General features: G+C 42.1%; 5 protein-coding genes and 1 long non-coding RNA gene across 26 annotated transcripts in view; 4 read left to right on the top strand and 2 right to left on the bottom strand.

The window, feature by feature from the left end:
- The first annotated feature begins 209,388 nt into the window (after positions 1-209,388).
- Positions 209,389-361,840, top strand: LOC125883186 (uncharacterized). The gene is made up of 6 exons (XM_049567406.1): positions 209,389-209,424; positions 245,715-245,828; positions 292,350-292,506; positions 333,940-334,026; positions 361,492-361,617; positions 361,691-361,840. Exons 2-6 carry the CDS (start codon positions 245,725-245,727, stop codon positions 361,838-361,840), a joined length of 624 nt encoding a protein of 207 aa, XP_049423363.1. The 5' UTR covers positions 209,389-209,424; positions 245,715-245,724.
- A 291,246-nt stretch (positions 361,841-653,086) lies between these two features.
- celf2 (cugbp, Elav-like family member 2) lies at positions 653,087-981,246 on the top strand. 20 transcript variants are annotated; one of them, XM_049567268.1, is made up of 14 exons: positions 653,087-653,374; positions 722,379-722,414; positions 851,323-851,519; positions 875,576-875,658; positions 904,180-904,228; positions 915,864-915,998; positions 926,049-926,128; positions 939,854-940,102; positions 945,137-945,200; positions 953,744-953,878; positions 960,040-960,156; positions 966,050-966,247; positions 968,395-968,538; positions 972,788-981,246. In XM_049567268.1, the coding sequence occupies exons 1-14, from the start codon at positions 653,322-653,324 to the stop codon at positions 972,913-972,915; spliced, it is 1,668 nt and encodes a 555-aa protein (XP_049423225.1). In that variant the 5' UTR covers positions 653,087-653,321; the 3' UTR covers positions 972,916-981,246. The 20 variants fall into 20 exon arrangements, with proteins under 20 accessions (XP_049423225.1, XP_049423224.1, XP_049423226.1 ...); XM_049567248.1 differs by lacking the exons at positions 653,087-653,374; positions 722,379-722,414 and adding an exon at positions 765,817-766,316 and having other exon boundaries at positions 972,788-972,960; positions 974,984-981,246; XM_049567267.1 differs by lacking the exons at positions 653,087-653,374; positions 722,379-722,414 and adding an exon at positions 742,850-743,030.
- LOC125883094 (USP6 N-terminal-like protein) lies at positions 776,661-1,130,781 on the top strand. The gene is made up of 11 exons (XM_049567236.1): positions 776,661-776,666; positions 1,098,769-1,098,849; positions 1,106,812-1,106,919; positions 1,108,891-1,109,000; positions 1,109,812-1,109,860; positions 1,110,101-1,110,221; positions 1,120,364-1,120,458; positions 1,120,929-1,120,994; positions 1,122,574-1,122,673; positions 1,122,779-1,122,931; positions 1,128,843-1,130,781. The coding sequence occupies exons 2-11, from the start codon at positions 1,098,811-1,098,813 to the stop codon at positions 1,130,450-1,130,452; spliced, it is 2,451 nt and encodes an 816-aa protein (XP_049423193.1). The 5' UTR covers positions 776,661-776,666; positions 1,098,769-1,098,810; the 3' UTR covers positions 1,130,453-1,130,781.
- LOC125883116 (USP6 N-terminal-like protein) lies at positions 1,003,894-1,094,416 on the top strand. Of its 2 annotated transcripts, none has more exons than XM_049567299.1 (5): positions 1,003,894-1,004,098; positions 1,018,551-1,018,657; positions 1,052,423-1,052,678; positions 1,085,811-1,085,884; positions 1,094,101-1,094,416. In XM_049567299.1, the coding sequence occupies exons 3-5, from the start codon at positions 1,052,609-1,052,611 to the stop codon at positions 1,094,182-1,094,184; spliced, it is 228 nt and encodes a 75-aa protein (XP_049423256.1). In that variant the 5' UTR covers positions 1,003,894-1,004,098; positions 1,018,551-1,018,657; positions 1,052,423-1,052,608; the 3' UTR covers positions 1,094,185-1,094,416. The 2 variants fall into 2 exon arrangements, with proteins under 2 accessions (XP_049423256.1, XP_049423257.1); XM_049567300.1 differs by lacking the exon at positions 1,003,894-1,004,098 and adding an exon at positions 1,008,768-1,008,921.
- LOC125883121 (uncharacterized) lies at positions 1,122,825-1,139,380 on the bottom strand. The gene is made up of 4 exons (XR_007448461.1): positions 1,139,284-1,139,380; positions 1,136,553-1,136,648; positions 1,127,891-1,127,929; positions 1,122,825-1,122,934 (listed from the first exon to the last, which is right to left on the bottom strand). It is a non-coding gene; the product is annotated as an uncharacterized LOC125883121 (long non-coding RNA).
- A 12,697-nt stretch (positions 1,139,381-1,152,077) lies between these two features.
- The window catches only part of echdc3 (enoyl CoA hydratase domain containing 3), a 16,614-nt gene continuing 15,258 nt past the window's right edge, over positions 1,152,078-1,153,433 (bottom strand). The window contains exon 7 of the mRNA XM_049567292.1: positions 1,152,078-1,152,634. Within this exon, the coding sequence (XP_049423249.1) occupies positions 1,152,481-1,152,634 (154 nt within the window). The 3' untranslated portion in view covers positions 1,152,078-1,152,480. The remainder of the gene's footprint in view (positions 1,152,635-1,153,433) is intronic.

Genomic DNA, 1,153,433 nt, shown 5'->3' with positions numbered 1-1,153,433 from the left:
TCAGCCATGTCAGATAGTGTAAACACACTGCAACAACTGCGATACAACTCAGGGGTTATCAGATCTGTAATTGTCTGTGTCTCTTTTGAGAAAGCGCACCGCTGATTCTTCGGGTAATATCTACAAACATAATCCGCTAGTCGACTTGATGTGCTTAAACTGGCTCCTCTGTCTCAGAGTGGGAGCGCCTGCATGAGTGTGTATCCCCGAATAAAAAAAAAAGCACAAAAGAATACACTCCATAGAAACTGTTTATTTCCGGATGTGTGTGCGCGACTGTGTACGACTGAAAGCGATGTGTGTTCCGCATGCATCACGCCGTCCTGATAAGATTTGAGCTGTTTTTCTAATTAGAAGTTGCTGGAATTGTGATCATTATTTTCCCCTCAATTAAATGATACAGCCTCCTGCAAAAGGAGCTTCTAATCAGTTTGTAATTAATGCCATGGAATTTCTCTCACTGCCTGCTGTTTGCACTTCCCACTGAAACAAAAAAAAAAAAATAAAGGCACTGCTTTTATATGCTCTTTATTGAGGTTATTAATGTGTCATTGTACGTTCAATCTGAAACTAACTTCACATTTTACTTGTTTGTCAATGCAGAATATATCTAACCATTTCCACTACACAAGCAAAACATCTATAATGGTGACTGGTGTGAGGCCCGGCATTGTTATTAGCTATTTAATTGGTATTTGAGTACAGTAATACACCTAATACAATAATAAAGCTAATGCAGTGTTGCCAAATAAAGGTGACCACAGTAAATGAGGGCTCTCTGAAGCGCTTTATATAAAATTAGACACCACTCAGAGCTCTCATACCTCCATGATCTCAGTTATTTGTTATTTTAATGCTGGACAGCAACATTTTCAATCTGTTCAATTTTAATACAGACCTGCACCAAAATACATACAGGTCATATGTTGATACACGTCTTAACTTTGTCTCCAGTCAGGTAAGTTCTTGAGACTAAGGGTGCTTTCACACCTGCCCTTTTTGGTTTGGTTCAGTCGAACTCAAATCCGTTTGCCCGCTCAGTGCGGTTCGTTTGGGCAGGTGTGAACACAGCAATCACATTCAGGTGTGCACCAAAATAACCACACCAAGACCTTCTTGAAGAGGTGGTCTCGGTGTGGTTACAAACGAACTCTGGCGCGGTTGGTTTGTGGTGAGAAGGCGTTCCGACCTGGATGTGAAGCAACTGCAGTCACATGACACATTGTTTGGGTTAAACATGAGCATGTTACAGTCCTGGAGGATTATTAATGTGCACCTCCTCCTGTACTGCCTTAATATGCACATTCAGCACATCCAATGCATCAAAACATTGTTTTCTAGTTGGAGCCGCGCCTCGTTTTCAAACTGTATGCTTTGACTAAAATGAACAATGACAGCAATATAGTCCACGATGAGCAGCGCTAAAATCAACCTGCGTAGTTGTCCCTCCATTGTGACATTAGAAAGTGTCACATTTATCTTGCAAGTGTACTCTTCTTCAACGTTTGCTTTACTTCCTGGATTGTTCCCACATGGAAATTCTGACCAATCAAGAGCAGCTTTCTTGCACAAGGCATTTGATCTGGTCCACTTGTAAATGCTTTGTGACAACATTAGTCCCTGATTCAGACCAATGCAAGACAACTCTAGGTCTGAGAGCAGCCTTAATTTCTTGCATTCTCACCAAAACTACTGACCTAGCATTCCACCAAGTTTCATACGAAATACTGTATATTTACACTTTTTGACTTTGCTCCAGACTAAAATATCTCAATAACTGTCAGATGGACTGCCATTTCATTTTGTGCAGGCATTCATGGTCCCCAGAGGATAGTCTCATTCAGTCATTCATTCAGTGAATGTAGAGTCTGTAGGCAAACCCTGGCGCCCTGGTTTCCGGTTGCAGGCTGTTTGTAGTCCGCGTGATATTGACCAATCACGTTTGAACCGGCTGCAGTTGTTGCCAGGTTAAACGCTCCGTACGGTGAACTAATGAGGCGGAACATAACTGGCGTCACTGCAAACTCTAAATCCATCGCAATGGTTCAGCATATTTACTTATATATAAACGGAAGTCGGAAATGGAAACTCGCCTCCTCCGCCCAAATCAAACCGGAATGCCAAAAAATCGGGGGTCTGCCCCCAGAGGCTGTATCGCCGTCTGCCTAAAGTCAGATGCCGAATACAGCCAGTGGGTTCCGAGAATGCCCAGAGGATAAATCCCACTGATGTCAATGATCCTCTGACTGCTTCTCCTTGCCATGACATAAAGTTTCTTGATCAAACTGTTCTGGGGACTCCCTGAAACAAATTTCCCATTGTGAAGCTCCCCCGAAAACTACGTACCTTGCATTCACACCACCAATAGGTACACTGAAGTGAAGTGAGCCAGCTCGCTGTTGGTACTTCACTCTCACTTTGACAAGTCAAAATCACATTGTATTTTCCCCATCACGTATATGCTAAGCCTGGACATTTGTTCATTTGTCCGTGTTTTCATTCTTTTTTCGAGCCGTTGTTTGTATTTTGGGTTGTCTGTTGTTTACAAGGCTAACAAGTCTTTAAAAATGGCAGATGCCGGTGATGCAGTGGCTCATGTGTTTAACCAGTCAACTTACATTTACGTTACTCACCGTTCTTCTTGTGCTGGGACTGCCCTGCTCTGACATAGGAGCTAAACAGGTTCCTCAAAACACTGTTCTGAGAACTTCCATCATTTGTAGCTCTTGCGGTGCAAACAAAATGCACTGGGAGGTCAGAATGTACCCGATCCCAGTTGGAAATTTTAACTGGAAAGCTATCCGAAAGCCACTTTCAGAGTAACCTCACCAGCCCTGACCTTAAAATCCAAGATGGCTGCTCTGCAGATCACCTGAAGTAAAAGCTGAACTAATATATCCTTTATAAGTCTTTTTTGTGTCTCATTAAAACAGTCATACACAGAGTACTGTTCAGCTTCTATCTGTGGACATATTATGGGGTTTTTACCCACAAAATACAGCGTAATGCATTGTTGTCAAATGGTATTGCTAACATTGGCTAATCTGGCTAGAACTGGTATTGCAAACAACACCTTGATTTTTCAACATGTTGTGCTGCAACACGGTCAACTCCCATCTCTGACCTCTGATTTCTTCGGTACATGGAACTCAGCCTTAGAACAACGAAAAAGTTGCTCCGTTCTGAAAACGCTTATTTGGTACAGTCATGTCCCCTTGTGGATGACTTGTTATGACTCTGACGATCTTTATGTTTTCGTCTAGTGCCATCATCACCTCAGAATTTTAAGTCGAATACTTACTACTCCAACTGATCTATGACCAAATACATGTACTTGCAGTAATGGCATTCCCATCACCCTTAAAGCATAACTTTGGTATTTTTCAGCCTGGGCCCTATTTCCCCATGTTTATGTGTGCGTATGATTCATAGGTACAACTCGTTCTAAAATTGGTTCAGTATTGAGGGAGGCAGATGCAGCCGGGAGCTGGGAAACGAGCTAAAACGGTAACGGGGGCAAATGCGTCCTGTATAAGTTTGCGCATTAAAAGTGCTTTTTTTCGCCACTGACCGGTTCAGATCACCAGTGCTATCTCTGTAAATAGCATACTTAGCATTTCCCTTACTTCTGGGCTGTGTGACGTCATCTTGCGAGAGCTTTGCTCCACTGTGTCTGTAGCTCTCTCTACTCGTGGGACAGCCATTTTCTTGAGGAAGAGGTGTTTCGGGATTGGATGTCTTCTCTTCTTCGGCTGGCAGTAGTCATCTTGGGAGAAGTGAGCACTGCAGACCCGATGGTCTGCAAGGCACAGTGTCCGGACAGGAGTGTTAGCATCCGTTTGTTGCACAACTAGCCACAACTTCAGCATCTCGCCGTCCGACAAAGGCAGCCTATGAAAGCTGTACGGGGTGTTACGTGACATCCTGTTCTTGCAATTCGAATAAGCACAAACACGAACCATTGTTTTCAATCAATGCAGTAAAACTCTCAGCTGTACTCTGGGACAACAACAAGCAAAGCTCTCGCAAGATGGCGTCACAGCCCAGACGTAAGGGAAACGCTTAGTATGCTACCTACAGAGATAGCACTGGCGATCTGAACCGGTCAGTGGCGAAAAAAAGCACTTTTAATGCGCAAACTGACACGAAACGCATTTGCCCCCGTTACCGTTTTAGCTCGTTTCCGCCTTCCTCAATACTGAACCAATTTCAAAACGAGTTGTACCTATGAATCATACGCACACATACACATGGGGAAATAGGGCCCAGGTTATCCTTTAACTGTAGTTTGTAAATGCTAGCATCAGCTAAGTACAGCCTCACACAGTCCCTTTAGGCTGTACACTCTTAGGCTTATGTATATCCTGACAAACGGACTAGATGGGACCACAAACATTCAGGTAACCTTCTTTGCAGAGGTCCCCAAAACAAAAATGGGAATATCATGCCTTGAAATTAAAACTGCCTCATGTCGGTTTGAAGACTGGCTGCCCTGAAACCAAGATATGAAAAACATATATATGTTAGTAACCAGAAATCCTGCAGAAGTTTACATACTCAGAATCAATGGGATCTTTGATTTTTTTTTCTTTCTTTTTTATGCCAGTAAGGCAACACGGAATTTCCAAGTGCTGCTTCAATCATTCATCCCATTAGTTAAAAAGTAAGGTATGAGTAGTTAGTGATCACCTGAGGGCACCACTGTGCAAGCTCAGTAAAATTCAACATTCATCTTTAATAACGAGTTGTATGTGAGTTCAAAGTACAGGCCCACAATACCTCTCCGAAAATAAATGAACATCTGAGCTATACAAGCTTACACATGCTCCCTCTGTCACCCTGCCTACCATTCAGTCAGTCATTTAGTCAGTCAGTCAGTCTGTGGATAAGGATCTGGATGAGCTCAGGTGATTACACTCTTTAGGCCAATGCTAATTGCAAGGTCTCTGCTCTAAGTACTGTAAAAGTATTAATTAAAGCGAACCATTAATCAAGGCCTTTGGCAGCCGAACTGAGAGGAAGACAGCGTGGAGGAGGACTGAGGAAAAAGAAGAAAGGAAGATTTTGTCAGAGTGAGTAAAAAGACTGCTGCTACCGTGTTCTTTCACTTCCTCTGTGTATACGTGGTGGAGGTGGAGGTGTGATCAGAAACTGTTCCAGTGTTTGCTGAGGAAACAGATGACAGGTAAAGGGTCACAAAGGTCATTCTGGATCCTGTCAGTTGGACTCACTCACCTGTATTTGCAAAAGATGACTCTCTTTACATCATATCAGTGATCCTCACACATAAAAACAGTCAGAGGAACAACAAAGATCTGGATATGGAAACCATTCATAACACAAGTCCTGAGTGATCGCAAGACAGTTTTAAAATAAACTGAAAACTATCACATTTACTTTCTGATCAAAGTGATCAGACAATACCTGAGTTTCAGTAGAAACAAAAGTGATATTTGTAAAAGTGTGTTATTTATTTTAACAAGATGCCAAAAGTCCTAAACTTTAAACACAAGCAGCCGACAGGAACGAAATGAAAAACTGAAAATGTGTGTTTGAAACTGGTTAGAATGAGAAATATCTGATGAAAAACGATCCTGTAATTCTTCCCTGTAACACATATTTGATCGTCATTTTTGTGATGCATATCTAGCTCCATTTTTATACGTGAATGCAGGTTTTTTAAACACAGGTAAAATAAAATAGGCTAAAGACTCATTTTCCATTGCCAGTAGACTAGAGCTGTGTACATGACTTGGCAGCAAGCGCGTATGCCTTCCTGTGTGGGTCGTGCTTGATGTCACGGACAGGAAAGCAGGTTAGTAAACAGTACAAAGCTGCGCAGAGGCCTGAGAAAACTTACTGGTGGCTACTTTTTTTTTTTTTTTTTTTTACATATCTCTTACCTATTCAGTCTCTCTTTGAAACACACTAATGTAGATTAGTTTAGTTCGATGTTTGAGCACTGCTTGGGCAGAGATGGACAGTATTTTGTTTGGAGTTGTACCGATATCGATACCAGTATCGGAAATGCCTCCGATACTGCCCAAAATGCCGTATCGGGTATCAGCGAGTACAGCCTATGTGCCAATCCAATACCACGTAATACCTCATGTCATTACGCATACGCATGCTTCAGGCAAACGAAACAGAAACAGAGCGGAGTTTAAAAAGCATTCTACTGCAGCCTTTAAAATGTCTTTTTTACCAAACTGTGTGGCTGCACTTTAACCTGTGTCAACACTGGATAATAATAATAAAAAAAGTTTTATGACATTCATTCTACTACTATTGCAGTATTTATGTCTTAATATTTTACATAGAGTTTTAGGAGTTGAGACATACAACAATTCATATCCCATCCATTTTTATTTTACACGCTGTATCGGATCGGTACTCGGTATCGGTGGATACTTAAGGTTCAGGGATCGGAATCAGTATCGGGAAGGAAAAAGTGGTATCGGTACATCTCCAATTTTGCTGTAGCACGTCATTGCATCTCATTGGTTAACGGTATAAAATTAGTGCGTTTACGCAGGAGTTGTGTTTTCATCACTGCTGATCAGAGCTGGAGCCAATAAATAATCATGACTACTGCAGAGCTATTTGACCCAGGTGTGAATGTCAATTGTGACCTTTCCAATTACATTAAATGGCCAGAACGTAGCGGGTGTTAGCTAGCTAAGATTTCATATGTGGATACTTCTGTCGGCTCCACATGGATGAATTTCAATTATTCAGTATTTGAAATGTTCATATAAAAAAGTCACTCTTTGGCTGGGCATGCACGGTCCGATTTGATCCCATTTCTAGCCTAATTTCTGGGTCACAAAACTCTAGAGCTGACCTGAATGCTTCAAAGCTTTAATCATTTCAAAAGTAATGGACGTCCAAATCAGTAGTCACGTGCTTGATTTTATTATTATTTTTTCACCAGTAAATTGGTGGAGGAAATTTAAAAGGGGTGGAAAGTGTCAGACACAAATGACCCGCTGTGTTCTGTGTTATTAACAACTTACTGACAGCGCTAAATCCCTACTGAAGCAGGGTCGAGTTTGGGTGGTTGATTAGCCTATTTGGATATAATCCTCCAGGACAGCCCTTCACGACTTGTTTTAGGGTCAGACCAAATTTCAGCTTCAGAGGGCAGCGTTTGTTGTGCAGTGGAAACTGGGTAGAGAGGACCAAACACGACCTGATCAACTGCTGCCAACCAGCCATCAGACACTGGGATCAATGTCTGACTTGGCAAAAATTTTGGTCGACTGTAATCAGGCTCTCACACGGAAGCAGAGCTACAAGTCAGTTCCCAAAGGTCAGTGCCTTTTTTTCATGCTACACAAGTTGCAAAGAGAGTGTCTTAAAGTGCCATGGGGACACAAAGCGTCATGTGGATGGAATATATAGAGGCCCGTTTGGTCGAGCTACGGCAACAGCATATGTGCCTCTATGATGTTTTCTCTCTTATCACAACCAGAACAAACAACGGACACATTGGAAATAATGCATTGTTGTGAATTGTACTGCTATAAGGTTGCAGACATCTGCAGGCGAACAAACTTCCGCCTGCTTTGGAGCTTTCAGGTGACCAGAACGATCTGAAGAGGCTAGCGGGCCGTTTAATTGTCTGTTTTACACGAACAATGTGAGCGCTCAGGTCGTAGCTTGATCATCGGACAGCATAGTGAGAGCACGTAAGTTGTAAATCTTGGGTTTGGCACAGTATAAAACATTAATATTTCTAAAACAGGCTGAAATCGTACCATGTATGCACAGATTTAGGGATGTTTTTGCTTAATTTCTTTTACGTACAACATTTATGTTTCTGAATCAACTTCATCTTTGTATCCAGCTATGAGGAAACTATACAGTTCTTCCATTTATTCCAGACACACCTGGAAATCGGCTGGCCTTATAGAACTAAATATTGAGGGATTATAAAGAAGAGGCTAAACTGTATTACAAAGAAACTGACAGCTTTTATTTTAACACTCATAATTAAACTCGCAGAGCTTTAAGTTCAAATTAATGGTCATTGTTGATTAATTTTCCTCTTATTTTCTTAAGTTTACCTCCAGTGCAAAGCGTCCGCACTAACCCCGACTCATGAATAACTCATGTTTGTTCTTTAGGAATAAGTTCAGCGCCACAACCTTTATGAAAGTGCTATAATTTGGCCAAACAGAGTCGTGTTTGGACATGGAAAATATTCATCTTCCCGGCGGTACTCACAAGTCCCCCTAGACTTAAAAGTTAAAATTATACACCGCTTCTTATTAAAAGCTCCGATTATTGCCCTGAGCCTTAATTTATACATATGCATGTATTTAAGCTCTAAATATGCAGACGGACGGTGCAGGGAAGAGCAGGAGTGAAATCCTATTATATCCTACCTGTTAGATGTAGAGTGGTAAGCCCTCTGACTCCCAGCAGAATGGGACTGGAGAGACAAAAGGCATCAGTGCTAAACGACTGAGGTGATTTTAATCACATGCTCTTAGAGAAAGAAAGAGTGAAGAAAAAATAACATCTGAAAACCAATTCAGCGAACAAAGGCCTGAGTGTTCCCTTGTGGCGGGATCGAAGAGGAAAAGAGGACGAGTGAAAGAATGAAAGCGGAGAAATAGGGTTTTATCGTGGTTTTGAGTCAGCGAACTAAAGGTTGGGGTTCAGAGAGGAGATGAGGAGGGAGGGGGGGAGAATTAGAAACCCCCTTCTACTCAGCCAGGATATTTAATTTCTATCTCTTTCTCCCCATCTCTTCCATAAACCCCATGAACATCATTTTCATGTCTGTTCCCACTCTCTCTTCTTTCCCGGACCCGTCATTTACAAAATGGCTGCTGAGGGTTGGAGGATGATGCTCAATTTGTAGAGCGTCTAAAATGTAAAAGAGGCTGTGAGAGACGGGGGGTCGGGGTCGGCGCTCGGGTTTCCCTAATGGCTGCGCAGGGATCGGCCCCTGTTCTGATTGGCCTGTTAAATGATTTTCTGGGCTCGGGGCCCAGCCAGGTCCCCGTCAGGTCTTTGTCCCGTGACAGATGGACAAAACGGGTAAAGAAGAGGAAGCGCTGTCCAGATAGGGCAGCTAATGAAAGGGGAAATGGACACGTTGGAGGCTGACGTGCTTTAGTGATCAGACAGTGAGAGGGTTGTGCTGTCCTCGCTGAACGTGGAGAGGAATATTCACAGTTAGCAAAAAGGTTAAGATTGATGCTTTGGTTCAGGAATAAAATTACTTCAGTTTAGAAATGGGAAAGCAAAAAAGAAAGATGGAAGCTGAGTCTGTAGCTCTAGATTGGTGCTGAAACAAGTAGTCGATTACAACAATTTTAAGAATTGGTCATTTATTTATTTATTTTTTTTAAATATATTCTTTTTTTGCCTTTATTTGATAGGACAGATATAGCGTGAAAGGGAGAGGAAGAGTGGGTATGACATGCAGCAAAAGGCCCTGGGCCAAAATTGAACCCATGGCCGACGAGGCAAGGACACAGCCCCTGCACATGGGGCGCCCACTCCTCTAAGTAAGCTAGTGGGCACCCCATAATTTGTCATTTCTGTATCAGAACTGGCAAACATATGAGTTATAGTTTCACATTTTCAGCTAATCATTACAACATCAATCATGTTAATACCAGCGTTTGGTTGTTAAAGGGACAGTTTGGATTTTTCTTAGCGGAGCTGTATGAGATGCTTGCCCACAGAAAATGGCGGTCAGTACACCCCAAGTTCAGCGAAAAATGCAGGAACGAAAGTTAAGAGATGTACTGATGTGAAAATGTACACCAGCAAAACCTATTTTTGCAGCCATTCCCAACAGGAAACTGGATTTGTTTAACCATCTAAGCTCTCTTCAAAGCCACCAGACTCCATTGACAAGAACAGTAATTTTACCTTGCAGAACACCAGAGGTGTTGGTCTACTGCTGCATCCATCGGTTAGAATCCTTGTGTTTTTGCGTGACTTTGATGTTTTAAAGGGTTTTTGAATTTACCAAAGTCAATCATAATACAAACTCACCACGTACCCCCATACAACGATTCATTTTTTATCCAACAACACACAACAGTTTGTTTGATATCCTACAAATTTGAGCCCCATGAACGACGATATGTACTTAACATGAAGTTACGGAGGGTAGGCTTATTCAAGTAAAGTTACTTTGATTAGGTTTAGGAAAAGATGATGAACCTTAAAATGACTCAAAGTTTACTCAAAGTCCACACAGTTCTGAACTCTGGACTCCTGGGGAAAGTCCTGTGTTTTGTGACCAATCCACTACCCCGGCCGGCCTCCTTACGAGACCCCTTCCCTCTTTTTTCTTTACTCCCATTAGCACATTTGTCATGTGATTGCAACCTTCCAAAATGTGTGGGTTACACACAAATTACTGGCTCATGATTATGTGGGATTTTGTATGAATTTTGGTGCATAACTTTTCGTGTTTTATATAGCATACACTTCAACTAATATTGATATTTTTAGCTGGGACTAAAATATATACATTGCTAAGCTTCTGTGGTGGTACTCCTGCCTGCTTCTACAAAACAAGAGCATGTCGACCGCAATCTACTGTTGCCAATGCACTGACGTGTAGTACCTCAAACAACCCCACTTTAAAAAGGCAACTGTGCCAATGCCTCAGACTTGTAGTGGCCCTGAATCCTCCTCATTTATTGTGTAACAGTTGTTTTGTGGTAATTTGATTACCTGTAAATACGCAGTTTGGAAGCAGAGTATCAACTGAAATGATAAGGGCCTTAAAAAGCAGCTTAGCTTGAACACATACCACTGTTCATATTTTAAAAATGCATCCAAATCCAAAGCTCTAAGTCGGAATTTACATATCACTACAGACAGGGGGTCAATGGGGCCCCATGTCTACTTTATTTGCCCTAGGGCCCCCTTGTGGATTAACCAGGCCATGGTGACGAAAGTAGTCCTGATTTTATGACATATTTCAACCCAAAAAAAATGAAACAAAAATCAAGTTGCAGCCCTGACATATTCAACAGAAAGAGTTGAGCTTGTGAGGCAGCCTGCTGTCTGCCGAGAGTGTAACAAGAAGCTAATGGCTCACTGCAAAATGAAAGCAACTGCATAAAAAGCAAGCAAGTCCATCACAAACTGACAAACGAGACATCACGGACGAGCAGCGCTGAGGTCTGCCTCGTCCTTTATTCTGCAAAATAGAGCATTGAGTAAAATCAGGTTGAATGAGAGATGATTCTTTTGATAATGGCTCTGAGACCACAACATACACTCACCTCCCACACATTGTCCTCACGTCTCAACACAGGTAAGACACTACGTTCTAACTTCTCTGCAGTTATTGATGTAGGCATACGGAGGGAATTCACCGCTGAACAATCATTCATGGTCAGAACTTTTAAAATGAAGACAGTTATTTCCAGTAGCCCGGCAACAGTCGTGCTAAAACTCAGCCCCCTGAAACCAAAATCTCATTAATCTCGTTTAATGTACAATTTAGCTCAAATGTAGGTTGGCTGCGGGTCCATGAAAGGCGTCTATACTGTGTGATTGTACTGCAGCTGAGAGGAGGAGCGGATGGTCCGTTAGTGAGACAGTTCAGCGCAGGCAGATGAAGGTGCATTAACTCGTCTTTTTTTCATTACTGTTTAACTTATCCACGCTCCTTCACAATCCCCTTTTTACAAGGTCAATGTAAAATTAACTTGAAATGTATACCTCCTCCAGCAATCACTCCTCTCAATTCCGGAAATGTCTTTTATGCGGGAAATTGTGGGAGTGGAGAGGAAGAGGCGGAAAAGACCCTCGCAGACCTACTTTTTTTTTTTCTTCCTCCTTTCTACAAAATCGTACAATTCACGATGTTGATAATGTGGAGAGTTCTCACTTAATTAAACTTGTACATGCAGTGCAAAGTTTAAAAAGAGGGAAAAAAAATGCACTTATGTCATGGCGTGAAAGTGGGCAAATTATCAAATACAAATTAATTAGTGTTTTGAATCCGTGTTCAGAGCAATGAATTGCATTTAGAAAATTAAAAAGATAGGGCCGGCTCCTCACTCCGGCTGTGTGAGTAATTTATTACTAGAAAAGTTCAAAAAAATACTGCATAAACAGTGCTGCTCTAATTTTATATATTAATATATTGGAATGATTTTCGTAATAGTTATCCCCTGGGACAATACTTTAATTAATATAAATATGGAAATGGGGACAAGTGAAAGAGATACACATCATGCTTGGCGTCCGAGGGGGAATGTCGCCAAAGGTTATGCACGGTTTTGTCTCATTGCATAAATCATATTTTAGCGAAGATGCAGGTTCAGTTTTCTTTGTCCGAGCCACAAAAAAGGTCAAATCATTAGGTGACTGAATGTCAGGCTGCCCTGCTCGACCACAGCCGGGGCCTTTTAAGTCGACACAAAGCAACATGGGTAATCATCAGTCAGAATTACACAGTGACAGGAGTCCTAGTGGGTATTTCCACTTTTAAAACCCGGCTGTGAAAAGGGGTTTTTAGTGCAGGCTGCTCCAACAGGAAAGCTAAAAGTGATATGTCTATCATCTTTGACATTTCACTCAGGAATTTGAATATGAATGCGATAAAGGGAAAGCAAACGCTCCCCGAGTCAGTGTTAGGGCTTCCCTCATGAAAGGTGAGGATATGTGCAGGGTTTTACCGCTCCGTCGTCTCCACCTAAAGAGGCAGATGCGCCACACTCTGCCCACTCTTAACGACTTTAGAGCCTTATCTGGCCTCTCCATTGAATTCTCCTTCAGACATCTTGTTCATTAAATCCTTTCATATGCTTCTTTGCCATTCCACCGTCCCTCTCTACATTCTGTTGCTCTCAGAAGTTTAAGGTTTTGTGTGTGTGTGAGTGTGTGTGAGCTCGGCAGCTCGCCTCACACCTACAGTACTATTATGCGGCCCTGAATGCCAGCGTGGTTGGGTGAGTGAGCAGTGGGAGGCTCGGATGGAGAAGGCGAAGCATTGAGTTAATTAACGGCATGTCGGGAAAGCGGACATAATAGTACACCTCAGAAAAAGACTTGACATTGAGATGGACGGATAAGTCATTAATTGGTTTTCTTATTGGTACAATGGCGGCGGCAGAAAGGAGGAAGGTCAAGGCGACTTTGACAGGGACCACAACTATATTATGCGCGGCAGTGCCGGAGTATGAAAGGGGACAGATGCAAAGTCGATGGGAGATAAAGGAAGCTGTGAAACAAAGTAATTACACCTGAGATGTGGGTCCGGGCCGCTGTATGGTGATGCAGGTCAGGCCGGCCAGGCTTTACAATCTCCAACCTGCGACACGCTAGATTTGTCTTTACCCAACCTGGGCCCTGCTTGTTCTCCCTCCCTCCCTCCTCCTCCGAACCTATCCTCCTCCTCTACTTCCTCCTCTCCTCTGGGGGGAGCGCGGTGGCACCCATCTGAAACGCATATAATTCCAGAGCCAAGATGAATGCCGGCGATAGGGCGGGAAGGGGGAATACGGCGAGATAATTACGGGTGATACTCGTGATTGTGAACGCGGCAGTGTGAAAAGGTGGGCCGAAAGATAAAACACTCATCAGAGAGGCAGCGAGAGAGTGCTGGATAAACAAACGCGGGGAGAGATGGAACAAGAGAGGGGAAGGAGGGAGAGATAGAGGAGGAGAATGGCAAGGTTAAAGGCAGTGAGATTAAGGTTATGCCTTGCATAGGGAAGGGATTCAGATAGTATTAAAAGCAGCCGGGGTGAGAAGAATGTGTCGTGTTGCGAAATCAAGCGGGGTCAGTGTGTTGTATCGCACGCACAATCTGCAAGCCGTGACACTCTCCAGTGCAGCGCAATCTGGATTTTTAATTCACACTCTCCACTGATGGAATCGTCTTTACTCCTCATATTCAAAGTGATGATGCAGTGGAAGTCCTGCTGCACAAAATCTGATGTGAAATTTACATATTCCGATAGTTTAGTCAAAGTTATTGGCTGGAAGAGAGTTCATCCGACAAGATAACACAACAGGCCATCAGTGAACACGAGACGGGAGAGGAAAGAAAAAAAAAAAACTTCACATTCTCTGCAACAGTTTCCTCTGTACTTTTGGTGGTAGCGCTGCACATTTGTTCGAAAAAGGGCTGCAGGAGATAAGAGCATGTCAGGCCCGTGGCCTTGTTTGATACGTGGGCGTTAAGGTGGCGAGACACTGCGTCCGTGTCCACTCACACAGGTGTACATGCATGTGGCCACAGCAGCAGAGGCAGAGGCGATTACTATCACCCCGCTACTTTCTGTCCTTCATTCTCTCCCTCTCTGTCACACTCTCTTTTCCTCTTTCGTGCAGAGACAGGCGATAAGAGACACAGATAGCGCTTTATGGCATGAATGATAAGGAGTCAACACTCATGCGTCCCACCGGGGGGGGGGGGGGGGGGGGACGAAAAAAATAGAAACAGTGAAACCCAAATGAAGACGGCCTTATCACGGACATCTGACACTTAATGCAACTCCATTTTGAAGTAATACGTGCTTCGTCGCAGCCCTAATGGATTTGAGATTTCAGAGCTTTTGAGTTTATTGATTCATCTCGTACACTTTGTCCTCTGAAGGATATTGCTGGCCGGCCTGAATTGCGTGCAGATGCAGTTGATACTGATATTATGGATGCTTGTTTTTGAATGTTTCGAAAATTCCGCATCAAGATTAGCTTCTTCTAGACAGTGTTTGCACGCATGTGCGTGTGTGACCCCTGGCCAATTATCTGATCTGTCGGTCTGGTTGCGCAATTTTCTTTTATCAAGGGTTTTTTTTTTTTTCCTTTTGTGGAGAACTTAAATGACACGGAAAATCCCCGTGAACAAAAAGCAACTCGGGGTCACTGAACATCTCTGAATCTGTATTTTCTGAGAAAACAAAAAAAGGTGTTACACAGAAGCAATAAACTAGCTAATGTGTTTTGAGAGTCGCAGCCTCTCCTGCCGCCCATCAAACATTTCCAGAAAAATGAAAACAGAGTGAATGAAATCAACGTCGTCTCCTCGGCTGCAGCGGTTCCATTTTACAGTCATGATCATTACTCGTCTGTGAATGTATTTCTCCAGATAAAAAAAAGGAAAAATTTAATTCATCAAACTGTCTTTAAATAAATGCAGTTGTCACTGGCTTGTGGGCACCGCGGCGGAAGCATGATGCAGAATTTATTAAAACTCAGCCCCCTCTCTCATCCTTCCTCTGCAAATGCATTCATCTTTGTGACGAGGGAATATGAGTGAGATCCCAATCATGGCTCAAGGTGCTTTATTGAGCTGTTTTAGGTGTTTTTAGGTGAGTGTGTCTGACTACAATCAGGTGGGCTTTCAGAAATAAGTAATGGCATCACCGGGAGATACTCCGCAGCCATTTCATATCTGAAATATACAGGTTATAAATCATTTTTTGCTGCTTTTAAATGTTTGATTTTCTTTTTCACACGCTGACCTTAACGGGGTGATGGGAGGTTTGAGATTGTGGTGTTATTAAAGAAATGTGACACGGGAGTGATGACAGCGCATTACAAATGGATCCAAAGACTTTTTGTGACCTGAAGAAACAGAGTCTCAGAACAAAAAAAACAAAAAAGTACTGAAGGTTGTGTGTGACTTTGTGATGTTTGAGGTTGAGGCTTTTCCTCCGTGATCCAAAAGCGCCATTACGGACCACCAATGTCTTCCTTAAGTGCTTGGCGATGCATGCGCTGTTGGCCTACCTGTGTATTTATGTTTGTGCGCTCCTCTTGCTTTGTGTGTTTGTATATATCGTACACCAGCTCAGTTTAAACCACTCCATCGGCTTTTTTTTTTGTGAGTGGAAAACTCAGATACAGATGTGCGCGGCTACATGGAAAGGAGACCCAAACCCATCCAGACATTATCTCCCTCTGATCCGAGCCCTGAATGGTTGGATAAACAAGTCCCTTTTCCGAATTGTGTTTGGAGAGGGAATTGTGCCCGCCGTGCTGCCGCTGGGTCCATGGCTGGAGCTAAGAGAGTCCACTTTGTGCAACACACCAGGCGGATATGAAGAGCAGATGTCCTGTCTGCTGCCATCCAGCTCCAGACTTAAAGCTGCACACACGTCACTGAAGATGACTAGCTGGAAAGTGGAGCCCCAAAAGCTCCTAGAGTTCTTTTTTTTTCCTCTGTATGTCTATTTTTGGGAGGTGGTTGGCGGTTTGAAGGGGTTTGAAGGGAGAGCTTATTTGTTGCAGGCCCCGTTTGCTGCAGCCAGGAGTGATTCACAGGCATGAGAGTGCTCACAGAGCCCCTAGTGGTCACTTAGCAAAGCGTGCTTTATGGCTTCTCAGTGTCAAGACATTAAGATAACATCCTAAGGTCAGCCAAGTTTGCTGGAGATCGGTTTCGATTACAGCGGCGACATTTTCTAAGAAATAAAACCACTCTCTTTTTTTCTCCCCACTGTGAAAGTTTGTGCTTTAGTTTCACCGTTTGGACTCAACTTTTTAAAAATGGCAGAATTGAAACAAAATTACCCTCAACCCAGTTAAGAATCTCTTACACTTTTATAATTACAAGAGGCACCATCTTTTCTCTGTGCTTAATTAGAAAGGTTTTCTGTCCATTTGTTTCCTTTTGTTTCACAGGACTGTCACCAATCCCCTCAGAGACACTAAAGCTCCAACTCCTTCCATCCCTCCATCCCTCCGTCCCTCCCTCCCGCTACTCATTTAAACTTTTTTTTTTCTTTTTTTAGAATAATGCTGATTTTATCTCAGTCATAATTGCAGTATAATTATGGGAGGTAATTCTCCCATGGTGCGTGGCCAGGTCCGCTGCCATAGCGTGAGCAGAATCTGCTTGGAGGTTAAACTCCTGATTTGAAATTGAGAGGCAGAACGATGGGGAGGATAGGACAATACCACAGCATGAGCAGTTAGTTAATGGGGTGCACAAGTGTGTCTGACCTTGAATATTTCCCACAAAGTGTTTGTCTCTTTATTTCTGTGTGTAAAAACAGCAAAAGGGGCAGACATTGCACCCAACCTGCTACTAAAAGGCATTTACACCCTCCAGTCAGGGCCGGTCCTAGCATGTTTAGGGCCCTGGGCAGGCCTTGACACCCCCTCAAGAATTTGCACTAGCAGAACAGACAAAAGGAAGACTTACACTGAATGACTGTAAAGTAGCTCAACTCAATTTGAAAATACATATGATAATGTGGTTAAGTAAAGAAAACATGAAGCAGCACCTTGAAGCTGTAGTTAGGCAGCTAAATGAGCTAAATGCTAACATCAGAATGCTAACATGCTCACAACGACAATGTCTACCATGTTAATCACTATCGTAGTTTATTGTGTTAGCATGCCAGCTTTAGCTAATTAGCGCTAACCCGTAGAGGTAGAGTAATAACTAGATAGCAGTTCCCAAAATGGCGCCAATTCAGTAAGTCTCTAGCTTCTGGGTTTACTTCTACACTATGCTCATGCTATCATGCTGGCTCCGCCCATGACCTTCTGCTTTATTCGTAGACTTTACATTGTGATGATATTAATGAATTTTAAAAGCACTTTTCTTGGCTCAGGGAAAGTTTAACAAATATAAAACCACCATGGATAAAAAGTAGTTTCAGCTCAAGTTGTCCTGTCAACGGTTCTACAGACGTGTCGTTTGCAATGGCTGTCTATGGGGAACATGCTTTTTTGGCCACCAGCTGCAATACCGCAAGTACCAGCTGTGAAAAATTAGAAGCAAATCTGAGGTGCGTTCCGAAATCAAAGTACAGCTAAGGCTGACGGGAACGTCATTAGCATTGCAGGTATTTTGTCTCGCAGTCTACTGATTATTGGCCTGGCAGATTATTGGCCGCAATATTTAAAATTTTTCGATTATGGGGAATAGCTGATAGAATATATTAATTGAAAAAATGTGCTACTTTGGCTCGATGCAGCTGCATCAATGTCCCGCCAACAGCACTATCCCATTAGTTACCTGTCATGCCTATCAACAACGAAGGCGGCAGTGCCCCAGACGGGCAAAGACGAACTTATTCGCAGATGGATTTCCTTTAGTAAGCAAGTGGGGCAGTGTGTGGAACTTAAGGCAGAAGATATTACTGACAAACTTAACAATCTTCTACGCTGAAGTTACAAAAACACACCGTTTCCACTGGTAACCTTCATGCTGTTGGTAAAAGTAGTTACTGGATGTAACTTTAATGGTATGAGTAAAAGAACAGCAAGTAAAGGAAAAGGGAGCGAGATGGCGTTGAGAGATCTGACTCTCACACTTCAGTGATTAACCACAGAATTGTGCGGTAACACTCGGCTTCTTGATCAAGCGAAGGTATTGCATCAAAAATCCCTTTGTCTGCAAAGAAATTGTATAAAAGCGCAGAATGACACTCAATGAACACATGGGAAGGAAGAATGCAATACTTTCAGTGTTAAATGCTCTATTTTGTAGTATTTAATTCAACATTATGCTAAAATGCATTAAAACAAAGCTTTTGGAGTTTGTGTTTTCTAAATTTTGTCACTAAGATTTTTTTACTGCAAAGGTATACCAGCTACAAATATTGGTAATTGGCCTCCTTGATTACTAATAATCAGTACCAGCCCTGAAAAACATAGAACATATAGAGCTTATTGTCACAATAACCAGTAAACTTCTTGCTATGACAGGCCTTTTGCACAGGACATGCTTCCCTGCAGAGTTTTAACACCTTAACACCACGTGCTCTGATAATTAGCATGCTAGCAAAGAAGTCTAAACTAGAAAAGCAAATACCAACATCAAATATTTCTTTGTGAGCTGAATTTTGGTAAAAAAAAAACTGTTTTACTTTTGCTCAGCACCCCTCATTCTCCATCAAGGACCCCTGAAACCCTCTAAAGGGCCCTTTGGTGCTTCAGCCTACAGAGACTGTACGCTTTAGAAACACTTGCATAAACATGTGGTTGTTGCTTCGGTTGTACACGTGTGTGTGTGTGTGTGTGTGTGTGTGTGTGTGTGTGTGTGTGTGTGTGTGAGGCAGCCGTTGTGAAGCCTGTTATTGTCAGGGTGGCCAGGTGTTCTGGGTGGATGAAGGGATGACCACGGAGCCAGCACCCATGAGCGCAAAGGAGACGGAGGGCAAAACCACGCCGGGCAGCACACACTCTGCGTTGGGTAGCGAGGCTGCTGCGACCTCATCTGCTCCATCCACAGAGGTCGGAAAAGTGGTGCAACTGACTCTTTTAAGAGTGTGTGGGTTTATGTGTGTGTTTTTTCCTGCAGGCAGCATGCTTGTTTTTTAAGTCTCAAAGAAGCTCGCTGTCACTGGAGCTGCCCCTCTTGAATGTTTCTCTGTACTGCTTGACTTTTGAATTCTTAGAGAGGCTTCTGAACCCTGACATGTTTTTGTTTCTCAGTGGTGCCCCAGAAACGGAAAATTATTCATTCAGAAAGATCGGGGTGAGAATTAAAAAACAATCATGTTCTCCGAATCTTACAGCACAGTCCTCTCAGTATGACTTTCAGCCTGAATGTATACTGTCGGCCCGAACACTGTGCAGGTGGTGTGTGTCGGTGTGTGTGAAGGAGGGAGGTTGTCGGAGAGAAAGTAGCAGAGGAAGAGGAAAGCGTTGAGGCAAAGGTGAGTATTCCCCCTCGTGTGTTCTTGAGCCTTTTTCTTCTAAGAAGCTTGCTGTGATCCCACATCGGCTGTGTGTGATGCATTATTGTGTTTAACCTAGTCCCCTCCCCCTCAACCACACTCTGAGTCTCTTTGATTGCGTACCCACCGTGGGTGATCTGACACCTTTGCAACAAGTCTTAGGGGAGAGAAAGGAGAGAAAACTAACGTGAAAGTCACAAACTACCGTGCTTTGTCAGCTGATCTGAAGCTGTGCGGCTCCTCTTCTGCTCAATCGGCCCACATTTTCTTTTGCCCTTTAATAAACAACAGAAATGTGATGTTCTAGAGAATATCTCCACAGTGCTTTGCTTCTCCCCACTTGCTTTATGTATCTGTATGAGTCTGGAGACATCAGATTTTGAGGGCCAGGGGTGTTCAAACAGTTGGGACTTGTTCAACACTTTTCTGTAACCTACTTTGTGAATTAGCCCCCCTCCAAGTGTCTCTCTGCGTTGGATTTCTCCTTCAGAATGACACTCCAACTGGATGCCTGCAGAGTTGGAGAGCCATCTCTCTGCGTCACGTAATTAGAAATGCAAAGGTAAGCCTCGGGTTGTTAATAATTCAGTCTGTGAGAAGAAAAAAAAAAAACTAACGGGAGGCTTTTGTTTCATAATGCATCTCTCGAGCGAACTTTAAATTGGGGAAAATTAGAGGAATAAATATGCGTCTGTTGTTTTTGTGCGTTTGAAAATCCCAGCCCGGAGCTGCAGCTAAATCTTCAGGAGTGTCTCTTTCTCGCTTTCTGCGAGAGTTGGAGTCCTGGTTTTGCTCGACGAAGGTCGACAGTGGTCTGAGTTCCCCCTGCACAGTGGTGAAAAACTTACAGGCTGTTGTGACTTTTGATCCCGTGTGTTATATATACAGTACACACACTCTTTCCTCTCGCTGAAGTGGTATTACAAAGGCCAGGTGTTGGCTGGAAAGGAAATGTCTGAGAGCAGGAAATCCCTGTTGACCTAGTTTTAGAAGAGAGAGAAAGTGATGATGAAGAACACAGAGGGGAAGAGGAAGTCACTGTCATTCATGTTACCCTTAGTTATTGACGGAAAGTATCCTTTATGGGTTTAAATGGCTCGTATCGAAGATGGCAGAAAGGACGCTACGTCTAACAGCGTTAGCCTTTACATCATCATGTTGTATTTCTACAATACAAATTATCTGTGCACAAAAATCTGTCATGTTCTGTACAAGATGAGGGACTGAGTGACAAGACTATTCTAGAATACAACTTTTATGACATCACATTAATGTATGAATATTAATCTCAAAATAAAAGTTTGCGACATAAAGACATGTCCAAAAGTGACTTCTATGACAAAACAATTAGCAGAATCACGACAAATTTTAAGGATAATTGATGACACGTTTTACGCAACAATTCTATATATATTTAAAGATATGGAATTTGGAAACAGAAGTTTACAAATTTAGACGTTTGCTGAAAGCAACAGAAAAAAAAGTTGAGCTGCTCCAAAAGCAACTTCTCCAACAAATCAATTTGCAGAAGCACAACAAAATTTTGTGATAATTAACGACAAATTTTCACCCCACAAAAAATATATACATTTACAGATTTGTAACTTTTGTAACTCAGACATTTACTGAATGGGGCACCATGTAAACACAGTCTGTACTGTGACAGTTTAAATAATTTTAAGCGACTTTGCATTTTTACTATCTAGCATTTACATATTTCAAAAAGTTTTGCAAAAAATTTTTTAGAAATTCAAATAATAAAAAATATATGAATTCTCTGTTGAATTAGATTTTAATTTTACAACATAAGACCAAATTTAAATTACTTAATTTGAGTGTAGCTTTAATTTTTACAATTGTAGAAAGGTTTAGTGGTTGAATCATTTTAAAATTTCAAAATTTTGTAGCTATACATCAATGCTATGAGAAACACTACGTAAAGAGCGCTACAATCAATAACCAAATAGTTTTCTTAATGTTGGTTGTTGGTTTACTCTCTTAGCAATTATAATCTTCCAAAATCTTGAGGATAAGAGCTACTGTATGTGCTCACAAGGAAAAAAAAAAAACTACAGTACAGTTCACATGTTTGAAGTTTTTTGTTTGATGTATTTGTGCCACCTCTGATGAACACAAACAAAACAAACTTTGCTGACGAACGGAGCAAGCGTTGTACGTGGCACAATCGATAAAGGAGATTAAAACGTCAGTCATCGATGGAGGCCTTTGAAGTTTTCACTACAAGTCATCTTCCATACCAGCCATTCTGGGTCACAGAGCTCAGGGCGATACAGTCATCGATGCAGCAACAAAATCTGACCTTTGTTTACTTTGCACGCAGTGACGTGAAAGGGTTAAGTGGCTGCTCTCCTTCACAAGCCACAGAAACTGCAGTCAGACCACCGAGAGCCAGACTAGTGACTTTTTCTCAGGTTAGAGGCACGACCCAAGATTACCTATTCAACGGCCCAATAAAAACCCAATGTATTTATGTTAACAGAACAACGTATATTTATAAAGTTAATTATTTTTGTTCATAAACTCATATTTCTCGTTATTATCCTGCATATTTTGCAGTTTTACATCACTTTTTCCAACAATACGACCTATTTTCATGCTCTAACTTTAATTCTTAAGAAATCAGTGAGATGAAAAGTGTATTTTTCCATCGCCTGTAATGTTCAAACCAGTCTGTATATTCATCCCTCACTAGGCATTTATCACTTTCAGTTGCTAGTTGCAGCTGTCGTGGTTAGCGCTATTTCCTCTTCTTAAAGATAACCAAAGTGCTCAGTTGTTAATCTCGTGATCACAATATGCTTTAATGCAAATAAGTTGTGTTGAGACACGTTTTTAGATCCATAAACCCACCAAAAAAATCCTGTCACAAATGTGTCATCCATCTGAACCAATTTGTTTTATAAAACGTGATGTTGCGGAGCTTTATTAAGGTTTTCACCTGACACCGGTGATGTATACAGTATACTGTTCTCGCTGTTACACTAATGCAAGTATAGGCCTAGCACACACACACACACACACCTCCTCTCACAGAGCGGCCTGTCAGTCAGCTGAGGGGAGACTAAAGACCGTAGATGTGTATCAGACATTTCGCCAGTCAAGCATTACGTCTGACCTGGTCGGTGAATGCCCACCCTCCTTTATCCCTCCACCCCGGTACCCATCTATCCCCTCTTTATACCCCCCCACCTGCACCTCCACTGCTGCTACCACCACCACCTTCCCTCCCCATCCTTACCCCGACTTCGTTATCTGCCTGTTCGGGGATGCTCGGCTCCTCCCCGGCCTCTTTGTGCTGGAGAGACTGGAACTTGAGAAAGTCTGTGAGACGCTCTTGTCTCGCCTTGAATGGGCCTTAAAACCCACTTTCACCACTTTTTTTTTTTTTTTTTTTAAGAAAGAAGGATGAAGAACTGTTCCCGCCTGCCTTGAACGGTGTACAGTACCAGTGGCGGCATGCGTTGGTTTCACATTAGTGGTACAGAAATTCCAATATGATTTTATCTTAATCAGCTTTATCTAATTTGTGCTTTTAGAAATTACTCAGGACTAAACTTTTTCTTCCCCTGCAGCCTCTCACACGGCTTGTGTGCTTGCTCTGTTTGGTTACTAGGGTGAAGCTTTTTATATGTGCACGTCTAATAAATGTACTCTTGTTTGCATATGATGTCAAACTTTGTATTTTATTAGGTAGCTACAGGTTTTGCACTTTCGCTTCTTCCTTTTTTAAATTAAAATGCCCCCGATTTTTTTTTTTAATGTGAAAAAGCATCTAAATAAGTAAATACATGTAATTTCTCCAAATAAATTCTTTGTCTATTTTTACCTGTCATGTTTTTGTGTAATTCAAAGGCACCACACAGAAGCCTCCACCTCACATTATGACTTTAAACACGACAAGTGAAATTCTCTTTATTAGCACCCTCACAGATGTGTCTCTCTGTTCTCATGCCAACTGCGTGCACATGTGGTCGTGTATGAAGTATGTTAGGTGGTTTTCGAACAACTATTGGTTATTGACAGAGGGAGAGATCGAGAGTGAGAGTGTGTGTCTGTGAGAGGGCTCGGTGAGTGGAAAATGATGGGGAGATAAGAGATGGGCCTGAGGAGGGGCTCGATGGCGTGATAACAGTTTTGCGGTCTGATGTGACTTCACATGGGGGACAGGCTGCGCAACACAACAGGAAAGGAAGCATTTTTTAAAGCAGTTGAAATAAAATAAACGAGAGCTAAGTCACTTCTGCACGGGCGTAAAGATTCACATTTCCACAGTGTCGACTGCAGGGGTGATATGCCTCCTCGTCGCTCGACGCGCCGCACATGCAGGACCGCATTCCACAGCCCGAGATAATTAAGGGTGAAAAATCCTTGTCATTGCAGGGGGAAGCTCTTTAGGTACCAATTCACCCTGATGAATAAAACCCTAATTAATCCACTTAATCTGCTGCATGAGATTATTCCCCGTTTTCACAACCATGCACTGTACACTGCCTGTCCTGAATAATAAAAGGTCCAGGAGAAAAAAAAAATATATATATATAAGGAGGGAAATTTCCCATCCTAACTTATGTGATAAGGTCTTGATCTCTCTATTATTTTGCCCTGGGTTTTACAGCCAGTGCTGCACTGTTGAAAGTGTGCCATAAAAAAAGCCAGCATGAAAGGGCAAAAGAGCAACAGTAATCATACTTGTCTTAGAAGACCTTGTGGCGGCATTGTGCTGCCCTCCATCGTATGTCTGCAGCCATTTTTCATAGTGGCTGTAAATATGACAAGCTCGGGTTATACGAGTTCCTTTGATTTAGAACGAGGATACAAGAAAGTCCTGCTGCTTTATTTAAGTGTGTGTGTGTGTGTGTGTGTGTGTGTGTGTGTGTGTGTAACAACAACAGCATATTTCTCCTCCTGCGTGTGTTTAAGATGTAAAAAAAAAAAAAAAAAAAAGTTTTATCAAGGAACGTTAATTCATAATTTGCAGAATTGAAGTACAATGAAAAATAAACCAAGAAAAAAAATCCCCTTGAAGTGTTTTTTTGTTGTTTCTGCTGTTTTAGTGTCTTTGACTTTCTCATGGTTTTACTCAACACCACGCTAGAAGAAAAAAAAAGTCACTTTAGTTACACAGAAAAATGATGCAAAAACAATACCAGGCACACCACTGCAAATCACATTCTAAGTATGAAACTGTGATGCAAAATGTGAGCAGTTCCAGTGATTTTAAAACCAGTGGAGAATTCATAGAAAACATGTGTGTGTGTGTGTGTGTGTGAGTGAGTCCACCGCCGCCCCCTCACTCGTATGCTTAGTCACAGAAGGCAAACGTGTATATTGTCAGCTACTGTAGAAAGTGAGAAGCAACTAGTGTTTCTATGAGTGTCTGCCTTTCAGTCAGTGTGTGTTTGGTATGTGTGTGTGTGTGTGTGTGTGTGTGTGGATGTTCTGGTGTTGTCTGGGTGTTTTAGGTTACAGCCAGCCAGCTCGACTGGCTCATGGTTGCCTCCAAGTAGCCCAGATCGCTTGCCTTGTCATCAGGCACCATTATATGGCTCCCTCTCAGGCTCCTGAAAGTCTGTTCCTCCAACACACACTCACACACACTCACTGTATTCAATTCAAACTGTTTACCGGGGAACTTACACAAAGCACGAGGCTGCATTTGCATTAAATCAGAATTTCTGTGTCAACGTCCAGCAAGCAGCTTATAACTCCCCCCCCCCCCCCCCATGGATCGCATTAAGCGTGTTTATCGATACAGTTTTGCTGGTGAATTATTTAAAAAGGTTGGCTGTGGTGATATGACTGCGACTGAGCTTAATCACTCATTATAATCCACGCTGGATAAAATATTCACCAGCGCTCACAGAGGAACCGGCCTCGTAAAGACCTTATCACCCCGTATCCGGGAAATCGATATTCACACTGCATCTGATAAGCAAATATGTATGAAGAAAAAAAAAGAGAGGTTGGCAGATTTGAAAAGCTGCACGCAGCCTTTAGAGGAGAAAATATTGGGTTTAAACAATTAAACAAGAAGGAACTAATAACCAGAAGTTGAACAAAAGATAAAAAATCCTGCACTCCTCAATCACTTCATCTAATCTGTCTCAATTATTGTGACAACCCGACCGTCTTACACTGAACAGCAGCCAAAAAAATAAATAAAAAAAGATTTTAAATGCCACGACGAGGCAATATTACGGTGTCTTATTGTGTGTGCTTTACTGTATCTATTAATATTGAGTGTAGACGTGCATGGCTGCAGAATGCTGGATCTTATCAGCGCGGTGTAAACATATTTTGTGTGTTTTGCCTCAGCTGCGGCGGTGATAAAGAGATGGGCGGCAGTCCAGCGGTGGCAGAGAGGCTCTCTCAGGTTACCGGGCTGTCCCTCAGCTGCCGTCAGCCCCGCCAAATCTCCTGCAAACTTAACACCGTTTTTCCACAATACTCTTATTTTTCTGAGCGGGCTCCAGCCGTTCTGTCGAGCAGTATCTCACGGAGTGCGCATGTTGCTTCAGAAGAGATATGTGCAGAGTGCAGATAAATAAATATCAATATAAAAGATGAGCAATGTGTGAAGTTGTCTGTCCCTATCTCTTCCTGTTATTAATGCTAATGTTGCGTTTGTGGTCCTAGAGACGCTGGGCCCTCTGACGTCCCCTAATTTTCTCGTTTCACAAGCGACAGAAAATGACACATCACTTCTGTTGGGGTCGAAGAGACACAAGCTGTGACACATGGTTAAATACAGCTTATATTTATGTGCTTTACATCTATGGCTGTTATTTTTTACGCAGTACAACCCTCTCAAATCTAAAACTGGGAAGAAAAAATAGTATAAAAACCTGTTTGGATTTCTGCTGTTGCAGTTTAAAAGGTTTGTTAGTCACAACTCTCGGGGGTCTAACTAGTCAAGTCACTGTTAGGGATACAAAGTGTGCGTTTCCTGTACGATCGGTGACATGACTTTAATTTACAACCCCGAAAAAAGATGTATAAAGTGTGAATAAAAACAGAACGCAATAATCTGTAAATCCATCTCCACCTACATTCAGTTGAATACAATGGAAAGACAAGATATTTAACGTTCAAACTTTATTGCTTTTTGTAAATATACACTTAATCTAAATTTGATGCCTGCAACATGTTCCAAAAAAAGTTTCAACAGAGGCACTTCTACCACGGTATTACATCACATTTTCTTTTAACAACACTCAGGAAGAGTTTGGGAACTAATTGTTGAAGTTTTAAAGGTGAAATTTCCAAGATTCACATACCGGGACCCCAAAATCCCCCAAAGATATCGTCTTCATACAGGTGGCATCTTGAAGCTGACACTGCAAACACAAGCTTCTCCAAGTATTAAATATATTTCATGTTAGCATATTCAATACTTTTCAATAATTTCATTCCACTTCATTGCACGTCATTTATACGGATTGAAATGTGACATTTTCTTTGTCAGAGTAGTTTTATTGAGTTGATACCAGTGACTGGTTTAAACTTCATGTGAAATATGTTTAATAAAAAGGAAATCTGACATGTTTTACGCAGCGTCCCAACGTGTTTGGAACCATATATGTGTTCATGCATGGCCCATATCTCCTTACTAGGTGCGGGGCTGGGCTAATTGTCGATTTTGTATTGATAGCTTGATATGAGACTCGATATCGTCTTGGATTTGGTTTATCAAAATGTCATGAGTGTTGTCTTTTCCTGGCTTTAAAGGCTGCATTATAGTATAGTGAACTTACCAGACTGTTCAGCTACTCTATTGTTTGCCTTTACCCTCTTGATAATCAGTGATGTGAATATAATGACTATTAACAGAAATCTCATTGTGTAAATATGTCGTGAAAGTACCAATAGCCAACCCTACAATATTGTTGTGATACAGATATGAAGGTACATGGTCTAAAATGGTTGTGATAATTTATTTTCTCCATGTCAGCCTGCCTGTATTGGTGTAACTTCAATTATTCATGTTCATTTCTGTACTTTTCATGAAATATGCAAAGTGCCAAATGTCATTTTTTCACATTTTTGGGTTTGTATAATTACAAAAATATATATGGAGTATGTGAGACGCTCTTATAAAACCAGATGTGCAGCATGACCGAACATGATACTGGTTTGGATGATTTAGATGTTTGTTTTTAGTCTAGGGCTTGTTTGAAAAACTAAAAAATAATGTTAATAAATGTAAAAAGAGGTGAACCCTCGGCCGTTAATTATTGTGACTATCCACCTGTTTGAAGAGTTCGGTGGAGCTGCTGCTGCAGTTAAAGTGTCTGCACTGCAGTCGGTCTCTGTCCCCGAGCTCAAAGCTGCAATCTGCAGAGACGCCGGGCTCAAACACTGCAGAGGAGACTCTGGGGTCGTGCCGAGATGATCTCTCTCTCTGTCGCTCCCTGTCCGTTTCTTCTCCCCTTCACGTCTCGCCAGCTCTCGCAGCTTACCTAAACCACATGAAGAGCCTAAGAGAGGGTGACCTTATATGGCAGCCTTCAGAGAAACTCAAGGACGTGTACACTTAGAGATAAACCTCTTCTTTTTTTCTTTTTTTTTTTTACACTTGCTTTATCTAATCTTTGAAATCAGATGTTTTTGCTCTTTATTTTCTGTTCTGTTCTTCAGCTGCTAATGAGACAAAGTGTGTGAGAACGGAGAGATAGTATCAGATCAGTGGGGCATTTTATTGTTGCAATCGACGAGAAAAAAGTCCGAGTACGAGAGCTGTTTGACAGGATAAATGTCTTCACTCGCTGTACTGCAATTACTTGGGCCAGTCAGAGTTAACTCCACACTTTGCTTATTCTTTTTTTCCCCTGCACAGCCAGACAAACTCAGCAACATGTTTGCTGTGTCGGTTGCTTTTATCTTTCCGTGCATGAATCACCAAAGCGGATTCGTTAAATTAATGAATAGGAAGTGAGGGGGTTCCCGGTATTTCTACATAAATATGACAAAAAGTCTGAATGAATAATCTGCAACAGTAAGTGACGCAATTGCACACATATCACAGCATCGCCGGCCGACAGCAGGAGTGTGAGGAGAGTGTAAAAGTGTGCTTGTGTGTGTGTATGCAGCGGCACATATCTTATCACCGGTGCAGATTAAGCCTCTGCCTACGATAAGGTCCGACGACAAACAGGAGGACGGCAGCGCACAGAGCCCAGATGGGCGATTAGAGGGCCGCCATGGAGCAACGGGGGTCGAGAGCGACGACCCCCGTTTGTACGATAACTAACCCTGCCGTCGCAGGCCGCCATTATCGCTCCAGAGGTTTGACATCTACACTAAGTTGACACGTCTCAGGCCATATCTGGTGAAGCAAGCTGCAGTGTGATCACAGGCTGGACTGCATGAAGATGGAGTCCCGGCTCTCAGCACCTGTTGAATCCATGTTTATCATGCTGTTATTGTCTCTGTTATATTAATTAAACTTAAATTAAAGGCACAGCCATTTTCAGGTGTATATATTTTAAATAATAAAGGTTTAAATCCCAAATAAAATACGAGGAGTTCTGTGTTTTTCTGTTGCTCACCACTGAAAATCTAGCTTGTTTTCTTGCTTTGTTTCCAACAACTAATAATAATGAAACCGCGCAGAAAATGTCAACAACTTTTCATCATATTTTGTTTTTTGTTTCTCATTTTAAAAAGACCTATCAGTCAATTTAGGAGTGAACTGATTCCAAATTCGTCTTTCAAAATGTGTTTTCATAGGTTGCTGTTTCCTTTGAATTCCATATTTATGAATTTTATAACAAAGCACAGACTGTCTTAAAAAGTAGGTGATTTTTGAGATGACTTTTCTCCTATCTGGAACTGAATGTGAAACTATTTGAGACCTTGAACGGAGATTCCAAGCATCCGATACCTGCCCTTATTAGACTGAGAGCAACTGATGAAAGTTCCGAAACTATAAATGAGAAGGAAGAGAAAACTGACACCACAAAATAAAATGTTAAAAGGTCACTCATACACTCCAAATGAATTCAGACGCGACAACTGATTCTGAATTTACCTTTTAATTTTTGGTAGTTTTGCCGTATTTTATGGGTTGCTGGTGCTTTCAAATTTCATAATCATCAATGTTAGGAACAAAGCACAGAGGGTCTTTTGAGATCGCATCTGAAACCACCATTTAAAGAAAACAGGATGCCCACGCTCGACACACAACTTGAACCTTCTATGTAGAAAGAGTTTTCTACTACCAAGAATTGAACATGAGACTAATTTGAGAACTCCAGAAAGAATCCAAGCTTGCGAAATCTGCCCATTTTCGACAGATCACACCAGATAAAAGTTCCGAAACCAACAACAAGCAGGAGGAGGAAACCAGCACCACAAAATGAATTGTTAAAAGGTCGTTGTTATCAATTTGGGGGTAACAACCGATTCTAAATTTAACTTTTAAAATTTGGTTGTTTTGCCTTTTTTATATTCTACTGGTACTTTTAAATTTCATAAACAAAACGCAAAGAATAATTTGCGATCGCATCTGAAACCACCATTCCGAGAAAAACATAATGCCCACGCTCGACACACAACACACCTGACAACTTGAACCTTCTATGTAAAAACGTCAACTTTTCCGCTACCTGGAACTGAACATGAAACTAATTTGAGACCTCCAAAAAGAACCCAAACTTTCGAAATCTGCCCATTTTGGAGAGGTCACATCTCATAAACGTTCCGAAACTTAAAACAAGCAGGAGGAGGAAACTAGCACCACAAAAAGAATTATTAAAAGGTCGTTAATTCTAATTTTACCTTTTAAAATTTGTGGTTTTGCCCATTTTTATAGGCTGCTGGTACTTTCGAATTTCGTAATTATGAATGTTATAAACAAAGCACAGCACACACCTCCCAACCTGAACCTTCTATCGAAAAGGTCAAGTTTTCTGCTACCTGGAACTGAACATGAAACTAATCTAACACCTCAAATAAAGAATTCAAGTTTGCAAAATCTGCGCATTTTTGATTGAGAACAGCTGATAAAAGTTCTGATACTAAAAGTGAGCAGGAAGACAAAATCGACACCGCAAAATATAGCCTATTGTTAAAAGCTTGTCAATATTAATGGAGTGGAGTGACAACCAATTCCAATTTTACCTTTTAAAATCTGGCAGTTCTGCCCCTTTTTAAAGGGTCCTGGTACTTTTATATTTTATAATAATTTATGTTATGACAAAGCTCAAAGGATCTTCTGAAGTTAGAGAGCACCTGAAACAACTAATTTAGGAAAGCATGATGCCCACACTAGATGAACCACAACACACGTCACATTTCTAAACCTGTACTATATCTAAAAGGTCACGTTTTCAACTGCCTGGAATTGAACATTAAAATAATCTGAGACCTCAAATAACAATACAAGTTTGCAAAATCTGCCCATTTTTGATTGAGAACAGCTGATAAAAGTTCTGATACTAAAAGTGAGCAGGAAGACAAACTCGACACTGCAAAATGTATCGTTAAAAGCTTGTCAATATTAATTTGGAGTGACAACCAATTCCAATTTACCTTGTAATATCCAGCAGTTCTGCCCACTTTTAAAGGGTGCTGGTACTTTTATACTTTATAATTATCAATGACAAAGCCCTAAGGGTCTTTTGAAGTGAGAGAGCACCTGAAACAACTAATTTAGGAAAGCACAATGCCCACACTCGATGACACACAACACACCTCACATTTCTAAACCCCGTATCTAAAAAGGTCAAGATTTATACTACCTGGAATTCAGTATGAACTGATATTTGAAATCTCCAAAAAAAGAATCCAAGCTGTCAAAACCTGCACATTTTTGATTGAAAACATCTGAAAAAAGTTCAGAAACTAAAAATGAGCAGGAGGAGAAAAAGGACTCCACAAAAGGTCAATAATATTAATTTGGAGGGACAACCGGTTCAAGTTTTACCTTTAATAATCTGGCAGTTTTGCCCATTTTTATAGAATGCCGGAACTTTCAAATTAAACAATATCAATGTTATAAACAAAGCCCAAAGAGTCTTCTGAAGTGAGGGAGCACCTGAAGCAACTAATTTAGGAAAACATGACACACACCACACTTGATGACACACAAACCCCTCACAACTCTTACCTTATATATAAAAAGGTTGAGTTTTCTACTACCTGGAATTCAGTATGAACTGATATTTGAAATCTCCAAAAAAAAAGAATCTAAGCTGAAGAAGAAGAGTCCCTTTTCTAAGAAGAAAAGGGACTCCACAAAATGAATTGTTTAAAGGTAATTCATATTAATTTGGGAGTAACAACCGGTTCCAAATGTGCCATTTAAAATTTGGCAGTTTTGCCCCTTTTTTAAAGGGTGCTGGTACTTTTATATCTTAAATTATCGATGTTATGACAAAGCCCAAAGCCTTTATGAGGTGAAAGAGCACCTGAAACAGCTAAGCATGATGCCTACATTCGATGACACACAACAAACCTCACATTTCTAAACCTGTATCTAAAAAGGTCACGTTTTCTACTACCTGGAATTCAGTAGGAAATGATATTTGAAACCTCCAAAAAAAGAATCCAAGCTGTCAAAATCTGCTCATTTTTGATTGAGAACATCTGATAAAAGTTCTGATACTACAAATGAGCAGGAGGAGAAAACTGACACCACAAAATGAATTGTTAAAAGGTCGCTAGTATCAATTTGGAGTGACAACCGATTCCAATTTAACCTTTGACCGTTTTTAAAGGATGCTGGTACTTTTAAATTTTGATTTGATTTTTATGACAAAGCCCAAAGAGTAATTTAGGAAAACATGATGCCCACACACGATGACACAAAACAAAGGTTGTTAATATCAATTTGGAGTGACAACCGATTCCAATTTTACCTTTTAAAATTCGGTAGTTGTTTTGCCCTTTTTTTTTTAATAGGTTGTTAAATTTCATAATTATCAATTTTATTACAAAGCACAGAAGGTCTTCTAAAGTTAGAGAGCACCCAAAACCAATTCCCACACCTGATGAGACACAAAATACCTCAGAATTTGAACCCTGCATCTAGAAAGGTCAAGGTTTTCTCTGTACCTGGAACTGAATTTATGACAAATGTGAGAAATCAAAGCTTGCAAAATCTCCCCATTTTGATTGAGCACATCTGATTCAAGTTCTCAAACTAAAAATGAGAGGGATGAGAAAAAGGACACCATGAAATTAATTGTTAAAGGGTCATTAAAAGCAAATTTGTTAAGTCAATACAATGCAAAGTGCACTGCTCTCTGGTGTCTGATATATTAGCAAGCTGTACAAAAACATGTCATTGTTTAGTAAAATAAGACAAATATATTTAGAATAATGTAATTTTGAAGACTTTGAGTATACATCTTTTAAAAGGCCCTGAAGAAACATGTGAATAAAAGCTACAGTCATTGTTTTTAACACATAGAAATATGTGTAGTTTTGAAATGTTTACTTGATTGAATTTCAGGTTTCAATATACTATATTTTCGTGCATGTTCATATACACAACACTGTGCATATTTATTCATATTTTTAAGGACAGATGTACCTACTTTGCTCTTTAATTTGCTTGAAATAGTTTCATGTTTAACTACTGTAAAAGACATTGAAGTGCAATGAGCAATGACTTGAAAAATACTGAATAATTTCCACAGGAGCAGATCATTGTAATTACCATTCATTAGTGCCATCTAGTGCCCACTACCCCCCAAAAAACTTGGCATGTTCCTGAGCTAGTGCATCCATGCCTTCTTTCCATGTGTACAAATTGTCCACAAGACAAATTCTCTTCCTCTCAGGGGGATATCTTCCCATGACACATTTCAAAATACTCTTTTCATTCAGGTTACAGGGCGTCTTCGTTTACCGATCTCATTCATTTCCCTCTCTTTTCCTGACCCTTTGATAGTGATAGTGGACGCATATTGTGTGATAGAGAGAGCATATCTTAATTGGCTGCTGTGTTATCGGGCCTGTTTGATAAGCTCCTTTGTCTTGTCCATCGTTAGATAGCCAGCGCTGATGGAAAGGGGGCCGTTATTGGGGATCACGTCGTCATCCTGAGACTTGTTCACATTTTATCCCAGTCATTTGGAAATGACTGAGCGGTGGGGAAAAAAATCGAGTAAAGATCACTGCGTAGGCATACAGGTAATGCTCCCAACAGTGGCAGCTGTACTCTGCGTAGTGAGGTCTCATAGCTTCGCAGTATGATAAGCATCTTCTGAGATTGGACCAAGACACACCACTCTTAGGTTAGGGTGTTAAGAGATAGAAGCCACAGACAGATAAAAAGAAGAAGAAAAAAAAATTAGCACGCTACTTTCTCATCTGGGTTTTTCACTTCCCACAGCCTTATCCTTTGTACGTGAGAATCATCATCATGGTAAATGTACAATTAAAATATCTGCATCCTGGTGCAGCCGTTCACAGATGTATAGATGAACTTATTCATAAAAACAATTAGAAAAAGTAAAAGGGAAAGTCATCTGGGTAGTCCGTACCCTTTGATGCAAGTCAGTGGTGTTATCCCTATTTGCACTCTTAAACGCATGATTACACACCCCAAGGACAAAAGTGTACCTTTGGTTAATTATGTATAATGTAAAACCATTGGGGAATACTGAAGATCAGTGCGTAACTGCTTCTATTTTTCCATTTTAATTCACTCTGCACAGCAGTTATTGTTGCTTCACTCCTGGCCTGTTAAGTATGCAGACAGATGGAGACCATGTAGAATAGGCTATCGACTGAAATTCCTGTTTCAGTACAGATATCAAAAACAAATACTTTTTCAACACTCGAATTTGTGTTAATTTTAATGATTATTTCTTTTTTGTATGTTTTCATGTAACAAAATGAAGCCAAACTTCTCAAGTCCATTGGCATTGTATGCAATATATGTTTATTAATGATGGATGGATGGCAAGATGACGGCGCACATAGACGCAGCGGTTCAGCGCTCTCCATTTCGTTGCTTCGTATGGCTGTTTTTGTATGTGTTGTACGAGGTTGCTGGGTGAACATCTACAGTCAGCACATCGACATGCTGTATTGTACGATGTATTGCACTCAAGCGTAATTTTTATTACCGTTTTTCTTTTACTTTTTACTATATATTGTTTGTAATTGTTTTTAGAAGTTTTTTTAAGTTATATTGCCCTATGGAGAGTGCATACCAGAGACTGAGGATTCAATATCAATTCCTCTGTTCTCAATACCCAATTCAATACCGTGGTAATAGCAAAAACAAAACAATAAAGCCCATGTGCTTAAACCTACAATCCTTTCACAAAAACATTTAAATTTCATTTACGGTCCATGACGATCCACCTTAAACGCAATAGGGGTGGGGGAAAAACATTGACATAGCAAAGTATGGCGATATTTTGTTTAGCAATATTGTATCACTGCAAAGACCCCAACAATCGATATCGAGCAGGGCTGGACGGAATTTGTGCTGGTCAGTCTGTCTGCTTGATAAATCCCATTTTGCTGCTTGCTTTAAAATTAAAGATTGAAGTGAGATGAACAGAATGACAACTTTACCTTCGTAGTTAAAACAGAGGTTTTCGAAATTTTCCTTTGGCGACATAATTTGAAGTTGGAAAAAGGTAATATATCGCAATAAACTGCAATATATGTTACCATAATACTTGGCATATTATTGTATCATGAGGCCTGTGTGATTTCCACCCCTGGAAAACAAAATACAAGTCAGTGCGGGTTCATGAGATTAATAACAATTTATAGCCCTCAGTATATGAACATCTTTCTCCTCCAATGTTGTCGCTGTTTAGCACTTGTACATGTAAGATGTGATGGTTGGTTTTTGTGGTTGGCTATTTGTACCACCGCTGCTTTGTTGTGATTGGATGAAAAACGTGATGGTGACGAGGGCAGCGTTTTACCCAAAGTTGAACATTTTTCAACTCTTGGTGACCTGAAAAAAAAAAGGAAGCCAAAAGTGTAGCGTTAAGCGCAGAATAGACGCTAAGGGCCTCGTCACATTTGTACCATCTGAGCCAAGTAACAATTTGCAGTGCTCCTGTTGCAAACAAATTAACAAGACGCTGGCCTGAAGAAAACATGTTTTTCTTTTTTAAAAGTCAAAGCAGAGCTATCGCTGCAGTTGCCCTTGTCGCCATCTTCCATGTGTTGTTGTTCTTTTGTGCTGGTAAGCGTTCAACTTATTCCTTTGGCACTAAATGCCAAACAAGAACACTTGTAGACATATATGCTGCCCTGTCAGATCTGGAAGAATTGCATCCTCAATACCTACAATACTGGAGAAAAAATTAGAAAGAATTTTGTTATTGACTCTGTACCAGCGTATCGGTTCTCTTGACATCCCTTCCAGTGTTTTGTTCAGGGTTAGATGGCATATACTGTGACTCTTGTTTGAATACTGTTATTTAAAGTCACAGTTTTGAAAAGCATCTTTCAAATGAATGTGATGTAACATAAAAGTACATATTTAGTCCCATGATTGTCTGCTATGTGCCTGTTATGGCGCCTGCAAGTGTTCAAGACAAAAAACTCATACATATATTGACTTTTATCAACTGATTTATTTTGCAGCTGCATAATGCCTGCAAAACATGATGTCAAACCTACACAGGTTTGGTTTCAGAGTGTGCAAGGTGACTCATATATAGTACTTTTTAAAAACCTGGGGAAGAGAAATCCATGCTACTACAACAACAAAAACAATGAGGTGGCATGCAACAGCACAAAAAGTAAGGAGTGGGGGGGTAGGCGAGGTGAGTTTCAGATTTTGAAATGGAAACATGTAGGTGAGATGTGAAAAACAGCATCACTTTCAACTTTTCTGCGAGAAGTCATGCCAGTCATTTGGATTGGACCTGTTGTCTTCCTGCGACAGTGCTGGTAATTTTCTCACTATTCATGTGGTTGAAACAGGAAACAAAACAGTAGAGAACTCACTGCTTCGTACCGCTGCTCAAGAGCGACTTCATTAGGACGTATTTATGTTGTCACCTCAACATGGCATGACATTAAAGACACTAATGGAGGCAAACATGGCTGAAATGCACACTAATAATAAAAGACTAGTAAACATTGTTTACATTTACAATCACATGCAGTGGTTGCATGGTTGATTTAGGTGGTGATACCAGTCCCAACCTGTTCTGTAACTTCTGTAACAGTTAACCTATCCAGAATGAGTTAACAAAAACAGTATAAACGGCTTCCCTATAGGTCCTTTGAGCAGAATGCATTGTCCTTAAGACCATTAAAACGATTTTATGTGACAAATTCGCTTGGACTTATTGGACGTGACTCTGGACTTGTTGGACATATCTAAAGACTTGTTGGAGATTACTCTGGACTTCTTGGACATGACTCTGGACTTCTTGGACATGACTCTGGACTTATTGGAGGTGACTCTGGACTTGTTGGACATATCTAAAGACTTGTTGGAGATTACTCTGGACTTCTTGGACATGACTCTGGACTTAATGGAGGTGACTCTGGACTTGTTGGAGGTGAATCTGGACTTATTAGAGGTGTCTCTGGACTTGTAGGACATGACTAAGGACTTTTTGGAGATGACTAAGGACCTGTTGGCGGCGTCTCTGGACTTGTTGGACATAACTCTAGACTTGCTGGATGTAACCAAGGACTTGTAGGATGTGTCTCTGGACATGTTGATAAGTTAAATGTAGTATTTCATATCTAAAATCATGAATTTCACATGTTTTGTAAGAGTTATGATGCAAAGCATTGGGGGCATTTTAATACCGATATAGTGTAAGAGCTGTTTACGAATCATTTGTGAGGTCCTATATCCTCACTATAGATCTCTTTATCCCTGAGCCAACATTAAATGTGTCTCAGAAAGTAAAGTTTGACCACAGGATAGTACATTCAGATCAGTGTTGCTGCATGTTTAAGCCCATTTTCCACAGTTACCTGTAGTTCCCATAACTCTCAAAGTATGCATATTTGAATGCGGTTTTCATATCTTCCGGGCAGATATGATAATCACTGTGATGGATCGCACAACTGATGCAAGTTTCAAGTCTATGCAAGTTGATTTAATGCTAAATGAAAGGAAACCAGAAGAAGACATCAAGGTAGGAAAACCTTATTTAAATATCTGAAATAGTATAATTTTGAAGATGCTGGTTCAGGAACGTATGCATCATTTGTTAAATGGGTTGCAGTGATGGAAAGGAGAATTTTGAGGTAATTGCTTGAGTAATTTTACAACTGAGAAGGGCATGCTTGACTTTTTACTCCTCTAGATTTAAAGCTAGTTACATTTTCAACAACCTCGACATATGAAAATCTTTCACACTAAAATACATTGCTAAACTCTCAGGTTCATACTCGTATTTTTGGTTTCTACTAGAATGTGTTTACATGATTTAAGGTTCATCAGCACTTTATTTTCCTCATACTGTATGTGCTGGAACACCTGTATTCAACTGCACTTCTTCGAGCAGGAATATAATCCAAAATCAGGGAGAAATTAACAACATCAGCAGCCAAGATTACATGTTTCCCCACACACATTCTCACTCTGACCTCGTCACATATCGCCGCTTGTTCATTGACTTTCCATGTCGACATTCAAGGTGCAAGGTACTCTGGGTGCATCTGTTGTTGACTGTACAGCTTGCATACAGTCTCTTTCAAAATACACGTACTACGTCGGTACAACGCCGCGATTGGACACTTTTTCCTTCAACAAGAAACCCAGATGGTTAGGTTAGGGCAACAAATCAGTGGTTATGTTGAGAAACAAAACAACTGGGTTTGGTTTTACATTCATTCGGGAGGGAACACCAGCCTCCTGGGTGATAGTTACTGATTGCTGGGCCCATCCATCACCGCTCCCAACCACCCCACGAGGACTTTTCGCCCCCTTAACACTGAAGGCACCTGGCCGTGTATCATGCAGACGTGAAAGGATGGCTTTGTTCATCTGTGTCTAACCCAGAAGTCACTGCCCAAGCAGCGGTAGTTGAAGACTTTGAAATAAGACCAGGTTGGTTTCCCTGAAATTAGCATGAAGCTACATGTAGCGGTTTAGGCTATGTGACGTCAACGCCCAAAGCTGATGATTTTATAAAGCAGTGGTGCAGTACAGTGTAAAGTACAGTGAATTTGCGGCACAGAGCTTTTATTTTGAAGAACCATTTCCTACTATAGAGTGACCAAATAACGGACAGCTACTTGAGAGAGACAGCAAACTAGCATAATGACATGGCCAAACTTAAGCATGAAGCTGAATGTATTAAACCGTGAGGAGCTGAACTAATAACTAGAGACAAATCTGGACCCCACGGCTGGACCAGTTAGGAACCACTGATATAATGAAACCTGTCATGATCTGACGTCAGCTTGTCTTGTTGGAAGCAGAGGACTCAGAACAGTCTGTAGTCTGAGGGTTTTGCTCACCGGGGCTACTTTTATATATGTTAACGTCATTACCTGAAAGTTTTGCCACATTTAATATTAGGGCCGTAACGGTACATGTATTTGTGTCGAACCGTTCGGTACGCGACTTTCGGTTCGGCACGACCCTGTACCGAATTATTGGGCGCAGGATGTTATTTTATTTTATTTTGTTTTATTTTAATTCCGTTTTTGCGAGCCGAACCATTTAAAATATCTAGTTCCCAGACGGACATAATTGAGCGACGGACCGAGTCCGACCGTAAATCTCCGCTTTCACTTTGTGCAGCACATTCTCGCATTTTGACAACATGGCAAGTGAGCCTGACGAACATAAAACGAGGACGAAGATGGAAATAAACAAGTTGCCAAGACAAAAGCAGTGTGCCGACACTGCAGAACAGCGGTCGGGTATGTACTTGGAAACACGTCTAACATGCTAACGCATCTAAAGCGACACCACCTGAGTTTGAACGTTAACCGGCATGACTAGAAAAAGCAATCTGGTGCAAACTACGATATCGTCGTCGTATAAAACAGAAAGAGCATTTCCCTGACCATCGCGCTAAAGAAATAACCAACGCCACTGGAGTTGAGTAAAATTGTTTAAGCTGCACTTTAGATATAAGCATGTTTTGTTTACTGCACTTTAACAAAGTGGGAAAGCTAAGTAAGTTCCGAGTAAAACTGAATCTGAGCAGGCTTTAAAGCTGACCAGCTGCACTATACTTTTTATTTTCATTGAGTAAAACTGTTAAAGCAGAAATTTATATTTATATTTTTCATTCAAAAAATGTGTTAAAAAAACAGCAGGATTTTATTTTTCACTTTTATATTTCTATTTTCATTCAAACAATGTGAAAAAGCAGGATTTTATATATATTTGTTTCATTCAAAAATTGTGTAAAAAGAGTTAACTGCTGTGGTGGTATGTTTTAATAAGGTTACCAATAAGTAAAAGATATTTAATAGTTGTCTGTTTTTTTCATAACTGTACCGAAAAAAAAACGAACCGTGACTTGTGTACTGAGGTACGTACCGAACCGAGATTTTTGTGTTCCGTTACACCCCTATTTAATATAAACACCCGACATAATAACATTATGTAAATGATACAAAAATAAGGGAAAGCATAACAGATCCTAGACTGAACCAGTGGTTTCCAAGACTTTTGGCTTGTGCCCAGTTTGGGCTCCTTGGACGTCTTCATCGAACACTTCCATAAAAGGCTAATAAACAGAGGTGGACTGAGCTGTCCCTGGGACCAGTATAACTATATCCTCCTAACGTTATGGTTATGTGGGTACTAATGCAGAAGGAGAGCAGATTGGTTAAAGCACCCCTACTCCACCCCAGCAAGGCCAGGGGGGGATGAGAAGGAGACCTGGGGCTCCCACCGCCTCTTCCTCCCTGCCTGACTCTCCCAGAGGAGCAGCCATGGCGATGGTGATTATGTCACCACTTAGTGAACTAACTGACACTGATGGGTTTGAAATGCACTCTGCATCCCAGCGGGCCCCTGCCCCCCCCCCCACCTCACCCACCCCCTCATCCCCGGGTCTGTCAGGCCCCTCTGTGCTGGGTGTTGGGTTACCCCGGAGTGACGGCAAGGCCAAGTTCAACAGCACAGCCAGCCAGCAGCTCTCTGAAGAGCCTGTTTGAAATGGAGGGAGGTGGGGTGGAGTACGGAGGCTCTTCTGACTCACTTCTGGACCCCTTCTGGTGCACCGCTGCCCCCCCACACCTTGACCTTATCTTCTCTTCTTCCTCCTCACCAGAGGTGGGTTACTATGAATTATTAGTCATTTCCACAGTAATATTAGAAATATCACCGCTGTACCTGATAAATTATTAGTAATACAACCGTGAGCATGAGCTAAAACTTGAATGTGCAAAGAAGTGATTCATTTTGAACATCTCATCCAGTTAGTGTTAGCTAAACACCACTGTCTTGTTGTAATCTAAACTAATTGGATTTGCATGCTAAGTAGCATCAATGAAAGCTATGCTATGAAGCTAGTAGGGGCTCTCCCAAAACCCAACCTGAAATCCAGCGCTTTGACAGTGACTTGCGGCTTCAGACACTGATGAAAAAGCCGTCCTTTAACACTGGCATGATACACGGCCAGCAACCATTATACTTTAATGGTGCTCAGTGGCATCAGGGGGAAATGCAGGTCGAGAGCGAAAGTCAGAGTGGGGCGGGCAGAAGTGTTGAAGGATGGGTTCAACAAACACCAACTTTGACCTGGGAAATGCTGCCCACTTCCCGTAAGATTCTAAAGCCTAACCCTGTTCTTTTTTCCTAAACCGAATCAAGTGCAGTTGTTGCTGATGGGGGGAAAAAAGTTAATTCGCAGTGTTGTATGACCTAGTGTGTTTATTTTGAAAGAGACTATGTGTAGAATTTCCTGTGAAACCAGAAGTGTATTTAGAAAGAAGACAATGCATGAAACAGGCAGAACTTGACACGGTGTCAAATCAAATCAAATCAAATCAACTTTATTTATATGGCACTTTTCAGACAACAGTAACACAAAGTGCCTCACAGAGGTTAAAAACAACAAAGATCCAAACAGAAAACAAAAAGAAAAGAGAATACCCAACCCTCCCACCCAACAAAAAGCTATTTAGCCCATAAAATTGAGTTAGTAGCTAGGTAAGAATGCTCTAAAACAGAGACATAAAATGCATCAAAACTAAAACCTACAGGCTAACTAAAAATAACAAAAGATAAAGATTAAATGAGATAAGAACGTAAAAAGAGGAAGGGTAAGAATATAAAAAATAAATAAAAAATAGATAATAGATGGATAAATCGGTTATAAGAGGAATTTAAAATAGATAAATAAAGAGATCAGTTAAAAGCCTGATTAAAAAGATGAGTCTTGAGCCTCTTTTTAAAAACATCAACAGTCTCTGCAGCTCTGAGGCTCTCCGGCAGGCTGTTCCACAAACGGGGGCCATAATAATTAAATGCCACCTCCCCGTGTGTTTTAGTCCTAACTTGTGGTATGGGTAAAAGGCCGGTGCCGGAGGACCTCAGGGTCCGCGAGGATTGATATGGTAAAAGCAGGTCAGATAAATAAGAAGGCCCAAGACCGTTAAGACATTTAAAAACTAATAAAAGAACCTTAAAATCAATCCTGAAACACACGGGGAGCCAATGCAACAATTTTAAAACTGGTGTGATGTGCTCCCACCCTCTGGTCCTCGTCAGCACTCGTGCAGCTGAATTCTGTAATAATTGTAGATTTGAGATACTCTTTTTGGGAAGACCAGAGAGCAGGGCATTACAATAATCTAACCTACAGGAGATAAAAGCATGCATCAGCACCTCCGTGCTGGCCTGAAGAGAAACGGGCGGACTCTGGCTATATTCTTAAGTTGGTAGAAACCTGCCTTTGTTATGTTTTTAATATGTGGAATAAAACAGAGCTCAGAGTCAAAAATCACACCCAGATTTTTTACAGATTTTGTTGGTTTAAAATCCTGTAGTTTTGGTAAAAGTTTCTCTCTCTGGCCTTCAGGACCAATGACTAAAACCTTTGTTTTGTCCTGGTTGAGCTGCAGGAAATTCGTTGCCTCCATGACTTTATATCTAAAATGCAGTTAAAAAGGGCATCAACTGGCCCTGTGTCATCAGGAGACACGGCGATGTACAGTTGCGTATCATCAGCATAACTATGAAAGCTGATGCCGTGCCTCCTGATGACGTCCCCAAGGGGAAGCATGTAGAGATTAAAAAGAGTTGGGCCTAAAATTGACCCCTGGGGGACCCCACACTTTATCTCATGGGTTCCTGAGAAACATGTATCCAAGTGTCCCAGAATATTGCTGCACGATTTGATAAAAATGTGCGATTTGAGTGGACAATATCGCAGTTTGCGATTGTGATTACAATATAACACATAAATGGTATCATTAGATTTCTTACTTGATTCAGTGTTTCCCCGACATTATATCAGCATGTCAAGTGGGCCGAAAACCGAGCAAAATTGCTCAATTTTCATTTGTTATTATATAGTTTGTTACGGAGTCTGTGATTTCCCCGTGACACTTACAAATCTTTGTGTAACTATGCTTGGACGTTGTTTTATGAAGCTCTGGCGGCTTTCAGGTGTCTCATTGTCTTTAACGTCACTCGGCTTCGCTTTCTTTCGCATGTACTCTTCCTACTTTTCTCTGTGCTGTGCTGTCTCAAGTGCTGACATAGATTGGTCGTGTTCCCGCGGGACGTGGCGACTTTAACTTTTAAACTTTTACACAGCACATCTTTCTGTTCAACGCTGCCGTACCTGAATCCAAAGTATCGCCATATAATAGACGTTGCAGTTTTTTCGCCGCCAACTCAGCCTGTTCATGGTAGTGCTTATGCTCTTCTTATGTTGGTCACTACTGCAGGCCGGGTGGTCACCTGACCATACGTACTGCACACACCAGGATAGCTTGTGGGCATGGTGTCAACAAACTCCACACACTACAGAAGAGGTAGTCACGTTCTCAGGCACACATGTTAACATTTATTTACATTAAATCGCAAATCGCAGCCTTTTATGCGGTTATGTAATCGCACAGCCTGACATCGCAATTGCGATTAGATTAATCGTGCAGCACTACCCAGAATGTCAACAACCAACACATCCAGGGTACCTTGCACATCGTATCTGGACGTAGAAGGTCCATGACAAAATGTCAATATGTGACCAGGTCAACCAAGAGTGAGAATGTGTTGCAAAAACAAGTTCCAATTTCGGGCAAAGACAATATTTGTATTTCCAAATTTCTTTTGTATAATGAAAATATAGTCACAGTCCACAAAATTTTAAATGTCTTCTTGATGGAATTAACCAATGTTTCTGTATCAGTCCCACCACACACATTCTGACATTAAAGAAGGTGCTGTTCAACAGATGTCAATGTCATACTTATTATCATTATAAGGGATGAACCAATATCAATACAGATATCAGGCCGATACTGACCCAATAGCTGGATCAGGTATTGTGACACTGAATTGAATTTGGCTTGCAGTCGGTAGGGTCAGCAGGTGTAAGGCACCCCTTGACCACAGTGAATGAGTCTAAACGAGCAGTCAAACCTAAAGGAACTTAAAGTATAAGATTTATGACGGCCAAGTAATAAATATCCGTTCAAAAAAAATGAATTGTACTCTGAAGTCGCAGAGTCCTACTTTGAACAGCTTTGCGCAGAGAGTATTTTCTCTTTTACATATCACTAATGCCCTTTAATAAAGCTGAAGTACTTTAATGAAAACATGCAGTATTTCTTATTCAATTACTCAATTAATCGCCAGAATAATCAACAGAATACTCAACTACTAAAAGAATCGATGGATGCAGCCTTAGTTGTGTTGTTTCCTAATGAAATTATAACTCCTGCATTTTCTGACATCACAAGCTGCAGCAGTTGTGGTCAGCCTGACTTCACCAAATGAGTCACAAACAGATGCAGCCATGTCCACATTTCATCATAATCTGACGAACGCATGCATGCTTAGGTAGATGCTGAGCAAACACACCGTCACCGGAAATGTGATTAAGGTGCAGGAGTAGTTTGGGAAATTCTTCACACTAATTTTTCTGTAACCACATGAATTGGAGTTCCACTTTACAAGGAGGTCAATCTTCGACAGTAAAGATAATGTTGAGTGAGAGTCATTTTAAACAATTTATACATCCAATTCCCTCGAAAGTGTCATCAACTGTGCATCTTATCAAAGACAGAACTGTTTGATTGTAGCTGCCCTGACCTGACATTCTACCGAAATTCATCAAGCATTGGAATGACTAAGACCTGCAAAGGTATGGTTGAAAACAAATCAGTTTGCTGCCACATTGACCTACATTTGGATACATTATTCATCACACGACTAAAAATGTTTTCACACACCTGCTTTTAACGGCTGACTGTTAAGCTTTCAATGTAGCTGCAGACATGAGGCCTCTTCACAACAAGGTTCCTACAGCTTGAGAAAAGTTAGATTCAATCCTTTTTGAATGCCATGCAAAAGTAAATTTAAGACCAATTTTACACTGACCAAAACTGGAAAGAAAAAACATTTGCCAACCTTTATACTTTAGCTTTAGGGACAATTTTGCCCAAATGTTTACTGAGGCATAAAAGATGACCTTTTTGTCGCCGGGCAGAGACAAGGGTAGAAAAGAAGTAAGAAATATCTAGCATTCGTTGATGTGGTTTTTTTGGCAGGTTGGTTTTTTCTCTGCATGTGGGAACCCACTGCCTTGATTTCAATTGAGCACCCCCCCATGTCGTCCAGGGTACACTGACAGCTAGCTAGCAGACAGTGGATCCTCTGCTCCAAGCATCCTGGCCGTAGACAAAATGCAAGAGGCTAGGTTCGCAATGGTATGACATTTTCACAGTGTGATAGTTATCAGTCAGAATGACCCTTAAAGGAATGAAAACGAAAGGGTTATTTTTGGTTGAACAAAGGTTTTATTACTATAATTGAAACTTGAAACCACTTTGTTATAAGTATGTGTAAAAAGTCTCCTCTTAGAAAATAACTAAAATAAAGGAGAGGTCCTTTGTTTAGCTGCACTCTAATATCATAGATAAACAAATGTGCAAGGTATGATAACTCTCAACTTTTATATCACGGTATACCTCAAAACTGGTGTATTGCTGCAACCCTACAAGAGGCATTTGGTTAGCTTCTGAACTAATGACCAAGGACAAATCTGGACCTGTGGCTGGACCAGTTGGAAACAACTGCCATACAGAACACCAGCTGATCCACTAAACTATCACTCACCACTGGTCTGCTTATGAAGGTACTGAGATAATAACACAGAGGCCTCAAGAACTCTTTTTGTTTCCTACATTGTCAGCAGCAGATTACAGCTTCACTCTTTCCGTTTATACCTTTCACAATAAAAGCCCTACACATGTACACTGCATAACTGCTGACCAGAGGGAACTTATTCACATGCTGAAGCTGTGCTGATGAGCTCTTCGATATACGTCCTAAAGATTTTGCTCTGACCTCATACTTAAGTTTGTATATATCATAGCACCTTAATACCGCAATTAAATGTGAATGTTTATGTAACATCCCACCTACCAACCCCATTGGCTGGTGAGTTTAAAAGTTAATATCAGACACTGTTCCACGGAAACCCTTGTATAAGTCACATCATTTTGATTGTGGACTGTTAAATAGTTACTGTATAAATTGCATCACAACACTCATCACAGGAAAAAGTCATGCTGCCAAATTGCCTTATGCAACACTGGTTTTTACTCATTTCTTCAAACCACCTTCACCTACTTTCCTACGTTCTCCTCTTTACCCTCTCCTAACCCAGTAAAATAATAAGCGAACAGTCAAGTAGTGCAGCACCACAGATACTGACACAAACAAGTAGAAGTTACTTCATCACAACCGAACATCTCTGGGGGCGAAAGGGAAGGTGGATGATCTTTCTACTTCGAGCCTGATTCATGAGTCTTACTCACCGTTTCCTCAGCAAACTTGAATATACTGGAAATGTGCACACTGTCGATTAGTGATGAATTATTTAAAAAAAAAGATGAGTTATGATGTTGTTTGGATAATGTCAGAACATTTCTAATACCCCCTTGTGCTTTGTTCTGCATTTTAACCGAGAGATGACTGATGTGAGATAACGCACTTCCTTCTGATCCTCTAATAGATAACTAGTCATTAACATTTAAAAGGCGCCCTTCTTAACAACAGCTCCAAACATGTTGTTGTTGCATCAGCCACCATCAAGCAGAAGTTTTCCCTTCTTGTCTCATTATGCACTCTATATATAGTGCTTGTCGCAGAAAGTGTTAACCAACAAGGGGCGAGTTGGTTTTCTTGGTTTCAGTCATTAACTGATTATTGTTTCTGGTGCATGCAGTGACAAGTGACTGCAGCTTCTGCTAATGAAAGCACGGGGTGACATGTGGCCAACGTCTCATGTTAGTGTCAATTTCCATTAACCATTAGAAAATTGTGACAGGCCAATTATGAAGTCAATCCGCACCCCTCCCCTTCTTCTACGAACCCCCACCTCCCCTTCCCTCTTCTCTGTCCTCATCATGTGTTGCTATAGAGAGACATATGTGTTTAGTCTATTAAAAGAGACAGCCGGCGTGCTTTGGGGAGGTGACCCTGGGGCTGGATGACAGCTTCAGTTACACTAACACATGAGCTCTCCCCAAACCCCACCGCCCCCCCAACACACTCACACACACACTAAGCTGCCAACTGAGCTCTACTCCTTCACCTCCCCAACCTCCAACCTCGAACCCCTAACCTCCCATCCTGGTTGATCTGGCAAGGGAGCACCAGTATATACATGTGTGTGTTACGTTCTCACTTGGCTGAAGGGGAGCAGGAGAAGGGGCTAAATTGAAAATTAAACTACCGAGTAGCTAGCTATGTCGATGGCCACGTTGATAGGCGTCAATCGCTCTTCGTCCTCACTCTGTCGCTGATTTAATTAAGTTTAGGAAATGATAGAATAACTGCATCCACCTGTGGCGGTTCACATTGTACTAATCTCTTCATTTAACCGGCTAACCCCCAGTCTGCAGATAGCTGCGTTCACACTGTGGCTGACCTCTCCCGCACACGACTCGCGGGGGAGCACAAGGCGACGGAAAGCTCCCCCGATCTGACACCCAGAACATTTAGAAAAAGTTTCCTGCCATCTAAACAATTAGATTATGATGGATACAGTCTGAGCGGGTTGCCAAAACAGGGATGTGGTGAAATGTTTCCACACGCTTTGGTTGTGCTTGGAACAAAAAATGACAATATCATTTGTAAAGCTAACAAGCTAAAAGTGGTGTTTTAGTTGGTGTCCGAAATGGACAGAGATGTTGAATAAATGGAGATTTGCGAGATGGAACATTCTCCTGCAAGGACAGACAGAGAAGCTCCAAGCAAGTTTAGGAATTTTCGCCAAAATTGACATGGACTAGAGAGTTGAATTGGAGGGTCTGATGTCACCCAGGGACTCCCCCATGAATACCCTCCTGCTACAGTGCCCTCGAGCAAGGCATTAACACCTCACACTCTTCCACTTTAGTCCCCAGCTGCCAGCAGTGCAGGAGTGAAGCTGCGGCGGAGGGTTTAAAGCTGCAACACAGCTGGCTTGAAATGGCACTGAGAGTGAAATGAAAGAGGTGAACTTCAATACACAGAAACTATGTGAAGTGACATCAGTAAACTGCACACGACAGACCCATACTCACTAACCGGGCTGCTGTGTGATGTGATTATACCGACGGATACCAAAGAGACAAGAGAGGCAAGGGATCCAGCGACGAGGAGCCCAGTTTAGTCTGGATGGAGTGCACACCTGCTAGTTTTTAGGAGGCAATTTGGATTTAGTTTTGTCGTTACCTGTGGGGAGAGAACGCTCTCTGCCAGCATCCCTACCAGACACAATGATGTAATTTGGGCCAATGGATGGAATCTGAAGCGTCCTAATTAGTGGTGATAAGATGCTCTTTGCTATCATAGTCCTGTGATAGGCCGATCAGACGGGTAGTGCTGATGTTAAGTCAAATAAATGCAAAATCACACAGAAAAGAATCTAATTTCTCTTCCTTAAGAGGAATAAGAAATTAATTAGGTGTCAGTGACTGCAAATCTTAATGACAAAACCATAATGTGTTTAATTACCTGACCTAATTAAGGGCAGAAATGATAGGGGGTCAATGTCAGATTTCAATGGTCTGGTCCAGTATGGAGTACAAGCTTTAACCAGTTTGATTCTATGCAAACCGGCTGACCTGGCATTTGTCGTCATAACACGTTCTTGCAAATTATAAAGTAGCCTACATCAGCAACCTTTGCCGATGGCATCACAGTGCTAAATCCAACTCATACTGCATTAGTAATGAGCAATACAACAACGTGATTAATATGTGTTTATAAAAGGACTAACAGAGCCGCTAGTGTCCGAGAGGCTGTGTGCAATTTACTGCTGAGCCAAGACCAGCGTCAGCAACATGAAGGAAATCAAAGTTCAGCAGAGGTGGAAAGGGCGGAGTGCTGTATGCTGTGTTTATTTACTTGAAAGTTCACGTGTTTTTTGGGGTAATGAGAGGAGCCATCACAGAGTTAGTTTCTCAACAAAACTGCGCCAATACGGCAACATTTCAGATTCGTACATGGCGAAAGAGGTGTCCTACCAGCTGTCCTAACTTACGTCAGGCGCCATGACTCTTTTTATTCCTGTCCCTTGCTTTTGAAGCACTGCAATGTACAAGGAATGGCTGGTTCATGAAGTTAAAATACGGAATTATCTACACGATACCTTCTTATTTCACCAAAATACAGTGGTAGCTAGCTGGAGGGAGATCGCCAGAGGTGAAAGTTTCTGGGAAGCTAAATGGCCATCGCTAATAGCAAGCTAAGCTACTTGTTGTTAGCAATATTGTATGTCATTTTCAGTAAATATCACAATATAGAACATTTGTTTACTGGATAAAAAAATAACATGACAAATGTAGGAAGATAGCAAGTAGGCTACTAACCCATTTTTTAAGCGGGTAAGCGCACAGCTGATATTTACGTGGTTTCTTTACATGACATAACAGCAGTGTGTATTTAATTGACTCACTGAGGACAGAGAGCTGCGATGTAACACGATACCGCAAGTCAGATGCTAGCTTGATGTTGGAGCAAGGAGACATTATATTCGTCTTAGGAGCAGCTGGTAAGTTGAGTGGATCACCTGATAAAATTCGGTATACCAGTTTAGCTCGATATCAGACTGCTTTGAAAATGTTTTCACTGGCCTAATCCTAGTCAATTAATTGATTACTTAATTTACAGACAACAATTTTGATAACTTATGAATTTTTGAAGTAATTTATCAAGCAAAAATGTCAATCATGTGCTGGTTAAAGGTCTAGTGTGAAGGATTTAGTGGCATCTAGTGGTGAAGTTGCAGATTGCAACCAGCTGAAGCCTTTACCATGTGCCACGTCCATTGGGTAACTACGGCGGCCTAGACAAAAACTCAAATGGCCTATCTAAAGCAATTAAAACAAAATAGAATCACTCATTTGGACAACATAATTTTGTGAACGGGCACACTATGATGACATCATCATTTGATTTTTATGAATAATCGATACAGATTTTTTTTTTTTTTTCCAATAAATGACTGAAACTCCTGCAGTATTCAACTTACATTTAAAAACTCATTGGAGAAACTAGTAGCCTATATTTGCTTGATAAATGACAAAATGGTTGATTAATTTCTAGGGCCCGACCAATTTATCGGCAGATTATAGCCTTTAGAGAATAATCGGCAATTGGCCAAAAGTTGGCCAATTGATGCTGATATTAACACTTATATTTTCATCACTAATAAAATGCAAGGGATATGGTGTTTTACTTAGAAATGATGTCCTTGTGTTACTTGTTGCACTATAACCTACCTCTTGGATAACCTCTACCAATTCATATAGATTTTGCATGATTGTTTTATTTCCCAGAGGTTTACTGCCTTTTTGCACATCATATTTTTGATTTATTTTGTGTTCAAATTGTTCATATGCTGCTTGTTCCACACAATTTCTGATAATAAAAGTATTTGAAAATAGTAAAATGTTCTTCCTTCAATTTATATCTTTGTAACGAGTGTTTGAACTATATTTCAGCCATCAAAAGCAGGTATTTCAGGGTTTTTTTAAATTGAAAAACGTAAAAATTTAATCGGCCGATATATCAGTTATCAGATTTTTTTATTCCATAATATCGGAATCGGCATCGGCCCCAAAACATCAATATTGGCGGGGCCCTACTATTTTCCACTTGATCAAATAATCAGTTAATCAATGAAACCAACCACAACAACCAATCATAAAGCTAGGTTATTTTTACATTACAATCTTGACAAGTGCACTGTGAAGAAGAGTAAGTCAGCTGACAAGGTACAAAACAGCAACAGTGCTGGACAGTGGCAACATTCCTTCATGATAAATCAAGTAAATTATTATTTTAAAAGTAAGTAAAAAATTAGGCAATCTTTCTTGTATGTAATGCTGCACATCATGTGGTGTATAAATGAGCCTTCTGGTTGACAACATATTATTAATATATTATCCCGGAGGTTAAACCCACTGAAGTTCCCTCCAAGTTGGTGCCACAAATGATGCACAGCATGATGGAGGGAAACAGAAAAGAGGAAAAAAAAAAACAGGAATGACAACAATGTGAATGAGCGAGAGAGGGGTAGTGACAGCTCCACTTTGCAGAGACATCATGCATTTCTGGGGAATTTAAGCGCGAGGGGCTCTGAGGGCTTAGCATTTCCGTGAGGCTGAGGCCTGCGTTTTGACTGGGAGAGAAGAGACCAATTAGGCCATTAATGTGAGTGCTGACGGGCGGATTACTCCCCTGGCTCGCCTGCCCCTTTAAAAAACAGGCAGTAATAACAATAAAGCCAGTAATAACCCAGCTCTTAAAGGGACAGCTGGGGCCAGGCAGGGAGTTTGTCTCAGAGTTCTCGTCTCAAACATACTGTACCATACTGTAATTCTCAGCGGCCTTGTCGTCGCGGCCTAATGTCCTTCACAGCTGGCTTCACATGTTCAGAGCTGCCAAACAGGCTCCTGTACACTTCCTGGGCCCTTTGTGTGAACCCTGGAGTTGGGACTCTGAGACTATTGTTCGCTCATGTAGGAAGTTTTGCGTTTTCAATTAGCAAGCGCTACCTTGAAGTTTCAAGGTAAACGGAATCCACAGATGACCGAACCACACGCCTAGAACACATGCTCTCATGCACACCCTGATACGGATACAATGCAAATTCACGTACACACACAAAGTGTCCCTACATGGGGAGGTTCAGTACATCCCTGCTGTACTCCAGTGTTTCCAGGTTTACAGTTACAGGCCAAAAGTCAGGGGTGAGGGGTCAGGGCGGTGCACTTCTCACAATGATGCAGGTGCACTATTCAGCTTCAGTCAGCTGCAGCACATGGACATTCACCCCGTCACTCAATTAAGAACACAGATCAACAAACACACACACACGCACACACACAGATGCATGCTTTCACATGTACTTGATGTCGTGACCACTCTTTGGACCTCATGTAGTTGGGGTATTCTCTTACGGAGCTGGGAATGGGAGCGAGGAATCCGAGCAGCGCTGCTGTTCCTGGGACAAAAGGCAGGGTGGCCCCAGGGCTTGGGCTAAGGAAGCTCCAGGTTCGGCCCCTGGACCTCGAGGTCCTTGAGGAGCCCCCTTAAACAGCCAGGTGTTCCAACAGGGGGGACTTTGTGGATCCGCGGCAGAACTTGTTCAAATAGATCAAATAAGAGTAGTAGAGTCTATTGTTGGTCTGGTGCTATGGGAGATTTTTGTAGTTTTGAAGTGCATGTACGTGATCAACCTTGATCACCTTAACGGTGATATCTCAGTTATTAATACACATGGTAAAATATGCTAAAAGTTGGACTGCGTTAAGTACCCACAGGTAACTGCTGAGTAACCCGTAAAAAAGTTGTGTAAGGGGTAAAAAATATGATCATATTAATTCATGGGTACGGGTAAAAATGAACTAATTGTAGGTGGGCAGTGAGTGAGAAGAAAGACAATCATAGATGCCCGAGCTGGCCATGTGGACACTCAGCAGCTTCAACCCGATCCAACCAACGTATCATACAATATTAGGGTTCGGTTCCGTTAACATTTAAATTGATACTGCTGCGGGTACCTGGAATTCAGTACGCAACGGTTACATTCTTTAGTACTTTACCTTCTCTGTAATAATTACAGCTCTTGTCTGAACCCTGCCTTTTCACCCAGATGTGCTCTTAAGGACCGACATTTCGCATCAATGGATTTGATGTGAATCAGCACACAGTACCAACTAACGAGCACCTGAGAAGTACCAAGTTCGGTACCCAACCCCCAGTAGGTCGTGCAGGTCCAGATTTGACTTGGAGTTAATTGCTGGTACTGGGATAGTTCTGGTACTAAGCTTTGCAGGTACAGGTTTGCAAAACTGGAGTCATGCAGCCACCATCAATGTTCATCCAGTTCCACTAGTGGAGTATATAACAGGGCAGTAGTGTCTTTACTACATGTCCAATGTTGGACTGAATATAGATTTTGAGATGTTATTTCAATCGCCAATTTAACAAAAAAAGAAGGGGGCAGGTTAAAAAAAAAAAAGGAATAAAATGTTCGCCTTGGCTCTACGTCTGAAACAAAATGCAGATTGGGAATAGAATTTTCAAACAGACGGTACTGAGTTACCTCCCTGTGGTTCTTCCACTGTAGACAAAGCGTCTGTGTCTGCCATTAACTGTTACGTCATGTAAGCAGCCACGGTGGTTGATTAATTATGTAATCTTGTCACAGCTTTGCCTATCCTTCTGGTTATTGAAATACTCATTAATATGAGTTGTTCTTTGATTTTTTTTTTTTTTATTTTTTTTTTACAGAAATGTGAGTAAAACATGCAAAAGATTTGGAAGGAAACACAAGTGACAGAATATTAAAAGTAGTAACTCCAGAGAGAAGAAGTGTGACTGGGTGCTGACCCACAACTCTTCTGGGTCATTCCCACAGTCCTTTGCAGGTAACAAACCCATGTCCCTCACTCTGGCTGGTTCCTCCACAGGGTAAAGTTGAGGTAACATGAGTGTGCGTGGCACAAAGCTCAATTCTTCATGTGCTGATGACTGGAGAGGACGGACAGACACAGATACCACACCTGCACCACCTGACTGACATGGCCCTCAGTGCTTCGCTGTGCTTTACTGTTCCCTTTTCCACACACACGCACACACACTCAGTGTTCGTATATGAGATCAGGGGCTTAAATTAAAAATAGGATTTGAAACAGCAGTCCCCAGCTGTTATTGACTTAACTTATAGCCTTATAAGTGCAGTGTCCAGCGCTAAGCATTTTGGTGGAGAAGTCTTTGAGTGCAGTTCGTGCAGACACTCCAAACTCCCATATATTAAAAATAAATGATATCCGCTATATTTTAAAAGCCCCGACTTCCTACTCTCTGGTTCCAGGAAAACATATATCACAGCCGGTGTCCACGGCCAGAACCAACAGCGTCTGTTTGCCCGTCTGGGCCAGCCTGGACCCACGCCCAGGTCAGAGGTCAAACAATCAGTCCTCATCTGCTCCCTGTCTCTGCCTCTCTCTCTCAACATCTTTCTCTGCTTTTGGTGAGTTTTTCAGTGTTTTTCTTTTGTTTCATTAAACGGCAAAAACTTCACTGCTTGTCTTGTTTCTGTTTCAAATGCATAACTCACCTGATGAAAAATTAGGGTTATGTTATGACTCAAAGTAGCGTCTGAATTGTTAAAGGGGCAGTTCATCTAAATGTCAGCTGCCCCGTAATACATGGAATATGGATGGCATTGGATTTGTGCTTTTGAAATAACAACACAATATAAAGTGTCCCTTATGTCTTTTGATCAAAGTATACATTAGTATTCACAAGACAACTGCACAGCTTCTTTATAATTATGTGGAAACACATTCCAGCACTGTCTATTGTTCTTTAGAGAAGCATTTCAGAAACTTTCTCTACAGCACCAAAAACACACAAGAGTTTCCTGGTTACAAATCAAAGTATTACCGAACCTAAAGTCACATTACGTAAAATAAAATACGCTTAAGACACTGTTTTAAAATAACAAACGTTGTAGCACCATCTCAAAATTAATCTGTGGTACTTACACTTCTGAAAACCCATAAAAAAATGACTGCTGACGTACACTGTGCATGCACATGCTAGTGTTTATCGACTCTACAGTTGGTTGTTTAGCTCTGTAAAAAGTAAGACCAGAGATATCTTTGCTTGGACCAATGACAAGGTAGAAATGTTGCTGAAAGTAAAACATGAGTATAAGGCTGTCAAAGTAGTTTGGGAGTCGTCATAAAGCAAATACGGCAACATATTAGGGCAGTACCAGGAGAGTTTTTCTGGTCGTCCTGACTAAAATGCAACCCCGAATTTTTTGAACTAACATGGTGTCAGCAGCGTCTTTAAAGGTCACTATTTTAGGGGTTCCAAAACTCTTAAGTACTATGGACACCAGGTGTAAATGGAGCAAAGGTTAGGCATTTTAAAATGAAAACATATTAGTGTGGATGTTGCCTTTGAGTCAGGACATTCCAAGGGATAGGACGATAACTCTGAGGGGTCACATTGGGATTGACAATGAAAGAGATGAAGACGTTGAACAATTTGTTTCCGATACACAACAATACTTTTATTTGATTATTTTTCTGCAATCTTTTCATTCTTGTAAATTATTATTCTTATACCCGACAGTATGACTTCTTCAAGCCTTTAACCCTAGCTAACCCTAAAGCTAGTCAAGAACACCAGTATTGGGGAATTCTAGAAAATCCTGGATTACGTTAATTTACAATTTTTCATTTTTTGCAAAACAACTTGAAAAAGTCTGCAAAGGTTTTTGTTCTGTTTCATCGTTTGACTTGCAAATGACTCAGACACATACAACTTGTGACAAGAGTTTCTGAGTACATACTACTTCACAATTAGAGTCACAACTCCAAAAAGGTTGAGGACCAGCTACATAAGACCTTCCTAATAAGAAGTTGTTCTTATGTTGTACAATTTCGGTTGATACAGTGTCATACAGAGTTTTCTAAACCTACACAGCCCAACTGACTCTTGGCTCCTCTCAGAGCAACAAAAGTTGTTGTAATAAATAAGATAAACCTTTAGCGTAACCTTTGTTACCTGGATGAGGGTCCTTGTGCACCTGGCCTACTTCACTGTCTGCCTGGCATGGGACCAATCCCTGCTTCCAGTTTGAAAACACAGACTCTATAACCCCTAAACTCCAGTCTCTACTCGTGTCCTTAAAAGCGCATCAGGCCACGATCCCCTATAGCCGACAGTTATGGCTCCCCAGCTAACACCTGGCTCTGCTAGCGTGTCATATCACAACTAATCGTATTAGGCTAATCGCTCCCAGATCAGCACATCCACGCCGACCCCGGCACGACTCTGTGACCCGGCCAGGGAACCCTCATGCGGGATCAGACCGTGAACTTATCTCCCCAAAAACCAGTCCCCACCCTCGCTGTTGCTCAGAGGGACCCGGGGGGAGGATGGGAGGGTGCACGGATATGACCAGATTCCTTTGGGAGGGCTGAAAGTGACTGTTATGTTATGAACTGGTGGCACTTTGGTTGAACCCTCTCCTGCAGAGAGGTGGAGTCTACAAACAGGAGGGTCAGATAATGATTCGATGACTGATTAATAAAGACCGACAAATTACCCAAATAAGAATAATTATGTTAGCAGGTCATTTATTCAAAATATGAACTTGGCAAGTAACAGCTAAATCGTATCAAGTTGGCGTCGGTGCAGGTCTATTTGTGGGTCTGTAACCTAAAAGAATTTGAGAAACCCTGCTGTCTTTTCTCTCTTTCTCCTCACCTCACCTCGCTGCCTTCCTCATTTTCTCTCTCTGTCATCTGTCAGGCAGCTCAGTTCTTGGCACTCTCACCACCTGCTCAGGACCCGCTGGATTTCTCTCCTGCAAAAGAGCTTTGCACTGTGCCACAGCCAAGGTGGCTCACATCTGCCAGGCTGTTTCCCTTTCTCTCCCTTTCGCTAACTCTTTCCCTCCCATGCTTGATCTCCACGTCTCTGCGTACTCTCTCTCTTTAATCAACCTCTCCATTCTGTCGTCACTTTATCTGCATCTTTCAATCTTCACTTTATCGATTGTTTCCATTTTTTGCTTTTCAGCTCAAGCTGCAGTTGACTGACGACGCCTCTATCAGTGCTAGATGTGTTAGACGGACTGAATGATGCTTTGCAAATAACAAACCTCTATCAAGACTCTGATGTTGCAAGTGCTGGATAACATTTGAAATATTTTCCTTAAATGTCATGAATTTTAAGAACGCAACTAACTTTTATTTTTATATTATTTTCCAGCTTACACTTTAGTTAGTAAAAATAAATGAAAATTGTGAAAAATGTCCATCATACATTTCTAAAGTTCAAGATGACATCTTCAAATGCCCTCTTTAGTCTGACCAACAGTCCAAAACCCGAAACTATTCAATTTGCCACCACAAAAGACAAAGAAATGTGTGGTATCTTTGCAAAATAAAGATGCACCAACTGCAAATTTTCATGGCTGATTCAAATTTCAGATTTTTTAAAAGTCTATCCTGCTATTTTGGCTGATTCCAATTTTCTTTCTAACCCTAATTCACAGGGTTTAGGTGATTTGGGTGGTGTATCCTAGTCTGCTAGTATGTTCACAAAGAGAAATGAATTACAATTTCTCCCATGATGTTCTCAAAAAGTCCCTTAATTTGTTGCTAGACGCTTCTTAGAAATAAAGTCACTAAGAGGGGCTGAAAAGTCAAAAGAACATTTTGCAAAGGCTGTGACAATAGTCGATTAATGTCCGTGTCGCTGCGCACGCAACCAGCGTTTACGCTAGACTTGTTTTTGACAGCCAATATGACCATTTACATTCCAGAATGTGAAAAAGTGAAAAACAAAAGTGAAGCGTATCTCCGAACTGTTCAACGAGGAGACGTATGGTGTGTTGAATGTCTTCCTGGAGAACTTAAGTTGTGATGCCGCCACCTAACTAAACCAAGAACGCAAAGAGAAAGACTGTGACTGTTGTGGATGTGGCGTATGTCCGGTAGAGACTGGGACGCACTCTGTACAGCTTCTGTGCATAAATAGATATATCCGTAAATTATATCCCAAAATCTGGTCTGCATTATACACGTTTAAATTTAAATTGTCTTGGCAATATGTCTCTTAGATCCCACAATATTAGGCATTTTAATTGGGGTTAGGGTTAGTAATCTATTTGGCATATTCCCCACTATTTTGGCTGCTGATATTTTCATCTGCCAGACAACTACACATGACATCAGCAAAAAGCCTGCATACACCAGTTAATGTAAACCCTGCACGCAATGAGAACCATTATGTGATACATGTATATTAAATTGTTCAGCACGGGGTCAGATATATCGGAGACTGATCGGCTGGTCAAGCCGAAATCGTCCAATTCCAGTCACCAGCCAACCAACAATTAGTGCATCTCTATTTGCGAAATATGATTCAAATGATTAATCAGTTGTTAAAACAATGGTTGATTTGTTTCCAGACAATCAACCAACTAATTGTTTCAGCTGCAATGTATTTAGTTATTATTTTTATTAAATCAGACTCAAAAATACTGTAATAAATCAGACATATTATTGCATAATATTGTTTAACTATTGCACTTTTCTCTTCAGCTTCTGTTTTTCAAATTATTAACTCCGCTGAACTAACAGAACAGAACATTCAAGCATCAAACGAACACTCTGTAGCAGTCAGCTGATTTTGGCCGTCTGTGCCACGGCACTGTGTGGACAGACCCTGCCAAGCCAAACACAACACAGGCAACGACCAGCCAGAGCCTTCATTCATTTAGGCCCCGAATGCACCGCCGTGGCCCTGCCGCCTCCCTCTTTCCCTCTCTCTCTCCTCCCTGTTTTTTGCTGTCGCTCACTGTCCCGGTGTGCGAGGAGGGGAGAGGCGGGTAGTGGGTCAGGCGGAGGTTACTCAAATACAGTGAGCTTAGCCTCTCCACACTGTCCATTAACTATCAAAACATGTGTGAGCGCTGGCCAGGATGAGAGCGCCCTGCTCTGGCAGCCATTGTTTTTGTGCCTGTGTTAACTTTTTATTCTGAGCTTTATTTATACAGGGAAAGTTGAGTGGGCAACATGTACTTTTCCAGCAACAGCCTCGTATTCATGACAGATCTGTATATACAGGACATCATCAACACAACTGGGCAGCCTTCCTGGGGAAACCAGTGCTTTGCTATTCAAGCAGCAATAACTTAAATATCTCTTACTACTGTTGTTAAAGTTAAATATTTCGTCGTTAAAGGGTCAGTTCAACTTAACCACAAAATATTTTCTTGGGGTATGAACATGGACATGCATCTTTATTGACCTAATTTCACAGTTACTCTACACACTTTCTTGTAAACCTGTATATATTTTGCATATATATAAATGGTAAATGGAGTGCACTTGTGTAGCACTTTCCCACCGTCTCCTTCCTGTCATGCCTGGCGAGCTGCTGGCATGTCTGTCGGGAGCAATATAAGGTTCTGCATCTTGCCCAAGGACACTTCAAAAAGAGGAGCCAGGGAACAAACCACCAACCCTGCAATACCTCCTGAGCTACAGCCCTGCATACTGTATCTATATCTCTTATATTTTCATTAGTTTCTACAATTTGAGTTAGCCATGAAGTAAAGTTTTAAGCAAGGTTCGTATTGAGGGGTTTTAAGGAGTCTGTTTTTAGGATTATTTTTAACATTTGCCATTGTAACAGTAGAAATACAGACAGGAAATACAGGGAGAGATGGAAAGGGGCAACCAAGGCTCCCTGTCAGAATCAAAGGGGGAAATTGTGGTTATATGGTATGCATCCTAAAGAAGTTCAACCCAAAATGGTGTCCTCAGCTGAGCTGTAACGTTAGCTTGCTCAGTGGTGCTAAGTGACCTATCTGTGGATGCTTCCTTCGGCATGGTGATACAGTTGGTGGGTGTGGTTTGGTAGAAAGAAAATACTTCCTACATGAAACTGCTCACAACAAGGTCTGTGGATTATCTTGAGTAACCAAGTCATGGTTTCTAGAAAGAGACATTGCTGTTGAGTTTTTCCAAATATATTTTTTGGCGCTTTGAGCACCACAAGCTAAGTGCCATCTAGTTCCATTATATTGGAAAGAAGGCAGACATCTCTATGGCTGATATCTCAAACATTCAGCAACTGACACACAAAACTATTGAGACTGAAATAGCGCGACAGGTATGAAGGAAAAGATACATTTTTAAAATTTAGGCTGAACGGTCTCTTTAACCACTTGGCTAGAGGACATCTCGTTAAGTTTTAAGCTAGGCTGAGTGATGTTCAGCATGGATCAGTCAAGTTGGAAATGAATTCCAACAGAAGAAGTAAGGTAGAGACTATCTTTCATGATTGTCAAGTCATTCTTTAAGAACGTAATTTCATGACTTGTTACACAGACTATTTACAACAAACTGTTGCGACACTTTTTAAATCATTAAACATTTCTAAATACTCCCCACAATCAATTATTTGTGGCCTTAGAACTTCCATACTGTGTCCATCTGACCTTTTAGTGCCTTGCTCAAGGTTCCTTGACGACAGCTAATGATGAAGAAGACAGGGTTGGTGGTTCAATTACAGATTCCTTTTTGGCTTTTTGTCTAAGGGTCCTTATGTAAGACACTGAGCAGTTTTTGCTCCCAAAAGCCAGGCCAGCACCAGGCATGGTAGCTCCACACTTTGTCCTGCTGAGGTTTGCTAGACTCTATTGCTGTCTTGATTCGGATGGTACAGAAGCACCATGGGCTTTGTGCAGAGATAAAAAGAGTATATACTCATGAGATGTATACGCTTATCTGTCTCCTCAGCCCCTCAACCCCAACGGCCATAACACTAAACGTGGCAAATGGCAGCCATTTGTCTCCATGAGTGAACTAATGGAGAACCACAGACTGTGGGCACTGACAGGTTTATATTGGTAATATTCTGTCATTCCTTTGACTGCATTAGCGTTTTCAACACCAGACTTTTAAATCTTTTTTATGAACGGCATAAAATGTCAGATCTGGCCTAATACATCTCCATACGAGCCCTCTAAAGTTCCTTTTTTCTGTGTGCAGACAGACATGCCGTGCTCCCTGCGCTGTCCCCACTTCCGATCTCTCTAATGTTTTTCAGTCATAATAAATCTGGCCCTGACTTTCTAAAGCAAACAATGCTGTGGGGACTGAGTCCTCCAATAACACTTTGTCAGTTCCAATCAGGCCTGAAATATGACTCAACTGTCTGTGCCTCCCCCTGCTAAAAGTCCTCCCCTCCACCCCCATTTCCTCTCTCTTGCTTTTTCCCTCTGCTATCCTTGCCTTAAGCCTTGCAATCTCTTGCACTTCTTTCCTGATCTGTCCAACAGTCTTTCTCCTAACACAATTATTAATACAACCCGGTTTAATAAATGTATGCAGGAGAAAGGTATGTGGACACTGAAACAAAGTATGTAGGCACCCATAAATAGTTCTCATGTGGTTGTTGAACATCTTATTCCAAAACCATGGGCATTAATATGTTGCTACAACAGCCTCCAGTCTTTCGGGAAATCTTTCCACAAGACTCTGGCAATAAAAGCTCTCCCAAAGGAACTGGATTGAATAAAGGTCGAGGCACTTTGCAAGCCAGTAAAGTTCTTCAACACCTTGAAAAACTATAACTTTATGGCTATGCTTTGAACACTTGTGCTAAAACAGGACATGGCCTTCCCCACATTGTTGCCACAAAGTTGGAAGCACATTGTTGTCTGAAATATCCCATTTACACTGGGCCGCTCACGTGCTATGGACAGACTGGAAAGCTTGATGCTATCATAAAATCCAAAGTGTAAACGTGTCCAAAAAGCATTCAAGACAGATTGAAATTCAATTACTGTCTCTAGAGTATCAAAACCAGTACCCTAAAAGTGAGACTGATACCAATCAAATACATTATTTGATATGGGTAATGTGTGAATAGAGTCACTCCGTCAAATACATTGCGTTCGACTTTTACCACACCACATTAGCTGTTGCTGCTGCCATGGGGACATTTGGGAGAGTTCGCCCAGCTGCACACACACTAATTAACGGGGCTAACTGTTAGCAATGCATGGCTAACATTACCTAGTGGTTATTAGTGTTTTTATTAACAAAGTCGAGCCGTTTCAGTGTTAGTGTGAGTTTGTTGGGACCATTTAACGGCCTGGTGTTGGTTGTGAGCTGCTGCTTCTGAGTCAGCTCATGCTAATCGGGCAGACCTTGAAATGACTATTCGCCAGTAAGAGAGCAGTTTCCAGAGATGGCAGCAACAGAAAGTTTTCCAATCCAGTCCAGGAACAGACACGTGGCGCACAAAGTATGGAATGCAGGTACCTTTTGATCGCAGACCTTTCTATACTACCTGGTCAGGGCTAGGTATCGGTGACGATACCTTAACATAAATCTCTAATACTGACATAACCCTGCACCAAAGATACCTGCATTTGTTCCTTTTTGTGCCAACTCTTTTGTTAAACCCATTAATAACAGTTTCGTAACATTAGTCATGTGATGTTAACAGTTAGGCCTGTCACACTCCTGCAGCAGCGGCTACAACCCTTACAGTCTGTGGTGTGGTGAAGTTGAGCACGGTGTATTTGATGGAGTTGGGAGTTCAGTGTGCAGAGACACCAACAAAATGTTCAAAAGTATGTCATGCCACTCCATTACCATTATGGCTATCAATAAAACACTCTTGGTTGATACCTTAAAAAGGTATCAAGTACTGATACCCAGGTCTACTTGTAGTCTATATGTGAGTTATCTTTGTTTTTGTGTTAGAGGTTTAGTTACCACAATAGAGGTTTATCTTAGCTAACAACTATCTACAAAGTAAGTTATTGCTTTTATGGCATTTATGGCAGTTACCCAACTGCTTCAGGTGCACTGTCACCAGCCTAAATTAAAGTGCAAATATCATCAAAAATTCATCTGGATTCAAGATACTTCAAGGCCCTGTTTTTACATTTGTTATTACAAGTGTTTTGTATCCATACAAAATTGGATTTCAATCAGTCCTGAATGCTGCTTGGATGCATTCACACTATTTGATATGCAAAATGAATATGTGTAAATGGAAAAGACATAAGTGTAATGTGGGGCCACAGTATTCTGCGGATATATGACTTCCCTTGATTGGAACTCTGGGGTTGAGCCAAAACCATGAAACCAGTCCTTCACCAAAGGCACACAAAAGCACAGCGTATGTGTCCACACACTCTCGGCCATATCGTGAACTACTTTGCATGATTTTACTATCCCTAGAAGTGATCTGCTGCAGAGTTCCTCTCTGGCTAGTGAAGAAAAAAAATCTTGTTTTTTTTTTTTTCCGATCGCCTTGAACCCTTCTACCTTTGTAGCTACGGCTGAACGAGTTGACCCCGTATATTTATTTGTTGCGCTTTCTTTTTAGTGCGTTAGCCCTTGGCCATGTTAATCAGGTCTGCCACCCCCCTTGAGCCCAGCCCCTCCATCCCACACGGAGACTGAGGGAAGCCATCAGTAGTGATGCCCGGCCGACCACAGAGCGAGCATGTTCTCTTCACGCATGATTAACGCTGTTGAGAACGGGGGATAGACCACCTCAAAGAGAGAACTGCCCCGACTTCAAAGTCTCGCCACTGAGAAAGAGACTCTGTCCCTGTGTGTGCAACCCCCCTCCTCACACACACACTCCCTTAAAACTTAATATAACATGGCCTCAACTACCCTTGTAAACACACATGCATGCACACACACTCATACGCGGAAATGTAAAGAGTGCTTAAGGGAGGGTTTTAACTGGTATTATTGGTGAATGATTGACTGGTGGTGATGGAGTGCAACCCTGCTCCCTTTATTACAATTTCAGTGTCAGTATCAGCTTGCGGCATGCTTTCATGAACTATGTTAACTTTACTTTTCAATCAAGTATACTCTGTTTGCGCAACAAGATTTGATTGATAGAACTACAGCTGATAGTATTTTTTAAGGTCCACTGAAAACAGGACAACCCAGTGGTCTGTTTGAAACTTAAATTACCTTCATTATGCTACTTGGTTTGAGCATAGTAGCAAGATGTTTGCAGCAAGTACAACTCTAGAGAGCACACATGAATAAAGTAGACCTGTCATATGAGAAATTCAGGACTCTTTCAGTTCCCAGGTTAAAGCTGTGTGAGGACAGTTTACACACTGGTGGCCACAGGTGGCAGTTAGAAGGACTGCAATACCTATGGATCAGGTTACAGTCAAAGACATGAACGTTTTTTTCTAGGGTCTGGTGGGAGGTGATGAAGAGTAAGTCCTTTAAAAAGTCTCATAAATAGGCAGGTGTTTCACTGAATAAGTATCTTCATGGCAGCCATGATAAGGGATGGTCAGCTTCTCTAGGAGGACAGAGAAATTACCCTCAGTGCTTCCTTTCTCATCTCTCTGAGCCAAGTAAACCAGACAGACCAATGCTGTTTCCAAAATAGCTCCACCACTGCATTATACCCTTTTAACAATGTGGTCTCCTCAAAAAAAAGTACCACAATGGAAAAAAACAGCACTGTCTGTGACACGTATATTACTTCTTGCTAAAAATGTGACACCACACCTTTAAGTGATGGTGCAAAATGGATTATGATTCATAGCTGTCTGAAATCTTAATTTGCCCACCACAGAGTAAACTATTGACTCTTTATTATCGTTAGGGAGGATGATACGCCAGTCCACACGCTATATGATGTGAAACGGGACATGGCTTCGGATCACCTATTGTCGAATGTATTAACAACATACTGGAAACAGAGCTCACTGAGCAACTCAGTCACCAGATATAAATCTTGGCATTCTAAGTTTATGTAAACCACGACACATTACATTTGCATGTCTCATAAATATAATATTTATAGGTATGTTTCTACAGTGACATTATATATGAGCTGAGGTTGTCATCAAGAGGTGGAGGGAGTGGTGGATGGCGTGACACCTAAGCGAGACACCTGCCAAGCTGCAGACTACCGCAGACTACTGTTTGAGACCAACAGACAATAAAACAGGCTGTGTTTAAGTGAGTCATTGCTTTGTTTTCATCAGCTTTTTGGGCTCAAAACGTGGGCATTTTGTAGCAACCCATCAGCGTGTTAACGTCGATTTTTTGGCATTTTACCATTAGCTTCGTGGGTGTTGTGGGTGTTTTGTAGTGACCAGGTGGTGTGGAATTTTTTTTTTTTTTTTTTTACATTTTAGGCCCAAACATAGGTATTTTATAGCAAACCATCTGTACTCATCAGCATTTTAGGCTCCAAAAGTGGGTGTTTTGTAGCAACCAGCCAGTGTTTTCATTGCCATTTTAGGCTCCAGTTGTAGATGTTTCGTAGCAACCCGTCAGTGTGGGGTTTGTTTTTGGCATTTTAGGCTCCAAACGTAGGTATTTTGTAGCAACCCATCTGTTTTCATCAGCATTTTAGGGTCCAACTGTGGGTGTTTTGTAGCAACCTGTCGCTGTGTTTCCGTCAGCGTTATAGAATCCCGACGTGGGTGTTCTGTAACAATCTGTGTGTGTTTTTCAGCAATCTCTTGTTTTTCCATCAGCTTTTTAGACTTCCATTGTGGGTGTTCTGTTACGACCCATCAGTGGAGATAGCGCACAAAAAGCGACTGCTTTTTACCAAGACATTGCTGATTTCCTGCTGAGATTGTGCCACTCAAACAGGGTATTTTGACTCTGTAGAGCTCATAGTTGCAAAATTACAACATTACTTTTAACTAAAAAAAAAGAAACTGTAAAGGTTTTGAAAAGACAAATAAAACATGATTTTTTCATAACCATAACCAACTGGTTTTTGTGCCTAAACCTAACAGCACATTATCAGTAGCATTGTTGAAACGTAAAGTTTCAACATATCTGCTACGTAATTACATACAAATACAATTTAACCCTGGTTTGCAGAAATGTTCAATGCCAATGTTTTTTCTGGTGAATGAGTGTTTAGAAGCTATCATTTCCTCACAAGTGTGTTCCTGGATGAAACTAGCTCTCATACCAGGATGCAGGATAACGCTGACATTGGACGTCAAAAGAGAAAACTAGCTTCAAAGAATGGGGAGATGAGCTGGCTAGGATTGCTTCTTTTGAGCAGCTTATCCACAGAGTTAACAGTTTAAAGGTTTTCAGAAATATCTGGGGTCCCTATCTGGAAGTGATAGGTAGAGATGACTAACACGACAACTGATTTGTGTGTCTCGTGCTTGTCCTCTGTGAATTATGCAACTGTAAGCATTTTTTCCAAGTGTTGAAAAGGCAATAACAAAAGTTTCATCATAAAAAAAAAAAAAAGAATAGGTAACGTATGAACGAGTGAGTCAGTTCAAACATAGCCTGGCCTTTGCAAGAGGAAACACTGTCACCCAAAAAATTTCTTGAACCAACTCTAAATGAGTCACAATAAAGACACTGATTCACATTTTTCAATTAGGGTTTTATTAATCATCATTGCTAAAAAGCCAGCATCAGTAAGTCAAATTCTGCTGTGATGCTCCACGACAAGCAACAAATTTAAATCTGTCACAATAATTATTTGAATTCGCCACTTAATGAAGCTGACAGAAATGCGGGTGACCACATACCTTGCGAACTTTTTACTACACACATTACCACAAGCTTGACTTCTCTTTGTGTCTTTACAGGGTGGTGTAGTGAGGAAAGAAGAGGTCAACTCACATTTCCTAGAAAGCTTTAACAAGTAAGGTGTGTGAGCTTGTGTGTGTTCGGCATGAATGTGGAATTTGGCCCGAGGCGCAACGACTGACAGAGCGCTCGCTTTCAACCCCCCTAATAGAAACACAGAGGGACTGAAAGGCAGAGAGGAAGAGTGCTACACCTTTACCTGACAGATGAAAGCCAGCATAATACACCATTCATGGCAGTATTTGAATAAATAAACAATGAGAGCTTCTGTATGTGGTGCGGTGCGTGAGTTTGTGGTGCCTTGCTCCTGTTGTGGGCCTCTATCTAAACACAACTTCAGTTACTTACAATTTTCAGTTAAGCATGTGGGATTATTACTGGATGTACAGGTCAGACATGTAAAACATCCCCCGATTTTTCTGCTTGTAGAAATGGTCAAAGTAAATTTTGAGTGATTTACCATGAAAAAGAAGTTTTTATACCATATTATACTGTACAAATACTGGGGGAGCTTTTAAAGTTTGTCTCAGTGGGAGGTTGTGTCAACTGGCCGTGTGTCAAGGCTACTTCATCCAGTCAGAACTTGTGCCTTCATCTATATTTAGAGCAAAATGTAAAGAATGATGTAAATTTCTGGCCAAGCTGCAGCATATAAAGTTTTCAATAAGACCACTACAACCACCAAAACCCACCCAGCACAGCACTTTCCTTGCCCCCGTCCTCCTCCGGCTCTCTTTTGACATATAAGCTAAACATTCACACACAACCAATCGGCTTTGAGCACCGCACTTCCTGGATTACGACACTCCACCCAGTTCTGGCAGAGAGGATGGTGCTTACATAACCTCCGACCCCTCTAATGCATTAATTGAGGGGGAAGTATGTGCGGGTCTATTTATTGTGATGGAGAGTGTTGGTAATTGCCCAGTGACCCAAATGTTCTTTTTCATCGTTGCCCCCTCGTGCCACCAAGACCCTGACCTTCTGCTTCCAAAACGGGTGCCATATTGTGTTGTAGTCTCTCCTATATGTATGGTGTTTTGGAAAAGCTGAGACCAATAGTCTGGGACAAAAGCTGCCAATTTTATTCTACTAGTTTACTGATTTTGCCGTCTACCCCCATTGTCAACTATTACAGTTAAGGCATTCAATTTGGGTCAACAAATATTTTAAGATTTGAGTGCCAAAAATAAAAATATTTAGTGTCTGCCTGATAATAGATTTTTGAGGCAGATAACAGTTATTATTTGATAGTTACAAAAATCTGCTAACAAAATATCTGTTTATATTTATTTGTACATAAACACCCAACATACACTAACATTTTTAAAAAGATCGCTGAAATTTCTTTTATACAGACTTGTCACCAAGATATTTAGTAATAAGTTAAAGATAAACTTGTTATTGCCCTACAGTAAAACTACACAATCAATGCTTCTTAAGTACAGCATATTTTTGTAATGCAACCTCCCCTTACTTTATATGTGATCCAAAAGTATAGACCAAATTACCAGGTCTGCTTACTCTAATTTAGACCAAACTTCCGAAATGCCTCCAATACTGCCTAAAATGCTGGATCAGGTTATCGTCAGTATGCAAGTCTTAGCACCACACCTCGCAATTTATTAATAAACTAAACTAAAGTAGTTAGTTTCCTCTTAAACAGTAGCCTTTACAGCAAGTTGCAGTGTACAGTCACTGGCACCTACTGTTTCAGGGTGGTTAAGAAGAATTCCAGTAAATAGCGTAACGTTCGCCATTCGCAAAACATCAGCAATTAGGCAATATTTTACAATGCATAAAAGAAAGCTGTATGGCATTTATTTTCTGTATGCATTTGTCCATAGGCTAATACACAAGTTTAGGCATGGGAATCAGTAAGGAGAAGGAAAATATATTATCACAATATTTCTAGAAACTGTCACATATGCTGTTGACTTCACACGACGGCACGAGATCGCGGACTCTTATCGGACTCATTTTTGTTTTCATATAGACAATCAAGCAGCACTTTACTGAACTGCCAGATTTCTGAACGTGTATCGGCGGGACGTTCAGCATTAAAGCGACATTCACACAATATAGTTTAAAAGCCAAGTTAGCCCTCCGAGACAACAGCTCAGAATTTTGGTAACACTAGATACCAAACAAAGCTCAAAAACTAGATTGTATTAAGTGCAATGAGCTTTAAATTCTAGGGATGCACCGAAATGAAAATTTGTGGCCAAAGCTGAAGCCGAATAATATTAAACGCTTGGCCGAATACCGAGTACCAAATACTGAATATCGTTGTTTAGTTTTTCATTAGTTTTTGCAGATGAACCCCCTCCAGATTAGTGTTGTCACGGTACCAAAATTGGATCCCACTGTACGATACCAGTGACAGTATCATGGTTCTGAGTAGTATCATGATACCACAACGAAAATGAGGCAGATGTGCCTTTTGTCATTTATAAAAAGATAAATCACTTTTCTATAATACATCAATGATATTTCAATGGAATAAATTGCTTACTGACTTATTCATACTTCAAAAACAGCATCAATAAGTGATTAACATAGGGGGGATCAAAATAAAATAAATAAATAAAATAAATATCAACCAGCCACCCTCCTCCTCTTCATAAGTAAAGAACAGTCCCTAAAGTGCGGTGAGGTTTGTGGGCCGTGAACGGCTCGTTTCTCCTCTGACACGTCACATACCTGTGTTCGGCTGGCTCGGCTGTTCAGGTACTTCTGGGCAGTCCACACGCCAAGAAGAGGATATTATTGGAGCCGACTCCTCTGTCGCCGGTAAGCCAATGGCCGCCATATTTGACAGGAATACATTCCTGTCTGTGTCTGTGACCCCCGTTCAACCCACAACCGGTGGGATTCGCCTCTCGTTTCTGCTGCTGGTTGAAATCTGTAGGCTGCTCGCACAGCGTGCTGAATGATTTAAGCCTATTTTGCTCGCTCAAAACTATTTTTAGTCCCAAATGCGAGTGAGGGATGGATCGCCACACTGCCGACATTTTACTGCGCGCGTCACGGCACGCTGTTTGATTGGTTTTTAAAACACGCCGCTATTATTCGGCCTTGCTTTTAACTTATTCCACCAAATACCGAATGTGTGTTTTTTTTCAATATTCGGCCGAATATATTCGGTTACCGAATATTTGGTGCATCCGTATTAAATTCACCACTTCAAAGCAGAAGGCAGAAGATTTCGTTCTCAGCCTGGGTCTGGGTCTGCGGTTGCCTGTTGCAGTTGCATACATCTTCACTGAGCAGACAGGATGATTTGACGTAATGATTTTACCCTGGGGAGCAGCGTGAAAGTGAGAAGTGCCGACTCTGCAGCTACTTTGTCTCGTTCTCTTTTTCTGTTTATTTATTCATTGTCTTTGAAATGCAATTTTCAATATTTCTTAATGGATTGTATTTAATGTATTTCTATGCCCCTGTAAAGCACTTTGAATTGCCCTGTGTGTGAATGGTGCTGTATAAATAAACTGGGGACTGGAAAGTAAAAAAGTACACTGCACACTCACTGACAAACTCTCCACCGCCCCCAAAAAATACACTGCTTGACTTGAAGAATCTTTTTCGGCTGAAGGGTCTCAAACAGATGATTCAAGTCTTCAACTTTCAGGGGGCAGCCCCAGCCAGATTTGAAAAGGTTTGAACCTGAACTGGTTGCTATAGTAGAGTTGTAGTCATACTGTATGTTTGCTGATTTGAGTCTTCTATAGAGTTGGTCTTCCTTTCATTAAAAATTTAGTGGGAATTTACGGGAATCTAATTTAGCTGTCTTGTTTTTTATAATGGTTAAAAAAAGACTTCTATCTGTGGTTTTCATCCAAAACGATCAGTATCCAGAATCATCCGTCTAAAATCCCGCAGAGGTCAAAAGCTTGTCTGAGCAGACATTTTCCATTCCATCTCCGGTCTAAATTTGAACATGCTGGTTGTTTTTGTTTGTGTGCCGCAGGCATACACATACCCAGCCGGTCGTGCGGCTGCCTGCGTAAGGGATGTTTATGAGTTATGGCGAGGGCAGAAAACATGTGTCAATATTGATTATCATTACCGAGTCCCAGAGAGCCTGTCGATCAATTAGCCGTCTGCCTCCTTCCCGCTTCAGACATAGCAATAACAAACCTCAGAGAGGAGGAACTCAACCTTGCTAATTAATGACGGCTTTATTTTCCTTTGCACGGCATAGACACTGACCACACCGCACACAGAAACACACATACATGATACGTTTAAAATGCTGAAAAGGGAACAACTGAAAGAAATCAAAAGAAGGAGAATTATCTAAGAAACTCTTAAAGAGTCATTTTAACTGCAAAGATGTGGAGTCATCAGCACACACATTTGCGTCACATACTACACAGTCACTCAGTCCCATTATGAGAGTTGGCAGAGTGGTCCCATGTGGCCTACTCTTGAGGACAGCCCCCATGGGATCCAAAATGCATTAAGAAATTAATGTTCACCCTGGGATCTTTCCAAAACCCCAGACTTAACCTGTGGCTCTGTGTGTGTGTGTGTGTGTGTGTGTGTGTGTGTGTGTGTGTGTGTGTGTGTGTGAATAGAAAATGGGAGTCCAAATGAGTCACAAGGTTGACCACTGAGGTCAGTAATTGATAGGCCCCCTTTTTTCGATTCCCCCCACTTGGCGCCTTCTGTTGGCCAAAGACGAAGTGGCCTTAAATAGCAATCTAAAGAAAACACTCCTCGCTATTATGAGTCTTTCTCAAGTCAGAAATCTGTCATAAAACGCTCTGGCGGATACACATTTAGGGTTTTATGTGCCTCCTAATCCGGACATACAAAAAAGATTGTTGCGCAGAAACAATAACAACAGAAAAACAGCACGCCCCGGTCCGACAACAGGAAGTTGACTTTCAGATAGCATCTCTGGATTCTGGCTTGGAACAGTCAAGATGGCAGCCCTAATAATAATGGGTGGCAGTAATTTGTAGCAGTAATTTTTCAGGGACAGAAATTGGATTGATTGCGTGGTGTTTTTGTTGGCCGCTCAGCTGGGAATTTATGGGGTCGCTGATTGTTGTTAATGGATATTTTTGAGAAAATAATAGCCATGTTTCTCTGCAAGGACAAGAAAGTGAGGCTGAGGAAAAGAAATCTGAGTCTTTTTCAAATGTATTTACATCATAATAGACCGTCTTCAAACGCCAACTAAGCTTGTGCTCGCTGATTTCGTGCTCCTTACTTTTGATGGCATAGTTCTCAACATAAAATCCTCACCACTGGACTTTTAAGAGCCATTTTCACTCCAGAAATTATTGAACAGATGAGACTTTCACAGATTTTAGACTCAAAAACACATATCTCTTCAATAATAGGCAAACATCTGGAGTGCATTCATACATTTTCAAAGACCATCACCAAACAAAGACACACACACAGCTTCCTTTCAGTGCCTCTAACCTTATTTTCCACATAAACTCTCTCAACTTGTCTGTATTAATAATATCTCATATTAAAGCACATGTTATTTCTGGCCCTGCTACACAATCTTAAGCAGACTTTATAGCATCGAGTGCCTGCTGGAGGCCGCAGGTAAGTCAACACAACTTACTGACCAGGGCCTGTACTGCTCCCTCCTTTAATCTGCATCTTAATGCGGTTAATAGCTAACATACACATACCCACACGTTTGCACAAACATCTACCTGCGTACACATTCTGACATTCCCATGAGGAAGCTGAAGCGGCCTCAGAGGTGACTGTTGGCTGCCACAGTGAAGACTTGCTACGCAACCATCTCCATGTTTGTGCTGGGTTTTTGTGTTGTAGTAGTTCTGTGGTGTGTTTGAATGGTAACTGGTAAACAGCTGCATCTTAATAGCGCTTTTATCCAAAGCCAGTTGGTGGTCAAGTGTGTTTTCATCAAAGCTAAAATTTTCAAATACATTCATCCAAATGCTACTGGTTGTCAAGTCTGTTTCTGAATTACAGCTGCATGTTCTCCTCTCTAACCATAATCATGTGTACCCTTTCTTTTTTAAATGTGTTGTCATCATGTTTGAGTTGTCAGATTTACGCATGTTGCCCAACCGCTGCTTATTATTTCCTGCCATGTCTGCATGTCTAATCTATCAGCTATGTTTGATTTATTCTACAAAACTCTAAAACCCAAAGATAGCCAGTGTACACTGACGTTTAATTTGCATTGATTTCAAACAGACAAAAAAGGAGCAATCAAATTCGAGGTGGCTTCCACATCAGGGACCAGGGCCCAGATCCAAGTTCACTTGACTACCATACCCAGGCAGGATATGCTGGGTCCAACTGAAACAATGATCTGGTACAATTTATGTTAACTGTACCAAAACATGGAAGTGGAGTGCTTTTTAACGTGACTACAAGGATTTTTTTTAACCAGTTATTAAACATTAATTCATTATCTATAGCCACTGCCCCCCCAAACTTTCACAGGGCTGACACTTAGATACTGACAACCAGTCATGCTGGCAATCTTTCACAACTACGGGCAATTTACAGTCACAAATTGTCTTTGGAGAAAACCCATGCCAACACTTTTGCCCCTTTTCCACCATATTAGCTCTGGTTCTTGAACTGGTACCGTTCAGAATTCTTGGAACCTGGGTGCTATTTAGGGAACCAACCTGCAACTATTGTAGTCAGTGGTTGGTAATCAACAGAGGTGTTGCACAATACACAACGAAAGTAAACAGTAGTAGCATAATTGTGGATTATAATGATTATACGTGAACTTTTGTTCTGGTAATGCTGATATCTGTTTTGACCCAAAAAACAAGCATGAACCAATTGTTAATAAGACCACTTTTCCTTGATGATTCTCTCTTGACTTCTCCATCCCCTCCTTTCAATCCATAGAATATGACACGCCCACTGATGTCATCACAGTACACAGCCAGAGATGCAGCCAGTTGAGATGCAACTTTTCAGGTTCTGAACCAATTAATTTTTGGCCGAAGAGCACTGAACAGATCAAGATAAGGTGTGGGGATTAGTTCTATGATGGTGGAAAATGGGTATGAGTGGAGCAAACTCAACTAAAAAGGCCCCAGCCCCAGGAAGACGCAAACCCTAAACCTTCTTGCGACAATGCTAGCCACTGCACCTCCGTGCCGCCCGAATAGAAACAGTCTCCATTTAATACTGATGCCTTTATAACTGGCCGTGTGAACAGACCATGTTTCAACCTGTGGTCGGAGCTTCAAGGAGAGGCACAGAGCTCCACACCCAACAGCAGCGGCTACCCTCCAGCAAGGAGCTGAGCTTCGCCCTGCTGATGATGGTACATACCCGGGGTAGCAGTGTCCGTCTGCTGCCCCATTTTCTGAACAGTAGCACAGTAAAAATGTCATGTAGATGATAACGCAAATGTACTCGGATACAAATCAACATTACTAATGAGAAAGCCAAGAGGCAAGGGACTGGAGGACCCAATCGTACTCTGATACAATACCAAACAACCATACCAACGCCCTCAGTATCTGAATCCAGTGAATTTTTCTTTGTTAATAAATAACTTAAAGAAAGCGTACATATAGTCTGTTGTTGATTAACAGTTTGAGAAGTTGTGTGTTGCCTCAATACATACAATACATAGGCCGACTGCAAAAGGACAACGGACATGAAATACAAACAACATAAACGTGACAAAAAGACATTACAACACCAGTACAAACAAGTCCCTGAATGGCATGTGGGAACAGTGCAACATATTAACTGCACATATTGGAAAATGTAATAAACAACAAATTAAGTAAAGGGTTGCTTACAGTTACAGCGTGTCATCGGGCACATTTTCCCCCAAAACCATGCGTAGCAGTCGTTTCACAGCTCGTTCAGTCGGACATTTTGTACCCAGCCTAAAGCCAATGTTTGGAACTTTAACAATGGTGGTGCAAGTGCAGTTAAGCTTCTGGACTCATTTAAAAACTCACCTACGTTACAGCTATTTCACAATGCAGAGGAGACCTGTACACACTCCACTGCTTCTCAAAGCAGCACGACCAACTCTGAGTATCAGAAGTTACTCGTGTGAGCGCAAATATCAGCTTTTACAAATGGACCACTTGTAAATTGGACGTTTTTGTGCGTGCGTCTGTCTTCCTATTGACTCACTGCTGACTGAGAGAAGGAATAACACTCTGACTTGTTCATATATTAAGAGTGAATTTTCCCGCATGTGGTCATACTGTGAAATTCAATCACAAGAATTATATTTGCAAAGAAAAAGACAAATATCTCACAAAACTTAAGCAGCTTGGACTGCCTCTGTGTGTGAGTGTGTGTGTGTGTGGCCATATTTTTTTCCTCTCTGCGGTTTGTTCATATTTTAATCAGTATGTTTCCTGCTTGCATTGATCAGGGCCTGATAACCACCACTTCTACATGGTGTCTCCTCAGCAGATGCAAGACACAGATAGAGGGCCGAAAGAAAGAAACCAAATGAGAAAGTACAAGGCTGAACAGGATGAGAAAATAGAGCTCTGAAATGCACAGTTCTGTTGTACAAATGCTTTTCACACGTCCCATATTTAATGCAAATGTGCTAACAGTTGAATGGTGCACGTCTCAGATCCAAACCTGTCAGTCCGTACACACATCAGGGCGATATTGATCTTTTGTGAAATATCAGATATTAACCTGTGTGTGACGCTGACATGACGCAGGGCACACACATTAAAAGCTTTTGTAGATTTATCTTAGACAAGTGACTCATTCATTTTGCATTTTTGAAAGTTAGTTTGTTTTTGAAGTGACAATATATTCGCCCACTTATAAAGTATAGAACTGAGAGTTGCATTCGTAAACATTTCAATGGACCGTTTTCGTGTTTCAAGGTCGCCGAAGTGCTTCTTTAGAGACAAGACAAGTAAAAGTCTTCTATTTTGTATATTTTTGGCCGGAAAACACATTTAAAAACACTGAAAACTAGCACAAAATGTTAGTTTCCTTTTTCAAAACCTTCATACATTGTTCATATGTCCCATAATTGTCTAAGTGCTGTTTCATAGACAAGATGTGAGTATATGTCCAGAAAAAATATATAGTGAAAAAAGGTTGAAAGTAAAAATAAATAATAATACTAAAATCAGGCAGATAATAGTTTTCTTTTTCAAACCCTAATGTATTTTTCATGTCTGTGACTGTCTAAGTGCTAAAATAGCATAAAATATTAGCCTTCTTTTTAAAAAAAAAAATAAAAAAATTACGTGTCCTATGTCCTAAAAAAAATATATTGATAATTTCAATAATATATATTTTTTATACATTTTTGGTCCATAAAAAATGGCTAAACGTAACCTGAAAGGGTCACATTTAAAAACACAAAAAATTAGCCTTAATATTAGCTTCCTTTTTCAAAACTTTTTGTCATTCACGTCCTGTGATTGTTTAGTTGGTGTTTAAGGGATAAGACACAAAAAAAAGTCTAGAACAATTTGTTAATAATTTTAATACTTTTTTTTTTTTTTGTACATTTTTGGTCCTAAAAACGGGTTAAATATTACAAAAAAACCTGAAATGTAGCACAAAATATTTGCTTTCTTTTTCAAAACCTTCATCTAAAAGACACCAGTGAAAGCAATAGAAAAAAAATTGCAAATTTTTGGTCCTGACACATTTAAAAACACTGAAAATTAGCTCAAAATGTTCGCTGTCTGTTCAATTATTTTACATTGACGTCTCATGGTTGTCTTTAAGTGCTGATTCACAGACAAGAGTAAAAATCTGGAATTTTTTTTTTTTTTTTTTTTTTTTACATATTTTTGGTCTTGAAAATGCTGAAATATAAAAAATACTGAAATTATAAGTAAACATTAGCGTCCTTTTCAAAAATATTTTCAGTTTGCACGTTCCATGGTTGTCTAAGTGCTTTTTTAGAGTTAATGTATGAGTAAAAAAATTTTCTGAATTTTTTCAATTTATGGTTCCAAATAAGGGCCTAATGCATAAAGAAAATAAAAAATAAAAAAAAAATACCAAAATCTAGCACAAAACATTAGCATCCTTTTTAAAAAATATTTTCCGTTTGCATGTCCCATGGTTGTCAAAGTGCTGTTTTAAAGACAAAACATGACTAGAAGTCTGGAATTTTTGTTTTTTTGTATATATTTTTTTTGTCCTAAAAAAGAGTCACACATGAAAAATACTGAAATCCAGCATGAAATATTATCTTACTTTTTAAAAACCTTTTCAATTTCCATGTCCCATGATTGTCTAAGTGCTATTGCAGAGACAATGTATGAGTGAAAAAAAAAAATCTGAATTTTTCAGTGTATGAATTTATTTATTTTTTCATTTATGGTCCCAAAAAGGGTATAATGTAAAAAAGAAATACTGTTATCTAGCACAAATATTATCTTCCTTTTTTAAAACCTTTTTCATTTCCATGTCCCATGATTGTTTCAATGCTGTTTTGGAGACAATGTATGAGTGTTTTTCTGAATTTTTTTAATATATGAATTTATTTCTTTATTTATGGTCCCAAAAATGGTCTAATGTTAAAAAAACAAAACAAATCATGTTATCTAGCACAAATAAAATCTTCCTTTTTTAAAACCTTTCCATCTGCATGTCCCATGAGTCTTAGTGCTGTTTCAGAGACAGGCAAATGGTCACATTTCAAACCGCTGAATACTACCACAAAATGTTGGCTGCTGTCAAAACTTTTCCATTAACATGTGAATCTGATCTAAACAACCCGCTGTTTGACTGTGAAATCACCCTCACAAACTTGGGACAAACGTCTGAATCAAGAAAATGGAAACAATATCACAACGATGGGAACAGGAACCACCGACAGCTGGAAGTCTCTGCTGGGTCTCTGAGAAGGAAATAGAAAGTCAAAGAGCTTTAGCCCTTATCTGTTCAGAGCTCGCTGCTGTGGGGCTTCATATGTATGTATGCTCATGTGAAGCCATTACATGGGGAGCAACCACGCTAACATCTCTGCTGTACCAGAACGACCGACTATGTAATACTCTACACCTCTTCCTGTTTCCTATCGATTTCAATCAGTTTAGGCTAACATGCATCCCACACCTCCACAATCACATCTGCACTGTGTACATACATTTTTATTTCAATGCATATTGGTTCCGCACAGGAGCCCCAGCAGCAGTGCACACAGCTATTGCACCACACTGCTTATAATTTAATGAATCCAAACAGTATGGTTGGAGAGAAAAGGCAAGAGAAAGTCTGCACTTTCTTATTGTAATGCTTTGTAGTTCACCCATTTAAAAGGTGCTTATGAATGGTAATTTAACTTTCAAAAGAGCAGACACAAAACTAACAAACCTGACTTCAATGAAAGCCCGTTTAACATGTTTGCACCATGTATTTTCATGCAGCCTCCCCGAACATGAAATTCTGTATTTTCTGCATTTCAAAGTGCCTGGTCTGACTGATTACTGTGTAAGCCAAGGTTTGCATTTCCATGCCACCTTGTGTGACTTATCACAAAAAAAATGTTAAAGATATTCACACTTTTATGTATCACTTTACAGTCTGAATAAAATAAATGTAAAGTGTGTTTACATTTGCATTTGAATTTTTTAAGGTTCTTACTTTTTAACCCACTCTTTTTTTTTTTTTTACCTTTTTTTCCCCTTAGGTACACCTTCAATATTCGATTTTCTTTTCAAGTGTAGTCACCTATTTCCTATCTTGGTAATACATTTTTCACATCTGTAAAGTTTATTTTTGTAACTTTATTGGTTTCCCCCGGTGAGTCAGGTAGAGGAAGGGAAGTCATTACAGCTTAGTCCTCCAGCCTGCCTGCCTCCATCTACACAGCCAGGAGAAAAGTACAGAATGTCGACAGCTATCTCTCATATTTCATCAGGACGCTGTCTTCTCTGGAGACTCCATTTGTGTAGTAAACATCTTAAAAGGTTCCCTTGGCTCCCCTCTCCCTTTCTTCTCCCGCTATTTATTTATTTATTCTTTCTCTCCTTTTCTTTTTTTTTTTTTAGATTCAGTTCGTCTTATTTTTTAAACTGCTTGACTCCTAAAATACAGATATCACAGTTGGGCCCCATGAGTTTTTGAAAAATGAGCATATTACTTCCTACATCTCCCTTTCCTTATTTTTTTTGTCACAATAAATATTTCCATTTATATGCAAATTATTATCTACTGACCAAGAATGGATAAAAACTCGTCTTGTTTTCATTGTGATGTGCGGAGCATGTGAGTGTGAAGGCGGGAAGTGTCGGGGAGCTGGGAGAGCACAGAGAGCAGCTCCTCATTTAAAGAGTAAATAATCTCCCATTGCATTCTATTATTTATACCCCTGGCTTGAAAGGGACTGTATTAACTTATAAGTTATAAGTAGTTAGAAGTTACTTACTTTAAACTGGGGGGGAGTAGAGAGCCGACGCTCTGCTTAGCTGACTTCCCCCCAAATTGCTGACATAATTACATGAATGTAATTTTTTATGACTCACAGAAAATCTTGGCATTTTCACTGAAGCAGATAATTAGACTTGGAATAAAGCAGGGGCGGAATAATTAATACATCAAAACTAGATGAACTTTTTCTAATTATTTTTATTTAATCTCCATTCTAATTATTGTTCTAGTCGGCTGAGCGAGATTGCCTTTCTCATTCAGGGTGTGAAATGCACCCGTAGCGCTCAATCCTCACCCAGTGAAATATCAACTAAGCGTGGAGACGGGAAATCACAGGGTGCTCACCACTCTCTTCCCCCCTCTCTCCTCCTCTCTGATTGAACTGTAATTTAAATTTCTCCATTGCCAACAAACAATTTACATACACCTGCCAGACTCTTATTTATTTATTTCCCCTGACTTCCTCCTCCTCCCCCCCCCCGCTCTCCGCCGCCGCCTCCATCCTCTACGTCTCCAAATGTATGGCAATCAATATTTCTCCGGCTTTAAATGAGTTTGTTAATTAGCCTAATGTGGTTTGGATAGAGGTTGTGTTTCCCTCGCCTATCTCTGCATTCAGGAGGAACGTTTGCTTAAAATAACCAGAGGAAATAAAAGTGTGTGTATCTGTGGAAAGAGTTGCTGACCACAGAGTAAATTTTCCCACTTATCTCTGGTGTCACTCTACCAAGAACCTGCTTCTGAAAAGGAATAGTACATCTGATAAGGGCGCCGTTTAATGCTGATGTAAACATAATTAACGCTCACACACACATACACACATGCGCGCGGAGGTGGATGCACAAACAGAAATGCAGATGAGGCGGAGGATAAAAAGTAGCAGCACTTACATGTGAACAAGCCGCCTTTCTTTGCGCTCTTTTGGGGGGAAATAAATGAAATATTAGCCCTCACACATCAATATTAATTTTAAAAAAGCCTCGCCATAGAAGAGTTCTCCACATAATAACTCACCAGAAGTTATTAAGACACCTCATTGAATGTAGGCCTATTCATGCAGGCTGTTTCACATTCTCTTTATATGTGTGCAGACATTTAGCACTGGATGAATCTGATGCTCAGATTGCATAAAGAGACACAGAGGAAAAAAGGAGGAGGGGGGGAGGAGGGGAGATTAGGAACTAATGCAAGTCAGCTAAATAAAATGTGACAAAAAAACATTCATCACAAGCATGAAATTAAAATAATTCTTGCTCTCCCTCTATATCCACATTTCTTATTACAGTCTGTGTATTCACTAGATTAAAATTGCCGCTTGATTAATACACAAAACAAGATCAGATTTAATTAACATCAGATTTAATTGAGGCCCTACAATTCTTTTTCCACACTCGCAGTTCAGATAGAGACGATCGCGAGCTCCCATAATTAAACAAATGTAAATCTACCAGTGCCTTTCAAAAAAAAAAAAAAAAAAAAAAAGATTGATGTGCATCCCATGCAGGCAAATCTCCCCATTTAAAACAAATATATTAAAGTTATTATTATTCCTTTATATAGATTACAATTTTAACAGAGAAATAATTTGGGAATGATTTAATTAAAGAGATAATAATGTTTGAATAAAGAGCAGAAATTCCTCTATATTTTGACCCTGTTTGAATAGATTTGGCGACTGGGGGTGTATTTAATTTGCTTGATTCTTCCCAACATCTATTTGTGAATATGCAGACAAACCTTAATCTAGATTAACAGCCATCAGAAAAGAGCTCATATCCTGTTTAATGAAATCATATTTGCTCACACGCAGCCCCTGAAAGCCTCTTAAAACTGCTCTATTTGCATGGCTTCACATAGAGGAGCTGCAACACCACTTTTACTTGGAAATTCACTGTAATTCTCATCAGGGACATCAAGACGGCAGCGTTTTGTGTGTGTGTGTGTGTGTGTGTGTGTGTGTGTGTGTGTGGAGCTACTGGGTTTCACTTGTGTCAGATGGAGGGTGTTGTTTTATTTTGTCATTTCAGTGATGTGAGGGGGGCCCAGTTTCTTATTTCTTGTTTGCGGGAGTTGATATTCTGCTTGCGTTTAGTTGTGGTATCACGATCAAACCAGATAGCATTCTGTTATCGCTGTGTTGTATTATTTCTATGGGCCAATATTTTTGGTATTATCAATGTAATCTGGAGTATCTGCTAGGTGTGTGTATATGTGTGTGTGTGTGTGTGTGTGTGTGTTTACCCCTGTTCTGCTTGGTGGGACTCCATGTTCAAGGCAGGATGGAGGGAACCCAGAGCTGCAGGTTTCCACTAAGTACGTAGTGCCACCATGTGTCGGGCGGAGGAGCTGCAGGTGTTTTGTGCAGGAAGAGAAAGGAACCTGTGTGTTTGGATGTTTTTGCAGTTTGTTTGCGTGTTTGTTGCCGGAGCTGTACGTGTCGTTCGGTGCATTTCGCCGTGAGCAGGACGGGTCAGATGGAGGAATGTGAGATGTTGCACTTGGCAGACAAAACAAGTTTCTTATCCCCTTGATGTGAAGACCTTGGAGGATGTGGGCTCAGATCTTCTGCTCAGATGGAGGATGGTGTTCAGAGAGACGACGTGCAACTGAATTTTAAAAGCTTGCTGAAATATATAAATGCGTCTTTAAAGATTATTTTAAGTTGTTTAAATATCAAGGGTGAGGATGCATTAATGTGAATTGTTTTAAGGTTTTTCTCACAACTTTGTGTGTGTGTGCGTCCTGGCGGGGCGAGCTACCTCCTGGCGCCACAGGGATGAAGGCTTCACGCTTGGGCTGAGATTACCTGTGCGGGCGCCCTGTGTGGCTTGTTTATGAATCAGCTTTTTTGTTCTGATTTTCCCCTCCGCTTGTGTCTTTTTAGGACAGGTCCCTCCACCTAGGGAACGAAGGAGGGAGGAGAGTGTGGGCGGGCGTCAGCCAGCCACACCTCGCCATGAACCCCTCACCTGGACATGACCCGCCGGGTGTTTATAACCCTGGTTTATCTCCATGGCGATAAAGCCTCGTGCTGCGGCTGTGGAATGAAAACAGGGTTGGCGGGCCAGACAGGCAGGAGTCGAGGATGTAACGTAACACACGCCTGCCCCGACCAGCTGAGTGGCCGAGCCACTGGCCTGCATGATCGCCTCCAGAGAGGCTGAATTAAAAAGAAAAATCCCCCTCCAGGATCCTCGCACGCCGTCGCATATCAGTCACATTGGAGTTTATTGCGAGACTTTTTAAGTGATAAACTGCTGCCTGCTTTTATGACCCCACCTGCCCTTCACTGGCATCAACTTTATTTAGTAGCTTTGTGTATCTCGTAAATAATTTTCCAAATAAAACCCAGAGAATTATTTGTTCAATCCTTGGCTGAAAAATAAAAGTTGTAGCAGCAGTGGAGTGCATTCAGTCAAACCAAACTTTAAATGTAACCTCTAAGTGAAACAGCAACAGGTTTTGCATTCTGCTGTATTGAAGGGCTGCAACTAAGGATTATTTTAATTGTCAATTAACTGAGTAGCTGTTTGATCTATAAAATGTCAATGTGTTTCCTGAAGACCGAGATGACGTCCCCAAATGTCTCGTTTTGTCCACAATCTGGAGATTTTCAGTTCAAAAAATTACTCCAACCAATCAATTTATTATAAGATTTGTTGCAGATTAATTTAACAGGTGACAACCAATCGATGAATCGATCAATCATTGCAGCTCGTTTCAGGCTCCTCTGGGTGGATTTTGTCCAACTTCTTAAGTCATAAAAGTCTTTAAAAACAAGTCACAAATATACAGTTTCGTTCATTCATTTCAGAATCAAAATGCAGTTTATCGTCAAGTAGATTTTCACGTACAAGGAATTTGCTTTGGTGTCTGGGAAAACCTACTTGACACTAAAAATTTTTAAAGATTCAAAATCTCAGAAGTTGCGAGAAACTTCTGAAGTCATAGATTATTTAAGAAAACCTTGATTGATATCCTAAAACATCTGGGCACTGTTGTTCATAGCAGATGTCACTGACGACGACGTTCAGCCTCGGATTGGCTGCTCTTGTGACTTTTCCCAGCAGGACAGTGAGTACACGTGGGATTGAAAATATTCTGCAGTGTGTATTTTATTGTAATAAAGTGACACAGTGAGCAACAGTGTGGCTCGTGGTGTGTATTCAAGGGACAATAATGGAGCTCTATGGCACAGAGGATCAATTCATTGCTGGGTTTGGACATTTCATGGGATTTTGTTGACAATCAGAAAAATACAGTAAGCAATACGACAATATAAAAGTAATACAAGTAAAACTATGACTTAAGTTAAAGTATGGAGGTATTGTCAGCATGCTTGTGTAAGCACTCATTATCATTTCAAGTCTCACTACATAGATTATTTTCTTGGATTACTGTCAGGGGCGGAAATTTGGACATTGCAGCTGCAAAGAGTTCAGAGAAACATCGGCCCCTGTGAGTGACTAAAATTGCCACTTCAAAAATACGACTATGTTCAAAGAAGACTTCAGGTTAAAATAAAAGTGGTGCCATTTGCTTTTCATGCCCGTAAAATTGTCAGTAACAATCTGTAACAAAATGACATGCTAATTCTACATCAAATACAAAAACTATAATCAAACTATTGAAAAAAATATATTCAATTAAAAGAATTCTTTCCTATTTTCTTTGGTAACTTTGTCATACATACATATAAGCAAATATGGGTAGTATGACCAGTATGTTGATGCTGTCCAATGTAAAGTCTATGTTTGATCATGTGACGAGATGCTCGTTTAGACCAAAGATACTACCTTACACCAGTGTTTAAAATTACTGCTGCGTTAAACAGTTAATTGGCTCAAACTACAGCTTTTATAAGATGTGTTTTGTAAGTAAAATCTTTAAAGTAATTACAACAGTTAAAGAATGTCATCGAGTGCAAAGTACAGTATGTGCCAAAGTAGAGGTGGTAATACTTGTAGTGCAAGTACACACACAGTACCTGCGCCAAGACACCTAATTACTTTCCACTACTGGTTGGCACCACAATCACGGTCAGAGTTTTTTTATCCTCAGTCATGTTCAAAATACACAAGTGAACGACAGAACACACTCAAACGCACTGAATAAATCAGCAACTGACTATTTTATTTACAGCTTTAATCATGCATAGTTTCTTGTAACCGACCGCCTCACCTGTACCTGACCACGCCCTGATGCCAGACACAAAAACACACACATCCCAGGACATCGAGTCACCGTGAAGCCACGGCGGTGTTTACACAGGAGCGCCATTGAGCTGGAACACTCAGCTATTCCAAGCATGTGTTACATTCAAGTGTCGGGGGCCATTGTGCGCTGGAGAGCGGCTGTTGTTCGAGTGACTAATGTGAGAATGACACGAGCCAAGTGGGCTTAACTTGAAGTATACGAAGTTCGCTGAATGCTCGCACACTTGGCAGCCGGGGCGCGGGATTCATCACGTTTAAAAAAAATCGAGGAGGAGGAGAGAGGGTGGACTGGATTGGAGCGAGTGTGCACAGGCCCTTCCACCACCACCACCACCACCATCATCCACTCTTGTCTCTGCTGTATCATCCGTAGGCCCGATCCCAGCCGCCCCAAACCGCCGGTTCAATTACCCATCATGCCCTTGACCTTGGAGGTCAGCTTGCTTTGGAGGATGAAGCCTTAGATGTCCGGAGAGAGAAATAGAAAGTGAAAGAGAGGGAGGGGGAGAGAGCACAGGGAAGGAGGGATTGAGAGTTAGACGGGGTGAGGTGGAGAGATGGATTGTGGGGAAGGGTGAGGGAGAGATGTGTGTGCATGTGTGTGTGTGTCTGTGTGTGTGTGTGTGTGTGTGTGTGTGTGTGTGAGAGAGAGGAGAGAGAGGCCTCAGCCCTGCTCTCTCTTATCTCTCCAGCTTGGTGGAGTTTTAAATTATTCATTCCCTGCTGCTCCCGCCGACTTACACATCTCCATCACACGGCTGCCCGCATCCGCCCGGGGAACAGGCGGTCGCCACGGCAACCTTATCGCAGATCGCAGATTTCGGCTCCAGAAATGAAATAAAAGAGGAAATTGGCTGTATTAGCATAAGAGGAGTCAGCCCGGAGTTGAATACACACATCACCCCCCCACCACCGCCACCACCACCATCCTCCCGCCACCGCCGCTGCCCCCCCCCCCCCCCCACCCCACCCCCCTAAAGCTCACAGCAACACCCCGCCCCCGCCTCCTCTCCTTATCAGCGCTGTCTGATCGCTGCTCTCCCTTTCTATATTTTTTTCTAATTCCACTCCCCTCATCCACCACCACCACCTCCACTGCTGCCGCCGCCACCACCAACTCACCCTCCAACCACACACCCCATCCCTCTCCCTCCGCCGCCCTCGCCGTCGCTCTTTGTTCCTCCTTGTGCTCGGAGAAGAATGGGGCGAGTGGGTGGGAGAGAAAAATAGATGTGGTCGCCGTGACCTCTAACCTTTTCAGAGGGGAGTAAACAATAAGCAATAACCTGGGAGACGTGACTCCGGCAGCGCCGCGGCGACTGACTGACAGCACACTTTATTTCCTGTCCAATAGGACCTTTTTTCCCTCCTCATCATTTTATTATGGGTGCTTTTTTTTTCCTCCCTCTGTCCGTCTTTCATTCTCGGTCCAGTCCCCCGGGATCTACCATCTCAATTTTTAGAGTGCCGGGCGACGTTTTCTGACACTGACCTTAAAAAAAGAAAGGTCTGAGATATTTGTTTGGCTTTCAGGTGAATGGATGTAACTTCCCGGCAGTGTGAGGCCTCGCCAGTGTAATCACTCTTTGCAAAAAAAAAAAGGTCCAGGTCCACATTAACATCCTCCGTCAATACATAATCTCCTATAGCTATCAGCGGTCCTCCATCAATGTGAAGCCACAAAGGCCGGGGCACAATGCAAACTCTTTAGGAGACACCCATAAATGTGTTTCCCCCCTTAGCGCCCATTCTGCCGCCACTTAACCATTCAGTAACAAGTCGTCCCCATTCCTCCCTCTTCCCTCTGCACCCTCTTTCTCCGCCCGTCCTTCCCTAATTGAAGTTAAACAGCTGAGAAATAGCGACCATGTCCCTCCCAGATGGTTATAAATGTCAACATACTCTCCCACTTAGACTGACACTTCCCTGGGGAAGAGTGCGTCTGCAAGTGTGTGTTTGTTATGGTAATCATCTTCCTCCCTCTCACATCTTTTGTGCAAATCAAACCAGTAGGGGGGCCAATAAGGCACAATAACGCCCACCGCGCTTGCTGGTGGCATTCCCCATTATCGTCACCATCATTATGGCAACTTAGTTAAATGTTATTTTAAAGATGGCTGTGTTTTCCGCAGATCCCTGATGCCCACAGATTCAGGGAAAGAAAAAAGCATGACTGAATCGATGAGGGATTAACAGCAGCATCCACTTTGTTCGCTCACTCAGCCTCCCCCGCACTTTCCAACTGTCTTTTCTCTTTTGTTGATGCGAGTGTGTGGCTGCTTCAAAAACTCCCAGCTTCATCAGAGGTTCTTGGCAGCGATCCGATCCGATCCGACCCGGTTTTGACCCTTTCTGTCAAATCCCATGGCGGTGCTGTCTGTCTGAGAGCGAGCTGACCACAACATAAGTTCACACAGAGTCAAAAGTTTGTGGTGCAACTTTAACTGGGTTTAGAGTGGGTGATGCTAACATTGTTCATTTGGACTCAAGCCAGAAGTTTAAGCCACAATTTTACTCTTTGAAATTATAATTTATAAGTATGTTCTTATAGATGTGGTGTAAAGTTGTCTTTTATTTTACCACTGTACTTTCTTATTTGAAGGTTTCTTTTAAGACATGTCCTCAGTGTTCCTTGATGTACAAACACTGGAATCCAGGGATGTCAAGAGATCAGTATTTTGGTACCAAGTCAATGCCAAAATTCTATTTTTCACTGGGGATGCAATTCTTCTGCACCTGGCGGGGCAGCAAATGCGCCTACAGGTGTTCGGATCTGCTGTTAAATGCTGAACGAAGAAGTCGAACGCCTGCCAGCACAAAAGGAAGTGGAAGATGGAGCGACAAGTCCACCTGACACATCGAAAACAAAAGCGTATTTTGTTAATTTTTTTGCAATGGGGGCTCCACATATTTACACTCTGCTACAAACACCGGCAGTTTGACAAGTTCTGCTTCAGGTTAAGAATGTGCGCATATCACTGTCACTTTTTACCCTGCTGCCCAATCACAATGGAGAGGAGGCGGGACAATAGCAGACCACAAAGACCAACCGTCACATCACACGAGTGCACGTGTTGAACAACAATGGCAACGGATGAGAAATATGTCAATATACTGTAGGCGATATATGTTAATGTTTGTTTCCTCATGTTTGTTTCATACATGTATGAAACATGTATGAAAAGGCGGGTTTGGCTGTGCTCTGACAGAAAAATTTGAGCATTAAACATGTGATTTCCTACATTCTGGTGAGTATTTATGCACCAATTTATTCCTTTTCTGCATCTATTTATGGTGTAAATGTAAAATGTAGACTAGTTTTTTTGGGTTTGAGGCAGTTCACCAGGGATTTATGATTAAAATTAAATTAAATGAAATGTTTTTGATAAAGGAGTGCAATACATGAAAAAATTAAATACATGGCATTTATTTTTGTTGTTGTTTTTTACCGTGGTATCGAATTTGGTATGGAGAATCATGGACTTTTACTGGTATTGGTTTTGACTTCTAAACACCAGGTATTGTGACATGCCTACTGGAGTTTCCAGGCTAATTTAATTGCATAGTAACATACACTATTTATCATGTTAAGAAGCCAAATTCTGAATGCTATATTGCTACAGTGGGAAACAACTTAGCATCAACTATAGCTGCTGAATTCATCAAAACTTGACCCAGAATCTGACACATGAACTGCTGAATTGTAATCTTTAGTTTCAGCTTATCTAGGCTGAGCGTAAAACTGAATTTTAAGTTTGGTGATTTTACGTTTTTCAAACAAAATGGTGTTTGAGAGTCATAATTAATTTCCCTCTTGTATGTTTCTATGTGAAGAATCACAGTTGATCACTTTCATGACCATGCAGACCTTAAAAGTGCTCCACCTAGTGTCTTCATGCTGTTATCTGTTAACTTTTACTGGTGAAACTAGCTCAGTAATAATTTCAAGTGACAAAGAATAATCATATTGATTCAAATACAGTTATGTGCTTGTGATAAGTGGCTGTGATATAATGCCATCTGAGATGTCCTAATGAAGAAAATTATTGACTCAGTGAGGATAACACCAGCCAGCTTTCCTCATATCCAGACTTCATTATGTTTTATTTCTTACATTTCCATCAATACTTGTGTGATTAAAGGGCCCATGTTATCAAAAAACAGCATCATAACCATTATATTAGAAGTGGGCAGTGCAGACAGGCTTATATCCGGACTAATAACAGGCCAAAAATGGCAAACCATTACATCACTTTATCCCACAGGAACTAATCAGATGCATGGGAGTCTAATCTGATGCATTTCTCCCTCTCTGTCCCCGCAGACACAACACTGGATAGGAAAATGCGGAGGAAGACGATGTGGACATGCCGGCGAAGCTTCATCACACTCAGACCGTCCACCTCCTCCATCTCTAGAACAAGCCAAAGTGAACAGAGGAAGGCTGACCGTATCGCCTGAGGGCTTCCTCTGGATTGTGGTCTTTAGTTCAAATACGAAGTTAGCAGATGCAGTTGTACAACAAGCAAAACAAAAACTACAGTGGACACCGACAATTTTATCTATTCATTTGAGTCCAAAACTGAGCTTTTGAAGATCGCAAATTACAAAAAAAGTAGCTCCTTTTCCCATGAAGCAATCCAAGTGTCTTTCTTCTACCCCCCTTTTGTTCATCCATTCATCTGTTTCATCACAAGCGCCTTAATATTGGAACAATCCTGATTGCTTCTCGAGGCGTTATCTGCTGAAAGGCTTCTTTCCCTTTCGTCCTGCTCTCTAATTCCCGAAACCCTCCTCCTGTGTTTCCCCACTTCGTAGCATCGGGCCTGTTTATTCCCCAAGCTCTTAATCTGTTTTAAGTGGTGAATACTTTGGAACAGTGAAGAAAAAGGCCTTAACATGAAGACAGCCCAGGCATCCTGTGCCATGCTGCTATCCTTGGTGGTCTTCTAAAGCTCCCTCTCCCTCTGTTTCTCCATGTGATTGTGCCTGGTATGGTTGGAGGCTCATCGCAGCCTACATGTGATTTCACATGGGCTATAGAGACACTTAGCGCCTGTGGCTCTGTCCCTCCCACACATAGTCTGCTAGCAAGAGCTGTACCACTCACAATCCGATGTGTAGGTTTGCTGAGAAGCGCCTGTAGTGGTGACACTGTGTCTGTGTATGGAGAGTGTGTGTTTTGTGAGAAAGAGAGAGTGTGTGCTCACTTGTAAAGTGCGCGTGTGCGACTTCGATGCCAAGACCACACATCCTGTACTGTTTTTCTGGAATCACACACATAGGAATACACAGGATGTCAGCCAGTGGTTTGGTAATGGTAAGTGACAGGGTGAGACGGGAGACAATGATGATCCCTCACCGTCCTAAAATGGATCGGTGCTGCCCCCTCCTCCACCCCAGTCCAACCCCTCAGACCCACGCTTGTCCCTGCTCCCTGGCCCTGAGCAGATAACCGCGCGGGGCTGCAAGCGGGACAGGGAACGAATCCCAAAGGTGCGTCCCGTAACAGCAACGCTCCGCTCCGGCCGAGGGAGTGTAGGCGCAGTGGGGCTGATACCCCACTGGTTTGTGGGTAGCGGCGTCACACTCGGTTCCAGCCCTTAGGGGTCGAGGCATAAGGGGACGCTGTCTTTTCTTGTCCGGGTCGGACAGCGTTGGTCACAGTAAATTTCCATTGCAGGCTGAGGAGCGGTGCACGGTCCCACACCATGTTAAAGAGTGCGGGACGGCAGCCATTTGTAGTCCTGTTTGGACAGGCGTCAGTGTGCGGTGGGCGGGTGATATGGACATTGGAACAAAGGGGATTGAGACAAGTGTCAACAACAACAACAACTACAGCCCAGCCTGTGTTTGATTTGATGTAGTTTGCTTCAGCCAAAGCGAGTGCTTTTATTTTTACAGCATCAAGGAACAAAGCCCATCCAAGATGTCAGGCGTAAAGTTTCTCTGCTATAACAAGAACCTTGAAACACAAAGAGGCACTTCTGAGTGAAGTTGCTGATGGCAGAAATTCTGTGCCAGGTATCAGCATCTTTGAATGTGATCATCTTTATCCCCCAAATTTAAAATAGCAAATTTTACCCCCACCACTGTATCAATTTGTCAGGAAAGAGATGATGAGATGTGAAAAGTGCCCATAAATATAGAACATTTGGATATGAACACATAATTTAGTAAAGGACCATATCAAGAGTAGACATATGGTAGTATGAAAGGCAAAGGTTCATACTGGGGGTACGTCTGTATTCAGCATTGAGATACAAAAAAAGACCATTAAACATCTGCAGCCCAGTTGCTACAAAAAAAAAAAAATGTTGGCAATAAATGTTTTGAAAACCACACATACAACACATTTGTATGTTTCATGTGCATCATGTCAATGTCTCTAAAGTGGTGTGATATATGAGCTGCCTTTGTCACCAGGGAGTTGAATGGATGGTGGATGGTGTGTCACCTAGGCGAGATGGTTGCCAACAAACCAGACCCAAAAACGACAAAACCGGTTGTGTTTTAGTGAGTCATTGCTGTGTTTTCTACTGCTTTTTAGGCACCACACATGGATGTTTTGTAGCAGAAGTCTGTGTGTTTTCATTGGCTTGTTAAGGCTCTAAATTGGGTGTTTTGTAGTGACTTATTAGGGTGTTTTCATTGGCTCCAAATGTAGGTGTTTGGTAGCGACCCGTCTGTGCATTTCAATTGGCTTTTTTAATCAGCCTGTTGTGTTTCCATTGGCTTTTTAGGCCCTAAATGGGAGTGTTTTGTAGCAACCCGTCTGTGTGTTTCCATCAGCTTTTCCAAATTGGGTGTTTTGTGGCAACAAGGTCGGGGTTTTCCATCAGCTTTTTAGACTCCAAACATGGATGTTTTGTAATGACCAATTGAGGTTTCCAATGGCGTTTTAGGGCTCCAAATTAGGTGTTTTGGAGCAATCCATCAGGGTGTTTGCATCAGCTATTTAGGCTCCAAACATAGGTGTTTTGTAGCAAACTGCCGTGTGTTTCCATCGGCTTATTTGGACTCCAAATGTTGGTGTTTTGTAATGACTTGTCAGCGAGGATAGTCATACTAAAAGCAGAAGCATCACTGCTTTTGCTGCCAGGATTGTGCCCCAAAAACCTGGTATTTCAAACATGTTTTCCAAACCATAACTAAGTGGTTTTTGTGCCAAAGCATAACGACACTTTGACCACGACGTTTTTGCAACATACGTTTACAACGTATCCGTTACATAATAACGTGCAAATGTAACAGATCCGTGGTATGCGGAAACATATGTGGCCTAAATTCTGGTGATTGAGTTGACAACTGAGATATCTGCACTGCAACAAAAGAATGAAAGATGACCTTGTGATGGCTTAAAGGGCAGGTGCAAGCCATATAGTGGCACGTATAAAGGTAACATTTCATGCACTAATTTTTAGTTTAAAAGAATAGAAAGCAAAGAAATTTACTCCAGGGAAAGAGGCTACAAATCTAAATCGTCCAGGAGAATACCAGGTTTATTAGGCCTCAAGTACTGTGCTGATTACAATAAAATCAAAAGGCAGACAATACAAGATACTCATAAATACAAATAAGAAAAGGCAGTATGCTTGGTAAAATAAAGCTAGGTGTGTGTGCATTTGTTGTTGTTTGTGAGCGCCTGGGTGTTGTAGCAAACAAGCAAGCAGGGCCCATAAATCCTGGCGCTATCAGTGGTCCGGTCTCGGCCACCCTTGTGTTCTTTTATTGAATGTTATTGTAGCTGGACGGCCCCTTGGTAGATATTTCCTGGTAAGAAATCAAGATCAAAGCCGAGGGGTTGGGAGGGAGTGAAGAGAGGAGCGGAGAGGAGCGGAGAGGAGAGGAGAAGAAGAGGAAAGAGAGGAGAGGAGGAGGATGGAAAGGGAACAATGACTGATGGACATTGGAGGAGAGGGGAAGAAGAGGGGATAAGAGTTGGAGTGGGTGGTCACTGGCACTGCTTTAAAGCTCCGGCAAAGAATGAGTGGTGATATTCAACTTAAAGTGAAAACTGGGGGTGTGAGGAAAGATGTGATGTGGATTTAGGATCATCCTACGATGAAGGATGGAGACAATCTCACTATCGTTCTCTGCGATTGGTCAGATGAGGGTGTTATTTTTTTTTTCAGGGCAGTGTAGGAGTAAGAAAACACAGCGGAGATCAAAATTATCACAACTTCTATGAGTTACACCCAACAAGGGACATGACAAAAGATACACACTTATTATGGCAATGATGTAATTGTGTTAGTCGGTCTGTGACAAAGTGAGAATCCAGTGGGTGCGTTTACTCTTCTGTGATCTTTAGTCAAATTTGTGAAAGTTTTGGCTTCTGTGTATTTGCATTGCTTCTGATGTTTTCTCATGAGGTATGAATGTGAATGTTTTCATGAGATGAAAACGTAGAATCACATTTACAGATTTATGCTCAAGTGTCCCAGTGCATCTACAATGTTGTACATCAATACAGCGTGAGAATGCACTAAAATTTTTATCTCAGGAAAAGTTCAAACATAAAGTAGCCCTTACCCTATCCACATCAGTGACGCACTTTTTTATCCTATCCTCCCAGTCCAGTTGCTAGAAGAAAATGTTTGCTATATGTACATTTCATCTGTATCACATTAACGCTTAAGTGACATAGGATATGAGCCGACTGTCATCGGGAGGTGGACAGGATGGATGACGTGATGCCTGGGTAAGATGCCTGCCAAGCTGCAGACCACAGTTTGAGACCAACAGAAAACAAAACCAGTTGTTTCTGAGTGAGTCATTGCTGCACCCAAATATGGTTGTTTTCTATGTATGTTTATACCGTAGATAGTTTTTGAAAGATTTTATTTCTGGCTTTTGACTGTATTATTTGATAGGACAGTTGGTTGGCATGAAAGGGGAAGAGAGAGAGGTTGACATGCAGCAAAGGGCTTCAGGTTGGAACTGAATCTAGGGCCACTGAGGATAGGACATAGCCTTTATACATGAGAAACCTGCTCTACGTGAGCTACTGAGTGCCCCAAAGCAGTTGTTCTTTACCAAGATATCACTGTGTTTCCAGCCTGGATATTGCCACCAAAAGCAGGGTTTTTTACCGAGACATTGCTGCATTTCCTGCCCAGATAGTGCCACTAAAAGTGGTTGTTTTTTAGCAAGACGTCGTTGTGTTTCCAGTTCAGATATTGCCACAAAAAGTGGAAGTTCTTTTACCCAAACATTCCTGTGTTTCGTGCTGAGATAGTGCCACAAAAAGTACGTTTTTTTTAGCAAGATATCACTGTGTTCCCAGCCTGGATAGTGCCACAAAAAGTGGTTGTTTTTTTAGCAAGACGTCGTTGTGTCCAGCTCAGATATTGCCACAAAAAGTGGTTGTTCTTTTACCGAAACATTGCTGCATTTCGTGCCGAGATAGTGACACTAAAAGTGATATGTTTTTTTTTATCAAGACATTACTGTATTTCCTGCTGATGCCACCAAAAGCAGTTGTTTTTTGTACCAAGACATTGCTGTGTTTCCAGTTGGGATTGTGCCACCAAAGGCGGTTGTTTTCTATCGAGACATCGCTGTTATTCCAGCAGCTTTTTAGCCACTAAAACCAGGTATTTTAAGCCCAAACATAATTTTTACCTAATCACATACAAGCTGTTTTGACACTGTCGTAGAAACATAAAGTTTCAAAGTATCTGCGACATAGTAACGTACAAATACGTAACATATCCACAGTTTGCAGAAACGCAAAAATTTGTTCTGGCAACTGGTTTGATCCTGCAACAACTAAACTTCCCATAATGCAACAAACAGCAAATTTCTGTTAGGCCCTCACTCCCTATAAGTTCAACATCCTCAGTTTGTAACACAGCCTTTTCTTCACAATTAGTACTCTCCAAGCCTAAATTGATATAACCTGTATGACATCATGAAGGTTATATTCTCTGACACTGGAGAGCTTCCACCACAGTACATTATATAACTGTTTTCATGGGAGTAGTTCTCCTCATGAGGATTAAATTGACTTTTATGAGTAAAATCTTGGCCCTTTAGGCATTAACGACCATGCTGCCTCTACAGTGCATTATTATAATGTCACATCTTTATGATAGTTGAATATTTCATGTATTTTATATTTTGTTGAAGAGGTCCTAGCATTTCAGAAGTTGCATTTATAATATTTAGAAATGGAGTCAAAGGAAACCGATGAAGAGCTCAGAGTAAAAAAGTTCTCAAGTCGTGTAATAAAATCAAACGATTCTTCATTTCGCTGCGAACCCTCTGAATCCCTCCTGATCCACTGTTACAGGGATTCTGTAAATAAATCTCAGTTTATACACCCTCACTGTCTTTTCCTCGGTACCTTTCCATATGTGCAGAATGTAATACATTTGTTAGTAAGCCCGAGTGTATCTCCTCGTGGGCGTGATTTGTTGGACTTCCCTGTGGCCTCTCTCTCCTTGCCTTTAATTGCTGTGGGGATCACAGGGCGGCAGGGACAGAATGGACTCCAGAGATTGTGGTTCCACCGCTGCTTCCCAAACTGGCTTTTCTTCCCATGCGCCCGCTCGCCAAGCACTCCCAAATTCCCCCATTTGCCACCCTCTCACCCCACACCTCGCCTGGGTAATGGAATCAAAAACAAGCACTCCTCTCCAAAGATAGACGCTCATTTCTGAGAGGAGGCTGGGGTTGACTCTGTCGCTCCTTAGTGGGGAGTTATGAAGCGTGGAGTAGTTTAGAAGTGGTTGAAAAAGACAGAACACCAATCGTCTAACAGTCAGACTACTATTCTCCTCAGTTCTCCCCTTGTATCTTCACCTTTCCTTTTACCTCCTGTCAGTTATCTTCCCCTCTTCCCTTCCTTTCTACTCTACTTTTCACTAGATTCCTTTCCTTTCCTACTCTTTTCTCTCCTTTTCTGTCTTCTGGCTTCCTTTCCTTTGGCTTTCATTTCTTTCCTTTCCACTGAGCTACTGTCTTTCTGTTGGCCTCCATTCCCCTGGTTTCATTTAGTTTACAGTGGCTTCCTTTCCTCCCACTTTCATTCCTTTCCTTTCCACTAAATTCCTACCATTTCCTTTTCTGACTGCTGGCCTCCTTTCCCGTCTCACCTTTGCTTCTCTTTCCTATCCTGTATCCTTTCTGCCGATCCCTTTCCTTTCTTTACAACTTCCTTGTTTCTCTTTTCCTTTCCACTGGTTTCATGGCCTTTTCTATGCACTTGCTTCCTTTTTTTTCTCCTTTCCTTTGGCATACGTTTCATCCTTTCCACTAAGCTACTGTACTTTCTACTGGCCTCCTTTCCCCTGGTTTAATTTCCTCTCCTTAGTTTCCTTTCCAGTGGCTTCCTTTCCTCTAATTTCATTCCTTTCCTTTCCCCTAAATTCCTACTCTTTCCTTTTCTGTCTGCTGCCCTCCTTCCCCGTCTCTTCCTTTGCTTCTCTTTCCGATCCTATGTCCTTTCTGTCAACCTCTTTCCTTTCCTTTCCACTGGCTTTCTTTCTTTTCGTTACAACATCCTTGCTTCTCTTTTCCTTTCCACTGATTTATGTCTTATTCTATCCACTAACTTCCTTTCCTTTCTCCTCCCCCTTTCCTTTGGCATACGTTTCCTTCCTTTACACTAAGCTACTGTACTTTCTACTGGCCTCCTTTCCCCTGGTTTCAATTCCTCTCCTTAGTTTCCTTTCTCCTGGCTTTCTTTCCTTTCGGACTCCTTTGCTATCCTTTCTACCGACCGCTGTCTTTTTGCCCCTTCCCTTCCCTTCCCTTCCCAGTGGCTTCCTTTCTTTTCCCATCTACTTCCTTGCTTCTCTTTTCCTTTGCGCTGGCTTCCTTTACTCGTCTCCTAATCTCAGCCGAGCACTGGGAGCAGATAAGGCTTATTTAGTGTTTGGAGTTTCCCCTCCGTCCTACTGGCACTAGAACATCTCCTACCAGGCCAAGGTAGATGAGGACAGCAGATACATAGCAGGGAGCTTTTTGTGTATGAAGGATTTGATCTCAGCCACATCCTAAACACAGAAACACACACTCGTACTCAGAGTCACTTGGATCAGACACTACTTTTGGCCCACGGGGCAAAAGGGTAACATGTTGGAGTAGTTTGACTGCGTATTTATTTTTGTGACTTTTTGATCAAAGAATTTCCAGCAGTTTCTTCCAGTAATGTCAAGTACATTTCGTCTTTTCATAGATATCGGAGCAAAGTTTCTAAAGGGATGCAGTGTGGGCTGACTTTGTCATCAGGAGGTAGAGGGGTTGGTGGAAGACTTGACACTTAGGTGAGACGCCTGTGGTTTTTTAATGAGTCAATACTGCATCTTCCAGTGGCTTTTTAGCCACTAAACTTGGTATTTATTTTACCAAGACAATGCTGCATTTCCTGCTGGGACTGTTCCACCAAAAGAGGTTGTTTTTTACTGAGATATCGCTGCGTTTTCATCTGCAATTGTTCCACCACAACTGGGTACTTTAAGCCAAAACATGATCTTATTCTCTTAAGCCTAAACCTAACTACACATTACCCACAGCATTTCAATGTATCCGACACATATTAACGTACAAATTTAACGTATCTGTGGTCTGCAGAAACATTAAATGACAGGATGAAGGAGACAGCTGCTTCCATCAAAAAAGAAAAATACACCCTTCCAAAAACTTTTAAAATGCCTTCACAAAAAGTAGTATGTCAAAGAATGACCTGAATTTTGTTCAAACTTAGAAGAGCCAGCTGTTGTTGGTCAGTAAAGTGCTTTAATTTTTTCAGTTGGCTGCTTGTGAAACCACAATTTTGGGATTTTAGGTCTGGACATTACAAGGACGAGACAAGTATATAATGGCGACAGCACTGGTGTTGCTAGAAAGCACCGAAAACATCCTCTCCTCTAACTTCCTGTAGAAAAGCACACAAAGTGAATGAGTATTCCTTTAAACAAGATCAAAGGTATTTGATATTTGCAAGAAATCATATTAGCTGATTTCATCTAAAGATATCTATAGGATGTTGTTATCAGCTCCCAAAAACGTGTAACCCTAAGATGACCTCATATAGGTTTAAGATGCACACAGAGGAGGAAAGCAGCAGCTGCTCTGGTTATTGTGATTAGAGCAGTGCTTTAGTGATTTGGCAAGATGCTCTGGTGATAAACAAGTGATTATGTACATGATCCACTCCAGCCACCCCCCGCTCCATCATCTCCCCCCATCTCCCCCAAAAGCCAACATGTCGGATCTGTGTGTGTCTGAGTCTCTGATTTGACGCCGTGATTCAACGGAGGCTCTGGAGAGAGACTACCTCGGGGAGGTCTACACGGATAAGCATTTAAAAACACTAATCTCCCAATCACTAACACTCACAGATAACCGTCTGCTTGGGCAGTGATCAGCGTGGAGATTATGGATGTGATCTGGATCTGATCACTCCTGGTGATATCAGATGGGTGTTTGAAATAGATTTGGGGTGTTCTGCTCCAAAACTGAAATTATCCAGCTTGTGGGGGAAAAAAATCATCTGACTGAGAAAAACATCAGTCAGAGAATACTGTCCCATCCAAACTCACTAGGATGACACCAATATGATCCATGCTTGGAAACTCCACCTGCAGAAAGTAACGATTTACAAGTTAAACCCTTCAATGCTATTTAGCTTGTCTTGCTAAATAGTGAGCAAACACTTCGTCCAAAGACATAACTCCGCCTTTCAGGATTTTTTGGTGTTTAAGGCCTTGAAATCACCTCTAAATTATACTTTATTTATAGCATCACACTGTCGGGGAGAAGAGATGGAGCAGCAACGTCAGGTGCATTGAAAGTGAAACTTAACCATTCAATCTGTTGGGTCTAGAAGTTTGCTTTTACTCACAAACAGCTGCTACTCTCATCCATCGATCTGATCTGATCAGCTGGGAACAGACTGACAGATCAATTACCTACCCTGCGAGACACACTCTACTGCTCAGGGAACAAAAGAACTCATGGAGCGCTCTGCCTGTGCTGCGTTCACGGACCCGCAAAAACCTCAGAATTGATAGAGGGGACACAGATTGATACAAAGGGATACCGAGGCATTTAAAAGACAAGAAAAAAAAGGATGCTACCTCACACACACACTCCACTACGGTCTATTTAATTTCTTCTCATCATCAGCTACCACCACATACACACACTCATTCCGTGGGAAGCACTGTTACCACACCCTGTGGTCCCTCCGCCTCACTCCTCGCTGCTGCGGACTGCTTTGCTTTGAGGCCGAAAATGACCGTTCAGTCAGTGACTGTAGCGTTGTAAATTCAGGGTCAAACTTGTGTAACAGCAGCAACCGAGTCAGGGAGTCAGGGTGGTCTGGTTCCCCAACGTTGATTGAGTTCAAGTTGCTGCAGCTGCTGAGTAGGGGTCCATCTCTGGAGCTGCGGCCATGCTCTCCCTCCTCGTGAGGTGGTCTGTAGCAATGGGGAGTGTGGTGGAGGACGCACTGTGATTCAAGGCTCTATCTAGTATCAAGTACATACATTGGACAGCTGATCTTACGATTGTTGGACGACCCGCTCTACCTCTGAGCCACAGCCGCCTGGTAAGGACATGTGTTTATTGCATCACGGTTGTCACTGGGGTAAAAACATGGGTAATGGGAGTTGATTCGTGCAGTGCTTAAAGGGGAACACCACCGATATGAAGAATTCCAAGATGCTGTTTCCATGGCCAAGGAAAGTTTAAGTATTGTGAACATGTGCTACTCACTCTCAAAGCCAGAAACCAGAGAAAGAAGTCTCAGACTTGTGATGCTGTAGGGTATACGTCTGGAGATGCTTCATAGACTAAGAATGAGGCCTGATTTTGTGGAGCCACGAAATGTTTGCTTTCTTTTCTACACCCAAATCAGCTTTTATCTACTGCAGTGTTAAAATGTACCTACATACTCAGAAGAGTTACCTGGGTGCTCTCGGAGTCATCTAGAGCATTTTCCTGACTCACTGTCAGGAAGTTAGAGTTGTTAGCGCTCTAATTTTTGGATTCTGGAGAGAGCTGGTCTTTTTTTACTAACTATCTTACACAATATGAATAAAATATATGAATTTTGAAACTGTGAAGTTCGTCTTTAATGATAGCTCCTTTAGCATGGCTAGCCAGAGCTGTCCCTCCCGTGTTCAAAATGTAAAACATTTAACTATACAGTCCATATTTCGCACATCTTGGATCCTGTTTTTTTAAGCCAAGTCTTACACTTCTCCAAGTCAGGCTGAATATTGATAAATCTGCGTCTACATCTTGACAAAGACAGAGGTTGCAACTCAGGTCAGAGTCTAACGTTACCCACGCGGAGAACATCGTAACATCAAGTGACATGACTGATCTGCCTGAACATTAACACCATAAACACAGTATATAAAGTTTCACAATGTTTTCCAAAACTTCTCCAGGGCTCCAAATTGCTATTCTTAAATTCAATAACCATTCCAGTTTTTTAATGACTGTATGAACCCTGCTGTTTTTGATAAGTCCTTCTTCCATTTTTGGGTTGCTTTGCAGTATAGGCAGTTGGTGCCAACGCTGGAATATTTTGTAATCCAGGTCATGGTAATCGTAAGTGCTAAAATCGTAGGCAACTGGACTTGCTTGCGTTTCTTGAAGACGTTTTGCCTCTCATCGAAGAAGCATCTTCAGTTCTAAATGACTGGTACGAAGTTGCAGGCTATAAACCCTGTGTGGGTGGGAACCCTTGCAGAGTCGTAGGGGTCACGTGAGCTCTTAGTTTCAGAGTCGTTAAGGTCACAATGTGAGTTGTTGACCCACCTGGCCACCCGGTCCAGTTGCCTACGCTATTAACGCTGGAATCACAAAATCTCTGCAGGATTCTCAGCTGCTGAATCAGGCTTTTACCAGACTGTATTTTAGGGGGAGTCTCTGTTCCATTTCCTTGTTTTGTACATTACTGCACCATTAGCTCACACACCACACTGTTGCTATGCTTGGTACTCCCTGATAGCCTACATCAGACACACAGTTTCACCAGCCTGCATGTGTTTTGAACTGTACGGTGACACCAAAGCACCTGGAGGAACCATGGAGGAATCCAGAACCCTCTGGTTGTGAGGACTACTCACTAAACACAGAGCCAACACGCTGCCCCATTACATGCTCATGTGTTTCTGTGTGTCACATATCCTCTACTTGACATTTGTTGCCATTTATAATCAACGTCAAAGCAGGCTACCCTTTCATTCAGGTAATAAAGGCAGTGAATTAAAGGGAAATATAGTATTTGGGAAACAGAAATCCCTGTTATTTTTGGGAAAAGCATGACTTGTGGCTTTTCCTTTAAAGGTTGGAGCAAAATGATACCGGTTTGATGTAATTTAGTTCGGTGTATGCTATGATTTATGCCACAAAGGTTTATGTCAAGTGTTGAAATTGATTTTAGGTGTGTTTTTTCTCCACTACATGCTTGATTCTGTCATTTTTCAGCCTGTCTTTCTGCCATTAGGTCATGCTGTACGGCAGCTCTGATCCGTACAGCGGATACAGGCTCCTTGTTTTGGTTGGGCCTCAGGTAAGCGCCAACCGAGCGAAGGCTCCCAAAAGGCCTTTCTCATCTTTCTACCGGAGCGTGGCGTAACCGCGGCACAGACAAAACACCAAATCCAAAGCTGATCGACATCAAAGCCGCCACTCCTCTATCTTCTCTCTGTTCTCTGCCATTGCTCCTTTCACACAGCCCAAGCTTCACCCAACTGTCTCCTTGTCCTCTCCCTGACCTTGTATCGCTCTTTTTATCCGCCGATTATCAACGGCCGTTGCTGTTTTACCCCCCCTCATCTTCTTTCTCTTTGCTCATCCCTCTTTTAGCACTGTGTGTGGGCTGCGGCTCAACAGGAGGTCGTCCACAGGTAACTCAGTGGAGCGGCCCAGGCAATGCTAATGTGCGGAGGAGAAGGAGAAGAAAGAGGAGAAAGTAGAAGAGAGGAAATAGGATTAGGGTGGGGTGCGGGGGGTCTAACAACACCATCATCACCATCGTCATCGGAGCCTTAATCAAGCCCAGTTACATCTCAAACCAGCCTTGAATGTTTGCCGCTCGTAATAATGTGCACCTTCTGTCTAATTTGGCCATTATTCAGGCCTGTCAGACCGCAATTATTTAGAGCTTATCTCTCTCTCGCACACGAAATGACGCGTTTGTCACGCTTTTGCTCCACGCACAAACACAAACACACAGAAACGTGCACACACACACACACACACACAGGGCAGGCTTTAGAAATTCCATTGATGCCTGCTTGCGATAGGACCTGGTGCCCCCGTTTCACCCTCCACCCCCTCCTCATCATTACTGCATTGATTACTTTGCTTGGCTTATCATCTACACATATTCAATCTCATCGCGAGGAGCCACACACATGCATATTGTTTATGCGCAGATGGAGATTGCATTGTTGTTTATCCCCCGAGTTTGTTTATTCTATTGGCTGATTTGTGTTTAGTAATGTCATCTATCCCCCTCTGGACTTGGAGCCAAGCAGTGGAAAAAGAAAAGAAACACAATCTCTCCATTCAGATTGGCTGAGAATAGGATGCGTGATATTGGGTTTCTATGATCTTTTGTGAAGCCGTAATTTGATGCCACGCAAAGTGTTTAGCGGAACAAATATAGAAACGTTGTTAAATTATATCATAAATTAGTGATCAGGAGGAAGCGGCGGAAGAGGGAGGGAGACGGAGATATGTATGTATTTACTGCAGTGATTGGGTTACATTCACCATAACAAGACCAATGTTCCAGTCTTTTTTTTTTTTGACATCCCAATTTAGTTAGTGTTATTTGGAGAACAAACCAGCCATGTAATACACAATAAAAGTTGGAGTAATGATATTTTTAGGCAATAAAGGCAATGGATGTGGCTGTTATTAAAGCATCTTCGCAATTGCAAAACAATCCTTATCGGCTGGGAAATGCTACATTTTCCGAGGATGAGGAAATGAGGCGGCGGACAAAACTAGCCATCAGATAGCGCGCCTCCTTAATTCTCTCATCCCCTGTTAAATAATATCATTATCATTGCCTAATGACGATGGTGCAGCAGTGCTTATGGAATAAGCCGATTAGAACAGAGACAAACAGCACGGGGCCAGGAAGCACGGCGAGGCCATTTACCACTTCATACAGGACAAATGAGTGTGTCCCCTACCATCTTTCCTTCTCTCATTCCCTTTTTCAATCTCCTATCCCCTCCACACGCACACACACACTCCACTTCCATCTATTTCATTTCTTCTCTTTTTTTAAGTCATCATGAAGTATTTGATTTCCTCTCCTCCCTCCTCTGCCTCCTTCCCTCTCTCCATTCCACCTCCTTCCTCCCCCCCTCCGCCGCCCCTTTCTCCTTTGTGCGGAGGTAATCGTAGATGCAAAGGGAAGGGGGCCGCGGGGCTCTTATCAGCCCATAACATCTGTTGGCGTGTCAGGTGATGAGATGGAGCGCTCGCAGCCTGCCGGCGGCCTGGACGGCTCCTTTAATGCAGAGAGGGGAGTGTGCAAACAAACAGCGGCTGATAGGGTCTATGCTTGTCACAATCGCTCAGGACCGTGATCTATCTTCCCCCTGCCTTCTCGCTCCCTCTTTCTTTCCCCTTCCCTCTCCCTCTTCGTCTCCATCTTCCCCTCTCTTACTTGAGTGCCCGTGTTCTTCTTCACTTTCCCCACAGACCTCTCACTCTTCCGTGCACCCCTGTTTTTAATTTCAAACGTTTCTCCTCCTGTAATATTCTACATTTGTTTTATGATTATAGATGTGTGTGTGGCGCTGATCAGGTTCTTCTAATGGTTTTTGGGAGCCTGCTAACAGAGAGGAAGGGGAAGTGGGTGTCTGACGGTGAGATGTAGTAGATAAGATGGTCACTGGGACTATCAGTGTAGACTTACAGTGCTGTTATCGGGAGCCATGCATGCTCAAAGAAAATGTTTCGGCCTTATCAACATGCTCATTTCCACAATCATCGGCAGCATCCACAGTGCCAGCGCCATCACTGGGAGCACCATCATTATCATCATCATCGTATCCATCATCGTATCCATCATCATCGCTGTCATTATTAACAGTATTGGCATTGTGACGGAGAAAACCATCAGGATCATTATCATTATTATCAAGGTCGTGCATTTTCCCGTCATTTCTGCTCAATCTACTGGTTTCAAGGTCTGCACAGCCCCAAACTCCAGACTGTTTCTGAAACATGAGAGACTCAGCAACATTAAAAAGAGGCCTTTGATTGGTTTATTCACAACCTTCTAATATAAGTGAAAATATAACATGTCAGATCTTGTCTGGATGTCTTATTTACAACACGACTGAGCTAACTGGAGTAGTTTCATGTCGTATCCAACAACAGGAGGCTTTTAACAGATGACGATCCTGATGTTAGCTTTGCTGCTAGTGTTAACGTTAGCTGTCCCTGTCAGCTGCAGCCGCTGATGCTTTCTAGACATCGTGATTTCCCAAAACTGAATAAATACCACACATAGCAACACAAAACTGCTTTGCCAGCTCAATCATGCTGTAACGGCTGGATGGTTGATACGTACATGCTGATTCAGGTGCTATCAGAGCCGATCCGCGCATCACTATGGCTTAATCAACTCAGTCAATAAAAACAACCCGTCCTGTGTTAGGAGTGTATGTCGCTGACAGAAAGAAAGAAAGAAAAGGGGGGAAAAAAGACAGAAAAGCAGTGTACACCTCACATATTTATTTCTCACAGTTGCGCACACATTTGGCTGGCATGCAGAAGCACCGTGTGTGTGTCAAGGGTGCGAGCCACAGCTTCAGCTGCTCAGGTAATGTTAGAGAGGCTGTGTAGCCCGGTGTGTTTTTTCACTGATTCGGTTCTGCAGGTTCACTGCTGGTACACTGGAGACAGAGATCAAGCAGTTTGTCTCACTCGGGATAGGTTGTGCTTTTTTGGTTCATAGTTTTTGATTGACGTGCGATTTATTCGCGTTTAGAGGGAATAAATTTCCGTTATAACGGAAACATGGGCACAGTTATCTATATAAAATGCACAGACTGACTAACTAACTGATTGACTAACATAAACAACTGAAAATTGAAAAAAATTAGCTTGCACTGTTAGCTCCGGTAAGGGAAAACATGAGGGAAAGCGGCTGACCGGAAGTCACGCACAAAAAACGGAAGTTGATCACTATTTACTTCCGTGTTTGAAAATAAGGTGGATAGAACTGCAATATTTTGCGTGGCGATATTGTATCGATACCTGGACACTGTATTGATCTTATATTATACACATTATCAATTTTTGCAAATACACATTTTAATACAACTTTTGGGACCAGAATAATAAAATCAATTGCTTTTGCGGACCACTAGATGGTGCTGAGGTCAGCAGAGGTCTCAGTCAGCAGCATTTGGCAGGAAGTTCATCAAACCAAAGATGGAGGCACAGGATCAAGATATCGGAAATGTGCTGTCGGCTTTTAAATCAAAAATCTGGACCTATGTTGGATTTTACACACAGGAGGGAAGGAGGACTTGGATTTCACACATCAATATGACATGAATAAAATACTCTGCGAATACTACGAACATGAGGACTCACCTCTAATTCCACCATTCAGAGATAGCGTAAGCTGCTAAAAGCCAAGCTAACGCTAAACCTGCTCCGCTGAAAAATCAACCAACACTGGACACAGTTAGCTTGACAAAACTACCATCCAACTCTGAGAGAGCTGAGAAATTAACACAGTCCATCACCTGATTTTTACTTACACCTACTTTTATGTCTGCTTTACATCACATTTTGCTGCAACAAAAATGATTGACGTCAGACGAACTGACTGAAAACTTTTGAGGTAAAACTGATAGTCAAAGTTTTGCTTTGGGGAAATAATTTGCAGTTGGAAAAAAAGGGTAATAAATCGCAAATATCACAATAGATTTTCATCGAACAACTCAACATATCCCAATATATTTAATATCACAGTGATATTGTATGGTGGATATTCTGGTGATTCCTACCCCTACCAATTACCATTCCTTTTTAAAATCTGGGACTAACTGAGAGGATTCTCCTTGGTGTAAGATTTAATGGGATATATTGGCAGAAATGGATTTTTAGAACTTTGTTTTCTTTAGAGTATAATCATCTGAAAATATCAGCATCACAAAAACACACACACTGAAACGTGAAGGTGTTTTATTCAGTGTTTTTACTGGTTTAAATCACTGGGTCTGTTTATTTGGAGAGGAAGAGACCTCTGCGAATAGTTCAGCTCCAGGTGAAAACCTCCTGAATGTTTTGATCGTACATTATCAGAGAATAAAGGTAAGCAAACATTATTATGAGGTGAGTGCGCTGCCAGTCTCCGATATACCAAATAGCATCAGAGAAACACTGATCTGGAAAGTGGAACTGCTTTATCCGGTGTTTTCACCAGCTTCCATTTGTTTTGGAGACAAGGAGACCTCTAAAAATAATTCGGCTACTGGTAAAAACCTCTTGAACAAGGAATTCTAACTGGAAGAAGTTTAAGCTGGTTGCAATGTGCAATCCTCACCACTGTATGCCACTAAATCCCCCAAAATCTTACACACTGAACCTTTATGCTATAAATTGTTCATACTGTAAAAATATATTTCCAGGCATTTGCACAATGTAACTAATTAAGAAACTGTATTTATTATGGATTTATCACATCTAACAGTCAGTGTACATGCAGTACAATATCCAAAGATTTAAAAATGAAGTCAAGTTTTATTCTTGTAATTCATATGATATAATCAAATACTTTCAAGACACCTGGTCTCCCACTCTGCAAGAAGTCAAACACTGGGCAGGTGTACCCACACAGATGGCTCAGCCCCTAAAAAGGTCCTGTAAATGGGCCCTCCCTTAACTCATATCAACGCATGCTCTCTCACATGTAAACTGAGAGAGATTTACTCAGTGATGGCGCTACATTGGCCAGCCGCTTTTTTGTTTTCGCCCCCGGCAGTTGTGGACAAAAAGAAAAAGAAATTCATATCATTTCTAGAAGAGAAGGTTTTCAATATCAAACAGGCTATCAGTTCTTGTATTTCTGCCCCACTTTCCCCTTTTTACTCCAGTATGGGCGGTGACCTACAAATGCTGATTTAACGCAATGTGCACCATTTACATGCTTGAATATGTTATGTTCCGTGTTATAGTATTTGCATTGTGATTTCCTTTTGGTATTTTGTTTTATTTTGAATTGCTGTTGTGTATTTGCCAGCCAGTATGTTCTGGTATTGTTCTTGTGATGTTTCATATTGTCCTTTATGGTAGTGTAATTAGTTAATTCCACTTCATTATATATTTATTTATTTGATGGTTTTATTCAAACTATTTTGAAATAAACTACCATCAACAAATCACTGGACTCAATCACAACTGACTCCCTGCACTCAATACCATCTAAGATCTGACATCTTTATCCCTCTATCCAATTTCTAAACCTGTCATCTTGTTCAGTGTCGCAGGGATCTGATGCAAGAACCCAGCATGCAATGGGTTGGAAGCGGAGTACCGACTGGGCCAACACACAGGAACAAACACTCACACCTATATATAGTTAATTTAGAGTCACTCAAACATGTCACAGTAGCCCCATCAGGCCTTTCTGCAGCTTTTAACACAAGTCTAACCTGCTGCGACCCAAGGATTTTTAATAGCATGTAAGAAATTATAAAACTGTTTCAATACCTGAACAATGTTGTGCAATTGTTTAAACAATTGTTGAATGTGTTGTAAGTGTATGGGTTAGAGGTCACTGTTCAGGTCTGCAACTGTTCAAAACTCTTCATTTCATTGCTTGAACATGGCTGTGTGAAAACAACACGGCAGATAATGCAACATTTCTGAAAGCCTTGTGAATTGCTCGTGTTGTAATTTTGTATTAAAGTTTCCCTGCTCCGTTCGTCCATCTGCTAATGTCCTTTTTGTCTGTAGGTACAGTCTGTCAAGCCTAACATGAAGTCCCAATGTCCTCAAACGAGTACTTCATAATGAACGGCATTTTAGCTTGTTACCATGGCTAAAATTGGTTGAAATGTATTCCATATCAAACTACAGATGTTATTTAGCACAAATAAACAAGTTTCAACCATAAAATTTGATCAGATTTTGGACCTTGTCCACTTTTGTGTCTGGATCAGCTGCAGACTGAGCATAAAAGTGTCCATGAGGACAACAGGTCTACGTTAAGCAGAATGAAATATACAGTGCAGAAACCCAAAATGCAATGTCCTCACCTGAGGACGCGGGGTCTCAGAAGGCTAATAAACTACAGAGAAAGAAGTGTGAATTCGAGGAGTTTGTATGGTCCAGAAAATATTAAAAGACACATTTTCACAAGAACACTTGATGAAGAAGTGGAAATGTTTGACGTTCTTGTTGGTCGTGACGTATCACATGTTGACGTTCTCAAAATGACCAAAAGGTCAAGATTTGAGTCATTTATAAGGATGCACACCTTTACAGCAGCTAATTAGCCCTTAGCATGTTATATTATAAGCTTGTTAAGCTGCAAAGCATCTGTTTTTAACTGGTCCTGCAGAAAAAAAACTGAACACCATGTTTCTTAAGTGACTGATATGGAAGCCCACATTGTCAAGAAACACTGGAAACTACAATTCTTACACTGAGCCACAGTGTATTTCAAAACAAAATGATAAAAACTGAATCAAATTGGAACTTTAACCCACAGCCAGCAGAAACCCTTTGCTCTCTATCCCATCCCAAATGAAACAGGATTTCATCCCCATGTCTAAGTGCTTTGCAGGGACTACTTCAGCCCCTGTGCTCAACTGTACTGCTCCATCTGAAGCTACACAACTATAATGTCATTGTCAGATGGCTTGTGGCAGCAAGATCAATAGTTAGTAATTCCTTGGCTGGGGGTCTGAGAGTCCTCGCCCTGCTCTCTCTGTCTGTCCCCCCCGAGCTAGAATGTCCTCTAATGGAGCAGGCCAGATCTAATCACTGCAGTAATTGAAGTTTACTTTGAAGCTTTCAATCTAGGAGAATATTTAAAGACAAAGCCACCATGAAACACTATCTACTGTCCCAGGCCTGATGTGATCTGGATCTAGTGGCCTCTTCAATAATAGATGAGAGTCTCAAACATACTTTTATCCCTCCGTTCGTCACGTTTGTGCATTAGATTTTATTTAATTCAAGATTCAAGGGTCTGACCGTCATGAGCTTTTTGAAGGCCAACACTAAAGCACATATTGCAGTTTGCGTGATTTTTACTTGTATAAACCATTAGTGCGTTTGCTAATTAAGAATAGAATCTGGACCAGCTGTCGGTTAATGTGTCGGAAAATGGATGATTTTTGTGATAAAATATGTTCAGCTAGTTCAGGGTTGTTGAAGAGGTTGTTGTGGATAAGAACAGAGTTTTAGACACCCTAAAAGGAGCAGTTTTTTCCACTAGAAAAACAGATGATGCAATTTTCAATGTTTTTATCTTTTTAGAGTGTAGATATATTCCTTTTCAAGCTTAATACATTCAGTGCAGACATCAGTGACAAACAGCTGAAGGTAGCGCACATTAAATACTGTAGAATAGGTTTGAAAGGCACAGAAATGATTGGCTTTGGTGGTGCTGTGGAGGGTATATGCAGGTCTACCGGGTATACCCACTTTGTCCTAGGTTACCTAACCATCTATCAGGGAGTACACCAACCTATCAGCTACCACTACACCACTGATTGGCTCAAAATTAACACAGATTCTGAGCCTATAGGTGGATGCTGGTGTAAGGGTGGAGCTTATAGAATGCAACATGAAAAGCATTATCAGCCACAGACAGACAAACTTAAAGAAGTGGATGTAGCCACCATGAAGTCACCCATAGGTTTTTGGTCAACCATTTTGAAGCATTGAGTTTGGTATTTTGCAGCCAGAAGTGACACTATTTGGATGAGACAATGTAGCTGGGGGTGATGTGCAATGCTACGACAATCCAATCACCAGAAATAAATGTTTGCATTGTACGTTTTTGCAAACCACAGATAAATTACATTAGTACATTATTTTGGAGCTGATACGTTGAAACTCATTTCCCAACAATGCTGTGGAGGTGTGGATAGGTTAAGGTACAAAAACACTTGGTTATGGTTAGGAAAAGACGTTTTGGCTTAAAATACCTACATTTGGTGGCACAAAGGCCAATGAGAAGCACCACAATGTTTGCTGAAAAACATCCAGGTTCAGTGGCTAAAATGTCACAGGAAACATAGCAATGTGTTGGTAAAAAACACCCAGTTTCAGTGTCACAAACGCTGCAGGGAAATGCTGCAATGTGTCGCTAAAAACACCCACGTTTGGGTGTCGCAAACACTGGTAGAAATGTCACCAAGGGTTGCAAAAAAATCCACTTGCATTGTTGGTTTCAAACGGTAGTCTGCAGATTCCTCCTTTTTGTTTTGGGTGCACGTTAAACATACGGCTGCTGGAGCCAATTTAATTTAGTCCGGGTGTTAGTAATGTTACATATACGGACAGCACAACAGGCACCAGAGCTCTGCAAGGAAATTTTAGAAAATGCTGATTGAGTATCTGTTAAAAAACAAAGCAGTACTTGCTACATTAAGGGCGAATTACTGCCGCTGGTGGTCGGCCACCATGATTAGCCTCTGGAACTAACCACAGAGAGTCAATGCAACTAATTTACTCACTGCGACTTCCACTACCCCACCAGAAGTGGTTCCCATAACAATTTCTGCAGTTGCAATCACTTTAGAAATGATGATATGATACGTATTGAATGTGCAGATGTAACAGATTTGTGGTTTGCAGAAACACAAAATGTAAAGATTTTCTTCTGGCAACTGTGATGGCTATGACTCTATCTTGACTGACAGGTCGCTTTTCATTAAGTGAGGAGAAGGGTCATTTTCTCATAGACTTCTTCTTCCAACCAATGGATCTGCCCCCCGCTGGCCATTAGAAAGAATATAGGTTTAAGGCACTGGCTGGCAGTGGCTTCACTTTTCAGACCTGGAGGCTACGTCCACTTGTTTTAAACAGTCTATGGCAGCAGCACTGAATGACGAGCCAACAACCAGCATCACAACAAAGGAAACAACCTGCAGCAAAATAATTCAGACATTCAGACAAACATTTGTAACCCGCAGAGAAAAGTATTTATACCACTGTGACCACTAAATCAACATCACAAAAGCATCACAGTGCACATGCAGCAACCCAAGAAAACAGTAAGCACAGCCACCACAAGAAAGTAAGCTAAAACAATGCAATAAAATGCACCTAAGTAGATGGCAGCACCAATTATCAGGGGATAAATGCCAAAACATCAACCACAAGAAAATATGTGAGACACCACTGAAACTGCCAGAAGCTCCAGCAGCATGCCAAGATTACTAAACACACAAACATCAACTGAAAGGAGCGCAACAGCATCAATCTGCTACAAAACCCATACAGCTGAAACATGATGATTCAGATTTCAACACAAGGTAAATCAATGGTATAGTAGCGCACAAGACACACAACAGCCAAAAGGAAAGTATACTGGAGCATCATACATTATTATTATGACAACTACAATTAACAGAGAGTGCATACAAGCAGAAGTTAGCAGCTGGCAGATCCCAAAAAAAAAAACAAAAAAAAAACAGCAGCATCAAGAGTTTCATAGCGTTTGCAAAGCACACAAACAGCAGCAAAGCAAAACCAGCATACAGTAAATATTAGAAAAAGCAGCTCATACCTTGTTGAAGTGAAACAAGGATCCTCTGGCCATCAGCACGTGGATATGAACTTATGGTTGGCAATGAGTGAGTTGCTAAATATGAAGTGTGTGGAGGAAATGTGAATGTCACAAGCCATGCTGAGTCTCCCATGAAGTGCATGTTGCAGGAGAATAACTGCACGTATGGGCAGCGTGCAAGAAAACAATCCTTAAAGCCAGCACACATCAAAGCACCACAAACTGCTGCACAACCAATTCAGCTCATTACAGTCAAAACACTCAAGCATGATGATGAGTCATATTTCGCAGCCATGTAAATCAACAGCTCGAAGGCCTCATGATGCACACAGCAAGAGCATTAACCCAAAGAAAAATACAGCTCAGTCACGACCAGAAATTAATTCACATTTAATTCAAATAAATAGCAAACAGCGAGATGAAAGCACCATAAAAGCAGATATTAGCAGCCAGCAAACGCCAAGACGTCAACAACAATCAGATGTCTGAGACGAGGCAGACGGCAGCAACACCAGCCAAGCACACACACCATCAGCAGCTTCATGGATACAAGGCATCAACTCACAGCATAAGTGATAGTAAAAGCAGTTCCTACCTTGCTGAAGTGAAGCACTGATCTTTAGGATCCAGGAACAGGACAGGAAACTCTGGTCTGATGAGCAGTCAAAGAGGTCCTGAAGGAACACGGTGAGACTGTTGGTGCCTGGCTAGCTATCTCGCTATCTATCCTCAATGTTACACAGATGTTTTTATAATTAATTCTTATTTAACCTTTATTTAACTGCACTACACATGATTACAAAGAGCAGCTAACACACACTGTGACACTGGCATATAGATTGTGTACAAAAATCCTGCAACAGCACTTTGAAATGACTAAGAGGAATCAAAGAGTTCAACTTACAGTCCTTCTGCAGAAGATACCACATATAAGGAGTTGCATACATAAATGCTCGCTTACCAAATTCTGTTCGCATCTTCGATACAGACAATTATATCATGTTCTGAGAACGGAGAGCATAACCATTTTCATTTTTTTGCCTAATGTACACACATATGTACGCTGGAAGTAGGCCAAGAATACCTCTGAAGACGAGGGAATGCCAATGAAAAACTCTATGAAACTGTAAGGAGAGCCAGCCAATTTGAGCATGCAGGATAAAGTGACGAGTTAGGGGCATACAGTTGGTGATAAATCTCAATGCATCATGGTACACAGAGTCCAGAGCATGCAAACATGTAGCATCTCCAACACCAATGACAACTAAGGTTCAAGACTCAACAGAAATGCTAGCAAAGGCAGCTCCAACATGATGAAACTGTTGGTGACTGGCTAACTTAAATGTTACATGGACATGAGCATCTCCAACACCAACAACAGCTAAAGAGACAAGACATGTCTCGGCAGAGATGTTAGCAAAAGCCATGACTCAACAAAAATGCCAGCAAAAGCAGCTGTCAGTGACTCTCTAGCTAGCTATCTTCAATATTACACAGGTGTTAGCATCTCTATAGTGCCGATAACAATTTCAGAAACAAGACACGACAACAGAAATGTTAGCAAAAGCAGCTCCAACATGGTGAAACTGTTAATGACTGGCTGGCTAGCTAACTTAAATGTAGCACAGATGTTAGCATCTCCAGCACCAATAATAACTTCAGAGACAAGACATTACTTAACAGAAATGCTAGCATAAGTAGCTCCAACATGGTGAAACTGTTGGTGATTGGATGGGTAGCTAGCTAACTTAAATGCTACACGGACATAAGCATCTCCAACACCAACAACAGCTAAAGAGAGACGACATGACTCATCCTAAATGTTAGCAAAAGCAGCTTCAACATGGTGAGACTGTTGGTGACTGGCTGGCTAACGTTAGCTATCTTAAATGTTACACAGATGTTAGCATTTCTAGCCCCAACAACAACTTAGGAGACAAGATATGATTTAACAGAAAAAAGCAGCTCCTACATGGTGAGACATGTTGGTGACTGGCTAGCTTGCTATCTTCAATGTTGCACAGATGTTAGCATCTCCAACACCAATGACAATTCTAGAGGTAAGACATGGCTCAACCAAAATGTTCGCTAAAGCAGCTCCAACATGGTCAGACTGTTGGTGACTGGCTGGCTAGCTACCAATCTTCAATGTTACACAGGTGTTAGCATCTCTATAGCGCCGATAACAATTTCAGAGACAAGACACGGCAACAGAAATGTTAGCAAAAGCAGCGCCAACATGGTGAAACTGTTACTGACTGGCTAGCTAGCTAACTTAAATGTAGCACAGATGTTAGCATCTCCAGCACCAATAATAACTTCAGAGACAAGACATCACTCAACAGAAATGCTAGCATAAGCAGCTCCAACATGGTGAGATTGTTGGTGACTGGCTGGCTAGCTAGCTATCTTCAATGTTACATATACATTAGCATCTCTAGCACCAATAATAACTTCAGAGACAAGGCATCACTTAACAGAAATGCTAGCATAAGCATCTCCAACAAGGTGAAACTGTTGGTGATTGGTTGGTTGGGTAGCTAGCTAACTTAAATGCTACATGGACATAAGCATCTCCGACACCAACAACAGCTAAAGAGACAAAACATGACTCAACCGATATGTTAGCAAAAACAGCTCCAACATGGTGAGACTGTTGGTGAGTGGCTGGCTAGCTATCTTAAATGTTACACAGATGTTAGCATCTCTACAGTACCGATAACAACTTCAGAGACAAGACATGACTCAATAGAAATTTCTCAAAATCAGCTCGAACATAATTGGTTAATCAGCTATCTTCAATGTTACACAAATGTTAGCATCCCCAGCACCAATAACAACTTCAGAGACAAGACATGACAACAGAAATGTTAGCAAAAGCAGCTCCAACATGGTGAAACTGTTAGTGGCTGGCTAGCTAGCTAACTTAAATGTAGCACGGATGTTAGCATCTCCAGCACCAACAACAACTTTAGAGACAAAACTTGACTCAGTAGAAATGCTAGCAAAAGCAGCTAGCATTTGTGTAACATTTAAGTTGGCCAGCCAGCCAGTCACCAACATGGTGAAACTGTTAGTGGCTGGCTGGCTAGCTAACTTAAATGTAGCACAGATGTTAGCATCTCCAGCACCAACAACAACTTTAGAGACAAAACTTGACTCAATAGAAATGCTAGCAAAAGCAGCTAGCATTTGTGTAACATTTAAGTTAGCTAGCCAGCCAGTCAGCAACATGGTCAGACTGCTGGTGACTGGCTAGCTAGCTAACTTTAATGCTACACAGATGTTAGCATCTCCAGCACCCACAACAGCTAAAGAGACAGGACATGACAGTTAGCGAAAGCAGCCCCTACCTTGCTGAAGTGAAGCATCCAACTTAGCAGGGCTCATGGACAGGTGTGTGATGGTACAATGGCGGAGATTTTAAAAAGTGGGCGGGGCGTCGACACTTTAAATTGCCCGCCTCGTGCAGTAGGTGCGTTTGATATGTTGAAGTCAGTCAGTAGAGTTTGTCATGTGACTGAATAGTGTTGTGGCCATAGTGGGATTTCTAACTTAGATTTATAATTCCTTGAAAATATTGATATTCAGTACCATTCTCAATACCATGGGAAAAATGGCAGCATAAGATTTAGATTTTGGTGAAAGATAAATATAACAAAAAGAAAGTTCAATGACAACATTGAAACAATAATGAAGCAGATTTTTTTAAAGCACAGATATTCTATTAGACATAGTACATAAAAAAAAATGTGTATGTGGCATAGAAGGTTTGCAAAGTCTTTTTGTTAAAGTGGAAATAGGCAAATTTCGCCAATCTTCTGATTAGTGAGCCACAGTCTCCCCAACAGCCATCTCTAGTTACCAATAGGGCTGCAACTAACGATTATTTTCATTGTCGACTAATCTGTCGATTATTTCTTCGATTAGTTGACGAATCATTTTATCGTAAAATGTGTTAAAATGTTGAAAAATGTCGGTCTGTCTCTCCCAAACCCCAAAATTATGTCATCTAATGTCTTGTTTCGTACCAACGCCAAAGGGTTTTAGTTCACCGTCATGGGAGAGTGTGTAAAGCTGCCAATATTTGAACATAAGAAGCTGCAATAAGAGTATTTTGGGGTACTTTTATAGTACTTTTCTATGAAAAATGACTCAAACCGAAAAGTCAACTACTAAAATAGTCACCGATTATTGTAATAGTTGATTAGTCATCAATTAGTCGACTAATCATTGCAGCCTTAGTTACCAAAGATATTGGCTGGAGATACTGCCTTCTCTTCAGTATAATTTTAAAAACTCTCTTTCTAGAAATTAGAACCCTGTTACTCAAGATAATCTGCAGACCTTGAAGAGTAGCCTGGTTCCAGACCATAGACCCCGCCCACTCAACTGAGTAGGCTTGCATCTCTGGTCTGGCATACTTCAATGAATTTGCGATTTATCTCGTCCAAACGATGGACGGACCAATGAACGCCGGGTCTAGCGGTTAGCCAATCACCGCCACACTGATGTCAAGCTGTCTGCCGGTGGGTAACTGGTGAGGATAGCAACAATGGCGACGGCTACAGATCCTACAGACCACATTAACGATGCTATCGAGGTATTTCGCCACTACTCGCGTTAATGGAGGACCAAATTAAGGAAGCTGCTAAACTGGATTTAACAGCGATGCAGCTGGGTGTGCACGATGACGGAGACATTTTAAACGGGCAATGCTCGCTTGTTTTCGGCACCCCTGAGGCATGGATACTAATGACGTCAGATTCTGGGTGAGTCGTTAGTCTCTACTGATTGGTTAGGGAAAAATCAAATTCCCTCCCCCTTGTAAATCGCCTTCAATGGAGGCGATGTCAGACTGAAGGTTCTGGGAGCTTCAGTCTGACACTCAGGCTACTTGAAGAAATCTGACGCTTGGGCAGTGAATTACGGCATCAAACGCCAACGAAAAAGTTGTCCTTTAACATCGACATGATGCCCGGCTGGTTGCCGTTATTGACTAATGGTACTTGGTGGCATCAGGGGGAAACTCTGTGGGACAACAACGAAAGTAAAGGTACTTAAAGTCTGAGTAGGGCAAGTGAGATGGGTGGTAGATGGGTCTAACAACCAACAACTTTCACCCACGAGAGCAGTGTTTGTTTCTCGTATGATTGTAAAGCCAAACCCTGTTTTTTTTGTCTTAAACCCAACCACTTGCTTTAGTTGTTGGTTGTACCAACATAGCACATATTTTGAAAGAAGACAATGCATGAGTAACCAGGTCATGATTTCTGGAAAGAGACATTGGTGTTGAGGTTTTCAAATGTGTTTTTTGGATGCTCTAAGCACCTCAAGGCGAGTGCCATATCTCCAACACTCTGCAACTCAAACTAAAACTCTAGATTGATAAATATCACTACAGGGAAGAGGGCAAATATGTATTTTTGATTTGGGGTGAACTACCTCTTTTAAAAACAATCATAATCTTCCAAATTCCACTATATTGGACATATTATGCCAAACTTTTGTCTTTACTTTGTAGTGACTGAATGACTCCTGTTAATTGTGTTCATTCCGTTGCTACGTTGTGGTAGATGCAAGATGTGTCAGTGGTTGCGGTTGCATCGGTGGCATCTGTCCTGGCAGCGGCTCTCTGATTGATAGGCCTGAGCACAGAGGGGCAGTGGGAGATGAAGAGAGGTCTGATAGCAGGCCGCTAGATACTCCCTGATTCACTGTGTGTCAGATACTGATAACACCGAGGCTCAGAGAGAGAAAGGCGGAGAGAGTCTGTGAGGGAAGTGAGAAGAGAAATAAGGGCCTACATGAATACTTGGAAGGGGAGAGGAGGGAAGAGAGAGGAAAAAGAGATGCTTTAGATGTCACGTCAGTAGAGAGTGTGGAGTATGGGATTGTGGCCGGTAGCTTATTTCATCACACTGACAAATCGAGGTGTGAGTCCCATTGCTCTCGACTTCACGTTGTCAGGCGGACAAACCTCCTCCCGACATGATCTTCCTCCTTCGTCTCTCCTTTTCGACTCTCCATCGCTCTTTCTCATCTATTTTTCCTCTCCGTCTGTGTGTGTGTGTTTGTGTGTGTCCTGGTTTTTATTAATAACTATCTGTGGGAGATGAAATAAAGGCGGTGTGTTTTTTATGTGGTTGGCGTGGTCACAGTGCTGTCATTGTAATGTATGTCTTCCGATAGCACTTTGAGGAGGAAAAAATGGAGTGCACCTTCCTCTCCTCTTTCTGCAGCCTCGGTGTATCAATAGCATCACTCTTCTCCCCCGCCTCCCCCACCTTTCTTCTTTCTCTCTCCCTCTTCTGTCGCAATCTATCCACTTTCCCATTTTTTTTTCTCAGATGCCCCGACCTTATCTATCCATTTTATCTCCCTCCAGTTTTCGGCGCCATTTCTCCTCTTCCTCGCCTGTCGCTCATCCTGGTGTCACCAGGTTTTCTGTCGCCGAGGGGAAAGGAGGCAAAAGGTTTCAGGAGGAAGCCAACTAAGTCAGCAGGTCACCGATGACACACATGTGCTCTCAAATGTACTGTACGGCCCGCCTGACGGTCACGAGTCATTTAGCTTTTAAAACAGTTGAACATTTTTGAGGCGTGCTTGTCCATCACAGCGGTGATCCCCCTCAGACATCTGATGGATGCTGTGAATGCAAGAGGCAGCATTCCACAAAGGACGACCATACCTGAGCGTGTCACATGCTCCTCGTCACACGCAACACCTGCAGGACGAACTGGGAGTACATGATAGTAGTGCAGCCACGTGGTTTTAACCTTGTGACATCTAATGTGTCATCAGCTCAAACTCTGTCACCCTGCCTGTCTGTCCGCACAGCTATGTGTCCTTGCATGAGTGTTTCCTCCAGCAAATTTATTTCCAGTCAGTGCAGCATTTCCTTATATTCAACCCAATCTACCTGACAGCTATAATGCACCTCATGCACAGTTTAACCCAATTTCATTTAGATTTAATGTTCTTGTGTTTTCAAATGATTTTTTGCTTCAATATTCAAACTTTCGCAGCCTTTCGTTCTTGTCCCGCTTTGTTTTCCCCTGACGCCACGGGGGAGTGCCATTAAACTATAACTGCGTATCACGCTGACATTAAAGGACGCCTTTTTCCATTGGTTTCTGACACTGCAAGTCACTGCCGAAGCGCCACATTTTCGACGACTTCAGAGTGAGACCGTTTTCAGCACATGCGCACCCAACCCAATCACTAGAAAAACTATGTTCCTACGAACTGCGAATAAGTAACAGTTGTATGTTATATTGTAGCGGATACGTTCCTGTAACTTTAATTGTAACTTCACCTTTTTACCTGTGGTTAATGTGTGGTTATGTTAAGGCACAAAAACCCACTTTGTCATGGTCAGGAAAAGTTTATGTTTGGGCTTGGAATACCACATTTGGTGACACAATCCTGGCTAGAGATGTCATCAATATTTACGTATGTATATACGTTTGGTGGCACTATCCCCACAGGACATGCAGGGATTTCTTGATTTAAAAAAAGTATTGCTTTTCTTGGCGCTATCCCTGCAGGAAATGTAGCAGTGTCGCTTGGTTAAAAAACAGCAGCTTTTTATGGCACTGTCCTGGCTGGAAAAGCAGTGGTGGCTCATTTTAAAAAATGCACATTTGATGGCTAAAAAAGCCACTCAAAACACAGCAATTACATGCTACACTGGTTTTGTTGATTTTGGTCTCGAACAGTGGTCTGCAGGTTGGCAGGTGTCTCACCTATGTGTCACCTTATCCACCACCCCTCCATCTCTCAGCTCATGTGCTATGTAACTTTACAAACATTGATATGATGCATATAAAACACACAAATGCAACGTATTGGCGGTTTGCATAAAAATACAATGCAAACATTTTCTTCTGGCATCTCAGCCAACACACCTCAATGTCTCAGATTTTATCGTTATAGAAAATAGTGGAAGAAGCATCAGTTAAATGGATGACATCTTCCAATATTGTTATGCTGTCGAAGTAAAACCAAAGTTTTCAGACAGGAAAACACAAGCTAGCAGATGCTAATTAGCTTTTTTAATGTTGTTTGTAAGGAATGTGGTCTTTATTTTACATGAGATCTGTACCACGGTGATATTAGCCCTGCTATTAGCTATTTACTGTAAAAACAGAATCTATCACCATCAACAATTTCTAGTCGCATTGTGTTTAAAAATCAAACTTACATATGGACTCTGCAGGAGAAACATTAAAGAATAAGAAGTGAATATTTTGAGGATTTGGTCTCAGGTTGGTTCACCTAAAGAGGATTCCAGTGTGGAGATTATTAAACCAGTAAAACTCACAGATGTGTGGAGACATTGTCCACAAGATCTTCTCTTTATTTGACTTCTCTGTGTCAACCATTGCGTGTGAACGTCTCACACACAGTAGCGTCTGTTATCTGTCAGCAGAAAGAAAAGCAGCACTGTACTGAAGATTCTGTTGAAATTACATCTAATGACCAACCGGCTCAGATTATGATTTCATATTTATCATTCGAGAACCATTGTGCAGGGCTTAACTGCTGCGTGGACTTAGAATGTGATACCAAATTTTGCCGTCTTAAAGATTCTACTTTGGTAATCATTATATGGATGGAGTTACACACAGGGGATTTCAGGATGTGCATTCAAGTCCTGCTTTAAACCACTTAATATCCTCAACACTTAAAGTGGACCACAGGTCTACTGTTGAATAGATCGGTTTGCCAATATACTGGGATTGTGTTTATATATTGAATGGGATCTAAGGATAGGATCCATTAGATCTGTATTATGTTATTGATCAGTTCTACACTCAGTTAAGGTTATTAGGAATGTTACAGTTTTAGACATCTACATACATTGCATATGACTGCTGTTTCAATCACTGCATTTTTGAATGTTTTGAACTGAAATATATTATTTTAAAAGTAAATTTAAAAGACAGTAGTATGTGAGCCAGATGTCTAAAATACTTTCAGATCTCAGCCACATTTAGCCTGATTTTAAATTACACATTTAGACATCTTTCGACCAGCAAATCACCACATACATGGTTGTAGTGTCCAGTGGTCTCAATGTGGTCTCAGTCACTGACTTGAATAAATGAATACCTTAGTACATGTAATTTTTAATCAGTAAAAATAGCCCAAAATAGATACTGAAGTTGGCAATCTGCATCCTTGATCCCAAAACCGGACAGAGGTGTGTCAGACTTGAGTCACAAATTTGGTGACATGGAATGACAAAATCAAAAAAGACTCGCAACTTGTCTTGGACTTTAACACCAACAATTTAAGAAATTTTGGTACCAGCCAGAGGTGTGGACTCAAGTCAACTTGAGTCGGATTCAAGTCACAAATCTGATGACTTTTGACTGACACAATCAATAAAGACTTGCAACTTGACTTGGACTTTAACTCCAGTGACTCAAGAGATATTGTTACTGGCCAGAGATACGGACTTGAGTCAAAAGACTTGGACTTGAATTCTTCAATTCTTAAATTAAAGTCCATATGACGGTATCAAAATAGACTTGTAACTTGACTTGAACTTTAACACCAATGACTTAAAAAACATGGTGTTGGTGTTGACTTGAGTCACACATTTGATGACTTTGGACTGACATAATAGAAGAAAGACTTGCAACTCAACTCAGACTTAAACTCCAATGACTCAAGAAATATTGGTACCAGCCGAAGGTGTGGGCCGACAAAACAGAAGAAGACTTGCAAGGCAACTTGAACTTTAAAACCAGTGACTCGAAACTTGATATTTGATACCTTCCCCCAAGTCTATACATTAAATAGCATGTTATTCAAAAAGTGTGCTGTGAATCAATTTATTTTCCTTCATTTCCTGAATCAGCGAATGTACACGCTACATATTCCTTGCAAATCAACTCTTAATTTCTCAGATCCGCTTTGTTTGGAACCATCTGTCAGTATCCAGTCAAGTTTCAGGAGGGAACCACGAAAAACGGAGCACCAGTTGGCAAAAAAAGTATTCCAAAGATAGTTTTGTTTGTATACAAAAAATATACGAAGGTCAGCAAAAATTACAAAACAACTTTCAACAAATTTGTTTAAACAAATAAATACAAATTTTAAAAAGCATTCATGATTTTTGTAAATTTCATATATTATTACTTTGTTAAAATGGCATAACATTTGGTGAAGTGCACATTATGACTTGTTTAGGGCTCAAACCTCGAAGTTTATGACTTGGGAATTGTCTGTCTTGACTTGGGAAGTGACTTTGGACTTGAATGCAAAGACCTGAGACTTGCAAAACACTGACTCTGTCCAACCTCTGGTACCAGTTTTCAAAAACTCCTTCAGACTAAACCCTGCCAAAATTAACTGGTTCTAAACTCCATCCCAGTGGTGAGCTCCCGGTGGAGGCCCAGTATGCCGGGTGAGGTTAGGTACAGTATGCTGGTCTCCAGTGTGGAGGTTGAGGACTGGAGGATGTGCTCTGTGTTTAGCATCGATCAGCAGGAGATGGAGGTCTGACTCCCAGCCCGGCGTTGTGTTGGCCTGCCCTAATTGATGTAATGAATGTGATTAGGTGCTATCTGAGGGATCGCAGTGCCTGGCCTTCTGCCCTTTCCCCCTTATCTCCCAGTGCTTCCTGGGCCCTACACAGAGGACCAATAATGCAACAGAATGGGGGGAGATGGACTGACAGGCCTGAAGATGGAGGGGTTACCAGACTCTCAGTCTAAATGTGAACACACAGTATATCAGCACATGTTGCTTATTCATAAAGGTGGAGTTAAAACATTCATCACCATTGTAAGTGATTGAGAAAATGCTTCATCTGTAAAATACTGGAAAACTGCTCCCTTTCGCATTGTGTTACTAATTCATAGGTTCTTCCATCAATAATTCTTTCCAGGTCTCTAATATGAGTCAACTTGCATCACTTGTGTCAGTCACCTGTGTTGATTATTGGAGGATGAGCTGCAGAGAGGAGGCAGACTGAGCAGAGGGAAGTGTTCAGCAGCGCAACACTGGCATCATGTGGAGGAGCAGAGTCCTGCAGGGGGACAGAGCAGAGGATCTCACTGTCAAAGACTCCTCAGTGTTTGAGGATCAACGTCTGCACGTCTGATTTGATGAAGGCAGGATTTTGCTTCATCCCAGTTTGGGGGCATCATCCAGCAAAAGTCTCATATCATTGGAAATTTAGGATGAACCTGCACTTCCTCTCCAGATTAGGAAGTTCAGCACAATCATTCTCAACACACAAACACGGACATAAGAAATACAGGATCAGGTTGGACCCCCTTTTTAATTAATACTTAATCGGCAGTAGTCTGTATTCATCGTTGAAAAGGAGAAACTGGAGGACCAACAAGGACGGTTTCAAGATGCTAGTTTGACAGTTAGCAGATTTACAACACAACCCCATGTTGAAAGATATATGTGCTTGTGACAGTTACAAACTTGTGACAAAAAAATTCTGCTTCAGAGTTTAATGGCCCAAAAAAATTGCATTGATATAACAATTTTGTTTTGATGTCACGCCTTTATGACTGAAGTCGTTTGTTTACTTTCCTCACTTTTGTTTCTTTTCTTGTGCGCTGAACTGAACTGCCAATCAGAGTGATTTCATTCAATGCCAATTCAACATGCTAAATCAGCATACATTCACTGGCCATTTTATTAGGTACACCTTGCTAGTACCAGGTTGGACCCTTTTGTCTTCAGAACTGTCTTAACTCTTGGTGTCACAGATTCAACAAGGTGCTGGAAACATTCCTCAGAGATTTTGGTCCATATTGACATGATGACATCACACAGTTGCTGCAGATTTGTCAGCTGCACATCCATGATGAGAATCTCCCGTTCCAGCACATCCCAAAGGTGCTCTATTGGACTGAGATCTGGTGACTGTGGAGGCCATTGGAGTACAGTGAACTCATTGTCATGTTTGAGATGATGTGAGCTTTGTGACATGGTGCGTTATCCTGCTGGAAGTAGCCATCAGAAGACGGGTACACTGTGGTCATAAAGGGATGGAGTATGCATTTAAGTTTTAAACTAAAAATGTGATGTCATGTGAAACTATAAAAATATATTTTAATGCTGTTGAACTAGCATGTTCACACTTTTAAAACAAACTCTTATATTGTTAAATGCCATGCATCAGCGTTGAACTTTGCACCTGACTCCTCAGCTTCTATTTTATTTCCCTGCCAGGGTCTCCTATTACAGAGGGATTGGCAGGATATTCTTGAGGGGCACAGCATCTCTTGCATCTGGGTTTTGAGAAATTTGTGTTGCACTGACAACACCTGGCCACTGGGTGGCAGTGTATGACATGACAGACTGGGGTCCACTGTAGTGGCTTGACTGCAACTATAGCATCAAAACCCATGCATATACAAGAAAATGTCTAATTGATGCATTCAGGGATACCTAAGTAACATGTTAAGTGAAAGACAAATGAAATTGTAGCACCAGAAAGTTAGTCAAAGCTTCATGATGCTTCCTTGGTTTTATGTTCTGCAAGAAAAATGCACATTTCTAGAATGATGTTTAATCAGCATATTGATATGCCACACCTGTCAGGTAGATGGGTCATGGATTATGCTGGCAAAGTGGGTTTGTGAACGAATGTTATTAGAATTAAGTATTTTGTTTGCGTCAAAAAAAAAATTAGATCTTTTATTCATTTAACTTGTGAAAAATTAGAGCAACGTAGCAAGTGTTATGTTAATTATTTTGTTCAGTGCTTATTGACACAAACCAAAACTTTTCTTTTGTGCCTAAACATAAACACAAACTAACCACAACACTGTTAAAATGTAAAGAGGTTAAGTTTTAACATATTCACTTTATGATAATGAGCGATTCTTTTAGTGAGTGAGCTCAGTTTAGTGGAGTTATGTCCATATCTCTCACGGATATCCTGTGTAAGAGGGAACGCAAGTATATGTTCTTCATTTTGTATGCTGATGCATGGCTCCACTTCCACATTTCCTCTCGCAGTCTGTGAGAAGACAACCGGAACCGTGTAACTGTGTTATCCTCAGATGCTCTAGGGTGTATCGCTTATGTATCCCGGTTGGTGGCTTGGTAGGTCTTATATCTTGTTCCCTCTTTAGATCTTAATTTTCCAATCATCTCTCAACAGTCACTCTGAATATGATCTTGTTTCTCCATTAAGTCAGACAAGTATGAGTTCATGACTTGACTCTTGTCATTCCTAGAACACACCACAAGGGGTCATTTAGCGCGCCCTGAAGCTGCTGCATCTCCGACCTCACTGCAAGTAAGGATTTCACCCCAGTCTTGAAGGGCACTTTTAGCCAAGCCTCAAAGACCTTTAGTTTGGTATAAAATGGGGCATCATAGTCGGCTGATAAGAAGACAGTTAACTTCTTCAAGTGCTTTATTTGTGGGGAAAGTGAGGTTCGGGCTTTGCCACCACATACGTTCTTGAAAAAGCCATCTTTTATCGAGAGAAACAAATAAAAACAACAGGAACGAGCGGTGAAATTTCTAAATACAGTGAGGTCTGAGAATAAAATGTCATTGCAGGTTGTTTTTTATAAGCTTTCATGCTAGCAACCATAAATGACAACTACTGTACTGCCTTATGTGTGGTATTTAATTAAAGGTCAACATTTGTCAGTGGCAGAAAATCTAGAAATTGCTCATACATAAGATGTCATGCAACTTCAGCTTAAAGGGAAATGTCTTGTTCTAGCTTATACATGTGTTTCACACGTATGTCACATCTGAAACACGACCCTGAATATGGATGAGAAGAAACAGACACTAGATGGATGGATGGATAATTCTGCATTCTCTACGTAGCGCTGTAAAATCTAACAGCCCCGGGGCCTCATTAATAACAAATGGCTTCATTTAAACTTCATTTTCTATTCCTTCTCAAAATAAGTTTTCTAATTATGAGGGAACACCTGGTCGATACAGTTACACAGCTCCCATCAATTAATTACACATCCATCAGGAATCTGAACACAGGAGTTCGTCCCTCAGTTCTCCAAACCACTTTCATCCCGTGTCAAGTTTAATTACCAATTGATCAAATCATTCTGTCTTTTAACTCAGACATGTTGTGGGCTGCACACGTCGCACTGGTTTTACTGTGAGCTGGGTCCACTCAGGCTGCTGAGGGACTTTAGATGTTGGGAGTTCTGGTGTATTTTTTGTGTTTATACTAGGCTTTTGACCTTTTATACATTAGAGACAAAAACCTTGGTATAACCTTGATTTATAAAGAAAATATGAATAGAAAAGTGTCTGAAAAGCACATTCATAGCTAATTTTTAAGTCTCAGGTCACATGAGTGATTTTTAATAAATGCATTTCTACTTCAGGGTTAAATAAAACTGTTTGTTTTACAGATGAGAAACAATTTGAAGATTCCTTAATTGACACAAACCAACATTATATGCACTGTAAAAAAAAAAAAAGGATTTTGGACCTTGACTACCTTTACGTTAACAGTCACAACTGCAACATAAAAAATATCATAAAATATACTCTGTAATTCGTGAGACTGGAGAGTGTTGAGCTGCGTTCAGACAATGCATATCTCTCTTGGATCACTGTTTTAGTCAATTAAAAAACACGAACACAGCCCTCTCAGATAAATTAACCCATTTAATGTGAGCAGAAGTAACAGAAACATATGTGTCTCTGCTACTTCTGCTCACATTAAATAAGTTAATTTATCGGACAGCGCCAGCGTTCTGTTTGTTTCTGGATCTTCGCCAAAATTGTACACCTCTATATATTGTTCAAGATATTTTGGAGTTGAGAGTGCTGCGTGTGTTCATTACAATTAAAAAAAAAAACCTGACATGATAAATACAGTCTCTAAGCAGTGAGGTGGTGCAATGGTTGGCACTGTTACTTCTAAGCTGGAAGGTTCTGGGTTTGAGTCCACCAGCAAGTTGTGGTCAAGTGTTAATATCACTCACTTTTTAAGAGTAATCAGTTGTGTAATGTATTAAAAATGGTATGTGTTTATAAAATCTACTCAAACAAACTGACTGCTAATTTTACCTCACATTTATTGTGGAGATTCTATAGGTTTGTTTTAACATCGTCTGCACTGTATAAATTTGAAGGGTCAGTCACTCCATTTCCTACATTCTGGAGGGTTTTAATGCACCAATTTGTTCCTTTCCTGCATCATTTCATGCTGGAAATGTCTTTAATCTCGTCAAAATTAAAGTTCTTACGACTTTCATGTCTTTACTGGGGGGACAAATGCACCCTTTCCAAATACTGATGGGTACATGTCCCCTGTGTCCCTATCTAAAATCTATGTTGATGTTACTACATGATTTTGCAGATCAAATTCTCACCTGATTCTTTGGCTTCTAAAATGGAGGACAGCTGACTGTGTTCAAAATGACAGGGTGCCCAGTAGCGCACTGGTTAGAGCTTGCATCCCACGTACAAAGGCGTTGTCCTTGCCGCAGTGGCCGTGGGCTCAATTCCAGCCTGCAGCCCTTTGCTGCATTTCCTCCCCTCTTTATCCCCCTTTCACACTCATGTCTGTCCTGTCTAATGAAGGCAAAAAGCCAAAAAGAAATCTCAGAAAAAATGGCACCAGATAAGATCATCTGTGACAAAAGTATCATGTGAAGTGACTGACTGAGAAATACAGTCTTTTAATATCTAACCTTCCTCTTTGCCAGGACGCCGGCGTCCTTGGGCAACGTTCTTGTCTCTCAGAGGTTGAAGCAGGCTGAGTTTTAAAGCCAGAGTGAAGATACTGGGATCATATGAAACTGGAAGGGGTGAGGAATCCAACCATGTCATGCTGGAAAGGGAGTTAAATGATGCTCCAAAGTGAGGCTAAATTTTGGCGAGGGAAAAACTGGTGTTGCCATTTTAACAGGGGTCCCTTCAACTCTCTTTATTAACTCTGCCTCCTGTGTGTTCTCCGCATTTGAGTCTGAGTTTCCACCAGAGTAGGGTTACAATAAACAAGACAGACTGGGAACAGGGAGTAGGCAAGAAATCCTTAAAATCCAAAACAGGCAAAGTTATTAAAAAAAATCCAAGGAATCAAACTCAAGAGATCGCTAGAAAGCAATGACACAAAGAACAAACAGAATCTGTCAGAGACATGAGGAGCTGGTGGGTTTATATACACAGAGGACAATCAGGGGCAGGTGAGTAACTGGCGGGAAAACACAGGAAACTGCAACGACACAAGAGGTTAGTACTTCAAAATAAAACAGGAAATATCATAACAAAATCCAGAATTTTACACTCTCATCTCGAGATACCTGGATAAAAATGGCCTCTGTGGGTAGTACCTACGATTCTCCCCTTTACAGACACGACAACTTTATATTAGTTCCATGCAGTTTTTGTGTTTGTATTGTATTTGAATATTTCGGCATGCTGGGACCCCTTAACAGTCTTGGAATTGCTCAGATTAGGTCTGACTGGAAAGCCGAGACTCTTGTGGATTCAGTGAGGTTTGCTTGAATCCTGCCCATCCTTTTGCACCCTGATGAAGACCTCAGGGTCAAAACCGGCCGGCATTTTAATGGAAGCACCCATGTTCCGAAATAAAGGCTTTCTAACTTGATTCAAATGCATCTGTTCCTGCTCCACACATGAGTGCCTGAAGTTCTGTTTTTCTTTCCTTGTGCCAACCCTTTTCTTCAAGAGCGACTGTGTTTTTTTTTGAGTATCATATAATAAAGGCAGTCCTTGAGCACACTTCAATTATATGTTCTTCAATTATATTTCTGTGATGAGAAAAACTTGACGCACAGTGCTGAGCTGCATCTCAAATTAACCTCAAGGTTCCCAGCTTTCAGGTGATGTATACTACATATACTGTTGATCTGATATTTTCCCCTAAAACCCGTTGAGGAGGAGATGAGGAGGTTAACAACAGGCAGTTTCGGCCCTTCTCTTTTCTTCTGTCCTTCTGCCGCCTCCTACAGTCACTGACATCACACATATATCCTAAAGAGGGCAGTGTGACACAACAAATGCACCCCCCTGCACTCATGCTCCTGCCTTGTGCAGATGAAGTGCAGTATGTGATTAGGCAGAATTTAACCTTCAGTTTCTTCAACACATAACAGAAAGCACACTGTCGTTAAAATCAGCACACTGGAATTAAACCACTGAAAGCCGAGAACATGCTGTATCGATGTTCAGTGTGCTGCATCCTCTTGATTCTTGATCACGTGTGTAATTTTCCCGAGCCGGAGTTGATCGACTCGGGCTGTTACAGTGATGCTGGTGATTACAGCTTTCATGCACATTGATCAGAAGCCACCCTGCCATGTGGTGATGCTATTAATTACAGCAAAATGCTGCTGGAGCTTTCATGTCATCAGAGGCCACTGCCAATCATTGACATAACTGTGTGCTATGGAAGTCAGTGTGATGTGGAGGTTGGTATGTCTCAGAAAGACCATGGGCGCTCACATGAAGTATTCTGGATCTGATCAACAGCACGCTAGATTTCCAATTCATGAAGCTTTAAACACTTTAAACTCTTAGAAAGCTGTACAAATATAATTTACATCATTTATTGGCATCTTTTTTTCACATTAGCTACGAAAGTCTACAAATGAGTGTTGATCAGAGGCAGCAGAAAGGGAGCTGAAGACAATTAACACCCCAGGTGAGAACAACATACATTATGCTGGTTAAAATTTTAATCCGACAATGCTTTGTAAATCCTTTTATTAAAGTAAATGGAGCAAATTTCCAGGACGATGAAGGTGAAGAAAATGTCAGCTTTGCTCATTGGTACCCAGAGCCATCAGTCTGAACTGGTGAGTCATCCAGTGCCAAATTAAAAGAGGTCATTTCTGAGAGACAACACATAACCCATTCATTACTGCACAATAAAGTAGTTATGGGAGGTTATACAGCCCGGATTGGAAAATGTGTCTTTATCTGGCTTTACAACGGCCACTTTGATGAGTCTGTGATGTCTGCCTGTCGTTATGTGCTATCTTTATTTGTCTTCTGTCAGGGTTTAATTCTTCTCTCAGACCTCATCCACTTTACTTCCTGTGATCTGCCATTCCTAGCCAATCCACGAGCTGCTGTTGCAGTCAGCTGTAATGTAACAACGCCGACTGCCAGGAAATGTTGCCATTGTACATTTCTTCAAACCATGCATACGTTACATTTGTACGTTATTATTTAGTGGGTATGTTCAAACTTTATTTTTTTTACATTTCAATGTCACTGTGATTAAGTTTAGGCATAAAACCCACCTTGTTATGATCAGGAAAAAATCAAGTTTTGGCTTGAAATGCCTCATTTGCACAATATGCAACACATGCATAATCCCTGCTGGAAATGCCGCAATGTCTTGGTTAATACAACAGCTTTTCAGGGTACTATCCCTGCTCAAAATGCAGCTATGTCTTGGTCGAAAACAAACACTTTTTGTGGCTCTTTCTCTAGTGGAAAAACAGAAGAACCACCCACGTTTGGTGGCTAAAAGGCTGCAGGAAAATCAGTTTAGCTGTTGAAACATTAACATCTGGATATTAACAAGCCACTGGATATACACTGGTGGGACCCTTAAACACATCCACATTTCATAAACAGCAACCAAAAAACATCAAGGCTCAGTTGCTAAAAAGCTGCAGGAAATATGGTGGTGATCTGCTGAAAAACATCCACAATTGGTGGCCTTGAAGCTGCTGGAAAAACAGTGCTAATAAGCACTCATATTTGGTGGCCAAAAATATGCTGGAAAGCAACAGGTCGCTAAAAAACACCTGTTTTGTGTGGCTAAAAAGTCACAGAAAATACAGCAACGGGTCTACTGAAAAACACCCGCATTATGCTGCTGGAAATATAGAGACCAGTTGTTAAAAAATATTTGCAGTAAGTGGCTAAAAAGCAACAGGTTGCCAAAAAACACCAATGTTTGGTGGCTAAAGAGTCACAGAAAAAAAGCAACGGGTTGCTGAAAAACACCTGCATTCAGTGGCCTTGAAGCTGCTGGAAAAACAGTAATGGGTAGCTAAAAAACACTTCTGTTTGGTGGCTAAAATTCACTGGAAATCCTGTGACAGGTCCTTAAGAAACACCATCCATATAGAGGGAATGATTGCGGCACCGACAACGAGGCTCTAAATAACACATTATCTGCCGCGAAACTCGTTCATTTCACCAATATGTTTTTATGAATCGCTAGAGTTGCTTGTCATCATCATCACCAGGTCAGACGTAGGTAGGTCATTTATACTGACCTACGTCTGACCTGGATGATGTCATCCAGGTGTGTGCGCCGCCGCACACCCGCAGCACGGCTCTGTTTACAGCTGGAATTTGCTACTGTCAGTTTTTTGAAACATGGCTGAATATTTGTCAGATTTTGAGGTTGTGGACGACGACTTTGAATATGATGGACGTCCTTACCGTTTTGAGCCACAATATATACGGATGAGGAGCTCTTTGACAGGAGGATGCGGAGGCAGAGAGAGGAACAGCTGGCCAGAGAACAACAAACCGCTGCACGTCTGAGAATAGATGCTAACTGGTGGTGTTCTTGTGGACAATGTTCCACTATGCCAACAGAGGAGGAATGCCTTTGTTGCTCCGAGTGGGATTTGAGGCCAGGAGATACACGTCTGGATGTCTCCAGAAATGACTGTCTCACAACTACAGAGGATTTCACTTCTATGATCAACCGGGCTGTTTTTTTCATGTCCCAAAAGTAAACTGGAAGACCCAGCCAAAGCCTGCAGGACCGAACAGGCAACTTTCGATTGAGTAAGTAGCCTACACACGCATAAATTGTTTATTTTCCTTGAATTTGTTTGCTTGATAAGTAAATAACTATGAGAATTTACATTTCTTTAGTTTCTTCTCATCGCTTGTGTAGAACGGAATTTATTATTTCACAGTGCTCAGTGACAAAAAGTGAGAAACAGAAAGGTGAACGTTTCGGTGGTAAAGAGGACTGTCTTTAAGAATTGCCTCTGTTTTTTTTGCAAAGGTTAGTAGGTCAGTATAAATGACCCGGATGATGATGACAAGCAACTCTAGCGATTCATAAAATCATATTGGTGAAATGAACGAGTTTCACGGCAGATAATGTGTTATTAAGAGCCTCGTTGTCGGTGCCCCGATCATTCCCACTATATGGATGTACGCGGCTCTCGCGGATCTAAATATCTTCTGAAGGACTCCAAATGACACCAAACTAATCTGGGTGAGTAAACAACCGTATTTAATGCCAGAAATAAGGACCAGGTTGTAAAAAACGGAACTTTCCCTTTAAGTGGTTAAAAAGCAACTGGAAATACAGTGACAGGTTGCTGAAAAACACCCATGTTTGGTGACTAAAAAGCTGCCTTAAAAACAGCAACAGATCGTTAAAAACACCTGTGTTGAGTGGCTAAAAAGCTGCCCGTGATGAGTCGCTAGAACACAGCTAATTTTTGTTGTCTGTTGGTCACAGTTTGTTGCTCACAAACAGTGGTCTGCAGCTTAGAGAGTGTCTTCTCCATATCACAGCTCATCCACCATCCCCCCCCTTAACCCTAATAAAAAGGGGGTGTTACCACACTTGCCTTAAAACATCATTTGAAATGGTCATTTCTTTCTCAAACAAGCTGATACAAGTTAAACAAAATGGAGGGCATTACCCACACGCATTTAAAATGTTGGTTTTAAGGGAGTTATGAGGTTTTAAAAGGACATTGCCGAGGCTCAAAGTGACTCAACACCTCCATCATGTGGTATAAATATATAAATAGCCTCACTTCAGCTTTTCTACATCAGAGAGGAGACGTATGCTTTTTGATTTACTGTATTTACCGAGTCTCCTTTATGAAGGAGGGACTATTCTGGGCTAATGGTGAGATAAACTCATCCACAAATGCAGACAGGTAAAAGAGGGAGGCGATACAGGCTGCAGTGAGTCTGCCTGCAGGATGTCTGAGGCTTTTATGTATTTCTGGTAATGGGTGAAAAGGGAGCGATAATGGGCTGTTTGACTCAGGGAAAGTAAAAATTCTTCTCTGGAGGTTTCACCTATCTGTGAAAGATTACCGTGAATAATACTTCTGAAAGCCTGAGATGGGTCTCAGTGAGTGCAGTTAAAAAAATATATTTTCTCAACTCTCATTTGCATAATCAACTTAATTCATGACCTGTAATGATCCGTAATGATAATAGATTCACAGCGAGTCCTAAAGGGCAGCCATCTTTTCTCTTCTTGTCTACAACATGTCCCAGCTGAATTACCGAGGTTTAGAGGTTGCTTAAAAGACACTCCTGCTTCTCGACGTGTATTACTGCCTTCAAAGCTTAATGTAGAGCTATAATAATGAAAACACTGATTCTTCACTTGATAGTTTCTTTTCATCATCATCTCTAAGACTCTGACTGCTCTGACGTCCCAGTCACTGATTGCGCCGACCCAAAACAACCTCACTGTGACACAAGACATTGAGATTCCTGCTGTGTCACTGACATCTAGAGGTAGTCTCTCTAATCGTTTTCATCATTCATTTTTCAATCTGACAGCTTCAAAAGCGGGATCTGTGGTCCACGGTCGCTCCTCAGCTCATATCACGTCCTCTGACTGTCATGTTCGGGCTTATTTGTGCTTCAACTGGATAAAACACTGAAACTGGAAAGAGATGAAAGTTGGTCAGAGAGCAGAACAATTTGTTGACATCCGATCAGATCATGGGTGGATTAAGAGACAACAGGTCCCTGGGCACCGATATGCAAGAGGTCCCACCTCCCCCATATATGAGGAAGACACGTGGACTTTGTGGTGGTTTATGCATCTCTCTTTAGTCATTAAGCATCTTCATGTGGTTTAGTGTTGGCTGTTTTTGTGTCTCTTTGGGTTAGGGTTAATCTCAGGGGTAATTTTGTGTCTCTTTGGGTTAGGGTTAATCTCAGGGGTAAGTTTGTGTTCCTTTGGGGTAATTTTGTGTCCCTTTGGGATAATTTTGTGTCTCTCTGGGGTAATTTTGTGTCCCTTTGGATAATTTTGTGTGCCTTTGGGGTAATTTTGTGTCCCTTTGGATAATTTTGTGTCTCTTTGGGGTAATTTTGTGTCTCTTTATGGTAATTTTGTGTCTTATTAAGGTAATTTTGTGTCCCTTTGGATAATTTTGTGTCCCTTTGGATAATTTTGTGTCTCTTTGGAGTAATTTTGTGTCTCTTTGGAGTAATTTTGTGTCTGGGGTAATTTTGTGTCTCTTTGGGATTATTTTGTGTCTCTTTGGTGTAATTTTGTGTCTTACTGATATAACTTTATGTCCCTTTGGATTAATTTTGTGTCCATTTGGGGTAATTTTGTGTCTTATTTAGGTTATTTTTGCATTTCTTTAAGGTAATTTTGTGTCCCTTTGGGATAATTTTGTGTCCCTTTGGGGTAATTTTGTGTCTCTTTGGATAATTTTGTGTCCCTTTGGATAATTTTGTGTCCCTTTGGGGTTATTTTGTGTCTCTTTGGAGTAAGTTTGTGTCCCTTTGGGGTAATTTTGTATCTCTTTGGACACTTTTGTGTCTCTTTGGATAATTTTGTGTCCCTTTGGATAATTTTGTGTGCCTTTGTGATAATTTTGTGTCCCTTTGGGGTAATTTTGTGTCTCTTTGGATAATTTTGTGTCCCTTTGGATAATTTTGTGTCCCTTTGGATAATTTTGTGTCCCTTTGGGGTTATTTTGTGTCTCTTTGGAGTAAGTTTGTGTCCCTTTGGGGTAATTTTGTATCTCTTTGGACACTTTTGTGTCCCTTTGGGGTAATTTTGTGTCCCTTTGGGGTAGGGTTGTGTCCCTTTGGATAATTTTGTGTCCCTTTGGGGTAATTTTGTGTCCATTTGGGGTAATTTTGTGTCTCTTTGGGGTTATTTTGTGTCTATTTGGGTAATTTTGTGTCACTTTGGGGTAATTTTGTGTCTATTTGGGTAATTTTGTGTCTCTTTGGGGTTATTTTGTGTCTGTTTGGGTAATTTTGTGTCCCTTTGGGGTAATTTTGTGTCTATTTGGGTAATTTTGTGTCACTTTGGGGTAATTTTGTGTCTATTTGGGTAATTTTGTGTCCCTTTGGCGTAATTTTGTGTCTATTTGGGTAATTTTGTGTCACTTTGGGGTTATTTTGTGTCTATTTGGGTAATTTTGTGTCTCTTTGGGGTTATTTTGTGTCTTATTAACGTAATTTTGTGTCCCTTTGGGTTAATTTTGTGTCTCTTTGGGGTAATATTGTGTCTTGTTAAGGTAATTTTGTGTCTCTTTATGGTCATTTTGTGTCTGGGATAATTTTGTGTCCCTTTGGGATAATTTTGTGTCTAAATGAAGTAATTCTGTGTCTGTTTGGGTAATTTTGTATCTTATTGAGGTAATTTTGTGTCTTAGGCTATTTAAGTAATGTTTTATCTTTTTCAGTCGTATTGGCTCCCTGAGGTTGTAATGCATCTCTTTGGGGTAACTGTTTGTCTTATTGATGTAACTTTGTGTCTCTGTGGTAATTTTGTGTCTTTTTTGGTCATTTTACGTAGTTATTTTGTGGCTCCTCATGGCTGTTTGTGTCACTTTGTCATTGTTTTGTGTCTCTTTGATGTGCATCTTTTTGGGGTAATTTTGTGTCTTTTTTTGGTCGTTTTGTGCCTTGTTGTAGTTATTTTGTGTTTGCATAGGGTTGTTTTGTGTCTCTTTGTGGCAGTTTTGGTAGTTTGATTTTGTGTGTGTGTGTCTTTGCAGTTACACAACATCTCTGCGTGGTCCTTTTGTGTCTCATTATGGTCATTTTGAGTTTCTTCCTGATCAGCACGTGTTAATTTGAGGAACATTTCCAGGTGAAGGCCAGGTGGGCACCTGACATTTCAAGCTCCTGTACTTGTGCCTGGTATGCACGATTCGTACACTACTGGCACACTGATCGTTGGCACCAACATTTCAGTATGTTCATTATTTTAAATTGTAATTTCCCTAACAGCTGTACAGTACACTGATGTTTCAAAAGTTAAACAAGCAACAATTAACTCCATGTACTGGTGAATTGAAACAAGATGCACTCACAGTGACAGCTGAAATACTGAGATTCCTGCTGTAGATTGGACACTATATGACCCTTTGACAGGTCTTGTGTGGCAGCATGAGAAACGGCGCAGAAGGAGTCCCATTAATGAGGCAGGGTGAGAGATGGTATGAGGCCGAAAGACAGCTTCTGTGGAGGGAAAGTGTCAATGAGCTGGATGGAGAGAGCAGATGCATGTTGGAGTGCGAGCTGTCGATAGACACCTAGACAAGCAGTTGTCTAGTCTCTGTGCAGCCATAACAAGCTGTGGAGCTTCACCTCTCCCCCCTCCTTCCAGTTCCCCTTTGGCCTCGGCTGGGCCCGCTGTCTGGGGCCTAGGTGCCTGAAATCCTGGTAATAACGGTGGCATTGATCTCTGTGCCTGGGATGGCCAATTACAGCTTCCATAGCATCTAATGAGGTGCAATCGCTCCAGTGGCAATTACTGGAGCTATATGGTGCCCCCGAACGGAGATGGAGAGCTGCGAACACAAGGAAGTGCAAGTGAGACAAATAAAGAGTGCTGCTATTACCACTGCACACACATATAAACACACATGCAGGGGATTTAAATGTGAAATTAGTGCAATTGATGTAAATTAAATGACACATCTCATTAGGCAGGCATATGGCTGATAGCTCCAACACTCAACAACTCACGTCAAAACAATCTAGACAGCACTTCAAGAGAAGAAACATGTATATCTTTGGTTTTGTGGTTACTGTCCCTTTAAGGTATGAGCACCTTTGGAGTATTTTAGGTTAGTAGTGATACGTAGGTCCAGTTTAATTGCAAATATTACAATGGACAGATGCTGCAGGCAACTGCTCCAGCCATGGGATCCAGATTTGTCCTCAGTCATTAGTTCAAGCTCCACACAGTTTAAAATATTCAGCGTCATACATACTTGTGTTTGCCCATGTCGTCGAGCTAGTCTTCTGTCTCTGTCAAGTAGCTGTCCATTATTTACTCATTCTATGGCAGGAAACAGCACTTCAAAATAAAATCTCTGTACCGGAAATTCAATGTACTTAACAACAAAGTGTGTTCTTTACAAACTTGACATGTCTGTGCGTCACTTACATCCCAAGACCCACTTTTGGACTACCAGAGGACACACAGGTTATGTTGTCTGTTTCTTGGGAGCAAGGAGTTTATTGACATGAGATGGAGTCTGTACATTCTGTGACACAAATATATGTATATATCTTTATATCATGTCACCTTTTGTGTAAGCAGATTGAAACTGGACAATTTTGTGGCTGAAAATAAATGAATTTGAAGAAGTAAACTTGGCCACCAAACATTTATCAATGGAAATAAAAGCTCTGATGGAGAAATTTGGCTCTGGCCTCAGTTTCATTATGCCTGATGTGATTATAACATTTTTATCTTGGTTTTGTTGTTTGGTTAAATGTTGTTGTGTATTTTTGTATTTCCTAGGATGCTCTGACTTTTCTTCTGATAATGAAGTGAAATAAAATCCGATCCGATCCCTTAAATCCTGGCCATTGCCCTGTTTTTTTTGTTTTTTTTTGCAAGTTTGTAAGTATTATGTTGTAGCAAAATACGTCAATTAGGACATTAGCAGTAAACTCTCAGGAGAAAAAAATAGAGTTAAACTTTAATACTAGTTTATTAATGTTTCTTTGCCCAAAGACAACCATTTTCTAACCCTCATTATTTGTTAGAATAGATGAGCATAAAATACTTAAGTAGACTAAAATCTTCATTTTTCAATATGGGCTACTTTTACTATTGTTACTAACTTATCTGTTATGGGAAGCATGCCAAATAATTTTTAAGCACTGGGGAGGGATTTATGTTTATTTTTTTTGGTTTCAGGTAAGGGCATGCAAATTTGAGTGTTTGTATTTTGGATTTAATTTACAGCTGATTTAAAAACTGCCAAAATGTTATCATTTCTGACAGCCAGAAACTGTAAAAACAGAAATAATTGTTGGGCTGTCAAATTTCCGACGGTCCATGAACATATCATTTGCAATGAAAACTTCCATCAGGAAAACAAACAAACAAACAACATTTTAAATAAAAGCCAAAAAAAAAAAGAAAAAAGATATTTAATCAAATCATCTATTGTAAGTCCCATTTAATATTTGGCCAAACATAAACCGTTGGCACAAACTAACCAGCATACATGACAAGGATGAAAAACCAAGGCTTTTTTTTCAACTTCAGGATTTTATGGAGTTAGATTTGTGTCTTTATTACATGCGAGACAATAAATGATATGAGAGGAAAAAAAATATTTGAGCAAAAAAGTTTTCACACTGATAGCAAAAAATAATGACTAACAAAAGTTTTGAGAGAAAGTATTTTGTCATAGAAGATAAAAAAAATAATTTGAGATTTAAAAAATGATTTCAGAGAAAAAAAAACTCTCTCTCAAAAAACTCTCAAACATTATTTTTTTGCTATCAGTGTGAAAACATTTTCTCTCTCTCTCAAAAAAAAAAACTGTTTCTCTCAAAACATTTTTCTTCTCTCTCTCAAAGCCTAAGTTTTTGCACTCGTGTCAGGATTTTGCTTTCCCTGCGAAAATAATGTCATGGGCGGGGCCACGTTCCTATAGGCCAGCCTCAATCGAATTGACAGCTGGGTGAGGATCGTCTTGGGAGTCGAATTCAACTGAATCATTCATCCACCATGGTGGATTCACCGACATAGATGCACTGCGTTATTTGGGAGCGGAGACTCCAGTGTTTGGATAAGATGATGACACAGATGATGAATGATTCAGTCAAATAATATTTGAGAGTAAAAAAAAAAAAGTTTTTTGAGAGAGAGTTTTTTTTCCTCAGAAATCATTTTTTAAATCTCAAATTATTTTTTATATTCTATGACAAAATACTTAATCTCAAAACTTTTTTAGTCTCAGATATTATTATTTTTTGCTATCAGTGTGAAAACTTTTTCTCTCAAATTTTTTTTTCTCTCAAATATTTTTTTTCTCTCATATCATTTATTTTCTTGCATGTAATAAAGACACAAATCTAACTCCATACACTGTGTTATTTGCGAGCGGAGACTCCAGTGTTTGGGTAAGATGATGACACAGATGATGAATGATTCAGTTGAATTCGACTCCCAAGACGATCCTCACCCAGCTGTCAATTCGATTGAGACTGGTCAATAGGAACGTGGCCCCGCCCATGACATTATTTTCACAGCGAAAGCAAAATTGTGACACGAGAGGAAAAACTTAGGCTGGAATGTTTTGAGAGAAACATTTTTTTGAGAGAGACAATGTTTTCACATTGATAGCAAAAAATAATATTTGAGAGTAAAAAAAAAAAAGTTTTTTGAGAGAGAGTTTTTTTCTCAGAAATCAGTTTTAAAATCTTAAATTATTTGTTTTTATATTCTATGACAAAATACTTTCTCTCAAAACTTTTTTAGTCTCAAATATTGTTGTTTTTTTGCTATCAGTGTGAAAACTTTTTCTCTCAAATATTTTTTTTTTTCTCAAACATTTTTTTTCTCTCATATCATTTATTTTCTTGCATGTAATAAAGACACAAATCTAACTCCATACAGCGCATCTATGCCGGTGGATGAATGATTCAGTTTTTCGCAGCGAAAGCTAACTCTTGACACAAGAGCAAAAACTTAGGCTTTGAGAGAGAGAAGAAAAATGTTTTGAGAGAAACAATTTTTTTTGAGAGAAAATGTTTTCACACTGATAGCAAAAAATAATAGTAAAAAAGAGTAAAGAAGAGTAAAAAAAAGTTTTTTGAGAGAGTTTTTTTCCTCGGAAATCATTTTCTAAATCTCAAATTATTTTTTTTATCTTCTATGACAAAATACTTTCTCTCAAAACTTTTGTTAGTCATTATTTTTTGCTATCAGTATGAAAACTTTTTCGCTTAAATATGTATTTTTTTCTCTCATATCATTTATTTTTTTCGCATGTAATAAAGACATAAATCTAACTCCACACTCATCTGATAAGTCAAGAACAGTCCCTTATTCCTATGACATGTACATATTACTTTGGTGGTTTAGGCTGTTGGAGACATTTTTCTTAAGGACACTATGAAAAACATGATTTTAAAAAATATTTATACTAAATCTAAAACCATATCTCACTAAAACTTAAATTGACACACCTAAAAATTGACAGTAAAGTGCAACCTTGGATTATAATTATTAAGATAATTAAGAAAACTCCAGTGCGGTGCTTCAGTCACGTGACAGACGGCACGTTCCCTGTGACAGGTGAAACGCACCCTTGGAGCAAGGTGAGCTACTTAATTAATTACAGGAGTGATCGTGACCTTGTTGTGTTGACTTTGTTTTGGCTAATTATACCTAGAAATACTTGGTAAAGTCACTGTATGCGCTAAGCTAGCCTGACAGCACGCTAAACATGTCGCTGCAGGTGGGACTTGTTGAGGAGTCGCCATCTTCGCACCTGCGTCACCCGCCTCAAACATGAACTTCAAGCCTCTACAGGGGAGTTTGCTGGCTTTCTGTCGGCTAATATGTCTTTGGACCACTCCTGGATCATCCTAAAGGATTTGTCCTTCTCCCAGTTCTTCACTTCACCAAGGTAAGAGCTGTTTTTGCTAGCTGCGTGTCCGTTTGTGCTATGCTAACGTTGCTAACGGCTAAGGTTTCACCTCTTGCTAACTCTGTGTGTGTGTTATGTCAGTTAGTTGCCTTATTTGGTCGGTTTTTTTGTTGGGTTTTCTTTCTTGGTTTTTGTTCATAATGATGCTTTTAAGCTGTTAAGTTATTTAGTGGTTGAACATGAATACTCATGGTTGAGTGTTTGGTGTTACAGTGAGTTGGTTTTACATCATGCTGGTGGTGTCTTGCCTGTTGACTCTGTGCAAACTTTTGTTGAAACTGATCATTTGCGGACACTTAATAGCACCATTAATTAGTGCCAACGCTTTGTTTTGTTGGAGGAAATGATCCCTGTTAAAGATAATGGGCCTAATTGACAGCTTTGCTGCTGGAAGTGTGGAAAGTAGCCTATCATGTCTACACTTCATGGTGTTTGAGGGATTTTCCTTTTTGTTTTTTAAAGAGGGGGACCAGGCATATTTCTGCGCAGCTGTTAATTTCTAACACAGCTCAATATCAGGATGATTTTATTAAGATTATCAATTTGGTGTTGATATGATTTAATTGTGGCGTCAGCTTTAAGCTTTATTGTAGCATATATAACGTTATGACAAAAGACCAGTTTATCAGACGCAGTGATGTTAGACGATAATTGTAATACACGCAATTCATCTGCGCAGCATTGATTTCATGGGATTCAAGGGTGTGATCAGTGTCAGATGTACAGGTACAGGTACTGTAGCTACTTGAACCAGTGATGAGTCATTTAACCTACACATCATTTTATTTGCTGCCTTGTTTTGTCTTGATTTTTCCCTCTTTCCTCCTCTATTTCTTCTTTCCTTCCCATTTTTTTTTTCTTGTCTATTATGTGATTTCATTGATGTTTTGACAGGGGAATTTCTTTGATAAACCTTTAGCGGCTTCTAACCTCTCCGGCACTTTTCTTTTTTTAATCTTGTAAATGCTATACTGTCTGTTTTTAACATTATGTGCAAATAAACCAATCTAAACTAAAACTAAACATTATTCATCCCGTTACGCGTTGCCACGCATGTTTCCTCCTCCTGCAGCTGCCACGATGTTGGCCTTTTCTCTAATGTTGCTTTTCTCCTCCTCATATTTTAGTAGAATTAATCTCTGATCCTCACATGAGAAATACTTTTTTCCCCTCACATACGGCGCTCTGTGAGGACGCTCAGTGACACTGCGCTTCTCTCATGATTGTGATTGGTCCGCTGCGTGTGCGTTTCAACCCAGGAAAGGTTGATCTCGCTTCGTGATACAGGCCCCAGCTTCATGGAAAACTCAACATTGTTTTAGTTACTACCAAGATGGCATATTCACATTTTTCTTTACACAAGTACACCAGATATTAAAGTCATACCTATGTGATAGCAGCTAAGCTGTTGTTCTAAGCTCTTGCAGCCAGTTTTTGTGGTTTTAAAGGTCCAGTGTGTAGGATTTAGGAGCAACTATTGACAGAAATTGAATATAATATTCACAATCAGGGCTTGAAATTAACTTTTTTCCATGGTAGCACTGGTACCAGCAAAATTTTGGGAGCACCCACCAAAGCACCAACAGTGTAATCGATTTTTTTAATTGCATCATAAAGTCAATATTATGGACCGTTTCATTGCTATTCTGTTGCTAGGGCAACAACTTTGGTCCCTGTTTACTTCCTGTCAGCTTCTGCATTAACATACATTCAAACAGGGAAATACAAAGGGACCCATTTACAATGTTTATGTTGTCCGGTTTGAAACGGTCTATACTGTATTACATTGTATGTGTATACTTATCATTAACAACTTTTTCAGTTGAAGACATGTTTAGAAAAAACACCGCTGAAGGTTTCTCTTTCATTCACAGTGGTGGTCAGTGGTAGCCTGGGGAAAGCATCCTAATTTTGCAAGCTCATACTCTATATCACTCTGCAGATCAGTCCGGCCATAATCTCTCAAGACAGATTCTGCAATTTACATTGTAGAATCTGTCAGCAGCCCTGTGTGAAAGACGACTAGAGGGGGGGGGAGGGCGGGGCTTTGAGTTTGAACATGCTGCGCTTTAGCCAGTCACAATGGAGGGGGCGGGGCCGAGACGTGCAGGTGTCCCTAGGAAATGTGTACCTACAGAAACAGCAAGCTCCGTGTCCATGGAGACCACTCAACCCAAAACGCCGTCTCGTCAACGTGAATTTTATTTATTTTTTTTCCAGCGGATGTCTTAGTTAGAACATGACTGAGCTAACTGGAGTAGTTTCATGTCGTTTCATCGTTTTCGACAGCAGGAGGCTTATTACAGATGACGTCCTGATGTTAGCTTTGCTAACTGTCCCTGTCAGCTGCAGCCACTGATGCTTTCTAGACATCGTGATTTCCCATAACTGAATAAATACCACACATAGCAACACAAAACTGCTTTGCTAGCTCAATCATGTTGTAACTGTGATATCCGCTGGAAAAAATATTTTATTCACGGACCGTTTATTGAGTTATTACCTTATTTTTATGCAGTCTATCGCTATTACAGACACCGCTTACGGCTAACGGCTAACGGCTAACAGCTAACGGTTAGCCCAGCTAATCTACGATAACCATGTTATTAATTACAAAACGTGCACACAGAAATAGTAACGTTTGTTCAATCATTGTGTTTATAGACTTAACAAACATCAGATTAGTCGACACGGTGATACAGTGACGTGAAAAATGTGATATATAACGTTAGCTAAACTCTGCTGGTTTTCTACCTGAAGTATTTGTAAACAACACGCCGAGTCCCTGTGGGCACCGCCGGAAGTGAAGGGCATGAGCGATCGCCGAGGCCCCTGCACTTGCGTTTGTCAGAAAACTCCGGGCTGTGCCTCCGGAGGTAAAGGAAGAAATTTTTTTTTTTAACCAATGGATTTCCAGATTGGTGCGGCCATGCAATTGTAAAGGCGCATTCTGGCATCGATTAAAGCTTACCGGGCCAATCACAACCGTTTATTACTTTGGGGCAGGCACGTCATCAGAATAGGAGGGACAAGGAGCGGAGTGAATAGGCTTGTTCGAGACGAGCCAGGCCTGTGCAGATCGCCACACAATGCATACTGGTTAGTTTTGTGTCCGACTTCATCCCGACTTGCTCTGATGTTTTACAAAAGTGGACGGCGATAAAACTGCGAGAGCGAGGTGGCTGCAGTTTTTAGAGCCAGGCGCTGCAGTTGCTCTCCACCGACTGCACCGCCTGGCTCTCACCTGATCTAACAGCTGATTGGTTCAGATGTGACTCAACAAGATGATGTTTTAGATAAACTTTTCATTTTTGTTGAATTTTAGAGATTAAGATTTATTTGTCTGATTTGAAGGTTTATTCTGTAAAAGAAAATATGTGTGACTGATGGTGAAGTTTAGTTGTCAGAGACTAAATAAATTCTTCATAAACTATATAGAGTCTACTGTATGTTAACACTGGGCTGTTTTAATTATTGAAGTATTTAGCAACACACTTGACTTGTGGTCAGTGGGGTGTGAGGATTCTTAAAATAACATCTGTACAGATGTGAAGCCCTGACTGTATCTGACTGAGCCTTAATGAAAGCTTTTGTCTTGTATAAAATATGAACCTTATTGTCAAACACAGTTTATTCAGCCTGTGTAGTTGAGGGGACAGGTCAAACTGATATGATGCTGATTTACAGGAGAATTCATGTCAAATGGAGGATAGACCATGAACATAAACTACAGATCACCTGTAAAGCATTTTAATAAATTATCTATCATATTTAAACAACTGGAGACTGAAAACAAACTGATATATGAGTCTGATCACTTTTTTAATGAATTGACATCATTCCAGACAGGATGTAAGTGTGTCTGTGACTTCCTGTACGGACTGAAGGCTGCTGGAATCTGTTGGGAAACTGTCCGACTTCACCGCGGCTTTTTGTCACCGCCCCCCGCTGCAGCCGCCTGCTCTCGTCTACTTTCCAGGCGAGGCGCAGTTCATCTCAAACGAGCCTAATGCATTTCGTAAACAACCAACATGGCTACTGATTTTGAAACTGTGATGGTAAATGTGTTGAACGAACTGGAATGTATATTTTCTTTAAAAGCAGAGCAAACGGCTGCACTGAAAGCTTTTATTGAAATAAAGGATGTGTTTGCCGTCCTTCCTACGGGGTTTGGTAAAAGTTTAATTTACCAACTGGCTCCGGTGATCGGGAAAAAGATGGGGCTCAGTGAAAACTCAGTGGCTATTGTTGTTTCTCCGCTAGTTGCTCTCGTGGAGGAGAAGGTCAGGGAAGCGACCAAGCTGGGAATCACAGCCATGCAACTCGGAGTCCACAGTGAGGAGGAAATCCGTGAAGACGGCAACACTTTTTCCCAGACATCATCACAGCTCATCTCCACTGCAGCTTACTGGTCTGTTTACAGTGGCATTGTGCTAGCCTACGTCACGCGTTTCATTTACTCTGATTGGTTTTCCGGGGGATAGTCGCTAAATAGTAGATGTATAAATAGAAGTGGATATGATGTTGGAGTCAGGTCACCAGTCATTAATATGAAAGTTGCTCAGTTGCTCATGAAGCCAAAAGGGCGATTTCCTCGGTATGAAATTAACTGGATTATTTGCATTGTAGGGCCTCAAAGTGCAAGCGCACTAGAGACCTAAAATCGGAGATAGAGGTGCCTTTAATTTCGCTTTTGAATGTGCACGATGTGATGCCTTGCATCACCTGCTTCTGTTTGGAGTATTTATCATACATGTAATACCCACATGTACAGTTGGGGCAGTGTTGGCAGTACGAGAGAAAGAAACTCACCATAGTCAAGATAAGCTTTATACGCTGATCTCAGAGTTAACAATACAGTAACCTCCTCGAGTGTGGCTGTTTTAATATTTACATAATGCAATTTTGGAAGTTCTATATGGTCCAAGTTCTCTGGTGGAATCCTCCAGTAACGTGTAGTACGTAGGCAAGTATGTGAATAATTCCATTCACGACGTAGCTGGTTGTCTAAGTAAACAAATGGTTAAAAAGCAAGTGCCAGTATATCTAAGGCCTTAAACCGGCTGAACAGCTAACCTACGGTTTAGCAATTAGCTAACTTGAATAGGGATAAAAATTATTTGATTTTTCGTCTCCTAGACTTTTGAAATGTAATCGAATCGAATGGATCAAATCCTGATAATGAAATGATTCTGCAGCGGTTGTGAAGCTTAAAGAAGTGTATCCACTGATTTACAGACGTCTTTCATAATTTACGCCTTTGGGAAGAAGTCTTTTTGGACCCCATGGCAAGATGTGATGAACCCAGATGTTGTAATGCCACATTTTGCCGCTACATAAAATTGCCTTCAAAGCGCTGCGTCTGGGGCCATTTATGTTTTCACGTCAGCCACCATAGTTCTATACTAGGGCCATAACGGTACGTGTATTTGTGTCGAACCGTTCGGTACGCGACTTTCAGTTCAGCACGACCCTGTACCGAATTATTGGGCACAGGATATTATTTTATTTTATTTTGTTTTATTTTAATTCCGTTTTTGCGAGCCGAACCATTTAAAATATCTAGTTCCCCAACGGACATAATTGAGTGACGGACCGAGTCTGACCGTAAATCTCCGCCTTCACTTTGTGCAGCGCATTCTCGCATGTTGACAACATGGCAAGTGAGCCTGACGAACCTGAAGACCCGCCCGCAAACCTTAAGTCCTCCGTTTGGGAACACTTTGGTTTCAGGGTAAAATACGAAGATGGTAATAAACAAGTTGACAGGACAAAAGCAGTGTGCCGACACTGCAGAACAGTGTTGGGTATGTACTTGGAAACATGTCTAACATGCTAACGCATCTAAAGCGACACCACCCGAGTTTGAACGTTAACCGGCACGACTAGAAAAAGCAATCTGGTGCAAACTACGATATCGTCGTCGTATAAAACAGAAAGAGCGTTTCCCTGACCATCGCGCTAAAGAAACAACCAACGCCATTGGAGTTGAGTAAAATTGTTTAAGCTGCACTTTAGATATAAGCATGTTTTGTTTACTGCACTTTAACCAAGTGGGAAAGCTAAGTAAGTTCCTAGTAAAACTGAATCTGAGCAGGCTTTAAAGCTGACCAGCTGCACTATACTTTTTATTTTAATTGAATAAAACTGTTTAAGCAGAAATTTATATTTATAGTTTTCATTAAAAAATGTGTTAAAAAACAGCAGGATTTTATTTTTCACTTTTATATTTCTATTTTCATTCAAACAATGTGAAAAAGCAGGATTTTATATATATTTGTTTCATTTAAAAAATGTGTAAAAAGAGTTAACTGCTGTGGTGGTATGTTTTAATAAGGTTACCAATAAGTAAAAGATATTTAATAGTTGTCTGTTTTTTTCATTACTGTACGGAAAAAAACTGAACCGTGACTTGTGTACCGAGGTACGTACTGAACCGTGATTTTTGTGTACCATTACACCCCTATTCTACATGCTTCACACTAAGTAGAAGTTTGAGTTCTGCAACCTCACCACTAGATGCCTTTAAATCCTACATACCGAACCTTTAATATGCAAAAGTAAATTATTAGTTGCTGCAAAGGTGACATGTCTTGAAGTCCTGCTGCAGGTGCTCACTACACACTATTCCCCCTGTGCTCTATGAGAGGAATGACCACCTATCAGCTGGCGCTTGCTCCACACACAGTGAATTCATAACATACGGCTTTGTGCTTTAGGGAGCAACGTTTATTATTGCCATTCTGCAATTTCTGCTGTGTTGGGCTGGATGTATACTGGAGGGGAGAGATGAGGTCAACACCTCGATGCCAAATAATCAACTCTGAGCATACGCTGTTTTCACACATAAATAAATGTACCACATGTGAGTTTGTGGACTAAATGGAGGAACATTTTTGCCTTTGCCCCAGGCAGCCCTGTTTCCCAGGCTGTGTGCTGCATCTGTCAGTCTAATGCTTTGTTATGGAAGGTTAAAGGGCAGTGGTTGCTGCAAAGAGTCCACCAATTAACGCAGAGGAGGTGGATTTGTACATAGTGTGAGAGGATGGTTTACCTGACAGGCTCAAATCAGGGAGATATGTGTTCTGGGCTTGGATTCTGCACTATAGTACCCCTACAGATATAGTAGTGCCTCTGGAATACCTCGTTATACGGGGCTGTGAAATGATCTTTTTAGATATAAATTGGCTGTCACATACAAGCCAACATGTCTGGACAGAATTACATTTTTACTGCAAGGGATTAGTGAACAAAAACTTCATTCTTTATTGCTTTGGATAGCAGGAGATTGTTTTCTATAGAGAGTTAAATGTTTGGAGAACTGGTTTTGGGGATTTTAGCATTGCTTGATTTTACTTTGGAAAGCCAGGCTCCCGTTATCCTGAAACTAACTGGTTAATGTTTAAGAACTATAATGCAGAACGATGTGAAACACATGCTTACATTTTAGTGTGGTGCTTTGGTGACACATTTAAAAGCCCTATCCATTTAGAGGTGGTGAAGTGTTAATGTTTTGTTTTGCAAATGTCTTGCCTTATATTTTACTTTCTGTTGGCTTTGCTGACAAATAAACAGCTAGCAGTGTTAGCACGGTGCCCACACTCTGGTCTCCACTGGTTAGCCAGCAGGTGCTGCTCTGCATTGTGCACGGCTCAGCATTATTAGCTATTGTATGTCAGCACCTCTTGCCATGCTGACACTGCTAACAGAGCAGTTATAACACAGTTAACAGTGCTAAAGGGGTTTTGTGGCTCAAAGTTACACCACTCATTCATCGGGACGACCAAGGATGAGACCAGAGGGTGGGCACAGTGGTTCCACCGCAGTGTCATCCCGCCACCATGGGTTGGGGTGTTGTTACCAGCAGTAATAGCTGAATTAGTGATGCTGCTAGTTAGCTCCCACCTGACTCCAGTGAAAGGCAGTGTGGGGCAACAAAAGGCTGGCTTGCCAATGTAGCATAAATACCCTTATTAGTAGGGATGCACTGAAATGAAAATTTGTGGCTGACGCCGAATAAAATTAAACGCTTGGCCGAATACCGAGTACCGAATACCGTTGTTTAGTTTTTCATTAGTTTTTGCAGATGAACCCCCTCCAGATTAGTGTTGTCACGGTACCAAAATTGGGACCCACGGTACAATACCAGTGAAAGTATCACAGTTCTGAGTAGTATTACGATACCACAGCAAAAATGAGGCAGATGTGCCTTTTGTCATTTATAAAAAGATAAATCACTTTTCTATAATACATCAATGATATTTCAATGGAATAAATTACTTATTGACTTATTCATACTTCAAAAACAGCATCAATAAGTGATTAACATAGGGGGGGGATCAAAATAAAATAAATAAATAAAATAAATATCAACCAGCCACCCTCCTCCCCTGACAAGTAAAGAACAGTCCCTAAAGTGCGGTGAGGTTTGTGGACTGTTACCTGCCACAAAGAGAGAAATATGAACGGCTCGTTTCTCCTCTGACACGTCACATACCCGTGTGCCGCCACGGCTCGGCTGTCCAGGTACTTTTGGGCAGTCGTGACGCCAAGAAGAGGACATTATTGGAGCCGGACTTCTCCGTCGCCGGTAAGCTGTTATCTTCCCCCTCGTAGCACTATGGCCGCCGTATTTGACAGGAATACATTCCTGTCTGTGTCTGTGACCCCCGTTCAACCCACAACCGGCGGGATTCGCCTTTCGTTTCTGCTGCTGGTTGAAATCTGTACTCACACAGCGTGCTGAATGATTTATTTTGCTCGCACAAAACTATTGTTAGTCGCAAATGTGAGTGTGGTGACGGACGGAGTAAGATATTGCCACACTGCCGACATTTTACTCTGTCCGTCACCGCAAGCTGTTTGATTGCATTATCAAAACACGCTGCTATTATTCAGCCTTGCTTTTCACTTATTCCACCGAATGCCGAATGTATGTTTTTTTTTTTACAATATTCGGCCAAATATATTCGGTTACCGAATGAGGTGGCCCATTGATGCTGCCTGTTCCTCAGGTCTGTCTTCACCTACACATAAAAACAATTAAAAGTGTGTTGAATACTGTTGATCCTGAATGTGCTCTTACACTGACCAGGTTGTCTGGAGGGTAGGCGTGGTAAACAGGTAGCAGGTGTCGCAAATTAATAAATGGCCCCCCCTTGACGGCGCCACTGGCGCGCACATGTGAGTTTTGGACAGCGACGTGTGTGTAGGCTTCGTCTAGTGTACCAAGTGCAGCACGGTGCTGGTATAGGACAGCAAAAAGACGGGGACCTCGACACTTAAGAGGCACATGACGAAGGCTTGCCATGGAAAGAAAGACGAGAGTCAGCCTTCAATGTCCACGTTCGTATCCTTAAAAAAAAAGGCCGTGTTTAAACCGGGCTCGGGCTCATAATTACAGTTAAAGGGATGGGGCAGGCCGGGCTGGGCTCGGACAGAATATGCACGGGCTCGGGTGGGGTCGGGCTGGAGTTTTTTGGCCCAGTCTAAGCTCTACACAACACTGAGGAATGCAGGAGAAACTCTAAGTGATGGCTTGTTAACTGCAATGATCCTGAAGGGCCTGCCAGACTCATTTAAGCCATTTTCCATCCATATTACACAAAGTGATGAGAAGTTAAGTTTCACCGAGTTTAAAACAAAGCTAAGGAGCTATGAGAGCACGGAAAAGTTCAATGCCAATTGCTCAGATGATGACAGCGTGATGAAAGTGAGAGGAACAAACAGCGGGAATGTTAACATTAGGGTCGTTTTCAAAAAATGTATCAAACTTAACCTTGCTTAGGTAGGCTACCTATCTCTCACCCCTTTTCTCTCCCTCTACTTCGGACTGTTGTCTCTTTGCCTCCCCTCCACTCTTGAGCGCGCCGCAGTACAGCCATACAGGCAGGTGATGACTCCGGTGTTCGTTTTTCAAAATAAAGTTAATTGCAGCGTAGGCCTAGTGTCACATAACATTTCATGATATTTAAATTATCATTTCAAACTCTGATTATGATAAGTATACAGTACAGGCCAAAAGTTTGGACACACCTTCTCATTCAATGCGTTTTCTTTATTTTCATGACTATTTACATTGTAGATTCTCACTGAAGGCATCAAAACTATGAATGAACACATGTGGAGTTATGTACTTAACAAAAAAAGGTGAAATAACTGAAAACATGTTTTATATTCTAGTTTCTTCAAAATAGCCACCCTTTGCTCTGATTACTGCTTTGCACACTCTTGGCATTCTCTCCATGAGCTTCAAGAGGTAGTCACCTGAAATGGTTTTCCAACAGTCTTGAAGGAGTTCCCAGAGGTGTTTAGCACTTGTTGGCCCCTTTGCCTTCACTCTGCGGTCCAGCTCACCCCAAACCATCTCCATTGGGTTCAGGTCCGGTGACTGTGGAGGCCAGGTCATCTGCCGCAGCACTCCATCACTCTCCTTCTTGGTCAAATAGCCCTTACACAGCCTGGAGGTGTGTTTGGGGTCATTGTCCTGTTGAAAAATAAATGATCGTCCAACTAAACGCAAACCGGATGGGATGGCATGTCGCTGCAGGATGCTGTGGTAGCCATGCTGGTTCAGTGTGCCTTCAATTTTGAATAAATCCCCAACAGTGTCACCAGCAAAACACCCACACCATCACACCTCCTCCTCCATGCTTCACAGTGGGAACCAGGCATGTGGAATCCATCCGCTCACCTTTTCTGCGTCTCACAAAGACACGGCGGTTGGAACCAAAGATCTCAAATTTGGACTCATCAGACCAAAGCACAGATTTCCACTGGTCTAATGTCCATTCCTTGTGTTTCTTGGCCCAAACAAATCTCTTCTGCTTGTTGCCTCTCCTTAGCAGTGGTTTCCTAGCAGCTATTTGACCATGAAGGCCTGATTCGCGCAGTCTCCTCTCTCTCCATCTCAGTTGTTCTAGAGATGGGTCTGCTGCTAGAACTCTGTGTGGCATTCATCTGGTCTCTGATCTGAGCTGCTGTTAACTTGCGATTTCTGAGGCTGGTGACTCGGATGAACTTATCCTCAGAAGCAGAGGTGACTCTTGGTCTTCCTTTCCTGGGTCGGTCCTCATGTGTGCCAGTTTCGTTGTAGCGCTTGATGGTTTTTGCGACTCCACTTGGGGACACATTTAAAGTTTTTGCAGTTTTCCGGACTGACTGACCTTCATTTCTTAAAGTAATGATGGCCACTCGTTTTTCTTTAGTTAGCTGATTGGTTCTTGCCATAATATGAATTTTAACAGTTGTCCAATAGGGCTGTTGGCTGTGTATTAACCTGACTTCTGCACAACACAACTGATGGTCCCAACCCCATTGATAAAGCAAGAAATTCCACTAATTAACCCTGATAAGGCACACCTGTGAAGTGGAAACCATTTCAGGTGACTACCTCTTGAAGCTCATGGAGAGAATGCCAAGAGTGTGCAAAGCAGTAATGTTTTCAGTTATTTCACCTTTTTTTGTTAAGTACATAACTCCACATGTGTTCATTCATAGTTTTGATGCCTTCAGTGAGAATCTACAATGTAAATAGTCATGAAAATAAAGAAAACGCATTGAATGAGAAGTTGTGTCCAAACTTTTGGCCTGTACTGTGTGTATATATATATGTGTGTATATATATATATATATATATATATATATATATATATATATATATACACATTCATACAACATACTTTACATTGTTTTAACATCTGGAAAAAAAAAAAAAAAAATCAGCATTCTGAAGGCGTGGCGGCTTTTATTTTGCCATGGCGGCACGCCACAATCAATTACATGTAGTGGAAACCCTGGACCCTGCTGTACAGGAACCAGGAAACTTTGCTGATTTTTCAGCCAGCTTTGGGTCATCACAGTGTGTGCAGATGGATGGTGTTTAGTTTCCCTTGGAGATCTCCGCCCGTCTGCTGGCAGAGATCTGGGCGCTGGCGGCATGGGGGAAAGCCAAACACCGTTCATTTGAACGCAGTGTGATGATACATGGCTGAACGGGAAAGGAAAAAAAAAGGTCTGGTTTCCCTTTATTTTCCGGCGGGGCTTAGCAACAGGTCTTTTCTTGTCTGGTCCGCATTTTCATTTTTATTCCAAAAACCCTGTGTGTATTAGAAGAGCCGTTATTGTGCTGAAATCTTGTAGTCTGATCCCTGCTCATGTTTAATACTTAAGAATAGGGACAGCGATACAGTTTCACTTCTTTACATCAAGAGTCCGGATCAAAACTGCAGGAAGAATGTAGTCCAGTACAAAACCACAAACTACACAACGAGCTTCGCAGTGCTAGTATTGATGGTGTTGAAATGCAATACATTGTCTGGTGTTCCTATTATTTTGTCCACCCCCTACAAACACATTACAGCTGAATGGTGCGGTGCTGGCAGTAATAGGCTCTGACGGAGGAGCAAAATGCCTGTCATCCTTTACATTCTGCTCATTCACTCTCTCATATTCTATCACCATCTCTTTCTGGTTGTGGGAGCTGTCTGCAGATCTAACCATGACTCTGTGTTTGTGATCCGTCTGCCTGTTTGGATGTCTGACTTTCAGAAACTATTCCTTTTACTCTCCCACACCCCGCTTTATTTTTTTTCTCCCCCTGTTGTGTATTGATCTCCTATCATCTTCCCTCTTTTCTCTTGCTGCATCTTTGCCGCTGTGTAACTTTAATATCTGGGTTTAGAACAAGGACAGAGGCAGCAGCTCGGTGACAGTCAGACATGGGGGAACAACACAAACACCCTTCAAAGCTCTTCTTTTTCCATATAAGCGAGGGATGAGAGAGAACCAGCACATAGACACAGCCGTGAGAGCGTCTGATTTAGGCTTTGGCGTGAGGAGGCTGAGGGCCCGTAGCTTTCATTAGACTAAACCAGCAAACACGCACACACATACACACACATTGACGTTGTTAGCTAAGAGGGAGCGAGGTGCGGAGAGAGGGGTGGAGAGGTTACAAGATAATCAACACTCCCTCTCTACCGTAAACCCACACAATAAAGACTTGACATCAATATGCCAGTGCAGTCATCACCACAATAGCGCCTGGCACCGAAGGGGGAAAGGGCCTCCACAGTACATCCGCACTGATTAAACCATGATGAGTGTGTATCGGTGTGTGTGAGTGTGCGTGTGTGTGTGTGTGTGTGTGTGTGTGTGTGTGTGTGTGTTTGGATGTTCTCTGAGATGTAGCAGAGAGTTTGCATACTTTTAATTAGCAGAAAAGATTTTGACTGTCCTTTTGTTTGTTTTATGCTTGTATGCAAGTGTTGATGCATGATGAGGTGTAAGACAGTAATAGACTTTACAAAGTGTATTTCTTCCTACAATGACTTGTCAGAATAATTTATGGTCACTAGGGATGGGTATCGTTAAGATTTTAGCGCTACTACTACTCTTAGTACTGCTTATTGATACGGTATTTTAACGGTACTCTTATCGATACTTTTTGAGGAAGAAAAAAACAAATTAAGAACATAAATTGCTTTATTTTCTCAATTCTCATTATGCAATAGGGCGTTAACGACTTTGATTTTTTTCAGGTCGACTTACCTGTCAATAAAGTCAAGTCGAGAAGTCATTTAATGACGTCATCACATTGACACGGCGGAGGAAAGTGAAGTATCTCCACACATGTGATGTGTCTGTCAAGGCCCGAACATACTCGGGCGGAACGTACGCGGAATGGACTCTGCGGAGGTCCGCGTGGACTCAGAGCGGACGTCCGCAAGCCCTGTGCGTGCAAAGTTCAGATTTTATGACCGCGCGGACTCCGCTCCACGCACCAGTGACATTTTTACAGGAAACTACAACGTGGAAGTGCGCTCGACTATGAAATCCCAAACGTCTGCGGACATTCCTGGCCGAGTCTGCTCCGCTTATAGTACGCCGTATCAGCGTAATCAGAGGCAGCGACTGCATTCCGTACACAAGCACACAGAGAGAGAGAGAGGGAAAAAACATACGACTTGCTGACTCCTCCCGGGTGGTGTCGACTTGTGCCACTGACTTCGACATGTCGACAAATCGACTTTTCTGTTAATGCCCTATTATGCAACAAAATAGTTTTCTAACAAAACATTTTACTTTTTACAACTTGAAATGTAAAATACATAAAATAACAGTATTGTCATGGTACCAAAATTGGGACCACCGGTACGATACCAGTGAAAGTATCACAGTTCTGAGTAGTATCACGATACCACAGCGAAAATGAGGCTGATGTGCCTTTTGTCATTTATAAAAAGACAAATCACTTTTCTATAATACATCATTGATATTTCAATGGAATAAATTACTTATTGACTTATTCATACTTCAAAAACAGCATCAGTAAGTGATTAACATGGGGGGGATCAAAATAAAATAAATAAATGAAATAATAATCAACCAGCCACCCTCCTCCCCTGACAAGTAAAGAACAGTCCCTTCATAAGTAAAGAACAGTCCCTAAAGTGCGGTGAGGTTTGTGGACCGTTACCTGCCACAAAGAGAGAAATGTGAACGGCTCGTTTCTGACTCGGCTCTGACACGTCACATACCTGTGTGCTGCCATGGCTCGGCTGTCCAGGTACTTCTGGACAGTCATGATGCCAACAAAGAGGAAAATATTGGACCTGGGCCTGTTGTTCGAAACCTAGATAACGGATTAAGCTGGGATATGTTGGTTATCCTGGCTTAACTTTAGCAGAGGCACATATGTTGCCATGGATATTTATTCTGTGCACTTAAACTGGTCCCGACCAGGCTAACAACCAGGCTTAGTTTAGCCTGGTGCCTTATCTGTCCAGTCAGCTGTCACTGCGATCGGAAATCAATGTGTTTTACCGTCATTTCATGTTCTTATGTACGTATTTGCCTCATTTTTGAACAAAATACATTAAGCCTACAATAAAAAAAAACAAAAAACATTTAACATTTAAAACATTATTTTTGTCATAGCCCAAACATACTTTGACATGCACATATCTTTACCAATGAAAAGATTAATTGTTGGAATAAGCATACAAGGAGGTGTATTTGGCATTCACACAATTAGTGGTTATTAGGTTTCATAACTGTGTGACCTTCCCAAATTATATTCCCAGTTAAGTGGACCAATAACTTGAGTGTACTTTACATCAGTGAATGAAAACATGAAGATGAAACCACAATATTCTCTGACCTCATTTTATTTAAATGAAAAATGCTGTAATCAGTCACTGTCTGCTTTGAGCTGTGGAGAGAAAGAGAGAAATAACATTGATTAATTGCGTCATGCTTACAATGTGCATTAAAATCACTTACTTCTTTCTCTAGTTTCGTAATTTCTACGTCCAATTTACTTAAGGTTTTTCTTCTAATTTGTCAATTTGTATTACACTGCAAGACAATCCAAAGTCAGACAGTCCGCATAACACCAATGGTTGATTAATGAATGAGTAAAATGACTGATGATTTCTCGTTCACTTGTGAGAGCCGGTTCTTTGGCTCTGGTTGTTTGTGGGTTCAACGAGAATTGCATTGCTGATTTAAAGCATCACGTGATCTGGATATTGTAACTTGGACCCAGAATAGACTGGCAGATATAAAGTTTGGTGTAGCCATAGCAACGCCCTTTATAAACAACAAGCCTGTCAATTAGTGATGTGATGTTCGCGAACGAGCCGAGTCTTTCAGCCGGCTCTTTGAAGTGAACGAGTGAGCAGCTGCACTGTCTTTCTCCCTCACAAACTAGTCTCTCTCAACTTGTTCTGGATCAAATAATCTGAAATTAATGGATACTGAGTAAATTAAAGCAAAAAACAAAGAAATTAGGAACTGGCTTGTTCGCTCTAAAGAGCCAGTTCACTCGTTCACTTCAAAGAGTTGGTTCAAAGTCTCGGCTCGTTCGCGAATGTCATCACTAAGAAACAGTGAAAAATATTCTTCCAGTATGTATACAATGTACTGCATGACCAGGAAGCATGTGCTAAATTGCTAATTGTATTGCTACGTAGCTTGTCCTTGGAATAATAGAGTCTATGTGAAGTTTTGAACTGTGTAAGACTGAGTCTGACATTGATTGAACAGATGGATACTCCTTAAACATTCATCCCAGACTTCATCTGTATATTCAGTTGTCTTACCATGCCGAAATCGAAACCCAAGCATTGCCTTTTCATACAGGAATATTAGGTGACTACACTTCATCAGCTAAAACTTTGTATTGGCACTTTCATTGTCAACTTTGGTCTAAACTGCACTTTACCCGTCCAACAAGAAACAAACAAGAGTTGTTTCCTAGTAACAGCTGAGTCGTCTTCCACAACGCCAGAGCTGTATGGTTATCTATAAATAAATCATACCCACAGCCAATCAGATGTATTCTCTACAGACACTTAATGGATAAAAGTTTATTGTTGCTACGGTATCCTATATATGACTTTTTTTTTTTTAATTTAGACAACATAACATAGACTGTGTTTTTGTGGGTACTTCTAACATGTCATGCAAAATATTTCCTTCATACATGTGTACAGAAAGTGTTAGGACCTCATTACATTACCATACATGTGTTTGTCCAGCAGTTACACAGGACCAGAGCTTACAAGGGATTACAGTGATACTACTTTGTGTTCCCGCCTGTACGTTGGACACGGCAGCAGCATTATTTGTCTAATTAAATCCCTCACATTCATCCTTCTCAACCTTTCACCCTCCCACAGCCGATCAGCAACACACCGCCAGTGACAAGTGGCACTCTGAAGCCATTAGTTGATCATTTATATTTTACACAGGGTAAGTATTTCACTTGGACTGAGGAGAGATGTACTAGATAAACCTGTAATGAAGTGTTTCATAGTTCTGTCACACACACAGCGCCGGACACAGCCTCGGTAAAGTCGTCCCGCACCTTTAGATGGCAGCAGCATGCCACTCCTTCACACAGGAGGAATCAGAGAGACACAGAGTCTGATAGATGTCTGGAGCAAAGCTATGAGCGAAAAACAAAGAGGGACAGTTAGAGCTCATTATTCCTTTGATTCTTTAATCTTCCTCATGTCTTCATCCAAATCGTTGTTATTGGTAATAGGCTGTCTCTTCCAGTGAGGGAGGGAGAAAAAAAAGCTTTTAATAAGAAAAAAACAACAACCTATATCCCCAAACTAGAGCTGCTTCGCTCGTCTTGTTGTCTAAGTTTGATGTCTCTTCCGTGTAATTGAACTTGATGAATGTGGCGTTGTTTTCCTGCGAACACGCTTTGTCCTTTCAACCCCATCTGACATATCTGGGCCGGCCGGTTATTTTCAGAACACAATTCGGTACCTGTCTATCTGGTGAGGAGCTGAGGTTTGAATTGTCAATTATATGTAGCTGCTGCAGGTTTCCATACAGTTGTGGAAAATCTCTATGATTCTGTTAAGTCTGCTCGGCATAAATAAGATGCTGATAGTCAGCGGTGAAAGTGTCAGAGACAATAACACTTTCTAACAAGGATTTCAGCAGATGGATGTGTTACATGTTGATATTTTTATATGTGACACTGAAGGAAGGTAAAATACTGTAATAATAAAGCATCTTTGGAGAATGTTAAAAGCTTTAATTTGAATTTCGGGTTAGATTTTCACACAGTGGTGCAGCGATCCATGACACTGTGTCAGCTCACATTTTGTTGCTTATTCATGCGAGTATCATGGTCGTTAAGTTCGACCAGTGCAACTGCACAACCTCCCAAAAAGTTTGACTAGATACTAAAAAACTGTTAGGGACATGTTAGAGCCAAAATGATCAGTCATACAACAGAACATGTATCTGCAAATATTTTGATAATCTAATATAGGGTTCTCGCAGATCCTCAAAAAGGTTTGAATTATTTAATCTTAAAATAAGGCCTTAATTGGTATTAAAATTAATGCTAAAACATGAGAAGTAGGATTTTATTAATATTTTTTGTGACTTGTCATTGTAAAATGTATAAATAATTTATGTTTCTTTAAAATAATGTACCAAATGCCTCTTGCATTAACATTATTGACCGTAAACACAAATTAACACTCTTATTTTGTTTTCAGCTGAGCAGCGGAGCAGAGGATCCACTGTTTGCTAGTTAGCTGTCACTGTACAAAAGCCCGACTGATAAATTGGTTTTCCGATTTTGGCCGATATTGGCCTTTCACGGATATATCGGTAAAAACATTTGTTTTCAGAAATGAAAAGTTTATTTTGAACACAACAGTGCAAAAAAAAAAATGCTAGGAGTAATTTATAATCATTACATTTCCAATTAAGTTTACTGTTTCAGTGCACTGATGTCATTTTTAAACATAAAGTTTGTTTGTAAACTGTAAAATATCCTGCTTCTAGTATCAGTTGGGTTCTACACTGTACCCTTGATGAAACCGGGAAGTGCAAATTATGCGAAAATTGACCATTTAATCAAGATTTCGTGACTGCAACCAATGCATGGGAACATGGGAAAATAGGGTCCAGGTTGAAAAATAGTTTTCCTATAAGTACAGTGCAAAACTCGGGCAAAATTTACTTTACATTCCACCACTGTTAAAATCAAATGGTCAGTTATGATGACATCCACAACTGATCACTGCATCTATTGTGCCCACTCTTGCATGGCATTGCATACGAGGCTTGGTGTACTTAATGCAAAAAGTTTTGTTAGATTCTGCTGCCTTTATTCCCATCATGCAGAGTGAGAAACACAAACTTGCCAAGAAAACATGCCAACAAACGCCAGGTACTTCCCAGGTCTGTTCTTCCCTCATTTCTGCCACGAGACAAAAATGTTATGTTTTATGTCAGAATAAATATTTGGGCAAAATGGCCCTAACCCTTAAGAACCCTATTTTTTTCCCTAGAACTTTGGTTGCTGTAAAAACATTTACAGATTGTTGCTTCTTGATTGTGACGACTTGTTTTTCTATGTTTTATGTGATAAAAAGGAAATGTCTCTGTGTTTTAGATGGATGGTCTGACGAAACAAGCATTTTGAACATGTCACTGTGGGATTTTCAAATAAATTTTGGGTATTTTTGTTGTTTTGATTAATTTATTCAATCAAAAAACTGTTGGAAGATTAATTAATACTGAAAATGAGTGTTCATTTCAAGTCTGCGACCCCAGGTTTCTCCTCATTTAGTTCTACCTTAATTTCTGCTACAAGACTAAAAAAGTCATGAGTTATTTTACAATAAATATTTACGCAAAATTGTCCATATTCGTACAAAGAAAACTTGATGTGGGCTCTTTATTTTACTTCAAGTTAGGTCATTATAAAATTTGTCTTAGAATTCTTTCTGAGTGGCATTAAAACGTCTTAAAGAGTCTTAAATCTAATTTGCCTTAAGCTATAGGAACTCTGTATTAGTTCGTCATTTTTAAGGCAAAAATTTACAGATTGTTGCTTCTTGAATATGATAATTTGCTGTATTTCTATGTGTGATGTGATAAAAAATGAAGTCTCTTTGGGTTTTGGTCAGATGGTCAGACAAAAAAAAAGGTTTCTTCCCGTTCTGTCCCACCTTAATTTCTGCCACAAAAATAGTCATGCTCTTTATTATAAAAAATATTGAGGCAAAATTACCCCTAATCCTAAGAAACTGATGTTGGCTATTGTTGTTTTTTCCTTCAGTTGAGGTCATTGTAAAGTTTGGCTTAAATTTGAATATATAAATTCCTTCCGGTGGCGTTAAACATCTCAAAGAGTCTTAAATCTAATTTGCCGTAAGCTATAAACCCTGTTTTAGTTATATATTTTAAGGCAAAATGCCAAACATTTACAGATTGTTGCTTTGTTGTTTTTCTGTGTCTTATGTTATAAAAATTAAATATCCTTGGACAGATGGTCAGACAAAACAAGCATTTTCAAAATGTCACTGTGGGATTTGGGAAATTGTGGTCGACATTTTACGTCTTGTTTCAACATTGTATGGACAACGTGATTCATTTATTCAGTTGGGAAAACTGTTGGAACATTAATCAATATTTAAAATGAACATTCAGTGCAACTCTGACCCCATTTTTATTCAGCAGTTCAGTTATATTTCCTGTTAATTCCATCCCCTACATGATAGTCAAAATTCAGTTTCAAAGAATTCTCCACGCTGCCAGGGAGATAATTCTGCTGGAGTAATACTAAATCCAGCTATTTTATTTTAAGTCACTCACACATTTAAAGATAGTGACTCTGAAGAACTTCAGAATAAGCCTTAAAAACCCCACTATGTTGTGTTTGGCTGCAAACTCTTCCTCAGATTCCCAAATTCCCAGAAATAATAATGAATACATGTCATCAGTGTCTGCAATGGCAGCTCCGGCCCTGATGAGATTTTCAGTGTTGATGCAAGCTGTCTGAGGAGCAGCTATTCAATATTAATTCTCTTGCTTTTGAATCACATTACATAACAGTGGGTCAGCTGATGAACTGGGTAGACTGGTTTCTGTGGTATGTGGCCCGCTGTAATCTAATGAAAAGTTTAGAGGAGGAAACTCTGGACACTCAACCTACACCTCTGAGAAAGAGAGGAAGGGAGAGAGCAGGAGGGAAAGGGAGGGAGAAACACCTATGAACTTAATTACCCAATGAATAATTAATGTTTGATTGCAGCGTTCCCCCAGGCTGTCAACACAAGATAATTTATCATAAGATTATAATTTATCACTAATTGCTTTGGCAAGAGGTTTATGATTAGAATAATTTGCTTATTAAATGCACAAATTTTATTAAGCAGCAAACTTTTTGTGTAAAGTACGTATCGATTTAGCTGCCCCCACACCGTCGGAAAGAGTGCCATTAAATTGCGTTTAATCGAGTTACACATTCGGGATTAAAAATAGTTGTTTGCTCAGTCATAATGCAGTCCTGCTTTCCATAATTTAGTTAAACAAAACAGGTGATTATTCTAATGCAGTGAGATGCACACGACCCAGGGAGCGATTTTTAGCACAGAGAGGTGCCTCAATATCCTCAAAGCCAAGGAAAGCACCACAGCATCCTAAAGACTTAAGCTCCTCTGTGAATCCTGTTTACTCCTCTAAGCTGTAATGCCTATTTAGATGAGGAGAATTTGAATTGTTTGTCCCCAGCATAATGAATGTTTGTTGTCTGGCATGGGAATCTTTGTGGAGTCGTCACAGTATCGTAGCTGTGGGCAGGGCAGGTGCTCGCTGACTTCCTGCAGGCCGTCCTCACATCTACGTCGTCATTGTTTCCACTGCCAGCTTTAATAACTGCCGATTTATTCCATTTTTGCAAAGTGTTTTACAACTATGATATATAAACTGTGCTGGCAGGAGGATCTGTGATCACAAGTCAGACCTCACCAGCAGGGAAAGACAGACCCTTAACAGCAACAGATGCTAAAGATCCCCAAAATTACAGCCTTTAAAAGACACCACAGATTGAATCTGAGGCAGTCTGAATGAAAATCTTATTCTTGGCAACGCTGCCATTTAAATTTAGAAACCGCTTGCACCCAAGGCCCGGACACAAAGATGTATAACCTGGTGTAAGGAGCACAAAAGCTGGAGCCTTGAGCAAAAAGACAAATGAAGCTCTCAGCTTTTCTCCTCCACTTTGTCTGATTTATGTTTCGGGAAAAGGCCAAATTATCAAATTATTCTTTGAACCAACTGCCAGCTGTTAAACACACTGTAGTGGAGGGTCTGTCGTGTAATGGCAGCATCTACCGGCAGTCATTGTGTATTGACGAACTGTTCTAGAGGAGCCAAGGAATAAGAGGCCAAGAGGCACCCCGGGGTGCAATCGTTCCAAAGGCCTGAACCTGTATGAACACAGCAACAGGTGCTTTTTGTGTTGGAGCTCTGCTCTGTAAACATTTCCCACTGTCTATTTTTGGCTGTAACCCCAGTTTGATTCCTTCACAATCTATAAAACCACCATGTACACAGCACTGATGTGGTGAGCTTAAGACTTTGAGTCTGTATAACCCTCAGCAGGGCTCCACAGTGCGACTGATTCACTTATATTTCTCCCTAAAAAAAAAAAAAAAAGTCCGGAAAAGTCATTTACAAGGAGAGGTGACCTTAACCGAATAGTTTCAGTCATTGACTGAATTGTTTTAAAGATGGCCGTCCATCACAACTCATCTCATCGTAACTTATAGTGACCCTCCCAATAGACCTGGGCAATATGAAGATATTTTATCGTTATTGAGACATGAGACTATATATCGTCTTAGCTTGTGGATATGGTTGTATTGTGATACGGCATAGATGGTGTTTTTTTCCCCTCATTTTAAAGGCTGCATTACAGTAAAATGATGTAAATGTAAATGGATGATAACTGTTGAATGTTAATTAATAAAGGTTAATATTCTCTGAACTTTGTTGCATCAGAAAAGGTCTCCTAGTCTCTCCTGGTCTTAGCATTGATGAAGTACTTTTGTGGAGATTTAAAAATATAAATATATGTTGTGTATTGACATATAGCCTAATAATACTGTGATATAATTTTAGGACATATCGCCCAGCCCGAACCGCCATGTCCAGTTAGTGGCGTGTGCCCATTAATAAGGTCTTGTATAGTCTTACTTTCGATCTCAAGTGCATCACCTGGTTGTCTAGCTGGCTTTAGCCATTGTATGGGTAGGCTATATCACTACAGACTATAGCAAAATGTCACGAGAGCTGAATGTCCAAAGTTTCTTTCCACGGTTGGTGTCTCTGTCCGTCCTCTCTCTCCATGCCCTTATAAAAAGGGTGTAGTGCTTAAGGAGCCCACTGGAACAATGCTCCGCCAGTCGTCATCACTTTAACGTTGCAGCTGGTATAGGTGGAGCAAATTTTACGGTGTTGTATGTAATTCTGGAGAAAGATAGTTAATTGATTCGTCAAAGGGGATCATCAAATACAGATGCTTTGGGCTGGTAATCAGACCGAGCCACCAATTGAAAGCTTCCGCTCCACAATCAACCGTCTCTCTCCTGAGTTACATCCAGCACCTTTAACGACTTTATATTCTGCTGGGTAGAACCTATAATATTATATATCATAATTTATTAGTAGGGCGGCACGGTGGTATGGTGGTTAGCACTGTCGCCTCACAGTAAGAGGGTTCCTGGATCAATCCCAGCAGGGAGCCCTTCTGTGTGGAGTTTGCATGTTCTCCCCGTATCAGCGTGGGTTTCCTCCAGGTACTCCAGCTTCCTCCCACAGTCCAAAGACATGCAGGTTAACTGGTGACTCTAAATTGTCCGTAGGTGTGAATGTGAGTGTGAATGGTTGTCTGTCTCTATGTGTCAGCCCTGTGATAGTCTGGTGACCTGTCCAGGGTGAACCCTGCCTCTCACCCAATGTCAGCTGGGATAGGCTCCAGCCCCCCCGCGACCCTCAGCAGTTGTGAAAATGGATGGATGGATGGATGGATGGATGGATAATTTATTAGTTGACTTATATTTTGTATTAATTGAAATCTGCAAAGTAACTAATAGTAAAGTTACCAAGTATATATGGTGGAGTAGAAGTATAAAGTAGCATAATATGGAAATACTCAAGTAAAGTACAAGTACCGCAAACCTGTACTACAGTACAGCAGGGCTGTAATGTTCTGGTCGGCTGGTGGATTGTTTGGTAGTTATGCTCATGTCCGACCAAATCTAATAGATTGAATTGATTGATGATTGGGTGTGTGGTAGGGGTGGGAATCTCTAGGTACCTCACGATTTGATTCAATTCGGATTCAGAGGGCAATGATTTCGATTATAAAGCGATTCTCGCTTCTAAAACAAGCCAAGAAGAAAATTTACACTAGATATTGAAAAAAAATTTGAAATAAAGCTGGGAATACATAGCCAGTGCATAAAAACTATAGGCCTATTACTTACTGTGGTTGAGATGACTACACTCCACCAGTCTCCTCTGGTCCATCCTCCTCATCCACAAATCTCAACAGGACTCTCCTGTCCCTCGTCGACCTCCTCAACACTTTAAGTGACTATAACTATCTATGAACTATAAAAAGACGAACTATTGCAAAAAAGACCAACGATGGCAAAACTGCGAACTATGGTGAAAACATGATGAAAACATGGCAAAAACCACTCAAAAACACGGCATAAAATACTCAAAAGCTCTCAAAAAAACACATACTATTATTTACGACATTAATTATTATTTACAAAGAAAACGCCACCCAAACTCCACTACAACTCACCAAATCCACCACTAAATCACTCCAACTTGCACTCTCCTCGTCAGCTGTCACTCTCGTCCTGCTGTGCCCACTTCCCTCCTCTCCTCCACAGGTAATGACGTCACTACCGTAATGTACCGCATATCACTGGAATTACGTCAATAGCGTAAATGGTCGAGGAGTTATGTTAATTTTAAAAATAAATGTAAAAATAAAATTAAAATCGATTATGAGTTTTCCAAATCGATGCTCGCATCACAGAATCTCTAAAAATCGATCCCCCCCCACCCCCACCCCTAGTATGTGGTGTGTTTTTCTCACCCCTTTACCACTGTGATTGGATGACTGGTGCAGGGCTTTACGTTAACTTTTTTTTCCCAAGGAGCACATGTGCTCCTAAGTTGAAAAAGTAAGGAGCGCACAAAGAACTTTAGGGGCACAATGTAAATTGATCAAATAATGTGTTTTCCGTAATAAACATGATGCAAATAGACATTTACAAGCAAAATTATTTAATGAATTTGTATACAAAATGTACAGAAAGGCAGAATCATCAAGTTTTGAAAAAGTATTGCAATTTAATTTTGTCTTTAATGTTATTGTCTTATATTTATTATCTTTGCAATATGATTATCTTATATAATGTTATTACTATCTTAAAACATTCTCCAGATCCTCTGAAACTCTGCAGGACTTATTCCCACCCAGCCAACAGCCTGACCGTGGAGAACGGTCCCTAACTGCGGGGAGAACGGAGCAGGCTTCCCCGGAGGTCCGCCGCTTAACCTGGTCCGTCTCCTCTACACTTTGACTTATTTCCACCCTGCCGACAGTGGGACTTATATTCATTGTGCCGACAGTGGCTTGGAAAACCGCCCATAACCGTGTCACACGGGGAAGAGGGAAGAGGGAAGGCGGCTGGAGTTCCTCCAACATTTGCAGTTAGATTATCATATTTTTTTATTGACAAAAATATAGGCTGCTTCGGCTGATTTTTTTTTTTTTTTTTATCTGCACATGTGCCCCTAAATATTTTTTACAGTTCGCGCACACCTATTTTTAGTCGCAAATGCGAGTGAAATGCACGCACTGTCGAGCGCTGGACTGGTGACAGTGATGAGCGCAGCAATTTACCTGAAGTTAAACATTTCGCAACTCTCATTTTTAATCTGAAAATGGATAAATAAGACATTCATTGTCGGAAGTAGCAATATGGATTGTCTTGTTGGCTTACATTAGCTTCTGGGCTAAAAATAGTGTCTCGCATACAGGTTACAGAGATATTTAATGTTAGTAATGGTATGTTTTGCGTGACATCAACCATCTGTCAACCCCAAAGTTAACTTCTAAAGTGTTCAGTATGTGGGATTTTTCTCATCAGTCCTGTTCAACACTCAGTGGTGAGACGGACTTGTGCAAGCAGGTCAGGTCAAAAAATGTCAAATGAGATCACATTTAAATTCCAGTCGACCATGATTTTCTTTGGTTGATTGCAGCTCTAAAGTACAGCGTGTGTTGTCTGCGTTGTCGTATTTTTCTGTTATGGACGAAGATGTAATGATGCAGAACTCCCATTTCAGGTCTTGTTTTTTTATGTTTTAATCATTCAAATCACAAACAACGAATAAAATCCACACAATTATGTCATGTTTAACAATTTAGTTTTTGATGAGCATTATGCACAAGAATTTTACCAGACAGAATTAATACTGACTCACACGTGCACACACATACTGTGTCTTGGCATTTAGAGGGAGGAGAGGAGTGGAGTGGGCTGCTGGAAGCGATGTGTGTTCCTCGTCCTGCTGTCCAATCAATGTGAGAGGACAGGAAAGGAAGGGCTGAGGGCCAGTATAACACTTTGTAACACTCTCACCTCACAGTGTGCACACGTCACTAAACGTTACTCTCAACACACACACACTCACACACACAGACCTTTTGTCTCACCGGCTGGGAAAAGAACGGTGTGTGTGTGTGTGTGTGTGTGTGTGTGTTTATCAGTGCAGCTGTAAGGTGCTCTTATCAGCCTCCTGAGGAAGTTGGACAGATATCAGTTCTGGTGGCAGAGACATGGACTACATATGGCACAGATAGTAGTCGTTTTGACACACTCACACAAACACACACAGGAGGAGACACCCCGTATTAAAGGGTTTGGCAGCCGTGTTGAAACCGTCAGACAGCCAATCAGGGGATCGATGGCAGCCGTGACTTGCCCAATGACCCACACTGTTATCTCCGCTGGCCATCCTCCCACCCTCTCCCCCCTTCCCGTCTCTCCCTGCACTCTCCTCTTGCTTTTTTTGCCTTTCCCTGCCTCCCCTCTGACACTTCTCCACTTCATCAATCGCTAAAAACTTTTGCCTCTTTCTCTTTCTTTTTGCAGCGTGGTCCCACCCCTCCCTCCTTCCCCTCCTTTTCTGGCAGTCTGGTTTTTCTGGTCTAATGAACCTGGGGGGTCTCAGGGCAGCCTCCGCTGGGTTGATTAGGATCCTCATTAAAGAGAGGACCAGACAAGACTCCTCTCCCTTCCTCCCCCCCATCTCCGTCCATCTCCCTTCCCTCCTCCTTCCCCTCCCTCCACCCTGCCCTGTCACACAGAGTGGCATTTTTAATTACTGCTGCTCATCATAAAAGGAAGACCCATTATACATATCAGTGCGAGTGTGTGTGCGTGTGTGTGTTTTTTTGTCCATCCTTTCCTTTTTCTTTCTCCACTGATCTATTGTAATGAACTCAGTGTGTGGTGTAAACTCCATGGGAAGGCTCATCACGAAAACAGACATTACTGGCCAACTAGTTGGCATTTTTAACACAGTGAATACACAAATAAACACCACGGTCTTTAATGTTCATTTTAGACTCACTTTCATGCTTCCAGAAGGCAGTAATGAGCAAAAAAATAACTTGTTAAGAAAAGAGGTACGGGGAGAGAAGAAAGGGAGAGGCAGACAGAGGAAGAAAGGACTACAAAGCACAAAAATAAATTAGGTAGTTTAAGAAAGTTTAAGGGGGAAGGAGAAGAATGAGTCGTGGAAATAAAAGGGTGGAAGGAGCAGCAGGCTGAGATGGAGGAGGGCAGGGTTAAGTCTGGATTTTTGCTGTTGTGCTCAATGACGGGATCAGATCAGATCAGCGCTGCTCCAGAGGATGCTTGCGGCCAAAACCGAAATCTGATTATGTCGCCTGAGAAGACTAATCTCTCTCGAATCTGTCTTGGTCTAATTCCAAAAACAATACTGTAATCTGTGTGTTTGTGTGAATGTGTGTACGGGCGCGGGTGTTTGCTGCTAACTAGGGTCATACACTTGGATTGACTGACACTGGATTTTCCTGTCAGATTCTCTAATGGTACTTTTGAGATAACGGGGATAAAGGTGGAACAATATGTAAAATAATGAACTACAGTCCTTAATTTACGGCTCGCGGGGAGAACTGGCCTGCCAAAGGGTCCAATACAGCCCACTGGTTGCTTTTTAATGTAGCGCGGGTTTTAACAGATGTGAGGAAAACTGCATTTTCACTTATCAACGGTTATATCCGTTGATGAATTTAAGGGCTTCACATGCAGCAAAGGGCAACAGGCTGGACTCGAACCTGCTGCAGCAACAGCCTTGTACACGGGGCGCCTGCTCCACCCACTAAGCCACCAATGTCCTGTATTCGTTGCATTTTAATATGTTTTGATTGGCTGCTACGTGGGCCAGGTCTCTCTTGTAAAAGAGATTTTCAATTCCAATGGAAATAAAGGTTAAAAAACTAAAGAAATGAATAAAATAAATGACTTCGACTACAACTACGTCAAAGTTTGTCCCATCAAGTCTGGTTCTATACGTCACAACCTTTGCATGGGAAGTGGCTTACGCCTCTTTCAGGCCTCGTTTTGTGCGTACACAGTGGTTATAAATGAGACCCCTGATCTTTTGTCATCCACAGCAATGCAGAGTGCAGCCGAGCTATTGTCAACTCTCCAACTGTACACTGTTGTCAACTCTCCAAATCTCTGCGGAGCTCCTGTGTGTGTAAAAGAGCAAGGCATTAGCCCCGCCTGCGACAAAATGCCACACCACATGCCATAAACAAAATTCAGTGTGAGACTGTTTATTTATGTTACTTATTAAAGTCATAAGCACTCGTTTCATTTCAGCTCAGTGTGAGAGTCTCTTGTGTTTTGCTGTCGTCTATGGTGCAGGGTGTTTCATCGCAGGTGGAGGGACAGACAGTTGTGCAGAGCTGAGGACAGCACCACTCCATACGCCGCTGCAAGTCAGTAAAAGCCTTGCAAGTGAAAAGTCAATAGGAGTAATTTATCAATGAAATTCAATTTTCAATTCAGTTTTATTGATAGAGCCTCAGAGGGCTTTACAACATGCGACATGATCCTGTCCTTTGACCCTCACAGCAGGTAAGGAGAAACCCCCCCAAAAAAACTTTTAACGGGGGGAAAATAAAGTGCAGATGACGAAAAGAGTACATGAGACTTTGGTGTTCACCGTGGTAGCCTCCTTCTCGGCCACCATGTCTCTAGTTCAAAACATATTTGTGGTCTCTGTCTTTCTGCTACATAGGTAGCACGGTGACCATTGAGGGTGAGAAATGTCCAGCGTTCCACAGTCAACTTTTCGACCGTTATGAGTGCACCTATCGGGTACTTAATTTGCACTGCGTTTTGCTGTACTTCTTTAGCCTGGAAATCCAGACCCAAATCTAGAGAGATTTAGGGTCTAGCTATGAGTAATGCAAATGGCCCAACTCGAGGGGCGGCACCAAGCATGCATTTGAAAATATCACTGCACACATTTGGATAACACTACGACCAATCAGAAAAATATTTAGCGCTTAGCTACCAGCAGAGCTAACTGGTAGATTAGAATCTTGCCGTATCCGGTCAGCAAAACAGCAAAAATGTCCTTCTTGCAAAGGAAAGATTCGAGCGCCGTCTTCTGTTCCTCTTTTAGAGAAAAAGCCAAGTCTAACTCGTTCATTGTAGCGGCCAACGCAGTTTCAAACAACTGGTGTTCATCCGTAGCCATCTTGCAGTGTTTACTGACTGATTCCGGACTTTGTCGTCGCAGCGCTGTCGTCATCTGTTCAGCTTGCCTCTGGCCCGCCTATATCAGATACACCGATGTGATTGGTGCAGCTCGGCTCCAACGGCATAGGTAATGAGCATCATTACTGATTGCCAGAGTGACTCGCTGAACAAATTCAAATTATGCTCTGGTGAGAACTCTGGATTTCCAGGGTAATACCTCTTAGTGTGAACACACTTAAGCACTCAAAATAGCAGTTGTAAGTACATCAGTATCTGATCTGAGATGCAGCAGTCCATTCAGGATTTGTCAGTAAGGGAGCATTGCTTGAAACATTTTCAGAGTACAGCTTCTCAAATGTGTGAATTTGCTGCTTTATTAAGTGTATAATCTTTGTTGACTGAGTATCTTTAAAGGGCCAGTGTGTAATATTTGGTATGGTTTATTGTCAATCTGAATCTGAATATTCTACCCATTAATATGTTTATATATGTGTATAATCGCTATAAAATAAAATTCGTTTGGTTTTCGTAGCCTTATAATTATGCTTTATATATATATATATATAGCAAGGGCCTTGCTTTAGAGAGGTCGCCATCTTGCACCGCCATGTATGTACGGCAGACCAAGCGGACAATCCAGCCAGCCAGAGAACGCGTTTCGCGTGTATAAATAAACCAATGAAGACAGCGGAAGGAAGGAAGAAGGAGGAGGAAAAAGCAGAGAGTGTTAGTAGTTCGTTGATAGAGAGTAATGAAAGGTTTTTTTAGTTATAAAGTTTGCGAATGTACCACACTTACCATGCAACAGGAGAGAATGAACCCGAACGTCATCTGCGAGGAAAAGAAGACGCAACTTCACTCCTTGTGATGCACTCTCTGCGGCGCTTTTCCTCCTGATGATATATCTCCCCAACGATGGTAGTACCGAATCCCATTCTGTGCATTCAGCCTCTCTTCTCGCCCGCTCAGCATCAAACACATGGAGTTCCTCATCTGTATGCTCCGGCTCAAACAGGTATGGCTCTGGGTCTGTGTCCGCTACAAGAAACTCTTCAAAATCGCGTTCAAAGTCGTCCATTGCAGCGACTATAGTCCGGAGATATTGCTAGGCTAAATAAACAGCTGAGCTCTGTTTACTGGCTACTCTGTCAGTCAGTGTGCGGGCTGGAGATTGGTGGAGCAGAGAGGGGAGGGGGGTCTCCACTTAGTATGGTAAACGAGTATGTGTGTATGGAGTGTGTCTGTTACGCTAGAAGAGTCAGAGTTTGGGCCGGAGTCTTTTACCCCCTGGAGAGTTTTTGGAGTGCTCAAATAAACGGGCCTTTTTCCCGAACGCTCCTCTGATCTCCTGCTCGTGAGGGATTCATTACAATATCGTAACATGGTTTAGATTTCTAAATAAACATTCACCTCGTCGCTAGATAGACGTACTCCTGAAAAACTTGCGCGCAAGGCTTTTTGTCCCTACGAGGCCGCCGTCATTTACCTGACGGGAGGAGTGAGCGAGTGAGCCCTGCAATCTAGAATTTGACCTCTGATGTCACTGTTTTCAACCCATTTTACACACTGGCCCTTTAAGTTTTATACCACCTGCAAATAGGAAATATTTAGATTTTGGACTTCTGGTTAGACCAAACAAGCCATTTAAAGATGTCACATTGGGCTCTGGGAACATGAGATATGTATTTTCATTATTGTTTGATATTTTATGTGATAAATATTTTATGTACTGAGCTGAAAACTAACGGGCTGATTAATCTATATGAAAATATTGTTAGTTGTGGCCCTAATTAAGTATAAAACTCTTGTTCTATTTTGTCCTCTACAAAATATATATGGTCCAACAGCCTTTTAGAAAGTTCTGTTCTGTGATGCCTGCTCTCCCAGACATGCATGCACGCACACACACATATTCTGTCACAATACATTAGGTATCAGAACTGTTCACTGAGCAATCAGATGAGGAACACACACAACCATACACACAGACACACACACACACACACACACACATTTACATGAGTGCTTGTTCTGCTCACTGACTTTCTGTTAGCACACCCGTCCACTAATTAGATTCCATTAAAGGTGGCGTTCATAACTCCTGAGGTTTCTTTGGCTGACACACCACTTGATGTTAAAAATACCGCCAATTAGACACAGCTTCAACACACCATCATGTCTGACCACCCAGAAAGATGAGACCTCGCTCTGCCTCGTCAGGCGTTCGACTTCCAACCACCAGCCAAAAAAAGTCACCAAAGTTTTTCTCCTGTCTGCAATGGTCTGGCAACTCCTGGAAATTGAGAGTAGAGATAGAAATCATCCTCACAGGGGGGGCGAGGAAGAGGAAGCAGAGGGTTTATCAACAAAAGCAGCGCTTGGGGATTTAGTGGACAAAGTGTGGGACTCAGGCTCAACTCCCCAGGTGCCTGATGGGAAGGCAAAGCAGGTGCTTTTCTCTGGCTAAATATCAGTGTTGTCTTCTCCTCCTCTCTGCTTTGTCTCCCTTTGGTCTACTTAGGCTGCCATCTTTACATGTCACTCTCTTGATCAATGACTGAAGCACCTGCTGTTAGCTCACCCTGCTAACTCGTGATAAAAGCCTCGTGACAACATCTCAACCCTCTCCCCTCCTTCACCTTCTTTTCATTTTGAGAATGAAGAAGGGATGAGGGAGAAGAAAGAGTTGGTGCACTGGTATTTTGGGCCCCCCCCCCTCCGTCTCTCTGCAGCGCCGTCTGTCAGCACGCCAGCAGCATCTAAGCTAACCCGGGCTGGCGTCGGAAATGTCACTCGGTGCATTAGCATTTAGCCACCACGCTCTGCTGTCAATCTGGGTTTATCTTTGACACCCCCTGTGGTCTCTCACCTTAGCTCCCACCCCCCCCTCCCCAGTTAGTCATTGTACTAATAAGGCAGGGGGACAGTAGAATTTATCAGGGCTAGACACTCCCGCCCCGCCAGCCATTACTCATCCACAGACCAGGACATGCCAACAGTGGCTAATTGCTTTCTTTAACATTGGCACATGTGACATTCAGCAGAGTCTTCACTGGATGGGCTTTTCCTCACAGCAGCCGTAGTGCTGAGCCCAGATAGAGAATTGCTTCTGTGCACCTCAGGTTTAAATATATGGGACATGTGCATAACACACACAAAAACAGAAACTATCGACAGTTGTGAGTGCAAATCCAGCCCAGTCTCTGGAAGGAAATGCTCACAGTGTACGTTTCTACAAACCACAAATTCGTTCATGTGCAGCTTTTATACTTATCATATCACTATCTCTAAAGTGACGTAGTATATGAGCTTTTTAGGGCTGCCCGCAATAGTCTATCAAACGTTAGTTGACCAGAAAGATCATTAGTCGGCAAGATTTCATTGGTCGCTTAGTTGCAGAAAACAAAAACAAACAAACAAAAAATCAAACGTGAAGCTCTATTAGGAGCTGTGCCGTCAAAATGAATCAAAACCTATATGACTAGACCATGTGGGAGCTAAATTTGAAAGGACAGGCACAGGAAGTGTCCACGCTCAGCAGTCAGACAGGAGTCAGGTTCATTTCCAGGGCTGGTACCTGCGGTTATTCCACAGGCTAGTTAATAACATGTCAGGCAGGAAATCCAAAGTGTGGGATCATTTTGAGAAGGTGAAGGACGAACCCAAGGTGATATGTAAACTCATCTTCATTGGTTGACTACAAACATGACGTATCATCTGAAACATGGAAGTAGCTACATGCCCATTAGCCCACAGCGTCATTAACAGGCGGCTCGCTCAGTGTGTGACGTGCACTTGGAGATAAAATATAGGCCTATATTAATGAAGGTTCATTAGTACGGTTTTGTATTTCTCTGTAATGTAGCACAGTGTTAACAATGTTACTGATACTATTCTTTCTCACACCTTCAACTCAAACCACCAAAGTATATCATTTAATAATTACATTAATATCATAAACATGCGGGCAACTATTCGTCTAATGGCCCTAAATGACGACTGTTGGTCCGCTAGGAAAATTCTTAGTCGGGGCAGCCATATTTTTTAACTTCTGAGTGTCACCAACAAACAGCAACACTGCTTGTGTTTCTGGTGTTTTTCAGCCACCAAACTTGTGTGTTTTTAGCGACCCATTGCTGTGTTTCTACTCAGGGATAGAGCCCCTAAAAGCATTTGTTTATTATCAAAACATAACTGCATTTCCTGCTGGGATAGATTGTTTTTAACTGAGGCACAGCTATGTTTCCTGCTGGGACAGTGCCACGAAAAGCAGTTGATATTTACTGAGACATCACTGCATTTCTAGCGGGGACTTTGCCCACAAAACCGGGCATTTTAATCCAGAAAATGATCTATTCTTAATCATAACCAAGTCTTTTCTGTGCCTAAACCTAACCACAGTGTTGTTGAAACATAAAGCAAAGGTAACGCATCCATAGTTTGCGGAAATATACAGTGCTACCTTTTTTACATATCTATACCGACACTGACACGTTGCTACAAAACACCCACATTTGGAGCCTTCAGCAGTCGCTGTAGAAACAGTGATGGGTTGTTACAAAACACCCACATTTGGAGCCTAAAAAGCCATTGAAAAAATCCTGAAGGGTGGCTGTAAAAATCCTTGTTTGGAGCCTCAGAAACTGATGAAAGCACTGAGACAGGTCACTACAAAACACCCATGTTTGGAGCCTAAAAAGGTGATGGAAGCACCAAGAGAGGTCGCTACAAAACACCCAAGTTTGGAGCCCCAGAATAGGGATGTCACGATTATAGATTTTCTTGGTACGATTATTGTCACTGAAATAATCACAATTATTATGCATTAATTAATTTCACACTATAAATCTGTAAAATCACATGAACACTCCTTATAGAGCTTTAAGTTTATTTATTTCCATGTGCTCCTGCTTTTTCTTTTATCTCTCAACACAACAGTGATGGTTATAAGTACGTATGGTGACTATTTTGTTCATGTATGAAAATATAGTAGCCGTACAACCGGGCTTGGTAAGGTTGGAGTGTTTTTAAGCTGATGTAAAAATAAACGACAAACATTTGTGAAATCCCGCACTCGTGTGGACGTGAGTTTCTGCCTGTCGTCTCGCTCCAAAGAGCTACACAGACCCAAAACCGTTACAACCTCACGCTGTGTGCACACATATTGCAAAACTATCCATTAAAAAAGTTTTTGAGACGTGCCTTAGCTTGTAACGTTGCACTGTAAGCCCAACTCATATCATACCACTACGCCATTAATTGCAAATGACACGCTAACATATAATTTTTTAAATTCAGTGTTACATTAGATAAATTGAGATTGACGTATTTTAACCCAGTTATTGTGCATTTACCTTTACTTGCGAATGTAAAGCCAGGTGGTTGTCCCGCAGGTGTTGTATCATGTTGCTCGTGTTTGATCCTTTGGCTGCGACTTTTTTGCGGCATGTTTTACAAACTGGAAAGCCGTTGTCAACAATGACCCCATGGTCATTTTTGTGATAGCCAAAATGATCCCACATGGCTGACTTTATCTGTTTTTTTGGGGGGAATAAGTCTTCTTCATCCATACTTCATCACTCAGAGACGCCGCTTGTGTAACTTTGTTTTCGTTCTGTGCAAGTTGCGCTGACCTACTGTATATGGTTCCGTGTCGCGGCATAATCTTTGGCGAGTGACGGTGTTGAGGAATCTTTACGAATAATTAACCGTGGTGTTTAAAATCGCGGTTAATAGTGAAATCAAGTAATCGTGACATCCCTACCCCAGAAACTGATCATATCACCTTTTTGAGGTGTTGCAAATCCAGACAGAAACCTAAACATATGAATTTGTGTTTCTTTGGCACAGAAGTGCCTTTAGTCAAAGTTTCTGCTCCAGAGATGTAGTTGAGAATCAGCTACCTGGAACATGGTGTTTTTGTTGGCCTGGAATAGACTGCTAACAACGAGACTTTCCTCACCAGATAAGCAGGAGCATTGGCCATTTGTTTCTATGATAAAAAAGACCCACATTTCTTTTATGCTGACAAGCAACCTTTTGTTTTCTGTCCTGCAAAAATAAACATGAAAGATCTGTTGAGGTGACCAGGTGGTAAATTTAAAAATGATTTATGTTGAAATTTAGTTTGATAAATTGCAGATGTTGTTGTGTAAACGTGTGGGCCTTCATTATGGCCAGCACACAGATAGTCCCTGGAAACCTGTGCATGGTTGTATATACACCTTTTAATGCTAAAAGTAAAGGTAGACACAGAGGGAATCTGATTTAGGTGGCAAAATTGTACAATAAGCAATTTCCCTTTGTTGTGAGCAAAGGGGGATTATTCATCAAAGCAATGGTGGATGGTCCAATATCTAACAAAGCTCTTTGTTTTGTTTGGTGGCAAAAGATTAATGAATAGACTGGACTGACATTTTCAGCAGGAAGGACATTGATCTGGAGGCCTTCTGAAGATCCTCATTGTCCTGTTTACCCTGCAAACAATGGATGACAGCGAGGAAATATGTATGCTATCTACACACCATACGCACAGTGGCTCTCTGAACACTCGCACACATGGACACATTCACTAATCTAAAGGGCAAACTCAGAATTTCATAAGCTACTATATTCGTTATTAATCAGGCGTTCCTTCATAACATCTAAGGAGATTTTCTTCCCTGTTTTTTTTCATGTGTTTTATTTAAGAAACCGACTGGCGCCTGCTGATAGAATTTTTTGGCATCGGTTGAAAGTCAACAGGGACCTAAACTATTTCTTTTGGAAATCAAACACATTCAAGCCATTTGGTTTTCTGACCTACAGTAAGAGTAGAAACAAGTAACATAACTTTTTTGGGAGAATTTAAATGAGCCAACTGTCTCGATTCCCCGTTGACTTGATCCAGTATCGCTAACAAATGCAGTCTGGTGGCTGTTGCCAATTTCGGGCAAACAAACTTTTTAGATGTCCCTTGGTTTTGGCAAGCAGATTAGATGATTGAGCCCATTCTGCCACGATTATTATCAGTGCACTTTCTTTTACTTGTTTAATGTAGGCATCAATATGGCATGTTGTGAATGTGTCTTTGTCTCGTTTCATCTCTTTGATATTTTTCATCCTTGCGAGAAAACGTAAAGACCAACTATACTGACAATAGCTTCCCCCGTATTTAAGCCAGGATTTATGTGTCCTAATGGGACATCTCCATGCAGCAATGTCAGACCACAGTCACCTAATTGCACCAGTTCAGCTCTTATCAGCCCAAGCTTTAGAGGGTAACTTCACCCTGGATAATAACCTTTCATTTGTTATGACTACATGCTCTCTTCACACCCTGCAGTAAAGCAATTTACAATGTACTCTGCAGAACCATATGGTGACTGGGGGTGGTCACAAGTACATAGTCCACACCTATTATTCCTACCTTAATAAGTGTGGTCCACAGTGAAACGGACGTCCATCGAGAACAGAGCAGTAATGCTGTTTCATCCTTCACTCTTCAGCTGGCCCAAGTCAAGCCTATGCTTGAACCCAGTGTTCCTCTTTTTAGCTCACCCATCCTCTTAAGAGTGTTCTTGGAAACCAATGCATACTGTACATGGTTTAGGAGAAATGTGACGGCCATAAGAATGAAAAGAGAAGCAACATTCCATCTCTGCTCATATTCTCTCTTTCCATTGTTTAGGTAGGACCACAGACTGTATATAAAGATGTATAGTGTGTCTCTACTCACTCCCAAAGTAGAAAAATGAAGCCAAATTATCCAGGTTATGGGTGCTGCCATCTTTTGCTGGTGACATCATTTGGTGCCAGGGTCTGCACAGTGGCATTTGGGAAGTTGAGCTGCGGCATCAAGTTACCGCCCATACATCCGTCCCACCCAGTCACAAGCAGCACCCTTGATCGCAAGCACACAGATTGAAACACACAGCTGTCCATTATGACATCACACGCCCTTTTTATAGCATCAAATAACACATTTAAAAACAAACCTATTAGAACTTCAATGAGAACTACCTAAAATGACAAAACATGTATTTTGATTTTTTTTAAGTTTGGCCCATGCCTGATCCGTTAAAGATGGAGGGGGCGGGGTTTATTTACATTTTTTTTTTTTATTTACATTTGGAACTCAAAAAAGTGATGGAAACACACAGACAGGTTACTACAAAACACTCACGTTTGGAACTTGAAAAGCTGCTGGAGAAACACAGATGGGTTGTTACAAAACACCTGCAATTGGAGCCTAAAAAGCCACTGATAAAAACACTGAAAGGTGACTACATGTCAACCTTGTTTGGAGCCTAAAAAGCTGACTGAAGCACAGAGGGAGGTTGCTACAAAACACCCACATTTGGGGCCCAAAAAACATATGAAAACATGGTCACTACAAAACAGCAATGTTTGGAGTCTAAAAAGCTGATAGAAGCACAGAGACAGGTCACTACAAAACACCTACGTTTGGAGCCTTAAAAGTTGCTGGAGGAACACTGACAGGTTGTTACCAAACACTCAGTCTAAAAAGCCAATAAGAAAATACTAAAAGGTGGTGACAAAACACCCCCATTTGGAGCCTAAAAAACCAATAAGAAAACACTGAAGGGTGGCTACAAAACACCCTTGTTTGGAGCCTTAAAAGTTGCTGGAGAAACACTAAAGGGTGGCAACAAAACACCCCCATTTGGAGCCTAAAAAGCCAATAAGAAAACACTGAAGGGTGGCTACAAAACACCTACGTTTGGAGCCTTAAAAGTTGCTGGAGGAACACTGACAGGTTGTTACAAAACACTCAGTCTAAACAGCCAATAAGAAAACACTAAAGGGTGGTGACAAAACACCCCCATTTGGAGCCTAAAAAGCCAATAAGAAAACACTGAAGGGTAGCTACAAAACACCTACGTTTGGAGCCTTAAACGTTGCTGGAGAAACACTGACAGGTTGTTACAAAACACCCACGTTAGGAGCCTAAAAAGCCAATAAGAAAACACTGAAGGGTAGCTACAAAACACCTACGTTTGGAGCCTTAAACGTTGCTGGAGAAACACTGACAGGTTGTTACAAAACACCCCCATTTGGAGCCTAAAAAGCCAATAAGAAAACACTGAAGGGTAGCTACAAAACACCCTTGTTTGGAGCCTTAAATGTTGCTGAAGAAACACTGACTGGTGGTTACAAAACACCCACATTTAGAGCATAAAAAGCTAATGGAAGCACAGAGACAGGTTTCTACAAAACACCCATGTTTGGAGCCCAGAAAACTGATGGAAACACACTGATAGGTTTCTACAAAACACCCACGTTTGGAGTCTAAAAAGCTGATGGAAGTACCAGGACAGGTTGCTACAAAACACCCTTGTTTTGTCCCTAAAAAGCTAATGGAAGCACCGAGACAGGTCACTACAAAACACCCATGTTTGGACCCTAACAAGCTGCTATAAAAAACATATGGGTTTCTACAAAACTACATTTTTTGGGAGCCTGAAAAGCCAATGGAAAAAGCAATGATTCGATCAAATGCAAACAGATTGACAACCACAACCAGTTGGTTGACAAACCATGCACCATACCCTCAAACTCTCGATGACATTGTCTGCTCATATACTGTCACTTTAGAAATGTTGACATATGTATGAAACGTGCAAATGTAACATATTTGTGGTTTGCAGAAATGTGCGATGCCAACACAGTTTTCTGGCAACTCCCATCTCTGCATACAGTTATTGGGTACGATCCACTTTGGGCAACTTTGCCAACTTCACATGGCACCAATAATAGTGTGCTGTTCAGAGAAATTTAGTGTGAACATAAATAAGGAAGACAGTTTGGAAGTTTTGGTGGCAAATGATATTAGAAACCTAGATTACACTTCCACACCATAGCGTTTACTGAATTAATGCCAGCTGTTCTTGCAACTCATTTTTTATCCATATTGGCTTCCCATGAGTGTATTTCTAGCGAGTTACATCAGTGAATGGACTCTTAACTGAAGGAGGCCGCCACACTGCCGCTGTCTGTGGATCGTGTGCATTGTGTCTAAAGAAGAGAGCCAGAAACTGCAGAGGCCGTCTGACCCCCAGGCCGGGTTAATGGCTCTTTGCCCCGTGCCACTCATATTAACATAACCCAGTGCTGTCTGATTACCATGCCTAATGCGAGCAGATGAAGGCCCACTGTTGCTCCGCCAATCAAAATAATGTCATTATAGTGGAATAATGGCTGCGGTTGCCAGTAAAGCCAAAGAGGAGGGAGAGATGAAGGGAAGACGGGGTGTTTTTATCGTCCCCGAGAGGCCAGTAAGATCCAATCAGCAGGGTGTGACTTACAGTCTGGGAGCCCCGAGCCCATCCACAGCACCTCCCCTCCACTCCAACTATCGCCTACACAGACAGTCTGGGGAGCTGGGGGGGAGCAGCCTCCATAACGAGGAGAAAGGAACTGTACATAAACACGCTGAGAGTACAATGGCCACTTTTCTGTTTGATTTCTGTGCAGTATGAATTAATAAGCGAGTGTGGATGATATGCATTTGTGCTTGCGCAGGACTTTTGCATAGGCAGCTAATATTGTGTGTGCGTGCGTGTGTGTATCGATGCGAGTGTGTGTGTCTGTGTATTTGGCCAGCTCTCCAGTTATTGCTTTTGAAGTTGTTAATTAAACCCTCAACCATCTGGTAGCTCAATGAAATTACACTGAGCTTCTCAGCCATGAAAAAAACATGACTGACTGACTGACTAAATGAATAAATAAATAGATTAATAATTTAATAAATGCTTCAAATATCTCTTGTCTAAGTGAGGGAAAAACAAGAAGTCTTATTAATGTAAATTCGCTGCTCTGTGCTGTCACCCCTGTTGTGTGCGTTTGTGTGTAAGTGTGTGTGTGCACGTTGCCGGCATGCATTCCTGAGCGTGTGTGTGTGCGTGCTCGGGATGGCTTACAGGTGAATCAAAGACAGCTGTCAGTGTGTCAACCTTTGATCTCTCTCGATGTCTTCCTTCTCTCTCTCTATACTCCTCTCTGCTCTTTCTCCTCTCTGTCACATGCAGCATGTCTCCATGCATGGGAGAAAACACACACCTTGCTTAGATTACCGTGCGGATGCATCTCTTTGTAGAACATGAGCGTACCGTTTCGGGGAGTGAAAATGGTATATTGTATTTAATCTTTAACAGCCTGCTGCTGAATGCATTCTGCTGCTGCTGGAATATAATTCACCGTAATGTACTGTACCACATGTTTTATAGTCTCTAATATTGCGCTGATGACATTTTCCATATGGTTGCATGCAAAATAATTGCATTCCTGCTAATATCCATGATGAATTAATCCCCCCCTGCAAATAACTAAAGTATAGAGCTATGTTAAACATTGTCTGCCGATTCATGTTTCATCCCTGTGAGTATCTTCAAGCATTGTTAGTCCATTAAAGGGAAGGGAAACCAGGCCAGGAGATTATAGCAAAGTGTACACAATAATTAAATTAGTGCCTTTATATGGGGATGGTGGCAAGACGAGTGCGGCGATGTCGCTGAGGAGGGAGCAGGCTTGATTGTGCAAACCAGAGGGAGACTCAGTGCTTAACGCTGACTTTTATGCTGCAGCTGAGGGACACCAGAAATTAGTTGGGGAGACCTTTCAGTCGTGTGTTCAGGGGAAAACCCAAGATTAGACTAGTCAATTTGAAATGAAGCACCGAGTTAGAATAGGTCACAGATGATGTCTGCCTAAGAGGAACATTGTGATGTAAATTTAAGCTTTCAAATATATTTTTCTTTACCATTTACTGAGATGACTGTGTCTCTGTAATATTAGTTTAAGGATTGTTTTAGGGTCAGTGTCATAAGGTACATTGATTTACAGTGTATTTTGCCAGCTTGATATTTCAGAGACAGACTGACAATGTAATATATCATGAAATATGTTGATATAGTGATAGAAAATAACGCATTAAGTTAAAGTTCTGTGTTTCCCCTATAGTGGTACGGACCACTGGTTCCCAACTGGTGGGTCACAGTCCAAAAGTGGGTCGCTGGTCTATTCTAAATGGACCCCAAGTGACTCAAAAACATGTCAAGTTTGTAAAAAATACACTTTATTTTTAAGTACAACAGAACAGAACAATTCTGACACACTTTTACACGTGTGCCACAGCCCTCTGTCCTTGTTTCAGTCCTGACAGCTGTGCAACTATACTGCATAAAGCTGACAGTTTGCAGTTTGGGTTCAGGTGGTTGATTAACCTGATGGGAGAGAAGGTGGACCTGGCCAGAGCTCCAGCAGCTCTCCTGCTGATACAGCTCCACCTCCCAACACGCACAGAAAGACAGGCTTTGATCCGCCTCGGCCGTCAGAGAGGAAATTCTCTTCTTGGCTCTACAAGACCCACATTGATACGGCTCGGTGCAAAAATCAATAACAATGTGTTAAAGCATAAATGTTTTTCTGTTAAGCCACGTGTGTTTTAGTGGAGTCAATTTGATCAATAATAATAATGTTGTGTGATGAAATGTTTGATTAAAACAGCTGACGTCAGAGTAATGTCTTTAATTCACATGTATGTATTTATAGATTAAAGCCAGGCACTGGGTTATGCCTCTATGATAAGAGGTTACACTGTGGCTGTAGTGCAGAGTGGGAAGACACAGCTGGGTGCATGCTGTGACTGGGTGGGTCCAGACACTGATACAGCAACTGACAGACTATTGCCTGGTAAAATGACTGTAATCACAGTGTCTTTTGAGCTGGTGTTGGGAAATTCAAGGGAGAGACAGACAGCAACTCAAAAAGATTTTTTTTTTTTTTTTTTTACTTGGAAAAGTCATGCCATTGTGTTAATGCCAGCCAAAGTTTCTGAAGAATGTACAAACTTCAGAAACTTTGCTACAGTTAAATAAAGCAGATGTTTTTCCCTTCGTGCCTTCTAGTGAAATTTCTGTGTGCACTATATACATGTCGTCTGTAACCTGCTGTATCCCTGTTTTATTTTCTAATTAGATCCAGGACTTGCAGTTAATCATGTAACTTGTCAGTTATGCCTTCTTCATGTTAGAGCTGGACGATATGGACAAACATTCATATCTCAGTATTTGCAGGCTGGCTGACGATACATGATATATATCTCGGTATTTTCTACGAAATGGGCTACATGTTCAGTTGCGAGTCAAAGCCATATTTGAGATGTCACAAACACTTTTATAAAAACAGACTGTGATTGAAATTAAATGCAAAGATAGGAATTTTTCCCGTTTGAAACTCTACCACTGCACAACATGTAAATGATAATTATGTCAAAGTTTAGTTGATTCAAAACACACATTAAACATGGCGTAATCGCGACCATTTCAAACACAAGTACACAAATCAGCTTCACTATAACTCGCAGCATTCATAGACAAAGCACTTGTCTTTATCTGGACACATTTTCCCCACAAATGCAACATGCTAACGTTATTAGCACAAGCCTATGGCATTTTACATTGTATAAATTAGCCTAGCAGCTAGCAGACTTTTCCTCTTCTAATATGAAGCCAGGAACAACAGCAACTTTTAACAAAGGTAACGTTACAAAATTCGGCTCCATTACAACTCACAAGGTTCACTGACAAAACAACTGTCTTATACTAAACACATTTTCCATCAAATATAACATGCTAACGTTATTAGCACAAGCCTATGGCATTTTACATAGCAATGTTAGCCTAGCGACGAGTAGAGATTTGCTCTGGTATGAGTCATGCTAGCAACTTGACTCTATATTGATAGAAATGGTGTCTAAATTTATATATTGTCTGGACCTTGAAGTATAAGAACTGTCACTGAATTTATGTAAAATATGAATATGCTAGCAGAGAGTTTTCCTTTGGATCAGTTTCAGATGCAGTTGAATGATGAAAATTACTTACATGAGCCATATTCATTCTATACATGACCACTGTTAGAGGACATTTTCTTTGCAGCAGAATGAATTTCCTGTTGCTTTGCATTTCATACACTTTATTTGTAACCTCGTCTAAAAGGCTTATGTGGCAGCGGACTCCCCATTTGTGCTATACATAGAGTCTGTGCTCTTTCTCTACCTTCAGATGATGATGATGCTTTCTGGACTATGCAGCCTCTTATTAAGACAGGTCACTGAGAGAGCTACCCGGTGAGCAACAACTGTCTGGCTGCGCCGTCTCCTGCGTGTGCACTTGCTCTACAAAAAAGCTGGCTGGCATTTAACCATGACCGCTGACACTGCAACAACTTGTCATTTTTAACTGTACCGCCGAGGCAAATTTTAAGACGCGAGTGGGAGGCTTTAACCTGAACCAGCTGGGAGACAAATAGGAGAGAGACTGTTTTGCGTGGTCAAGAGCGAGAGAAATATGAGATGGCTGCAGAGGGAATAAAGGGATATCAGAGTGAAAGAGAGTTAGGGATGCTGTCGTTTGTAGCTTTAGGTGGAAATAACCGGGAAAAGAAGTGGACCGAGGAAGAGAAAAGTCAAAGACCACTGGAAGTTAAAGATGCAGACAGAATTGAATATATACGGAGAAACACACACATTTCTCCAGTGATGTCGTGGTACGTTAAATGCTGGGTAAATTATGGCTCCCAGTTGGTGATTATCATAAGACGAGCAATCTTCAGTATCTCAAGACGCACTGTATCCTTTACATCAGATCATAACTTAAGATGTTGTTTCAAGTAAATTTTTCAAAAACATTACTCTCACATAGCCATACCTTTCTCTAGTGCTAGCCTTTTTTAAACCAATCACAGTTGTCTTGGGTGGCGCTAAGCCCAGGATGCAGTGACGGTGAATCCGCTTTTACATCTGGAACCTCCCGTTCCGGAGTTACTCTCTTGTCCTGAAGCTTCCTTTAGGATTCTGATCCTGCATGCCTTTGCTGACGATCCCAGCGGGATTCGAGCCCTGGACCTTCCGCATGGAAGGGGCTCTAACCACTACACTAGGGAGGCCCCGGGATGCAGCGACGGTGCCTTTGCATTATAGTGTTGGCAGGGAACTTGTTTTGGTATAACGTTTGCACTTGGGGAAGTGAGCACTGACATTAAAATTGAGCTGTTCGTATGTTCGCATGTATAGCTACGAAAGTAACGTACAACAATCTGCATATATATCCCACATAATCAGGAGCCAGTAATTGTGTGTAACCCATGTAACTGGGAAGGCTGTGAGCACTTGACCAATGTGCTGACAAGAGTAAAGAAGGAATAGTCTGCTTAGGAGGCAGGATGGGGTGGCGGAAAGGTCAAAAAATATAGGACTTTCCAAAACAGGACTCTCACCAGGTGACCAGCGTTCGGAACTGTGTGAAACTCAAAGTGAACTTTAAGTTAGTTTAAGGTACGTCTTTGTACGCCATGTTTTTTTTCCCTAAACCTAACCAATTAACTTTACTTAACTAAACCTAACGTACGTAACTTTATTTAAGTGCTGATCTCTACATCTAGTACATATCTTTCCGTTTTAAGCTGTTGCACTTCTTTGGAGAGGTCCCGGCCCATTTTGGTTTGAGCACTTCTGAAGTCTTCTAAATTGCCAATTCGCTGCTCTGTGTGTCAAACTTTCCTTCAGTACGTCAAACTTTTGTTCAAATGATTCTTTAACATCAGCAAACTGCTTTAGAAGTTCTTGTGCCCATCCCTGAGGACTCTCCCGGGCCACTGGCCGCTCTCTCTTTCTGTTTCGTTGTTTGTCTTGTCCGGGGATGCCACTTCCTCTCACTCATTCATGCATTTGTTGTTGACAGAAATGCTCCTTCTTAAGTACGTTATGTATGTAATGTCATTCATGGGGCGTTAATTTCTTACTTTACGATATGAACTGTTTGACGTGCATTTTTGTAAGATATACGCGCCATCGTGTGGGGATGCAATGTTGAAATGAATCATTCTCCGCAAAAGGAAACTGCACAAAATACCCCAGTAGTGCTGCGTTCACATGGTATCATACAATCAACGTACAACACCTCCTGGACGGTTGAAAAAAAAAAAAAAACAGCCCGGTGGAATGGCAGGACAGTCAAACAAAACATGCCTGATTATATGTTGCAATGGTAATACTGTATTGTTTATAAAGAATGGAATGAAATACATTAAATAAAATAATTTCTAGTTTGTTTTACGTTATTTTTCTAGTTATGACCAGGAATTGTCCGGACCTCCCGTGTTTTCGCCTTGTGTGAGGGAGCATCTGGTTGCGAATACTGTTGGGTGGGATGGCAAAAAAGTTACAGTATTTTAACTTTGAATGGCAATGCCGCTCACTGTTAACGTTGCTGATACTCTCTGCCAGCCTCACCTAATTTTACCATCCTGCTCTCGTCCACTAAAACGAAATCTGTTTTTTGTCTACCATCTCCCTGATTCCATGTCAACGCAACATAACCGATGTATGTCACTGGGGAGTGCAGGCCTAAACAGCTGGCCAAAGGCAGGTTCACAGCCACAGTCTGCATCCGGTGAGTCAGACTACATTAACATTGAATGTACCTTTTAAATATACGCAAGTACACACAAAAGCATATGTACCAAATATTTTATATAAGATAGGACTGAAAAAGGTGATTGCATTCACAGAATTAAGGGCCAACTGCAAAGCAAAAGTATGCAGAGACATTAGTCAGTGCTCCCCCTCTCCGTCCTTTTCTCTCTGTTGTTCTGTGATGAGATTCCATTAGACGCCATTAAATCTCTGCCTAAGAGCCCTCTGAAGCTTCACAATTACAGAAATAAAAAAATCACAATCCTCATTGAGCGCTCTCCTGCATTAGGGGCTGCCTGGAGTCGCGTGGGAGCTGTTACACGGGGCCCCGGCACAGACCGAGTCAGAGGCTCTGCAGAGCTGCAAAGCACAGCTCATTAGAATGACTAAGAGCCCGAATGAAGGCCCTTATGTGAAAGCCATAATGGAGCAGGGCTCTTGTGCCGGAGCCGTAATGGAGGCTCTTGTGCAGTTGCGCTCGTCTCCCCTCCGCACAGCAGAGGCTTGAGCTGAAACTGCGCGGCTGGAGAGGTGACCCCCGCCGAGTGGCCGCTGAGGTGCTCTAAACACAGTGTGGCTATTGTGCTGGCTCTGTGGTCACAGAGCAGGAGGCTTTCACAGTGGTCTGTCACTCAGTGAAGTGTGCGGGGGTGGTTCGTTAAAGGAATGTCTGATCAAGTGTACGGTCGACCCATACAGTACATAATTTTAATTTTTTTATACTGCCACTGGGGGGTGCTAAAGTTAGGAATTTTAAGGGACAGTTAACCCCAAAATTGAAATATTTTTCCTCTTACCTGCAGTGATATTTATCAGCCTAAATATTTTTGATGTGATTTGCTGAGTGTTGGAGATATCTGCTGTAGAAATGTCTGCCTTCATTCCGATATAATGGAACTAGATGGCACTTGGCTCAAAGTGCCAAGACACACATATGAAAAACTCATGACCCGTTAACTCAATTGTACGGTGTTCATTTTCTTTTCAAAATGCCATTTGAAAATGTAATGTTCACACTACATGGATGTTTGATTTTATTTTTGTCGTTCATGACTTCTCTTGTCACAGCCATCACTTTGACCAATAGAAAGACAGAGCGATCTGCTGCCATAGACAACTGTACATCAACAAAACCCCGGCCTTTTTTATGTTTCCTCTGGGGACGTTACCACAAATGAGTAAGAAAGGGAAAAACGATGGCGTGACATTATCAACCAGCTGAGTACTGCCATTAGCATCAGGCTAGCAAAGGATGTTATTTCTTCATAATGGAGGATATAAAGTAATATAAAGTAAAAGTTTTTTTACTCCTTACACTACGTCACCATTTCCACAATTTTGACCAAACAACTGATCGAGTAGTCGAGAAAATAATCATCAGATTAATTGACAATGCAAGTTGTCGTTAGTTGTAGCCCTAGTGTAGTGTGTAATGTGGTAATTGACTCCTGTTTTACAACCACTTAAAAGGCGGTTTTCACAACTTCATATTGTACCGTAATACCTAAATTAAATGCATAGTCCCAGTTAAGCGGCCAGTCCCTTTTACTAGCCCGATTTGGCTCCACATTTTGACAAACACCTGTCTCAATGAGAGGCCTGGTCTGGTTGCCAAGCAGTTCCTTTTTTTAATAGAAGTGCTTTGGACATATAAAACCGGGTTGTTGGCAACCTCAAATTATGTGTCCATTCCTCAATTACCCTTTAATTTAATCATATTCAGTCCCTCCAGGATTTTGCGGCAAAAAAACTTTGAATTTCCAGCCAATTTTGTTAAAAATTGCGATAAAAATTGCAGCATTTTTATGTGATTTTTTTTTTTTTTTTTTTGCAGGAAATTGCGGGAAATGACTAAAATTGTGGCTAATGACAAAAGGAGGAAAAAAAAAATATTTTTTTTTTTAACTACTACCGCCAAAAAAATAAGTAATGTAATCTCTTTCTATAATAATCGTACTGAATATTACAAAAATAGCTACAAATGTTTTTGATAGCTCTCTTCTTTCATTTTATTTAATTAGTTTCAAAACATGGACTCCAGTAATGTTGCAAAATGAGTGAATATTGTAGCTCTCAAACCAGACAATGTGACTGTAAAACAACATCGTAGCTACATCTACACATATTGTATGCATTTCAACAGTGTAAATTCTTTTGTCAATACAGAGCGTTTCTCCATACTGCAGTGCCATTAGTGTGATTTAATGACGCGTCTGATGATGTTTCAAATCCGGTAAGCCGGAAAATGTGGAAAAATTGTGGGACTTTTGAAAAATTGCACTCCCCCGCAAATATTGTGGACCTTTGTTGGATTTGCGTTAATTATTGCAATTGCGATTTTCTGGAGGGACTGCATATTCCTTCAGTCTCTAAGGGTCCTCAGTTTAAGAGAGAGTTAAAACTCTGAAAATTCTCTCTGAATTAGTTTGTAAATGAAGTGACAGTAGCTGCTGCTGTTGTTTTTTTTTTTTTACCTTAATTACAGAGCGACTTGTTTCAAGTCAAAACTTTTGATTAAATTATTCCTCATAAACCTGCTTAGTGACTTTGCGAGACACATTTTAATTCAGTCAGGTATTAGCCGTTACCATAGATGTCTCTTTATAAATATATCCTCGGCTGTGAGGTTGACAAGCGGAGTGTTCTCGCAGCCTCTCTAATTTCCCTCTCTGTTAAATATCACTAGTCCTACTGCTGCTTAAATGCAACCCTGTTTTTAGCTGAGTGACATTTAAAAGAAACACAAGACCTTTTGCAACACAGGCTCTGTGAAAAATGAAACTCCTGAAATCTCCTGCATGAAACGCCAAAGCTCTGCTTTAATTATAGGAGAGTTAAAGTTAAAACTCATATTCATGTCAGTGGAGGTGGAGAAGATTAATTTGTGCAGTCTAAAAATGGATGAAACATTTAACTTGTGAGGGAGGAATGTGTGTATCATTCTCGCTCGTTCCTGTAATATGGACGAGATTGTTGGCAGTTGTGAATGCCAGGTCATCTCACTCTCTACTTTACTGTGTGTGTGTGTGTGTGTGTGTGTGTGTGTGTGTGTGTGTGTGTGTGTGTGTGTGTGTTCCCGTCTGCATCTCTATCTCAGCGTGTGGGCACATGAGCTGCAAAGCTGTTGCATGGCCTCATCGATTTCATGCCCTCTTCTCACATCTATTCACATCTCCTCTCCGACTCACCTCCCTCCTCCCGGTCCTCCTCCTTCTCTTTTGGTCCGTTGCCCATGGCGATGGTTCACCTCGGTAACCAGCGGCTGAGCAGGAAGTGGGAGGCGGCCTGGTGAGAAGAGGACCTCCCGTGAGTGTTGTGTAAGGCGGTCACGTGACGGGGGGGCCTTCGATCGGCGCCAGCGGGTGGGGTTAGGGGTCGATGGTGAGGGGCTTGTTCGCTGCAGGCTTGAAAAAGCGGAGGGAGTATGTTAAACATCTCATCGATCCACGTGCCCCTTCGTGGCCGGAAACCGCGGATGAAGAGAACACAATCAAAAAGCTTGTGCGCATAAACTCTCGTATCACACGGATATAGAGAGGCAGGGAGAGTTGGACGGAGGAAGGAACTAGAACAAGAGACTTTGAGGGAATAAGAGCCTTAAATATAAAGCAAGGGTTTCTCAAAAGAACCTTACAGGGGCTTTATGTCTCTCTGCCAGATGTGAGCACTTTGGGAAGTAGGCCAGTGCATCCTGGTGGGAGGGTGGGTTATTTTCAGTCGGGGTATTGTACCATTGGAAGCCTTCAAATGATGTTTGCAGGGGGCCGTCATATACAGAGGGCCTTCCTCTTTACAGAGACGTTCTACTTACAGGAAAACCAAGGGTTCAGGATTTGTGAGAAGTCGCTTCTGCAAGGCATGTGGCACAGTCTGCTCAAGATTCATGGTTTGATGCTCCTGCATTATTAGTCGTGTTTAATAGCAGGTTTAAAAGCAGCAAGTTTTTTGAGTCTGTTGCATCTGTAAACACACCCAACAATGATGTAACAGTGTTCTGATACACCCTGGAGTTAGAGTTGGGTCGATTTCTGGCTCCTGTGTTTCAGCTAAACCTGCTTCCTGTGTCTTAGCAAAATGAGGCTGAGAGTCATCAAGTTTTTTTGCAAAGCGCATCCAGGTGTTGGTTTATAGGTGTGAGGGATGCTTGCATTTCAGAGGAGATGGCAACGCGGGTCTACTCCAACTCAGTTTGAAGTGCAGAGATAGACAAGACCCCCCCTGTCTCGACAGCTGGTGTAATTAGTTTGTTAGCTAGTTTCCCCTTTTGAATGGATGCTTTGTTTTTCCTGACAGCGCTGGGACTACAGCTATACTAGAGGGAGTTTACATCACTGCAGCTATAAGTCTGGCGAGACCCGTCTTCCATGCGGAAAGTCCAGGGTTCAAATCCTGCTGGGGTCGACGTCAGCAAAGGCATGCGGTTGCAAGAGGTTTCCACCTCCCGAATCAAAAACAGGATCAGATTCCTTAAGAAGGCCTCAGAATAAGAGAGTAACTGCAGAATCTGAGCCAAGTCCTCAATGAGGGCCCGTTGTCGATGGGAGGTTCCAGAAGTAAAAAGCGGATCTGTTTACTCAGAGCTACTCTCCATATGTTCTCTCTGTCCCGGTTCTTCTTGGTCGCCATACTGGAAGCCATTATTCCAGATTATTCCGATTTGATATGATTCTATGGTTAACATTTGTTGATGTAGACATTAATCATATATTATAAAATAAAGAAGCCAATTCTATAAAAGTGACATTCTTACAGTATTTTCAAATTTGTAAAAGACCACATCCCCAAGCATTGTTGCTGTATGGCACTGCCAAAAATAAAATAAAAAGACAAACAACAACAACAAAATCACACATTGTCTGTGTTTTTGTATGTGTCTTATATGGACTTGAGTCTGGAATAAAGTTTATCATAACGCTGTACAATATAAACATAAAGCAGAACAAAATAATAACATGCAATGTAGGGGCAGAATCTGACACCTCCTGTTATTAGCTGATATCATGGACTGTGATGACTAGCAGCTTATCACTGACAGCATGTCAGACTATTTCTCTGTTTGCTACACTGTCATTTATAAAAAGATAAATCACTTTTCTATAATACATCACTGATATTTCAATGGAATAAATTACTTATTGACTTATTCATACTTCAAAAACAGCATGAATAAGTGATTAAAATGGGGGGATCAAAATACAATAAATAAATAAAATCAAAATCAACCAGCCACCCTCCTCCCCTGACAAGTAAAGAACAGTCCCTAAAGTGCGCTGAGGTTTGTGGAAATGTGAACGGCTCGTTTCTCCTCTGACACGTCACATACCTGTGTGCTGCCAGGGCTCGCCTGGTATTTCTGGGCAGTCATGACACCGACAAAGACTTCTTGGACCTGGAACCGGGCTTCTCGGTCGCCGGTAAGCCGTTATCTTGCGCCGCAGAGCACTATGGCCGCCGTAACTTTATTGACAGGAATACGTATTTCTGTCTGTGTCTGTGACCCCCCGTTCAACCCACAACCGGCAGGATTCGCCTTTAGTTTCTGCTGCGGCTTGGCTGCTCCCTGGTTTATCCAACCAGCATTAGCTTCTGTTCCTCAGCTCCACTGGTCAAGCTGGCGCTGATGTTTACATCCATTATCGTTGTCAGTAATGCCTGCTACAGAGCATGCCGCTGGCTCTCGCGTTGCTTTAGAGATGCAAACTGTTAAAGCCAGTCAACCGATTGCTAGTCTGGCGATACCCGAATCCATGACTCTACAATCGATTCATCTAAGGATTCATGGCTGGTTCGTATCGATTGAGGAGGCTGCTACTGACGTAGCCGTATCTCTCGCTTGTCAAACCTGGTATCCGGTCGTATTGGTTAATCATTCCCAACCCTAATAAATATATATAATAATAAAAAATTAAGAAAAGGGGAAAGTGTACATGTATGAGCCACAGCAGTGCATTTTCAGTGTTCTGTCATAATTAAAATTTGAACTCTTACATTCAGTAATCATCTCACGTAAGTGGTCGTTCTGGGGAAAGAGAGGTTGAAAATGCTAACGCACATTTAACGGCATCACCCAGATGTGCAGGTGTGATAAATTTTTGGGTGCTTTGAATGTTAAAACACAGCCAAGGTGGAACTAGACGCGTTCAAAAATATGAATACACATGAGTATTTCGATTATAATGTTTTGCGATATTCTGTCGATTCTCAAAAACACGGTATTGATATTCAATAAGCAATAATTTACATGTGATTGTTCATGGCAGCCGTTCATTTTGAATTGTGATTAAACCTGTCGAATATGAATTGTATGGCTAGATACTTGCCAATACACAACCCAGCCTTAGATGATTCTATTTATTTTGTATTTTTGATTCCATAACATAGGAGATGCTTTTCAGTTTTATAGCCTATTTTGATCTGTTACGTTTTGGGAAAGTGTTTGTTCAGTGCTTTTGCAGTAAAAATAGTTCACCAAAGTGGCCAGTGGACAAACTGCGACCTCCGACGCCAGCGAGAGGACTGTGACTGTCTTTGACACTGTCTGTATAAAATAAATAAAAAGAGGTGTATTCTAATGCATTTGTTTTTTCCCCTGCTGCACTGATCTTGCACCAGACCGTGACTCCTACATGATATAAACCGAATCTTGACCTCTGTGCATGTTTACACCCCTAGTTGACATTGAGAGAATAAATCAAACATATTGCCCAGCCATAGCATCCATGGCAGCGTTCACCATTGTATCTGGCTGCACCTTTGTCTGTTTTCATGGCAGACGAGTCTGCAAGCATGCCGTGCATTCCTGTGACCAGGCGTGCCCCCCCTTTGTGTGCATGTGCGTGTTTGTATGTGCGTGTTGCTAGCGGCTGCACGGGGCTCAGTGCTTACTCAGTAATTCCCTGGTCCCAGGCTGTGTATTAGCGGCTGATCCAGCCGACTGGGCCAAGCATCCACATTCAGTCGGCTTGGGATCTGCAGCTCAGAGCAGGATGCTGCCCAGGCTCTCTGATGCCTCCCTAAGCTCTCCAGCACAGAGCAATTTACTGGCACCGGATTGGCACAATCAGTGTGTGCGTGTGTGTGTGTGTGTATGTGCTGAGTGTTTGTGCTCATTTCAGTTTACCCCTGCTTTTTGTCATCTTTCTTGCCTGTTCACTACCTCGGTCATTGGCCTGTCATGGCCTGGCCTGGCTTGGTTTGCTGGTGCAGCGCGGTGCCCCTCGCTCTCCTTTCATGCCAGGCCAAGCTGACAGTGACACTAACAACCAGAAACATCAGGATTTCTCAACCCGAGCACAGCCGCTTTCATATTATTTGTGACGGTCCATGTTGTTTTCCTTCTTTGTCTGTTTGTTGTCGACTTCTTGATTCGTCTTCTTTCATTCTGAATTGTCTGGGAATACCATGACCTCCACTGTCACAGCCGCTGAATAAAGATGTCTTGTTTTGCATCTTTGCCACTTGGTAATTTGCTAACAGGGCCCACTGGACTGTTAGATGCTGTACTCCGCGATGTCATTTATTGTGAGTTTCTGTCAGTGTCCATCCGTGTCTGTGTGCGGTTAAAGCAGCCAGTCAGTCTGCCAGCCGGTCCAGTTCTCGGAAATGTAGCTAAATTGGCTCATTTATGTAAACACTCAGTCCAGGGCTGTCTTGCCCAAGCTCGGCCTCAAACAACAACAAGTCTACAGGGGGAGCTTATGAAGGCTCCATATTGCAAAACTACAGGCATTGTTAGAAACTAAAACAAAACAAACAGAGGCATTGTTTGCCAGACGTATTGTTTTATGATGCATTTGACAGAGTTTTCTGATTGTGTCACAGCATTGTTAGATGATGAGGTGAGCTGTAAATCAGCTTGTGTAGACGGGGTAATGATGGGAAACTGGAAACACAGCAGAAAAGCCCACATATATTTGATCGCGACCTCCAGTGTCTGTGTTGTTTTGGTTTTAATTTATAAGTTACATAATGTTTTTCGTAACTGAACATTGATGTGGAGGCTGGAAACATTTTGGTATATTTCTGCGAGGCACAATTTATGTTTCACTGCAGGAATGGCTCTGTTCTTTATGCAGCAAGGTCATGTTTGGCTTTTTAAGTAACTGTATTACAGGCATATAAGTGACGTCACTATATCTACATCATGATGTAGTTTCAAGGCGCCCATATTTTACCACACATTACAGTAGTTGCACACTGACGGATTCTTTTCAGTGTTATGTTCTTTCAAGTTGACACATGGAAATGTATGTAGTTTTGATACATTTTGGAAAATATGATGTTGGTTTTTCTGTGTTGCTGCCCGCCCCACAGAACATCTCTTCAATGCATTACCAGTCATGTATACATTTACGTTAATAAAGATGAAATACTCATTTTAATGCACTGATTCAGCACTCCACTTGTGTGTAGGTAGGATAAGTAATTTCTATAAAATGTTATAGAAATTTCCCTGGCCAATGATCTATCGTATTTTGGCCCACCTGATCCGTTTTCTTTGCTCTCTCATATCAGCTTCTTGTTTGAATGCTTCAAGTAATAAAACAGAACACTTGTTCTTTGGAGCAGCCATTTTGTTTCCACATTAAAGCTCATGAATGAAAGGTGTGTGTGTGTGTGTGTGTGTGTGTGGGGGGGGGATTCGATACAGCAGAGTGTCGCGATATTTTTGTGTGGTAATACCGTATTGTCACACATTTTATTATAATATAAATTATTAATATGACAAATACAAATTAAACTTCGCCCACTAGCATAATATAATCAATTGATTTTTTAGTCCGCTAGATAAAGCTTGCTGAAATATATCACAGTTTATTTTATCACAATACTCAGTAATAATAAATAGTAATATTGTAGTGTGACAAAAGTTTCATGATGATGACGTATCGTTGATCCTCTGGTGATTCCCACCACTATTATGAACATGCTGAAGTCAGAAGAACGAACATGCCAGGAGCACATGAATGCACCATTGACATCGGCTTGCAGAGGTCTCGACTTGAGTCTCGAGTCCGAATCGCTTCTCGTTATCTCATGGTAGCAGGCAGCATGAGCAGCACCTAACAACAGCAGCGAGTGGGAAGTAGGGAGCACTCGGATGTTTGCCAGGCTGACCCGGTACATAACAGACACTACAAAAATCATTAAAAAAGATTTTTTGATTTATTTTCACCAGGCGGTAACCTCTGAGGTTGAAAAATGAAGCCAATGCAAAAGTGCTAAAAACTGCAGATCCTCTAATGACCACTTGAGGCTGGCTCCAGAAGCAAGTCAATCCCCACAGACCTCCATGTTTAAATGCCCAATTTTTCATCAGAAACAAACATGTTTACATCCTGGAACAAAAACAGTTTTGGTCTCTAGCTTATTTCAACATTCATGACAACTGTGCAGGGGGTTAATTTTTAAATATCTCATAGATTTATATTTTCTTAAGACTTAAAGTTACAGATATTTAGAGCTGCTTGAGTTACAGGCTGTCTATGAAGTGTCACTACAGTCTGTGAGTCAGATCCACCCCTTGCTTCTCTAGGTCTACACTTTCGTCTAAATATGGACACTTGTGGGTCCAAAAATCTAAGATGGCGATCGCTGAAATGACAGACTCTGGGCTTTAAAATGGGAGTCCACAAACCAATGGGTGACGTCACGGTAACATCTCTACATTGCTACCTCAGTGAACTAGTGGCAGCTTAGTTAGTTGCAAAAGATTCTGGATCCTTCCGACTAAAATTACAAAATTTTGGGCAGCTAGTGGCTTAACTGATAGAGCAGGTGTTAATGTCAATGATATAAAGAAACTGCAGTGAACGACATGCTACCGTGGTGATGGGATCAGTGTTGCTGTGTAGGATATTTGGTTGAAACAACTCGGTGATGCTGTATTGCCCTCATTGTTCTCCATGTTAAAGGGAAATTTCGGTTTATTTCAACCCGTCTCCTATCGTCCTAAATTTGTTTCAAGTGACTAGTGACATAGAAATAATAGTTAGCATGTTAGCCATTAGCCTAGATACAGCCGGGGCACATAGTAGCGTCAAACCTGTTAAAACGTAAGTGAACGGGCAACCTTCAAGTGCAAGTGATGCTACGGCTGTATCTAGGCTAATGGCTGACATGCTATTATTTTTATGTCACTAGTCACTTGAAACAAATTTAGGACGATAGGAGACGGGTTGAAATAAACCGAAATTTCCCTTTTAAGGAACACTTAACTCCAAACATTTGCTCCTGCTGTTCTTCACCACTCTTTGGATGAAAGAAATAAAGAGCTTTACAAGTGACATATTTACTGTGTTTTAATAAGTCAAATTATAATTAAGTGAGTGACAGTGCATATGGCCTGGGTTGTTGACATATGATACTGGATTAACATTTTAACATGTGATGTCCCTCTGTACAGAAAAATGGAGTCATTGTGAATCCTGCTCGAGTTCGATGACACATCATTACTTAAAGCCAGCTGGTTTGGCTTAAAGTAGACAGCAGGACTGAAATCCAGTCAAATTTGTAGAGTTTAGTGGAATTGGTGGATCTTACCCTAATTTTAATCCACCGGTCTTTATTCATAGCTCTCAAAAATAAACCTAACCGAGTGCATTTGGCAGTATTTATCTTATTCAAGAATTTTGTTAATGCCAGTGGTTGATGCTTTGAAAATTAGGTGAACACAGAACACAGGAAATTGGCTGTTCATTGCACGAGATATACATCTTTTACCTGGTTTGTGCACAGCATCTATCCTCAGTGGAGTTAGCTGTGCCATTCATAGCACTAAAATTCATTTCAGAGCACAAGCCAGTATCATCTGAGCATTATCTCCCGAAGCCAAAACAGGGAAGGGAATGCTGCTGCATTGTGTTTGAGCTGGTAATCTAAATTGTTCTCCACTCTGAATGTTTGGTGAGCAAGGCACTGTAAATGGCAAACACAGTCAGCAGCCACTGCAATGTATCGTAAGGGTATGAAACAGGGTTCCTACTGTATCAATGTACGTTGTGAATGTAGACCACTGAAGATGACTGGAGAGCATGAGCGGGGAAACAAGTCAAATCACATAATTCCTCTCTCAGATAATAAGCCAAATATTCAGTTAATACATTTCTGCTGCGCATGTAGGTGCACATGAGTGAACACAGTAAATGATCTAATTTGTTTGCTCGTATGATAGATCAGACAGGAACGTGAAAATTCTCATTCAAAATTCTCAAAACAACCTTTGAGCATATTGTAACTCAAGTGGACTGAGAGAAAACTAGACTTCTGCACCTCTCCTTGACGCTGCTTTTAGGCTTTAAATAATGTCGCTTGTGATGGGCAACTTTGGCCTATCATAGATCGGTTCCTACTGGCTCTCATACAAATGCAGATGCACGTCATTTCAGATGGTGAAAGCCTAATTCAGTGGCGGAAAATCCTGCACATATATTTGCCATTCCATCACAAAGTGACCCAAAAGAGGGGAACGCACTCATCAAAAAGACCCAGCAAGCATTTTTTGGTTTAAAAAAACGTCTAATAGCCGTCTACATGAAGACATGACGTCTAGGCTAAATCACGGCTAAATTTGGGCTGTCAGTGAAAATTTGGTAGACGTCCATAACCATAGCCAAAGTGTAGACATCATCAATTATACGGCTTTGTAGAAACCATATTTTAATTACTGTTGACTCTCCATACGTGATGGAATATCATACCGCGCACCATCTGCAATGGCAAAATTTACATTTTATCAATTTCAAAATTAAATCAGCTAGATTTGGGTTACATCTAGCTAGACTAAATGGGAGCTAAATATAGCCAATACGTTTAAAGCACGACTATTGCTTGCTGGGGAGAGTCTAAAAGAGAGTCCGACAATAAATGCAAAAAACGTGTCTATCAGCAAAGTGTTTCATTGCTAATAGTTTAGCCTTCTGCTAACCATAGCTAACGGCGCATGGCTGCAGCCAATTCAAGTTCATTTTTATGCTAATTCAAGTTCATTTTTATGTAGCTCCCTGTGGTTACGGAATGATTAATGCCGCTGCTATATGAAAAGATTTCCCCATTTGCAATTAACTTGCTCTCAACTTTAAAGAAGTACTTCACTATCAGAGGGATGGCCTTTTAGTAAAGCTAGTCCATCTAAGCTGTAGAAAGATGCAAATATCAGAAAAAAGAGAAAAAGGACTGTGTTTTTTAATTTTGCTCAAAAAGGAGAAAACCTAAAATCACCAGAATGCACTACGCTGTACCAGACCAATAAATGCCCCAGCTGGTGGGTGATGTAATATGAACTCGAATGGCTACAAATGATTTTGTATTACAGTTAAACAGTAAGCTAAAACATGTTTCTAAAAACATTTGAGGCGAGAAAAATGCAACTCAGTAGCAGAATCTTGGTTTGTATTTGATCAATGCTAGTTAGTTTCTACCATTTGATCTCAGTTCTTTCCATTTCTGTCAGACTCCTGTGCCAGGAAACAGTATGGCGCCCACTTCCTGTTCACACACTCTCGCTGCTACAGCTAAACAAGACACTAAAATGTGTGTCTAAAAAATATTAGACGAGAAGTAGGAAGTGCAGTAACATAACCTTGATTTATGATTATAAATTCAGCGAATACAGATCAAACGATAAAACTGCAAAGATTTTTTTTATCAGATTTCGGTTGGAGTTCGTGAGACGGGGGGACAGTAGGATAATACCGAAGTACAGCAACAGCCTTGGAGATCCAGTGAAACTCTGCTTGATGCATTTGCGTCATCCGGCGGAGTTTCGCCCTTGGCGAGTAGGGATACCTAGGCACTGGTTATCTGGAGAGAAGTTCACCACTGTCTCACATACTACCCACATTGTTTTGCTACTAATTTTATTGAAAATTGGTGAAGTATCTCTTTAGGCAGGATCAGGAACATGCAAGGATTATAACTTGAACACCCCCAGAAAAAGGGTGCTGTGATTGATCGGCCGGTAGGGAGGAGAACAGGCAGTAGCCCTTGAGACGACACCCCAGCCTATGTTGCAAATTGAATTCAGCAAGGGAGGAGGAAGTGGACCAGTCCCACTCTGTTGCTGCCGTTACACAGGTTAGACCTGGGATCGCAGTTGGCCACCAGCCCACTATGACTGCTGCATTTGACCTACTGCAGCCACCGACCAAAGGTCTGTTTCAGGAGTTGCTGTTCGCTTTCCCCCTGGCAAAGCAGTCCACAGCAGGCTTTACTTCAGTTGTGATACATGAAGAAAGCAGTGTGACAGGTGATAAATAGTGATACATTTTAAACACAAAAAATACTGTATTTTTTAGTTGTGACATTAAAAGGATTATCAAAACGTAACATCACTGATGATGAAGAGGAAGAAAATAATCATTTTTGAAAGATCAATCACCAATTTGATAGTAAATTAATAGTTTCATAGTCAATTATCTTGCAAAAAAGACCTAACATTTGTTGGTTTCAGGATTTAAAGAGTTTTCTGCTTTTCTCTGCTTTACGTCACTTGAAATTGAATATTGTTAAATATGTTTAACTATTTTCTGATATTTTATAAACCAAACAGTTGATAAGTTGAACAAATTATGACACATGAATTCATAATGAAAAGTGACTCTCACTTTGTCCTTCAGCTTTGACTTTGACACTTTCCTGGCTCTCGGATTGGCCGACAGTCAGCAGTTGCCGTTTCCCGCCCTCACACTCACCCTCTGGTTAAAACAACAATGCTGCGTATTATTTTCATTATGTTCCAGATTCCTTTTCTTCTTCATCACAAGTGCCAGAAATTCCGTCTCCCAGATTAGCTCACTTGACATTTGACAGCTCCGAATATATTTGAATATGTCTGAGCACGGGTCCGCGCACGTGAAAGGGGGATTGTTTGTGTGTGTTTGCGCCCTGGCATCCGTCAGGACCCAGCTGTGTTGGCGTCTCCTCCATCACAGGAAAGTTAGCTCTTTGTGAGGTAATTAAAGTGGAAGCATCTGTTCCAACTCCACACATCTCACACCTGAGCTGCTACTAACTCGACCAGCAACCAGCAGCCAAGCCGCCCTCTCTGCTGAGGCCGAGGACACGACATCAGTGGATGTTCATCATATGGGTTTTTCAATATCAGACGGAGTCGCTGCTGTTTTGTGGCAGCTGGACAGATGATCTTGTTTTATGTGATGATTCAGGGATTTAATGTCGTCCCTCCTGATGAAGTTGGGACAGTTTTGATTGTATCAGCTGTCTGTGTTTTGATGGAGTCTGGATTAGACCTGACAGCCTTGGATGGCGAACAAGAGCAGAGGAAAGAAGTCAGGGAATATTGTGAGAACCCTCAGAAGCTTGTGTTTTTGGACACGTGGGTCTGCCTGGATACAATATATACATGACTCTCCCCCACAGGGCTGTAGGCTACACAGGAGTCTTAAAATGTTGTCTTGTTGTGTTATTGGGAGCCAGGACAGAAGCAGTCATGGCTCAAAACCAGCCGCCACTGCCCGTCAACAAAAACAAAGATGGTTAAATGTGATAAGACCAAAGGACTGGACGGAGGCCATCATTAAAAATGCTCACATGTGCATTGCACACTTCTACGGAAGCGTATTGCATTCACTTGACAAATAAAGAAAGTCCTGTTTTTCTGAGTATTTTTTTTCTGTTTTTCTGAGTAATTTATCCCTGTTTTTCGTGGTAATTTTTTTTACCTGAACAAGGAGACGAGATACTTGAAAATCTCGCGAGAATCTCCCACCTGGCACCTGTAAGTGACCGTTGCCTGCATAAAGTCGACAAACTAATGATAACACCATCTATATGACTTAAAGACAAGAGTACCTCCCAGTGTCTCAAACCGAAAACAAAGTAAAACTGGATTAAACTAAACAAGCGGGTCATGTTTGCTTCCATTATATCGAGCTCTCAAGAAAGGAATGAAAGCGTCTGTTGTTCTGTTGCTCTCTTAACTTAACTTAAAAATACTCAGAAAAACAGAAAAAATTACCCCGAAAAGCAAAACAAAAAATACCATGAAAAACAGAAAAAATTATTTAATAAAACAGATGAACAGAGGAAGATTGGATTTCTCTGGAACACTAACTTTTTAGCACATTAGCTAACGTTAGCTTCCATAGCAAAACAAACAAGTGTGGTCCTCCTTTGTAAGATTGGCTTCCTGTGACATCATCCATCCACTGAGTGAGAGCATACGGGTCGGCCAGTCTGGTCCCGTTGGTCAGTGTTTACTTATTCAAGTAACACTGGCGGTCCCGGAGAGTGAGTGACCTGGCATGATGCGTTCGTAAAGTTAGTCTGTAAGTGTGTAGGTCTATCGTCCGTGGGACAGATGTAAAGCTCTGGGTAGCCCTGCACTAACATGATCAACTGTTCTGTGTTTATCAGACTGAATATATATGTTTATATTTAAGAAGGGAAAGATATCTGTCAGCTGTGACTGGTTTGTAACGTGACTCCTGTCTGACTGCTGAGTGTGGTCACTTCCTGTGTCTGTCCTTTCAAATTAAATCCCCACATGGTCCGGTCATATGATTTATTTTGACAAGCTGCAGCTCCTAATAGAGTTTCGTGACTAAGCAACCAATGAAGTCTTGCTGACTAGTGACCTTTCTGGTTGACTAATGATTGGTTGACCACTAGGGGGCAGCCCTACTACATATCCCACAAAATAACGAGCCAGTAATCTGTGCATAACCCACATATTTTAGATGGCTGCAATCAAGTGACCAATTCGCTGAAGGGAGTAAAGAAGGAAGTGGTCATGTGCGGTCCATGATGGAGGCAGGATGTGTCACAAAACACAGGACTTCCACCCAAGAGACTGCCGTTCTGAACCGAGTGAACGTGAGTCACGCTCACCATGTTTCTCTTCCAAAATCTAACCACAATAAGTTTACTTGCCTAAATCAAACCTCTGCAACTTTACGATAATTACATAACTTCACATTATGAACATAACGTCAGACATGGGATGCTAATTTGTAGGATATCATACGAACTGTTGTATGACGATATGTTTATTATTCGTAGGTTAGAATTTCGCATTTTTGTGTTAATTCGTCACGACCCTGGTGTGTGAAAGGTGTCTCTTCTTGCTTCTCTCTTTGTAAAAACTTCTGCCTGAGCTCTTTCTGAATCTGTTTGTCCAGTCGATTGCACATCCATTTTAACACCAACTGGTTTTTCTTTCCTGCATCCCGGGAGGGAGTGACCACAGAAACAATGCATACAGTGGGCATCACATGCTCTGTAAAAAACACATTCATACATAATTTGAAAAGCAACCTGCAGATATCAGGAGGAAGTGACTAAAACAATGCATTGCTGCGTCCTCACAAATTGCTCCATATAGCAGGCTGTCACAACAGCACGTCCCCCACAGCTCCTAGTATACTTTCAGCTACTAGAACTAATGTAGCATCCCTTCAAATCGAGGGGCTCCACGGGTGAGTTGATGAGTAAACCTGCGCAGTGATAGGTCCACTGCTGTGTGTGAGATTGGAAAGGATAGGGAGGACAGGGTTCTTGTTCAAACATGAAGACACATACTGTTACACTTTGTCACAAACACACGCTCCCACTTTGTCGGAGCCAACCTGTGGCTTTGACACTTGGCTTTGCTTTTATGGCCGGTGCCCCACGGTTACTCAATCTCCAGTTAAGGGAAGTTTGCAGGAGAATGGCAGCCACGTAGGAGGTGATCAACCTCTGCTTTCCGACTGGAAGCGAAATGGCGTGTGGAGTCAAGTTTCTCTGCAGGTGTAATTGACTGTAATTGAGTGTGTGTTTGAGTGTCTGCGCTACAAACTGTACAGTCAGAAAAAAAGAAATTATTTTTGATAAGTTTGATACAGTTTTCTCTGCATGTGGGAATGTTACATCATAACGTTCGTCTGGACGCACACAAAGAAACAAGAGTGCAGGGATTGGACATCATGCTCTCTCCAGCTGGTATTCACCAACTCCTGGGAAGCTTCTTGTGTTGTACAGTGTGTTACTCGACTGTGCGAGTTGCCCTCCAGAGAATAACACTTTTGTTTTAAAGGAGTTCTCCACCAAAAAAAAAAAAAAAGCAGTTTTGAGAACATTCAGCGCCTGTAGGATTGAAAGGTGGCTCTGAAAGGTTTGCAGCTTGCTTCTTGGCAAAGGCTGGCAGATGTACTGTACTCTGCTTGCTACAGTGGGTTGTAATGTTGACCCAGAGTCACAGCATGGATAAAAATACCAACCGACCCGAGGAACAGGAAGAAGAGAAGCGACTGATGTCGATATCTTCTACTATATGTTCCCGTCTTTGTTAAAGTTTGTGCACTGACACTGTGAAATGTCTGTTACGGAACACATTATGCAATTACTCTGTAAGAATGGTCAAATATTTGCTAAAATAATACAACAATGGGAAGAAGTGACTGCCGCTGATGCAATCAGTAGGTTAACAGACTATATCACACATCTGACGGCTTTATTGTTGTGAGGAAATATCAAAGTCAAAGGAAGTCATGACTCAAACAACACTCAAACACATGAAATAAGAAAAGGGAAAGCATTTCAGCCAATCACATGAAAGGCTTGAGGCAACAGAAGAGCTGACTGTGAAAGCAGTGATTGAAGGATTGCACTGTTTTCAATGAATGCATTAAATGTTACTGATACTTCTTCACACTAATTAGCTTCTGTTACAGATGTGACAGCCACTATACCAGCTAATACTTGTGCTTTACTTGAGTATTTCCTTTAAATGCATCTTAATACTTCTACGTTACAACATCTCCGAGGGAATTATTGTACTTTTACTTAGAAAAACATGCCGTGTCACCTGGAAGGTAAAGCTAGGACATGAGTCATGACAGCATGAACATCAGTGAATGCAGCATCTGGTGTCACAGCAGATATTGGGACATAAGATTACAGTAATGACTGTTGTGATATTCTATATATTCGTGTATTCTAGTACAATATATAAACGTAAAAATTAGGGCTGCCCCTTCATCGTCATCTAAATGTTCGTTGACCAGAAAGGTCATTAGTCGCCAAGATTTCATTAGTCGCTTCATTGTCAAAAAAACAAATAAAACAACAACTTGAAACTCTATCTCTCCCTGCACCTTGTCAAAATAAATCAAAATCTATATGACTGGACCATGTGGGACTTTAATTTGAAAGGACAGACACAGGAAGTGTCCACGCTCATCAGTCAGACAGGAGTCAGGTTCATTTCCAGGGCTGGTACCTAGGGTTGGGTTGGTTCTCGGTAATACCGATTCAGTTCGGTACTCCGTCTTTTTTTTTTTTTTTAATTGAGACTGACCGGACCGCATACTCGGGCGGAACGTACGCGGAGCTGACGCTGCGGAGGTCCACCCGGTAAAAGTGGACGTCCACAAGCCCTGTGCGCGCAAAACATGACTGCGCAGACTCTGCTCTGTGCACCAGTGTCACACAAAAGACTGTTCGGCATGTATTTTTCACATCGTGAGGATTTTTCACAGACATTTTTACACGGAGTCCGCTCTGCTTATAGTACGCCTGAGTCTGTGAGCACCTGTGTCTGCCTCTTCACCAAGCGCACAGCGAGCAGCTGAGAGAGGAGGGTGGGGCGGGGACTGAGCTAGGGGGTGCTAGCGCGCATGCGCCGAGGCCTCTACTGTAGCCTGGAGTTTGTTTAATAGTGACAGGGAGTCGATAATGGCGGACAATTTAGTCTAAAAGAAATCAAAGAATGCGCCACTATGGCAACACTTTGGCTTTGAGCAAGACGAAGGAGGCAACCCTTGTTTGCACTGATTGAGTAAGCTGCAAAATTTATTTGTAAGGAATAAAAGAAACAACTTGTTACTGTCACTCTGTTGTCCTAAGGTCGTTTTTTTATTTTAAATGAGTCAATTGCGCCCCCAAGTGGCGAAAATCTGGTATTACCGACTTGATGTGTTTTTTTTTTGTTTTTTTTTTTTTTTCCCTCATACCGACCCAACCCTATTGGTACCTGCGGTTATTCCACAAGCTAGTTAATAACATGTCGGGCAGGAAATCCAAAGTGTGGGATCATTTTGAGAAGGTGAAGGACGAACCCAAGGTGATATGTAAACTCATCTTCATTGGTCGACTACAAACATGACGTATCATCTGAAACATGGAAGTAGCTACATGCCCATTAGCCCACAGCGTCATTAACAGGCGGCTCGCTCAGTGTGTGACGTGCACTTGTGTATTTCTCTGTAATGTAGCACAGGGTTAACAATGTTACTGATACTATTCTTTCTCACACCTTCAACCTAAACCACCAAAATATATCATTTAATAGTTAAATTAATGTCGTAAACATGCGGGAGACTAGTCGATTAATGGCCCTAAATGATGACTGTTGGTCGACGGGGAAAAATCTTAGTTGAGGGCAGCCCTACTAACAAGACTTACGTCAGTCTTAGTTCAGTAAAAGAGATTTATTTAAAGTCAGAAGGTGTACAGTTGTTTTTCTCTGTCTAATAAGGAGAAGAAGTGTAATAATATTAACTTTGTTGTTATTTTGTGAGTTGATGCTCATTCATTAGACTGAAAGCTGTGCATTAATCAGTGAGCTTTAATCAACAGCTTCTTGGGGAACTGAGGTGTTAGTAAGCAGATTTTAGGATTAGTGTACCAAACTATGGTTGAAAGTGTTTTAACGTTTCACCTTCCTGTCTGGTTCGGTCACTTAACTGTACATCCAAGACAAAACTCTTTAGGATTGTGACAATAGTGGAGTTTCCATCCAAATGTACCGAAATTCTTGAGCGAATTTTGTGAAAATGCACAAAAGAAAACGCAAGTGTAAAAACTTTTTTGCGAATTTTGGGCCTTTTTTTGAATTTCTGGCGTTTCCATCCAAGTTTTTTCTCGCAATTTTTGAAAATGTGAATAAAAATAGGTGGATGGAAACCTCACTAATGACATGTAAAATAGTTGGCAAGCCACAAAAGCCCTTGACCCATCTCTATGGAAAGGACGAGAAAGAAAGCAAGGAGTATCTTAGCAGTAAGCTTCCACCCTCTCTTCAGCCAGTTTGAGCTCAGGGAGGCGCTATAGAGTCCCTCTGGCAACTAAAAATGGCAACTAATAATGTGTGCCCAAACCAGACCCACAACCTGCCAATATTTCTCTAGGTCTAACTTTTAATAATTTACTTGGAATACTGTTTTTTCACTCTCTGACCCGGCTGTCAGTCCAACCGATGTGAGCGGATACTGGCAGATCTTCATGATGGCGGTGACAAACATGGTTGCTTAAAAGGATAGCTCTTTGCCCTCTGGCAGCCAACAGTTCATCTGTTCGTCATTAGCGCCACCTTAAACCTGCGCCTCATCCACTGGCCTGACCTAGCTCATGAAGAATAAAGTGTGTAAGTACAGTGGTTAACAGTTGTCATTTCAAAGTGTCAGATACATATTTAAGTTCATGCAAGCCTCAGGTCAGACTCTGTATCGGCACATTTCCGGTATTAAAGGACTTGATCCTTTATAGTTTGTTTCCTTCCCTTGACATATGTCCAGCGCTCTTGAACTCAGCTGTACCTGATGCACCTTCTGCTCCCCTCCGCCTTCTTTAGCTTTCATCAGAAAACCTGTCATCAACCGGTGGGATGCTTGATGCTTCTGCCCTTTGATATCCACCACCTAGGAAATTCAAAAGACGCCTAGAAACCCTCTCACACGACACGGTGGCATCGCCGGGGCCTTGTCGGAGCTTAAAAAAACCAGACGCTGCATTCAGGCTCCCCGAGAAGACTTAATGTGTTCCTTCCATCTGCCGTCTGATCGGAAATCAGAGGCCAGCTCTATTCAAGCTGCTGCTTGTCCTTGGGACAGACTTTTCTAAATGGTCGAGAGAGGGAAAAAATTGAATAGATTGAAGCAGCAGAGAAGTTCCATCAGCTACGTTCAATCTGCCATCATTACCAAAGTCCTCTGTGAATAAATGGAGTTCACCGCATGTGTTTGTGTGCGTGTATGTGTGTGTGTGTGTGCACCTGTTTGTGTGCAGTTTCAGCACAAGTCACTGTACTCTCAAAAGGCTCATTAATTATAGTTGGAGTCATTATGGAGATAAGTGTGAGCCTGACTATTGGTGCTGACGATAAGAAGAAGAATTACCTGTTTTGGTGCTTCTGCTTTCTAATCAGCTGTCCATTAGAGATATCAAGGGACTTCTACAGTATTATCGTGCCTGTGTTTTTCCATGTCTCTTTCTCTTTTCCTTTTCTGTTCGGCATTTCTCCGTTGTTCGGCGCATCCTCGCCACCCAGGTGTCCGTCAGTCCGTCCTCTCTGTGACTGTGCGTTTCCCATCATAATCCACTGCCCATCATAATAAGCCAATAATCAAGCAATCTGGAACACTTAGTCCGTCGCTCTAGCCTTGTGAGGACAAACCTTCCACGTTTAAACACAGGAACACATGCCTCAAGCTGTTGTGCAAATGCCAAAAACCAATCTGTGTGAGTACATTCACCAGCTTGAGCCGGGCGATTGGAAAGATACATCTGGGCCAGTGGAAATTCCCTCGCCAATTTGTTGATGATTCTGAATTATGTTGATCTTCGGGATGTTTAAAATGTAGCCTAGTGCGAGTAAATATGGGGACAAAAGTAATACTAGGGTTGATTTTAAATGTATTTAGAGCCAGAGCACAGCTGATGTTTCCCAGAGCCTTTCTCGGGGTGTGCTGGTTTTGTACCGCCGCTGCTTCCTGTCTGGAACGAACTGTCACCACATAGTTTTCTGTCTTGACTCTGAAAGTGTTATTTAAAACGTAAGAATGCCCCCTCTGTCCAGTAGGAATTAGTGACGTATGTGAGGATGTACGATATCTCCCAGCCATGTTTTTTTCAACACAAGTTTTAAGCAATTAAATTAGAATATGTAATACCTCCTTCAGGGTGGACTTCGCCTTCAGATGACTTCTGGAAAGTTTTGGAGAGAGATGCACCTCTGGACCATTACGCAAGTGAATATAGGTCAGGCAGTGTTGCTGTGTCGGGCTCTGCTGTGATTTGGTTCCCTTTCTGTGCTGATGTAAATGCTGATTGACTTGTTTCTGATGTCCCCAGCATATGGCTAATAAAGGTTTTAGTGTGGCAGAGCTGCAGGAGCCCCGAGCTGCCAGCATCAAAGTGACAGCCTCAAACAGGCCTTTGTGTTCTTCAGCCATTAGGGCATAGCAACGCCAGCACCTGGTGTGAGCCGTGTGAATATCATTAGCTCAGTTTATTTGTCTTTGTGTGTGTGGCCGGATAAATACGCGAGGAGATACATTTTGCTGATACATACCCTTTATGACTATGATACTTTTTTAACACCCCGGGTCTTAATTTCTTATTTCGGCCATTATTTCTGTCTGATATGATCAAATTATTCGCGGACGCATTGCTTGGATCTGGGGGATGTGTCGACTTCTCTGAGTCTCACAGTGCAGGGACAAAAGTGAGGATCAGAGAGGTTGCAAACAAAACACCAGCTTGGTATTTAAACTGTGTGCAAGAGATAATGAAGGAAACATTAAAATTATTTCCACTGTGTTTCCGGTGAATTTCGAAGACCAACGTTTTTTTGGCTGGACTTTGATTTATTGCAACAACAACAGCTCTAGGTTCAGAAACTTTTTCTCTACATTCAGGAATCAACTTTTCAGGTTCACATACATCCAGGGCTTGTCATGAACTGTTTTGCTAATCAGCCACTGCGACTTGTGGTTTCTCATTCAACATTTTTACCAGCCATCATTTTTTTGTTTAGTTATTCGCTCTACAATTTGCTTGAAGAAGTAGATTTAGAGCATTTATATATGCAAATGCCCCAATCAAGACTGCATAGAATGTATAACACTACGAACATCAAATATTCAGTCAGTTGATCTGATCAGAGCTGATCTGATCAGACCGATGGATGAGAGGAGCAGCTGTTGAGAGTGAATGCAGACTTTTAGATCCAGCGCAATGAAAGCTGAAAGCGTTTCAATTGACAGGCTGCCACAAATAAGTTGAATGGTTGGGTAAACCGTGGTTCGACAAAATGATCAATTTGAAGATGTCACTTACAGCTTTGAGAAATCACAATGAGTTCTTACTAACTTTTAGTGCAATACAGACAGATAATTTAATACAAATATTGACATGTTAAAAAAATTAGACATGAAAATAGTATTTCTCGTAGCTTTATGCAATTGAAACCAACATGAACGGTAGCCAAATGTATAAATTAAGTGTTTCCTGAACCCTCTTCCGATTATTTGTTGGACTGACTGCATATATTTACATTTGCAATAAATCCAAACATGATTAATGTGATAATAAGCCTCTCAAATATGCACAAAAAACAAAAAGAAAGTAAATATAAGGTGTGAGTAAGTAAGCTTCACATGTGTTGGATTTTGTTACCTCTGTACAGAGCAAGAGAAGCTGTTTGCTCTCAGTATTTATACAGAGCTAAGCTAACTGGCTGTATTATATTTATATTTATCTATACCTTTACCCATACACACATTATAGTTATCCTATACAAATTTAAGTGGTGTATACCAGCGTGTCGCTTAGATTCTAGTTGTGGTATTCTCTTTGTGGCCACTTGGGGGCAGCAAAAAACTTTCTTAAATCATCAATCCCAATGTTACATTATAATTCTCTGGTTTATCAGTGAAGTGTAGCCGACTGTATGAACTACACAGCAGACTGAGTCTCAGCTGACGGGATGGCTAACTCAAATGAATGGTCCAGAATGGGCTAAATGTGCATCAGTAGGACCAACACATTCTCAGTCCGACCTTGTCACATATTAATGTTTGGTCATGGACTTTCCATGTTCAGATTTGACGTCCAAGGTACCCTGGGTGTGTTGGTTGTTGACGTTCTGGGACGCCGTGTCAAGTTCTGCCTGTTCTGCATGCATTGTCTTCTTTTAAAATACACTTCACAGTTTTCACAGGAAATTTAACGTTTACACACAGTCTCTTTCAAAATAAAAACACTTCGTCGGTACAACACCGCAAATTGATGTTTTTTTTTCCTTCAACAACCAACAAAAGTGTTTGGGTTTAGGAAAAAAGAATAGGGTTTGGCTTTACAATCAAACAGGAAGTGAACAGCAGGTTCTCGGGTGAAAGTCGATGGTTGTTGGACCCATCCGCCACCCCTCCCACTCGCCCTACTCGGACTTCTGCCGCCTAACTTTTGTTTCTGTCCTGCCAGGTTTCCCTTTGACGCCACCGGACCCATTAAACAATAACGGCAACCAGCCACATAACATGTTGACGTGAAAGGACGGCTTTTTTTGTCACTGTCAACGGCAGAAGTCACTGACCAAGCGCCGGTTTGTGACGACTTTGGAGTGAGATCAGGTTGGTAGGTCCATGTTTTATCCATCTGGGGTATAAAATGTCTGTATCATTACTGTGCTGCGTTTTTATTGACTATGATAATCCGGTCACATGTCTCCCCTGCGACCATGCACTGTCTTGCTCCCTCTTCCTTTCCTGGATTTTTCAAAATGAATTTTTCGGCCATCATATTTTAAATTAAAAGAAAATCTAGTAGTCAGTGTTGATATTGTGGCGGGCTGCCGCAAATAAATCAATGTATAGAAACCACTGTATCGATTTTCTCGTCAAAGTCTCGGTAGGTCATAAGTGTATTTCAACACATGTCAAACAGTTGCTTTAAATCTGCAAATGTTTAGATCGCAGAGCTGCTGCAACAATGCTAAATATTGACACAGCTTTCAAAATTGCACATCAGTCAAACCCAGACATCTTCACATCTTGTGCATTTGAAATACCTGTCTTGTCAAGTGTGTTTGTGTATGTGTGTGTGTGTTTGTGTGTAAGACAGTCAGGAGTGCACAGCTGTAAGCCCGGACCTTTGCGCCTCTGTCGCCTGGCACCACAGATATAATCGATTAACGTCGGCAGGCCATTGTCTGAAGAGTCACTGCCGTCCTCTGATAGACAGACACACAGCGCGGCGAACTTCACAAAAACACACTCAAATGTCAGGGGTTCAACCTCTGTGCGAGTGCGAGGTGCGAGCGTGTGTATAAACGTTGTGTCGGAAGGTGGAAATCAAGCAGGCTGATCGCGGAGTGTGAAGCAGGGCAGCGGCCTTAACGGCGCGAGAAAACAAGTTATGACTGGCAGAGAGTGATTGAAATGGGCCTGAATAGGAAGTGTTGTTGTTTGATAGCGTGCGTCTCCAGTGTGTGGTACCTGTCTCAAATCCATCACACCTATTGATCCTCAGAGAGTGAAAGAGCAGGTGGACACAGGAGGGGGAGAGACACTGAGTTACGGCAAGAGAGAGAGAGACGAGGGGAGCGGGAGCACTATCTCTCTCTCTCTCTCACACTCACACACACACACACACACACACACACACAGGTCTCTCTGTCCTGTTCAGAGGTGTCTTTGTATGCCATTCATCTGTCTGCACCTATCGATCCTCCGCTGAAATATACGACTGTTTATTCACATTCAAGCCACAACAGCAGCCTGCTGAAAGACGTATTGATTTTGCATGGCTGTGTGTAGCTGTGTGTAGTTGTAAGTGTGTGTGTGTGTGTGAGTGTGCGTGTATGTGGGTGGGTGGTAGGAGGGGCAGGAAACTGTATTTTGGTAGGAACAGAGATCTAGCTCCGAAGTGTTGAGCACTAGTATCAGAATAAGGAGAATAGTTTCAACCAGAGTTTACTGTTGCTTCTGTTTTATTTAATACAATATTTGTGCCTTATTTTGTTCAGATATTTTGTATTTGTCACTTTACATTTAAAAGATTTGTATTTTTCTTTCATATACCAAGTTAGTTTGATCCATAAAGATGAAGGATGCACGATATATATTGGGCTGATAATGGGACATTTTTATAATCATGCATTCTTCGGATCATTAAAGTTATAGCCGATAAATAGCGCAGATTATATGAGGTCAGACTGCTTTCATTGACTTAACAAGTGCAGCATCTACATACCCGACACAGTCTGTGGCGGCACATGTACTTTTACACTTGGTTTGCGGCCGCCAATAAACACAGAGAAGAAGAACAGCAACTGCAGCACGCTGTCGGGAGGGCAAAACATGTCACGGTGTGGACGTCTTTCACAGTTCCAGAGGTCTAATCACCGATTGCCCGACACCGGTTAGACACAGCACTGAAGTACCGTCTCCAGATTGTTAGCACGAGCTAATTAGCAGCAGTGGCTAACATCCAACATCGAGCTTTTAAAAAGCTCAGCTCTTGTTAAACTTATGAACAACCACTCGCCATGTGATGCTACATTGAGGTGAATCAACAGCTCAGGTTATATACTCCTTTTTAAAAGACAAAAATGTGAAGTTATTGGTTATTATATTGGCTGTCAGCCATGAGAAGCAGGTAATTATCGGTGATCGGTATCGGCTGAAAAAGACCATATCTCAACAGACACAGCAGTAGTGATGTCCCAAGCTGATCACTGCATGTTCAACACTTGGTTTTGACTATTTAAAAGCTCTCTGATCCTTTCTTCACTACAAACCACTGTGCTTCAGGCACGCTGGCTGTCACAAATACCACACTGTGTTTCATTAAACAGGTGGCGCTTGTGTTTCTGATTCATTGAACAACAGTCGAGTGACACAAACAAATTACAGCCAGAAATTTCAGCTAATGAGCGAGCAGAGCTGCTTTACGTTATCTCTGCTGGAGTAAAAATGTGCTGGTTGAGGATGACAGGCTGTTGTGTTGCTGTTAGGGGTGAACATTTTATTTGTACTTTCAGTATTTTGCTCATCCTGGGAGAATAGAGAGGCTGTTTAAATACTGCCCAAACCTCCCTGCAGTTACTAACAGTCCTCTCTCCAGTTACTAAAGGAATACTTCACCCCACCAAATGACCATATGTATATCAATCACCTACTCTTTGTTACGATCTAATGCCTACAGGGTGAACAAATTATCCAAAAATGGAAAAAATTCTGGATGAATTGAAGTCATAGGGGTCTAAACTATATCAAAAGATCCATTTACAAACGCTCACACAACTCCCTCAGTATAATCCAAGTCTCATTTATCCAGTCGTATGCTCAGTACTTCTCAAACACATCTATTTTTGCTCAAACCTTGTATTTAAAGCCCAGTTCAGACCAAAGATTTGCGACGAGACGAAACCGTTTTAGAATGTTGCAGAAAAAAGTTTCAGCAGTGTGAACTGGCCGGTCTGAGCTCGACTCAAGCAGACTGATGGTGTCAGCTGCAACTCCGCTGGTCGAATCGGCGGCAGCTGGTTGGAGAACGTCACCTGTTTCAACAGCCAATCAGCTTGTAGTGAAGTCCACTGGTCAAATCAAAATGGCCGCAGACGGTGTGTTTGCTTGCAAGCAGCAGGTGCTCCGTCCTTACCGAGGCCTCTGTTTTTGAAGGTGGGTCGCTGTTGCTGCTCACTGTGTATGTGCTTGTTGTGGCGTTTTGGTTATGAACACAGTCCATCTGATGCTGGTTTAATGTTTGTCACCGTTTCATCACTACTACAGATGCAGCTGTAGCCAGTATCTAACTATCACTATCCTCATTCATATTTTAAGAAGCTACAAATTATATTCAGCCACAAAATGAACCTGAAAAGCTGCAAATCAGAACTGAAAGTCTAGCTTCGAAGAGAGCATTGAGTCGGAAAGGGCTGTCTGTTTGAGAAATACTGAGCAAACACCTGGATAAATAAGATTTGGATTATACTGCACAAGCTGTGTCAGAGTTTGTAAACAAATGTTGTAATATATAATAGTTTCACAGTTGTTAATCTTGGCCCCCATTTACTTCAATTCATCAAGAAATTTCTCAGTTTTTGGATTCTTCGTTCACTGAAGGCATGCGAGAAAAATGTTTTCCTAATAAATTCAAGGCAACACGGGGGAAATAACTGACATACAAATGATCACTGGCGAGATGAAGTATTCCTTTAAATAACTAGTAAATTGTACAGAAACAGGGCGATATATTAATGTTGTATTCACAACATTTCCATTGGCTAAAAATCCAACAAGACAGCTAATGCAGGTTTAAAACTCTGTGGTATAATTGGTCCCATGTATTTGGTTATCAAAATATGCACTGAGCTGGACTTTTCGGATGGATTTGGATTGGGTGGATGGATTTAAAAATAAAATAACAAAATTGCCCACTGCTGCTACTGACATTATTTTCTGTACTGCAGTTTGTTGTTATATGTTGGCCGACATACGCCGATATATCAGTGGTAATAACAGAAGACAGGATTGTTATATAGACAAAAAACAAACCCCTCATCAGGACATCCTTAGTTGAAAGCTGAAAACCCAACGTCAGGAATCAGGCATCACAAGGAAAGCTGGGAAAATCCAAAGCTTTGACCTGACCGCTGGATGCAAGGAAAGACAAAGAGAGGTCGGCTGAAGCAGGTGGAGGTAAAGCCAGGTCGGAGGTTAGTGGGTTGATAGACACCCGCTGTGTTGGGGTTAGACACCCACCATCTCTCCATCTCTGTATCTCCTCACCTTCACCTCGCTTCCCTTTCTCCCCTGTGGGTCTTTTGTAAGGTTATTTCCGGCCCGGCGGAGCCCCTTGTTTCAGCACGTTGACCTTTAAAAGTGAGTGATGGCGGTTCTTATTGTCTGTAAGGCAATAACTGTCTGGACACAGGTAATCTTCACTATGCTCGTGTCAAATCGAGTTTCCTGCACGAGACCAGGAACGGCTTCGCAGCACCCACAGAGTCAACACTGCACACGCACGCACACTATCGCACGGCTGAAACACACAAGCACATGCTTAAAAACAACAAAAGTGCATTTTCCCCACACACACACATGCTCGAGAGCTCCACTCCATAACTATCAGAAGCACTCAAAGGCAGCGGGGAGCCGCATGGTGGAAAGGTCAGAAATCTCAGCACCTGCATGGAAAGGTTAAAGGCGGGCTGGAAATAACCCTCTCAGTCCAGGCCATGAGTACAACTGTCGTCATCACAGTACCATGATTCATCCCGTGTGATGTCCTCTCCTTGGCGTTCGCGTCACATGACTCCAAAACCTCCTCTCTGCCTCGCACTGCCATCACCTCCGCCTGGTGCGATCCACTGGGGGAGAATAAGATAAAGCGTTTAGACACGACGGAAACAAATAAATTGAATCAAACAGGTGGCAGGCAGCTCAGATTGTAACATCCTTGTCAGAAATGCTTCAGGATAGGGAACAAGCGAGACAAGGTGTTTACTGACAGTTTTAAAGCATGTAAATATGACAAGTGAAAGTGATGCGCCTGGCAATCTGCTTTGGAGAGGGAAGAGGAAATCCAATTTTGTTACACATACTAGAGACGCATTAAGTTGTCATGCAGGGATGTAATCCAGCTCCATCAGAGCGACCAGATGATACAAGGTGTTTGCTCCTGCCTGGTGGGAAGGCTCTGGGCCTCATTTATGCCAGCTACTATTCATTTATTTATCTATTGTTTTACTTGAACTCTTTAGTTGGGTTGATCAAAGGAAGGACTCTTGAACTCACCAAACTAGGAACACCAATACGCCTTGGGCTTGGGACAAAAGATTGCACTAAACTCACTATCGATGCAGCAGGGGACGTACATTTTGTTTCCCTTATCACACAACATTGCGAACAACCAATCTGTGTTGACATCAGATAGCTAGTTAACGTTAGCTACCTGTTTACAGCAGGTGACCGGAACTAACTGCTAGCAGAGGTTGAGTTAAATTATGATGCGTTCAAGCTCTCTTTGGTAAAAATGATCATCAGAGAAAGGTAAATTATAACGCTCTCATGATGTGTTCAAATCTAATTTTGTTAAATGTTGTTTTTGGAGAGACACTCGAATAAATTGTTGAAGGACAAATTTGTTGATGTTTTCACAGCAATATAAAATTTATATTAGAGACGGAATTTTGATACATAAAGTAAAAGAGACTTTTTAAAACAGTTACTTCTTTGAAGATGTTTTTCCATTTGAAAGATTATATTAAAGGATGTTTCATTAATGTTTATGATTGAATTTGTGCTCATTCAAAGGTCATGTAATTAAAGATTGAATGACATTATAATAGTTCAGTTATTATTATGTTTTTTTTTTAAATATTTTTATATTTTTTATATTTATATAAACAACAACAAAAATAACATGGGCATTAGCTTTGTGCTCACAGTTTCACTATCTCTGCATCCCTAATATGTGTCAGTGTTCCCTCTTAAAGCAACTCTTACCTTTCTTGCATTTCACACAGCACCTGGAAAAAATCTGAACTTCCACAACTCCCGCCTCCCTCCACAGTCCCATCACCCTCCTCCTGCAACTCCACCTCTCTCCAAAGGCCTACCCCCCCCTCCTCCATTACGTCCTCATTACATCTATGATAGACGTAGGCGTTGGCAAGGTAACGTTAGATACACAGAAGAGGAGAGTGAGTGTAACGTCACAACCAAGTCAGTCAAACGCAACACCAGAGTTTTAGTCAGTGATGATTGATGAGTTTTAGAATAAGGTTACAGTGCTAACGTTACATCGTAGCGTTACTAGTAAGTGGAAACGCATAAGGAAGATAACGTTAATGTTTCAGAGGCTACGCTACAGTAGGCTAACGTTAGCCATCAGCAACTGGATGCTGTGTTGTCATATATAACGTTATATCTTACATTAGAAGAAAACTAAACATAATGTTACCTGTCCTGCACAGTCAAACGCAACCCTGTAGTTTTGATACTTATCCGGGGTCAGTGATGACTGATGAGTTTTATAATATAACGTAAAGGCTAACGTTAGATAGTACTGGTGACTGGCAACAAACAAGACAGATAATACAGAGGCTCAGGCTACGTTACGCTACAGTAAGCGAACCGTTAGCAACTGGATGCTGTGTTGTCATATATATAACGTTATAGCCTATGTTACATTTGATGCAAACTAAAAAAAACCTGTCCAGGAGAAACTCTGCGACCATCTCGTCCCTTTTTAGCTCAGGATGAAGCTGCATCAGTTTTAGCCATCGCTCGAAAGCAGAGCCGATGTTGACGTGAGTTTTGGCTGTTGCAGCATCGACTTTGCTCTTAGTGTTAGCTTTTTCTGCTATTTTCTTTCTTATGCCAACTCATTTCCCTGTTGGAATGGCTGGAGGTGGAAGCGGTGGTCTGCATTTGTCTGCCATTGTTATGGAGAAAAGTTTATATCCACAAGCATCGCTAGCCGCAAGCATTACTAGCCTATTTGTTGTCTCACAGAACCAGGTGGGGAAGACAGACAGGACGCTTGGCGGAGTTTTCTTAGAACTACTGTATATGAGAATGGTATAATTATGAGTTTTTATCTCTGGTGCAATTCACTACATTTTAGTGTGTCATCAGCTTATTAATAGCATTTTAACCTAAACAAAGAAAAGTGTAAAATTTCCAGAAAGGTAAGTGTTGCTTTAATATCTACTTTATAGCTCTCTCGCTATATACCATACATATATATATATATATATATATATATATAACACCAACAAATGTCTCCTTCTGTTTTTATTCAGGTTTCTCACCAAAAACGAAATTTAACAAGATCATATTTGAACAAATCATGAGAACGTTACAATTTACCTTCACCCAATACTTGTGTTTTACTAAATAGAGCTTGAATGCATCATAACGCAACCTCCGTTAGCTGCTAGTTCCGGCCACCTGCTACCAGCTACCAGCTAACGATAACTAGCTCCCCTCCTGCTGATTTGTTGCTCACAATGGAGCACGATCAGGGTAACAACAGAGTGCGGCCCCTGATGCATAGATAGTAAGTCCTTTTGTCCTGATGCCATCCCAAGGAAGGTCTCTGTTCGACCCAAACACGTTTTCTACTGTTCCCGGGATGATGGGACGCCATTTTTCTTGAGCCCTGAAATTTAACCTCTGCAAAAAACATCGGCCACTGCCATCGGTGAATGGTATTTTATTTTCCAATAGGTTGATGGCAGTCAGCACGGCGAATATCGGCCAATAAATTGGTGCATCTCTGAGTAACATGCAGTCATTTAAGCATTTTTGAAACTGGTGCTGCAATTACAAATTAATTGCGAGTTTTGCTCGTTGATAAATGATTCAGCACATCATCAGGAAGGCAACAAAACCAGCTTCCAAAAACTCAAATGTGAGACTCTGCTGTTTGATTTAATACCACTAAATATAAAAATGTCCGTGTGACTTGCTCTACCTTTTTCCTTTCTTCTTTTTTAGTATTCATCACTATCGTAACAGTTATTCATTCTACCAACAGGCATTTGTCTGGAACATAATTTGCCAGTGTTTTGCAACTCTCTGCAAAACAACATTTGCCTCAGTGGGAACCAGACCTCTCATACTGTCAGTGTTGCCTCCGTGCTCAGGGTTCACCCTCTTTTTCCTCCTCTCAGTATTTATGTCTTCTTCCCCACCTGCCGCTGTATCTCTGTTAATCTCGCTGTTGAACTTATTTCACAGTCGGGTCTCCAACATGTCAACCTGACTGAGGAAGGAGAACGAACGTGGCACCCGTTACGGAGAATCTGCAGAATCTTCGCTCTGACAAAACAATCTATACACACTCACATCATCTTTCATTTACCTCAAGCCGTCAACTCTCACTGTGTGTAGAATCGCCGTGCCTGTTCTGATCAGTTCTGCTTACTAGATGACTGCTGAGTGTCTGGCGCTCTGCAGATGCTTCAAGACAATTTAACGGGTTACCACATGTGTTACCTTTTTGATAGTTATGATTTGATGCTCAGTGTCCTAAACGGACCAAAATATTTATCTTTGATTGATGAATTTAACCCCTAATCAATGCATCTTTGTGTATTTGCCTCAGTGCTGCAGTTTATTATGCTGCCATGTGTATGTCGGTGGAATTGGGCCGTTTTCATGCTGTGTTCGTTTGTTTAAATTAGAAAACCATACTGTCTCTCTTGTTCCTAACCCTGCTGATCTGCTGTCACACTTGTTTATTGTTGTTCCGAGCTGCAGTTTGCCTGCGTACTGCTTCTGTTAATTGTTAAGTGCAGGCTATTACAGACTTCATTACAATGAAAGTTGTTCTCACAGTGCATATACCAAAAGGTTTTCTCTCCTCCTGGTTTGTGTCCATGTTGTGTAGCTCACTGCACACATGCATTAGTTCCTCTGCTCAGCCCGTAGATTTGCACTAGACTTTTACTGGGACTCTAGAAAAGATTTACAAATATTAAATCTTCATGGGTTCATTTTGACCACTTTGTAAAAAATGTTTATGATGGTGTTGCATTGAGAAGATGCGTTTAGGTACAGTAATGTGGCTGTCCACTGGGCAAAATAAATGATAGTGTCTTGTCAAGCTCTTTCAATACAGCTTCATAAAGTACAATCATTGTGGAGTTATGTAAGTTAGTAACTGGAGTGAGTGTTAGTAGGGTCGGGTACTGGTACCTGGATTTTGGGAGTGGCACCCAACGGTACCTTTTTTTGTGCTTCAGTCCCTCTAAATATGATAATAAAATAAAATACAAATATGTGATTTTCAGGTAGCTCACCTGGTAGTAGTGTTGTCACGATACCAAAATCTTTGTTTCGGTACCAATACCAATATGAATTTCGATACGTTTTGATACTCTTCAGTACTTTTCCTAAGGAAAAGTCCTTTTGGATACAAACCTTTAGAACAATAAATAGTAGGGGTGTAACGGTACCAAAAAAATCATGGTTCGGTCAGTACCTCCATACAGACGTCACGGTTTGGTAACTCAAATGTTCCACCAAGTTTGTGTTGTCTCGTGTTGTCTCCTTTTGCGAGGCAGACTTTCTCTTGTCTTTTTTCACATGCGCCAGCTGCGGATGTTGATACAGGTGTTGTCATACACACCACTTGTGCAATCTGTGCTCCAATAGGAACAAGGAAGGCGTTTGTGTGCATAAATGAGTAAAATAAATGAACTAAATTAATGAATTGAATAAAAGTACCGGTATTTTCCAATTGCAGTATAGTACCGTTTGGAATACTCTAGTACTGCGGTACTATTTTAGTACCGGTATACCGTACAACACTACCTGGTAGAGTCTGTGTGGGATTACAAACCAGAGCAGAGTTTGTCTGGATATTTGTAAAACTTTGCACTCTGCTGGCACAGACAGCTGCATACATTAATATGACAAAAAATGATAAAAGTGTATCCATTGCGGGAGATGCGTGTGTAAAAATGTCTCCGATAGCTTGTGGTCTAGACACTGGGAAGGTTTCTACCTGGATTCCCCGCACCACATTCCGGCTGCAATCTGGTTTTGCTCCATTCTTAATTGTGTAGAATGTAGGGCCCGACCGATTTATCGGCCAGCCGATAATAGCCATTAGAGAATAATCGGCAATAGGACAAAAGTTGGCCGATTGATGCCAATGTTAACTCTTACATTGTCATCACTAATAAAATGCAGGGAATATGGTGTTTTACTTAGAAATATTGTCCTTGTGTTACTTTTTGCACTATTACGTACCTCTGTTAAATTTGCAATAATAAGAGGAACTCTGGCACTGTGAACATACATGTGAATGTCTTAATTCATATAGACTTTGCATGATTATTTTATTTTCCCAGAGGTTTACTGGCTTTTTGCACATCATATTTTTGATTTATTTTGTGTTCAAATTGTTCATATGCTGCTTGTTCCACACAATTTCTGATAATAAAAGTATTTGAAAATAGTAAAATGTTCTTCCTTCAATTTATATCTTTGTAACGAGTGTTTGAACTATATTTCAGCCATCAAAAGCAGGTATTTGGGGTTTTTTAAATTGAAAAACATAAAAATTTAATCGGCCGATATATCGGTTGTCTGATTTTTTTATTCCATAATATCGGAATCGGCATTGGCCCCAAAAAATCCATATCGGTCGGGCCCTAGTAGAATGGTCCCAATAAGCTTCGGTGTCCTCGTTGCAGCTGGAGTGCGTTGCACTCCTTCACCCAGATGCACTCCAGGGTTTCCCACACAGTCATTTATTTGTGGCTGCCCACCCTGATATCAGCATCTGGCGCCACATGTTGATTTTCTATTTTTGAAACAGGACCATTTATTTGGAGCGCTGTTCGGTTAGTTATTGCACCACACTTGGGGAGCGCAGAGCGTACTCAAGGCACCGACAGACGAGCAGAACGCCGGGCGCAGTGAAAGTGAAACTTAATCAGTAATAAGGCTGGGTCTGAAAGTTTGCGTTCACCTGCCTCTGCAGCAGCTGCTCCTCTCATCCATCAATATGGTCTGATCAGCTCTGTTTGGATCAACTGATCAACGGATTCAAACTCCAAAAACTGGTGGTGAGGGAAAAAAACAAATGGAGACTTCTGCATGTGCTGAGGTCATAGACCCGTAAAAGCCTCTGAATTCAGAAAGGGGACACAGAATGGGTCCCTTGGTTGGGAGAGAGTTACTGCCTCAAGCGAGGGAGTTCAAGTATCTCGGGGTCTTGTTCACAAGCGAGGGTAGAATGGAGCATGAGATGGATCAGGGGTTTGGTGTGGCGTCCGCAGTGATGCAGGCTCTGTGCTGGACTATTGAGGTGAAGAGGGAGCTGAGCCTGAAGGCGAAGCTTTCTGTTTACTGGTCCATCTACGTCCCAACCCTCACCTATGGTCATGAACTCTGGGTAGTGACTGAAAGAATGAGGTCGCGGAGACAAGCAGCCGAAATGAGTTTGCTCTGTGGGGTGTCTGGGCTCAGCCTTAGAGATAGGGTGAGGAGCTTGGACATCCAGAGGGAGCTCGGAGTAGAGCCGCTGCTCCTTCGTGTTGAAAGGGGTCAGTTGAGGTGGTTCGGGCATTTGATCAGGATCCTTCTGGGCGCCTCCCATTAGAGGTGTTCTGGGCACGTCCCATTAGTAGGAGGCCCTGGTGTAAACCCAAGACCCAAGCTACTGCCATAGATAGATTGTAATTCTGTGGGAAACACTGCACTCTCAGGTACCGATTGATTCGACTTGAATCAGTACTCTGTAGTACCTGCATTACTGGGTCGGTACCCAACCCTGCGTACCCAACCTTGAGTCCTACTTTAGTAGCCTCGTAGTAAATCTGTTTGAAGTTTTATCCAACTTTATTCACAACTTTTCCGTCATTGTTTAAGTAGCCTTCCTGCTACACTGCTACGGAAGCTCTGCATATTTTACATAACACATAGAAGTAGTACTTTTTTTTGCTTGTACTTGTTAGCCACACTGGGTGATACTGCACCATTTAAAGTTATGAATAAAAAGTCCAAGCATTACCTTGAATCAGAGAGCACACTAAAGCCCCACAGAGGGAGGAAGAGAAGAAATCACAGAGTGAAAGCAAGGCCAACAGACTGCAAATATTTAACAAAACTGTGACAGAGCTTATGATGAAACATCAGAAAGCAGTTAAAAATGCAACAGCAGCACTTTTTTTTCACTTCAGATAAAAAAAATTGTCACTGTACTCTCTATGAACTCTTGGTTACAGCGCGGAGAGGAATTTATAGAGATGAGATCAGTTTTGCTCCAGATTCAGAATTAAGCAGCTTTGCCGGCAGTGAATCAGTGACATTTATCCTCAGGTCAGTAAACTCAGCTTTCAGAGCCAAATATGTTTGTTTGAAGCAGGGAATGTCATCAGGAAAGTTTTTGTTGATGACTTTTAAACTAAAGGTAGATTTAAATTTGGTTTAATGTGTGAATCTAAAGAGCTGAGCAAAGCCTGATCTCTTTAAAGATTGCACTGGCAGAGACTCGTGAGCTTTCCTCAGTAGTGTCTGATATAAAAGTCATGCCCTGGGTATGTCAATGCGTTGTTCTAGATTTTCTTTAAGATTTAAATAATGATCTTAGTAATAATTTAGACTGACTTCTTATGGAAAATTTCCCACAAAGATGCTTTTGAGTACAGAGTGATAGAACAAAAGAACTGGGATGATACATGGTAAAACATGCAGTTAGAAATGAGTTCAAGAGTGCACTGAGGCTGAGTGTGTAACGTTGTTAGCACAGCTCATTTTGCAGTGATCTATTTGGAGAAGAAAGCTGCACCTTTAAGAGCAGCCGAGGAACTGAACCCTCTGTCTTTGACTTTTACGTCTTCCTCCCACTTTGTTTCATTACATGCCTGCTCCCTTGTCACACCGTCTTTTACTCTCCGCTTCATAAAGGGAAGTCTCTGTTTTGCCTGACTCAAACTTTTTTCAGTCCTTTTTTTCCCAGCCTCTTGTCTCTGATCAAGCTCCTTTCATCTTTGGCCCTCTCGGCAAATGTGCACGCTCTGCGGTAGGCGCTGCGTATATACACACACGCGCATATTCAGGAAAGGTCATGGATTGGGCCAGAGCCGTCACACACCTCAGCACAGATCTGTCTGATTGGCTGTATTCACACAAGGTGCCCCGCTGCCCCTGAAATAACCCCAGGCTGGTGTTTCAAAGAGCGCTGAATACTGCAGAGAGGAATTGTGTGCAGCAGATGTTGTACTGATGAATTTGGGCTGTCATATACCCTTTGATTTCTGATAGTTTTAGGACTTAACTAGGGCTTTTGGGTTTCGGCTAATTTTGCTTTTGATAGCCCAACACCTATTACCAGTAACTAGCTGGTTAATTTTGTGAAATACAAGAGATAAATACATAATACAATAAATACAATACCACATTAACTTGCAGAAACATGGTGCCCACCCTCCAGTCTCCACTGGTTGGCCAGCAGCTGCTGCTGCCGCTCTGCACTGCAAGCTTGAGGTGCTGTTTATTTGGCTATAATTGGTGGTAGCATCGCCTTTAGGGCCCTATGATTTCCACGAGGCAGAAAACACAGACAAAATCATAGAATCTGATAATTAAAATGGAATAACAGGGCTTCAGACTGCGATGAACTGGTCGCATTTTGTGACCATTTTTGGGGTCAGTGCAAGTATTTTTTACAACTACTTGCTTGTGTGCGACCCGCAAATTTTCAGGCATTTTTTTTTTTTAATGTTGTAAAATGAGGGAGTGAGTCCGCCAGTGCAAGCCAATGTGTGTGAGCAGCAGCTTTCATTAAAGATCAGTCAAAAATAGTCAGGGTTTCACATCTGTACATATATTATATTAAGATTTCTACCATCGCACTGACCACTAGTCTCTGTGATGTTAACCCTCAGGTCCCCCTTTTTCGTTTTTCGTCCTTGTTGAAAAACAACCATAAAAATATTAAATGTTAATATTTTTTTCTACTTTTTTTTTTTTTGCTTAAATCTTTTAACCAGCTCCTATTATACGTATCAAATATTCATTCATTTTGAGGATTTTTAACCCTTTATATGCAACTTTCTTTCCATGAAGTCATTGTTACTTTTTTGGAAAAAAAACAAAAAAACAAAAAAACATGAATTATGATTTTCTTTCTATATAATAAATGTTGGATGGAATTTTTTTTCTAATTATCACAGTCTGGGATATGTGAATGATTAATAACAACACCAGTTTTGATGCATTAATATTTTTTTTGTGCAGTTTCAATTTTTCAATAAACACTGACACCTTTCCCCTTTGGCACATTTTTCGTCTTTGCTGAAAAACAACCATAAAAATATTAAATATTAATATTTTTTTCTACTTTTTGTTTTCTTAAATATTTTAACCAACTTCTACTTGGATTATACATACCAAATATTCATTGTGTCTGTGTGTTTGTGTATGTATGAGAGAGAGAGAGAGAGAGAGAGAGAGATTTTTCATCTGAGAGGGCAAGGTGTCATAAAAGGTTGCCATTTGTGTATTTTAGGCCTGATTTAGGAGCGGCTTTAAAATGTCAAAAATATTACCAAAATAAGGTTTCTGACCAAATGTCATGCTATATGCGTGAACACAGCCAAAGATATCAAAAAATAAAAACTGAAAAATGACTGAAAAGGACGTTTTCCATCCGAGGGGGACCGCAGGGTCAAGTACTTCAATAATTAAAATAGTCCAGTGTTAATACACAGTAGACTACATATAGTTTATGATACAGTTAAGATGGCTGAAAACGTGAATAATTGTGTTGCAGGATGATTTAAGGTGTGCCCCTAGATTCTCTGCTTGTGCTCCTAAAATTTCTCAGTTAGGGGCTACAGTGCTCCTACTAAAAAAAGATAGTGTGTAGCCCTTAATTTATAAAACTCAGGTTTTCCCCACCATTATAAGTGTTTTCCTTTCACTCTCTGTGCAGGTGTCTCACACTTCGCTCTGCTCTGTGTTTTGTTGCTGCTGAAATTTATTCATCCATTACATAATTAGACACTCTTTCTAATGCCAAAATTGACTTAAATCATAAAACAAAGCGTGTAGAAATAATCAAACAGAAAACACAGAATTAGTGAAAAAATAAAATCTGGAGAAAATTTAACTCCTTTCATTTAATTCCTCCTGCTTGTACAGTACACAGTCAGTTGGACCCAAACTGGTCTTGGTGCTCTGCGCATGCTCCACAGTTTCCACCCCGGGCTTTGACCTGGAAGTCGGAAGCATAAAATGCGTAACAGAAGAAGAAGCCAGTAACAACATGGAGAAATCTACATCCAGAGCCGTGACTATTTGGAAGGATGAAATGTGCAGAGCTGTAAAGCTGTCCACCACGGTACCAGATTGCTGCTAGCTAACCGGAGCTAACTTGTTTGTCGATTGGTCTGTGATGTAATAGGTCAACTGGAAATAGGTCCAATACTAACAGGCTGAAAGGGGGCATATCTCCACCTATTGTAGCGGAGTAATTTGGATGTTTTATCAACCAGATTCAAAACTGAACTGACAGAGGTCAAACGTAGCTGTCTATAGATTTTATCCTTTTGAAGACAATATAATCAGAAATAATTGTGTTTATCTGAGACTTTTATTGAAGTCTGCATGAAAAAAGCCTCTGAAACTCTCCATGCCAGTAAAGTTGTGTGGAACCTGATTTGACTCCTGTTCGATTAACACAGGACGCACCATGAGGACAATAATATTCAATCTCAGGACCACTGGTGCTTTGTTTGACACCAGCTGCAGAAGGTTGAAACCACAGGAGTCTCCACACTCGTCCCTTTCCACAGCAAATAAAACACAAGGCGAAATGCGTTTGTCACCCCCTCACACACATACACACACACACATACACACACCCCAACCCTACCCTCTGAGTGATGCCTCGCCTGCCTGCTCAGCCAACAAAGTGAGGCCTTTGCACGATAAAGTTCAAAGCGGGATTATTAAATTAGAGAAAGACAGAGAGACAGAAAGAAACTGACACAGACATCAAACAGAGAGAAAAGGCCTTGTGAGGGGGAGGACTCAGCGGAGTGGAAGTGGTGCCAACTTCTGAATCGGCGCTCTGAAGAAAAAGAAACAGTCGCCATTGCCTTGCCCACACACACACACACACACACACACACACACACACACACACACACACACACACAAACACACACCCTCCCCTCCTCCCGTCCCCCTACCTTTGTGATGTATCTGCCATGATGAAAAAAAAAACAAGACACAGAGATGCTTTTTAATCTTCTGTGACTGTTGGCATTATAAAAGCCTGTGTCTTTGCGGCCTCTGTATGGCTCTGCAATAACTGGGCTCGTTTGAAACAAGTCTGTTTTTGTTTTTGAGGAAAGGAGTGACAGCAGCCAGAGAGAGAAAGCAGCCTGACAGGGTGAAAATGTTGATTTTCAGGGGGGGAAACATCTCTGTTTCTGGAGCCATCGGCCATTAGGTCCACTTTAGTCTGTGTGCAATGAGAAAAGTAAGAGTCTATTAATCATGCATCCATTTAGCTCTGTCTTTGATTAGAGGGACCTGATGGAAATTGGATGTACTCAGTGCACATTAAAGCATAGGTAAGCACAGACCATTAGGCCTACAGGCCTCTTAACACAACTCAACTTAGTCCCCGAACAAATTGAGCACAAATGTATCATTAGCTCTGATGCTGATTTAAGGAAGCAGTTAGTCAAATCAAATAGCGCCTAAATTAATGGGTTAGATTCAAAGCTGGCACTTTAAACTGATGCTTAGATTAGATCATATCATGAGGAGCAGCGCTCTATGCAGATGAGGCAAAACCGCAGGCTTTTACTAAATGAATATGCAGCATCTGAGCAAAGCGGCAGCGTTCGTGGTCATTGTCATCTGTGACCTATTGCTGGAAGATGCTGAGCTATAAATAGCTTCCAGAGGCAGGTTTCTAAATGGAGACCTCACATCTTCCTGACAGCGCTGAACTAAACACGAGACATCTAATGCACTTTTTTTGTGTGCGTGCTGGCTTGATCTATCCCTAACTGATGTGGATCACAGTGTCTCTCGCGATCTGTCTCTCGTCTCGCAGGCGAGCCAAGCAGGCTTCTGCTGAGACGACTCGACTCCACGCACGGGGCCTCTTCTTCTAAACGACACCGCTGGGAGCGTGAGAGTAGTATGTTTCGTTTGAAGGCAAAAAATAGCCGGTGACATCTACTGGCTCCTTTTGAAGTGAATTGCATGTCGTTGCGTAGCTCGGAGTAAATCTAGGGAGACACCCCCTCATTCTTTTGCTTCATCTTCATTCCCCATACAGAAACACTGTGTGTTCTGGGTTTATGTTCAGATGGAGTTTCTGGGGTGAGGAAGTGCACAGTGTGCATATTGGCGCATGATGTATATGACGAAAGTTGCAGAAAAAAAGCACAGATGCATCTGATGCTGCTCTGCAGAGGAGACAGGTGAAGATCTCAGGATTAATATGTCATCAGTACTTTGCCATGTCCTCTACTAACCACTAGGGGCAGCTGGACGAATTGGGAAAAGAGTAAGTTATTAATAATAAGGCTTACAGAGACATTGTACGCAACAGTCCACTTTACACCTTATCTTCCCCTTCCTCTGTTTCTCTCTCTTAAAAACACCTTGGAGAGCACCCCAGCATGCTGTGCTAATCGTCTCTGTCTTTGTCTCTGTCTCTGTCTCTGTCCTTGTCACAGTCCTCAGTCCAGTCAGTTGTGCTTCTGTAACGCATAAAATTGGCAGTTTGCTGGTCGGGTCTGATTCGGCTGGTTGATATTTCCATTCATCGGGATGTTTCACTGTAGACTAAAGCTGTCCTTCCAGAAAGTTTTTTTGTGATTGTTGCGGGCAAAAATCCTTGATTATGTGGCACGTTTTCTTAAAAAATGCGATGGAATATGTGGGATGTTTATGCAATTTTATGCAATGAAATTGCGGGAACTTGCAAAAATTGCGGGAACTTGTATAAACTACGGTTTGATGAAAAAGAGAAAAAAAAAAAAGATTCCCCCAACAGCCTGTTCTCACTAGGCTACTACCTTAATGTAAAGAGTCATATCTAATTACTTCCTATGATAAGCAAGCATACTACATCACACAAAGTGCAGGGAATATTTAAGTTCTCATCTTGTTTTATTTCAGATCTTAATAAACACATGGCTCAAACTTACAAAACATTGCTGAGCCAAACAAGTTCTGTAGCTTTACAAAAGGAATACGCTACAACTTTTGTAAAAATGAATAAATAAAATATATATTTTGTCATGAAGGCTATGGAGAGAGATCCATTTTTGCACACTCGCTGGTTAAGCGCTTTTTAAAAGGAGTCAGACGACAGAGACCTGTCACGCGCTCTTTGGCCCTGCAGTGGGATTTACTCCTGGTGTTACGCACTCTGGGAGAACCGCCCTTCGAGCCTCTGTCACAAACCTCAAACTACTGTCACTAAAGACAGCACTTCTCTTAGCCCTGACTTCGTAAGAGAGTGAGTGATTTATGTGCGCTTTCAGTCTCCCCGTCTTGTCTCATTATGAGAGTTGATGGGAGCGCAGCTACTCTGAGGCCAAATCCCACATTCATGCCTAAAATCATAACCAGCTCTTTTAGATCGAGAGTTATTTCACTGGAAGATTTCTTCCCTCCTCCCCACAGGAGTGAGAGAGAAGAAACATCACACCGACTCTGCCCAGTGTGCGCTCTGTCTCATTACGTGACGCGCACAGCGAGCCTCAGACAGACACAACTGCTGTTTGTACATTACAGAGAGCATTCACAAGGAAAACCCCTCCAATTAATATTTCAGCTTTCTGCTAAGATATGTGACTTTTTGCAACGAAAATCCGGGGATTATGAAATCATGCAAGTCCCGCATATTTTGCGCATTTTGCACAGAAAACGGCGATTTATGCGGCGAAAGTGCGGCGTCTTTGAAAAAATGCGGCCCCCGCATAAATATGCGGACTTTGGCTGATTATGCGTTGAATTATGGGATCGCATAATCGTGTTTTTCTGGAGGGACTGATTAATCGTCTGGTGATTGTGAATTTCAAAATTAATGAAATCGAGGGTAAACGATTTTTGGTAGCCTAATTTTGTCATCAACAGAATATCAACAACCACTGCCAGTTATAACTCCCACACTTCGGTGGTGGACTGCGATAGGCCCTAACATCAAACCAAATGCAGCAAGAACTTCTGAGGTTATCAGAGAGTTTATTTAAAAAGACGTGACGTAACGTGATCTGAAGTCTGCGGAAGGTCTGCGGGTTGTACTTTTTCATCTTCTTCTCACAGCTGGGCATACATACAAACCATTTTTTCTGTCTGTGATGATCCGTCCACTTGTCGCTCACCTGTCGCTCGCACTAACTCTCATCCAATCTTGTATGGGCTTTCCAAGATGGCGGCGATGGTATGTTGAATTTTGGGAAATAAATAACAAATACAGCATGATTTCAAAGTCAAAACAATCGTTTGCACAATCGTGATTTCAATTTTGACCCAAATAATGGTGATTATGATTTTTTTTTCCATAATCGAGCAGCCCTACTGTAGACATTGTACCAATTTGGTAAACACCGCCCAAACCTACTTGAAAGTCCACTAACCAAACAAATACTTAGGCTTTACCCACTTGTCATTCCCAACTAAAAAACACAACAAGCTTATTTCAAAAGTGGTAACACTATATTAAAGCGCTTCTTAAACTGTGTGGGCTGGAAATATGAAGAAGTATAGGCTATATAGGTAATCAAAATGCATTTTATTATTGCAGCCAAGGTTAAATATATATGCTAGAAAAACTGGCCGAAAAACAACAAATGAATACAACAACAATGAGTAATATCTACTTTATTTAGTCATAGTCCAGTCATTATTTACAAACTCTTCTGTATTTGAATGTGTTGCCTACATAGAAGTCTATGTCACAAAGAAACCCTATACATGGGATTATATCTTATCTGCAGGGACAGATGAGCAGACACTATTCATCAACCTGCATGAGAAATATTACAGCAACTTTCGCCGCATACATGACTGTAGTTGTCGCTTGAACATTTCCACGGCAACAAGTGAAACACACTTGAGGCCTGTTTATCAGCAGCTTACAGTCTTCATGCGATGACAGTGAACATGCCACAGTACGTGTGACTGAAGTCAGCAAGGACGGATGTTTAGAAGTCCTCGCTGCTGTATTGAGCTGTTCACATGCAAAATTTTCTTGTGCAGCTTTTAACTCAGTAGCAGCAGTCATAAATGACGGTTGCTATGGACAGTTTATCATGTACAAGTGTTACCTAATGCCTGTCTGATCTCACGGCCTTACAGAGGTCTAATGGAGCTGCCGGTGAAGCTACCAAGGTCTGGTTCCCCGGCTTTGTCGTCGGCTTGATTTGATTGCTCTCCACTTATAAAAGCAGGAGTACAGCCAAATTCACGCAGTAAATGTAAGTGCTTGCAGTAATACGCTGAGATCTGGATTCATTTGAACGGAGCTTTTACCTAGAGTAGCTTGCAGAAAGAAAGAATCAAAGGGTATGATGGCAGGAAGTGCCATCCAAAGCCGGATAAGAGGGAGTCCACTGGAGGATGGAGGCATTATCTAAATGAGCCATCATCTTTGGCTTTAGGAAAGAGAAGAAAGGAGGGCTGAAAAGATAGAAAACTCCATGGTCAGTGACCCGAAACTTTGCTCAGTGATATTTGTAGTTGGAGTTTGACTCCATACCCTGCAAAACCCTTATACATTAAAGAAGTAGATGAGGACAAGAGGCATGTGTTTGGCCGTTTGTGTTTGATGGGAGAGGGGAGGCAGAGGGCCAGTCTGACGGGAATGCTTAATGTCAGCCTTGCATTTGTGTCCAGTTGAAAAGGCACAGCAGGCTCAAAGGGCAAACAGAGATGTCTTTCCAACCACAGTGCATCGCAGTTACCTGTCACCACTAGTCCATACTGTCCACGCAGAGGAGAGCTGGAATCCAAATGGCAGCTTGTGAGTGTGCATCTGAATGTACAGCAGGCAGGCGTAGGAACCAGAAACCATCAAGTCGTGGTAAAGAATTTATTCCTACTGGTGTGTGGCCATGCAATAAGTGCCAGTTTAATATGCTGTGGGTGTGAGATATCCAAGGCATTGCAAGGCGAGCTTAATTTATAGAGCACGTCTTTCTAAAAGACAGTTTAAACTCGAGGTCTTCACAGGTCAAACATTGTGGACCTGATCTGTAACAGACCCGTGGAAGACCTACCTGAACCTGATTTACATATATGAACTATGTATCATCTAAGAAAGGCAGAGCTTTTCTGAATCATACCCATGTATAATAAGATCCAATCCAAAACGTGACTCAGATAGAGAAAACACCCCTGTACTGACAGAAACATGATGCTCCACCAGAGCATCGGTGGTCAAAATGAGGAGAAAAACAGATAATTTTTCATACGCATGACTCATTTTCCTGCTGCAATGATTATGACACACCAAATTAAAGCTAACAGGGACGTCCTTCCCCTTCGTCCTTCCCCACCACGGGACCTTATTTGGAGAAGAAAACATACCGTATTCAACAGCAAGAGAAAAACATAAAAACTATAATTGTACGAAGTGCTTGAGGTGGTCATTTTTGCAGCACACCATGCATAAAAACACATGTATTGTGCATGTGTGTGGGTAAAACTCTGACACTGACAAGAGAGGAGAGGAGCAGCAGAGCAGCTTGACTGTAAATGATGGAAAAACACGTCGTGTTGTTGTTTTTGTTTTTTTTACTACATGATTGTTTTGATTGTATCGTCTTTTGTTATCGTCTTTTAGTTTTATGGCCTTTCACTACTGACTACTGTGTGTATTTTTTCTGAAATAGGGTCCCATGGGGGACACCGGAAGGGGAGGGACTCAGCCTCTCCACGAGTCTGCTTGGATCCTCCCGGGTATAAGGCATATTGACATACACACCTTAGTACCTGACATACACTGGGATCTACTCAACCTGATTGGACTGAATTTTAGCTCTTGTCCTGGATCAGGCTACAGTAACTAGAAACTGAATGCACCTGACAAGAGTCTGTAATATTCAGTAAAAGATGTCAAAGTTGCTCTAGTTGGTCCACCTCCTTAGCAACCGTTTTCATATGTACTATTTCTCTGGTAAAAAAGATGTTCCAATGGAAAACCGTGGAAAACAGTGGATTCTGTTGGTTATCCAGAGTCATGAGAGCATCTTGTCTGTGGTGTCTTTATGGTCTCTATACTTGTGCTGCTGTGTGCCTGTGTCACTCTGCAGTTACACCTCCAAAACACTAGTTGGCGATGGAGTTTCTGTGAAGTCCTGTAAAGATTAGTTGATTCAAAACACACATTAAACACACATTAAATATGGCTTTATAGAGACTATTTCAAACATAAGTACACAAATCAGCTTCACTATAACTCGCAGCATTCACAGACAAACACTTTCCCCATAAATACAACATGCTAACGTTGTTAGCACAAGCCCATGGCATTTTACATTTTATAAATTAGCCTAGCAGCTAGCGGACTTTTCTTCTACTCAGTTGAAGTCAGGGACAACAGCAACATTTAACAAAGGTAACGTCACAAAATTCGGCTCCATTACAACTCACAAGGTTCACTGACAAAACAACTGTCTTATACTAAACACGTTTTCCAAACAAATACAACATGCTAACATTATTAGCACAAGCCTATGGCATTTTACATTGTATAAATTAGCCTAGCAGCTAGCAGAGATTTCCTCTGCTCATATATTTGTGAAATTAAAGTAAATAAAAGCTTTGTTTCCACTGAGGGAATTGGTGTCAGCTTGTAGAACGTGTAGTTCCATTTCTGGGGAGGTAAACATAAGGCTACAGCCTAGGGTATAGCACATACTCTACATCGTCACAGAGCCTATGGCGTAGGTACAACGTCGATTCGACACAGAAGTATCCTGCATTGCTGTTAATGCTGCAATGCTTTGCAAAAATTCCATTCACTTTCACTGTTTTGGGGTGTTGACATAATTTTTCAGTGTCCTGACTCATGAGACCAAAATCTTTTTGCATGATTTTAGACCATTTGGCCTTTGTAAAAAAACAAAAACAAAAAAAAAAACGTATTCATTTTTAATTTAGTTGAACTGAACCTTTAACGCTACAGCAAACACTGTAGATCAAAGCAGGGGATCCTGGGATGATTAAAACTGTAGCAGCAGCCAGAGAAGAAGAAGCCCGTTTGACCCCATCCATTAGTGAGACAGCGAAGGAGAGACGTGGAGAAACCGCCTTCCTCTACCGGCAGTCCATAACAAGTAGAAATGAGTATCCTTGGGCCATGCAGCCTCCATTTCCCCCCTCCCTGTTCCGCCCCCAGCCCACCTCCACCCTCCTGTACTCCCCTCTCTGTGTCTGTTAATGGATATTTAAAGGGTATGTCAGAGATCAGGAAAAAAGTGTGTTGAGAGGTCAGACTAGACACGCATTATTCCCCTCTCCCCCCTGAGGAAACACAGAATGAAACATGCATTAAACACTTCTCTCTCAACGCCAAAGCTCCCACCACCTTCCCAGCCGCCACCCTTTTCGATACACTCCGCTCCTCTGCTCCACCACCACCACCACCACCACCTCTAATATCTTATGGAATTAAAGCGGTGACAGGTTATCATAATCCAATTTCAGAGACAATCGCGCCGAGCACCTCGCAGCGCACCAAGAAACCCGGATCGGAATTGAATATGCACTCGGCGGATTAAATTACGCAGGGAGAAATAATTATGGCCTACATTGGGAAATATCTTTTTGTGTTATTGTGAGTGCCGTACTGTATTGTGTACAGTGCTCACTCCGGTGCACTCCACAAGATATCCAATCCTGGGTTGTCAACAGCAAGAGGCTGAGGTGGGAGGCGGTGGTGGCAGCAGCGGTGGCGGCGGGTGATGGTTGTTATTGTGTTATTGTACACTCTGTCTCATAGCGCAATATCTGTTCTCAAAATAATGTCACCCTCTAATGAAGTAAGGCTCCTTTTATTATTTATCATTTCCTGCCACAGCCAAGAACTGCGCGGCGCTGTATGCCTCGGAGATGTTTTTAAAAAGGCCTCTTTAAATGAACACATTTGAATTGTAATGTGATTTTTTTTTTCCCCAACAAGGAAGAAATAATGTATTTTCTCTGAGGCTGCTGTTTGGTTTGAAGAGTTGTGGGGTGTAGTGACTTGAAGGCGTTGTGTTCGGGATCCTCTGTCAGTTTTGGTTTGTGTTTGGATTTCTCCAGCTGCTATACAGCCATCACAATAATGGAGGTGTAGTGCTTGTTGATGGACTTTCCTCCTTGACCAACTGGAGTGTATAATTTTTCAATATCCTTTAGTTTTGTAAAGGTTCAGTATGTAACATTCAGAGTAATGCTGTCCTGAGCACAGACTGAAGTCACACTACCTGTGTGTGTTTTAATCTGAGCTTCTCTGTTGTTGTGGTAAACTGGTCCTGTAATGTGTGCATGTTGGTGCAGGTGTGTATTCCTTGGCTTGCCAATCTCCTCTGTCCTGCACTGTGCTCATATGGCTGTCAATACAGATATTGGGATTTTATTTTTTATTTAACCTCTATTTAACCAGAAAAAAACATCTTTTTTATAAGAGTGTCCTGGCCAAGACAATCCAGAGCATGCCAACACTGTGAGGGTGCATTCATATATATATAATAGATCCCCATAACCAAGCACAGTCAAGAATGTAGCAGAGACCAGTCTCTTTTGGCTAACAAAGAGAAGCACTTCCTGTTTCTCAAATAAAAACCCAGTTTCAGCTTTCTCGCAAGTAGTTCAATATGTGGCATAAAGAAGACAATCATCTAACACAATGCCCAGGTATTTGTAAGATAAAAAAAACACACTCTATGCTCGTCTTTGGAAGTGTAACAGTACTTTGTTTATTATTACTTTTTTTTTTAGCATTCAAGACATGCTTCAGATTGAACAGGAACTGCTGAACAGCACTGAATGCTGGTTGAAGCTGGGAGAGGGCCTGAGTCTGAGTAGAAGGAAAGCAATAAATAACTGTGTCTTCAGCGTGCAGATGAACACATGCCTCATGTACATTGTGGCAGAAGCTATTTAAGTAAATACAGAACAACAGAGGCCCCAGTACTAAACCTTGAGGCACACCATTGGCAATTGTAAGAGGGGCTGACAACATGCTCTCTTCTTGTACATATGCACTGTTAGCTCTGTCAGCACTCTTGCCGTTGTTGGAGCTCTTAATAGAGTTAGCACCATTTGCTACTAGCTTTCAGCTGCCATCTCAGCCACCTCCAACCCTCTTTGACATGTCGCAGAAGGGCTGCAAGCCCAACACCTGCGCTCACCTTTAATCTCTGGTAACTTAAAGTCCGGACATTCAGGAGGTTTTTAGCGGGAGCCAAATTATCCGCAGATGTGTCTTCCTCTTCAAAACAAACTAACCTGGTGATTTAAACCGTTAATAAAAAAAAAAAAAAAAAAAAAAAAAATCTTTTTTTCATAGCAAGGTTGATTTTTCGAAGTCTTCGTTTCGGAGGTATGAACGTACATCATGTATGTCACAACAGTGATGGACCTCTTAATTGTTTGTCTTTGTCAGCGCCCTGTATGCCATTTATACAACAGAAGACACAAAAATAACAGACAACAAACTCACGGACAATGTGTGGAGTAGCATCATTGAACAACAACATAAAGGCTCTGTAGTGCGAACCAAGATTGCAAACTATTTGAACTTTTTGTTGAACCGATGTCACAAATTTGTATCACTGCTGGTATGAATAAATTTGATGTGAAATATTTGCAGTTGAGTATTTTTTGCATTTTCGTGTCATATATCAGTCACACCCCTGGTGTGTAAAGACCTTCAATCAGACTTCAGCCAGGAGCAAATTAATCTGCGGAAGAGTTTAACTCTGCGTCGTAGTCAAAACAGTTAAAAAGAAAGTACATTATGTTGCATTGAAGATTGTTATGAGGGCCGTTTCTCGTGTGTCACATATCATTTACCTTTCTCTCAGCTAAATGGCACTTTGGTCATACAATATATCAAAGTGGTTTCTCAAGATACTTCTTGGCACTTATAGATATTCATGGACTCATTTGATAGATGGAAATGTAATGAATGCAGTGAAGTGAAGCGAAGCAGGAAAGTGGTAACCATGTCAACTGGTGGATATTTGCTTCAGATGTGTATAAAATGCAGAGAAAGTGTTGTACTTTAAGTGTTTGACTCTGCAGAAGGAGATTGGTCAAAGGGTGGACCTTTACAGAGTTGTACTGTTTATTTAAACTTGATGTGTATGTTTATGTTTAACCCTTCTGATCCCTCAACATACTCTTAACCCATCCCTGGTTGTAAATATAGTTTTAGTGCGCTGTGAAGATGTCAGTGCTGCTTGAGAGGAATTTTAGAATCAGCCAAACATACAGCTCAAGTTGAAACCTAAATTGTAATTCTGTGAATATTTGGGTGTGAAAGCTGGAAAGATGTCAACCTAGAGATTCTGAACTCGTTATTCAGCTTTAATAATCGGTTAATTTCTTAACTCAATGGCTCTCAACTTGTGAAGGGACCCCCAAAGGAGTCACAAGATAAATTTGTGTGTTTGCCAGATGGTTAACAAACAACAACAAACCTATTCAAACAAGATCCACTTATTGGTAAAGATAATTGAAATCACTGACACCTCACCCCAGCTGGACAATGTGAAGTTCTGATGTCTAGCATATACGACCACCTGGTATCACATGACCTCAAATCTATACTTAGATTAAGTACAAACAACTGAACCATCTCTATGACAACCGCGCAAACTCCATCTGCTGATAAAAAACAGTCTTGTGCCAAGATTTATTTTTCATAGACTAGAAGAAGCACAATTCTCCAACAGTTGGTTTTATTTATTAGATTTTAATCCAAATCTTTGTTGCTTTCTTGTGAATAAATGGTTTATCATACAGTATCTATCTAAAGCTGTAGAAGGCCCATTATTCCAAGGATGGATCTCAGAACTGGTAAAGATGTTGGCTTTTGAGAGAACGTCTTATAGTGTAATAAATGAGGTGGAATAATACAATAATAAATTGGGAACGGTCCTTTGATTTCACTCTCTACAGGGGAACCAGTGAGCACACTTTTCTGAGCATGAGGGAAGTAATTTTGTTAAGTGCCGCGCTGGGGTGTGCTTATATTGATATGCTTGTCACAAAATGTGATGTGTGATGACGCAGCGGAAGGAAACATTTATATGGACACTATTTTAACATAAATCTTGCCTATTTCAATCAGGAGAGACCGAAGAATTAAGTAAAGATAATATTTAGTACAGATTATGAGTGGACAGATTAACTGATGATTTTACAGAAGTCTTTTGACACCAGAGGCAGACATTTTGTGATCGAGGGGCATCTGAGCGGCAGCAGGATAAATCCCCCCATAGAGTCCAGACACTGGTGGTGGTGGTGGTGTTTGATGACTGGCTGATGAGGCTGATGAATCTGTAAAGACTAAGTGGTGATGGGGAGGCAGAGGGCGCGCATGATGGCAGCAAGATACAGCCTCCCATGAAGTCCAGACACTGGTTGTGGTGGCTGATGACTCTGAGGCTGATGGCTGATGCGACAGATGAGGATGATGAATCTGTAAAGACTAGGTGGTCATGGGGAGGTGTAGGGCGCGCATGACGGCAGCAAGATAAAGTCCCCCATGGAGTCCAGACACTGGTGGTGGTGGTGGTGGTGTCTGATGACTCTGAGGCTGATGAGGCTGATGAATCTGTAAAGACTAGGTGGTGATGGGGAGGCAGAGTGCGCGCATGATGGCAGCAAGATAAAGCCCCCCATGGACTCCAGACACTGGTGGTGGTGGCGGTGGCTGATGACTCTGAGGCTGATGGATGATGAATCTGTAAAGACTAGGTGGTGATGGGGAGGCAGAGGGCGCGCATGATGGCAGCAAGATACAGCCTCCCATGAAGTCAAGACACTGGTGGTGGTGGCTGATGACTCTGAGGCTGATGGCTGATGAATCTGTAAAGACTAAGTGGTGATGGAGAGGCAGAGGGCGCGCATGATGGCAGCAAGATACAGCCTCCCATGGAGTCCAGACACTGGTGGTGGTGGCGGTGGCTGATGACTCTGAGGCTGATGAGGCTGATGAATCTGTAAAGACTAAGTGGTGATGGAGAGGCAGAGGGCGCGCATGATGGCAGCAAGATAAAGTCCCCCATGGAGTCCAGGCACTGGTGGTGGTGGTGGTGGTGGTGTCTGATGACTCTGAGGCTGATGAGGCTGATGAATCTGTAAAGACTAGGTGGTGATGGGGAGGCAGAGGGCGCGCATGATGGCAGCAAGATAAAGCCCCCCATGGACTCCAGACACTGGTGGTGGTGGCGGTGGCTGATGACTCTGAGGCTGATGGATGATGAATCTGTAAAGACTAGGTGGTGATGGGGAGGCAGAGGGCACGCATGATGGCAGCAAGATACAGCCTCCCATGGAGTCCAGACACTAGTGGTGGTGGTGGTGGTGTCTGATGACTCTGAGGCTGATGAGGCTGATGAATCTGTAAAGACTAAGTGGTGATGGGGAGGCAGAGGGCGCGCATGATGGCAGCAAGATACAGCCTCCCATGAAGTCCAGACACTGGTGGTGGTGGATGATGACTCTGAGGCTGATGGCTGATGCGACAGATGAGGATGATGAATCTGTAAAGACTAGGTGGTCATGGGGAGGTGTAGGGCGCGCATGACGGCAGCAAGATAAAGTCCCCCATGGAGTCCAGACACTGGTGGTGGTGGTGGTGGTGTCTGATGACTCTGAGGCTGATGAATCTGTAAAGACTAGGTGGTGATAGGGAGGCAGAGGGCACGCATGATGGCAGAAAGATAAAGCCCCCCATGGACTCCAGACACTGGTGGTGGTGGTGGTGGTGGCTGATGACTCTGAGGCTGATGGATGATGAATCTGTAAAGACTAGGTGGTCATGGGGAGGTGTAGGGCGTGCATGATGGCAGCAAGATAAAGCCCCCCGTGGAGTCTAGACACTGGTGGAGGTGGTGACTGATGACTGAGGCTGATGGCTGCTGAGGCAGATGAGGCAGATGAATCCGTAAAGACTGGGTGATGACGAGGAGGTGGAGGGCGTGCATGACAGCAGCAAGAAAGAACAACGGCAGAGAAAGAGCCCTATGTAAAATGAGGAGCTGGAAGATGATAGGCTGACAGAGAAGGTGTGTCGCTCTGCTATTGGTTGATTGTGAATTGGCTGATGAGTCAATTGACCTAGCCAGACAATGACACCTAGAGATAGTGAGTGAGCATGTGTGCAAGGAGCCTGAGCACAAAAAGTGTTGTCTTCCTGACTGAACTTTTTAACAGTGGTATGGTTGAAATCTGATAAACTTACTTGTCATGTTTATACTTTTATTTTGATTTTCTTATTTTATCATTTATATTGCTTTTTTTTTTATTGCTTTTTGTTTCTGTCTGGCGTTGTTCAGGGATTGTGTTATTGGGCTTTCTATGAGGTGGTTTTGTGTTGTTGAAAATTTTGGAAATCAGTAATAGGCTACATTACTGTCAAAGCTGGTTTGCCAGTTACACCTGTTATTTCCACCTTCCAAAACAGTAAAACGGCACCACAGATCTGTTTTTAATCTGAAAATTCTGTAGTCCAGCTCATTTAAAAACACAGAAACACCAAATCCCTCAGCACGCTGGTGTGTCGTTCACTCCCAATTCACCTGTTCAATTGACTTTAGCAGTTTAGATAACGAACACTCTACTGTCCTGCTGTTATTACAGACGTGTGAACTGACCACAGATATTTGCCTTGTTCATGTTCATGCATTTGTATATAGAGGAAAAACTGGAATGGATATTTGGCGTTATTTTTGGCATTGAAGTAGATTTTTTTCAGGCCTTGCGGGAGTTCCCTTTGGTCTGGCGGCCTGCCAGGCCTGTACAATTATATCTGAAACACTGCATCTCTTCTGCAATTAGGTTTATTTTTCAGATCTGAATCCAATCTTTGCTTTTTCTTGTGAATTATTGGATGATTATACTGCATTTCCTTGCTGTGCTAAAACACATTTGTAGCATTTTGAGAGGGAATAAAGATGATAGCTTCACATACCAAAAGTGCTTGGAACCACTGGTTGTTTCTGGTCGATAACCAACCAGTTATTCATTGAGAAAAATGAAAAAAAAAAAAAACAGTGGTTCCAGCTTTTTAAATGTGAATATTCGCAGCTCCTGCCTTTTGTAAATTGAATACCATTGAGTTTTGAATTGATAAATGAAGAAGATAGTCAAGAACTTAATCATTAACTGTAATAATCACAAGCCACAGCAAGTCTTTTAATAGTTAATAGGTTAAGGGGCCGCCAAAAAATCCACATCTGCTGAAATCCACTGTAGCAGAGCCAGAGAGGGAACAGAAGGGAGTGGAGGTGGAGGTGAGGATAGTGATGGGTGCAGCACAGAGACATGTTGACAAAGGACAAATGAATAATGGAATTGGAGATGTAGAAGAAAAGGGAACGAGTGAGTGAGGTATGAATGAAGGAGGCAGAAGATTGGGGGGTGACAGGGTCAGCCTTCCTCCCTCTCTACCCCCCGCCCTCCCCCCCTTTTACTGCATCCCTGCTGCTGATTTTTATATCAGCTGCACACCCTGGAGATTTCTGCCTCCACCTCCATCCATCACACGGCGCTGCACGGGCACACTTTCAGCCTCACTTTCAGCCTCACAAACGCACATAATTGTGAGTACACAGATACAGCCATGCATCACTGCGTGGGCCAGAGAGGCGACGGCTCCATGCGTCGGCTACTGGAAGAAAAGAGACGTCTTTTATGCCATCATGCACAGGAGGCGAGACATGAATGCATGAAGCCATTTGTTCTGGCTGAATAAATAGAAAAATACGCCGGGTAGCCTGGATCACTTTCAAACCTGTTGCCTTAGCACTGTGCATTTTTTATCCGCAGCCAATTACAGTTCAGCTAATACTGGTCAATACTTAACTGTTGTGCTCCGCTTTGATTGGATGCATGAACTTTCCTAAATGAGGAGGTCTCTTCCTGTTTTCTTCAATTTGTTCCTCCCGCTCGGTGTACACGGTATCTCTTTCATTTTATTGATGTGTTTGTCGATCTCTGTCATCTAATTATTTCCCTGCTCTGTGTCTCTTGCTCCTCTCTCGGCTGCAGAAGGCGTCTCTTTGATTGCCAGGGCTACACTCTGCTCGCCGGAGATAATACCCCCTGAGTTGAACCAAATTGTTGCTCTTTGCTTAGTCCACACTTAAATATTTTAGGGGACGGGGCTTTGAAATCGCCACAAAGGGACAAAGCTGGGAGTTTAAATGGCGGGAACATGAATAAAGATTCGTAGGTTTGCAGCTTTCATCCGAGCGCTGCGTGCCGATCGCTGGCCGGCCAAGAGGGAAGGAGAAAATGACCATCATAAATATGGTTTTGATTTTCTAACCAGGCGAAACAACAAAGTTACGGCGAGAACATTAGCCGCATTGATCCCGTCTGGTCGATGGAATAAAGCAGGCAGTGACCTTTCCCTCATTTGGAGGCATAAAATTCCTTGTTGAAAGTCTCAGAGGGCTCTGGCTGAAAGCATTAACACAAATTACCAGCCGCCATTAAAGGCCCGCATCAATTCCACCCTGCGCCATCATTACCAAACGGCCGATAAAATGCTGGAAAGCCGTCGTCCTGTGCCCTGGCATGCCTCGTGCGCACACACAGAGGAACATGTGCAGACGCTTACACACACGCAGCCCTGGAGACCGCTGCGAAGCCTATTACACACAGTCTGATTTACAGCTGAGCTGCCTGTAGCCAGGACCATCAAGCCACCAGCACACCAATCTGCCGTGACAGTGCAACTAATTGAGCCCAGATATATCTGTCCCCCCCAACCGGGCCTTAAAAGGGTGATAACACGCCTACCTGCACAACACTGCCCGTACATATTTTACAGCACAAGAAAAAAATACAACAAGGGAACAAGAGGGCACACACACCTCTTAGCCTCACAGTGGGATGTTATACTGAAGATAAGAGTCGTTTTTTATTTTTATTTATTTTTTTAAACAGTATATCCTGAACTTGTGGTGTTAATCTTCTATATAAAAATCAATTGTAATGTTTTTACACAATTATATTTATATATATATATATATATATATTTATATTATACAATTTTTTATTTTATTTGTTAAGATAATTTAAAGCCTGGTGTAAGCCTGGAGGGGATCAAACGATTGGTTGCATGTGTGCATGTGTGAATGATGTGTTTCTACCTGTCCGCAGTTAACTTTGCGAACTATTGGACCAACCAACCTAATATTTTGTGCAAACATTAATGACAATGCTCAAGGACCCTTTATGTTTGCCGCGAACTGTTGAAAACCTTCTCTATTGACTGCTTTATCCCGTCATTGACTGCTGACGCTTCACTTCTCTTAACCGGCTGATAGGGGGCGCTAGTTTTCATTGCTGTGGGCTAATGGGCATGTAGCTACTGACATGTTTCAGATGATACGTCATGTTTGTAGTCGACCAATGAAGATGAGTTTACATATCACCTTGGGTTCGTCCTTCACCTTCTCAAAATGATCCCACACTTTGGATTTCCTGCCCGACATGTTATTAACTAGCCTGCCCTGGAAATTAGAGGCCGTACACATGTGGCGTCTTTAACCGCCTGGGAAACAAGAGGTCGGGCCCTGGGTGCTACTCTTGTGCAATTTCTGTGCCAGCTTTCAAGAGTGCAGAGGCAAGTTGTGTCTGCGGTTGAACCTGAAACCCTGAGTGCAGAGCTGATCCTCTTCCAGGAGCTATTCATAAGAGTGTAGGCCTATCGTCCGTGGGACAGATGTAAAGCTCTGGGTAGCTCTGCACTAACTTGATCAACTTTTCCATATTTATCAGACTGAATATTTATGTGAGAAGGGAAAGATATGTGTCGGCTGTGATTGGTTTGTAACCTTCCCTGTGTCTAGACCGCAAGCACATCAGATGTCTTCACACCACGGTCTCACACAACAGATATGCTCTCATTTTAATCTCTGTGCAACTCGTGTCTCACGGCCATAACCACAACCTGAAGCATTTATTCATACTTTGAGTTTATTTTCTTAACAATACATGCGAAATGTGAGGTTGATGTTCAGTAAGAAGGCAGTGAATAAATATATTTATCTAGATGGAGCAGAGTGTGCTGCTCTCTGGACAGAGTTTGTAATCCCACAGACTTTCCCCTCACTTTCGCCCAGCAGCTGCAAGTTTGGACTCATTTTTTACAATTGAAATTACTGTTTTAATACAGAAAAAGTATTAAAAAAATACCATATGGTACCATATTCCAGTTGCTGGTGCTGGTTTTGGTTTGAATGTCATCTGCACAAAACCCATGTTATTGACCTTATTTACTTCACGCTATGCTGGGCAGCCTCCGAAGACTGAACAACGTTTGGGTGTGTTGGGATGTAAATCCTGGTTGAAACTTAAAAAGGCTGATAATCGGTAAAAGCTGTCATTAATGAGCCTTTAAATGTTCACCTTTTGTTTTGCTGGCGTCATTGAACGCTGGATACAGCCACATAAAACCTGCATCAAATTTTACCAGCAGCATATTCTGCAACATACACCCTCTGTGTGTTCTGTCAGACTTACTATCAGGAAAATATTCAGTAGCACATTCCTCTAGCATAACTAATCAATCTACTTTTTAATAATGAAATATCCAATAAAGTAGACACTTGTCAGTGTTACGCGTCCACCTACACACGGACCTAACGCCCACGTCTGCTGTATCTTGTTGCTAGGCTCTGAGCTTCTAACAGACTCCAAATCAATGTCATTAAATTAGGTCTATTCTGAGTGGATAATAAAGAGTCTGTCACCTTATGTGTGCTCTGATATAGCTCTAATCTCATTAGAATTACAACACCGTTCTGCCAAAGACTACTGAGTGAACTGAGAGGAAAGGACGAATAAAACCAACATCCCAGACTAACAAGCTTCATATAAAAGCTGCACCAGGCAGGATTTTAATGTGAAAATATGTTGTCATATCAGAGCAAAGTTTATGAATCGAAGCTACGACGGAGAAGAGCATCCCGTCCCATCTAATTAGATTTGTTTGGATTGCTGGTGTCATATAAGGTCACAAGTGGGGAAATGTCTCCGCATGCAAGAATGATGGAGCTGAAATGTTCCTCTGATTGATTCAGGGGGTGCTGGAAGACCAAGGACGTTAGATGATTGTTAGATACTAACAGATTTTTACTGTTTAACGGGGCAACATTTCTAGCCTGTCATGCCCTTGAAAAGCTGGACTCACCAGCACAGCTCAGGTAAAAGTGTCTTGAAGTACGATCTGTGGTCAAAGGGTTGTCATGACTTTCATGTGCATTACTCCCCACCACCGGCATAAAAGTCAAGGTTGTGCCGTTTGGTGATTATGCCTGATGCAACACCACCTGACACTCTGAAAACACTTCACTGACATCGAGGATAAGCAGTTGATTTATATTAAAACTTCATGTGGTAACTTGGAACAACAGTGGCAGCCTGGATAGACGGTCAGAGCTGCTACACCGCACTGTCATGAACTGTATTTCTGACATTGGACAACAAGTGTGTGCTGTCGGGTTCATGCAGATTATGGTGATTTGAAACACACTAGCTTGAAGGCAGCGGTATTTTTAGCCGTGCTGGTGGCATCGCTGTAAGGATGGCGATGTCAGTCTGTTAGACGGTCGGTTGGTTCACCACTTGGGTCCAGACTAAAATATCTCAGCAAGTATTGGATGGATTGTCATGAAACAAAGGCATACATTTTGACAGTGTTGTTGCACTGGGGCCTGTGAGGTGGCGGGGCCCATAGAGAGAGGGGGCCCTCCAACACTGCGTTTGGTGAAGAATGGGTCCTAATGAGTGATTGCCAACTTGGAAATACGTCTGTGTTCAAAGAAGAACCCTCAGCTCCATTTGCTGTATTTGCCCTCAGAAAGGCAAACTCATCTCCTTCATGTTTATTTTTCCTTTTGTGTTTAATAGTCAGTGACATCTATAAGAAAATTATATGCTTATTTCAAATAAAACTATTCAAATTGTTATATTAAATCAATAATTTCTTATTTTCTTTTGTATTTTTTTGTCATACACAGATAGACAATAATCAGAGCTCGACTGTGCGAGCGTTCCACTCGCATTTGCGACTAAAAATAGGTGTGTGCGAACTGTAAAAAATATTTCAGGGCACATGTGCGCATAAAAAAATCAGCCAAAGCAGCCTACATTTTTGTCAGTAAAAAAATATGATAATCTAACTGCAAATGTTGGAGGAACTCCAGCCGCCTTCCCTCTTCCCTCTTCCCCGTGTGACACGGTTATGGGCGGTTTTCCAAGCCACTGTCGGCACAATGAATATAAGTGCCACTGTCGGCAGGGTGGAAATAAGTCAAAGTGTAGAGGAGACGGACCGGGTTAAGCGGCGGACCTCCGGGGAAGACTGCTCCGTTCTCCCTGCAGTTAGGGACCGTTCTCCACGGTACCGCTGCTGGGCAGGGTGGAAATAAGTCCTGCAGAGTTTCAGAGGACCTGGAGAATGTTTTAGGATAGTAATAACATTATATAAGATAATCATATTGCAAAGATAATATATATAACATAATAACATTAAAGACAAAATTAAATTGCAATACTTTTTCAAAACTTGATGATTTTACCTTTCTCTACATTTTGTATACAAATTCATTAACTAATTTTGCTTGTAAATGTCTATTTGCATCACGTTTATTACGGAAAACACATTATTTGATCAATTTACATTGTGCCCCTAAAGTTCTTTGTGCGCTCCTTACTTTTTCAACTTAGGAGCACATGTGCTCCTTGGGAAAAACGTTAGCATCAAGCCTGATAATGATTGTTGGGTAGAATGTGCAATGATGTTATCGAATGTCAAGTGATGAGACAATATGTGCACAATAGCGTGGACCCCACCTAATCACTAAAATTAGGTGGGGGAAAAAAGTAGATATGTTGACATCGGTATCAGTTATTGGCCAGATGTGTTGTTATATAGCGGCATACGGGATTACGGCAAAAAATCCAATACAATGCATCCCTAGTTTGAGGCAGACCAGCAGCTCCTGTGTTCAGCAAGGTAAAATTACTGTTGATGTCAGTGGAGTCTGGCTTTAAAGAGAAAATAGATGCAATGCAGATGTCCAGTGCAATGACTGGATAAATGAGACTTGGATTTTACTGCATGAGTTGTGTGAGAGTTTGTAAATGAGTCTTTTGATACAGTTTTGCTGTCTTTAAAGGTGGACCCCCATGACTTCAATTCACCAGAGTCTTTTAAGTTTTTGGGATTCTCCGTTCACCAAAGGCATGCAAGAAAAATCAAAGTCGTATTCACAAATTCAACGTAACACGGGGTGAGTAACTGATACACAACTGTTCATTTTGGGGGGTGATGCATTCCTTTAAAGTCACTACATGTAGGATATTTTTTATTGCTGTACAATCTTTGTAGTTACTGTGAGGTTTGGTTTGCAGGCAAATGCAGCAACCATGCAGTCTGTCTCTTTCCACTGGGAGGCACCAAAGTCTGGATTTCTCAAATTCTAGCTGGAGTAGTTTTAATGTTTTACCCTGAAGCTGTACCAGCTTTAATTTGAATCATCTTTAAATCCCAGTGACAAGTTTAATCTGTAGCATTTGACTATTTTCATTTAAAAAGGATAGACTTTATACATCCAGAGAAAGGAGGAGGATTCATGAAGACTGAACCTCTTCACCATCTCCATCCTCACCCGATTGGAGAGAAGAAACTGTGTCAGCCAGCAGCTCAGTATCATGTTGCATAATTTCTAGGCAGCAAAGTCCTCGGGCTTTAAAAAATTAAAAGTATTACATCACGCCGCCACTGGGGGCTGTCAGAGTTGCCTCGTGCAGCTTTAACATGGAGCTCACTGTGAAAGCTCACATTCGCTGTTTGACTTGACTTGTGCGTGATGATGAAGAAGATGACGTCTTTATTCTAACCCTCACATCATGGGACATGACCTGACGTGTGTGGCATAGAGAGTCGGCTGGTTGTTACTGGTGTTATTATTTTGTGTGAACAGGAACGTCTGGGCATGTCCACGCCAATGAGTGTTCAGTAGGAGTGTGTGTGGATGTTTTTCCGTCTGTGAGTGTGTATTTGAGTGCATTCATGCATACAATGTGAATGCATGTTTATGTGCGCCGTTGGCCCTTAGTGCTCCGCAGGCCTGTGCTGCTCTCTAACCTTCGCAGAGCTCTGGGAGAGGTCAGGATGTCCACTTCCCTCTGCCTCCCATTTCTCACTCACACAATAAGACCAGAGTGGATTTCATTTGCTGACAATGACAGGTGGACGGCAGGTTATCCTCAGGTCTGGTCACGTCAAATTAACATAGTGGAAAAAAATGTATAAAACAGTTTTTTTGCTGCTTCGCATAATGTCCCGGAGCATTCATTATTCACAAAGGAGCAGACCCACCTGCTGCTGCGTTCTGGAAGACAGGAGGATTAGACAACAGTTGGATGGAGCGATGATGAGACACAACGTTAAGATTAGAGTACGTTCTGCACTGAATTCCTTGGTACACCTGCAGGCTTTAACCTGTAATCACTAATAGGTTTAGGTATATGCAAAGATACTGAAGACGAAGACAGTAAAAAATAAAACAAAGAAATTGTCGTCTGAAAAATTTGCAATCCAACAACTATGAAAAAAAAATGTACATTGTGCAAGAATTTTCCTAGTCGACTAATAGTCGTCATTTAGGGCCATTAGTCGACTAGTCGCCCACATGTTTACGATATTAATGTAATTATTAAATGATATATTTTGGTGGTTTGAGTTGAAGGTGTGAGAAAGAATAGTATCAGTAACATTGTTAACACTGTGCTACATTACAGAGAAATACAAAACCGTACTAATGAACCTTCATTAATATAGGCCTATATTTTATATTTATATTTATATTTTCTCCCCTTGAATATAGTGTTTCCCTCGAAGACAGTAGAGACAGTACTAGCTTACATGAAACTATCACGAGCCAACTTTGTTTGTAGCACTTTTCATTCATAAAAATGCAGCACAAAAACTGTGAACTACGAAATAAGGTCACCAGCCCTCTCACATATCCCACTGTCTGAAAGTTAACTAGCTGCTACAACGATATTGTCGTTCAATTACATTGTACTCAACAGACAAATTCGTTGCGCTGCTCGCACAGCTCCATGCGTGTGCCCTCCTGTGTTTGTTCGAGTACTGAGGTGTGCGTGTGTTGTATAATTCTTAAAAATCAAATATTGTCAGGATAAATTTCTCGTCTTCGGATTGCATTGTGTTGTCTGTCGCTTGTAACTGCCGTAAACTGCTGTAGCTGACCAAACTGCCGTAACTGCCACAACAAAACAGGAAGGAGGATTTGATTGGCTGCCTGGGCCAATGACGACAATAACGAATGGTGCTACTGGCGTCTGACGTTCAGAAAGTTGAAAATATTTTAACTTTTCAGCGTTTACGTGCATCTAAAAAGAAGCGTCTACAAAAACGTGTCTACAAAAACACGTGTCCAAAAAGACGCCGGAAAAACGCCCGTCTAAAACGATGCTTGAACGCCGGTGAGACGCGCCGAAAACAATTGTTTTACTGGCGTTGTGCTTCTAGCGTTTCATCTCTGTGTGATTGCCCCCTAAGCAACCAATAAAATCTTACCGACTAATGACCTTTCTGGTCGACTGACGTTTGGTCGAATATTAGGGGACAACCCTAATTTCAACATCATTATGGTTGACGTGTGGTTACATGAAGGCACAAGAACACTTGGTTATGGTTAGGAAAAGATCAAAACACCGGTTTTAGGGGCACAGTACTCTCTGGAAACACAGCTCTCTACAAACCAACCACTTTTCGTGGCACCTCCTGCCAGGAAACGCAGTGATGTCTTGGTGAAAAATAATTGCTTTTCGTGCTGCTATACCTGCTGAAAAATCAGCAAAGGGTCACTAAAACACTACGGGTTTGTTGTTGGTTAGTCTCAATCAGCGGTCTACAGCTTAGCAAGCGTCTTGCCGATGCCATCCCCTCCACCTTCAGATGACAAGGTAACTTTAGAAACGCTGATATGATGCATATGAAACATAAATTGTGGAAATTTTCCTCCACCTAATGGGCTAAATTTGTTAACCCTCCAATATAAGTGCATAAAGATGCTTCACACACTGGCACATTAATAGAACAGCTCTGCCTGTCTTGCACTATACAGGAAGCGCCTCATGTCACTCTTGGCACTCTGTCAAATTCCTCTTTAAATTACTTCCAGTGACATTAAATGTGAAATGCACTGTAGAGTAAAGACTGCAGATACTCAGCCCTAAATGAAGTAATTTCTACAAATTCACAAGGTCAGGATTTATTGAAGTTTAAAATGCTCCACAGTTACAGTCTGAAGTTTATTGGATTTTAGAAGACGTCATTCAAAGAAAAAGCTTCAATAACAGCACCTACTTTTAATAATGACAGCACTATTATATGAAATAACAAACAAGGTCCAGTTGGGATCAGACCAATATGAGAAGAAGAGATTGGTTCTGCATTTGCACGCCGGTTTAATAAAAATAGAGACAGCAAGCAGTCTCATTGTCAGTCTGGCCTCCCAATAATACTTCTCTGTTTCACACAGAACTCAACCTGTGACTCTTGGAAAGGATTTCCAGGCCAGCTGTCAGCACAGACACCAGACAACACACACAAAATGAGCTGACACACACCCGTGCGAGGCAGGAGACACAGAGACAAAGATGTGAGGGTCGGGAAGCGATCCATGCTGGACTGTTCTTTGAACAAAGCTTTGCGCTCGCTGTGTGCCCGCTGCTTTCGCCTTTATCTGCCATCCCATCCTCCCTCTCCGCGGGTGGGAATTTGCGAGTACGGGGAGCGGTCCAGCCTTCATGCTGGACGCCTGCCCTTGGTCGAGAGGGATGATGGGAAATCGAGGAGGTTCCAAAATTCCCACGATGCTCGTATGGAGCAGATTCTGAGATAATCGGACAGCAGGAAGTAGGGACGGCTCAGAGCTCTGGACAACAGATACGAAGGAGTGCCGATATGTGTGTTTTGTAGGTGGGTGTGTGCGTGTGTGAATGTTTCTGAGGAGCTGGCATCAGGACTGCGAGTCTGTTGCCAGACTCCCTCCATATGTCCATCCCAGTCTGTCTGAGCTCACTAGCATCCAGCACTAACAAGCTAAAAGGCATTACTGGCTATTTAACTGGCCGTTACAGAGGGGATCAGAGGAATAGATGGAATGGAAGTGACAGCACTTGAATGAGGCTGTCTGTCCTTAAGGAACAGAATTACAGTAAGTGGAAGGGATCTCATAATTCCAGTGTTTACTTGGCCCAGTACACCCTGTGATATTCAATATGCAGCCATCACAGTGCATCCTTTTTTCTCCGTTGGTTGGTCCACCACTTGACTCGGTCTCAGCTACCTGCCCCGACGTCTTCACCTCCTGGTGCCCACAGAAAACACATAACATCCTAAAAGACTCATTCCATCTTGCTCATCACCTGTTTAAGCTGTTGCCCTCCAAAAAACACTACAGGTCCATCAAATCACGCACAAGATTCATAAACAGTCTCTACCCCTAAGCCGTCACCATACTGTACTCTGAACTGAAGAGAACCCAGTTAAACACATTTCAGTTGTTTTTATGTGCAATAATATGCATTAGGACTTTTTGTTAAATACCATTTTAACTGTATACCTTGCCAATGAGTGTATCAAGTGTATCTACAATTGCGTAGAATGTGTAACATGCCACTGCCCACCCTGTGGTCTCTGCTGGTTAGCTACCCTTGGCTGCTGGTTACACATATCAGTCTATAGGTTCATTTTGCTTCCCCTTAGTTTACTGCACTGGGCACCACTCCAGTCAGGTGGGAGCTAGGCAGCAGCGATTTTGGCGAGCAAGGGCCGAGTCATAGTTTCTGCGTCCCCATGTCCATGAGGGTCTGCTTTGGTTCAGGTGACGTAATTGTCGTCATCCACCTATGTTCATGAGGGTCTGCATGGATTCCTATGCAGATGTCCTTGTGATCGCCCTTTTTTTTTTTGCGATCGCACAGACTGTACACAGAGCAAGGACGCTGATTGTCCATGCTCCAAACTCTTGTTGCACACTCAAGTCTGGTCCAGAACACCGCCAGCCACAGCCCCCTCACCACGGTGAAGTTAGTTTTATGTTTGATATTTGACAGACATTGAGTGCGTTTACATGGACCGTTTAATCCCCTTTTCATTTGGAGTGAAAGTACATTCCTGTTAAAAGTGATCTTGTAAACACCTAATTCGGAATGAAAATGGCCAATGTGATTGAAAATTCATTCCGATGTAAGGGGCTGGAATATTCCGTTACTAATTCCGAATGAAATAATTTATCGCGCTTGTATACACTCATTCCTCTTTAAGTTCATTCCAGTCTTTCCGCGCATGCTCGTTTCCTTGCCCTTCTGGCACGATGACGTATATAGTGCACGCGCAACTTGTTGCACTCACCGGTTTCCATTCGCCACAGCACGGTTTTCTATCTCCCTTCTTCAACCTTCTCCCTCTCTTCTCCTCCTCAACAGACGAAGCATTAGCAGAACAAGGTTGTTGTCGTACTGCTGCTTCAAGAATATAAGCAAAACAAGCCCGAAGAAGGCAGTAAGAACAGCGTCGTCAAGCATCTTGTTATCCGGAACGAGGACTACAGTGTTTTCTTCCGGTAAACGTGTAACATCCGCCCCGCCCCCTATCCAATCAGAAACCTTCCCTGCCCCGAACCTTGTGCGGACCCGAATAAAGGCGATGAATTCGGGATGAATATTTCCCATGTAAACTACCTGGAAAAACTTTAATTCGGAATGATTTCATTCAGATTTATTTCATTCCGAATGAGAAGCCATCATGTACCCGCACCCATTCACTGCAGACCCAGGAGTGTCTTTTGGGTTTCACTTTTACAAGATACTGCCTGTGGGAGGACGGTAAGCTCACCTCACAGTCCTCCTGTGCACTGCTGGGGGCTCACGTTAAACCCACAATTGTACTGTGTAAAGCACCTCGTGTGTGTCTGTGTGACCTCACCTGTCTGTGGACATTCAATGTGGAAAGTATGTCCAAGCATGTCCTGTCGCAGCAGCGTTGCTGCAGAAACATGGTGGCCATCCTCCATTCTTCTCCTAGGTAGCCCCAGCTAGTGAGTGACTTCATCTAAGCCACAAAACCCCTCTAGCATTGTAATTTATCTCAGCAACACTAGCCGTGCTGACACTGCTAATGGCACTAACAGAGCTAAGAGTGCTAACAATACTAAAGGGAGTTTAAGGCTCAAAATTGAGCTGCTTACTCACCAGGGCAATGTGGAGAAAGACTTAAAGGTGGGCACATTTTGCCACAGTAAAGCTGTTGAGTTGGGATGGCGGTACTAGCGGTAACTAGCTAGCTCCTCCCAGATCAGGAGCTGTGCAAGGCAGCAAACCGAAAAGAAGCAAAATTAACCTTTGGACCGACATGTTAGCAGTCAGAAATATTCTCGACATCTCTAGTTAGCATGCTAACATGCTAAGCAAAGATGGTGGACATGGTAAATATTATACTTTCTCAACATCAGCTTGTTAGCACTGGACTTATCTTTCTGACAAAAGCATTCCAACAGAGATACGAGACTCACTCATACCAAAAATGTTCCTTTCACCCCTTTCAACCCCTCTCAAACTCCAGAGATAAGATTAGATATAATAAGATAAGGATAAAGACAAAGATAAGGGGAGCACGCCTGTAAAGATGAAACAAGATAAGGATGAAGATAAAGACAAAGATAAGATGAGGACAAGGATAAAGATGAGGATAAAAAAAAGATACAGATAAAAATGGTGATAAGAGAATATGTTGAGTATGAAATAGGATGAAGAAGGAGATAAAGATAAGGGTAGAGATAAGATAAGGCAGGAATAAAGATGGGAATATGATTTTTAATGATGCCCCTGGCTCATCAGCTCATTGGCTTGTTTAAGCAGCCAAATTGGTTATATAGACATATGCGGATGGCAATACAGTGTGTTAAGTACACTCTGCAGAAACACTCGCATACTGTGGACACACTCCTGCACAAACACACACTCTCACTTACTGTGCTTGCTCATACGGGGCTGTAACTTGATCTTTCTGACAGCTGCAGAGAAGAGCCTGAGGACTTATTATTCCATTTAGCCCTTTGGAGGAAAAGAACATTAGTTTTAGGTTGCAACTCCCTCTCTTGCTCTCTGTTTGTCTCCTGCTCTTTATACGCAGCTGCAGTGGCTTTCTAAGTGGGGTTTCGGGATCCCCAGGGTTCTCGACGCGGTTCCTGGGGGGCCCCCTAACAGAACGAAAATTCAATATAATTCAATTTAGTAGAAATGACCCCAGTTACAGAATGTATACGAATGAGTACAGCTCTCAGCTCTCCACATCCAGTGTAGTCTGTTCTGAAATTCAATACTGAATCAACAAAGATCCTCCCATATGGCTGCCTTGGAAGAAATCTGATCAAAGGGGGGTCTGTGGACTAATGTTGGCTTATTTGGGGGTCTCTGACATGAAAGAGTTTGAGAAACCCTGCGGCAGCATCCTGCGAGTCAGAACATAGAGAAGTAGAGTGGCGAGATCCAGAGAAAAACAAACGGGGAGTATTTCTCGAAGCACAGATGGCGGTCGGCTCCGAGGGAAAAGGCACGAGGCGATGAGAAGGGCTGAGGACGGTGGGTGAGAAGGGTGGTGGCATTTGGAGGAGGGGGTGGTCAGAGGGGATGTGGTAAGGGTGCAAGCAGCCCCCTCACTCTTGGCGACGGTTCTGGACCACGTGCCGAGTCACCACAGTGACGGTGACATCACTACAGGGAGGGCTGGGCGGGTCTAACACCTCTCACACACCTTGCTCTGCTGTCAGGTGACTGACAGCTCGTGCTCCTTTTCATCAGGAGGTGTTCTTGCTTCTCGGTGGAGGCTGAAACTGCGATACACAACATTTTTGTTCCACGAAAAGTCACAGTCAAAGGATAACACATCAGATATTATCAGCTTGTTTCCATCTGCCATCTTCCATGACTCATGCTCACATGAGGGCTGTCAAAGCCTCATGGGAGCTGTAGTTTGTCGCATGCTAACAAAATGATCATTTTTTAATTCCTAGAATCACAAGTTATTGTCATTTTAATAACCAGTACAGCAATAGATACCCATTTATTTTAGAATATGGACAGAAACCCCAAGAATATGCTGCAGGTTGTCAGCAAAGGGAAGCAAAACCTTCCCTCTCTTCTGCCCATGCACCTACTTTACTCTCTTTCTCTTTCTCCAAGCTCTTCGTAAACACACAGCAGTCGACACATTTTACACCAACATACTTCTCTGCCTTCGTCATTTCAGAAAGACATATTGTAGGTTTAACACTGTGGAGAGCAGCGATGGAGAGCTTGCAGGGATGAGTGGAAAATTTTGATGAAACAAGTAGAGAAAGGGACACTTGACAGAGTTTTTATTTAACTTTTCTCAACATTTGAACTTGCAGTTCCTATGTGTTATGCAAGGTCAGAAGAAATGGCCAAATAGTCTTTTGAGTGTCGCCCACTGCATATATTATACATACTGTGAAGTTTGGTTGATTATATATTTACTATAGATTTAGTTTTCTGTGGGAAGCTCTTTTTGCATAAGGTTTTTTTGGAAATGGAATAAATCAGATTGCAGACAAGTGTGCAGGATTCCCTGGATTGAATTCAATGTTACTTACATTGTCTTCAGAATAAATGTTGGCATTGTACGTTTTTACAAAACATGGCTATGTTACAATTGAACATTTCATACGTTAACTTTATATGCTTTATATGTAGTGGATGTATTAGAGCTTGACATTTATTTACGTTTGAGTTTTTTAATTTATGTTGTGTCTACGCTGTGGTTAACATGTGGTTAGGTTTAAGCACAAAAAAACACTTGGTTGGGGTTCAAAAAAGATCGTGTTTTAGCTTCAAATACCCAACTTGACACAATAAACATGGATGAAAACTTCACAAGCATAGTTACAAATGTCCCAACATGTCATTCTAAACTATTCAGGTTTGACACAACAAAAGCAGCTGGAAATGTCCCGACGTGTGGTTAAAAAATACCCAGTTTTGTTACATCAAATGCGGCTACAAATGTCCCAACACATCATTAAAAAATACCCATTTTTGATGCAACAAACACAGCTGGAAATGTCCTGATTTATCTTAAAAAAAAAATACCCCGTTGTGTGGCAACAAACACGACTGGAAATATACAGACATTTTGTTAAAAACTACCCAGTTTTGTAGTAAAAAACAAGGATAGAATTGTCCCCATGTGTCATTAAAAAATGAATGGTGTTGTCGCAACAAACGCAGCCATAATATCCCAACGTGTCGCTAAAAAATGTTTTGTTGCAACGAACATGGCTTGAAATGTCCCGATTTATTGCCAGAAAATGTCAGGTTTTTTTTTTTTTTGGGCAACAAACGTTTCTATAAACATCCATATGTGTGGATAAAAAAAAAAATACCCAATTTTGTAGTAACAAATAAATTCCAAACGCGTCACTGAAAAATACCAGGGTTTATAGCCACAAACGAGGGTGTAATGTCTCAAAATGTGGTTTAAAAAACACAGGGATTTGTTGCAACAAACCAACTGGAAATGTCAGGATTTGTTGTTAAAAAATACCTGCTTTTGTTGCATCAGACATGGCTGTAATGTCCCGACATGTGGCTGTAAAATAGGTCAGTTTTATCTCAACAAACACGGCATGAAATGTCCCGTGTCATCAGAAATACCTGCTTGTGTTGAAGAACTCAACATGATCTGCTGCTGTGTGCTGCTTGGCAGCTGTGTCTTTGTCACGCCATCCACCATCTCCTCCTGATGAGAAACTCAGTTCATATACATGTAATCTGAACGATAATAAATCTTAAGAGTCCTTGCTGCACTTGAGGACAGCGGACCGGCCCACTTTGGCCTATTTCTGAACCAATCACAATCATCGGTGTCATTGGCTTGAGTCAGCAGAGCATATGGATCCCTTAAGGCATCGTAGGGCATCCTCCCTCTCCTCTTACCCTCATCCAGCCCCTCTCCTTCTCCCTGTCTCTCTGTCTCTCCCTCTCTCTTGCTCGGCTGAAGCTCCAGTCCATCTGCAAAGCTCCAAGGGGTGACGGGTTCTCCCATTCCCCCTGGGCCTCCCAGGTGTGGAGCAATATGGTGCTACGAGACGAGGCTCCAAGGTCAACTCGTCGCTCCTCCTCCTCCTGTCTCCCCTCGTAGGGTTTCATGAAGGAAGTCAAGCACAGGCAGCAAAATTTAATTCCTACATTGTTAGTGTCTGAGGAGAAATGAAATGAAGTTTGATAGAAATGACGACTCTTGAGATATTGGAATAATTTAGAAGTAGTAGTATGGAGCATGTTATGGAGAAAATGAAATTTTGGCTTAATTGAAAGTTATTTGACAGCTGCTCTGAAATGCTTCCCAAGGCTGACATTAGTTTTACTTTGCTTTTTAAAGTATTTATAGATCTCATGAACTCTGAAGTAATGAAATAATACCTCTTTTCTGCCTTTTTATTCAATTACCGTGTATTTGAGGAAATATACACTTATAATTTCTTATGTAAAATGTCAAGGATGCACTCATCAAAAATTTCACCACACTACTTCAGACGTGTCCTCGCAATCCAAAATATGTGAAGTTGTTTTTGCTTTTTAGCATTATGTACAAGTACGTGTTACCCTTTTAAAGAACGAATAACTCACCTGGAATGATACTCGTGCCACCTGTATGGGCAATCAACCAGCTCTATTTCTTTTTTTATTTGTGGTAATAATAGCGTGTTAGCTCAATAATCATCATCCCTCCTGGATGAATATGTGCCAGGTCTGTTGCTGCTGTCGCTACTTGTCAGCTGAAGCACGGGAAGGTATTGTTACTACCTGACAAAGAGTAGTGCCTAAACCATCATGTCTGATAAAAATTAAATTCTGCACACTGCTCGGCGACGCTCGGAGTTGCAACAGCAGTGCAGAATACCTGTTTCCACCATCCACACAGCTCGTCTCTTGTTGACCCTGCGGAGACCTTTCTTTGGACCTTTCAACAGAGCTTAAAGCTTCTCTGTTCTCCTTTCAAGCGACTGGTGGAAATACCTTCAGACTGTGCAGGTGCAGGAGGAATCCAAACAGGAGAACAGAGGAAATGGCAAAGTCTGCTCTTTGATTCAAGTCTGCAGTGTGCTGCTGAGTCGCTTCAACACACGGACCACGCATGCTTCTTTGTTAAGCAGCACCAGTGTGTGAAAATGCGTGAGTGTGTTCTGAGTCACATGAACTTCATTGTGGTGGAATACAAGCAGATCCCAAGCCAGCGCTGTCATCTGAAAAACATGAGAAGAGTACGTTCAGTTCAGTACTGAGCCATTATGTAGATAACATGAAACCCATGATGTGTTTTTTGCACATTGTGTTCACTCTGACCATGATGATTATGAGGCTCTTACAGTGTCTTGTGAGCACCTCTTCAAGTAAAAAGTGTTAGCAAACATTTGTGCAATCATCATTTTTTATCTGGAGAGCATTGTTTTTTTTTCTTTCTCAAACCACACAAGAGACTCCATAAGAGAAAAAGCATATTTTCACCATGTCGAGCACAGTGAATCGACGTTCCCGAGAGGCAGAGATAAGATTGTCAGTCGGTGACAGAGAACCAGATAGCAGCAGCTACGCAGAGAACACTGCATCGCTGTCGCTCGACATGTCTTCTGCTTGTAAAAACAATTACATTATCCACTGTTTTTCTTTCTTCAGAGTCTTGGAGAAAAAAAAAGTGCAGCGACGAGAAAAACAACAAAATGCAAGGGGAGAACATTTTGTCTCCCTCCTCTCTCCTCCCCTCCACCACCACCACTCCTCCCGGATGCTAATTTTCATTTTAATTGCGTCAAACTGCTTTTTCTCACATCTGAAAAATGTGTACGTGTGAGGGTGTTGATTAGAGAAAGTAAAAATACAGCATGTAGGATTTTTATGCTAATTACCCTTTAAACCTCGCTCACGTCAGTCGGCTTCCCTAATTAGCATGTTTCCGACAGGAGCGAGGAAGAGTGAGAGAATGGTGCGATGGGGCTCTGCACGGCTAAATTAACGGTGTGAAAACCCAGACGTTTGAATTTTTTTTTTCTTTACCCTCCCCTTCTCTCCCACATTCTTTCCTCCTCTTCCACCCACCCACACCTGTGAACAAGTCTGTGAGAGTTGGAATTAACTCTCGCTCTGTCTATCCGCCCGTCCGTCTGTCTATCTACAGTATGTATAAACCCATCGATTTATCCATCTACTGTCTATCTGTCACTCTCTGTTTACAGCGTCTATCATCAGTGATCTTTCTCTTTCTGTATTTTGCTTTCTCTCCCTCTTTCTATGTCCCTCTGTATTTGTTCTTTCCGGCTATCGCTGTTTATCTTCCCATCCATCCCTCTCTGGCGGTCTCCATCTTTCTACTTCCCACTCTGTCTCTCTATCGTTGTATTTACCTCTCCGTCTATTTCTCTATCCAAGCAAGTCCTGCAAGCTGAACAGCATTTATTGTCGTACTGTTACCAGTAACTTTCATTCCCTACAGTATGTGCACTCTTTTTCTCCATATCTATTTCCGTATTTTTTCCTCTTTTCTATCTTAATCTCTATAATTTCGGTCTCTTTATCCATTCACACATGTCTTACTATCTAACTCTGCTTCTGTTAAAGTCTGTATCCATTATATCCATCCGTTCGTCCAGCCAGCTGAGGGAATGCGTCCTTATAGTCGGGGCTGTTTCTCATGGTTTGGGCCAGGACTGGGCGATATACCGATCTGTACGATATATCGATATATTCTCAAGCAAGATATAAATTTAGACAACCTCTTTCACAGTCTCCACACAGCTCTGCCCCACTTATTCACTCACAAGCTCTCCACAACAGAGCCGTAGCCTGACGTGCACCTCCGCAGAAATGTAGATACACTTCGCAGCAACTTCCTGTCTATTTCTGTAAGCTGAAACCATTTCCCTCAGTGGAAACAAAGCTTTTATTTACTTTAATTTCGCAGATAAGAAACAATAAATTGTGAAGACAATATAGGCTATTTTAAGTTTTGTGTGTGATTTATCCTGGTTTCATATGAGCAGAGGAAATCTCTGCTAGTTGCTAGGCTAATCTATACAATGTAAAATGTCATAGGCTTGTGCTAATAACGTTAACATGTTATATTTGTTTTGAAAACGTGTTGTATAAGACAGTTGTTTTGTCAGTGAACCTTGTGAGTTGTAATGGAGCCGGATTTTGTAACGTTACCTTTGTTAAATGTTGCTGTTGTCCCTGGCTTCATATGAGCAGAGGAAAAGTCTGCTAGCTGCTAGGCTAATTTATACAATGTAAAATACCATAGGCTTGTGCTAATAATGTTAGCATGTTGTGTTTGTGGGGAAAATGTGTCCAGATAAAGACAAGTGTTTGTCTGTGAATGCTGCGAGTTATAGTGAAGCTGATTTGTGTACTTGTGTTTGAAGTTGTCTCTATTAAGCCATGTTTAATGTGTGTTTAATGTGTGTTTTGAATCAACTAAACTGTACAGCCCTTCACAGAAACCCTGCCGCCCACTTGTGTTTTTGGAGGTGTAACAAAATCCCTGTCTTTACATTTTATTTTGATCACAGTGTGTTCTGTAAAAGTGCTTGTGACATCTCAAATATGGCTTTGACTCGCAACTGAAAACATGTAGCCCATTTCCTAGAAAATACCACAATATATATTGTGTATCGCCAGTCAGCCTGTGAATACCGAGATATGAATTTTTGTCCATATCACCCAGCCCGAGGGGGCACCAAAAATTCCTCTATGTAGGATAAAACCCTGAACTTTGTGGCAACAATTTAAAGAAGATGCCTAAATGTTCTGACGTGATCGCTCTTTGCACCAAGCCAGTTCCATGTATAAATGGTTTCCCCAGTTTGATGTGGAAGAAGAACTTCCTGGCTTCAGCCCCATCAAACATCTTCAGGGTGAACTGAGCCAGGCTTGATCACCCAACATCAGGGGCCAACCTCACTGATGCACATGTGGCTGGATGGGAGCAAATCCCTCTGACCAGAATCCAAGTTTAGTCGAACGCCTGAAACCAGCCAACAACCACTTTTGGGTGTAACATTTGGGAGTCGACATACTTCTGACCATGTAGAATATTATCTAGTCGATCTCTTGGTTTATTTCTTTCTCTCTGTCCATGTACACGTGTATCTTCTTCTCTCTGGTGGGTGTTATGTCTGCGTCGGCTCTTTACTCCTCAACACTCTTCGCTTCTCATCCGCTTTCAGCTTTTTTTTTCTTGAGTTCTGGTCTAGTTCTCGAGTTCACTCTGTACTTCCTTCTCCTGTACTTTTTTTATTAATTTTTGGTCTCGCAGAGTTAAACGACCGGCCAGACGAGACTTGATATCCGCGGCAAGGTTCTGGTTAAAAGCCAGTGGTGTTTTGACTGTCAATTTACAGCTTGAGTGCCTTCAAGGTTAGACGCCTTCCACGCTTTGAGAGTGGGAGTTTTATGGTTACACCTGGCTGATGGAGGCGCCTATTCAGCAGGTCAGGAAGAGGCTGTAATGAACACAGCATCATAGAAAAATCATTTCACTCTTTATTTTTTACTGTTCTTGTCCTCTCTCCTTTCAGAGCTCAAAATCTCTCATAAATGAATTCTATAAACTTCTCTTGTCCTGCGTGTTTCCGGTCCACACACTTTGAAAACACTTTGATTTCCCTGGCCTTACAGGATGCATAATGACTCATTTATTTTTCAAGTGGATGAGCATAATTGGCTTAAGCACAGGTGCAACCTCTAATTGAGATGATGCTGGCGAGCGCTATTCATTTTCAGCCGGTGTGTTCCCACAGGTTGTCTCAGGACACAGAAGACAGGATATAGATTTAAACATTAAATCTACATTATGTATGTTAAATCATCGAATCATGGAGTGATTTTGACTCTGCAGCGCTTCCCCTGCACCTGACTCACCTTTTACCAAACTAATACAGAGTGCTGCTAATTTAAACACCAGAGAATAAGAGTGTTACATCCCCGAACTCTCTTCTTTGCCATCCTTCTCTTGGCAGGTGAAAATTAGGAGGCTGATAATTTTCTTTGCCTTTAAGGTGCTATAATGGGAGCAAAAGGTGGATGAAAACTGTGGTATTTTTGATTTTTTACCTCCTCTGTTGAGAGAGGACTCATTTCCTGAACACAGTGGTGGTAGTCGTTCCAATTAATTAGCCGGAGGAACGGTAAGAAAATCTCCATGTAATTAGCTGATTTAGCCTAATGGGCTAATCCCTATAACTCCACTTAAGGCAGTTGTGTTCTTTATCAGCATACTGCTGTGATAGGCTTGTCATCAGAGAATACATCATTACACGGAAGAAATCACCCTTTCAGAGCTGACGTACTGTGACTTTATGTGCTTAAAGCAAAGTGTGTGTTTTTGAAATTTAGGATTTTTACTCATTTTTATACTTGCAGCTCCAGTTTCGTTGTTGAGATTTGAGAAAGGATTAGTGCACTTAAGGTGGAAAGTAATCACTTTGTTTTTAAATTATTTCAGTCTGTTCAGCAGGTTTTGGCATCTCACCGTCTTCTGTAATGTGACATGGGTCTTGAAAGTTTTCTATGTCTGATGCCTCAACAGATCGCTTGTTGAGTTTGCTGCTGTTAACAGTCGATAGTGACCTCAACACAAATTACATTTTATTGTAGCCTTCCTAACTTCACATCACATTAACTTGGAATAATATCCTCTTATCAACAGGGTTCTCATGGTCATGGAAAACCTGGAAAAGTCATGGAGTAAGTAAAAGTCATTGAAGGTTTTTGAAAAGACATTGAATTTTGTTGCATGTAAATAAAAAGTTACAATAACTTTGCGGGGGGCTGGGCGTGGGGGATTACATTTTGTTGCTGTCCTCTGGATTCTCTGAACTATATCCATTAGTCCATAGCCATTGGTAGCTTTGTCACCTTCTACCTAAGCCAATCCTCAATGCCTGTTTGCAGTTTCACATAGATTGACCACGTCAGTGAGAAGAAAAACATGGGACAGACAGAATGACTGACTGACAGAATGACACACTGACAGTTTCCATGATTATGTACAGCATACCATACCATGACTTCGTCATACCAAACATTAGAAACCAACAAACATTGGTCCACAGGGGGAGCCACAGCGATCGGTCGCATTTTAGCCATTTTGAAGCATTTTTCTGTTGTTATAGCGCCACCCAGTTGCCAATTAGAGTTAAGTTTAGTAAAAATCCATATGGCGGTTAGGCCTAGATAAGAAATGAGCTCTCTAGCGCCCCCATTTTGTTTGATGGGGTCAATAATGGAGGGGTCCCCTCAGATTATGTGTGGTCATATGCCTACAAAGTTGCGTGGTGATGGGTGAAACCCTTGAGATGTTATACACCTTTATGTGATGAGCCACGCCCTCCGCAATATTCATTGCCTTATAGAAGCTCAGTTTTAGGAAGTTTTCCAACTTTTGCCAAGAGGGAACTTTAGATATTGGTTCCTAGATTATGTTCAACCAGTTTCATGCAGATCGCTCAAACTTCCTAGGAAGAGATCCATTTGAAGTGTTTTTCAAAAAATTCAAAATGGCGGAAAATCTATATAAGCGGAAGTTATGGGTTCTTGAGGCAAATGTGTTCCTCATGAGGAGAGGCATCTCTGTGCAAAGTTTCATGTCTCTACGACATACGGGGCATGAGATATGCCCATTTAAAGTTTGCAATTTCAGTCGGTTGCTATAGCGCCCCCCTTTGGCCAATTGATGTAATGTTGCTTCATTCGCATCCTCCCATGACCCTCTACCACTGTGCCAAATTTCACATGGATTGACCAAGTCAGTGAGGAGAAAAACGTGGAACAGACACACACACACACACACACACACGTTTTCGTCATTATATAGTAAGATTGCTGTAAACTTCACATCTCTTTAAGCTGCGTCTGTGTCCTCAGCAGTGATGTAATTTAACTGAGTACATTTACTCGAGTAATACACAAATTTGAGTTACATGTGCTTTAATTTTTTGCTACGTTATACTTAAACTGTACTAGATTTATGAAGTTAATATTGTACTTTTCACTCTACTACATTTATTTCACAACATAAGTCACTAGTCACTTTGCAGATTCAGATCAATACAACTATAAACAGCCAATAAATTATGATGAATTATATGGATAAAGATAAAACTTAACACAAGGTAACCAGTAGTTTATATAGAAATGAATTAGCCCCACCTTTACCAGCTGCAAAATTGGAGTGATGTTGATTAATTCATCAATAATAAACCTTTTTCCACCAAAATTAACACATACATGGGCTGTATTATGTGGTGTGGTGTCATTGCATCTTTCCAGTAAAGGGGGAAATTAAATCTGTGTATTCACCCAGGTGTTGTATTTCCATTTCTGCTGATTAGAGCTGGAGCCATTAAATACATGTGACTACTGCAAAGTCATTTGACCTGGGTGTGAATGCCAATTGTACACTTTACCATTAAATAAAAAAAGCCAGTTGTTAGCTGGTGTTCGTGGGCTTTTTGTGCAGTGGGAGAGGAGCTTAATTCTAATACATTAAAACAGTTGCATGTGAAATATTCTCAAAATAGGCCATTCTGTATATTGAGTACTTTTACTTTTTGTTCTTTGAGGACATTTAAATGCTAATATTTTTGTACTTTTACTCTGCTGCACACTGCAAGAGTCACTGAGGCAAAGCCTAGTAATTCTACATTGAGATATTTACACAGGTTTTAATTCAATGTGTCAGAATGTCATCTTGTTGAAATTGTATGTGAAAGACTTTAATATCGTTGCTGAAAATCATCAGTTTGACAGGTGAATCTCAGCGAACAGGCTGCAACCCAGTACTGGTTTGTGCCGTGTTGGCTACCAGGCCACAAAGATATGATCTGACAAGACCTGGTCATCCATCCTCTCCCCCACCCTTCTGCCAGCACCAGCAGTGAAGGCCCGATGATGAGGAGTGATGGTGAGTGTAGATGGTGTAGATGCGCATTCAGGTCAGCGTGCTCTTAAGGTTCCACCCTCTGTCCACCAGCAGCACCTCCCGTCCACATACAGAGAAAGAGCTGTTTCTGGTTAAACAAAAAGGATCTTATTGATTTAACAAAAGCTCTTTCTCTGTATGGATCCTTTCCACCATATTATCAGACACTTACAATAACAATCTGAAGTTACCACGCCAATCTGACTCTCCCCCACAGGGCTGTAGGCTACACAGGAGTCTTAAAATGTGTTTGTCTTGTTGTGTTATTGGGAGCCAGAATAGAAGGAGTCATGGCTCAAAACCAGCCGCCACTGCCCGTCAACAAAAACAAAGATGGTTAAATGTGATAAGACCAAAGGACTGGACGGAGGCCATCATCAAAAATGCTCACATGTGCAGCGCACACTTCATATCAGGTTAGGGAAAAAGTATTTCCTGTTGTAGGGATGAATAAGGTTATGTGTATTAAGGGTTATCATGTCCACCTCATCAGAAACTGGGGAGGGATTAAGAGGAATATTGGATTTCTCTGGAACGCTAACTTTTTAGCACATTAGCTAACGTTAGCTTCCATAGCAAAACAAACAAGTGTGGTCCTCCTTTGTAAGATTGGCTTCCTGTGACATCATCCATCCACTGAGTGAGTGCATACGGGTCGGCCAGTCTGGTCCCGTTGGTCAGTGTTTACTTATTCAAGTAACACTGGCGGTCCCGGAGAGTGAGTGACCTCACATGGTGCGTTGGTAAATTCAGTCTGACACTCTACACTAAAATGAGAGTCCTGTTGGTGGAAGAAACAGAGAGTTATATTTCTATATGAATTAACGAACAGTTACGTCAATCGCAAATTCACTCCGCTCAGCCAGTGCGCTCTGCCACTCCGAGAGTGTGGTGCTCTGAATAACCAAACGATACATTTCAACGGTGCTCTGAATTTACAAACGGTCCAGTTTGTGCCAGAGTACGCTACAACAATACGACAGAGCTAGTATTTCTGAATGCACCACTCACATCATCTTTCTCTGATGTCCAAAACAAGCCAACAGAACTTGCTAGCTAGCTAGCGCTGGCTAATGTCTGAAGGACATTGTTTTGCCTCCAGCTGAGCCCCGCCCTCCAAAGAATGTCATACTGTTTACTAACAGTAAAAGGGTCTATAAAGATATGAATCTTATCGTCTTAATCATCTTTATGGGTGTATTAAAGCAAAACCACAAACAGTACATCATATTTCCCTGCTTGTAATATTTAGACACTCTTACTACCAGTGCTGCTACTCAGCTTAGAGCAGTTTATGCTCAAGTGTGCGTAGAGCATCACCATCTTGGTCTATTTCTTTAAATAACGCATTGATCCCAAGTTCTTTCTGCTTTTTTTTTTCTCATAGTATGAACAGTTATTATATCAAGAGATAGAGAGGTTTGGTTTGCCTGAGATGCTGATATCGAATGCACTTTGCACCTTCATGCATTATTCTCGACAAGCTAAGTTACAAAGGGGCAAAGATGTTGTATCAAACCTTAAGGCGCTGGTGGGCTTTTTTCTACCTCAACAGTCCAGCCAGATTAATAGGCTTGAAGTCGAGGAAGCAGAGCATAAAAAATGTAGTGTTGTTATTGATATTCAGTCAGATAAGCTGTGGTCAGTCGCATTCAGGAGTCTTTAGCGGGGGAGCGGTGCTTAGTGGCCCACACCTTGTTTATCGAGGAGAAAAGTGTTATGTCCCTGAGCTCGGAGGCCTTACGAGGGAGACAGATGGCGGCTGAATGGACCTGTTTCTCCTGTTCCCCTGTGGGGGGAGACTTTAAAGTATCTTGGTGAGATCTCTGGGGGCTGGATGTGTGCATTAGCAGGAGCGTGGGCTGCTTTTGTGTTTCCAATTAAACGTCTAAAACAATGGATGATAGCTGTGGGCAATTGTGGCCACGTACAATACAAGTACAGGCATCGTGTGTGTGCGTTGTTACTGTAAGAAGCTCGGTGGTTATTATTCATGATATTCAGCTCCCTCGTAAGCTGCACATTCAAGCAGAGCTACAGATTTCTGGATCCAAATGGGCCGATGTCCAATACATATTAGGCTTGCTGCTTGTAAAGTATTACCGTCAAGGGAGGAAAAAGGAAGAAAATGTAGGAAAGAGACAGACTCCAGCTCAGGACGACAGAAACCGAGGCACACTGTTAGACAGAGAGTGGAAATAAAAGGGAAAGAAGGGGTCAAGCTGAGGTATAGAGAGCAGGAGAAAGCTACGAGAGCTGTGTGAGTATGAGCGTCGTGCAGAGCGAGAGGATGGTCTCCAGCAGCTCCATTGATTTTCTCTCCGTCTCCTCGACCGGCCTCTGACGCTCTCGGCTTCCCCCCGCAGTCACAGAGAGAATGGGCTTTAACAAAGACCTCAGCAGACACCCGCCGACCATGACCGCTCTCGCCGCTCTCCAACCTCCATCCCAGACCTCCGCCGTCAAGCTAAGAGCAACCACCCCCCCTCCCCGCTCCCTCTCCGCTGACATTTGACTCGACACGAATTACTGAGGTCACCTCCACCTGTCTTTTATTTCTGCTTTCAGTGTGTTTCCTTTTTGTGTAGTTTTTGTGTGTGTTCCAGCCTGGACCTTTTAGGGGGCGGCTGATGTGACATGTCACAAAAAGTCAGCATTAAACTCGGGGAGTATTCAGCATATACATGAACTTTTCAGGGGGACGAACCTGCAATTTGGACTAAAACTCTTCACTGCAACTGCAGATTATTCCACCGCTATTACTGAAATTACCCACCATATCCCACTATTTTATATTATTTATCATAAGTACAGTTATACAGTATACTCTAGGAATATGCAATGAATGAAAGTTACTACTGTCTGCATAAGTTGCAGTTTTTTAAAGACATTTTTTAGGGCATTTTTTGCCTTTAATTGATAGAGTAGTGAAGTGTGAAAGGGGGAGAGAGAGAGAGAGAGAGAGAGAGAGAGAGAGACATGCAGCAAAGGGCCACAGACTGGAGTCGATCCCAGGCCGCTGCGGCAACAGCCTTGTACATGGGGTACAAAGCCACCGACACCCCAGGCTACAGCGATTTTACATTGCATTAATTAGCCTAGCGGCTAGTGGACTTTTCCTCTTTTCATAGCTTAGCAAATTACATACTTGGAGGTTGGAGCTGGGAAATTTCACACCTGAGTTTACCGCATGTCAGTACAACAAGTCAGAAAGCCAACAAGATGCTGTTAGCGCTACCAGTTCAAGCGAGGGTAGCCATTGTTAGCAATACCAGTTGATAACTAGCATTTAGAAGATAGAAGCTGGACAGGACTGTATGTGCGACTGTTTTAGTTAGACACATATTAGACAGAAGTGCTGATAAACAGTGTATTACTACAGCTTTCAGTACTGTTGATACGCTTAGCAGCCATCTTGGATTGTGGGGTTGGGGTTCATGAGGTTCTTCCGATTTTCTAAGTCAGAAAACCAACTACAGGCGGTGTTCCAGTTGAAATTGCAGACTGGGAACTTGGAAATTCTGATATATTGTAATATTGTTGTTGCAAGAGCAACGAGATAGTGGATTAGAGATGTCCGGCCAGGTTCGTTCTGTTTCCTCTGTATCTCATAACGGCCTTGTTTGCATTATGACACGTGCTCTGTGTGTTGACTCGTCTTTTTCCCAAAATCTAAAACATCTCCACTGTGCTGATTTATTCTTAAGAGCGAAGTAAGTATCCTCATCATCTTTTTTTGTCTTATTGACGGTGAAACGGACATGCCATGGGAATTTCAAAGTAAAGGCATATCATTGATTTTTTTCACTCTGTATCTCATGCATTGAATCACTGATCACTGAATTGATAAATCAACCCAATGAGTCATTTATCTGAAGAAATACAGGTTATTTCTCTCTGAAGGTAACATATTTAAAAAGCCACTTTTTAATGAGGAGGTTGTTGTTATGGTAATATTTATAGAATGAGTATTGTGACTTTGACAGATTTAGCTGCATCCTTTGAGTACAGGACATTTCTATGATGTTAAGTACATGTGTATCTGTGAAACTATACATCATTAGACTGGTATGTTTTGATTAGTGTGTGTCGAGGCTTCCTGCCTAATTTGATAAATGAAATTAAAACCACTACGACAGCTAGCAGCACTCAGTCTAGGGGCATGTGCGCCATACTAGTCTTGACATTTCAAAACTTAACATCACAAAGAAGAAAATGTGAATTTTGAGAGTTATATATAGAATTATCCTTTCCTTTGATTACTGACAGTGCTTGGCGTGTGTTACTGTAAAACATATGACATGTCATTTTCTGCTGCGAGGGGTCTCTCAGTCGAAACAGTAACAATTTCCAGAAGCTGAACTATCCACAGAGGTTTCTACTGCTCCACAAAGAGGATTTAAACCGGTAAAAGCACTGAATAAACCACGTTCACGTTAAAAAACCAGTGTTCTGGGGTGAAAAGCAGCTCACCTGGTAGAGCAGGCGTCGCATACACAAAGGCTGTGAGCCCTTTGCGTTGAGTTTAGTTTAAGGGATTTTTTTGTCCCCATCATATAGAGGTTTTTTTCCCTTATTAGGTAGTGTAGTTAGACAGACAAGTCTTTTACCCTCTCCTTCGCCATATAGGGAGGGGGATGTTTGGCTTGCCTGTGCTTGTGGCCTGTGACTTCTTCTGGCCTGGGTTTTCATCTCCCATGTTGGAGGCTGGCGGCACTGGCGTTTGGCTGGTATGGGTGGAACTCGTCAGACATAAGGTTGTAAGATAATTTTCCATGCTTATGGTTTAACGGTTGTATGTGTGTGTGACTCCATTCATGAATGCTTATTAAAATTCAAGAAAGACAGCAACGTGTGAAGGCTTTTCCTTTGAACTGTTAATTTAATAGTTGTTTTGCCACCACACTGTGCGTCATGCCCTCTCTCTTCCCCCCTTCACGCCATCACTATCCTGTCAAATAAAGGCCAAAAAGCCCCAAAACATCAGTGTTTCTATGATGCTGTTCGGCTCATCGCTTAGGGACCCAGCTAGCCCATAATTCTCTGATAACTTAAGATCCAGATGCTCAACAAGTTTTTAGCGGGAGCCAAATTATCCGCAGAGGTCTCTTCCTCTCCACAACAAACAGACCCTGTGATTTCAATTGGTAAAAACAACAAATATGTCAGTATAACCTTAAAAATCAGCGTTTCTCAAATGCTATTTGCCACGCAAGGACTGGAGCTGAACTGCTGCTAATGTTTGCTCAGCTTCTCTCTCTGATAACTTAAGATCCAGACGTTTAATGACTCACAATCTTTCATCTGGTTAGAATAGTTAGAAACGACCAAGATTTGAAAAGTGTATTGTAAAGATGTGGCTTAAAGCTTGATTAAAAGTCAGTTTATGACAACGTCTGGCGATAACCACAACGCTGACATATGCGCAAATTAGATATGACACCACGAACAGGAGACGGCAACCAAATGAAACAGACCGTGTCTTGAAATAAAACGACAGATTTCTCTGGGTTTGAACATTGTTGAAAATGTTTGGAATCATGTCAGCCCACAACTCAACTGTATATATAACATAGTTCTACTCATTTTTAGACATTTTAATACAGCAGAGTAATATATCTTTAATAGGAAAGTAACAAAATCTTTTTCATTGTCCATCTTCTCTCAGTGTCGAAAATGTAAAATGTAGATGTCACAGGTGAATCCATTAAATATAGCAGGGTTGCCCCTTATAAAACAAGCACTTGCCCCACAACCAGTCGCAATGTCATGTTTAAAAGAGTAAAAGGATAGCCAGAATAACACATAGGCACTGTATGGTTCCCAAACCCTGTGTTAAATAATAAGGAAAAGCTCCTGGGTTGTGTTAAATCCTAAGCAGACACAGGTATTTCTGAGCTACATGATAATTAATTAAATAAATAATAATTAATGGAAGCCTCTGTGATGGTACACACTGTGAGATTGTGTCTCATGGGTGACCACCCCTCCTCTTTGTTCAATAAACAACGCATGTCTCCATTAAAAAAGCATGTTGGATGTTGTGTATGAATCAACAGCAATTAGCCCGCACCACGCCTTGGGTGGGCCATCTGCCGAGCATCAGATACAAACAGGTGGGCCCCCGTCGCCACAGTGAACACCACCACGACGGCGGAGTGATTAATAGGAGCTCCTAAACATCTCGACGTGCGGAGACGCAGGACGTTTCACGTCTTCGCCGCTGCACGCTTCACGAAGACATATTTTGCCTGCACACACTCAAGCCCACATTTGTTAATTAGCGATTTTAACTGAAGTCATAGTGCAGGCTAATTGCTGGTAATAATGATATTCGATTAGAGAATCAATTGGCTGTGGTGCCTCGACTGCTTTGATGGATGCAGCCTTGGGCAGCGGCTGTGAAAAGCTCACACAGTGACGGTAGGAAGAATAAAACGACTGAACACAGAACAAAAAGAACCTCTGCAGGGGAAACAATGAGTAACAAGAAACACCGGTGAGAGCTCAGGTAGGACTCGAATATAGACTCGCTAACACTTTGCTGTCAAACCCCAAAGCCTTTTGATAGCTTTCCAGATACACAAAAACTTCATCTCTGCCACTGGCGTCTCTTAACTGCAGCTAGTGTGTGTGAAGTCAGAGAAGCCAGCACTATCGATCAGACTGCATCGATTCCCAATGTCAAGTCCAAACAGTGTACAAGAGCGTGCTTGTTGTCCACATCTGTGTGGGTTCTTGTGTACAAGTATGTGTTACATGTCTGTGTGCATGTGAGTGTGCTTCTAATCTGCCCTCAGAAGTTCAATGATCCATTCTGCCTCTGCCGCAGCCTCAGAAATGTGATGTTGCAAAAGTTCCTTGCAACGAATTCAGCTTGAACCATTAGTGTGTTTTCATGGTGCGAAAGAAAAAAAGCAAACAATTTGTAATTTGTCCACAGGCAGAGAGAGCTGCGCTGTTGTCAGAGAGGCAAATAAAAGTTGCTCGCAAAGAAAACCAGATGGAAATTCCTCACACGAGAGAGAAAGAGAAAGAAAATCTGGTATTTTTGAAGTGAAGAAATGACTTTAATACTCGTGCCAGAAATAAAACTGCACAGTGAGAGAAGGAGGAGAAAAAAAAGGAAAAGAAAGTAGAGACTGACACGTTTGAGTTGACATAATCGTCACCGTCTTGCTGGCAAAGATCTCAGCATCGAGATTGGCAAATGTGACGCTTCTAAGGTTTTTTTGATTTTATGCCTTTTCACTCTCACTGTTTCTCACTTCTGAGACACAGTTTGTAGATTTTTGCTTTTATATTTTTTGTTGTTGTTGTTTAGAAACTGTCAGTCATATCTCTTTTTTTCTGTGAGATTGTGAAATTACAAATCACAGTTCGTGCAATTAGCAGGAGAGTTGTTTCACCAACATTAAAATCAGTCTTTAGCTAAATTGATTTAAATTGAATGCAGCTCATCTCTGGCTGTAGGTGTAACTGGATGGTTAGTTGGTCTCCTGGTCCCCGGGGCCGCCCTGAGGCCATCTCATAAACTCAGCATGCACTAATCCACCTGACAGCTTGACAGCACGGCGTTATTTATAGAGCTGAACACCAGCTATGCATGTTTTAGCGAGATGTAGTGAGAGATAGAGAAGACGGTGGCGGCGGTGGCGTTGATGGCGTGAATGTACAGCAGAGTTTGACCTGCCTCACAGGTAGCTGACCCTCTCCTTGTCTCTCTGCCTGTTTATTACCGCACCGCTGAGATAGAATTCATTTGATGTCTAATTACATCACCTCCGCCTCCTGCTGTCAGCGATGCTCTGGCGCTGTGTGTCAGTGTGTGTTTGTGTGCACGTCTCATATATGCTGTCATCACCTCAGACAAATAATATAGCCGCCTTTGAATTTACATTTCCATACACCACCTGTAGCACTGTACTTCACTATTGTTATTGAATCAGCCAGCGGAAAATGCAAAAAACCCCAGGCCGAGGCCAAGAGACTCATCAGCGAGCGCTAATAACTCGCCTCCTCCTCTCTGCTCGATAAGAGCATTTTGTTTTGTTCGGCAGACACAACGAGAGCGACGGCGAGGGGAGAGAGGAGCGCTGATGTGTTTGGTTTGAGTCAAGGCCAGCCGGTTCTGATGGCAGCATGAAGGCTCTGCTGCGCAAACATATTACCGTTCTGTTTCTCTGCCTGACAGAATCTCTTGCTTCTCTTTTTCCTCCCGCTTTGCTGATTATCATTCAGTTTGATTAATTTGCAGCTGCAGAACTTGTCTTTAAGAGATCAGCTCTATAGCAAACAGTCTGTGTGCTGGTTGTGTATCTGACCTCTAATAAGTGTTTAGAGTACTGGTTTACATCCTGTTTGTGTTGTGACTCCTCAGTGTCAGTGTCAACTTACAGTCTCTTAGATTGCACGTCTGAGCGATGAGCACTTCAATCAAAAAGGGCTTTTCCTACTCCGACTGTTTTATGAATGATGGATGCCTGAAGAGGTAAAACAACCCAGAATGTCACACGAATAAAAGCAACCATTAAAGTCCAACTCAAAAAACACAACTTATAAGTAGAATTTTTGGTTTATTTATCTCAAACTCAACAGCTGCATGTCACACCTGTACGAACTATTTTCTGTGTAAGCCCACAACTCTGCAGCCTCAAAATAGAGCTGTAACCAATAATTATTTTCAATTTTAGTAATCTTTTTCTGCACATTATTATTGCTGTATTCAGCTGGGCCTACACACAAAGTTATGAGTGAATTTTTAATTGACTGTATCAGTATGTTGTGCACAACTATTCCCCAATAGAGGCAAAATCTGCCTAAAAAATTTAATGTAGTTACATTTAATTTAAAAAACCTTCTCAGGGAACCTTTTTGTCGCTGTTCACGCGTAGGAATTTTAAGTGTGTGACACATAAAAAGCCCTGATTGGCAGCCAGTGTGAGGGATGATGGCATTTAAAAGAAGAAAGACGTGAATGGGACAATGGATCACTTTGCTGTACGGAGCAAATTAAGACAAAGCACCAATGACGACGACCTACCACCAAAAGAAAGACAGTAGACAGAAGTAGATGAGAGTGATAACACGTAATAGAAGGGAGTGAAAGGCGGGGTCTTGTTCACGAGCGAGGGCAGAATGGAGCGTGACCTGGATCGCAGCGTCTGCAGTGATGTGGTGCTGTGCTGGACCATCGTGGTGAAGAGGGAGCTGAGCCGGAAGGGGATGCTTTCAATATTTTGGTCCATCTCCGTCCCAACCCTCACCTTTGGTCATGAGCTTTGGGTAGTGACCGAAAGAATGAGATCACAGATACAAGTGGCCGAAATGAGTTTCCTCTGTGGGGTGTCTGGGCTCAGCCTCAGGGCGAGGAGCTCGGAGTAGAACCGCTGCTCCTTCGTGTGGAGAGGGGTCAGTTGAGGTGGTTCGGGCATCTGATCAGGATCCTCCTGGGCGCCTCCTGTTAGAGGTGTACTGGGCACATCCAACTGGTAGGAGGCCCCGGGGCAGACCCAGAACACGCTGGAGGGATTACATATCTCATCTGGCCTGGGAACAACTTGGGGTCCCCCAGGAGGAGCTGGAAAGTGTTGCTGGGGAGAGGGACATCAGAAGTACTTTGCTTAGCCTGCTGCCCCCACAACCTGACTTTGGATAAGCGGTTGAAAATGGATGGATGGATGGAACGTTCCAGAGCAGCAGTCATTCTGTGAAATTGTTTTCACAGAATTAGCACAACCCGGCATTTATATCTCAGCTACTTCTGTCTGTGTGCCCTGTCTGGTGGTCTGGTGGTTCCTCTTAGATTCCTTTTGGGAGGCAACAACAACCTCTGAACTATGGCAGATACTCGGTTTGTCTTTTTCTTATGGGAAACAACTCATTAACTAAGAAGGAAAGCAGTTACTGATGTATCATATTAATACATTTCGGGGTCAGAAGATCACAGTCTCTTTAAGTAAGTTGAGGTGTCCAACAGAGTTTCAAAGAGTTCAAGACTCAAACTTTATTACCATCGATTGCAAAACCTGCAAAACAATTAAATGTGGCGAAGGCGAATTCATGACACGTTATGTCACAAATCAGATCTGCCTAACTCGGGCAGACAGATACTAAAATAGGTGTGTATGACAGAGCAGTCATCTGCTGGCACATCTCATGATTGCTCCACACAGTCCCAGAATAGACGAAGAATCCGAGGTCAGGTTTATAAAAAGAACCCTTAAGGGGTAAAACACTGTTATCTATCTACATTCAAAGATAATATTGTCCCAATGCACTGATAAATTCATAAGAAGTTTCATGAAAAACAGGGTGAAGTCGAAGTCCCCATCCAGCAGATCTAAACAGTGCTGAAAACTTCTTTGAGAAGGCCGACTCCCTTTAAAAGAACTGCAGGCTTTTCTTCTCCTCGGCTGCAAAGGCGTAATGTCTGTCGTTATTTCTGTTATTTTGTCCACCCTCTGTAGTTGTTTACAACATTTGTTTTCATTTATGCTGCCATATCAAAGCATTGCAAGTCTAGATTATTTACCAGCAGCGTCTCCTAACTCATATTTCACGGGCCTCCCACTGCTTATCCAACCAAGTGAACCCTGCATCATTCACCCTCAGCATGTGGTGGCTGTGAAATGTAGAAATGCATTCAGTAGCATTATTAATAACGGCTGCTCTGAAAACAGGGAACAAAATGCAAAATGGGAGGCAGGATTGAAATGTAAAGGGAAACAACTCAATCAACTCAGCGACCTACTAAGTTTCAGCTGACTGAAAGGACAATTTGCAGGATGATTTTATGACCTTGTAGAATGTCATGGCTGAGTTATTGATCAGTGTATTTGTGGAGTTTTGTTGTGATACCAAGGTTCATATTCGAACATCATTTTATGTGTGATACCACGCATGACCTTATCTTTTTCTGGGATATTCCTTGCGATCTTTAGGAATTTATTCATGCACTAAAAGCAGGAGACTTAGGGTGCTTTCACACCTGCCCTGTTTGGTTCGGTTCAATCAAACTTGAGTGCATTTGCCCCCTCAGTGCAGTTCGTTTGGGGGGGGGGTGTGAACACAGCAATTGCACTCAGGTACGCACCAATACAACCGAGACCACCTCTTCAAGAAGGTCTCGGTCCGGTTACAAATGAACTCTGGTGGTGAGAACGTGTTCTGACCTTGATCCGAACCAACTGCAGTCACATGACACATTGGGTGTGGTTACATGATGGCTTCTCATTCAGAATGAAATAAATCTGAATGAAACTATTCAGAATTAAAGTTTTTCCAGGTAGTTTACACGGGAAATATTCATTCCGAATGAGGGTTTACATGGGAGATCAGTTTAATCGCCTTTATTTGGGTCTGCGCAAGGTTCGGGGCAGGGAAGGTTTCTGATTGGATAGGGGGCGGGGCAGATGTTACGTGTTTACCTTTACTGGAAGAAAACACTGTAGTCCTCGCTCCGGATAACAAGATGCTTGATGACGCCGTTCTTACTGCCTTTTTTCGGGCTTGTTTTGCTTATATTCTTGAAGCAGCAGTACGACGACAACCTTGTTCTGCTAATGCTTCGTCTGTTGAGGAGGAGAAGGGAGGCAGAGGGTCGAAGACGGGAGATAGAAGAGCGTGCTTTGGTGAATGGAAACCGTTGAGTGCAACGAGTCTGACTGCTCTATCTCAGCCCGTTGCTATGCCTGCTATATATGTCATCGCGCCAGAAGGGCAAGGAAACGAGCATGCACAGAAAGACCGGAATGAACTTAAAGAGGAATGAGTGTATACATGCGCACAAAATTCTTTCATTCAGAATGACAAACAGAATAAACCACCCCCTTTAATCGGATTTAATTTTCAATCGGAATGACCGATTTTCAGTCGGAATGACTGTTTACATGACCACTTTTAATCAGAAGGGCCTTTCATTCCGAATGAAAGTGGAATTAAACTGTCCATGTAAACGTACTGACTGTTTGGGTTAAACATGAGCATGTTCCAGTCCTGGAGGATTATTAATGTGCACCTCCTCCTGTACTGCCTTAATATGCACATTCAGCACATCCAATGCATCAAAACATTGTTTTCTAGTTGGAGCCGCGCCTCGTTTTCAAACTGTATGGTTTGACTAAAATGAACAATGACAGCAATATAGTCCACGATGAGCAGCGCTAAAATCAACCTGCGTAGTTGTCCCTCCATTGTGACATTAGAAAGTGTCACATTTATCTTGCAAGTGTACTCTTCTTCAACATCTTGTTTGCTAAATACAATCATTCATGTATCTCAGTCTTAAAGTTCTAATCTCAGTGTTTCAGCGCCTTTGGACAGAGCAGTGTTGTCATATAGATGTTAATAGAGTGATCTTTTTCATGTATGATGAAACAGGATTCCCATGTATGATAACGATTGGAAATATTCCTCTTATTCACAGTTTGTCTCTGTCTGTGCTTTCATGTTTAAAAAAAGACCCAATTACATGGATTGCTTTTTCTTTTTTTTTTTTTCTTAAGGTACTTGATTCAACAACTGACCTGATTTCTGTAGTCCTTTGATATCTACCATCTATATGTATATATGGAATGTGTGTGATGCTTGTTCTTACAATAAACCTAATGAAGGGGATTTATAGAACGAGCAGCTGTATGAAATTAATGAATGCGTGACTTTGTATTTTATTTATAAGTCTGGTGGAAGTACAAGTGCAGTGAATGAGCACTAGTAGATCAAAATCAGTAAGTAAGCAGCGATGTAGAGCAAGGGTTATGTAGGTTTGAAAATAACGGATCACCTTGTTACAAGCCCAAATCAATTAATAATTTCTTTGAAAAACAGTAACATGTGTAATAATATTAGTCAACATCTATGCAGCAGAAGCAGATGTGACTGTCAAGCTTTTGTATCTGGTATGACAATATGTTGTTTTCAACGATATCTGAAATTTCTGGAACAAGTTCTGAAATATTTGAGAGAAGTAAACAGACGGACTACGATAAGCATGTAAGAGCTATGATATTCACAATGTAATTTGTTGGTGAAGTATTGTGAATGAATTTAGTCATCAAAAACAAGGGAAAAGCTAATGAGTCCCAATGCAAGTATAAGACATCCCATGTCTTGACAGTTCACGTGAGAAATAAGCATATAGAAGAACCGCAAAGTTCTTGTACAGCAAGGTAGTTCGATATATTTTTCAACTGTAGGCTAAAGGTTAGCGGTGACTCCCTGTAACTCTCAATATCTAATTTGCCTATTGCTAGCAAAACTGAATTATACTGGCTTTCCATTTAAAGCACAAAGAGACTAAAAATGGTATACACCTTACTAATTTAAAGTAAAGACATAAGTAAATCATATTTATATTCAACAATCTTTGTTTGTTAATGTGCTAAAAAAGCTAACGTAAGTTAGCATCTTACGCAGGAGCTAACAGAATGTTTGTTGAACTTCGATGGATTCAGCTGTGGGTACCGTCTTCTACACTGCCTGTCCCAGTACCCACACTTCCCCTAGAAATACCCACCTGCACTTGGTCGTGCACGTTCATGTTTAGGCTAGTGGTGTCCCAAAACAGAATTGAGGAAGTGGTTTCCAACACTTAAAACCTGCCCTAGATTACAAGGGAGCCCCGACCGACACTTTCAACGAAGTCAGCAACATCGGCAAGTTTTGGAAAACAATTTGTTACTGTACGATGGGAATGTAGGCTATACAAACAACAGATGGTTGGACTAGCGTAAACTCATCAGTGACTCGGTTGAACACAGCGTCAAATCGACTTATCCAAACAAAATCGATCAGAACCAGAAGACGTCGTAGGCCCCTCCTGTTCTCAGCATTTCTTCATCAGATGGAGAAGAATAAACGTAGCACACGCCACAACACAAGTGCTGGAGCCGGCATTTTCAAACCTGAATGACTACTGGTATCTTGCGTCTCTACTACGCGAGACGTATGCCTGCACGTCGGCCATGCCAATTTGCCTGAAGTGGTGTCCCATTTATTAGGGTAAGATCTCTATCCTAATATTTCTCACTTCCCTCATCAAGGGTTATCTCGCAAGCGAGGGCGCTCAATACCAAGTGGAAGATTTAAGGGGTAGAAATGGGATTGGGCATCTGTCTGCTGTCGGACTTGCAGGTTCCTGATGCACACTATTTGGGCATTTTCCCTTGTTCTGAAAGCCTGGCTAGTTACAGTTGCTAACATGGGACTGGCAAGTGGCCATGTAGAAAAGGGCTTAACAGAGAGTCAAGTGTTTCCCGTTGTTGTATGGTTTCAATCATTAACTCAAATTATTGCTACAGTAAATTACATATAAAAGCCCAAACAGCATCACAATTTTCTTACAATGCTTCTGCTCATTCAGTAATATTGAGCCAAGAACTGGACCATAGGGCTTATAAATAATATTATGACATTTTTAGGCTGTTTTTTCTCTAATACAGTTTGCAAGCAGTACTTATTTTTTTTTTTACTATCATTCATTTTATATATTATTTAATATTTATCTTTTTCTCGGACAGACTGACTGACTTCTTGAATAAAGTCAGTTCTCTTACAGTATTGTCCGGTACCGACCCACAATAGTGGTAACTGCTGAATGAGCGGTGTAGCTAGCTTGGAGACCAGTGGGTGAGCAGTGGGCACTTTATTTCGGCATCTCTCAATCTCTCTCCATCTCAAAACATTGAAATTTCACCACCTCTAAATGGATAGCACTTTGAATGCAGCTCTTAAATTCACTGAATCAACGGAGCACCGGACTAAAAGGAAAGGCCTCTTGTATCCTGCATTTTTTTCTTAAAAATTAAGCAGTTAGTTAGTGGTTAATGGATGTCAGGCTATGGAAAGCAAAATTAAACGAAACTGACATCCTGTATTCCAACACTAATGGCGAGTCCAGTTTCTTCTTCTCTCTGTTTGGGTGTTCTGAAACGTTCGCCTACAGTACCAGCGCCATGTCAGTCAAGAGATAATATGAGATGACAGCCGCAACCCGACACAACCCCAGTATATATACAGGAGGCACCGAGGGGGACAGACAAACCTAATACACACATCCCCATCTTATCCCATCGTTTCCAATCTGTCAGTAAACAGAAAACAATGAAATGACAGGTCCTGGAGTGATCAAGGTTCAGATTCATCTCCAAATAACCCACTCTCTTCGAACAAACATCACAACGGAGTTTCTGACGCCTCGCTCCATGGCCTGCAGCACTGCACAGGGCTTTCCAGGAACCGATAGATATCTGCACACTATTGTTCTCCTCTTGCTATATCTCTATTTTATTCATAGTGTTCAGCTCGATTTCATTCATTTTATTTTTTTCATGATCAAAACAAGAAGTTCAGAAGGTCAAAAACATGTCTCACAGTTGTTACGTTAAAAAGGGACATTAAGCAATTAATGAGTGTGTAATCAAGCATGCGGCATCATTCTGGAGGATGACACTGAGTGGACACTGACTCAGTGTGACTCAGCTCTGCTTGGACCACAGTGTCGTCATGACCTCGGTCTGACCAGCGACGTGTATTTGAGTTCTAGTAATAATTAAGTAAGAAGAATGATGTCATGCTGCTAAAAGCAGAAGTAAAATATTCCCAGTGATGAGTCTGTCTTTAGGGTAGAGACCTCAGTTTGGCAATTCTGCCATGGCCATCATCCACCCGGCCAAAAGTGTCGACAAACTAGGCACTGAGTGCCTGCTAGTTACAGACATGCTGTACCGTGGCTGACCGTGACCTTTGACTTTCCTTACAGGCATCCTCTCTTGTTGGGTTCAAAGTTAGAATCACAGTGTATAGAAATTTAAATGCGACACTTTTGTTTTTGCTCTTATTTTTTCAAGAGTTTAAATTAAAGATCGAAGACTTTTTCATGCACTCAGAAGACTTATTCCTCTCAGATTTTTGTTTGCAGATGTGTTAAAATCTGTGTAAGTGAGCACCTTTGGCACTCATCCTCAAAACTTGATGATGACTCCGCTTCTCCTCCTCAAACAAGCTGTGTGTGTTGTGACAGCGAACTCACCTCTGTCTGTGTGTTCAGCTCTCTGTACATCTGTAGCTTCTAACTGAATCTCTGTGGGTTGGAGTTTAGTTTCTCTGCTGCGTCCTGCGTCTTTAGATATCTGCTTTATTTTACTCTTTCATGTTCGCTTTCAGCCGTATTGGAAGTTGTGTGAAGTTGCTGCTCGAAAACTCAACATTTTCTTTTTTTGGTGCTTCACAATAAAAAGATTTACAGAACAAAATAAGAAGGGACTTTTCTTGTGAAGAATCTACAGGAATTGAAATTTGTTCAGAATCAGAATCAGCTTTATTCACCAAGTATCTGTGAACATAGAAGGAATTTGACTCCGGTAGACTCTTAATGTACTAGAATTGACTCTGTGACTGTTAGGAGTTCATCAGAGCGACAGCCTGGGAAAAGAAACTGTCTTTGCGACGGGTAGTTTTGGCGAACAGTGCTCTGTAGCGCCTACTGGAGGGGAGGAGTTTAAACAGATTGTGTCATGGGTGTGAGGGGTCTGTAGAGATGTTTCCTGCCCGTTTCCTGACCCTTGACAGGTACAGGTCCTCGATGGAGGGAAGATCAGTCCCAATAATCCTCTTTGCACACCTGATTGTCCGTTTCAGTCTGTTTCTGTCCAGTTTGGTGGCGGATCCAAACCAGACGGTGATGGATGTACAGCTCACAGACTGGATTATGGCTGTGTAGAACATGATCAGCAGTTCCTGGGGCAGGTTGAGCTTCCTGAGCTGTCGCAGGAAGTACAGCCTCTGTCGGGCCTTTTTCCAGACAGTGTCTATATGGGAGGTCCCGAGAGATTGTGGTACCCAGAAACCTGAGGGTGTCCACAGTAGACACAGTGCTATTGAGGATGGTGAGGCGGGGCAGTGTTGGGGGGGCTTCTCCTGAAGTCCACTGTCATCTCCACAGTTTATCACCAAATTAGTGGAACTTTGTTCACAGCTTTTCTTCAGTCAAGTCAAGTCTAATAATACGCCCGGGAGGAAAGTGAAAGCAGAAACAGCCACAGTGAGATGTTGATGAAGAGCTGCAGGCAACAGGCTCTTACTGCGCCCACTTTGTAGATGATACCGGGATATATATCGTGTATCGCCATTCAGCCTGAAAATACCTAGTTATGTCTTTACATTTTCATTTCTGGTGAAAATACTGCCTGCTCCCTGTCTAAATGTGAGTAGAAGAGCATGAGATATCTTTGAAAGAAGTTCCAGTCAAGGGAATTCTTAATGCTGCAGCATAAAGTGGTATTTTTGATTTTACACGCTTCTGATTTTGTTTGGGGAAGGTCCTTTCTTATTTCAACATGACACAAAGCCACATCCATGAAGAAATGGTTTTCCCAGTTTGACCTGACCTTAACTCCATCCCCTACCTCTGGGATAAATTGGAACGTCAGCTGCGAGTCAAACCTTATCACCAGACATCAGCGGCCGACCCCAATAATGCTGTTGCAGCTGAACTGGAGCAAATCCCTGCAGCTAGGTCCCAAAATCTTTGTTAAAACCCTCCCCAGTAGAGTAGAAACTGTTATTGCAGCACATTGATGTGCATTTGGAATAAGATGTTCAGCCATCTCAGAGAGGCGTAATGTTCGGAAGTCAACATAATTTTAGTGGACCTGACTTTGGCTTAAAATTATTATAATAAACCCCAAAACTCATTAAACTGGTAGTGCTTCTATATTGTAGCTCACCTACGCTCACACACACATTCACACACTGTTCCTGTGCTATTCTCTTATACACTCTATTCCCTGTGCCACCAGTCAAATAATTTCACTCTCATTATACAGGACCAACAGTTTTTAAGGAGCAAACCTTGATGAAATTATTATTAGGACTCATAATTGGATGAGGAATGAATAGTTCTTAGAAATGCGATGGCCAGAAAAGCATCCCTTGCCTTTTTCTCTCTTCTACGCCCCTCTCTCAGGCTCTCCCACCCTGCCATTACCTCTCTCTGTCTCTCATCCACCCACCGACGCGCTCCCTCCCACTCCCTCCTCCGAGCATTAGATGAGTGCGGTGGTCTAATTGCTTTCTTCAGGGAGAGAATTAGCATGAGCTGTCCTGAGTGCTCTGGTCTAATGCATAAAGAACAGGCAGTGAGGGCCCAAAACACTGGGGCCGGGGAATCGCAGGCACTTCCCCCATTAGCCAATTGGTCACACTTTAAGGTGGGGTGACCAAAAACTGCATCGAGTGGTCACACTTTAATAGGTTAACAATCGGAATCTGCATGTTGTTGGACTCGCCGAATTTTGCATGTCACTGATCGTGTTTAGCGGGTGACTGGCAGCACCAAAACCTGCACGCTGACGGTCACGTTTAATAGGCAGCTTAGCAAAATCTACATATGGATGATCAAAGTCAGTGAAGGACTCGTCTAAATCTGCATGTGGTGCTATGTTCAACTTCTGTACTTATACTCAACTTGATAGTTAAAGCGACTGAACAAGTCCTAGAAACAAACCAAAGATAGGTAGTTTTCAGTGCCTTCCATACGGTGGCTGGTAGTATATTTAGTATATAGAATGTATTTGTAATAATTTATATAATAGAAACAGCGATACTTGTGTCTGCGCTGTATCGATTTCTTCCCCCACCTGTAGCAGATACAAAAATGATGCAAAGTCAAAAACACACAAAACCCAAAAAGAAATGCAACAGAAAAATGCTGTAGGGGGATTACTAAATAAGTAACTGCCTAAGGCCTAATGTAAAGAAAGAATACATACCTTTTCATGCCCCTTTCATGCACTTTGAAACAACACACTTATTTGGTCTCTGTGAGTCAGAAATCAAGCTATTCCACTTACCGCTTCCTTTAAGCCCCGTTTCCACCAAACCCTTTCAACAGTAACCCTTCAGACATGGTACCTAGACCCTAGTGTTTCCACCACAAACAGTCCTCTTAAATGTGGGCGGGGTTGTTGTCGTCCAGCGCTCACTGTATTTCCTCCTTTATCAGTCTGCACCTTGTTTATCGTCCACAGAAGGAGGCTGCATGCCGACATTTTCAGAACAAAATAGAACAGGCAGACAGTCACAGCTGTGACGATATACGAGTATAACATCACGAGCTCGAGTGTGATATTGCTTTTATACAACAGTTCAACAGTTAAATAAGCAAGGCTAATTAAGAAGTGTTGAAAAATGAGGACAAAATAGATAATTTAAGCATTTTATTTGTCTTCCGCCAACAAAAATAGTTCCCTCAGGACTCCGCTGTCACCGTTGCTATGTAACGCAGACATGGTGCGCCAGGCACTTACTCTTTATACACATTTATCTGCACATTTCCATTAATTGTGCAGCCGGTGAAATAAGTCTCTGGTGACTGCATGGTGGACTGTCGCTTTTTAATGAGCTTTCAGACCTGCAAGACAAAAGGTATATTTTAGGGCCTGACCCCTAATTAGAAGACTAACTTTACACATAGGCCACGTTAAAACAACATCATACCTGTGCCCACTCACTGTCATGATCTCCCTCGCTTCAAGTCCCGCATCTGACAGCTTCTGTATGGCACTCGCCCTGAGGCTGTGATTGGTGTAGATAGTTGTTGTCCCCGCCTCTTTACACATCTTCGGCAACATCTGTGCAAGTGAGTTTATTCCCAGCGGAGCTTTAGTGTACCAGATATTGTCTGTGTGAACTGCTGTCATCCTGTGCTTCAGATAAAGGGCATTTGCATCTGGTGGAAGTTTGTTTAAATACTTTTCCAGGGATGCAACGCAACTGCTGACCTAACTGACACTAACTGTCAGTTTTGATTTGATTGTTGATTGCAGTCAGCTGTGAGGTGGAGTGATACATACACAGTGAAATAACTGTGATGTTGTACTCCAATATCGTCACGGTTTTACTGTCTTTCGACCAATCAGATTGCAGGGCCGGAACTAAGTGTTGTATAATTAAAAATAGCAGCTTTGTGCATTTAGTCCTTCTCAGGAAAGCTCAGGGGTTTAGTGTTGCCGGAGCTGGAACAATGCTCCACAGCGCTTTTTTTTTTTTTTCTGTGAGAATTGGGATATACGCAGTTAACACAGTCCAGTTGAAATTATTATATATAAATGTCTGAAGAATCACTCATTACTAAAAGTGTATGTCATCCAAGATTGGCAATAAAAGTAATGGTCAGAGTTGTCATATTGAAATTTAAGGTGTGGTGATGGATTGACGTTGTTAACTCATGCATTGAGTAACATCACAAGTTAACATTCCACCTTAAAAGTTGCCTGCAGTCGACCCAGTGAGTGAAGTTATTTTTTTGTAGTCTACAGCTGCTGCAAGAGGCATTGTAGTTTACTGATGTATGTAAGACTTGCCACAGTGTCAACAGTGGTTACATGAGCCTCAAAACCAGCCACAACTCAGCCCTGAGCAGAGTGACATGTTGGGGTGGACCAAACATGGGGATTTGTGGCACATTTCTGTTGTTGTATTTGATTTGTATTTTTCTCTGTGTTTAAAAAATTGGCTTCTCCTCTGTTGGCCACCGTACTTCAACAATGATCCATAACGTTCCATAAACAAACTGTCATTACCTCTGTGGTTAAAGTTTGCTTGAGTTAAGCTACGATCATGGAGTTGCTCTTTTGCTTTGACACAGCCTCTTGCAAAGAAATGTCAAGTCAGTGTGGCTGTTGTTGACTTTGGGACCATGATTTTGTGTCTTGTTCATTTCTTCCATTTTGTCTCTTTCTTTTCTGAAGAACTAAACAACTCCAGCAAAACCTGTATAAAGAGCAATTCTATTATGATGCCGACACATTTTGGCTCGTGGCCTTTATTTTTGTTATCCACAAGCCAAAATGCATTGGCTTCACATAAAAGTCGTAAAGGTCTGAAGAAATGTTCTTTATACGACAGGTGTTGCTGGAGTTTTAACCTCTTTTGACTTTTTCCCTCCTTCATGCACCAAGTGGGAAAAGTTTTACCTCCTCTGTCTCTTTCCTCTCCCCTCCTGTAAAGTGCTCAGTGATCACTTGAAAGCAGTGTATAAATTTGAGGTGGGCATAAGTCCTTGAGCACTTGTTTGGATGTCAGTATTCGTTTAAGGTATAGAGGCATAGAGTAACTCCGACTAACCTCCTACGTGTGAACATTACTTACATATATTTTACTATTAAAAATTGGTAAAATCTTATTTTATTGTGGAGGCGCACGCAGTGTTGCTTCGTTCGGCGTCTCCTTGTCCTCCCATTGCTCTCTTTCTGGTCATTATGAGACACTTGGAGACTACTCCTGTGGGAGTGTGAGCTCCACTGGGGGGACAGTCAGTGAGAGTCCACCTGCACACACAAACACAGTGACAGGGCTAACTGTTAGCGTCACGTGGCTAATGTTACTTAAAAGTTGTTAAAGGGTTTAATGACAGAGTGTTGGGAAGAGGAGGAGCTAAATATGATCATTGGCAATAATTCATAATTATTAATATTAATTATGGATTATTAAAATATTTGATTAATTAATTAATAATTAATTAATTATTACATAAGCATAATAATCAAATTAGCTTACAGCGGGGCACCACCGGGAAAACCGGACCAATGATCACACGTAAATTCAGTCTCAAGTTTGTTCACTTAGGAAGCTAATTCTAGGGAGATATCAGCAACTATAAGATGAACAGGAAGGAGTGGAGCTCAGGCACTGACTTTGTCAACCGGCTTCATCACAGTATACAATGAAAAACCAAAGCAACTTCTCTTTGCAGTATAACAGGGTTTATTCACACTGATGACATTAATTTACAACCAACATCAACATTGCTCTATAAACGCTATCAACTGTAAAACATTACCGAATCAACCAGCAAGCATCAGGAAGGGTGTGTGTGTGTGTGTGTGTGTGTGTGTGTGTGTGTGAGGGTGTGTGAGAAAGTGGGTGAGTGAGTGAGAATGTGTGTGTGTGTGTGTGTGTGTGTGTGTGTGTGTGTATGTGTGTCTGAGCGAGTGGGTGTGTGAGAGAGATGCGTGTGAGCGTAGCAAGATGGCGGCTGTGACGCTGCGAGCTACGTCACGCAATGGCGGCTTGCCAAGAAAGCACGCACTCAGAGGTGTGGTCACGCAGGCGGTATTGAGATGCAGTAACCCGTCTGTGTTACTCAGAGACGCGCTCGGCTCAGCTGGTGGCGGCGTGAATCTGGACATTGAACCAACACAGCGAAATACTGATCAATCCCGCGTGCGGCGACACAATAAGCGGTCCGGCGAGGTCGGATCACTACGTATTACAAGCAGACACAAGCGGGCAGGAGAATAACAGACAGCAGCAACACAGGCAATATTTTTACAATAACAATGCAGCCAAAATCGGACGCGCGGTCCGTATCAAACAAGCCCTTACAAACTTAAAAGAAAACACACACTAACTACTATCTGCCCAGAGCTAAAGCCTCTTACTGTTGCAGAAGGTGGAGTGATGTGTCGTTCCTCTCGCGTCCTTTGTTACGCAGAGGTGAAGTGGTTAGCGGATCACAGCGGCTAACGGGTCCTAGGCGAGGGTGCAAGTCTCTGGCGAGGCGAGATAATTCCGGCTCGTAGCGGGGAATCACTCGGGGAAAGAAGGGGTTCCTAGTCCTTCTTCTTGAAGCAGGCAGTCCTTGTTATCTACCAAACTTGCATCCGGGCATCCGGGTGAGAGGGTCAATCCGTGGTCGTGCATCGGCTATTCTGTGTTCCTCGGCGCACAGAGTGAGGGAGAGGAGAGGAGATCAGCTCGACCAGCGAGGGAAATCCGTAGGCCTAAAACGCATCTAACTGTGCACAGTAATAACTCTTTCTAAAGCGTTCGCCACGTGGGACGAGTTGCTAAGCTTTAGGAACAGTTGCGGGTACTTCTATTAGCTATGAGGATCACAGCCAGAAGCGTTTCCCTCAGGTACGCTCTGTGATGATATACCCCGGCGTGACGTCACCGGTGCGGGGTTGGCCGTGGCGGATTTCACCCAATGGGAGCTGTGTATTTCAAGGGACCTCTGCTGGTCAGCTGGGGTGCTGTGTTGGGGTTGAATCAGCTGATTCACACAGAGAAAGGGGGTTGACTGATTCCTTTGTTCTTTTGGGCGCCAACATGTGGTCTCAGGCTTTGATTGTTACATGTAGGCCCAAAAGTTTATGGATAAAGTGTAGGCCTTTGTTATAAATCCTTGTACGGCACAACACAGAGTCAAATCATTTTGGTGCCAGTTTTTTGGGACAGTTTGATGACTCTGTGTTGGGTGTTAGCTGGTGCTGCTATGCTAACCGGGCAGACATTGAGCTAACCAGGATGAGAACGGCTTCGAATTCCATATACAGTCCTTTAGCACTGCATTTAATTTATGAAATGGCAGCAACAGAAAATTTGCAGATTTTTCTTAAGCCCAGTTTAGACCAAAGATTCCCAAGGAACAAAACTGTTTTAGAACTTTGCAGTGGTGTGAACTGGCCGGTCTGAGCTCGACTCAAGCTGGCTGATGGTGTCACCTGCAACTCAGCTGGTTTTAGAGCATGAGGTAGGTACCCTATTTATTACAGCCAATCGGCTTGTAGTGAAGTCCGCTGGTCAAGTCAAAATGACCACAGATGGCGTGTTCTCTTGCTAGGATTTATATATATTGATGCTTGTTTTATGGTTTTCACTGTATCATCACTCCCACAAATGCAGCTGTAGCCAGTATCTCACTATCACTATCCTCATTCAGATTTTAAGAAGCTACAAATTATATTCAGCCACAAAATAAGTCTGAAAAGCTGCAAATCACAACAGAAGTACAGAGAGTTGTTGCATACAGATGATACACCATCTCATCTAGTTGCATTGGTGTGAACCGGCAGGTTTTAGAATGTTGCAGAACAGCGCATTGCAAGTTGTTTCAGTTCGTCTTGTCCTGAATCTTTGGTCTGAACTGGACTCTCATAGGTTGTTCAATAAATGAATTTCAAATTCCACCAGTTTTCTGTTGTTGGCTGATTTAAATTCTTGGTCATACTCTAGACTTGCTTTTGGCAAGTACTTTAACACTCTATAATAAATTTAAGGAAGTACTAGAAAATGTAAGTACTTTAAATGCCCATCCCTAGAGAAAATAACCTTACTTTCTCCTAAAAACTAAAATAGCACTTATTTTGAAGTAAAATATTATCTTAACTGTTCAAAGAAACTAGCAGTGACTGCTGCTGGGGGACATGATGCAAACCAGGGTCTTCAGGGTCAAGGTCACATTCTGTGTCAGACCTAGTCTCTATATACAGACTCTACATTCAGTGAATGTAGAGTCTGTAGGCAGTCCCTGGAAATTTTGCCTCCGGAAGAAGAGCGGAAGAGCCCTGGTTTCCGGTTGTAGGCTGTTTGTAGTCCGCGTGATATTGACCAATCACGTTTGAGCCGGTTGCAGTTGTTGCCAGGTTAAACGGTCCGTGCGGTGAACTAACGAGGCGGAACATAATTGGCGTTACTGCAAACTCTGAATCCATCGCAATGGTTCAGCATATTTACTTATATATAAACGGAGGTCAGAAACGGAAATTCACCTCCTCCGCCCAAATCAAACCGGAATGCCAAAAAATTGGAGGTCTGCCCCCAGAGGCTGTATCGCCGTCTGCCGGTAGTCAGACGCCGAATACAGCCAGTGGGTTCCGAGAATGGTGTCAGACCTAGTCACTAAGAGGTTTTGTGGTGATACAACATGTCAGGTCTATCTTTGCCGGAAGGAGAGGACAGGACACACACAGAAGTTTTTGAACAAATGACCAACAATGTTGTTTTTCTGGTGAGGATAGTCTGGAGAATCTAATTTGGTCTGTTGTCAACCCTCATGTTGAGAACTCCCATGGTCCTCAGCTGAAGTCTTGTATGTGTGAGTGTGTGTGTGAGTGAGTCATGACGACTGTTGGCAGAGCAAAGATCTGTCCTGGTGGGTGATTGCTCTGTATGGACCAGGAGGATAAATTACGATTGAAATAATAAAATAATTGCCCCTGCTATTATAGACACCTCATTATACATAATTACTTCTTTAGTTTATGTGTTGTTGTAAAAGTTCAGGTCAAGTCCACACACAAACTTCTAATGTCAAAGTTGAAAATGTAACTTAAAGATAAACACATAAACTTAAACATAACTTTTACTCTCTGTCATTCTTTCCAGTGCCTCAGACTCAGATGTGTCAGTTGTGTTAAGTGGCCTCATATTGTCCTGAAATTCCCAGATTAGATTTAGAGTCCCAGTCTGCCGCTGTGTGTGCGATCGGCTGTGTGTGTGACACACAGGCTGACAGCTGTGGGTGAGCAGCAGCAAGGACACTGCTAGTCCAAAGAGTATAGAGCTGTTTGTTTTTAATAACATGCCAGAACAGAGGGATGTACCGAGGGGGAAGAGGGATGACGGGAGGATAAATAACCGCAGTATACACAACATCCGTCCTCCATCATGCCGGACCCCGGGGCTTTACAACTGGACCTTCCAATATACTGACTCACGACACCAGTCTTTGCCTTTAAATTTATGCTTGGATAGAAAGCAGACAGTGTTAAGCAACATCATTTTTTCCCTGCTTATTTTGGTTTCCAGATTGTTTCCTGGAGTGGCATTTGGCCTTTGTCTTTTGTTGCACGTTCTGGATTCTCTATCGGCCATCTGTCCTGTTAATTTCCACTGCATGATGTTGAGTGAGTGCCCAGTCAGATAAAAATGCAGGATGCCTTGTAGACACGATGGCGTCACAAGAAAGAATGATGACTTATGACAGATCAAGGAAATGAAAAGTAGGCAGGGACACAGACTGGTTTCCTAGGATCCTTTCTCAATTATCGGTTGCCAGTTGGAGTTTGAGGCAGCTGTGTCCAATGTTGGGGTTCAACGTAGGGTTGCATTGATTGAACTTTACTTTCCCAATACAGATTTGGTTTGTTTTTGTGTTATTTTCAGAGAAACATAAGGCCAGGGATTGCTGCAGTGCTAAAACCCGCGTTCGCAGAACACCATAACAGAATGAATGCGACTGAAAGTGCACATACTTTTATAATAACACTGATAAACAAACTGTATATAATGTGAGTCAGTCATGTCAGAGCCAACACCTGATTCACTTAAGGTCAGTATCCACGCCAAAACAAAATGGCACTGGATCACTGCAGCCCTAGTTCAACAGCATTTTATTGCATCTGATTGCATTAGAACAGAGGTTTTCAGACTGTGAGGTGTGCCGTCATACTAGTGGTTGGTGGTATAAGATTCTTTCGGTTAATGGTATGTCTTTGTTTTGCATGACTGGGCATCTATTTAGTGTGGCCCAAAGAGATCTGAGTTCCTCTCGAGCCCTGACCTGTGCTTTGGCCTTTTCATCATTGCTAGCAAGACGTCTCATTCTGTACAACTGGAAGTCTAACCTGCCCCCTCTGTTTGGCGGCTGGGTCAATGATGTTATGGCTTACTTGAAGTTGGGAAAGCTCAGTGAAACCACTCAAGGATCAGCCAATGAACTCCATTAAGTAAAGCAACCATTCTTGGACTATGTAATGGTGTCTATACTTAAAGAAGTATGATTTAATGCCAATGTGTGTCTATCATTTTTTCTTTATTTTTTCTTTCTTTACTTGTTTGGGTCTTTTTTGTTGCTATTATGCAGTTAACAGGGCTCCAATCTCAACACACTCTACACCTCCCCAAGCTTAGCGTACTTTGCGGTTGCCTTGAAGAGCAATTGCTGGTGTACCGACCAGCACTAAATCACACTCCATTTTTGTGCACTCGTCAATTTCCAGGCTTTCTGAACCTCTGACTAAATTGATTTCGGGTGGCCTTTCAACAACTTTAAGATATAAAAGTCCAAATTATCTGCATATTTAAGAGTAAAAACTCAAAGGTAGACATTCAAATACTACATCCATTGAAATACCTGACCTCGTCCAGATACACAACATATTTTGCACCAAAACAGCCAGACTAAGACCTTCTTGAACAGGAAGTCTCAGTCCGGTTACAAACGAACTCTGATGCAGTTGGTTTGTGGTGAGAAGGTGTTCCGACCTGGATCTGAACCAACTGCAGTCTCATGACACATTGCTTTTGCTTTTGTTTTGTGACTAGAACCTATGGCTGTTTCAGAGCTTTTGAATTCTGTAAGTTGCATTCTTGATTCTGTACTTCGTCTGCTTTAACTACACCTTTTTTTTATCGGCCCCAACGATGACGTGAAGGAGCCAGCGATATTGAAAAATCTAGATGCCACAGGTTTGGCCTTTTTTGAGTGAAATTCCAGTGTCTGTAATGTATGCACACTCAAGTGATAAATCAAAAGTTTGTGCCCCCTTGAAGAGCAACATTTCAACATTTCGTCTACAGAAACAGACTCACCAATGTTTATCCTTTGGAATAAATCAGTGCAGACTGTCAAGGTTGGCAATCATGAGGGTGCTGTGTGTGCTTCTCTGACATCAGGTTATATGATTTGTGGGTATTGAGGTCCTTGAATTTTTAAGGGTTACCTGTTACTGCCATTCCTTGCTGCTAACAAGAGAAAATGCCTTTTGCAGCTACCAAAAAAAAGACAAAATATCTCTGTGGATAAAGCTTAAGAGTGGGGAAAATGCTTCTGTTTTGCTACTACTGAGTGTGCATATTGTTTTATGCATGTGATTTTATGTATGTGTGCATATTTGTGCACCTGAGGCTCTGTGTTGTTTGGTTGTTGTCGAGCAGAGCCTTGGTCTAATTGAGCAGACATCAGACTTTGATTAATATTGTTGATGAGTGCTGCCAGCAGGGGTGAAGATACAGAGAGGAAGAACTGTCAGACAAACACCCAGGTAACATCCTTCATTCCCCCCGCCTCCTCGCCAGCCTCTCTCCCTCGCTGTACTCACAGGAAAGGATTCAGTGCCCCACTGGTTCACTGTTGATTACACCATTGTCTGCTTAGACTGCTGAGTCTGCTCCAAGTCTGCCACCGCTTAATATAGAATTTACCTTGAGAGAGATGTGAGAAAAGACAGTTTTTGCAGCTAAGCTCAACTATAAATTTGTTGGTTGGAACATTACCAGCAAGCGTTTGACAGGCAGTGGCGTCGGGAGGGGGGGTTGGGCTCTTATCATCAAAACAAACAAGAACTAAATGTTAAAGCTTCGGTTGGCAGTTTCATTTTGCCATCATTGTGAAAATAGTTCCCATTATAACTCTTGAGCATATTGTAATTCAAGTGGACTGAGAGAAAACTAGACTTCTGCTCTTTCTCTTGGCTCTGTTTTCAGGCTTTAGAAAATCTGGCCTGTGATCGGAGACTCCGACCAATTTTAGGTTATTTCAGAGACAGGCCGTTCCTATTGGCTATTCTACAGATGCAGATGCACGTGCATGTTACTTCGATGAAAGCCCGATTCAATGGCGGAGAGTCCAGCAGAAAAAGTTTCTATTCCAGCATTGGCTACAACTGCCGACACTGCAAAGCAACCCAAAACAGGAAGATGGACTTGTCCAAAGAGAGTCTAAAAGAGAGTGTGACAGTAAACTAAGTAAAACATGTCAATATCTGCAACGTGTTTAAGAGATGGAGAGAAAATGTTGCTAATTGTTTAGCCCTCTGCTAACCAGAGCCAAACATGGCTGTGGCTTTATGTTCATCTTTATGGGCCTACCTAATGTTAGCGAGAGCTTCGAGTCACAGTGTGTCCTCCACCTCTCTCCCCTCCTCTACAGACCACCTCACCAGGAGGAGAACAGGCAGAAGGACCCCAGTCAGTGGCTCCAGCAATGCGAAGCCAGTCAGTGCAAACCCCAGCACCAACCTCCAGAGGACCGTACAGACACGACTCCCTGCTGGATCAGTAAACTTTCTGTTGCTGCAGTTACACAGGTTAGACCCAGCACACTCTAGGGGGTGTGTGTGTGTTTGTGTTTGTGGGGGGGGCTCCCCTCCCATGGAAGCAGTCCACAGGGGTGGGGAATGAGGCGGATGGACCATGGGGCGGCTTGTTAGCTAAATCTTGTCTCATCTGTGGTCTGATAAACAGAGCGGGGCAAAGAGGGGCAGAGCAAAGCAGCTGCGTCCAACTCTACAATGAAATAAGATTAAACAAATCAGTGTATGGGAAACACTGGGTTACTGTATGCTCGTGGTTGTTTGGTGGGAGGGGCTTAGGACAGAGGCAGCGTAGTGTAGATCAAACAAGATGCAACCGTAGGAGACGGCAAGAAATGTAAGTAATGGTGGAACGGAACGCATCGGTAATATATGATAATATATAGTGAAAATAGTTAAAAGAATTCTCCATCCACATGTTGGGATGTATATAGTGCACATCACACACTGAGCGAGCCGCCTGTTAATGATGCTGTGGGCTAATGGGCATGTAGCTACTTCCATGTTTCAGATGATACGTCATGTTTGTAGTCGACCAATGAAGATGAGTTTACATATCACCTTGGGTTCGTCCTTCACCTTCTCAAAATGACCCCACACTTTGGATTTCCTGCCCGACATGTTATTAACTAGCCTGTGGAATAACCGCAGGTACCAGCCCTGGAGATTAACCTGACTCCTGTCTGACTGCAGAGCGTGGACACTTCCTGTGTCTGTCCTTTCAAATTAAAGTCCCACATGGTCCAGTCATATAGGTTTTGATTTATTTTGACAAGGCGCAGCTCCTATTAGAGTTTCACGTTTGTTTGTTTTTCACACTGGCAAGACTCAAAATCAGAACAGGTATGTGTCCTGTGAGCCTCGATCAGGATAAACTCGCCCACTAGGAAAGAAATTTCCTTCTATGTACGGGATGGATTCGAATCTAAAATTTAGATTTCCATCTCTTTTGTGACACTCTTTTCTGTGTATGGTTATCCACTTGAGTTAAAGATTTCCCCCTGGGAAGAGGCATCACTCTGTCTTCCACTATTTGTTATTTACGAGAGCGCTCCTACTTTTCCAGACGATACCTAAACAAATTGAATTGTTTATACAAAAGGCCCCTTGGGATGCATCACCTCGTCTTAGAGAGGGTTCTGAGAAAACATTATGTTTCATAAATGATTCCTCGCTGCTGATTGTGCATGTACAATAACACGAGAGCTGATGATGGTAAATCAGTGATGTCTCATCACAGACAGGTTTCTGTGTTGTAACTCCAGTCATAAAAAAGCCTTGTCACATAAGGACTTTTTGTACTTTAGTATAAAAAACAGCAGTGGATTGATAATATTACACTGCAAATGCTGGATAAAAGTTCAGAGTGATGTTAATTAGTGTAAAAGTGATTATTGCAATCAGTTAAAAGAGCAATAATTCAAACTTAATGAACTATTGAAACCCTGTTTTATCAAATCAGAGGAGAAAAAGAAAGTAGAAAGAGGTACTTGGTTCTGTTTGTACCCATTCAGTAGTTTCCTCGACATAGAATAAAGGAGTCTCCTGAATCATTTAGTGATATTATAGGTGTGATAATGATAGCTTTGCAATGTTATGAGTCCCCGGGACCATCAGATGAGTGGGCGCCCAGTAAAATCAGTGTGTTATTATGTGTTTTTCTTAAATAATAACTTTATTTATATTCAAATCAACCTTTTTGTCACATATAGAAGTAATATGTATATTTTTACAATCTTTAAAAAAACATTTAAATGAAAATTATTCAGCTACTGTATAAATTAGTAGTTCAACATTTTGAGAATATGCTTATTAAAAAGATGTTTTCGTGCTTTCCTTTTATTCATTAAGACTTGGAAAAGAGCAGGAATTTGTTTTGCACAAGATATAGGCGCTGAAGTTGCTGTCCACACAAATATGCCACAAATATGTTACCTTTGGCAGACAAGTATGAAACTTCTTCTACTTATGTGGAAGTCAGACTGCTCACCAACATATCATATGTGGAGACGCTGATGAATGTCTTGCATATAAAGGTCAGGTTTTCTAATTAGTATAAGAGTCAATTATGCGCGAGACCAGCGAAAGCACGTGAACACACTTGAAGGTGGTGCCCATGTCTCACGGTCTCGTGCAAGCGCACACGTGAGCGCGTTCCACAGAGAGACAGTCAGAGCTACAGGCTACAATGAGGCTAAAAACAGAGTTTAAATGACGTTTTTTGAAACAACTTTTTATGTCGGGGCTTCAGGACACTTGGATCACTACGGACGAGCAGTATGGAGATATTTTGTGGTTTCACTTATGTGTTTTTGGACGTTTGAATCTGGGGCGCCGTCAGCCTGCATTAGGTGGAGTTGTGTTGCTACCTCCTCTCCCCTTGGATCTCCGCAAGGGATGTGAGGACTCTAAAACTTCACCTGAGCCTCCCTCGGCATATGGGTGAGTAGATAATGGTTGAATTTTCATTTTTGGGTGCACTATCCCTTTCAGGGTACTGACCAAATTGCATTGGTGCTAGAGAGTACAGATTCATGTTAAATCAAATGGTGCTAAATATCAGTACCTGCGCATTAAGGTAGAAGTGGCAGATTCAGACAGGAGGGAGAAACACCACAAAGGGCCCTGAATTTGGTTATGGAGCATCATGAAGCTCTGTCGGCACCCCAGCAAGCCCAAGCTATCTCTGCAGCGCAGATAGTTTTGTGCATCTGGTCTTTTTTCTTTAGAAATAGCCTAGTATCACTGTCATTTGTGGGGTTTTTAAACTATGAACTTATTCCACATTTTTGTCATCTGACAGAGAGACAGACTTCTGCAGAATCACTTGCAGAAGAAAGAGAATAAGACGTCATCACCCCTGAAGCTTATTCAGAAATTACATATTTGTTATTACAGATTGAGTAAAGTACTAACAAAAGGTACCCTTTGTCACCAGTACTGGATTCCAGTTATCAGTCAGCCCTACACTGGATGCGTTGATGGTGAGTTCACTGCATCCTGTTGGATTTTAATGCCACCTGTGGATCATCTGTCAGAGCGTTTTAAAATTTCGCCTTGACTTTAACGGTATTCACCAAAACATTTCAAGCTTGCTGTTCCTCACCAAAATTGTCCTCAGCAGTGGGTAGTAAACTTGTGCTACACTGAGTTCATTCTCACAGTTAATACATGCCTTCTGACTTTTTCTTTTAATTAAGGAACAAAAACTTTCAGATATTCTAGTCACTTTTGTTTTGCACTGATAATTCAACTAGGAAAGTTTCATGTTCCTCCAGATACAGTAGTAGTAAGCAGATACAGTTACAGTGTCTTGAACGCAGCACTAAACTGTAATATTCAGCTGCAGCTTCATTCAAATATTTATGCTTACTGGCATGGTACACATTTAATTATAACTGGCAAACGGACATTTTAACCACATTATCATATCCATATTAACAGTTATTATGGTTTCATTTAATGCTGGTCATTGGCGTTCTCAGAGTTGCGCTGCTAGAATAACATTATTAATTGTAATTCCCTTTAATATGACACAGAGGGCCTCTCTTTAGAAAGTGATTCCAGAGGGACTTTGCTGAGCTCTCTGTGAGCATGTATGATGATTTATGCACATGTTTGCGAGTGTGTGTGCCGGTGTGTGCGCATTAATGCATGTGAATGTATCACAGCTATCTTCATTGTGTGTGTGTGTGTGTGTGTGTGTGTGTGTGTGTGTGTGTGTGTGTGTGGCTGCGTGCACTTTACTGGTCTTATCATATAATTAAGTGGCATTTAATAGACTGTTCTTAAACTCAGTGATGTCTCCACAAACAGGAGAAGAGAGGCTTTACAGTATATAATCAGTTAAATTGTCAGTGGATATTAACATTATCTGCTCTCCTCTGTAATGCGATTTCTTTATTACATCTCAAATTTTATTAAATGGCAATATCTGAGCGGGAATAATTAAGCAAATATCGTCCCGGAGATCCTGGAACGCCTGCGTTTGTGATACCCAATAAAAACATTATTGAAGGGGGTGATTCCTGTTGAAAGAAGGTAAACATCAAGCCGTGTCGCATCGCTCTCGGCGGGCATATGAGAGAGTACAGAGGGATCAGAGGAACAGCAGAGAATGGCGACGAGGAAGGGATGAGGAGAGGACAGATTGGGTTTTGACGGGCAGATGAAAGGGGGGGAGAACAGCCATGATGAGGACAGCTGAAGAAAGGTCACAGGCGGACGAGAAAGGGAGGGAAAGCGGGGCAATAATGACTTGATGATGACAGACTATGGCGGATAACAGTGATGGGGGGGGGATGTGAGGTTGGGATGGAGAACAGAGGCAGAAAAATAAGCAGGAGGATGGAGGAGAGGAAAGGAAGGAACGCAGGAGCTGGAGGTGTGAGGAGGGAGCAGAGGAAGAAAGGGAGGACCCCAACGCATGGGAGATGAAGAGGATTAAGGGAATGCACACATCAAGGAGGGGACGAAAGATGTGTGGGGGAAGAAGAATGAGTGATTGAAGATGGGAGGAGGCAAACGAGAGGAGGCGGAGGCGACCAGGCAACAGAGGAAAAGGATGGCGGCGCAGGAAGAGGCCTGCTAAACCTAGATAGCGCACGGGGATGGCAGGAGGAAACGCGGTCTTGAGGACTTGAGGATATCTCAGGTTTAATTCTCCCTATAGGCGCCTTAAAGATTGCCCCCGGTGGGACCAATCACACCGACATTATGTGAGGAGATTCACATAGGTTGGAGCGCAGACGTCAGGCCAATGGATCATGCTTGACTAGCTCCCTCGCTGACAGAGCTGCATGGAAGGATGGCGGCAACGTTCAAGCCAATTAGAGGAGCTCTGAGCCAGTTTTTAGTGTGAGATAAAGCGGAGCTCTGCCTCTGCTGGCAGATTGGGTGATGGATCGCAGACGACACACACACACACACACACACACACACACATACACACACATCACACTCAACATGAAGTGAGAAGGCTAGTGAGTCTCCATCTGGACTGTCCGTGGCTATCTTTCTTCTCCTTCTCTCGCTTCATCTTTTTTGCCTCTGTGCACACAGGGACGTCCAAATTTGGCTGGAGCTTGGCTTCAATCCCCGTTTAATAAAACTGAAGCTCTGTGCCGACAGAGAGGAGTGCCGAGGAATGGATGGATGAATGGTTGGATGGATGGATGTGTAGGTGGGTGGGCGGGTGTGCGAGACATCATTGGGCTTTAATATGTGCTCTTCCTCTCATATCCTTGCTTGTTTTAATATGAATAGCTAGCTACTTGTGGAAGGGAATGAATTCATAGCCGAGCACTACCGGCGTTATTGGCTGCGGCGTTGAGTGGCAGCCTCCATATGTGCCAGAGCAGCTTTGCAGCGGATATAATAATAAACCCCTGTGAGAGGTAGCAAATAAAAACAACAGGGATAAAAGTACATCATATCATACCCTGGTTCACTGGAAAATTACCCTCCCCACCCCCACCCGCCTTCTTCTTTGAACATTTTTTTGCATTCTCCTCGATTTTTCCTGCACTCTCTTCATCTCTATCCTTCACCCCTCGCTTATTCTTTTCTTGTTCACCCTAACAAGCGCACGTTTTCATCATGTCAACCCTCTTAAGATACCTCTCCATCCCAAGGGGGAGTTGGAGCAGCACGGTGCTTTCATCTGCCCTCCTTTCCCCCCCTCTTTCCATATTTGTTCATCGCTCCTTTCTCCATTGCTTGTCCCACTGTCAGAGCTGCCAAGTACAAAAGGCAACATGTAGCAACCGCCTTTACTCAGATATGAAATTACATTTCATTTTAAGTCGCTTTCACAGCCCAAATATATCATTCCCTCCTGGTTTGTTAATGTTTTTTAAAGAGTCTTGTTTCTGCTCCAGCTGTGCTTGCTGTGGTGAAAATCAGCTGAACGCAGGCACCGGGTGCGAGTTGAGAAATATATTCAGGTGTGTTACTGTAATGTGACCCATTCAAGTATTTTTACTTGTTCCCCTCAAGTGCTTGGCAAATTATATTCCCCAGACTTCCCCTGTGTGGTGGACAACAGTTTCACAATGCTCCAAAAATAACATGAACACTGGTAACCCAGTGCTTTAAATTAGAATCTGGATTTGAAATAGATCAGAAAGTTCTGAAATAGATCAGAAAGTCTGTCCAGCTAGCAGCGAGCTAGCTGAATAGATTCATTGGCCTGATGTGCCGACTAGGAACTGGCTTGTATCGAGGGACATCTGAGCAGCAGCAGGATAAATCCCCCCCATGGAGTCCAGACACTGGTGGTGGTGGTGGCTGATGACTCTGAGGCTGCTGACTGCTGAGGCTGATGAATCTGTAAAGACTGGGTGGTGATGGGAAGGTGGAGGGCGCATACAACAGCAGCAAGAAAAAACTAAAGCAGAGAAAGAACCATATTTAAAGTGAGGAGCAGTAAGATGATTGGCTGACAGAGAGTGTGTGTCATTGTGCTGTTGGTTGATTGTAAATCAGCCGATGACTTAATCGACCGACCCAGACATTGACATCATTATCGTATGTGCTACCCTGCATGTTGTTTGTGTCATTTATGTAATGCTTGATGTGATTTTAGATAAGTTGTGGACGCGTTACTAAAATGTAGATGTGTGCTGCTTTTTAAAAAAAAAAAAAAAAAATTAATACAACTCTTCACATTTCCTTTTTTAGCCCCGCCCCCTTGTGACTTTGTGCTAAACAACTTGCTTGGTCAAATAAAGGGAAGATATATAAATGAATAAAAGATCATAGATGGCTTCCTTAATAATGAAACACCTCTTCATATTGATTTGATATTTAAAAACAATTTTTATTGTTTTCCAGAGACGCACTGCATGAAACAGTGTTATCCCTTTCAGCAGTGACAGTCTAATAACTTTGCTATTATATTGAATCACCTGGAAATGTATGTGTCAAAGCTAAAGTTAAACTTAAAGTTGGCCTACTGTGCTTATTGTCAGGTTTTAACTTTAGTTTCCTCACACTGTCTGTGCTGGGACACCTGTATTCACCTCCTGTCTGAAAGGCTACATTTTAGCAACTGTCTCTTTAAGCCTCCTCCAAAAGAGGCCCAGTCTGCTCTGATTGTCAGTGTTGCCAGGTCTTCCTTATCTACGCTCTTTGTGTCTCTGCACCATCATTGTGGCAGGCGAGCGACTGTAATGGAGTACAGCGTCAGTTTTTCACTGTGAAAAATCATCAGTAAAACCTTTACAAACAATCCTGTTCCACCAGGAATGTGATCCAAAATCTGGGATATATGACCAACGGAGTATACACTTTCTATGGTAACATATCACCAACAAGCGCTTTGAAACCCAAATCTTGACAACGGGATATGTTCCAGCAGGAAAATGATCCAAAATAGGACAGATATTAACAACATTCGCAGCCAAGATTACATGTTTCCCTAACGTTAGCATGTGGCTACATGTAGCAGTATACTTGCAGCAGGGAATGGATATAATAATAAACACCCTGTGAGGTATGCAAATAAAAACAACAGGGATATTAAAAGTACATTCATATCATACCTGGTTCACTGGAAAAGTGCCTCCCCATAGCAGCCTTCTTCTTTGAACATTTTTGCATTCTCCTCGATTTTCCTGCACTCTCTTCATCTCTATCCTTCACCTAAGCATTACTTTTCTTGTTCACCCCTAACAAGCAGCATTTTCATCATGTCACCTCTTAGATACCTCTCCATCCCAAGGGAGTTGGGCAACACAGTGCTTTCATCTGCCCTCCTTTCCCCCTCTTTCAGCATATTTGTTCATCGCTCCTTTCTCATTGCTTGTCCCACTGTCAGAGCTACAAGTACAAAAGGCAACATGTAGCAACCGCTTTACTCAGATGTGAAAGTACATTTCATTTTAAGTCGCTTCACAGCCCAAATATATCATTATATCAGCTTGTACCCAAGGTAGTAAAAACAGTTGTAAACAAAGTATTCAGAACAGTCTGAAGCCTGACGTTTTTGCTCAGAGGAATTAATTTTACATACGTTTATCTTATTATATAAAAGTTTGGCTACATTTGATATGAACATTTGACATTTTTATATATGGGAGAAAATAAGGAAAAGCGTAATAGATGTGTAAGGTTGCCATAGATTACCTTTGCCAATAATGTGTCAAGAGCTCAACACGGAGCCTCGATTATTACTCGTTGTACTATGAATTTTTTAATCATGGAGATTTAATATCTGTTAAACTAACCACAGCCGAGTAAAGGTATGTGAAGTGTATGAAATAGGCCTGCAAGGCCTGCGCATTACGTGAGCAAACCAGGACTATGCTCTGAGTGACGTTTATTGGCATCAATAGGCACCATTTTGGATTCTTTTATTACATTCTCTTAACACATTCATTCTCTCCCCGAGGGGATTCTCGCTTTCATTCAAAAAGATTAAATATGGTGCAAAATGTAGGAGTCGTAAATGCTGGTGTGATCGGGCCCTTCGATTTAAAAAGGCTTTTTTTTCTCCTCCTGAATGTCAGGTATCTGTTCGAAGTAGAGTTTGTCAGTCTTTGAGCGAAAATGAAAATAGAAAAAAAATGAAGCCCAGGGATAGATTGTTTTTGTTTACTGTTTGTCATTGGCTGGAGATGGTTTAATAATGTAAGAAAGGGAGCAGTGAACCTGGGGGCCATGCATTTTACATCTCTTCATGCTTTAATTAAGACAGTGACTTCAGTGGGACACACAAAAGAGTGCTCATATCTGCATACCCACGCAAAAGGCACACACACACACACCTTTGACAGCATAATAATTGAGCCTACATCTCTTGAATCTGGGTCACAGGAACGCAGAGCGCGTACATCCTTTGATGTGTCATTAGGCTTCTCGACTTCCTCGAATGCAGCGCTATTGAGGAAGGAAATTTCAGGTTGGCCAAGTCATACCAGGAGAATAATTTGGCATTGGTTGAAATGTTATTATCGGTTTGCACAGGATTCTGGATGTGATACAGTATTCATGTTGTATCCAAATCTCCCCGAATGCCTGCACCGCTTTATAGTTTTTAATCTATATTCATTAAGGAATGCTAACAAGTGTCTTTTATTCAATGCATCTCTTCACTCATCCAGTGTAATCAGCAGCATTTTAACCTGCACCATCAAGGTACTGATTACACACACACACACACACACACACACACACACATACAATAAAGCAGATTCCTCTAATCTCTGCTCCTTTCTTCCTGTTGTAATCAAACATCTTCATTCATAATTGAAGTGGCGATAGCAGAAAAAGATGAGGAAATTGAGACAAAGTCCGTCGGGTTTCATCATGATTGTGAGTCCTCAGGAACTGTGTGTGCGCGAGTGTGAGTGTGTGTTTCCGACATTATAGCCTCCGGACAAATAGACGTAACAAAACACAGCCTCATCAAATGCCACATGAACACTCAAAAATGTTTTAACTTCCTGCTCCGAGCTCGCCACCTCACCCCTGAACCGCTCACCAGTCCAACGTGCGTGTGACTTTTTTTTTTTTTGTTATGATGATGAGATGAGGCAGCTATGAATTGATATTATTCTGGAATCAATCACGTAAACACTCATAATTGCCAATTTAATTGCCAACAGAAGAGGAGACATTAAAAAAAAAAAAAAAAGAGAAACATTAACTCAAGTGCTTGGATTATTTCGACTTTGCCCTGTCGCATCAAATTAGTTTAATGACTTTTTTTGTGGAGATGTATTTTTTTTAAGTATGAAATCATGCCATCTCCCTATTTAATGTCATTTATATGATGATTCGGGTTTTATTCGTGGAAATGACTGAATCTATTAGCAGGGCAGGGGGCCCCCCCATCAGCGGAAAGCTAGCCTGCCTGCAGCTGCCTGGTGAGGCTTCACATGGTGATGCGTCTCCCGCTATAGGGGCGAGTTGGCTCAGCACACACACTAACACACACACGCACCTCGTCAGAGATGGAAAAGATACTGTTGCTGCTTTATCCCCGCTTCTGGCCGCTTCTCAGCTCATGATGGCAACTTAACCACCCACTGTATCCGCAGCTGAGGTAACACCGGAAAGCAATAACGCTGATATCCAAGGTTAAAGGTGCCAGGTTTTGACAAGCTATGTCATCATTATCAGCCTGTGTGTGTGTGTGTGTGTGCAGGGGGAGGAAGAGACACGGGGGGCTCAAGGTATTTTCTTTCACAAATCCTCGGCTGAGACACGGCAGGCACAGAACGTTTGAAACTCACCGTGTGATATAGGGTGTTAGCTTTAGGTTTTCCTCTAAATCTGCCTAAAGGGCAGAAATACTCCATGATTCCAGCTGTAAGTCAAACCTTGCAATTCTAATACAGCCAGGGGAAACAACAGGCGCTGCCATAATCAGGCACTGGCACAATAAGCCCTCAGAATCTGAAATGCGCTTCACCCCTTTTCCTCCGCTGCCACAAGATTCATTTCACAAATGCAACTCTAAAGAGAGCAAAGGGTTGCACAGAGGAGGAGAAAAAAAGCATCCATCACTCTGAGGCTCTATCAAATCCATCTGCTGAGGTGTATTATTTGAGACATACTCCTTATCCTCTCTTTTCAAGTGCGCCTCTTTGCATTTTTTTAGCATGACCAGGTCATCAAAGGATCAAAGCGCCGGTGGAGCAGCAAACCGGGGACTGTTTAACATCTTAACAGGTAGAGAAAAGGATATCTATCCTGGCGTAAAGCTTCTCTGGAAAGGCAGAATGGGATGGGCGGTGTGAGGAGAGAGGAGAGGCAGTGCTGTCTGACAGCTGAAAGCCAGTCGAGCTACTGTGAATTGTACAGGTGCTACAAGGAATATTATTATATCAATTACCATGTAAATGTTCATTAATTATAATGATCGTATAATGAATAAAAAAAAAGACCATCATTACGACGACTGACAGTCTCTCTCAGCCTCTGCACTGCATTTACATTAAACTCAACAGGTTGGATTCCTTTGAATGTTTTGTTGGACGGTGACACACGACAGGCCCCAGAAGTTTTCGTCTCTCATATTTCCTCTTGTAAGCTCAAATTAAAAGAATTGGAAAAAGTCAGAAGCGTTTCTTTTCTTAGACCGTGAGATGTATGCGATATATGAAAAGCAAAATATGCTGCGCCTTTGTCAGCAGTCTGCGGCAGAACTGTGCGTGTTCATACATAGTCAAGGCGAATTTGTGACTTGAAACCCGTCTGAAAAAGCCTTACCACGAAAAAAAAAAAGCTTAGCCACAGTGAGGTGAGTTCTGATTCCTGGGACTATTTTAGGATCAAGGTGACGTGCTATGATGTCGACACATTTCTGGTGCAGCAGCAGTGAATAATAAAATGGTATAGCAATCAGTCCCTCCAGTAATCTGCAGACTTTTTTTTTAGAGTGTTGTGACCTTAAATGCCTTTTCTCATGTCAGCTTTTCAAAAAAAATTGTGACATGTTTTGGAGTGTTTTTAGGCTTTTCATGTCCGCCGGGCATAAACCTGGAGGGGATCAGGTGTTCGGTTTGTCTGCAGCTAATCTTGCAAACTACTGGACCAATCAGCCTAATATTTTGTGTGCACATTGTGTCAAGTTAATCTTGACAACGGTTGGATCAAGGATCTCTCGTAGTTGCAGTGATTCACAATTGTTGAAAAGTCGAACTGACTGTTCCATACCCTCATTGACTGCTGACTCCTCACTCATTTTAACCGACTGGTTTAGGACGCAAGTTTTCCGGAAATCAGCTTGGCTAAACAACAAAACAAAACTGTTGCAGGCCACATTTTGGTCTTCGTCTTTGCTCAAAAACTGACATCCATAGAAAAGTTTGGTCTTATTTAGAACTGGAGCATCTGCAGATTGAATCCATACTCAAAATGTTATGACCCACTAAACTTAGGCTCATCACATTTTAGTTTTGCTAAAAAAAAACACCTAACTAACTCACCGTAATTCGTTCAGCACTCACAGCAGATGTGGATGCAACAGCCTCTGTCATGGTGATGTGTCATGTTTGTTTGGTTCAGCCATTCTCCAGGTGTGTTTTGGAAAAGAAAAGAGTCCATTGACGACTTTCAGTTGTGTTCCATCACACAACTGTCACGCAGAACATCAGGAAATTGCCTTACATGGTCTTTAGCAGTAATTTTTGTTGGTAAATGTGAGACGTTTGTGTTCCACGTCTGCATCCTCACAACCAGAAAAAAGGAGTTTGGTGACGTCGTGCGGGGGACTGCTGTGATTGGTGAAACATGACGCGAAACTTAGATGATTGGACTTAATCGTCCAGAATTCACACTATGGTGCAGAATCACAGGGATTGGTTAAATTTGTGTTCATCTCAATATCGCAAAATCCTGAAGGTGCTGAATAACAGAAAATATCTGAACTAATGAAATAAAAATCAACAGTACTGTAGATGTGAACTTTATGCTCTTGTCCTTCAAAATCAAACTAAATCTTGCTGTGAAAGTCAAATTATTTTAAGAAGGACTCAGATAGTGATACCTAACCTTTGCTTGTAAGGTTGGGCGGAGCGCGGTCCACCAACCATCCTCTAATTTACAATAAAAAAACAGACTTAAATTGTTTTTGTTTTTTTTTGTTTGTTTTGTTTTTTTACTTTAAATGTAAAATAGGTGCCAGAGTGCATAAAAAAAGGAAGAGCTTGGTTATAAAAGAAAAAGTGCCAGGGGAGGATCCCTCAACAGAGGTCAAGGCTAAACTCCGAAAGTCTGCAAATCCGAGAAACACCTGACCTGTGTCAGTCTGCTGCGACGGGTCCCTGGCCTCCTGTCATTTAGCAAAGCAAGCAAGCCAAATAAGAATCCCTGGACTACAATATGTATTCCTTAATAGACCAAAATGCATCTCAACAACAAGAAGGAGAGTAGAGCAAACATGTCAGTTACAAAAGAGACAAGATGTTTAATCAGCAAGTCTAGGAACACTCTTGAGGTTGAAAAGGCAACTTGGAAAATGCAGGGAAGCACAAGGAGATAAACTTCGTCAGGTAAATTAAATTACATTTAATCACAAACTTAACTTCCTGGAAACCTCTGAAGATCAAACATAGATTATATACAACTGTAAGAAGATTTGAGGGGTTGTTTTCCTTTAAATCCAGACATAAACAGACTTTTCCTCAAGAAAATAACCTCTGCTCCTTCCAAACATGAATTCAGATTTCCCCCCCTTCCATCAATCTGCCTCTGTGCCTCCTGTTCTCCTCCCTTCTGTCTTGAAATCCCTTTTCCCCCACCCTGCCTCTTTGTGTTTCCACGTCTGTGTCTTTCTTTATCTTCCCCCTTTAAAAGGGCCGATTCCTCCTCCTTTGTTAATGTGACAAATCTACTCTAATGACTCTGCAGTGGCTCTAGGCGTCTTCGTGCTGAAAAACTAACCCCCTTTTCTTCAGACTCTTCAGTCACTCCCGCACATTATTCCGCCCTCTCTATAGTCTTTTTAAGTCTATCTGAAATTTTTTGACAAACTCGTCCTCTGAAAAACAAAATGAAAAGATTGCCGTGGTCTCATTCATTTCCTCCCCTCCGCCGCCGCCGCCACCGCCGCCCTGACTACAATGACAGACTTTGTGCATCACAGGCTGCTGTCATGTTGATGTTTTTGTCATAAAACAAGCAAGCGACTCATGCTATTGTGACATTCATGTCTGACACTTGAAACTCTTTTGAAAAGCTCATCCCGCTCAAGTCAGAGCTCCCTTTTTAGGTTTTCTTTTACATTCCGCACTGCGCCAGGAGGCTATTTCGAGTTCAGTCCGACTCTGAGGGGTTGAGCAGGTGGCCACACACTCTCACTCTCTGTCAACTCACTCCTACCACCTCTCCATTTCTACATGGCAAGATATGCATCACTGCCATAGCAACAATAGCCTGCCTCAACCCACGGAAGAAGAGAAGAGAAGGGAAGGGAAGGGAAGATCTTGGCTGCAATCTAAGTTAGTCAACATCTTGGAGAGAGCCAGAGATGCTGTATAAGTGCATTCTCTTTCTCGCTGCCATCAGTCAGAGCGCGGATGTGGCTACATAATGAAATGTTTTAACCTCAGAGCAAGGCAGAAGAAAGAGGGAAGAAATAGGAGAAAGAGGGGGAAGGAGAGAAAAGGGAAGATCTCTTTCCTCCCTTTCTCTCTTCTTGTCAGGGGTGGCGGTGCATTGCGTTTGATGCCTGCGATAAGACTCTGTGTGGCTAATGAGGAAAGCGCAAGGCACACTCATTAAACTGTGTGTGTGTGTGTGAGAGTGTGTGTGTGTGTGTGTGTGTGTGTGTGTGTGAGTGAACAAACTGCAAGTGCGAGAGGGGAGAAACTCATTAGAATTCTCCCATTCTCAAAGGCCAAGTTAGTGAGGAGAATGGAGCCGTGGCCAAGCAGCCTGTTGCACCCTTTGTCAGCATGGAAATATGAAACACACACACACATTCATAAATGCATATAAAGAGCGGGGTTCAGCTCATGTGGAATGTTGCCACAAGTTTGCCGTAAAAATTCCCTAATATGACTCGTACTATTATTATTATCATCAGGTAGAGAAAGCTAAAGACAACATTTTGCAACATCATATCTCATTAAAACTCCCCATTGAAGCAGGCAGCGTCTTCATACATCAAAATGTCTTATTAGAATCAATTCTGGTTAGAACAAACAGTTCAGCATGTTGGTGCTTGTTTGCCATCCTAATTGGCATCAGTTTCATTTGGTATCGTTTTAGCACAATAAAGACTGCAAGCAGGAGGAAGCAGAACGGCTGTGTCAAAAATAGAGCTTATACTTTACAGATTGTACAAGTGTTTTCACCATACTCATTTTTTTTTTTTTTTTTTTACATCAAAACTATGAAAAATATCAATATTCGATACTATTTTTGATATCATGGGAAAGTTGACATTGAGGGTGTAACATTTTCATTAAGAGACAAATAAAACAACAACCAGTACCACTGCTTTTTCAGTGATTTTGGTGTCAGACACCTGACGCCAGAAGCCACCTTTGTGGCAGTATGTGGCGTCAGTTTGTAATATGGCTGGACAGAATTTTTCGCAGTGTTGTGATAGCCCACAGTCTGCCAGGCAGCAACTGGCATTTTACGCCGCTGAACAGTGTCAGGTTAAAACACTGCTGGTAACGAAGTAAAATAAGGATCTGTAATGTCCCTATAGGGGGTGATGGATGGGTCCAACCAACCCTGGATTTTCACCCACGAGACAGGTGTTCGCTTCCCGTATAAATTTAGAGCCAAGCCATGATTTTTATTTCTAAACCTAACCATGTTCTTTTGCTGCCTAAACCGAACCATGTCCATTTGTTGCCTAAAACTAACCATGTCCATTTGTTGCCTAAAACTAACCATGTCCTTTTGTTGCCTAAAACTAACCATGTCCATTTGTTGCCTAAAACTAACCATGTCCATTTGTTGCCTAAAACTAACCATGTCCTTTTGTTGCCTAAAACTAACCATGTCCTTTTGTTGCCTAAACCTAACCAAGTGTTTTTGTTGACTAAACCTAACCATGTCCTTTTGTTGACTAAACCTAACCAGGTGTTTTTGTTACCTAAACCTGACCAGGTGTTTTTGTTGCCCAAACCTAACCAGGTGTTTTTGTTGCCTAAACCTAACCATGTTCTTTTTATGACTTAACCTAACCAGGTGTTTTTGTTGCCTAAACCTTACCATGTCCTTTTGTTGACTAACCCTAACCATGTCATGTTGTTGCCCAAACCTAACCACGTCCTTTTTTTGCCCAAACCTGACCATGTCCTTTTGTTGCCTAAATCTGACCAGGTGTTTTTGTTGCCTAAACCTAACCATGTCCTTTTGTTGCCTAAACCTGACCAGGTGTTTTTGTTGCCTAAACCTGACCAGGTGTTTTTGTTGCCTAAACCTAACCATGTCCTTTTGTTGCCTAAACCTGACCATGTCCTTTTGTTGCCTAAACCTGACCAGGTGTTGACGTTCTGACGTTGGTTACAGTGTCCCTGAACGTCAACTGCAGACGAAGGATATGTAGACATGAAAGTCCATTGACAAAGCATCAGTATGTGACGACTCTGGGTATCCAGCAACCACTACCACCAGTTTCTCCTCCATTGTTTACCAACTTGTTGTTGTGACCATGACGAAAAAAGAAATGACATGGGGCATTTTCCTGCTCTGAGTTAAACTTTTTTCAACCTGAGGAGTTCAGAGCACTCCGGAAAAAAACACCAGGCGTGTCACAGTGCAAATAATGCGAGCAAAAACCTTTATTCACATTAAAAAAGGTGCTTCCAGCTGCTGAAACACGTTCTGTGTTATCAGGGTCTAAAACTGTTTCGAGAATCTTTGGTCTGAACTGGGCTTATTCATGATGATCAAGGCAAAATAAAGTTAACAGTCAGAATCATTTAGAAATGTATAGATTAAAAATGCTGGTGTGATAGTCGCTAATATCAATCAGCAGGTAAACCTGTCCCCATGCCCCCCCCCCCCAGCCCTCTCCCAGTGTCTCTGATGCCATTTAATTAAACGTGTCTCCTCAGTATTGTAGCTCCTGGTTCCAAACATGGTGTGTTGTTCAAAGCTTCTTCTTCAGCTGCTGTAATGAGCAGAGCCGATTCCACCGAGAGCTGCGCTTCTTCTCCTCCTGGTGCCTCCACCACCGTCTACTACTGAACTCTCTCCCACTCTGCCCGGCACTTCAGAGATGCACGCAAAGTAAATAGTCTTTGAGGTTTTATGTCTTGGGGGGGTTTGTAGCTCAGTGTGTGCATGTGTTTGTGTGTGTGTGAGACATTATGGAGTGTTGTATAGGCCTATATGTAGACTATACACACAAAACACTAAAGGCTTCACGTGACAATAATTTATTGTAGTGATTGTTTCAGTGTCAGTGGAAATGTTTTGTTTTCGCATATTAAAATGTTTTGCGAAATTCAGATATCCAAATTAATGACTGATTAGTAATGAGATCATAAAACAACTTGTAGTTAGAATTTGACCAAATCAGATATTGAAGGTTTTGCTTGATTGAATGCCGAACAGTGGGACATAAATTAAGAGTCAGAAAAACTTTATTGTTCATCACAGACTGGCAGGAATTTGTCTTTGATGTGGCTCATAAATATGCATTAACACACAGAGTAAACAAACAGCCTAAAGATGACTGTGTGAGATGTGTTCATAATTAGTGCTGAAATGATTAGTCGAATAAAAGCTCGGTGGATTGACAGAAAATTAATCAGCAGTTCTTGATAATTATTAACCAAAGAAAGAAGTACAACATGTCCCATGTTTAATATCTTCGAGTGAAGTGTGAGGATTTTGCTGTTTTCTCTATTTCATTGTAAAATGAATATTATCAGGGAGGAACTGACATGGATTTTTTCCAAATGAAACCGATAACCGAGAGTTACGTGCTTCTCATCACCGATAACCTGTTATTTCTCATTTTTGTCTTTTAAAAGAAGTGTATAACCAGCAGTTTATGTACCCTTGAGCTACTGGTTATGAATAAGTTTAACAACAGAGTGGAGCCTTTTAAAAGTTCGGTGTTGGATGTTAGCCGCTGCTGCTAATTAGCTCGTGCTAACATTCTGGAGATGGTCCCTCAGCCCTGTGTGTAAATGCTGCCCTTGTCAAGTAAAGGAAAGCAGTCTGGCTTTGTATTATCGGCACTATTTATCAGCTATAATTTCAATTATCGTAATAAGGCGTAATTATAAAAATGTCCAATCAGGGGATGATAATTTATTTGCCGTGCATCCCTATACAAAGTTCAAAATAACTGCGTATTTAAGAGTAAAAACTCAAAGATCGGCATTCAGATACTTCATCCATTGAAATATCCAAGCCTGTCCAGATACACAAAATGTTTGTTTTGTATTGAAAAGGCTAATTGAGTGTATTGCCCTTGCTAATCAAAAAGATAATGGATCAAAATTCGGGCATGTTACTAACTCGAAACTGGATCCAGAACAAAATTGGCTATTGAAACCCAACCCCTGCTGTTTTTTTTAAACACCTTTTGGTTTGTGACCGTTTCAGAGCTTTTGAATTCTGTACAGACACAATACACAAAACAAGTAATTGCTAACTATAGCATCACATGACTAGCAGTTAGGTTAGGACATTGGGACTTTATTATCATCATGTTTGAGGACACTGGGACTTTATTATCATCATGTTTGAGGACATTTGGACGGTTATCATCTTGTTCGAGGACACTGGGACTGTTATAATCTGGTTCGAGGACATTGGGACTGTTTTTATCTTGTTCAAGGACATTGGGACTGTTATCATCTCGTTTGGGGACATTGGGACTTTACTGTCATCTCATTCGAGGACAGTGGACCTGTTATTATCTCGTTCAAGGGTATTGGGACTGTTATCATTTCATTCAAGGACATTTGGACTTTATTATCTCGTTCGAGGACATTGGGACTATTATCATCTTGTTCGAGGACATTGGGACTTTATTATCTTGTTTGAGGACATTGGGACTGTTATTTCATTCGATGACATTGGGACTTTATTATCTCGTTTGAGGACATTGGGACTGTTATTTCATTCGATGACATTGGGACTGTTATCTCTTTCGATGACACTGGGATTGTTATCTTGTTTCAGGACGTTGGGACTGTTATCTTGTTCGAGGACATTAGAACTGTTATCATCTCATTTGAGGACATTGGGACTGTTATCTTGTTTAAGGACATTGGGACTTTATTATCTCGTTAGAGGACATCGGGACTGTTATTTTTTATTTATTTTTTTTGTATATACTTTAGTAATCCCCGAGGGGAAATTCAATTTTTCACTCTGTTGTCAATTACACACAGGTCCGAACACACACATGCACAAGTGGAGAGATGTCAGAGTGGGCTGCCCATGACAGGTGCTCCGAGCGGTTGGGGGCTCCATATTTTGGTCCGGACGGGGACTTGACCAGCCGCCCCCATCTCGTTATCATCTCATTCAAGGACATTGGGACTGTTATCATGTTCAAAGACATTAGAACTGTTATAATCTCGTTCGAGGACATTGAGACTGTTTTCATCTCGTTCGAGGGCACTGGGACTGTTATCATCTCAATTGACAACACTGAGAGTCAATCATCATCTTCTTTGACTACGCTGGGACTGTTATCTCATTTGAGGACTCTGGGACTGTTAGCATCTCGTTTGAGGACATTGGGACGTCAATATGACAAAGTTTTTTTTTTTTTTAAACATATCAAGTCCTATGAATCCCGTACAGCTAGGAAAAAGTTCAAATGCATACCAAACATTATATACTAATGGCAGTTTATTACTTTTAATATCAGTTTGAGGGATTGATATCTGTGATTTTGCATGTCTTTGTGCTATCTTGATGAAGACAATCAATAAAAGATAAATTAACAGTACTGTCCAGCCCCACGTGGTGTGTTTGAATGTGTCTCATATAATGAAGAGATTTGATAGGTAAAGTACTAGACTGTTTCTGATGAGGCATTGATCTTTGCCATGGCTTCTGCAGTGGGTACAGACATTGTGTGTTTGTATTTGTCAGAATGGAGGACGCAGGAGCTGCATGTCTATAATCAGTATCCTATTAATTCAATAGCAGGGATTATTCCTTACAGAGAGATTACTTCAACAAAGACTTACAGCACCGCCTTGGTAAACCTTCAAAGTGCCAAGACGTGGCACACTCCCAGCCTCTGTGCTCGATGAGCTAATTTGAAAGCAGGGATTGTTCTCACAATCGCAGATATATATTTTTTTTGTTAAGATTTCTTGTGAATTGCTTCTTTTGAAAAAAGCAGCATGTTCCTAAAACACAATATCTGTCTGATTCTGGTAGTCAGTGGGTGAGCTCCGAGATTACATCCCAGCAGACGTCTCATATTCCAGTTACCAAGAATTTTCTACTTTGAGATTTTTCAAGGTTCAGTGAGCGCTAAGATATGATGAGAGATTGGAGAGGGAGATGGGGAGGGAGAGAATGGTAGGGATTCGCCTCAGTTCGAGTTTGTGTCAGAGCCAAAGTCAAACAGTTACATTTGGAAAGCGTGGTAAGAGGAGACATTGTTTACTCTGCAGCAAAGCAGAGCTCAGCAGGTCGTGCCAACAGGCGCCACGGAGCATCGTGGGAGGCTTTTTCCAAAGCGGGGTGTCGTCATCGGTTTGTACATCGCACCCATCCGTGTGAAATATTAATGAAGCCGAAATAAAATTTTAACGCACATTTGCTTCATCATCCTCCCACCTACCTCCGTGTGAGACAATGTGCCAGCGACATACAATACAGCACAAATTCAGCGCCAGATACACACACACACACACACACACACACACTGGCTGTGACCCACACAAGCCTCAGCAGACACGTCATCCTTCCACCTTCAGAGGCTTTATTAAAGGAATAATCATCAAAGAGGAGAGCGGAAAAGTATTGTAGGCACACTTATAACGAAGAAATCAAAGGCAGCCGATGACAGAGTTGTTGACAGCGGCGGTCAGCTGCTGCACTATTTTTGAGTGTGTGTGATGTAGACTCGACGTGTGATGCAAGGTGCTCTCACACACTCGCGCCGCGGTTTGATTCTCCCCGTCGAGCAGGGTGACCTGGCATTTCGGTGACTTTTAGAGGTGCTACCATGCTGACATATTGCTCTCTCATTTTCCCAGAGTGCCCCCCTCCCTTTCTCACACTCCCCATGTTTCATACATCTTTTGTTTTTTTATGTTATTTACTTCATATCAGAGTCGGGTTTGGCTTATACTGTATGTGCTTTTACTTCCTTTTTAAGTCTGATCTTAACACTCTGGGAGTTTATGTTGCTGTTAGCGATCGTTAATGCTAACAAACTTGATGTCTGTGAGGGTAATATCCTCCCAGGGATTGTTTTACACTGATACTCTTTAATTACATTTTCAGGAGTTGCTTTCTGAATAAAATCTACATTTAGCCTTTTTGATGCACACATTTTACCTCAGTCTACTTCATGTGAAACCATTGAAGTTTGTGATTTCATAGATTTCCAAAAATACCTTTTCTGTAGTCTGCTGTCAGCTGTACAGGTAGTCTGTTTTACTCTGCAACCATTCTGCCATATTTTCCAGGACTCAGTTTTCCAGAGTGAGACTAACCTACTGATCATCCTCTTCACGCCGCAATGACCTCAGGGCTCCAGGAAGCAGGGTATTTTTTGTGATTTTAGTATTTCATAGTATTTATTATAGTATTTTAGTTTTAGCTTGTGCAACCATTGAGGATGGGACTGCGGGCTGTGGAGGAGAAAACTTCCTCAGAGCTGAGTCTGTTAGCTGCATGTGGCTTAGAGCTTTGGTTCTCTGCCTGAGCCTGATTGTGCCTGACCCACCAGGTTTGGGCAGGGCTATCATTTCTCAACATAGCCCAGGGCTTGAATCAGGTCAGGTTCTTGCCTGTTTCCTGGTGTGAGAGCATACTATTTCTGTACGAGTTAATGAATGGTTAAATGTCACTTTCACTATGCCTGGTGCTCTGCTAATTCATCTCCAGAGTAGGGTTGCACCAATATACCGGTTTCAGCGTCTGATATTAAAATTGACGGTTATCGTATCGTGCACATTTGCTTATCTGTGATATTGGAAAACAAAAAAAAAAACCTCAACGAAACCAAAAACCTGAACTTTATTTGGGTGATTTTCAAAGGGGGAGACTTTTTACACATACAGCACTTCCAGTAAAATATGGTTTCAAGTTTCAAATATAGCTTATAGAAAAAGTTTATAGAAAAAACTTTAAGTTGAATTTAGCTTGAAAGGTTTTAGGCCCTGGGGTCGGGCTCGGACAGAAACTATAAGCTTCATGTAGGGTCGGGCCTGATTTTTTGGGCTGAGTCCGGCTTCGTATTGTCTTGTGGTCTGCGGTCCATTCTTCTTGCAGTCGCACCCAGAGCAGCTATCAGCTCTTCATTTCATTCCATGCACACTCAAGTGTTTGATCAAGTTTCGACAAGAAGGCAATGCAGGCATTCCACAAATATAGAAAAACAAGGAAGGAAATATTAAAAAGCCTTTATTATAGTGGCTAAATCATTACAAGAGCCAACATGCAGGTCGTCGTCACGACCTTCGGTTGGTTCCTGCAGTGGTCAAAACAGCCTGATAAAATGGAGCCACACATTTAATGTCTTCTTGGATATATTTTACACCTAGGTGATACACACTGTAGCCAAGTGACAATAACACACACACACACACACACACACACACACACACACACACACACACACGTGAGTCCCATCTCTGGGTGTAACATTGTGTTTTTCCTGCAGACAGCCAATCACCAGCATTATTAGATCTTGGTATATGCATGCTGCCCTGCTATTGGCTCACTGAAGCCAATCAGATTTACTCCTCAGGTATGGAAATTTGGTACCAAATGACAAGGCATATTTTGATACTCAACAGTATCAATTCGGTTGGTGCCATAAAACTATCTAGTTCGGTCCCCAGCCCCAGGTTTAAGGATGGAAGGAGTCGTATGCTGAACAGATTGCAAAGCCCTTTGAGGCAAATATGTGATTTTGGTATAAATGAAATAAGATTGACTTGACTTTTCTTTTGCCCCTTTGTTACAAATCACTAACAGTATACAGAACTGCATGTTATTACCCTTAAGACAGCTCTTGGCTTCAATTTATTTCAGGACACTATAAAAATAAACTTTTGGAGACTTGCTGTATTCGCTGGGAACAATTTTCTATTCAGGTCAGTTCAGTTTGAGTAAGTTTTACTTTATAAGTCAGATGTAGGTTAACACAGGGTCAACAATGAAATGTACCGAACGGGAGAACGGGTCAGCTCAGCAATAAATATTGAAATATGGCCAACAACAAAACTTTTCTGTGGATTTTAAACCAGGACTGTGTGTCTGCAAAACACTGCAGCTCTGTTGTATCTGGGTGATGATAGAGGTCTAAGTGACAGATATCTTAAAACCTTGCCAGACAAAACTAAACTTGACCTCTTGGCTGTAGCCCTTGTTACTTAAAACTGAATTTTGTTTTTGCAGAAATGGACAGTGACAATCTAAAACATAATGCCTTTGGCCATGGGTGTCACCCACGCAAAGGCATTTGTTATCGGCTTGTCCGTCCATCCGTCTGTCTGTTTATCCCAATGTTGCCAACTCAGTTTCTCAACAATACCTTGAGTGGATTTCCTCACATTTGTCACAGATGTCCAATTGGACTGAGGAATGAACTGATTAGATCTTGGTAGTCAGAGGTCAAGGTCACTGGGACCTCCCATCTTTCTCATTGTCATGAACTCAGTATCTCAGGAACCCCTTGAGGGAATTTCCTCAAATTAGGCACAAATGTTGTAATGAACTGATTAGATCGTGGTTGTCAAAGGTCGAAAGTCAAGGTCACTGTGACTTTGCGTCCTTCCTATTTTCATGAAAGTAATTTCTCAAGACCTCCTTGATTTGGCACAAAGGTCCACTAAGACTGAACGATGAACTGATTAGATTTTGGTAGCTGAAGGTCCAAGTCACTCCCGTTCTTCTCACTCTTGTGAATGCAATATCTCAAGAACATCTTGAGGAAATTTCCTCAAAATTGACACGTTGTGATATACTGATTTAATTTTGGTAGTTGAAGGTCAAGGTCACTCCTGTTCTTTTCACTCATGTGAACACTATATCTCAAGAACACCTTGAAGGAATTTCCTCAAGTTAGGCACAAACGTTGTAATGAACTGATTACATTTGGTAGTCAAAGGTCAAAAGTCAAGGTCACTGTGACTTTGTGTCCTTCCTTTTCTCATGAAAGTAATATCTCAAGAACACCTTGAGGGAATTTCCTCAAATTTGCCACAAAGGTCTTGTTGGACTGAGAAATGAACTAATTTTGGTTAGTTTGGTAGTCATAGGTCAAGGTCATTGCGACCTTAAGTCCTTCTCATTCTCGTGCATGCAATATCTTAAAAATGCCTTGAGAGAATTTCCTCAACTTAGGCACAAATGTTGTGAACTGATCAGAAGTTGGGGGTCAAAGGTCGCTTTGACTTCACAAAACGGATTTTTGACCATAACTCAAGAATTCAAACGCTAATAAAAAAAATATTTCACACAAATGTCTAAAACCATAAACTAATGAAGTGATGGCATTTTCTATCCAAAAGATCAAGAGTCAGCTTCATTTCTATTTTTTGCATCCATTTTTATACGCTTATTCAGGGCCAGGTCGCGGGGGCAGCAGGCTAAGCAAAGCACCCCAGACGTCCCTCTCCCCAGCAATGCTTTCCAGCTCCTCCTGGAGGACCCCAAGGTGTTCCCAGGCCACTTGAGATACTGTAATCCCTCCAACGTGTTCTGGGTCTGCCCCGGGGTCTCCTACCAGTTGGACGTGCCCAGAACACGTCCAACTGGAGGCGGCCAGGAGGCATCCTAATCAGATGCTGATTAGGTCCTGATCAGATGGGTTTCAAAAGAAAAGTGTTATTAACCCCAATGTAAAGTGGATGATTTATCTTTAGTCAATTTAACAGGTGAGGTAATACTATAATTACCCAGATTTGTTTAAGCTAAACCTTATATTCAAGAGGTAAATATTACAGTTTGCTGTTTCTACTTAAATCTACCTAAATTTGAACTATATAGTCTACCTAAGATGATGACACCTGGGCTTCTGAGCCCTTAATTTTTGTTTATTTACAAAAGGAGGGCTACTACTCAAATTCACTTATTTTGAATTCTTATACCCAAAAAGAAAATATTCCTACAACTTAATTTTCAACCTATTAAGGAATTAGATTTTTCTTTGCTAAAAGTTACCTGAGAAGATAATTCATGTGTTTCTCAACTCTCTGCCAATTTACAAAGAGAATACATATTATTATTTACTGTACTTGACAAGATGGATCATTATACCGGTTTTGGAGAAACTGACTCGATAAGAATGTCACCGATGCACAGTATCTCTTCTGATACTGATGAGAGGCCCCCGACGGACACGAGGATCTCCTCTCAATTTGAGGTTTTATTTGAACTTCGGACTTGGAAGTCTTTGGTTTTTGTTCTGCTGTTTTTTTGTTCACTGTCCTTGTTCGGGATATCATGGGTAATGCTATACGAGTGTACACAGGTTGAAAGAGTACATGCATCATCAGGAATATAAGATAGTCACACTAAATGTCAATGGGCTGCATAACCCGATCAAAAGGAGTAAAATTATTGCTAAAATGAAACGAGAAAAGTTGCAGGTAGTTTTTTGGCAAGAGACTCATTTGTCCTCTTCAGAACATGAAAAATTTAAAAAACTTGGATTTCAAAATACCCATTACTCATCTCATAAATCAGCCCGCAGGAGGGGAGTGGCTATACTGATCCCTAATGCAGTAAATTTTGAATTTATTTCAGAAGTGAAAGACAAGGAAGGGAGATTCGTTTTAGTAAAGGGTAAATTAGACAATGAAGAAGTAACTCTACTTAATGTGTATGCCCCCCCTGGGAGCAAAAAAATATTCTTCAAAAAATTATTTGAATTGATAGTTTTGGAAACACAAGGAATTCTAATTTGTGGTGGTGATCTTAATGTCCAACTGCAACCAAAATTAGATACATCTAATCAGCGCCAAAAGAAAAGTCCTAATGCCATCCTAGTTCAGAGGATGCTTACAGAGTTGGGTCTGATAGACGTGTGGAGAGAGTCTCATCCAGGAGAAAAACAATTCACCTATTATTCCCCATGTCACTCAGTATACTCACGAATTGATTATCTGTTTATGTATAAGTCAGACTGGCACAGAGTCAGGGACTGTAAAATTGGGATTAGGGATGTATCCGATCATTCAGGGGTGTACCTAACCCTGCACCTAACTAAGCAACGGAAAAATACACTTTGGAGACTTAATACGAGCATTTTAAATGACAAAACAGTTCAGAAACAGATTCAACAGGAATTTAAAACATATTTACAAAATAACGATAATGGGGAGGTGTCTCCAAGTATTTTATGGACGCAGCAAAGGCAGTTGTTCGAGGCAAAATTATTGCCCTCACAGCTTTCGTAAAAGGAAAAACAGATAAGACTTGTAGAACTACAAGCGGAAATGAAGTCATTAGAAACTAGACACATGGAACGAAGAGATCCACAAATATTAATTCAAATAAACAAAATTAAACAGGATATAAATGGCATATACGATGAAGAAATAGAAAAACAACTTAAATTCACTAAACAAAAGTATTATGAGACAGGGCATAGGGCAATGAAACTACTCTCCTGGAGGATTCGAAAACAGCGGGGGAAAAATATGATTTATAAGATTAGAAACCCCAAGACACAAAAAGTTTGCAGTGAATCAGAGGACATTCAACATGCTTTTGAACTATATTATAAAGAACTATATAACCAACCGACCATGGTAGATATTACAACAATAGAGACTTTTCTAAGTTCACTAGATTTACCATCTATAGGAGAACAACAAAATAAAGAAATTATGGCTGGGATAACGGCAGAAGAACTGAACAAAGCCATTTCGAGATTGAAAGCTAATAAGGCTCCAGGTTCGGATGGCTATCCGTCTGAGTGGTATAAAACATTTAAACAACAGATAACACCTGTTCTGCTTAACTGTTTCAACCATATACTGAGAACAGGAGAAGCCCCCCAATCATGGAAGGAAGCAGTTATCTCTATCATCCCGAAAGAAGGGAAAGATAAAAATGAATGCAGCTCATACAGACCAATATCAGTCTTAAATGTAGACTATAAATTATTTGCTTCAATCCTATCTAGGAGACTGGAGTCCATTGTCCCGGAGCTGGTAGATTTGGACCAAGCAGGTTTTGTATTAAACAGACAGACACAGGATAATATAAGGAGAACTCTACAGGTGGTGAGTCATATTACATCAGAAAACATCAGTGCAATTTTAGTCAGCCTAGATGCTGAAAAGGCATTTGACTCGGTGGGTTGGGAATATTTATACAGGGTACTCGCAAGATTCGGCTTCAAAGATGGTTTTATTAAATGTATTAGAGCATTATACTTTTCTCCAACAGCCAGGATCAGGGTTAATGGACACCTGTCGCAAACTATTCATTTGGAAAGAGGGACACGCCAAGGCTGTCCCCTGAGTCCGACCTTATTCGCATTATTTATTGAACCCCTTGCTCAAGCGATTAGAGAGGACTCTGGGATAAAGGGGACTATGATTAGAGGAGAAGAACATAAGATTTGTATGTTTGCGGATGATGTTTTGCTTTTTATTACAAGCCCAGACTCAAGCATCCCAAAATTGATGTCCCTGCTAAAAGAATATAATTTATACTCTGGATATAAGCTTAATATCCAAAAAACCCAAACCCTCACATTTAACTATATTCCCCACCCAGATATTAAAGGGAAATACAATTTTAAATGGGACTCGCCCAAAATAAAATATTTAGGAATAAACCTTACTAAAGATATGTCAAAACTCTCTGAAAGTAACTACAGCTCCATTAATAAGGAGATCAAATCTGATATTTCTAGATGGACACTCCTCCCACTGGACATGAGTAATAGAATAGAAATCATTAAAATGAATGTGTTGCCACGGCTTCTTTTTCTTTTCCAGTCTCTGCCACTAGAGGTGCCCCAAAAACAATTTGATGAGTGGAATGCCTGGATCTCGAGGTTCATTTGGAGCAGTAGAAGACCTAGGGTCCAGTTCAAGATTCTGCAGCTAAAAAAAGAGAAGGGAGGGAGAGCTTTACCATGTTTACAGGATTATTATTATGCTGCACAGTTGAAACCCTTAGTATACTGGTGCTCTCCAAATTGTGAATCTAAATGGAAATGCTTGAAATCACACAGTTAAAAATTCCAATTCAATCTATTATAGGAAATAAAACCAAGCAGAAAAATATTATAACAGTTTGAATCAATGGACTGTATTCACTCTCAAACTATGGTTTAAGGTTTTGAGGAAGTTACAAATAGAGAAACAGGCAAGAGTCTTGAATTGGATAGCATGTGATCCAGAATTTGAACCTGCTAGATTGGACGGGGGCTTTAAACAGTGGGTTAGGAGAGGGATCACATCCTTTTGTTCCCTCATTTCAAACAGTAAATTTCAGAGTTATGAGTCTATTTCAGCCACATTTGGACTGGAGAAGCAGGACTTCCATAGATACCTGCAAGTCAGAGACTATTATATTAAAAAATTACAAATACAGGAGGAGAAGGAATACAATTTAATCTCTATATTTCATGAGGCTTATGAAAAGAAAGATAATAAAAAGTTGGTCTCAAGAATATATGGAAGTATCCAAGCTTCTAAAAATCATTCTACGTTTTCCATTAAACAGAAGTGGGAGAAGGAGTCAGAAACACAAATATCAGAAGAGACCTGGATAGAAATATGTGAGACACAAGCAACCACTACAAACTCGAGATCTCTACGAGTTCGGCTGGAAGAATGTAGTGAGATTTTTTATAACTCCTAAAATAACAGCACTACGAACAGGCACACAGAGCCGAGGCTTTTGTTGGAGACAATGTGGAACCCCTATGGCTAACCATGTTCATGTTTTTTGGTCCTGTCCGAAAATCCAGCCATTTTGGAGGGACATATTAACCGAGATAAATAAAATTATAGGAGTGGATTTAGAATTTTCTTTTGTTGTTTTATATCTCGGCAAAATTCCGAAAACAGTTTTGCATAAGGACAGATACTTGTTGAAGATTCTTCTGGCTAGCAGTAGGAAAGCCATAACTAGAAGGTGGATGCAAGTAGATCCTCCAACATTGATCCAGTGGCACGGGATCATTCATGAAATTTACTGTATGGAGAAACTTACTTTTATTTTAAGACTCCAATTGGAGAAGTGTATGGAACACTGGGAAAAATGGATCGAATATGCGCCTTGAAAAGTGTGACATTTGGCTATGATGTATATGTATGTACAGTATGTATGTGTAATAGAAAGCTTTGATTTTAACTGTACCACCCATGATGATCTCATGTTCTATTTACATGTTGATAAATAAAAAGTAAAAAAAAAAAAAAAAGAATTGAAACAATCAGAAGGACCACACGCTGACCAGAAAATTTGGAGAACAATAAAATAAAAGAAGATCTACCAGCTAACCACTGATATGCTCTCTTTGGGGCTTCCTTCATTCAACCTGATTACTGCTTATCAGTTAGAGTTATTAGTACATATGCAGTCAAAGAAGTAGATCATCTTATGTTTCATAAAGCCAATATATCCCTGATATATCAGCTTTTACAGGAGTTGTTTCCCCAGTGCAGGAGCGTGAGAGTAGACATGAAAGTGATTTTCTCTCTGCACTCCTAATTACTTGTCTTCCTCTATCTCTAAAAATAAATTCATATTTCATAAGGCGTCTTTGCCTCAGCACACTGCCACCCTGCCAAACTGTCTGTGTGCCATCCGGTGTCATTTTGATCATGGATATTTAGCAAAAGGGAGAAGGCGAGAGAGACAGAGAAAAAAAAGTATATCTCCCAATTATCTGTGCTGACGGTCTTTGCAGAGCGGTTGACCTCAACCTCCTTGTATCTTAGCAATTTAATTTAACCCTGGCTGTGTGTTGTACGTGCTAATTAGAAAGCATTTCAAAGAGAAACTCACACCGGGAGCGCCAGAGAGAAAGAGACGCAGAGAGGGAAAAAGAGAGACGGAGATAAACACTTAGACATAAGAAGATGTAATAGCTGTGAGTGTTTTAAAGGAATATCTCAAATGCCTCAATAGCTTCGCGGCGAGCTGAAACTGAAAAGGGAAATGATGACGAGACCAGAAAAATGTACTTTCTATTCATGTTGCAGTGAATAGAGAAGATGACCAACCTTTTTATTTCGATGATCTCAGTTTGCTGATTATCATTTGGCAATTAGGCCATCAGAATAAATAAAAATTGAGCTTGTTTTTAAAATAAAAAACATTCTCTTTTCAATGATTTTAGCCGTAAGAAGAGATTAAATTGTGTGTCAGAGATGTTAATAGGTTTTGATTGTAGTGAGTCCCCGGGACCAACAGGTGGTCATTTGAGTGGGTCCCCAATAAAGATGTGTGTTTTTGACAAATTGTAGTTTTAAACTTGTGTTTGCTGTTTTGATATTGGTAAGAAATGTATCTGTAAATCTAACTCATGAAATCCCAAACCTGAAAACTTTATTTGAATAACAGGCAAAACACTTCACAAATGTTGCATCTTGAGTTAGAATGAAGACCACTAAAATCATCCTCCCAATATTAGCACACTGAAAAACCACTGGGTTAAAGATGGATCCAGTTTCAGTAAATATATGGGTTAACTTACAGAGTACAGATGGGCTGTTTTAACCCAGTGTTGGTGTAAATTTTGGGTTATTTACCCAAACTGATATATGGGTTTGAGGAAAAGATAAGTCGTGTTGCACTGGGTTAAGGCATTGTGTAGTTAGTTGTAAAAAAAAATCAGGTGCCCTTCAAGGATGGGGCAAAGAGTCAGAAGAAAAGTAGACAAAAGTAACGACTGGCAGCTCACTCAGTGAAGCTCAAGTCCACGGTACAGACAGGCAGTCCAAAAATGCATCCGAGGCACTCCAACTGTAGGTAAAAATCCTTTATTAATACATGGATAACCAACATGTTTCGATGAGAGAGTGTTCATCAGGGTGTAAAATGCATTGGAAACAGGTGTGCAATTTAAGAGCTCGTGAGGGTCATGTGACACAGGTCATATTTTGTATCGGTATAGCCCTACTAGACAAAAAAACACATTGTCAGAAACTGCAAATGAAAATGACATAAATGTATACTATAAATAAGAAACGTATTTAGTGACAAGAAAAAAATGTTAGATGCCAAACAAATAGAAAGGAAACAACAGTGAAATAAAATAAGAGTTGGAATATATTGTGACAAACCTGCACAAAAAGTGGCAGAAACTGAAAAGTTATGTGTGACAAGGACAAGAAACTCATAACATGTATAAAGTTGATATATTAAGAAAGAATTTAACATATTATAATAAAGGATTTTTAACCACAGTCATACGGGAAGGGAACACCAGCCTCCTCGGTGAAAGCCTGGTGTTGTTGGATCCATCCACCAACATTCCTCTGGCCCGACAGGGGCTTTCCAGGTCCTTAGATTACAATGTTGTCCAGCACTGTTTCAAACTGATGTCTGTTGGCGTTATTAAACCTTTGAAACTTGGAGTGACATCACCTTTCTTGTGCTGCTTTCAGGCGCCTTTCAGAAGTATTTAAACCTCTGAGCCCTGAGCACATTGGTGCGATTTCTTTCAAAAACATGAGAAAAAAAGGCAATGAGCAACTTGGTAAGAAACGTTCCACAAATTGCAAAAAAAAAGCTGGGGGAAAGTATTTATAATTGGCATTATTATATATTTAAAATTCTGTTACAGAATTACAATAATTTTTAAGCTCCTTTTCCAGGTCATTTCCTTGTTTGTTTGTTTTTGACTTCCTTTTTTTTTTCATTTTTTTTTAAACTCATTTTCTTGTTTTAATTTTCTCTTTTCACTTAAGTCTTGCTAAGTTTTGGGGGTTAATTTCGTCTTTTGTTGCTCACTGCCTTCTTGTCATGTTTTTGAAAGACGCTAAGGCAATTTGCTCAGATTCCAAAGGGTTTACTGACACTGCGTTGCTTAAAAAAACATTGTTTTTAGGATTACTTCCTTAGGTTTAGGGAGTAAAAGCATGTGGTGAGGTTTAGAAAAAAACCCCATCATGGTCTGGCTTGAAATAAGAATGTTTGTTACGAACGTTTGTTACAAACCAAATGTAACATCATGTGTCATACATCACTAGCGTAGCATACTGTACATACTAGCACACTAAATTGTTATTTAAAAAGTTAGATTTTTCTCACCCAGCCTGTGCAGACTTTTCTGGCACTTTATACCACAGCAGTACAGAGCCAGCCATCTAGTGCATCTCATACTGACACTAAATTGTGCCTCAGTGTGTCGGTTTGTGACGCCAAAGGGTCAGGACAAGGTAGTAGTGAGATCAGGCTGAAATGAAAGTTTCAATCTCAGTTGTGTCACATGAAAAATACTTTCAAAGTAAGCATTCATGCAGCGCCACTGTTTCCATGATTTCATCATCGATTTGTTGTTCACAGTGTAGCATTATCAGGAAAAAATAATAGGGTGTCTCCCAGGTATGCATTGATAGTGAGTTTACCTCGTCCTGCCTGATTTGAAAGCATCAGGGACACAGGACATGTATACCCAGCAACATCCCTGGTATCTTAAATTAAAATGGAGGGTTAACGGGTTTTAGGTGTGTTTTGGTTGGGGGATGAGGAGCAGATAAAGCAGAGAGGATTATAAAATGTGAAGTAAAGCAGGATGGGAGGGGGCTCTCCTCATCCAAATCCATTACTAGAGTCTGCAGAGCTGAGAAGGTCCCATGTCCAATTAGCTGTTTCATCTCCAAGTGGAAATGTGACTATAGGGAGACGCTGCCCGGCAACATTACCTCCTCTCCAATAACTTACAGCTATCAGGAATGAGACTCTGCAAGTGTGTGTGTGTGTGTGTGAGTGAGAGAATCCTCAGCACAGCACTGCTGGTTGTCAGAATGTCCCATTAATAAGCCTTGGCCTTTATTACCACTTAGCAAGCTCTATGTGTGCGTGTGTGTCTTTCTGCCAAATGTGCTTCTTACGCTGCCTCCCTAAAAGTTAAATCAGACTGTGTGTGCGCGCGTGTGTGTGTGTGTGAGGGTTTGTGCGCCTCACACGTGCTTGTTCGCGTAGCCGTCAGCGTGTCAGATTACTTTTTAAGGCGGATTGCCATATACATGACTTTGCATTTTCACTGTCGCTTTGAAGTTTCCCGAGAGCGTCTTTTCGCATCACCTTCTGTAAGATGGTGTGTGTGTTTTTGTGTGCGAGTGTGTGTGCCTGCATGTTTGCATGTATTATTTACTTATATATTTATTTTGCAGCGTGGCGTGTACTTTGTTTGTGGGGATTACAGACGGTGGGAGCTCAAGCCTCTTAGCCCCTCACAGGCTGCCACAGCTGCCTGCCACTTCTAATGACACTTCAGACTAAGACTGGCTAAGTCCATAGGCAGGTTTATTAGTTTAGAGAATGCTTGAATGCATACAGCCTCTTTTTGGATGAGCGTGTGTATGTGTGTGTACTGTACGTGTGTGAGAGAGTGAGCGATTGCCTCGCTCAGGCGGCTCTGACAGCCCTGTAGAGTTTAAATGAGAGGGATGCTGTACACGGTGAACATAAACGTCTGCTTTGGCATCCACATGTCCTGACACAAGGCGCCAGCATTCAAACAGCTCCATTACCTAATGAAGGATGCAAATCTAAATCTCTCCCTCTTTCTCTCCCTGATGGCTCGAGCTAGTTTCTTATAATAATGTCATTTAATCGTGTCTCATTGTTTATTTGACAAGGCCTCCCTCGGGAGCCGTTACAGCACTTACTTTGTATTCTTAGCGTGCGCAGGTGTGTGTGTTTTCTCCGTGTGTCCTTCACGAAAAATGTCTTTGAGCAAACAATCTGTCTTATTTACCTCTTTTTTTGTTGCATAGACAGAGCCACAATAAAACCAGATGAGCGCTACAGATGGATGTTTGGCACCATTTTCAAGCTCATTTTGTTTACAGTGGCAGGTGCGAAGGCCAGGAGGATTTTTGGGAAGAGGGAGGCCCGGCTGTATATCTGCTGACACTAACACGGCTCTTTGCGTGTTACATTAGCGTGTGAGCCTCTGCTGGCCTTGTGTGTTATGATGTGGAGCTGTATTAAAGAGGCTGGCAATATTTGACCTCCAGTCGGATCATTGAACAAGACAGCAAACATCTCTGAAAACGAAATCAACCTTGTGCTCAACAGATAACCAAATATCTGTTTTACATATAATGAACACAGAGCACAAACAGGGAAGTTTTAACAAGTAATGAATAAGTGAAAAACTCACCAATGACTAAACAAATACCACTGAAAATGGACATAAATTAATCATGATAAAACTGTGTTGAAAAAAGTAACAAGACATATTATAGTAATAAACATTTTCATGTCAGTTTTTTAAATCAAGTTACAACAATGCCTTATAACATAGTAAATACAGACATTAACAAATGAAATTCAAGGACTTTTAAGTACTTTTTCAGGTAAATCTTTTTCACTTTCAAGGACTTCCCGCAAGGAAAATTATTAAAACTGAAAAACTATTAAACATAAATAAATTATGTGATCTATGTCTCTATTTTCATTGAAGGGTTACTTATTACACATGATGAAAAAGATAAAAATCACATTTAAAATAGAATCACCTGAAAGAGGCGAAAGGAAACAATGCCAGCTGGAACTTAAGTTTCACTTTCAGTTTTCAGCGGAGCTGTTACTTATACACAATATATATGTTGATAGTTTTAGATCTCCTCAGAAGCACTTCATTAATGCTAGGACTGGGAGACAGAATTAAACATAGCAGTATTTCTGACCAAATACTCTCTGATTCAAAAAAGTTGTAGGGATGACTATTGTTGTTTTTATTAACACAATGAGATTTTTGATCAATAATCATCAGTAATATGGATATAACAAGGCAAGCATTAGGAGCAAGCAAAGGAATAAAGAGTCTGGTAATTTGATAAATATATCACTTGACTGTGATGGAGACTTTAAAATAAGAGAAAAAAACACCATTTATGCCACATCATGATACAATGATATCCAAAATCTAAGAATATATATAGCCTCAAAATCTAAGAATATATATAGCCTCAAAATCTAAAAAGATATATAGCCTCAAAATCTAAGAAGATGTATAGTCTCAAAATCTATAGCCTCAAAATCTAAGAAAAATTTAGTCTCAAGATCTAAGATGTATAGTCTCGAAATCTAAGAAGATAGCCTCAAAATCTAAGAAAACTATATAGTCTCAAAATCTAAGAAGATATAAAGTCTCAAAATCTAAGAAGATATATAGCCTCAAAATCTAAGGAAATTATGTAGTCTCAAAATCTAAGAAGATATAAAGTCTCAAAATCTAAGAAAATATTTAGTCTCAAGATCTAAGATGTATAGTCTCGGAATCTAAGAAAAATATATAGTCTCGGAATCTAAGAAGATATATATTCTCAAAATCTAAGAGGATATTCATTCATTCATTCATCTTCTAACCGCTTCATCCTCTTGAGGGTCGCGGGGGGGCTGGAGCCTATCCCAGCTGACATCGGACGAGAGGCAGGGTATACCCTGGACAGGTCGCCAGACAATCGCAGGGCTGACACATAGAGACAAACAACCATTCACGCTCACATTCACACCTACGGACAATTTAGAGTTATCAATTAACCTAGTCCCCAGTCTGCATGTCTTTGGACTGTGGGAGGAAGCCGGAGTGCCCGGAGAGAACCCACGCTGACACGGGGAGAACCACAAAGAAAAATCTAAGGAAATTATGTAGTCTCAAAATCTAAGAAGATATAAAATCTCAAAATCTAAGAAGATATATAGCCTCAAAATCTAAGAAACTTATATAGTCTCAAAATCTAAGAAGATGTATAGTCTTAAAATCTAAGAAGATATATAGTCTCAAAATCTAAGGAAATTATGTAGTCTCAAAATCTAAGAAAATTATATAGTCTTAAAATCTAAGAAGATATATAGTCTCAAAATCTAAGGAAATTATGTAGTCTCAAAATCTAAGAAAATTATATAGTCTCAAAATCTAAGGAAATTATGTAGTCTCAAAATCTAAGAAGATATAAAGTCTCAAAATCTAAGAAAATTATATAGTCTCAAAATCTAAGAAGATATAAAATCTCAAAATCTAAGAAGATATATAGCCTCAAAATCTAAGAAAATTATATAGTCTCAAAATCTAAGAAGATATAAAATCTCAAAATCTAAGAAGATATATAGCCTCAAAATCTAAGAAAATTATATAGTCTCAAAATCTAAGAAGATATATATTCTCAAAATCTAAGAAGATATGTAGTCTTAAAATCTAAGAAGATATATAGTCTCAAAATCTAAATAAATTATGTAGTCTCAAAATCTAAGAAAATTATATAGTCTCAAAATCTGAGAAGATATAAAGTCTCAAAATCTAAGAAAATTATATAGTCTCAAAATCTAAGAAGATATAAAATCTCAAAATCTAAGAAGATATATAGCCTCAAAATCTAAGAAACTTATATAGTCTCAAAATCTAAGAAGATATAAAATCTCAAAATCTAAGAAGATATATATTCTCAAAATCTAAGAAGATATGTAGTCTTAAAATCTAAGAAAATATATAGTCTCAAAATCTAAGAAGATATATAGCCTCAAAATCTAAGAAAATTATATAGTCTCAAAATCTAAGAAGATATATATTCTCAAAATCTAAGAAGATATGTAGTCTTAAAATCTAAGAAGATATATAGTCTCAAAATCTAAGAAAATTATATAGTCTCAAAATCTAAGAAGATATATAGTCTCAAAATCTAAGAAGATATAAAGTCTCAAAATCTAAGAAAATTATATAGTCTCAAAATCTAAGAAGATATAAAGTCTCAAAATCTAAGAAAATTATATAGTCTCAAAATCTAAGAAGATATAAAATCTCAAAATCTAAGAAGATATATAGCCTCAAAATCTAAGAAACTTATATAGTCTCAAAATCTAAGAAGATATATATTCTCAAAATCTAAGAAGATATGTAGTCTCAAAATCTAAGAAAAATATATAGTCTCAAAATCTAAGAAGATATATAGCCTCAAAATCTAAGAAAATTATATAGTCTCAAAATCTAAGAAGATATATATTCTCAAAATCTAAGAAGATATATAGTCTCAAAATCTAAGGAAATTATGTAGTCTCAAAATCTAAGAAAATTATATAGTCTTAAAATCTAAGGAAATTATGTAGTCTCAAAATCTAAGAAAATTATATAGTCTCAAAATCTAAGGAAATTATGTAGTCTCAAAATCTAAGAAAATTATATAGTCTCAAAATCTAAGAAGATATAAAGTCTCAAAATCTAAGAAAATTATATAGTCTCAAAATCTAAGAAGATATAAAATCTCAAAATCTAAGAAGATATATAGCCTCAAAATCTAAGAAAATTATATAGTCTCAAAATCTAAGAAGATATAAAATCTCAAAATCTAAGAAGATATATAGCCTCAAAATCTAAGAAAATTATATAGAGTCAAAATCTATTAATATATATATTGTCAAAATCTAAGAAGATATAGTCTTAAAAACTAACAACATATATAGTCTCAAAATCTAATCAAATTATCTAGTCTCAAAATCTAAGAAAATTATATAGTCTCAAAATCTAAGAAGATATAAAGTCTCAAAATCTAAGAAAATTATATAGTCTCAAAATCTAAGAAGATATAAAATCTCAAAATCTAAGAAGATATATAGCCTCAAAATCTAAGAAACTTATATAGTCTCAAAATCTAAGAAGATATAAAATCTCAAAATCTAAGAAGATATATAGTCTCAAAATCTAAGAAGATGTATAGTCTTAAAATCTAAGAAGATATATAGTCTCAAAATCTAAGAAGATATATAGCCTCAAAATCTAAGAAAATTATATAGTCTCAAAATCTAAGAAGATATATATTCTCAAAATCTAAGAAGATATGTAGTCTTAAAATCTAAGAAGATATATAGTCTCAAAATCTAAGAAAATTATATAGTCTCAAAATCTAAGAAGATATATAGTCTCAAAATCTAAGGAAATTATGTAGTCTCAAAATCTAAGAAAATTATATAGTCTCAAAATCTAAGAAGATATAAAGTCTCAAAATCTAAGAAAATTATATAGTCTCAAAATCTAAGAAGATATAAAATCTCAAAATCTAAGAAGATATATAGCCTCAAAATCTAAGAAACTTATATAGTCTCAAAATCTAAGAAGATATATATTCTCAAAATCTAAGAAGATATGTAGTCTCAAAATCTAAGAAAATTATATAGTCTCAAAATCTAAGAAGATATATAGCCTCAAAATCTAAGAAAATTATATAGTCTCAAAATCTAAGAAGATATATATTCTCAAAATCTAAGAAGATATGTAGTCTTAAAATCTAAGAAGATATATAGTCTCAAAATCTAAGGAAATTATGTAGTCTCAAAATCTAAGAAAATTATATAGTCTCAAAATCTAAGAAGATATAAAGTCTCAAAATCTAAGAAAATTATATAGTCTCAAAATCTAAGAAGATATAAAATCTCAAAATCTAAGAAGATATATAGCCTCAAAATCTAAGAAACTTATATAGTCTCAAAATCTAAGAAGATATATATTCTCAAAATCTAAGAAGATATGTAGTCTTAAAATCTAAGAAAATATATATTCTCAAAATCTAAGAAGATATATAGCCTCAAAATCTAAGAAAATTATATAGTCTCAAAATCTAAGAAGATATATATTCTCAAAATCTAAGAAGATATGTAGTCTTAAAATCTAAGAAGATATATAGTCTCAAAATCTAAGAAAATTATATAGTCTCAAAATCTAAGAAGATATAAAATCTCAAAATCTAAGAAGATATATAGCCTCAAAATCTAAGAAACTTATATAGTCTCAAAATCTAAGAAGATATAAAATCTCAAAATCTAAGAAGATATATATTCTCAAAATCTAAGAAGATATGTAGTCTTAAAATCTAAGAAAATATATAGTCTCAAAATCTAAGAAGATATATAGTCTTATATCTCAATAATGACATAATATCTTCATACTGGACAGCCCTAAAATCATTGTGAAAAAACAGCTCATTAAGCTAAGTCATATTAAGTTTGAGGACTTACAGAATGTTTTGCTGTTTTATACCCAAATAACCTTTATTATGTTGTTGTTGTGCTCTCAACTCAAACAGAAAATGTACTCATATACTCAGAACACTCCCCCGGGTCCTCTCAGAGTCATCTAGAACATCTTTTACCATTAGTTGCCTATGGAGCAGCTCCAGACTTTATACCTTATGACATCACAAATTTGAGTTTAGAGTAGCACTCTAGTTTTTGGATTTGAGAGTGATTTGTTAATGTTTACTAATATTTTTGGACTGTCTTAGACCATAACAATACCACCATCTCCACTTTGTAAAATGAGCTAGCTTGCAAGCGAACTCTGCTGAATATCCCATACAATACTTTGCAGTAAATTCCAGCTCCCTGGCCATCTCCCTCCAGCCAGATGCCAACTGATTTTGTTGTGGCATACTCCCCTAAGTACGTAAAGGACCAAGAAGTATGGGATTTGGTAGGCATATGTAACATCCTGAGACATATAAAAAAGCCTCTTGGAGCCATGCTCTAAACCCAACAGGATGTCAGCCATTTTGAATTTACTCTGCCACTTTTGTGCATTTTTGGCCCTTTCCTAAGGTCATACTTTAATGAAATTCTCCTACAGATTTAATCTGACTGACTTCAGATGTGGTCTGCCCCATCTAAAGACCCTCGACGTGAAAAGTTGTTAAAAGCTTGAGTTTTAGTCAATCTGTGTGACCGTGGCGAGGTGTCAAAGTTACATGTTTTGCCACGAAACAGGAAGTAGTTTGTAACTCCAGCATACCTGGTCCAATCTGTCCCAGACTTCACATGATTGATGGCTGCCCTGCCCTGAACACATCTACATGCCAGTATTTGGCGACATGCTTAGTATCCTACACAACAGTACTCCCTGGCCATCTCCCTCCAGCCAGGTGCCAACTTATTTAGGTTTTTGCAGAGGGGAGTTTTTCCTTATCCGCTGTGAGGGTCCAAGGACAGAGGGATACTGTATACTGTAAAGCCCTCTGAGGAAAATTGTGATAGTGATACTGGGCTTTATAAATAAAATTGAATTGAAATAGTGAAATGAAGAACTGTGTGAATCAGCCATTCCTCGTCCACTGTGGTGCTTTTGACGCAAGGGACAGGAATAAAATAGAAACGAGGCGTCTGCCAAAAGTTTTGCTCAAAATGGTGTGCTGCATCGTGCTGCATCCCGCTGTGTCCATTGCGAGCACTTAGAGCAGTCCTGTAGAAAACAATGCAATCAAACTGATTTAGTAGCTGACATGTGCTTGCATCACATCCAGTTAGGACACAGTGTAATGCAACACAGTGTCAAAAGTACATGCAGAGGGCTGCAGAGGATGGATAACTTGCAAAAAATTTTTCAGAGTGTCCAGAGCCACTTTAGATCTGCAGTGAAACTGAGACACATGTTCCACACCTCCGTCAGTATTTTCTCTGCGTCATGTTTTTATGAAGATATTTTAGTGTTAAACTGAAGGTAGGAACACTGTTGCAATATTCATGACCTTCCCTGGGATTCTGCCATTCCCATATATCCTTTGTTATTCAATACATCTTAATTCATAGAAAATACACTTAGCATGAAGCCGAGCTAACTTGTGTGGTCTTGTGTGTGTGTGTGTGTGAGAGAGGAGAGTCTGCAGGGTGTCACATCTGAGTGCAGGGATCCCAGGGAGCGTGTTCCTAGAGGTGTACCAGTAGTTTGATCTCACCATATTAGCTGTATTCCCTGCTATGCCGGCCTCATTACTTTAGCCAGTTCAGCAGCGCCGTGGCTCCCGCTCTGCACTGATTCGTGTTGGCCACCTTCAACTAACATACTTCTTTTACTCCCGCAGTCAACCCTCCCTTTCTTCTGTCTCTGCTTTCATCCATCATTCACTCTGTGTCTATGTGTGTGTGTGTGTGCGCCCCAGCTGTGGTTCTGACCCGAGCTTTCATTTAGACAAGACACGGAGCGGCACAGAGGTGGAGGTGGCATCTGCTTGCCTCTAATAGGGATGTGCTATTGATTAACATTTACTGGGGCCGGTCCAGCCCCCACCCACTGAGAGGAAAGACAGACGTGGAGGCAGACCATTTGTCACTTTGTGGAGAATTACAGGAGGACAAACCTGTCTGACGCCCCTGTGCAGATCCGCACTGGATACTGAAGCTTCAGTACAATCAGATATTAACCAGCGTCACTGTCATACACCTCTGATGTGACAATGTGTTTGTTTGATTACATATTTGTTCCAGAACTCATCAGCGCTGCTGTTTTATTTTTATGGAAGTCCTTAACCCGAATGATTGATTCTAATGAGACATTTTGATCGGCTTCTACACAAGCACGCACGATTAATTCAGATTTGATTAAACTTTAATGATGCCCGTGGGGAACTGGACTGTTGCTATTTGTGAATAGTGAAGCAGAATACGATTAAATAAGAATAGAGCAAACAAATAGCAAAGACCCAGACATGTGAAGCTGAAGTGTACAATTACATTTGGACCGTTGCTGGTGATTTTTATTGTCAATTAATGTGACAGCTATTTTTTTGATTAATCATTAGGGCTATAAAATGTCAGGGGAAAGGGGGAAATGCTTATCACAAGAGTTTTTAAATTGCTTGTTTTTTGTTTGTCTTCCCCCAGACCAACCATCCAAAATCCAGATATGAAGGGAAATCGCTGTGTGGGAGCTGCATTGGAACCTGGCTAGCATCTCTCCTGGTGTGTGTGGTAAGTGCCAGAGAATACCATGCAAAGCACCATAACACTAATTACGTGTGGTTTGTCTGTCCCTATATCAAGTAAAGCTCTGACACAGTTATTGCAGGCTCACAACGGCCCGGTGTTTCTGTTCAAAACCAGTCCAAGTTAGCTGAGAACCAGAGGTCTCCCAGTTAGGGCTGGGTATCGTTTAAAAAGTACAGCAGTAGTACCTTAAAGTGATACTGATAGCAACTGTTGCGTCTGTGACAGTTAATGCAAATTCAGAGCTCTGTGCCTGGGACAGACTTTCACACACACAGTGACAGGGCTAACTGTTAGCATCACACAGCTAACGTTACCCAAGGGTTTTGTACTGGTTTGATGACAGAGTCGTTTTGATGTCGGTGTCAGATTAATGGCTCGATGTTGGACATCAGTTGCTGCTGCAATGCTTCTGCCCAAGCAGCATAACAGATGAGTAAGGATGAAAACATGTTGTGCTGTGTTAGCTCAAGCAAACTGGGCAGAAAGAGCAAGAGAGGAGATGCTCATCAGCACTGTGTCAAACCCTTTTTTCCCCTACTTCCACATCCATCGTGTGATTGGAAGCACTAATTTGCATGAAATGCCACCAGATGCCACAGGTATGTAGTACAGCCATACTTTTAAACATTTTGGTGGTACCTTGGCACACTGAACTGCCGGCTTAGTCAAATGCATCACCACACCACAGACTGTATTGAATTGAATCACAAAAAAACACAAAAAAAACAGTTTTTTCTTATTGTTTTCTTTTTTTTAAGTATTGAATGCAGGTATCTTTTGACTGGAGAAGTTTTGATACTACTTTGCACTGAGCTATTTTGGTGGAAACCTTAAAGGTGTCAAGCAACATACCAACCCTTCTCCCAACCCAGGTTCATGTCCAGAGTTCAGGAAGGCACCAGTACACATGCTACTCAAAACTAATAGATAATGAATGGAAAACACAACGTATTAAAACTGTAGGCTGTAACTCATCACAGGTCAGCTCTCTTGACAGTGAGAGTGGATCATAGTCTTTCAAAGTGATCGGCCATGCCTTCAATAATCTGTGTTTATATGATGTGTCTTATAGGAATGTCACAATATCCCAAATGTAGTGATATATTGCCTACAGTATATTAACATATTTCACCTCCAGTGTTGTTTTTATCCAGCACTTGTACACAGAAGATTTGATGGTTGGACAGTTGGGTAAAAAGTGACAGTGACGAGCGAAGAATTTTTCCCAAAGTCGAATATTTTAAAACCAGAAAAAAAAAAACACCAGATGTGTAGAGCTCAGTCGAGAAAAGACACTCCGGCTCCTCGTCACACTGCTGCCGTTTGTTGCAGAGTGTAAATACGCGGCAATCTCATTGCAAAAAATAAACAAAATATGCTGGCTTCAGGAAAAATGCTTTTCTCTTAGACGTTGAACTGGAATTCTCACTGCCACGTCAGGTCTGGAAGTACCACAGAATTTTAGATTTGAGGAATTTTGGCATCGATTTGGTATGGAAGTATCATTTTTTTGTGCCATTCTTAGTGTCTTAGTGTAACTTGTTCTGAAGTTTTTGGGTAAAACCAAGGAATGACTTGCATTTCATGCTCCATCAATGACTAATATGATTAACCTGTTGTCCGATTAATTTTCTTTTGATTGGCTAACCTTTCAACGGTAGATTTGTGCAGTTATTTTTTGTTAAATCCCAATTTACAGATCATTAATACCATACTTATGTTATCTCACATCAAAACGTATTGGCATCTGTCTTTAAAAGCATACTGTTGTAAAACTCTACTTCACCACATGTCCATTTATCCGCCTACATATCATCCCGTCCATCCATCCATCAGTTTATATTCTGTCTGTACATATACGTGTCCATTCTGCCTTCAGTCTGTCAATCACCACACCAGTCAATACATCTACCTGTCCATCCATCCATCAATCCTCCCGTCTCTCAATACATCATTCTTCCACCCCATCCTATACTTGGCTGTATTAATCCTGCGCTGACTCCTCTGTCAGGCCCAATCCAGGAGCTAATGCATGTGACTAATGAGCACTAATGCTCATCCACTGATATAACAAATGGCATCAGATAGCTGCAGTATTCTAATAGCAGGATGTGATTATACGGATGAGCGGCTATCAGAGCCTCTGTCACTTCTCTATTCTTCGTCTTCTTCCTGTTGGTGGGGGTAGAGGTAGGGTTTCCATTTTGTTCCGTTTTATTACCTCCAGCCCATCGTTTTAGGCACGGCGGCGGCGGTGGTCCATGGATGAAAGAGAAAATGCTGCTTTGACTGGTGGGGGGGGAGTATGGGCGGGCGGGGGATTTCAGTAAAAGTTGAAAATAAACCTTTGCTGGAAGTGAGGTGTGCATTTTGTGTCGCCAAGAAAGATGGAGACAGAGTGTGTGAAGAAAAGAGAGGAAGAGAGAGACAGAGTAATTGAAATATGAGAGCGCTACAGCAGCAAGCCCGTGTGTCCATCAGCGGCTCCGGCGCAGCGGGTGGGAGAGTGCTGCGTGTGTGTTTGTGTGTTAGTTGTGCCGTCGGAGAGAGGAGAGGCCACATGCCCCGGTTGTTCCAGTGTGAGAGCAAGATTGACAGCAGAGGTAGGGGTGCACTTGGTGCTCCGCCAGGCAGCATACACACAGACACACACACACACACAGTCTAGCTCTCTGTAACTTGTGGCAAGTGCTTATGTGTGACAGGTTGTCGGGGAAACATTTTCTGTGTTAGGTTTATGCACTGTGATAAGGTCGGCGGAGTAAAAGACCTTCAGTGTGGAGTGTGGCCTGGATCCTTTAAGCCTCTGGGTCGGTGCGGAGCAAAAAGCCACAGCTGGACTTGAATTTGAAGCCAGTGTAGAAACTGCACGGGGCTCAAATTTCGGCCAAAGCCTGACCTGGCCTGATTTATTCCGGCCCAAGGCCCAGCGAAGGACAGACAGCTGACAGTCTGGACCTGGCCTCAGTCCAAAACTATGAGGTCAAAACTCTTTCTCTTTCTGGTGCACTCATGACTACACAGAGAAGCTGCATCACTATGTTTTAACATGACCACCATACTTCTGATCAGGTGTTTGTGCATAGGAACATCCCATCCTGATTTCAGAAATGTGGTGAACCTGGTTTTGAGAAACCAGGATCATCCTTACATATACAGTAGGGGTAAGCAAGTAGACCATTATCTGTGCCTGTATCTGTTCAACTGGTAGATGTATTAAGAGACCTGGATACAGCATTGGTGGTGGCGCTCTGTTCATTCCTATGAAAGTTTCTCAGTGGCACATGAAGCCATAATCGCTCTTTTTCCGTGGTATGAAATTACTCAAATGATTGCCACTGCCTCGTTGGGCCCATAGTGTAGTAGAAATCTATGGCCGCCAAGCATGACTGAACCCTTCAACGTCCTGCTTAGCAATCGGATAACTTAAATAGGGATAAAATAATGAAATCTTGTGGCTCTTTCCCAATGTTATCACACTGAGTGGATTGAATTATGATAGTGGAACAAGTGTTTCTTGTGGGGGTTGTGTTGCTTTAAAAAAAAAAAAAAAATCTCTTTCCCAGTTTATGGGAAGGGGTCTTTTGGACCTGATGGTATCACGTGACGAACTCCAGAAATTGGAGTACCACTGTTGAGCCACTGCGGAAATTGGCTTCAGAGCCCGGCACACTTCCTAGGGGCCTGGTTCAACCAACTGAATTATCTTTATCCATATCTGTAGTCAGAATGGGTGGCATTCAAACCAGAAGTGGGTGGAGTTTACACTGAAAATGGGTGGGACTTAACCAGAGGTTGTTTTTTAAAGCTGAAATTGATGTAGGTTGATCAGAAATTGCTATTGTTATTATTTATTAGAAACCTATTTACAGTACAACCTCAGGATTGAACTTCAGATCATAATGTGACATGTTCTCATCATCAGCTGCTTTGTCTGTAGACTTCATTTAAATATTACACACTAGGTATCCTCCTGCGTCTGCTGTTGATGTTCCGGGACTCCACTACCAACTCCAGGATATCAACAAAAGCAAATGGTTAGGTTTAGAAAAAGCGTCATGGTTTGACCACCCCTTCTTCCCACTGTTTAGGGGCTGTCCCGCTCTTACTTTACATAGTTACTGGCAGAGTTTCAAATTGATGGCTTCCTGTGGCATCATACCACTGCGACAGGTGCTGTCCGGTTGTGTCATGAACTGATGCTGCCTGTCTGTATCATACTGACATCACTGGCAAAGCAGCGGTATTTAATAACTTCAGAATGAGAACGGGCTGAATAATGACACATTTCACTTGGATCGTACTTTCATCTGAGTATATCCATTGCTGGTAGACTATTTGACCTTTGTGCTTAGATTATATTGTTGCCAACACATGCAGGTTTCTTGTGTTCCACACATAAAACCAAATCCCAGATATGATTTTGAACAGGATAAGACTGAGTTTTTAGTTTTATATATCACCGTGGATGCAAACGTGCAGTATTCACTTTTAATAGTCTTGCTTCTTAAAGTCATTAGCTGTAAATTAGTCGCAATGTGAATGTAACTATCATCGCCCACACAGATCTCATGGATAAAACACACTCTGAAACAAGAACAACTCACCAAGCAATTACTCAATAAAGCCAAACTCACTTACCACTTTGCCTTGATGTGAGAAAACCATGGTGAAGCAAATTAAGTTCCAAAATGTTTGTCAGATCTTTGCCAACAGGCGGAATACTCAAAGCAAAAACTCCAGAACTAGAATCATTGGAGACTGTTAAAAGTTTCCTCATAAATTTTTCTCTTTATGATCTCCATAAACCATCCAAACACAGAGACAAGAAACTGAAAACTTCTGGGTTCTGTTCCAAAAGTAATGATCAAGGAAGTAAGAAAACCTCAGAATCCCATACACAATACTCAACAATGCTAATAACTGCAAATTCAGCCTTGGAACTCAACAGTGCGTTTTGTTGCTCATTTCACAAGACTTCCATTAGACTACCAACGATGGACACTTTTGGAAAACACTGTGCTGTTCTATTATAATTTCCATCCGTCCGTCCAAGACTGGGTCAAAGGGCCAACAGGCCGAGCAAGGTATTCCAGACCAGACATCCCTCTACTTAGCAGCGTTTTCCAGCTCCTACTGGTGGATCCAAAGGTGTTCCCAGGCCTGGTGAGATATAATATCCGGGGTCCTCCTACTAGCTGAACATGCCCAGAAAATCTCTAACTGAAGGCGCCGAGGTGGATCCTGATCAGATGCATGAACTGCCTCAACTGGCGCCTTTCAATGTGAAGGAGCAGCGACTCTGCTCTGGCTACCTCTGGATGTCTGAGTTCCTCACTCTAACTCTAAGGCTGAGCCTAACCACCCTACAAAGGAAAGTCTTTTCCGCCCTCTGTATCCACCATCTCATTCTTTTGATCTGTACCCAAAGCTCATGACCATGGGTCAGGATCAGAACATAGATGGAGCAGTGGAGCAAGAGCTTTGCCTTCTGGCTCAGCTCCTTCTTCACTATGATGATCCAGTGCAACGCCTGCCTCACTGCTGATGCCCCAGAAAACCACCTGTCCATCTCACATTCCAATTTACCCTCACCCATAGAAAAGACCTAGAAATACTTAATCTCTCTCCAACTCAGAGGGGACAATCCAGCGTTTTCTATCCAGCCGCCCCAGTGTGTGCAAGAGGCCACTGATTAATGAACCCATGAGAACTCAACCTAAACCAAACCACACATGGGTCACAAGATGCAACACCTAGCCTCCTGTCCTGAACTTCACACACCAACAATCCACCCTGACCTCCTCCGTATGACTTCTTTTGGTATAAAAATATGGCACTTCTTGGACTAGGAAAATATAATCCTGAGTCTAAATACATTTCAACAAAATGTTTTGGTAATATATAAAAGCAGGAAACAGGGCTTTAATAGTAGTGTTGAAACCAAACTCACAGTACATACATGAAATAAAAGCCTGAATTGACTCAAACCTGTTGCAGACCTGTAAGTCACTGACTTGGAGACATAACAATATCACGCTCTGCCCTCTCATATCATCACATCCGTTCTCAATCAATGGCGATGATGCTGGAAATGGTGATGCCATCATTTATGACTATGCCAGTTGAAAAGCAGCGTAAAAACCATGAATGAAAAAGAGATTGTGCGCTTTTGAGGTATACTCCACAAAACATCAGTCTGAGCCTCACAGATGCCTCCTCTGCAGGGAAGCACTGAAGTCTGGCTGCGCCAAGGCCAATCAGTCATGGTGAACATATGCCAGCTGAGTGTTTATAATCGTAGGCTTCATCTCCATGCCTGTCAGGTCTTGCGTGGCCCTGATCACAGGATCCCTGCTATGGGAGTGAGGCCCAAAGGCCATGCTTAAAGACCGAAATCCTTTACAGGACCCGGTAATTAGCCAACACAGTTCTGCAGGCATACTCCTCGCTTTGATCTGCACACTGATCAATGGCTAGATCACAGTGGTTTGATAACTAGCTGTTACCCTAATGTGTGTGGTTTGTACGTGTACACATGCAGTGCTTGTCCACATTCTGCATCCTTTAATATGTTTTTCCTTTCATAAATCTCATGGATATGAAGTTTGTAGCTTTCATTTCTACACAACAAACTCGTGAGGAAACCAAATAGGCAAATGAATTCCAGATTTCCCCGATGAAATCTCCTTCCACCTCTTCTGCAGTCGTCAGCAGAAACAATTTATGTGTTCTCATACTCGATAATCATCTTATGAATGGAGATAATGGCCGTGTCTTATAGGTAATTCACTGCCTATCTGGGGAGAGCGTGTTCATGTACACATCTGCTACACTGAAAAGAGACGGATATTGGCCTTGTAATGAAAGATCAACAGTGTTGTTTTGAGTGTGTTTTACAGAATACTGTTTATTTGTTCATGTGGACGTTTTGTTTTTTAGTGATTTTCAGAGCTGTGGACCCAAGTCACATGACTTTGAGTCAAGTCAGGATCAAGTCACATAACTTTGAGTCAGGTGAGGGTCAAGTCACAAATTTGAGAAGACTTGCAAATCGACTCCTACCTAAACATCGGTAACTCATGACTTCACTTGAACTTCAGCCTTTTGACTTTAAAATACTTGATACCTTTCCCCAACTCTAAAGATTAAAAAGTATGGTATTTAAAAAGTGTGCCATGAATCAAATAGTTTCCCTTCATTTCCTGAATCCTGAATACTGAATCCTGAATCCCGAGGGTAATGGTATTTGTTCCCAGCAAGTCGACACTTAAATCCCCCCAATGATCCACTTTGGTTGAACTGATCCGACAGCATTCAGTCAAGTCGCAGGAGAGAACCATGAAGATCTAACCTTACATTACTGACCGCCAGTTGGAAAAATGATACAAGAGATAATTTCCATTCTTGATCAAAAACTATGGTTGGTCAACAAAAAACAAGAGGCGATATGCAACACATGCAGGTCAAATATTACAGACGGAGACGTAGTAACTTCCAACTTCCTTTTCGGCAGTAACTCAGTCCATAGGGGCTTGGCTTGGGAACCGTAGGGTTGCCAGTTCAAGTCCCTGTACAGATGAAGTATGGAGTGTGGACTGGTCTCTTGAGAGGTGCCAGTTTGCCTCCTGGGCACTGCCAAGGTGCCCTTGAACAAGGCACCGAACCCCCAACTGCACTGGGCTCCTGTCCATATGCAGCCCCCTTGTTCTGACATCTCTCCATTTAATGCATGTATAGGTCCTGTTGTGCATGTGTGTGTATTTCAGGCCTGTATGTGTATATGACAACAGAGTGAACAAAATTGAATTTCCCCTCAGGGGATTAATAAAGTAAATCTTCTTCTTCATTTGAAGTTGCACAAGGAACAGTTAGCCTAAGCTGGTATTACCATAATTAACAAGCTAATGCTTAGCTAGCATTAGCTTAACAGCCAAGTAACTTTTTCTTTTTGAACTTGTTTTAGCAGATAAACAAAAAATTTAAAAAGCATTTATGACTTTTTAAAATTTAAAATGGTATTACCTTTTTGTTAAAATAGCATTACATTTGGCGAGGAGAGCAATGTGACTTCAAAACATTGTAAGTACAGTAAACAAAACAAAGCATTGGTGGTAAGACAGAAAAGTTAAAAAAGATTACACACAAGTTATCCCACGAGTTACAGGGTATTGACATACGACATCATGGTGCAGTTCACCTGGTAAACCATTACCCATTCACTTGAATTCTTCAATCACACTAACAACCGGTTGCCAGATTTTCGTAAAGAGTCCCTCACTGTTTGACAGGGTGAATCTGATTTTCTGTAAATGTAAAGATGACTTAATTCCTTCAGCCACATATCAAATGTTGGGAGCTTCTCAGATTCCTGAAATAGAAGCAGCAATTTTCTTTCTAGCAGTGTGGACAGCGGATGACCTGAGCTTCATACCTGTCCTTTACTCTGCCTGGCTCAACCACCCCAAATAATGTGGTTAAAGGAGCAGAGGGAAACTCCTCCTTAAGGGCCTTAGCAAAAAAGTCGAATAAATGACCCCAAAACGTTTGCAGTCTATGGCATTGCAGGAATTGGTGAGATAGAGTTCTTTTGAACATTTCACATAGAGGGGTAAGGCACCTTGACTTCTTTAGCATTCTCAAGTTCAGGACTTGGGACTTGATTGCAAAGACCAGAGACTTTCTTGTGACTTGCAAAAACAATGACTTGTCCCACCTTTGCTTTTCATTAACAATCTTAAGAAAGGTACACCGTCAAATCGATCAATAACTCTTAACTTGTCAGAAACCTATAATTTAGGTCGTTCTGATGAATGTCTAAGGAAGGAAGTGTTGTCGATAAAGTATGTACAAGTGACTGACAGTGTGCAGGCCTCTTTAGTTAAAAAAATACCCAATTTAAAAACAGAACAGACCAGTTAATACCAGTCTTCACCCAGCTTTTATGTCCCTTTTTTGTTATTTTGACAGCTCAGAAAATGCTCCTTGTAAAAGAAATGGAGGAGATAAAAGGACGTAAAGCTCAAATGAGCTGCTCATTATGCATCTGAAGCTAAGTTAACAAAAAGCGTCTCATAATCAAAGAAACCCAGAGAAATTTCTGGACGTATAAACAATAAGAAGTGAAAATGATGATGTCATGTCCCCAAGTTGCAGCTTCACTGTTCACAAACACAGTCCTCTGACTGTAAAACTATGGCAGACTTCCATACACCCCATTTATTTCAAAATGTCCATCTGAAACAAGGATTGACCTTCACCTGGTTAAGACCATTTTCACCTTTCTTGGATGTTCAATTATTCTTAAAAGCATGCTGTAAAACCACAAACTCCATGCCCAGGTCCAGGCTGTATTCCATCTATATGAACTCCACTCCATATATTGACTCTACATGTGACATCTCTCTCAGAGCATTCATCTTCAGGCAGCTTAACTTGTGGATTTAAGCTTTTTTAGCACAAATACTGAAACATCCTGGCAGCTAAAATAAACCAGAGCCTGTCCTACTGTACAACCTGCCCACAAGAGACAACACAGATCTGTTGTATATGGTGTTTGATCTGCAACATCAAACACTCAGGCTTATAGAGTAAACTTATCTGCATTCTCCTGCAAAAACACTCATTTCTTCAGTTTCCATTCAGTTTATTATTATTCATTAGATTGATCTGATTTTTATCCCATTGTTTGAATACAAATACAGAATAAAGCTATATATATATATATATATATATGTATACAAAAATTGCATGCATGCACTATGTTATGAAGATTTCTTCTTTATAGTAGTTGAATCTATAGTCACAACCAGTAGCCCTTTTTAGATAGGAATTGTGCAAATTTGCAGGAAAGCCCAATCAGTCTTCTTTCAGCATTGGCAGTGTAAAAACAAAATCGGGGAGGGCGTAAAATTGCCGCCTACCTACTTTTGTTTATACAGAATGTGCCTTTTTTGGGGCAACGGGGGGCGTGAGCAAGTAACAAAACGTGTAGCTCAGCGTGTAACGTAAACAGTGACGTGGGAGGGAAGCCACAGCTAGTCAGGCGGTGACAGTCAGGCGGCGATTTCTTTCGTAAATTGGCCCGTCCTTCACCGTAACCGTCATCTGGCGGTTAATGGCCTCTTTGTTTGCGAGGGCAAGGAGGGCGCGCAATGCCTTGTCTCCCCAGTTGCTCATCTTTACAGTGTCTGTCAGGTTTGCGACGGACAGCTCCTCCCACAAGTCTTCAACAGCCCCTCCCGTTGCAGAAGGCCGCCTCGGTCTGTTGGGCACCTCGGATCAACGCGTATAAACGCTCGCAACTGGCTGGCAAATCGACCCAACCTTTGTGGAAAATCTGGCAGTGTAAAAGGGGCTAGTGAGGCCAACACAGGTGTGGAAGGAGGAGATGGCAAATACAGGCATTTTCATAGACTCTATTTTACCCATGTTTTGTGTCTGAGTCACTAATGGGAACAACAGTTTATTTTAGCTGGTCCAGAATTGAGTGAGTCGGATTCACATGCTATATACATATGTTAAAGTTACTGTTTATTTAAATGGAGTCTGGTGGGTTAGAAGATGGTTTTCGAGGCTTTTTCTGGTGAAACAACAAGGGTTCTTATGCAGGGTTCACGCTACGCAATATCAGCCCGATTGCAGCCCAACGCAGCGTCGTACAATGTTGAATTGAATTGTGACCGACAATCAGTATCATATGCGATAATCCATCGTTTCATATCGCAGCGCGTCATAGTAGACGACAACCGATGCCACGTCTGGGACACCTCACATCATTCTCACAGAGAGTCTAGCATGTTTGATTTTCTTTTTGTCGTTAACGACTTCTCCCGTCACAGCCGTCACTTTCACCAATAAGAACACAGAGCGATCTGCTGCCTCTCCTGCCGTTATGAATATATAGATACACTTCCTTTATCTGTTTCAAATTAAAAGCCCCTTATAATTTTGGTTTAGAGAATCTCTTCATTTTCTAAACAGCACAAATGCCCCCAGTGGTTACACTGTAGCCTAATCAGCAGCTGCCGGCTGCAGCCCTCTCACTCAGTACTGGACCAGCTTCACAAAGTGTTGTCTTCATTAGTAACTGACACACAAAGACATGGGAACATAGGGTCTACGCTGAAAAACACAGCAGTTACCCTTTAATGTAACACTCTGATTAACAGACCTAAACCTGTTCAATACAGTGTATGTGTTGCTGTAATATGGAACAGCTTTAACGTTGATATTTCCAAAGTTATCAGCAGGAGATGAGCGTTAGAGTGTTAGCTTTCAGAGAAACCATATTGGTTTAACCTCAGTGTACACAGCTTCACACTCACACACACTCACACACACCTTGGTCTCCCGTCGCACATCCCCAGACTGTGAATTGCTGACAGGCGCTGGATGCAGATATGTGTTTATTTAAGAAGTTGGAGGGAGTCAGTAGTCTCTTAATGTCGGCCTCCTGATCTGCTGTTTGAGCAAACACAAACTGTCGACTCTGACAGGGGAGATAAGACCAACACAAAGAACACCGAGCACTCCCCATGATTGACTGACACTTTAGAGTGTACAGTACGTGCTGCTGCTGCTGCGTACGAGTGTGTGTGTGTGTGTGTGTACGTGTGTGTGTGGAGACAGAGTGATGTTGAGGAGGGGAGAACATGTGTGGAAGGAAAGACAGAAGAAAATGTTCTTTTTTCACGTCTGAACAATTACTCTAGAACATTCCTCCGCTCTCCTCTCCTCCCCCTCAGCTCTGTTACTTTCCTCTCCTCCTTTTCTCTATCTGTCTGCATCCTCACATCTTTCCTACATACTTTCCTCTCTCCTCTCCTACCTTCTTTTTTCTTAGTGTTTTCCTTCCTCCCTCCTAAAACTCTCCTCTCCTCTCCTCTCCCCTTCTCTCTTTCTCTACAGTTCATTATCTTTCTGTCCCACTACCTCCTTCTTCTCCGCTCTTCTCCTTCCTTTCACTTCTTCTTTTCCTTTCATCTTTCCTCTCCCTTACCCTCCTATCCTCTCTTTTCCTCTCCTTGATATCCTTTCTTGTTTCCTCCTCACCCCCCTCTCTCCACCTTTCACTCCTTTTCTCCTCCGTTTTCTCTCCTATCTTTCCCCCACCTCTCCTCACTTCACCTCTCCTTCTCCCTCCTCCCTTGTCTCCTGCCTCCTTTCCCTCACTAAATCATTCTTCACCTCCTTTCTCTCATCCTTTTCTCTCCCCCATGCTCTTGTCCTTTCCTTTCCTTTCCTTTCCTTTCCTTTCCTTTCTCTCCTTCTCCTCCCCTCATTTCATTTCCCTTCCTTCCTTGTCACTTTCCTTCTGCCCATCTCCCCTTCTTTTTCCTTCCCTTCTTCACTTCTCTTTTACCTTCTCTCCTTCTCTTCTACTTATCTCCTTGTCTCCCCATTTCTTCTCCTCCTCCTCCTCTGCACTTGTTTACCATTTTTCTCTCCTTTCATTCTCACTTTTCTCCTTTCCTCTCTTCCTCCTTCTCTTCTCCTTATCTCCAAATCTTCCCTTTCCTCTCCCTCTCCTCTCTGCTTCTTTGCATCTCCTCTTACTCTACCTCTGTTCCTTTCCTTCTCCTCATCATGCTTTGCTCCCCTTTCTCTTTTCTTTCTCCTCTCCTTGTCACTTCCTCCCCTCTCCTCTCCTCTCTTCATTGAAGTAATCATCACTGAGAGCTGTGTTGATGTTGAGGCTTATATAAAACTCCTCTGCGAGGGGATGAGATCAGAGCAGCCAGGCGGTGAGAACAGACTATCCGACACATTGCGCTTAACATGCACCAAATGAAATAAACAGCGTCTACCCTTCTGCCGCCGCAGCCAATCGGCTCTCGATGGAAAAATCCCCCCCTCCAGACATCGTCCTCCGTCGAGTTTGCCTCCGTGACTCCTCGCACTACAGCAGCCCTGTGCAAACATCATTTATGTGGTATACAACCGTGCTGGGGTCAAAATCGGATACTGACCCTTTACCTCATTAAAAAAAAAAAAAAAAAGTCACCAGAGAGAAGTAAGTGACAGAAAAGTCGTAGCTGTTCTCGGTGTGCTTGTTATGTCTAAGTGCAACATGGCTGATTGGTGTTTAGGTGCTGAGGAGGCGGCAAAAGGGCAGCAACAACCCTCCAGCATGCACCGACATAATTGCCATCAAGATGTGCGCGCACGTGGTGTACCTGAAGTTTCTTGTCCTCTGCCAAAATTAACTCAATTAGGCTTAATCTTGAAAATGACACCAGCAACAGACTTTTCTTCCACATGTCATAGCCAATTTTTGGAGTAATGGCTAAGAAGAACGGTTTGTCTCATTTGAAAGTGTGGTAGCAGCGTGTGTTGCCGGGTGTCGCAGACTAATTGCTAGCTCATGGCAGCTCTCCACTTGATTCAGCTCTGTATGTCTGGTAATTTCAGCTCGTCATCACTATTCAGGTGGCGGTTCAGCGGTCCTCTGCATCCCTTTCTCAAGGCCTCCATCTCTTTCTCCTTCCTCCCCCCCTCTCTTTTTTTTTCTTTTTTTCGAAGTCGCAGCTACCTCAGGAAGTGTAATTACGGTTCCTTTGCATTCACTTTCTATTTGTCAAACAAACCATAGAGAATAGCTGCTTCACACACACACTCAGCCAAGCAAATGCATAGCCACACACACTGCATGCTGGGACTCGGATAGACTAATCATGGCTCACACGCTGCAGCTTGATGAGGTGTGTGTTACATGCGTGGGTGGGTGCATGTACTCTTTCGACTATGTAGTTAAAGTGTGTACGTGTGTTTTTTTTTTCCCCTGCTTGGACAAATGTGCGTGCAATTTCCTGGCACCTAATTGACAGGAAGCGGAACAGTTGTTGCAGTAGAGACATTTTTTGAAGCGGATGTCTAACAGTAGATTAGACACTCCTGCCTATTCAGCATGGAACTGTCATTCCTTCATTGTCAGCAGCCCCTGCGTCTTTCTTCCTACTTTCCATGGCATCTTCTTTTTTTTACCTTTTACCGTACACCTCATTCGTTGGCATACCTGGTTCTGCTAATGAGCGGTGTTTAGACGAAGGGAGAACTTTCTTCTTATCCCATTCTTTGTCTCCCTTTCTTCTCCAGCTCTGTTTTGGGAGTGATCCAACAAGCTCTTGCGCCTTTGGTTCATCTGCCACCGGTATTCTCCAGTTTAATGATCCACTCTGGGACCGAGGCTTCTAAAAAACATTAGTGAAGCTGCAGGGCTCCTGGGCCTGTCGCTGTCTGATTGTACCTGAGCTCGAGTGTGTCATCTGAGACTTACTGGTATCAGGTGAGCAGCATCGACTCTTGTACCAGTGGCATGAGATTAACAATCGCTTAGGGAAGCGGGCTGACTCAGGATGGAGATGAAGTGAAGAAAAGAAACCAGTTGGTGGAAGAAGCAGAGAGAGTTACAAAGAAGCTGCATTTTTTTTTGGGTCTAAAACCAGGAATTAATTGTTGTTTACCATACATCGAAAGCAAATGAAAATTTGCAAACTCATTGCGGTAGCAGTCGGGCTAATATACATTTTGAATATATCTAAACTATCTTTTAGTATTCATAAGTACACCTACCTATTGGGTGGTAAGACCCCTTTTACCGCCAGGTTCCAGAGTCAGCAAAATGCTAGGAGCACTCTTCAGGGGTCCTGGTCCAAGCTGACTTGAGACCACCGTCTATTATGGAGATTTTCAAGGGGCATATTCATGCCACTAAGATCTAGTGGCACCTCACCCCAGAGGTTTCTACTGGTTTTGAAATGTGGATTGTTGTGAAGACCCTGTCATGTGCCAGGAACAGTCCTCCTCTGTGGGAAGTTTGCATTTGACAAGATGGCACAGTGTGTACTGTGGAAACTGACAGTGAAGAGAAGTACTTGGTCAGCAATATTTATGTACACTGTAAAGTAGGGTTGGGTACCGAACTACTTGGTAGAACTTGGTAGAATACCGACTGAATAACGTCAGCACTACCGAGTACCTCTTCACTTAGATCCATTGGTGCCAAATATGGATGTCAGTTTCGGGTATTTTGCTTTCAATAGCCCAAAATCTGATGGGATTTCTAAATACCGCAGTGTAACATAATACTGTGATACTGCCCAAGATTAGCGGCTAGCCTTGTTAACATGTGAAAACATAGTGCCCACTGGCCACCCACTGGTCTCCACTGGCTAGCTAATGTTAGCCATGGCCACTCTGCACCAGCCAGGTTGAATGGTAGCTAGTTAGCGGTGCCACTCATTCGTAAATTCCTGCTGGTAACGCTGGTAATTGTTTAGTAAACATAGGAGCCACCTTCCAGTCTCCCCCCAGTGCTGCTAACAGTGCTGGAGGTTTGTGGCTGAAAGTTCAGTAGCTCACTGACTTGGAAGACCTGGGAGGAAACGGGAGGATGAGTTACGTGGATAAGCAGCGCCGCTAACTAGCTCCCTCCGTTGGTGCACAGCACAGGGAACTAAAGAATAGCAAAATTAACCTTTAGACTGACATGCATAACGGCAAAAAAAAAAAAAAAAAATCTTGGCTGTCGACTGATTAGTGCCAAAATTTGGAACCTCAGAGCAGCTGCGACACTGCTGCCAAAATTGATCGCGGCCACTCTAGGGAAGAAAAACTGGTTGGAACTGGAACAGGGTGCAATATTGTCAGGTGGAAACCTTCCCCATGTCTAGACTGCAAGGGTAGAAGATGCCCTTATCAATGTCGCGCCACAGATAGAATCTCATTTTAATCTATGAAGCTGTCATCACCAGCTCCGTGAAGATTATTTTATTTTTTGTATAATATGCTTGTAAACACAAGGTTGGTGCCCAGTTAAAGGCACTGAATACATATAATTACCTAGGTGCTGTCTCTGGGCAGAGCCAGAGAGCAGCACACACTGTATAGGTTTGTAATTCCACAGACTCTCCCTTCACTTTCACCCAGCAGCTGGAAGTTTGGACTTGACTTTTACGACTGAAATTACATTTTTGGTATCCCAGAGAGAGTTAAGTACTGCATAAAGACACCGTTGAGTGGTATTGGTTCAAATGTGCATTGTAGCCGACCCAACTGTGGAGGCTGAGCGATGCTCTCTATCTGGTAAAAGCTTTAATGTGTCCTTAAAAAGATCCCATTGACTAAAAACACCAGAAGACCTCATGTCATTCAAGAAGATGCCACTGAGATGAAAGCTCAGAAGTCTTTTAGCTAAAATCATCTCCGTGTATAGAGTCAAGGCATCTCAATCTATCTATTGACTACTATGTGACAGCTGCTGGACACAATGACATTAAATTGAATATGAATATTCATGGTCCCCATAGGATTAATATTGATATTTTTGGAGTAACCCCTGACATGTTTGTCTAGCATCACTATTGTTAATATTTCCCTCTAATTAACACGTCAAGTTGTCATTAAAAGTATAATCTTAATTCCCATGTTCAACATTCTTGCTTGCACCATCATCGCAGCAACAATTTCAAATCATGTAAGAACACAGGTTGGTTTTGAAATTGATTGAGCCCCTTCACAGGGTGAGCCTTTTTCATTTTTCAGTTTTTCTTCAGTGCTACAAAAAGTCAACCTTGCACTCAAGATACCTCACAAATTGCCATTATTGGCAGAGCGGCACATTCGTGTCCCCAAACGGAAAATATCCTCGGTCATTTTTAGCCATACTGCTGTAAGACTTTGCATATGTATGTAATCAGCATTTTATTGGTTCTGTTTAGCAGTTTATCTGTTGGATGGAGTGAAAAAGCCTCAAAGGACCACTGATAGCTCCTTGGGCTTCTAGTGTTGTTACTTCTGCTTGAATTCAGAACATGTGCTCCACTGACAGGAGCAGGAGTTTTGAAGACAGAAGCAGGGCTGTCACATTTTGGTGATTAAATGTGATCAAGTTGCACTTTCACGAAGCTTTGACTAATGTCTACACATGATGACATGCATCATATTCTGCTGGTAGGTTTAACCCCCACGAGTATTGGTTCCTGCTAATCCTATGTTTTGGGGCGTTTTCAAACCTACAGTACAGGCCAAAAGTTTGGACACACCTTCTCATTCAATGCGTTTTCTTTATTTTCATGACTATTTACATTGTAGATTCTCACTGAAGGCATCAAAACTATGAATGAACACATGTGGAGTTATGTACTTAACAAAAAAAGGTGAAATAACTGAAAACATGTTTTATATTCTAGTTTCTTCAAAATAGCCACCCTTTGCTCTGATTACTGCTTTGCACACTCTTGGCATTCTCTCCATGAGCTTCAAGAGGTAGTCACCTGAAATGGTTTCCACTTCACAGGTGTGCCTTATCAGGGTTAATTAGTGGAATTTCTTGCTTTATCAATGGGGTTGGGACCATCAGTTGTGTTGTGCAGAAGTCAGGTTAATACACAGCCGACAGCCCTATTGGACAACTGTTAAAATTCATATTATGGCAAGAACCAATCAGCTAACTAAAGAAAAACAGTGGCCATCATTACTTTAAGAAATGAAGGTCAGTCAGTCCGGAAAATTGCAAAAACTTTAAATGTGTCCCCAAGTGGAGTCGCAAAAACCATCAAGCGCTACAACGAAACTGGCACACATGAGGACCGACCCAGGAAAGGAAGACCAAGAGTCACCTCTGCTTCTGAGGATAAGTTCATCCGAGTCAGCAGCCTCAGAAATGGCAAGTTAACAGCAGCTCAGATCAGAGACCAGATGAATGCCACACAGAGTTCTAGCAGCAGACCCATCTCTAGAACAACTGTTAAGAGGAGACTGCGCGAATCAGGCCTTCATGGTCAAATAGCTGCTAGGAAACCACTGCTAAGGAGAGGCGACAAGCAGAAGAGATTTGTTTGGGCCAAGAAACACAAGGAATGGACATTAGACCAGTGGAAATCTGTGCTTTGGTCTGATGAGTCCAAATTTGAGATCTTTGGTTCCAACCGCCGTGTCTTTGTGAGACACAGAAAAGGTGAACGGATGGATTCCACATGCCTGGTTCCCACTGTGAAGCATGGAGGAGGAGGTGTGATGGTGTGGGGGAGTTTTGCTGGTGACACTGTTGGGGATTTATTCAAAATTGAAGGCACACTGAACCAGCATGGCTACCACAGCATCCTGCAGCGACATGCCATCCCATCCGGTTTGCATTTAGTTGGACGACCATTTATTTTTCAACAGGACAATGACCCCAAACACACCTCCAGGCTGTGTAAGGGCTATTAGACCAAGAAGGAGAGTGATGGAGTGCTGCGGCAGATGACCTGGCCTCCACAGGCACCGCACCTGAACCCAATGGAGATGGTTTGGGGTGAGCTGGACCGCAGAGTGAAGGCAAAGGGGCCAACAAGTGCTAAACACCTCTGGGAACTCCTTCAAGACTGTTGGAAAACCATTTCAGGTGACTACCTCTTGAAGCTCATGGAGAGAATGCCAAGAGTGTGCAAAGCAGTAATCAGAGCAAAGGGTGGCTATTTTGAAGAAACTAGAATATAAAACATGTTTTCAGTTACTTCACCTTTTTTTGTTAAGTACATAACTCCACATGTGTTCATTCATAGTTTTGATGCCTTCAGTGAGAATCTACAATGTAAATAGTCATGAAAATAAAGAAAACGCATTGAATGAGAAGGTGTGTCCAAACTTTTGGCCTGTACTGTATGTATTTTTTTTTATTCTTGTCTAAATCAGTGGATGAGTTGATAAACTTTATACAGAATGCATCACTAAAATACTCATGAGAATGTTCACTTTGCTCACTGGTTACGGTCTCGGCCTGGAGCAAGAAAGTGTACACGGGAAGTAGGTCCCATGTGCCAAAATATCATGGAGGCAACATACTTCAGTACTAGTCCTGATCAGACCTTGATTCATTCCATGACAAGCTGCTAGTAACTCATTTCACTTATTTGCATCACATATTGCAAAGTCATCTGGCTACTGAAGCTGTTTATCTCAAACTTCAGAGCAGGGGTCGCACCTTTTCTATTCTAGATCAAAAATCGATCAAAGCGTCCTTTCAGCTTTGATCACTGAAATTAAAAGTAGGATCGGCAATTCTAACAACAAACACGTCTTTGACGGAAAAACCACAGATTGCAGCCTATGCTAGTGAAAGTAGAGCAAAGATCTGCAGTTGAAGAAAGTTGTTGTAACATACCCGTCTGCCATCTAATGGCTCTTTCTTGGTTACCAGTTGACGAGCAAAATAAGTTATTTCATTTTTAAGCTCTAATTTCTGGGATTTAGAGGCATCTAGCTGTGAGGACACACATTGCAACCATCCATCCATCCATTTTCAACCTCTTATCTGAAGCTGGGTTGCAGGGGCAGCAGCTGACCAAAGCATTCCAGATATCCCTCTTCCCAGCAACGCTTTCCAGCTCCTCCTGCGGGACCCCGAGGCGTTCCCAGGCTAGATGAGATATGTAATCCTTCCAGTGTGTTCTGGGTCTGCCAGGGGCCTCCTACCAGTGGGACGTGCCCTGAATACCTCTGACGGGAGGCGCCCAGGAGGCATCCTGATCAGATGCTCGAATCACCTCAACTGACCCCTTTTGATGCGAAGGAGCAGCGGCTCTACTCCGAGCTCCCTCCGAACGCAACCAGCTCCTCTCATAAGCCAAGCATGTAGGAGAGATAGGGTGGCTGATGCGAAACACTCCATGAAAGAGGACCCATTCGGTATGTAGATATGAATTTTACTCCAAAGTAACAAAAACATTTTATTGTTTTATTTTAAGGTGATTGATCAAGTGTAGATATTTTGCAGTTGGTCTGTACAGATACAGATTGTCCATAGTTTTCTTATGTGTGGTCTACTGGGAGCAGTGTTGCTTGCATAGTTGAAAGGGTCTTGCTGTACGTTGCTATAGTCAGATCCACCCTGATGAAAAGTAACCAGACTTTACATGTGTGCATACACATCAGAGTCCGTATTCTTGGTTGTCTGGGCAAATTTCTTCTCCAAACAGTGAGGCAAACTAACAACTGGATAGTGAGTATGTAGCACGGCACACTATTTAAATTAGTTTATTCGCTTGTCAGTGAATGCAGTGGAAGCTGTCCATACACTGTAATAACTGGCCGCAGCCTGTAAATATTTGGGTGTAGTGACAGTGATATCAGAAAAGTAGCTTGTCATCCTGCAACACAGCAGACAGCAGTACTTTAGAATGAGTGGTAATGTGTGAAAGAACAGACTGTTTTGCCCCTGAGGACTATTTTCAATGGATTTGCTGAGTTCCTGAGAGGACTGTCACATGTGTGTGTGCACGCTCACAGACGGGGCCTAGTGGATGTGTGAGGCAGTGTGTGTTGTGTAGGTGGAACCTTCTGGAGTGTTGGAGGAAAACCCATAGGAGGCGATGATACGACTGGGCTGTAGCAACAGGCAACTGTGCCTCCCTGGGCTTCTTCATCCTCACCAATAATATCAGTTAAACCTCCTCTCCTTTAGTGCTTCAGTTCTCTTTACCATCTTTTTTTGTTGCTTCCTCTCTGCCTCGATACTTTCTGTTGCTTCTTGTTTGCCTTCACTCCTACCTCATCTCCCAGTACCTGCCTTTTATTTCCTTCTTTCCCTCTTCCTGTAGTTCCCTCTCATTTAATCCTTCCCGCCTCCTTATCTGTTCTTGTCTGTTTGCTGTCCACTTCTTCTGTTATCTTTCATCTCCTACCCTTTTTTTATTACCCTTGATCCTCTCAAGCCTTCCCTCCAGTGTGTAATGATCCTGTAATGCTTATGTAGTTCTCTAAGAATAAAAGGGGCCAGAAATGGGAAATCTAGCCTCAGGGTGGAGCCACAGGAAAGCTTAATTGTTATCTCAATAAAAAAAGGAAGTTTATTCTTGTACAGCGGCTCTTTTAGGACATCCCGAATCCAGCTTGCCGGGCTCAGCAATATAATGTCAGACTTTACTTTTATCAGTTTAATTTTCAGCTGAGTCCATTGACTTTTCTTTCAAAATACATTTTAAAACCCACTCCTTTAAGGGCATTTTCATATTAGGTGCGATTGATTCGTACCGTGTTCGAGTACGATTGTCTCCACTTCCCCGCTGCTGAGCTTTCACATTGGTAATGTTCCAACAACCAATTTCATACAATGGAGTTGTCCTTCACAAGATGACGACTTTTGTTTAAATTTTGGACACCCTGTCAAGAGCAACCCTCTCATCTGCCTTCCTACTTCACTATCCATGGCTGGATAGAGGGTAAGATTGGCGGGTGTTGCCAACATTTAAAGCTCAGCGTGGTTTAGCGCCAAGTTATATAGCTGAGCTTCTGACTACCTATGCTCCAAGTCATGACCTGACATCCTCAAGCCTACCCTCGCTAGTTGTCCCTAGATCAAGGCTGGTAACTAAAGGTGACCGGGCTTTGGTCATCAAGGCCCCGAGGGTCTGGAATCCTCTGCCTGAGGAGATTAGGCTGGCTAGCACTATAACCTTGTTTGGAAAAGTACTATACTAATAAATGTTATTATAATGTATTATATGCAGATTTTGGAAGAAACTGGCAGCATGGAGAAATTTCTTTGCAAATCTATTTATCGACTGCAACTCACATGAACCGTACTCAAGACCACCTTTGGAAGTAGACTCAAGCACAAATAGAGAGACTGATACTTATTATTGATAGATAGTATTTTGCCTACTGACCACCCACTTTCTTGACTGTGGCTCAGGAGGTGGAGGCTTAATCCCTGGCCTCTGCGGTCAACTTGTCGAAGTGTCCTTTGGAAATATACTGAACGCTAAATTGCTCCCAATGGCTATGCCGTTGTTGTGTGACTGTGTTTGTCTGAATGGTTATTGCCTCTGATGAACAGGGTGCCCCTTGCATGGTAACCTCTGCCACCAGTATGTGTGTGAATGGGTGAATGCTGGCTTGTGTTGTGAAGCCCTTTGAGTTTTTTCTCATCTTATATTTTGGCACTTTTGAAGATATGAAGACGTCATTAAAGTTTCTATGCCTTTTCAACTGAAGCATCTTTTCCATCGATATCCCTGACACATAGAATTATACAAGGTGCAACTCCAGTGAAATCAGATCTCATCAGCTCCTTGAACTCGTGCACTGTAATTTAGTCCTTTTTTTTTGCATGTTCTCATATACTGCTTCATAATTGTCCATGTTTCCAGATGGTTCTGGTAATCCGTAGGTTCTGGTTGTGGAATAACTATCCACATATCCCGAACTCAGCAAGACGGCTGCACGGTTGCTCCTCACATGAACAGCGACTTCGCTCTGCAGATGCCTTAGAACGACATACAGCAATGATCCACAGCAGGAACCAAGCATCACCTCTCATTGCCACCATGGTCCTTACTTGCTGTAAAGCACACTCCTCTCCCTCTCTCACCAGAGTCCTCTGCTCTGTTGGATCGGCATATAGAAAAAGAGTCACCTGGTTTAGCCAAGTTTCGCTGAATCTAAGGCTATCACAGTTCCTGATATCCCGTTAGTCAACCTGGCCTTACTCTGAAGTCATCAAATACCAGCACTTGGGCAGTGACTTCCCAAATCAGACATCAACGGAAAACGCCGCCCTGTCACGTTGGTATGATACTCGGCCGGTCGCTGTTATTGTTTAACGAAGCAGGGGGAAACGTGGTGGGACAACAATGTAAGTTAAGATGGCGAAAGACAAAGTAGGGTGGGCAGGAGACGTAGTGGATGGGTCCAGTAACCACTGACTGTCACCCTAGCCAGTGTTCGCTTACCATGTAATTGTAAAGCCAAAGCCTGTTCTTTTTTTCTAAACTCAACCACAGGCTTTTGTTGCCTCAACCCCAACCATGTGCGTTTGTTAGCTAAACGTAACCACGTTTGTTTGTTGTTGAAGGAAAAAAACATTGTATATGTCGACGTGGACAGTCCATGACCAAATGTCGATATGTGACGAGATCGGAGTGAGAATGTGTTGCGTTGGTAGCTGATGCGACACAGAGATCATCCAGTTTATTTTCCAATACTGCCTGTACAATAGCTAGCAGGATGCAAGTTAAGTTAGTGTCCGTTCTTCTCCGTGTTTCCTCAATGTTTACTGATGTTTACATTTGAAAACCTCGACCTAGCTAGCTAGCAGAAGTTGGCAGAAGGAAATTACAGACTGGTGAACTGATTTCCACATCCTGATGAGTGGCTCTCAGCCGCCATTGACAGCCAACCACAAAAAGCACCACCGAGACTTGCCAAAAAATATAGACACAAGTGCCTAAATTTAGCACAAAGTTAGCTGAGCTGACGGAGAGGTGACAGGAATTACCTGTGCCAAAGTCAAGACAGAGCAAGACAGCTTTATGGCAGTGTTGGCAGCACTGTGACATAAAATGTATAGACATTAGAAGATTTTTTACCTGTCTCTCACTCCTACTCTTTGTCCATTTTTTTCCTTTGTATGGGACGTTCAGTGTGAAACAAACCCATAGCTCTGAGTGAGGATATTTTTATGTGAGACAGACAGTGTCCACACTGGTTTTTACTGTACAGAGACAAGGTCACCTCCTCCACCAGCCTGTCTACACAGTAGCATGTCCGTGTGTGGCGCCTAAACATTATTCCGATTGTTTTGCCTTCTTCCTCCCCTGCTGTCACATTGTGTACGTGTATGTGTGTGTGAGTGTGTGTTTTGCAGTGGCAGGCAGGCAGATGTCTGACAATATTCTGACGTTCAGTCCTGCTGTCTGCCTATGACTCAAGGATAGTCCACACATGCACACACACTGGTGCTTGTTCCCAGTCCCACCGGGCCTAATTGGCCCAGCCTGCTTAGTACAGCACTATTATTCAGCACTTCTGACAAAAAAATATTCTGTATGTGTGTGTGTGTGTGTGTGTGTGTGTGTGCAGTAAAGCTTCCCAGTGACACTTAAAGAAGTCCCTCGAGAGCTTCATGTCGTCTCATGCTCTGACACATCTGTCGCAAGCTGAGGAAGGAACACCTTTCTGGGTTTCACACAAGTCCAGAGAATTTCACTCACACACCGTACTGAACGAGAAAAAAGGGAGAGGTATGGAGGGGGAAAAAAAAGTTTTTTCTTTTTAACGCCCATCACAAGCTCACACCGCACAGCCGTGATTATGTTTTCCTCAGACGACTTATCAAAAATAATTCTTCACTCTCCTTTCCTTCCAGCCTCCAGATTGATTGCTTCGCCTTCCCTCAATAACAAACTAAACCCAGTGTGTTTGGCTCGGTGCCAGGCTACTGGAGCAGCGGCCCCCTGCTCGAAAGAAATCAGGACCGTGGCGTGTTGCCCCCCCCCTCCGATTCTTCCCACACTGACTCCCCTCCACTCCCTTCTGTCTCTCCACCCCAATCATTACTCCAATCAGCCGCCCGGCACTGTAGTATGATAATTCCTTTTCCTGTGGCGATTCATTGCTTAAGTCATCAGGCAGTTAGTTTAGAATAACGGTCTCACCTGGTGTCGCTTCAGTGTTTGCTCGGACGCCCACCCACCATCCAGGAGGCTTGAGCCATCAAGTATAGCTATTTATGGTTATAAAATACCATGTTAATAGTGTGTTGGGGTTTGTTTGTCATCATCTGTGTAGTCAACAGGCGAAAAAGTTGTTTATACCTCCCCTTGAAGCTGCTTTTATCAGTTTTCAGCCACTAGGGGGCAGAAAATTACCAGAACAGAGCTGACAGAGCTGAAAGAGGAAATCCAAACTTCACCCATCTTTTAGTTCTGTTTTGGTCTCCACCAGCTTTTTACTAACTTTGTGTGTCTGCCATTTGGAGCTGGGTAGGTAGTGTTTTTCAGAGCTTGTTTATCAGCTCTTGTCCCAAATAGTAATCCTGTCATTGCATAACTTTGTGCTTTTTCAGCGACACTACTGATGACGGAGCCTCTACACTCATCTTTTTGAAGTTGTTTCACCAAAGTGAAGTTCGTATGAAGTAGGAAAGTAAGTATGGAAAAATACAGTGTACCCGGATGGTGCCCTCAAAACGGTTAAGAGGTTGAGTGTGGAACGATGGACACTTCTCGCCCTCAATGGTCGCCATCTTGGCTACATAGCAGAAGGGGAGGGACCACTTTTCAAACTGGAAATAGCGGCCGAGGACTGTGCGACTGTGAACGTCGCTGCATTGTACAAATACATGTGTTTTTTTGCACTAAGCACCACCATACCGTTGTCGGGTATAAGCCAGCAGTATGTTAATTTAGCAGTCTGTAATGATTTGGTACAGCGAACAATAATGCTAATGCTAATGCTAGTTTGCTAACTAGCTAACACGTCCGTGGTTCTTGAAAACAGGTTCATTTTAATAAAGACAGTACAACGATACAATGCAGTCGATGGATATTTTGGTGGGCGAAAATTCGCGGGCAAATGGTGGCGGTAATGCTCCACTGGCCGATTACAGTTAGGTATTAAAAGAAGAAGAAAAGGTCGAAATTTGCAGTCATCATTTCCGGTGAGTGCACAATGGCCGTCTTTGGTTTGAGACAACACTACCCTGTCGAAATTCGCGCACTACGCCAATAAGTACATAGTATACTACATGGAAGTGTACGAACAGAAGTATGTGATTTGAGACACACTACAAGTTTTTTGGCGATCATTCTTTTTTTGGCTCATTCATTTACAACCAAATCTCTGCTGAAGTCAGAATATTCCAGATATGGCTGCTGCCATCTTGCACTGGTGACATCATCTGGAGCCAGATGGTGTGTTCCGAATTGCATACTTTTTACTTTTAGTATGTACGGCAGCTGCCCTTAACAAGCATGTACTGTTGCATGCAGTATACAGTTGGGACATACTACTTTCTCATAACATTGCACTCTGAACTTTGACCCTCTCTCTCATAGATCCATTATCTTGGAGATAAAAATTAAAAAAAACACCACTTTCCCAATTCGCCAGTGATGAAGATCAACCCGGGGAAAGATCTGCTTTTGTTACTTTGCAAAGAATGTAGTTTAACTTTAACAGATTGTAGATGCTAACGTATTATATTTGCAACAGTTAAATTACATCCGCAGTTCTCTGTCGTTGTCATTTTTGTTTCTATATTTATGATCTTTTATTGTTTGTAGTATTTATGATCATTTTGTTCACTTTCACTTGCATACTGCACAGTGTGACCGGATGTAGTAGAACATCCTGGTATTTTTGGCATACTGCATTTGATATACTATGTATTGGGACATACTTAATCTTTTTCTGGCATACTTTATTGTATGGTATTATGAGTATTGGCAGTCAGTGCAGTGGCAATCTCTGTGGTATCAAGTTCCCGCCCATACACTGGTCCAACCAGTCGCGGCAAGGGTTGTTGTTCCCGAGCACACCGTTTAGCACGCATATCTGTCAATCATGATGTCAAACCTCCTTTTTATAGCATCAAATAACTAATTAAAACCAAACTTGTGTGATAAGAACTATCTTAAATGAAAGAAACCATCTTTGGGAAAAATGTATTGTATGAAGTGTAGTTTGATGATTTAGTTTGGCCCATGTCACATCTGTTAACATGGAAGGGGGTGGAGTTTATGACCTATACAGCAGCCAGCCACCAGGGGGCGATTGAGATGTTTTGGCTTCACTTTAGGGGAGATGTCATGTTGTCCATCTTTATATACAATCTATGACCAGCACAAAAACAAAATGGTGTCAGCCCTGCTAGGTTGAACCTGAATAACTGAAGTTAGACAACATGCGCATGGCCAACCAAGTCCCTATCACCCAACAAAGCTGATCAACATGTCTCAGTAGAAGAGCACAGAAATTAAAAAAAAAAAAAGCACAGTATATTTATAGTGCTTCACCCATTTCAACATTCACAGTGACACAATGATGACACATTGATTCAGTAACCTCATTTTGGCTTTAATAGCATGGCTATTCAGGCTCCGTCCCTGGCTGACAGCTGGATTGTGCTGAATTTCCTTTTACACATGAAGGCAGCGTCTTTACTACTACAGTGTATGCCTCTGTGCGTGCACTGAGAAGGACAAATGTGCATATGCCTGTTTTTATAGAGAAGCAACAGAAAAAGTTCAGTCAACGTGCACAACAGCAGTTGGTGTGAAAATAAAATCTCAAAGTGCTGTCACAAGCGCTAAATGCCTGCTCTGTGCCGGTGACTCTCACTTTAAAACTTTGATGAAGTTTTTTTCCTCTCGTTTGGTTCTCCATCTGCTTGGCTTGTACAACTGCTTTGAGTTTTTCTCCTCCATTTCCTCCCCATACCTACGATTTATTTCCTTTCTTTTTTTTTTCTTTCTCCTTCTTGTCGTTATGTTTTCTGTCTTAAAGCAGGCGCACCAAGGCAAGCAATACACCATGTTTGAATGTGTTCTGACACCTCGTCTTCACAAGGCCTGATTTCCCAGGGGAAAATGGGCGTTTGGCATGTTTACATTTTGTTCCCATTTCTGTGTCGCATCAAAAACCCTCCCTCTCTTTTCTCTTTCCAACCACGCTGCAAACTAGATGTTCGCTGAGGGAAAACAGATGCTGACCCTTCTCTTACACCTGAAGAGGAAGGAAAAGACTTGTGAGCCGACAAACAAGAATTGCCTAGGGAGACAACAGAAACCCCAATCCGCCCACTGGAGTGTGCAGGGCACGCCATGTGTGTTTAGGAGTGTGCATGAGTGTTTGTGTTTGCCTGAGTGATTTCTATTCATAGGTTCCCCCTTATAATGCAAGCAAGCATGTTCCTCACCTGCGCAGGAGATGGATGCTTCTGGTGTTTAAACACGTCATCCGAGGTTACGGGAAGCGAGAGCTTAAAAACTTTCAAAAGTTCATCTCCGGGGCCCATTATATCTTCTCCTGAGGGATAGCTCTGGAGGTAATGGCCTCCAGCTTTACCATCCATCTGACAAGTAAAATGGTTGGGAGAGTAAAACGTGGTACATTGGACTCAAACATCAATTGCAGCCTTGTCTTGGGTTGTGATGTCAATCGGGGAGGTGAGATGGAAGGTGAATCGCTGACAAGAAAGACTTTTTTGGACAGAAATATGTTCGTCGGCTCTTGACTCACTCTTCTTCCTCACTCTGGGTGTACTTTTTGACAGGGTGTCTGTTACAGCGTGGCTGGGATTTGATGTGAGCAGAATGACACTCTGTCTCTTTGGGCTGACGAACGTTGGTCGTCCAGAAAGGTCATTAGTTGGCAAGATTTCATTCGTCGCTTAGTTGCAGAAGAAAAACAAATGTGAAACTCTAATAGGAGCTGTGCCTTGTCAGAATAAATCAAAACCTATATAACTGGACCATGTGTGACTTTAATTTGAAAGGACAGACACAGGAAGTGTCCACGCTCAGCAGTCAGACAGGAGTCAGGTTAATTTCCAGGGCTGGTACCTGCGGTTATTCCACAGGCTAGTTAATAACATGTCGGGCAGGAAATCCAAAGTGTGGGATCATTTTGAGAAGGTGAAGGACGAACCCAAGGTGATATGTAAACTCATCTTCATTGGTCGACTACAAACATGACGTATCATCTGAAACATGGAAGTAGCTACATGCCCATTAGCCCACAGCGTCATTAACAGGCGGCTCGCTCAGTGTGTGACGTGCACTTGGAGATAAAATATAGGCCTATATTAATGAGGGTTCATTAGTTACTGATGCTATTGTTGTTGTTGTTGTTGTTGGGTAGACCTTTTTAAAACTCTGAGTTAGGAGTCCTCTTTCAGTTGTATTTATTTGATTACAGCAGCACCATCAGGCCCTTTCTCCTTTTGTAGGCGGCCTCCTTTGTTTTTTGCAAATCTAAGTGACCTACAACCAATCCATGCAAAAAGTACTTTATTTTACCAAATCCATCTGATTTTATGTTGCTTCTCTCTCCCTTAGAGAGCTGGGCCATAACGAAGCCACATTATAACAAGCTAACTGAATATTTTCCCATGCAGTTGTATAAATCAGATCAATTTTGTCTCTTTTTTTGCTTTCAAGGTAGTTTTCATGCTTTTAACTGTGTCTGCTCTACTTAACTTCACAATTGCTCCAATATGTTGTATAACCAGGTACTTCAGCATCAAGTTAAGCTCTCGCCGTCACGTTACTGTGTTGCTCTGTGTCCTCTCCTTCGCTGCCATCCTGTCTCTTTCTGTCTTACCTTTAATAATATATTTTGAAATTTCATCCCCTACCTCCCATTCTTACATCAGAATCTTCACCTTCAGTCTGACAGGTACACGAGTGTGTGAACGGTATGGCTGGAATTAGCCTGTATCATTTGTATTGGTCTGAAGGTGAAGGGGCAAGTCCAACTCGCCGTCTCTCCCCCCGCGTAGCATATATGAGTATGTATGTATGTGCGCGATCAAGCCAGTGAAGTGAAGCGAGCGAGAGATGGGCTGCTGGCTGTCAGTGTGATCGGAGCTCTGGATTGGCTGATCAGTGGTCCGGAAGCATGGGTATTACACAGCAGAGCTCATCTCGAGGAGGACTTTAACCTCAGCATGCGTAAGAGACCTGTGTGTGTGTTTATGACAGTCTCCTCCTCACTCAGTTCTCTCTTCATCTTCATCCACACTGCATCTCCTTCAGTCTTCTACCTCGGCTAAGTTCTACTCAACATGACTCTCTAGCTGTCAGTCTGTAAGCGTATGCATCTGTCGTTTCAGTTGTTTTTCTCTGTTTGTTTGCAAGGCTCATATGTGATCCTGAAGGCCAACATGGTTATTTTTAGCTGCCTTTTGCAGAATTATACTACTTCTAAATACCTTTGAACGAGTTAAACAATTTGATCTTTGGTCTAGTCTGAGTGGGCGGAAGTTCGCTGCATAGATCAGCCTCTCATTGGGCGGAACGAGCCACCCGCTGAAGTCCCGCCCGACCACCTCCGGTTGTGGTTGCAGTTTTCAAGCGCACCGTTGCTGTGGCACCGCTAAGAACGATTGCGATTGGTTGAAAGAAATAAAAAAAGCCGGGGCGTTTTTTTCTCCAATCTTAAAGTGACAGTCGGCCCAGCCAGACTTTTCTTTTCTTGAGAAAGGTCTGGTGAGCGAGACTATCTTTGGTCTAACTACCCTCAGCTCATATCCACACCGAGGCCTTAACTTTGACGAGGGGCAAATAAGTAGACAATGATCTGTTTAACGGACTACTTCACCTCCCAAATAGCAACAGCAGCAACAACAGCAAAACAAGACACAGGGGAACGGAGGTCTGTGTGGGTACATGAGACCCTACAAAAGAGAGTGGATCATGGGGAGTACCACCAGTTGGTCCAGGAGCTTCTCCTCCATGATGGACGTTTTTTAGGATGGCACATTTTAGGATGACTTAGGGGCAGTTTGACAACCTGCTGTCTATCGTCGAGTTGTGGGTATTCAGCAACCGCTACCACCAGTTTCTCCTCCATTGATTGCCAACTTTAAACTTCGCCTTTCAAATCATCCGATTGGACAATGGGCAAAAAGTATTACGAAAAAGCGCCTTTCCACGCCGAGGTGAAGTTTTTTCATCTTGAGGAGTTCCAAGTGCCCTGGCAAAAATGCCAGGTGCCTAGAGTGCAGAAATGTTAGGTGCATTGTGCTTCAAAACAAGCTTAATTCTCATGAAAAACAATTACATAAAGGCGCCTCCAGCTGCAGAAACGCTTTCTATGTGATCAGGGCCAGAAGAAGCCACTCAAAAGGTTGGTAACCATTGACACAGACAACCAGTGGCAGAATAAAAAAATCTGTTAGATAAATTATCATCCAAGTCTTTCATATAAAGTTGAAAAGTTCACATATATTTGCATTTTAATGTACTCTGTGTTCTAAATTGATTGTTCGTAGTGAAAAAGAGCACACTTTTGTTTCACTGTAGGGTGTAAATTGTGTGTCTCCAGTTTTTGGGATTTTTCACATTAGGTAAAGACAGAAACGAACAACGGACAGAAGGAAAAGAACCATCAAAGGACAAATAGGGAAAGATGGAAGGTAATAAAGACTAGGACGCACGAAAGGAAAGTAAGAAATGGAAGAAATGAGGAGCTTATCTAACACTGACTGTAAAATGTTGATCTACATGGAGACTATTTTCTTCAGAGGGACATACTGAGAGCAGAGATTTCTGCACACTTACACCTTAGCAGTGTTTCACTTTATCTTAAGCTTTCGGTCTATCAGACCTTCATCAGAGCATACAGTGTATACACAAGTACAGTGCATGCTCTGATGAAGGTCTGATAGACCGAAAGCTTAAGATAAAGTGAAACACTGCATAGATCTAAGTGTGCGGAAATCTCTTCTGTCAGTTTGGACTCACTGATGTTTCCAGTGCCTTAGCTGAGATGAAACTGGGCGGAGCGGTGGTCGTCTTGCATCGTCTTTAGTCAGGTCAAGTCAGTTTTATTTATATAGTGCCAAATTCTAACAAAAGTTATCTCTGGAGACTTTAATATCGAGCAAATCTAGACAAGCAAGTCTTTCATTTACAGAAACCCAACAATTTCATCTTAAGGGCAGACTTGTTTATGGCATCAAGTAAAAACTTTCTTGTAATTGGCAGGAGCCTCGAACAGAACCTGTTTTAGGTGGGCGGCCGTCTGCCTTGACCTGTTGGGTTGGGAGTTGAGTATTTATTTATTTATTTTTTTACCACTGGTTGTCTCTTAGTGATTCTCAACCTTTTTAGCCTGTGGCCTGTTTAAACAAGTTATTGTTTGCTGGTGACCCCTCGTTACAAGTTATGGTCTTAGTGTGGAAATAATCAGAGGGTTCAGATAGTTTCATTTTAAGAATGTTTTAAAGGCCTAAAGCGATGAAGGTATTCAGTGTTTCACCAGAAAAAAGTAAGAACTAGAGAAAGGTCAGATGAAATAAACATATTCTTACAGGACAGCTGTTTTTCTTCTTCATACCTTTCGGCGACTTCTGACCTCTCACATTGATCTTGGCACATGTTGGTGCGTCTAACTTCAGGGTTATGAACCTGGAGGTTGTGATGATTCCAACACATGCTCATTAGTATCATCTTCAGTCCTGGTCAAGGATGTTTACTGTCCATTGGAAACAATGTTTTCTACTGCTCAAAGGAAACACAGAAAACTTTATTGAAAGTGTTCAACACTTTTCAGAAGTTGTGTAATTCCTTAGTTGGCAACCTAAAAATACAAATGTTGGCCTTTAAGTGCCACTATCAGCCCGGCTGTAGAGGGGAGACTGGCAAATCAACAAAGCAAAAGAGCCATAAAGGTAGATACGTATACTTAAAGGTCTAGTGTGTAAAATTTAGTGGCAACTAAAACAACTCCAATTATCCAACCATGTAGGAGAACTACAGTGGCTGACAAGAAAATAGGAAAGGCCGTATCTTGAACCACCCTTTGGGTTTGTTCATTCTGGGTGACTGTAGAAACAATATGGCTGGTTCCATGGGTGTTTGCTCCGTATGTAGATATGGAAGGCTCATCTAGTTTCAGGTGATTATAGATGAATAAAAACATAGCTATGAATATTTATTCCATTTCTGCTAATATATCCCCCTAAATCCTCCACACTGGGCTTTTAAAGAGCGACATACACTTTCAAGAGATAGAAAAAATAAAAGATCACATAAAACAACCTGTGTTTTTGTGTGATTAAAGTGACCTCTTGTGGCCCTGATAATTACGGTGTAGAGTGACGTTGCTATTTTGCAGCAACCTCCAGGGCTGATAAATGAAGTCAATGTTGTGGAATGAAGAGACTCAAAATAAAGGATTGGACATTTTAGGGTTTACTCGCGAGAAAGCCAAAGAATTGGTACATCATGACAATTTATATTATCTGACAAACAAGCACACCCACAGCTTTCCAGTACACATTAAAAGGTGTTTCCTGTTATTCTGATAACCAGTTCTAGGAACAATTGCTTCTCCTCACGTAATCAAATTTGGTCAGAATCATGTCAGACCATCTGGCTGAAGTCACGTCACGTCAGGTCCTCTACACTATACCAACACGGAAAACTGCCAAACTGTAGTTCTTTGAACAGCCACTTGAGGCTGGCTCCAAGAACGACTCAGTCCCCATACAGCCCCCCCCCCGGAGTTGATTTGCTCAACTTTATAGCAAAACTAAACATGTTTACAACCTGGTACAAAAAATTGTTTTGGTCTCTATAGCTAATTTCCCCCTTTATGACAACTGTATGGGGATTGAATTTTTATATAACTCACCTGTTTGATTCTTATTAACACTTAAAGTTATACATTATCCTGCCAGAGTATTATTTTTAAGTTACCAGCCACTGTCATTTTTTTTTATCATATTCACTAATCTTTTAAGACCCACAGAATAATGTGCTCTATGAATATGTATACAGTATATACATGTGACTAAAGAAGAGACCTTCAACTTTTAAACACACAAAAAACAATTTATTCTGTCTTATTCTATTTCTTTTTTATGAACACCTGAATTTGTGTATTTTCATTAAAAAAAAACATTTCTGACAAAAAGCTGAGAAAAATGCATTTCCAAGAACAAAATCAATTTCACATTTACATTTTCTATTTTTTTTTTCATTTCCTTACATCAGTGTGAATTGTAAAAACAAAAATAATATTGTGTTTGAGGTACAGTGTAACACATCATGTTCAGTGACAATACTTTTGTCACCCTCTTGTCTGTGGTCGTCTTGTCGATGTGTCGCTGTCACCATCATGGAGATCCCGTTTCGTCCTTTTCGTCATTTTCTTCTTCATCCAAATCAGATTCAGAATGTTGATCAAAACAGGAATTGTCAGAGTCTGAGTCCATCAACATCTCCACTACTTGCACAGTCGCGAACATTTCGTCGGTGCCGGCATTTTCATGTGGTTTACATGCTGCTGCATCTCTGTAAACAACATCTTCTTGCGGTGTCCATCCGATCTTCTCCTCCTTTTGTTTTTGGACATGGCAGTTCTGTTCTACATCACAAAATGTGGAACAGCGCCCCCTATCTTATAACAGTGAAAGCACTGTTTGCAGGAATATCTCGTCAATGTCTGCAAGGTGTTACCACAGTCTCTGTGTCAAATCCACCTCTTGCTCCTCCACAGCACCTGCCTCACGCCCAAATATGGTCATTTTGGGCTCCAAAAACAACAAGATGGCTATGGCAGAACTGCTTAAGGCAAATAACAAACGAGCAATTTTGTTGTGTCAGTTGGAGGACTGAAAACGCCTCCTATTGGTTTTTAAGTATAGTAGCTACCTGTGTAAGTAGACAGGCAGTGTGGTATCGATCAGTATAATAACACTGTGATCAATCAAACTACGTCATGTCCGTCATTTCAGAGGTGGACATTACTGCCACCCTGACAGCTTGAGTTTTCAATAAAAGCCCAATATCAGATTGATGTATTGACAAAGTGAATATTACCCTCCTTCTCCGGGTCCCGTTTCTTTCTCCCACCAGCGCTAAGATGCTCACCCCCTCTCATTAGCCCTTTATTCCTGCGGATTTATTTCATTCCTCCTCTGCCTCCTTCCCTCTCTCTGTCACCCCCTCTAATTTGAAGTGCAATAGTTTCCCTCTGGCATGAAAATATTGCGTCATTCATCATGTCTCTCTAATTCGTCTTAGATATCCTCCACCTCCAACCCCCCCTCCTCCGATCACCCACCACCCTGCTGCACCACTTAGCTGTGATATTGCCCAGAGTCAACGAATACAAGGCGAGTCATATCCGTCCGTGCAGTGACTTTTGATACATTTCAACAGACATACAGTTCAGGAATGTGCTATCACTCTCCCTTGGTCTCTCACCTTTTTTTCTCTCACGCACTCACACTGACTGTATGCCCAGGCCGCTGTCTGGCTGGTCTCATTGCGAGGCGATGGGTGTGGGCCATTTTTGCGGCTCAATGCTCAGCGCTAAGCTGTTTGCTGCGGTGACTGGCCAGAGGTGTATTGGGCTAAATTGAACCGGCTGCTGATTAGATGGCTACCTATCGATAAGGCCGGAGTGGGATTTCAGCCTCGGCTTGTGTGTCCCGGTGACTCGAGATGTACCTGCGGGGCTCGCCGCCGACTCAGCTTGCTGAGAAAATATTGTAGATGATTGTAGAGACGGTGCTTTGGCATTGCTTTACAAAGTTTTACAACCCTTCCTGTCCATTCTCCCTCCACCTCTTCTTCTTGTTCACTGTTGTCTTAATGAAAAGCCATAGCTCCTAATTCCTTTACTAAACCTCTTTACAGGGGTCAATCCCATCATCATTCGGCATAAAACATGTTCAGTCTCTTTGCTTTACAATTTTCCTTTCCTTCTGTCTTAAAACCTTTAATCCTCTTGCCTTATTTAGTTGCCTTTTGGCAAATGCTGGACTGTTTTTTAGGCCTGCAACCAATGGATATTTTAATTTTGCAGTAATACATCCATGCTCGCCTTCAGAGGTATGTGGGCCCCTGAAATGATCCAGTGAATGGACCCTCCCCAAATCTGCTTTGCATGCTCTCCACTGGAGCAGTTTCTTATTAAAGAATACATTCTCCATTTTTACTAAAGCAACAATACAATATTTTTTTGTGTTTAAGAAATTATGAATATTTTGGTTCAAAATACAATGTGGTTATCAAAGCATATATTTATGATAAATGTGATTATTGCTGGTCTCAGTGGGCCCCAGAAAATTTTCCCCTTTTTTCCTCCGAATAAGCGGCCCTGAATCTATTTATTACAGTTTGATTAGTTTCCAGGTGATGTCGTTACATTGCTTGTTTTGATCAGCCAACAGTCCAAAATCCAAATTTTAAGACGTTTAGGAAAAAAAAATGAAGCAAACGTAAAGTGCCAAAAACTGCAGTACCTCTTATGGCCACTGGAGGCTGGCTACAAGAACAAGTCAATCCTCATAGACTCCCGTTTTAATATGCCTAGCTATACAGTGGAAATAAACATGTTTACAGCCTGAAAACAGATTTTTATCTTAATAGCTAATTTACGCCATTAATGACAACTGTAGGGGGGTGAATTTTTATCTAACTCACGCTTTCAGATGTTATTAATACTTAAAGTTACACATAATTAAGGGTGTGGCCCCTTTCATTGACAAGTTGGTGACGTCCATTGACAAGTTACTATCACAGCGACAACACTGGTCAGGTAACATAAGCATGGTGTAACCCCACATTCACAGTGTATAGGTATAGCAGTAGCTGTCGCTATGTCTGTATGTATTCAGTTTATGAAAGTAAATTACAATGTTTTTGATGCCTCAGAAAGTTTTGGTCAGCGTTTGGTTGTACTGAAACATCCCCTAAGGAGTCGGATGATCAGTTTTTCCTGTAAGAACTTTTTTATTTTTTATTTTTTTAAGCCTGCTGTTTTTTGCTAGCAAAACTTAGTCTAAGTATGATCACAGTTAACCACAGCTGTGAATGCACAGTGCTAAACAAGCTAGCAGCTAGCATTAGGGTTAGCTCCATCCTATAATATGGGCAGTTCTGCCGCCAAAAATCCAACATGGAGGTTGCCACAATACAATAAAACAGGAATCCACAAACCAGTGGGTGATGTCATGGTGGCTATGTCCATTTGGTCACCTCAAAAAGTTCAGTGTTTGGTTGCACGAAAAGACCCCCTAAGAGGTCGGATTGTTAGCTTTTCTGGTAAAACATTTTGTTTTAAAAGTTTTTAAGCCTGTTTCCAGTTGGCGAAAATTAGCCTTTGCATTATGCAACCTCTGTAACCAGAGCTGTAAATGCACAGTGCTGAGGAAGCTAGCAGGGTTAACTCCACCCTCTTCTCGTAATATGGTCACTTCTGGCTCCGAAAATTTTAATTAAAATGGCGACAGCTGAAATGCAAAACCTTGAGTCCCCAAGACAGGAATCCACAGACCAATGCGTGTTTTAAGGCATTAATGGTTTTAAGCCTGTTTTCAGCTAGTGAAAATTAGCCATAGTGTTATCACAGTTAACTAGCACTGCAAACGTATAATATTAACCAAAGTAGCAGCTAGCTGCAGGGTTAGCTCCACCCTCTTTTCATAATATGGTCATGTCTGGCTCCAAAAATTCAACATGGTGACAGCCAGAATGGAAAACCTTGGGACATTAAAACAGGAATCTACAGACCAATGTGTGATGTCACGGTGGCTACGACTATTTGGTAACCTAAAACATCTTTTCGCTAGAGGAAATTAGCGTTAGCATTATTACAGGTAACCACTGACTGTAAATGCATTGTCAACATGCACTGTGCTGATCAAGCTAGCTGCCCTGTTAGGATTACCTCCACCCTGTCATCCAAATATGGTCACTTCTGACTCCAACAGTCCAAGATGACAACGGCTGACGCACTAAAATCAAGACTCCAAAATGGGAGTCCACAAACCATTGAGTGAAGTCACGGTGACAGTGTCCATTATTTTATACAGTCTTTAATTTAGAATGATATAAAATAAAGAAAAGCAGACATTGGCGAATTATTGTTTCATAATTTCATCTGTATATACTCCTCTATTTACCCCATTTGAAGACCTGTATTTTTCTTCTTCTTTTTGACACAGTAACAAAATCTCTATTGTCCAATTAACTCCTTATCCAAGACGTTCAATGACGTGATGTAAGGTGCAGTTCAAAGCTCAGAAAAATCCAGTAAGTGGGCCTTTGAGATCAGATTGCTTTTTCACACAGACTGTTGCCAGGTTTGAAAAGCTCCCAGCTGTTCAGGTGTGATTCTTTGTATTCTCTGGAGGGCTTTTATTGTGAAACATCTTCAGGAAGTTCAAGCAAAAAGCAAATAAATTAGTCTGTGTCTAATTAAAGTAATTCTATGGAAAGATACATTTTTCCAACTTTCCCTTTCTTTTCAAGCCATAAAGCAGCTCTTGTTTGAGGAGCTTTGAGAAGAAGACATTATTAAAAGCCTCTTTGTGTAATATGCAAAAACATACAGCGTGTAAGATTTAATAGACGCTCATTCAGAGAGCAGTGGAATAAAGATGTGACAAACAAAAGTCAAAGTGTTTGAATGCAGGGAAAGCAGCGGTAAAAGAAAGAGCGAGACTGTGAGCAATTTGATATTTTTGAAGAGTTGTGTTTGGAGTATTTTTCATTCTGCGTGTGCCTGTGTGTGAATGAAATCAGGCCATCCAGTGGTGTCTATATTGATGTGTGAAGTTTATTTATCTACAATTCATCTGTCTGAGACGGCACAGTGGCTCTGCGTTGTTCCCATTCACAGCGCTCGCTATCATTAGCCATGACAGAGTAAACCTATATTGAGCGGCGGCCTGTACCTCGCTCTTATTAAATAGTGTGTGTGTGTGTGTGCTACACGGTGCTACAGCGGACTGTGTGATACTGCTGACAGCAGCACTTTGGGAGCCTAGACTGGCCGTCCTGACAGCATTCTGGTATTATTGGGATCACTGTTAAAATCCATTCAGATACGATGTGATGTGAATTTTAGTCTGATTTCATTTGACTGCTGAAATGTTTTTGCCTTTAGAGTTACTTGGCTGACAGTGCAGACATTAACTGCAACGACATACAGAGACACAGTGTAGGGTGTCAGTAGCCCCTTTTACAGATTGCCAGATTTTCAGCGAACGTTGGAAGCTGCGAGCGTTTAGACACACAGAGCCGGATTGGCGAGTTGATCCAAGGTGCCCAATTTTCCGCCTCATAGGGTAGACATATTGGCGGAAGCCTTTTAGTTTAAACAGATCGAGGCGGCCTTCCGCAACGGGAGGAGCTGTTGAAGACTTTTTGGAGGAGCTGTTGATGACGCCGCACGTGCGACCCACTGGCGGTGGATAAACAGGAAACAGCTGATAGCAGGAATTAGCGAGCAGCTAGTAGCAAGAGGGAAACACAAACCTGACAGACACTGTAAAGATGAGCAACTGGGGAGACAAGGAATTGCGCGCCCTCCTTGTCCTCGCAAACGAAGAGGCCATTAACCGTCATATGACGGGGACGGTGAAGAACGGGCCGACTTACGAGAGAATTGTCGAAGTACTGACCAGCCACGGCTTCCCTCCCACGTCACTGTTCACGTCACACGCTGAGCTACATGTTTTGTTACTTGCTCACGCCCCCCATTGCCCCGAAAAAGGCGCATTCTGTATAAACAACAGTAGGTAGGCGGCATTTTGCTGCACTCCCCGATTTTGCTTTTATACTGCCAATGCTGAAAAAAACTGATTGGGCTTTCCTGCAAATTTGCGCAATTCCTATCTAAAAAGAGCTAGTGTGAAATCAACATTCTCAGCTAACTAAGAGCGCACTTTGAGATTATTGAAAAAGACTTCTCCAGTCTGCATGTCCAAGTATCCTTGGGCAAGATACTGAACCCCAAATTGCTCCTGATAGCTGTGCCATTGGTGAATGGTCAGCTGGGTAGCAGGTGGCACCTTGTATTGTAGCCTCAGCCAACAGAGTGTTAATGTATGTGGATGTGACTCTTTAGTGTAAAAGCTCTTTCAGTGGTCGAAAGACTGAAAAGGGGTTATACAAGTGCGCGTCCATTTAAAGTCCAAGTTGAGTTGGAGTCTTTTTTGCTTATATCAAGTCTAAAATCATCGAATTTGTGACTGAAGTCTGACTTGAGTCCAAGTCGTGTGACTCCACACTCCTGAAACCTGGGTCTTAATTCTGCTGGTTATGGCCAGTACTCCTATTGGTTGTAGCACCATTCGAACCAATTTAATCAGCAGCATTGCTGAGAGGAATTGCTGAGAAACATGAGGTTACAACAAACCTGCCTGATACAGTACATGCTGTCCACAATGATCCCTATGGTCTCATTAGAACTCAAATGATTTCATGTTTATTAGGATGGTTGTCCATAAATCACTGTTTGGTACTTTTAGCACTCTATGAAAGTCCAAATCAGTGTTTAAAATTAGCACCAGCCACCAGCCAAATTCTGGTGAAATATCCAAGTGGCTGCTAGATTTGCTCCTCTCACCAGCCAAAAAACAATGATCGCCTATTAAGTGGCTGGTAGATTTTGGAATCCACCATCCACAGTGGCAGAGGGACAAAAAAACTTAATTTCCTTGGTCCAAATGTGAAGTGAAAGTTTCTGAAGGAATATAGGAGTGACTGTACATCACCTGTAATTAACCACAGGGAATGCAGCCTCACTTGCTTCCACCTCCCTCCTTGAAATCCTTCGAATAAAAGCTCATTCACCCTGTATTCAAAGCAGAATTCAAAAGCTGTGCGAATACATTCAAATCAAAGGACACAAACTAAAGCTACTAAATGAGGATTTGCTCAAGATGTATAGACTGAAGTTGAAAACATTCTCACTTTACAGGAATATGGATGATGATGACAGAATGTCTCCGCTTGATTAATGTAAAGAGAGAAGAGCACAAAGGAGACACGTCCATGGAAAGTAAAGGTGTGTTCACACCGGACCTGTTTTTTTTCCGCTAGCAACAAGTTTACATACAAAGTCAATGCAAACGGGCGATTGAGTGTATATTCGACCGGGAGAAAAATTGCTTGGGCTCCGAGCAAGAGCGACAGAGCGATTTTTCGCTCATCACTTGAGATGAGAAATCTCATCTGGAGCGGTATTTCGCTGGGTCCTGTCGCTTGCAGCTCAACGCTGATTGGCTGCTGTAATCCCGGAATCCCGGGGGGGTGCTTGACTGTCATGACATGTCAGCTTCATTAAAAGTATAGCACTATAGTAGTGCTTTTGTACTAGTATAGTACAAAATCCTCCCGCTCCTCGCTCCAGGCAGCTCCAACTCCGCTCACATGCTCTGTCTCAGGCATCAGAGCCGCTGCGCTACAGGTAGATGCATTGGCGCTGTCCATGGTGCTTAACACAGGACCGCCAGGATTACAGCTCCCCTCCAAGCACCCCAACATATGTAACTTCATTGTTTATGCTGCCTGTGTGCTCAGAAGCACACCAAAAATGCATTTGAGTAATTTCCGAGAAGTTATGATAAAATAAAAAAAATATTACAGACTATAGAATAGGACTGACAGCCTCTCCAGTGTCTCGTGTCAATTAATTAACACTATTTGTCGGCTTTTTATAATGCCTTTTTTTTTTTTGCTGCTGCTGCGCCGTGTCTCCAGTTGAAAGAGGTGATTTGCTCAGTACACTCTACAATAATAAATCAGACTTTTGGTTTATAATATTGTTGGCTGTATTACGCTTTTTAATAAAAAAAAATTAAGAATAAAAGAAATAAACACCGAAATAATTAGTGGAAACCTTTTTTTATTGATTCTCCTCCTCTCTGACACACACACACACACACACACACACACGCACACTCTGAACACGCAACTGAATGAATGAATGAACATTGGAAGCGGTCCAGCCGCAGTCCCGCCGATTTGTTTTTTATCATTAACAAAATGGTTTTTTATTGACCGTATGAATGGTTTTGTTTTCAAATAAATATTTGGAAATGAAAATGTATGCTTTGGTGTACTTTTACAGAGTTTTGCAATATGTATAGCCACCTGTATCAAAATGTATAACTTTCAGCAGTGCTCTGCTGCGGTCGGAGGTATAAATGCTCAGTGTAGTGTGTTTCATTTTTGTAACTTAAAGGCTTCAGAAAACATACAAGACACATTTTTTAGTAAAAGTCATAGGAAGAGGAGCTTGTAGGTTTGATCTATACAGAGTTCTTTGCATTATAAAAACCGTCGTGGCGGCTCTAGGACAAGTGCACTTACACTGATCACTTCCATAAAATAAAACGAGAAATTGGAGAAGATTGAAAAAAAATGTTAAAATTAAATTAGGGGACTGATCACAGATGCATTGTCTCTGTGTGTTTTTACATCTATTGTTGCTTTTAATTTGCAGCTATACTTTTAATGAAGCTGACATGTCATGACAGTCAAGCCCCCCCCGAAATTCCCTGATCGCTTCAATGACGTCATCAAAGCAAAAAAGCGAGTCTGTTGATTTCTGCCACATTGACGAGCGATTGCAACTGAGCGATGAAGCGATATCAAAGAGGCGAACCGAGCAACAGTGAAAAAAAGAAAAAGTCCGGTGTGAACACACCTTAAGAGAGAAAAGCTGGCGTTCCGGATTGAGATGGGTATTGTTAAGATTTTAACGATAGTACTACTCTTACCAATACTGCTTATCGATCTGGCACTTTAACGGTACTCTCATCAGTTCTTTTGGGGGTTTTAAGTGAAAAAATGAAACAAAACAAGAACAGAATTAACATTGCTTCATTTTCCATGTATGCTACTACAGTATATAAATTAACATTCTGTTACAGCACTGTTTAGCAGAACTGGCCCCACCTCGCAGGCTGTGAGGCTCCGACATAGAGAGCTCTCCTCTAGACTGACAAGCAAAAATGCATCAGTGATGAATGTCTTAATCTTACTGCAAATTACGAAAGGAGTCACTGAGATACAAACTGTACAAGATAACGTTTATGTCGCCTAAATGGACAAGAAATAAATCTGAATTTCTCCAGCAACGTCAGGGCTTATCAGTACTACAGTCTTTAACAATTCGGCCCTGGGGCCTGTTTCATGATGGGTTTCAGTGCCCATCCCTAGGGCTGAGTATCGGTATGTGATACCCTTAAGGTATCGACCAAAAAAACCCTATGCCAAGAAGCATTGAAAATGGTTTTGCTGAGGCCAAACACTCTTCACTTTAATGTGACGTGCAGTTGGCCGACTACAGCAAACAGCTACAACCCATACAGTCTGTGGTGTGATGAAGCCAAGCGTTGTGTACTTACAGAGTTGGCAGTTCAGCGTGCCAAGATGCCACCAAAATGTTGGAAAGTATGGCTGGGTGCATTTTACACAAATAAATGTCTCCATTCACATAAAAAAACATATCAAATGAAGCACTCTATTGGTATAGCTATCACCAAAGCCGTTTCCAGCAAACACTTTCGGTATGGTCCCTTTGGAACCAACAGTAACCTTTGACATTTTCAGAACAAAATAGAACAGGCTGCAGTGAGAGTCTCTAATAAAACTCTCCACAGTATGAACAGTGGTTACATGAGCCTCAAAACCAGACACAACTCAGCCCTGAGCAGAGTGACCGTCCTCTACTGACCAATCAGACTGCAGTGTTCACAGCTCCACCTTTTAGTACCAGATCTGTGTGCTAGGTACCCCAACAGAGGGGGGACCAAACATGGGGACAGAACGGTTCCACTGGTACCATCCACAACTTTTACAGTGGGAACTGAGCTGAACTTTACCGAGCCGTAGTACTCAGTAGAAATGGGGCTCAAGAGTACTGGTAGTGGTTCTGGTATCTTTTTTTTTTTTTAATGATACCCGGTCCTAGTGAAGAGAGTATTATGACTTGTCTAGAACTCCAAGCTCAAAGCTCAGGACTTTGGACTTGACTCAGGACTTGTCTGTCTTGATTTGGAACTTGATTTGTGACTTGAGTGCAAAGACTTGTGACCTTCTTATGACTCGGTCCCACCTCTGCCAGGTTGTAAGAAAACTGAATTTTCCTTTCACCAAAATAAACAGAGAGGAAACCTGTTACACTCTGCCACCTCTGCTCAGCCTGTAGACTGTTGTTAGCCTGCCTTGTGTATCTACTTGGGTCACAGTATTTATTTAAGGAAGTGGCAAGTGAACTATCCGACCACACTGTGTGACAGTCCTTTTATCGATGCCTTGACATTAGGGGCTTGGCCTCAGGGGCTCCGGCAGGCTGGCAGCTTGTCAGAGAGAAATGAACAGCCGCACATGGGGCAGTTAAAAGATGCAGTTTGTTTTAAACCATGCAGCCCAAAATAAGTTACAGCTGTCCAGACAGAATATAACTTGCTTTAGTTTCCTTGCATGAGGTGATCAGCATAATAATTATGTTTATATTTAGGTTCAGATAAATCACGTTTGAGGTCGAGATTTTGGGGTGGTCTTAATGTAGTAACACGTTCCTCACGCCATAGATGATGCACGGTGCCTTTTTTTAATACTCTGGACAGAAATAAAAATGCGTCCGTCCTGTAATGGCATGTGTTAGTCTAATCATGAGAAGTAGTAACACTGATGGAGTGTAGTGGTTCGGCTGTGTGGGAGAGTGACACTGTTAGCTTAGCGCGGCTATTTCAGGGCCCTTCCATGCTAAACCATCAGCACCCACACACACGAGTGCCAGCACTCGCACGCAAAAGCCTGAGTGTTGAACTCCATTAATACACAGATGCATGCGGAAGCCTCTCCCCATGTTTTAGATTGCACGTGAAGCTTTTGTAGCTCTGGCATGCTTTGTTCATAGGCACAAAAAACACAAGTGGAAAACTGATTTTCCCTCCTGCGGCTTTTGTTTAATATCAAAGCACTAATTTAAGAATTTTATCATGTTTTTCTCCTCCTCTGTACCTTTCACACATTAGAGAAGAAAAAGACAAGTTATTCTCTCTCTTAGTATTTAAAGCTATAAACACCCAGCAAACAACACAAGCACATAAAAGGAAAAAAACAGACTTTAATTAATTACTCTTTGCTATCCAACTTCTCATGTCTCTTCCTGTCTTTCCATCTCGCCCACTCGCCTACTTACATCGCGGCTGGTCTCACTCCAGTGCATCAATGGAAACGTGACGCCTGTGACAGGAATACTTGTAATTATCCTCCCACACTCCTGTCTCTCGAAGGTGATTGGATGGCCGGTCCCTCTTCGACACGCTAGCCACCGCCCACGGCAGATCTGTCAATCTCCGGCGACCCCCCCAGCAACCGCCGACAACAAGTCCCCCCACTCTCTGCCACACGCTTCATCAGGCACCTCCCACCTGGGATCCTGCATGAGCCGCGTCTCACATTAACTGCAGTTTAGGTGAGCTGACAGGTGAAGCACACACACACACAGTAAGCACATATAGATGCACAGCTCAGCCTGACACTGACACACGTTCAGTAACAAAGGTGAGTGATTCTCATCCCTCGTTGGTCACACATTGATAACACTGTTACCAGTTTGTCTCCTGTTTTTCACCCATGCTGCACTTTCTCCTCCGAATTCATACAAGAACTTTTTTGTTTTTTATTTATATATTTTGGCAAATTCAGTCTACACATGGAGTTTTCTATTTTCCCAGTTAATTCTATATATTTTTATTCTATATATTTGGTGGTTGTATCACTGACTCCCAACATGGGACTCGCTTTGACATTTCAGTTCTTTTGCTCTCTCCCTCTCACAGACACAAAAAGCAACTCATAAACATGATGCGTCACACACACTCCCCCACCCAGCTAGACCACTCTTTTCTCGGCGAAGTGTGTGAACAGGCGAGGTGTTTTTTGCGAACATGGAGCACCAGTCATTATCCGTAACTACTTATTGTGGTATTGTGTCGCGGGGGTGCTGGAGCCTGTCCCAGCTGACACTGGGTGAGAGGCAGGGTTCACCCTGGACAGGTCACCAGACTATCACAGGGCTGACACATAGAGACAGACAACCATTCACACTCACATTCACACCTACGGACAATTTAGAGTCGCCAGTTAACCTGCATGTCTTTGGACTGTGGGAGGAAGCTGGAGCACCTGGAGGAAACCCACGCTGACACAGGGAGAACATGCAAAGGCCATACGGAGGGGCCCCAGTCAGCTGCCCTGTTTGAACCCTCTTGCTGTGAGGCGACAGTGCTAAGCACTGCACCATCGTGTTGCCCTAGGAGCACCAGTGCAACTTGCAAATATTATTAATATATAAAATAGAGAGCTGTGAGTTTGTTCCCGTCTCACAGTGAATAAATAATCGTGTTTAACAGTGCTGCTGTAATAGTGTAGCCTTTTGTTAACAGCTCATATTTAGCCTAACTGTTGACTGGAAGCTTCACAGCTAAAATATTAACACTAGGCGGGTGTTTCAGAATAGAAGTACTGCTAATTCCACTTTCATTTATTTCATTATAACAATACTTTGTTGTAACAGCACTTTATTTAACTTTATTATTACTTTATTTTAACAGTACTTTATTTTTTATAGCAATACGTTATTTAACTGTATTATAACAATATCATATGTAACTTTATTATAACATTAATTTATTTAGTTTAATTGTAACAGTCTGTCACAACATTATTTTACTAAACTTTATTATAACTGTAATTTATTTCACTTTATTATAACAGCTTTATTTAACTTTATTAAAACAGTACTATAATTAATTTGATTTAGCAGTATTTTATTTAACTTGATTATAACTGTACTTTGTGAAACTTTTTTGTAACAGTACTTTCTTTACCTCTATTACAATAGTACTTTATTTAACTTAATTATGACAGTAATTTATCTATTATTATTATTTCTGTACTTTATTGAACTTTAATGTAACAGTACTTTGTTTTACTCTTTTATAACAATATTTTATATAACTCTATTTTAACCATACTTTACTTAACTTTATTATAGCAGAACTTTATTTGATTTAATTATCACAGAACTACAACCATACTTAATTTAACATTATTCTAATCGTAGTACCCAGTAATTAACTATTTTAGTAGAATTTTAAAGGAAATTTCAAAATATTGAGATGTGCATTGCGGTAAAGCCTAAGAAAAACAATTTGCAGTATTATTGATAGGCCGTATTGCCCAGCCCTGGTTGAAGTAGCTATGAATATTCAATCTTCAAATTCAAATGTACATCTTTGGTTGCTCACTTGCTCTCCTCCTTCTGCCTCAGCTGTACTACATTTCCCAACATGCAGTTTTTTTTCAATACCAAATTGAAGGTTATACATGTAATGACAGCAATAGCAGCACACTAGGTGACTTACACCCGGAAGATTTAGAAGTAGTAGTGTTACATTCTTCTCTATTGATGCTGCTCTTTGTGGAGTGATCGGTAGAGGTTTTTACTAAGGTGACAGCCAGTCTTTCCAAAACACTGTCAACAGTTTGGCAGGGATTATTCTTATAAATCCTTGGGATAATCATCTTTACTCTGAGTGTTCTCAGAATATCTTGAAGTCTAATATATGCGCCTGTCAACAAGCTGAGCAGTTAAACTTTGACCCTACAGAAAATGTCACTAATTGTCCTTCCACAAAGCAACGCTAATTGCTTTGAAACCGTGCTCCGAAGACGAGCCACAGCCTTGAGCGTTTGTCATGGCTGTAGCGACCGAAAGATCACAAATTCTTTGTTGGTCTGATGAATGAATCTATTTCCACAGCTCATGGTAAATGGGCAGGCATGTTAATTAAAGGCTTGCTGATACTCTTGAACTTATTACCTAGCTTCCTGCTAATGAGCGAAATGATGCCAGATTCTTAAAAAAAATGGAAGCCGGAGAGAAAACAAGCTTTATCTAGGAGGTTGGAGGGAAAAAACCTCACTTACAGCTCTTTCACTACTTCACCTTTGCAGTGAAATAACTCTTTTTCTTCCTCGCTGCCCATATCTGCGCTGTAATGGCAAGTAATTTAAGGGAAATTAACACTTTGACATGCTCCTCAGGGGTTGAGGAAAAGTGGAGAGGAGAGGATAAGAGAAAAGAGGAGGAGGAGGGAGTATGGAAAGGAGACAGAAAAAGAGGATGAATTAGTATTTAATTCAGTATGGTTGAGTCTTTGGTCCAAGGGTTAAGTGCGGCTGAGTTAAACTGTCGTCTGCAGTCCCATTGGCCGAGAATCCCTGACTGTCTAATGGATTTTAAAACCAGCAGGGAGCGCCAAGGCAGATGGTGCACAGACAGAAGACATCATGACCACCAAACATTTGAGAACAGATAATTTCCATCATTTGATTGTAGTCCAGATCAACTTCAGAACATCTTGAATAGACTCTTGAATGTCCATCATTTCTCATACCAAGCACATGTCATTCTCTATGGCCAAGTGTTGCTTTTAGCGTGTACCCGCCAAATTTTAGGAGTGTGGATCTGATAAGTAAAATTCTAGTGTTATGGGCCATAAAGCTGCATCTGACAAAATATTGGAATCTCCCATTGGAATTTCCCATTTCTATTAAATGACTTTGTCTTTATAAGCCTTTTCTGTGTCGTTTAAGAGAGACCTGGTCCCCAAAAACACGAGAGACAGAAAAACCCAATCTGGATTCCCGCCCACTCAGTGACTGCATAGCTTGCATGCCATTCTGCATGGTCAGACAATTTGGCTTCGTTTATCATATTGTTTTGGCATTTTATTTTTCATCTGACAGCAGAGTAGGGCGAGAAAGGAAATGTGGTGAATGACATGCAACAGAGGTCCCCAAAGGGAATTTTAAGGTGTTTCTCAAACCCAAGATGCAACGAACGGACTTGTGATCTTGGTAAATGGTAAATGGACTGCACTAGTGCTTTTCTAGTCTTCTGACCACTCAAAGTGCTTTTACACTACATGTCACCCGTTCACACACACACACACACACACACACACACACACAGTCACACACAAGGTGCTACTCAGTAACCATTCACACGTTCAAGTATGCGGATCGGAGGAGTCAGGGATCGGACAGTTGTTCCTCTGATTAGTGGACGACCCACTCTACCTTTGAGCCACAGTCGCCCCCAAGGGGATGAATGTTGGGGGCATTCTTCTTGGGAAGAACGTACTCGTTTGTTGTTCTTGGAAGAATGAACCCAGCATGCAGATTGCTGTTAACAGTTAGAGACAATGTGTTCTTGCTGGTAGTGTGCAATACCCCCAGCATATAGGCTGCCTGCTGTGCTCCAAAATAACAGCCACGCTTTATCCAGTGCTGGAAAAAGTAACACCTACATTTCTTTAAGTACTTAACACAATTTTTAGGTACTTTACATGTGTGTTTGCATTTTATGCTACTTTATACTTGCACTTCATGACATTTCAGAGGTAAATATTGTACTTTTTACACCACTACAGGTGTCTGATAAGTTTAGTTTCATTGCACATTCAGATTATTAATAAAATGTAACTAATAAATGATGATATAGTATTGAATCGTAAAGTAGCTGGATTGACAAACTTTCTGTTGCTGCCCTTACAGAAATTAGACAGAGACAACTATGAACCTTGGTGCTGGATTTTATGCTGGCAAGACTGAAGTTGCTACAGCGGCTATTGAAGCTCCATGTTCGAAGGTTCCACCCTCTCTGTACCCAGTGAATAGTTTCCTAGTGGCAGGGAGCAAGGTGGAGGGATGAGCATGTACAAGCTAGCTGATTGCTAGCTAGCTAATTTGTGGTCTGACGAACAGAGAGTGAGTTCGGGGTGAGGGGCTGAGTGAATGAATGCAATGTGCATACCTCTATAATAGCATCATATTTTACTTGTTTTAAATACTAAAAACATAGAAAATCAATAAGTGGTGGTCAATGATGATATTGCTGTTGCAGCCACAAATATATCAATGTATGAGAAACACTTTAGGGACAGCGAAAAGTAGCAGTTTAATTTTTCTTTCTAAAATAGATCTTTTTTTATTTATGCTATTAAACATGTTTATTTTACTGAATAAATAAATAAAGTTTATTTAATTTAGTCCCTTTCACAGAGAAAGTCCACAAAGTGCTTCACTGGAAAAAAAATCCCCACTTTTCTATGCAGTACATGATACATGTAATAAGCATAGTTTTTGGAAATTTGTTTCATGATGTACAGTCTCTAGAAGTGTATGATTTAACTTTGCTCCATGGTCCAGGGTTAAAAAAGTAAACAAAAATCGCAATGAATCTTAATATCAAATGGCAATACTTGTAGAATCACAATACATCGCAAATTGACCCCTCTCTAAGTCCCGCCCCCAGATGCAGACTGGACAGTCATAACGTAGCATCAGGCCGGCTCAGACCAGGGTCCGACAACAACACAGCTGCGCTCCATTGACTCCAATGCAGTCGTTTCAGATTTCCTTCATTTTCAGACTGGTTTTGTGGATTTGGAGCTAAATGTTGTGCCTGGGGCACGTCGTGTATTAATGACACTCGTTACCTGGAGAGGTTGGAAACAGATACACGTTTCTTCCCTGTTCCAAAACCAAAATCAGACCCTGAAAAGTGTAGGGTTAGCTAGCTAGCTACTGAAGATATAGCCTACTGAATGTATACACATGCTGCTTTTGCTTTGTAATGATTATAACAGTGAAACAAAGACCAACCCTGCTGTACAGGAACCAGTGAAGGGAAGCAGGGAAACACACTGTGGTGCCACATAGCTGGTTCAATATCAGCAAAGTTTCCCTTTATATTCATTGTCTTGTGTGGCGATCAGCAGTGATGTGGTGGTTCACTTTTACACTGTGATCTGTAGCCTATAGTTCGGCTTTAGCTTCTAACTATCTTTGTCTTTTTAACCTGTTGTTGCTGCTGAGTCAGTTTGACATCCTGGATATATCCTTCAAACACAGACTGCAGACCCCTCTGTCTGCTTCTCTCTGGAATCACTGCTTAATTTTTCCAAAAATGTGATCATATTCCTTCCGGTGCAGTTAGTTACAGTGTGGACTCCATGTTTACTCTGACAGCTTAACAAAAGTTCAGTAGTCACCAAAGTATTGTGATAGTTTCATATTCGGAGGTAAGCATATCGTCCCAGCACTACTCAGCATATGAGGCACTTCCAGATGCCTCTGTTTGATGGCTGAGCATGCAGTATGCAAATTCCAGTATGTGGACAGGCAACGCTGAAATACCCATAAAGTCCATGTGAGGGCTCCACCTGTTATCACAGAGCTAGATTTACTCAGATCAATTAATGAATCTACACTTTGGATCAGCCAATGGGAACCTATTGGTGTCGATCTCGCTAAGACCCCTTGCTTTGATTTTAGACTTTGGATCAGCCAGTAGGAGCTTCTTCTGTTTTATCTAGACTTTGAAGCAGCCAATACTAATCTATTGTTTAAAATAACATTTTCAACAGCTGATGGGAACAGAGTGTACCTGAGGACTTCAGGATCACCCGACAGCAGTAACTTCCCCAAACTACCATCTTTAATTACATCAAGATCTTAAATAATTTTGAAGCAAACAACCAGCGATTAAGCTTTATGGTATTTTTCTCTTGCTGCTTGTTCTTTACCTTCCATTATTCTTCTCTTTCTATCATTCTCTTTGTCTCTCGCTTCGTATCCCCAGCAGGCCCGTGTGGATTAGCGCTGAAAGCTAATGAAATGTAATTACCGCCTTTGTCGATAAGAATCGATTGGCTCGGGTCTCACAGGCCCCTTCCCAGAGAGGGTCCCGGAGGGGCCGGTGTTGCAGCCGCAGCGGCTACCACGGGGCTGCCCCCCTCCCTCCAGCACCCAGGCTTTATTTCCTGTCTGGTTGCCATGAGCAATAGGAGATAGCATTGACAGGGCAGTATGAAGTGGAGTCAGATCTGTCGGATGGTCCCTCAGCGTGGCCTCGCAAGGGGGAATGAGATTCCTTATCAAATCAGCCGGATTAGAGAAAGGGTGTCAGGGAGAAACGTCAATTCCTACATCAGGCGCGAGAAGATCAGGTTTTGGCATGTTTGTGTGCATGTGTGTGTGAAGGGTTGAAACAAGAGAGAGTTGCTTAATTTGCTCAAGTTTTTTTTTTCCTTTGCTTCACCTCGTGTGAACCAGTTTTAATGTTGCAAACATTTTGCAAACTTCATCAGTTTTTTTTAATAGTAATATTTATTTCTAATTATTATTTCTGTTTCAATTTCCTTTCAGTTTCCAGATGAAGTTGGCTAGTTTGAGATAAGTTTGTGTTTTTTATTAAAACGTTTCATGGTGAGGGGCCAAGGGGACGTCTCTGTAATACAGCTATTTGATGAAACCAGTGAGAAAAGAGTCGCATGAAACCAATTATGTAGCTTACTAATTAGCTATAAAAATACACTGCCAAGTCGTGATTGGATATATTTCCAAATTTTCTACTGTGTCTTTGATTATATTTGAAAAGCCAAAGTTCACTGTGTGGTCATTATTTTAATTTCTCTTAAAGGGAAATTGCGATGTTTGTGTCCTTCACAACCTTTACTGAATGTTTGGATTTATTTGAAGCTCCCTTCTTGTCATAGTAAAAAACAAAAAGTGGGATGCATTTCTCTGCTCCAGCTTCCTGTTCAACCAGGTAAGAGACGGCGTAATCAAAACCCCCTTTGAGACAAATTTCAAACATATCCATCATCTTCCAAATTCCCTCAAAACAAAAGACCCTGAAGTTCTGAAGGAATAACTGTATGTTAGCTTGGATAGCACATGGACACATGTCCCACATCACAGACAGCACAGAGAATGGATCTCTTTTTTTTACTGTAGGAAAACACAGGTGTGGAATACAGTGTGAATAAAACTGCACTCAAGGAAATGTGAGTGAAGTGGCCCACTGACGATTCATGTGTCTGCGGCTCACAGAGCACAAGAGCTGTGTGTTGCAGTTGTTTCTGACAGCATGAACACCAACAGGGATTCTTGAAGCTTTGTCTCAGAAACCATTAACACTTGTAGCCAATGCATTTACCAAGTGTGCCGAACTGAATACATGTTCCATGCTTTAAACTTGTAATTTAATTACCCACGTTTCTACTTTGCTTCACCATTTTGCCACTTGCCTTTCCACAGACACGTGAAAACACCTTTTAGACAATGAGATCACCTTCAAATTAGAGGTTGAGCGCTATAAATAGTCTCTAGATTTGGTTTGGACAACACTGGAGGTCGATACTGGACAGAGAGATGTGGATGTAGTCTTTGGGCTAGTGTTGTCACGGTACAATACCAGTGAAAGTATCACAGCTCTGAGTAGTATCACTATACCACAGCAAAAATGAGGCAGATGTGCCTTTTGTCATTCATAAAAAGACAAATCACTTTTCTATAATACATCAATGATATTTCCATGGAATAAATTACTTATTGACTTATTCATACTTCAAAAACAGCATCAGTAAGTGATTAACATAGGGGGGATCAAAATAAAATAAATAAATGAAATAATAATCAACCAGCCACCCTCCTCCCCTGACAAGTAAAGAACAGTCCCTTCACCGCAATCAGGTGACCTGTGCGCTGACAGGAGCAAACAAGGAAAACACATTCTCACTCCGACCTCGTCACATATTGACGTTTTGGTCATGGACTTTCTACGTCCACATAGGATGTGCAAGGTACCCTGAGTGCGTTGGTTGTTGACGTTCTGGGACACCGTGTGAAGTTCTGCCTCTTACATGCATTGCCTTCTTTCAAAATACAGTTCCATTTTCACAGGAAGTTTACGTCGGTATAACAAATTGACGTTTTTTTCCTTCAACAACAAACACACATGGTAGATTTAGGAAAAAAGAACGGGTGGCTTTAGAATCTTACAGGACGCAAACACTGCTCTCTTGGGTGAAAGTTGGTGTTTGTTGGACCCATCCACCACTTTCGTCTTTGTCCCACCATGTTTCCCCCTGACACTGTCGAGTGCCTTTAAACTATAACAGTTTCTGACACCTCATGTCACTGCCCAAGCACCAGATTTCAACGACGTCGGCGTGAGACCAGGCTCAGGAGGCAATCCTGAGAGGTCTTGTAAGGAGGCAGGTTGGGGTTATGGATTGGTCTCAAAAACCATGGACTTTCTTCCAGGACTTTTCCCAGGAGACGCGTGATCAGAACCGTGCAAACTTTGAGTGAACTTTAAGTCATTCTGAAGTAGGCCCTCACCATGTTTTTTTTTTTCTTCCTAAATCTATCCTCCGAACTTTACCATACTTATGTAACTTTATGTTGAGGATGTAACGTCATTTGTGGGGTGCTTATTCGTAGGATATCATACAAACTGTTCTATGAAGATATGTTAAAGTCTTATGGCCAGACCCAAAAACACTGTGCGTCAATAAATACGCCCTTATTTTCCAGCACTTACGTTTTTTAAGCTTTTTCCCCTAATTTGTATTGATAGTGTGACATATATTATTCGAAATACACATTTGGATACACGTGTGAATGCATGCAAACGGCTAGAACCAGCCCGAAGAAAAAGCAATACTCACTTTTTACTATCAGTGGGTAGTTGGTTATTTGTGTTATATTTTATTCAAATTATCATTCGTGTGTGCTGCAATGAGGCAAAAACATGTTTTTTTAAAAAAGAGTTTTGCATAAGGGTTCTGTAAGTATGTCTGCTTTTGCAGGAGATGGAAAATGTTTTGCTGGTTTGGTGTAACATTTTGTGGTTAGTGTGTTGAGTTTTGCAAAAATAGCCCGTAGTTTCAAAGATAGTGGCTGAGCAATCAGAAGAAAACTGTAACTGCAAGACAGAGCAGTGAGACATTTTGTGCAGTCACACACCTTTTTTGTTTTTCAGCAGTTCTCTTTCTGTACTCGAGACGAGACAGTTGTGTCTGTCAGTGTAGACAAATATCCGGACAATGTGCGGTATTTAAACCTGTTTTAATTCCATTTTTGCTTTACATTTGTATTTTTCATGTTATAATGTATGTATTGTGAGCATACTTCAATAAGGTTATAGTGGATTTACTCTTACATGCAGATGCAGAAATCTACCTTGAAAGCTGGGAAGTTTCACACCTCCAAGGCCTACTTTCAAGTGTGACCAAACTTTTTATTTTGGCTTCAGTTAAACGGATACACTTGTAGTATTTTTTAGTGACATTTTACTGCTGAATACAAAATAAATCTTTTTCTGGCACTCAGCTTGTTGTGCTCAAAGCACCAAAAACTACATTCGAAAACGAAATCAATGTCTCTTTCCAGAAATCATGACCTGGTTACTCAAGATAATCCACAGACCTTGTTGTGAGCAGTTTCATGCAGGAACTAGGCCTGTCATGATAAGTATGTTATGAACTTATCGTGTGATATATGGACATGACCGTGATCATTTTGCTCACCTTGATATTGCCCGTTGTGTTTACATGTGTGTTTGTTTACATACAACGTCACCAACATTTAAGCCAGAATGAACCGCAGGGTTTTCCAACTGTTTTAAGACCTCAGGCTCAGTGATTCTCCCTTTTACTTTACTCCACCCCCACATACTTGTGCAAGAAAAATACTAAAAGACGATACAGTGTAGCTTACCGGTAGCCTGCAGCTACACTTAGAGAGCAGAAGGGGCATAGCCTTGATTATCTTTAGCTTGCCAACCCCTGGTAATGAGCCAAAAAGTCCATTCCTAGTTTTACCCTTCAACAACAAATCTATCAGCAGACTGCAGCCCACCGGCCGGATTATGGAGGCAACTGTGGTGTTCATGGAGCTTCTCTAAGCTTGTCTATTGCCTATAGCAGTGGTTCCCAAATGGTCCAGCCACAGGGTCCACATTTCTCCTTAGTCATTAGTTCAAGGTCCGAACGCTTTAATACATTTAGCATTATATTTGCTGTCAAGTAGCTGTCCATTAGTTATTTACTCTTCAGCAGGAAACAGCACTTAAAGGGATAGTGCACCCAAAAATGAAAATTCAGCCATTATCTACTCACCCATATGCCGACGGAGGCCCTGGTGAAGTTTTAGAGTCCTCACATCCCTTGTGGAGATCGGCGGAGGGAACAGTTAGCACACTTAATGGCAGACGGCACCCCAGACTAACGTCCAAAAACACAAAATTGAATCCACAAAGTATCTCCATACTGCTCGTCCGTAGTGATCCAAGTGTGCTGCAGCCCGGAAATAAAAAGTTGTTTAGAAAAACATCATCTGAACTCTGTTTTTAGCCTCACTGTAGCCTGTAGCTCTGACTGCTTCTCTGTGCTCTGCGCTCACGTGTGCGCGCTCAGGGTGATCTGTGATGCACGGTCTCTGAAGAGCAGCAGTCTCGTCAGTACTGATGTCCAGATACTCAAGTGCAGGCATCGCCAATTCCCAGTCTGAGCAGCAAAGACTTTCCTCATCCGTTGGCACTGCTTTGCATTTGAAACAACTACACCACCAGGTTTCCAGTGCTTGACTCCGGTATTCTGTGGCTGGCTGAGGGTTAGGCTCATGAGCTGCGACGGCTGCTTCGTCCAGTAGCCTGAGTTCCTTGTCCGTATACTCGGGCTCAAACAAATACGGCTCAACAAAGAAATGCTGTTCCTCCTCAATTTCAAAGTCTTCAGACATGTTGGGCTGTCCTTTGCTAAAAGACCGTAGTGCAAATGATCTTTTAGCAACTGTGGTTACCGTTGTCTCCCCCTGCGGTGCACGTGTCACGTGATGTAAACACGGGTGAGCAAAGCTCATGCTTTCGCTGGTCTCGCGCAGGCGCGCACACGTGAGTGCGGAGCACAGAGAAGCAGTCAGAGCTACAGGCTACAGTGAGGCTAAAAACAGAGTTCATATGACGTTTATCTAAACAACTTTTCATGTCGGGCCTTCAGCACACTTGGATCACTATGGATGAGCAGTATGGAGATTCTTTGTGGATTTTGTGTTCTTGGACGTTAGTCTGGGGCGCCGTCTGTCATTAGGTGTGCTAGCCGCTCCCCCCGCCGATCTCCGCAAGGGATGTGAGGACTCTAAAACTTCACCAGGGCCTCCCTCGGCATATGGGTGAGTAGATAATAGCTGAATTTTCATTTTTGGGTGCACTATCCCTTTAAGTTGTGCCAGAAACTGCGTCCACTTAAAAGAAGTTACTTTTTTATTTTTATTTTTATTTTTTTCATATTGGAATTCCAGTATCAGAATATTCTCAATGATTTTTTTTGCTCTTAGAAAGGGTATACTTGCTGTGTTATCCTATTACATTATCATATTATATATTATATTAAATTAAGTAACCAGGTCATGATTTCTGCAGAGACATTGCTGTTGAGCTTTTCAAATTTCTGGCACTTTGAGCACCACAAGCCGAGCAACATCTAGTTCCATTATATTCAAAAGAGGGTAGACAGCTCTACAGCCGATATCTCCAACACTCTGCAACTCACACCAAAAGGTCTAGACTGATAAATAGCACTAAAGATAAGAGGAAAAATATGTATTTTAAATTTTGGGGTCCCCTCAAGTTTTTCTCCGTACTTAACATTCACTGTAGTTTCCCAGTTGCTGTTGTTGTCTGTTTAATAACTAGCTTCTGAGTGTTAATAGTCGTCTGCCAAGGACATCATACTCCCTCCTCTGTGTATCCGTCCGTTCGATTGTTTGTCTGTCTCCGCATTCTCTGGAAAATGAATTGATGGAGTGGCATGAGATTTGCTGTGCACATTGATGCTCTCAAGAGCTTGAGCCATAATGATTTTGGTGACCTTGTGAACTTTCATCAACTGTAGCTCCTTAAAAATTGCTTATTGCAAGAACAGGAAGACACCTCCTGACTTTGTGGACCTTGTGATCGTCGCCCTGGCACCACCACAGGGCCAAACCCCGCCTGTATAAACTACAGCTGTTCTGACATTAATGCTGATGGTGAGATTATGAATAAATTAGCTTATTTTTAGTCTTCAGTTAAAGCCTGCACACTACTGAGTGCATTCTTATTCTGTGGGAAACTATTTCCGTGCAGTTAATGGCAGAAAACATGCAAAAGGTGGACAAACCGAGTTGTATCTCTCCCACACACTCACACACACACCACCGTGGTGGTTTGGGGAAGGGGCCAAGTGTGTGGGAGAGATGGAGGGAAGGATCGATAGAGCAGCGAAAGAGTGCTGTAAACCATGAAAGAAGACAAAAGCCTCCTGTTTTCCCACACTGCACCAGACTCTGTTAGCCTGGGAGCTACAGCGCTACCACCAACACGCTCTCACACTCTCACACATACAGAAACACTTGCATACAATCACCCGGCTCGAGTGGAGTGATAAAGAAAAAAAATAGCATGTACCCAGGAAATATCAATAAGCATCTCTGGGAACCAACAGGCTTTGGCTGAGGGAGGGATGGTTTTATTTCGAACTCCTTCAGCCCGCCGTCTACAGGGGATTGATTTTTATTCTTTGTTTATGTCCTCCGGTGTGTTGTAGAACTTATTTTATGCTTCACCTTAAATGCCCACAGTGTGTGGCTGTCTGGTTTCAGATGGCTGCGGAGCTCATGTGTGGGTGCATGTTTCTCAAGTGCGACTTCTTTGTGTGTCTTTATTTTAACCGTTATGGCCGAAAACATTATACGTCAAAAAATCGCACCGTTCGTCTTAATGTAATCAGTCAAACTGAAGCACACATACTGGTGATATCAGTGGACAGCAGTTTCAAATGTTTACCCAATGTTCATCATGAATAAAGATTTGGAAAGAAAATAAATAAGCACTTCTAACATTTTACTTCAACAAAAAAATTCAGATTTTTTCAGCAAATTAAGTACCCGAAGAGCCAGGAATACGATATCACGATGCAATATTATCACAATATTTTAGGTAATAGTACAATATTGGTGCGATTTTAATTGTTTTGCAGTATGCTGAGTATTATGATATATATTGCAATTTATTACCTTTTTTCAGCTGTTAATTATGTCCCAAAAGGAAAACTTTGTCAACACCTGTTTTGTGTTATAAGCTACAATTTACAGACCTCTCATCTTACGTAATTTTATAGCAGTAAAATGTATTTAGTGAAGTGAAAAAGCAGTTGATTTAATTATTCTAGCAGTACGTGGGGCGGCTTGTTTCACACTATATTGCGAACGTGAAATGTAAATTGTGAGGCAGTTTTGCGACCGTGGAGCACCGGCGTTTTCTACTCACAGTGAATGAATCCTCATTCTTTACAGTGCCGCTATAACAGTTTAACATTTCGCACACTGCTGACATCTTACTTTTGACGTGAAGCTTCCAGCCCGAGACGAGCCGGGTGCTTCATGGTAAAAGTTCCAGTGGTTCTACTTTGATTTGTTTAACAGTGCTTTATTTAACTTTATTATAACAGCACTTTATTACATTTTGTTACTTTAACTTTATTGTAATTGTAGTTTATTTGGTTGTTTAGCATTTTAATAGTGTACAGCAGTTTAGAGGAAATTTCAAAATATAAATATATAGCTAATATATAGTAGCTCAGTCCATAGGGACTTGCGTTGGGAACCGGAGGGTCACCCGTTCGAGTCCCCGTCCGGACCAAAATATGGAGCGTGGACTGGTGGCTGGAGAGGGGCCAGTTCACCTCCTGGGCACTGTCAAGGTGCCCTTGAGCAAGGCACTGAACCGCCTGACCAAGGGCAGCCCCCTCACTCTGACATCTCTCCACTTTGTGCATGTATAGGTCCTGTGTGTGTCTTTCGGACCTGTGTGTAATTGACAAGCAAGAGTGAAAACATTGAATTTCTCCTCAGGGGGATTAATAAAGTGAATAAACTTAAACTTAATAAACTTATATAGTGCCATATACATACACCATATCACCAAGCCCTATCTAGCAGCAAAGAACATCGATACTTAGTGTCCGTGTATCAAGACAACATTGCCACGCAAAATATCCAATGCTATGCTGTATGGATATTTTTCCCCCTGCCCTTGAAAAAAGACAGGGCTCAGGGGAAGCACACTCGAGACTGAGTGACCCAATTCCATATTATACTTCCGTTCACTACATAACCCAAAGCATGATCAGAACTGTAGCACCAAAAACTCTAAACACGTTTATCACAAATGTAAATAAGAAACTGGAGAACACAGTCAGTGAGAAACACAGTTTTTAACTGTGCAGCAGAGGGTTCGAATGCTTAAATCTCAGTGATTCTGGTTGTTATCTATAACTGTGCATGTGTGTGTGTGTGTGTGTGTGTGTGTGTGTGTGTGTGTGTGTGGGTGTGTGTGTTAATGACAGTCAGCGTGTGTGTCTCCATCTCTGCGTGTGTTTTTGTTGTATTTGTGCTTCACGTCACTCCTCATTCGACGACTCTGATGGATATCTGAGGGGACAATTCGTGGTGTCATTCAAGGGCCCCCGAACAGACTGAAATGCCCTGCTGATGATGCCCACACACACACACACACACACACGGATATCATTGGCATATATAACAAGCCCAGTTTCAAGCACACAGTGCAGAGAATGGGCACAGCGTGTATTTGTTTGACCACACACAGTATCACAGCAGTTAGCACAGAGACTGGGTTTATTTAACAAGCATCTAAGCAGAACCAGCAAAGCTCTAACTAATAATAATTCAAACAAATAACCTTCAACTGTATGAGAGCTGTGGGAATCCTATAAATACTCATGTAAATAGCGGGCTATTTTTGGCAGGTTGTTGTGCTGCTGTGGGGGTGGTGGTTGGGGGGGGGGGGGGGCATGTAGCATCTCATTTGTTGTATTTTCAGAAAGCTGTTGTAATTGAACCATCTGAGAAGGAAGGGGCCCCAAATAATGTATAATAAACTTGTTAAAAGAAAAGAAAAGAAAGCATTTTTTTGTGACGGTACGTTTTCAGCTTCTCATTTGATGGCCTGACACAGCAGGAATCAACATTTGTATTTTTCCACATCTCAGGCTCCAGTTTTGCTTTCATTCATTTGAGTTCAGTCCCCTGGGCATGGACGCCAAAAAGGCTCCACTATCTTTGGAGGTCAAGTGAGCACAGAGTTGTAAACTACACCGATCAGCCACAACATAAAAACCACTGAGGTGAAGAGAGTACCGGTGAACATTTCATTACAGTCCAATGTTCTGATGGGAAACTTTGGCACTGGCATTCATGTGGAGGCATCACTCACCCAAACACCATTAAAGACCAAGTACCCCTACCTCATATCAACAGCACTCCCCCCAGCAGGACAGTGTGCTGTGTTACCTCATAAAAACTGCTCAGCAGTGGCCCAAGGAACATGACAAGGGGCTCAAGATTACGAACTGGACTCAAAATCCCCCAGATCCCGATCCGATGGAGCATCTGTGGGATGAACTGGTACCCTGCTAACGCCAATTCCCTGGTGCCAGAGGTCCTTGCGCCTCATTCTCAGAGCCCATCGGCTGTATTCGGCGTCTGACTTCTGGCAGACGGCGATACAGCCTCTGGGGGCAGACCCCTGATTTTTTGGCATTCCGGTTTGATTTGGGCGGAGGAGGTGAATTTCCGTTTCCGACTTCCGTTTATATATAAGTAAATATGCTGAACCATTGCGATGGATTTAGAGTTTGCAGTGACGCCAATTATGTTCCGCCCCGTTAGTTCACCACACGGAGCGTTTAACCTGGCAACAACTGCAGCCGGCTCAAACGTGATTGGTCAATATCGAGCGGACTACAATCAACCTACAACCGGAAACCAGGGCTCCTCCGCTCTTCTTCCAGAGGCAAGATCTCCGGGGTTTGCCTACAGACTCTACATTCACTGAATGTAGAGTCTGTATATAGAGACTACTTGCACCTTGACAGGTCAGAGCCAAGTCAGATCCAAAGAGGTCCCACTGTGGGTCAGACTTGGCTCTAGGACACAGATGCTCCATTGGATCGCGATCTGGGGGAGTTTGAGTCCAGGTCGTAATCTTGAGCCCTTTGTCATGTTCCTTGGGCCATGGCATTGGGCAACTTTACCTCGGTCTTGTTTAATCATGGAAAAACTGAAACCTACATTTTCCATTTCGTACCATTTGATATCTCTATTTCTCCTATGATCCATAGGCTTTTGACGAGGGAACCAGGGCAAAGCTCCCTTCTGCATCGTCACCGCTGGAACACTTCTTGTACTGACATTCTCGTGAGCCACAATGGATCGTTTTGTAACTTTATAAGCAAGATACTCTGACACACAGTCCACCTCAAAAACCACCAGTGAAAGTGCAGAGGGGGAGGCTAACGCAGCTAGCCATGCTACAACTGCTGCTGACTTAGCAGCTAGAGACAAACGAGAGAAGACCAAAACATAGAAAGAGACTTATCTCAAGTGCAACTCAGTTTTATACAATGTGTGATTGAGAGCTGTGCTGTCTCTCTTTGAGCTAAGGGGTCTTTAACCTGAAAAATGTGGAGGACCCCTAATTTAAAGGGTCAGTTCACCAATATTGCAGAAGAGAAACTAGTCTCGCCTAGGGGTGGGCGATATGGCCCTAAAATAATATCATGATATTTCAGGGTATTTTTGTGATAATGATATTCTTGACGAAATGACAAGCCGTGAGCATCACGTAGGTCAAAATCACTTGACGACCACGACTCCCGTGTGCACACGGCGAGAGAGGAGAGGGAGAGACGCTGTGCTGCTGAATGAGTTCCCTCTGAGCGGTAAGTCACTAAAAGAGTCTGAGAAGTCCGGGGCCGTTCATAAAACATTCAGGACGCCACAGTTTACTCCACACTACTGAAGCTGCTCCTTTATTTGGAACCACCGCGTAGTCGGCAATAATTTCGCTTTCAGCCATGCTTGTTGTTGCCGTGGCGAACAGTATGACATCACTGTCAACAGGTCTAAATATCGCGAGTATCAGGACATGAATTTTTTATATGAGATTAAAAATGATACCCGTATTATCGTGAACGAGATGATATGGCCCAAAGCAGAGCACTTTTCACGGCACTGAAAGACACTTTACATTAGTTTAAATAAATGATAAAATAGAATACAGTGAAATACATCATTCACACTTTACGTTGCTTGATCCTGAGGGGTGGAGTCAGGGGATTGGCATCAGAGGAGCAGAGGCTGCGGGAAGGAGTGTGGTGGTGTGGAGCAGGTTAGTGAGGTAGAAGAGGGCCTGCTTATGGAGGCGAAGGACTTTGAATTGGATGGGTTGTGGGACAGGAAGCCAGTGGAGGGTCTGAGGGACGGGGGTGATCTGATTGCAGGAGCAGGAATGGGTGAGCAGACAGGCAGCACAGTTCTGGATCTTTAAATTGTGACATTTGCGTTCAACAACCAAACTAAGAAACACACTGACATGAAGAAAGACATAATGTAAAGTTGAGCAAAAGCCAGAGGTGTTTACTCTGTGTGTGAGCGTATGAAGGGGTAAAGCAACTGGGTGGTGTTGGCAGTGGTGGGTGGAGGTTAAAAAACAGACCAATTAAGAGAAGCTTCCCACTTGCCCTGCTGTTACCACGGCAACTGGCAGGTGGATTACCTGGTTGTTGCAGGAAGTTAAAGTGCTGCCAATCACCAACGCTCACTTTCTTTTTGTCTTTTTTTTTATCTCACTTTATTTCTCACATTCCTCTTCCATTCGTTGCGACTCTGAACACCTGAGCAAGTCACTAACACCGTCTCGGTCTTGAGGTCTACTCCCAGCGCCCATGTAATCTCAAGACTTTTTTTGCAAAGGCTGCCTCCCCTCCATCTCCCTCCCGCGCCCCCTCCCAACCTCCTTCCCTCTTGGTTTTATTTATTTCCCTCCTGCTTTTTCTTTTTGCCGACAGCTGCCTGCCCATCTTCCCTTTTTTCCTCTCCCACCACTTTCCCCGTTTCTTTCTCTTTCTGTCAGTTTGTCTTTCATTTCGTACCCCCAGAGCGAGAGGATTCCTGCAGAGGAGTGGCATTTAGAGAATCTCGCTCTCCTATTGCTGTCTCTCCACTGGGGTTAGAGAAAATCAATCCCACTAATTAGATCTGTGCATCACTGTTATTTTGTCTCTACATGTGTGTGTGTGTGTGTTCTGCATGTCCTGTAATCTATATTTAATGTTAGGAAGCAGAGCTTTAAAGAGCGCCACAGCTGGCCTGTTTGCTAATTAATGACATTTTCCCCTTTAATTACCATTCAGTGGAAGCCTGTGCTCTGCTCTTCTCTGTCTTTGTCTTTGTTTTTTTCTTTCATTCTTCCTCTGGCTTTCTTTTTTCCTTTCCTGTTGTCTTCTTCCTTTATGTCCTCATAATTTTTTTCTTTCATCATACTTTCTCACTTTGCTATTCGTTATCTCCCCTGTCAGGCGGATCCTTACTTTTCATTTATTTTCATGTTACCCAGGCATAACTGTTAGGTTTCACTGGTGCTGTTTTTTTCCATCTCGTTTCACCCTCTTCCTCTGCAGTGGTTTAATGGTACTGGACTGGAGATCTAGTGCCACCAGCTGTTGATTGTGATTCGCCCAACTCCTAATATTCGCATAAGGGTGGTTGATTGAAATGCACATTAATTTGCATTTGCTAGTTCTCTGTAAATTTGGTTAAAATTTGCCCCATGTCTTGATCAAAATCTTATTAGACTAAGACCAAATGCTATTTCCTGTTTTTATCCCCACACCTTTTTTTGGGTGCCCCTTTGCCCCTCGGAACAGTTTTATAAGGTCGTGCTCAAAACCTCCCTTATGAAGTGGGAACACCCTTCAAGACCCTGATACGTCACCAGTAGTTGTTATTGCTGATGTTTACATAAACAGACAAGACGAGTGCCAGACATGGCAAATATGCCCACTTCTGCAGTGATTTCTCTTGTTTGGTCTTTAAGCATCCTTTTGCTTCAGGAAGGATAGTACTACCTGTACGGCAATACTTGATCTCATTGAAAAAGTCAATGATGCAATCGATAAAAGTGACTGTGGAGTTGGAGTTATTTTGGATTTGTCAAAAGCTTTCGACATAATCAATTTCGACATCCTAATTAGGAAACTGCAGCACTATGGCATCAGAGATCATATGGAAGGGAACAATATGTCTATGTGAAAGACCACAAATCATTAAATAGATCTATTAAGCACGGGGTTCCACAGGGGTCCATTTCAGGACCGCTTCTCTTTATACTGTACATCAATGATTTTGTTAATTCCTCAAATGTGCTCGACAAAGTTTTGTTTGCGGACAATACAAACGTTCTCTTGGCCCACGAGAGCCCATTTCAGCTTGAATGACTTCTAAATAAAGAACTTTTTGAAATTGACAAGTGGTTTAAATGTAATAAACTCTCCTTAAATGTCAGTAAAACAAATTACATGATCTTTCGCACTCACCAAAAACGGGACTCTGCTGAGCACATACACCTTGAAATTGATGGACAGGCATTATCTGGAGTAAGCACCGCTAAATTTCTGGGAATAAGCCTTAATGAATCTTTAAATTTTAAAAGTCATATTGATGCCCTTGTGAAAAAACTTTCTAAATATGTGGGTCTCTTCACTAAACTGAGATATTTTCTCCCATCCTCAATGCTTCTTACGTTATACAAAACCTTATTTGAACCTCACCTGTATTATTGTAATGTCATCTGGTGCAACATGTTTCCTAGCCACACAAAAAAACTCCAAGTCCTACAAAAGAAAGTGGTACGTACCCTCTCCTGGTCTGAATTCAAAGCTCCCACTAGTCCGCTCTTCCGTCGCCATGGAATAGTAAGGCTTCCTGAACTCAACACCTATCAAAATGCATGTACAGTGTACCAAGTAATTAACAAGTTAAATTCAAAACTCTGTGAGCTTATTCCAGATAGCAACTCTCTACATACACACAACACCAGGAATTGACACATCATAACTGGGAAAAAGCAAAGGCTTAAAACTAGCCTAAGTGTTGTGTGTTATGGTCCACAGATTTGGAACCAGCTTGATGCTAACCTCAAAACCGCCCGATCTCTCTCCGTCTTCAAGAGGAAATTAAAAACTGAATTACTGTCTATGTATCTATAATTTGCTTTGAAAATGTCGACTGGGATCAATGTCCTGTTTTTGTTTTGTTTAGGTTTGTCTGTAATTTATTAACTTTTTTCTGTATCCCATGTTGTATTGTTTTTGTCCCTTGTTGTTATATGTTAAATGTCCTGGGCCCCCTCCTGATAAGCTTTAAGTAGCTTCTATGGGGTGCCCCTTTTCACATGTCGTGGGGTTTACTTTGGTATACCCTGGTGCTGATGTGTGTGCAACTGTACTTTTTGTTGGCATGTGAATAAACTTGAAACTTGAAACTTGATGTTCTCAGGACCCTTGCGATTTGTTCACAGCTTAGGTTTCACCCTTTCAAACAAGTCATCAAATAAAAAAGAACACTGCTTCATTACCAGGCCACTATTGGTGCTATGTAGGCTAACTTCAGCAACCTGTGTGTGCAGAAACTTCATTACTGGACTTTAGTATGTGTCATATGCCATCAAATGAGGACTAATGCAACAGGGAAATATGTCAAATTGTGGGATTGTCATGCACAAATAACCAATATCAATGTAACGTTAGCTAGCTAGCTAGTTAGCTACCAAGACATAGGCATACTAGTGATTTATTTTGTTATGCTTGTTAAAAAGAAAAACACCATAATGCATTGAAACAACATCAACAATGACACTGGCAATTTCTACGGCATTCATTCTCCATATGTATTTCAAAGGATTTAACCCGAACCATGCCAAAAATAATAATAGAAATCATTTCACATCAGCAGGGTTAATAGTATACAGGTGTTAGTACTGGATTGGTATCAGAATCGGTATTGAGAAGACAAAAAATGGTATTAAAAAAATCAATACAAAGGTTAGTGTAATTAAAAATATATAGTTGCAGGTTTCTTTTGTTGCTTCTGCAGCCATCTTGCTGATGATTTCTTGTAACTTTTGGTTTGAAGTGTACCTCTGAAAAACTTCTGTTTGGAGGACAATGTAGCCCTCAAGGCTCATTTATGCTCCCTTTACATACAAAAATAAGTCTTTTTAAATCATTGGAAACATCACATCCTCACACTTTCTAGCATCCTTTATGTTGGCATAGATACAGCCAATAGATGGCACTAGTGGGCAGTCACAAGTTTCACACAACAGCAAACAAGGTTACGGCGGAGGAGGCTGTGAAATTGTACCTTTAAACAGAGGCTGCATTGCAGACGGCTGTGGTCTGTGCGGCTATTATATACATACCTACATGTGGATTGGGAGTTCTGTTCATTATATCACCAATTTGTTCTGTTCCGCCATTATTTAAATTTCTTGATCATTGCCTACGGTCATTTCTCGCTTGAACTAAGCTACACCACCCCCACGATCTCCGTTGCTACTGCTCCGTTTCATCTTTATTTGAAAGCTTTCAGAAAACATACACAAATATGGACAAAATGAACAAAGAGCACGGGCAGAAGGCTCTGTCTGTATCTGTCTCTGTTGAGCATAAATGGGCCCTTGCTCTTCACCCTACCCCACCATCTCAACAAGAATTAGGACACCTACCCTTAGGACTGAGCCCAGCCCCAATACACCCCTAGCCCCTACCACTTAGCCTCACCCCTCTGCTTTGGATGATAGCAAGGACAGCAATGTATACATCTTGGCCAGGGGAGACAGATGGTTTGAAATAGGTGTGCCTGAAGCCATGTACGTCAAAATAAACAGAGGAGGTGGCCTACGTCACCCCTTGTTACCCACTTACAATGCAGTCTTGAGGTCTCTCCTCAGACAGCATAACACACATTCAAGCCTAGACCCATCTAACCCTAATGACACACATGATGGCCGAATGGTTCAAGGACTCACATGTGACCTCAACGATTCTGTGAGGGTTCACACACATCTCAGCTTCTTGGATGGGAGGTGAAACAGCTCCAGGAATCTCAAGCAAGTCCAGTTGCCTACGATACAGCACTTAAAATCAGAGTCTTGAAGGATTTCATATAGGACGATTTTCACCACTACCCCTTGTACTTCTGTTCCGAGGGACAAAGGGGCACTCGAAAACATGGGGTTAGGGGTAAAAATAAGAAATAGGATTGGGCCTATGAGCCTACAGCCATGCTAGCCGTTCTGTCAGGCTCTACTTTGGCACAGTGGTGCTTTGAGCTAAATGCAGACGTCACCATAATTCAAGGTTAAGAAAAAAAACCTGCTTCTTCTTCCCACTTGGCATTTCTTTACATTCCTTCTCCATCTTTTTCTCTTATTTCCATTTCTTTCTCTTTGCGGCTCAGATCTCAGATCGGCTGTTTGTCTCCCCGGGGAGAAAGAGCGAGAGCTGAGTCTCCATCTGCCTCTCAGCCTCGTCATCCCTCCACCCTCCACCCTTCTTCCCCCTCCTCACTCTCTCCCTGGGATCTTGGTCCGTCACCACCTGTCATATGCCCATCTCTCTCCCTCACACCAGCTCTGTCTCCGTCCAACTGTCAAATGAAATTTTGAGTGAACTTCAAATGTCTGAAAAGACTGAAATGTGAAAAAAAGCGCACTTCCATTGGTTTGCTTGAAGTAAGCTGTTTTTAAAAAACTCTCTACGAGAAAAATGCACACTGGTCTGTGTATGGAATTTGACGTCGTAGTGGACAGCATTTCCTGAGGTCCAAACCAGTGTTATTGTGTTAGTTGCTCAGCAACATCACAATTTCCTTTTAGACAAAACTGACAGGTTAAATGATTTTCCTTCAGTTTTTGTAATGTGATCTATCAAAAGGCACCTAAACATAGTGATGAAAGCCAGATTCCTTGTGCTCATGTGGTCGCCTCTGCCATTCATCCCCTCGCTTTATCAGCCCAGGACTTTTTAAATCTCCTTTGACATGGTGAAAACAGCAAAGGTGAGTTCTTTCTCTGGCTTTCACTGAGAGGCTCCAGAAGGTGAACTATATTCTACTTCTTCAATAGAAGTGTCAGTAAATCCGTAAGTTGTATGAATTTCTGAAGACAAATAGGTGAAGCAAAAGGTAGCTGGTGTATTATTTGATCAGTGGGATAAAAAATAAAAGGTCATCTTAGGTCATCTTGTTTGTTTACTGTATGTTTTTGTTTTAAAACATATAACTGTTGCGAAATTTACACCTAGCATCCACTACACTCCAGCATTTTGGAGCTAATAAAATGAAGACCTCTGAAAACGTTGCTGACCCTGCTTTAGTTTGAAAACTCCTGCGTTGTTAGTCTAGACAGGTGGAAACAAACTCTTTCAGAAACTATGATGCAGACATCTGCCTTTGTTTCCCAATTGGGTCTTGTAAGTCACGGCTTGACAAGTCAAAAGACTATTGCTAGGTCTACATACTTGTTGTGATTTTATATTTCTCTTATAACTAACAACAGAATAGGCCAGTTTCCGCTGACGTCCAAAATGACTTATGTGACCGACCCCAAAAGGACATATATTACCGCTGTAATGGTTACAGTGTTAAAGAAAAATTTTACGTCATGAAACACTCGCAGTTCCGCTCTACAAATTGAGCATAGCGTTAGTTCGGGCAGGACACGATGTCAAGCTCAGCTCACATCCCAGCTACATCAGCTGGTCTCAAACTGCCAATCATCTGATGGAGCAGCTCACTGATGGAAGGAAGTCAGCTGATAGATCTATGATTCCTTTCTATGCAACCTACTGGTGAATCTCATTCTATTTAAACTCTCTATTTAAACTGCTCTGGCCTGCCTACTGTTGCTTCTGCTGCAAGACACTTTACAACCCTCCTCCACCCCAGCTCCTCCTTTTGATGCTGTGTCTGACTTATCAGTCATTTCTATTTGTCATGCTGCTCTGTTCTGTTCCCGGGGGGTCTTTGCTGCTGCTCTTCATGCCCTAGGCTTTCCATGTAAGCACATGGAAGAGCAGGGAAGTTTGTTCTCTCTGCCTTACGCTCTCCACTTAAGCACATGGGAGGGCAGAGAGTTGTGCTCTCTCTGCCTTAGGCTTTCCACTTAGGTGTGTGGAAGAGGCTTTCTGTGTAGGCCCGAGGAAAGGCAGAGGGGCCCCAGAACAGAGCCATACTGCCAAATACAATACTGCAAATGGAAATACAGATTTCTTTGACTGAACTGCTCGGTTATGTTTGGTTAACAAAACTGTGTGGTTAGCTTAAGGAAAAACATAATAGTTTTGCATTCATTAAGTGCTTTTGTCACTCATGTAGCATGAGGTAAGTCACGTGACACATCACTAACATAGCATGCTACAAATGCTTGCATGCTACACTACACTGGTATTAAAAGAAGTCATCCTTAGCTTTGGGACACAAACACCTGTCTCCTGGGTTAAAGTCCTGTTCGTTTAATCCATGCACCACTACTGCCGCCCACCCGTTTGGGGCTTTTCATTATTTGTACAACATTATATAAACTTTGCGTCTTTTTATGCTTCATCATGTCACTTCCTCTTCTACTCCTGTAATAATAACTGCAGCCACTACAAGGCGCTGCCTCACAGTAAACCTAAAATTGGATTGTAATAATCGGCCCTGCACTGTAAAGCAATGTGACTGTTTTTTGGTGATTGGAGCAACGTTTGTCCATTTACATTGACATTGCCGGTACCACTCTAATATAACTCTGTAGTTGCTGGTAACAACTCCCAATCTCTTTTGTGCTGCCTTGACCGCCATACTCATATTACTGTCATCAACAGTTCCACCTCGTCATAGGTACAAGAAAAAAAAAATCTGGTGTTACTTTTTGAAATCTTCCTGGCCAAAAGAGGATGGATTGAGAGTATATCGGGTTTATTCACATATGAAGCAACTTTAGCAATTAAGACCTTTTTTGCACAGGACTTCGACTTGAGAAGAGTTGCAGTTTCATTCTACAGTCTCAGTTTACAAGTCATAATTGTGGATCATTTGTTCTCTCGGTGGAATAAAATGTGTCTGCAGCAAAATGTCTAGAAATAGCCACATTGTCTGAACCATTATGGAGACCTGACTCTAACTCAGAGACTTGGTAGTTGAATTGGATTGTGTTATGTGAGTCATGCTAATCTCTCAGGGACTGAGTATCAGTTGGGGGTGAAGTCAGTAATGAATGCTGCTTTTCCTGTTTTTGATCTCTAATGAGAATTAAAACCTCCGAGATCAAACTTGAAGACATGTTGGCTGCCCACACCTCGTCGTAACACCTCTGACTGAATGCTTTGTCTCTTAGCAACGGGCACTTTGTCAGCCGTGTTGAAGTGAGAAAATAGCATGGTACAAACAGAAAACCTACAGATTAGTCTGTGATGTAAAACATGCCGGTGTTCAAACTCCTTAGTTCTAACCATCAAGTGTTTGTTTAGATATTCCGCTGTGTTTCGTTTAGGCAACAGCTGAAGTTTTCAGGCGTGATTTAGTTGAAGCAGACATGTTTTCATAACTATCACACAAGTTTGAGCAGGTCAGAGAGGTCGTCTGAGTAGTCTCAGACATTCAGAGGTTTGTGAACAGGCTTCATTTTGTCTGCATCTTGTTTCTACAGGAAGTGAAAATTGCCAGTGGGAACTTGAGGAGCCAGTTAGAGGATGCGTGTGTAGGCAGTAGTTATTCTAAACATTCAAGAAGTGAGGTGCACCACAATACTACTATTTCCTGCACTTCAGATTTTGATCAGATGAAGGCATTTTGCTTTGAGAGGCTTCTTTCAATGCCACGTTTACACTGCCAGTCACTTTCTACCATAACCTTTATATGACCCAAAAACTATCAACAGCAGCTATTTCCAGGTACCAGATAAACAAATCTGAAAGCTTAAAAGAAACAGAGAACCCCACAATAATCCTCCAAGGTGTGAGTTGTGTTGGGGAGTAAAGCAGGATTTATACCTGTGTGTCAGCTCTATGCAGAGCCTACGCCGTAGCTTACACATGTGGCCTACGTCAGTGGCATTGTTTCTGTGAAGTGCTGATTTAAAACACACATTAAACACACATTAAACGTGGCTTAATAAAAACAATTTCAAACACAAGTACACAAATCAGCTTCACTATAACTCACAGCATTCACAGACAAACACTTGTCTTTATCTGGACACATTTTCCCCACAAATACAACATGCTAACATTATTAGCACAAGCCTATGGCATTTTACATTGTATAAATTAGCCCAGCGGCTAGCAGACTTTTCCTCTACTCATATGAAGCCAGGGACAACAGCAACATTTAACAAAGGTAACGTTACATAAATCAGCTCCATTACAACTCACAAGGTTCACTGACAAAACAACTGTTTTACACTAAACAAATACAACATGCTAACATTATTAGCACAAGCCTGTGGCATTTTACATTGTTTTAATTGGTGAAGCGACTAGCGGAGATTTCCTCTACAGTGCCTCAATGTGTAGTTACATTTCTAAAGAGGTGCACGTCAGGCTATGGCGTAGGCTCTACGGCGATGCAGAGCCTACGCCATAGGTACACCAACGATTCGACACAGAAGTATGAATCCCGCTGAACTAGATATAGTTACTAGTCAAATGTAATTTGATTTGTAATCGTAATCAAGTACAGTTACTTAGAAAATAGTTAAATTACAGTTACATGGTGCTGTTGCCATGTGGTTGGGGTACTTGGTCTCTAATAGTGTTTGGGTGAGTGTTTGCATGTTAATGCCAGGCCCAAAGTTCTCCAGCAGAACATTGGACTGAGCCAAAATTATCACTGTTACTCACTTCACCTGTCAGTGGTTTCAGTGTTGTGGCTGATTGGTGTAGTTTACAACCCTGTGCTCACTTGACCTCCAAATATAGTGGAGCCTTTTTGGCGTCCATGCCCAGGGGACTGGACTGAAATGAATAGAGGCAAAAACTACGTTCCTTGGGCCTGTCCTGATCAGTTTTTTGTGGTGTGGCATGGTGCATTTTCCTGCTGGGGTGGCGCCACCACTGGGAAGTACCAATGCCATGATGAGGATACTTGTTCTGCAGTTGTGTTTGGGTGGGTGGAGTGTGTCAGTTAGCATCCACAACAAAAGGTTACCCAGCAGAACATTACCTTATAACAAGATGATGAATATTATTCACTTCATCTGTCACTGGTTTTAACGTTTTGGCTGATCAGTGTACGTACACACAGAGAGTCCTTTCTTTACAGCTAAATTGAGAGATTTCATCATTAAATTGTTTTTTTGTATTGTAATAATATCGTTAGATGGAGTTTTTCTCCAGCTGACTGCTCCTCAGGCTGCAGCAGTTAGGACACTTGACCAGACATATTACACTGGCTATTCGTCAACCTCTTGCAGCTGAATCAGCCGTTCTTTCTCAGACTCCGGGGCCCCTTGAGTACAAGGAGTCTGAGAATACAAGGATTGAAATGCACCAGTTAGCCTAATTCTGTCCCTCTCCCCCTGCAGATGTCCCACTGCCAGTCGCCTGAATCAAATCTCACCCTCCAGTCATTCATTCAGGGTTGTGGGACGTGGGTTGTCTGTGGCGCGTCTCATGCACTGGCTGTTCCTTTCGCCTTTATTTACGCTGCGTCTGTGAATATCCACTTGTATCCCACAGCAGCAGATGACATATCACATCCCTCTCAAGCTTTTGTCAGGCAGCTAAATCCCGTCCCCATCGCTGTGGCGGGCCAACAGTGGAATGGGAAACCTTAACTCACTCCTGCAAAGCCCCAGCAGACAGCAGCCGGGCCATGCTGCTTCCGATCAATTCCACTTCCTCTGAATATCAGTAAATCAAGCAGCAGCAAGATCCCTCCCCTGGTCCGTTGACGCAGACTAATTCTGCCGGTTTCCTCGATAGTGATCTCACTAAGACCCCCAGTGAATGGTGGAGGGAGAGAGAAAGAACTAGTGTTGTATAAAAAGCAAGCCAACAGGTCTACGGAGCAGGGATTAGTGGGTAAAGTGGATTAGGAAGAGGTATTCTGATATTCCGCCCAGGCTGCAGAGAAGGTCTTTAGAAAAGCAGAGAAACATCTGCTGGAGCTTAGTGAGGCAATGAAAACACTGAAAATCAGAATGGCTAGAAGACACACGCGTTAACACACTGAGAGATTTAAAACAACGAAGCCGTGGCATGGGAACGAGGCAGTGGAACATAACAAAACCTTCACACTTTTATATATATAAACGTACATACAGCAGCACCCTGGGGTGCTTGTGTTCTTGGCTCTGTGTTTGTGCATCTGCGTGAGTGTATTTTTATAGATGGAGCGTGTGTATGTGTGCATGTTAGAGTGAGAGCGATTGCACCAGCTCGACAGGTCCTGGCAAATTAGAGCTCCCGTCCTGATTGAAGCCTTTGTATTTTGAAAGCCACGGGACACGCAGTCTCTATTTCTCTTCTTTTACCTCTGTCTCGTGTTGTCTGTTCCTCCACCTTTATTTACAGCTCCATCGCAGCGCTGACATAATGAGGACATGAGTTCCAAATGAGATGAAATGAGGTAAAACAAGGCTCCTGTCAGCATCGTTTTCTGGACAGCTTCTAAAAACAGCCGGCGCCGCGTCCTTAACTGGGCCATTAACTTAGAAGGAAGCCTTCAAAGTCCTGCTTTGACTGAGCAAACAGTCCAACAGGATGGTAATGTGCAGCTGAGTGTGATGTCGCTTTGATGGGATGGGCAGAAGTGCTGCACGGCTCAGTGCGGATATAAAGCAGAGATGGGAGTCATAGGAGTTTAGCATCAGAAAGAATTGGGTGACAGGACTTCACTGTACTATTTTTACTTTTGCTCATGAGGAGTTGTGAAACAAACTCTTTCAGCATCAGTGATGGCATTAAAATATGGATCCATTTTAACAGTATCCATTCTTAACATCAAACTGAGAAAGCATCAACTAACTGCAACTGAGAATTGTTCTCATTACACTTTTTTTAAATTAATTGATTGATATTAAGTAAGAAATAGTTTAAAATGCATATTTAAAGATGACTGAGTCCACGCTGATGTGTGGAGTGTGCATGTTCTCCCTGTGTCAGTGTGGGTTTCCTCCAGGTGCTCCAGCTTCCTCCCACAGTCCAAAGACATGCAGGTTAACTGGTGACTCTAAATTGTCCGTAGGTGTGAATGTGAGTGTCAATGGTTGTCTGTCTCTATGTGTCAGCCCTGTGATAGTCTGGCGACCTGTCCAGGGTGAACCCTGCCTCTCACCCAGTGTCAGCTGGGATAGGCTCCAGCCCCCCCGCGACCCCCAGCAGGGTCTTCCATGGCTACAATGGAGTACAGCAGCACTTTCTACTGTAAAAACTCAATAAAAGCTTCTGAAAACAACCAAATATATTCAAGCAGGAATCCAAAATTGAGGATAGATTAACCAGTAACCAGTAACCATGTTTCCCAGTGTAACATGGAGCCTTACGTTAGCAGTGTACTTGTACTCAATAAATGATCGTAACTGAGAATAGCGGCGATTTTTGACGTAAAAGCAACAAAAAGAAATGTTTCTAAATACAACTGGGCGTGTTCCAGTAGGAATACGATGTGACGTGAGAAAATTTAACAACATCTGTAACTAAGATTGCATGTTTTCCTGATGTTAGCATGTTGCTACATGTAACAGTGTACTTGTGGCCTGGGAACAACTAACGAAGTATAGCCACACTTTCTATTGTAAAAAAAATCACCAATAATAGCCTCTAAAAAAAATAGCAGGACATGTTCCAGACAGAAAATGATCTGAAATGCTTTCCTGATGTTAGCATGTTGTTACATGTAGCAGTGTACTTGTGGCCTGGGAACAACTAACGAAGTATAGCCACACTTTCTATTGTAAAAAAATCACCAATAATAGCCTCTAATAAATAGCAGGACATGTTCCAGACAGAAAATGATCTGAAATGTTTTCCTGATGTTAGCATGTTGCTACATGTAGCAGTGTACTTGTGGCCGGGGAATAACTAACGAAGTATAGCCACACTTTCTATTGTAAAAAATCACCAATAATAGCCTCTAAAAATAGCAGGACATGTTCCAGACAGAAAATGATCTGAAATGTTTTCTTGATGTTAGTATGTTGCTACATGTAGCAGTGTACTTGTGGCCTGGGAATAACTAAAGGAGTATATCCACAATTTCTATCATAAAAAATCACCAATAATAGCCTCTAAAAATAACAGGACATGTTCCAGACAGAAAATGATCTGAAATGTTTTCCTGATGTTAGCATGTTGCTACATGTAGCAGTGTACTTTTAGCACGGAAATGACTGTAACAGTGTATAGCCATAGAGTATATCATGAAAATGACCAATAAAAGTTTCTTAACCAGAATCTTCACACTTGGACATGTTCCAGCTGGAATATGATCCAAAATTTGGAGGAAATTAACAACATCATCAACCAAGATTACATGTTTCCTGATGTTAGCATGTAGCTACATGTAGCAGTAATGTAAATGTTTTCTGTCACGTGCCTGGAGCAGATGACCATAAAAAGAAATCAGTCTTGATTTGACGTCAGCTTGTACCCACAGTGGAAAAACAGCTGAAAACAGTATTCAGAGCGGTCTGAAGCCTGAAGGTTTAGCTACTTTTTCATGTTTACCTCATTATTTGAAACTTTGGCCACGTTTAACATGAATAATTATGACAAAAAAATAAGGAAAAGCGTAATAGTTCCCCTTTAACGATTAATCAGTCATCTAAAGACGGTTTTCTGTTGATGTACTAATCCCATCAGCAGTCATGGATATGCTTCTCAGTCACATTTAGCAACGAATCTTTTGTCTCTGATTAGCTGCGTATATACCGTTGCGAAAACAAGCGTCATTTAGTAGCTGTTCTTGAGCTTTCTGTCATATTACATGATCTGTATCAGCAGAAAGAGTTGACCCCAGATTTTACAAAGCACTTTCAGTATTTCTCATCCATGCTTGTATAAAAGCTGAGGTTGGAAGTTTATCCTCGACCTTGGAAACAGAAACCTACAAATTCCATCAGCTCTAGAAGGTCATACAATATGAATGGACAGGCCTGACCTACAAAGGCAGAAGATTTTAACTCACCAGAGTACAGAATTGAGCTTGTGTCCAGCTGGATGAATTGTTGGCATAATACTGGAAATGTGGTAATTCTTTTTCTGTCTTTTCCCCCCTTTTTTAAAGTTATTTATCCATATATTCTTTAGATCAAACTTGACCTTTAACCCTTATTTGAAAGTTAAGGAACTCTGCTCTTGCATTGCCTGTGTAGATAATGACAATGACCTAGATATGATCTAATGATATATATAATAAAACTATCCACTTGATACAGTATGAATAAGAATAAATCAATCAGACTGACAGGCGCAACTATAGCTTATGTTGAGAAAACGCTTTTATTTTATATGATTTACACTCATTGTTCGCCGGCTAGCCAAATGGATGTTTGTCCTGGTTGCTTTGAAGTCTTTGAACTCACTTCTGATTACATATGGAAGCAGTGTTACAGTTCTGTCTCTAATGCAACACTGGCTTGCACTAGGTATTGGGGGAACACGTGAAAGGGAGGGTGCAGGGTTGAGGGTCGAGTATCAAACACTCAAACCTGCATTCTGGTGAATTTTTATGCACAAATGTGTACATTTTCTGCAAAAATGTTTTGTCTTTATTTTTGTCAAAATAAAAGTCCTCTGCTACTTTCATGATTTTTTTGGGGGACACAAATGCATGTGTTCTAAATATTGAGGAGGACACGTCCAGTGGTGTGGTGGAAGCTGATGAGGTGGGTGGATTACTAGGTAGATGGGTAGGTTACCTTGGAGGAGGTGGGTATACTGTCCTGTATAGTGCAATGGCTTTTTCGCTGATAGATTGGTATACTGTAAATGGCCCAAAAAAGAGATGGTTATACTCCAATGTACCTGCATATACTGGAAAAGTATGCTGCATCTCCCCAACCGGTGACAATACTGAATAAAGCACTTAAATTAGTGTTTCTCAACACTGTTTGGCAAGTCGCTAGCACAGCGCTAACTTAAAATGCAGACGTTCAGGAGGGTTTTTTTTTTTCAGGAGCGAAATTAACCACAGAAATCTCTTCAAAACAAACAGATCCAGTGATTAAAACTAGTAAAAACACTTAATGAAGCAGTTTCACATTTTAAAAAATAAGTGTTTTTCCGATGCTTTCCTCGCAGAGGGGTTTCTAACTAAGGTGGCCAACGCGTAAAACTGAATGGCCTAATCTAGGCCCAGTGTTTGGTTTGTCTGTCTGGGCTACCATAGAAACATGATGGATCAAACAGGTGATCCCCTTCGACCCCCTTCCTACGTAGATATAAATGGCAAATTCAAAGGTAACAGAATCACATTGATTTTCATTTTCAGGCAATTAAACAAGAAAGACAGCATACTGTTGAACTTTAATTAGTAGCCTGGGCAATTATTTGCTTAATCACTGAACTCAACAGGCTTTTATTAGGGACATACAATCAAACTTGTTTCACAGCACCGGCATACCAACACAACATCACTTTATCCTGTCAAACAATATTCATAACTTGAGAACTCTGATTCCTTTGATCAGTGGACCCTTGCAGACTCAAGGAATATGAATAACTTTGAGGAGTGGACACATATTCTGACTTTATGACACCTTTAGAGGAACTCGTTTTTTCATCATGCCTATAAATCTGAATGATTTAGGGTCCTCTCTGGTGCTCGTAGTTTCAGTGAAATGAAATCCACCACGCTAACGATATGTGGCATCTCCACACTGACAGAAATTAAAACATTTATAGTTGTAGTAAACAAATAAACAAAACTCCCTCTGAACAGCAGATATAGGGGATCAGGTGCTGGTCGATCGCAGGAACGTCTGAAGTAACATATCAAAAATAGACGACCGCACACTGAATAGACTTTACTGTGAATTTATTGAGAGCGAACAATGCGTTTCGCCTGTGGCTTCTTCAGGTTCACTCATCACAATTACCTGAACATTCACAGGTGTGATAAATACACATGACTCACGTGACTTGATTGTCAGTCAGTTCACTTCATTTTTTGCTTTTTTCTTTTAGTGCTTTAACAGATTTCCAAAAAAAAAAAAAAAAAATTATAACATTTTTCTAAGTTGTACAAAATGAAATAAAACAAAATAAAAAATCAAAATTAATGAAAAATTACAAGAGTTACACAATTTATATCGTTTAAATTGATACCATTATACAACCAACTGAATAGAAAATTATCAGTAAGTTCACTTCATTTTTTCTCCAGTGCATTGACATATATCAAAAAATAAACATTTTTCTAATTGGAGCATAATAATTTTGTACAAAATTACATCTTAAAAAACATAGATTAATAGACAGTTACAAGAATTACACAATTTTATATTATTTGAATTCACCATTATACAGCCACCTGAATAGGAAATGTTGAGAATCTTTTTTAAAAGGGTTAGGGTTACAGGTCCTACAGCTATCCCTCTCTACCGCTAAATGGAAGGGGTGAGTGACAGAGGACCTAGTGGCTCATCTCTCCCTACGGGTCCAAATAACCTGTGGAGGGAGATACAAGTTAATATTTATGTCATAGAAAAGGACTCAAATCCTGTGTTTCGTTAAGCCCATTTATAGTCGTATTCACGATCTAAACATTTAACTAACGTTAGCTCAAATAAGTTCGGTTTTATACATCCAAAGAATTCTATAAAAATGAACTGCTTGGTAACCAGACCAGGCCTCTAATTGAGACAGGCCTTTATGTGTCAAAATGTTTAGCTAAACCGGGCTAGTAGCGGGGACTGGGTGTTTAACCCTATGGGCCCGAACGACGCAAAGTGCATCCAAATTCTGTGGTTTTTCTCCACGACCGTGCATCATAGCGAGAAGCCACACATATCACGTGAAACAGCGGAACAGTAGCTTTCCGACAAGACCAGGCACTTGTCAGTAGTCCAGTGTTTTCACAGCGGAAAAAAAAGATAAATTTACACTAAAATGATGTATAACAGAGCTTTCATACAGCATTACTCTTGGATGGATTACTCGTGAACGCAGGGTCGCACTGAAATGCCACGCATATCACATGAAAGCGCAGGAGCAGAGCTTTCCAGTGATACCACACACATCATTGTGCTGTCATCCCATCACGCTATAAATACAGATCGATTGTCTACAAAATAAAAACCTGACGAATTTCTTTACAATCCATTATACAGATCTTGTTATCAGTCACTTCATATAGTGAGGAATATCGTATCTTACCACGTCTTAGGCTTGCGTGTGTTTCTCCCTGTCTATCCACATTTGTAGTCCGGCTTTCAAGATGCAAATATCTCCATATTGTCCAGTTGACACTCCATCAAACTTTGTATGACAAGACCAGCCACTTCACCTTTGTGCACCCAGACAACTGCAGCCTAATTATGCATGCTGACAGGGCCGTAGTCACCATATACATTGAGGGGGACACACCTAGGGCCCATAGGGTTAATTTGGACAAGGGTTTTAATTGAGGTTTTACTTACTATATTATATTCCATCTCTGCCTATATATCCCCCCAAATCCTACACACAGAACCTTTAACGTCTTTTGCCTTTGCACGGCAGAGCCACTTAATGGATCTGGTGGCAAGACTGTTTTCTCAAATGCTGTTTACAAGGTCAAGAATTAACTTTGAGCCTCACTTTTAATTACTTTTAATTATTTAGGTAGCAAAAGAATTAGAACTAGAAAGGACATTGGTGCTTTTTGGTGTCGGGAACATTCATTGTAAAGGTTGTCTCAGTTACAGAGGATTAGATTTGCAGTTTTTAGGGGAAAAATGAACGTTATCACAGGTGAAATTATTATTAAAAATGTCACGAACAGCTTTTTAAAGTAATGATGAGTCAAATGCTGGCAGTGAGTTGGCTGGTGTACTGTTGCAGTAAGGTCTAATTTGGTTCAAAAGGAGGCTCGCCGTGACCTTTCAGCACCGTTACATGTGTGCAGTGCGACAGTATGTGCAAATATTTTAATGTCTGTGTTCATTGCCTTGTGTGTCTGTGTGCTTTTGTGCGTGCATGCCTCTCTCTCTGATGCAGCCATAAGTCCAGTCAGGGTGTAGTGTGTTAAATATTGATGCCAAGCCGTGCCTGACCAGTCCCAGGGGAGGGCGGTGTAAAGGTTGTGGCTCTAACAGCAGGCTCCAGGGAGCTGCAGTATATCGCTCACTTTCCTCCCCCAGGGCCATATTTTCCCTCTTTTCTCTCTGGCCTCTGTAGACTCACAGCAGCAGTAAATGCACCCTATATTTCTCCCTTTATTTTTTTATTTAGAGCCATGAGATATTCTCTGCCAAATCTGCAGGCTGCCACACAACTCTGTCCATTTATCTAACACAGAAGCAGCATGTTGTGTTGACACCAAAGGAAAGCCAAATAGACTGCCGAGGCTTTTCTGATGCACGTTTTCCTCTCCACTGGAAAAAAACAAGGATAGTGGTTTGAGGCAAGTGTGGGCAGACTTCTGACAGGAAGGTAGTTATTTTTATCAACTAGTGATGCAAAGCGCAGTCAAAAGGGCAGCTCGCATGTTGTGTTTGTCATTCTCATATGGTAAGCGTGTTCGCGAGGCAAACATGGAATACAGTGTTTCCAGTTTTGGGCATATGGTGGGGAGGGGAGTGTTGCAAGGCACAGATACACAGCCCCCCATCAATGATGCCCAGAGTTTAATTCAGTTTTGTGATTGGAGGAACTCACCACTGATGCGCTCTGATGTGCACCAACAGCGTTTCTTTGGTGGACACAGATTGACATACAAATGTGGCGTTAATCAGAATCAGGATCAGAAATACTTTATTGGTCCCTGAGGGGAAGTTGTGATTCATTACAGTCGCTCTGATGTGAAGAAAAGTTATATAAGATGTAAGAATAAGAGTATGAAATAGAGTATGTAAACCCTAACCCTTCAGCAATAAAATAAGAAATAAAAAAAATGAAAATGTACGCTAAAATAAAAAAAATGTAATGTGCATTATGCTGCAGTGTTTAACACTAGTACTTAAGATATAAAAATATTAAAAATAAAATGTATATCGTCGCTGTGCTGAGGCTGTAAGTGTGAAATTCAACTACTACTTTTTATCAATAGAATAAACAGGAATAGAATAAAAGTAAACATAAGAAATATGTACAGTTTTATGCCTGATAAAGTCGTATACTGAAAATAATTCAGAGCTGGTGTAAAATAAGTTGTATTTACTGCACAGACACAACTAATGATTCTCAGTCTCAGTTTTATTTTCAATTATTATTAATTATTATTTGTTTGTTTTCCTAATTTAACAAACACAATGAAAAGACAGAGTACACAGAAAATAAGGCCAAGTAAGAGTAAGGGCTCATTTATGCTCAACGTTAAATACGGATCCGGATCCGGACGAAGCCTTCTGTCCGTGCTCTGCGTTCATTTCGTCCGTATTTCTGCACGTTTCCATAAAGCTTACGGATACAGGCCAAACGGAGCAGTACCACCGGGAACCGTGGGGGCAGTGTTGCTGTCACTACCCGATACGTAGCTCTAGTGAGACACAAAGAAGAAATAACAATTCAATTTCTCTCATCGGCAGTACTAGAGAAAAGAATTCTCCGTCCTCCAGTCGCGATGTATTTAACGGCCTCACCGACCACCGCCTCCTACAGCGCTGCCTCTGTTTTTGTCTTTTATGCAAGAGGTACATTATCAATATCTCCTCCACAGTCGCCATGTTTGTTTTTGAGTTTGTTGTTGTCATAAACTTTTGACTCTGGGCTGCCCCCTGGTGGATATATTGGTTAACATCCATGCCAACGTAAAGGGCGCATGGAAGTATGTGAGCAGTGACGGTAACATCATTTGAAACGGACGTATACATTTTCGTACGTAAAGGGAGCATAAATGAGCCCTAATAGTAATTCAGTCAGGAGCAACTTGTTCTGAGAGGTCATCACTAAAATCATATTCCAGATCTGTTTTGTCATACATTCTTAAGTAGATGAATTGCTTTATTTTTGAGTTCAGCAATCAGTTATAATAATAATATAGTAATAAATAAATATGAAATGGTAATGTTTAATTCAAAATGTGACTAAGCTGTGGGGTTTGATTTTGTTACCAGGCCCCTGTCAGTCAAATCTGACCTAATCACAAAACCCACACAGTCCTGATGAAGCCGATTTGCAGTTTTTAAGTTTTGGATTCTCAATAAATGATACAGAAGGATATTTTTAAACCAACTTACCTCTGATTGTTTTTTTAAGTAGTCATTGATGTTTAGCGTTGTCCAGGAATTCTTAAGATTTATCCAAGTAACCAAAAACAGTTGATTGTGCTCTACAACATCATTGGTGGAAACCAGTTTTATAATGGAGCGTATGATATACTTCACCAGCTTATGTTAAACCCAGTTGACAAAAAAAATGTTGGCATTGTACATTTCTACAAACCACTGCTACATTACTTTGTGTATTATTATTAAGTGGCAACCTCCAGAGCTGAAAAATATAGTCAATGCTGAAGTGCTAAAAACTGCAGTTCCTCTAATGGCCACTAGAGGTTGGCTTCAGCAGCAATTCAGCCCCCATAGACCTCCATGTTAAAATGCCCAGTTTTACAGCAGAAATAAACATGTTTACAACTTGGTACAAAAAATGGTTTTGGTCTCTATAGTTAATTTCAACATTATTGACAGCTGTACGGTGGTGAATTTTCATATAACTCACCTGTGTACACTTTATTAAGGCTTAAAGTTGCGCATATTTAAGGGCCAGCTGTCTGTGAGGCGTCACCACAGTCTGTGACTCAGATCCACCTCTTGCTCACCCACAGAGTGGTTATTATGTTGAAACTTAACATTTCTTCAGGTTTCAACAACCCTGTGGTTAACATGGTTATGTTTAGGCACAAAAAAACATTTGGTTATGGTTCAGAAATGATCATGTTTGGGCTTTGAAATAGGTTTTGGTGGCACACTTCAGCTGGAAAAGCAGCATTATCCGGGTAAAAAAACAACAACATGGCACTGGAAAAGCAGCGACGGGTTGCTAAAATTTAAACGACGTTTGGAGGAAACACAGTGATGATAGTTCAATCAGGAGAGACAGAAGAATGACGTAAAGATAATATTTAATACGGAATATGTGTACAGATTAACAGATGATATAACAGAAGTCTTTGGCACTTGGACACCAGAGGGAGATATTTTGTAATTGAGGGACATCTGAGTGGCATCAGGATAAATCCCCCCATGGAGTCCAGACACTGGTGGTGGTGGTGGCTGATGACTCTGAGGCTGCTGACTGCTGAAGCTGATGAATCCATAAAGACTAGGTGGTGATGGGGAGGTGGAGGGCACACACGACGGTAGCAAGAAAGCATTATGGCAGAGAAAGAACCATATTTAAAATGATGAGCAGTAAGATGATAGGCTGACAGAGGTGTGTCGCTGTGCTATTGGTTGATTGTGAATCAGCTGATGACTCAATTGACAGACCCAGACAATGACACCTAGAGACATTGAGTGAGAATATGTGCAAACTGAAGCATCCTAAGTTAGAAGAACTGAAAACTCTCTGAGGGTTCGTCTACGCTGGATCTTCTACACATTTGTTTTGATAGCACCGAGTCATCAGTTCGGTCTAAAGTAGTTTAAACATGTTAAGAATTTGATATCAGTGTGACTCAAACAAACTGTGAGCTCAGTCCCATTTTTCATTGTTTTAATGAGTCTGTCTCTGCGACCAACCAAGGGTTTTCCTCAGAACTCAAAGTTGTGTTTCGGGTAAGCACTCCAGAGAACAGTCGCTGTACTGGGCCGCAGTTTAATTTAATTAAATTCAATTCATCTACATTGTACTTTGCCTCTGGTCTTTTCCCTTTATGTTTGAATAATAACTGTTCGGCTGGAGAATTTCGGTCCCTGTGCCTTTCCTATGAGGAATGAATTTCTGCAAAATCATGAAAAAAAAAAAATCCTTGATGATATCCACTGTTGTACACTGTGGATTTAAGGAAGCAAACTGAGGTCAGTCAGGGTTTGAAATACTTAATTCCCCTTTTACCAAGCTTAGTCATGGTTCCTCTTGAAGTGCTCTACAAAAGCCAGAGATGTTACAGGTTTCAGCAGCGAGACAGCTTGATTTTTTAAATAATAACAGACGTTCTGAACAGTTTAACCCTTGTCAGCGTCTACTTTGTGTAGCTGCTGACAGAACTGGCCCGGAAAAATACCATGGAACACTGCATCTTTGATTTGTGTAATTGATTTCGCACATACTGCTGCTCGTATCAGTGGAACTTTAAGTAAAATGTTGCAGTGAAACCATCAGGTCAGTCAGTGTTCACAACCTCCGCACAGACAGTTCGATCCATTTTGACTGGACTCCACACAAGTATACATTTTTATGAATTATTATTTCTCTTCTGGGTTTAATGGTGAGATTTGGTGTCTTACCTCAGAGGTCTTTCAAAACTGAATGAACAAAAATGTTTGAAGAAACTTTGGTGTTCTACCAGACAGTTAAAATATTGTGAAATATCGCATGGATAGTCAAAGTCCCAATACTTTTGTCGCTTCCCAAACCTTCTTCTGCTATCGTCAGGTCAAGTTTTACCTTAACCAGCACTTGACCCATGACAAAGTTTGTCTAAAACTAATGGCTGGATTTCCATTAAGAGCTATTCTGTCTTCCACCTGTAGATGCACTAATTTAGGAAATGCTCCTGTGGAGATATAAACATACAACTAATGTGGCCGGATAAGTTGGAGGACTTGTTGTCCTCAGCCTAATACAAATAAAAAAACAAGCTCACAAATATTCTTACACCTTATTTCCTCATTAAAGCAGCTGTGCAGAACTTTATACCATTTACAAAACTGTCCCTAGTTTGTATCACCCCCCCTCGAAGATCCGCATATTCATTTGAACCCAACAGCGACAAAAAAGCCTTTCTCTATATATGGCTATTTAGCGTAGCCTCGGTTGGGTCGGACACAGCGGAAGTCAGCAAACCAGACTACGGCACCCGGAGGCAGAAGTAAGTCTGCACGCCCAGAGTGGCCCGCAGCCATTAAACCACAGAAGAAAAAGGAGCCGTGTTTATAGAAATAACAGTTATAACAGTTTTACCAGATGTATCTATAAGGACTTGGTTGTACTTTCGATGTCATGGCGGATAAAGAAGGAGCACCATCTAAAAGAAAAAGAACAGAAGAACAGAAGAAGGCTAAACGGGAGTGTGAGAGGGCTCGAACCCAAATGCGTGTAAACCTCGGTCGGTCATTCACCAAGTGGAGAGAGCTGAGAGATTTGAAAGGTTTTAAAACTGATCCCGAGTTGGCCCTTTTCCTAATCGACAGGTATGTCATTTTTGTTTTTATTTAGAGAATATACCGCAACTTGTTAGACGTTGTTTCACTTCAATATATGACGACATGGAAGTTATAAGCAAGCTAAATGTAACATTAGCTGACGTGAACCGCTTTTGTCTAGTAACGTTACAACAAACGCCACAAAATTATCTGTGACTGTGACCATGAACACAAATACACAGCAGGCAGTTGTCCTCAGTTTATAAGAAATTCAGAGCTACACCAGAACATTTATGATTTTCCTCTCGCTCTCCAAAACAAATGCATGCGATAATTGCCGGTTGCAGTCGAGATTTTACGAATGAAGCCGAATGCCAGCTGCAGTCGGAATTTTACGACACCAGGCTGTGGGTGTCATACCGCTTTGACCAAAGGGGGCGCTATAATCGACGAAAACGTACGGTTCCGCACAGCTGCTTTAAACTGAAAAATACAACTGCACATCTTCTGAATTTTAGTTTCTCTCTTTCACCGAACTAAGATTAAGAATGACCCTGTTAAAGGCCTTTGCATACTGAGTACGTTTTTTCAGTTACGTTTTTTTCATTGGTCATCAGAAAAAATCGTTATGCACAGAAACCTTTCACACTGATTCTGAATGAATCTGCTTTTACATCTGGAACCTCCCATCTACAACGGGCTTGAGACGGACCCTTGTTGAGGACTTGGCTCAGATCCCGGAGTTACTCTCTTATCCTGAAGCCTCCTTAAAAGCCTCTCTAAAGACTCTGAAATGTGCAAACGTGATTGACGCAATGTGAAGCTGTATTTATTTTTGGAATGCGACAATTTCGGATTAATAAAACGGACTCAGTGTGCAAAGGCTTTAACTCATCTTAAAATACAATTCATTCAAACTTGAGAGAAACAAAATGAAACCCACCCAAAACATTTTGGTTCGTCTCTCCACTGTTCCAACAATCCCCGAGTTAGATGTGCAATATGCTGCCTCTACGTGCTGTTTTTTTCCTTGTTGTCCCCATTGAGCAGCAGCTTTTTCACTTGTTCTTGAGAGTCAGATCATTAAATTAGCAAAATGACAAAAATCACCCCCTAAATAATGCTCTCAGCCAAACAGACAATAGCCGATACAGTCGTCCAATCACTAAACCCCACTCCATGACCTTTCCTCTTCAGCCACTGGCATGTGAAATTTCATGAACGAAATGTGTCAAATGGGCAGAAAAGCATGAAATTTGTTTAGTGCATTCATGCTCCCACTTTGATTTTAACGACCCCATGGCCTTTTCTTTAGCAACACCTTCAAACACAGCATCTTAGCCCAACGCAGTATTAAAGCTCTGAGAATATCAAAAGTATGTTGTTTGTTCTGGATGCGGGGTGTGAATATGGCAGCCTTTAAGGGCCACTAGGAAGACTTTTTGTCTAGTTGGCAGAAAACAGTCAAATGTAAGTGAAGAAAACATTGTGTGAAAATGATTTTGCTTCTCTGTTTTAGCTACACTGGCTCCAGCTTCACTTATTCATGACAGTAAATTCCAGCCAGGTGAGACACTTCCCTCAGCAGCTTCGGTCAAATTATAGATCTTGTTGTTTGTGGCTTTCAGGCTTGTGGCGCTACACGGATAGTGAGAGTCTCTGTACTCACATTACAAATGGCTAAATGCAATATGCCCTCCAGGGCTGTGTTACAGCCAGATGTTAATTTCCTCTCTCGCTCTTTCTCGCTGTTCCCCTCTCTTCCTTTGGCTCCTATTTCTCCTTCTCCCTGTTCTCAGTCCAGATGTCCGTCTCTCCCGGGTCCTCCTCTCTGTTCGCATGTGACAGCTTGTGATTCCGTCCCAACAGCTGGACAACACAACCCAGTTGTGCAAGGGTGTGCTGTCTTGTCTAAATCTCATGGAGTCATGTGGTTGAGTGCAGTTACACTGTATTCACGGATCTCCACAGAGACAGTGTCCTTGGTAAACTGAAATTCTTACTATTTGCATAATATCGTTATTGACCATCTGATACAGCTGGAGTCACATTTAATCAGGTAAATCATAGTTAATGGTATTTATGCCATGTTGGTTCGGTTATACTCTTCATTTATTCACCCACAGTACATCTTTTTCCCAGGAAATACTACACTCACCACCTGTGGGTTTGAAAGGTTGTTGGCAAGAGGTGGTATTTTTCTTCCTTAGAGAGAACACCAGCTTGGTTTGATATCAGTTACAACATAATCCAATAGTTACAAGATTTTACAGTGGTATAAAATCCATGGAAACTTTTTTTAGACCACTTCTATAACATAATTTACTTCTGCACTCTCCGTCTGTATGGCATGAGCAGTTGACCTACAGATGCAGTCACCTCGAATTTCCCCTCTAAACTCAAGCCCTTTCGGCTGCCAGTCAGTTGCCACTCAACTCCCAGTCACTGGGAGTCTCCACCCTTTTTCCTGTTCCTGACAGGGCATGTCGAGATCCCACTGTAAACACATTCATTCATTCAGTTGCAAATGGCACTTCCTTCGCCGAAACTTAACTGTATGTCCAAGGGCAGTCGACCAAACATTTGACATTGGTTGGCAAGATTTCATTGGTCGCTTAGTCGCAGAACAAAAAACACACCAATGTGAAACTCTATCAGGAGCTGCGCCTTGTCAAAATAAATCAAAACCTATATGACTGGACCATGTGGGACTTTAATTTGAAAGGACAGACACAGGAAGTGTCCACGCTCAGCAGTCAGACAGGAGTCAGGTTAATTTCCAGGGCTGGTACCTGCGGTTATTCCACAGGCTAGTTAATAACATGTCGGGCAGGAAATCCAAAGTGTGGGATCATTTTGAGAAGGTGAAGGACGAACCCAAGGTGATATGTAAACTCATCTTCATTGGTCGACTCCAAACATGACATATCATCTGAAACATGGAAGTAGCTACATGCCCATTACCCCCTTCAAGAAGGTCTCGGACAGGTTGCTCTGGTGCCGAGTGCGATTGCTGTGTTCACACCTGCCCAAACGAACTGCACTCGGGGGGCAAATGAACTGGAGTTTAATTGAACCAAACTAAACAGGGCAGGTGTGAAAACACTCTTACTTTCTGGTCAAAGAGATTCTTGAGACAGAAGCTATCTAGCTTGCGAGCTACATAAACCACGTGCACTAGTTAACTTGTCAGCTGAAAAAACAAAACACATTTTTCAAACATACATTACAGCTTCTACATTATCACATAAAACAGAAGAGCTTTGCACAGCAGCTTCTTATTTTACCAAATTAGCAGCAAATAAAATGGCACAAGCTCAAATGTTAGCTTCGCTAGCATTAGCTGAACTTTGTGGCCGGTGCCTCAAAGGTCAGCTCTGTAAACAGGTGGTATAGGTGTGTCAAAGTTAAAAGTTGAACTCAGGTTATATGCCTCTTATTTGCTTTCCTGCTGTGGGCAAATACTGTTTGTAATGAATATAATGCAATTATTTGTTTCTGTATGTTTAGCCACTTATGATTCTCCTATAATTTCTTGTATATTTTATTGTTCTTTTCCTGCTGCACAGCACTTTAGTCAACTTCTGTTGCTTTTAAATGTGCTCTATAAATAAACTAAAACTTTTCAAATTTGTTGCACAATTACGCTGCCGGTGGGCCCGGCCCCTTCAGCTACACTACAAACCCACTAAGCTTTGATTAAAAGTAGTGGAGGGGTTTATTACGAGGCCGAGTGCTCCATCAACTAATTCAAAAACCCCTCTTGACAGCCACAGTTATCTACCTTAGCTAATTTCTACTGAAACTAGCCTTTATGAATTAATGACACATATTAATACGAACAGCTTTGTTTGTTTATTTGTGTCTTTCTCCAAATCGCTGTGAATTTTTGACATCAAGGTTTAACTCAAACAGTGAGATTATTTCAGCTTCCAGCTCTGCTCTGAAGAAAGGACTAAAAATCCAATTAGTTGATTTTTATTTGTAGCGGGATTTGTGCACAATAACGATCACTCGCTGAAGGTCACCGTTTTCCCGCCTTTTTCATCGAGCACCGCGTCACCGGGTGTCCGTCTTTTACTTGACTGTGTGTGAGAGGGAGACGGAGGGAAAGACAAACAGAGGCAGGGAGAATGAGACTGAGAAGAAGTGTGCGGGAGTGTGCTTCGCCGTCAATATAGCCAGAGAATTGAGTTATGCTCCTAAAGCTGCTCCTGCAATCTGGCCTCCTCGTCTTCACCCCCCCTCCCTTTCTCCCCATCTACTTCTCACTCTTTCAATTTCTCTCCTTCACACACTCGCACACACACACATGCTCAGGGTACGAGACTGTGTGTGCGTCCCGGCGTGTATTTGTGTCTCTCTGTGTGGGTCTGTGTGTGTGTAGGAGGTGTTTTGGCAGCCGCTGGTAGTAGAGTATAATAACAAAAACTGTCCGGTTGGCATTCGCTCACATATCCCAGTACGCCCTTCGTCCTTCGCCCTGTCCCCCCCCTCCTCCTCCTCTTCCTCCGCGCTCTTGTTTTCTTTTCTGCCATTCCTTTTCTCTCTGCCATCTTTTTCGCAGCACAGATGAAACTCTCTCCTTCACACCAACTCCTACGCTCTCTTTACTCCCCTCTCTCGCTCTCTTTTTTTTTAATCATTTGCCTATCTAATTCTCTGAAATACATTTTCTCTATTTCTCCATGGTACTGCGTGTTGAAATGCTCAGTCAGTGCTTGCACTTTAATTTTGTCCAAATCACATTTGTGACTCTCGCTCTGCATGTGTACTCTGATAATGTGTGTGCTTTTGTAATTCCATCCAGTCAGCACCAAATGTCCTAACAAGGTTAGAAAGATGAGTGGGAAAGAGTGGAGATTTTGGCTGGTGCGCATGAGGCATGACCTGATTTGAGTTCTTTGATATCAAGTACAACGGTACTGTTACATCTCAGAAATACAGCCTCACAGTGGACCTTAGAGTAAAGCACGACTACATATTAATAAGTAAAGTTATTTAAATATCTGACGCTTGAATGGGTTCGAAGTAAAAACATGTGGGCCACATCAGCGCTCTCCTTTATAGGTTTCCCATCATAATTTGTGTAATTTGCTTTAGTGTTTTGTAAAATATCCATAGAGAGATGATTGTCAGTGTGAATCTGATGAGACAGGATGCTTCTACAGATCTCTAGCATCAATGAATATGTTTGAATTAAGATAAGCAGCCAAACATGGTATATTAGAATGAAGTGCCTGATTTTGATGTTGACCATGTACTGGTACTTGTGACTTACATACTTAGTGTTTATTCCTGGACAGCTGCAGAAATAAATGTCGCCATTGTACATTTCTGCAAACCCACAGGTATGTAACATTTTTACATTTTATAGTTAACAAATATAGTGATACTTTACATCTCTTTTTGTTTCAACAACACTGTGGTTAACAGGTGGTTATTATTAGGCACAAAAAAGATCATAATTTGGCTTTAAAAATACCTGGTTTTGGAACCACAATTGTGGCTATAAACGCTGCAGCATCTTGCAAACAAATACTTGGTTTTGTTACTAAAACCAAGTGTCGTCAGGCTAACAAACACCCAGTTCTGAAGCCCAAAATGCGGTTGGAAATGCTGCACGACAGGCTGACAAACAAAGAGTTTTGGTGCGATAGTCGCGACTAGAAATGCAGCAATGTCTCACAAACAAACAACCGGCTTTGGTGCCACAATTTTGGCAGCAAATGCCGTGATGTCTTGCTAACAAACACCCGGTTTCGAAACCTTAATTTTGAAAATGCCGCAATGTCATACTGACTAACATGCGGTTTTGATGACACAGTTAAGGGTGTAAATGCTGCGACGTCTCTTACAAACAGTTGTTTTTGATGCCACAGTTGTGGCTGGAAATGCTGTGATGTCTTACTAAGAAACACCCGGTTTTGAAACCCAAATTTCGGTTAGAATTGCGGCAACGTCATGCTGTTTTGGTGCCACAGTTGTGGCTGCAGATGCTGTGATGTCTTGTAAACAAACACCTAGTTTTTGTACCACAATTTTGGCAAGAAATGCCATGATGTCTAACCAGCAAACAGTGCCACAATGTGTGCTGAAATTTTTTGTTGTTTGTTGTTCTCGAACAGAGGTTTGCTGTGGTCTGCTGCTTGGCAGCCATCTTGAGAAAGACATATGACAAAGGCAGCTCAGAATAATGTAATCAGAACTGTAGAAATGTTGATATGGTACAGTATGTATGAAATGCACAAATGTTACACATCCGTAGTTTACAGAAATGTACAATGCCAACATTTTATTCTGGCAACTGGGCTTCACTGGAAGATGCAACGTTAGCCTCAGTCTTTTAGCACATTGTCATGTATGTATCAGTCAAGTGCCTTTTTACAGCACCTTTAACAAGGTTCTTGTGAAATATAGAAACCCAAAACCATTTTCTTGCATTAAGATTCATTTCTGGGCTCAAACACACCAGAAAAGAAGTTTTGAAAAGGTCAGTCATCTTCTTTTTATCTATTGCACATCAGTCAACTACTCCACAAATCACTTGAAATATTGACCAAATCTTGGGGTTGGTAGGGACCTGACTTCTGGTCCTCACAGTAAACGTGTCCAGCTCCTTGTTTTACTGTATGACAGCAGTCCAGACTTCTGTGCTTAATGCTCTACCATGAAGGTTTTTTTTTCCAATATTGCAGTATTTGTAAGATGTATTTCATGATGCAGTCTTCATTCCCCTCTCTTCTCTCACTCTGACTCATCTGGAAGGTGGTAGGACAGATTATATTTGTCAAAAAATGGCTAAGAAGAAACCACTGAGCTTTTAATGTGCAGCCATTTTGATAGATACAACAGTGTCACTATCACAATCAACAAGGCAGACAGTACGCTATAAACTCCACATTTAATCTGAACAAAAGAGTGGGACTTTGTGTTTCTAACTAAACTAACAAATACAATTTGTACTTAAAAGAATAAGGCCTGAGTGTTAGCGGCTTTATTTGGAGCCACGGGGACTGTTTTGTCTGACTTTCAGCCACTGAAATTGTCAATCCGGCTGCATTTGCTTCTCTGCTGGAGAGTGGTCCCACTGCGGTCCCATAAAACACTCAGCGGTACCTGTTCATGTAACTAGTCGCAGGACTGAGTCAAATAAATCAACACCAGGGCAGGTAATATAGGGAAATTTATTGAAACTGAGAAGCACTCACAGATAGCGAACCTCCACCAAGGCTGTGCACGATCATGGGCAATTTTTGAAGAGTAGAAATGTTTAGTCTGAACAGAAAAAAACTTTAGATGATGCATAATGGAGGGATAAATGGGCCAGGTATTTTTCATTAAAGTCATAGTCTAGTAGGAAGGTTGGGTCCCCATGCACCCCACTGATACATTATCTAACTTAAATTTCTGTAATCCTCGAGGGGTCTAGTCAACAAATTTTGATCTTACCAACTCAAAATATTGTCCTAAGGGTGTGTTTCTTAGCAATCTAAGCCACCATCTTGGATTTCCACTGAAAATTGGAAGCACCAAATGGCATTGGTGTAACTTTTCAACTAGAAATTACACAGAGAGAAATTACACCATTTTGTGTGTGTGTGTGCACAATTGTCATGATTTTAACAAGTTAGATACATTACAGTTTGAAAAACATGACAAGGTCAGATTCATTTACACTCTTTTTGAATATATAACAAAGCGTAGCATAGAAAAAAGTTGGTCCATCTTTGCGGCCATCTTGGATTTCCAACAAAAATTTAAAAATTGGTTCAGCTGTTTTCCCCACTACACTTTGTTTTATACTAGAAATAGAATGTAAATTAATCAGACTTTTTTATATATATCTATATATATATATATATACAGTACAGGCCAAAAGTTTGGACACACCTTCTCATTCAATGCGTTTTCTTTATTTTCATGACTATTTACATTGTAGATTCTCACTGAAGGCATCAAAACTATGAATGAACACATGTGGAGTTATGTACTTAACAAAAAAAGGTGAAATAACTGAAAACATGTTTTATATTCTAGTTTCTTCAAAATAGCCACCCTTTGCTCTGATTACTGCTTTGCACACTCTTGGCATTCTCTCCATGAGCTTCAAGAGGTAGTCACCTGAAATGGTTTTCCAACAGTCTTGAAGGAGTTCCCAGAGGTGTTTAGCACTTGTTGGCCCCTTTGCCTTCACTCTGCGGTCCAGCTCACCCCAAACCATCTCGATTGGGTTCAGGTCCGGTGACTGTGGAGGCCAGGTCATCTGCCGCAGCACTCCATCACTCTCCTTCTTGGTCAAATAGCCCTTACACAGCCTGGAGGTGTGTTTGGGGTCATTGTCCTGTTGAAAAATAAATGATCGTCCAACTAAACGCAAACCGGATGGGATGGCATGTCGCTGCAGGATGCTGTGGTAGCCATGCTGGTTCAGTGTGCCTTCAATTTTGAATAAATCCCCAACAGTGTCACCAGCAAAACACCCCCACACCATCACACCTCCTCCTCCATGCTTCACAGTGGGAACCAGGCATGTGGAATCCATCCGTTCACCTTTTCTGCGTCTCACAAAGACACGGCGGTTGGAACCAAAGATCTCAAATTTGGACTCATCAGACCAAAGCACAGATTTCCACTGGTCTAATGTCCATTCCTTGTGTTTCTTGGCCCAAACAAATCTCTTCTGCTTGTTGCCTCTCCTTAGCAGTGGTTTCCTAGCAGCTATTTGACCATGAAGGCCTGATTCGCGCAGTCTCCTCTTAACAGTTGTTCTAGAGATGGGTCTGCTGCTAGAACTCTGTGTGGCATTCATCTGGTCTCTGATCTGAGCTGCTGTTAACTTGCGATTTCTGAGGCTGCTGACTCGGATGAACTTATCCTCAGAAGCAGAGGTGACTCTTGGTCTTCCTTTCCTGGGTCGGTCCTCATGTGTGCCAGTTTCGTTGTAGTGCTTGATGGTTTTTGCGACTCCACTTGGGGACACATTTAAAGTTTTTGCAATTTTCCGGACTGACTGACCTTCATTTCTTAAAGTAATGATGGCCACTCGTTTTTCTTTAGTTAGCTGATTGGTTCTTGCCATAATATGAATTTTAACAGTTGTCCAATAGGGCTGTCGGCTGTGTATTAACCTGACTTCTGCACAACACAGCTGATGGTCCCAACCCCATTGATAAAGCAAGAAATTCCACTAATTAACCCTGATAAGGCACACCTGTGAAGTGGAAACCATTTCAGGTGACTACCTCTTGAAGCTCATGGAGAGAATGCCAAGAGTGTGCAAAGCAGTAATCAGAGCAAAGGGTGGCTATTTTGAAGAAACTAGAATATAAAACATGTTTTCAGTTATTTCACCTTTTTTTGTTAAGTACATAACTCCACATGTGTTCATTCATAGTTTTGATGCCTTCAGTGAGAATCTACAATGTAAATAGTCATGAAAATAAAGAAAACGCATTGAATGAGAAGGTGTGTCCAAACTTTTGGCCTGTACTGTATTTTTCAAATTTTAATGTAACTAACTTGTTCAAATCATGGCAATGCTGCATGCTAAACTTACACAGAAAATTCGGCCATTTATCTCTGTATAATGTCTAGTTTAAAAGTTATGCCAATTTTATTTTTTAGCCACAAAGATGGCCACCAAATGGACCCTTGGGACAATATTTTGAGTTGGCAGCATCAAAATTTGTTTACTAGACACCCAAAGGATTACAAAAAACTAAGTTAAAAAATGTATCTGTGTGGTGCAAGGGGACATAACCTTTGGGGCCACCTTGAATTTCCAACAGAAATTGAAAATTGGCCTAACTTTTTAACTAGATATCATACAAAGATATATTTTTCTGTGTAACTGTAGCACGGGGAATTGATTGAGAGGGTTGTTGTCACAATTTCACCAAGTTAGATACATTAAAACTAGGAACTTTAAAAAAACTGATTGATTTACACAATTAATTTTCAATTGTAAAAAATGTAAAACAATGTGAAAAACGTTAAGCCATTTTTCAGTTTTTGTTGGAAATTCAAGATGGCCGCAAAGATAACTGCAAAGTGAACCCTGGGACAACTAGTGCTTCTCAAAGTCAAAGAAGGATCCTTCAAAGACTGAATTTTAAGCAGGCTACATTTTTCAATTCCGACTGTTCCAATGTCAAGGATCCTTTTAATGCTACTGAGGACCAAGACCTTCCTTCAGAGAATGTTCTCGGATGCATGTATGTATCCTCAGCGTGCATCAAGTACCCACAATTCTTTGGGCACGCTTTGCCAGGATTGAATGCAGGACCTACAGTGACCAAGACGTCTCAGGCAAGCGCAAAAGCCACAGCGGAAGTGAACGAAAACAGATGTTGACAGTAAACGAATGGAGGTAAGTCAGCTCAACAGCATTACAGTAGAGTGCTTCTTCTCTCGTCTTTGTTTGCGTAATCTAAAAGTAACGTAAAGTACTTAAGTTATGTTACTTTAATATTGTGATACGTGGATTAAATTACTGACTACTTTTTTTAACAGGTAATCAGTAATTGTACATTTTAAAAGTAAACCTCCCAACGCTGACAGTCACATAGTAACGTTAACGTTAGCTAGTGCAAATTTCACTTACTTTTCAGATGCAAAAAGCATTTCCAAGTTGACTTACCTCCATTCGTTTATTGTCAACATCCGTTTTCATTCACTTCCGTTGTGGCTTTTGTTGTTGTGTTGTGGCTTTTGTGCTTGCCTGAGACATCTCGGCCACCGTAGGGACCTCTTCAGTTTTGCACACTGGGGCTGTTGCAAGGCCGTTCCAATGTGTGTTCACCGAATGCTTGGAAGGAGTCTTGCTGTGCCTTTGAGTTGGGAACACCAACATTTGTTTCCTAGACAACTTAAGGATTACAAAAATCTAAATTAGAACAATGTATCAATGCGACGCAGCGGGACCCAACCTTTCTACCTGACTATAAATGTAGGGAGAACAGTGAAAATACTCACAAATATCTTAGAAGTAAAGAAAAAAAAATCACAGTTTCTAAATCTGAACCCTTAATTTCATTTTTTAAATGAATAAATTCAGTGATAATGTAGTAACAGCATTGCTTTAAATGGTAGTTAATCCTAAACCAGTAAAATATATGACTAATCTCAGGTTTGGAGGGCTGCTGTGCTTCATTTTGATCTCAGATCTTTTCTCACCCCGCCATCACTTCTCTCGCTGACCCCTCTCACCATCACACTCCGAGACACCTGACTGAGTCACAGCGGAGTCAGAAAAATTGAACAAGACACAGTGGACATTCCTTCAAAGTAATGTTCCACCTGTGAAATGAGCTCGAATCTTTCATTCTGCTGAGAGCACCTCCATATTCGAGGATTTATGAATCAAGGGACGAGATGTGTCTCCTGCATTAAAATCAAGATAATCAACTTGATAGACGCACTTGATACCAGATACAGTACCTGATTTACATGATGAAGAGATTGATTATCACACAGCTTTATTCATTAGGAAGTAAAATATGCACACACGCTTTCACAGAATCTGAAGGTATTTCAGGCATTTTTCTTTTCCATTTAAGTCCCGTCTTATTTTATTTTGCATCCAACAAAGCTTATTTTTTCTCTGAACATCTGCTTCTGACGCAGTGTGATTTTCTGAATGAACCGAAGCACAACTCTGACCCTTTCTGACAATGAAATGATGATTTAGAACCTTTCAGAACCTGTTTTATTTATGAGATTGTTATTTTCCATTTTACCAGGAAAGTCAAGCTCATGGATGTCAAGGATACGAGTCAAAAAAAAAAAAAAGAAGAAAAAAAAGAAACTCTCCCTTCTCCGTTTTGTAATTTTTACAGTATAATCTTTTGATATCAGACTGCAGTCCAGAGCAGAACTGTATATTTCAGTAAATATTTATACCACCCAATAAAAATGGCTATATATATTTTAGGGATTGAATGGGGTTATACATAGACTAAATCAAAAGCTATGTTCTTATCTCGGTTTAATCATTATTCCCAAACAATTTTTTCACCATTCAAACTTTTTACTTGAGAATTTTAATCTCTCCTTTTATAAATTCGAAGAAGAACAGCAACTGCAGCACACTGTCTAGAGGGCAAAACATGTCACGGTGTGGATGTCTTTGACAGTTTCAGAGGAGGACAACAGGATTGTGCGGAAGGTCTAATCTCTGACTGCTTGACACTAGTGATGGGCAAAGCAGTTTTTTAGATGTTAATCACTAGAATCAGTTCATTAAAACGATTTGTTCAAAAGATTCGTTCACCGAATCATTCAGTACTTGGCGGGAGGAGCCCTGACTGTGTACTGCGTAGTCCGACTCACTGAACTGATACACGGCTGAGCTGCTGCTGTGTCTGCTCTGCACTGGTGAGTCTCATTACTGGCCAGCCTAACACTTTCAGTTTGTTTATCTGGAAACTAAGTCTGTTAAATCAATGGGGAGGTGTGTGATTGTGTTCATGTGGCTTGACTCCTGGCTACGTTAGCCATTAGCTTGGAGAAAATAATCCCTATGAAAGTGTATCGCTGAGAGAAAATGATTTGAATCATTCAGGGATCGTGGTTACGTCGTTCCCCGAGTGATTCGATCCCCGAGTGATTCGATCCCTGAGTGATTCGATCCCTGAGTGATTCGATCCCCGAGTGATTCGATCCCCGAGTGATTCGATCCCTGAGTGATTCGATCCCTGAGTGATTCGATCCCTGAGTGATTCGATCCCCGAGTGATTCGATCCCTGAGTGATTCGATCCCTGAGTGATTCGATCCCCGAGTGATTCGATCCCCGAGTGATTCGATCCCCGAGTGATTCGATCCCTGAGTGATTCGATCCCTGAGTGATTTGTTCACCGACTGATTCCTTCACCGAGTGATTTGTTCACAGAGTGATTCGTTCACCAAGTGATTCGTCACGCGGTAGGCAGTCCCTCCTTGCACCCTGGCTGCCATGCGACTCGCGAGTGATTCATCGTTTGCATGGACCGAATCGGCAGTTCCACTCCCGGCCTGCACGCTCGCTGCTGAGCTCAACTAAACTGAGAAATGAACGAATCAGTTCCGGAAGTGATTCAGTTCAGTACGTTCACTCAACAGATCCGTTCTTTTGAACGATTTGTTTGCGAACACTACTTGACACAGGTTAGACACAGTGCTAAAGGACCGTCTCCAGAGTGTTAGCACAAGCTAATTAGCAGCAGCAGCTAACATCCAACACTGAGCTTTTAAAAGGCTCGACTCTGTTGTTGAACTTATTAATAACCGCTAGCATGTGATGCTACATTTGTGTCGTTACCTCTCTGGCTGCATGCATGTGAGACATAGCCGCTTGTTTGTCTGAGCTGAGTGTTAATGTGTGAGGTGAATCAATAGCACAATGCTATTCTACTTGGTATTTGTAGGCTAGTCTATTGTGGGACGGTGAGATGATGCCTGGACGTGACGATATAAACATTTCATACACCAGAGTTTCATCATCTCCCTCTGTCTTACCATTAACTATAAATTTATTACTGATTAAAAGTCTTACCTTCTTACCCTCAGATGTACACACACTACAGGTTATGCACTTCTTTTGAAAATACAAAAATGTGAAGTTATCAGTTGTCGTATTAGTTGAAAAAATCCACATTGGTGCATTCCTTCTTAATCCCATTATTAATTTATCTTAAATGTATGTCCTTATATTAGAGCGATGAATTTAGGGGATAGTTCCAACTCCTGAGTGCTTTCATTCACAGCATTGTTGTCCATATAAAAGGTTGTGTGTGTGTGTGTGTGTGTGTGTGTGTGTGCACCAGAGAGACAAACAGAGAGAAAGAGGACCAAACAGAAATGTGTGTAATGTGTAGTGTGTTGTAAAAAGGTCATTGTTTTGTCATTTTCCATATGCGGGCAAAGCTGCAACTTCAGTTCCCTTTGTAATTAGAGTCCTGCATGGCTGTTCTTAGACCAGTGTGTCTATTCCCAAAACAGATGTGAGCCCTTTAACCTCAATCAGTAATTTCCTGTAATACCGGCAGCTTAAGCAGGAGCTCTACCGAGTCCACATTCTGTTACTTAAAAAAAAAAAACACATTCATTAAAAATGGTCTGATTGTTTGAGGAAATGTTTTGGTTTATGTTGAACAAAAAAAGGAATTTTAAAGGAGATAATGGCTTCGTCGTTAATGGCTTTTTTTTTTTTTTTTTCAGAATTTCATCATTGTTGCTTTACTTGTCTGTTACGAGGCATAATTTGGGTTTATTTTATGATTTCCCCCCCGCGCACACACACTGACACACACACACACACACACACACACGCAGTCAGAAGAACAGAGTGATAATAGAATCATTGATGAATGAGCTGAATGCAGTTAGGGAAGCATGAAAGAGAGAGAAGGGGCGTGTTGAGATTAACGTAGCACAAAGCAAATTGGGTTTGCCATTATTACACAATTCAGACTGCAGAAAGCCCCTAACCATGAGAGACAAATGAGGCCTGAGATTCATAAAAGCTCCATTAACGGGAGCAAAGGGAGTGAGGGCAGACCATCAATGGGTCCGTTTAATACCAAACATTTATAGATCTGTGTCTATGGCCTGTGGCGTGTAATGACTAGACTGCAGGGCTCCTGCTTCCCAGGGACATCCAGACCGCTAAATTAGGATCAAAATAGATTCTTGGAAAGCTTCCCTTCTCAAACCCGGTTCACTCGGTCTCAATCGCCCGACCTGCGATCCTTGAGATAGCAGCAACCTGCTATTCATTAACTTTTTCATTCCCTGCTTTGCTTCCTCCAGCCTGTGTTTATTTGCCTGTTTGTCTTTTTAATTAAGCTAAATCTAGATCTTCCTCACCCTGCGGTTCCTTCTGTAAATTCCATCATCCTCACAAATCTCAGACTAGTTTGTTGTTCACTCGAATGTCGGCATTAGCAGGTGCGTCTGGAGATCAATGGAGTTGTCAGCGACTCCATAAAGCCATCACCATAACCATAACACAGCCGCTATCATACTCCGCTTAACTGACTGAGAACACATCATCGCCCATTCGGGCTAATGTGCTAATACGTCTTAGTGCTAATGTCAACGCGACGGTGGGACTCTATGGATGAGGCCCCCAGCGCAAACCAGATTATCCGGCCGTCTGACTGTCTCTCAAATGGCCAGAGTAGGGGAAATAGAGTGTCTCATTATCATCATCTGCAGACGGCTCTCCACTAATCTAGAAAAAAACGACGCCATCAGAGTCTGTGAATATTTGCTTAGCAGGCAGGAGCACAGGGGGCTGCTTGCTACCAGCGCGGATTGGCAAGTCGCACACACTCATCACAAGTAGTGTCAGCGCTCAACGTGAGGGCATCCGTCAGCGGTATATAGATACAGATGGTGGGTCAAGTTTCAAACTGAGTGAGGAGAGAAGGAGCAATGAGCCGATTGGGGGATAGAGGGTTTCTGGGATTGTTTATTGCTGAGCTGTAATTGGATAAACCTGGCGTATAACCTCTTTAGGCCTGTCACATTGCTTCATCCTCATGAGGCCAATCTCGGATGCCCTGATTGAGTTTATGCTCAATTGAAACTTATCAGCTTTTTTCTCCCCTTCTCTTGTTTTGCTTGAACAAAGAGGCGCATGAGTGTGATGCATTGACTTCTTTTCTAGTAGCGTTTTCATTTGGGTTGAAATCATTACTGAGGTTGTTAATAGGCTGTTTTTTGAGCTGTACTGTGAGTTGTTGCACTGCCTGTCAAAGGAGTCACATTTTGGCTTTTTCATTCTTCAATCTGACATAAAATCGCCCCAGGAATGTCTCTGCACCAGTAACACGCCCTGCCAACAAGTACATGTTCAACTGCCGCAAGCACATGTGTTAAATCTACAGTAATTGCCGTGAGCAAACATATGCTAGGTTCTGTCATGATGAAGAGTGGTATTTATTAAAAAAACAGGGGGGAGGAATCATCATATTTCTCTTATATGCTACACGATTACTCCATTTAAATCATGTCAATTATGGTAATTAAGCAAGTGATGAAAACCACAGTGAAGTCACACACTAATTCAACATATAATAAGCTAATACACCAGTTGTCATTTCTAGAGGCGCTTGATCCAATCACACACTCCTTGATGCAATTTGTCCTTTTAAACAGAAATCTTACTCACAAATAAATAAGATGAAATCGTTTGGAGAGCTGAATGTGATAAAAATGTCTTTTAGTTCAGCTGTTTGTCTTGATTTAATATATTTGTTGCAACAGGTGGGCCTGTGCAGGTGTTGGATCAGGCAACCTGCAATAAATTCCCTTGAATGTTGTTTTGGAGCCAATTGGTTGTCCGAACTTTTATCATCACAATCAATCTCAAAATGATTAAAACAGACTCTGCTGTCTGTTCTCAACCCAGAACAGAGTCATGACTATCAAACCCCAAACTGCAAAGCACGACCTGGATGGAACTGACCCCGAACCCAAAAGAAATCAGACTGAAACTTACCCAGAGTCCAGAAGAGGTTCACACTTGCTGTCCCGCTGTGACACACTGTCTAAAACTTCTCAAAAAAATTCTTTGAATGTCCTGTCAGATCCATATAAAACTTTTCCCACACCAAATACCTTTTAAGTGCTCTTTTGACTGTTTTATGAACGACCTGGGTATTGTTTAGAGTTTCTATTCTGATCATTGATTCTGGCTCTCATATGTCCCTGATTCAAATTCTTGGGATTTTATTTAAGAAAGAAAACAAACAAAAACTTGGAAAGCAAACCTTTATTTTAAGGAAATTTGGATACTCATAAACAGTCACATACAATGAGATATTCTGTAATTCTGTCAGAGAAGCCAACAGAAAACAGAAAGATATTTACATTAGAAAGTAAAATTTCACCACTCCATAATGGATATTGCTTGGCACTAAAACTCATTGAGTCAATGGAGTGCTGGATTGAAATCGTTAATCATGTCATTGCCTTTTTTCTTCTCAAAAATCAATTGGTTGGTTACCGTTTAAAGGTGTTGGGCTATCAACACAAATTTAATCAAAACTGACATCTCTAATCCTTATACAACAGCTCCCATGATAGCTTACAAATTAGCACCCCTACTAGTTAGGTTTAGGAAAGGAATCATGGTTTGGCGTCGTCACATATTTTCTTTAAATCCTCCTGAGACCCTGTGTCCTTGTACGAGGACATCACATTTTGGGTTTACTTGACCTTATACTTCATCCTACTTAACTTAGACCTATTGTCCTCGTTCGTGGACACTTTTTTGTGCCATCTAGTGGTAGTAAGACCTACAGCCGACCCCGACACAAAAGTGGACAAGGTCCCAAACCTGATCACATTTTATGTTTGAAACTTGTTTATTTATGATTAATATTGTTTGTTGTCTGATATGGCAACAAATTTGACCAATTTTAACATTAGATGCTGTTAATTAGGAAGTACAAGACACTGGGACTTTATTGTCGTTGTAATGTTTAGTTTTTTATACTTAACGGGTCGTATTGATCCTAAATAGCTAGAAGTAATTAAAAATGCATACCAAACAAAAGTTCAGGTCTCAGACAGGTATAACGCGATGACTTGACGTCACAACATGAAACGCACATACATAACTTCAAACAACTCACTGACTTTTGGTTTCAGACATGACATTAACCCCAGACTCGTGGGTCGAAGTCCTGTGCTTGATTGAGCCATCCACCACCTCGACCCACCTCCTTCTTTGGATCTACTTTGTCGTTCTGTATACCATGCGACCTGACTTCCTCCTTCACTCCCGTGCAGCGCATAGGTCATGTGATCACAGCCTCCTGGCTCACAATTATGTGGGTTATATACGAGTTATAGTGCATTACTCTTTGTAGGTGTAAGTACAAACAGTGAATTAGAGCGACCTGAACTCCAAACTGAATCCTTGTACGTAACTCTAGTTGCCCTCATTGTCTCGACCTGAGTCCCTTTATAGTGAATCTTAGCCGACTTGAAAGTGTAGATCTGAGTCCTCATAAGGTTTGGTCCAGAGATTTTTGGCTGTTCTCCTGAAGATTCAATGCACACACACCTTACCTAGAACAAGTTTCTCCATCCTGTCCCGCTCTGGCACCCACTGGCTCACACACACTCCCTCCAGTGTAGTCAGTCTCTTTCAGGTCCGTCCATTCACCTCTCCTCTCAGACTGATTCGTGCCCCTCTACCTTCCTCCCTTCATGAGTTACTTTCCAGAACCAAGGTGCTCTTTACATTTGAAAGACCAATTTCTTCTATTGGATTAATTCATCAAAGTTGCCTCGGAGCTCACCGACCACTGCGGCAGGAGCAGAGGAAGGAGTCATGAATGTAGGGAGAGCATGAAAAGGCCAGTATCACTAACTTTCTGCCTTTTCTGTGGATGTTTCACTCAGAGCCATGATTTTGATTTACTGTAATCCAAAGAGCCGGCCCATGTCATGATGTTTAACCCATTGGAGCTGGTTATTTTTGTCTTTTTCCGTCTTGCTTTTCTTATGACTCCATTTAATTTTCATGGAGGATAAACCATGTCTTGGACATTTCATGAGCTTTCCATTAGAGCCATCCTAAGGCCAGCTTTGCACACGGTGTGTCTCACACTATAATGAATAATTTTCAATAAACCTTTTGATTTCAGGGACTCTGTGGCATTATTGTGGTGCCAGTTACAGGACAAACTACATATACTTTTAACTCTACTACTAAAAACTTGCTAAGAATAACATGTCTGTAGGTATATTTCTTATTCAGGCCAACACATGTATGCAGTGTAGTTAACATTGCAGCCTGTTGCGGGTCCTGCTCTAACCACAAACTGTCTTATTTGTTGGTATGGCAGTTTTGTTACATGTGGTTGGAAATTTTTAGTTACTTTAAACAAAAGCAAATGAAGCACCAATGACCAGCTCTCACAAAGCCTCCAGAGCACAGTTTGTTCCCTTCAGTCTGACCACAGATTGCTTTTCATTGGTCTGAACTGTCATCAACACCACTTACATGGACTCAAACACCATTCCTTTATTCAACAGAGTTTTTGTTATCTTATGAGATCAGAACACAAAGTTCTAGCTGAATCTAAACATCAGCTCAGAGTGCGGTTTACCCTCAGTTTACGATGTTATGCCAGGCTTTCCGTGAGTAATTACTGACTAACAGATGTCAACATCTGTCTCGTACCCATTGTGTTTGGCAATCATTGCCTGTAATTCCTTTCAAATATGCTTTCAGTATTAATGATCTACGCAAGGAGGGAGGCAGTGAAAAGTTTATTACAGTGAAATTGAATCTTAAATATTGGACTGAATCAAAAAATTTTTGAGTATGGAACAATTAAATGTGGCTCTCTGCTTCATGGAGATTTGTTGCTGTTGTTTGCTTGGATCCATGATGGAGGAAGGACTCTCTCTGCATCTTATGATTTAACTCTGATTCAGAGGGCTATGATGCAATTAAATTAATGACTTTTTTTTTTTTTTTAAATGTCTCTCCTTCCTAGAACATTATGATGTCACAGTGAAGCTGACCTTTGACCTTCTGAGTATGAAATGTCATCACTTCATCATTTTATCCTGTTAGACGTTTGTGTGTATTGTTACCTTGACCTTTGACTTCGACCACCAAATTGTATTTAGCTTATTCTTGAGTTCAAATGGACATTTGAAGAAATTCCCTCAATGCCCTCTTGAGATATCATGCTCATGGGAATGAGTTACACCAAAGGTCAGAGTCACCTTGACCTTTGACCACCAAATTCTAAACAGTTCATCCTTGAATCCAAGTATGGCATTGTGCCATAACTGAAGAAATTCCCTTTAGATATTCTGTGGATACTGCATTCAGGAGAATGCGATGGAGAAGGTCACAGTAACCTTGACCTTGTACTTTTGACTGCCAAATTCTAATCTGTTCATTCTTGACTGAAAGTGGACGTTTGTGCTTAATTGGAAGAAATTCCCACAAGGTTTTCTTGAGATATTGCGTTCACGAGAACAGGACGAATGCAGGGTCATGCTGACCTTTGACCATCAAAATCAAATCATTTCATCCTTGAGTCGCCAAATTTGAAAATATTCCCTCAAGGCTACTTGAGATATCTCTGTTGCGAGAATGTAGTGTCTTGTTCATGAGTGAGGATAGAATGGAGCATGAGATGGATTGGCGGTTTGGTGCAGCTTCTGCGGTGATGCCAGTGCTGTGCTGGACTGTCATGGTGAAGAGGGAGCTGAGCCTGAAGGCAAAGCTTTTGATTTACTGGTCCGTCTGCGCACCAACCCTCACCTATGGTCATGAGCTCTGGGTAGTGACCGAAAGAATGAGATCGTGAATGAGTTTCCTCTGTGGGGTGGCTGGGCTCAGCCCTAGAGGCAGTGCAAGGAGCTCGGAGTAGAGCCGCTGATCCTTTGCGTTGAAAGGGGGTCAGTTGATGTGGTCCTGGGCGCCTCCTGTTAGAGGTGTTTCAGGCACATCCCACTGGTAGGAGGCCCCGGGGCAGACCCAGAAGACGCTGGAGGGATTACATATCTCATCTGACGTGGGAACACCTTGGGGTCCGCCAGGAGGGGCTGGAAAGTGTTGCTGGGGAGAGGGACGTCTGGGGTGCTTTGCTCAGCCTGCTGCCTCTGCAACCAGGCCCTGGATAAGTGGATAAAAATGGATGGATGGCTGGATGGTTGCAAGAATGGGATGGACAGATGGATGACTGACCCAAAAACATAATGCCTCCAGCCATGACATAATTTAAGCCATTTAAAGTATGAATTAATGCAGAGAATGCACAAACAGTGTTGGAAATTAAATGTTTGACGCTGAAAATTTTCTGGCGCAGGGCCTCCAAACCCCCCTTGTTTCACAAATGTTGAAACAGAAGTCGGGCCCTTGCATTTATTACTTGTTTTACATTCATCTCCTCCCCTCTGTCTTTGTACATGGTATGTGATAACTAATTGTTGGCATTTAGAACGAACTCAATAACTGAAACTTGCTCAGTAGGGATAAGATCGTAACTAAGTCTTAACAGTGAAACATAAACTCTCGCTGATGCAACCAAGTTAAGCATCACAGAGGATCCAAGATGTAACATCTGCTGTCACTTCTCAATTGAGAACTACCCACGCACTCTAATTCAGTCAGTATTCTATTTTCCAATTTCCCCTGCTCTCATTGCTTGGATGACCATGTTAACTTGTTCGCCTCCATCTCCAGAGCAGATTAGCTTGTAATTGTTTTTTTTTTTTACAAGAGGCCAGTGGGTTGAGCCGAATCAAAAGACCCTGATTTCCTCTTCCTCCTGACCTGAGATACCTCCGAGTCTGAGCTTCCCTTCTCCCAGCACCAGCCCTCCGTTCTCTCTCTCTGCTGTCTCTGTAGAGCCACTGGTCGAGTGTGTTAGCCGGGGTTGCATCCCCCGTTCATTACTGAGGGTTTGATGCGGCCCCCAGATGACAGCTCAGCCCCTATATTACCTCGACCACTCGCCAGATTTAAAATCAAATTAGCTGAACGGCTGAATGAAAGCCCTTTAAAGCTCCCTGTGCACACACACGACCACACAAACAGGGCCGGCAAAGAAAACTGCTTGATTATGCATTCAAACCTTACATTTAAATGTCTAGCACACGCCGCTGTGTCTCCAGCAGTGTAAAGGGACAGTATATGTTGTACAAGATAAACATATTATGAAGAATGTGGATATTACTCTCGTGTTATTTTCATAAACAAGCTCTAATAGTTCTCCCCGCCTCAGAATGCCCATCAATTCAACGACACCGACTAAAATGTGCTTGTCGTTCCTCTCAATTAACTTAAAGTCATAATTGGAAAAGGCTAAGTAGCTGTCGTCTGTCTTCAGCGTGGGCCGAGAGGCAGAAGTTCAGACAGTGGCTTTTAAGATGTGTGCGTGCTCTCCGTTTGCTATAGTGTGATTTGCAGCAGCACACGACTGTCAAAAGCAATGAATCACATTACTTAAGTCAGTCATTAAAGACGTGCTATTCCCGTAGCACAAAGTACTCACATCAGCGTCTCTCCGTGACACCAAAGCAAGCTTTTAAAGAGCTCACCTGTGACATTACTCTGTTGTTTTTTTATATTCTGGCAAACTCTTAGGTGCTTAGTGCTTATTGCTGTGTGTTTTTCTGAGATCACTTGTCAATCAAACGCTGCGGGCAGCGCGTGTTGTCTTTGTCCTTGGATTCTCTGTATAAGAAAGAAAGTGTGAGGAACCATAAACGCGAAGCCTGACAGCTTTCTGTGCACTAAGGGACGGCTGCAGGATCAATTTACAAATATATATATATATATACCACCTGTTGAATTATATATATATATATATATATATATATATATATATATATATAATTCAACAGGTGGTTTCCTTTTATTAAAATCCTAAATGACTGAGTTGTTTTTTTCCACCTGGACCTTTATGCTCTGCCATTTCTCCTCTAATCATCACGCTGTAACCTGTGACAGGCTGTTCTGATACCACAACTATCACACACTCACATATATGGAGTTTTTTGTTGAGCTGCGAGCGTCACATAGGTTTACATTACCAATAGTGGGGCGACATAGTTATAAAATCGTTCATTTTTGTGATAAAAGCACCAAATTTGGCAGATGTGTTGACAAATATATCAAGAACAAATCTGGATATTGGGGCATCAGGTGGCCAGAGCAGGCAATTGAATCCTACCTGCCCATGGACCCGTCCTGTTAATTGGATCCACTCCAAAATGTAATGGCTTCTAAGTTGGACCATGCTACATGCCTCCACCAAGTTTTGTGAAAATCAGTTGGACAATGTCACGTAATCCTCATCCAAAAAATGAATGGAAGTGAATAGGCGGCCACGTGTGGGCGGCCCGTGGACACGCCCCCTGAGTTGGATCAACACCAAAATTTAATGTATTCTAAGTTGGCATGTGTTACATCCCTCCGCGGAATGTTGTGAAAATCGGTCAGGTAGTTTTTGTATAATTCTGCTAACAAACTAACAAACTGGGCGGCATAGCTAAAAAATTGTTCATTTTTGCGATAAAAGCGCCCAATTTGGTACATTTCTATCTTAATATACTGGACTAGAACACATTGATGGCCACCCATTCACTTCCATTCATTTTTTTTGGATGAGGATTACGTGAAAACTGTCCAACCGATTTTCACCAAACTTGGTGGAGGCATGTAGCATGGTCCAACTTAGAAGCCATTACATTTTGGAGTGGATCCAATTAACGGGACGGGTCCAGGTAGGTAGGCAGGTAGGAATGAGTTCCCTCTGAGCGGTAAGTCACTAAAAGAGTCTGAGAAGTCCGGGGCCGTTCATAAAACATTCAGGACGCCACAGTTTAATCCACACTACTGAAGCTGCTCCTCTTTTTGGAACCACAGCAGAGTCTGTAATAATTCCGCTGTCAGACACGCCTGTTGTTGCTGTGAGTAACAGTTTGACGTCAATATGTCAACAAGCCAAAATATCGCCAGTGTTACAATATGAATTTTTCATGTGGTAATAAAAGATACGCCAGTATTATCGTGAACAAGATGATATGGCACACCCTTAATGTGGACAAACCAGGTCAGACACAAATTCTGATTCATATTTTTGTTCTTACTTTTGTACTTACCCTGTTTCGCCATACAGATAGTTGTGGTTATATTTTTTTAGGTATTATGTCCAAATATTGCTGCCAACAATTTTCATCTGAACTACGTCTTTAACAAAGAGTAGTGTGAATGAAATATGGACCCTGATTGTTGAAAGCCACGTTACAGCTGAATCTTTTAAATCAGATTTTCAGTGCGGTTAGCACCTCAAACTAAACTCCAGTCACCTCTTTTGTATTGCAGTGAAGGCAGAAATCACAGTAGGATAATGGCGAGAGTAAAGAAAAGAAATGGGTTTAGAATTTGGATGAATCCATTCTTTAAACCTGCAGTGGCCAACTTTGAAAAAAAAAAAAAAAATGGCAGAGGCACAACTTGAACACCCATAAATCTTGTTAGGCGGCATCAGTAAACTCAGCAGGTGGGTTTTTTCCTCGGATATGTTGCCCCTGACTAGCAAATGAAAAGCTTCCTCGCTGTCATATTGCAGACACCTCGGCACAAAGTCACTCTGCAGTCGTCTCAGCATTGTGGTCAGTCGTACATGCAGTACCACAAGGTGACTAATAAGGAGGAAACAGACTGACGCAAGAAGTCCCAATATCTTGCCCCCATGCTGCTTTATTCACATGCCCGCCCCGCCATGTCTTCCTGCACCCACTCTCTGCTGTAATGAGGGTCCCCGGAGTGCTGAGAAAAATCTGCCCCCTTCTTATAACCCCCCGTGGTGTGTGTTCATGTGGTGTGTGCTCATTTGCTCATTGACGTAGCTCCCTGCCAGATTTGTGTTGAGTTTAATGGAAGGTTTTAACAATATAAACAGCGGTACACAACACATAACGTTATTAGCTTTCAATATAGACTGTGAGCATGAGGAAAGGACATTTTTACCTCCACAGAGGAGGAGGACATACAGTGTTGTTTGTCTGCCAGTTAGCAGAATATTTCAGACAGTGGTGTTAGTGGGTACGGTGTCGATGAAACGAGGTGAAATGTTAGACCACAGGCAGAGAAACTAATTAGTTTTTGGTGTGGATCTGGAATAAATGGAGCCACCATGTGGCCACTTTACACTTTGGCTCATAACAGCTGAATCTTGAGGTGTAGGAACAAGTTTCTGTCGTTAGATTTCTCAGTTCAAGATGAATCTACAGTATCATCAGGGCAAACCTTATAAAGTCTTATATGGCATTGACTTGATTCATCTAAAAATAAGGCCTTAATAGATGTTAAATTGTCTCAATCAATCTTTTAACAGTCTTGAAAATGTTTAAGATCCGGAAAGTAGGATTGTATTAATCTTTTTTCCCAATGTATTCTCATACAATGCTTTGTATGGTATCCTATGAATTAGCATCTCACGTGTGACGTCATGCACTAGATGTTACTGTATGTACTTAATGTATAGGTATAGATGTTAGGTTTAGGAAAAGAAACATGGTGCCAAACTACCTTAAAATGACTCAGAGTTCACTCAGAAGTTCACATGGTACCAAACAGCAATTTCCTGGCCAAAGTCCGTAAGGAAAGTGTTGTGTTTTGTGACCCATCCACCGTCCCAACCTGCCTTTCTTTTTACTACTGTCTGCGTATCAGCATTTTAAGTCTTGCGTGTGAATTATCCTTTGGGGATTTATACTTCAGGATTTATCCTAGCTTCATATGAGCAGAGGAAATCTCCACTGGTCACTAGGTTAATTTATACAATGTAAAATGCCATAGGCTTGTGCTAATAACGTTAGCATGTTGTATTTGTTTGGAAAACATGTTTGGTGTAAGACAGTTGTTTTGTCGGTGAACCTTGTGAGCTGTAATGGAACCAAATTTTGTAACGTTACCTTTGTTAAATGCTGCTGTTGTCCCTGGTTTCATATGAGTAGAGGAAAAGTCCGCTAGCTGCTAGGCTAATTTATACAATGTAAAATGCCATAGGCTTGTGCTAATAACGTTAGCATGTTGTATTTGTGGGGGAAATGTGTCCAGATAAAGACAAGTGTTTGTCTGTGAATGCTGCAAGTTATAGTGAAGCTGATTTGTGTACTTGTGTTTGAAATTGTCTCTATTAAGCCATGTTTAATGTGTGTTTAATGTGTGTTTTGAATCAACTAAACTTTACAGCACGTCACAGAAACCCCATCGCCAACTAGTGTTTTGGAGGTGTAACTGCAGAGTGACGCAGACACACCACCTCACAAGTATAAATGCTCACAACAGCGTAGGCTATGCTGTAGGCTCTGCATAGAGCTGACTATAAATCGTATACATTTTTTTGTGCCTGTGGTGGCGGCCATATGAAAATGTGTAGTTGGAGCAACAGCCCAAGAGCCAGAGAAATTTTGAGCTGACAGATGAGCAGGGATATCTGGGCGCTGTTTAGATGGACAGAAGTTTACCACCGATCATCTTCACATATTACCCACATGTAGTAGTTTTGATACAAAGCTAGTTGAAAATCGGAAAAATATCCCTTTGAATCTGCCTTAAACTGTAGGAAGTCTGGTCATTATGTGAACGTATAAGTATTATTCATGCCTTGGCCCTGACGGTAAAGACATACCCTGTGTAAAGTAAGTGCATCGTCCCTATTTACATTCGGCAGGGTCCCTTTGTCTCCTCACATTCAAATGACACGCACATATCAACTATGAGTGATCCTGATAAATCTGATGACATTTCGCCCATTGGAAGCTTTACAGGAACATGATCAGTGTAAATGTCACAGAAATTTAGCTCGGCTCTTTCTTCTTGCTTTTTCAAAAGTCATTGCTGCCATCAGCGAGCCATCACGATGCTGCTGCTGATAGCAACCCAGATGTAAACATTTCTAAACATTACTGTATCTTTCATTAAAAAACAAACACAGATATCAAGGATTGTGCAGCCTTGTGGGAGTCATTCACTCTGACGACTGTCTAGTGCATTACAGTGTTTTGCTTTAATTGTACCTAAAACAGGGACTTAACCATAAAATGTGATTTTTCCAATGGACTGATCTTTTGTCCCTTTCTAAATGTCATCAGGGGGCCAACTACAGCAAAAACCCACACAAAAGAATCATTGAGGCACATTACATTACATGGAGATAGACTGTGTGGGTATGTCAAGGACTCTTGCATAGCAATTACTGTTAAAAAAAAAATAATTGATTGCATTAACCTGCCCTTTCACCATTTTACAAGTCTGATCCATATTCCTAAGTGGCCGTGTAGTGTGGGGTTTTAACCTAAGAGGAAACGGCATAATGATTTTGTCAGGCCAGTATTGAATTGCTCAGTGGTGTTGGTGTTACTCATGGTGTGCTGCTTTTCAAGCATCCACACCACGATGGAAATGTCAGTGTCATTTTCCATTGAGGGGAACCTTGACTCACATACACACATTTATACACACATCCAGATAAAGCTATCAGATGTGTTTTTTTTGGTTGGGCTGATAAAAGCGTCTAACAGACTTTTCCATTTTATATGTAAAGATGCCGATATCTGTTTTTTTTTTTTTTTTTTTTTTTTTGTGGCAGTATTTTATAAGTTTACATGCAATGGTTTCAATGGCCAGAAATGACCAAAAACTGAGAACGGGTTTCCTGAAATTTGTTCTTGACTGACTGGAAAGCAGCATATTTAAACCTCTTAGAATAGGGGAGATTATTATTATTATTATTATTGTAAGATCAAGGGTTCCATTAAGGAGTGTTTTCATCCAAATAACCCTTTTTGGAAGAAAGAGTACTTAAAGGAATGTTCAAAGCATTGGTGTAAAAATATCCTTACTCTCAAATATTCAACTGTTAACCCATGTTTTAAATGTTATTTTTAAATGTAGACATACACAGAATACCCCTTGAATTGCGTACATGTATTGAACCAAAGACTGTAAATAAAAATGGACCCAAAGCAGCCCTTGTTCCTGAGCTGGTTCCATTAAGGATTCTTGGAACTGCGGTGCTATCTAGTGAACTAGCCCAGTTTAAACTGGAACTGTTCATCTGGAAAAGGGTGGATTGTCCACTCCAGGTCGGCGGGGAGGTCCTGCCTCAGGTGGAGGAGTTTAAGTATCTCGGGATCTTGTTCACGAGTGAGGGTAGGATGGAGCAGGAGATTGATGGGTGGACTGGGGCGGCGTCAGCAGTGATGCAGGCGCTTAACCGGTCCGTTGTGGTGAAGAGGGAGCTTAGCCAGAAAGCAAAGCTCTCGATTTACCAGTCGATCTACGTTCCAACCCTCACCTGTGGTCACGAGCTCTGGGTAGTGACCGAAAGAACAAGATCGCGGCCAAAATGAGTTTCCTCCGCAGGGTGGCTAGGCTCAGCCTTAGAGATAGGGTGAGGAGCTGGGACATCCAGGAGGGACTCGGAGTAGAGCCGCTGCTCCTCCACATCAAGAGGAGCCAGTTGAGGTAGTTTGGGCATCTGGTAAGGATGCCTTCCGGACGCCTCCCTTGGGAGGTGTTTTGGGCATGTCCAAGACCTCAGGGCCGCCCCAGGACACGCTGGAGGGATTACATCGCCTGGCTGGCCTGGGAACGCCTCGGGGTTCCCTCGGAAGAGCTGACGGAAGCGGCTGGGGAGAGGACTGTCTGGGCTTCTTTGCTGAGGCTGCTGCCCCCGCAACCCGGACCCGGATAAGCGGAGGACGACAAGTACGACGAGTACAAGTACATTTAGCCTGTCCTCATTCTGACCTCATCAAATACCGCATTGTCAATGATTTTAGCGTCAGACACCAACGCAAAAAGGCAAAGATACGTACAGTCTTTTTCAAAATAATCTTATAACATCAGTAAAATGCTTTGCCTTTAAGTTAATATCCTTGTGCAACAGAAGCACATGGTTAGGCTTAGAAAAACTCACGGTTTGGCTAATCATACACACGGGAAGCGAACAGTAGTCTCCGAATGAATGTCTGGGGCTGTACGTTATGCCACTAATGCTGGCTAACGGTGTATCATTCTGCTGTGAAAGAGTCTAAGTTTTATTACACCACTGGAAAATGGAAGTATATTTTAAAAAGACACAATGCACGTTACATGCGGCGTACTGGACTGTCAACAACAGATGCAGGAGCATAGTCAGCGTGTCATATGTAGACATGAAAGTCCACTGACCAAGTGGTGATATTTCATGAGTTGGAATGAGAATGTGTTGAAGTGTTGTAATCGAAGATGCGTCATCAATATAGGGCGTTGACTGAAGCACAGTGGAAGTCAACGGCAGCAACAAGACAGCGGATCACACTAGTTACCTTAAAGCTTTTGTTCTTTTATTGCAGTTACTTGACAACCAAAAAACAACCATGGACCAAATATTAATTAGAGCACTCCATGCTCTTTATTCTGACAATTCCTCGCTTGACTTCTCAATTGTTGCCTTCTCCATCCTCTCTTTCAAACCTGTAGAATATGACATGCCCACCGGTGTCCTCACGGTTCAACCTTCAGGTCAAGAAAAACATGCTATTTTTGGTTCCAGCTGAGAACCAAAATTTTGGGTTCCGAGCCAATATATTTTTGGTCATTATGCTCCGAAAGGTTCCAAACTCCAAATGGGTGCAGGAACCAAAACGAAACCTTTTCCATGTTGATGGGAAAGGAATGTGAAAGAGCTCCAAGTGGAACCTTTATAAACGGTTCGACCAGGAACCAGTAAGGGTTGTCCTATGGGGACAAGCCGGTTCCAGTCAGCATCTTTATTTCTAATAGTGTCCACCAGTGAATCTAATCAAACAATATTAATAAAATGCCAGTTTATTGGTCTTACAGCTAAAAACTGATATCGGTCCAACTGACATCCCCCGAGCCATCGACTGCTATGTCATCTAGGTTTTCTGTTCTCGAGTTCATAACTTTTCATCACACTTCTTTCCACTTGACTTGAGAGGCAAAACAGTGAAAAGTGCGACGTTTGATGTGCTACAAACGCCATTAAATGAATCAATTCGATAACCCCCAAACACCGGTGTCACTCTCTTTCTCTGCCTTTCCTCTCTGCACTCTTTCAAGGCGGCACTGAGGGAGAAATACATCCAAGCAGAGAAAATACATTTCCCCCCGGACAGAGCCAAGTCTCATCCTTTCTCTCTGGTAAGATTACAAAGCAGGCGGGGACGGAGAATGACACAATCTGCCTCCCTATCCCCTCCGCATCAGCAAGAGACTGTTCCTACAGCAGCGTCCATAGGTTATGATGACAAGACTCCCAAACTGCTCAATCCATAATGTCTGGAGCTGCAACTGTCTGCCACCTTGTGTATAATTCATTATTATGTACTTATGGATTCGTGCACGCCTCACAAAGTGCAACTCTGATTCATTGCAAGGGGAATAGAAGAGCTCTAAACCAGCTTTATTATGGAGAGTGCAGTTCTCCACCACAGCGTCTAAGATAGATGCTTTGTTATGTTAGGGCTTTACTAGTACCACTAAATCACTTGATAGCAATGTGGCTGAAACAGAGACAATTATTGACGTTGTATCTTGCTGTTTAATAGCGTGGCACCGACATGAAGCTGAATGAGTCACAAAGGACCCTTGTAATTTTATTCTTCTCTGCTTTTGCACGTTTTCTCTTTCATTTGATCTCGCAGACTCGGCTCTTCATGTCTCTCTCTTTCATCTTGTATGATTATCTTTTACCTGTTTTTACTTTTCTTGTCCCTTGCCTTCTTCTCATTACATAGTTTAGAGAACATTTTTTCCATACCCGCCATTTCTACATAGTGCAGTTGCATTTAAGCCATTAGTCTTAAAATGTGTTTGTGTCAGTGCACGGCCTGTTGTTGTTCTCCTCCTCCTCTGCTTTTTCTAAGGCTGATGTGTCTTTCATTACCGGGGTCTGACAGCGCTGAGCCGAGTGGACGTCTGTTTGTCACCCTCTAATGGGGCTTGGCAGCCTACAAGGTGTGCACAACACCTCAGAGAGAGTGGCCTTCTCCTTCTGTCTCCCTCAGCGGAGGAGAAGACCAATAACACTGCCTCGCGCATTCAGTTCACTGTTCAATTTCACTTCATGTCCACGTCAGTGCCGCGAATTGGATCAGGCACCTATGGACAAATTCCACGTCCAGTTGACTTGATGGGAATTGGCCAAACCTTGCCAGGATCTCGCACCGTGCTGGCTTTGATCCATCTCCAGCTGTCAATTGCAATATACAGTTTAGAAGTAAGGCTATCTAATCCATTTTGAGTAAATCCTGCTTTTTGGTGTCAGCCTATCGACCTACTCTCTGCTGTACTGTTGTTTATCTCTCTCTCCTGAGCAAATGTTTTCATTTGATGGATTCCCAGACAGACTCATATTAAGGCCATGGGCCACCATTTGATAAGACTTTATTGGATCCAAATAGGAAAGTTGGTTCAAATTTGGTGTTGCATTGTGGGGCCTTGATGTTCCTTACACATCTATCAGAAAAAAAATGGATATGCCGATGAATCCTCAAGTTTAGGCATCTGTTGGAAATCTGTTTGTTGTAGGGTTTAGCTGGACTGGTTTACCAGCTCCTCAGGAACATATCCCACTCTCTCTGGAATATTCCACAAGCTGTGTTTACTGTGCCTCTTCACCATTTTGACGTGCGTGCGCAGAGAGGGTACAATCTTCTTGAATGTGCTGTGTGTGTTGGTTTTATTTGCGGGGGTTGAGACCAAATCTAAACCAAAAATATTGGGCAAAAAATAGCTGTAAGTTACATAGAGCTGCAGATTCTTAAAGGTATACCATGCAGGGTTTTCCTAAAGAACAATGTACAGACTAATACAAAACTAATCCCTCTCAATCATCACTTATGACTCATTAGCAGTGTGTTGCAATGTATTTATCTGCAAAGACTTCCTGGTCACAACACAGGTGAATTTGGGACAATATTAAAAGGCAACGACCAGGTGCCAGACTGTAAGCAGCATGCATCCAAGAGGAGGCCACTAAATTTGCCAGTACAGTGCCAAAGCAGTGCCCAGCAAAGCTTGGGTTGACTTTCACGTTCACTTTCAATGGCAATATTCTGTACAAACAGCAGCGGAAAATCCCTGCACAGAATATCTTTAATAGAATTTGCTGTCCTGGCAACCCTTTCATATTTCTGTCATTTAATTCAGTCATTTCCAACTGGTCCAGCCACAGGGTCCTCGACCTTTGTCACAAGTTCAAGGTCAACACAGTTGAAAAGATTTAGTGGTGCACTAAACTCTACATTCAGTGAATGTAGTGTCTGTAGGCAAACCCCGGAGATCTTGCCTCCAGAAGAAGAGCGGAAGAGCCCTGGTTTCCGGTTGTAGGCTGTTTGTAGTCTGCGTGATATTGACCAATTCACGTTTGAGCCAGCTGCAGTTGTCGCCAGGTTAAATGGTCCGTGCGGTGAACTAACAAGGCGGAACATAATTGCCGTAACTGCAAACTCTGAATCCATCGCAATGGTTCAGCATATTTGCTTATATATAAACGGAAGTCGGAAACGGAAATTCGCCTCCTCCGCCCAAATCAAACAGGAATGCCAAAAAATCGGGGGTCTGCCGGAAGTCAGATGCCGAATACAGCCGATGGGTTCCGAGAATGCAGGCAGGCTGGACCTGCGACCCACTTTTGGACCGGGATCCACCAGTTCGGAAACCCTGATTTAATTCACATAAAAAATGAGACTCCGACCACAAACCTACACACCCTCTCAGAAAAGAGGCCAAGTTTTTCATTAATCATGACCATGATCTTTCCCTTGATGCAACCAGTGTAGATGTGTGGACTTCCTGTCCCGAATCCAGGCCAGGTACAGGATAATTGATCCAATGAAGGAAAGATGGAGAGTGATTTAAACTCCCAATACTGTACTGAAAAGAGACAATGTTGCTGGTCATTATTAGGTCCCTAAAGGTCCTTAAATGGCTTTTGCCTTTTCACTCTCCAGTTAGGTCAATAAGATACAAGAGCTTGTCAAAAATATTGCTTAAAATGACACTGCAATAAATATACAGCATTTTTCTGGAGACACAATGTCAAACCCTCGGGTGTCCACGGGCCTGCCTTTGATATCCACTGCTCTGGAAAACATTGTTCGGTCAGTGCGTCAAGACCCAGGCAGATCATACAAAAACTGGAGAATTGGAATAACGCTGACAGAGAAGGAAAAATAGGAGACAAAGCAAGAAAGATGAGTGTAAAATGATTAGAATGCCATCAGAAGATGAAAATGGCAAAGACCTGGGTGAAAGAGGGAATAAATCCAAATCCTCCCTTTTCCTCTTCTGATGGTCAGAACGCCACAATGAGTGGCCTCCAGCCTCCATTAACACACATTCAGACCAGAGCCCACATCTTTTTATTAATCTACTACCTTAATTTGATCCCACGGAGGAGGAAGGAGACGGAAAGAACCGGAGGGAGGTGGAGGGAGGAGAGGATGCGGCTGAGGGTTGAAACATGATGTGGGAGTCAGAAACCTGCTTTTCTCTGCTCGGAGATGAAAGGTTAAAAAGCCCGATAGATCTTTCCATTTTTAAATGCACCTCTGCGCCCCTGTGTGCAGCTCTCTGCGTGCACGTACATGTGTGTGTACGCCGATGCATTGGCGCGGCAGAGTGTTTATCTGCGTGCCGAGTGTGTTAGAATGGGGAAATGCTGGCTAATAACAAGATGTTCCTTTGAAAATCGCGGAGCATTCATCCCGGTGTGTTCTTTCAGGCGAGCGGCACGGGGCGAAATGTCAAACATTAGAAATAAACAGCCTTGTCATGACAACTCTTGACGGAGAGAACAATACCGGAGAGAAAAGTAAGAGAGGAGAGAAGAGTGATAGATGTAGCAAGATGGAAATAGAAAAGGATGGAAAGGCGTGAGGGAAGATGAAAACACTTCCTCTTCTGTGCTCTTCCCTCTGAGTCAGCCTGCCAGTCCCTCCTTCCAAAGCTGCTGAATCTCTTTCTCTCTTTTTTTTTTTCCTTTCACCATCTTATTGTCTCTTTCTCTCTAAATCATTTTTTTTTTCTTGGCTAACACCATGGAGAAACCTCCTGGTGTCTCACTCGGCTGTTTAAGAATCCACACATCATTAGCGGCTGGCTCGGTTTCCTTTTTATTTCTTTTGATTTGTGTCTCTGATCTGCTCATAATGCTCCGCTGATGAGCAGCAACAATTTCAGGATAATTTGGGTTTATTAGCATGTACGAGGTAAATCCACCCCAAAAAGGAGGATTCGTGTGTCATGTCTGTGATATGCAGAGCTCAGTTTTAATTTATGAATTCCAACAAGTCTCTCTTCAAGCTGAACAACAGAGAGACAGATTGTAGTGGTGACAGATTGTAGTGCTGATGATCTAGAGAGGAATCCTGGAGCTGCTCCATAGGCAGTAAATAATTGAACAACTCTTAGGACACGCCAGCCATTGTATTTTTACAGGGATGTGGGGACGATTTCTTCTTCACAGCTGCAAACCCTACATTCAAATAAAAGTATAAAGCCCAGTTCAGACCAAAGATTTGTGTCGAGACGGGTTTAGACAACTTACAGCAATGCAAAGAGGCGTAACAGTGTCTTGTCTCCATAGCATGGCTGTCTGTACTCTAGCTTTTCAGGCCTTTTTGTGCTGGATATAACTTGTAGCATCTTAAAATATAAATGTGGATAATGGTAGTGGAATACTTGCTACAGTTGTGTTTCTACCAGTGGTGTAACTATACATCATTGTGGATCGATACATGGATTTGATGATCCAGTATTATCAATACAAAGTGAAAACATTGACACATATCGTCATCTTCTGTGTCACCGTTTCCATCTAAGCACACCTCCCTCCGAGACATTCAATCACTGCTAGTGGCCAAGCGCCAAGCAGACAGTGGGAAGCAGCCAAGAAAACACATGCAGGACATTTACTGATATTGTCAGTGGGGCGGCAACTAACGATTATTTTCCTTGGTGATTAATCCACCCAATATTTTCTTAATTAATTGTTGGTCAAGTTAAGTCTGAACACAGTGAAACCAAAAATCCAAAGCTATTGAGTTTATTATCATTTGTGACAAAGAAAACAAACAAATTCTCACATCTATGAGGCATGAAACCAGCAAGTGTTTGGCTTTTTAGCCAAAAGTAAATATTTAAATTATTATGATTTTTGATTTTTTTAATTGACTAATCGTTGCAACATCGGAGGCTTCTGAATTGCATTGAATTAAAACAACTCCATTAGCTGGATTCAAGCTCAGACGGGCCAGTTTCCACAGAGCGACTCTCTCCTGCAACATTCTCAAACAGTTTTGTGTTGTCGCCAATCTTTGGTACAGATTTCGCTTTAGTTGGGTGTTCAAACAATAGTTAAATACCAGTTTCCCTTGCAATCTCACCCTAAATAGTGTATGGATTTTATGAGACTGAGGTTATCTTGTCGGGAAATGATTATTTTCCAACAGTTTGTATGCACATTATCATTTTCATTTTTGTGAAGTTTGGCTGAGGTCAGAGAGTTGGCTTTTCTAGAAAAGAGAAGTTGTGATGAGGGCTGTTGGAGACATTGTTCGACATTACTATGCCTCTCATTCTTTTCTGTTCTCTTTGTGTCATTTCAAAAAGACCAAGTACGTAACGTCCATATACTCAGTGGGATTCCAGAATGAGGCCCTTGTTGTATGTCGCTCCTGTCTTTGATAAAAAAGACGCAATCATCTTTTAATATCTTCCTGAGTATTTTTACATTAATGCAGTTGACTGCAACACGCACAGATTCTCACTTAGTTTGACCAAAATTTAAATTTTAAATTTTTAGAACCTCTAAAATCCCAAAAGATGAGTTTTTTATCTTGTGTTCACAAATTAATTATCTTGTGGGAACAAGTAAAAAGATAATTACTTTGTGTACAAAGGACAATGACTTGTTCCCATAAGGTAATTACCTTGTTCCCTTAAGATAACTTGTTCCCACAAGATGATAACTTGTTCCGACAAGAAAATTTACTTGTGTGCACAAGACAATAACTTATTCCCTCAAGATAACTTGCTCCCATTAGGTAATTAACTTGTCCCCTTAACTTAACAATTTGTGAGCATAACACAATAACTCGTTCCCACGAGACAATTAACTTGTGTGCACAAGACAGTAAGTTGTTCCCTCAAGATAACTTGCTCCCATTAGGTAATTAACTTAATAATCTGTGTGCATTAAATAATTACCTTGTTCCCACAAGATAATAACTTGTTCCCACAAGAACATTAACCTGAGTGCACAAGGCAGTAACTTGTTCCCTCAAGACAATAAGTTGTGTGCACAAGACAATAACCCAGCATACATTAGGTTAAGTGACTGTAAGCTACTCCCATTCAGACTGCAGTGGACAGTCAGAAATGATGAAAAAGTTGTAGTGAATATCATTAAATGAGACTTAAATTCACATCTGAATAACTGAAGTACGAAGCCAATGTGGCTGGTGTAGGCAGATTTATATTTGTGGACATGAGTGAGCTTGGAAAGGGTCAAATTTACATTAAAATACAATGCCAGAAGTGAAGGGGGAAGTGTTGTGTGTCGACACTGATCAATTCTTGAGCAATTCTGAATTCCCTTCACTGACATTTTGAGTTAAATTGATTTCCTGACCTTGAAAACATACCTTTAGGATTTTAAATCAAGCCTCTATCTCCAGCCGCTCCATGATTAAAGATAAAAAACAATAATTGTGGAACGGCAGAAATCCCAGATCCGGATCACCACCAAAATCTAATCGACAGTTCCTTTGCCCAAGGCCAATCTGCTCTCCAAATTTCATGGCAGATATTCTAACAGACAGACTAACTATCTAACATTGTGTTTTGAACCACCAGGCATTACGTTCCTGGCATACAAAGTGATGCTGATGGGTGAAAGGAGACTGTTTAGAGCTAAATATGTCTGTGCTTCTGATTAATATGTGGCTGAACACCTGAAATGCTCCCAAAATTAAACCTGGAACACTCAGAGATGGAACCTGGGAAAAATCTCAACATGAAGATGAAATCATCAGGTTACTAATGGTTATATAGTCATATTGGCTGCTTCATGTCCTGCTTTCCTCTGTGTTTTCTGTATGAATCTAAGCAGCATCTGACTCATCAGTGCCATTAAATCCATGTAAAAGCAGAATATCCATGGTACACAGAATCATAACATCTGCGATGCATTGAAGAGGGAAAGGTACAGAGCACCATAATGCATATACTGAATAATAAGTAAAAACCCAGATGTAAAAATGTAATTATCCTAATATGTCCCCCCACACTGGAAAAAGATTGACTAAAAGCTGCAGACAGCACACCTTATCTCCGATGTGACGTCAGTACATCAACGCTTGTTGTGGCCAATAGATCACTGAAGAGTCATTACCAGTCGTCAGTGCCGTGTGTCCACTTCACTTAAAGTGTTTTCAGTGATGGACCTTCCTTTCAGCACTGGGAGGTTTTACAAATTGCTCACTGCCAAAAACAAAAAGTCAAATTGCTCACAACTCCAGACTGTTGAAAGGACTGCCCACTCCCCTTATGAATAGTACTCACACTGGGAAATTATACACAGTATACAGTTTCTGCCCAGCACCAGTGTAGGAAGTAGAGTGACCTTTATTTAGCAGGGCGGTTAATGTTGGGCTTTTATAATAATGATGACTATATCTAGCAGTTGTAGTTTCCGAACTGTTATGAGGACTTGTTGCTGTAATGAGATGTACAGACCATTTTACAGTTAGAAAACAGCATTGACGAAATGTATCAAATCTTTCAAACCTTCGAGTTTCATATTTTTAGTAAACTTCGGTGTCAGTTTCTCTGTGACACTATAGCCTCGTTTCCACCAAGCAGTACAGTATGGTTCAGTTCACTTTGGCACACTTTTTTTTTTGTTTCCACTGTGAAAAGTTGTGGATGTTGTTGGGGTACCTAGCACACAGATCTGGTACTAAAAGGTGGAGCTGTGAACAGAGCAGTGAGTGACAACAACCCCGCCCACATTAAAAGGCCCGTTTCCACCACAGGAACTTCGGGGTAATTTTACGGGGCCGGGGCCGTTGGTGCGTGTCTCCACCGCAGGAACCACCCCCGAAGGACAGAGTTCCGGAACTTTTACAGGGGCTAAACAAGTCCCTGCCTCGGAGTAGGTACTCAGAACGGCCTCAGAACGTCACATCCTGCCTATACTCAAGGCAGGATGTGACGTTTTGTAAATAACAACATGGTTATCGTAGATTAGCTGGGCTAACCGTTAGCTGTTAGCGGTGTCTGTAGTAACTCCAGTCACGGTCCGTGGAAAAAAAAAAAAAATTCCAGCGGATATCTTAGTTACAACATGATTGAGCTAGCAAAGCAGTTTTGTGTTGCTATGTGTGGTATTTATTCAGTTTTGGGAAATCACGATGTCTAGAAAGCATCAGCTGACAGGGACAGCTAACAGCAGCAGCAAAGCTAACATCAGGACGTCATCTGTTAAAAGCCTCCCGTTGTCGGATATGACATGAAACTACTCCAGTTAGCTCAATCATGTTGTAACTAAGACATCCGCTGGAAAAAATATTTTTTTCACGGACCGTTTCCTGAGTTATTGAGTTATTACAGACACTGCTAACAGCTAACGGCTAATGGCGTCCCTACGCCCCTACGTCGCCCCGGTCAAAATGGTCGCGCAACGATTACGTCACATCCAGAGCCTGGTAACTTTACAGGAACCTTCCTCCTACTCTGCTCTCTCAGTGGAGACACAGCGGTTGAGAGGGCCGAGCAAGAGGACGTTCCTGTAGTAGTTCCTGCCCCCCAAATAGTACCAGGAACTTCTTCAGTGGAAACGGGCCTAAAGAGTACTGTTTGTGTTGAAAACACTAGGGTCTAGGTACCACGTCTGAAGGCTTACTGTTGGTTCCAAAGCTACCATACTGAAAGTGTTTGGTGAAAAAGAGACTTGTGATAGAGTACATGCCTGTTTGGTAGCTAGTGCTGCCCACCCCACAGAACTTCTTTTCAACACATTACTATCGTAAAGAAAATATATTAATAGAGATATAAGGCATTGATTTAGCATCCCATTTGTATGTAGGTAGACTATGTAAGCTCAATAAAATGTTACAGAAATGTCAACGAAACCAACAGTTCGCCATTCTTTGAGGGGCAAGTATCAGATGTCCCAGTTACCTCTGCAGCCTTGTGCTGCATTTATGTGGTGTCGGAATGATCTGAAAAAATTTGGTCTCGCTAATATTTCATGGCTCACCTGATCAGTTTCCTTTGGTCTTTGTTACCATTGTGTTCTTTGAACGCTTTGTGCATAAAATTCAACACATCGTCTTTGTAGCATCCATGCTGTTTCCATATCACAACTTATAGCTCATTAAGACACTAAAGTCGGAAGAACAATCTCGCCGTGAGTCTGAGTAAGTGAGTGCTAGGTCATTCATTCAGTGCTGTGGCAGAACAGTTCATGCGCTGTGGTTCGGTGATTGTATCAGCCATGTTGTCTCGACTTGAGTCTGACTCGGTCACTTGTTGTTCACTCACAGTAGCACGGTCCGCTGTTCTCGATTCTGACAAGAGAACATGCAACAATCATTTTGATGCTTGGAACAGTTCAATGTTTGCTTACTTTTCTGAGTAGCTGGTGCAAAACACCATTCCCATCGCCAACATGTGCGCACAGATTTTTGAAGACGTCAGCTGTAAAAGGGTTGATCTTGATCATCTTTGCTTGTCTTTGAAGTATTAGAAGGTAATTTTTTTATGAATGTGATGTACCACCAGTTCAGGTACTGTATTCATCCTGCATCGACGTATATGACGTACTTGTGGTTCGTGTTTTTATCATGGTTAAAGTCAGCCAGATAAACTTTCTGTTGATTGAAGTATCTCCTCAACTTTTTGGTGAATTATTATAAGATTTATACAGACATTCATGGTTTCCAGAGGATGAATCATAGTGATTTGGTGATCCTCTGACTTTACCACTGGTCACTGTGAGGTTTGCAGTTGTGGTTTAAAGTGAAATGTCTCAACAACTATGAAATGGGTTGCCATGGAATTCATGTACAGACGTACATCTTCCCCTGAGGATAAATTCCAATAACTTTGGTAAACCTTTGAGTCAGAAAGTCACAATTTTAGTTTGTCCAACACTTTGGTTTGTCGCTAAATACCTGCAAAGCAAATGACATTCCCATCATCCTCAACTCTGTTAATTGCTAATAAGCAAATGTTAGCATGGCAACAAGCGAAACTCAGCATGTTAGCATTGTCATTGTGAGTGTCTTAGCATGCTGATGCTAGCAGTTTGTTTAAAGTACAACCTCACAGAGTTGCTCATGTCTGTAGATTCTAAGTATTGTAATGTTTTTCATGTGTCCTCGAGTGATTATAACGTCTACATGCTCATCACGTTAAGTGAAACAATGAGACCTTCCTTCAGATCCCTGAAAAACTCGTCACATTACGTTAACTCTCATCATCTGGGCTTGTTTTGGTGTTTATGACATGTCTGGGCTGTTTTTTTGGCACAATATTTATTTCCAAGTATGATTAGGAAGGAAAATGCTGCAGCCCTGGAAGGCGAATCCCCCTTTTCCCGCTGCACACCACCTGGGACGTCAGTTGTGATTGTTCCAAAGTGACACCCAGCACCCAGATTCTGCCATCACTTGTAGGTGCTCACAATAGCATTCTCCCCGATCCTCCCCTCCCTCTCGCCCTCCCATCCTGTCTCTCCATTCTTTTCGTCTATTCAGCTGCCTGTCTGGAGCAGTGACTGGTTCATCCTCATTTGCTCCACTCATATCCCCAGTCTTGACATCGCCAAGCAGCCGCCACTGTCTCTGCTCTCTCTCCTCTCCTGCTCGTGATTGTTTTTGTGCTCAGTCTTTCTGTCATTGTGGATTATTGTTGATTTACTGGGGTGACCATTAACCCTTAAAAGCAGATTGACGTGTTTGGCGTTAAAAATATAAACGAATGCAGTAAAAAAAAAAAAAAAAAAAAAATGGACCACTGGACTGCTCTGTACAAATGAAAACAAGATAAAGAAAAACACAGTACTGCAAATTATTCTCATTACATAATTGGATTTTTCTTTGCAGAATCATATTGTGTCCTTGTGGCCCTGAACCGGTCTGCAACCCTGGGATTTTATAACACTCCCATCCAAGATGATTGCCTTTCTGGGTAGCCTACCTTCTGAAAACATCAATATGGCATGTCTAATGTTTGTAACATGAGACTGTCTATAAAAGGACTAAAAAACAACCGAAAAAAAGTGAGGGTCTTAAAGAGATATGCTGCACCTCAGATTAGAGGTGCTCCATTACATGTTTGTTTCTTGACAATACTGATTCTGGTACCTGTGCTTGCGTACTGGCCAATATAATATAATTTTTTTTAATCTAAGTTGTATAATACAGCTGTAATTTATTTATTTATTTTCTTTTTTCCGCTGCTATTTAAAGCCCCTACAAGGAACTTTCATTTTGAGTTGATTTTGGCGACCCTGTGGACAAAAGCGGTAGTGTTTTGCTGGAATGAAGCCTACATTTCCCATGAGCTCTAGCGCATATTGTTGTAAAGACGCTCATGCATGTGTTTGTTTTGGGGATGAATGAAACAACAAGACGGGAAAACTTTGCCCCCGCTCCTATCGGGGATCCCAGCTCCACCTCTCCGGCGTAGGCGCCACCGCCGCCGGGGTAAACGCAGTGGTCGGCTGGTAAGGCTGAAGGCCTGTTTGGCGAGCACTTCCACGGCTTCTTGGACTGAGTCTTTATTTCTCGGCACTCGCCGGACCCTGTCGACGCCTGGCTGGTACCTGTCGTCGGCCTGGATGAGGTGTTCCAGCCCCGCGGCCCCTGCTCTCCTCGTCCCCGCTGGCGCGGGGTGAATCTGCGCAAGCTGCGGCCTCTGTGTGTGGCTCCCTGGACAGCTAACGCCGTGGACCTGCCGGCTCCTGCCAGGATTGGGCTGGTAAATGCTAGATCGCTAGCGAACAAAGTGTTTATCCTGAAGGATTTCCTGATTTCCCGAGGATTAGATTTTCTCTGTGTGACTGAGACGTGGCTGACTGTTGGTGAGTCCAGTGCTTTCACAGAACTTTTACCCGATGATTGCTGCTATTTTAACTCCCCGCGGACGTCGGGTCGAGGAGGAGGAATAGCGACTATTTATAAGCGTCACTATAAATGTAAGCAGCTAGGTAAGATGACGTGTGCCGTCAGAGTGCTGTAAATTGTTTCGTCCTGGAAGTGACCTGGGGCGGACCTGGAAACAGTTTCCTAAAGGTATGGATATACACTATATAGAAATAGCTTATCTTCACACTGATGGTCTCATTTGCTGTTGTAGGTCACGCACAGACATCAGCAGAAACGAGAGACTTTTGCATATCCAGTTAAAAGTTCCTTGTAGGGGCTTTAAATTGGCAACACTAGTTCTACCCCTTGAAATTAAAGCCTTGTGCATGTTGCCATTTTACTGGTGGAAAAAATCGATACCGCATAGTATCACAGTATTTCTGTGTGGCGTTATCGTATTGTCACACAGTGCGAAATATCTCTGTTTTTTCTATTTTATTTTACAGTCTGAAATATTGATATGATGAATACAAATTAAACTTCAAGTAGCCTAGAATAATATTTTTAATTGCTTTTTCAGTCATTCCACTAGATAAATATTGCTGCTGCAAAAAATGGCTGAAGTGAGATGAAAAGACTGAAAACTTTATCTGATAAGATAAAACAGATGTTGTCGAAGTTTTCTTTTGGGGGCATAATTTGCATTTGAAAAAAAAGGTACTACAACACAATGTATTTAATCGCAATACTCAGCATATCACAACATATTTAAAATCGGAATAATATTGTATTGTGACTTAAGCATTGTAGTAATATTCTATGGTAGATCCTCTGGGGATTCCCACCACTACCTTGTACCCTGTAAATTATGGCCTGATTTCTGACATTTCGTAACAGCTAAAGTTAAATTATTTATTGGAAATCTCTAAAACAGTAGTTGCCAACAGCTGCACAATGTAACTTGCTGTGTAGGCTGCTGTTTTAGAGACGCAAAGAAAAATGAATTTCTAGAAAAAGTGCCATTTTACCAGGGTGTTAAACTACTTTTAAATTTAAAAGTTAATAAATTTAAATTTAATGAATTATGGTTGCATTCTCCCTGATACTGATCCAGCATTTAACGCAGCATTGGAGGCATATCTCATATTGAAATTGGTATTGGATTAACCTTATCTCAGTTAGGGGTGTAGCTATGGATGTATTAAGAGAGCTGGATACAGCATTGGCAGCAGGACCCTGTTCATTCCTATGAAAGTTGCTCAGTGGCGCATGAAGGCAAAAAAAAGAGCTCTGTTTCTGGGGTATGAAATTGCCTGTATTACCTGCTTCCACATCATTGGGCACATGGAGCAAGGCACACTAGAACCTTAGGGCCACAACCAATTTCCACCAGCCAAGCAGCTGACTTCAGGTTTAGCACTCCGCGAACTTGAATGAGGATAAAATAATTTAATCTTGCAGCTCTATTAGATTTTGGAAGTGTTGGATGCTGAATGGATTGAATCTTGATTATATCTTGAAGTTTCTGAATTGCGGCCATCGGACAACTCTTAATGAGACATCAGGCATTTATAGACATCTCTTTCTCAAAGTAAGTCTATGGGAAAAGTTTTTTGTTTTTGGGCCCAGTGGCATTTTGTGACAGACCCCAGTCTCCCTGCATGTTGCATGTTCTCCCTGTGTCAGCGTGGGTTTCCTCCAGGTGCTCCAGCTTCCTCCCACAGTCCAAAGACATGCAGGTTAATTGGTGACTAAATTGTCCGTAGGTGTGAATGTGAGTGTGAATGGTTGTCTGTCTCTATGTGTCAGCCCTGTGATAGTCTGGTGACCTGTCCAGGGTGAACCCTGCCTCTCGCCCAATGTCAGCTGGGATGCGCTCGTACAGATAATGTCCCAAAACCCAAAACCAAGGTACATACGAACCTTGAGTTTATATACCATTACACCCCAGTTACACCAGTTAATATTTAGTTTCCCTTTCAGTGTGCCATATTGGATTTTCCACCATTTTGACTTTCTTGCATCATCCACACAGTATGCCATGTTTACTCTTACCTTGTGAGAAGTGGAGAAGATGTAGTTATACTCTAAGTGCAGCTCTCAGGGGTTAAAACACTTAAAAGTCAATGGGATGCAGAGGGAGCTTTAAGATGGGCAAGAGGTAATGACAAGGTGATGAACAGCGAAATAAAAGAGATAGAGAGAAGGCAAAGTGTGGAAGAAGAGTTCCAGGGGAGATTTTGATTGGCCCGTTCCTCTCCAGGTTTTAATCTGCCTGATCTGTAATTAGCAGCAACTGTGTCACAGCCAGACCTGCTCAGAGAGACAAGACGGGGGCTAGAACACATACACAGGCTCGGAAATACAAAGGCAACGTACACACAGAGACATGAAGGACATGCCGAAACCATGCATCCACTCTCCCACAAACATATAGGCACATGAGATAAAGCACATAAGGAAACTCAAAGCTGTGCACAGAAGATTCTTACACACAGTTTAGAGAGACCAAACACTCCATCAGCAGCACAGAGGGTTCAAAGCTTGTCTTCCCTCTGAAGCAGATAAAATGAAAATATTACAGCACATTCCAGAAATCCACTGAGGGACAAACTCCCACGTTATGCTTTTATATCCGCTCTGCTTTCTGTAAACACTTAGAAGCTTTCCTCAAAAATCGCCCATCGACACATATTCACTTACCTCTGCATCTCTCTGCCTTGCCTCTGCAGCGGATCTTATGGTGTCTTGCTAGCCTCGGGCTACATGCTGCTCCTGATTGCTACGCACCCGGACTAACGGCACATCAAAAGTTGCCCCCGCATAGGGCTTGTGTATTTATGCGTGTGTGTGTGTGTCTGTGTGTGTGTGTGTGTGTGTGTGTCTAACATAGGTCATTTCGGCTCTTTCTCACAGATTAAAAGGCTCAAGACAAATGAAGAGCGACCAAGTAATTTCTCCCTCTCTGTCTCCGCAGGGTGTGATTTAATAAGATTGATTCTCACAATAGATGACTGAGGAGGTTTTTACGCCTCTATTTTTACACTTTTACTGCCAATGACAGCTCAGTGCTGCTTCGTTAAATTTTAATGTCCGCGTCATTTCTGTACATATGTTTGAGTCAAATTAGAGAGCCCATAACAACACTAAACGTTTTAAGACGAGGCTGATATGTGAGCTGATGTGTATTTGAATAATTGATTCTACATTAATCACAGCAGAGGTCTCGTCCAGTGGTTCCTAACCTTTTTTAGCGTACCAATTCACGATCCGGTATCACAGGCTGCAAGTGTTCATGGGCTCTAAACTTTTCAACCTTCACAGATTGTTGTATTAGAATCATTTATGGAGGGGAACAGAGGTAAAACGATCCAGTGTGTCACCAGAATAAATGCAAAGATTAGAGAAGACTGAAGGAAGCACACTTTCACCAAGCAGAAATATCCATTTTCTTGTTTCCTGTTCTGTTCATCATCTCGACCCCTTTGGTTAAACTTGTGGGATACGCTGGTTTTGTTCACCTTAAATCTATTTTGGAAACCACTGTTCTATTCAGCCTTACACCATAACCCCATCTAGGTAACCACTGATTTGGTCCACCTTAAACTTCTTTGGGATCAGCAAATTCTGTCCACCTTAAACTTGTGGGGAGCCACGGACTTAGTTCACCTTGAATTTGTTTCTGACACCAGAGATAACGTCTGCTTTAACTACTGGATTACTCCTCCTTGAACCTGTTTTGGGAATTCCTGATTTAGTCCACCTTAAATCCTTCTTGGTAAGCACACCCTAAAAATGTGTTTTGGGAACTGCCTATTTAGTCCTCCTCAAACCTGTTTTGGGAAACACTAGTTTACTCTATCTTGAACTTGTTTTGGCAAACCTGACTTAGTCTGCCTTAAATCTGTCCAAGAAACTACAAATCAAACCTGTTTTGGGAACGCTGGTTTACTCCACCGTTAACCTGTTTTAGGAACACCTGATTTAGTCCACTTTAAATCCTTCCGGCTTTTGAAATCACTGATTTCTTCCACCTTAAACCTGTTTTGGGAACAGCTGATTTAGTTTACCTTTAAACCTGTTTTGGGAATCACCGATTTAGTCCACCATAAACCAGGTTTGGGAAACACTTGTTTATTTCACCTTGAACCTGCTTTGGGAACAGCTGGTTTACTCCACCGTAAACATGTTTTAGAAACCACTGATGTAGTCCACTGTAAACCTGTTTTGGGAACCACTAGTTTACTTTAACTGTAACCTGTTTTGGCAAGCCCTCATTAAGTCCAACTTAAATCTGTTTTGGGAACCGCTAGTGTTCTTTAACCTGAACCTGTTTTGGTCAGCCTTAAATCAGTCTCAGTAACTACACCTAAATCCTGTTTTGGGAACCACTGATTTAGTAAGCATAAAATCCATCTCAGTAACTACATCAAACCTGTTTTGGGAACCACAGATTTAGTCCTCCTTAAACCTGTTTTGGGAACTGCTGGTTTACTACACCTTTAACCTGTGTTGGGAAACACTAGTTTACTCTCCCTTGAACCTGTTTTGGCAAACCTGATTTGGTCTGCCTTAAATCTGTCTTAAAAACGGCACATCAACACTGTTTTGGGAACCGCTGGTTTACTCCACATTTAACCTGTTTTAGGAACCCCTGATTTAGTTTACTTTAAATCCTTCTTGGTAACCACACCTTAAACTGGTTTTTGGAATCACTGATTTCTTCCACTTTTAGACCCGTTTTGGGAATCACCTATTTAGTCCACCATAAACCAGGTTTGGGAACCGTTGCTTAACTCAACTTTAAACATGTCTTAGAAACCACTGATTTAGTCCATGGTAAACCTGTTTTGGGAACCACTTGTTTACTTTATCTATAACCTGTTTTGGCAAGCCCCCATTTAGTCAACCTTATATCTCTCTCGCTGTAACCACATCTTACGCCCCTTTTGGGAACAAATGACTTAGTCCACCTCAAACCTGTTCTGGGAGGCGCTCATTTAAGTCAGTCTTAAATCCGTCTCAGTAGCTACACATTAAACCAGTTTTGGGAACCAATGATTTGTTCCAACTTGAATCTGTTTTGGGAGCAACTGATTTAGTTTATATCTAAACCTGTTTAGGGAATGGCCTATTTGGTCCACCTTAAACCAGGTTTGGGGACCACTGGTTTCTTCCAGCTTGAACCTGTTTGGTCAGGCAGGAGTAAACAACAAATAGAAACAGAGAGTACATTGAGCAACGTGTTTTGCAGACAGTACATCTACTGCTCTGAAATGTTTTCCTCTCAGTGTTTTCTCCACATTTCTGTATTCCTGTAGTCAGACAAGAACACACTGCGTCATTTTTACATTTCAGTTTCTCCGAGTGGGAGCAGATCTTGACCTCAGCCAAGCGGAGCAGCACTACCCCCCGGGCGGACGCCACACACTCCGTCTTGTAAGTCTGTTCAGAATGAATCTATAGTGTTGAGGGAAAAGGTGTGAAATCATGATACACTTTCATCGAGTGAGCGGGATTTGTACGTTTTGTCACGCGCACACACACACACACACACACACACACACACACACACACACAAAGTCACACAGTGATTTTTTCCACTTTGTTTATCTCACGCTGTGAAGGCATGTTTCACTGGAAGAGTGCGAAAGCTGCACCTGTCAGTCCCTGATTGTCAAACCATGTTTTGCAGCACAGAGCACACACACGCACATAGCCACATGCCACCCATGTTCATAAACTCAGAGAAACTGCCAGAGTTGTTTTTCCTGCTAATTGCCTATGCTAATTTTATCTCCAGAGTAGCAGTAAAAGTATTAGTGCAAAGATTTTCTTGGCTCTCAGATGTTTTTCTCTCCCTGATGTCTTTGAAAAACTGAAATAAAAATCTGGCAAACCTTATAGTAAATCTCAATTGTAAAAAAAAAAAAAAAAAACTATCTCATTCATCAAAATGGCGCACACAGTTGAAGTGATGATTCATTATTTCACAGTCTTTAAATGTATGGATTTGGAAGAGTCACACAAGAGAGAAAATAGAGCTCAGATTGCACATACGTGAGACGGGCACTTAGAGGTTCTCACTTCGACAAAAGCAGCACTGACTCTCTTTATTCGTGCAAACATTAGTGCCTCTCTTCTTTGGCCACAATTACAACCTTCTCCTTCTGAAATGCGTCACTTATTGGCTCGGGCTGTGACCTCCAATCACAGCGCGACCTTTGAACTCCTGAGCCTGGCGCTGGGATATTCCCATTTGGGTGGCTTGGTATTGACTCAGAGGTTATTGGTTCAGCTAATTGCTATTTGCATAGCTTTATTAGTATCCCAGCACTGCCTCTGTGACATTTCAATCTTTTTTATTTTTTCCCTTTTTCTCTCTCACTCCGTCTCTCCGGCTCCGTCTTGTTCCTCGCTTTTCTGGGGAGAGGAATTAGACAGTGTTTGGTGTGTGATTAAGTATTCATGCTTAAAGTAGCGACGGGCACATCTCAGGAGGCAGAGCCATGGAGGAGGAGAGCAAACATTAATATGCGCTTAATAACTCTTTCTATCTGCTTCCTTGTTTTCCCATTCTGTCTTTGTCTGTCTGTCTCTGGCCGGGTTTCCCTCCACGCAATTTTTTTCCCGTGAATTATAAAATATTGAATTTGAAAGGATGAATGGAAATGGAAAAATATCATGAAATTTTAATGCTTTTTTCACAGAAAGAAGTTATTCAGTAAATATCAGTGGAGCGCACATTTGTTGAATAGTGATGGAAACTTTGCATGACTGAGCCTGCTGTTCGGAAAAGTCAATTGGGACTGAGAGGTTTGTTTGTGACCAAAGGATTCGCAGTTTAACTCCCGAACCAGCGCGTTGAGTTTGGGTGTGGACGTGAGAGCTTATGTGGGCTTTCAGAATCAGATCAACTCACCTGACAGAGCTCCTGAAATAAACGACTCGACTGTAGCTGCCAAGTTTCAGAAACTCACTCTGTTTTATTTGTAATTTTGGATTTCCTTCCTCTTGTCTCTTGTCACTCTCTAAACTCCTGCCTCTCTTTATGGGATGTCACATATTTGTGTGTCGTACATCAGTGTGTGTGTGTTTGTGTTTGGGTATGCAACAGCGTGTTCACAATCAGCAACTGACAATCTTACGTAATATACCTTTAAGTATTTTCAGAAGTTGTTAAAATTAAAATACTTGTGTCTGTTATTTGCTTTCATACATGTGCCTCTCTTTCATGAGTAGATGCACACTTCCTTCTGTGTGGTGTTTTGGGAACCACTGGTTTACTGCTCCTTAAACCTGATTTGGGAACAGTTTGTTTACTTTGTCTTTGAACCTTTTTTGGCAACTCCTAATTTAGTCAACCTTAAATCCATGGTGGAAACCACACTTTAAACCTGTTTTGGGAACCACTGATTTGGTTCACCTTTAAACCTGTTTTGGTATCCACTGGTTTACTCTGACTTGAACCTTTTTTGGCAAGCCCTTATATCGTCCACCTGAAATCTGTCTCACTTACTACATCTTTAACCTGTTTTGGGAACCACAGGTTTACTCTGACTTGAACCTTTTTTGGCAAGCCCTTATATCGTCCACCTTAAATCTGTCTCACTTACTACATCTTTAATCTGTTTTGGGAACCACAGGTTTACACCACCTTAAACCTTTCTCTGGGGGGAACCACTAAGTTATTCTACCTTTTACCTGTTTTGGGAACCACTGGTTAACTGCTCCTTAAACCTGATTTGGGAACAGTTTGTTTACTTTGTCTTTGAACCTTTTTTTTTTTCAACTCCTGATTTAGTCAACCTTAAATCCATGGTGGAAACCACACTTTAAACCTGTTTTGGGAACCACTGATTTGGTTCACCTTTAAACCTGTTTTGGGAGCCACCTATTTAGTCCACCTTTAACCTGTTTTGGTATCCACTGGTTTACTCTGACTTGAACCTTTTTTGGCAAGCCCTTATATCTTCCACCTTAAATCTGTCTCACTTACTACATCTTTAACCTGTTTTGGGAACCACAGGTTTATTCTGACTTGAACCTTTTTTGGCAAGCCCTTATATCGTCCACCTTAAATCTGTCTCACTTACTACATCTTTAACCTGTTTTGGGAACCACTAGTTTACTCTGACTCGATCCTATTTTGGAAACTGCTTATTTAGTCCACCTTCAATCTGTCTTTGTTACTCCATCTTTAACCTGTTTGGGGAACCACTGATTTAGTCCACCTTTTACGTGTTTTGGGAACCACTGGTTTACTCTATCTTGAACCTGTTTTAGCAAGCCTTTATTTAGTCCACCTTTAATCTGTCTCTGGGACCACAACACCTGTGTTGTTTGTGACTGAAGGATTCAGGGTTTAACTCCTGAACCAGCACGGACATAGCTCCTGAAATAAACTATAAGCCTTGACTGTAGCTGCCAAGTTTCAGAAAGTCACTGTTTTATTTGTAATTTTGGATTTCCTTCCTTTGTCACTCTCTAAACTGCTGCCTCTCTTTATGGGATGTCGCATATTTGTGTGGCGTACATCAGTGTGTGTGTGTGTGTGTGTGTGTGTGTGTGTGTGTGTGGGTATGCACACGCCATTTCCCGCCCTGTATCTGCCTGTTTGTCCTGTGGTCTCCCAGCTCACAGTGTGTGTGCATGCCTGAGTGTGTCTTCCAGAGTGAAATGTCAGTCTCATTTTGCTTTTATTACTTGAGGGACGAAGAGGAGGGCTTTACTCTGTAATCTCAGCCTCCCCGTGGCCGCCGCTCAGCCCCTGACGTACCTGGGAACACACTCGCCGCAGTTACATAGAGGCTTTTAAACACCTTATCCTCAGACTATTCCATTATAACCGCAAAAAACATATTGTTTTGTATTTGCATTCCCGCTGCGCACGGCGCTGTGAAACTGCGGGTGAAGGGTGACAAATGGTTCGGTTAAAAGCATCAGGAAAAGAGCATTTGATTGACTGATTGATTGTGATGGATTGGCCTGCGGGGGTGTGGATCAGAATAACGAACACCTTCATGCTCAGGGTGGTTATTCAAAGCACAACTTCTCTTGTAAAAGACCTTCTGTCCAAAACACTTGTCAAGAATCAGCTATGAGGGGAATAATAGCTCTGCGTGTGGTACTAATGTCAGAGTACAGTTCTTGCATACTAAAAGCTCCAATGTGTGTATGATGCATAGGCGTCAAATAAGGTTTCAACCATTACTCCCGCAGGTTTCTCACTCTTAAAATCAGGAGTTCTGAAAGCACCTCTATTTTGGGTCTGGTCACAGGTTGGCAAAAATATCCAGATTTGGTGAACTTGAATGCCAACAAATCTACGTATTAGAAATAGAAATTATAGAAATTAAATACCGCTCTGTAACAATGCTGTATGATTGCCATTGTTTCATGAGACAGAGCGGTGAGCCTGCTCTTGTGAAACAGTCATGCTATGTCAGATTTAATAGTCTGATTCTCCCTTTAAATGTTTTTTTTTTTTTTTTTTTGCCTTGCAATGATTCAATTTAAAGCACTTAAAGAGACAATTCACTGTACCGAGTGTATAAATATTGGCTGTAGAGATGTCTGCCTTCTTTCTAGTATAATGAAACTAGATGACACTCAGCTTGTGGTGCTCAAAGTGCCAAAAAATATATGTTTAAAAAAACATGTTATGAGCAGTTTCATGTAGGAACTATTTTCTTTCTACCACACTACACCTCCTAACTGCATCACTGTGAAGAAAGAAGCGCGCAGATACTGCTAGCACCGCTGAGCTAGCTAACGTTACAGCTCAGCCAAAGAGGACGCCATTAATGTTTGTCACAAGCACGAGTATGGAAGCACATAAGCGACATGAGTATTTTAATTTTAACAGCCACTGAATACTTGATCATGATAATGCTGATAATGCTACATTAAAATCATTAGCTGTTAGCTGTTAGCAGTTAGCAGCTGGTGGCCGGAACTAACAGCTCACAGAGATTACATTGAGCTACGTCATGATGTGTTCAAGCTCCGTTTAATAAAAATTGGTGTTAGGTGAAGGTAAATTTCAGCGTTCTCATGATGGGTTCCAGTGTTATATTGTAAAATGTAGTTTAGGGCAAAACACTTAAATAAATCCAGCTTTTGACGAGGAAATTTGTTAATGTTTTCGTAGCAATATAAATTGGATATTAGAAAGCAAATTATGATATGTCATATATATTACAAACATTGTAAAAGCAGTTATTTTATTATGAATGACTTTAAAGTTTTTTATGTTTTTTTTTTTTTTTTGTAGTGTAGATTTCTTTGTTTCCCTGGCACAAATGGGGAAATAAATAACAATAAAAACAAAATGAACAACAACAATTTAAAAAACATGGGTATCAGCAATCAGCAATAGGCCAAATTGTTATTTTATAAACTGCAGAGTATGCTGAAAACTGTTGAAGAATGGTCCTTGTTACGGAGACTGGTGGTAAATCAAGACAAATCGCAAATAGTACATTTCAGAAAAATATCAGTTGAGAGAAGTTCAGTTTTCAGTTTTGGTTCATTAGTGCCGTCATAGACCTATAAAGATGTCGAATCAGAGACTCACTAAAAAGATATTTAATTTGGACACCTCTCACTGTCACACCTGGGCTGATGAGTTAAAGTCATTATTTCATTTGAACAACTTGTCATTTATTTTCCAGAACAGGTTCACTTGTGATATCCAGAAGATGTTTTGCATGCTTAGAGAAAAATGGTCTGTTGACATAAGGTATAAACCATAACTACGAACTTATTGTCTCAAATAACAGCTACAGTGTGGAACCTTACGTGAAGTATAATCTCAACAAAAGACAAAGATCCCTTTGTGCACACTTGCGCTTAGAAACATTAGCATTAACCTTAGAGACTGGAAGGTGTAACACCACCTCAGAGGAGGACAGAATTTATTTGCTGTGTAATTTAGGTGAAGTTGAGAGTGAGGTTCACGTCTTGTTTTACTGTCCTGTATATGAAGACGTGAGGGATGTACTTTTCAGTAAGGTGACCTCTGTCTATGTTGATTTCCTTTGGCTGGATGATCATGAAAACTTTGAGTGTTGTGTCAGAGTGGGAACCTTGACTTTGTTTGCCAGGCTTGGGACAGAAGGCAGAGGATTCTGTTTCTGGACTGAGCAGTTAAAGAACATGTACTTTTGATTGTAACTCATGAGGGTTGGGCACATGAATGTGTGCATGATACAAATAAAAACCAATCAATCAATCAATATACAGTATCAGTATTGGCCCAAAATTTCACAACCGAGGATGGTCTTACTCTGAAGTCTGCAAAATCCAGCGCTTAGGCAGTGACTTACGGCACCAGAAACCAACAAAAAAAGGTGTCCTTGATGATACGTGGCTGGATGCTGTTATAAGCCGTGTTTCCATCAGCCTGTTTAGATGCGCATCTAGAAGTATCGCATGGGAAAATTATGATGGAAACGCCAAAATTCAAATTAAAATCCCCTGATTCGCACAAACTAAAATATGCTCGCTTTAGCTGGGTTTTGGTTGATTCGAAAAAATGTTGATTCGCAAAACGGGGGATGGAAACAGTTATGTTCGATTAAATCTGACGTAGTACACCTCTCTCCATGGTGATATCCACACTCCGGGTCGGGAAGGCGGTAATGCATTTACAAGCTGGTTGCCAACCGCCAGAAAACGTAGAAGAATGCAAGACTTGTTTTGTTTCCGGTTCTGCGGAAAACTCTGCGCATTTCCCAATGATTCAAATCACTTTTGGATGGAAACATAGCTATAGTTTAACAGCGTCCGGTGGCATCAGGGGGAAACGTGGAGGGACAAGGACTTTCACCCGAGAGAGCAGTGTTCGTGTCCCATAAGATTATAAAGCCAAACCCTGTCTTTTTGAGACTGTATGTAAACGTGAAATGCCCATGAAAACAGAACTTGACACGGCGTCCCAGGACGTCAGCAACCACCACACCCAGGGCACCTTTCATGTTGTATGTAGACGTGGAAAGTCCATGACCAAACGTCAATATGGGACGAGGTCTGAGTGTGAATCTGTTGCACAATCGTCCTTACTTATGTTAACCCCAAAGCTGAATTGCTTGTTTTACGAAACCAACAGGACAAAAACACACACACACACACACACACACATAACTAACCCAAATGATTGATAGGTGATCAAAATTGTCTTAATTCGCTCATTAATTGATAGTTTTAAAACTGAGTCAAATCCCAGTGTTTATTCCACTTCCCAGGTAATAAAATGTGATCTTGGTTAATCTTTGAAATTTAATTATTCATGCCTTTGTTTGCTTCTAAATATTAAAAGCTTAACTAAAATATTTAATATACGGAAGCGTATTGCATTCACTTGACAAATAAAAAAAGCCCTATTTTTCTGAGTAATTTTTTCCCTGTTTTTTTGTGGTAATTTTTTTCTGTTTATCATGGTGATTTTTTTTTCCTGAACAAGGAGACAAGATACTTCAAAATCTCGTGAGAAGCTCCCACCTGGCCCCTGCATCCATGGTGACTCCTGCTCATGGATGTATTTTGCATCCATGCTCCTGCTTACAACCTGTTACTAACCTAACCTGTTACACTGAGTGATAGGCCTACACTAGAAGGATGCAGTGGAAAACATAGCTAGATTATCATGCCCTGTGTGTAACTAATTACGTGCCTTACCCTTATTGATCCCGTAGTTGAAACGGTCTAGGAGCAGGAGCATGGATGCAGGGGTCACTTGCAGGTGCCAGGTGGGAGCTTATCACGAGATTTTCAAGTATCTCGTCTCCTCGTTCAGGAAAAAAAAATTACCACGAAAAAACAGGGCTTTTTTTATTTGTCAAGTGAATGCAATACGCTTCCATATTAATAAGAGATTCAGATTTAATGTTAAATTTTCTTCCTTATTGTGAGTTTTTCTGCCCAAATCTTAAAATATATGGTTTATTATTTTAATCTCAGTTCTCATCTGTCATTGATATTCTTCGACAGTAGTTTGGTGTATTAACATTAGCTGCTGTATTTAATTCATGCTGCTGTTTTAAGGCCGCTTGTGTCCTGTCATTGTGTTTTATCATTCCCTCTGTGAGACTCTCTGTGCACAAGAACGCGCTCCATAAATAAAATTCTTATTATTGTTGAACCTCAACCCGGTAATGCTGCGCTGCTCCAGGGAGTCGTATGTTTTTTCTCTGCCGTCCGGTTTCATGTCAAGCCCAACCGCTGGCCTCTCCCACACTCAGCCAGCTGTGGTTCGGCTGTCGGTGAATATGTTAGCATGCCAATGAGGCCTGTGTAGATGTGCTGTACACATCTCGGTGAAGCCAACCTGTGTGTATGTTCTGTGTGGGAGGGGAGAACATTGCCCTCGACCCCCCCGTTCCCCCTGAGGGAGAAGGTGTCTCTTAAAAACACCAACATGTGTCTGTTAACTCGCAGCTCTAGATGCACAGCGAGAGGTGAGCCGGTCAGTTTCATATCGCCAACGTGTGTTTTTTTTTTGTTTTTTTTTTCTCCTGCAAAGGGAGAGTGGAGGAGGTGGAGGAAAGGGCAGAGAGGGGAGGGGAGGGGAAGAGGGGACGGGAAGGGGCAGGGGAAATTGAAATAGAAATCCAAGTCAGTGGATAAAGAAACAGGACTCTTCATTTTGCCTTGTTGTGCAACCATGTATATTTCCCACCCGCCATCGCTCTTTCTCTCTGTCTCTGTCTCCCTGCCCCGCAGCGTCCCCGTGATGATTGATATGCACCAAGAGCGAAGCTAGCTACAGAGACAGAGAAAATCATGCATAAAAGATGAGCGCAGTTTATTGTGTTTTCCTGGGGGCCGAGGGGAGAGCCGAAGTTATGGATTTATGCGGTGTGTGATTGGATGAGAGCCCGGACCCGTGGGACAAATGTTGAGCAGGGAGGACAGGGAGGGAGGTGGTTTAGAGGTACAGAGCAAGAACTCGTGTCGGACAGGTGTGGATCACTTACTGACAAGTGGCGGGACTCGCCGTGGCCAGAGGGAGCCGCAGATCCCGCATAACTTCCACAGATCCTCACTTCACTCTCCGCGATGGAAGCTGGCATCATAATTACATTATAATAGTGCGGCCTCACCTCTTCATTCAGCTGTGAAGAACCAAATGGACTGAGCAGGGTCGCCTGAACGTCACCTCGTTGGGCTACACTGATTAATTGGTTTGCTGATACGTCGGGTCACTACTTATTCAAAATTGGATATCGGCCGGCGTGATGGATGTGACGGCGTTTGTTTGATGACAGTGTTTAATTGATCAATTTCTATGGGAAGCCATTAAACTGAAATCATTCTAATGAGACATTTTGATTGGATTCCACATCAAGTGCGCTTGAATATATTTTCCTCCTTATTACGGAGAGTTTAAGTGTCCTGTTAAAACGTATACATGTGGTTAATGAGCTTCTGACACCCTGTCAGGAATAACATTAAGATGAAAACACTTAGTACTTGTACACTTAATACAACATGTAGGGAAAAATGTTTTTACAGCGTCATGCTACAAGACAAGTGACGATCCTTGAGTCTCATGCGCATGTCGCATGTCATGCAGACCTGTTTATTTCTGTAACCTGAAACCATTTCCCTCAGTGGAAACGTTTTTGACTTTAATGAAGACAATAAAGCCTAACGGACATGTTCCTCTGCCTGTTGCAATTTTAGTATATGTGCAACCGAAGCAACACTGCTCCCTCTCTCCCCTCGTCCGCTCTTCAGTTTCAATGAGCTCTGCATCCGTGTACGTCCGTGTACGTCCGTGTTCAAATAAATACGGTCCATCCAGATCCAGTTGGTCAAAATTCGGACATGTTAGTTGTGGCAAGTCAAAGCACTTACTCAGAGAGTGAAAGTCTGGCTCTGAAATCTCACGTCTCACGAGATTTGAGTTGTTGCAGGAAGTTACCGCTGGAGTGACCTTACAAACGCGAGGAGTTACTCTGTTTGGAGTAGTCATGGCTGAATTTTTACCTGATTTTGACCAACTGGATCTGGATGAGCCATTTGAATTTGATGAGCGCCCGTATTTATTTGAACACGAAGTACAGGGATACAGAGCTCATTGAAACTGAAGAGTGAACGAGGAGAGAGAGGGAGCAGCAACAGGCAGAGGAACATGTCTGAATCCAGCTAAAGGTAAACACAGACGTTCATTCCTCCTTTCCGTTATGTTGTCAGATAATTATACTAACAATCCGAGCCTATCTGTGTGAAAAAAATGCACTTTTAGTGGACGTATTTTTTCGTTGTTTGACGCTGTCTGAGTGCCCTATTATTTAATATAGCGCACTCACGGGCTGCAGGCAGGTCAGCCCTAGCTTCATACTGGAGAAATGTCACATACTGAACATCCTATCACTCATTTAGACAAAAGTAGATCGGAAAATAGGGCCCAGGTTGAAAGAAAAAAACAACAACACATTAGTTCCCCTTTAAAACCGTTTTTCCTTTACGGTAGCAAATAGGCTACGTTCCGCTGTCTGCATGAATGACCAAATAAAGATGAATGATGCATTTAAGCAGCAGCAAGCAAGTGAGAATGCTAACCTAAAGCGAACCTTCGGCTAAGCCTGGAAGATGTAAATTCCAGGACTTGTGGCTCGCCAGAGACATTTACAAAGACTAGCTTGTTAAAGATCCGTGAGACACCCGTTTGGCCCAAAGCAGAGCCTGGACTGTTGTGTTAGAGAAGGCACGATACCATAGAGTAGTAATTGTTGTCTGTGAGCGTCTGTAAAGCTAGTCACATTAGAAATATTCTCAGTGTTGCAGCAGTACTTAACTTTGATTCATGAATTTGAGGGAATGAGGCCTGGAAAGTCATTGAAAAGTCCTTGAACTTGATCTTTAAGATTTTTAAGAAGGTGTGGGAGCCATGTGAAATTCAGTGTACCATTGGTGTTTATTTTGACAGCTGCGATTTTCCTTTTACAACAAGAAGACAGATTTCAGAATAGTCCTCGCTCTCCGCTGCAGGATTGTGCAACAACAACAAGGCTAAACAAATTTTTTAGGAGATGGTGTGGTAACAGTGACGGGCCGATCAATAATAAGTTTAAAGTCTCTGTAAGTTGAGTCACACCTCACGCGGACTCAAACCAACGCCTGCTTGGAGAGTAGAAAATGTGGTCATCCATTCTTCTTCTTTAAATGTATCATACTGAAGGGATAATGAAAATATCTGGTATCTGCAACCCCCTAACTAAGAACAACTGAATTGTTATTCAGCTAAATAAACTGTTTGGTGTGTCTGACTGTCAGACTTCCATGTGAGCAATCACTGTGTGCTGTCAACTTCAGGTTTTTATCATGCACCGTTTGAGGACAAATGATCCAGAAAGAACAGAAGAGTGTCATCTTCACAATTTGACTGAAAGATGTGTGATTGAACTGGAGTCTGTTTTAGACTATTCCAATTGACAAATTTAGTGGGACACCCTTATCAACATCTTAAAGGGACAGTGCACCCAAAACTGAAAATGCAGCCATTATCTACTCACCCATATGCCGAGGGAGGCTCAGGTGAAGTTTCAGAGTCCTCACATCACTTGCAGAGATCCCAGGGGAGAGGAGGTAGCAACACAACTCCATCTAATGGAGGCTGACGGCGCCCCAGATTCAAACGTCCAAAAACACATAATTGAAACCACAAAATATCTCCATACTGCTCGTCCATAGTGATCCACGTGTCCATGTCTCACGGTCTCGCGCAAGCGCACACACACATGAGCGCGGTGCACAGAGAGGCAGTCAGAGCTACAGGCTACAATGAGGCTAAAAACAGAGTTTAAATGACGTTTTTCCAAACTTTTTATGTCGGGGCTTCAGGACACTTGGATCACTACGGACGAGCAGTATGGAGATATTTTGTGGTTTCAATCATGTGTTTTTGGACGTTTGAATCTGGGGCGCCGTCAGCCTCCATTAGGTGGAGTTGTGTTGCTACCTCCTCTCCCCTTGGATCTCCGCAAGTGATGTGAGGACTCTAAAACTTCACCTGAGCCTCCCTCTGCATATGGGTGAGTAGATAATGGCTGAATTTTCATTTTCGGGTGCACTATCCCCTTAAGCCCCGTTTCCACCAAAACTTGTGGTGTAATATCTTTTAGAACCATGAGTAACCCCTACAGACATCTACCTAGACCAGGGGTCGGCAACCTTAACTAATAAAAGAGCCATTTTTGACCATAAATAATTTTTAAAATCTGCCTGGAGCCACAAAACATATTTTATCTCATGGTAACACTGCATATTATGTCTAAATTAGCCTATTGACATAAAAATAGGACTAAATGAGCATTCAAAAATATGTTTTAGCACAAGGTGGCTGCTCTGTTGTGGGCTATTGAAGATTATTTGGTACTTAAACTTTGCAGCGTTGGCGGTGAAAGGAAATTAATCTGTTCACTCACTGCACCTCGGAGACTTTTACTTTTATGGATTTGGAATCTATTGCTAGCCTAGCTTGGGAGGCTCAAGACTAGACTGACTTGAGAAGGTTTAGAGGAAAATGCACCAGGCCGTAGACATGAGACATTCATTCAATTTCCATACCTGTTATCCTCTTTAGAGGTCATGGGGTGCCTGGAGCCTGAGAGGCAGGGTTCACCCTGGACAGGTCACCAGACTATCACAGGGCTGACACATAGAGACAGACAACCATTCACACTCACATTCACACCTACGGACAATTTAGAGTCACCAGTTAACCTGCATGTCTTTGGACTGTGGGAGGAAGCTGGAGCACCTGGAGGAAACCTGTGAATTAAATTATTGTTTCTCAGACTACAGCAGAAAAAGTTGCCGTGGTGTGAGCAGTGGTTACACCTTTTAGAGGGGGGACCAGAAACGGGGACGGTTCTGGTGGCACCATCCACAGCTTTTCACAATGGAAACATTTTCTGTAATACCACCTTTCTAATAGAGGTTTGTAGAGATGACTTTGAGTGTACCTTGAAGAACACAAAATTTACTCAAATTGCCATCTATTCTCGACCCTTATCCAAAAACTAATATTACATTTATATTTTTGATGTTTGATCTGAATCAAATCGAGCCCAACAAGCACGCACGAGTGATTTCAGAGACGTATTTGTAACTTTAATGGCACAAATAAATCATTTTGAAGAACGATTTATCAGTAAAAGTCCATAAACACTGAGTTTCTTTCCTCTCTTACATTCCTCTATGAGTATTTCAATGAAAATCACTTTTATATTTCCTTTATGTGTCCAACAGGACAAACGCTGGTGTCCATGTGCAGAGCCGTCGGTGAGCGCCGCAGTTATGAAGGTTTGCCTCTTGATTATGGACAGGTTAGCTGTGACTCGGTGATCTCTAATCACGTCCGTCTCTCAGAGCAGCTCGTATTGATCGGTGGTCTTAGAGCAGGAGTGAATCTACCTTATTGATCTGCTTTGATTCCTTTGTTTCATCTCCTCCCGGCTCAACTAATTGGGCTATTCTTTGTCGACAAGATTGACTTTTATGCCTGATATTAGAGAGCTGTATTTATTCCCTTGAGGGGAAAAACAAATTAAAGGGAGTGTTTTCCCCCCTTCTTCTCCTCTTCTTCTTTCATACTGATATAATTCATATAAAACCTTTTTTTTTCTCCAAGATGCTCATAAATTCAGAGCAGAAATCATTATTTTCTCATAAATGTGATGATATTGCTCTCATCGGGCGGGCTGTGATGTAAAAGCACTTTATGAGATGGGCTATCTATCCCACTTGTCACATGACAGCTGTCTCGGGTCCTGATTGGCTGAGCAGCGTTGGCGGTAATGCCATTTCATTAAATAGAGACACACAGACGTTTTCCATCTGGGAACAGAGGATTCTCCTCATCTGTCTCTCTGCCAAGGGAGACTTAAAGATGAAAAGTGACCTGACGCGTCCGTTTGCTCTTCCTCTCTCCCTGTGAGGGACGTGGCGTCTCCGTAAAGACTGTCTGTCTCTGTGACTGGCCATCGAGTAAACAGAGATGCATTGATGCCAGTGCGTCCCCTTTAGCCCAGAGGCCAGTATTGACCAATGCATTACTTGGAGGTTTTGTCCAACTGGAGTGATTACAGCATTTAGCTGAGATTTACTCAGAAGACAGGACCGTCTGAAGGAGATGGACTGCTCTGCAGGCAGGGGGATTGTGGGTTCAGATCCCCGGGGACAGCTTTGTGAGTGTCTCTGAGAGCTGCTTCATTAGACGCTCTGGGTTATTCACAGTGAGAATTATGAATGCATATGTTCACAGGAGACAAAGCGGAGGGGTGGTGGCAGACGTTGGTCAGAGGTGGGGATTTTTTCGCATCAGGTGTGGAACAAAAAAAAAAAATCTCCCAAAGGTTAAGGGAACACAGATGGCATGGCAGCGACAGAGGAGTGGGTGTTAATGGCACAGCTTCTGACACATTTCTCTGTTAAGAGAGAAAAATAATGTTCATCATGATAATGAGTTGGAGTGTAACTGTACATGAGTCTGGACTAATATATAAACTTAGTGAGCAACGATCCAGTATTACTGATGCAAAGGGAAAACATCGATAATAGCAATGTCAGTTTTGGTTAATTGCGTTTGATAGCCCGACACCTTTTTGCCATTGACTAACCGGTTAATTTGAAAAAAAAAAAAAAAAAGATGACGTGACATATAAGGCCTGTTAAGGGCAAAACACACTGGCGGCAAATACTGGGCGTAAAAACAACAACAAAAAGATGCCCCTATTATTTTCAGTGCACAACCCCACACTGGCGGAGGCAAGACGTAGGATTTCCAGCCTCGCTGCCCCCAAAGTTAAATTAATTTTCCCCCACACATACTGGCTCCTATAACAGTTTTTGCTCTGCTCCTATGGCAGCTCGACTCCTCTCCTCATCACTGATGCAAACAGAACTCTCTTGCTTTTCTGTGTGTTGTGCGTGATGAAGAATGGATGAGGAGAGGCTCATTGTTGTGGTAGAGAAATATCCCAAGCTTAACGACCCACAGTCCCGTTACCTGGTGAGTCATAGCTCTGGAGATCGGCTCTTCAGGTGATAAATCAGTTTAATAAGTGGCTGTCCACGCATGATTTTAAGCTAATGCAGAGATGGAGGAAGTACAGATCTTCAAGTGAAAGTAGTAATAACTTTGCGTGGTTGTCTGTTGACGAGCTGCAGCGTGAAGCATCCAGTGTGTGCTAGGGGGTAGCACATGACACTAACACATGATGGGCTCTGCTGGAGTCTCCACTGGTTAGCACCAGCCAGGCAGGTGCAAGTTAAGCAGTGCCATTCATTTGGTGATTACCGCTGGTACTGCTGTCCTGACATGTTGGCAGGACAGTGTTGCTCAATGTATACTCATATTCCAGTCTCCCTCCAAGTCGACTCGGGGAGTAAGCACCTTAATTTGAGCTGCACATTTGTTAGCTGCAAATGGTAACAATGATAACATAGATAACAATGCTATGAGTCAAAATTAAGCCAGTAACTTACCTAGATATCTTGGGGGGGGGGGGGCTGGGGGGCACCATGCCTCTACAGCGACACAACCATGGGTGAGAGTGGCTTTACCGGGGGATATTGTTTTATGAGCTGCAATGCTAGCTAGCTCCCAACCAACCCAGGTGGTGGGCAATACAGAGCAACGGCAGCTAGCAGTTAACCAATTGACAGTTAACTGCTGACATTCCTAATCAATATGTATTGGGTCTCATTCATGAAATGTTAGCAGAAGGAATTTGTGTGTAAACTGTTCGCAGACGAAAATTCACGTGCATGTCCGCATTCATCAATATTTTAGTAGCTCCCATCTTTTCGTAGCTACTAACAAAATCTACTCCTGCTCCTGACCACTCGTAGTGCTTGTGTAAATGTAGTAAAGCACATAAATATTGCTTTTCACTATTGGAAATTACAATTTTAACTCGTATTGCGCTCTGTTATGTACACAATACACAGATGCCTTTGAAACACGTAATCTAAACATGACAAAATATTAAAAATATAACACATTTAGTTACATTAGTTGGCAATTAGCGGGTTTAAGATCCAGATTAGGTTCATGATTGTGAATTATCTATGTAAATCGACTCAGTAGATTACATGTTCTTTCTACATGTTGAATGATGATAATAAAAATATCCATAAGGACAGCCGGATCACAGCCTCTTCGGCCTCGGTGCCTGGGTTCAGCAGGAGCAGCAGGTGGTGGAGCCACGAAGGAGCACGCGCCAGCTGAAAGAATTATTTGAGACAACACATGTTTGGTTTTTTTGTTTGTTTGTTTGTTTTTGTGGCTTTTTGATCATTTGAATGAATAAATCTGATTTGAAAAATGTTTCATTTACGTTGTATAAAACAGAGCTTTAGGCTGTTAAGATTCAAATAATTTGAAGACGATGCATACAAACTGCTGTAGGCTATATGTTATCCCATTTGTTAAAATAAATGTTAAATAGCTCTACATTCTGACAGCCATCACTGATTTAGAGTTTATCCATTACGCACAAAACACCTGGTTTTCCGTTCCCACTTCATTCAAAACCCCACAAATGAATCTTCTGTTTGTTTGGTGACCGCTGTATTTTTGTGTGTGTGTGCTTATGTGTTTCTTTGCCTCCAGTTTCATATCAAACTATTTACGCGTCACCTCTGACATGGTTCTTTGTACCACGGAGACAACATTAACAGCATCTGTTACCTCCCTCCAGGCCTTCGCTTTGCCTGTCCCTGTCACACCACCAACTAACTTCTTAAGTTCACTTCACCCAAAATTATTTCGATCTCCGCTTTGGAAAAATTATTTTTCTTTCTCTCTCTTTCTTTGTTTGCGCCATGACTGACAGGCCGACAGGATGCACCTACACCTCCTTATATGGTGGTCATTGGCTATTCATGGGCGGGATTTATGCTAACTGCTGATTACTGGGAGCGCGCTGTCACTTTACGATGGATTGGCATTCATGATCATATGCACGTGTTTACGATAAAATCTTTCCCGCGGCGTTCCTGAATCTGGAGTAGGTTTTTAGTAGCATAGGCTTTTATGTGCAAATCTACACACAGATTTACTCACTTTTCATGAATGAGACCCATTGTCATCTTTTGTATACACCTTTATTTTGAAATTCCCATGGCATGTCTGTGTGTCATTTTTGTCCAAGTGTACCTCCCTCCCAAACCTCCAAACACTGCTAGCACACTAGCACCATGTAGATGATGGTAAGCAGCCAAGAGAAACACAATTAGGATGATACCAGCAAATACTGTATTGTCGTCCAAAGAATCAATATAATGTTGTATTGTGATGAAACTTGTGATTTGGACCGCTAATGGTAAATGCTAAGTGCACTGTCACCATAAAGTGGGGGGACAGTACATTGAATGCGCCATACACACAGGAATTCATCGAGGTATGGTGGCCAGGATGTGCTCGTCTGGGAGGCACATTTGATAAATAATACTACTGCTCTTCTGAGAAATACGACTTTTCCAGACATGTCCACACACACATTGAACCGCTATGATTCATGTCCCACGCCTGCCAATGTGTGGGCGGCATGGTAAACAATAGACGGCGGTATTTTGGGACAGGCCTTACCACACCTGGCATCAGTCTGTGTTGTCCTTATGCATCGTTAAATCCCTGTTTTGGAGGGATTGTTGTGTTCCAGTAAAGTTGTGGACAAAGAGTATTGGAAAAATCTAAATGTAATTAGCTGGGTAGCTAATACTGTCGCTAGCTTACTTTGCGCATGTAAACAAAGCCCATCTCTGGACTCTCTGTTGCCTCTCACCCCGCCTGTTTGAACACTTCCTCCCTGCATCCATCCTCCTCAACAGCCCAACAACTATCTGTCATTCATTATCATTCATACATTCATTCAATGTGATTCATATGCATGCAATACATCCTTATTCATTTTGGCTCTGTGCTCAGTGCTTGGCATTCCCCCTGTGGGTTCTTGTGTGTGACAGCATCATTCTTCTGGCGAGTAGCCTGGGAGGTCTCTCACAGACACTCTGCTTGTACATTTATAACTTTTGTCCAGCGCTGACTAATGATAAAAAGCATCCATTACACCTTTCAAATCTCCAATCATTTCCATTCATCTCTGAAAGCCTATTTTCCTGAAATTATTTCCAGTCATGTCTGAGACATTTTAGGTGGTCCAGCATTAGCTGTGGGGCGGGGGCTAAAGGTGAGCTGCAGAGTGAACGAGCCAGTTTTCCACAGCTTTGGATCCAAATGGGACGAACATTTAGTCAAACACTGGCACTAACTAAAGAAGACAGAAGGGCAATCGAACAATCCTATGACTGGCGCTTTGCTCCCAGCAAAACTTTGTCCAACTAAGGAGAATAACAACAAAGCAAAACTGGAAGCTGCGACATAAAGGCATACCTGGTTATCTGGAGGGGATAACTGTACAGAAAAGGGTTTGCAGGATAGTTTCTTTAAAGAGTCAGAAGTCAGGGATTTGGTGAAACTGCAGAAAACAAAACGAAAGTATTTCTGTCCACTTTATCTTCCTCTGAATTTAATCATTCTGGTTCTGTAATTTTACTTTTGTGTATTATTAAAATGGATTTTTAAATTATAGTTTGTGGAAAATGTATTCTTGTTTTGTTTGATGTTTCAGTTGAGGATTTTTATTTCAGAAACACATTTACACCATTGATGATTCACAATGTTATTACTTCTGAATCTTAATGTTTCTTTGGGGCTTTGCCAACAGTTGCCAAGTTACACTCAGAGATTACGGTGGTAATACTTAAAGGGATACTTTGCTGATTTTCAACCAGCTTTGAATCATAACAGTGTGGGTAGTATGTGTAAATGAGCTGTGGTAAACTTCACTTTGTTTTGCCAGATCTCCCAGCTTATCTCTCAACTCAAAATGCTTTTTCAAATCTGAGGGTGTTGCTCAAACTTCAAATCTTACTTCCTCATTTTTATCTCTTTCTTTCTCCAAACTCAGACCTAACTGAACTCAAACGGTAAATCTGGCAGTGCAGATCAAATGTAAACCAAGATTCTGTAACTGCATTGCCCGTTTCTCCCTTAAAATGTTTTCAGAATCTTTATATTAGTGCACTGTTTAGCTGTAATAGGAGACTCTGTGGACATGAAGTGGGCGGCATACTGTTTCCTGAAGAAGAAACTGAAAGTAGTGCTGATCACATATGAACCTAGGTTCTGTTACAGGTTGCCTCTTTCTAGCCTAAATTCTTTTTCAGAAACATGTTTAATTGAATGTTTGTTTAACTGCAATACAAAAACATTTGTTACCAGCCCACCACCATTTTGTTTTTATTCGAGCAATTCTCATTACGTCGCCCACCACTGAAAGTGTTTATTGTTCCAATGCGATGCAGTGCATTCTGGTAGTTGTAGGCTTTCTATCTCTCGAGCAAAAGCAAATGCCACAACACCTTTACAACGTTTCCTCTAAGCAGCAACCTAGCCGATGCAGAAGTGCCAAAAACTGTAATTCCTTTAATGGCCACTTGAGGCTGGCTCCAGAAGTGAGTCAGTCCTAGTCAACATATACAATGGTTCGTATGATATCCTATGAATTAGTGCTCCATGAATGATGTTACATCCTCAACGTAACGCTGTTGAATTGATATGAAGTTACTGTGATTTGGTATAGGAAAAGAAACATGGTGACGACATACTTAAAATTAGTCAAAGTTCACCTGGTTACAAATTCCAGTGTCCTGGGTGAAAGTCCTGTGTTTTGTTGCCCATCCAACACCCTAACCTGCCTCCTTACTAGACCGCTCTGGAGTGCTTCCTTGTTTACTACCATCAGCGCATTGGTCACATGATCTCAGCCTTCCAAAATATGTGCACAAATTACTGGCTCATGATTACGTGGGACATGCACAACTTTGGGCGCATTTGTCTTTTTTAAGAAAATGTTCAACAAGTGCATGAGAACAGTCTGTCCCCATAGACTGCCATGTTAAAGTGCCCAACTTTACAGCAGAAATAAACATGTTTACAGCCTGGTCTCTAGAGCGAATTTGAACAATCATGACTGTATGTGTGATGAATTATGATATATACTCCCAGGTTCACACTTTATAAAGTTATCAATGATTAAAGGCAGGAGGCTTTGAATGACAGGCTGTCTGTGGATAGCGTCCACAGCTACACGGTTGGGTCCACCCCTCGCTGTTCCACAACTCCGGCCTTGATCTAGGTATGGTCACTTCTGGCTCTGGAAACCCCCCCTAAAAAAACAAGATGGCGATGACCAAAATACCAATGGTAGTGGTTCCAACTGGTCCAGCCACGGGGTCCAGATTTCTCCTTACTGTGCGTTCACAGCAAACGCGAATTCGCAAATTCGCACGTCAAGATTACATACAAAGTCAATGCAAAGATGCGAATTCGCGCCGGGCGGCGCAATGGACGCGTCTAGCGCGACGCGATGGACGCGATAGAGGCGTTCAGCACGGCGCGATAGACGCGAAATTCGCGTCCAACGCCTCATCGCTCGAGTTGAAAATATTGAACTTTTGAGGCGAATTCGTGTGACGCTGTGCCGCGAAAGCCAATCAGCGTTGAGATTCTCCCGACGTCACTGGCGTGTGTCAACAACAATAAACTGCTACTCACTGGAGACAGATGGACAGGCGCTCCGCAGCTGAAATGGAGCGGCTGTAGTTGGTGTCCTGCCAGGAGATCCTGGCGCCAACCCTCGCCAACAGGTCCTCAAACTGGGCCCCAGTCAGTCTGAAGTACCACTGAAAGCGGCTATCATCCAGACGGAGTTCCTGGAGGAGGTGGTGAAACTCGGCAAGCTGGATGCGCTTCTGCAGGATAGGGTGAACCCAAAAACGACGGCGTTTGGCCCTCCGACGCATCTGGGACTTCCAGAGGAGGTAAACAACAAAGCAGCGATGGTGGTTATCTTGCCATGGTCGTCAGTGACGTCTTGACGCCCCGATGTCCAGTTGTTGATGCCGAGATGAAGGAGAAACTTATCATTGCGGTGTGCGGCTACCTGAAGCTATATGATACTACGTGTCTACTCTGCAGAGACCGCAACAAAAAGGAGCAGGCTTGGGTGAAAGTTGCCGAGGAGACTGGTCTACTTGGTAAGTTCTGTAAATATGTCTCTTTAATTAGTTTGCAGAATGGTTGTACTATGAACGTTAGCACTAGCTTAGCTCCGGTTAGCACAGCCGGCTTCCCCGCTACTCGCGCGAATGACGTGATGACTGGAATGAACAAAATGGTCAGGCGTCCAAACTTGGGCGTTACGGGCGGCGCGTTACTCGCGTCACGCGCGTGCAATTCGCTTCACTTGCGTCCGGTGTGAACGCACAGTTAGTCATTAGTTCAAGGTCCACACAGTTTAATGTATTCAGCATCATACTTGTGTTAGGCCAAGTCGTTGAGATAGTTTTCTGTCTCTGTCAAGTAGCTGTCTGGGAGTCACTCATTCTACAGCAGGAAACAGCACTTCAAAATAAAAGCTCTGTGCTGGAAATTCACTGTACTTTCAAATAAAGTGTGTTTTTGTTTTACAAACTTGACAAATTCAAGAGTCACTTATGGTCCATTCAGAATTGTCCTGCGACCCACTTCTGGACCATGACCCACCAGTTGGGAACCACTGGTCTATGGTGTCCTCTTTTAATGTTGCGCAGCATGGACAGCCCAGTTTTTGAAAAACACAGCATTACGTAAGTGAAACACTGCCTTGATAAGGTACTTTCACATTCCACACAGGAACATACTGATAAACACACTATATGAAACACACTTGGGAAGAAGATGAAGGTACCTTAGGGTATTAAAACACAGATACATTATCTGAGGGCAAAGACAGCTTGTGAGCCAGTACGACAGAGAAGGACTAGATAGTAACCTAACCCTGTACTAGTATTCTAATAATCCGGTAACTGTGGTAAATACCTACGAAATTAATTTGGCTGCTATTGGTTTTACGGTGCTTCCCTGTGGGGAAACTGGAGACCATTAGCTCTAATGAAAATGACAGAAGTAGCCCAGCTTTCTGGGGAAGTGAATATTTCCCTGAAGACTCCTTTTTATTTCTGTGGCCTTGTGCATGTTGTACCTGCTCCTTCATTGACTCGGCTTCATATGTTATACATTTTTTAGCCTGAAGCGAAGGTTTGTAGGCATTAATGCGAGCCTCTGCAGTCACTCCTCACCGCCTCAAGCCAAAAAAATTTGCAGACTGTAGCTTTATTACAGACTGGCTTTGTAACATAATTCCCCTTTTAATGTTTTCTCTTGGTGAATGAGCATGCATGCTTTGCTGTCAGCGTGTGTATGAAGCATGACGGTGCTCCAGGTTGCATGTTTTCTGCCATTCCCAGGCTGCTCCAAGCTCGGCCGCAACCGAACCTGAATTACATGCACGCGGCGGCGAGCGCGGGGCCTTGTAATTTCAGCGAGGAGGTGTCATGTTTAGTTACGCTCCCCGTAATGGAGAGCTCCTCTTTTCATTACCCTCGCTTTTAAATGGGCCACACCATAGCAACATGTGGCAGTGACCAATTTGAATGTCATTAACACGGGCGGCTTTAAGGTCCAGCCTTCATTCTCTCCACTCCCTAAACCGCAGTAATTGAATCAAGGAAACGGGCGGCGTTTGAGAGCTCCTGGTCAAGCAAACAAAAGGATTATTAACATCGCCGATGACATTGTATTTACAGGAGAGGCTGAGGGAACTGTGCCATTTACAAAGCAATTTGCCGCTGTGATGATGCAAGAATAAATAAATGGGAATTTGTTGTTGATTTGTGTATGGGAACGGGGAGTGTGACATGAGGGATATGGCAGCTGGAGGAGGCGTGCGCATCCTTAGGCGAGCTTTGAATGACTGGGGACACTGTTTTAATATGCAGTTTGATGCCTAGAGTACATCACAGTGATATTCAACATTCAAAACACAACTTGTCCTCCTCTAACCTTTAAGAAGATTAGAACTATGTGAGCAATAATAGCTTTCCAGTTGCATACGTGAGAGTGGGTTTTTTTGTGTGTGTGTGTGTGTGTGTGTGCGTGCAATCATCTTTGGCTTCGTGGAAGTGTTTTTATTTTTTCCTCCATGTGTGCTTGTTGGTTTAGACTGCTGTAGTAGTGTTGCGGATGGCAGCTTTAGTCTATTTTCTGTGAGAATAAAAAATCCAAGCCCATCTGCAATTTGTCTTGATTAAGCAGGGTCTCCATCTGCGAGCACCGATCTCTTGTTGGTGTCTTTTCCCATTTGCAATATATTTCATTCCAGCAAGCCCCCCTGTCCACTTAACACCCCCACCTCCTTCTCCAAGCAAAAGATTAACAGATTAGAAGTAACATGATTGCCTGCTTCCTCTTTTCTTTTGTGCCTGCCGCCCCTTTTCCCTCCCTTTTCAGGAAGAACTGGGGGGGGGGGAGAAACCACATCAGCTCTATGATTTGCCTCTTCGTGTCTCCGTCTGCAATATCAAGCCAGTCCAAAGCACTTAGTGTCCTCACTATTCTAATTTCATCTGTCTTTCTCGCTCTGTACTGTATCACATGACACGTATGCCCCCACACACGCCCATTCATTAGAATTCGGCACAGATGTGTAGTGTGACCGGGCCTATTTCTCCAGCGTAGTGTATAGAGGCCTATCACACACCTCAGCAATGCGTAACCAATAACTGAAAAAACGCATGACTGAAAAAATGAAAAGAAGATAGAGGCAGTCGATGAGAGAAAGGAGAGATGGAGTTGAGTTTGACTGGATGGGGGGAGCAGAAGAGACGGGATGAGAGAGAGAAGAAGCAGGATGAAAAAAAATGAGGAGATGGAGGTGGTTTAGAGAGAGGAGGAGAGTGGTGAAGCAAAGGATGGAGGATCTAGCAAGCTGGGTGGCATTAGTAGGGAAAGCCTCTCCACTTCTGCTAGATAAGAGATGGCCCTGGCCAATGATGTGGAATGGTTCTGATTGGCTGAGCCTGATCCCTCAGCAGAGCGAACCAAGCTTCTCTCCTGGAGCCTGAAGCACTACCGTAACACTGTCGGATATTTCATACTTCACTCCTACAACCATGACTATTGCAGGGTACTGCAAGTCTGACCTCATCCCCATACTGCTCAACATTTCATACTTCACTCCTACAACAGTGACTACTGTGGCGAAGCACAATCAGAGCCTCAGTCCTACGTTCTTTCGGACAAAAAAGATACTGCATTGAACGTAATTGAGGGTGCAGCTGAATATTTCAATATCAGTGTTCTTGCCTAGCAGTAGGTTTGTAACAGCAGCAAGGGATGCGGTGGATGTCTTAATGGAGAATATAAACAAAAAAGTGACAAACCCAAACTGATCTGAAACTGGACGCTCACAATTTCCTGCAACTCAGTTGCCAGAATAAATTTAGGCATTGTACATTTGTGCAGACCAAGGATACGTAACATTTATATATTATTACTTAGCTGATACGCTGAAACTTTAAACTGCTGTGGTTAATGTGTGGTCAGGTCAAGGCACAAAATAAAATACCCGGTTTGAAAAAAATCTGGTTTTGGTGGCACAATCACTGCTGGATATGCCAGTATAACTTAAAACATACCCAGTTTGGGTGACAGAATCGCTGCTGGAAATGCTAACATCCTGCAGAAAACATTTAGTTATGGTGGCACAATTACCACTGGAAGTGCTGCCAGTGTCTTGCTAAAACACACCCAGTTTTGGTGCCACAGTCATAGCTGGAAATGCTACCGACATCGCACTGAAACACCCTTTTTTTGGTTTCAATTGCTGCTGAAAATGCAGCTAAAAACAACAAGTTTTGGTGGCACATCGCCGCTGTCTTGCTAAAATCTACCCAATTTTGGTGACAGAATTGCTGCTGGAAATGCTAACATCTTGCGGAAAACATTTTTGGTAGCACAATTACCGCAGGAAATGCTGCCGATTACTTTTAAAAACACCAACTTTTGGTGCCACAATCATGGTTGCAAATGCTGCCAATGTTTTGCTAAAACACACCCAGAGTTTTTGACTCAGTTGCTGCTGGAAATGCAGACATTGTCTTGCTAAAAACACCAAGATTTGGTGACACATCACTGCTGGAAATACTATCGATGTCTCATTGAAACATATTTAGTTTTGGTGACACAATCATTGCTGGAAAGACCACTGATGTCTTGCTAAAATATCCAGTTTTTGTGACTCAGTTGCTGTTGAAAATGCAGACAGTGTCATGCCAGAAACACAAAGTTTTGGTGGCACATTGCTGCTGGAAGTGCTGCCAGTATCTCACCAAAAAGCACCCAGTTTTGTTAAGCTAATGGTTGCTGGAAATTCCACTTATGTGTGCTTAAACACACAGAGTTGTGGTGACGTTACATTGCTGGAAATGCTGCCACACCCAGTCTTGGCGTAAGTGCTGCTGGAAATGCCACAAGAACGCAGCCAGTTTTGGTGACACAGTTGCTGCTGGAATTGCCAGAATGTGTCGCTAAAAAACAACAGCTTTTGTTGTTTGTTGGTCTGAACAGTGGTCTGCAGCTTGGCAGCTGTCTTGCCAAGGTGTCACACCATCCACCATTCCCTCCACCTCCCAAGTCAGCTCATAAACATTTAATCAAAACTGAGTCACTTGAGAAATATTATCATTACATGTCTGAAACTTACAGATGTAACGTACAATGCCGACGTTCTCTTCTGGCGGCTGGGCTGTTTTCTGTGCCTTTCCCTTCACTTTATTTCACGCTGGCATCTGTTCCTTTATCCAGCTCTGAACCATATGGGAAAACCTCTTATTAGAACCTAATTGGCTGAAAACTGGTACATTAAAACTTGTGTTTCACGGATCATTTCAGTCTTACAGAAGCAGAACAATCGACAAGTACCATCTTTTTGGTTAAGGTTTTGTTATGTTAGGGTGAGTGAAACTACTCAGCATCAGCTTTTCAAATCAATGCATATACATAGTAGCTTAGGAAAAATTACAGTTGATGAAGATTTATAGGTTCAAAATCTTAAAATTGTCAGACGTACTAGAGATAGTTCTGTAAAAAATGGTTACAATAAATACAGACATCCTGGCTTGACTACAGATGGTTTTTACACCTCAGTGTAAACCATGACAGCTCAGGACCCTGCAGGGTACACTAACACTGCCTCCTCTTGCTCTGACATTGCTGTTTCTTCATACTCCATGACCACAACCATGACCACTTTTGGGCATCCTGACCTCACTGTTACCCTGCAAAACCAGCTGGCTATGATTATGTAGCATGGAGACTTTGGCAGCAGGGGCTGAGAAGCCATCTGGAGCAGCGGGGGGTTTGTCCCAGTGGGCCGGTCGACCTGTGGGCCAGCAGCGGCGAGAGTCCGGCAACGCTGATGCACAAAGCAAAAGAAAAAAATACAGTGCTGTGTTGTATAGAGGCCCTGCTGTGTGTGAAAGCATGCATGAATGACAAACAAGTGGGTGGATGTGGCAGGAACAGTCTGGGTTTGCTCTGATCTCAGAGTGCCTAAAACATAAAAATGTCAGTCAGTGTTTATTTTAAAGGTCCAGTGTGCAGGATTTATGGGACATTTTGGCAGAAATGAAACATAATACATATGTTGTCTTTAGTGTATAATCACCTGAAAATGAGAATGTGTTTTCATTACCCTAGAATGAGGCGTTTATATCTATATAGGGGGCAGGTCGTCATCCATGGAGTCGGCCATGCGGTGATTTGTCTGTGTCTTTGCAGTCACATCTCAAAAACACTAGTCGGCAGTGGGGTTTCTGTGAAGCCCTGTAAAGTTTAGTTGATTCAAAACGCACATTAAACACACATTAAACACACATTAAACATGGCTTAATAGAGACAATTTCAAACACAAGTACACAAATCAGCTTCACTATAACTCGCAGCATTCACAGACAAACACTTGTCTTTATCTGGACACATTTTCCCCACAAATACAACATGCTAACGTTATTAGCACAAGTCTATGGCATTTTACATTGTATAAATTAGCCTAGCAGCTAGCAGACTTTTCCGCTACTCATATGAAGCCAGGGACAACAGCAACATTTAACAAAGGTTACAAAATTCAGCTCCATTACAGCTCACAAGGTTCACTGACAAAACAACTGTCTTATACTAAACATGTTTTCCAAACAAATACAACATGCTAACGTTATTAGCACAAGCTTATTATGGCATTTTACATTGTATAAATTAGCCTTGCGACAAGCAGAGATTTCCTCTACTCATATGAAGCCAGGATAAATCACACACAAGACTTAAAATGTTATTTTTGTGGAGGCTTTATTGTCTTCACAATTTATTGTTTCTTATCTGTGAAATTAAAGTAAATAAAAGCTTTGTTTCCACTGAGGGAAATGGTTTCATCTTACAGAGACAGACAGGAGGTCTGCGTCACCGCGACGTGTAGTTACATTTCTCGGGAGGTGCACGTCAGGCTACGACACAGAAGTATAAATCCTGCTGTAGCTGATCGCCACCATCTCAGCCACCTACGTGTAGAGAACCATATGCCGACAACTGGGGCTCAGACACTGTGGTGAGTCAGCTAAATACCCCTTCACTCACCCCTTCCTTTCCAAGTCGGGAGGAGAACCTAAGGTGGCCTATAGGTAACATAAAAATGCCAAAGTCCCTCTCATGGCCAGTGTTTGGTTTGTCCATTTTGGATGTTCCCTATGTAGATATAAAGGGCTCATTCTAAGCAAACAAAAACACAGTGATGATTAGTTTCAAGTGATGAAATCCTTTTGAAAACATAATAATGAATATTATTTTCCATTTCTGACAGTATGCCCTCCTAAATCCAACACACTTGTCAGTTTTTCCCAGTCAGTCAAAAATGAAATAGGCTGCTGTTTGACTTGCCAATAACACACCCTCTTATTTGGGTCTAGACTGGTAACATAATATAATGAACTGAGTGCAATTTTAATGACCGTTTCCACAGCAGAACAGATTGTTAAAATATTTAAAATTGACAGCTACAGTAGATATAGCTGAAGTGGATTGGCTCCAATTTGAGATTCACTATATTTAACACAATTAACAGCATGTAACGAGCCACTAAGTGACTTTACTTGAAGTGTTAATTAGATTTGATTATTTTAGATAAAACTTAAATGATGCTTGAAGGGAGACAGGGTCACAGCGGCAGCAGAGAAATGGAGACAGTGGGTAGGAGTGAAAAATATGATATTTAGTGAGGCAATTAATAATAGAACAAAATGAGAGTTATACAACAGAGGGACAGCGTGATCTCTGAAAGCTGAGTACAGTGGATGTGCTTATCAAACAGACACATGTAAGAGCCACAGCATCTTTTATTTTTGCCCACAATGTGTTTTAGTTATTGGACCATAATGTGTGTCACAGTTTGATCCTGCCTTTATCTACGGTCTGCCATATGGCCCCACGCTGTCCTCTTCTCTATCCACTGTCCACGCTGCCACTGCTTACGGCTGAACCCTGACAGGAAGCTTATAGCTGCGAGGTCAAACCTAAAGTCCGAGCCTCAAAGGCCCAAAGTGGACGCTGCCGCAGATTACCGTCTGGCCGAGCTGACTGCGGACAAAAGGAGTGGACAGTCAAAAGGTTCTTTATTTTTTGAACGTTTCAACACGGAGACCCGGCCAGTTTTGAAGTCTAGTCTTATCGTGGCGAGCGGCACAGATGAGCTGCTCTGTGTCCTCACTTTTATCAGATCAGATGGTGACAGGAGGGACGTTAGCAGGAGGCAATTCAGCAACTTAGAAACGCTACTGGAGGACATGAAAAGCTTCCTGAGAGACGAGGGCTCGTCTTTCCCCTGTCTGTCTCTCATCTTCTCGAAGTGCGTTGACGCGTCTTCATTTGCATCCTGTGAAGATGTGCTTGCTTGCAATTATTTGATATGTATGCGTCTGTTACATGTACTGTAGGTAATGATGCTCCTGGGATAGGAGGAGTGAAATGCAAACAGCTCGTATTGGACGCGTTTGAGAGACAGTCATGGAAAACAGTGTGAGTCGGTAGATCCTGATATTACAGCATAATGATGACACTGCAGGAGATGTTCTCCGTGCTCAAACCTAAACATGTCACTCATCTGTCAGACAGTTTTGCTCTTTGTGCAATCGTTGTGGTTTCTTTAGAGGCCTCACTGTGGACACACACTGTCAGTGGTCTATTCACTGTTTCTGTTGTATGGTGTAGCGATGCTAAAGAGGAAAGAAAGAAAGAAAACGCAATACGCTGCTGTTAAAAACAATACTTTACCCCATGTCATTAGTACCAGGACTTTAAGAATGACAGTGTTTTAATAAGCGCTGTATTTCCCATAAGTTCCTCGGAGTTTCATCGATGTGCGACAGCAGTGCAGTGCAGTGTGTGTGTGTGTGTGTGTGTGTGTGCAGCGTTCTGCAGGCCCTGTCAGGGCCAAGTTAACTCTGTGTCTGGGTAAGTGGAATACCTCATGCAGTTGTCCGATCGGGTGTTGAAATAAAAATGTGACATGTTATGTTATCTGAAAAATAAATAGCGTACCGTTTCAGTGAAGCAGCTTTTGAGGCTGAGCTACATGTGCAGGTCTTTCTCAGCAGCAGTACTGAACAGGTGTGATGAGAAGAACCTGACATAATCGAATAATAATTAATAGTAACTCTGGGGTTGACAACGTCATATACAGCATAGAGTTACTAACATTAAATATCTCTGCATGCGAGATGGACTTTTTGAGGCTTTGAATATTGAACTGCAGTGTCTTTTTGGAGACTTTAAATACTGAATATTTCCTGTGATTATTTGTCAATTTTGTTTGAGTTGAAAATAGTAATTATAGATTGTTAGCCAAGTTATTAGTGATGCACCAGTTTAGCAGCTGAACATGGGTATTGGCTGATATTCGCCGCCTTGGCTGATGTTTTTTTATGTTGTGTCGCAGGCTAAAGAGCAAAGTAGCAGTTGTTGTCCCGGTGACAGAATGTGTATCGGACAAACCGAGATCTTCCCCGATACCCGTCGTGATGATACAACAGAGTAAACTCACTGTCGGGATGCACCCCATTGTTTCTCTGATAATGCTATGTTGCAAACATGAATCAGTGCTGAAATCAGCTGGAGCAGAGCGAGTAAATTATAGCTATTAGCTGTTAGCCGTTAGCAGCTAGCGGCCAGACCTAACAGCTCACAGAGTTGCACTGAGTTACATTAAGACGCATTCAAGCTCAACGCAGTAAAAATAAGTATTAGGCAAAGGTGAATAATAACATTCTCATGATGTGTTCAGTGTTATCTCGTAAAATGTAGTTTTTGGCAAGAAACTTCAAAGAGAAATTTGTTGACGTTTTCACAGCATTATAAAATAGATATTAAAGAAGGAATTAAAATATATTTTATACCGTAAAAAGGCTTTTAAAGCAGTTATTTTTATATTTTTATATTTTATTTTACAGTAAAGTTTCTTTGTTTCCCTGACACAAAAGGGGAAATAAATAGCAACAAAACAAAATAAACAACAATATGAAACGAAGATCAGTATCGGTATAGGCCCAGAATTCAGAATCGGTGCATCCCTACAAGTTAAAGCTCAAGCGGAAATGTTGAACATGAAATGCTTTTGTTTTATATAGTTGTTAATTTAGTATTATTGTGTTTTTTATTTTTCGGTCGCACAAATTAAGCAATTTGAAGACGTCATATTGGGCTCTTTGAATTTTATAGACGAGAGATTTTATTTGTAGATTAATTGATGATAAAACAAACAAAAACAAAAAAAACAACAATCATTAGACGCAGCCCTGAACATATAAAATTATTTTCTGAATAAGATCCTTCTCCCCAGCTTCCATTTGTCAGCAGATCAATAATGATTAAATTAGTGAGTAGATTTCTAATGATTTAAATGCTTGTGAAACACAAATAATCACAAAGGTGTGTAACTAGTGAAATCAGAGGTGGATGATCCTGACAGTGTGTATGTCTTACATATCGTCACACTGACACCAGTATGAGCGTACACAAATCTGTCTTGCTTCTCTTTGTCTCTGTGTGTGCTCAGATGCTGTGGGTGGTTTCTGCCCTCCTGGCTCGGCTCCAAATCGCCGCACTTCCTCTCCGACGTAGCCGCAGCCCACAGCTGGAGCTTACACTGGGAAAGCGAAGGTTATTGGCTATGATGTTCCGCGGATGAGGAGGGATCAACCTGGAGAGAGAGAATATACCTTCAGGTGAGAAATTAATTGAGCCTGTAGATTTGCGCTGCAGCGAGATTCCTCGGCTGATAGGCCGTGTTCTCACTTCTCCCTGACTGTGTGTGTGTGTGTTCTTTCTCGAACGCCCCTCAGAACATTTTAGCACTAGTTGGTGGAGCACAGTGAATATAGAGGCATTAGGTCTGAGAAGTCAGACTTTATATATGTGCTTGTCTGCAGCAGTCAGGCCTGTTTTCCCTCAGTCGAGCTGATGACTCCATAACCACATCCGCGAGGCAAAGCGATGTCAAAAAACCAGAAAATCACAAGTAGCACTTAAATTATCCTGTTTCATTTTTGAACTGAGGGAAATAAAAATCTTCAGGACATGTGCGTGTGTGTGTGTGTGGGTTCTGTGTTTTCATGTGGGGCAAGGTTTCCATAGAGACTAGGCCGGCTAATCCGACGAGCTGTGGAAGACGGAGAGAGCAGGTCTGAAGTGCTCAGCATTACGGCGGCTTCTAAAAGCTCCCTGCCTCTCAGCGCCTTAGTCTTCATTACCTCCACATCCCCTTTTGATTGGCTGCGTTTATCCTGAGTACCCCAGGTTTGGGAGGGAACCGTAACCCCATACACCCCCCCGCCACCAACAACACACACCGCCGGCATCGTTCAAGTTGTCATAGCAACCCCAGAAGGCAGGAATTTGGACTCATAAACTAGATATTGTATCATATTCTGTACCTGGTAGTTTGAAGACAATACGGCGCTCTCCTCTGGCCCTGTCACACACCAGAAATTATAAAAAACCAGTACAAGAGAGTGATTACAGCGTATGGGTTGTGGGTGTTAAAATTCTATAAAAAAAAGAACATTGCACGCCCTTGGATGTGCTAAGTGGCAAGATAATTTGGCTTTCTGTTTGGGTTGGATGGTGTTGCTTTGTGCCTCACTTTGGCAAGCATTCAGTCATCCTGTGATGGAAATAGAAAATTAGCTGGGGGTCTTAAGCCCCTCCGCTCGAGCCATGCAGTGCCCAGTGTGTTCACATTGCTTATCTGGAGTCAACTTGGACACTCCAGCTCAGTTAGTGGGCTGAATAAATGTTGGCAGGACACTAGAGCCTTCCCATGATGCTTCGGTTGTGGGCTACAAGAAGCATTTAGTCCTCAACTTTAAGTCCCCCTACACTCTAAAATGTTTTTGTTGTGTTTATGTCCCCTAGAATGTCTCGCTCTGACTGTACTGACTTGTTTTCACATTCCTCTTCTAAAGGGGCCGATGCCTGTCCCTAAGATCCGAGATTCAAACATATTTCAGCAACATATTCTCGCTCCAACCTCGTCACGTATCAACGTTTGGTCATGGACTTTCCATGTTGAGATGACATGCAAGGTGATGTTCTGGGCCAGCATTTGAATTGATGTTTGTTCCTTCAACAAATGCACGTGGTTACGTTTAGGCAACAAAAGCACGTGGTTGGGTTGTAGAAAAAAGAAACAGGGTTTGGCTTTACAATCACACAGGAAGCAAACACTGGCCTCTCAGGTAGAAGTCGACGGTTGTTGGATCCATCCACCACCCCTCCTGCCTGCCTGCCCTACTTGGACTTTCGTCTCCTTAACTTACGTCACCGTGTGGCTGTTACACAGTAACGGTGACCGGCTGCGTATCCTGCTGATGTGAAAGGACAGCTTTTTTGTTGCTGTCTGACGCCACAAGTCACTGCCCAAGCACCGATACTCAACGACTTTGGAGAGACCGGGTTGATGCCAGGCAAGCTAGATTAAGTACGTCACTAACACAAAAGTCAGCCGCTGTCAAATATGGGAAACACAAATCAACTTGTCAGTGCAGAGGGCAGAGTTAGCATTAGCATAGTGACAGCGTTGACAGCAGACATGGTACAGTGTGAAGTTTTGGGATGTAAACTGGACCCTGGAGCTTCCTTCTACTATCTACCAAAAACCCCATTGGAGCAACCACCTGGTTATAGGTGCGGGTGTGTTTTGGCCTCAACATGTGTGGCTGAATCTCTGCAGTGTTTCCTCCAACGCTAACATTAGCTATCTTGATGCACACTGCTCTTTTACCTGAGGCTGGAGGCATTACATTTTCGGGTTGTCTGTGTGTCCGTTTATCCCATTCCTGTGAATGTGATAACTTGTGAATGTGATAGCCTTGAGGGAATTTCTTCATATTGGGCACAAACGTCCACCTGAAATGTTTTTGGCCATAACTCAAGAATTCGCACGCTAATTACAACAAAATTTCACACAGATGTCTAACAGGATATAATGATGACAAGATGAAAGGTTATGTCCAAAAGGTCAAAGGTCAGCTTCACTGTGACATCATAATGTTCTGCAAAAACACTTTTCTGGCCATTATTCCACGTCATATCTCAGGAACAGAAGGGGAAACATTTGGTCAGATACTGAATTGGTGACACTTATCTTGAAACTGTGCTGATTGTATAAGGCCCGTTTCCACTGAAGAAGTTCCTGGTACTATTTGGGGGGCAGGAACTACTACAGGAACGTCCTCTCGCTCGGCCCTCTCAACCGCCGTGTCTCCACTGAGAGAGCGGAGTGGGAGGAAGGTTCCTGTAAAGTTACCGGGCTCTGGATGGGAAGTAATCGTTGCGCAACCATTTTGACCTGGGCGACATAGTGGCGTAGGGATGCCGTTAGCGGTGTCTGTAATAACTCAGTAACTCAATAAACGGTCCATGAAAAAAATATTTTTTTCCAGCGGATGTCTTAGTTACAACATGATTGAGCTAACTGGAGTAGTTTCATGTCGTATCCGACAACGGGAGGCTTTTAACAGATGACGTCCTGATGTTAGCTTTGCTGCTGCTGTTAGCTGTCCCTGTCAGCTGATGCTTTCTAGACATCGTGATTTCCCAAAACTGAATAAATACCACACATAGCAACACAAAACTGCTTTGCTAGCTCAATCATGTTGTAACTAAGATATCTGCTGGAAAAGATATTTTATTCACGGACCGTATATTGAGTTACTGAGTTATTACAGACACCGCTAACAGCTAACGGTTAGCCTAGCTAATCTACGATAACCATAGTAATTACAAAACGTCACATCCCACCTTGAGTATATCCAATCAGCACCAAGTAATCCCCAAGCCCCAGCCAGGAGTCTCTCGGGGCTGTTCTGAGTACCTACCCCGAGGCAGGGACTTGTTTAGCCCCTGTAAAAAATCCAGAACTCTGTCCTTCGGGGGTGGTTCCTGCAGTGGAGACACGCACCAACGGCCCCGGCCCCGTAAAATTACCCCGAAGTTCCTGCGGTGGAAACGGGCCTATAGATCTTCTCTGCTGCCGGGGGAGTGATGTTTTTGAAGGGTCCATGTTTTCAGGCATGGATGCAAACTGTAACTGCAACTTGACGGGTTCAGAGGCACACGAATGTGAGGTGGTAAATCCAGTTCAATCTTTTTTTACTTCCGTGTTTTACTTCTGTATTTAGTTGTACTATCTTCTGTCTTTGTGCTGCTGCAACACCTTTAATTCCACTCCCGGGATCAATAAAGACTTGACTTATCATATATATTTATAGTCCTTGGTATTTTTGCGATGAGAACAGACGTCTCAGAGCCACATCTGTTTGTGGCGCGACGTCAATCTGCTGCCAATCTGATGGTGTTGTAAACGAGAGCTAACAAAATACTCGGAGCAAATGCACAGCAAAAATGCAATAATGCCTACAGTGAAAATAAACTAATTTAATTAAACACTCCCCAGCCAGTAGACGTGTTTAAATTGTCATAAAAAAAAAACATTTCATGTGGATAAAGCAGGAGCGTTAGTAAAACAGCCTGCATTTATCTATCAATTAATATGAGTGATTCTTACAGCATCTGTCGGCCACAGCTGCTTTCTACTGTATGAAAAGCTTCGACTGCAGTTAATTAAATCCCTGCAGCCATCTGAAGGCGGCAGGACAGATACTGTATGTTGATTAATCTACAGCCTCTGATTTGAGAAGTGCCGCGCCATTACGCAAGGCCGTTTACTGCGTTTACCTTTATTAAATCACATGCAAACGACACTAAGCTGCTACAGAACAACCACACACACCTCAGCTTGGTTGGCTATAACTCAGTATTCTGCCTGTTTATGAGGGAGACACTGAATTAATGAGGCTCATTAATCCTTTGTGCATCACAGCCTCTTTCCAACTGTGTAACATACAGTAGAGAAATACCTGAAATACATTAGAATAATGACTCAAGTAGTGCTGGATTGATGCCATTATCTAAACTGTTATTTTTATTATTTATTTCTATCACTGTTCTTATTAAATTGTGGAAAAACAGCATGTATAATGCCGTGTGTTGTCGTCATGCCGCTCTGCAACATCCCAACGGTAATATAATTCTCTCTTCTCTCCATTTGTTGAGCTGTTGTTGCCATGCCTCACTGCGATTGGCTCATCTGTTACACAGCGATGACGCCAGTGATGTGACTGGCCGAGAGTGTATTTATTAATCACCACGCCCTCTAATTTATACGTCCACTTCAGCCAACCCTTTTGCACTTTGCTCTGCTGCACATACATGAGCCAAAACAGCAGATGTTCTTGGAGACGCCCACACAGTCCTTGCGCCATGAGACCCACCGCTCTGCACTTGTCTTTGCACTTGTGTGATTAAAATAGTGATTCTTGACAAGACATGCCTGGAAACCGATGGATGCATTTCTTTTAGAGCGTTCACAAGCAAAATAAAATCTTTGTATCATCACAGTTTACACCTTAGGGTTCAATAAATGTCATAAAAGCGTTTTGGAAAGCAGAGCTAGATGGTAAACAAACATGGCACCACACGTAGGTAAGACAACACGTTTACATGTGGTTTTCTATATGTTCTCTGACATTTATCCTAACGATATGAGGCGGTCTTTGTGGGGAAAAAAGCTTGTTTAGTGGACTAACTTTGCACTTGAAGGTTGCCCGTTTATTTACGTTTTAACAGGTCTGACGCTACGGCTGTATCTAGGCTAACGGCTAACATGCTAACTATTATTTTTATGTCACTAGTCACTTGAAACAAATTTAGGATGATAGGAGATGGGTTGAAATAAACCGAAATTTCCCTTTAATTATGAGTAACTTTAAGACTAAATAAAATTCAAATGAGTGAGTTATGTAAACATTCTCCCTTCATACAGCTGTCATGGAGGGAGAACTTAGCTATAGCTATGAACTGCACTGTTGTGTTGGTTGCCGCTTGATTTAGCATACTACGCTAGTGATGTATGTCACTTGATGTCTTTGTGTTACATTACATTTGTAACAAACTTACTTATTTTAAGCCAAATCAAGATATTTTTTTCTTAAAGTAACCATGAGTTTTTGTTACCTAACCCTAAGGAAGTGAAACTAAAAATTATTTTTTTAACTTGTGGTTTACGTTTATTTTGAAAAGAGACTGTATGCAATGTGAAGTTTGTTTTGAAAAGTCACAATCTATGGGAAGAGCATAAATTGACCCGCCATCACTAAGCATCCAAAACTGACGCTGGGGGGTACCTAGAACGTCAGCATTTGATCCAAGATGGCGATAAGTGGGAGTCCACAAACCAGTGGGTAACTTAACAGTTGCTACGTCCATTATCTTCATAAAGTCTGTAATTTTAACACAATTTCCAGTTCTCTTTTTACAGATATGGTTGAAATAAATGTGCCACAATTCCTATGCAGGTCTCCTGTGAACATGAATGAAACATAAGACTGCAGGATTTCAGGTATAGACAATTTTGCCTCATACTTTCACTTGTAATATTAAGATTGCTGCAACTCTTATACTACACCTTCACTATGGACTGACCTGAAATCAGTTCAGGTACCAGGCAAAAAAAAGTCAGTGTTTCCCCTTCAAAAATCTGTACTTCAAAGTACACACACACATACACACACTGGTCTTTCCTGCCAAGAGGAAATGCATCGGTCACCATTATTTCATTCCCAAAAGGCTATGCTTTCATCTTGACTCAGCATCCTCTCTTTATTTCTCTTTCTTTCACCGCTGAAAGCTTTTCATCCTGTTCTTTCACACCTTCCATTCTCATTTTAGACTCACCCTGACCCACATACGTTTTATTCCCCATACAAATTCCTCCACGCTCACCCCTTTTTGTAAACTTCATTTCAATCTTTACCTTCTTCTCTCTGTGTTTTCGCTGTCTGTTACTTCACCGTAGGGGTTTCACCACTTCAGGTTTCTCTGGGATTTTGTGGGGTTTTTTTGGGGGGGGGGGGGGGATTGTTGATAGACACAGCTGGTGTAGATATTCAGTACCTTTAAATTTCACCATTTTATTTTTTATTTTTGTTCTCGTTTGTGTGGAGCCGCTGGAACTTTGACACTAAAACGCTTTACTGTGAAACCAGGATCATAACAAGAGAAATAAAAGAAACTATATTAATAAACAGGGCTGACTCTTTGTGTGACCCTAAGCTGAATTTTCTTCAAAACCGACTGTGACAGACCATAAAATTCAAATAAAAAAAACACAAAACAAAATATAAAACACTAAGGCTTAAAGTGCAGTGTTATTGATTATGGTGTGCGAGCTTTTTGAAGTCATTTTATGGTTACATTATGGCCCATTTTGAAGCTCTAAAGAAAACGTAAAGACAGCAGACACCTGTGTTGTTGTTTTGGAGGCTGAAATAAAGCTGCACCAGCAAATGTCCTGTGTGTTTTGCTGAAGTCTGAAGTTCAAAGCAGGAATCACGGGTGCAACCTGAGTGCATTTCAGAAGGCATTCAGTGCAGAAATCTTTTGATTGCACAAGTTTAAACAACATAAAACATTAAGAGAGTGCCAGGCAGGAACTTAAACCTGACTTGTTGATTGTCTGACGTCCTGTCGTGACCTGGGGCCAGATGTGTAGATGATGCATACGCACAAAAACCATGCGTACGCTTGTATACAGACCTTAAGTAGACCCTTGTTTTGGTGGGCGGGGCTTAGCTGGAGGCAAAACAATTCTTTACAGACATTAGCTTGATTGATTGATTTATTTCGGTCATTAAAAAGCAACAGCTTTTGTTGGCTTGTTTTAGACAATGGAGTTAAATGATGTGAGTGGTGCATTCAGGAATACTCATTTTGAGTTTTGGAACGCACTCTGACACAAACTGGACCGTTAGTAAATTCAGAGCGCTGTCTGACTGTACCATTCGGTTATTCAGAGCACCACACTCTCAGAGTGGCTGAGCATATCCATGTTCAGTGTCTGTTCTATTGTCTCCGTCTCCTCTGTGGTCATCTTGTCCGTGCGTCACCGTCATGGAGATCCCGTTTCATCCCAACAAACTTGATCGTTTCTTCATGCAAATCAGATTCAGAATGTTGATCAAAACAGGAATTGTCAGAGTCTCAGACCATCAACATCTCCACGGCCTGCGCAACCATAAATTTTCCATGGGCACCGGCATTTTTGTGCGGTTTACAAGCTGCTGCATCCCTGTAATCATCTTCCTCTGGTTTCCAGCACATCTTCTTCTTCGTTTGTTTTTGGACACGGCAGTAATGATCTAACTCACAAGATGTGTAACAACGCCAACTGCCTTATAACAGTGAAAACGTGGATTGCCGGAAAAGCGTTTTGTCATAAATGACGGAAAATCTCGTCAGTGACAGGGGGAGTAAATAAGGTTGACTTTTGGTTTCACACAGGATACAAGCCGCTGTTTCCAAGATTAAAGTCCTGTGTTTGTTTGACCCATTTGCTGCTCTTAAAATTCATGAAGCCAATAAGTTGCCTGACTTCCTTCTTTGCTACAAGAGGTTGCCACCTGCAAATAATGTAATTATGGGTAGCGTTGCTGCTTGTACGAATGACCTGTGTGGTCATATTTTGGAGCGAGACAGTCTAGAACCTATGGCAGAAAATCTCAAGAAGCGTCCAGGCAAAGTTTCTGGAGTGGGTACTCAAGTTGGAAAAAAAAGAAACTCAGCATTTAGAGGAAGGACTACAGTAAATAAAAAAGACTCCTGGGGGCGGGAGCATCAAGCTCACCTGCAGGTCTACATCATGAGCATGCATCAGCAATGTTTGTGCAATTACTTTCATTGCCATAAGGGGGAGACAAAAGTTCCACACTCCAAATTTAAAGCAGTTAATCTTAGACAAAGCACTAAAAAGTGCTGCTACATTTCTATAGACATATTTTGTTGCACCAGTGACGTAGCAGTCCCTAAAGTCAGTGAGGAAGGCCACAGGAAGCTTCACTGCTTCATAATAAAAGCCTTACAATAATATCCTCGTCAAAAGCTTTAATTATAAAGCTACAAAAGTGCTGTATTCTCGTTAACAGACATTTAACTGTGACTTTATTGTAGCCTTGAGCATAACAAATGAGAAAGCAGTGATGTTGCAGTGATGGTGACATGGTGTTGATGCTGATTAGATCATGATTGGTTTAGATTTGGAAGTGTAAACACCGAGCGCTCGCTAAATATCTCACAGTTTCTGACAAATGCAGGAAAAGGAGTTCAAGTTGATCTCCAACATATTTTGTCAATCAGTAGAGGATTTGTGGATATTTTTCCTTTTTAATGGCAAACTGCTCCTTCCCCACTGGCCCAGTGTGTCAGTCTAACCCTAATCATATATTTTCTTAATGTGAATCGGAGACTCTAATTAGGGTAAGGTCAGCCTGGTAAAGTGTAATCGCTTCCTATCAACGGCACTATCATAAATTATGTAGAACAGCCATGAAATGATATTTATGGCTGTGGCTTTGGCTGAGGCAGCTATTAGCCATGCTGGTTAGCAAATGAAACCTCCCCACAGTCCCCCGTTTAATTCTCTGAGGAGATGATTCATGGTTACCGAGACCAGAAGAAGAGTGGGTGGCAGGGGTAAAGATTATAACCTCCACTAAATCGCGCGTGTCTGTCTGTGTGATACCGTGTGCGCACATGTGCTTTTTCCTGCACGTTTTGTGTCCTCGCTGGCATTAACGCGAACCCGAGTGTGTGTTTAATTGGTGGCTGTGGTGCTTTCTTTCCGGAGCCGTGTGTGTTTGACGGGCGCTGTGCTCGCTGCTACATTCACACGCGCACAATGCCAGCTATAAATCCATAATGGAGGGGAAAGACAATGGCACGTGAGGTAATTTCTGTCCAACCACACCCACCGGGCTCTAATTGCACTGCAAGGCATGTAAAGGAAAATCAGCGGCTGTGCGAGGAGACTGTCAAACCCTGGGAACACTGTGGCTCTGACAACTTTAATTGGTAGTTGTCGTGTATATCCCTGTCTTCATTAGCAGCCCAAGACTACCTGCTTCTCCTCCCACACACACGTGCGCACACACACACACACACACACACACACACACACACACAGGCACAGCCATTGGTGAAAAGGTCATTAGATGTGCTTGGTTTAATAGCAGATTGTCATCTGGAGCTGCCTGTGTTCCGTGGACACTTGCATAAAAAAAGCACCTAGAGATATTTTCATTCACTTAATTTAAATTTGGTGAATACCTGCTCCTATGCATGCTGTAGTGGAGCTATGGTTTTTGAAATAAGCAATTACAACAGCTGACAGGACCTTTTTTTCAACCTCTGAAGAATTTTTAAGTATGCGAGCACAACTAAAAGAATATTGATTAAGAGGATGAAAGAAAAGGACATTGCTTAAGAGTTACGTTGTCAAGATATATTCCTGTTTCACTGGAATCTGACAGATCTTTTTTGCTTTAAGCGAACCATCTTAATTCAAGATATGTTGTGCATCCTGATCCTGCGGTTGTCATTCATGCAAGCGTCCTGCTGGCAATCTAGCGACAGTGCAGGTTTGACCTCAGAAGTGGAGGGACACACTGAAGTCAAGGGTTCTTCCCCCAGAAATGTTCTGCTGCTTCAGCTTTGATTGTTAAATAAGTTTGCTTTGAGAAGCATATGAACAGAACATACATTTCCACCTGCGAATCAGAATACAAATATACCTTTTCTCTCCTCTAAAACATGTTGTATAGGGTACAGTAGGTTCTTTCAGTCCTTCAGTCCTGTTTCTGCGAACTCCCTGTGAGGCAGCGCCAACATGCTCCGCCAATCACAAAACCTTAGGAACTTCAGATCATTTGACGCCCACTTTATATAGTCACTAAAAAGATTAAAACAATGACTATATTTTTTGGTTGTCACAAAGCCCCTCGTGTGATTTAATGTTGGTGTTGGCAATTTGTTTTTGGGTTGTCCATTCGTCCGTCTCATTCTTGTGAATGATATATCTCAAGAACGCCTTCAGGATATTTCTTCAAATTTGGCACAAACGTCCACTGGGACTCAACGATAAACTGATAACATATTAGTGGCCATAAGTCAAAAGTCAATGTCACTGTGATCTCCTCTGTCACATTCTTTTAAACACGATATGACACAAACATATTTCTTGAAATTTGGCACAAACGTTCATCTGGACTCAATGATGAATTGATTACATTATACATTATATTACTTTTCCGTTACAACCCATAAAATTGGTAATTGCATATCTCCCTAAAAGTCAGATGCGTGTCTCTGTGTGAACGTCAGGCTAGTTACATACATACATGTAGCTAAGGCTAGATTATTTGCAATTTTTTTTTTTTTTTTAACCTGGTCTTCAGTTGCCTGTGACTGGTGTTTTTCCAAGGCTCCACCCGGAAGACGAAGAGTCACTCATGGAGCTTCATTACTTGTTTGTAGCCTGCAACTGCCCACAAATAAACTCCATCTTTGGTTTAGCCAGTGTAGTGCTACAGCCAACCTCTGCGGTTGAGAAGGGTTCACCTTTGGTAGGGTGTATTTCCTGGAGTTTCACGTTGTTTTGTTGTCGGTTGTAGTAGCTTAAGTGTTTCAGACCGAAGGTTTGAAGACAAATTTCTCTACAGTGGAAAGAGTTTTAGTCCGACTACCTGTAGCAACAGAGTTCTTGTCATCTTTCCTCCCAACAAAATCAAAGTAATGGGAATATTTCCAGTGCTAAGGTAAGCGTTTCCATCTTCTGAACTAACTTGCTGCATCGTGACATGCCTGCGCAGCCTGGTGATTACGAAAATGAATCCGCTGATGTGACTGTTGTATTTCAAGTCAGTAGTGGGGTTATAACAAAAGTTATTTGGTTTCGGGGTAACTGTAATATTATTACTGAAATTTTATCAGTAAGTAGTTACACTGCTCGTTACTGGAAAGAATAATATTAACACGTTAATGCCCAACAGTGGAGGGCATCTGTTTTTGTACATAAAGGGAGTAAAAATGAACCTTAACCCATCGGCTAATTGTCGTCAGACCAATAGCTGACAGGTTTGGAGATTGCTTATATGTATGCTCTGTGGATACAGACATGCAGAACCCTGAGAACTCTTTTTGCCATATATACATGTGAAACTTTCATAAGAATAAATGGGGCTCCACCTTGGAACATGCTCTTCTTCATATATCCATGCTCATGAAGCTTGAGGCCATGTTCAGACCAGTTTTAGCAGTGTGTGAAAAAAACCCAGGCGCCTACACAGAAAGCTCAGGTAAAAAACAAGAAAAATACACCGTGAGGTCCAGCACAAAAAACAGTAAGGCTGGGCTCAAGTTTCCGCACAGTGCAACACAGCATCATCTGGCAGTGTACCACGCTGGAAGCAAATATATGCAAATGCACATTGTTGGAAGTTGTAGAATGTTTTCTTATACTGTTATAAACTATGCAGTTTTTGCATCTGATAAGCCTTTTAATTAATGGGTCTATGACTCAGACAAGCCCTCCTGGATGATATTACATCATCTCATCTGTACCTGAAACAACACAGCCCACCAACGCAGCCGCTTGAGAAAATTGCTGGACGTCAGCTCGGTGAATGAAGGTCTAAGTACACAAAGATAAGGGTGTGTCTGTCATTGACAGTATGAATGTGACTCCTGTAAGCTGTGTCTGTGTTGAAGGCAGCCACTCTAGGTGGCCAGAGAGAAGGCATGCATTATTGAGGAAGGGCTTAGGGGGGGTAAGAGTGGATTAGTCTGATATTAACCTCCAGAGGAAGAGAGAAAGGGAAGGGGATGACATGATGAGGATCACCCCTGGCCATTTAAACTGCTTTAATTAAATCCTGGATGGAGAGGCCACCACTCAGACTTGGAGAATGAGGGAGAAAGAGGAGAGGCAGAAGATGAGGAAGAAGAAGAAAGGGATGAAAATGAGGAAAGGTAGATCGGCGGTGAAAGAGGCTGATTGGAAAAAAAAACAGAGAATAAGGAAAAAAGGCATGGAAAGAAAGAGGTTGAGACGAAAGGAAAAGTGTGTGTATGTCAGTGTGTGTGTGCTCGCTTGCAAAACCTCCCACTGTGATGAGGCAGACTAATGAGTTAGCCTTTTGCCATGCCGGTCACATGTGTGTGTGGCTGACAGGGACCGGGGCGAGCTGATAAATCAGCAGCAGAAATGAGATTTATAAAAACCTGATCTCCATCTCAACCTCCTGCCTCGCTCCCCGGCCACCCTGTCACCTTGCTATCTTCATCTGCAGAACTTAGAGGGGCGAAGGGGCCAAGATATGTGCTAGGAAATGTAGTTTTCTGGAAGAGAAAGAAATATGGTGTATCAGCGTCCAGCATTCTGTACGTCACATGGTCGAGCTGATGACTAATTATTAAGCGAGTGAGGGGAAATAGCTGCCAATGTATTCTGACCTATGTTGAGTTTTAATTGGAGCACAAATTAAAAGGTCTCCGAGTCATTTATCATTACCTCAACCAAGGATGGTTTTGTTTTCAGTCAAATGTTTTTCACTTTTGTTTATGAGAAGAAAACTTGTGCTGCTTCCAGTGGTATTTGGTGAACAGTAACACCAGGAACTGAGGAACGTTTGTACAAATCTATTATGATGTATGTGTCGAAACAACGTTTAGCATTAAACAGGATTTACACTTCTGCGTCAGCTCTATGCAGACCCTACGCCGTAGCTTACGCACGTGGCCTACACAGTTGTTGTGCGGTGGTGTGTCTGTGTCACTCTGCAGTTACACCTCCAAAACACTAGTTGGCGGCAGAGGTTTCGGTGAAGTGCTGTAAAGTTTAGTTGATTCAAAACACACATTAAACACACATTAAACATGGCGTAAGAGAGACAATTTAAACACAACCAGCCAACAGCAGAACGTTTTTTGGTGTTCTTCTTCTTGTTGTCGTCATTGTGTTGCCTCGATTTCCTTTCTACTGTAATGTTTTACATTTCTATTGTTGCCGTCATACTTTAAGTACGGACTGAAATACATTTAAATTTTTATCAGTTTTGCTGCCAATTTCTGAACTCAAATATTTGTTTACACTGTAAAATAGGCTTTTTTGAACCTTTTCACTTTTTTTCTCAAACTGCACTAAAGTGCATTTACTTGAATGCAGACAAATTAAATGGTTTTGTTTATTTAATCGGCCAGTGAATATGATATTATTATCACTGACTGTAAAGTTCAACAGCTCATTGTTGTGATCTTTGCTAACACAACTAAGCATGTCAGAGACATCTGAGCCACAGCACTATTTATACACAAGCAGTGAGACTTTGAAATGAATTCAATCAACACTGTAACGGGTAACCAGTGTAAGGATTTTGGAACTGGACTAATGTGGTCATATTTCCCCAAATTTATCACGTAAAAGTGTCTTTAAATATTTAACAGTAAGCCATACTTTTCCAAATATAAGTTAGTGTCAGTCAGTTTTCCAAATCCACTTTACCTGGTGCGCCTGTTACTCCTGGAATTTCACACCAATGGCAAATGACAGGAGTTGAGTTTTTATTAACACGGAGAACAATGAATTCACAACAGCATCACAGATTTTCAGCCAAATCTTGTCTGGTCAAAAGCACCAAATTCGTCAGTACGTTTGCTGGTGTCATCCACCAGCAAACCTGTCTTGTACTGCCTGACAACAACATCAACTTTCCACAGACACTTGCCTCATTAATGGACTCATGGCGGTTTGCAGCCGCAGTTCACGGCATGTGATGCTCACTGCAAAATGAATGTAGGAGAAACACTGGAATGGATATTTGACGTTGTTTTTGGTATTAAGAAAAGGGTCTCCCATTAGTGGGAGATCTCATTGGCTTGGTGGCCCAGGCCTGTACAATTTCAGGGGAAACACTGCAGTGTTAGTGACTAGCTCCTGAACATGGTGGAGAGCCAGACATCTCCTTTAAGGAGTTGATGGAGACCAGTGTCGATTTTGTTGAGGGAAATTTTTCATCAACGGCCCCTTTTTCCATGACGAAAACGAGACGATGACGACCTCAAAAGAAATCTTGTTAATAAAAACTAAGACAAAAATCTATGTTTCATTGTCATTGACAAGACAAGACGTGACGAAAATGTTTGTGGCCAACTAACAGACATCGAAAGCCGAGAACGGCTGTGCTTGCAACTGTCTTAAAATGCCGCATGAGCAACAGGCTGGTAAACTCAAGTAAATAGTCTGCACCAGGATGTTTCACTAGCCATTAAAGACACTCACACCAAGGCAGCGTCAGCCATTGGTGTGGGGTGTGAGCTGTAATTCAGCAGTAAATAATCAGCCATGTGTGTCTGACTGTGGATGGTGGAGCTGCTGAATGGATTTGAATGGAGTTTGTTAGTTGCAGCGGTGGCTGTTAGCAGCTAGCTCCGCTTGTTAGCTGCTGAATGGCAGCGGAGCAAGCAGCCACTGGCTGCTGGACTTCACAGCTGATCCCCACAGGATTACACTTAGTCCGGACTGGAGAAGGTTTCCAGGTTGATGGTGTTTGACAGGCAGGTAGGAGGCTCAGTAATCTGTGAGTGTAGCTGTAAGTAAACAGTCTGGACAGAGATGAAAGTTTAGTTTGAATCACCAACTCTGAGAGAGGACACCAGTTTAAACCTCCAGACTAACATGTTGCAGATGAAGAAACAAGTTATTTTTCTGCTTCTTAACAGTCAGATGGATAAGTCAGCGTTTACAAAGAACCTGGGGACAAATCCTAGTTGTCTCACATTAGTTATTTGTGGTGTCAAAGTTTTTGAGAGCATAAAAAGAGAGAATGTAAATGACGATCAGTAAGTGTGTGCTCGTAAACAGACTGGATGGCTCATAGTTGAATTAAATATTTATGTTTCTTTGTGTGAAATTGCCATGTTTTTGTTACACTACACACATTCCAGTAAGCATGGGAAGATGATGCAGATGCAGAGCAGGAATATTGACTACTGATTGTGAAAGTTCATTATTGACCTTGGAAATAATGGTTTCACCAAATACTCTTAACAAAAGGTTTTTTTCTGAGGCTTTCAACAGTATCTCAGAGTCTTCAGACATCTCTAAATTCATTTTGTCATTCTTTTAACAAAACAAAAAACCTCACAGTGAGATGCAATCTGATTAATTCATAAAGTACAATAAAACAAAACCACAAACTCTGGCCTCAGTCTCAGATCGTGGCCTCCATGAGTGAGCTTCTTTCTGACACATTTCCAACAAAAATTGAACAATATCGGCTTCACAGAGGTAGAATTTATTGCAGGGCTATTGCATTGAATTGCATTAAACTGTGAGATGGTGTTATTTTGTTCACCCCCTGTAGCTACAGCCTTCTGTATGTCTGCCCGTCCAACATCTAGTCCATCAAAGAAATCACATTATAAATGGATGGAACTAAGCTGCTACAACGTGTTCTTATCATGGCGGAAAAACAACTACAGAGGATTCTAGATCGAAGTTGGATGTGTTTTCAAGTCAAAAACTTTGTAAAAGCGAGTCTGTTTACTGCTCACTCTGCTTCTCATCATGATGCTGTGATGTGTGGTCTGCGAGTTTATCTCCCATTCTTGTGCCAGATACTTCCTCGCAATTCAGACATTACTGTGCATCCCTGTTGCCTCTCTGTGATTAGAAGGACAGTGTTTTGAACCAGGGAATATATGTGCACACAGTATCAGGGCTAAATCCTGAATACATAACACAGCACACAGATAATTCAGAAAAACACAGCCCATATCAAACACTTCATCAGACTCATCCAGGGTCTTAAATGTAATTCTGTCTCTATGTGGTGTGTACACATCGTCTTAACATTATCAGTCAACAGTAAAGTGTAGCTCATTAGAAGTGCTATTACAATATTCTAATAAGAGAAGCCACAGCGAGGCGTAAAGACACAGTGTTTGATTATCTCCACTCCGCCTCGCTGGCTCCACCCCTGCACATCCTGATCCATCCTCTCTGATTCATCCACAAAGCAGTGTGGTTTAATAGGCCCCTGTGTAATGAGAAAGCCTACAGCCAGGTAGAACAAAGCTCAGGAAATGATTGTGTGCCTCAAAGAATGAGTACACACACTCTGATACAACACTGAGCAGTTTACCGGAGGATGACCAGTAACAGAGGCAAATAACATTAATGGCGGATTGATGCCTTGTGTAGCCAGTTTTTTTTATAGTTTAGCTAAATGGTTCAAATCTGCTATCATAAAATGAAATTTTGAATTTTGTGATACAGTATAATTTTTTATTGTAATAAAGTACATTTTCTTAAATTTAATAGATGTATTATCTATTTTTTGCAACCCAAATGCCAGAATGAATGTTGGCATTGTACACTTGTGCAAACCACAAATATGTAACATTTGTATGTTATTATGTAGCAGACACATGTAATTGTAGATTAAATTGTAATTTGTACAGGCACAAAACAACTCTGCCTATGGTTTATAAAATTATGTTTTGACTTATGTCACCTATGTTTGTTGGCAAAAATGCTGCTGGGAACACAGCAACAGGTCAATAAAAGACTATGGCACAAACACCACTGTTAAGGCAGTACTGGATAACTAAAAAAAAACCATCCATGTTTAGTGGCACTAATGCCACTGCAAATGCAGCAGCAGGTCAATAAAACCACCCATGTTTGGTGGCACAAATGCTACAAGAAACGAGGTGACAGGTCACCAAAAAACATTCATGTTTTGTGGCACAATCACCACTGGAAAAGCAGCAGGGGATCATTAAAAAAACATTTATATTTGTTGGCACTAACGCTGTTGGGAACACAGTGATGGATCACTAAAAAGCACCCACGTTTGGTGGTACAAACACTGCAGGAGCCACAATGATGGTTTGCTAAAAAAAAATTAAGGTAAATCATGAAATCAGTGCAAGAGTCCTGTAAAAACACTCCCCACAGCGGCCTAATACAACCAGAGACAGAGTATATAAGGCTCTGGCTCACAAATCACTGCTATCTCACATATGCATTGTCATATCATCCATCCGTTTTTATTTCACACAAACAAGCATCCCCTGTGTAGTAAGTGTGTAGTTACAGTATGTCCTTTACGTAGCACAAAGGCAGTGTTCAGCTTGGATTCATGCCACGAACAATAAATCCCACTGTCACAAGTTTCCATAGAGGAAAAAAGAATCAGCATGTCCATAGAAACCTTTCAAACCTCCCCTGAAGCACAATAAACATCTTTGATATCCATCCATCCACACATTCTCAAACTAAAGCTCAAGTGTATCTGTTCCATCAGACAGATTGAAAAAATGCTGCTGAAATGCATCCAGTATGGGCAGTGATTGAAATATGGCCTCATGCTGCACTAGTGCACATGGAAATAAAATCTGCCGTGTAAAGCCATCAACATTTTTAAAGCAGTGCTCCACTGGTTTAAAATCAAAAAAAGGATAAATATTCCTACAGCAGAAACATACGGATTGTCTTTATATTTCGTGCATACTTCTTCCTTGTCAAGCCTGGTGCCTAGGAAAAAAAAAAAAAAAAAAGTGCCGCCATGTCCACGTATGTTCGTGACCACGCACGCAGAAGCAGATATAACGTGACAAGGTAAAATCTCCCACCGGCCCTCTGACCAAAGTTGGAAACCGCGCAAATGAGACAAGAATAAGCTAGCTAGTACAACCCATACACCCTCTGCCACACTATCCATAGCTAGGACACTACTTCCCCAAGACAAGAGAAGCAAGGACTTTAGCCACTGTAGCAACTTAATTTCAGCCAATGCTAACCCCAGCCTGGGGGTTTACTGCAGGCTGGTAGCCAGCAGCACCAACAAAGTGTACTAATCTGGCGGGGACTCATTACGGTCAAGCCCCACGTCCCTCAGGTGCTCAGTCTCGCTCTGGCTAAATTCAAGTTGCTACAGGACGCTAAGTGAAAGTCCGTCTCTAAGGGGCCACCACGGCAAAATGTATAAAATGGAGACAGCACGTGTGGACTCCGTGTTGTGGTGGGTGCCGTGTGTTTGTTAACATTAGCTACTGTTGCACATTGTTAGCACTAGAGTGGAGCTGAGGCAAGACACTCGGAAAATCATGTCACAACCTTGGATTTTCCGAAGTCTTTTACTTAGAAGTCAGTCAACTGGCTACTAGGGGCAACAGAGAAAGTTGGGGAAAATCTCAGTTTTTAAGTTACATTACAATTTGTATACCTATCGGCAATAAAATGTAACGATTAATGCTGGTGAAAAGGAAGAAACGATTCCACTTTATTGGTTTTTAAGGTGATAGATTAAAACTGCGGTGCTTCTGTGAATGATATGTGACTGAACGAATGAATAGACAAGTGTAGGTGTACTGCTACATCTGTTATCTCCAGAGATGTTCTTCTTCCTTTAATAAAAGGCTAACCTCAGTCAGATACTGACTCATGTACTCAGTGACTGACTGATTCATTGATCTTGTTGGCAGTGACACTGTTACATTTGCCCAGCAACAAAGTATCCTGACGTAGAGGAGCAGAGACACCCTCTCCCTGTACCCCTGTGCTTTTGTAATTCATGGGGCAGGCAGCCATTAGCGGGCCAGAGATAGCGGTATTCTCCACACATGGCTGGCCTCCATGTACTGCGCTGTAATCTGTTGAATGTATTGATTTTCTTCACCTTAGTTTCTAACGCCATTTACAGAATGTTGAGGCTGCGGGTGGAGACAAAGAATAAATTCATAGAAGAATTTCTGCAGCATGCAGATCGAAACTTCCTGGTTTCTTTCACATTTAATAATGTATGGAATTGTTGACAATAACAGAAAGGTGAAAAGGGTGAAGCCATATTTTTGTGAGGCATATAGAGATTTCTTCCTCAGCAGCAAACTTGCGGTGTCTACTGCAGGTGACTTGTGAGCTCTGCTGTGCAGAAGTGGGAGGAGAGGCACAGCAGGAAGTGTGTTAGCAACATTCAGGTGGTGCAGTGCAATTCTGCCCTTCTCTTTCAGATGATTAAATCCCTCTAACTGTCTGAGGGTGGCGGGACAGGTATGTGCCTGCCATCTGCAGCCTGTAAATTTAGGGAAGGAGTGTGCATTTTCAAAGAGCTGCACAATCACGCGTGTTTCTTTCAGTGTGGGCTCCCTGATGAAATCTTGCGCAACAAGCACCAGCCTCAGAGGTACACAAACCAAAACTGTTTTGTTGTAATTTGGATTGGTTACCGGGCTTTTAATTTGAGTGAAAATCTCAAATTTCATTTAAAAAGTCTCTTTGGCAATGGTTTCATTAAATTAAGGCCGTTACTTGCAATTAATCTGTTGATGATTTTTCCCTGATTAATGGTTTTGTCTAAAAAATATCAGAAAAGGGTGAGAAATGCCCATCTGACGTTCTCAGACAGCCTGAGGAGACATCTTCAGATTTCCTGTCGGAAGCTCCAACATCAAAGATAATCAAATACAATGATGCAAAATGGAGAAAAGTGTCAAATCTGTTTCCAGCCCCATGAATTGCTGCACGTCTCAGATGTTTTTCAGCAATACATGTAGACCTGGTGTGACAGGATTTTTATGCTAGTTGGAGAAACATTCAACCAATCAAAGCTTTGTAGACAGGGTTTAGGAATGGTGACGATATCCTCCTTCTTGGCTAGTTAGCCACCCAGCTATATCGATGAAAAAAGGGAGGGACAGAAAGCCACAGGAGTGGATGGCATCAACGCAGCTGTGTAGGTTGTTGTAAGTTCCCTTGCAGGAATGACAACTCTTAAATTTTGAATATGTCTTTCAACATCAAAAACAATGTTAACTGTCTAGCAACTGCTAGAAACTTCCATGTCGACTGAAATATGTTTTAAGATACATCACTCACTACTGACTAGTTAAGGCAAAACAAAACAAAACATATATATGTATGTATGTATTTTTTTTTAATGCGACCCTTACATCTATCATTTAATAATAATAATAAAAAAATTATTTATAGAGCACTTTACATCAAAGTGCTGTACAGGTGAATTTAGTAAAAACATGCACAACACTAGTAAAAACACAAACACAATTTAAAACAGGACACCATAAAAAAAAAAAAGAAAAGAAAAGAAAAGCAAGCTACCTAAGACTCAATACGCAGCAATAAACAAATGGGTCTTAAGCTTTGCTTTAAAGACCTCACTCGAGCAAGCCTGTTTAATTTCAAGAGGCAGGTTGTTCCAGGTTGTTCCACAGTGTCGGTGTGCGGTAAGAAAAAGGCAGCTCACCGACAGTCTTCTTTTTGACCTTTGGGACACACAGACGACCACTCCCCTGAGAGCGAAGAGACCGTGTGGGCAAATAAAAATCAACAAGTTCTGTCAGGTAAGAAGGTGCCAGACCATTTAAAATTTTATATGTCAATAACAGCACCTTAAAATCAGCTCAAACCTGGACAGGTAGCCAATGAAGAGAGGACAGCATGGGAGTTATATGGTCATATCTAGATGATCCAGTCAGAATACGAGCTGCCACGTTCTCTGTAGACCATGAAAACTCTTCTTAGGCAACCAGCCTAGATGTCACAAAAGCATGGATAAGAGTCTCAGCATCTTTCAATGAGAGGACAGATCTAACTTTTTCTGAGGTGGAAAAAGGCTACCCGTGTCACCTCCTTTACATGCAGGTCAAAATGAAAGGGTCTGATCAAAGACCACACCAAGATTCTTTACCCTGTCCTTGCAATGAATGACTAAATCATCAAGAGACAGAGTAAAGTCATCAAACTGGTGACTTAATTTTGCTGGTCCAGTAGCTAACATCTCAGTCTTAGCTGGGTTAAGTAGCAGAAAGATGGTTGATAGCCAGGTCCTCACAGCAGCCAAACAGGATGTAAGTCTGTCCGAATCAGACCCATTTTCTGCAACAACAGGCATATAAATTTGCAGGTCATCGGCATAGCAATGAAACCGAATCCCAAAAGAGCGCATGATCTGACCTAGTGGTGCCAAGTGCAGTGAAAACAACAGTGGACCTAGGACGGAGCCCTGAGGGACCTCGTGCCTTTGTCCAACCCACTTTAGATGAAACCATGCCCACTTCCGTATGACAAACACAGGCTGCCAAGATGATTGGCTGCCAACACACTGGGCACCCTGTGTAAAGACACAGCTTAAATTCATCAGTGACTTTGAACACTTGTCCAAAACAATACATTCTCACTGCCAACTCATCAAATGTCACCATTTGCATATATCCAGGATTATGCAAACAGCAACCTCTCACGGACATTACAGAGAAATACTAGTGTAGTTTCAGCAAAATACCACTTTTGAATGGTGCGTACGGTAAGGTAACATAAGGTCATGCAAACAACGATCTCCTGCCGTCGTCGTGGGAGGTTTGTTTTTAAAGGATTAAAACCAGTAAAAGACATCACTTAGGATACTACATATTAGACAATATCTGGTCTTCTATCACAACATTGACCTCATATTGATATATTACCATGGGTTCCATGGGTTCGCTAGCTTCAAAACAGAGTTACAAAGTGCTTTATATGTCAATAATTGAAAAACAACTTTTAAAGGAACCGATAAAAACACTTCAGTATATAAAAACTAAGGAAATTAAAGACAATTTACATGAAACTCAAGTAAAATCAGGAAAGGCTCTCCGATAAAAGTCTGTTTTAAGAAGGGACTTAAAAAAGATCACTGACTTGGCCGACCTGGTTTGCTTGGGCAGACTGTTCCAGAACCTCGGGGCCCTGACAGCAAATGCTCTGTCCCCTTTAGTTTTCAGTTGGGCCTCTGGAACAGACAAAAGACCTCTGCCCAAAGACCTCAAAGTACGTCCTGGTATGTACGGTACGAGGAGGTCGGAGATAAAGCTGGGACAGACACCATGAAGAGACTTAAAAGTAATCAGTGAAATCTTAAAATCTATTCTAAAACATACTGGGAGCCAGTGGATAGCAGTAGTATGGCAGCCCGCTTTCGTCATGTGGAAGTGGGCGTGGTTAATCAACAAAACTTAATTTTGCATTACTTCAAGTTTTGGCTGAATAAATAATCTCAAACAAAATGGCTATTAATGTGGATTCTTTAGAAGCTTGAACCAACAAGGATCGGCAATTTGGCTTGACTTCAGAGATGTATCCATTATAAAAATGACTGTCAATTCATCTTCCGCCAATTGACTAATTCATTAATTGACTAATCATTTCAGCAGTACATTGACACAATCTAAAAATGAAGACTGAACAGTGCAGTTTTCTCTTTCTGTGTGAATGTGACAGCAGAGACCCTGAAGTTAAATTCAAGTCTCCAAAAATACAGCCAGCCAGCAAATCCATTGAAATATCTTTCCTTGTTCTACAAAGTCAGCTGTTACCCCCTCTTTTTTTTTATCATAGTATCAGTGTCCTTCAGAAGAAAATACCTCTAATGGCCGTTGTTAGCTATTCTATCTCTGTGACTGTGTGATCTGCTAGGGCTTGACCCTGTCTGCCTCCATCTCTTTAACATGAGGTTGTGTGGTTGTAAATTCCAAGTTCAGGCAGTATCAGAGAGAAGTACCGTCTGGATTTAAGGTTAGAGAAGTAGAGTAAAAAGCATGAAAAGAAAGTAAAAGGGACATATACTGAATACATAATTGTCTAAATAATGCCTTTTGAAAACTATTGTAGTTCTATTAAAACTGAAATATGTCTACAGCTGTAGTTGCCTGCGTTTCATTTGACTTGTCTACATTTAATCAGGTTCCCTGATATGAAACTCTTGTCCTTTGTATAAAAACTATTCTCTACTCCAGTCATCCAGCAGAATGACAGGCTATCTTAGGCTCTATTGTGCCAAGCTGCCTGTGCCACACATTTACTCCGAGAGCTGATAGCACTTTCCATTTGCTAATGATTAGTTTGTGCCCCAGAATGAGGGCTGTTTGTACCCACTCTGCTCTGGAGAATCATATTTTATCAAGAAGAGAGGGGTCACAAGAACAGCCGAGAGAGGCTCTGAGTGTTCTATTACCTATTCAATAGTTTGGTGTATTTCTATCTAAGAGTCCCGTGTTTTGCAGCAGCTCTTGGAGCAGTAACGCTGCACCCCTTCTCCAGCGCCCTTCGTCAGCCCTGAGTTTGTTAAGTTTGGATGATGTGCTATAACCCAGAGCTACTTTGGACAAGGTAGGACAAATTATTTTATTTGACTACTGATAGAGTGAAATGCCAAAAGTTTGACTCCATGTCAAGAAACTTTTTCGACTGGACCTCTTCATTCCAGTGTTTTGGAAAGGTTGACTACAAGCTTGATTCAACAACCGACCCAAAATAAATAATAGTAAAATAAACAGTAAAAGTACCTGCAAGCTGCTTGTATTTTAAAGAACCACTTACCCCTACAAAGGGACTAAGAGTGCTACGACTGGCAGGTAGAGCTTTGAAGCTGTTTCTCACCAGTGTGATGCAAAAATGCAGTGTGGGAATACTGGAAATCCACAAATTTTCGGCATGACAACTACGCACACTAGGTCCAGTGAACATTATCCAGGCTGTGTTTGAAACAACTCAGCAGCCAGACATTTCCCCATTATCCATTTAGTAGCTGCTGAGATTGTCACTACGATGAAAATACCTGGTCCGCCTTACCAGTCTACCTCACTGGTTCTCAACTGGTCCACCCACAGGATCCAGATTACTCCTTCGTCCTTGGATCAAGGTCCACAAAGTTTGATATATTCAGTCATACTTGTGTTTGGCCATGTCGTCAAGCTAGTTTGCTGTCTCTGTTGACTAGCTGTCCGTTATTTACTCACGCTACAACAGGAAACAGCACTTAAGAATAAAAGCTTGTGCTGGAAATACACTGTTAGTTTTTTATAAACTTGACACATCCATCCAGAATGGGTCCACAACCCACCAGTTGGGAACCCTCGCTCTACCTTAAGGTGGATGGAACTTGTCTTGGGATCTTGAGGAGCATTTATTCACGGACACATGGCCTGAGCTGTAAATGTGTTGCACTGCTACGTTTAACTTCATAATCTCTGCTCCGGTTGCTGCAGCCTCACTGTCACCATCACACAAACGCGCTCTCTATTTATTTTTCTCTCTTCTCTCTACACACACCATCTTGCTACCAAGTGAGGCACCAAACTCTGTGTTATGACTTGGTCATATGGGACCTGGTGCCAGTTCGATACCCAACCCTAGTCATATGGTTTATGTATTGTGTATTTAACTAGGTCTGGGCGGTATTCGCGGTGACGGTAACTTACCGCAGTAAACATGAGCCGTGGTACTGCTTTTGTGGTTATGCTCATACTGCAGTAATGTTACTCCGGCTACGGCGGCAGAACGGGGCCTGCTTGCCTGCCTGGGAGAAGGGGGCCCGGGAGCCGCTGACCCTCCCTCTTTCCTCTAGTGTATACATACTATATAACGTTTTATACACAATAATGGATGGATTAGCAACCGTTTTACTTCTGACGATAAATAGTTTCCATCCTAGACTTGTATGGCTTTTCAAATTGTTTAATTTAAGGTGTAAAATAAAGAGAGAAGACGATATCGCGATATCATACCGTCACCGCATCCCCCCAAAATAATACCGTGATATTGCTTTTAGGCCATACCGCCCAGCCCTGTATCTAACGTTAGGCCCCTAGATGGGAATTATACTTCTGCGTCAAATCGACGCCATACCTACTGCATAGGCTCTGCAGTGACGTAGAGCCTACACCGTACCCCACGGCATAGCCTGATGTGCACCTCCAACATCAATCGTCTTACTGTCCTCTTCTTGTTTTGTTGCCAGTTCAGATTGTTTTAGAAGCCTGGATGAACTTAAGTTGGTTCTAACTGCAGTTACAATGCTTTCTGACATCCACAGTTTTTATGCCCCAGCTGCACTTTATTTGTTTACAATTTGTGAAATTGATGTTATTAAGTTGTGATTTAATGACTATAGATAAATACAGATCCTGAGGCTACTGTAGAAATCAATTCAGACACCGGGTATCTGCTCATTTCTGCGTAGGCATGGATTAAATACTCAAAAAAGATATGTAACTGAATTTGTCCATGACTCTCGGCTATCTAGAGTCCATGCTTATTTTATGAATAACAACACATTTAGGGTCATCCAGCCTACAACTTTTGTTTGGGTGACTACAGAAGTTTCTAAGAGTTACACTTCATGATAACTCATCAGTGCAGTGTTTAACTTTTAAAGTCGATGCCAAATCACAGTTTGTCTCCTTGATCAGTACGATCCACCTCTGCATTAATGTAATCAGAGATTGTGTGATTGCCCAAAATAAGTCAGAATAGAGATACTCATCAACTAATTAGCCCAAGATTCAAATAACATCAAAGCATCACATTTTTATAAACTCTCAGATTCAAGATTTAAGATTGAAAATCTTTAATGTCCCTGAGAGGCAATTTATATTTTACAGATGATAGTCCATATACAATACATGACGCACACACAGCATAAGATCCACATCTCCTTCACTGTCACCAGGAATCATGGGAAAAGGAAAAAGAGGACGCAGTGACATGACATCCAGGGTTACAGCAGGTGGAACAAAGGACTATCTGTATCTATTAGCACTACGTTGGCGGAGACTAAACCTCAGCCCTGATGGAAGCATCTGGAGCTCAGCATGTAAAGGAACTCAGCATATGCCCAACTGAGAGATGATCCATCTCAGGGGTAGGTGCTGATCATTAAAAACCTCACTCCCATTTCCACACAGTAGTTCAAAACACACTGGACCAGACTTTGGGACTGAGTATGAGCAACTCTAAATTAGTCCGTCTTTTGTTTTTGGCAAAAAAGGAAGCAGGAAAAAAAATGTTAGAAGCTTTTAGTTATTTTCCCACAAAGCACCAAGGCCAAATTACTTATTAAGTTGTTAAAGAAAGCATTTTAATGCCATGGGTTATGAAATCATTACTCATTATTACAGAGTGGTAAAACCAACACTGTGCATTGGTGGTTCTGCAAGACTAGGTTGTCTGGACTCAATAAAACTGTGCTTCTGTATGTTCATACACCCTTCAACTTCAGCAGCGTGGTGGTATCATAGCAGCCTGTTTAACATGTATTTACCCAGACAGAGAGCCTTTCTGTGCGTGTGCGTTTTGATTGATAGATATTGAGCTGCTGTATTTGCAGCAGATTCAGAACCAATCAAATCTGCCTTTACTGTGTTTACCTGCAATTATTGTGCGGAGGCTTTGTCCATACACACAAATATGCACACACTCAAAAACTTTGAAAAAATACCAAAATACCCGGCCGCAATTTCTTGTACTTTATGAAAAACCATCATCATCATCATCGCCACCCAAATCACTGTGTCCGTTTCCCCCCTTTCGCATAACCACGGGGTTCTTTTCTCCACCGCAACAGCCGCCCACTTATGGTTCGCTGAGAGAATAATAGGCTGCTGAAGCTTCCAATATGACCGCCAACCACAGTGCTAACACATCAGCTGGGCTGAAGACTCAACCACAGGCGGCTATTACCCAGACTGCCAGCCTCTGCTGGTTTGGACGCTGCACTCTGGGTGAGTACAGTGAGCCTGTAAAGCCTGCTGGGGAGAATATACTGTTTCTCCACAGTGTGAGGGAAATCTGCAATCTACAAGTAACTACAGGTTTAGGTTCAGCGTCACTCACTGCTCACATCGCATGCTATTTCAGTTCCCCCTTCATCTCCAGATAGAAATTACGAACCAAAAAAAACCCACCAATCACATTTACACCTATGGGAAATTCAGTCACCAATGCACAGATGCTTCATGTCTTTGGGTGTGGAAAGAAACCCAAGCATTCGGAGGTATCCCACACAGAAAGGAACCTGCAAACTCCAAACATGAAGGGACTAACTTAAAGAACCCAACCAGCTGGTATCAGCCAGCAAGCCAAAAAACTCAAGGAAGAAAGAGACAAACAGGACCATGTTAAAAGGACAAAGTGGAGCCCACATGTTAAATTTCTCATTGTGAAAATAACCTGGCATTTACTACAAAGACTCTCAAGACTCTCAAGACCCCAAAGGTCTATAGACCCTTTTAAGACTGACATCACAATGACATCATTTCGTTGGCTGGAGGCAGTACATGCCTCTCCCCCACAGGGCTGTAGGCTACACAGGAGTCTTAAAATGTGTTTGTCTTGTTGTGTTATTGGGAGCCAGAATAGAAGGAGTCATGGCTCAAAACCAGCCGCCACTGCCCGTCAACAAAAACAAAGATGGTTAAATGTGATAAGACCAAAGGACTGGTCGGAGGCCATCATCAAAAATGCTCACATGTGCAGCGCACACTTCATATCAGGTTAGGGAGAAAGTATTTCCTGTTGTAGGGATGAATAAGGTTATGTGTATTAAGGGTTATCATGTCCACCTCATCAGAAACTGGGGAGGGATTAAGAGGAAGATTGGATTTCTCTGCAACGCTAACTTTTTAGCACATTAGCTAACGTTAGCTTCCATAGCAAAACAAACAAGTGTGGTCCTCCTTTGTAAGATTGGCTTCCTGTGACATCATCCATCCACTGAGTGAGAGCATACGGGTCGGCCAGTCTGGTCCCGTTGGTCAGTGTTTACTTATTCAAGTAACACTGGCGGTCCCGGAGAGTGAGTGACCTGACATGGTGCGTTGGTAAATTCAGTCTGACGCTCTACACTAAAATGAGAGCCCTGTTGGTGGAAGAAACGCAGCGTTATATTTCTGCGTGAATTAACAGACAGTTAAGTCAATCACACATTCACTCTGCTTGGCGCTCTGCTGCTCCGAGAGTTCGGTGCTCTTGATAACCGTATGTATGTATAGTATGTGATGTCATACAGGAAGTGCCTCCCTTGTCTCCATGCCTTGGTGGTTTTATAATCTTTACCTTTTTCCAGACCTCTGAAAAGAAGGCAGCTGCACGTCAGAGCTTTTCCTGGGAAAAAGAGCTTTGTTGGGCGATACCGCACTACCCCATCAATTAATCAGCTTCGCTACTGAAAAGCTGTTTGACCCAGAAAGTGGTGATGTCACCACCAAGCTACTGAGAAATACAGTTAAATTCGTAATGTCGCTACTTGTAGTGACGCTACTGCCCAACGCTGGAAAGAAATCCATTCTTTCTCAACTCATTTGATGGACCTAAAGGATCAGTGTGTTTCGGTTAGAAATACTGAATGGAAACTAACTTTGTTTAAAACAAAACTCTACTGGGAAAGTTTAAAGAGGAGCATTGTTTCTTTGAAGACAGGAGAATTGTGGCTCTCATTAACTCCACTCATTCACATTGAACCTGTGTATTCATTGATTCTGAAACATTTAATTAACGTAACCTTTTGGATCGGAATATACCTTTTTTTACCTTTCTACCTTTGTAATTGTTTCTCCATTTTTCGATGGAATTTCCGGTGTAATTGTTCTCTTTAGCATGTTCCTTATATGCTAATATAGTTATGTTTTTAATTAGGATTCATTTCAGTTTACCAGATCGTCATTCCACCTGTGTGAATTCTGCCTTATTATTTTGTAATGCACACGTCATCATATGAAGCTGAATGGATGAAAGTTCCCTCGGTCTTAGCGCCCTAGTGTGCATCAGCCCAGTGGCACACTCTCCTCAAAGCCCCCACCAACCCCCCAACCTGATCTCCGTCTTTGAAATAGAGAGAGCGTGATTGAACTCTTCTCTTTTATTTTTCCCCCCTTCGCTCGTTTTCCTCTGATTGAATGTGTTTTATCTATTCGAGGGGGAGGCGGGGGTGAGGAAGAGGAAGAGGGAGGGAGGGATGAGGATGAGGAGGCGACGGGGGGGTTCTGCGGCACAAGTCGCCGCGATGAAAGGGGTCTTTCACTCTTTTACTCTCCCCGTCTTTCCCCTTTTCAGCTGTTTGAGGCATCTCATCAAACGGGCCTGAATAGTAGACGTGACACTATCTGTCTCTCCTCCGCCGCCACCACCTCCTCCCTTCATGGTATCTCACCCACACATCCTTCCATCCTTCCCTCCCTCCCTATCTATCTTGACTCTGTCTTCTATCTACCTGCGGCCACCGCGTCCGTCCACCCATTCACTCGCTCACAATGCCGCTCAGTGTCCACTGACAGGAGGCCAGAGGGAAAGAAACTGAGCTTACGTTCAAGCTGAACTACGAACATTACAGGTCCAGTTACAGATATCCTTTATTTCCTGTTTACTATACATAAGTTCACAGCAAAGGTGCTCATTGGCCACTTTATTGAATACACCTCCCTATGCATAGATGGATGCACAAAAATTGGACAACTCAGGCCCCCAGAATGGGAAGACAAAGATCCACCATTGCTGTCAGAGTGTCCAAACAGCATCTCTGCAAGAACGTGTTGCCCCCAAGTACTTTCCTTTGCTGTGACTTGAAGCAATATGAAGGTTCCTTCCCCTGATTGGCTTAATGGAGTGACTGCCAGACTTTCATCGGCCTTTGCTTTCCAATTTTCAACTAGAAAAGTATGATGTCTGTTCGGAAGCAGATATTTGTCTTGCTGATTTAAGGACCGTCCATGTAGGCATGGCTGTCAACCAATCAGCTCGCACGTGTCTGCAGGACAAGTTGATATTTAGGAGGTGTGCACTTTGGCCTCTCTGTGAGCCTCTACGATTACTTCATAATACCCTTCTCTGTAAAGTTTCACAGTATGTTTGCAGTAGGGCTGCCCCCAACTAAGAATTTTCCTAGTCAGCCAGTAGTCGTCATTTTGGGCCATTAGTTTATTAGTCGCCCACATGTTTACGATATGAATGTAATGATTGAATGACATATTTTGGTGGATCGTTAATGTTAATGACGCTGTGGGCTAATGGGCATGTAGCTACTTCCATGTTTCAGATGATACGTCATGTTTGTAGTCGACCAATGAAGATGAGTTTACATATCACCTTGGGTTCGTCCTTCACCTTCTCAAAATGATCCCACACTTTGGATTTCCTGCCCGACATGTTATTAACTAGCCTGTGGAATAACCGCAGGTACCAGCCCTGGAAATGAACCTGACTCCTGTCTGACTGCTGAGCGTGGACACTTCCTGTGCCTGTCCTTTCAAAGTAAAGTCCCACATGGTCCGGCCATATAGGTTTTAACAAGTTTTATAAGTATTTTGACAAGGCGCAGCTCCTGTAAGTTTAACTTTTTTTTAACTTTTTTTTTTGCGACTAAGAGATCAGCAAAATCTTGCTGACTAATGACCTATCTGGTCGACAAACGTTTGGTCGAGTATTAGGGACAGCCATACTTTTCAGAAGCAGTAGAAGATTCGATCTTCATTAGCTTAAAAGTATAAAGATAGAAGATAAACCAGACTAGAAGTATTAATAAAACAAAATAAGGAATAGCTTAAAGTATTAAAATCATTTTGTGTTGCAGCCCGACACAGTTCTCGTGCACTAATCCCCAAACTTGGCACTTGTTTTAGGTGTGAAGTTGCAGAATCATGCCTCATTTTATATTCATTCAATCTATTTTTAATTTAGTGTTGCCACGTCACGTCATCATGATCGTCCTCATCATAATTTGCTCATTGGGTCAGTTTCTAGCTGCTGGGTTTAACCGGTTAATATTGAACCATCAATAACACCTTGAGAAAAAAAGTCTCACAGTGTGAAAAACTGAAAATCTCATCAGATTGGGGCTTTGTGGTGCTGTAAGAATGGAGCACTTCACACAGAAACTCAGTGAAATCACTGTGCTTTGGTGGATATCCAATGGATCACCTTTGGGACGAAGCGCTGTAGCGTGTTTGCGGCATGTGGGACATTTCTAGTTTCCCGTTTTAGACACAGCGTTTGAAATTTCGTGATATCCCACAGATATACGGGGAGAATAGTCAGAACAGGTGCAGCTGTGCAGGCCGCTTAGGGAACGAGGGGAGGCTAGCGGAGGTGGAAGTTTTGATGTTTAAAAAAGAAAAAAAAAAGGTGGGAACAGAAAACTAGTGGGGAGTCGAGTTGAGAGGAAAGAAAGGGTGGCGGAAGCTCGGCAGTTGAGAGAAAGAAAATGCTGGCAATCGGCGAGAAAGAAAGATAGGGTTAGGAGATATGTTTAAATGGGCGCGCAGGAGATGGATAAGGGGAGGAGTGGAATGGGAGAGGGCGAGAGATAATGAGAGGGAGAAAGAGGGAGCGAGGGGAATGAGAAGATAGAGACGATTTCCTATTCCGTCAGACGCACTGTGGCTCATTCATTATATTCCCCAGGCAATTACCCAGGCCACCTGCTTTGTCTCTCCCCTCATTGTTTCCATCTCTCTCTCTCTGTATCTTTCTCTCTGTCTTTCACTCGATCTCTGTCTGTCATTGTCTCTATCGCTCCTTCACCATCCCTGTGTGATCCTTGCTGTTTTGCCAACTCTTTCCCCTTGCTCGCCTCATTTCTCGGTTTCTCTCCCCGCATTGTCTCTATCCTGCCTTTTTTTTTTTTTTTTTTGTGCGCCTGCTTGTTTAATGTGAAAACACTGACAGATTGGTGTGTGTGCATGCGTGTGTGTGTACGTGTGTGATGTTGGGCCAGTCCTAATGAGCTCAGCCTTGCATTTAGCAGGGTGCCAGGTCTCGGCTAGCTGCTGCTTCACTCGTCTCAAATGCTCAGGATTCACTAAATGACTTTATGGGTTAAACCTCAGACCTGCAAATTGCCACCGCTTCCCTTTTTTTAATGTCTTTGTTCCAAAACACAGAATCCCTCAAAAGTGCTGTCAGCCAAGAGAAAATGCTTTTCCTCCCATTGTCTTAAAGCTGTATCATTTCCATCTCCCTGTTGCTTTATCCTGAGATGCTGGAGTCCAGGCTCATTCTTCTCCCTCAGTAAGAGATGTAAACTACAAGAACACGAAGTTAACAGTATGTAAAGAGATGATGTCCATCCATATACATTACAGTGTGGATACCCAACCTGAGCCTGACGGGACCAGTCCGAACCCAACGGGCCGGGCAGGGTTGGACCAATAGTTACAAATGACGTTCGGGTTCAGGTTGGGTTCAGCCTACTTGACACGGTGCTTCATGCTTTGCTCTGTTTCCTTGCGATGCTGCCTTTCAGGTTATTGTCGAGGAATGCTCTCACACCTAGAGTTGTCTTGCTTTGGTCCAAATCAGGGACTAATTTTGTCACAAAGTTGTGTAATTGCCTAGAGTTGGTTCATGTTCTCACGGCAGCATTTGCAAGCTGACCAGATCAAAATGCCTCGTGCAAGATTGGTCAGAATTTCCATGTGGGAAAAATCCAGGAAGTAAAGCAAACATTGAAGAAGAGTACACTTACAAGATAAATGTGACACTTTCTAATGTCACAATGGAGGGACAACTACGCAGGTTGATTTTAGCGCTGCTCATGGTCATCTTATCATAATGAGTTGAGCTGTTCCCAGCTAGCCATCAGCATTGTTAGATGTTGGTATTTGGTTGAATTTAGGTTCTGACATTGGGTGACCAAAATTCGGTGTCGGTGTAGATATTTTGTTGGTTTTAAGTTGTGTCGTCAAGTGACCAAAAATACATCTTTCAGATGTCTCATGCCAACGTCTTGTTGACGTAAAATAACTAAATTTAGTTGTATGGTACGTAGAACAAAACCGACTTCCGCAAAATGTCATTATATTAACTAGTGTGAAATTGTAACATTGTTAGACATTTAAATTATCGTCAACCCAATTTTCATTCCAACCACAATTTAACGTCTGTACGATGTAAGAATCTAGTTTCTTTCTGAAGTCATATTAAGGTCTGTGCCAACAGGGCAAGGCTAAATTGGCTGTGCTTGACGTGATGATGCTGGCTGACGAAAATTCAATGTCAGGATAACGTCTACTGCTAACATCAATTTCACGTAGAATGCTGACGACAGATGATGTTGATATGTTGTTGGTTTTAAGTTGTGCTGTCAAGGAACCAAGATCCAGTGTCTTCCAAATGTCTCATGTCAACGTCATCTTGACATAAAATAATTACCTTTAGTCAGAAAGTATGGCGAACAAAACCCAATGTCTGCAAAATGTCACAATGTTAATGTCAGCGCAACATGAAATTCAAAGGTCTATAGACATTTGAAATATTGTCAACCCAGTCTTCATTCCAACTAAAATTTAATGACTGTCTGATGCGAGAGTCCATTGTCTGCCCATTGTATGTCATATTGTATGTCATATTAGCTTCTGGAGCCAGCTTGGCTTCATACGGTGAACAGGTTTTTAAGAAAGGTGGTTGCCAGTACTTCGTTGAGTATGATTGACCAGTCATCGCACACTTACTTCACTCATGGTTCCTCGTGTAATGGGAGGGTACCTACTCTGAACTAGGAGCTAAAAAAAGTCCCTCGAAATGGCGTTCTTGGATTGATCCTAGTTCTTGTGGTGTGGACACAAGAAAAAGGGGGGTTGTCAGAAGCATGAAAAAGTTGCTCCAGTCTGAAAACACCTTTTATATTCATTTTATTGTCCCCTACAAATGACCCCCATTCACAGCTTATTCTTTAACAGATGCCAGGTATTTGAGATTGTTGCCAGGCAGAGAGAATGTCTTTATGATGCCGAAGTCATGGGGGAACCACCATCGTCCTGATGTAGGATGAGATGACTTGATGAAGGCAACTCTTTCAGAAAGATACAATGGACATGGTCAGTTTCAAAGGAATTTAATCAAAAGCTCGTTTCCACTATCGACCAAATTGAGATATGTGCCAGGCTACATTCCAGCTCATAAACCAGGGTTGGTCCTGTTGCTGCGGTTTGGGATGTGATGAAGGGGGCTGTCTCTCGAAAGGTCAGGTGTCAAGTCCCAGCTGCCCGAAGCCCGGCGGGGGTGTGCGGCTGGAACGAGTGGGTTTGGCGATGGGACAGCCGAGGTGTCATTAGGACACAGTGGGCTCTAACATTAGACCTCATTACTGCTCTCTGATGGATCGGCCCAAATTACATCCTGGCAAAAAAAGTGCATCTGCCGGCGAGTGCAATAACAACTGGAATTCTCTCCCTCTCCTTTCATATCCAGCCTTTCTCTGTCTCCCCGTATAGTTCGAAACGAAGACATTCAAAGCCATTATAGAGTAAATAATGTGTTGACAAAGGAGCTGAATGATTGTGGCTACTTTACCTGGCAAACATCATTATAATGCATAATATCAAATTCAATTCTTGTAACGCAGCAACATCTCTTTCACATGATTATCCCACCCCCCTCTGCACAGTACAGTATACTGTCTTTTATCTCTCTTTTACAGTAGGAAGACTCACTGCTGACATTAAACATGCTACATGCAGGAGCTCCTCATGAATATTTCACTGTGAAATTAGGTGTGATGCCTCATTCTGATGCTAGCTTATAAATAAATGCATTAAAACCATTGAAAACAGCGAGGGCCAATTGGCTACCTACTATGATTTGATCTAAATTTTCAGAGTTTGCAGGTTTGTTGTCTCACAAAATCTTAAAAATAAAAAAACCCAGGATGCTAAGGGAAGCTATGGATGCTAAAGGAAGCTATGGATGCTAAAGGAAGCTATAGTGCTTAGTGCTAATCCCTGTCATGGATTCCTTCATTCATAATCTTTCATTAAACTCAATCAATTTCATAACACTCGAAACAGAGAAAGCAGCACACCGTACCTATAAATGCCACAAATGCAGTTTCCTCCCTTTTTTTTCTCACATTGTGATCCGTCTGTCCATAAATACACATTTTAACACTTACAAGCAGGCCTGCGGCGTGCTGCAAACGCCCACACGCATCCCAGATTTCATAGATGGGCAGGAATAATTCATTCTTCACATGTTCAATTGGACCACGGCTGAATGTAGTGTGTAATGTTCATGCCGTGTGTTTGTGGTTACTCGCTATGCGCCATAGCGGGGACATAATGGATCCTCCTTATTCCACAGCAGTGACCTTTGCCTCCGTGTGTTATCCCACAGTCTGCGGCCTATTGTTTTGACCCCCAGCAAACAGCAGATTTAAAGGGATCAGGCCCTGCATCAGAGGCTTGGGCAGGGCTGTAGGAGGTGCTGGTAGTGGGGCCGTGGTGGAGGCACACAGTATCAGGGGTTAGGCTGACGTAACAATTGGCTGGTAGAAGGCTGAAAGTGAGCTCGACGGTATGTTATAGTGGACCAGCCTGACATCCTGAGAATTACATTTATATTGGACAGTTTTTTACCTCACATCCTGTCCCAATGTATGTTCCTGAAGCAGGGAGTATTGATACGATACGTTACGATACAATAAAACAAGATAGATTTTGCTTCTCTTTCTTTTCTTCTTTCTTTTAAAGATATGAAAGATAAGAATTGAGACTATGAGAAAATTGTGCCCATCATGTGCCCATGGTAGAGAGTAAAGGTGTGTTCATGCCAAATGTGGGCTATTGGAGTATTTCACCAATATTTGCCCTTAACAGCTGTACTATTACACCGCACGGTAATGCAGTGGTTTGCATTGTCACCCCACAGTAAAAGGGTTCCTGGTTCGAACTCCAGGATGTGGGAGCCCTTCTGTGCGGAGTTTGCATGTTCTCCCTGTGTCAGCGTGGGTTTCCTCCAGGTGCTCCAGCTTCCTCCCACAGTCCAAAGACATGCAGGTTAATTGGTGACTCTAAATTGTCCGTAGGTGTGAATGTGAGTGTGAATGGTTGTCTGTCTCTATGTGTCAGCCCTGTGATAGTCTGGTGACCTGTCCAGGGTGAACCCTGCCTCTCACCCAGTGTCAGCTGGGATAGGCTCCAGCCCCCCCGCATTCCCTAACAGGATAAGTTAAAGCTAACAGTGGCAGCACATTACCACTTCACTCACGTTTTTTTACCGTTCAAAATAAAAATTTCCGCTGAATTTACTCAGATCATTTTGCTTTGAGGCAACTCAACAGAAGAGCTTACTCAAGTAACAAAGACATATTTTCATAGCCTACCTATGGCTTGGCTCACTTTTCACCAAGCCCTCTCCTTTTTTGTTCTGTCTCTGCACGGTGATGTCGAGTCGTCAATCTTCGGGTGCCAACAGACAGCAGCAGTAAGTGTGTCCTCCATTTCTGATTCTGGTGACATCAGGAGAATCTCAACCAGATCTTAACACTGATTGGCTTTCGCAATAGCCTGGAAATCCAGACCCAAATCTAGAAAGATTCAGGGTCTGGCTATGAGTAATGAAAATGGCCCAACTTGAGGGGCGGCACCAAGCATGCATTTGTAAATATCACTGCACGCAATTAGATAACACTACGACCAATCAGAACAATATTTAGCGCTTAGCTACCAGCGGAGCTAACTGGTAGATTAGACTCTTGCTGTATCCGGTCAGCAAAACAGCAAAAACGTCCTTCTTGCAAAGGAAAGATTCGAGCGCCGTCTTCTGTTCCTCTTTTAGAGAAAAAGCCAAGTCTAACTCGTTCATTGTAGCGGCCAACGCAGTTTCAAACAACTGGTGTTCATCCGTAGCCATCTTGCAATGTTTACTGACTGATTCCAGACTTCGTCGTCGCAGTGCTGTCGTCATCTGTTCAGCTCGCCTCTGGCCCGCCTATATCAGATACACCGATGTGATTGGTGCAGCTCGGCTCCAACGGCATGGGTAATGAGCATCATTACTGATTGCCAGAGGGACTCGCTGAGCAAATTCAAATTGTGCTCTCGTGAGAACTCTGGATTTCCAGGGTACTTTCACAACACAGCGTCACATGAATTTTTCCTGGTGTTGGTATAGCATGTCCGTCTTTCCTGAAGGAGACAGAGGTCCTATCACAGTCCTTAAAATTGACATTTGTGAGTTCATCAGTCGTAACTAGGATCTTTTCCTAACCTTAACCACACTGTAGTTTCCATACACATATTTTCATAAGTGTGATTTTAAAAGGTGAAATTGTCTTTAAACGGAATCAAGGGTTTGAATAATCAAGATTATTGTGTAGCAATAGCGTTAAATGTAATGCTAAACAATACTGATATTGTACCTTAGTAATTGATTGTAAGTAGTAAAAAATAAAAGCAAGATATAAAAATGCATATACGGCTGTGTGGTAGAATTTACATTAACATGCACGTATCAAGTGCACACATGTCAATTTCACAGTTTGTATATTTCTATAATACATACAATACAACTTCTTTTGTATATTAGACCCCGATACAACTTATGTCAGTAGACAGGTATCAGGGTACTTAGGGTACTGCACATTTTGGCAGATTGCAGTGCAGAATATTGCATTTTAATGCTGCATTTTTAAGTATATTTGACTTTTTTTCAAGTGGTTGTTAACATATAAAACAAATATTAAAAGTATATTGTTAATAGATCTTTTTTCGAGCATTTTTAGATAATGATTGTATCCAATACTAATACCAATAAGCTTCAATGTTCTTGTATTTATTTTGCTAGAAAACAGTAAAATATGGGCCAAATGTAATAGTGTTGTTCTCTGCTTCCTGCCCAGGGACTACAGGTGAAAATTAGCTTACAGCTAACTGGTGCAGCTACGTAGCTGTGAACTGCCCCTGTTAAATCAACAAATAAAATAAGTAATTGGGCATTTTCAGTCCAATCCCAAACTATAAATATTGGCGTCCTTCATAAATCATTATTAATTGAAAGTCATCACAGTGTGAGCTATTCTCAGTATCTGCTGTAATCTTTAACTGGTGAACACGTGGAGAATAAGAGTTCCTGTGCAGGTGTTTTAGTACAGTCAATGATAAGGCATCGCCCTACTTGTAAGCCATCATTTTTTCAAAAGAAAATTAAGTGAAAACAACATTTTACCTGCCTTCCTCTGCCCTCATTTGTAGACAAATCCCCCACTGCCTGTAACAAAAGAAGCGCTCCCCCAACGTGTTCATGATGGACACTCTATTTTGAAGCTAATAAATTGTTTTCCCTGCCCTTGCTTCCCCAGTGGTGGTCGCTGCTGCCGCCGCCACCAGCTTTTTTTTTTTCTATGCTTCACAGAATAAACTGGACTGGGTCCATAAACAGTCATGCATGCAAGAGGAACCAGACATGCTGGCTTTTCTCCACGTGGCATGGTCTGTTGTATGTGCGTCTCAGGCCCAGTGGGCAAGTACTTTGCAGTTCCTGGCTTTGCTTTAATGAGCAGTGAACAAACATACTCCAGCTGCATTACACACATAGATACACTCACATACAGACACTGACACCATATCATGAAACGATCTTGGACCGCTATTGAGGCCATACAGCTCACATCACAACCTCTTAAAGCCACAGTAATGGGGGGCAGATAATAAAACCTTTTTCGTGTTCTTGGGGTCATTTCTCACTGCTGAGGGATTTTTGTTTTTATCCAACCTGAGTCTTATTTTTACGGTGTTGTCCGTTATTTCTATCATGTATGATAACATTTTAATCAGCAGGTTAATAGCTGTGATGTAGAAACATGGAAAAATCATTCCAAAAATGTACAAAGTCAGGGACTTGAGTTAAATGTTATTATGACTATGATTCAGTAGAAATGATGGACAGAGCTACAAAAATAAGACCCAAGTCAAACAAAAACTCAAATCGTCTTTAGATTTTGTCATATTTATAGATGTCACCAATTAATATTTAGGAAAAAAAAAACCTATGGCAAGGTGATCCTTTGCTTTCCTTTTAGCTTTAGCATCAAATATCCTCCTGAGACCCAAACTTTTGTTTGGTATGCATTTTTGGTGTCCTTATGACCTGATAAGTGTGAAAAACAAAACACTGTCAAAAATAAGGACTGCTACCACTAGATGGCACAAAAAAGTGTCCATGCACGAAGACAGCAGGTCTAAACGCAGAATGAAGTACAAGGTCACGAAAACCCGAAATGTGACATCCTCATATTAGAACACAGGTTCTTCGGAGGATATATTGAATGTCTGTTGAACAAAAATAGTATGAAAATGGGTTTTCATCTATTGAAGATCTTAAGGATTATAACTTTGTAGTTGGGACTGCGGAGATGATCATTTGAGTTTGTTAAGGAAAGCACAGTTAACTTTGTCAGGTAACAGGCTACTCAAGAAGGTAGTGATTAAAGTAAATGTAATAAACCAAGGTTAGGGTTCTGAAATTAGCACCTCCCACTTGCCAGATGTGAGTAAAATTGTTGGCAGTGGCGTGCGAAATCGGCAGGCCATCCACCACTTTTGCGCCCACTCATTTCTGTGTCAACTTAGCGTCCTTAGGTGCTAGTGTCATCTGTGGTTAAGCGAAAGAGAGAGTTATGGTGAATGCACTTAAGGCAGACATGTTGGCTGTCAGAGCAGAGGAGAAATTAGCAGTAAAGTTGTCAAGAGATAGGGAATGTAGGTTTCAGTTTTGGTTGGTCCAAAAGTAAAGTTCCTCAAGACAAGGTAAAGTTTCCAGTCCATGCGTCTTAAAGTAGGCGTGTGTGTCATGTATGCGTACAGGACACTCCCATCCCCAAGAAACAGGGCTACCCTGAAAGCCAGGGTTTTGACTGGTAACACATGTCAATCTATAGGTTAATCTCACTAACCCTCAGATTACTGCGCACCAAAGAGGTCTGGTGAAAGCTAATTAGCTAGCAGCATCACTCTTTCGGCAATGGCGGTTAGTGACACTGTCGGACAGTGGCTCAATTTTAAGCCATGAACCCCCTTTAGCATTGTTGTTAGCCCCAAAATGTAGCCACTTACTCACCAAAGCTACATGGCAGAGAAACCATAGGTTGGGCCCCCTGTGTATGCAGCAATGTGTCACGCCGCCATGTAGCGGCACCACTAGTTAGCTAGCTCCCGTCAAACCATGGTGGTGTGAAGTGGCCAAAGCTAACGTTAGCTAACCAGTAGACACTGGAGGGTGGGCATTGTGTTTTGGCATATTAATGTCAGCAAAGGGTAATAGAAAATAAGATAAAAGGCAGAACATTGACATTTCTCCACCTCTGAGTGGATAGCACTTTGAAATGTGGCATGACAGCTCATTGAGTCAGTGGACCTAAATGAAAGGCCTTATCATGTCTTCATGTCTTGTTGCTTTTTTTAATTGGAAAATGAACGCGTTACTCATGTGTTACCCATGTTTCATTTAGCGAATAGATTTCAAAAGTGGCTGGCAGAGAAACAAGGTAATTTCAGAACCTGAACTGTGGTTTGTCACACGAGGCGGTTCATATCATCACTGATTCTATTAGTGGAAAGTCGACCCATTTAGAAACTGAGTCAACAAAACAGTTCATTAGCCATTGTTGTGCACAGACTTTAGAAATGGTGCTAGATGGTGACATCACTGCAGGACCTCAGTTGGCCAGAGGGCTGCAGTCATCCAGGCTCTCCATTGGCTGGGAACTTGCTAAGATCAAGCCATTGGCTCAGGGCTTTTGTAGATCTGGACCAACACTGGCCCGAGGCTTTCATTCATCAAGGCCGCTGAATTGCTGCGGGCTCATTGGAACAGCGATCCAATGAGTGTGCCTCTTGTTCGCAAAACCCAGTTTTATAGGCCATGTTAGTAAAGATATGATATTTTATGTAACCAGACCACATCTTTTTATAGGCAGCATCATTAAAACGCAGCTTACATAAGGCCCTCCTCTGCCGGGCAGCTGATAAAGGCGGGACGCTCGCCAGAAAAAAAAAAACAGAAAAAGAAATGTTATCCCGCCCCCCCCCCCTCCATACACTTAACACCCCACACCCCCAGCCTGACACTCACCGGCTGCACCACACATGCACCATGGGAACCTGTTACCATGGTTACAGCTGGCAACAGCTCCACTAGGGCCCTGGCAACCCACCACAACTACCATCGCTACTGTCAGTTCTCTCCTTTTCCCTCCTTCACTCTATCTTTATCTCCTCTTTCTTCCTCGGTTTACCTTCTGAAGCCCCTCCCCCTCCTTCCTTTCCCTCACGCCAGCTCCCTCCGCTCCCGCTCAGTCTCTCTGAGGTGTTTTACTGTGGTGTCGATTTCAGGAGCTGTTTTCCCCTCAGTCTCATTGGACTCATTAGTGTCCTTTACCGAGGCTCCGTCTGTGCTGAGAGCGCAGCAGAGCGCACACACATGCCTATGTGTCTTTGCGTGTGCGTATGTATGTTTTGGAAACTGCGATTGTCTGCCGGCATGCAAGGCCCGTGCACGCCGCTGTGTGTTTTTGTGCACTCCTCCTCATGGAGGGGCCCGAACAGCCCATAATTACGGGAGCTTCAGGCTGATGCTGCCTATGTTTGATTACAGTGATCAAGGGCCAAGTTATGGAGACTAAAAGTGCCATCACCTAGTGTCAGTGCGCTCGCGTGTGTGTGTGTGTGTGTGTGTGTGTGTGTGTGTGTGTGTGTGTGTGTGTGTGTGAAGGAGCGGGGTAAAGCAAAATGTCTTTTGTCAGGAGTTCACATTAACTGAAGCAAACAAAATTGTGGAGAGTTAAATCGCTCTGTCAATGACGAGACGTGTCGAAATGCTTTTGTAGATTTTTGTTATTTGGCGGTGTTGCCCCTCGTTCACGCCGCCCGTGGGTTAGTGTGTCTGTGATTTGTTGCGTGCGTGCAGAAGCGAGTGTGATGCCTGTGCGAGCGGAGCAGAGTAGAAAAACAGAGCAAAGTAAAATATTTATGTCAGAAGTTCACATTAAGAGGAGCAAAGTAAACCAGTGGGAACTGAAATCCCCCTCCGTGTGAATTATGAGCGTGTGAGAGCTGCTCCAGCTAACTTTTGAGTTTCATTAAGCCAAATGTATCTCATCTCCTCCAGCTAAGTTGGGAACAAGGAGTTTGGGCCGAGGAAGGTGTTTGTATCAATGTGCGTGAGTGCTCAGCGGTGGCAGGGAGACAAGCGGAGCCTGTTTAGCGAGTGTTATGTGTAAGGGTAGACATTGATTGGCGGTCATTTATAAATGATGGTGCATAATGTAGTACATCCCCTGCGATGGCAGTGACTGGCTCAATAAAACATGAGGCCTCCAGTCAGGGGATGAAATATTAAAAGGAGGCAGAGAGGAGATAGGAGCCGCTTCTCCCTGGGGATTGGCCGTGTGTGTGTGTGTGTGTGTGTGTGTGTGTGTGTGTGTGTGTGTGTGTGTGTGTGTGTGTGCATGAGCATTTGTGACACTTGTCCGAACTCAAACCAAAAAAAAACAACCTTCCATCAAATGTCAGGCCGGCTGCCTAAGAGATGGAGAATAAAAGTCAGGTTGTGGTTTCGGTGGCTAAAGTGTGAAATGATGCAAGCATAAAGTTGGAATAATATCAGTTGTATATTTTGTGCTTTCATATGGAGTCTGACACTATAAATGTGACCACTGTGTTGTGTTTCGCTGCTAACGCTGAATGAGTATCCAGCAGCTGGATTGAGATGATGCATCTTCCTCTCGCTATCTTGTCACCGACGCCTCCTAAACGGCTGCAGATAGCAGGAACGGGAGACATCTCGGCGTGTTATCGCATCGCTCCCCATTTCCTTTTGTCGCCGTGACAAAAACTTCTAATGCTGAAAAAATAAAATAAAACCAGGAGGGTGAAATGCAAAGCAAGGGAACTCATTTGCCGCCGTCGACGCGTTGCCTGCTGGGCTCCTGAATGGAGAGAAGAAGCTGGAGAATGGTTTCTGTTCAGGGAGCTTTTCCACATTCCACTGCTTGTCAGACCTGATACCTCTCTGCCTCTAATAGGGGCACAGGAGAGGACAGGCAGCATCTGCTGTCAAAACCAAATTATCTTCTGTCAACAAAGCAGGAGGGAGAAGCGGCGCCTCTCAGCCAGGCCTGTGGTCACACATACACACGCAGGGACGCTCATATGTTACAGGAGTTTGACCATTACGGGTCAGTTAAGGCGAAGCCAGCTGTGATTTATTTATTTATTTATTGACTTATAGCAATTTTGTGGTCAGAAGCGCAGAGCTAAACTGCAGCTCAGGTGGAATTGGTGTTGGATTAGGAAGAATACATTATCAGCTGGTGTTGTGCCCTGCAGCGCTCTGACAGTTTCATGATGGAGGGGACAGTCCAGGGCTGTCGAGCCACAGAAGCTCTCGGTCTCCCAAGAGGAAAATTATGTGTTTGTGTGGGCGGTGCGGAATCACTATAAGTCAATATATGGCACCTTGAATCAAATTAGCCTGGGAGGAGATACCACATTTCACCATGTTGCACTGAGCCTAAGTGAAGGATTGCCAGCTGTAATAAACAGGTCAGTGATATAAGATATAGGAGCTAAATGGAGCCATATTTTTTATTTATTATCTTTATGGGAAGAGCAGTGACTGGGCAGCCCTGGACTCTGCAGAGCAGGGCCATGCAGAGACCTTCAGAGGGGCTGGTGCTCAGAGTTAAAAAGGGGCACTCGGAACAATATTTAAAACACCACTGCTACATAATTTTTACAGCATAACCTGTTGAATTTAAGCAGAATGTACCCTGGAATCTCACACTATATTTATTGTCCGCCACTATAATAAATACGTATGAAGAAATTAAGAATGTGTTTAAAAGTCATTTGAGCTGAATTTCCTTTTAAATTTATCGAAAGCTGTAATGTCAGATCACAAGAAATTTGACATGGACATTGTCGAGGTCAGCCTGAACAGGAATCCTTTGAAAAATTCATATAAACTACTATGGATTTCTTTTTATGTACATTTTGAATGTGCTCCAATGTCAGTTGAGGTGAGTCTCCCTTTGCATTTTTCAAAAACTGTACAGTTAAACCATATGAACCAAATCATAAGCAGGGTCATCCCTTCAGCTTACCCACTGAGGAAAAGCTTTTTTTATGCAAGGTCAAAGATTTTTATTGATTGAAGAAAAAAAAGTACAAGTGAATATGTTTAGATTTTATTGTAATTGTATTTCATATAATGTGCAGTATCATGCTGTTTTACTTGGTATATCGTCCTGAGACATTTTGTCCTCACTTGAGGACATCATGTTTTGGTATTACTGGCCCTCATACTTCATTCTACTTTACTTAAACCTGTTGTCCTCTTTCGTGGACACTTTATTTGTGCCATCTAATGGTAGTAAGAGCATACACTAATCTATGTAAAAACAAGATGGCCGCCATCTCCGCCAAGTCAGTCTGCAGCCGATCCTGACACAAAAGTGCACAAGGTCCCAAACCTGATCATATTTTATGGTTGAAACTTGTTTATTTATTATTAATAATGTTTGTAGTTTGATATGATTTGATAATAACAGTACCAAGCTAAAACGCTGATATTAGGAAGTACTCGTTTGAAGACATTGGGACTTAATTATTGTTGAAAATGTTTAGTTTTTTATACTTATCGGGTCCTACTGATCCCAAACAGCTAGGAGAAATTAAAAAATCATACTTAACAAAAGTTTGGGTCTCAGGAGGATATAAAATGTGAGATTTTATAGCTGAAAAATGGGTCTTACTTTCTTCTTTTTGGCCGCTCCAAGCACCCCTACCACAGCACCAATCATCAAATTCACATGACCACAATAACAGACACTTGCATAACTGATACAGCACTTAATGGTGATGCTGTGTACCGCTGATGCTATAAATGTAATTTCATAATCAGTCACACAAATTAAAAACTCACCATCTGAATGTCCGCGGGTTGCAGCTGCAAACATTAGCATAACTGACTGACAACAGCCTGTTCATTTTGTTTGTAGCTAAATTATTAATGCTTGTGAAATATTCCTCTTGATAAGGGCCATGGGAAGGCCTTCACAACACAAAACAAACAAACAAACTATAAAATATGTTGAAAAAATATGACGAAAGGGCACTGTCCCAACTATAGCAGTTACACTGGGTGACAATCATTCACAACTACATGTTTGGCTATAGGAGTATTCACATCAAAATGGAGGTCCAGGATGTCAAACTGACTCAGCAGCAACAACAGGTTAAAAAGACAAAGATAGTTAGAAGCTAAAGCCGAACTATAGGCTACAGATCACAGTGTAAAAGTGAACCACCACATCACTGCTGATTGCCACACAAGACAATGAATATAAAGGGAAACTTTGCTGATATTGAACCAGCTGTGTGGCACCACAGTGTGTGCACATGAACAGTGTTTGGTCTCCCCCTGTGCCACCAGCTGCCAAACTGGCTGGGAGCACCAGGGGAAGCTAAATACTCTTCATCTGCACACACTGTGATGACACACAGCTGGTTGAATATGAGCAAAGTTTCCCTGCTTCCCTTCACTGGTTCCTGTACAGCAGGGTCGGTCTTTGTTTCACTGTTATAATCATTACAAAGCAAAAGCAGCATGTGTATACATTCAGTAGGCTATATCTTCAGTAGCTAGCTAGCTAACCCTACACTTTTCAGGGTTTGATTTTGGTTTTGGAACAGGGAAGAAACGTGAATCTCCTTCGAACCTCTCGAAATTCACAAAACCAGCCTGAAAATGAAGGAAATCTGAAATGATTGCATGAGAGTGTAGCTGTAGCCTTGCTGAAACTGGCCAGTGCTATGCTATGATTGGCCACTCTGTGTCCAAGGGGCGGGACTTAGCAAAGAGTCAATTGTATATACTATAGGGCTCCGTTCAGTTCAGCCAGTTGACGGACTTGGGAAGTTATATCTTATGAACTAATGACACGTTTTCTTATGAAAGACATTTTCTTTAATATCAATTGAGAAATATCTCAAAGTACCAACCTGAAATCCCAACACCAGTCAGGACAGAAAGTGTCTTCCATGTTCTGAAGCACTTATTCAATAGAAATATCAGAGTAGCACTGAATATTGTAGTTTTACACACACACACACACACACACACACACACACACACACACACACACACACCTTGTCATCTCCCCAGGCCGTTCAGTTGGTTTTCACAACTATCCAGCCCCGAGTGCATGTGTCACTTCATTCCTCGGCTGCATCTATTTTTCATGGAGGTAAATTGCATGGCGCTGTTGTGCGCTGAACTCTGCCTCTGTAATCCACAGAGATGACCTCTAATAACACGGCCCTCCACCCCTCCAACAGCTCTGCGCCTCAACACCAGCGCTCCCTCCATCATTCCAGATACCTCTCGCTTTTTACTTTCGGTGCTCTTTGCTTTATCCTTTCCTGACTATTTATGTATCCTCTCTGTTACATAGGTTCCTTGCTATCTGCTTTCTTTTCCATATTTTACTTAGTTTCCCACTTTTTATACCTTCTTTCCATTTTCCATACCTCACTTTTCCACTTCCCTTTACTTCCCTACAGTCCTTCCTGGTTTCCAGTTCATTTCCTCCACATTTTCTTACTTCCAGTTAAATTTTCCTTTCATTTCCCTTCTATTCCCCGTCATCCATCTCTCTTGCCCTCCCTCAGATTAATCTTCCTCCTCGACTTGAATATTAAGCACCTACTGTACCTACAGTATGTGTGTTACAGGTGTGGTAGGCTGCTTGCTAGGTGAGCAGGAAGCCTGTCACTCTGGCGGAGTTCACATCCTCTTTGATCTGACGGATGCTGCGGCTGAAGACAATAAACAGATGCTTTGCTAGCCCGCGGCGCAATACAGCACCCTCACACTCCTTTACACTGCAGAGGAAGGTACGCTATGGCCTCAGGCACATCGTCCCATGACACTGTGTGTGTGTGTGTGTATTGTGTGCTTGACACGTCGTTTCTTCATTTTCTTTTTCAGGCTTTGCTTATTTGGGGTTTTTCAGCTCATTTTAATCCTTGGATTTTTAGGCTGAAGCTTCTGTGTTTTGTTCAGATACTCAGCTTTTTTTCTGTGTTCTCACGTCATATTTTAAGCTTAAGTCTTTTCAGCAAAGCCCCCCAAATGACGTGTGTTTAGGTTGGCAGTAGTAATTGACTCTAAATGACTCCTGTTTGTTGAAAGCAAAGGAGAAAGTCGGATGACAGAGTCAGGTTGGATGAATGAATCAGTCAACATTGGTTTCTTTTAACAACAGCTGTTCCTTAATATTAAACAAGTACTTTAGAGGTTGCTATGACAACAAAGGTCCCTGTGCCTTAAAAAAAATCCCAAATCACAATTCCCAGCCCATTCTCATTCCCAGGTCGTCAGAAACTAAAGCTTTGTCATGTTCCTGGGTGAGTGATGCCAACGCCGAATGCACCAGGCTTTTAAAGGGAAATTTCGGTTTATTTCAACCTGTCTCCTATCGTCCTAAATTTGTTTCAAGTGACTAGTGACATAAAAATAATAGTTAGCATGTTAACCGTTAGCCTAGATACAGCCGGGGCGCATAGTAGCGTCAGACCTGTTAAAACGTAAGTGAACGGGCAACCTTCAAGTGCAAAGTTAGTCCACTAAACAAGCTTTTTTTCCACAAAGACCGCCTCATATCGTTAGGATAAATGTCAGAGAACATATAGAAAACCACATGTAAACGTGTTGTCTTACCTTACCGGTGTGCTGCCATGTTTGTTTATCCCTCTAGCTCTGCTTTCCAAAGCGCGGCTGAAATCCAAAGCAGCGATCTCATATCGTGCCTGAAATCTCGCCAGCTCTAGATAAAGCCCAGCTGGATACTACTCCAGGTGGAGGTGTCTCATCCTCGGTCACATCCAGACCTTGAAAATAAGGCTGCAACCGGTCCCATTCCTTGCAACAGAGGCATTCCTCTTCTGTGGGCACTGGGGCACAGCATTCACAGGTACACCACCAATCTCCAGAGATAAAGCCTTGCAGCAGCCATTCCTCCTCTCTCGTCCTCTACCTGTTGCACCTCTCTCTCTCTCTCCTCCTCCGTTCTTCAATTTCACGAAGCTCTTCGTCAGTGTATTCTGGCTCAAATAAATAAGGGCAGCCATCAAACTCTGCAAAATCAAATTCCTCCTCCACAAAGTCGAAGTCTGGCAAAAAGTCAGCCATTATTCTATAAATCTTTCATAAAATAAATGAATGAACTTTTCAGGCTGCTGTCCGGTTCTGCCTTCCAGCTGTTGCTGCTTGTTCTCACGAGATTTCAGGCACAGTATGAGATCGCTGCTTGTTCTCGCGATATTTCGGCTGCGCTTTGGAAAGCAGAGCTAAATGGTAAACAAACATGGCAGCACACCGGTAAGGTAAGACAACACGTTTACATGTCGTTTTCTATATGTTCTCTGACATTTCATCTTTGTGGAAAAAAAGCTTGTTTAGTGGACTAACTTTGCACTTGAAGGTTGCCCGTTCACTTACGTTTTAACAGGTCTGACGCTACGATGCACCCCGGCTGTATCTAGGCTAACGGCTAACATGCTATTATTTTTATGTCACTAGTCACTTGAAACAAATTTAGGATGATAGGAGACAGGCTGAAATAAACCGAAATTTCCATTTAACTAATCGTTGTGGATGGGTGGAACAATCACAGGACTTTCAGCCAGGAGACCACTGTTTATTTCTCACGTGAAACCAAAAGTCACTGCCTTTTTAATGTAAGATGGTGCTGTTGTAAGATTTCATAAGTTACATCTGTGGCGGCACAGTGGTGAATGCTGTCTGACCTCCAGGTACTCCAGCTTCCTCCCACAGTCCAAAGGCATGCAGGTTAATTGGTGAATCGTGAATTGGTTGCCCATCTCTATGTGTCAGCCCTGTGATAGTCCAGAGTACCCCACCTCTCGCCCAATGTCAGCTGGGATAGGCTCCAGTTCCAGTGTCTGCAACAAGTTCAGCCCAGTAGAGAACTTTGGGTCACATACATCAAAGGACCCATCTCACGGTGATGCAAGAGTGCTTTTGGTGTCGGTATCACGTGCCAGAGGCATGAGAAAGCATCGGTATATGACAACCTTGGATGAAAACACCTTGGATCCTTCCTGCCAGATCAAGAGGCTTTGCTCACTGAGTCCCTTTTTTTCGGATGTGTATTTTTAATTTGTCATATGAGGAAATCTTTTCGTACAGAAACCTTGCACGCTGATTCTGATGCATTTTATTGTTCTATTTGTTGAGAAAGTTCTCAATGGAAAGACACATTTCCTCCATTGCCTCTCCATTGTCACCACTCCCTCCCTGTCTTTCATTTGGCACCGCAGAGGCATAAAGGGGAGGAGCTGTCCACCCTCTCTGACCTTCACGTGTGCGGACCACATCCTCCTCCTCTTCATCATCATCCACCTGAATATTACTATCTTACCTGTTGAAAGTAGCTGTCTGAGTTATGAAACGATTCTGCATGCCCCGTAAGAAACACACATAGAAACAAGCTGGCACAAGAGTGGCGCCCAGTGCCCGACCTCGCGTTTGCCAGGCGGTTAAAGACACAGCATGTGTACGGCCCCTAATTCCCAGGGCTGGTACCTGCGGTTATCACACAGGCTAGTTAATAACATGTCGGGCAGGAAATCCAAAGTGTGGGATCATTTTGAGAAGGTGAAGGACGAACCCAAGGTGATATGTAAACTCATCTTCATTGGTCGACTACAAACATGACGTATCATGTGAAACATGGAAGTAGCTACATGCCCATTAGCCCACAGCGTCATTAACAGGCGGCTCGCTCAGTGTGTGACGTGCACTTGGAGATAAAATATAGGCCTATATTAATGAAGGTTCATTAGTACGGTTTTGTATTTCTCTGTAATGTAGCACAGTGTTAACAATGTTACTGATACTATTCTTTCTCACACCTTCAGCTCAAACCACCAAAATATATCATTTAATAGTTAAATTAATGTCGTAAACATGTGGGCGACTAGTCGTCTGATGGCCCTAAATGATGACTGTTGGTCGACAGTCATAGAACAGTCATTCAGCTTCAACAAGGACGTTATTTGGAAACAACATGTTTAATCTGACGGCAATAGATGAAGATACGCATATTTTTTCTGATAGCTTGTGGTCTAATCTTGGTCAGTGTGTATGGACTGATGTAGGTGTGATGCACGTGCCACATTCACAGCGTCACTTTCTTTGAATAGCTTGACTGCTAATGACTCATCACAGACACAGACTCCAGGGATGAGAGCCGATCACATATGCTGGACAGTCTGTGTGTCAATAACACACACACACACTCGTAGAGACAGTGACACCTCACAGAAGAACAAACAACAGAGCGTGTCATGATCCTGTCAACACTTGTTCTGTCAAACTTCTTGCATGTTGATGAGACACACATTAGTGTCCTGTGCTCTGAGGAGAAGAAACCAGCAGGTATGTGTGGATCTCACATGCAGATAAATATAGAAAGCTTTTGTTTTTGAGTCCTTAGAACAAGAGGATTGTCACTAACTGATTTGCAGAGAAAACAGAGCTGGCCACTGAACATCAGCTCAGCTAAATACACTCCAATTAACCCATCACTGTCACCCAGAGTTCAGGTTCCCCAACACCTCAACAGCATTACCACCATTTACATCAGTTATGATATGGTTATGTAACAGGGAAACAAAATGATCAGACAGGTTTTAAACGAACCCATTTCAACCCTAACTTCTACACCACTTTGGACCAGTGACTGTTTAATGTTAGTCTAACTACCCTGGAGGGGTTTGAGCCACTGACCATGAAATTAAACATCTCCTGTTCGAGTCTGGCTGGGGACTTTTGTTGCATATCATTCCCCATCTTTCTCTCCCCTCAATTTTTGCTGTCTTTTTATCGTTGTCTGCGACCTCCATGTTGAATTTCAGCCTCCGATGGCAAAAACTGTGGCCGCCAAAAGGTTGGGAACTTCTAGTGGACCGACTGACAGACCATTAAGTGAGCTATAGAGCTACTGGGCACAGCAGCAAAAAATATAGCCAATGTTGCAGAGCTGCTTCCCAGTTTACCTTTGATTTACTCTGTCTGCGGTAGTTGTTTGTCACCAAGTTTTTGCAATGCATTCAAATATTATACACAATATTTTACATTGATGCTGTAACTTGAGGTGTTGCCACGTCCCTATAACTCTAAAATGATCCTAGTGAGTAAAATGATACCACTACTAATTGTTACAGTGGTTGAAGCTACAACATTAAGATCCAGGTTGGAAACAAACAAAAATTAACTTTAAAAGTCTTGGGAAACACCAGTTTGTGGCATGAGGTTATCTTTAGGCTTCTACCTGACAAACAAAATGTGACACACTGATTTATAAGTTCTGTATACCAATATTAAAGGAATACTTCACCCCTAAAATGACCATTCATATATCAGTAACACGCCCCATGTTATGTTGAATTTTGAAGAAAAGATTTATTGCTCTCTCTTGCCTCCACAGCAAACTAACAATCCAAACACAGAGAAATGTCTAGATAAATTGAAGTCATAGGGGTCCGAACTGAACAACAGGAAATCTGTATAAAAACATCTGTTTAAAAACTCTCACACAACTCCTGCAGTATAATGTAGGTCTCATTTAGTACTTCCCAATCAGGCAGCCCTGGAAACCGAACTCAGTGTAAAACTTACCTATGCTCTCTTCAAAGCCAGACTCAATTGACAAAAACAGTCATTTTACCTCAGTGAACACAGGAGCTGCTGGTCTACTGCTGCCTCAGTCTGTTAGTTTGTTTGTATCATTGTGTGATTTTGGTGTTTTAAAGAGTTAGTTTGGATTCCCCAAAGTCACACTATAACAGAAACAAACTACCCAACGAGGCAGTGGTAGACCAGCAACTCCTGTGTTCAGCAATGTAAAATGACTGTTTTTGTCAATGGAGTCTGGCTTTGAAGAGAGCATAGATACGTTTCACTTGAAGTTCAGATACTCATCGGAAAGGACTGTTTGGGAAGTACTGAGCATATGACTGGGTGAATGAGACTTTTTTTTTTCCTAAATATTGCAAGAGAATACAAAACACTAACAAAACAACAGAGCCAATGAAAACAAAAGTGAATACAGGCCAGTCAAATAATTGTCAGGGTATCCACCTTATTTTCAAACACAGAAGTAAATAGTGATCAACTTCCGTGTTTTTGTGCCGCTTTCCCTCATGCTTTCCCTTACTAACGGTGCAAGCTATTTTTTTTTTTTTTTTTTTCAATTTTCAGTTGTTTATGTTAGTCAGTCAGTTAGTTAGTTAGTTAGTCTGTGAATTTTATATAGATAACTGTGCTCACATTTCCGTTATCCAGTAATTGCTGGTAAAAATAATTCCCTCTAAGCGTGAATAAATCGCACGTCAATCATAAACTATGAACCAAAAAAGCACAATCTATCCCGAGTGAGACAAACCGCTTGATCTCTGTCTCCAGTGTACCAGCAGAGAACCTGCAGAACCGAATCAGTGAAAAAACACACCGGGCTACGCAGCCTCTCTAACATTACCTGAGCAGCTGAAGCTGCGGCTCGCACCCTCGACACACACACGGTGCTTCTGCATGCCAGCCACACGTGTGCGCAACTGTGAGAAATAAATATGTGAGGTGTACACTGCTTTTCTGTCTTTTTTTCCCTTTTCTTTCTTTCTTTCTTTCTGTCAGCGACATACACTCCTAACACAGGACGGGTTGTTTTTATTGACTGAGTTGATTAAGCTATAGTGATGCACGGATCGGCTCTGATAGCACCCGAATCAGCATGTACGCATCAACCATCCAGCCGTTACAGCATGATTGAGCTAGCAAAGCAGTTTTGTGTTGCTATGTGTGGTATTTATTCAGTTTTGGGAAATCACGATGTCTAGAAAGCATCAGTGGCTGCAGCTGACAGGGACAGCTAACGTTAACACTAGCAGCAAAGCTAACATCAGGATCGTCATCCGTTAAAAGCCTCTTGTTGTCGGATACGACATGAAACTACTCCAGTTATCTCTATCATGTTGTAACTAAGACATCCACTGGAAAAAATATTTTTTTCACGGACCGTTTATTGAGATATTGAGTTATTACAGACACCGCTAATGGCTAACGGCTAATGGTTAGCCCAGCTAATCTACAGTAACCACCTTATTAATTACAAAACGTGCACACAGAAATAGTAACGTTTGTTCAATCATTGTATTTATAGACTTTACAAACATCAGATTAGTCTAAACGGTGATATAGTGAAAATGTGATATATATATACACAGTACAGGCCAAAAGTTTGGACACACCTTCTCATTCAATGCGTTTTCTTTATTTTCATGACTATTTACATTGTAGATTCTCACTGAAGGCATCAAAACTATGAATGAACACATGTGGAGTTATGTACTTAACAAAAAAAGGTGAAATAACTGAAAACATGTTTTATATTCTAGTTTCTTCAAAATAGCCACCCTTTGCTCTGATTACTGCTTTGCACACTCTTGGCATTCTCTCCATGAGCTTCAAGAGGTAGTCACCTGAAATGGTTTTCCAACAGTCTTGAAGGAGTTCCCAGAGGTGTTTAGCACTTGTTGGCCCCTTTGCCTTCACTCTGCGGTCCAGCTCACCCCAAACCATCTCCATTGGGTTCAGGTCCGGTGACTGTGGAGGCCAGGTCATCTGCCGCAGCACTCCATCACTCTCCTTCTTGGTCAAATAGCCCTTACACAGCCTGGAGGTGTGTTTGGGGTCATTGTCCTGTTGAAAAATAAATGATCGTCCCAACTAAACGCAAACCGGATGGGATGGCATGTCGCTGCAGGATGCTGTGGTAGCCATGCTGGTTCAGTGTGCCTTCAATTTTGAATAAATCCCCAACAGTGTCACCAGCAAAACACCCCACACCATCACACCTCCTCCTCCATGCTTCACAGTGGGAACCAGGCATGTGGAATCCATCCGTTCACCTTTTCTGCGCCTCACAAAGACACGGCGGTTGGAACCAAAGATCTCAAATTTGGACTCATCAGACCAAAGCACAGATTTCCACTGGTCTAATGTCCATTCCTTGTGTTTCTTGGCCCAAACAAATCTCTTCTGCTTGTTGCCTCTCCTTAGCAGTGGTTTCCTAGCAGCTATTTGACCATGAAGGCCTGATTCGCGCAGTCTCCTCTCTCTCCATCTCAGTTGTTCTAGAGATGGGTCTGCTGCTAGAACTCTGTGTGGCATTCATCTGGTCTCTGATCTGAGCTGCTGTTAACTTGCGATTTCTGAGGCTGGTGACTCGGATGAACTTATCCTCAGAAGCAGAGGTGACTCTTGGTCTTCCTTTCCTGGGTCGGTCCTCATGTGTGCCAGTTTCGTTGTAGCGCTTGATGGTTTTTGCGACTCCACTTGGGGACACATTTAAAGTTTTTGCAATTTTCCGGACTGACTGACCTTCATTTCTTAAAGTAATGATGGCCACTGGTTTTTCTTTAGTTAGCTGATTGGTTCTTGCCATAATATGAATTTTAACAGTTGTCCAATAGGGCTGTCGGCTGTGTATTAACCTGACTTCTGCACAACACAACTGATGGTCCCAACCCCATTGATAAAGCAAGAAATTCCACTAATTAACCCTGATAAGGCACACCTGTGAAGTGGAAACCATTTCAGGTGACTACCTCTTGAAGCTCATGGAGAGAATGCCAAGAGTGTGCAAAGCAGTAATCAGAGCAAAGGGTGGCTATTTTGAAGAAACTAGAATATAAAACATGTTTTCAGTTATTTCACCTTTTTTTGTTAAGTACATAACTCCACATGTGTTCATTCATAGTTCTGATGCCTTCAGTGAGAATCTACAATGTAAATAGTCATGAAAATAAAGAAAACGCATTGAATGAGAAGGTGTGTCCAAACTTTTGGCCTGTACTGTATATGAAACTCATCGAGGTAAACAACAAGGCGATTCCCATTTACACAGTGGTCAAGAGTGCTGGACCGAAGTGTCGCACAAAAAAACGGAAGCTGGCTGCGTTCTGTTTTGACTCCGTGTTTCCGTGAAAAATAAGGTGGGTAAGGGGACGAGGTTATGTTGGCTGACAGGTGAAAGGATGAGGGAATACAAGAAAAAATAAATGAACTAATTCATAAAATAAATAAATGAATAAGAAAAAATACTAATAAAAGTAATAAAGGAGATAGGAAGTATATTAAAACTAATTCTATACCAATCATTAGTTATAATTACTAATAATAAATACTAAAGTCAGGCGCAAGTGTGGAGCCCTCTGACTTAAATTCATCAAGAATTTCCCTTTTTCTTTTTGATTCTTTGTTCATCAGAGGCATGCAAGAAAAACAACATTTACTTCACCAATTTAGCGTAACACGGGGTGAGCAGCTGATATACAAATGGTCCTTTGGGGTGTGAAGTGTTCCTTTAAACTACAGGGAGAGCGATCAACAGGCTGCTTTTTAATAAAAGTAGCTGCTCATTGTTTTTTACGATAGCTTGTCATTTCAGTCTATTTAAGAAATGTAAAAACATTTAGAGCATACACATAGATCTGTAAATTACAACTGTTTGGCATTTTCATGAATGAAAGTAGTTAAGTGACACTCTTTAAAAATAATATGTAATTATTATGTTCTCATGGCAAAGATAAACTCCTTTCAACTGTCTGCTAAATGCATATAATACATACGTTTAAAAATGATGCAATATCATAAGAGACAGAAATGATGCAACTCACACTAGATAAATAAGAGAGGAAGGGAAGGGGGCAGTTAGATCACTGCTCTGTGCAGCAGATAATCAGGATTGGGAATGAGGATCTTTAATGGCTGTCAATTAAAAACTAATTAGAGGGTGTAAGCTCAGCTAGATCGCTATCAGTCCATTTATCATCACACAGCTGTCTCAAACACACACACACACACACACACACACACACACACACACACACACACACCATATAGACATTGTATTCAGTTTTTTTTTCCTTCATTCTCTTACTTCTGCCCCTCCAGCGTTTGTGTACATGCACAACAGAAACACGCGTGCATGTACACACCTGCACACCCGCACACACACCGCCAAAGACAGTAAATACATATGGAGCTCATTCAGCACCAAACCAGCTGTAATAGACACATTCCCTCCTCCATATCTTTCATTTACCAGGACAGAATTGCCTCTGAATTGATGGCAAATAGTGGAATTTGACCCAAATGTGTTTCTATAAACGGCTGTGAACAGACAGACAAATGAAAACACATGACCTGATGAAATTGCAGAAATTTAAATTCAGTGAACGACTTGTACCATGACAACCAATTAGTGACAAATGGATGTATATATCTCCAGGGGCATCAATCTAACTTCAAAGCCGCGTGGCAAGTGGAAACACAAGTACATGGGAGTCCGGTGACTTTGCATTTCAGGCCTTGAATAATGTACTCAGACACTTGTTGGTTCATTACAGAAACCTGAGTTAACATCATTAACCTTTAACAAAATAGAGAATGAGATGAGACGACCAATATCAATCATGTCTTTGTATGAAGGAAGGAGCTGGAGTGAGTTTATATACGAGGCCTACCAACACCTCTAAAACTCAGTAATTACACACTTTGATTAAACTGTATATTAACAGAAATGTAGAAAACACCAGTTTGTGATTTCAGGCGAGTTTTTGGAGGAATAGTTTTGTACTTGGACAGAGCCACACTAGCTGGACCAAACCAACGTATCCTCATGCAACAGTTCAAGTTAGTGTCCCACAAATGACGCCACGTCCTTAACGTACAGTTTTGTGAGAACCTGTGGGTAGATTTGCACATAAAAACCTTGGTGCTAAAAACCTAATCTGGATTCACAAATGCTGTGGAAAACTCAGATTGAATTGTTGGCACGTATGTTTGTTCATGAATGCCAATCAGCTGTAAATTGACAGCATGCCCCTGCTTGTCAGCAATTAGCATACATCCACACCCATGAATAGCCAGTGAACGCCATATATAGAGGTGATAATTACTATGCATAGGTGCATCCTGTCGACCTGCCAGCATGGAGCAAACAAAGAAAGAGATAGAAAGAAAAACTTTTCTGATGCTGAGATTGAAGTTATTTCAGGCAATTAGTAACGTGACAGGAACAGGTAAATCAAAGGCCTGGAAGGAGGTAAGGGGTGCCGTTAACTCCCTGTCCTGTTTTGTAAGAACCAACGAAAATGGATCCACATGAAACTTGTGTGAAAGTGTGTTGTTGGCCCGACAGTGGCATATGAGTTGAGCCCCTGCCACCGCCCTTTTCAGCTTCCCTTGTTGCAGCTGCACGCAAATAAAGCACCATGAAGGGCAGCATCACATCCACTCATGGACAGCCAGGTAACGATAGTGTTTGACCTCAGCCTCGGCATTCTTTGTCTCTGCTGTGAAATTAAACCACTGTTAAAACATCTTAATACAGGCAGTCTAATGTCAGCAATAATCGACCGTTAAGTTTAACAACAAGTAAAATAGTCTGGCGTAACATCACACCATCTCACCAGATTCGGGTTCACCAACTGCCCGGTGTGAGCGGAGACAGAAGCCGAATTGCTCTCAGAGTCTCTGATAATTAGATTGAACAAAAATGAAATGGTGTTTGGGGCTGTGCTGCGTAAAGAGCGCAGAGGAGGACAGGAGGAGTGCACTGGTTTATTATTTATTTATTCAGAGAACAGCGTTTCCAGTCAGTTTAAATAACTCATTTACGTTTTTAAGAAAAACAATCTGAAGCTTAAATCTGCAAAATACCAACAAATTTAACTAAGTGTGTTACACTTCTAATCTCTTGTCGTGTTTAACTTAAGGCATCTGTGTATTGTGAGCATAACAGAGCGCAATATTAATTAAAATTGTAATTTCTAATGATGACAAGAAACACATGTGCAATATCCTCTTTACACAAGCACTTCAAGCAGTCAGAAGCAGGTGTAGATTTTGTTAGCACCTACAAAAAGATCAGGGCTACTGACACATTGATGAATGCCGAAATACACATAATTGTCGTTCCGCAAACAGTTTACGCACAAATTTGTTCTGCTCACGTTTCATGAATGAGACCGTTTGTGTACTGTCAGAGAAGTATCTAAAAAATATGTCCAAGGGTGTGTTCGAATGTCACAAGCTTATCCTTGTTAAATAACTGATGCAGATAAGTGTGATCCGATCTGTTTTGTTCTCAGTAATACTTCCTTCTGCGTCGAAGACTTTATATGTTAAAGAGTAACTTGGCCTTAAATCCCACTTTCAGAGCTGCAAACATGGTTAGACGTCTGGACCAGCATTAATCCTGTACTTAATATCAGCAATTTTGTGTCGAGCGCTTCATCATCTTCGAGGTGCAGACGAGTATTGATGCACTGCTCCGTATAGACTGAAACTTTTTAGCCACGTTGCCCTTAATGTCGCACCTCAATCAGGCAGGTCAAGGCAGGTGTTTGACTTTTGGCAGCGTCAACTGCTTTGTGATCTGAAAATTGCTTTCGCCCTCAAGTAGACATGGGTGAGCTTTTATCAGAGACACATCTCACCCTAAAGCATATTTTTGCTTCTTTCACAATAGTGGGGAAGATGGAAACTTACTCTTCACTAGGAATTTTATCGAGGAATCCAGGTTCAGATTTACGAGATGAGTGCACTTTTGGGATTTGCTGTAGGAATTTTATTTGTGTTGATCCTGGAGTTTTTCCAGTTGTGTCTCAAACTAACACACACAGGTATCATGATGCTTTCCTGTGCCAAAACGTTGTCAGAATGTATATGTATTTAACAAGACATTTAGCTTCATTCAGCTTTTATTAACAAAAATGCTCCGTGATCACAAAAGAATAATCGAGGACAGCTTCTAAAGAAATCAATTGAAACAAGAGACGACAGAAACAGGTGAAATTCCATCATTTTATTCAGAATATAAAGTAAGAAGCACAATACTCCACTAAATGAGTTCCGATGTCAGTGATGGACTGGGACAAAACGGCTGATTATTATCTCAATAAAGGAACAAGATGAGTAATCAAAGGCGATAAGCGCTATCCGGAAAGTGAGAAAATTAGGACTTGTACCACCTGTGAGTGTGTGTGTTCTTTTTAATGACACGTGTGTAGATCTGGCAAGCCTTTTTACGGGTTTGAAAAATATACAGCATAAAAGAACTCACTCTTTGGAGCTACTTTCAAAGGCTCTGCCCGCAAAACTGAAATTATGTCCTAATTCTTGGAAATAATACACATAACATAAAAGTATAGACTTTGAACTGCGTTTGACAGTGCACTACTTTGGCAGGTGGTATAGAAGAATCTGATGTAGGCTACTGTACTGTGTTGTGCTCACTGGAAATGATGCAACACCGCGTTAAAGGAAGCCAACTGAGCTACAAAATTGGGACACTACTGCCAATTTTAAATCTGAAAACTTAATAAAGAGCGAGTGGAAATGCTTTCCCGGTGATTCGTTTTTGTTTTCTGAGGTGTTGCCAGAATCAGCACCACTGTACGTCAGTTATTTTCTCTTCCCTGTTCTTTCCAGTAGCTCCTACATTTTAAGAAACATAGTTATAGGCACTTGTGCCTTGGCGAAAGATCAATTAGAATTCGTTCACACTCAGTCCCTGTTTATGCATATTTCCCATGCTGTCAGCTATGTGTTCCTGCTCACATTTTGGTGATGTGTTCATCCGAGCCGGATGAGCCAGCTCCTCCAGGTTCAGTCTAATGAGCTCAGTAAGAAGCAGCTGCAGGTCGAATCCATCCTGCTTTTCAATCCAGATCTAAAGGTGTGGTCAAGTTCCATTTTCTCCCTGCAAATTGTAGCCTCCACTTCCATTCGCTTGAGCAAGAATTAATTTTCCCATTTTCATGCAATATCCCACCTGGTGCGGAGTCAGCACCATCAGTCCTGTAAGTCATAGTTAACTTTTGTCAAATTTGCACAGTTGGTTAGTGGATGGTTAGGTCAACCAAGCATGTGGATATGGTGATGGAGACCACTGTTTTCAACCTGTTTCCAACCAAATGTCCTCATTTCACCATGATTATGAAGTGTCCCTAAATTAACCCCAGAGAGCATCTATTATGCTCTATTTCAGATTCATACTTCTGGCTGGAATATGATCCACAGTCAGGGAGAAACACTGGCAACCAAGCTTACATGTTTCCCTGATGTTAGCGTGTAGCTAAATGTAGCATTCTGTGTTTCCAACCTGAAGTCTTCTCTTCACCATGACCATTAACCTTAGAGAGGACTGTTATGCTAATTTTCAGGTTCATACTTGTTTTAGTGTTGATATACTGTCTGTGCTGGAACACCTGTATTCACCTCTGTCAGAGAAGACTCTATTAGTGCCTGTCTCTTAAAACCCCTAAAATGCCCCGTCTGCTCTGATTGGTCAGTGTTTCAGGTCTTGTATACCTCGGCATCTCTTCACTGTCCTTGCAACCGTGGCATGACTGTAATGGAGAACAGTGGCACTTTCTACTGTGAAAAATCACCAATAAAAGAAAAAAAAATAGGGAGAATTTAACATCACCAACCAAGATTACACGTGTCCTTGACGTTAGCATGTAGCTACATGTAGCAGTGTACTTGCAGCACGGGAATAACTATATATAGCAGCACTTGATCCCGATAAAAATCATCATTTAAAGTTTCTAAACACAGTTGGATATGTTTTAGCTGAAGTATGATCCACAATCAGGGAAAAATTAACATTAGCAACCAAGATTCCATTTTCCTTGCCGTTAGCATGTAGCAACATGTAGCAGTGTATTTGCAGCTGTATGGGAATGGGAATTACTGTACACAGCTGCACTTTATCCTATTAAAAATCAACAATAAAAGTTTCTAAACGAAAACAGACATGTTCTAGCTGGAATATAATCTGCACTCAGGGATAAATATACAACATTTGCAGGTAAGATTACATGTGTCCTTGACGTTAGCATGTAGCTACATGTAGCAGTGTACTTGCAGCACGGGAAAAACTGTATATCGCAACACTTTACCACGTTTAAAATCAACAAGACAAGTTTTTAATCACCACAGAACATGTTCAAAGTGGAATGTGATCCACAGTCAGGGAGAAATCAACAACATTGGCAACCAAGATTACATGTTTTCCTGGTGTTAGCACGTAGCTACATGTAGCCTTTTATGTAATTTACATGCTTGTAGCAGTGTGCCCAGCTCAGATGGCCATATCCAGAAATCTGTCACTATCTGACATCAACTTGTAGCCAAAGTAGAAGAAAACATTGGGAGTTTTCAGCAAGGCCCAAACCCTGAGGTTTTAGCTCACAGGGATTACTTTTACATAGCTTCACCTCATTATTTGAAACTTTGGCCACGTTTAATTTGACCATCCGACATTGTAACATTACACATGTGTATTCCAAAAAATGTACATGTTGCAATTTCTTGCCAAGGCATTATTAGGTAAATTGCATGCTTGTATCTCCGGCCTTCTGTCCTGTCACATCAGCAACTCGTTCTTTAAACTGTATTTTTTCGAATGTCCCCAGGGTTTGCACAGAGCTTGGTAAAACTGCTTTCTCTTCTTATGCACCCTGGGTATGGAATGGGCTCCAAAATGTTATTACCTTAGAAGAACTCCCTTCCTTGAACATTCTTAAAGGTCTTTTAAAAACAGCCTTGGAGGAAACATGTTGTTGCTCTGTATAGTCTTTGGCCAAGGTGTGTGGACGTCATTCGTTTGGTTTGTATACCCCTTTTCTCTAGTGTTGCTTAATGTATTGCATGTATTACATGTGACATAGTTTATTTTTTTACTGATGTAGCTGTAGCTGGAAGAAGAGATCTCAATGGGACCGTCCTAGCTAGATAAAGGATGAATGAATAAATGACAGAAAATAAGGAGTAGAACTGTAGCATTTGCAGATTAGAAGACAATTATACCAAGCGTTGTCGCAGCAACCATTTATTACAATAAAAAGTTATGACGAATGTCTTTTTCTTTTTGGACTCTTTGATTTTTGGGCAAGGTGACCACCAAAAGACTCTCCGGATGTCTGTTCCATTGTTTAGCCGGTGTGGCCCCCTCGCAGAGGAAACTCTGGGACACTTTGCTCCCTCTAAATTGCTTATTTTCAATGATACCGCGCTTTGTCATCTGCCTTGTCAACATTTGTCACCATGGGTGTGTGGATTCCTCCGTGTGTATGTGTGCGGTGTCTAGACAGGAGAAGCCTAATCTATTTTCCATGTTCCCATCCGGTCCTGTTGGAGCCTTTGAATGGCAGATAAACAGAGCGGGGCTAAGGCTGAGGCTTCATCAAGAGGATTAATTCTGCGAGCCTTATCTCCAGAGGAGCCTCTCTGCCTCCTCTTTCTCTTTCCCTTCCCCATAGGCATGGAGGGCTCTCACCGCGCACTACAGAGTTCACTCCCAGTTCACACACTTTACTGTACAAACCGCTGGCATAAGCTCAAAATCACACACCGCACATTGGGATTCGTGCGGCGTCCGGTGAGTGTGCGAGTTGACGTTGCATAGATGTCATTGTACCGCAGTTACAAAGAAAGTCCATTTGCAAGGGGTTTTTTTCCTGGCGGAGTGGATTAGTGTCAGACGGAATAAACACAGACAACGAATGCAAACAGATTAATTATGAAAAAGATTGAAAATGGAGCGAATATGATGAAGTAAGACAAAAATCAAATACAAGCATTAAAATATGTCGTGTCTGTTGAGGACGTCTTGTTTATGCAGGGACACTGCCAGAGACAGTGCGATTGTCACAGTGTGCCTAAAAGCACAGCATTTGAATATGAAAGGACGTTAGATATAAAATGTACATTGTCATCCATTTTAAAAGACAGACGTTCAGGAATGTGGTGATAACAATGAGGACAGAGATGAAAACTTCAGCTCCAGCAAAACACGTTGGCCTGTGGACAGTCAGTGTTGTGTCGGTTTATGCAGTAAATATTTGATTTCTATTATATTTGCGTAGACATTTAATCTTATTTATCATACACCATTAAAGGACTGGATCAGATTTTGAATAATGAATCAACATTAAGTTTATCTATCAGTTAAGTCTAATAGTTTTACACACACTGTGCAGGAACACAAACAGACACCAGAGAGTTTGAATGAAATGCTGAGTGACGGTGTTATTGATGATTAAGCAGGTGGTAGTTGTGTTGTGGTGATGTGTGTAATCAGTAGCAGAGTAAACTGAAGTGGAGGCTGTGTGAGGAAAGGCACAGATAACTGTGATTTCCACAAACAGTCACCGCAACCAAGCAGTGCTATCAGCTCTAGTTCCTCATCATGTTCTTTACCTTCGTTGTGGTTATCGTCGCCGTCATCGGCATTCTCGTGGTTGTCATTGACATTTGTATGTTCTTTCCATGTCAGCGTGGGTTTCCTCCAGGTACTCCAGCTTCCTCACCCAATATCAGCTGGGACCCTGTGACCCTTGACAGGATAAGCGGTTACAGAAGGTGAATGAATAGGCTGAGTGCTGTGTGTTTAGCATTTTTTCTGGTTGCCGAGAGCTGAAAAACCTTCAACTTTGGGTGAAACGCTGACCTCACCACTTTTTACCGAGCCATCCAATCACAGTGGAGGAGGGGTGGGACAAATAGCCAACCGCAAAGATTAACCATCACATCTTACAGGTTAAAGTGCTGAACGCCAACAGCAATAGAGGAGAAATATGTTAATACACTGTGGGCTGTATATTAATATATGTTTCCTTGCCTTAAATATTTTAGTTGAGAAAATTAAAACATTGTAGTCGACAAAACTTTGTGACGTTTGAGTCAATTTTTCAATCATTATGTTTTCTATATGCTTTTTGTTATCTTTAAACTAATCCAGTGAGGCTTATCCATGTATTTAAAAAAAATCATTCACAACTTGAAATCAAAAATAATTTCTGCACACTTCCACACTGTCATGTCTCCAGCAGTGTTTGACACGTTTAAGGGCTGATTTACGAGCACACACTTACTGATGATCATTTGAAAAGCTCAACATCTCTCTGTTTATGCTCTCAAAACAAATAACTAATCTGAGACAACTAGGATTTGCTGCTTGCTCCGCTGCCATTCAGTGGCTGACAAGTGGAGCTAGCTGCTAACAGCCACCGCTGCAGCTAACAAACTCCACAAATCCATTCAGCAGCTCCACCATCCACAGTCAGAAACACACGGCTGATTGCTTACTGCTGAATTACAGCTCACAGCTTGCACCAACGGCTGCTCCAATGTGAGTGTTGCTGCTGGCTAGTGAAACATCCTGGCGCAGACTATTTACTGGAGTTTACCAGCCTGTTGCTCATGAGGCACTTGAAGGTAATGACAAGCACAGCCGTTGCTGGCTTTCAAAGTCCGATAGTTTTTCGTCACGTTTCGTCAGTGAAAATGATGCATAGATTTTGTCCTAGCTTTTATCATCAAGGTCTATTTTTTGCTTGTTGTCGTCTCATTTTCGACATGGATAATAGGTCATTGGAAAAAAACAATTATAGTTTTGGTCAACGAAATTAACTCTGATTGCACGCAGTGGTGGAGGCCAGATCCAGAATTTTCCAGTTTTATTTATTTACAGTGAATTTCTGGCACAGGACTTTTATTTTTTAAGTGCCATTTCACATGACACAGTGACAGCAAACTATCTCGACAACATGGCCAAACGCAAATATGTTGCTGAATAAATTAAACTTTTTGGACCTTGAACTAATGACTTAAGAGAAATCTGGACCTTTGGCTGGACCAGTTGGGAACCACTGCTTTAAAGCATGTCTGGAGGGAGACTTTAAATCCCAGACACCAGCCAGTCATTGTTAACTTGCTCTAAAACGATCAGAATTAAAATCTGTCCATAAAATTAAACTGTAACATTTTTTGCAAATCTTTATTTAAGTTCAATTTTTCATTAAAAATCATGTTCTATCCCGGTCATTCAGTGGGCTGGGTGGGCTGTGTACGTATATGTGTCTGTGTGTGTGCCTAGTAGCCATGAGGCAGCAGCTGACGATAATCTCTCGGAGGGGTTGATGTCGTGGTTGTCACGGCGATCTTCCCGGGGCTGATGTTGGCTGACGGCTGGTGTCACCATTGCTTTCCATCACTGGCCCCTCTGATGGCTCTCATTTCATTCTGTGTGAGAGTATGTGTGTCTGAGTGTGTGTCTACACGTGTCGGAGTGGCTTCCAATCGCTGTACGACTGCGTGTGTGTATGTGTGTGTTTGATCTCCTGTGTGGCTCTGTGGAGCAAATTTAAAAATTAAAGCAACCCAAGGAAGCAATTGTTCCAGCAATCAGTAATATTTCCCTCCTATTTTTATGACACATTTCTGATGTTATTGTGCTTACAGGATATTCTCATTTCCTTGTTTCCTGTTAGTTGCAGGGAACTTTCTCCACGAGGATCAATAATAATTCGACATATCTTACATGTTTTTAATTATTTCCCTGAGACGTGAAGCCCGAGTACTCACTCCACACACCCCGGCCGTCCACTCCAGTCAACATCAGCAGCCGGCTCTCGAGTTCACACCACCAAACGACAGTAGCGGAGCTCATATTTATTTCTGTTCAGTGTAAAATAGCAGCTTGTCCAGCCTCAACAATGAATGAATGAATAATAAACAAGTTCACGAGTGCAATTTATTTTCTATGATGAGTTTTCTGATTAAATTAGACAAGTTTGTTTCGCTCTCAGTGGGTTCATCTGCTTGCTTGCTCGCTTGCGTGTGTGAATCCTCCTCTGTGTGTGTGTGTGTGTGTGTGTGTGTGTCGCCTGCCGATTTGACTTGCCTGCAGATGGCAATGTGTTACATTTCTATAACAGCCTCTCTCTCTGTCAAGCACAAGTGCTGCTGCCTCTCCTCCTGCGGCTCAGGCTGGTATGCAACTCTGCTTAAAGTCGTCACTGCTGAATGGACTGAGGGAGGAAAAAATGAATGCGTACTTTGCATTTCAATGACCCGACTTTTCCCTCGTTCTCTAACTTCATTTTAATCCCCCTGAATCATTGCAGTCAAGGCAGAATGAAACTGAAATTGAAAGAATATCTGTAGCTTGTAACATATTGTGATAGCGCCTTGTTAAAAGTGACATGCCATAATGTGAGGGGAAAAAAAAAAAAAACTCAATAAACATCACTGTCACCCTCCGCGGCTGGCTCTCTCTCCTGCCTTAATTCATCCCGAGCTACATCTCAAAGCTGAAAAATCTGAGTCTAATTTCGAAGCCATGAGTGTTATACAGGTTGTCAGCGTCTACAATGATCTGTCATCTCTCACCCGAGCTCATGCAACGCTGCATTTTCTCTGCAGAGACGGAGAGTAAGATAGAGAGGAGGGAGAGCTGATGAGGAGAGACAGACAGAGACAGAGGGACCATATGGAGTTTCATAGTTTTACATTTCTCTCGCAAATGCTTTTCTCAAACCGACTCATGTTGTTTTTATTACTCCTGACAGTAGTAAACAGCTGGTGTGTGGGGTGGATAGTCTGGATTTCTGTCTGCTGTGGGCTTAAGTGTGTGTGCATGAGTGTGCACGTGCCTTTACACACACATTATGCTTTGGTTTTTCATACCTGTACCCGTGTGTGTGTGTGTGTCCAATCTGAATGCATTCCACCACTCTGTTTACGGGCTGTGCAGCGTGAGAAGTGTGTGTAAGAGCCGATGCTACACACTCAGCAGCCATGTCCAATTGAAATAGATTGGAGCCATGGAGGCAGGGTAATTCTGGGTGTGTACGCAGTCCTGCTGTAATCTTCGTACTCCACCACGCCTCGTATGGTTTCTTTCTCTTACTTTTTTATACATAATGAGATCGATAGCATCGTGGGCTCCTGCAGAAAATAGAATCACAAAATCAAAGAATGAGCATTTGTCTTTAGCTCGTTGTTTTCGTTCTTTATTTTTATTATTTTACTGGTTTTGTCCTCCTCCAACAATCCCACTAAATGAAGTTCACCTGCAGTCGTCTCATTTTTTTTTTGGTGTTGGCAGATATTATTTTTATGCCACAGCAAAGCCTTTTGATCCTGCTTTTATTCTTTCTGTATTAACTGTTTCAGGACGTCTTGCTTTGCATCTCATTTCTCCTATTTAGTGGCTCCTCGCTGCTGGATCCTCAAGTGACCTTGCAATCCATTAGGCTTAATAGTACGAAGGATGTCTGAGTTCCTGTAATTCTTCTAGAGGGAGCAGGGAGCTTTTCCGAAGGCGGGGGCAATGGGGAAATTGGTTCTCATTTAAAAGGGGAAAAAGATGGACGATTAGCGGCTTATTGGGGTTTCTCTCTGCTCAGGCTGCCTTGGAAAGTTCATGTAAGGGTACTGGAAAACAACTTCAGATTGAGGCCTAGTTTACATGTATAGAGGTATTTTTGAAAACAGGGTTTTTCCCTCCTTTGTGCTAAAAACAAATATCTGCCACACACATTTAAAATATTTCTAACCAGATGAAAATCTCCTCCCCCCGAAAAAAAACTAAGCACTGCCAAAACATGCCAAACCAACAGGCTGCAGTATGACTTTAACCCTGAAGCCAAAAGCCAGAGAAAGAGCAGGAGATTTATAATCGGCCAAAAATTTCGAAGGCCTGTTAGTCCAAAAAAATTCCCACTGGAGCCTGTTATCCCAAACACAAACGGCAGTTGCTCCGAAGTCCAGTTTCTCTGAAAATACACGCTCTTTTTAGTTTCAGTTTCCCGGCAGCATTTGAGCCACCAGTCTATTTTTTATTTATTTATTTATTTTTGTTAACCAGCACTGAACCCGGGTGTTTCTCACCAATCTTTCCCTGCCTTTCCAGCGGCTTTTGTGCCACTAAATGTGGATGTTTTAAGCCAAACATGATCTTTCATAACCATAACCATGATTTCCGTGCCTAAACCTAAACATACATTCACCACAGTGTCGTTGGAAAACATAAGTTTCAACATATCTGGAACAAAAGAAGGTACAAACGTAACATATCCATGATGTGTAGAAATGTAAAATGCCAGCTTTTGTCTGGACATTGGGTTGTCCAACAGCCGCAAGTGTGTATTACTGGAGAAACAGGACTTTGGTACAATTGGTATTTGTTTTTGGGCTAACAGGCTCTGTGAAATAAAGGCGTTTGGTCCAATGGGTCATTTTTCAGACTAAAGGTTCATTCTCACTGACGCGATGTAGAAATGTGGGACGGATTTGCGGAATATTCGTGCATCAGTTTTCCGCGCTCAAACCATACACACAGGCGCGGCACGGACACGATTTCACATTGTTGTGTTCCAAGTCTGCGTGACTGGGTGTGGGTGATAGTAGCAATAGCAGCGAGCTAGCAAGCTAACATTTAACAAGCGTCAACATCAACTTTCTTTCGCACTTACCACTCTAGCCACGTAGCCACCAAGCTGGACAATGGACTGCCAGACGTTGTCCTTTAATTCATTGTTCATAAAATCATCCCGTCTTTTATCAAAAAGGACGGGGTGCTGTGGAACGAGGTTTAGCAACCTTTCTCCCATACTGTCCTGCCTGGATTTCGGACTCTCCTGGGTCTGCGCGACTATAGTCTCGCTCACCAGACCTTTCTCAAGAAAAGAAAGGTCTGGCTGGGCCGACTCTCACTTTAAGATTGGAGAAAAACCTCCCCGGCTGCTTGTACTTCTTTCAACCAATCACAATCGTTCTGGGTGGTGCCACAGCAACAGTGGGGTTGCAAAAATATTGCTGGGGGGAAACAGGTTTTGGTGTAACACGCCCACAAAAATATCGCCTACAGGACGTGAACCATTGCAGAAAAGTGGCTACATCCCCGCAAGATCAAACACCGCAAAAGTTAGTAAAGGACGTGTTGAAAACTGCTACACAACCTTAGGTGGTAGGGCGGGACCTCAGCGGGTGGCTCGTTCCGCCCAATGAGAGGCTGATTTATGCAGCAAACTTCCGCCCACTCAGACTAGCGCGACTATAAACAAACAATTTCACTGGCCCAGCTGTGTAGTTCCACCGGCGAATTCCGCGGGGGTCAAAGTCTGGGCGGAAACTTTTTTCACCGCACAAAAGTTCCAAATCGAAAAGAAAGAACCCATGAAATCAACTATTATATTTTTCCGTGAGAATAATCCGCGCAGATATTCGCCCTCAAAGAGAATGGACTTTAATGAGGCGTCAAAATTTTGGGTCATCAGAGCATTGAGCAGTCTACCTGGAGCAGTAACATCCAAAGGGTATTCAGATGTCTCTAAACCTTAATACAGTAAAAAAGTAGCTCTACTTTTATGTGAAAACATGTAAAATATCATATTAGTGAGGTTAGAACCTGTACTGTTTTTGGTCACATCCGTCACTGCACAAAAAGTCGCCTCTTTTGTGACACCTCACAAAGGAAATAACGGCACACACTTTGTTGTTATGGACCAAAAACTCTTTTCTCTGTCTACACGTCAACACTGAAGACGGAGTTTTGCAAGAGTTTTGTAAACTAAAACACAGTTTGCGTCTGAATGAAAGCTGAAAGCTACAAATATACCCATGTATGTGTGGACCAGGCCTGAGGAGGAGCAATGTGGACTCTGGGCTTGATCATGGATCAGTTCTTGTGTTGTCTTGGCAAACTCTGACAAGGATACAGGGGGAGTCATTTATCCATCCAGTCTACATGTATTTTGTGGGCTTGTATGAGACCTAAAACATGTCTCTCAGAGTGTCATATTCATACAGTAACAGCAGGGGGATTTATGCCTTAAAGGGCGACAGCAGCTACCTGACACAGACTCTGATGCCTACCAAAGATTTCCCCCCTGCTAATGTGCACCTCCTTAAATAAATGTAACGCATCTGGGATGCAGTGAACGTAGCTACCATGTGGAGTCCACAAGAACTGCAAGTGTTCAGCTTTGGGCTCCTTTAGTTTTCGATGCCAGCGGAAATTGCAGGAATGAAAACACAATTAGAAAGAGTTGAAGAAAGGTTCCACAATTTATCCTTTTCATCAACACACATCTGGCAAAGACATGCACTGCAAAGTTCTGCTCAATGTGTTCACCACTCTCTGGGACAGGAACAAAAGAGACTGTACGCCAATAGTTTCCGATCCGTCCCAGTTGACAGTAAATGTTGGCATTGTATGTTACTGCAAACCACAGACGTAACACTTGTATGTTATTACTGTATGTGGCTGATGCATTCAAACTGTCTGGGCTTAAAATGCCTGCTTTTGGTGGCTCAATCACAGTTGGAAATGCTGCACGTCTTGCCATGAAACGCCCAATTTTGTTGGTCGATCTGCTGTTGTCTCCTGTAGAAAATCACCTGTTTTTTGTGGAACGAGGTCACTGGAAATGCTGTCAGTGTCTTGCTACGAAACTCCCGCTTTTGTAGAAAACAAAAGCGCTGTTCTAGAAAACAGCAGATTTTGTTGTTTGTTAGTCTCAAACAGTGGTCTGCAACTTGGCAGCCATCTCACCCTGGTGTCACGACATTCTCACTATAGCTTTATCTCACGAAGAATGTAAACACAGTTACCATGGGGAATATGATTTAAGCACAATACAGCCAGGCCACGTTCCATACGTCCATCTAGTGTAGTGGTTGTACCAGCAAGGACAAATCTGATGCTGAAATATAAATTAAAACCTACACCACATGTATCTCAGACAAGGCTGTTGTTAAGCTCATAGTTAGCCATGTAAATCCTGCTTTACTGTGGGAATCTAAGTGCTGGAGCCATTGATATTTCTATCAGCCCTGTACATCCATCCATTTCTGCGTGCCTCTGTGTAATGTTATTTAGCTCTTGCTGAATGCAGCAGCACCCGGACTGAGATTCACTGCTGATGGGATTTGGTGTTTTTATCTTTCCCTTTGACTGACAGGCCAGAGCTAACTATCTTTCTTTTGCTCTCTCCCTCCATCTCTGTCTCTTTGTGTCCCTCCCTCTTTTCCTTTCTTTCCATCTATCTGTGTCTAGGAGGACAGACATGTCAGGAATAGAAACATAGATTCTATTCAAGTGGGATGAGACACACACGGCTGATCTTTATTCATGGTTTCATTTGAAGACACTCTGCGGCAACAGGTAACGTCCTCTGGGTCAGGAGGGGGGAAGACATGCAGCTACACAAATGCACACATGTGCTTAGTCTTATACAGTCATCAACCTTTCATATTAGTTCAAAGTTATAAGTAACTTTTAAGCATTAACCTTTGCCTTTATGACAGTAGACAACGTTGGGACCACCAAGATCCTCCCCTGGATTTGAACCCAGAACACTGCAGTTTCATGGTGGGTGTCTTAAGTCCACTAGGACACCAGAACAGCACTGAATGAACTCCACATTGTCAGTACAAGAACTTTTAAAGTGGAAATGAGTGAATTATGTAAAAACTTCATCATTAGAACTTGTGAAAAATCAACACAGTGCAGCTAAAAAATAATTTGGGGATCAAGCCAGCACGGAGTTGTTAAAAGTAGCTGAAAGCAGTTGAAAGCTACGAAGGATTAAGACCTTTGGACAGTTTCCCTTGGACCCTTTGACAGTTTCAGACACCTGCATGAAAGATAACTATCATGGACATACACGCTCTACTTTGGCAATGCCGTCACCCCTTGTTAGTCATTGCAAAAACATTTTGGTGAACGAGGAGACGAGATACTTCAAAATCTCGCGAGAAGCTCCCACCTGGCACCTGCAAGTGACCACTGCATCCATGGTGACTCCTGCTCATGGATGTTTTTTACATCTGTGCTCCTGCTCCTTCTAGTGTAGGCCTATCGCTCAATGTAACAGGTTAGGTTAGTAACAGGTTGTAAAATCATGCCCATACACGTTTGTCAGCTAACGTTGTTACAACCTGTTACTAACCTAACCTGTTACTAACCTAACCTGTTACTCTGAGTGATAGGCCTACACTAGAAGGATGCAGTGGAAAACATAGCTAGATTATCATACCCTGTGTGTAACTAATTACGTGCCTTACCCTTATTGATCCCGTAGTTGAAATTGTGTAGGAGCAGGAGCACGGATGCAAAATACATCTATGAGCAAAAAAATGAAGGAAAAAAAACAACAAAAACAAAATAAAAAAAAACCCCACGAAAAACAGAAAAAAATTATCACGAAAAACAGGGAAAAAATTACTCAGAAAAAAAAAAACAGAAAACTACACCAAAAAACAGAAAAATAAATAAATTAATCCCAAAAACAGAAAAAAAAATACTCAGAAAAACTGGTTTTTTTTATTTGTCAAGTGAATGCAATATGCTTCCGTAGTTTCAGGTACTAATATGGACAAATACTGCAGGTTTGGTGATGTTTTGACAAACGTCATTGATTTACGGCCAGATTTTGTGCTGGGCCAATGTACTTGTTTGGAACTGGTGGCGCCCCCTAATGAGCTATTCCAAAATAATTTTACACATGTTTCAATGTTGTTATAAAACATACCCTGTGTGTTTGTAATGATTTGACAAACAGTTTCTGATTTATAGGCTGATATGTCTTATCCCACGCCCATTTTCTGCATTTTAATATTATGCCACACCCATTTTGAGCATTTTGAGCATTTTCAGCGCCCCCTAGTGGTCGATTTGAATTAAACTATCAGTTTATGCTTCTGGTACTAATATGGACAAGTGGAAGCTTGGTGATGATTGGTCCAACAATTATGGAGATAGGTCTATCTATGTGCTGAGCAATGATGGATGTCTGTACCAGGTTTTCGTGTAAATTGGATTTACAGCATAGGAGTTATGAGTGTTCAAAGATTACCTTTAATTTTAGCGCCCCCATCAGGCTGATGGGGATCATATTTCTTGGGCAACATTTGCACACAACCCCTGATGATTGGTGAAAATTTCATGCGTCTTTGATGAACCATCAAACAACAATTTGTTGTTTGTCTCTAAAGAAAAATAAATCAGCACAAAAACAATAGTGTTTCAGCTGTTTGGACTTGAACTCTTAAAACCAGGACAACATAAAAAATATTGTGGAATATATTTAAAATAAGAAGGCAAAGTGTAATATGGGAAATAACAAAACAAGGCTTGTGAAATCTACAGAATGTACATTGGCTTTAATGCATTTGTTCATTGGTGTAACAGGGGTTTATTATTGATGGGAAAAGCAATGCAGTAGGCCTCCAAACACACAAGTCACACACTTCCATTTGTCTATTTGCTCAGCTAACGCTGTCAGCATTTAAGCTGCAAGTCCTTTCTTTATGAGTCCTGAGTGATTTAGCCCTGAGAAGCAGAGTGCTCTCTTAGAGCAGTCAGAGCCACTCAGCACTCAGTGGCAGACAAGAGGATGGGACATTCAAGTGTTGCCTCTAAACCTAGTACATCCAAACATTTCTCTGGTTTTCTTGAAAATAGCTTTTCTTAAAGACATTCTGCAACCCTTGAACCCTAATAGACCGCTGTACGTGTTTGAGAATTCTTAGTGATGACAGGCCTTTTGGACTGAAAGTGCCAACACTCAGCAGGACGAAGAATTAAAGAATTAGGTTCTTCCCCTGAAATGTTATTCCTATCAGGATAAAGACTCTGAGGTTGTGGTTAGAATTCTGTACACAAAGGTATGAATAAGGTGGAAAGCACTCACAGTGCACACAGCGCCTCAACATTCAGGAGCTAAGAGTGAACATGTAAAGTGCTTTATACATGGCCATTCGAAATCACTGTCATTCTTCTTCTTTAGCTCATAGGCAGACTTCTCACCTGATTCCATGAAAAGAGTCATTAAATGGAAACTGGTCAGATTGGACCTTGGAAATCTAAGATTCTTGATCATATCCAAATGTAGAATTCTGTATCTAATAGCAGAAAGAAGATGCTAGTCCTGAAATGTTTTGCAAGCTCAGGAGCATGTTTTCCCCATATATCCAGATATCAGCCTGTAACTGGGTGGAAAGGTTCAACGTAATATCCTCCTGGGACCCTGTGTCCTCATATGTGGACATCACATTTTGGGTTTTCTAGACCTTATACTTCATTCTACTTAACTCAGACCTGTTGTCCTCATTTGCGGACACTTTCTTTGTGCCATCTAGTGGTAGTAAGAGCACAACAGATCACAGATACAAGTGGTCAAAATAAGTTTCCTCAGAAGGTCAGCTGGGCTCAGCTAGGGTTAGGAGCTCGGACATCCGGAGGGAGCTCAGAGTAGAGTTGCTGCTCCTCGCATTGAAAGGGGTTAGTTGATCTGGGCATCTGATCAGGATCCTACTGGGCACCTGCCGTTGGAGGTGTTTCAGGCAAGTCCCACTGGTAGGAGGCTCCGGGGCAGACCCAGAACACGCTGGAGGGATTACATGTCTCATCTGGCCTGGGAACACCTTGGGGTCCCGAGCAGCAGCTAGAAAGCGTTGCTGGGGAGTGGGATGTCTGGACTGCTCTGGTTGAAAATGAATGGATAATTGTTGCAAATGCAATATGGCAACATCCAGGAGGGGCTTACTTGCAAAGACCATAACTGTGAATACTATCACCTGTTCTATCACTTTATTCTATGGTTGTCGCATGTTGATTTGGATGCACTATATAAGCTTTTCGTACCACAGGTTCTTACAGAAACTACAACTACAGTATATGGTGTTTTCTCCAGAACTTACCATGCCAATATTTCGACTGCAGATGCTACTCACAAACTTTTTATTGAAAAATTCAGGATTTTTTGGGCATTTTCTTTCAGACTTTTCAGTTCAAGTGAGACACTGTTTATATGGATTTTATTGGATATAGCTTGTGCGGACAAGAAGTCAGACTTGGAGCAGCGAGCAACTTGATTCAGCAACAGTCAGCTTCTCTCCCACACTGCAGCGGGGCGACAGTATTTACCCAGCAGCTAATGGCGCACAGGTCAGGGGTGACACACTCTCACGTCTCCACTGTGCCCTTTCTCTACGACCTCATCTCATGGTCGTTCGGGTAATGCTAGACGATCCCACTGGCATTAACTACACACACAAATATGCTTCTCTCTCAACACACACACACTCACTCCCATACACACACTCTCACACACACACACACAGCGAATGCATCCTCTTCATATATGCATGATAGGGAGATAAAGCTGAAAGGTCAATTCCATTAGGCGATCACCTTTTAATGTCACAGTGCCTGGAAAGAGCAACTGCGACCTCCCCGTCTCTGCATCACATCACAGTGTAATCACACCGCAGCATCCATCCCACAGGCCCAGGAGCATCTACTCATCGGCATCACGATGGACTGATATACCAGTCTGATGATACAAAATATTTGGGACAAAAATCATCCTTAAAGGTCGGCCGACATAATCTTTAATAAATGTTATGCTGTCTATTTATAAAATATTTGCTCTGCATCCAGTTTACCTGCTGAGATTATTCAAATTTACACCTGTACACTTGCTGCAAACTTAACTAAGGGTGCACCAATCCAACTTTTACCCTCTAGGTACCAACTCTGGGTAGCTACCAATCAAACCAATCCAGTCGTCTCTTTTTACCCAATATTTAATCTGTATACCTCACAGCATAGAACTCATTGACACCCTTTTTATGTAATGTAGAATGATAGCTGTAACACAAAAAATCAGTGGGGGGTGTGCCATGTTTTGATGTGTGTAACTGATAGCGGAAAAACTGAATTTCACTGACACTGACAGAGAAATTGTGTATCGGTCACATCAGTGCTGGTACTGCTTATAAAGTCGATATCAGGGCAGATAATGATTCTGTGTTGCCCCCACTTCAAACCACACATTTATTTACACAGACAACATTTCGACTGCAATCAGATCTCTGTCAGCCCCAAACCCCCACCCAACCCTTCCCCCACAAAGAAAAAAAAAGTCTCACAAAAGAGCTTTCACAAATTTCTGAGACTGAAGTCATAAATTTGCAGGAAAGAAAATTTGGATATTCTCTGAGATTAAAGTGGCAAATATATATGGGATTTATTATATGTAACCAACACAAAACAATCTACAAATGGTTACCATGATCCACAAATATTTTACTGTCGAAAAAAATGTCTTTTTACATTTGTGTTGGTAAGGTCATACCCACAAAAATACAGCGTGATTCGCAAATGCGCTTAACTTCCTCTGGAAACACACACTTTAATTTCACATAAAAAATGTTATAGGTTTACAGGACTAATGGTAAAAAATAGTTAAAAAATAAGTTGGCAGCAGGGTTTCTGTGAAGTTAAGTTCGGTTGATTCAAAACACACCCAAAAACTTGGCTTAATAGACACAATTTCAAACACAAGTTTCACAGACAAAGCACTTGTGTTTATCTGGACACATTTTCCCCACAAATATAACAAGCTAACGTTATTAGCACAAGCCTATGGCATTTTACATTGTATAAATTAGCCTAGCAGCTAGCAGACTTTTCCTCTACTCATATGAAGCCAGGGACAACAGCAGCATTTAACAAAGGTAACGTTACAAAATTCAGCTCCATTACAACTCACAAGGTTCACTGACAAAACAACTGTCTTATTCTAAACACGTTTTCCAAACAAACACAACATGCTAACATTATTAGCACAAGCCTATGGCATTTTACATTGTATAAATTAGCCTAGCAACGAGCAGAGATTTCCTCTACTCATATGAAGCCAGGGACAACAGCAACATTTAACAAAGGTAACGTTACAAAATTTGGCTCCATTACAACTCACAAGGTTCACTGACAAAACAACTGTCTTATACTAAACACGTTTTCCAAACAAATACAACATGCTAACATTATTAGCACAAGTCTATGGCATTTTACATTGTATAAATTAGCCTAGCAACGAGCAGAGATTTCCTCTACTCATATGAAGCCAGGATAAATCACACACAAGTCTTAAAATGCTATTTTTGTGGAGGCTTTATTGTCTTCACAATTTATTGTTTCTTATCTGTGAAATTAAAGTAAATAAAAGCTTTGTTTCCACTGAGGGAAATGGTTTCAGCTCACAGAAATAGACAGGAGGTCTGCGTTGCTGTGACGTGTAGTTACATTTCTGGGGCTCTGTGTCGACACAGAGCCTATGGCATAGGTACGTGTCAATTCAACGCAGAAGTATAAATCCTGCGGAAGTGTTCAGTGCTCACATAATTATATGCTAAGGGAAATGTTCAATAGTAGCATTGTTGTGGGCATTTTTTCAGCATTCATGTGCAGTAAAAAAATGAACAGATATTGTGAGCACATCACATCAGTGAAGGCTATCAGAAGCAAACTTCAGAAATATGTATGATGCTCAAGGAACACAGGCTACTTATGTCCACTACACTGGTGCATGTACTGTTGTCAGTGTTGCCCACCATCACTATGTAGATGAAGCCTTTTTTAATACCATTTCCTGGCAGCCTGTCTGTTGTTGTGGACGATTGGCTAGCACCCTGAATGGCCCTGATTGGCTGATGTCAGACAGAATTTTTCTGAGGCTAATCCTTCTCAAACACACAGACCAATACACATCTTCAGACACGCCCACACCCATACACACAGACAGACAGATGGACACACTTGCATCACACACAAAAAACACACACACACACACACAAACACAGGTGTTTTCTCTGTATGCCCGCCACATTGTCTGAATGTTAATTACATGCAGAAGGCATCTGGGCCCGTCCATTGCTAATCCTCTTTTAATTATATGTGTCCTCACAATGACACAAGGTTTACAATGGTGATTACAGCCGTATTAGACATAGTGGAAAATAGGTAGGGGGACGCCAAGGGAAATGGCAATCATCATAAAGCAAATATGAGCGCTTGTTTGTCCATGCCATAATGTAGTGGTGCCGATGGTGGTTTGTTTTTGTGTACATGTGTTTGCTTTATCTGTGAGTCTTTTTGTTTTTATGCTAAAACATTGTAGGTGTCCCACAGTTTACCCAGAGTTTTTCTGTATTTGCAGAGCAGAGATTAGTACCTTTAGCATATCAAAGCCTGTGTGTACATTATAATGAGAGGTATCAAAGAGAATGGTGGGATTTACAGGGTTGGTTGACCCAAATTATACTTAAACATATATCCTCATATCTTTTAGTGCATTGCAGATTGTCTTGATTAAATTAAAGTTCCTAAATTCTATAGAAGTGCTTGGTGTTGGAACTACATTTAATCAAATATATATAGACTCTGTGCAGAGTCGTCCTAACTCATCATAGACGGCAGCCTGGTCATTGGCCCTACTCTTCAAACTATGATGCTCTAGGTATCTCTGTAACTTCAGTTTTAGACATGTCAGTTTCTGCTTGATACACGCTACAGTGTCTTTCAATATGAACTTCCATCTTTCCAGGAGACACAGGTTTCACCACAAAAACTACTGTAGCTGTAGGCAACAAAACAGTTTTCCCGCAAATCTACTTAAGGCTTTAGCAAGAAGACCGTTTCACCATCAACACTACTTTAGGTTTAGGTTTAGATTTAGGCAACAAGATGGTTTCACCACCAAACTTCTTTAGGTTTAGGCAGCAACACGATTTCGTCACCAAAACTACTACTTTGGGTTCAGGCAACAAAACTTTTTTTCCACAAAACTACTGTAGTTTTAGGCAACGAGAAGGTTTTGCCAACGAGACTACTTTAGGTTTACGTAATAAAACAGTTTCGATATCAAAACTACTTAAGGTTTAAGCAACAAGTACATTTTCGCCACCACAACCACTTTCGGTTTAGGCAACAAGAAGGTTTGGCTACAAAGGTTCTTTAGGCTTAGGCAACTTAACAGTTTTGGCACCAAAATTGCTTCAGGTTTAGCCAGCAACACAATTTTGCCACTGAAACGACTTAAGGTTTAGGCAACAGGATTTGGCCTTCCAAAGCTACTTTAAGTTTAGGCAGCACCACAATTTGGCCACCAAAACTACTTCAGGTTTAGGAGACAAAACATTTTTTGCCACAAAACTACTTTAGGTTTGGGCAACAAGACAGTTGCACTACCAAAGCTACTTCAGGTTTAAGCAACAAAACAATTTTGCTAGAAAGCTTCTTCAGGTTTAGCCAGCAGCACAATTTTGCCACTGAAACTACTTAAGGTTTAGGCAACAAGATGGTTTCACCACAAAACTACATTGGGGTTAAGGTAATAAGACAGTTTCGATATCAAAACTACTTCAGGTTTAAGCAACAAGATGGTTTCACCACCAGTACTTCTTTAGGGTTAGGCTGCATCACAATTTTGCCACCAAAACTACTTCAGGTTTAGGAGATAAAACATTTTTTGCCACAAAATTACTATAGTTTTATGCAACAAGAAGGTTTTGCCATCAAAACTACTTGAGGTTTGGGCAACAGGACAGTTGCACTACCAAAGCTACTTCAGGTTTAGGCAACAAGATGGTTTCACCACAAAACTACATTGGGGTTAAGGTAATAAGACAGTTTCGATATCAAAACTACTTCAGGTTTAAGCAACAAAACGATTTTGCTACAAAGCTTCTTCAGGTTTATGCAACAAGTACAGTTTTGCCACCACAACCACTCTAGGTTTAGGTAACAAAACGGTTTTGCCACCAAACTACTTTAGGATTAGGCAACAAAAATGTTTGGCTAAAAAGGTTCTTTAGGTTTATGCAATTTAACAGAATTGCTTCAAGTTTAGTCAGCAGCACGATTCTGCCACTGAAACTACTTTAGGTTTAGGCAACAAGATGATTTCACCACAAAACTACTTAAGGGTTAAGACAACAAAACAGTTTTGGCAGCAAAGCCAGGGGAGGTTCAAGCAACAAGACAGTTTCACCACCAAAACTACTTGAGGTTTAGGCTGATTTAGATGGTTTTGTAGCCGCAACTACTTTAGGTTTGGACAGCAAGACAATGTCACCACCAAAACTACTTACGTTGGAGTCAGTTGAAAGCCCAGTGCATCTCATACAGATGCTGTAACATGCCATGTGCTTCAGAAACAGAAGCCAACGGCCAATGACCAGGCTGCCATATTTGAAGCCCAGTAAATGAGATTGGGTTGGCAGAGAAGTGGAGACATTGTTCATGAACACATGTTGAATTGTCGATACTTTGACATGTAGTTTTTTAGTACTGTGACAAAATTCCATTCACTTTGATTTCATTGGGGTTGAGGCCAAAATCTCAGTATCTGAAAACCTGGGGAGATGAAAGCAAAACCACTGGACCTGCATGTCTAGATTACATCCGGGATATTTTTTTTGTGTATTGGCTGAACTCACCCTTTGAAATGAATATGAAACATTTGGCTTCTCAAACCTGCATTTATTGGCTGGGTTTGAAATTTAACCATTAACATAAAATATGATTAGTACAGCTATTACTGACAGATTTTTCTTCATCATTAGCTTTATGGTGATCCTGTAGCTTCATATTCACCACTGCACCACTACTCATGTGTCCTCCATGCATCCCTGGCCCTTAGTCAGAAGAGCTCTCCACATTTCTGCTGTCCACCTCCACACACTCTGGTACTCTGGATTTCACAAGTGTGCTGCACACGTGCACAAAAAAAGAAATGGGATTTCCGCAATTTCCTGCATTGCTACGTGTCCTGTTAAATATGGACTCACTGTTGGCTCTGCTTAAGAACATGCAGTCTGCTCTTTGCCAACGACAGCCACGGAGGAATGTCCCCAACACTGCAGTCCGAACATCTGCTGCTCGCCTCGTCCCAATCAGAACAATGCACAAAGTGTGACACATGACAAAGTCGAGCTGCTCTACTGGACTTGGGGGATAATAAGTAGCTTAAGGCTATAAAAATGACAGAACACAGAGCGAGCGGACAGACACACACACACATCCAAGACCTTTGTGCAGTGTGTTTGTCACGGCGAGCAGGACAGTGTGGACATTTGGGAACTAAAAGTTGTCCCAAGTGTGTGTGTGTGTGTGTGTGTGTGTGAGAGAGAGCCAGGAGGAAAAACCGTATGAGCACACACACAGATGCACACCTCCCTGGCTTTAAAGGGTCCTAAGGGAGCTCCTCTCAGTGTGTAGGGGGAAACCATGAATAAAACGCCCATTTGACCCTCACCGCTATAAAGCCTGTCTTTGTTGGGCCTCACAGGACCCTCTTTATCCCTCCTCCATCCTACTTCTCCTTCCTCTCCCTCTCTCTTAGATGAAATCTTGCCCTTTTGTTTTCCCCTCCATCCTGTCATGGCAGGGCCTTCATGTAATATTCATGAGGTTCAGTGGGTTTTTTTCTGCTGTAGATGTACAGTGGACAGCACAGAGGCGCCCCACATTGCGGCAGCGACCTTAGAACCTTAGAAGAGTTGACCTCTGACCTCCAGCGACGCTGGTCTGCGTCCTCAGTGCAGCTCATTAATCACGTGGCCGCAAGTGGCCTTCCGAATAAAAGATTTGTAGGCAGAGACGGGTCACTATCTGGAGTTGCAGCATGTGGCAATGGAGGGATTGTTGTGTAGAGGGTGGAGCAGTGTGTGTGTGTGTGTGTGTGTGTGTGTGTGTGTGTGTGAGCCAGTGTGTGTTAAAGCCTAACCTCTGCAGCAGATTCCTATGAAGATTGCCTCTGGCCTCTCCGTCTGTATTCCACTACAGGACAATGGTCTCCTTTAGTTTGGTGTGTGTGTTGCCGGAGTCTGGTGTGTGTGTGTGTGTGTGTGTGTGTACTGGAATAGGCCGGTATGTGAGTGTGTCTCGGAGAAGGCTGCATGGCTGAACACTGACTCAGTATGCCTCTGCTGTCTCTCTTCTCACGCAGGGAAACAGTGAGATCACATGCCTCTCAAACACACACACACAGAGTGTCAAACTGGGGTTACAGACCGATATCTCAGTTCGCCTTTTAATACAAATCACATGTCAGACGGTCAGTGTTTTCCACCTCTGATACGATGAGGCAGGAGGTTTCCGCTTTTAAAGGCCCATGGCAGAGACTTTGAGCATGTCCACTAACTACACATCACATCTGTGAAAATCTGTTGCCAGATTCTTGTGGTTGGCAAAGTTACTTCCATACTGTTGTTATGTAATATTTGAGTCCACGCAGAGTGCTGTAACTCTTCAATATCAGAGGATGAGGAAAGCTGTGAAACACTTTGGTCAGTTGGTTGGTTTACATGAAGATCCCTTTGTTTGTCATGATCGAGTGGAGTGTATCTGAAGCCCTGTTTGCACAGGACTAGTATTACCAGACCACCCTATGTGATTTAGAGATGACCGTGTATACAAATGTCTGTTGTCAATTCATCACCCTTTAAAAGCTATCTTGAGAAATAATGTTGGCATTGTATGTTTCTGCTGACCACAGATACGTTACATTTGCAAGTTATTACATTGCAGCTACGTGGAAACTTTATGACAATGCTGTGGCTAATGTATGGTTAGGTTTAGACACAAAAAACAAGCAGTTCACTTTTGGAAAAAATTGGCTTAAAATACCCAGTTTTGGGGGGCACAATCCCAGCTGGAAAAAGGGCAACAGGTTGCTACAAAACTTGTTTGATTCTTAAAAAGCCACTGAAAACACATTGATAGGTCACTACAAAACACCATGTTTGGTGCCTAAAAAGCCACTGGAAAGATAGCAACCGGTTGCAACAATATTCTCATATTTAGTGTCCAAACAGCTGCTGGAAACACAGTGATGGCTCACTTTAAAGTACTGTATTTGGTCCCTGAACAGCCACTTGAGACACAGCAACATGTTACTACAAAATACCCATGTGTGGTTCTTAAAAAGCCACTGGAAACTGGTGACAGGTTGCTATAAAACACCCACACTTTGTTTCTGAAGCAGCTGGAATGAAAGCAGTGGGTTGCTACACAACACCCAGGTTTGGTCTCTAAAAAGCCACTGGAGACATAGTGAGCAGTTGCTACAAAACACCAACGTTTGGTTTCTAAAAAGCCCCTGGAAACACAGTGGCAGGTGGCTACAGAACACCCACATTTGGTTTCTAAAGCAGCTGAAATGAAAGTGACAGGTCGCTACAGAACACCCATGTTTGATGCCCAACAAAAGCCACTGGAAACACAGTGACTGGTTGCTGCAAAACATCCACATCTGGTTTCTAAAAAGCTGCCTGAATTAAAGTGGTGGGTTGCTACTAAACAGTCAGGTTTAGTGCCTAAAAAGCAGCTGGAAACAGCAACTGGTAGCTACAAAACACCCAGGCTTGGTGCCTAAAAAGTAGCTGAAAACACAGTGAGCGGTAGCTACAAAACACCAATATGTGGTTTCTAAAAAGCAGGCAGGATAAAAGTAGCGGGTCCCAACAAAACACCCATGTTTAGTGTCTAGAAAGCTGCTGTAGACAGTAACTGGTGGCTACAAAACACCAAGGCTTGGTGCCTAAACATCGGCTGGATACACAGTGACTGGTTGCTACAAAACACTCACATTTGGTTTCTGAAGCAGCTGAAATGAAAGTGACGGGTTGCCACAGAACACCCTGTTTTGGTGCCTAAAAAGCCACTGGAGACAGAAACTGGTTGCTACAAAACACCCAGGCTTGGTGCCTAAAAAGCTACTGGAAACATAGTGAGTGGTTGCTACAAAACACCCACGTTTGGTTTCTAAAAAGCCCCTGGAAACACAGTGACAGGTTGCTACAAAACACCCATGTTTGATGCCTAACAAAAGCCACTGGAAACAGTGACTGGTTGCTGCAAAACACCCACATTTGATTTCTAAAAAGCTGCCTGAATTAACGTGGTTGCTACTAAACACCCAGGTAAGGTGCCTAAAAAGCAGCTGGAAACAGCAACTGGTAGCTACAAAACACCCAGGCTTGGTGCCTAAAAAGTTGCTGAAACACAGTGAGTGGTAGCTACAAAACACCCACATTAAGTTTCTAAAAAGCAGGCAAAATGAAAGTGATGGTGTGCAACACAACACCTGTGTTTGGTGTCTAAAAAGCCGCTGGAAACACATAGATGAGTTGCTGCATAGCATGCCTTCTGTTGCCTAAAAAAGCTGCTGGAAACACAGCAACAGGTCGCTACAAAATACTCCATTTGGCCCTTAAAAAGTCACTGGAGACACAGCAACACATTATTACAAAACAACCATGTTTGGTGCCTAAAAAGCTGCTAGAAACACAGTGACTAGTCACTACAAAACACCCACATTTGGTTTCTGGTTCTGTAATGAAAGTGGGGTTCACTACAAATCACCCAGGCTGGGTACCGGAAAAGCCACTGGAAACACAGCAATGAGTTACTGTAACACACATCCGTTGTCTAAAAAAGCTGCTGGAAACACAAGCAGGGGGTCTCTAAATTCCGACCAATTTTGTTTGTTTTTTTTTGGTCTCGAACAGTGGTCCGCCACCCCCTCCAGCTCCCAATGACAAAGTCAGCTCGTATACTGCATCGCTTTAGAGGCACTGATTTGATGCATGTATGTGCAAATATGACATATTCAGAGTTTGCCGAAATGTTCAATGTCAACATTTTTCTTCTGGCGACTGAGTTGCTTGTGTAGTTGATACACAAATTAGTGTACAATATACAGTTTTGATTGCATATTTAATTGATGCTTCGATTTAACGTTAGATGTCTTAAAAGAGCAGAGAACTATCTCAGTGTGTTGTGGGAGTTTGTGTCTCTGGAGGGATTTCATCATCCTGACTTTAGCCAAGTTCAACATCAGTTCAACATTTTTACCAAAAAATATATGAAAGTAAAAGTTCACATTAAACCCAGATTAGATAAGGAGTTTCAAAACTGTACTCGCAAGATATTTAGGCTCCTAATTTCAAAACTGGTGTGCGGAGCAGCTATGAACATTGTCTCGACATGTGCCGCGTGTGTGTTTTCAACCTCAGTGCAGTTCGTTGCATCAGCGTCTATTCAATAATAAAAATGTTTCCAGGGATTTTTCACTCAACAGCAGGAGTGTCAGTCTGTAAATCCTGCCACGCACCCCACCTCGCCCGGCATCCAGGAGCTGCTAAAAGAATTTCATTAGTGTGGGCTTCTCGAGATGAAATGCTGTTTCGGATGGTTTTCGGTTTTATTCAGGGAAAGATTTTTAGTGTTAAAATTACTACATTTGAATTATATTGAGTATTATTTGTCAGGCTCTTTAGAGGCTACATTTAAAATACACATAAAGATTTTTTAAATAGGAAAAGTTTCTATTTTGTAGGAACAAGTTTCCTGAAAGCGGCTCCAGCAGTGAAATACACCCACATAGTTGTGCACAGGCTGATATGTCTGTCACAAACACAAACACTTATTGTACACACTTGTTTTTGCAGTCTTGCGTTCTCATGAAATCTATAGAAAACATACACCAGAAAAACATACATTCCTCATCAGAATCAGCCTGGGGGCGGCGCCATCTCACCCCTGACCCTGTCAGCGCTCCTCGAACGGGGCAACACCCTCCAGCTGAGAGCAGCGAGGAGGAGGAGGAGGAGGAGGAATGAAGGATGTTTACAGTGCTCGTGTGTATCTGTATCGCGGCTGCTGTCTCGCTCCGTCTCCACCTATCTGTTTTCATTCTTCGCCCCTCAGTGTCAGCCAAACTTGAACGATTTAAATTCGATCTGGGCTCTGAAAACATCTGTCACCGCCTTATCGGTAGATAATGGAAAGATTTAGTGGCATTCAGAATTTTATAGAGTCGACTCCCCTCCGCTTTACGCTATCGCCCCTTTTACTGCACTCCTCCATCTCTCATGTATCATCCTCTCTCACGCCCACACAAAGTACAAACCTCTTATAGAGCCCACATATATGAATACATACATACATACATACCTACATGCATCAACATGCATACCATCCCCCTTCGAAATCCCTTTTCCCCTGTTTCTCTGTCCTACATGCAGGATTCTTTGCTCCCTGGAGATGGAGGGCTTGGTTGGTTGGTTGGTTGGTTGGTGTTGCACCATCCCTCTCCAATCCCCCATCACTCCCCTGGCTCCTCTCATTCCTCTTCTTCCCTCACTTCTCCTCATCCTCTTCCTCCTCTTTGCTCTCTTTCCCTTCAGTTGCTTGTGCCACCAGCTGGGCTTGGCAGGATCCCAGGCTGCCCTGGGTTCTGCTCCACTAGCTTTTCCACTCTGGCATGGCGCCACAGGTCCGTCATGCTCTGTGTGTGTGTGTGTGTGTGTGTGTGTGTGTGTGTGCAAACTGTATGTGTGAATGGAGGGAATATTTTTTACATTTGAATATGCATACAGCACTAAAGATAAGTGATTTTCATCATAAAAGGCTGTAATTATGAAATACATTGAATGAAAATAATGACCTGTAACCGTTTCCATTGAAGGTAATGACTACACGCTACAATAACTCATCAAGTGTGTTTATTTTGTTCAGAAAGTGATGCCTATTGTGTACGTTCTCTGAATGCTGGAACAAACAGAAGGCTCATGAGAGCTGCAGAGCCTCTCCAACAGGTAGCCACCTGCTTGGAAATACAATTTTTTACAATTATTATTGTGCCCATACGGTAAATTATATACAACATACATACAAAGTGCCCACTCATCATCATAACAAACATTTTAGTGTATTACTCACGACAGAAACAAACAATGAGAACAAAATTATACAAGGAAAATTAAATGAAATCTTAAAGGTACATATGTGCAGTGCCAGACGGAGCACATTAGGCACCCTCGGAAAGCTCTCCTTGGCGCCTATCCCCTCAATCTCCACCCCCCAAAAACATTATCTTTTATATATACATATATAGTATTTATTACAACCCAGAACTAATTAGAAATCAACACAAATAAACAACTTAGCAAACAGACAGTAATAATAAATAACCAGCGATAAAAGAAACAGTTTGTGCAAATTTACACATTTCATCCTCTTTTTATCCCTACGCACCGATGACAGCTGATGCCATAGTTTTGTGTTGTCTGTTCTTTCGTCCATCCCACTCTTGTAAACGCAATATCTTAAAAACACCTCAAAGGAATTCCTTAAAATTTGGCACAAACGTTGACTTGGACTGATTAGATGTTGATGGTTGAAGGTCAAGATCGCTGTATCCTCATTTGTCATATTCTTGTGAATGCTGTATTTCAGAACACCTGGAGGAATTTTCCTCAAATCTGGCACAAGCACAACTTGGACTCAGTGATGAACTGATTAGATTTTGGTAATCAAATGTCAAGGTTGCTGTGACCTTGTGACTGTCTCATTTTTATGAATGTGATTTTACAAGATCACCTGGAGGAACACCTGGAGGAATCTTCCTCAGAGTTTACACAAATGTCACCTTGGACTCATTGATGAACTGATTAGATTTTGGTGGTCAAAGCTCAAGGTCACTGTGGCCTCATTTGTCATATTCTTGTGAATGCAGACTCTTTAGAACACCTGGAGGAGCTTTCCTCAAATTTGGTACAAATATAAATTGCACTCATCAAAGGCATGATTAGATTTTGATGGTCAAGGGTGCTGTGACCTTGCATCTGTCTCATTTTTATGAACGGAATATCTCAAGAACTTCTTTAAATTTGGCACGAACGTCACCTTGGGCTCACGATGAACTGATTAGAATTTAGTGGTCAAAGGTCACTGTGATCTTATTTGTCATATTCTTATGAATGCAGTATCTTTAGAACACCTGGAGAAATCTTCATATTTGGCACAAACATAACTTGGACTCTGATGAACTGATTAGATTTTGTTGGTCAGAGGTCAAAGTTGCTGTGACCTTACGTCTGTCTCATTTTTATGAACACAAGATATCAAGAATTTCTTTAAGGTGATTTTGCAATTACACCTGGAGGATCACTTGAAGGAATCTTCCTCAAACTCAAACCTCCTCAAACTGGGCAAAACTGTGAACTGATCAGATTTGGTGGTCAGTGCTCAAGGTCACTGTGGCCTCATTTGTCGTATTCCAGAATGAATGAATGAATGCAGAATCTTTAGAATACCTGGAGGAACTTTCCTCAAATTTGGCACAGGTATAACTTGGACTCTTGAATGAACTGATTAGATTTTGGTGGTCAAAGCTCAAGGTTGCTGTGACCCTGTGTCTGTCTCATTTTATGAACACAATATATCAAGAACACCTTGTGGGACTTTCTTCAAAATTGGCACAAACGTCCATTTGGACTCAAGGATGAACTGATTAGATTTTTATGTTGAAATGTCAAGGTCACTGTGTTCTGATTTGTTAGATTCTTGTCAACGCGATATATTTAGAAAGACAGTGTTTTTATATACATTCATACAGGACTGCCAGACCTTGTATTTATCTTTGATATTCCTTTTGATGTTATAATAACACCTTCCAAGCAGCAAATACTTTAAGAGCTCCTTCCACCATTGTGACAAATTTCCCAAACTGCATTTAATGGCTGCTAATAGTGCTAAATCATCTATGTTGTTTTATCCGTGTGTTCACACAGACAGGTGACAAATTAAATAAAAAAACCTGAATACTTGAGTGGAGAGACATAACGAATCCAGATGCTTCCCTGCAGGGTACGAGGGGTCACTGAATGGTTTGATGAGTGTGAAATTGATGTGAATCATCTGCTATGGCCTTCCTAGTTTACAGATTTCACCAGTTGAGGGCAAGGCAAGTTTATTTGTCTCGCATATTTCATACACAGAGTGCTTTACATAACCCAAGAAAAAGCAGCATAAAACTTTGAAATGCAAATTCAAATAATAGAAGCCTTTTCAAAGGAAATTAAAACATGAAGAACAGATGAACAGACGAACAGACGAATATGAGGGCAAGATGAGTATTAAAGGTTCAGTCAAAGGCAATGCAGAACATAGAAGTTTTCAACCTGGATTTAAAGGTGTCTAATATCCTCTGGAAATGTGTTCCAGCTCTCTTGCACTGTGGGAACAGTTAGCAGCTCCTCTACCTGGTGACCCTGAGAGGTCGAGAGGGTGCGTTCATGTTAGACTTGGGTCGATTTCCAATTTGCTGGTCTGGTTCTTTGTACAAGTTTAAACTGGTTTGATTTTATGCACATCGTCTGAACCGGCATCTGTCGTTATGACACATTCTGGCAGATTAAGTCTAGCCTACACCAACAACCTGTGCTGATGGTGTGACGGTACAAGAGGAAGACAAATTGACAGAAAGCATTCATGAAAGGCAAGAAAGAAAAGACAATACAGTCTTTTTTTTCCAGTGTAGTCCCTGCAGCATCTTTGAATGAAGCACTCTATTGTTAATGCAAAGACCATCTTGCCTCTGGGTAGCAGTAGCCAGACCAGTTCTCTGTAGTGCTATCAGGCAGGTGAGTTGGTGTTGCTACGCCTTCATTAGCAACCTGTGCTGACGGCATTGTTGTTGTTCTGCTCTGAGGCTGGCAGCAGTGGTAGTAACAGAGCCATGTCTTACTGTGTTCCACTTTGGAGCAGTTGTTGGGTCAGGTACAACACCTCAAACCATCAGTGGCAACCAGTAACCAGGAAATATGTTTGCGTCGTACATTTTCTAAACTACAGATACATAACATTTTTACATATTCTTGTAGTTGATACATTCAAACTTTGTTTTCAACAATGCTGTGGTGAAGGTTTAGTTGAGGCACAAAAACCACATGGTTATCGTTAGGAAAAGATGATGTTATGGATTAAAACACCCGTGTTTGGTGCCATAAATGCCGCTGGAGAAGCAGGAATGGGTTGGTGGAAATTACCCAGGGAAATGTTACGATGTGTAGGTAAGAACTTCCAGGTTTGGTGCCACAAATGATGCTTGGAAACGCTGCAATGTGCCTTAAATACACCCAGATTTGGTACCACAAACACCAGTGGAAAGGGTAGCATAAATACTACCTGTTGGTTACAAACAGTGGTCTGCATTTTGGCAGGGGTCACGTCTAGGTGATACACCGTCTACCATCCCCTCCACCTCTACATGACAAATATACATTATGTCATTTTAGAAATGTAGATATGATTCATATAAAACGTGTAATGCCAACATTTTCTTCTAGCGACTGGGCTGAACACTTAGTAGTAAAATTTAGTATAGTAGTCCAGTCTGCTGTTTGGCTTACAATCAAAGCAGTTTGAAAATGTTCACACCAGCCCCACTTAGGTTAATGTTAATTGAAGGATGTGTATCTCAGGCTATGTAAGGGTGGGGTTGTGAGCTCAGGGACAGTGTTTGTCAAGCTTGTTCAGATGTGCTCCTTAACCACGTCGCCAAACGTTAAATGTATATTGCTGCAATAAATGGTTAAAACCTTGAGAATTTGGAGCAATGTGTGTAGAGCACTCTTCAGCACCTCCATTAAAACACCAAATACGGGAATATCTTTTTGAAAGAATTGTGTTTATCCCAAATAAAGTTCCAGAGACCTTTTATCTGCACCGTATACCCCAGAGGCTGCTCTGGATGCTACTGGTTAAAGAAAACCTTACTAAGACACCTTATGTTGACTATTAAGCGGGATTTATACTCCTGCATCAAATCAACGCCCTACTACGGCGTAGCTTCACTATCTGTCTGTCTCTGTGAGCTGAAACCATTTCCCTCAGCGGAAACAAAGCTTTTATTTACTTTAATTTCACAGATAAGAAACAATAAATTGTGAAGACAGTAAAGCCTCCACAAAAATAGCATTTTAAGTCGTGTGTGATTTATCTTGGCTTCATATGAGCAGAGAGAAATTCTGCTAGCCATTAGGCTAATTTACACAATGTAAAATGCCATAGGCATTGCTAATAATGTTAGCATGTTGTATTTGTTTGGAAAACATGTTTAGTATAAGACAGTTGTTTTGTCAGTGAACCTTGTGAGTTGTAATGGAGCCGAATATTCTAACGTTACCTTTGTTAAATGTTGCTGTTGTCCCTGGCTTCATATGAGAAGTGGAAAAGTCTGCTAGCTGCTAGGCTAATTTATATAATGTAAAATACCATAGGCTTGTGCTAAAAACATTAGCATGTTGTATTTGTGGGGAAAATGTGTCCAGATAAAGACAAGTGTTTGTCTGTGAATGCTGTGAGTTATAGTGAAGCTGATTTGTGTACTTGTGTTTGAAACTGTCTCTATTAAGCCATGTTTAATGTGTGTTTAATGTGTGCATTTTGAATCAACTAAACTTTATAGCACATGACAGAAACCCTGACACTGACTAGTGTTTTGGAGGTGTAACTGCAGAGTGACAAAGACACACCACTGCACAAGTATAGATGGTCACAACAGTGTAGGCCATGTGCATAGGCTCTGCAAAGAGCTGATGCACAAGTATAAACCCTGCGTTGTCACACCTCTGTATGAAAATGAGAGTTCTGAGATTGATTTAGAAGCGTTAAGTAATGGGATGGAAATATTTAAAATTATGCTTTGGTTAACTGACATTTTGCATCAGTATATTTGAAGATGATCATTTTTAGTGTCCAAAAGGTACAAAGCCTTGGGAACATTTAAGCCATAGAGAAGCACTTAAACTGTCCACTGAAACAAAGAGCAAATATTTGGCAGGGTGATGCATTTATCCAGCGACAGTAATTCCCAGGGGAACATTAACACCCTTAAATGGTGAATTGATGAACCCAAATTAGTGGCGAACAATGGGATGTGCCAAGAAAATAATGTTCACATCAGGTGTAAAGAAGTTCTTCAGTTTAATATCTGCCCTAAATATTAACATATACTGTAAGTCTATGTATTTATTAGTACCTAGGGCACTTAGAGTAACCCTTACTGTTTGGAGGCCTCAGCAGAGTTTTCGCCCTTCCGCTCTGCTCTCCAGTCTCCCTCTCCTGTCCGCTATCCAGCTTTGCTCGTCCCTGCCTGGAGGACCCTTAAGCCCAGGTGAAGAGTACATTGTTTCCACCTGTCTCTCCTCCCACACGCACTGACAGCACACCGACCCGGGCAGCAGTTTGTTTACTCTGATAGAGCTCTGTTATTCGGCTCATTGTTCTCACCTCCTCTCTTCCCTCTCACTATCAGACTCAACACAGCCATGACAATGACGGTTGTGTAAGAGTTCATGTGCAAATGAATGCTCATTTCCAAAGCAAAAAGGTCTTTCAGCATGTGTGTGTGTGTGTGTGTGTATGTGTGTGTGTGTGAGAGAGAGAGAGGGAGAAAGGATTCCGTTTTTTATGGAGCTGTTGTTGTTTGTCAAAGAGTGTGACATTAACGTCCGGTTCTTATACTTCACCGAAGTGAGTGCTTGAAGGTCAGTGCAGGTGTTTTTGGATTTGAGAAGATATTAACCGCCAGTATTCATTTTGTGCAAACTACAGTACGAAGGAAAGAAAACATGAGATACCAAAAAAATCTCACTGTAAGGAAGAATAGTGCTGTGATATTACTGTATAATTAAGTGTAAGACCCTCAGAGGGCACAGACCTCGTCCAAGGCTGCACAATCCTTTCATTTTACTAACAGAAAACATTTAAATCTGTTTTTATCTGCATCTGCATCTGGAGCTGCGTCGACATACACACAGTCACAGTCACGCTCAATTTTGGAGGACAACAAAATCCTTGGAAGGCTAAGGTATTGTTCAAGAATGGATTGTGCAAAATGGAGTCAGTCTGATTTATGGCCATTGAAATGTGTCGTGTTTCTGTTGTGCCAGCCGCTGCCAGAATGACATTAGATTTCACAGGATAACATTTCATAGATTTGTCTTGCAATTCTGTTGAATTCATCATGCCTACAGGAAATTGGCAACCGATTATTGTAAAATCAAAATGGCTGACAATTAAATAAAATAAAATAAAATAAAATAAAATTCATGGAGAAACAGGCAGAAAACCACAAGTGCGAAAAAATACTAGTCATTCAAAATGTCCAAAAGCTTCATTGGCTACATATTGCTAATAAATGGTGACACAGTGGCAGTACTCTCATCAAAAAGGTTCTTCATTTGCTCATCATTTAACTTTGCATTGAATTTCACTGACATCTGTTTCCCCCACCTTACACTCGTGGTCAAAGACTGTCTGCCATTCTCATGGTTGTGATATCTAAAGAACGCTCTGAGGGAATTTCCTCAGATTTGGCACAAATGTGCACCTAAATCCAAGGATAAACTGATTAGAGTTTGGTGATCAAAGACTGTGACCATGGATGCCTGCCATTCTCATGGTTGTGATATCTCAGCAATGCCTCGGGGGAATTACTTCAAATTTGGCACAAATTTCCAGTTGGACTCATGATTAGATTTTGGTTGTCAAGGTCGCTGTGAATTTTCTCGTAAATGCGATAACTCAAGAATGCCTTGAAGTAATTTCCTCAAATTTGGCACCAACATCCACCTGGTTTCAAGGATAAACTGATCAGATTTTGGTTGTCACAGGTCAAGGTCACTACAATCTGCTTGAGTCTCATGCATGTTATACCTTAGGAATGCCCCGGGGAAATTTTTTAAAATTTGGCACAAATGTCCAATTGGACTCAAGAATAAAGTAATTAGATTTTGGCGGTCAGGGTTCACGGTTGCTGTGAATTTGCATCCATCCCATTCTTGTGAATGCGATATCTCAAGAATGCCTTGAGGGAATTTTCTCAGATTTGACACAAACATCCACCTGGACTCAAGGATAAACTGGTGAGATTTTGGTGGAGAAAGGTAAAAGTCACTGTGAATTCACATCCATCGCACTCTTGTGAATGTGATATCTGAAGAGCGCTTTGAGGGAATTTCCTCAATTTGCTACAAACTTCCACCAGGATTCAAGGATAAACTGATTAGATATTAGTGGTCAAACGTCTCGGATGTTGTAACCTTGTGTCTGTTCCATTCTCGTGAATGTCATACCTTAGGAATGCCTTGAGGGAATTTCTTAAAATTTGGCACAAATGTCTGCCTGGATTCAAGGATAAGCTGGTAAGATTTTGGTGGTGAAAAGTAAAGGTCGGCGTGACCTCGCGTCTGCTCAGTTCTCATGAACGTTATGCCTTAGGTTTGCCTCAAGGAAATTTCTTAAGATTTGGCACAAATGTCCATTTAGACTCAAGTATAAAGTGATTAGATTTTGGTGGTCAAAGAGCAAGGTCGCTGTGAATTCACATCCATTGCACTCTTGTGAATGCGATATCTGAACAACGCTTTGAGGGAATTTCCTCAATTTGCTACAAACTTGCGCCAGGATTCAAGGATAAACTGGTTAGATATTAGTGGTCAAACGTCTCGGATGTTGTAACCTTGTGTCTGTTCCATTCTCGTGAATGTCATACCTTAGGAATACCTTGAGGGAATTTCTTAAAATTTGGCACAAATGTCTGTCTGGATTCAAGGATAAACTGGTAAGATTTTGGTGGTGAAAAGTAAAGGTCGGCGTGACCTCGCGTCTGCTCAATTCTCATGAATGTTATGCCTTAGGTTTGCCTCAAGGAAATTTCTTAAAATTTGGCACAAATGTCCATTTAGACTCAAGTATAAAGTGATTAGATTTTGGTGGTCAAAGAGCAAGGTTGCTGTGAATTTGCATCCATCCATTCTTGTGAATGCCATATCACAAGAATGCCTAAAGGGAATTTCCTCAAATTTAGCACATATGTCCACCTGAATCCGAGGATAAATTAGTTAGATATTCGTCGTCAAATGTATAGATTACTGTAACCTTGCGTCTGTTCCATTCTTGTGAATGTCATACCTTAGGAATACCTTGATTTCTTAAAATTTGGCACAAACGTCCACCTGGATTCAAGGATAAACTGGTGAGATTTTGGTGGTGAAAGGTAAAGGTCACTGTGACCTTGTGTTTGCTCAGTTGCTCAGTTCAGGTTTGCCTAAAGGAAATTTCTTAAAATTTGGCACAAATGTCCAATTGTACTCAAGTATAAAGTGATTAGATTTTGGTGGTCAAAGATCAAGGTCGCTGTGAATTCACATCCATTGCACTTTTGTGAATGCGATATCTGAACAACGCTTTGAGGGAATTTCCTCAAATTTGCCACAAACATCCACCTGGACTCAAGGATAAACTGGTTGGATATTAGTGGTCAAACATCTCAGTTGCTGTAACCTTGCGTCTGTTCCATTCTTGTGAATGTCATACCTTAGGAATGCCTTGAGGGAATTTTTTAAAATTTGGCACAAATGTCTGTCTGGACTCAAGGATAAACTGGTAAGATTTTGGTGGTCAAAGATCACCCTGACCTTACAAAACATTTTTTCACCATAACTCGAGAATTCATGAATAATGAAGTGATGACATTATATATCCATCATTAGTATCATTATTCAGCAGCTCTATAACTAAGGTACAAGAGGTATCATAGAAACAAATATTAGACAGACAGAATGTGAATGTCATTTAATTGTATTAATATATGACTTAAACATGGCCATAGTTCAGTATTTTGAAGGTTTTAGAGTTGTCTTCATTTAGACATGTGTAAAGGCTCCAGGGTGTCTGAAGGTTTAGACACTGTAAGATGAAGACCTTGTAGATGTCCAGACCAAGGCTGACCAAGGGAACATGTTACCACATCAGAACGGGAGAAATTTGGTCACACATGTCCATATAAACTGTGCAGATTGTATAGACCCTTTTAGGGCAACCCCCTCTGTATTAGAACTACTGGCTAGTTAGCAGTGTTGAAACTTAGGCAAACTGTCTACGTAGCTCTGTAGACAGAAGTTAGCTTTGCAATCTTTTTCATTGATTTATTTCCTGTTGATGTCAGCATGGAAAAAAACTACTGATGTTTTCTCTTCTTAATGGACACCTGCCATGTATTAAGCTTCACTTTGATTTTTACTTCTGATTTTCTTCATTGCTGTTGCTGCTCTAACTTTCATTGCAGCATTAGCTTTACCTTGCTAGTCACAACAGAGGTCACCTTTGACCTTCCACTGACAGAAGATGGTAGATGACTCCAAAACATCATCTACCCCCCTGAAGCCCCCTAAAATGGAATCCGAGACTCTATTTTTTAAAACCAATCAATCTAGTAAACACAGTTGTTTCTCTGGTAGATGAGAACGTGTCTGTTTTGTGTTATTCCTGTTGGCTAATCAGTCCCATACTGGTGGTTTTAAAGCCATGTTTAAAGGAGACATGGTGAGGCAGAGGAAGAGAGCTTTCCATAAACATGTGGAGGAAATAAATCATCTGAGGTTAGAGTAGGGAGGACAGCTGGTTAGAGACAGACACTCAGCTCTGATGCCCTTGATGACCTCTTTACCCATTCTACTGAAAAACCTTAAAGATAACCCTTGTCAAACCCGCACCACACTTAGTCAGACCTGAGTGTCTCCTTAATGTGAACCTTAATGCTGGTATGTATGCGTGTATGTGAGAGTGTACATGTGGGTGCCTGGCCATTGACCCTGCAGGCCAGAGGAAACAGATGCTTAAAGAGGGGCCTGGGTTTACACAAGACCAAAGGATCAAACCAAAACCACAGCCAGTAATGAGATTATTGCTCAACTGTGCTCACACACTGAAACAGGAAGCTAGTTAGACTGTTAAACTGACATGTTAGTTCACTGATGGATGGAGTCTGATGGAGCCTCTTATAACACTGGTGTCCATGTGTGGGAGCGTCTCCAAAATTAACGGATTCACACGTATTATTTTATTATTTTATGCCACGTTTTCTGTTACTCTCACAGAATGTCTATATCTATATATACTGTGTGTATACATACATATATATATATATATATATATATATATATATATATGTATATGAAACACAACTAGAATTACCACTGCATGGCTGTATTCCTCGTGAACCAGTCAAATTGTAATTTACATCCATGTCAGTTCAGACTCGTGTCTCATATGTGGCTGTGACAGTTGACAGTGCTTCAAATATGGATGTTGCTAAAGAAGCTACAAAGTATAAAACATGGATGGTTCAACCACATCTTCGCCCCGTCAGCACAGACGATGTGTAAACCCTTTTTACTGTTAGCAAGTTCTGTTGGCTTGTTTTCGACAATGGAGGAAGATGATGTGAGCGTGTGTTCAGAAATACTCATTCCGAGTGTGGGAGCGCACTCTGACACAAACTGGACCATTCGTAAATTTGGAGCGCTGTCTGATTGTGCCGTTCGGTTATCCAGAGCACTGCACTCTCAGAGTGGCAGAGTGCACTCTGGACACTCTGTCTAGGGAGATGGAGCAGCAGAGTGAATGTGTGATTACCTTAACTGTTCGTTAATTCATATAGAAATATAACTCTCTGTTTCTTCCACCAACAGGGCTCTCATGTTAGTGTAGAGCGTCAGACTGAATTTACCAACGCACCATGTCAGGTCACTCACTCTCCAGGACCGCCAGTGTTACTTGAATAAGTAAACACTGACCAACAGGACCAGACTGGCCGACCCGTATGCTCTCACTCAGTGGATGGATGATGTCACAGGAAGCCAATCTTACAAAGGAGGATCACACTTATTTATTTTGCTATGGAAGCTAACGTTAGCTAATGTGCTAAAAAGTTAGCATTCCAGAGAAATCCAATATTCCTCTTAATCCCTCCCCAGTTTCTGATGAGGTGGACATGATAACCCTCAAAGCTACGGTCTACGTTTAGAAAGACAATGAGAAAGATTTGAAAATTGCCGTCTAACCACATCATAAGCCAGCATTGGCATACAATTATCTATGTCACAACATCCACAATAAAAACAAAGTATTACCTGTTTAACAAAAACTTTTCAGGCCCAGATCTTGACAGAGCTTTCTCCATCGGCCAAAGGATGACCCGATGTTTACTCTGCTTTGAGCCCTCAATTTGTCGCATTTCCTCTTCGTTTCTGCTTATTCAGAGGCAGACTTACGCTTCCTTTCGGCCATGCCAGTGGGGCAAGCAGGCCGCTTGCTGCTGTCTCTCTTTTTATTTTCCATATCTAAACTCGTGTAGCTGAATCGCTCAGGGCCTTACAAACCAATCGTACTTTCAAATGCGGAGGGGGGTTGGGACGAGGCGGGATGAGGAGCAGAGGAGTGTCAAAATGGAGCGAGGGGATTGGACGGAGGGTAAGAGAAAGAGAGTGCACATTTGAGCAAGGAGTAACTCCCATGCGGACCGGATGGCTGTGATTGGTCAATTTCTTAGCAGGCCTGCAGCCGCCAGAGAGAATGGATTTTTTTTAGTTCCTTTTGCTCTTCACATTGTGTAGCTAGCACTATTGGGCCATAACCACCATCTAAATGATGTTAATAATAATGATCAATCTTTCTAAACGTAGACCATAGCTTTTATTACACATAACGTTATTCATCCCTACAACAGGAAATACTTTTTCCCTAACCTGATATGAAGTGTGCGCTGCACATGTGAGCATTTTTGATGATGGCCTCCGTCCAGTCCTTTGGTCTTATCACATTTAACCATCTTTGTTTTTGTTGACGGGCAGTGGCGGCTGGTTTTGAGCCATGACTCCTTCTATTCTGGCTCCCAATAACACAACAAGACAAACACATTTTAAGACTCCTGTGTAGCCTACAGCCCTGTGGGGGAGAGGCATGTACTGCCTCCAGCTAATGACCTGACGTCACTGTGACGTCGGCCCTATAAAGGTCTGTTAGGTGAAACAGATGCTGTATTCCAAGATGGAGCCCCTCTCAGGGTTTTATCTTTTCATTTTAACCCAAACTCTGATATTTTTCCTGAACCTAACCAAGAAAGGGCTTCATTGCAGAAAGCCCTGAAGGCAAACATCTCCCAACAGAGTCTGAAATATCCTAAAATGGCCACCCTACCTAGGATAAACCCTCTAGGTATCAACATGGCCTTTCCTGGCACCAGTCCTCAAGCCAACAAATTTTCCATTTTTTTCTCCATTTTTCAACCTACAAGCTATTTTGTCTTCTGGTATTTAATAAGTATTTCAGCCTCATGTGGCTTTTCCTGCACAGACGATAAACACTACATTGGCTGTCTACGTGCAAACCCTTAACCTGAACTGATTCTAATGTGGCATTTTAATCAGATTCCACACAAGTACGCATGAATGTGTTCATCATCATCATTACTATTATAATGTTCGGTTTTAGTGATGAGTTTCCGTGTCTCATAATTGCTGTTTTGCAAAGGCCGCTCCACTCTGCCAAGAACACAATTCAGGACAAAACACTGACTAATTTTTTAGCACCAAAATGGTAAAAATGTAAAAAGATGAATATTGGCACGGCAAATCTGCTGTTGGCAGGTTTCGTCCAGAAAGATTGCTCTCAGGCTTTAACAACCCATATTAGTTGTATGTTAGTTCCAGGGTTGCTTACCAGCCTGTAGTCTATAATAACTGGACTTTGAACACACAGCCTCCTGTTCAAGGGGCCCGGGGTCTTTAACAGACAGCAGTACGGCCATAAGTCACTTCTGTCAGACAAGAGGAAAATCAAAACCTTCTGTCACAGCAAGACAGTCGGCTCAGTAAAAAGGCTTCTGCTGCACACACACTCTGGCTTGCTGTCACACACATATCAGTGACCTAGAACAAGTTCTTCCCTCCTTATTTTTCTCAGTCTCAGTTGAGTGTGCGGATGCTCGTCCGTGCGTGTGAATGTCTGGCTGTGTATCCGGCCGCATGCGCGTACCTTCACATTTGTTGACCGTGGGAGAGATGTGTGTGTGTCGGCACAGCTTTAGGATTTGGTGTGTCTCCTCTCCACCAGTTCAGCACTAATGAGGCAGGTGACAGTGTGGGTCTGAGCGATGGAACAGAGTGTCAGCAGGCCTACCGACTACCGCCTGGCTCTGCATGACAACATGGTGGGAAGGACACTGGTGAACGGAACAAAGAAGGGAGGGAAGAGGGGACAATGGATGGAGAAAGAAAGAGATTAGTGTTGTCTTTAAAGGCTCCCGGAAAGAAAGTTTGACCAGTACGAGCTTCTGAAGGCCGGTATCAATAGTTTGGGAGTGAACATGCTCCTGCTGGCATCTGGCATATTTACATCTGACTTATGTCATGCCAGAGAATTTCCAAAACTTCAGTGCAAGGTGCCGGGTGGTGCAGAGCCCCGGATGGAGTTGGAAAATATTATGAATGGGAACAAAAAAAGAAAAGCAGCTATTTTTGTTGTTTTGCATTCCATCACAAAACTTTTGCTTATTCTGAGAAAACTTTTGCACATTTATATGTGCTCTCTGTCTCTTAAAAGTTTAATACAACCAAAAAGGGATTTGAGTGAAGAACTTTTATTGATTTCAAATATTCGGGCTGTGTTTTCTGAGGCAAATGCAAAAGTTTTGTGAGAGAATTTAAACAATAAAAGGTTTTCTCAGGACGGCATAAAATCTTGAGACAAGGCAAAAGTTGGCCTTTATTTGTTTTTCTCCGATCTATCAACGGTTCCACTGCAGGGTTGGGGCGATATGACGGAATATACTGTGCAATGGTAGAAATGTGCCCATTGGTAGAGATTTAACAATACCATTTCTACCATGAATGCAAATCAGGGCTGGATTCTTGTGTAGTCTCATGATCTTTGTGTGTTTTATTTTTGCACATTCAGAACCAAATGTCATGTATGTTTTTTTTGTTTGTTTGTTTTTTTTTTATCACTGGCAGCAATTTCATGTTGCTATTAAAGCTCTAACCGCAGCAATCATGCCATTTACTAGTATTTCTATACATTCTATGGAGTAATTCACTTTTTGATTGCGTGTTGTAGAAAAAGCACACAATCCACTCTCAACACTTGCAGTAAACACAAACTGAATTATATTTAAAAATAGGATCTCATGGTGTCTGTTGGATGCAGGTAGAACAGCATGAAAAGTAATGCACTTCCTTTAATGCCAATAACTGGTCATATTTTGAAAGTCATTGCCCTAATTGACCAACACGTTCTCATACCAGGTCGTCACACATCACTCCTTTGTCGTGGACTTTCACGTCTACATATTACGCACTAGGTATCCTCCTGCGTCTGCTGGTGATGTTCCAGGATGCCACAACCAGTGCCGAATTTTTGGGGTCCTTATCCGCTGTGAGGGTCCCCAGGGTCCAGAGGGATGTCGTATGCTGTAAAGCCCTCTGAGGCATATTGTTATTTGTGATATTGGGCTTTATAAATAAAATTGAATTGAATTGAACTGAATTAACAAAAGCACATGGTTAGGTTTAGAAATGAACACCATGGTTTGGCTCTACATTCATTTGGGAAGCGAACACTGGGCTCCCGGGTGAAGGTCCAGGGTTGGCTGCACCACTCCACCACCTTTCCTGCTCACCCTATAGGGACTTTCTAGCCCCTTATATTTCCACACTGGTAGCATTTCAAATTGATGCTGCTCTGTGGGGTACAGGGCTGCACCAGGACCAAAAAATGGCCCTGACATTTTTGGCCATGGCAGCCCACTATGATTGGTGAAATGCCATACGCACACACTACGCTGTTACCAAAATTAAAATAAATCTCAGTAGTACCCTACGTGCCCTGGAAGAGAGTCAATGTGCTCATTCACTTCACATCTCAGCAAGACCATACCATCATGGAAAATAAAGACTTCCTCAAAATGGCACCTTAAAAGAGTGAGATAGACCCTTACGTGGACGCACACAAACAATCTCCCTCCCTACATGAAAGAGTCCCTCATTCATTCTGCTGATATTACCCCATACTGGGCTGTCAGTGGCTACGCTGTTCTCCTCAATCTGTCCCTGGGCCATATCTTTCTGTCCCTCCTCCTCCTCTTCCTCTGAATCATCTCCACCAGCAGCCACCTCTTCTCCTGAACTACTCTCTTGCAGCCACATTTATGTTTGGTGCAACGGGATGTACTGCACTCGTTGCGGACAGCCTTGCTGCGCTAGATCTTACAACAAACATGTCATATATATATATATATATATATATATATATATGGCTGCATCTGCCTGGAGATTCTTGCACCTTTCCTACCTTAGCTTCTGCATACCTACCTCGTGCTTTGGTGGTTTATCCATCAGTGTACGTTAGTAGGGTACACACTCCACCACTACGCACAAGGCCAACAGCCAGCTACTAGAACTCAGGAGAACTCAGAAAATGAGCAGGGAGGGCAGAGGAGGAAGGGCTGAGAGATTTCATTGGGCCAGCCCAATGTTAGTGTAGAAAAATAACCAATGCGCCGTTTTCCGTGCATTAAAGGCCAGCGCAGGCGTTAAAAAACATCTACATAATTCCATTAAAGCCCCTACAAGGAACTTTTCCCATGAGCTATCGGGGATCCCAGCTCACCTCTGCCGCCCCCAGCTCCACCTCTCCGGCGTAGGCGCCACCGCCGCCGGGGTAAACGCAGTGGTCGGCTGGTAAGGCTGAAGGCCTGTTTGGAGAGCACTTCCACGGCTTCTTGGACTGAGTATGGAGCGGTGCCTCGCCTCTTTATTTCTCGGCACTCGCTGGACCCTGTCGACGCCTGGCTGGTACCTGTCGTCGGCCCGGATGAGGTGTTCCAGCGGCCTGCGGTCTCTATGTGTGGCTCCCCGGACAGCTAACGCCGTGGACCTGCCAGCTCCTGCCAGGATTGGGCTGGTAAACGCTAGATCGCTAGCGAACAAAGTGTTTATCCTGAAGGATTTCCTGATTTCCCGAGGATTAGATTTTCTCTGTGTGACTGAGACGTGGCTGACTGTTGGTGAGTCCAGTGCTTTCACAGAACTTTTACCCGATGATTGCTGCTATTTTAACTCCCCGCGGACGTCGGGTCGAGGAGGAGGAATAGCGACTATTTATAAGCGTCACTATAAATGTAAGCAGCTAGGTAAGATGACGTGTGCCGTCAGAGTGCTGTAAATCGTTTCGTCCTGGAAGCGACCTGGGGCGGACCCGGAAACAGTTTCCTAAAGGTATGGATATACACTATATAGAAATAGCTTATCTTCACACCGATGGTCTCATTTGCTGTTGTAGGTCACGCACAGACATCAGCAGAAACGAGAGACTTTTGCATATCCAGTTAAAAGTTCCTTGTAGCAGCTTTAAGTAAATTACAATTGTGCTGGCCCAAAATATGCCAACTGCCCAGCAGGCATTGCCCGGTATGCCCTATGGCCAATCCAGCCCTGGCGTATCAAAGTGGTGCGACAACTGCCGTCCTGCTGACCAGCAGCATTGCATGCCACTGTGAAAGGTGGCTTTTGGTGTTGGTTTTCTAATGCCAAGATCACTGACAGAGCGGCGGTATATTACGACTTCGGAATAAGAACAGGCTGGAATTTATTTTACGTTCCTCTGGGATAGAAAACCTGTGCTAGTGTATTCACAGACTGCAAGTACCTGGGAATGTACAACCACAAGGTGTTGTTTTGTGCAGAAAGAAATTAACTGTGTGGCTAACTGTGTGATACAGGTGTGTTGCTGTGCCAAGCGTTTAGAAAAAGTATCTTAATTACAGGTAAATGCTTGCTAGCAATTGTAAAAAGAAAACAACTGATGAAACTCGTAGGTTTCGGGCAAACTTATTAAAAAGCGTCTGGTTGCAACTTTTTTATCAGCCCCACCGTTACCTCAAAAACACGCAAACTCACAAAATCTACCTTTCTGGAGCCGTAAGCAAGAAGTCCAAATAAAAGAATAGAGGAATAAGTCGATGGATTGGCTGGAGTTTGATACGTTGGAATTGTACAGGAGGGATATTGATGATGTACGAGTCTTATCTGCAAACAGACAGGTTTTACTGCTGGAATGTATTCTCACCGACACCGTACATATACACACACACACACACACACACTTTATCCACAAGTCTCTGTGTTCACTCTCTCTGTTGGGTCTTCATATCTATAAATATCAGACTTTCTCTTTTTTTTCTGCTGGCTTTCTCCCTCCCTTCGCTCCCTCCAACTCTGTTTGCTCTTTTTCTGGGTCACCTGCTCAACTCAGCCCTGACTGAGATATTCCAGCTGAGTTACATTCACAGTTTAGAGGAGAGAAGGGGGAGGATGCACACACACACACACACACACAAACACACACACATACACTTTTGCGGCATTGTTCCAATGGATCAGATTCCATGCTGAATGGATTATCACACTCAGTAAAAGCTGACATAAACATTGTGATGATACGTACACAGCGTGCTACCTTTTCTTAAGAAGTTATTAGCCACTAAAGGGATGTATATCGCCTGACAAGAGTTTGAGAGAGCGTAAAAGTCAGCAACTGTCGCCAATTTTACATCAGCAAATGGCAGACAGACCAGCTTTGGTGGAGAGATTTTTATAAAGGGTGCTCTTGTTTCCCCTCACAAGCACCGACATGCATGTAATGTCATTTTTCCATTGGCTTCGGTGTTGCGAGCTTTAGCCATGGTATTCTTTTACTAATTTATATTTCCACTGGATCTTCACAGCACAGTGGGGTATAAATGGCTTAGTTCCTAAACAAACAGCGATGGTTCCCACCCTTGACTGAAGTGTTTGGACGTCACAGATGACACGAGATGAACTGTGTCAGCTCCATGCTGCTTGGAGTTTTGTTCCAGTCTTATATTTAATTTAATCCAACAGAGAGAGATTTCACTGATCTGCTTTCATTTGCCTTGTTGTTAGTGTTATCATAAAGTCCATTGTTGGCTTTTGTTAATGCATATTAAAACTCTTTCTGTGGTGCTCAGTGGCCTTCACTACAAAACAGTTGGGCTCAAACTAAAGCTTATCAAATTTGGAAGTTTTCTATGTACGAATGAAGTAGTAATATCAAACCCCCACAAAATTTGGGGATGTTGTGTGTGATATTTAGAAATGAAATGGCAGCAGACCCCAGAATCTTATTTTGCGTCTTTTTCCTTTGTGTCAGGATACCCCTTGTGAAATGTCATACTTGTGTGATTGTTTATGCCATCGTAGTGCCCTCATATTTGCATTTACATCATTTTGCCCCCGAGACCACCTGGCCCTAGGTGGGGGTGCTTCTTATCCACTTGTGATGGCCTAGGAATAGTCAACTAGGAAATAGTGATGAAAAAAAGGTAGCAGAAAACATCATGAGGGCTGGACCTGGCTCCCGGCCTATAGGACATGCTGATGTATTCATTAAAGGTAGCAGCCACTCATGTCTCTTTTCCCAACCCAGTCGCCAGAATAAATGTTGGTACTGGGCGATTCTGCAACCCACTAATATGTTACATTTCTATCAGCCTGTTCTCGCCCCCAGGTCGTGAAATACTGCCACTTTGTCACGCTCCTCTGAGTGTGATACAGATGCATAAGGCACCCTTTGGCGTCTCTATGAGAAGCACTGAGCTTTCTAATTCCTATGTAAACCCAACTGCAACAATATTTGATGGTCACAGCCACTGACTGAGAAAGTCCATGTAGGGTGGGTGGAAATGGAGGTGGATGGGTCAAACAAACACATCCAGGAGACCGCTGCTCATGTCCCGTGTGAAACTAAAAGTTTGTGCTCTTACAATGCAAAGTCAGTGCTGTTTAAACATAAAGCTGCATACCTTAGGTCTCTCCATGATGTACTTATGTCACTCACTTAATGCATTTATAACATGTTTATTACTTATTTCGCCCTAACCAAATAGTTTTGTTTCCTTAACCTAACCACAACCAACTGATGACTTTAACCGTGTGTTACGAGTTTCACCTAGGAGACAGCGGTGCGTCGAACACAGATATTAAAGGGTGCATCTCATGGAAACTCAAAAGGGTCGCCCCTTGGCGTAGGTATCACACATGAGGGGCGTGAGAAAGGGTCTTTGGCTTAAAATACCTGCTTTTTTGGCACAATCGCTGCAGAAAAAACAGTGGTGGGAGGCTAAAAAACCACCCACGTGTTGGCTAAAAAGCTACTGGAAACTTAGCAATGACTGGCTAAAAAAAAAACAACTGGTGTTGTTGTTTCTTGGCAGGCATCTCTCCTGGGTGACGCACCTTCCACCATCCCCTCTATAGATACTATGTCAACCTGGTCTCACTCCTAAGTTGTCGAATACCAGCACTTGGTCAGTGACCTATGGCATCAGACGCCAACGACAAAAAGCCTCCTTTCATGTCGGCATCATATGCAGCTGGTTGCCGTTATTGTCCGCTGTCCAGAGGTGTCAGGGAAACACAACAAGCACAACAACGAAAGTTAAGGCACAGAAGTCCGAGTAGGGTGAGCAGGAGGGGTTGGTGGATAGGTCCAACAAACACTGACTTTCATCCAGGAGGCCGATGTTCCCTTCCTGTGTGATTGTAAAGCCAAACCCTGTTCTGTTTTTTCCAAAACCTAACCATGTGCCTTTGTTGCTTAAACCCAACCATGTGTGTGTGCTGGCTAAACAAAAAAAATATCATACGCTATGTTGTTCTTACGTAGTGCATTTTCAGGAAGCTACAATGTCAACATTTTCCTCTGGGCTGCAGTCCCATATGAAGTGGTCTGAATTTGTGCTTTTAAAAATGTTTGTATGTTGTAAATGACTAATGGTCAGATCAGGGGCTGTAAGGGACAGGTGCTGTAGTTAAGGCAAACCTTAAACATGTGATCTAGAGCCTTTTCCTTTGCGTTTCCTCTCATATGAAACCAATCTTGGCGATGTTCTTGCAACACAGGTTCTGCTCACATTTGCTAGCATCATTGTAGATCACTAGCTCCCAGCCTTTTTGGCTTGTGGACTCTTGAAGGAATATTTACCTCTGAACCATGATGACAAGAGCTGTGAGCAGTTCAACCAAACGCTGGCTTTTCATTTGAAGGATTTTTTGATGCCTGAAAAGGACAAAAGTAAAAAGGAATGTCCTGTTTAATCCCTTTAGTTAGTTGATGGACCCTCCGACTTTTCGGTATCCCGCTCTGAATACCATTTGCCATCAGTGACATTCAGTAACTTACTCCTTTTTACTGGCTCAGATTTGGTCCCAAGGTTCCTCAAAATAGTTGCCCACTGCTTCTAATTTTTAAATGCAGATAACAGTTCTGGCATTTGCAAAATTAATTTGGCAAGTAGAGGTGCTTCAGTGTCTCCTGTTCAGTACAAATATAAACCCACTGTACAACAATAAATGGAGCAATGGTCTGTAAAAAGTTCCCTCAAGTTCATTTAAAAAGCATTGGATTTGCTGTTACAGAACATAATGCAGCACTGGTTTTATTTCTATTTTAAAGCCGCTGAAAAACCAGGACAATCCAGTGAAAAGCTTTCACCTGGGACTGTTCCTTTCCCTCCAGTGGTGTGAAGTGAGAGGCTAGAAGGCCCTCTGATCACAAGATAAAGGCAGAACAACAGAATTAGCACTTCAAACAACAAGGCATTGGTTTAAAAAAGGAAAAAAAAAAAAAAAAAGCAGGAAAAAATAGGAATACACACTTCATATCCGCCGGGGTAAACACAGCCCACAGAGTCAGTGCCATTTTAATGGGAGATTAGCCTGGATGGAGGGAGCGATAGAGGGGGAGATGGAGGAGAGGAGAAGGACAAACATCCACAGCCACTTGTAGCGGTTGTGTGTATATGTGTGTGTGTATTGGCGTGTGTGTTTACCCACTTGATTGCTGGTCTTTGGGATGCAGAGGGGGAGCGGTGGCAGGCAGATAGTAACATGCGTCTATGTCTGTTTTTTGCCTCTACTTCAAATCTAATAAGGACTGAATGAGAGGGTACGGTCACACAACACTGTTTTGTTGTAGCCGTTTTACAGCTATTCTTAACCATCCCCACTTTTACACATTTAGACTTTTTGATTGAACAGTTAATGGATGGTTGAGAGCTTTTATGGCTACAAAACACACGAAGAACTGTGTTGTTAGCAGCGCTAGTAGCAAGACTGTAGGGATGGCAATGCCGGTTTGTCGGTCAGTCCACAACTTTGATCCACACTGAACATTGTCCCTAAAGGATGAATTGTAGTCACTTGGGTGATCCTTAAAATTTTAATTTGTCCAGTAGTTCCTGCAAAATTACTGCTTGTGTTAACTTTGTGTAAAGTTTTATTGGAAAATATTAGCATATTAACTTGCTACACGAAGATGGTCAACATGGTAAACAGTCTAACTGCTGAAATAAGGGTATTAGCCTCGTCTTTGTGAACTTGTTAGCATGCTGATGCTAGCATTTAGTTCAAAGCAGTGCTGTGCCTGAGTACAGCATCAAGAAGCCGCTAGCATGACTGTAAAATGCTGCTTACTTATGCTTATGACTTTAATTAAAGTTCATAATATTGTTGTTTTGTGATTGTTCTGAAGATGAATCAGAATACTTAGAGGAAATATGAGGCTAGATTAAAGGGAAATTTTGGTTTATTTCAACCTGTCTCCTATCATCCTAAATTTGTTTCAAGTGACTAGTGACATAAAAATAATAGTTAGCATGTTAGCCGTTAGCCTAGATACAGCCGGGGCGCATAGTAGCGTCAGACCTGTTAAAACGTAAGTGAACGGGCAACCTTCAAGTGCAAAGTTAGTCCACTAAACAAGCTTTTTTTCCACAAAGACCGCCTCATATCGTTAGGATAAATGTCAGAGAACATATAGAAAACGACATGTAAACGTGTTGTCTTACCTTACCGGTGTGCTGCCATGTTTGTTTACATTTAGCTCTGCTTTCCAAAGTGCAGCCGAAATATCGCGAGAACAAGCAGCGATCTCATACCGTACCTGAAATCTCTCGAGAACAAGCAGCAACAGCTGGAAGGCAGAACCGGACAGTAGCCTGAAAAGTTCATTCATTTATTTTATAAAAGATTTATAGAATAATGGCTGACTTTTTGCCAGACTTCGACTTTGTGGAGGAGGAATGATGGCCGCCCTTATTTATTTGAGCCAGAATACACTGACGAAGAGCTTTGTGAAATTGAAGAACGGAGGAGGAGGAGAGAGAGAGGCGCAACAGGTAGAGGACGAGAGAGGAGGAATGGCTGCTGCAAGGCTGCGTAGCTCTGGAGATTGGTGGTGTACCTGTGAATGCTGTGCCCCAGTGCCCACAGAAGAGGAATGCCTCTGTTGCAAGGAATGGGACCGGCTGCAGCCTTATTTTCAAGGTCTGGATGTGACCGAGGACGAGACACCTCCACCTGGAGTAGTATCCAGCTGGGCTTTATCTAGAGCTCACGAGATTTCAGGCACGGTATGAGATCGCTGCTTGTTCTCACGATATTTCGGCCACGCTTTGGAAAGCAGAGCTAGATGGTAAACAAACATGGCAGCACACCGGTAAGGTCAGACAACACGTTTACATGTGGTTTTCTATATGTTCTCTGACATTTATCCTAACGATATGAGGCGGTCTTTGTGGAGAAAAAGCTTGTTTAGTGGACTAACTTTGCACTTGAAGGTTGCCCGTTCACTTACGTTTTAACAGGTCTGACGCTGCTATGCGCCCCGACTGTATCTAGGCTAACGGCTAACATGCTAACTATTATTTTTATGCCACTAGTCACTTGAAACAAATTTAGGACGATAGGAGACAGGTTGAAATAAACTGAAATTTCCCTTTAAAGGAAAACTACAGTTTATTCTCTTCGCTAGATTTAAGCCTCGAGGGATCATGTGTGTCAGAGTGTGTGTCTGTCTGTCTACAGCTGATCTCGCAACTATACCAATCAGCCTAATATTTTGTGTGCACATTTATGATTGTATGTTCAAGGATCTCCCGTGGTTGCAGTAATTCACAGTTGTTGCAAAACCTGTTTTATCGGCTGTGTAATACCGTCATTTGCCGCTGACTCCTCACTCCTCTTTACCCGGTGGTAGGACCTGCAAGTCATCAACAAAATCACGTTGCAAAAGAATAGAGGAAAAGGCATTTCTGGTAATGAGCTTGGCTAAAAATAAGAAGCCTTCCCATCTGCTGTAGGCCACATTTTGGCCTGCCAATTTGAACTGGAGCATTTGCAGATTCCGCACCAGTCTGTTAGAACTGAAGAAGCCTCTTGGATGAGAAATGAAACATCTTCAAGAAACTCAAGCAAGTCCAGTTGCCTACGATAAAGCTCTCGAGATTACCGTGACCCGGATGACTGAGAATCTTCACCAACATGTTACGATAACATTTTACTCCCCAAAGTACAGAACAGGGCAATAACAATAAAAATGGGTCTGATGAAGGGCAGCGAAGACAAAACTTGGGTTTATTTCCCTGAAGCTGTTCTTGTGGCCCACTTATATGTGTTCACCAGTGGGCAGCCAGTGAGGGATCAGGTTCTTCTGCTGTAGTAGAGGCTCTATTATTGGTTGGCTGGGGCAACTGCAGAGACAGATAATTGGGGACAGTATTATACAGTGCCGTAGTACAGGGGAACTGGCCACCTGGGGGGTACAAGCAGAGTAATTACGTCACCTCTCATTCACAAAATCTCAGCCTTCACTTGGAAAAGATATTAGGCAAAGTGATTTTCCAGAGTCTTACGTTTTATTGAACTGCCACTCCTGAAATGGCAAGTTAACAGTGTATTATATAGAGTTATTAATGCTCAGTCAAGTCGTTGTCACATGTTTTTCAATCTCCCCTTAAAGCTAGGCTGGGAATGCGCCCAATGTCTGACATCCTTTCAGCGAGATACCGCACCTGTTACCCAGCCTTTTCATTGCACTTAATGATCCCATTGTTTATCAAGACAGTGAGTCATCCTTCAGCTTCAGAAGGGCCTTTATACAGTACAAAGATAAGAAGTGGCCGTAAAAAGCACAGAGGGGGAGATGTGTCTTCCAGCAGTGGGCCAGTTTATAGGCCAGAGAGTTTTATGGGTTTCTTCCGCCACAGGCAGGAGGGGTTGCATGAAGAGATCCAGGTCTGGACCCGAACTCAGAGAGAGATTTACTACCAGGCAGCAAGCCAACATTCAAAAGCCGAGCTCCGTTTACAAATCTCCACGTCCACTGCTCAGAGAAAAATCAGCCAGAGAAAAGAAGTCCATCAACAGCCAAACAAGGACAGTAAGGGAAAAGGTGGGGGGAAAAACAGAGAAATAAAGATACATGCGGATTTTGGATGGATCCGATGGAGGGGGTGGATATATTTCAAAGTGAATGTTTGGCAGTTTAGATGGAACACAGTCTCCCTTTCCAACAGAAGATGAAAACGGACAGGAGAGGATGAAAGGATAAAACGATAGGCAGCAGGGAGGAAGAGAGAGCTGCTCAGGTATCTTAGCCTGGGGACACACGAGAAGACTTTAAAAATCCTCACAAAATTTTTAAAAATGAATTGCAGCACACATCACACTGCATGCATCACAGCCGTGCACTCAGACTGGAGACGTAAAAACACAGCTATCATCCTCCTGACTTTTAAACCATCCCTGACATCAACACCTCTGTTCTCACAGAATCTCACTCAATGCATATGCACACTTTTCAAAAACATCCAAACTAAAGTACGGTATGTTCAAACAGCTATCAATGTCATACCTTGCAATACTTCATTGTTTCTTAATTGCGGACTTACCTCGTTTCCATGGATAGTTGTCCAAGCTATAATGTTACAGTGACATGTTGAATTTCCAAGGCAACTACAACAACAAACCAACAAGTTCCAGTTCATAATATGATATATCATTGGTGAAGTCTCCAGTTACTAAATTCAAAACAAACTCATTGGGATGCAGAGGTCAAGAATCATCCCCTGTAGAGATCTTCATTAAAGCCTGTACACAAGTTCATTTTAAACATTGGAGCTGAATCTTGATTTAAGTGCGTCCTAAAAATATGTAAGACACAATGGAAGACATAAAATCTGATGTAAGGAACTACCGTGAACTAGGGCTGTCAACGAATACTCTAAATTCGAATTTAAATTCAAATTTGACAAAAAAAAATGGATCTTCGAATGTGAAAATTGATATTCGATTGTGGACAGAAAAACAAACACCACCACAACTGTCCTCTTTGCAAGTGGCCGTTGGCCTGGGCCGCTGCACTGAACGCACTGCTTGACACATTCGCTCGTGGCTCGCGCAGAAAATAGACCAGACGCCGCAACAATCGCTGGAAGGGCGTGAGCCGGCCACGGTATGGATGACACAATCGGTTAACAGGGAACTGCCCATTGGTCCGACAGCCCATTGGTCCGACCATGTTAAACCCATTGTTCTGAAGTCTGTTCCGAAATCATCATGATGCCCTGTGGTTAAGGTCTGGTTAGGTTTAGGCACAAAAACCACTTGGTTAGGGTCAGGAAAAGATCATGGTGTGGGTTAAAATGAAAAAGAAAGTGGCAAACACATAACCTGTGAGCCTGCTCCGCCTCAAGCCTTTCCCAGCTGACCCAGAGCCGGTCGCAACGCACCATCCATCAAGGTAGAAATACGCCCGCCGGGAGCCGTTCAGCACCGCGGACCGTCGGACTAATGGGATGTCGTACCAATGGGCTGTCGGACCAATGACATGGACCCGGTTAACATGGGCGCCGAAAGGAAACTGGCTTCGCTTCGAGGCTACTCACAGCGCTTCCACGGGCGGTGTGGCCCTGGCGTGACGGCTCAGAGAGGGGTGGTGAGCGAGAGGTCCGTGGTCGTTTGTAACGAAATGCTATAGATAATTGTTTTATGTGTTTTAATGTGTAAGTATGTAAATGTTTTCAAAGACGTTTATGCTGAAATAAAGATACCTACAAGTAGTTATGTTTCCTTGTATTAGTTTGCCCTCTTGTGGACAAAAAAAAAAAAAATTTGAATGGTTCGAATCTATGAGTTATTTTTAGAAGGAATATTCGAACGTCATTTTTGAGCAATTTTGACAGCCCTACCACGAACTCACATTGGTAAAGGTTGTATTTTGCCAAAAAACAACTTCATTTACACTGCAGAACCCAACGTCAAAACTTAATTAGACATTAGACCAGGAGTATTCAACCAAAATTCAAAAAGGTACAGTTAAAATTTTGTCTAAAGCCCGATTTCCACCAAGCAGTTGATCAAGTTGTGGATGGTACCAATGGAACCATTCCTTAGTGTCCCCATGTTTGGTCCCACCTCTGTTGGGGTACCTAGCACACAGATCTGGTACTAAAAGGTGGAGCTGTGAACACTGCAGTCTGATTGGTCAGTAGAGGACGGTCACTCTGCTCAGGGCTGAGTTGTGTCTGGTTTTGAGGCTCATGTAACCACTGTTCATACTGTGGAGAGTTTTATTAGTAAACTGTAACTATAAAATGAAAGGATGTTTTGCTGCCTCTCACAGCAGCTGGAGTCTGAGAAGAAATAACTTCATTCACTGGGCCGACTGCCGGCGACTTTTAAGGTGGAACGTTTGCTTGTGGTGTTACTCAATGCATGAGTTGATGATGTTTAAAAATACGTATTTATTTGGACTGGGTTATGTGAACTGCATATAGGGTGCAAAGGTACCATACCGAAAGTGTTTGGTGGAAACAGGATTTGAATTGCATCCTACAGCCTACCCCTGCGTCTATCAAATAAAATCTGCAGTATACATTTTCATAAGGTAGCAAAAGCATGTGGTTGGGTTTTAGGAAAACAGACCAGGGTTTGGCTTTACAATCTTATTGGAAGCGAACACCAGCCTTCCAGGTGCAAGTCATTGGTTTTTGGACGCATCCACCACTGCTCCTGCCCAACCTACTCAGACTTGCACTGGCTTTACTTTTGTTCTTGTCCCGCCGTGATTCCTCCTGATTCCGCCGGGCACTGTCAAACAATAATGATGACCGGCTACATATCATGCTGACATGAACGGACAGCTTTTTTGTCAATGTCTGGCGCCTGAAGTCACTGACCAAGCTGCAGTTTTTTGACGACTCGGGAGTGAGACTGGGCTGGTATTTGCATTGGTGCTTTTGTAGCTTCCTCTTCTTACGGTCTGTCACCTGGTCACTACCTTTTTATAAAGTCTCGGCCTCACCTGCCGCTGTGGCAAGAAACATCTCGAACACTGAAAAATATGAAGAAAATAAGGCATACAGGCAATACAGGCAAATGGCAGAGTCTCTGTAGAGAAATATACTACCACTCACTTCCAGTGGGTTGTAGGTAATGTTTGTTCGAGTCTATGCCTTATTTTTTTAGGAAAATCCTGCGCAATAGACCTTTAAACATTCTGTGTCCTTAACATGGAGCTTATTGAATATACAATACCAGACAAATAAGCACATTCCTAAAGACTGGCACCCCTGGAAATCAAGCCTTACCCAAAATCACCCGCTATTTATCGACCAAGCAATTCACGTCTCAATAGCTAAACAATTAACACAACACTGACATCCTGGTGTCAAACTAACAAGCCATTTGGATCATTTCCTTCTTCATCAACCCTAATTCCACTTCTCCACTCCCCAATCCTATGTTTAAAAGTAACAACAAACTATTTTCACTCCCAGTCTTCAGTCAGCCTCAAGAACAATTCATCTATCAAGCAACAGTACATTTAAGAAGCTGTGTTGAAGCGGAACACAAATATTTGGTCAGATTACAGCACTTTCGTTTCTATTTGAGGGAAAGGTACTCGAGGAAATCTAAGTAACTGAGGCGTCATGTTTTGGTTCAGTACACATCTGTCTGCCCATTACTCTCAGAAACAGATTAAGTCCAGAACATTCTCACTTGATGTGAATTGTGAGTTCAGTATGACCACTGGAGAAGAGAAATGAAGCCTTCGAGTGCAGCTGAGTTTTGTGTGGCTTGCTGTTATTCAGCCAAAATAAAGTATGTTTTGATTCCCCTCCATGGGTCCAAGAAATCCCAGTGATAAAAGATGGTGACTCACTAAAATTGTCCAATGAATGAGTTACCTGTCAACCCATGTGACTTCATATTGACAGTTTTCTCTTGGTCTCGATTAAGGGAATCAAACTGCAGCGCAGGTGTGAACAAAACCTGATGGATATTTCCAGACAACTTTTTGTCAACCAAGTATTTTCCCTCTCTGAGAGAAAAGAAGACCAACAGTCGCACTAGGACGGGAAGAAAAAAGATGGGTAAAAGGGGGTGGATATATTTCACAGTGAATGTTTGGCAGTTCACATGGAACACAGTTTTACTTTCCAACAAAGATAAAAATGGACAGGATAGCAAGCTTTCACTCAGCGCTTTTCCCTGAAAGTCACGATGGAAATAAAGTAAAGTCATAAATTTGCCTGATAAGCTCCTTCATATGTCACCAGAGCTGGAATATATTGTGCTAGTGAGGGGATGTACATAAATGACAAAATAATATTTGCACTACAGACCTTAACCTAGCATTGTCACATCGTAAATCAGATTTATCAACTTTATAACTTTTGTAGGAAACACAATGTGCTGCCAATCACCCATTCCAAACGTTATCACTCTATTAAGTAGGTGTTAGTAGGGATTATTAGCATTATAGGTTGCAGGGCTCCAACTACATCGACTAGTGTGTTCACAATGCTGTTATCACCTTATTAATTGGCCGTTGGTAAAACTTTCTTTACGTTTCAATAAGGCTGTGGTTCATGTGCGGTTATGTTTAGGCATAAAAACCACTTAGTTAGGAAATGATCCTTTTTTGGCGTAAAACACTGTTTGGTGACACAGAAGCTGCTGAAAATGCAATGATGGGTTACAAAAAAAACCAAAAAACATATATACGGGGCACAAATGCTGCTGGACACACTCTCATGTGTTGCTGAAAACACCCACAATTGAGGGCATGTTGTGGCACATTATGTCACTCAAAGACACCCACACTTGGGGGAACAAATGCCACTGGAAAAGCATTAACGGCTCGCAAAAGAAACTAAAACAAAAACATGTTTGGGGACGCAAATGCCGCTGGACATGCCACAATTGGTTGCTTAAACAATATCCACATGTAGGGACACAAACGTCACTGGAAATGCAGCAAGGACTCACAAAAAAACCCAGCCATGTTTTGGGCACAAATGCCATTGGAAAAGTCACAATTTAAAAAATAAATAAATTATGGGGCACAAACGCCATTGGAGACACTAGGATGTGTTGCTGAGAACACCCACAATTAAGGGCACAAATGTCGCTGAAGACAGCACATTGTGTCACAAGAAAAAAAAAATAATCCCCATGATTGGGGGAATAAATGTTGCTGGAAATGCCTTTTTTTTGTCTTGTGGGAGACAGAAGCCTCTGAAACTGCTTCAATGTGACAATAAAAAACACCTCACATCTGGGGCTCAAACGCCGCTGGAAAAGCAGTGATGTGCTAATAAAAAACACGTTTGGGAACACAAACGCAGCTGGCAATGCAAAGATAACTTACAAAAAAAAATACCTACATTTAAAGGCACATACCCCGCTGGAAATGGGTCCATGTCATTGGTCCAACAGCCCGTTGTTCCGATATGTGATTATACTAGGCTATACTACATTTGTGTACCATAGAGGATCAGCAACGCAACAAAAGTAGGCTACTGGTCGAGATACAAGTGTCATAGAGAGGAGAGAGTGAAACACCATAACCTCCTGTTATTAACTCTGGTGTCGGGGTTGTGTGGGGAGGTCTCCGCGGTGCTGAACGGCTCCTGGCGGGCGTATTTCTACCTTGATGGTGCGCCGCGACCGGCTCTGGGTCAGCTGGGAAAGGCTTGAGGCAGAGCAGGCTCACGTCTTATGTGTTTGCCACTTTTTTTTTCATTTTAACCTACACCATGATCTTTTCCTGACCCTAACCAAGTGGTGCCTAAACCTAACCAGACCTTAACCACAGGGCATCATGATGATTTCGGAACAACAGGACTTCGGAACAATGGGATTAATATGGTCAGAACAACGGGACTTTGGAACAATGGGCAGTTCCCCTGGAAACACCTTGATGTCTTGTTAAAACAAACATCCATGTTTGGGGGCCCAAGTACTGCTGGAAATGCATTAGTAACTTGTTAAATTACACCCATTTTGGGTGGTATGAATGTCGTTTGAAATGACGCAATGTCTTACTAAAAAACACCCACATTTGACGGCACAAATGCTGCTGAAAATACCTAGATGTCTTTACAATAAACACCCACATTCGTGGCCACAAATGCACGGCTGGAAACACAACGACGACATGCTAAAAAATTACCCACGTTTGGGGGCACAAACACGGGTGGAAACACAGCAACAATTTAACAAAACACTTGTTTGGGGTTACAAACACTGCTAGAAATGCTGCAATGTGTTGCTATTGAACACCCGGTGTTGTTATTTGTTGGTCTTGAACAGTGGTCTGCAGCTTGGCAGCCGACTCACCTAGGTGTCACGCCATCCACCATTTTCTCCACTTTTGGATGACAGTCAGTTCAAATACATGTCGCCACATTAGCAAGAAACATGTACGTTTAATAGCTGATAACGGCATCCTAAACGTTGTAGTCTGTCTAACCGACATCTATAACGCTGATAACCATCACTAATGCCTGTGCAGTAGAGTAATAACTCTCAAACCACAGGACATCAGATCAGAAATCTGTGTGTCGTTCTAGAGGGCATCGGAAAGGACTTGCTGCATATGTGTGTGTTAGTGTGTGGGATGGTCAAAGCGTAGGTAGTATCTGTATGTGTGGTGGTCGGGGGTTGGAGGTCTGTCACAGCGAGTCAAGTAGCAGTCACGCCGGCCATCAGTGTTGAGAGCCTCTTTAGTGTTGCTCACTTCTCAAACCCCCACCTCCAATCACACTGATGCTGCCCTTAGCTTACTGATTCTGCCTAATCAGGAGTGTGTTTGCCTAATCAGGAGTGGGATCCTTTTTTTTTTTTTTTTTCGCTCTACGAACTCCAGATTGTACTGCTGCTGCCTCTCTCTTTGGCTTTCTTCATTTACATTTTGATACAGCTCTGGAAAACTCTATAAGGATCTCAGTCCAGCTGTGTCTCTTCTTCTTTGCCAGCAAATGTCATAGTTTCCCCTCACAGTCGCGAGCACTAATATAAAGTATTTGGAAAAACTTATCTGAACTGATCACTCCTCACCTCTTCTTGACCCTTGTCTTGATCCACTTTAAGTACATCACAGCTGAATGGAGATACGAAGATAAGAAATATGGGCTGTGGAGGTTTGGATGGGGGCCTTTTATAGAAAGCAGAATATTGAGAACATCACAAATGAGAGGCATATTTTATATCTTTTGTGCAGAAATGTTGGAGGACAGAGAGAGACAGGCGGAATTGGGAATGGCTTCAAACCCGCCCTGAATTCATCTCCAGGCTGGCGGCGTTTCAGCGCTTTCAGCGAGCTCCGTCTGCAGACCCACGCCATGTCACCTGCACTCAAAATCCTGGAGTCCATGATAAAGGCAAATGAAAAGAGGTAATATAAAAAAATCAACATAATCATGTGCATAATCACAACGTTGGCCCTATGCTCTCAGCTTGAGCTCATAACAGCGATATGAGATTGGAGTATATTGCATTAATCATGTAAACGTTGCTCTTGTGATTAAAGCAGAACTGCTGTTTATTGCTTGTAATTGTATTCGGGTCGGGCTACGCTCCCAGGAATACCACACGCAGCATTAATATTTGATGAACTGACTCTGGATCAGGCGTGGGGAGCCGGTTCCCCTTTTATGTTGATCTGGGCCCACCGTATTGGAGCTGACCTCAGAGCAGCCCTCATTTCTCTCCACAACACTTCACAGGGAGCGCATTTGAATACCCACGTCAAAATTGTTAGCTCGCAATATTCTTTTCATTTTTCCCTCCTTTTTTTTTTTATCAGCAAATCCAATATGGGCCATGAAAGCATGTGCATGCATAAAGAATACCAACCATATGATTGCTCAAGCGAGGATGGAGGATGCAAAGTGCTGAGATAGAACAAGAGAGGAAGAGACGTGTCCTTTTTTTTTTTTTTTTTTACTTCTAAAAGCTCTTAAAAGCAGCACTTTTATCATGTGATACTGCCAGGCTTTAAAAACAGAGTGAGGGATAGAAAGACAGAGGAGAGTCTGTCTTTGAAGGAGGAGACAGATGTACTCTTCACCTTCTTCTCATGACCTCGCTTACCAAAACAGAGACGGGCCCAAACACGAAGCAACACGTTTATTTTTCCTTTCTCGTTTCTCTTTTTCCCCCTTTATCTCCTTATATCACTGTCTGTCTATTCCAAACTCAAGCCTACTTTACTGTGCTGGAAATACTATTGGAGGGAGTTAAGACGCCGCTGATAGATCCCTCTAAATGTTTGGAGGATATAAACTTCAAAAGGTTTGGATGGATCACTGCAGCTCAGCGCATGCCTGAAACATCCGAAGGTCTCTCTCCCACTCCGCTTTCATGTGAAGTCAGATTTAGTCCACGCTGGTGGGGTGAAAAGCTTTGTTGAATAGATTTGAATGCTCAGTAAACACGTGTAAAAGGCTTAAGGAAAACTTCCTCCAGACGATGTGGCCGTGCAGAAGTACCGGAAAAATTGACAGACCTCCCGAAATCCATGTTCCATAAACGCAGCCGGACAGAAACATGCTGGAGTCTTGCTGATCACTCAGATGTCACCTTGTTTGACTTGTTAACACACAACATGTGTGCTGCGTCAGTAAAAATCACCGATGTTTGGGGCACAAACGCCAGCTGGCAACACCACTGGTAACAAAAGGTACTGGTTAAAATATTAACCATGTTTAGGGGCACAAACCCCACTGAAAATTTATCAGTGTCTTGCTAAAAACACGTTTGGAGGCTCAATGCTGCTGAAAATGCAGAAATAATTTGTTTAAAAAAAAAAAAAAACACCCATACTGAGGGGAGCAAACCGTGTTTGAAATGATGTGATGAGTTGCCGAAAACACCCACATTTGGAGCCACAAACGCAGCTGGAAACACAGCGGCAACTTGTCAAAACACTTGTTTTGTGGGCACGAACCTCGTACGAAAAGCTTTGTTGAATGGATTTGAATGCTCGGTAAACACATGTATAAGGCTTAAGGAAAACTTCCTCCAGACGATGTGGCCGTGCAGACGTACTGGAAAATTTTGACAGACCTCCCAGAATCCATGTTCCATAAACACAGCCGGACAGAAATATGCTGGAGTCTTGCTGATTCACTCATATGTCAACTTGTTTGACTTGTTAGCACACATAAATGGCACCTAAAAGCAGCAATGTGGCACTAAAAGAATACCCATGTTGGAGAGCACAAACGCCAGCTGACAACATCACTGGTAACTCAATGCACTTGTTAAAAATGACCCATGTTTAGGGACACAAACCCAACTGAAAATGACTCGATGTCTTACTAAAAACACGTTTGGAGGCACAAATGCCACTGAAAATGCAGTGGTAACTCATTAAAAAACACACCCATATTGGGGGGCACTAACCTTGTTTAAATTTCCGTGATGTGTTTTTACGAAACACCCACATTTGGGGCTGCAAACGCAGCAAAGACATGCTAAAACATTACCCACATTTGGGGGTGCAAATTCCACTAAAAGATGTGACTAAGAAACACCCGTGTTTGGGGGCACAAACGCTGCTGGAAACACAGTGACAACTTGTCAAAACACTTGTTTTGAGGGAATGAACCATGTTTAAAATGCTGTGATGCGTTGCTCCAAAACACCTACATTTGGAGCCGCAAATGCAGCTGCAAACGCAACGACGACATGTTAAAAAAAATACCCACACTTCAGGGGTGCAAACATCACTAAAAATGCCTCGTCTCTAAAAAAACACACCCATGTTTGGGGGCACAAACGCCGCTGGAAACGCAGGGACAACTTGTCAAAACACTTGTCTGGGGGCATGAACCTTACTGGAAACACATGTAAAAGGAAGGAAAACTTCCTCCTGACGTTGTGGCCGTGCAGACATACCAGAAATTTTGACAGACCTCCCGAAATCCATGTTCCATAAATGCAGCCGGACAGAAACATGCTGGAGTCTTGCTGATTCACTCATATGTCACCTTGTTTGACTTGTTAGCACACACAACATGTGTGACAAGGCCCCAAAAAATATGCTGTTTATGCAGCCTGTCAGTGGAGCGAGTATTGATGGTTTGATGATGCAATTATGCAGCACTTGCAGGATGTGAAAGCTGAGTTGGTGTTTTTCCCTCATGAAGCTCTGACCCAGAGGGTCCTGACAGCTCGGCTCTGGACTTCCTCCCTCTCATCCTCCGTCTTCCCTGATGTACACCACAGCTGCAGCTGAATAGGAAGGGTTAAAGTAAAGTGTTACCTATATACAGTGTGCTTCATTCTGTATATTGAGTGGTTGATCAATAACACTTAAATTGTTCATGATACTCACACTTAATTTTAATCCTCTCTTTAGCAGTAATCCCCTATAAGCAGTAAACAGATATTTAATGAATGCTTTGGAACTCTCAATAATAAAGTCAATGCGTATAAGAAAATATTCATGAATCCACAACTATGCTTCCTCGATGCATAAATGGTTAATGACCGCTTCATAGCATATTATAATGTAGTTGTAATCAGAGGGCGCAGTTCTTCCCCGAGGCCAAATGTCCTATCTCGCAATGTTTAGTGTCGTCTAGCAGTGGGAGTTGCAGATTGTAACCAGCTGACACGTCTCCCAGTTAGGATTGCCGGTGATTAAAAACGGTAAAAACACTGAATAAAGCAGTCTCATGGAACAAATTAGTGTTTCTCCGATGCTGTTTGGGATGTTGGAGGTGACCGCTAGCCCAGCGCCTGCTAATGTGTGCTCACCTTTTTCTGTGATAACTTAAGCGGGAGTCTCGCCAACTGTGTTCCGACCTGTGTGTGCACACCACAAGATTTCTCCACCGAGCCCTCGCCGACAGAGCCCCAGATCATGCAGTGACGTCACCAAACTTGGAGACGAGACATCGTAAAGGCATGTATGTTCTTTATTATCCTGGTTCCAAACACAACACACTCTCCGTGATCCTGTGGATGCTGCCATTGTTGTTTTTGCTTGCTGGCCGGTTTGTCAGTGTTGCCAGATCTTGGGAGAGAAACAAGCAACCAGGGCTATGGAAACAAGCCCAAAAGAAGCAACTATCATGCGTTTAAATAACTTATTAGAGGGATAGAGGAAGTTGACGTTTAGAGAGCAAGCAACTCCACTTTAGAAAGATAGCAACATGGCAACCCTGCGGCTTGTCCTCCTCACATTTCTTCCGTCCTCCTGCGTGCTGACGTGGGATGTATCCCACCTCTCATTGGCTGATGCTCTTTGTCAGTCGTTTCAGGCTTCTCCAGTTTCCTAGCATGCCAGATATCCAGTCCCAGTCATAGACGAGGGGGCGACTTGCTCGTAGGCTTGTTCACACATGAGGACTTGTCATTGCAGACTATCTGCCGACTCACCTCCGACCCAAGGTGGCTCTCAAGATCCTCTGCGACGTCAAAATCGCGGTGAAATCGTGTAATGTGAAGTAGGCTTTAAGATCCCGATAACACAAAGGGCCTTATCTAGAGCCAGTGTTTGTCTGTTCTAGGCATTAACAGAAAAGTCGATTTGTCGATGTGTCGACACCCCCCGGGAGGAGTCGACAAGTCGTGTGTTTTTTCCCTCTCTCTCCCTGTGTGTGCTTGTGTACGGAATGCAATCGCTGCCTCTGATTGGCTTACGCTGATATTTTATCCTTGACTTAACCAATAGTCATAGTCACTTCATAAAAAGGGCAGTAACGTTACTTGGCGCGTAGAGGGGAAATTAACACAAGACCACAACAAGACAAGAGACATGGCTGCAGAGAACGTAGAAGGTGATAACCCTGAGAAAACGCCTGAAGGCCCGAACATACTCGGGCGGAACGTACGCGGAACGGACTCCGCAGAGGTCCACGCGGACTCAAAGCGGACGTCCGCAAGCCCTGTGCACACAAAGCTCAGATTTTACGACTGCGCGGACTCCGCTCCGCGCACCAGTGACTGCTCGGCATGTATTTTTCACATCGCGGGGATTTTTCACAGATGTTTTTACAGGAAACTACAACGCGGAAGTGCGCTCGACTACGAAAGCCCGAATGACTGCGGACATTCCTCGCGGAATCCGCTCCGCTAACAGTACGCCCGAGTATGTTCGGGCCTGAGAGTGACAGACACACATCACGTGTGGAGATACTTCACTTTCCACCACTGTGTCAATGTGATGACATCATCAAATGACTTGTCAACTCAACTTAGACTTTATTGACAGATAAGTCGACCTGAAAAAAATCAAAGTCGTTAATGCCCTAGTCTGTTCTGGGCTACTGTAGAAACATGTAGGTGCAAAATGGCGGTCTCTGTGGACGAGGACCTGCTCCCTATGTAGATATAAACGGAGCCCCATTTCCACCAAACACATTCGGTATGGTACCTTGGGAACCAAAACTAACCCTTCAGACATGGTACCTAGACCCTAGGTCTGTTTACCGTTTCCACCACAAATGGTACTCTTAAATTTGGGCACAACTCATCCACAACTCAGTCCTGAGCAGAGTGACCGTCCTCTACTGACCAATCAGACTGCAGTGTTCACAGCTCCACCTTTTAGTACCAGATCTGTGTGCTAGGTACCCCAACAGAGGGGGGACCAAACATGGGGACGGTACAGAACCGTTCATTGGTACCATCCACAACTTTTCACAGTGGAAACAGAGAAAAAAACGTACGGAACTGCTCGGTGGGAACAGGCCTTAAACAGCTCTTTCAAGGTACTGAAAACAACAGCTCTTATTATCAGGTGATTATACACTACAGAAAACATACTTATTATATCATATTCCATTTCTGCTTTATATCCCCTTAAATCCTACACACTGGACCTTTAGAGATACAGGGTAGTAAGTATCTCAGTATCACTATGAGCCTTCAAATACTGATATCAGTTTACTTCCTGATGCTGTGAGTTTGTCCAGCATAGTGAGTGTTTACAGTGTGAGCTGCAGAGGGGAGGACGTAGGGGAGGAGGGGTGGAAGCAGCGCAGAAGATTCCTCAACAATGAGAAACAGATGACCGTGTTCTTTCACTTACAGCATCTGTGTGTATGTGCGAGTGTGTTTTCTCCAAACTTTATTGCTAACACATTTGGATGACCGAAGCTGCAGTCCGCTGTACTTTGGCAGCGATGACACAACACTCAAAAGGTTTTCCTCCTTGCAGTCGGACTTGTTTTTCAGAGCCTTCCCTCCCTCCTTCCTGCTCACCCGTCCGTCCTTCCTCCTTCTACCCTTGCTCGGCCCTGCAGCGGGTTGCACAGAGGTGAGCGTGTGTGGGATGGCGTTGCTGTGGGACTGACAGGGAAACAACGATTTTCTCCGGCCAGTAAAACCAGCTCACGGTTGTCAGGAGTGGTGCCGAATGTTATGAAACAATGTCTTGGCAGGCTGTTTTTCTCTCCCGCCCACTGGATAGAAGCAAGAAGTCATAGTCTATAAACCGCACATCCAGAGATGATGACATCCCTGGTTCTTATTAACGCCGTTAGCTTAGTTAGGAGTTTGTTTTTAGCTCCAGTCTACAACCTCCTACTCCACTACAAGCTTGCTGAAGGCTTATTTTTGTCAGCTTTGGATAATTTTTCTGTTAGATCACTACAGCAAAATGCCAAAAGTCACCGCATGTTGACTATATTAGTTATTAATCACTTTCTTTGTTGCTCTGAAAAGAGAAGTTGCTTCTAGTTGCTTTATCTGTTTGCATACGGGTAAAGTGGAGTCAGTCCTATGATATCGTACAAGGTGTAAAGCATTACATTTAGCTCCAGTTGACGCTATTGCAATTATACGACCACTTTATTAAGTACACCTGTTCAACTGCTCATTAACACCAATCACGTGGCAGCATTTAGGCATGTAGACATGGTGAAGACGACCTGCTGAAGTTCAAACCAGCATCAGAATGATGAAGAAAAAGGTGATTTAAGTGATTTTGAACGTGGCATGGTTGTCGGTGCCAGACGGGCTGGTTTTTACTGGGATTTTCAGCGCAACCATCTCTAGGGTTTACAGAGAAAATATCCAGTGAGCCAAAATGCCTTGTTGATGCCAGAGGTCAGAGGAGAATGGCCAGACTGGTTCAAGATGATAGAAAGGCAACAGGAAGTCAAATAAGCACTGGTTCCAACCAAGGTGTGCAGAAGAGCATCTCTGAAGCAACAACACCTTGTCCAACCTTGAAGCAGATGGGCTACAGCAGCAGAAGACCACACCAGGTGCCACTCCTGTCAGCTAACAACAGGAAACTGAGGCTACAATTCACACGGGTTTTCTCACCAAAACTGGACAATAGAAGATTGGAAAAACCACATTCAGATGGAAGCATGGATCCATCCTGCCTTGTATCAACGCTTCAGGCTGCTGCTGCTGGTGGTGTAATGGTGTGGGGGAGATTTTCTTAGTACCAACTGAGCATGGTTTAAACACCACAGCCTACCTGAGTATTGTTGCTGAGCGTGTCCATCCCTTTATGACCACAGTGTACCCATCTTCTGATGGCTACTTCCAGCAGGATAACGCACCATGTCACAAAGCTCACATCATCTCAAACATGACAATGAGTTCACTGTACTCCAATGGCCTCCACAGTCACCAGATCTCAGTCCAATAGAGCTGGAACGGGAGATTCTCATCATGGATCAACTGTGTGATGTCATCATGTCAATATGGACCAAAATCTCAGGAATGTTCCCAGCACCTTGTTGAATCTGTGACACCAAGAGTTAAGTTCTGAAGGCAAAATATGGTCCAACCTGGTACAAGCAAGGTGTACCTAATAAAGTGGCCACTGAGTGTAGAATAATAAGCAGCACCACATGATTTACCACTGTGTTGAAAAGAAGACTCAAAATAATATACAGCTACATTCTGCTGGCGTGTGTTGCCATAACAATTGTTCAAAGCGTCACAATGTTTTATTTTCCTTGTCCAAGCACGATCATTTCCACAATTAGGATAAAAAGAACTAATGAGGCATCACTGTTGTTGGCCCAGTAACAGCTTTGATTTGGCTGTCACGACTAATCAGACCAGGTACTACCAAGTGTGTTCAGCTCAGGGTCAGTTAGTGTTGACTGTCTTGTATGTTTGGTGTTTGGTGTTTCAGAATTTGAATAATTTCCCCTCTCGCCAAGTCACTGCCTATTTTTTCTCAGCCTGCCACACCTCACTTTAAACTACAGCTCACTCTCAGGCTCTCTCCTTGATTGCAAAGTTTATTTTAAAGTCAGGTTTGCCAGAATTCCTCCATCCATTATTTCATCTTGATGTAGTGTTTTTTTCCAAAGACTACTTTCTGTTCTTGCCCAAATTGTTGCATAAATCTGCAAACTGCTTTTGATAGATGTTCACTTTTGTTCAAAGCTGTAGTTGGCTACTTTTATAAAAAAAAAAAAAAACAACATAATAATAAGATTGTCATATTTGCTTTAACTGTGTCTATATTCACTGTATTCACACAGCACTAAATGAGACAGATAATCTGAAATAAAAGTCACATCGCTCTGCCTACTTTATAGCCTTATAGAGCTTCTAATGGCAGAACAGCACATGAATGATAATAACCAGTCAGAGCCGAGGAGCCTCTAACTCCTAAAACCTAATACGGTAAAACTTCCATTAGTGGCCCAGGCCATTAGTTGCTTAAATCACTGAACTCAACAGGCTTTTTATTTGGGACAGTCTTTTAATTCCTTTCACACAAACATGTTGCTCAGCAAAGATGGGAAATACGATCACATTGCTTATTTAAACCAGAACCAACCAAACTGGGTGTTTAACTGAAGCTTTACGGGACATTTCCAGTATAAACCAGGTGGATGGACAGTCGACGTGTCATGACTATTTCCACCACAGACTGTATAAAACCAATAGAACTCGCCATCGTGATGCCACCAAGTGGTTTGTGGATGTTTAAAGCTCTGAGTTTGGTATTTTGGTCGCCATCTTGGATTTTTGGGGCCAGACGTGACTTGAGGTGACCATATGTGGATGAATTTAAACAGTTGTTACAAACGGGGACATTAGCAATAGAGACCAAAACATTTTGTGTTGTTTTTTTTGTACTAGGCTGTAAGCAAGTTGTGCATTTTAAAGGGGAACTAATGTGGTTTTTTTTTTTTTTCAACCTGGGCCCTATTTTTCGATCTACTTTTGTCTGAATGAGTGATAGGATGTTCAATATGTGACATTTCTCCAGTATGAAGCTAGGGCTGACCTGCCTGCAGCCCGTGAGTGCGCTATATTAAATAATAGGGCACTCAGACAGCGTCAAACAACGTCAAAATACGTCCACTAAAAGTGCATTTTTTTCACACAGATAGGCTCGGATTGTTAGTATAATTATCTGACAACATAACGGAAAGGAGAAATGAACGTCTGTGTTTACCTTTAGCTGGATTCAGACATGTTCCTCTGCCTGTTGCTGCTCCCTCTCTCTCCTCGTCCGCTCTTCATTCCGTTTCAGATCCAGTTGGTCAAAATCGGGTAAAAATTTGCATGTTTGTTGTGGCAAGTCAAAACATTCACTCAGAGAGTGAAAGTCTGGCTCACGAGATTTGAGTTGTTGCAGGAAGTTACCGCTGGAGTGACCTTACAAACGCGAGGAGTTACTCTGTTTGGAGTAGTCATGGCTGAATTTTTACCCAATTTTGACCAACTGGATCTGGATGAGCCATTTGAATTTGATGAGCGCCCGTATTTATTCAAACACGGAGTACACAGACGTACACGGACGCAGAGCTCATTGAAATTGAAACAGACGTTCATTTCTCCTTTCCGTTATGTTGTCGGATAATTATACTAACAATCCGGGTCAGCCCTAGCTTCGTACTGGAGAAATGTCACATATTGAACATCCTATCACTCATTTAGACAAAAGTAGATCGGAAAATAGGGCCCAGATTGAAAAAAACATTAGTTCCCCTTTAACATGGGGGGTCTATAGGGATCGACTCACTTTTGGAGCCTGCCTCAAGTGGCCATTCGAGGAATTGCAGTTTTTGGCACTTTGCGTTGGCTTCTTTTGTCAACCCTGGAAGTTGCCGCTTCGATTTCCACTAACAGACGGAGATGGTTTACGGCCTATTTCCACCAGATGCGTGTTGGTTGCGTCTCTGCTCCAGCACGGCAGCAGAGCAGATAGGATTCAGTTCTAGTCAATGTGTGTGTTTCCACCAGCTGCAGCTGTGCTGCGTTCCGGCTCTGTCTCAGACTTCTATTTTTGCCAGACACTAGAGCACAACGCAGCAATTCAGCACAGAGCAGATCGTGTGGGGCAGGAAGTCGTGCACAGAAACAAAATAAAACATCCGGTTAATTTTCAAAATAAAATACACAGTGTTCACGGCGGATCATGTTTCCCTGCACTACACCTTGAAAACTACATAATGGCCAGAGGCAGGCCTGAAGTCAACAGGTCAGAGGTTTTCATACGTCATTTCACCCCGCTGACACCATGGACAAGGAGATGTTAATCATGGAGGTGCACCCAGATGTCTTCCTGCGGAGCTGCACCGCTCCGCACAGCAAACGCAGCTGGTGGGTGTTGATGGACGGCGGAGCACGCAGCGGATAACCAGCACTGCCGTTCCACAACGGACACGCATCCAGTAGAAATCCAGCGTTGGTCTTCAACGTCAGCAAGGAGCACATAAACAACAGAGTATATATAGAAGAAAAAACACTTAAGTATAGAACCCCCAAAATCCTAGAGAGCACAAATAATCACAACCACGATTTTGGACTCCATTGCTGATTAGTGACAGCTGTTTAAATGCGTCCACATCTGGTCACCTCGGGTCACTTTTGGCTCCAGAAATCCAAGCTGGCAACCAAACTTGAGGCTTCAAAACAGAAGTACACAAACCAATGTGTAACAATCTCTAAGGACCAACTGACCCACCCACAACTGTGATTCACAGTTCTTCTCCACTTCGGCTTTCAAAGTTCTTGTTTGAATATTTGCCACTACCACTAAGATCGGCACCCACGGCGGCTCCAGGAACTGTTCATGCTGTTAGTATAGTATTTACTCTGTTTGAATTTTAACTGTACACTTATACGGTGATGTTTTCTGAATTGTAGGATTAAAATGTATCGATAGTTTTGACTGTATTTTACCATTTCTATGTCTCCTGGGTATGGTTTTCATATAAGCCTGGACAGGTTTCTATCACACCCTCACAGGCACTTTTTTATATTTTCTATTCCCCTTTATTTCCCTATTCTCTTTTTACACAGTCTATGGTGGACATAGTCGTTATGTCTTGAGTGTCCATCAGCTTTTACACTGGACATGTATTGAAGTTTGCCTATAAGACAACATGAATTTTTAGTTGTCACTCCCTAAAAAGACTTCAAACTAAAGAATTAAAAGAATAATCCAATAAATATATTTGTATTAATTATCATGATGACATGTGCCAATATAGTCAATATCAATGTAAAAGAGGTTATTCTAGAGGTAGAGGAAGAACCTTATGTGGAAGACACTTCTTTGATTAAGCTGTACTTCAGTTATTAGAGGGAATGTAAGCACACTGACATGACAGCTATTTCCACTTTGGACTCTAAGTAAACCTCAGTAAGACCTGCCTTCACTTGAGAAGGAATTCCTGCTTTCTCTCCCTCTTTGTATTTTTTGCACTCTCTCTTTCCTCTCTAATACACACACTGCACAGTTGCGTCAGGCACCCATAAATATCACGCCGCCACAGAATGATGTATGAGCCTTTGACTTGTCAGCGTGCCATCTTGAACCAGAAAGAGCATAATACACACTCACACACACATCCACATTCATCTCTGACCCGCTACGCCTCCCACAAGGCACACACACAGCGAGGTAGACATGTTTCATCAAGCCAGCGAACACTGTGCTGTCCTGCCCTTGGCCAGCCCCGCGGCAACCTGGGAAATGGAGTGTGCTGGCTTGCAGTGACCTTTGCACCGGCAGCAAGCTGAGAACTACGTCTGTGGACTGACACCTCTGACTGGGGTGTGTGTGTTTATATAGAAGTAATAAATGATACACACATGCCCATGAACAGATATTTTTGTAGGGTATGTCTAGTGGTAGCCAATGTACAAAGACCCATCCATCCATTTTCTGCCTCTTATCTGGGGCTGAGTCATGGATAATGCATGGCTGAGCAAGGTATTCCAGACGTTCCTCTCCCTACTTACATTTTCCAGCTCCTCCTGGGGGATCCTAAGGCGTTCCCAAGCCATATGAGACATATAATCTCCAGCATGTTCTGGGTCTACCCTGGGGTCTTCAACCAGCTGGACGTGCCAGGAACACCTCCTGAACAACTTAAACTGGCTGCTTTCGACGTGAAGGAGCAGCAGCTCTACTTCAAGCTTCTTCCAGATGTCTGAGATCCTTACTCTATCTCATAGGTTGAGCCAAGCCACCCCACTGAGGAAACTCATTTCGGCCACAATTAATCTCTTTCTTTCCATCACAACTCAAAGCTTATGACCATGGGTGAGGGCTAGAACATAGATTGTGTGGTAGATCAAAGGCCCAGCATCCACTGATAATGAGCTTGACTTCCTGCTGAGCATACGGACACAGTGCCTCTCAACTTGGGCAACTCAGGAGAAGGAGAAAGTCAGGCGCCTCTCCTGGAGTTTGGTTCGAGCCGAAGTGCTAGACATCACCAACATGATCTCATCCATACTTGAGATATTTTCACAGTTGGACAGAAGGCTCAGCGTAATTAATGTGACACCAGGGGCAGCTCTTTGTGGTTGACGCAGAAAGAATCAGCGGAATAAGCAACCTGGTCTCACTCGAAAGTCGTTCCGGCATCAGTCACCAATGAAAAAGCAAAGCTTTCACGTCCACATGGTAAGCGACTGGTCGCTGTTTTGTTTAATGGTGCCCAGCAGCATCAAGGTGAAACACAGCAGGAAAACAACGAAAGTTAAGGCGGCAGAAGTGTGAGGCCGGTGTTTGCTTCCCATACGATTGTAAAACCAAACCCTTTTCTTTTTTCTTAAACCCAACTACGTGCTTTCTTTGCTTAATCGCAACCATGTGAGTGTGTTGGCTAAACATAACCACTTAAGTGTGTTGTTGAAGGGGGAATAAAAGTAAATAGTAGTGTGTTTATTTTGAAAGTGACTGTATGCAAACGGTACATTTCCTGTGAAAACAGGAGTGTATTTTGAAAACATATGAAAACCAGGAAGGCAGAAGCAGAGCTCTTAGTTGGAGACAGAAGGCAGAGTGGTAACCGGGGAGCACACGAAACAGGAAAATCAGGGGCAGGCGGGGTCAGTAACAAGAAAACAGTGTGGGAACAAACACTGGAAAGTTTTGCTTTGAAAAGGCGAGGAACAATCTGACTTTATAGTGGCAGGAGGTAATGATCCACAGGTGAGATGCGTTGGCTTGATGAGGTGGGTGTGGTGGACCGGCAAGAGCAGGAAATGTGTGGACAGATGATAGGCTGGCAGTTAGGTGTGTTGGCGATACCAGGTGTGTGGCAAATTACTGAGTGAGCTGAGAAGACGGCATGTATGGCAGGTAAAAAGTGCCCACTGTGACAATAATTCTAAACATTTTCTTAGAATTTTGTCACCAGGAGCAGCTCTTTGTACTAGGAAGTATTGTGAATATGGCGCCTGATGTTCCACATCCCTTGAACTAGTCTGCGATGCCACAGGTCAGCATATCTAGGTCCCTGCCTTTGCTTGCTGCCTGGCTGACACCCGACCACAGTGCCTGTCCCTGGGAGTGGTGCGGCTGCTCCATCCATTTCTTCTAGGCCGTGTCCCATGGGTCAAGGCCCAGCCACGAGACACTTTGGTTTTGGCTTTGGTAGGGGCCCCCATTTTCCCTGTTGCTTGGTCTGAATTGCTTTTAGTCTGAATGTTCCCTTGGGACCAATTTGCCTTGGGAGATTCTACCAGCTCCCAGGGTCAGAGGGAAGCCCAAACTCTTCCACCGTGATAAGGTGGAAATTTCCGAAGGGGAATGTAGAAAAAGAGACATCAAAAAACATAGAAAGACACATATAAAAACATACAGGAAGGGAGACAGGTGCAGGCACACACACGCACACACACACCATATGAGAGGTAGGGCAGTTATTGGTGACCGGCGCCCCGAGGCAAAGGTCCACAGATGGGGTTGGAGATTGTTTCCTCCTTGCGTCGAATCTGCAGGGCTTTAATTGGCTGCTGTTCTATCTGACCTCTGACCTTTGAGCACAAATGACCACAGCACCTGAGACGAAGAGAGATTTCCCATCAGGTATTGGTTAGTGAAAGGATTCCTTGGACTGATTTATGTTGTTGGATCAATGGGGAGGCCATGGAGGGAAAAATACTTTCACAGCAGCTGACATTTTGGGATCTGTGTGGTATTTTGCTGCAGTGTCTTTATTTTTATTCCCTTTCATAAGTGCTGTATGTGCACTCTCCAATGCAACAAGAGGACTGATAAAAATATGTAGGAGCAAACCATCATATTTATTAGAAATATGTTTATCCTGTTTGTTTTCCATCCTGTCAGGGATACATTTGTTAAGGTAGCCCTTTATGATTCTCCAAAAATGTTGGCATGAGAACAGTGTCATTTAAAAATACAGAATATTGGCTCAATGTGTCCTGCTTCTGGCAGCTCTATTCTGAAAACACTGATATTGGTATCTGCCTTGAAAAACCCATGTCAAAGCCTGGTTTAGACCCTGTGTGACTGGTAGCGTTATTTTATTCATGATATGAGTGAATCAGTGTGGTGCATAATGCTTTTTTAAGCTATTCACACAGAGAAAAGAGATGGAGAGGAAATTGGGTGAACTGCATGAAACAAAAAAGCTCGGATAGAGAGGGGTTAGGAAGAGTGGGAGTGAGAGACAATAAAATACAGAGGAGGAAATGAGAGAGAGAGAATAAATATACTGGATTTATGCAGGAAGCAATGAGGCCACCTCTCTCCGGTCGTGCACCAAAGAGGAAGTGAAAGTGAGGGCACTTCCTGTTAAAGTGTGCCCACCACTTTCATAACCCCCTGCAAATGTAACGGAGCACAACATTTAATAGAGGAAAACAATATGATCCCACAGACGAAGCTTTCAGTGCACTTTTGATCATGTTTTGGTGAAATTCAGAGGTGCAGAGTAACTACATGTAGTTAGTGGGGAGATTTTATTGATACCAATGCTATTATCAGTTCTGCCCATTGTTCTAGCATCAACGCAACAGTTTTATTAACTCTCAGGCTGCAGCCCAGTCGCTGAAAGAAAATGTTGGCACTGTCTGTTCCTTCAAACTACAGATGTTACATTTACACGTTTAATACATATCATCATAGTATCATAGTATGAGCAGACTTTGTCATCGGGAGGAGGAAGGGGTGTTGGATGGTGTCACCTAGGCGAGCCATCTGCCAAGCTGCAGACCGCTGTTCGAGACCAGCAAACAACAAAACCACTTGTGATTTGGCAAGTCACTGCTTCATTTTCAGCGGCTTTTTAGGCACTAAACTTTATTGTTGTTGGGGTTTTTTTGTAGGGACCTGTCACTGTTTTTCCAGCCAACATAGTGCCATTAAAAAGCAGTTGATTTTTAATAGATTGCACTGCATGTCCTGCCAGAATAGTGCCACAAAAAGCAGTCGTTATTTACCGAGATGTCACTGCATTTTCTGCCAGGACAATGACACAAAAAGTGGTTGTTTTTAACAAAGAAATTGCTGGTTTTCCAGTGGATTTTTAGGTACTAAACATGTTTTTTGTGGCATCCTGTCACTGTTTTTTCAGCTGGGATAGTGCCATTAAAAAGCAGTTGATTTTTACTAGATAGCACTGCATGTCCTGCCAGAATAGTGCCACAAAAAGCAGTCGTTATTTACCGAGATGTCACTGCATTTTCTGCCAGGATAATGAAACAGATAGTGATTGTTTTTAACAAAGAAATTGCTGCATTTCCAGCGGATTTTCAGATACTAAACATGTTTTTTTTTTTGTGGCATCCTGTCACTGTTTTTCCAGCTGGGATAGGGCCAAAAAAAACAGTCGTTATTTATCTAGATAGCACTGCATTTTCTGCCAGGACAGTGCCAAAAAAGTGGTTGTTTTTTATCCAGATATGGCTGCATTTCTTGCGGTGATAGTGCCAACAAATGCAGTTGTTTTTTACAGAGACATCACTGTGTTTCCAGCTGGGATTGTCCAACCAAAAGCAGTTGTTTTCTAGTTGAGACCTTGCTACCCTGCCTGCCAGGTTAGTGTCATAAAAGGAGGTTGTTTTGTATCAACACATCACTGTGATTCCTACTGGGATAGTGCCAGCAAAGCGTTTTTTTGTTGTTGTTGTTGTTGTTGTTGTTTTTACAGAGCCAATATGTTAGGCCAAACATGATCTTTTTTGGTCATAACCAAGTGGTTTTGGTGCCTAAACCTAACCACAGGCTAACCAAGGTGTTATTTAAATGTGAAATTTCAACGTATCTGCTACATAATAACATGCAAATGCAGCTTATCTGTGGTGTGCATGAATGTACATCGCCAACATTCTATCTGACGATTGGGTTTGAGTCTGAACACACAGGCGCACAGAAGGAGAGAAGGACTTTGTTTGATCATGAAGCCGTTGCTTCTGTATAATTCTCTGGTTTATCAGTGAAGTGTCTGAACTACACTGCAGACTGGAGTCTCTACTAACAGAGTGATGGCTGACTCACATGAACAGCTCCAGCAGGGGTTGAATGCACATCAGCAGGCCTGTGTTATATACGTCTGTATTGTCACCACACCGCATTTTCATCAACCCTTCTGTCACATGCATCCCGTCGCCGTTTCACCTTTGCACAATAGACTACAGCTACCAAGTGGAACAGCGATGGGGTGTCAGTTTTTCTCACCCACAAACAAGCAGCTCTGTCTCACATAGATGCAGTGCAAAGCTGTATCGCACGGGTGCTACTGCGGTAATTTCGTTTGTTGCACAAACTGATTTTTGTGCAGCATGTGTAACATGTATGTCGCACTGTACAGCCCAGAACCAACACTGCTGTCACCTTCCTTCATGAAATGAAACCACATTTTGGACTGTTTCTGCCTCTCCACCATGGCTACTGCCCAATCTGTACCAGAAACCCAGCTCGTTCTACACATGTGTGAAGATGATTAGGGTTAGGCATTGACTTCAAATGGTTTGGGTGAGGATAGCTCATTGGTAAGGGGACATCACCTGAATGTGCAACATACACATCGCTGTTCACAGCCCTGAAGCAGCATTGTTGCATTAATCTCTGTGAAATGAAGCCAAGCTTCAGACGGTTTCGTCTTCTTCTCCTCCATGACTCGTATCCTGACCAATCCATATCAGAAATCCAGTGTGTTCTAAGCAGGTGCGAAGATCGTTGGGGTCAGGCATTGACCTCATGGAGTTAGGGTGAGGGCAGCCCATTGGTCAGGGAATAGGACATAACAAATGGAGTTTCAGGTACATATCAGGCAATGAAAACTGCAAAGCCTCTCTGAAATACATCCAAACCCAAACAGGTCATTATCTCTGTTTATTTTTATTTCTTCTCGCCCTCTCAGTATTTGTTTGACCCTCTCCTCGTCTTCTTTATGTTCATTTTTTTCCTTATATTTGTATTTATTTTTTCTTCATACACTGTCCACTGTACATCTGTTGTTGCCTTTTGTATTTATTAGTATTTTTCTGTCCCTATACTAGGGCTGCCCCGACTAAGAATTTTCCTAGTCGTCCAATAGTCGTCATTTAGGGCCATTAGTCGACTAGTCGCCCGCATGTTTATGATATTAATGTAATGATTAAATGATATATTTTGGTGGTTTGAGCTGAAGGTGTGAGAAAGAATAGTATCAGTATCATTGTTAACACTGTGCTACATTACAGAGAAATACAAAACCGTACTAACTTCATTAATATAGGCCTATGTTTTATCTCCAAGTGCACGTCACACACTGAGCGAGCCGCCTGTTAATGACGCTGTGGGCTAATGGGCATGTAGCTACTTCCATGTTTCAGATGATGCGTCATGTTTGTAGTCGACCAATGAAGATGAGTTTACGTATCACCTTGGGTTCGTCCTTCGAAGAGGAGCGGGCGCTGGGTGCTACTCTTGTGCCTTTTTTTGTGCCAGCTTTCAAGGGCACAGCAGCAGGTTGCCTGTGAGGTTACTCAGCAACCTTACCAAGAATCATATAGCCTATTGTGCAGAGCTGATCTTCTTCCAAGCACAGTACAGAAGTGTGTAGGCCTATCGTCCGTGAGCGATATCACAGACTGAATCTTTACTGAAGAAGGGAAAGATATCTGTCGGCTGTGGACACTTCCTGTGTCTGTCCTTTCAAATTAAATTCCCACATGGTCCAGTCATATAGATTTTGATGTATTTTGGCAAGCCACTGCTCCTGATAGAGTTTCAGTTTGTTTTTTGTTGCTTTTATTTCTACGACCAAGTGACCAATGAAATCTTGCTGACTAATAACTTTCTTGGTCAACTAACGTTTGGTCGACCATTAGGGATCCTCAAAAAAAAAAAAAAAAAAAAAGCACTGTTGCAATGTGCATCTGTCAAAGAAATTGATAAGCTCAGCATGGATCAAAACATTTGAAACCGGTTCTCAACTGGAACCGGTTCTTGATCACGTCACTTACAGTTGGTGCCAAAGCAGAAAGTCTCAGAATCTCTTGCTGTGACAGCTGACAGGAGAAGTGACAGACTAATGGAAAAATTACCTCCTGCATGTCTGTTCTCTTGAGTGAATCTGCTGAATTTACAGCTTTCAATAACATTCTCATTCTTGGAATTTTCATAAATTGCTCACTCATGTAAAAATAAGTGGGCAAAAATTGCCACTAGTGCAGATTCTGACCTTTTATGGGACAATTAAGTTTATAAAACGCACAGTCGTGGACAGATCCTGAGGTAAAATTGTGCTGGGTAAAAATAGACCATACATTAGTGATAAAGACAGTTGTTTTAGATAGTTAGCAAATGTCAAACCCAATCCCAAGCAGATAAAAACCCCTTGAACATCCAATAAGTGTTACATAAACCACTTAAAATAAGGTTAAATAAGCATGAAATAAGTCGCTAAATGTTGCTGTAATGCTCTTCAGATTTAAACAGTTTATTAGTAAGGTTTATTTCAGTGGCATTTCCTTTGTTCTAGCAAATTAAAAGGAAATTGGGGTATTAAATGTGGAGATTTAAGGCACTTTACAGGGAGGGGCAGAAGGAACAGGCTTTATGGGAAATGTGGTCTTGATTTTGGGAAACTGGAGCAATAGTAACGTCATTAGGGAGGCAGAGGTTGCCAATGTCAGACACAGTGCTAATTGTTCTCAATAATTTCACCCACTCAGATCAACCTTAACTGCAGATTGATGAATTGGTATTTAACAAGATCAGGAGTTTATAGCTGTGCCGTAAACCTGTGTTGGGGCTGATCCGAACCCATCTGCCTTGACTAGAAGGCACTTTGGTTCAGCTCCTGTTGTTTTTAAATGTGCTGTATAAATAAAAGCGGCTTGACTACTGTAGCAGCTCTTTCAGGCTGCACTTAGGCACAGTGGTGCCTTACAGGGGCAAAAAGCGAAATCATCTCACCGCTAGGTTTGCTGTTGTGCACTGCCTGTAGACCAAAACAAAGTCTGTCATGAGCCACACCTCCCTCTACCTCTGCTCTACACCCCCCACCCCCCCACCACCCACTCGCCTCGTCTAGCAGTTAGCGATGTCTCGGTCTCTGCTGTGTTTAGCTATTCCCCTGCCTGCTTCAATGATGATGGTACCTGTAATAAATGTAATATATTTGCTGAGATGGAGGCTAACGCTAACGTTCCTCCTCTTCTCCGTGAGTGAGAGCGATGTTTTAGCCTAGCGGGCAGCCCGCAAACCAGGCGCGCAGCCTAGCGGGCTCGCGGGCTGCTCAAGCTCCGGACATTAACCCATCCCGGTGTTTCCTCCGCAGCCTCCACTTCACCCAGCTTCACTCAGCTGCCCGATAAACCCACTGCTTCTTCCCACTTTAACCTGAATAACAAACCAGGGCTCGGTGCTCCGGTTGGATCCAAACGGAGAGCCAGGGCTAGTTGGGAAGCTAGCGGAGGCTAACTGGCTGTGCTTCCCTCCGGTCATGCTGCGGCTAACGCCTCGCCAGCCGCTCCCAGCTAGCCCCAGATTGTTATTGAGGTTAAAGTGGGAGAGGCAGTGGATCTGTGGGGCAGCTGAGTGAAGTGGAGCCTGAGGAGGAAGCACCAGTTAGCCCCGGTTTCGTTCCGCTCTCTGCCATTGCTCACTGGGGGGGGGGGGGTGTTCGAACGTACATGAACGTGCAGCCGGACCGGCTTGTAAACAAGGGGCTGGAGATCAACACAGAGAGAGGGTGTGTGAGGTCATGCTATACTCCAGATGAAATTACACCTCTAGTTCTTCACATAGCAATTTTTTAATTCCTTCAGTCTAGAAATGATGAATTTTGCTTACTGCTCCTTTAACCTGAATTCTGACATCAGCATGCTAACATGATGAAATCAAATCAAATCTTCAGCAGGTGTAATGTTTACCATTTTAACCATCTTATGACCAAAAGGCTGCACGTTAAAAAATACGCCCCTGTTATTTTCAATGTACAACCCCACACCAGCAGTGACCAGAGCTCCTGGATGCGCCACTGTCCTATTTCCAGCCTCGCCACCCCAGCAATTAAAAGCATATCCCCCCCACTCGGTCTTCGCTTGTACATACCAGCTCCTGTTGCAGCTCTTTTTCTCTGCTCTTATGGCAGCTCGACTCCTCTCCTCACTATCGATGTATATAGAAAACTCTGTAGCTGTTGCTGTGTCTCGTGTGTGACAAAGACATGTACACTGTAAACAAAAATGACTGCAAAACATTGTGTTTAATCACCCGAAACTAAGAGTTGTTGCCTTTTTGTTAGCTTGCAATGAGCTGTTTAAATCTACAAACGCTGCAGGTCCTCTTCCATTGATTTCCACCATGTTGTTTCTACAGTAGCCCAGAACAGAATAACCGAACACTGGCTCTAGGTAGGGCTATCCACGTTTTTGTGTTGGCCACTGAAGTTCTTCCTACACGCTTGGCACATGCTAGCACTTAATCCTACACACTAGCTTTAGATGCAAAGCACAGCTGAGGCTGATGGGAATTAAATTTGCATTTATTTGCTTATAAAGCAAACTATGGGAAAATTGAAATGTTGACCTACAAGGTTTTTATAATCAATCCTTAAAGCTCATTTATATTTCCCTAAATGTCACTGCCTTCATACTTTCATGCGTCCTTTATTATGGCTTTAATACAGCCAATAAATGGTGCCAAGGGGCGGAGTCAAATGTTTCAGAGAACAACAAACGAGGTGATGGTGGACCTTTTAATGGAGGCAGCATTGTTGAAGGTCTGTGAGACCATTAACAAAAATCGGAACACGTGGACAGTGAATTCTTGTCACTATATTTACGATTAATTTTGTTCCGCCATTTTTTGAAATGTCTTTGTCATCTGCTACTCATCGACGTATGTGGCTTAAACTACACAACACTGCCTCCATGACCTCTGCTCCGTGTCATCTGTATTCGTACACTTTCAAAAAAAGTGCACAAATACAGACAAAACGAACGCAGAGCATGGACGTTTACGAATCTAATGTTCCTCAATGAGCCTATAGGCCAACATAAATATCCTTCGAAAAATTCTTGGCAATCCATCCAACAGTTGTTGGTCACCAAGTGGTGGACCGAATGCCAAACAGACTGGTGCTGTTTCTTTTGATTATCGTTACCCTGATACAGTTGGATTTATGTATTTGGTCTTTATATATCATAAGTGCTATATCGTAGGCAACTGGACTTGCTTGCGTTTCTTGAAGATGTTTCGCCTCTCATCCAAGAAGCTTCTTCAGTTCTAAATGACCTGGAAGACCGAGAATCTTCACCGACTAGTCTTGCCAAAACCCTCGCAGTGACCTTTGCGACTGCTCTAATTTTTGTGATGGAATCTATTTAAATCAGAAGTCACCCTCTTCATGAAACTAGCCTTCACATCTTCTTATTTACCGTTGTTGTTTTTCCTCCTCTCCTTCCCCTCCCACATTCTCATCTCAGTTTACTCACAGTTTGTCCTCGACGTTCCCTCACCCCAAACTCACCCACTCACCCTTTGGCCCCTGCTCGATCCTCCATAACCTGCCTCCCGCCTCTCTCAGGTGATGATTACCTATCGAGCACCAGTTCACACAATCGTTTGGTCAATGCTCTAATTGCGTTTTCTCTCTGTGTGGGCTACACAGGGAGAGGATCGATCATCAGCTAATGAGAGATGTTGGGTGTGGGGTGGGGATAGAAGTGAAAGGCCCGTTGTGCTAAAAAGAGGCTACTGTATATGAGCTCTAACCCTCCACCCCCTCCTCCTCCTCTATTAAATGGCCTCGTTGATATCATTCCTGCATCTCAGCTTCATTATAGCCCACGCAGTATTGACCTTAAGTCAGGCCTATCAATATCCACACACACACACACACACACACACACACACACACACTCGCAAGGGTTTATGGGGATGGTCCAATGAGATGCTGCTTTTTATTGTGGACGAAGTTGATGAATCCTTTAAGTAAGCTGTAAATTTAAGTCAACGGAAGGTCATCCCTTTTTTATTCGAAAATCATATTGAGTGATTTTTAAATTCATTAATATTTTCTATTATTGAAAAGAATAAAACATTCTTGTTGATGAGAATCTATCAGAAGTGCTGCTTTGGCCCTGAAGCCTCTGAGTTGGTGTCCAGGTGCATGTGTTTGATTGACATCGGCGTTGCCAGAGTCATGTATACACATTATAAACACAATTATCGAAGCTGCGATAGTTTACAAGGTTTTTACCAGTGGTACTGAAGAATAAAATCCATGCTATTAGCATCTAAACTGGCTAAAATTAAAGTTACTCCACTTAGCGAGCTAATTAGCTATCTAGCCTTGAATCTGGCATTAGCAACGGACTTTCTTCCAGAGGATGTTTGGGATCTCATTCATCAAGCCAAGGTGCAGGACAAGATCAATGCACATTGTAAACTAAATTATGCTAGTTACAATAGTTAACAAGTTTGTTAGCAGTTGTATGGAAGAATAATAATTAGCCTTTTTAGCATCTAAACTAACTGACATTTAAGTTTCAACACCTAGCTAGCTAATTAGCTGTCTAGCCTGCAATCTGAGGTTAGCAGTCCACTTTTCCTCCAGAGGATGTTTGGGATCTTGTTCATCAAGCCAAGGTGCAGGACAAGATAAACGTTCTTGTAGACTTTTGTGGTGGTGTCACACTACACCTGCCAAACGTATCGCCTTGCAGAAGGGAGCGTGCATCTACCGCTAGCTCACTTAGCATGTTGCTTGAACATGAAACTGCAAGGTCTGTGTATATCTCGAGCAACTGATTCCTGGAAAGAGACGTTGCTGTTGAGTTTTTCAAACAGGGTAAATTCAGGGTGATTGGGACATTCTTTGAATTCCCTCCTTCTGTAAGCTCTCTTGCCATAAATAAAAAAAAGAAAAAAGGAGGACAGGAGACATACGCTTTTAAGTGTAGGCATATTTATTGCACAATTTCTTTCACACTTTGATAAAATATTTAACATTCACATTTTTCTTTTTCTGATCATCATTACTCTATGTACATGTCTGTGAAACTTTATTTCTGACATCCATCCACAACTCATACAGTATAAAGCTGTCTTTCCTCACTGACAGAACAACCCCCTCCCTTAATTCTCTTCCACTAAATTTCATTGAAGACATTTAATTAAGGTTTAAAAAAATTACTGAAGTCTGAATTTCATTGAAAACATTTAATTGGTTAAACAAAAATGAGTTTTCTGAAGGAAAAAAACAACAACAACACATTTATTAAGGTTAAAAAAAGCGCATAATTATTTAGTGTTGGGTTAACAGATTAAGGGCCAGTCCCATTTCTACCCCTTAAATTTTCCACTTGGTATTGAGTGCCCTCATTTGCGAGATAACCCTCAATGAGAGAAGTGAGAAATATTAGGGTAGAGATCTTTCCCTAAGAAATGAGACACCACTTAACGCAAATCAGCGTGGCCAACGTGCGGGCATACGTCACGCGTATTAGTGACGAGATGAAAATGCCGGCTCCAGCGCTTGTGTTGTGGCGTGTGCTATGTTCATTCTTCTCCATCTGATGATTCAGCGGAGAAGAAATGCTGAAAACAGGAGGCGACTACGACATCTTCTAGTTCTGATCGATTTTGTTCGGGTAAGTCTTGTACTCGTACTCGTCGTCCTCCGCTTATCCGGGTCCGGGTCGCAGAGGCAGCAGCCTCAGCAAAGAAGCCCAGACAGTCCTCTCTCCAGCCACTTCCGTCAGCTTTTCTGAGGGAACCCCGAGGTGTTCCCAAGCCAGCTGGGCGATGTAATCCCTCCAGCATGTCCTGGGGCGGCCCCGAGGTCTCCTCCCGGTGGGACATGCCTGAAACACCTCCTAAGGGAGGCATCCGGAAGGCATCCTTACCAGATGCCCGAACCACCTCAACTGGCTCCTCTCAATGTGGAGGAGCAGCTGCTCTACTCCGAGTCCCTCACGGATGTCCGAGCTCCTCACCCTATCTCTAAGGCTGAGCCCAGCCACCCTGCAGAGGAAACTTTTTGGCCACTTGTACTCGTGATCTCGTTCTTTTGGTTGCTACCCAGAGCTCGTGACCATAGGTGAGGGTTGAAACGTAGATCGACCGGTTAAGCGCCTGCATCACTGCTGACGCCGCCCCAATCCGCCTGTCAGTCTCCCGCTCCATCCTACCCTCACTCGTGAACAAGATCGGGTAAGTCGATTTGTTTAAATATTTTGACACTGTGTTCAACTGAGTTGCGGATGAGTTCACGCTAGTCCAACCATCTGTTGTTTGTATAGCCTACATTCTAATCGTACGGTAACAAATTGTTTTCCAAAACTTGCCGCAGTTGCTGACTTCGCAAGGTGTTCTGGGAAATTGAAAAAAAAGTGTGAATCGGGGCTCCCTTGGATTCTAGCGCGGGTTTTAAGTGTTGGAAACCATTTCCACTACCTCAATTCTGTTTTGGGACACCACTAGCCTAAACGTGAACACGCACAACCAAGTGCAAGTGGGTATTTCTAGGGGAAGTGTGGGTACGGGTCAGGCCCGAAGTGTTACGTTTGGCTTGAATAGTGTATTAGTGTAAAATTGGTTCTTTTTGCTAGTCTGCCAGTCCAATTAGTAAACATGGCCTTCAAAACACCTTGCAAAGTCTGGCTAGTCCATACATATTTTTATGGTTTTTATGATTGATTAGGGTTCTGCACACATGAAGACGTTGGGAACCAGTGATCTACAGCATACAGAGGGTCTCTCTTGCAAGGTTGATTATCTTCTTTATCAGCAAAGTCTTTTAGCACTGTTCCATTCACCCACCCATTTGGGTTTATGGGAAAAATATAACATAATAATCATGTTTCCATCGAATGTTTGTACAATATATTAGCTATGACGATTTTATGACCTTACGATGAAAACTACCTAAACCTCATGTAATTTTCCTCACGTCTTCCACTGCAGGGTCAACTTTCCTGTTTGAATCTTGCTCCGCCCATCTACGTGATGTCACACCTATGAGGGCAGGTAAGTTTGATTATGCGGTTGCAACATAGTGCAACTCACACCAAAGCAACCTAGATTAATTTATAGTGCTACAGGTAAGAGAAGACATAGGCGTTACTCCCAAAAAATGTCACTCCCCAACAAAACTCCACTGTGATAAATGAGAAACAACATGCACAGTTCTCATCCCAGGCATCTAAGGTTCAGCCAAAGCTTGTATGACTCTTTAGCAGTCTTGTCAAACAAGTGTGGGTATCTTTGTCCTGGCAGCTGTATGTAGGTTTATTGCCAGTGTTGTATCTCGGCAACAAGCCGACATGTGAGTACTAGAACGTATCCCTCTGCCACAGTTTAGTAGAAAGACCTGTTATGGAAACACAAAGAGGGAATTTTGTGCTAAAGACACTGCAACTTTGGATGTGGCTAACTGAGACTGACACGATCCCGACACAAAAGTGGACAAGGTCCAAAACCTGATCACATTTTATGGTTGAAACTTGTTTGTTTATGATTAATAACATTTCTAGTTTGAGATTTTACTGATATATTTATTAGCATCTGCAGTGTTTTAATCAGGTCCTACTGATCTCAAATAGCAAGGAAAAACTGAAAATGCATGCCAAACAAAAGTTCGGGTCTCAGGAGGATATCAACTCAATGCATCAATACATCAATAGAGTCCACCGGTTACATTTATACGTCTGTGTATTTCTATTTGACATGACACTTGCAGCTGCAGTGACGACACCAAAAACACTTTCCCTCCACTCTCGTAGTCTCATCCGTCTTTGCCTCATCCTGTCGTTTTCCTGTTCTCCCTTTCACTTTCTCTCCATCTCTTCCTCTGTGTCCGCTGCCTTCACTGAGCGAGTGGGCTGCATATTGATTTTTAGTGTTGAACTTGCGTGGCTCTCCCTCTCTCTCCCTCTCCCGCTCTCCCTTTCGCCCCCACAGACACAAACTGACGGAGAAGTTGATTAGGAGCAGCTCTAAATATATCCTCCACCTCCTCCACCTCTTCTTCTTCCTCTTCCTCTTTTCCCTCTCCCTCTCTGTCTCACCAGCTCACTGCTCCATCACCCACTCGCTCTCCCACACCGGTTCAATCGCTCATTCTCCACATTTTCTTCTCGCCTGATTCGCCTGGACGCTGCTCTGCCAAGCGCTTTCTCTTCCTCTCTCCATTTCCTTTCCACTCGCTCTGAGCATATCATTTGTCAACCTCCCCAAAAAAAGGAAAGAGAAATGAGACAGAGATAGAGACACACCGGCGTTGTCGGCAGCTTTGGCTGAAAATCACATGATAATTTGGCAAATTCAGGAGTGATGGGCAAAATTTTTAGGTGTCCATTTTCTGAATCTTTGGGGAAGAAACTTTATGTGAGGTGGAAATATTTAGTAATATTAAGTCAATGGGAAACATCTTGTGTGCATGCCAACACACTCATACTGTAGATATATACATAAACCCTTTCAACTTTCTACTGTACCTTTCCTGCATGACTCACCACCTCACCTTAATGAACCCCACAGAAACACATGCAAAATATATACGCACACATAAGCAATAACACATGCATATACTGTCGACCAGCTCTTGAGGGAAATATCTTTCTCCTTTGCTAATAAATGTTATATTTTCTTCACCGGGCTGTCACTAACTTTGGCTGTCTGCTGCTGGTGCCGATGTAGGTAGTTTTTTAAGTTGTTGGGTTTTTTTGTTTTTTTTTTACTGAAAATAGCTTCTTGCTGCTGCTGGAATCTACGCTGGTGAGAATAAACCAAATGGTATGGGTTGTAAAACAATGAGCTGAAAGTTGCTTAAATGTTCCGTAGAGTTTTGGGGAACTGTGGGGCCGGGTGATAATTCTCTGTAGGTTTGTCACTATGAGCAACACTGCTCACATTACACATTGATTGAGTCATTGATTGTTGGGTCAGGAATATTGATTCTAGCAGCTTTAAATCCTACAAATGGGGGCTTTAAAATTAAACATAAACATTATTTTACTCTGGAAAAATAAAAAAAACAGAAATAACTAAAGAGTGCAGCCACTTGAGCTGATCGTCGGCACTTTAAATCATTCTTATAATTCCAGCAGACGTGACCCTTCACGGCTTTAAAGTATCCCAGGAGCTAATGATGTGCCTTGTGCTGTGGCTCGTCACAAGAGCAGATTGAGTTCCCCTGCTAACAGGTGCTGTACGTGAAAAATAGATACCAATTATGAAAATCAATGTAATTTATTAATCAAAACACAACCACAAATTTTTGATCGATGTCGTTCCTAACTTGGTTTTTAGTGGTATCAATTATGTCAGTAGGCTACAGCACAACAGTGCAGGAAAGATCAACAATAAACAATTAAATGCAGACAAAAAGAATAAACTGTGTAATTACATAGTCTGCTTACTTACTTATAGTAGAAGCACAAATATTAAAGAAAAATGACCAAATAAACAAAATCTGCCGGTCACAAAATCAGGTAGGCAAAATGCTCTGCTTGCTGGGGCGACTATGGCTCAGAGGTAGAGCGGGTCGTCCACTAATCGGAGGATCGGCGATTCGGTCCCTCCTTCAGTCCAAATATTAAAATATCATTGAACCCCAACTTGCTCCTGATGGCTGTTCCATTGGTGTGTGAGTTCGTGTGAATGGTACGGTCGCCTCGGCCACCACTGTGTGAATGGGTGAATGTGATGTAGTGTAAAAGCACTTTGAGTGGTATGACGACTAGAAAAGCGCTACAAAAGTGCAGTCCATTCACCATTTTGAAACGCTCCTGGTGTGGTATAACGCTGTGTGGTGGACAGAGCACTGACGCAGCTACACTGACTACGGACGCCACGCTTGCCCGCGCAGGCATCGCGTTGCTCTTCTTTATTTTCATGTAGCTGGTCTGTTTTTTTGTTTTTTCCTTGCACACAGTTCTGCAGCCCTCCAAAAAAAACGACATAGTTGAGTAAAGGGGCGATCACACAGAGATGAAATGCTAGAAGTGCGACGGCAGTAAAACAATTGTTTTCCTATGATACGACACGTCTGACTGGCGATCAAGTGTCTAGACGGGCGTTTTTCCGGCGTCTTTTAGGTGCGCGTTTTTGTAGACGCTTCTTTTTAGACGTGTGTTTTTAGACGCTGAAAAGTTAAAATATTTTCAACTTTTTTGAGCATCAGATGGCAGTAGCTAGCGCACATTGAATAAGCGCTTCCAGCGTTTCAAGCGTCTTTGAAGCGTCTCTAGTGTCTCATTTCTGTGTGATCACCCCCTAAAACATGAGCACAATCTGTTAAAAAAAATATTAAAATAAATACCTCAGTGCACCAGAGGCAATGTGGTACGTATAGCCTGTACGCTTCCAAACCCCCCCAGAACCAGCTGCATTATGACTTGGCATAACTCAACACACACACAGTGAAGCTGGCAGCAACCACAGGCTATAAAGATGGTGTCTGTGTATCAGGTAAAAATCCTGCTCCACTACTTTGCGTTGCATTCATGCCCGATTTATTTAGTCTGTTACATTCAAGATGGATTTGGATACAACAACAATGGTGGACCTGTTAATCTTGTATTTGTCTAACTTTAGTCAGCATGGTCTCACTCCGAAGTCGTTAAAATCTGGCGCTTGGGCAGTGAATTGCTGTGTCAGACACTTCTAGCGAGAGGAGAGGGAGACCTCCGTGTTTGAGGCGGGAGGTCCGACGCTTCCAGCGAGGGGAGCGGGAGAAATCAAACAAAATAAGATAAAATAGGAAAAACCTGTCTCCCTCTTTTATTTTATTTTCAGCGTTTAATCAAGGCGGAGGCGGGCGGCTGGAGGTCCGAGACTTCCAGCGAGGAGAGAGGTAGAAACAAACAGCCAATGTGTGTCTGTGTGTGTTATGTTCAGGTGTTGTCACGTAAATAACAGTACCCAGGCAATAAACAGGACAGACAATAGGATTTTATTTATTTTTAAACTACATTTTCACTGAAAGCTGACCTGAGCCCGAATAGAATTTATAGCTACATTTCTGACCAAACCCAGCCTGACCTGTCGGGTACCGTCGGGCTTGGATCGCCACACTCTAGTGTGTGTGTGTGTCCACTATCTATAGGGGCCTATCTGAATTTCTGTCTTTGAGAGATATTATTTTGTAATATAACTGAATTTTCTATCCATACATATAAATTTTAAATATATAAAAATGATAAGGCATCTTTGAGTAAACTGCAAGTATCATTTAAGTAGGCTATGTCGTGGCCGGCCGAGTGTCCTCTTTTTTGGAAATCAAAATATGGTCACTCTAGCCACAAGGAAGGCGAAAACGTGTATTGTAACATATGTTAAGGCTTGCTGGTTTTAGCTGCTCTGATTGTTGGAAAAGGAGTGAGGAATCAGCAGTCAATGACAGAATACATCAGTCAGTAAAACGAGTTTTCCAACAATCATGAATTACTGTAACATCGAGAGGTCCTTGGACATATACTCACTAATGTGCACACAAAATATTAGGCTGATTGGTCCAGTAGTTTGTTAAATAGGCGGCAGACAGACAGATACGCACAACCAAACACATGACCCCCTCTAGGCTACAACACATACAGAACATGGAGATGGAATAAAAACATGCAAACACTCCCTGTATGTGTGTGTCAGAGCGCTGCCGTCTTCCTGCTGTAGATGGAGATGAGTTGAGATGGCGTTAGAGATCCGCAGGGTCCAGATGGGAGAGATAGCTGCTCTGTTTATTCTGCATCTATGTTGGCCATCCTGGAGGTAAACACAACACACGAAGGCCTCCTGCAATTTAGCGCACTGATTGCGGCTTGGGACCAACAAACGAGCGAGCTCACTGGGCCCTTCTCCTGGGCGTGTGTGTGTGTGTGTGTGTCACTTTGCGTCCCCCGATTTAAATCTCATTTGCCTTCTCCCGGTTTTACTGAACGCCGAGGCTGATGTGTGGAGCAGCCAGCCGCTCCGCTCATTGTTTGAGAGGGGGGAGATTCTCATAAACTGAGCATTTTTCAGACAATGAGCACGTGGGCGTATGGCTTTAGGCATATTTGACAGGATCAAATGACTTACACAGAAAAGAAAATTCTGTCGTTTATGAAATAATCCCCCCATACTTATTTCATCCACATCCTCTCCTCTGCTTATTTTTTCTTCTCCTCTCATCTCCAACCCCCCCTCTTTTAAATGGATTGAGGTAAAATGGGAATCTGTATTCAGTGGGTGGTTTTAAGATACACTGACTTTGTTTAGATTTGAAATGCACATCACATATGCATGATGACATAAACCTCAAGGCTTGTCCTCAGATCTGCCTGATTTTGTCGAATAAAGAAGCTGGGGGGGAAATACAAGGTGTTTATCATGCTGATACTGTTTTGGCTTTGACTGTGCATGATGAATACACACGTGTCAATATGTATACCTGAGTGTGTGTGCGTGCGGCTCTGTGTGTTCTAGCGAGAGTCCGAGGAGTTTTTAATCCTTTGCAGAATAATGGGATCAGTGAGTTCAAACAGGCGGTGACAGTGCAGGGTGTGTGTTCGCACAGAGGCAGCTGATGCTAATCATTTGCAGTTCACGGAGCTACATGAGTGCGAGTCCTGGTTTGTGCCGTCCTGTTGCACTTTCCTCTCCCGACTGTCCTGGCTCACCGTGCTAGGACCGTTTGCCCCTTTTTACGTCATCAGTGCAGGATGTCGTGGTTGTTTTGGTGACAGCCATGGGTGGATTAGGAGACAGTGGGCCCTTGGGCACAGACAAATTAAAGGTCCCACCACTAGAGATCTCAACAGGCTGAAAAATTACACCCCAAACCAACCCGTGTGAGTTGAGGCTTGAAACCGGCCTGTCCCAAATCATTACAAACATTGAGCCTTAGCCCGATCAAGCCCGACTGCCTTTAAAAGCACCAGTCAGCTTTTAATGCCCAGGACACACCGGCTGTGTTGCGGTGCACAGGAGAAAATGGACCAGCTTGGTGGATCACAGACTCTCCACACTCCCCACCAAAGAGTCACAAGTGCTTATTGTAGGCAACTGGACTTGCTTGAGTTTTGTGACATTAAGCCTCTCATCCAGGAGGTTTCACCTTGTTTTTGCCTCTTTAAAGTCTTTTTGTTGTCTTTTTTGATTGTTTAGTATCTCCTTGAAGTCACTTTGTGTCTCTTTTAATTAATTCTGTGTCTTAATTTTGGTCATTTTGCCTCTTTTTGTAGTTAATTTCCGTCTCTACGAAGTAATTTTATGTCTTTTTGCAGATCATTTGCACCTTTTTGGGGGTTTTGTGTCTCTTTGGAGTTTCTTTCTATCTCTTCCTGGTCATTACGTGTTAATTTGAGTAACACCCTGCAGGTAAAGACCGGGGGGGGCCTGATACTTTGGGTTCCTGGTCCTGAGCCCAGTAGGCCTGTTCTGTAATCCTTCCATGGTGACAACATGTTCTATTACTTTCTCATTCTTTGACGAGTTCAAGTGACCAAGTATTGCGTGACCATAGATTGTTTTGCCCAAGGGAAGGACACGTGTTGAATTTACTGACAGCGATATCTCCAGTTGTGCCAACACAACCGCAAACATGACATGAAGTGACGCAAGTACTTAGGAAAACTGAACACAAGTGGTCAGCAGAAACAGTGTTGTAGTCAAGACTATCTAAACTAAGACCAAGCCATAACCAAGACCAGAGTGTATCAGGACAGAGACAAGAGCAAGACTTTCAGGGGTTGCAACCAAGTCAAGACCAAGACTAGACCAGTGCAAGTCCCACACTTCAGGCCATCTTGAGAGATCCGCATTCCCATAGACACACCTAGAAAACAAATGAAGATCCATCATCATTCACCTCTTTTATTGCCATACGACATAGTTGTATGTGTGTGTGTGTGTGTGTGTGTGTGTGTGTACAATGACAAATGTCTTGATAAAATAATCAAAAGGCATTGTGAAGATTAATTATAGGTATGGAACCTTTCCTTTGTTTTCCGTGAGCAAATGAATACTAACACTAAGGAGCTGAAATCAGTGTTACCACCTATATTCAGCACTCCTTTTTTTGTCCCTGCAGTTGTGGTCTTGACTGGTCTTTGCAAAAATTCCAGAGTCCTTTTTGTCTGAGACCAAGACCAGATAGACAGACTTAAAAGGTAATTGAAACCAAGGTTAAGACTGAGACCTTCAAGAAGTCGTCTTAAGGCCAACCTCAAGTGCTACTGCACCGAAAATCATGTTGATACCTGGTGTAAAGAGGCTTATAGATTTCGATGTCCCTTACAATTCTGGCACTTCTTACTCCAATATTTAGTTTATTATTACTTACAATGTAATTATTATTATCGTTGAACAGGTTAGGTTGCCATTTCATACCTCTTGATCACAGGATCATCTTAGTTCCTATTTACTGTTATTGTATAGGTTACAATTTTGACTGTAACTGGAAGTCTACATAATATAGACTCAAAGAGAGAAATGTTAGATGTGTGCTACTGCCTCATGTTGGCGTTAAGGCATAAAAAAATAAGATTCCAATAGAACTTGTCGACTGATCATTACCCACAGCCCAGAGCGACTGAAGTACGTCAAACATCAAGAGGTCAGGGTAACATTTGTTGGATCTAAGACATATTTCTGAAAGTGGGCAGAAAACCTCACGTCAGAGCGCTTTAGATTTTTGTTTTCAGATTATTTTTTCCTCTCCTCCATAATATTTGCGTTTTTACATTCAAACAAAATATGATATTCATCCCCCAGGCTGTTGTCATTACATAAATTACAAGACCTTTTATTGCTCTCCAAACCTTTATATCTTCCTGTTATTTTAGGAATTCTGTGATTATAAACTCAAAGATCACAAAAAAAAGCCTGATCATCGTCCTGTTCTCACAGAGTAGATTCTTCCCAAATTTAAAGACCTTCTTAAATTCACAATACAAATCACATATTCTGGGGCTCATCGTGCTGCTTCTGCAAGTACTGGGCCGATTGCATAAAACACCTTAGGTTAAGATTTTCCTTAAAGTCCTAGTTAAGGTTTCCTCAAAATGAAATCGGTTGCACAAAACACCCTTAAGTCTTCTACTTACAGTAAGGTTTCCTTAAAATGTTTACTTAGGTATTTATGGGTTTCTCCTTGTCTTGGCCCTATACTTTAGGAATCCCTAGACCAAAGCAAGATTAAAAAAAAAAAATAAATAAATACTTTAAGTACCTTTGGCTCTATCTTAACTGCAACATGCTGAGTTTACGGTGATAAATGAAAAAAAAAAAACTAACACACCCTAAGAAAAATGTTCTGCGACCAGGAGAATTCAGCGTATGCGCTTTTTGTTTTACACTTTAGCTTTGACTGAATTCATTTTCGTTGCTTCTTCCTATAATTGTTGTCTTTTTTCTAGTATTTGGGAATCAAATTTACTTTGTAGTTTGTGCTTTCTATGATTGTATTCCTCCAGAAGTGTAATCTTTCCTCCTCTGACCAATATGGTTTCCCAGTCTTCTTTTCTTCTGCCATTTTTTCACTATCTAACTATAAGCCAACTTTGTGAGACGATAACAGCCGTCACAAGTGTCAGTCCAAGCAAACGATCAATCGTCATGGAGACTTGTACCACTGGTACCACTGTAAAATCCCTTTCAATGCTAAATGCTAACTAAAAAAACTTTTAAGAGATTCTGTGCAAGGAGAATTTAAGCCTACGGAGAAAACTTGAGGTGTTTTGTGCAACAGGTCTCTGATCTTTTAACCTCTGCTTGACCGTTTGCCTTGGTCATGTGATGTTATCTCAACTCTGGTCCAACCAAAGGAATGAAAAGCCACATTTATCGTATATTTGCTTATCGAATGTAATCCATAGCGTATCATGTTCCAGTGATTTACACATTAAATAAACAATTATACATCGTCCGGCTGAGCTTCATTTCCTTCCCCTTCAACAAACTCCCCCAGTAATCAGCAGCTTTCTTTTTATGACCAATACATCATGACTTTCTCATGCTCTGTTCCTGTATATGCCTACGAGAGGTAATGCACCAGAATTCATATATAACCAATGTAATCAGGAGTCAGTAATTTGTATATTACCCACGTAATCAGGAAGGCTACAATCATGTGATCAATGTGCTGACAGGAGAAAAGAAGGAGGTGGTATGAAGAGCAAAAGTTAGCGTTTGGAGGCAGGTTGTGGTGGTAATGGGTCAAACAAACACACGACTTTCCCCCAGGAGACCGGTGTTCATGTCCTGTGTACACCCAGTGTCCTTTGAGTTATTTTATGGTACCTCCTCACCGTGTTTCTGTTCCTAAACTGAACCTATATAACTTACATTAAGGACATTACATGATGACACCCAACCATGTTTCTTTTCCTAAACTTAACCTACGTAACTTTGCTTTCCTAAATCTAATCTACATAATTTCATGTTAAGTACGTAACATGACAATGCCCAACTGTGCTTCTTTTCCTAAACTTCACCTACATAACTTTACTTCCCTAAAACTAACCCACGTAACTTTATGTTAAGTGCATAACATGATGATGCCCAACCATGATTCTTTTCCTAAACCTAACCTATGTATGTCTACGTTAAGCACATGATGTGACAACGCGCAACCATGTTTCTTTTCCTTAACATAACATACGTAACTTTACATTAAGTACGTGATGAGACGATGCCCAACCATGATTCTTTTCTTAAACTTCAACTACGTTACTTTACTTTCTTAAAGCTAGCCTACATAGCTATTTTAAGTATGTAACATAAGGATGCCAGACCGTGTTTCTTTTCGGACACTTAACCCACGTAACTTTAACACTGTGCTACATTACAGAGAAATACAAACCGTACTAATGAACCTTCATTAATATAGGCCTATATTTTATCTCCAAGTGCACGTCACACACTGAGCGAGCCGCCTGTTAATGACGCTGTGGGCTAATGGGCATGTAGCTACTTCCATGTTTCAGATGATACGTCATGTTTGTAGTCGACCAATGAAGATGAGTTTACATATCACCTTGGGTTCGTCCTTCACCTTCTCAAAATGATCCCACACTTTGGATTTCCTGCCCGACATGTTATTAACTAGCCTGTGGAATAACCGCAGGTACCAGCCCTGGAGATTAGGGGCCGTACACATGCTGCGCCATGCTGAGTGAATCTCTATTGTCATTACACAAAATGTACAATAAAATTCCATTTGACTTCCTCAGTGTAAGAACAATTAGAAATGCTCACACACATAAAAATCTGAGAGCAGCAGCAATAAAAAGTGTCAGTGCAACTTTAAAATAAAATAGTAAAATAGTAAAATAAGAGCAGCAGCAGTGACCGTGCATGTTTAACCCTGCGTATTATGGTGGAGCAATGGAGGCCACAGCTCTGGGATAAAGGCTGTCTTTCAGTCTATTGGTTTTTGATTTGATTGTCCTGAACCTTCTGCCAGATGGTAACAGTTCAGACATGGAGTGGCCGAGGTGTGTAATGTCTTTGAGGATACTGTGGGCTTTCTTTTGAGTTTGTTGGTGTAAATAATGTCCAGCGAGGTCAGGCACTGGGCGCTACTCTTGTGCCTTTTCTTGCCAGCTTTCAAGAGCGAGGCGGCAAGTTGCATCTGAGGTTACACCTGCCTTGTGTAAATTATGTTCATATACAACTAATGTGCACTGAGGGAAACGTAATGCTGCTCCATTGTCCTGCATATCCTTCTAATAAAAACTTTCTTTCTACAAAGAAAATCTAGAAACGAACAAATGAAGAGTCGCTGCTCGACAACATGTTCTGTGGCTCCAAAGATAAAAACAAGTTCTATAAAATAGACGATAATTAAAACCTCACAATGAACTCACCCTCACGCTGTCATGCAGACAGGTGTATATATGCGCTGCTAACTTGTACAGACGCACCAACACCTACTCCGAGACGTCAGGCCTGCCAACGTGATTATCATGCAGAAATTAGAGCCGTGCAGGGGAGAGCTAAACTCTGTTTGATCTCTCTGATGTGCGTGCATGCGAGCGTTTGTGTCTATACGGGTGCGGGAGACAGAAATAGAGACAGAGGAAGAGGAGAGAGATGCTGTCAACTCTCTCCATCCTCCTCATCCTCCTCCTCCTCCTCCTCCTCCTCCTCAGTAAAGCAGATGTCCAATTGAGTCTATTTAAAGCCGGTGCAGTATGGCTGCTGATGCTGAGAGCGCCGGGCTGTAGCTTTGCATTACTGTTGTCTTACCTACAATGTGCTCGACTCGGAGCTCCGATTCTCTGCTCGCTTCCAATGTGAGGCAGCGTTTCCGCTCTGCAGAACGTCAGCGGGAAATTGCCTCAAATTTAGGGGGGAAATTTTTTCAGAAATGTTTTAACTTTATCGGATAGATCTCATGCTCCTCTCATCGCACATAAACATTTAAAACCAGCTGGTCAAACTAAAAATGCTCCAGCTTAAGAAAAGACAGACTTATGTCGTATATTAAAAGGGCTTTTCTTCCGAGCCAAAACCCACAGCAGTTTCCTGTCAAACTGACCGTTATCAGCGAGCGCATGTGCAGTGACTAACATCATAACCCTGGAAATAACAAAGCACTTGTGCTGTAACTCCAATAGCTTTGGCACAGACTTTCAGCCCCGCTCTGGTCTGTTGTCCCAGACAATTATCTGAAACAGACACAGTCCTGACACTCTATTCTTTCTCTCTTTTTTTTTTTTTTCCAGCGGGGCTCATCTGTTTTTTCCCAATGAGCAAATAGATATGAGCTCAGAATAGTCCGAAATAGGTGGGACTTGGCTGCTGTTGCCTTGTCATTCTTCGCCAGGCATGACGCATCTGCTGCCATGTGTAGGGGAGGGGAGTAGAAAAAGTTGAAAAAAAAAAACAAAACAGTTATCAACAGGATGTGGTGGTGTCAGACAGGAAGTGAGCGCTGACAGAAGGTTGCAGAGAGCGACAGAGAGCGAGATGCTCCAGCGGGGATGATGCCTCCAACTCAGACAACTGAGTCACTCATCGCAGAACAGTCGTGAAATATTTGAAATGCTTCATTGAGAGGTTTCAGATCAGCTTCAGTTGGATGATGAAACATCAGATGAGAAAATAAACTTTAATGATGATTTTATACTTAATTCACAGAGTAAATCTAAAAAAAAAAAAAAGTCAGCTGAGACATGTCTTTAACTCTTAGAATGATCTCTGCATCCTGAAACACTCAAATTGTGAAACATCCTCCCCACTGGTTAAAAAATCACCCCCAAAGGAGGTTTAAGCTTTAAAATGAAACCAAAAAACGCTCTAAGACTGACACTTTTTGCAGTGTGCAAATTCTACACTGTGTCAGCCTTAAAAAAAGGTGCATAAACTCTATTCCCCCCGGTGCATTTAAAAAAAATGGTTAAATGAGTTTCCTAGGTGGGGTTTACCCTCCTCTACTGTACATCCCTGCATTCCCAGCAGCAGCAGCAGCAGCCTGTGGAAGAAGAACCGGAGGAAGCTCGGAGACGCGTCTGCAGAGCGCAGGCTTTGAACGGGAGGGGGCGGAGGGAGGGAGAGAGAAAGAGAGCAGGAGAGAAAGAGAGACAGAGAGAGAGGAGAGGAAGAGAGAAAGAGCGAGCTGTGACAGCGCTCATCACCCACTGAACAACCAGGACGGGTTGCATCCGAGCAATCGCTGCCATTCGCAGACGGAGTTTACAGCCTTTTGCGCCGCTTTTTCTTTCGATATCTTTTTCCGCCGCACCCCCTCCCTCTCCCGGTGCTGCCCAGCCAGTCGACCATGGTTTCTATAATTTCAGACCTGGACCCTCTGAAAAGCTGGAACGTGTTAAGGTAAGCGCCCGGTCAGTTTCTCCACAGCCTCGCCATTGCAAAACGGGGGGTGATAACAGCAGAGAGAGGTGGGGATAAAGACAGAAGTGCGGTGGTGGAGGTGGAGGTGGTGGTGGTGTCTTTTTTTTCTTTTTTTGTGTGGAGAAAATAAGGGTGGGACGCGGGCGCGGGGAAAGCAGGAGGTCGCCGCCGCCGCCGCCTTCTGAGAGCCGCCGGTGCGTAATTACGCACGGTTTGCGCCGTTTGGCTGCAATCTGCGGCGAGTGGAGCGCTCAATCTACTTTCTGAGCTCCTCTTCCCCCCCTCGGCACCTCTTCCTCTCCTCTTCTCCTCTGCTCTGTCATGAGTCTGACGCATGCAAGCTGCTCTGTGTCTGCGTACATCTCATTAACCCCGCTGATGCTGCCCCGCGCGGCGCTTCATCACCACCGCCACCATCATCCCCAAACTTCGCCCATACCAGTGCAGAAGTAAGAATAACACTCATTTATCACCATCACCCCCCCTCTCCTCATCCTCCTCCTCCTTCTCCCTCCCCCCTCCCTCTTCCCTCCCTTCCACCTCCCACCCATGCTGATGTGGTCCCTCAAAATGTTGCCAGAAAAAAAAAAAAGTATACCCCTCCAGGAATTTATCTTGAAACATTTACTCATGGCTGATTGCCTGCAACAGAGTGCTTTTAGAGAAATGTTATCTCCCGAGCTGCAAAAAACATGTTTTCAGCGCTGCTACAGCAACACAGCCATTTACTACTTGGCACCAGGAGGCGGTCCTGATACCAATATGATTCACTGAGCTTCCTGTCAGGTCAAAGGTGACACTTCCCCTGCTCACCTTGTCTTGAGCGAGCACTCTCCCTTTTTTGTCAAACAGCTATTAGACTCACAGGCAGGATACAAGGCGCTATCTCGGACCTGCAAATCACTATGAATACATTCACTGTCATTAAGCATCTCAGCAGAAAAGCCTATGAATTTAAAAGCCGGAATTTAAAAGGCCTTGTCCCTGAATATTTCAGCCATTTGATAAATAAGTCATTATTCCCTCGACAGACTCGGCGGCAGCGGCGGGGACTATCGCAAATTCTATTTTAGAAACGGCAGAGAGGAGACAGAACCCTCAAGACCCTCAAATTATTCTTTTAATGCTGCCTCTCCCCTCTTTTATCATTTCTATCCCCCCGCTGCCCTCCATCCCACCATCATTATCCACAAATCCAAAATAGAAAATGAGTGGAGTAATGTAGAGCAGGCATATTTCAGTAAACTGCTGATGGACGAATTGAGGAGGAGGAGTGGCTGGGGGGGGGCTAAATGATGTCATTTCCAAACAGGCAGCGATGACCATCCACACTGAGAAATAGGGCATGCAGCTGACCTGACACACACTCACACACACACACACACACACACACTCGCTCATAAATAGCCGCAGTCGAGGCTTTTTCTGTGGACACACACTCTCCTCTCCTCTCGGTCTATTTGCTTAACAGGGACACATCTCCTGGTGGCGTTAAAAATGTCACTTTAAGCTTATTTTAGCGAGTCAATAGTCGACACACTGGCCTCACGGCGGCTATGTTAGCTTTAAAGTTGAAAGGTCAAAGGTCAGGAGTGAGGATTTGGGAAAATATGCAAAGTTTTGCACAGGAAATCCAAAGAGTGTTGTTGTTGCGTTTTAGAGGCAGATTAGTCGTTCGAAAGGATGTAAGGAAGCATTAGGGAAGGAAAGGAAGGATGTAAGGAGGCATTAGAGGAGAAATGGAAGGATGGAAGGAAGCAAAAGAGGATTATTTACCTTCCCTCTGTCTCCTCTCTTTATTAAACCTTTGTTATTCCAGATAAGAGGCAGGAGCAGCTGTCCCTCTCCAAAGACGACGCATCTTAATAAAGACCAGCTTACCGCCGGCCCGTCACTCACACTCTCTCGGGGTCACACACACACACACACACTTTCCCCAACTCGCTCCCTCACACACACACACACACACACACACTCACACACAAAAGAGCACTCACGCCCACTTCTCAATCATTTATGATAATGAAGCACCTCGGCAGTGTCGCTCCTCTCCCTAATGAGACTCACCTCCGTCATGCTCAGACACACACTCAACGCGCGAAAAGTGTGTGTTGTTGTTGAGCAGCAGAAGCGGTTGAACAAAGGGAAGCGATAAGGAGCACAAACACTTGATTTAGCTCGATATCATTTTCCAGATTTTTAACGCAGCTGGAGCTTAAATTTTGTGCATTGTGTGGAGCGGCGGCGGCGACGACTGAGCGGCTTTCTGCCTGGTTAAAAAAACCACAGCAGACAAAACAAGGTGTTGCATCATTAAGACTTTAAAACGAGGACATTGTTGAGGGAAACTATCAGTGCAGATGAAAGATGAGACCTCGCCGCTGTAACACAATTAGGCAGCATGATATGCATATTAGCACAATTAGCTGATTAATGCAGCTCTGTGGAATTTGATTTACTTTAAATGCAATAAGGAGTTCATGCGAGTGACAAATGTGCGCGCGTGCACGTGTTGAAGCAAGTGTTATCTGATCAGCGGCGGGGAGTGCCTTCTGCATTCACTATCTTTTCTATCTTATATACTATCACACACACACACACACTCACACTCCTGTTCCAGAGAGAGCGCAGAGGATGGATGTTCGAAATCTGTCCGTGCCTCTCGCGGTGCACGTCACATATCTGAAGTGCAGTTCAGTTATGCCATAATGAGAAACAGCATGCATATTAATTCCATCTGATTACATCCAGCCGCCCCACACACACACACACACACACACACGGGCACAGCGAAGATGAGGTGTGTTCTGTATTCAATTAGGGAGGGGAGAGAGGAGAGCTCAGGTTTTATTCTATTACTGTCTGGTTAAATCATTGCTGGATGTTCAGAGACAGGAAGTTAAAGATAAAAGTGTGTCGTTAAAGAGAAATACGAGCGGACTAGTTGAGGATGAAGTGTGTGTGTTCAGCGCGAAGTGTAAAGTGTGTTCAGGAAAAACGAATCCTTATGCCGGAGCTTGAAAAACTCCTTCTCCTCCATCTCTTCAGGGTCCGTTTCCACCGGCGTCCAATCATCTAAAATCCATTTGCTCCTGCAGGTGCACCGTCCTGCAGCTCGAGCGAGGCCGGAGGAAAAGAGAAGGAGTGAAGGAGGTTGACAGTGAAAAGGGGAGGGGGGGTGGGGGGGGGGGGTGGTAGGGGGCTTGACCTTTGACCCTGCAGTGTTGGTTTTAATTAATCCACTTAAAGAGTTCCTCCGCTTGCATTATGTGTCGCTTTATATCCCGCCGGACCGGGAGGAGAGGCACAAATCCATCTGCCTAATTACCAAGACCACTGTTTGAATCTTTAAATCCCCTCTGATAGTGTGTGTGTGTGAGTGTGGTGTGAGAGCGTGTGTGGTGCTTTATCTATAAGCTGGACCTTTTTCTCCGCTCAGGATTATACTGGTTTAACTAAAGGGTTAGAGCGAAAACATTGGGTAAAGGCAGTCACTGATATTACCAGCACCAAGCCGCAGATATTCAGTGTTTTATCTTCGCATTGTGGCGAAGTTTTAAGTGTTTTTGGCAGATTTTCTTTCTGGTCGTGTTGGAAGAAGCTCTGAAAAACAGTGTCACAGTGCACCGAAGCAGCAGCGTAGACTGAGGCAGGTGTCGTTTCATCATGAGAGAGTCAAAACCAGGCAGTTTGCTAATGTTCACATCTGAATCCAAATCTGCTTTTAACACGATAAATCCCTTTCATTTTGGACAAACTTCTCTCCTGTCTTTCCATCTTTCCATGACTGTGTTCTCAAAGTGTTTTTCATGATTATTCTCCATCGAGAGGAAGAGTCTCCGCCGTCCTCCCTGCCCTGATTGGCTCCCTGACCGCTTCTGAATTTGACGCATGTGAATGATGACGCTGTTTTGGCCATGTGATGTCCTGACAGGCTATATCCAGGCATTTATTCTGGGTTCCCAGGAAACGCTTCGTAAAGTTCAGACGCGTGATGTGGATCTTCGGGCCCCTCAGGAGCAGGGTTTCGTTGCTTCGAGCGCATCAGAGGTTGATGTTGGTTTAAACGAGGGGAACGATCAAGAAGTATGACTCAGGAGTGAGCTGCTTTTAATAAAAGAACATGAACCTGTCATATTTTGATTTGCAGTGTAATGTTTGGTCATCTTGTGGAGGTAAAATCCTCACCGTGGGGTCAAATTGACGCATGTGTAAGAGAACTGTAAGCAGTTTGGACATTTCTGTGGTGTATTTAATGAATGACGTGCCTGACTGGAGCCGCCACACCACTTAAACGGACGCCATACAGGAAAAAAAAAAAAGTTTAACTGAAGGTGATTGAAGCGGGAGGGAGGGTCGGGGTGCCGCGGGGCGGACTCCAAATTCACTCTCCGCTTCCCACAGCTGTCAATCAAAGCTTTGTGAGCGGAGGAGAACAATACGGCATTCAGCATCCGAGTGACGGAGGCGGACGGGGCGGGCAGAAGGAGAAAGAGAGGGAGGGCTGAATTCCTCCGAACCCCCTGGAATCAGCAAGAGATAATTACAGAGTTGAGGCGAGAGTGCGTCACAAAACACAAAAGAGACGGGGGAACGATGACAGAGAGGGAAGGGGAGCGGGAAAGACTAGAAATTACAGGAGAGACGGGGAGCAGGAGAAGGGAAGAGCAGCATGTAGGCGAGATCCATCCAGGTGTGTGTGTGTGTGTGTGTGTGTGTTAAGCAGACAGTGCTTTATTAAAGTTGGATATTGTTCAGTCAATGCCACCTCTAATATGATAGTTGTAGTTTCATTAAAGGGTTATTAATGTGGGATTTACAGGGGTGCAAAGTTCCACGTACTTAAGTACTGTCCGACAGTGCTTTCTTGAGGTACCTGTACTTCTTCTGCTACTCAGTATTGTACACCACCACATTTATTTCACAGCTGTAGTTACAAAATACATGATGACCTTATGATTTGTAATCCATTTTTATGGACTGAACTACCCAACGGTGAAAAGCTGCAACTTACAGTTACTGCTGTTATCATCTGACCTGCCAAATACATTGTATTGAATGTATCACTGTTAGGGTGAGGTTGTAGTCAACATTGGGGGAGGGTATTATATTTATAATATGTATCATAAACAGGTACATTCACACAGTATACTATACAAATATGCAATAAATGAAAGCTACTACTGTCTGTTAGGGGTGGGCGATATATTGAATATACTCAGTGTATCGTGGCTTCTTCCACATGTGACGTATTAAATGGTCAAGCCATCGTCACGAGACTCACTTCAGCGTTCCGTGTCTCTCGCTCACAAGAAGACTCACAAACATGATAGGTCACACACACACTCCTCCACCCATCCAGACCACTTCCTCCTGAGCGATGGTGTGTGAGCTAGGCGCAGCGTGTTTCTCATCTGCAGGGCTCTGGATCACTAACGTTACTATTTAGAAGCATTTTGCAACCATGGAGCACCATATTATTAATACAAGGACTGGAGAGCTGCTAGTTTGTTTCCATCTTACAGTGAATAAATCATCACATTTGACGTAATGGTTCAACTTAATGGGATTAATGATAGCGTGAGCAGAGGAAGTGTGTCTTTGTACCTGTAGGGCTATTTAGTCACATTTTGCGACCATGGAGCACCACTTGCAAACACTGTTTTGCTAACTGCTAACATCTGACTGTTGACTAGAAGTTTCAAGTTCACAGCAAAAACATTAACACTTCCAGACTGAGACGAGCGTGGTGCTTCAAAATAAAAACACCAGTGATACCCCTAACACTGCACTAAACCCTGCAATCTGACAGGAGTCCTGCTGCATGTTAAGTACTGTTACTTTTGATACTTAGAGGCTCAGTAAAACAGTTGGCTGGATGGATGTAGCCACCGTGACATCACCCATTTTTGTATGGACTTTTGAAGCCTTGTTTTTGGATGAGATGTTGGAGCTGTGGAGCGACCATTTTTTGTACCAGGCTGTAAACATGTCTGTTTCTGCTGCAAAGCTGGGTATTTTAACATGAGGGTCTGTGGGGATTGACTCTGTTTTGGAGCCAGCCTCAAGTGGCTTTTAGAGGAACTGCAGTTTTTGGCACTTCCACACTGGCTTCATTTTTTCAGCCTCGGTGGTTGCCGCTTGCTCCACGCACCTCCCTTGTTGAATCAGGAGAAGGACCAGGGAGAGCCACATTGTATTGGAAATGAAAAACAAAGGTCTTGCCCACTGATATCCGAACACACATTTCTTCCTGTCTCTGTTCAAACTGCTCTGTTAGCTACAACAACCCACAAACCACGAAGGGCATTTTTAACGACTGATGTGGCTTGCTTGTTGTCCAAAGCCTCATTCGATTGGATGAACTTTTGTAAACATACTTGAGTGCAGGATGAGTCATCAAACATTTAAAACCATTTCATAGTAAAAGAAAATACGATACAGTTTGATACGATACACTTTATTGTCCCCATAGGGAAATCTGTCTTGGACTCAGGAGCTACCCAAGTATAGAGTGTGCCAGTAAACCCGGAACTCCGTTAGCGCTTTTAGCACTTCCGGTTCTCTCGTCTAAAAGTCAATACGTTTTTTGAATGGGATTTTGGTAAAATGCCTCAAATAAGGTCTGTGGTTAACAAAAGCTTCAGTGAGTTTCAGGTTTTGTTCTACGGCATAAAACACGTCAGTAAATACCCTACTTGTGAATTTTGAAGCTTTTACATGTCGTAAAACAGGCGGTTGCTAACAAGTTGTTCAATACGGCTACAAACCCTGTCGGGGACATTAAATGTCATCACCCCCGAACAGGCGAGAGTGCTGACAGTCCGCCGTTACAGCTTCTTATTTAGCTTAAACAGTCCGATTTCCCCATTATACAATGTTTTTAAAATAAAGCGGCCGAAATCAGTTGAAAGCTTAGTGGAGGTGACGTCAAGAGTCATGCGACTGTGGAGTAGTCATGTAGTCCGTTAAAGCCTAACGTTAGCTTTTTACTTCTGGCGATCGCATTTAAGCTTCAAATGTGGTATGAAAGGTGTTCATATGTGAAGATTATCTCGCTGAACAAAACCTGTAAGTACCATAAACTTGTGTTAGCCACAGAGCTTATTTTCTGACATAATCCAAAACGCAATGCAAAAATCACATTCACTTTCTCTTCCGGGAACCAGCGCGATGCTAAACTTCCGGGTTTTGACGTCAGCCCTGGCACACTCTATTGCTGACCAACAGTCCAGATGCAATGAAAAGCTTACACCATAAAAAAACACATACTACACATAACAGTATCGCACATCAGCCATTCCTGTATTGCACATAACATCAGCACACAACATAGCACCATAAGCAAAACACAAAACACAACAATTACTCTTTTTTATGACATATTTGGCATTTCACAAGAAATACATGAACAGTTAACAGAGGGACACAGGATTGTCTTGTTTCTGCATTTTGGTATCGCAGTGTCATGCTAATAGAGGACCTGAATTCTTCTCTCAGAACTGATATTACTGCAAAAATGTAATCAGATTCTGCCAGTGTTCGGCCCGTTACTCTAAAAATGTAGTCACTGACAACGAGTCACTCATGGAGCAACATTTCATCCACCACATATCCAACCACAAGCTTCATCACTTCTTTGTAGCCGTAGCTGTCCACCATTAAAATCCAGTTTGGTTGTTTAGCCAGTGTAGGGCTACAGCCGACCTCCGAGGCCGCAGAGGGCTCGCTGTTGGTGGGGTGTATTTCCTGGAGCTTCATGTTGTTGAGCTGTCGGTCGTAGCGGCCGGGGTGTTTCCGACCGGAGGTTTTAGGATGTGTTTTTTGCAGTGGGAAGAGTTTTAGTCCGACTACCTGCAGCAACAGTGCTCTTGTCATCTTTCCTCCAAGCAAAACCAAAGTAATGGGAATATTTCCAGACACGTTTCCAACTAGCTTCCTGCTTTAGACGTACGTGTGCAGCACAACGATTATGAAAATGAGTCCGCAGATGTGACTGTTGTATTTCAAGTCAGTTGCAATGTAACGAGGTGTTTGGTTACCGAATAATTATAATATTATTACGCTACTCGTTACTGGAAAAAGTAATTTTTACTGTAATACTGCCCAACACTGGATTCTGAACGTGGAAACGTTGGTTATCTTTGATGTTAAAAGACGGATTTGTGGTCAAAATGTCACATCGTATGTTTCCCATTTTGTCCAGAGTAAATGTATCCGAGTGAATACAGACGAATTTTATAATGTATATTTATATATATGAAAATATATGGGAGTCCTAGTGTAGTTTCTGTGTCTCCTCCTGCCATCAAAGTTAAAGCCCTGGCATTGTTCTGCCTTTGCAAGAATATTTCAGTCGCGGCGCTGCATCACTCTCAGCCTTTCACTGCTCACAGGTTATAGTGTATGTGTGTGCGTGTGTGTGTGCGCGTGTGTGTGTGTGTGTGTGTGTGTGTGTGTGTGTGTGTGTGTTCCTGTCCTATCCTCTGCATGTGTTGCCAACCTCTGTATTCATCTCGCTTGATTTCTTCCAAATGTAAGATTAGGTAGCACAGGCTTACAGATCACAGACAGCACACACACACACACACACACACACACACACACACACACACACAGAGGACACTGTCTGTCTCTTTAATGTTATTTTTGACTAAAACAAGTGCTGCTACAGTAGCTGCTTCTTCCCCCCCCAACAAAGATCAGCTTAGTCAACAGCAGCCGCAGGGATTTAAAACACACACACACACACACACACACACACACACACACACCTCCGTGACGATCTGCATGTGTGCGTTCATGTGTGTGTGCATATAGATGGTATATAATCAGTAGGCATGACGTAATGCGATGGTACGCGTGAATAAAAATGCTGAACATTAAAGAAACGCCATCTTTTTTATGCTTTTTTGTCTTTTTACAGCGTCGTTACCTTTGTGCAGTTTTGTTTTTGCATTATCCTCTGCTATTACATCTTTTTATTCTTTATTTCAACCTCATCTTTTCCTCCTTTCGTCCATTTATTTGATTTTATTTCTCTTTTTCCCTCTCAGAAGCTAATTTGCTCTTTCCTTTGATTCATTTTCTGTCCCGACTGAAGCTGCTCGGTGCAACCTATATGTTAGCCCCTGTGCACGTACAGGCATCCGACACACACACGCGTACACACACACATACACACACACACACACACACACACACACACACACACACACACACACTTTAATGCCATTGGCCCAAAGTGACAAATCTGTTTAATAATGCTCCACCTGGAGCACGGCACTCTATCTCTATCTCTCTTGCTCGCACTCTCTCTTTCACCAACTCTCTCCACGTCTCACAAACACACACACACACACACACGCGCGCGCACACACACACACACACACACACACACAGGCAGACGCACACACATACACTAATCATCCCCTCTGGCTGTATTTTAGTGCTGTACTTTGTTACAGTCTTATTCTCACGGCGACCAGACCCATAAAGAAGCTTTATACCTGTGTGTGTGTTCGTGTGTGTGTGTGTGTGTGTGTGTGTCCTCTGCTGACACACCACCGCCTTTGTGGCGTATAGCTTAAGAGACACAGGAAGTATAGACTCTCTCCTCCACCTTCTGTCTTTACATCCCTTCTTTTTTTTATTTCTCTTTCCAATCGCGGCGGATTTCCTCCGCTCTCTTCCAACCCATTGGATTCCTCCTCCCCCCCTTCCTTCGTTTTTTTTTTCCCTCACTGTGATCCTCTACAAGTATGTAACCAGGGGGGTAAAGAGGAAGAGGAAGGAGGAGAGAAAGAGACAAGGGGTGGAGGGTGGAGGGGAGAAAAATGAGAGGGAAAAATAGATCTTGTCTGAATAAATAAACAGCTTTCGCTTGCGAGCGAAACGGGAAGCTTAGCGAGGAGTCGAGGAGCGGAGGGGAAGGGGGGAGGAAGAAGGAGAGGGATGGGTATGGTGAGGGAAAGAGGAGCAGGAGGGGATGAGGGGGTGAGAGTCAGCGGAGGAAAGGAAAACATTGGCACTCTGCCCGGTGGAAAAAAGAAGGAATTAAATCTCTTTGTGTGTGTGTGTGTGTGTGTGACTGATGGATGCTCAAAGTGAAGCCAAAAGAGGAAAAAAAAATGCAGACAATGCATGACCAGAGGCCAAATGAAAAACTGACCAATCATAGTGAGTGTTTGGTTTCGCAAGGATCACTTCAATAGGTCAGCTTGAAGCGGTGCAGCACCAGAGGCTGTGAGGGAAATCATTATTCTTCATGTAGATGGATATGTTCTCCGTTTATTGGTTTTTATTTTGTTCAAAGAACCTATTTACAATCAGTCAATAAATGGGGCTGATTATTAAAGAGATATGTGGAGTATGAAGGTTATATGTTGTTGACATGATGGGAAAGATGATGTTTGATTGATTACACTGTACAAGTATTCATTGTTGTGAATGCAGTCTTTGGTTTCAGTGGGAAATGTATTGTTTCATGCTTTTTTTTTCGAGCTTTTTCTGGATGAGGTTTGGCATGAAAATGGTAAAATTTAAAACCTGCTGAATGGCGGCAGGAAATATCGACTGTCAGCACCTTCATTCCAGGAAATATCCCAACAAGCTTTCAGAGATGCGCGTCGGTCACACTGCAGAGCGGGGAAAAAAATATAGAGAGGACGAGAGGGAGAGCTAATGAATTATGGGTGGCCTGTGAAGAGACAGAGAGAGAAAGAGGTCTGTGCTCCGTCGCTCTCTTCCTCCTCCTGGGTTATGGAAGTGTCACGCTGCGAGTGTTGCCATGCAGATGGTGACCCTGGAGTGTTGCAGAAGGGAGGGGAAGAAAAGGAGGAAGGAATGAAAAAAAACAGGGAGCTCAAGGGAAAAATAAGTGTGAAGAGAGATGGAGCGTTGTGTTTTTATTTTTTAGATACAAGCTGTCTGGACAGAGCGGGGCAGGAAGTGCGGCTGATTGACTGCAGAGGGTTCACAGTCGTCTTTAATCACCGTCAGGATCACTGTCAACTGGATAAAACCAGTTTGGGTTTATGTGTGCTAATACTAATAACTGTCAGAGTTAGATAGATAACAACTGTACGATCCATTCAGTGATGTAATCGTTCAGACTGAATCATGATGGAAGGAGACAACCCTTTGTCTGTTTTTGCTTTTTGGGAGCAAGGGACACTCTAAAAACTTGGTATTTCACATAGGTGGGTGTGGTTGGGGCATGACCTGGGGTGGTTTGCAGCCAAGTGTGAAGCGCTTGGGATGAGAGACAGCACCTCCAAATCTGAGGCCATGGTTCTCTGCTGGTGGATTGCCCCCTCTGGGTTGGGAGAAAGTTGCTGCCTCAAGCGAAGGAGTACAAGTATCTTGGGTCCTTGTTCAGGAGTGAGGGTAGAAGGGAGTCTGAGATGAATCAGCGGTTTGGTGCGGCTTCTGCAGTGATGCAGGCAAAGTGCCGGACTATCGTGGGGAAGAGAGCTGAGCCGGAAGGTAAAGCTTTCGATTTACTGGTCCATCCACGTCCCAACCCTCACCTATGGTCATGAACTCTTACAGTGTCCTAAAGAATGAAGTCATGGATACAAGCAGCCAAAATTGAGGTGGTTCAGCATCTGGTCAGGATTCTTCTGGGCACCTCCCGTTGGAGGTGTTGTGGGTACGTCCCAGTGGTAGGAGGCCCCGGGGCAGACCCAGAACACACTGGAGGGATTACATATCTCATCTGGCCTGGGAATGCTTTGGGGTCCTCCAGGAGGAGCTGGAATGCTTTGCTAGGGAGAGGGATGTCTGGGGTGCTTTGCCTGGCCTGCTGCTCCCGTGATGCGGCTTTGGATAAGTGGATGAAAATGGATGGATGGATGGATGGATGGATGTGGTTTTGCAGGACATAGCAGTGCACACTAGGGATTCAGAGATGCTTGATATTTGCCTCAATGAGTGCTATTTCGGCTTTGATTTGGTGAAGAGGGCGAACCTTTCGATTTACTGGTCTATCTACGTCCCACCCCTCACCTATGGTCATGAGCTTTGGATCGCAAAAATAAATAACAATGAAAATCACCTCTGTTTGAAGCTCCAGTTAGACATGAGGTCTCCTGTAGGCAAAGATTCGGTTAATAAACAACTTTTAGGTCACGGTTTTCACCAAAAAGTGACAGAACAACCCAATGCAGGCCAATGACAGCGTGTATCAGGCACACAAGGCATCGCCCCACCAAGTTTTTTCAACACCATCAGGAGCAAGTTTCCCAATTATCACTTTAACCCAGATACTGATTTAGTGAGAAGGCTTGGGGTCAGAGGTCACGGGCTGGGGGAGCTGGGCTGCCGAGTGGAAGAGATAAACCAGAGCAGGAATAAGGATTGGACTTGCACAACTCAGTGTATGCCATGAAGAAGATCACACACACACACACACTTAACTGTACATAGTGTTGAAAGGGGAACAGCGCTGCAGGGTGGAGTCCGGATAGCGGGAATTCTGTATGATGTAACAAGCAGAGCTGATTCGCTCCAGACTCTGAGTCGTTTTGTTTGTCTGAAAGAACGGAAAACCCCCTCTTACATTTTCTACTGCTGGACATTAGCTGCTCTACTTAGAATGCATATTGACATGTACAAAAAGGGTTTTATCTCTGCAATAAATTCAGACAGAACTGGTTTGTACTGACGCTTTTTACTGCTGATTTTGATTTAGTGTCTTTAATTGGACTTTGAGAAATGGAGCATAGTGGCTGTATGAGGTTTTTTGGGGGTCTAAATTATATTGAGGTGAGGCAGGTCCCTGTTGTGTTAGCCAGAGCAGATCAGAGTGAACTGTTCAGGACGAGCACATGTGGATCAGGCTCTAATTATTCTTGGGATTATTTAAATCAGGTCTCGCTCTCCTTTCTTTTTAATTTATGCACGTCAGGTTTGGGCTGGTTTTTGCTGGATATGTTTCTTTCTATATGAAAGGTAGAGCACTGCAGTCTCATGTGTGTCGCCTGCTTTATTCATGCTTCACCGTCAGGAGCTCATTCATCAGCTGCTTGGCGACCAGCTGACTAATAATGTGCAATCATATCAGTACAGGTGTGGCCTGAGCGCAATTTGCCGCTGCAGCTCCCTCCGCCGCCCCAACCTCCTTCTTATGTGTGAAATTCTGCTAATAAGATCTTATGTTCATATTTGTTCGAGGGTACTTTGGTCTCCCAATAGAATCTAAGTATGATTATTTGCTTTGAATGGTCGATTTCTTAATGGAAGTGTTTGGGACTAGATAGTGGTATATGTCAACTGGGCCATTAAACTGGACTACTGTCCTTGTCCCAGCATACAAGCAAGTTAGCTACGGTGAGCTAGCAGCGAACTGGTACCACAGTGGACAACTTTACAGCTCTGTACATTTTGTCCGTCAATAAAGTCACAGCTCTGGATGTGGATTTCGCCATGTTGTTACCAGCTTCAACTGTGGAGCTTGTGCTGAGCGTGTCGGCCAGTTTGGGTCTGATTGACTCCCAGTCGCACTCCCTGGGTGTGTTAGGGCCTGTCCCAATGCCCCCCCTTAGCCCTACCCCTACATTTGTGTGTTCCCGCGTGGGGTAGTGGTGTCCCATTTCCTTTTTGCGTGTAGGGGGCATAACGAGGGGTAGTGGGTATGAAACTAGCCCTTCGGAGCGAGGGATTTCAGTTGCTGACTTGCCAGCGAGGGGTAGACGTCGCCGTGGCTACCACTGAGCAAGAGACGGGGATAAAAGTTCATACATAGCTAACGTTACTGTCGTCAGGTTGCTTTTAGCTAGCTAGCTAGCTTGCACTATCTGGCGTATGTCATCTGTCCTGTTCTGCAAAATTGTCGGACTTTTCACATTACGATAACACGCCAGCTAGTATAACTATGCTGCCTCGTAATGTTAGCTGGTTAGCTAGCTAGCAGAAGTCCCCTGTTGTCTCTCGTTCATCAAATGAAGCATGGTAAATGCGCCAAACGCGATTGGTAGGATGAATGAGACTCCATTGTAGATGCTGGTTGGAAATGTACATGGCTCGCAGCTTCCTGTTTAAAATAGTTACGTATGCGTAGTGAGTGGTGTCCCAATTCCTAGAGAAAGATTTCAACCCCTACCCCTTGTTGCTTCATTTCGAGGGCCAAGGTGAGGTGGACAAGGGGAGGTATTGGGATTGGGCCTTAGTCCGACTTTGAGAGATCTGATTTAGTATGATTTCAGTCAGACTAAAATGTTTACATGCATTTTAAAAGTCCGGTTTTAGCCGGACTAACACAATCAATCAATTTTCTCTAATGTCATCTAAACGTACTGAGTGTGAAAGTGATTTAATGTTCCTATTGTATCTCTAGAACACAACTCACAGTCATTTCTAATGTCATATCAAAGTATTAACACTCATTTTAAAAGGTATGATGCTACTCTGGGTGTTTTGGTCAACAGAGTACGGAAACACATGATGTCAGTTCAAAAGAGGCAACTTAGTTTTTAAAGGTGCAGTAAAGATGCTCCACTCTTCCTTTGCATAATCATTGACCCAACTGTTCTTTCAACATGCACTTCAACGCTGGAGATTCTGAGCTTTCAAAACAAACTTTCAAGAAGCTCACAGTCATCAGAAGACATTTTTAGCCAAAGGAAGTGATTATTTATTTTACCACATTTAGCACGGTGACACATTCCTGTCAGTGCTGTGCTGTGATTGGCTAACTCATGAGCACTTTGTTTTTAATGGCAGTCTGTATTTTAGCTCGTCTCTGAGACAAGTCATCAATCACTGAATGCACTTTACAATCAAACCTTTGCCTCACTTCAGTTGAGTTGTCAAACTATCAGGGATTGTACTGGATTAGTTTAGAATTTTGTAAGATGTTCTTTGAATTTTGTCCATCCACTGTACGTCTCAATAAAGAACAGTCAAAATTATTTAACTGAAACAAAGTTTTAAAGCAGCCAGGTACTGAGGACTGAGTTCTGCTCGACCCGGCTGGATTTGGCAAATGGAGACCAAAAAAAACTGGATAAAGATGGAAATGTCAAGAAGGGGGAAAAGGGTGGAGGGTGAGGATGAAGAGCAGGAAAGGAGAGGGAAGACGATGTTACTGCAGCTGCAGAAACAGTGTGTGTTTTATGGGAGTGGACTGTTGCTTAATGTTCTGCTCACAGTCAGATGACTCAAGAAAGAGCCCCGGAGCCATCATGGTCATTACATCTCATACTGTGTGTGTGTGTGTGTGTGTGTGTGTGTGTGTGTGAGTGAGTGAGAGAGAGAGAGAGACAGACAGAGAAAGGGAGATAAAGAGGGACATGCATATGAAGTGGGAGGCCGAAGCTTGAGTTCTCTTCCTGTAGAGTTCAGTGAGGATATCCATGAGCACATTTAAAGACACGCACACACACATGAAAATTCAAAAGTCACTTATGAGGACATGCACTGATCTGGCCGATGGCTGGTGGCCGATGGTTGATGGCAGATGGCTGATATCAATACTGATATTTTTTGATGTTGTTTACGTAGTTTTTGTTGTTATTTATTCCTCCTATTGCGGCAGGGGAACAAAGAAATCTATACTTTGAAAAGTAACTGAACTGTTTTAAAGTCCCTCAGCCCTTTAGTACACAACATTTGTATAGAATAACCTTCTTTCACATGACAAACATTTTTTTAATAGCTACTTCAAAACCTTTTTTGCTGTGTATGATAAATCATAATTACCTCTCTAATATGTATTTTATAATGCTTTGAAAACATCAACCAATGTCTCCGTCAGACAGCTGGATTAATTCAAGTTTCTCATGAAATTTACATTTTATGACATTACATTTGAACACATCATGATGACATTAGAATTTTATATGCTGAATACTTATTTTTACTGAAGTTAGCTCGAATGCATCATAATGTAACTCAATGCAACCTCTGTCAGCAGTTACGGAGCGATCACACCGAGATGAAACGCTAGAAACGCGACGCCAGTAAAACCATTGTTTTCCTATGATACGGCGCGTCTGACCGGCATTCAAGCGTCTTTTTAGACGGGCGTTTTTGTAGACGCTCATTTTTAGACGCGCATAGATGCTGAGAAGTTAAGATATTTTCAACTTTTTGAGCGTCAGACGCCAGTAGCTAGTGCGCATTGAATAAGCGCTTCTAGCGTTTCAAGTGTCTTTGAAGCGTCCGCGTCTCTAGCGTCTCACTTCTGTGTGATCACCCCCTTAGTTGCAGCCACCAGCTGCTAACAGCTAATGTTAGCTAACGCAGCTCTCCTCTTGCAGATTTCAGCACAAATTTGTTGTTCACAATGTAGCGTGATCAGGGAAACAGTAAGGTCCGTCATTTGATGCATTAACTCTGAGTCTACTGCGGTGTTTCGTCTAGACAGTTACCCAGTGAAGATCTCTTTTCATCTCGAACACATTTTCTATAGTCAAAGGGACGACAGGTGGCTGTTAGTCTCGAGTCCTGCTTTTTAGCCTGTGCAAAATTGACGTAACCCAATGGAAAACACTGGCCACTGCTGTTGGTGGATGTCATCTTATTTACCGACGGACCGATGGCGGTCAACAAGGCGAATATCAGCCGAATCAAAAACATACAACAGAAAAAAAAAACAAGTAAAGAAATAACGTAAATGGAGTGAAGGGGGAAATGTGATTAAACAGTAGCATACAATTACAAAAGCTCCTCTGAAGCTCAACAGGACAAAATCAGGATGGTGTTCTTGGTACTCAGAGATACTCGGCCGATACTAATGTGAGATGATAAGTCAGTGCATCCCTATTTTCATTCCCTGGAGACCCAAACTTTAAACATAACCACTACGTGGCTAACTCTAACCATAGAGATCAGATCAAGATCAGATCAAGATCAAGATTAACTTTATTGTCCCACAAAGTGGGAAATTTGTCTTGGGCCCTACACCCATACTGCAGCCAAAAAAAAAATGACAACATAGTACACAGATAAATCAACATTATACCCAGCTTAGCAAAAGAAAACACCAAAAAGATAAATAAATAAATAAATAAATAACAATAAAAAGACCTCAATAAAAAACTACTTAGTTCAGGGACCGTTGGCCAAATCTGGTCCCTGAGAGGATGCTGGGTGGCCTGCTGACTATTTTCAGACTGTGAAAATAAAGTGATTCACACTGGGATTATATTATTTTTTTCTGCACTTTATATTTAAATAAAATGTCAGAGTGGATAAAAAGCACCAAAATAGGGCTTGTTTGTTATCCTATCCTAGATACGCCTCTGTGTACACCCAACCTGTGCATGGCTGCTTATCTGAATTTACCTCTTTGTGAAGATGAGTGAGAGCAACAAACTTCAAAAAGATGAAAACAGAAAAAAAAATGCATTTGTTCTATACATTTTTATTTGATTTGATTAATATAACCATTTGTTTATTAACTGGCCCCGGGCCTCCTGTCAAAGCAGGTTGAGTTTGCCCTAAACCTGGACTTAAAGAAAACGCAAGTCCCTACTGTAACACGAATCTTAACCAAATACCAAAATGTAAATTTATATTGGAAGGTTCACCTTGTGGGGACCTGCATTTAGTCCCCAAATAGATGCACGTCCCCACAATGTGATTAATAAATCTACACACACACACAGACTCAGCGGGAGCTTCGAATCCTGGCCCTGCAGCCCTGAGTATATTTCTAGCTTTCTATCCTGGAACCTTGCTTATTTCTGTCGTCTTCATCTCTTTTCTTTTCTCTCCTCTCAGGACCGTGTTGCCACTGTTTTAAACAAAGCATCTTTGGATCTTTTGTCTGCCTCTTTTTGACATAATCCTGGTGTCTGTTGCCGTGGTTACACTGTCTTAATGTGCCATTGATGTGACTGTATGTATTAAAAGCATCGCTGACTCCCGGCAAAAGAAAGAAAGAAAAAAAAAACTTTGAATGTGTTTCTCTTTCTGTCCTTCTCTCTCCTTCTCTCTCTCTCTCTCAAGTCTGCGACTGCCGTGTTTTCTTTGTGTGTCAAAGAGAACACAAGTGCACTTGTCTGTGCCACTTTCTTATTGATAGGATTTAACTGATAGCAGGTTATTGCAACTGATACAACTGATATCTTGCGCTATTATTCGCTATCTTTAAATTTGACTCATTTCATGTTGGAAAATTCACCAAAAAATTTTTTGCCAGCGTTTAAGCCTCTGAAAAGCGATTCAAGCCATCGTGGCAGGCTCAAACTCTCCACTATAACCAGTAGAAATGATACAAATGTGCAAAAATGTGGAATTAAAATCAAATCTTCGGATACAGAGTCAGTTTTAATTAAATGGGCATCGAATGTGTGACCAAAACAGATTTATGGTTGTAATCCGAGTGTGTGTACAGTGTCAGTGTGTTAATATTCCAGTCTGTGTCACATCTTTTGGCTGTACACACTCTCAATGTGCAGGCAATGAGCTCCGCCACAGCAACATTATGACAACATTTCATCTCATCCCCTCGACGCTGCGCTTTGGAAGATGATGGTAATTTGGACGAGATGTTTGGAGGCCTTGGGTTCTCTCTCCTCGCTCGGTGACGGTCCCCGGTGCACTGCAACATTAAAGCGAGACTGGAGCGTGAACGTATGGCCGGCTATTAAATGGCAATCACACACAGAAGAGCTCTTTTATAGACGAACACATTTCTGCTTAATAGCTCTCGGAGCAGAGTCGTCCAAATATGACATTGCAAATGAAAGCCCTCCGAACGCCAGCGCTTATTAAAATCTTTGCTGAAATCTTTCAATTTGTCAGTTTTTACGTGATGTGGGTCCGAATGAAATCTGGATTGCGACCTGAAATTCTCAGCTTAGTTATGTGATCATGCTTTAAGATTCCACGAGTTGTATTGAGCATCAGGGGTGTCTGGCTTCCTCTAATAGTGTCACGCACAGTTAACTTGCTGCACATCACCTCAGTCGATGTTCCAGGCCGTTTGCGGCTCAAGCTTAGCCCGGCAGCAGCGCTGCAATCTGGGGAACCTTGTAAGCCCTCTCTGCTCTCTGTCCCGAGATTACTGGAACCTCTCGCCACCTAATGGCTGCTCGAGGGCGGAGTTAATGTCATCATCGGGCCCTCTGCTAGCCCCTGGGAGTCCCGCTCCACCCTGCCCCATTAATTTCAAGTGCTACTCATATCCTTGGCCCCCTCGCTTTCCATCTCTCAGCCCCCTCCCTCCTTCCATCATCACCTTGGTGCGCCCAGCCCAATCTCGCTGCTCTCCTGGCTCATTTTGAGCTGTAATTGGACAGGAGTCCCGGGGGACGGTCGTCAGCACGCCCCAGTGCCTCGCGTCCCATCTCCAGAGTGGAAACGCGCCCGGCCATGGTCGATAAGCAGCGCTCCGCCTCAGTCCAACATTCCTTACCCTGCTAACTTTCAATGGGCAGAATGACACTTTAAAACAAGTGTTCTCTAAGAGCCTAAAATAGGCCCACAGCTCGGTGTGACGGCATAAGCTCCACGTTTTGTGTCAGGAAGCTCCACTCTGCATCAGCGTCTCCATCTTGTCAAGCCTTTTCTGTCTGTGACTGAGCCCTAAAAAATAATTTTATTCAATCAAGTCAGTGAATCTTCTGGTGCTGTAAAAATATTTCAGCCTGTTTCCAACAGTTTGAAGGATTTTCTGATTTTCTATTTATTTTTTCAAGTGCAGTGGGTGAACAGAACCACTCTCTAATAAAGCATCAGCCATTAAGAATTGGTTGCCAGGTTGTGATAGAGTCCTTTTGGTCGAAGTCAATCCTCCTTCAGGATAACCTGATGTATGTAACCATTAATAAAACCATTAGTTAAATGCATACAACATTAATAAAGCACTGTAAAATCAGACAAGTTTCAGTTTCCTGAATCCACCAAACACTTTCAGTATGGTCCCTTTGGAACCAACAGTAACCCTTCAGACATGGTACCTAGACCCTCGTGTTTCCACCACGAACAGTACCCTTAAATGTGGGCGGGGCTGTTGTCACTCACTGCTCCGTCCAGCACTCGCTGTATTTCGCTGCCATTTTCAGAGCAAAATAGAACAGGCTGCAGTGAGAGTCTCTCTCCATGAGATATTTAAAAACAGTGGTTTTGTGCTTTTATTCCTTCTCAGGCAAGCTCAGGGGTTTAGTGCTGCTGTAGCCCACAGGAACGACGCTCTACAACGCTTACTTTTTCTTCGCTGAGTGATATTAGCTAAGTGAGATTGTTGTTTGCATGATTGTGTTTAAATATATCTTAAATAAGAACCATAATAGCAAGAAAATTAATGATTTTTGCAGCAGAAAGTTGACGTTTAGCTCAGTTTGCCACGCATCTTATCACTTTTAATCCTGTTCTGAATTTATTCCTTTTTAAACATAATTCCTTGTAAAATTTACACTAGTAGTTCTCTGAGAATCTCTTTCACATTCTAGCAGATATTGGTGTTGTAATCGAATCCATATCAAAATGGCAATCGAATGGAATTGGGACCTTGTGAATCAAAATCAAATCGATTCAGGATATCAGTGGCAATACCCAGCTGTAGTTTATTGACTTACATAACCGTTTAGCTTATGTTGTACAGATTTTAGGGATATGAAGCTTTGAAAATACTCCAAGAAATGACATCACAATATGCAAAAATACCACTCTAGGCATTGGCGGACCATTTCTGTCGTACAGTTCAAAGGTCTGACTACAACCACAAGGACTTTAATTTAACCTGGCACCCTAAAAGTTGTAAACAATTAATGAAGCCATTTTTCTGCCCAGACCTTCTGAGATCCTCAAACTTCACAGAGAGCCATAAGTGCATGAATATGCAAGTGATGTCCTGCGTTTTCATGCCAGACAACATCTTGCTACATTCATCCAGTGTCTACAGTACAACAGGCACGAATATGATCCCGTCCCTCTCTCTGTCGACACACAGTTTTATATCTGACGGTGGCGTGTTTGGATCTGCCAGCTTTTCCTCGAGCAGCATTTGCGCTGGTAATCTGTCACATGAGCCCGTCTCATCAGAGGCACGGGAACATTTGGAGCTGCGAACAGAGAGGCAGGATAACACCCTAAAAGCTTCCTCCTCTTATTGCCCACGGCTCAATCCCAACTATCTCAAATCTCCGTCCTTATCTGCTCCCCTTTATTGCCGAAGCTTGACGGCCACTTGACAGCTGAGGAAAAAAATGGCCCCCAAATTGGGCCTGACCTGAGCGCGGTTGGCCGTCAGTGTATACCTGCAGCTCCCCCCAGAGGCTGGCGCCGCTCAGGTTGAAAAATGCCTCAGTGAGCGTGTGTGCTTTTGGAATTTTTTCGCCTTGATGATAAAGTTATTTTCTTTGTCTCTGACCATCTGTTCACACTGTGGAGCTCTCAGACAATCTCAAAACATCCAGTTTTATATAATCATTCACACTGCTGACCTGCTCTCTCCCCGGCTCTGCGACAATTACAGCTGAATACCTGATGAGTGTGTGTGTGTGTGTGTGTTTGCCTGTTACCAAGTAGAAAAGAGAAGAAGGCAGGCGCTGAAAGTGTGTGTTGGAGCTGTATTGGCATTCACACGCCAGTGGATGAAAGCGGCGGCGCCGTTAATAATTGAAAGAGTACTTAACGACAGGAGCGCTGCCCTCGCAAGACAGCTTTTAATAACCAGGAAGGTTTCATATTTCTAGTTCTCTTCTTTTTCATCTGTGCCCCCTCCCCGCTGCCGCCGCCTCCCCCACCTCCTGCCCGCTCCTCTCTTCGTCTTTAGAAGCTTTCTCAGCTCTATTCACAGGAGCAAAGGAACGCCGCTGAAGAAGCATCTGTCTGCCTTTTAAAAACATAGTGGAAGGAAAGGTGTGTGTGTGTGTGTGTGTGTGTGTGTGTGTATTTACACTATTAAAGTGGGGCACATTGTGCTGGAATGGATAGCGTACCATGCCTATTGACAGGGAAGTCTATTTATTACGTCCTCCACATTATCCCTCTGTCCCCGCTGTCTAGTTGAGAGATATGTATTTGTTTATGGAGGCGCTCCGTCTCTACTCTTAATGCGCTCGCCGCTCACCCTCATTAATTCGCTTGATGGTCTTTGATTTGCCGGGCATCACTAAGTCGCATTAAGAAATGTATTTCCCAGCTCTTACTTAACGACGCTTCCAGAACCAACGCAATTAAATGCGCATTTAAATGCTCGAAGGTTTCCCTCCACATTCATGAGCGGAGACAGGCGCTTGATTAGCGCCCTGCAGAAAATTAAGCAGCCGGGGAAAGGTGATGCTGAGGTTTTTTTTGTTTTTTCTTTTTCGGTGAATGCCACCTTCTTTAGTACACTTTCTCTTTGATAGCATAGCACTCGTCCTGATAATAGGAAGCTAATTAAGGCTTTTGTTGTCATAGTTTATTCACAGAACGCTGTCATGACTAATTGTTGTGCAATAGGTGGTGCTCAATGTGATTTTTATCTACTCTTTGGTTTGAAAATATTCACTCATGCATCCGTTTTCAACACATGCTGAGACCCATCAGACCAGCGTATTCCTCCACTTACCCCTCCTAAGATCAATAGCTGGTATCTTTTGGTTTAATTTGCACACATTTTGAGATAGCTGCCTCAGAGACAAGCTAGTACAGAGAAAGTGAGTCAAATTTGTCGGCAATTTGTCTTTTCAGAAACAATGTCTTAGTTACTCTGAATGTTCCACAGACCTCGCTAGGAACTATTTCTTCAGCAGAAAGTAGTTCCATTGCGAACTGTTGAGTAGCAGGAACACCATTCACCATTATTGTGTTGGGGTGGAGGCAGAGACGGTTGTGTCAAAACCAAAACTAAGTGCATGCCTAAATGCCACCACTAGTAGAAAAGTGTTTCTTGTAATTTGGGTGAACTGACCCTTTAAATGTCATTATAAGCAGTTTTTACCAGCATGTACTGGATGCAAAGCTTTCACGCCAGAATTCCACTGGCGCTGGTTATCCACTGCGTGCTCCGCCGTCCGTCAACACCCATGTGAATTCACGCATAATTGCGCGATATAACAAGATGTAGTTTCTATAAACAGACACAGAGAGTAGTAGGAAGACATCTGGGTGCACCTCCATGATTAACATCTCCTTCTCCATGTTGTCAACGGGGTGAAATGACGTCTGGAAACCTGTTTACTTCAGGCCTGCCTCCGCCCATTATGACGTTTTCAAGGTGTAGTGCAGGGAAACATGTTCCGCCGTGAACACTGTGTATTTTCATTTGAAAATTAACCGGATGTTTTATTTTGTTTCTGTGCACGACCTTGTAAATCCGAACTTGTCTAAATGGCTGATGGTTTTAACTCTTTCTAACTTTGTCCAATTTTGAGCAAGAGGGCTGCAGATGGCAGTGGCGACAAAGGTTGCAGTGTAACCACTTGGGGCGTTTACAGAATGATCTGTACTTCCTTTACCTCTGCATTAGCTTAAAATCATGTGTGGACACCACCTTATTAAACTTAATATCTCACCTGAAGAGCCGATCTCCCGAGCGACAACTCGCCAGGCAGTACCTTTTTGGCCGTTGTCTTTATAATGACGGGATTGTGGGTCGTTGGGTAACATGCATTTAATTCCAGGGGCAGTGAGGCTGGAAATGGGACAGTGGTGTGAAGTGCCACATCTAGCTGCCACCAGTGTGTGGTTGTACATTTAAAATAATTGAAGCGTATATTTTGACAGTTTGACGTTCGCTGCCAGTGTGTTTGGGCCTTAATTGGTGATTGTTAAAACTCTGGAAAGACAAACTCAGTCAGCTTTTGTGAGTTTTATCTTGTTTGTGTCAACTCTGAACTCTTACTCTTTATTTAAATGGAGTCTGGTGGCTTTGAAGGTGGCGATTTCGGGACTGTTTCTGGTAAACAAAGAGGATCTTACTCCTGGACGAGACGGTCTATCTCTGTAGGGATCCATCCCTGTCAGTGGCAAAAAAACAACAACCCCAAAGTACTTTTAGCGAACGTACATTGATGGTGCGAACATGCCCTAGATGGTTTCGAGGCTGCCATCCGCAGCGCTCTTGGGCAGTACTGGACCAGTTTTCAAAATTGTTGTTCCCATTTATCACTTAGGGACAAAAACCTGGGAAAATAGGGTTCAGGTTAAAAAATACGAAACTTAACCTTTAATAAACATCACTTTTTAGATACATAAACATCAGCTGGGGGATTTTTAACTTCCCCACGTAAGGATGCCCCTCAACCTTTTTCCTTCATGCCTTCTCACGCCATGGAATGCCGGTCTTTATGTTGGCACTTGTGACATGACATCCGACACTCATAGCTATTCTATAAAGCACTAATTCTCCACCCTGTATGTGTGCAACCAGTCTCCTCAGTGAATGCCTCAATCATATACATATAGATGTGCACTATCCATTCACTGCGTCTCTCCTGATGGCATTTTTTGCCCGTGATTTGTGCTCACTCATCTCATTTGCATGTATCCATACCTCATGAGCTCTGCAGCTGAATGGGCCTAATTGAATAGTTGATCACATATTAATCTAATTAGTCTGGTTCAGTCGTGGTCATTGTGCGCTGAATTCATTTCTTCTGTCTTGTTATTGTGTTCTCTCAGGCCGGAGGCTGTCAGTGGCCCCAGATGGTTTACTATAGCTAGCGCCGCTGATCTAACTGGGAGCTTTCCCCTTTGTCTCTGGATCAGACTTCCATATTGCACTCTGATCACAGCTATGAGAGAGGGAGGAAGGGAGAGCAGAGTGGAAACAAGGGATCGAGATGTGGTGAGGGGGGAAAAAAGTTGGGGAGAAAAGGAAGAAAGAAAGAGGCAGAGAAAGATAGGACCATTACCGTTGAGGGTGATCATCACCATATCCGAGTTTTCCATGAAAAGGCAACAAGTGGAGCCTAATGGGAAATATGCAGATGTATGCAAATGTGTGTTGGATGGGTCGCCCAGAGGCCCAGTGGGAGATTAAAGCTCTTCGGGATGGAGAGGGCTGTAGAGGAGACTAGCACTATGAGCTCAGTGCTGCCATATTAAACAGAGAAAACCAACCCGTCGCAGGCCTTGTTGTCAAGCTCATCGCCATTAATCTCACAAATAGATTCATGCTGATGGTGGACGACTCTAAAGTGATCTGTCAGACCATATTGGTAGCCGGTGAAGTGATCCATGACGGACATCTTTAATTTGATAGTATCTTTGTGAAGATGGCCCAGTTATTTCATTGTTTTACTGCGATATCGGATGTGGTTACCTCCCTCCACACGGGGCCCTCCAGGGCCTTCCATGTGGATTTGATGGATGAGATCCCAGCGCCGCTATTTCACACCCTTTCGCAGGTTGATCGGCCCAAAGTGACTCCGGCAGGAAAAGACGGAGAGGAGAGTCAGAGGCAGTTAAGACTCTACCTTCCAGCTCCCCGCCATGCACGCTCCACTTCCACATTTGATCCACGGCAGTCCCTCAACCTGAGTCTGCAGCTGCTGGGGTGGAGGTGTTGCTGAGAGAGATACAGACTGAGCAATAGTGTAAATGGGAGGAGGCATTCGGAGCATCCAGGGATACAGACGTAACCCTGGATGCCCTGGTAGTGCTGAAGTACGGCGAGTTTTCATATAGACAGTGCTGTGAGGTGACCGGCAGGTGGAGTGCTTGTAGGGACTGGATGGTCATGGTTCACTTGGGACTGAATCATCAATACAAAGGATGAGCAACTGCTTTAAAATGTATCATTTCATGAAATGTCAGAAAGTACAAGACTCTGAACATAAAAACATTTTTATAATATAATGGGAACAACACCTTTTGAATTTGGTCCAGTATTGGGCAAGAGGGATGCAACCGCAAAAAAGACACCAGTATAACCACTTGGGGCAATTATGCACCATCAGTGTACGTCCACTAAATGTGCTTGTTTTTTTGCTACTGACAGGCTCAGACTGTTATTCAAAGTGTCTGATTACAGACCTACAGAGATAAACCTTTTTGCAAAAGGGCAACATCCTTTTTGTTAAACCAGAAACAGCCCCGAAACCACTACTGCCAAACCCACCAGACTCCATTCAAATAAATTTTACTTTAGTGTGTATAGATCCAGAATGTTTTAACATCTAAATAGTAGGGGTGTAACAGTACACAAAAATCACGGTTCGGTACGTACCTCGGTACACAAGTCACGGTTCGTTTTTTTTCGGTACAGTAATGAAAAAAATAGACAACTATTAAATATCTTTTACTTATTGGTAACCTTATTAAAACATACCACCACAGCAGTTAACTCTTTTTACACAATTTTTGAATGAAACAAATATATATAAAATCCTGCTTTTTCACATTGTTTGAATGAAAATAGAAATATAAAAGTGAAAAATAAAATCCTGCTGTTTTTTAAACACATTTTTTAATGAAAAATATAAATATAAATTTCTGCTTTAACAGTTTTACTCAATTAAAATAAAAAGTATAGTGCAGCTGGTCAGCTTTAAAGGCTGCTCAGATTCAGTTTTACTAGGAACTTACTTAGCTTTCCCACTTTGTTAAAGTGCAGTAAACAAAACATGCTTATATCTAAAGTGCAGCTTAAACAATTTTACTCAACTCCAATGGCGTTGGTTGTTTCTTTAGCGCGATGGTCAGGGAAACGCTCTTTCTGTTTTATACGACGACGATATCGTAGTTTGCAACAGACTGCTTTTTCTAGTCGTGCCGGTTAACGTTCAAACTCGGGTGGTGTCGCTTTAGATGCGTTAGCATGTTAGACGTGTTTCCAAGTACATACCCAACACTGTTCTGCAGTGTCGGCACACTGCTTTTGTCCTGTCAACTTGTTTATTTCCATCTTCGTATTTTACCCTGAAACCAAAGTGTTCCCAAACGGAGGACTTAAGGTTTGCGGGCGGGTCTTCAGGTTCGTCAGGCTCACTTGCCATGTTGTCAACATGCGAGAATGTGCTGCACAAAGTGAAGGCGGAGATTTACAGTCGGACTCGGTGCGTCACTCAATTACGTCCGTCGGGGAACTAGATATTTTAAATGGTTTGGCTCGCAAAAACGGAATTAAAATAAAACAAAATAAAATAAAATAATATCCTGCGCCCAATAATTCAGTACAGGGTCGTGCCGAACCGAAAGTCGCGTACCGAACAGTTCAACACAAATACACGTACCGTTACGGCCCTACTAAATAGCTGAATTAAGTGTTTATTTCCATTGAACCAGAGTTGTTGATCATTAAAACAGTGGAAATTCGATCAAAGATGGCTTTTATGAGTTGTTTTTTTGTTTCTGTCGCCTTTGAATAAAGTGTGTTTTACAATATTAAAATTACCGTTTATTTAAATGGAGTCTAGTGGCTGTGGTGATGGCGATTTTGGGGCGAAAAGGATCTTACTCTTAGACAAGAAGGTCTGTCTCTGTAGGGATCCATCCCATAAGTTGCCAGACACTTCTAATAGCAATCTGAGCCTGTCAGTGGCAAAAAAAATACCAAGATTTTAGTGGACGTTAATTGATGGTGCAGACATGCTTTTGATGGTAACATTGCAGCTTGTTTCGAGGCTGCCATCCGCAGCACTCTCTCTGAATACTGGACCAGTTTCTAAAATTGTTGTTCCCGTGTATCACTTAAACACAGAAACATGGGGAAATAGGGTCCAGCTTGAAAAATACCGAACTTTAAACCACCTCAATGTTTATTTAACTCCATCACATAAGGATGCCCCTCAACAGCTACTCTATGTTGAAGAGTTACAAACTTTTTATTTATCTAGAAACAGCCCCAAAATCACTTTCTTCAAACACACCAAAGTCCATTTAAATAACAGTTATTTTGTCATCTTAGAACACACTTCATTCAAAGTCACCAGAAATAAAATAAAACTCACAGAAATAACCTTGGTTTGTTTTATCCCTGTTCCAACAATCACCAAGTCTAGTCTGGTTAAAATGAACCCTTAATTCACCCATTTACATGTGAAACTCTGCTGCCTCTAGACACACTAAAATTACGACGAAAAAAAAAGAAGCTCTTCTAGTGGACGGAAATTGACGGTGCCAAATGCCCCAAGTGGTTACCTTGCAGCCTGTTTCAGGGCTGCTGGCTGCTGTGCTCTCGCTTAATACTGGACAAGTTTCAAAAGTCGATATTCTCATTAGTCATTTAGAAACAAAAATATGGGGTTAATAGGGTCCAGGCTGAACAAATACCATGTTTTTTTCCTATATCATGATCTGGGTAAAACAGTTAAATTAACTGAAATCCGTGAAACGATGCAAACACTGATTTCTGGCATGAAATTGAGACACTTTGCACTTGTCTACCACCCAGTCTCCACACCCTTACATTCTGTGTAGCTACATAAAGGTCGGTTTATTTCCTGATTTGGCACCAAACATTGGCATCACATGTAAATCGTGCGCCGCAGAACTGTCCTATATAAAAATCAATCCTAGGGATCCTAGACTGCTCCATTTCCGGCCATCTGCGAGATCTCCAGCATGTGGCCGGTTGCCATTTTTAGACACAATGTTATGACTAAAGAACTGTACGTGCCAGCTCTATACATGGCCTCTCTGTCTTTAGGCCGGCCCGCATTGGCAGGTGTTAAGTCTCAAATGTTCACATCTGTCCGGTGGTGTTTGGCAGCATCATAAATCTACAGTTTACTGTTAAACATAGAGAGCGCCTATAAATCAATACTGTGACATTTGTAACTTCGCCCTCACAAAGCTTGTGAAGACTCCTACATACAGTGGTTTTATGTAACTGTACAGTGTTTTGGTCCTCAGAGCTTAATCAAGTATATTTTCAAGACAAGGAGAGAGACCATGAAGAGCTCGGGTTATCACGGGTCAATTGCAGCTCTCGTTGTCTCATTCTCTTGAACCCTATTAGAGCAGAGCAGGGACGGTGCTCTGTTTAATCCTTGTTACATGTTGGTTGTTCGCCTGGCTGTATTAGCTTAATGGGTTTATACAGAGCAAACTGTACGTGCCTGTATGCTTGAGGCTTCGTACTGTACAGAGACAGACAACACAGCTGGACTTTAGCACCCACATAAATTCTCTTTATGCCTCACCAGTGATTACCGTCCCTCACTGAACTTTGTAAAATGCTCTCCGGTTGTGTCTTCAGCTGAGAAGCTCCTTCTTACGAAATGACTTGGTCGGGAGCTGACAGTGGAAATAACCTTGGCTCGCCAGTCTTTTACTTTCCTTTTTGCTTGCCTCATTCTGTCACACTCAGCTCCACTCTCCGAGTCTGTCTCTCACTCGAGTCGCACACCAGCTGTAACGGGATGAAGTGAAACAAGATGTGATCGGCCTAATGTGAATCTCATGTATCAACAGACTCTCTTGCCTTGTCTGTTTCTGACTCACACAACGACTTCATTCTTCTCAAACAACTCTGGGCCTCATTTTTCCTTACTTTTGGGGCATGTTGTCATGAAATGGGAGTGTTTTGGGATGCCTTCGCTGTATCCATGGAGAAAATCAAACAGTGATGATTAAGCTCCGAGGCCAGGTTCAGGCACAGAGCCAGACGCTGATTAAGGCTATTACTTCATAACTAGGCACTGCTGTTTTCTAGGAAAACTCAGAGCATGACATATACCAATAAAGAAATCTTTACAAGAGCTAATGCTTTGGGGGACTGTCAAGCGGAGGAGAGGTGCTTCAGTTTGTGTGTGTGTGTGTGTGTGTGTGATAAAGGCTGACATCCCCTGGGCCTCAGACCACTCTGTTTGGACGTGCTCTTGCAGTGCTGCCTTCTTTAATGGTATTCCTCTGCACATCTACTCCCCGTTACATCCATCTGTCCTTTCATCCCTTCAGTTGTCCCTTTCTTCACTGCCTTGTTGGTCGTCCAGCTGTAATCAATCCAGAAGTCCTGGGTGGTTTGGATGGGAACATAATTCTGCAACAGTCAAAACAGTTAAGGTTTTTAACCCCGTTCCTTTCTGCTGCGTCCCTTTCTTCGGTCCAAGTATCTGCCTCTCTGTCCAAACTCTCCAGCAGTTATGTGTTGAATTTTATTGCCTGAAAGGAGAGTCTGAATTTTTTGTAAACTTACTCAACACCGCAGAAAAGTTTTAACATTTGCTCGAGGCAGAGACGGGTTTTGTCAATAAAGTTATATAATAAATGTCAAGAGAAGTGCATTTGTCAAATAAACGACGTTGCGACATTTCCAGCCAGGAGCTCTCTGTGAAATGACTGTCCACTGCAACTTCCCCCGAAATGTCACTCCTTTTGTCATTCGTCTGACTCTACAGTGACAGGACTAGAGATCTGGGTGGGATTAAACTCTGCCTCTCGGGTGGCTGTAATTATCTGTTATATGTGTTTGAATTGAATCAACACTGACTTGTTTTTGTTGTTTTTGCAGTTTGTAGACCTTGTGATGTTTACTGTTCTCATATATATTTTCTTAACCATTACAACCATTACTCTTGTACTGTACTGAAGCACACTTAAAGTATGATACTTATTGTGAAATATATACAATATTCTTAATCCACTTCTTTGTTTTTGACAGCTATACTAACTACTTAGTTTAGATTTACATTTTGCATACAAAACATACGGTAAGTTTATCAAAAATGATGCTTTTTATTGTCCTAACTACTCAACAAGCAGTTAAAATCAAGCTACAACATTAAAATGGTGCTCAACAGTAATGCATGATCTTACAGGAATGCATTAGAAGAGTTAATGTAACATAATAGTAATGTCAAGAATAAATACAGTCGCACTGTTGGGAAAACAGTTTGAATAGCACTTCAAGAATGAACTTGAAGAGGGATGAGAATTTAGTTAAAATACCATTTCAAGAATGAAGTTGAAATGTCAAAAATAAAGATGAAATACCATTTAAAAAATACGGTAAAAATGTCTAAAGTTGAAATATCATTTTGAGAGTTAAGTTGAAATAACATTTCAAGAATAGAGCATAAATGTCGAATAAAAGTTAAAATACCATTTTGAAAATACAGTAGAAATGTCTAGAATAAAGTTGAAACATAATTTTGAGAATTAAGTTGAAATACCATTTAAAGAATCAGGTGGAAATGTCAAATGTACAGTTATAATACCATTTCAAAAACAAATTTGAAATGTCAAGAATAAAATTCAAATGTCAAGAGTGAAGTTTAAAATACCATTTTAACAAAGTGGTAAGTCAACTAAAAAGTTGACATACTACTTTAAAAATGAAGTGGAAATATCAAGAATAAAATTGAAATAGCATTTCACGAATAAAGCAGAAATGCTGAATAAAAGTTGAAGTACTGTTTCAAGAACAAAGTTGAAATGTCGAGGTTAAAGGTGAAAAAACATTTCGAAAATACAGAAAAAATGTCAAGAATAAAGGTGAAAAGCCATTTTGAAAATAAAGTCATAATAAAATGCCATTTCAAAGATACGAGTTAAAAATGTCAATAACTTTCGTGATTAAATCAAATTACTAGTGTTAGCAAATACGGCTGCCTCTACAAAATGCCTTGTGTAGATGAATTGGTGAAATTGTGTTTCAGAATCGATTTTAGCAACAAAGACGTAGTTTCTCTTTTAGCGCGTAAATAGAGCGTGGTGCGTCTGTTCAGAAGGAGAAACCACGAAAACTTGGAGGGGGAGGACACAATCGTGCAAACTGAAAAAACTGGTAATGGACGGATGTGAGGGTATCGAAAATGATATGTTGTATCACAGACACATTTTGACAAACCAGAGGAGTTTTATTCTCAGCAATATGAAATAAAACCTTTTTCTTCTTTTTTCTTGTGTCTCGCACTTTTTCCGAAAGTTCGACTTTATTCTCAACACTTGGACTTTATTTTCAACCTTTTGACTTTATTGTCAAATTGTAAAGTAAAAAAAAAAGTTCCTTCTCACTTTATGTCCCATATGCCTGACGCTAATACTTTTCCGTCTGGCCGTAAACCTGTAACTAAACATATTTAGATAGTGCTGTTGCTAAGTTTTACTGAAATAAAGGACGTGATTTTTTTTAGCACATGTCCAGTATAAGGCATTCATTATGATGTTATGACTTCCTGGTTTGGAAAGCATGACATATGATACATGTTTGCTGTCACTGAAGTACAAAAACCATACCGCAAAGTTTTCAAAGTTATCTCATTCACTGGACATTTTGACTGAAGCAATGCTAATGCTGAAGCCGCTATGACTCTGTGTCTCTTCTTTTTATCCTGGGGCAACACTCCGTTATCACAAAACCTAAAACATACGCTCTTTTGTCTGCTCGTCATTTGTTTGGCTCTCTCCCTCCTCTCAGCTGTGGTTATCTAACTGTACGCAGTCTCCTACATGTGAAATTGAGCAAGCCCACTAGAGACGCTCTCATAAGGTCTGGAGTGGGACTTGTCCACCAAGTGGGGCTAATTATGCAAATCCCTGCCTCATCCTCAATGACTGGGGTCAATGCTGTGATATTAATGATTAAGGAGTGATAGAGTGAAGGCAGGAGAAGAGGGATTGTGTGGGAGGCTAACGGATTAGAGGCAGAGGCTCCTTCTTGCACATGCACCCCATGTACCACAATACATTCACACATGGGTATGTACAGTATGTGTTCGTTTTCTTCTCTGGGATGTGTTCAGCGGGGGGAAGAATCAAGCCCTTTATCTCTCAGCAGCCAACACTTCCCGTTTCCACAGCGACACGCTGCTGCGTAGCTGCAGCATCTGGGTTGTATCCGTAGCGACCCCGGAACCCTGACAGGCCCTAATCTGAAGTCACAGGCCGCAGCGGGGGCAGATTCTCTTCCCTTTCTGTGTGCATGATCTTTAACGTCTCTCCTCGAGAGAAGCGAATACCTCCGCAGAGATAACAAAGATGATCAAATTCCATCAAAGTGGAGACATTTATTGAACTTCCATATGGGGCATGGCTTTGAAAATAAAGTTAAGAATCTGGATGAAGTATAGTCTAATAATAAGGATAGCAAGTTTCATGCTAGTACAGAGGCCAAATGCTGTCTTCGTTAATGGTATCCTTCTGGCACCGTCTCAGAGGTGAGAGAACAAGAACTATTAGTGACTCTGGAGCTGAATGTAATGGTGATCATGGTAAGTCCTTAAGGATATGAAGCTAAATGTGGGATTTAATGTAGGAAATTAGCTTGAAATGTAGAGCTAAATACATAGCAATGATAGCGCAGCTTTAAGATAGCATCACTTTCCTACAGCCAGGGGCGTTTTAGACATTAGTGACTTTGTATCACCCCAGTACTCCATATGTACTTAACTACTTAATGTGTCCTGGGTGGAGTAGGTGTAAGTTAGGTATTCTGGTCCATTTCAGGAAGTCATCCATGTGTTTGTGTTAATTTAGGGATAACTGTTGGCTAGCTAGCTAAACTGGCAATATTCATCCTGAATGTGGGCGGTGCCTGATGTGACGAACATGGAAATCTAGCCCCCAGGTAATGTCAGCTGGCTTTCCAATTAATACCATGATATATCTTGTTAGTGATACATTTTTAATTATCTTTCGTTCCATGCCGAGGCAGTTTGTGTTTTCCATGACAAATAGACACTTTTAGGGCCGACGTCACAATGACGACATTTCATTAGCTGGAGGTAAAACACGACTCTCCACCACAGGGCTGTTGGCTACACAGGAGTCTTAAAATATTGTATTGTTGTATTAGTGGGAGCCAGAATAGAAGGAGTCATGGCTCAAGATTTTATCAGATACCAGTCGTCACTGCCCGTCAACAAAAACAAAGACAACTATGGTTAAATGCAATAAGCTCACACCTGGGTATGTACAGTATGTGTATTGCTCCAAAGGGCGGATTCTCCAAAACTACGCCACACACTCTCAGAATCAGAAACACATGGCTAATTATTATGCAGAATGATGTCATTGGACATTCTTAGGAAGGCATGACCCGCCCTACCCTGCCTCCCACTGGCTTATTCTGATGTTCTTGATCTAGGTCCAATAGTTTTCTGGAGGGTATACCATAGAGCCCGACCAGTATTGTATTTTGAGGGTCTTTGCTGATAATAGTATTAGAGAGCTAAAAAAAAAAAAATCCAGATAACTGTCTGTCCGTCCATCTGTCTATAGATTTGGATGCATTAAATTTTAGCTGCATATGAGATGCTTGACATAACAAATCCAAACAAGGCATTTCAGACTTTCTTCTCTGAGTTTCAATACTGCTCGTATTGTTGGCATGGAGCCCTGGAGGCTTCTGTAAAGATACTCTCCATTATATCTCCTAATAACTCCAAAGCCTTGTTAGACTAAAAAATGTCCGCATTGCTCCAAAGGGCGGATTCTCCAAAAATACACCACACACTCTCAGAAACAGAAACACATGGCTAATTATTATGCAGAATGATGTCATTGGACCTTCTTAGGAAGGCATGACCCACCCTACCCTGCCTCCCATTGGCTGATGTTCTTGATCTAGGTCCAGTAGTTTGGTGGAGGGTATACGCTAGAGCCCGACCAGTATTTGATTTTGAGGGTCTTTGCTGATAATAGTATTAGGGAGCTAAAAAAAAAATCCTGATTTCTGTCTGTCCATCCATCTGTCCGTCCATCTGTCTGTCGATCTACTATGCAATAACCCCTAAGATATGGTTATGACAGACTTATGACAGAGATATGAAATGGAGGCGGATATTTTATATTACAGTACAATAAACTTTATTTTCAAAAATAACATCAGAGCATTGAAAGAGTGAACTTCACTGGGAATTTAATAATTATAAATTACTCCAAGCTTTGGTTTTTTTTTTTTTTGGGATTATGTTCTGTAAAAAAAAACAAAAAAAACCCCTAACCAATAAATTGCAGGTATATGGGGTATACCCACCTCTTTTTCTGGCTGTTTACAGTACACCAGCCTATCAGCCAAAAGGCCATTGGAGTATATCGTCATTATATCATTGGAGAGCATAACCATTTCCTTCGTGGTAATCTACCCATCTACCCAGAAGTCATTCTCGGAACCCATCGGCTGTATTCGGCGTCTGACTTCCGGCAGACGGCGATACAGCCTCTGGGGGCAGACCCCCGGTTTTTTGGCATTCCGGTTTGATTTGGGCGGAGGAGGCGAATTTCCATGTCCGACTTCCGTTTATATATAAGTAAATATGCTGAACCATTGCGATGGATTCAGAGTTTGCAGTGACGCCAGTTACGTTCCGCCTCGTTAGTTCACCGCACGGACCGTTTAACCTGGCAACAACTGCAGCTGGCTCAAATGTGATTGGTCGATATCATGCGGACTACAAACAGCCTACAACCGGAAACCAGGGCTCTTCCGCTCTTCTTCCAGAGGCAAGATCTCCGGGGTTTGCCTACAGACTCTACATTCACTGAATCTGTATATAGAGACTACCCAGTAGTACACCCACCTCATCAACTTCCGCTTGCTGCCTAACCTTAACCCAACCAGTCTCACTCCTTATGCCTAAATCTAACAACCCCAACCAACGAAGGCAATGAATACAAGCCAATCACAGAGTAGACCAGGTTATACCTTTGCCATGTTAGCCATGTGCTTCTGTTTGTGCCATCAGAGACACAACCCTTCACAGTAATGGGTGTTTGTTTTCTTCTTGGTTGTCCAAATGGGCTTTTGGTCCAATGGGACATTTTTCTGAGTATTGGGGCTTCGGAATTATGGGTCATTGGAGTTTCTGCTTTTGCCAATGTGTTCACTAGTGGAGTACAGTCAGAAATTTGGGGTTGCAGACCCTCAGAGCTATGCAGAAGATTTAGAGAAAGTTGAACTAGTTAGAGTAATTACAAGATTGCTTGATATTTAACCAAATTGCTCTCTCTGGTAAGAGGAGCTCAGAGTACAAGCTTCCAGCTAAGAAGTGGCATGTTACATTAACAGTACTACAAAAGTCATTTGAGTGGCAGCTGAAGGCCATAATTTACCCGAGCCACAAGCAGTACCTTTGGCTTCTGTGGTTACCAAAGTGCCAATCTTGCAAAACCTGCTTGTTTTTGTCATCCAGTGAATAAATGTAGCTGTTAGAAGTTCCTCACAGGCTCCGGATTACTAACACCTGTGTGTGTGTGGCAGGAGTGTGGTTGAACATGTGTAAGCAGATGTGTGTGATTGTTTTAATAGAGCCCTCCCCTCGGATACTTGAGGGCGTCCACGTCTCATTTAACGAGTGTGTAATGTATTTTCCGCATTGCTAAGTCATGCAGGGCCCGAGTGTGTCAGTATTGGATCCATGCGTTAGCGTCGTTAGCTTGAAGCCGTGAAACCGGAGCTCCTCTGTGAAGCCATCTGAGCCCCGAGAGGTCCAGAAACACTGCCAAAACTAAAGCAGGCCAAATCCTCCTCTCTTTTTTCCCTCCTTCTACTTACTCTCTGTCTATCCTCTTCCCCCCGTCCCCCTTTTTTTCTCTTCCCCATTCCCCAAGCATGAGCAATTCACAGTTAATTCAATTTTCCCCCGGCTGGGCTCACATGGGACAGCATTGGAATTCCGGTTTGTCATGATAAAATGATTACACGGCATTGTGTTTCTCCGGGCGCCTCCCAGCGCATTTATTAGAATCTGTCAGTGTCGATGTAGATCGGCCAGCCAAAGTGCACGTCTCCACCGCTCCTCCTCGCCACTCCGCTTCCCCTTCCCTCCCCAAAACTGGTTATTCCTTATGAAATACGTCGCTCCTGGCAGACGCATAATCTGATTACATCCGCTAGATTAAAAATATATTGAATTTTTTTCCCCCTGTTCTCCTCTCCTCTTCTCACGTTTTTAACCCCTCTTTCTCCACTTCTTGCCTTCTTCTTCTTCTTCTTCTTCTTCCTCTGCCCTCTTTTTCCCACACTCCACGAACGACCAGTTTCTTTTTCCAGTTACTTTGTTATCTAGTCTGACTGATGACAGCACTGGCCTTTTTTTAAAATGAGATATGGGACAGTCATATCATCCATCCCCAGTAAGACAGATGATGATATGATGATTGATATGTTTTATCATTAATATTAAAACCATGGTGGTGGTCTCAGTTTTATTTCAAAGGCTTTTCCACACTGCCTGGAAAACACTTCTGGGAGAGGGAGAATAATGAATTCAGTAGCCTGTCATAGAGTGTGAAAACAGTATTTTGTCGAACTTTAAAATTACTAAATAGGACAGTTTTGGAACCACACATATGTTCAATTTCTACATATTATACGTGTCTTATTTATGCTGCTAGAGTGCCAAGCTGCAGAACACTGTAAAAGCTGTTGTTTTTGGCGAATCATCACAGCCTTTCTAGCAGCTTTTTAAACCACCAAACATTGGTGATTTTTTTGCAGCCTGTTAGTGTTTTTCCACAGGGGATAGTGGCTTGAAAAGCAGTTGTTTTGTTTGAGACATCACTGCATTTCATGTCCAGATACTGTCACGAAAAGCGGTTGTTTTAACCAAGACATCACTGCTTCTCCTGCCAGGATAGTACCACAAAATGGGAGACATCACAGCATTTCCCACTGGGATAGCGCCACTGAAAGCAGTTTTTTATTACCAAGACATCTCTGTGTTTCCTGCCACAATATTGCCACAAAAAGCAGTTGGTTTTACCAAGACATTGCTGTGTTTCCTGCCAGGATAGTGCCACAAAAAGTGGCTGGTTTTACCAAGACATCACTGTGTTTCATGTTGGGATAGTGTCACCCAAAGCGCTTGTTTGCTACCAAGACATGGCTGCACTTCATGACAGAATAGTGCTACAAAAAGCAGTTGTTTTTTACTGAGACATCATTGCATTTCTTGCCAGAATAGTACCACAAAATGGGGGTGTTTTTTGCTGGGACATCACATTTTTTTCCAAGCAGGATAGCGCCACTAAAAGCAGTTGTTTCTTACCAAGACATCACTGTGTGTCCTGCCAGGATAGTGCCACAGAAAGTGGTTGTTTTTCACTAACATACTGAGACATTGCTGCATTTCCTGCCACCAGGCCTGTCACGATAACAAATTTTGCTGGGCGATTAATTGCATCAGAAATTATTGCCATAAGTGATAATATTGCGTAATATTGTGCTTTTAAGACCATTTTTTATTATTGTTGTAATTTTGCTGTTTTTAAACTTATATAATGATAATAAAGGCATATTGATGCAAGTGCACCCTTTAAAAGAGAAAGAAACATTTATTTAACAAGAATATTTACGAATACAAAAAAGAAAATTTGAATATCCAGAATAACACATAAAAATACCAAAATAAATAAACAGACTGTCAGTCTCTCACTCTCAGGCAGCAGTAAAGTTGGTTGTATTCGCTCTTTTTGTTGAGATGGTTTTAGAACAAACCCGGCACACCGGCTCGTCCACATTACTGGGCTCCCCTCTGTCATTTGGTTTAAATCCAAAACACTCCCAAAGAGGGGCCGTGGTGTTTGGTTTAGGAACAAGTTCCATGTCTTTCCTCTTACGCTAAACTCTTTTTTTTCCTCCCCCTCATGAAGATCGCACTGTGTGTGTGTGTGGCCCATAGCCCCGCCTCCCCCACAGAGACAAAGACACTCGATGTCAAGAGCTTTCCCTCCGTTCATTACGCTAATGAACCAACTCACCTGGCTGCCATACGATGCACAGCAGTGAACGCTCGTCGTCCAGTCTCTTTGGTGGAGCGAGACGAGGAAAACAAACACGCATGAATATGGCAATTAATCGCGGCTGGAAAAGTTACCGTCTCCCTTTAAATTCACCATGCAATTAACCGACTTATCGCATATCGCAACAGGCCTACCTGCCACGATATTGCCATAAAAAGCAGTTGTTTTTTACCGAGACATTGCTGCATTTAGTGCCAGGTTTTTGCAATTAAAAGCGATTTCTCTTCACTGAGACATGGCTGCTTTTCCCACGGGATAGCGCGACTTAAAGCAGTTGTTTTCTACCAAGACACTACTGCGTTTCATGTAGGGATAGTGTAACGAAAAGTGTTTGTTTTTTACCGAGATATCCACGGCTTGTCTAGCTGTGATTTTGCCAATGAAAGCAGATCATTTCAGCCAAAACATGATCCTTTCCTAACCATAACCAAGTGCAAACATAAGTAAGTATAAGTAAAACATAATCACACATTAACTGAATGTAAAGTTCAACGTCTTCTCTGTATAATAGTGTACAAATGTAACATATCCATGCTCTACAGTTCTCTGCTCTCTGTCTGATGACCATGCTACTCAAGGGTGCATGAGTTCGTGGTAAAGTATTCATCAGTATCTGCTACTTCAAACTCTGCACACACACACACACAGGGCTGTATGTGATAATATCTTTGAGTATTGTGTTAATGGTGTTATTAGCGAGACAAAAACAGATATTAAAGTGTACGTAGTTCTGCCTTACTGCTGTATACTGTTAAAATACAAGAAATTGCTTGCTCAGTTGTAAAATGAAAGATAATTGTTTCCACAATTATTTTTGAAAAGAAATTTGAACATTGAACTGAACAAATAGGCACTAACTAAAAAAGAATGGTAGTTAGCTTTTAAAGTGCCTTTTTCTCCTGATTCTCAGGGGTAAGAGTAGATTGAAGTTCTTGCTGGTACGGCTACCCCAACCTTCATCACTTCAGATTGTTCTCCGCCCGCCTCCAGCTTCACGCATCCCTGAACACATGCATTCAATATTTTAACACCTGTTTGGTGTAGAAAGAAATGAGAAACACTTGACATCATGTACCGGGGATGATTTATTTAAACGGTGAAAGTGGCACAAGATGATTTGGGTGAATGCTGACAGAACGTTCAAAGTCTTAATTTGTTTTGTTTTAAATTAGAGGGAAATTACAACTAAATTAAACGACAGTTGCTGAACAGTTTACACGTCTATGTCTTTGATTTTGCAGAACATTGGGCACATTAAAGAAAAACAATTTTGGAAGAGTGAAGTTATTGAACATTTGGGGACGCTACTCTGTGTGAGTCAAGTTATTGAATTTTTTTTTCCAATGAAAATGAAGTGAAATTATCCAAACTCAGTGTTGTAGTTTAACCAGCAGGAGACCATTGATATGTGAACTGATTTGGGGAGATACTACACTTTATTAAGAAGCATTTTCTTTTCATAAATCTGGGCTGTCTGCGCTGTAGAAGGACCCACAAACTTTTGGAACTGGTCCTAGAAGACCAGAGAGGACAGAGATAAAGGGCTGTGGCATTCACTTTTGCTCAAGAGGTAGAAAACCTACAACTACCACAATGCATTTGGCACACCAACCAGTTGACAACAAATCAGCTTCACTATAACTCGCAGCATTCACAGACAAACACTTGTCTTTATCTGGACACATTTTCCCCACAAATACAACATGCTAATGTTTTTAGCACAAGCCTATGGCATTTTACATTGTATAAATTAGCCTAGCAGCTAGCAGACTTTTCCTCTACTCCTGTGAAACCAGGGACAACAGCAACATTTAATAAAGGTAATGTTACAAAATTCAGCTCCATTACAACTCACAATGTTCACCAACAAAACAACTGTCTTATACTAAACGCGTTTTCCAAACAAATAGAACATGCTAACATTATTAGCACAAGCCTATGGCATTTTACATTGTATAAATTAGCCTAGCAGGTAGCGGGCTATTCCTCTACTCCTGTGAAACCAGGGACAACAGCAACATTTAACAAAGGTAACGTTACAAAATTTGTCTCCATTACAACTCACAAGGTTCACTGACAAAACAACTGTCTTATACTAAACATGTTTTCCAAACAAATACAACATGCTAACGATATTAGCACAAGCCTATGGCATTTTACATTGTATAAATTAGCCTAGTGACAAGCAGAGATTTTCTCTGCTCATATGAAGCCAGGATAAATCACACACAAGACTTAAAATGCTATTTTTGTGGAGGCTTTATTGTTTTCATATTTATTGTTTCTTACATACATCATGGTGTGGATGGAGAATTATTTTCACTATATTACAGATTTGTTTCATTGTGCTGTTGGTTAAATTTCCTCATCATCTCCTGTGGTCGTATCTTGCTTTAACGACGCTACGCTGCCTCCATGATCTCCCATGACGCTGCTCCATTTTATCTGTATCTGTAAGCTTGCGCGAAACGTGCACAAATACGGACGAAATAAATGCAGAGTACAGACAGAAAGGCGTCACTTGTCTCTGTCACCATATTTAACCTTGAGCATAAATGAGCCCTTACATGGACTTTCGGTCTTTATACTACTATCGTTTTTACTCCCGTCAGCGCACTGGTCATGTGATTTCAGCACTCCCGATTACACAGGATAGACACATATTCTGGTGCGTTGCTTTTGGCAGGTATACTTAGGATCAGCACATGAGAACAGCTGAATATTGAAGTCTTTCATGATGTGTTTATCAATCAGGTTGACATTGTGATGACAATAAAAACCAATATGATATAGTTATATAGTGTGAAGCTCAAACACAAGTAAGAAATATATGAATGAAACTCTTTCCCCTGCTCTCGATGTTGGAAGTCATGGCTTCACCGTGTCATTTTATTTTCCTGCAGCCACTCCTGCCACCCTCATCTCCTCACATCAGCCTCTCTTCCTCCCCCCCTCCCCGTCTCTCCTGTCTGGATAATATTACAGCTTATTATTTTTCATATTTCCATCCCTCCCTCTGCCCGTACCGACCTGTCAGTCAAGCTGTCATGTGTGATTTAGAGCTGTCACTCCAGCTCCAGGTTTCGGGTGTGGGGGTCCGATGGCTTGTTTACTGAGATGTGACTGGAGGTGTCACGCTGAATAAGCCCACCTCACCCTCCTCACCCTCAAACCCCTGCTCCGTGCGACCAGGGAACCCCCCCGTGGGTGCGAGGGGTTGGGTGGCAGAGTGCTTGTGCCAGGTGGGATGTGGCTAATGACCATCACAGAGTGCCGCTGCTGTTTTCGGGTGGTGGGTTTTAGCGTATGTGCAGCCCTAGGTGCGTGTGTGTGTGTGTGTGTGTGTGTGTGTGTGTGTGATAGCGAATGTGTGTATACTCATTCTCTCAGCCAACCAATTACTGTCCCGAGGAGCCGACAGCTGTCGCCACCATCCTCTTCTCCTTCACTGCCATCTCTCTTCCTCCTCTTCCTCCTCTCAGTTGACAGGGGGAGTCAGAGGGGAGCCTCAGCCCCAGGTCCTGCTCCCTTGGGGAGTCATTACACCACTGTGGGACTCTCACACACACACATGCGCAGAGCAACACACAACTTGTCTGCTCTGTCTCTTTCTATCTATCACTATGCCACTACAGCCTTCAATTAAGCCGGTGGCCTTCGCTTCGGGGATTTGATGCACATTCACGTGAACGCACACACACCAACACACACACACTCATCTAATCCTAATGTTCCCTCTATATTTATCATTACCCGCTCCCCAGATGGGACTCGGTCCATTGGGTTTTGTGTATAATAGAGCCTTGCTGAGGGCAGCAGAGTGTATAGAGCTGACACTTTATCCTTTTTTGTTTTGTCTTTTCGGACAAATTCATCGGTAAGGTGCAGCTTTTTGTGCACACGGTGAGTCTCTCCTGATGTGGTCGCCACGGCGGCGGCGGTTGTAAGCGTGTGTTGCCACCGAGGTGCCATCCCTCTGCAACGCTCCGCTATCTCCCCCTCACCACTCTCTTTCTTTATCTGAGACTGTAATACAAACCAGATTGGCCTTATCTCGGCTCTCACCACACACACGCTCTCGCACACACTCCAACCTATCCCGATTCTCACTCTCTTGCTTGCCTCTAAATGTAAACACACACACACACACACACTGCTAGAATTTACACATGCTATCAGTCTCAATCTTTGAGTGGATATGCCAGCTATTTCACTTAACCATGCGGGGTAAGGATGTTGGCGGCTGGGGGGGAAAAAAAGAATTTGGAAGAGGCGAGGAATATTTCACTTCAACCATGAATGCTGTGTACAGATAAGGAGCGCCTCACTCCGAGTGTGTAACTGTTTGTACATACGTGCTCGCAACGTGTGTGTCAGTCTTGTAGAGATTTACCTCCGACACACTCGTTAATCACAGAATTCATTAGTCACCGAGTCTCTAATTGTTTACTTTCCCCTGCGGCGGTACTACACAAGGTTGCCGGCCCTCCCTGTTACAATTTTGGAAGAACATAATGGTAAATTAATTTTCCTGGTAGCTCCGATTCGATTAGGCATTTCTGAGTACACTCTATTAGCCGGGAAATCGTGCATTTGGAAGTCAGAGTGGAGAGTCTGGGTTTGATCGTGTTGCTTACCTGGAAAAAAGACAAAGTAGCAGAGACGGAGGGGGAGACAGAGAGTCAGGAAGAAAGATGGAGTAATGAGCCTGAGGGATGAGTTGGAAGAGAAATGATCTGGTCTGCTTCGAGTGGCTCTGTAAAGCCCACTGAGAGTGGGAAGATAAATTGATCTATTAATAAAACCTTAATCTACTAACAAAATCAAATGGATTCACTAATTATGAGGTAAATCACAAGCGATGCATCTAAAGCAAGACCAGTAATTATCATACATTTTATTTCATGCTGGTCTATAGAATGCTCTGATTTTACGGCTTGTCTGCAGCACTTGTTTTGACTACTGTTACATAAGTAATGTGACCACTATGAGATTGTTATTAACCTGTAGTTATTTAGACTGTCGACTCAGAAGGTTTTGAAAGTTACAATCATCAACACCTGCTCCATATTTCATATTGTTTTATTGTGCACATCAGTTGTATGCTAAACATTCTGGTTCTTCAGATCAGTTTCCAAAAGCAGTGTTAGTGGTGACAAAACATTTTAAGAAGAGGTCAAGACATTTCAAGCTGTGTCTGTGGTGACACAAGCAGGTCAGGACACTGGCGTGACAAAAGTGGGTATTTTTTCATGAGAGGTTGGGAAATTTCCAACTGTCTAGCGACACCACCAGGCTTTTTTTTAACAAGAGGTCAGAACATTTACAGCCGTGTCTGTGGTGACAAAACTGGGTATTCTTTAAAAAGAGGTTGAGACTTTTTTAGCCAAGTTTGTAGCGACAAAATCGGGTGTGCTATAACGAGGGTTTGGGACATTTCCAGGTGTCTTTGTAGTAACAAAGCCGGGTATTCTTTGACGAGAGTTTGGGACAGTTCCACCGTGTTTGTTGCAAGAAAACCAGATATTTTTTAGTAAGAGGTCAGAACATTCCTAGCTTTGTTTGTCGCGACAAAACTAGGTATTTTTTCATGAGAGGTTGGGAAAGTTTCAGCTGCGTTTGTAGCAACACCACACGGTATTTTTAAACAAGAGGTCAGGACATTTCCAACCATGTTTGTGGTGACAAAACTGGGTATTCTTTAAAAAGAAGTCGAGACTTTTTTAGCCAAAATTGTAGCGACAAAATCGGGTGTTCTATAATGAGAGTTTGGGACATTTCCAGGTGTCTTTGTAGCAACAAAGCCGGGTATTCTTTGACGAGAGGTCGGGACACTTCCACCTTGTTTGTCGCAAGAAAACCAGATATTTTTTAGTAAGGGGTCAGAACATTCCTAGCCTTGTTTGTCGCAACAAAACTAGGTATTTTTTAATGAGAGGTTGGGAAATTTCCAGCTGCGTTTGTAACAACACCACACAGTATTTTTAAACGAGCGATCACAACATTTCCAGCTGTGTCTGTGGGGACAAACCTGGGTTTTTTTTAACAAGAGGTCAGGACATTTTTAGCCATATTTGTCGCAACAAAACTCAGTATTTGTTAACGAGAGGTTGGGACATTTCAAGCCGTGTTTGTAGCGACAAAACTTTGTAGCCGAACGTATTGATTTTCTTACCCCAACCGACTGCTTTTGTCTCTAAATCTATACACACATTAACCACACTGTTGTCACAACACAAAATTGAAACAAAAAGAAACGTACAATTCAACGTATCCTCCACATATGAACCACACATATTCAACATATCCGTATTTTGCAAAAACCTGCAATGGCAGCATTGATTCTGATGACTGGGTTGCACTAAATTTGGGGATAAGCAAAAAAGGGCTTTAGATGTCAACCTTTGCTTTAACTGTTTTCAGATTACTGTTTCAGTGTGAAGCACATGCTAACTGCATGTTGAAATACAGTCATTAAAATGATGTATGTTTTATGAAGGCGGATGTCTTACAACTGACTTTTTTGACATGGACCTCTCGGCATCTTAAACATGAATTGAAAGAGAAGTCACCCGCTGGTGAGGCTGAACAGGCTGACTGCCTCTGCTGCTGATAAAGGCCAACTGGAGCCACGTGTGCTGGGCACTTTGGATAAACTACATGTGATGTTCGGCCCCTGACGTCTTGGTGTGTCAGGTCCCCTCCCGCCTACTGAAAATGAGGCCTTTATGTTCTAGTTCTTTGCTCCAGAAACTAGACTGTGAACTAGTTTCTGAAACTGGTTGACTAATTGGTTTTACAGTGCCTGACTTGACCTGAGCGGAGAACCTTGAGCTGTAAAGGCTCTTCGGCTTGTCAGTGTATGGACATATATTCATGTGTGTACGCATGTCACTCTGCAGTGTTTTTATGTTTCACGGCCTGAGCTGCATATGGATGAGCTAACACAGGGCAATCTGCGCTTCAAGGCGCACGTGCACTCCACCGCTCACGAGCACGTCCACTCCTTTCACAATACTGAAATACAGATGCAATAGACCATATCACAAGTGAACTTACTGAAACTATGCATTATAGATCAACACACTTGCTTTCTCTCTCTCACACACACACATACACACACATGTACACACATACATTTTTCTTCCTCATTTCAATGACTCTCCACGCACGCTCACATGCCACATCACAAATGATGGGATTTAAACATCAACAGTATGAAATATTCATGTGTCAGTGCCAGCCGCTCGAGCAGAACTACCACCAAGGGGGATTTGCCTTCAGATCTGAGGATACTACTGCATTCATCCCTCTCGCTCCGTCTCTAACTCTCTGCCTCTCCCTGTTGTGTTGCAGCATCCGGAGCCATTGTCACAGTGTTGTGTACCAGTGTGTTCCTGAGTATTGTTCTAGTTTTCTATGATAACGCCTTTCCACTCTGAAGTGTTGTCATGTCTGCGTCTTGGAGGGGGGGGCCCGCGAGTGACACGCTCCTACTCGCCCTTCTTTGCTCTTCGCTCAACATGTGAGAAAGGCAGGAAGGGCGAGCATTCAAGATAGACTTAGAAGCAGAAACAGACCGTGGGAGAGAGGATTTAGAGTTCAGGACGGGGCGGCCCAAGTGGATTTCAGAGCTCTGTACTTTATGCTAATAGAAGATTTAATAAGATGTTAAGAAGTTAATTTTATACTACCATGACTACCACTACTACTTATATACACTTAATGAAAATACTATTAATAAAAATATTACCTTTAAAAGCAAAGCTACAAAATGCTCCACACAAGGCAACAACTTAAAACCATTTCCAAATCCAAACAGGAACACTGTGAGTCAAAAAGAAGACGTGAAAGGTATACTTCACCCCCCAAATGACCATTTGTGTATCAGTTATTCACCCCGTGTTACATTGAATTTGTGAATGAAACTTGGCTTTTCTTGCATCCCTCCATGATAAACGAAGAATCCAATAATGGAGAAAATTCTTGATGAATTGAAGTAAATGGGGTCTATGTTTAACAGCAGCAAAACTATATATATATAAAAGCATCTGTTTCCAAACTCTCAAACAACTGTATGCAGTAAAAAAAAAAGTCTCAATTATCCAGTTGAACACTTAGTATTTTTCAAACTGACAGCCCTCTCCGACAGGGAACTGAACATAAAGTGAAACTTACCTACGCTCTCTTCGAACCAGACTCCATTGACAAAAATAGTAATTTTATTTTACTGACCACGGGAGTTGCTCGTCTCCATCCCTCTCAATCAGTTAGTTTGTTTTTTGACCTTGGTGTTTTGGAGGATTCATTCGGATTTACCAAAGTCACAGAAAAACCTTAACAAACTAATTGATCAAGGCAGCAGTAGACCAGCAGCTCCCGTGTTCAGTGATGTAAAATTACTGTTTTTGTCAATGGAGTCTGGCTTTGACGGGAGCATAGATAAGTTTCAGTTAAGTTCCCCATCAGAAAGGCTATCTGTTTCGGAAGAACTGAGCATACGACTGGATAAATGAGACTTGGATTATACTGCACGAGTTGTGTGAAAGTTTGTAAACATGGACCCCATGACTTTAGTTCATCAGGAATTTTCTCCGTTATCTCCAGATTCTTCTTTCACTAGAGGCATGTGAGAAAAGCAAAGTTTTCTTCACAAATTCATCTTAACTCGTAATGAGTAATTGATATACCAATGATCATCTGGGGGGTGAAGTATTCCTTTAAACTGGACCAGATAAAAATAAAAGCTGAAGTCAAGACCAGTCCCAGGAAAAAGGAAAATAAATAAGACTGAGTCAAACAGAATCATGTAAAACTTATCTTTATATATTTAAAGTGTTCTCACAGGTCTCTGTGTATTACCAAAGGACCTATGTTCTGTTTAAACTTAGAGTAAACATCATTATGAAATTTCTATTTCAATTTACTTAATTTCATCAGGATAATTTACTCAGCATCAATAATGCTTCCCAGGGAGCCCTCGCTACATACATTATAAACAAACCATAACATTAGCTAGAGCTACCAGCCTGTGAAAAGCTGCATTTTGGGAGAACTATACAGCAGGAACAGCAATCTGAGGCATTGTTAGACTTTGGAGTGCGAGTAAAGGTGCATTCACATCAATTTGGCAAACATTTTTAGAACATAGGCAGTAAAGCAGTAGAGACAGGGATCATTTTTACCAGTTTGCATGCTTAATGTGATGTAGTTGATCTTAAACTGGATTTTAGTAACACAGTGAGCAACCATTACAGAGTTTAATCAAGGACATATAAGTTGAAAGGGAAAGGATGATTTGATAGGACAAGAGAAGGGTGTGATTATTATTTTGGTTAGATTTTATATTAACTCTAGTGGTGCCCCCAGAAATTTTTCACATGGGTGGCTAGATGGGGCTACTGAAAATCTTGGGGTGGCAAAACCGAAAGCTTTAACTAAATTTCAGGAATTTTATCAGGCTGTTGAAGTATATAGGCTAGTTGAAAACTGTGTTAGTATGGAGAGTTAAGGAGTCACATACTGACATCCTTTGGTTTCATTCAGGATCACGTTAGTCCAAGGAAAACTTTATTTCCATTTACAGTATTGTATTTGGCAGTATGGCTCTTGTCTGGGGCCTCTCTGCCCTTCCACGCGCCTATGTTGAAAGCCTAAGGTGGAGAGAGCACCCCTCTCCTCTCTGTGAGACCACGCCTCTGCCCTTCCACGTGCAAAATGAGCAAAGCCTCAAGGCGCAGAGACCACACCTCCCTGCCCTTCCATGCGCCTACGTGGAAAGCCTAAGGCAGGGAGAGCAGCAGCAAAGACCCCCCCCCCCCCCCCCCCCCCACACACACACACACACACACAAACACACACACATAGGAACAGAACAGAATAGGATCAGTGACAATTGACAAACAGAAATGACAGTGATAAGTCAGACACAGCATCAAAAGGAGGAGCTGGGGTGGAGACGGATTGCAAAGCAGCTTGCAGAGGAAGCAGCAACAGTAGGCAGGCCAGAGCTGTTTAAATAGGGTACTCTGGGGGCTGGAGCCTATCCCACCTGACATTACTTTACAGTTAATATTACTAGTTCCACAACAAACCTTTTGTTAATTTGTTATGTATCTATACATGCTAGGTGATTAATTGCTCGGCTGCGAATCGGCTGGTAAGGCTTGTAAGGAACAAAACATTTACTGGGAACAAGCCTTCTGAAGTTTACAGGAGAATCGTGGGTACCCATAGAACCCATTTTCATTTGGATATCTTGAGGTCAGAGTTCAAGAGACCCTTTGAAAATGGTCAAGCCAGTTGTTCCTTCCAGTATTCAGCCCCCTTCTAGACAAGCTATGCCAATGTAGTTGGTATCAATGGATACCTTAGGTTGTCTGGTTGTCAGGATACAACTACCTTTGTGCTTGCTCAAAACATGAACATGCCACAGCCTCCCAAAGACAGTAACATAAGCCTCTTGTTATTATCCGATTATTTTTATGTTCATCAGGGGTTGCTAGTATGGGACCAGCCATTTATTAGGGTGGCCATGGACTCCCCAGGCCTCCCCAGCGCCTCTTTGGGGTGGCTCGGGGAGTCCATTGGCCCTACCAATCCACAATGATATCACCATTAAGGACTTTCCAGGAAGTTAAAGTGTTCAGTTCATGGCAGGAAATTACAGCCAGGGGCTAGCAATTATATCAAGGTGGCCATCGACTTCTCCCCCAGCCCCCCCCCCCCCCCCCCCCCGGCACCCCCTTGGGGTTGCCCCTAGTTCACTTCTACCAGGCCACAATGACATCACCATTAAAGCCTTTCCAGGAGGTTCAAGTGTTCTCTCCATTGGCAGAAAATTACAGCCGCCTGGGGTTAAACTTTGGAAGGTTGCGCTTGTAGCCACACCCTGTTCAGTGGTGTCACGACTGGGGTTGAAGCTAATGGGAAACACCTGTTTTGACATCACTAATACACAGCTACTTATTACCCAAATTTTAGGGAAGTAGAAGTTAATTGGGAAGTTTTCTTTCAAATCTTTTTTGTTTGTTTCCATGACTTGCAATATAAGCAGGGTAATTGGACATAATATGATTTTATACAATTATAAAATGCTAAAGGGTCCTGCTCAGACTATTGGTGACTAATAGCCACAATATCGTACATATATATATACACACAGCCAATTCCGTGGTATAAAACTGAGCCAGGCCCGTAGGGTTTGAATCTTAATAATCAAGAGTCTAGCAGAGAAATTTGGAACAGCCAACACTGTAAAAAAAAATGCCTGAAAGTATAAAATTACAGTGCTCAGGGTTTCAAAAGTTTGAAGAGTTGTGGACAGGAACTTGGAGAGTAAGAAATGTAGGAGGTGTGAGGAAAGAAAAGTTTGCGAGAGTCTAAGATTGCTCGGTGAAAGCGAGTGTGATGGAGTATACAGAGACACAAAGAGCGCCAATGGGGGGACGGGAGAGTCAGATATGTGCCCAGTGGTCATCGCTCCTCCCGAGATTCATCCCTTTTTCCATTTAAAAGATGTGATTACACCGCAACAATGCACACACACACTTCCACACACGCGCTGCCGGCAGTGTTGATCCAATTTAGGAGGTTAGAAGGGAGGGATAAGGAGATAGAGGGGGCAAAGAGGGGAGCGGAGGGGTGAAAGGCGGCCATGTAAGAGATGCAGTGAAGGAGAGGAGGAGAGAGCGCTCCCTCCCTCCTTCTCTCTCTCGTTTGTCATTCTGTCGGCGCCGTATGCAGATGAGGAGCTAATATGATATCTCTGCTGAGCTGATGGATGTTTAAAATGATATGGCAACCCTGAGCAGCCTCGCTGCATGCTGCCTGCCAGGGATGGTGTGAGTGTTTGTGAGTGTGTGTGTGTGTGCGTGTGTGTGTGTTTGGGAATGTGGTGTGTGTCATTCAGTGAAGATTATATCCAAATCATTGTAGTAATGACATACACTACCCTCGAACTTTCAACAACTTCTGTTCTTGTAGTTGTTTGTGTTTCTCGCCTCATTGGATTTCTTTGACTCTTGAGCGATGTTGCCACATTCTGAGATCTCAGCAATTAACCAACAGACGTGATGCTTAAAGCTAAGACTGACGTTACAATAAACTGGATTGATTCTACTTCTAACTACTGATTCTAGGGCTGTCAAAATAACATGTTAATTTCAACTAATTAATCACAGAAAAAATAAGACGCTAAAAAAGTTAACGCTGATTAATCACGTTCTGTGGTGCCCTTTGACCCAGTGTGTCACTGAAGGCCACAGTGGCTTTGTCACATGATGGAGGCAGATGAGACGATGCTGCTCGGCCGCATGAATGGAACGTTTACATTTAAAAACACCCAGGTGGAACTGTTGAGAGGAGCAGTAAGGACTTTTCAGACCATTGAAGTACTTAAAGCCTGAAACATCACCTCGACGCAAAGCATTTAGCAGTGAACCTGGAGATCCAAGCTAGCACAGTCTCTGATGCTAGCACTAGCAGCCAGCCTCGTCAAGCCACACTCCACCAGACGTTCAAACGCTAACTACATCTACCCGTGACTGATGATGGTAGAGGACAGGGGGACAATTGTGTCCGAAATCCGGCAGCTTTACTAAGACACATCTGCCTGAATTCAATGGAATTGCATTTTTTTGAATACTTTCACAGCAAAAGTTGATGCATACAATTAGTTTTGATTAAATAATCACAGATCATGTAATTTTCAGTCTCTTGAAAGCCCTGCTTTTAACCAGTGAAGCATTTAGTCCAAAAACATGTCAGAAAATTCCCACCATATGTTCTCAGAACCTCTGGTGATGTCTTGTAATGGTAGGTTTTGTCTGACCAGCAATCCGAAATCCAAAAATATTGAGTATACAATGATATATGACAGACAAAAACAGCAAATCATCACATTGTAGAAGCTGTAACCAGTGAATATTTCTGATTTCCGTTCCTAAAGGAAGAGATATGTCTGTTTGCTTTCATGCTGACACTTTGAGAAGGAAGACAGATACTTCTCTCCTGCCTGTTTGGGGAATGAGTAGCTAAATCCAGCTGCCAGTTAGCTTAGCTTAGCATAAAGTCTGGAAACAGGGACACAGCTGACCTGGCTTCATCTTAAGTTCACAAAATCTTCTGCCAGCACCTCCGAAGCTCACTGAATTGATGGTGATCAGCATGGGAGTATTTCTTGGCTGGGTGCAGTGACTTTCTGGGATCTTGTCGTCACACTGAGGTGGCCATTTTTAAGAGAAACACCACCGAAATTCAGAATTCCAATTTATTGTCTCCATGGCTAGAGTTCAATCAGTATTTGTGAACATGAGTTACACTCTCAAAGCCAGTCTTCAAGGGGCAACAGGAGCTCAGTGCAGAGGGACTTTGGTTGGGAACTGGAGGGTCACTGGTTCAAGTCCCTGGTTGGACCAAATATGGAGCGTGGACTTGTAGCTGGAGAGGTGCCGGTTTGCCCCCTTGCTCTGACATGTCTCCATTTAATGCATGTATAGGTCCTGTCTTCTTCTTCCTCTTCACCCTCTGATGTCATCAAGTATAAAGTCCGAAGTTGCTTCACAGACAATGAACGCGAGCCTGACTTTGTTTGTTTTCTTTTTAATACCCAAATGAGCTTTTGTCTATTGTAGTGTTCTCCGTTCTGAAACAGGAAATGATCCTGTATACTCAGAACAGTCCCCTGGGTGCTCTCAGTGTCATCTAGAACATCTTTACCAATTCATTGTCAGTGGAGCAGCTCCAGACTTTATACCCCATGACATCACACATTTGAGTTTTAGCACTCTAGTGTTTGGATCGGTAGAGAGTTGTTCATGTTTACTAATATTTTTGGACTGTCTTAGAACCTAGGATTATAATGGGCATAGCTCCCCATTAACCACTATAATGCTCTCTATCACAGTTAAAGGAGTACTTCACCCCCATTATGACCATCTGTGTGTCAGTTACAAAGGCAAAGGCAATCTGTGTTACATAGATATGCCAAAGCAGTGGTTCCCGACTGGTCCAGCAACAGGGTCCAGATTTCTCCGTAGTCATTAGTTCAAGGTCCACACAGTTATATACATACAGCATCATACTTGTGTTTGGCCACATCATTGAGCTAGTTTGCTGTGTCTTTCAAGCAGTTATCTATTAGTCAGTGACTCTGCAACAGGAAACGGCAATTCAAAATAAAAGCCATGTGCTGAAAAATTCACCATCATTCAAAATAAAGTGTGGTTTTCACAAATTTGACACGTTCCAGAGTCATTTTCAGTCTATTCAGAACGGACCTGCAACCCGCTTTTGGACTGTGACCCACCAGTTGGGAACCACTGCACTAAAGGGTTCCCTGTGTAACACTATAAGGCTGCTTTCAGACATTAAGGACAGGACTGTAACATGCTCATGGGTTACTCACTGCAGTTTGTTCAGATCCAGGTCGGAACACGTTCTCACCACAAACGAATAGGGCTGTACCCAAATATTTGGATATTCGAACATTCATTTCTATGTGTAGGTATTTGTTATGAAAATTTGGTATTCAATATTCGTTTTTTAATTTACTTTTTTTTTTAATGTTTTTTTTTAAAACTTTTTTTTCTGCTAAACGTAGTCTTTTTGTTGTTGGTAAATGTAGGTTATCAATAAAAATCAAAACTTTTAAATTGCATTGTTAAAAATGTGAAAATATAGTATCGCCTACCAGCTGAGTTTGTGCGCACGGCACGCTTGAGCACATCCGTCTGAGGCTGTGGATCAATGCTAAGTTTTACCACTTTATCACTATTCCCTCTAACTTGTAGCTGTTTTTTCGTTATCTTTTGAATTTAATATGAATTATGGAACCGTTTTTGTCAACGTTTGTTTCCCCCGTTTTGTGCAATAAATTATTGTTTAAAGTTTCAACAAGTTTCTTTTGGAGTGTGTGACACAAGTGTGTTTTGAAAAACAGCCGCGGACTGTCACCTGCTCAACGCATCAGTACCTTCAGATGCCATGACAGTAATAGCCAATAATGTCAAAATATCATTTACAGACCGATTTAACAGACGATCACTGCTGACCGACCCGCAGGTCCATTTGCGGGTCCCGCGGGTTACGGGTCGACCCGCACATCACCACTCAGCTCAGTCTATAAGGCTGTACACACAACAGTAAGGCTATAGACATTATATTCTATTCAGGCCAGCAGAACCAGCAGCGCATCGGCTCTACAGTGCACGGCACTGCTGATTAACCATTTTATTGAGAGTGTCTGCCAGCAACCAATTACTTGCAGAGGCTTCCTACAACTTGTTTCAAAAGTTCCGATTTAATCAGAAGACAAATTAAACAGGATGACTAGCCGATGTGAAAATCAAAAGAAAGCATAGAATAATGTACTGAAGGAGACTGTTGTGCCATCACATTTTTTTGTGGTTTGAGAGCAAAGATCCGGTCGCCGCTGTGCAAAACTCCGCAATACAATTAGGTCCGAAAAAACCCCGGAGTCCGCCTCTGATAAATGAGACGTGAATTATACTACAGGAATAGTGTGAGAGTTTGTAAACCGATGTGTTGATATAGTTTTGCTGTTGGTAAACATGGACCCAAGAATTTTCTCTGTTTTTGGATTCTCCGTTCACTGTGGAGGCATGTGGGAAAAACTAAATTTTCTCAAGGATACAATGCAACAAGCAGTGGGTGAAATGTTCCTTTAATAACCATAATTTGTCTTTGCAAATGTTTTGCACAACACAGAGAAATACACAACTCCTGGTTGTGTTGAAACCTGGTCTGTGTAGATCAATATTCAATCAAACTACATCATATTCATCACGTTAAAGGTCAGTGATCTTGCTGTTCGATGTAAGATTTTTAAATGTAAGACAAATTATTGTTTTGAAACCACAGCGGTGAGCATCTGTGAGTTTGTGTTGCTGTATCTGTCTGAGTGCATTTTTTCCACATTGTCATGGTGGTAATGAGAAGTGGGGGTGGCAGTGAAGAGTGAGGGGGGGCACGACTGATTGGATTCTCCACAGACTTCATTAGTTAAAACAAAGCCAGTTGTCCATTTGGGCTCTTTCACAGCCTAATTGATATTGATTTACTGATTTGCTCAAGGGTGATTTAAAAGCATGTTTGGTGTTATCGTCAATGCTGCTTTTCCTCTCCTCGCTGTCTCTCTGTCTGTCTCTCTGAAGGCATTAGCACTCCATCCTTATGGTAACAAAAACACACACACACAGTAAGGAGGATTTTTGCTTTCTGGTGAAGTGTGTTTTCCTCCTCAAGTTTCTCCTCAAATCACACTTAACAACCGTGGGTCTTTACACACACATCTCCTCCCACTTCGTCGTTTCATCACTGTCACATTATTTTATGACATAATGAGAAAACGCCAGAGATAACTCTCTTTTCTACCTAATTTCTCTCCAAGATAAGGGCTTGTCAGTGCAATGGATTAGTGATCTTTTCTTGTTGTGGACCGTCGTGGCACTGATGGATCGTCACCATCCCCATAACTGGATAATGATAGTTATCATAAACGGTTAGCGGTTGGCTAAGTGAAGCATTGAGATCAATGGCAGTGGTGTTAGTGTTAGGATGAAGGAGGCCTTTTATCATGTTGATGGATGGCAGGCCTGTCTTTAATGTGACATGTTATGATCATATCAATTTGTCCTCAGTTCTCATCGACATCACTTTATTGCCTCTCTGTCTCTCACAGTCCATCACCCCGCACTGTAAATTCAGACTTGAAATGGCAGTGTGCCACGACGCTCCATAAACCAACCATTTCTCTTCCTCCACTACTTCCCTTCCTCCTTTTTTTCTGTCTGGCTCCTGCTCTTTCCCTCTCTTTAATCCACCTGATTTTCACTCTATTTTGATACCTCTCTTTCTCTATTTACTGTCCCCCCTCCCCTCGCTCCTTGACAGGCATTCGGCAGACAGCCTGAACGAAAGAGTGAAGGAATCAGACTGGGATTAAAATGTAATATCAGACTATTAAAGAGATTAGTGGTTGAGATTTCGCCGTCTGAGCCACCCCCCAATCTGATGAACTGGCATTCATGATATTGATTTATTCCCCGGCTCCTTTTTATCGGCACACATTCACATGGACAGCAGTAGATCTGATATGGTGGCCTTTTATGAGGCACCTTGTCACCGGGGGGACTTGGCGCTAAGTAAGCGCCGAGCGACTGCCAGGAATGATTGTTTAGGGACGTGAAGTTTATTCATCAAACGCGTAGTTTTGAAAGAGCAGCAACAAGAGGGCGGATAAGGACATGACTGATTTCCGTTTCTCAAGTGGACAAAAGCAAAGACCTGGTATTGAGCCTGCTAATGAAAGCTTCAGATAGAACAGCGTAGCGACAAAAGAGCCTTAATTATTTCCAATTATGACAAACCGTCATTTCAGCTCAATTATGTTGCACATCCGTCAAAGCTAACAAGGTACCAGCACAGGATCGAGGTTCTCTATTAGTCTCTCTGTCAACACCTTTACAAAGAGACAACAGACCCACCAGCCTGCGATCACAGGAGAACATTTGTAGCAATCGGATATCTTTCATTCATATGCTTTTCGCATTGGTTTTCACCTGATCCTGACTCAAGTCCTTCGACCATCCAACCATCAAGCCCCCTTCACTGACGCAGCCATGCTAACCTTTAGTCAGTCGGATGCTCCTCTGCAGGTATTTTCAAGAACCCAACAGTTAAACAGGATTTTTGATAAAGGCCATAAAGAGTGTTTCTCAAAATTTGAGTTTGGTACTATGGTTCATAGAACAGTTTCATCGCTTTCTGTTGGCTGAGAGGTGTCCTAAATTCATTTTGTCATGAGTCCTTTCCAGACACATTCCCTATTCCGTAGGCTAGAAATGGGCGAAAATGAACAAATGGATCTTTTTGAACAACTCTATTCAGTGTCCGGTATGTAGCGCGTCAGCCTGCTGAATGTCCAAGTGTTCATGTATCTGACCTTTTCCACTTGCTGTTATCATGGCATACTGCTCACCCGTCCTGCTACGGTGACGCCTCAAGAGACGGCGCCTTCTCATCGGCCGTCAGTGAAAAGAAGTTTTATGCATTTTGCTTTTGTGGATGAACTAGATTTAAAATCGCACTGCTTTTTCCTGCTGCCCACTTTGTTGTTACGCTGTTATGCGTTGCAGCAGTGGCACTGAATGAATGAGCATGGACTAATTACATTGGACTCATGTTGACACCTCTGTCAGCCAAGGCCAATGGCGCATTCATTTGCTCCTTGAATGGTTGTTCTTCTGACTACGGTGCATTCATGAACTTGAAGTTGTAATGTGGAGCAACATGAATGCAACAAAAAAGATGTCGTATTTTACGGCCCAGAGCGTTTAAACAACATGGTGATACTGAAGAGCAGGAAATAGGTCAGGTGAGCCATAAAATATGATCGGGAACTCATGTTTCAGATTATTCTGACGCCACATGAAACCAACACCACCAACAGATTATTGGTGAGTGACATTTCTGTAATTTAGACAAGTAAAGTTACTGTGGTTAGGTTTAGGAAAAGAAACATGGTGAGGGTGGACCTTTAAAGGACTCAGAGTTCACTCAAAGTTTACACGTTACCAAACACCCGTCTCCTGGGGGATGTCCTGATTTTGTGACCTATCCACTAAGGATAGACCGATACATCGGCCAGCCGATATATCGGGCCGATATTTGAGTTTTTTACTTGTATTTGTACTTGGATTTATTTTTTCCTGGCATGATTTACAGACAGGCATCCACGGGCAGCTCTGTGTTGCCGGAAGACCCTGCAGCGCACATGCAGCGAATCCTACTGTGTACAGTAGTTGTTGTTTTATTGATGCTTCAGCTTAAATATTTGTTTATTTTATAAAGACATTACTGGAAGATTTAAGAGCACTGAACTCTTTTTTTTTATTTGAATGTATAATAATAATAATAATAATAATAATAATAATAATATTCTACCTGTTCTACGTCAACTTTCCATCTTGTTTTAGTATTTTTTACTGTTCAATAAATGTTTCTTATTTTAAACTTGAGACCTGTAATATTTGTTATCATTGTGTCATTTTTTTGATGTAAATTGAGGGAGCAAAAGCAGTATTGGCCCCAAATATTGGCTCAAGAAAATCGGCAGTCCATAATTGGTCATTGGCTAAGGGTGATGGAAAAAAATCGGTATCAGTAGGGCATTGGCCCTAAAAAATCCATATCGGTCTGTCCCTACTATCCACCACCCAAACCTGCCTCCTTACTGGACCACTCGCTTTCGTCTTTACTCTCGTCAGCACATTGGTCATGAATTCACAGCCTTTCAAAATTTGCGGGTTATGCACGAATTACTGGCTCATCGTTTTGTGGGATGTGTACGAATTTTGGTGCATTACTTTTTTACAGGAAAACGCATGAACAGCGCCAACAACAGCCTGTCGTATTGGTCTTCCATTGCCCAACTACATACCAGTGTTGTGCTGAATCAGCACATTGAAAAAGAACATTGTGTCTTTATTAGTTTAAACTTCTACATAATGACTGGTAATCCATTGAAGAGAAGTTTTGTGGGGCGGACCGTGCACAAACGTGACACCATATTTTGCAAAAAGGTTTGACATGTATCAGCTGAAAGAAGTGAAGCTGTGGTAAGAATCAGTCTGTCCATCACTACCCCAGGGCCCCTTTGTTGCCATTTTCCATCCATCCACTAGATGCCCTCGGACTTTCCCTCCTCCCCTAATCACCTGACTGCCCCACCCACCTGCTCACCTGCATCTCATTCCCTCATCAGCCTCCCAGTTTCACACCAACCCACTTTCATTTGTTCCCTGCCAGACCATCAATGCTGCTTTCTTGCTGTGTGTTTTTTGCTTCGGAGCTTCTGTTACTCTGCCTGGATGTGTAGCTGCCAGCCTGCCTGCTTACCTGAACCTGCCAGTAAGCTCATATTCCTTTAGTAAATCACTGAACTTATTAGATTTGGATTTGGATCCCTGTTACCTGCAGTCACTACACCATGATATATGATGTCAAATGACTTGTAATAACTTTTGAGACATGCACAAATACAAAACTGAACATTTTGTGTTTTGACCTGAAACTCAAAAGCTTGTAAATATGCACAAGCCCATTAGCTTTGACTTCAGGCTACACTGGAAAAAACACAAAACTCTTTAACAGCTGAAATGCATCCAAAAAAGCCTCCCCCTGGCTTCTGCACACCTACAAGAGTAAAGACCTTTAAAATGTTGCACACCGCACTGGAAAACAGTAGATAAAAACACAGTCAGCTGTTGTGTTGACTATTCTTCATCCAGCCCTACTTCTCACATCTAATTTTCCCCTCCGCCCCGTCCCCCTCCGCCCTCCACCCTTCGTCCTCCGTCCGTGTTCACTTCGCACGATGTTATCATCCGGCCACCCGGTAATGGCCTTGCTCTCGGCTCCACACACACTGGCATCGTATCCGTCGCCCCAATCAAAACCTTAATGCATCTCAATTTAACCACTGTTGTAACACATACACACACATGCACGCTACTCTCTCCCTGTTTCTTTCCCTCTCTAACATACACACACACGCGTGGAGTTTATTGTGTTGTGAGCAGTGACGGGTCGGGGAGGGCGGCATCAGTAATGCGTGACGCGTGCCTCCATAACGCTGGCCTCATTTGCATGTGTGAGGAGGTCTGGGCTAATGGAGCTGATCTGTTGTGCTGTTATTAAATGGGGAAAGAGAAGGGGGGGGGGGTTATTATTAAAGAGGAGGAGGAGGGAGAGACAAAAAGAGGGGAGGTCTTCTCTCCTCTCCCAGAGGCATGATGGATGATTCAGGAGTCTCTCCTCCATTGAGTTTAAGTTGTTGTACAATTTGCAGTGGTCACACAGCAGCACACACATGCACACACACACACACACACACACGATGTGCAAGTACGTGTAAGTGCGCTGAGACCTGCCTGCGTACCCTTTGAATATCACGAGGTAAATGAGGCCTAACACACTACTACCACTTCTCCCTTTTGTTCACCCTGCACCACTCAGGTCGTTTCTCTCGCTGCATTTAAATGTCCTCAATATGTCACACATGCATGCATGAACGCATGCATCCCTGCTAACGCACGTGCACTCGCTTCTGCACACACACGCTCACACAAGCGCGGTAAATGAAGCCTGTTGGGGCACTTGTTTGAGACCCTTTTTATGGCCTACACATGCACAGTTTTACTGCTGCGTATGGCAGAGTAATGGCCGTTTCCCAGCATCAGACTGTGGAGCAGTTCCTTTTGAATTGCTGATGGAATAGACTGTAAAATAATGTTTTATTATTGCATTGATTTTGTATAGTTTCCACGATGGAATCAACAATCCTGTAGTTTATTTTTCAGTGTAAAACACCAGTGCTGCAGTAGAATGTGTTAATCAATGGGAACGTGGCTGTAAAGAGTTTATTTCCTCGTTGGTGGTGACAGGAAGCTGTCATCAGGACTTCTTCGCAGGCACCTTTCAAGCCTTCAGACAGATTTTGGGTGGAATATGCTTTTTATGATCAAAAAACTCTTTGATCTTAACAGTGTCATCCACACAGACACATGTGAGTCAGTGCTTTTATGAACCGTTGACTCACTTCGAGTTGCGCCCTTCCCGATACGCCAGCATCCACCGTGAACGCGGCATCAGTCGGAGGATGATTAATGAAAAGGCAGCTCGCTGGTGTCCCTCACGTCGTCCAATCCTCTTCCCTCCCTTCAGCGCTTTGGCACGGCCGTCTACGACAGTCATCCTCCAATGGGAGAGTATAGATCCATCTGGAGGCGGGCCACCAGCCCACATCTGACATCATCTTAAGACCTGGCACAGTTTGCTAGGATGACACCGGCTGTCTCTCACACACACACACACACACATACACACACCTGCGATGGAGATAAGATTAAGACGAAGAAAGAAGTGGGAAGTCTTGGGAGGGTGTGAAAGTCAAGCGTGTGAACGTATTTATCGGTGTTTTAAGAGATGTGTGCGTTGGGATGTGTTGATTGGTCGGGGATCGTGGGTACACTATGTGAGGCGGGTTGTGTATATGTGAGAGGCAGGTGAGAAGGAGAGAAGTGTTTGAAACAGAAAGTGTTAGAATGACACAAACGGGCTGCAGAGAGTTGGATGATGAAGGAGAGAAAAACATTTTGGAAGGTAGAGACGCTCTCAGAGTTTTTAAAACGACCAAATATCAAAATGAGAAATGTATCAATCAGTCAGTAAGCAGTTTTTGTTTGTTACGAGGTGACCATTATCAGGAATTAATGGACGACGTGAAGGCCAGAGGAGGATGGTTGCCTCTGTGGAGTTATTATTTCCTGATTATGGACACCTCGAAAGGTGTTAACCTGCTTAAATCATCATCAGTCGCCAAATATCTTGATGAAATATTTCACAAAACTTGCCACGTACCTGTCAGGTCCTTGTTCCAAGTGCATTTTCCAAACTACTAGATGACGAAAAAACTGACAAAATTAGCCTCCCGACATGGCTCCATGTAGTTTCTTAGAGGTTTCTATCCATCTGTGAAGAAATGCACTTCCTTACGTTGGACACTAGAGGCATCATCCATACATTTACGGACCTACAGACACCAGACACATATGTAAGTGGAAACGAGGCGTAACACCGAATCAGCCACTGCAAGTTAGCCCACATGCTAACAAGCTAACAAGCAACATAAACAAATCAAAGATGCAAACTACGCTTACTATTCGGATACGTCTGCTAGTCCCCGATATTCGTGCAAAACAGACTCCTCATCTAAGTCCGGGTTTGTCTGAAGCTCAAACATGTTTGGCTGAATCTCTCTGATGTTTCCTCGAACGCTAACACTAGCCGTCTTGAAATGCATTGCTGTTTTAGCAACCTAGTGCAAGCAGGGCTAGAGAAAGTGGAAAGTGCAACTTACTGCAAGCAAATTTCTCAACAAGGAAAAAAAATAGATCTGCTTCCAGTCCCTTTTTGTTCTGAGGTTTTGTGAAACCAAATATTAGTATAATGTGTCTGGAGAGGAACTTCGACGACAACGCTAGCTAGCTATCCAGTCATTCCAGTCATGTCATTTTTTTTTTATGAAGTATACACTAAAGCTAACTTTAGCATTGTCTGTCAGATCCAGGAGTGGCGAGTCAAAGGGCGAATGGAATATGAGATGATTTCTTATGTGACTTCTTTCAGCTTATGTATTACATGATGAACAGACAGTTTAACTTAAGATACTTGGTAGGTTTTCTACACCAGAACACCCTCGGCTGCAGTATTCACTCAGATCGTGGTATGAAAACTGAATATCTTTTAGTTTTAGGCCGTTATTCAGACGAAAAGAAGAAATTTTTAAATGTCAACTTGGACCCTTTAAACCTTAAATTTGACTAAAATGGAAACCAATACCAAACAGAAGAATAGTAGTTTATTGGTGTAACAATAAGTTGGACAATTCAGATAGATTACACATTGCTGACGAGATGCATGTAAATGCAGGTTGTGCAGTAACCAGGTTACTGCAGTGCCTGTGAACTCATTCTCTGGTTCCCTTCTGTAGCCTGATTTCTCCCAGTAACCTGGTTTCTTGTGTCACTGATAATTGGCGAACATGAACCCCATAAGGGTTTTGACACAGTATCTCATGTCTGACACTATATTAGAAGCATCCATGTCACTTCCAATCTCCCAATACTGTGTGTTAAAAAGAAAAAGAGAGACAGAAGGGGGAAATAACTTTAAAAAGCTCCAACGTGGGAACGCTCCTGTCATCGATGGTGTTTAGAAGTGTCGTGACAGCTGGCTCATAGTGTGTCCCTTCATGTAGTACTAATGCAGAGTGTGTGTGTCGATGTGTGTGTCCAAATACGCCCGTGGTACTCGCCGGGTCCTGCCACCTGCTCCGTCTCTGCAACGGCTCTGGCACCGTCACCCCGAGGAGTCCCTCACATTTCAGCTTCGTTTTACGTCTCCGCCAGGCCTGCGGCGGCTTGAGGCCTGCAGGAGTTTGTGCTCAGGGTTCATACGCGCCGCCAAAAAGCTGTCCGTCGTGAAGCATAAGTCTGGCGCCTTTCCACCTGGACACTGTTTTCCCATCTGTTTCCATCCCAGTGATCAATTCTGACCCAAATCTTGTCGGCTCGACTTAAGCAGACCAACAAAGGGCAATTGATACCGCAGAAATCAGGCCTAAAAGCTTTCCACAAAATCATCACTCGCTCTGTAAAGAGACATGTTTATTTTGTAAGTAGCTCTTTGGTTAGGCAGCTAATCAGATTCTGGTCAGATGGAAATGTTGAAAGGGTAAGGCACTGTCCAGACCTAAAGTGGTCTCTTGTGCAATAACAAAGTTCCCACAGTAATTTAAAATTTTGAAAAGGCGTTTCAAGACATTTCCGCACAAATAAATGTCCTGTTAAAACCATGTTTCTCTTAAATGTCAGCTTGTTATGAACCAAGACAAACAGCCTTGTTTTAAACCTTGTGCCAGGGCATTTTGAGGTATTGGATTTTAAAGGGTACTGGAACATGGGACTTAACATTTTAATGTTAACAAATGCTTACATGACAAAGTAACTGTACTGCAGTCAGCACAATTTAGATCCAGCATTTTAAGGAGACGCCCAGTACACATTGTTAAATTAGCTTTTTCAGGTAATCCAATAATTTCTTAAATGGCTTTATTGACCTCTGAAGCAGTACTGCCCAGAAATGTTTCACAAGGGAGGCCACCTCCCTTGAGGTGGCAAAACCAAAACCAAAAGGCAGAACGAGATTTCAGGACATTAATGCTGTTGAAGTATATGGACTGATTTACTGTTAGTTAATGGTATGACGTATTCTGGCACAAACTGGACCGTTTGTGAATTCGGAGCACTGTCGGAAAGTACTGTTCAGTTAATTTATGTAGAAATATAACACTCCGTTTCTTCCACCAACAGGGCTCTCATTTTAGTGTAGAGCGTCAGACTGAATTTACCAACGCACCATGTCAGGTCACTCTCTCTCCGGGACCGCCAGTGTTACTTGAATAAGTAAACACTGACCAACGGGACCAGACTGGCCGACCTGTATGCTCTCACTCAGTGGATGGATGATGTCACAGGAAGCCAGTCTTACAAAGGAGGACCACACTTGTTTGTTTTGCTATGGAAGCTAACGTTAGCTAATGTGCTAAAAAGTTAGCGTTGCAGAGAAATCCAATATTCCTCTTAATCCCTCCCCAGTTTCTGATGAGGTGGACATGATAACCCTTAATACACATAACCTTATTCATCCCTACAACGGGAAATACTTTTTCCCTAACCTGATATGAAGTGTGCGCTGCACATGTGAGCATTTTTGATGATGGCCTCCGTCCAGTCCTTTGGTCTTATCACATTTAACCATCTTTGTTTTTGTTGACGGGCAGTGGCGGCTGGTTTTGAGTAGGGTGGGGTCGGTTCTCGGTAATACCAATTCTGTTCGGTACTCCGTCTTGAACCAGGTTTTTTTTTGTTTGGAGACCAACCAGACCGCAAACGTCAGGCCCAAACATACTCGGGCGGAATGTATCCAGAGCGGACTCCACGGAGGTCCGTCCAGACTAAAAGCAGACAATTTAGTCTCGAAGAAATCAAAGAATGCGCAAATATGGCAACACTTTGGCTTTGAGCCAGACGAAGGAGGCAACCCTTGTTTGCACTGATTGAGTAAGCTGCAAAATTTATTTTTAAGGAATAAAAGAAACAACGTGTTACTGTCACTCTGTTGTCCTATGGTCGTTTTTTATTTTAAATGAGTCAATTGCGCCTCCAAGTGGCGAAAATCCGGTATTACCGACATGATGCGGTTTTTCACAAAAAACGGATCTTTTTTTTTTTTTTTTTTCCCTCATACTGACCCAACCCTAGTTTTGAGCCATGACTCCTTCTATTCTGGCTCCCAATAACACAGCAAGACAAACACATCTTAAGACTCCTATGTAGCCTACAGCCCTGTGGGGGAGAGGCATGTACTGCCTCCAGCCAATAAAATGACATTATCATGACGTCGGCCCTAAAAGGGTCTATAAGCTACCACAATAATTCTCTACATACATGTGTAGGTGATTGTTCTTTAAATAAACTGGTTGTCTTTTTCTTAAAAAGACAAATTTAAAGCTTCAATTTGAGGAGTACATTGATTATAAGGAACAACCATTAACTGGATACAAACTCTTCAATTCTCTTGAGTTGAGAGTTTAATGGACCCCTTTGTAAATGGCCATGGCAGTTGTTCCCTTGCCAAAATGTAGCCTTACTTTTGAGTGTCATTAAGCCGCCTACCCATCAAGCTACGCCAACATGGCTAGTGCCAATTGATGCCTTCAATGTCTAGTTTCCAAAAATACCACCACCTTTGTGCTAGCTTGAAAAATCAATGCGCTACAGCCTCTTAAAGACAAGTAATATCAGTCTCCAGTTATTTTCGAAAGGGGGGCCAGTGGTTGTATCATGGTGGCCTTGAAACCCCTGGATCCCCCTTTAGGGGCGCCGCTGCTATGAGGAAGGGGAGTGTTTTAAACCAATAAAGAACCATTTAATCCGTCATCAGTATAACTTTATTTGAAGAAGCAGAGGAAGAATGGGGCCATTAGCATTAGCAGAGATAGCCACCGTGACTGAACAGACAGAGAAAGCAAAACAAGAAGAAACTTCCCGCGGTCACAGACACAGTTTGACTGACAGGTCACCTCTGGGAAGAGCAGCTCAAAAACAAACCACACTAATGAACGCTCACAGTACCAAATACAGAGAACGATTTGTGAAAACAAATCTTGAATATTGCACTTCCACAGTTTGGCAGTTTAATTGAGTCACTGTAACTTCCTCTGGCAACAAGTAAAGAGCCAGAAACAAGTGGAGTTATTTCATCCTAATGGTCCGGGCAAAAACATTAGATCAAATTTAGATTTTTAAAAACTCAAACTTGCAAATTCAACCTTCTAACTTGTCTGTAATGTAAGATCCTCTTGCTCTGGAGCTGCCAGATTTCATCATCCTCGACTAAGTATCATGTAAATAAGAGGAGCCGCTGGTTGTTTTACTGCGTCTTTAGTGTCGTCACACTCATAAACTTGCTCTAATGAAGTTTTATTGGGGTCTTTATAACTTCAGAACTGTTACATTTAAGCTGCAGTGAGTTAATAAGTCACAAGAAGTGTGCAGTGTAAACGTTTTGCTTGTATATATGTATGTAGATTAAAAAATATGAGCGATGGTGTGTGTGTAGCGGAGTTTTATGTGCAGTAAGTTACGAGTGTCTTCCTTGTACGCGTGTGTATGCGGTGTGTAAACCTGCGAGTGTGAGCAGTGTGTGTTTGATGTTCCATTTACCCTGTTTCATAATTCATGGCATTGGGAGAATGGACTGAAGCGGAGGTGGCTATCTTGTGTGTGTGTGTGGTGTAAGTGTGTGTGTGTGTGTGTGTGTGCGCGCGGCGGGATAACAGGATGAGCGTTCTGTGGTCGGAGATGAAACAGACAAGAGTGTGTCTTTGAAATGCAAAGAGTGGCGATAGCGGTGATTGGCCACTGTGTTGAGGAGGAGCAAGGAGTTTTTTCTTCGCATTTCATCATAATACACACACACACACACACACACTCTCTCGCTCTCACACACACACACTGGATATTAATGACAGCATTGTTAATTCATTATTATTTTATTTACCTCTGTGACATAAAACCCGAGCTAATTTGGTGCAGCTCTGAGCTCTGGAGGGTTGTGTGTGTGTGCGTGTGTGTTGCATTGAGTGTAATGCTCGCTCACACAGTGTCTAGTGGTGGGGCCTGGGGACCAATTTATTTACATGCAGTGGAAGAGGAACAGAGGATTGGAGGGAGGGATAAAACAAAAAGGGAAGAAGAGAGAAAGAGGAAACAGCGGGGAATTATGGAGAAAACCCAGTGGAATGAACAAGTTTCTCTACTCTTCCCAAGGACAGACAAGACCAATTTACTATTTAGATGGCTCAGTGTGTGCGTGTGTGTGTGTCTTGTGTGTGTTTTGTTTTGCCAGTATCTTATGTGAGTTGTATCATATTTCCCGAAGCACTGCCTTCATCGGCGCCCAACTGTTTTACTTCCACTGTTAAAAAGTACCTAAAGTTAAAGCTGCAAAGCTCCTCTGCAGTCAACGGGACATCACTGATGCAATCGTAGTCTGGGAAAAATTTAACTTTGACTTATGTAAAATGGTTAACTTTTAGTGTAAGCAGTTTCTAAAGAGTGTTGTTATCACTGTGAGAATATGTGTCCATGAGGCATTGTGTGGCTGCGGATGTCTTAATACAACTTTTAGATTAATATGAGTGAGTTTTACGGGAGTTTGGTTGCATTGTGGGTGGGAAGATGGTTAGGAAACTTTGCTATAGCTGAATTAGAGTTTGGAACCTTGGGGAACGCTATGCATGTGAAGAGATACGGTGTATATACAGTTGGCTTTTTTAGAGGAATGAAGTGGTTATTATAATGCACATTTCATTTCTACATTATTTTATTTAATTGCTTTATATTTACACACTTTTATTTCATACTCTTATTCTTACATCTTAAAATTCTTTTCTCTTTACATCGGAGCAACTGTAACAAACGTTATGGGCTGCATTAAAACCGCGTTGGATTACCGCACCTTGAAAAACTCATAGTATATAAGGTCTAGCATCAACCAAAGCTAGCACCATGCGATGTGGGTTTGCTTCGCGTGACGGTGACAGTGACAGTGATGCTATTAGTCCCTTGTTCTTATCTACCGTAACAGAGACACTTGAGCAAGCATTTCAGAGACAGGCTGCTTGTGTGTCCAAATAAAATAAAACTTGGTGAAATCATCTCAGTGTGTTTATCAGTACTAACGTTTACAGCACATTTTAACAAAGCTGTGACAGTGCTGATGACTGTGATGAATTTGGTCACTGTAATTGTGAAAATTTTTGTGCCATTTCATCTTTATAGAGTGTGCCAGGGCTGACATCAAAACCCGGAAGATTAGCATTGCGCTGGTTCCTGGAAGAGAAAGTGAATGTGATTTTTGCATTGCGTTTTGGATTATGTCAGAAAATGAGCTCTGTGGCTAACACAAGTTTATGATACTTACAGGTTTTGTTCAGCGAGATAATCTTCACATATGAACACCTTTCAGACCGCATTTGAAGCTTAAATGCGATCACCAGAAGTAAAAAGCTAACGTTAGGCTTTAACGGACTACATGACTACTCCACGGTTGCATGACTCTTGACGTCACCGCCACTAAGCTTTCAACTGATTTCATCCGCTTTATTTTAAAAACATTGTATAATGGGGAAATCGGACTGTTTAAGCTAAATAAGAAGCTGTAATGGCGGACTGCCAGCACTCTCGCCTGTTCGGTGGTGATGACGTTTAATGTCCCCGACAGGGTTTGTAGTCGTATTGAGCAACTTGTTAGCAACCGCCTTTTTTACGACACGTAAAAGCTTCAAAATTCACAAGTAGGGTATTTACTGACGTGTTTAATGTCGTAGAACAAAACCTGAAACTCGCTTAAGCTTTTGTTAACCACAGACCTTATTTGAGGCATTTTACCAAAATCCCATTCAAAAAACGCATTGACTTTTAGACGAGAGAACCGGAAGTGCTAAAAGCGCTAACGGAGTTCCGGGTTTACTGGCACACTCTATTGTTGTATACCGTCTTGCTGTGCTAGGGTTTCAACGATATGAGGTTTTCAAGGTACGATAACCATCCCAGAACATCTAGTTTCATGGCATCATGGTATTACAGAATTCATATTATCAGTCAGAATAAGCCTTAAAGGAATGAAAACAGAAGAGTTATTGTTGGTTGAACAAAAAAAGTCTCCCCTTTGAAAATAACTAAAATAAAAGGGAGATCCTTCATGCAATTTATTTTTTTTAAGTATCATAGATAGCAAAGCAAATGTACACTGTATGATAACCGTCAACTTTTATATCATGTTACACCTTTAAACTGGTACATCGCTGCACTTACACACTGTTTATGTTTAAATAATGTAATAAAAACAATATCCTTTCGATCACGTGATAATTCTCTAAACCAAATGCTCAATTGCTGCAGATTGGGAGATTGTTTGTGTCTATTTGTCACTTAAAGCATGGAGCAGATTCTATCTGAGAATCATACAGACAGCAGAGTGTCATCAGCGTAAAATGGGAGAATTAGGTCCCAATTCATGGGAATGATATGCTTAGCTTTGTTGACATCCCTGCTTTGAAACTGAAACAAAGTGTTTTTTTGGGTGGAAAATGTTCACTTTTTGCTGCTTATGTCATTTTAATAATCGTTTTATTTGATATTTGTTATTCATTTTGTGTATTTTTCATGTTTTAGTCAATCATTTTCTTCTTGTCTTACAGGCAGGACGCCAGCGACCTCTCCGGACCGATACAAAGGTACTGCTGAACATCTTGTATTCTCTCTCCTTCTTTTCCCCCTCACTCATTTCCTTCCCCTCAGCCTCGTCCTCAATGAGGCATGCAGTGTATCTTCAGGCTTCAGGCCAAACACTGACTACATCAACAGGCATTGTAGCTCCAACGCTCGAGTGGTGTTGGCGATGTTGTTGGGGGATGGGGGGCAACGTGGAAAAACCGAGAGGAAGATGAGACAAGGTTGTGGGTAGAGAGAGATAGATAGAAATGAAGGGAGGGAGAAAAGGGGAAATTGGAAAGGAGAGATGTGACGCGGCTCAGATCTACGGCCGAGGAGGGTCATTAAACTAAACCCTTTGGCGACAGAGCGACAGATCAAGCGAGGGGAGGGGAGAAGAAGGTTTAAATAAGGGCTGGTCTTAAAATAGCAGTACCTATTTCTCATCTGAGGCAGAGTTAACAGGAAAAGGACGAATATCCTGCCCTGAAAACCATCAATGCACCCCCATCTCTTCCAACGTGGAGAGGGATAGTAGAAGGGAAAAAAGGAGCAGGGACACTTTTCCACCTTTTCAATCCATTTAACATCATATGAACACTCATAAAGTATTATGGTGCACCTATAATGCTTTACGGTCTGGATTATAATCAGTTAATGCTTACTGTTGCAACACTCGTAATGACTGGTTATCTACCAAAGGACCTAATAATGGAGCGTCTCATAAACATTTATAGGATGCGTAATGCATCAGCAGGTGTGGCTGTAAGTATGGCCATCAACCATCATAATTTGTTTGTGTTTTTATTAATGAGTGAACTGACCCTTTTAATATTTACATCATAAGAAGAGAGTGGGATTATTTTGCTTTTCAGCATTAGAAGTGATATTGACTAACAATGATTTCTCTTGCTGTGGACATGCCCTTTGCTAAGTAGTTGTTGAGATGAGTAGATGTGCTTTTATTCGGGTGTTTTTTGAATGAGGTGTTTCATGCTAGGAAAAATTGCATGTATTTCAGAGGATAAATACACTACAGTTGGTTCATGATGCATCAGATACTGTACCAAGTATTAGTTTGGGCAAATTTGAGAGTCTCAAAGGACTGCATTCACCAAACTTGGTGTCAGAACAACAGAAATGTTTAGTATTGTCCATTTTGAGCCAGTTATGACTCTTTGATCTGATTTTACTCTGTAATGAAATTAAGTGAATCTAATAGCTAATGGAATGAATCCATTATAAAACTTGATGTATATTTGGAATATACTGAGCATTAATGTATAGAATATGCAGTTTTAATGGGCTGAAACATTCCTTACCAGTGATGTAGTCCTTAAAGTAACTCACTAACTCCATAGACTTAACCTTTACTTTTTATTTAAGGCCCAGGTAGATGTTCCTTGCACTTTTCGTCCCCGGCCAGGAACCTATTGCTTTGTTAGAGATTATCATTCTCCTGCGCACTTGCATTTTTGAGGCATTTTGGAAGCTCCAAAACTGTGTCCGAACTGGTCAACATTGTAAAGCTCTGCAGATTGATCTCGACCAGTCCCAGCCATACCTGAGATTGCCCCACTATTGTGTGGAAGGCCTCAGTTGGGACAAGGTTGCTCCTATATTCACAAAACGTAATATGCACATTGCTGTCATCACTGCGGGCATATTTCTCATTCGGCTTTATTATCTCCGCCGACCATGAAGTCAGACATTTTGAATATCGTGCATTTGTCACGTACTATATGCAAACTTCTTCAGACTCCTCCTTAAAAGGTTTATCAGACTTGTTTCAAATCTGAGTTGTATAAGTATCTTCGTTATTTATTTTACCTTTATTTAACCAGGAAGTCTCTTTGAGATTGAGCATCTCTTTTACAAGAGATACTTGGCCAAGGTAGCTAACTATTGTCATGCTACATTGCAAAGAAATAGGTGATATCTCAAATGATGATGTCATAGGTCATGTGAGAATGCGCTACTACAGGCACTGTACAGGTATACAACTTTCTGGAACTCCTTTCAGAGGGATCAACAGATCCATCTCAGAATTGGGCAGCAGAATCTCAAGACCTTCACGATGCCAAACTGTGAAGCTTTTGTGTTTTCATTGAGTGGCGTTGCCGTGGCAGCATGGCGAATTTCAGTATTTTGCCATGACACAGGAAGCTGTTGTAACTCGACCAATCTGCCCCAGATATGACATGCTGGATAAGAGTCCAGGCCTGAAGAGATCTACATGCCCACGCTGACTCAAAGCGCCTCCTACTGACAACAGGAAGTCAGCTACATGTGACTAGGATTGTCTGATTTACATGTAATTTACATTGTGTGCATGCAATGTCGGACGGTTGCATGAAGGCACATTTGGTTCCCCAACATGTTCATCGCAGCTTAATTACCATTGTTTTTATCAGTAAAATAACCTCTAAATAAGTACTTGTAGTGCAGGAAAAAAGGAATAAAAGGTTATGAAGAACAGTTCTACAAACGTCTGCCTCATTGTCTCACAGCAGAATTGAATGATATTGAGTTTTAATAATACAGTCCCTATATAGCATCAGTGTAAAGCTACACCTGATTCACAGGCAAACGCAGCAGGTAAATCAGCTCAGATCAAAAACAAGATCCAGCACAGAACGAGACGCCGGCGGAGAAGAAGCAAAAAACACGGCAGGAAAAGAAAGAGACGACGACTGTGGCTGTGAATAATTAGGCAAAATAGTTTGCTTTTGTTTTTCTCTCTGATTGGAGAAAACAGGCGAGGCTGTGACTGGCGCATGAGCTTACACACACACACACACACACACACACACACACACAACCACACACAGAAACGATGTGTGTTACACACTAATCCGCCACACAGCTGCGTCATTCCGGAGCGTGTGTGTTTACTTCCTCTCTGCCTTCACCACCACCACCACCACCATCACCGCCGCCGACCCCCCACAATCCCCTGCAAACACACACACACACAATCACACAAAAGAGAACTGGGCGTATAATTTGATCCTGTGCTCTCTCCTCCTCTAATGAAGCTCTCTGGCGGTTTGACTGACACCCGGCTCGTTATTTAAGTGTCTGTTTTGGGCCAGGAGGAGGAAGAGGAGCTGGGAGGAGGAGGGGGGAATGGGGAGAAAGAGACAGGAAAAGTGGAAACAAGGGAGCTGGAGGAGAGGATGGGGCTGGAATTGGGAGGATGGGGATGGATAAACGGACGGCAGGATATGAAAACAGGCTGGAAAGATGGAGCGGGGATGGAGGAAAAGAGAGTCACGGGAGTCGTAGGGAGCAGAGGAGAGGATTCAGGGATGGAAGGGAGGTGGAGATAGGAGGACAACATGGAGTTTTAAAAAAAGAGGACAACGGCAATCAAGAGAAAAGAAGAGCGTTTGGGAGGAGAAAGAGTTGACGGCGGAAATAGATGATAAAGGGTGTGCAAGAGTGTGTATCTGAGTGTGTGCATGTGAGTGTGTGTATAATTGCAGGTCTTTGTGCTGATAATGTTCTTTGAAGGCACACAGCTGATAATTAGCAAGCGTGGCTCCACGGATGCCTTTCAGCATCGGTCATTATGAGCCGCAAACCCACTATTGGCTCTGACATGACCTCCTGAGACGGGGAGGACGGCGCTCGCGCACGCCGGCACACACGCGCGTACCGCCCTCCCACGAAAAAATACACAAATCGGCGTAAACAAGCGTTGATTAGCGTATGAATAGCATCAGCTCATGAGTGGAACAGATACAACAGCTCTCTAAAGGCCTCAAGTTCCTCTTTGGCACCGGGGCTGCAGGTGTGTGTGAGACGCACAAATGCACACACACACTTCCTGTTTACAGAGCCAGACACACATAGACAGAAGAGACTATAATTACAGGGATTCACACAATGTGGCGTCCCGGTACGCTGCGTCCGTTATTGCCTCCCCGGTTGCCACATGACAACAGCGGTCCCTCGCCACGGCGACTGCTCAGTGCGGCGCTTCTGGCCCCGCCTCCCCCCTCAGTATTCCCACATCTGAATATTTATGAGAAGAGGAACAGGCTCAGTGCAGTCAGAAGACACTGGCTGGAGTATTCTCGCTCCTCGGCAGTGACAGTTATCAGTGTTAAAGGCCCTTTCCTCAGCTCTAATTTATCCCCCAGTGAGAAAATGTCCGATGAGAGCTGCAGTGTGGGAGACGCACTCACCACAAACGCTCCCAGTCAGCACAACTGGCAAAAACGCGCCGTCATTTGACAGCCAGGAGGAATTTGCTCGTTTGGCGCCAGAACTTACAGGAATAGTAAAAACATGATGAGTCATGCGTTCTGCCCATCAGGAGAGTGACGCAGATTTTTATACAAACACTCTATGATAATTAGACGGGCCTGAGAATCAAGATCAGACTGTTTGTCTCCAGGAAGAAAGAGGATATGAAAACCCTCCAACATCTCTCTTCTTCTTCCTCCTCACGTCTTTCTCCCCCAGCAGACGCCTGCTGTACAATCATGTAGTGTAAAGCTTCAGTAGGCCTATGTGAAGAGTTTTGTGCCTTGCTGAATGGCACTTAAAACGTATGTATTCACTTCCTGTAGTGGTATCAAACCTTACAGATTGTACGAGAAGAGTCTTAACTGCAGAACTCCAGGCTCGGGCCCTCTCCTTCGTCACACCCTTTCCAGTCCCAAGCTTGGAGAAGGAAGTGAAATGCCAGAAACGACCATCAGCGTTCAATAGTTAAAATTAGCCACACGCCCTCCACCAATCACATCAAGTTACACAATACCACCTAACATTTCAGTGTAACTGGAATTTACAAAGTGAGGTTAGGTGACATTATGCAAAAGCAAATACCTTTTGCTAACCTTACAAGTTTGCTATTGTTAGCTAACAAGATAGTATTGTTTATTCTATGCCGTAATGTTAGCCTCCGTTAGCAAACTTAGGTTAGTAAGTAGGTCATTTGCTAACCTCAAGAGTTTGCTGACGTTAGCTCACATGCTAGCTTTGATAACTTTATATACAGTAACGTTAATGTTAGCTTAGCAAACTCAGGTTAGTAAGTAGTAAGTAGGTTATTAGCTAACCTTATAAGTTTGCTTTTGTTAGCTGACAAGCTAGTATTGATAAGTTTACATACCGTAATGTTAGCTTTCATTAGCAAACTCAGGTTTGTAAGTAGGTTATTTGCTAAACTTAAGAGTTTGCTGACATTAGCTCACATGCCAGCTTTGATAATTTTATATATAGTAATGTTAGCTTAGCAAACTCAGGTTAGTAGGTAGTAAGTAGGTTATTAGCTAACCTTATAAGGTTGCTTTTGTTAGCTAACAAGCCAGTGTTCTTAATTTTATATACAATAAGGACAGCTTTCGTTAGCAAACTCAGGTTAGTAAGTAGGTTATTTGCTAAACTTAAGAGTTTGCTGTCATTAGCTGACATGCTAGCTTTGCTAATTTTATACACAGTAGTGTTAGCTTAGCAAACTCAGGTTAGTAGGTAGGTTATTAGCTAACCTTATTAGTTTGCTTTTGTTAGCTAACAAGCTAGTATTGTTAATTTTATATACAGTAAGGTTAGCTTTCATTAGCAAACTCAGATTAGTAAGAAGGTTATTGAGTTTGCTGTCGTTAGTGCACATACTAGCTTTGTTGATGTTAGCTTTTGTCGGCAAACTCGTAGAGTTAGTACGTAATAATAATAATTTTATGGACCGTTTCATTGCTATTCTGTTGCTAGGACAACAACTTTGGTCCCTGTTTACTTCCTGTCAGCTTCTGCATTAACATTCAAACAGGAAATACAAAGGGACCCATTTTGAATGTTTATGTTGTCCGGTTTGAAACAGTCTATATACAGTAATGTTAGCAAACTCAGGTTAGTAAATAGTAAGTAGGTTATTAGCTAACCTTATGAGTTTGCTATTGTTAGCTAACAAGCTAGCTTTGTTGATGTTAGCTTTAAAAAGTCTTAGAGGAACAATGTAACTTTACAAGTTAGTTAAATCGGAATATTAAGGTTTTATTGAGTACTTGTGTACTGGTGAATGTCATGTGGCAGATGCATGATAATATCAGCACGTCATCAGTCTTGGCTGATATCTGCTGATATCGGCTTTAAAATGAACTATCAAAATTGGCCAACATGCTTTTTTGTATTTTGCCCAATAAATGATCACATACATTGAAAACTATTGTATTTCATTTCTCCATCTGCTGGTCAGCCATCAAGATAAGAGTATGCATGTGTAATATGATGCTAATTCCACTGCAGAGGAGACTTCATGATCACAAAGCTTAGGTGGGGAAAAACAGCATTATATTGATATTGGTTAATGGCCAAATAATTTGTTATACAGCTGCATATCGACTGAAACATCCAATATCGTGCATCCCTATCATCAAGGGTAAGATTGGTCTCAGCACAGGAGCAGGACGCTGTTGGACTCTATCACTTTTATTTGGATTAGGGCTGCAGTTAATGATTATTTTTATTGTTGCAGAAACATACAATGCCAATGTTTTTCTAGCGATTGGTTGCGATTGATCTGTCCACTATTTTCTTGATTAGTTGATTAGTTTGGTCCACACAGTGTCAGAAAATGGTAAAAAATGTCAGTCTGTGTTTCCCAAAGCCCAAGATGACGTCCTCAGAGGTCTTGTTTTGTTCACAGAGATATTTAGTTTACCGTTAAAGAGGAGGAAAGAAAATAGAGGAGTTTTACATTTAAGAAGGTCGAATCTGAGATTTTTTTTTCCTCTTAAAATATGACTTAAATTGATTATTTGATAAGCAAATTAGTCGGCCATTAATCAGTAGTTGAGAGCTATTGAGTAATCGATTAATTGTCGCAGCTTTAATTTGAAGAGGTTTTGAAAAATCATATCAAAAACACTCAGGTGTCATGATGTCATCAGAGTGTGGCTGTCGGTCAAATGAAGAGATGAACACTAAGAGTTATTTCATTGTCCCATCATTGCTTGCAGATGTTTATGGCTAAGGTACAATATAAACTGCAAATCGTCAAGTTAACTGTCACCGAATTTCTCTCAAATTTCTTAGTTAGCCTGACAGATATCTCAGCAGGTAGAACCAGAGCTGTCTGTGTGGCTAGACACCAGCAGGGCTAAGTGAGGATATCTAGGTTTTGTGATTTGGGTGAACCGACCCTTCAGAAAGTTGTTTTTTTTTTTACCTTGTCTGCCCTTCATTTTCCCACCTGGTGTCTGGATCCAGACCGTCACACACACCCCTCCCTCGTTCTGTGCACTCTGACTGTCGCAGCAGGGAAAAGTGGGATTGAAATTCTCACTGGGTTTTTTAATTGTGGGAGGCTGGTGCTGGTTTCATGCTCACTGTTCATCCATTTTTCATCTAAACACATGAATTATGAAGAACTGCTAATGACGGGGAGGGACGGAGAGGAGGGCGGGGGAGGAGGGAGGGACGTCTGCAGAGAGCTGGACGGGCGCTTAGACGCCTTCTCTGCCTTCACTTCTTCACAATCTGTCTTTTCTCTCTCAGGAACGTTTTTCTTTCTCTCCGAGTGACACGAGTTCAATTTGTGGACAAGGCACACACACACACACACACACACACACACACACTGTGTGGCAGGTGAACATACAGTGGCTCGGGAGGGGCTTACTTCTTTGTGTGTGATTCAGACCATTGACCTGGAACACATTGGGTACTGAGAGAATAAAAACTATTACACACACACACACACACACACACACACACACACACGCACACGCTCCTAGCCTTTATTACTGCTGTTGGAGGTCTCTCCAAAAAAGCAATAATGATAATGATAATCGTTTTCATATCACTTATTATTTTTTGTGTTTTTTCATTATTTTTATGTTTTTTTTCTTGGTCTTTTTTTTTTTTTTTTACAATAATCTAATTAATTTTAGTATTTATTTTTTAATGTATTATTGATATTATTATTTGTTTTATTTTTACAATTTATAAATAATAACTGTAATTATATAGGTATTATTATTAAAGGTAGTAGTTGTCGTGAATTATTACGTTTTATTTAGTTCTTTTAGTGTTAGTAGTTGTATTAATATTTGATCTTTTTAAATTAACTAATATTATTTTATTTATTATTTTATATATTTATTGTTTTTATTATTTAAGACTTATATTTTAAATTTTTCGTTATAGTGTTGTATAATTGGTTGTTAATGAATTTCAGTAACATCAATCATTATAATTCATATATTTTTCCAGTTTGTTTTTATAGAATTTGTCATCTTAACATTATTAATTATTTATTATCTCATTAATTTTTTATGTATAATGTATTTTAAAGCATTTTTTCAATAGTAGTTTATTATTAATAATATTCATTAAAATAATATTTTTATTTTCCTAATTTTATTTATTTGTTTTCATAGCATTTGTCATCTTTAAATTGTTATTTGTTCTTTATCTCACTTATTTTTATTCTTTATGTATAACATTTTCTAAATAGTCCTTTTCATTATAATAATGCTTTTATTTTTCCAGTTGAATTTCATTATTTGTTTTCATAGCATTTATAATCTTTATATTATTATTTATTCATTATCTCACTTAGTTTTTTAATTATTTATTCTTATGCTGATTATTTTTTTCTTTCACATAATAACATTATTATATAAGTCACATTTCCCCAAGATGGCGGCAGTGACAGAGGTTACCATGGTTATCAGCAACACATCCTGACCTCCTCGTTCTTTTGACGTAGCCTGTAAATCAATCCAGAAGCACACACACACACACACACACACACACACGTGCGGACACACACTTTGTCACATCTTCCATCCTCCTGAAACACTGCTGGTATGAGAGCGTCCAAACTACCACACACACACACACAGACACACACACAGAGCGGCATGCCCCAGGGTGTTCTGGGATAGTGGAGTGTTTTTTCTTCCAGCTGATGCTCTCGAGGTGGGGGGGCAGAAGCTGGAGTCGAGGGTGTGTCGTCTTCACATTCCGGCGCTTTCCTAAAACAACAACAGTATTTATTTATAACGCATTATTTGTTATTAGTGCACATTTAATTCCGTCCTGATTGCACGCTCGCTCTTACTACCAACTTCCACCCCGGCACAAACCTCATTGTCGCTGCAATTAATCATTATCGCGTTAATTTTGAAGCATTCTTTTGATTAGAACACCACTCGGAAAAAAAAAGACCCACACTGGTTGTTTTTGTTTCTTAAATCACTTCCTGCGAGCAAAATAAAACCTTCAATAACGAGAGCGTGGCGTGGAAACATCTTTAGATTTGCTCTGACTTCTGTGTTTCATTTACATTTGCTCGTTTGCACGTTTCCACATTTGTCTTTTGCTGTATTTAGGCGCATATGCACGGCACTCTGTGTGTGTGTGTGTGTGTTGGGGGAACTCGGTGTGACGTGGGTTTTTTTTTGTCCCCCCCCCCCCTTTTTTTTGAGAGGCTCCAGATGGCTGAGAGACAGGTGAGCCAATTAGCGAGTCTCACTACACAGCAACATCATCACACCGGCGGAGCACGACAGCCAAACACACACACACACACACACACACACACACACACACACACGAAACATACCAACATTCCTCATGACTGCGCTGTAGTGTTAACATCAGCGCTATAATGCTCTGATATGTCTCTCAGTCAGTCAATACGCCGTCACGAGCCCGTTGATGTCGTCGCGGATATGAAATTGATTTTACAATATGTAACGATGTTGGGAATGATGACAAATGATCCTCTAATTTTAGCTTATTATCGCGGCCGCCTGCAACATACAGCGCTGTGTGCCTATAGTGTGGCCCATTATGCACGTTTCATACGACCCAGAAAACAGGCATAATGGGCAGATTTGAATTGATTTGCTTGTGTATTCATTTATTTTCAAGGAGCCAAAAATATTTCAGCAAGCCTCGCTGATGTTCATTATAATTCTAATGAAGTCGAAATCTTCACAAAAGAGGAGAGAGCGGCAGGAAGACGGCAAGTCTAAACACAACAACAACAACAACAACAACGTCTATCTCTCTCTTTCTCGTCGTCCCTCGTTCCCTCTTTCTACCCCTTTGTTTTACTCCTCTCACGTCATCTCTTTCGCTCTATTTCAGTGCCGAATATGAGACGTAGAAAATGCACATTTTGCTATTAATGAGCCATCAGCTGCTGTGGAAAACACAGCCACACCTGACCCCGGGCACTCCTCCACTCCCGGCTTCTATATGCAAACAATACCTGCGCACGTATGCATCCTTATGATGCAACACACACACTTATACGGCGCTTATTATTTGGATGGCTCCTGTGTGTTTGTGTATTTTTCTTTTTGTTAAGGGATAATTGAGCAGCCATGACGGCCGCTTTCCCACCTAATGGAAGGGGACAAATTAATCTCCCTGTGCTAATGTCTGCAAATGGAACAGGACCACTCCTGCCACCTCCATGCTCAACCAACCTGCTGTGACTGAGTGTGTGTGAGTGTCAGGTGTAGCCTGATCTGATGATGGGTGTCATGCAGCTTGTGTGATTCAGAAATGGTCGGACGCTTGAAAATGATTTCTGATTCCCATTCTCGTTTTAAAGCTCTAAAGAATCTCATGTTCTCTTTTAACCAACCAAAGATCTGGAAACACTTGTATTTGGCAGTGTCATTTCAAGGTCAACTCTTTATTGAATCTACAGTTTTCAGTCCTACACACCTGTTATGATCATAGTTAGGTCTTGGCAATGTATAGACAATGAAAAATCACTATATTTTCAATGAAATACCTTGATATTGATATTTTAGGGTTGACTTTTGGTGCTTACACAAAATCTTTCCACTGATTTTTTGATAAATAATCACCAGTAATGTGACTATAGTGACTAGTTGGATAAAGGCAAATAATAGGACAGACTGGTCAGTTCAGAAAATGACATCACTTTACTGTAATACAACCTTAAAAACCAGGAAAAGACAATATAACAACATTCAAAGTCTCATATCACAGTATCAATGTAATATCGATATATTGCCAAGCTCTAATTATAGTGGGTAAAATTTATTTTGACTGTTTTATCTGTTGGTGTTTGGTTTTGAAATGGACGAAAACAAAATTTTACATATTTAAATAGTTACTTAAATCAGCAGGTCTCAACTGGTCTGATCACTGGGTTCAGATTTCCCCTTAGTCATGAGTTCAAGGTCCCGCAGTTTAATATAATCAGAGTCATACTTGTGTTTGGCCATGTCGTTGAGTTAGTTTGCTGTGTCTGTCAAGCAGCTTCCCATTAGTCACTCACTCTACAGCAGGAAAATTTACTGTACTTAAAATATAAAGTGTGTTTTTGTAAACTTGACACATTTGCAAGTCACTTGTGGTCCATTTGGATTGGGACCATCCCACTAGTTAGGAACCACTGACTTAAAAGACTATTCAGGGTCTTATCATCCAACACAACCTCACTCCAAACTCATGATATACAACAGCTTGGGCAGTGGCCCTACGCTTCAAACTATGACCCTTGAGGTACCCCTTTAGCATCAGTTTTGGACGAGTCGGATTCCGCTTATTACATATATACAGTCTTTTCAAAATAAAATTTCATCTTCACATGAAATGTACATTACTACTTTAGATGAAGGTGTCAAAACTACTTGGTAAGATCATGGTTTGGGTTAAATTAAGTATGTTTGTTACCAGAGTTGAGCCAGAATACTCAGATGAAACAAGTTTCCGATATGGATAATGTACCTTTTACGAGTACGAGTATCAAATGTGTCGAAAACCGTACTCCTGATAAAGGAAAGTCCCCACTGGGTAGCTGTGGTCAGTCTCTTACCCTTGTGATCAAAAATCATCTGAAGGTCAATTCTGAGGTTGTTCTGTAAATGCTTTAATATAAATGATAAATAAAGCAACTTCTGATCAACCCATATCAATGTTCTAACAACTTCTGTTTAGGCTCCACCTATTTCCAGTTTAAGTAATACCCACTTCCTGTTCAAAATCCAGTTCAAATCATCCCTATTCATTACGTAACTTAGGTTGCGTCCGTAGGCTAACTGGTATGTGTCACTTGAGTCATGTTGCGTATGTCAGAGTAACTACATCTTAGGATTGTCTTTTGGTTTCTCAAGGGAGACGAGTAGCGCTGTCCTGGGTGAAAGTCCTGTGTCTGTTGGACCGACCTCTCCATCCTGATCTCCTCCCTACACAGACTTTCTCGTTCTTTAGACTCCGTCAGTGGAATGGTTGGTTTTACACTGGAGTTAGTTGAAGGCCCAGTGTGTCTCATTTAGACGCTAAAGGTGCCTTCTGCACTGGTATCAGACGCCAAGAGACACTAACCAAGCTGCCGTATTCGACGCCTTCAGAATGAGAACGGGTTGTATTTTCCAGGATAGGTGAACGCACATGTGAATGTCAAAGTATTACAGATCCACTGATCCAATCCAACGTATTTGTACCAGTGCTGATATCAACATGATGACGTGAACACGGTGTCTGCTATGATGTAACAAATCCACATTCAGTTCACTGTCTTTGTCAATGTCAGCCACAGCAATCTCTGGCCTCATTTTGCCTTACTTAAAAATACTTCCAGTGAGTTCCACAGAGTGAGGTATGTAGCTTTTGAATTTGAGAAAGGAGAGTACTGCTATCAGATCAGATTGGTGTTCGGTTGATGGCCAAATTTGTGTCACACGAAAGTCAGAGGCTGCATGGATGTGAACACCGTGGATTGGCCTTCAGGCCCAGATCAGACAGAAGACTTTAAGGTGTACTGCAGGTGCTAGAAGTGTCAGAGGAGGGCTTAAGAAAGACAGGGGAATTGTAACCAACTGCGGTACAACAGTACATGGAAACAGATTGGTTTCTCAGGAACTCTTGTCATCCATTTGCAGCTTAGGGGTAGGGTTAGGGTTATTCAACCTCATCTTGACTTGGACTTGCCTTACTTAAGACGTACCTTGAATGTCTGTTTGTTCTGCCTGTGCATTGTAAGGACTTGATCAGATTTGAAACACTGTTAACGTTTAAACCAAAGCAAAGTGTTCAAAGATTGCAAAGGGTGGAATCTTCAGACGACGTTCTGTTTGCTTGTGAAGTCTTGACATTTCTCTTGGACTAAGATTCAGATTGTGCGAAATCTGTGAACAGCATTTACAGCTGCGTCTCCTCAAACACCTGCATCAGTCTGACTGCAGCCTGTGTTCACGTTTGTTCATATACAAACTGTTTGTGGAGGAAAACGGGGTGAGAGGCCGGGTGAATGTCATCCTATTTTCCCATCTTAATAGCCCATGATCCTGCAGCCGTTCTGCCTCCTAAGCCTCTTCCCGTGGATGACCTCCAGGGAAGATTGTGTTGCTGCTGTTGGAGTACAGAGGAGTTGATTACGCGGCAGTGCCGGGGCTTTGTTCTAAGCGTACGCCCGTCCTTGGCTTTAGAGAGAGAGTGAGCGAGAAAAGATTTAGATGAAGAAGAAGAGAAAGAAGAGGAATCTTATCTCTCCCTCGGGGTCTTGCATCCTTTCATTCCAGATTGTCTTGGTGACCTTCTGGCCCCGCCTGGTTTATCCCGACCCTCCGCTGCATCGCTTGTTTACTGTCCCATAATGACATTGTCAGTGGCAACAATACGTCCGCTTATCGCCAGGTGTCGGCCGCCACAATGGCTGAATGGCGGCGTAATGGAAAGGAGAATTCGTCCCGTTGTCATCTTGAAGTCTTTGGAGGCGCTCTCCTACTTGGCCGTGTGTGCCGGTGAAAGATAAGATTAATTCTTCATATCGCCGGCTGATTGCGGAATCTTGTATCTAATGCAATTTTTATTTCTCACCCCCCTGCACACCCTCCTTCCCCTCCTTTCTTTCAAACTGCAGAGTCAAGCATTTTTTTTCTTCTCTCTTTGGGGAAAAAAATCTAAATAATTTATCTGTGTTTTGGTGCATTTTTTCCCCTCCTGTACTTACAGGGAGAGTGGAGAGAAATGGAACAGAGACAGACAGGAGGAAAGGCAGATGAGAGTGGTTTTTTTTCTTCTTTTTTTTTGAATGGGATGAACGTGAGCAGCATGCTGAGGGGAGTAAGAAAAGGGAGCAAAGGATGGCAGGAGGGAGGCGGACGGGGTGGAGGGAGCGAACCCCTCGCTTGGCTCTCGGCTGGAGAGGGGCCAAAGAGGAGCCTGCAGACTTTGGTAATCCCTCTTTTATTAATATGAAGCCAAGCTCAGCAGAATGTAGGCTCACAGACATAACAGAGCTGCTGCAACCGACTGTCTTTAGGCCTCTGTCTGTTTCTTACATGCAGATCTGCTTCACTGGCACGACTGGCCCAGTCCCACCCCTCCCATTTGCCGGGCCAGTAAACCGCCAGTCAATTAAAGCGGCCCCAGTCCGGCGCGCTTCCGCCCGGCGAGTCGAGCTCTCGAGTCTTTTGATCCCGCTTGAGTCCCGGCCTTGGTGTTTGGCACAAAAAGCATCCTGCGTCCTCGCCGAGCCCTGCATGTTACCATGACAACCCCCCCTTACATCACTCAGTGCCCCCCATGTAGCCAATGGGCATTGACCTTTCGCTGTCAGAGCGTGTTAGGGAGCGAGAGATACAGAGGGAGAGGGATGGAGAGAGGGAGAGGGAAGCAGGCACTCGCCGGAAACAACAAACACAAATAGGTCATTAAATTGTAAACACAATTTAAAAGAGACAGAGGCTGCTCGGTTTGAGTCGTGGCCTCAAGTTACTGCGATGTCAGCACCGGAGTGAGTGTGTTTCCTGCGAATGACAAAAACAGCATGCTCGTCTTCAGAAGGCATGATGTCACAGCTCAGCGGGGAGGCCAGTGGACTCCAAACCTATGAAATCCTGTAAAAACCAGGATTTCAGTGGGGCTAAATTTGGCATACTGCACACAGGGAGCTACTGGATGGCACCAGTGTCTCCTCCCTGCAACCTCTAGCTTATGTCTCTCCCAGACGATGCCATATGTCCTCCAACAGTAGCCCTTCAACACAGGAGCACGTGCAGAGAGCAGGTTTAGAGCAGCAGGCAGATAGAGACAGATACCTTCAGAGACGTTCTCATAAGATGAAATGCATTTAGTGTGGAAGTACCAATTTTAAAGGCAACTGGATGGCACCACAGTGAAATGAGCTTGGTTTTGAGGAGTTGTGCAACCCAGTCACCAGAATAAACATTGGTATTGTGTGTTTCTGCAAAACGTTTCATATTTGCGGATATGTCGAAACCTTGTATTTCTTCATAATTCTTCATGTTGTGAAAGCACTGTGGTTAACGTGTGGTTAGGTTTAGGTTTAAAAACCTTAAGGTTAGGGTTAGGGTTTGGTCACCACAAACATGGCTGGATATGTCTCAAACTAATGTTAAAACCTGCTTTTGTCACTGTGAAGATGGCATGACATGCCCCAAACTCTTCAAAAAACAAAGAAAAGAAATGCCACTTTTGTCGCTGCGAACACAGCTGGACAGGTCCTGATATAAAACATACATACAGTACATGCCTGTATATCCCAAATGGACGTTAATTAATACCTGCTTTTGTCGCCACAAACACTGCTGGACATATCCCAAACTGACCTTAAAACGTACATGCTTTTGTTGCTACAAACATCACCAGACATGTCATAACCTGTTGGTAGAAAATGCCTGCATTTATTGCTTCAAACTCCACTGAGAATGCCCCAGATTTACTTTTGACTTAGTCATATTTGCCGCTACAAATGCCGCTGGAAATGTCCGAAACTGATGTTAAAAGTACTGCTGGACACGTCCCAAAAACGTATTAAAAATATCAATGTTTTTTGCTACAAACACCACCAGATATGTCCCAAACTGACTTTAAAAATAAGTGCTTTTATTGCAACAAATATCGCTAGACATGTCCCAAGCTGATGTCAAAAAATACCCACTTTTGTCGCTACAAACGCTGCTGGACAAGCCCCACTCCCTTTTACGGAAAATACCTGCTTTTGTTGGGACAGACGTGACTGGACATATCCCGAACTGATGCACAAAATACTTGCTTTTGTCGCTACAAACATCGCTTGGCATGTCCCGAACAAGTGTTTAAGAAGTACCTGCTTTTGTTACTACAAACGCCGCCGGAAATGTCCTGAACTTTTTTTTAAGAAGAACTGCTTTTGTTGCCCCAGAATCCTCTAGAACCTGGAATTTGTACCCAGATTTATGGGTATTTAACATTATTCACCAGCCATTGTCTTGGTACTTTGGAAATTCTCTTACCTGCATGAAAACAGTGTGTCAGGAACCTTTGGCTTTCATGGAAAACTTTACGGCAGGTTAGATAAGTCTAATACCTGAAGCGACTTTTTTAATAAATTACACACATTAATATTCAAAGTTTAGATTTGTGTCCCATGGTGCATGATAGTTTCCAGCCTGACGAGAAGGAGGAAACTACATCACTGGAGCACAGGAGCAACTCTCGCATGTCAGCAGGTTTTTGTGTTGCTGCTGTTTCTTGTCAGCATTTAGAAATCACGAACCATGATGTCAGGAAACTGCACGCAACTCGCTCATGTTTACAACCTCATCTGACACGTGATCCCAGAGATTACCGAGGCGGAGAGAGAGGAAAGAAGTCTAAAGGGCAAAGCACACAGGCTGTGTCACTTAGCATCACGTCATGTGACACGCTGGACGTGCTATACAGTCAGACGGAGTCATCAAGGTACTTTAGATGGTATGAGCCGGTTGACGGGGTGACAGTGATCAAATTGACGCGATTGTGCTGTGTCATGTCGTGGAGTCACTCACAAGGCGATCACGTCACGTCGACATCGGGAAACAGGACAGTGGTGTCTCCTGACATGGCCTTAGTGATGCTGCTTCACCCAACACCACATGGATTTGGGGCTTGCTTCGAACGCAATAAGCAGGGGTATTATAATGGATGCAATACACCACTTTTATTTTTTCACTGCAGAAAACTTGATAATGTAACTGGCATGGGGATTTTAATTAGAAAAACAGGGTTTAACTTGAGCATCCTGAATGGGACTGTTGCAGCCCCATTTTAAAATTTAAGTGTTTTTTTATGCAAAAATACTGCCTAGAGCGGCTTTAATATCCGAGTGTCTGCAGAAATATGAGCTATTGTCAGTGTAAATAACAAATCATCAGTCATCATTGTCAGCCCACAAAAACTGGAACATTTGTAGGACTTAATTGTGTATGTTAATTCGAAAGCGTCGCTCCATTCACCACACTTTCATGCTGTATATTATTTCCCTCTTTACATCCAGCCTCCACTGTAATAAACAGTAAGCAACATATGATCAGTGGCTGCAGCATCTGTTTGATTTGAAATGCATGAGATCATTATATCAGAGTGCTGGTGGCCCGTTCTCTGCTCTTATTCACCACTTTTTTGTTGACACGCTCGCCATGTGTCAATATTTGTCATCGTTGTGCGCCTGCCATCAGTTTTGGCTGAGACAAAGTGCAATGAGAGGCCGATCCGATTTGAATGGTAAACAACAGAGGCGGAAATGGGTAATCAAGTTAGAAGTCGGCAAAAGTGCCCGCTGCATTTTAATGGCGGTGGCCCGCGCACGCCGGATAATTTAGGATTTCAATTGTTGTTGTTTTTCAGTGAAATGCAGGTGTTTTGTGAAGACAGACGATTTTGCCCCGTATGCCAAACATTCTAATGAAGCTCACGTACAATCCATAATTTTAACTATCCCCCACCTGCCAGCTAGCCACACACACACACGTATACACACACACAAACACAGAGTGCACAAACAGGCATAGTACCCACACACATACACACAATATGCACTAATGAAGCTGTTCTCCTCTCCTCTCTTTTTCGTTCCTGGCTCAGTGAAACATGCATAAATCATAATAAACAGAGAGATGAATTTTTAATCAGCAGCTCCCTGCCTGTGTCTTCAGCCCAGCCTCCTATGGGGAGGAGAGGCTGTGATGTGCCAGGTATATGGAGCAGGATCTGGCAGCGCCTCCTTGGGGAGGGCTACTCACTGAGACATGCCTGTCTGGGCTGCCTCTTCCTGGGCATGATCTGCTGGACCGGGCCGTCTCTCCGGGGATGAGACAGGTACTGCCGAAGCACGCCGTCTGTACCTGCAGGAGGGATAGGTCCAGACAGGATGGGACATCTGAGGAGGGGGAAGGCTCGGTAATGTTACGGCATCAAGGCTCAGTCACACCTGTTGGTGTTCATCAAGATGCATGAGCATGAATAAAATATTCATTTGGGAAAACTTGGTGGGAAACTCAACAAACGTTATCTTTTTTTTAAATTTATTTTTTTTAAATTTGTGATTGTAATTTTTTTTACTTACAAGTTGGGCATCATGTGCATTCACCAGATTTTAACCAAAATATTTTGGTGAAAATATCAGGAGGCCCATGTCTCTTACAGGACCTGGGATTCATTTTCGGAATACCCACTTATCCTGATCTGTTATAAGCACAGTTTTTTGTCAGCTCGACATATTCCAAACTGATGTTAAAAAAAATATCTGCTGTTGCTACAAACACTCTTGGACATGTCTTGAATTGTCATAAAATATACATACATAGAATTAATAAAAAAAAAAAAAACAACTTTATTTTGTTGCTACAAACACTGCTTCGTATTTCCTGAACTGACAATAAGAAATACTTGCTTTTATCGCTACAAACACACCTGAACATGTACCAAACTGATATTAAAAAAATGCGTGCTTTTGTCACCTTAAATACTACTAAACGTCCCGAACTGACATTTAAAAATACCCGCTTTTGTAGCCACAAACACAGCTGGACATGTCCTGAACTGACATTATTTGTTGTTACAAACACTGCTGAAAGTGTCCTGAACTGACGTGAAGAAGTACCTGCTTTTGTAGCTGCAAACACTGTTGGACATGTCCTAAACCAACATTAAAAAATACCTGCTTTTGTTGATACAAACACTGCTGGACATAGTCCGAATTGACGTTAAAATATTCCCTAGAAACACTGCTGAACATGTCCCAAACTAAGGAAAAAAAACCTGCTTTTGTTGCCTCAGACGCTATTAAACATGTCTTGAACTGGCATTAAAAAATACCTGCTTTTGTAGCTACAAACACTGCCGGAAGTGTTCTGAACAAAGGTTAAGAAATACCCACTTTTGTCGCCGCAGACACTGCCAGGCATGTCTCAAATTGACATTAAACAATACCCACTTTTGTTGCTACGGAAACCACTGGACATGTCCTGTCTGTTGTTAAAAAAACACCTACTTTTTTGCTGCAAACGCCGCTGACCGCTGTCCTCAACTGTTTGAAACAAACACCTGTTTGTGTCGCTACAAACACTGCTTGGCATGCCCCAAACTTTTGTTAAAAAACCCTGCTTTTATTGCCCCAGAATCTTGTAGAGCCTGGGATTTGTACTCGGACTTATGGGTATTTCACATTTCAGGGGCGTGAGTGAGCTTTTTTTTTTTTATAGGAGAATTTCCGGGAAGGACTAATTTAGTCTTTTATTATACACTTGGTCCGACCATTCGCTGGATGTTTGTGGAAAGCTTAGGTGAGAATTGGATGCTGGAGTTTGGGAAGGCTCTTTATTATTGAAGCATCTAAACTGTGCAGCCGTTGATGTAGCTGCAAATAAAAGGTCAATCAAAATACCACATCTAGTTGGTTTCATCTGATTTCACTGGATTCCAAGCACAAATCTGATTATGTTTTGTGAGACTCTGAGTGAGAGCAGAGCTGGTCAGGGGCATAATAGCAGAGGCTGGAGTTATTGCATATCTGTGTGATATACTAATATCTCGTTTTGCGGTTATTTATACTCTCTCTTAATAAACTGTGAAAATTCAGTGCACGCTTGACTTGATGTTGAACTTGGCCTCTTTCCATCGGTTCAGTACAGCTTTACTATGATGTACATGATTTATTTACCTCATAAAAACTTCATGAAAGCTGAGTTAAGGTTGGTTTATTTTCCACTCTGTCTCCGGCTGCACATCTGAAGCCTTGGCCCGGCCGAGCTGTGACAACAACACAGAGATGATGTGCAGTAAATGTGAACAGTGGGCATCGTTGGCACGGCGCTGGGCCGGACTGGGCCAGCCCCAGCGGCCATGCAGGCAGTCCAGAGCTGGACCGGGGCTAGGCTGCTCTAGAGCTGTAGTATTAGACTCAAATAGGCCCACAACATAACAACATGAGCTGAGCTGTCACAGGGGATTACTTCAGCTAGGCAGGCCAGCGGGGTCTCCACTGCTCTGCTGCTCTAGCAGAGAGGGAGAGTGGAGGTGGTGGTTGTGGTTGTGGTTGTGGTGGAGGTGAGGGGGGGGTAGGGTGGGCTTGTTTCTGCGTGAGAGAAAAGGGAACAACAGCAGAGGCTGAGAGGAACAAGGCGAGAGACAGAGAAGCAAAGACAGGCAGTGAAAACAGGAAGAGAGAAAAAAAGAGGACAAAAGACGACAGAGGAAGAGTGTGTGAGAGCAGCTTGTAGCCTGATAAGGTGCGTCTGTTTGTTTGTAATGTTGGAGCACTCGTCCGAGCTGGGCTTTGTGGGGAGAGTGTGTGTTGATGCCGTGTGCTGCCCCCCTCCTGCAGCCGCAAGCGCAGGATCCATGGGGACCGACGAGCTGCTGCTGAGGTACACACACACATACACAAACACACACACACATGTACACGTGGTCACCCATTTTTCTGACCCAGATGCTGCCGCTGTGCATCCCTCTCGGGGATTGTTACACTTCCATCTGAGGTGTGGCATTGTTGCATGGTTGGTTTTGTATCAACACGGTTTGTGAGCATTTTAATGCGGAGGAGGAGGAAGAGGAGGAGGAGGAGGAGGAGGGGGCTAAACAAAGTACAGGTGCTGGCTTATTCCTTCATTTGAGGGGATTTGACGTCTTGCTCCGAACAGGTTTTGCTGTAATGCCTCCTACCTGGCACTCTGTCTCAGTGTTGTTGTTTCGATGGCGGGAGATTTCTCCCTGCTTTCCTGCAACTGTTTGCCCAGTCAAGCGTAACATCCAACGCTTGTACTTCTCCTTTTCTTTTTTTTTTTGTGCTCTCCCTTTCTGTCTCTCTGTCTCCCTCCTGCTGTGTTAGCAGCGTTGTGTCCGGGACAAGCAGTTAAAGCTGAGATACTAGGAAGTTAGAATCCGACTGACATACGGTTCCATCAGCAGCTTTTCTTTTTTATCTATCTGCTTTTATAAAATATCTGGCAGTTTATTGTCATTCACCTTTGACATCACGGATACATCTGTTATTTTTATTTATATACAGTATTTATTATACTGTTATGTTTGCCCTTCAGCGAATTTACATTTTCGTATTATTCCACCCACATATGCATGAATATGCATCATTTATGTTCTTATTTCTTTCTTAGTGTCAAGAGCTGTAGTTTCTCATGATGGCAGTGCTGACTCTGAAGTTTCTGCAAATAAAATTCTGATATCTGAAGGTTTTAAAGTCCCGTGGGGGGGGGAATCAATCTTACAGTTAGTGATCGACAACTACACACTGACAAGCACATTAATATCTGCCTGACTGTAAAGATACTAGTTTATCCATCTTAGACTTTTCTGTAAACATGTTTCTGCCGCTGGTTTGAAGGGGGCGGGGCTCTGTTGGCACAAGGTGATGTCACATATTTCAACGTGGCAAAACGCATTCAACGTAGACGAGTGACCAAAGCCAGCTGAGGCGATATTCGCCAGAAGTCGTGGAATTTCATAATCGCATTTTCCAGGCCTGGACAATTAATGGAAGTAATGAAAATCATTGAAAGTTTTGGAGCAGTCATGGAATTTTCTTGTGTGTAATGAGGTTTTTGTTCCTTGGATAACTGTCCTAGCATATTTGTTTCCTGAAGCTGTCGATGTTAGTAGCTCTAATATGTGTCTAGGTGTGGCAACATTTTGTTTGCCATCACGAACGTATGTCCCTGTTCCCTCGCTCCCTCCATGTATGCTAGCTGGCTGTAATTATGTTTGAATAGAGTTTGAGTCTTAATTGTTTGACAAACGCTGGGAAACTAGGGCAAGAAATTTTTCATGACTTTTTTTATTATGGGTCCTTGAAAAGTTTTAAAAAGTTTTGAAATTTTGTCCATGAAATTGTGTGGGAACCCTGATTCGTGCTAAATATGGGCAGTGCTAGGTGTGACGCATGGAAAGCTAATGTTAGCTAGCTGGCTAATAAATACCAAGCCTCCAGAAACAGCGCCAGGCTTTGAAGCCAATTTTACACAGTGGCCAAAAGTGGAATTACAGCCTCCGTGTCCATGACATGATGCAGTGGGGCCTAAAAAGACTTTTCCCCATAGACTTACACTGAGAAAGAGGTGTCGGTACAATGGAAACGTTTGTTTGAGTGCCACACCCCTCGAGAAATGACTCATTATTGGGACCTAATCAATTCGGTTTGATAACATTTCAGAAGTCTAGAAGAGCAGCACGATTAATTAGTTTTATACCTATTCAAGTTAGCGAAACGCTAAACTGAAATTTAGCCGTTCGGTCAGCAGAAGTTAGCTGAAGTTAGCCAGTTTCATACTGCGGAAATACAGCTTCTTTGGCTTCATGTGCCACTGAGCAGCTTTCATAGAAATAAACTGGGCCTGCCTCCAGTACTGTATCCAGGTCTCTTCATACGTCCATGATCAGAACCATGAAAATTAATGTTCTCATTTGGTGGCAGTGTGTATTTTTAAAGGCCATTATCATACAGTATTGGCTGGTTGAACAAGGCAACAATCACTGTCTCCTGCACACATACGACGTTGTTACTGGTTGAGGCTGTGACTTCGCTGGTCAAATATCGCCAAAGTTGAACTCCACATGCAAATTTTCAGCGAAAGCAAATTTCTTATTGGCTTCTTTATTCACATTGAATTGATGTGAATGGGAGGCAAATATTTGCCATAATATGATCATTTTGGGTGTGTAACCATGCCCTAAACATTTTATTGTATCTCTAATTGTTCAAAATAAGACTCTACTTTTCAGTTGCTTTAGAACACTAGAAACTTGATTCAGGACGATCCAAATTTCTATCAGTATTCACCTTCAAAGGCAGCAAAGATCTCTAAAACCCAGATTTGTGTCAGTGGGGTTTGTTTTGTGGTATTGATTGCTTTAGAAGAAAGATAGATGGGAGGGTCTCAGTGTTAAGACCAGAGGCACCCGCTCGACCGAAGCTGGATTTGACATTTTCCAAGCCAACTGAATTTGTGTTTGTTGTTATTTAATTTTATCAGTCCAGGTCTGTCTCCTTTCCTGTACGTTTTAAACCCAAACGGAGAGATGATGGATGATGATATTTCTTCTGAACTCCCCTCCTGTTGCATAAAAGATTGAGACAAGCGTCTGCTGCGCACCCTGATCATGAAAAACAGTCATGCTGAGGTTGACTTGTTTTGCAACGAGTCAACATATTTCATTGATGTTTGCAGGTAGTAATTTATTGCACCATAATTTACTGACTGAATCGGTGAATGCTTCATTGGGTGACAAATGAAACTGCTTTTGAGGCATGCACTTCATTTGCAATTTCCCGATGAAAAATATGACTTTGAACGGTTTCTGCATCAGGCGGTCGCTCCGAGCCAGAAACACGGGGGAAATTTTCCAGAGGTTTAGCCCATGTGCAGGACGGTAGAGTGACTGCAGTCGGGTTGAGGTAGCAGTGAACATCAGAGGACGGATGCCTTTGTAGTGCAGAAGGATTCAATACAGCAGAAATAAATAATGCAGTCAGAGAGATTAAGAACATTTTCATTGTTTTGGGTCTGAAACAATAACTATGAGGTTTGAATCATGACTTTCAGCTTTTACTAGTGCAGAGCCTCTTTAAAACCGCCTGCTCAGAACGGGCCGATTGCTGCTTGCACCTTTCTGGAAGACCGCTTGTTCAAACTTCACATCCAACACTGCACTTCCTTGTGTCCAGATCAATACACCTGCCATGGCATAATGGAGTCCTGAAGCAAAGCTGGAGTATAGGCAACATTCAGATGCAAAAGGCCACGAACATTTTATGCCCTCAACAAGTCAATGTTTGGCTATTTTCAGGGACAAAAGCATTTATTCCAAAAGTAAGATTGCTGATGCTTGAAAGGTTTGAGTTTGCTGTAACGTTACATCTCCGGTTTCTCTTCATCTGTTCTTGAATATACTGGAACAAGCAAGCTATACCCAGCATGGCGTTAAGAGCTGGTCCTCTCTCAATCAGGCTCCCGGAAGAGTTCCAGGCTTTGACACCGGTTTTCACAATGGCCAAACAATGGAATAACATCCGTCTTGTGATGCAATGGGGCCCAAATAAAGCAAAGCAAAATGTACTACCTGTACTACTTCATTATAAGGATTTAATACATTCAGTTTCATAACATTTCAAAAGTCTAGACCAGGGGTCGGCAACCTTTACTAATAAAAGAGGCATTATTGGCCAAAAAAAGAAAAAATCTGTCTGGGGCTGCGAAGCACATTTGAATAAAGGTAGCAGCCTATTAAGTTGAAATTATCCCATCAACATTGCAAATAGGTAGCAAATGAATCTGTCCACACATTATTAAATCCTCTATTTTCCTTTTTTGGATTTGGAATTTGGAAGACTTTTAGAGGAAAAGGCACCAGGTCGTAGACATATGACGCACATTTTAATTGACCAAACGTTAAAACATTTTTTAATTCGATGTATAGGCGTCACATTGTAGAATGACAAACAATGCAACAATGAGAAATGAAAATATGAATGTTTAAAAATAACCGTTATTCATTTCCATATAATTTTATGTCACAACCACAGGGAGCTAGAAGGGAATGTCTGAAGAGCTGCATCCGGTTTGGGAGCGCAGGTTGCCTACCCCTGGTCTTATAGAACTGCATCATGAAATTATTTTATCTCCAATCAAATTAGCGGAGAGCTTAACTGGAAGTCAGCTGCTCGGCCGGCGAAAGTGTGTAGTGCGTTTGCTCTAGGGGCAGAACAATGCGTTAAGATCTGGGTAATTTTATACCCAGGTAGTCGATCATTTTGACTTCATGTGTCACTGGGCAACTTTTCTAGGAATGAATGGGGCCTCGTCTCCAGTGCTGTATCCAGTTCTTTATACATCCATGGCTGTACCCAGCATGCAGTTAATAGGGGTCCCCTTAGGCATGATGAAGGCGTGACCTGCCCTACTCTTCCTTACTCTGCCTCTAATTGGGTTACCCTGATATTCTAACCAATTTCGCTCCTTATGTCTAAATCTAACCAACAAAGGCAACAAGCTTTCTCATCCTATAAAAAAGTGTGGCATCCTGTAGATCTCAAGAGCTCAGGCTCAACACTGCACCTCCTTGGGTCCTCAGCAAAACACTTGGCGAGTATGAAGTTGATCAGATGAACGAATGTCAAGAAAGTTTAAGGACAGACAAACAGATAAAGTTAGATTGAGGGTGTTCACAGTTTAGGATTAGTGGCACTTTTTAAAAGAGTCTCACAGTTTCAGGAGAAATCCGCAGCAGAACAAAGATCCTAATTAAGCAGCCAAAGCAATCAAGAAGTCGTCAGGGCCAAATGGTGTAGAAGTCTTGAATGTTCGAGTCAGCCAACTGACCTCAGTCCAACTCATCAAGTGACTCACCTGCTGAAGACCAGACTAGAGGCCAAAAGTCCTGAGTAACGAGCGAGAAGTGAAGATGGCAGCTGTCACGGCCTGGCACGGCATCACCAGGGAAAGTGTCAAGTTTCTGCTGATGTCATTCAGTCACTTTATCCAAATAGTAAATGTAATCTATCCAATAGATTGAGCAAAAAATGCCGCATCTCCTTAAGTGTTCATGTGATGTGGATGCAGACAAATTAAAAGCTGAAAGTGGAAGTTCATTGATTTTACACATCAAATCAGTTTATTAGTCACTCAGAGTTCTGGGAAAGCTGTTGTGTAATGTTGTTTGTTGCTCTGATTTGTGATGCTCTGCTTTACAAATCCGGGGGGGGGGGGGGGGGGGCTTTGTGGTGTTTACCAGGCAGGGAGACAAAGAGAAACCATCAAGCTGTATCACAGGAAGTGCAGATCCAGTTTTCGGACTCATCCGAGAGACTTAAAGTGAGGGTGCGTCGGCCTCTGCTGCTTCGATTTTTGCCAATTCTCTTTTCAATCTGTCTCTCGCGAGTCCTCCAACTTTATAAGAGTGCTATACTCAGAGCACTCTGTAAAAGTTGGAACTTCATAGTCGCCGTGTCACTTCCAATCCAATGTGTTAAAGTGGTGTCTGGATACTTACAGGCTGCGGTATGACAGGAAGTAGGGGAGGAATCTACGGGGAGGAATTTTGGTGAAAGCCGAGATAATCAGAGCGTTTTCCTATGAGAGTTTGACTGTGAGTTGATATATTTTTTTATGCTCCACCCTTCCACTTTCCTCTTCTTTCCCATCCTCTGGGTTTGGCGGTTAAACCAAGCGTCCCCTCCCACTCACCCCACACAGTGTGCCTAGCTAATGGTGTGGAGGATATTAGTCTTCTATTACAGATATGACCGTTGGTTGAGAGTCACTGCCTCTCCCGGCCATTTAGCCAAATGGGTCAGGGCAATGGGCGTTTAAACAGCCTCTTCTACCACCCCCCACGCACACCCACTCCTCCCAGCCTTCTTGAATCTGCTAAACCAGCCGTCATCGCCTCGGCGAAGGGGAGCGCACCTCGTCTCCGCTACAACGATTTAATCTGCCGAGCACCTTTTCAATCAAAGAGTGTCAGGCAGGGCCGCTCTCGACACGACTCTAATACAATGCATGGACACACACGTACAGGAAGTGAGGGCTGGGCGAGGGTTCGGGGAGGGGAGTGCGGGCTGGGGGGGGGGCGCCGGCAAATACTCATGCACGCACACATGCACCGTACACCCAGGCGCAGATCGATACTCGCAATCATCCAGGTGACAATGGGCGCAGGTTTATCAGCCCCTGATTCACACCGTGCTATCATCACCTTCGCACAATCACACAATCAAGGGGGGGTGGCGTGGCAGGGTGGGGGGTGGCGTTCGCGGGGTTGGGAGGGAGAGGGTGCATATGTGAACGAGGAGGGAGGGAACAGAGCACGGGCGCTTGCAGGTACATGAAATGTGTGAATATGTGCGTGAAATGAATTGAAATGGGTGTGAAAGTGCATCTATTTGCGGGCGGATGCGTAGACACCTCCCTTTGTGTTTGTGAGTGTGTGTGTGTGTGTGTGTGTGTGTGTGTGTATTTGCAAATGGTTACTTTCCTATTGTGTGCGTATCGCATATGCGGGCGATGTGTTGTATTCCTCCATTTTTCTGAGTGTGTGTGAGAGTTTGTGCACGTACAGTACATCCGTGTGCGTCTGTGTGTGTGTGTGTGTGTGTGTGTGTGTTTGTGAGGGGGTGTGTGTGTGTGTGTGTGTGTGTGTGTGTGTCAGTTGTTATCAGAATGACACCATCCTGCTCTCTCTCCTGCAGCCCCAGAGGATCAGTGGAGCTGCACCAGTTTCAAATGAAAATAAATGAGAGGCAGTGACCGCTACTGCCTGGGTCCCACTTTAATGAGGAAAAGGAGCAGAGAGGGAGGGAGGAGAGGGTGGAGAGGGAGGAGAAGGAGGACAGAGGTGCAGGAGGGATGGAAGGGAAGGGAGTACGGGGAGGGTGGGGCAAAGGCAGGCGGGTGTGTGGGGGGGGATTGGAGAGTGAGGGAGAGATTGGTCGGAGTTGGCGACGAGGGTGCCGAGAGAGACGAATGAAGAGGGGGGGATAGTGATAAATGGAGGGCCTCTCTCTGTCACCGATGCGATGGCCAATTACAGTTGGAGCGCGCTCCGATGCACTGCAGGTGGAGCGTACAGTGTTTTGAGTGGCCGGAGAATATCCCTCCATCCTCCATTTGCATTGAGAGGAGAAATCACTGCACAGTGTACAACTTAGAGCAGCTTTGGGGGGTTTTACTGTGCGATTCACTACAGCTGCATTCATGTTGTACGCCACCGCCCGTCTGGACTCCACTATGCTGGAGTATTTTTTACACCCTGTCCAGCTAAAACCCTGTATCTCCATATATAGTGGGTTTTCAGCGCTGAGATAAACCAAAGGATTATATGCTCCATTAAGGATTCTTCTTCCTCTACTTCTCAGGCTAATTAATCCCACTAAGGAGTCATAAAACATTGTTTCTCCAGCCTGTCCCCAACTCTCACACACATTTAGAATTCAGCCAAAGTGGGGTGTGCTGCTCAGGAGCAGCCCTTGCTAACAGAGAGTGACAGGGAGACCCTAATGTGCATTGACTGCCTTTTACTGCAAACACTTTTTGCTGATATCAGTGAAATGACCTCTTTGGTATGATGTCATCAAATAGGGCAGAGTGTGCAGTGTTATGTTGCAAAACCAGGAGAGGACTTTAACTCTAGTTTTAATCCCCTGAAACATGGTTTAAGAGTTTTAATCAGCTTTGCAGACGATATTTCCACACACTGTTTTGACTTAGAAAAGTTTCAAGGCTGCCGTAAAATTTTAAATTTACTGAATTTGAGGTGATTTTCCTCCAGTCAGATTAACCTAATTCAATTGTAGCTAAATGCTTTAAGTCAGTTAGGTTCCTGGTTCGAACCTTGGGGTGGAGGAGCCCCCCTTTGTGGAGTTTGCATGTTCTCCCTGTGTCAGCGTGGGTTTCCTCCAGGTGCTCCAGCTTCCTCCCACAGTCCAAAGACATGCAGTTTAATTGGTGACTCTAAATTGTCAGCTGGGACAGGTTCCAGCCCCTTAGTGACACCTAACAGATAATGAATGAAAATGAATGAATTCAGATCAAGTAACTAAACTAAAGAATTTCAGTACGACTTAATTGATGTCAACATTATTTGACTTGGAAAGTTAATTTATTTGGAATCATAAAAAAAATTACCTCAACTTTTCTTCTAAGATTCAGTCAACTGAAATGTTCAAAGCAGCCCAGACACCAACTTTATATTACGTTAAAACATTTTTCACAGTGTTATGTCATAGAATTTTCCATATACAGTGTATATAAATATGTAAAATCTTTAATTCTCACTAGATCATCTATTAAATCTTAAAAAGCACTATTTTTCTCGGCATGAAAAGTTGACGTTTTGGAGATAAGTGGGTTTTACAAGTAGATAAGTCAGTTTTTATAGCTTGTGCAAAATATTTAAGGGAGTTTTCTATATTTAGGTTTTCTGCTTAATCATTTTTGTACACCAGTGTCCCCAAATGGCATCAAGAGGGAACTGTTTAATCGAATTTGAACATAAACCACATTTACACCACGCCTCGCTTAACCCTTTGAAACCTGAGCAATTGGGTTTTTTTTTTTTTTTTTTTTTTTTTTTTTAGGAAGAAGGCAGCAAAAGAAGATATGACCCAAAAAAAAATGCAAGAAATTAGTCAGAGGGAAAATTAAAATAAATAAATAAATAAATAAAAATTAGTTAAAAAAAAAAAAAAGTAAAAATGACTTGGGAAAAACGACATAAAAATTACAATAATTCTGTACCATAATTTTAAATATATAATATTCATAAATATAGTTTTTCTCTAGCTTTTTTCTTTTTTCCCTATTTTTTTTGAAAATAATTTTAGAAATCTTCTTTTTTTTTTTTTTTTCAATTTGTGGGACCAGGTGGCTCGTTGCCTTTTTTTCTCATGTTTTTGGAAGGAATCACACCAGTTTGCTCAGAGTTCAAAGACTTGAATATTTGTGAAAGGCATCTGAAAGCAGCACAAAAAAATGATGTCACTCCAGGTGTCACTGGGTTAAGGGTGACAAACTGCTTTTACATCTAAAGCTTTAGTGAATGTAATAATTTTTGCACAGTAGCATAAGGTCAGGACTCATAACTGTAGGTTGGTGTAGTTTTAAATGAGCGTAAATAAAGCACAAGATTGTTTTTTTACTGTTGTTAGTCTGGGTCCATTTAGTGGCCATTTTGGTAAGCAACCGGAACCAGGGTGAGAGAGACAGGATCCGGAATTCGATGGATGCGCCTTTCCGTCAATTAAATTCGTCAGGTAAAGCTTCTGTAGCGGCTTTAAAGAGGTTATTTATGTGATTGGCTGTATTTCCCACTAGTGTCAAGTATGAAATGAAAGGAAAAAAGGTGATTTTAAAGGTTTTTAATATGAAGCTAAAAGCTTCATTAGATCCTAAGTACTTGAACTGCAACACCAGTTCCCCTTTAAAAGCTGTTTTATCACACTGAGCTTTAAGCTGAAGCTGCAACTTGACCTTTCTTCAAAGTGTTCCTCCGTCTGCCACTGGACCGCAAAACCTGACAAAACTCGGCTTGATTAGATCCTTAGAAATCCCACAGGAGGAACCCAAAAGAACACGGTGCTCAGAACCCAAAACCAGTCGGGAGATACGAGGTTTTCCCTGGACAGCTGCGATATGTTTCTCCTTCAGCGCGGCTGAGCGTCGTCCAGCCCAGTCTGGCAGAGACCATTAAAACTAGCAGACAGCAGCACAGTATAGCCGGGAGGCCTCTTCAGGGGCAGAGGACATCAAGTGTGTTTGTGTGTGTGTGTGTGTGTGTGTGTGTGTGTGTGTGTGTGAGACAGACATAGAGAGACACACACTTTAAGTCATGTCGAGACCACCGGTGCAGACATTAGTGTGTGAGGGTCAGTGAGCAGGTCAGGAGGCATTTGCTCGACAGTGTTGTACTTGATCGGAATGTCCTGTAACGCGGTGTGTAGGTGTGTGCATGTCGTCATGTAGGGTCAGATGCATGGGATGAGTTGTTCTCACCCTTTCAGCCAGTCACAGATCACACCCCTCTGTCTCAGAGATGTAACGGAATCAGCGAGACTTGCTCTCCGCAGTAGTTAGTTAGCTCAGGTGGTCACGTTGGGTTCATGTCCATAGATCCAATTATATATTATATGCAAAAGTTATGCCTTACAAATTCAGCTACAACTTTTTTAATGTTAAAAATAATCCAGTTGTCTGTACATTTAGGGTCACAGTGCACATAGTGCGTCTTGTTTACGTCTCCCAGAGTGTGATGGGACCCTGGTGGCCAAAGCTCAGTACATGTTAGGACCTGACCTACCTCTTGGCTCGTAATGTTAGCTGTACCGTTAGCCCCGCAGCTATCGTTCACCAGCAGCTTTCTGGGCTGAATAGCAAACGTCATCATTTGCGTTCAAAGCCCTTTCTAGCTGTCTCTTTGTCTTCTCCTTTCTTCTCTGGCATCCCAGTGTATGTGCAGGTCCTGGCATAGGAAGGAAACTCACCCCAACAATAGCAAAAAAGTTCACATCAAGCCTTTTCAATTGATGGCCCTGAAGCAGTGTCCCAGTGGCCCAGCTAAGGATTGGTACTTGGCATTAAACAGGCCCCGTTGCACAATAACTATAGACTGCAGTATTGATAAGCTCCAACGTTATTGGTTCTTTTTAACGTTCTCTCCTGCTCTCTGCATGTCATTGCAGCCCCACTCCGCCCCGACCTTCAAAAAGGTTTCAAAAAGGATGCTCACTGTGAACATGTTTCATTTCCAGGGTTTAAAATCTGGCCCATTTCTGATTGAATAGCCCTGGTTTGCTAGCCTGGAAATCCAGACCCAAATCTAGAAAGATTTAGGGTCTGGCTATGAGTAATGCAAATGGCCCAACTCGAGGGGCGGCACCAAGCATGCATTTGAAAATATCACTGCACGCAGTTGGATAGCACTACGACCAATCAGAACAATACACGGGGTGACGTATCCAGAGCTTAGCCACCAGCGGAGCTAACTGGTAGATTAGACTCTTGCTGTCGGCAAAACAGCAAAAACGTCCTTCTTGCAAAGGAAAGATTCGAGCGCCGTCTTCTGTTCCTCTTTTAGAGAAAAAGCCAAGTCTAACTCGTTCATTGTAGCGGCCAAAGCCGTTTCAAACAACTGGTGTTCATCCGTAGCCATCTTGCAATGTTTACTGACTGATTCCGGACTTTGTCGTCGCAGCGCTGTTGTCATCTGTTCAACTTGCCTCTGGCCCGCCTATATCAGATACACCGATGTGATTGGTGCAGCTCAGTTTCATGGGCATCAAATTGTGCTCTCGCGAGAACTCTGGATTTCCAGGTACTGGTTTAGATAATTGACTGTAAAAATAATGGACGTAGCCACTGTAGCCTCTTCCATCAGTTTTCAGACTCCCGTTCCGAAGCTTTGAGTTTGGCATTTTGGCTGTCGCCATCTTGGATTTTTGGAGCCAGAAGTTATTTGGACAAGAGGGTGGATCTGACTGAGAAGCAGAGGACACTATCAGCAGATGGCCTGCCACTCAGAGCGCCCCGCCCTTAATTATATGTGACTTTAAGCCTTCATAAAAATGTCAACGGGTGAGTTAAATAAATATTCACCCCCTGTACAGTTATCCTGAACGGGATATTACTTACAGAGACCAAAACTGCTTTTTGTACCAGTCTGTAAACATGTTTATTTCTGGTGTAAAGTTGGGCATTTTAACACGGGGGTCTGTTGGGGTTGACTCACTTTGGGAGCCAGCCTCAAGTGGCCATTAGAGGAACTGCAGTTTCTGGCACTTCCACGCTGCCTTCATTTTTCAGCCCTGTAGGTTGCCACTTGGTTGAGATCAGTAAGTTTCTGAGGTCATGTGACCATCCGCCAACAGTTGGTGAATATTATTTATGTTCAAAATAAAATTTGGGTATAGCTACCTCCATTTACTGTGAGTTTGAAATCTTTGGACATACAGACAAATTTCTAATTGTGAAAAACCTTCTTTTGCCCTCACAAATGAACTGTCCTCATACATGTACAGAACAACTCACATGCAGAATGAAGGCATTTATGAGTAGCCTAACTCGTCCTGTAAATAACAATATATGGTTCGCATAGCTAAAGTATGTGGTGACAGTTCCATTGGCTTGTAAATAACGAGAGTGAAACTGCAGGTGCTAATCTATTTTTGCTGAAAGGTGTTTAATACTCAACTTAATATTTAATCAGAAATCTGTTCGTGAAACAAAATAAAACACTCTGAGCTGATACATCAGTCCAGCCACCGTGTGCTGGAGTTTGTGTGACACGTCCGAATCGTGTGCAAAGCAGGTCAGCGAGCATTTCGAGCCTCCAGCCCCACAGGTGGAGCTGGGAATCCATGTCAGCTGGAACACTGTGTCCCAACCTGAGTCCAGCAAGGATTCATAACCGACTGAGAGGAGAGGGAGAGGTGGAGTGAGTGATGGAGGGGACGGATGAAAAGCGTGAAAATGGAGGGGGAGAGGAGAAAATATGGGAATGAGATTTGCAGATTGAACGTTGAGTGGCAGCCAGAGTGATGGAGAGAGTGTGCGGCGGAGATGTGGAGGAGTGTGCATCCATCTCTGTTTGTGTTTGGTCCTCAGTCTGGGGTTGTGCACTTGACAGAATAAGAAAGTAGAGGGGAGACTAGATTGGGACGCCTCTATCATCCTTTCATTTAGGAAGTGATTCATCTGCACACACACACACACACACACACACACACACACAGATGTGTAGCGTAGAATATATACACTGATCAGAATGTGTTTTCCCACAGTGTTTGAGCAGTGAGGATGAACGGTAGCAGTCAGGGTCAGTCTGGTTTCGGGCTCCTCACATGTCCACTTAGGCTCAAACGCAGCTGCTTGCTTTTCTGAATTATTCATGAGCCCTTCATTAAATATTCACGTGTGAAAAGCCGGCGCCATCAGCTACCCAGAATCCTCTCCTCTGGGTAAGATGCATGGAGGAAGCACGGAGAGGCCTGGGTGATAGTTTACAGTGTGTGATCGACAACACGGTTGCTCCTTTAGGATTCTTTTTTAATTTGCTCTGTAAGATCACCTATTTCTGATTCTGTGTCTTTGTCTCTTTCTTTTCCCTCACCCCACCCTGTCTCCTCCTCCTCCTCCTCCTCCTCCTCCTCCTCCTCCACCCTCCCCTCTCCTCCTTTCTAAGTGATCGATTTGTATTGTTCGGGCAGCTGAGCCCCCCCAGCCCGAGGTGAGAGAGATGAAGGCGGAGAGAAGACAGAAATAACTAGACAGAGGGAAGAGGCGAGAAAGACAAAAGTAGGAGAGCAAGCGAGGGCAGAGGCAGACCTTGCCATGAGCGGGATCTGGGAGAACATGAGGCCCTAGGGTGAAGAGATGGAGAGATAGGAGAGGTGATGGGTGAGGGTGGGAAAAAGAGCCGAACAACAGCAACAGTAGGGAGAAAATATGGCACAACACAATGTGTGATGTGTTCACTGGGTCAGACCACTGGCTGTGAGTGAAGTACAGGCTCAAGGATGCACGTCTGACAGGAATACCTCGCTCCCTAAATGACCATTTGTATTTCAGTTACTCACCTCGTGTTATGTTGAATTCTCAGAGACAACTTTCTTTTTCTTCCATGCCTCCCGGGGTGAACGAGAATCCAGAAACTGAGAAAATCCTTTATGAATAGAGGTAATAGAGGTCTGCGTTTCTGTTTACACACTCTCATACAACTCATGCGGTATAATTCAAGTCTCATTTATCCAGTCGTACGCTCAGTACATCACAAACACATCCATTTTTGCTTAAACTTAGTATTTAAAATTGAACTGACAGTGAAACTTATCTATGTTTTCTTCAAAGCCAGATTCCATTCGATGAAAACAGAAATCTTACCTCACTGAAAACGGGTGCTCCTGGTCTACTTCTGCCTTCATCGCTAGTTTGCTTGTGTTCTTGTCTGACATAAGTGAGTTTGAACTGTGGATTTTTATTTGTGCGTCAGCTCTATGCTCTAAAGTTAACACACATTAAACACACATTAAACATGACTTAATAGAGACAGTTTCAAACACAAGTACACAAATCAGCTTCACTATAACTCGCAGCATTCACAGACAAACACTTGTCTTTATCTGGACACATTTTCCCCACAAATACAACATGCTAACGTTATTAGCACAAGCCTATGGCATTTTACATTGTATAAATTAGCATCGTGGCTAGTAGACTTTTCCTCTTCTCATATGAAACCAGGGACAACAGCAACATTTAACAAAGGTAACGCTACAAAATTCAGCTCCATTACAACTCACAAGGTTCACTGACAAAACAACTGTCTTATACTAAACACGTTTTCCAAACAAATATAACATGCTAACATTATTAGCACAAGCCTATGGCATTTTACATTGTATAAATTAGCATCGTGGCTAGTAGACTTTTCCTCTTCTCATATGAAACCAGGGACAACAGCAACATTTAACAAAGGTAACGCTACAAAATTCAGCTCCATTACAACTCACAAGGTTCACTGACAAAACAACTGTCTTATACTAAACACGTTTTCCAAACAAATATAACATGCTAACATTATTAGCACAAGCCTATGGCATTTTACATTGTATAAATTAGCCTAGCGACGAGCAGAGATTTCCTCTGCTCATATGAAGCCAGGATAAATCACACACAAGACTTAAAATGCTATTTTTGTGGAGGCTTTATTGTCTTCACAATTTATTGTTTTGTATCTGTGAAATTAAAGTAAATAAAAGCTTTGTTTCCACTGAGGGAAATGGTTTCATCTCACAGAAACACACAGGAGGTCTGCGTCACCGCGACATGTAGTTAGTTTTCCTGGGAGGTGCACGTCAGGCTAGGGCGTAGGGTAGGCTCTATGTGGACGCCGTTGGTACGACAAACTAACTGATTGAAGCAGTGGTAGACCAACAGCTTCTGTGATCAGCAAGCTGAAATCAATATTTTTGTGACTTGGATTATACTGCATGAGTTGTGTGAGAGTTTGTAAATAGATGTTTTGAATATAGTTTGCTGTTGTTAAACGTGGACCCCACTGACTTCAATTCATTAAGAATTGTATTCATTTTTTTGATGCTTTGTTTACTGATGGCATGTGAGACAAACAGTTTTTGTCACAATTCAACATAACACAGAATGACTAATTGATATACAAATGATTGTTTGGGCAGTGAAGTATACCTTTAAGGCGTCGGGTTGGACAGCTATGTAAAGTTATGTCAGTTTGTAAACAGTTTCACTTTCATACAGCAAACATCTTGTTTTCCTGTACGTCTTTCTCCTGTCGTCTTCTAAATATGGCGCTTTCTTTGTTGCCAGTTGTGGTTGAAGGATGAACTCTGTGCTAGCGACAACATGCAGACTGTGATGTTTCATTTTTAAGAGGTCCTCTGGCAGGCCGTGATGATGTAATTCAGGAGGTTTGTGGTGGCATGCAAAACAAAAGGAAAAAAAAATTCAGGAAATGTCTTCAGGAAAGGTTTGAAATGATTTGAAGGTTTGAAGAGACTGAGCAGATGTGTCATTACGTTCCAAACACCTGCCAGACTTCTATACTGAAAGACAGCATTTTTTGGGGAAAGTTTTACCACAGTCTGACTTTCTTAATTATCGCAGCTGTCTTAAACTTTTCCATAGTTCAGCGGTCAGCCATACAGAAGCTTTAGAAATTAATTTTAAGATGTTGCTTTGGCCTCTGGGACGTTTTGCTAAATGTTTGTAACATATAGTAACTTTTGCTGTGAAAATATTTTTAAAAATTCAATCAATCATAAAATCAAGTAAGATTTTGAAGCATAGACAGAGTTTCAGACCTGTATCAGGAGGTCAGAGGTAGTTGAAGGCTAAAGTGAACAGATATGTTTTTAGCTTTCTTTTAGAAATATTAATAGCTGGCTTCTGTGATATCTATAGGTAGTGTGTTCCATAGCTTTTAATTGACAAAGGCTGCATCCCTGATCTTCCAGTAAACCAGCAGCAAATGATCACAATGTTCTTGGAGGCAAATAGTTAACAATGGAGTTAGCAACGTAGCTCAGCCCAAGCCCACGTAGGGCTTTGTATACCCCCTGAAACTGGTGTGCAGTCCATTGCAATCAATAATGTAACAGAGTTAGTTAGTCGGTCACAGGTGACTGACTCAGTTTGAACGCCTAATCGAGTGTGGCTTGACGAGGCTGGCTGCTAGCGCTAGCATCACAGGCTGTGCTAGCTCGGACGCCCTGGTTCGCAGCTAAATACTTTCTGTTGAGGTGATATTTCCGGCTTGAAGTTCTCCGATAGTATGAACATTTCTCACTGCAGAGAGCGGAGAGCCAGCTTTCAAGTGCTCGGCAGGTTGTGTCTGATGTTGCTAAGCAAAGTCAACAAGCACGATACCTAACCCTAACCCCAACCCTACCATAAATTGATTTACCCAAAGAATCGTGAACAATAACAACAATTCAAACAGTTGCAGCACTGCTCACCAGCAACGTCGTCTTCACAGTTACCTGTCACTGCTGTATCTTGTCCTCGTGACTTATCTTTACCTTTACATGCAGGACTGAGAGGTTCTTCACCGAACTTCACCTCCATGAATGCGCTCACAGCTCTGTAAGGAGCGGGCTCGCTGTTTGACCGTGGTTCTTTTGTAAAGACGGACAAATGTACGTGTTCCTGTCCTCACGCCATTCAGTGCACATCACATGAGAATACCAAGGTTGAGGAATAAAGCATGGGTCTTTCATTATCAGTGTATAGGCTCCATTGTCATACACAGGGCACAGGGTCAGGATTGATCCTCCATAGACCTGAGTGTTTACATCAGCTTCAGCCTGTTGGTCAGGGTCAGCGTGTCTTAAATGGAGGGAGAGGAAAAAGTAATCACTCTCAGCCTCTTGAAGACTTTCATCTTATAAATAGTGATTTTCTCGATTCAATCATGTGGATTTTTATAAAATGCAACACTGGGTTTGTGATGCCAAAGTAACACGAGCGATTACATTTGCTTTTTAAATCACCTGCCTTTCAGAGCTCCTGGAAGTGCAGGATATTTTTGAGAAAGCACTACAGCGGCGCACACATGCTAACAAACACGTGTGTCACATTAAATGCAATATTAAACAGCTGCAACACAAATTGCATATTAAAGCCGCCGGTTTCACATGACTACATTGAAAATTGAGTATGTTCATGTTTTATTAATGGATGGATGCATTTTGTTTGGAGAACAGGAGGAAAGGATTTGTCGAGAACTCGGAGCAAATGAGGAGATTTGATTGCAGGATTGTTTACCAGGCGTACATGAGAACATGCGTTCCAGTCTACTCGCCTCGAACCCGATGCATTTCCGCCGCAGCAGCTGACACGCCTGCAAATGTTGAGGCAGGTGTTGGTAAGCCTTTGGCAAACACAGAGGAACGTACACATGCAGCTTCTCACTATACCTACTATCATTACCCAGGTTTTTAAATGATGGTTATCACTGAAGTCTCTCATGTAGTAATCACAGTGAGCGCTGTCACTTAACAGGTGTTTTTCCTGTGAAGAGTCAGCTGTGATATGGTTGAATTTCTTTTTTTATTGCATTTTGGAAGTTGTTTGCATGTCAGCATGTCAGCAGTCACCTGCCTGAGATACCAGCCGTGACGTGACTGGGTCGGTCTTAAAGGGTCAGGTCAGCCAAATTACAAAAATGCAGCGGTATCGAGCCATGTGAATAGTTCGTCCAGGTTTCAGGATCTCTGTCTCAAGTGTCATTTTCGGTTAATTTTTCAGAAAAAAAAACACAACATGACTTGAAATATAATTGGCGCTTTCCTACAACTCAAGCGCTCCATGGATTCATTGAGCTTTAGCGCCACATTTCGAAGCGCTATCCAGTCAGAGGTGGTGAAATTTTAATGTTTTGTGCCGTAAATGTCTTTTATTTTCCGTTGGCTTTGCTAACAGCTAAGTGGCTAGCAATTTTATAGTTTCCACCTGAGGTAGTGCGCAGTCCAGGGGCGCCCAGGGAGTGCACCAGGCTTTGAAGCCAATTTTTATAGTGGCCGAACAGTGGTACTGCAGTTTCTGGGGTCTGTCACGTGATGCCCTATGGCCCAAAAAGACTTGTTCACATAGACTTACATTGGGAAAGAGACGCTTGTAAATCAGTGGATGCATTTTTTGAGCGTCACGACCCCTGAAAAAGACACTATCAGGATCCGATCCTTTTGGTCGGATCAAACATTTGGAAGGTCTAGAAGAGCTGCAAGACGAAATCCCCGCATTCCCTTTCAAGCTACTGGCACGCTAAACCAGAAATTATTTGTTCAGCCGGCTGAAGTTAGCCACTTGGCCACGCTTGGTCGCCGTAAGTCTCTAGTGCACATGATCTACGTGTGGAAGTAGTCCTGATAATCCCTGGATCATCTGGTTAATTTTGTTTGTGGCAGTTGAACCATTTTGGCTCCATGTGTCACTGAGCAACTCTCGTAGGAATGAACAGGGCCCTGCATTCAGTGTTATGTGTAGTTCTTTCAATACATGCATGGTGATACAGAGCGGCAGCGTAGCATGAATACTTTATTAGCTGTCTTGAGGTACAGCATAGTGCTAATGTACAACTACTGAACTGAAGAGTGGCAAAATTGATCTATAGACAGACACCAAAAATATTCCCTGTGGTCAACGTTTTCATACTATTTCTGAAGTCGAAAGTTGTTTCAGTGAAGACTATTGATGTCTATGGACTTCCCCAGGTATAAAGGACATATGGCTGCTGAAATTTAAATGTATATCTTAAATGCTTTGAGCATCACAAACAGAATTCTCTTCACCTCCTCCATCTCTGAGACTCATTTTTTAAAAAGCTGCACTTACAAATAAAACCATATCCCGTTGGCATGCCTAGATTCTGTAGGAGTTGTAGTTTTTGTGAGCATATCCTGAACATGTTGGATGCAATGAGAGGGAAATAACGGATGTGCTGTTTAGACAAAAGAAGCGGTGGTGTATCTGAAATCTTGTGCTGTCTTATTTCACTGTTACCTTGCGTCCTGCTGTTGTCAGTTCATGAACAAGTTGGGTTCGGTTATGGGTCGTCCTCTGAAACAACAGCCATGAGCATCATCTCAGACCTGAACATGGAAACGCAGCCAATTATGATGCTGCATAACGTCCCGGACAACCCCTGTTCTGCGAGGGGTCAAGTGCGGTAAAACATGCAGCGTCGTCCCCACTCGCGGGACGCTGCGAGCCCTGAGGCGCTGATGTAGGATCAGCCTTTCCCATCCATACTCTGACCTCGCTCCTTGCAAGCAAACATGCAGACTGACCCCCGAGCAGAGCTGCAGGCCAAGTCCCACCCACGCCATACACTTACCCCGCTGTATGTGTGCATACTGAGCACATTTTTTTTTCCCATTGACCCAGATACTCATATTCTTCCCCCAGAGAGCCGCCTCTCTCAGTCTAAGAGAGGCTCATTATTTTACTGGAGTGCCTCCCCTCTTTTCTCCTATGGAGGAGGGAGGAAATGGGGCAACCTGGTAGATGTGCTGCACAGGGGTGCATTCAAGCCCACTCCGGTTCCACAGGGAGGCATGCTGGATCCACACAATTAACGCAGCGTAAAATAGAGTCAGCAATTTTGCAGCAAATTATGAGCTGGTTCATTATTACTAGGCTATCCCCATGCGTAATTGCACCTCTCCAAATTTGGCCAACTCATTTGATTGTAAATCATCTAACTGGCCGTGCTTTTATTAAGTCACATGTGTGATGCTCTGTTCTGACAGTCTGCAGTTTATATGCTCTGAATCATGATTGTGCATTGTATTTAGCGGGCGGTCAGGCTGAAAACAGCCCTGTGTTTAACAAAACCATCATGCGCTGGTGTGGGAGCATTTCAGGTATCAGTGAGATAATAAAATGTGATCCAGGAAGGCCAGTTTAGGTAATAATGGGTTTGAGGATTCATCAGTCATCAAAATTCTGCACACACATATTTAATTGCCAGCACACATTGGGCCATATTCAACTTTTTTTTGTCAGGCAACCCTGTGATTTCTTGTTAGAGCCCTCAGCTTGCTACTTCAACACAGTGGCCACATTGAAATGAGAATTTCTGCACAGTAACAAGATCAATCAAAAATCTATACACTATGTAAATATGTATATATTTCACATTACAGCATCATTTATGGTCCAGATTCTCTCCTATACAGTAATATACTTACTAAGCACCCTGTTCACAACAATCAGCACCAGCAATGGTTTACAGATAAACAACGTAAGACCGTTAGCAACAAAGATTCATGGCAAAATAATAACAGTACCTAATACCCAGTCCTTTGTTTTCACTTCTTTCTGTTATTTTTTTAGTAAGGGAAATCTTGTTTGAGGAACAATGTGCTTTTTGTAGTACACTTTATAATTGTTAAGGTCTAATGACAAAGATATCAGCTTCAGAGCTGCAGCACATAATGTTTTTATCAATTCATTGTCAACTTTTGAATCAGTTGCTGACTAATTTGATAATCTGTTAACTGGTTTGAATAATTTTTAAGAAAAATAAAAAAAACAAAACCCAGCTTCTTAAATGTGAATATTTTCATTTTTTTCTTTTTTTATTCCTCTATGACAGTTAATATCTTTGTGGGCTGTGGACAAAGCAAGATATTTGAGGACTTCATATTGGGCTTTGGAGAACACTGATTGACATTCATGTCGATTTTCTGATATTTTATAAGCAACTAATATATTAACGGAGAGAATAATCAATAGATCGCAACCCAGTCATCAGACAAAATGTTGGCATTGTATTTTAATGTGAAACATAGATGCGTTACATTTGTACATTATCATTTAGTGGATACATTGAAATGTTACATTTCAACAAAGCTGTGGTTAACATGTTAGGTTTACTAAAAAAAAACAAGGGAAAGATCATATTTTGGAATTAAGAATAACTGCTTTTCATGGCAGTATCCCTGGCAGAAAACACAGCTATGTCTTAGTAAGAAACAACCACATTTTATGGCACTATCACCCGGTGGAAAACAGCGACAGGTCAGTAAAAAACAACCATGTCTGAGTCCCTAAAATCACCCCCACTTGGGGACTGGAAATCGGCTTAAAACACAGTGACAGCTGACTAAAAGACACCCACATTAGAGAGCTAATAAGCCGCTGGACAAACAGCCACAAGTTCCTAAAAACCAGTGACTTCTGGGGGCCAAAAGAAGTCGCTGGAAACGTATTGACAACCCATGTACGGAAGTTAATAAACCACGAGAAGAACAACCATGGGACCCTATTAAACACCCAAGTTTAGGGGCTGGAAATCCGCTAGAAAGTCAGTGACGTGTCATCAAAAACACCCATGTTTAGGGGCCAAAAAATGGCCACTGGAAACAAAGTAAGGGGTGGTTAAAAACATCCATGTTTGGGGGCTAATAGGCTGCTGGGAAAAAAGCCGCGAGTCCCTAAAAAGAGACCAATGTTTGCTGGAAACACAGTGACAGATTGCAAAAATCACCCACGTTTGGAGGCCCAAAAAAGGCGCTGGAAACTGAGTGAGAGGTTTCCAAAAAACACGCCCATGTTCAAGGACAATAAGCTGCTGTAAAAACAGCCATGGGTTGCCAAAACACACCCACATTTGGGGGCTGAAAGCCTAAGTGCCTAAAGAGACACCCATGTTTAGTGGCTGGAAAACTGCTGGAAACACAGTGCGGGTTGCCAAAAACACCCACATTTGGGGGCAAAAAATAACCGCTGGAAACACAGCCACCAGTACCTTAAAAAATATGTTTGGGGGCTGAGAAGCCACTGGAAAAACAGCCCCATATCCCTAAAAAAACATCCATGTTTGGGGGTCAAAAAAAGCAGCTGGAAACACAGCGACAAGTTGCTAAAAACACCCATATTCAGTGCTAATAAGTCGCTGCAAAAACAGCGATGGGTCCCTAAAAAACAAAACACATTTGGGGGCTGCAAAGCCGCTAGACGAAACAGCCGCATGTTCCTAAAAAACACATCCATGTTTTGGGGTCAAAAAAATTCAGCTGGAAACACAGTGAGGGGGCGCTAAAAAACACCCAAATTTGGAGTCTGCAAAGTGCAGGTCGCAAAAAAAAAAATGCTGGAAACACAGCGATGGTTCACATAGAAGACCAAGCTGTTTGCTGGTCAGCAGCTTGGCAGCCATCTTGCATAGGTGTCACGCCATCCACCATCCCCTCCGCCTCATGGTGACAAAGTCAGCTCATATTTGACGTCACTTGTATGACATGTACAAATGTAACATTTGTGGTTTGCAGAAACATACCAGTGCCAGCGTTTATTTCTGGTGGGCAGTGGACAGTTAAATCAATAGTCGCTCCAGAATCTTGAGCAATACTTGTGAAATTGGCACTAATTTTGTCTGCAGATGGTTAAATGTGTTGAAGCAGGTTGTCTGATGAGAAAAGGTGTTTAATGGTTAATTATATCCAGCGGTTAACGGGTGTGTCTTGAGTGAGTGGATATCTTGTGCTGGAAGATACCAACATGTGAATATACATCATTTAAACCACCTTCTATTTAAGGCAATGTAGACTGAGGACATCCGTGTCCATCATGACGCCTGACGGTTTGAGACACTCACTGGTTGGAGCCATCTCCGGCTGAGGAGCCCTAACAGTTAAAGATCAGCTGCAGCGTTATGCGCCACGCCTCCCCGGCTCCGGCACCTGGCTCTCCAACAGTCCGTCAGTTGCGCTGTTGCAGAGCGGATTTCCAGACAGGACCGGCGGAAGAGAAAAAGGCAGCAGACGCGAATGGGGGAGAGGAGGAGGAGAATGTGACAACTGCTGGATGCGGACAGAGTGTGTGTGCGGCTGGCTACACTGCCTTTGGGGAGGCCTCGGCTCTTGCACCTGTCCCTCTCCGTCTCCCGTTTGGGCGAGAGCGAGCGACGCTCCTTTTTATTTATCAGGCAGGGCGCACAGCGGCGGAGGCGCACACACACATACACACACACATTCACACACACATCCACGATACTGTACGCGCACACACATACACAGGGCAGGCAGGCAACATGACTTCATCCTACAATCTGGATTTTCTGCCCGATATGATGGTGGAGAGCCGCCTGCTTGTTCCCGGAGACAGAATGTGAGTTATTTTCCATCTCTTTCTCTTCTTCGCGTGATGTCTGTGTTTTTTATGTGTGTGTGTGTGTGTGTGTGTGTGTGTGTTGTGTGTGTGTGTGTGTGTGTGAGAGATCTTTACTGTCCTGAAAAGCAGCTGTCCGATGTGGAAACGTTGCTCCGCTGACTGGGATATGCGACTGGAATCGGGGTCACAATTAGCGCAATAGCCGGCGTGGCTGCATGTGTGTGTTATTGTGTTAGTTATGGCTTGTTGTTATTAATATCCGTCGATAAATTTGCACGGGGATCGCAGGAGCGCCCGGGGGCTGTTATCAGCTATAGACAGGATGGTGATAAATGAACGCCATTATGGGGGGAATTAACGCCACCGCCGTGAATAAAAACCTTGTCTTTATGGAGCTCGTGTTATCCGCCGCATGTCGGTGGAATTGTTGGAGCCGGGCAGGTCGACTCTGCATCGGCTTCTTCCTCCACCAGCAGCTCGCTCCGTGGAACACAGGAGGGGAAGTTGCTTTGATTTGCGGCAGCCGCCCATTATAATTTCCCCGGGTCTCGCTGGGTTGGAAGCGGCGGGTTCGGGAGCGTGCAGCCGGGCATGGGAGCGCACGGAGCCGATCTCTGTGCTCTCTCCATCGGTTAGGGGTGGAAGACAGGAGTGATCTCAGCCACATGATTTAACTCCACTAGGCGTGTTTTTTTTTTTTTTTTTTTTTTTTGCGCATGTTATTCTCCACACTTTGGACACTTGCATTTGCAGGAAAAAGAAATGCACACACAGACACACAGAGGCTCTTTTTGAGAACACACAGGAATGCATGGATGACTGCTATCCCGTGTGTTTCAATTGGATTTGCAGTAATTCAGTTAAACTCCGGAATTTCTAGAGCAGGGACAAAGGGAGGTTTTCATCCCGACATCATGGTCATGCGTTTTTTCCCTCCTCCTCCACAGTGCATGTCCCACTTATGTCCCCTCAGCTCACAGCGCCTAGTTGTTGATGGATCATGTTCTTCTCTTTTTTCTCCCCCAGCAGAGAAAATGTTCACCATGCTGTACGCATCTTCTGATTCTGTGTTATATCAGTGTTGGAATTGACAGTGAATGTTGGGATTGCTGCACTTAACTTGTGGTGACTCATGGTGTAAAAGAATAGAGCAAACGTAATGAAGTGTGAATGTGTTTGTGTGTGTGTGTGTGTGTGTGTGTGTGTGTGTGTGTGTGGGAGGTGTTGTGAAAAACAGATTTAGTGGAGTCATAATAGGAGGCATTTTAGGGGTTTGGACAAATATCACAAAAGTTATGAAATTACGAAGCAGCTGGAGACGAACTTGTTTCACATTAGACACTGTGGAGACGAGTTACAGTGAAATATTCGCTGATCGTAGACTGTAAACCCGCTGTTTGGTCCCGTGTCACTGTGAGGATGTCATGCGAAGATAATAATAATATCACATGTAGTGTAATAAAGTCACAGCAGCACGGCTGACTATTGTAATCCCATAAAAATAATCATGTAGAATTCATACACAGGCCTTTGCACACTCAGTCTGTTTTACGGATGTGTTTTTTTAATCCATCATCTGAAAGATAATCGCGACGACACTGATTCCGATGCTTTTTATTATTGTATTCGTTGGGAAAATCCGCAGCACGTGACAAAATGAAAAGATTTCCTCCTTTGCCTCTCTCAACTGGAGTCACCACTTCCTCCCTGTCTTTCATTTGGCGCCGCAGCTGCATGAAGGGGCGGAGCTGTCCTCCACCCTCTGTTCGCCGTCTACATCCTCCTCCTCTTCATCATCATCATCCACCTGAATATTACTATCTGACCTGTTGAACGTAGCAATCTGAGTTATGAAATGATTCTGTGTCTCGACATTTTCGTCAATGATTCTTGGTCAAACGTCTCTGAAGACTCTGACGGATGCGACAAACGCACAAAAATGTGGCCTCAGTGTGCAGACGTGATTGACGCTACATGAGGCTGTATTTATTTTTAAACGTTCGAGAATTTCGGTTATAAATAACGGACTCAGTGTGCAAAGGCCTTAAGATTTAGCATCCCACAAATTGCGTCACATACTTGACGTAAAGTTACGTGTTTAGGGAAAGAAACACGTTGACTCAAAGTTCACATGGTTCTCAACATCAGTGTCCTGGTGAAAGTCCTGTGTTTTGTGACCCATCCACCGCCCCAACCTGCCACCTTACAAGTCCACTTCCTATTTTTTTCCCATCAGTGCGTTGGTCACGTAAACGTGGCCCTCCCAAATGCATGGATTGGTCACAAAGTACTGGCCCGTGATTATGTGGGATATGTACGAAATTTGATGCATTACTTTTCACAGGAAAACGTACAAGCAGTGCATTAGAACAGACTGCCGACATCATTATAAACTCACCGTGTTGTAAGATTCATCTGAGGGGTCACATGATGAGTAAGTAAGAGACTCAAAAGCTCAAAACATCTTTTTTTTCGGACTCTCTAAGTCTACGTTCCCCAGATATGATTTTCCTGCCTCGACTGTTCACAAATGCCTCACGTGTAACCAAGGACACAGCTTTTGTTCAACATTGTAGGGACACAGAGCATTTTGAGCACCAACCTCTGTATTTTCTGCATCAATTTATGGTGCAAATGTCTTTGATATGCTTCAAATTAAAGATAAACGTCTTGTGCTACTGTCATGTTTTTACTGGGGGTGGACAAATGCACATGTTCTAAATATTATGTCCCCTGTGTCCCATCCAGAAATCTACACCCATGCCTGCAACCAATAGCGTCACACATATGTGAGAATAAAACATTCATTTGGGGAAAAAAATGAGTGACATAGCGGTGCAAGTGTTCAGCTCTGGAATGATTTGCTGCAGAGGTCGGATGACAATTCGTCACATGTTGAAGTTGACGGAGAGAAGGTGAAGGAAGGCAGAAGCCATAGTGGTAGCTCTGTTAGCAGCTATTGCAGGTCGCTCTGTGGAGAGAGAAGTGTGGGCGTGGTTGGGAGAGGAGGCAGGATTGGTGGGGATGTCCAAGGCTACTTTCAGATATCTCTGTTGGTGCTTCAAGGCATGTAGGTAAGCTGTCTCCGTCAGAAGGTGTCTGGCAGTTGGGCTGTACTGGCTGGAGACTGGGTCTTAAGTGAAGTACGACGTGGAAAAACCATGGAGGAATTGCTAAAACACTAGATTCAGATACGAACGTTCTCACAGCGGTCGCAAGGCCAGTGGTCAGACATCGCATTTAGGGCCACATTTGAATGTTGCCTAGATCTGATTGGAAAAAAATCCATTTCTGTGTCACATGAGAGCAAAACAAAATCGAATATGGGCCACATTTGCTTGAAATGTGAATGCAGCCCACTTCCCTTAGAACAGCACAAGCCAAAAAACCACTGCTCTTTATCGCCATGGCATTCATATAGAAGTGTACTATACGAGATCGAAAATACCAACAAGTGTTTCATGATATAAAACTGCATAAATCACAGAATTCCTGTTTCCACCCTGATATAAGGCCAGGGCCTGCACTTTACCCCGCGGAGTCTCCCTCCATTGACTCTCCATGTAGTCTATTACCCTGATGCTATAGTGATGAGACGGCTTTCTCATTAATCAGTGTCATGGGCTCTGACGACGTGGGCCCCGCGCACAACCGGCAGGGGTGGACGAGGAAGCCATCACACTCCCCAGCCGTCCTTCTCCTTCCTCCTCCTGATGTGTCTTGCATCACCAGTTGCGGGTATATCTGCCCCGCAGTGAAGGATTTATGAATAATGTGTGTCGCCGGTGTCAGACAGGCCTATCTGTGCCCTCTTACCCAGCTGCTGAGGAGGCGGACAGGTTGAACCAGATAGCGCTTATGGAGATGGCACTTTGTATTTACGTGAACACGCCTCTTGATCCTGGCTATTTAGCTCGCGAGAGGTGGTGATCTTTTGATTTTGTTTGTGTTACTGTGTTTAATGGCGCCAGTTTCCAGGAGCAATGTACACATTTGCATTCATGTCGTCCCCTTGACTCCCTTCCACTGGAATTGGCTTCATTCCCTTTCCAGGCCCTTCGCCGCTTCCTGTAGCGACTCCCCCGCTTGACGCTGACAACCTCTGACAACATCAAGCTTGACAAATATTAGCTGAGATCATATGAGAACTAAGTGGAACCAACAGTCTAATCTCTCTCCATCCAGTCCTATCAGGGCTGGGAACATGAAAAGGGGGTAAAGTGAGAGATTCAGGAAAAATGGAGCAGGACCTCTGCCCTTTGCTTTCCACTCTAAGCCCGACTGTGAAGCCTAGACTCGGGTCTCTCTCTGGGAAATATGTGACCCCCTCACCTCCTCAGACACTGCCTCGAATCCCCATCTGGTACGAAACTTTAAGCTCCTCCAAAGGTCTATCACACTTCTAAGCTTTCAGGACAGTCAGTATTTAGCAGTGATTTATTTTGCACACAGAGATGACTGAATATGTAGCCAAAATCCAAGGAAACAAGAACACAAGGTTGCTAACTTTAACAAGTACACAGTGTTCTAAAGAAAACATGAGACAGACTCACAATAATGCTTGAAAATGCCACATTCTCGCCAAGTGTGTACACAGCCCACCACCGACACAGACACAGACACAGACACAGACGAACCATTGCTTCTCTCAGACGAGAGAATGTATATCTGACCGCCGATTCTCTTTACGACCACCCCACCCACTCGTATCTTCTCTTCCCCTTCCTGACCCACTCACAGGCCTGAAAGGACACAAATCACGAAGCCAACAGCTGAAAGAGTCCTGTGACGGACAACATCGAGTTCTCGTGAGAAATATACATACTGGTGTCTGTTTGTTTAGATGAGGGGGTGGGATGGACAGAGGTTCAGAGGGAGGGCTGAAGGAAGGGTTGTCTGTTTGTATTAACTTTGGTGGGCTGATTAATTTATTTAAGTTAAACTTGAATGTCGTGTCAAAAGTAATACTAGCCTGCAGCAAAGACTGGGGATCTTGCAAGGTTACTTTTTGCAAGACTACACCTGGATTCCTTTTTTTCCCTTCCTGCATCTGGTGGGGAATGCTACACCAAACTCCCTTTAACAAGTGTGGCATATTAACAGTTCCCTACATCTTTGCAAGAACGCATAATTCTAGAAACACTAGATAAAAGGCATCAATTATCATCAGTATTCTCATCAATTCGGCATCAGTATAATCCACAAAGATAAACTGCATCTGTGTAAAACACTCTGCATTTTGGATTTTTCCTCCTCAACTCACTGCCAGGCTCCATTCGTTAGCTGTGTTATTTTAGTTGGAAGAGAAAGTGGGAATAAGATGTTTTTAAAATTAAGATGTATCACTAAAGTGTTGGTTGGTGAATCAGATGCACGCTGAATTAAAGACAGACTCTTGTTAACTCCACAACTCCATCACTTTGTCTTCCTTTTCCCACAGAACAAGAGAGTCGAGACTTTTGGGCACCTCCCCTTTACTGCTATTGATTCTTGACAATGTTCACATCTTTGAACTTCACTGTTAAAGGGAAATTTCGGTTTATTTCAACCCGTCTCCTATGGTCGTAAATTTGTTTCAAGTGACTAGCGACATAAAAATAATAGTTAGCATGTTAGCCGTTAGCCTAGATACAGCCGGGGCGCATAGTAGCGTCAGACCTGTTAAAACGTAAGTGAACGGGCAACCTTCAAGTGCAAAGTTAGTCCACTAAACAAGCTTTTTTTCCACAAAGACCGCCTCATATCGTTAGGATAAATGTCAGAGAACATATAGAAAACCACATGTAAACGTGTTGTCTTACCTTACCGGTGTGCTGCCATGTTTGTTTACCATCTAGCTCTGCTTTCCAAAGCGCGGCAGAAATCTCGCAAGAGAAAGCAGCAACAGCTGGAAGGCAGAACTGGACAGTAGCCTGAAAAGTTCATTCATTTATTTTATAAAAGATTTATAGAATAATGGCTGACTTTTTGCCAGACTTCGACTTTGTGGAGGAGGAATCTGATTTTGCAGAGTTTGATGGCCGCCCTTATTTATTTGAGCCAGAATACACTGACGAAGAGCTTCGTGAAATTGAAGAACGGAGGAGGAGAGAGAAAGAGAGGTGCAACAGGTAGAGGACGAGAGAGGAGGAATGGCTGCTGCAAGGCTGCGTAGCTCTGGAGATTGGTGGTGTACCTGTGAATGCTGTGCCCCAGTGCCCACAGAAGAGGAATGCCTCTGTTGCAAGGAATGGGACCGGTTGCAGCCTTATTTTCAAGGTCTGGATGTGACCGAGGACGAGACACCTCCACCTGGAGTAACGTTAGTATCCAGCTGGGCTTTATCTAGAGCTCGCCAGATATATTTAGGCCGTGCTTTGGAAAGCAGAGCTAAATGGTAAACAACAAACATGGCAGCACACCAGTAAGGTAAGACAACACGTTTACATGTGGTTTTCTATATGTTCTCTGACATTTATCCTAACGATATGAGGCGGTCTTTGTGGAAAAAAGCTTGTTTAGTGGACTAACTTTGCACTTGAAGGTTGCCCGTTCACTTAGGTTTTAACAGGTCTGACGCTACTATGCGCCCCGGCTGTATCTAGGCTAACAGCTAACATGCTAACTATTATTTTTATGTCACTAGTCACTTGAAACAAATTTACAACCATAAGAGACAGGTTGAAATAAACCGAAATTTCCCTTTAACACGAGCCAAGACTAAAAAAGGACAATAACGTTAAACATGTTTGATTTGTTGGACTGTCAAGACGACTGAAAGACTGACTTAAGACAGCTAGGACTGAGTTTTATGACTACCTTACACCAAACAATCAAGATCACGAGAGCTCGCACCAACTGAGGTAGAACTCTCATGACTTTACTCCGACCTCAACACTTAATTGATTTGGTGTAAGGACGGCATGACTCTCATCAAACACTATCTCATGGAAACCCAAAGACTGCAATGAAACCCATTAAAACTAATTTACAATTGGATACGTTACAATGTAAATTAACAAACCTTAATCCAAATGTCACTGTAGAGGAAACGCAATGTGGTGAACACCAGACTTCACTTCAATTCAGGCACTGTAACATAATCCTTTCTTACATCGTTGCTTGCTGCTTTAAATCTTTGTCTCTGTCTTTCTGGATGGTTCTGGTAATCAATGGTTTCTGGCTGTGGAATGATTTAACTGTCCACACATCCCGACCTCAACAAGATGGCCGCATGGTCGCTCCTCCCAAACACCTCTCATTTCCACTGTCACACCAGTCCTTATTCACCACAAAGCTCTCAGCTCCTCTCCTCTCGCCAGAGTCCTTCGCTCTGTCAGATCGGCATATAGAAAAAGAGTCATCTGGTTGAACAGCGCTGTCCAGGATTTAGCCAAGTTTTGGACACTCAAAGGATATTACAGTTCGTGATATCCCACTAATAACTAATGCGCAGTGGAGGTCACCTAGGTCAGTGGTCCCCAACTGGTCCAGCCACAGGGTTCAGATGTCTCCCTACTCAGTAGTTCAAGGTCCACACAGTCTAATACATTCAGCGTCATACTTGCTTTTGAACATGTCAGCAAGCTAGTTTGCTGTCTCTGTCAAGTGACTTACCGTTAGTCGCTAGTTCAACAGCAGGAAATGGCACTTCCAAATAAAAAGTCCGTGCCGGGAATTCCCAGACGCATTCGTGAGTCACTTGAGGTCCGTTCAGAATAGACAACGACCCACCAGTTCGGAACCACTGATCTAGTTTACTTCCAACGTCTGCAAAATAGCGAGCAGGACACTAGTTCAGCTGGTGCCCTCTTTTCTTCAATGGCTAAAATAACATTATTCATAATGGACCCTGGTCGGACAAAATCAGCCTCAACCTCAACAATCCCACTTATTGGAAGATTGCAGAAAAGACATTCGTCAAGGGCTGCAGATTACCACCCTACAGCACCTTCTCAGTCATTTCCTTTGTCAGAGTGCTTTTTGAAAATTACATACATTACTTGCAACATAACAAAAAAAAAAAGATTATATAAGCAAAAGAAAATGTGGTAATTCCTCGTTCTGATAAGCACCAGAAACTCTGCAACACCCTGGTGGGTTTGATCCAGATCAATTCAGGTTAAGCACTTTGCACAGTCAATTATTGATCACAGAGTATTGATCAATTGCAAATTAAACAAGTGATGAAACAAACAGTGTGTCTTCACCATGATGTTAAAGGTAGAGAACGCTTCATGGCTACTTCATGATCAAACTGATGTGTTAGAGTTATCATAGAAGTGAAAGAAGAGGAGTGGGGGGAAGGAGGAGGGTGAAAATTGACGTGGGCATACTGGGAGAGGAGAATTACAGGGGGAGAGGTGTGAAAGAGGGAGGAGGAGTGATGGTTTGACAGCATTCAACTCCCCGGACAGACAGCTGGTCGGATTTGAATTGTGTCTTATCTGATGTGGAGATTAAGAGAAAATGAGAGGAAAAAAAAGGGAATCGGTGGTGGCTGTGGTGGTGGTGGCAGTTTTATCTTTCTCCCAAGCAACAGAGAGAGAGGTCTTTTCATTCTCTATTGTGAGATTGTGAGGATGACACACACACACACACACACACACACACACACGGAGGACCGAGGAGAAATGTATCAGCAACAGTAGTAGAAGCCCTCCGTCATTTCTGTTATGACTGTTTTTGTTCATAATATTGTTATTTAGGCGGGAAACACGTACAGTATGTGTGATATATGATGTGATGGAGTCGTCTTCACGCATCACCAGCTGCAACGTCGCTTTGTGTCGCTTTCTCTCAATGTGTGTATGTGTGTGTATGTGTGTTGTCATAATGATGAATGTCTTTGCTCTGCTGGGGCTCAGGAGCAGTTGTCTGTGGCTGACACCGCTGTGTGTAGGTGGTGATGTATCACGACCGTGTGTCTGGGGTCTGTGTGTGGACGTGTGTGTGTGTGTGTGTGTTGCAGGGGTGCGGTTGTGTATGAGCAGGTATGTTTATGGATGCATGGCGGGGTCAACGAGTATCTTTATAGTATGTCATAATCCTGTGAAGAGGTGGAGGCGGAGGTGTGTGTGTGGGCCTGGAGGTGTATTTTTGCTTCCTGTATCTGCATGTGTGTGCCCTGTATGGAAACAGGCATGTACAAGAACATAGTTGTGTTCAGGGCCGCTCATGCCAGAATTAGCGACATTGAAATTCCCCACCAAATAATCACCGTTGGAATGCTCGCCTTGAAAGATTGACGTTCCTGAAATTCTACAGGAAATTTGCACACTTGGCAAATAAAAATCCATCACAACACAGTTAACTTTTGAGGGTGCAGTCACAAAGTATAGTCCAAATTAGCAAAAGCTATCGTGTTAGCTAATGCGGTTTCGTCAGCTGCTAAATTTACAGTGCAAAGAACCCATACGTAACTGCTCTTAAAGCTCCAGTAGAGCCAGGGTTACTTCCTGTTTTTATGTTGATGCTCTTTCTCAAACAGAAAATAGGGGTTTGGTTAATAGTCGTACGTTATTCATGAGCCAATAGGGTTGGAAATTAGCACCAGCCACCAGCCAAAAACCAGTAGTTATCTATTGAGTGGCTGGTGGATTTTGTAGTTCATCAGCCACAGTGGCTGATGGGCAAAAAACCTAATTTCCAACCCTGTTAGCATGACAACCAGATTTCCGTTCAATCGTACGTGTCAAGGTCAACATCATTAGCAAGGGTAGTGATAGCATGGATATTAGCATGGACAGGGTCATTGTTAAGTTATGAGTGGGATTTTTCTCCACCTCCTTCACCTGAAAGAAATATTAATGACCATGCATCGAACATGAGGTGTTTGCAGCGATGCAGGTGCCTTGTGTTCGGCTGTTGTGATGAAGAGAAAGTTGAGCCGGAAGAAAAAGCTTTGGATCTATTGGTCCATCAACATCCCGACTTGGATGATTCCCAATTTGGCTGAGTAGCTCTTTAAGCGTTTAAAAATATATATTAATTTTGACCGGGACGGTATATATTTCAATCCTCACTCTAAAAAAAAAAGCATCATGGAGCGTCATCCCTGTGGACTACAGCAACACTAAACCCCTGAGCTTGCCTGAGAAGGACTAAATGCACAAAGCTGCTATTTTTAAATATCCCATGGAGAGAGACTCTCACTGCAGCCTGTTCTGAAAATGTCAGCGTGCAGCCTCGTTCTGTGGACGATGAACGAGGTGCAGACTGATAAAGGAGGAAATACAGTGAGTGCTGGACGGAGCAGTGAGTGACAACAATCTAGGTACCATGTCTGAAGGGTTACTGTTGGTTCCAAAGGTACCATACCGAAAGTGTTTGGTGGAAACGGGGCTTTAGATGCTAGTGGAGGAGAAGGTTGCTAGGAGAGTGAGCAGGACTTTAGCTAATAATGGCTGACACACCGAAGGAATTTTGATCTGCCACTGCCTACTGTGACCAGACCCTTAACTGCAACACACCGTTAGAGGGTTGCATCAGTTGACGGTCCTAGAACACATTGTGTGTGTCATGCCGACAGAAGTAGTGAAGGTACAGTAGCCGGGGATGAGTCAAGCTGCAGAGTGAATGTGCAGAATTGTTTTTCGTGGAGATTTGATGACGCCAGTTAGACTCCGCCGGTGTGTTTATTGCACTTTGTGCGCGCCTGAATATGCATCTCGCTTAATCTCCTCTGATGATGTGCTCATGATTGTCTCATTACTCTTTTCACTCCGTCAGCCATGTTGCGTTCAAGGCCTGCGAAACTTGCTTCTTTTTTTTTTGTTGTTGAGATCCGTCTCTTTGTCTCTTCTCCTTGATTCCTCCTCATCTTCACAGCATTTTACTGATTGATTGATTTGACTCCTCACGAATGGTGAGGTGAGCTCCTCTATCTGCTTTGATTATTGTTTCTACAGTATGCTTCCACATTAGTTCTTTGCTTATTCAAGTCAAGTACATGTTCACACGGCGCACACATACAGTCTGCACACACAAATTGAGCTGTTGCAAAGGGAGTATTTTGTGTGCGATTGTATGTGTGAGTAAAACAGAGTTGTGTGTGTGCATCTACGTGAGTCTTCTGTTTTCTGAGAGGAGTATTTCATCACTTGGCCTTGAAACGAATGAAGCATGCACATGCTTTCAGAGCTGCATACACACACTGCCACCCACATAAATACGCAGAATACACACCACGTGACACACGCACACACACACACAAACAGTCTCCACGTTGTTCACATCTTGTCCCTGGGCTGTAGTGACGGGCAGAAAAATAACTGAATCCTAAGAGACTAAGAGAACACAGTGATGATCTTTCTTCCTCTCTCGGTTTATGTGTATCTCTCTTCTCCTCTCCGCCACCCCTTCTTCTTCTTGTCCTTCTTCTTCTTCTCTCCGTCTTCCTCTCTCCGTCCTTTCTACCTCCCATTCTCAACAGTCAGCCATTGCATTTGCACTGTGCAGTGGCATTACCCTGCCTTGCCAGAGGGAGAGCTTACCTCATGCATGTCTCAGTAGATTTTTTCTACCCCCTTCTTCCCCCATCCCTCGATTTATCCCTCTTTGGCCTGTATCTTCCTCTCTTTCTCTCCGCACTCCCACTCTCTCCCTCTTTCTCCATTCAAGCGTGCTAAATGCTTTACCTCTGTCAACTCTTGAGTCTGAGAGGAGCTCATTATTGTGGAGAAGGAGAGGAATTTGGGATTAGGAGCAACATTCGTGGACTGAAGCTCTTGTTCAGCTAAAAGAGCCATCAGCATTACAGAGAGGGATAGACTTACCTGCGTCAGTCGGCGGTATTATTTGCTAATCGCCAGGGTGGAGAGTTTTATGATTTTTAAATGATTACTTCTCGGAATTGTGTGACAGTTTTCCTGGCAAAATGGGAATTTTGGCCAAAAATGAAGTTATTCTCTGTCTTTAATGATGTTAGATTATGGGGTAATGCAAACAGAGCAACTATCTTTGAGGTGATTTGTTTGCCGTCTGTTTTTAAGAATACGCTCTCACTGGTTTAAAGAAGTCCAAGGGGTTGCAAGTGTCAGACTGTCTTTAAAGTTCCAACTTTAGGTTATTATTGCTTGCAGGGCTTGAAATACGACATGCTAACAGTGATAGGTATTCAATGTAGGTGGTCATTTGAGTGGGTCCCCAATAAAATTGTAGTGTAAGGTAGGGCTGCCACGATTAGTCGACTAATCGATGACTAATCGACTATTAAAATAATCGATGACTATTTTAGTAGTCGACTAATTGGTTCGAGTCATTTTTCATAGAAAAGTACTATAAAAGTACCCAAAATACTCTTACTGCAGCTTCTTACGTTCAAATATTGGCAGCTTTACACACTCTCCCATGACAGTGAACTACAACCCTTTGGCGTAAGTACGAAACAACACATTAGATGACATAATTTTACGGTTTGGGCGAGACAGACCGACATTTTTCAACATTTTAACACATTTTTCGATGAAATGATTAGTCGACTAATCGAAGAAATAATCGACAGATTAGTCGACAATGAAAATAATCGTTAGTGGCAGCCCTAGTGTAAGGATGCTTTACCACCTGCCCTGTTTTGTTCTTCTTGACCTTCTTGAAGAGGTGGTCTCAGTCCGGTTACAAACGAACTCTGGCGCGGTTGGTTTGTGGTGAGAAGGTGTTTCGACCTGGATGTGAAGCAACTGCAGTCACATGACACATTGTTTGGGTTAAACATGAGCATGTTACAGTCCTGGAGGATTATTAATGTGCACCTCCTCCTGTACTGCCTTAATATGCACATTCAGCACATCCAATGCATCAAAACATTGTTTTCTAGTTGGAGCCGCGCCTCGTTTTCAAACTGTATGCTTTGACTAAAATGAACAATGACAGCAATATAGTCCACGATGAGCAGCGCTAAAATCAACCTGCGTAGTTGTCCCTCCATTGTGACATTAGAAAGTGTCACATTTATCTTGCAAGTGTACTCTTCTTCAACGTTTGCTTTACTTCCTGGATTTTTCCCACATGGAAATTCTGACCAATCAAGAGCAGCTTTCTTGCACAAGGCATTTGATCTGGTCCGCTTGTAAATGCTGCCGTGAGAACACAAACCAACTCTAGGCAATTATACAACTTTGGAACAACATGAGTCCCTGATTCAGACCAGAGGAGACCACTCTAGGTCTGAGAGCAGCCTTTAACTAATTTTTGATGCACACCAAGCTACAGAGAGTCAGGGACGAGAGCAGGCAGAGGGCTGTCAGATCTGTCTTAAGTGCTCCATCATAGGCAGCTGGACTTGCTTTTGTGTCTTAAGATGTTTCACCTCTCATCCAAGAGGGTTGTTCAGTTCAGAATTGAGGAACCCTCTTGGATGAGAGATGAAACGTCTTCAAGAAACTCAAGCAAGTCAACTACGATATAACACTTAAGATTACCATGACTTGAATGACTGAGAATCTTCACCAACAGGTGTCAGATCTGTGCAGAGCACCAGAAGAAAATCACTGACACATCAGCGACAAATTAATAATAAAATCCAAAACACGAGTTTCTGGGATGCATTAATTGTGAGTTTACTGAGTCCTTTCAGATTTTAATGCGACACGTACCTAGCAACATCACTTCTCAGATCTACATGCACGGATACACATCAGTGTTCAAGGTCCCAATTTTCACATATCGACTGTAAGAATCACGCAGTTGACACTCTCCATGTGCTCTCACACCACACGACCATTTTCGCATGTAGTGAAAAACAGATTTATAACTGATAAGGTCACAGCGCAAAAACGTCAAACGTCAAAACCCGGTCAAGCCAGCTGCAGCTTGGATTTTGATGCATGTCTATTCATGTTGTTGAGGTATGGGTATCTGGGGTGTCCAAAAAGGACAAAGTCAAGACCTTCATTTTAGCAATAGTTTCTCAGATTTTATTTATCAAATAAAACCGTCAGCAAAGAAAACAGTTTTCAGTCGTGGACTTCTGCTCTGAATATCCCTGATTGTGACCACACACTGCACAGCACTGTACAGGGAATGTCAGCTCAAATTACATTATAACACATCAAAAATGTCCTCATTTTAAGACTCTCCAAATTGCATAAATGCTTTCCTTTAGAGGTGTCCTGAAATGAAGAAGTAATTTTGCTGTACACTTTAGGAGGAAATTCACAGGGAAGTTAGCTCAGTTTACATTGCAAGAGTCATAATTTCTTCATATTTGAACTGCCATGAAAAGTTCTGTAATAGATTTGCTGAAATGTTCAATGGAGTCCTCTTCAGAGTGACCCTGACTATGAACATGTGAAATTTGAAGTAATTTTACTCTCTCATTGCAAACTAAATTGAAAAGTTGTCAGTCCAGCCGTGGCTGTCGTGGAGGTGCCGAGAAGGAAGGACAAATACACTAAAAGGTGCAGTAAAAACAATTTTTGGTACAGGTAAAGAGATGCTGCATGTTATCTTTGCACTGGCAGGGAAAGGAAACACGTTGCATATCGCCATTTTGATGTGTGTTCCCAGTGGTTTGAGGCTTACACTCTGCTTATTTACCACACGGCTAAGATGCCATTTTAGCATAAAACCAAGTGTTATTACCATGATATAGGCATATGGGGTCTGTCTTCAGTATTTGCCCGTGACAGTTGCATGGAGATGTAAACACAGGGTAAAAATCCTGTGGAACAGGCGCTTCATCATGCTAACGATTCCAGGGAAATACCTGTATGCACCCCTTCACAGTTGCTTGGCTGGTTAGCTTGCATGACAGTAACTGTTGGACCGTGTGAGAGGCGGCCCGGTGACATTAGACCACGTAGAAGTGTAAAGGCCCCGATCACATGATAGTCAAAGGTCGCAGAAAGGTCAGTGCCAACTGCTATCAGCGTGCAGAGCAGCTCCCGCAGTCCAAATCACACACTGGTTTTCATTCCAGACACCTCGGCAGCTGTTTGTGCTTTTTAAAGAGATAATCCTGCACGTCCTCGATGTTGATTCGGTTTCAGTGATTGGTGCTAATTGGTTGTTTTCTGTGGCGTCTTTCACTTGTCAATCAACCAGCATGACCAGTGCTGTGAAGTCTTTATTTCCTGCATCTGTGGTTGATTAAGTTCAACTATGTGGCACTCATTTCTATGTGTGCTCATGCACATGCTAATGCTCCAGTTCTGCTTTTGTTTATTTAAAACAAGTCATTACTGTGAATTATATGACTTCCTGAGCACAACAGGATGTTTGCCGGTGAAGACATATCAGAAGCTGACAACTTAGAGCAGCAAATGAAATGGTTTTCAAGACTGGCAGGTTGAATCCATGCTTGTGTGCAGAGGTGGACAGGGGGGCATGGCCATCCAGATACAACTGGATGCAGACACTACTGTTTTTAAGAGTCTGTGGCACACTATTTTTTTAAGCTAGCTCAAATGTAGTGGTAGCTCGTGAAACTAGACACACAAAAGCACCCATTGATGTCAACCATGTTGGCATAGCTTGTCAGGAAAGGGGCTAAATAACACTCCAAATGCAGGTGAAATTTGGGCGAGGAAAAAGCTGGCAGGGTGATTTTCAGAGGAGTCCCTTAAGCCCAGTGCAGACCAAAGATTCACGACGAGACAAGTAAAAACTACAACAACTCTCTGTACTTCTGTTCTGATTTGCAACTTTTCACGGTAATTTTGTGGCTGAATATAATTTGTACGGGAAGCAGGTGACGTGCTTTATGTTCTGGAACCAACTGCCAGCAATTTGATCAGCAGAATTGCAGGTGACACCATCAGCCGGCTTGAGTCGAGCTCAGACTGACCAGTTCACTTATCTCTGCAACGTTATGAAACCGTTTCATCTCGTCGCGAATCTCTGGTCTGAACTGGACTTTAAACTCTCACCTCAAGATATCTGATTGACAGTGGGTTATATGGGTACCCATAGTTCTAACCTAATCTTGAAAAGGCTTGCTCTCAGTAAATGTTTTGTTCCTCACAATCAATGTTCTCCTTCAGAGTAAAGTGATATATGTGTGTTCAAGACATTTAGCCTTCATGAAGAGCAGTATGTCACTGTATTGATACATATGACTAGCCTGAGTGTCAGACTGAAGCTCCCAGAACCTTCAGTCTGACATCGCCTCCATTGAAGGCGATTTACAAGGGGGAGGGAATTTCATTTTTCCCTAACCAATCAGTAGAGATCAACGACTCACCCACAATCTGATGTCATTAGTATCCATGCCTCGGGGGTGCCGAAAACAAGCGAGCATTGCCCGTTTAAAATGTCTCCGTTATCGTGCACGCCCAGCTGCATCGCCATTAAATCCAGTTTAGCAGTTTCCTTAATTTGGTCCTCCATTATCGCGATTAGTGGCGAAATACCTCAATAGCATCGTTAATGTGGTCTGTAGGATCTGTAGCGGTCGCCATTGTTGCTATCCTCACCAGTTACCCACCGGCAGACAGCTTGACATCAGCGTGGCGTTGATTGGCTAATTGCTAGACCCGCCCCCACCCCCGGCGTTCATTGGTCCGTCCATCTTTTGGACGAGATAAATCGCAAATTCATTGCAGTATGCCAGACCAGAGATGCAAGCCTACTCAGTTGAGTGGGCGGGGTCTGTGGTCTGGAACCAGGCTAACATATGACATTAAAACAGGATTGTTGTGGAACTCAGAATGTTAACCCTAGCGGTAGCACTTCATGTGCATCAGATAGATAGTAATATCAGCTGCAAAATAAGAAACCAAAGTATTCCAGTATGTGGTTCCTTTGCTCACCTTATCGACATAGTCCTTAAGTAACCTGTATACTTCAACAGCGTAATAGAATTCCTGAAATTCAGTTATATCTTTTGGTTTTGGCGAGCCATCCCAAGATTTAAATTGGCCCTATCTGGCCACCCCTGTTAGAAAATTCTGGGGGCGTCACTGGGTGTTTGCAGTATCAAAACTGTCATTTTCATAAAAGATAATTATTTCTCAAACATGTCTTCAAACCCTGGCAGGAGGAGGAGGAGGTAACTTCAATGAGACAGTGTAGTGTTTGAAATGGGAACCTGCAGGCTCTTGGGGATGGATGGCACTTGGTTATCTCTGTGATAGCGTATGGGGGAGAAAAAGATTTTTGATGGGGTCAAACTGTCCATTAATGGGCCATTTCCTTCCTTGTCTAACCTTTAAAATTTGAGTATAAACCCGTAGCACGAGTGGAGAGACTATATTTATCACTGATGGAATTGGCCAATAAATTGTACCTATATTGGCTTGTTTTTGTAAATCAAATTTACAGGAGAAAAAAAAGCCTGCAGTGAATCCTTCCTCAGTCTGTAGAAGGAGCTGCTCACCCACGCAAGAAAATTTATCATGGATTTAGTAGATTTTAAGGGTCGGGAAGTCTAGGCTCTGTTTCAGTAGCTTCCCAATTTTGTTAAAAGACAATTCTGGCACCAATATCAATTATTTCTTTTTCTCTGTGATGAAATATTTAAGTTGAAGACATAAAAATGACTATTACCATTTTCCATTAGCCTCCAAAAACCTTCTGGCCTGACCTTATAATGTAGTCTAACTAGGAATCAAACCTCCAGCCATGCATGGGGCATTAATCTGAGTCCTCCACCTCCACCTCCACCCAAACCTTAGGGTGCCACCCAGCCTCCCTAACAGAGCACAGACTGTACTTCCTTCCCATAAATCTAACTGTCTAGTCTCCTCTTCTCAGTCTGACTCTATTCATTCCCATCTGTTTTATATGGGTGCTGCAAAACATACACGTGAGCGCACACACAAAAAGAAGCACGCATATCCATACGCAGCTGCAGAGCTGTCAGGTCTAACCTTGACTCGCACAGAGAATGAATTGTAATGCAAAGGGGAGGGCGGGGGGCACAAACAGGATGTCAGAGAGCTGCTGCTCGTCTCTGCCTGACCTACCTCTTTCTTCCCTGCGGAGTCCGAACTCAGCACAATCTCTCTGTTACAGGCATTTTTTCCTCCCCTCTCGCTAGACCACAATAGTTAGCTTTCCCTTTTTTCTCTCCTCTCACCAAACAGATCCCAGGAGTTTTAAAGCCAAAGACAGTTTTGGGAGATTAGCACTTTGGTCAAATGATGTCGACATGCACGCAAAAATCATATATCCCCGGGAGCTCTTGTGTTGCATGCTAAAACAGGTAGTAGGTCATTTGAATAACATCAGATGTGAAGCTGCAGCTGCCAAGCTAAATTTAATGTAACCTTAAACAATATGCAACCAATGTCACTAAGTTTTAGGTATGAGATAGATAGGAATGTACATAATACATCATGAGAGGTTAGTATATAATTCTTTATTCGATTTCCTCTGTTTAAGTGGTGGCTGATGGGAGATTTGTGGCTGCTCACCCGAGAAATTCTCAATTGCTTTTTTGACTATGCAGAAAATCTTAACTTCCTAAGATCAGTCTCTTTGGAGATTATCTTTGGACAGTTGCTACCTGTGTGCTTTGCTCCACGACATATCTTAAGCAAGAGGTTAGCATCAAACCTGCAATCCTTGGGCATAATGTTGGTGAAGACTCGGTCATCCGGGTCATGGTAGTGCTATATCGTAGGCAACTGGACTTGCTGGAGTTTCTTGATGATGTTTCACCTCTCATCCAAGAGGCTTTTGCGAGTCTTATCAGAACTGAGGAAGCGTCTTGGATGAGAGGGTAAATGTCTTCAAGGTACTCAAGCAAATCTAGTCGCCTGCGATATAGCACTTAAGACTCTGGGCATTATGTACAACTTAGGTACCCAGCTAAGTCGGGACAATTCTGGCCAAGAGCTGGCACACTTTGGCTAAGTCCCAAGACACCCCTGGCCCTTAGCCCTAAACCCCCATTTTGCGTGTTCATTACTTGGGTTAAGGTGTCCCAGTACCATTAGGGCGAAATGTTACTGCTACCTAGCCCTCCAAGAGCAACCAAGTGTTGAGAGATTATTAGAAATCCCCCAGACTGAATAAAGAAGGCTGTCCTTTATTGGACAGTAGGTGTGCATCGCAAACAGGTGTTCATCCAACATTAATGTTAGTAAGGACCATAATGTTATACTAGCATGTTGAATAGCTAGTCTAAATCCAACAAAACTTGTTTGCAGTCTATCCTAAATACCACCGGCATTCCCTGGTGTTGAAGACATCTTCTTTTTCTTATATGTCTACAATCAGCTGCGGACAACCACAAAAAGCATGCTCATAGCCCACTCAGGGCTTATTGTCATCACTGATCTTGCCAGCCATGTTGGAATCCTCTACAGTTGACTTCATGTTGAAAGCGTATGACTCCAGGCCAATCTTAGCAGACACATTGTCACGTCACCTTCAGCCTTGTGCTTCTTAGCCTCCTGGACCGGCAGTGTCCTCCTTGCTGAAACAACCCTTTGAATCACAACAGCTGGATGTGGCATACTCGAAATGTCTAGCAACCAACTCTGTTTACATAAACACCATCGATGACTATGAATGTTCTATGAGGGCCTTGAAGGGTTGTCTTATTTAATAGGGGTTAATTTCAACCACTTCCCCATGCAACTCTGTTCTGAGGGGCAAAGGGGCACTTGAAAACGAGGGGTAGGGGTAAAATTAAGAAGTAGGATTGGGCATGGGTTGGGGAATATATGGCCATACATGGCTTCCAAATTTGGATACATTTTGTAGCTGTGGATTTGATCCAATTTGTTTTAAGAATCATTCTTCCCCTCGGAGCAGTCTGCTCAGCTTTGGGACACTGTTGGCTCATAAAATGTGTTCAAATTAGTCTTAACCATGCACCAAAGTTTGCACGCCATTCATCACCTAAGTCTGGCAACTAGGTGTGCTAGACACGGGCCACTGCTGGGAATTCTGACTATCTTGGAAAGTTGATGTAATAGTATGAAACCTAAGATCACTCAAATCGATGAATACTGATGTGTTAGAATGGACTGAACTGCTTGAAGTTGCTACACATGACTGTAGAGTCTATAGACTATCCCTTAACATATTACCTGACATTTATCTCTGATAGGTTTTTTTCCAGGGTATTTTGTCCCATGTACAGGTAAAGATATTAAGCTAAATCAGGAACATTAAATATGCTCCCCTGGTGACGTTTCCTGGGCCAGACATTATCAAATTGGAATCATTGGGCCGTGCTGTTGGTCGATTTGGGGTCCACGGCCTGAAAATATTTGCAAAGCTATATAGAGAAGAGCAGTGGGGCCTACAGTGGGTGCCGAGCCTGCGGTAAACTCCCCGCCAGTGATAGATGTGTGTGTTCCAGATAGCGAAGTGATCGATGGGAGCATTGTTGGGAGGGGCGTTCAGAGTTGCTGTTATTGTGTTTTGGAAAGCTAAGGGGAGATAGGGTGGGGTGGGGGTGCAGAGGAGAACTTGACGGGTTTATTGAGAAGCGTGATCTAGTGCACCGCCCCGGGACTCTTAGATGTAGTTAGAGAGGGCAGGAAAAGAAAGAGGGATGGAGGAAAGAGGGAAAAAAAAGCTGGGAAGAGCCGGTGACAGTGAACGCATGGAGGTAGAGGAAGTCTGCATCAGAGGAGAGTGGAGAAATAGGAAATAGAGGCAGGAAGTGAGGATGGTGCAGAGGTGGGAATAAATGTGTAGGTTATCTGTTGATGTTTATCTGCTGTGTCCTGAGGGCTTGTGCAGTCATAACAGTGATCTAATCTGCACCTCCCGAGAGCGCACACACACACACACACACTCTAGCTCTCAGTGCCCATGCCACCAATCATCCATTTAAACCGTCGTCTATCTGCCCTTCATCCAATCCATCCATTCAGCCCACATTTCCACTTTTTAATTTATCATCCCCTTTATACCGCAGAATTCCTTCCACCCTTCAGTCCGTGCTTCCACTCCTACATCCTGCCGAAATCCAATTGGCCTCATCTCCGTCCTCTCCCCTTCCTCCCCCCTCACCCCTTTTACCTTCAGCTGCCGTAGGGTTCAATGGACTTTTAAAGGCAGAAACCGATGCTGAAGTATTTCAGATTGAAGCTGCTGACTGCTGATATTTTGCGCTGATTTTCAATATCTTTCAAATTGGCCAATTTCATGGCATAAAATATCTAGAATATTCAAAAGATTATGCACAGCCTGGCAGGTTGGGGGTTTGGGTTTGGGCATGCAATGTCGTCTTCTCTTACACAGCCACAAGGAGGCGCTAAAGATGAGAGTTTCAAAGTCCAACATGTAGCGGCCTTAAAGAGCAGCTACTTAAACCTTGTTTTTGCTGACCTGCTGCTTTAACGTCTCACCTTGCTGCAGTGATGTGGAAGAGTACACCAGGGTGTGTCAGTACACCATGACATCACCATTGGGTGCGGTCAAAGGTACTACAGACTTGAAACATCCAACCTGAGAGGATATTTGTCAGTAAATAAATGCTGCAACTCCTCAAGACCTCTGCCAAGATCCTGGCTCTTGCTGATTAGAGTAAAGGGGTTAGCCCCGAACTTTGCAAGTGAAGTTAAGGTGGACTGTTAGGGTTAAAGACAATTGCTCATCCAACCAGTGCCAGACCTAGCACATTTGGCACCCTAGGCAAGTGTTGTATCTACTCATATTTACATGTTTTAGTATACTTGAAATTGTTAAGAGTTAATTTATTGTTCATTTGAAAGAAAACAGCAGTTTTTTCATGTACTTTTTATGCTGATTGGCACCAATATTGGAAAAAACCCAAACCACACCCAGCTTTAACCCTAACTGACTGGGGTGGCTGCTCGGCTGTCAGTCTGATGACAATAAGCCAATGGGGGTAATGGCCAATATGTCAGGAGATCCATTGTAGCTAGTGGGTATCCTGGCAAAGACTTCCTCTTCCATGGGCCGGACATATCAGCTAATCTCTATTAACAGATGCAGATAAGGCTAAACTGTGGTCAGACAGTAGCCGATGGATTCCGAGATTGCATTTCACCTTTCCACACCAACTGTTTATCTGCCACTCAAAGTAACTGGTCAATACTAGTCGGACTACCAGCGGAAAACACCATGCTTTCCACACTAACATCTTGTTCCATTGCCTCCCAATCTAATTACTAGAAAAACATGCTGGCATTGTAGGTTTCTGAAAACCATGGATACAATGCATTTGCATGGTTTTATGTAGCAGCCTAATCTAAGGTTAACGTGGTTAGGTTTAGCTGTGAAAAAAAAAACACCTTGATGTGTTTAGGAAAAGATGAAATACCCATTTATGCTGGGCAATTTCCCAGCAGGAAAAGCAGCAATGTCTCTTAACCTTTTTCCATTCTAAAAAGCAGCTGGAAATACAGATACAGATCACTACAAAGCACCCCCATGTGATGCCTTAAAACCCGTTGTAAAAACAGCAATGACTCGATGAATCTACATCATAGGCAACTGGACTTGCTTGAGTATCATGAAGACGTTTCGTCTCTCATCCAAGAGGCTTCTTCAGTTCTAAATGACTGGTACGGAGTCAAAAACCCTTGCAGAGTTGATATGGTCACATGTGAGTCGTTGACCTACCTGGCCATCTTTTGTGTTGTTAGTATTAGATGGGTCCAGGAGTGGGTGTTAAGATGTCTGGGGAGGGATCCCAAGACTGCATTGTAGGCCACCTCCTTTGTTTAACGATGGTCGTTCCAGTTTGACCTAGATGATACTATAGTTGCAGTATCTATCTATCTATCTATCTATCTATCTATCTATCTATAGTAGTCATAGAAGGTTTCAACCTTTCCAAGATAAAAACAGATCTACAGAAATGTCAGAAAAAAAGTCATCCTTTCACACATGAACAACACCAGTGGGCAAATTTATGATTTTTAATAAAGTGCCTGTATTAGCTCGTCATTTATTGGACTGATATATTTGTCCACTGAAGCCTCCTTCCACCGTCAGAAGCCATTTTAAGGGCCTGCATGCCGTGCGTGTTCCCTGGCATGTATTCTGAGTCGGTATCATATGGACATATGTATGTACCCTATGTGCCTGGTGTATGTCACATGACAGGTGATAGCGAGGGGGGGGTGAGAGGTATTACAGTGTGTGGGTGTATGTAATGTATGTAATTAGACCGTCCCTGGTGCCTGGGGGAATTGCGTGGGAGTGTGGGGCACAAAGAGCGTTTCAAAAGTGTGTTTTTTTATTAGCCACTCTGCTCCCTTGCATTCACCTCGGGGAGACTGTAGTGCATTTCCTGTGTTTAGATGAAGGTTTGAGTAAACAGGCAGCCATAGATCAGTAGAGCATGCATAAACCAATACTGTCTCCTCTATTTACTCTTCTTTTTTTTATTCACATGTATTCAGAACTAGCAAGGCTAAACTGCGCTGGAGGATTTAGTTCAGCAGTTTCTCTTTGTGAAAGTGTTTGTGCAGGTTTCAGCTGTATCATGTGCGTCTGAGTGTCTGTGCAGTCTGGTGCCCCTGGTGAATTGGCATAGGTGGGCATATCAGTCGTCTTGCACAATGCGGGCCTTTTGACAGAGGTCGGAGCATCGCGTGGCGATAATGGCCTGCCAAAACCAACGTCAGCTTCTCACTCCCCTGAACAGCCAAGTCCCTTTTCAAAGAAGTGAGAAACCAGAGTGATTCTCCTCCTTCAAACACCGCCGCTTAGGCGAGGGCACTGTAATTTGCCACTGAGAAGCCGAAACATGAGGTGTCTTTTGAGCCATTGATTCCTGTTGGCCTAAGCCTTTTCAGCGGCGAGAGGGAACAAGAGGATGAAAAAAAAAAAAAAAAAAACGAGGGCGAAGCCATTCCTGTAGATGAAACACAAACATCTGGTGCATTTTAGGGCTTTGGCTTCACTTGGATAGATGTTGTAATGCTTGTGTGTGCATGGATGTATGCACTGAGCATGCCTGTGAGCGTAGCTGTTCATCTGTGCATGCATGTACGTCCAACAGCGCCTCGCTATATTCTGTAATAACCCGCCACAAGGCAGGGGAGTGGAGAATGGCCTCTCAACCCCTGTAGAAAGTGAAGGAGGGAGGGAAGGAGGACGCCAGGGCTAACGTGGCTTCATTCCTCCGAGCTGCTCCTGATCAAACGGGTGTGATGGCTTTGGCAGAGGGAGAAACTGAAGGCACCACTGGAAAGACATTAACACAAGCGGGAAAGAACCTTAAAGGAGCAGAGTGGCAATCTCGACTGTTTGGCTCATTTCCCTCAGCACAGATCTATTTTACAATGTCCCAGACCATTTCCCACTCGGGATGCTTAGCTCGTGTGATCTCCCCGCGTGTTTGGATGTGTGTGCGATCAAGGCCCCCCTTAAGTCAGCCTAATTTGTATAATTGAAAACAGTCATCTGATGTGCAGTTCAAAGGTAGGGCAGACAGCGGCAGCACTAAGATGTCACCCAGTGATGCATGAATTAGCACCTTTGCTGGTTTAGTTCAGCCCAAGTGTCAAGGCAGTGAGGCTATGAAGCAATGCCACTTCAAATGTTTTATTTATTCGCTCAAATATAGATGATTGCAAGAAAAATGTTTGTATTTGGCCAGAAAATGTAGTTCTAAAATGAGCCTGGAGAAAGTCTTTCCAATTGCTTTTATTTTTGAGGTTAAAGGGACAGTTCACCCCAAAATCAAAAACATATATCTCCTCTTACTTGTAGTGCTGTTTATCAGTCAAAATTGTTTTGGTGTGAGTTGCCGAGTGTTAAAGATATCAGCTGTAGAGATGTCTGCCTTCTCTCCAGTATAATGGATCTAGACATCACTCGGCTTGTGGTGCTCAAAGCGCCAAAAAATACATTTGAAAAACTCTACATCAATGTCTCTTTCCAGAAATCATGAGCCAGTTACTCAAGATAATCCACAGACCTTGTTGTGAGCAGTTTCATGTGGGAACTATTTTCTTTCTACCAGACTACACCCGCCAACTGAATCACCATGCAGAAGGAAGCATGCATCTACTGCTAGCTCATCTAGCATCTCTGAGCTCAAAGGATCCTCATACAACAGTCCTTTTGATACCCTACAAATTAGCGCCTCATGAATAATATTATGTCCTTAAGGTACAAAATTAACGTAAAGTTACGTAGGTTAGGTTTATACCTGAAAGTAAGTTCACACGGTTCCAAATACCAGTCTCTTGGGGGAAAGTCCTGACTTTTGTGACCCATCCGCCACCTAAACCTGCCTCCATACTTGACCGCTCGGGACTGCTTCCTTCTCTACTCTCATTAGCGTATTGGTCATGTGATTGCAGCCTTCCTAAATCGTGGGATATGTTCAAATTTTGGTGCTTTACTTTTCGTAGCAAAACGTACCAACAGTGCATGATAACTGCCTGCTGAGCTAGCTAACATTACATCTAAGCCAGGGGTGTCCAAACTTTTTTGAATGGGGACCGGATAAAACAACGTGAAAATACCTCCTAATACTACTTGATGCTTGTCTACAAAGTGTATGATAGTCCTATCATTGTGAGGTAAAGGGTAAAAATGCAAAGTGATCATGCTCGATCAACCATTATTGTGTAAAGGGCCACATGTGGTATATTTTGAAAGTCAAGCCGAGGGCCGATTGAAATTGGTCTGCGGGCCACAGTTGGTCCCCGGGGCCAGACTTTGGACATGCCTGATCTAAGCCAAGGAGGTTGCAATCAATGTTTACATCTTGCACTGTCTCGAGCACAAGCCTTTCGTCCATGAGTAGATGCACGCTTCCTTCTGCACAGTGATACAGTTGGCGGGTGTAGTTCGGTAGAAGGAAAATAGTTCCGACATTAAACTACTCACCACAAGGTTTGTTCACAAGCTCAGTTGATTTCTGGAAAGAGACACTGCTGTTGAGTTTTTCAAATGTATTTTTTTGAGCACCACAAGCTGAGTGCCATCTAGTTCCAATACATTGGAGAGAAGGTGGGCATCTCTACGGCCGATATCTCCGACACTCTGCAGCTCACACCAAAACAATCTAGACTGATAAATAGCTCCATATGTAAGAGGAAAATGTGTATTTTTGATTGAAAATAATTCATGCTCAGAGAGTGCTGTTATGGGTTAAGGGATCCTTTAAAAACTTATTGGAGAGAATAAAAACTTCACGGTCATGTAGCCAGAAACTGCACAGTTTTATTTGTCTCTTGAGGTATATTTTGGAGGTACAGTTTTCATCCGACCACAACGAAAAAACCTCAAATATCTCATTCTGAAACAAAAGTCTTATTTTTTTTTTCTCTGCCAGGCACAATGATTTAAACCCAACTTATCCAGCAACTTGCTCCCAGTTATCAAAGCTGCTGCCTGATAAGAGCACCAAACCTATTTTTCAACTAAACCCAGAGACATCATTTTTGTTTTCACATATTATTGCTGCAGTTTGATGGAGTAATCTGTCAGTGGAATTGCTGATAGGGAGGCAGCAACACTGTGGTCCTGTAGCTGAGTGATTGAGCAGGGGGGCTAAACGCTGCCAGGGTGGAGCGTTTGATTCCCCTCCTGGGCCGCCCAGGCTGAAAAACGCCTGAACCTGCTGTAGTTTGAGGCTCTGCGTGAGCTTCTGCTAAAACAGCAGATACAGCTGAGGTGATAATAACAGCTAATTTGCCAAATATTGTGATCCTTCTCATCATTTACAATTATTTGTCTTGATAATTTCAGGACAATTATGCAGCTTTTTAGACCATTTTGTGGGGAACATGTCACATTGAGGTTGATATTGATCTGTAAAAGAAGTCGATAATACAACACCTGACATTTACACTGCAGTTCTTTCTTTATTTCATGGCTGGTTCTCCTCTTTTATATCTTGACTTTCTTCAGCTGCAGCCCCTAATCATTGTTTATGCTAAATATGATGTTTTTATCATGTACTGCTGTTTACAGAGATTTAAGTGGAAACCCCAGTGCTTTTATGAGCATTGTGTTTTTGCATTGAAATTCTAAATCTTTTCTTGTCCATTACTGCAAAGTCTTTCCCATACACTGCAGCTCAGTGGCACCCTTTACTTGGTTTAGGGTTGAGGTTTGGCAATTGTTGCTCATGCCTGGTACATAAGGCCCGTTTCCACTGAAGAAGTTCCTGGTACTATCTGGGGGCAGGAACTAATACAGGAACGTCCTCTCGCTCGGCCCTCTCAACCGCCGTATCTCCACTGAGAGAGCGGGGTAGGAGGAAGGTTCCTGTAAAGTTACCGGGCTCTGGATGTGAAGTAATCGTTGCGCAACCATTTTCACTGGGGCGACGTAGGGGCGTAGGGACGCCGTTAGCTGTTAGCGGTGTCTGTAATAACTCCAGTCACGGTCCATGAAAAAAATATTTTTTCCAGTGGATGTCTTAGTTACAACATGACTGAGCTAACTGGAGTAGTTTCATGTCGTTTCCGACAACGGGAGGCTTTTAACAGATGACGTCCTGTTGTTAGCTTTGCTGCTGCTGTTAGCTGTCCCTGTCAGCTGATGCTTTCTAGACATCGTGATTTCCCAAAACTGAATAAATACCACACATAGCAACACAAAACTGCTTTGCTAGCTCAATCATGTTGTAACTAAGATATCCGCTGGAAAAAATATTTTTTTCACGGACCGTATATTGAGTTAATGAGTTATTACAGACACCGCTAACAGCTAACGGTTAGCCCAGCTAAACTACGATAAACATGTTGTTATTTACCAAACGTCACATCCCGCCTTGAGTATATCCAATCAGCACCAAGTAATCCCCAAGCCCCAGCCAGGAGTTTCTCGGGGCCGTTCTGAGCGCCTACTCCAAGGCGGGGACTTGTTTAGCCCCTGTAAAAGTTCCAGAACTCTGTCCTTCGGGGGTGGTTCCTGCGGTGGAGACACGCACCAACGGCCCCGGCCCCGTAAAATTACCCCGAAGTTCCTGCGGTGGAAACGGGCCTATAGTTGTTTCTTAATTTTGCTGTGGAGCAAGATGTGCTGGAATCTGTAGGAAGTATCAAAGAATTAGAGAAATACACCACAAATATGTGTGGTAGTAACTGCAGGATGTCTCTAATTTGCTGGGGGGTCTGGGGCAAAAATGATCTCCTGGGCCTGTATGTTCATTCATTCATTCATTCATTCATTCAAACCTTGGGAAATCAATTGAGGGAGACCTTCTTTTCAGTGATGCCGAGCATGAACAAAGACATTGAAAACAATCAATAAGCAAACAAAGAACCAAAGTTGGTGATGAACATGTTAAAGGGTGTTCACGAGTCTAGGTCTAAGGTCGTTTGCAGAATATTCCATGTATAAGGTGCTCTGTAAGAGAATGGCCTTCTTCCTAGTTCAGTTCTGATTAAGGGAGTGTGAGCCAACACTATATGAGGTCAGAGTTTAAAATATTTTCTACTGAGGCCCAGGTTTGCTGAGGTAATTTGATTAAACTCATTCATTTCTGCATAAGCAATGTAAAATCTCAACAGATTGGCTCAATATCAGGAAATGAAATACCTTAAAGGGCAAGTTTAGTATATTCCAACCATGTTTTTGTGTCTAAGTGACTAATGGTAACAACAACTTTTGACATTAGTCCATTATTGAGCGAGAGCACTGCAACTGCAACGGCAAAAGAGGCTGAAATGTTACCACTCGGGTCATGTTTGCACCGTCAATTTACGTCCATTAAAAGACAAACTTATTCTAAGCGTCTGAAAACATTGTAGAAAGGATCCCTACAGAGACAGACAATGTTGTTAGGAGGTAAGAGTAGGATCGTTTTTGTTACACCAGAAACAGTCCTGACATTGCCATCACCAAACCCACCAAACCTTATTTAAATAAATGGTACTTTTAGCATGTATAGTGTCAGAAATTTTCAATTAAGGATTTATTACAACCGAACCAGATTTAGTGATTGTTGGATCAGTGGAAAGATAAACCAAGATGGGTTTTGTGAGTTTTATTTTGCTCCTCTCGACTTTGAATAAAGCGTGTTTTACAATTTGACTGTTTATTTAAAGAGTCTGGTTAGTTTGATTGATGGTGATGTTGAAGAAGTTTCTAGTGAAACAAAAATGATCTTACACTTTAACAAAAAGGTCTATCTCTGTAGAGATCCTTTCCATAGGTTGTCAGTCTAAGAATTATAATCTGAGTTTGTCAGTGGCCAAAACAAACACTTTTGGTGGACGTATATTGACGGTCTCCACCCAGACGAATCATACTTAAGGGGAAAATGGACTTGACTTTGATTGAACCGAACCAAAGAGGGCAGGTGTGAAAGCACCCTTAGACACAAAAACGTGGGATAATAGCGTCCAGGTTGAGAAACACCAAACTAAAACTTCATGTTGTGCTGCACTGATGCATATTCCCAAGCAAAATTTTAATCAAATTATTGAAAACCATTCAGCCAACAGTCAGTAAGCCGGACGCTTTTGAGGACAGTTGGAGTTCTTGGTTCCCTTGGGCAGTTTTTCGGTAATCCAGCTTTGGCTATTGAGTGAAGCACGTTATTCATGCCCGTGATGATAAATGAGCTTTGATTATGTAGATTTTCATGAGCTGAGTGTGCAGTATCAATCTCAAACATTTGTTAAAACCACTTCCTGAAACACAAACAGCAGTCAGTTAGAGAAGGTCACATAGTGTCCATTTGTTTTAGTGGGAATGCCTCAACTACCCATGATGCAGTTATACACAATTACACACGCAATATATTTTTAAACGATAATAAACCTGTGACAGTACAGTCTGTTAATACAACAGAAAAACAGTCCAAAGAGGTTTAAAATGGAGTTTATCAAGTAACCATTACAGACAGATTACACATGAATCACCATCTGGGGGATTTATAAACCATAAATCCAAGGCTATTTGAAAAATGGCCAAGCCTTTGTATATATACAGTGTGTTTGTGTTTGTGTGTGTTTGTTTGTGTGAGTGCACGGCCTCTGGGCACATTGTGATGCCGTTTTGGACGGCTGCCCTCATTCTGATGTCCCTATCGACTCCCTGGCCTACATGGCCAAGTACAGGCCTGTTTTCCACTGCAGGTCGATACAGACGCAGTGCTGAGGGGACAGCCTGAGGCTTACACACAAATACACACGCACTCACACACACACACAGATGCTTGCACTTAAACACTTACAAGCATGGAAACACAATAGTATCCCCAAGGTTCAAGCAGTCCGCGTGTTCCTAGAAACACCAACAGAGTAGGCGAGGGATTAGACTGAGTGAGGGGGGGTGTTACTGCATGTTCTGACGGGATTTCCAGATTAGTGCGTTTAAATCCAGATGTGTGATACCATCAGTTACAAGGGTCAACTGCAGATGATCATTTTTGAAGCTAATAATAATCAATATAACCGATGCTAAAACATATTTAATGTACGCATTTTATTTTGAAATTTCAGTATAATTGCCCACAGAGCAACATTTTAAGGACAACACTGAAAGTCTATTTTTTAAGTATCAGGCTGGAAACGTGTACTTCTGCTGTAAAGTTGGGTATTTTAACATGGGTGTCTATGGGGATTGACTCATTCTTGGAGCCAGCCTCAAGTGGCCATTAAAGGAACTGCAGGTTTTGGCACTTCAAAGTTGGCTTCAGTTGTTTTAGCCCAGAGGTTTTAGCTTCATCTGGATGAAACGGATAAAGTCGGGGTACCTATAAGAGACCAATAAAACATAAAAAAAGACAAATAATTGATAAAGCAGAGGCCTAGTTTTCCTGTCAGTCGCTAGTGTGGATCCTACATTTCCCATAATGCAGTAGCATCTTTGTCCAACTTTTCATGCTCAGTAACACCAGTGTCTTTTTGAACTCCTTTGTAACAATCAAAATGTTTACTCTCTAAACCCAAGCCAAGGCGACCCCAGTGACATCACTATGACATCACCAGGGGGGTCTATGTTTTTTGAGAAAGCTCCTGAAGACGTGTAAACTTAACCTCGTGTAAAATTGTTAAAGTGCCCCAAGCGCCAACAGGGAGTGATTATATGAAGCTCAAAAGAGAGGTTTTCTGGGGGGTGAAATATTCCTGTAACTGTAGAATCATCGACATTCACACCCCATTTTCTCGACGCCGTGCTGCCCGGCTCGGGGAGAATAAAACTCAGACCGATGGAGATTAAAGCGCTGCTTGTTCTTCCTCTTTCCTCCTGCGTTTGTTTCCTCTCCAGGCTCTCTCCTCCCTCCTTCCTCTCGCTCTTCACCCTAACAGCTAGAGCAGTTATTACTACTTAAAGTACTGCACTTGCTGACAGGGAGGTTCGTGGTTATGTGTGTACTGTATATGTGTGTGTGTGTATGTGCTGTAAAACAGTGGTCTGATGGCTCCCGTGGGTATTTCAGAAGCTGCAGTCGCTTCTCTAAAGTTCAAGCAATTACATTTTCCGACCGGGTGCCATTTGCCAAACAGTCTCTGGCTGTGTGTGTGTGTGTGTGTGTGTGTGTGTGTGTGTGTGTGTATATATATGTGTGTGTGTTTGCTTATATGGGCATCTGTGTTTGTTTATTATGTATGTGCCTTTCTGTTTAAACTCATATACTGTACTTTATTTGTAAAGAATCTTGGTGAAGTACAGGAAACCGAGCTGCTGAAGGTGTGTAGGTTGAATAAATATGCAAATATACAATGACTGAGGTTACATCCACAATCTGCTCACTTCCACTTTGTGTAGCTGTAAAAATGCGGTTTGTTTCAGATGTGTTACAGATTATCAGTGGGTGGACTGAAAGGTAAAATGAATAATACTACCAGGGCTGAAATTAATGATTATTTTCATTGTAAATTAAGCTGTTAATGATTTATTGATTGAAGGTTTAATCTAGAAAATGTCAAAAAATATAATGAAAAATGCCCGTCACAGGTTCCCTGAAGGCAGCGTGAGTTCTTAAAGTTGTTTTCATGCTTACACACTGGAGATAGCTGTGTTCGTCCGTCTGTCCCATTCTCATGAACGCCATATCTAAGGATGCCCTGAGGAAATTTTTTCAAATTTGGCACAAGCTTCTACCTTGAGTCAAGGCTGAACTGAGTTGATTTTAGTGGTCAAAGGTCAAGGTCACCGTGAGCTTGCCTTTATCTCATACTCGTTTATCTGGTAACTCAAGAACAGCTTGAGGGAATTTCTTCAAATGTGGCATAAACCTTTCCTTTGAGTCAAGGCTGAGCTGAGTAGATTGTGATAGTCAAAGGTCAAGGTCACAATGACTTTGTATCCATCTCATTCTCATGTACGTGATATCTCAGGAATACCTTGAGGGAAGTTTGGCACAAATGTCCCCTTTGAGTTGATAATAAATTCATTAGAATTTGGTGTTAAAAGGTTAAAGGTCAAGGTCACTGTGACCTTGTGGCAGTAGCTCAGTCCATAGGGACCTGGGTTGGGAACTGGAGGATCGCCGTATCAAGTCCCCGTCCGGACCAAATACGGAGCGTGGACTGGTGGCTGGAAGGGTGCCAATTCACCTCCTGGGCACTGCCGAGGTGCCCTTGAGCAAGGCACTGAACCCCCCAACTGCTCGGGACGCCTGACCAAGGCAGCCCCCTGACTCTGACATCTCTACACTTTGTGCATGTATAGGTCCTGTGTGTAATTGACAACAAAGTAAAAAAATTGAATTTCCCCTCAGGGGGATTAATAAATTTTATATACATATATATATTTGCATAATCGTCCATTTGGACTCACGAATGAACTGATTAGAATTTGGTGTTCAAAAGTAAAAGGTCAAGGTCACTGTGACCTCATCTGTGGTATTCTTCTGAACGCGATATCTCAAGATGGCCTTGAGGAAATTTCCTCAAAGTTGAATGAACTGATTAAAATTTGGGGGTCAAAGGTCAACATCACTGTGACCTCACACAACATCAGCTTTTGGCCATAACTCAAGAATTCATGCACTAATTATGACAGAATTTCACAAAAATGTTTCATAGCAGCAATTAGTGAAGTGATGACAATATATATCCAAGAAGTCAAAGGTCAACTTCTCTGTGACATCATAATGCAAAAACACTTGTCTGGCCATTACTTGACATCAGAACTGTGGAATTGATGCTGAATTGGTGACACCAATATTGTGTGTCCGCCTTGAAACCACAGGCCCTCAATCTAGTTTCTGACCTACAGTCTAAAACCCCAGAATATTCAAATTACCATCATATAAAGGAGAGAAAATATCATATTCAAAAGCAGGAGCCATTAGCATTATGGCTCGTTCACTGATAGTGGATCAGTTATCCAAATTATCGTCTGTCTATCAACCCTATCAATCAATTAATCACATATTTTATTGACACGACTAAAAGCCCCTTCAGGGTTATGAAATGAAGATGTGTTACTGGGCAGATTCAGCACAGAGCTGTGGATCTAAAACACTAAATTGGGCTGATTTTAAATGCAGTAATACAGCACTGGGTCAGTGTACTGTGGGTAGTGATGTGTTTGGCATGCTGCAGTAGATGTGTACATGACTGGAATGTGTCTGAGCAGCAGGTTTCATGTCAGGCTGGTGTAGAATTACAGACTACGATTGCACCAATACGTGCTGTTAAAGGCCAACACAGATAATTCTGGATTGTAGATGTCAATAAGCAATATTTTACTTACATGTCTTCGTCAAAAGACATCTGAGGAAGTAAACAGTGCTGAGATGGAAGGTTATTCTGGTCGGGCTGCAGCAAAAGTAAAGCTCTGCACTGAAAGTCAAGATGGTGATGATGAAGCAGATTTTGGAACATACTGTACTCGCATGAAATTGGATTTAATTGTCATACGAGAAGTGTTTCAGTTGTAATTGATTTCCAGTGTAAAATAGCTAGACACAAATCAGGCCGAACCAATTTTCATTACGAGTTTATGTCCTTATACACATCGAAGTTCTGTTTCTTACCAAGAGAAGACACCAAATAAGAACATATTCATTTCAGAAAATGAAGATAAAAATGGGGAATGAAGTCAGTCTGTTTAAAACAGCATTAATCAATGTTTTACATAAGAAATGATTTATTTTAGTTCTCACAACTTTCAGCAACCCTGTTTCTAGATAACAGTACACAGACACAGTTAGAGACTAGCTGGTGAACATAGTGGAGCATTTAGCAGCTAAGGAGACAGACATTTCCCCCAGGAGCTGGTGGAGACCAAAAACAGAGCTAAAAGAGAGTCAAAATCAGATTTAAATTAGTACAGAAATATAACAAGTTAAAGAATTACAAATGAAGAGGTGGAAAAAATAAATAAATCAAGAGTTAAACTATTCATGGTTGTTTTGAAAATTATATTTTTTAAAGGCGCTGTATGGTAGGTTGCTGCTCTGTGCTGAATTGCTGCGTTGTGCTCCGGCATCCGGTGATCTAACACCGGCAAAAATACAAGTCCTGCGTATCTGTTGCAGTGGGCTCCAGAGTGCCGCAGCTGAGACGGAGCCAGGACGCAGCACAGCCGCAGCCGGTAGAAACACACACACATTGACTAGAATTGAATCCTATCGGCTCCGCTGCCGTGCCGGAGCGCAGATGCGACCAACACGCATCTGGCGGAAATTGGGGGTGATTTGTTTGCCCACGGGCGGCTGCCGTGGCAGGGCCACATCACCGCGTCCTTGATCTTTGGTTTTCCAGCAGACCGTTCGAGCAAGTCCGGCTTCTCTGCTGCTAACGCTGCTACCAGGATACAGCTGAGGGGGAGCGGCTGCTAATGTTTGTTTCTCAAAAAAATCAGTCGGGTCGATGACCCACCTGCACATGGGCTACAATGTATGATCGAAAATGAATAACAGTTGAAAGTATTTGAAATGTCCATCCGTCTAGCTATGATGCTAGTTAGCCAACTTTGGCTAAAGCTTACCTGTCGAGGAGAAGAGAAGCCACTTCGACATCTGATTTCAAATTCTTCTCCGCTTTCAACCGTCTCCACCGTTCAAAAGCATCTCCTATATAGACCCTCGCTTTGCCTCGAGTTTTGTCTTGGCGTTTTTGGGAATCATAACGAGGTCGTTTGGGTTTAGTCGCACCGTCAGCCATTGTAGCTCAGTCGTAACTGTAACTGATGCTGAGACTCTACTGACTGCGTGACTGGTAGACGGCGGTGGGTGGCGCAACAGGCCAAAACACAAATTCAAAACATAAATATGATTTGCAGGCCGCAAAAAAAAAATTTTAAATGCAAATATTCTGGCTGTACTATTGTTGTCGGTGAGATCAGTATGTTATATGAACATTATTCCTTAGTCTCTGTGACATATTAGGAGGATTTTATGAGTATTTGCTTTAGATTTCTTACATGTAGCTCCTTTAAGTGATAAACGTCCTGATTTTTATTCGTAAAATTAAAAATGAAAATAATTGGCCAGATGAAAACTTTTGTTTAGATGATATAAAGTTAGTTATCAGTTTCCCAGTGCTTCCAGTCTGTAATTACACCCTGGATCTAACTCTGTTCTGGACGCAGACATTTCTCAAAATGTCATTCTTGTTCCTGTCAGATGTTTCTGTTTCTGCAGGGAAGCCACAGAAGAGTAACTTTTGCTAGTTAGCGCTCAGAGTTGAGTTCAGCCGTTCTGTGTTCGCAGGGATGGTCTGGTTGAGCTGACTAGTGGTTTGGGAGATGCAGAGCCGGATCTGCAGGGGCTGTTAAGTTTGAGAATTGGTGTGTGTGGTGTGTGTCAGTGAGCAGAATGGGCTGCCATAGGCCTGACAGGATGACAGCTGTCACCAAGGAAATAGAGAGAGGAGGAGGAGAGAGGAGAGACACTGCCTCAAGGGAACACACACGCTCTCTCAGACAAGGCCTGGAAGCCGTGTGTGTGTGTGTGTGTTTGCGCGTGTGTGATTTAGCATGTTTGTGTGTGCAGCTATGTTTGTTTGTGAGCCAGAGAATAGCAGCAACGCAACTGTAATTGGTTTGTGTTTCATTAATGTCCACACTTATCTCCACATCAGCAACTACAGTATGTGTATTGAAAAGGAACAAAGGGACAGTGTTGGTATGTGTTTACAAGGTGTGTGTGCGTGCGTGTGCGTGCTTCCCCTGTGTACATGATTGTGTGTGTTCTATGTATTGAGTTTGGTCTGCTTCATTAGTTTATATTGTAAAATCGATGTTGCCCATTGTGGAGCGACCTGCCTCTGTTCTTGTACTCGGTGATACGCTGGTGTGTTTGTGCACCGCTGTGTGTGTGTGCCCAGTAATAGTGACCCGGGGGGGAGAGTCTGACACAGAGGGAGGAGCCCCCTAAGTGACCTGGAAAGCAGACCCATCCATCAACTCTTTCTCCTCTCAATCCTTTCATTCCCTCTCTGTTGTCTTTTTTCCTCCTCTCCTCTATAGGGCTATTACAGCAATCACTGCTCTTAAAGCTGCAGCGAGGACCTCTGTGTGTCCGAGCGAGTGTGTGTACGTGCGTCGGAGCTAGCGTGTGTGTGTTTGTGAGCATTTCTGGGATGCTTCTTCCCCCCTCGTCGGAGCAGCGTGAGGTTATGTGTATTTAACCCGGGCTAGCTGGCCCCGCTAAGCTTAATGGTCTCGGTAAGATGGAGAGGCGAGTGAGGCGGAGTGAGGCAGGAGAGGGCAGGAGACTAAAGAGGGAAGACAGGGATGAGTGGATGCAAACGGAGGGATGTGGAGCGCAGACAGGCAAAGGAGACAGATTTAGTGGGGAGTGAAGTCACCGGAGCTTAGTTACTCTGCTTTTCATTTGTTCCTTTTTAGTCTGACCACGCTTGTTGTGCTCCGAAACTCAGATTTATGCCGCTTTTTCCTCCAGATACTGACTCTGACACCTGTACCTAGTGTATTAACGTGTCCCTGATCTAATACCAGAGGCCCCTTTTTCCTCTTTGAATTTAAAATCACTTACAACATTGTATGAAACTGACTTGTCTGTTCCACCTGTTGCCAAACAGATGGGTGTAGTCAGATTTGCGCTTTGTTGCACATTTAACAACACCTTACAGTGATGTCACAGTGCACTGACACACACTGGAGTACACTTCCACATCACTGCAGCGAGGTTAGAAGATAAACCAGTGGAGCTCAGGACAAAAACAGTTTAAAGCGGCTGTTAAAGTTTCTGTATGTGACATTCAGAGCATTAACATAGCAGCAAACCACTGTTTGCTATTGAAGATACAGTGGAGTAATGGCGCCTGAGCAGAGTGAAGTCACGCTACCTCTGTGTGTGCTGTAATCCGAGCTTCTCTGTGGTTTGTTGTGGTGAGCCGGTCTGACCGTGCTTGCATGTTAGCACATTTGTGTATTCCACTAGCTAGCTCATCGACAAAGCTAACGCTACCCAGTGATGGCAGTGTCAGAAGCCAGAATCATCATTCATGCCAAGTTTCAGCTGAGTCAGGCAACTGGATGTGGCCCGACTTACATTTCTTTATGTCGCCACCATAATAAGTTTGTGTTGACCACAGACCTTATTTCAGGCATCTAACCAAAAACCCATTGACTTAAAGATGAGGGAACCAGGAGTGCTAACATGCTAACTCGTATCAAGATTTTGCCAGCTCAGCCACGTCCATGTTGAGGGCCGTGTGCAGACGACCTCTGAATCATGGATACGCTCCAAATATTGTATAATGCTTCTTTAACATGAAACAATATGAATAACGTGGCGATTTTCTTAAATTATTGACACTAGCTACTCAGCTAGCTTTACGGTTGGCTATAGTTATTAAGATCTCCACCAATTGCACAACTTAAAGTCCTTTCATCAGGGCTATAGTGCTTTCTACACAAGCACAGTGCAGTAACTGGGCTAATAGCAAATTTTTAACCAACAAATACTGCAGCGACAGGCAGAACTGTTGGATAACTGTTTAGCGTAGTTTGCTACGTAGCTTAAAACTTAGTTGTAGGCTGAGAGAGACTAATCGGAGAGGACGAGAGAGATGACTGATATACTGATGTCTTTGCTGTTCATTTTTCTGCACTGAAGCCAGTATTGTGATGTCAGGAATATTATTTATCTATTGACATATTATTTATGTCCAAGCTAACGCCTTTATCACTGCGTTAGCGTCGGAAACACTTGCCAGTTGTGGTCTTGAATAGGAGCTGTCGTGCTCTGAACTTGGCCTTGACTGGACCTTTCTTTGGACTTGACTTGAAATTAGTCTTGATTATAGCCCTGCTGTTTACAGACCTTGCTTGAGGAGGTGAAAATGGTGGAAACTGGTTATAACAAGTACCCAGAGCCCAACAGTCCAAACCCCCATAATATTCCATTTACATTGCTTTACTGTAAAACAGGGAGAAGCAGCAAATTATCACATTCTCACTTCATAAATGACTTTAAAGGCTTCATTAATTATCAAAATTGTTGATTTACTTTCTGTCAATTCACTCATTGTGTCAGCACTAATTAAAATGGAAAATCCACCTCAAAGAATGACTGTGCAGAATGTGTGTTATACGGCTCTTTGCTTTCAGAGTCAATATGTGTATTTGAACAAGTTTCTCCATAAACAAACCACCAGAGAGACGGAGTGTTGAGATGATTTTATCGAGAGACAAATCCTGGAGCTGCTCTGTAGACAGTGAATAATGGAACGGCTCCCAGGACACTGTGACAGCAGCCGGCGCTGATTTTACCAGGATATGAGGACATTTTCTCATTCACAGCTGGAAGTCATACATTCAAATAAAACTCATTTGGATGGGATACCTGAAGCCAAAAAAAAAGAGCTCAGCTATTCAGTCACTAATTTAATATCAGTGGAATGGCCTCCAAAAAAGTGTCACATCACACATCACATTAATTCAGATCTTGACGCTCGGATTTTGCAGCTTAGGGAGTGAGTTGGCTGTGATTGTCGATATTGAATTGACACTCTAAAATCACTGTGTTGCATTCAGGTACTGTGTGAAATAAATTTTCATATTGCTTTACTTGACCTCGAACTGTGCAGCCTGTAATAGGCAGCTGCAATCATCCTGTGGCTTTAAGAGAAAGAAATGAGGAATTTAAGATCAGCTATGTACAGATTTGTTACTGTGCATTATCGTGTTCACCCGCCGGTGACAAATGTTAGTTTGTTTTGTGAAATAATGAACGTCTGCAACCTCCAGCCTTCTTCAAATAGGATAAAGTAGCGAGAAAAAAGGAAACGTAAATCATGGTTAGGTGTCACTGCGCTTTATTCCGCTGCTGTTCTGAGGAGCAGGGGGTCTAATTTTCTTTTGGAGCTGCTCAAATCATAGAAAGGATTTATATTCAAGGCTGATATTGGCCCTTTTATTACTGTCCACCTCTGCTATGAGTTTAATTGACAACATATTTCTTGTCTTTTCATTGAACAATGCGCTGTTAGTTGACTGTAATCTCTGATTTCCTCAAATAAATGTTAGTTATGAAGCTACATCTGTCCGACTCTATTGTGAACCAGCGAGGTGAGGTCAAATAATGTGAGCCTCCCTGCTACAGTATCTCGCCAGGAAGGCACCAATCAAAATCATGATCACGTATCATTCACCCAGCGTGTTGCGTCTTGCGAGGAGGTGGTGGGGGTGTGAGAGGCTCCGCGGAGAGGTAGGGGTTAAAAAGAGATGATTAATCAGGGGTGCTAGCAGTGTGTGGGTGTGCGCACATGTATCCGTGTGTGTGCGAGCGGGGTGAATGGGGGTCTGGCATCCAAGCGGCAAGGTAATGAGTGGGGCCACAGTGTGTGTGGACCTCTAGCCTCTGCAGTGGAGAGCAGGGGGGGGCATGAGTGGAATACAGAGAGACGCTGTTTCTCCCGCTGATGGCTCTGTTGGTTATGGATGAAACAGCCCCAGCCTCTTTTAGAGGCAGCCCAGCAATGCACTGTGGGAAGCTGGGGTTCATTTCTCTCATCAGCATGAAGGATGTGGCCTTGATTTGACAGGTGTCATCGCAATTTACATGTATCTTTACCCCTAAAAGGTAAAAGAAGTATTTCATGTTTGTCTATAACACTAAAATATTTCAGTTTTTATATGAATAAAAATGAAATCTTACCTACTGGAAAGATTGGGTTGCGATTACAGCAGGTCATTATCACTGACACTGGATTTTCTTTGCTGTGATTACTAATTTCTTCAATTAAATGTATACACAGACCATTTGAGACCAACAAAACTGGTTGTTTTATAGCGAGCTATCACACTGTTGTCAGCTGCTTTTTAGCCACCACATGTGGTGTTTATTAGCAGCCCGTCACTGTGTTTCCACCAAGCGTAGTGACACAGAAAAGGGTTGTTTTTTTACTGAGATATCCCTGCGTTTCCAGCCAGGATAGTACAGAGAAAGCAGTTGTTTTTAATGAACCCTTTCTGCATTTTCTGCCAAGACATTGCCACGTTTCCAGCAAGATTAATGCCACAAAAAGCAGGTGTTTTTTTCAGAGACATCACTGCACTTCCAGCAGAGATAGTGATACAAATAGGGGTTGTTTTTTACCCAAACATTGCTGTGTTTCCAATCCTGAATATTGCCTCAAAAAGTGGTTGTTTTGACCAAGACGTTGCCACATTTACAGCGAGGATAGTGCCATCAAAAAAGAATGTTTTACCAAGACATTGCCAGATTTCCAGCCTAGATAGTGGCACAAAAAGCAGTTGTTTTTTACCCAGACATTGCCGCAGTTCCAGGGAGGATAGTGCTTGTTTACAGCTAGGATAGTGCCATGAAAAGCAGGTGTTTTGTATGTGGAAACATTACTGTGTTTGTATCGGCGATATTGCCACAAAAAGTGGTTGTTTTTTCAGAGACGTCACTGCATTTCCAGCAGAGATAGTGATACAAATAGGGGTTGTTTTTTACCCAAACAGTGTTGTGTTTCCAATCCAGAATATTGCCTCAAAAAGTGGTTGTTTTGACCAAGACTTTGCCGCGTTTACAGCCATCTGCATGAATAAATTGCCCTGCTAATAATCTTTTCCATTTTGGACTTGATTCTAGTTAATAGATAATGAACAGAGGAAGAGTTGGTACAACTCTGTTCAGACAGCTGTACCAATCCTCTAACTGTTCACACAGTATGGACGACTGACTGTAGACAAGTGAACATTCCTCATGCAGACAGGTCAGTGTTTGTTAGCTGTTAGCTTTGGCTTTGTCTTTTTGGCCATATGATAGGTGGTATATGTGAGTTGTGTGAGAGGTTAGCTTGAAATATTAGGCAATAAAGGCTATGCTGTTAACGTACATTGGCCTATTTTTGTTGTTTGATCAGCTGCTGATGTCTATCTACTGAACCAGACTGATTTTAGTTTACCTCATCATTAAATACGAAATTGTAGTAGCACTGAATTCCACCAGCCCAGCTAATCAAGGACACCGACATCAGCCCAGAAAAACTGCGATCTGTGTATTCTCTACTTTTTTTCAATCCATATATTTGCCTCACCTTGTCTTTAATCAGCCCATAGAGTCAGTGAGCTCGGAAATTACTTGTGATTGCGGTTAAACCTTTTCTGAATAGGCCAATCAAACTGCCACTATTTCTTTCGAGGTTGTTCAACAACCTGCTAATGTATAGATCAATAGGGAAAGTCACTCAATGTGTGCTTTGTGGAATAAGTAGCTGTGCATGCCTCGTATATCTACAAGATAATTACACAGAGCAGTGGATTTATGAGAGGAGGGTAGGCAGTAGCTGTGGATCAAGAGAGGGGGAAAAAAAACAAAGAGAGGGCACGATGACAGACAAGATAATTTAAGAGGTTAGAGGAAACATTTCAAAGGAAAAATCTGAGTCCCTGCACCTTTATCATGACTCAGGGCTTTTTAGGAGATTGTTAGATTCAAACGAAGGCGGAGAACAGGTCAACCCAGGTGATTACTCGCAATTCACAGCGGCGAAGGTCGTGCAGGAAGTTTGAGTTCACGTAAGCGGGAGCACCCAAGGGATCCGTGCGAGGAGAGAACGCGGCGTTATTAACTCCCCCTGCCTGTTCTGATCTGTTCCCACTTGACATTAGCAGGAGAAAATGACATGCTTTTAGCAGTGGCTGCTCATATAAGAGGGTTACCTCTGTCATTTAGAGGCAAGTGCTGGTGGGAGCTGACAGGAGCCCCGGTTCTCAAGAATAACCTGGTTTAGAAGATGGAAGGGAAGGAGAGGGAGAGATGGTGGTGAGCGGGAGGAAGAGAGGATGAGGCGATGCTTATTGCTGTCTTCCTGCAAAAGAGACGGGGTATGCCACAGACGTACCGAATTCTTAAAAGAATAGAACGACTTTCTTCTCTTTCTCTGGGTGCGAGTATCAGACTGTCTTTAGATACTCCGATTGACACCTTCATTGATTCCTATAAGCCCTGAGCTATTGCTAATTGTAACCCTGAAGCTGCAATGTAGAGTTGTCAACTACAAATGTCAGCTGAAGGTAACTGATGGAACTCATTTATCACTACCCAGAAATCCTGTAAAGGTGGCGCCAGGAAATGTCAAGGAGTATGTTTTATTTTTACAATCCTGGCCAATCTACAACAGCTGGAAAAACTAATTATATACATTTCTGAGTCCAGCGTTGGGTGGCACCTGCCAAGCTGCAATATAGCCTAGTTTGAGTGTAATGTAGAACGTAGGTCAGAGTTCAGGTGGTACTGAGATTCAAATAGTTTGAACCGAAGTTACAGGTTAAGTCGTACACCTAGCCCTAAAGTCCTTGCTAAAAGATGTGCCAAGTCAATCACTATTTTATAGTTTTGGTTAATGTTGCTTTCAATAGCTTTCGGTTAATCTTTTAGAGAGAAAAAAAGCAAAATCATGTACAATACAAGAGGCCTTTCCTCTTTGTCATGCGATCCACTGACTCAGTGAGATCTAGCACCACATTTCAAGGTGTTATCCATGTAGAGGTGGTGAAATTTAATGTTTTTTATGTAAATTTCTTGCCTTTATTTTATTTTCTGTTGACGTTGCTGACAAACAGCTGGCTAGTCGCGTTAAGATGTGGAAACATGGTGCCAACCATTGGTGTAGTGGAGGTTATGTGCAGGTATATGGGGTATACTGACCTCTTTGCCTGTCTGCTTACAGTAAACCCACCAATCAGCCAAAAAGCCACTGGAATGAATAAGAGAGTATACCTCTCTACCAAGCAGTACACCCACCTTTTCAACTACCACTACACCACTAGTGCCCACCCTCAGGTATCCACCGGTTAGCTAACATTAGCCTTTACCGCTCTGCACTGCGTACCAGTCGGGTCAGGTTTGAGAAAGCTGGGAGCGCTCTCATTGGCGATTACCGCTGTTAACACCGTCCAGGTGGCGGAGGACTGGTAGCCATACCTCGGGTTCCCTCCATGTCAACGTGGTGAGTAAGTTCGGATTTGAGCCACAAAACCCCTTTAGCATTGTTAGCAATGTCAGTACCACTAGCCATGCTGACATTGCGAACGGTGCATAGTTACAAGGCTAAACGGGGTTTCACTGCGGTAACCTTGGGGTAGATCGAAGGATGGGTGCAATGTTTGGCGCCACTAGCCCGGCTGGTGCACAGTGCAGAGCAGCCAAGGCTAACGTAGGCTAACCAGTGGAGACCGGAGGTGGTGGGCGGTGCAATAAACCAAAGGGAAGGGAACTAACCTATAGGCTGACATACATAACCAGTCAGAGATATTCTTTGTGGTTGACTTTTTTAAGACTTGTTGTATAGTTATCACCTCGTCATAGTGCCTTGTGGACTTTACGACAGAGTAGAAAAGATGAACCTCATGTCTCCATGGTGCGACCAGACATTGACACAGCTTTACACTCAAGGTAACTAGTTGCAGTGCATTGTTTCTTGTGTGCACCTGAACTTAGGAGAGAGTTCAGCTGGTGCAACAGGCTGCAGGTTTCTCACTACAAGCTCTCACTCACCTCTTATTAAGAAACAGTTTGAATTTTGCTCTTAAATTTCAATGTATCACCTTCCCCAGGCAGAGTTTACCTGCCAGTGAGCTTACCAGCAGCAAGTTAAATCTGAAAACGTCTCAACCCAAAACTCCGATCTTACCCACAAAGGATCATTCTCACTCTGATTTCCCTCTTTTTTCGTTTCCTCTCCTGTTGTGTAAGTCTGAAGGTAGAGCGAACACAACAACACTTCAATCAATCCGGGCCCTAATTAGGCCTCTGCCTCACCTCGCCCGGCGTAATGATGGCGCGGCCACATAAAAAGCTTCCTTTGCTTGTTTCCCTTCCACTTCAAAAGCTGTCTCCCCGCAGACCACCCCGCCATGATTTAGCAGCAGGTCTTTAGGTTTGTTTGTCCTCTGTTTTGTTTAGTCATTAAAGTTGTCACACTCTGTTTGGATCAAAGCGGCTTCAGGAGCGGCACAAATTAACGTCCTAAATATTAGTGGTGACACCTTGTTAATGGGATGTAGCGTGTCAGAGGGGAAGCAGGAAGCTAACGTGAGGCGAGGAAGGGTTTTCGTCCTGTGTTTTTCTTTTGGCTGTGAAGCCCCTTTGTAGGCGAAGTTTACATTATGTCGAGTTGTGGTTTCGGTCGGCGGAGGGTTAGTGTTGTGTTGGCAGCGGAGGTTGTAATTAGGAGTGCTGGCTCGGTCCTGCAAGACGTTTTGCAGGTTGTCAGGCGGTGGGTGTGGTGGTGAAATGTGATTGACGGTGAGTGGGCACAGCGGTGGGCATTATGGCGGCTGCGGTTAGCTGAGATTGGCAGGCAGCTCTGTGTAAGTGCTTTTCTGACTGGCAGACATTATAGCCCTTTGTGGTTCTCTGGGGTGCTTTCACACAACTACAGCCAGTTAGTGTGTGTCCGCGAGTGTGTGTGTGTGTGTGTGTGCGTCACCACTATGATCCCTCTGAGGCGGGTGGTTTCCTCTCGAAATCTTCAGCCGGGGCACACAGATGTTCTGACACTCTTACACACTGACGGATGGATGGTTGTGTTTACCTCACGAGTGTTTAAACCGAGACCGGGGCCAGAACCACTCACAAATCATTCCTCGGCGTGAGGCGCACAAACAAACCACAGACACACACTAAAGAGACATACACTAATGAGAAAAGTTCCAGAGGTTTTTTTCCTTCCGCTTTAATGAGAAGGCCACGGCTCCGTCTCACCTCGGCTGGTAAACAACAACAATCACAACAACTCACTGAACTCTGTGTGTGTAAGTTAACTTCATGCCGAGATCTTGCGTCCCACATTTGCCTGGCTCGGGGCGCTTGTTAGTATTATTGTCAAATTCCTTCATGCACGCACCCACAGGCGCACAGAAACACACGCAGATGCTCACAGCCAAGACAAATCTCAGCTGGCCAGACTGACGTTGAAGACTTTTAATGCAGCTGTCGTTGGCTAGTCTTTCCGCACACACACACACTCTGAGTCATGAATACTCTTTTACAACAAATACCCAAATGCACGGAGCTCTGAGGAGTGTGTGTTTGTGTGAAATGAAGGCGGGAAGGAGCGGTGACACCGCACTTAGCATTAGCCTCCTTTTGCCGTTCCCACCGCATGGCTGTCAGCCTGCGCTTAGCTTAGCGTCTTCATCTGCAGAGGATTAGCATGCAGCACTAGCCGGCGCTACAAGCTGAGCCTCCCCTCACTGATTAGGCGTGATGCATTTGAAGCCTCCACGGGGAGAGAGAGAGGACGGCGCACACTCCGCCGCTCGGCATATCGGCTCATTGTATTAAGCGGTGTGTGTGCGGGATGTTAAGCAGATGTTTAGTGAATGCAGCTTAGTAGAGAGTGGGCTCTTTTTTTTTTTTTTAAACGGCCTACACAGCAGCAGCAGCAGCAGAGGGGAAGCATTTACACGGCAGCACAGTGTCCACTTTTGGTTTTTTATTGTTGAATAGCAGTCTGACTTAACTCACACAGACGTACCTGAATTATATTACACCAGCTCAGTGGTTTTCAAATGAATACAAGTTGTTTTATAGGAGGGCAGCCTGCAGTGATAAGAACTATTTCATGTCTTGTCACTGGGAGATAATTGGCTCTAGTGCTACAATATATGGCCAAAGGTATGTGAACTTAACATCCACATATGATTATTGGACATCTCATTTCAAATCCAGCACTATTAATGTGCTGCTGTAACAGCCTCCACTGTTTTGGAAAGGATTTCGGAGCCTGGCTGCAGGGACTTGATTGCATTGTGCTCCCACTTACGTCGGGCGATAAGGCATTCCAGTTCATTCCAGAAGTGTTGGGTGGAGTTAAGAACGCCAGTGATGTTAAAATTGTATCATACGGGGCCTGGTGGCCTGATGTTTTTCTAATTGGAAATCCTTAACATGAAAATATTTACACACCTCTTGTCTGTAGTTTTCTGGGCTTGGTTTGAGTCCTTCATGTGAATGAAAAGCCCCTGGGACAGAGCTGATGGAGCTGCTTGTGAGTATGCTGTTATGGAAATGGAAGTTTAGTCAGTCTCAGGCCACTGGGGAGCATCTGAGATGTCCCAGAAGTCTGTGCAGACCTTTTTGAGAAGAGAGTGCACCTCAACAAGTCCCCCGGGTGCTCATTATGGAAAATGTTGCTCTATGAAACAGGCTAAAACACACGCATACTGTACAAGCCAGATGTAGACGGGGATTTTCTCTGCTTCACATGGTTCAGTCACGTAATTCACAACAGTGGTGAGTCAAGGGGTCGAGTTGGGGGACTTTATCAGACCAGTAGCCAGAAGGAAATAATGGCATTGTACGTTCCTGCAAACCACTGATATGTTAACTTTGCATGTGTCGTATGCATCATATCAGTGTTTGTATCAGTGTGTATCATATGAGATGACTTTGTCATCTGGAGGTGGAGGGGTCGGTGGATGGTGTGGCACCCAGGCGAGATGCCTGCCAAGCTGCAGACCACTGTTCAAGGCCAAAAAACAGTATGTCAGCTGTATGTCCACCACCGATACTGCAATGGAAAGTGATGTTTTTTTTACTGAGACATCACTGCATTTCTAGCTGAGATAGTACTACAAAAACTTTTGGTTTTCATAGAGACATTGTGTTTCTGCCGGGATGGTGCCACGAAAAGCAGCTCTATTTTTTAATGAGACCTCCCTGCATTTCCAGCAAGGTTAGACACAAAAAAGTGGTTGTTGTTTCTGAGACATTGCTGCATTTCCTGCCGGAATAGTGCCACAGTAAGTGGTTGATTCTTAACTGAGACATCACTTGATTCTAGCTTTGATAGACCCACCAAAAGTGATTGTTTTTTACAGCAACATTGCTGCATTTCCTGCCAGGATAGCTCCACTAAAAGCAATTGTGATTTTTTTACAAAAACATCACTGCATTTCTAGCTGAGATGGTACCACCTGAAGGGATTGTTTCTTACTGAGACATTATGTTTCTGCTGGGATGGTGCCACGAAAAGCAGCTCTATTCTTTAATGAGACATCCCTGCATTTCCAACAAGGTTAGACACAAAAAAGTGGTTGTTGTTTCTGAGACATTGCTGCATTTCCTGCCGGAATAGTGCCACAGTAAGTGGTTGTTTTTCAATTGAGACATCACTTGATTCTAGCTCAGATAGAACCACCAAAAGTGGTTGTGTTTTACACCGACAATGCTGCATTTCCTGCTGGGATAGCTCCATGAAAAGCAGTTGGTTTTTTTTACAAAAACATCACTGCATTTCTAGCTGGGATAGTACCACTAGAAGGGATTGTTTCTTACTGAGACATTATGTTTGTGCCAGGATAGAACCACAAAAAGCAGTTGTCTTTTAACCGAGACATCACTGCATTTCAAGCTGGAATAGTACCATTAAAAGCAGGTATTTTAAGCCAAAATGTGAATGTTTCCTAGCCATAATGATGTACTTTTTGTGCCTAAACCTAACCACACATTAACCACAGTGTTGTCACTGCACAGTACAAGGCAAATTTTATATCTTTTACATAAGGAGTCCAAACTTGAGTTCTTGCATCATCATTATGGGGAGTGAAGATCAACCGAAGTAGCAGAATACATTTTTAAGCACTAACAGAATCAGAACGTTCAGTGCGCAAGCACCACCTTCTTTCAGTTGTTGCAGTATAGCATATTTCAGCGTTCAATGTTACTGACAATTTTCATTAATACACCATATCTTGAAATGTAAGACATTCATAGCTTCCAATCAATTACACTACAGCTCAGCACACCACGCACAGCAGCTGCTTTACACTAACCTCCTTTAACAGCCCACACGCCAATTTCTTTGCCTGTAACACTCAAGTTTTAATGCCTTTTTCTGGCATCTTCAAACACACAAATTTTCCACTGCTCTTCCCTGCTGTTATCCTGTGTTGTTCTTTGTACAATGACTCAGCAAAAAACAACAAAAAAGGCTGATGCTTCTACTGAAAGCAGCAGGTTCGAATCGGGGGCTCCTTGACTGACGATTTGACTCATCAATGTTTAAAAGGTGGAAGTATTTAGATCCTGTGCTTCAGTTGAACTAGTAATACCCTGTAAAAATACTATGTTACCAGACCTGCTTGCAAAATTCGACTTAAATCAAAGCACATATTCCTGGGAAAATGTGATTAAAACATCAAAAATCAAAGGACTCATCACAGAGAATGGCCCCTTTCAGAGTGTTGAATCATGGAGCCTTCAAGGTCCCCAAGGTTGATATTTTTCGTGCACTCAAGATAATAATTTCTGCACACAAGTTATTATCCTGTTCTACAAGATAAGAAATAATTCTTTAGGACTTCAGGGGCTCCTTTTGTTAGTGTTGTCGCAGGGCAGAAGTTACAACTTCATCATTCTTATTTGTTCATAGAGACTTCACATAGAGCTTCAACCTGTGCAGGTTTGATCAGCTACAAAACTGTGCAGGGCCTTTAATCTGGAATAATGCATCATATTTTATAGGCTTATAATGTTTTTTAAATGTAAATTAAACAAACTACTAATTGAAAAATAAGTAAAAGGTACAATACACGGTTCCCCTCCAGAGCTATGACTCGCCAGGCAATATCTTTTTGGCCATTGTCTTTATAATGACGGGACTGTGGGTTGTTCAGCTTGGGATATTTCTCAACCTCAACAAGTCTCCTCTTATCCAGTCTTTGTCATACACTACACAGCTACAGCTACACAGTTTTCTTTGAACACCAGTGGTGAGGAGAGGAGTCAAGCTGCCGTAGGAGCAGAGAAAAAGAGTGCACCGACGTGCGTCTTGCCACCGTCATTTTGGGAATGTACATTGGAAATAACAGGGGTGGGTTTTTTGCAGCGTTTGGCACAATTTGTTTTGGCCTTGGCAGTATTTCCCTTTGACAAATAGTGAAGTATTACGCATAATGAATTGGAAATACTCAAGAAAAGTCAGTCTACAGGTACCTGATAATTGTACTTTGTTAAATATACTGCACTACAAGGCAGCATCGTCTTTTACCGGATGATAATGTGTTTTATATGTAAAATCAAACAAAGTAGTTATTTAAAAATGCAGTGAAGTGAAAAGTACAATAAAGAGTTCACAAGGATCCTTGAAATCCTTAAAAAGTTTGTGAATTTCTAGGCTTAAAAAACGTGCTACCTTTACCTGTTTAGACAGTAAATAACCCTGATCAGTGTATCAAACTATGCCTAGTTGGGTCCTTGAATTTGAGAGAATTGAGCCTGGAAAGACTTTGAAAAATCATTGAATTTGATGTTTAAGATGGAATGGGAAGCCTGACATTTAGTGGAGTGTAAGCACTCCACCACTGTCTATAGGGCAGCATCATATTTTCTAGGCTGATCTTATGTGTTAAAGTCAAAAGAACAATAAAGGGTTCCTATGGGTCTGTGATATCCTTGAAAGTTTGTGAAATTGAGGGTTGAAAAACAAGACCTTGAAACTTTTTAGAAACAGACATGAAAGTTTCATTGAAAGTGCTTGAATTTATATATTTTGTACAATAACAACAATAAAAAACGTTGATCCATGTGTCAAACTTTACTGTGTTGGATCCCTTTAAGGGATTTGTGCCTGGAATTTCCTTGAATTTGGTGAAGGTGTGGGAAGTTAGCGGAGTGAAAGTACGCCACCACTGCCTATAAGGGAGCATCATATTTTATAGGTTAATTGTGTGTTTTCTAAGTTAAATCGAACTACAATAGTAAGTAAAAAATTTAGGTGAAGTTGAAGTACAGTAGAGGGCACCCATAGGTCTTTGAAATCCTTGAAAGTTTGTGAATTTAAGGGGGGGAACCAAACCTTCAAGGTTTTTTTTTTTTTCTTTTTAATAGATGTAAAAGTGTCATTGAAAGTGCTTGAATTTATACATTTTGTACAATAATAAATCTGTGTGACGGACTATGCCGTGTCAGATCATTAAATTTATGGTAATTGGGCCTGGAAAGTCCTTGAGTTTGGTGTTTAAGAATACACAATAATCATTATAATACTTCCCTCTGACATGTAGAGTAGTTTAAGTACAAAGTATGATAAATTGGTCAAACTCAGGTCTGGTAATTTACCACACTGTCGTATCTGTCCGTTGCTGCTGCACTTCTAAACGGTCCAAACAGGTTTCCCAGCGTCTTGACAAACATGATTTGATATGAATGATACGAATCTCCAGAGAGAGACTGAATGTGTAAGAGGAGGAAAGCAAAAGATGGAGGCACAGACGGAAGGTGGGATGAACAGCGCGGCGGAGAGAGAAAGAAAGAAGGTGAGAGAAATAGAGAGAGGTGGGTGGTAGACAGTTCCCGCGGCACCCTTGGGTGGCATTTGCTGCGTTTGTGTGTGCGAGTGTGCGCTGCAGATGAGTAATGGCTTCTGACGTGCATGTCTCTCTTGTCTCGTCCTCCATCCGTTTCATCATTACATGCCATCAATCTCCCCATCTCTCAATCTCCCTGTCAGCCCCCTCTGTTCCCCTTCTCTTTTTCTATCTCCCTCTTTTTCCTCTCCCCTTCGTCCTCCTCCTCCTCCCCCTCCCTTTCCTCTTCAACCCAGACAGGCTTGTTCTACATCGTCTGCAAAGTCCTCGGGGTGTTCGCCGCCACTTCTTCTTCTTCTTCTTCTTCTTCTCTCTGTGCTGAAGCATTGCTCTGTTTCTCACCTGAGCCCCAGTTTAATTTCACTGTGAGAGCGGCGCTCACGCACTCGTGCACACACACACTCAATCATTCACTCACCCAACACACACACACACACACACACACACACACACACACACACGCACACCGACTCTCAAACAAACACGGACATGCACACACACTCAAAAGGAGCTGTCAAGAGTAATGGTGTTTAGTGTAATTTACTGTACCGCCGTTGTAGCCTCTGCTTTCTCAATAGGAATCATTATAGAGATTACATAATGGGGGTAATTTTTCTTCTGCCGTATACAGCGCTGTGATGGCAGTACAAAGTGTTTTTGGATGCAAGAGAAACCCTGTTAGCTGTAGAAGTAAATGGGTCCGGTGTAGCCTGGCTAAATCAGCGCCCGTTAGCCTCCCTCCCCTCTCTTCAAATCCATGCCTATTACTCTTAACAAACCAGAATGGATCTGGGGTATTGATCTGTTGGCAAGGGAATGCTCTCTTTTTTTCAAACGCACGCATACACTGGAAAGGGAGCAGGCCGAACACGTGTCCGTGCTGAAATTCTCACACTCAAGCAGGAAGTTGAAAGTGTAGATGAACAGTGCTCCTGTGTTATAGCATGTGCTCCCCTGGGTTTGTCTCCTGCCTTTAAAGGCTTAAAACAGAACATTAGGTGACTTGGTATTAAAGGACAGTTCATCCCGTAATCAAAAATACATGTTTTTCCTCCTACTTTCGTGCAACTCATCAATTTAGATTGTTCCAGTGTGAGTTGCCGAGTTTTGGCCTCATTGTGAGCACTTTGATAGGAACTATTTTCTTTCTGCTGAACTACATCCACCAACCATATCACAGTTAGGGCTGCAACAATTAGTCGACTAATCGACTATTAAAATAATCGTTGACAATTTTAGTAGTTGACTAATCGGTTCGAGTCATTTTTCATAGAAAAGTACTATAAAAGTACCCAAAATACTCTTATTGCAGCTTCTTACATTCAGATATTGGCAGCTTTACGCACTCTCCCATGACGGTGAACTAAAACTCTTTGGCGTGAGTACGACACAAGACATTAGATGACATCATTTTGGGGTTTGGGAGAGACAGACCGACATTTTTCAACATTTTACATTTTTCAATAAAATGATTTGTCGACTAATCGAAGAAATAATCGACAGATTGGTCTACAGTGAAAATAGTAATTAGTTGCAGCCCTAATCACAGTGCAGAAGGAAGTGTTCATCTACTGCTAGCTCACCTAGCGCCACTGAGTTAGCTAACGTTATAGCTGAACATGTAACATTAGCTAGCTCAGTGGTGCTAGGTGAGCTACTAAGCTAGTTAATGTTACATTCTGACCCTAGCTAACGTTACAGCTAAGCATGTAACATTAGCTAGCTCAGTGGTGCTAGGTGAGCTACTAAGCTAGTTAATGTTACATTCTGACCCTAGCTAACGTTACAGCTAAGCATGTAACATTAGGTAGCTCAGTCGTGCTAGGTGAGCTACTAAGCTAGTTAATGTTACATTCTGACCCTAGCTAACGTTATAGCTAAGGATGTAACATTAGCTAACTCAGTCGTGCTAGGTGAGCTACTAAGCTCGTTAATGTTACATTCTGACCCTAGCTAACGTTACAGCTAAGGATGTAACATAAGCTAGCTCAGTGGTGGTAGATGAACTACTGAGCCAGTAAACGTTACATTCTGAGCTAGCTAACATTACAGTTAACAATGTCAACGGTTAACTATTATTGTTAACTATTACTATTGTGACGCATGTCTGTGCATGGGTTGGTTTTCCTGCTCTTCAGTGTAGTAGTAGCACTGTGCTGCACCACAACAAAGCTAAACAGGTATTCATGCAACAATGGTTAGCCATCCCGCCGCCACTCTGTATTGTCAATCTGGTTTCATCCTGAAGTCGTTGAATACCGGTGCTTGGGCAGCTACTTCCGAGTCAGACAACAGTCCAGCAATTACCAACTTTCACCTGGGTGGTCGATGTTTGCTTCCTGTATGAATGGAAAGCCAAACCCTGGTACTTTTTCCAAAGCTAACTACATACTTTTGTTGGCTAAACCTAACCACGTGAATGTGTTGGCGAAACCCAAACACGTGCATTTGTTGTTGAAGTAAAACATGTCAATTTGCGGTGTTCAGACAAGTGTGTTTATTTTGAAAGAGACTGCAAGCAAACTACATTTCCTGTGAAAATGGAAGTGTACTATCAAAGAAGACAATGTAACAGGCCAAAGTTGACAATGCGTCCCAGAACCTTAACAATCAATGTACCCAGTGCACCATGCATGTCATATGTTGACGTGATCAGTCCGTGACCAAACATCAATATGAGACAAAGTCGGAGTGAGAATACGTTGGTGTTGTGCATCACCTGTGTTGGGTTTGGAGCCATTGCGGCTCATTTAGCAATTGTTGCTGGTAAAGCCATACCAGCCCATGCTGAGGCTAGCTAACCAGTGGAGACCAAAGGGTGGGTAGTGACCACTATGTTTCTGGCACATGTAGCTTGGTCAAAAGAAAATAGTCCCTATTTGAACTGATTACAACAAAGTCTGTGGATTATCTTAAGTAAACGAGTCATGATTTCTAGGAAAATACATTGCTGTTTAGTTTTTCCAAGTTTTTTTTGGCGCTTTGAGCACCACAAGAGTGCCATCTTGTTTCACTGTATTGCAGAAAAGGCAGACATCCCTACAGCCAATATCTCCAACACTCTGCAACTCACACCAAAACAATCTATATAACTGGAGAGGAAAAATATGTGTTTTTGATTTCGGGTAAAAGGCCCCTTTAAGACATGATGTAGCGTTAAATGCCAGGTAAAAGGGCATCTTTAAATTCTTAAAGGAACAAAATGTCTCTTTTGAGTATCACACTCTCACCTCGTGTAGCTTTGAAAGGTCTGTCGGCTGTTCCTCCATGACAGAAGGCAGCTGTAGTCAGATTGGATTCACAGCAGTTGCAGTAGATTCCAATGGAGACCCAGAGGCGCTGTGAACAATGGTATCAAACTGTACTGTAGACACTTCCCCAGAAACTGCCAGATCCAACTTTTTGAAAGGAACAAAAAGACAGCTTTGTTTAAATCCTCCGTCAGGTCTGAATGAATTTTTAGTATTCATGTTTGAGAAGACTTTATTTTCCAGAAAGTGTTTAGTGCACACTTAAAGGTTTCAGTGGCCTGAAACATCAACAGTAAATACTCCAAATTTCAGAAACCAGGGAGGGCGAAATCTATCGTAGCAAAGGCTGAAAATCCAATTTGTCCACCATCATTAGCCTCAAAAGACCATAATCCATTGCAACCACAAGATTTGTCTTGTTTTGACTCTGAGCAATGCCTCCATGTGTAGCGGCGCCGAAACTTCATACGTTTGAGAACAGAGAATCTGTTTTTTCTTTGCTTCTCAGAAGATTTTAATGATTCATACTTTCCACGTAAGTGTTTTAAATCACTGCTTTTGTAAAATACAAATATGATCCATGAATGCATCAATTTAATGTCCCTGTTTTTATGGAAAGAAACAAAAACTAGTCCCCCGATGGTCCGAAAAATATATGGCATATATTATAACAGCCACTTGGAATCTTTAAATTGCATTTTTTTTATAATTGTATTTGAAATGCTTCTGGAATATGTGGCACTTTGCACTGTGCATTATGAACGTTGCACATTTTACTACAATATAACTGAACTCACTTAATAGAGGTTAATATTATATTTATGTACTGTGTATGTAACGTTCTGGCTCATCTCTATTCAAAAACACAGTCATGCTCTCTCATGCATGAGTGCAAGGGCAAAGGATTTATTTTACCATTGTAGAGGAAGGACACATATGAAAAGGGTTTGGAGGTCCTCCGCATGACATTTCTGCATTGTGGCGATTTTTATGGATGGATGGAGGTGTCTTCCATTGTGACTTCCAGCCAACCAGAAAAAAGGTTGGGAACCACTGGATTTGTCGACAAATTGTACACATTGCTTGTTGCTTTCATTCAGAAGTATGCACTATTTTGTGGGAAGGAAAGGCGGGTAGTTGTATTAGTAAAACCAAAAGCAACATAAAAAGTTTCGTCATAACCTCAATGCGATCACGTTGGCTGATCATCAAGACCTTAAAGATTTTGCACATATCTGCAAACAACACACATATGGTACACGTTAGCTTGTGTGTGACTGAGATCTGTTGCCTCTGCTACGTTTGCTTTTTATCAGCAGAATCTGTAGATTGATCCAGTTAACAACATAAACCTGAATTTAAATGACTGTGAAAGTTATTAAATTTGAGTCATTTGGGCCTAAAAAGTCTTCAGACGTGCTCACGGCTTAAGCGAGGATTCAATTTGCTAATTTGAAAGGGCGCAACAAAATAGTAATTCCAGGATTATAACAAATTAATGTTACCGCCGCACACGGCGAAGTCATAATATCACTTCTGAAATGAGTAATAAATAATGCGTAATACTGCCAGGTTCCGGTATGATGGAGTAATTGACTCTCCTCTGTGGTGCTCCGAGGTCATTACCCCCCCAGTGATGATTCATGTGTTCTCTAATTGCCCTGACATCATCCTTGTTGGATACACTCACTCTCTTTAACACACACACTTCGCTTCCTCTCTTGGCTCGGCAGCAGAGGAAGCTGCCAATATTGTATTTACATTAAATCTGTGTAATTTGATAGACCCCAAGAAGAAGTTCGCTCCAGCATCAATATGGCCACACAGGTGTCTAACCTTGACTCCTCACCCAGCGTGGCTATTCATAGGCCATTAATTAGAGCAGTATCCTTCTAATTAACACACAGGCACACTGGCTTTCTCTCTGGCGCACACACACTCGTACACACACTCCACTCTCTTCACGTTTGAGTTCCGTTTAATGCGCCCTGTTTGATTTGCCCTACTAAAGTAATGAGTTTGGAAAGCAGACAAAAATTCTGAAGTGTGTTTTGGAGGAGCCTCGGGATAATTTGAAGTCCTGGGGCTGGGAGTAGAAGTACACTCGCTTGCTTACACCCACACTCTCGCATCCGCACGCACAAGAGCGGGGAAACACACACTGGCAAGCACAACTGTTCAGTGTCGTTTGTCGAGTGTATTATGTGTATATTTTCACAGCGGAGTTTTTACGCATTTTAAATGTTCTTCAGAGAGCCAAGACAAAACAAAATCAGAGGAAATCTCTTTTCTCCCAACAGTCTTTCATTCAGAAATAAAGTGTTTATACATGTAATCAACAATTGTTACTCGTTCACAGTCACTCACTTTATCTCCTGAGGGGACTCGTTCATTATGTTTCATTTAGTAGTTCAGCCAGAATCTTTCAGGGCAAGTCCAAGTTAATCAAGACCAGTTCAAGTTCCAAGTTTAGTTAAAGCTATTCACAAGTCAAGCCCCAAGTCAATGGATATATGTCTGAGGAAAGTCTTAAGTCTCCTCAAGTGTGTCTAGAACAAAGCTCAAGGCTTGTAAAAACAAGTCTCAAGTCAGTTAAGACAAGTTAAATCTTAAGTCTTTTCAAAGCAAGTCCAAGTCTCAAGTTCTTGAAGACAAGTCTCAAGTCAGTCGTGATAAGTCCAAAACAAATATTAAATCTTGCCTAAACGAGTTTTGAATCCATTGCCAAGTCAAATCTCAAGTCTCGATGGTTGAGGAAGTGCAAAACAACGCTCAGTTCTGGAAAATACAAGTCAAAGGTAAGCTGACACAAGTCAAATCTTTTAAAAAGAAGTCCAAGTCAGGTCTCAAGTACTTAAAGATAAGTCTCAAGTCAGTCATGATAAGTCCAAAACAAATCTCAAAACAAGTCTTAAGTCAAATGTTATGTCAATCAAGACCAGTTTTAGTCAAATCTGAGGTCTAGTCCCAAGTCCCAAGTAGGTGGAGATATGTCAAGTCTCAAGTCTCATTAAGTGTTTGGAAAGTGCAAAACAAATCCCACTCCTAAAAAAGTCAGAAATAAGTCTCAAGTTGGCTCACACAAGTCTAAATAAAGCCCAGATCTTGCAAAAATAAGTCTCAAGTCTAGTCCCAAGTAGATGGAGATATGTCAAGTCTCAAGTCTCAAAGTTCTTGAAGACAAGTCTCAAGTCAGTTGTGGTAAGTCCAAAACAAATCTTAAATCTTATCAAAACAAGTCTGGAGACCGTTGACACAAGTCAAGTCTCAAGTCTCCTCAAGTGTGCAAGTTTCAAGTCAGTTGACCCAAGTCAAATCTTAAGTCTTTTCAAAGCAAGTCCAAGTCGGACCTCAAGTTCTTGAAGACAAGTCTCAAGACAGTTGTGGTAAGTCCAAAACAAATCGTAAATCTTATCAAAACAAGTCTGGAGACCATTGACACAAGTCTAACATCAAGTCTCCTCAAGTGTCTGGGAAGTGCAAAACAAAGCACTCAATTCTCATCTCAAGTCTAGTCACATCAAGTCCAGGTTAAGTCTCAAGTTCTTGAGGGGCAGGTTCAGTATAAGTCATAAGTCATCATCTGCTAAATCCAACTTCTTTTTATTGTTTGGTTTCTGAATACAGAGCATTAAAATGACACGCCATTTAAACATCTTCCTCATAAAGCAGCGTGTAATTAGTGTGGCTTAAACCGAGTCCTGTCAGTACAAATGCCGTATAATTAAATATTCAAACAGCACGTCTATGAAAGGCTTCACTGTGTCTGTCTTATCTGCATCTGTTTTTATTGTTCTGAGATTTTATCATTCAAAAGACTTGAATGTTTTTGTTTTCAGGTCTCTCAGGGAGTCAGATCTCGAGTAAGCCAAGTCTCAGAGGAGCCAAGTCTCCAGTCATCATTTTCTGTGATTTAAGACAAGTCTTCAGCTCTACCTGGATCCAACCTCTTAATTTAACCAATATGTGCTCGCTAAAGTGTGACAGGTTTTCAAATTTAGCCGTCAGCAGACGGAGATTAAAAGTTTAACCTGTAAACAATGTATTCAGAGTAGATTAACAGACACAAACAGATTTGCAGGAGCTGTTTAACAGGTAAAAGCAGCTTATTCCGAACAGGTAAAAAGATAAAGACTGCTTCTTCAGAATTAAGAGATAAAGAGGAGTGCAGTAGATTAGGCCTAATAAAACAGAAAGGCGTTTATCCCGCACAGCCAAATCTCTTTGTCTAAACAATAACAGCTGTGACTGTGGAGTTCACAAATAGCACCGCAGCATTTTCACATCGTTCCCCCTCCTGCCAAAAATATTTGCCGGTTACATTACAAGCACTTAGGCGCTGGATCAGCGCCGCCGCACGCTTTCCTCATGAGGTTGACATGGAAACACACAAGCTAGCAGCCACTCAGAATGCAAGATACCGTCAGCCCCCGAACTGTCCCATCAGAGGGGAGCGCCAGCGGGCCCCGAAAATTGCAAAAAATTCAAACATCAAGTGAAAAGTTGAGCGAGAACAAACGATATATTTGGCGAGGCTGGATCCAGGCCAGAGGGAGGTTTTGGTTATGAAGGGGGAAATAGGATGCAGATGAGCCTTCCTCCTTCTCCTCCTCCTCCTCTTCGTCTTCCTCGTCAGCATTCAAACCTCATCCTGAACCAATATGTGGTGTCTGTTAGCCTGCAGGAAGAGGGAGACAGACAAACAAGGATGAAGTGAGAAAAAGTAGATGATGGGTGAGGACTGAGCAGCAGGGTAAGAGAGGGTGAGGAGGAGGAGGGAGGGAGACAGAGAGAGATGGTTCATTAAACATTTAGAGGGATGGAGAGCAGACAGGCCTCTCCATTTCTCTCCTCTTACTGTTCAGGAGATAGGAGATTGAATGTAGGTCTGCCTGTGCACTGAAACACACCGCCGCTTGTGTGTTGGCGTGCACGCGCGTGTCTATGTGTGTGTGTCCTGCCGCACTGAAATCCCTGCTTGTCCCCACAGGTCTAGATAATGGCTGGGAAATGTAACAGCACGACCCTAAATATAGCAACCTCAGTCATGCTGTAACACTGCGCTTAATCCCTATATCACAACACACACACACATGCAAAGACAAACACGCGGAGTAATGCAATTCCAAGGTTAGCCAAAGGAATTACGTGTTAGTCGAGCTTACCCGCAGTGTATCTGCCGCTCCATATAAACTGGATTGTATTTACCCTTGTACACACCTCTGTGTATTGTCCCATTTAGCACGGTTCCCACTCATGCATCCTAATGGCCCCAGAGAGCCGGGGGAGTCTCGGCTGTCTGTTATTAGTGAGCAGCACAGATCAATGGGCTCTGGGAGTGCAGCGCTAGCCTGTTAGCGCATCCCCATTCAGACCCACTGAGCCGTGGCTAACGCCGCAGCTAAAGTGTTTGCTAGTATAAAGTCTCCGAAGTGGGGAGGCACACCTGTGCCCCGCCCCGCGCCTACGGATGTAAAGCTGAGCTCTAAAGCCAGTGAGGAGTGAGAGGACTTCGACTGTGGACAAGAGATGAGAAAGTGGTACAAAGGGGGCTTTGATGTGGCAGTGTTTGGGCGCAGTGGATTGGTGTTAAAGGGCTGATTCACTCAATTTCCAACAAAAAAAACATATTTTCTGAGCAGGGATATCTAGCCATGCAGATGATTTTGGGTTTATTCGACAGCTTTTGAGATATCTGTCTCTGAGATTGCAGCTGCCACGATACAAAGAAGGTGAGAGGGATTTCATTTGTTGTGCTCAAAGCATTGAAAACCTGCACTCAAAGAATTTAACAGCATCTTTCCAGAAGTAGTGTCAGTGATAATCCACAGACCTCACAGTTTTCATAGGGACCTTCTCTGCTGTGGAAAGCATTTTCAGGGGTTGGTAATAGGAATAAAAGCTGTCTTTATGGCTGCAAGATCAGTGGGATTTTAGTTATTTATTTATCTTTCTTAAGGGAGACACTACAGGTGAATCGGGTATAAGAAATTAACTAACAGATATCACCATTAAACTTCCTCAGATGATTTCTTACATTAGGACAGTTATTTTTTGTATTATGTTATGTGAAATGTAATGTTTAAATATGCAAATTAGATATTAGCTAATTAAATATGCACCAGTTTGCAAACTGATCTCTGAACATTGGAAAACGTCAGGCTCTCTAGAGCTGAGAACAGGCCCATGCAAGTGATTCAACATTCTACCTCAGAAATACGCCTGTGTTCAAGCTACAGCAGTCGCCCAGAGCGTCAAAAAATGCTGCCGCCTGGTGCATCTCGTGAGGGTGCCTCTGTGCATCAGTATGTGACGCTAAAGGGAATGACCAAGCATTGGTATTTGACGAGTTGGGAGCGAGACCAGATTGTTTTTCACCTCTAGTGTCTCTTTTTATTAGCATTAGCATAGTAGCGTTGACTCTTACGGTACCAAAATTGTGTAGAATTATCAACGTTGCAGTTTTATGGAGCTTCGTAGCCTCTTTTACCTCATTGCTTTGGTTTTGTAACACATTTGAATTTAAGTCTTAGCACTCCCAGGCTCCGTTGCTAGCTGATGAAAGTAGCAAAGCTTTTATCAGCTCAAGAGCCTCAAATTTTCTGTCCAGAGTTGGTGGAAACCAAAGCAGAGCTATAAGGAGAGTTGATGTTGCTTTTTCCTTAATCAGGTGGACAGAAACATGGCTCCAAATGAATGACAAAGTTGCTTGAAGAGTTGGAAGTGAGACCAGATTGTTTTTCACCTCTAGTGTCTTCCCTTTTTTATTAGCATTAACGTATTAGCATTGACTCTCAGGATATCAAAATTGTGATGAGTTATTATCCAATGCTGCGGTTTTATGGAGTTTCATAGTCTCTTTTAACCTCATTGCTTTGGTTTTGTGGCACATTTAAAGTTCAGTCTCAGTCTTCTTGCTAGCTGTTGAACGTAGCGTAGCATTTAGCAGCTCAAGGGCCTGAAATTTTCTGTCAAGAGTCGGTGGAAACCAAAGCAGAGCTAGCAGAAGAGTTTTTCCTTTTTCCTTCATCAGTGGACAGAAACATGGCTCCAAACAAATAACAAAATCACTTTACAAGTTGGGAGTGAGACCAGATTGTTTTCTACCTCTTGTGTCTTCCCTTTTTTTTAGCATTAGCATATTAGCATTGACTCTTATGGTACCAAAATTGTGAAGAGTCATTATCTAAAGTTGCAGTTTTTTTATGGAGCACTGTTGCCTCCTTTACCTCATTGCTTTGGTTCCAAGTTCATTCTCAGCACTCCCATCAGCCCCGTTGCTAGCTGAAAAACATAGCATAGCATTTAGCAGCTCAAAACCATGAGTTGGTGCAAACCAAAGCAGAGCTATAAGGAGAGTTGACGCTGGTTTTCCATTCATCATGTGGACAGAAACGTGGCTCTAAACACATGACGAAGTTGCTTGAAAGTATCTGGGGAAATTGTTGAGGATTTATCTGTCAGCTGATTTCAATGTTATTCTGCCCTCTGGTGGCCAAAAAGCTTGACAGACAGGTTGTCACTGAGTCATCCGTCTGATGTGACGACCTTATACAGGTTTTTTGTTATATAACTGTCGCAGGATTGATCAGTACAGCACCGGTTGTGTATGGGAGGACAGCTGAGTTGATGTATTTTGTTTGAATTATTCATAAATATGTACTAAAAGTGTTTTATTATTATAATTAGGATCGTTATTATGTGGGAAATGCTATTATTATTCCCTCAGTGTGAGTCTGTCTCTTGACGGCCTAACTGCATTTTCAGAGGCTTTTCAACTCTGACATGAATACAGTTCTGAGAAAAATGCTGACTTAACCCTCCCCCACCCACAAAAAAGAAAAAAATAACAGATTTTAAGATACTGACTATCAGCCCAAAATGTCAGCCAGATACAGTCTACAAAGTGTCATTTTTGGACCTCAAAAACCGTTGTGTTGATTTGACAGTGTTTGCGTCTGGGATCTCACAGAGACACTGGGCCGTGTGCATGCACAGGCACACAGGCGCGCATAATCAGGCGATCCCTCTCCCTCTATCCACTCCATCAGCATATGTCAGCATATGGCTCCCTCCTCAGAGAGACTGCTGAACAGACTGATCCAGGTTTGATTTCGCTCTAGAGGTCCTGACCTGGGATGGAGGGCAGAAAGGAAAGGAAATAGGAAAGGAAAAAGGAAAGGCAACAGCTGTCAGCCTGAACTCTCTCCTCCCGTTGACTGGCCTGATGCTGAATTGTTACTGTCAGGCTCCTCCTCCCTTAGGCACGCACACTCTTCAACCACTCCTGTGTGTCAGTGTGTGTGTTACGAAACATACAACCATATTGAGCCATCTGTTCCAGGGCTAATTGGTATGCATGACAATGTTTTTCCAACCCATAAAACCTAATGAAAATGAACACCCCACCCGCCCTAATATCCCTTAATGCTATCACTCGCTCCCTGCCCCGCCCCCCGCCCCCCACCCTTCCTCCTGTACAACATTACAGGCATAATTACACTGTAGTGGGCATTAGCAGCCCCTCTTCTAGAGCCACTTTCAGTCCAGGAGGCAGGTCCAAACATTGGAGATGCCCTGCTGCTCTGTGATCTGTCAGCCCTATGAGAGCCGAGGCCCTCCTCACCCCCCTGAACACTTGGCTCAGAGTGTGAATTGTTCTAATTTTATGGAGTAAAGCTTTTGGAAACTCACGGCTGCAATGTGCAAATGATTTCCTCCTTAGTGCTGACGGCACGCTTAAGGAATCAGACGAGCACAGAGGGACAGGAAGAAGGAAGGGACATAAAGGGGGCAATAAATAGATGAATGACATGAAAGTCGAAAGCGGTGGAGGTGTTATTAATAAATAAGTCATCAACAACCGTTACCACTTTGGTTTGTTAAATCTCTGGAATCGGTAGATTGAGATTGTGATGGATCCCTGATCCGGCAAACTAGAACCTGACTTTAAATTTGTCTTGACCAAACTTGAGACTTGACTTGGATTTGCCCTTTAGGGCATGAACTTAACTAATTTCCCTAGTCAAGTACTCAAGTACTTGCAAAAAAAAAAAAAAAAAAGAAACAGAAGCAGTGTAAATTGGCTAACCCCGTAAAACAAGTGCAATTTGAAAATCATTTAGTGAGTTAACAGGCTTCAAGTAGCCGATTATACTATAAAGTATAAGGTAGCATGGCAAACCTTCTGTTGCTGCCATTACATAGGTTAGACCCAGCGTTGAAGCTCTGTCTCCAAGCTGCTTTCCTCCCGATCAGTTTGACATCTGCCTGGTTAGCACGAGCTAACCCAGCAGCAGCAGCTAACATCTGACAACAAGCCATTTAACAGTCTCGACAAAATCACATCAACATGAAAACCACTCAACTCTTTTGTTAAACCTGTCAATAACTGGTAGGTAACATTAGCCCTGTGATGCTAACTGTTCGTCATGTCACCGTCATGTTCACATGTGTGAGGCAGGGCAGCAATATTCAGTGATGTTATATGATATTCTGACTTGACTTGGATTTTCCCTTAAAGACCTGAGACTTGACTTCAGTTTGTCTTGTGGGACCTTAGTCTTGGATTTGTTTGTTTTTTTCCAGAAGGACCAGAGACTTGACTTTGATTTACTTTTAAGGACCTGAGACTTGACTTTGATTTGTCGTTTGGAACCTGAGACTTGGACTTAGATTTTCCTTTTACGACCAGAGACTTGATCTGGGTTTGTCCTGACTTCAGTTTTCCCTTTAGGACCTGAGACTTGGACTTAGAGTTTCCCTTAAAGACCTGAGACTTGGACTTAGATTTTCCTTTTATGACCAGAGACTTGATCTGGGTTTGTCCTGACTTCAATTTTCCCTTTAGGACCTGAGACTTGGACTTAGAGTTTCCCTTAAGGACCTGAGACTTGACTCTGGTTTGTCCTGACTTCAATTTTCCCTTCAGGACCTGAGACTTGACTTTGATTTGTCGTTTGGAACCTGAGACTTGGACTTAGATTTTCCTTTTATGACCAGAGACTTGATCTGGGTTTGTCCTGACTTCAATTTTCCCTTTAGGACCTGAGACTTGGGCTTAGATTTTCCATTTAGGACCTGAGACTTGGACTTAGATTTTCCCTTTAGGGCCTGAGACTTGGACATAGATTTTCCCTTTAGCACCTGAGACTCAAACTGGATTTTCCCTTTAGGTGCTGAAACTTGATTTTGATTTGTCCTTTAGGACCTGCAACTTGACTTGGATTTTCCCTAAAGGACCTGAGACTTGGAATTGCCCTCTAGGACCTGGGACTCTCGCCCTTGAAGACTCGAGAGCCTCCTTGACATCCCAGGACGAAACTGAAAAAGTGAGCAGAGCTACAATAGAACAAAAAGTGGCAGGGAAAGAAAGAACAAAAGAGATGAAGTGAAAAATGGGAGGAGAGGAGTAGATGGATTTGGCAAAGCGCGACTGCGTCCACATGAATCACAGCAGGGAGACGCTGGATCGTAGCCCGGGTCGCTCAGTGCAGTTTGTGCAAGTGTGTGTGTTTTAGTGTGTGTGTGATGCCACACTAAAGAATGTGGACAGAATGCCCTGGTTGTATTGTGTATTTAAAGGGAGCCTGAGGTCAAACACACAAACGCACTCAGTTGCAAACCGCCGTGAAATGATCTGCGAGGAAAATTACAGTAAAAACAAGGGCTTGCAGATGTGTCCTCTCAGAGATGAGTAACTGCTCGGTGAGTGCTCGGCTTTTTTCTTGTCTGACGAGTCGACACACAACAACAACAGCAACACGCTGAAAAAAAAAACTGCCCTCTCATGCTGCCCAGTAAATAGGTTTCCTCTGGCTGGCTGGCACTGCCGTGTTCAACTTTGCTTCCACCATTCCTTCCCCTCTGAGGTCGTGTGTGTGTGTGTGTGTGTGTGTGTGTGTGTGTGTGAGAGAGAGTGTGAGGAGCATTTATGGTGGTTTATTACAGTGTCCGAGGCGGTTTCTGCCCGTCCCCGCCACAGGAATACACCGAGCGCCCTCAGAGCACCTACAATTTTGGCAACACGCGTGTGTTTTGTGGTTTTTTATTGGCGTCATGTATGAAAACAGCAGCCAAATGCTAATAGAGGTGATATCCGGGCTTTTGTAACCTTTGTGCAGCGAACGGCGTCGAGGTTTACTCACAATGGGACGTAATTGTGCTTTAGCCAGTTCCACAAATGTACTCGTGTTGTTAAATCAGTGGTGTTTTTGTCGCTGGCAACCGGCCGCCTTTTCTCTCCCTGCTGTCCCTGTTTCTCTTTGTCTCTCTCTGCTGCCCTTATTACGCCATTTTCTGTCTCTACCCTGTGGTTTTCTGCTCAGTCGTCCCCTTTAGAGGTGTCACAACCGATGTGCGTGAACACACCGGGGGGATTTATTGTTCAAGCGGGGCACAGCGGTGGAGGTGTTACGTGGTGTACAGGTACACAATGTTGAGGATTTACTGTAAAACACACACACAGACACACGGCCAGAGGATGCTCCGAAGGCCCTGCTGACTTTTTTTGACTGTTGTCCCAAATCGAGTTGAACCGGTACCAATCTGTTATGATCCCCACCTCCCCTCCACCGCCTGCCTGCACCCCACCGTCCGCTCTTTCTTCTGTTAGTTGGATCGGCATTGTTGGCCCATTTTGTGGAGAAGCATTAGTCAAATGGGCCATCATCCCCGTCGGCGAGTCAGATGATGACTTTTGGCAGAATGCAGCCGCAGCTAGATGCCAGACAATCAGAGCCGTTGCCATTTCATCACACGGTCGCACACGGACGCACAGGCACGCACGCAGACTCACACCACAAACAAGCTGTTTCTCATTAAGCCCGCAAACATGAGAGATTGTGCAAGAGGAACGCGAGGTGATGAAGGAGCAGAGGCGGCGAGCTGAAGGCTTTCTTCAGGAAGAGATAAGGGGGGGGGGAATAAACGGGCGACACGCCACAAATCTAACAAGGGTGAGCGTGCATTGTGGCGCTGTCATCCAAAGAAACACCCGCCTACCCGTCACCCAGTACCCCCAGCTACCCCTCACCCCATGCCCCTCCGACACTGCTGTTCCCATAGCAACAAGACACGGAGAGGGGGGGGTGAAGAAGAGAGGAAGTGTGCTAAAGATTAGGGTGGAATTTTGCTGCTGCTGCTGCCTGGATTTGACCAATCTGGTGTTGAGGCTTTAAGATGCTCTAATTCCCTTCCTCTTCCTTCGCGCTATCACGTGCGCACACACACACACACACACACACACACACACACACACACACAGGCAGGAACTCCAGGTCAGGCTGACGTGAGCGAGGAAGCATAATTTTGGGGAGATAATTCGAGGAACTGCACTGTCGAAGTAAAAAGAGGAGGAAGTGGGACAAAGTAAAGCAGGTTTTCCACTTTTTTTTCCAGACCCCAAAATAGTCTTTTTATAAGAATTTTCCCCATGTGGGAATATTTTTATTTTCAGCAGAGGTTATGTCATCACCTCCATCTTTCTATTTGTGTGCAAGAAACTTGCTCATTCACACCAGGAGGAAGAACACTATTGATTCTCATGACCTCCCGACCTTTCCTACTGTGCCACCATTAAGCCAGGCTTCCAATTTTCCAATGAGAGAAATCTCCTTATTCCCTGGTTGTAAAAACACATTTGTTGTCCGTGTTCATGCTCCCAACAGGCACAAACCTATTGAGTTCTGGTGACCAGATCAAATTGGTACATTCATGCTTTTATTGAATATTTTGGAAAAACATTTCATATCGTCCACGTTCAGTTTAACCTTCAGTAGAAGAAGAGTGAAGACTTAGACCTAGAGTGTAAGGTGTGTTTTTTTTGCTTCTAATGTAACAGCTGTGGCCACAAGAAAACATTCATATTGTACATTTCTGCACACAACAAATCCCTTATATTTGTACATTTCAAGACCAACAAACGACAAAACCAGTTGTGATTTGACAGTCATTGCTTTGTTTCTAGCAGTGTTTTAGGTACCAAACATGCGTTTTTTTGAAGGGGTGGGAATCACCAGAAGATCCACGATACGACGTTATCACAAAATTAATTAACAATATTATTGTACTGGTACTGTGGGATCGCTGCTACGAGCCATCTGGTCCCTGTATGACCAAAATGAGAGCTGTGTCCGCATACTTGGCATAAAGTCGAACATGTTCTCGTGGGTGTTGGCCTTTGCCAGGGTTTTCCTTTGTCACCAGTCCTATTAGTGATATCCATGGACAGGATCTCAAGGCGGAAGGAAGGGGTCCGGTTTGGGGACCTTAGCATTGCATCTCTGCAGTGTGAAGCGGTCGGGATGACAGTCAGCACCTCCAAATCTGAGGCCATGGTTCTCTGCCGGAAACTGATGGATTGCCCCCTCTGGGTTTCGGGAGAGTTACTGCCTTAAGTGAAGGATTTCAGGTATCTCAGGGTCTTGTTCATGAGTGAGGGTAGAATGGAGCGTGAGATGGATGCGGGCGCTGTGCTGAACCATCGTGGTGAAGAGGGAGCTGAGCTGGAAGGTGAAGCTTTTGACTTACTGGTCCATCTACGTCCCAACCCTCACCTATGGTCATGAGCTCTGGGTAGTGACCGATAGAAAGAGATCGTGGATACAAGCAGCCGAAATGAGTTTCCTCTGTGGGGTGTCTGGGCTCAGCCTTAGAGATAGGGGGAGGAGCTCGGACATCCAGAGGGAGCTCAGAGTAGAGCCGCTGCTTCCTCATGTTGAAAGGGGTCAGTTGAGGTGGTTCGGGCATCTGATCAGGATCCTACTTGGCGCCTCCCATTAGAGGTGTTCTGGGCATGTCCAACTGCTAATTGTTATCATTATCAATAATCTTTTGGTTATTTTTCCAATAAAAATGGATTCATTTTTTTGTGTATAAAATGTCAGAAAATACTGAAAAATATTCAAAATAGTTTTAGTCGAAAACCCAAGTATGTTTTCACAAGACGAGGAATAGCTGAAAACCCTCAGTGTTGATCATTTATCAAAACAATTGCTGATTATTTTAAGACACCCATTATCAACTGTTTTATTCCTAGATTAATTGATTTAACAGATTTCAGCTCATTTAGCTTTTAAACGAGGGTGTCTTTTTAACATTTAGAGGGAACAGGGAATCTGAGGGGTTCTCCCCAAAGAAATGAGATGAGATTCAGACTCTCAATATTTTGCATTCTGGTGAATTTTTATGAACCAATTTGTGCCTGTTCTGCATCAATTTATGTTGGAAATATCTTGGCACTTCCCGCTTCAACTGTGCATAGTTGGAACCATTGCCTTGAGGTTGTATACTGCCACTACCTACTTTACTGGAGGCATTGTTGTGTCTTTGAGTCATGTTCGAGCAGTTTTTGTATTTTAATGTTTTTCTGGGGGAGTCATTGAGAGGGATGAGTTCTCCCACCTCCCCTCAAAATCTACACCTGCATTCCTTAAAATCTTCTGCCACAGTGAACTTCCATTCTGTATTACTTTTAGCCAACAATGATTGATATTCATACCCTTTACGAATCAATGGAAGCCACCGCCAATACATCATCCAGAGATCTTAATCTGTACTGCTTGAAAACGTTTAACCCAAACATAAAATGCACCCTCTCTAAAGTTCACCCACAAAATGGTCATTTGTGTATCGGTTAGTTAGAAAATGGTGAACGAAGGATCCAAAAACAGAAAAAAAAAACATTCTTAATGAACTGAAGTCAACGGGGACAATGTTTAACAACAGCAAAAATTATATCAAATGCGCATGCACGTGCATTTGAACTCTACTCAGCAAAATGCTCCAACCAAGTTAAATGCACATTCTTGCCCTGGTGCGCTACTTGTTTGCGGAAATGTTTTTGAAATGTAAATATTGTTTTAGAAATACATATCTTTGGGAAGTGCTGAGCATAGAAGTGGACAAGTGAGACTTGGATTATACTGCATAAGCTGTGAGAGTTTGTAAACGGATGTTTTGATATAGTTTTGCTGTTTTTGAACGTGGCCCCCATTTACTTCAAGTCATCACAAATTTTCTCCGTTTTTGGATTCTTCATTTGCCGTGGAAGCATGCCAGAAAAACAAAGTTTTCTTCACACATTCATTGTAACGTAAGAGCTGGTAATTGATATACATATGATCATTTTGTGGGTGAAGTGTTCCTTTAAGGAGCTAGAACTTGCACAAGCACATGTATGGCCCTTTAATGTAAACTGTATCCTACAACTTTCTTTGTTTCAAAGGTCTCCAGTCGACCAGGCTTTAAATGTGAAACTATAGATAGCTCTCCTCTACAGTTCAAAGTTCAGCTCTAGTATCAGTCTGACTCACTGTGAGTGCATCTCCTCCTCCGCGTGCGACGCTGTTCTTCTCAAGGCTCCTGGGAGTACATGAAATGCAAGTGTGCCGAGTGTATGGGAGGAGGTGGCACGGTGACAAATACATAGTTCAAGTCTCTCATCGCAGCTTAAATAACTTACACATGAGCAGACAGGGTCCAAAACTGGAGTAAGATTTGCACTGGCTCTGAAAGGGCCTCATTCATCAAAGAACATGCTGTTTATGAACAGTGAGACATTTTTAAAAGGAGTTAAGAAAAACCTTCAGCTTGAATGGAGATATTCAAATGCTGAATTTTTCAGCACAAGTTAAGGGTCCGTCTTTGGAGCTCAGCTGTGATACATTTACAGTTATTTGTATATTAGACTCACTTTTGGTGTTTCTTATTTTTATTCTCACAGCAGATCTGTTCAAGACGAATCTTGGATTTTATTCCAGATGTTGTGTTTCCTGCTGCAAGTAAACGCCGTTCACTACGAGGTCCTCTGGTGATGAGCACTGCGTGGGTTGTGCTTAAAGTAAAAGTGAAGGAATAAGTGGCGGAGGAAACAGAGCTGAGCTGCTGATTATCTCTCAGAGGAATTAGTGAAACAAAAACCTGATTAAACTACAGATAAGAGTCGAGAGTCTGTATCAGTTTATCAAATCTGGATGATTTGTCGGCTTATTGAGTTAGAGTCTTGTTTTAATCTATTTGCACTTTAAACTGTGGTTTTAAGATGCAGATTTTAAGCATCATCTATTCTTATTTCTTGTTAGTTTCTTCCATCGTTTTTAGATATTTAAAAAAGACATGCAGTTTCCTTGATTTTGTTTATAGTAAAAAATCAAAAGCCAGAAAATGAAAGCTATGAGAGCGGCGGTTCATTCTTGACCTTGAGCACATATTTATGGTAAGATATTCTAAACGTAAGGTTCACTTACTATGTTTTTCCGGTGCTTTTTCAACCGTATCCATGCTGAGATAAGGTCAAATCTGACAGTCGTATAAAAAAGACTTTATTTAGGTGCTTTTCACAGACTTCACAGACAACAGAGCAAAAGAGCTAACTCAAGACAGATTACAACAGGGCCGTAATTTTCTTTTTACAATTGAGGGGGCGGTTTTCAATCTACATCCCCCCAGGAGAAAGTTTTAGAAACATAACAGCTTCACTGACCATTTAAGTCTGTCAAAGTTTAGATGGCTGAGTGTCATTTCAGGGAGCCAGCATATGACTGAGGGCTGCACAGGAGAAGTGCACACACTATGACTTTTTTATGACCTTTTTTATGACACACTAACACTTTACAAAAACCATAACTGCTGACAGTGATGTAGCCGACACAACACTCATATCACATTGTAGGTTTACACTTATGAAAGGTGCAGTGTGTAGGATTTAGGGGGATTGAAAGTGCATTGAAAGTAATGAAATACAGACAGTACAGTGTTTGATACTGATTGTGCCCACAGCAGTCAAGCTATAGCTTCTGTTGGAATACGGCAACACCACTTGGACAAACTACACACAGAACTGCACCACACTGTAATACTAGAAATAGTAGTAATAATTATGGGAATTTGTTAAGGTTAAGATTGTGATTTAATTTGCTATGATTATTCCGAACAGAGCGCTGTCCGTGTCGTAGCATAGCAGCTTTTTTTCTTTTTTGTTTTTGCCTGTGTTGGCGATAGGCTGTGGCCAGAGGCATTATGTTTTCAGGTTGTCTGTCTCATTTTCGTGATATGTAAAGAATGTCTTGAGAGAATTTCTTCAACTTTGGCACAAAGGTCCACTTGCACGCAAGGATGATCTGTGTAGATTGTGGTGATCAAAGGTCAAGGTCACTCTGACCTCATCTGTCTCATTCTTGTGAGTGTGATATCTGAAGAACGCCTTCTGGAAATTTCCTCAGCTTTGGCACAAACATCCATTTAGACTCAAGAATGACCTGATTAGAATTTGGTGGTTAAAAGTCAAAGGTCAAGGTCACTCTGACCTCATCTGTCTCATTCTTGTGAGTGTGATATCTGAAGAACGCCTTCTGGAAATTTCCTCAGCTTTGGCACAAACATCCATTTAGACTCAAGAATGACCTGATTAGAATTTGGTGGTTAAAAGTCAAAGGTCAAGTTCACTGTGACCTTGTCTGTCTCATTTTTGTGAATGCGATATCTCAGGAACGCCTTGAGCGAATTTCCTCAGCTTTGGCACAAACATCCACTTGGACTCAAGAATGAACAGATTAGAATTTGGTGGTTAAAAGTCAAAGGTCAAGTTCACTGTGACCTTGTCTGTCTCATTTTTGTGAATGCGATATCTCAGGAACGCCTTGAGGGAATTTCCTCAGCTTTGGCACAAACATCCACTTGGACTCAAGAATGAACAGATTAGAATTTGGTGGTTAAAAGTCAAAGGTCAAGTTCACTGTGACCTTGTCTGTCTCATTTTTGTGAATGCGATATCTCAGGAACGCCTTGAGGGAATGTCCTCAGCTTTGGCACAAACATCCACTTGGACTCAAGAATGAACTGATTAGAATTTGGTGGTTAAAAGGCAAAGGTCAAGTTCACTGTGACCTTGTCTTTCTCATTTTTGTGAATGCGATATCTCAGGAACGCCTTGAGCGAATTTCCTCAGCTTTGGCACAAACATCCACTTGGACTCAAGAATGAACTGATTAGAATTTGGTGGTTAAAAGTCAAAGGTCAAGTTCACTGTGACCTTGTCTGTCTCATTTTTGTGAATGCGATATCTCAGGAACGCCTTGAGGGAATTTCCTCAGCTTTGGCACAAACATCCACTTGGACTCAAGAATGAACTGATTAGAATTTGGTTGAAAGTCAAAGGTCAAGATCACTGTGACCTCACAAAACATGTTTTTGCCCATTTTGGCTCAAGAATTCATACACTAGTGACAGACTGGTTCGTAGAGGCATACTACCGTGAGGTAGTTATTCTAGTTTTATTGTTGTTTTGCATCTCTTTGTGTTTTTTTGTGTCTTTGAAGTTATTTTTGTAGTTATTTTGAGTCTCTTTGCAGAGGCCCCCAAACACTTTGGTCCCTTGGGCCTGTGCCCAGTAGACTTTAAAAAGTCCCGACATCACCTGAGTACTGTGGGGGTAGATGCTTATAAACATCCCAAGCACCGAAAATACGAGGGAAATAAAAACATACAGGCAGAGTCTATGCAAAACAAAACAAAAACAAAACACAGACACACACTAAGAGTGGTCATAAGAGTCATAAGTCATAAGAGATAATTGAGAGGGATTACGTCTCTATGAGTTTGTATATTGTTAACTCTGTGTAGTGTACCTTTAATGTCCATGTTTTGCTCCATAAAGTGACATTTTTCATTCATACAATCATAAAGCACCTCAAGCATTTCCATCCCAGGTGACATTTTCCCCTCTAAAGGTTTTACATTGTCATTAACGTTCAGTATAATTCAAGAATCCATACGTGGAAAGACTCGAACGCTGCACGGTCCATCGCCTGCAGTATCTAACAAGGCAGCTTTATTCCTGAGGAGACGGTGTCAGCTCCTCCAGTGTTTCACACATGCAGGAAAAATATGAGAAACGAGCAAAATGAGACCCATTTCGCTTGTATCCATGTGTGTCATGCTTCAGTGTGTTTTCTTCATACTGTGTGTGTATATATACGTGTGTGTATGTGTGTGTGTGTCTCCTCTCATTAGCGTGCGCCGGCGTGCGGCAGCTCGTTAGCACAGAGCTAGCTGAGCGTCGGGGCACCGGTGCAGCTTCATTAGCTACTGTGACATTTATCTGATCGTTTCCCCGCGTCGCATGTGCTGCCACATCTCCATGGCGACCGCAAATGCGAACACACATAAAGGCAATCACACAGTCTCACACAGACCCAGTCACAGTAATTCATAGATGCTAGTTCCATCAGAGCCTGTCCAACCTCCTCCCCCCACAGCAGAGACATTGATAATGAATATGAAACGTGCTGTATACAGTATGTACCAGTGGCTGCCGTCCCAGCGCTGTACCAGAGGTGGGCGGAATATTGCTTATTGTAAAGTTCAAGTGAATCACAGGCAATATCACACTCCCTCGTTTGGCTGGAACAGGTCCCCCGGGAGCCAGTTTACCTCGCTGTAAGTCAGTTACAGAAAAACTCAGAGCGTTCCAAATAAATCAGTCGATACAGTACGCCACTCATTTAGTTTGACTCACTAATCCGCCTCGCGCCGCCGATGACAAAATCAGTTACAGAGTGGGAATCGGGGGGGGGAAGGCACGCCTCTCATGGTGTGTTGTGGTGAAGTTGCTAATCTTGTTTACAGTTTGATACAGCAGCAGAAAATATTCAGGGTTATGAAATGAATTGTGAGTGTGTTTTTCTTGATGTGAACATCTCTGCTTGGCGCTGTCGTGCATTTGTGCAGCGAGGTGTTAGTTTAGGTGTGTTAGCTCCGTCTGGGCCTGTCGTCTGCCTTCAAGTGGGGTGTGTTTACCATGTTGAGCCCGTTTAAAGCCCCTAAAATGATGCTGTGCAGTATTTCAAGTCGAAGTTTTTCACAAACAAAAAATAAAAACAAAGCTAGTGTTTCTTAAGTGTTAAAATTCAAAAACAAAAGGCTTGTCAGAACTGTGTGGGTTTGGTTTGATCAGATTTCTTTAACGCTGACCGCTCAGCCCACCTACTGGCATTAGACTCAAATGTTGCTAAATCCTGATTGTGTGACATCATCTTTTTCTCAGTCTCGCCCACTTTAAACCAGTGAGAGATAAAAGTTCTATCAATATGACATAACCCAAAGTGTTCTAGCTTTGACAGGCTCCTTCACTCATAGAACAAAGCTAATTGAGAACACAAGCGGCTTTAAATGTCTCACTGATGTGGTGTCATGATTTTTGAAATTTATTTGGTGGTATTTTATGGTGTTTCTGTGTCATAAACAACATCAGCTATCATAATCACACCTGATTTCAATAAGGTACAATGTTAGAAGCTGGCTGAGTGTTGTTTGATCACTGATAGTACTGTTTTGAAGCCGAGTGAGCGCTTGTCATTTGGAGCTCCACCTGGATCTTTTCATGGAAAAAACACTGTAGAATGGTCATACTTTGAGCAGTCTTCCTCAAATTTGAAGCAAATGTTCATTGATAGTGTGCCTACAGCCCCACAGTGTCATTTACCTGCTCAGATGAAGCCACAGACAGTTATTCATCCTGAAAAACATTTTTTATTTTATTTTAGGCAAAATCTTCCACTTTTTACTGAATTTAGAGCCCCATTACTCTGTCTCTGTGTCACCTAGAGTGTTTCTGACACATTCACAAGAAACTTCAGGGAGTTTTCTTTCTGGCAAGAATTTGGGTATGTCATTTAGGCGTTTTTGCTACAAAATGGGGGTGGAGTGCAGGAGGTTAAGCTCAGTGCAAGCTAAATTTTGAATGAAATGGTGTTTAATGGTGGTGAGTCATTGCGTCAGCAAAGGCGCCAACATTAGCACGTGGCCCACTAGGTGGCTCGCATTCCACGCCAGGCTCCAAGCCAGCAAGCCGTGCGTCCTACCCATTTAAAGTTTGAGGATAGAATAGGCTTAGACCATTTTGGCCCCGAGACCTCTTATCATTTGCTTTTCCAGATAAAGTTGGGAGACTCTGAACGCCAGCTGTGCGACCCCTTAGATGCATCTTATGACCCCTTAAAGGGCCACAACCCCCCAATTTGGAAACCTCTGATATCTGTGATTAAACATGTAAAAAATCCGACAGTGATTTTTATTTGTTGGAATTACTGCTTTTGTGAAATCAGAAATATAGGCAACCAAATTTTCTATATAATAATAACCTGATATGATCATTACATAATGATGCATTCCCTCTGAAGTGATTTAATTACTGCTCAGCTCTCGCTGTGTGTGTGTGTGTGTGTGTGCGTGTGTGTCAGCTTACTGTGCTCCTGTTTCGGCATCCTCCACATTCTCCGTCTCTTTGTGTCTGTGTGAAAGTTGTGTAAGAATCCGTCAAGGTGCGTGCGTGTGAGGAGATGCCACTGTCCGGCTCTGTGTGTGTGTGTGCGTGTGTTAACATGTCAGTACATGTGCGTGTGTCTAGGTGTGTGTGTGTTTAGCTGACCTTGGCTGCCCCGCTCCCTCGGGGGGGAACTGATGTTTCTCACTCTGCTTGTCAACAAGATTAGTTCCCCTGTGGGACCGTTACACACCCTGCAAACACGCTGCCAATGAGAAGAAGTGTGTGACAGCTCGGCCCTTCCGCGAACCCACTGAAGTGTGTGTGTGTGTGTGTGTGTGTGTGTGTGTGTGTGTGTGTGTGAGAGAGCGGTGTATTGTGGCATGTGTGCGCTGCGATTGAGGGGTTAAGGGAGTCAGAGAGGATGTGTGTTTTAGAGCAGAAACAGAAGGGAAAAACAGCAGGGGGATCAACGCAGCCAGCCCGAACTGTAGCCCGTGTGTGTATGCATGTGTGATATGTGTGTATGCATGTGCGTTCGTGCGCCTGGTTTGTGAGGGAGCCCATGCTGAGCTCTGAGCTGTGCTTACTCCTGGACCTGGCTCATCTGCATCCGTCTCTTCCGCGCTCTCCCTCCCTTTATTCCCGCTCTTCCGTGCTCCGTTCATCCTCTCCGTCTCCGTCTTTTTGGAGCACGTTCCTCTCCGGCTGCCTGTTGGCGTCCAGCAGTGAACAAGGCAAACACAGGGGACAGCAGGCCGTTAATATATTCCAGGTAGCTCATCGCTGTCACTGTTTGCTCTTCATCTGTGGAGACGGCGCTCATCTCCCTCATCTCCCTATGATATCCACCATATATGGTTCGATTCTCACTGCTCGGACATCGCAGCGATGCAGCTCAGGACAGTTTATCAGCACTGAAAGCTGCGCTAATCGATTTATTTACACAAACAATTGGACATATTACTACATGGAATTTGAAAGGTGTTGCTCGTAGTGGCAAACCCACAGAGAGTTTTCACCAGACTGCAGTTCTCTTCAGACCTCAGGTGCCTTTTAAAGTCTTTCAGCTCATTGTTTTGGTTTTACGGGACGCATTGCGGGTGAAACACTGTAGTTTTGTTTCGGTCTCTTTTATCAGTCTCATTTACAGGCGGCCATTTTAAAACGAACGGTGATATCTTGACAGTGACAGACAGACAAAGTTAGCAGTTAGCTGGTGGACGCACCATTTAGCAGTTAAAGATCAGATGAGATTCCCTCAGGAGGTGGAGACCAAAACAGAGCTAAAAGGAAAGAGAGTATTATATTTTTAATTTGTCAATATTATCAAGACTTTGATTTTTGGGCGAACTGTCCTTTAAGTCAGTGGTTCCCAGCTGGTCCAGACACGGGGTCCAGATTTCTCCTTCGTCATTAGCTCAAGGTCCACACAGTTAAACACATCCAGCATCATTTGCTCACTCTACAGCAGGAAACAGCACTCCAAAATAAAAGCTCTGTGCTGGAAATTTGATGTACCCAAAAATAAAGTGTGTTGTTTACAAACTTGACAGGTTTGGGATTCACTTACAGTCCATTCAGAATGGATCCGTGACCCACTTTTGGACCGCAACCCACCAGTTGGGAACCACTGCTTCAAGTGACTAAGCTAGATTTCTCCCTGTGACATGTAACTGTGTTTCTTATCAGCTTCCCAACATATGAGCATGTGCATGAAAAAGACTGTAGACTGGGAATTACTGTTGAGGATGAGAGCAAAGTTCATGACACATAATGGTGCGTCCTTGTATTCAGAGTAACCGGAAGTTATAGTCATAGTTAAACTAAAGTTGACACTAAGCAGCCTCTCTAGATCCATATAAGTTTGTTTCCACAGCTCAACTTTGGACGATTTGAAAAATGTTTGCACTGTGAGGAAAAATTGATCCTAATCACCGGAATAAATGTTGGCATTGTATATTTCTGTGACATTATTATATTGCAGAGATGGGGGACTCGAGTCCCATGACTTGACTCGAGTCATACTCGAGTGGCAAATATGATGACTTGAGAATTGCTTGACTAAGCTGATAAAAGACTCGACTTTGACTTTGTATGCATGACTTGAGACAGATGACTTGAAAGGGCTTTAATTCACTATTAAAGGCACGCTAAGCACCGTTGGGCGTCACTTCTGTTTACGGTCAACAATGTTATCAAACACAACAAAGCTAGTTAGTTTTAGAGTCCTCACAACACTTGCGGAGATCCAAGGGGAGAGGAGGTAGCAACAAAACTCCACCTAATGGAGGATTATCGTGCCCCAGATTCAAACGTCCAAAAACACATAATTGAAATCACAAAATATCTCCATACTGCTCATTCGTAGTGATCCAAGTGTTATGAACCCCCGACATAAAAAGTTGTTTGGAACAACGTCATTTGAACTCTGTTTTTAGCCTCATTGTAGCCTGTAGCTCTGACTGTCTCTCTGTGCACCGCGCTCACGTGTGCGCGTTCATGTGTGTTTGCTTGCTTTTGCTGGTCCCGCGCTGGCTGGTTGGTGCAGCCTGGACCCAAATGTTTTTTTTGCCATTTGCGGAGCCTGGGCTGCCGGACTTTTTTCACAGCATATTCAGAGGACCTGTAGCTAGCAGATCGTGAGGAGATGTTTGCTGTATGTGACATGTAACTTGACTTGTGACTTGCTTGACCTGAGCAGTGACTCGACTTGACTTGCTTGACTTGTAGCAGGGACTTGACTTGCTTGATTCTTACCACAACTAACTTGGGACTTGCGTGAGACTTGAAGGTAAAGACTTGAGACTTGCTTGTGACTTGCACATGTGTGACTTTCCCCCATGTCTGTTATATAGTAGATATGTTTAAACCTTACTGTATGTTTTTTCTTTTCCAACAACTCTGTGGTTAGCATGGTTATGTTTAGACACAAAAACATTTAGTTATGGTTTGGAAAAGATCATGTTTGGGCTTAAAATACCCACTTTTGCTGGCATAGTCGTCCCTGGAAATGGTGCCAATGTTTTGGTATAAAACAACTGGTTTTGTTGTTTGTTGGTCTCAAACAGTGGTCTGCAGTTTGGCAGCTGTCTGACCGCCCCTCCATCTCCTGTTTACCAACCCAGCTCATGTACTTATAATCAGAACTGTGTCTCTTTAGGAACGCTGTTATAATACATATGACGTACAATAGAGAAGAAGAAGATATACGTTATAATCTCTGAAGGCAAATTCAGTTGTGTTCACTCTGGTGTCATATACACACACATGCACAAACAGAACCTATACATGGAGAGATGTGATGTCAGGTGAGGAGGCTGCCTTGGACAGGCGCCCTGAGCAGTTGGGGATTTGGTGCCTTGCTCAAGACTGGCACCTCTCCAGCTACCAGTCCACGCTCCATATTGGGTTTTGAGCTGGCAACCCTCTGGTTCCCGACCCAACTCCCTATGGACTGAGCTACTGGTAAATGGATCTGCAGTTGTATGGCGCCCCTCTAGTTATCCAACCACTCAAAGCACTTTTACACTACGAGTCACACACAGGTGCCACCTGCAACTCAGTTTTTAATACACACACCAATGGAACAGCCATCGGGAGCAATTTCGGGTTCGGTATCTTGCTCAAGGATGCTTTGACATTCAGACTGAAGGAGCCTGGGATCCTCCAATTGGTGAACGATCCGCTCTTCCTCTGAGCTACCCTGGAAATCCAGAGTTCTCGCAAGAGCACAATTTGAATTTGCTCAGCGAGTCAGTAATGATGCTCATTACCTATGCCCATGAAACCGAGCTGCACCAATCACATCGGTGTATCTGATATAGGCGGGCCAGAGGCGAGCTAAACAGATGACAACAGCGCTGCGACAACAAAGTCCGGAATCAGTCAGTAAACATTGCAAGATGGCTACGGATGAACACCAGTTGTTTGAAACGGCTTTGGCCGCTACAATGAACGAGTTAGACTTGGCTTTTTCTCTAAAAGAGGAACAGAAGATGGCGCTCGAATCTTTCCTTTGCAAGAAGGACGTTTTTGCTGTTTTGCCAACCGGATGCGGCAAGAGTCTAATCTACCAGTTAGCTCCGCTGGTAGCTAAGTGTATACGTCACCCCGTGTATTGTTCTGATTGGTCGTAGTGTTATCCAATTGCGTGCAGTGATATTTTCAAATGCATGCTTGGTGCCGCCCCTCGAGTTGGGCCAGTTTCATTACTCATGGCCAGACCCTACATCTTTCAAGATTTGGGTCTGGATTTCCAGGCTGCCTCTGAGCCACTGCTGCCCCCAGTTGGAACCCATCTGTGGTTGCCAATATCTTCCTCTGGCATCTGGGCCGGAAAAACTTGTTGACTTTAACTACAATGCATGCACTAAGGTTAAAAAGCGGAATCTGGAAGACGCAGCTTCTGGAAGAATGTGGAGGTCATCAGGCATGTGGATAGACTGTTGTGTTTCAAGAAATAGCTCCAACACTTCAACATTTAAAACCACAAACTGTTCTTTTCCATGTCGGTGCAAGTACGAGTCAAACAAACAAGATACATCATGTAAATAAGGCAGCTTTGGAAGGACAGAGACTTTCTATGTGTTTCCCCCCTTGACTCCAGTCTTTACGCTAAGCTAGGCTAACCACATACTGACAGACACTGGATCGATATTAAGCTTTTCATCTCTCTGTCCAAAAGAAAGCCAATTAGTGCGTTTGCCAAAATGTGGTCCCATTGCTTTAATAGAGAGGAGGTGTGAAGAGCTGCGAACGTAAAATGAAGATGATGGATGAAGAACGAAATAACCGTTGTAAGGTTTTATGGTCAATATCGTGCAGCTGTAGTTTGGATGAACGAGCCTGCTGTCTAATGTGAGTGTGAGGTGAGGGAATAACAGCCCTCAGCAGCTGCTTCAAAGACCTATACAGACACCTTTTTTTTTTTTTTTTTTTTTGCAGTCTGCCTGAGCACACACACACACACACACACACACACACACGCTGGGTGTAGATCAGCCCTCAGTCACGGCCCTGTGCTGCAGGGAGACCGGAGTGATGGAAGCAATAGTTAAGCCATTAAGGCAAACAATTGGCTCAAATTGAGAGGGAGAGGGAGAAAAGAAGAGGAAGAAGAGGGAGAGAGGGAGCGAGATGGAGAGGCTATGGCAGGAGTGGATCCACTCAACGACTTAATCCGAGCCCCAGGACACTCTCCTGCTGAGCTTCACACACTCGCACAAACATCTACACACACGCGCTAAAGCTCTGTCTGCTCGCAATAACACCTTGTCAGTCTTGGCCATGGGGGCGATGGAAGAGGCGCTCATTCCTTTGTAGTGAGGAGAGTCACCGACTTCCCGAGCACCTCGGGAGGAGACGGGGCGCACAATCTACACAAGACAGTTGTGCGTTCGGACGCCGTATGGCTGCGAGTGTGAACCTTTTCATTGTCTTAGCAGGCTGGAGTGAATGGCCGAGGGAGCACAGGGTGGACAGTGTCCCGGTTGAGGGAGGCGCTCCTCTGACACTGGCTATTGTATCGTCTCCCCCCGTGGCCTCGTCCAATCCCCACAGGCCTCACACAAACAGCCAACAATGAGGGATTGTCTTCAGCTATTCTTTCTGCGCTCACACACACACATCAGCTCTGCGTGTCAGAGGGCGAAGGGATGATGTGCTGCAGTCTGAACCCAGCGACCGCCCAGGCTCGTCCGATACAGTCGTTTATGTGCTTAAACATCAGCCGGCGATAGGGACAGTTACTCCTCGCCAGCGCTGCTACCCTTCCCTCCCTTCCTTCCTTCCCTCTCCCCCCCACCATCAGCCGCCACCGCCACCCTCCAGGCTCCCTCGGCGCCGGGGCCCCCGCGATTTATCGGACAGCTTTGCGAGGAGCTGTTGTTGCCCTCGAGGACTGTTAGCACCGGTTTGGCTCGTTGACTCCTTCTCCGGTTCTGGCGTTTTATTTGACATGTCCTTTAAGTCCTTTAAAGAATTGGGCGTTTCTGCCGAGCGCCTTGGCTCTTTCTGCAAAAGATGGATGGCTCGCGTTCAAAGGTCTGGATGTTTTTTCCCCTCCCTCCCCAGCCTCTCTCCATATCTCTCTTTCCCCCTCCTTCCTTCCCCCGTTCTTTCTCTCTTGCTGAGCTTTATAGGGTGGTATTAGTGTTGTCAGCTAACCAAGCTCGGGATTTGGCTTTGTTTTGTTTTTGCCTCTTAAGATAATGCTCTTTCTCTCTCCTGCCGAGAATAACAAAAGGGAAAGTAGAGCAATAAAACAGCACAGCCATTGACTTTGCTTTCATTGGATTGGTTTTCAGCCATCTTAAATAGACCACAGGCCTTGATGGCGGTGATGCGTGTGTGTGTGTGTGTGTGTGTGCGTCTGTGTGTGTTTGTAGCCATTTGGTTGTCCTCAAAACACAGTCACGCCTTGCCTCACACGTGCCGTCCTCATCTCCGCTGGGCCTCGCCGCTGACAGCGTTCACTCGCCTTTATTCAAGAAGAAAGAGACACTGTAGCTGGAGTTAGCATTCCTGACGCGTGGACGGACGTGTGTGTTCTGTGAAGATAAGTGTTGAAGCTCTGCGGTGAGAAGGGGTGAAAGCGCTTCACCTCTATTCCATATGCATTCCAGATGTGGAAATATAACCAGAGCGATTGGCGTGTAAGCATCTGTGTCCTGTTAGAGGGCCCGGAGGTTTGTTGTACTGGTTCTGCAGCCTAATCCCTCACACACAACCTCGACATTAACACGCCGCACGCTGCTTATCCAGCACTCACTCATGCACAAACGTTCACACATGCAGCGCAGCGGACAGCAGGCCTACACACAATCATATAGTGTCTCCGCTCTCCCCCATACAACAGCATCTCAACAAGTGCAGTGAAAAAAAAACCTCTACATGTACTCTGTGTTGCTGTGAAATGCCAGGAGTCAAATCTGTGTTCAGTCTCACAGTGAGGATTTACTGGCGTCCTGAACAGATCCGTCGCCGCATCTTTACCATCAGAAATCCACTTTTAGGGTCAGCGTGATATGTCACTCTCCTGATGTGTCGTGTCACTACATAGGACAATTGCCAGCTTCAGGGATATCAGTCTGTAAAGCCCGTACTGAAAGCTGCCTCACTCTGCTGTAAGGAGAGATTTCTTTTATTAGTGTGGCTCTCGCTGAGTTTCAGTGTCCGTGTGACGGCCAGAGGGCTGTTTCAGAGGCCGCTGTGTTGAAAATGAAGTTCTTGAGGGAGTTGTTGTACTTTTTTTTACTTGTATTTTCAACGAGATATCGGGCTCATGTGTATTTGGTTAGAATTGCATCACTGTCTGCAATTCTGAATCAAATTCTGTGTTAAATTCTGAGACTTTTGTAAGGTTTATGAATGTTTGCATGTGCTTCTGTCTGTCTTGTGAATATTGCTTTCTGAGGTGATGATCCTTCTTGTCCTATTGGTCATTTTAAATTCATCAGATTAACTGAAGGTTTCATTGTTTCTTTATGGGCTGAGAAAATTTTCTTGCCTTCAAAGATCTTTCAAGCACCTCAAATCTATTACAAAATACATTGTCAAGCCAAAGACCAAAGCTTTGTTCTAAGCTTCATGTCATCAGCATTATAAGTGATCATCAGTTTCATAGATATGGGTCAGAAGCCTCCTGCTGCCCCAACTAGTAGGTTCCGAAAGCTGTTATCAGCCCATTAATTGCTTGTGTTGATTGTTATGCGGCAACGCAGGAACTCAGGTGTTGTATCATTAGCGTAAAGAGCAAGAAAGTTCAAGTATAGAGGGTGGGTGAGGTGTTGGATGGGTCAAACAAACACAGGACTTTCACCCATGGGACCAGGGTTTGGGTCTAGAGGGCTGCATTGGGATTGGGTCCTGCAGGGACGCACGGGACTGGGACCGCAGTCGGTCAGGAACATTCTCTTCTTCCACTGCAATATTACGGCCAAGTGATTCATTTGTTAAATTCATTCGTTTGATTCATTAACTTTGTTTATTTTATTTTATTTATTAGTGTTATTTGAGCCACTCACAGCCTACTCTCGTTGCTATTTGTTAATTACATAAAGAGGTGTGATGATGCCGGTGTTATTGAGCACAGGCTTTATCTTTATCTCATTAATGTTTCTTATTCAGGTCTCTCTTAGAAAAGAGAGCTTAACCTCAATCACTGCCTGATTATATAAAAGTAAGAATATGAAACAGCCTTTATTTCATTAAAAACTAAATGAAAACAACGAAATAGGAGCGCTATTCTTGACCAGTGCGTCAAAAGACATGCAGGCCAGGGAAGCGAAACATACGACCCCATGAATCTCTTTATTAATAGCCTACAAAATGACGTGTTTTCTCCTGCGGGACGGGAGAAGACACAAAATCAATGCATCTCTATTATTGTGCGGGCATCAATTCTCAGAGTTTTGCGGGAGCAGGCGGGAGTGTAACACACGTGTTGCGGTTGCGGGCGGTAATGGTCAGAAATTCAGCGGGAGCGGGCAGGAGTGGGATGAAGAAAACAGTCCTGCGCAGGACTGTATTTGGGTCCCATGTGAACTGAATGTGATGTTATGTTGGAAACAAACCTAATTATTTTAAGCCAAGCCATGGTGTTTTTTTCCTAAGCTAACCACGCAGTATTGGTACCTAAACCTAACTAAATAAGAGTGAAATCTACCGAAGCTGCTCCCAATGCCAGCAGGCTTTTAATAGGCCTGTTTCCACCGCAGGAACTTCGGGGTAATTTTACGGGGCCGGGGCCGTTGGTGCGTGTCTCCACCGCAGGAACCACCCCGAAGGACAGAGTTCCAGAACTTTTACAGGGGCTAAACAAGTCCCCGCCTCGGAGTAGGTACTCAGAACGGCCCGAGAGTCTCCTGGCTGGGGCTTGGGGATTACTTGGTGCTGATTGGATATACTCAAGGCGGGATGTGACGTTTTGTAAATAACAACATGGTTATCGTAGATTAGCTGGGCTAACCGTTAGCTGTTAGCGGTGTCTGTAATAACTCCGGTCACGGTGCGTGGAAAAAAAACATTTTTTCCAGCAGATATCATAGTTACAACATGATTGAGCTAGCAAAGCAGTTTTGTGTTGCTATGTGTGGTATTTATTCAGTTTTGGGAAATCACGATGTCTAGAAAGCATCAGCTGACAGCGACAGCTAACAGCAGCAGCAAAGCTAACATCAGGACGTCATCTGTTAAAAGCCTCCCGTTGTCGGATACGACATGAAACTACTCCAGTTAGCTCAATCATGTTGTAACTAAGACATCCACTGGAAAAAATATTTTTTTCACGGGCCACTTTGTGAGTTTAGACACCGCTATCGGCTAACAGCTAACAGCGTCCCTACGCCACTATGTCGCCCTGGTCAAAATGGTCGCGCAATGATTACATCACATCCAGAGCCCGGTAACTTTACAGGAACCTTCCTCCTACTCCGCTCTCTCAGTGGAGACACGGCGGTTGAGAGGGCCGAGCAAGAGGACGTTCCTGTAGTAGTTCCTGCCCCCAAATAGTACCAGGAACTTCTTCAGTGGAAACGGGCCTAATGGGTTGATAATGACATTCTACACTTACTGGTGGGTGGAGCACAGGGATGTCCAAACTATTTTGAATGTGGGCCAGATATGATACTGGATAATACCTGGAGGGCTAGCTGCTTCTTGCATCATACGGTATATTTAAAACATCCCACACAAATGAGACAACTGTTTCGTCTTTACGTGGAAAAGTACTGAATATTCCACCACTACTGAAAGTGGCAGCCCTCACTGTCGACTTAACGTTAGCTAACCATTCGTTTGCTTGTAATGCAAAGTGATCTTGCTCGACAATCCAATATCGTGCAGCGGGCCATACATGGTATATTTTGAGTACTCAGACCACGAGTCTTTATGTGTCACTGGTCTGAATGTGGAGTTATTGTCTCAGCTCCTAACGTCGTATCTCCTGTCTCTTCCACAGTAACGGCACGGCCGGGAAGATGAACGGGGCGCTGGAGCATTCGGACCAGCCAGACCCGGATGCCATCAAGATGTTTGTGGGCCAGATCCCGCGCTCCTGGTCAGAGAAGGAGCTGAAGGAGCTGTTTGAGCCGTACGGAGCCGTCTACCAGATCAACATACTCCGAGACCGCAGCCAGAACCCTCCACAGAGCAAAGGTACGATGATGGCGCAGGATGCACTCACACATGGACTTCCTTCCTGTTCCTATTCTTTCACTCCGCTCTTTTCTTATTTTCTTCTTCCTTTCCCCTCTGCCTGTACTTTCCTCCATTTATGTCCTTAATTCCTTCTCTCCTTCCCAAATGTCTTTTTTCCCCCAGTCCCCCAGAAGAGAGAGAATTCCTTTTTACTTCGTTCATCTTTCCTTCCTTTTTCCTTGATCTTTTCCTTATTTCTATCAGTTTGTCTTCTTTCCTTCCTCCTTTTCCCCATTACTTTTCTTTTGACCCTCCGTTCTATTGTCCTTTCTTTTACGTTCCTCTTTCCCTCCTCCTTTCTACCTTCCCTGTGTCTTTCAGTCTTTCTCCTTCTTCTTCCTTGTTGCCTCCATTTTACTGTTTCTCCTCTTCACTTCACAATTCTGTCCTACCTTTGTCCATCTTTCCTTCCTTTTTTCTTCATCGTTTCCTTATTTCTTTCCCTCTTTCTTTCTTCTTTTGTCCTTCCCCATCCCTTTTTTTGATCTTTCATTTTTCTTTTTCCTCCAGTCTTTCTTTATTCTTTCTCTTCTTTATTCTTTAATTCTTTTACTTTTTTCAGTCTTTTCTTTTCTCCTTTGCCTTTCTGTCCTTCATTCTTTCTTTTCCCTCCTTCCCTATTCTCCCTTCCCTTTCTTTCAGTCTTTCCTCTTTTTTTCCTCTTTGCCTCCGTTTCTTCTTTTTCCTCTTCTCTAGACAGTTCTTTTCTTACTTAATCCATCTTTCCTTTTTCCTTTGGTGTTTTCCTTAGTTCTTTACATCTTCCTTCTGTTTTTCCTTCCTTCCTTCCCTTTTCTCCCTCATTGCCTCCATTACTTTTCTCTTCTTCATCCTGTAGTTCTTTTTTCTTCATCCCTCCTTATTTCTTTCAGCCCTTCTTCTTTCTCTCCTCCTTCCCCCATTCCTTTACTCTCGTTCCCTTCATTCCTTACCTTTCCCTTTCTCTTTCTGTTCTGCTTCCCTTTTTGTCTTTTCTATTCTCTTCTTTCACACTCTCTTTTACTACTTGTATTCCTTCTTGTCTCCTTTTTTCTTTCCTTTATTTCCTTCCTTTCATTTCATATGAATGGATACACAATCAGATCCTCATACAGTGACATATAAAGTGACACACAGACGTGCGACTCTTCCTTGAACCCAGAGACACGTACTGTATCTGCACCTGTGCACAGACACATCAGCAGTCAGTGTCTGAGTGGGCCGTCCCACCTAGTTAATGGCAGAACGAATGATATATGTGCAAAATTACACAAGCAAACACACATTTCGTGCACCATTTGAAGACAAAGACTCGCCCCGCCAGACTTGCACAGTCAATTGTGCGAAGCCGCATGATTTGCAGCTATTTTCTCCCATTCCTTTTCTTTTTCCTTTGATGAATTCGTCAAGTGTGAGAGCAAACAATAGAGACAGCAGCAATGAGCGGGCAGACAATAGCGCTGCCATATTAACAGGCATCAACCGGAGTGGGGGCTGATGACACTCGTGATGAGACATGGAGAGTGGGAGGAAAGTAAAGAGAGAGAAAAGAGAGAAAGAGAGGGCAACGCGGCGCTTCCATCCAACTGCAAAGCAAATTTCAAGAGAAGTTTCAAACATGAAACCAAATATGAATCAGTCGGGATGAAGCGAATAAAGCAAGTAAACACTCGTGTGCCAAAAAAAGGGAATGAAGGATCTTTGGGCGTGATTGATTGATTGTTCTGTTAATTGACTTTGATGGTGTTTGCACCAGCGAAGCTCGTTGGTTGTTATTAGGGCTGTAGCAAATAGTCTTAATAGTCAAAGCTTCATTCATAATGTTTACATTCAAATTCTGCACAACTCTTTTTTTCGGCGTATAGTAGACTTGTAGCTTTACAGAGAAGAGGTTCGACTGGGAATGAGACTTACTGTCACAGGGCCTCCTGTGATGGATCAGCCTTGCTAAGCAGGTTAGAAGGCCATGGTTTCCCGTAGGTTTGTGGTGATAACGCGAAACAGCTGCGATACTACCTGCTGTCCCTGTTGCAAATTTGCGTTTTCTAGGACAGCAAAGGTATGACCCACCCTACTCTCCCTCTGATTGGCTACTACTCGTTGCCTTTGTTGGTTGGATCGATAGGTTTAGGCTAGACTTGCACCAATTTATCGGCAGTGCTTGTAATCGGGCTGGTTTTCACGTGATCGGCCATGACCTGCGACCGGCTGTTCGGTCTAAAATATGCCGATTTAAAACACCAGTCAAATTCCCACCATGCAGCATTACTGACATCGTGTAATATCACCGCACACACACACGCACAAGTGCAGCTCAGGCTTTAGCGATGTGAGGAAGGGGACCTCAGGGACACACTGGTGTGGGTAGGATAACTATGGAGTAAATGATTCCGGCCAGAGAATCAAGTTCGAGAGGATACTTTAATTTTCAGTGCAGGAGGTTTCCAAGTGTAGCGTGTGTGTGTGGTTCTGAAATAGACAAAAGGAAAAATAGCTTTACACTCAATTCTTACAAATATGCATATACAATCTTCTTCTCCCGGGAGCGGCAGCCTGTTCAAATGTGCACCTTTTTTCTCGTTGTTAAAATAAGATGTCCGTAACATTGCATTTTGTAGATGTAAAGCCCTGTGTGAATTTTATGTTTGTTTGTTTTTTCCTGTTAAAATGTTCTGATAAAGGAAAGATAGAAAATACTGCAATATCTTGTGTGCTGTAAAGTGGATTGAAAAAATGAAATCGGTATTGGCCTAAAAAATTGTAATCGGTGCATGTCTAGTTTAGGCAAAAGGATTCATTTTGGTTAGGCCAATCAGAGGCAGAGTGGATTAGGTTGTGCCTTCAGCGTGCCTGGCTAGTTAGCTCCCATGCTAAAAGCAAGCCAGGTTATGCTAGCAGCAGATCCACTGATGCAGGCTTTACTGACCCGACTGGGATAAACGAGGTGGTCTAGCAGCGATCCAACAGCGCCGTTAATTACATGTATTTATTAAAGAAAGTTCATTGAATTTGATTAACAAAACAAACTCATCATTTCAATCAATCAATCAATTTTATTTATAAGCCCAATATCACAAATCACAATTTGCCTCACAGGGCTTTACAGCACTCTGTCACTTTATTCAAATTGAGGATTTTAACTATTTTCAGTTGGGTGGGGGATGATTTCATAAAATGTGGTGACGGACACTGGAAGCTTCATTTAGAAACCTCAACAGAACCTTTGAATGTTGAAAAATAACGGCATTGGGTTAGACCTAATAATTATTAGCCAATCAGGTGGAAATGGGCATGATGTTCCAGTACAAGAATACTGGTTGGTTTCTGGGTCGTGTGGGCATATCATGAAGCTGCCATGCATGGTCTCATAGCTGAAAATGTGAGTCAATAAGGGCTCATTAGCTAATTGCCGACCCAGCTGCCAGAAAAAAATGTTGGCGATGTGTACAGAACATTTGTGTGTTCTGTACATTATATATTATGGGCATATGTTCATGTGCACATTATGTAGCAGATACATTGAACCTTGATAAGTCAAGTGTGGTTATATAAAATCCAAATGCTTTTTGTGGCACTATATTGGCAGGGAACACAGCAAGGTCTTGGTAAAAAACAACCGCCTTCCGTGACACTACTTTGGCGGGAAGTGTGTGGATGTCTTGGTAAGATCCAACCGCTTTTTCATGGCACTATCCCGGCAGAAAACGCAGCAATTTCTTGGTGAAAAACAACTGCTTTCTGTGGCGTTAACCTGGCTGGAAATGCAGTAATATCTCATGTATGTCACTTTAGAGGCACTGATTCGATATGTATAAAATGTACATATATGTGGTTTGCAGAAATGTACAATGCCAACATTTAGTCGTGCTGCTCCTGATCCAGCCATGTGTGCGAGTATGCTCCGATACGTTCAGTATGAATGTTTTCCTGTGTTTATGAAACTGGTTATAGCTGACGGCAGCCATATTTCTTCTCAGCTTGACTTTGAGACATTTCTGTAGATATATTTGCAAAATTTGCCTCTCATTATTTATTTTTGTGTGATTCCGTCTTTCATAAAAACTTCCCCAGATGAGTGTGACAGCTTTATTGGAGACAGTCGGAGAGGCGGGCGAGGTGACACAAATTCCAAATGATGACATGCTATTGAGATCATGTTTTGAAATTGAATGTAATTTTTCGGTGGCTAAAAGCTGTGGTGTCTTTCACCTTCCTGCACCTACACACTCAGTCTGCTTCTGTTTATAGTTTCTCTCTCTCTCTGGCTTCCTCTCATGCCGACTGAGTCATATGAGCTTATGAAAGCCCGGAGACAGCGTTCTGCCAAGAACCCAAATCAACTCATTTTTGCACATCAACACACTTGTCATGCGCTTTGTGTTTGTGTGTTCGTAGCCTTGCGATGACTCCTCTTCCCACCAGTCTCCTCTCCCTCCTCTTTCTCTCTTTGCTGATTCAGAGGAGGGAAAAAGAAAAGAGCCAAAGTTCCCCCTCCTGTCCTTCAGCTTCCTCAAATCTCCTGCTCCATCTCCACCAGCCTTGAAATGAGTTGTTTTTGTTGCTGATGAGTCAAGAGTATCACTCACTGCCACTTCTACAGGGGATGAAAAAACACAGCCACCTACCAGGCCTTTTATTTTTTCTTCCTTGAATGACAATCTCTCTCTACACATTTTTCGCTGTCTCTCTCTCTCTGAGTGCTTTAAGAGGAAATGTAGCATTTGATTGGGCTCTTACTGGCCTTGTTATTCGCAGGCTTTGAGCGCTGTTGTTGTTTTCTCATAGTTAAGTAAGCCGCGTGGCCTCGTCTGCACCCGCTCAACTCCAGGGAGCTGCAATGGCCCCCTTGCCAGTTTCACTGTTGCGCCACAGCCCACGGTAATTTCACCGGTGTCAGGAAAACGGTGGCCCCTCTCTTCCCTTGGTGTACTTATTTTAAATTAGCAACAGTGTTGTTTAAAAAGGATGTCGGCCATTTGGGGCAAATGAGCCCACTCTGAAGCCCTGGTGGCGACCCGGTGTTTTTTTCTTTTCACGTAAAAACAGCAGTTTGGATTCAAATGAGTTTGTTAGTCCCACCGAGATGCCGAAAAAGTTGCACGGCCGCAGCTATGAGCCCCTCTCTGTTTCCTCGTCTGGGTTTTGTTTGGATCCTCATTAGCTGACATCTCAGCGACTGCTCGTCCAAAAAAAGAACATCAGCAACAAAAAGACGAAAACAGCACAACACGGTAAACATCCATTGACAGCGGAAATTAAGCAAAGTACAAAATAAGTTCTAAATGAAGTGTTCGGCTCAGAAGTTTATGGAGGAGATGAGACGGGGGCTTGTTAAAGTCTGATTAGTTAGTCGGTATAGATTTCCTTACATGATTTCTGCTCTGTTTTTGTTCTCTAACCAGCAGTGTGTGTCTTAGTGGTTGTGTGATGTGAGTGTGAATGTTATAGATGTACACTGATGTATTTTCTGTTATTGACGTATTGCTAAAAATGCTATTGGGGAGCCCAGGAAGTGAAACTACTGTTCCAGATTACAGTAGCTAATGGGGATCTTAACAAGAGAAAGAAATAAAGTGTATCTTTAAAAAACTATGCTATCAAACTACAGCTACGGTGTAATTACTGGCCATTGACCCATTAACATATGGTTTCTGAGGTCAAAAGTTGGAGCTGGGATGCTTTCGGTTTCATGTCAGGTCTAATCTTAAGGCCCAGACACACCAAACCAACATCAAGACCTGGTGGTGATGATGGCGGACTGTTGGGTCTTCTCATGTTGTCTGTGTCTCGGCCAAAAATTTGCACACCTGAACACACGGTAAAGACTATAGCCAGCAGCCAACTAGCATTCTGCGCCTGCGTGAGAGGAAATAACTCTCCGTATCAGCAGGCCGTAGAAGTCTCCCTTCAAAAAGGGAAGGCATAACCTGACAGGACGCATTCAAGACAACTCGTTAGCCAGTTAGCACGTTAACAACACAACCTGACGTTAAAAGGACGAAGGATAGGCTTACTTAGTGTGCGCTAGCAAACAAAAACACAATCAATTACAAATAGTTTCCGTTCAAGAGCTCAGTGGCTAAACAAATAATCTTACCCAATATAACAAGTTTGTTTCCATCTCTCTTGAATGGGTTGTTTTCGTGCATTGAGCTGAACCGCCAATCAGCAGTATATCTCATCAACAGGCTCCACTGTCTCAGCCGCTGATTCAGCATGCTGAATCATCCCAAAAGCTGCCAACAAGGGCTAGACTAGTGCCAACAGTGCGGGACACACTGCAAAAACTAGGGCAACAGACGCTAACCGACAGCCCACATTAACTGATAGCCGACAGTCAACCTGTTATGTCAGAGCCCTCCTGTTTCACTTGATTGAAATGGGATTATCGATGGTTATCAGCCTCAGAGAAACGGGTTAGAAAGGGCCTCGTCTGATGACGTGAGGTTTGTATAAAGAGCGAGAAAGTCTGAATTGGTGATTGAGTGTTAAACAAACACAGGACTTTCACCTAGGAGACTGGGGTTTGTGCCCCGTGTGAAACCAAAACCAGGGTTGACATATTTTGAGTTATGTAAGTTCTTTATAATGTGTCACATTACCTAACAAATGTTCTTATTTTAACCCAAACCAGGATCTTCCATCAGTACCTGAAGATGTAATAATGACACCTAAATCTGACAAAACTCAGAGTGAAAGCTGACCAAAACTCGGCCATTTAATGGGCTGATAATGGCATTCTAATCTACAAGTAGGAGTAGCAGGCCCCTTGTAACCTGTCCCTACGAGGCTGATTCGTAAGGAATGATGGATGATGCGAGGGTATTACTGCAAGATGAACCTTGACAGGGTGACGCAAGTCTTAAATTATCTTTAAGGGGTTCATTTCAAAATAAAGGCCTTTATCATCCAGCTTATTACATGGCTACGTACTAGAGAAATCAATTACAAAAAAAAAAAAAAAAACCAGTAATTTTGCACAAAATAATGATTTCAAAAATGGTGTTATTGACTTCTGTTACTCACATATAACAGATTGTGGAATGCCATAATTGACCAAGTATGAAGTATTCAACAAAGCTGTGTTGATAATGCCCATTTAATCGAGTGATAACATTCAAAATGGGTGGTTTCAACTTACTGTCCCTTTAACACTGTCTGATTTCAGATGGTACCAAGTGCAAATTGACTATAAAATCGTTGGTCATTGATCAAAAACAGTGGATTCAGATTGTACCGTGAGATACATCCATTAACGGCCGATTCAGGTTTTCAGCAACCTGCTCCAACAGGTCCAACGTGACACGTCTCTACTTGCATCTTCTTCTTTATTTTATATAACACGACAAAGTCTGTCATCGTACAATCTGTCTTGCCCCAAAATTGGTACTGTACAGACTTTATTGAAGATGTGAGTCAGGGATAAAAACACAAACATGGAGCTTGACTTTATAACACCCTGTCTTACATTGCATTTGTGAAGAAAACTTTCTCTTTCTAACACACCTCCACGGTAAACGAAGAATCCAAAAATGACAAATAGCCTTGATGAATTGAAGTGAATGGAGGTTGTGCTTAACACCAGCTCTAAAGTAATTCTTCACTCAAAAATGGCCATTTGTTTATCAGTTACTCACTTTGTTTAAAACATTGTTTTCTCACATGCCTACGTGGTGAACAAAGAATCCAAAAACTGCAAAAAGTCTTTATGAATTAAGGTAAATACGGGCCTTGTTTAAACAGCCTAAGCTCTCATTTGCTACAACTTGTAGGAATACTTCACCTACAAACTGACCATTTTTATAGCAGTTATTCTCCCCATGTTATATTGAATTATTGAAGAAAACTGTCTTTTTCTAGCAATGCCTCAAATGCAGAATCCAAAAACAACAAAAAGTCTTGATGAATTAAGGTAAATGGGGGCTGAATTTTACAACAGCTTAAACTTTAATTTGCTACAACTTCCAGGAATACTGTACCTTCTTAGACCTTCTTATGCATCAGACATGCAATGAACTTGTAAGACTGATGTATTGTACAATCTGTAGGCACAAAAAGTCAATCCTCAGAGTCCAAGCCAAGTCTCGACTGCTCATTTTTTATGCATTAATACTTACTCGAGTCTTCATCTCTGCTACACGCTTGTGTTTTTAGGCCAGATTCACATCTTTACATCAGCTCCAATCATCAGTGTCTGCTCTTTCACCCAAAGCTATCTATTCTCTCGTCATTTGATTGTACCAGCGTGTCTGGTTTGTTGAAACATATTGTTTTAAAATGGCAATCAGACTCGGGCAGACACTGGACTCGGACAGCTATGAATAAATTAATGATTAATTACAGGACGTCTAAGATAAAACCTAGGACTTAATGTTCGCTCAAAGCTCCGGCTGGAACACAGCTTTGCACGTCAGACCAGAAAGTGGATATCTGTGGATCAGTGTAATCCTCCTATTTTATTATTGTCATCATCTGGCGTCACATGACGGCCGTAAGTGCTGTTTGAGAGGCTTCTTCAGCCTGACAGGAATTAAAATCCTCGAGCAAACACAAGTCTGAATATTTTTGGCCGGAAAGAATATCATCAATCCAAATACGTCAGCTTCCAAAAATCCATATTGCAAATACTTTAAATGATCTCTTTAAGCCCGTTTAGGTTAGTGAGAAGCCAAAACTTCAGCCGGCTTTCCTTTAATAAGTTCCCAGTGTTGTTTTTGGCCCTAAAGTATTAAACTGTGTCGCTATTGTGCGTCATGCAGAATCCATTTTGCAGTTTGACCCAGGTGTGTGCATTCAGGCTGTGTGTGTGTGTGTGTGCGTGTGCTTTTTTTTTTTTTTAATTCAGACTAGGATGGTCTGGGGAATATCGTGGCACTACTGTTGGTTTAATGTGTTTGGAGTTAATAACCAGATGAGTGGATGAGCAGGGGAGGAGGGGGAGCCGGTGAGAAATGGAGCAATTTGGCATTTTGTGCAGAAAGAGAGATAGAGATGGAGGGAGAGATAAAGAGAGAATGAGACAAAGAGAGCCAGAGGGGTAAACAGAAAATGGTCCTTTTGCTAAAACACAACCTTAAGCGCCATGGCGGGTTTGTTGCATTGTGTGTGTGTGTGTGTGTGTGTGTGTCTGTGTTTTGGCAGGGGACGCGCTGTGTCATTTATCTTAATGATACAGCCTGCCCACATGAGCTACTGAGACACACACACACACATACACACACTTAAATTCACACACATGCACAGAATAAGTTTAATGTCTTCATTAACAGGCTATATCCAACATAAGAGTCTCTGAGCACAACACGGCCTGGAAATCATTCAAAATATTAAAAAAAAATAACAACATAAATCAAGAGAGAAATGAACTGCGTGTAATTTCATCTGAATGGAAAAGACTCATTAACACTGTGGTGAAAAATATACGGAGGGTTTTTAAAAGGCCAAGACATGAAATTAATATCTGACGAAGTGATGATGTCTGTTCAACCTGCAAATAACCCAAAGGCAAAACAAGCGCCGAACAATTATTTGTTTTCCTATCATAATTGTGAGAGTGCAATTTGTATTATAACTTTAATATTTAATTGTGTCTTAATGGAATAATTTACCCACAAAATGACCATTTGTTTATCAGTTACTCACCCCGTGTTATATTGAATCTGTGAAGAAAACTTTTTTAGCATGCCTCAGCAATGAACGAAGAATCCAAAAATGGCAAAAAAAAAAGTCTCTGAATTAAATAAATGGGGGTTACGTTTAACAACAACTTAAACTTTCGTTTTCTACAACTTACAGGAATACCTCACCCACAAAATAAACATTTGTTTATCAGTTACTCACCCCATGTTAGACTGAATTTGTGAAGAAAATTGTCTTTTTCTAGCATTGCCTCAAACGGCAAAAAGTCTGAATGAATTAAGGTAAATGGGGGCGGGTTTAACAACAACTTAAACTTTCAGTTACTCACCCCATGTTATATTGAATCTCTGAAGAAAACTGTCTTTTTCTAGTATATCTCAATAATTAACGACGAATCCAAAAACAGCAAAAAGTCTCAATGAATTAAGGTAAATGGGGGACACATTTTACAACAACCTAAACTTTCATTTGCTACAACTTACAGGAATACTTTACCCACAAAATGACAATTTGTTTAACAGTTACTCACCCTGTGTTATACTGAATTTGTGAAAAGAACTGTCTTTTCCTAGCATGCCTCGAACGAAGAATACAAAAAGGGCAAAAAGTCTCAATTAATTGAAGTAAATGGGGGCTGCGTTTAGCAACAGCTTAAACTTTCATTTGCCACAACTGGAATACTTCACCCACAAAATGACCATTTGTTCATCAGATACTCACTCTGTGTTTTGTTGAATGCAGGAATAAGACTTTGTTTTTCTCGCATGGTGAATGAAGAATCCAAAAAACAGTTCATATAAGTGGTGTAATGGTATATTTAGAATATTTTCACTGTTTTACCTTATTGTCAGACAGTGATTTCCAACTGGAAAATGAAGCCGATATATCGCTCTCTTCAAAGCCAGACTCCATTGAGAAAAACAGTGATTTAACATCGCTGAAAGCAAGTCAGAGTGTAAAAATGTCGAGTCAGTCCTTTAAAACTGAGACATTTTGACAACTCTGTTCACCAGCTGACTGTCAGTTACTCTCAACCACTGCTGAGCTACCTGCTACCTACCTGTCTGAAACTGACGTGAGTGGATCACCAAAATCTGTGATATGAAGCTTGTGGCTCGTGGATGAGTGCCAGGTGTGGCCGCCGAACATTTTGTGATTCACAATGAAAGTAAAAGGATTCACAGTGGTATTTTAGTTTGGTTTTCATTGTAATTTGATTAAGGCACTAGACCAGAGTATGTAAAAAAAGCATCAAAATAGAGCTTGTTTATCCAAAAAAAAAAAGAGACAAAGGTCAGGGCTAAATATTTATATATTAATTACAGTATTAATGGTTGTTTATTAAGTGGCGCCTGGCTGTTTGTCATTTTGCAGAAGTGTCTCACAGGCAAAGAAAGTTGCTTCGTCTGGGAGCGTACCTGACTTACATTGCTGATGTAGAGAGAAAAAAAAAAGAAAAAGAAACAAAACTTCTTTAGACAGCAATAAGACCAGCCTGTTCTTACTACCAACGTGTCAAATACAGCCACTTTGCCAGCTGTTTCTGATGCCGCCTGCATCTACTGTAGTATAAAGAGTTAGAAAGGTCATAAAGGGCGTTTCCTGTGGAAATGGAAGTGCATTTTGAGAAGGCATAATCCGTGTAACAAATGTCAGTTAAGACACTGTCGGTACAAGTCCAAAACTGACGCAAAAGGGTAGCTAGTGCATCAGATTTTGACATTTAGGTCCACTGACAAAGTAACTGATGAGTTTTGATCAGTATGGATTACAGTTGATACGACACACTCGGCCCACTTCAGTGATTTCCAGCTATCGCTCTCTTCAAAGCCAGACTCCATTGAGAAAAACAGTACTTTTAGCTTGCTGAACACAGGAGGTGCTGGTGTACCTCTGCCTTGATCAGTCAATTTTTTTGCATTATTGTGCGACTTCGGCACTCAAAGGGGTTAGTTCAGATTCACCAAAGTCACGCAATAACACAAACTAACTAACAGATTGAGGCAGCAGTAGACCAGCAGCTCCTGAGTTCAGCGAGCTAAAATTACTGTTTTTGTTAATGGGGTTTGGTGGTTTTGACGGGACCATAGATGGGGAGCTGAAGCTGTTAATGAAGCCAGCTGTCTGACCAAAAGATAAATACTCTCAGTATAATAATAGCTTAAACTGATATTGATTTGTTTCGGTGGCTAAATGAGGGTTGTTGCTTACATACAGAAGCCTGTAGTGGTTTCATTTTTATGAAAAAAAATTGCAAGTTACAGTTAGATATTTTCCTCAAATCCCTCAGCCCTTGCCAAAACCAACATTTATGACATTTTATCTTAATAAATAAATGTTTTCTATGTTCTGTTGCTGATTACTGAAGCACTAAAATGAGTCAACCTACAGCCAAAACATCATGGCTGAAGAGACAAAGACAAAAGGGCCACCTGTAGAAAAATCAAAACCTTCGAATGTGAGAACAGAGACAACACGCTGCCGCCCACACGCCGTGATTGACAGCTGATCTCTGGGAACGAGCGGGAGCCACATCACAGCCACGAGTGTTTAGCACCAAAGAAAGCTGAAGATTTCCTCTTTAGATGCTGCTCGCCTCGCAACAGTTTGCTCCTTTAGAGAAATCACCTTGAAAACAAAAAGCACCGTCAGCACCGGGCTGGACGGCTGAAACACATTTTACATCATTTTTAAATCACCTCCAACCTGAAATGTCATCGTGATTGCTAAAGAGAAACAAAAATCCAATGATTTGTGGGGAAAAGGCCTGGAGATAAACGCATGCGGGCAGATTACAGCATTTGATTTTCGATCACTGCTCAGATGAAAATCTCCCCGCCTCGGCCGCTCTGATGCCGTGTCCAGGGACCCACACCCGTCCAATGGCAGACATCCGCTTTGAAACTGCGAGCCAACTGTTTCCTCTCACTCAGCTGTGGCAACGCTGAGTGAACGCTCTGCCGTCCAAGACAATTATCTGCTCTAATGGATTCAGTTGAGACGGGGCCGACCTGAGACGGAGCGCTGATTTATTTCATTCTTTCCTAAAGCAGAGCGGCCAATTATATCGCCTTAACTAGGCGTTAGCTTTTTTAGCCGGCTACCCAGGCCCAATTAGAGAGCAGCTGCAGGTGGATTTTAATGGGAGACTGTGTGTGTGTGGATTCTCAGCTCGTCTCTGTGTCTTTTTTCTCCCCCTCTCTATGTTTACACTTTTGCATGCCTCAGCGACAGAGAGCTTGGTTATGTGCGAAGTTGCAGAGCTGGATTTTTTTTTTTTCCTCGCCGAGCACTTCGAGGTCGGCCAGAAAGAGGCTTTGATTTCCGGAAAGTGCTCTTGTTGTCTTTGCGGCGAGGGAGGGGAGCGAGGATTTGGAGGGGAGGGGGTGACATTGGTGCTTTTCCACCAAAGTAACCAGTGGATTGTATAGATTTGCGAAGTGCTGCGAGCTGGACCGGTTCCTGCGCTGACAGGATTAGAACATCAGCCAAATGCCCGTCAGAGATGCGGCATTGTTTGAAGCCATCCACTCATCCTCTCCCTATTTTTCCATCTGACAATCTGTTCTTTATTGCGCTGTCAAATTCAAAATGTGTTCTCTGTCATTTTTTTGCCCCCCATGCCTGCTGTCACTCAGCGGCTCTTTGACACACATAAATTATACACATTAAGGGGCATTTTTACAGCTGTGCAGAGAGCGTGGAGGGAACAGTGAGAGGGGAGGGGGCGCGCAAGAAATGGAGGGAGGTGGAGTATACGTATCCCATGCCACCCAGAGGCCTGTGCGAGCAGTAATTGCAGCAGAGTGTAGTTAATGTGGGTCAGCGTTTGAGTGGAACCCCAGGGGTCAGAGGGAGTGTGGAGGGGAAGGAAAAGGAACCGGAGTGATGGAGGGAGAAAGAGGGAGTCACAGTGAGAGCGGCAGCCAGCCTCGGGTGGAAGGGCTAAGGGTGAAGCGTTCTGATACTCCCCACACACACACACACACACACACACACACACACACACAGAGCTCTTTTTTTCCCCCTTTTAATAAACCATACTACGGTTGTGCTGGACTGCAGGCCATTACTCCTCTCACCCTCCTCTGCCTCCGCCCCACCTTCCTCAGTCTGTGCTGATTCAACCCCAAACATTCAGTATTAAACAGAGCAGCAGTTCCAGACGTGAAGGTTTGGATTCACAAAATGAATTTTGGTGGTTGTGAGATGATTTACAGAAAAGGCAAGCAGACAAAATATGACACAAAACATTATTTTTTCAGACGACTTCCGAGCTCCAAATATTATTCTAATAAATAATTTTGGGGGCTCTTTTCAAAAATTGTAGGCATGTGCAAGAAGCTGCTACTTTCAGGCTGAAAAATGAAGCCAAAAACTGCAGTTCCCCTAATGGCCGCTAGAGGCTGGCTCCAAAAGCGAGTCAGTCCCCATAGACCCTGTGTTAAAATCAAAGACTGTATAAATAGTGGACATAGCTATTATGACATCACCCATTTGTTTGTAGACTCCCATTTTGTAGCCTTGAGTTCGGCATTTTGGCCGTCACCATCTTGGTTTTCTGGAACCAGATCCAATGCATCAAAACATTGTTTTCTAGTTGGAGCCGCGCCTCGTTTTCAAACTGTATGGTTTGACTAAAATGAACAATGACAGCAATATAGTCCACAATGAGCAGCGCTAAAATCAACCTGCGTAGTTGTCCCTCCATTGTGACATTAGAAAGTGTCGCATTTATCTTGCAAGTGTACTCTTCTTCAACGTTTGCTTTACTTCCTGGATTTTTCCCACATGGAAATTCTGACCAATCAAGAGCAGCTTTCTCTCCAGCTTTAGTCCCTGATTCAGGTGGCCTCTCCTCCTAAAGTCCACACCCATCTTAGTAGTCTTCCCCACATTGATGCAGACATTGTTTGCTCTGCACTAGTCAATTCTACAACCTTTAATTCACGTAAACTTTTAAAAAAGTGTAAGCTAGGAGTTGATTTGACTCCTGCATCCATCCACAGCTTCAGCCTGCATAATTTCAAGTAAGCACTCTTTCCAAAACTGTCAATACCAGTTTTCTTGTCAGACTCCCGAGCTCATTGAGTTTGATCTTGAGCTCACACCTGTGGCCTCCAGATGTCAAAGCTGATATCTGAGTTTTACTGTTGATGCAAAAGTCCGACAACAAGGCTGAAAGGCCTGATAAAAAGCACAAGAACCCAATTAATAATTTGTCTGAAAAGAAGAGAAAGTCTCTGAAACAGACGGGGACACTCTGCGCCGAAACCCCGGCTAATGAAAGTCTTTTAAGTAGATTAGTTGCTGCTTTAGCGAAGATGACCCGTCCACCTGTTCTCCGGCGGGGGAGACTCGGATGTTCTGTCTTAAAATAGAAAATTACAAAGAAAGATGTTTGATAATTAAATGTAGAAAAGAAAGTAAAACTGCAGCACAGGTTGCCACCTCTGAGGCGCCCCCCACCCCGATCGGAACAACGTGACCAGAACCTGGTTTTAAATAAAAAGGGAATATCGACTGGACGCACCTCCTCAACATGTCGGTTCAGCCCCCCTCCGCCCCTCTGCAGCCCCGCTGTCTCGAGTCTTGAAGCCGGGGGTTGACCTGTTGTTGGAGGGGGTAGATGTGTTGACAGAGGCGCGGTGCCGTGGGTCTTCGCTCAGTCAAAGGCCCCCTTCAGCAGCCATGAAGCATTTATGAACAGGCATCTCCCTCCTCTGCTCTCTATTCCACTCACAACCCCTCTTCTTCTTCTTCTCCCTCTTTCTGTGTCTCGCAAACACTCTGCCCTCCTTTCCCACGTCCTCTCTGTCTGTCTCACTCTTACACCCTTTCTGTTACACACACACACACACACACACACACACACACATCAGCGTCTAATAGATTTCCTCCCCTTCACTCCCTGTTTGTGTGCGTGCGTCTGCCGTGTGTGTTTTTGAGTGTCCCTCCTCAACAGCACAAGCAGAGTGTGTCTCCCCGCTCAGAGCCCTCTCGGCCTTCAGGTAAATGTTTGTGCTGCGAGAAAAGAGACACATGCACACAAATTGATGGGAAGAGCTTATTCATGCTAGTCTGCCGCAGCTTTTTTTTCTCCCCCCACTTGTTCAAGGTTGTCGTGCAGGTACGATTCTCTGTAAATAAAAAGCCCACATGCTGGCATGCGCTTAAAATAATATGCGCGCTCTTATTGGCTTTCCGCGGCTTTGTGTGTGTGAGCCGCGAGTGTGCTGACTCTTAAACAGGTGGAACTGGAACACTGCAGGGAACGTGTCTGTGTGCGTAAATGTGTGTGTGTGTGTGTGTGTGTGTGTGTGTGTGTGAGGTCCACTCCTCTGCTCTTTGATCCTCGTCTTGACAGCCCACCACCTGGGACGATCCGTCACACGCCGCATGGCTCCCGGGCCCGGCTACACCATGGGAATCACAACACACAGCGGCTAACGCAGCGCTAACAGCCAACCTTCCCCTGCACATTATACACTGTCAGAATCGCTAATGCTAACACCAAAAGCTAACCCTCCCATGTACAGATATGCCAAAAAATGCCAGTGGAATCATAATTCACTGCGCGCGGCTAGCAGCTAAGGCTCATACAGTGCTATTGGAATTGCTAATGGCACACAAGGGGCCAAAGCTTGAACACAGGTGCAATTGGAATTATAATGGAATTATAATGTACAATACTGAGGCAAAGAGCTCCCTCTTGTATACAAATAGCACTCACTCTGCAGCAAGTGTGCAGGAGGTATAGTGAGCACAGTTAACTGGCCTCACATGGGAATCACAACGCCAGCTAAGATACACACGCCTCATCGAGGCACTTTGGATTTTGTTTGCGTGGACGTTCAGTCGATAATTTACTTAAAGGGCCAGTCTGAAATGTTTTTCACCACATCCGTTTTAAAGGGTGACTTTAGTCTTTTCAACCTGGACCCTATTTTCCCATGTTTTGGTGACTCATCAGAACAACAGTTTCTGAAACTGGTCAAGTATTGAGCAACACTGAAACAGGCTGCAATGTAACCACTGAGGGCAATTGTGCACCGTCACTTTAAGTCCTCTAAAAGTGTTTGTTTTTGCCACTAACAGGCTCAGATTGTTATTCTAAGTGTCTGACAACATTATGGAAAGGATCCCTACAGTGATAGACCTTTTTGTTTAAAGGGAAATTTCGGTTTATTTCAACCTGTCTCCTATCATCCTAAATTTGTTTCAAGTGACTAGTGACATAAAAATAATAGTTAGCATGTTAGCCGTTAGCCTAGATACAGCCGGGGCGCATAGTAGCGTCAGACCTGTTAAAACATAAGTGAACAGGCAACCTTCAAGTGCAAAGTTAGTCCACTAAACAAGCTTTTTTTCCACAAGGACCACCTCATATCGTTAGGATAAATGTCAGAGAACATATAGAAAACGACATGTAAACGTGTTGTCTTACCTTACCGGTGTGCTGCCATGTTTGTTTACCATTTAGCTCTGCTTTGCAAAGCGCGGCCGAAATATCGCGAGAACAAGCAGCAACAGCTGGCAGACAGAACCGGACAGTAGCCTGAAAAGTTCATTCATTTATTTTATAAAAGATTTATAGAATAATGGCTGACTTTTTACCAGACTTCGACTTTGTGGAGGAGGAATTTGATTTTGCAGAGTTTGATGGCTGCCCTTATTTATTTGAGCCAGAATACACTGACGAAGAGCTTCATGAAACTGAAGAACGGAGGAGGAGAGAGAGAGAGAGGCGCAACAGGTAGAGGACGAGAGAGGAGGAATGGCTGCTGCAAGGCTGCATAGCTCTGGAGATTGGTGGTGTACCTGTGAATGCTGTGCCCCAGTGCCCACAGAAGAGGAATGCCTCTGTTGCAAGGAATGGGACCGGTTGCAGCCTTATTTTCAAGGTCTGGATGTGACCGAGGACGAGACACCTCCACCTGGAGTAGTATCCAGCTGGGCTTTATCTAGAGCTCACGAGATATATTTTGGCCGCGCTTTGGAAAGCAGAGCTAGATGGATAAACAAACATGGCAGCACACCGGTAAGATAAGACAACACGTTTACATGTCGTTTTCTATATGTTCTCTGACATTTATCCTAACGATATGAGGTGGTCCTTGTGGAAAAAAAGCTTGTTTAGTGGACTAACTTTGCACTTGAAGGTTGCCCGTTCACTTACGTTTTAACAGGTCTGACGATACTATGCGCCCCGGCTGTATCTAGGCTAACGGCTAACATGCTAACTATTATTTTTATGTCACTAGTCACTTGAAACAAATTTAAGATGATAGGAGACAGGTTGAAATAAACCGAAATTTCCCTTTAACAAGAAACAGCCCAGAAATCACCATCTTCAAACACACCGGACTCCATTTAAACAAACAGTTATTTTGTCATCATTAAACACACTTCATTCAAAGTCGGCAGAAGCAAAATAAAACTCACAAAAACCAGCTTAGTTCGTCTTTCCAATGTTCCAACAATCACCAACTCTGGTTTGGTTGAAATTAACCCTTAATTCACCCAGTTAGATGTGAAAATATGCTGCCCCTATACATGCTAAAATGAGTGTATTTTTAAATGGAGTCTGGTGTGTTTGGCGATACTGATTTGTTTCTTGTTAATAGAGAAGGATCTTTAAGCCAAAACACACTGGCTGCGGACGGCATGTGTCAAAAAATGCACCCCTGTTATTTTCAATGTACAACCCCACACTGGCCGTTCCCCGTTAAAGGGGTTTTTTTGGGGAGTCTTTCCTTATCCGCTGTGAGGGTCTTTAGGACAGAGGGATGTCGTATGCTGTAAAGCCCTGTGAGGCAAATTGTGATTTGTGATATTGGGCTTTATAAATAAAATTGATTGATTGATTGATTGATTGATTGACTGGCGGCTAGACGCACATCGGCGCCCCTGGACAAGCCACCCCACTTTAATTTACGTCACTAGCCTCGCCACCACCGAAATTAAATTCACTTTTCCGCCACAAGCTCTCTTGCTTGTACATACAGCCTCCTGCAGCAGCTCTTTTTCTCTGCTCCTATGGCAGCTCAGCTCCTCGCCTCACCACTTTGTCTCGTGTGCGATCAAGAATGGATGAGAAGAGGCTCATTAAGGTCAATAAATATTCCGAGCTAAACGACCCAAAATCCTGTCATTATAAAGACAATGGCCAAAAAGATATTGCCTGATGAGTCATAGCTCTTCAGGTGAGAAATCGAACTCTTATTAATGATGTCCACACGTGGTTTTAAGCTAACGCAGAGTGGAAGAGGTGCAGGTCTTTCAGTAAAAGTTGTAATAACGTGGTTGTGTGCTATGACTGCCGAATGACCTGTGCATATGATACATCCTAGCTCATAGCTCCTCTATCCTTAAATGCATTTTAGGAACTAAGATTTCTTTGAGGTGGCACACTGAGATTGATATCAGGGTCAAAAGGCAGGCGGACAGAGGAAAGGGGACACAAGGAGGCACAGAAAAGAGAACCGAGAGTAAATCTAGAGACTGTGTTTGATTGACACTTTCCTCACTCCCCACCCAGTCATGGTTCAGGCTGTTACAGCGGAACAACTTGCAATTTTACAGTTTTTATTAGCTGTGCTCCGTTCAGCCACGGCAGCATGACTCTTGTTATGTATGGAAACCTTCTTAGATGGAGTGCAGGCAGGATATGAAGAGACGTGTCAGCTGATTGTTAAACAGGAAGTAGAGATGCTCGGTCTGGTTGTTCTGGTGCACACCTGAGTGTGATTGCTGTGCTCACACCTGCCCAAAGGAACCGCACTTAGGGGGCAAATGAACTTGAGTTTGATTGAACTGGACCAAACAGGGCAGGGGTGAAAGCAGCCTCAGAGATTCCAGTTTTCGTCATGATGATGGAGCTCCTCAGTGTTTGGAAGCCATCACTTTAAAACTGAGTTTTATGTGTTAAAGACAGTTTGGTGACCTACATGGAATAAATTGTATAATTTTTTTTTACCCGGTGATATTCTGTCAGTCGTGACTAATTTCCCCTCTTATCTCCACGCCTTTAACTAGTAGAGGCTGGTGTGAAACTCTCGGTGGTAAATTAACACTGATAGTGGAAGTGGGGGGCTCAGGGTTTAGTGAAGTGACACCGTGCGCCGCCTTTCACGCTGGGGGTCGTAGAAGAAAACACTAAGCTGGGAGTTATCAAAGCTAACACACAGGCAGGCACTGCAGCATCTGAATCACAACACCAAATCACGTTGCTGACGCTAGGCTAAGGGCCAACTATTCAACAGCCGTGGCACCCAGAGGACACCGCAGGAACTCAGATCCATTACGCTCCCAGCCCCATCAAAGGGACTCTGGGATTCGGATGCCAAATCTGCTCCAGATGCTCACTGTTGGATTTCACTAAGATGCACTGCAGGGCAAGTGTCATCAGGGCCGATGTCTGCGATACGGGCAACAAAGCCACCACCAGTCCGCCTCGTTCACACTGGGTTGATTTGTGCCATGAACACAACGGAGAGGACAACAAAGCAGATGTAAACAATGGCGCTCTCAGCTCGTTTCTGGACAAATAAATACAAAACGAAATGAACAGATGAGCAAAGCTGGAGGCAGAAGGTCCAAACATGTGCACCTGGAGCAACTGGAGGCTGAAAGCTGCACAGGCTCACCTGTGGATGATGTGTATTAACCAAGTTAACAAGGACTGAATGTGTTTGTTAATGCAAGATAAACTCAGATGCTAAGCCGAGACGATGCCTGTGGTTTTGTAGTTGCCTGTTTTTCCTTCAACCTGTAAATGGTCAAGACATTTTCTTAACCCTGCTCCTGCTGGTGTTCCAGACCGCCTTCTTCCACCCACAGCAAAGTTTAAATGAGCAGTGTGTAACATTTAGGGGGATTTAGTGGCGTCAGGCAGCGAGTCTGCAGATTGATTCCCTTCAGTGTCCATGGTTTCTACCAGGAGCCAAATTATCCACAGAGGTCTCTTCCTCTCCAGCGTTAAAAAGATGCAGTGTGATCCAATCTCTCAAACCACTTTCCGAGGTGGTGTGGGACGCCTTTGACCACATATCTCTTGCAGGGTAAACACCAATACGTCTCCGATAAGGACTACGTCGTCAGTCCAGGATGTAGTGGTTGTGTTGGATGACAGTGCGCTAAAAGCTCTATATCTTACCCACTTTATGTCGAGATGGATGACGTGTTGTGTGACCATCCCTCACTTTGCCCCACGGAAGGAGACAGGTTGAACTCCGCTGACTGTGTGGACGACGTAATAACTTGCGTGAGGCAGTGATGAAATTTGAACACAAGTGGTCAGCTGGAGATGCATGAGAGGCCCAGGGGTGAACAGTGATGTGTCTGGATCACTCAAACACATGTTAGTACCAGGTGTAAATGGGCTCTTTGTGTTAACATGTTGGGCCTCTGCAGAATGACAACTTGAGGGAGCAAACAAGCAGCTGTACAGTACAAGATTGATGCTGCGCTTAAGGTCAAGCCATCATTTAAAGCACAGGTTTCCATTGCTCCTGATGATGCATCACGAATCTCAGGGCCTCCTGTTTGTTCCTCCGGTTGACTAATTCAACAGCGCACCCTCCATATTTCATGGCTGGCTCACAGAGTCTCTATCCATCCCTCCTCTTCAGTCTTGTTTTTAGATTTCCCTGTGGCTGTACGGTAATAATGTCAAAAGTGTCATGAGTCCGTACTGTGACTTCTCCAGTGTTTGACAGTAATGAAATAGCAGCTGCTGTGTATATGAGGAGAATAGAAGAGTCCCACCTCTGTGTCTGGCCTAAATATCCTCCTGCTGGTTTTCGCCTGACTGTGCAGGTTTGCGTGCTGACTGAGAATGACCCACAACTGCGGTGATTCAGCCCCACTCTGCAGGGATTACACACAGATTAAAGAAGAGGCAAAAAACGCTCTCTCCGTCCTTCCCTTTCTACTTTCTTCTCTGTGTTTGTGTATGTCCGTGCATCTGAGTGCACGTACAGTACTGTGTGTGTGTGACTGGGTGATTGCGTGAGTAAGCAACTTGGTGCAGGGCGAGGTTAATCCGGGGCTAAATTTGGAGGGAAAAATAGTTTTTCAGTAGCCTGATAATCAGAGTGAATTACCAGTTCATCTTCTCACATGATGTTCATGTAACTCATTTTATGTTTTAAAAGCAGAGGTTTTTTTTTTTTTGCTCTAACCAATCAGGGGAAAAGCCATCAATGAGCACAACAGACGTTTTTAAAGCACTAAAGAAATGGACATGTAGCCAGGATTTAATTTCTGGGGTAACACCATCTGTAACTGTTGTTTCAGCAGCAATAAAATGTTTAAAAGATGATTTCAACAGCTGTCTCCAGGAGAAAATGTTGGCATTGCACGTTTCTGCAAACCACAGATACTTTACTTTTCTCATATGTATCATTTCACAATTTCTTCATACTATATGAGCTGACTTTGTCCTGGGGAGGTGGATGGCGTGACTCCTAGGCGAGATGCCTGCGGAGTCTCGTAAGTGCTAATATCGTAGGCAACTGGACTTGCTTGCGTTTCTTGAAGACGTTTCGCCTCTCATCCAAGAAGCTTCTTCAGTTCTAAATGACTGGTACGAAGTAGAACTGAAGAAGCTTCTTGGATGCTTCTTCAAGAAACGCAAGCAAGTCCAGTTGCCTACGATAAAGCACTTACGATTACCATGACCTGGATGACTGAGAATCTTCACCGACAAGTTATTGCAAGCAACTTTTTAGCCATTAAACATGGGTGTTTTTAGCAACCTGTTGCTGTGTTTCCAGCCGAAACGGTGCCACAAAGAGTAGTTTTTGCTGAGACTTTGCAGCATTTCCTGTTGGGTTAGAGCCATACAGAGCAATTGATCTTTTACTGAGAGATTGCCACAATTTCTGCCATGAAACGTGGTAGTCCTTTAGTGAGACGTTGCTGCGTTTTCTGCCAGGACGATACCATGGAAACCAAATGTTTTCTCTCAAGACATTCTCTCATTTCCTGCCAGGATACTGCCACAAAACACGGTTATTGTTTAGTGAGACATCGCTACATGTCCTGCCAAAATAGTGCCATGAAAAGTGGCATTTTTTTTACTAAGACATTGCTGTGTTTCCTGCCAATATAGTGCCATCAAAAGACTTTTATTCTATGTATTTATTTTTTTAATTATGACATTGTTGCATTTCCTGCCAAGATAGTGCCACAAAAAGTGTTCATTTTTTGCCAAGATAACGCTTCATTTCCTTCCAGCATAGTGCCACCAAGAGCTGTTTTTGGTTTGTTTTTACTAAGACATCATTGCATTTCCTGCCAAAATAGTGCCATAAATCTTTACCTAAACATTGCTGCTTTCCTGCCAGCATAATGCCATTGAGGCAAGTGTTTCCCTTCTGGAACATCGTTGCGTTTCCTGCCAGAAAAGTGCCACAAAAATGGTTGTTTTTCACAGAGACATCACTGCATGTCCTGTCAGGATATGGCCACGAAAAGCGGCTGTATTTTACTGAGGCATCACCATGCATTTCAGACAACCAGACATTTCCTGCTGTGACAGTGCCGTGAAAATCTGTTTTTAATAAGACATTGCTGCCTTTCCTGCTGAGATTGCATCACCAAAACCAGGTATTTCTAGCCAAAACATGATGTTTTCCTCACCATAACCGAGCTGTTTATGTGCCCAGATAAAACCACACAGTAACCACAGTGTTGTTAAAATGTAAAGTTCCCAAGTTTCTGCTCCATAACAACAAATGTAACGTATCCGTGGTTTGCAGAAATGTTTATTCTGGCGATTAGGTTGGTTCAGTGTGGAGCAGGTGCTCACAGCTCGACCACACACTGAAACACAGTCATTTAAAAAGCTGTTGAAACACTGCTCTTATGTTGCCGAGACGTCTTACTCTTCAGCCAGTGTTGTTGGGTTTGAATCTGAACGTCCAGATGTCTTTTCAACTGCAAAGCACTAAATCAGTGGGAGTTACTCAGAAGCTGGTCTTTGATTTAGTGACAGACTGGATAACCCTCGTGGGTGTGAAGTGGTGAGTGAATGAGTGAGGGAACGTGAGCAGTGAATTAATTCTTTAGTGAATGAGTGAGTAAAGCAACTGTTGGCAGATTACTCAAGGATTAATGAAGAGGCAGCGTCTCTCTTCACCACCTTTGTCTTTATGTGTGTGTGTGTGTGCGTGCGTCGCTGCGTGCGCGCTCACTTCCTCGAGGCTCAAGTCATCAGCGCTGAAACAAATCCAAAAGCATTCTTTCCCTCTGCGCTCGGATGTTTGGTCCTTAGCATTCACTCAGCGTCTGCCAGTGTCGACAGGTGATGCCAAGCAGATGAATAGAGAAAATGCTCTTTGTTGCTCCTTATGCTCATCCCCCCTCTCTCTGCTTCTTTCTCTCCCCAGGCTGCTGTTTTGTCACGTTTTACACAAGGAAAGCTGCCCTTGAAGCCCAGAATGCACTGCATAACATAAAGACCTTAACAGGGGTGAGTGTGTGTCCTGGTTTCTCCTCTGCCTACTTTCTCCTCTAATCACACACTTACAGCAGCACCCTGAGGCGGCCCCGCCCCGACCTGTGTGTGTCTCTGTGTGTGTGAGGACACTGGTGTGTGTGTGTGTGTTGCACTGCTGACACAGTGCATTTGCAAGCGTGCGAGTGACCAAGTGACTCGAAGTGTGAGCAGGTGAGCAACCGACTGTCAGCGCAAACAAAGGAGATGATAAGTGAAGAGAGAGTCCGCTCTGGAGTTTTGTTTGCATTGTGTTGGCTTTTTCTCACTGAGAACATTATTTAGAATGAATGGCTGAATTCCATTTAGCTGCTTCAGATTCAGGGGCTTGTCATTGTGCTTGCAGGCTCACTGTCTCACTGTCATGGTTTACAGGGACACTTGAATAGAACAGGGCCATTGTTAATGTTTGCTTTTCCTTATTATAGTGTGTGTCCCTCAGATCTAACAGACATGTTAAATACATTTGCTAACGCCTAGATTTTTGATTTTAAATTTCTCCAGTCACCTTGAGGCGTCCTGTTCTACATATCTACCATGTTTAGGAAAAATCCATATGGCGGTTAGGCCTAGATAAGAAATGAGCTCTCTAGCGCCCCCATTTTGTTTGATGGGGTCAATAATGGAGGGGTCCCCTCAGATTATGTGTGGTCATATGTCTACAAAGTTCAAAATGGTGATGAAAATCTCTATGAGATGGGTTCTTGAGGCAAATTTATGTGATGAGACGGCATCTCTGTGCAATATTCATTGCCTCTATAGAAGCATCAGATATGCCCATTCAAAGTTTGACTTTTCAAGAGGGAACTTTAGATATTGCTCCCTAGATTATGTTCACCCAGTTTCATGCAGATCGCTCAAACTTCCTAGGAAGAGATCCATTTGAAGTGTTTTTCAAAAAATTCAAAATGGCGGAAAATCTATATAACGGGAAGTTATGGGTTCTTGAGGCAAATGTGTTCCTCATGAGGAGAGGCATCTCTGTGCAAAGTTTCATGTCTCTGTCCACATAGGGACATGAGAGACATATGACACACATTCAAAGTTTGAACACTGCTGACAGTGGGTTGCTATAGCGCCCCCTTTGAGCAACAAGGTCTGATGTAGCAAGGCGGGAGGATCAAGCATCCTTATAGACCCTTTACTTACCACTGTGCCTTTGTGACTTTGATGTCAGAGACTGACGTTTGGTCATGGACAACTTTCACGCGGTATGAAAGGTACACCAGGGTGTGTTGGTTGTTGACGTCCTGGGACACCGTGTCAACTTCAGCCTGTTACATGCGTTGTCTTCTTTCAAAATACGCTTCTGTTTTCACAGGAAACAACAAACAACAAATGCATGTGGTTACCTTCAGCCAACACAAACATCGTTGGGTTTAAGAAAAAAAAGAACAAGGTTTGGCTTTACAGTCTTACCTGAAGCGAACACCAGCCTTCTGGGTGAAAGTCAGATGTTGTTGGATCCATCCACGAAGTCATTCTGTTTTTGGGTTGTCTGTCCATCCATCTGTCCCATCCTCTTGGACGTGTTATCTCAAGAACACCTGGAGGGAAATAATTTAAATTTTGGCACAAACGTCCACTTGGACTCAAGGCAGAACTGATTAGATTTTGGTGGTCAAAAGTCTGGAAAACTCAGGAATTTATACGCTAATTATGACAAAATCTCACATAAGTGTCTACTAAAATAAAAATGATGACATTTTAAATCCAAAAGGTCAAAGGTCAGCTTCACTGTGACCTCATAATGTTCTGCCAAAACACTTTTGAGGCCATTATTCTACATCATATCTCAGGAACAGAATGGGAGACATTTGGTTAGACGCTGAACTGGTGACTCTAATCTTAGGTGTACATCTTGAAATTGTGCTGATTGTGTTGATGTCCGATGCTGTGTGTCTTTGCAGCAACATCCATATTTGAAGCTTCGTCTGCTGTCATGGCTTCATATGAGTCTGCACAGTCATGGATGTAACTGTAACTTGAGTGCTTGGTGACTGCGTACAACCGTACAGTGGTAGAATCAGTATATCCGATAATCTGATGTGCAGCTGATGAGTTCAGCCAAAGGAAGAATCCAGAAGGTACGTTAGCCATAGCAGCAAAAAAAGCACTGAATGCATTTATTGATTTTCAGAGGAATCATATTGTGATGATGTAATCATAGTGTGTTATAGATTTGCAGATTCAATCACAGCTCTACAGCACTACTAAAGATCAGAAGCACTTATGAAGCAGGTGTTTGCTCGCTTGCATCTAGTTCCTGCGTATCTTGATACTGGCGCGTTACCCTGACTACAAAGGTGTGTGTTGATGCCTTTCTTTCACGCCGTCTGTTCTGTTCTCCCGTATGGTTCCCTCCTGCGGCCCAGGAGAGCGATAGAGGAAGTGGGCCCGAGTTTGTTCGCGCTCCCGCTCTCTTAGCCCTGGGTGGATATTTAGAGGCCCCCAGATCCCTTCTGCCGGGGCTATTGGCTGCTTCCCCGCCTCTCCTCTTGGCTGCGCCGGCTAACTGGAATCTCATCAGTTGAGCGCCTGCACTCGCTGGCTTCTGTCAGTTGGATCAGCGGATAGCCCTCCTGGGCAGGACGGGGTGGATACTGCGAATCCCACGAGAGCCGTACGCGGGATTTGTGCTCAGGTTCCCGATTCGGAGTCAAGCTTGTTGTTTTGCACAGAGTCACCGTGTTAATTGCTCGTGGAATAAGTATGTTAAATTTGGTCCGTTCTCCTGTGCCGTGAGAGTTAGTCACTTATCCCTTGTTGGAGGTGTGAAACAGCCCTGGGGAGGACACATACTGCAGCAGTTTCAGGATTATAGGAACATGAAATCGCCTTCTTCTACACCATAACACCCTCCCTCTGTTCTGTCTGGTCATCCCTCCTCCTCCTCGCTCGCTGCTCTCTCCTGCGGCATCTCTATCTGCTTCTTGTGTTCAGAGCTGTTTGAAGTCAGATACAAACACATTTGGATTGTAGCTGCTTGCAAGGGCATTAGTTTGGTTTCAGGAGTGAAGGGGGAGGATGGAGTAAAGTCAAGGGTTCGTCAACCTTCAACAAATTCAGTTTAATTAATTAAATTTAAAGCAGTTTTCCACCCCTGTGTAATATCTTCATGTCTTCCTCTCAGCCAGTCCCCAACACTCTGTTTGTGGTGTGAAAGGCAAGACCTGAGGTTGTGGCTGAAATCGAGGAATATGATTTTAAAAAATGAAACTACAGAGGAACAAATTGCAGGTCCTGGCTGTGAGATTAAATGTTTGACTGGGAGCACTGGAGATTTTAGTCTCCACTAAACTCATTTTTGTTCTTGGCAGTGCAGAAAAGCTTGTGAGAGCAGGGAAAATTAAAACCGTCCATCGAAAGCCCGGACGACATTGATCAACAGCACAATATGGACGCAATTAAACCTGCATCATATTCATCACGTCAGAGATGGACGACACTGACTGGCCCACATCCGATTTTTAATAAACGTCCAGTATTGACACGCGGATATGGTTTGAATACACAGGGACATGAGGAGGACCAATAAATTCAGTAGACTCTCACACTGAATCATTATTGGCATAATGACGGATCATTAAGAGGCTTGTTTATGATGTTTTAAGAGGGTTTTTAAACTGGCGCCACCCATGGGTGGATTATGAGACAATGGGCTTCCTTTTAGTCGTGTGTCATTGTCGTCGTTTTGTGTCCCTTTGAGGTCATTTTATGTCTTTTTTGGGGCATTTTGTGTGTCTGTGAGGATATTTTCTATCTTCTTTTGGTAATTTTGTGTCTCTCTTTGGTTGTTTTGCTGCTTTTTGAAAAAAAATTGTTTCTTTTTGTGCTCGTTTTATGTCTTTTTCATCATTCTGTGTGTCTTTGAAGTAATTTTTTGTTTTTTCGTGGTAATTTTGTGTCTCTTTCTGGTTATTTTGCTCCTTTTTGGGTTTATGTCTTTTTTTGGTTGTTTTTTGTGTCTTTGTAGTCATTAGGTGTCTCTTTGGGGTGATCTGTGTCTTTGGAGTTGTTTTTTTGTCTCTTTGAATTCATATTTGGGTTTTTTTTTTGTCATTTTGTGTGTCTTAAAGGTCATTTAATATCTTTTTTTTGGTCATATGTTTGTCTGTGTAGTCATTTTGTGTCTCTTTCGGTAATTTTGTGTATCTTTGTGGTTGTTTTGGCCGTTTTTGTAGTTATTTTGTGTCTTTCTGTGGCAATTATGTGTCTTTTTCATCATGTTTTGTGTCTTTTGATCGGTTTAAAGTAATTTTGGGAGGTTTTTTTTGGCAATTTGGTGTCTATTTATAATCATTTTGTGTCACTTTGTGGTTGTTTTGCCCCTTTTTCAGTTAATTTGTGTCATTATATGTCTTTGTAGTTGTTTTGTGCCTCTTTAGGGGAATTTTGCATCTTTTTTTGGTAATGTTGTGTCTCTTTGTGGTTGTTTTGCCCCTTTTCGTAGTCATTTTGTGTCTCTTTTGGGTGTTGTGTGTCTCTTTGTAGTAATTTCTTGTCTCTTTGAGGTAATTGGTGTCTTTAAAGGTGTTTTTTGTGTCTCTGAAGTATATTTGTGTCTTTGTTTGGTCTCTTTAGGGTCATGTTGTCTTTTATGATTATTCTGTAATTCTGTCGTTTGTAGTTATTTTGTGTCTCTTTGCAGTTCCTTCACATCTTTCTGTCGTCATTTTGAGTCTCTTCCTGGTCAGTAGATCTCTTCAAGTAACATTTTTAGATGAAGCCCCGCTCAGTAATCCATCCATGGCTCCACCTCGGTTTCAAATAAAAAGGTCAGAAAAAGGTGAGGGGAAGGAGTCAGCCAGAGGGACAGGGAGAAAAAAAAAAAAAAAAACGATGATGAGGGTGGTGAATTAATTGCTGAATGAGGCGAGTCAAGACAAAAGGCAGAGCTGACGGAGAGAGAGAGAAATTGAACGGGAGGTGAGCGCAATGATGGGCAGATGGACAGGAAAAAGGTGGAGTAGAGCACTCCAGCACGCTCGAGGGCAAAGTAATAAACGGGCCGCAGTTAAAAACCAATACCTGCTTATTAACTCCCCCACTCTCCTGGCTTGTAAAAAGCCAGCAGAACAATGTTTGTATTGGCACTCTTCCCCTCCCTCGCTCTATCTCTCCCTCCAAACCCAAGGCCCTAACACGGAGAGATGCAATCAGAGTGGAAAGCTGGACGGGGGCCAAATTGGAGAAAAGGGCACCGGTATTGGCAGCGCCAGCCGGCAGCCATGTTGGTTTAGGGCAGGAGCAGTTGAGCGGCTGCCATTTTTTTAGGAGGGCATTAAGTGAAGAGGTCTGTGGTTAATGTGATAAATCTCTCCCCGCACGGCGCTTGGAGAGGCGACCGCGAGAGTGAAGGATTGAGGTTCAGGGTGACACACAGGAGGAGAAAATCAGCAGCAGCTTGTGTTGGTTCCCCGCCAACTCCCGTCCTCTTCACATCTCCCTCCATCAGCCGTCTCTGCTGAAGATGTGTCAGCGATCTGACAGCGCACGTATACCGAATGTATGCATATGTGATGTAATGCATGCAGAGAGTGTAAATCCGTGTCAGCTCCACACCTGTCTGTCATACTTCAGTGATGAAGGAATGTTTCCACAGCGTATATGCAGGTCAGAGCAGGAGGCGGTGCTGCTTTACTTCTTGTTTTCAGTTTTTACAGATTTACATCAAAATCTGTCTGGATTTATTTACAAGGAGTCGATTGGTCCCGTCACACCCAGAAGTTTTTGTGTCCCCTGCTGTAAGAAGACAATGTGATCACTGTAGTTTCCAGTAAACAATGTCATCGTGTGATGCACAGGAAAGCTGTGGGTTATAGAAGAATTTTGGAAAGCTGGCAAAAGTAAACAAACTGTCATTACTGCCATGGCAGCTAACTTGTAACCCAGCGCTGGAGGGCTGTTGTGTGTCAAAGGGTTTCATTTTTAGCTACTTTTGCAGAGAAATACATCCATCCAACCAAGATTTAATGTGTTAATTCATGAGCTGTTGTTTTCAGTCTTTATGCTAAGCTAAGCTAACTGGTCGCTGGAGGTAGCTTTGTATTGACCAGACATGAGAGCCGTGTTCATCTTCCCATCTTATCGAAGGCAGATAATCAAAATGTGCACTTCTGCACAACAGGGGCTGGTTGCACAAAGTACTTTAAGTTTTCTCCTTAAGCATGACCTTAAGGTTCAGTTTTCCCTTAGCTGAGGATAAGTGCTAACTGTTTAGTTTCATAAATACGGTTAAAACGTAAATTTCATGTGATTGAGTTGATGATTGAGGTTTGCTGCTACGGTGGAATTGTGGGACAGTGTATAGTGCGGTGTTGAAAGAGAATGTCTTGCTAGGCTCGACTTTTTGTTGTATAAGTCTGAGGCCGACGTGGGTGGTCGGAAAGACAGTCGGAAAGATGATTAACGGCCTTAAAGAGCTCTGGGAAACTTTTTTCATGACAAGCAGCCAGCGAGGTATTTTATTTTGTTTCTCATGACCGCGCTGACTGCCGTTTTGCTTTCTTTTCTGTCATGTCACACTTCGTGCACGGTATTGATGCCTCCTCTGTTCTGTCTGTTCTTAAAAATAGTTTTCACTGCATTACAAGGAATAGATGCTTCAGAGAGACAGTAGTGCTCGAATAAATGCCAGACCACCGCCTGCACGTCAAAGTATACTTGGGCAAGATACTGAACCCCAAATTGCTCCGAATGGCTGTTCCATCAGTGTGTGAGTGCAAGTGAATGGTTACTGAGTAGCAGGTGGCACTATGTACGGTAGCCTCGGCCACCAGTGTGCGAATGGGTGACTGTGACATGTAGTGTTCAAGCGCTTTGAGTGGTCAGAAGACTAGAAAGGTGCTCTACAAGTGCAGTCCATTTACCATTCACCATTTCAATAGCTACCTTTTAGTCCTGCATGGGTCCAGTTTTGCAAACCTGCACCCGCCCACACCAGCAAAGATTAATACTGGAACCGATCCATCATCCTTCAATATCTCCAAGTCAAATCCTGTACCACCTCGACCCTCTACTATACGTCCTGTGACCAGAACCGTAATTAAACACACTGTGTTGCCCTTACATTTTCTTGCCCAGTCAGCTCCTACTTGGTGTTGATGTAATGCAAAGTGGCAAAAAGATATGTGATTCTGCAGTTATCATCTGTCTATATCCTCTTCCTGCCTGTTCATTTTTACCCATGCTCGAATCAGTTGAGGGTTGCCTGGTGGGTACTTGACCTGGGTCAGGACTGTGCTCTAGCATTGCAAGAAAACTCAACCATGTCACAGCAGGTGTACTGATCAGGACTCAAGGAAGTGCAGTGTAGAGTGTGAAGCTGTGTAGATGAGAGGTTTTTGAGAAATCTGCAAGCAGCAACACTTGAGGTCAAGCCGTCGGCACGTTTTGAACAGGCATTGCAGTATTTCTATGGATGGCCATCAGAAAGGACAGTGAGCTCGGAATATTATTATAGAGTGCAACTTGTTCTCTGCACACATGACAATGAAGCTCTTTTGACGTCTGAAACGTAGCCCAGTTTTAGGAGATACCCGCACGTCTTTTAACCTACAAATCACCAAATCCCAGGCTTGCTGAGCTGAGCTGTTATCAGCTGCTCCAGCAATAAACTTCAACAGTGAAGAGAAATGAAAAAGCAGCATCCACAGACCTCTGCTTCATGAGCTAATTTCTGTCACCTAGATGAAAACCTCATGCTCCATCCAAAATCCCTGCATCTCTGCTGGCCCCAGAGAATTTAAAGTTTGAGGAAATGTTGTATTTCATTTCACATTGATTCTGTGTAGGTCGGTTGAAATATGTGATATGTTTTTTGTTTTGCTTTTTGTTCTTAAAATCCAGTGTCAGACAAGTGTTTTTCATCCTTGAGACAATTCCACTGCTGCCTGTCATTGATCCATTTCAGTCAGGCAAAAACATTTTGTTTCCATTTGCAGTATTATATTTGGTGGTATGGCTCTGTTCTGGCACCTCTCTGCCTTTCCTAGGCCTGTGCCGAAAGTCTCTTCCATGCGCCATTGCTGAAAGCCAAAGGCGGAGAGAGCAAACCTCTGCCCTTCCATGTGCCTACATGGAAAGCCAAAGGCGGAGAGAGCAAATCTCTCTGCCCTTCTGTGCACCTACATGGAAAGCCAAAGGCAGAGAGAGCAAACCTCTCTGCCCTTCCATGCACCTACATGGAAAGCCAAAGGTGGAGAGAGCAAACCTCCCTGCCCTTCCATGCGCCTACGTGGAGAGCAGCAGCAAAGACCTCCCTAGGAACAGAACAGAGCAGCATCAAAGACAAACAGAGATGACATTGATAAGTCAGACTCATCATGAAAAGGAGGAGCAATTTCAAACACAAGTACACAAATCAGCTTCACTATACCTCGCAGCATTCACAGACAAACACTTGTTTTTATCCGGACACATTCACATCACGTCGCTGTAGCGCACAACACATCCGTCAGCAGGTGGATTCATCTGTAGAAGTAAAAGGAAAGAGAATAATTTTGCAGGATTTTTTTTTTTTTTTTCTCGGTAAAAAACAAAAATAATGAGTCATCTGTATGACATACACATGGAGTCGTTCCAGTGAAGCAAAAGAACAACAGCTTTCACTGAAGTTGCTTCTAATGACCTGCTAATGAAGCTCTGGGGGGGTGGAGACAATGTGTGTGTGTGTGTGTGTGTGTGTGTGTGTGTTGCCTGGAGAGCCGCGTGTTCATCTCTCCAGCTCTAATAGCACTGGTGAGGTCTAAAATACGCTTCTCTTCACACACACTCGCACACACACTCACACAACCCCCACCGTAACCCATCTATCGGCGAAAAACATGCCCTGTACCCCTGGAGCGATTTAAAGCCATAAGACCCGACCCCTGCTGCACGGACTGATCCACACACCCCTGCATGACTCTTCAACACACACTTACAGTACACACACACACACACACACTTTTATGTGCACACGAGCATATGCCCCTGCACAGTCTGAGTTTATTACATTACATTTTTTCTCTTTTCACCCACTCGGAGACACACCCACCCTCCTCGCTAACACACGCTGAGACACACACACGCAGCAACAACAACACGCGGCGAGTTAAAGCCTGTCAGCCAGCCTGTCAGACAAGGTTGTTTGAGATTTTCCACTAAATTGAACTCTTTCATTAGTGGCTGACAGATGTCTAAATGCCCGGTGTCTCCCCTCTTTCTCCCCCCGACGCCCGCCAACAGGGCCCCGGGGCCGCTGTTCTCCGTCTGAAGCCGGGTGGAGGAAGGAGGGGATGGAGAGATGGAAGGATGAAGGGAGGAGAGGGGGGAAGCTAATCTAGGACGTGTCCTCTGGAGCGCCCTCCAGCTCGGAGAAGTTGGGTCCTTTATCCTGGTTTTCTTTTCTCTTCCTCCCTCCCTCTACCTCTTGCCCTCTCTCCATCTCGACCCTCTCTTTCCTCTTTTGTCCTGTTGAATCTCTCCTCTCCATCGTTCTCCCTCTCCATCTCTCTTTCGCTTTGTGAGAAAGGATGAAAAGCCCTTTGATTCACAGTTTCTCTCAAGGATATTTCATTCTGACAGTAGGGCTGGAGGGAGGGGAGGAAGAGGAGGGAGCGAGGAGGGTGATCGGGGTGTGAGGAGGGTGCAGGGGGGAGGCGGGGTGGTTTGAGAGGGGGGCTTCAGACGCGATCAGTGGAGCCCCGTCCTCCATGTGGGCGGATCAGAGCGTTTGTCGAGCGCCAAGCTTGATAAGAAGCGTGGGGCTCATTAAAAGCTACTGTCGCACTGAGACCACACACACACACACACACACACACTCAGGTCCCCACCTCCCTTACCTTTCTGCTGGCAAGATAATTAGTGACGCTCGGCTGCCAGAATACAGGCGCAAGGTTGTGTGTGCTCGTGCAACCAAAGGCACATCAAAGGCCCTCATCAAAGCAAGTGTGATCTCCAGCAAGGTTAAGGTTTAAAAGGAGCAATTTACAATCCAAAGACATAAGTCATTTAATCGGTCATTTATGATTTCAAGTCGGTGGACAGGGCTGCAGATAGAAGCGCGGACTGTAAGTGATAATGTGTATTATCATTTTCAATGATGTGAGAAATCTTATTCTTTCATGCAAAAGCCCCTGTGGTCTTCAGAGTCCGACTGTTCCAGCCTTTGAAGGGACCTTGTGCGCTTGCTCGAGAAATAATGGACTGTGAGACTGCGGCTAGTCTCACACTGCAGGCCTCAGTGTGTACGGTGACCCCGATACATGTTTTATTTGACCGATGACATTCAGATTTGAAAGTTAACCGTATCTGGTCACGTTGTACTGAATTAGCACATTTGGAAGTTCGTTCCAGTTTCATTTTTGTAAGGATCCACTTTATAACACGGTTTTGGCTTTGCAAGGCGTTGATATGTTGTATCTGTATTTTTATTAACCACAGTGGATCATTTGTTGGTACTTTATTGAACAATATGGTCCTGGACGAGGGTATGCATCATTGCAACTTAAAAATTGTTCTTAGTATGAACTTATTTTTGATCTATAAAGCATTAATATTTTTTTTTTATTAAAGGGACAGCACATATTACCCTCATATTACTCTTACCTGTAGTGTATTTATCCGTCTAGATTGTTTTGGTGTGAGTTGCAGAGTGTTGGAGATATCGCCCGTAGAGATGTCTGCCTTCTCTCTGACATAATGGAACGAGATGGCACTCAGCTTGTGGTGCTCAAAGCATACATTTGAAAACCTCAACATCAATGTCTCTTTCCAGGAATCATGACCTGGTTACTCAAGATAATCCACAGACCTTGTTGTGAGCAGTTTCACGTAGGAACTGTTTTCTTTTTACCGAACTACACCTGCCAACTGCACCTCTGTGAAGCTCACCTAGCATCACTGAGCTAGCTAACGTTACAGCCCAGCTGAGGAAGACGCCATTAAAGGAAATGGCCACTTTAGAATGAAAATACCGACAGTACTTGATCAAAAAACCAAGGAAGTCTTGCTGTTTGTAAAAAATGCAGACAACCAAGGAAAAAGGAACCCTGAAGAAGACTTTGGTCGATACGCGTAGGTCTGTCTTGTTACCTTTGCTCAAATAAAAGTTACTTTATATATTTTTACCTGAAGACGGAGTGCCTCAGCTGTTTTTTCCTTGGTTGTCTGCATTTTTTACAAACAGCAAGACTTCCTTGGTTTTTTGTTCAATATCCATTCACCTACTGCACTAAAGAGCACCTGTCGAGTCAGAGCCTTGTTTATTCAAGCAGCGCTTCCTTCCTTCTTTCTTTACCGACAGTACTTACTGACCCTCATGCCGACAAGAAGTCCAGTGTAGTTTTTTAATTTGTTCACAAAACTCGTTTGGAGTATCGGAGGATAACAGCTAGCCGGGTTTTTCCATACACTTGAAGTGCATGGAACCCACGTCCAAAATCATTTTGACAATGTAATAAAACGTCAGAAAGGCTTGTACGTTGTAATCCAAGTGCCTTGAGAACTTGAGAACAAGAACGTCTCTGAATGTTCTCGAGTCTCGCGCAAGTTGCCAGGTAACCACGGTGAGAAATGCTATAATGCTATAAAAGTGGAGTAAATTATGTCTTTTCAAGTCAGTTTTGCATGCCGCGGCTTCAGGGCACTTGGATTACAACAGATGAGCCGTTCTGTTGTTGTTGAAATGTATAAGCGGGGTTTTATTACATTGTCAAAATGATTTTGGATGTGGGTTCCATGCACTTAAAGTGTGTGGAAAAACCCGGCTAGCTGTTATCCTCCGATACCCCGAACAAGTTTTGTGGATTAAAAAACTACACTGAACTTCTTGTCGGCATGAGGGTCAGTAAGTACTGTCTGTATTTTCATTCTAAAGTGAGTCATTTCCTTTAATGTTTATATCGTGCATTGTCATGAGCACAAGCCTCTCGTCCATGAGTAGATGCACACTTCCTTCTGAGCAGTGATATGGTTGGCAAGTGCTTGAAACTGCTCACAAAAAGCTTTGTTGATTATCTTCAAAAATATGGTTTTTTGTTTTTTTTTTTGATGATTTGGGGGTGGACTGTCCCTTTAACTATTCATATAAAGGTAAATTGTTGTAACCAGTTCTCTTTATTGATGTTAAAACTATTCATTAATGCTTTACAGAACAGCATTATGATGGAGGAGAAAATACATCCTGGCAGCCCAGCTGGGTTTATTAATGTTTTATTTCATATCTATGAAGCATAAATAAATAACTCATAAAGTATAAAGGTAACTCTCAGATAAGCAGGTAAGTGAACTACAGTTAGCATCCTGTTGCATTGGCCAGAACAGTGACATGACAAACATGAGCCTGACTGTGATCAGAGACCGTTGATAAACTGAGACTTTGGATTCATTTCCTGTGTCTGTGTCACATGGGATTCACCACTGCCCCGCCCCTTTAGGAGGCCAGCAGCAGCCCAGAGTCTATTCATTCCAACTAAGAAAAGTGAACGTGAGTAGAGATTACAACGCTTCCCTTCGCCCCATAGTCACTGAAGACAACGTGACATTGAAATGGCGTTTTTTCAGATACAAATCAAGAGAAAATCAACTTTGTTTGAGACATGTCTCTGTTTTGTCACCCTTTATTACAGGCAACTGTAAAAGTTGGTTGGAAGGTCTCAGTTTCAGCTAGCTGAAATACGTCTAAAAAATTACACAATGTGCCTTTAAATAAATGTTTTTCAAACCATCAACACAGCCATTAGTTTAAAGTATATTTCAAACACTGTTAGTAGATTTGTGATTGTTCACAACCTGTGAGATCATCTGCCATGTTGGACTTGTTGTATATTATTAGTAAGTTATAGGACGGATACCCAAAATTAGGAGGTAGTAAACAAAAATATATTTTTCTTATATATCATCACATGTTGTCTTAGCTATAACATGTAGTCAATGCCTGATTTTGTTGTGCTGCCAAATTATGTCCCTAAATCCCAGAATATCCTCCCAGCTCACTGTTTATGTCTTTAAATCAACTGTGAACTACGTTGAGATTCACTTTTTTTGCCATTTATTTCAAAAGATATAAAAGTTTTCCGTTAAAAATCTCCGTCCTTGTTGAGGCAGAAAAGCATTTCAGCAGCATTTAAACCAGCAGATGCTGACGCTCTCAGCTGACACCAGAGACGGAGTGGAACCTGATCCGAACGGCATTTATCAATCCCATAATAACTCCTGAATATAATCAAAACCGATCCATCATAGCAAACGGTGCAAGCAAGACATATAAAAGGGCAGCATCGGCCCCATTTATCAGCTAACTGATACCTGGGCATGCCCTCGAGTGTGAACAAGTGTGTGTTTTCAACAAAGTACTTGATAGCAGTGCAGCGAGGGGAGGAATGCTTCATGTCCACAGCCTGTCAGTCGATGTGTGTTGTTTGTTCAGGTGCGAGCCTATTACACATATCGCTGCTCTATCACAATAGCTCTCCACGCAGCACTTGAGGAGCAGACGAGCCGACTGGCAGGAAAAAGAGATGAGGTAACTCCCACTGACTGGTAGACCGGCTGATTTACTCTGCAGCCTCTTTAAGTTTTCGCAGATGAGCTGCCGTGAAACCTGAGCGCCGTAACCGCCCAAGGACCTAGGAAGCAGTTGTGGGTGGTGCTATAGTGCGAAACGGCGGAAGCACGGCGGTGTAGGATATTAAATTTATCATGTAGTAAGCCGTGTGTCATCAAACATTCATGTGTTATAGCCTGGAGGATATTATGCAACAAGCTGAAAGGTTAGACCTCGGACAAGTGGTTTATAAAAAGGCTGAGCGGAGATGGCTGACCAGCAGACAGCTATTAGTGCAGCACGCAGCAGTGTTTTAAATGTGCACGTTTCATCTTTAAATCATGCTCGCCTCCTCACACATCATTTAAGTCCAGAACAACAACAGAGGCTCATTCATTGCAAACAGCACACGCACACACACACATATACACACAACCATTCCCACAGCGGTGTCATTACAGAGGCTCATTATCGAAATCAATTCAATTAAAGGCTGTAATTGCTGTAGTGAAACCCAAATGCTATCGCAAACAGGGCTGAAGGAAGGCAAACCTCATCGATGCGCCGACCCTCAGAGTGTGTGTGTATGCGTGTGTGTATGTGTGTGTGTGCTCTTATTTAACGAAAGAAATATTAATCGCTTGTTTCAAATTAACTTCCCTAACCCCTCTTTTCTCTCTGAGTTGGTGGCGGCGTTTAAGCATATTGATTCGGCGGGGGGAGGAGGGGGGGAGGGAAAAGAAAAAGGGGGAGGGCGGCTTTAAATGCCGGCTAACTATGTTAAACACTTAGAGTAGTTAGTGTGGAGACGCGACGCAGCATAGCTAATGCCAAATCCCTCAATCATTCTGCTCACACACGCGCGCTGGGTTAATTGTTTACCGAGCTAAATGAAGTGGGGATAATGTAGGCTAACTGCGCGTTAAGCGCTGCTAAGACGAGGGATATTGTAAAGGACAATTTGATTTATAGTCGTTTGTTTGCTGGAAGGAGAGTGAGAATTAAAGTCACACTTTATCTGTATCAAGGTGTTTGTCAGAGTGATGTGTTGAAGCAGAGGGTGTTTGTAATGTGTCAAGTGTGTGTGCACACTTTGTATTTCACTGTTGTGAGTGGGGAGGCTCACCTGAAGTTTACTTTTTATTTGTGTCTGTGTGATGTACATCCAAGACTCTACATGACAGGAAATGTGGAGTTTCACAGATAGTTTCAGAAGTACGCAAGGATGAGAGAAAGTTACTGATGACAGAGGCCTGTTGGTTCTGGTTTAACTTTCATCTGGATGAAGTAGGAGCAGCAGTAGATAATGGACTCCACAGTGTACCAAGTGTGCCAGCTTTTAGGCTGAGTTGAATCAAGCTAATGGAGGTTGTTTGAAAAGCCTGCTGATCCGTCATCAGTGAGAAAACCACACAACCAACGAACTTAAAGCTGTGGTAGGAAGTTTTATTTTGGCATCATTGGGAAGAAAATCCAGAACAACTTTGAGCATACTGGAGAAAACTAGAGTTCTGCTCCTCCTCTTGACCTTGTTTTCAGGCTTTAGAAACTCTAGCTGGTGTCGGGAAACTTGGCCAAACACAGGTCATTTCAGAGAGAGGGCATTCCTATTATACAAATGCAGATGCAGGTCTCTTAAGATGGCGAAAGCATCACTGAATAGCAGAAAATCCTGCAGAGGAAGTCATTATTCCAGCATTGGCAACAACTACCCACTCTGCGAAGCAACCCAAAAAAAGGAAGATGGACTTATCAAAACTAGAATCTTAAGGCCAAAACACACCGGTGATGAACAGCGTACATCTAGTGTGTTTTCAGCTTAAAAGAGAGTCTTACAATAAACCAAATAAAATATGTCAATATTGGCAAAGTGTTTCAGAGATGGACAGAAAATCTTGCTGATAATTTAGCCTTCTCAAACCAGAGCAGTTCAAGGGGTGCTTCATGTTCACATTTATCTGGCTAACGTTAGCTAGCACCTCGAATTACAGTGTGTCTTCTGCCTCACTCCCCGCCGGTACAGTCTAACCCACCAGGAGGAGCACGGGCAGCAGCTTCTGAGTAGGGTTGGGTCGGTATGAGAAAAAAAAAAAACGATCCAGTTTTTGTGAAAAACCGCATCAAGTCGGTCATACCGGATTTTCGCCACTTGGGGGCGCAATTGACTCATTTAAAATAAAAAACGACCATAGGACAACAGAGTGACAGTAATACGTTGTTTCTTTTATTCCTTACAAATAAATTTTGCAGCTTACTCAATCAGTGCAAACAAGGGTTGCCTCCTTCGTCTGGCTCAAAGCCAAAGCGTTGCCATAGCGGCACATTCTTTGATTTCTTTGAGACTAAATTGTCCGCCATTATCGACTCCCCATCACTGTTAAACAAACTCCAGGCTACAGTAGAGGCCTCGGCGCATGCGCACTCGCACCCCCTAGCTCAGTCCCCGCCCCACCCCCCTCTCTCTCCTGCTCGCTGTGCGCTTGGCGAAGAGTGCTCACAGACTCGGGCGTACTATAAGCGGAGCGGACTCCGCGAGGAATGCCCGCAGTCATTCAGGCTTCCATAGTCGAGCGCACTTCTGCATTGAAGTTTCCTGTAAAAATCCCGAAGTGAAAAATACATGCCGAGCAGTCTTTTGTGTGACACTGGTGCGCAGAGCGGAGTCCGTGCGGTCGTAAAATCTGAGCTTTGCGCGCACAGGGCTTGCGGACGTCCGCTTTTATTTCAGGCAGACTTCCACAGAGTCCGCTCCGCATACGCCGTAAAATGACGCATGTGGTCCGGTCGGTCTCAAAAAAAAAAAAAAAAAAAAAAAAAAAAACCCGGTCCAAGACAGAGTACCGAACCGAACTGGTATTACCAAGAACCAACCCAACCCTACTTCTGAGACAGACCCCCAGCAACTCAAACTCAGCCAGCGCAAACCCCAACTCCAGGGGACAGAACAGCCCTGACTCCATGCCGGATCAACAAACTTTCTGTTGCTGCCATTACACAAGTTAGACCTAGCGCTGCCACTCACCACCAGCCTGCTGTGACGCTGCTCTCAGACATGCATCGGGTGAAGTCTGTAATATGTTGAGCAAAAATGGGTCAGGTATATATACATTTTTAGAAATGATCAGATCCAATCAGATCTTGGAACAAATTTCCAGGTTCATTAGGGTTCAGGTTCATCATCTTGGACCTCTAATTGAGTGATCATCGTAAGGGAATGGAAATGTGTCTTTGATGTGGCTCTCAAGTAAAGAAACGTACAAGTACAAACACACAACACACATCCAGTAGAAACACATGAACAAAGAAGATAAATATGGTAATTCTGGATGTAAATCAGGTATCAGAGGGCAGATTGTGGGTAAATACCAAACCCATTTTGGAGAAGGAAATACTTAATATTACTTAGTAAAGGACAGTTGTGTATTTTAAAGCCCCCAGTCTGATTATGTAGAAATATATTGTTCTGTGTCTTGATTACATGTTTTAACACTTGCAAAGAAAAACATATTCACTACCAATCCAAAATTACAACCACATCCCCAAACACTGTTTTGTTCAACCATATTTTAAATGTGCAGGTTCCTCGAGGAACACATCGTCAGCGGAATTAAAACATCAATGAGTGTTTTCTAGAAACGTAGGTGAGGTGTCTTTTGTGTTATCGGTGATGATCACCGTCTAGAGGTCATGTGTGTGCTGTGGCGCCTTTGTGGTTGAGTGTGGATGCTACACACTTGCGTGTGTGTGTGTGTGTGTGTGTGTCTGAGTGTGGTCGGTCGTACGGTCTCGGTCACTGATATTGAATCCCGACTGCGAGGGCCATCTGCCTGACTTTGACCCAGCAGCTCACCGTCACACCTTCAGAGGAGAGGGAGGAGAAAGTGTGTGTGGTCGCCGTCTGCGTATGTGTGTGTGTGTACCAAAGTGTGTGTGTGTGTGTGTGAGTGAGAGACCCAGACAGAGAGAGGGAGAGAGGGCGGTGTTTGGTGCCATACAGTATGTGCGCTCCCCAGTTTTTGGCACACACACTCTGGTCATGTGAAGTTTGCTGTTGCTTTGAAGGTGCCAACTGCCGGCAAAGGGCACACACACACACACACTCTCCACATACACACTCCTAACACGACACACACTCATCCTATTCCCAGCGTGAACCTCAAGTTAGTCCTCTGGCTCCAGGAGAAGTCGACCCCTGAACTTTTGAGCATGGGGGCATTTCTGAAAGGCGCTGGCGGGCGGGAAGAGGCGGCGGGGGATAACCTTAACCCAGGAGCAGTTAACATTTCGGAAGTGTAGAGTTTCCTGGACTCGTTGCACCAGGAGGGACTGTTTAAAGGGGGAACCTTAAAGCGCATAGATCGCCTGATTGCCGGAGATGTTGTCCGATAAGTCTCTGTCCGCTAAGTCTCTGAACACGATGAGGATATAAAGATAAAGAGTTGAAAGGAAAAGAAGGGGGGGGGTGAGTGGGTGTCAGCTAGTCTGGCAGATAGACACCTCGCCTCAGCCAGGAAGGACGGGTGATTAAAGAGACTGTCCCATAACTGGAAGGTCGTAAAATCCATCCTGGCTGCCCCCGCTGCACTCTGATCCCTCTGGTGTAGTGTGGACCTTATGGCTTCACTCATCTGGCTTTTCACTGAGATAAATATCCTCTGGTGATTGGATAAGCTAATCTTGCATAGCGACAATTTTGACTTGTCATGCTCGCAGACAAATTAAAGCTCAATTACTCAATATTTTTATTTTAATAGGGACTCAGATGACTGTGTGAAATGGAGTGACACACCCACAGAGTACCCACCAGCTCTTTTAACCTGCTTTACCTCATTGCTTTGGTTTTGCAGCACATTTACTGTATTATTCAGTCCAGGGGCAGAATTTTGATTTCAAAGGGGGGGGGGGGGATTTAATTTTTTAGATACCCCTGCCCAAGGTAAAAGAAAACACAACCATGTTTTTTAGTCGTAATAAAAATATTTTATTCAGCAAAACACAATAGAAAGGTGATTAAAAGTGAAAATAGTGCCCTGATATCTGCCCTACACCTCAAACAAATATGAATATTAAAATATGTTTTAATTATAAAACCAGAGCCTAGGGGCTTTTAAATACAAGGCTGTCATAGGCAGACACCATTTTAAAAGAAAGTTACTCTTACTTTAGGTGATATTTGATGGTAAGTTGGTTAGAGCTGCGACAATTAGTCGACTAATTGATCAGGTGATTATTTTGATAATCAATTAATCGTTAAAGTATTTTTTTGTTTCATGCAAAAATGGCAGAAAATGCTGTTTTCAGGCAAACTGCGATGGACATTTCTTTTACGTTTTCTGACAATTTATTTGACCAAAGGATAAATCGATTGTTTGAGAAAATTATCTGCAGAATAACCGATAATGAAAACAGTCATTAGTGGCACCCCTGCATGTTGGCAGGGTTCAGGGCAGAGTGGTGCAATAAAGCAAAATGTGTAAAATGAGGAGTAAAACACATTTTTTTTTCATATTATGATGTCAGTGTGAAATAAATAGTTTTATCTCTTTTATACTTTTCTCTTTTTGAGCTTCACTGTCATAGTACTGGTGCTACTTTTAAAGATTTTACACAGATTCTTTGTTATTTGCTACAGTTTATATGCAAACACCATTCCAACTTCCATTTCCTCAGAATTACACACACTACTGTGCACAGTTTCTCCTGTTGTTTTCTTTTTAGTGTAAAGTTAGTTTTCTGACTGTAAAGAAGTGGAAGGGTCCTATAGGCTGCTGTCCTCTGAGAGCAGGGGTCCCCTGTGTTCCCCCTGTAAATTACGCCCCTGATTTAGTCTCTTATCAAGCTTCTGTTTTTAGCAAACAAGCTCTAGTAAAGCTTCTGTTTGCTCCTTTCCCAGCACCAAACAGCAGACAGACAGTTGGTGACTAGCAGGTGAGGAATGTGGAACATTTAGCACCTTAAAGAGGCTAATGTGTTTCTCGGGATTTGGTGGAGACCAAAAACAGAGCTTAAAGGAGACTGAGTATTGGATTTAAAGTTGCTAAATGAATGCTAATGTTTCTGTGTGCCTGTAGGATAAGTATGCAATTGTCTGCTAGCATGTCAGCCATATGTTCTTCAGGTTTTCAGTCAATATTTTAATCGAATTAGGTCTTGAAGACCACAACTTCTCATTTTAGCCCCCACATGTGGTGGTGTTTTTCCTATATTAAAACAAATACATTACTTTGGATTTTTATCCATTGAGGCAAACTTGGACTTAATATCTCAGCCCATTCGCCAGAAGAAATTGTTGGCATCACATTTATGCGACCTACAGATGTACAGAGAGTAATACAGTAACACAGATGTTACATTTGTACGCTTCATAGGTATCATATATATCTATAAAGCCGGGTATTTTAACCATAACCAAGAGGATTTTGTGCTTAAACATGACCACACAGCATTGTTGAAATGTAAAGGAATGTAAAGTTTCAAGATATCGCTACATATTGTATAAATGTTAAATATCTGTGGTTTGCAGAAAGGTACAATGCCAACGTGTATTCTGGCACTTGAAATGGAAGTCTCTGGGGCTTTATGACATTGTTGGACTGACAAATATGGCTGTAATGGCTGAAAAGATCAGTCTAATGTATTTAACTTTACATAGCACTGGGAGATGATGAAGGCTGTACATTCTAATGCTATCCAAATAATGAATAAGCAAATGAAATTGATGTTTTAGCTTCTTCAGCAGCAAGATACAAGTAAACACACGAGGAACACTTTTAAATGTCCCAATATATCAAGTATGAGTCACCATCTAATGATGAAGACATTACAGAGCTCTCAGTGAGGAGGAAGAGCTCCACTTCAGACCTCTAAGAACTTGAACAAAATGAGAATTTCCCCCCGTGTAAGATAAATGAAGTCATTAAGTTAAATTTGATTCAGACACGAATAAGCAAACAATCATGTAGCCCGTGTAGCTGCTGCTCAGCAAACTATAAATCCAGATAAATTAAACAATTTTATGGCAGCCTAATAAATGTAACACATTGCTTCGCAGTAATTGTAAAGCAGCAAAAAAAAGGGAGTTGTTATTACCAGCAACACAGTTCCTAAACAGTGGGACAACATGGTGGCTTAGCAACTCATTGTTAGCGGTGTGAGTGGTGACTTTCAGTTTGCACATTAATATGTAAATTAAATGTTAATCGATTTTCAAAGGTGTGCATTTATCATGTATTTTACAGCGGTGCCCAGCGTGACTCAGTCAATCAGAACTGAACTCTGCAGTTTGTAATAAGGCAATTCAAGTGCTCTAAAAAAAACTGATTAAAAACAAACGGTGACACTTTAGTTGAAGTGCACTGCAGTTGCATTACAAGCAGATAAAAAGCCCCTTAAACCTCAGGAAAACTTTTGCAATGTAACAATCAAACATAAGGAAATTACATTTAATTTAACTTTGTGTCATTAACTGTACAGCTGTCATGGAAAGTAGTCTTATTTTTTTTAAATCTCATGTTTTGTAAATTATGTTCTGACAGTTTCAATTAAAGATTCACCAGCTCATTTTGTGGCAGAGCAGAGAGGAGGAGAAAAGGACAGGAGGAAGAATTAACTCTCACATAGGATGTAGACGGTAAATATGAAGTAGATTAAGCAGCCTACTGACTAGAAATATACACTTGTAAAGCTTAATGCTATAACACGGCTAGAAATGCCCCAAACATTTATTAAAAAGAACTTCTTTTTGTCATTACAAGGACGGCAAGAAATGTCCCAAATAAAAAATACCAGCTTTTGTTGCTACAAAGACAGCTAGTAATGTCCCAAACTCATGTTAACAAATACCAGCGTATGTTGCTGCAAACATGACAGAATTGTCCCAAGGTCTTGATTAAAAAAATACCTGCTTTTTTTGCTAAAAACACAGCTAGAAATGTTCTGAACGCTTGATTAAAAATACCTGCTTTTTTTGCTAAAAACACAGCTAGAAATGTTCTGAACGCTTGATTAAAAATACCTGCTTTTGTCACCACAAACATGGCTAGAAATGTCCTAAACTCTTCATAAGAAATACCTGCTTTTGTCACTACAAAAACAGCTTGAGATGTCCCAAACTCTTGTTAAAAATACCTGCTTTTGTTGTCACAAACATGGCTAGAAATGTCCCAAACTCTTCATAAGAAATAACTGCTTTTGTCACTACAAAAAGAGCTTGAAATGTCCCAGACTCTTGTTAAAAAATACCTGCTGTTTGCTGCTACACACACAGCTAGAAATGTCCCAAACCTTGTCAAAAAATACTTGCTTTTGTTGCTATAATCTCAGTTTATAATGTCCCAAACCCTTGTTAAAAACTACCTGTTTTTGTCACCACAAACATGGCTAGAAATGTCCCAAACTCTTGTTAAAAATACCTGCTTTTGTTGTCACAAACATGGCTAGAAATGTCCCAGACTCTTGTTTAAAAATACCTGCTGTTTGCTGCTACACACACAGCTAGAAATGTCCCAGACCTTGTCAAAAAATACCTGCTTTTGTTGCTATAATCTCGCTTTATAATGTCCCAAACCCTTGTTAAAAAATACCTGCTTTTATTGCCACGAACACAGCTAGAAGTGTCCCAAACTCTCGTTCAAAATACTCCCTTCTGTTGCTTTTATCACGGTTCATAATGTCCCAAACTCTTGTTAAATCATACCTACTTTTGTTGCTACAAACACAGCTAGAAATGTCCCAAACTCTCGTTAAAATTACCCGCTTTAGTTTTCAGGGAAATTACATACAATTTAACCTTGCGTCATTAACTCTGTCTGCTGTCATGTAAAGTATTCTGCTCTTTTTTCAAATCTCACGTTTTCTAAATCACGTTCAGACAATTTCAATTAAAGATTCACCAGCTCAATTTGTAGCCGAGCAGAGAGGAGAAAAGGACAGGAGGAAGAATTGACTCCCACATAGGATGTCGAAGGTAAACATGAGGTAGATTAAGCAGCCTACTGTCTAGACAGATACATTTGTAAAGCTAAATGCCAGCGCAGCATCATTCCAACTGCACACATGGCTTTACGTCGTCAAGTTTTTGGTTCTCTGTGCTTTTTACGAGCCTGAGCGCGGCGAGGACTTAGTAGTTTTGCCTGGCTCCTGCTGAGCGCATAATGAATGGCAGACTGCGGCTGCGGGCCTGCCAGGCAAGAAGAAACAGCACTGTGGAATTGTGGGATAGCGGAGGAGAGCCTTGCTGTTGTGAGTCTCGGCGGGGGCTCTCCGAGATCAAACATGTCGACAGCGCCGCCACCCGCCGGGCATTCTGGGTAGACAGACCTGAGGAGGAGACGCCCGAAAAGGCAGACAGAGCTTTTGTACCTGCGTGAGTGTGTGTGCTGTTTGTGTTTGTGTACGTGTTGTATATGTGTGTGTGTGTGTGTGTGTGTGTGTGTGTGTGTGCACGTGAAACCTTTTGGCTGTGTTTTTCTGGAGTAAATGACGGCAGCACAGCGGATGCTGTCATGGCTTTTGTTTTTTTTTTTTTGTTTTGTTTTGTTTCTTGCCTTTAGAGGACAGACTTTGAAATGGATTAACGAGAACTGACTTGATGTGACTTCCAGGTTCGCTTTGACATGACTTTCCTCCTTTTGATGTGTCTTCACACACACAAACACGTCATCCATGTCCCGGCATCTGTCCTTGTGTTAGTGATACTGTACTGAGACTGCAGCCCAGAGGGTTAGCCACCACTATTCCTCTTGGTCCAGTGTCTGTGACCCTCTTCCCTCTTTCGGTCTGTCTTTCTCTCTTGATCCTTTTTCCTCCCTTTAATCCTTTGTCTTTCTCAAACAGTCCTTCTCTCACCATGCCTCTGTCACTATCTGTTATGTCTTTCTTTGTTCTTCTCCTTTCCCTTTTTCTGTTTTTCTTTTGCTTTAGATTTTCGATGCCTTTTCTTCTCCCTTGTCTTTATATCGTCATTTTTTTTTCTTGTTTTCCCTCCTTTCTGTCTTTCTTGTCCTTTCTGAAGACATTGGCTTCCGGTGCACACAGCAAAACACAAGCATTCAGCCGTCACAGAATTTCATTTAAATTTCATTTTTATTTTCTCATGTAATTCTCACTCTGTTTCGTATTGTAGTTTTATTCTTTCTTTCTTTCTTTCTTTCTTTGAACTTTGCATGACAAGGCAAACTGCCAGGCAAAGCGTTGAATGATCACACTGTCAATTTGTAGTTTCTTTCCTTCTTTTTTCTTTCAGTCTCTTCAGTTTTCTTCACGATCGTGCGGCCATTTCTGCCCAAGCTGCTTAAAAAACTACATCAGCCATCAACAAAGTTGATTCTATTTTGTCTCAGTATGGACCATGAATCCAATCACCAGAATAAATTTTGTCTTTGCACGTTTCTACAAACCATGGATAATTTACATTTGTATATTTTTATACATAGCATATCTGTAGCAGAACTTTGTTGAAACGTTATGCTGTGCCAGCACTGTGGTTGACTTGTATTTAGGTTTAGATTAAAACATTTGGTTAGAGGTAGGAAAACATCATGTTTTGGCTTAAATTGCCCAATTTGTTAGCTACAAACATGGATAGGAATGCGCCAAACTCTCTGTAAAATACTCACTTTCTGTAGCAACAGACACTGCTAGCCATGTTGCAAACTCTCATCTAAAGAAATCAGCTTTTGTCACGACAACAATGGCTAGAAATGTTCTTAATTTTCGTTGATATACCAGCTTTTCATTGATACAAACAAGTAACAACACTGCTTTTGTAACTACAACCACGGCTAGAAATATAGTTAAAAAGCAGTTAATTATTTTCATTAATATACCCACTTTCTGTCACTACAAACATGTACAAACGTGTTCCCAACTCTTGTTAAAAAATAGCCACTTTTGTCACTTAAAAAAACGTGGCTATTATCGCCTAAAACTTAACCGCTACAAACACAGCTAGCAATTTCCCAAATGCTTATGGAAAAACACCCACTTTTTGTCACTACAAACATAGCTAGACATGTCCCGAACTCTTGTTAAAATATCCGCATTTGTTCCTAAAATCATGGCTAGACATGTCCCAAATTCTCATTTAAAAAATACCCGCTTTTGTCGCTTCAAACATGACTAGAAATGTCCCAAACTCATATCAAAAGTGCCTGCTTTTGTTGCTACAAAAATGATCAGAATTATCCTGAAATCTCATAAAAGAAACCTCTCTATTGTTGCTACAGACATGGCTAGAAATGACCCAAACTCATTAAAAAACACCCGCTTTTGTTGCCACAAACACTGCAAGAAATGTCCCAAATGTTTGTTGAAAAACACATGCTTGTGTGGCCACAAACATGGCTAAAAATGTCGTGAATGCTCATTAAATATTGCCTACTTTTTGTTGCTACAATGACAGCTAGAAATGTCCCAGTCTCTTGTAAAATATATTTGCTTTTGCGACTGTAAACACGGTAAGAAATGTCCCAAACCTGTGTTTAAAGAATACACACTTTTGTTGCTACAAACACAGCTGGAAATGTTCCAAACTCTTGCTAGAAATATCTTCTTTATTAGTCTAATACAGTGGTCTGCTGCTTTGTAGCCATCTTGCCGTCAACCATCCCCTCATCCTCCTGATGAGAAACTCAGTTCATGTACATGTAAACTGAACTTTGTGTCGTTTGAAACATACAAGTGTAACATATCTATGGTTTGCAGAAACATTTCATCCTGGTGACTGGGCTGGTTCTATGATGGGGTTGTTGCGTAACTGCAGTGATTGGTTGTTTGTCTCTTTGTTCTATTTTGAGGGAGTTCATTCGGTCTGCAGTGTCGGACGCAGGTGTATGTTCCATCCTGTCTGTCTTTGTTTCTTCCCTCTCCACCGTTGACTGCCCCCATCAGGCAGGTTTGGGAACTAATCAGCAGACTGAGTAGGCGCGTGTGTGTGTGTGTGTGTGTGTGTGTGTCAGGGACAGGTCTGGGAGACAGGGAAAAAAAGCAGAGAGTGAGGATGATAAGGAAGAGAGCAAGAGGGAGAGAGTTGGGATAAAGGTGTGTGATAGAATTGGAAGATCAAAGCCTTCTGTCACAGCGTGACTGAGCCCAGGGGCGTTATGGGTAAGACAGGGCGCACACACACTTGTACGGACACAGACACACACACACACACACACACTCACACTCTCTGCTGGTATTTGACTCTGAGTGTGATTGATACTGGGCTAGATTTGGAGAATCACTGTCATTCGTCTCTCCGCAGATCAAACAGCCACATAATCTCCCATAAAGGAAAGAGAGATGGAGGGAATAAAAAAGGGACAGAGGAGGAGAGACTGAAGGAGGGGGGGAGAGGGAGAGAGGTGACAAAGCCCTCTCATCTGTGAAGTGTTTTCTTGTTTTCCATAAAAGAAGACCCGCCACCTTAAAAACACATCCATCATTCAGCTCCATTAAACTGCTTCTTGGGCACATCAGAGAGATATCCAGTATCTAAAAGACGAGTGTAAATGCGAGCATTTAGACCCCATTTACACCTGGCATAAACATGCAATCTGTGTCTGGGTATCTTATCTCTGAGTGGGGGGAAATGCAAATAAATGCAATTTGTAAAATGCACTCAGAGCTTATCGCAATCAGGATGCCTCCAGATCGGCCAGACCACATCTGAAACTGGTCTGGATCACATTGTGATCAAATCTCAGTCAGGTCTAAATAAAATCTGTACAGTTTGGTCACATTATTAAGTAAAGAAAAACGTGCCTGGCAAGTTGAAAGGTCATTGAACTCCACCTCTTCCTGCTGTCTCAAACTAGCCTGACAAAAACCTGCCGATGATCACCTGTTCGTCTACAGAAGCTCATACAGCAGAATCGCTTCCCTTGACCTGATGCACCAGTTTGTATATAAATGTATATCTTAAGATCCAGTGCAATCAGAATACTTACTGATTGTATTTGTAAATGATCCATATAGTATGCTAATAACTTGTAACATGGAGATGGATTGCGGATAGCTGAACCTCAGGAGGGGGAGCAGGGGTAAATTTCCCATCCACCACCTCAGTGTCCTGAGGTTTGTTTACTCCTCTGTTTCAGCCCCAAGTTCATGAAGGGAAAATGGGGAGTAACAAAAGACCGGATACAGCAGTGGTTCTCAACCAGAGGTCCTTGAGGGAGTTCCAGGTACTCCCTAGAAAAATGTGGAATAGTTTATTTTTTGCTGTTTTATTCACTTTAGATGTGAGCCCAGTGTGAGTGACTATTCCGATCATAGCTTTCACTTCCTCCACGGTTATCTCCTCAACTCTAGACTTCTGGTCTTAATCATAACTAACAACCAAAGGTAAAGGGTTTCCTTCAAATTTGGCACAAACATCCACTTGGACCCAACTATGAAGTGCTTAGATTTGGTGGTCAAACTCAGAGTCACTGTGACCTTGCGTCAGTCTCATTCTCCTGAATGGGATATTTAGATAACACTGTAATGGCATTATTTCAAATTTGGCACAAATGTCCACTTTGACTCAACCATGAATTGACTAGATGTTGGTGGTCAAAGGTCAGGGTCACTGTGACCTTGTGATAGTCTCATTCTCCTGAAAGTGATATCTTAAGAACACCTTCAGGGAATTTCTTCAAATTTGGCCCAAACGTCCACTTGGACTCAAAGATAAACTGATAAGATTTGGTGGTCAAAGGTCACTGTGACCTCACAAAACATGTTTTTGGCCATAACTCAAGTATTTGTTGACTAATTATGACAACGTTTCACACAAATGTGAATTTCCTGGCCCTTAGGACACAAATATACTGGCTGCGTGGCCAAACATACGCGTGCAGAGTGTGCTGCGCCTGTGTGTATACTTGGTGCAGCACGGTCGTTTGTCGACGCAGCCAAAACGCCTGATACTGGTGGTCTCCGCTAGGAGCAGACCACAGCACTCAGACACTTTTGTCGCGAAAAGCAAAGAAGGCGGTGACACTGTATTTCCGGATATAGCAGGCTATACAAAAACATGGATGCTCTCGATGAAGAGATCATAATTTTATGTCTTTTAAGATCTCAGCAGAGGAAAAGGTGTCATCTCCGCCGCCATCGGAGATGGTATGTGCGGCCCGACCTCACGTTCGTGATCTCTAGAGGTCTACTTCGCACAAGCGCCTCTAGTGTTCATGTCAATATTGCATCTCATAAACGCGTCACGTTACCTCGCATCAAAGTGAGCGGCCTACGCACCAAACGAATATAAATACGCATGGCAGCCATGATGCGTACACACATGCGTTGTCTGCAGCAAGTATACTTCTCGCATTACTCAACGGCATATCTCAGGAACAGAACGGGAGACATTTGGTCAGACACTGAAATGGTGACACTAATCTTGAGCGTCCACCTTGAAACTGATTGTATAGATATTCTGATATTGCGTGCTGCTGGGTTGAAGATGTGTGTGAAGCATCCATGTTTTAGAATATGTGGCTTCTTTGCTGCAACACCCGTGTTTGGAGCATTGTCAACTGTCATAGTTTGCAGAAGCCTACAACTGCGAGGTAGTATTTCTAGTTTCTCCCGTCATGCTCTCAGATATGTCCTTTTGCTTGTGAGATTGTTTTGACTCGAAAGCCCTCCTTTTTTTGAACGAAGCCAGGTATAGCACTGCAAGGTGTGATATACATTTGATTGACAGAACAGGCGTTCTGGATGTGAATGCTTAGGATTCAATAGCACAAACTACGTAGAAAAATCGCCTTGAACCATTTGGAATTATCCATGCACTGCGCTGTCTATAATTTAGCCTCATCTATGAAAATTTCAAGGAAGGAAAACACCCCTCATTATGTTGCCGATTACTGTACGTAAGGAGGGATGTGATGGTTTCCGCAGTTTCAACATATATTGAGTGTAACGTCTGACTGTGTACATGTGTGTGTCTGTGTGCAGCGTTTAATATATTTTGTCCTTCTCCTCTGTCTCTACAGATGCACCACCCTATTCAGATGAAACCTGCAGACAGTGAGAAATCTAACGGTGAGTGGCCACCCACACACACACACACAAACACATGATGACAGACGCATCAATATCACACACACATGCATCAATAGCCTTTTTGAATTTGCTTGGTAATAGCCGTCTCAGCTGTGTGTTCGCTCGCTGCTTGACTGGCAGACGGGACGAGGGACTGGGGGAAAAGATTGAGCGAGAGATGTAGAGAGGAACAGAGGGACGGATAGAGAGAGGGGGGGGAAATGCTGATATATATAAATATATTCTTATATGTGTGATGAATTATTAAGGTGCTTCAGAAGGAGGTCAGTGAAAGTTGAATCGTTTTGGCCTCATGGTGAACCAGCCTCTCTCCCCTGTGGCTGCTCCGCTCATACAAACATGCTGTACACACTCTCCTCGCGCTGCGCACACACACACACACACACACACACACACACACACACACACACACACACAATCGCTTTTATGCATATAGCTCACACAAGCACTGTCACACACCTCGTCCTCAGATCACCCCATTTCCAAACTACATATTGCAGATCCAGCTCTGAATTGATTTCCTATACTGAGCCTCTTGCTCCGTTCCTTCTCATTCTAACAAGGAAGCTGTTGGACACTATACACCACAGGAAGTATCAGAGTGTCTTTAAAGGCTGGCATTAATCTATATTTCTCTTAAAGGGACAGTTCAGCCAAACTGTAGTGCTATTTATCAGTCTAGATTGTCTTGGTGTGAGTTGCAGAGATGCTTTCTGTCTCTCTGGTATAGTGGAATTAGATGACACTCGGCTTGTGGTGCTCAAAGTGCCAAAAAAAGAGAAACATTTAGCAATGTCTCTTTCCAAAAGTCGTGACCCAGTTTCTCTACTGTTGCTGGGTTCAGACAGGCTTTAAAGTGCTTGAATTTTGAGGGGAAAAAGTCAAGTACTGAACTACCTTGAAAATAGTCCCCTTTTTTGAACAGGAACTGTGGCACAACCAGGAGTCCTATGATGACATGGCCAAACTTAACATGACTTGACTAAATAAGCCGGCTTTCCACAATGATGTTGACCTCTGTCTTCAGCGGTGCGCTGATGTAATAGCCGAAAAAGTGGCATTGTTTTCTTGTGCTACTTTCAAATGCTTCAAATTGGATTTTTACACAAAGCCAAACAACAGTGGCGTCGTGCCTCACTTGTGTGTCATTTTAGACAGCATGCTGGCTTTATGGAAGCACAAGAGGCATGACAGGTGTGACTTTAAACACAATAGTGTCGTCCTCTAGTGGGACTTTTTTATTATAGTGAATATGTAGTGTAGATGACCTGGTGTAAACTCTTATCATGTAAATATATGGTGTACGTGACCTGAGGTAAACTTATTATCCTGACATGACTTCAGCTAAAAGAACTGGCATGATTCTGGCCAAATTTCGTTACGTGAGGAGAAGCAATTTTTCTTGGAGCTGGCTGTCTGAATAACAGGGACACAGTAGCTTAAGTGACGGGAAACACCTTTTAATGTGTATTGGAAAGCTGTAGGTGTGTCAGCTGATACTGCTTGTTTGTCGGACAACATAAATTGTCACGATGATGATGCTTTTTCACGAGTAAGCCCTCAAATGTCCAATCCTGTGTTTTGAGTTTCTTTCTTCTACAACGTTATATAGCTGCCGATCTTGTCCTCAGCCTGAGGGGTAAGAAGCTCCCACACCTCATTGTTTTCCCAATTTGCAGATATTTTAATGCTGTTCTTCTTCTTTGAGTTAGCTGCTAACTGCTAGCTGCTTTTTGAATCTCCCTCGTCAAAATTTCACACCCGTGCTAAGCATGATCAAATCCTGCCAGCTGTCACATTTATACAAAGGTCGTTTTGGCACAAACGCTACCTCAGAAGCCGCCATTCCATGATTGTACCTTTTATGCAGAGCGGTGAGGCGGCATTACAGTGTGGAATTCCTGCCTTGGAGAGGCAGTGTATACAGGGAATATTATTATTACGCTGACACTCGCTCTAGAACTTTCTCTTGATTAGAAGCGTGAGAAAGGGCTGCACAGTAGTCTCATTATATCAGCACTGTAGCTCTCATGCCATTCAAATATTTTGTTGAAGACTTTATACAAGTATTCCTACAAAGTGTCTGATAATTAAACCTAAACTGAAAAGAGTCACACAGATCACATCAACGTCAACACGTCAGGTTGGGGTCAGCTGATGGTGCAGCTAATGTTAAACTTGGGGACAGTTTTGTGATAGTGGGAGCTACTTAATTGTGCAGACAGGCTGAAGCCTGATTCATGGTCCTTCGTTAAATCAACGACGTTGCTACGTCATAGGGTAGGTGGCTATGCAGAAGGCTCGCCATAGCCCCCAGCGTAGCCTGACGTGCACCTCCCCAAAAATGTAACTACACGTCGAGGCGACGCAGACCCAGCGCAGACCAAGAGGGCTGTGATTGGTTTGCTTGGTAGCAACGCATTTCCAGTTCCGTATTTCCAGATTGCGCCATCCCCGCCATCTTTAAACATCTTCTGTTGCGATGTAGATGTTGCAGTATTAAGGCCCATTTATGCTCAACGTTCAATACGGATACGGATACGGACGGAGCCATCTGTCCGTGCTCCGTGTTCATTTCTCTGTGACCGGAAAAGCCGGAAGCTAAACAAAGAATCAACTAGAGACGACGACAACCATTCAGGAAAGGAACGCAGCCTCCTACTGCTCTGGTGGTGAATTGCACCGCAACGAAATGGAGTGACGGAGAAGTTCGAAGGGTTCACGACGGCGTCACGGCAACGACGTAGGTACGCCGCAGGACCATAAATCAGGCTTGAGAAAGAACAGAAATTTGCCAGTACCATTTTGGAGCTGCTTTTTAGATCCATAAAATATCTTGGACGTGAGGGACTTCCACTGTGGGGGCATCACCATCAGGATAGAGTTTATGGCGGGACATAATGTTATGTGTTGCCCAAGGAACGTGAGTGGCTTGAGTGAACAGAAACCTCAATGTCCAGCACTGTTCAAAAGGACATATTGGAATATTTTGGCACATGCAGTCCAGAGACAAATTTTGTCTCAGGCTAGGGAGCACAACCAATGTAGAGACACCCGAGCAGTTTCCTGTAGCTCTTCAATCCATTTGTAAGAATAAATATTTGAATTGTAAAATTTTTACCTTGTTGTGTAGCACGTACGTTGTAACTTTACGTTTCAACATTGCAGTGGTTAACGTGGTTAGGTTTAGGCACAAAAACTGCTTGGTCATCGTAAGGAAAATGATCATGTTTTGGCTGATTAATAGCACTACAGGTCATTATGGGGGGATTTTGAGTTTGATTTTGGGTGGGCTTTCCTGTTCTGTCTGAGGCAGTCAGTCCCAAACCCATTGGTTCCTACTGAGGACATATATCGATAGTTTTCATCATTTTTAGCAAACAGCATCTTTAGCATCTTTCTCCATCTGTACAGTGAAATGAAATGCGCGAGCAGGGCATGATTTAAGGAGGGATTTTCATGTGATTGCTTTGAAGTGGCCATGACCTTTCAATCACTGAGTCTCTGGAGAACCACAGGGACCTGAAGCTGTACGCCACCCATCCACCCACACCTCTCTTACCTGTATCGTTATATGACGAGAGGGAGAAATGAATAACAAGCAAGGTTTTCTCCAGCATACATTAAAACAAACACCTCCAACCCCCTGATTTCACGGCTGCCCACAGTGCTGCGACCCACGAGCTGAAGAAGTCAAGTGTAGTTTTATATGATGGGAGGCTTTGTATCTGATTGGATGGAATTTATATATCCACCCTCGAGTGCAGGATGAGTCAGTACAAATGTTGTAATGTTTCGCAGGAAGTGGAAGGAGAGCAATTCTAACATATAAATAAGATGAAAGTGTGTTTTTTAAGGTTTATTTTACACACACAAAGAAAAGCAGTTAATGCAGGGACACAGGAAAAATAAGTTCTCTCATTTTATTGTGTCTTTAAAGACACTTTTACAAGGTCTGAATGCGTTGCTCCATTATTCCAATCTGTTTTTAATTGGTTTCATTTTGATGCAGCAATAACACTCAGTGTGATTTGTCAGCTTCATTATGTTCAGTGATATTTAGTCGAGGTGCGTTTGGAAACGAACAGAAAATGTTATTATAGCGGCAGCTTAGCAGGTGAGGCCAGGAAACATTGTGGGCATGGTGCTTCTGATTTGGTATCTGTTTGAAGGTTCTGCTCAGTTGCTATATTTTGAGGGTCAATTCACCCAAATTGTAAAAACACAAAGTATTTTTTCTCTTTGCTCTGCACAGTTTAGGTTTCTAGTTTAGGTTTTATCTGCTGTTGAGGCGTGGTGAGATTATGAAATGACGGGCCCCTGGACATCGATGTTTTAAAAGCTTACCCATCCTTGGTTACCAGTTTTTTAATCTCTTTCAGCAGATTGCTGTTGATACTGAACCAAATCAAACCTGCATGTTCAGGGTCCTGGTGACCTTGTGGGCCCACTTGGTATTTCATTCATGGGATGATATTTTGAAATGTTTGCTGCTGAGCCTCCTGCAGCCACTCAAATGTTCTGCAGATTAATTAGTTTGTTTGTGATGTCCCAAAAAGAAGAAGAAAAAGTACATATATAAAAGCACAACAGCAACATGTTTCCCCCCAGAGGCAAATTCCTACTTATAATCCCAAGACCTCACAGCTGATAGTTTTTTACCTCAGGTGGAAAAATATTCCCCCAGTTAAAATTGTTGTCAGTGATGTCTGCAGATCATTCAGCGTGACAGAGCTCAAGAAATCTCTGCAGCAGATATCTGAAAATTTTGGCAAATAAAACTGAAATTATTTGCATGGCTAAGTGAGAAAATGTGTGTTTTTGCAATTTGGGTGAACTGACCCTTAAAGCTGAGTAATTGAGCAGAATATGAAAACGGATAAAACCATGATTGGATGAAGTGACCATTAAAATTTGGTTGCAGGTAGTTTTAAAAAAAGAGGACTTTTAAAGGTATTTTTCTGACACCTACAGGAACCCTGCGTGTGAATATATTTGACGGGGACCTGTTATGCTCATTTTCAGGTTTATATTTTAGAGTTTCCACTGGAGCATGTTTACATCATTTAATGGTCAAAAACACTTTATTTTCCTCATATCTGTGCTGGAACACCTGAATTCGCCCTCTGTCTTAGACACTCTGTTTTAGCTTCTGTCTCTTGAAGCCGCCGTCCTGAACAAACCCAGTCTACTCTGACATTAGCATGTAGCTACATGTAGCAGTGTACCTGCAGCCAGAGAACGACTGTGTGTAGGGGAACATTTACTGTGAAAAATTGCCAATAAATGCTTAAACACAAGCGGACATATTCCAGCAGGAATGTCATCCAAATCTGGAGAGAATTGATCAACATAGGCATCCAAGATTACCTGTTTCCCTCACATTAGCTTGTAGCTACATGTAGCAGTGTACTTGCAGTTGGGGAATGACTGTAATGGAGAATAGTTGCCCTTCTGACTGTGAAAAACCAACAGTAAAAACTTCTAAACACAGCTGGACATGTTCCAGTTGGAATATAATCTGAAATCAGGGAGAAATCAACAACATCAGTAACCAGGATTACATGTTTCCATGATGTTAGCATGTAGCTATATGTGTGTTAGCATGGTGCTTGCAATGGGGAGTGCCTGTAATAGTCAAAAGTGGCACTTTGTACTAGGGGTGGGAACCTTTGGTCACCTCCGGATTCGATAACGATTACGATTCAGGGGCCACGATTCGATTATAAAACGATTATTGATGCATCTTTAATTTATGTATATTGATGCACTTTGTCACAACACACATTTCTTTTTGTCTCACTGAATAAGCATTCAACACTTGCAATTTTTAAAAACAGTGCATTTCTAATAAGAAACAGTTGAATTCATTTCCATTATATTTTATTAAACATATAAATGGAAATGCATGCAAACTGGAAAGTTACAGCTTCGTTGTACGGAACCAAAGGTAACAACAGGTATCTTAAATCACAAGATAAAATGCGCAGTTAGAGTAACAAATGAGTCGATGGCGACAGACGTCCACGCATCACATGCAACTGCGATCCTACCTGCCTGCCTTCAACAGTGAGGCCATGACTTCTGTTTTGGTTTGGTTGTAGAGTGTCGGTGAAATAGCGTCGGGATGGGATGGTGTATCTGGGCTCCAGTGTATGCAGCAGTGCTCGAAATCCCTGATTTTCCATGACAGAATAAGGACGCAAATCCTTGGCAATAAATGCCGCGATGGCCTTCATAATTCGCTTCGCCTTTTCAGATGAGGGTGGCAGCTTTCTAATTGCTTCCTCGATTGTTCTCTGGTCGGTAGCGCCACTATTTGCCGCAGCAACAACAGCCTGCCGTCTCCCTGACTCCTCCGTCAGGTGGAATGGAGTTACATGGCTTCTCATGTTTGTTGTGTTGCCGAAGTATTTTATTTTAGCACGACACAGCTTACATATAACTTGGCTCTTGTCCAGTTCCCTTCCGCCGTCAACGTTGTAGAAGGAGCTGTTAAATTAGAAGGAGCTGTTCGGATCTCACGGCGAGGTGGGTGGCGGTCGGCCATGTTTGTTTTTCTCTGTGCGCGTGTCGGCGTGTCTGTTGCGTGAAAAAAATCACGCATAAAAGCCTGTAAACACAACTAGATATGTTCCAGCTGGAATATGATCTGAAATCAGGGAGAAATCAACAACATCACCAATAAGATTTTGTGTTTGCTTGACGTTAACATGAAGCTACATGTACGTTAGGCGTGCAGCTAGGGAATGACTGTAACAGAGAAAAGGGCACTTTGTATCATGAATAAACACCAATGCTTCTGAACACAACCAGATATGTTCCAGCATGAATATGATCCAAAATCAGGAAGAAACAAACATCAGCAGCCACGATTAGGCGACATGTTTACCTGACATTAGCATGTAGTTACATGAGCGTTAGCGGAGTACTCGCAGCAGGGGACTGACTGTAACAGAGAACAGAGGCACTTTCTACTGTGAAAAATCTCTAATAGAAGTTTAAAAACATAGATGGACATGTTCCAGCAGGAATATGATGTGAAATCAGGGAGAAATTAACAACATCAGCAACCAAGTCTACATGTTTCTCTGATTTTAGCATCTAGCCTCAGGATCCAATCACACGGAAAGTGTTTTGTAGGTTGCAAAGCACAAGGTGCACCACATTGCCCTTTTTTTTATGTTGCTGGTTTGTGCCGCGTCTTTTTATTGTTGCTAGGCAACCACCCCATCACCTCATTACTGTATGCCGTGTAATCAATCTTCTGTTTATTTGTTTATTTATTGGGGGGCGCTGAGTTGAATTTTTTGTCAACTTAGTTCAGAACGCTCGGGTAAAAACGGCAGGCACCTAGAACACAGAAACATGAGACACGTAGCAACGCAAAAAGCTTCATTCTCATTAAATGCAATTACAAAAAGCCGCCTCCAGCTGCTAAAACGCTTTGTGTGTGATCGGGGCCTCGTGCAGCTGTGTGGGCTATGTTATATAAGCACTTGCAGTATAACGTACGTGGAGCAGATGACCATATAAAGTAAATCCAGTCGTTACACTGTACAGCTCTGGGTATCCAGCAACCGCTACCACCAGTTTCTCCTCCATTGTTTACCAACTGTAAACTTGTTGTTGTGACCACCACAGAAGGCCCGCCTCTCGAATTATCTGATTGGACAATGGGATGATGTGGGGCGCTGAGTTGAATTTTTTGTCAACTTAGTTCAGAACGCTTGGGTAAAAACGGCAGGCACCTAGAACACAGAAACATGAGACACGTAGCAACGCAAAAAGCTTCATTCTCATTAAATGCAATTACAAAAAGCCGCCTCCAGCTGCTAAAACGCTTTGTGTGTGATCGGGGCCTCGTGCAGCTGTGTGGGCTATGTTATATAAGCACTTGCAGTATAACGTACGTGGAGCAGATGACCATATAAAGTAAATCCAGCACACGGGGATGTCGGTATTCAGCAGGTTTTAGCTGACAGGGATTACTTCTACATACGTTTGCCTCATTTTTGGCCACGTTTAATATGAACATCCTTCACTGTAACACCATATATAAGACACAAAATACAGAGGAGCGTAATAGGTCCCCTTTGAAAGCAGCAGCTTCGCCATAACTTTACATCACAGAGGAGTCCTTCTGGCTGACACACACACGATGGAGTAGCACCATAAAGCCACCTGCTATATCACTGTCCACTGCGGGGGGATACAATAAAACGACAGTATCCGGCAAGGCAGGGGAGGAAATCCTTATAAAAGCCATCATCCGCTCCACTGAAATATGGCGAAATACGACTTTAGAAGACATAACCATCGGGGTAACGATGGCGGAACTTAATAAAGCAGCCACTGCTCGCTGCCAGAATGGTGAAATATAGAGCAGACCATACGAAACATATCCATCCACTTAATGGTAATGACCTTTAATAAACCCAGTGTTAGAGTTGCTGTAACAGTGACGAATGGCACCTCAAGGTTTATTAGTTTAGTCAGTGGAGGAGACAGAGGAAGAGAAAGATGGAGAGATGTACATTAGAACAGAGAGATAACAACATTATTGGTAAATCCTGTGCAGCGTGTTTTTTTTTTCTTTAAAGTGTTTTTTTGGTGTCTCTTAATGTGTTGAATCTCAGCATGAAGCCAATTCAGCTCCAATTTATCCCAGAATGCAAAGCTGACTCCAGATCATCCCAGAGCGGGCTTTATGAGTCTTATCGCCCGCCCGCCTGCCTGCGCGCCTCGTCCGAAAAACAGAAACAGTCAATTGTAACGATATCTCCTTTCTTTCTTTTCTATCGACACAGAGTAAATTAATTACATTGCTGTTAGACTTGTGGTAATCTTCCTCTGGAGTGATGCGCACACACACACACACGCTGTGTACAAAGGAGTTAAAGCTTTTTGAAACAACACTTATCTTGGCAGCGTATCCCGACGGTTTGTTTTTTAAACACACAAACAATTCAAACAGCAAAATAAACAAGTGCGCTATTGATTTCCCAGAGTGCAACAGACCGCTTATCTCTTTCGCCTCGCGGTAAGAGCTGACAGTTTCCTCATTAAAAATGAATTGGATTAGCATTACATTGAATGTGGTGGGAACACATAAACACACACACATATTGTTTCTGCAAGCGATGAGGATTTCGCTCGCAGCCTAATTCAGACTTAACCTCGCTCACACACACCCAAGCACAAGTTTCTCACCGATACCTGCAGCCGGCTCGCATTCCTCGAGATTGCACCGGAGAAAGAGGGATTGTGTCAGCGAAGGAGGAAGAGAGGAGGAATCCATGAGGGAGAAGGAAGGAGGGTGGAGGAGGAAGAGGAGGAGAGGTGGTGGGAGGAAGAGGGTGAGAGAGGACAAGCTGGAGAGTCTCAGCAAGCAGTCGGTGTTGAAGTGATAATGAGACATTGATCAGAGCCTCGCAGATGGCATGATGAAATACATGAACCCTGTCTGTCTTCTTCTCTCTCCCACTGTCTCTTCTTCTTTCTTCCTCTCTTTCTTTGACTGTTTCTTTTGATTGGTGTTTTGTTCTGTCTCGTTCCATTTTCCACATTTCTGGGGTTCTGTGTTTTATCTTTGTCTGACTTTTTCCTTTTCTGCTGTTTTATTTTTTCTTTGTTCTCGCCGATCTCTCTTTCTCCTTCCCGATTTTTCAGTTTATCCTCTTATGACCTCCGCCAAGGAGGTTATGTTTTCAGATAGTTTGTTTGTCTGTCAGCAGCATTACGGAAGAAACTACTGGCCCAGTTTTTATTAAACTTGGTGGAAGGGTGGGCCAAACATAGATTTTATTGATAACTAGATACGGCACGCCAAGATGGCGCCCATTCATTCCAAAGGAGTTGCTCTCCTGGTGCATACACCAAAAAAGTTTCTAGTGTCCAGGTTTACTTCCGGGGTATGCGGCCCACTGAATATGCACACTGGTGTTTCTCTGAATGAGATTTTCCAGTAGGTTGCATAAAAAGGAATCATGTGATTAATCAGCTGCTCCATCAGTTGATTGGGCTTTTTGAGATCCAAACACTTTCGGTATGGTACCTTTGGAATCGAAAGTAACCCTTCAGACATGGTACCTAGTAGGGCTGACCCAAAAAATTCGAAGCTTCGAAGCTTCGTTCGATGGCACGGGATTAAATTGTGAAAAAAAAAAATTCGAAGCTTCGGTGCTTTTTTTTTTTTCGTTCTTTGGGGGGAGGCCTTAAACGCAACACTAACCCCCACCAGTCTGATACTGACAACGAGCGCACTCAGAGTTGGCGGACATGTCCAAGAGGTCATCAGATGTGTGGTTGCACTTTAAAATATGCCCCGACAACCCCCAGAGACACATCACAGCTCAACAACAAATTTGGGAAATCACTTGAAAAACATAAGTAGTAACTAGTAGGCCTAATATGCAGCTCAGGGGTTTAGTGTTGCTGTAGCCAACAGGAACCACACTCTGCAGCTTTTTTGGGGTCTGCCCATTATTCCGACCATATTAAACCCATTGTTCCAAAGTCCCGTTGTTCCGAAATCATCATGATGCCCTGTGGTTAAGGTCTGGTTAGGTTTAGGCACCGCTTGGTTAGGGTCAGGAAAAGATCATGGTGTGGGTTAACATGAAAAAGAAAGTGGCAAACACATAAGACGTGAGCCTGCTCCGCCTCAAGCCTTTCCCAGCTGACCCAGAGCCGGTCGCGGCGCACCATCAAGGTAGAAATACGCCCGCCAGGAGCCGTTCAGCACCGCGGAGACCTCCCCACACAACCCCAACCCCAGAGTTAATAACAGGAGGTTATGGTGTTTCATTCTCTTCTCTCTATGACACTTGTATCTCGACCAGTAGCCTACTTTTGTTGCGTTGCTGATCCTCTATGGTACACAAATACAGTAATAATCACATATCGGAGCAACGGGACGTCGGACTAATGAGAAGTCGGAACAATGCTACGGCACCGCTTTTTTTTTCCTCCAAGTGATGACTAGCATATATACAGTTCACATAACACAGTCGAAATTAAGACATATATATATAAACTCTTAAAGATCCACTCATTACTAAAAGTGTATGTTATCAAAGAGAGACATTAAAAACTAAAGCAAGTTGTCACAGTGAAATTTAAGGTGTGCTGATGGATTCACGTCATCAACTCATGCATTGAGTAACATTACAAGTTAACGTTCCACCTTAAAAGTTGCCGGCAGTCGGCCCAGTGAATGAAGTTATTTTTTCTCAGACTCCAGCTGCTGTGAGAGGCAGCAAAACATCCTTTCATTTTATAGTTACAGTTTACTAATAAAACTCTCCACAGTATGAACAGTGGTTACATGAGCCTCAAAACCAGACACAACTCAGCCCTGAGCAGAGTGAGCGTCCTCTACTGACCAATCAGACTGCAGTGTTCACAGCTCCACCTTTTAGTACCAGATCTGTGTGCTAGGTACCCCAACAGAGGGGGGACCAAACATGGGGACAGAACGGTTCCACTGGTACCATCCACAACTTTTTACAGTTGAAACAAACAACAACAGCTCTGTTTATTAAAGCTGTATAAGTGCTGTGAGGTACTCCTTTTATTCACACTGTCTCTCTTTCCTTTTTTGGCTCTGCAGCGGTGGAAGACAGGAAGTTGTTCATCGGCATGGTGTCAAAGAAGTGCAACGAGAATGACATCCGGGTCATGTTCTCTGCGTTCGGACAGATCGAGGAGTGCCGGATCCTCAGAGGACCTGACGGACTGAGCAGAGGTGTGTGTCGCTCCGACTCACTTCCATCCACACGTAATGCTCCTCCTGTGAATATTATTACCAGAACGGCCTCCAGCAGCTGCTGCTGTTCATTGTTTTCCACTTGTGCTGTGACTCAAACTCAAAGTCCTGCAGGAAGTCTTTACTACACCTCTGTGTGACAAGAGGTGGCTGGTTGAAGATGGTTTCTGAGCCAATGGCTGTGTCGGGGAATAAACAACTTTCTTATATGACAGTAACTGATAATAAATAGGATGGGCTCATTATTAGCATCTGTAAATCTAAATAACTATGAATGCATCTGTTTTTATTGTATTTATTTTAAATATCATTCTAGTCACCTTCTAGTTTAACCGTTCATTGTGTACTCTGCTTACTTAGAAGTATTTTGCTGCATAATGAGCAGCTCATTTCCATGTTTTCAACCCTTTTCTCTTCACTGGAAGTTTCTCCTGAGCTGTCAATGTCACAGGAAGACGTTGTTTTCTGTAAAGTTTGGTGATTAGTGTGTCCTCGCAGCAGAAAGAACACAAGAACCTATGGAGACGTAAACAATTATTCTGCTTCCTTTCAAAAAACTCCCACATTTACCTGAAATAATGTTTTGCTGTTGTGATCAGACTAAAATCTCGCCATAACTTGGCCTAGACATATGGTAGACTTCATGTTGGACCCCGACCAATCATCACTTGCAAAACACGACGTGAAAGCGACCGACTTTACTTTTCCACCCGAAGGCTAATCTCTGGATTGGATGTGGAATGCTGTAAACCTGCATTCTTTCTAATGGCCAGCAGGGGGCGACTCCACTGGTTTTAGGAAGAAGTATGGATGGTATGGAAGTCTACGAGAAAATGACCCTACTTCTCACTTGATTACATTTCTCACTAAACATTTTCCTTATGTGTTTACGGTCTCAATTGCTAGTTTCAAATCTTTTCCAACACAGCATAGTACTAATGTATTAAATTATGGTCCATTTAGAGTTAAAAGGTAAGTTTGGTATTTTTCAACCTGGACCCTATTTTCCCATGTTTTTCTAAGTAACTAATAGAGACATTGGTTTTTGAAATTGTTGGCAGTGTCAAAACAGGCTGCAGTGTAACCACTCAGGGCATGTTTGCTCCATCACTGTACGTCCACTAGAAGTGTTTGTTTTTGCCACTGACAGGCTCAGATTGTCATTCTAAGTGTCTGACAACATTGTGGAAATGATCTCTCCAGAGATAGACCTAACCCTCTCTAACACTAACCCTGGCTAAACAAAAAGGATCTCGCTCTTCTTGGATTCAGCACCTCCAAGTCTGAGGTCATGGTTCTGGTGGATTGCCCCCTCTGGGTTTGGAGAAAGTTACTGCCTCAAGCGAGGGAAATCAAATATCTCGGGGTCTTGTTCATGAGTAAGGGTAGAATTGAGATGGATTTGGTTTGTGGGCACTGCGCCAGACTGTCGTCGTGAAGAGGGAGCTGAGCCAGATGGTGAAGCTTACGATTTACTGGTCCATCTACGTCCCAACCCTCACCTATTGTCATGAGCTCCAGGTAGTGACCGAAAGAATGAGATCACGGATACAATCAGTCGAAATGAGTTTTTCCCGTAGGGTGGCTGGAGCCTTAAGATAGGGTAAGGAGCTTGGACATTTGGAAGGACCTCGGAGTAGAGCCGCTGCTCCATTGTGGGAAAGGGTTCAGTTGAGGTGCTTCAGGCATCTGTTCAGGATCCTCCTGGGCGCCTCGTGTTGGAGGTGTTTCAGGCACATCACAGTGGTAGGAGGCCCCGGGGCAGACCCAGAACACACTGGAGGGATTACATTTCTTGTGTGGCCTGGGAACACCTTGGGATCCACTAGGAGGAACTGGAAAGCATTGCTGGGGAGAGGGACGTCTGGGGTGCTTTGCTTGGCCCTTGATGGATCTTACTCTTTAAAGATAAGAATCTCTGTAGGGGTCTTTTCCATAATTGTGTCAGACACTTATAATAGCAATCTGAGCCTGTCAGTGGCAAAAACAAGAACTTTCAGTGGACATACATTGACGGTACAAACGTGCCCCGAGTGGTTACATTGCCTGTTCAGTTCTGGACCAATTTTAAAAATCATCGTTCCCATTCGTCACATAGACACAAAAACATTTAGAAAAAAGGGTCAAGGTTGAAAAATACCAAACTTATCCTTTAAGTAGATTACTAAACACCATATGCATAAGGGCATGGCTACCTTGTGATTGACAAGAAGGTACCGCTGTAGTATTCATTAGGTTCTCCAAATATGGTTTCCTCTGGCTCCAAAAAAAAACAAGAAGGTGACACAAATTGCCAGACTCAAGGCTTCAAAACCGTATTCCACAAACCAATAGGTCACATCTCGGTGGTGACGTCCACTTCCTTTACACAGTCTCGTTCCTCCTGACAGCACCAACAACAAATGTTAACACGTGTTAAGACAGTTCTCTGAATCAAAGTCAACCTTGAACCAGTCATGGTCACTGGGCACTGAATGTTGGCTGTCTTTATCCTTCCCAGTCGCTAGAAAGAGTTTTGAGCTTGTCAGTGAGCAGCATATATAGTATGTGCGCAGAGAGTGAAAATGCAACCCACAGGTGTGAGTAATTTAATGCTCCTGAACCAAGAGTGATCGTCTTTTGCTTCAATGCATCTGCAGTCGTGTGTGGAAGAGAGCTCTGTGCACGTCGTAGAAGTTAAGAATTCTCCAAGAGAAGGCGAAAGAAAAAGGTGTATGGTCTGCATTTGGCGTAAGTGATGTCTTTGCTATTTGATGTAAGGCTACAGCCACAGAATACAGGAAAAAAATTTAATGCAGGAAAAAACCAAACCAAGTTGAGGTACAGTTGGTGCAGACCTCTCAAAAAATGGTGAATCTTCTGTCCAGGTTCCATCAATTTATCTGGACAAGTGTTGGTGTACACGTACTGTCCTTTCCTGCATCTTGTTGCTTAAAATCCCTGGAGAATAACTCAGTGGTGCAACCCAGTGTTGCCTGTGGCATGCCAGGACTAGGAACAGAAGTAAGAGCGATGTACGAACCAAACAAACCCAATGAACCTAGTATCCAAGTGCTGCCTCACATATTAAGGTTTGCATGTTTTCTTAGTGAATCACAAGTTCTAGGTCAAACTTTTGTATGTTTTAAATTCTGTTTCAGCTAAATTCATTATATCAGATCCTGTTTTCAACCAGCTGCTTCTTGCAAAGTGTTCCGGATTTCCTTCAAGGTTTCGAGAGAGTCTCGTTAAATACAGATGAGCCGCAGCGACATCTTGAGGCTGTTGTGGCCACTGTGAATACATGCTTCTCCTTTTCGCTCTATATATCTCTTTTCCCCTCTCTTTCTCTTTTTCCTCCCCCTCTTGCTCTCTCAGCCTCAGCCCCAGATCACCCCCCCACACAACCCCACCCTCTTCAGCGACCTCCTAACCTCCATTCACATCCTTCAACCCTCCCTGCCGTTCCAGTTTAGCCTCACCGTAAGCCAGTCCTAAGCTCTTTGATGCTCCCATAGTGAGGCTGAGGGCATTTCCAAACCGGCAATTCAGATCAGGAGACGTGTTGCTGCTTGTTGCATTTACAGTTGATTTATAGCAGTTATTTCCCCTTCCCCTTTCTGTAATAGGTCAGGAAAAAACAAATATGAAGGATTCATTGTTCGATCAGTGTTTTTCCTGACATTCTTCAGGTTACAACCTCAGTAAAGTAGGCAAGTGAACATTCTCAAACTGAACTGGAGCCAATACAATACCTGGGTTTTAGCACCAAACAGTACTTTTTTTAGTGCCTTATTTTGAGGAACCCTTTTCTTAATTTAACAAAAGACGTCAAGGTCTCAAATGTTAAATGCAGGTGTACAAGAAGTTTGCCCAAATTAAGTCTAAAATTGGCAGAATTTTTGTTTAAAAAGTGTCTTATCAAATATTAACTAAAGAAGAATATGAATCTGACCAGACTGTGTCAGTGTTACAGACACAAATCAATCGATATTGGAATAGCACTGTGGTTTGAAGTCTAGCCCTAAAAAAGCAGAACTCCAAGCAAATCATGACAAAAAACACAGAGAATTTACAACTCTTTCCTTTTCGTAATTGAAGAAGTAAACACTGATTCGGCCACGCTGAGGCTACATCCACACTGTAATTTAAAATGCGTAACTTTTTTTTCCGCTTTGCACCGAGCGTCGACACTACTCCTGTGTTTTCAAAACCGTACAATCAAGACTTCTTAAAACACTACCAGTCCTGTTTTAGTTAGAAAACTCCTGGGTTGCGTTCTAGTCTGTTTTAGTCTTAAAAACCATGACGCAGAGACCCAAGTTTGCTTTTGGGCTTTTTTGTAAAAGAATCAAGCCAAAACATTACAGCATACATTTTGTGATTTCATCCTTTCTGTTTGGGTACTCTTTTCCCGTAACCATGGTTTCCTCAGATAATGGATAGTGCTCCAAATACCACTCTAATTGCTTTGCAGAGACTCCAGGTCTGTATGCCGCTGCCTTGACTGCCATATACTCGTGATACTTCCAGTAACAGTTCCACCTCGTCGTCAGTTAAAGCAAAGGAACCTATGGTTTTACTTATCACCACTACTGTTCTTCCTATGTGGTATTCTCAAAAACATTCAGCAGCTAAGCAACTAAGCGCAGAGTAGACAATCTGCTTCCTTTTTACACCAGTATAGGTGTAGATTTTGTGGGGGCGGGGGACTCTACTTTTAGGACACATGCATTTGTCCTCCCTATAAACTTTTACAGTATAGAGGACTTTTATTTCAAAGGACTGCTAGAATTTGACTCATCAATGCAAGAATGCCTTCAGTAAAGTAGGTGTTAGCATTATGCAACCTCAAAACCAAGGGTTGCAATAAGAAGAAACAGCTACACATGGTTGAAGCAGGAAGTATCATGACATTTCCATCATAAATGTATGAGAAAACATTCACAATTTCGTGCATAAAAATTAACTAGAATGCCGGAACCAAAATATTTGACACTCAGAAATTCTTGGGAAAGGACCCCAAGCCCCCCTGCTTAATATGTGGCCCTCTAAATGTTGAAAGAAAACCTACGCCCTTGTTCACCAGTACAAGGGTAACGCAATAGTGTGGATGTAGACTGAAGCTGTGGCAGAAGGCCTTTTCAGAGTCACAGGCAAATAGTGAACCTGTTCTCATTCCCAGGGCGTCAGATATGGCAGCCTGGTCAGTGGCCCTTAGCTTCTGTTATCGACTCTCAAGGCACCCTTTACAGGCTACCCTGTATAAGACGCACCAGGCTTTCAACTAAATCCAATTAAATCCCGTTCACGGCAATGACAGAGTAGAAGGAGCAAGAAAGTCCAAGTTTTGTGGTGGTGGATGGGTCAAATACACACCAGGCTTTCACCCAGGAAACTGCTGTTTGTGTCCCATATGACACCAAAAAACTTGAGGGGTTTGTTTTTTTTTTTGAACTATAGCTGCTGAACGTCACTTGAGTTCATCTTCAAGTGACATAGTCCTTAAGTTCCAATAACAAACGTAGTTATTTCAACCCAAACTATTATCGTTTTTCTAAACCTAACCATATAGTGTTTTGGTGGCTACCTACCAAACCTACACTTTCCGTTAAGTTTATTAAGAAAGACAGTGTAGCATGTAATGAGTGGAGATTGACACGGAAGCTTAAGCATGTAAAACTGGTGCTAGAAGAGTACCTAGAGCCTAGACCTAGACCATAGGTTGTAGTGTAGGGCAACTGATCTAGCTGTTGTATTTGACGAGTTGGGAGTGAAAACGTGTTGAAATAATCTGTCAACACAAGAGCAAATTTGATAATAACTCCAAATGTGGCACTTTGTCAGAAAGTGTAAGTGGCTTCAGTTGATTTTGAGGAGGTTATGAGCTGCCTCCACACCAGGCCACCAGTCTACCTGTTGGATCCATGTGTGCTTCATGTAATCGGCACATTGATGCCAACATAATGTACTCTGAACAAAGTGCTCCAGTTGTGGACTTAAAAGCCAGAAACAGGCCTATTAACAAGCTGTCAAACCAATTCGACTTGTCGACACCTGAGTTCTTCAACAAACTAGGATACAGTGTTCTAAAAATGGCCCAAGTCACCATATCAGTGGATCATAAGGTCGACACATGACCAGATCTCACAGGTACTTCCAGTCGTACACCGGCTGTCTCATCTATCAATCCAATCTCCGCTTTTGTACCTCTTAAAATAGACACCCCTTCCATCATCAACCATTCCGCCCCACAAGCACACGCACCTGCCCACCCTTCTCATTTCTACTATCTTCCCAGTACTCCTCCCCTCCCCCTCCCCTCTCCCCTGTGTGGTTTCTATGTGCTGAGGAGATGGAGGGGCTTTTGAAACTCTCTGTCCTCCTGTCCCTCCTCCTCCTGTCACACGAGCTGTCGCTGTCACCAGGTTCCATGTGGATCTGTCGTATATTTTTTTCTGTGCTTGTCGAACGTTATGGATGTTTTTATCGTTGACTTGAGTCTTATTTTCTCAATGTGTCTTCTCTCTCTTTCTCCTCAAGGTTGTCTCTATCTAGAACCAATCTTTGCCTCGAACTACTCAAACTCCCATGTTCCTTTGCTTCTTCAAACACCACCACCCCCCACCCCCTCCCCGGCTCTATCTATTCACCCTCACTGTCCTAGAATCCTCCCTTGCATCAATTTGTCCTCTTTTTCCCAGACATCCCACATCGGCCTCCTTCCCTCACTTCCCCATTTCCATCTTCCATCCCTTTTCAGCTTCTCTCTTTTGTCCTCATGAATATTTCAGATGCGATGGCCAAATCCTTGTTTCTGTAGAACCGATATAAACCACTTAGCAGCTGATGCAAGTCAAAGAGGGAATGCTGGTAGTCCGGCTTTGGTCTGGCTAGTGAATAAACAACTTTAACCAGGTTGGAAATAAATAGGTCTTTAAGGATTTCTATGTTCCTGCAAGTCCCAGAGGACCTCAGTCCCACCTAGCTGCGCTGCTGAGCTCCTGTTAAAGCGTGGTATCAATCAGAAGAGAGCTGCGCCGTTCCACTATTAATAAAATATGGATCACACCACCAGTGGATGGCTGGGCCTTGGGAGCTACCCTACTTTCATTAAAGGACTGTTTGGTTCTCCGCTGACGACAGAATGCGGCCCGTGAGGTATTTTTAGCGCTCAAGCCACATCCCATCTCTCTGCCGTGAAAAAATAAGACATGCACCAACCAGCCAGAGTGCATCGCTTTTAAAGTTTTTTTTATTAACAGCTTTGACATTAATGAATCAATGTTCAGGCGCAGAGGAATTCTTTATTTAGAGGCTTCAACAGGATCACGCTGCAGAACCTGGCTAAAGATAGAAATGGTTTTTTTGGGGGGGGGGAGCCAATTGGAGACAAGACAAGAGTTTCTATTAGATGACAACCAATGACGTTGTAGCTGACCAGTTTTATAAATAGAGCCTATCAGCACCAGTCTGGAGGGCTAACCCAAATGGAAGCCCCCTCCAGAACTGATCCAGTTCTGGGGCAGCGTTTCTCTGCAGAGGAATGGGGCAACCTGCTGGAAACTAAGCGGTTAAATGACAGATTGTGGCCCGTCTAAAATAGACAGTCCCCTGAATCAGTTGAAAAAATGACCCCCTTTTTCAAATGTCCTATCTACAGTAACACCAGCTAGCACTGCGGCTTGGCACTGTAAAGGACACATCACAATGTTTACTAGGTCAGAGCTGCAGAATCTGATAACCTTCAGTCTCTTTTTTTATCGTCTTCTTACTTCTCTAATGTTAAGTGAGCGAAGCGGTTTTATATGAAAGCTGAGTAAACTATAACTTCCAGTTGGCAAGGACAGGGGCGCTGAAAAAAAGATGTCAAACATGTTTGATACAAGTTGAAAAGCAGGTCCATTGTGCTGAGAATAAAAATCATTTTAAGCTAGATTTCTGTAGATATTGGTTTGACAGCCATCTGGTGCCATTATCATTTGGACGATATCGTTAGAGAGTTCCAAAACTGTTGCAAATAACTGTAGTAGTTCATAAGGGCTTTTCTGCAAAAGCAAAAGATTGTGGTCAAGATTTAAAGAACCACAGTTGCCGGTATCCAAGTCTGGTTTCCAAATCCAGCGATTTGGTTTGGTTACCTTCAGGCAACTTAAGATTAGACAACGATTAGGGTGATGATTAACCAGCAAAACTGAAAGCCAAACACAGACTGACTCGCTCTATACAGTCATTGCAAGTGACACGGCACTTGGCCTCTTCACACGTGAAACAATTTGATGTTAACCCATTTGCTTGTTTGCATCGTGTCCAGTTAGACGTTAAACGTGCGTCAAACAGCACCACATGAACAGGGCTTTGAGGAGTGCGTTGGAGGTTTAGGGGGACCCAGTTTCCCTCCTCTGCTGCAGCAAGGTACCCGGCTATCCTCAAGAGACTGGGAGCCTCCCGTTCCACCTCACTTAGACATCCAGAACCCAGGGATGTGTCAGCCAGCTGTGGGTCTCTGGTACAAGCCAGAGACCCACAGCTGGCTGTCCAGTACCAGGGGCATGAACCAAAAACACTAAACCAAATTAAAAGTATTTAACATCAGTCAACAACAATCAGTCATCAGAATGCAGGAAACAAACTCTTTGAACCCCCCACTCCCTCGCTTTGGTTCCGATATCCTTGCTATTTTCCGAGGTCTCAAGGTTTGCGAGTATGCTGTTGCGATTCATAGCGTCCAGAAGATGTGCCTCTCTGTTCTCAGGGAAAAGCCTCCGTATGAAATGTGTTCAGCGGATGTAAACAGGAGAAAAACTGACCATCCGTCACTCTCAGCCTCGTTCTATCACAGCAACAGCCGGCTTTTGATAGAGGTGGAGGAGGACAATGATCGCATCTATTTCTGTCGGTCCTCTCTGTCTCTGTCTGTTGCATTATCCATCCTCTCCTCTCTTTTTCCTCTCTGCCCTTTCATCCCATCCACACAGCCAGGGAGAGTCTATCTGATGACTCAGGCTATTAGTTTTTTCCTCTATTGCCAAGCCACGAGTGAGCCAGCCGAACCTGAACGCGCGTGTGCGTCTGTGTTTGTGTGTGTGAGCATGTGTGTAATCAGTTCAGGCCTGGCTGCGCTAACATGGCTTGGTGAGTTTGTTAGCATATTATTAGTCCGGGGGGTTGTTGAAGCACTTCTCACATTATCTCCTCTAATCACTCCCCTAACCAGCCAGACAAACACAATGTTGCATCACCCCCTGCCCACAAACAGCCAATAACGAACCCCCTCTGGCTGCATCCCATCTTGATTGGCTAAAATCAGTGTCAGTCACGGAGGAGGTCGACCACACCTCCTCTCATCGCCTCCTCGTGTCTCTGTGGATTGAATTAATATGATTTTCTATCTGATTCCCGTCTTCTTGAGCCCCTGCAGATTTTTTTTTTGTCCTCACCCCGCCCTGCCGCCGCCACCGCCGCCACATCTCTTTTCCTGTTTGACAAAGAGAGAAAGAGGGCACCCAATCAGACACACAATACAGTCCCAAATTAATTCAAATCGCTCTCATGCAAATTTGGACTGATTTACATTGTTGAATTGTTGGGAGAAGAGAGCGGCTGAATCCAGGTATGACTAATTCGGTCAGTGTGTGGGAGCGAGAGGAGAAAATAAGAGACAGTGACAGGAAGAGACGAGGACGGTGATTCAGGTTGTCTCAGATGTCCTGTGGTGGCTGTGGATGGGGCGAGGGTGGTGGGATGGGGGTAGGAGGTGGTGGTGGTGGTGGGGGGGGGGAGTTGTGGTTGTCATGACACTGTGCTCGTTTTTCGGCTGTTGTTTCCACAGCGACTGACAACGCCGTTGTCCGCCTGTGAGCTGTTCTCTGTATCAATCTCTGTTTGGGTTTTTTTTATAACAACGACGTGTCCAACCCTTTTGTCTTGTTTTTGTTCTTTCTTGTCTTCCCCCCTCCTCCTCCTCCTCCTCCTCCTGCCCTTCTGCCCTCCCCCGCCCTCCCTTCCACTGTCCCTCCATCCCTCCCTCCTCTCCTCCCCTCCCTACAGGATGTGCGTTTGTCACGTTTTCCACCAGAGCTATGGCACAGAATGCAATCAAAGCCATGCACCAGTCTCAGACTATGGAGGTACTGTACTCTTGCTCTTCCTTCGACTCTCGCTTTTCTCTTTGTGCCTCTTTAACTCCTTTTAAACATGCACTTCACTCTGTTAATGTGCCGGCAATTTAATATGCCGGCCTCATGTTTGAATATCTGTGAACCTCTGAGTCACCTCTCTGCAAAAGTCATGACTTATGACTGTACTTTCTAGGTTTGGCCAAGTAACGGTTTCATCACACTTCCGACTTTGCTCGAGTCTAATTCGGATGCTGACACATTAAGTTTGATCCTCACAAAATACTGTAAATGAGCCCATTTTAGTTTCTTCAGGAGAATCGTCTCATGTCAAATCAGCCTCTATAAAAATGTGGAAGAAAACAACTTGGAAAACCAGAATAATCATCAGACCCTCAGTCTTCCTCACTTTCATTCAAGCCATCTGCTTAATTTAACTTTAATTCAACCACTAAGTAAAAGACTCCTTGAGATTCTCTTTTTGAGATATCTTTTTTTTTTTCCAAGAGTATCCTGGCCAAGAAAGGCAGCAAAACAAACACAATTTAAAACGGAAACAAAGAACAACTTAAAAAATCATCACAAAATTACAAATTCATTACAAAGATATCTTAAAACAGTCTTCAGTCATTCAAAACACGTACAGGCAGATGTGCCGACGTTGAAGTCATTTAAGCGCCTTTCCCACTGGACAAAAAAACTCCACTAACACCTGCTATTATATCTGCATTCATACCTGGGTCGAATGACTCTGCAGTAGTCACAGGTATTTATCGGTTCCGGCTCTGATCACTAGTGATTGAAATACAAGACCTAGGTGAATGTGCTACTTTTAGCCCATTTATCGGTGAGATGGAACGTTGCGCTACCACAAAAACTCTATCCGTCTCCGTCCCTTTAACGAACCCGTTAACATGTACCAATTTTGGTGGAAAGGGGGTATTAGAATTAATGTGTCCATTGAGACCAGCTCCAAGTCAAGGGAGCAGCATACTTAAGCGCTCTTTGTCCTAGTTCAGTACAGACTTGAGCAACACTCAGCAAGAACAAGTCCTGGGAGCAACGACAACTTCACATACTTTTTCTCCAATGTAGATCCGTAGGTAAGAAGGTAGCAAATCCAGTGTAGCTTTACGCCCGGACCACACTGCCTGCATGAGCACATGACGGCTGCCTCGCTGAACTACTGCGGCTCGCACATGTGCAGAGTTAACAAAGACACTGTTGAAGGGATTCTGCCACAGAAATGTTGTCAGAAAGCTCTCAGTTTAAGGTGGCTGTCCGATAGCACCCATCCACAACGTAATTAACTACGGTTCTTGACTCTGGATCTAGAGTCCATTTGGAGGGTAGGGTGATCTGCCTGATCTCCAGACCCTGCGTTCAAGGGATGTACAACGGACCATATGTGCATGTGGGTGTGCCAAGCAGGTGTGATAATGGTCTTGACTGTCCTTGGGTCTAGACGGGAACATGCTGAGTAGAGGTACCCATTACTCCATTCTTCCTGATGAAGTTGCTTCGGCAAGACACGCAACCTGTGACAGGGTTTTCACCTGACAGGCAGGTCGCATGTGAAGATGCTCTACCGGTAAGAGTGAAAGGCAGTGTGGAGTCTTGTATGAGGCCGTCGAGCCTTGGCACAGATAAGCATGTGCTGTGAGTAACTATGACTCTGACGTAGCGCTTAAAGTAGCTCTGTTAAGCAGTGTTAGCGGCACAGCTTGGGGTGCTAACATAGCTAACAATGCTAAAGGAGTTTTTTAGCTCAATAGCTGCTTACTCTCTGCAGTGACCTGGGGTGAGGCCAGGGGTCCTGGTCCAACGCTGTCCTGATGTTTGGACGCCATTTTAAGCAGTAATGTGCCAAATAGCGGCACTGCTTGCTAGCTCCCACCTGACCAGGTTGGTGTGCAGTGAAGAGCAGCCAAGGCTAACGTTAGCTAACCAGTGGAGACTGGAGGGTGCGAAGTGGAGCAGTGTTTCTGCATGTTAATGCAGCTAGCCAACAGAAAATAAAATACAAAGCAAAACATTTACAAGGCACGCATTAAAATTTTATCACCTCTAAATGGGGCACTAACGATCAGTGAGTCAAACGAGTGCCGGACTAAAAGGAAAGGTCTCTTGTGTTTTGCGTCATTTTGCGTTTGTTCTTAAAAATTGTACTTTTTATAACCTGTTAATGGGTTTCGGGCTATTTAAGGCAAAATTAACATTAACATTCCTTGACCTTGTAATTTTGTAATTTCCTGCTGACATATTTTTCATCACTCTCATGTGCACACTTTATCTCTCCCAAAATGTACAAAGTTCCTAGCTTTAAAAAAAATTGTGAACAGCAGGAGAAATAAAAATGCTTTCCCAAAATAAATAATTTCAGACTTATAAGGTGCCAAATGTTGTGTGAGGAGTCCCGTCATGTTTGAACAGAGCAAATACTGAACAGTTCCATAAACCGTGTCTACAGATGCCAGAGAAGTTACAGTGTCTGAGAGGGCCTCTCTCTCTTATGCTCCCTCTTTGTGGATTTTTGGTCACAGATTTTCCAACTAGAACAAACTTTGGCAAAAGCTCAAAACTGCTTCAAAAAAGCAGCACCTTTGACACGGCAGCCACAGTGGGCAGGTGGTGTTACAGACCTCATCAGCTGCACAGCGACCCCGACGGCGCCGTAATGGGGACCCAGCCACAGCTCTTTTGTGTTCCCCCGGTTTTGGGGCGCCTTTATCAACATTGTCAGGCCGGTGACAGGGCAGGATGACAGGGCCGTGATTGGGAGCGAATTACACGGTGTAAGACGTGCGTGAGTGTGTGTGTGAGTCAGAGGGAGAGAGACAAAAAGTGGTAATAACAGGCTGTGTTAAAGAAAAGAGACGAGCGGTGTTCTCCCCCTCGTAGCCCCCTCATTAGAGCTGATCATGATAATCATGGCTGCCATTGATGTGCTGTGACCCTGACATGGGGAAAAGGCGTGCTCCTCCCTCCGTCTGTCTGTGTAGAGTGTGTGTGTGCGAGCAGGGATTTTCTGTTTATGTTGTCACTTGCTACGAATATCAGCGAAGTGACTGTGTTGATTTATGTGGCCAAGCAGCAGCAGCATGTCTGTCTGTCGTTCTGAGTAGAAGGAGTGACACTCTTCTCCGACGGCGTTAGTATTAAGCTAGAATTATCCTCACTCTGAGCAGTCGTCTGCCACAATGGGCCTGGTAAACACCGCCAGTGTACCTCGCTTTTATCAGACACACGGAAAAAAGCCTTAAACCATAACACAATGATATTGCAGTGGACAATGGCAAAACACCTTCATTTCCATTTGAAAACAAGCTGTCTAGCCCCAGGCGGACCCAAATTGCCGCAACCGTTTGTTAATGTCCCTCAGTTTTGCAATTTAAAAGTAATTACTTCGGGTCCGTATGAGGGAATGAGGTCTGGTAAATAGAGTTTGGTTATTGTCTTGGCTCTATTGCACCCCACTGTCTTAGATAGAGCAAGATTGTGCGTACATGTCACGAGGAGAAAAGGGAGGCGGCCCGGGCTCTCCATTCGCTGATGGCCCTGTCACTGTCATATCCATTCTCATTACGCCGTGACATTCAGGTACACACCGGCACACACATCTCACCCAAAACGAGCACGTTTGCTGAATGTCAAGCCGTAATGAAAGTGGATATGAGCGAGACAGGTAATTCACTGTCGAACCTCTAAAGACACGCGAGGAGAGACGTGGGTTGGCGCCATTGTGTTGTATTTGTGCTTTACATTATTCACTCCCTTTATAAATACTCATTTAGCGCTCAGCTCCCCTGCGCAGCGTTCCATCAACACTGATTTCTGTTTCCGCTTTTCCTTTTTCCCCCCACATGACACTGGAGACCCACTCGCACATTATCCTGCCCTCGCTGCGTGCTCACACACCCCCACCGCCGATGCACGAGCGTTCAAGCGCATATAGACGGGGGCTTAAGTAGAGCATGAGAGACAACAGAGCAGTGTGTGTGTTTAAATAGCGAACAAACACATCTGTCAACTGTAGTGAAGAGAGGAGATGGAAAGACCGACAGTGGAAAGAAAATATTAGATTAGATTAATCGGGGCTGATGGTTTACAGGACGTCACATAAAGCTGGAGGATCCCATAACTAAAAGAGTCATTTAAAGGAATACTTCACCCACAAAATGACCAGCTGTGCATCAGTTACTCACCAGTGTTGAATAAGTGAAGACAACTTTGTTTTTCTTGCATGCCTCCATGGTGAACGGAGAATCCAAAAACTGCGAACATGTATCATGAGTTTAAGTAAATGCAACCTGCGCTCAGGTGATGCTTCATCATTAGCTTTCAGCGTCAGATATCCATGTACCAAGGGATCCTTTAGTGGACGTATGAGACCATTTAGGGCGCTGGCTTTTTTTTGCACTCCATGAACTGCCGCAGTATAAAGAGTGAGGCGGGTGAGAGGGAAGGTTGATGGATAAGGGTAAAGTGTTAAGGTTAGGTATCAGGGTTAGGGTAAGCTTTTAGGGTTAGGCATTCGGATTAGGAGTTTGCGTCAGGCTTTAGGGTTGAGCATTAGGGTAAGGCGCTAGTGTTGGGGTTAGGCATTAGGATTAGGCATTCGTGTTAGGAGTTTCGCGTTAGGGTTTGGTGTTAGGGCAACTTGCCAGGGTTAGGACTGAGGGTTAGGGGTAAGGGCATAGCACAAGGGTTAGGTTAGGGGATTAGGGTTAATCATTCGGGTAGGAGTTCTGGTCAGTCGTTAGGGTTGGGTATTAGGGTAAGCCCCCAAGGTTAGGCATTAGGGTAAGGCGCTAGTGTTAGGGTTAGGCATTAGGATTAATCATTCGGGTTAGGAGTTCGGGTTAGGCATTAGGGTAAGGCGCTAGTGTTAGGGTAAGGCATTCGGGTAAGGTGCTAGTGTTAGGGTAAGGCATTAGGATTAATCATTCAGTTTAGGAGTTTGCATTAGGTGTTAGGGTTGCATGTTAGGGTAAGACCCTCGGGTTAGGCGTTAAGGGAAGGCACTAGAATTTGACTTAGACATTAGGATTAATCATTCGGTTTAGGAGTTCGGGTTAGGCATTAGGGTTGGGTGTTACGGCAAAGCACTAGGGTTACACGTTAGGGTTAGGGACTGTTTGTGTTCAGTGTGAAACCAAGTGTGAAGTGTGTTGTTTTAGTAACAACGTAATGTACTAGTATGTATAGCATACTACACAAGTGACGTATGCTTGTCACAATTAGACTAAACCTAACAATGTGCTTTTCTCACTTAACCTTACGTGTGTTTTAACCACACCATCAATCGTGTTCTGACATTTGGCATCGATATTAAAGACTAAATAGTCTCTCCACAGATGCCCTTTTTATCAGACCATTATTTAAGAACTTTTTTCTTGTTACTTGATCACACGTCACTTGGTCAGTGTTTCTACAGTAGATGTCTGTCTGATGGTGCTGCAGCTAAATTAAGGAAGTGATTCCATCTGCATTTAATTCAGTAACATGTTGCATTTCTTGATAGTGCTGCTGACTTTTAAATATTACCATCTTAGCGAAAATGGATCTGTTTGGGAAGTACTGAGCAGAAAACGGGATAAAGACTTGGATTATACCGCACGAGTTGTGTGAGAGTTTGTACACAGATAACTGTGGACCCCTATGACTTTATTTCATCAAGAATGTCCGCCGTTTTTTTATTCGTTGTTCACGGTGAAGGCATGCAAGAAAATCAGATGTATTTTCAAGGAGTCAAGGTAACACAGGGGTGAGTAATTGATATACAAATGATCATTTTATGGGAGAAGTGTTTCTTTAAGTTCAGATGTAGCATGGCTGGAGTTAGAGAAAGAGCCGAAGATATTCTGGTATGTAGTTCATCATTCCGTTAAACACTCTCTGTTTCTAACGCTTGCTTTTGACTCAGTGTGAAAGCTTTTTGTATGTCAGATGTTTTGGGGACAATAGGTTAAAACAGACGTGCACAAAGAACTCAGACCCGGTGTGCTAACTCCTACAGTGCTCTCCTTTTAGTAGCTCCAGATCACCTGCTTTGACATTTAAAGGCTATGTGAGCGGTAAATAAATGAGATGGAGAAGGTTCAGAGCACATAAACTCTCTTGAAAGCTACGAGAGATTGATTTTCAAGGTAAACGGACCGGAGCTTATAAGTTCAGTTTGCGTGTGTGCGTCGAAGCGTTTTTGGAGAGATGGGGAAGTGATGTGTAATGCTCTCTTCACGGTTGTCTCTGAGAGTTGGCTTCAGGGAGCGTAGTCAGGTTTATTAGCCGAGTGAACTCCTGGTTAAGTCGATCACAAGTCTGTAACTTCTGTCACAGACAAAAGTTTTACTTTTCCAGCGTGTGAGACGAGGTCAAAGCACCGCCTGGAGCAGGTGCTGATGTGTTTTCATGTAAAATTACCCATGTGCTGTAATTGCATGATTATAAATTTGGATTCTATAATTGTGCCAGGTGCTTATTGCTACGTTTGCAGTGTCATTTGGAGACTATAGGTTGTCATGCTGTCAGGTCTGTCAGTCACAGAGGCGGTGTGATGTCAGGGCGTCAAACGTACAGCACAGATGAAATGTTTGGAGAGGTTTAAAAGGACGGATTTATGATATCTATATTTCAGCACCTTTGAGGATCCAAACTTTATGATTTATGCTGTGAAGATATGTATCCAGGTATGGCATTTTTGTGTCGAAGATTTGTCAGAATTTGTAAGACACAAGACAAAAACTGAGTGTTTTCCCTGTAGAAATCTCCTGGTGAGAAAGGCTCCTGTGAGACGTGGAGCGCTTCATTTTCTTAAGATGTGGAAGTTGTGCAACATGGGAGACTGTCTGCAGCTAAAAAGCTCTCTCCTGAAATAGTATCAAAAATAAATTGAAGCTCCACCACCAGCATCGAGTTAATGACATGTTATTTTCAAACTATCTGAATCCAGAGACCATTTAAGACACAACTTTTTTTTTAATGACTACAAAGGTGTATTCTTACGCTGGATGATATTAGTCGTCTGATATTAATACATTCAGTGTATTATTGTGTGTTAACAATCTACAAGGGGCTCGTGAAATACTTTGGTGCCCATAGAGAGGTAGAGTCATCATGTTGCCCCCTGCTGTTGGTGCTCAAAAGTGACCAATTCAAAACAAATCAGATGGTTTACAAAATTTAGTTTTGCACAACATGAGGTGTAATTGCGCCCAGCGGCAGAGTTTTCACTGACGCCCATCAGCAGCAAATACCTATAAACATTAGCTGGCTCATCAGATATTCAGAAACGGACTAAATAAAGCTTCCAGAGTGGTGAGAATAATGTGAGAGGCACGACGCCTCAGAAACGACTCCGTGGCTATGGTTAATTTTAGGAAGTCTCGATAGAGCGATCTAAAACGAGAGCTTTTCAGAAACCCTCTTGTTTTTTTAACCCTTTGAAGACTGAGCAAAGTGGCTTGATTTCTTTCAAAAACATGGGCAGAAAGAAATAAGCAACCTAAAAAGAATAATAAAGTAATTAATAAAGTATAGTAATTAAAAAAATTAAATGAAATAATAATAAGGAAAAAATAATAATAATAAAAAGGGGAAATGACTTGAAAATGCGTTTAAAAACCTATAACAATTCTGTAGTATAATTTTAAAAAATGTAATTAGGATCATTTTAAATATAGTTTTCGTTACATTTTTCTTTCACTTTATTTTAAATAATTTTTTAAATATACGAATTTCTTGCCAGCTTGCCTTTTTCTCATGTTTTTCAAAATAAATCAAGCCAGTTTGCTCAGCATTAAAAGGTTTGAACAGACTTGCGAAAGGCATCTGAATGCAGCACAAGAAAAGTGATGTCGATCCAGGTTTCAAAGAGTTAAAGTTATAATTTTGTACAGATTTCAATCCTGGTCACGCCTGAATTTCCTTAAAAAGTCTTAAAATATCTTAAATTCAATATTCTAAATATTAGGCCTTTAAAGTCATGATAATAATAGTCTTAAATTGCCATAAACATTTGATCAGATTTCAGTCTTCCATGTTTTAATTTCTTTTTGTCAAAATGAGTCAGGCTCTTCTGCGTGAAAGCGGACATCACTGATGTTACAAATCTTTAAAACTGCTCTTTCCTATTGGCAAAATGTAACTTTACCAAACTCACTTTCGGTAAAGATTAGAAAAAGATTATGTGTCCAAAAAATCGGACTTAAATACGGTGAAAGATTATCTTAAAAAAGTTCTTACACACATTAAATTTAAGTGTCTGATACCTTTAGACATCCTGAACTGCAGTTTAACACTACAGAAAACACTCTTTGAGCAGTTGCTTTGGCAGAAATACAACAGTAGAGAAACAACTGTGTCTGTTACAGTGCAGCCAAACAAACCCATGTTATTTTAGCTAGGTTTATGCGCACCGTTGTGTCCCTGGATTAGTTAGTGCACCAAAACATGACTCGTTTCATCACATTTGCATCGAGTGTGAAGGCTCTGAAAGTTTTCACACCGTAGACAAACATAGACACCTTTGAGGGAAGCTTAGTAGGTTTACTAGTGCAGACACCTCTACAAGTCCTCATTGAGAGACCACAGGGACTGTCAAATGGCGTTAGATTGTTGGAAAGAAATGAGCCACCACACTGGGGAAGGAAGAGGCTTTTTGCCAGAGTATGAAAGAACATGCGAGATTGCTGTAAAAGCTAAAAATCATCCTCATGGAAAGAGTGACAACACAAACAAAGTGATATAAGATATCATCAACTTAAAGCAACAGTAATAACTGCAGTACACAAATCTAATGCCCGGCAGTACATCGGTTTTCTGCTGTTGCCAGGCAGCCTGCTTTTCTGGTAACATTCTTCTGGTAACACTTGCTGACATCTCCTGGCGTTTATAAACAAAGCTTGACCAGTAAACAGTGAGGCTGATATCACTGAGGTACAGTTAAGACCAATATGTTGATTTACGTGCTGCATCGTGTCCTGTGAATCCTTTGTGTTTATGAAGGCCATTGAATTCAGCACAGGAATGGCGTACTCCGCCACTAACAATGAAAACTACTACAAATAGAGTGATTACAGAATGTAAATACGTTGAATGGCCATAGCAGGAATCATACCGACCATAAATAGTTCTAAAAAATGGGATTTAATGTCATGAAAACGTTGAGTAATGTAACTTTAAGAAGTGTGTAATCATTTGTCTTCTGTGATAACAATTTGTAAATACATGGTTTTGCCTGGACCAACATGTTGTTTCATCCCGCTCATGGCTGATTAGCACTATAGTCACACAGTGTTTGATATGAAAGTTCAAACTGTTGCTAATCTATGATGAATTATTAAAAATCCCCCTACGGTAAAATCAATGATGATTTGTTTCTGTGAGTGAAACCAACAGATGGCATAAGCTGCCACTTTCCCTCCACGTGTTTTCATCAATGAAGGGCAAAGTTGACCAACCGGCCAATCGCCTGAAAACTTTAAAGTGCAGCCAGGTCTTCAGGGAGAACCGGCAGCACCGAGCGTAGAGGCCCCTGGCCCCCTCGGCCCCTCTCCCAGGGCAGGACTCTCATTCTGGGCTGCATTTCCCCCCGCTCGCTGGGTGTCAGCTGGAGTAATGAGATATTTAGCAGAGAGGTATAGGGAGCTCCTGTCTCAAGGGGAATCGACTGCAGCGGCGAGGCCCCAGACTGACACGCTCCCTCCGAATGCAATTCTCCCTTCGTCTCCTCTCCTTTATCTGTCGGCGGTCAGAATAAAGAGGGAAAATGACTGGTGGAGAGATGGAGTAAATATGGCCGAGCCGCCGTCAGGCAGGAGACATGCTCATTCAGCTGATAAAGTCGAGCCTTGGCCCACAGAGGAGGGGTTGTCTGGTCACACACACCGAGAAACACACATACAGGTGTACAGGTACACTGTAGAACATTAAGTCGCTGCCAGTCAGCATTTTATTAACTGGGCTGCTTTAAAATTGTCACTGCATGTCTTTGCTACCTGTGTGCCATTTTAGCGCAGTCAAAAATGTTGGCATTGTAGGTTTCTATAAACCATGGAGACATTATATTTGTTTTTTAATATGTATCATTTCAACATTTCTAAAGGGACATAGTGTATGAGCTGACTTTGTGATCGGGGGGGGGGGCGGGCGGGTGGAGGGTATGATGGAGGGCGTGACACCTGGGCAAGATGGCTGCCAAACAGCAACAAAGATGGGTGCTTTTAGCAATACAGCAAGGTATTTCCAGCAGGTACTATTTAACAACATCACAGCATTTCACACGGTGATCGTGACAACAAAAGTGAGTATTGTTTAGTGACACATCTTGGAATTTCCAGCTGCGACTGTGACAACAAAAGTGAGCGTTTTGTAGTGATGTATCGCAGCATTGCCAGCCACAATTGTAGCACCAAAGGCAGGCTGTTTTTTAGCAAATCACAACTTTTCTGGCTGCAGTTGTGCCACCAAAAGGGGGTGTTTTTTAACACAACATCTTAGCATTTCCAGCGGTGATTGTGCCACCAAAAGCAGGTGTTTTTAGTGACACATCTTAGCATTTCCAGCTGTGATTGGGGCACCAAAGGCAGGTGTGTTTTGGCGATGCATTACGGCACTTCAAGCTATGATTGTGGCACCAAAAGCAGATGTTTTTAAGCAAAATTGCAGCATTACTTGCAGCAACTGTGTCACCAAAAGTGAGTGTTTTTAATGATATATTTTTAATGAATAAATTTTTAGCAACATAGTGCGGCATTTCCAGCCACCATTGTGCCACCAAAAGCAGGTGTTTTAAGCCACAACATGAAATTTTACTGACCATAACTAGATGTTTTTTGTGCCTAAAGAAAACATAAAGGAACATTAAGTTTGAGATTTTAGCAGAAAGTGCAGATATTGTAACAGAGAAACCATAAAGGCTTTTGCTGTAGCGTTAGTGTCCACTTCATGATCAAGCTTAGTAGATTTAGCATCAGTTAGCTGATATAATGAACAGGAAAATTAGGAGTGTGGATTCAGGGAAATACCAGTCACAATGGTTCATGTTTAATAGAAAGGAAACACCTATCTAGTGATTTACCTGGCATATTAAAATCTTGCTGCTTCAAGCTTCTCACATGTGACGATTTGCTTTTTTTTCTGTGTTTCCTACAATTGTAAACAAGTATTTTACTACTAGGGGTTTGGAGTGTTGCCGAGGGGCACAAACACACAATCTGAAGATGTCAGAGTGGCTTCTGGCAACTTTTTAGTGGCCATTTTCCCACAATTTTCACCACCGTACAACTGAGATTGTTAATTAGTTAATCGAAAAAACAGTAATAGACAGATGAATTTGTCATGAAAATAATGATTAGTGGCGTCTTAGACAGGCACAAAACAAGCAGAAGAAAAAAAAGGATTCCTGAGAGTTAATGTCGGTTAACACAGGGACGAGAGACAAGAGAACCTGTTAGCTCAGAAATAAAAGCACAATAAAGATAAGACAAAGTGACAATAAGATGTGAGATACAATGGATTCGAATGAATTAAATACAGTGTTATATACATATAGAAAAACAGGGATGTGTGTGTAAACGTAAGTGACAAGTTTGTGCAACAGAAATGAACAAATATAATAAGAAAAGGAAGCGAGATCTGAGGCACGAGAGGCTGCAATGAGCCCTATATACATACATTAAAAGGAGGATTTGTCTGAGTGTGTACAGCAGTATAGTGTGTCGGATTTACAGCCCAGTGCATGCTGGGAAGAAAGAGCTCACAAAGTTTCTGCTCATCACTTAAGTTGTACAAAGCTGTTTGAAGTTGTGTAACTGCTTCGATTTAATGCTAAAAGTCAAGTGGATTTCACTAAATTGACGTTTTACAGTAGTGATCCACTGTCTCATACATGTACCCGTACCTGCACACACGCACTGGGTTACACACACTTGACATACTATATCTCAGCTCCGACTGTGTGCCGCGCTATCTGCAAAGTAGCCAAATCCCTTCTCTCCCCCGCCGAGTGCGGATCGTGCCTCAAACTAAATGTTTCAATCAAAAGGTTTTTATTCCCCCGTGGCACATTGCCTTTGTTTCCAACGGATTTGCCCCCAGTTAGGCTTTGATTGCAGCGTGTGAGTAATGGTGTGGTGTGATAGATTATGACTTACCGTTTCAGCTTCGCTCTGTTTCAGCCGTCGCGGCGACTTTCATCAGGAGCGTTGTGTTTTGTGTTTGAGTTTTTTCTTTTCTCCTTCTCCGTGTGTGACACTTCATTTGTCTCACACACACACACATGCTCACACACATGCTGCAGCTGTGAGGAATAGAAATCTGGACAATTACATTCACTCCGTCTGATTGTCCAGATCTCTAAATCTTCCTCTCCACCTCTCTCGCTGGTCATCCCAATCAATCCCTCTCGGCCCTTTTCTACACACACACACACCGCCGCCGTCTTACACACACTAATACACACACGCTAACACGCGCACACATCAAGTCTCTCTTCATATGAGATGATGAAATAGTTGGAGAACTCAAGAAATCTGTTTCTGGTGAAACCGTTCTGGACTCAGAGATAACTGAGCCCTTGTGGGGGAAAGAAGAAAGCCCACTGGCTTTAGAGTCAAGTTTCCTGTGTGACTCTGCGCGTGTGTGTGTGTCCTGTGTCACTGAGTTTGTGTGTGTGTGTGTGTGTGTGTGTGTGTCGTGCCTTTGTTCAGTGCATTTAGTGTATTAATCATTTTAATGTTGAGGTGTTTCTACCTGTTCTCACTGTTACAGTACAAACCTGGTTCCATAATTATCTTTTGTCTCCTCTTCTCTCTCCTTCTCTCCTCACTTTTCAACTTTCCTTTTTCTTTGTTTTCTCCTCCCTTTCCTCGTCACCTTCTCTCCTCTCATCTTCTTCTTCTTCTTCTCATCTTATTTTTTCACCTTCCTTTCCTTTCATCCCCTTCGTTTTCTTTCTCCTCGGTTCTTTTTCCGCCATCTTGTCTCCTCTCCTTGTTACTTTTATCCATTCGCCTCTCCTTTTTTGTTCTCCTCTCTTTTCCTTTTATCTCTCCTTTTCTCACCTCTTGTCCTTTCCCTTTTCCTCTTCCTTTTTATGTACCTCTCCTTTTCTTTTTGTTTCTTTTGTCCGCTCATCTTCGCTCTTCTTCCACTTATTCTCGTCTTCTGTTTTTTTCTTTCCCCCCTCACCTTTCCTTTTTCCTCTCCTCCTCTTTTCGTCATCTGTCCTTTCCTCCATCCTGTCTCCTTTATCCCGTTTCCTCTCCTTTTTTCCTTTCACCTCACCTTTTCACTTGTTTCTCTTTTCCTCTCCTCTTTCATCTGTTCTCTTCCCCTCTTCTTTCTTTTCCCCTCATGTCCCCTTTTCCCTTCTCTCCTGCCCTCCCTTGTCTCCTCCTTTATTCTCCTCCTTTCCTCTCCTATATCCTTCTTTCTTTCCTCTCATTTTTCTTTCGTCTTTCCGTGTTTCTTTTTTCCTCGCCTCTTTCTTTTTTGTCTTATGTCTCCTTTTCCCCTGTACTTCTCTTCCTCTCCTATCCTCTCTTATCTACCCTTTTATCCTTCTCCTTTTCTCTTCTATTTCTTCTCTTCTTTCCTGACCTGTTTCGTTTGCTCCCCTTTCCCGCTTCCATTCTTTTTTTTTATCTTTACTCTTCTTCTTCACTTGTTTTTCCATTTCTGTCCTCTCCTCTCTTCTCTCCTGTCTCCTCCCCTCTCCTCTTCCTCCCCCTGCAGGGCTGCTCGTCTCCCATCGTGGTGAAGTTCGCCGACACGCAGAAGGACAAGGAGCAGCGGCGTCTGCAGCAGCAGCTGGCGCAGCAGATGCAGCAGCTCAACAGTGCGACCACCTGGGGGAGCCTGACGGGCCTGGGTGGCCTCACCCCGCAGTATCTGGCTGTAAGGAGAGCCGCCGCGTCGCCCACCTCCACCATCACCACCTCCTCCACCACCCCTTACTACAGCCCCATGGCCGACGCCGCCGCAGTCAGTGCCCCAATCGAAAACACCCAACCTGAAAAACCCCCACATGCTCTCACTGGCCTCCTGTCTCTTCCTCCGCTCTTTCTTTTGTTCTGTAATTCCTCCTTCAGCCCTCTCCTCCGTCCTCCTCCTGGGACTGTAGCGCGGCGAGGAAATGAGGTCTCTGAACAGAGGCTGCTGGGAGCCAATAATATACTGTGTGTTCAGTATCTCCAAAATTTAACAGCAGAAAAAACACACAGACGCAGCCTCCTCGACTGCAACTCTCCATGCAAACTAACTCTGATTAATTTCTCAGTGCAAGGACGCATATAGGAGGATTTTTGAAAATCGTGATTGCAGAGAATTATCTATTTTGCTATCTTTACCCAACCCTGTCTCCCAGAAATCACCTCTATGTGCTACATGGATGCATTATAAAAGGAGTGTAATATCACCAAGGTTATGATAATAATAATAACAATGCAGATTATTCAAAGCACTCAGGGACACCTGACAAGACGCAGCTAAAAAAAACAAGCAGCAATGTATATACATTCATTCATTCATCTTCTAACCGCTTCATCCTCTTGAGGGTCCCAGCTGACGCAATGTATATATGAATCATAAAATCTAACAATTCCATAATATACAATAATAGGTCAATAGAATGACGAGACGAAATCACTAATTATAAATATTAGCTAGCTTGAAAAGATGCGTTCTCAGACTTTCAGGATTTGAAAGTGGAAAGGGAGTCAATACTGCAAATGTCACTGGGGAGAGAGTTCTAGAGGTACCTGGAGAAACCCCACGGTAGTCAAACAGGCAGATGGTGATGTGAGTTGGATTGCAGAACAGGATCTAATGCCGAGTTCACGCTACACGACATCAGCCTGATTATAGCCAGACGCAGCATCGCACGGTGCCGGCTCAGATCGTGAACGACAATGAGTGTCGTACGCGATAATCCATCGTTTCATCTCGTGTTGTGTGTGTCGTAGTAGACGACAGCCGACACTACGTCTGGGACGCCTCACGACATCCCGACAGAAAGTCTGGCATGTTTCGCTCACGACTTCTCCCGTCACAGCCGTCACTTTGACCAATAGGAACACAGAGTTAGCTGCTGCCGTCGACAACTGTGCAACAACAACATCCCAGGGTTTTTGATATTTCCTGTACGGATGTTACCGCACAGAGTGAAAAGGGAATGTACTGCCATTAGCATCAAGCTAGCAAACAATGTTACTTCTTCATAATGGAGGATATAAAGTAAGAACATTAAAAAGCCGTGGTGGAGCTTTTACTTAACATAACAGCTTCATTTGAAACAGAATATGTTATTTATTATCCCCTCTGTGTTTTTATATTTTCACTTTTTATCCGCCCCTGTTTGCATTGATAAACTTCATGCATCGTGCTGTCATTTCAAACTCAACGCTTCCTGTACCTGTTTCAAATTAAAAGCCCCTTATAACCTCGGCTGAGAGAATCCCTTCACTTTTTAAATAGGCTTTTATTGTGAAACATTTGCAGGAACTTGTTGTGGAGGATACAGTAGCGAGAATGTCAAATGTAGCTCCTGCCATCTGGTGGCACTTTTACGTAACTACAATAACATTTCGGCTGACATATGTGGAAGTGGATCATGGTGTAGTCTGTCATGTCTGTCGGTCAAGTCACGGCACGATTTTATGTCTCCACAGTCGCCTAATCTGACAAAGTGACTGTTGGAATAGGCAGAAATGTTGTGTAGTGTGAACCAGGCGTGAGAGTACAGCGGGGTGTGTAGATATGACAGAGTTCAGACAGGTAGGAAGGGGCTTAAAGGTGAGGCGCGTGTGATCGATGGAGGGAGTTCTGGTGATGATATGGGCGGCTGAATTCTGGACCATCTGGAGTTTATGAAGATATTTGAGAGGAAGACCAAAGAGGACAGATTTGGAATAATCAATACGAGATTTAACCAAAGAATGAACGAGGATAGCAACGTTAGGAAATATTGTATATTTTGGTTTAAATAAAATAACTCCAAAAAATGTTCGTAGACTTAAGTCCAGTTCAGACCAAAGATTCGCAACAAGACGAGTTGAAACAGGCGACTGCTTGTGCAATGCATCGTTCTGCAACGTTGTAAAAACCTGTCGGTTCACACCAATGCAACTAGATGAGACGGTGTATCATCTCTATGCAACACTTCTCTGTACTTCACATGCCTCTATGGTGAACGAAGAATCCAAAAACAGTGAACATTCTTAATGAATCTAAGTCAGCAGGGTCTGCGTTTAACAGCAGCAAAACCATATCAAAACATCCGTCTACAAACTATGACACAACTTGTGCAGTATAATCCAAGTCTCATTTATCCAGTCCTATGCTCAGTACTGCTGAAACACGTGCATTTTCGCTAAAACATTACCATATAGAGCACACTGGCCTATGAGAAGTGCCCCTGAGCGTGCCTGAGCACCAAGGAGTAACGTCTGGGGCTGAAAAAGCCATCACAGCTCCTCAACGGCTCCACCCTCTCATCCAAAATTAGTCAACCCTGGCTTCTAGATATCAAGATGGCGACGGTCTTAAACATCCAGTCATGTGACATGCCACACCTGTAGCCCATATTCATAACTGGCATCAGTTAATATTCGAAACACCACCAGACAATGGATGGATCTAAATTGACACAGCATCCCGTCAACAACAGACGCACCCAAGAACCCTAGCACATAATATGTAGATGTGAAAGCCCACTGACCAAGCGTCGATATGTGACAAGGTTGGAGCGAGAATGTGTTGCATTTACTTCAATTCATGAATAATGTTCGCCCTTTTTTGGATTCTTCGTTCACCGTGCAAGAAACGTGAAGTTTTCTTCACAAATTTAGCGTAACATGCGGAGAGTTACTGATTTACAAAGAGTTATTTTGCACTTAAAATATTCCTTTGAGCAAAACAAATCATACAAAAACTGTTAGAATAAGAAAAATGTCTTGTAATAAAGCTCAAAATATCTGTTTTTGGTAACACTTTACTTGAAGGTGCCTACATGAGGGTGACATGACATTGTCATAACTATGACATGACACTGTCGTGACCTTGTCATAAACATTACGTACGTCATAAACATTTATGACTGCTGTCATTAAGTGTCATTTGTTTTTTGTAATGACAAGCTGACATTGTATGGGTTGTCTTGATTATGACAAATTGACATTAACCAAAGTGACATTATCATACGTTGTCTTTGTCATTAAATTTGTTTGGGATGTCTTTATAATGACAACTTGACATTAGCATAAAGACATCTTCTGGTAATGTCACTTTGATTAATGTCAACTTGTCATTACAAAAACCGAATGACACTTAATGACAGCCGTCATAACTATGACATGACATTGTCATGAACTTGTCATAAACGTTAATGACATGTCATAAACGTTTATGACTGCTGTCATTAAGTGTCATTCGTTTTTGTAATGACAAGTTGACATTGTTTGGGTTGTCTTGATTATGACAAATTGACATTAACCAAAGTGACATTATCATAAGTTGTCTTTGTCATTAAATTTGTTTGGGATGTTCTTATAATGACAACTTGACATTAACATAAAGACATCTTCTGGTAATGTCATCTTGTCATGACAAAGACAACTTCTGGTAATGTCAACTTGTCATGACAAAGACAACTTCTGGTAATGTCAACTTGTCATGACAAAGGCAACTTCTGGTAATGTCATCTTGTCATGACAAAGGCAACTTCTGGTAATGTCAACTTGTCATGACAAAGACAACTTCTGGTAATGTCACTTTGATTAATGTCAACTTGTCATTACAAAAACCGAATGACACTTAATGACAGCCGTCATATACGTTAATGACATGTACATAATGTTCATGACCGTGTTATGTCATAGTTATGACAGTGTCATGTCACTCTTATGTAGATACCTTCAAGTGAAGTGTTACCCTGTTGTTCTTAGTTCATGAAAAAGTGACATTTCATAAATCGATGGTTTCACAGGACAGGAACAAAACAAACAGTATTTGAGAGTGAGGCCCACTTTCTGTGAATGTTCCACTATATTTACTAATTGTGTTAAATTCTTCTGACTTTTGTGGGATTAAACAAAGAAGTTATGTGTCAGGGGACAGCCTCGAACCCCTGGGAGTCCACTGATCCCCAATTTGAGAAACCCTGCAGTGGAGGCTCGGCTGCACAGCATCTAAGTCCCTCATCGGTTGATTTGTTTGATTGGGGGATTTGTTAGGTTTCTAAAGTCGGGTTCAGAAGCCTCATTCTCTCTCAGTCTCTGCAGTCCTGTGCCTTTTCAGAGCCTCGCGCTTAGGACTCTTCTCAGAGAAAGTCTTGGCACTCACCCTTGACTCATTGCTCTTCAGTTTCCAAATTAACAACTCCAAACTCTCCCTCTTTAAAATACACGTGTAAAGTCTGGAGATTTGACTCTCAACTTGTTTGATCAAAGAGCCATTAACACCTGTCAGGCAGACATCCCACCTTTACTGGATATTGATTTATTTTAGTGAACAAAAAAGTGTTTTGTGAATTGGGCTCCCAGATTTTTCTGCTCTTTCAATCCTCTTTTTCACTCTTTTGAAACGCTCTATTCTAGAGGGGAGGGGGGGGAGAAAAAATCGCACACACAATAGAAACAAGATGTTAATTTGCTGTTAATTCAAGTCTTTGAAGGATGAGTTTTTGACAGCATCAGTATTCCACTTTTGTTTTGGAATCTAATTAGTCGGCTAGATTAGAGCTTTCATGCTCAACTTGTCTGGAAGAATCATGGCGGAATACAAACAGTGTTTGCTTAGAGGAGAGATCAAACTATATTAGCAGCTCATTTACTCATCGAGCGCTGAGGCAAAAACCACACTGCTAAACCGCTCATTACGAGTTTAGCTTCTCGCTGTTGCATTGTATTGACATGTATTAAGCTTCCTGGATCTGTGCAGCTCACTTTGTTTCTCCCCCTTCTTCTTTTTTCCTGTCTCTCCTTTCCTCTCTCTGTCTGTCTTTCTTTTCTCCCCCATCAGTTGCTTCAGCAGGCAACCTCCTCCGGTAACCTCGGAGCCTTCAGCGGGATCCAGCAGATGGCCGGTGAGTCGAAAATCACTTGATAAACTCTCCCGTAACCACGATCCACGACGGCAGCCGACTCTTTGTTGCGCCTCTTTTTTGTTTCACAGACTTCTAAAAGAGGACCAAAGAGCATAACAGATGAACTCGCGTGGTGGAGTAAAGAGAGATCTTTGCCCTGAAGATTTATTAACTGTTGCTAAGAATTGTCTTGATCTTTTAATGAGGCCAGACAAGAGTTGTGCCCTGGGCGTGTAACAGTAGCACCGAGGCTTTGGTGGGGATGGATGAATCGCAGAAAAAAAAGGGGGGGGAAGGGGAAGAGGAAGAGAAAAGGGAGGGGGGAAATGGTTAAAAGTGGGCTCGTTTGGTGGAGATCTTGCACTGCAGGCTGGCGCCATCTACTGCTCTCTTCCTGTGGAGGGTCTCTTCTTTCTCTCTGTCATCTGCACTCCCATATTCCCTTTCAAGAGTATCTGCAGGTGCAAATTTAAGCCTGTTATAGCCATTTTAATGCAACAAGAATTGAGTTTGAAGCCGATTTAAAGAGGGGAAATGAAGAAATAAAGCTAATAAAATCAGCCTATTTTGCAACGGATGTAGCTGCTGAAAGTTTCCAAACTCTAAAAGGGTCGAATAAGAAAAAAGACAAAAAGAAATAGGAAATATAGTGGTGAGGGACAGTCCAATTCTCTTAAGTGAAGCTGATGCAATAAAAAATGCATATTGTATTAACCCAGTTCTGTATTAATCTGAGCCGTGAGTGTGCCAAGAAGCCTCCTATTAAATGTTGAAGGAGATAAAATCTCTGTCTTTGAGAAATATAATTTTTTAGGGCTTTAAATTTAGGTTATTTAAGACTTTCGGGGACCCGTGGATACTCGCTCCCATCATCTCTGACTTCTCCTCTTTCCATTAAACTCTCCTCTCCTCCCTTTCTATTTATTTTAAGCCTCTTTTTTTCCTTGCACCTCCCACCCTCTTCACTCACAGTTTCTTCATCTCACCTTTTCCGCCTCCCTGCAGCCTTCGCACTCTGTCTGTTCTGCCCTCCTTCTCTTCTTCTTCCTCTACCCTTCTGTGAGTTTCTTAGGAAGGTGTCAGCTCTTAATTGTACGCTGTTTAGTCAGTTGACGCGGGGAAAACAGGATAAGGAAATTGCCAAGACACAATAACACTATCTGAGTGTGATGGGAGGTTTTTTTTTTTTTAAAGTGGCGAGCGCCCGTGTTGCATCCTCCAGTTTTTCTGTCGTGTTCCCTGGAGTTACAATGCCTCGCAATTTCCCTGTGGCTGATTTAAATTTTTGCTCACTCTGCTGTCGAGCTCAAACACACATTTCCTTACAAACACACACACTCACGCGGATAAATAGGCTCTGGGATTTGGAAGCAAGGGCGAGTAACGGTGTCTGAATCTGGAGATCTGTTGGTCCTCCATCTGCGCGCGAGGGAGAGAGACGGAGAGAGGGAGTGAGCATTAGTGATTGGCAGGAGATGTGACACAGCTGAATGACATCTGGTCCCAGTCTTTAACACGAGGAGCTGCAGAGCTGAGAGGCTTCAATTACACCAATGAGCATTCAATTAGACGCAGCCAACGCCAGCCTGGTGCAGCCCAGCGCTGCCATACAGGCTGCATGGAGCGCACACATACACACATGCATCCTCGCACACATATGTGCTCACAGTCGCTCACACACTCGCGTACCATCTGCACAGCCCGGATACTCCGACTCTGATGTGGGAAGTAGATTGTATTTGTCTCATACTGTCTCCCTTTCTTTGCCTTCTCTGTGCGTACGGCTTCATCTCGACTTTATTCCCCTCTAACCCAGTTATTTTTACATCCCGCCCGCTCCCTGTGTGCGTACGACTGTCTTCAAAATGTACGTTCAATGAGGGAGATAACCTCTGACAAATGCACGGAAGAATAAGGGAGGAGCAGCTTTGAGAAGACGAGAAAAAAGAAAGGTGGCAGAGAGAGAAGTAGAGCCGCCGTGGAGTCGTCTTTGTCATCAGGCAACGACCGACAAGAAAGAGAGGTGAGGAGAAGATAGAGGAGGAAGGAGAGGAAAAGAAAAAAGGGAAAAGAGGAAGGAAACTGCAAGTAAGAAATTGGAGATTGGACAGGAGGAAATGAAACGAAAGGTGAAAAGAGAAGTAAAGGAGAAGGAGAGAAGGCAGGACTGGGAAAAGAAAGAGGGGCAGTGAAAATATTGGAAACTGGAATAGAGGAAAACAAAAATGCAGGGAGGCAAAGGAAAGGAAAGAAAATAAAGAGAAGGAAATGAAAGAGAATTAGACGTGTATAAAGGAAGGGAGGAAATGGAGTAAATAAAAAAAATAATGAAGCAAATGAAAATAAAAGCAGAAAATGAAAAGGATGAAGCAAATGGAAACAGAATGGGAAACAGGAAGGAAATCGGAATAGAAAGCCAGGAAGTGAAAATCAGGAAAGGGAAATGAAAAGACAGTGTCGGAAAAGGAAAAGAAGGGAGAAGAGGAAAAAGGCCCAAAAGCAAAGGAAATTGAAGATAAAACAGGAAAGGAAGAAGAGAAAATTAAAAACGGGAAAAGAAAAATTAAAGAAAGGTAAAATAAACAGGAAAGAGGACAATGTAAAATAAAGGAAGGAAGGGAATGAAAGCACGATAAATGGAAAGCAGTAGAAAAGGACAGGAAGAGGAAAATGGATAAGAAGAAAGAAGATTGACAAGACAGGACTGGAAAGGAAGGGGAAGAGGAAATGGCAAAGGAGAGGTGAAAGGAAGGAAAGAAATTGGGAACTGAAAGGGCAGACAGGATTGGAAAAAGAAAGAGGGAGAGGAAAAGAAATAGAGAAAGAGGATGGACAGGCGCTCAAAATAAGGAAAACTGGAGTGAAGGAAAAACAGATCAAAAATGCAAAGAGGCAAACGAGAGGAAACTGTACAATGAGAAGGAAATAAGAAGGAATTAAGCACGAAAGATGTGTATAGAGGAAGGGAGGGAACAGAATTAAGACAAAATAGTGAAGGAAATGAAAATAAAAACAGAAAAAGAACGGAAAGGAAACAAATCGGAAAAGGGAAGTAGGTGATAGGAAGGGGGGAAGTGAAAGGCAAGGGGAAGGAGGAAGATGAAAAGGGCCCCAAAGCAAAGGAGAGGATGGGGAAAAAAACAGAAAAGGAAGAGGAGGAAAGAAGAGGAAACAAATATATGGAGGAGATAAAAAGGGGAAAAGGCAAAATTAAAAAGAGGAAAAAGAAACAGAAAAGAAGAGAATGGAACTGAAGGAAGGAAACAAAATGACGAAAGAAAGGTAAGGACGTAGAAAAGGACAGGAAAGGGCACAGGAAGAGGAAAATGGCAGGAACATAGATGAGAAGAAAGACAATTTCAAGGCAAGACTGGAAAGGAAGGGAACGAGGAAATGGGGAAAAGGAGACGGGAGAAGAAGGGAAGAAATTGGAAACAGGAAGGACAGACATGATTGGAAAAGAAGGGGGTAAGGAAAGGAGAGGATGAGAAACAGAAAAGGAGGACAAAAGATATGGGAAATTGGAATGAAAGAAAAACAGATCAAAAATGCAAAGAGGCAAAGGAGAGGACCTGGAATGAAGAGAAAGAAATAAGAAATCAGGCAGGAAAGATATGTGTAGAGGACGGGGGGACGGACAAATTAAACAAACGGAAAAGAAACAACAAAAGACAAGAGAAAAGACAGTGAAGGAAATGAAAGGTCAAAGGAAAGTGGAAGAGAAGGGCAGGTAAGGACACAGGAAGAGGAAGAGGGGCAGGAAGGTAAGAGAAAGTAGTAAGGAAGTAAGGAAAGGGGAAATGGAATAAGGGAAACGAAAAGGGAAGGAAAGAAAGGAGAGGAAAGGGAATAGAAAAAAATGAGGTAGTTAGAAAATGGGGAAATTGGAGTGAAGGAAAACATCAAAAATTCAAGGAGACAAAGGAAAGGAAATAAGGAGGAATCAGGCATGGAAGTTGTATACAAAGGAAGGGAGGAAAGGAAATGGAAAGGTAGAGGAAGGACAATGAAAGGTAGGACAGGAAAGAGGACATGGAATAAGAGAAGGGGCAGGCAGGATGGTGGGAGAAACAAGGAAAGATAAAGGAAAAAGACAAAAAAAGAAGGAAAGGAAAGGGGGGAAGGGAGAGGAGAGTAAAGGGAAGGCAGGAAATTACAGGAGAGGAAAGGAAAGGACAAGACAGGACAAGAGAGGAAAGAAAAAGGAAAGGAAAGAGGGGGACAGAACAAGACCGGAAAGGAAGGGAAAGGGCAGGAGAGGACGGGACAGGAAAGGAAAGGACAAGACAGAAAAGGAAAGGAAAGGAAAGGAAAGGGAATGACAGGAGAAGAAAGGAAAGGACAGGAAAGGAAAAGGAAGGACAGGAAAGGAAAGGAAAAGAAAGGACAAGACAGGAAAGGAAAGGACAAGTCAGGAAAGGAAAGGACAGGCCAGGAAAGGAAAGGCCAAGACAGGAAAGGAAAAGAAAGGAAAGGAAAGGAAAGGAAAGGAAAGGAAAAGGAAGGACAGGAAAGGAAAGGAAAGGAAAGGAAAGGAAAGGAAAGGAAATTACAGGAAAGGAAAAGAAAGGACAAGACAGGAAAGGAAAGGACAAGTCAGGAAAGGAAAAGAAAGGAAAGGAAAGGGAAGGACAGGAAATGACGGGACAGGAAAGGAAAGGAAATTACAGGAAAGAAAAGGAGAAGAAAGGACAAGAGGAAATGACAGGAGAGGAAACAGAGCGGCCCTAGGATGCTACAGTGACTGTTTGTTGACAGTATAAACACAGTGAAGAGGTATTTCCCCTGAATCTCTGTGGTCAGACCGGTGCTATCGGCCTCTTTCCAAACCCAGCGAGGGGGAAAGGCCAGTGAAATAAAAACACTCTTTTATACTCTAATAAAGAGCCATGAAGAAGAGCTCTTAGAAACAGCCTTCTCCTCTCTGTAGGGCCGAGGGTGCGTCTGCATGAGCCAGGCGCACTGAGTCGGCCTCTCGTCTCGCTCCTGCTGTGCATTTTAAAGAAAACAAACCAGTCTGAAATAGTGCGAGGTTTCGAGCATGCGTCGAACAGAGTGTGAGAGAAACAACTCCGATCTGTGCGTGGAAATAGAAATCCATTTTAGCTTTTGATGTATCGCAGAAAATTGGGGAAAATCGCTCTGAAAACCAGATTGGCTTTGGCGCCGACGCGCTCGTAAGTCAGCACGGACGAATAAGAAAAAAAAACATCGCACAGACACGTACTCATCACGACAACCTCGGAGGAACAACAGAAACTGGCAGTGGCCTTTTTTTTTTTTTTTAACATATATATTTAATGAACCAATCAGAGCTGTGGATCCCGGTGATGAATCCAGCCATCTGTTGTCATTGGCTGCGTTCAGTTTGGGTTGTCTGGGTGAAGGATATCTCTGTCTGGGTGTTACGACGTCAAACCATCCACCACGGTGTCAGACAAGATGGATCTTCTTCATGGTGTCTTGTTTGTGTGTGTCTATTTGTGTGCGTGCGTGTGTTTGAGCGTGTGTGTCTGTGTGAGTGTGTGTGTGTGTGTGTGTGTGTGTGTATTTCCATGGTACTGTATATACACCCAGACTGTATATACGACACATACACCTCACATTGACAGTGTCCACCCTTTAACTCTAACAAGCTTCTGTTTCTGCTTTATGAGGATTCGCCTCATCATCTTCACACACACACACACACACACACACACACACACACACACACACACACACACACACACACACACAGCTGCATAAACACACACACATTGAGGCAGTAAGGTGGAAGGTGTAGTTGTACTCACAGAAGGTGTTTTATAGCCTTTGCTTCACCATCATTTGGGTGTTGGCATTAATTATGCTTAAGTCCAGGCCTGTATGCTAACACCAGCGAGCGGATTAACGATGAGGAGAGTTCAGCCTGCAGGTGTCTTCAGCTGCTGTGTGACCGCTGCTGGATCAGGCACTGTTTAATGTGGAGCGGAAAGCTAAAAGTCACTGTGACCAGAGCCTGACTGATATCAACAGCTTCATATGTTCCTCTTATATACACATGAAGAAACTGTAAGAGATATGGAAACATAAGAAGTGTAAAAAATAATAATAATGTGTGCATTATGCTGTGATATATAACACAGAGTCTAGAGGACGAAGATAGAAAAATAACTATGCATCATACTATGATATGCTATATAACCACAGTGTAATAAAAAATAAAAATGCAGATTAATGGGCTTTATTATGAAAATGCCGAGAATGGAATAAAAATTTGAGACACTGTATAATTTATTTAAAAAACAAAACAAAAAAACAAAAAAAATCAGATAAAAAGGTGCAAAATGGGACCTATTTTAAAAAATAAAAATGCCAAGAATCGTAATCTATAATAAAATACAAAATACTGAGAATTCGAATGTATTATAACTAAAAATGAAGAGAAATGTGATCCATTATAAAAAATAAAATTCCAAGAATTTGGAGCTATTATGAAATAAAAATGGCAAGTATTTGAATCAATTGTAAATAAAATAAAATAAAATAAAAATACTTGGAATCTGTTAAAAAAAAAAAAAAAGATGATAAAAAAATACCAAGAATTAGAATCTATGTTAAAGTCAAGTAATAGTCAAGAATTGGAATCTATTAGTAAAATAAAAATGCAGGGAAATTGGATATTATTACTATTACTATTTTAATATTTAAAAATCCAAGTATTGGAATCTGTTAAAAGAAATAATAATAATAATAATAATAATAATAATAATAACAAATGCCAAGAATAAGAATCTGTTAGAAAAATAAAAATGTCCAACTGCAATCTATTAAAAATTAAAATGCAGAAAAATTGGATATATTATAAATTTCGAAATTATAAATTATTATTATATAAAATTATAAATTAAAAAAAAACTTGGAATCTGTTAAAAAAAAAAAAAGATGACTAAAAAATGCCAAGAATAAGAAATAATAATACCAAGCATTGGAATCTATGTTAAAAATATTGAGAAATGGAATTTATTATAAATGAAAACACAAAGAAGTGTGTTCCATTATAAAGATAAAAATGCCAAGAATTTGAATCTATTATAGAAAAAAAAATTAAATGCTGAGAATTGGAATCTATTATGAATGAAAATGCCAAGAATTGGAATCTATTAAGAAAATAAAAATGCAGAGAAATTGGATCTATTTTAACATTTAAAATTCCAAGTATTGCAATCTGTTAAAAGAAATAATAATAACAAATGCCAAGAATAAGAATCTGTTATAGAAATAAAAATGTCCAAGAACTGGAATCTATTAAAAATTAAGATGCAGAAAAATTGGATATATTATAAATTTCGAAATTCCAAGAATTGGAATCTATTGTGAATAAAAATACAAAATTATAGATTTAAAAAGACTTGGAATCTGCCAAGAAAATGTCAAGAATAAAAATCTGTTAAAGAAACAAAAAATACAGAGAATTCAAATCTATGTTTAAAATATTGAGAAATTGAATCTATTATAAATAAAAACATAAAAAAAAATGTGTTCCATTATAAAAATAAAGATGCCAAGAATTGAAATGCACAAATTAGTTCGGTTAATTCGGTATTGCACAGTTGAAAATGTAAATAATCAATAAATGGGATGGGAGCATCGAGTCTATTGACTCAAGTCTATTGAGAGTGTTGGACACACTGAGGGAGGAGCAGGAAAGTTTGCTGACTTCCTGTGGCACAATGTGATGCATCTCAGAGGAATGAGTGTGTTCACGATTCACTGTCAACTTTAGTGTATCTGACCAGGGTCGTGTTCAGAAGGCATCCAGATGGAAAATAAATCAATCAATATTAGCCTGTTAGCCTGAGATGCTAATGTTCAACTGTTACCCCCGACAGATGCTGATAAGACACCTTTTAAAATTTCTAGAATTTTAATACCTGCCTCAGAAGTCCCGTATCAGTCAGGCTCTTGTCACAATCCAGTATTATTAATATGTAGATTTTGACTTCTGTTGATACGAGCACAACTTAGCTGAGCATAGAAGCAGCTCTGGTTGAATCTCAAGTGATATAATTGGCAAAAACGCCTGAATAACCAGACCAGGAATTTTATTTTTCTTCTTGTATTTTTCGAGACTCCTCCGCTGAGCTTTCCTCCGACAGAAAAATATAAGTTTAACTAAATCAGTGAGATTATTTGTGCCTCCAGAGCAGCTCTGCCTCAGAGAAATGCACCAAACCTAAACACTGCAGCAGCTGCTTTTACTCATTCCAGCACATCTGGGACTTATTAGCAAAATCAGCTGCTGTAGTTTGTCTTCACACACTGCAGACTCTTCACAGAGATGCCAAAGATAGAGCAGGAAACATGAGGATTACATAAACACAGCGCAGCAGTGTACCCACACACTCCTCTGTTGTTCCTGTTCACCTGCGGACCCCAGGCAGCTAACTCGTGTTCAGTCCTGTCCTCTGGTGCACTGTCCCGGTCCAGCCAGGCGACCCAGCCTCGCCTCAGCCTCGCTCCCCAGGTTTGACACCACCCTCTCTGGCTCCTCTCTCCAGGTATGAGTGCTCTGCAGTTGCAGAACCTGGCCACTTTAGCAGCGGCAGCGGCGGCGGCCCAAAACTCGGCCAGTCCCTCCACCGCAAACCCCTTGTCCACCAACGCCGCCTCCCTGGGAGCGTTGGCCAGCCCAGGTAACACCACTCAGGTCGGGGGGTCCGACGCCGGGGTGGGGGGGCCAACGCCTGCCTAAGTCCTCCGCTCTCCACCGTTACCATTACCAGTGTTGTCGCCCCATGAACCCCGGCACTCCACCGCCATCACTGAAACCATCAACCAGTCACCGTTGCCGACACATGACCATCTTCATTGTTCAGACCTCCGTCAGTGTTGTTTCTGGCACATTCCCATGGTGTGTGTACCCACCGTCTCCGCTTCTCAGACCTCCATCTTAACTGAGAAACCATGCTGTGTTGTTAATGCGCTGCGTCCTCCTGTCTTTGAACACCTCACCTCCAACAGCCACGCCATCCCGTGATACACGCACTGTATATGTGTGCGCGTGTGCATGTCTGTGTGTTCTGTGCTTTCCGTCAGGTTCAGATCTGTGTGTTGTATTTGGAGTGACTTCTGTGTTTGTGCCTAACCTCACCAGCTCTGGAGACCCACGTAGGAACTTTAGGACGGTAGATGTTGTTTTGTCCTGCGCTCACGGTTTGTTTGCACCCATGGGCGGATTATGAGACAATGGGCCCCTGGGCACAGATACGCAAAAGGCCCCACAACCTCTCCTACGCAGGAGCAAGACACACACACTCGGTGGTGGCTTTGCCTCTTTGTTGTTGTCTTTTTACATCTCTTCATAGATGTTATGTTTGTGTCTCTTGGACGTAATATTGTTTCTCTTTGATGTCAATTTATATGTCTTTGATAAAATTTTGAGTGTTTTTTGTAGTTATTTTGTGTCTCTTTGTAGTCTTTTTGTGCCTTTTTTTGGTTATTTTGTGTCTCTTTGTAGTCTTTTTGTGTCTTTTTTGCTTGTTTTGTGTCTCTTTGTAGTCTTTTTTGCTTGTTTTGTGTCTCTTTGTGTCTTTTTTGGTTATTTTGTGTCTCTTTGTAGTCTTTTTGTGCCCTTTTTTGGTTATTTTGTGTCTCTTTGTAGTCTTTTTGTGTCTTTTTTGCTTGTTTTGTGTCTGTGTCTTTTTTGGTTATTTTGTGTCTCTTTGTAGTCTTTTTGTGTCTTTTTTGGTTATTTTGTGTCTCTTTGTAGTCTTTTTGTGTCCTTTTTGCTTGTTTTGTGTCTCTGTGTCTTTTTTGGTTATTTTGTGTCTCTTTGTAGTCTTTTTGTGTCTTTTTTTGGTTATTTTGTGTCTCTTTGTAGTCTTTTTGGTTATTTTGTGTCTCTTTGTAGTCTTTTTGTGTCTTTTTTTGGTTATTTTGTCTCTCTTTGTAGTCTTTTTGTGTCTTTTTTTCTTGTTTTGCGTCTCTTTGTAGTCTCATTGTGTCTTTTTTGCTTGTTCTTTGTCTCTTTGTAGTCTTTTTGTTTCTCCTTGATATCATTTTGTGTCTTTATGAGGTACTTTTGTGTCTTTTTGGGTGGGTTTGTGTGTCCTTGTAGTTATTTTGTGTCTCTTTGAAGTAATTTTGTGTCTCGTTTGGTCAGTATATGTGTCTTTATAGCCATTTTGTGTCACTTGAAGTTGTTATGTGTCGCTTAGAGGTAATTTTGTATCTTTTTTAAGTCATTTTGTGTCACTTTTGGACATTTTTTGTCTCTTTGTGGTGATTTTTTGTCTCTTTGTGGTTGTTTTGCCCTTTTTTGTGGTTAGGGGGTTTTTGGTTGTTGTGTGTGTCTTTGTAGTTATTTTGTGTCTTTGCGGTTCGTTTGCCTTTTTTCGTCTTTCTTTTGAGTCTCCTTCTAGTTGATGTCTCTTCAAGAGACATTTTGCAGGTGAAGGCTGGGGAGGGGCCCCTGATAGCTTGGGCCCCTGGGCCTGTGCCCGGTCGTCCCATTCAGTAATCCATCCATGTTTGCACGTGTGTGTGTGTGTGTGTGTGTGTTGGTGTTGTGTCTCTGCTCATGGCGGGGTGGGTTGGGGTGGAGGGGGGGGTTAAAAACCAGCAGGCTGATGTGTGAACTCGGCTCAGGTTAAATATGGCCACCTTCAGATCCTCTTCTTCTTTCCCCCACACTGCCTCATCCTCTCCCTCCTCCTCCTCCTCCTCCTCTCCTCTCCTTGTGTTCCTTCTCGTTGCCCTCGTCTTTTGCTGCTGCCCTCCTTTTGACAAGCTCCCTGTTTCTGCTCCATCATTCTCCCCTTTCATGTCGGCTCGGCCTCGCTCCAGCAGCCGTGGTTTTGCTGTCTCTTTTGGAGCGCACTCCCAACAGAGCATGAATATGAAAAGCTACTCCCTCCCGTCACCCTCACCCCCCCTCTCTTCTTCCTCCTTCACGTTAACGCTTGCGCCGCTTCCATCCCACTTCCTGCCTTCACCGAGCCGGTTGGCGTGAATGTCCGCTCCTGTCTCGTCTTCCTTTCCTCACTCACTCTCTCTCTCCATGCTCCCCTTTTATTCCAGCCTCTCTTTCTCCCTTTCTGACTGAATGTCAGTCCAACCTTGAATAGTACACACTCAGGTTGAGCTCCTCAGTGTGAATGAGCGGCGCTATACTGCATGTGTCAATGAAAGTGAAAAACGTCACGCCCGTTTGATAAATATAGACAGTTCTGCATGGAGACAGGCCAGCATTTATTTTTTTGTTTTGCACCATGTGCCGACATAATGCTCTTTTATCACACCATTTCTTAGCGTATTCAGCGGCACTCCTGCTTTGTTGGCATCGCTTTGATGACATCAAGGGTAAACGAATAGATTAAATCTTCCTTTGTCAGAAAACAGAGCAAGGCTGCGAGCTTTGTGCACCATACTTCCCACCATCTCACCCACCGCCACTGACACAGCAGCTGGTGTATGGCACACATTTCACATCGGTGTGCGTCCAGGTGTATGTGTGCGTGAGTTTGTGTCCACTGTGTTGACTTGTGTGTGTTTTGGTGTCAGTGACAACGTGATGTAAAACCAACTGTGCTTGAGGAACAGTTTGTTTCTTTTGTAAATGGGAAGAATTCGAAAAGATCCACAATTAGAGACGTTTCGGAAAGTTGATTAGTAAGCACAGAAAGTCTCCTCTCCTTCTGATTGTGCTCTCGCCTTTCTGTACATATGTCTGCTTTTTTTGGAATGTCCTTGTGTTTTTTTTTTAATGCAATTACAGCATTACTTTAAACGCAGCAATCCACCAATCTACCTGCTTTTGTGAATATCTCCTGTTTAAAGCAAACCGCACAGCTTCTTCTTTCAAACCGTACATGTGTTTTCATCATGTACTTTTGCACAAGTTTTGGTATGTAGGGTCAAGGTGCCGCAACTTGTTAAATTAATTAAAGGTGCTACTTTCAATAGTTTTAAACATCAGCGTACTATTAAAATCAGCTGGAACCAGATCACTGCGGAGACAGTTGGTTGCCTCGAGATCACATTTCCCTTGAACTCCAGCTCTGCTTGTCAGGGAGATGTTCCTAGTATTCTCCATTCACCCTGGTTCTATTTGAATGATGAGCATATTGTAAAGTGATTTCTTAACCGGCCTCCAAGCATTCATCTTCATCATCAAAAGGCTGTAGCTCTACTGCCACTGGAAGAATAGCGCCCCATTGCAAATCCTTCCTAATAAATGGGACAAGTCTTGGAAACTAACCTCTGCCAAGGCTGCAGTTTAGTTTTGCATTGTTGCATTTGAATAATAAAATAGTTTTAATCTGCGCCTGAATTTAGCAGCCCAATCACCAGAAAAAATGTCGCTATTGTATGTTCCTGCAAACAATGAATACTTTATACTGGGACATTATTATGTAGCAGATACATTGAAACTTTGTGTTTTGATAACACTGATGTTAAATGTTAAGCACTTGGTTTTGATTTGGAAAACGTTGTGGATTAAAATACTTGGTTTTGGAGGTACAAAACTCGCAGAAAAAGCAGCAGTGTCATGGTTAAAAAACAGCTGCTCTTCATGCCACAATTCTGACAGGAAATGCAGTAAAAACAGCAGCATTTCATGTCACGATACGGGCGGTAAACACGATGATGTCTCGGTTAAAAAAAAAACTGCTTTTCATGCCACTGTCCTGGGAGGAAATGTGGGGTCTCTGTAAAAAAAGATGCTTTTCCTCCAGGAAATTCCAGCAGGAAATTTAGTGATGTCTCGGTAGCAAACAACCACTTTTCATGCCATTATCCCCGCGGGAAACACGGCAATGTCTCAGGTAGAAAACAACCACTTTTCATGCAGTTATCCCCGCGGGAAACACGGCAATGTCTCAGGTAGAAAACAACCACTTTTCATGCAGTTATCCCCGCGGGAAACACGGCAATGTCTCGGTAGAAAACAACCACTTTTCATGCAGTTATCTCCGCGAGAAACACGGAAATGTCTCGGTAGAAAACAACCACTTTTCATGCAGTTATCTCCGCGAGAAACACGGAAATGTCTCGGTAGAAAACAACCACTTTTCATGCAGTTATCCCCGCGGGAAACACAGCAATGTCTCAGGTAGAAAACAACCACTTTTCATGCAGTTATCCCCGCGGGAAACACAGCAATGTCTCAGATAGAAAACAACCACTTTTCATGCAGTTATCCCCGCGGGAAACACAGCAATGTCTCGGTATAAAACAACCACTTTTCATGCAGTTATCTCTGCGAGAAACACAGAAATGTCTCGGTAGAAAACAACCACTTGTCATGCCGTTATCTCTGCGAGAAACACAGAAATGTCTCGGTAGAAAACAACCACTTTTTATGCAGTTATCTCCGCGAGAAACACGGCAATGTCTTGGTAGAAAACAACCACTTGTCATGCCATTATCCCCGCGGGAAACACGGCAATGTCTCGATAGAAAACAACCACTTGTCATGCCATTATCCCAGCAAGAAACGCAACAATATCGCAGGAAAAAAACAGCGACTTTTTGTGCCACAATACCAGCAGGAAACACAGCGATGTCTCGAAAAAAACAAGTGCTTTTCATGCCATTATCGCAGCAGGAAACACGGCAATGCCTCGGTAAAAGAGCAGCCGCTTTTTGTGCAACTATCCGGGCAGGAAATGCAGTGTTGCCTATGTAGAATTTAATCGCTTTTCATGCTAGTATCCCTGTGAGAAAAACAACCACAGGTCGCAACAAAACACTTAGGGTTTGGTACTTAGAAAAGCAACTGGAAACACAGCAATGACTCGCTAACTTACAGCCAAATTTGTTGTAAGTTGGTCTCAAACAGTGGTCTGTAGCTTGGCAGGTGCTACGCTATCCTCCATCCTCTCCACCGCCTGATGACAAAGTCAGGTCATGCAATACGTCACTTTAGCAACCTTGATATGATACGTATGAAAATGTAACGTAGTTGTAGTTTGCAGAAACATACAATGCCAACATTTTCTTCTGGCAGATGAGATTTAGCTCTTCATGAGAAAACATGTTTGTTTTAATGAGTGGTGACCACAGAGCAACAGATATTAAACTGTATCATGCTGCTGCAGCACGCCTAAAGAAGAACTTAATATAATATGTGCAGTTGTCCTCTAAAGTTAGTTGCGCTGTCATGGCGATGCTTTCAACAATTTGGAATCTAATTGAAGGAATCAAATCCATATTTTTTCTTTTTTTGGAATTACTGGACATAATTTGGTCCAAATTTGGTCAGTTTTGGACGAAACTTGAAGGAGAAGTGCTGAAAATTTAAGAGTCCTCCAAAAGAAATGGTGGGAAATCTGTTCAGTGGACTTTATTGATTCATCATCAACCTAGAAATCCAAGAAACTTAAGTTAGGAGTATTTCTAAAGTTTGTTCCAAGTGGCCACAATCCTAATCACTAACACACTTTTCACCAATTTCCATAACCTGCTGACAAAGCACTGAAAACATCATCTCCTCCATTGAGGTCTACATGTAGAGGCAGCCAGTCGTCTCTGCAGTGGTTTCAGTTGTTTGCAGTTACAACATTCAGAATGATGTTAAATTGTACTCCTTGCACCTTCTGTACAAACTATGAAAAAAGGCTGAGTTTTTAAAATGTGTTCAATAAGAAATCCTTCACCTCTACATGAGGAACCTTGTTGAAACTTGTATAACACGTCTGCTTCTTGTCTTGTCTTCTGCTCTCCCTCTTCACCTCCGTCCTTATCCCTCCTTTCTCCTTTCACTCTCTTCCTCTGCCGCCCTTTCCATCCTCCTTCTTCTCCCTCCCTTCCTACCCTCCTCCCTCCCCTTCCGACCCATCTCTTCCCGCAGCGGCGGGCACCACAGCCAGCTCCAACGCCGGCGCCATGAACTCTCTGACCTCTCTGGGCACCCTGCAGGGCCTGGCAGGTGCAACTGTGGGCCTGAACAACATTAATGCACTAGCAGGTAGCGTCAACAGTGAGTATTCACCCAGCCATCAGCCACTCCACCTTCACCTACACCTCCGCTTCCGACCATCCACACCCATCGGCGACGTCGCGACCACGAGCTGTGAGCCGATGCAGAGAGACGCAGCGCCACAGCGTTACATTAGAGTTTGATGGCTGCTGAGTATGATTTATTCTCTAAGTTTCTAACATTTAATCTCTTATTTTGACAAATTTAAAGAAAAGGAGAAGAGTTGTCACTAAACGCAACATTAAAACCAGTTAAAATATCTATTTTTTTAAATAAATCCTGCAAAATTTGTACCAAAAAGAAAAATAAATGTTACGTTTAATATTGTCATCATAAACAAAGGCTGACTGTAAAAGCAGTTGTCTAACTCTAATGTCAATGGCTGTGCAGAGTGTAATGTCTAAAATCGTGTACTCCATTTGAGATGATAAAGTTGTGTCCATATTTTACAACAATGAAACATTCAGTAAGATAAAGATAGAATAATAAAACAGAAGAAAAGATCAGAGATAACAAGAGGAAATGTATTTAGAGTTCGGTTCCTCCTGTCGTCTCTCTGCGTCTCAGTTTCACTCGACAGTAAATTGTTCTCACTCTCTCAGTGCCGGCTACCTCATTGATTCATCCGGGCCGCAGATATTTCACCCATTCATCCATCCATTCCTCCATCTCTCCATCCGCTTCCTGGTTGTGTCCTGGGTTATGCTTGCTGTAAGAGTGCTGGTGTGCCATCCCGGCAGAGTTGGCGTGCTGCTGTCACCTCGCGGGACTGTCTCTCTTTCTGTCTGTGGGACCATGTTGTAGCTGTTTGACATCCTGTTGTTTTGTTGTGTCATTGTTGTGTTTTCTGTCAACTCTACGAGGGCTTTAAACATTAGAGGGTTAGCAAAAAGCAAAAGTCAAACTTTGTAGTTTGGGGGACTAAAACCACAAATTTACTGTTGTGTACATGGGACAGTTTTCTTGTCCTCAAACAAAAATACAGTTTTATCGTTTTCATGTCAAAATGTCAGAGTTCTCACCCCAAATATTAAATTTGACACATTTTCCTGCAAAAAAATCACAAATGTCACACGGTTTATGCTAAAATGACAAAATTTGCATAATTACATACCAAAAATCCTAATTCATATAAAACGTTGCCACTTTGATACCAAAAAGTACATTTGACAGGTCTTGTCTAAAACATGCAAATAGTAAAAATACAAATATGTCAAATGTGACTTATTTCTTGTCCAAAAATACTAAATATGTCATTTTTATGCAAGAATTGCATTTGACTGTTTTCTTCCCAAAAAATACTGAACATGATCATTTCCATCCCAAATTTCCATGTCCAAAAAAATGACAAAATTTGTCAATTTATATGCCAGAAATACAACATCTGACAATTTGTCTTCCCCAAAAGTACCACACATTGCCTTTTCCATTTCAAAAATACAAAATGTGAATAATTTCATGTTTTTAAAAAATTAAAAAATTTCTAAGTTTTAATGCCAGAACTACAGCATTTGGCAAATTGTCTTCCCAAAATGTTCCAAACATGGCCGTCTCCATCCCAAAAATACAGTGTATGTCAAAATAAATATAAAAATGTACATTTTTGTGTCAGAAATACAAAATGTGTCTAAATTCATATCCAAAAAAATACAATATTTGCACATTTTTATGCCAGAAATACAAATACAAATATTTTGTCGAAAAAATGTTCTTCCCCGAAGTGTACCAAACAGTTCCATATCCATCCAAAAGATATAAAATTACAAAATGTGTCGATTTTCTGCCAGAGCCACATTTGACAATTTCTCTTTCCCAAAAGTACCAAACATGGCCATATTCATTCTAAAAAATATGAAATGTTTGTGTCTTATTTTGTGTCCAAAAAATCACAAAATTGATCAGTTTTTTATGCCAGAAATACATTTGCTAATTTTACTCCCTAAAATTTACTAAACGTTGCCATATCTATACCAAAAATACAAAATGTGACTAATTCAGCTAAAAAATGTTTTACAATACATTCCCTATTTTATGCCAGAAATACAACCTTTGACAAGCTTTCCACCCAAAAGTACCAAGCATGGCTATTTCCATGACAAAAATACAAAGTAATGATTCAGAAGTTAACATTTTAAAGCAAAAATAAAAAATAAATAAAAAACATTTTCCTTCCAAAAGCTTTGCTCTTGTCAAGAAGATATAAAAACGATCATGAGTGTTAGTTTTGTTCTAAAAGGCAGGATTTACTTCAGTGTTCGCTGTGAACCAGAGCAGATAGACATTTCTATCCTCATGTGAGTTGTATCTGTGTGGTCTAGCAGCGCCTGGCGAGCTGTGCGCTGTGTGTCCTGCCTTTGACCTCTGGGGAGACGGGGCTGGGATCTTAATCAGAGCTGTTATTACAGCAGAGATCCTGTACTAGCGGCCTCTTCCACCACATTATTCTCCTCTGACCTTTACTGGTCCTCGGCTGGAGTAGCTGTATCCGCTGTGTAAATCATATACGCGTCTACTCGAGCGCACACAGGTACAGAAACACTGGACATGTGCACACACACACACACACACACACACACACACACACACACACACACAAATGCTCGTCCTTTCAAACAGAACGGGTCGCTTTCGTTTTGCATCCCATTTTGTCCTGGCTAACCCCTCTCTCCGCATCGTGCCCCCTCCTCATCCATCCACCCCCCCTCTGCCACCACCACCAACCACCCTCATTTAAACACATCTAGGCCTTAATTGAATTGCAAAGGTCACCGGTGCAATTATTCCTGAATAAATGAGTGACCTATAATCCGGAGCTCTGCGGTGATAATTTATTTCACTGTGTCTGACGGTGAGGCGACAGGACGCCGAGCCAATGTCAGACCCCCTCAGACAAGTTGCCCTCCGCCGTGATATTAAGCCGTTACAAGCAGCTAATGAGTGTTACTGCTACGTTCCTTCACTTTTTAAACCAGACTCCCCCACCGCCCTCCCTGCCGCCGCCGCCGCGCTCCACATGCCTGTCTTCGCCCCTAAAGTGAGACGTCACGGGCTGAAAAAGCACATCACATCACACCTCGCTGTTGATGTTCGACTTCTGAATGTATGGCAACATAATTCTCTACACTCACAGCAGCCAGACAGATTATGAGAGGTGTTTCATGAAGACGGACCATTATGGGATTTCACATATCAATACTAACCATTAAACGTCAGGCTTTCTGTGTCATTTTATTAGCTTGTCTTGAAAAATTCGCCTGTTGTTTTAGAGGATAAATCACCACCATAGATTATTTTGCAGCACAGCTGTGCTTCACATAAAGCATTATAACAAACGGCAAAGTAAAACTAATCTCTTTTTGAGCTTTCAAGGTTTTGTTAGGCGCATTAATTCAATATTGCCAAAGTTAAAGGTACAGTTACGACGTTCTGAGGTGGAGTTGTATGAGGATCTCATCCAAGAGATTGTTGATAAACTAAGACAGCCCTCTTTGGATTCATTTCCTGTGTCTGTGTCACGTGGGTTTCACCACTTCCCCGCCCCTTTAGGAAACTAGCAGCGGTCCTGACTCCATTCATTCCAACGGGAGAAGTGAATGTGAGTTCAGGTTATGACCGTTCCCTTTGCCCCATAGTCACTGAAGTATATATTGGACCCATTTTTCATACGTGTCAACCCTTGTAGATGTTCTGACACTGAAATAGCATTTTTTCCGACACACAAATCAGGAGAAAATTAACTTTGTTCGAGACATGTCTCTAGCCCCTTTTACACTGCCAGATTTTCGGCGAATGTTGGGGCATTTTGCCAGCAAGCTGCGAGCGTTTAGACGCACGGAGCCGGATTGGCAAGTTGATCCGAAGTGCCCAATGTTCCGTCTCATAGGGTAGACATATTGGTGGAACCCTTTTAGTTTAAAAAGAGCGAGGCGGCCTTCCACAACGGGAGGGGCTGTTGATGACTTGTGGGAGGAGCTGTTGATGACGCTGCACGTGCGACCCACTGGCGGTGGATAAACAGGAAACAGCTGATAGCAGGAATTAGAGAGCAGCTAGTAGCAAGAGGGAAACACAAACCTGACAGACACTGTAAAGATGAGCAACTGGGGAGACAAGGAATTGCGCGCCTTCCTTGTCCTCGCAAACAACGAGGCCATTAACCGTCAGATGACGGGGACGGTGAAGAACGGACCGACTTACGAGAGAATCGCCGAAGGACTGACCAGCCGCGGCTTCCCTCCCACGTCACTGTTTACGTCACACGCTGAGCTACACGTTTTGTTACTTGCTCACGCCCCCCATTACCCCGAAAAAGGTACATTCTGTATGAACAAAAGTAGGTAGGCGGCATTTTGCTGCACTCCCCGATTTTGCTTTTATACTGCCAATGCTGAAAGAAGACTGATTGGGCTTTCCTGCAAATTTGCACAATTCCTGTTTAAAAAGGGTTTCTGTTTTAGCAACGTACTCTCGCGAGATCTTGTGACAACTGACGTGATCTTACACTTGGTTGATGTCGGACATTAAGCTAGCAGATAAAAACGAGCGGCAAAATAAGTAACAAACATTAAATTTGTGTTGTATATGGTGGTGAATTGTTTTGAGTCCACAATACATCTAGTAAACTTCCAAACGAGGTAGGGGACATGCGGCGGAGAGGCGACCACGCCCACTTAAGAGACTGGAGGTATACCGTACAGTGTGCTTACAGTTTGGAGAAGCAGGCAGGAGTGCCGCCAAAAAAATTATTTTCAGTTTAAGTGTATGCTATATTGAGAATATTTTCAATGGGAGACTGAAGCTGTTATATCCATCTATCCTCTGTTCAAAAGCACCAGACTCCACTGACAAAAACAGTAATTGTACCTCGCAGAACACGAGAGTTGTTGGTCTATCGCTGCCTCGATCAGTTACTTCCTTTCTTCTTTATTAGGACCTCCATTGGCCCAGCAGAATAAGCACTGGCTATTCTTCCAGGGGTCCACACACATCGCATTGTACATACAAATCTACACAATAGCATCATAAACACAACAAATAAAACAGCTCATCACGCTGAATTGACCCTTCGCTAAGTCCCGCCTCCAGACGCAGACTGGCCAATCATAACGTAGCACGATACCCAGCTCAGACCAGTGTACAAACACATTTCAGATTTCTTTCATTTTCTTTCAAGGTCCCTTTTATTGTGCTTCTTCCTCATGAAATGGAGGCTACTACACTACCCATGATGCAAATGGATAGCATCTTTTCCTTAGATCGTCCTTGTTGGGTTTGGTTGATCAATTTAGAATTTAAAAGTATTGATTTGGGGCACAAAAGCTCCAACAGGACTCTTTAAGGATCAAAAGGGACCAACAGGGGGAATGAGCCCCTTTAGGTGTCCCTGCGTTCCAGCTACGCCCCTGCTCGTGGGTTTCAAAGTGTTTTCATGTCATCATTCTGGTGTTTTACATCATGTCTTGGTGTTTTGTGTTAACTACTATGTCTTAGTGTGTTTTTGTGTGTGCGTGCATGCGTCGCTGCGTGCTTCTGATTTGGAGAACACCTGTGTGCAGCTCTGGCTGTCATCAGCTACGCCCATACTGTACTTAACTGTATTAAACTAATAGTGCGTGTGTGTCCTGTGTTAGCTGTTGTGTTTCGTGTGTCGTCACAGTATCGATGTGTCTTTCTGTGTGATGTGACGTGTGTGAACGTCAGTGTGTGGACGTCAGTGTGTGTATGTGTGATGTTCGGTAACAGTTGTGTGTTTTTTGTGTGTGTGTGTGTGTGTGTGTGTGTGTGTGTGTGTGTTAGTGTGTGTGGTAAAAACACAACCTTCAATGGGAGCGCTAATGAGTAAGTGCACTCTTCTTTCTTTATTGTTGGGTTTTATGTAAAGTTGCTCAAATGCTCTCAGGTATGGCGGCTCTAAACGGAGGCCTGGGCGGCGCAGGGCTTACCAACGGGACGGCGGGCACCATGGATGCGCTGACGCAGGCTTACTCAGGGATCCAGCAGTACGCCGCCGCAGCGCTGCCCACCCTCTACAGCCAGTCCCTGCTGCAGCAGCAAGGGGCCGCCGGCAGCCAGAAGGAGGGTCAGTAGCCTGCGGCTGTCTGTCTGCACATCACTCCGGCTCAGTGGGAGTTAGATTTCAGCAGAGCAGAAGGATCTACTCTGTAGAGCAGCAAAGAGACAGCATGAGACGTTTAAACTCTCAGCTGAAATCTAGAGTGATCTTCTTATTAAAAGTAGCAACTGTAGTGGTGTATTATCTTGGTAAAATGCCATGAACTGATCCCCTTAAAGAGATTGATTGAATTTTTTCAAGTGGGGTTGTATGGGTGCTTATTCAGAGAGTGTATTATATACAGTAAATGTCAGTCAGCACACCCCCAGTTTGGATCAGATCCAGGTCTGAACACCTTCTCACCATGAACCAACCGCACCAGAGTTCGTTCCGCAAACGAACTTTCTATCTAAATCTAAATCTATAACAGTTTGAAAGTACACGATGTTGAGAGTATTTCACAAGGGGGGGCATGTCTCTACACCTATGTCTGTGACGGTACTCCTGTCTGCTTCTCCAAACTAGGAGAATGCCGACCACCACTATAGGTAATACACTGACTATGGACAAGTACCTCATATAACCCCACTTAAAAAGATCCAAACAATCCGTCAAAGTCAGTGTATGAGTGATTTTTTTTGTACAATACATATATAAACAAATACTTTTTAAATTCAAATGGATTCAGGGCCCCAAATCACCTGGATTTTTTGTCGCCATGCACCTTAAAGTTGACGTAAATTATTGAAAATAATGTGTTTTTTTTAATTAACTTGTTTTGACGAGAATCGCTTAAAAAATGTATGTAGTAATTGGAAGTTATTAGAAGATAAAAGACGCAAATGAGCTTTTAATTACGTAGAAAAAAGACTTATCTATGGAAGGCTTTTGCTGAAATTGGGGACTTTGTGTGTTTATCCAATTTTAACCTTTTTTTTTAATCATTTAAAAACTAAACACATAAATTTACTGATTTTTTTTTTAGTCCTGAAAATAATGTGCTTTCATATCTTGAACACATACCGTATAGATATCTGAATTTTATATATTTTATTTGTTTTATTTTATTTGTTTTTATCTGACAGGGACATCGTATGGGACTGATCTGAGCTATTTCTAATTTTCAACTCTTGGGCTTTTACATGTATAGCAGTATAACCTCTGCTCTAATACCCTTTTACGGAAGACATTTGTGCAAATATACCTGGATCAAAGCAATTTTTATGCCTGTATTTCAGCCATAAAATCAACCAAACATTTCCCCAAAAAATAGAGTTCACAATTACTTCCAGTTTTATTTTGAATCCACGTGATGTTACTTTAGTCATACAAAATGTAAAATGTACAGTAAGTATGAATAAGTAAAGGAGTCCTTCTGATACAGTTGTGTTTAATAACACCTCAAAGTATTTTTGTTGCTGATTTTTATAGATAATTTTATTATATTGTGGAAAAAATGAATCTAAATTTGATCAGACTGCACATCAGTGCTGTTGCAAAGTGCTACCTTCATACAGAACCTGGCGACTGAAGTAAAATGTTCCCAAAAGCTTTCAACACGGCCGCTGAATACAAAGCAGATGATGAAATGTCTCGTAAAACAAATAGAGCCATGTTTGTTTGTCCACTTCTCATTTCTGCTTCTAACAAAGATCCATTTGTAAAGATGCTTTCTTTCTTTGACAGTCCATCCAGGAGTTCAAAACCCTCCAGGGAGACAAAGATGTGACAGATATGTGGCTCCCTCCCAGCTTCATTTAGCAGCCGAGAGCATATTTAATGATTCGGAGAGATGTGACCTATTAGGATTAGGACGTGTGATAGAAGGACGGGGGGTGACCTCTGACCCCTCTTAAGAGAGATGGCATGCTGCTGAAAGAATGAATGAATCAAAAGCAAGAGAACAGAAAAAGTACTTTTGTTCATGGACAGCGAAAATATTGTTATTAAATGAAAACCGAAAGCACTCATCTTTGTTTAATGTTAAATACAATTGGAGAATGTTGTTTAAAAGCAATAACAAACTCAAGGTCATGAGATATTGTGCTAAGCAGTGTGCTCCAGCTCCGTTCCTATGACGACAGCACAGCACTTGCCACAATGCGAGCGCTCCCTCTTTGCTCAAATGAAAATCCGCTGTGACCTCACACCCGCTCTGCATCTCGTTCCACCAGGTCCCGAAGGTGCCAACCTGTTCATCTACCACCTGCCCCAGGAGTTTGGAGACCAGGACATACTGCAGATGTTCATGCCTTTCGGAAACGTGGTCTCTGCCAAAGTCTTCATCGACAAACAGACAAACCTTAGCAAGTGCTTCGGTACGGCAGCAGTGCAGGCATCAGGGGAACACACACACACGCCTGCAGTTATCTGTTTCTTTACTCGCTGGGTCCCAGTTCAGGGGCTGAAACCTCTGCAGGATTTTTCTGTGGTGCAGAATTCAGTAACACTACTAATATATTTTTTTTAGAAAATTCCTCTGGTAATCAGTAACTCCTCCTCATACACTCAGTACAACTAACACAACTCAGATTACTGTCTCAGATATTTGTCCCCCTTATGCAGATTTATACTTGTGTCTATGCAGAGTCTACGCTGCTGTGAGCAGTTATACTTCTGTGGTAGTGTGTCTGTGTCACTCTGCAGTTACACTTCCAAAACACTAGTTGGCAGCAGGGTTTTTGTGAAGTGCTGTAAAGTTAAAAACACACACACATTAAACACACATTAAACATGGCTTAATAGAGACAGTTTCAAACACAAGTACACAAATCAGCTTCACTATAACTCGCAGCATTCACAGACAAACACTTGTCTTTATCTGGACACATTTTCCCCACAAATACAACATGCTAACGTTATTAGCACAAGCCTGTGGCATTTTACATTGTATAAATTAGCCTAGCAGCTAGCAGACTTTTCCTCTACTCATATGAAGCCAGGGACAACAGCAATATTTAACAAAGGTAACGTTACAAAATTCAGCTCCGTTACAACTCACAAGGTTCACTGACAAAACAACTGTCTTATACTAAACACGTTTTCCAAACAAATACAACATGCTAACATTATTAGCACAAGCCTATGGCATTTTACGTTGTATAAATTAGCTTAGCGGCTAGCAGACTTTTCCTCTTCTCATATGAAGCCAGGGACAACAGCAACATTTAACAAAGGTAACGTTACAAAATTCAGCTCCGTTACAACTCACAAGGTTCACTGACAGAACAACTGTCTTATAGTAAACACGTTTTCCAAACAAATACAACATGCTAACCTTATTAGCACAAGCCTACGGCATTTTACATTGTATAAATTAGCCTAGCGGCTAGCAGAGAGACTTAAAATGCTATTTTTGTGGAGGCTTTATTGTCTTCACAATTTATTGTTTCTTATCTGTGAAATTAAAGTAAATAAAAGCTTTGTTTCCACTGAGGGAAATGGTTTCAGCTTACAGAAATAGACAGGAGGTCTGCGTCACTGCGACATATAGTTACAGTTCTAGGGACGTGCACTTCAGGCTACTGTGTAGGCTATACGTCAACGTTGGCACAGCGTTGATTCGACACAGAAGCACAAATCAGACTTTACTGTTATTGAAAATTTGTTTTCTTCTAATAAATTACCTCGTCTTGGGATATCAGCCCTGTGTTTTCTGGAAAAACAACATCAATGAACTTATTATCATGAGAAACAATGTCTCTGTTATCTTGAGATAATGGCATTTAAAAGACATTTCGAGCATGGCCGTTCTTGGCTTCCATACTTGACCTCTACCAATACCTGGTGAACATTTTCATGCGTTTCCCTGTGATATTTCCAAACATAGACAGTGATCAGTTGAATTCTCCAGGGAACAAATGATGTATTCAAAATGTGTTGTGAGATGTTGAGGGCTGCAGAGGACACACCACTTGTGTCCTTCAAATTCAGGCAGAATTTTGGCTGAGATATCAAACTTTGTCTCAGCAACATTCATGAAAGCTGTTAAAATGGTACAGGCCTTGTTGGCCATGAATGGAGACAACAAGTGACCCCTTCCCACCTGGTATTAAAATTTGTCCCCGACCGACGTGAACAAACCTTCATATACAGGGTGAGATGCATTTAAGTGCACCGCAGACTTTCATGTGCTTGCTGCCTAGCATTTGTCCGTGTTGACAACAAAACCTAAATATAATGCATCTCCACTCCTCATGTAACAACTCAGGGAAACAGAAATAAATCAAGCATGGATCCGGGGAAGGAACAGCACACAAACAAACAGCAGTGATACTTGTCAGAGAAAAAATGGATCGTGAGGATGGATGTGAGACAAGCGAGACGAGGAGTTTACTGTCAGTTTTAGAGGTTGCGGATATTACGAGAGGAAGTGAAGTGTGCACGAAGAGGACTTTGTGAGAGACAGCGAAAAAAATAAAACACAACATGGCTTCACTGTCGACTCCAAAACCTTTATTTTGACATTTTGACCAGCAGTGGCCTTTGTGAAGCTGCTGGTCAAAATGCTGGTGGTGTAATGTTTTTGGAGCCGTTTGTAGTTTTACTGTTTTTACGCTGTAGTTATTTTTAGACTTCTTAGTGTTCAGTTGTCACTGCACCCCCTGTTTGCTTTATGTGTACTCCATTTTACTTAGCCTTATTCTTTCATTATTTCCTTGATGCAACAACACAGCTCTCCTTCGGGAGTCATTAAATTTTAATCTTTTCTTATCATGTACCAGGGGTGTGTTTAAATGTAGATGTAAACCAGATAAATCAGATCTCAAGACACAGAAACATGGTGAGGGAGCCTCTCGTAGTATTTTAACTCGGTTTATTGTTACACATTAATTTTGAATTGAGTATAGTTGCTGTAAATAAACAAAAACACATCGTGCAGATGCTTTTCAGTTCCACCTGTATTTTATATTGAGTGGAGGGAGATATGCTGCTCAACTTTATGGCACAAAGCAAAGAGACAAGGCATGAAAACATGTTGTAGAGCTGAGTATTTAATGTCAGACAGGAAACAGTGAGGAGAGACGCTAACATAGAATTACAACTGGTGAGATAGAGGCGACCAGTCGTCTAAACCACAGGTTAGCAAGAGCAGCCCACTTGCTAGCCACATTAGCCAACAGGTTAGCAAGTAGGCTTTCCTTAGAGGCTAGAGAGAACAGCCTGCTTGATGGCAATATTAACCGAAAGGTTAGCAAGCAAACTGTCATCACAGGCTAGCAAGTACAGTCTGCTTGCTAGCTATATTAGCTAACAGGTCAGCAGCTTTTACTATCCCACTCGTGTCTCTACATGCTTTGCTAGCTGTATTAGCCAACAGGTTAGCAAGCAGGCTGTCATCCCCGGCTAGCAAGGGCAGACTGCTTGCTCGTTATATTAACCAACAGGTTAGCAAGTAGGCTTTCCTTAACGGCCAGGGGACAGGCTGCTTGCTAGCCATATTAGCCAACAGGTTAGTAAGCACGCTGTCCTCAAAGGCTAGCGAGGGTAGCCAGTTCACTAGCCATATTAGCCAACAGGTTAGCAAGCAGGTTGTTGTCACAGGCTAGCAAGGGCAGCCTGCTTGCTTGCTAGCTATTTTAGCTAACAGGTTAGCAGCTTTTACAGTCCTTTTAAATCCATTGTAATACTGCTAATTTTGGATTTTATTAAGGTGTAACTCCTGGAGATGATGGCTTTGTAGCATATGTAGCCACCCAAGTATTTCTTTTGGTCTGTTAAGCCTCTTAGCGTAATAATTGTCTGTCCAATATGGCGGGAACACAGCCCTATGTAGCTAGCTAGCTTGCAAACATTAATGATTAGCTAGGTATAGCAGACACTCTAAATTAAAATTATATCATCGAATCTGTACGAGTTCAACAATAATTTAATGTTTTAAAACTCTCCCTGTTGCAAGTTTGATAGAGTGCCCAAGGAATGAATCCTAAAACACGGAAATGAGTTAGCATTTTTGCACTCCTGACTCCCTCGTCGTAATGTCAGTGGGTTTTTGCTTAGATGCCTGATATAAGGTCTGTGGGTAACACAAGCTCAAGATAATTTTACGTTGTTTTCTATGATAGAGAGCATATTTTTGTCAATAATCCAAAATCTAATGGAAAAATCCCATTGGCTTTTTGATGAGGGAACCAGGGGGACGCTAACTTCCGCATTGGCCTACAGAAAATGTCATCCCTGAAGCACTTTTTGCCAATTGGAAAAATGATTTTTATAGAGTGCCCCATGAATGAGTCTCATAACCTGGAAATGGGATAGCATTTTACCATTCATGGTTCCCTCGACTCAAAGTCAATGGGTTTTTTAACGGGTTTTTTTGGTTAGATGCTTGAAATAAGGTCTGTGGTTAACACAACCTTAGGAGACTTTAACGATTTGTTCTACAACATAAAATTTGTCAGTAAATTCCCCACTCATGAACTTTAAAACTTCTGTGTAAGAAAGACTGTTGCTAACATGGCTAAGTAAGACTACAAGACGTCACTCCAAGCTGCGCCAAACACTATGTTCTTGCTTCTTCTCCATCCCTTTTTTTTCTCCACTAACTTTTCTCTGGTGCCCCCGCAGGCTTCGTCAGCTACGACAATCCAGTGTCGGCACAGGCAGCCATCCAGGCCATGAACGGCTTCCAGATCGGCATGAAGCGGCTGAAGGTGCAGCTGAAGCGCTCCAAGAACGACAGCAAACCGTACTGATCTTAGCACTAGGGTCTATCTGCTCCCCATGTTAGCACTGCTAGGGTAAGTCCCCCCACAAAAAGGTGAAAATGAAAAAAAAAAAAACAAAAAAAAAACAACAGCAAACCGAGCCACGACCTCTCTACACAGGGACTGGGGGGAGGGTGGGGGGTTGAAGGGAGGGATGTGGGAGGGAGGGGGAGACGACCTACAACCACCCTGAGGGAGACACACACGCCTTGTTTTTTTGTTATTTTTTTCTTGTTTTTCTTGCTTTTTTGAAGATTTTTATGTTAGCTTTCAAGTATTATTATTTATTACAATTTTTTTTTTTTTTGACACACATGAACGCTTCCATTACCGCCATTACTTTGTGCAATTTTTTTTTTTTCTTTTTTTTTACAATGGAAGGAAGTAGCTATCTTGGGTAGCTTTTTTTTTAACGTTTGTTTAAAAGTTTTTTTTAATTTCTCAGTGATTATTTATACATTTTTGAGGACTAGTTACAGTCAGAACCGAGGTACAGACAAAGACGGAGCCATGATGATTTTTTAATTTTTTTTTTCCTCTCTCTCTCGTTGTGAACCCGAGGCCTGGCGAAGGGTTCACGTTTTTTTGACGCGCACGCCGATATGCACATTTCGACCTTTGACCTCCGCGGTGTTGGTTGCAGGCCGCCGCTGCTTCTCCGAAACCCTCTCTATGCCTGCTGGCAACCCGGGAGCAAAGGCTGCAAAACGTTAGTGGCCTCTTTACATTATAGTCACAGTTACACTCCACCACCACAAGAAGATAAAAAAAAGACAACAACACACTCCAGCTACGTCTTATTATTTATGTGAAAATAAAAAACAGTTTTTTATTTCTCAGAAGATGAAAGAAAAAATAATTAGTAACTACTTTTCTGGGTCAGATCACATTGGTCTTTGTTGTGAAAGGGATATTACAGCGTGTAGAGCATTTTCAAAACAACATCCAGAATTTGATGAAGGCTATAATGATAATTCTAATAATAAAAGAGTTTATGGGTTTAAGGTGGTAACTGAGAATACTTGATGTTTGTTGAAAGATTTAAAAAAAAATAACTCAAAGTACAGAAAGCCACAGGCCTGTAAATTTTATTTGTAAAAAAAGCAGTTCTATTTTTATACAACATTTTTACTGCCTCAGATGAAAAAAAAAGGATTTTATTTATTGCCTACCGTTAAGTTATTGGACTCCTATAAAGTATACAGCATCATTAAAGTAGACCCTTGTGGAGAAGTCTCGTGGAATTTTGGGTTCTCCGGTGTTTTCCATGTTTTTTCAGTGCAGAAAAACCACAATCACAGCACACTCCGCCGCCATTCGAAAACCGCAACCCCCCCTCTCCGCCCTCCCTGTGTCATTTTGACTCCGCCACACACTTCTCTGTGCTGTCCATCCGTTTGCCGTCCATCCATCCACTTCTCTCTCTTCTCCTCACCGCTCTCTCCCTCCCTCCATCCGTCAGTGGGACTACTTCTTCACTTCACCTTTTTTTCCTCGCGTTTTTTTTATTTTTTTATTTTTTTATTTTATTTTATTTTTTGTTTGAGTGTTTGCGTTTTTTTTTTTTGTTTGTTTGTTCGTAGCCCCTCCCCCCACCCACCCCCAACCCTTCCAAAGATTTTTGACATTTTAAAAAATTAAAAAAAGACAGAAATGAAAAGCCTCCCCTCCCTTCTCCCGAAAAAATATGACTATTTTTCTCCCAAATGACAAAATCCATCTGGGACGTGATGGATAAAGCTTTTGGGTGCTCTGTGTTATTTGTGTATGAACGAGTGAGTGTGTGTCGTTGCCTGTTAGTGTAGACCTATAACATTATGTCATTTCAAAAAAAAAAAAAAAAAAAAAGAAAAAAATCAAAAGCTAAAAATTTTTCAGTGAGTGGTGTTGCTGTTCTGCCGGTTTGCATTGTTGTTGTTTGTTTGTTGTTTGTTGTTGTTGTTGTTTCTCCTGATTTTTTACAACAAAAAAAACAAGTAATGCTGTAGTGGTGTGGTGCTCTGGCTCTCTGTGTGTAACTCTCTCCTCTCCCCTGTTTTTTCTTTCCCCCTTTTAGAACAACCCATCTCCATGCCTGTTAGCTCATCGTTTGCCTAGCATGTCTCCGTGGCGTCCAAACAAACAAAAAAAACTTTATAAACAAAAACAAACAAAAAAAAATCCCCACCAAAAAAAAAAGTGTCATCGTCCTCCTCCTCCCCCGTCATTGTTTTTTCTGATGTCTTTCCGAGCTCACCTGATCATAACCTGGTTCTCCTCCTCTTCCTCCTCCTCTTCCTCCTCCTTCGCCGCCTACTGAACTTTTGAACTTTTAGCTTTTTTGGACTTTTATGATTTTTCTTTCTTTTTGTGTTTTTTTTTTCTTATTCTTTTTTTGTTTTTTGTTTTGCATGTGACCTCATTTGGATCTGTTTTCCGGGAGGGTTTCAGGGAGGGAGGGAGGCGACAAAGGATGGGGTGGGTAGAGAAAAATTCAAATCAATGTGAAAAAGATATAAAAGCTGCATTCATATGAAAAACAAACACAAAAAAAGAGACTGAGATTTTTATGGAAATACAAATGTTCTTTTTTGGAGAAAAAAAAACAGACAAACCTGTGGCAAAGTGATTTCCATTCAGTATGTTTTCCTGCATTTTTTTCCTTCTTCTTTTTTCTTCTTTATGTTTTTTCTTTTCTTCTTCATTTAAAGTAAACTTGAAAGTTCACTACAGGAATTGGCACGTCACCTTGCTTCTGGCGCCGGCGAACAAAAAAAAACACACACACACACACACACATACACATACACATGCACACACACACGCACACACACACAAAAGCGCGGGCCAGAAGCAGTCCGCGCCAGTTTCTCTGAAAAATAAGACTACTTCCAAACAGTTTTGAATAAAAACTGTCTGATCAATATTAGACTCTCTCAGAGCTCTCCAATGGTTTTTACATTTTTCAGGCAGTGTAAAGTTTTTTGATAAGGCCATTTTAAGTGGCTCTGTTTCTCATTCAAAGTCTATATATAGAACCACTTTTTTCTAGAGTAGTTTAAAGGTAAAAATAAAAAAAGACATTTGCCCTGTTTGGGTGGGAGAAATGCTACCTACTTGTGTCACCTTTTGCTGAACTGACTCACAGATAGACAATCCGTGGTTTAAATGCACATGATGAAATGACCTATATTTTCTACTGTTTAAATGTATAGAGGAAAAAAAAATACTAAGATACCTGTAACCTGCGTTAACGTCGGTGCTTCTCGTGAGTTTAGTTGTGGTTTCATCACAAGTCTAACGGTCTTAAATGTCTCATGTTTTTCAAGAGAAGACTAAAAAATCAGTTTACTTGAACAATAGACAAAGCCTTTCATATTACTATAATAGTTACTTTGTTGTTTCTTTTCTTTTTATTTCCTCTTTTTTTATTTTTAAGGAGTCCCTATTTGCTAAATTTCTTGTTGGTTAATTAGCTATATAAAATTCCTAAAAATATATATAAATATAAATATATCTATATATATATAATGTCAGCTTGTGAAGCATCAATGTCATTATTATTTTATTTCTCTCGTGGGAAACAATATTTAGATGTGTTTTGTTGTTCAGCAAAATGTCTTATAAAGAAAAAAAGACAAGATCAGTGGAGTTTAGTGCCAAATTCTGAAGGTACTTCCTGCCTAGCGCGTCAGTGTATTTCTTGTGAAATTATTTGATAACATGGGTATTTTATTATAAGTGTTTTGTATGGATCCCTCATATTTAAAATATAGATTTAAAAAAGAGTTTGTTAACTTGCTATTCTGTGGTCTTGTTGCCTGAAAATGTCATGTTTGCTTTTTTTCTTTGTAAAGATGTAAAAAAACAAAACAAACAAACAAAAAAAAAAGTGCCCATGTGTCATATATATATATCTATATACACGCACACACGGACACGCACACACTCACACACGCACACACACATTCTCGTGCAGACCTCACAGTTTACTTTCTTGTTGTGCATGAGAGCCCCTGAGTGTGAAAGCCTCTACAGCAACCGCTACCACCTGCCAGCGTGCACACACACACTTTAAAAAAAACACACACACACCAGAATCACGCACTGATATTTTTAGCCATTGTACAGCCGTTTTTATTCATCAAAGCCTTACCACAAATCTTTGCACTCCTGTTCTCTCTATTAGTATCTGGCGCGCACAGACATCAGGCTTCAGCATGTATTGTTTTGATTGTCTCCCTCGCACGCTGTCCCACTCCTCAGCCGAGGAAAAAAATTGAGGTGATAGTCATACGCGAAGCCTTATTTCTCCAAAATCCTCTTATCCCTTTTGTTCAAAAACATCTCTGAGTTGTAGCCGGGCGCCGTTTGTCTCAGACGGCGGGGATCATTACTTTTGTGTATCACCTCAGACGCTCGCTTTCATGATGTAAGCACAGGGCAAGACTCGCTCACTCACAAACGAGCCTCGATCTCTTGAGGGAAAAAAAAAAAAAAAAAAGCACACGCCGCCGTCAGATAGTCAAAGGAGAGAGGCGGGACGGTCCGGAGCAAGTTTTTTTACTCGTTTGATTTCTCGACTTATCCTTTGACGTCTCTTTTGTAAGACTTCTCCATACGTGAGTCTTGTGGTGTAATGGGCCAAAATCATGTTTAGATGCCAAAGTGTGTTATTGACATTCTCATAGTCGAGCCGTTTACATGGCACAGTGTTGTCAGTCTCTTCAACTGCCCCCGACACCCCCTCCCTGAAAGCCTAGTTTACGGTCTGCAAAAAAAAAAAGGCAGCATTATTTTCTACAGAAGCTCACCAGTCGCCTTAACCAGGGAGCGTCGTACCAGTATTATAAGAGTAGAAGATGTTGTCAGTCAGTCAGTCAGTCAGTCAGTCAGTGATGTGTGCCAAGTCCAGGTTCACTTTTGTGTACAGTTAACCTCCCACTTGTCAGAGTCTGGGTTTTGCTCTTCCGCCATTTCAGAGAGGCTGAAATGGCCGTTTGTCCTCGCAGCGGTGGAGGAGGAGAGGAAACGAGGCGCCTGTTTGAAGGATGCCGCTCTCCGTCTGGTTGTTGTCTCCCAGGCTAACCGGGGTTATTAGAAACAGGGCTGTGTGCAGAGACGTCTTATTGGAATAGCGACAGGGGAAATAAAGCGCTTGTTGGTTGGAGAGCAAAGGGTCACGTCCGCAGGTCCACACAGGCAGAACAACAGCCACAGCCAAGATGAAGGCAATACAGCTTTCATTATCCTCTCAAAGACCAAACCCAATACCAAACTTTATGTGATCTCATGGAGGGAGGCGAGCAGACTTTATTTCCTAAATGCAGTACACACATGAGCAGTGCCACAAACCAGCCCAGTCGCCACAAGAACATATTGGAGTTGTACATCTCTGAGAACCATGGATATGTTACATTTACTTAGTTGGCGTTGTTAAAGTGAAGTAATGTATGAGTTGACGTTGTCATCATGACTTGGAGGGGATGGTGCATGGTGTGACACCCAGGCAAGACACCTGCAAAGCTGCAGACCACTGTTAGAGACCAGTGAGTGAGTCATTGCTGCATTTTCAGATGTGGGTGCTGTTCAGTGACCAGTCGCTGCGTTTCCCCCGGGGTTAGTGCCATGAAGAGTGGATGTTTTTTAATGAGACATGGTTATGTTTTCAGCCATATGCCACCGAAAAGCAGTTGGGTTTTAACAAGACACAGCTGGAATAGTGCGACAACAAGCAGTTGTTTTCACTGAGACATCACTGCCTTTCCAGTTGGGATTGTGCAATGTTAAGCAGTTGTTTTTGATTGAGACTTCACTGCATTTCCAGTGCAGGTATTGCAACAAAAAGCGGTTGTTTTTTAACAAGACATAGCTGAGCTTCCAGCTGGAATAGTGTGAAAACAAATGTTTGTTTTTTATGGAGACATCACTGCATTTCCAGCCAGGAAAGTGCAACAAAAAGTGTTTGGTTTTAATCAAGACATCACTGAGTTTCCAGCTGGGACAGTGTGACAACAATTGGTTGGTTGTGTTTTTTTAACTGAGACATCACTGCCTTTCCAGCCAGGCTAGTGCGACAAAGATTGTTTTTAATCAGGATGTCACTGCCTTTCAGGTGAGGATAGTGCAACGAAAAGCAGTTGTTTTTTAAAAAGACATAGCTGCCTATAAACAACAAGCAGTTGTTTTTTTATTGAGACGTCAGTGCGTTTCCAGCCAGGATAGTACAACGTTAAGCAGTTTTTGTTTTTGTTAGACATCACTGCATTTGCAGGCTGGATAGTGCAAAGAAAAGTGGTTAGCTGTTATCGAGACATCGCTGCATTTTCAGCCAGACAAATGCGATGAAAAGTGGTTGTTGTTAATCAAGAGATAGCTGCGTTTCCAGCCAGGCTAGCACAAGGAAAAGTGGTTATATTTAATCAAGACATCACTGTGTTGCCAGCCGCTATATTACGATGAAAAACGGTTGTTTTTTAACAAGACATGGCTGCATTTCCAGCTGGGATAGTGCGACGAAAAGTGGTTGTTTTACATCAAGAAATTGCCAAGTTTCCAGCAAAGATAGTGTAATGAAAAGCAGGTGTTTTTTCCGAAGACATGGCTGCATTTCCAGCCAGGTGTGGATTTTAAGCCAAAACCTGATCTTTTCGGAAACATAACCAAGTGGTTTTTGCGCCTAAATCCAACCACATTAACCACAGCGTTACTGGAATGTAAAGACACGTAAAGTTTAAAAGTATCTGCTACATAAATATGTACAAATGTAACAAATCCATGGTTTGCAAAAAAACGTACAAAGCCAACATTGATTCTGGCGATTGGGTTGCACAAACAGCCATAACTACCTGTATGAAAGCTGGGCGGGAGGTCCCAGTCCAATCAGTGTTAATGGACCACTTTTCTGACCAGCACGTGTGCAGGTTTCACGTTGCAACCGCTGCAAAACCTTTGTATCCGAGAATTGCACATTTCACATCGTCACCTCACTCTCGCACAATTCGCGTAACTTTTTCTTCGTTAAGTGTGGAGGCTACATAATCTGTGCTGTTCTAGTCGAGTCACGGCCCACTACTTTACACGGCTGTGTGTGTGTGTCCCAAAAACTATGTTGCCAAATCTCACCGAGTTGCACACAGCCTGACGTCGCACGGTCCAGCGTGAAGCATCTTGTCTCTGTTTCAATGTCGAAGCACAAGAGGGTCGTAGGGGCAGAGTTCCTGTCGAGCGGCTCACCTCAGGGGCTGTCATCGCCGATGCTCGTTGTAATCTTTCTATCTCGTCACTGTTCACTTCTCTGTTCTCCTTCTTTCTTAATTATCTTAAGTGCTATTTATCAAACAATGAAATCTGAAAGGAAAAAAAAATTGAACTTGTCGTTTCTTTGCATTATGGCTTATGTCAAGTTTTTTGAGGAAAAATGTTTTGTGTGTTCTCTCTTTCCGTGCCGTAAAAAAAAGAAGCTTGTTGTCTGTAGAAATTATCCAAATTTATTTTTTAATTTTGTTGTTGTTCTTTTGTTTTCTTTTTAATTCTCAAAGAGGTTTTCAGTAGTTTCAGAGTTATTGTCTTGAGAGAAGCCAAAGTCAATGCATTTCAGTGGATCCTGTAAGCGTGATGTATGTTTGTTTGACAACACTTCGAAATCTGTCACTGGATGGGATTTAAAAAGTACAAAAAATGCAGGCTTTCCTATTTCTACAACTGATTGTACTTATGCATTTTGTACCAGTGGAATTTTTTATACTGGAGATTAAAGGATACAACAAAAAAATCTTAGAAAAAAAGCTGTCTGGCCTGGTGGTGTGGCCTGACCCTGACTGGTCCCCGAGTATGATTTCTAGCTGGCATCAAGGAAGTTGGCTTTTGATATAAGATTTTCTAGGAGATCTTTGGCTTTATTTCTTTCACTTCTTTTTCCTCACTTGAGTGTTTCTTTCTGCCTTCCTTTCGTTCTTTAATTTTTTCCGAAAACAGAGAGTAGGTGAGTGTCAGATCTTTCATTTTTTGCTTTTTAAATAGTTCTAGCAAGTTTGTCTATACAACAGCGGTAAGTTTCATTTGACTTCTGTATTGTGCCGTCTACACGATAAGACAATTATAGAAAAAGAAGGAATAGAAATATTTAGTCACCTTCAGTGGATTAATGTATTAGTTTAATAAAGAGATCAACTAATTAGAAACTTTTTTGCTTTTAGCTGTTTAGATTTTTCCGGTTTCTCTGTCCTTCTCTGTGAACTAACTGTGTAGCTGAAGCAGTCAGAATTATTTTTGTAAACGTATGTTCTTGTGTGATGCAGTTTTTTGCTTCTGTCTCCTATATTAAACCATTTTTCCTAATACTTGTCTCTCTCTGTGTTGTTATGTTCCAGTGGCTGTCTGATGTTGTACTGTTTCACGACCTCTCCCCCCGCCATTCGCTCCCGTTTCTCTCTTTCTCCCTTCTTTCATACTCTCCTCTCTCATTTCTTTCCTCTCCCCTCGTCTTCACATTTTTGTTTTTTTACCACATAGTAAAGTTGACTCCATCCCCAGTGACAACTCACTATGCTGTTCTCACTAAACATAGTAAATATACATCGAAGTGTTTGTATGTATATTACTGTGTAGCCCAAGTCGCCGCGTGACAGTCGAGAAATATGTCAAAAAAGTAGGTCCTCAACCAAAATGTAACATAAGCACATTAGCTGGGTGCAGACAAGATTAATGTTATTTTTTGTTTGTTTCTTAACTTGGAGGAATATTTTGCCATTTTGGGAAAAAATGCTTTTAACAAGATTTAGATTCGTACCTGTACCGAGGAACACCCAAATAGCTGTAACTGCAGCTATGGCAGCTACGTGACCCACCCTCTAGCTACATGACCCGCCCACCATACCCACACACCAGTCCACAATCAGCCCCCTTTGCTCCTTGGCCCGGAAGCAAAAGTCCCGACAAAAGTGCTAAGTTAGCATTTAATTAGCTATGAAGTATTGCACTTAAAGACAGGCGGTTGAGGTTAGGGTACGTGTAATTGGAAGGCTACATCTTGTATGCTAATGGTAACTTAGTGATCAGCTAGCTATGAAATATTACGTTAAAAGAGAAGTGGTTAAGGTTAGGATAAGTGTAATGGAAAGGCTGCATTTTGTTACTTATGCAGATGTTAACTTAGCGATTAGCTTGCTATGAAGTATTATGTGAAAAGAGAGGCGGTTCTGGTTAAGTAAGGGTAATGGGAAGGCTACGTTTGTTACTGATGCGAATGCAAACTTAGCGATTAGCTAGCTATGAAGTATTACATTAAAAGAAAGGCAGTTAAGGTCAAGGTAAGGGTAATGGGAAGGCTACATGTCGTAAGTTATGCCAATGCTAACTTAATGATTAGCTAGCTTTCGAGTATTACGTTAAAAGAGAGGGGGTTATGGTCAGGATAAGGGTAATGGGAAGGCTACGTGTCTTAAGTTATGTTGATGCTAACTTAATGATTAGCTAGCTTTAGAGTATTACGTTAAAAGAGAGGCGGTTATGGTCACGATAAGGGTAATGGGAAGGCTACATTTCCTTACGTGTAAAGTGAATCAGGTCTTCATTTGTTATGAATTATAAAGTGCATTATTGCTACATTTACTCTAATTTATTCACGACAGTGTCCCGTTGTTGTTCCCTAGCTAAGTGCTATGTGATTCTGCATATATGTGCATTTCCTGTAAAAACAGGAAGTTCAATTGTTTTTTTATTATTCAATATTTTTGCCGTTGTATAAATACAACGAAACAGCAAAGCATCTACCTGAGCCACATGGTACAAGACCGAAGTGGTAAAAAAGATCAAATAAGTAGCTACTAATAATCGAATGGTAAACCCTCAAAAATATAATGAATTTGCTTGGGAGGGACTTGTCTAGGTAGCCAATAAAACAACAGTGCTGACAGAGCTAAGGAAGGGCCAGAGAGAGGGTGGGCGCTCTACTATGATGACCTAGGAGTTAGCGCAACCAAAAACACAATGACAACCCAAGGGGCAAGATTTTGGTGTGGCAAATGTTCTGGTTTCCGTTAGTAGCCCAAGTAGTATCAACCAGTTGCGTTTGAGTGGCAGGTAAACAGTCCAAGTGGAGAGGCAGAATGTGTTGGCGAAAAAGGCAATCTCGGAAACTTCCAGCTTTCATGTGACAACACGTCTGACTTATTTTTAAATTTATCTGCAGATTATTGAGATTAGCCGAAATGACTGGGACACGTAAGAGGAAGTCTTGGCTCTTATATTAGCTAGATCTGGATTAGCCCGAAATTTTAGCCCTCGCTTCCAGAGGCTTATCGTCATTAAACCGATAGCCGATTTGTTTCAAGTTTGACTGGGTCCTATACATTGGTCAGTAACTCGTAGAATTTACAGTCATGTATGAGGGACATAAGAGTTTTCTCGGACGCAGAGTTAGCATACACCCCAGGGTGGATGAGTCATCCAGGAAGTGACAAACTCTAAAATACCGTTAAGAATACCTGCAAAATGACTTTGTTGTCATTGTTGGGTTGGATACAAGCATATAGGTGACAACCAGTGTAAGACATTGAAAAAAAAAGCTACTGTTGTCCCTTTATCACTGTGAGGTTGCTAGGCAACCAGCAGATATTCCGAATGTACGAATTAAATAAACAAGATAGTGTTAATCAGTGAGCTTTACAGGTGCTTGTAGGCTGATTTTGCTACCTTTGGATCGAGCTAGTTTAGCTATTTCCCTGTTTCGGGTATTTATGCTAAGCTAAGCTAGCTGTCCGCTGGCTCTATCTTTGAATATTTCCCAAAATGTCGAATTATACCTTCAACTGCTGCATTTTTTCATTCTTTGTGATTTACAAAGCCTTATTTATTTTCTTTGATACACTTTAGAAATGCAAACATTTTTATTTTTTCCAAAGTTCGCTCACAATTTTCTCTCCCAGCTGTTGTGACAAGAGCTCAGCTCACACTGGAATTGGCCGATGCTTCCAATAAGGGGGCCGCCTCTGATCGGGGAGCTGTTTTTACTGGCTCCTCATCAGGGGTTCGGCCCCCACGCTGTCCTCCCTCCTGTGCTGTCCGCTGTCCTGGGCGAGGCCTGTCCACTGTATGTCCACTTTGTGTCAGATCCACTCCCGTACTGTCTCACCGTCACAACTGCATCCCCAGTAGAGAGAAGAGAGGAAAGAGAAGTCAAAGGTCAAAGTTTTCACCTTTCATTCACAGAAATCAAGAAGGGTTTGACGTGTGTTTGAATAAAAAGTGGTGCTTTTGCTCAGAGAAATGATTGTAGTGCTCAAAAATCTTCAAAAATGGGAATATGTGGACAAGACTGGCTGCTTCTTCAGAGAATAAACTGACATTCAGTGTTTTTCTAATATAGAAGAACCCCTGCAGACTGCCTGACTTTAAACCAAAGCTGCAACCTGCAATGCTTTAAAAGTTTTATCTTTATAACTTCACACTACAAATATCCACGGTGCTGTACATTATGTGCTCTCTGGCACATTAGGGCATCTTTTCCTTTCATCACTGCACCAGTCCACCAAGTCTGTTATTAAATATTGATTGTGAGGTTCAGGCAAGGCATACAATAAACTGCCCTCAGTCTGTGGATCCTACCCATGGATAGATAATATTACACCTCTATTATTGTCCATGTGTGGCCCGTAATTCAACAACATGTCTGCAGCTCAGGATTTTATTTTTTCCAAGATGTTTTTCTCTTTTCTTTCGGTTTCATTCCCTCGTATAGAATCGCTTTTTAAAATGTGAAAGCAGCCAGGAAGGGTACGTGCCAAGCGACATGCTGATTGTGTATTTGGATGGTTGTATACACACACACACACACACACACACACAACAGTCGCCTTTTAAGATTTGATGGTCCTGCTGGGGACAAGGTGAGCGTCTGAAGACGACCGCTACATCAGCTGTCGCCCGGGATGCTCTGAGATTCAAGGTAAGGTCCACACGGTCGGACACAATATTCTACATAAACACATTTGGGTGTTTGAAGGCCGGCGGTGCCACTGGCAGCACTCACTTTTCTTTCAATTTGACAGTTTTTAAGTCCAGAAAAATTCAAGGATACAGCAAAGTTTTATTCTTCTTGGAGCTGAAAAGCCTTTGAAGCAGCATTTAGGCCGTGCATGATCACAACGCTGCTTTTTCAAAGACGGTTTGATTCATGCAAAAACTCCAAATATGACAAAAGAGAATATGCAAAGAGGATTTAAGAAGCAAATATTTTGAGTCATGATTTACTACCTGACTGATAACAAGTTTTTTAATTAATTAAATGTGTCCAGGTAACCTTGACAGACACCACAAAGTTGTTCTCTTGCTCTTTTTTATTTTTGCGACCATTTATTTGAGCTGGAAAACCTTCAAAACAACCATCATGAAGCCTCTCAGCTGCGTAGAATGAATAACACATGAATAAATCCTACAATCAATGCCAGACTATTTATAGTGAGGAGACAGCAGTGATACTGGATCAATAGACCAAACACAAAGACATTGTTTGCAGATGAAAATAGAGGAGTCACGCTCAATGGAATATCAGAACAATGGTGGTGTTTTTTGGGAGCACTGTGAGTAGTTTGGGTCACACTGGGATGCAGGTAAAATATCAACTCAGTTGCCAGAATAAATGTTGGCATTGTGTGTTTCTGCAAATCACAGATAAGTTGCATTTGTATGGAATTAATGGCAGATACGTTGAAATTTTATATTTCTTTATATTTCAACAACACTGTGGTTGATATGTAGTCAGGTTTAGGCACAAAAAACACTTAGTTATGGTTACAAAAAATTAATATTTTGGTGGCACAAAACCAGCTGGAAACAAAGCGATAGCTCGATAAAGAACAGTCACCATTCATGGCACAATCCCCGCTGGAAAAACAGTGACGTCTTGATACAAAACAACTGCTTTATGTGGAAATATCTCAGCTGGAAATGCAGTGACGTCTCCGTAAAAAACAACCGCTTTTCGTGCCACGATCCAGGCAAGAAATGGAGTGATGTCATAGTTAAAAACAACCACATTATGCGGCACTTTGCCCGGTGGAAATGCAGTGACATCACAATAAAAAACACCTGCTTTTCGTGGAAATATCTCCACTGGAAACGCAGCGATACGTCAGTGAAAAAGAACTGCTTTTCATGGCACTATGCCAGCAGGAAACTTACTAATGTCTCGGTAACTAACAACAACTGTTCGTGCCACTATTGAAATGCAGCAATGTTACGTTAAAAAACAACTGCTTTTCATGGCAGCGATGTCGCAGTGAAAAACATCCATGTTACTGTACATGGCACTTTACCCGGTGGAAATGTTTTTTTCGATAAAAATCAACTGCTTTTTGTGCCACTATCCCGACATAAAACGCAGTGTAGTCACAGTAAAAAACAACCACTTTTCATGGCACAATCATGGCTGGAAATGCAGCAACGTCTCTGTAAAAAAAAAAAAAAATCGTTTTAAATGACACTATCTTGGCTGGAAATGCAGTGATGCCACAGTGAAAAACAACCACTTTCCATCGCAATTTTTCCGGTGTAAATGCAGCAATGTGTCTGTAAATAAAACAAACAAACGCAGCGACCTCTTGATAAAACACAACTGCTTTTCATGGCCCTATCCCCGCTAGAAATACAGCGATGTCTCTAAAAAAACACAACCACTTTCCATGGCACTATTACAGCAGGAAGCACAGTTACATCCCAATAAAAAACAAACGCTATTTGTGGCACTATCCCTGCTGGAAATGCAGTGATGTTACAGTAAAAAAACAACCACTGAACGTGGCACTTTCTCTGTTTGGAAACTGAGCAGTGGGTCACTATAAAACAACCGGCATTGTTGTTTGTCGGTCTTGAACAGTGGTCTGCAGTTTGGCAGGTGTCTCGCCAAGGTGACCTCCACCAGTCCTCCTGCTGACAGTCAGCTCATGTCATGTCAGCTCGTACACTACGTCACTTCAGAAACACTGATATGGTGACGTATGAAACAAATGTAACATAGCTGTGCTTTGCAGGAACGTACCAACGTTTTCTTTCAGGCTGAAAACACATCAGATTGATGCATTATGCAGTTGATCAGCGTTTTATCCGTCACCACCCTGTGAATGTTTATTTGAAGATACAAGGAGCTCTTAAACCACCGAACCACACAGCTAGTCTATTATTCACGCCTTTACAAGAGGTAGAAACAAGCCGTGCCACAGGGGCTGAGAACACACACAGACACACACACACACACACACACACACATTGGTCTTCAATCCGTCACATTCCCGACGGAAACGTGGAAGCTTCCTTCCTGCGCTCTGATGCTGTGCACTCACCGACGCCGCGGAGAAGCTGAGGGAGCGGGCTGGAGAGCAGGAAATTGGTCCGCTCATAAAGAGAGGATAAGAGGAAGTGTTTGGTTTTGAGCTAATGAAGATTAACGGCTCTGCCGAGCGGCGAGCAGGAAACCAGATCATCCCTGATGGAGGTACCTCAGAGGGGTCAGAGGTCAGAGGGGTCATATTAGTTTCAGACACAAGACACTTATTTTGTGACTCTGAGGTGATTTTGTATTAATTTTTGTCTCTTTTTGGTCTTTTTTTTTGTAGTTATTTTATGTCTCCATTTATCATTTTGTTTGTAATTGTTTTGTGTCTCTTTGTGGTCATTTTGTACTTTTTTTTAGGTCAGGGAGCAATTTTTGTCTGGTCACAGCTACATCAGGGCCATGACTAAGGACACAGAGGACATGTCCAGGATGTGTATTTTATCACATCTGATTCCACTTTTCACACAAGGACACATCTCATTTAGGAAAGCAAAGTATGTTTTTACATTTTCTACCTAATCTGTGACATGGCTGCAGCCGTACTCCAACACAACCCCAAGTGTCTTGACCTCAGTATTACTTCAATCTCAGTTGCATTGTTTATTTTTTATTGTTTCGATCAGAATGTGGAGTCTTTAAAACTACTCACTGGACAATTTAACCAAATTTAATGTAAATACAAGTTTATTTACAACAATAATTGATGTAATCCTCACACTGTACCTCCTTATTAAATACTTTGTTAGGTACAGTTTTGAGTTTTGATAAATACTATAATGGACCTGTAACAGTCAGACTATTAAAATACGGACGCCAAAACACAGTGAATTTAAGTAACTTTTTTTTTTTTTTAAAGAAAAACAAAAATTTTTTAGTTTTTAGTTAAAAAAATATATGAAACATATTATTTTAATTTAATTCTGCATAAAATCCCAGACTGTAATACACAAATACAAAGATTCAGTACCATTTAGTGTGTGGAAATTAATGTTAATTTTATGTAGATCGTTTTTTATTAGTAGTAGCAGTAGTAATATTTATAAATATTCCGGCATCATGTCAAAAACTGGCAAAAAACTGGTATTGTAGTTGTTATGATCAAGACTGAAGTTTGTTAAAAGATTTAACTCAGTAAAAAGTGGAAAATAATATTTTGTATTTTTTTTAGGAAGAGGACATTTTTGTCTTTTAAGATAACTGGGAGTTGGGTTTCTGTTTGTTTTTATAATCTCATACAGCACAAAAAACAATAATGCATCAAAATAAATGTTGCAAATCACTGACATATCCCAGATGATGATTAAATAACAATAAAAATTCTCCCCAGCATATAGTTTATGTAAAATAACTAAAATGTTGAGGTTTTATTTTATTTTTTTAAATAAAAAACAACAGTGACATTATGTAAACAAACTGACATTTAAAGGTTTAGAATTCTATAAATAAATAAATATTTGGTAGTTACTGTCAGCACATATCCCTACAGAAATAAAATGTTATTTCAATGCATATCCCAAACTGTGATCATCAAAAATTTAATTAATTAAAAAAATCCTCCTACCACTAATTTGATTTATTATTTATATTATTTTTTTAAATGGATTTTTTTTCTAATTAAAAATATAGTGGCATCATGTTAAAAACTGGCATTTAAAGGGTTAAAATTCTGAAAATAAATTAATAATTGGTGGTTATGATAAAAAAAAAAAATTAAAATGATATTATAATATACAGTATTTTTATGGCAGTGAAAGGAAGGGGGCATTTTTGTCCTCAAAGATAACAAGTGGGAGTTTTTATTTATGTATTTTTTTATCTGACACAGCACAAAAAAAATGCATCAGAACCAGTGTGGCTGCTAATCACAGATACAACCCAGACTGTGGGAAGAAAAACAATTTTAAAAATCCTCCACTGCGTTAAGTATAACGAAAGAAAAATACACATTTTAAAAAAAACAAACAAAAAAAAACAACAGTGGCATGATGTTAATAAATATGATCAGGACAGATTTTGGTTGAAAAATTTCACCCACTGAAGGTGGATAATATATAATATTTTCATGGCAGTTTTTCTTGACGCAGAACATTTTGACGACATCAGAGAAACTGACCTCTGTGTTTCCTCAGCTTGTTTCTTGTATGCAAATGTTTCCATCTGACAAAACATTCACATGTAAATTTACACTGTTTTAAATCAAGAGAGAAAAAATGTCTCAGTTTATCTCGGTGAAATGATTATTATTAACTGAACAGCTGAGGTCTCAGACACCCTGACATGTATACTCTGTGTTTTATTTACATGGAGCTGATTACATTATTATCATTAACATCTATTTTAACTTTCAAGGAGCAAAAACAATTCCTGTCGTCTTTTGTCTTCACTTTTGAGACTTGTCTTTGAATTCACGCTGCCATGAAGCAAATAAGACGACTGAGACTGAAATCCCAAATAAAGGCTCTGTTTGGTATGCAGGTAATTAAATTATAGTGTTGATCAAAGGACGGCCTGCGAGAGGCTTTTTTTATTTCCTTCTCTTTTTTTGGTCTTTTTATTTTTTACATTTTCCCACCATTCCTCACGCGCTCCTTTGAAGAACTGAAGTGACTCATTCCTCTTTGTTAGACAAAATATTCTCTGAATTGTTGTGCTTATGCAACGCTTAAGCTGGTTGGCAGAACACGGAGGAAACACAGACGTATATAAAACACACTCACTGGAGGATTTAATGTAAACGGCTCAGCAGCGTTGGATGGTACGATGCTGCCATCTTGTGCTGAAGGAGGAAAGTAAAACCAGAACGCCTGGATCATTAAATCCAAGACTTTCATACCACAACACACCAAAGTGATGCTCTGCTGATACGACATGAGACATGATGACACACACCTGAGGATAATGTGTGTGTGTGTGTTTAAATAGCATGTTGTTTGATAGGATTAATACAGTGTACACTCCGCCCTCATTAGGCCTGTTATTCCACACTGACGTTTGGGCGTGCCGGATCTCAGATCAGTCGTTGGCGCTTTGATCTCTTCCATACGTGTGTGTGTGTGTGTGTGTGTGTGTGTGTGTGTGTGTGTGTGTGTGTGTGTGTGTGTGTGTGTGTGTGTGTGTTGGCACAATGACAACACCCTGTAGACTTTCTCAGTGACACTTTGTTGCTGTGCACCGGGACAGTTCAGCCATGTGCAGATGATGAGGCAATGAGGCTGTAAACGCAGCCACAGAGTGTATGGTGATTTTACCTCGTTCTTCTCGTTGTCCTTTTGTGTCCCTTCATGAGGATTTTCTTGACCTTTTGGGCATTTCATGTCTCTTTTTGGTTGTTTTTCCAACTTTGCGTAGTTATTTTGTGTCTCTTTGAGGTTATTGTAAGTCGTCTTGGTCATTGTGTGTCTCTGTGTCTTTGTGTTGTTTTGCCCTGTATTAAGTTCGTCTGTGTCATATTGTGACTCTTTAAGGTAATTTTATGTCTTTTGTAATTATATTGTGTCTCTTTCTGGTTGTGTTTGCCTATTTTTGTCGTTATTTATTGTATCTCTAAGGTTATTTTGTGTCATTTATGATCATTTTTTCTCTCTTTATGGTCATTTTGTGTATCTTTTTGGGTGTTTTATGTCTCTTTGTAGTAACTTTATGTCTCTTTGCAGTCACTTTGTATCTCTGTGTATGTTTTGTGTCTCTTTGCAGTCACTTTGTGTCTCTTTGTTGTCACTTTGTGTCTGTGTATGTTTTGTGTCTCTTTGTAGTTATTTTATGTCTCTTTGTAGTCCCTTTGTGTCTCTTTGTAGTCATTTTATGTCTCTTTGTGGTTGATTTGTGTCTCTTTGTAGTCACTTTGTGTCTCTTTGCAGTCACTTTGTGTCTCTTTGTAGTCATTTTATGTCTCTTTGTGGTTGATTTGTGTCTCTTTGCAGTCACTTTATGTCTCTTTGTGGTTGATTTGTGTCTCTTTGTAGTCACTTTATGTCTCTTTGTAGTCATTTTATGTCTCTTTGTGGTTGATTTGTGTCTGATTGTAAGCATTTCATGTGTCTTTTTAGTCATTTTGTGTCTCCGTCATCACTTTGTCACTTTTTGTAGTCACTTTATGTCTCTTTGTGGTTGTTTTGTGTCTCTTTGTGTCTCTTTGTAGTCACTTTATGTCTCTTTGTAGTCATTTTATGTCTCTTTGTGGTTGATTTGTGTCTGATTGTAAGCATTTCATGTGTCTTTTTAGTCATTTTGTGTCTCCGTCATCACTTTGTCACTTTTTGTAGTCACTTTATGTCTCTTTGTGGTTGTTTTGTGTCTCTTTGTGTCTCTTTGTAGTCACTTTATGTCTCTTTGTAGTCATTTTATGTCTCTTTGTCGTCATTTTGTATCTCTGTGTATGTTTTGTGTCTCTTTGTAGTCACTTTGTGTCTCTTTGCAGTCACTTTATGTCTCTCTGTGGTTGATTTGTGTCTCTTTGTAGTCACTTTATGTCTCTTTGCAGTCACTTTGTGTCTCTTTGCAGTCACTTTATGTCTCTTTGTAGTCATTTTACGTCTCTTTGTCGTCACTTTGTGTCTCTGTGTATGTTTTGTGTCTCTTTGTGGTTGATTTGTGTCTCTTTGTAGTCACTTTGTGTCCCTTTGCAGTCACTTTATGTCTCTTTGTGGTTGATTTGTGTCTCTTTGTAGTGACTTTATTTCTCTTTGTAGTCATTTTTTGTCTCTTTGTGGTTGATTTGTGTCTCTTTGTAGTCACTTTGTCTCTTTGCAGTCACTTTATGTTTCTTTGTAGTCATTTTATGTCTCTTTGTGGTTGATTTGTGTCTCTTTGTAGTCACTTTGTCTCTTTGCAGTCACTTTATGTCTCTTTGAAGTCATTTTATGTCTCTGGTTGATTTGTGTCTCTTTGTAGTCACTTTATGTCTCTTTGTAGTCATTTTATGTCTCTCTGTGGTTGATTTGTGTCTCTTTGTAGTCACTTTGTGTCTCTTTGCAGTCACTTTATGTCTCTTTGTAGTCATTTTATGTCTCTTTGTGGTTGATTTGTGTCTCTTTGTAGTCACTCTGTGTCTCTTTGCAGTCACTTTATGTCTCTTTGTAGTCATTTTATGTCTCTTTGTGGTTGATTTGTGTCTCTTTGTAGTCACTTTATGTGTCTTTTTAGTCATTTTGTGTCTCCATAATCACTTTGTCACTTTCTGTAGTCACTTTTTATCTCTTTGTGGTCATTTTGTGACTTTCTGTAGTATTTTTTTGTCTCTTTGCAGTTGTTTGAGTCTCTGTGGTTGTTTAGCATCCCTTTGTGGTCTTTTTGTCTCTTCCTGGTTGGTACCTGTTAATTTGATTGACATTTTGCAGGTGGAGGCCAGGTGGGCCCTTGACACTTTTGGCCCCTGGGTCTATGCCTGCTATGCTTGTTCAGTAATCCATCCATGAGTTCAGCCACTTCCTGTAAATACACAGAGCTATTGTGTAAAGAAGGAAAGAAATTATTGAAACCTACCGTTGAGTTTATTTCTGTCGTGTCCTGTTAGCGGCGTGTCTCATGTCATGCTCCTGATAACTGTGGCTGAGAGGGAACAGAAGACGTACCTGTTATCACGCCTCTGTGTCAGCTACAGTAGCTGCTCTTTCACCGCTGCACCAAGGAGTGCAACATCTGGCAGAACAGCTGCTGTGTGTAAACCTGAAGCAACTTCTCTGGTGTGTGACTGTGCTAATAATAGAGTGTTTGCAGCTTTTTATTCATAGTTTGATGGTGAATGTTACACAGTCTGTGTGAATGTTCTTTCTCTCTTCATTATCGGCTTCACCGTAAAGGTTTGTACAGATAACTTTCTGAAATAACTTCAGACTTTTGTAGGAGCTGCTGCAGCAGATTTTTAAAAAAAGATTAGAATACAGTGATCAAATATTAAAAACTGACATCAGATAATACCCTCTATCTGACTGTGTGTTCACACCTGCTGTCACTACCTGATACGTAGCTCTAGTGAGACACGAAGAAGAAATAACAATTCAGTTTCTCTCACTGGCAGTACTAGAGAAAAGAATTCTCCGTCCTCCAGTCGCGATGTATTTAACGGCCTCACCGACCACCATCTCCTACAACACTGCCTCTGTTTTTGTCTTTTATGCAAGAGGTACATTATCAATATCTCCTCCACAGTCACCATGTTTGTTTTTGAGTTTGTTGTTGTCATAAACTTTTGACGCTGGGCTGCCCCCTGGTGGATATATTGGTTAACATCCATGCCAACGTAAAGGGCGCATGGAAGTATGTGGGCAGTGACCGTAACATCGTTTGAAACGGACGTATACATTTTCATACGTAACGGGAGCATAAATGAGCCCTTAGTCGTTAGTTCAAGGTCCACACAGTTTAATATATTCAGCATCACACTTGCGTTTGGCCATGCTGTCAAGCTAGCTCGCCATCTCTGTCACGTAGCTGTCCCTTAGTTACTCACTCTACAGCAGAAAACGGCACTTCAAAATAAAAGCTGTGTTCTGGAAATTCACTGTACTTCAAAATAAAGTGTGTTTTTTTACAAAGCTGACATGTTCACGAGTCATTTGTGGTCCATTCAAAATGCACACGTGACCCACTTTTGGACTGCAACCCACCAGTTGGGAACCAGAATGTTATCGGACTGACTCGGATTGATCAAATTCTGGGCAAACGAGCCATTTTGCGGGGTTGTGACGATCACAAAATGTGTCCATTGATTTACATCTCTTTTACAATGTAAGTCTATGGGATAAAGTCTTTTTGGGCCCAGTGGCGTCACGTGACGGACTCAGAAGTTGTAGCTATACTGTTTAACCGCTACGAAAATCTAAAGCCCAGCACACGTCCTGGGAGCCTCGGCAGCTGCTGTTTGTGTCCCATCTAAAACCAAACAGTCAACATAGAACTTCACATGACAACGCAAAGTTCTTTATGTGGTTAGTTTAAGTAAGTACGTAAAGTACTGTATGTACAAGTATGTCAGCCACTCTTAGCATTATTTATTCATCCCTTCACCCACTCCATCATCTGTGAAAAGGCCGGTCTGTAAAGTGGCCTGCACATCTGACCTCGTTGCTTACTCGTACCACACTCCTTCATCACCTTCCTCTTTGTGTGTTCCTCTAAATGTCACCACGGTGTGCAGCAGCGTCGAGCACTTGTAGGTGGAACTGATGTAGAATTTGTTGCAGACAGCAGCGCCACAATCACCGGCTTAATAGACCGTGAAATCAACACTCTCAGCAGGGCGAAGCCGGAGTCGTGTCCCCTCTCGTTGCCCCCTTAACATGGTCACGTGACACATTAGGATAACAAACAGGCCGTAACGCCGGGCACTAACAAGGTAAGTGGTGCAGGTCTGCAGCACAGTCAGATACGGGACTATAAAACATATTGCATCATCGTCAGCTGATGAGCTGCTTCCTGCCGCTGAGCAGTAAACACACTGAGGCTTATTGATTGATCAGACCACACATCCATTCAGATTGGTTGCTTGTTCGGCTGTTTGCTCTTCCTCAGATTTACCTTCTGATTCGCTGCAACGTGAGTCCTTGACAACTGACGGACATGTCCGATAAATGAACACAACATGTAGCAAATGAATAAATCAATCGCTGCCTTGGATCGAGTCTGACAATGTTGGAGAAAGTCGATATTCAGTCCTTTAGAATACCTCAGGTGCGCCAGGGTTGCTAAACAAAACCTAACTCAATTTAAGGGCTTTTTAGAGGTCTGTCCTCTGATTTGTATGCATCAAATCTCTGAGGGTTTAAAGGGCCAGAAACACTTTCTTTCTTCTCACACGTTCCAGTAGCTGTGTTTCTGTCTATCACGGTTCACACAGATGTGTGTGTTCTGTGTATTACCTCAAATGTAGAAGAATGTAAACCAGATTGAACACGATTTATTCGCCTTTTTGATATAACACAAATCTCAATAACATGGAGGCCAGTGGAAATGTTACAGTGGTTACTTCTTTTTATGTTTCTCTTACTTATTCAGTCTCTCTTTCAAACTCATTGCAGACTAATTTGGAGCAATGTTTGAGTGCTGCTTGGGCGGACGCGGACGGTATTTTGCAACCCGGTCTCACTCCAAAAGTCCTAGAAATCCAGCGCTTGGGCAGTGACTTGCAGCATCAGACAGTGACGAAAAAAGCCCTCCTTTAACGTTGGAATGATAGGCGTCCGGTCTCCGTTATAATTTAACAGCTCTTGGTGGCGTCAGGGGGAAACGCAGTGGGGCAAGAATGGAAGTTAAAGTGGTGAAAGTCGGGGCAAAGCAGTCCTTTAGATGTTACTGAATCACTCGAATCAGTTCATTAAAAAGATTCGTTCAAAAGATTCGTTCACCAAATCATTCAGTACTTGGCGGGAGGAGCCCTGACTGTGTACTGCGTAGTCCGACTCACTGAACTGATACACGGCTGAGCTGCTGCTGTGTCTGCTCTGCACTGGTGAGTCTCGTTACTGGCCAGCCTAACACTTTCAGTTTGTTTATCTGGAAACTAAGTCTGTTAAATCAATGGGGAGGTGTGTGATTGTGTTCATGTGGCTTGACTCCTGGCTACATTAGCCATTAGCTTGGAGAAAACGGTCCTTATGAAAATATGTCGCTGAGAGGAAATGATTTGAATCACTCAGGGATCGTGGTTACATCGTTCACCAAGTGATTCATTCACCAAGTGATTCATTCACCAAGTGATTTGTTCACAGAGTGATTTGTTCACAGAGTGGTTCGTCACGCGATAGGCAGTCCCTCCCTGCACCCTTGTAACTTGCAAGTGATTCATCGTTCGCACGGACCGAATCGGCAGTTCCACTCCCGGCCTGCACGCTGGCTGCTGAGCTCAACTGAACTGAGAAATGAACGAATCAGTTCCCGCAGTGATTCAGTTCAGTACGTTCACTCAACAGATTCGTTCATTTGAACGATTTGTTCGCAAACGACACAACACTACGGGAGAGGTGGTGGATGGGTCCAAATAACAAAGATTTGCACCTGAGAGAGCGGTGTTCACGTCCCGTAAGATTATCAGCCGAACCCTGTTCTTTTTTCCTGAACCTAACCACATGCATTTGTTGTTGAAAGAAAAACTGTGGTGCGTTTATTTTGAATGAGTCTGAATGTAAATGGTAAATTTCCTGTAATAACAGAAGTGTATTTTGAAAGAAGACAATGCATGTAACAGGTAGAACTTGACTTCTAACATCTGTATCTGGACATGGAAAGTCCACGACAAAACGTCGATATGTGACGAGGTCGGAGTGAGAATGTGTTGTACTTTGTGGTGGTGCATCACTGCATTTTGCCGGTGAAGGGGCTAAAATTAGCATGTCAACCCGGGTGTTGAATTTCCATCACTGCCGATCGAAACCGACCAATACCCGTGACTACTGCAGAGTCCTTTGACCCAGGTGTGAATGCTGATTGTAACCTTTCCAATCACACACAAAAGCCTGATGGTCGCAGGTGCTTAAGAATCGTTTGTTTTCGATACCTCAGAATGAGCCGTTTATATCTACACAGGGAGCAGGTCCTCTTCCACGGAGTCGGCCATGTTGTTTCTATAGTAGCCCAGAACGCACAAACCAAACACTGGCCATTCATCTTTCTGCGTTTTTGCATTGACCACCATAGTCGGCAGTCCCTCCATGATAAGACTGTCAGAAAGACACTGATTTTTTTTTTTTTAAAGAAACTGCTTTAGTCAGTGTTTTTACCAGTTTAAATCTGTTTGTTTTAGAGAGGAAGAGACCTCTGCTGATAATTCAACTTACGGTAAAAACCCTCTGAAGGTCTGGCCACTTGCTTTTTATTTTTGTTGTTGTTGTTGTTGTTGTTGTTGTTGTTGTTCTCCTACACGCCATGCACACAGCCTAAGTTTCATTAGGTTGCAATCTGCAACCTCACCACTAGATGCCACTACATCCTAAACACTAGACCTTTAATGAGATGGTCTCTACTGCATATAGGCGACGTGATTCACATGACTGTTTGTGCTACTCTGCTGATGGACACTAGGTGGCAGTAATGTGCAAAAAACGATGTAGGCTTAAACATACACAAAAGATCTGCTTTGCAAATGTTTCATGAGGAACTAGAAAAGCACTCAGAGAGTGCAGACCTCTGTGAAGTAGGTGATATTCCCTCCCCCTCTGCATCAGATTTTGCTGCCTGCATCACAATTAGGTTATTTGCATCACTATCATTATTAGGTTATATATGCCTTCACCATGGAGACACTGTGGTGTATTTATTTCGTTTTTATTTTGTACCAACACAGAATATAATATGTTTTTTTGTATTTTTCACTTTCTTTTTTACAACAGAGAACATTAATTTCAACTTTAGAAACATAACCTCCTTGGCAGAGGTAATTCCAACAATATTTAGCAAGTAGAACAAGGCGTGCTTTCTGGCCACCAGATGGCGCTATATTCACCGTCTCATTAGACATTGGAATTGCTGCTGAGGCTGTCAGACGATCATTTTATCCACTTTGCTTCAACCAATCACCACCAAAATGTTATCATCTCTTCCTTGTCCCATTATCCACCTTACCTGAAAATTTCATCAAAACCTGTTCATAACTTTTTGAGTTATTTTGCAGACAAACAAACAGACAAACAGACCAGCACCGGCGAAACCATAACCTCCTTGGCGGAGGTAATGAAACGCACGTCAGGCCTCAAGGATGCACGATGCTCCTTTTCAAAGTAGAGAGGCTGCACATGTAAATGAAAATCTCACAGCTGACTCCATCCTCTTTGACTTCCTGTTACATGCTGCAGCATCAGGTGTAGTCCCAGCCACCAGTCAGCGCTCTGCAGTCAGTAACATGCTCTGCCTGGAGGGGGTTCACCAGCTCCTCTCTATAAACAGTATGCTCTCTAAAGTAAACAGTGCAGTCCTATACCCAGCCCTCATTATGCACTCTAGGTGTGTGTTTAAGGTTCCTCCAGGGCCTCCCCGCCGCCCGCTGTAACACAAGCACAACACAAAACAGCAGACTGAGCCCGGCTGAGCTGTGTTCAACACGCTGGAGAGGGAATCTGCAGGATGTACGGAGACACTGTTAAAGACCTTTTTAAACAGGAATGTGATGGTGACAGGCCCGTCGAGATTGTCCCAACTCTTCCTCGCCTTCCCTTTCATGTCTTAGAAAACTGCAGATTACAGAAAGTCACATTAAGGACTTTTTAAACCTGCAGCCTCGCCATGGTCGTCCTGCTTTTCCTCTCACTATGTCTAAGATAAAAAGAGCTACAAGTTGTCTGTGGCAACTTTTAAGACACTTTAACTGAAAGTTTTGTCTGCTTAGGTCCAGGTTACATGACCTCTGCATGTGAAAGCTTTAACTGAAAACTTTGAAAGACCTTTTTTTAAGAAACGGACTGCAGAGTACAACCAGCTGAAACTTCTCCCACTTCAGTGTTCAGCGTTCATTGTTCAGGAGGTTTGTACCAGTACGCACAAAATGAGGCCTGAAATAGGCGTCCGATACTTCCCACGCAAAAGTTGTGATGTATAAAAACAGACTTGATAGGAGAAACTTTGACCCATGCTTACGAACACTTTGGAGACAGGAAATTGGTGACGCAGATGGTAAGGTGGAAGCCTGATTGTGGAAACTGTCAAATATATTTTGGTGCACGCCATTTTTGACTTTTGTCCATTTGTACGTATGAGACCCCTGGTGATTTAAACAGGTAAAAACACTGTGTAAAGCTGTTTCATGTTATAAAGCAGTGTTTCTCCAACGCTCAGGGGTGCTTCTAGAATTTTAGCCCGGTCCTCTCTCGGGCGGTCCAGGGGAGACCCTCACCTGCAAAATTTTTTGATGAACAAGCTCAGTTTTAATGCTTTTTTTTCCCGGATAATTTGCGACTAGTGATAGTGCAAATATTAGTAGTTAGTATTGAGGCGAAATACAATAGTTTCCACCTGCTATCATTAAAATTTAGAGAATTTTGAGGTGCTCATATTTGAGTATTTCCATTTACTTTATACTCCTCTAAATCTCAGAGAGAAATATTGTTCTTTTTACTTCTCCTCAGAATCAGAATCAGCTTTATTCGCCAAGTACGTGTGTACATACAATTTGAATTTGACTCCACTGGACTTGCCCTCAGTATACCAGAAATGACATCAGTACACACATTTAATCAAGAGGTGGAATATACAGAAATATACAATATACAGCAAATATAAAGAATAATTAATGTACAAGGATGCAAGTGCTGTTTGCCATGCCACTCTGTGACTGTTAGGAGTTCATCAGAGCGACAGCCTGGGAAAATAAACTGTCTTTGCGACGGGTAGTTTTGGCGAACAGTGCTCTGTAGCGCCTACCGGAGGGGAGGAGTTTAAACAGATTGTGTCATGGGTGTGAGGGGTCTGTAGAGATGTTTCATGCCTGTTTCCTGACCCTTGACCGGTACAGGTCCTCGATGGAGGGAAGATCAGTCCAGTAATCCTCTCTGCACACCTGATTGTCCGTTTCAGTCTGTTCCTGTCCAGTTTGGTGGCGGATCCAAAGCAGACGGTGATGGATGTACAGCTCACAGACTGGATTATGGCTGTGTAGAACATGATCAGCAGTTCCTGGGGCAGGTTGAGCTTCCTGAGCTGTCGCAGGAAGTACAGCCTCTGTCGGGCCTTTTTCCAGACAGTGTCTGTGTGGGAGGTCCCGAGAGATCACTTCATTTATTTGTCTGCTAAAGTTATTTTGAAGACTCAGATTAAAAATACTATTAATATAGATAGAATATCATAATATAGAAAAAAGTACCCAGCAGCATATATGCCATAAAACTTCAAATCAAAGCCTAGTCCTGATTAAACGCCCGGTCGGTTTTACTCGCCCGGTGCAGCTACACATTTTGACAAATAAAGGCCTGTCTCAATTAGAGGTGTGGTCTGGTTGACAAGCAGTTCAACTTTTTCTCAAAATTAAACCCTATGTTCCCACATTTCTAGGACGTTTTCAAAATTAGGGTTAGGGGTTAGGGGGGATAATAGGTTGGGTGTAACTGGCTACCAAACTGGGAGAAAGGGGGATAAAATCTGATACAAATTTATGAAGAAGGAAATGTGGGAACACAGAGCTGTGGGAACATAAGCACGCTCCCGTTTGTACCCACTGGAGCTAACGTTAGTTTGCTGCTTAGAACATGCATACAAATATAAATGTTTAAACTTTTGTCAATATGGAAGTGTTACACTTATCGTTAGCTTGGTTAGATTCTCTACAATTCAGTTTAGTTCTAATTAAGAATAATTAATTCAGATTTACTGGCCTGTAAACCAAAACAAAACTTCAAACGAGTATTATTCATATTCATTTAAATACAGAATTCAGTTGTTGATGGTATATATTTACATACATAATTAGTTATTTTATGTATGTGTTGGGATTCAATGACGTAGCCTCCTTGAAATTCAGCCATTTAAGGATCCTTCCTTGACTTTAAGAAGCACCCCCCATTTTCAAAAATACCCCCCATGTCCGTGTGGACTTATGGTCTTAGAAAGAAATAAGTCTGCAGCAAAAAAATCACAGCTCCCATTCGCCCTCTCGTCTCATATGACTGAGCGCTTTCTTAAAAACTAACAGACTTAACAAATAATCTGGAACAAGAGAAACATATTTTTTTCCATTATATCCAACTTAAAGGGACATTTTTAAACAGTTTGTACCTTTTCCAAACAGTCCTCCCTTTGCTTTCCTTCCTCGGGAGGATGTTCCTGATTTTTCAAACCTTTTATCCCTGTTGTGACTGTCAAACAATCGATTTCCCATCGTGTTAAACTTGGTTAAATTTTAAAAACTAAAACAAAATGTCAGAAATGTGAAGATCTTTTAAAGGTAGGGCCCCCCTCCATCTCTCCTTTTCTCCTCTTCCCCTCCTCCTGTTCACTCCCTCTGCTCCTCCAGCAGCTGTATGATGAGTATCAGAGGAGCTCCTACACATCTCCTGCCTATAGAGGTCAGTAACAACTTAAAGAATCAGACTGCTGACAGATGTACGTGCTGCGGTGATGTAATCATTATGTCATCTCAAAGCTGGAGTCACGTGACGCTCTGCGACATGTTCACGCTACTGGAGAGCAGATGTGTTCAAACTGAATCACTTTGTGTTGTTGTTGTGTAAACAGAGATATGAACATGAGAGGAACAAACGCAGCGTGTGCGATGAGGGAGTTACTGGGTTCATGTGAAGCCTGTAGACACACACACACACACACACACACACACACACACACACACACACTCTGCAGGCCTGCATGGAACTGGGATCTGGGGATTTAAGAAAATGTTTTTGGGGGATTTGATTTACATCACAGATTACAGGCAGGTCAGGCCTGAGCACGCCCGCCAGGCTGATTACCATCAGCTTTACATCCATGCAGCTTACCTTTGTTATCCCACTTCCTGTCGGTTTCACCGTTTTATTTATTTGTTTATTTGGAGAATATGTGTGCAACTTTTTAGATTTTTTTTATGATGTGCACTTTAATTGGAATCCAAGCGATGTGAGTTCTGTGTCTTTCAAAAGTGAAAAAATAAATCTTTAATGTTGAATCTGCTCTACGTTTGTGTCATTTTAAGATTTGTTTTCAGCCATGAGCCTGAGCTGAGGAAAGTAATTAAGTACTTTTTCTCAAGTACTATGCTTTGGGGATCCATGTTCTGCTCCCCTATACTCACACTCCATTACAAAGAGGCAAAACCCATATGTCTTACTCCACTACAAACCTGTTATTTTGTGGATTCTGATTAGTAATCAAGAATATAATGATCAGATTCATTATGGTGTGTTACTATATCTGTAAGACTTTATTGGGGTGCATTCACATGCTGCCCAGCAGGATATAAAGTAACACATACATACATCTATACATTAAAATGTAATGAGTGAATGAGTAATGAATGAAAAACACATGAATACATGAACAATTATAATCCAGTGATGTGATATATGTTATTCTGAAATATGCCACTCTGCAAAATAAGTACTTTTGGTACTTTAATGAACACAAGCGTAAAGTTTACTATCAAGTCAGGAACTTTACGTGTTAAAAGGAAATAAAAATAAAAGCAAGAACTGGAAAAACTAAACATAACAAAACAATTATATATAATAGAAACAATACATATGTTTTAAAACAAGAGTTGTACAATTTTGTGCAGGAATGTGCAAAAATGATAAATATTTAAGTATATTTTGATGCTAATCTTTTTTTATTTGTGTGTATACCACTGGCAACCTATATCAAGGAACCTTCAGGTTTGATTACAGGTAAATGAAAATAATTTTAAAAATAAATAAATAAATAAATAAATAAATAAATAAATGTATTACAGTTTTGAAGTTGGGAAAAAACAATACACATTAAAAACTATTATTATTTGTGTAATGATAGTAATCATTATAAAAATGACGGTAAGTGACCATAACTAAATAAAAGTAAAAATAAATAAATAAAAATTGATATGTAAAAGACAAATAAATATGATACAATTTTGAAGATGGAAAAAATGAATACATATTAAAAAGTATTATTGTTTGTTTAATGATAATCATCATCATAAAATGACAGTAAGTGACCATAAATAAATGAATAAATAAATAAAAATTAATATTTAAAAAATACATAAATGCGATACAATTTTGAAGATGGGGAAAAAATAAATAAATAATTTAAAAAAATACCATAAATAAATAAATAAATAAATATATAGATTAAAAAAAATAAGTAAAATAAATGTGACAGTTTGGAAGTTGGTAAAACTAAAGTAAACATAAATAAATAAATAAAAATTAATATTAATAAATAAATAAAGTGATACAATTTTGAAGTTGGGGTAAAAGAATACATAATAAAAACTATTATAAATAAATAATTTTTAAAAAAAGACCATAAATAATAAAGAAAGAAAATAAAAAATAAGAAATAAAATAAATGTGACACACACCATAAATGAATATATAGATAAAAAATAAGAAAAATAAGAAATAAAATAATTGTGACACAGTTTTGAAGTTGGTAAAACTATTGTTTTTATGTAATGACAGTCATCATAAAGTGACTATATTTTTCTATTACTAGCCACTACAACACAGACAGTGACTGACCATAAATAAATAAATAAATAAATAAAAAGAAACAATTAAAAAAAAAAACCATAATTTGAATAAATGTGATACTATTGTGAAGTTGAGAAAAAAATAATACATATAAAAAATTACTATTGTCTATGTAATGATAATAATCATTATAAAAATGAGGTAAGTGACCATAGATAAATAAATAAATAATTAAAAGTAAAAATAAATAAATAATATTAATATTAATATTAATAAATAAATAAAGTGAAGCAATTTTGAAGTTGGGAAAACAAAATAAGAAAAATAAGAAATAAAATAATTGTGACACAGTTCTGAAGTTGGTAAAACTATTGTTTTTATGTAATGACAATCATCATAAAGTGACTATATTTTTCTGTTACTGGCCACTACAACACAGACAGTGACTGACCATAAATAAATAAATAAAACCAGGCTGCTGTAAGTGTGTATCATAAAGTGTGTGTGAGGACTGTCGCAGGCTGGACGGAGCTGCACCACCAAAACCAGCAGCACCAGCAGCAGCAGCAGCAGCATCCTCCACCCGCTGAGGTCAGATGAGCCCGGCGGGCGGCGCATTGCTACCTGGCTGACATCCTGCACGGCTCTCCCACTCAGAGTTTGAGAAGTGCTGTGGACTTCCTGGTACGGGACCATGGACGCGGAGAGCTCCCGTGTGTCCGGGGAACTACCTGCAGCGATGTGATCGTGGACGACCCGTCGAGTTGAAAGCAAGGTGAGGCTCCGTGGGTTCGAGAGCCCCGGTGTTGTTCCCTTATGTTGGAGCAGATGGGAACTTGTCGAGCTCCTCAAATGCATCTGTCAGTGGGAACGGTGGCGTTGCTGCGGGGCTGAATGACGGTAGCTCATTAACGGTAGCTTCGGAAAGTGACACGGAACATGGCGGCGGGGCTTTGGGGACTTTGTTTGGCGCCCGGGACAAACTGTTGACGTTATTTTATGTTTATTAAAGCCGGTACATTGTGTTTTATGATTGTAAACTTTGTGCTTATTTGTATTCACCGAGGCCTACCTAGCCAAACCCACCACTGTGAGGCTAGCAGAGCGCTACAAGGGCACTTCCGGTATCGTCCTACAAAATAAAAGTCGTGATCACGGGAATACCTGGCTGTTGAAGGGAGTCTTATATGAATGTTGCTTTTTTCTTATTGCCTTAAACAGTGTTAGGGAGGATAGTTTAGTTTATTTGATTTATAAAAGGAGAGTGCAATGATATTAATCACTTACAAGAAATAAAAACATGGTTGCACCAGATTTATTGAAACTCTAATTCCATATGTAGTCCCACACGTAACAAGTAGACGCACTAAATAAGAATAAAATTCAACGTAACATAATATTAGCAGAACGTACACACTGCATAGTACGAAATAATATATAAAACACAGTAGCTACCTTAGAAAGTGCCTTACATAGGGAGCTACATGTAATCCGAGGTGTGGACTCGAGTCACACGACTTGGTCTAGAGTCACAACTTTTTTAACACCAGTGACTCGTGACTTAAACAACCTCTATAAACAACCTTAAAATGTCTTAATTTATAACAATAAGGCCTTAAAAGTCATTAAATAGTCTTAAATTTGAATTTGTCAGGTTTTAACGGCTACAAACATTTGATCTAATTTCATTTATCCATTTTTACATTTCTTTTTGGGAAAATGAGTGACGCTTTTCTACGTACAAGTCCACATTTCTGATGTTGTAGAGCTTTAAAAACATATTATACTGTCATTTTACTTCGTACTTGGCAAAATGTAGATCGACATAACTCACTCTAGTAACCATATTCCTAATGCTTGTTTACCTGGGATGCTTAAATAAGTAAAACATGATTTGTCAAAAAATCTGTCCTAAATTTGGTTGAAAGTTTCTCGAACGAGTCTTAAAAAGCTTTAAATTTATCTGTCTGATACCTGTACGTAAGAATGCCTGATACCTTCCCCCAGGCCCAAAGATTAAAGTGTATATTATATCAACAGAGAGCAAGAATCAATTAATTTCCCTTCATTTCTTGAATAATTAAAGTGAAGTTTTATTAAGAATCGACACCTAATATTCCCAGATTCACTTTGTCTGAACCGGCCTGACAGCGTCCAGTCAAGGAGAGAACCTCCAGAGAACTAGGGTTACATTATTTATATAGAACAATTCATGCATAAAAGGCAAAACATTAGTGACAGAGAAAGAAAAGATGATTGGAAAATAGAAATAAAAGATAAAGTTCAGTTAAACTACAGATGAAGACAGCATAATGATTTGTTTAAGACTCGAAACTCAAAGTTTAAGACTTGCGATTTGACTCAAGACTGACTTGTCTTGACATGGGGCTTGACTTAGGATTGAGTGCCAAGACTTGAGACTCACTGTGACTCAGTCCCCAGATCTCTTTAGTACAAATATCACACTGTGAAAATCAGTTTTGTGGACTGGGGTCACAACTTTGATGACTCTAGACTCAACTTGACAAAATCCAAAATAACTTGCAGCTGGACTTGGACTGTATAGCCAATGACTCGTGGCCGCACTTGGAGGCTTTTGACATGAAAATACTTGATGTAGGACTTGACTTTGAACTCACCCGTCTTGACTTTGGACGTAACCTGGGGCCCGAGTGCCAAATTTGACACCTACTTGTGACTTGCGAAACAATGACTTGGTCCCACCTCAGCATGGAATTAAATTACAGATTAAATGTAATTGTAATCAGTTACAGTTACTGATCAAAAATTCGGTGATTACAGATATATTCTCTTGGGTAAGAAGCTTATACGTAGAATAAAACATTCACTCTGTTGCTTTGAGTCTTGTCGTCGTGCAGGATGCCTTCGTTTGGCTAACGTGCCGGCAACAATATGATGAAAATTTATACTTTTGTACTTTACGTGACGTTCATACTTTCAGTTGCTTTCTCCGTATTATTGTTGGTAGTTATGGCAAAAATATTGTCAGCATAAGTGTTCATATTTTGAAGAGGTTTAGGTAACTTTAGCAAATTTCGTTCAGTGTTTCACATGAAGAACGTCAGCACAAAATGGAGGAAAGCGAAGAAATAAATGACCTAAAATGCAATTTGAAATACATAAGCTCATCAACCGTCTTGTAAAGGCATAGTTTGGATATTTTGAAGTAAGGTTGTACGGGGTACTGATGCACAGTCAGTGTGTTAGACACAGCAGATGTCAGTTGGCATGACCCCACTTTGGAGAAGCAGACTGGAGTGGGATACTGAAGCTAAGCAATGTACTGCTGTGGATGGGGTCGGCAACAAAACGTATTTTAGCCACCTAAAAATAGTCCCACCTAAAGAAATCAGTATCAGTTTAAGTGTACGCTACACTGAGAGTATTTTCATCGCTTTACCTTATTGTCAGACAGCCCATTTCAGCAGCTTCAGCTCCCCATCTTTGTGCTTGTGAAAGCCACCAGACTCCATTGAGAAAAACAGTAATTTTAGCTCACTGAACACAGGAGCTGCTGGTCCATCGCTGCTTTGCTCAGACAGTTATTTTATGTTATTGTGTGACGTTGGTGAATCTGAACTAATGCTTTAAATCTCCAAAGTCACACAATAACACAAAATAACGAACTGTTCAATGCAGAGGTAGACCAGCAGCTCCTGTGTTCAGCGATGCTAAATCACTGTTTTTCTCAATGGAGTCTGGTTTTGAAGAGAGCGATAAAAGGGCTTCATTTTCCAGTTTGAAATCAGTGTCTTACATGAAGGTACAGCAGTGAAAATACTCACAATACAGCGTACACTTAAGCTAATATTGATTTTATTATGCGTCTAAAAAACCTTTGTTGCTGACCCGTCCACAGCAGTTGCTTCCATGTCGGACTCCAGCCTGCTTCTCCAGACTGTAAGCCTGCTGACTGACATCTACTGTTTGTAATATACTGTCTAATGATAAGTACCTCATACAATTCCACTTCAAAAAATCCAAACATAACTACTCGACTGTTATTCCTTGCTCTCTGGCGATCCTGTCTTCCTCACACCGGCTGCCTGTTGCCTTTAGAACAGATTTTGAGATATTATTGATCACTCACAAAGCCCTCGCTCCAACTTATCTGATCTGTTACTGCCCTGTGTCCTCTCTTCACACCCTGAGATCCTCAGATGTGTTGCTCCTTGTCGTTGGGTCCAGATTAATTCACAGAGGTGACAGAGCGTCTGTAGTTAGAGCTCGTAGACTTTGAAACGACCCGCCTGGGGAGATCAGGGCTGCAAACTCTGTCTCATCTTTTAATCACTTTTAAAACCCCACTTTTTAAGAATTGCTTTTCAGTAATTAAATAACGTTTTAGGACATTTTAGTTCATCTTGCCCTGTTTCTACTGTGTACCTAGTGTTTGGCTCTTAGCTCATCTCATTCTTTCTCTATTAATTTTTAAATCGTCCTTTTTATTGTTTACTTAAGAAAAAAAAATGCAGTCTACACCATAATTTATCACAAGATTGTATAAGTATCTTAAAGAACATATTATTCATAAACATAAAAATAAATTGTTAAAAATAAATGAATATATAAAAGTATTATTGATAATAATAATAATAATAATACTTTTATATATATTAAAAGTTTATTAAAAGTATTATTATTAAAAGTTTCTAAAATATTAACAACAATCAATTATTTTTAATATTATTAAAAAATAACTATAAAATTAGAAAATGGTTAGAAAAATATATAAAAAATATAAAACATAAATTATTAAAAAATTTACAGTTTATCAAAAAAGGATAAATTATTTATATTATATATAAATATACACATGTAAAAAAAATTGAAAAAAAGTACAAATAAAAAAATTGACATCAATCAAAAAAATTTGATACAAATAAAATTAAATATACAAAATCAAAATAAGCTCGATGAAGGCTGCAACAGAACTATTCATTCTATGTTTTTAAATGTATTTTATTTTTTATATTCAAGGACTTTGTAACTGTCTTTTGAACGGTGTTAAATAAATAAAATTTATTTTCATTATTAACTTTACCTTTAAAATGTAAATTTAGAGATTATCTTGTAATTTAAAGCTAACACTGGTGCCATGAAGTGTACGGTAAACTCCTAATTTTATTTTAGTAACTTTATAGTGTATGAATGTAAACCCTCAGTACCTACTTTTATTTTGAATGTCCAATCGCTTTAGTTCCGGTCGTCTTCCGGCTGAATGTTTAAAACTTAACATGGCCGAAACCAACGAGGTAGCCTCCCGCAACGGAGTCAATGCGGCTCGAGCACCAATCACGGCCTCCCATTGGCTCCGGCCGCGAGCTCTGCGGCTCCTGGTTGGCTGCGGCGGCCTGTCCGTCACGTTGATGAGCTCGGGGCTGCAGCTGCTGCATTAGTAGCGTTTGAAATGAACCGAGGAGCTCAGTTTGTTTACTGGTGTAAATAACACAAATATGTGGACGTAAACAGGGGCGCGTGGACGCGGGTTTTCCCCCGGTGCTTGTGTTTAGGAAAGTTGAGCAGTGTGTGTTGTTTCCTGCCTCGCGAGAGACGGAGAGTTACCTTTGGAGCAAGGTGCGTGAAGTTGGACGGGAAACCGGATGTAGGGCGAATTTATTTCAAAGTAAAAGCATGAAACGTGTCAGTTGTAGGGATAAAGTGCTTTTTATGAGCCAAAAAATGTGTGAAACCTCTTTGTTATTTTATCAGCGTATTTAGTTAAAATTATATTGTTCATAGAGTAAAAATAAACCATGTAAATACACATAAAAGAGCATGTTGCACACATATATCATAAAGCTTAAAATGTCCTCATTAGAGTTTCTTATCGCTTGAAAACAGAGTATTTATCATAATCTCTGAAGCGCTATTACATCAACTGACTGTTTTGAAAATATTAAAGTTAGCATGAATTCATAACAGGAGTAGAGGGCTTTCTGAAGAAAATGGTGGTTTTATTTTGAAAATCTTGATAGGAAATGATGTGTTTCAGTGTTGTGGACTTGACAATGGTGTGTCTTTCAATCCTTCCTATCCCGCTTCAGGATAATGCGGCTTAACGCAGTCAGGGGCTTTACAGTTTGAAAACACAAGGCGTTTATAGTAGTAGTATGAGCCACCGTGGCTGTGAGGTGCTTTCAAGACCCTGAACCTTGTAAAATATTGTTTACCTGCAGAACTGCAGAGTTGGATTAACTGACCGGATAATTCTGACCTTTTAATATCAAGCACAACAACCACACTCTAGGAAAATATTAACTGTTTACTCAGAAATGATTTGTCTCCTGCAGGTGTTACACTGCTGTCGTCATAAAAAGTTGTTGTAAAGTGTGACACTGGTTCCTGGTGTTGGTTGTCGGGCTGCGATGAAGTGAGCAGCATGTCAGGATGTGTCAGGGTCAGACTATTCGCTTTATCAGCTTTTATTTGGAGCCATTGTGTCACTGCTGAGTTGCTTGTCAGGGATCAGCCCTTTCCCAGCTCTGCTGCACAACACAGAGAGAGAGAGACAGAGGTAGAAGCAGCATTACTGGAAAAGACAAATCCTGCCACACTACTGGTGCTACTACTATTAATACTAATGCTGCTGCTACTGCTATCATCACTAGTATATGTGCAAGCAAGGCAGGTTTATTTCAGCAATTCAAAGTGCTTTATAAGCGAGCAGAGAGAAGACTCATGGAGAAATACAAATACAAAACAGTCAAAAGAAACAACAGAGAGGAAACTGAACTAAAAGTCGAACCTATCCCTGCTCTCGTCACTGCCAGACTCCATTGACAAAAACAGTACTTTTACTTTGCTGAACACGGAGTCTGTTGGTCTACCGCTGCCTTGATTGGTTAGTTTGTGTCATTGAGGGACTTTAGTGTATCCGAACTTCTGCGTTTTAGAAGTCTGTAACATGAATCAAAGTTGCAGCTTTTCTTTTTGACGTTTCAGCACCTGCAATTCAGATTAAGACTGCCAGATAGTCACTTTAAATAATTAACAACGGAAGCGTAATGCTCTCTTTTTTTGTTTTGTTTGTTTGTTTGTTTTGAAATAATATGCTCGTTAATTCAGTAAAACAGAGCAGGTTTGTTTTCCATAAAAACGATTCGCAGATTTCTGAGATAATCATCTCGTTAATGCAGGAATTACAGGGTGAATATTTTTGTGACAAGTGAACGCATTACGCTTCCATTGATTCAATGGGCTCCGTGCAAACTTTAAGTTGGACAGTCAGACTACGAAATATATGAAGCAAAAGCAATAAATTGTATTTATATAGCACCTTTCAAAACACAGTCACAAAGTGCTGTACAGTGAACGAAACACATTCAAAACACAAGGAGAGTTAAACAAATTACATGTCATTAAATATCACCAAAGTAAAAGATAAAATAAGGCAAGATGATAATTGTGGAATAAAACAATGTTTGATAACTATCGCCGTGCACACGGATCTGTAAAACTGACCAAAAATGCTGTCATATACATGCCAGGCCAGTAGTTGGTGGTGTGACTTTGTAATGAAACAACACGTGCCTAAACACATGCGCTTCCTTTGACACAGCGGCGATGTATAAACAAACAAAATGGCACTGCACTACGTTTGTCTCAACGGACGACGAGGTGGAGTTGCTACAGTAAATCTACACTATGATGGGGAAGCGTTGATAAATTCAACAGGTTGAGCAGCGCAAACAGAGCTCGGGAGTCAGCCATTGTTGTTGTGATGGTCGACTTTCTCGTGCATGCCGAGTGACTAGAACCGTAATGCGCATGTGCGAAAAGTCTCCGTTTTCAGAGGCACTGCATATTGCAGTTTACATGACAACAGAGACGTTGCTGTTTCCAAAAAATTGCACTCTGGAACCCGTTTTCAAAACGTTGCGTTTTCAGGCAACCAAAACGCCGCTGGCGTGTAAACGATCGACCAAAACACGACTAAAGTTTACCGTTTTCAGTTGAAATCGTCCTTAAACGAAGCCAGTGACTCAGAGAGCCTTATGTCCGCGGGCAGGTCGTTCCAGAGCCTCGGGGCCCTGACTGCAAAAGCTCTGTCCCCTTTGGTGTCCAGTCTGGACTCTGGGACAAGCAGAAGACCTCTGCCCGAGGACCTCTCAAACTACGCAGAGGTTCATAAGTCTTTCATAACAAGCCTGAAATATAATCTGGAGCCATGAGGAGCCTTAAAAGTAATCAAAACGATTTTAAAGTCAGTCCTGAAACAAACAGGGAGCCAATGTAAAAAGGGTTAAACTGGTGTGATGTGGTCGTGCTTCTTAGTTTTATTGAAAGCCTTGTAGCTGCGTTCTGAACAATCTGCGAGATTTTTTTTTATTTAAACAGGAATAAGTTGCAATAATCAAGACGCAAACATGCCTCCTTTAATCTTTGTGTTTCTGTGCGGCAGCTAAATAGATCGGATTTTGAAGCATTTCTACAACACGCTTAATCTCGAATGTATATTTACATCATGAGTGCAGAAGCCTCAGTATACATTACACAGAAGCAAACGTGGGACAGACACCTGGCTGTTAAATATTCATTTTTGAAGCTGTGCCGTACAGGAGTTTGTGGCCTGACCTGACCCACTGGTGGATAAAAGCTCACTGCTGCAGCCTTTTGAGGTTAAAGATCTGACTGGCCTTCACGCCGCCCCGCTGCCAGTGTGCGCCATTGTCAGCACTTGACCTTTTTACACACAGCCTCCTGCTGACTTTTAGACATTGTCGCTGCCCTGTGTGGCATTTTAGAGACCCAGCAGTGAATGCGAGGCACATTTGCACCCTGCTAATAATAGCAAACTAAAGCTCCGGGTTCCCCCACAGAATGTAGTTTTATAGGTTGAAGTCTATAATGCTGCTTTTAGGCACCACAAAGACACGTTACTGAAGTATAGGTGTGTCTACAGCTGCAACGAACCATTGTTTTTACTCTCTTATCTTACTTTAAAGTCTATATTTTGTCTGACCAGCAGTCTAAAAGTTAAATACATTCAATTTATAAAGGTATTAAAGAGAGAAAAGAAGCCAGTCTTCACACTGGACGACCTGGAGCTAACTTGTGTTTGGAGTTTTAGACTGTTGGTGGGACAAAATACAGATTTTAAAGCAAAATATAGGACTGAAACAATGGTTCGTTTCAGCCATGTCGTTGTAGACACGCCTGTATTTTGGTAATCTGAGTGAAGGCGTCTGTTTTCAATCAATCAGTAGAGATCAACATCTCACCCAGAATCTGACGTCATTAGTATCCATGCCTCGGGGGTGCCGAAAACAAGCGAACATTGCCCGTTTAAAATGTCTCCATCGTCGTGCACGCCCAGCTGCATCGCCGTTAAATCCAGTTTAGCAGCTTCCTTAATTTGGTCCTCCATTAACGCGAGTAGTGGCGAAATACCTCGATAGCATCGTTAATCTGGTCTGTAGGATCTGTAGCGGTCGCCATTGTTGCTATCCTCATCAGTTACCCACCGGCGTACAGCTTGACATCAGCGTGGCGCTGATTGGCTAATCGCTAGACCCGCCCCCACCCCCGGCGTTCATTGGCCCGTCCATTGTTTGGACGAGATAAATCGCAAATTCATTGAAGTATGCCAGACCAGAGATGCAAGCCTTTTCAGTTGAGTGGGCGGGGTCTATGGTCTGGAACCAGGCTAGACGAATGCCGGAAAAAACAAATTTTTCTTCATGAATTGAACGTAACACGGGGCGAGCAACTGATAAACAGATGGTCATTTGGGGGGTGAAGTGTTCCTTTAATAAATGACTCCAAAGTTGTGACAAGAAGCAACATTCCTAGATTTCCAGGCGTCCACTACTGAATCTGCTGTAGGATCTGATACGTACAAAACTACCTTAATAAATCAATCTCACCATGATGCCTACATTCGGTAAAGGACATAAAATATTTGACGAATCCAAAAAGGAGTTTCCCAGTGCGGAGGTGGAGGCTGCTGTTGGCTGTGTGGCTCAGTGACAGAGAGGAAATGGAAGAGCCCCGCAGTCGTCAGGGTCAACAACCACAAATTAGTTCATCTCTTTCTTCTGTTCCCTTTCTATCTCTGTTACAGCGTCTCTCTGCAGAGCCACTCCAGAAACAATTGAGCCAGTGTGTGTGTGTGTGTGTGTGTGTGTGTGTGAGAGAGAGCTGAGAGTGTGTGCGTGTGTTTTCTTGTTGAAAGGGCAGTTTATTTGCCAGGCTGCGCGGCGTCAGGTGGCTCCCCAAACTCAAAAGCAGGTTTTGTCTGAGTGAATGTCTGTAACGTAGCAACAGAGACTTTGCTGGGTTTCTCTCCGTCTCTCAGCTTCAGTCAGTGTGTCTTTACAGTTGGGTTACCTTATCCTAAATGTCTTTCCATGATATGTAGGTGTGATCATACACACATCCAAGATCCAGCATGATATCTATCCCCTCATCTATTTCCCTCCTTTAAAAAGGCTGCAGCAGTCTCAGTGTATCCTGCACGCTCCCTGATCTGCAGGTCAGCTCAAGTCTCACAGTCGGTGCAGCAGAATTCTCCACGAGGCAGGCGGCCCGCCCTTATACCAGATGTAGTCTAACACACACTCAGTGTTTCTGCATTCCCTCACTACCGTCCAGGCCTTGGCACCGTGCTGCTGCCCGTCTTTATTGGCCGCTGATCCCCGTTGGCTCAGTCCTCCGCTCTCTCTTTTAATGCCCGGCTTCAGAGCAGCAGCGCACCACACACCACCAGATGCTGAGCCGCCCTCTGGCCTGTCTGTGTGTGTGTGAGACAGAGAGAACTGCATTGGCTCATGACCCTGCATCAGATGTAACTAACCCCGTGTCCAACAAACACGCCGGTGTTTGGCCAATATGGGTTTATGAAGGCCGATACAGATAATTTGGGATGAGTCTGCCACCAGCTGCCCGTTCGCACATTTCACTTTGGACTGTTTTCATGTCAGCGGGTAGTTAAGTGCACTTCAGAGAGGTCTGAGCAGTCTGAGGTTTACATGGTTATTCTTTAACACACCATAGCAGCAGTAACACATCCCTCACAGCTGCCGGCCTGCTGAGTTTACAGCACAGAACAAAAGAGATCTGGTTTCTGCAGCAGCGCTGTGGTTTGACTGTGAAGGCTGTTTTAATAGATGTCAGATTGATGCTGCCACTAATGACTGTTATAGCTCGGCTTACTGTCTGAATTTGGCGCCAGGATGTTCTGAAATAATCAGTTTTATTACACTGAAGTTGAGGATTGTGATATTTGTGATTAAAGATCATACATATTGGTAATGTAGAATTGTGTTAACGCAGCTTTGTGACCTAAGTCGAGCACCTCAGTGACGGTCGTGTGGTGTACAGCTCTGTAGTGTCAGTCTTGATAACTGGCTGGCGTCCCGGCTCAGGGCAAAGGTGGACATATGGTGGATCTAATCCCAGGTCACAGCCTCAGAGCTAATAGGGTTTTTCTACGGGCTCGGATGGGTCCTGGAGAGCTGCACCATGCCAAGCCAAGCTGAGATGACAGCCCCACAGCAGGGGACAGGCTCGGTACTCGGGACAGTCTCCTCTCTATAGCTCTGTCTTCAGAGGCTAAACTTGTGTCTGTGCTGGAGGCCAGAGAGAAAACTCTTTAAATGTCTCTGTGTGTTCAGCTCTCAGTACCTTTGTAACGTCTACCAGAGTGTCTGTGGTTTGGAGTTTAGTTTCACCCCTGTGTTCCTTTAACTGTCAGATGATCACTGTCACCAGGATCACAACTGTGTTCAGTTACTGCTGACGCAAACCAAACCATTCCTGCTTCTGCTTCTTCACATTAAAAGCTTTGCACTGGTGAACTGGAAGGATTTTTTTTGTGAAGTGTCAGGAAATGGAAGCATAGCCCTTTTTAGATAGGAATTGTGCAAATTTGCAGGAAAGCCCAATCAGTCTTCTTTCAGCATTGGCAGTATAAAAACACCTGCCTGCTTTTGTTTATACAGAATGCGCCTTTTTCGGGGCAGTGGGGGGCGTGAGCAAGTAACAAAACGTGTTGCTCAGCGTTGGACGTAAACAGTGACGTGGGAGGGAAGCCGCGGTAAACAGGAAAACTAGGAGCACTGGAGATGGTCAGTTTCTTGGCACCGTTAAGTTCTGTGTATATACATATGCTGCCAATTATAGTTCTTTAGAAATTAGACAAAATCTAAAATCTGAACCAGCCAAGAAAAATTCAATCAGTGCATCTCTAGTAAGGTTATTACTCTCCTACTTGAAAATTTGGAGGGTCGGTTGGACAAAACAAGTAATTTAAAAGTGTCACCTTGGGCTGTGGGAAATAAAAAATAGACATTTTTCACATTTTTAATCATTTTATGGAATAAAGAATTCAAATTGGACAGCAAGGTTGTGCAGCGGCTAGCGCTGTTGCCTCACAGCAAGAGAGAGTTTGAATCCATCGGCCGGCTGGGGCCCCTCCGTATGGACTTTGCATGTTCTCCCCGTGTCAGCGTGGGTTTCCTCCAGGTGCTCCAGCTTCCTCCCACAGTCCAAAGACATGCAGGTGACTCTAAATTGTCCGTAGGTGTGAATGTGAGTGTGAATGGTTGTCTGTCTCTATGTGTCAGCCCTGTGATAGTCTGGCGACCTGTCCAGGGTGAACCCTGTGTGGATGACAACGATAGTGGTAACAATGCCCATAAGGCAGCGTCGGCTCTCCCTGCTCCTTTACTATGAATGAATCTGTACACAGATCGCTGCTCTGCTGCTTGTTTGTCACTCCCTCTGCTGCTGAGGCTTTCTGCTGACCTCCGCTGGTTTCACTTGCAGTCCTGAGGTTGCTGGATAACACCAGCATCTGCAGTACTCACGCTCATAGCAACATGGGAGGGGTGGAGGGGGGGGACTTAATTTCTACATCACCTGCATCATTTCCCCCTCCTCTGCCTTCCTGCTCACCCCTCCCCTTCCTCCTCCTCCTCGTCCAGCAGGCATCTGCAGAGTGATCAGATTACCCATTATTACCGCATACTATCATCAGATTACTGTTATTTAGCCCAATGACCGGGTGATGTGGATGGGTGGATGCACACACACACACACACACACACACACACACACACACATCCACAAATCCAAGGCTATTCATTCACCCACCCTGCGCCCTGCCATTTCTCTCCTAGTGAAGATGTTAATGAGCAAGCTCACATCCTTAATCAAGTGTGTGTGTGCATACGTGTGTGTGTGTGTGTGTGAGGTGTGAGACAGTGTTTGTCCATTTCATTGACTTCTGACTACATCTGTGTATTCTACAAGCAATAGGGTCTAATATTTAAGATGTTTTTCACTTGTTTTGTCTTGAAAATGTCAGAAACTAGTGAACAAGACTTGGTCAGAACCGACTCTATGAAACACTAGAGGGTTTTTAATTTGAAACAGGAAGTGGCGGAATTCACTCAGTCATGGACTTTGCCCTGCTGTTGCCGTCCAGCTCAAAAATGCATGTAAATAAATGTTATAATGAGGAACAGTAAACTTAGACACACTCACGCAACAGAAGTGGGCTGCTTATTCTGGAGCTGTAGCCACTTATCATTTAACACATGTGCCACTCGGTGATGTACGTTCCCTGTGTGACTGATGGAGGCTACGCAACCATCGGCTACGTCCATCGGCCACTGTTAGAGCCAAGCGCCACCGATAATGAGAGTTTGTTAAATGTTGTATGGGCACCAATGAATTATCCAAACTGATTAACTGGTTGACCTTGCGTTATGGGTTGACACCAAGGTGGTGGCAGCTGTTCCAACATCTTATTTTCACTTTCTCCTCATAACGGTGGCGGCTTCCGTTCCAAAATTGTAACATCTAAAATTAAGGCTTGTGTGTCATACAGACAATTTTGTTCCTCAAACAAACTAATGAGGTGGTTTTCTCTTTCCTCTGTCCAAAACTGCCATTTTCACCACGGCTGGCTCGTTAGCTCGCTAACTTGCTAATTCGGCTGTGCTTTAATGCTAATCTGACATTGATGACAGAAAATTAGCCAAAAAAGTTGTCACTCATCTGATGATCGCTGATGATGTGTGTTTTTCTACGCTGGAAAAAGAGCAGTGGACAAAGCACTAAGTTGTGAGATTTTATTCATGTCGTGGCTGGCTAGTTAGTTTGCTAACATGCTAATTCCGTCATGTTATTATGCTATACCGGCTACAGAAACTTAACACTCGTCCTTTGTTATTTCCCAAAATGGTGACTTCTGATGTCTTGTTTTGACCGACTAAAAGTGTGAAACCCCCAAATTTTTGGTTAACTTTGATATAAAATAGACAGAAGCAGCTAATCTAGCTCACTAACATGCTAATTCCGTCATGTTATTATGCTACACTGGTTACAGAAAAGGAGGAATACAATAATACAGCACTGTCATTAGATTAAAACGTTTAGCTCTTCTAGGACTTTTATCCTAGCTTTTTAGAATGAAATGTTTCTTCTTTTAACTTTTCATTAAAGTTAATTTCAACTTCCACCTTTGACACTTTTACAGTTTAGCATCCAGCTTTTCTATTAATGTACGTTAGCTTTAGACTTCTTTGGCTAATACGGCTCAACTTCCATTTCTGACAGATTTTCAGATGTTTCCAGCAGTTTGTTTTATATTTCAGCATTTTCAGCCGTGGTTTTGAAACTCATTTCAGCAGTCAGCATCCACACGCATTTTCTCCTGGAAATATATTTTCTAGTTCCGCTGTGGTTTTATGCTAACATAACAGTGGCTACAGAAAATTAGCCAAGCAAACCTGTCTCTCATCTGACGATAGCAATGTGTTTTCCTATGATGTAAAAAGAGTTGTGGACAAAGCATTAAGATGTCAAATTTTATTCATGAGGTGGCTGGCTAGGTAGCTAGCTAGCTTGCTAATTCTGTCATATTATTTCGCTATACCGGCCACAGAAACTTCACACTCGTCCATTGTTATTTCCCAAAATGGTGACTTCTGATGTCTTGTTTTGACCGACTAAAAGTGTGAAACCCCCAAATTTTTGGTTAACTTTGATATAAAATAGACAGAAGCAGCTAATCTAGACATTTCAGAAGCTGAAGTTAGCAAATATTTGGCATTTTTTGCTCGCTAAATTCTTGGGAATGAGCACACAGCTCAACATATATTAAAGTTTGTATCTATGTTCCAAAACCTGTTCTGTTCAGTGCATTCTGGGTGTGCAGATGTGATTTTATAACTATTTTTTGGCTTCCTCATCAGGTCATGAGTGCCTCTAGGAAAGACCCAGTGGAGAATAACCTCACCTGTCCAAAGCCCCGCCCTACCTGGGCCTCACCCTGCCCCCCACCCCTGGACTCCCACCATGAGTAAGTTATTAAACTTTTAATTTATTCACATAAAACTGGCTGTTCACATGTGCTCTGTTGCTCTTTGGCTGCTTTGTTGTTGCGACACATGTTGCAGGAAATTGTGCCATTGTGGTGTGATTTTTGTTTCTTACACCCGTCCAGTGCCTGTTGTCTTTATATTAGGAACAGTGGCGTAAGGTTGTTACGATGGACACCACTGGCAACTGTTTACGAAATCCAAAGGAATCTTATTTCGGGAGCTGTGTGACTTTTTTTCCTGTTTGTCTTTCTTGTCCTTGGCCTAAACTAGCTACTATATCATATCCCTTGTCACATGATCAAATAAAGACTTGACATAGGCAACATTAACATACATGTTACCCAACAATCATCATTGCCCACCTGTAAATGACAAAATTATCCAAGAGAATAAGAAATTATTCATTTAATTGAGTAGGTTTTTTTGTATGTATATTTAGTTTATTCAGAAATTTTGTTGTCTTTGTTGAGTAAGCAGATATTGTTATAGATTGTAGCTATTTTACCCAAAAATGAAAAGAAAATAAAATTTTGATGGAGTTGGGTTTGTGTTTTATGACAAATGGTACCATTTAATTAAATGTGAGGTTTTTTTTAATAAACACAGGTGTAGTTCTGAATCATTCCCAGGAACATGGGTGCTAGCAGCCGCACTTCCTGCACTGTCTATATTTACGCCCCTGATTAGGAAGTATAAACCACCATGAAAACACGGGGACGTGCCATAGAGGTTTCCAAAGCTACATTGTCAAATTTTGGAACCATGAACATTAATATCTGGGAAAATATTGGCAATGCTGGGAAATGTGTTCTCAGAAACACACAGTAACAAATTTGTAATGGAGTATTTGCATTGTGAATCGTATTTGCATCCCAGTCTGATCAGAGACGAGAGATGAAAGTGAGCCATTTGCACATTTCTACTGTGGTGACGCCAGTAAATGTGAGTGAAGAGAGATTTTGGATGTTTTGGACGGATTCATCACAGCCAGTGTTAGTTTTTATGACCAGTATTTAAAGGCGATCAGAGGACAAGACATTTCTTCATTACTTTGGGTTGCTGTTTGGTTTAATCAGCAATAGTGTTGGACTATTCTGATGCTGGATTGGTTGCTGGGGTTCAAGGTGTTGCAGTGGCTCAGCTTTTTGTATGACTCTACTGTTTTTGTTGGAGGACACTTTGGATTAAGTTAAATAATTCGTGACTTGTGGCTGCAGATTTCCCACCAGCGCTTGCACATGAACGTCAAAATAGATTTTGGTCTAATCTGCAGCTTGATGGAAACAGGACGCTCTCTGATCCTCTAAGAAGACGATTTTAGTCCTAAAATGTAGCATCAGTATGCTGATCTGCCGTCCTTTGCACCTCCAACATGCTTCTCCCCCCCCGATGGCAGAAACATATGGCACAGAGGAGCAAGTGCTGCAACCCTCACCGCTTCATCTCTCATCAATCACACCGCAAAGCATGATGGCAGGGCAAATGTAGCGGGATGTGCACTCCATCAGCTCCATCTACAGTACATATGTATATATATATATATATATATATATATATATATACTGTATGTGTGTGTGCTGCTATCTGCTGCACCGCTGTATGTCAGCGTGACTGTAATGGCACAGCCTCACATGTCGGCTCAGTGTGAGTCATCCGGCGAGGCCGCAGTAGTATATTGTGTTTAATGTCTCATACATGTGTGTAACGTCTCACACACACACACACACGCACACACTGCACCATGAAGGGGTGTGTCCTGTGTTGTGCTGAACATGAGACTGAGTGATATTGAACAAATGTACATCGTGATTATTTTTACCAATATATGTCACAATATGATAAAAATATGGAACATCACATGCATCACAAGAATCATTGTTAATTATAATTTTCTTACATTATTTGACATGAACCATTAATGTGGAAGTTTTGCACAGTAAATGATAGCAAATAAGTCAGAGAAAAAAAATTGATCACTTAATTTTAACACAGCCTTTAAGACTTGGAAAAGAAGAAAATGATTATATATGATTATATATATATAGTAAGTAAGTAAGTAAGTATATATAGTATGTAAAGTAGTTTTAACATGGGGGTCTTTGGGGATTGACCTGGAGTCGGTCTCTAGTGGCCATTAGAGGAACTGCAGTTTTTGGCACTTATAATACCAATCCCAGATAATATTGAATCTTATATCAATTTATTGCCCACTATTAGGCTAAACATATGTGCAACAGAAAGATTTATTTGCTCTTTGATACCAGGCCTTCGCATTTTCCCGCTCTGCCCTCTCAGACCTCCTCGTTCCGTTTGCCGTTTAGCTCACTTCACAGATAAGGATTGAACCGCAGCCAGCCGTGTCTCCTCCTGCCAGCCGTGTTAACTCACTCTGTAGTCACTTGCCTTGCAGTGTTTCTCAGTGCAGAGCTGCGAGACTGTAGATCTGTGTACCAGGGGGCTGGGACTGGGTTACCGGGGCAACCCATTGCATGTGAGGCGTGTACTGCAAGGCGATTGGATTAAACAGGCGCTGTTGTAGAGGAGTGCTGAGAGGTTTAACCCGATTACTGCCTTTTTCTTCTGCACACTCCGCCAAGCACACACATACATAAACAGGTGTGTGTGTGTGTGTGTGTGTGTGTGTGTCAGGGGAGGTTAGCTGGTTGATCTGATTGATTGGGAGTGATGAAAATGGAGGAAAGTGTGATTGATGAGCTGAGTCATGTAACGGCGGGAGGAGGCAGCTTGGTGGTGTACACTGTAAAAATAAACTACTTGTTTCACCTTTAAAAAAAAAAAAAAATAGTGGGCTGCCTTAAAATTTTAAGTTGACTGAATTTGAGAAGACAAGTTGTAAGTCTCTAAAGCACTATGACAAAAATTATTCAACAACAACCTTTTTTGTGGTAGGTAGGAGGCTCAGTTATCTGTGAGTGTAGCTGTGCTGTAAGTACACAGTCTGAACTCAGATCAGTTTTCTCTGACAGAGATGAAAGTGTCGTTTGAATCACCAACTCTGTGAGAGGACACCAGTTTAAACCTCCAGACTAACATGTTGCAGATGAAGAAATAATTCAGGCTTTAATCAAGTTGTTTTTCTGCTTCTTAACAGTCAGATGGATAAGTCAGAGTTTACAATGAAATCCTAGTTGTCTCACATTAGTTATTTGTTGAGAGCATCAATAGAGAGATGTTGAGCTTTTCAAATGATGATCAGTAAGTGTGTGCTCGTAAATCAGCCCTTAAACCTGTCAACCTGTTTGTAAATGTGTAGAAACTATTTGTAGTTGTAGAAAAAAAAAAATTATGTGTCAGTTAAAATTTTATATAACCTGACACCTTGGCTCTAATTTCTGATGCCTGTTTTCAGCCTATTAGATAATAAGGTTGCAACGGAATGAGATTTTTACTGTACGATATCTGTCTCAGAAAATATTGCAGTTTCACTGTATTAAAGAATTTATGTTATTATCATTCTTAAAGGAATGAAAACAAAAGGGTTATTTTTGGTTGAACAAACGCTTTATTGCCATAGTATTGTATGTGTAAAAAGTCCCGCCCTTTAGAATATAACTAAAATAAAGTGGATATTCTCCGTCCAGTTGCTTTTTTCCCCCCAATATCATCGACAAGCAAAGTTCACAGTCAACTTTTATTTAACGGGATACCTTAAAACCAGTATATCACTGCAACCCTATTGGATAAATTAAAATTAAAAAATCATCTTGTGGACTAAAACTAGTCCAAAACTATGAAGGATAAAAGTGACTAAAACGAAGAGGCATTTTCACCTCAACATTAAGACTAAATCTGAAATCGCTGCCAAATTAAAACTGGTTTTTAAAAAGTGCTGTACAAAAGCATTTTTATTATGTATTATAAGCTGAGATCACTCTGTGATGATTCAAAACAAACACTTTATTCAGTTGTATCTGAGTCCTCTCAAGTCTATTTAACCAGAAAGTTCATTTGTTTTGAGTCATTACAAAATTACATCAACTTGTCTTCTTAAATTCAGTCAACTTAATATTTTAAGTTGAGCTTGGACTCCAGTTTTTTAAAGCTAAAACAAGTAGTTTCTTTTTACAGTGTATGCACGAGCTGCTGCTCTCTCTGCCAAAGTGGGCTTGCAGCTATTAACAGCTAAAAATAAAATAAAATGAATCATCAGTAACATAAAATAAATCCTAACAAGTAAAACAATACAAAAAAAGAAGTAACAACAACCAATAAAAGTCATTAAAAAGTCTTCAGATCTAATTTCCATATTATGATAATACCTCTGTGGCCTGATCTCCTCATAAACAACTTCAGTGCAGCAAATAGAGAAAACAGAAGAGATGAAGAGGTTAGGTGTGGTTATTGTAGTCCCAATGTGACCCGAACGTGCTCTGTAAGCAGCCGGCGCTTTGGGAGAAAAGCTTTTATGTGTTTGATTATTTATCTCAACCTTTGATAGACTCACTCTCTCGCCTGGAGATGGTTAACGATGTTGATATCCTGGGCTAATTACCTTAATTACCCCCCGACAACACACACACACACACACAGCCGCCGGCCGGGGGCAGGCGGGGTTAGTTTCTTCTGACGAGTCTCTTAACGAGGATGGATGACTCACTCCGGATGGTCTGAATTTTTGTGGAAAAAGAGAAAAGAGGGGACAGAGAGGGACTGAGGGAGAACTTGTGCCGCTGCAAATTTACTTTCTCATTTGATAGAGCTTCACTGCAGGTGCTGTCCTGCTGGGGGGTTCTCAAAGTGAGGTCTGGGGTCCCTCAGGGGCCCTGGAGGACTTCCAGGTCCACAGCAACGAGAGAATAGTATTAGTTGTAATGTAATATTGAGTTTAAGGCTGGTGTGAAAGCTTTCAATTGAACTGGGATTGAATAACCAGACTGGATCCATGTAGCTCTGACGATGAAGGATAACACCAGTCAGTCTGTGCGGTGTGAGAGGTCGGAAGAGCAGACATGCCCCCTGCATCTCAGAGCAAAGAATACTGCTCATTATTTATGACAGTTTATCGATTTTCTTAATCATTCAAATTTGGCTGGGTGCTAATTAACCCATTTTTCTGTGGTTTGGGAAACTTAAATGTGGGTACTCGAATATAGAAGTTACTTAAAATGCCCATTGCTGCTACCGATGGATGACAGTATAGCTTGAATGCGTCTGTTAACGGTTGCAGTTTTTAACACTTAGTTGAAGTCATAAAACAGTCGCAATTGAGCCAAAGCGATATCGTTAGATGTGAAACAAAGATCACGGTGTGGCTTAAAATTAGTCTGATGTATGTTACGTGACATTGTGTGAAGTTGTTAAAGTAACTGAGCGTTGACTTTAGGTTTCATACTGGACAAGAACAATAGTTTTGGGATGAAAGTCCTGTGTTTGTTTGACCCCTCCTGCACAATGTGGACTTTCTCGCTCTTATACCACATTGCTTGACTTCCCTCCTTTGCTCCCATAATCCTCCTTTGCAATACATACGACAAATGTGGACATGGGGCTTGAGTTCTGATCTGTGTGGTTGTATGTTGGAGCAGGAAAGTCTCCAATGTACATAATCTGCACGTGAACAAACATCGATGGCCTTGTTTCTGACGTGGCTCACATGAGGAGGGGAAAGTGGCAAAAGTATTCACGACATGGTGACGATAAAAGCAATGCCATCACGTTTTTCTGTCATTATGTTCAGCACCATAAATAAATATATAAAACCTTCATACATGTTAGTCTGGGACAAAACTTTATTAGATGTCTGTGATCTTCTGCTCTGTCCAGTAAAAACATGCCCCCGTCCCTGCAGTCTGGACGTGACGTGACGAATGATACCATGTGTGAATTGAAGAAGCTGTTTGCCCGAACAGCACTCGGTCATTATATCTGTTAATGACACACTGTGGCTCCGTCTGCCTGTAGCAAAATGACTCCCAGCATCCCCCCACAGACCTGCGCCGCCGTAGGAAATGGTTTCACAGCAGAGTGAGGACGGTGGAAGGAGCGGAGATTGATGACAAATGAGGGAGAGACACAGAAACTCTGTGACGCTTTATTGGTGTTGTTTAAACAGTGCTGTTAGTTAAAGGAGGATAATGGCTCTGCTAAGACTCGGGCGGGCAGAGACTCAGTGTGTCATTGGTAGTGTGTGTCAAATAAATGGAGGGAAAGAGTGAGATGGAAGAAGCTCTGATGTAGTTATAAGTTCCTATTTATGTTTTGTCTCGTCGTGTGGATGCCTCAATGAATATAAATAAGAAGTTCACTCAAGTAAAGAATAGCATAATTTTTCCTCTCAAGATATAATACGCAACTTTTCCACATTGTAATGGCTAAAAACAGCAAGAACAATGTTATATATTTTGTTAAGTTGTTTACTTATAAAATCCTAAATGTTTCCAACAATGTTTAAGCCTGTAGAAATATGTAATTTTAGCCAATTTTTAATATATATTATTTAGATCTTGGTTGTTTTTAATCATACGCTTTAACTGGATGAAGGATTTTAGTCATCGGATGTCTGGATTTTAAGTTATCGGGATACAAGCTGAGCAACGTCAGCCGCAGTTTGGCTCCAGCCCCTGTGTGTTAAAATTTAAATAATTGTCTGTGTTTTTTTGTTGGTTTTTTTGTGCCCCTTACGTACTTAATGTAAAGTTACATGGGTAAAGCTTAAAAAGAGAGAGGTTAGGTTAAGGAACAGACTCTTGATTTGGCATCCTCACATTAGGTACCTCACGTAAAGTAACGGACTTACCATGAATTTACATACTTAATGTAGAGTTGCCTAGTTTGGGAAGGTAATAGGAATGTAAAGTTACGCAGGTTAGGTTTAGGAAAGAAAAGTTACACAGGTTGGGTTAAGGAAAAGATGTTGATGTTAGGTACTTAATGTAAAGTTACGGACTTAACGTTGAGTTATGTACTTAACAAAAAGTTGTGTAGGTTAGTAAAGTAAAGGGACATAAATTAGGTTTAGGAGAGTCAAGTTTATAGTTTAGGTTGTGTAACAGAGGCATGGATTGGCATTGTCGTGTAAGGTACTTGACATAAAGTTACGGACTTAATATAGAGTTGTCGAGGTTAGGTTTAGGCAAGTAAAGTTACATAGCTTAGGTTAGGGAAAGGTACATGATTGGATTAGGTACTTAATGTAAAGTTAAGGACTTAACATGGAGTTGCAAAAAAGCGCACAGGTTAGATTAAGAAAAGTAAAGGTATGTATGTTAGGTTTAGGAAAGTGAAGTTCCTAGGTTAGGTTAAGAAAAAACAGACGTGGATTGTCTTTGTCACGTCAGGTACTTAATGAAAGTCACAGACTTAACACAGAGTTGCCAAGGTCACGTTTAGGACAGTAAAGTTGGCAAATTAGGTTAAGCAAAAGAGGCATGGATTGGCATTGTCATATTAGGTGCTTAGCATACTTCACGCACTTAACGTTGAGTTAGGTACTTAACAAAAAGTTGCATAGGTTAGGAAAGTAAAGGTTCATATATTAGGTTTAGGAGAGTCAAGATTATAGTTTAGGTTGTGGAACAGAGGCATGGATTGGCGTTATCGTGTAAAGTATTTGACATCAAGTTACGGACTTAACATAGAGTTACCGAGGTTAGGTTTAGGAAAGTAAAGTTACATATATTAGGTTAGGGAAAGGCACATGATTGGACGTCATCACATTAGGTACTTAATGTAAAGTTAAGGATTTACCATTGAGTTACGTACTTAACAAAAAAGCACATAGGTTAGATTAAGGAAAGTAAAGGTATGTATGTTAGGTTTAGGAAAGTGACGTTCATGGGTTAGGTTAAGGAAAAGAGACGTGGATTGTCTTTGTCACGTCAGGTACTTAATGAAAGTCACAGACTACTACCAAGGTCAGGTTACGGAAAGCAAAGTTATGTTTACAAAAGTTGTGTCAGTAAGGATAAGGCACATGGTTGGGCGTCGTAACATTAAGCACTTAACATAAAGTTACGTACTTAACAAAGTTGCATAGGTTAGGTTAAGGAAAGTAAAGTCAAGTATGTTAAGTTTAGGAAAGTAAAGTTTGCGAATTAGGTTAAGGAAAAGAGGCATAGATTGGCGTTGTCATATTAGGTACTTAACGTAAAGTTACGGTTTTAACCTTAAGATACGTACTTAACATAGAGATGCCTAGATTAGCTTTAGAAGAGTAAAGTTACAGGTTAGGTTTAGGGATGTCTAGTTTGTAGGTTTGGTTAAGGAAAAGTAACATGGTAAGGCATTCTCAAGTTATGTTAACGTTAAGTTATGTACTTAACATGACGTTAAGACATACCTTAAAATAACTTAGACTTGACTTGGTTTCACAAGGTCTTCAGGGGGAAATCACGTGTTAGACCAACCACCACCGCAACCTGCCTCCTTATGCAGACTTTTGCTTTTTGTACTACTGCTGCTACTACCTTTTTTTTACTACTTTCAGCACATTCGTCACGTGATTGCAGCCTCCATGATTACGAGGGTTACGTATGAATAACTGGCTTATGATTACATGCGGTATATATCCAATCTGGTGCTCTATTTTTTGTAGGTATACAGATCTACATACATACATACAGAACATGCCATAGTGCATGAGAACAGCATGCACAGATGTGCTATTAATGACTGATACATCACTAAAATGCAGGTTCTAGGTTTTTTTCTGTTTCTAAAATAAGACATCAGCCGCCCTAAAATTACTTTTTTACAGAGTCCATGTTGTTATTATCCCAAAAAAACCTTCAGATGTGATGCAGTCATACTTTACGACTTCTGAGCTCACAAGCTTTTAAGGAGCACTTGAGGGCAGCGTGAACAGGCGGAGACGGTTGGCTCAAATCTCTCTACTTGTCCTTCACCTATTCCAACACGTGTGCACACACACACACACACACACACACACACACCTCTTTCGTCTCCCTGTCAGAGGAAGATGGATGTCATTGGGTGGCGTGCTGGGCACACAGTGTCTGGGTGTGGTGCAGGATAATTATCTCCTCTTCAAAGCCTCATCTGGCCTCCATCTGCTGGCCTTTAGCATGGTTAGCTTAGCCACACAGCACCCAGCAAAGGGCATTACACACACACTCCTGCCAGACCTGCAGCATCTATTAAAAGTCGTTTTAGCCTGCGGATTCTTTTTCCAGCTACAACCTGGTTTACATTCATTCACCTGGACGCTGCTCAACACAAGCACACACTCTCACAGAGGAGCTCTGTTGGAAAAGTTTGTCTCAACACACTTCAGCTACAGTTCTGCAGGGAAACAAGAGTGTTATTAACTCAACCACATTTTCCAAACCAGGGATCCTTGTGAACGAGGCCTGTAAGCTACCGATTCCCACTATGATGTTAATCACATGGAGGAGATGACAGCTAATGGTGTTAATGTCTCCCTTCAGTGCATGTCGTTCTCCGCCCAAGACATCGCCGTTACAAATAGCTCTTAGCGGGTGTTCGGACTGGAAATAGCACTACGTTAAAGCACTGCTTTGGTGTAGGCGTGTTGCTTCCGGTACAGCAAAGTTGGTGAGAGGGTTGATGTGTGATTCCAGTTAAACTAAAACCCATAATATTCTTAATTTAGAGCAGTTTCAGCGACAGAATACTTAATACAAGGGCGAGCAGGAGGTTGTGAACAGGATGTTAGCCAACACACTAGAAACCACCTCCTAATCACTGAGACTGACATGCCAACACAGAACAAAAAATACAGAAAATACTTATGTACCGTCCCCATGTTTGGTCCCCCCTCTGTTGGGGTACCTAGCACACAGATGTGGTACTAAAAGGTGGAGCTGTGAACACTGCAGTCTGATTGGTCAGTAGAGGACGATCACTCTGCTCAGGGCTGAGTTGTGTCTGGTTTTGAGGCTCATGTAACCACCGGCAGGTCCACGGCGTTAGCTGTCCGGGGAGCCACACATAGAGGCCGCAGGCCGCTGGAACACCTCATCCGGGCGACGACAGGTACCAGCCAGGCGTCGACAGGGTCCAGCGAGTGCCGAGAAATAAAGAGGCGAGGCACCGCTCCATACTCAGTCCAAGAAGCCGTGGAAGTGCTCGCTAAACAGGCCTTCAGCCTTACCAGCCGACCGCTGCGTTTACCCCGGCAGCAGCAGCGCTTACGCCAGAGAGGTGGAGCTGGGGTGCGGCAGAGGTGAGCTGGGATCCCCGATAGGAGCGGGGGCAAATTTTCCCGTCTTGTTGTTTCATTCATCCCCAAAACAAACACATGCGTGAGCCAGGTAAGCATCTTTACGACAATATATGTCATGGGAAATGTAGGCGTTATTCCGGCAAAACACTACCGCTTTTGTCCACAGGGTCGCCAAAATCAACTCAAAATGAAAGTTCCTTGTAGAGGCTTTAACTTGTACTTTTACTCAATGCATGAGTTGATGACGTGAATCCATCAACACATCTTAAATTTCACTGTGACAACTTTGACCATCACTTTAGTTTTTATATGACAGACACTTTTAGTAATGAGTGGATCTGCAAGTGTTTATATATGGTAATTTCAACCAGGTTATGCGAACAGCAGTATATTCTAATCCTCACTCTGAGAAAAAAAAAAACATTGTGAAGCATTGTTCCTGTGGGCTACAGCAACACTAAACCCCTGAGCTTGCCTGAGAAGGACTAAATGCACAAAGCTGCTATTTTTAAATATCCCATGGAGAGAGACTCTCACTGCAGCCTGTTCTATTTTGTTCTGAAAATGTCGGCGTGCAGCCTCGTTCTGTGGACGATAAACCAGGTGCAGACTGATAAAGGAGGAAATACAGTGAGTGCTGGACGGAACAGTGGAAACACTAGGGTCTAGGTACCATGTCTGAAGCAAAGGGATGCCCTGGATGGATAACACAGGACAAAACGAGAGCATCACAGTGAAACTGAATGCGGCCCAACTATCGTTTCATCTTGATTATCTTAAAATAAAGCCCTAGCACGCGGTGCGATTTCAAGTACCTGAAAAATGATGACAGAACTGGCACAGTAGTGACTTTCTGTAGTGTTTTTATAGAGCTAAAGCAGCACAGCTGTTGTCATAAGTTGCCTCTGGGATTTGCTCTTTGTTCTTGCTTAGTTTGTTTTTGCTCTGCTAATAATACCACATTTCCGACAGCACATGAAGGCAGCATTAGTTCCTGTTTTTTCCCCCCTTAAGCCGTGAAGTGATGATGACACATCTCCTGGTGTGAAATGTGTCTTCTTACCTCACACAGGCTCCAGATAGTTGGAATCTCTCTGCCCACAGAATGACTCGGGGATAATTACCAGAGAGATCGGTATTTGTTTGTTGGGTGAGCACCTGAAGAGACAGGGCTGTTTCAGTTTGCTGTCGTTACACAGGTCGGGCAGGTTTATTAGCCCGCCGCGCATCCTGCGCTTCGAGGCCTTGTCACCCCGAGCACGCTGTGAACTTGAACTTGAATAGAGATTAAGGATTAAGGTTAGCCTGGATTTTATGACATGCTGTTTTCATTAATGCCACTGTGTCAGAGCCACATCTGAGGCCTCCTGCAGGAAGGAAATGTGGTCGTGGAGGCTGTCTTTATGGTGTGACAGTAACACTGGAGGCTTTATAAACACTGTGTTTTCACTGCGGTAGCAAAATGGTCATCAAGTCTGTGATGTTTGTTCCCAGAATGCTTCTTCTGTGTGTGGTTTGTACCCCGACTTCTCCCTTCGTTTTACCCACAGTTCAATTTGTTTTGCTGGCTGCTTCATCGGCACGACACAGAGATTTCATAAACCACCAAAGCAGAAGGAAAACAGTCACTATAGAGCAGAAACAATCAAAGATTGATCGGTTCTCTCCACAGTATTGCTGATGGCAGCTGCACATGGCAGCAAGATGACAAATTAGAATTTTAAAGGACTGTATAAGTGATTTTACATGTTTTAGCACATTAACGACAAACCATTAATGGTGGTAACTGTTTTGCGAATGTTGTTTTGGTGTTTCAGGCTTCACATTTCAAGAGTCTGCTCAGTTGTTTTTAAAAACGAATGTCTGCTTGGAAATATACATTCAGTCTCTACAGCATGTTGACGAAACAGTCTCACTGCGAGGTCCATGTAATAGCTGATTCAAGCCCCTTTTACACTGCCAGATTTTCGGCGAATGTTGGGCCGTTTTGCCGGCAAGCTGCGAGTGTTTAGACACACAGAGCCGGATTGACGAGTTGATCCGAGGTGCCCAATTTTCCGCCTCATAGGGTGGTCATATTGGTGGCACCTTTTTGGTTTAAACAGAATGAGGCGGCCTTCCGCAACGGGAGGAGCTGTTGATGACGCCGCATGTGCGAGCCACTGGCGGTGGATAAACAGGAAACAGCTGATAGCAGGAATTAGCGAGCAGCTAGTAGCAAGAGGGAAACACAAACCTGACAGACACTGTAAAGATGAGCAACTGGGGAGACAAGGAATTGCGCGCCCTCCTTGTCCTCGCAAACGAAGAGGCCATTAACCGTCAGATGACGGGGACGGTGAAGAACGGGCCAACTTACGAGAGAATCGCCGAAGGACTGACCAGCCGCGGCTTCCCTCCCACGTCACTGTTTACGTCACACGCTGAGCTACATGTTTTGTTACTTGCTCACGCCCCCCATTGCCCCGAAAAAGGCGCATTCTGTATAAACAAAAGTAGATAGGCGGCATTTTGCTGCACTCCCCGATTTTGTTTTTATACTGCCAATGCTGAAAAAAGACTGATTGGGCTTTCCTGCAAATTTGCACAATTCCTGTTTAAAAAGGGCTTCAGGCTGCTTTCTTTCAAGTCTAGAGTTGTCTTGCTTTGGTCTGAATCAGGTTGGTCTGACTGCAGTTGATTCAGATCCAGGTCAGAACACGTTCTCACCACAAACGAACCGCACCAGAGTTCGTTTGTAACCGGCGAGACTGCCTCTTCAAGAAGGTCTCGGTCCGGTGGTTTTGGTGCACACCTGAGTGTGATTGCTGTGTTCACACCTGCCCAAACGAACCACACTAAGGGGGCAAAGGAAGTTGGATTATGTTTTGATTCCTCACTTGTTTTGCTCGAGGTCAAGTGACCGATCAATTCCAGAGTTTAGTTGTAGCTGAACACAGAGATGTGAAACCTTCTCTTTCTGTCTGTGTAATTTTCTTAAAAGATAACTTGTCTTTGTGCGGCATTTTTGCACCTTCAATCACACACTGACACATTTCAAAAGATGTTTTTTTTTACTGGAAACTGAACTGAATATTTCACATGAAAAGAAAGTGATTTATTTTTCTTTCTTTCTGTGCTGTTAGAAGTGATGTTGTCTCCATCTCTTTGACTTTCCTCCTGATTCCTCTTTACTCTGTTTCTGTTTCTCTCTGTTTTTCCACCTCCTGGTTTTATTTCAGTTCTTGCCAGTGTGTGTTCCATGACGATTGAAGGTTTGTAACTTCTGTGAAATGTGTGATGTGATGCCAGTTGTGTGGTGGAATGCAGTTCGTCCACCCTTCCTCACTCTCGGCATATTCGGTCCTTTCCTGCAGCGGTGAGTGATGCTCGGATGTCATGGTGGTGGTGACACGGAGGCTGTGTGTGTGTGTGGGTGTGTGTGTTGAGTTACAGGGGGAGGGTTTGTGGGGGATTACAGGAAGGAAGCCTTGTTGGAATATGATTACATCTCCCAGTAAACAGGGCTGCAGTAGGAAATGGATCCACAGAGCCTGTCCTCAGGGCATCAGCCTCCACATACTGAAGCCACCAGTGAGAGATTTAATGAGTAATATAACGTTACTGGAACACACAGGCACACACACACTCACACACTGCTAGATCACATACCTGAACACACCCTCACACATACGTAACACACTGATTTGTCAGATTTTCCACAGATGAGACCTTCATTAGAAACTAGATTAGATCCAGTCAGTGTCGTCTTCTTCTGGTTTGATGGATGAGACGTAGTTTCATTGATTAGATGTTTTCTGTAGAGGTGATCAGATCAGAGCTGTGGTGGTCTGTGGGATGACGTTAAACTAGAGGGACTCTGATGGGATGGTGTGTCAGTGTTTGTGCAGCGTATTTAAGATTTAAGAGAGAAATGTGGCCTGTTACAAATGAAAAGTAACAAGATTCTTCTGTAATTACTTGATAACAGTGCAGTGAAATTGTCTGAACTGTCACTTCCTGGGAAAAACATAAATCTTTAAAGGTGGCTTCACCCTTCACTTGTCCAGTAGGTGTTAACTCTGGGGCTTTTATCAGAAGGAAATTACCAACCTGTAACCTGGGACTTTCCTTAACCTGAACTTTTAGGTACAATTTAGGCCTTTGTATAAGGTTCGTCAGTACGTTGAGGGCCTCAACTGATGTTGATTTTTTTGTTATTAATAAATCCACAGATTATTTTCTGGGTTATTATTATTACTTGCTATTATTTTTACTTGATTAATTGTTTGGTCAACACCCTTCCACGAAAGGGTTAAAAACACTTATCACAGTTTCCCTTTGCTTAATTTGACACCTTTAGATGTCTGTTTTAGGGATGCACCTATCCGATATCTGGATCGAATATCGGCCCCGATATCATCAAAATAGATGGATCGGTTATCGGAAAGTGCAACCCATACCTGAGGCGATCCTTTCCCTTTAAATCTATTGCAACTGCTGTTGCACAATTGTTCACTTTTGTTAAAAATAAATAGTTCATCATTGCATTAATCTGTTTCATCTTGTTTCATTTTATCTCAGGAAGGAACTGTGTAGTCACTAGGGATGGGCAAACGATCAAAATTTATTATTCGATCATCAAAAAAATTAACGATCAATTATCGATTAATTGATAAGCGAGTATTTCAAAAGAGAGAAGTCAAAAGAGTGCAGTGCAGACTGTCGCCGCAAGAGAGCGCAGCTGCCCAGGCCAAAGAGGAAGAATGGTGCGCCTGGGTGTTTACAACCGTTGCCAGCGAGAGTTACAGGCTTCAGTTTTCAGCAACACCTCCATCTTTCAATGGCGTAGCGTTTTCAGAGGGCTCAAGGGAAGCCGCGGAGGCTTTGGAGAGCGATGAGAGCCTCTGTCTGTTTCTGATTTTTTTGCCTGGCATAGGTCCGGCGGGGGTCTCGTAGGCCAGTCGAGCCACCGTGCTCGCTGGGTGGAAGGGTCTCGTTGGCACGGCGGCTCGCCGGACCTATGCCAGGCATTGTAGGGGAAACACTGCGACTATCAATCAAAATTATTTGCGATCGATCAAAAGCCTTAACAATCAATCATCGATAATCGAAAATTGATGCCCATCCCTAGTAGTCATCAATGCCTGATGGCTCTAGTCTTTTCTGTTCTACATGTAAAGGTATATAGCTTTTTAGGTCAACCATGGTATCGGATTGGTATCGGGTATCGGCTGATACTCAAAGTCACAGCATCGGGATTGGTATCGAAACTGAAAAAGCTGGATCGTTGCATCTCTAGTCTGTTTTGTCCAGCCAACAGTCCAGTACCCCAAAATACTCAATTTTACTATCATCATGGAATTCTAGCGTTCAAACTGGCGTAAGTAACGTTTGGCGTGAACACAAATTAGGCAAGATGCTAAACCTCAAATTGCTCTTGATGGTTGTGGGATCAGTATGTGAGTGTGTGATTGTTTAAAAACTGAGTAGCAGGTGGCACCTTGTATGGTAGCCTCAGCCGCCAGTGTGCAGATGTGGATGAATTTGGTTTTCGTGCTGTTACTGTGAATGTGTGAATATGACAAGAAGTGCTTTGAGTGGTTGAAATACTAGTATAAGTCCATTTAGTCCGAGCCCCAAAGTAGCCAGAAGTTTCTTCATCTTCCTGCAGCATCCCCCCACCCTCCACCCACCCCACCCTTCTGCTCCTCCTATCAAACCAAACGGCCTTTCCCTTTTGGTTTCTACTATTTCACTTTATCCTGGTACAAAAGTTCGTATGATATCTAACGGATAAGCACGCCACGAATGGTGTTGTCATGTCATGTCATGTATGTAACTTAAAGTTATGTAAATTAGGTTTATGAGAGAAAACATGGTGACAACGTACTTTTAAATTACTCTAAAGCTCACTTAGTTTCACACAGGACACAAGCACCGGTCTCCTGAGGGAAAGTCCTGTGTTTGGCCCATCACAACAACCTGCCTCCATATGCAAACTTTCACCCTTTATAGTACTTCTTTCTCTACTTTCGTCAATGCATCGGTCACATTCCTGATTACGTGGCTTGTATAGGAACTGGTGTGTTACTTTTTGTAGGCATATGTAAGAACAATGTGTGAGAACAGCCTGACTATTTGTCTTCCACCCCATCTTATGAAGAAGGCAAAGGGTCCAATTCATGGTTCTTTTTTTTTACGGATTTTCTCCAATCGTAATTAGTACATAACATCCTTAATTCAATGTCCAAATGTTGGAGGTGAAGAGTCCGTCCATTTACACAGGATGAGCCTTCTAGCCAGAGGTGAGCAGAAAGAGATGATGTCCGCTTGGGCTCTAATTAAATTGAGATCTAGAGGAGATACTCGTCGGTGCACAATCCTAAATTGAACAACATTAGCCCCTTTTACACTGCCAGATTTTCGGCAAATGTTGGGCCGTTTTGCCGGCAAGCTGCAAGTGTTTAGACACACAGAGCCGGATGGACGAGTTGATCCGAGGTGCTCCAATTTTCCGCCTCGTAGGGTAGACATATTGGTGGCACCTTTTTGGTTTAAACAGAAGGAGGCGGCCCTTCTCAACGGGAGGAGCTGTTGATGACGCCGCACGTGCGACCCACTGGTGGTGGATAAACAGGAAGAGGCCATTAACCATCAGATGACGGGGACGGTGAAGAGCGGGCCGACTTACGAGAGAATCACCGAAGGACTGACCAGCCGCTGCTTCCCTCCCACGTCACTGTTTAAGTCACACGCTGAGCTACACGTTTTGTTGCTTGCTCACGCCCCCCATTGCCCCGAAAAAGGCACATTCTGTATAAACAAAAGTAGGTAGGTGGCATTTTGCTGCACTCCCCGATTTTGTTTTTATACTGCCAATGCTGGAAAAAGACTGATTGGGCTTTCCTGCAGATTTGCACAATCCCTGTCTAAAAAGGGCTTATGTGAATACATATTTTATGCCACCTCTGTCCGATATCTGCTCTCCCATATCCTCCTCCCGTCTCTGCTTTAAAGTGTCCAGGGCTGCAGGATTATGAGCATTGAGTAACTCGTAGATTTGACTTATGGACTGATATTTGTTTATGTTTCATTCGAGAACAGAATCCAAGAGGGATGGGTAAGAGCAGGAAGGGAAACACCCAAAATTAGAGGCCACAAAGCTTCGGAACTGCAAGTATGTGTGAAAGTGTACTCGGGGGAATGTCAGATTGTTTTAACTAGCTGATTAAAAGAGGCATAAGTGCCATCAATATAGAGATCACATAATGAGGTGATTCAATGGTTTGAACCGTGTGTCAAATGCTGCAGCTATTGTAGACGTAATAAACATTCGGTTCTGTGCCACTGGTGCAGCAAGTGAAGGGTCAGCGAGTTTGAAGGGGCGTCTGAGCTAATAAAAAAATCTTAATACACTTCATGGTTTTTTAATAGTAAAGATAGAATTTCAATAGACTTAAAATATTCCTTTCAAACAGACTGGTGCCTCTATGCAAAGTTTGCAGTCACAGAGCCTCTGTAATGGATTTTTGATAGCATGGATGGATTTCTCTCGATGAGCGGAGCATGGAGAACAGTGTGATACTCTTTTCATCGCTGGCTGCAGCTGAAAAATGGTTAGCATTGCCGCCTGGTTATTTCACTGCTGCTGGAAGTTTTCCTTTTGGCTGTACTTTTATCAAGTTTTCCAGCTATATTATACAGCTCAGAGTGGACCTTGAGGTTTATAGAAGGTTGGAGTGGCATATATTTGCTCTTTATTCCTGATGTTCTCGGCAAAAGCACATATAAGTTTGTTTTCTGAGGAGCAGGGGTGTGAGTTGAATCTTCATCGGGCTGAAAACTCTGGCAGAGATAAGGAAAGAGAGAAGAACACAGAATAAATGACATTATCAGGCCATAAAATATAAAGATTTGACTTTCATATCAGGTTTATGGGATGTAGAGAGCCGTGGGTTCCTGCAGCTTTGGTCAAATTTAGTTTGAATGGCTGTTTATATTCAGCCTGCTGCATTGATTTAAACTGGTTTCACCCATTTTAAACCAGCCGAGTTTTTCCAGAGATGATATAACTGCGAAGCTTCAGAGGGAACAGAAGCTGCCCTGTGCCGACTACACACTCCGCTCATGAGGAAGAAGGAACAACTTTTTGGATTCATATTATCTACAATGATATTTCAAGAGAGATAATTACACCAGGAAAATTTGATACCAACCCACACAAATGTCTCTTTGGCTTTCTCTGTCTCACACACACACACACACACACACACACGCTCAGGGAAGTTATGGCATTGCTTCGTCACAAGCCTTTCATGGCCTCTCTCTGTATTTAGTTGCCATGGTGAGCCGAGCTGAGCTGCTGTTTTCGGTGGCCCTCCTGCTCAGAAAGTTTAATTCATCAATACATAATGTCTGGACTTCAGACAGATGAGATCCTGCACAAAGAAGAAAGCTCTGCTGTGTGTGAATGTGGGGCGTCTTTGCCTTTAAATGTGTTTTTCTCTTCGCTGAGATGGTGTGAATTCACCCAGGCCTCTCACTTCGCTCCATCTCAGTGCGATCCAGATAAATTTGATATCCAGCTAATTTGTTCTTGTTTTTAATTTGAATACATGTCACGGTAAAGCGAGGAAAATAAATGTTAAAATCTCCATTAACACTTAACAGTAGATTTTGGCCCCAGATAAGGCTGCAGTGATCATCATTAATTCATTTGTTGATTGTTTTCTTGATTAATTTATTAATCAGGCTATTAAATAATTGAAATGTCGTGGAAAACAAATATCACAACTTCCATAAGTGACGTCTTCATATTGCTTCTTTTTTCCAACCAACAGTCCAAAACCCTGAAGGTTTTTGATTTACTGCCATATGTGAGAAATAATAGCAGCAAAAACTCATTTTTGAAGCATAAAACCAACAAATGTTTTGCATTTTACCTCAAACTTATTTTGATCAGGACCACTTCAGTCAGAGACACTTTATTTCCAATGCAGTATTATATTTGGCGGTATGGCTCTGTTCTACGACCTCTCTGCCCCTTCTCGGACCTATGTGGAAAGCCTAAAGTGGAGAGAGCACACCCCTTCTCCCTTCCCCGTGGATACAAGGGGAACAAACCTCCCTGCCCTTCCATGCGCCTATATGGAAAGGCCTAAAGAAGGATTTATACTTGTGCGTCAACTCTATGCAGACCCTACGTCGTAGCCTACACACATGGCCTACACTGTTGTGAGCATTTATACTTGTGCAGTGGTGTGTCTGTGTTGCTCTGCAGTTACACCTCTAAACCACTAGTCAGCAGAGGGGTTTCTGTGAAGTTTAGTTAATTCAAAACACACATTAAACACACATTAAACATCGCTTAATAGAGACAATTTCAAACACAAGTACACAAATCAGCTTCAGTATAACTCACAGCATTCACAGACAAACACTTGTCTTTATCTGGACACATTTTCCCCACAAATACAACATGCTAACGTTATTAGCACAAGCCTATGGCATTTTACATTGTATAAATTAGCCTACCGACTAGCAGACTTTTCCTCTACTCATATGAAGCCAGGGACAACAGCAACATTTAACAAAGGTAACGTTACAAAATTCAGCTCCATTACAACTCACAAGGTTCACTGACAAAACAACTGTCTGATACTAAACACATTTTCCAAACAAATATATCATGCTAACGTTATTAGCACAAGCCTATGGTGTTTTACATTGTATAAATTAGCCTAGCGACAAGCAGAGATTTCCTCTGCTCATATGAAGCCAGGATAAATCACACACAAGACTTAAAATGTTATTTTTGTGGAGGCTTTATTGTCTTCACAATTTATTGTTTCTTATCTGTGAAATTAAAGTAAATAAAAGCTTTGTTTCCACTGAGGGAAATGGTTTCAGCTTACAGAGACAGACAGAAGGTCTGCGTCACCGCGACGTGTAGTTACATTTCTGGGGAGGTGTAGGGTACGGCGTCAGGTAGAGCAACAGCAAAGACCTTGTGGTTAAAGGACAGAGAATGACATTGTTAAGTCAGACACAGCATGAAAAGGAGGAGCTGGGGTGCTGCAGCGTTTGGACAAAGTTGAATATTTTTTCAGCTCTGGGTGACCAGAAAAAAATTGCAAACATGCAGCTCTCAGTAAAGAGTAGATGCTCAGTGGCTTGTCAGCTGCTGGCATTTGTAGCGGAGTGTAAAAAAACACAGCTCCCATAAAAAGAATAACCATGAACACAGCGGTTGTGGCGGTTGCTTGCCACCTCTTGTGGTTGCTGTAAAAGAGTTGTGTTGTTTTCCAGCAGGTTCTGCTGTTTCTAAATGTTAAAGATATCCATGAATAAGGTGTGCTGTGCTTGTTTGTAAACCTGTTGTGTTGGTTACAGTCTGTTACACAAGTGACAAGACACAGACTGTAATTAGAGCAACTATTTGGCTCATGGGGCGAACCAAGCTGGAATAAGCTGAACGTCTTTTAGGATGAATATGTGTACCCTTACACTCCCGTTGTGCAGCTGTCAAATGTGCTGTAATGGCCTTTTTGTAGAGATTAGAAACACACACATAAGACACACACCTGCCAGAACATGATGCATGATGTCATCATAGTGTCATCAGATCAAGTGTTAATGAGTAATAGATTATCTTATCAGCTTAAACCACATTTAAGAACCTCCCGACGCCACTATGAGCAGCGTGCTTACAGTAAACCAGTGACCAGGGAGAAACCACACACACACACACACACACACACACACACACACACACAGCAGTCAGTGACAAACATCTCTCCGCCCGTCAACCCGTGATAAACGACACACACCCTATCGACCAATGTCAAGCGGGATACACCTGATCGACTGCGTGATGTATGGATGTGTGTGTCAGAGAGAGAGACGGAGCATGGAGCATTGTGGGTAATATTCGCTGACTCCCGCGCTGGTGTCGCAGTCACCAGGACTGTGTCGTCGTAGATCTTCAGTTGTCTGCCGCTGCTTACATCAACCGCCCCCCCCTCGCTCCTTCTGCTCGGGCTCGCTGCTTCACCAGCTGTTTATATTTACTGTGGCCCTGTAAATAATACAGCACACACACACACACACACACACACACACGCATACATTCACACATGTGTTTACTGACGTCTCTCAGTAGAGGCTCTTGAATGTCCCACCTTTGTGGTAAACATCATGGCTGTTTACTGGGAGGCCTGGGAGAGGTTATCTGTGATGGCGGTCTGGTTCATAATGTGAGGTCACCATCAGACTGATCTATTGGCCTTTGGCTCAGGCCATGTTTGGAGTGTTTTGTTTGAGCTCTAGAACATTTAGTTCTTTATTTATTTTTGTTTATCTGAGCATTTTAAACTTGGAAGGAAGGGAACACCTGACACTATATTTGATTTACACTTACCGGCGACTTTATTAGGTACACCTTACTAGTACCAGGTGGGACCCCCTTTTTAACTCTTGGTGTCACAGATTCAACAAGGTGCTGGAAACATTCCTCAGAGATTTTGGTCCATATTGACATGATGACATCACACAGTTGCTGCAGATTTGTCGGCTGCACATCCATGATGAGAATCTCCCGTTCCACCACATCCCAAAGGTGCTCTATTGGACTGATATGTGGTGACTGTCGAGGCCTTTTCCCCCAGAGAACTGCCGCTCACTGGATGTTTCCCTTTTTCTGACCATCCTCTGTAAACCCTAGAGATGGTTGTCCATGAAAATACTTTTCAAACAGCTCAGCAGGCGATCTGAGGGGCAATGAGGGCAGACACTGTCCCCCTTAACCTTACCTTCCCGTGGGCACTAAAAAGTGGACTGTGATCCAAGTCTGAACTCAGATGCCATCCAATCTGGACCCAGACCTACAAGTGATAAATCATTAAATTTCGACAGGGTTCTTTTTTCACCGGCACATCATTTCAAGTCCTTCTGTGCTGGTTTAGCAGCCCAAGCTCACAGACCACCTGCACATGTCCTAACATATGTCAGTTTCATCTTTGATCTGTAATATTCTCCAAACTATAGCCTTCTGATACAGCCTAGAATAACAAATTTGTCTCACGGGGCTTTACAGACTGCTGCACATACGGTACCCTCGATCCTTATACTCTCGATTCAGAGGAGCGACCTTTCCTCCAGGATGGACCTGAATGCAACACTTGTCATGTGTAATAGTAAAATAACAGTGTGAAGAAATAAAAACAACAATATTGGGTCAAAATAAAGTCCACATGGTAGGACAAGCTATGAAAAAGAGCTCAAACAACCCCACTGTGGCTGCAGGGATGGAATGTGACTTGTCTCTAACCTCACGAGAGAACCACTTCTGAGTCATGTTTACAAATGGCGGTTTGCATTTTATGGAGCCGTGAAAACCCAAACTAACCGCACGCAAAAATGCATCAAATTAAACTCAACCATTGTGGTTCAAAACAGACACAATACACAACAGGCAGCCAAACTGTCACTGAGGTTTGTAGTTAGCATGCAGCACTTTGTTTGATTGTATACAATTATGTTGTCTGTTAAAGGGCCAGTGTGTAAAATGGGTTGAAAACAGTGACATCAGAGGTCAAATTCTAGATTGCAGGGCTCACTCGCTCACCCCTCCCGTCGGGTAAATGACGGTGGCCTCGTAGGGACAAAAAGCCTTACGCACGAGTTTTTCAGGAGTACGTCTATCTAGCGACGAGGTGAATGTTTATTTAGTAATCTAAGCCATGTTACGATATTGTAATGAATCCCTCACGAGCAGGAGACCAGAGGAGCGTTCGGGAAAAAGGCCAGTTTATTTGAGCACTCCAAAAACTCCAGTAACACTCCAGGAGGTAAAAGACTCCGTCCCAAACTCTGACTCTTCTAGCGTAACAGACACACTTCATACACACATACTGGTTTACCATACCGAGTGGGCACCCCCTCCCCCCTCTGCTCCACCAATCTCCAGCCCGCACACTGACTGACAGCGTAGCCTGTAAACAGAGCTCAGCTGTTTATTTAGCCTAGCAATATCTCTGGACTATAGTAGCTGCAATGGACGACTTTGAACGCGATTTTGAAGAGTTTCTTGTAGCGGACACAGACCCAGAGCCATACCTGTTTGAGCCGGAGCATACAGATGAGGAACTCCATGTGTTTGATGCTGAGCGGGCGAGAAGAGAGGCTGAATGCACAGAATGGGATTCGGTACTACCATCGTTGGGGAGGAAAAGCGCCGCAGAGAGTGCATCACAAGGAGTGAAGTTGCGTCTTCTTTTCCTCGCAGATGACTGTTTGGGTTCATTCTCTCCTGTTGCGTGGTAAGTGTGGTCCATTCGCAAACTTTATAACTAAAAAAACCTTTCATTACTCTCTATCGACGAACTACTAACACTCTCTGCTGTTTCCTCCTCCTTCTTCCTTCCTTCCTTCCGCTGTCTTCGTTGGTTCATTTATATATGTGAAACGCATTCTCTGGCTGGCTGGATTGTCCGCTAGGGCTGCTGTACATACATGGCGGCGCAAGATGGCAGCCTCTCTAAAGCAAGGCCCTTGCTATATATATATATATATATATATATATAAAAGCATAATTATAAGGCTACGAAAACCAAACGAGTTTTATTTTATAGCGATTATACACTTGTATAAACATATTAATGGGTAGAATATTCAGATTCAGATTCAGATTGACAATAAACCATGCCAAATATTACACACTGGCCCTTTAAGTACATGTATTGTTGTGTGTGAGGAAAGAAGTTTGTGGTATAAATTGCACCTGAAATAATATCTGGATAGATGAAGCATGATTTAATAAATCCTCCTCCCATAAAGTGACGTCCTTGCTTCAAACACCTTTAGGCCAAAACGTGAACGTGGTTTTGAAAAGAACATTTTGGTGTTAAGGAGTCAGTGACGTGAACAAAGCAGGACAGGTGGTATTGGAAACTTTCCTAACACGCCATGTATCTGGCCGTGAAGGACACTGGAACTCTGGCCGGAGCCTGATTGGTCAAAAAGCTGCACACTTGAAACAGGAAATGACAAGGGGAGGGCAAACAGGAAGTGTGAGGCAGAGCAGTAATGTTGTTCTAGTGTGTTTTTTTTCCCGTCCGTTCCCATTCCCTCGCTCGCCGTGGCATGGCGCCAGCCCAAGAGAGGAAGGAGAGAGGAAAGGGAGACAGACAGTCGCAGAGAGGAGGGCGTTCTGGGGAATCCTCCCTCCCCTCCCCTCCCCTCCCCCGGCGGCTCCGTCCACAGACATTTAACTGTCCTGAACTGCTCTCAACCTCTCAAACTTGCTGTATGTGCATTATTGTGTCCAAGAAGTGTTGACTGTTGTGACGTGCAGGAGGGGTTGCACTCAGATACTTGTGTTTTTGAGGCTGTTGACAGATGATGTACATGTGACACATCAGCTCTCTGCATTAGGACCTGTTTTATTGGGTTGACAGAGGAGGAGAATATGCAGCAGCTCAGGAGATGAACCCTCCCTTGGCAGCTGTAGCGGCTCATATTCAGCCAGCACAAACTCCCCAGAGCTGGGTGTGACAGCAGGCAGGTGGCCAGCAGCAATGCCGGGTCTAACCTGTGTAACGGCAGCAACAGAAAGTTTACTGATCCGGCAGGGATTGAAGGTTTTCTTATTGTCAGACTCTCTTTTTGCTAAGTCCGTCTTCCTTTTTGGGTTGCTTTGCAGTGTAGACAGTTGTTGCTAATGCTGGAATATCAACTTTCTCTGCAGCATTTGCCAACTTTGAATCAGACGTTCATCATCTGAAGGGACGTGCGTGCGAATCTACATTTGCAGAGCAGCCAATAGGGACGTTCTCTCTGACATGACTTGGATTTTCTAAAGCCAAGAGGACGTGCAGAAGTCTAGTTTTCTCTCAGACCACTTGAAAATATACTGACATTTATTATAGGATTTGTTTGTATTATACACAGTAGTTTTTAAATTTGTACCTGTCAAATATTGGCCTCAAGAAGAACATGTTAGCTAGAATAGTGGATGCTATAAGTTGTTTTTTATTGTGTTGGCATATTATCTTACACAGAAACGGTACATTCCTGTAAAAGTGGAACTTTATTTTGAAGAAATATGATGCATATAATGAGCATGAACTGACACAATATTGGCAAACCCAGCACGTTACATTTTGACACATGGGCCATTGACCAGGCTTCGGTATTTGGCAATTTGTGAGTGAGAATGTGTTGGTGTAACACATTCCCCTACAGGCACAGAGCTAAGTGTAAGTGCAAGCTAAATTAGGAGCTGACATCGTCTGCCTTAATGTTTTGAGTTGCTCATATTGTTCCTGTGGACGGTACCTCATTGGCATTCTGCAGCAGGACTCTGAGTGTGGTGACGCACTGAAGCGCAGCAGGCAGCATTAATCAATGAGCCGAGCAATCAGCGCCCAGCCTAATTCAATCACCCCTCCAACAGAATGCTACCATTAGGACAACACAGGAGTGCGTGTTCACGCCGCTGTTATGTCTGTGTGATTTGTGTGTGTGTGCGAGTCCTCTCTGCCGGCCGCCACCGACCCGAAACAAGCCCCTTCAGAGAGGCAGAGTGGGAAGAGGAAGCAGACGGAGAGCATTATGGAGAGGTGTGCTGTGTAAAATTGGGGTTGCCACTTTCTCGCAGCGCAGACGTGGGACCAGTGAGATGACAGGGGAGTTGGTGTTGTCGTTTTTTATGGAGCGAGTTGAAGTGGAAACAAAAGAGTTGAAAAGACTGTCACAGTGTGTTTTCCCCGGCAGGCAGCCGAAATGTTCATTCATTCATGTTGTGATAACTGGAGACAGTACTTGACTAATTCTGAGCAACGGGGACAATCAGGACTTTGAAGCTTCCTATTGAAGTCTCTCTTCTGACACCCTCTCAAAGCCGTCTCTTCTTCTTTGGTAATATTTCACACGTTCTTCCATCTAATCTGCCAAAATTCTACCTCTCACATTCTCTTTCTTTATAAGTTCCTTAACTATTATAATTCTCACACCAATCGGGATCATCATGGGCGCACTTGAACTACTTAAGATCAATAATGCCCAAGAAATCCTTCTCTCACATCTGGAATCACAAGTATCCCAAATCTTCTGTATTAGGAGCTGTTAACAGCTCTCGCTCTGACTGAGGCCCTGTTTAGACGACAACGGTTTCTCTAAAAACAGAAAAGTCTGTCCTTTACGTTTTAAAAAACTTATGCATTTATATGACAACGTTATTGAAACGATCCTCGTTCACACAGAGCCGCAAAATCTACTGGAAACGCTGTAGTATGCATGCCAGGCCAATGGGTGGCCGCTGCCGTTTCCAAAAACTTGCACTCAAAACGTTGCGTTTTCAGGCACCCAAAACGCAACTAAAGTTTATCGTTTTCAGTTGAAATCGTTGTCTTATAAACAAGAGCCTGAGACGGACAGAGGAAGGAACTGAGCGCTGCGTGTGTTTAGCCACTTTTACACTGCCTCTTCAAAGCAAGAAATGTACGTCGTTATTCCACCTCGTCGTGCTATGTATAAGGTACGATCGCAGAATTGGGGAACAGAGTCGAGCTGAGAACGGAGGTAGTAACAGTGCCGGAATGATGTCTGTATAAATGGGACAGCCGGTGGGACGGGATAATGGGGGGCACTGGTGTGACTTTTTGGGAGATTTTCAACTTAGCAGCTAACTTAAAGAAGAATAGTGTCAGAAAACACTGAGATTCAGGAGCTCTTTACCCGCCGAGCAAAGGACGAGATCAGTCACCATGTAACAGGGACAAAATGTGCTTCTTTTCTTTGTCATATCTGACAGCATATTAAAAAATTTGTAGCTTTTGATCTGTTGGTGAGTCAGAACAAGCAAATGAAATGTATCACAGTGGGCTCAGACAAATTGATAATGCCATTTTTTCACAACTTCTTAACATTTTATAAACTAAGCAATTAATGAATTAAAGGGAAATTTCGATTTATTTCAACCTGAGATTTCAGAAACGGTATGAGATCGCTGCTTGTTCTCGCAATATTTCGGCCGCGCTTTGGAAAGCAGAGCTAGATGGTAAACAAACATGGCAGCACACCGGTAAGGTAAGACAACACGTTTACATGTGGTTTTCTATATGTTCTCTGACATTTATCCTAACGATATGAGGCGGTCTTTGTGGAAAAAAAGCTTGTTTAGTGGACTAACTTTGCACTTGAAGGTTGCCCGTTCACTTACGTTTTAACAGGTCTGACACTACTATGCGCCCCGGCTGTATCTAGGCTAACGGCTAACATGCTAACTATTATTTTTATGTCACTAGTCACTTGAAACAAATTTAGGACGATAGGAGACAGGTTGAAATAAACCGAAATTTCCCTTTAAGAATGAAATATGCAGATGAAAATAATCGTTAGTTGCAGCTCTGATTAGCAGTGCTACAGAAACACCTGTATGAGCCTCCGCCCACCTGTTTCAGATCATCTCAGCTCTCTGCAGCTGTCGCTGGGTCTTTTCACCCGTTGTGCAGCGTCTCCTCTCTCCAACATCCGAGATCGAAGACCCAGTCGCAGCATTGACAGCGTCTCTGCAGCCAGTTAAAGTGAAGACGGCTGCCACCGGGGCGAACCTTATCTGGCCCGTAGATTAAAGGCACGATGCATCAGCGACTTGGACAGACTTACCGTATCTGTCTGCTCTCAATCAAGTGGGTGTTAAGGTGAATGCGTGGAGGGCCTATTGATCCGGTGTTGTGAGAGAGCCCCCGTATGACTGGACCTATGGGTGCTGTCGGGAGGAGACTGAAGGCTGCATCAGTATCTTCCTGCACCGCCAACTCTCTCCTATTCTGGAGAGAGAGTGAGTGAGGTCTCCCACCTCACTCACTCTTTCCCTCACATGTTTCACTCCTTTGATGATCCTCCTTGAAATGCAGAGTATAAAACCAAACAAAAAAAATCAAAGGTTACATATTGATCCTGTGGAGGGTTCTTTCTTGTGAGTGCTTGTAAGGTGAGGAAGAGGTAAGATTAATTTTGAAAACTGGTATGGAGCGTGTCAGGTGATGCCTATAGTGCACATCAGACATGCTGCAGCGCCTTAACACGACCACACAGCACAGAATGACGCGTAATATAGCACGTAAAGTGAATGTGCAGGGCAGCACTGGATTCAAGAGCTCACTATTTAAGTGAATGTGTCACGGTTTTTCCTAAAAGATAAGTTCTTCTTTGTCCACTGTGACAGACGCATCAGAGAGAGGTGTAAGGAGTGTGTGCTACGGTGGCAGGGAGGTGCCAATATGAATATAGAATAGCTGCAGTTATCATCAGAGCTGTGAGGTGGCCTTATTACATATTATTGGTAGTACTCTGCTGTCCCTAAAGAGAGTGGCCTCTAAATGGTAACAAAATGAAAACTGGAGCTCAACTGGGAGATGTGGGCATCAAATTTAAGATACCTTAAAACTTCAATTTAAAGCCTAGCCTCAATTAAACGCCCAGTCCCTTTTACTAGCCGGTGAAGCTACACATTTTGACAAGTAAAGGCTTGTCTCAATTAGAAGTCTGGTCTGGTTGCCAAGCAGTATGTTTTTATAGAAGTTCTTTGGATGTATAAAACTGGACTGTACATAAATGTTTTGTCAATATGGAATTCCTGCACATAGTTAGCTTGATTCAGTTCATTTTACTGAAACCATCAGCACCACAGAAGATCGCAATGCATTCAGATTTACTGATTTACTGCTTGTGTCGGGACCCTTGAGGGCTTATATCGGTGACTTTGGTGGTAGAAAAGGTTGCTATTCTTTGTCGTTCTTCGGCTGCAATAATGCTGAGATGCAGAAGACCCACAAATGCAGACCAGTCAGAGCAGACTTTGCTTTTTTGGTGGGGTTCTTAAAGGGACAGTCGCTAAAACTGACCATTTCAGACCCTTTTTCCACCAAAATAAGCGTGTATGCTCTTTTTTAAATGAGGGAAATCCCGTTAAGAATAGGATATATACTGCTGCTGGTGTACATGGCTTTTTCTTTTGTTTGTTTGTTTGTTTTTTGCAGGTGTTTCATGTTCTATGTAATAAACGCGCTGCATAACAGGTTAGTAAACAGTAGAAAGCAGCACGGAGGCCAGTGTCACAGTGTTTGCTTCTTTTTTATATTACTACTTACTGAGTCTCTCTCAAACTCGTTGCCGACTAAATTCTGAACGATAGTTAGCACATCCATCGGGGTGTTGTATTTCCATTACTGCTGATCACAGCTAGAGCAGATAAATACCAGTTACCCCAGCAAAGTCATAAGTCTTTGATGGTTTTTGAACATGAAAGTAGAAACCTTGAATATAAGTATGAACTTTAAAAAAGCACAATAGATCCCCTTTAGTCGCTTTCGGCCTATAAAATTCAAAACAATCATCAGCCCCTTTTACACTGCCAGATTTTCGGCGAATGTTGGGCCGTTTTGCCAGCAAGCTGCGAGCATTTAGACACACAGAGCCGGATTGGCGAGTTGACCCAAGGTGCCCAATGTTCCGCCTCGTAGGGTAGACATATTGGTGGAACCTTTTTGGTTTAAACAGAACGAGGCGGCCTTCCGCCATGGGAGGGGCTGTTGATGACTTGTGGGAGGAGCTGATGATGACACCGCACGTGCGAGCCACTGGCGGTGGATAAACAGGAAACAGCTGATAGCAGGAATTAGCAGCTAGTAGCAAGAGGGAAACACAAACCTGACAGACACTGTAAAGATGAGCAACTGGGGAGACAAGGAATTGTGCGCCCTCCTTGTCCTCACAAACGAAGAGGCCATTAACCGTCAGATGACGGGGACGGTGAAGGACGGGCCGACTTACGAGAGAATAGCCGAAGGACTGACCAGCCGCGGCTTCCCTCCCACGTCACTGTTTACGTCACGTGCTGAGCTACATGTTTTGTTACTTGCTCACGCCCCCCATTGCCCCGAAAAAGGCGCATTCTGTATGAACAAAAGTAGGTAGGCGGCATTTTGCTGCACTCCCCGATTTTGCTTTTATACTGCCAATGCTGAAAAAAGACTGACTGGGCTTTCCTACCGTCATCGTCAACCAGCGACAACAGTGGAAGTTTGACAGGTACATTTACCTGCAGAGATGTGGACGTAGCTGCAGCCTGTGAGAGACTTTACACAGAAAGCAATAAGCGTGGTTGTTCTGATGGATGTAAAGTGCCACTGGTCTGTTTTGTAGTGTTGCTCCTGTAATTTTGAGGCTCAGAGTGGCTGTGGTCACTGAAAGGTGGACATCATTATGTTTGTAAAAGGCCACACTTTCACCTCCGTGCAGTGGGGTCACAGCCTAGCAACAGTGGGTCTGAGGCATAGCAACAGCACCTGCAGAGTCGGTCCAGCAATGCAGTAATTGGACCTTTTAACTCAGCGCGGGCAGATCGACACGCTAACAAATACAGACACACTTCATCAGAAGGACACGTGTTCATGTGGCGCAGAGCCCTGCGTGTGTTTGGAAAACGGGTGTGTGACGGAGTGTGTGCGAGTCGTTGGAAGAAAGATTAAAAATGTTTGTGTTTGTGAGAGAGACAAAGCATGCGGCGTATTTGAACAGAGTGTTTTTATAGTGACTCCATTAGTATAAAAAAATGAACCTGGCTGCACCGCTGCTGCTCGTCTCTGCACGCTGCTCTGTCCTTGGACAGCTGCAGTGTGTTTACATGCATGTATGTATGATCTCATTGTGTGTGTGTGTGCTTGTCATGGTGTGTTCACGTGCCCTGAAGGTGTGTGAAGTGTCGCTGCTCAAGGTCACTACATCTGTAGTCGGTCTTCTGACCGTCTTGAACACTGACACAGAGAACATTAACCATTAAGAAGCATCATGTCAGGATCCATTGACAACCCGCTGGAGGACGTTTTAAGCGAAAGGACAACATCGGGGTGATGAATTTGGAAAACTGACGTTGGCCCAACCCTGGTGGAGATAAAGAAATTCCATAATGGGGGATACATCATCAATCGGAAGCATAAATGGACTGATTATAGCAAGTTGATGCAGTTAGAGAGGAGAACAGGGAGGAGGACTGTATGTGGACTGATTAGAGATGGCATAATGGACGAGGGCGGAGAGGACACAAGACTAGAGATAGAGAAATTAATTTACAGCTTACGAGAGAGGTGGATAGTTTAAATATTATAATGATATGTGTACTGTACAAAGACACTGGATGAAATCTAATCCAGTAAAAGAATGGGAGTCTCAAGTGTACTGCAAAGAAATCTTTGTGTATATCTCTGTTTGCAGCTAATCTGGCAAACTACTGGACCAGTCAGCCTAATAGTTTGTGTGTACATTTATGACTGTACGCTCAAAGACGTCTCGTGGTTGTGGTGATTCATAATTGTTGGAAAACCTGTTTTGTTGACGGTTTCATGCCGTTGCTGACAGCTGACCTCAAGGGGTGGGAATCGCCAGAGGACTTACGATATTATCACAATACTTAACGTGTGATATCACGATGTGATATTGCGATATGCTGTCAGGTAACGTGTCGTTATAGCCACATATGAATTCACTGACCTTGAAGTCCAGGCGTCACAAGTTAACGCCACCCTTCCGGGATATGAATTGTTGTATGTCTCAACTCCTAAAACTCTACGTAAAATATTAAGAAATTAATTCATAATAGTGGAATGAATGCCATTAAAAATTTTGACACAGGTTAAAGTGCAGCCACACAATTTGGTAAAAAAGACATTTTAAAGGCTACAGTAGAATGCTTTTTAAACTCCGCTCTGTTTCCGTTTCGTTTGCCTGTAGCGTGCGTACAGTATGCGTAAAGACGTGAGGCATTACGTGGTATCAGATTGGTCATAGGCTGTACTCGCCGATACCCGATACCGCATTTTAGGCAGTATCAGAGGTATTTCCGATACTGCGTTAGCTTGGCCATCAGCCAAGTGTGTGTGAGGTGAGCCCTCATGCTCGTAGTAGTCCCAGAGTGTTTAAGTCTCATATGACATTGCTTTCAAATCACGTGTGTCATTTCAAAATCCTCCTTTCCTTCTGTTAAAAAAAATCCAAAATAAGTCCAGACGTTTGATTCTGATTTCTTTCTCCGGTGTCTCCATCTTTGTTTTAATGAACTTCCTGCCGAATTCGGCTGACTGACACCTCTGCTGACCCCCCCAGGAAAAAAAACTCAGCATCATCTAGTACCAAAAGTTGTGTTAAAATGTGTATTTGCAAAAATTAATTATGTATATAATAAAAGATCGATACAATATCGGCACGCAAAATATCGCGATACTATGCTGTATCTTTTTTTTTTTTTTTTTTTTTGTCTCCACTCTTAAAATATAGCTGGAAAAAATGACCCAAATTGCCTGGTAAAGACCTGTAAAAGTTAAACCCACGTGAAACTGTACCATTAATGCCAACCACGTCGTGAAGGCAATTTATTCAGACAGTGTGATTTACAGTATTAAAGGCCACAAGGTCCAGATGAAGTAAGCCAGTGCCTGCCTCCAGCGTCAAGAATAAATCATCTGACACTCTCAACGGGTCTATGAGTGTTTCCTCTTTTTTGGGCAATTTATAACACGAGTTTATCTTTTTTCTGTCTTAAAAAAAGCACCTAAAAACATCTTCATCACAGTGACAGACACTCTGAGGGAGTGAAGGTTGTGACAAAGACAGTTTGAAAATGTGAGAGGGCGTAACCTGAGGGCGACAGCGTTACTGATGCTGCTGGGTACAAATCATTACATTCACCTCCTTTTACATTCTGCTCATGTTCTCAGCTTCACAGTAAACGTACAGGAGAATAAAAAAGGGGCTGGGTGAGTGAGACAGAAAGCGACACAATGAGGAGGAGGAGGGAGGGGTGCAGGAAAACACCAGAGAGGAAGGGAGAGAAAGAGATGCTGGGTCTGAGTGGAGGCGCTCATTAATAAGAATTTAAAGGATGTGAGGAGAGGACAGCGAGCGCAGCAGCCAGCGTTTGCAGGACCGAGGGAGGGAGAGGCTGCCGATGGAGATGGATGGGAGAGGACACGGGAGTCAGAGGAGGAGGTGACAGAGTTGGACAGTTGAGAAGCATCATCACCGGCACACGTATTGATCCGCGGCAACCAGGTGGTTCGTCTACCAGTGCCACAGAAGAAGAAGAAGAAGAAGAGGAGTGCTGTGTTCTGCTTCTCTGCTGCTGACTGCCAAATGAAGAGTGTGTGAGAGCACTCCAGCTGAGCGACACACACACATCACACACGATACGAGCACATTCAGTTTGGCGCTGCCAGCAACCATCCTCCGCTACTTTCAGCAGCTGCCAGCTGTTGAGTTGAGATTTACGGGCTGGTTCATGTGGACCAGAGGCAGCATTCAAAGCAGGTGAAGCACTTATCTGGTAGTGTGTGTGTGTGTGTTTGCTGCCGCTGCTGCTCCTGTACATCTGTGCTCGGAGACCGGCTGTTTACAGTGAAGAGAAACGCCAGCAGAGTATCTGAGGATATTGGAGTGCCGGAGAGTTTGCAAGCATGTTTTGAAATCAGGAAAAAGAACATCATAAAGATAAAGGAGGAGAGGATTTAAAGGAAAGGCTGTTTTCTTTTTTTCAACTCAGCCACCACCCAGAGGCGAGCGTCAGGTCCCGGGGAAGTCCAGATCCTGAGGAGTCCAGGAGACACGATGTGGATTAGGGGATGAGTCCTGCCGAGGAGGAGCCAGGGAGGGATGAGGTTGCTGGGGGTGAGAGGGCGAGGATGGGCTGCCCCTGCCCTGTGGCACGTCCGGCTGCCTCCCCGTGAGCATGCAGGTCCTACAGATCGTCAAGGAGCTGGTTTCGCCCTCCAGACGCAGGGCAGCGGCCAGGTTTGGAGGTGTGTGTGTGTGTATCACATTTGTCCATGTACTAGTGACCCATTAATCCGCCATCATAGCCACTGATTGTATGTCTCAACTCGACGTCAGATGGTCAGTGACCACCTGCTACATCATGGATAAGACCTATCTAAAAAGTCAGACATCATTTTTTTGGGAGAAAAGCTGAATGTGAGTGAAGAGCAGCAGTCCCAAAGACTCATGAGCCTTGTGATGTTTGCAGACTGGTCACACCAATGTCCAGCCTTTTATTAAAACTGGTTATTGGCCGGTTATGTAGTCCTCCCCTGATACTGCTCATGAGTGTCAGACTGATAAACTGAGAATGAAAGCTGCCTCGTCTGGCTGTCAGGAGCCGTTAATCGTCCTGTAACGTCTTCATTAGTTTAATGTTGGTTTCAGTGGAGAGGGTTAGTGGGCAGCATTCTGCCAACGAGGCTTTTCCACTCTGGGGTCAGTTTCTCAAAGATTTATTAGGCTGATCTGTAGCGTGACGCATGGCAAGTTTTGCTCTTAATGGTCTCAGAATGCTCGAAACAAACTAGTGCATAACCACGTCTGAAGGCAAATGGCTATACTCAAAGGAAAAACCTGCAGCCATAGAGAGGGACAAGGTGCAGTGGATTGTACAGATGGCATCACGGCGCATACTTACAGGCAGTCTCTTCTCAGAAGCATTGATAGTGTTGCAGTCTGTGACAGAAGTGCGAGGAATGAAAAAGAGAGCCTGAGAGAGAAGTTAAAGCCTCACAGACTTTATCACTTCCACACAGACGACCAGACAATCACTGCAGGAAGTTGGTTTGCTTGTCAGATTGGCAGTTTTGTACTGGTTCCAGACACTGATGGATGCAGCACCCACCAGATTCTGAACTTTCACAGATACACAGGGACAATCCACTATAGAGTGTTCTCATGCACTGTTTTTTGGATGTGTACCTACAAAAAGTGATACATCAAAATTCGTTTATAACCCACGTGTTTGTGAAGGCTGTGATCAAGTGGCCAATGCGCTGACAGGAGGCACCAAGTAGTAGAAAGAGCATAAGTCTGCAAAAGGAGGCAGGTGAGGATGGTGGATGGGTCAAACAAACTCCCACAGGATACTGATGTTTGTGTCTTGTGTGAAACCAAGTGAACTTAAAGGTTTTCTGTGGGTACGTTAAGCACAAGACTTTATGTCAAGTGCATACCGTGATGATGCCTTCCTGAACCTAACATACATAAATCTACTTTCCGTAAACCTTGCCTACGCAACTTAGCATTAAATACATTTCAGTCAAAGAAAACTTTATTTCCATTTGCAGTATATTTGTGGTATGGCTCTGTTCTGGAGCCTCTCTGCCTTTCCTTGGCCTACACAGAAAGCCTAAGGTGAAGAGAGCACACCTCGCTGCCCTTCCATGCGCATACGTAGAAAGCCTAAGGCAGGGAGAGCAGCAGCAAAGACCCCCGGGAACAGAACAGAGCTGCATCAATGACGCCCATCCTCCCATTTTCCAGGTGGTTAAAGACGCATGTGTGTGGTCTCTAATTTCCAGGGCTGGTACCTACGGTTATTCCACAGGCTAGTTAATAACATGTCGGGCAGGAAATCCAAAGTGTGGGATCATTTTGAGAAGGTGAAGGACGAACCCAAGGTGATATGTAAACTCATCTTCATTGGTCGACTACAAACATGACGTATCATCTGAAACATGGAAGTAGCTACATGCCCATTAGCCCACAGCGTCATTAACAGGCGGCTCGCTCAGTGTGTGACGTGCACTTGGAGATAAAATATAGGCCTATATTAATGAAGGTTCATTAGTACGGTTTTGTATTTCTCTGTAATGTAGCACAGTGTTAACAATGTTACTGATACTATTCTTTCTCACACCTTCAACTCAAACCATCAAAATGTATCATTTAATCATTAAATTAATATCGTAAATATGTGGGCGACTAGTCGACTAATGGCCCTAAATGAAGACTATTGGTCGATTAGAAAAATTCTTAGTCGGGGGCAGCCCTGATAAAAGTCTACTCATAAAGCTTCTGCAGAAGGAAATGTTTTCATTAGCAGTAATTAAGCGTCATCAATGAATATCTTTTCTTGTGAAATGTCTAGAGTAATCCGTTGTGTTATGAGCCTGCGGCAAATTTTCCTCACTGTGGCACCCCTACTGATCACCCTAAAAAGTCACCCTGATTCCTGTCTGCGTCTTTACAAATGAGGATCTCTGTTTCTGTTGTAATCATCACATCTGCTGATGACTAAATGTCATCTGTTTGTAACCTCATTTTGTCGTTCTCTCACGATGTTGTGGACGAAGCATTGAAAAGAGTATTTTCTCTGTCTCATCCTGGTCCGATTTAATAATGAAGTTGTACTCAGTGTCATTGTGGATGAGGTTAAACTTCTCTCTGTGCCTCTGTGGCGTTTGACTGAATGGGAGGGACATTCCCCCGGAGCCACCACTGTAATAGCTCTGTTACTGTGGGACACCAGTGTACTATGTGTGTGTGTGTGTGTGTGTGTGTGTGTGTGTGTGTCCTGCAGCTGCATTTCTCTGGTGTGCGATGAATAATGAAGCACGGTGCCCGGGGTAATGGAACACTCCGTGACCTCTGACCCCTTTGTCCTGTCTCCTGATTGGATCAGCTTGTGTACGATAGCCTCGATCTGTGTCAACTGTTGCAACACACAAGTGCTGTTTTTATTGTGGTGGTTTATGCGAGCTTTGTGGCCCCTGCAGGAGGAAGAACGCCACAGCTTGTTGACTTCTCGCTTCAGTGCTCCTCAAATAAAAAAAAGGAGCCTCTGTATTTCCAGACGGAGCCATTTGCATGAATTTAACGAGGGGGTTGATGGGCAGGTAAATTGGTACTTATTGCAGATTTCTCCTAAAATGTCTTGTAATTAGGACATGGATGATAATTTATGATAATATTTCCCGAGCACTTTCCTTCTCAAGTCGTATTGGCGGGTCTGTGTGTACCTGAAGATGCGGAGGATGTGTTTGGCTGTGTGTTTTGGATTCAGTTACTTTTTAATTTTCTCTTTGCACCTGGATTTTCTAAGCATGGAAAAAAAAGTTTAAAGTGATATTTTCCATCAGTCTTTAGGCCAAAAAACATTACCTTTAGATCTGTATGTGCTGGAAAACTTTGGCTCTATCCTCCTTTTGCCGTAAAGCGATTCTTTTGGTTAGAGGTTGGCGATATATCCGATATACTCGATGTATCTCAGCTTGTTCCAGGTGGGATGTATAAAATGACTGTGTCGCAAACAACAAGTATAAATGATGACCGCCAAAAAGACTCACAAACATGATAAGTCACAGACGCTCCTCCGCCCATTCAGATCCCTTTCTCCCGAATGACGGTGTGTGAGCAGGCGAGGTGTGTTTGCCATCTGCAGGGCTCCAGACCACTATTTAGTGTCTAGTCACATTTTGCGACCATGGAGCACCACTGTGATTCGCAGCTGCTATTAATATATGAACCGGAGAGCTGTCAGTGTGTTTCCAGCTCACGTTTAATAGCGCCACTGTAGCAGTTTCTCTCAGTGATATTACCTATAGCATGAGCAGACAAAGCGTGTCTTTGTACCAGTAGGGCAAGAGATCAAGACTTTTGCAACCATGGAGCACCAGTGCAACTTGCAAATGCTATTAATATATGAACTGGAGAGCTGTTTGTGTGTTTTCAGCTCACAGTCAGTACGTTTACATGGACAGTTTAATTCCACTTTTAGTCGGAATGAAAGGCCATTCCGATTAAAAGTGGTCATGAAAACGGTCATTCCGATTGAAAATTAAATCCAATTAAAGGGGGTGGTTTATTCCGTTTGTCATTCCGAATGAAAGAATTTTGTGTGCTTGTATACACTCATTCCTCTTTAAGTTCATTCCGGTCTTTCTGCGCATGCTCGTTTCCTTGCCCTTCTGGCGTGATGGCATATATAGCGTGCATAGCAACTGGCTGAGATAGAGCAGTCGGACTCGTTGCACTCACCGGTTTCCATTCGCCACAGCACGCTACCTCTCTTCTCCTCCTCAACAGACGAAGCATTAGCAGAACAAGGTTGTTGTCGTACTGCTGTTTTAAGAATATCAGCAAAACAAGCCCGAAAAAAGGCACTAAGAACGGCGTCGTCAAGCATCTTCTTATCCGGAGCGAGGACTACAGTGTTTTCTTCCGGTAAACGTAAACACGTAACATCTGCCCCGCCCCCTATCCAATCAGAAACCTTCCCTGCCCCAAACCTTGCGCAGACCCGAATAAAGGCGATTAAACTGATCTCCCATGTAAACCCTCATTCGGAATGAATATTTCCCGTGTAAACTACCTGGAAAAACTTTAATTCCGAATGATTTCATTCAGATTCATTTCATTCCGAATGAGAAGCCATCATGTAACCGTAGCCAGTGAGTACATCCTCACATTTAAAGGTGCAGCAGCAACACTAACTTTGTGCCATCTGCTAACATCTGACTGTTGATTGGAGGCTTGAGGCTTTTTTATTATGTATTTTATTTAACCTTATTGTAACAGTGCTTTATTTTTTATTTTAACTACTTTATTCAGCTTAATTTCAACAGTTGCTACTTAGCTTTGGTGCAACTGTAATAATTTTGTATTTTAGTAGTCTACAGAACTTTAGAGGACATTTCAAAATGTCGTGATATATATTGTGTAGCACAGTATATCCTAAATATCGCAATGTTATTTTAAAGCCAAATCACCAAGCCCTACTGTTAGTGTAACAAAGCGATTCCATTATATCTGCTGTCAGCTCTCAGGGGTATTTTCCATCAGTCTTTATGCAAAATAAGTGCTAGCTTTCATTCTGTTTGTGCTGGAAAACAGTGTCCTCGACCTGAGTTGTGCCATAAAGCAGTTCTTTTAGTGTAATAAAGCAATACATTAAATCTGCTGCCAGCTCCCAGGGGTATTTTCCATCAGTCTTAATAATAAATGCTAGCTTTACCTCTGTTTGTGCCAGAAAACAATGGCATCTTCCTGATTTGTGCCATAAAGTAATTCTCTTAGTGTAATAAAACAATCTATTACATCTGCTGCCAGCTCTCAGGGACATTTTGCATCAGTCTTTATGCAAAAAATGCCAGCTTTAGCTTTCTTTGTGCTGGAAAACAGTGGCCTCTTCCTGACATGTGCCATAAAGTAATTATTTTAGTGTAATAAAGCAATACATTAAATCTGCTGCCAGGTTCCAGCCCTTTATGTGAAGCATTTATGTAAAAGAAGCCAGTGTGTGAGAAGCTCAGTATACCTGCTCTAGAAGCCAGGAAGGTGTTTATTCGGGTACAAAATGCTCGTCTCCTGCCAGCTGGCTCTGATAACAGCTTTAATTCATCAGCTAACCTCACCAGTTCTCTCACTGAGGACCTATTAAGCCCCACAAGCCTGCATTCCTTTGGGAAGTCAGTATTTTTGGGAAGAGTCGTTTGTGTCCTGAATCATTTCTGGTTAATGATGGCGAGAGGAAGGTGTTTTATTTTGTGGACAGTGATGTGATCGTCTTAATCTCACACCAGGGGCCGGTGATCACAGCAGCTTAATGTTTCAGCTGAAGTACAAGTTAACCTCTGAACTGAGGAGCTGCTCAGTGATCATTTTAATTGATTCAGCCCAGAGGAGTCGCCGACACCAAGTCTGAGAAGCTGTTTTTAATAGGAATTGTGAAAATTGAATCGGCGCTGTGACAGAGTTGGCATGAATTGGGTATTTTTCCAGCAGCAGTGACAAACATGTCACTCTGTCATGCTGTTTCTGAGCAATTTGAATAACATCACAGTTGCCTTTCTTTATTTGCTCAGAGACTACGACTGAAGCCCTGCCTGTGAACATGAGGCTTTGTGCCGTGTCAGATGTGTCACTTGAGCATTTTGTTAGTGTTTGCAAGAGGCAAAATTCACTTTGCAATTATCTTTGAATGTGAAGGATGGGATCTTGTGGTGCTCTCTGAGATCTATGTGGCAAAATGTTACTGCGGGACATTTGAAATATGGCCTGACCTCAGAGGCTCTGGGTGTCGTGAGTTTGACATGAGGATTTTTCTGTTTGTCCCGTGTGTGTGTGTGTTTTGTTTCCCTGGCCTGGAGGATGGCCAACAGGTTTCACTGACTTTTTTATGGGCACAAGGGGGACAGCGAAGTCCCCAAATTGTTACAGACCAAAAGAAGCAAGTCTAACAGTTCACTCTTTTGGGATATCTCAGAGCAGGAGAAACAAGAGAGACACAAACAAACTCTAACACTCAAAGAGAGAGTGTTCATGAGAATATTTAAGGAGGCAAAGGTGGACAGGAATTTTGGCGAATCATATGCCATCATCAACGGGCTGTTTGAGAGGATATGGGCCGTAGTCGAGGGAGTCGATTCTGAAATCACCCTGGAAACTTTTAGAAGCATGGAGAAGGCCGTTTTTAAGGAGCTCTGCAGCCAAAGAGTGAGTCCTGTTTAGGTGATCACAACACTTGCTATCACATTCATGTTGAAGGAAAAAAGCCTCACGCCATTTTTCCTTCAACATGAATGTGATAGCAAGTTCATGTCCTGCCTCCCATGCAGGTTTCCTCCAGGTTACTTTTTGCTCCACTGGTTTCTGCCCTGCATAATGTATTGAGCATGCTTGAACAATGTTGTTCACTTATTTTAAGCGAGGGACAGATCATGTAAGAAGCAGGCTGACCGGTATAAAGCACAGAGTAGAGGCTGCCTGTCTTGTTTGTGACTGTAATGCCACTAAATTCATGTCAGCAATTTATTGATTCTTAAATTTCTACAACTGCATTTCACATGAACCAAAATGCACTCTGCCTCCAGCCCCCCAAACTGCAGCCACTCACGCTGTCGTCCTGAGTGTGTATTAGACTTGATGACAAGTGTGTGAAAGTCATTGTGAGGCAGGTAAGTGTGTGTAATCATCTCTAAAGGCACAGACACTTTAACAGAGTGTGTTTTAGAGATTTCGGCTGCTTTATCGACTGCCCGGCAACGATTCGCACTTTCCATTTGGCTGTCGTCTTTATCTCCGTCCATCAGCCCTGCACAGGAATTCACCTTGGCTCCTCGCTCGGCTCAGATCAATGCAGGCAGATTTAGAGATGGCCTCCATCAGATACAACACACACACACACACACACACATGAACAGATTCACACTTTCACTGCAGGGCTGTGCAGGCTCGAAGGTGCTGTGCTGAGGTGTGACGAGTGGGTGTGAGGTGCAGGAGGCCAGCAGATGTTGTTGGTGGGAGTCCCATGATGAGGACGGAAGGAGGAAAACGCTGACATTCAGGCAGTTTACTCTCAGCTCTGCAGTATGGAAAGCATAAACCAGCGAGGTGTCAGCAGAATGAAGCAGTTTAGATATGAAACCTCTTTCCTGAGCATGCTCAGTGATGTCTGCCATGTCTAGAAACAAAATACAGTTCAGTGTTTTTCTTAGGTCGACTACTTTGGCCTGGCGGTTTGGCTGGAGCCGCCACACCAAATTCCATTGTCAAATATAGCACTTTACTTTTCCAAATATTTATCAATTAGGCTGCTTTTCAAAATCCATATGACCCACTCTTTACTTCGGCATAAATCAAATCCACCGCACAGCACTTATTTAATAAGGAAATACTGCATGCTGCTGCCGTTACTTCCCTCTTCCAAAACAGTAGTGAAGAACACCAGAAGCAAATGCCACGAGTTTAGTTTTCATAAACAAAATTATGAATGGTGTGACTTAACGACATGCCAAATTAATCAGAGCACACAGGGCCATATGACCTGTAGCATTTTAAAGGCTAGTTTTTAAACGGAGTCTGGCGCAGTGCTCACTCTGGATAAAACACATCGAGGCTACGTTACATCACAGCAAACTCCATCACTCATCACTTTAACACTCAACTGTCCTGCTGTCATTACAGACATGTGAACTAACCACAGACACTTTCGGGTTCCCCACACTTTATTTGTGGCAGCTCGCCATGTTATCAGCATTTGCCGCCACAAACTGATATTTTATTTTTGGAGCTGGACCGTTCACTAGGAGCGCTTTTGGATTATATACATATCAGTCGGTTATTCAGAGCACCAGACTCTCAGGGCACAGAGTGTACTCTGGGCACATTAACCACTCATGAATTTATATACAAATATGACGCTGTATTTGTTAGAACAACAGTGCTCTTATTTTAGTGTTATGCATCGTTTTTCCCACCTACTTTGTGGCCAGTGATTCCTGGCTGGTTTAGCCACAGGGTCCAGATTTCTCTCTAGCCATTTGTTCAAGGTCCACACAGTTCGACATAATCAGCATCATACTTGCATTTGGCCATGTCGTTGAGCTAGTTTGCTGTCTCTATCAGGTAGCTGTCTATCGTGTAACTACCCTGGAAATCCAGAGTTCTCGCGAGAGCACAATTTGAATTTGCTCAGCGAGTCAGTAATGATGCTCATTACCTATGCCCATGAAACTGAGATGCACCAATCACATCGGTGTATCTGATATAGGCGGGCCAGAGGCGAGCTAAACAGATGACGACAGCACTGTGACGACAAAGTCCAGAATCAGTCAGTAAACATTGCAAGATGGCTACGGATGAACACCAGTTGTTTGAAACGGCTTTGGCTGCTACAATGAACGAGTTAGACTTGGCTTTTTCTCTAAAAGAGGAACAGAAGACAGCGCTCGAATCTTTCCTTTGCAAGAAGGACATTTTTGCTGTTTTGCCGACCGGATACGGCAAGAGTCTAATCTACCAGTTAGCTCCGCTGGTAGCTAAGCTCTGGATACGTCACCCCGTGTATTGTTCTGATTGGTTGTCGTGTTATCCAATTGCGTGCAGTGATATTTTCAAATGCATGCTTGGTGCCGCCCCTCGAGGTGGGCCATTTGCATTACTCATGGCCAGACCCTAAATCTTTCTAGATTTGGGTCTGGATTTCCAGGCTATCTTGTAACGGCATTTCAAAGTAAAAGCTCTATGCTGGAAATTCACCGTACTTCTTAATTACAAACTAGACACACTCGTGAGTCACTTGTGGTCCATTCAGTTGGGAGGCAGTGGTTCCCAACTGGTGGACCCACCAGTTGGGAACCACTGCTTTAGACCAACCATAGACCGTTCATTAGCAGCTCTGTTGGAATAAATATATACCGTTTGGTTATTCAGAGCACCATACTCTCAGGGCACGGAGTGTTCTCTGGGCATAGTGACCATTTATTAATTTATGTAGAAATATAACACTCTACTTTTTAGAATGACAGTACTATCATTTTAGTGTTCTCAAATTTTTTTTTTTAACCTACTTTAGACCAACCCTGCACCCCGCCATCCAGTGCTAGGTCTAAAAGTTTGCTTTCACTTGCCTCTCCAGGACCTGGTCCTCTGGTCACATCCATCTGTCTGATCTTGTCTGATCAGGTCTGATCGATCCAACCACTGATGTACTGATCAGTTTTCCACCCAGCAACTCAATAAACTGCTTCTGATGAAAAGAATAAAGTCATGAAGAGTTCATCTGTGCTGCGTTCACTGACCTGCAAAACCTCCAAATTCAGAGAGGAGACAGAATGATCACATCTTTTATCTGACCAAAACTCCAATAGAAGTTTAGTGCACAGCCACATAATATACAAGTAGACGTAAAAATTATCCAGGAACCTCTTAAAATAGCAGAGATTGGGAATGATAAGAAATTTCTGAAAACATACTTTTTTTTATGCCATTAATCATCTCGTGACTCTGGTGCGGCCACCAGGGAAATACCTGAGAGGGGTAAAATGTCACCATGTGAATGTGAGGCAGGGAAAAGTTGGAAAAAATGAACATATTTCTGTTAATTAAAGAAAAATCTGTCAGCATATTGACTTGTGGCTGAGCTGTCATCGCCTGTAGGAGCCTCGCGGCCTCACCCCCCCGACCCTCATTTAAAGCTGAAGCTACTGCTCACACTGGGGTACAACCACCCTGGGACCTCGTTATGATTTAGGAATTCACCCCATGTGTTGGTGTTTGGTGTGATTCATTCATAGAACACAAACAAACCTGTGCTGCAGTCCAATTTTAAGGATTATATCCAGACACTACTGAAAACAGCGAGCCTCTTGAATTTTTACCCTGAATACTTTCAGAGCAGTCATTAATAATTTCAGCTGCAGCCTCTGAAAAATCTCAACCCTGAAGAAGAAGGAAATAGAAAATAAAAAATAAGTCCTTTAATTAGATTTTGAATAAAAATGACAATAGATAAAAGAAAGTGCACTAAATAACAGGAAACAGTTGGTGTTCTGACGAATATTTAATCTGTATTTTACTTTGAAGTAAACTTCAGGAATCGTCCGACGTAGATGTACATTTTCATCATGTCGCTACTACGTGTGACGTATGCCAGCACAGCGGCCACACCGATTTGCATTAAGTGGTGTCCCATTTCTTAGGGAAAGATCTCTACCCTAATATTTCTCACTTCCCTCCTCAATGTCAGATCATTTATCTACGGATACACTCATCACTCTGTTTGCTGTCTTTTTAAATATTGGCACAATACGTACAGGGGTGTTCTGTTAACATTTTCCTCCACTGAATCAAACAATGGTGTGACGAGTTGTGTTTCTATCACTAGTTTAAATGAGCGGAGCTGTGCCGAGTCAGGCCCAAGATGGACCATTTCCAGAGTCGAGTCAAAGTGCGCCTGAGTGCTTTGTCTATCTAAAGACACATCTTCAAGTAGGTAGCCTTGTAATATGGCAATGCAAATCAGGCCTCCAGAAACAGCACCAGGCTTTGAAACCAATTTGACATAGTAGTGGCCAAACCATAAAATTACATCTTCATGGTCCATCTTGTGCCATTGGGCCCAGAAAGTCTTAGGGCCTGTCTCAATACCCACACTTCCCCTAGAAATACCCACTTGCAGTTGGTTGTGCGCGTTGACGTTTAGGCTAGTGGTGTCCCAAAACAGAATTGAGGCAGTGGAAGTGGTTTCCAACACTTAAAACCCGCACTAGATTCCAAGGGAGCCCCCGACCTACACTTTCAATGAAGTGGAAGATGAAATTTCCCAGAACACCTTACGAAGTCAGCAACTTTGGCAAGTTTTTGGCAATTTGTTACTGTACGATCAGAATGTAGGCTATACAAACAACAGATGGTTGGACTAGCGTAAACTCATCAGCAACTCGGTTGAACATAATCGATCAGAAGTAGAAGACGTCGTAGGCGCCTCCTGTTTTCAGCATTTCTTCTCCGTTGATTCATCAGACGGAAAAGAATGAACATAGCACATGCCACAACACAAGCGCTGGAGTTGGCATTTTCATCATGTCGCTACTACGTGTGACGTATGCCAGCACAGCGGCCACACCGATTTGCATTAAGTGGTGTCCCATTTCTTAGGGAAAGATCTCTACCCTAATATTTCTCACTTCCCTCATCAAGGGTTATCTCGCAAATGAGGGCACTCAACACCAAGTGGAAGATTTAAGGGGTAGAAATGGGACTGGCCCTTAATCTCATAGATTTACATGTGAAAGAGACATCTGTAAATCAGTGGATACTTTTTTTTTTGAGCATCATTCCCTGTGAAATGACTCGTTTCCGTATCAACATTTGATGCAGTTAGTTCGCCACCATTTTGAAACTCTAGAAATGCCCGTTCAAGCTGTAAGTAGTCGGCTTGGCTTGGGGAGGTCTCTAGAGCAGTGGTTCCCAACTAGTCCATCCACAGGGTCCAATTTTCTCCTCTGTCATTAGTTCAAGGTCCGCACAGTTGAATACATTCCGCATCATACTTACGATTGCCCATGTCGTTAAGCTAGTTTTCTGTCTCTGTCATGTAGCTGTCCATTAATCACTCACTCTACAGCAGAAAACAACACTTCCCTGTTGCTCTGGGCGGACGCACTAAGTCAAAACGAGTCAAGCCAAGCCAGCACGTGCATTTAGAAGAGGTGTGTGTTCTGTGAGGGGAGGAAGCAGAGCAGTTTGGATTTATGACAAGTCTAAAGAGAGACTCTGCTGCTGCCAAACTGCAGGCTTCTCCTGGTCAGCACCGTCGGCAGCTCAGAATCTCACTGCATTATTCAGCAGCCCTGATACTTCTCCCTCTGTCTCTCCTGAAGCATCTTCACACTCTACGAAAGCAGAAAAGGTTCACTCACAAACCCTGCTGCGCCAGAAGCTTCAAACAAAGACCCTTTTTTTGTGTTTTGCATACCAACTCGTGAACCCATCTGTGGGCATTATTTGTCTGTTTATATGAGTGTGTGAAGGGAAACCCGCATGCTGGTTAGTTAAGGAGGGAGCTGCAGACAGTCCAGGCCCAGCGGGTGTCGTGGGGCTGAAGCTGCCTGCTGACATCCACACTGTAGCAGTCGGGCTAATTGCCTGTCTGTCCTCCCTAAAGGGCAAAGCTGCGGTACACTTCATACCGCTGCTGTCGGCCTTCATGGCAGAACAGAGCAGAGTTTAATCTCAAAATACAGTTTTTTTCCCTCCAGTGGCCTCGGCTTTATTTGAACATCTGGGCCTGTTTTATATTTTTAAGTAGAAAGTATTGATCCCTGCTCGCTGCTTCACACGGTCTTATTAAATTATGTATCAAAGGACTCTCTGTGGTCCATCAAACACCATTAGTTTAGAGTTTAGGCTGGTTTGTTAAATGTGTGATGATATGATGGAGGTTCTTTGTCAACGGGGGCTACATAATGTTAGTAACAGTGCAGATGAGCCAACTTCTGTTTGAACAAATGAATCTTTCATTTCTTTGCTCTCATTTAGGCAGAAGACTGAAGCTTTTCTTCCAAATGACTGCAGTAAAGTTTTTCATTTTAAAAATCCAGTGAACTCCCACATACTTTTCTCTCAGCTTATTTTGTCAAGTCAGACCATGACCTTCATCAAGGCCTGTGAGCTCAACTGCCAGCTCTTTTTTTATATAACATCTCTTCAAATATTCAGCGGACAAAGAAAAGCACTGATGAATGGTTTGGTACTCACTGCACTGAAGTGAAGGCCTGAAAACAAAACTGGCCCACAACTGCAGTTTTGAAGCCAATCATGAGACTCTAACTCTAAAGTGGTATTCGTACTTCTGCGTCAAACCGTATGTAACTACACGTCACAATCAAAGCTTTTATTTACTTTAATTTCACAGATAAGAAACAATAAATTGTGAGGACAATAAAGCCTCCACAAATATTGCATTTTAAGTCTTGTGTGTGATTTATCCTGGCTTCATATGAGCAGAGGAAATCTCCACTAGTCACTAGGCTAATTTATACAATGTAGAATACCATAGGCTTGTGCTAATAACGTTAGCATGTTGTATTTGTTTGGAAAACGTGTTTAGTATAAGACAGTTGTTTTGTCAGTGAACCTTGTGAGTTGTAATGGAGCCGAATTTTGTAACATTACCTTAAATGTTGCTGTTGTCCCTGGCTTCATATGAGAAGAGGAAAAGTCTGCTAGCCGCTAGGCTAATATACAGTACAGGCCAAAAGTTTGGACACACCTTCTCATTCAATGCGTTTTCTTTATTTTCATGACTATTTACATTGTAGATTCTCACTGAAGGCATCAAAACTATGAATGAACACGTGGAGTTATGTACTTAACAAAAAAAGGTGAAATAACTGAAAACATGTTTTATATTCTAGTTTCTTCAAAATAGCCACCCTTTGCTCTGATTACTGCTTTGCACACTCTTGGCATTCTCTCCATGAGCTTCAAGAGGTAGTCACCTGAAATGGTTTCCACTTCACAGGTGTGCCTTATCAGGGTTAATTAGTGGAATTTCTTGCTTTATCAATGGGGTTGGGACCATCAGTTGTGTTGTGCAGAAGTCAGGCTAATACACAGCCGACAGCCCTATTGGACAACTGTTAAAATTCATATTATGGCAAGAACCAATCAGCTAACTAAAGAAAAACGAGTGGCCATCATTACTTTAAGAAATGAAGGTCAGTCCGGAAAATTGCAAAAACTTTAAATGTGTCCCCAAGTGGAGTCGCAAAAACCATCAAGTGCTACAATGAAACTGGCACACATGAGGACCGACCCAGGAAAGGAAGACCAAGAGTCACCTCTGCTTCTGAGGATAAGTTCATCCGAGTCACCAGCCTCAGAAATCGCAAGTTAACAGCAGCTCAGATCAGAGACCAGATGAATGCCACACAGAGTTCTAGCAGCAGACCCATCTCTAGAACAACTGTTAAGAGGAGACTGCGCGAATCAGGCCTCCATGGTCAAATAGCTGCTAGGAAACCACTGCTAAGGAGAGGCAACAAGCAGAAGAGATTTGTTTGGGCCAAGAAACACAAGGAATGGACATTAGACCAGTGGAAATCTGTGCTTTGGTCTGATGAGTCCAAATTTGAGATCTTTGGTTCCAACCGCCGTGTCTTTGTGAGACGCAGAAAAGGTGAACGGATGGATTCCACATGCCTGGTTCCCACTGTGAAGCATGGAGGAGGAGGTGTGATGGTGTGGGGGTGTTTTGCTGGTGACACTGTTGGGGATTTATTCAAAATTGAAGGCACACTGAACCAGCATGGCTACCACAGCATCCTGCAGCGACATGCCATCCCATCCGGTTTGCGTTTAGTTGGACGATCATTTATTTAAACACACCTCCAGGCTGTGTAAGGGCTATTTGACCAAGAAGGAGAGTGATGGAGTGCTGCGGCAGATGACCTGGCCTCCACAGTCACCGGACCTGAACCCAATGGAGATGGTTTGGGGTGAGCTGGACCGCAGAGTGAAGGCAAAGGGGCCAACAAGTGCTAAACACCTCTGGGAACTCCTTCAAGACTGTTGGAAAACCATTTCAGGTGACTACCTCTTGAAGCTCATGGAGAGAATGCCAAGAGTGTGCAAAGCAGTAATCAGAGCAAAGGGTGGCTATTTTGAAGAAACTAGAATATAAAACATGTTTTCAGTTATTTCACCTTTTTTTTGTTAAGTACATAACTCCACATGTGTTCATTCATAGTTTTGATGCCTTCAGTGAGAATCTACAATGTAAATAGTCATGAAAATAAAGAAAACGCATTGAATGAGAAGGTTTGTCCAAACTTTTGGCCTGTACTGTATACAATGTAAAAAGCCATAGGCTTGTGCTAATAACGCTAGCATGTTGTATTTGTGGGGAAAATGTGTCCAGCAAAAGACAAGTGTTTGTCTGTGAGTTATAATGAAGCTGATTTGTGAATTTTTAATTGAAATCATCTCTGGGTCTTATGTATCTCAGCATGTTTGCGCCATTGTTGCAGCCGGCAAATGTTACTGTGAAAAATCACCAAATATAACTTCTAAACACAACCAGACATGCTCAAGTGGGAATATGATCCGAAACAAGAAGGAAATTTAAAGAATGTTAACCAAGAGTCCATGTTTCCCTGGCGATAGCATGTAGCTACATGTAGCAGTGTACTCGCAGCCAGGGAAAGACAGAGTATAGCAGCGCTTCCTGCTGTGAAAAATCACCAACAAAGCCAAAATCTTCACGATATGTTCCAGCAGGAATCTGATCCGAAATCATGGAGATATTAACAACATCAGCAACCATGATTACATTACCCTGATGTCAGTCAGCATGACATGTTTCCCTGACGTTAGCATGTAGCTACATGTAGCCGTGAACTTGCAGCCATGGAATGACTGTTACGGAGAATAGCAGCACTTTCTACTGCGAGAAGTCATCAATAAAAGCTTCTTAACCAAAATCTTGATAACTGAACATGCTCCAGTAGGAAAATTATCATAAACTGGGGAGAAATTAACATGTAGCTACATGTAGCAACGTAGACTACGTAATGTCAGCACTTGTGGTGGTGCGCCTGGAGCAAATCCGTCATGAAATGAAATGACGTCATCTTGTGGCCTTAAAGTCTGAGGTGTTAGCTTAAAGATATGACTTATACATTTACAACATTATTGTATATGAGAAAATAAGGAAAGGATAATAGGTCCCCTTTAAAACCAAAAGTTGAATGACTGGATCATTATTTGTTAGTTAGACTGAACTACTTGTACTCTCTCATCAGGTCTGATCTGTGGCTGCGCAGTGAAAGCTGCTAACGTGCCACCGGCCCCGGCTTGTCTGGTCTTGTTAATGACAGTGACGGCCATGATGCTGTTGGCACCGGTTTCTGTGCAGCCTCACAGGTTGTTATCAAACAGCTGATCAGACTTGTTCTCCAAACTGAATTCACTGCTAGAGCGTCATCAGATCAGTGGTGTTGTCTGTGCATGTGTGTGTGTGTTGCACCGGTTTAAAGGTCTGGTTACTCAGAACAGAAATATGTTACACATTGTTCCTGGATGCAGTAATTCATTTACACTCACTGTCATCAGTGTGCAGCAGTTAGTCTCTGGAATAACATCAGTATGAATATGTTAAACCACAGAGGCATGTTTTCCACCGTTTGTCATCTGCACATGCTCAGTGTGAGACCGTTAATTAAGTGGACTAGGTTTGGTATAGCATTTAGATCAGCCTCAAAGACCCCCAGACAGAGGTAGAGTCAGGCAGATGACCAAAGTCTGATCGTTATGAGATATGGATAAATATGTGTGGGCCTGTGATTTGAGACACAATAAACAAATGTTGAGGTTAGCAAAACAAAGAGAATGGCGTGTGAGTCAGTCAAATTAATACACCCGAGCTGGAGGACCCACCTGAGAGAGTTATGCATAACATAACGAACAGTCACTAACAGCATACCAGAGAAACAAGGAAATTACCTCAGCCTCTGGCCTTAACCAAAGAGGAAGTCGGACTAGTAACCATTGAGGAACAGTGACTTTTGTCACTTTCTGTGAATGTCTGAGGCTTCGTCCATCTTCCAACTATCTGCTTATGTTGCTCCTGTCAACCAAGAAATGCATCTTAAGTTACCATAAAGAGCAGATCATTTGAACAGTAGTTAAATGCATCTAAACAGAGGACAGGACGATGGTGTACCTGTATTTAGCTCCCTCTGTCTCTGATCTGTTCCCACATTTAGCCTCTTTGAACAATGTGACTGCGTCTAATTATGTTCTGGGCTGCTGTGTCGCCCACTGACAGACACTTTGATACTGAGGAATATTTGCTTTGTGACAATGTGTGTCGGTGCCGTAGTCCTCTGCTCTGATATTACATCCTTCTGTCCCTGAACTGTTCCTGCAGTCAAGACACTGAGAGACATTTTGCCCTTATTTTATACCTTCTGCTGACATACAGTAGAGGGACATGAGGGAAGGCTACTGACATCCCACAGTGCATAAACTTATTTTCTTCCTTGTGTCACAAGAATATTCGCATTCAGTGATGGTGAAAAGTCTTGGAAACTTGCCTGGTTGTTACGAGGCTACACGACCGACCTGTTGCCTGTTCTGAGCATTTCACCATATGCTCTGTGTTTTCTCGTATGTGTTAATTTAGTCACAGAAACATTCAGGTCGGAGTTGTTGTTTTTTCTTTTGTTGTTTGTTGGTGGTTGTCCAGGACGCCCACCCACTCACTCACTCACTCACTCACTCACTCACTCAACTGCCTGTTCTCATCTCTGAAACAGGAAACAGAGTGGAGAGGGTTAAGTTACATAAGTGCCAAAACATTTAATTTTTGACAAATCGCTGTCAGATTTTTTCCAGGCTGTGTAACAAAATATTCTGATGGTCCACTGTCGTCTACTCCTGATGTTTGGATGTAGTGTTTTATTAGACAAGTGACATTTTATTGTATTAAATTGATAATTTTCTTATTTGTACATCGGCCACTTTATTAGGTACACCTTGCTAGTACCAGGTTGGACCCTTTTGTCTTCAGAACTGCCTTAATTCTTGGTGTCAACAAGGTGCTGGAAACATTCCTCAGAGATGTTGGTCCATATTGACATGATGACATCACACAGTTGATCCATGATGAGAATCTCCCGTTCCAGCACATCCCAAAGGTGCTCTATTGGACTGATATCTGGTGACTGCGGAGGCCATTGGAGTACAGTGAACTCATTGTCATGTCTGAGATGATGTGAGCTTTGTGACATGGTGCGTTATCCTGCTGGAAGTAGCCATCAGAAGATGGGTACACTGTGGTCATAAAGGGATGGACACGCTCAGCAACAATACTCAGGTAGGCTGTGGTGTTTAAACCATGCTCAGCTGGTACTAAGAAAATCTCCCCCACACCATTACACCACCAGCAGCAGCCTGAAGCGTTGATACAAGGCAGGATGGATCCATGCTTTCATGTTGTCCACTGTGGTGGACTTCTGCATCAAACCAAGGCTGTGATGTTTCATGAACCTTACCCATGGGCTGTAAGTTTCCTATACATAATGATATGTAAGCGAGATATATAATCTCTCCAGTGTGTTCTGGATCTACCCTGGGGCCTTCTACCAGTGGGATGTGCCTTGAACAACCTTAACGGGAGGCGCCCAGGAGGATCCTGATCAAATGCCCGAACCACCTCAACCGACCCCTTTCAATGCGAAGGAGCAGTGGCTCTACTCTGAGCTCCCCACAAATGTCCGAGCACCTTACCCCATCTCTAAGGCTGAGCCCAGACACCTCACAGAGGAAACTCATTTCGGCAGCTTGTATCCATGACCTCATTCTTTCTGTCACTACCCAGAGCTCATGGCCATAGGTGAGGGTTGGGACGTAGATGGACCAGTAAATCAAAAGCTTTGCCCTCTGGCTCAGCTCCCTCTTCACCACGACAGTCCGGCACAGCACCTGCATATCTGTAGACACCACACCAAACTGCCAATCCATCTCAAGCTCTGTGACTCAGCTAAGGACAGACCGATACATCGGCCGGCCGATATATCGGGCCGATATTTGAGGTTTTTTTACTTGTATCGGCATTGGCCGATACGCGCGTGGGTTCGCGGATTTATTTTTTCCTGGCATGATTTACAGACAGGCATCCACGGGCAGCTCTGTGTTGCCGGAAGACCCTGCAGCGCACATGCAGCAAATCCTACTGTGTACAGTAGTTGTTGTTTTATTTATGCTTCAGCTTAAATATTTGTTTATTTTATAAAGACATTACTGGAAGATTTAAGAGCACTGAACTCTTTTTTATTTGAATGTATAATAATAATAATAATATTCTACCTGTTCTACCTCAACTTTCCATCTTGTTTTAGTATTTTTTACTGTTCAATAAATGTTTCTTATTTTAAACTTGAGACCTGTAATATTTGTTATCATTGTGTCTTTTTTTTTATGTATATTGAGGGAGAAAAAGCAGTATCGGCCCCAAATATCGGCTCAAGAAAATCGGCAGTCCATAATCGGTCATCGGCTAAGGGTGATGGAAAAAAATGGGTATCGGCATCGGCCCTAAAATATCCATATGGGTCTATCCCTAGACTTGGCTTTGGATAAGTGGTTTAAAATGGATGGATGGAAATGTTATTTCAATATTCAGAATATGGCAAGATGTTTAAAATCGTAATATTGTACCGTGATATTAGCATCATGATAATGTCGTATCATGGGGCCTCTCGTGAGTCTGACTCCTGGTACCTTTTCTATTCCACCTGTAAAATCAGTACTAAAAATGATATAAAAGATAATAATAAGTCTGCTGTGGGATGTTTGGTGCGAGAAGAGATTCAAGAATCCACCAGAAATGAAAGTCCCTGAACGTTTTGAATCAGGGTCACTTTTGAAGGTAGTGAAACACAAATAGAGACGCTATTAAGACTTCCAGAAAATGGAGATGACGTCTGAAAGCAGTAAACGCCCCCCCCGATTCCCCCGCCGCCTCTCTTCTCTGTGACCCTGGAGCTTCAGAAGTGATAACAGCACTTAAGTCCCATCCGCCAACTCTCCCCTCACAAACACAGATATTTCCTGTACCGATGGAGCACGCAGATAGAGAACAGTCGACAGAGAGAACTTCTTTTCGTCTTTGCCTGTTGCTCCCCGACCCTGCCCTCCCTCCTGTGTCTGATACGCCACATCACAAGACCCTTCATGGTACATCACGTCCATTTCATAATGAAGTTTTAATGGAAGCTGTTCATCACCAAACTGTCATCATCGGCCCCCTTCAGTTTCTGTCTCTTTCCCAACTTGTTTACTTGAGAGAAGTTTTCAGAGAAGTTTTTATGGACAGTTGTTGGGAAACTCTTTAATAGCTGTGGCATGATCCGCTCACTGCATGTCCTTTCTCTTTTTAGAAACTTTTACAAGTTTGTTTTTGCTTTTGGATTAAACTGAAATCAACAAACTTCTGATCGGTCACATTTTATTTCTGACATTTCAAAAAGCCCCCCTGAAACTCATCATCAGTCGGCCTGAAACAGCGATCCCCTCTGTCCCGTCTCTCTCCCTCTCTGTGATGTGTTGAATAGAGCTTGTTGTTGTGTTGTTGTGTTTGGGAGGGGAATGCTGCGAGTGGGACTGACTCGCTCCTGAAGTCAGATTTCTCTCTGTATGGAAGCCTCAGCAACAAACAGCAGCATTGTGAACTCTCTGATCTCACTTCTCTTTTGCCTCTTGCTCATATTTCCTCTCTGGTGTGTCGGTGTGTGGCAGTGGGTTGTGACCAGCGATGGGATGAGGTAGTTCAGGTTGTCTCTTGGTGTGTCGGACCCGGTTGAGCTGTGACCGATGCGGACTAAGGCTCCGACTTGCTCGGAGGATCCACTGGGTGGCTTGAAAAGAGGTAAAAGATGAGAAGATTGGACGTTTCTGTTGCTTTAGTTTGACAATAGTCTGTTTGTGTAGTTATGTACTTAATACTCTGGTATGTGATGTGGCCATGACTTTATTCTGTGTCACAGTTTTGATTCCACATGAACACAGTTTGTTTGGTTTTTTTTTGTTTTAACTTGTTCATATTATTTGTTTTGAATGGGTCTGTTTTTACTGTAGAATTTGCTACAGGCTAGTAGAGCTACAAAGATTAGTTGATTAATCAATCAGTTGATTAAAAGAAAATTAATTTGCCAACTATTTTGATGCTAAATTAATCGTTGTCATTTTTCAAGCAAAAAAGTCCAGTATTTGCTGGATCAAGTTTCTTAAATGTGAGAAATTGCTGCTTTTCTTTGTCATTGATAGTAAATGAAGTATGATATATAAACGTACGATAGTCTTTTGGTTTTGGGACTGTTGGTAGGAAAGATTAAGCAATTTGAAGAAGTCAGTTTGGGCTCTGGGATATTGTGAGAGGCTTTTTTCTTCTGACATTTTATAGCCTGAACAATAAATCGATTAATCGTGGAAATAATTGGCATATTAATTAACCCAATGGGGTAGCGAGGAAAACGTATAGGAATGATCACAAAAACTACCAAAATAAAACTCCAAGAATTTGATCTCCTTTGCAAATTAAAAGGTGTTAAATATCGATGCAAAATTCCATTAACAAATACTTTCCAATTAACAGCGTCTTAGCTTGTTAGTGTTGCTAAAATTGGTCAAATTTGTTGCCATATCAAACTACAACACTTAGTAATCATAAACAAGTTTCTTAATCTGATGATAATTTTGCTTTCGATAGCCCAAAACCCATTAACTAGTGTCCAACTGGTTAATTTTTAAGATAGAAACACAAAATGACGTAAAAGAGGCCCTTCCCTTCAGTCTGGCGCTCCAGTGGCTCAGTGAGCTTTAGCGCCACATTACAAAGCGATATCCATTTAGAGGAGGTGAAATTTTAATGTTTTATGTTGTAAATGTCTTGTATTTTATTTAATTTTCTGTTGGCTTTGTTGACAGACAGCTGGCTAGCTGCGTTACCATGCGCAAGGCTTCATTTTCAGCTGCAAATCACCTTTAGCATCTACGTTAGCACCACTTGAGGCGCTGATGCTGCTAACAGAGCTAATAGTGACTTTAACGGTCATCAAAGCCCAAAATTAAGCTGCTTACTCATTGTGGCAACTTGGGGGGAGACTGAAGGGTGGGCACAATGTTTCAGTAGTCCCGTCACCACGGGTTCAGGATGCCATTACCAGCAGTAATTGCAAAATGAGCAGCACTGCTAGCTAGCTCCTACTCGACTAGGGTGTTGCAGAGTGCAGCATGGCGGGGGTTAGCTAACCAGTGTAGCATGAATACGTTATTAGCTTCGCTCTTAATGTGGTACTTCATAGTGCTAGCGCTGCTAAACTGTAAAATTAGCAAAATAATCATATAAACAGTCAAATATATTCTCTGCGGTTAACAGACTAAAGATTAATTGTTGACGTCCCTACCAATGACTTTTAATCGAGCGCCACCAACAGGCCAAGATCACCTGTAAAACCTGAGTTTGTGTCAGCCGTTAGCTTTACTTTGAAATTAATGCTGACAGGCTAACTTTAGCAAATAAGTGTGTTGTGTCTGTGCTGTGTTGCACAGGCCGGTGTAGCTCCTCACACAAACAGCAGATGATGTCACCCACTAAGCAGCCGACAAGTGACGAGGCGAGCTCAGACACTCAGCAGTAAACTATTATGGGCTAACACTCTGCCTCCAAATGCAATGCCCTAATATTAGAATGCTAACTTGAGCATGGAGATAAAGACGTGCTGTGTGTGTCTGCAGCTGCCTCATCAATGGGTGACCCTTCTAACCTGAGGGTGCTACATGTTAGCATGCTAATGTGTGGTTGAGTTCAGACGGGGAAAGACTGATGGTTGTTTTGGAGGGACAGTAATAACACATAATGGTGTGCTGTCGAGTGTTGCCTCATCAGTTGTTTGTTCTGGGGTTGGTGACTTCATTTGGTGTGTGTGTGTGTGTGTGTGTATGTGTGTGTATCACAGTCACTTCTTATTTCAAGGAGCACCATGTTTCAGTTGTACTTTAATTCACAGCATTCCTTCTGCTTCATTTAGGACAGTATTGTCACAAATGCTGCACATACATGAACCTGTTTGTTATGCAGCATAAATTTAAATTGTGGAGAACAGTAAATTGATTTCAGTTTAATTTGAAGTTGAATTTAACAACAGCAGTAAAACAGGAGGTACGGCAGTCACAGGGAAACTCCTGGTACACTAACATTACAACATGTTGCAGACAAAATTGTGTAGCCCTAGTGTAAAATTTACACCTGTTATATGCTACAGTCAAGTCCATTTTTAATTATATAGCACCAAATCAAAAGTCATCTTGGGACACTTATCTTATAGAGTGTGCCAGTAAACGCAGAACTCCGTTAGTGCTTTTAGCACTTCCGGTTCTCTCGTCTAAAAGTCAATGCATTTTTTGAATGGGATTTTGGTAAAATGCCTCAAATAAGGTCTGTAGTTAACAAAAGCTTCAGAGAGTTTCAGGTTTTGTTCTGCGACATAAAACACGTCAGTAAATACCCTACTTGTGAATTTTGAAGCTTTTACGTGAAATAAAAAAGGCGGTTGCTAACAAGTTGCTCAATACGACTACAAACCCTGTCGGGGACATTAAACGTCATCACCCCCGAACAGGCGAGAGTGCTGGCAGTCCGCCATTACAGCTTCTTATTTAGCTTAAACAGTCCGATTTCCCCATTATACAATGTTTTTAAAATAAAGCGGCCGAAATCAGTTGAAAGCTTAGTGGTGGTGACGTCAAGAGTCATGCGACTGTGGAGTAGTCATGTAGTCCGTTAAAGCCTAACGTTAGCTTTTTACTTCTGGCGATCGCATTTAAGCTTCAAATGTGGCATGAAAGGTGTTCATATGTGAAGATTATCTCGCTGAACCAAACCTGTAAGTATCATAAACTTGTGTTAGCCACAGAGCTTATTTTCTGACATAATCCAAAATGCCATGCAAAAATCACATTCACTTTCTCTTCCGGGAACCAGCGCGATGCTAAACTTCCGGGTTTTGACGACAGCGCTGGCACACTCTACAGAGAAGGTCCAGACTTGTTTATTTCTCAGAGACACAACAATTTCAAACGATTTCCCAAAGAGCAAGCACAAAAAAAAAAATGAAAAAACAAAAAACAAAACAAAACAAAGTAGCATATAATTTAGACGTTGATTATCATGGCAACAAATGAAGCTTCAAAGTATTTCATGGGATGTTAACAAGGTTACGTAGATTAAAAAACCTGAACATTGACATTTGGTGTCATGGGACACAAACAGCGGTCTCCTGGGTGAAAGTCCTGTGTTTGCTCCCCGCTCACTCTACGCGGACTTTCTTGCTCTTTATACTGCATTTTTTTGTGGGTTGAATTCCCAGTACGTCTCATACAGACACTAAAAGCTGCCTTGTGAATTGTTGGAAACAGAAGCTGAGGACCACTGACCAAGCTGCCGAATGGGAACGGGTTACAAAATTTGTAGTTTGAGTTTGAAAAAAACTGTGCAAAAGTGCAAAATCTAAACAGATACAGTAACACCGCCACCTGTGCTGTGCTTTTTTTTTGAAAGTCAGTCAACAATAAACTGACAAAAGGCTAAAATGTCTGCAGTCAAACCTGCCCCAAGTCTTACTGGAAATCTAATCAATTCAAATCTGTGCAAATTCAGTTTAAGAGAAAGCCGATAATTGAAAAATACTACCAGAAAATTTAAGAGCCAGAATTCACACTTTTAATAAAAACGGCAACACGTCTGCTTTTAAAATGCCTCATGAGAACATATTATGATGCTGATTGAAGGCAGCATATTAAGAAATCACAACAGATCACTTCATCAACTGTTTCTCCATCCTTGTGGTTTTTATTTACATGTTTAGTGGATAATTGGACACTATGATGCTCTGAATGTGTCGATCATGCGTGGGCCCTGAACACACCACAGCCGATCTAAGTAAACAATCAGCATCTCCACTGTTATTACTGCTGTTGTTATTATTCTTCATCTTTCTGTGCAGAGCTGCACAAAGACATGTTTGCAGGGGAGCAAAGAGCTGCAACGAGCGCCGACTCCTTAACAGAAAGAACAAAGAGGGCTCATTACAGCAGCCAAGAGAGGGCTTCAGGAGGAGCAGAGGAAACGAGGAGGGCTGTGATTATGCTTGTCGTGTTGTTCGTTGTCAGCGCTAGTCATTAACAGCAATGATAATGAGGAACGCACACACAAATACACCCCACACACTTCCTGTCACGTGGCCTGTGCTGTAGTGGTCCCCAGCAGAATTACATGTCTCTCAGAAATGTCTCATCTGGAGCCACCAAACACATATTTCCTCCTGTTTTATAGAAAATATTTCACCTGTGAAGTCCAACTGAGGCTTTCCTTAAGAGGGAGCAAGGTTTGATTGCACTCTGTGTCCGCAGTGTGACTGGGCCACTACTACTGAGGTGTTTGAGATTCAAGGACGTTAGTAAAAGAGTGATGCAAAAAGACAGCCTTACCTCGAGAAAATCATCATTGCATCAACTTCACTGTTGCAGACAAATTCCCAATGTCGGACCAAAATCATGAGACTTTTGCTAGAGTTGTGACGTTCTCCCATGATCACGATCGTTTGCTGTAAGATGGTCATAAAACTCTGAGCTGTCTGAGGTCAGTCTTTTTCTCGTCTCAATGTTCCGATAAAATCAAACTTTTACTATGATCATAAGTTTTTAGAAGTTCAAAGATGTGAGCTTTTTAGAGGCGTCAAGAACTTCCAGATTATTTCTGGAACAAGAAAAATGACCAACATAGATTTTCACAGATTATTAAATTAGAATACAAGTCAGTCGATCAATCAGTCACCTGAGGTCCATACTTATTTTTTAAAGTGGAAACACTCCCAACGTGATACTCTTGGTCAACTTGTGATAGATACTGATAGCTAACGAGGAAAACAAAAGCGCTATCCTCTTCCTGCTTTGCTTGTGCACTGGTTGACGCACTTCCTTGTTCCGTTAATGGAGCCTACATTTCCTGGGAGATCGTACCTGCTGGCAGACAGAGTTGCACAGTGAAAGCGAAGCTTATAGGGAACCAATCTAAACCCAGATGGTGTCATTATTTTAGAGCCACTACACTGTGCAATCAACATTTACTTGATAATGACAAGTTAAAGCAAAGAAAAGATCAAATTTAAAAATGTTAAACTGATATATTACAGACCATAATTTCCTGTCTGTTCTCTCCATGTGTTTCTCTCTCATGTCTTCGATAACATTTTTCCATTCCCACTCTAAATGTGCAATAACAGGTTTTCACTTTGCTGCTGATAAGTGAGACAGGTGGGAACACGGAGATCACAGTCGCCTGTAAAGCTGCTGGATTAAAATAAAACAGAACGTGCGGTGTGAGAAACAGCACGTCACCTGTCAGTGGTGAAGCCTGCGGGAGGAAGTTACACTCAACTTCCTGAATTCTCATGATTGTTTCAGTTGGTTTCTGCTTCACGCATCTTCACTGCTGACAGTAAATTCCAACGTGACCTGAATGCAGCATGGAGAGCAGGAGTGAAGGGCAGAGCTGGGGGACAGGGCAGCGTCCAGCTGCCCTAGACGGGGACATTTGAATCACAGCAGGACAGGGACAGTTAGCTGTGGCTGACACTGGCCTCACTGCTGGGGACTGACAGGCAGCTCGGAGCTGAGGAGGTGGAAGGTCGACTCAGCGGCGGGGTTTCTAGCCTCACAATGACGGATGAGCAGGGGGGTTATCTTTTAGAGAATTAATACACCCTCAGGTCCTGTTTAATAATACTGACCCATAGCTGTAGTTTGGATGATTAATCCATGTTTACTTGAGAACCAGGGTTATACTGGTAACCTAAGAGAAGCGTTTATTAAACTGGGATCAGGGCACATTTAATTGTGGAGTTAGATAGAAGTTAAATTGTCCTGAAATTTAAGTATCGAGAACATTTCCCATTTACTGAGAAAACTTCTACTTAAACTTTCCACTGCTGTTAACCTCTCGTGTCCGGTGCTCAGTCCTCTTTGGGGGAACATGATGTTAAACACATTTCAGAGTCACTAAGATAAAGTACCCTGTAAACTTAAAGTCTCAGAGGGGTCTTCCACTGTCGGCTATAAACTCACTGGACCCTCTACAAGTCCAGCAAGAGAGTCCTTGGCCACAAATAAAAACATGCACACAGCCCACAATCTCCGTCACGGATACCAGTGTGATCCCTGAAGCATGAAAAGGGGTCTAATTGCATTTAGCTTAAGTCAGGCCGCTGTGGAATACTAATATGGCTGTAAGGGGTTCAGCGTTAAGGCTAAGCTGTAGTACAAAGAAAAGACTGAATCCCATTTCCTCCCAGATTCCTCTGCCTCTCACTATGGGAACCACGGGGCCTCCTGGGGAGGAATTCCCAGCAGAAAAGGGCTTTACTGTATTTGTTTATTTGCCCCAGACAGTTTGCCTTGTTGCGTATAGACGCCCCCCTCCGTCCTCAGAGTCTTCTCCCGCTGTGTGTGTGCGTGCTCTCGGCAGCCCACAGCGACATGCCTTTCACTGACACACACCATCCTGTCATAAAAATGCCAGCCGGCTCAATAAGGAGCATGTTTGTTCGGAGCGTTTTGGAATTCCAGTTCCTCCCGTCGAACCCCAGAGACCCAGAGAGGAAGTTGGAGAATGGCTGGAGTCAAATACTTCCTGTAAAGGGCTGAAAAACTGTCAAAGAGAGGAGCGTTGCATAACTGCTGGGATCCTAACGATGTGGGCTGTTTGACGGACGAACCCGGTAGTTTGAGATTAAAACAGTTTGTGTTTGTTTCTTAGTGGAGTAGCATTATGAAGAATTAAATATTCTTTGTATTTATGCAGTGAGTTTCTGCTCCAAGTGAGGGAGTTAAAGTATCTCGTGGTCTTGTTCACGAGTGAGGGTAGAATGGAGCGAGAGATGGATCGGCGGTTTGGTGCGGCGTCTGTTTACTGGTCCGTCTACGTCCCAACCCTCACCTATGGTCATGAGCTTCAGGTAGTGACTGAAAGAATGAGGGCGTGGATACAAGCAGCCGAAATAAGTTCCTCCGTGGGGTGTCTGGCCTCAGCCTTAGAGATAGGGGGAGGAGCTTGGACATCCGGAGGGAGTTCGGAGTAGAGCCGAACGGGGTCAGTTGAGGTCTGATCAGGATCCTCCTGGGCGCCTCCCGTTAGAGGTGTTCCAGGCACGTCCCACTGGTAGGAGGCCCCGGGGCAGACCCAGAACACACTGGAGGGATTATATATCTCATCTGGCCTGGAAACACCTTGGGTTCCTCCAGGAGGAGCTGGAAAGTGTTGCTGGGGAGAGAGACGTCTGGAGAACTTTACACAGTCTGCTGCCTCTCCGACCTGGCTTCGGATAAGCAGCTGAAAATGGATGGATGGATATTCTTTATATTTATGTACATGTTGTTTGAAGCCCTAAAATGAATAATTTACCCCAAAACAGTACAAATTGTGTTTGGTATAGTACTGCGTGATAATTCGGTTGGCGAGTGTAGTTCGGCAGGCAAAAAATAATTCCTACATAAAACTGCTCACAATTTTTCTTGAGTCACCCGGTCATGATTTCTGTGAAGAGACATTGATGTTGAGTTTTACAAATGTATTCTTTTGTAGAGCTTAGATTCTCTGCCTGAACCCAACCCAACCCGTGGGCCGCAAAAAATCAGCAAAAATGACAGCAAAAAGACGGGGACCTCGACACTTAAAGGACAACTTCGGTATTTTTCAACCTGGGCCCTATTTCCCCATGTGTATGTGTGCGTATGATTCATAGGTACAACTCATTTTAAAATTGGTTCAGTATTGAGGGAGGCGGATGCAGCCGGGAGCTGCGAAACGAGCTAAAACGGTAACGGGGGCAAATGCGTCCCGTATAAGTTTGCGCATTAAAAGTGCTATTTCTCGCCACTGACCGGTTCAGATCACCAGTGCTATCTCTGTAAATGAATTTTAGAACGAGTTGTACCTATGAATCATACGCACACATACGCATGGGGAAATAGGGCCCAGGTTGAAAAATACTGAAGTTATCCTTTAAGAAGCAGATGATGAAGGCTTGCCATGGAAAGAAAGACGAGAGTCAGCCTTCAATGTCCACGTTCGTATCCTCAAAAAAAAAAAAAAAAAAAAAAAATGTCAGGTTTAAACCAGGCTCGGGCTCGTCATTACAGTTAAAGGGACGGGCCAGGCCAGGCTCAGACAGAACATGCACGGGCTTGGGTGCTTGGGTGGGGTCGGGCTGGATTTTTTGGGCCTGATCTAAGCTCTATTCTTTTGGCACTGTCAACACCCCAAGCTGAGTGCCATCTAGTTCCATTATATTGGAGAGAAGGCAGACATCTCTACGGCTGATATCTCCAACACTCTGCAACTCACACCAAAACTATCTAGACTGATAAATAGCTCCATTGGTAAAAAGAAAAATATGAAGTTTTGATTTTGAGGTGAACTGTCCCTTTAAAAACTTTGTCTTCACCACATATTCGTGCATAGTTTGTTTGTATTTTTCCAAAAATTGGGCGTTTTAGACAAAGATAAATGGATGTATTAATATATGTACGCATACACTATTTAAAAGTCATTTTTTTGGAAATGCATTTGATGCTGAATGTACATTAAAATATAAAGAAAAAGGAGAAAAAAAACAACTTTCAGCTTTTGCTAAATGAAAAATGGATTTTGTATAAAAAGTTCCTCAGAGCAAAAATTTTGAGAAAAATTGTGGTTTCAGAAAACTCAAATATAATATTGGCAACAGTGCAAAAATATATGAAAAATAAATAAAGTCAGACGAACACAACCCAAGTTTTTCTTTTCTGAGAAACACAGGACATCACTTCATGTAGAAGAAGAGGTTGAGCAAACATGGATTAAGGCGCTGTGGGGATCAGTCTTGTCACATCAGATCAGTCCATTAAAACAATTTTTCCTCTCATAATAACAAACTAATAAATCATCTCTGCATGACTTCCCAATGTTTCTTGAGGCCAACTGCATGGATGATTAAATGAACTTTTTACTGGCAGCACTGAAGGAAATAGGAAGTAAACGAAAATAAGATCTAAATTGAAATTCTCATATAAGTTTTATTGTAATAGATTTGTACTGAGGCAGAATATCGTTGTAATCATCAAACATTTTCACTATGTTGTGTCTCGTTCAGCGCGCTGCGTCTCCTTGCGCTGCCTGTAGGTGTGATTCATTATACTGCACGCCTCCGTTACTACGTGCCGCTCACCGTATTCAACATAAACACAACATGACCCTGCTGAACAGAGTGTGTGCCAGCTTTGTTCACACACATCCGATGTTTGGAGCCGCTCATGGTTGGCTGAATCAGGAAGTGTGTGTGTGTGGGAAACACTGATTTACAGTCCTGAGAGGTGAGAGGTGTGTGTTCACTGTGTGTGTGTGTGTGTGTGTGTTATCAGGGTGTGTAGCAACAGCGATAAACACATTTACAGTTGCACAACGTGGCTCAGCAAACAGAGAAAAGCTTTCTGTGACATCACTGCGTCACCACAGCTGTCAGTTTAAAGGAGCTCCACTCGTCAGCCTGCTTCATATAGACACACACACACACACGTTATTCTCTCGGCTGAGGTCAGGCTGACACGCTGGCCTCGCCAAGCTTTCTCTGACTGGCTTGAAGTGTGTGTTCTCCACGTCAGCTGTGGGTCCTGGCACACTGAGGGAGAGCTGGAGTAACACAGAGCGTGTCTGTGATGACAGGATCATCTGACGTGTGCAGCAAGAAGCAACAACAGTACAGAAAACTTAGAGGAAGTCTTTGAAGGAAGTTTTTCAGTGATTTTTTTTTTTTTTTTTACCAAGTGTCAACATGAAATACCTCATGTTCTTACTTTGTTGTAAAGCTGGTGGCCCACATTCACGCTCTGTGTTCTGTGTTTAAATCTATGGATGTTGAATCTGTTTTTTAGTCGCTCCAGCTCCAGACTTTATACCCTATGACATCACAAGTTTTACCTGGTATTAACGTGCACGTCTGTGTCCGAACACAAGCTAACAGCCGAGACTCATCGCTGTTCACACCTGTGTCTGTCATGGGTCTCCAGCTGACCACTTGTGTTCGGATTTCATTACTGCCCATGTCTCTTGTGTTAGAAGGTCAAAGGGCCCGGTGCATGATGCTCACTAGTCACGTTAGACGTAACGGTACAGCCGGAGATATCGATGTCTGTGACTTCAACGTGTCTGCTTCCATAGGACGAGACGATGGATGGTTGATGACTGATGACCTTACGCTTTGTCGAGTAAAGCGTCAGTGCTCTTTCACCAAAACTACTACCACATCCTGCATTGGTGACATAATTCCTGTCAGGGATGCATCAGGACGTATCAGTGTAACACCACAAAATAAGGGCGGCACGGTGTCGCAGTGGTTAACATTGTCACTTCACAGCAAGAGGGTTCATGGTCTGAACCTGGGGGTTTGAAGCCCAGGGTGGAGAGCCCCTCTGTGTGGAGTTTGCATGTTCTCCCCGTGTCAGCGTGGGTTTTCTCCAGGTGCTCCAGCTTCCTCCCACAGTCCAAAGACATGCAGGTTAACTGGTGACTCTATAGCCCCTTTTACACTGCCAGATTTCGGCGAATGTTGGGCCGTTTTACCGGCAAGCTGCGAGCGTTTAGACACACAGAGCCGGATCGGCGAGTTCATCCGAGGTGCCCAATTTTCCGCCTCATAGGGTAGACATATTGGTGGAACCCTTTTAGTTTAAACAGACCGAGGCGCCTTCCGCAATGGGAGGAGCTGTTGATGACTTGTGGGAGGAGCTGTTGATGACGCCGCACGTGCGAGCCACTGGCGGTGGATAAACAGGAAACAGCTGATAGCAGGAATTAGCGAGCAGCTAGTAGCAAGAGGGAAACACAAACCTGACAGACACTGTAAAGATGAGCAACTGGGGAGACAAGGAATTGCGCGCCCTCCTTGTCCTCGCAAACGAAGAGGCCATTAACCGTCAGATGACGGGGACGGTGAAGAACGGGCCAACTTACGAGAGAATCGCCGAAGGACTGACCAGCCACGGCTTCCCTCCCACGTCACTGTTTACGTCACATGCTGAGCTACACGTTTTGTTACTTGCTCACGCCCCCCATTGCCCCGAAAAAGGTGCATTCTGTATAAACAAAAGTAGGTAGGCGGCATTTTGCTGCACTCCCCGATTTTGTTTTTATACTGCCAATGCTGAAAAAAAAACTGATCGGGCTTTCCTGCAAATTTGCACAACTCCTATCTAAAAAGGGCTTAAGTTACCCGTAGGTGTGAATGTGAGTGTGAATGTCTGTCTCTGTGTGTCAGCCCTGTGAGAGTCTGGTGACCTGTCCAGGCTCCAGCCCCTCTCAACAGGATAAGCTGTCACGGAAAATGAATAAGGTGGCCAAATGTGTCCTGGATCACCTCGGCAAGTTGTTTGAGTAATCTGATCACAATGCCTCTTGGTGGTCCTTTACACTTGTATGATCTGATTACCTAAGACACATGTTAACACCAGGTGTAAACAGTCTCTTTAAGAGTGACGGCAAGAATCCACAACTTCTGACTCTTGAGGCAAAATGGTAGCAGGTCACTGGGGAGCTCTTCATCCCTGTCTTTATTTAGCACTTTTTAGATGAAGCCCTGAGCGTGAGTTTTGTTTCTGTGACATTAACGCCATGTTACCAGAGGGTTGACTGCTCGTATATGGTTATAAAAGCACAGCACTCACCCGCAACTTTCAGTGACCTCCCACAAATTGACTGTTTTGTCTTATTTATCTTATTTGTGATAGTTTCTGACTGACATATACAGCTTGGGATAGAAAGTAGCTAAAGGAGTGACAGTGACGACACCAGAGCCTGTCTGAAAAATTCTGAGATTTTCAACTCAGACCGGCTGCACAAAAATGCCCTAGACGCTGCTGACAATGTCTGTTTTTCAGGGCGGTTGCATACGCTCTCTCCTCACTGTGAAGAAGTGAATATAGACGCTGGCACACATCGACTAACTTCTCTGGTTTCTGGCTTTGAGAGAGAGTAGCTCACGTTCACAAATATTCATGAAGCTTGTTGAATTTCCATTTGAGGTGTAAACGCTGCTGGTTGATATCCACAACCACAACCACCACACACAGGTTATGTTGACTCCAGCTTCCAGTGGAAACAGACTTGATTCTTGTCTTGACTTTGTGTAAAAGCTTGAAAACATTACTACAAGCACACAGTCTGTGAAGCCAGACTTTGTACTGAAACTCCACACTCATCCATCCTCTCCTTCTCTTCTCTGTTTGCTCTGCAGCGTCTGATACCGAGCAGGATGCGGCGGTGAAACTTGACCAGGAGCGCGCTGAGATAGTCGCCAAATATGACAAGGTATGGTGAACACTCCCTCCAGCCAGCAGCACACACACTTTATTCTGGTGAAGTTACAGCTCACAACAGTAGTTTCTTCTTGTGGTCACCCACAGCTGAATTACAGTCACTCACTCACGCTGAGATTCATAACAGTGTGGTGAAATCCCTCCATGAATCACAGCCTGGAACACAATAATAACAGCAAGCGTCATTCAACTCTGTGTTTTCAACCTTCTCATGAGTAAAGCGAGGCTGTGATTATCATGTTGCCACATTACAGACAGAGGATCCTCAGCAGAGAGCCAACGGAGATTAACATGAAAATTGAAGAAATACTGTACCCGAGAAAATGAGCGTTAGTATATCAATTACTCGCCATGGTTACAGTGAACTCATGAAGAAAACTCTCATGCCTCCACAGTGAAGGAAGAATCCAAAAACGGAGAAAATTCAAATGGGTCCATGTTCAACAACAGCAAAACTATATCAAAACATCTGCTCACAAACTCACACACAACTCAGGCAGTTTAATCCAAGTCCAGTTTATCCAGTTGTACTTCCTCAACAGAAAGTACAACTTCCTGATCTTATCTGTGCTCTCTTCTAGGGGTATAAATCACTGGTTTCATCATGATACAATATTATATCAATTCTTTGGACAACGATACGATATTTACTGATATTACAAAGTCTGCCACGATACAGTTTCTGCCTATAGCCCTATTCGGACGGGATTAGTTTAACGTGGAGACGTGGGGTAACGTAATTATTACCAGGGATTTTAGTCCCGTCCGAACGCGCCATGTCTGTAATCATTACGGATAATGTCAGTAAAAATTATGACGACTTTTACCTTCTGTAAAATGATCTGTAGACATTCTTCTAATCGTATAGCCCTACGTGGGAGACCAATCAAAAAGGTCGAGAAGAAAGCACGAGACTTCTGGTTGTGTTAGGTCGGCCTAATATGAATCCATACTGCTAATGGTTGTGTACACACAATCCTGATCATGGGCAGTACTTCATATTGGGCTAACCATTAATTATTATTATCCTTCAGCTGATGCTTACAGGAAGCAACGTAGCACGCACATGCCGACAGGGAGGTGACGCCAGAGCGCAAACCGAGTTACCACTCCCATCTCTGGTAGAATTACGGAGATTTCTTGTCCCGTGCGAATCGGACATTTATATTACAGACATCCTGTGGTGAACTGACATTAGTCCACACCCCTATGGAAAACTAATCCCGTCTGAATAGTACTTAAGAGACTTTTATGGAAGAAACTTTTTCATTTTAATCTAAACCATCATCTTTTTTTATAAAACAGCTGTTTTGGCCAATCACCCATTATTAGCTTAAGCATGTTTACATTGCATAAATTAGCTTAGCAGCTAGCGGAGTTTTTCCTCTACTCATAGCTTAACAAATTACATGTAACGTTATCATTTTTCTTACTCACTAGCCCCTTTTACACTGCCAGATTTTCGGCGAATGTTGGACCGTTTTGCCAGCAAGCTGGGAGCGTTTGGCGAGTTGATCCGAGGTGCCCAATTTTCCACCTCGTAGGGTAGTCATATTGGTGGAACCCTTTTAGTTTAAACAGACCGAGGCGGCCTTCCACAACGGGAACGGGAAGGGCTGTTGATGACTTGTGGGAGGAGCTGTTGGTGATGCCGCACGTGCGAGCCACTGGTGGTGGGTAAACAGGAAACAGCTGATAGCAGGAATTAGCGAGCAGCTAGTAGCAAGAGGGAAACACAAACCTGTCAGACACTGTAAAGATGAGCAAGTGCCGTCTAGGCAGGTAATGTTGCGTCGCCGCATTCTTTACATACACCATGTGCTCTGTCTGTTGACTAGGGTTGGGTCGGTTCTTGGTACCACCAGTTCAGTTCGGTACTCCGTCTTGGACCAGGTTTTTTTTTTTTTTTTTTTGAGACCGACTGGACCGCATGCTCGGGCGTAACGTATGCAGAGCGGACACCACGGAGGTCCGCCCAGTAAAAGTGGACATCCGCAAGCCCTGTGCGCACAAAGCACGACCGCGTGGACTCCGCTCCGCGCACCAGTGTCACACAAAAGACTGTTCAGCATGTATTTTTCACAGACATTTTTACACGAAGTCCGCTCCGAGTCTGTGAGCACCTGTGTCTGCCTCTTCGCCAAGCGCACAGCGAGCAGCTGAGAGAGGAGGGTGGGGCGGGGACTGAGCTAGGGGGTGTGCATGCACCGAGGCCTCTACTGTAGCCTGGAGTTTGTTTAATAGTGACGGGGAGTCGATAATGGCGGACAGTGTAGTCTAAAAGAAATCAAAGAATGCGCCACTATGACAACACTTTGGCTTTGAGCCAGACGAAGGAGGCAACCCTTGTTTGCACTGATTGAGTCAGCTGCAAAATTTATTTGTAAGGAATAAAAGAAGCAACATGTTACTGTCACTGTTGTCCTAAGGTCGTTTTTTTATTTTAAATGAGTCAATTGCGCCCCCAAGTGGCGAAAATCTCGTATTTCCGACCTGATGTGTTTTTTGTTTTTTTTTAACAAAAACCGGACCTTTTTTTTTTCTCATACCGACCCAACCCTACTGTTGACCCCTCGTTCTCCAAAATCCGCGGATTTATTCCCGAGCAAATAACTTAATCCTCAGCGCCTTTTTCTCATTTGCTTGCCGTCTGCCTGCTGCTGTTTGACTGTGAGGCAGAATTTCAAAATAAAAGCGTATGCTAAAGATGACGATATAGATGGATGTTTTCAATTTGCATTAATGATACTTGATCGTCGATCATTGAATCGATATATCGGTCCAGATCATTTGATTGTTACACCCCTACTCTCTTCACAGTAATTTTACCTCTCTGCACACGGCAACTGCTGATGTACCACTTCCACTTCGTTTGTGTTATTATGTGACCCCAAAACTACTGTTTTAATCAATGGAGTCTGGCTTTGAAGAGGTCGTAGATAACTTTCACTTTTTGTTGCAAGTTGAGGAAGTACTGAGTATATACCAGATAAATTGGGCTGCACGTGTTGTGTGACAGTTTGTAAATGGATGTTTTGATATAGTTTTGCTTTTGTTACATGCGGACCCCTTCGACTTTAATCCATCAACAGTTTTCTGTTTTTGGATTCTTCGTTCACCGTGAAGTCACGAGAGAAAAATAAAGTCTTCTTGAAGAATTCACTGTAACACGGGGTGACTAATTGAAGTACAAATGGTCATTTTGTGGGTGAAGTGTTCCTTTAAAAGCCACCGTGATGGTCCACACTGTGTGAATGTTGAACGGGCTGAACACTGTGTCAGAAGGACAGCGAAAGACAAACGTCAGTGCTTTTAAAAGAAGAAGAATCTATCTGCTGTGCGTGGATACTTTCCACAGTTTCCCTGCTGTGTGTGTGTGTGTGAGTGTGTGTGGTGGCGCTGTATGCATGTTTCCTGACTGACACCTCTATTTCACAGCCCGGCGGTATCAGTCGAACCAGCCCACCACGCTCGGTTTGTAAATTAGTCTTTTTAATTTAGTCCAGCAGGCTGCATAATCACACTGCCTCATTAAGAGTGAAGAGACCATGGAGAGGAGATGATGGAGGCGTGTGTGTGTGTGTGTGTGTGTGTGTGTGTGTGTGTGTGTGTGTGTGTGTGTGTGCGTGTGTTTTGGCCCAATAAAGCACAATCAGAGCTAAATCAGTGTCATTGTCGCTGTCGGGGATGGGAGGAGTTTAATGGAGTCGGTTATCACGACGACCACACACGCTGGTGTTCGCAGTTTCTCATCAGCCGGCGTTCATGTGTGGATATTAAAAATGATTTCTTGTCTCTGCAGAAAGTGCAGAAGTGAAGAGTTTTGTTTCCGAATGACTTATTCACTCAGGTCTGACTGCCGTCTGTTATGTCAGGCGCTGGAGCTGATGGTTTTGGATCGAAGCCAGTGATTTTCAGAGTGAATATTTGATTTACGTTTTCACCAAAATGTCACGTTAGAATCAGATCTTCTCGTTGACCAGTCGATCCAGGGATGGAAATGTCTGTGTCTGACTCCAGAGTCCTTTACAACTACTGGATGGATTGTTATAAAATTTTGTGCAGACATTCATGTTCCCCAGAGGATAACACCGACTGACTTTGGTGTCTCTGACTTTTCATCCACTTTGTTTTGAGTAAAAAGTCTCAACAACTATTTGCTGGAGTGTCATGAAAGTTTGTGCAGAGACAGAAGTGATGAACGTGTCAGCCATGATGGTGTTGGTGTTAGTGTGAGCACACACACACGGTGTGAGGTGGAATAAAACACCGAGGTCTTTTGATTCTTCAGAGATCTCTGTGTGTGTTAGAGTTATTTATTTAGCTGGTGTGTTTCTGCTGAGGGAGCGGTGCAGACGCTGGGCGAGGACACAGGGAGGAGATGAATTTAGAAATATTTCACCTCAACATCTGGTCGTCAGACTGACCTGTGAAACCACAGACAGGCCTTCTGTCTCTGCGACTGTATGGAGAATATTTTAGCATATTTTTGCCGTGCACAGTGGAGAGCAGCAGGGAGGTCTGGTAGCAGACGAGGTTAGAGGTTCGTTAACTGTTTCTGTCGTGGTCAGTTTGATATCTGTGTGTTCAAAGTTCTTTATCTCCAGGTGCACGTCACACACTGAGCGAGCCGCCTGTTAATGACGCTGTGGGCTAATGGGCATGTAGCTACTTCCATGTTTCAGATGATACGTCATGTTTGTAGTCGACCAATGAAGATGAGTTTACATATCACCTTGGGTTCGTCCTTCACCTTCTCAAAATGATCCCACACTTTGGATTTCCTGCCCGACATGTTATTAACTAGCCTGTGGAATAACCGCAGGTACTAGCCCTGGAAATGAACCTGACGAGGACACTTCCTGTGTCTGTCCCTCGTGACCTTTCTTCTTTAACTGAACGGTGTGTAGGATTTAGGATTTTGTGGCATCTAGCTTTGAGGATTGCAGATTACAACCAGTGGAAACTTCTCCCAGTTAGAGTTCAATTAGTGTTCATTGTTCAGGATGTTCCTACCAGGAGTTGAATTATCTGTAGAGGTCTCTTCTCTTCTGCTAACTACGATGGCCGACGCGAAAACACAAATGCCCCCATCGAGAGCCAGTGTTTGGTTTGTCCATTCTGGGCTACTGTATAAACATGGAGGTGCAGCACTGTGATCGCTGTCTGTGCGTCATGGTGTTCACTTTACATCGACTCCTTTTTGACTTTTATGTCCAAAACTCTCCCATTATTCCTTTACTCACACACTCTTTGATATTCTGTACCTGCTCTCCTCTCTACATAATCCTTCTCCTCACACACTCACACACTCTTACTGTGGGTTTTCTGTGTCATCGGTCCATGATAGTGAATTAACTAGAACCGGTTTCTCTGAGGCCTGGAGTCAGACGGTGACGCAGGTGGGCGTCTGGGTGTTCATTTCACACCTGTTAATCGCTGCTCACACACTCACTCACACACACTCACTCACACACACACAGTTTATCTCTGTCTTATAAACACGCACTCGTGCCGACACACCTTCCCAAGGGCGGCGGAGTCGTGGCTCCCCTCCTAATGTAGCAGCCAATCAAAACATGATTCTCTGCCCCTGAAGAACGTGGGTGGCATGTAATGTGGCGCTCAGTCAGAAGTCACTGTTCAGTTTATTTTGGTACACAAACAGCAGCGGACAACCTGAAGGGCTGTGACTGGTGATGATAATGATAATGATGATGATGATCTACACTGTTGGTTGTACGTTCTTTCTTGTATGTTACACAAATTGTTTTTAAATGTTTTGTTTCTTTTTGCTTGGGATGTGCGAAATGTCAGCTCGTTTTTTGTGCTGCGCATAAAAATGACAAATAAAGAAGTTCAGTTCAGTTCATAACGTTATATATGACAACACAGCATCCATTTGCTAATGGCTAACGTTAGCCTACTGTAGCGTAGCCTCTGAAACATTAACGTTATCTTCCTTGTGCGTTTCCACTTACTAGTAATGTTAACGCTACTATCTAACGTTAGCACTGTAACCTTATTCTAAAACTCATCAGTTATCACTGACTCCGGTTGAGTTTTAAAACGCCGGGGTTGCATTTGTAACGTTACACTCGCTCTCCTCTTCCGCGTATCTAATGTTACCATGCCAACACCTATGCCTATCATATGAGGACGTAATGGAGGAGGTGGGAGTAGGCCTTTGGAGGGAGGTGGAGTTGCAGGAGGAGGGGGATGGGTATTAGAGGGAGGCGGGAGTTGCTTTAATGTGTTGTGAATATCATGTCAGAAAATTCTTCACGTCTTCAAACTGCTGACCAACGATCCAAATAGCCATGGCCGGTTTGTCGTCCGTCCCATTCTCGTGAACGCGGTATCGCAGGAACATCTTCAGGGAGTTTCTTCAAATTTGGCGCAAATGTTCACTTTGAGTAAAGGATAAACTGATTAGAATTTGTTGGTCAGTCAAGGAGAAATTAATTCGATTTTTCGTGTTCAAGGGTCAAATGTCAAGTTCACTGTGACGTTGAATACCTCTGATTTTGTGAACACGATATCTCAAAAATGCCTTAAAGGAATTTCTTCAAATTTGGCTCAAACGTCCACTTTGAGTAAAGAATGAACTGATTAGAATGTGATGGTCAAAGGTCAAGGTGACCGTGACCTTGTTTGTCACATATTCGAGGACGCAACAGTTGAGGATCAAAGGTCAAAGTCACGGTGACATTGTATACCTCTCATTTCATCAATGTGTTATCTTAAGAACACTTTCAGAGAGATTCCTGAAATTTGCCACAAATGTTCACTTTGAGTAATAGATGAACTGATTCGAATTTGGAAGTCAAGGTCACTGTGACCTTGTTTGTCACATTCTCATGAATGCAATATCTCAGGAACACCTTGAGGGAATTTCCAAATTTGGCACACACGCTCAATTGGAATCAAGGAGAAACTAAACAGATTTTGGTAGTCAAGGGTCAAAGGTCAAGGTCACCATGACATTCCATACCTCTCATTTTGTGAACACGATATCTCACAACACCTTGAAGGACTTTTTGGCTCAAATGTCCACTTTGAATATAGGATGAACTGACTACAATTTGATTATCAAAGGTCAAGGTCACTGTGACCTTGTCTGTCTCGTTTTTGTGAATGCAAAATCTTAAGAATGCCTTGAGGGAGTTTCCAAATTTGGCACAAACATTCACTTGGCACAAACGTTCACTTGGCACACACATTCACTTGGAATCAAGAAGAAACTAAACAGATGTTGGTAGTCAAAGGTCAAGGTCACCATGACATTCCATACCTCTCATTTTGTGAACACGATATCTCACAACACCTTGAAGGAATTTTTTGCCTCAAACGTCCACTTTGAATATAGGATGAACTGACTACAATTTGATTATCAAAGGTCAAGGTCACTGTGACCTTGTTTGTCACATTCTCGTGAATGCAATATCTCAGGAATGTCTTGAAGTAATTTCCAAATTTGGCACAAACGTTCACTTGGAATCAAGGAGAAACTAAACAGATTTTGGTAGTCAAGGGTCAAAGGTCAAGGTCACCATGACATTCCATACCTCTCCTTTTGTGAGCACGATATCTCACAACACCTTGAGGGAATTTTTGGCTCAAACGTCCACTTTGAATAAAGGATGAGCTTATTACAATTTGATTACGAAAGGTCAAGGTCACTGTGACCTTGTCTGTCTCGTTTTTGTGAATGGGAATCTTTCCAAATTTGCCACAACTGTCCATTTGGAATCATGGAGGGATTGATTAGGTTTTGTTGGTCAAGGGTCAAAGACCAAGGTCAGTGTGACATTGCTTACCTCCCATTTCATGAACATGATATCTCAAAAACGTCCAAATTTGGCACAGTCCTCTGCTTTGAGTCAAGATTGAAGTGATTAGAATTCAGTGGTCGAGGGTCAAAGGTCAAGGTCACTGTCACCTCACAAAACATGTTTTTGGCCATAACTCAGAAATTCATACACTGACTATGGCAAAATTTTAACCCAAACATCTGATAGGATAAAATTATGGCGTCAACTTCTTGGATCCACTCAGATATCACACACACTGACACATCTGAAACCAGTCATCAGTAGACACTGTTGCCAGTTAACTTCCTGTTGATCTTGATTTGACATGTTCAGTACAGTGCAGTTACATTTCAGTTTTCCGTGTTGTTAACTCCCACTGTCTTCTTGATTCCAGGGAAAAGAGGCCACCGTGGAGCCGTGGGAGGACACCAACTTCCACCTGTATAAAGTCATCGACCGTTTCGGCTTTGTTCAGTAAGGACTCACACAGACACACATCACAACCTGTCATTACTCCTGATCACTAAATTAATGACCTCCAGAGGCCAGTTTGAACAGCAGCACCACACTGAGGGGAGCAGGGAGAAAATGAGAGGCTGTGGAGGCGAGTGTCGCTGAGAGCAGAGTGTGTTTGTGGCTTTGGCCGGGCCGGTCCTGAGGCTGCGAGGCTCTTAAACAGCACTGTGCTGGAGTGTTTTATATATATAGGCTGGCACACGCAGGCAGGAAACAGCCTGGTTAGCCATAATCACAGGGCATCAGTGTTAGCAGAGAGTGGTACGATCCAGACCAGACGCTAGTGAAACATGGAGGGAGAGATTGAAGGATTGTGGAAGAAAAAAAACCTCAGGGTTATATGATTGTTTAAGACAGGGACAGAAGTAGCCTGAGGTGAAGGTCACCGACTGGGCAGAGGAAGAAGATGAAGATGATGCTTCAGACTGGGCAGACCAGCAGCAGAGAAGAGCCAAGAGGACTCATGATCTCCACGTGGTCTGCAGGCTGAAGATCCTGCGTGGACGGAAAGAGCAGAGCAAGAATAGACAATAACTTAAAGGGCGTCTTCACAGATTTTATTTTAACCCAAGGTCATTCCCTCATAAACTGGGTTAGTTCAGTGAAGTGTGAAAGCTGCTGTCATCCTCAGTTTAGGAACAGAGAATCAGTCTGAAGTTAGTTCGAAGATCTCTGCAGGGTTTCCCCCACAGGTCATTGTTGCTCAAAGTGCGGCCTGCAGGTCAAATACGGCCCTCGGAAACATCTTATGTGGTCCCCAAAAAACATTAGGCCCGTTTCCACCGCAGGAACTTCAGGGCAAATTTACGGGGCCGGGGCCGTTGGTGCGTGTCTCCACTGCAGGAACCACCCCCTAAGGACAGAGTTCCGGAACTTTTACAGGGGCTAAACAAGTCCCTGCCTCGGAGTAGGTACTCAGAACGGCCCCAAGAGACTCCTGGCTGGGGCTTGGGGATTACTTGGTGCTGATTGGATATACTCAAGGCGGGATGTGACATTTTGTGATTACTATGGTTATCGTAGATTACCTGGGCTAACCATTAGCAGTTAGCCGTTAGCGGTGTCTGTATTAACTCATTAACTCAATATACGGTCCGTGAAAAAAAAAAAAAATTCCAGCGGATATCTTAGTTACAACATGATTGAGCTAGCAAAGCAGTTTTGTGTTGCTATGTGTGGTGTTTATTCAGTTTTGGGAAATCACGATGTCTAGAAAGCATCAGCTGACAGGGACAGCTAACAGCAGCAGCAAAGCTAACATCAGGACGTCATCTGTTAAAAGCCTCCCGTTGTCGGATATGACATGAAACTACTCCAGTTAGCTCAATCATGTTGTAACTAAGACATCCACTGGAAAAAAATATTTTTTTCATGGACCGTTTCCTGAGTTACTGAGTTATTACAGACACCGCTAACAGCTAACAGCGTCCCTACGCCCCTACGTCGCCCCGGTCAAAATGGTTGCGCAACGATTACTTCCCATCCAGAGCCCGGTAACTTTACAGGAACCTTCCTCCTACTCCGCTCTCTCAGTGGAGACACGGCGGTTGAGAGGGCCGAGCGAGAGGACGTTCCTGTAGTAGTTCCTGCCCCCAAATAGTAGCGGGAACTTCTTCAGTGGAAACGGGCCTGATGTTGATATTTGGTTGAATTGAGGTGGTGACATCAGGTGACAGAAATTCAATATCAGGACGTCTAATGTCAACGTTAATTAGATGATGACAGATAATGTAGATATTTTGGCAAGTAACAAAAATCTAAGGTCGTATGTGTCTTGTGCCACATGCTAACGTCATCCTGATCTAGAATTTAATCCTGAGGTGTCAAGAACAAAACCCAGTCCTTAAAAAATCCTTAAAAAAATTGAAATCAAGAACTCAGCTGTCACTTTTTAGTCTGATTTTAAACCAAGAAAGAAGTAAAGAGAAAACAGTGACTGGAAGCTTTTCAGTGGAGATGGTTACAGATGTTGTTAATTTATCCCTCATATTTAGAAGCTTTCATTGGTGATATATTCTCCGTCTCCCATGACGGTGCAGAGACGCCAAGATGGGGAAGACCCGGAAATGCTGACCAATCAGAGCAGGCTGGGCTTAAAGAGACAGTCACTAAAACAGTGTGTTTCAGACAAGCACTTTTTACAGAGATTGCGCGATATTGCTGCCACTAAGTCCCTTCTGCATGACTCCTTTGCATTTTTACACAGAACCAAACGACTGCGGTATCATACTGCTCCAGTGCATGATTTCAAATAGCATCCCGGCATCACTGTATCAAAAGAGGCATGATGGGCGTGACGTTTAACACAATAGCGTCAGTCTCTAGGGCAGTGCTTGTCAAATGTTTTGCGCCCAAGGCACACCAAAGGGCCGGCCAAAATCTCAAGGCACACCTGTATTTATATTTGTGTACAAAACTTTTTAAAATTACGAAAAAGCATCAGTAGGCCCGTTTCCACTGTAGAAGTTCCTGGTACTATTTGGGGGCAGGAACTACTACAGGAACGTCCTCTCGCTCGGCCCTCTCAACCGCCGTGTCTCCACTGAGAGAGCGGAGTGGGAGGAAGGTTCCTGTAAAGTTACCGGGCTCTGGATGTGACGTAATCGTTGCGCGACCATTTTGACCAGGGCGACGTAGGGACGTAGGGGCGTAGGGACATCGTTAGCTGTTAGCGGTGTCTGTAATAACTCGGTAACTCAATAAACGGTCCGTAAAAAAAATATTTTTTCCAGCGGATGTCTTAGTTACAACATGACTGAGCTAACTGGAGTAGTGTCATGTCGTATCCGACAACGGGAGGCTTTTAACAGATGACGTCCTGATGTTAGCTTTGCTGCTGCTGTTAGCTGTCCCTGTCAGCTGATGCTTTCTAGACATCGTGATTTCCCAAAACTGAATAAATACCACACATAGCAACACAAAACTGCTTTGCTAGCTCAGTCATGTTGTAACTAAGATATCCGCTGGAAAAAATATTTTTTTCACGGACCGTTTATTGAGTTAATGAGTTAATACAGACACCGCTAACGGCTAACAGCTAACGGTTAGCCTAGCTAATCTACGATAACCATAGTAATCACAAAATGTCACATCCCGCCTTGAGTATATCCAATCAGCACCAAGTAATCCCCAAGCCCCAGCCAGGAGTTTCTCGGGGCCGTTCTGAGTACCTACTCCGAGGCAGGGACTTGTTTAGCCCCTGTAAAAGTTCTGGAACTCTGTCCTTCGGTGGTCTCCACTGAGAGACGGAGTAGGAGGAAGGCCTGTAAAATTACCGGGTTCTCTGGATGTGACGAAACGGGCATAATAACATAAATTTAAATGGAATATAATGTAAGAGAATGTTATGTGTTGCACACAAAAAAATCCCTCACGCCAAGGGAGACAAATAGGTTCCCTGTGAAGGTTTTTCATATTAATTTTTTTGCCTTTATTAGGAAATGGGTGTGCATAACACACTGATACAGTCAGTTAGAAATTCATTCATAATTTTTTGCAGAGGACCAGTTGAATATTGCAGTAATAATGTGTGGTTATCACAACCTGGATTGGCATGACGGCACAACATTTGAGAAATACTGATCTAGAGTGACGTATAATGTACATAACAGCAGTGCTTTATAAACAATAACAATGGCGTCAACAATCACTTACCATCTCTGGCGATACAGCAGGTGATCTCGTCCTCTGCTCGGAGGGTAAGGACCTCATTTGTGGATGTTTCAGGCTGCTGTTCTTCGAGTTAGCTGCTAACTGCTATCAACTGCTTTTTAAATCTCGTGCAGTTAGTTGTACACATAAGACGTCGTCAAAACATTATTACAGCCTCCCTTAAAGGTCGAAACAATGTCCCCTCATTCCAGGATCGTACCTTATATACAGAACAGTGAGGTGGAATGACAGCGGATATTCCGTCCTTGAACAGGCGTTGTAAAAGGAGCTACAGAGGTTGAATACAGCACAAACAGCTGCCTGTTGTGACACCTCAGAGTGTTTTCAAAATGTCTTTCTGTCTGTTGAATGTTTTTTTTGTTGTTGTTACAACTTGTGATGTTTGGCAGGTTTTAAAATGATATGTCAACACATCAAGTGTTGCATTCATGTGTCATGGGAAATAGGACATTTCACACTTGAAAAGCTCTTGGCACGAACATATTACTGTGGTCTACAGGGTTTGGGGATAGACCCTGAATCTAAAAGATATCAGTGTTACCATTTTATTTAACATTTAATTCCCACAGAATTTAGAAACATATTACTAATTTGAAACTGATGAAAGTAACACACAACAACAAATGTGTTTTGTTCTGCTGTAGAACATGAGCTCACTCAGAAGCGCACATGCTCATAAAATGTGGAGAAGCTGATCAACATCTTCAGAGGGCCTTAATTAGAGCGTCTCAGCAGCTTCAAACCACTTTGAACATACAGTATGAACACTTGCAAGTCGTCTCTCTGACAGTGATTCCCATCGGACACGAGCGCAGCCACAGAAGGCCCGACGAGAGAGGAAGTTATTAATGTGTCACTTCTTGTTTTCACTCAGCAAAAACACCTGGAGGTGGAGAGGACCACAAAATGGCTGAAGATGCTGAAGAGCTGGGACAAATACAAGAACAGTGAGAAGGTGAGCTTCTGTTTGTCGCTACGTCTCATCCTCCATCTTCACCCTGTCGGACCTCCGTCTGTCTGTCAGTTAGTTTCTCTCACTTGTCAGAGAGGGATTTATTAAATGTGAATTCTGGTATTTTTCAACCTGGACCCTGTTGTTTTTGTGTCTGAGTGACTCGTGGGAACAAAACTTTTTTAAGTGGTCCAGTGTTGAGTGGGAGAACAGGCTGCAGTGTAACCACTTGGGCAGGTCCCGCCACTAAAAGTGTTTGTTTACAGGCTCTGATTGTTGTTTTGAGTGTTTTACAACGCTACAGATCCTACAGAGAAATGAAGCGTTTTTACCATACCCCTCGCTTCTTCCAGTCTGTATCCAAGACTCGCTAACGAGAAGTCTCGTTCTGAAATCTCATGAGAAGTGACTTGTTGCAGGAAGGAAACTGTGGAAACATTAGTGAGAGTTGGAGAGAGAAGTTTTACTAGAGTGCAGCAAGCGTATCTTAGGGTGCTTTCACACCTGTCCCGTTTGGTTCGGTTCAATTGAAGTTCGTTTGTCCCCTCAGTGCGGTTCATTTGCGCAGGTGTCAACACAGCAATCACACTCAGGTGCGCACCAACACAACTGGACTGAGACCTTCTTGAAGAGGTGGTCTCGGTCCGGTTACAGATGAACTCTGGTGCGGTTCGTTTGCGGTGAGAAGGTGTTCCGACCTGGATCTGAACCAACTGCAGTCACATGACACATTGTTTGGGTTAATACTAGCCAATCACAGAACAGCAGGGCGGAACTAGGGGGAAACTTCTTGGGAAAAAAATACTGCAAATGTCTGAGGGGTGGGAAGAGAAAGAGGAGGAGACTAATTTGCATATTGATAAATCAGTACATACAAAATGGAGCAGAATTGTAAAGTCACATTCAAGTCATTTTACGACATGAAGGGATTTTTTTGCCTCTGTGCTGGTGATAGGTGACATCTTGAGGGATTTTTTTCAGATTTGGCACAAACGTCCACTTGGACTCAACTATGAACTGATTAGATCTTGGTGGTCAAAGGTCACTGTGACCTCGTCTGTCTCATTCTCGTAAACATGATATCTCAAGAACACTTTGAGGGACTTTTTTAAAAATTTGGCACAAACGTCCACTCGGACTCAACTATGAACTGATTAGATCTTGGTGGTCAAAGGTCACTGTGACGTCAGCTGTCTCATTCTTGTAAACATGATATCTCAAGAACACTTTGAGGGACTTTTTTAAAAATTTGGCACAAACGTCCACTCGGACTCAACTATGCGCTGATTAGATCTTGGTGGTCAAAGGTCACTGTGACCTCTTTTGTCTCATTCTCATAAACATATCTCAAGAACACTTTGAGGGACTTTTTTAAAAATTTGGCACAAACGTCCACTCTGACTCAACTATGAACTGATTAGATCTTGGTGGTCAAAGGTCACTGTGACGTCAGCTGTCTCATTCTTGTAAACATGATATCTCAAGAACACTTTGAGGGACTTTTTTTTTATTTTTATTTTTTACATTTGGCACGAACATCCACTTGGACTTAAGGATAAACTGATTAGATTTTGGTGGTCAAAGTTCACTGTGACCTTGCAACTATCATATTCTTGTGAATGCAATACTTCAAGAAGGCCTAGAGGGAATTATCTCTAATTTGGCACCAACGTCCACTTAGATTTAAGAATGAACTCATAAAATTTGGTGGTCGAGAGTCACGGTGACCTTTTTGGTCGTAAGTCAAGAATTCATACACAAATTATGACAAAATTTCACATAAATGTCTGATAAAATAAAGTGATCACATTTTATATCTAAACGGTCAAAGGTTAACTTCACTGTGACATCATAATATTTAGCAAAAACACTTTTTTAGCCATTACTCAACATCATATCTCAGAAACAGAAGGGGCGTCCACCTTGAAGTCGTCATCATTAGTTTATCATCCCAAATATCTACTTCTCTAGATGTATTGGTTTATCTTTCTTTCTTTTTTGCAGCTATCCCAAAATGCAGAAGGTCTAAAGCTCTGTAGTACAATAACACCATCATGACTTCACTGGGTGTTTGTGCTGTAGTCGTCCTGTCAGCAGCAGGTGTAGAGGAGTGTCTTCCTCCCACATGCACCATCAGAGGAGGGCAGGTATCAGTTATGGCTGCCGTCATTAGAGCTGTATTCGGGTGGAGGCTGTGTTGTGGTGTTGCCTGGAGCGTCACCATGTCCTTCACTTGTATGTTTGCCTTCAGCAGGGATTTAGTGTGTGTGGGCTTTGAAAAGTGAAATACACTGATGGCTGCCACTAAGAGAGCACTGAGACTCATTCTGCAGCGTCGCCTCCTCTTTGTTTGAGAGAAACGTTCACAGCCAAGGACACAGAGGAGTGTTTAGTCCTCCCCTCCATCACATCACTCCAACTCTTTCTTCTTTAAAGCTTCAGGGATATTTCTTTTCTTCTTTGTCGGCTCTGCTTTCAGCTCCGCGAGGAATCGGGTCACGCTTGATCCGTCTCTTATTTTGTTTCCGCACTTGCCAGCTGCTGAGAACATTTAGCCCGCAGTGTGAGAGTACAAGAGAGCGCAGCAGATGTAAAGCAGCCTCGTCGCGCCACACTCCACGAATTTGGCTGGAGGTTGTAGTGTTTAGCAGAACAGTAGTAATATTGTGGCGTTGATGAGGTGGAATCAGTGAGTCAGACTAAAGCTGTGTCACAGTGCCGTTCTTCATAATAAGTGGCACATTAATTGTGTCGTCGTGGTGCTGGAGGCTCGGTGATGTGGCTCAGCGGCTGTGTTGGTTGTAGCTAGATTTGTTTGTGGCAACGTAAGCATGAACAGGAAAACTGTTGCCGTTGCTTCTCATTCAACAGTTGTGTAAAGCTAACCTGCTGCTGCAACAAAGACCCTTCTATGTATTAATGAACTTTATGAGCCATCAAGTTGTCATCTGTTCGTGGCTCAGTGGATGTGATGTATCGTCCCTTGCGCAGGTTTTGATTTGAAGGCGACAACTGTTGGGACAAAGTTGGACAGGGGCTAGTCCAGTCTGAGTCAGTGGGTGACAGTCTGTAGACAGCGCAACGAGACGAGTTGAAACAGGCAACTACTGTCAACGCTCTATTCTGCAACGTTGTCAGGTGACACCATCAGCCGAGCTCAGACCGGCCAGCTCACACTGATGCAACTTTTTTCTGCAGCGTTCTAAAACGGTTTCATCTCGTCGCAAATCTTTGGTCTGAATTGGGCCTTTAGTTCAAGTGATTCCCATAAAAGAGTTTTTAAATTTGATATTTGCGGCTGACATTGGACACCTGTGATGTCACCTTTGTGTCAACTGACAGAGACAGTTCCCTGTTGTACACACCTCTCCATCCAGGATCTCTACGAACTCTTTTTTGGCCTTTTCAGCACTATGTCGTTGCATATAAGCAGAGCAAGCTGCTGGTTGTCGTCCATGTTTGTTTTGGTACAAGAACACACAAACCTGGGTGTTATTGGTGTTGTCTACCTCCCGAAGTGGCTGAAGTGGTTACTGACCAGTGCTCCAGTCATCAGGTTTATGCGTCTTCCTGTCTGTCAAAGGCTAAAAACAGACTATAAACAGTGTTTTTGTGTGGATTGTCCAGTGTCTGTAGGTTTCAGCTAACCTCAGAGTTTTCTAAGCCATGTTAGAGGAGAGAGGAACACCGTCTGTATGTGTGGGGACAAACGCCAGGTGAAAAAAGATCAGGTATTCTTTTAGTTCAAGTGTGTGAAAACAATGAGCTGCAGTTAATACATAGTAAATGGAAAGGAGGACCAGAACGGCACGGATTCACAGAAATGTAAATGTTGACATGTGTGTTAAACACACACAAACACACACACACACACTCTCAAAGGATGATTAGTCTAACAGCTGCTCTCATTGACTCGCTCATCAGAGCCTAATTACAAAGGCTGTTGCACGAGAAACTAGTGAGTCCCAAGTGTGGTGATGGGAGGTTGATGGAGTGTATGCTCTGGATACCAGACGCACACACAGACACACGACCTAATGTCATTAATTCTGAGATGACACACACTCATACAACTCTGATTTTTAATAGGAAACACACAAGCACACATATATTGTGTGTCACAAACGCTGACGTGCAGGCGACGACAGTTGACTTATGACTCTTCATACGCTCTCAGCTCGTACTCACATCTCCATAAATCAGTTTTGTCCACGGGAGAATTTTGAAGCAGCAAAACATTTCAGGTTGAAGACCAAATATATAATAAAGTAAAATCTCACCACTGGTCCTCCTCAGTGATGCTAAAAGTTCAGTTTCCCCCTCAGACTCGTCCACAAAGCAGCTGAAAGCAACTTTCACTGAAGAACTCAGAGAACGTCTGAGCTAACCTGTTGGTACATCATGTTTTATGAATAATCTTAATCACTAGATCAACAATAATTGGTTGACGATGAGTTAATTTTCTGTCAGTTGACAAATTTTTGCAGCTCTATAGCAAAGAAATCTTTATTCTTTAATGTTGTTGTTCTACATATAGCGCCAATTTTAACAGGAAACCTGTTAAGGGCAATTAAATCAGATTATAAACCGGCTCCATACCCATCTGAACATTTCAGGTGCGGTTCTAACCTGGTTCAAATCTTATCTGACAGGAAGAGACTATGTTGTGTTCCTGTTTGAGTCGCTGTCTTCCAACATTGCGGTCAGTTGTGGTGTCACCCAGGGATCCATTCTTGGACCCACTCTTTTTAATCTGTACATGTTGCCTCTGGGAAATATCATTAGTGAGCTTGAAATTGATTTCCATTCCGATGCTGACAAATCAAATGTACATTTCATTCTCTTCAGATGATACAAGCCCAATTGAAAAATTGTCTGTATTGATCAAATTTAAACGTGGATGTTGCAAAATTTGTTGCAACTCAACAGGGACAAAACTGAACTTCTAATCATCAGTACAAAAAAAAACAATTTCAATTTGGCTGTGGAAGTATCCACTGACTGTTTGATGTTCTTAAAGTTGGGGTGAGCCATCTTATTTTGGTGTCATTGGGCAAAGATCCCATAATATCCTTTGAGCATATTGTAATACAAGTGGTCTGAGAGAAAACTAGACTTCTGCTTCTCCTCTTGTCTCTGTTGTCAGGCTTTAGAAAATCTGGCTAGTGATGAAAGACTTTGCCCAATCACAGGTCATATCAGAGTGAGAGTCAAGTCACAGCGTCTCCTCCACCTCATTTACTGCTGCTATAGACCACCTTGCTGGGAGGAGAGCAGGCAGCAGCTCCGGAGACTGACCCCCAGTCAGCGGCCACAACAACCCAAAACCAGCCAGCGCAAACCACCAACAGCCCTGACTCCCGCCAGATCAGCAAACTTTCTGTTGCTGCCGTTACACAAGTTAATGTCACTTGTCTTAAGGCAGCTACAGTGTGCGAACCTTTGTTTCTGTTTTCATCGCTGTCTCCTGCTGGTCCATCACCTGCCTTAAACAGTACTTAAATGTGCTTTGTAACAGTCCATTTTTCTTCTAGTGTTTTTGGCGGTTACCAGACGGCTTCAGCTGCATTACCACCTCCTTCTGTACTGGAGGAGCCAACGCTGATTTGCATGTAGCTGTGAAAACAAGCACAGATTGTACATAAAAGTGGATCTGAAACGGATATGAGACACTTTAAATGAAGTGTAAACAGGGCTGTGGTGACGTTGGAGTCCTCTGCACCGCCGCTAACTTCTCACAGATGTCAGAGTTTTATTGTCAGACTAAGAACCTGAGGAATCCTGAAGTTAGCACCAAACTCTGCCAGTCAGGAGCTGCTTTTAGTCTCAGGGTGTTCTGTGAATACAGCGGCCCAATAGAAGGACTGTCCTCTTTACTTGTGTCCCCTGTCAGTCACCTGCACAGCACGTTTATAGTCACAACACCTCCTGTATCTGCTGTATTACTGTTCCGCCTGGTTGGCTTTTAATAGCTGTAGACGGAGAATTCACTGCTCCGATTAGCTTTGCTGTTCCAGCAGTTTGGGTTTCAGACTTAATCTTCCTCGCCGGGAGTCTGGCTGATTTTCCATCTCTTTGTGGGCACTGAATTACTCCGGACTGTTCTGCATGCAAAGCAGTCTCCGTAACTTTCTCTCGCTCTGCCCACAATCTCTCCTGGAGCTCGTCCAGCCAGATGGTCGCGGTTCACCTTCCAAAGCCCTCTGCTTTTGCTCAGGGAGAGCGCCGAGTACACTCATGCGTACACTGTTTGTATCTCTTACATCTCTGACACGCTCACAGCAGCCTGGTTGATGGGTTTCTCTATTCTGGATAATTTTTTTAGAAACTGCTGCAGGCTGCGATTGCATCTCTGAGGTCTGCAGCAGCAACACCCTCTGAACAGAGAAAACTGTGTTTTTCACACTTGTTTCACCTTCACTGGCATCACAGCATGACTGAGTTATTTAACTTTGAGTTATCTAAATCATTTTGTGCACTGGGAGCACACGTTTGTTTTTAGAAGTTATTAATGGCGAAAATCTACATAGAGAACTAACGACCAGGATCAGTGGAGCCACATCGTACAGATCAAATGACTTGAAAACAAGATTTCACTTTTTAAAAGATTATGAATCTTCAAAATTTTATAACTCGTCTGGGTAACAGGTCAAAAAGTCCGACATCTCCAGGTAAAACAACACCTGATAAATAACAATAACTCACAGAATTAGTTCATTTCTTGCAAAATCCAACATGACAGCAATAATATTTGCATCCATCCATTGTCAACCTTTTATCTGAAGCCAGGTCATGGGGGCAGCAGGCCGAGCAAAGCACCCCAGATGTCCCTCTCCCTAGCAACACTTTCAAGCTCCTCCTGGAGGACCCCAAGGCGTTCCCGAACCAGATGAGATATGTAATCCCTCCAGTGTGTTCTGGGTCTGCCCCGGGGCCTCCTACTAATGGGATGTGCTCCGAGGCACCCAGGAGAATCCTGATCAGATGCCCAAACCACCTCAACTGACCCCTTTCAATGTGAAGGAGCAGCGCTTGTATCTGCGATCTCATTCTTTCGGTCACTACCCAGAGCTCATGACCATAGGTGAGGGTTGGGACGTAGATGGACCAGCCTTCTGGCTCAGCTCCCTCTTCACCACGACGGTCTGGCACAGCATCTGCATCACTGCTAAAGCCCCACCAAACTGCTGATCCATTTCATGCTCCATTCTACCCTCGCTCGTAAACAAGACCCTGAGATTGAACTCCCTCGCTTGAGGGAGTAAAGTCTGCAGTGATGCAGGCACTGCGCTGGGCCATCGTGGTGAAGAGGGAGCTGAGCTGGAAGACAAAGCCTTTGATTTACTGGTCCATCTACGTCCCAACCCTCACTTATGGTCATGAGCTCTGGGTAGTGACCGAAAGTTTCCTCCGAAGGGTGGCTGGAGCTACCACTGGTAGGAGGCCCTGGGGCAGACCCAGAACACACTGGAGGGATTACATATCTCATCTGGCCTGGGATCGCTCGGAGAGGGACGTCTGGGGTGTTTTGCTTACCTTGCTGCGCCCGCGACCCAGCCCCGGATATGCAGATGAAAACAGATGGATGAATGGACCATACAAAGTAATTATACTTACAAGTAAGAAAGCTTAAGCACTTAAAATAGATGCAGGAAGATGGAATAGGAAGGAAGTAATCAACATACAAGTATTCCCATATTGAGTCTGTTGGACAAATGGGCATCTGAAGTCATCGAGGATTGCATGATAATATCGGTACGTCATCTGTATCAGCCAATATTGGCTCTAAAATGAAGAACTGGCCAACAGAAAATGCATTACTGTGTCAGTTCTTTCATATAGCGTTGCTGTGAACCTTCATACTCATACTGTTCTCAGCTCTGGTCTAAATGTCATAGAGTTTCTGAGGTGAGCACAGCTGCTCCTCTCTCTAACAATGACCTCCTGCTGTTTGTTTCCTTCCAGCTGGTCAGGAGGGTCTATAAAGGAATTCCCCTGCAGCTCCGAGGGGAGGTGTGGTGCCTGCTGCTCGATATTCCCAAAATAAAGGAGGAGAAGAAAGACTTCTACGAGGTAAGGAGCCTGCACCTCTGTACAGTCCTGCTCTCCCACACACACTTTATAAAATCAGCCTTCGTTACAGCTCAAGCCTCATAAAGATTCATCAGCGAGCACCTTGACTTGATTTGATTTCTCTGAGCTTCAGAGGGCACGATGAGGGTTCGGAGGCTTAATTGTGTTTGTGTGAATCTGCACACTGTAAAGAACAGAGACAAACTTTGGATCTCATTAGAAAGTTTAGCTGGTAGGATCAATAACTGCGCTGCCTTCAGTTGCTCTGTGGAAGGATTGTAATTATGAGTGGAGAGCAGAGAGGTGGAGGTAAACAAAGCAAACACAGAGGGAAATCTAAGCTGTGAGTCAGAACATCTCTGTCAATAATAATCTATTTTTTTTTTTAATCTTTTCTGAGTGTCGAATTCTATTTAATCTGGTTTTCACCAATTCTGTCTGAACTGAACTGCTGCTGTACGTCTCTTTTTAAAGTTTCACCCAAAATTTGATTGCATTTTTTATTAGGAATTCAAAGCACATGGACACAGAGGAGTATCAGGACACAAAAATCACAGAGGACAGAACTTAAACGCATCATGAAGGACATATATTTCCAAAGCGATCCACGATCGAAACAACAAACAACACATGGAAACATACAAATCAGTGGAAATTAACAGATTACAAACCTAATTGTCTCCTCCGCAATATTCCTGCATAGTAGGGATGAGTGAGTATATCATTACTTGAATCTGGATCTGTTCAATGAACTAAATTATCTGTATCTGTACTCAGAATGGGCGGGACATATGTCAGAAGTGGGTGGGCTTTAAATTGAAAGGGGGTTGGGCCTAATTCTGAGTTGTTATTTGAAGCCTGAAATTCATATGGATTGATCAGAAGTTACAATATTTATTTCCAATCAGTCTTTTTTCAGCGCATTGGCAGTATAAAAACAAAATCGGGGAGTGCAGCGAATGCGCTTTTTTCGGGGCAATGGGGGGCGTGAGCAAGTAACAAAACGTGTAGCTCAGTGTGTGACGTAAACAGTGACGTGGGAGGGAAGCCGCGGCTGGTCAGTCCTTTGACGATTCCCTCGTAAGTCGGCCCGTTCTTCACCGTCCCCGTCATCTGATGGTTAATGGCCTCTTCGTTTGCGAGGACAAGGAGGGCGCGCAATTCCTTGTCTCCCCAGTTGCTCATCTTTACAGTGTCTGTCAGGTTTGTGTTTCCCTCTTGCTACTAGCTGCTCGCTAATTCCTGCTATCAGCTGTTTCCTGTTTATCCACCGCCAGTGGGTCACACGTGCGGCGTCATCAACAGCTCCTCCCGCAAGTCATCAACAGCTCCTCCCGTGGCGGAAGGCCGCCTCGTTCTTTTTAAACCAAAAAGGTTCCACCAATATGTCTACCCTATGAGGCGGACAAATTGGGCACCTCGGATCAACTCGCCAATCTGGCTCTGTGTGTCCAAATGCTCGCAGCTTGCCGGCAAAACAGCCCAACATTCGCAGAAAATCTGGCAGTGTAAAAGGGGCTACAGAAGCTAAGCAATGTACTGCTGTGGAGGGGCGCATCAGCAATACGTACTTTAAGTAGCAGAAGTTGTACGGTTGAGAAAATGTGGTGCCAAAGAACAGGGCTGTCTGACAGCAAGGAGAATATTCTCAATGTAGCGTCCAATCAGACTGATATCGACTCTTTTGGGCAGGCCATTTTTATCGTGGCTAAATGTTTTGCTGTTACCCCTGCCCACCGCAGTACACTCAGCTTCTGTGGTGGCGCTCCTGTCGGCTTCTCCAAACTGGGGGTGTTCCAACTGCTATTTACTGTAGGCTATAAACTGACTCTGGATAAGTACCTCTTACACCCTTTCTTCAGAAGATCCAAACTCTCCCTTTACTCTGTAAAAAGTTTTGATTGTACACAACATGATGGTTTTGTCACTCTTTACGTTCTTTATGTTTGTTTGTTTTTCGGTCGTCTACAGAAACTAAAGGCCCGAGCCAGAGGACTCTCCCCAGACATCCGTCAGATTGACCTGGATGTGAACCGGACCTACAGGGACCACATCATGTTCATGCATCGCTACGATGTCAAGTGAGTCCCTCCAGAATTCCCTTTTACCGTTGTATTTACTCTGTTTTGTATCCGTCACACATAACAACCATGATCAGAGTAGAAGAAAAGCAAACATATAGTGTATCAACAGACTTCTATCGGATTTTAACAGGCTTGTGTTGCTATGCAGGATTAATCACATGGCAACAATTCAGCTCCTGTTCTGTTTATTCTAGAAAAATATACGTTAGATAATTTTCCTGTACGGCTGAAGAGGCAAAAAGAAAAAAGACTGTACAGCACTGCTCTTCACTGTTTGACTTGCAACTAATATCGGAAATAAACAGAGCAGAGACACCAGAGGAGTCGACACAGAGACAAACTTAAATAACTGCTTTCAATGTATTTTAACACTTAATATAACAGGTGCACTGTCAGACTGGAGCAACGTTTTTACTGTTAATTAATTAGATTTAGAAAGTATTAATAATCAAACAGATTAAGGCTCAGCAAAGGCTCAAAGCTTTCCCAATATGGAAGTGAGACGGCTCACGTCCTGTTTTTCAGTTTGGACTTCTGCTTTGTTACGTAGATTTGGCTACATAAATTAACACCAGTATAATTTGCTTTTTCACACTGCTTGAGTGAAATTAAAAACAAAACATATTGCAGCCCTTCCAGCACACACTTCATTTCCATGCCTCAGGAGGATATTGTGCATGACATTTACACCTACAATGGAGCTTCCAGGCTGTACACGTGGGATTTAACTGGAGGTTTAAGATGCAGTCAGGATGCAGAACCAAAACCTCTGGCTCTAAACTCTGTTCATTGTGGTTTGTGTTCTCAGGCAGCAGGCTCTCTTCCACGTCCTCACAGCCTACTCCATGTACAACACGGTGAGTCATTCACACTGTCTGCAGAAAGGTTACTTTGCTTCTACTATCAGCACGTGTCTGTGTTTTCTTTAGGTTTTGAATGCGTTTTCACACTCTGAGGTAATGATGGATAAAAACTGAACAGAAGAGAGAATGAGTGGATGTGTTTTGTACATAATAGATCCGGATGTAGAACTCAGTGTTTGGCTCATGGACACAATCGGCTTATCGTTACTCCCTGATGTATGTGTGTGTTTGCAGGAGGTGGGCTACTGCCAGGGCATGAGCCAGATCACAGCTCTGCTGCTGATCTACATGAATGAAGAGGACGCCTTCTGGGCTCTGGTTAAACTGCTGTCTGGACAGAAGCACGCCATGCACGGTAACACATATCAACTCATTTTTATGGGCTTAAGAAATTTTAGAAAAGTACGTCTTGCAGCATATTCGACCTGAACAACCAGCATCCACTGAATGCAGCCGAGTTAGGCTCTGACTCTGTGTCAGTGTAGCGTGACTGGTCTGTTTTTGCTGATCTTTTCAGCTCAAACTTCAAGTGGAAGTCATTGACAGTTAATCTGACACTTTCACATTTTTTCGACGTGCTAAACTACGATTTTTTTTTTTCCGACATGCTATACTATGACTGTTTTTTTCCCCCATTTTTTTCAACATGCTATACTATGACTTTTTTCCAACATGCTATACTATGACTTTTTTTCTTTTTTCGACATGCTACACTATGACTTTTTTTCTTTTTCGTTTTTTTTTTTCCAACATGCTATACTATGACTCTTTTTTCCCATTTTTTCCGACATGCTATACTATGACTTTTTTTTTTTCCGACATGCTATACTATGACTTTTTTTTTTTTCCGACATGCTATACTATGACTGTTTTTTTCCCCCCATTTTTTTCAACATGCTATACTATGACTGTTTTTTTCCCCCCATTTTTTCCAACATGCTATACTATGACTCTTTTTTCCCATTTTTTCCGACATGCTATACTATGACTCTTTTTTCCCATTTTTTCCAACATACTATACTATGACTCTTTTTTCCCATTTTTTCCGACATGCTATACTATGACTTTTTTTCCAACATGCTATACTATGACTGTTTTTTTCCCCCCATTTTTTTCAACATGCTATACTATGACTTTTTTTCCAACATGCTATACTATGACTTTTTTTCTTTTTCGTTTTTTTCCCAACATGCTATACTATGACTCTTTTTTCCCATTTTTTCCAACATGCTATACTATGACTTTTTTTCTTTTTCGTTTTTTTCCCAACATGCTATACTATGACTCTTTTTTCCCATTTTTTCCGACATGCTATACTATGACTCTTTTTTCCCATTTTTTCCAACATGCTATACTATGACTCTTTTTTCCCATTTTTTCCGACATGCTATACTATGACTTTTTTTCCCATTTTTTCCAACATGCTATACTATGACTCTTTTTTCCCATTTTTTCCGACATGCTATACTATGACTCTTTTTTCCCATTTTTTCCGACATGCTATACTATGACTTTTTTTCCAACATGCTATACTATGACTCTTTTTTCCCATTTTTTCCAACATGCTATACTATGACTCTTTTTTCCCATTTTTTCCGACATGCTATACTATGACTCTTTTTTCCCATTTTTTCCAACATGCTATACTATGACTCTTTTTTCCCATTTTTTCCGACATGCTATACTATGACTTTTTTTCCAACATGCTATACTATGACTTTTTTTCCAACATGCTATACTATGACTTTTTTTTTTTTCCGACATGCTATACTATGACTCTTTTTTCCCATTTTTTCCAACATGCTATACTATGACTCTTTTTTCCCATTTTTTCCAACATGCTATACTATGACTTTTTTTCCAACATGCTATACTATGACTTTTTTTCTTTTTTCGACATGCTATACTATGACTTTTTTTCTTTTTCGTTTTTTTTTCCAACATGCTATACTATGACTCTTTTTTCCCATTTTTTCCGACATGCTATACTATGACTTTTTTTTCCCGACATGCTATACTATGACTGTTTTTTTCCCCCCATTTTTTTCAACATGCTATACTATGACTTTTTTTCCAACATGCTATACTATGACTTTTTTCTTTCTCGTTTTTTTTCCAACATGCTATACTATGACTCTTTTTTCCCATTTTTTCCGACATGCTATACTATGACTTTTTTTCTTTTTCGTTTTTTTCCCAACATGCTATACTATGACTCTTTTTTCCCATTTTTTCCAACATGCTATACTATGACTCTTTTTTCCCATTTTTTCCGACATGCTATACTATGACTTTTTTTCCAACATGCTATACTATGACTTTTTTTCTTTTTTCGACATGCTATACTATGACATTTTTTCTTTTTCGTTTTTTTTTCCAACATGCTATACTATGACTCTTTTTTCCCATTTTTTCCGACATGCTATACTATGACTTTTTTTTTTCCGACATGCTATACTATGACTGTTTTTTCCCCCCCATTTTTTCCAACATGCTATACTATGACTTTTTTTCCAACATGCTATACTATGACTTTTTTCTTTCTCGTTTTTTTCCCCAACATGCTATACTATGACTCTTTTTTCCCATTTTTTCCGACATGCTATACTATGACTTTTTTCTTCTCGACATGCTATACCATGACTGTTTTTTTTCCCATTTTTTCGACATGCTATACTATGACTGTTTTTTTTCCATTTTTTTCAACATGCTATACTATGACTCTTTTTTTTCATTTTTTCCGACATGCTATACTATGACTTTTTTCTTTTTTCGACATGCTATAGTATGACCTTTTTTTTTCTTTTTTTTTCAACATGCTATACTATGACTTTTTTTCCGACATGCTCTACTATGACGTTTTTATGACGATATACTATGACCTTTTTCGACATGCTATACCATGACTTTTTTCGACATGCTATACTATACTATGACTTTTTTTCCCCATTTTTTCAACATGCTATACTGACTTTTTTCCGACATGCTATACTATGACTTTTTTTCGACATGCTATACTATGACTGTTTTTTTTTTTTCATTTTTTTCGACATGTATACTATGACTTTTTTTTCGGTTTTTTTGACAAGCTATACTATGACTTTTTTCGACATGCTCTACTATGACTTTTTTTTTCATTTTTTCGACATGCTATACTATGACTTTTTTCGACATGCTCTACTATGACGTTTTTATGACGATATACTATGACCTTTTTCGACATGCTATACTATGACTGTTTTTTTTTCATTTTTTTCGACATGTATACTATGACTTTTTTTCGTTTTTTTTGACAAGCTATACTATGACTTTTTTCGACATGCTCTACTATGACTTTTTTTTTCATTTTTTTCGACATGCTATACTATGACTTTTTTCAACATGCTCTACTATGACGTTTTTATGACGATATACTATGACTTTTTTCGACATGCTATACCATGACTTTTTTCGACATGCTATACTATGACTGTTTTTTTTTTTCATTTTTTTTCGACATGTTATACTATGACTTTTTTTTCGTTTTTTTCGACAAGCTATACTATGACTTTTTTCGACATGCTCTACCATGACTTTTTTCGACATGCTATACTATGACTGTTTTTTTTTTTCATTTTTTTCGACATGTATACTATGACTTTTTTTTTCATTTTTTTGACAAGCTATACCATGACTTTTTTCGACATGCTCTACTATGACTTTTTTTTTCATTTTTTTCGACATGTTATACTATGACTTTTTTTTGACATGCTATACTATGACTTTTTTCGACATGCTCTACTATGACGTTTTTATGACGATATACTATGACTTTTTTCGACATGCTATACCATGACTTTTTTCGACATGCTATACTATGACTGTTTTTTTTTTTTCATTTTTTTCGACATGTATACTATGACTTTTTTTCGACAAGATATACTATGACTTTTTTCGACATGCTCTACTATGACTTTTTTTTTCATTTTTTCGACATGTTATACTATGACTTTTTTTTTCGTTTTTTTCGACATGCTATACTATGACTTTTTTCGACATGCTCTACTATGACGTTTTTATGACGATATACTATGACCTTTTTCGACATGCTATACTATGACTGTTTTTTTTTCATTTTTTTCGACATGTATACTATGACTTTTTTTCGGGGTTTTTTGACAAGCTATACTATGACTTTTTTCGACATGCTCTACTATGACTTTTTTTTCATTTTTTTCGACATGTATAATATGACTTTTTTTTCGTTTTTTTTCGACATGCTATACTATGACTTTTTTCAACATGCTCTACTATGACGTTTTTATGACGATATACTATGACTTTTTTCGACATGCTATACCATGACTTTTTTCGACATGCTATACTATGACTGTTTTTTGATTTTTTCGACATGTTATACTATGACTTTTTTCGTTTTTTTCGACAAGCTATACAATGACTTTTTACATGCTCTACCATGACTTTTTCAACATGCTATACTATACTTTTTTTTTTTTTTCATTTTTTTCGACATGTATACTATGACTTTTTTTTCGTTTTTTTTGACAAGCTATACCATGACTTTTTTCGACATGCTCTACTATGACTTTTTTTTTCATTTTTTTCGACATGTTATACTATGACTTTTTTTTGACATGCTATACTATGACTTTTTTCGACATGCTCTACTATGACGTTTTTATGACGATATACTATGACTTTTTTCGACATGCTATACCATGACTTTTTTCGACATGCTATACTATGACTGTTTTTTTTTTCATTTTTTTCGACATGTATACTATGACTTTTTTTTTCTTTTTTTTTCGACAAGCTATACTATGACTTTTTTCGACATGCTCTACTATGACTTTTTTTTTCATTTTTTTCGACATGTTATACTATGACTTTTTTTTCGACATGCTATACTATGACTTTTTTCGACATGCTCTACTATGACGTTTTTATGACGATATACTATGACTTTTTTCGACATGCTATACCATGACTTTTTTCGACATGCTCTACTATGACTTTTTTTTCATTTTTTTCGACATGTATACTATGACTTTTTTTTCTTTTTTTTCGACAAGCTATACTGACTTTTTTCGACATGCTCTATGACTTTTTTTTTCATTTTTTTCGACATGTTATACTATGACTTTTTTTTTTCGACATGCTATACTATGACTTTTTTCAACATGCTCTACTATGACGTTTTTATGACGATATACTATGACTTTTTTGACATACCATACTATGACTTTTTTGACATGCTCTACTATGACTGTTTTTTTTTTTAATTTTTTACTATGACTTTTTTTTCGACATGCTGACTGATTTTCTTTTTTTGATATTCTAAACTATTAATTTTTTCAACATGCTATACTAAGACTTTTTATGTTTTTTTCGACATAATATACTATAAAGTTTTTTTTCCAACATGCTATACTATGACTTTTGTTCAAGTAAGTAAATAGATCCCACAGGCCCAAAGACATGTCATGAAGTCAAGTCATGAAATGTAGGCACATTTGTGGATGGACAGAACACTGAATGTAGAAAACAAAATTTAACACAAATAATACTTTCACTTAGAACCCTCCATAATAATGAATACTATGACTTTTTTCGACATGCTATCCTGACGTTTTTATCAGTTTTTTCGACATGCTATACTATGACTTTTTTCTTTTCATTTTTTCCGACATGCTATACTATGACTTTTTTTCGACATGCTATACTATGACTGTTTTTTTTTTTCATTTTTTCGACATGCTATACTATGACTTTTTTTCGACATGCTATACTATGACTGTTTTTTTTTTTCATTTTTTTCGACATGTATACTATGACTTTTTTTTTCGTTTTTTTCGACAAGCTATACTATGACTTTTTTCGACATGCTATACTATGACTGTTTTTGTTTTTTTTTTTTCGACATGTATACTATGACTTTTTTTTCGTTTTTTTTGACAAGCTATACTATGACTTTTTTCGACATGCTATACTATGACTGGTTTTTTTTTCATTTTTTCGACATGTATACTATGACTTTTTTTCGTTTTTTTTGACAAGCTATACTATGACTTTTTTCGACAAGCTATATGACTTTTTTCGACATGCTATACTATGACTGTTTTTTTTTTCATTTTTTCGACATGTATACTATGACTTTTTTTTCGTTTTTTTTGACAAGCTATACTATGACTTTTTTCGACATGCTATACTATGACTGTTTTTTTTTTCATTTTTTCGACATGTATACTATGACTTTTTTTTCGTTTTTTTTGACAAGCTATACCATGACTTTTTTCGACATGCTATACTATGACTGTTTTTTTTTTCTTTTTTTTTCGACATGTATACTATGACTTTTTTTTCTTTTTTTTCGACAAGCTATACTATGACTTTTTTCGACATGCTCTACTATGACTTTTTTTTATTTTTTTCGACATGTTATACTATGACTTTTTTTTTCGACATGCTATACTATGACTTTTTTCGACATGCTATACCATGACTTTTTTCGACATGCTCTACTATGACTTTTTTTTCATTTTTTTCGACGTGCTATACTATGACTTTTTTTTCGACATGCTAGACTGACTTTTTTTTGACATGCTACACTATGACTTTTTTCAACATGCTATACTAAGACTTTTTATGTTTTTTTCGATATAATATACTATAAAGTTTTTTTTCCAACATGCTATACTATGACTTTTGTTCAAGTAAGTAAATAGATCCCACAGGCCCAAAGACGTAATCGTTGTCATGAAATGTAGGCACATTTGTGGATGGACAGAACACTGAATGTAGAAAACAAAATTTAACACAAATAATACTTTCACTTAGAACCCTCCATAATAATGAATACTATGACTTTTTTCGACATGCTATCCTGACGTTTTTATCAGTTTTTTCGACATGCTATACTATGACTTTTTTCTTTTCATTTTTTCCGACATGCTATACTATGACTTTTTTTCGACATGCTATACTATGACTGTTTTTTTTTTCATTTTTTCGACATGTATACTATGACTTTTTTTTCCGTTTTTTTCGACAAGCTATACTATGACTTTTTTCGACATGCTATACTATGACTGTTTTTTTTTTCATTTTTTCGACATGTATACTATGACTTTTTTTTCCGTTTTTTTCGACAAGCTATACTATGACTTTTTTCGACATGCTATACTATGAGTTTTTTTTTTCATTTTTTCGACATGTATACTATGACTTTTTTTTCGTTTTTTTGACAAGCTATACTATGACTTTTTTCGACATGCTCTACTATGACTTTTTTTTAAAATTTTTTCGACATGTTATACTATGACTTTTTTTTCGTTTTTTTCGACATGCTATACTATGACTTTTTTCGACATGCTCTACTATGACGTTTTTATGACGATATACTATGACTTTTTTCGACATGCTATACCATGACTTTTTTCGACATGCTTATACTATGACTGGTTTTTTTTTTTTCATTTTTTTCGACATGTATACTATGACTTTTTTCGACATGCTCTACTATGACGTTTTTATGACGATATACTATGACTTTTTTCGACATGCTATACCATGACTTTTTTCGACATGCTTATACTATGACTGGTTTTTTTTTTTTCATTTTTTTCGACATGCTATACTATGACTTTTTTCGACATGCTCTACTATGACGTTTTTATGACGATATACTATGACTTTTTTCGACATGCTATACCATGACTTTTTTCGACATGTTTATACTATGACTGGTTTTTTTTTTTTCATTTTTTTCGACATGCTCTACTATGACTTTTTTTTTTCGTTTTTTTTCGACATGCTATACTATGACTTTTTTCGACATGCTCTACTATGACGTTTTTATGACGATATACTATGACTTTTTTCGACATGCTATACCATGACTTTTTCCAACATGCTCTACTATGACTTTTTTTTTCATTTTTTCGACGTGCTATACTATGACTTTTTTTCGACATGCTAGACTATGACTTTTTTTCAACATGCTATACTATGACTTTTTATGTTTTTTTCGATATAATATACTATAAAGTTTTTTTTCCCAACATGCTATACTATGACTTTTGTTCAAGTAAGTAAATAGATCCCACAGGCCCAAAGACGCAATCGTTGTCATGAAATGTAGGCACATTTGTGGATGGACAGAACACTGAATGTAGAAAACAAAATTTAACACAAATAATACTTTCACTTAGAACCCTCCATAATAATGAATACTATGACTTTTTTCGACATGCTATCCTGACGTTTTTATCAGTTTTTTCGACATGCTATACTATGACTTTTTTCTTTTCATTTTTTCCGACATGCTATACTATGACTTTTTTTCGACATGCTATACTATGACTTTTTTCTTTTCATTTTTTTCGACATGCTATACTATGACGTTTTTAGCAGTTTTTTCGATATGATATACTATGACTTTTTTCAACATGCTATACTATGACTTTTTTTCCCGACATACTATGAGTTTTTTTCCTTTTTTTTCGACATGTATACTATGACTTTTTTCGACATGCTATACTATGACATTTTTAGCAGTTTTTTCGATATGATATACTATGACTTTTTTTCGACATGCTATACTATGACTTTTTTCTTTTCATTTTTTTTCGACATGCTATACTATGACGTTTTTAGCAGTTTTTTCGATATGATATACTATGACTTTTTTCAACATGCTATACTATGACTTTTTTGTTGTTTTTTTCGACATGCTATACTATGACTTTTTTTTCTCCGTTTTTTTCGACATGCTATACTGTGACTTTTTTCGACATGCTCTACTATGACGTTTTTATGACGATATACTATGACTTTTTTCGACATGCTATACCATGACTTTTTTCGACATGCTAGACTATGACTTTTTTTTTAACATGCTACACCATGACTTTTTTCTGACATGCCATACTATGACTTTTTATGTTGTTTTCGATATAATATACTATGAAGTTTTTTTCCAACATGCTATACTATGACTTTTGTTTAAGTAAGTAAATAGATCCCGCAGGCCCAAAGACGCAATCGTTGTCATGAAATGTAGGCACATTTGTGGATGGACAGAACACTGAATGTAGAAAACAAAATTTAACACAAATAATACTTTCACTTAGAACCCTCCATAATAATGAATACAATAAGCCAATCTGTGGACATTACAGCCTCAGAAAGTTTAATGCAGAGTCAATGCATGTTTACATTGTATAAATGAACTTGATAATTTTAATTCATATCCAGGACTGTCTTGAACTGGACAAGGAGCCTCTGGGATGACACTTTAGTTTAAAAAGAAAAAAACAGGCAGTGCTGTTCAGTATGGTGATCATGGGCAGTGTTGGGGAGCTCATCCTGAAGTCCACTGCCATCTTCACAGTTATGACCATGTTCAGTTCCAGGTTACTCTCTTCATGCCACAGGGCCAGGTTAATCTCCCCTCTGTGTGCAGATCCCTCACCATCCCAGATGACACAAATGATATTTGCAAATTTTTGGAGTTTAGCAGACAGATCTCCTGAGCTGCAGTCATTGCTGGAAAACGAAAAGAACAGTGGGACATAGAAACAAAACTTTAATAAAAAGTAAAAAACGTCATAGTATAGCATGTCGAAAAAAAAGAAAAACGTCATAGTATAGTATGTCCGGGGGGAGGGGGGCCCGTCATAGTATAGCATGTCGAAAAAAAGAAAAACGTCATAGTATAGTATGTCCGGGGGGAGGGGGGCCCGTCATAGTATAGCATGTTGAAAAAAAGAAAAACGTCATAGTATAGCATGTTGAAAAAAATCACAGTATAGTATTTTGGAAAAAAGAAAAATGTCATAGTATAGCATGTTGAAAATAATCATCGTATAGTATGTCGAAAAAGTCATAGTATAATATGTAAAAAAAAAAAAGAAAAAACATCACAGTATAGCACATCTAAAAAACTTTTTAAAAAATAGTCATAGTATAGTATATCGGTTAAAAAAAAAGGAAAAAATCACAGTATAGCATGTTGAAAAAGTCATAGTACTGTATGTCGGGGAAAAAAAAGAAAAACGTCATAGTATAGCATGTCGAAAATAATCATCGCATAGTATGTCAAAAAAGTCATAGTATAGTATGTAAAAAAAAAAAGAAAAGAAAAACATCACAGTATAGTATGTCTAAAAAACTAGCCATAAAATAGCCATAGTGTAGCATGTTGTACAAAGTCATAGTATAGTATGTCGAAAAAAGTCATAGTACTGTATGTCGAAAAAAAGAAAAACGTCATAGTATAACATGTTGAAAAAACTGATTAAAACATCATAGTATGGAAAGTCGAAAAAACTGAAAAAAATAGCCATAGTGTAGCATGTTGAAAAAGTCATAGTATAGTATGTTCAGGAATTCTACATATACCCTGAAATAAGACACAGATAAAACATTGTGACAAACTGAATTGAAATCCAAGTCAGCACCATCTAACCTGGTCCTTCTTTCTGTCCTCACCTTTAGGGTTCTTTATCCCTGGCTTCCCGAAGCTGATGCGTTTCCAGGAACACCACGACCGCATCCTCAAGAAGATGATGCCCAAACTGAAACAACACCTGGTGAGACACTGCTGTAGCAATTAATAATGCAGCAAGTGCTGAATAATAGAGCAGCTACTCATAATAACAAAAACATATCCAAACAACTCAAGGATTAAATAATGCTGTTGGATTATGTTAACACACCAAAGTTTGCTAACTTTATTAATAATAAATACTGTATGTAAAAATGTGGGGTATACACTGGTGATGTTCAGGTTTCCTGGACATACAAACAAGCAGAATATTTTTAGATTTTGAAAAGTGACAAATTAAATATATGCAAGTATTTGGATTTTAAAAAAGTGCTAATTATGCTAATGCAGATAATTTAAAGAGTCAAAGTGGAGCAGCAGATAAACACACACTAAATTTAATGCTGCTTTTGTCACTGTTGACATTCATCCATGTGACCTTTCAAGGCACACTCAACACTAACTTCCTGTTGCACTTAATAGACTTTTTGTTGTTGTTTTTTTGTGCTGCTACAGGACAGCCAGGAGGTGTTTACCAGTCTCTACACTATGAAGTGGTTCTTCCAGTGCTTCCTGGACAGAGTGAGTACAATAACAACAACCTCACCTCAAAAATGTAATATGAAAATGCAACAGAATGGCTGCTTGTAGTTTATTCCCCCCTCTCAGAACTGATAGGAACATTTTTGCTTGGGCTTCCCATACCCAGAAATATTTAATGTTTAGTGTTTACAGTAATAAAGTTCTCTGTCAGCTATTAGGCATGAACAAAGTGAACTGTCTAAATGCAATCTGGAAGAAAACAACTTCAGATCTGTCTGCACTACATTATATGTTACAGTAGGTAGTTTTCTTTATTATCATCAAATCTCATGAAAGACCAAAATCAACAAAGATTGAGTATTACAAACAAGATCCAAACAAATGCACTATGTCCTCCTGTATGAATACAACTGCTGAAAACTTAACTTCCCAGCTCTGAAAGGAAAGTACTGCAGCTTTTCAAACTAGAAATTACTGCCTTCGTGAACTAGTCAAGTTGTAGTTACAGTTTATATTCAAAGATATGACACTGAATAATGACCAGAAAAGTGTTTGTGCTGAACACAGTGATGTCACAGTTAAGTTGACCTTTTGGATACAAAACATAATCACTTTATCCTCTCAGGTATTCGTGTGAAATTTTGTTGTGATTGGCCGAAAATATGTATTGTGAAGTCACAGTGACCTTTGAAATCGACCACCATATTCAGTTCATCATTAAGTGAACGTTTGTGCCAAATTTGAAAACATGACTGTCTTGAGGTATGGCATTCACCAGAATGAGACTAATAAAGGTAACGGTCACGGTAATTTTGACCTTTGACCACTAAAATTTAATCAGTTGATCAGTGAGTCGAAGTGCACGTTTGTGTTAAATTTTTTTTAGAAAATCCTCAAGGAGCTCTTGAGGTATTGCGTTCACAAGGATGAGTCAGACGAGGTCACAGTGACTTTGACCTTTGACTTACAACCCCAAAGATTAAATCACTTAATCGTTGAGTCCAAGTGGACGTTTGTGCCAAATTTGAAAAAATTCCCTCAAGGCTGTGCTTAGAGATTGCATTCATGAGAATAGGATGGACGGACGGACAACAAGAAAACATAATGCCTCTGGCAACAACTATTGGCAGCACACTGAGACAGACATGGTCATAGTGACCTTGACCCTGACGTATAACCACCAAGATCAAGACGCTACATCGTTGAGTCCAAGTGGATGTTTGTGCCAAATCTGAAGAAATTCCCTCAAGGCATTCCTTCGATACTGTGTTAGCGAGAATTGGATGGACGAAAACATAATGCTTCTGGCCACAACTATCGCTGGCACACAGACATAAAGATAAATCTATATTTGTACGCAATTTTTAGAAATTTATATTGTCCAGGAGCCAATGTGTTAGAGCAGGAAATTCAGTAAAATTAAAGATGGTCTAACACATTGTTAGTTTTGGTCTTTTTAAGGGATTTGTTGACAGTATCAAAAATATAGACATAAAACCAGCCTTGTCCTTAATGTGAACCAAGACAATACACCAGTGTATATAGTCTGTATAATATAACAAGAAGCACGCAGGATAAACAATGAGCTCTTTAAACCTTTTGTCGTGTTTGTGTCCAGACTCCCTTCACCCTCACCCTCAGGATCTGGGACATCTACATCTTGGAGGGAGAACGGGTGCTGCCCACCATGTCCTACACTGTCCTCAAACTGCACAAGAGTAAGACTGTTTAGTCTACGCTGTGGTCCCAGCTGGTGTCCACCTGTCAGAGACTGACTATGTCGTGTGTGTGTGTGTGTGTGTGTGTGTGTGTGTGTTCTACAGAGCATCTGATGAAGCTGTCCATGGAGGAGCTGGTGGAGTTTCTGCAGGTGACTTTGTCCAAAGATTTCTTCTTCGAGGACGACTTTGTGATCGAGCAGCTACAGGCGTCCATGACGGAGCTCAGGAGGGCGAAGCTGGAGCTGCCCGCACCAGGTACTGTTAGGGCATGAAGCACACAGATGAAGAATCACCCTCGTTAATACCTAAAGGGACATTTCTGACTGAAGTTCTGATGCGGCCGACTCAACGCTGAACCAAAGCAAAATACAAACCAAAATGCTGCTCTGTTCTTCACATTTTTACTATGGAACTGATTAATAGTTTGAACTGAAATTTTTCAGTACTTTCACAGCAAAAGTTCATATATACAATTAAGAATAATTAATCACACAGCATGTAATTAATTTGATTTTTTTTTTTTTGATCGCTTGACAGCCCTATTTTAAATCAAATCTTTTAAGGGTTTAGACAAAAAAAAGCACTTTTATTAATTCAATGATTAGTCTATTAGTTAACACACACTTATTGAAAAATAACTAAAGAAAATCAGCAATCCACCTGACATCAAATTAACAGTGAAACAAACACTCCTATGTATGATGTCTTTTACACGACAGTCCCTGTGGCTTCCTGCTGTCCTTTAGCTCGTAGCTGTATCAGTATATTAGTAGTATGTGTGTGTGTTTCTAATCTTGCTCTGTCTCCTCATTAATCTGCCTTCTCTCCTTCTTCTTTCAAACAATGTTAGCCAACAACAACAAAAGTGTGGCCGTGAGTGGGGGCCACATCCCCTCCTACAACAGTAACCGGTGGGCTATCCTGACTGGTCTTCCCCCTCTCCATGTCTCTGTCCATCTGTCCCCCAGTCAGTCCGTTCGTTCGTTCTTCGTCCGTCCTGTCTGTCGCCTGTCTGTCCAGCAGCACTCGGGTTTTTCCTTCACAAACTAGTCTTCCAGCTGTTTTTTATTCCCCCACATTAATATTTTAACTAAGTTCAGATGCATTGCTTCAGTCCTGCAGTGGCTGGCCCTCCTCCTGTCTTTGTATCTTCAGTTTTTTTCCTACCCTTTACTTCTGTTTTGATTCTGACGTGGTTGTAGAGTTTCAGCTGTGTCCACAAAGGTCTTTCAGGTGACATAACGTGCCATCTGGTGGCCAACTAAAGGCACTGCATGATGAGTTTTAACTCTGAAGTTAACATTTCAATATTTATTTTGCGTTTTTTAGTCAAAAGCTGTTCTGCACATTCATTATTTAAACATGAAAATGGCTCTTTAAAGTGGTCGTAGTGACTTGAAAGTACCAACTTCCTTTTATAAAGCTGGGTTACTGTGTTGGAGAAATATACCTTAATTGGACAGCTCACCCCTAATCATAAACACATACTCTTCTTTTTACCTGTAGAGCTGTTTATCAGTTTAGATTGTTTTGGTGTGAGCTGCTGAGCGTTGGAGATGAAACTAGATGGCAAATACAAAGTCAAAGTGCCAAATACATACTTGAAAAGCTCAACATCAATGTCTCTTTCCAGAAATTATGACCTGGTTACTCAAGATAATCCACAGACCTTCTGCACGTTCCAATCCCCATACCACCGTACAATAATGGCCCTGTCCAAATACCCACACTTGTGCCCTGAGGTCTTCCCTGAAGTGCACTTGCTGGAAGTGAGGTCTGATGCGAGCTTTCGGAAAGGGTGCATTAAGGGTCCAGGTTTGCACCCCTTGATAACAACAGAAGACAACTGGGACACCCTACATGGCGGGCGCAAGTGCAAGTATTTGGACAGGGCCATAGTTTGCCAGAAAAAGATTTAGAATGTCCCAGTACATGATATGTCAAATGCAGCATACTGAAAATACCATGATGTTGTACTACATCTGGTTGGATTTTGCAGTATGCAAGCCAGCATGCTTTTCTGGCTATCCTGACCCACAGTCCTCTGCACAGTGAACGCTACATCACATTAACCACGCCGCAAACAAATGACAGCTTGACAGCTCATTGACAGCTGTCAGAAGTCACAATGACGAGTGACAGCACATTGAAGTTACTCATGACCAGTCGAACAGTAATAATGGGAATATAACATGAACGAAATAATCATAAATATTACAAACAACAAAAGGACGTAACTAAAAAGAACACTGGCAGAGAACTGCAGATGTGATTTCACTCACAGATATAATATGTTAGCATCTACAAACTGTGCAGTTACAACTTTAAAGTTAAACTACACACATCACAAAGTAACAACAGCAGAGCTCTCAGGGTTGATCTTTGTCTCCAGCCAACTCTGTAAGTGCCGTTTGTTTTATCTCCAAGGTAACAGATATATAAGCAGGAGGGTCAAAGTTCAGAGTGTAACGTTATGAGACAGTAGTGTGTCCTAATTGTGTACATACTGCATGCAACAGTACGTGCTTTTTAAAGGCAGCTGCAGTACCTACTGAAAGTTTAAGAAAAAGTATGCAAATCGGAACACACCCCTTGTAAAACTATTTTCTTTCGACCAAACTGAAAGGAAGTATGCATCTACTGCTAGCTCACCCGAGGAGGACGCCATTAATGTTTACATCTTGCACTGTCATGAGCATGAGCATCTCTTCAATGAGTAGATGCACGCTTCCTTCTGCGCATTGATTTGCTTGGCAGGTGTAGTTTGGTACAAAGAAGATAGTTCCTAGATCAAACTGCTCGCAACAAGGTCTGTGGATTATCTTGAGTAACCGGGTCATGATTTCTAGAAAGAGACATTGCTGTTGAGTTTTTCAAATGTATTTTTTGGCACTTTGATCACCACCAGCTGAGAGAAGGCAGACATCCCTTTGACTCAGCAACTCTGACCAAAACAGTCTCGACTGACGGATACCACCACAGGTAAGAGGAAAAATATGTATTTAGCATTGGGGGTGAACTGTCCCTTTAACCTATAAACTCACAGACTGGATCAGCACCTGTCTTCAACAATCTTCTCCAGGTTGTGTCATCTTCCTACATTTAGTGATTAGTGTGTAAGTTAGTCCTCTTAACCAGCAGCAACCACATTTTTTGGTCAGATGTTTTACTTTAATACAGTAGCTGAAGAAGAAACGCAGAACTTTCCTTTCTTCCAGAGCCCACACAGCTATAACAGTAGCTGTCTGTTCATTTCCCTGCCCGATGACAAGATAATGAGCCTCTTTTCCCAACATTGGAGGCTTTTGTTTAACTTCTGTTTTAACAACCATCTGCTACCAAATTTGCTGGTGTGCATGGGAGGGGGTATTTTTCAAATTTGCATTTTTGTGTCAGAATTGGCCACACTGTGAGAAATGACAGTGGTTTTATGGTTTTGAACTTGACTTGGCCTAGTTTGAGTTAAGAGATGGTCTGCTCCTTTCCGGACCACATCACCACCGCAGTGTAATTTACTCTGTGCAAACAGCAGCTGGGTGAATCTTTGATCTCCAGTGGCAGTGTGTGGACTCAGTTATTTTCTGTCACTCGGTACGTTTACATGCACAGTTAAGTCACGGTTACAGTTCGACTAGGCCACTGTCCTTGTCTACTACTGTCCCAGTATACAAGCACGGGAGGGGAACTGATTTATTGACAGAAGTATGTCCAACTCTGCCACGATAGGTGATGATATGCCCCCTTTTAGCTTGTTAGTATTGGACCTTTTTCCAGTTGACCTATTACGTCACAGACCAGACAAACAGATAAGTTAGCTTCGGTTAGCTGGTGGCAAACTGGAACCATGGTGGACAACTTTACAGCTCTGTAAATATTTTCCTTCCAAAAAACGCACAGCTCTGGATAGAGATTTCTCCATGTTGTTACCGGCTTCTTCTTCTGTTATGCATTTATTGCTCTCAACTGTCGGGTCAAAGCCTGGGGCAGAAACTATGGAGTACTTCAACTCCCAGTCGCATTATCTGGGTGTGTTAGTCCAGCTTTGAGAAATCTGATTTAGTAAAACGTCAGACAAACATGTTAACATTTATTTTGAAAGTGAAGTTTTTGTCGGACTAATTCGATAAATCACTTTTATGTCGTGTAAACGTACTGACTAACCCCTACAAAAAAGTAAAAGCCAACGTGAGAACTTGGATGCCAAAACCTGATCGTTTGTGCGGATATTTAGTATCCGCACATGTAATAATTTTGTCTCTTCAGAACAAAAAATGAGATAAGGCGCTGAATGTTTGGAAGGAAGATTCTTGTCAAACCAACCTATACTATAAAAGATAAGAGAAGGTTCGGGTTTGACAGATTGAAAAAGGAAGGATTGACAGAAAAAGTAAAAACAGCATCTTTTCTGTGATGTTATGACCCTTCAAATCCAATAACATCACTACTGTTTTATTTCCCTGTGACCTTTTGTTTATCAGCGAGGTAAAAGCCTCTACAGCAGCATTAATACTCTCCCGGTGTGAAAGCAGCTCCTTGAGGCAAGGTTAGACAGGTTTCATTGTTTAACACCCTCTCACTGCGCTGAAATCACTTCCTCCTTCCAGCTGTGTGAAATAAAAACAATACTGATACCTGCCAGCGGCGACCAATATGGTGGCCTTGAACAGCTCTGTCATGAAGTAAGGAACATGGAGGACAAAATAAAACTGGTTTAACAATGCTCGTATACTTTAGAGGAAGTTCAGTGAAACCAGCCAGAATCTGTGCTCACAGCTGTATTAGTGTGGCACTACTGTCGCACACATACTCAGTTTAATATGAAAGGAAATTAAGGGAAGTTAACTAATTTATAGTATGATTTTTTTTCTATTTGATCATCAAATTTTAATGTCATGCTGCACAGCTCTTATTCAGAATACAGCTAGAGGTTTTTAACATAAATATTAATCCAAATGTGTTGTAATTCTGCTTTTTTTTTGCCAAAAATATTACGGCATCTCAGTGAAATCCTCAAGGTTTTATTGATTATATATAAAAAATATTTTGACGGTGAATTAATAATTTAAAACATTTTGACAGGTCCACGCTTCTCTGTGTTGTCAGCTATCAAGAGTTTTTGAGTCATCTGCAAGGTTCTCAAAAAAAGTTAACTATCAATCCTGCCGGTGCTACATCTAAAATATACACACAGGATCTATGAGCAGCTTTACTCACCAGTTTGTGGACAGGATAGTCTTTGGTGAAGAAGGATGCCTGAAAGAAAACAAAAAACTATTTGCAACACAGCTGTTTCAGTTGTAAAGGAAATAATAGTTTTACTTTTTCACATAAACTGATTCAATTCTGAGGAGGGAGAACTGGACAAGATAGTTTGAGTTAGTCCACTCTGACCCATGTGTACAAGAGAAAAAGGTAGATAAACTCATCACGGGCAGACACTCAAGTTTGTGAATTCAGTTTCTTTAAGTTCACTTCCTGGATCACTCCCACAGCACCTCATCTCCCTCCAGCTGCTGCCTCCCGGCCCAACTCTGGTGATCACACTTTCCCTTCCAGTCCCCATCAACACCCAGCGTCACCATCACTGTGTCACACTGTATATGTTTCATTTCTTTTAGAGCAGTAACTTTAAGTCTTAACGTCTGAACTTGTGACATGTAGTGTAGTAACTCTGGTGCAAGCTGAGAGGTCTAAGTGAAGAAATATCTCTGTGGCTTTTAAGCTTGTACTTATCAGTCTCGGTACATTTAACATGGTTCATTTATCAAGAACTGTTTCTGTATGACCTTTCGAGTCTGGGGCTACTGCTGCAGCTAAGTACAGTTTAATGAAATGGAGTGAAACTCATAATTTCAGAGACCACTCAATAGAATGTCACTTCCTAATTGAGCCCCTCCAGCAAGCTGGGAATTAAAATCAAACACTACTTCTGATGTTTCTTTCTGTCCTTTGCTCTTTGCCTGTGAAAATGTATTTATGTGTCGTCATGAATGTAATTCTCCTTTATTTTTTGACCTCTCTATGGCAGTGGTGTTGCATGAATCCATGTCCCTGTTGTGACTCCTCATCTGACGTGAATCAGCGCCACACAATGTGTCAACCCATCACTGCTCAGTTCTGTTTCCTGATGGTGCTCTAATGTGTTTCTACTGTTCTGGTCTTGCAGGTAAAGAGGAAGAGTTTCCCAAGAAGCCTCTCGGGCAGCTTCCTCCTGAGGTGGCAGTAGCAGCGGTGAACCACGTGGCCAACGGGCAAAGCCACGCCGAGCCAGTCGAGCCTCCCAGGGACCCGAGTCCTGTACCAGACCGTCAGCGGGACAGCCGCCCCCCCAGCCGGTCACGCCGGGACTCACTGGAGAAAGTGACCCGCCGCAACAAGGATGACAGGAGGAATGTCCGCTCCAGGGGATCAGGGGAGATCCCCAATGAGCAGCAAAAGCAGTCCACCTCCACCACGCCTGAGAGAGGAGCAACCCCACCCTCAGCCCCCACCCCTACACCACAGCTCATTACAGTGGATAGAGGGAGGCCTCAGGGCCACGCCATCGCCAACCACAACTCCAACGCGGCCTCCAGCTCTCGCAGAGAAATCACTCCACGCTGGTACAAACCCTCCGAGACGAAGCTGGAAGCAGTCAAAGCAGCAGCAGCCCGGGAGGTCCAGCTGAGCAGAGGGGCGTCGCCGGCTCCTTCCAGCCCAGAGGACAGCGCTCAGCCCCACCGCCGGCCACGCTCCAAGGGCTTCGTCCCCGGTTCCGACCGAGGCTCCAACGCCTCCCAGTATGACAACGTACCAGGGCTGCCAGAGCAGGATTTCGAGATCCTGGAGCTTGACAGACCTCCGTCCAGAATGAGGACCCCCCGCAGTGAGACACCCTTCAGTGTATCATCCCTCCATCAGGGCAGCCCGAGCCGTGGCACCAGCCTGACCGGGAGCGTCGTCTCCGTCGCATCAGGGCCCAGGATGGCAAAACACCCTCTTCCTCCTTCGTTTTCCCACAACAGTCCAGGAGGGGTCCAGTCCAGCTACCCTGGCAACCAGAGCCAGTACCTCACCCCTCCTCAGCAGCACTCCCCAGGCAGAACTACAACCGAAGTCCCCATCTTCCATCCTGCGTACAGCGTGAGCCTGGACCACAGAGGGGAGGACAGACACTATGCCCCGCCCAACAGATTTACCCCGCCCTCAAATGTGGTGTACGGGGAAAGAGCGTACGCCACCACCCAGCGGCCAGCCAACAACCTCTCCCCAGACAAGGCTCTCATGAACAACTCCTACACCACCTACCGCAGGGGGCCGCCACCAAGCTCCACCCACAACCCCCGAAACACCAGGCCTCTCCCGGAGCACTCCATACAGCTGGAAACCAAGGGGAGCTCCACCCCTATCTACCTGCAACAGCTCACCTCCACCACACAGGTCTATGCTCCGGTGGACTACAGGTTTGAGGGGCATCGGAGAGGTGAGGCAAACCCACATTTCCTGCCAGAGGGCGGGCCTCGGCGGCCTGTAGACGGGCTCCCGTGGGCGCCGGAGGATGAGCTGCCCCCTCAGTCCCCAGGTGGGATGCCCCGTTCGCCCAGCTTCCAGCGAGCCCAAATGTCTCCCGTTCAGGAGTTCACTTTCCCCCCAAAACCAGACAGCCTGCTTCACTACAGGACACAATTCCAGGAGCAGCAGCCCGTCATAAGGCAACAGCTCCCCCAACTGTTTGGAGGACCACACTACAGGCACGCACAGGAGGCGTTTGCCATGCAGGAGTCCATGCTGCTGTGATTGGACGATACAGAAATGGCAAGACACTGTAAACAAAACATAAATAACTGAGGTGTAGTCACTGACACTGTGGTAAAGACGAGCAGTAGTCCTAGCTTTGTTAGAAGCCTGGTTTTGTTTCTGCTCTGTTGTTCTTTATGTGTGAAGTACTGACCTTCTGACTGTCACACTGCGGCGTTAATGCTGCAGGACACACCAGCCTCTGACGTTTTTACTTATCACTTTAAAAAGAGAAAAAAAAAACTGACTGAAGATTTTATTTTATTTTTGGATGTAAATCATTAACGACAGGTGACAGCATATATCTTTTAGAGTCTGATATGTACAGTGGATTTTTTTTTGTTATCAGTAGCAGGGGCAAAACTCTGATTTATTTTCCATCTTTATTTTTTTATATGTTACTTCCAGATATTTACATTAGAGATCGATTTACTCTATCTGCTTGTGAATGTTATTTTTCAATGAGAATACTATGTCCAATGATAGAGTTAGAGAGCAGTGATGAACGGGGTCACTGTACGTTTTGATTTCAATTTTGAAGCGCCTCCACTGTAGAACGAGCAGGTTTGTTGATTTATTTTTTAGCCTTTTCCCTTTCAGTTTCAGTGATAATATTCCTTCCTGATTAACTGATGTGCAATTAATTTCTCTTTCATATGTGAAGTACAGTACATTGGGTATTTACATGTGTTTGAGGCCAGTGTAGTTTTTGGTTAAATTCAAACCCTGATTAGAGACTCAAGGAATAGAGAGCTAATTTGTGAGGGCTAATAATATATATATTTTCTGGTTTGATAGCTTTGAGTCATCTGATTTGCTATGTAACCATAGGTAACGTGTTTTTTTTAAATTGCCGTACTGTAGTCTTCACATCTTGAGCACATGCAGCCAGAGATGGATGTGAACTAGTTTCAGTACAAGTTTGCTTTACTTCATTATGTCTTATTATTCTCAACACTGTCATATCAACTACTGTTCAGCTGCTGGCACTTCACTGGCATACAGAGTCATCTGGCACACACACATATGCACACACTACATGTCACAAATGTGTGAGTCACACATTTCAACATTTAATCAGCCACATTCCCTTTTATTATTATTATTTCTATTAGTCCTCATACTCTGGTTTTAAGCAGTTACTCCCAAACAGTATTGCCGTACTGTTCATTACATTCCCTAAGTTATCTTTGTTTTTTGTTAAACAACTAATTGCAGACCATTCTGATACTTTGCTTAATAAAATGAAGAGGGTGAAAATGACTCTTTGGCTCTGTCTTTGACTGGCTGTAAATCAGAGGTTTATTTCCACAAGGTTTTTCTACTAATAATGAAACTCTGCCCCCCAGTGGGGACACGAGGATATAAGGCAGAAAGTAAGGATGTATTTTTTTTTAAGTGAGTTTAAAAGCAATAAATGTAGAATTCAGATTATACATTTTTAAATATTCAAGTAAATGAGATTCCAGCACTTCAAAATTATATTAATCCAAAAATTAAATCAGTAATATTGTAGTTTATGTTCTGTACTACACTTGATAAACTTGGCTGCAGTGTCTCAGATATAAAAACATGCTGCATTTCTCTGTTTTATGTCATTGTACGTTAAATATATTTGGTTTTGGACTGGACAATTGAATGCAATTTGAAAACATATTGGGGGTTTGTAGTGCACATTTTGTACACTACATAATTAATCACAATATTGAGAGATTAATTTACTGTGAAAATCATTACCTTGCATCCTTATCTTAAAACCAATTAGTCGTTTTCCAAACAAGACCAAAGTATTATATCCATTATATTTGTGTTTTGAAGATATATTTAGATTAGCTGAAATTTTGTCTCATCAAATCTTTTTTCTATCAATGGGGGATAAATTACAATCTATAGCTTTAATAATTAATCGATTAATCAGTCAAGCTATTTTTCAATTGAATACTTTTTTTCCTACTCCCAGTTTCTCAATAGTGATGATTTTTAGCTATCTTGTGTCTTACAAGACACTGAACTGATAATTTGGGGACCAAAGATGCAACTTGAAGACATCAAGTTTGTGTATTTTCACTACTTCTTACATTTTCTAAACTAAATAATTTATTAAAGGATGCACAATAATATTGGTACGTCACCAGTATCAGCCGATATCGACTTTAAAATGAACTATCACAATCGCCCGACATGCTTTTACATATTGTTGCACAATGAATGAATATTACATACATTGAAAAGTACTGTATTTCATGTCTCCATCTGGTGGTGGGCCGTCATGATAAGAGTACACACGCATAATATGAGAGACTTGATGATCACTAAAATTAGGTGGGGAAAAATTGGATATATTGATATCAGTATCGGTTATCAGTCATTTGAGATCGTCATATTGAATACTGGCAAAAAATCCAATATCATGCAACCCGATAATTACTTAAACTGCTAGCCCTGCTAAAATCTAACTTGATTTAAAATATACATAAAATATTTATAAAAAATAAAATACTAATAGCTAAAATTTCAAACATTCACTGGCTGCAGCTTCTCAAGTGTGAGAATCTGCTGCTTACCTCTGTGCATTACATATCTTTAGGTTTTGGACTGAAAACAAGCAATTTGAAAAAATAATCTTAGGATTTCTCACAATTTTCTTTCATTTAAATGCCAAATGATTAATCAAAGAGAGACTATTTCACTGTGAGAATCATCAGGTTGCGAGTATGTCCTAAAGGGATAGTGCACCCAAAAATGAAAATTCAGCTATTATCTACTTACCCATATGCCAATGGAGGCCCTGGTGAAGTTTTAGAGTCCTCACATCCCTTGCGGAGATCGGCGGGGGGAGTGGATAGCACACCTAATGACAGACGGCGCCCCAGACTAACGTCCAAGAACACAAAATTGAATCCACAAAGTATCTCCATACTGCTCGTCCATAGTGATCCAAGTGTGCTGCAGCCCCGACATAAAAAGTTCTTTAGATAAACGTCATATGAACTCTGTTTTTAGCCTCACTGTAGCCTGTAGCTCTGACTGCTTCTCTGTGCTCCGTGCTCACGTGTGCGTGCCTGCGCGAGACCAGCGAAAGCATGAGCTTTGCTCACCCGTGTTTACATTACGTGACATGTGCACCGCAGGGGGAGAAAACGGTAACCACAGAGCTAAAAGATAATTTGCACTACGGTCTTTTAGCAAAGGACAGCCCAACATGTCTGAAGACTTTGAAATTGAGGAGAAACAGCATTTCTTTGTTGAGCCGTATTTGTTTGAGCCCGAGTATACGGACAAGGAACTCAGGCTACTGGACGAAGCAGCCGCCGCAGCTCATGAGCCTAACCCTCAGCCAGCCACAGAATACCGGAGTCGAGCACTGGAAACCTGGTGGTGTAGTTGTTTCAAATGCAAAGCAGTGCCAACGGGTGAGCAAAGTCTTTGCTGCTCAGACTGGGAATTGGCGATGCCTGCACTTGAGTATCTGGACATCAGTACTGACGAGACTGCTGCTCTTCAGAGACCGTGCATCACCGATCACCCTGAGTGCGCACACGTGAGCGCGGAGCATAGAGAAGCAGTCAGAGCTACAGGCTACAGTGAGGCTAAAAACAGAGTTCAGATGATGTTTTTCTAAACAACTTTTTATGTCGGGGCTGCAGCACACTTGGATCACTACGGATGAGCAGTATGGAGATATTTTGTGGATTCAATTTTGTGTTCTTGGACGTTAGTCTGGGGCGCCGTCTGCCATTAAGTGTGCTGGCCGCTCCCCCCACTGAGCTACGCAAGGGATGTGAGGACTCTAAAACTTCACCAGGGCCTCCATCGGCATATGGGTGAGTAGATAATGGCTAATTTTCATTTTTGGGTGCACTATCCCTTTAAAACCATTAAATCATTTTCCCAGTAAAATAAGAATACAATATATCCAGTATCTCCAATTTATCTGAACTTAATTTTTATTCCAATTAACTACTGACTGGCATCTATTCAAATATTTTTTTTTCTGTTGATGGGAATAAACTACAGTCTCAAGCTGAAACAATCAGTGGATAATCAATCAGACCAAGCTACTCTGATTTTTAATTTTCTCAATAGTGTGTATTTTTTTTTTTTAGCTCTCCTGTGTCTTATGAGAATGTTAACTGATGATTTGGGGGGAATTAAAAAAGCAACTCGAAAAGATCGAATTCAGCCTTAGGAAATAGTAATGGTTATGTTTTTCACAGGTCCCTCACATTTTATAAACTAAAAAATTAATCAGGGAAAAAGGTTGGTAGAATTAAATATATGCCAACCCTGCTAAAATCTAACTTGGTTAAAACAAGCAAAAAGTATTATTTTTATAAGTAAATATTCACTGGCTGCAGCTTCTCAATGTGAGAACATGCTGCTTTTCTCTTTTATACCATTGTGCACTAAGTATTTTTTGGTTTTGCACTGTTAGTGAGAAAAAAACAAGCACTTTGAAAACATTATCTTGGGGTTTTGTCTGTCGATGTCTCTCTATTATCTCACATTTAAATGCTAAACAATTAATTAAACTATTTAGAGACTAATTCACAGTGAAAACCATCATAATGCAGCCAAGTCTTGAAACCAATAGGTCCTTTTCCCCAGTAAAACAAGACTGGAATACTACATCCAATATTTAATTTCCAAGTTATACTTACATCAGCTACACTTTCATCTCATCATTTCTTTCTGTTAATGGGGATAAAGTACAATCTAAACCTGATATAATCAATGAATATCAGTCAGCCAAGCTATTTTGAATTTCAATTAAATACTTTTTAAAGCAAAAATAGAAAATTCTTCCTAATTCCAGCTCTTCAGCGGTGACGATTTTCAGCTTTACCTGTGTCTTACGAGATAGGTAGGGCTACCTGATCATTTGGGGCACAAAAAAACCTATTTAAAGAGATCAAATGTGGCTTTAAGAAATAGTAATGTGTATTTTTCACTATTTTCTAACACTTTATAGACTAAATAATTAATCTGGGGGAAAACTGGAAGACTTATCAATAATGAAAATAATTGCTAACCCAGCTACAAGCTAGCCTGATTAAGATATACAGACATTATTTATAAAAAGGTAAATGAATGATCTGCTGCTGAAGACATTATAATGAGAGCTTGTAGGGAGCCTGATGGCATCATTCAGCTGCCTGTTCACATGTTGTTACTGCATCTTTCAGGATAAATTGAAAAAGACTCCAGCTGAATGTCATGTCAGGAGCTTTGCTGGATGAGTAAACCCTGGGGATCGACACCATCCTGCCTCTGATGTCTGTTGTCAGTGGTGTGAAGACGTGTGTAAATAAGATGACAAATCTGTGGTTAGAAGACCTAACAGAGATGCAGCAGGATGTTTCTTTGAACCGACAAGTCTTAAGCTCAGTCGTGTTATTTTGGGAAACAATTTGCATAAATGAGAAGATAAATGTAAGAGGAAAGCTCAGAATAGCTCACTGGAATAAGCTGTTGATTGGAATGAATTAAAACAAACTATCAGCTGCCAAATACACGCTGCCACTGCTGCACTGCAGAGCCCATTGTGTTTTGTGAAACTTGAAATTAGTGCTGAAAGGATTAAATCGCCAAGTCAATTAAAACCAAATAATTTTGCAACAATTCTGATAGTTGGTATAATTGTTCAAGTCATTTGTCACAAACATTTGCATTCTCATCTGTGAGGATTTGCTGCTTTTCTCTGTTTACGGATCATTAAATATATTTAGATTTTAAACTGTCAATCAGAAGAAGTTATTTTAAGACGTCACATGATTTTTCACTATTTTCTGAACATTTATAGATTACATTTATAGAAAAAATAATAATTATTGATAGATTAACTGTTGGCAGTGCCACATCATGTTGTTCATGACAATATCGGCATAACTTTTAATATGATATGGAAAATTCTTCATATTTGCAACATTTCGACTTGTTGACGTCGTACTGTTACGCACTGCAACAGCAAATATGGTTGAAAGCACAATTATTACAGACCCTGCTGTGGTTCCAAAAAGAGGAGCAGCTTCAGTAGTGTGGAATTAACTGTGGCGTCCTGAATGTTTTACTTGTCAGACTCTTTTAGTCAGACTCTTACCGCTCAGAGGGAACTCATTCAGCGGCTCCTCTGGCAGCAGCACAGCGTCTCTCCCTCTCCTCTCTCACTGTGTCGTCAAGTGATTTTGTCATAAACCTGCGGAAATGAAAAACCTGCATGATGCTTGCAGCTCGACAAAAAACTACACAACAGCCTGTCAGAGGTTACAGCGTGATGATTAGAGGAGAAATGGCAGTGCATAAAGGTCCAGGTGGAAAAAAACAACTCAGTCATTTAGGATTTTACTAAAAGAAGGAAATCACCTGTTGATTTATATATATATATATATATATATATATATATATATATATATATATATATAGTTCCCAGGGGTCATTTTTGTATTTGGGAGCTGTTTAAATGTGTAATTTGAGGTAGATTTTATTTTGTTGAACTATTAATATTGTAACAGAATCTGAATCTCACTCTGAGTTACTGTTGTTGTTCACAAACTGAAGAAATGAGAGACCATTTTTGTTTAGTTTTTGCTGAATATTTGAAGGAACTTTATCACTTATTTTGTTGCAATTCTATTTTCTTAGATTAATAACTAATTAATAATGAATATCATTATCGCAAAAATACCCTGAAATAATCATGATCTTATTTTAGGGCCATATCGCCCACCCATAATCAATTGGTAAAAATAGTTGCAACTGAAAATGTAATTTACGCACATATTTTAGTTATATTTCAGGGAGAAAAGTACATAAGAATATTTAAAAACATCACTGCAAAACAAGTAATTTAAATAGATTACTTTCTGGTCTATAAAATTGTGGCACTTGTCACTATGTGCTGGTGTTTTTGACTGAACAATTAATCCAGACATGTAAAAACAATAATCAAACAGACTGATCAACAGTGACAATAACAGTTGTAGTCCTAAACCGTTTACACCAAATAAACACACTTCAGTTACTTTAATACAAAGAGATTGCAGATTAAAGACAATACCACTGCTGTGAATCATGAGATCCTGTTCTTGTGACATGCTCTAAATATTTTTGATAATAAATTTCAACTACAATTCCTCCAGCAACCTTTATGACTGTGAGGAACAGGTAATGATCCACTGAGCAACACTGATCACAACGTTACTTTGCTTTCCTTTAAGCCTTCAAAAATAACTTGATAAGACAGGTCACATCTGTACCCAGAGTATTTGTTAATTGTGCAAGAATGAACTCAGCACCTGTGCCTTCAAGTCCAAAATGTTTACACTGACAAAGTAATCACTTTTAGGATTTAATCGGACAACAGAACGTGCTTTGTTGTCAGCCCTCCTGGCTTTCACCTCTCAGATTAACACAATCACGCCATCATGTGGCCAGTCAGTAAAACTACAACCTTTACAAATCAAATTAAGAGCCAAATTTTGCACTTCTGAAATGTAGGTTCCTATTCCCATCACTTCAGAGCTTGATTATCTATCTCTGACATCTAGATTTAAACTTTATTTAGAGAGAAATTAAGTCAAAACAGTTTCTCACAACTCATTATTACATATCAGCTTGTGTGGTAGACAATAAATCGCAACATATCAATATATATCTATATATCTATATCTATATATATATATATATAATTATATATATTTTATCACAATACTGAGCATATCACAACATATTTAAAATTGCAATAATACTGCATTGCGACTTCAGAATCGTGATAATATAGTATTGTGGATCCTCTCTCGTGATTCCCACCCCTAGGAGGTATCTTCATAAGCCATTTTTGACTTCTAATCTCTCCAGCACAATGTTTTCAGAAATATCAGAAAAATCAGTCAATCATAAGTTTCCCCTCGGGGATCAATAAAGTATTTCTGATTCTGATTCAACTTTTAATTTCTTTTCTCCTGTCTTTACTGTACATGTATTTGCAAATAAATAAATAAACTAAACTAAACCTAAATGTTACCTAAATCTATTTTCTTTCTTCTGCCATCTTATTTATTGTTTGTTTGTTCTGTCATTCTGTTAATTGGCTCTACTACCACCAGTAATTTATAGATCACAAAACATTGAAAAACAATACCACTGGGAGGCATAATGCTAAAGACCAATTCAACCCAATATAAACATGATTACTCATACTTATTAACATGACCATTATAGTTCCATCACTAAGAAATGTGCTCATCTGCTACACCACGTTATTTTACAATCCAATGATACCTGGTAAATAAAACCCACAAATGCAGCCAGCTGCATAATAAAGCAAACTAAGCAACCTGAAACGTACATCAATCATCCACCAGTAGTCAGGAGAAGAACAGCAAGTCAGCAGTGCAGATATTAAATGAAATCTCAGCCCAATGTTACTGCACACAAACAAGATGTGCAGCAGAAAAGCCGGAAGTTAGCTAGTAACCACAAACACCAACAGCAGAAACTTAACGTTAACGTTACTGACATTTAGCGAGGAAAAACATACGCAGAAATGCGGCGACACATTAATCATGTAAGCACAAGCAGCAGGTCGGCAGTGAGGAAAGCTTTCGCCCAATGAAAAGTGCATGAGTGCCACTAATCACCTCCCGTAAATGTTGTTCGGGCTAACGGCTAACGCTAGCTAACCTTAGCATTACGAATGGTGGACGACGCGCTATCCATAGACATATATACATATACATGTATATATGTCTATGGCGCTATCTTCTTAATTTTTCTGAACTATATCAATGGGCATCTTTCGAGAACACAAAACGCTATTAAACAACACTTACCACAGTTCGGGAAGTATTTCCAGAGCCCTCAGTCGCTCTTTTCTCGGTTTTTAGAGTTTTTGTCCTTTCACTGTTTTTAGCCCGCTTTCAAATTTCTCCAAACTAAGATGGCGGCCGGAAGTGACCGGATGTGACCTCCGCTATTTATAAACTCAGAAAAATGTTTTTTCTTTCGCATATTTTAAACGATAGAAAAATAATACAAACAGATAAATGCACGCGATAATGAAATAAGTTTAAACAATTAAATAACTATTTTGTATATATAGATATACAGTACAGGCCAAAAGTTTGGACACACCTTCTCATTCAATGCGTTTTCTTTATTTTCATGACTATTTACATTGTAGATTCTCACTGAAGGCATCAAAACTATGAATGAACACATGTGGAGTTATGTACTTAACAAAAAAGGTGAAATAACTGAAAACATGTTTTATATTCTAGTTTCTTCAAAATAGCCACCCTTTGCTCTGATTACTGCTTTGCACACTCTTGGCATTCTCTCCATGAGCTTCAAGAGGTAGTCACCTGAAATGGTTTTCCAACAGTCTTGAAGGAGTTCCCAGAGGTGTTTAGCACTTGTTGGCCCCTTTGCCTTCACTCTGCGGTCCAGCTCACCCCAAACCATCTCGATTGGGTTCAGGTCCGGTGACTGTGGAGGCCAGGTCATCTGCTGCAGCACTCCATCACTCTCCTTCTTGGTCAAATAGCCCTTACACAGCCTGGAGGTGTGTTTGGGGTCATTGTCCTGTTGAAAAATAAATGATCATCCAACGAAACGCAAACCGGATGGGATGGCATGTCGCTGCAGGATGCTGTGGTAGCCATGCTGGTTCAGTGTGCCTTCAATTTTGAATAAATCCCCAACAGTGTCACCAGCAAAACACCCCCACACCATCACACCTCCTCCTCCATGCTTCACAGGGGAAACCAGGCATGTGGAATCCATCCGTTCACCTTTTCTGTGTCTCACAAAGACACGGCGGTTGGAACCAAAGATCTCAAATTTGGACTCATCAGACCAAAGCACAGATTTCCACTGGTCTAATGTCCATTCCTTGTGTTTCTTGGCCCAAACAAATCTCTTCTGCTTGCTGCCTCTCCTTAGCAGTGGTTTCCTAGCAGCTATTTGACCATGAAGGCCTGATTCGCGTAGTCTCCTCTTAACAGTTGTTCTAGAGATGGGTCTGCTGCTAGAACTCTGTGTGGCATTCATCTGGTCTCTGATCTGAGCTGCTGTTAACTTGCGATTTCTGAGGCTGGTGACTCGGATGAACTTATCCTCAGAAGCAGAGGTGACTCTTGGTCTTCCTTTCCTGGCTCGGTCCTCATGTGTGCCAGTTTCGTAGCGCTTGATGGTTTTTGCGACTCCACTTGGGGACACATTTAAAGTTTTTGCAATTTTCCGGACTGACTGACCTTCATTTCTTAAAGTAATGATGGCCACTCGTTTTTTCTTAAAGTAATGATGGCCACTGATTGGTTCTTGCCATAATATGAATTTTAACAGTTGTCCAATAGGGCTGTCGGCTGTGTATTAACCTGACTTCTGCACAGCACAACTGATGGTCCCAACCCCATTGATAAAGCAAGAAATTCCACTAATTAACCCTGATAAGGCACACCTGTGAAGTGGAAACCATTTCAGGTGACTACCTCTTGAAGCTCATGGAGAGAATGCCAAGAGTGTGCAAAGCAGTAATCAGAGCAAAGGGTGGCTATTTTGAAGAAACTAGAATATAAAACATGTTTTCAGTTATTTCACCTTTTTTTTTTAAGTACATAACTCCACATGTGTTCATTCATAGTTTTGATGCCTTCAGTGAGAATCTACAATGTAAATAGTCATGAAAATAAAGAAAACGCATTGAATGAGAAGGTGTGTCCAAACTTTTGGCCTGTACTGTATATATATAGTATAACTGTTTATGTGGGCTAAAGAAATCCTTCATGCACTCACAAGTACAGCACAAACTCCCCATGGACAAAGGGCTTCAGGTCTTCAGTAACATCTATTACATGCTACAGTTTGCTCATTAGTATCATAAAGTAATAGTATCATTCAAGGAATTTGCGTCAGGGTTTTGGTGTTTGACACAAACCTAAAGACAGAAAACAAAATTTAGAAAAAGGAAGTATTGCAAAAATCAAGAAATGTACGTACATAACTGAAGAAAACTACAATACAAATATAAAAATGATCACATAAATATATCTGAATTAAATGAAGGATCTGGGCAGTTTGTTGTAAAGGTAGCAGTTTCGTGCAAAATTGTCCAAAAATGACAATAATGATGGTTTATCAATGTCAGTTCTTTATTCACATGTACACCCTGCCCTCATGTGTTTTTACAACTTTATACAACAACTACTACATGATTGTCCATACTGTGACAGAATAATTAATGTGATAAAGTTCATTATTGACCTCTCTATAGAGCTGGATTTTGCATCCGAAACTGAAGACACAGTATGTAAATCATAAAAAAAAAATCAAAAAAAAAAAATCACCAAAATAAAGTCCAAAGCACAAAAAAACAAACAATGACCTGACAATACAATTTTGGTTCAAATTTTAAACTGTCACAAACTACAGTTAGCTAGCTAACATTAGCTGCTACCGCTAAATTAATTTAAGCTGGTCAGATGCTACTTGATATAATTTAATGAAAATGTCACCCAAAGAAAACCTAAAGCACAAAAACAAACAATGAAAAAGTTCCTGACTATAACTAGATTGTTATACAATGTTCGGTTTTGAAACTGTCACTGACTGTAGTCAGAGATGGGCAAAAATACATCAAATTGTATTTTGATAGAAAATGCAAAATACCCCTCAAATAACTGTATCAAAATAAAATACAAAATACTGGTGCCAGAAAATGTATCAAAATAAAATACATGTATTTTGTATTTTCAAATACAGAAAATACTTTTTTCTTTCTCTTTTTAGCAGCTCTATAGGTCACTGTCAGTCGGTTGGTTGGTCGGTTGGTCCACAAAGCTCTTTTCGTGAATAACTCAAAAAGTCTTTGACCAAAAAAGGTCAAAATTTGCATACTGCAACTAGAGACCATGAGTACCTAAACCAGAAAGAATGCCCACGATTTGTCCGTAGTTGGTGCTATATTAACCGATTCAAATCTTTTTGTGAATACCTCAAAAAGTCCTTGACCATAAATGCTCAAAATTTACATGCTGCAATTAGAGACGACAAGTAACTATGCCAGAAAGAACAACCATGATTCATCCATTAATGGTGTGATAGTGGCACATTTGCACTTGTTTTCTCACAATTTGGTGTAGACTACCCTAAAATATTATTCATTGATTCAGATTTAGATTCAGACGACTTTATTGATCCCACATGAGGCAATTCATTTGTAGCATACTCATCCCAAGCATCAACAACAACAACATACAGTTTCCTATGTTATGCACAGTCCAGTAAAACAGACCACTAGGTCATTGAAGGGCACATTGAATGGCCCAAGTTTAAAAAAAACATATAGATAAAAAATAAGTAAAACATATTGTTACATCCAATATTATAAGAATGTGCCTATTATTTTTGTTTTTTGATTCGTGGAGAAAGTATTTTGAGTATTTTAAATATAAAATTACTCCACTCAAAAGTGTTTTGTTACAAATTACATTTGCTTTTTATCGTCCTTATCAAATACAAATTACAAAATACTCAAGTGTAATTGAAATACGTATTTTAAATACAAGTAATAGAAAGACTGCCCATCCCTGACTGTAGTTAGCTAGCTAGCTTAAGACTGCAGCTAAGACGTGACTAAAACTCATCTTGCATCCATAACTCAAGACACAGAGTGTAAATCATATAATCCATTCACCTGTCACTAATGTCTTTTTGAAGTGTACAATAGGTTTACTATACTTTTTTGTCAAGAATGGCGGTCTTGACCTTTTGCAGAGTCAATGTTTTTGTTTCCTGTTGAATGTTGTGACCAAGTTACCAGTTTGGTGCCACTTTATTTTAGTTTCTTTTACTTTTATGTTTTCAGTTTCATTGCAAGTGCAGACCAGTTAGGAGGCAGGTTAGCGTGGCGGAGGGGTAACAAAACACAGGACTTCCCCCTGGAGACAGGTGTTCGGAATCAAGTTTACTTTGAGTGAACTTTGTCATTTTACGGTACAGCTTCACCATGTTTCTTTGCCTAAACCTAACCACAGTGACTTCCCTAGTCTAAACCAGACCTCTGTAACTTGATGATGAGTACAGGACATCATTTGTGAGGCAATCATTTGTAGGATATCATAGGAATCCTTGTATAACAATATGTTGATTGATTGGATGTTACATTCATTTTGAATAGAGATAAATGCTTTATGCCAATGTCTTTGGCTTCATCTTTATGTTCTCCATCACAGACCTACTGTATGTTCAAACTTTGGAACATTTGAATTATTTTACACCAAAAACAAGAGGAAGACAAAAGTGAAACACTGTCATGCTTCAACATATTTACGTTGTTAATCATTAGAATCATATTTAACACTACAATTCCTACCCTCATCTTTCACTGATGATGCTCAGCAGTGTGAATTTTGTCTAAAATAATGCAAAAATAAAACTGTTGGTGCCAAATTTCCAGGAAACCTGAAACTTTTAGTGTATAAGTCTTATAACATATAAAGTCTAACAACTATACATATTTATTTTACATTATTTCTAAACTTTGTACTTTTATTGTATTTATTATTTCTGATCTTTTAATTTTTCCAACCTCTTCAGGTAACGAGTATCATTAAGACACGACATGCCCCAGGCACAACATTTAGCTCCAAATCCACAAAACCAGCCTGAAAATGAAGGAAATCTGAAACGACTGCATTAGAGTCAATGGAGCACAGCTGTGTTGTTGTTGGACCCTGTTCTGAGCCAGCTGACGCTACGTTATGATTGGCCAGTCTGTGTCCGGCGGCAGGACTTAGCCAAGGGTCAATTACATTTCCTTTCCTGAATAAATAAAAATGAAATGAAAATTGATCTTTAGGGTAAAACTTTTAACTAGTAGATATCACATGAAACTTTCATTAAACTAGTTGATTAATTATATTAAGACATTAAAACATGTGAACGATTTTATATTTTTTTATATTAAGATATCTTATATTTTAAACATAAAATATTTTAATATGTTATATGAAGTCTATACTATATTAAATATACATTTTATAACAAATATATATTATTAAATATCATATTAAAATTTGATATTAAAATATGTAAACAATTTTATATTTTTTATATTACAATAATTTATATTTTAAATATAAGATCTTTAATATAAGTTATATTAAATTTATATTACAGTAAATATACATGTTATAACAAAAATATGTATTTTATATTAAAACATATAAAGGAAGCATTATTTAATTAAATATGTGCTTTTTGAATACATTTCCAAAATAAACAAAACAAAACAAAAAAAAAACACCCAAATGTGTATTTTGTATTTTTGTTTTTCTCCCATGAATCTGAGAGAAGTCAAGTTATGGAAGCAAAATAGCCCAGAGCCTGAAAGAATCGTGGGTGTCTCACCTGAAATGATGAATCTTTTAGTCAATAAAATACTAAAACAATTTCAAATGCTGATGACACTGAATCATTTATTTTCATATGTCTTCCTTGGAGAGGATGGCAGGATGAGGAAGGGAGGAGTTAGTAGGTAGGAGGGTTCTGCTATGTTAGCGGCTGGCATTGTCCAGGGAGATAAAAGTCATAAAGGAAACCTCCCGAGCATTCGACGCTGGACCCCCATGAACCAGCCGCTCCGCCATGCAGAACACCGCCCTCCTGGGCGTCCGCACTTGTCTTGTGACTTCCATCAGTGCCCGAGGAATTCATGGAAGCAGAGCTGTAGGTCACTGGTCCCTCCACCTGCATCAAACAGGAGGATCTGCAAACAAACAAACAAACAGTTATTGATTGGTTTGATCACGCGTCTTAAAAGGTACTGTTTCCAGTACAAATGTTTTATGTATTTTAAAGGCCCATCTAGGGACAGACAGTGCAGATCAGCTTAGGTTATAAAAGCCGTGGTGTGTGACATTGGTTTATGATACAAATAAACGATAAAATATCTAGTTTTCAAATCTAATGCATTTTGATTTATCCCACTTGGTGTCCTTTCTGAGGCTTTAGCAAAGATGTGGTGAGGGCCCCTAGAAACAAAATGCCATCCAAAGGGCGAATGCACCCACACGGCTTATTTGTGCTCAACATTTGATACATATATGGTCACGGACATGGATACAGCCTTCTGTCCGTATTTGTGCACGTTTTGTTAGAGCTTATGGATACAGAGGAAATGGAGCAGAGGCAATGTAGCGTAGTTCAAGCGAGATACGACCGTAGATGACGATGAAGACATGTATGAAGTATGAAGGCAGTGACGTTTACAACGTTTGAAAGGGGTGCATCTGTTGTCGTTCGTAAAGACCAATTCAGACTAAAGATTCGCGAGACGAGAAGAAACCGTTGGTTGATGGTGTCACCTGTGACTCAGCTGGTCAGCTTTGGTCTGAACTGGGCTTACAGGGAGAATAAATGAGCCCTAACTGTGACCTGCTGTGTATCAGGGTGAGTGAGTCTGAGTGAGAGGTGGATCTTCCTACCTGCTGCCTTTGCTCTGACTCCTCTCTTCGTCTTCGCTGGATTTACTGGCTGAAGCAAAGGGAGAGTCTCGAGTCTGCAGATTGGTCATCTGAGCCAGGACCAGCGACTGGAAGACCAGCTCAGGTACAGGTAACTCCATGGCGGTCCTCTGAGACACCTGGGCCAGGTGAGCCTGTATCAGCTGGAAGGGAAACACACAGTTTAATGTCTGCTGCACTGGACACATTTAACTGCAGCTTCTGTCTTTTAACTTTTACAAAGATAGAAATAAATGTGGGTCTAACCTGTAAATGTTCAACACAAACTTTTCATATTAAACTAATCTGAATTATTGAAGTTTTAAAACAACTGAACTGGATCTTCACAAAAGTCAAGCCCTAAAACATTTAATGAAGGCAAATTAAAGCCTTTAAGTGAGAGAGACTGAGTTTATATCACAGTAAGGGATGTGTGGGATGGTTCAAGCAGTTAGTTAAGCCTTTTTTTAGATGTTTACGATCCAAAAACCTTTCATGACAAATCCATACTGCTAAATGGATTCAAAGACAATAAGCCTGTGTAGGCTACACTTTGAAATGTTTTGGTTTAAATGATCTCCCGTTAAACAATATCCAGATGTACGGATGGATTGATGGACGGGTCTACTGGACACAGGCTCAGGGGCCCGACGTGTCAGGGCCCCCCCTGGCCTTCACCAACAAAATATCACTGAAATTAACATGTGGTGACCGGGAAGAGATTTTAAACGACCACAGGGGGGATATAAATGGCCACAAAGAGAAACAAGATGACTACAAAAAGATGCACAACAGCTGCAAACAGACACAAACAGACTTATGACTATGATAAGGGGAAAAACAACTACAAAGAGACAAAAAATTACTACAAAAAGCTGCAAGGAGACACAAAGAGACTAATCACTATGAAAAGGAGAAAAACAACCACAAAGGGACAAAAATGACTACAAAGAGACACAAAGAGACACAAAGAGACTTATGACTATGATAAGGGGGAAAAACAACTACAAAGAGACACAAAATGACCACAAAAAGCTTCAAAGAGACACAAAGAGACTTATGACTATGATAAGGGGAAAAACAACTACAAAGAGACACAAAATGACTACAAAAAGCTACAAAGAGACACAAAGAGACTTATGACTATGATAAGGGGAAAAACAACTACAAAGAGACACAAAATGACCACAAAAAGCTACAGAGACACAAAGAGACTTATGACTATGATAAGGGGGAAAACAACTACAAAGAGACAAAAAATGACTATAAAAAGCTACAAAGAGACACAAAGAGACTTATGACTATGATAAGGGGGAAAACAACTACAAAGAGACACAAAATGACCACAAAAAGCTACAGAGACACAAAGAGACTTATGACTATGATAAGGGGAAAAACAACTACAAAGAGACACAAAATGACCACAAAAAGCTTCAAAGAGACACAAAGAGACTTATGACTATGATAAGGGGAAAAACAACTACAAAAAGACACAAAATGTCCACAAAAAGCTACAAAGAGACTTATAGCGACTACACAAAGGTTAAAAAACCCCACGAGACACAAAAAGACCACAAAGAGATAAATATGACTACAAAAAAAGCCACAAAGAGACTTATGACTATGATAAGGGGAAAACAACCACAAAGAGACACAAAATGACCACAAAAAGCTACAAAGAGACACAAAGAGACTTATGACTGTGATAAGGGGAAAAACAACCACAAAGAGACACAAAATGACTACAAAAAGCTACAAAGAGACACAAAGAGACTTATGACTGTGATAAGGGGACAAACAACCACAAAGAGACAAAAATGACTACAAAGAGCTGCAAGGAGACACAAAGAGACTAATCACTATGAAAAGGAGAAAAACAACCACAAAGGGACAAAAAATGACTATAAAAAGCTACAAAGAGACACAAAGAGACTTATGACTATGATAAGGGGAAAAACAACTACAAAGAGACACAAAATGACCACAAAAAGCTACAAAGAGACACAAAGAGACTTATGACTATGATAAGGGGAAAAACAACCACAAAGAGACACAAAATGACTACAAAAAGCTACAAAGAGACACAAAGAGACTTATGACTATGATAAGGGGGAAAAACAACTACAAAGAGACACAAAATGACCACAAAAAGCTACAAAGAGACACAAAGAGACTTATGACTATGAAAGGGGGAAAACAACCACAAAGAGACACAAAATGACTATAAAAAGCTACAAAGAGACACAAAATGACTACCAAGCTACACAAAACCACAGAGATATGCGTAATGACTACATAGAGACACAAAACAACAACAAAAAGACGCAAACCACCACAAAGTGTGTATCTAAGGTTAGCTCCTCTGTAGGAGAGGTGGTGGGGCCCGTTGTCTCATAACCGTTAGAGCTAATGCTTCCTGTAACCTGAGTATTTCACAGTAAAACAAAATCTACAGAGAGCTACCAGGTGTTTGTTTGAGCAGGTGACTTACAGGTTGTCTCATCCTGTCAGGGACGGTGGCCTCCATGTCTCGCTCCGTCTCGTCCAGCACCTTACGGCTCTTATAGCTGCCCTCCATCGTCTCTTTCACAGTGGTGAACGGTCAGGAGATCATGAGCAGTTTCAAACCGACATTCAGAGCTGTTTGCAATTTAAAACGCGTAACCATGACAACACATTTATTCCGGACACAGCCCATTAACGATTCTCTGATCAAACTGTTTGTTTCTGAGTTTACTTGGTGTTTGGATCCAAACGGAGAGCCGGGGCTAGCTGGGAGGCTAGCGGAGGCTAACTGGCTGTGCTTCCCTCCGGGCATGCTGCGGCTATTCAGGTTAAAGCGGGAAGTGGAGCCTGAGGAGGACGCACCGGTTAGCCCCGGTTTCACTACGGGCAGATTCACTCGCTACAGGGGCGAGGAAATAAAACCTGAACAGCCAATCCGCCGCCGCCAATTCAACAATCGGCTGAAAAGACGCCGACGCCGAAGTGCCAACGGTGCGGGACACTGCAAAAACTAAGGCAACAGACGCTCACTGACGGCCTGACTTTGACCTTAAAGGCCCTGGCACACCAAGCCAAGGGTCAGCCATCAGTCGAGGCTGGGCCGTTGGTGAACATCTGCAGCCCATGTCGGTGTGGTTCAACGCTGAAATGCACCTTAAGACATGTATTCTTACTTTTTTACATTCACATGCCTTTGTCTGTGACATTTTATCAAAGATACCAGACACCTTGTACCTTCATGATGAGACACTTGCGATCCATACAGAATGGACCCGCGACCCACTAGTGATGTGACGTTCGTGAACGAGCCGAGTCTTTGAACCGGCTCTTTAGAGTGAACGAGCCAGTTCCTAATTTCTTTGGGTTTTTTTTTTTTTCTTTAATTTACTCTGGGCAACGAGCATGGATACCAAGAGGCGAAGCTCCGTTGAATTTTTGCCAACAGCCACTAGGGGCGCTGCCGCCATTTTGGACTGTTGAGCTTGGACTGTGTCGCCCAGACAGCATGCAAGATGTCAAGGAGAGAGGAGAAAAAAAGTAACAGTAAACAGTGTAGTGCAATTAACTGCGACAACTATCAGTGGAACACCCCGCACCTGGCCTTCCACCGTTTCCCGAAGGATCCCGACAGGTAAGAACTCCTGATGTGTACGTTTTAAAGGGTTTTAATATCAATTTAATATGGCAGTTTTGAAAGGAAGATAACACTTACGGAAGATTAACTTAATTACTCCTACAAAATCACCCCATAAGTCAATCTACCAAAAAAAAAATAAATGTATGTAGATATATATATGTATATATATATATATATATACACAGTACAGGCCAAAAGTTTGGACACACCTTCTCATTCAATGCGTTTTCTTTATTTTCATGACTATTTACATTGTAGATTCTCACTGAAGGCATCAAAACTATGAATGAACACATGTGGAGTTATGTACTTAACAAAAAAAGGTGAAATAAGTGAAAACATGTTTTATATTCTAGTTTCTTCAAAATAGCCACCCTTTGCTCTGATTACTGCTTTGCACACTCTTGGCATTCTCTCCATGAGCTTCAAGAGGTAGTCACCTGAAATGGTTTTCCAACAGTCTCGAAGGAGTTCCCAGAGGTGTTTAGCACTTGTTGGCCCCTTTGCCTTCACTCTGCGGTCCAGCTCACCCCAAACCATCTCCATTGGGTTCAGGTCCGGTGACTGTGGAGGCCAGGTCATCTGCCGCAGCACTCCATCACTCTCCTTCTTGGTCAAATAGCCCTTACACAGCCTGGAGGTGTGTTTGGGGTCATTGTCCTGTTGAAAATAAATGATCGTCCAACTAAACGCAAACCGGATGGGATGGCATGTCGCTGCAGGATGCTGTGGTAGCCATGCTGGTTCAGTGTGCCTTCAATTTTGAATAAATCCCCAACAGTGTCACCAGCAAAACACCCCCACACCATCACACCTCCTCCTCCATGCTTCACAGTGGGAACCAGGCATGTGGAATCCATCCGCTCACCTTTTCTGCGCCTCACAAAGACACGGTTGGAACCAAAGATCTCAAATTTGGACTCATCAGACCAAAGCACAGATTTCCACTGGTCTAATGTCCATTCCTTGTGTTTCTTGGCCCAAACAAATCTCTTCTGCTTGTTGCCTCTCCTTAGCAGTGGTTTCCTAGCAGCTATTTGACCATGAAGGCCTGATTCGCGCAGTCTCCTCTTAACAGTTGTTCTAGAGATGGGTCTGCTGCTAGAACTCTGTGTGGCATTCATCTGGTTTTTGCAATTTTCCGGACTGACTGACCTTCATTTCTTAAAGTAATGATGGCCACTCATTTTTCTTTAGTTAGCTGATTGGTTCTTGCCATAATATGAATTTTAACAGTTGTCCAATAGGGCTGTCGGCTGTGTATTAACTTGACTTCTGCACAACACAACTGATGGTCCCAACCCCATTGATAAAGCAAGATATTCCACTAATTAACCCTGATAAGGCACACCTGTGAAGTGGAAACCATTTCAGGTGACTACCTCTTGAAGCTCATGGAGAGAATGCCAAGAGTGTGCAAAGCAGTAATCAGAGCAAAGGGTGGCTATTTTGAAGAAACTAGAATATAAAACATGTTTTCAGTTATTTCACCTTTTTTTTGTTAAGTACATAACTCCACATGTGTTCATTCATAGTTTTGATGCCTTCAGTGAGAATCTACAATGTAAATAGTCATGAAAATAAAGAAAACGCATTGAATGAGAAGGTGTGTCCAAACTTTTGGCCTGTACTGTATATATATATATATATATATATGTATATAAATATATATAAAAGCATAATTATAAGGCTATGAAAACCAAACAAATTTTATTTTATAGCGATTATACACTTGTATAAACATATTAATGGGTAGAATATTCAGATTCAGATTCAGGTTGACAATAAACCATGCCAAATATTACACACTGGTCCTTTACCAGTTTGTCTGTGTGTTTTTGTATGCAAGCGGGTCTGCTGACAGTCCAAAATGGCGGCGGTAGGACGAAACCATGGGCAAGTCTGTTGCTATGGGGCGTTCTATTGAGCTTCGCCTCTTGGTATCCATGCTCTTTGCTCTGGGCGTGACGCCAGCCAGCTAGTTTGCATGTTACCCAGCATGCAGTTCAGACACGCTGGAACAAGTCTGAATTTAGACTATAAACTTGTTACTGAGAGCCCTATTGGCCGTGTTTTGGGGTGGGGGGGGGGTTGGTTATTCTGGTATGAACGGGACATGTTCTGGACTGTTTTGTGAATGTTTGTGTGTGTGCGACCATGACACTTTATTCACGTTGTGTTGATGACCTCCCTCTAGAAACGAACGATAGAAAGCTAACCCACTATCCGCTAGCTATCTAGATCATGTGGTGCAATAAATCCACAATGCCATTCGTCGTTGAACCCACTAACACCTCCCCACCACTACACACACACACACACACACACACACACACACACACACACACACACACAGAGCAAAAAAAAGAAAAGAAAAGAAAACAAACCCCCCTAACCGCAGCCCACCAGTTTGGAACCCATGATCTATATAGATAGAGTCTCAATAGATTTTTACTTTCACAACCCTGGACACTCAAAATAACTTCTACAAATTTGTAACCCTATTTATTACATTTACAATTATACAATTATACAAATACAGATAGCAGCATTCTTTGTCCATTATGTCATTAAACATCTCGAGTCCTCTGGGTGGTAACAGAACATTTCCTTCTCATCACCACACTGCAGCTTTTAAGGCACACTGGTTCAGTTACTCGTCTTTAGTCTCAGTGAAAAGGAAGATATCCTCAGGGAAAATGAAGTCAACAATTCAAACGTCAATCATTGTGATCTTGCAAATTACACATCCGCATTTTAAAAGTAGCACAGACCGTGAGTTTACTTGGGACTGGTGCTAATTATTCCACACCAGTGACTGACCACTTGTACCAGTCAGGATAATCACTGTCTCCTGTGATGACAACCTCTCCAACAGTCCATCAGTCATGGGCTTTTTCCGCTTTATTGCTCCACACTGGTTTGCGTTTCTCTATGAAGGCTCGGATCCCCTCCTGTCCGTCTCTAAGAGCCAGGTTATCAACCATCACCTTGGAGGCGGTGGCGTACGCTGCATCTCGACCTTGAGCCATTTGTCTTTAGAGGAAACAAAACAGAACACAGCATGTGACAGCAAGTGTGTGTATCAGTCACAATGTTTCAGATGTTTCTACATGAGGTCTGATTATTATGTAAAATGTATAGTTTGTCACAATGTTTTATTTGTCAGTCTCCCATATTGGCCTTCTTTTGATGATGGTGTATTGAATTTGTGATGGTAACCACCAAACACTTTCGGTATGGTTCCTTTGGAACCAAAAGTAACCCTTCAGACGTGGTACCCAGACCCTAGTCTTAAATGTGAACTGTGTGCTAGGTACCCCAACAGAGGGGGGACCAAAAATAGGGACAGTACGAAATGGTTCATTGGGACCATCCACAACTTTTCACAGTGGAAACAGAAAAAAAACGTACTAAACTGGACTGAACCGTGCCACACAGCTCAGTTGAAAAGGGGCCTAGTTGCCCTGAAACATTCTCCAAATCCAATCAACTAAAAAAGTAAAATGCAGCATTTTAAACACAATCTTTCTACTTCTTTCACTGTCTGCCATCACCATACAATTTTTTGTGCTGTCACTGATATGATCATTTGTTTCCTTGTTTTTGGGGCGACCCTCCTCGAACTATCTCCAGGGTCTCATTTATTAACATTTTGTATGCAAAAAACAAGGCCTGAAAGAGGCGTACACCACTTCTCATACAAAACATGCGATCTATAAAAACATGACTGGATAGGAGAAACTCCTATGAACCATGCTTACGAACATTTTGGAGATGAGAAATGTTATGCGGATGATACACAGTTGTATTTATCTGTGAAGCCAGAAGAAAC

Source organism: Epinephelus fuscoguttatus, linkage group LG22, assembly GCF_011397635.1.
Source record: "Epinephelus fuscoguttatus linkage group LG22, E.fuscoguttatus.final_Chr_v1".
Taxonomy (NCBI): Eukaryota; Metazoa; Chordata; class Actinopteri; order Perciformes; family Serranidae; genus Epinephelus; species Epinephelus fuscoguttatus.
Note: the sequence above shows the minus strand (reverse complement) of the source record. Positions and strands in the feature narration are given on the sequence as shown.

Excerpts from the sequence above, each read along its gene's own strand:
- LOC125883186 (XM_049567406.1), top strand. The coding sequence starts at position 245,725 with ATGACTTCAATTCACCAGAGTCTTTTAAGTTTTTGGGATTCTCCGTTC. Across the intron at positions 245,829-292,349 it reads CAAATTCAACGTAACACGGG|ACCACCTCACCAGGAGGAGA; the intron begins GTGAGTAACTGA and ends CCTCCTCTACAG. Across the intron at positions 361,618-361,690 it reads CCCAATCCGCCCACTGGAGT|GTTCCCCCTTATAATGCAAG; the intron begins GTGCAGGGCACG and ends TTCTATTCATAG.
- celf2 (XM_049567248.1), top strand. The coding sequence starts at position 765,862 with ATGCGCCACGCCTCCCCGGCTCCGGCACCTGGCTCTCCAACAGTCCGT. Across the intron at positions 926,129-939,853 it reads ACCAGTCTCAGACTATGGAG|GGCTGCTCGTCTCCCATCGT; the intron begins GTACTGTACTCT and ends CTCCCCCTGCAG. Across the intron at positions 966,248-968,394 it reads CGCCGGCAGCCAGAAGGAGG|GTCCCGAAGGTGCCAACCTG; the intron begins GTCAGTAGCCTG and ends TCGTTCCACCAG.
- LOC125883116 (XM_049567299.1), top strand. The coding sequence starts at position 1,052,609 with ATGCAGGTCCTACAGATCGTCAAGGAGCTGGTTTCGCCCTCCAGACGC. Across the intron at positions 1,052,679-1,085,810 it reads GGCAGCGGCCAGGTTTGGAG|CGTCTGATACCGAGCAGGAT; the intron begins GTGTGTGTGTGT and ends TTTGCTCTGCAG. Across the intron at positions 1,085,885-1,094,100 it reads TAGTCGCCAAATATGACAAG|GGAAAAGAGGCCACCGTGGA; the intron begins GTATGGTGAACA and ends TCTTGATTCCAG.
- LOC125883094 (XM_049567236.1), top strand. The coding sequence starts at position 1,098,811 with ATGCTGAAGAGCTGGGACAAATACAAGAACAGTGAGAAG. Across the intron at positions 1,120,459-1,120,928 it reads CCAAACTGAAACAACACCTG|GACAGCCAGGAGGTGTTTAC; the intron begins GTGAGACACTGC and ends GTGCTGCTACAG. Across the intron at positions 1,122,932-1,128,842 it reads GCTGGAGCTGCCCGCACCAG|GTAAAGAGGAAGAGTTTCCC; the intron begins GTACTGTTAGGG and ends CTGGTCTTGCAG.